Source organism: Microcaecilia unicolor, chromosome 4 (assembly GCF_901765095.1).
Source record: "Microcaecilia unicolor chromosome 4, aMicUni1.1, whole genome shotgun sequence".
In the NCBI taxonomy this organism is placed as follows: Eukaryota; Metazoa; Chordata; class Amphibia; order Gymnophiona; family Siphonopidae; genus Microcaecilia; species Microcaecilia unicolor.
Window position 1 is genome coordinate 355,606,650 of NC_044034.1, and position 1,153,433 is coordinate 356,760,082.

A 1,153,433-nucleotide genomic window follows, 5' to 3' on the forward strand; every position below is an offset into this window, starting at 1 on the left:
TTTTAGGAGAAGGCTTCCGGATGTGAGGGCAAGAGATGGTACATAGAAAATCCATGTCCTTTCACCTCTAAGCATGAGAGGATGCCCAACCCGGGTCCGGCTGAGAACGGAAACGTTCATACAGTGGCTTCTAAATGAACACTTGTATTTTATTTGTTTTCAATTAAATGTGCTACCTTTTTAAAGTTGTAATTATTATTTAGTTCATAGGGGGTGGCCTTTTCTGTATTTTTCTTTAAATTTTACTTGTTGTCCTGCGGTTGCAAGTACTCCCAGGACTGCTGATGTGCTTCATGGAACCTTCTCATTGCTTACACCAGTGGCGTAGCCACAGGTGGGCCTGGGTGGGCCGGGGTCCACCCACTTAGGGTTCAGGCCCACCCAATGGTAGCACATGTTTAGCGGTAGCTGGTGGGTATCCCAAGCTCCGCCAGCTGAAAACTTCCCCCTGATGGTAATGAAAATGCTGCTCTCCACAATACTGGCACCTGCGCATGGAGAGAAGCATTTTCCCACCAGCTGAGATTTTTTTTGGTAGTGGGGGGGAGGGGGAGAACATTTGGTGCCCACCCACTTCTTGCCTGGGCCCACCCAAAATCTGCTGTCTGGCTACGCCCTTGGCTTACACGGTTCGGTGTCGCTTCCCTGGAGGCCCAATAATGCAGAAAAAGACTATTAAGTCCAGGTCTATGTTCATTTCTTATCAGCTGCTATTCAACCTCCAGCAATCAGCAGTTTTTAAGCCACTGACTGCCGTGGGCTGAATGAAGCCCAAATGTTCATGTCTGGGCCCTGGCACTGAATATCCTAAACCCGGAAGTTGCCTGCGCACCAGCCAATAGAGCAGTGCCTGGGTAACTTGGTGGATAAAATCATGACAGCCCTTTTGCAATCTTAACTCAGTCTGCAAACATTTACGTGGTGGCTGCACCTACAGACCACCCCAGCATTATTAACCAGACAATGCTGCAGTGGTTAGACGGGATCTGTTCGGTGAGGTGGTGCTGAATATCCCCTCCCAGCTGGCTCAGCATAAATGGGAAGGGGTCTCTTCTGCCAGGTTAAATCCTTTTGAATAAAGCTATGCTTGGGAGTGGGGGGGAGGAAAGCCTTATATTTTGGGAGAAATCTCAGACAAGATAGAGATTTCTCCCACAATATAAGGCTTTATTTTCCAAGCATAGTTTCTCAATATTTTGGAAATGATCTCTTAGTTTGGCTCTGTTTCACAAGTCTCTTGGGAGTGTGGAGGGGGAGAGTTAGCAACTAGCAAAGGGAGACAGTAACATCAAGGTAAGCAAATGCTTACTCTCACACCAGCTTTAAAACTGGCACTGTAAAATAAATAAATAAATAAAAAAAATCAGGTTCCTGTGTGTATGTATGTAGATATGATTCCTAATCTATTTATGCTGGTGTGTTGCTGAACACACAGATCTGTGCTGTAACATGTTACCCTGTCTTCCAAATGGTCTATTTTCTTTCTTAACTTGTATACCTGCTTATAGTTGGTCGTGGACATGGTCTTTTCAGTTTGCTGTTGCTGTGTAATGTCACATTCATCACTGGCATGCCCTGTGTAATGGACAGCATGTATGAACCACGGTACAATACAGCGTCATTTCCATCTCTGGCCTCAGAGCTTGTGTGTCATTTGTGTCCTAGTATCGTAGAGTGGAGGGGTGGCTTTGACAGCTGCCGTTGCATCAACAGCAAGAATACATTTCCTCTTGTTTTTAAAGGATGAAAAATGTTTTCTGATTCTAAATCACCAGCACTGGCAAATGGGGGGGGGGGGGCCGGTGCAGCGCTTGAAACTTCCTGTCCCCTCAGCGAGCTATTGGGTATAAATGTAGCATGAACAACTGAACGGAGTTGGCGAAAGGAGGTTTTTTTTTTCAAAATGCTCTGTGGCCTTAATAAAAAAAGCGCACGTTTTATCATTTAAAAGCTCTTTTAAATAAAAATGTACAGAAGGAAGAAGCTAGATTTGATCTGAACTACAACCAGCAGCCCCTAAATTCTATAAATGGTGCCTAAAGTTGGCCGTGCAGATATGTACCCAGTTACACCAGTAACATAATTAGCTAATGCAATAAAATTGGCACTAATTAGCAGTTGTGACAGTTGTGAGTGTAACTGACTTATGCCTCCAGTCTGTAAATTCAGCGCCTAACTTCTCTCATGCGCAACTCCAAAAGAGGCGTGGCCAAGGGAGGGGCATGGGTGTTCTCAAGATCCTCCACCAAGGACACTAAGGTCCTCCCAAGGACTTTCACTAACCACACCCTCTCCAAAAGACAATACACGATGTGATGCCCCCAAGCGAGCCTTCTCTGGAGCAGCCCCCACACTCTGGGATGCATTGCCTGAAAGGCTACGCTCAACACAAGACTATCTCTACTTTAGGAAGCAGGTGAAAGCTTGGCTCCTCAACCAGGCCTTTAATAGAAGTAGTAACTAAGTTAGTCTTACTCACACAAACAAGGAGTAACATGGGCTGCACGTACTGCAGCAGGGCACGTTTATCCACTCCTTCCCTAGCTGAGATAATATTTAACCATCTCTCTACCTCATGTGCAACTTCTTCAAATCTGTCACCTTACTTTCTAACTCTTCCTACTTTATTACCCATCTATACGTTACAACTTTGGGTACTTCACTATCAATTATAATGTTCTATTACGTATTGTGTTGACATTGCAAATAGTATACCATGCCATAGCCATACTTTGTATTGTTAGTTGAATATTTTTACTGCAGTAACTGCCTATTGCTCATGTTTAATCTATTGTTACTGTACACTGCCTTGAGCGAATTCCTTCAAAAAGGCGGTAAATAAATCCTAGTAAATAAATAAATTTAGACATGGAACTATAGAATACTTCCATGTCTATGCCTAACTGGCAGCAGTTAGATGTGAGCATTTACGTCAGCCTTTGCAGGCATAAAAGTGCTTAAAATGTTGTGCAAATATAACTTCAGCTAGTGTTCTGTAAAGACAGTTCCACAGAAAACTTCCTTTATCAAATTCACACTCTGTGCACATCATCCCACCGCCTACCTTTGGTTGATATTTATTGAATTTACCCCTAGGTCTATAAAATTCTGTGGAACATTTCTAGCTGTGGACACCAGGTAGGAGCTAGTAGGTTGAGGCCTAACTTAGGCCCCAAAAGCCTGCAACACTGGCTAGCCTTCATCGCAATGAGAGCATCTGTTGCTCTTACCGCTGTGCTCGCTTCACTGCAGGGCCACCACCACTGCCAGAGGTTAAAATTGGGAGAACAGGTACTTCTGTCCTCGCATTTAAACCTGGGGTGATGCAGGCAGCCGAGCGTGCAGGAGAGCACAGCAGTAAGTGCAAAGCAACTCGCTCTTGGTGCTGGATAAGGAACAGCCAAAGTAGGGAGGAGGAGGGGGTGAAGGACAGAATCATGGATCTGGGACCTATACTGGCTAAATAGATGTATAACTGGTATCACAACATATGGTAACTTCCTGCACTGTACACAGATCCCTTCCACCCCAAAATCAATAATAAATTTATAATACACTCATGAACTTCACTTCTATAATATGAAAGAACTTATTGGCAAGGATATAAACAGTCAGATCATTACATTTCTTTCAACCATCACATCTCTGCTTTGGCCACAACTTGTTTCTTGTCACTTAGACAGTTCAGAATAATTTGCTCCTTTTTAGATCAGGGGCGTAGCCAGACACCCAATTTTGGGTGGGCAGAAGAACTCCGCCCTGTCCCTCAAGTGATTTGGTCTCTCCCTCTCTCGCCTGCATGCCATATGGTTTCTCAAACATCCCCCTCCCCCGCATACCTTTTAAATAGCAGATTTTCATCGGCAGCGAGCAGCAACCAATACACACTGCTCATGTTGGCCCCACAGCCTTCCCTCTGATGCAACTTCCTTTTTACATCAGATGGAAGGCTGTGGGGCCAGTGCGAACAGTATGTATCAGTTGCTGCTCGCTGCAGGCGAAGATCTGCTATTTACAAGGTTTGCAGGAGGAACAGTTGTTGGGAGTTTTCGGCTGGTAGGCCTTGGGCATCCCTGCCAGCCACATCATAGGTGTGCTACTACTGGGTGGGCCTGAGCCCAAAGTGAGTGGGCCTGGGCCCACTCGGGCCCACCCTTGGCTACGCCACTGTTTTAGATACTTTCCTTTATACTCTTCCTAATGTCCCATCTGATCTACTGCAACATATAATCTGATTGGTCTTCCTGAGTCTCAACTTTGCCATCTGTGGGTAGCTCAGTCTCTCAGTTCTGGCACCCCTGGAGCTAAGAGTCTTGTGGGCCCCCTCCCCCCCCCCCCCCCCCCCCCCCCCCCCATCCCCAGTGAGCTGTGTGTCATTGCTGATGGATGGGCTAAATCAGACCTGCGATCTCCCCATGGATTTCAGTCTGACCAAAAAGAAATTCCAGAATTCTAAGATGAGTATTTTGCTCTTTTTATGCTGAGGCAAATGGGAGCTTTTTTTTCTTTCTTTTAATGAGGGCCCACCTTGCAGGCAAAATAATTCTTTTGTCCCATTTCAATTGTGCCAGGTTGTTGTTAACTAGATCTTTATTGTGCTTTGTTTCATAAATGATAACATCCTCCCTTACAGTTTCTCAAAACAAAATTGAGGTATGTGCTCCTTATTCTGGCTCTGACACACTTTCCATCTGCCCCTGAAATATGCACAAAACTCATAAAACGCCCCCTTTCCGGCGCTGCCTCAGGTCCAGGGTCAGAGCAGGTGTGGAGTCTCCTCGATGAGCACACTCCCTCGGACTCTTTCACCTCACTGTTGACGTGTGGTGCCTCCACCTGGGACATGGGAAATGGAATGGGACTTGATATACCGCCTTTCTGTGGTTTTTGCAACTACATTCAAAGCGGTTTACATAGTATTATACAGGGACTTGCAAAAGAAGCTGCAGTGGGAATCAAACCCAGTTCCCTAGGATTGAAGTCTGCTGCACTAACCACTAGGCTACTCCTCCAATCAGCCTCAATCATGTTTGAATGCGCTTGTTTTGTTTTGCTAAGTTCTACGCAGTGCTGTTTGGAGAACCGTTTTGGGTTTTATTTGCTAGTGGAGAGAACTTTCATTTGACCCCTGAGGCAGGCGCAACTTGCGTCGAAACATGGCCCATGTCGAGTCCATTTCATTAAAGGATTCTTAATCGTTCCAGTCTTGAGAGCTCATTTGTGCTTTTTTTGTTGCTTTGGTTTGTGTACTTTTGGACCCTCTCTTGATACTGAACATCGCAGCCCACAGAGACAGATTTTAGTATTAATATAGACAGACAAAAATACACAAAATTAAGGGGAAAGAATACATGCTGTAATATTTTTCTACCACCATTATACAGTACAATAAGATTTACAAAGTACAGCACTTGAGAGATGGTCCCCGATTGTGAAGCTTACAGTGAAGACCAGCCCATGCTACCCCAAACTCTCTACCCCAAAGGCAGAAGTTTTGGCTGTATGGTAATGAAAGGGTGAGAGATGTGCAAGGGGCGGCGCGGAGAGGATGGAACATCCTGGGGAGGGGGGGGGGTCAGTCAAATAAGTGCTCACTTTAATCAGAGCTGCAGCAAAAAGAAAGAATAGGTATGGACTGGGCGTGGTGGACTAACTGCCATTATTACATTGCACTAAAGTTTGGTGCCTTTAAGCTAATGTGGTGTTTTCTTGCTGGCATTACCCAGATGTTATTAAAATTACCCTGTGCTTGTAAGAGAAGATGATGAGTTTTTTCACGAGGCAGGAATTGAATCATAGTGGCACAGTAGTGGGTCACTGAAGACTGCAGGTCTGTATCAAATGAAGGCAACAGAACACAGCTCCTACTGTCCATGCTGTGGGAGGGAAGCGCACATGAATGAAGAGCAGCTCCTGTAGCAGGGTCAGTGCCTTGAAAAGACCCATAAGTGCAAAGGCAGAAATTTTCAAATTGCATCAAAGTGTTTCATTTCAGTGTCACTTTTCCCTCCATGCTCCCTTTCCTCTGCGCTGGGGCCCTGAGTGATGCACTCCACTGCTCTCTGCACAGCTCATCCTCCAGCATGCCAACTGCTGTGCATGCTCATTTGGGGGAGGCCGGATTCAGGTTGATGCTGCTTGGCCACGCCCCTCACTGCTACTACTACTACTACTTAGCATTTCTATAGCGCTGCCAGGGTTACGCAGCGCTGTACAAGTTTAGACATGGAGAAGGACAGTCCCTGCTCAAGAGAGCTTACAATCTAACGGTAACAAGCTATGTAGCCGGTGTAGGTATCAGGAAAGGGGAAGGTGGTTAGGCGCCAAAAGCAAGGGAGAAGAGATGGGCCTTGAGTAAGGACTTGAAAATGGGCAGGGAGGGCGCACGGCGTATGGGCTCAGGAAGTCTGTTCCAGGCATAAGGTGATGCGAGGCAGAAGGGGCGGAGTCTGGAGTTAGCGGTGATGGAGAAGGGTACAGATAGGAGTGATTTTTCCTGAGAGCGGAGGTTACGGGTGGGAACATACTGGGAGAGGAGGGTAGAGAGGTAGTGGGGGGCTGCAGATTGAGTGCACTTGAAGGTCTTGAACTGTATACGGTAGCGGATCGGGAGCCAGTGAAGCGACTTGAGGAGAGGGGTGATATGAGAGTATCGGTTCACGCGGTAGATAAGACGTGCAGCGGAATTTTGGACAGATTGAAGGGGGGATAGGTGGCTAAGCGGGAGGCCAGCGAGGAGAAGGTTGCAATAGTCAAGACGAGAGGTAACGAGCGAGTGGACGAGGGTTCGGGTGGTCTGTTCAGAGAGGAATGGGTGAATTTTGCTAATAATATAGAGGAAGAAGCGACAGGTCTTAGCTGTCTGCTGGATATGGGCAGAGAAGGAGAGGGAGGAGTCGAAAATGACTCCGAGATTGCGGGCTGAAGAGACGGGGAGGATGAGGGCGTTGTCAACTGAGACGGAAAGTGGGGGAAGAGGAGAAGAGGGTTTGGGTGGAAAGACAAGGAGTTCAGTCTTTGCCATGTTCAGTTTCAGATGCCGGTTGGACATCCAGGCAGCAATGTCTGAAAGGCAGGCCGAAACTTTGGTCTGGGTTTCGACTGTGATGTCGGGAGTGGAGAGGTAAAGCTGGGTGTCATCAGCATAGAGATGGTATTGGAATCCATGTGATGAGATCAACGAGCCCAGGGAAGAGGTGTATATCGAGAAAAGAAGCAGTCCAAGGACAGATCCTTGAGGGACCCCGACAGAGAGAGGGACGGGGGTGGAAGAAGAGCCGTTAGTAAATACTCTGAAGGTGCATTGGGAAAGATACGAGGAGAACCAGGAGAGGACAGACATCATCACCCGGGACTTCTTCTGCAGTCGCTGCTCTCTGTCTCTTTGCCTTTCAACAGGTCATCCTGGTTCCAGCTACCAGCTCAGCTTCAGCCTCCAGCTTTAGTTCCAGCCCTGGTTGTTGTTGTTGTTATTATTATTATGGGATTTATATTCCCGCCCACATTTTTGCAGTTCAAGGTTGGATTACAAGATATCAGAAATCTAGGAATTACAAAATTCAAAGTATAACAAATAATACTAACAATAGAGCCATGCCTGTCCGTTTCAATTATAACCAGAGAATACAGAATCAATGACACAAAATAAAAAAGATTTTAGTTTCTTCCTAAATAATAAATAATGTTGATAAGTTCTCAGCGATAGCGGTAAAGAATTCCCTAATGTAGCCATCTGATATTGTAAAGAAGAGGGAAAATGCTTGCATTCGGAAAACCCAATAAGGGGGGGAAGGGAAATGGGACTTGATATATGGCCTTTCCGAGGTTTTTGTAACTACATTCAAAGTGGTTTACATATATTCAGGTACTTATTTTGTACCAGGGGCAACAGAGGGTTAAGTGACTTGCCCAGAGTCACAAGGAGCTGCAGTGGGAATTGAACTCTGTTCCCCAGGATCAAAGTCCACCACTAGGCCACTCCTCCACTAAGATCTGATCATGAGTGTTATATCTAGACCTTTCATTCCACAAAAGTGTAACCAAATCTATCACATTAAGAAGGTACCTCACCAAACAAGATTTTAAAAACTATAACTTTCAGTTTAAAATGAATACGGGCCATGATTGGCAATCAGTGTAGTTTTAACAAGAAGTTTTTAAACTGAATCATAAGAAGTGGTTAGTGGTTTTGGAGACCCTCTTCTCCTCCCAGGATTGAACTCAGTCTCTGCTCCAAATCTCCTGTGGAATGCAAGTTGGCAGTTAGAATGGCCCCTGAGAACACTTTCCAGAACTAAATCGCTCCACAGTCCGTGGATTTATATGAAAACCAACTGGAACTTTTATTAACTTCTGCAACCAGCAGCTCAGACAGTTCAAACCAATGCAATAGATAACAGTGCAATATACATTTGACTTGATTTTGGAAGAGTATTTCGAGGAATGCTGATCAGAAATATATATACTTTATACAGCACCTCTCCTTGTCCATCCCTTCAAATTGGCAATCAATCACACACACAGGCTTAGCACCTGTGCACGGGTTCTGGACTCTGATGTTCCAGCTCCCCTATGAGATGGAACACTCCCCAGTTCTCATCTCTAGCTCCTGGCAGTGATCCCCTTGAGCCACTCTCCAGAGCTCACTGACAGTCTCTGTCCATCTGTACTATGACGTCTCTCCTTCTCCAGACCCACTGATCTAATGGTAGGGGAATCTTGGACCACCAAAAGACCATGTGTAGGCACATGGTAATCCTTTTACATAGTAACATAGTAGATGACGGCAGAAAAAGACCTGCATGGTCCATCCAGTCTGCCCAACAAGATAAACTCATATGTGCTACTTTTTGTGTATACCCTACCTTGATTTGTACCTGTCCTCTTCAGGGCACAGACCGTATAAGTCTGCCCAGCACTATCCCCGCCTCCCAACCACCAGTCCCACCTCCCACCACCAGCTCTGGCACAGACTGTATAAGTCTGCCCAGCACTATCCCCGCCTCCCAACCACCAGCCCCGCCTCCCACCACCGGCTCTGGCACAGACCGTATAAGCCTGCCCAGCACTATCCCCGCCTCCCAACCACCAGTCCCACCTCCCACCACCAGCTCTGGCACAGACTGTATAAGTCTGCCCAGCACTATCCCCGCCTCCAAACCACCGGCTCTGGCACAGACCATAAACATTGTTTTTTTTAATCACATCTTCCCTCCTCCCGGCATGTCACTCATCCCCTTTGCTGCATTTTATTTCCTAACCCATCCCCTAAAGCTGGGCTTACTTCCTACCCAGGGACCTCCAGGATACTCCCCTCAGTGACCTTCTAGCAGGGCTCTATCCTCTCAGTAACCCCATACAATAGGGGGGGGGGGGGTTACACTTGTTATCCATATAGAGGTAAAATGGCAGGGTTCAACACTTACTAATGGATATCTCTTAGAGTTCTTCCAACCCTGTTCAAATCCCACTGCAGCACCTTGTTATCGTGGGTAAGTCACTTAACACACCACTGCCCTTAGGTACAAATATGGATTGTATACCCTTCAGGGACAGAAAAATACCCATTGTACTTGAATGGAATTTTGCTTGACTTACTACTGTTAGCGTATCTTGGTTTAAAAAGGTTTGGCCAACTCTCTGGAGGAAAAGTTCATAGTCTGCTATTGAGACAGACATGGTGTAATCCCCCAGGTGTTCTCTCATGTGCTGAGGGCCCTATTGTGGCTCCTGTCCAGTATCACAAGCCCACAGCCTGGGCTCACTAGCACTTTGCCTCTGAGAAAGGCTCAGAGACAAGTCTACTCTATGGCAGCCTGTAATCCTATTCTCAATATTTGGGGCTCCTCTTCACTCAGGGTGACTTTTCCTCATTTATCATCCCTTCTTAGAATCCTTCTCAGATGTATCTTCAGAGAACAGATCACCTTTCTGGTACACCTAATGTGCCCCTTGACACGTTCTATGGAATAGAACCCTGGTTTCTCAGCTTTCACAAATATGCAAATTGGATACACCAGATGCAAAGTACACTTTATTAGCATCCTGCTCCAGTCTTGTGGGGAGCAATTTCTTTCCAGCATATCATTCAACTTCCAATAATACACAGGTTCATTACTACCATGTCCATAGCCATGTAAGTACCGTCTTGGTTTTTAGAGGGATCTCCTCCAGCAGGCTTCAGGCATTCCAGGTCCTCATCTCCTCTCTTCTTTTCTCCTCCTGGAAGGTGCTCTTTATAGGGTGGCTAATAATCCTCCCCACCTCTTTAGGCCCCTCCCCCTGGTTCCAGAAAGGTCCAGGCCCAGAACTCTCTCCACCTTTCCCTCACCTACTCTGAGATCTCCCCCTGGAGGCCTCTTCAGGGAAGGGCAGGTCCTATACCATGAGCACCCCCTAGCTGTCCCTTCAGGTCATTACATGGACGTACCCCTTTTGGCTGTAAGTTCTGCCCAGTTACTGCCTGCACTGCAAGGGCAACCAAGAACAGAAGGGCACCACTTGCAGCTGCTCCAAGCTCCCCCCACCCCAAAATTTGGGTCCACTTCTAGAAGAGTTGCTTGGAGATCCTTGTTGAATTTGTGCCACTAGTGCTCACATTTCAGGCTGCCGTTATGCTACAAAATGGAGTATCCAATCCATGTTTTCTTTCATTCACCTCCTTGGTATGTAAACTTGCCCTACAAGGAGCTGGATCTTCTGGACAGGCATCATTTAAAGACAGCTGCTGTCCCACATTATACTCCTTCAAAAGCCCTACAATGACCTGTCCCACCCTCCCCCAATCTGCTCGAACCTCACCTCCCATCTATAATCTTTCAAATGCAGCATGAATGAAGTTTCATCCCTCTCCCTGTGCAGTGGCTTCAAATGTTCAAAGGAGTGGTATGCTGAAATGTTGACATGCTCCTTGAAGGCTGCCAAGCCAACACCATAGCCATCCTCAAAATGCTCACACAGGCCTGAGGTGAAGGCATCGTCTGCAACCTCATCTTGCTTGGTCAGTTACGTACAGACCTTCCGTGGCCAGTTCCACCTATTATTATCATGATATTTCAAAAACACCAAAAACCTGTTTGGCTTGTCAGTGAAGTCATCCCTGTGCACTATCAAGACAGACTGGTTGTACGATGATTCAGTGCAGTCTATTTTTACAGTGCTAGTGTATGTATGATGCAGAGCTCCTTGGGCTCTTCATTTTGATTTCAGTCTGCTTCTGGACAATGACTGGTGGACTAGCTACCACCAAGGTCTCCAGTTCCAACCTTTTCAAAACCGGACAACTGAGCTCTGACTTTCAGAACATCCTTGTTTATTCCTGCAGCAAGGAGTAAGGGGTACAACAAGGATATCCCAAAATTTCAACATTAGCATCCTACTGCATTGCCATCTCAGTTTACAGGGCAATAATTCCTGCGCAGAGAGGCAAGGTAAATATGCTCTACTCAAGATGCAAAACTTTCTGATTGTACTTTCCAGAGTCACAGTGCTCCTGGAGGTGTTAGTCCTAATTTCCATTCATCATGAATCTTTTTTTTTTTTTTAAGAGATAATAACTGTATAAAAATACTGTTTCACTTGTTTCCTCTTCCACCTCAGGGTAAGTCCTACACTGCATTAATCTTGTATACCTAGGACTACCCTTTCCTCTTTAGTATGGTTAATATATATACTTTGTCTGCTTGAACTATATATAGACCTTGAAGTCTACCCAGCAATAGCTTTGTAGATGGGAAAATACCACCTATTGTTCACTCCTCTGTTGATGTCTACTTGGCCAAGAAGACAAAAAGAAATGGATTAAATACTTCCTCTCCAAGACCAAGTGGCGGGAAAGAAAGCTTTCCAAATAGGCATCGTTTTCATTCCCACTGCAATTCTTCACCTCTGCTTAGCACATTCTATGTTCTTGGTTTTGCCTACTGTCTCTGTAGAAGTGGTATAGCCAGATGGCCAATTTTGGGTGGGCCTTAGCCCAAGGTGGGTGGGTATGCAGTTCTCTTTCCCCCCACCCATGACCCTGGTCTCTGCCTTTGGCTCCTCAAAATGTAAATACCTGAGCTGGCAGGGATGCCAAGCTCCGCCAGCCAAAGACCTCTCCTGCCTGAGTCGCACCTATGTTAGCACTTATTCAGTAGGTGTGCTTTGGCCACTAATGCTGGCTGTCCTTCACATGTACCTTTTCTAATTCCACTATATCTTTTTTGAGATGCGGTGACCAGAATTGCACACAATATTCAAGGTGCGGTCGCACCATGGAGCGATACAAAGGCATTATAACATCCTTGTTTTTATTTTCCATTCCTTTCCTAATAATACCTAACATTCTATTTGCTTTCTTTGCCGCTGCAGCACACTCAGAGGGTTTCAAAGTATCATCAACAATTACTCCTAGATGACTCTTAGATCCTTGTCGTGACTTTTCCTGCATGACTGGCCCCAGAATAGGAGATACAAAAGCAAGTGTTGGTTCAGGCCAACTCCTTAAACTGGCTCTGGTACCTAGATTCTACATTGTGGAGTGGAGGAGTGGCCTAGTGGTTAGAGCACTGGTCTTGCAATCCAGAGGTGACCAGCTCAAATCCCACTGCTGCTCCTTGTGATCTTGAGCAAGTCACTTAACCCTCCATTGCCCCAGGCACAAGCTTAGATTGTGAGCCCTCCTGGGACAGAGAAATACCCAGTGTACCTTGAGCTACTACTGAAAAAGGCATGAGCAAAATCTAAATACATTGTTTGGACAGGAATTTATTGTACCTAATTCTACATATGCTATAGTCCACCTTTAGTATTTGGTAAGGAGTACTAACAATCTTAGGGGTGCTTTTACTAAGCCATGGTAAAATGTGGCCTGTGGTAGTGTAGGCACGTGTACTGGGCATGTGCCAGGCCAGTTTTTACTGCATCTACAAAAAAGGACTTTTTTTTCATGGGACGGGAAAAGGGCCTGTGATAAAAATGAAACCAGCTCGCGCCCAAAACCGGCCTGAGCCCTTAATGCTACCCATTGATCTAGAGGTAAAGACTCATGTGCTACATGTGTGGTGACAGATCAGCGCGTGCCAAGTGCCAATGGTGCACGTAGGAGAAAATAAATAATTCATCCAGGCATTATGGGCGCATACCAAATCTAAAATTACTGCCAGGAGGGTGCACTGGTCTGGCGGTAGTCTCATTTGGACCCGTGCTGCACGCACGTAGAGCCTACTGCAGCTTAGTATAAGGGCCCCAAAATGTATTATCTTCTTGCTTCAGGCAGGGGGCAACACCCCATTAGGAAAACAGAGCAAATGGAATTATATGGAAACTATACATTTGCAGAACACCTTATATTGCCCACAAATCTCTATATATAAAAGGCACCACCAACGTTCTAATGAAGCGTCCAGCCGGAAGTGTGAAGCGCCAGAGATATCCGGTTTCCCCATGAGTGTCTGCCCCATCCTCGCTCTCTCTGTAACACAAACAGTGAAGGAAAACAGCACAGCACAAAATCGCTCTCTCTGCAACAGTGAGGGACTCAGAGGGGGGAGGGGAGAGAGACGCCCTCACTCTCTCTGTAACACAAACACAGCACAGCAGGAAACTTAACACTGAAGGACTCCACTCGGAGGGGGGAGGGGACAGACAGCACAGGGGAAGGGAGAGAGGGCAGAGGGCAGGGACACACACACTCCCACATGCACACTCTGAAGAAAACCTTGCTAGCCCCCGTTTCATTTGCTTCAGAAATGGGGCTTTTTTACTAGTTATCAATAAACAGATAAACTATTAAATTAAAACTGCTCTTGCCTAGGTTGCTGTATTCCTCTTTACTTCTATGGCCAGCCAAACTGCCAATTATATGACCCATCTTGTGTGGTAGTGGGAATTTTGCCCCCTGCATCTCCATTCCTGCTCCCTGTAGGTAGGTGGGTAGGGCTGGATTATGGGTAAAGTGGTTATTTTGTGGAGGACCCCTTCCTTCCTTCTTTGAAGATAGTTTGGGCAACGATAGGCTTGAGCAGGAAGTAGATGGTTGATCTCTGTTGCTTGAGACTCTGGTATATAAACAGACCTGCCAAGTCTCTCATATTCCGAATAGATCCTAATGAACCAGGACCGATACTACCTATATGTTATTTTTTTCCGAGAGTACCCTCAGACTTTTCCACTGTCTTCGGCAATAGATAATTACTCTTGCCCAATGGTTTAGCACTTCATTCATAGGGCCACTCTTCTTTTTTATCACCGTACCACATGCTACGTACGCTAAGTGTCATCTTAAAGTCATCTTACATTTGTGTTTACATTTATAGCGTCTTCCCCAGCTATAGTCATGCATCCATGTCTAGAAATAGCATAGTTATTCACTAGAACTTAACTTATCTTCTTCAGCATCCTCACTCGCTCTCAACTCTAGCGTATCCAAAGCAGGATGAAATTCTGACTGCCTTCCCCTGGAAGCGCCCGACTCCACGGGTTTAAAAATTCTTTCCTCAGGGACTCGGGTTAAAGCTGTCGTCTCTGCTGATATTAATTGTAGGACCGACTGCTGGACACACTTCATATGTTGACAAGGTAGCTTTTATAGACGCCAACAGATTTTGAAGCTAAGATCAGGTGTCGCTTTGATGATGTCCCTGAAAAATGCAAAACTTTATATGCCGTGAAACACCAACGTTACACAAACTTAACTTCAACTTGTATTTTCTAATAAGAATGGCAATTTTCTTGGACACCATCAGATCATAGTATTCCACTCTATATTTTCATTCAAACCCCTGGAACTGATGGTTTGTAATTTAAAAATCAATAGTTGTTCCCGACGGGTTAGAGCAAAAACTAGGTTATTACTAAATTCAGGGACATGGTCTATAATAAACCAGTGAAGCTCTGCGAAAGTATGTTGAAATTGTACACAGTGAGCTACTAACGGAGCAGATAAAGTTCTTGTTGTAAGGCGACTTTTATGTTCAGTTAATTGAGTCTTAATCTTTCTGATAGTATGTCCTACATAGTATAAGCCACAGGGACATTTGATGATGTATACAACAAACGACAATTGACATGTAGTAATATTATTCAATTTGTAAGTACACTGAGTTGGAGAATACGTCCATTCATACATCCTTGTAGTTTGGGAGCAAAACTGACATTCCCCACAGGGCTGATGTAAACCTTCTCTGTTAAACTGGTTGTCCTCTATTAAAGTGGTATGCACTAAATTGTCTCTCAAATTACGACCCCGCGTGTAAGCTACACATGGGCGTTGCGAAAAAATGGGATGGAATGTAATGACTTGCCAGTGTTTATATAACAGTTGGGCTATTCGTGGAGCCAAGGTGGAAAAATCCAATACACAAACTAACTTATCCACGTGTTCCTTGGGTCTGTCTAGTAATAGCAACGACTGTTGGGCATACCATGCTCTCTGGTATGCCTGACAGATGCACGCTGTAGAGTAACCCCGCTCCTGCAGTTTAGCTGACAACTTCATGGCTTGTTGTTTAAACGCCTCGTCTGTGGTACATACTCTACGCAATCGTAAAATTGTCCTACTGGAAGAGACCATTTTAGTCTATGTGGATGATGGCTGGTGAACGATAGCAAAGTATTGTGGTCAGTAGGTTTTTGATAAACTGAAGTATGTAAATTCTCTGTGTGCCTTGTAAATCCAGGTGTCCAAAAAAAGAAATATTAGAGGCATGTTTGCTCATAGTAAAATTCAGACAGGGATCAATGGTATTTATCCAATTCAAAAATTGAGTTAAATGTTCTTCCATGGGTCGACAGATGAAAAAGATATCATCAATAAACCCGAACCAATGTGAAATGTGAGTAAACCAGTCGGTGTTATAAAGCTGGTTTTCTTCAAAACTGCTGACGTATAAATTTGCCACACTAGGGGCTGCTGCAGTCCCCATGGCTACCCCCTTTGTCTGTAGAAAAAACTGGGTGTCAAACTTGAAATAATTCTTTTTTAACACCAATTTGGCCAAAGTTATCAATAAAGTTGATAGAACATGCTCACCTTCTGGCCTTGTAAGTAGTGTTCGTTCTACCACCATTAGGGCCTCTTCCTGGGGAATGTTAGAATATAATGATTCAATGTCCAGGGTAACAAGCCATTCTTCTGGCGTCCCATCTTCAACCTCCGACAGGTTTCTTAAAAAATGAGCCGTGTTGCGGATATATGATCTAACCTCCTTGACAAATGGTTGTAAAAAGTAGTCCAAAAATTTGGATAGTGGCTCGAGGACAGTGCCACACAGTGACACTATCGGACATCCTGGAGGATTAACCTGGTTTTTATGGATCTTTGGCACAGTATAAAATACTGGCGTTCTTACATTCGTTGGTTTTAAGAAACGGGATTCCGCTTTTGTTAAATATCCAGCCATTACTGCTTCGGCCACTATGTTGCCAATACTAGCTTTTAATGACTCACTGGGATCTCCAGGCATAAGTTGATAATAACGGTCATCTAGTAACTGTCTTCGTGCTTCTGTGACATACACCTCTCTATCTTGCACTACTATGGAGCCCCCCTTGTCCACTGGGCGAATGATAATAGTAGAGTCTTGAGATAATTCTTTTAAAGCTACACGCTCCATCTTAGTAAAGTTAACAAACTTTTTTCTCTCCTCATAACACTGGGATTCTAAATTTTCCAGATCTCTTAGTACCAAGGCCTTAAAAATCCCTTATAGATTCATTTGATTGTGAGAAAAATAATTTTACTTGTAAATTTCAAAAAATTCTCGCTAAGTCAATGCGTGTAGAGAAAGAATCGTATCGAATAGAAGGAACAAAGGATAATCCATGTTCCAAAACACATGTCTGAACCAAAGTCAATTGTCTATGCGATATGTTGATCACATTTGACTGCGTATGTGGCTGGACCTGGTCACTGGTCCTTGCCATCCTACAAAAATTGGTGCCGGAGTCATCAATGGTGCCGTAACTTGCAAAACTACCGAATGATGCTGAAAAGGTTGGTAGGTTCCCTCCAGTATGATGGACACCGCATGTGGTGGAGGTTGTTGTTGTGATACTGCTACCCTAGGTGGACCCTGCATGTTAGTAATAACTTGAAATGGGGTGGACGGAATGTGTGAAGGTTGGACTGTCGATGTTGGTAAAACGTTGTTGCGGCTGATACTGTGGATACTGTTGATACTCGCGATTTCCTCTTCGACGTTCTCCTCTGTTACGGAAGTGTCCCCCTCTTCTTCTTCGTCGTCCTCGTGGGTTCTGACCACTGTCCGAGCTCTCATCTGAACTGGACAATCCTTCTGGTATAATTCTTTGTTGAGGATCCTGCCCCTGGGTGCATACCTCACTCAACCAAATATAGACAGGACCTACTGCATAGTCCTGTTGGTCTCTCTGAAATTTTTAAGTTTATTCTGACATAAGGAAAAATAGTATTGATCTAGAGAGGAGAGCTAGTCTGCACTCAATTGTTCTTCTGGTTTAAACATGATATCAGGTGAAGCAGATAACATTTGTAATTGAGTAATTACTCTATCTACCGTGACCTGTAGTTCCTTTACTGTTTCCTGAGCAGTCTCCACAATTAGGAGCATCAAATCTCTTGAGCATCTATTCAATAAAGCAGCCCATCGATCCAAGAATGCTGTCTTTTCCTGAAATATCTTAGGTTCCTTGTTGATGCGTAATCCCCTCGGGATCATCTGGTGTTTAATGTATTCAATAAGTTGTTGTTCATGTAAGGCCAATCTGATCATATTTTGCTTGTGTTGTGCATACATATTTTTCAAAGCCAAAAAATGTGGGTCTCCCCCATGATATGTAATTATTTATTGCACTTGTATCTCACATTTTCCCACCTTTTTGCAGGCTCAACGTGGCTTACAAAGGTCTATTATGGCAACGCCATTATAGAGTCAAAGATACATTTGGTGTTACAAAGAGAACAAGGAAAACAAAGAAGAACTAACAAACAGTTATAGAAAGACATCATTCATAGTCAAGGTGGAGTGGAGAAGTGTTATAGTTAAGCTACGGATTCTCATGGTAAGCCTTGTCGAAGAGATAAGTTTTCAGAGATTTGCGGAACTTAGTTATTTTCTTAATTATTTTCAATTTTGTTGGTAATGCATTCCACAGCTGTGTGCTCATGTAGGAAAAACTAGACGCATGTGTTTGTTTGTATTTTAGTCCTTTACAGCTGTGGAAGTGTAAATTGACAAATGTGCGGGCAGATCTTTTAGCATTTCTAGGAGGTAGGTCAACGAGGTCTAGCATGTAGGTCGGGGCATCTCCGTAAATGATTTTATGAACTATCGTGTATATCTTGAACGTGATCCATTCTTTGAGTGGGAGCCAGTGCAGTTTCTTTTTCAGGGGTTTTGCACTATCATATTTTGTTTTTCCAAATATGAGCCTGGCTGCGGTGTTCTGGTCTGTTTGAAGTCTTTGCAGCCAACGTAGAGTGCGTTGCAGTAATCCAGGTGACTTAGTAACATTGATTGTACTAGGTTGCGAAAGATGGATCTTGAGAAGAAAGGTTTTACTCTTTTAAGTTTCCACATGGAATAAAACATCTTCTTAGTTGTATTCTTCACGTGGTTTTCAAGTGTGAGATTTCGATCAATGGTGACTCCGAGAATTTTCAGTGTATTTTTGGAAAGCGTGAACGGACGCTTCACATCCACCTGTTCCACTCCACTCATTATTTTATATACCTCTATCATGTCTCCCCTCAGCCGTCTCTTCTCCAAGCTGAAAAGCCCTAGCCTCCTAAGTCTTTCTTCATAGGGAAATCGTCCCATCCCTGCTAGTCGCCCTTCGTTGCACCTTTTCCAATTCTACTATATCTTTCTTGAGATGCGGCGACCAGAATTGAACACAATACTCAAGGTGTGGTCGCACCATGGAGTGATACAACGACATTATAACATCCTCACACCTGTTTTGCATACCTTTCCTAATAATACCCAACATTCTATTCGCTTTCGTAGCCACAGCAGCACACTGAGCAGAAGGTTTCAGTGTATTATCGATGACGACGACACCCAGATCCCTTTTTTTAAATTTTTTTATTTATGCTTTTCAACAAATTACATTCATATTAATATAAATGCAGGATTAAAGATAATATTACAAACAGAGATAAATCTCTCCATTATTAGGATTAATAAACAGGAAAAAAAACATATACATATTGACCACCATAATTTGGGGGAACAAGATATAAGAAAACAAAACCTCAAGGAAAAGATATACATTTCCTTCTTACAATCACTCAGAGAGGCGAGCATTAGACGTCCACAGGATGGTACAACCAGCATGCCATTGGGGCCATTCAGGGCTGAACAATTCCCTTTTCCTTAGCGATTATAAATTCAGCCACCCAGATCCCTTTTGTATAATTATAACTCCTAACGCGGAACCTTGCATGACATAGCTATAATTCGGGTTCTTTTTTCCTACATTTTCCTAGTGGTTTATTGTGGATTAAAAACTGGTTAAAAGATAGAAAACAGAGAGTAAGGTTAAACGGTCAAGGGTAGAAGTGGGGTTCCCCAGGGTCTGTGCTGGGACTGTTGCTTTTTAACATATTTATAAATGATCTAGAGCAGGGAGTAACTAGTGAGTTAATTAAATTTGCTGAGGACACAAAGCTATTCAAAGTTGTTAAATTGCAGGAGGAGTGTGAAAAATTACAAGAGGACCTTGTGAGACTGGGCATCCAAATGGCAAATTGCTCAGAATTCTATTGAAAAAAACAAACAAACCCCACGTGGCTCTATCCACCTTCTGAGCCTCGGTCCCTTTCCACTTGAGAAACGTGTGTGTGTGACGTCACAGAGGCTGGGTTAATGATGATGACGACATGACGTAAAGAAGGTGAAGACATCGCCCCTTCGCAGCAGCCACACTGGGCAGAGGAAAACAATTGCTAACAATAGCAAAGGTGAGGTATATTAAGGTTTTGCATTCTCTCTCTCTGAGGAAGTGAAGTTTTCGAGGGGGGGGGGGGGGGGTAAGAGGGTTATATTCCAAATGTATTTATCAGTGCTCCACCAGAGCTTACTTTGTTATTTGCAATGTTGTATTGCAGTACTGCGCTATATGCCTTTATTTTTTCTTATAACACTAAAAAGATATTTCTATATAACGAGCTCTAGAGGACTGACAAATACATTTTGTATATAAAACTCTCCCCTAGCTTCACAGACCCTCCTTATACCCTTCCCCCATGATCCCCTCCTAACAAAAAAAAAACCCTATGAGGTTTAATAAAACCTCACACAAGTTCGCGCATAGCAATTGGTTTGTTCTGACCAATATGGCGGACAAGCTCAGGTCATCTCCGCCCACTGGCTTCAGCCCAGATAGGCTCACGCCGTCTCCTTGGTACAAACCGCATTGGGTTGGGCACACTCTGCACTTGACCTATCCCTCTCTCGTAGCCTATCTGGGACTAGCGCGCCGGAGTTTCCGCTTCCGGGTTAGGCTGCGTGACTGGCGGTTTCTCCTGAGGGAGGTAGCTTGGCGTTGTGTGGAGCGGAACCGAAGTGGGCGGTTTAGCCCGGCAAGGAGGAGGTGGAGGTGGGTAATAGGCTGCGCGTTGGCCGCCACAGTTCTGCGTTATAAAGCAGACAGACACAGTCGTGGGTGGGTTGTGTGAATGGGTTTCAATTGAGAAGGGGGCGCAGCCCGGCGTGTCTTTGACCCAAAGCCAGGGTTGATTCTCTTGTTTTCCCCCTTTTAGTCGGTGGCCCGCTGGCCTCTTATTCTTATTATTTGTGCTTGTTGCTGGCGAGAGTGGGTTAGTGTGGAAGGTCTTTTGGTTGTCCGTCATCTGCTGAATCCCGGAGTAGGTGGGGTGCAGGGGGGGGGGGGGTTGATAAGTACTTTCTTAGTACGCGTCGGTGAGTCCCTGCAGCGCTATAAAGTGAGTTTTTAAAACATTTTTGTTGAAATTTTATGTGATATTAGTAAAACATAGTTCACTTTTCTTAAAAAGTGTTGTTTTAAGTTAACCATTTAGGAGCCTACTTATAAATAGTTATGACTTAAAAATGCATTACTCTTCGCCTTGAAGAAACAAGCAAGAAAAAATGACCCCCCCCCCCCCCCCCCCCCACCAAACAACTATAGGCCTTTTTTTCTTTGTAAAACTGTTACCCAGTCCGTGAGAGAATAGCTGGCGTTGAATAGTTGTCCCATCTCACCCCCCATCCCCCACCGTTGGTATTTTTCGTCAGGGTGCCTAGAGCTTTGCATGCTAAGTTTCTGGTTTCTCCAATATATATTTTTTCTCCTAGTTGGAAGCTTAACCCCAAAAGCTCAAACATCTTTAAATCGGTTAGTCAAGCACACAATTATGGAATGCATTACCTACAGACCTGAAAACAAGTGACAAAATCTCTGAAGACATATCTCTTCAACAAGTCCTACAATGAGAACCTATAGCCACACTAATCCACCTCACCAACCCACTCAGTTAAGAAAGCCCACCTTCTATTATTACCCTAATCACTCCCTTCTTCTTTCTTCCCTTACTTAATCTCTGCACAATACTAAATGTATCTGTTATCCTGTAATGACAATGTTAACAAAACTATGTAAGCCACATTGAGCCTGCAAATAGGTGGGAAAATGTGGGATACAAATGCAAAAAATAAATATAAGGTGTATATACCTTATTCAAAACACTGCTTATGTTAGTTGGGTCAGCAGAGCAATAAGCAAAAAAGTGATGGGTTAATATCTATCTTAGCGTTGACTTAGTTGCAGTCTTCAGGATACTATTCAGTTGTACACCCTCGTTAATACTGACATCATTGCAAACACTTTTTGTTCAAGGTTCTGTGGACTGTGCAGCTTTGGAACTGCAGTTCAATAATATGTTGTCAAAGTTTAGTGATTGCATAACAGTTTAATAAACAATAAGAACCAATTTGAATTATTTTGCATAGAATTAGAGCATAGCAAGACGGATGTTCTCCGGATAAGGAGAATGTTGTTATACTTATTAGGTCTTGACACATTTTCTGTGAGCCTAGGAACCAGTACAAACCTTAAGCGTTAGTGGCTGGGACATCTTGCTACTCCAGCTCCAACTTCCTCATGATATCCTCACTGAAGTTCCAGTGGGGGATTAGGGAAGAATCCCATTGAAGTTCCACAGCAGCTCTTTTAGAAACCAATTTAATAAGGATTTTTGTCTCATTCTGTGTCTGTGGGAAAAATTTAACAAGTTAGTCACAAAATGTTACTGCACATTGTAGGCAGAAGCTAGCAGCCTTTGTTTGATAAGAGCATAAGAATAGCCATACTGGGTCAGACCAATTTAGCCCAGTGTCTTGCTTCCAACAGTGGCCAATCCAATGAGTGCGATATCACCCGCTTGATTGATGTAAAGAAACATTTGTCTTTTTGCTTGACATCACTGTGGCTTGGGTCTCTATCAGTTTTTTACCTCCCTGAGCCTTTATTTAGTCTCTCTGCCTCTCATGTCCCACCACCCCAGTTTCCATCTCATAACACTGATTCCATCCCCCCCACACCAGCCTTTCACCCAGTCTTTCTTTTATATATCTCCACCCCAACCTTTACCCAGTCTCTCATATTCCTCACAATCTGGCAGCTAATGGACTTGGTACATATCCCAGACTCTGATTTGCCATCGGTTCCCCACATTACAATTCAGCTCGATGTACGCTTGAGATGCACAATACAGGAGCTTCAATCTCGTACTTGAGACCACAAGACCAACCTGAGGATCCCCCTGTACTGTGAGGTTCAAGTTTAGAGAACCAAATACCTAGCTCCCTACCTTACAAAATAGATATTTCTTTAGAGACAACACAAAGGAATTTAAAAAACAAAAATGCCAAGGGTATGGAATCCTGAGTGTCAAGGTGCCGTTTTCATGGAATTTGCTGATCCCTGATTTATGTACCAAACCTAAGTCAAAGCAGTGTATAGGAAATAATTACACAGTAATATTTAATAAACTGAAATTACAATAAAAATGATAATAGAACATATATTCATCCACTCTTAAAATCTGATATATAGGCTAATAGGAAATAAGAAGGGAAGAAAAGCCTTTAGTTTTGTTTGCTTTTCCTTATCAAGGGCAAGAAGTCGGTTTTAAGCCGTAGACTGTTCCACAATGCAGAGCTTCTATTGAAACGGCTCAAGACCTCCATAGTACCCTGTGAATCATTACAACCAGCTGACATCCATGACTAGATCTTAATGCTCTTAGCTGGATTATATCATATTAAGCTGTTGCATAAATAAACAAGTTTACTCATCCAGAGAATTATACATGTCAGTACCAGGACCATAAATTGAATCCATTCTTTAACTGGCAATGAGCACAGACTAACCAAGGATGAGTGGGCACATTGCTCTTACCACAGCCAGTAAACACCTGGGCCACAGTAGTCTGGATTATCTACACTCTTCTATGAGACTTTCTTGGAAGATTACCTCTGGGAGAATCTTTTTACAAATATTTAAAAATCTGCATGTTTTATTTTAAAAATCTTGTTTGTCATATTCCCTTATCATAAGACCTGATTCTTCTCCCCTTCAGCATTTTCCCTCCTCAGGTGTCATGTTCTCCAGCTGTCCAAATTTCACCCTTATCTATCTTTCCCCAGCTTAACTTGTACCCCATCTCCAACTTGAGATACCTTCCTTTGATAGGTTCAACCCCTGACTTTCTCTGCTTGTCTACCAGGGTGGACCTCTTGGCTTTCTCTTTCTTCTCCTCTCCCACCCCTTTTTCTTTTCCCCTCTTTTCTCTCTCTAGTCACCCCACCACTGTTTCAGCTCTCTCTGGTTTTCTCTCCCTTATTCTCAGCAGGATCCCCAGCTATCTGCCCCTCAAGATGAAAAATTTAATGTGGATAAGTGCAAAGAGATGCACAGAAAGAATAAACCAAACTATAGCTATACAATGCTTGGTTCTGCATTCAGAGTCACCATTCAGGAAAAGGATCTAGGCAATGTTGAAATCTGTACAGTGTGTGACTGTGGCCAAAAGGACAAACAGACTGTTAGGAATTATAAGGAAAGGAATGGAGAATAAAACAGAGAATATTATAAAGCTTATGTATCATGTACCTTGAATACTGTGGGATTCTTGTAGCTGCATTGCTTAAAAGATTAGTGAAAGTAAAATTAGAAAACATACAGATAAGAATAGCCATACTGGGTCAGACCAATGGTCCATCTAACCCAGTATCCTACTTTCAACAGTGGCGAATCCAATGAGTGTGATGACACCTGCTTGATTGATGCAAAGAAACAGTTGTCTCCTTGCTAAACATCACTATGGCTGGGGTCCCTATCAGTTTCTTACCTCACTGACTCGTATGAGGGAAGACTAAAAGTTAGCTCTTTTCACTTGGATAAGAGACAACTGATGGAAGATATGATAGGGGTCTATAAAGTCATGCATGAAATGGAATGAGCAACGATAGGGAGGAAGAGACATAAGAACAATCACAATGGATCAGACCAGAAGGTCCATCAGTTCCAGTATCTTGTTTCCAGTGGTAGCCAATCTAGGTCATTGGACCTGGCAAGATCCCAAAATGTAGATAAGATTTAATGCTGCTTAACTCTTGGAAAGCAGTGGCTGCTGTCCTCAAGACTACACGGTTAACAATAGTTTATGGACTTTTTCTCCAGGAACTTGGCCAAACTTTCTTTTTTAAAAACCCAGCTACTGTAACTATTTCTACTGCATCCTTCAGCAACCAATTCCAGAGCTTAATTGTATATTGTGTGAAAAAAATACTTCCTCCAATTTGTTTTAAATGTGCTACTTAGGGGCATAGTTATCGATGTGGGTTATTGTTAAGATGTTATTTTAGTGCTAACTCATGTAGTGAGACTAGTTATTAACAACTGGGGTTAATCTCTCTATATAAAAGGCAACACCAACGTTCTATGAAGCCTCCAGCCGGAAGTGTGAAGGGGGCGAGATATCCGGTTTCACTGAGTGTCTGCCCCGCCCTCTCTGTAACACAGTCAGTGAAGGAAAACAGCAGAGCACAAAATCAAATCACTGGCTCTGTAACAGTGAAGGACTCAGAGGGGGGAGGGGAGAGAGGGCAGGGACACACACTCCCACATGCACACAGAAGAAAACATTGCTAGCCCCCGTTTCATTTGCATCAGAAACGGGGCTTTTTTACTAGTAGTAAAATATTAACGTGGGCTACCATAAAGATGTTAACTTACCCCCTTAGTAACTTCATGGTTGTCTCCTGGTTTTTGTTCGTTTCAAAAGAATGAACAGTTCATTTTTCTCCCTGCACATAGCCTCAGCTCTTTCTCCCCACTCAGGCACAGAACCCCGCTTTCTGTGTCTCCTGTCCCATGGTACAGACTTGTAGCCTGCTTTGTTCCCCCTCTCCTCCGTGGTACACATTTTCAGGTTACTTTATTGATTTTCTCTCCCGTCCACCATAGCCACCATAGCCTTTGTTTCACATCAGATTGCGTTGTTCTTTGCAACTTAGCTTGTTGATTTGAACTGCATGACAGTACTCAGGGCCCAACTGCTGATTTGAACTGTGAGAGACGGGGGGGGGGGGGGGGGGGGGAGAGGATATAATCCAGTGCATAAGCTGTTCATCTTATTTTGTCCCTTGATCACTGGAAGGGAGGGGGGAGAGATGGGATCCGGGTCTTCAGGTTTTGTCTCCTGCTTCCTCAACAGAATTCTTTGCAGGCGGTGTGTTATGTGGAGATTCCACATTGCACAGCACAGACTTTCTCCAGGAGTGGATGGTCTGCCTATATATAAAGTATTACAGTATTCCTGTGTACTCAATATTGAAACCTGCATCACAGTAGAATTGCTGGTTCCACTGTGCAGGGGATCAGGTAGTTAGATTTTGTGATTAGGCTAAATCATTAATAGATCATGTGTGGATCTTGAGATCAGAATAATATGTATTTTTCTTTGCCAAGCAAGTCTCAGAACTTTTATAATATGTATTTCTTTTCGTATTTGCTGGTTATGCTGTTTTTATACCTAGTGATTCTGTTTATAGTAAGGTTTCTAGTTGTGATTACTGTAATGCCATCTCAACCATTAGTCTGGCTCAGTTGTTGGTCTTAAACATTGTGACTTTATTAGAGTTATTTTTACAAAAACACTGACTTTATGTACTAGTTTAGGTATAACTCTAATTTTTAGAGCCTTTTATTATAATAGATCTACTTTTTTATTGGACTGTCATTTATGTATCAGAGCATTTCTATATCCATTTTGGAATGCAGGTTACTCTGTGCATGAGAAGTGTCACGTTAAGCTGCGATTAAGGTTTTTGCAAATCAGTGAAAACTTGGCACTTCAACTTGCTTTTGAGTAGACAGTGTTCTTTTTACAGGTGTATGTCTAGTGCTTATTTTAAGTTTAATTGCATTGTTTACTGGCATTAGCCAAGGTCTTGACAAATTTTCACTAAATCTAGGAGCCAGCCCAAAAACTTAGGAGCCAGAGGTGGAGACTTCTCTTTACTTCTCCCTCCTCATCTTTCCAACATTGTCCCAAGTGAAATGAGGGGGAGGATGGGAATCACCTTCCAGACTGTTTTATGGTTTATTAAAAATGTTATATACTGCTTTTCTTAAAAAATGAGGTGATTTACAATTGCAACATTTTAAAACATAAGAGTTCCATAATTCTGATAATGGAGAAAATAGAGCAAGAGGTTAGGCTGATTTGAAATGAAATATGGGGGCTAGGATTGAGTGTCTGCCAAGTTTAAGAGATTAGGTTTTAGAGCAGAATTAAATAAGGTAAGATAAGATAATTCAATTTGTAAGGTTGGGGGGGGGGGGGGGGGCAGGGAGTTCCAAAGTAGGAGGCCAAGAAAGAAAAATGGTGCATTCCAGGTGAGTCAGACATTCACAAAGCACCTTAATGTAACTGAAAAATGAGCTTGCGGAGCTATTAGAAATATGCAATTTATCCTTAAAACCGAGTGTGGTACCGGAAGATTGGAGGGTGGCCAATGTAACGCCGATTTTTAAAAAAGGTTCCAGAGGAGATCCGGTAAATTATAGACCGGTGAGTCTGATGTCGGTGCGGGGCAAAATGGTAGAGACTATTATTAAGAACAAAATTACAGAGCATATTCAAAAGCATGGATTAATGAGACAAAGTCAACATGGATTTAGTGAAGGGAAATCTTGCCTCACCAATCTATTGCATTTCTTTGAAGGGGTGAACAAACATGTGGATAAAGGTGAGCTGGTTGATATTGTGTATCTGGATTTTCAGAAGGCGTTTGACAAAGTACCTCATGAAAGACTCCAGAAGAAAAAGGAGAGTCATGGGATAGGAGGTAGTGTTCTATTGTGAATTAAAAACTGGTTAAAAGATAGAAAACAGAGAGTAGGTTTAAATGGTCATTCTCAATGGAGAAGGGTAGTTAGTGGGGTTCCCCAGGGGTCTGTGCTGGATCCGCTGCTTTTTAACATATTTATAAATGACCTAGAGATGGGAGTAACTAGTGAGGTAATTAAATTTGCTGATGACACAAATTATTCAAAGTCATTAAATCGTGGGAGGATTGTGAAAAATTACACGAGGACCTTACAAGACTGGGAGAATGGGCGTCTAAATGGCAGATGATGTTTAATGTGAGCAAGTGCAAAGTGATGCATGAGGGAAAGAGGAACCCGAACTATAGCTACGTCATGCAAGGTTCCACGTTAGGAGTCACAGACCAAGAAAGGGATCTAGGTGTCGTCGTTGATGATACGTTGAAATCTTCTGCTCAGTGTGCTGCTGCGGCTAAGAAAGCAAATAGAATGTTGGGTATTATTAGGAAAGGTATGGAAAACAGGTGTGAGGATGTTGTTATGCTGTTGTATCACTCCATGGTGCGACCGCACCTTGAGTACTGTGTTCAGTTCTGGTCACCGCATCTCAAGAAAGATATAGTAGAATTGGAAAAGGTGCAGCGAAGGGCGACTAAAATGATAGCGGGGATGGGACGACTTCCCTGTGAAGAAAGACTAAGGAGGCTAGGGCTTTTCAGCTTGGAGAAGAGACGGCTGAGGGGAGACATGATAGAGATATATAAAATATTGAGTGGAGTGGAACAGGTGGATGTGAAGCGTCTGTTTACGCTTTCCAAAAATACTAGGACTAGGGGGCATGCGATGAAACTACAAATTGGAGAAAATGCTTCTTCACCCAACGCATAATTAAACTCTGGAATTCGTTGCCGGAGATCGTGGTGAAGGCGGTTAGCTTAGCAGAGTTTAAAAATAGGTTAGACAGTTTCCTAAAGGACAAAGCCATAAACCACTACTAAATGGACTTGGGAAAAATCCACAATTTTGGGAATAACATGTATAGAATGTTTGTACGTTTGGGAAGCTCGCCAGGTGCCCTTGGCCTGGATTGGCCGCTGTCGTGGACAGGGTGCTGGGCTCGATGGACCTTTGGTCTTTTCCCAGTCTGGCATTACTTATGTACTTATGAGATAATGGAGAAGTTTGATTAGACTAGCAATTCCCAACCCAGTCCTCGGGGCACACCATTGAGTTTTCAGGATATCCACAATGAATGTTCTTGAGTTATATTTTCATGTGCTGCCTCAATTGCATGCAAATCTAACTCATGGATTTTCATTGTGGATATCCTGAAAACCTGATGGGACTAGATGTGCCCGTGGATAGGGTTCAGAATGGCTGGATACACAGGCAACTAAATTGGAATAATATGACTTCCAAGCCTTAGTCACTTCACGATACCTTCCTATGTGCAAGGAGGGAGATGTGTGTGGGAATGGTGCCAGTATCTTTGTTCGCCTAACTTGGCGTTTTAAGTGGAGGAGTGGCCTAGTGGTTAGGGTGGTGGACTTTGGTCCTGGGGAACTGAGGAACTGAGTTCGATTCCCACTTCAGGCACAGGCAGCTCCTTGTGACTCTGGGCAAGTCACTTAACCCTCCATTGCCCCATGTAAGCCGCATTTGAGCCTGCCATGAGTGGGAAAACGTGGGGTACAAATGTAACAAAGAAAAAAAGTAGATGGAGAGCTGCATGGTACCAGGGATGTCAGTGGCAGGAAGGAATCTTTAACATGTTGCAAAGGAGCAATTCAATGAAATGCTTCTTGAAAAGTTCATTCCAGGTCTCATTTTGGACAGATAATGGTAAATCTGTAAATCCTGTAGGAAATAAAGGTACAGGAGACTTGAGCAGAGATCAATTAATCTGTGTTAATTTCTGGGACAAGTTAGTAGGAGCTGGGACCTGGGAGGTAGCGAGGGGACAAGGTAGTAGGAGCTGGTATCTGGAAAGGGAGCAAAGGGACGAGTCGGGAGGAAAAATGTCAAGTAGTTCTCAGAGAATAAGGAGATAAGGATACCCTACTTCATTTGCACTCATTTTCTTAACTACAAAATTAAGTCCAAGGTATGTTCTGCAGAGTGAGTTGAAAATGGAATAAACCGCTGAAGACTTAAGTCAGAGAGAAGATGTAGAAAATTCCAGTAAATAGGCTGCGATGGGTTGTCCATGTTAATATTGAAATTGCCAAGGATTAAACTGCCTTAAAGAAAAAATGAGACTCCATGAATCAGAAATTAAAGGAGGAAAATAAGAAGAAATGACTACAAGTAAAGTAGGTAGACAAAGTAGAGGAATTTAGTGGAGGAGTGGCCTAATGGTTAGTGCTGCAGGCTTTAATTGCGGCATCCTGGGTTTGATTCCCACTGCAGCTCCTTGTGACCCTGGCCAAGTCACTTATCCCTCCATTGCCTCAGGTACAAAAACCAAGATTGTGAGCTCTCTAGGAATAGAAATAGTACTTGCTTATAATTGGATTGTAAGCCACATTGAACAAGAATGCTGAGATAATGCGGGATAAGGTGTTAAACGAAGTTTCCCAAAATTTGAGGTCTCTAACTGCAATAGTTGCAGATCTAGACCCCCTTTTCTGAAAGGTTGTCAGTCCATGAGCGCGCGACATTTACCAAAATGCCATTTTTGGGGTCTAATAAAATCCAAACATTTATAAGAATGGCTAAAAAATTCAAATCCTGTACAGTTTTTGATGCTAATTCCGATGAAATACATTTTAACATTATGGATGCAAAATCCAGTCAAACAAGTTGCAAAACAAAAACATATCAGTGTTGTAGAGCACAATTTTCTCTTTCAGATGATACTGTTCACAAGCTGATTCAGGCAGACTCTTTTTTTAATAATTGGCTTTGAACTTTGGTATATTTTACCATTTGCGCTGACAGTGCCAACTTTGAAGAGATCCTGCAGGGTGGTTATAGATGCTGGTTAGTTGCAAATCTGGCAGTATTATGTCCAGCACAAGCATAATGCTTGTTCAAAATTTTGAGTCCGTATCTTTGCATGGAAGTTGTTGCGGTCTGAATATTGGTCCAAATATGTTCCGATGAGTCGCAACCAATTTTGATGCACAGTTTGTCAACTTGTTTGACTGGATTTTGCATCCATAATGTTAAAATGTATTTCATCGGAATTAGCATCAAAAACTGTACAGGATTTGAATTTTTTAGCCATTCTTATAAATGTGTTTGGATTTTATTAGACCCGAAAAATGGCATTTTGGTAAATGTCGCGTGCTCATGGACTGACAACCTTTCAGAAAAGGGGGTCTAGATCTGCAACTATTGCAGTTAGAGACCTCAAATTTTGGGAAACTTAGTTTAACACCTGACTTGCACAACAGATAAAATGTGAACAAAATTGGAGAACATGATGGTGGGAACTTTTTTTTAATTTTAGGCCACTTGGCATGGAATGACTCTATTTTGTGTCTGTGGTCAAAGAAACTTTAGTAAATCAGCTCCTTACAGTGCCTTTGCAAATTGCTGGCAAAAGCCAGTAGTCCCTTCCCAAAGCATGCTGTCAGCTGTGTGAAAGCAACCTCTAGATAGGTGAAAGAAAGAGGCAATTGCCTTTGTTTCCTGTGACACCAAAGCTTGGATCCCCATCAATCTGTTTGACTCACATATACCCCTCCTCCCCATGGGTTGCCTTTTCAGAAGAAACATCATGCTGTCTAGCCCCTGCTGTGATTTGGCTCTCATATAAACTTGAGCCATACGGTACAGGAAGTTCGGGCTGGTCTTGCGGTTTCAAGTTCTTTGAGGCTCTTGAACTTCCTTCACCGTGTGGCTTAAGCCTACATAGCTGAATTGAGGTGCAGAAGCAAAAAACTACTACTTATCATTTCTAAAGTGCTACTAGACGTACGCAGTGCTGTACACTTGAACATGAAAAGACAGTCCCTGCTCGACAGAGCTTATAATCTAATTAGGACAGAACAAACAAGAGATAAGGGAATATTAAAGTGAGGATGATAAAAACGGCAGGTTTTAGCAGTCTGCTGAATATGTGCAGAGAAGGAGAGGGAGGAGTCGAAGATGACCCCAAGGTTACGAGCTGATGAGACAGGAAGGATGGGAGTGTTATCCACTGAAACAGAGAATGGGGGAGGAGGAGAGGTTGGTTTAGGGGGAAAGATGAGAAGCTCAGTCTTGGTCATGTTTAGTTTTAGGTGGCGCTGAGACATCCAGGCAGCAATGTCAGACAGGCAGGCTGATACTCTGGCCTGGATTCCTGCTGAGATTTCTGGTGTGGAGAGGTAGATCTGGGAGTCATCAGCATAAAGATGATACTGAAAACCATGGGATGAGATCAGAGTACCAAGGGAAGAAGTATAGATGGAGAAAAGAAGAGGTCCCAGGACAGATCCCTGAGGTACACCAACTGACATTGGGATAGAAGTAGAGGAGGATCCACTAGAGTATACACTAAAGGTACGCTGGGAGAGATAAGAAGAAAACCAGGAAAGAACACCTGAAATCCAAGTGAGGACAGTGTATCGAGATGTAGGCTGTGATCAACGTGTCAAAAGCAGCAGATAGATCGAGAAGGATGAGTATAGAATAGAGACCTTTGGATCTGGCCAGGAACAGATCATTGGAGACTTTAGCAAGCGCTGTTTCAGTTGAATGAAGGGGGCGAAAGCCAGATTGAAGTGGATCAAGAATAGCTTGAGATGAAAGAAAGTCAAAGCAACGGCGGTGAACAGCACGTTCAAGTATCTTGGATAGGAAAGGGAGGAGGGAGATGGGGCGATAATTGGAAGGACAGATAGGGTCCAATGAAGGTTTTTCTAAGGATTGGTGTGATTACGGCATGTTTGAAGGCATCAGGAACAGTCGCAGTGGACAGTGAAAGATTGAGGATATGACAGATAAAAGGGATGACAGTAGGCGAGAGAGTGTTAATTAGATGGGTGGGAATAGGATCAGAGGAACAGGTAGGTAGTTTCGAGGAGGAAATAAGATGTGTAGTTTCCTCTTCAGTGATTTCAGAAAAGGAGGCATGCCAAATTGGGGGGGGGGGGGGGGGGTGGGTATTAAATCCCAGGTGTCATTGTGCAATTTATAGGCGCCATGGTGACCTGGTGCTCAGGATTTGTCAAGACCTGCATTAGCTCTGTTTTAATTTCAATTTATGGGTACGTTTAGATTTTAATTGGTTTAGTTTTAGGTCCATTAATATTTAATGTCTTATTTTGGTTAGCTTTGTAAATGTTGGCAATATGCCAGATGGCTACTAGTTGACTTTGGACTTTAAGGTTGTTTTTTGCAAGGAGGTTAGATAACAGGAAATGGAATGATGTCAAAAAGCTGAAACCAGTTAGGTTTGTCACCCTTTCCGTCTCCGCACAGCCATCATCCACGCACAGCCAAAACAAAGCAAGCAGATCTGAGCTGCTCTATCCATGTTGTCATTCTTTAGTGTTGGTAGCATTTTTGTTCTCAATTATATTTTTAAACATGCTGGTCTGTACAACATATGGATGTACACAGAGGAAGTATTGCTTTCTTGGAGAAGTAATTAGTTCTAAATTTTAAATCATTGTGTCATTTGGAAGGGCTGGTTATAAGGACTACCTGTATTCATGCAGAGATGTTTTCACCTAGTAAAGGGCCACCAAAACAAACATGTTATGAGAATCAGTTGCTTAACAATCAGACTTGCTATTTATTAGTATAATTTAAAAAACATTAATTAGGTTATAACCTGGGAGCATTTAACATCTTTTTTTTTTTTTTTCCCAATTTTTTCCCTGTGCCTAGATCAAAAGAAAAAGATGGCATACGGTAATTCGCTCCTTTGTGGATTGTAGTGGTATACTATAAAAATGCACTTGCCTTTTTTTTATTATTACTATTTCACAGAGGTACTGAATAATGAGGGAAGGGTTTCCTTCATACAGAAATTCTGTCTAGAGTCAGTCTAAATGTGCCAACATTGTCCAGTTCAGCACATTAGTAGCCGCCAAGTTCATACAAATAAGTATTGCCATACTGGGATAGACCAAAGGTCCATCAAGCCCTGCATCCTGTTTCCAACAGTGGCCAATCCAGGTCACAAATACCTGGCAATATCCCAAAAAAGTACAAAACATTCTATACCTCTTATCCCAGAAATAGTGGATTTTCCTCAAGTCCATTTAATAATGGTGTATGGAATTTTTCTTTAGGAAGCTGTCCAAACCTTTTTTAAACTCCGCTAAGTTAACTGCCTTTACCACATTCTCTGGCAACGAATTCCAGAGTTTAATTACATGTTGAGTGACGAAACATTTTCTCCGATTCGTTTTAAATTTACTACTTTGTAGCTTCATCGAATGCCCCCTAGTCCTAGTATTTTTGGAAAACGTAAACAGATGATTCACATCTACCCATTCAACTCCAGTCATTATTTTATAGACCTCTATCATATCTCCCCTCAGCCACCTTTTCTCCAAGCTGAAGAGCCCTAGCTGCTTTAGCCTTTCCTCATAATTATGTTCAGTGGAAAATAACTCTGTTGGCTCAGGCTGCCTGCTGTGTGAATATTCCATCACTGTTTCAATATTGCTATCATGTATTACATGTTAAGGGCATTAGCTTTAAACTTTTAATTTGTTTATCCAGTCCTTACATGTACATTGTTTTGCCTTTTAAACCCAATTAGGTATAAACTGTATTGTTTCCGACTTATTTTGGACTGCTTTGGGTCCTGCCGATCTGTACATCAGCTGTCCGGAATTTTGGAAGATGGAAATAAGAAAATAAAAATGTTGAAGTTTACTTTTGCACTGTGTGGATGCCTGCTCTGATATATATGCATGTGATACTATACTTATGGCTATGATTTCTGAACATGCATCATTAAAGGACATTTAAATGCCCAGTTGGGCATATATGGTAGTCTCAACTTTTTAAATGTTTCAGACGTATCCATCTTCATGCTCCCACAATGTTAACTGAATTCTATTATTCTGTCTCACTGTATTTTCAAATGTAAGCCACAATGAACCCGAGTTTGCTTGGGATAATGTGTGATTATAAATGTAAAAAAAAAAACCAACCCTTTATCCTCCACCTTTTTAAGACACTGCCTATCCAGCTGGATGGTGATGGCATAAGGAAAGCAAGTTTGGACCAGTAAAGACTAACTCAAAATAACTTGTTCCTTAGCTGGACCTAGTATTACCATATTGAAAATGCAACCATAACATGCCTCTGTGGTTATGTTCCACTAATAAGTTAAACAATTAACTGGCTTTCTTGAAAGGATTATATAACCTTTGGATGCATGACAAGGAACAAAAACATATTTATTCAATATCACAATTCCTCATGTACAGCCACAAAACAACCTTTCAGGGTGGGAAGTGTTCACAATGAGTTTCTTTTATTATCGACCAGATAGAGGAGGTAGAGTTTTCAGTTTTAGCACAGTACAAGTCATCACAAGAACAAGATATAAGAAAACCAATGGTCTGCATTAGGGGCTTAAATCCCATTTATTTATGTTTAAACAAAAGAGATCTGCTTAAAACAAAATATTTTATTTTTGATTTATAAAACCACTTGTCCCTGAAACATGCTCAAAACAGAATAATCCTTTTACAAATGAGTTGAAGTGAAGATGTGCCCCAGTGAAAGGAGAGTTTAATTTTATTTCCATTTAATTTCAATATATCCCATCTTTATAACACCAGGCTTCCAAAGACAGAGTACAACAGTTAAGATGAACTCATCAGGAAACAGGATATCCTCACTGAAATTTGGCCATCTGTATTGTATAGGACAGTGTTGAAAAATGAGCACAAATACAGAGTTTAAAACTGCTGTTTTTACCAGCTACAATAATTTTTAAGCATAGTAACATAGTAGATGACGGCAGAAAAAGACCTGCACGGTCCATCCAGTCTGCCCAACAAGACAACTCATGTGTGCTACTTTTGTGTATACCGTACTTTGATTTGTACCTGTGCTCTTCAGGGCACAGACCGTATAAGTCTGCCCCGCCTCCCAACCACCGTCTCTGGCACAGACCGTATAAGTCTGCCCAGCTCTATCCCCGCCTCCCACCACTGGCTCTGGCACAGACCGTATAAGTCTGCCCAGCGCTATCCCTGCCTCCCACCACTGGCTCTGGCACAGACCGTATAAGTCTGCCCCGCACTATCCCCGCCTCCCAACCTCCAGCCCCGCCTCCCACTACCGGCTCTGCTATCCACTGGAACAGAGAGAGTTTGTGATATTCCATTTTTATTTCATGATATTTTTTATTTCATGATATTTATATGTGCATATTGGAAGCTTTCAAATAAATTTAAAAAGCTGTCAAACAAGTTTAAACTCCCCCCCCCCCCCCCCCCCCCCAAAATAACTTTTTGTCCTCTACCTTTTAAGTCACTGTCTATCCAACTGGAACAGCTTTAGGGCCCTGTTTACTAAGCTGTGCTGTAGGCGCACTAACATTTTTAGCGCATGCTAAAAACACTAGCACATTTTAGTAAACAGGGCCCTTACGTTTAGTAACCTTTTGCTATTGTTTTGCGTGAGCGAAAATGGTGGCATGCTCCACCTACTGGCTTCATCTCATATAATGGGCTAGATAGGCTCACCACATCTCCTATTCTCAGTCTAACCTCGTGTTTTTTGGGTACATAGGGTTTTATCTACACTGGATCGTTTGCCTGTCTTCTAATCTGATTCCATATTGTTCTGGTCCTCCATCCTGTTCCCAATGTCAGCTTTTTTTTTTTTTAAACCTTCTGTGCTGATCTGCCTGGACTACACAGTACTCCAACTTGAGGTCCTCTGCCCCCTTATTTTGAAATGCTTTACCTCCATTGCTAAGAAATGAGGCCAGTTGATCATGCCTTAAAGCTGGCCTCAGGGCCAGATTAAGGAATAGGCAAATGGGCATATACCTAGGACGCAGAGGTTTAAAGCGTGGTGGGTGAGGTGGGGTTGTTATATGTGCTTAGAATTCAAGAGCTAGGATTGTCAACATCCATTTTTTTTCAATGAGGCTAAACTCTTGAAGCCTGAAGGATAGCTAAATTGGATATTTTTCACAGTTTAGCTCTCCATAGCTCCCCAATCCTTCCCACTTGTAGGGTCTTGTTGAGCTGCAGTTGCTTGGGGGAGGGGGAGGAAGTGAGCTCTGCTTGGGTCTGGGGCTGCTAGTGAGGAGTCTGCTGCTGGCAAAAATGCAAGAACTTTACATGATGGTAAGCAGAGCTGATTGGGAGGAGCACTGACTGAGCACATGAGCAACAGAAGCAGCTTAGCACTGGAACAGAGAGAGTATGTCTGAAAATTGACAGTGAATGAATGTGTGCAGCTGAAGAGTAATATAACTATCCTAGTATTGCTTTAAATCTGCCTATATATCCTACTATTACTATTTAGCATTTCTATAGCGCTGCAAGGCATACGCAGCGCTGCACAAACATAGAAGAAAGACACCTGCTCAAAGAGCTTACAATCTAATAGACAAAAAAAAATAATCAAATCAATTAATGTGTACAGAAAGGAGGAGAGGAGGGTAGGTGGAGGCGAGTGGTTACAAGTCAAAAGCAATGTCAAAGAGGTGGGCTTTCAGTCTAGATTTAAAGGTGGCCAAGGATGGGGCAAGACGTAGGGGCTCAGGAAGTTTATTCCAGGCGTAGGGTGCAGCGAGACAGAAGGCGCGAAGTCTGGAGTTGGCAGTAGTGGAGAAGGGAACAGAAAGAAGGATGTATCCATGGAGCGGAGTGCACGGGAAGGGGTGTAGGGAAGGATGAGTGGAGAGATACTGGGGAGCAGCAGAGTGAGTACATTTATAGGTTAGTAGAAGAAGTTTGAACAGGATACGAAAACGGATAGGGAGCCAGTGAAGCGACTTGAGAAGGGTAGTATGAGTAAAGCGACCCTGGCGGAAGACAAGACGGGCAGCAGAGTTTTGAACAGATTGGAGGGGGGAGAGGTGACTAAGTGGGAGGCCAGCAAGAAGCAGATTGCAGTAGTCTAAACAAGAGGTGACAAGGGTGTGGATGAGGGTTTTGGTAGAGTGCTCGGAAAGAAAGGGGCGGATTTTACGGATGTTGTAAAGAAAGAAATGACAGGTCTTGGCGATCTGCTGGATATGATCAGAGAAGGAGAGAAGAGTCAAAGATGACCCCAAGGTTTCGAGCTGAGGAGACAGGGAGAATGAGAGAGCCATCAACAGAAACAGAAAATGGGGGGAGTGGGAAGGTGGGTTTGGGGGGAAAAATGAGAAGCTCGGTTTTGGTCATGTTTAATTTCAGGTGGCGTTGAGACATCCAGACAGCAATGTCAGACAAGCACGCTGAAACATTGGTTTGGATGCAAGGTGAGATATCAGGGGTAGAAAGGTAGATTTGGGAGTCATCAGCATAGAGATGGTAGGAAAAGCCATGGGATGAGATTAATGAACCAAGGGAAGAAGTGTAGATAGAAAAGAGGAGGGGACCAAGAACAGAACCCTGAGGTACGCCGACAGGCAGAGGGATAGAAGTAGAAGAGGATCCACCAGAGTGAACACTGAAGGTGCGGAGGGAGAGGTAGGAAGAGAACCAGGAAAGGACAGAGCCCTGGAATCCAAGTGAAGACAGGGTATCGAGGAGTATGCTATGATCGACAGTGTCAAAAGCAGCGGAAAGATCAAGAAGAATGAGGATGGAATAGAGACCTCTGGATTTAGCCAGTAATAGGTCATTGGAGACTTTAGTAAGCGCAGTTTCGGTTGAGTGGAGAGGGCGAAAACCAGATTGTAGTGGGTCAAGAATAGCATGTGAGGACCGAAAATCAAGGCAGCGGCGGTGAACAGCACGCTCAGGTAATTTGGAGAGAAAGGGAAGGAGGGAGATGGGTCGGTAATTAGAGGGACAAGTAGGGTCGAGTGAAGGCTTCTTAAGGAGAGGTGTGACCACAGCATGTTTAAAGGCAGCAGGGACAGTTGCACCAAAAAAAAAGTCAAAATACCATTTTCTTTTGCTTTTATTTGTGAAGATTTTTTTTTTTCACATGTAAAAAACACTTGTTAAATTCATGGTTCAGGCACATCCTATATAATAATTTGCACCTCCGTCTGGATGCCTGGGTTTGTAACACACTTCCCATTAGTCTGCCCTGGCAATGATGTCAGAGGGCGGATCAGTGAGAGGGGTGGCCCTCCCTCCCCTCCTTCTGGAAACAGGAAATGAGGGTGGAACCAGAGGCAGAGCTGAGACACATGGGAAGGTAGTCTGAAGCGCCGCTCGCCTTCACTGCAGATGCCGGACCCCGAGGTAAGAATTGTTAAATTACAGCTGGCATGCAGGAAGGCGAGGGGCTGCCGAAGGACAGGTCGTGCTTGCACTCGGAGGGGACAAAGAGAGAAGGAGGGAGGCGCGGGGGTCTGGAACTCGGAGGAGAGGGGTGGCGTGGAACTCGGAGGGGAGGGAGGGGCGTCCTGGAACTCGAAGGGGAGGTGAGGGAAAGGGGGTCCTGGAACTCGAAGGGTAGGTGAGGGAACTCGAAGGGGGAGGTGAGGGAGGGAGTCCTGGAACTCGAAGGGGAGGGGGGCCCTGGAACTCGGAGGAGAGGGAGGGAGGCTGGGGGGCATGGAACTCGGAAGGAGGGAGGGGGGCGTGGAACCTTGCTAGCACCTGTTTCATTTCTTTTAGAAGCGGGCCTCTTTTACTAGTTGTCTTTACATAGCTCTTTGAGACAATTGAGTTGCTCAACTTCCTTGGTTCTCAGCCCAATGTTCCAAAGGTGTCATGTTACCTAGCTTCAGGAGAGACTTTTGACCGCTTTCATTTTTGAACTTCAGTGCAAAATCAGTGTTCTGTTTGTAGTCCCTGATTCTGCCATTTGAAATCAGCAGTACAGGTCAGGAGATAGGGTTGTCAGAAATCCAGGATTGGCTTTAAATCTGCCTCTTGGCATTTGGTAACTTGGCAGTTCTCCAGGTCTAATCATTAAGCAACACCATTTGAAGCGTATTCTTGCCCAGTCCCAATACTCATTCACAAGCTATAGCTGCTGCCATGTTCACAGCTGTAGTAGACTCTGCGCTTTTCTCTTACTTCTTGAGCAATGATATGTGGAGGGAAGACCCGCCTGGTGGGGCAGGGAAAGTAAATCTGCAGTGGGGGGGGGGGGGGGGGGGAGGTGAATTGAGAAAAGGAGAAATGGTTAGGGGGCTGATGTACATTTGCCTAGGACCCAATAGTGTTAATCTGGCCCTGGCCAGCCTTAAAATGGTTTTTACCAAGGCATTGGGGAGTGGTGTTTCTGGCCTCGGAAGGGCTGGGATGTATGGCTCACTGATGTTTTCCGTTTTTTATTTTCATTCTCCTTTTATTGTTGCAAACTCTTGCTTTGCTGTGTAATCTGAAAAAAACAGCATATCAAGATGAATAAAGAAAACTAATGTAATAGCTGTGTATTATTTTGTGGCACAACACATTTAACATATTTGTATCTGTCTCATTGTTTTTGTTCATTTCATTGTTCGTATAGGCCTTATTTTTACAATGTGTATACTTTTTCAAATAACACATGAAACAGTTTCAGCGTATGTTTGCTGTTGATTTAATAAGGCTTTGCATATTGAAGCATCTAAGTATATGAATTGATGCTGAAACATTGTAAACCCGCTAGGACATTAAGGTCAAACATCTGTTAAATTAGTTTGATCATCGGGGAATAGTGAGCATATGTTTTCTACTGCTGGCCCTACTTTGTGGAATACCTTGCCAACAGCTCCACAGCTTGAGTAATATGTCCTTTTTTGACAAGCCTTTGTAAGATCAGGAATGGTTTGAAGAATGGCATGGTGAGGGTATGCGGGGCAAATGATACTTTGCCTATAAAGTCTACTGTCATGGAGGGCTAATCAAGATATGTAATATGTTTTTGTTTTTATGTATTTAAATGTGTGTATTGTAATCCATTTAGATTTTGGTTATGCAGACTATAAATCTTTTTTAAATACAAAAATGTGTGTTAAAAAAAAAAGCCTATGCTAAAAATGAAATGACCATGACATTTTTTTTCCTGTTTCATTGTTTTTGAACATCCCTATTGCATGCTTCTGCAGACAGACAAAGTTTTCTTGCAGCATTTGTGTGTCCACATGGTGTGAGTTGCACTTGATGGCTGCAGCTCTGTTAGTTTTCTGCCTCGGGTGTTTACTTAGAAGATTAAAACATGCCTAGTAACTAAGCAGGGGAAACACCTTGACTAATTTGTTTTTCTGAAAAGCTTACCACCTTCATGGAGGGATTAGAAAATTATACACAATGCTAGGAAAAGTATCACTTTTTTCATTCATTTTTATCAAAGTAAGTGAAATATGTTTCCTTCTGTGAGTGGCCAAAATGCAGCCACGGTAATATTACCAGGGTTTGAGATTTGACTGTTGTTTCTGTCAAAGTGTTGCAGGAATTACCACTATTGTTAGCAGAATCTGTGGTACTTCAGGAGTCAAACACCACACACCAGAATGAGAGAGAAATCTTCTTTATTTGCCAGCAAACAAAGTAGGACATCAGCTCTAGGTCTCTCCTTCTCTTCAGCTCTCTGTGTCTTGTCTCTCTCGTCTCTGCTCCTTCTCTTCTTCTAACGTAAGCTGCTTCTGCTCCCAGTTATATAGGGTCCTACACCTCTCTAGCCCCCCCCTTTCTCACCAGATGGTAAAGAATAGATTGATTACCCTGTCTTGAACTAATTATTACTTACACATTACTTAAAAATATCAGTTACATAGGTTTGAGATATTTCCTAAACTGACCTATGACCTGGGGCCTCTCAAACTAGACAATGTGGCACCTATCTCTTGCATTTTATTATTATTCACATAATCCCAGTCATAGCTTAAACTGGGTTCATTGAGGGGCCAATCTTACTTAATGGCACACAGACATGGTTTATTATTACTACATTTAGCTATTCATCAAGGAGATGACTTGTCCTGACCTCTTTCACCTATTAGTTTCATACACAAAACTAGCTAGGACTGTGGATAATTCAAACCAGATGATGACCTCTTAAACTACAGACAAAGCTCACTTGAAAAGTCAGTCAAAAATGTAACACTGAATTGAAAAGATATTCTACATAGAAATAGAACTTATTAATTAAACAGAATAAAACATATTCTAAAATAAGCAGAAATCAGAATTCCTTATAAGACAAAATCTAAATTATCAAGAATATCTATATCTACTCTATCTTCTTTTAAACAGCGTTAGCCTAATCCTTTAAACTGCCTGCAAAACTGTCCAGTATGCCTTGCTTGCTGATCCCCTCGAGATTGAATGGCATCCAGATGTGGTAATTAATACCTATGAACAATCCATCACTCAAAAAGGGACAAAGAAAGTTTCATTTCTCACTGACCTTTCTAACCTCTAGTCTAGCAAAAGCTAGACTTCTGAGCAAATTAAACCCAGATGACATTCTTCCACTTTACAGGACTGAAAAGTTAAACACCAAATTAATATGATTTCTTTGCCCAGGCTGCCTCAAAAGGAAGCTTTGCAAATGTTTATTTTATAGACCATTTATAGATCATGTATCTAAAAAGGCCCTGTCAGTATGATGAGCTGACTTTCTCCACTGCAGCTTCTCTTTGCCTGCTTGTGCACACTTTCCTTCTCCCGGTATCTTCATTTGTGTAGTTGCCTCTATGGTTTGCTGGAGTGGAGTGAAGGAGTAGCCTAGTGGTTAGTGCAGTGGACTTTGATCCTAGGCAACTGAGTTCGATTCCCACTGCAGCTCCTTGTGACTCTGGGCAAGTCACTTAACCCTCCATTGCCCCTGGTACAAAATAAGTACTTGAATATATGTAAACCGCTTTGAATGCAGTTGCAAAAACCTCAGAAAGGCGGTGTATCAAGTCCCATTTCCCTTTCCCTATTCTGTCTTGGTGAAGAGGCCACGGGTGGCATGACAGATTTTTCAGAAGCAAGGCCTGAGCTCCGCCTGCCAGTTGACACTGGTGCCATGATCTTGTCTATCAGTTGTTTGTGAGCAGCAAACCAGTACAGGCAAGGATAGCATATTAGTAGGTAATGATTAGATTTATTTTATAGAAATTACTGTGGAGAAGTATGATCAGCATATCCTTGAGCAGTATTTCAGCTTGGCTGATTAGAAAGTGTTAGTTAGTCTACAGTTATGGGTGTCTTCTATTTCTATATCTGAAGAAGAAATAAATTGCTCCTGTACTTGTTCTTCTGGCCTATTAATCATGGGCAGATTCAAATATCATCACCTTACAGAGTAGAAATCCCCTCCTATTACTCACCAAACACTTATACAGGGAAATAAGGGGCTAAAATTTGTGATATTGGTGAGACAATCTATTAAACCCTTAAACATCGGGAGGAACTTTTTTTTTTTTAAGGTGGGAGTAGTTGTGCACTAAAGCCAGTTACTTAGTGGTGAGGGAATTCTACTTCAGGAAGCAGTTGTGAAAGCTTGTAGAAGCAACTACATACACAAGGACTAACACCAGCTGCTCAAACTGCAGCAGCACTTGCTTATCCACACCTACTCTAGTGGAAATCACTTTCATGCATCTTTCCTGACTCCCTTTACGATTTTACTTAAGTTAGTCACCCTGGAGGAGAAGCCACTTTGGAGGGTGCTCAGGAGACTAAGAGCTGTAACATCTGGTGGTAGAGCATGGGGTAGCGAGTCAGTGCAGTTTCCATCATGCACTGGCTTGGGGCACCCTGTGACGTCAGCTGGGCCCTACCTCCTTCGCCATTTGGAGCTGCTGTCTTGGCGTGCCTTTGGAGGAGAAGCCACTTTGGGAGGGCGCTCACCTGGAGACTGAGAGCTGTAACATCTGGCAGTAGAGCGTAAGGTACACAGGCGGTGCAGTTTCCATCAGGCACCGACTTGGGACAGCCTGTGACATCAGCTGGGCCCTATCTACTTCGCTATTTGGAGCGGCTTCTTTGGAGGAGAAGCCACTTTGGAGGATGCTCAGGAGACTAAGAGCTGTAACATCTGGTGGTAGAGCATGGGAGCACCGAGGAGCATTGAGGACTATCAAGTTTCAGGTACTTTTTTTTTCCCCCTTGAACTATTTGGTGAAGTGTAAAGCGAAGGTTAAGTTTTCTATACCTTCAGTGATTGGTCCTATGGGTAAGCATTTAGTAGTGACTGGCTCTCCTGGAGATCAGGGTTTTGAAGCCCTATCCCCTATAGAGATCTCTTTTTGAGTTTTCCAGAAAGAACTCCACTGAATCAGATGGCCACGGGATCCGAGGCAGTTCCCATTCAACTTGAGGTGATGCTTAGGGATTCTGCAGCGACTTGAGTATGTCTTTATCATGGTTGCCTTCTGTTTAAAGTTTGAAGACTCCTAGGATGTGTCAGGTACCCTGAGTTTGGCCCAGGAGATTACCTTGAAAGAGCTTTGGGACTTAAATTTGATTGTGTGTGGAAGGGTTGCTTAAGTCTGTTATTTGCAATCAGTAACCTTTTCCCAGCAAACAGTTGACAAATTTGTCAATGTTGATACTAATTTTACTTTTCTTGATAAATGTGTTTCAGGGGTTGAAGCGCAGGTGTCTACTCTTAAAGCTTCTTCCATCTCGGCAATTAAGGAATCTCAAGCAATTTATGTTAAATTAGAATTGATGGAAAATGCTAAAAGGACATGTAACTTGTGCTTTTTAAATTTCCCTTCTATATACAGTGCAAGGGTCTGGGACCAAAGAAATACATGCAGTTAACCGGAGCATGCATTTAACCGTTGTGACTCAAAGAAGCTTGGCATCTGATAAACATATGTACAGTACTGTTTATTATACGTACTGTATACAGTCTCCGTTAACTGACGTTATACAGTCTCCGTTAACTGACGTGAGGCTTACTTTAAGTAATCATAGTCCTCTGTACACTATTGTCTGAGTTCCATAGACTACGTCTGCCAGATGGTAAAAACTATCATAGCACTGACATCCAGTGGCCTCCAGATAGGCCCGCACGGTGTTGAGACTCTCCAGCGCTCTTGCAAAAGTGACAGGAGGTTGTTGAATTTCATCAGCATGTGCCTCGCTGCTCATTTCATCATCTGTTTCATCATCAGCCGTTGCCCGCATGTAGGTGCATATCTGGACATCAGTGCTGTCGTCAGCTGTTTGTAGATCGTAATCAACAGCTACGTAGTGATGAAACTCCTCTTCAGTAACACCGGCTGGGATGTCAATAGCCTGTTCATCTGACGCGTTTGCAACAGCTGCATCTGTTTCGTCCCTCTCCACATTCTTAACAAAGCTTGCCCGCTTGTAGCAGTTCACAATGGTTGCCTGTGTAACATGATTCCAGGCTTCTTTCTGTATATGTAGGGAATCCAACAGTGATATATTACGAGCCAGTTCAACAGCACGTTTATCCTTGCCAGTCAGGTCATCCATAACACTCATCAGACGACGTAGCACAAGAGCCCGATGTTTTTTGAAATTGGCTATTATGCCCTGATCCATAGGTTGGATCAGAGAGGTTGTGTTTGGTGGCAAGAAGACCACCTTGACTTTAGCGTGAAATCATCACTGTGTGCAGCACAATTATCACAAAGCAACAAAATCTGACGCTTTTGTGCCGCATTCTAGTGTCTAACTTCTTTAGTCACGGCTTCCAAATTTCCCCAGTCATCCATGAATTTGCATTAGCCTCGTATGACACAGGAAGTCGCTTAACATTCTTGAGGCAACGGGGCTGTTTGCTCTTTCCAATGACGAGTGGTTCCAACTTCTCACTCCCATCCATATTGCAGCAAAGGAGGATCGTCAGTCGGTCCTTCAACGTTTTACTTCCTGTAGTTTCGGCTTGTTTGAATGCAAGTGTTCCATCAGGAATCGCTCACCAGTAGAGACCATTTTCGTCAGCATTGAAAATGTCACGAGGTGCAAACTCGTTCATGATAGTAGGAAGAACTGAATCAACCCAATTTTCAGCACCAAAAGCCATCAGCGTCTTGTTTTTCACCATGCTGTTTCTTGAATTTTATGTTGTTCCTCTCCTTCCATCTTTCCAACTGTCCAACAGTGGCTTTGAATTCAGTTAGTCCAAGACTTTCAGCTAGCTGATTTAATTTCTCCATAAGCAGTGGACCACTGACTGGAAACTGTTTGCTCCTGAGTTGAGAAAACCACTGGAGAAGAGCATCTTCTACATTCTCAGCTTTTCCTGCCCATTTACGTTTCCTGTGTGGATTTGTATTGTTTTGCCAGTCTTCCAGAAGCTGATCTTTCTGCTTCAAGATACGTGACATTTGATTGGGATTGACACCATATTCTTTAGCAATAGATGCTTGACTCTTCTAATTTTTTAAGAACTTCTATTCGTTCAGCCAGTGTTAGTCTTTCAGTTGCGTGATGACGACGCCAGTGTAGACTCTAACAACTTTCTTTCGCTTATTCTGCCTGTGGCAGTTAACCAATGAGATTTCAAATTTATCGCCCCTTTGTCATGTGCCAATCGGCTTCCATATTCCATGCGTGTGCTTTTGCAGAGTCTTTCCTGCAGAGGAGCGGTCTTAAACCATGTATATAAGTGAATCTTGCACTTATCAGTGGTGTGCTAAACCAAAGTTTGTCCCCATAGAAATTGATGGCGCCAAAAACAGCATGCAGTTAAACAGAGCATGCGCTTATCCGATGTGCACTGTATTTGCTTTCTACAGAAATCCTTTTGAGGAAGTACCTCAAGCAAATTCTGGGTTTTTGTCTACTGCAGAAACAATTCCACTAGTTAATTATTATTTGTCAGATAAGAAACTCTATAATCTTCAAGAAGAGACATAAGGTAAGTAACCTCTGAGGTAAATCTAACTGCGATTTTGGAAGATACTCAGGATATTATAAATATAAGATCTACACTATTTGTAACTTCTCTTTGATTGTGAAAACATATTTTGGGAAAAACATCTGAGTTTCTCGGAGCAAAAGTTAAATGTTTTTCCAGATGTCTCCAGAGCCACTCTGCTTAGAAAGAAGGCCTTTTTGGCTCTGAAAGCTAGGCTGTTGGCTATGGGGGCTACTTTTTTTCTTAAATGCTGTAATGCTGCATTCCCATGTAAATACCTAAAACATGCTTAAAACATGAGAAATGATGCACTTCTGAGCTTCTTTTGGAGTTTAAATAATGTTATAAGAGGCTTGATATGTGAATATCCTTATTTACCTTTTGAATTATTTGGAAATGTGATTTCATTTTCCGTGATTTGGACTTGTTGGCATGTTTGTATTTTTATGTATTACTGTTTACTATTTTTGTGCTTTTTGCCATTGCTTGATTTTTTTGAAATTGTATCAAAAAATTTGAACATAAAGTAATAACAAAAAAGGTTAGTCACCCTTATTTTCTCTTTATCTTTGTTTCACCTTCACATATCACAGTGCTGTCTATTAAGATGTTTTATTGTGTATTGTGTTATCAGAAGTAGCATACTGTCTTGATGTATTTTTAGTTGAATATTTTTTTTAATTAAATAATTACCTGACATATTTTTGCTATGCATTACATTGGATGGACTTCAAAAGGCAGTAAATATTCAATACATTTGTCTACACATTGATCTTAATACTGTGGATCCTGACCGCAGCTGGATGTATTTTTGAGATCGGTTTTATTTTCTGTGAGCCTGCCTGAGGTTTATATAAGTTAGTACAGCAGAATCATCTGCAATAAGTACTTCATCTGTCTCCTTTGGACCATCATTATTTTTGTTGGAGTCTGTGACCCACAATGAATGATCCTTCTTCACTTGGAGTGCTGGAAACTGTATGTAAGGTTGTTGTTTTTCCGTCCCTTTTGGTTAGTTACCCCCTCCCCCCACTCCAAGAAAAAGTCAGAAATTAGGTAGAATTTGACCTTGGGCCCCAGTGGATTGGGTAGCTATGGGGAAACAACTGTTTTGTTGCTTTCAAGGTGGAGCTGAGTCACATTGGCAACTAGGAAATGTGCGCCTCATCTGTCTCTGTGGTATTTGCTTACATATAGTTTTAAATTTTAGTCTCCAGTGCTGTTTCCATTATATAGCTTTCCACAATTCCAGAACCTGTGGGATAGTTGTCCATTAACCAGCAGGTGGCGATAGAGAACTGAAAACTGAGACGAGAAATCTCTCTTGGCATCCAGTCCAATTCCTCAGTATCCTCTGTCTCCAGCATGGGGAAGGAACACACTTTTCAGCCTCTGATTCTGAGTGATTTGCCATGGTCGAAGGTTGTCTGAAGGAAGGAGCGCAAGATCTGCATTTTGCCCAACAGTACTTCAAGAAAGCTCTTTATTGATGTCCTTTGTCAGCTAAGCACTACCTTTTTTTTGCAAGAATTGTTTGCTACAGAAGATGGTGTACATGACCCCTGAGGCAGGTGCTTCATCGCCGAAACACACTGCCGTGTTGGGTCTTTTCCATGAGAGTTGCTTTATAAATAAAACTTGTTTTGACTTACATTTGCCTAGTCTGTTGGCCCACCCCTACTCCTTTCTTTTCTGTACATTATTTTTACCTAGGGTTTTTTTTCCTTGTTAAAAATAAACACCCTACGTACATTCTGTATTAGTGATATAAAACTGTAAGAAATTACAAGTTACACTTGAAATACTATATACAGAACATTATACATATAACTCCTAAAATAAGCTAAATTTCCACATATCAAAGGGATACAAAGTATATCCTCTATGAATATAGGATCCTAAGGCTGCACAACTATCTGCAGCTGTAAAAATAAAAGATCATTTGTTATACATAGTAGTAAAATGTTTTATGTAGTATTCAGTTTTTGCATGCATAATTTCATAATAGTTATAATGTAAAAATTCCAAAATATAATCAACATACCTCCAACTTGTGAAGTGTGCTTAGAACACAATTGCAAACAACTGCAGGCAGGTTAGAAGTGAAACAACTAAGAATTTCAAAGGTATGACATATAAATCTGGTATTAAAAAACAAATGTATTGCTGTCTAGCCTTGGTCATAAATTCATCCAACATTATATTTACTCATTAAATAATGCTATTGCATATCATCAGTTAAGCATATTTTTGAACCCCTCCCCCCAACCAATTATTCATGCCATAGTAAGGGACACAAGTTTTTCTAATGTCTGAAATGTATGTGATTTGTAATCCTTGTTTGTATAGAAAGCTGTCACATTGGACATAAAAATATACATATGTTTTAAGCAATGTGGAATACCCGGACATGAATAATGGGGTACAAAAAAGTAGTCTTTTCATATATGTTTGACATTAAAACATGCTTAAGTAATGATATGCAACATCCAGGCAGACACTCAACGTGGCTGGCTCTAGAACATCAGGGAGCCAAGTTTCAGTGCCCTTCAGTACATCCAAATTAAAATCTTGGACCAAATTCAGAATGAAGAAGCCCTTATGAACAATGGATCTCACATTCACATATGCATGATTCAAGCCCCTTAGCCCTCTTAAAGGGACACTCCATTATACCATTCCCTGTATTGGGAAGAACAAAAATCAGATTTCTTTGATAGAAAAGGGGACCACATTTCTGCTTATGTGAGAAAATTATAACAAGTTTTGTCATATTAACCCCTCCCACTGAATATCGAAATAAACTGTGGCCTTCCGTCTCCATCATTTATGTCCCTCCCTATTTATCCCTTATTTTTCTAGGGTCCTATCATGTTAAGAGACCTTAATGTCCTCCTAAACATAAAATCAATGAAAGGCATAAATTACTAGAAAGTCCCACAAAGCATCATGCTGAGGGGTGTGCCCCTTTGACATGTGCCTTCAGCGCAGTGCCTCAGGGCTTCAGTGTTCCTTATAGTCCCTTGTTGATGACAACATTGACCGGGACAGGACCAAAGCAAGTTGAGCACAGCTTTTAGAAAATGGAAAACATGGTAAAATCAGTTATAGTGGCTCTGAGTAACACTATAACTGATTTTACCGTGCTTTCCATTTACTCAGAGCCAGGCTAGCTACAGAAAACTTCAGGGCTTTGGCTTTTATGTGCAAAAAAAATCCTTTATAAAATTATCCCCTTTGTGTCCAACCTTAAGGCTTCCTCTGCTTCACTTCTGTTCCCTCTAAGAAGTTCTCATGGGTGAGCCACTGTGTGACAGCTACTTTCCCTAATTCCCCCTCCCATCAAATGTAGCCAGGGTGCTACTTTCTAACAGTATGGTGGTAGTTCCTGTCCTGCCTGACCCAATTCTTCATTTGACCACCAGTGGCAGTTTCTTTCCCTGCTGGGGGGGCAGCTCAGACACGGGCACCTGGTGCTAAATGTTAGATGTTTGGGAACCAGTCACCTTGGGACTCTTTCAGCCCTGAATATTGTATGTACTAAATGTAGTAATTCTGGTATTGTGGCCACATATGCTTTATTTTTATTTTTTAAAAAATTTAGATTTACTCACCTTTTCCTAATTGAAATCAAGATGAGCTATAATCGGGTACACTTGCTAATTAGATTGTAAGCTCTGGAGCAGGGACTGTCTCCATGCTCAAGTGTACAGCCCTGCATACATCTAGTAGCGCTATAGAAATAGTATTTCCCTGTCCAAGTGGACATACAATCTAAGTTATACCTGAGACAGAGAAAGGTGAATTGATTTTCTGAAGGTCTCGAGGAGAGTCAGTGGGAGAAGCAGGATTTGAACCTTGGCTCCTTAAGTTACTTTCTACAGGGACAATAAGAACAGCTGTTGAATATATTTAGATCTGCTTATATGGCCTCTATCTTTGACTTGGCTGCTCTATTGTTATGCTATGTTTTGTTAGCCATTCTGTAAGGTTAACAGATTATACTGTTGAATTGTGGTTTATAGTGATTATGTTGTGCTTTTAAATAAAATTAAAGCTGGAGTTAAGCTCATGACTGATATGTTTGGCAAACATCCTTACCCTTCCTGTAATTAGTGTAATAGTGTTGCCTGTGCCCAAGGCTTCTTTAAAAATATTTAATACAATTATATTTTTATATTCTAACAAAGATGCTGTTACTGTGGAATGCTGACTGCTTTGCACAGTACATACTGTCGATGAGGGGAAAGAATCTGCTGCTGTGCTAGTGTATATGCTTCTAGCTGTGATAAATAGAGCTGGAAAGGACTTTATTCAGAATCCTTTGAACCTGTCTGCCCGTCTTCCATTAATTTTCTGCATTAAATGACATTTAATATTGGTTTGCACAGAGTTGTTTGGAGAAGAGGTGGAAACTGCATTCAAGGCGTGTTGCGAAGGTGAAACATTTGAACTATGAACACAAAGAAATCGGTTATACTGCTGCACCAAACTGACTTCATTGAACTAAGCTTCATATTTCATTGCCTTAGCTGAGGTAAGGCATTCTGATGGACTATTTAAAAAATATTGTAATATTTCGGCTAGTGCTCCTGTTTTCTAAAGAGCCATAAGAGCGTTTTTTCCCCCCTTATTGTTTGACGTGAGATTTAAATGTTTTATTTGTTTTGTTCTACCACCAGTCTTACTTCAGTTACTATTCTCCAACCAGCCAGTTCTCTTCTGTGCATCCTGGCAGCAAGAGGGTAGATTTGCGTATTGCAGTTCTTTCTGGCCAGCAGCTGGTGCCAGAAGTTTATGGGTGTCTCGGATTTTTCTACCTTTGGAAATCTGCTTGAAGTAAGAGGCACTGGGGGACTAAGTAGGAAGGTACTTGGAGAGGAATGGTAGCCTAATGGTCAGAGCAGTGGGCAGGTTTGCCAGAGTTCATCCCACTGATGCTTCTTGTGACCTTGGGCAAGTCATTTAACCCTCCATTGTATAAAGGGACCTACCTACTTTACTTAAACTGCAACTAACCTTGAGCTAATACTGAAAAGGTATGAGCTAAATATGAGTAAATGAGTAGAGAGAAAAATGTTGAAAGTACTTGCTCACATCTCGTGTCATATGTAGCTGGTTTTTCACATAGAGAATTCAGCGTAATGTGGACATCTATGAGCTAGGACCTAGACAGCTCATGTGTTACCAAGCAACCTTCCATAGCATCCCACACATCAATCCAGAGACGCGTGGGTTACGTCCCTCTACCAGCAGGTGGAGATAGAGAACTTCAGAGGTTTACTATATGTGGACATGTGTAGTAGCCACCTTATTCTTTCTATCTAGCAGGAGGTTAGTCATAACCGTGCAGCTTTGGATTGATTAGCTTCTGGTCTGGTCCAGTAGTGCTATTGGGGTTGAGTCAGCCCAGCCGTGGGGTCTCAGTGTACACCTGGTGGCATTAGGTCCCTCCCTTCCTCCCCTCCCCACCCCCCCCATTGATCCCCTCGTAATCTGTCCTGAGGTGCTGTGCCTTTGATGGCTGAGATTTTGTCTGCTCTGGCTTAATCTCCTGCCTATTAAAAATAAAACAAAAAAACCCTGCTGCTTGAGCACAGCAAAAACAAAAAAACAAAAACAGGGTCACCTTCTCAATCTAGCACGGCAATCTAGTGGGTGGTATGAGGGGACCAGCTTTGCCTATAGCAGCGGACTCCCAAGGGGAGTGAGTACTTTTCCTATGGCGGTGCCAGCGGGAGTTTTTTTGCAGCTCCTGGTGTGAGAAACTGGGAAGCAGCATTAGGCGTTGGTTCCTCTCATCTCGTGCCGGCCTGCCAACCGCTGCACACTGGAGCCACTGTGCGGTCCAGCACAGGGAAGCGTCGTGCTTCTTCCCAGTCTGTTTTGGCCGGTGCAGGGCGATTTTCTTTGCCGTGCACCTAGGGGCGCCATCTTTTCCACTGTGCCACGGGGCAAGGCTGAGGCGCCAGCTCTCCCTTTAGAGCCTAATTTGCCACTCTGAAGAAGGGCAATGGGGCCAGGGGTGAATGACACCATATTTCTCAGTTTTTTTTGTCCCTTACTGCACAAGGCCTTGGGCTACCTTATACTCTGCACCATGGTGACTTATATCCTTCAGTGTCCTTTTCACAAAGTCACAAGCCCATAGTTACCAATTCCTCTGTGAGCAATTCTCCGATTTATATGGGAACACTCATCTCCAGGGGTCTGTGATTACTTTTTTGACCCGTCTCTCCAGAACTTCTTTGAACCCTCTTTATGGCCCAGGGTATCTTTGGAGGCATTCCAACTGTCTTCATGGCTTTGGTGACCCTTTTTCCTGTGCTTCCTTTGGTGTCCCTTCCGACTTTCGCTGAGTGTCTGGTTGTAGGATTTGGTTACAGATCTTCCCGTCGAGCTGCACCTAGTTCCGGCTCTGGCTGTCGCACTGGTCTGACTCTGGCTTTGGCTGTCCAGGGTGGCCTCCCTCCAGCGCTGTTCAGCAGTCCTGACCTACTACTATTTATCATTTCTATAGCGCTACTAGACGTACGCAGCGCTGTACACTTGAACATGAAGAGACAGTCCCTGCTCGACACAGCTTACAATCTAATTAGGACAGACAAACACGACAAACAAGAGATAAGGGAATATTAAAGTGAGGATGATAAAATAAGGGTTCTGAACAAGTGAATAAGGGTTAGGAGTTAAAAGCAGCATCAAAAAGGTGGGCTTTTAGGTTAGATTTGAAGATGGCCAGAGATGGAGCTTGATGTACCGGCTCAGGCAGTATATTCCAGGTATATGGTGCAGCAAGATAAAAGGAATGAAGTCTGGAGTTAGCAGTGGAGGAGAAGGGTGCAGATAAGAGAGATTTACCCAGTGAACGGAGTTCCCGGGGAGGAATGTAGGGAGAGATGAGAGTGGAGAGGTACTGAGGAGCTGCAGAGTGAATGCACTTATAGGTCAATAAGAGGAGTTTGAACTGTATGTGGAAACGGATAGGAAGCCAGTGAAGTGACTTGAGGAGAGGGCTAATATGAGTATGACACTGGCGAAATATTAGTCGTGCAGCAGAATTTTGAACAGATTGAAGAGGAGAGAGATGGCTAAGTGGGAGACCTGTGAGAAGCAAGTTGCAATAGTCTAAGTGAGAGGTGATAAGAGTGTGGATGAGGGTTCTGGTAGTGTGCTCAGAAAGGAAAGGGCGAATTTTGGTGATGATATAGAGAAAGAAATGACAGGTTTTAGCAGTCTGCTGAATATGTGCAGAGAAGGAGAGGGAGGAGTCGAAGATGACCCCAAGGTTACGAGCTGCTGAGACAGGAAGGATGAGAGTGTTATCCACAGAAATAGAGAATAGGGGAGGAGGAGAGGTTGGTTTAGGGGGAAAGATAAGAAGCTCAGTCTTGGTCAGGGTCATGTTTAGTTTCAGATGACGCTGAGACATCCAGGCAGCAATGTCAGACAGGCAGGCTGATACTTGGCCTGGATTTCGGCTGAGATTTCTGGTGTGGAAAGGTAGATCTGGGAGTCATCAGCGTAAGGGATTTTAGTTCATCAGTATATGGACGATTGGCTCATCCGGGCGAAGTCTTTCCAGGAGAGCTTGCAGAACACAAGCCACATGTTGGCGTTTTCTGGAGTCCCTCGGTTGGGTAGTCAGTGCACACAAGAGTCATCTTCAACCGTCTCAGACCTTAGACTATCTGAGTGTGTTTCGACACTCAGCAGGGCCGAGTGTTTCTCACTCCAGCTCGGATCCTCAAACTCCAGTCATTGATCTGGCAGTTTCTCCAGACATCTTGTCCTTCAGTACAGCTCTATCTCCAAGTCCTCGGTTCCATGGCAACGACACTAGAGGTGGTCCCTTGGTCCAGAGCTCACATGCGTTCATTCCAGAGAGGAGTCCTCTCCAGGTGGCCTCATCAGTCAGACTCCCTTTTGAGGAGGTTGCCTCTGGCAACACAGGAGCGCAGCAGCCTTTGTTGGTGGTTCAGGACTTACAGTCTGACAAAGGGAATGCCCTTGGGTCCACCACAGTGGATTGTAGTCACGATGGATGCCAGTCTGAAAGGCTGGGGGGCTCATTGTCAGAGCCAGTATGCTCGGGCTGTGGTCGCAGGAAGAAACCGTCTTTACCATCAATCTGTTGGAAACCAGAGCTATTTGTCTGGCACTTCAGGGTTTTATTCCACTACTCGAGGGTCAGCCAGTTTGCGTAATGTCAGACAACGCGATGGCAGTGACGTATGTCAATCGTCAAGGGGGCACCAGGAGTCAACAGTTGGACCAGGAGGTGGGCCAGCTTATGAGCTGGGCAGAATTGCATCTACAAGCATTGTCGGCGGCCTATGTAGCGGGAGCGGAAAATGTCCAGGCAGACTTTCTCAGTCGCAACACCGTAGATCCCAGGGAGTGGGCTCTCAGCGACGCAGTGTTCCAGTTAGTAGCGCTGGGAGTTACCAGTCATGGACCTGTTCGCCACAGCGTCCAATGCGAAGGTGCCCAGCTTCTTCAGCTGTCAGAAGGATTTGAGGGCTCTGGGGATCGATGCCCTTTTTCAGCCTTGGCCATCGGGTCTCCTTTATGCTTTTCCTCCTTGGCCTCTCTTGGGTTGTCTAATACAAAAAGTGGAGGCTCACGGGGGTCGAGTGGTTGTCATAGCTCCAGAGTGGCCTCGTCGCCCTTGGTACACAGATCTTCAGAACCTCCTTCTTGAGTACCCCCCCCCCCATCAGATTTCGAGAGGATCCCGGTCTGTTGGTACAGGTTCTGGTAGTGCATCCAGCTTGGCTCTTGAGCGGGCGCAGTTGTCTAAGACAGGTTACTCGGCCAGTATAGTGTCCACTATGCTGTGGTCCTGCCGTCGTTCCACTTCTCTCAATTATATCCGGACCTGGAGAGTGTTTGAGGCATGGTGTGCTGAGTTCAAGGTCTCTCCCTTTCGGGCTTCAGTGGCACCGATTCTAGATTTCTTGCAAATGGGTTTGGAGAAAGGTTTAGCATTATCCCCTCTCAAGGTCCAGATGGCGACCCTGTCCTGCTATAGGGGGAGGATACAGGGTAAATCGTTGGCGTCCCACCCGGATGTGCTTCGGTTCATACAGGGAGTGAGCCTTGTGCGACCTCCCACTCGGGAAATATTTCCTATGTGGGATCTTAGTTTTGGCAGCACTGTCTCATGCGCCGTTTGAGCCTTTGTCATCTTGTTCTTTGAAGGATTTGACTCAAGGTACTTTTTCTGGTCGCCGTTGCTTCGGCACAGAGGGTTTCAGAGTTGCAGGCGCTGTCGTGTAATCCCCCATTTCTGGACTTTGCCTCGGACCTAGTGGTGTTACAGCCAGTTCCTTCCTTGTCTTGTTACATATTCATGTTTGTTATTTTACCAGTTCTTGGTTCTTCCTGATCTGAAGAGCAGCATTGTCTCAAGTGCTTGGACATCCGTCAGGCACTCAAATGTTATTTGAAAGCTACAGTAGATTTTAGACAGATGGGAGCCTTTATTTGTGCTTATTGGGGGTTCCCGGAAGGGATTGGTGTTGTCGAAACCCACTTTGTCAAGGTGGCTTAAAGAGATGATTGCTTCTGTTTACATTTTGGCAGGCAAGCCTGTTCCCAAGGGGGTGAAAGCGCACACTACGAAGGGGCAGGCGACTTCATGGGCTGAGCGTTCTTTGGGTCCACCCTTAGAGATTTGCAGGGCGGCTATTTGGTCTTCGTTGCATAACTTTTCTAAGCATTACAGGTTGGGCGTACTGAGTCGTCAAGATTCAGCTTTTGAGGCGCAGGTTCTTACAGCGGGTTTGCTGGGGTCCTACCCTTGAATTTACTGCTTTGTTACTTCCCATCAGTCATTCTCTGGGCTGGTCCGGAGGGATGCTAAGGAAGGAGAAATTAGGCCTTACCTGCTAATTTGCTTTTCTTTAGTCCCTCTGGACCGGCCCAGGTCCCTCCCTGTTAGTTTTGTTTTTTCTTCACAGAAGGGTGTTTCAGAATAGCAGTGTTGTTTGTTTGCGGTTATTGGTACAGTTATTTTCTATAGTACTTAAATTTTTCTGTTGATGCCTAGTTGAGAAAGGCAATTTGTTCAGAATCCGCAGACATGTTTTTAGTCTGCGTGAACAGCTGCTCAGGCTAACTGGTGCACAGAAGGTTTCTTTCCTTTCCTGATTTGTTATGGGATACTGGTTCTTGCTAGCCAGGGCAAGGGCTCTTATTGGCTCTCTCTCATGAGTCAGAATTCTCAGTCTCCACCTGCTGGAAGGCGTGCACAATCCATCAGTCATTCGCTGGGCCGGTCTGGAGGGACTAAAGGAAAGCAAATTAGCAGGTAAGGCCTAATTTCTCCATAGAAGAATGTTGATAAATGTGTTAACAGAACTTGATGGAACTAATGTCCCCTGAACAATTTTAATTTTACTCAGCTAGGCGAAAGTGAACTGTACAGAACATTGTAGAATGATATATAGAGAGGAAACTATCAGTAAGCAAGGATTTGAAGATACTTCTGGTCATCTAGCATCTATTGGTTGCATTTGTATCCCTCATTTTCCCACCTATTTGCAGGCTCAATGTGGCTTACATAGTACCATGAAGGCAATCGCCAATTCCAGTATGACAAATACAGAGTGGTATTGTGGTAAAGTTCATGTGTGACAGACACATTAGGGAATCAAAAGGAGGAAGAGTTATTTCCAGTTCGAGCTTTAGTTTTGTTGTGTTGCAGGGTTCAGGCATTTAAGTTGGATCGTTAGGGTATGCCTTTTTGAACAAGTTAGTTTTTAGTGATTTCCGGAAGTTTAATAGGTCATACGTTGTTTTCATGGCGTTTGGTAATGCGTTCCATAGTTGGCTGCTTATATAGGAGAAGCTGGATGCACAGGTTGATTTGTATTTGAGTCCTTTGCAGCTTGGGTGGTGGAGATTTAGGTATATGTGTGTTGATCTTGTTGTGTTTCTGGTTGGTAGGTCTTTGAGGTCTGTCATGTATCCCGGGGCGTCGCCGTAGATAATTTTATGAACCAGAGTGCAGATTTTGAACGCAATATGTTCTTTGATTGGGAGCCAGTGCAGTTTTTCTCGTAGGGGTTTGGCGCTTTCGAATCTCGTTTTTCCAAATATAAGCCTGGCTGTGGTGTTTTGAGCAGTTTGGTGTTTATGATTTGTTCTTTGCATCCCGCATAGATTCCATTGCAGTAGTCTAGGTGGCTTAGTTACCATTGATTGTACCAAGCTGCGAAATATTTCCCTCGGGAAGAAAGGTTTCACTTGTTTGAGTTTCCACATTGAGTGGAACATTTTTCTTGTTGATTTCACTTGGCTCTCTAGTGTGAGGTTTCGGTCGATTGTAACTGAGAATTTTCAGGCTGTCTGAAACAGGAAGGGTCTAATCTGGGGTGTTTATATTGGTGGGTTTGTTCGTGTTGTATTGGGATGAGAGGATGAGACAGTGTGTTTTTTCTGCGTTGAGTTTTAGTTGAAATGCGTTCGCCATGAGTTCATGATGTTCAAGCAGTGTTTAATTTCATTGGTGATTTCTGTTAGATCATGTTTGTAAGGGATGTATATCGTGACATCTGCGTAAATGTAAGGGTTAAGGCCTTGGTTGGATAAGGACTTGGCTAGTGGGGTCATCATTAGGTTGAAAAGGATAGGTGAAAGTGGTGATCCTTGGGGTACTCCACAGTCTGTTTTCCATGGTGATGATATGTTCGAATGTGATTTCACTTGATATGTTCTAGTGGTTAGGAAACCCTTGATCCAACTAAGTACACTTAGTTCTACACTTATAAAACAAAAGAACTAATTGTTGTATTATAGCTTTGTTCAAACAATTATTTTCATTACTTACAGCCATAAAGAAATTGCAGATTGGGCACATTTTGAAGAATGGCTAAATCACATTCCGGATCACCAAGGTGGAGAAATAGGTAAATATTTTACTTCGTTATGCTTTAATATATTTTTGTGTTGGGAGGGGGGAGCAGGAAAAGGGGGTGAGCAAAGAAAGTAGGAGGGAAATAAAGATAAACATTTCTCCCTACAAATTAAACAAAGTGAAATCAAAGTACACATTATATAATTTTATTATTTTGTGGATGGATTTAGGACGTTTAGTACCACCTAGTAAAAGATAGAATACAGTATAGGAAATACAGTACCCTCTAGCAAACTAGATAATGGTAAAAGAAAGCTACTTGTACATAAATGATACCTTGAAAATTCTTATACTTTCTATGCTGCTGCACATTGATTTGGTTGTTTTGATATAAACTCATACTGTACATTGCATTTTCTTCATTCATATTCTTGTCAACTCAGTTGTTGGCAACCATAGCTTTAAGAACATTTTTCTCAGTCTTTTAGCCTTTGATATACTTTTATATCACCTTCCTAGTGTACAAAATTGCTTAGTGTTATACATCAAATATGAAGATATTAACTTCAAATGTACAAGGAATAGGCAACATAAAGAGACACGGTAAAAGGATGTTAAAAAAAAAAAGCCATATATAGAATGACCACTATCAGGGCCAGATTAACTCCTCCCTCTTCCTCTCCAAACACTCATAGATGGTCTTGCCAAAAACAAGTTCTAATAAATTTAGTCTATTATTCCATAAACAGATTAGGTACTTTTGTGTTGCTCTTAATAGGAAAGACTTTGCATAAAATATTAGGGGATAAAATCTATATTCTTAAATTTAATTCATCAAAATCAAACTGTACCCTTCAACCTCTATAAACCCTTATAAACTAATGTTAGTTATCAGTTAGGAATGTCGATGTTTTGGAAGCTGTTCAGGCAGCTCCCCTAGAATTAGAATCTGCTTTAAGTGAAATGGGGTTTGGTTTATGTATAGGGAAAGGGTCTAGTGCTTTGAGCATTTTGATGTCAGTTAAGAAAAGTCTAGCCCATAGCTCTGTAACTTGAGTAAGTCTCTGTGCCCCAGTACTTTGAGAACCCAGTTGAAAATAAGGTATTTTTTGTTGCTCTGCCTTTCCCAGTCAACATAGTAAAACAGAAATACACCACAGACTGGGGCCCAGGTTTTTACACTGGTTCTAGCTGGTTTAGCAAGCACGGAGTTCAGTGAGACATGCACAAAAGGGTTCTGCGTGCTCTTTCCTGTCATGATAGCAGCTAATGAAAATTGTATGCAAAGTTACTATAGTAACATAGTAGATGACGGCAGAAAAAGACCTGCACGGTCCATCCACGGTCCATGAGCTAATTGCTATACAAATGTGTATTAAAAGCGATGCACAGCCATTTTCCGAACAGTGTACAGAAGCAGCCCGTACCTTTACTGAGAAAAATTTAACGGGAAGTCTGAAACTGTCAGTCCTGACTACTCCACAGCCACTTCAGAGGGTCTCTGCCACTCCTGCAAGAGCAGAAGGACCCACGGGGAGAAACAAGATGCGCCAGAACAGCCTTGCTGGCACCCACCATCCACCAGATATTGTCAAGAAAAAAAACACATCCTTTCAAACAACAAACCCACAAATCTACAGATTCAAATCTATCTTGACCTTTGATCGTTTGATCGCCAACCGTGGCAGTGAAGCATATTGGAGGCACACAGCAGTTTTGGGGGGGGGGGGGGGGGGGGGGAAAGCTACGTCGGCTTTCATACACGCAGCTTCTTTGCCACTCTGAGCATGCACAGAGCAGCCACATTTAGCAATTAGCTGTTCTGCATATGCTCAGCTGACCTATTGGCTTCCTCCCTATCAAGCTGCTTGCTGCTTTTGCATACAGCTCATTTGCATGCAAGTTGCTTTGGGAATTGCTCTTTATTTCCAAATTACTAATTTTTTACCAAGGTGGAAATACAGAGCGATTCTTTACTGGGACCTTTGTGTGGAGAGGTAATTTGTGCTTCTTGCTAATAAGGTACCGCCTAAGGCTGCAGGAGAAATGTTAATTCAAAAAGTAACAGTTTAATAGGACGATGTTTCTTCCTTTTATTTTAAGTAAACCATTTCGATGGGCAAAAAGTGATATCAAGTGCAAAAAAAAACATAAACATAATTGGTGGACTGCAAATATTCCTTTATCCCCCCCCCCCCACACCCCCCCCCCACACCCATATGTCCTTTTGTTTACACATAGTACACATATGGCATAGCTTCCTATATTTGAGCTGAAAGCTGGTTTGTCACTTTTTGTGTGCGTAATACTTCATGTGCTCGTGGAACTTTTATTAACTCATAACCACATACTGGGCCTTCGTGAAATTGGTCTCTGATGCATTTGCTAATACAATTTGAAAAACAATTTTATTTGAATGTTCTAATTGTGTGCTTATTAGTTATTTCATTACTATTATGCTGGCATCATGTTATATCTCTGTTGTTTGAAATACAGTGCTGTTAAATGTGTATATTCTTGATCCTATTTCATGGTAGTCCTATTAGGTTTCAATTTGCTGTTTTCAAGCTTACCTCATTCATTGTATTTATGTTTATTCTTGGTCATTTTACTATTGTAATGCTGTTAACAAAATTGTAAGTTTTATGTTAAACTGTACCTACTGTACACTGCCTTGGGTGAATCTCTTCATAAAGGCGTTTAATAAATCCCAATAAATAAAAGCAAGAATTCATTGTCGGAGAATGTGGTAAAAACAGCTTGGGGTTTAAAAAAGGTTTGGATAATTTCCTGAAAGAAAAGTCCATAAGCCATTATTAAGATGGACTTTGGAAAATCCACTGTATATTTTAGGATAAGCAGCATAAAATCTGTTTTACTGTTCTGGGATCTTGCCAGGTACTTGTGACCTGGATTGGCCACTGTTGGAAACAGGATGCTGGTCTTGATAGACCTTCGGTCTTTCCCAGTATGGCAAAGCTTATGTGCTTAGGAATGTGAATTGTTTATACAATATTTTATATTAAATAGTTTAAATTGTTAAAATGTTAATTTTTGCTTCTACAGGGCCCATAATCTCTCACTCAGGAGAGAGACATTTTTTTTTTTACCCCAAGTTGCAGGCTGCCATCTAATACATCCCTTCCCTGTCCCTTTCCCTATGTTTCAATATTGCATATAAGAAATATAAATCCATAAATCATGACAAAGGCACTTTTGTCGTTTGCTTTGAAAGTACCAGATTCTTTTCTGCTTTTGTCTTGTACAGGTCTTTATCACCAACGTATAGGAGCCCAGAACGTCATAGACAAAGGTACTTTCAAGACCATTATGACACTGAATTTAGAGGATTCAGGAAAGATCCAAGACCAGTGCACTGGAGAGAGGAATCTGGAAAGTTTGGCCAAAACAATTTGAGACCTGTCCCCCATGGGAATTTGCGTCCTAGAATATATGACTACTCACCTTCCCCAAGGTTCAGAACTCCTCCTTTGGACAATTCCCATAGGAATAAATTTCAGAGAAACTATCAGCCAGAAAGGGGTGAAGTAGCTCAAAGACACTCGTATCCACCTAAATATCCAGAAATTGCAGGGTACAGAGAACATGAGCGACCTTTTTATCAAGACAAAGTGCATGAAAGACATATGCATGAAGAGCCTAGAGCACCCAGATGTGATAAAAGGGTAAAACCTTTTAATGAATTGGATCCATCCTTTTCTAAACATGAAGGAGCATGGCCTGAAGGTGATTTGAGGCACCAGAGAATACAGACAGACAAATATTCTTACTCACCTGGAAGAAGTTCTGAAGAGTTTGTGGGAAGGAGCTCTTATCAGAAGAGGTATAGGAATAAAATCATTAGTCCTGTTATGTGGTATAGAAGCTCAAGTGAAAGTCTCTTATGATTATAGTTGAAGAGATCCAATTTTGAAAGGCTTTTGTCTAATGGATAAAGCTTTATAGTTTAAATTGATCATCTAGCAATGAAGTTGTTAAAATTATACTAAATCATGTTGATGGCTAGCATGAAATGTTACCTGCTTTTAACTAAGCTGCCTCTCTAATCTTTGGGGGAATAGTGGGTTAACTTGCCACGTGATCTACACTTAAGGCGATGCTGTTCTACACTTATAAATTCTCACTTTCTTCTCCCTAGCGCAAGTGTAAACTGCTTTATGTCAACACAGGTATCCTGAGGATCGTGATTTCAGAGCTCATGGGCCTGCATCTAAACGAGCTAGAGGAGGTACGGAGAGGTATGATATTAGAGAGCCGGTAAGAGATTCCTGCTGGAAGCCAGATCATCCTCTGCCACACCATCAAGACAAGGAAACACCAAGAGATACTGCTACTAGAGCTTTTCGTTCTTCAGAACGGGACTTTCCTGAGCCAAACTTGATTTCAAAGGTAGCGTTTGACTATAGTCACAAACATCACCGATATGCAGGTGATGAAACTGTTACTGATGGCAGGGCTCCAAAGCATCCAAGGCAGGAAGAGAGAAAGTACAATCCTGCCAAGGGTCCTAGCAATACCAAAGAGCTTGATAAGTTTGATGGGCACAGAGGGCATGAACCTGAAAAAGGGCATCAAGTACCACCGCAGTATAGTTCTGAGAAGTACCACAGTACATGTCCTGCTGATGTCTGCAAAGGTGATGTTGACCTGAGACCTTTGAATAACAACAAACTGAAAGAGAAAGTGAGAAAACAGGGAGATTCTGAGAAGACCCCAGTGTCTGCCAGTAACCAACGGGACAAAAGTCATAAACCTGCAGATCTGAAAGCATCTTCCTCTAACGCCAGCAGTAAGACGGAGTCACTTATGGTCAAAGTGGATATGAAGAAAATGGTGGATAAGTATAGGTATATTTTTTCTTTTTCTTTTTTTTATTTTTAAATCTGTGAGGCTGTGTTAAAAGTTCATGCTCCTTTCTTAGTTGATGGTTTGTGAAGATTGAGAAAATTTTGTCTCTCTGAAGTAACATAAGACGTGTTAAAATCAAAGAATGTTAAATTTGATCTCTGGGAATTTAATTTATGGACTTGTTGGAAAATGATTCCAAGTGTCTCGTGGCGGAAACCCTCTGGAGAAGAAATTTTCTCCCTGGGCTGAGACATCACAGCCAAGGAAAGAGGTGTTCTGGATAGAACTGACCTGCACGCCAGCCTGTAATAACATAAAGTGACTGTTGATACAAAACCCAACAATTCTAACTGTATGAACACAATCCAAGTGGATTAAATAGCCTATGTCATTCTGTAAGTGCTCAGTGTTGTGAAGGAACACTGTAGTTTGAACTCACGATTGCAAATGAGCATTTACTATGGAGGAACTACAGCATTTTGTGATGTATAAGTTATTTTACAAGACATCTTCACTTAGCAGGCAAGAGGCTTTGTTTCATGCAACTTAGTCTAAAAGGCATCCATCAAGCTAATTGTTTCATTGCAGCTTTGGAATTTGCATAATTTTTCATTCTTGAGTCATTGATGGCCTTGTGTTTCCTTTTTCTCTTGAGAGGCAAAGCACGACTATATTAAGATCAATCCTGTTTCACAATGTTGAATTTCCAGCGGCATTTAATAGAGCTGCTGCTGCTGTCTATTTGGAATTTTAAGTGGTGCAGGTGAAAGCTTGAAGCCTGGAACCTCTGTATGATCTGTTTAAAAGAACTTCAGAGAAGATAACTAAACGTAACATGACGGTAAGGCCACAGTTTTTGAGGATCAAAAGAAATTGGAATAAGTGAAAAACACTTCTTTAATCTTTGTAAAGATGGAGATGAAAGATAGTAAACAAAGTTATGTGGTCTTCTAAAGCAACTGCTACAGACATCAACACCAGAGAAGGCTGAAACTTCAACTAAAAGTACTGGAAGTTCTTGCTAGAAGTGGTACCTTAAGAATGTAAAAAGCTTTATTCCCAGCTGCTGTGTACTGAAATACTGAACTGATTCCGAATCTCCATGCCTGTTCTCTGTACAGAAATAGAGCTGATCCAAAAGTGGTTTGCAAATAGAATGAGCTTTCCCTGGAGCTCTTTCTCTTGGGAAACATTATCTTATTGTGCTAAATTGCCTGCAAGCACCACAGAGGTAAATACATCAGTATCTGCAGCTGTTTTCCTTTCTCGTTGGAGAACAAAGCATAGATATTATACGTCAAGTTAGAAAGGCTTCTCACTTAGCAGACCATAAACAACTGTTTAAAGCCAACTGGAAAATTTGTGGCAAGTTATTGCAGTTTGTAAGACAGTACTCTCAGTGATGGAGCCAAAGTCTTAATTAAAAACTGAAATAATTGCCTGAAACCTTTAAAGCTCAAGCCTAAATGAAATTCTTCTACAGTTTTTATTTTTTTGTATACGCATGTTGTTTCATTGTCCAACATCTTTGCAAATTGCAGTAGAGAAGAACTATCCAGAAGTGATAAAAATGAACTTTTCAGACCTCATGTCTCTCTTCCTTATGTTGCTTTTGTCAATGTTCATGGCGTACAACACTTCCCTGTATGGGCAGCTAGAGACCACCTAAATTATATACCTGAGTTTAAGGAAAACCTCAACTTCTAAATGCTTTAGTGTAAAGATGCTTAACCAGAACTGCTCAGAAATCTTGAAGAATCTTTCAAACAATTGAGAGGTTTTTGTTTTTGCTGAGCATTTTTTTTTCTTTTGTCCTGTTTTTGTTTTTTTTAATGGTTGGCTTCCACTTCAAATGCTGGTGACTTTTAGCAGCACTTCCCTAGCCTCTTTCCCACTTTTTTTTTTTTGTTTGTTTCAGCGGAGAGTTGCATGAAGTTTTTTCCTAGCCTCACAAATTTTTTTTCTGAGTAAAGATGTGGCTTGAAACCTGATTTTAAGTCATTCTAAGCCTGCGTAAGTGCAAAACAACTGAAACACTTAGAGATGAAATTACAGGAAACGCTTATGGTTAATGCTTGATAGCAACTAAATGTGTGGCTGTAACTTTACAACATCTGTTAAGTGTGGAACTTCCCTTAGTGGCGCTTTGGCTTGTGGGTTGAAGAATTCTTCAAGGTAAGGAATGGTTATTCTATTTTGAGCATGCTTACCATGTAATAGAGCCCTGTAAATCCTTCATTTGCTTAAAGTTTGCTAATATAAAGTGACAGCACCTCCTTACATTAGAATGTTTCTTGCTAGTAGGAAGACAGATGTAGGCAAAATTGTGTGGGCTGCTATTAGTAATTCTAATCAGCTTGGTTCATATGTTTAATAACTGAAAACCAAGGAAAATGACTATGGGTCTTTGGTGTCCACCTTTGTCTCTGTGCTAGCAAGTAATACTGTATAGGAAAATAAAGAACCTTGCTGTCTTTTCTGACTCCTATTAATTAAATGTGATTCTTCCTTAACTCCTGCTAGACCAGTCCAGATGAATGGATTATGTCCGCCAACCAGGAGGTATAAGTGAATACAGCCCTAGAACTTGCTAGTATTCTGCCTTCACAGATGATGCAGAGAGATTGGTACATCAGGATAATTTTTTGTTCTATAGCGTTCCACAGATCAGAGACTTGTGGGTTATGTCCCTCTTCCAGCAGGTGGAGATACAGAGAACTTCAGAGGTTTGCTATATGTGGTCATGTGCAGCCAGACTCAGTATGGTCGATAACCAAAGCAGTGGAAGAAATAGGAATCGAAATGAACACTCTTCTGCCTCTAAAAAGCCCAATTAGGAACCTATCCAGAACAAACTGTTAGCCAAACAGTATAAGCAAGGGCAAGCCTCTGGATTGATCTGTTGGGACTAATGGAAAGAAAATTATCAGGTAAGGACTAATTTTTCCTTCCATAGCGTCCTACAGATAAAGCCAGAGACTTGTGGGATGTACCAAAGCAGTGCTCATGTAGGTTGGGACAGTGCCACCCCAGATGTGAGGACTGCTGCACCAAAGGCCGTGACCTGACGCACCACCACATCCAGTCTGTAATGCTTAGCAAAGGTATGCACAGAAGCCCACGTGGCAGCCCTGCAAATGTTGCCCAACAAAACCAAACAAGACTCAGTGGAAGAAGTTATTTGCGCTCTTGTGGAATGCACTCAAACCTGCAATGGAGGAGACCTCCCAATTGCTATGTACGCTGAAATAATTGCCTTCCAAAGCCAACAGGCCACCGTGACCTTCAAAGTCATCTCCCCTTTCTTGCAACCAGCAAAGAGGACAAAAAGATGATTGGAACGACGGAAGTAATTGGTGGTTTCCAGGTAACTAATGAGGATGTTGCACATCCAGACAACACAGTGCCCAGAAATCAGATGAATATTCCTCCTGGTGAAATACCGGTACCACAAAAGTCTGATTTAAATGAAAACGTGACACAACCTTGGGCAAAAAAGATGGGGCCATCCGAATACAGACCCCTGCCTCTGTGAAACGGAGAAAGGGATTCCTGCAGGACAAGGCCTGCAGCTCCGACACTCACGTAGCTGAGGTGATGGCCACCAATTAAACCGTCTCAAACGGAGGTCTTTGCATAGCATGCAAAACCAGGCTAGGACAGCCGTCACTGAGGCCAATGCCGCTGAGATGCCCGACGAGGAACACCAATATTCAATGTGTGCCAAACGAGTGTACACCGTAGAGGTAGAGCACTTCTGTGCCTGTAGAATGGTAGAAATGACCCTGTCATGGTAACCCTTCCTCCTCAAATGTGCCCTCTCAAGGGCCAGGCCATAAGACCAAAGGGGGAGGGATCCTCCATGGTGATGGGTCCATGAAATAGAAGACTGTGCTGGATGGACAGGCGCAGGGGAAATATACCAACAGATGGATGAGATCCACGGGCACTCGGGCAAATCCGGGCCCACTAGGATCACCTGACCCGGATGTCTTGCAGTACATCCAACTACTCACCATGGGCCACAGCAGGAACACATAGAGGAGACCCAAGGACCAGCACTGGAGAAGGGCATTGGTCTCATCTGACCCAAATTCCCTGCCTCTACTGAAGAAGCGAGGCACCTTCATGTTGGGCCTGCAGGCCATCAGATTGATCACTGGGACTTCCCAGTGGTCCGTGATCTATGCAGTAGTCTACAGTGAGAGCTCTCACTCTCCTGGGTCCAAGTTGGTCCAACTGAGGAAGTCCACCTGCACATTTGAAGACCCTGCAATGTGTGCTTCCCAGAGGCAGTGAAGAGACAACTCCTTTGCAAGCAGAACGCTCGGTGCCCCCCCCCCCCCCGGTCTGTTGACATATGCTACCGCCATCACATTGTCCAAAGAGGACATGCATCAATCGACCCCCGGAGGAGAAAGAGAAACTCCCGGAGCAGCAACCGAATCGCTCGCATTCCAGCTAGTTGATTGACTAGGATGCCTCCACTGAGGACCAGGTCCCCGTGTCATCTGACCAAGGCAATAAGCCCCCTCCCCTCCAGAGAGGCTGGCGTCTGTGGTAACTTCCACCCAATCCGATGTTGCTAGACCACGATACCCAGACCAGGTAATCCTCTGAAAGAGGAGATCAACGGCTAAGCAGAAACAGCTGAAGGGACCGCATATGTCTCCTGGCCTACAACACTATGTCCATCGTGGCAGCCATGGAGCCCAACACTTGAACATGATCCCAGGCCTGTGGCGCCGGGGGCTGCAGCAGTCCCTCCAGCTGACTCTGGAGCTGTAACCTGTGTGCTTCTGGGAGGGACACTGTCCCCACCCGAGTGTTGAAATTTACCCCTAGTTACTCCAGAGTTTACGAGGAAGACAGGTGACATTTGGGCAGATTGATCAGCCTGATGATGGCAAAAGACTTGATCACCCTGTCTGCCGCCCGTAGACTCTCTTTGTAGGATGACGCCCGAAGTAGTCATCCAGGTAAGGATGGACTTGAATGCCCTCCTTTCTGAGGAAGGCTGTGACAACCACCATGATCTTGGAGGAAGTCCTGGGCGCCTTAACAAGACTGAAGAGCATAGTCTGGAACTGAAAGAGCTGACTGAGCACTACAAAGCGAAGGAAACGATGATGAGGAGGCCAAATGGGAATGTGTAGATAAGCCTCTTTGAGGTTGAGAGCTATCAAAAACTCCCCTGGCTGTCCCGCATCTATGACTGAACTCAATTTGCATTCAAAAATGACTAACACGCAAGATTCTGTTTACAAACTTGAGGTCGAGAATGGGGCGGAAGAGTCGCCCTTTTTGGGAACCACAAAGTAAACGGAGTAATGGTCAAGGCCTAACCCTGTCGGGGGCACAGGTCAAACTGCTCCCAACCGCAGCAATTTGGCAAGGGTTTTTTTTTGATTGCCACCACCTTGGTGGCGGCCTTGCAGGGAGACTCCAGGAAAAAATCACCAGAGGACAGGCAAACCCGTCTCAGATGACCTCCAAGACCCTGGTCCATTCCCCCAGAAAATGGGACAGCTGTCCCCCAACATCCGGAAGGGGGTGGAGCAGGGCCCCATCATTGGGAACCTCTACCTGTGGGCTGTGCTTTAGAGTCTGAGGCAGAAGGACTGAGCTTCCCATGAAAGGGCTGTGACTTTTGCAGAAAACAAGGTCTCTGGAAGGCCCCAAAATGGCCTGCGCTTCACCTCCCTGAACTGAGACAGGATGATGTTCCAGAATGGAAATCTGCCCTGGATTTGTTCTCGGGGAGGTGCTGATCCTTGGAATCACCAAGCACCTTAACAGTCTTTTCCAGACACTCCCCGAAGAGTAGCTTCCCCTGAAAGGGTAACCTCACAAGGCGCAATTTAGAGGCTACATCAGCCGCCCAATGTCGCAACCGTATCCAGCATTGAGCTGTGATCACCGAAGCAGATCATAAAGGAGATTTGCCAAATAAGCCAGACCAGATTCCAGGGCCGGCAAAAAGCCAGTGAACTCATCCATCGAGGAAGTGTTTTGCACCTACAAAAGGCATTCTCGGGCTGCATACGAGCCACACACACATGCCTGGAGACTTAACGCCGCCACCTCAAAGGAAACCTTGAAGGAAGACTCCAACTTTTGGTCCTGTGGGTCTTTTAAGAGCTGTGCCATCCAAATCCAGCACGGGCAGGGAGTAGAGGCATGCCATCGTCCGTGCCACCCTCACCCCAGCGTCTGGCGTATCCCATTATGCCAATATGAGAACTTTCATAGCCTCATGAATGTGAAATGATTTGGTCCCTGACATAATCGAAGGGTTGGGTGGCGGCCCGGATGCTAATTCTGGAGAAAAGATATCTAAAATCTTGAGTGCCCAGACAATAAGGGTAGAAAGTTCATCCTTTCAAAACAGATGTGCCGCTGTAGGATCATCCCCTTCCTCTGGCAGCAGTTCCCCCCTTCCAAAATATCTAAGGCCCCTGGAGGGGACTCCCTGGGAAGGGGGGGGGGGGGCGTCATCTGCATCCGAAGCAATAAGAGACTTCATCTAGATCCGACAAGGTCTCAACACGTGGCAACTTGGGTAAGAGCGGCTGCTGAATGGAAAAGAACCCAGGGGAGGAGGGGGAGATGTGAGAGTACTGAGGATCCCCAACCGTTTCAGTAAGAAAGCTTTGTGCATTAAAAGCACAAACTCTGGCGAGAACAGGGCACAATCGCTCCCTGCACTCTGTCGGGCCTCCCCGTAAGCTAGATTCTTTTAGAGCAGGAGACTGCTCAATCTGTGCCCTGCTGACTCATGTGAGGGTGAACGCAGTGGGAGAGAAAAAATAGCACCCGCAGAAGTGTGCAACGAAGCAAGGCCCAAGGTTCCTGCCAAAACAGGACCAGGTGTCTCCATGTGCTCATCCAAACTTGGGCTGCCCGTTAATACCAGCCGCGATGATTCCAGCATGTTTTGGCATGAACAAGCCTCGCACCCCCTGGCGCTGCTCTCCGATTCCCATACTGACCTCCACCCCCCTCCCCCCATGCAGGTCCTAGTGCTACACTGAGCTCATCCGTTTGAATTTTTTTTCCCCCCAAGTGCTCAACAGCTGCCATTTACCTTAGAGGTATAGATATATATTTTTTTGTCCAGAGAGGCAGGAGAGGGAGCTGGAACCAGACAATCCAAGGCAATCCAAGTAGACCAAGGAGGTCGTCAGAGGGGGAGGGCGGGGCCTGATGCCACCAGGTATACCCAAACTTCCCAAGACAGGGAACCTCAACCCAGATCCAGGCTTTACTCTGCCTGTAGGGGTGGGCCAGGTGCCAGAACAAACCAGAACTGCACATTTATGACTCTCCACCTGCCTAGATAGAGAGAATACTGAGGTTGAGCTGGCTGCACATGACCACATATAGCAAACCTCTGAATTCCTCTCTATGTCCACCTGCTGGCAGAGGGACATAACTCACAAGTCTCTAGCTTGATCTGTTGGGACTGATGGAAAGAAAATTATCAGGTAAGGACTAATTTTTCCTTTTCACTGGGCCTGACTTCCTAGGACACTGTATTCCTATGGTTGAATCCCCAACCAGAGGAGCTCTCTGGGAATTGACTATGGATCTTTACCCTGATAGAGCAAGAGGAATTTCTTATGTGAGCTCCCAAGCCTCTGTTTATAGGCCTTAGCTTGGTGAGGCATTGGTTCTGTACAGCAGGGGCCATAAAATGTTTCTGGTGTTCCCCAGGCCTCAACCTTCAGGTCTTGGCCTGGTCTGGTAGCAGCAGGAGGATGAGTATGGCTTGGTTTCTTTCTTCTCTGCTCCTTTTCCCCCTTGCTCCGTAACCTCCCAGTTTCCTCCTTCCATTCCCTCTCACCAGCTAAAAGCTGAGGCAGATATGTTAGAAACCTAAATGAACAAAAAATGTGATTAAAAGGAGCTGCTTAGCAAAGAGGGACAATAATGACTCAGTTCTCCAGATGGAGAGAGGCCAGTATGTCCCATCTGCTTTAGGGAGAGGGGAAGCCCCCACAGTGTTGCCAGTGGTGATGCCCTGTGAAGTGGAGTGCAGCTACAACTAAGGTGTTCTAGCAAGTTCTGCTGCATTTCAGGAGACCTTCAGTGCCTCCATAGGTGAGCCACGGAGTGACAGGGCCAGCCCTGTGGTTAGAGATTGCGTTGTCTTCATGTCTATCTGCAGATTGCCCAGTGGCAAGGCACCCCATGGTTTTTGTTGAGATCTCTTCTGAGGTGGCGTGTGGTTCACATAGCAGACCATGTGTGGGAATTGCAGCCATTTTGCCCAGCCAAAAAGTTTCCTACACAGATCAGACCAGAAATCTGTGTGCCCCTGGCTGTGGCAGTATTACATTAGCTTAATCCTGCTGTTTATGCAATTTGCAGTACTATGGTTTGGCTGAAAGGGCTGGTAAGTGTGTGTGTCTGCTTTAGACTGTACTTTGACAGTTGCAGGATCTGGCCCTTTCTTTTCTAACGGGTTCAGTGGTTGGTTTAAGGCACCACAAAAAAAAAAAAAGGGAAACAGCCATTTGGGGACCACTTAGGCAAGCATGCAATTCTCTTTGGCTTTCCATTTTCCTGTCATTAATCAGGGCAGGGTGGAGTTGGTACAGCTCAGATACAAGTTAAATTTACAGCAGATTTCCTTCTCATGTAGGTTAGGGTTCCCACTTCAGCTGGGGAAGTCTCTGTGCACAACCAGAGGTGCTTTCCCTTTGCTGCTGCCTTGTATAGTGACCCAAAAGGCATTGAGCCAACATAAGTTTTATTTAAAAAAAAAAAGTAGGGACACAGAGTATTCCCTGGAACTACACCTTGTGTGTTTTCAGGGCCCACTCTTGGCCTTTGCATGGAAGGAGCCACCTACTGCTATTGACCATGTTTGAGAGGTAGAGTTTTTCATTGGCTGAAGCAACAAGAAGAGGTGGGATACCCAGTTCAGCAGTCGGAGAGCTTCCTCAGAGTATTGTGCCTGAGTAGGGAGGCTGGTAGAGAGGGAGAGAGAGAAAGTAAGCTGGTGACCCATTCTTCTATGGTTTGGAAGGTATGTAGCCAGGGAAATTGGATTTAGATAAGGAGTCCTATACTCCTCAAGAAGTTAGTGGGTGGTGGCCAAAAAAAAAACCAAATGGGATGCAAGGAATTATTAGGAAAGGGATGGTAAGTAAGACAAAGAATACTGCGACCTCACCTTGAGTATTGCTCTCAATTCTGGTTGCTGTATCTCAAAAAAGATATAGTGGAATTAGAAAAGGTTCAAAGAAGAGCGACCAAAATGAAAAAGAAGATGGACCTCCTTTCATATAAGGAAAGGCTAAAAAGGTTAGGACTTTTTAGCTTGGAAAAGAGATGACCAGGGCTGGCTTAACTATTGGAGCAGGTGAGACTCTGGCCCAGGGTGCTGGCAGTTAAGGGCGCCAAAATACCCAGCCTCTGACCTCGCCTAGTCTACAGGTTAAACCTTTTCTCCTCCTCCTTGTCTGTTCTTTCCCCTTCCCTATGGGTCTGGCACTACTCCCGTGCCCCTCTCGCTCCCCCACAGTCCTATAAAATTTACATTGGTCACCATGACAGGCTGCATTTGGCTAGCCCCTGCATCTTCCCTCTGCCGCATCCTGCCTCATCTGATGTAATTTCCTGTGGGCGGGGCACAGAGAGAAGACCCAGGGAGTGTCCAAAGGCAGCCTGTCATAGTGCTGCTGCCAGTGACCAATGTAAACTTCACAGGCCCGCAAGGGAAAGAGGTGAGGGAGCAGTGCTGGAGCCATAAGAGGGGAGGGAATGCTAAACCCAAAGGGTGGAGGGAGAGGGCGCTGGAAATGATGCGAGGGTAGGGATGCCACCAAAAGCAAGTTGGCAGTTGGCTCAGGTTGTCACTATCCTTTGAGCTGGCCCTGGAAATGACTGAGGAGGGAGATAAGATTGAGGTGTAGAATGGGTAAAAAGTGAATTTCTTTTTTCACTACTCTTTCAAAAAGTACAAAGATTAGGGGACACTCTGACATATGTGTTGAGCACACAAATGCAAATAAATGTCAGAGGCAGGTAATTGATACTTAGATTGTAGAAAATGAAATGGCTAAACATCATAAATAGGTTCTCGACCCTCAAATGGTAAAGAAAGAGGTCTATATCAGGATCTCCACTCCTACCTGGCCCGCACCAGAAGTGATCTGGGCCCATTTACGTAGTATATGCTTCAAAAAAAGGGGTTCAGAACATGCCTCCACCCAGGAGGTACTCCAAGATACCCAGAGTATCCCGTATAGAGGAATATTCCCTACACAATCCTGTTCAATCTTCATGAATAGCTTCTGCTGCTCCTGAATTTTCCAGTCCCACGGGTGGCGCATCTGCACTGCTAAGTAGTAAGATCTTCGATCCGGTCACCCCAGACCACCAAACTGCTTATGGGCCATAAGCACTTGTTTGTGGATTCGTGGCCTCCAAGCCCTCCGAATAAATTGTGACGAAAGGTGCTACCATTATCCCAGTATCTTAAAACTAATGGATATCAACTATTTGGAACAACTATAAAAATCTTGGCAGTACGTTCATTTTCAGGATAGCAACCCTTCCAATCCATGAAAAAGGCCCACTATTCCATTTTCTAAGATCCTTTAATCCTTAAATACTTAAGATGCCCTTTTAATTAAAATTTAATTTTGGCATTTATGATCCACGTAACCATCAAATTCAAGGTGGAGGACAGTCACACGTTATGAACAGGTACTTTCTCTGTCCCTAGAGGACTCAGTCTCAATTTTTTGTTTTTGTACATGAGGCAGTGGAGGGGGAGGGATAAGTGACTTGGCCATGGTCACAGGGAGCTGCAATGGGAATCAAACCCAGGATGCTGGGATCAAAGCCCACTGCACTAACCATTAGGCAACTCCTCCACTCCACTTAAAAAGTGGAGTTGGAGGAGTTATCAACAACTTGCTGGGTAAGAGATTTAGTGCTTCTATGTACTACTTACTACTACTTAACATTTCTAAAGCGCTACTAGGGTTACACAGTTTAACAAAGAAGGACAGTCCCTGCTCAAAAGAGCTTACAATCTAATGGACAAAATGTGCAGACAATCAAATTGAGGCAGTCTAGATTTCCTGAATAGAGGTATAATGGTTAGGTGCCGAAGGCGACATTGAAGAGGTGGGCTTTGAGCAAGGATTTGAAGATGGGCAGGGAGGGGGCTCGGCGTATGGGCTCAGGAAGTTTATTCCAAGCATAGGGAGAGGCGAGGCAGAAAGGGCAGAGCCTGGAATTGGCAGTGGTGGAGAAGGGTGCAGAGAGGAGGGATTTGTCCTGTGAGCGGAGGTTTCGGGTAGGAGCGTAAGGGGAGATAAGGGTAGAGAGGTAATGAGGGGCTGCAGATTGAGTGCATTTGTAGGTTAGTAGGAGAAGCTTGAACTGGATGCGGTACCTGATCGGAAGCCAGTGAAGTGACTTGAGGAGAGAGGGGTGATATGAGCATATCGGTCCAGGTGGAAGATAAGACGTGCAGCAGAGTTCTGAACGGATTGAAGGGGGGATAGATGGCTACGTGGGAGGCCAGTGAGGAGTAGGTTGCATTAGTCAAGGCGAGAGGTAATGAGAGAGTGGACGAGAGTTCGGGTGGTGTGCTCAGAGGAAAGGCGACTTTTGTTGATGTTATAGAGAAAGAAGCGACAGGTCTTGGCTATCTGCTGGATATGCGCAGAGAAGGAGAGGGAGGAGTCGAAGATGACTCAGAGGTTGCGGGCAGATGAGATGGGGAGGATGAGGGTGCCATCGACTGAGATAGAAAGTGGAGGGAGAGGAGAAGTGGGTTTAGGTGGAAATACAATAAGCTCTGTCTTGGCCATGTTCAGTTTCAGGTGGCGGTTGGACATCCAGGCAGCAATATCGGATAAGCAGGCCGATACTTTGGCCTGGGTTTCCGCAGTGATGTCTGGTGTGGAGAGAGAAAGCTGGGTGTCGTCGGCATAGAGATGATATTGGAAACCATGAGATAAGATCAGGGAGCCCAGGGAAGAGGTGTAGATTGAAAAAAGAAGGGGTCCAAGGACAGATCCCTGAGGAACTCCGACAGAGAGCGGGATGGGGGTGGAGGAAGATCCATGAGAATGTACTCTGAAGGTACGGTGGGAGAGATAAGAGGAGAACCAGGAGAGGACAGAGCCCTGGAACCCAAATGAGGACAGTGCGGTAAGAATTAAATTATGATAGTGTCAAAAGCGGCGGATAGGTCAAGGAGGATGAGGATGGAGTAGTGACCTTTGGATTTGGCAAGGAATAGGTCATTACAGACTTTAGTGAGTGCCGTTTCTGTCGAGTGTAGAGGGCGAAAACTGAATTGAAGTGGATCGAGGATGGCATGAGAGGAGAGAAAATCAAGGCAGCGGCTGTGAAGGGCGTGTTCAAGTATCTTGGAGAGGAAGGGTAGGAGGGAGATGGGGCGGTAGTTGGAGGGACAGGTGGGGTCTAGTGATGGTTTTTTGAGGAGTGGTGTGACTACAGCATGTTTGAAGGTGTCAGGGACAGTTGCAGTGGAGAGAGAGAGGTTGAGGATATGATAGATGGAGGGGGTGACAGTAGGGGAGATGGTGTTAAGTAAGTTGGTGGGGATGGGAACAGGTGGTGCATTTCGAGGAGGAAAGAAGGTGGGCGGTTTCCTCTTCGGTAGTAATAGGAAAAGAGGAGAAGGAGGCCTGGGTTGGTTGGAGTGGGTTAAAGGGTGAGGGGGAGGGTGGTTTGGTAGTGAATTTGAGGTTTCTATGTTTGTCTTAAACCCTGACACAGAAGCATGCTGTTTCATCTCACAGACGAGAATAGGCAAAATGGGTTAAGGGTTGTGTGAGGGATAGTATAACATCATCTGTCCGCAAATAGATTTTATGGATGGCTTTCCCTGTGAATATCTGTTAGGTCCCTAATTTGCTGCACAATGGGCAACAAAGGGATACCCCTGCCGTTTTCTCTGCTTCAGAGAAAAAGTAGAGTTATACTCCCCCCCCCCCCCCCCCCCCCCCGGTTAATTTTTATACAAGCTGTCAATTTGAGTATATGGTAGATGGCCAAGAACAAAAGCCCTCCCCCACACTATACTTGCACAGGGTGGTGAACATAAAAGGCCAGTACACACAATCAAATGTCTTCTCTGCGTCTACCGCTAATAGGAAACCCCTTATCCCCCACTGATCATACAATATGCAAAATTCGCTTTACATTGTCCATGGTCTGCTACCCTACCACAAACCCACCTGATCTGAGTGTGTAATCCACTAGTCTATTGGTTAACAGTTTTGCCATGATCTTCAAATCTACATTGGTCAGAGATATGGGGCGATAGAACCCACAAACGGTATTATCCCTCCCAAGTTTACACAAAATCATATCTGCGGTGTTACTATGAGGGGCAATAGCCCATCCCATCTCATAAATAATTATAGTATTTTATGAGTACTGGAGCTAGATAGGTCCTATACATTTTCTAAAACATATTAGAGAAGCCATCTATACCTGGCAATTTACCCACAGATAATCCTTTATTGACGCCGAAAATTTCCTGGGGTAAAATAACACAGTCTATCACTACAAGCTCCAGAGACAGATGGCACCTCCACTGCAGCTAAATAAAAGTGTATATCCTCCTCCTCAAGGGAGGAGTTGGCAACATAGTTGTTTATAAAAGGCCAGGAATTTGCTGTTCCTTTATAATCCAACTCCCCCTTAGTATTCCTGATTTTAAGAATCTGCGCTTGGACGATGCTTATGGAGCCTTCTCCCTAAAAGCCTACCCAATTTGTTACTTTGTTCATAAAATTGCTGTCTGAGTTTGCGCAATTGAAATTCCACATGAGCCAAGCAAAGTTGCTGTAACTCCATGAAGTGCATCCAAGTGGTGTTTATCAAGCTTTTTATGTGTGCGGTGGTACTGATTTTTCTCCCTAAACCCTCCTCCCCTCTTCCCCCATTCTCTATCTCTGTTAATGGCTCTTGTATCCTCCCTGTCTCCTTGGCTCGTAACCTTGGAGTCATCTTCGACTCCTCTCTCTCCTTCTCTGCTCATATTCAACAAATCGCCAAAACCTGTCACTTTATCTTCAACATTAGCAAAATTCGCCCCTTCCTTTATGAACACGCCACCAAAATTTATTCACACCCTTGTTACTTCTCACTTGGACTATTGCAATTTACTTCTCACTGGTCTTCCGCTCAGTCATCTTTCTCCTCTCCAATCTGTCCAGAATTCTGCAGCTCGACTTATTTTCCGCCTGAATCTTTATACCCACACTAGCCCACTACTACTATTTACTACTATTTAACATTTCTAGAGCGCTACAAAGTGTACGCAGCGCTGTACAAACACAGAAGAAAGACAGTCCCTGCTCAAAGAGCTTACAATCTAATAGACAAAAAGTAAAGCATTTAAATTTAAAATATTTAAGCAGTCAAGCACAAGAGAACAGTCACAGAAGGACAGAAGATGTTGAAGGGTGGTCAGTGTGATTAGGTGTAACTCTGGTTGGAGTAGTGGGAGAAGGTGATAGAAGAATAGAAATGGGTGAGGTAAAGTAATGAGTGGGTTGATAGGGAGGTTATATAAGACATGTCACTCTAGGGGTGGGTGGGTAGAGGGGTAGGGTGGGTGGAAGCAGGAGAAGGCACTCTCCGCAGCCCACCCGTGAGATGGAAAACGCTCTCTGAAGCTGCTGCTACAAGTTGTCAGTTCTCTCTCCCCGAAAGAGATCCAAGCCACACCCACGAAGTTCAAACTGTCAGTGGGGAGGGTGAGGGGAGGAAATGGCAGCCCACTCCTCAAGTCACTTCACTGGCTCCCTGTCCGCTTCCGTATACAGTTCAAACTCCTCTTACTGACCTTTAAATGCATCCACTCTATGACCCCTCACTACCTCTCCTCTCTCATCTCTCCCTACATTCCTCCCCGTGAACTCCACTCTCTGAACAAATCTCTCTTGTCGTCCCCTTTCTCCTCCACCGCTAACTCCAGACTTTGTTCCTTTTATCTTGCGGCACCTTATGCCTGGAACCGTCTTCAAATCTGTGCTGAAAGCTCACCTTTTCACTACTGCCTTTGGCTCCTAACCGCTACTCAATTGCCCTCCTCCCCTGTTCCTCTTTACCCTGTAATTTCCTTGCCCGTAATGTCTTGTCTGTTACCTAGATTGTAAGGTCTTTGAACAGGGACTGTCTCTCTATGTCAAATATACAGCGCTGCGTGCGTCTGGTAGCGCTATATAAATGCTATTAGTAGTAGTAGTACTGATGTTCTAAGCCCTCTATGCATGATATCAGGGATTGCTCGCGTTGTATATGTTGTTTCTTTTTCCTAGCTCCCCATTTAATAAGTATCTCTCTAATGATCGCTTTCAGTCCCTCCCATACAGAAGAGAAAGTCCCTCTGTATCATTAAATTCTGAATACTGAGAAAGTTCCTTCTGAACATCGTTCCTCACTTCTGTCTTTTCAGTAAGCTCTTATTGAGTCTCCAGTAAGAACTGGATAAAACCTAACTCTCTATACTTGACTACCAAGGTCTACTCTACCACGAATGAACTCTAACGCAATACCACTTTATCCCTCATTATGAATATGTACTCTTTTACTTGACTGCTTAATCTACTATGTCAATCAAGATCTTTAATGTAATACCACTTGTATCTCTCCAGAAATGGCGATCGCCATGAGGGAACAATGTAAGCCACATTGAGCCTGCAAATAGGTGGGAAAATGTGGGGTACAAATAAATAAATCATCCCTGACTACATTGGAGACTCATTCCAGATCCCTTCATTCTCTGCACCTAATAATTTTCCCCCAAGAGAAAGTCTAATCTGGCATAACTATCGTGTACTACAGAGTGGTAGGAAAACTGTTTTTCCCGAGGGTATTTTGTACGCCAGAGATCTGATTGGCCAAATTCACATCAGTTTTGCATAACTTTTTGGTGCTTTGGATGAGGAGGAGTGAACTCTAGTGGGAAGTATATCTAGCTTCAAGGAAATTGTAAAATTGAAATCTCCTCCCAAAAGAATATGTCCCTTGTTCCTCACAAGATCAAGAATCCCCTGCCCGAACACATTTTGTGACTCTGATGGAGTATATATATTAATAAGGGTAACTCTCGTATCCCATATATCTGCAGCCAACAAAGAGGATCCTCCATCGACACCTCATCCACTAATGAAAATCATAGAGAATTGTGTAGCAGCACACAGATGCCACATTTTTTGGTTCCCCCTCTAATGGAGCAGTGGAAAGCCTGGGCATAGTGACGCTCTCTCCCACCCCCATCAGTGTTTCACCTTTTTTATTAAAATGGGTTTCCTGCACAAAACCAATATCTAGTTTAAATCTGTTAACTTCTTTTAAAGACCACTTTTGTGGAGAATTAAGCCCCCTACCAGTGTCCTAGTGGTAGAACCCATCATTCAAAACAGGATATACGAACATTATAATACCACATCCCTGACCCCCATTCCCTTTCCTCTTGCCACAGTGAAAAGAGATAGCTACCTTGAGGCAATGACAGCCCTCACTAAGCTGAATGCCGATCAAGTAACTTTGAAGAGGTGCTAACCCTCGTTAAAACAGAAACAAGTGAACAAATTAAATGATATATAGTAATACTAAAATGTCTGCAAGATACTCCATCCCCTCACAGGCCAGGCAACACCACATCAGAAGAATCCGTAAAGTAACTCACAAAAGAACAATAACTCAAAAGAAGAAATAAGCCAGTACTGAAAATGCACTCCCTAGGTGATATTGTCACATGTTCATGGAGGTAGAACCGCGCTTCTTCCATGCCTTAGCGCCATCGGTCTGGTTAAGCGCCTGCTTTTATCCACTCGCCATCTGGTGGCCTATAGCGGGGCAGATGACCCCCCCCCCCCCCCCTCAGATCCTTAGCTACTGATGCCTGTTCCAGAAGATTGGGAACCTGCAGCCAATGTAAAATAACCCAGGCCTCTTGTGGCGTCTTTGGCGTGATGTCTACTTCCTTTTGCGTGATAAAAAGGACTCCTGAGTGATACTCCCATTTGTATTGGATGCTTTCAGTTAGAAGAAAAAGGGTTAACCCATGAAAGACTTGCCGTTTCTACAATGTCAGTGGGGAAGATATTGGGATACAGTTCAGTTACTAGATCCTTGCACTTAAGAGTGCCGTGTGCACTTGATTTTGCAAGGAGCCGGAGGTACACAATATTATGAGCCTGTTGATCTTTCTGGGCTCCTAATGCCCGATGCATCCACTAGATCTGAATGAGTGGCTCTCAATATCCAGATCCCATATGAAGCTGAAAAGGTACAATATAACTTGCTGGCAATTGGTGTATATGGATGCCTTGGGAATGCTCTACACACACACATTGTTCCTGCGGGACCTGCTTTCAAGGTCCTCAGTCTTTTCTAAGAGTGCCTGAACATCTTTTGTGAGAGAATTGCAGTGTGAGCGAAAATCTGCCATTTGATCCTCACAAACTGCCACTTTCTGTTCCAGATTATCTTGCACTCTTTAAGTATGCCTATTTCCTGTTTAATATCTTCTACCGCAGAGCAAATATCTTGGTCAGTTTGGGAAAATTCCTTCTTTAAATCTGCCATCCATTTAGCCAGCCAGCGGGAGCCCTGCAGTATACCTCTGTGCTCCGAGTCTGTGCTGTAGTTCCCCCTCCGATTCTTCAGAATGTATCGACGCCTTCTTAGAAACACAATCTTCTGCTGATGCAAAGATGTAAATAGCACTTGCAGGGTCTCACGATTTCTCCCCTTTCAGGTATGAGTAGAAAACTGAAAAAAGTTTCAATGTCATAATCATGGCCCCTGCACCAGAATACCCTCTATTAGATCGAGGATTAGCCCTAACATTCAGATCACTGAGCCAGAGCCCTGGACCTAGGCAGCCGTCATGAGTGGTGACGTCACTTCCTCCCAGGTCTCTAACATTCCTATGGGGGGGGGGGGGGCTGTATGCTTCTCGTGCAGTTTAAAAGCTGGGGAATCTTCCATGAGGAAGGTAATTGAGGTTAGGAGTGCTTTGCTGGATCCTCCATATAGTTTGGCCAAGGCAAGATCAAACTAGAGCCTCACTAAATGGACAGAATTCTTGGGAGCTCCTTCATAGTGTGTCTAAAACCAACTTCATTGGACTTGTGCGATCTTTCCATCCAAGAGCCATGAATTTTGGGGGGAACTCCTGAAAATTTGCAGCAGTGTATCACAAGTGGGCTGAAATTCTTCAGAGAGTCTCTTCCCCTCAAACTTCTTCCACCCCATTTGTGTCTTTATTGGTCCTCTGATTGGAGACTTGAAGGATTTTATTCAGGCACTCTCTTCTCATTTTCAGGGAGGTAGTTATGGTCTGACCCTTCTCTGTTGCAAATAGTTGTATTCTGCTTGTATTCCTTGGTGAAACACCTCTGTTTATCTTACTGAAGCTCCACTCAAAGGGGTCTCTCTTGGTCGGCTTTGGGATCCATGTTTAGTGAAGATATGCTGGGAGCAAGAGAAACCTGAGTCTGCCTATCATTGATATTACCAGTGGTCTTATATTTTCTTTTAGGGATTTGCACCCATTTCCTCTGAGGGTCATATCAGGTACACTGATTCTCTCACTGCCAGCCTTTGCCTCTTCCCTTGGAATATCTGGGTCCTAGTTTTCTTTTCTTCAGGTTAGTAAATTCATACTTAAGGCTTCTTATGACAGCAGGTATATGCACCTGCATCAGGTTCCTCATGTATAACTTTTGGCCTTATTTTATGATGCATAGGAGGGTGCTTTGGTCATGGAGCATTGTAGTGTTTGAGACCTCTGTCCCAATATCCACTTCACATTCTACAGAACAGGTTGCAGAATTGCATTTACTGTTGCAACATGTTTCATGTCTGTTTTGCAGATCTCCCTGTGTGGGAGATGATCCTTTTGATAACAAAGATGTGGGATGCTATCTCAAAAGTCAAGGATTACAGTTTTTATTCTTCCCTGGGAACCAGTCCCATTGCAAAGCCTGGGTTCCAGGTTGTTGGACTTTGGAAATGCTTCCTAGAAGTACAAACCTATGTGTCTTGGTCCAATCTCTCCTCAGTTAAGACAGTGTTGGGGTTTGCCTGATCAGTGGCCAAGATTTTCTTCAGGTGCAGTACTTTGGGCACATCGAAGTGAAACTGGGGGACTGGTTTGGCCCAGTGAAGGTTCAACATTCCTCTCATTTGTTTCTAGTTAAGAATTCTTAGTTAGCCCAGAGGTTTGTTTTGACTGGGGATTAAGTTAGTCTGAAGCTCCCTTCTGCTCTATCGGCTCTGAAGCTCTAGCTCTTACATGCAGTTCTCCCTAGTGGATTGCAAGCAGAGAAGCTTGCTTGAGTCTGCTCTTGAGTCCTGAGGAAAAATTTCATTCATTATTTCCTATCAGCTGCTTAGGGTGGTTGGGGAGTATTCTGTCACCCATCCTGAGCATTATTCTGTTCCTTTGTTGGACCCTGGGCCCTGTTCAGTGTTTTTGATTAGACTCTGTAATCATATCATAAGGGCAGTAGCGAGAGATTCCTCTTGTTGGTGATGTTGCCTTCCATATGTTGGCCTAAGTCAAACCAGACTCTGTGTTAGTATTTGGATTCCAGGTTCTTCATACAGCTTTGGATTGCACAGTAATTTTTACACTGCTGCTCTTGAGCTTGATATCCTACTCCAGGTGGAGGTCTTGATTTTCAGTACCAACTTTGTTACCTTACGGCTCCTCCCAATTTGCAGCTAGGTAGACATTTTTAGGTTCTTCAGACTCCTGTCTGTTCCTCCTTGGTTCAAGCCAAATGAGGCCTCTTTTGTGCTGTGCTCAAGTTAGCAGACAGCATGAGAGCAGGACAGTGTCAGTATTTTATTTCTAGGTCCTGTTGAACCTAGAGTCCTCATCTTTTGGTTAGGGTGAACAGTTTGTCAGTGCACTGCTCTGTGCTACCTTAATAGACTTTCTCAGCTTAACCTGGGTCAGTGTAGCATGCCACACTGTGTTGGGCACCAGTCTAGTCTGTTTTTCTGATCCCATCTCATGGCTGAACTTTCATATTGGGGGTTTATTGAAGAGGGGAGTTAATACCATGGCATGGTGGTTTCCAGGAGGCTTTTTTCTTCATCCACTTGGGGCTTTAAAGCTTTGGTATGTCCCACTTGTCTGGATTAGTCTAGCAGGATGATAAGGTGAAATTTCAGTCTTTTCTGATAATTTCCTTTCTTTGAGTCCTGCAAGACCAGTCCAAGACCCACCCAGGAAGTCTACATTTGGACTTCATTATTGTCTTGCAGTTCAGGGTACCTGTTAGGATTTTCCTGGTGATAGATTTTGTGAAAGAATTCTTAGTCCTGAGAGGTCTACAGACTGAATGTGATTTTATATTGTTGGTGTGTCTTGTTGACCCCAGTTTCAGTCCATACTGTTCTGTAATATTGCTCTTGTCACTCAATAATGTCCTCAATTTGGTTTTGGGATTCTTATTGATGTTTCAAAAGTGGCTGTTATGACCATCCACTATGTTATTATACTTATAGTTTTATTGTATAACATTGTTTAATGAAGTTCACATACTGTATAATGTTGTTCAGGTTGATATGTGCTTTGTTGATAGTATACTGGCAAGTTCTAGGACTACACCACTCTTTTAATACTAGTGATGGTATTGCTGAATTGTCAGTATTCTCTGCCTCCATCTGCTGGTTGGGGGACATAGCCCCACTCAAGGAAAGGAAATTAGCAGGTAAGAACAAATTTCAACTTGTTTTGGAGCCACACTAGACAAAGGGGTTTTATTGTTAGTTGTTTTTCATTTTTTCTTGCAGCCTATATACTTAAGTACATTTTAAATTTTGTAGAAAGGTTGAGTTTCTGTACAAGTCCTTACAATTTTGCAGCCCTTATCCTTTTCTTAAACTTCCATATGGTTTGTTGTGCTCAAACTTTAACTTATCAAAACCAAGTTTCAGAATCAAACTCTTGTGTAAACTGTTCCAGGACTGCTGCTGTTGGTAGCCCTTCTGCAGAGAGACAGATATCAAATGATTTGGTAGCAGTGAGCAGGAAAAAGGAGGATTTCCATCCTGTGTTTGAACACTTACATTCTGCTCCATCGGATCTCAAAAGAGAATTCACCCAGGAAATCATCACCATAATTCATGAAGTCAAGGGTTGGTACCTTATTTTACACACCCGTCACTTAATAGCTGATCATTTTTACATTTAATGACCCCAGTTTTGTGTGTTTAAATATAAGTAAACATTGTAAAGAACCAAATGTGACCCTGTGGTGACCTGTTATGATGTTTGTACTTAAGAGGCTGGCAATAACTGCTTCCTTTAACTGATGGGTTATTAAATCATACTGAAGAGGGGAGGGTCTAGAACAGAGAGGGACAGAGCATGTGGTGCTTAAGCATCATGGACCAGGCCCTGTCTCTGTGTTACGTAATGGATTGGAACTGTGCTACTTAACAGTCCTTTAGTCTACTTACTTGACCATTAGGTATGGCAGATGTAGAAATGCTTCACATCATGCTCTGATAAAGGGGGAAAAAATGGAATAGACAGATTTCTGCTAATTAGATGGAAAAGAGCAGAAGCTTTCTACTGATCTGAGACTGTGTTTTTTTCTAGCTTTTCATGTTTGGGGAAAACAGTAATTCACAGCTGAAATAATACCTAGCTTTTATTCTACAATTGCTCTAATTTTGTATACCCAGAAAAGCCTTGACTGGGCTAACGGGAATAGAAATCGACAGTAAAACTTGTCATTCTGAAAAGTGAAAGATTGATATGAGCACTGACTTCTTTCACATGTGACAAAATTACAAAAAGGGTTTGAGGGATTAAAATGGATACCTTGAATAAACTACTCAGATAAAACAGGGAGATTTGTATTAGGGACTGAAAAATCTATCTGCAGCTTTGATCTCAATCTTCTCCCAAATTCAAGATACTTATTCCAATAAGAATTTGAGGAATAGAAGAAACAGCTCTGTCTTATAAATCCCTTCCTTTAAATATTAAGCAATATTAAGCTGTTAGTACTGAATTGACATTCAGATTTGTACAGTTTGTGTGCTTCATCTATAGTATAGTAATTAATGCTTTTGCATTGACTTTAACAGCAAATTATTTTAAGCCTTCCGCACTTACTTTACATGAGCGCTTCTCCAAAATGCAGTATGAGAAAGATGCAAATGAAAATAAAGCTGTGGAAAAATCAAATCCCAAAATTCACAGGTATGTTTTGTTAGTTGAGATCATGTGCAGATGTGTTGGCCCAAACAGAGTGGCAGAGGGGTTAGGATGTGGATTCATTTAACTTGCTTCTAAGTGAGCACTGAAAGGCCAGAGCAGTGTCTCATTTGGTCTTATTCCTAGGTCTCTCTTTTTTATACTTGCAGTGAATTTCTAAACTTTCATCTTGTTTTGCAAGAAAAGGTGTACCGTTTTTAACACCATACACCCTTCCCTGATTTTGTTATGTATACTAATGCTTACCACAAGAAAACAATGATAATCCTTACTCAAAGGGCTGTTAAGCTTTTTGGGCTGAGTTACCTGCCCTGCATGGTGAGTCGCTATAGTAGTCCTGTAAACTGTGCATTGGATTTTGGTCATTTTTCATTTGTGTATGTTTTACCTTTCTTGCAGTACATGAAAACACGCTTTGGTCATGAGACAACTGAAGCTCGTTCGCCTTAGACTTATTGAGGCATAAGCTTTTGAGGACAAGTTGTATCTGATGAAACTGACTCTTATCCTTGGAAATTTGTCTTAATAAATTTATCTATAAGATTCCACCACCTTATATATTTACTGATTCAGCACTAATACGGCTGCTCCTCTGAGCATCAGAACCTATATCAAGTTTGCATTTCTTAGTGTCAGCTCCACTGTTCTGAACCAGTGGGTGTTATCCCTTCCTACCAGCAGATGGGTGTAGGTTGTACCTTCAGCAGGTGGTAAGTTGTGCTGATGGTGCTGTTGTCCCTGGCCTAGCTTCCCACTCCGCTGGCCATGGCCGCACAGTGTGGTTGAGCCTAACAACCCCTCCCAGTTCACAGTTTCAGAACCATACCTGATTGAGCTCAGAGCTTGGCTCGGCATCCCCAGGTCTCACCTCTTATTGCCACTGTGTGAGGCTTTGGCTTAGTCCTGTGGAGCCTTGCCAAAGGAGTGCGGATCCCCATCCCCACCCCCACCCTTCTTGCTTGTTGTAACCTGTTTGGGTGTAGGGTATTTCCCTTTAGGCGCACCCAGAGAGAGCTGGAGATGGCAGAGATGCTGGAGCTCTGGGGCCGAAGTAGACCAGGGCAGTCAAATAGGCATGCATGTGTGTGCCATTAGTCTGCCCTGGGGGACAGTCTGATGAGCCTTTTGAGAGGGGTTCCCCTTGAGCCTCCTCGGTGGGTACTGGTCACCAAGAGTGCAAGTCTCCTTGGTTGTGGAGCTCCCTGTCCTGGGCATGTGGCATGTGGTCAAGCCAGGAGATGTCCTGGTCCATCAACCACCTGGAGACCCAGGCAGTCTATCCAACTCCTGTAGGAGTTTTAGCTACTCTTCAAAGGGAAGATGGTCACGAATGATGTCGGACAGTGCCTCCACTGTGGCGGACATCAACAAGCAGAGTGGAACCACGAATCTGGTGGTGGCCCTGGATGTGGCAAGTCTTTTGGATGGAGACGCATCAGTAGGCTCTCAGCTGTCCTTATTGCAGGCAATGGCAGTATGCAGATGGACTTTCTCAGTTGTGCTCTCCTGGATCCGGGAGAATGTTTGCTGGGCTTTAGGCCGCCTAGCTTATTATGGACTGCTGGAAGCCTTCTTAGTTTGACTTGATGGCATCCAGAGCTAAATCAAAGGCAGAATGCCTTTTTAGTCGCAGGAGGGACCTAGCCTCTCAGGGGATAGGTGCCCTGGTACAGCCTTGGCTGGTAGTGGAGCCTCTCTATATCTTCCTTTTATGGCCTCTCATTGGCCACTTGTTGCTCAGAATTGCGCATCATCCTCATCTGGTGGCATCAGATTGGCCTTGTAGACCTTTGTATATAGATCTTGGCCATCTGGTGGAGGATCCACTTCCGCTGCTAAAGGGTTGGAGTCTGCTTCAACAAGGGCTATATGGATGATCTGGACTCTTTTCACTTACGATATGGCCATTGAGAGGTGATGGTTAGAGAAGCACAGGTTTTTCCCCCACAGTGACTTCAACCTTGCGTCGCTCCAGGAGGTCCTCTGTGTCCCTGCTTATGTCAGAATCTGTTGCGTGTTTGTATCCTGGTGTGGGGAACAGTCCCTGGAGGGCGCAGGTTCCTGATGATCTGGGTTTTCTGTAGCAGGGCCTGGAACAGGAGTTGGCCTTCAGCTCCCTGGCTGTATTGTCCAGCTTTCTGGGGAAGGTGAACGGCACTTTTCTGACTTTGCACAGGGAGGTAGCTCAGTTTCTGAAGGGGGATGGTGCATCTGTGCCCCCCTCTTCATCCTTCCTTTCCTTCTTTAGACCTCAATCTGATCCTCCGGGCTCTGTTCAAGGCTCCTTTCGAGCCCCTGAGCTTGGCTTCTATCAAGAACCTTACCCTCAAGATGATATTTTTGGTGGCCATCACCTCTGCTGGGAGGGTTTCACAATTGCAGGACTTATGTTGGATCCCTATCTCTCCTTCTCAGAGGATTCAATGTTCTTGCGCATGGTACCATCCTTTTTTCCAAAGGTGGAGTCTCTGTTCCATGTGAATTAGGTTTCGTTTGTCTTCCTTTGTGGCACATGAATCATTGCCGGAGGATTGGAGGCGTCAGAAGTTGGATGTTCGGAGGACGCTGCTCAGGTACTTAAGGAGACGAATGAGTTTTGTCTCTCGGACCACCCTTTAGTACCTTTCCATGGCCCTCAGAAGGCCTCCATTGTGAGGTGGATTAAGCTGGCTATTTAGTCTACTTCCATCGACAAGAATCACCCGGTGCCTCAAGGGCTCTAAGCCCACTCTACTAGGGCTTTGGCTGTTTTCTGGGCAGAGGCCCCGGTGGTATCCCTTGAGGAGATCTGCAGGGTGATGACTTTGTTATTTTTATTCCTTTGCTAAGCACTACAGTTTACAGTTTGTATACCTCTAACACCAAAAGTTCAAAGTAGTTTACAATAAGAATAAAAATCAAGACATCCTCTTGACAAAAATAAAAACATATCCAAAACATCAGTCTGAATTAATGAGAAAATTCTTAATGAAGTTTTTAACATCTTCCTAAAATAAGTATATTCAAGAATCCTGACCTCAATTGGAGCCAATGAAGCTCCATGTAATAGAAATTTTGTCATGTTTGCGCAAGGAAAAAACTGGTCTGACAGTGGTATTTTGGATTGTCTGCAATCGTTGAAGAATATATCTAGGAAGACAAAGATATATATCAAGTTGCATTAATCTAACTTTGACAGAAGCAGAGAGATAACAAGCAGTCTAAACTGCTCGATCTCAAAAAAGCTTTCTAATTCTTCTTAGTTTTCTTATTAGAAAGAGCTTTGAACCAAAGAATTAATATGAGGCTCCAACGAAAGAGATTGGTTAAAAAAAAAAAAACTCCCAGGATTTTATTTCAAATCTGTTTATTGAGAGAACAAGACAACCAAAACAAGAAAACAAAAAACCTCAAACAGCACAGAGAAAAACTCCCAGGATTTTAACAGGGGAGAGAGGATATTTGACTTGATCTATAAATATTTACTTTACTTCTTATATTCCATAAGTACCGAAAAGAGTTCAGTGCGGATCACAGCAAGAACCACCAGGCAGAGCCTGAGTTAACTACTAATTAGTTAATTCATATTAAAAGAAGAAAAACATAATGTAATCATGTTTCTTTAAAAGATGTGTTTTCAAGTCTTTTAGAAAAAATAAATTCTGCATTTTTCTTGTACAGGAAGAGAATTCCATAACAGCGAGACTTGAAACATAAGTCTCACAGAGTAAATTGTCTTATTATTTTTCAGTTTTGTAGGACTAGGATAATGAAGTATCTCGAAGGTCTCTGTTTTTATTAGACATTTGAATCCAACCAAGCAAATGTTCTGGTGACTGTCTAAAAATAATTTTTTGAACTATAATGCATACCTTAAATTTGAATTTGAGCCTCCACTGGTAACCAATAATTAGCGGATCAGGATTGTTATCCAAGAGCAGATTGAACATGCTGGCCAGAGCCCCCTCGGACTTTGGCAGAGCCGTCATTCGGGGGAGGGGGGCCTTGTCTTCTCCCGCCCAATAGATCTGCTTCAGTACATCCCATTGTTTCAGAACATTGGAGCTGACACTAAGAAAGGAAAAATTCTTACCTGAAATGTTTTTTTTTTTTCTTTTAGTCAGCGACAGTGTTCTAAAGTCATGTCCTTGGAAGACCTCAGTCTGGGGTTCTGGGCGTGCTTTTTAGTGCTTCAAAAAATAAGATTTATTTTGTGATTGGCAGCCATACAGGTTCCTGTGATATGGCTATATCCTGGATATGCAGGGTAGTGAGTGCCAGTGCCGTAGCGAGGGTGGCTGACACCCGGGGCGGGTCGCCGCTGCGCACCCCCCACCCCCCGGAGCGCACTCATACTTGCATAGGGAAGCGGCGAGGGGCGATCTGCCCCGAGTGCACGTCGCTGGGAGCTGCGTCGGCTCCGCTGGTTCCCTGCTCTCTCTGCCCCGGAACAGGAAGTAACCTGTTCCGGGGCAGAGGGAGTAGGGAACCAGCAAAGCCGGCATGCACCCGGGGCGGACTGCCCCACCGCCCCCCTCCCTTCCTACACCACTGGTGAGTGCCACTCTGTATTTTGCTCTCTTGATTATCATTTTAGCTGCAGTGGTTCATGGGACATGGATATGTTACAAAAGGACCACATGCTGCTTGGGCAGATGCTCCCTGGAACAATCCAGTATGCACCTTAGCTTATGCTGGTGATGTCACTGGCAGAATTGTTTTTTGTACCTGAACTTGCTGGTAGGATGGGATAACCGCCCATTGGTTCAGAACAGTGTCCCTGACTAAAGAAAAAATGATCAGGTAAGGCACAATTTCTCCTTAGTCTATGCTAAGGGCTGCTTAGAATACCAGTGCCAGGACCAAAATGGCAGGGGGAGCAACTTTTACCTGTGCATTGGAGGGGTTCATTGCACAAACACACAAAGTTCTGCCCCTATGAATATATTGGCCAGGACCCCAGTCTTTGATGGCTGAGGAACTGCCTGCTTCTTGCTGCAGCCTCTTCCCTCCCAGACATTGTACAGGTAACAAGACCCGGATAGAGCCATTCTGACTCCAGTCCTGATTCTCTGTTCTTATTTAGGGACAGGAGGGGTGAGGGTGAGCCTGGAGCATACACTGCATGATGGCTCTGCTTCCTAATTCAGCTCTACCCTCCTCTTGTTCCTCTTGCCTGTCCGGTGTGCAAGAACAGGAGAGGAAGGTGAAGTTGACATGGACAGCAGAACCAGCAAAATTCAGGTTAACTGCATATTTTGGTGGTTCCCAAATCTGATCCTGAGGCACCCCAGCCAGTCAGGTTTTCAGGATATCCATAGTTGAGTATTCATGAGAGACATTTATATTTCAACGGTTTTTATTGAAAACAGTGTACATTGTGTCAACATCAAATATTCAATATATACATTCAGTCATATCATTCCCTTCTAAACAACCAGCAAACAAATTGGACCTACTGTTTTCACTTTGTGTTCCTTTTCCCCCCCGTTCCCCCCCCCTTTCCCTAATCCCCCCTACTCCCTAACCTCCCCCCTCCCTTCCTGTTAACCCTCCTATTAACCTCCCTCCCCCCGGAAAACTCACAATCATCTTAAAGAGGAACTATCCCACTCACAACTTCAATATAGTGTCTACAGCACATTAAGCACAAAACTTTTACCCTTAGCTGATAGGGTATCTATATATTTTCCCCAGATCTTCAGAAACTGATTCTTTCGTTTTGGGGATCCCCTGGCTTCTCTGGCCTCCCACATCAGAAGCTGATGCACCATATTCCGCCAGTGCCAGAATTCTGGCACAGCCTCCGAGGTCCAATTTTGAAGTATGCATTTCTTTGCCAGAAGACATCCCTTACGAAAAAATAGTGTTTCCTCTGAAGTATTCCCTCTAAATGACCCATAGATATCCAGCAACATTTGTGAGGGGGTTCCTATTATTTCACAAGACAGCAGGTTTGACAGATAGTTGGCCACTCTAGACCAGAAGCCCTGTATGACTTCACAACTCCAAAATGCATGATAGAATGAGTTTTCTGTGATTTTACATCGTAAGCATATTGCATTTTGTGTTCCCCCACATTTTGCTAGTTGAACTTGTGTGAAGTAGGCTCTATGAAGTACCCGAAATGCACATTCCCGATATTGGGCTCCACTTACTAAATTTGCAATACCCTTCACTTGTCTGTTAATGTCCCAATTGGGGAGGGCTATTCCCAAATCTTTCTCCCACCGTTCTTTAACTATTTTCAAGTTTTTTTTCATCCCCACCGAACCTAATGCCTTATACACTTCCGAGACTGATGGCTCAGTATCCGAGATTTCCTCAAAGAATTCTTTCAACTTGGACCCTGATTTTTGTCTCAATTTCTCCCCATCTAGAGAATGTATAAAATGTTTCAGCTGGCAATAAGCAAAGGTGTCCCCCCATTGCATCGGCTCATTGCCCAGTATTTGTTCTCGCGATTTTATCTGCCCTTCCTCGCCCATTATATCTTCCAAATACATTATTCCTCTTTCCTCCCATCTTTTAAATGCTGGATTCTCCAAGCCTGACACAAATTTAGGGTTCCCCCGAATGGTCATTAATTCCGTGACTTCAGTGTCCACTTCCAGACATTTTCCCAGAAACTGCCACGCCTCACGTAGCGGCGTCAACAACAAACTGTGACTTAGATGTTTAGGGATCAAAGATCTCTCCACTTGCAACAATGACACCAAACGATATGGAGCATAGTATGCCTCTTCCATCTCTAGGGGGGTATAACTATTCGATTCAAAAAGCCAATCTCTAATATGTCTCAATAAACATGCCATATTATATAGTTTCATGTTAGGCAAGCCTAGTCCCCCCTGTGACCAACCCCCCCATAGCAGCTGGAATTTCATTTTCGCCTTTTTGTTCGCCCAACAAAATCTCATTACCAGTCTGTAGAACGTTTTCAGATCTTTGTTCAACAGCCTAAGGGGAAGGGTTTGCATGACGTATAGCCAGCGAGGAAGAATTACCATACTTATAAGCCCCAAACGACCTATCAAAGAAAGTGGCAAGGTTTCCCATTTTTCCAGCTGTTGTTTAGTTTGAGCCAAAAGTTGTTTTATATTAAGTTTATAAAGGTCCCTAGTCTTCGTTGATAGCAAGATTCCTAAATAGCGGAAGTGCCCCTTTGCCCATCGCAACGGGAACATCCCTGGCCAGGTTCTATTCATCTCTTCGTCCACAGCCAGTGCCTCTGACTTTTCCAGATTTAACTTAAGACCGGAGAAATCCCCAAATTCTTGCAATGCTTCTAATAAAGCTGGTAACGATGTCTCCGGTCTCGTGATCACAACTAACAAGTCATCAGCAAAGGCCGCCAATTTGAATTTTACCGTACCCAAGGTTACACCATGAATTTCTGCATTAGAATATACCTCTCTTATCAATGGGTCCAAATACAATGCAAACAATAACGGTGACAAGGGGCAACCTTGACGAGTTCCTCTCTCTATCCTCACATTTTCTGAACAATTACCATTCACCATCACTCTCGCTTTTGGTGAGGTGTAAAGAGAATTAACCGCTCCCAAAAACCATCCGTCAAATCCATATTTTCCCATTACTGTGAACAGAAACTCCCATTTCACACGATCAAAGGCCTTTTCCGCATCAAAGCTTACTACGAGTGCTGATCTATTTGCCTTACCAATCTGTTCCAAAGAGATTAGAATCCGCCTGAGATTCTTAGATACCACTCGACCTTTAACAAAACCCACCTGTGCTTCGTGCACCAGTCTTGGCAACACTCGACCCATTCTGTTTGCCAGTATCTTTGCAAAAATTTTAACTTCACAGTTTAATAATGATATGGGTCTGTAAGATTCAGGTAAAGTCACATCCCTCTTGGGTTTCGGGATTAATATGATACGTGCTATATTCAATTGGTCTGGCAGTGACCCCTTCTCCACCCATTCATTATATGCTTCCACCATAGGTGGCAGAATGGTCTCTCCCATCAATTTATAAAACTCTATCTTCAAACCATCCGGTCCAGGAGTTTTCCCTGATTGACTACTTCCAATGGCCCATCCCACCTCATCACTAGATATAGGGGCATTGAGCTGATCTCTCTCCCCATCAGTCAGTCTCGGAGAATCCAGATTGTCCAAATATAAAGTACTGTCAAGGCCTGAATTATCCCTTTCTGCATATAATTGCTGATAGAAGTTCTGGAAAATATCTCGGATTTCCACGTCCGAATGGCATAGTTTACCTGTCTGATCTTTCAAAGCTGTTACTGTACGGGTAGCCTGTTTCCGAGCTATAAGTCGCGCCATCATCTTCCCACCTTTACCCCCAAATTTGTATAATTGAAATTTATAATAGGTTTGTGATTTCACCTCACGTTCATGGATCAGCGTATTCAGCATCACCTGTGCCCCTAGGAGCTCCTTTCTAGTATGAACGTTTGGAGTTTCACCAAATCTTTTCCGTAACGTACGAATCTGGGCCTCTAATCTCAAAATTTCTTTGTCCCTTGCTTTTTTAAAATGGCTGACATAACTGATCATTTCTCCTCTCAGGACAGCCTTGGCTGCTTCCCAATAAGAGGAGGCACTCTCAACTGAGTTTTCATTAGTAGCTTTATATTCATCCCATTTAGCCAACAATCCCTCTTTAAAGCCTATATCTTTGACTAAATAGCTCGGAAAAGACCACCATCTCATTTTCTCTTCCATCCCCGCTGGTTGCCACTTCACCCATACTTCTGCGTGGTCTGAAATAGCGTATGGTCCTATTCTCGACTCTCTAACCCCTCCCAGCAGTGATCGAGACATCAGTATATAATCTATCCTCGATTGGGTATTATGCGCCCTTGATATATGAGTATAGTCCCTATCTTGTGGATGTAACACTCTCCATACATCTAACAGGTCTAATACAGTGCAAAGATTGGGCAGCCCTCTCGAGGGCCAGTGTTTTAGCGTAGGAGGAGGCTGAGATTTATCCAGTTCTGGATCACACACCATGTTAAAGTCCCCTCCTAGGATTAATGGGATGGGGTCTACTGCAGTAAGTATGTCCACCAAACTTCTGTAAAATTGAGCCTCAAAGTGATTGGGAGCATATATGCTGCCTAATAGTACCTGCTGTCTTGCTATTATCACCTTACCAAAAACATAGCGCCCCTCTTGATCTTTAGTCACATCACTCATTTCTGTCACCAGCCCTTTCCTGATTAGAATAGCTACTCCTCCCTTTTTCCCTTTAGCTGGTGCGGCTACACACTGTCCTACCCACCACCTAGCCAGCTTTTCATGTTCTTTATCCGAGAGATGTGTTTCTTGTAAAAGAGCTATGTCAGCTTGAATTCTTTGCAGATATTTCAAAATTTTTGATCTTTTGATGGGTGAATTAATACCACCCACATTCCATGTTACAATTTTTATCATTTAAGGAACATAAAAGCATCCTATTTGCCATTGAAACCTTTTATCTTCTAAAAGAGGCCACCCCAGCCCATGACCCCTCTCAGTTACCTCTGTGTGCTGTAGGTTAGTGTGTTCCAATTCCTCTTTACCTCTGTAGTGTTTATATTTACCCTTTGAGTTTTCCATCTTATGACAATCTGAATCCCCTTCCCCTATAACTCCCCTTCTCCTCCCAGATCCCCCTCCCCATCCCCTTTTATTATCCCTGCTAATTCCCCCCAAGGAATTTAGTCACGTTTGACCCCCCCCCCTTGCTATTCCCCGCTCCTTAAACCGGTTTAACTTGTACTCTCATTTACATGTAAGAGCCTCTATATTCCCTTTAACTCCTTTTTCCCCAGATTTAAAGTTTACAGTTTTCCCATATATTATCCCGCAAAAATGCTCCAATCATGTGAACCTACTACAACTTCCTATAACTGTCAAACAATTTTACCATTTCAACCATTCTTTGATTATTCTCTCAGTTCTGTTAGCCTGCAATGAAGTGCAGAAGTATATAAAACCAAAACAGTTATCTGAACTCTCTTCCGCATATCATCATGTCTTCATCCATAGGCTTGGTTCCCAACTTTAACAGACTGTATTTCACCTCCCTGGTGTTGGGTCAATCAGCCGATCAGATAATTAAACCATTTGTTCTGTAATAACTCAGCAAAGCCGGAGGATTTAAATCTTGATCTCTTTAGACCTCTTATAGCAGTCCCTTTCTCTCCTGCTTCTCTCCAATCTATTTCTCCGAAGCCTGCTGGTCATTCTCACTAATATGTCCACTTCTATTATATTTCAGAGTTGCCAACATCCCAGTATAGTAACAAATATTACTTCTATGGAGCTCCAATTAGTTTCTCCATTGTCTTTTAATTCGCATCCCAATGCTCCTCTTTTGTTCAAGAGTCAGCAGCAGGTCATACTTCAAAACTTACTTAAATTATTCTGCGCATTGTAAATGTCCGCCGCTTGCCGCCAAAGGAAGCAATTCTTTACTTGAATAACTTTCAGTTGTAACATGTGCCTTTCTTTACCTTATTCATCTCTCGTCTGCAGCAGTTGTTTTACAAAGTCTTGTGCCGCTTGTGTTGTTTCATAGGTTTTCGTCGCAGACTGATGGGTTACCCGTAGTTTCGCCGGGTACAGCAAGGCAAATTTAACCTTATGTTGGATTAATTGGGAGCAAATTGGTGAAAAGCTCCTTCTCTTCGCCGCAACTGCCGCCGAGTAGTCCTGGAAGCAAAGGATTTTTTGGTTATTGTATTTAAGAGCCATACCTCCTCTCATAGCTTGCAATATCGCTGTTTTTTGAACAAAATTCAGGAAACGGCAGATAACTATCCTGGGTCTGGCGTCACCCGCTCTCTGCATCCCCATGCGGTGTGCTCTTTCAATTTGCAATGGGCCCAGCTCTGTGCTCAATTTTAGTTCTTTCATCAGCCATGTTTCAAGAAAAGTACGCAGTTCTTTATCGCTGATTTCTTCGGGGAGCCCCACGAAGCGTAAGTTATTACGTCGGGATCTATTTTCTAGATCCTCGAGTTTCTCAGCTTGATCTTCTACCAGCTTTTGAAGTTTAGCATATTTTTCTTCTACAACTCCCGTACGGTCTTCCAGGGCCCCCGTGCGCTGTTGATGCGCTACCAGGTCTTGGCTCAATTGCGCCATATGATTTTGTAATCCCTCCAGTTTTGAATTCAAGCCTTCCAACTTTTTATCTAGGATCGCCTCCATCGCGGTCGTCACCTCTCCCACAATCTCCGCTGCCCACGCCGACCCGACTGCAGAAGTTGGCGGGCTCGCTGGGGCCGCCATTTTGTCTTCCAGCGCTTTACTCTTGTCTCTGTCCTTTTTTAGCGATTTAGCCGTCATACCTGCTATCAATTTCTCTTTCGGCCGCAGAATCTTAATGTGTCAGCTTTCCGCTAGCAATTGTGGTTCACACCGCCTTGTTTCTGGAGTTAATTCGATGGGAATTACAAGGAGGTACCTGGAGCTAGTCTAGCCTCGACCGCTCCGGTACATAGCGTCACGTGACTCCCATGAGAGACATTTAAAAATACTGATACAATGCTTATATCCTGCATATTCCCTTATCAGTTTAACACTGTTAACAAAGTGTCAAAACCCAGGCATACCTGGGAAAAAGGAACATCATACAAAGTAAGTCAGTAATATTTAATCATTATTTCTGATACAAAACCTCTAAAACAGCGGAGTCTTTAAATGTTTCCTAAAGAGCAGATAATCGACAATTGTTTAATATTCTCAGGAAGATCATTCCACATTTTTGTAGCTTGATAAGAAAAGGTAGATACAGAAATCTGCTTGTATTGCTCTCCTTTACCCCCTGGAAAATTAATAACATTCAGTTTTTAACATTCAGTTTTTGACCGTAATATACCTTAAAGAGATGACCAGATCGTGAGGTTTGTCTTATATTATGGTGGTTGCCCATATAGAATCTTAAAACACTAAAGGCTTAGATAATTTACCATCCCAAAGTTGTTGTTTTTTTTTATTCAGTGCCCCTGTACCAATTAATTTGCAATTATAACTGCTCTTAGTTTCCCTTATTAAATTTTTATACACTCTAATTTGTAACCTCCATTTCATTTTCCTCTGTACTATTTTTTTTTCCAGATATGTTCCAACTTTCTATGATATCGTTTCATATTTATTAGAAATTCACCAAGGTGAAACTATTTTTGTTTGCTCCACTGAAGGAAAAAGTTCCTTCATTCCAGATATTCCATTAATGAAGAGTGCCGTTATTATATTGTAATGATTCATATGCTGCCAGAACAGCTTATCAATTTTTTTGTCTAATAATTAGGCTCACAAATAGGGTGATTCCTAATAGATGACTTCTCCATTCTAAAGTAAACTCTAGTTTATAATGATTTGACCATAAATTAGGGTCCCAACAAGGAGATGTTATTAACCAATTCTTGGAAGGGGAAAAAAAATAATAAATCCAGCTTATGTCCTTTACTAAGAACTTCAGAAAGAGGGTCAGATCCTTAACATCTGGGTTGGCCTTTTTTCTAAATTTAAATTCAGATCTCCTAAAATAATACTAAATTATTGGGGGTCAGTAGAATAGCAGACATATCGATGGTTCTTTTAATGAGGAATCCTCAATATTAAACATTATTTCTAATTCATTTGTACCTAAAACATTACATAAAGACATCCTAAAAGTCTCTCAAATCTATTCCACCTCCCCTCCTTTGTTTCCTTGGTACATGTATATCGTTTACATGCTCTGCCTTCACATCTCTCTCATCAGTATTCATTGTGGCTAACCTGAAAGCTTGACTGGTTGGGGTGCCTCCAGGACCAGGTTTGGGAACCACTGTCATATTTCTATATCTAATTTGTGGTCATTTATTGCGGTATTTGGAGAAGGTCTGGGTGTGTGACAGGCAGGGGTGTGCTGGTAAATTTTTAACAACGGGCTCTCTCTCTGGGCATAGCTGGCCCTGAAATACATGCCTCTCCCCTCCCTTGTGCAGGCACGCTAGGTATACCTTTGCCGAGCCCCACCAGCCAATAAATGGACTGCCACCATTCTCTGCTGCTTGTTTCTGGCTCTGAGCAGCATGATGGAACCTTCTTGTGCTTGCATGAAAAGTCCCAGCCTGCTGCTCAGAGTCAGAAACAAGGAGCAGGGAGCAGCAGCAGTCTATTTACTTGGCTGGTGGGGCCAGCATCACTGCCAGCAAAGTAAAAGAGAATTCAGGAGGGGGCCCAAGCCCACATTTTGGGAGTCAGTTGTTAAAGTAGCCATGGGGAGGCCTACTTTAACAACCAGCTCCCAAAATTCTTAAAAACAAACGGCTCTCGCGAGCCCGTGAGAGCCCACTCCAGCACACCACTGGTGACAGGTGAGGTATTCTGTTAGCATGAAGTTTCTGTATAGACAGGGGTCTGTTAATTTTCTCACTAGGATATATATTGATGTATAAGGTTCTGGTGAATAGTTGCCTTCTGCATAGGGTTGCTGCTGTTTGAGTTAATGCTGTTTTGGTATGACAGATTTGTTGTTTGCATTTAGATACATTTTTGCAGGGTTTATGTTGCTGCACAAAATAAAGGGAGTTTGTTACTGAGGCAACAACAGATTCCTTAGCGTCCCTCCGGACCGGCCCAGGATTGGACTGATGGGTTGTGCACGCCTACCAGCAGGTGGAGACTGAGAATAAACTCTGACTCTAGAGAGCCAATGAGAGCCCTGGCCATGTGACCCTAGCCTCAGTATTTTCTCAGTCTCCCAGCAGGTAGGACGTGAGCCTATTAGTCTCTCTTTTTGGTATTTGTATATATTTTTTTCCTATTTTCTTTATTGGTTCTTCTGTGCCCAGGAATGTCTGTAGAGGTCACTCCTGATACTAAGTGTCTTAGTTTTCAGCCTCTGGGGTGTTAAACTCGGGTGCCCCGAGTCTCTCCCCCCTATTTCCTCCCCATCTCCCTTCTGGTGTATCCTCAGAAGCATTATTAATAACTAAGGGAAGGGCTACCCTTTCGTAGTAAATGAGTATTGCCTTTGGGAGAGGCAGCCAGTAATTAAAAAAAAAAAAAAAAACTAAACAGCTGAGTAAGCTATAAAGTGTTGTTCCCCGCTGACCTAACGAGCAATTCTATTTTCTCACTAGGATATATATTGATGTATAAGGTTCTGGTGAATAGTTGCCTTCTGCATAGGGTTGCTGCTGTTTGAGTTAATGCTGTTTTGGTATGACAGATTTGTTGTTTGCATTTAGATATATTTTTGCAGGGTTTATGTTGCTGCACAAAATAAAGGGAGTTTGTTACTGAGGCAACAACAGATTTTAGAATTATTTTTGTAAGGTAAGCGACGGGCTACTGGGCAAGGGATAGCAGGAAAAGTGAAGGGGATGCAGATGAGCAGAGTGGAAACAAGAAGGGAATGCTGGATAATCAGTGAAGTGAGAGACAAGGAAAGAGTGTCATGCTGGGGCTACTGCCACCATAGGCACAGCCATGCTTCTCTCCAAAGGAGGAAAAGCAACTACTGGTAAGTTAAAATGATGGGGAGAGTGTACTTCTGAATACTGATGCACAAAAATATGGTCCTGGCACTGGGGAATACAAAAGAGATTTGACTCTGTTAAGCCTTTGCCAAATTTTACTTATGTTAACGGGATTGTTATCCATTCAAAGTAATGATTTTTTTACATTAGACTTAATGTCATCAAACAGATTGCATCCTTTTATCATAAACTTAAGATTATTTTTTGGATTCTGGTCTTTGTTGTATTGATATGTCCTCCCATATTTAACATTGCTACTTTAGGAGAATTGATATCTCTCTGGCTGATCTCAAGAACAAACGTGCCAAGAGGAATGAGTCTGGACAGGTACTGACTTCTTAAAGTCTATGCATTTATAGTTTTGCTCACAGCCAAAAAAATAAACCTATAGAAGTGTTTCAGGGCACTGTTACAGATTTAAGCATTCAGAATTAACTACTGCTTATGATCTGAACAGAACTAGGATAGTAATTTGTGAATTTTGTTTTCTTAGCTCTTTGTATACATATTCAGTAGCTTGCTTTGGATGGCCTGGTGGTTCAGTGGCAGTGCCAACTGTAAGGACTTGGGATGAATAGTCAACCAGGTCTTTTGTTTCCTAGGGGTGGCTGAGGATGCTGTACTGACAGTTAAGGGGGAATAGTCAGTCATTATGCAGTGGTCACCTAGTTGCTGGATGTAGGGCCCGTGATTGCAAGGTTCTATAAAGAGCTCTGGTGTATGGTCGTGCAGAGTGTACTAGAGTAAGCTGGAAGGGGGATAATCCTCAGTTCACAGCCCTGATTTCAACTGATCTGGAATCTTAAGGGGGGAAAATCCTCAGTTCAGCTGATCTGGAAGCTTGAGGGGGGAAATCCTCTGTTCACGGCCCTGATTTCAACTGATCTGGAATCTTAAGGGGGGAAAATCCTCAGTTCAGCTGATCTGGAAGCTTGAGGGGGGAAATCCTCTGTTCACGGCCCTGATTTCAACTGATCTGGAATCTTAAGGGGGGAAAATCCTCAGTTCAGCTGATCTGGAAGCTCGAGGGGGAAAATCCTCTGTTCACAGCCCTGATTTCAACTGATCTGGAATCTTAAGGGGGGAAAATCCTCAGTTCAGCTGATCTGGAAGCTTGAGGGGGGAAAATCCTCTGTTCACGGCCCTGATTTCAACTGATCTGGAATCTTAAGGGGGGGAAAATCCTCAGTTCAGCTGATCTGGAAGCTTGAGGGGGGAAATCCTCTGTTCACGGCCCTGATTTCAACTGATCTGGAATCTTAAGGGGGGAAAATCCTCAGTTCAGCTGATCTGGAAGCTTGAGGGGGGGAAATCCTCTGTTCACGGCCCTGATTTCAACTGATCTGGAATCTTAAGGGGGGAAAATCCTCAGTTCAGCTGATCTGGAAGCTCGAGGGGGAAAATCCTCTGTTCACAGCCCTGATTTCAACTGATCTGGAATCTTAAGGGGGGAAAATCCTCAGTTCAGCTGATCTGGAAGCTTGAGGGGGGAAAATCCTCTGTTCACGGCCCTGATTTCAACTGATCTGGAATCTTAAGGGGGGAAAATCCTCAGTTCAGCTGATCTGGAAGCTTGAGGGGGGAAATCCTCTGTTCACGGCCCTGATTTCAACTGATCTGGAATCTTAAGGGGGGAAAATCCTCAGTTCAGCTGATCTGGAAGCTTGAGGGGGGGAAATCCTCTGTTCACGGCCCTGATTTCAACTGATCTGGAATCTTAAGGGGGGAAAATCCTCAGTTCAGCTGATCTGGAAGCTCGAGGGGGAAAATCCTCTGTTCACAGCCCTGATTTCAACTGATCTGGAATCTTAAGGGGGGAAAATCCTCAGTTCAGCTGATCTGGAAGCTTGAGGGGGGAAAATCCTCTGTTCACGGCCCTGATTTCAACTGATCTGGAATCTTAAGGGGGGAAAATCCTCAGTTCAGCTGATCTGGAAGCTCGAGGGGGAAAATCCTCTGTTCACAGCCCTGATTTCAACTGATCTGGAATCTTAAGGGGGGAAAATCCTCAGTTCAGCTGATCTGGAAGCTTGAGGGGGGAAAATCCTCTGTTCACGGCCCTGATTTCAACTGATCTGGAATCTTAAGGGGGGAAAATCCTCAGTTCAGCTGATCTGGAAGCTTGAGGGGGGAAATCCTCTGTTCACGGCCCTGATTTCGACTGATCTGGAATCTTAAAGGGGGAAAATCCTCAGTTCAGCTGATCTGGAAGCTTGAGGGGGGAAATCCTCTGTTCACGGCCCTGATTTCAACTGATCTGGAATCTTAAGGGGGGAAAATCCTCAGTTCAGCTGATCTGGAAGCTTGAGGGGGGAAAATCCTCTGTTCACGGCCCTGATTTCAACTGATCTGGAATCTTAAGGGGGGAAAATCCTCAGTTCAGCTGATCTGGAAGCTCGAGGGGGAAAATCCTCTGTTCACAGCCCTGATTTCAACTGATCTGGAATCTTAAGGGGGGAAAATCCTCAGTTCAGCTGATCTGGAAGCTCGAGGGGGAAAATCCTCTGTTCACAGCCCTGATTTCAACTGATCTGGAATCTTAAGGGGGGAAAATCCTCAGTTCAGCTGATCTGGAAGCTTGAGGGGGGAAATCCTCTGTTCACGGCCCTGATTTCAACTGATCTGGAATCTTAAGGGGGGAAAATCCTCAGTTCAGCTGATCTGGAAGCTCGAGGGGGAAAATCCTCTGTTCACAGCCCTGATTTCAACTGATCTGGAATCTTAAGGGGGGAAAATCCTCAGTTCAGCTGATCTGGAAGCTTGAGGGGGGAAAATCCTCTGTTCACGGCCCTGATTTCAACTGATCTGGAATCTTAAGGGGGGAAATCCTCAGTTCAGCTGATCTGGAAGCTTGAGGGGGGAAAATCCTCTGTTCACGGCCCTGATTTCAACTGATCTGGAATCTTAAGGGGGGAAATCCTCAGTTCAGCTGATCTGGAAGCTTGAGGGGGGAAATCCTCTGTTCACGGCCCTGATTTCAACTGATCTGGAATCTTAAGGGGGGAAAATCCTCAGTTCAGCTGATCTGGAAGCTTGAGGGGGGAAATCCTCTGTTCACGGCCCTGATTTCAACTGATCTGGAATCTTAAGGGGGGAAAATCCTCAGTTCAGCTGATCTGGAAGCTTGAGGGGGGAAATCCTCTGTTCACGGCCCTGATTTCAACTGATCTGGAATCTTAAGGGGGGAAAATCCTCAGTTCAGCTGAACTGGAAGCTTGAGGGGGGAAAATCCTCTGTTCACGGCCCTGATTTCAACTGATCTGGAATCTTAAGGGGGGAAAATCCTCAGTTCAGCTGATCTGGAAGCTCGAGGGGGAAAATCCTCTGTTCACAGCCCTGATTTCAACTGATCTGGAATCTTAAGGGGGGAAAATCCTCAGTTCAGCTGATCTGGAAGCTCGAGGGGGAAAATCCTCTGTTCACAGCCCTGATTTCAACTGATCTGGAATCTTAAGGGGGGAAAATCCTCAGTTCAGCTGATCTGGAAGCTTGAGGGGGGAAAATCCTCTGTTCACGGCCCTGATTTCAACTGATCTGGAATCTTAAGGGGGGAAATCCTCAGTTCAGCTGATCTGGAAGCTTGAGGGGGGAAAATCCTCTGTTCACGGCCCTGATTTCAACTGATCTGGAATCTTAAGGGGGGAAATCCTCAGTTCAGCTGATCTGGAAGCTTGAGGGGGGAAATCCTCTGTTCACGGCCCTGATTTCAACTGATCTGGAATCTTAAGGGGGGAAAATCCTCAGTTCAGCTGATCTGGAAGCTTGAGGGGGGAAATCCTCTGTTCACGGCCCTGATTTCAACTGATTTGGAAGCTTAAAGAGGAGAAGGAGGAAACTGTCAATTGTAACAAATGTGTAAAAATAGTAAACCTGCTCAACTGTTACAGCTCAATTAACAGCATCTGCTTTTCAGGCCATTGGTAAATGAAAAAGCCATACCCTCAGCGCAAATGGGTTGTACTAGATCTGGCTTTTTAGCACCACCTATTGATTACATGGTGTGAGGATGGAATTGACCCGGAGTTAGATCTGTACCCTGTACTTACCGCTACTGGTCCTAGAATAACTGCTTTGGTGATCATTTTAAAGAGGGAGGATAAGGAAGCTTGAGAAACTCAGTAGGAAAATATTTTTCAATGTGTTTATCTACGTACACACTTATAGAGGGAAATTAATTGGTAAAATGTAAACAGATTGTTTTGTTTTATTTGTACCCCGCGCTTTCCCACTCATGGCAGGCTCAATGCGGCTTACATGGGGCAATGGAGGGTTAAGTGACTTGCCCAGAGTCACAAGGAGCTGCCTGTGCCTGAAGTGGGAATCGAACTCAGTTCCCCAGGACCAAAGTCCACCACGCTAACCACTAGGCCACTCCTCCACTGTTGCTACTATTTGAGATTCTACATGGAATGTTGCTAGTGGAATAGCAACATTCCATGTAGAATCTCCAATAGTATCTATTTTATTTTTGTTACATTTGTACCCTGCACTTTCCCACTCATGGCAGGCTCAATGCAGCTTACATGGGGCAATGGAGGGTTAAGTGACTTGCCCAGAGTCACAAGGAGCTGCCTGTGCCTGAAGTGGGAATCTAACTCAGTTCCTCAGGACCAAAGTCCACCACCCTAACCACTAGGCCACTCCTCCACTGTTGCTACTATTTGAGATTCTACATGGAATGTTGCTATTCCACTAGCAACATTCCATGTAGAAGTCGGCCCTTGTCAGCAATGTGGCCACGCAGGCTTCTACACGGAATGTTGCTAGTGGAATAGCAACATTCCATGTAGAATCTCCAATAGTAGCAACATTCCATGTAGAATCTCCAATAGTATCTATTTTATTTTTGTTACATTTGTACCCTGCGCTTTCCCACTCATGGCAGGCTCAATGCGGCTTACATGGGGCAATGGAGGGTTAAGTGACTTGCCCAGAGTCACAAGGAGCTGCCTGTGCCTGAGGCGGGAATTGAACTCAGTTTCTCAGTTCCCCAGGACCAAAGTCCACCACCCTAACCACTAGGCCACTCCTCCATTGAGCTAGGCACTTTTTTAAAAACTCTATTGCACAAATATGTACCTAATCTTTTATCACAGTAAGCCACATTTGTTAATTGGAAAATGTAAAATATAAATGCTGAAATTAAAAAAAGAAAAGTCTCTGAGGTTACCTATTTAATTGTAAAACTACCCTAAGACTACCTTTCCCCTAGTTTAAAAACAATTTCCTGGCAAATTCTTACCAGTAAAGTCTTTCCTTCTCTGGAAGTTGTCTCACAGCATCTCTTCTGGGCTGGTAAATGCTTTGGTCACAGCTGTGACCACAAAGACCACTATTGTAGAAGGTGACTCAGTACTTAGGGAATGCTTACGACCAAAATATGAAGCAACTGCTTAAACAGGTGTTTACCTCCTAAACTGTGGAAATAGGCTTGTGTGTGTGTGGGGGGGGGGGGGGGGGGCGTCTATGCACCTCATGGATTATTAAGGCGGAAGTGGACCAATGACTCCAGAGAAACGGGATACCGGTATAAAAGGTAGCACTTTATTCACAGACTCGACACAATACTGTGTTTCGGCCACAGGCCTGCCTCAGGAGTCTAAACAAATTATTAAAAAAATAATAATCAGTAAAATACAAATAATATAATCTAAACATACATAAATGAAATAACGAACCAATAATTTCTAAAACATGCAAAAAAAAATGAGCCAGCACTGTATATATACGGAAAATGTACACATGTATAAAATAATTGACAAAATAAATATGCATATAAAACAGAATGATCTAAAATGTGCATAGTAATGAAAAGATTAATTAAGAAATGCTGAACAAAAAGAGAGTAATTACTAAAACGTGTTGCAGAAAAAACAATCATCATTGTGTCAACATAGAAGATACGGATATGTTAAATATTTATATTGACATACATAATAATCGTCGAGATATTATTAAAAAGACCAAAATATGTATTAAACCCGGGTGATTATAAGGATATGTTGAGTATACAATTGGAGATACATAAGAAACACAAAAATATTTTTAAGAGGACCAAGGCGCATAATTTAACCATGGACATATATGTGTCTACATAAAAAATAATTTACTAAGATATTTAATGTATCCACCAAAAGATGCATTCAAAATTCTACAAATGCTGGCTCCCATTTCCGCAGACATCCTTTTAAGAGACTGCGCAGGCTGTGCTTTCTTAACCTGATTAACCTCACATGAAATTGTTCTCAATGGAAATTTCTATTTTTTTAACCCGTAGCCTTTATCAGTAGAATTGGTGTAATAACAAGGCTTTCACCAGTCTTTTGACTGCAATAATAATTAGCAAAACTCCTGAAGTTTTATCTCCTCCCTTGGTGGCATCTACTGACACTCATGCTACCAACCACCCACAGACTTGAAGTATTCAAAGAGGGAATTCTTTCAGTTTACAGTCATCTTCCTCAGACTTAAATGCAGCGATGATTTTTCAGGTGTTTTAGGAGTTTAGGGCTTCTTACCACTGGTACAGCCAGTCTTTTTAATACTAAAAAAACAAGAATATTGTCCATAGAATGAAGTCCTGTAATCATCAGACTTTGAAGTAAAATTTTAATCCTCACTCCTTTATTCACCTGATAGCCATAAAAGAAACTGCTGCAGGAAACTTTCATTACCACTGTCTGTTAAATACCTGTTTTCTCCTGAGAATCCTATATAGAGTATGTCACACACTTTCATAGATTCTTTTGCTGTTCCTTGTAAGCCAAATTCCATAATGTCTTTTCCGCCTTATACTTTTTCCTTCTTTTCAAACTAAAACTTAACACGGATAAAACTGTTTCTAATTATAACTAACCTTCACCCTCCTATGAATCTTAGTAACTTTACTATTAAGAAAAAACCTATTCCCTTGAGTCATCAATGAAAATCTTGGGAGTCTCAATAGATCGTGTCTTTCACGCACTTCGGAAGCTAAAGAGATTGAGGCCATTTTTCTCTAAATCTGTCTTTTGTACTTTGGTTCAATCCCTTGTCCTCACCAGATTCAACTATTTTAAATCCATCTATGTTGGACTTAAAAGGTCGTCTTCTCAAAAAATTACAAACGGCTCAAAATACTGCTGCTTGTCTTACACGTAGATCTCCTCACTTTGCCAAAGCCACTGCTGTTTTATATGATCTACATTGGTTACCAGTATCTTTCAAATTATGCTTTTTCATTCACCAAATCCTGTTTGGTCAAACCCCATCATATAGGAATAATCTTATTGAATTACCCCCTCGTAATGCTGTTTATCATCTAGAGAATATCTTGCTTTCATTTCACTATCTGTAAGAATGTGAGCTATAACACAATTCATTCTGCTAATTTCTCCTATCAAGGCACCAAAATTAGGAATTCTCTTCCTAAATCTGTCATGTTTACAGATGATTACCTAACTTTTAGAAGTCTTTTAAAAACACATTTCTTCAGTCTGGCCTTTCTGAATACTAAAAACTCTTATTGAAAGTTACCCACACCCTTTTCTTTAATCTCATTTCCCGTCTAGTCCTGCCTAATTATGCTCTTACCTGTCCACCCTTAATTATTTGTTTGTCCTTGAGATCATCTAAATTCCTGGTTACTGCACATGTTTTAATTTACTTCTTGAACTTATTGTAATTTCTGTTCTGTACATTATTGTTTTATTCACTTTATTGTTTTTGTAAGCCACATTGAACTTGAGTTTTCAGGCTAATGTGGGGTATGAAAGTCATGAATGAATAAATAAATACCTCCAGCTCCTTTGTCTCTACACTTGAAACCTTTTCCTCCTGCTGCTGTCTCCACCTCTGTCTCTTCCTGTGGGGTGCCAGTCAAGTACTACCAACATCTGGATTGATGTCATGCCTATATCTCTCCTCCATGGTCTCTCCGGGGGATTTTGAGCTTCTGGGCTAAGACTTTCATTCAGTTTAGGAGATGTCATCAGACTCTTTCACCATCAGTGTTTCAGTGAATGCATCGGAGTCGGTTGCAATGCCTGGCTACACGGAGCTGTCCATTGGCCTGCAAGCCTCAAGTGGCTAAACCAACTCTTAGTGAACTTGAGGTCTTGTTTGCCTATGTATAAATGTATGCAGTTCCTTCACGCATGTCATTGAAGAAATAGTACTGCCTATGTTTTGCCCTAAGCATTAAAAAAAATCCACATGAGAAATCTCTCCATATACTATAGGTAGGCTCTCACTATCAGCAAAGAATTGAATCTATGCAAGTCTGTGCAGCTGTTCATCTCCTTTTATCCCCAAGAGAGTTGGTATTCCAGTAGCCAAATGAACTGTAGCAAATTAGCTAGCTTCTTGTGTTTGAAGTCTGTTATGGAAAAAAAAAAAAACCCTGGTACTCCTCTGACTAGTAAAATGAAACCTTATCAAATCCGAGCTACCGCCACTGGTCTTTATCAGCTCTCATTTTCTGTGCTGCTATCAAGAAAGCATGGGACAGGTAAAGATCTCCAAGGGAGAGAGAAGAGATTGTAGAGCTTTATAGTTGTAGATGGGCAGACTAGATAGGCCATATAGTTTCAATCTGCCATCATTTGCTGTTTGTCTACAGTGGGGGAAATAAGTATTTGATCCCTTGCTGATTTTGTAAGTTTGCCCACTGACAAAGACATGAGCAGCCCATAATTGAAGGGTAGGTTATTGGTAACAGTGAGAGATAGCACATCACAAATTAAATCCGGAAAATCACATTGTGGAAAGTATATGAATTTATTTGCATTCTGCAGAGGGAAATAAGTATTTGATCCCCCACCAACCAGTAAGAGATCTGGCCCCTACAGACCAGGTAGATGCTCCAAATCAACTCGTTACCTGCATGACAGACAGCTGTCGGCAATGGTCACCTGTATGAAAGACACCTGTCCACAGACTCAGTGAATCAGTCAGACTCTAACCTCTACAAAATGGCCAAGAGCAAGGAGCTGTCTAAGGATGTCAGGGACAAGATCATACACCTGCACAAGGCTGGAATGGGCTACAAAACCATCAGTAAGACGCTGGGCGAGAAGGAGACAACTGTTGGTGCCATAGTAAGAAAATGGAAGAAGTACAAAATGACTGTCAATCGACAAAGATCTGGGGCTCCACGCAAAATCTCACCTCGTGGGGTATCCTTGATCATGAGGAAGGTTAGAAATCAGCCTACAACTACAAGGGGGGAACTTGTCAATGATCTCAAGGCAGCTGGGACCACTGTCACCACGAAAACCATTGGTAACACATTACGACATAACGGATTGCAATCCTGCAGTGCCCGCAAGGTCCCCCTGCTCCGGAAGGCACATGTGACGGCCCGTCTGAAGTTTGCCAGTGAACACCTGGATGATGCCGAGAGTGATTGGGAGAAGGTGCTGTGGTCAGATGAGACAAAAATTGAGCTCTTTGGCATGAACTCAACTCGCCGTGTTTGGAGGAAGAGAAATGCTGCCTATGACCCAAAGAACACCGTCCCCACTGTCAAGCATGGAGGTGGAAATGTTATGTTTTGGGGGTGTTTCTCTGCTAAGGGCACAGGACTACTTCACCGCATCAATGAGAGAATGGATGGGGCCATGTACCGTACAATTCTGAGTGACAACCTCCTTCCCTCCGCCAGGGCCTTAAAATGGGTCGTGGCTGGGTCTTCCAGCACGACAATGACCCAAACATACAGCCAAGGCAACAAAGGAGTGGCTCAGGAAGAAGCACATTAGGGTCATGGAGTGGCCTAGCCAGTCACCAGACCTTAATCCCATTGAAAACTTATGGAGGGAGCTGAAGCTGCGAGTTGCCAAGCGACAGCCCAGAACTCTTAATGATTTAGAGATGATCTGCAAAGAGGAGTGGACCAAAATTCCTCCTGACATGTGTGCAAACCTCATCATCAACTACAGAAGACGTCTGACCGCTGTGCTTGTCAACAAGGGTTTTGCCACCAAGTATTAGGTCTTGTTTGCCAGAGGGATTAAATACTTATTTCCCTCTGCAGAATGCAAATAAATTCATATACTTTCCACAATGTGATTTTCCGGATTTAATTTGTGATGTGCTATCTCTCACTGTTACCAATAACCTACCCTTCAATTATGGGCTGCTCATGTCTTTGTCAGTGGGCAAACTTACAAAATCAGCAAGGGATCAAATACTTATTTCCCCCACTGTATATGGCTACTGTAGCTGTCTTGGCTGGGCACCAGATGCAAAGCAACCATTTATTTCTTTATTTGTAGCATTTGTATCCCACATTTTCCCACCAATTTGCAGGCTCAGTGTGGCTTACGTTTGCTGTAGTGGCGAGTGCCATTTCCGGTTAACAAAATTACAAATGGTATTGCATTAAGGTGCGTGCATACATGGTAAAGAAGAATACATTATGATATTGCATATAGGTTCGTGTGTGATAGCTTGGTTATTAAAGGGTATTGCATTAAGGTGCATTCATACATTTGGTTCTCTTGTCACAGCTGTACTTCATGCTGCTGTTTGGACCAGGCCACAGGCATAAAAGTGCATTTGGTCAAACTGTTCTGACCAACCTGTCTTTGTGCCAAATTTATATCTCCTGCATTGTTCCTTAAAACCAGTCTCCTCTTGTATAATAATTCAAATATGACCAGTCCTGAGCTTGGGAGTCACCCACTTGTGTGTCTGACTCAGTCCTGCTTCTTGACAGAACAAGCATTGTTTCTCACCTGTAACAGGTGTTCACTGTAGATGGTAGGATTGATCAGATGTACAGCCCCTCCCTGAGAGTTGCATTCCTTCTTGAGCTCTGCAACTAACAGAGATGTGCTGAGAAGATCTCTGTGTGCAGGAAGGGTTACTCATGCTCAAAACCTTATGCACAGTTCTAAGCTCTGTAAGAGCTTTTTATCCCAGCAATTTGTGATTACATCACACAATCCTGCCTACTGAAAATATCTGTTACAGGTGAGAAACAATGCTTTTCATGAATGTCCAGTATAAAATATGTGGTCTGCTTCCCATGGTTCCCAAACTTTCTCTTTTCAAGGCGCCCTTAGTATGTTAGTTACTTTTTATGGCATCCCTAAAAGTAAGTAGTTAAGTCTAAAGAAACAATTACATTGAAAGAAAATGTTATTTTTAAATAACCACAATGCAGATAATAAGTCCAAATCCTGCCTCCTCTCCATCTTCTCTTTGCCCAATCAGCATGTCCAGCCTGAGGTGTGGCGGGTGCCTCAGCCATCGTTATTCCCTGGACCCAATTATACCAACTCAGTGGCATGCTCAAATTCAAATTGTCCACACACTACCGGGGGTGGGGGGGTGGGGAGAAGCGGAAAAAGGTTTCAAAGACACTACACCTGATTGGGAAAATGAATTTAACACAAAAAGGTATTCTGGGGAAAAATAATTTTGATAAGGGGTGTCCTTTAATCCTCTGTGAATAAGAAGAGCTGCCTTGTACTTACCCTTTTGTCTGCTGTCGGCTTGTTCAGCTGCTTCCATGACCCGGTGCCAGTATCTCTTACGGCTTCTGCTGTGCTCTCTCGGTCTGTTTCCTTTTCTTTTGTGCCAGGACCTGCGTTACCGCTTTAAACTCTGCTCTGCTGCCGGCCACGAGTCAGGTTATTCTTGCCACGTCCTCTCCTGCCTATGTGGAAATAGAAAGTTCTTCACACAGGAGAAGGAACAAGGCAGGAAGAAGGACCCAACCCGTGGCTGGCGGCAGAGCAGATTTAACGCATTAATACACAACCCTGGTCTTGGCACATAGGAGCAGGAGACCAATCAGCCTTCTGTCTTGCGCTGTCCGTGGCACCCCTGTGAGTTTACTGAGGCACGCAGTTTGGGAAACACGTGTAATATTATGCTTTGAATTATAATTCACCAAAAGAGAGCTTTAGTTAAATTGGCAGAAAATAAATCTCTTGTTACTACTGGATACTTTATCAATTTTCCTGAATCTTAATTTAAATTTGGGTGACACATTTTGCTATTTGAATCTCTGGTAAAAGTGCTGTGCTGTGTGCTGACTTTATTGTAGGTAGCAGCAGCAGCATAATGATCTCGAGAGGTTTGGATGAAAATCTTTTCATTTTTATGAGAATGAGTTTTCAGAATTTCATTCAAAACCACCTGAGGTTATTGTGCTATCACAACTACTCTCATCAAATAGCAATGCTGCTATCAAAAAGCCTTGAATGGACAACACTTCAGAATAATATGATTTAAATACTGAAAACCCCAGGCTTTATCAGTGACATTTTGTACTCTCTGAATGTGAGAAAATGTTCATCAAGAAGACTAAAAAGTCCATAAATGAAGAGATGGTTTGAAAACTTAGACTGGTTGTTCTTCCTCCTCCTTTTACTGAAGTTGTTTGTAGAATGTTTTGTTTTGTTTTTTTTTTTTTAGAAATTCATTTACCTGTTTCTGCCTCTAATGTTGGAAAATCATTTTAATTAAAATTGACTCTATCTTGAAGTTCAGGACCATCAAGAAAAGCAGAATATGATGGCATAGTTTGTGGCACTAGGAAGAAAAAAAAACTTGCTCACTTGAAGACAATTGGATCAGCTTTTTTTTTTTTCCTTCACATGACAGTGTCGTGCAGTACTTAATTTCTGGGGGAATGGTCCAGAATACAGGTGCTACTCCTTTTCAGACTCCAGAGCCAGATCAGCAGGGGTGTTTTGTTCTATTCCTTCCTTTCCAGACAGCCTTCAAAGAAGAGGGAAGGGGGTGGGCCTAGAGAACAGCTACTTTGCCCCCTAATCCAGTCCTTTTTCTCCTATTCCTCCTGTAGAGACTAGGAGAGAAGGGGGTGATTCTGTAGAGGAAAGGACAGATGTAAGGGGGGTAAATTCCATAATATGAAATGTCCAAGAATGCTCCTATTTTATAAAGGCAACATAGGTTTCCATTTGCCTTTATATTAAACAGGCTTCTACAATGATACCCAGTAGTGTACAAAGTAGATATAAATGTGTGCATGTATTCCATGTGCATTCATGTTTTATAAAATCTCATATAATCACAATTCCACCTCAGCTTTACCCAAACTACATGCAGATTGTGTAAAAGTAGACAGTGTCTTGTGTGCCTATTTTTTATGCATGTACACCCCTACACACTTCTATAAGACTACTTTTCACTTGTATAACATGCTTTACAAAATTATTTTATTTATATTTGTTACATTTGTACCCCGCGCTTTTCCCACTCATGGCAGGCTCAATGCGGCTTACATGGGGCAATGGAGGGTTAAGTGACTTGCCCGGAGTCACAAGGAGCTGCCTGTGCCTGAAGTAGGAATCGAACTCAGTTCCTCAGGACCAAAGTCCACCACCCTAACCACTAGGCCACTCCTCCACTGTTGCTACTATTTGAGATTCTACATGGAATGTTGCTATTCCACTAGCAACATTCCATGTAGAAGTCGGCCCTTGCAGATCACCAATGTGGCCGCGCAGTAGCAACATTCCATGTAGAATCTCCAATAGTATCTATTTTATTTTGTTACATTTGTACCCTGCGCTTTCCCACTCATGGCAGGCTCAATGTGGCTTACATGGGGCAATGGAGGGTTAAGTGACTTGCCCAGTCACAAGGAGCTGCCTGTGCCTGAAGTGGGAATCGAACTCAGTTCCTCAGTTCCCCAGGACCAAAGTCTACCACCCTAACCACTAGGCCACTCCTCCACCACCACCCTTAGAATGTCAGTAAATTAGCACAAGTTTGAAATGTGTAAGCAGAACTCTCTCTCTTCAAAGCTTTGATCTTGACCTTGATTGGCACTTTTGGTCACCTGTAACAGGTATCTGTTTCCCAGGGTTTAATTTTGGAAGAATAGCCTAGAGATGCTGTTCACTACCATTTTTTTTCTGGGCACTGAGGAAACTGAGCAAAAATGTCCATGTAAATCATCTCAGCTGTATCATGGAAATGGAAGTGTCACAGATAGGCAAGGATCATATCTGATTCTTTTAGCTCACAGAGGAAATAGCATTGAACTTGAAAGTATTGCTTACCCTCAGATGGGAACAATCATATGGCCTCCCTTTTTGCACAGTTTCCCCACCTCTGTATAAATGGGGAATATAAATTAGGGAAAATGGACAAAACGAAATGTACAAGGAGTACATTCCTGAGTCCCACTTCTGCTGCTGCTTAGTTTGTCAGCTTCCTAACCTCACTGTTGCATATTGTGCTGGTTTCTTGGGCCCTACTACTTCTGCTGTTTGGTGACCACAGTACAAAAAGGGAGAAGGAGCAAAGGAATAGGAAGAACAGGAAAAATGAGGGTGGGAGAATGAGCAAGAGTGAGTGAAGGGATGGGGATGGGGTGGGGAGCAAGATAACCGATTGAAAGGACTGAGATGTGAGTGAGAGAGAGTGGGGGGAGCAGATGTGAAGAGGTTGGAGAAGGATGGAAAAGGGTGCAGTCAGGGCCAGCTCAACCATTATACAGACTAGAAGGTCACCTAGAGTAGCAGCTAGAGTCAAAACAAAAGAATATGACTCGACAGTCACACAAGTTTAACCATTCTTATATGGTTGGCAGTATTCAGATAGCCAGTTTATCTAGATAAGTTACTCAAGTAAATGGCTTTTGGAAATTGTCTTCATGAGTATCCAGTAATGGATTTTTACAAGATCATTCTGGGATGGTGTTGGCATATTCATGATTAAGCTGAATTATCAAAATCTGGAAGCGGTTAGGTGTTCTAAAAATTAATTTGGGGGAGGAATGAAAGTTTGTTGCATGTTCCATTCAACAGTAGCATACAACTGGGCCACCGTATATTTTCTGAGATTAGACACACCCAACCCCTCCTGCTCACCTCAGGCTAAACATTACCAGCCTGGATATTCAAGGAGGACAGCACCAAGAAATTAACTGAAAGTCTCTCTTATACAGGGGCCTAAACTTGCACTAGAATATATATTGGGAGTGCTCAAAATAGGTAACAATCTAGTTAGTAATGGAGTATAATTCAAATAATAAATATGGAATCTGTCATTAGTAATTTGTACCTCTAAATTATGTAATACTCTGCTAATCAAAATCAAAAATCTCCCCTAATGCTTCTACTCTTTTATAGACTTTCATAAAATTAGGTAAACTGTCTTTTTAAATCATTGAAGGGCCACAAAGCTCTCTTCCTCCACTTTTCATCCCTTACCTTTAAAACCATACACCCCATCCCTGCACTAAGGTCTTTATGGAAGAATTCAACCAGCTGTATTACTATGTTCAAAATGTACTTGCTTTGCCCTCAGCATGACGACATAAACTTTCCCTGAGGGTTGAATTTTGTGCCATCTTTCCCATACCTTTATTGCTTCTAATTTCCCCTACTTCCAAAATCTTATCTATCTTTATGTTGCTGCTCACATTAACAATTTACCCCATAGTAACATAGTTCACTTGTGACACAATGCAACCAAAGACTGTAACGAACATTACTTGACTCTTCTTCCCCCTTTTCCTCTCTAAGTTCCCCCAGCTCTACCTACTATACATGTACCACATTCTACCACAATATCACTTTGTATTCATTCATACCATGTATTTGTTCAGACCGCAATCGGCAACGCCGTTATAGGTTATATGTAAGCCACATTGAGCCTGCAAAAGGTGGGAAAATGTGGGATATAAATGTAACTAATAATAATAGTAAATGATGACAGATAAAGACTTGTATGGTCCATCCGGTCTGCCCAACAAAATTAACTCATTTTACATGGTATGGGATACTTTATATGTATGCCCGAGTTTGATTTGTCCTTGCCATTTTCAGGGCACAGTCCGTAGAAGTCTGCTCAGCAATGTTCTTGTACTAAAAGTCCTGAAGCTAACGTCGAAGCCCCTTAAAATTTATACTCCAGCCCATCTATTCAGTCACAATCAGGGTACAGACCGTAGAAGTCTGCCCAGCACTGGTTTTGCTTCCTAGTTACTGGTGTTGCCACCCAATCTCCGCTAAAATTCTGTGGATACATTCCTTCTAAACAGGATCCCTTTGTGTTTATCCCATGCATGTTTGAATTTCATTACCATTTTCATCTCCATCACCTCCCGCAGGAGGGCATTCCATATATCCACTACCCTTTCCATGAAAAAATAGTTCCTGAAAACCTTCCCATACCATTGTTGGACTCACCTGTATTCAATACAGAAAGTGTACTAGAATGACAACTCTTAATCGTTTAGTGACACCTCCAACCTCTAACAAACTATTGTTCAGCTTCCACAACCACTTACAAACTGCCATTTCTAGCAAATTGACACCCACTCTTGGGGCATGATCTAACTAGGTGATTCCTTTAATTCCTGCATCTGTCATTTCTTTAACCAGTTCTTTGTCCAGTTAACAGCAGGTCAGTAGATAAGTACATCCTGTGAGGATGGGAAAAAGTTATGTCGTTGTCCTTTTTGGGTGGAGAAATCTTCAAATATCCAACATCCCCACTGCCCATTAGATTCCTTAACCAACTCCTCCCCCCCCCCCCCCCCCCCCCCCCCATACACACACTTTTTCCCCCTGAGATGTCAAGGTTTTCAGAGGGCGCTGCATTGATATCTCTACTACTACTACTTAACATTTCTAGAGCGCTACTAGGGTTACGCAGCGCTGTACAATTTAACAAAGAGAGACAGTCCCTGCTCAAAGAGCTTACAATCTAATAGACAAGTGAACGGTCGGTCCGATAGGGGCAGTCAAATTGGGGCAGTCTGGATTCACTGAACGGTAAGGGTTAGGTGCCGAACGCAGCATTGAAGAGGTGGGCTTTAAGCAAAGACTTGAAGATGGGCAGGGAGGGGGCTTGGCGTAAGGGCTCAGGAAGGTTGTTCCAAGCATAGGGTGAGGCGAGGCAGAATGAGCGGAGTCTGGAGTTGGCGGTGGTGGAGAAGTTCTCTCCCCATGTGAAGTTCATCAAGAAAAGTTCCTTGGTTCTCACTAAGGGCATATACATTCACCATGTTGTATTTTCTTCTCAGAATTACGACATCATTCCAAAATTATCTTCAGAATCTCAATATGAAATATTCTTTACCACTATCACCCTGACACCTACCTTTTTTCCTGCCATTTGTTGTGGGAGCAGGTGTGAATTATGAAAAGTTTTCATCCCCAGCCAAGGATCCTCATATACAAGATTCTGATGCTTCTGAGACAAACATGAGCCATTTTTCAAGCCAACCAACCTCCTCCTCCTCCTCCTCCTCCTCGCTCTGTTTCCCCACACAATTGTCTGTAAAGTCATTCCATGCCACAGACACCTCCCTCCACCCCCCTGCCTTGTATAAGCAAACCTTCATTCCTCAAGTAGGGGACCTGATGGTGGTGAACATCTTTCAGGCCTAGTTGGCACATTCATACACTACAATGGGTAAACCTACCATGGGCCCTAATCTGTACTTCCCATCCACCCCTGTCTCAGCTCCCATCTTCCTTGCACTGTCAGACACCATATCCTCCAAGCCCATCCAGCCGCTCAAAGAAACAGCCACAATTCTGTCCTAAGCAGCATGGCATCCTCCAGCAGTTTTACTGTCCACACTCCTGTGTTTGGTTCCTCAGGTGTGTCTTTCCTCAGGTCACCTGCTTCCATTTAGAAAACGCCTCCCTCTGCTCCTTAGGCCAAATTTCTGCTTACTCCTGGAAGGGCACTGTAGCCAGATGCAGTGCCCACGTTGCTGCCTTCCTTGTCTGGGCATGTATTTTGCCGTCAGCTTGACTGTAATGTCTTGTAGGTCATGATGCTTTTGATAAGTCCACAAAAATTCCCACCTTACAGGCTTTCCAAAGAATCTGTTCCATTGAGTGGGCTTTGGCAGTAATTCTTTCCTTAATGGTGTAGTTGTGAAAGCAGGTCATATCACATTGAGTACATCAAGGAATAACCTCCTAAGTCCTGGAGGCCCCCTCTATTTTGATATTTTAAGTATTAATGCCTGCAGCGTATGATGTACAATTTAAGCCACCATCTCCTTCTAGTCAGGTAGTTCCAGAGCCTCCAAAATCTTACTTTTGTGACTGAGAAAGGAGCTAGAACATGCTGCAGGATAAAAGCTCTGTGACCTGGTTTGGCTATATCTGCAGCAATTCCATGGGAAGGTGTGGAATTTATTGCCTTTGCAGCACAATGAAGAGAAGCGGGAAGTAGTTACAGCATTGCTATTCTTACCACTTTCTCTGTTTGATAGATTTTGAAGAGAAAGGCAGAAGCAGTGGTGCCCAAGAGAAGCACTTCATGTTTCACTGCTTGTGCTGGAAAGGCCTGCATTGCACTGTCACTTGCTTTGATTTTCCAGTCGGCCATAGCAAACTGGTGACAAACAATTTGCATCCTGATCTGTTTCAATTTATAAAAACATGAAGAAACAAACTATGCTACAGGTGGTTCTGCATGAATGAAACAAAGCTCTTTTCATGTATTTTTCAGTCAGGTGCAAAAGTTATTGATGACCCACATGATCTCCGGCATGACATTGAAAGGAGGCGGAAAGAGAGACTACGCAGTGAGGATGAGAAGGTGTTGGACGCTGACATTGCTGACAGGTAATCTGAGAGCAAAGAAATCTTAGGGAGCCTCAATGTGTTTAAGCCATATTGCATGAATGCAGGATATAGAATCTGTAATGTTTTTTTAATATGTGTTTTGTCTTGCACACACTCCAATTTTTGTTTGGCTCTATGTGCAACCCCTCATCTCTGACAATTTGCGGCTCTAACACATCTGACTCCTGTTCAGAATGGAGGAAAAGGGAGAAGTGCGAGGTACAAGTTCAAGACTAATTTTCTTATAGGGATGACTGAGTGACCTTGGACAAGTCAGTTTGGGCTAGATTTACTAAAAGGTACTACTGTTACCACAGGTATTAACACATGTAAAATGTGGCCTATCTATATATATAAAACTCACCCTCAACGTTCTATTCGCACTAACGTCACTGAAGCCAGGTTCGTAAGTTCGAAGCTCTGAAGCCACAGAAAATCACAGTCTGTGGGCCCCGCCCTCGCGTCAAACGTTATGACGTTGAGGGCGGAGCACATTCTCAGCTCCAACATTGTACTGCACTTTACCTCTGCTCCGCCCTCGCGTCAAAACACGATGACGTCGAGGGCGGAGCACACGGGGGGGCGTGCCAAAAGGGCCAGGGTCACACATTCGCACGGAGGCTGCAGGGGGGCCGGCGACACACGGAGACACAAAGGGACGGAGGGGAGCCTTGCTAGCGCCCGTTTCATTGCTATTTGAAACGGGCCTTCCTTACTAGTTTCTTAATAATGTGTGTTGGCAGTGTTTGTAGTATGCATTAATGTGATAGCACACTTAAGTCAATCTAGCTCTATCTTTTTTTTTTTTTTTTTTTTTGCCTCTAAGACTCAATTAAACTTGTCCAAGAAAGTCCATTTTTTTCTATTAAATCTCAGTTGACACTTTTATAGATATCTAAAATAAATGAGTAATGGTCTTCATTCTTATAAGCTCATGTTCATCATCATCTTTGGATAATTATAGTGCATAGTGCTGTGCTTTTGTACTTCATGTTTTGCAGTTTAAAAAATATACTACAAAATGTTTCAAAGTAGAAGCTTTTTGCTGATCTACACAAACATAGTCTACACTTGCAAAGTGAAAGAGCAATTATAGAAATATTCAAAAAAAATAAGAAACCAAAAAGTCTTTGTCGTTGTATTCCATTACTCAGGACTTGGTAGCATCCCCTTTTGCAGCAGTAACAGCCATAAGTCATTAAGGATAACTGTCTTACTAACTTGTACAAAAGGATGGTGCAGTTTTTGCCCATTCCTCTTGGCAGAATAGCTCATCAGGTTGGCTGTGGATCAGCTGTAGACTGCAGTCTTGAAGCTTTGCCATGGATTTTTTATTAGATTCAGGTCTGGGCTTTGACTAGGCCACTTGAGGACATCCACTTCTTGCTCAGCCACTCCATTGTTGCTTTTGCTTTGTGCTTAAGATGATTGTCTTGCTGAAAGGTAAATTTTCTTGCCAGTTTCAGGTCTGTGGCAGACCTGGATCAGGTTTCCTCTAGGATCTGCCTGCACGTTACACCATATATTTTCCTCGATATTCACAAAACTCCCTGACACAGCTGCAAAGCAACATAGTGTTACTGCCATGTCTTTACACTAGGGATTGTGCCAGCAGGATGATGTGCTGGTTGTTTTATGCCACATATCACTTAAGACCGCAGCTCGACTTTCTTCTTGTTAAACTACAACTCTTCTCCCACGTGTGTGCAGCATAAGAATAGCCATACTGGGTCAGACCAGTGGTCCATCTAGCCTAGTATCTTGCTTCTAACAGTGGCCAATCCAGGTCACAAGTACCTGACAGAAACCCAGCAGTGGCTACTTTCCTGTCACCCTTACATATGGGCTATGTTTGTGGAGTAATATTGGAATTGTTGAAGTCTCATTGTCTTCCCTGGTTTCAGATACCTCTCTAGTTTTGTATTCTTTTCCCTTCATTCCTAATGTGTTTTCATAATTGTTAGTGGGGTTGGGTTTTTTTTTAGTGTGCTATTCATATTCCCTTCCTTATGTGGTGTTGTGTTGTTTTTAGAATAGACTTAGAATGGGATTTTTTTTTGTTTTTAACTTTAATATTGTAAACCACTTTGATGACACATTGAAAGACGGTATAGCAAATGCAATGAAATAAATAAAATAATTTTAGGCCTCACAGTGACCTCTCCTTAACCTATGGCTGATGCTTTTGCAGGAACAGCCTAAGTGAGGCAATATCTTGGTGGCGCCAAAGTGTTTCAACTTTACAATGATAGATCTGACAATACCCCAAAAGAGATTCAAAACAAATTGAAATGCTTTTGTTTCCCTCAGTCTATCTTTTTGAGGAATTTTATCCCAGAGTTGTTCTGGCCTCTCTTTGTGTCTTGTTTATTTTATTTTATTTATTGCATTTGTATCCCACATTTTCCCACCTATTTGCAGGCTCAGTGTGGCTTACAATACATCATGGGTTGTGGAAATATAATAGAAAATAGACATTGTGTTACAGAAAATTTTTGGCAACATGATAACGATAAGACATGATAGTAGTGTAACAATCAAATATTATAAGACATTTCTAACTATGTGTGGAGGAGTTATGTAAATTCACATTGATTGATCTTTGTGGTAAGCCTTGTTAAAGAGATGGGTTCAGTGAGCCCTTCTGAGGTTTCTCCCACTGGTAGTGGGAAGATCATTTCAGATCATTTTGGACAATTCTATGACCATGGCTTATATCAACAAGCAGGGCAGTACCAGGAGTGCACAAGGTGGGCTCTACTTTGTCATTGGGCAGAGAACAATCTGGTAGCCCTGTCCACTGTTCACATTGCAGGAGTCAGGAGTGTGCAAGCTGATTTCCTTAGTCAAAATGTCTTGGACCCAGGCAAGTGGGAATTGGGGGCCTAGGCTTTTAAATGACAGTGGACCTCCAGGGCTTTCCAGTGTGCAAGCTGATGGCATTCAAGCAGAATACCAAAGTAGCCAGGTTCTTTAGTCATAGGAGAAAAGTTGGTATGATAGGGTTAGACGTGCTCCTACAGCTGTGGAAGAATAGACAGCCTTCTCTGTGTATTCCCACTCTTAATAGGCTGTGATCCTGGTGGCTCTGAATTGGCATCCCTGGTATACTTATGTTTTGAGCCTATTGGTAGAGGAGCAGTTGCTCTTTTCTGACTGGTGGATCTGATAAGGCAAGAGCTGATTCTCATGGAGAACACAGAACCCTTTTGGCTTATACCTTGGCCCTTTAGAGGTGGTGATTAATATGTAAGGGTTACTTGTGGCTGTGGATGTAACCTTGCTTAAGGCACAGAACATTTGACTTTGCTTGCCTGTGTAAGAGTTTGTCATGTTTGAGTTCTGGTACTCAAACAGGGGCTCTGTGACAGATATACCAAGTATCTTGCCTTTTTGCAGTAGAGTCTAGAGTGGGGTCTATTCAGACCTCTTCAGGCCAGTGCTGCCACCTGGACCATCTTCAGAGAGAGGATGGATAAGGTCTTCTTGGTGGCGCATCTGGACATTGTGTTCTGAGGTGGTTCAAAGAACTTTTGTCCTCCATCCTGCTCGATTCTTCCTTAGTGGGATTTGCCTATTGTTCTGGGTGCCTTGTTTGGATACCGAAACCTCTCAAGCAGGCTTCACTCAGATTTATCTGTGAAAGCAACATTTTTGATGACCATTTGCTCAGCCAGACGAGTCTGTTGCAGGCATTTTCCTGCCGAGATACCTGCCTCACTTTTGTGAAGAATCTGGTGATAGGCTCAGTTCCTTTCTTTTTTCCAAAGATCATGTCTCCCTTTCATTTTAATCAGGCAGTTCATCTCCTGGCATTTACCAGGAAAGATGGGCAAGGAAAATCCTGCACAATCTGGATATTCATAGAGTCTTGCTGTTTTACTTGCGTGGAAAAATTCTTTCTGTAACTTTAACAGTCTGTTGTGCTACACGAAGATCCGCACAAGGAAGAAGTGGCATCTAAGGCATCTTTATCTCACTGAATAAGAGACCATCAAAATGGATTATGTACTGGACAAGACATTTGTACCTATTAGTTTGGAGAGCCCACTCCACCAGGGTGCAGGTTGCCTCATGGGATGAGGCTAAGGCAGTAGCTCCAGAAGAAGACATTTGTAAGGCAGTGACATGCTCATTGCTGAACTCCTTTTATTAAGCATTATAACTGGATATCCATGCTTGGAGGACTCTGCCTTTGGCAGAGCCATCCTAATGGGCTGTGTCATCTTCCCACCTGCATCTGTACAGCTTGGGTGCATCCCACTAGCCTGGACTAGTCTGGCAGGATGACAGGGAAGGTGAAATTTGGTCTTACCTGTTAATTTCCTTTATTTTAGTCTTGCTATAGATCTGTCCAGATCCTGCCCAAGACTACTACTACTACTACTAACTAGCATTTCTAAAGCGCTACTAGGGTTACGCAGCGCTGTACAATTTAAACATAGAAGGACGGTCCCTGCTCAAAGAGCTTACAATCTAAAGACAAGTGAACAATCTAGAGGACGAGTGAACAGTTAATCTGATAGGGTGGATAGATTGGGGCATTCTATCTATCTCGAGTGGTTAGGCGCCGAAGGCAGCCTTGAAGAGGTGAGTTTTAAGCAGAGACTACTACCATACACTCTAGGTGTTTCCCTTGCTGCTAAGCAGTTCAGATAATTTGATAAGCAGCGGCCCACTGGTGGTATATTTGCATGGCAACCCTGTTTGAGGGACATTAGCTCATCGGTTGAGTGTTGGTTTGTTTGAGAATTTATTGTTTAACTCTATCAGCATACTGGCAAGGTTCAGGCAATCATTGGAGTGGTGATGGCACTAAAATCAGTGCTCTCTGTCTCCATCTGCTGGTGGGAAGCACAACCCAGTAGTCTGGACTGGTCCAGCAGGACTAAAGGAAAGGAAATTAGCAGGTAAGACCAAATTTCACTTTCACAAGTAAAATATTGACTGTGTAAATCAGGGGAACTCCTTTAATACTTGAATTGAATTTTTTACACAACATTGTGAGAATTGTACAAGAGTATGAAGATTGTTGCAAAGCACTGTATGTTCCAATAAAATGTATTACAACTTGTAATTAACTCCAGAATAAGTCTTAGTGTGTTTATAGTTTGCCATGACATTTAGCCATTATAAAATTTCTTGTGTCCCGACGGTGAAACTGATGTCTTGCCTATAATATTTGTACTTTCTGTTTTAACTTTAAAAATGTTTCATAGTTGAGATTAGATTATTGGATTGCTGACATTAACCCTATCTACAGTGAATATAGAGAATATGCTTTCAAATAATACTTGTAATGCCAACATTCTATGCAGTAGCTCATGGCTAGCTGTAAAACTTTCAAAACTTGCAAATTTTGCATCTCAGACGTTTTCCCATCATCTGTTGGCTATCCTTTAATACTTGCTTTGAAGTGGCCAGCTTCATGGTAAAAAGATATTGCTGAGTTTTCTGTGCACACTTAGTTCCATTATGTTTTGATGATACTGAGATGTGTATTTCCTATTGAGCTCAGTGTGTGTTCGTTATTTTTGTTAAATTAGGGATGACCAGAGCGCCAGCTTGTCAAACTTACCGAACCGTAAAACCGAATTTGAGAAATCCTCCAGGTTCATGAGAGCACCGTTCAGGAAATTTGTTGGGAAACCTCACTCGGTAATCTAGCTGCTTGATTTTATGCTGATGTAATCCTGCAATTGTAATTCCTGTACAGTTGCAATCTGTTACAAAAAAGTTCTTAGAATCATACAGCAACTAGCTTTTTTTGGGGAGCCCTGTTTTCAAAAGTTGTTTGCCAGAGATCAAAGTTGGATAAATTATTTTGAACTAAGACCATTTAAAATAAAACTGGTGCATGTGTGCACTTTGAAATCTTAAGTGCACAATAGTAGTGTGATCCTGAGAGTGATTTTCTTTTATTTTACTGTTAAATTACTTTAAAAATCTTGGCTGCTTCTCTGCTGTTCCTCAGCAGCTTAGTTTTAAAAATAGTCATAGTACCTTGCATACTCTGAATGTGATTGGGTCCTATTGATTATGAAGCCACAAACACTCTTGTGATGTTACAAATGATAGCACCCTCTTACCTGTGAGTGGGATAGTTTGTTATTGGCAACCAAATACGTGAAATGTCAGGAAAACCAATATTTTCCAGGCAAGCATTAACTTTTTTTTTTTTTTTTAATTAAAGTTACTGACTTAAAGTAAAATATTTAATCAAGAGGAGCATTACATTAGCCCAGGTTTTCTCAACCTAGCCCTCAGGAAACACCAAGCCAGTCAAGTTTTCAGGATATTCACAATGACCCATGTATATGAGAGTTGCATGTGATGGAAGCAGTGCAAATTTATCTCATGCATATTTATTGTGGGTATCTTGAAAACCAGACTGGCTTCATTTGTCTAAGGACTGGGTTGAGAACCCTTGCATTAACCACAGGGATTTTTGAAGGGATTTGTATAAGGATATATATTTTTTTCTAAAGGACATTCATTTAGAATTATTTCCCTGTGTCATGCATCCCCAGTGGTCCACTTCAAATCCAGAATTTTGCAATATTTGTATGTATGCTGCGTTTTAGCAGTGCACTGTCTTCCAGCACCATGCATAAATCCCAACCCCAGGTAAGGCTGCTAATTCCCCAGTGTGCTGTTAGCTTTTCTCCTGGTAGAATATCCAGTGTATTGAAGTCCATTTTTGTCTTTGTTAGCCAGGTATTCTGTTTTATGTTAATTAGTAATCAAAACACTACTTCCTCAAAACTGATACGAACTTAAATTGCCCACCTTCTCGTATCCAGTGTTTCAAACATAAGTGGTAGTGCTCATACTCTAATGTAAAAGTGCTGGTTTTAAAGGCATGCACACACACTAGAGACTTATTATATCCAAATGCCTTTTGTATAGTGTTTGACATGACTCCATTGGGTGAAGAAAAACTGCTTTTTGAAACATTGCAGGATGTTTTATGGTTTTCCTTGAAATTGCATTTTTTCTGGATCTTTTTTTTTTTTCTTGGATTTGGAAGAAAAATTAAAGGCCATTAATTCACTACTTGGTGGTGTGTAGGATCAGTACTATTAGCCATTTAAGAAATTTTTACTGCTTTTTGCTCTGCCTAGTAATTCTGAGTGTAAATTTGCTATACCGCTTTCACTGCAAGCAAATTAAAGCGATTTACATTGAAAGCAATAAAATACAATTAAAACAAGAAAAACAGGAAAATGTCAGTTTATAATAGAAAAGAACTAGCTACTTAACCACATACAATAAAAACAAACATACATACAGAGACAAAAATTCACAATAAAATCCAACTTGAATAATAATTCACTCAACTTCCGTCTACCAGTCCTGGTCTCTCGTTGCAGGGTCGGCCTTTACGTAAACAGAAAAGGCTTGTTGAAAGAGGTGTGCTTTCAGTAGAACGTGAAAGGATGTAGCGGATGTTTCAAGACAGAGCTGCTGCAGTAGGAAATTCCAAAGTGCAGGTGACAAAAAGTAAATGCACTCGATCTAGTGAACTCCCGTCTAGCTTTAGAGGGGTGGGGAAGAATTAAACTATTATCATTCAAAGAGTGCAAAGTAGGAATCACCAAGGAAGCAAGATAAACGGGATCCACTGTGAAGAACCTTTTGGGTTAGAGTTAGAATTTTAAATTTAACCTGAAAATCAATAGTTAGCCAGTGAAGCTGCTGGAGAAGAGGTGAAACGTGATCAAAACGAAAAACTTGACAGTATATGTGCTGCAGTATTTTGCAAAGTTTGCAATCTCTTTAGGTTATGTTTGGAAATCCCTGCATAAATAACATTACAATAGTTGAATCTAGAATGAAGGAAAGCATAAAACATGGAACAAAGTGCATCAAAATCCAATAGATTACGAATTGATCTTAGTTTACGTGGAAAAAAGAATCCTGTTTTAACAACCTTAGAAATTTGCGGACCAAAAAACAAGAATCCAGGGCAACCCCAAGATAATGGAAAGATGAAACGGGGACAATGTTCCTACCAAAGAGAAAAGGATTAATAGATGGTAGAGACAGAGCCCCAGTGGCCCAACAAGCTACAATTTTTCAGGATTCAAAACTAAATGATGTCATAGCCAACCCGCCACACATTCTGAACACATTTGAAGAGGCTGTAAATCGATTGAATTCATATCTGTATAAAAAACTAAAAGAAAATCATCTGTATAAGAATAAGAACTGATCCCAAACGATTGAACAAGTAAAGCCAATGGACTAACAAATATGTTAAAAAGTATTGGAGAGAACTTTCGGTAATGTCACCATGAGTTGGCCGCTTCAGCCTGAAGCTCCAGTTGATTCCTACAATTGTTTGCTGAAAAAGGCGCACTCCAGCAGTTACCTACCCCATTGCATGCTAGTGAATTAGGGGTAATATCTACAGAGTCTAACGCTGATGTGGTCGCAAACCGGAGTGGTTTCCCAATATTTTACGGCGTCAGAGCATGAGACTCAGCCATGTGAATCACATAAGTACATATAACTACATAAGTATTGCCATACTGGGAAAGACCAAAGGTCCATCCAGCCCAGCATCCTGTTTCCAACAGTGGCCAATCCAGGTCACAAATACCTGGCAAGATCCCAAAAAAGTACAAAACATTTTATACTGCTTATCCCAGAAATTGTAGATTTTCCCCAAGTCCATTTAATAATGGTCTGTGGACTTTAATTTTAGGAAGCCGTCCAAACCTTTTTTAAACTGCGCTAAGCTAACCGCCCCTACCACATTCTCTGGCAACGAATTCCAGAGCCCAATTACACGTTGAGTGAAGAAACATTTTCTCCGATTCATTTTAAATTTACTACATTGTAGCTTCATCACATGCCCCCTAGTCCTAGTATTTTTGGAAAGCGTAAACAGACGCTTCACATCTACCCGTTCAACTCCACTCATTATTTTATAGACCTCTATCATGTCTCCCCTCAGCTGCCTTTTCTCCAAGCTGAAGAGCCCTAGCTGCTTTAGCCTTTCCTCATAGGGAAGGCGCATCCCCTTTATCATTTTCGTCACCCTTCTCTGCACCTTTTCTACTTCCACTATATCTTTTTTGAGATGCGGTGACCAGAATTGAACACAATATTTGAGGTGCGGTCGCACCATGGAGCGGTACAAAGGCATTATAACATCCTCTTCCATATCATCAAGCTGATCAATCCATAGACTGGTGGGTTGTGTCCATCTACCAGCAGGTGGAGATAGAGAGCAAACTTTTGCCTCCCTATATGTGGTCATGTGCTGCCGGAAACTCCTCAGTATGTTCTCTATCTCAGCAGGTGGTGGTCACACACAGCAGCAGCTCTGGCTAGGCCTCCAAGCCTAATCCTTAGGTTTTGTTGAGGCCTGGGGTTGAGGGCTCTTTTGAGCAAGTGCAAACCTGGTGGTGCCAGGTCCCTCCTTTTCTCCCCCCTCCCGCTGGCTCCGTTTAAAAAAAAAAAAAAAAAAAATATTTTTAAACGTCTTTAAAGGCGTTTAATTCGACGTTTCTTTAAACGTTCATTGCAGCTACTCACTGGGACACCAGTTCGTTACAGCTCGGAGCGGCAAGCAGGTAATTTTACCTTTTTATAGCGGGCAGGGGGTTCCCCGATTCTTCTCCTCGTGGCAATGGCGTCGGAGGGCGAGGGCGCAAAGGGTCGCTCCCCGGATCGCTGGAGCGCTTCTAGAGGGGATGCGGGGGTTTTACAACCTGATTCGCCCTTGATGGGTGATAGTTTAGTGACCGATGAATGTCCCGGTCGTTCCTCCGGCGTGGCGGTTTTTTCCCGCCATAAACGCCCATCCCCCGCTCCTCGCCTCCGCCATCTTGGCCGGCCACGCGGCTCGGACGGCTTCTTCGGGGCCGCCCTTGAGGTTGGAGACATTAATGCCATGAACGCCCTTAATTTGGGCGACGGCACAAAAGCGGCTAAAGTTAAGCGCCGTTCTTCCCGCGCGGCTCCTTCACGGAGTTTCGCGCCGGACGCCATTTTGGATGCGCAGCATGTCTCTCCCCCGCTATTGCGAGCGCCGGTTGAGAGTGCGTCTAGGGCTGTTGCCCAGGCTGCGGAAGTGCACAGTCTGGGGGGTTTCTCCCCCGAGTTTGTTTTGCTGCTGCATCAGGCTTTCCTCATGCAAAACGCTGCCCCTGCTCCCTCTTCTGATAAAGAGCTTGAGGTTCCCAGAGGTAAACGCCCTCGGGTTGATTTCCAGGGCTTGGAGGACTTTTGTCTCCTCCGATGTAGATGAGGGCAGCGTGTCTGAGGTCTCCCAACGATCCTTTGCGGATTCCTTGGAGGAGATAGATCCCCGCTCGGCTGGAGCGGATGACCCCTCTGCAGCGCGGCTTTTTAGCCCAGAGGATTTGCCCAACCTGTTGTTACAGGCCATGGACACTTTGAAGATTTCCTCTCCGGAGGACGTCTCTCCCTCAGCCCCTGTTGGCTCTGCCATTATGCTGGGGACGAAGCGCCCGCCTAGAACCTTCCACGTGCATGATGCCATGCACACCTTAATTGCGGCTCAATGGGATGTCCCGGAAACGAGCCTTAAAGTGGCTAGGGCTATGTCCCGCCTCTATCCTTTGGCTGTGAGTGAACGTGAGGCCTATCTGTGGCCTACCGTGGATTCTTTAATCACTGCGGTGACTAAGAAAACGGCGTTGCCGGTGGAAGGTGGCACGGCCCTAAAGGACGCCCAAGACAGAAGATTGGAGGCGGCCTTAAGGTCGTCCTTTGAGGCAGCTGCTTTAAGTTTGCAGGCCTCAGTTTGCGGCTCCTATGTGGCCAGGGCGTGCCGGACTATGGTGCAGCGGGCTTCCCCCTCGGATCATTCCTTGAGGGCTGATTGGCCGGCCCTGGAATCGGGCTTAGCCTATTTGGCAGACTTGCTGTATGATGTCTGGAGAGCCTCAGCTAAAGGCATGGCTCAGACAGTCTCTGCGCGGCGGTGGCTTTGGCTGAAACATTGGTCTGCTGACCACGCCTCTAAATCCCGCCTGGCTAGATTGCCTTTTAAAGGCAAGCTGCTCTTTGGGGTCGAGCTGGACAAAATCGTGACCGATCTCGGCACGTCTAAGGGCAAGAAATTACCAGAGGTCAGGGCTCGGGTTAGTACTCGTCCCGATACCTCCAGAGGACGGTTGCAGGAAGCCCATCGGTACCGCCCGGGCAAGTCGGGTTCCTCTGCCCCCTCTTCCTTCAAGAGGAATTTCTCCCCCAAGCAGCATTCCTTTCGCAGAGACCGCCGTCCCGGAGGTGCTCCCTCCGGTCCTCCCCCAGGGTCTCGTACCCAATGACGGGGCCTTGGTCCACGCCCCAGTGCAGATTGGAGGACGGCTGTCCTCGTTTCTGGGCGGGTGGACCACTATAACTTCAGACGCGTGGGTGCTGGAAGTCATCAGAGACGGCTACAAGCTAGAGTTCTGCCAACCCTTAAGAGACGGGTTTGTACTCTCTCCCTGCAAGTCTCCGGTCAAGCTGTGGTAGTGCAGCAGACCTTGGACAACCTGATCCGCCGGGGTGCGGTCGTTCCGGTGCCAAAAAATCAGATTGGCAAGGGACGTTACTCCATTTCCTTTGTGGTTCCAAAGAAAGGAGGTTCTGTCCGGCCTATCCTCGACCTCAAAGGGGTCAATCGGGCCTGGAAGTGAGGCACTTTCGCATGGAGACTCTCCGCTCTGTTATAGTGGCAGTGAAGGCAGGAGAGTTCTTGGCTTCCTTGGACATCAAGGAAGCGTACCTGCATATTCCCATCTGGCCTCCTCTCCAACGCTTTCTGCGTTTTACAGTCCTGAGACGACACTTCCAGTTCAGAGCCCTCCCTTTCGGGTTGGCTACTGCTCCGCGGACCTTTTCCAAAGTAATGGGGGTCATAGCGGCCTTCCTGCTAAAGGAAGGAGTACAAGTCCATCCTTATCTGGACGACTGGTTGATCCGAGCCCCCTCTTATGCAGAGTGCGGCAAAGCTATGGACCGGGTAATTGCTCTTTTGAGCTCCCTGGGATGGATCATCAACTGGAAGAAGAGCCAGCTGCGCCCGACTCAGTCCCTGGTGTATCTGGAAGTTCGATTCGACACTCAAGTGGGCAGAGTGTTCCTGCCAGACAATCGGATTGTCAAGCTTCAGGCTCAGGTGGACTAGTTCCTAGTAGCCTCTCCTATTCGGGCTTGGGACTACGTGCAGCTGTTGGGCTCTATGACGGCCACGATGGAAGTAGTGCCCTGGGCCAGGGCTCATATGAGACCACTACAGCTATCTCTGCTGCTGCGCTGGACTCCGATGTCGGAGGATTATGCTGTGCGCCTTCCCGTGGACCCAGCAGTGCGCAAGGCGCTGAGCTGGTGGACGCAGACAGACAAGTTGTCTGCAGGATTGCCTCTGGTGACCCCGGAGTGGATTGTCGTCACGACAGACGCCTCTTTGATGGGCTGGGGAGCCCACTGCTTGGGAAGGACAGCGCAGGGGCTCTAGTCTCCTGCAGAGGCAAGTGGTCTATCAACCTCCTGGAACTCAGAGCCATTCGGTTGGTGTTATTGGAGTTCATCCCGGTACTGGTGTTGAAGCCTGTACGGGTCCTGTCGGACAATGCCACGGCTGTGGCCTATATCAACCGCCAGGGAGGTACCAAGAGCGCCCCTCTAGCCAAGGAGGCTATGAGTCTTTGCCAGTGGGCGGAAGCGAACCTGGAGCAGCTTTCAGCGGCCCACATTGCCGGAGTCATGAATGTCAAGGCGGACTTTCTCAGTCGCCATACCTTGGAGCCCGGAGAGTGGCAACTATCTGCTCAGGCGTTCTTGGACATCACGAAGCGCTGGGGCCAGCCGAGCCTAGATCTGATGGCGTCATCGGCCAATGGCCAAGTGCCGCGCTTTTTCAGCAGAGGACGGGACCCTCGATCCCTGGGAGTAGATGCTCTTCTCCAACAGTGGCCGACACAAGAGCTCCTCTATGTGTTCCCGCCCTGGCCCATGTTGGGCAAGGTGCTAGACCGGGTGGCAAAGCATCCCGGCAGGGTAATCCTGGTGGGTCCGGATTGGCCCAGACGTCCCTGGTATGCGGACTTGTTCAGGCTCTCAGTCGACGATCCTCTGCGGCTGTCAGTGGAGCAGGGCCTGTTACATCAGGGTCCCGTGGTGATGGAGGATCCCTCTCCCTTTGGTCTTACGGCCTGGCTATTGAGCGGCAGCGTCTGAGGAAGAAGGGCTTCTCAGACAAGGTCATCGCCACTATGCTGAGAGCGAGGAAGCGCTCTACTTCTACTGCTTACGCCAGGGTTTGGCGTATCTTTGCAGCATGGTGTGAAGCAGGCTCACTTTCTCCCTTCACTGCTCCAATTTCTTCAGTGTTGGCGTTCCTGCAAGAAGGTCTGGAGAAAGGCCTGTCGCTCAGTTCCCTTAAAGTCCAGGTAGCGGCTCTGGCTTGCTTCAGGGGCCGCCTGAAGGGTGTTTCCCTGGCTTCGCAGCCAGATGTGGTGCGCTTTCTCAAGGGAGTTAATCACCTGCGCCCTCCTCTGCACTCAGTGGTGCCTGCGTGGAATCTCAACCTGGTGCTAAGAGCATTGCAGAAGCCGCCTTTGGAACCCTTGTCGAGGGCATCTCTGAAAGACCTGACGTTGAAAGCAGTCTTTTTGGTGGCTATCACTTCAGTCAGAAGAGTTTCCGAGCTCCAGGCGCTCTCATGTCGAGAGCCTTTTCTGCAGTTCACTGAGGCAGGAGTGACTATTCGCACAGTGCCTTCCTTCCTGCCCAAGATTGGTTCTCGCTTCCATGTGAATCAGCAGCTCTGTCTCCCTTCCTTTCGTAGGGAGGACTACCCAGAGGAGTACTCTGCTCTTAAATATCTGGATGTGAGACGAGTCATCATCAGATACTTGGAAGTGACCAATGATTTCCGGAAATCGGATCATCTGTTTGTCCTGTTTGCAGGTCCTCGTAAGGGTCTGCAGGCTGCTAAGCCTACAGTGGCAAGATGGGTCAAGGAAGCCATTGCAGCGGCTTATGTGGCCGCGGGGAAGGTGCCGCCTATCCAGCTGAAGGCTCACTCCACGAGAGCTCAGGCGGCCTCGATGGCAGAGGCCGGATCCGTCTCCTTGGAAGAGATATGCAAGGCGGCAACTTGGGCTTCGGCTCATACATTCTCCAAGCATTACCGTTTGACTGTGGCTGCACGGGCGGAGGCCCGGTTTGGAGCTTCAGTGTTGAGGTCAGGGATTTCTATGTCCCGCCCTGGGTGAGTACTGCTTCGGTACATCCCACCAGTCTATGGATTGATCAGCTTGATGATATGGAAGGTAAAATTATGTATAATCATACCTGATAATTTTCTTTCCATTAATCATAGCTGATCAATCCATAGCCCCTCCCAGATATCTGTACTGTTTATATTCTGGTTGAATTTTAGGTTCAAGTTTAGCCTTCAGTTACTTCAGGAGGACTTCGTGTTCAAGTTCTTCTTTCACTTGGATTCTTCAAGAGTTGAGACGAGTTTGTGTTACAGTGAGCTGCTGCATTCCTCTCCCCTCCGTTTTACGGGGCTGGATTGAGACATAAATTCTGCCGGCACTCCCTCCCGCTTCGTGCGGCTGTAGGGCAGCTTTGTACCCCTCCCGCTTCGGCGGTGTTAGGGTCAGTCAGCTCCTCCCGCGGTTGCGGTTGCAGGATAAGCCAGATCCCCCCGCATCGGCGGGTGTGGTGTCCCTCCCCCGCTCCGCGGGGATGAGCTGGACGGATTCCCCTCCCCCACTTGTGTGGGGATGAGCTGGGTTAATTCCCCTCCCCCGTTTCGGCGGTGGTGAGCTGGGCAGAGTGTCCCTTCGTGGGTGTAATTCTCTAAGTGCTGAGTCCTGCGGATGGAGCTTTGATATCGACATACTGAGGAGTTTCCGGCAGCACATGACCACATATAGGGAGGCAAAAGTTTGCTCTCTATCTCCACCTGCTGGTAGATGGACACAACCCACCAGTCTATGGATTGATCAGCTATGATTAATGGAAAGAAAATTATCAGGTATGATTATACATAATTTTACCATTTTTGTTTTCCATTTCTTTCCTAATAATACCTAACATTCTATTTGCTTTCTTAGCCACATCAGCACACTAAGCAGAAGGTTTCAACGTATCATCAATGACAACACCTAGATCCCTTTCTTGGTCCGTGACTCCTAACATGGAACCTTGCATGACGTAGCTATAATTCAGGTTCCTCTTTCCCACATGCATCACTTTGCACTTGCTCACATTAAATGTCATCTGCCATTTAGACGCACAGTCTCATAAGACCCTCTTGTAATTTTTCACAATCCTCCCGCAATTAAACAACTTTGAATAACTTTGTGTCATCAGCAAATTTAATTACCTCACTAGTTACTCCCATCTCTAGGTCAATTATAAATGTGTTAAAAAGCAACGGTCCCAGCACAGACCCCTGGGGAACCCTACCCTTCTCCATTGAGAATACTGACCATTTAACCCTACTCTGTTTTCTATCTTTTAACCAATTTTTAATCCACAATAGAGCACTACCTCCTATCCCATGACTCTCCAATTTCCCCTGGAGTCTTTCATGAGGTACTTTGTCAAACACCTTCTGAAAATCCAGATACACAATATAAATAGGTTCACCTTTATCCACATGTTTGTTCACCCCTTCAAAGAAGTGTAATAGATTGGTGAGGCAAGATTTCCCTTCACTAAATCCATGTTGGCTTTGTCTCATTAATCCATGCTTTTGAATATGCTCTGTAATTTTGTTCTTAATAATAGTCTCTACCATTTTGCCCAGCACCGACGTCAGACTCACCGGTCTATAATTTCCCGGATCTCCTTTGGAACCTTTCTTAAAAATCGGAGTTACATTGGTCACCCTCCAGTCTTCCGGTACCATCCTCGATTTTAAGGGTAAATTACATATTTATAACAATAGCTTCGTAAGCTCATTTTTCAGTTCTATCAGTACTCTGGGATGAATATCATTTGGTCCAGGAGATTTGCTACTCTTCATTTTGTAGAACTGCCCCATTACATCCTCCAGGTTTACAGAGAATTCATTAAGTTTCTCTGACTCGTCAGCTTCGAATACCATTTCCGGCACCGGTATCCAACCCAAATCTTCCTCGGTAAAGACCTGAAGCAAAGAATTCATTTAATCTCTCCGCTATGGCTTTGTCTTCCCTGATTGACCCTTTTACTCCTCGGTCATCTAGCGGTCCAACTGATTCTTTTGCCGGCTTCCTGCTTTTAATGTACCTAAAAAAAAAAAAAATGTTTACTGTGTGTGTTTGCCTCCAATGCAATCTTTTTTTCGAAGTCCCTCTTAGCCTTCCTTATCAGCGCTTTGCATTTGGCTTGACATTCCTTATGCTGTTTTTTATTATTTTCAGTCGGTTCCTTCCATTTTCTGAAGGATTTTCTTTTAGCTGTAAATAGCTTCCTTCACCTCACTTTTTAACCACGCCGGCTGTCGTTTGGTCTTCCGTCCTCCTTTTTTAATACGCGGAATATGTTTGGCCAGCGCTTCCAGGATGGTGTTTTTGAACAGCATCCAAGCCTGATGTAAATTTTTGACCCTCGCAGTCGCTCCTCTAATTTTATTTTTTCATCGTTCTTCTCATTTTATCATAGTCTCCTTTTTTAAAGATAAACGCTAACGTATTTGATTTCCTGTCTATACTTCAAAGCTAATATCAAATCCGATCATATTATGATCACTGTTATCAAGCGGCCCCAGCACCATTACCTCCCCCACCAGATCATGCGCTCCACTAAGGACTAGGTCTAGAATTTTTCCTTCTCTCGTCAGCTCCTGTACCAGCTGCTCCATAAAGCTGTCCTTGATTTCATCAAGGAATTTTACCTCCCTAGCGTTCCTCGACGTTACATTAGTCAATATCGGGGTAATTGAAATCACCCATTATTATTGCGTTGCCCAGTTTGTTTGCTTCCCTAATTTCCTTTAACATTTCTGCATCCGTCTGTTCATCCTGGCCAGGCGGATGGTAGTACACTCCTATTACTATCCTTTTCCCCTTTACACATGGAATTTCAATCCACAATGATTCCAATAAGTGTTTTGTTTCCTGCAGAATTTTCAATCTATTTGATTCAAGGCTCTCGTTAAGATACAATGCTATACCCCCCACCAATTCGATCCACCCTATCACTACGAAATAATTTGTACCCCGGTATGACAGTGTCCCACTGGTTATCCTCCTTCCACCAGGTCTCAGAGATGCCTATTACATCTAATTTTTCATTTAGTGCAATATAGTCTAACTCTTCCGTCTTATTTCTTAGGCTCCTGGCATTCGCATATAGACATTTCAAACTGTTTGTTGTTCCTATTTACATCATGCTTAGTACTTGACAGTATTAATTTGCAATCTTTTGTCTGATTTTTATTTAAGGACACTTGATCTACTGCGGTCTCTCTTGCAACCTCACTATCAGGATGCCTTATCTTCCCTGTTTTGGTGATACCTTATCCCGAACCATGCGGTTTTGAGCAACTGTCGGCCTGCCCCCCATTTCTAGTTTAAAAGCTGTTCTATCTCCTTTTTAAATGCCGATGCCAGCAGCCTGGTCCCACCAAATGGCAGAATTGGTCCATGTTGCTGAAGCGAGTGAGGGCCTCCTTTTGGATGACCCAGATTCAGAAAATCATGGCCCTTTGACGAAACAGGACTTGTGACTTCTGCTGTTTAGATCTGAAAGCTGCTGTACAAGCAGACACAGTGGCGAGAACTGAATTGAAATAACTAATTGGTGGTTTTCGATGCAGCCTGGAAGACTTAAGTCTACTACTGTCTATGATGTGGAGAAGCAAACAGGGGACCATGCAGATACGATGGCAAATTATAAAGTGAAAACAACACACTTGGATCCCACGCTTCAAGATTTGACAAGATTGAAGATCTGGTGGACTCTGGTCCTGAGGAACTGAGTTCAATTCCCACTTCAGGCACAGGCAGCTCCTTGTGACTCTGGGCAAGTCACTTAACCCTCCATTGCCCCAGGTACAAATAAGTACCTGTTATATAATATGTAAGCCGCATTGACCCTGCTATGAGTGGGAAAGCGCGGGGTACAAAAAAAAATCTCCCTACAAGGGGCGTTGCCAAACGTGATGGTGTAGAAAATTGAAACTAGTGCGTTCTGTATGTGCAATTATTCTTGGTGATCCCCCTGACCTGTGTGTGCAACTATTCTTGGTGATCTCCCTGACCTTCCTGCTGAAGATCAAGAGAGCGCATGAGGCCCTCAGCCCCAAACAGACTGTAGCACTCAGACATAACTATGTGTGTCCATCATTTTTTGTTGAAAGATTATCTCTTAACAGCAGCACGCAGAAAAGGGTCTTTGCAGTATTTGAGTGAAAAGATAGAAATTTATCAAGACCTCTCCTCTGCAACTCTCCGTAGCGGAGAGGCACTTCTTTATTTCTTTATTCTTTTCAAGACAGAATTTATTTATCATATTCAGAGTTCCTGTCTTTATATAGGGGGATCAGGTGGTGTGTCTGAGGTAGTGGGGGGGGGGGGGTGTAGTAGAAAAATCGGTCTTTTTGGTCATTGTATGTTGTGCTTATGTATTTGTTTAGTCATGGATTGATATACCACTTTACCTGACAGACCAAAGCGGTTCACAAATAAAATCAAAAGAACTACAATAATCAGACAGGAAAGTAAAACATACATACAAGAACGTTATGCTATTAAAAATAGTGTCCAATAAAACTGGTAATTGCACACATTCCTTCCCAGGTTCCAGCACCCAAAAGAGGTGCCTCACTCACTGGAATATGCCTGCTGGAACAACCATGCCTTTAAAAGTACCTTAAATTTCTTGGGATTGGTTTCACTGCATATGAATAATGGCATAGAGTTCCACAGATAAGGGGCTATAAAGAAAAAAAAAACCCACTGTGGTGGTGCTCAGTTTTCTTTTGTGCTAAACAGGGTCCTGGTAAAAACCATATGATGGTCATTGATGGAACGTAACTAGGAGTATGGAATGATCAGTGATGATAGGGTGTAAAGGTGTGCCCTGGCGAAAGGATTTGAATTCCAAGAGCAAAGTTTTGAAATGAATCCAATAAAAGACCAGTAGCTAGTACTAATTGAGTATTTGCTACCTTGTACATTGAAATTGTTGATGACTGACTGAATAAAAAATATTTAAACATAAAAAAAAGTGTTGGAGAAAGCACGGATCCCTGAGAAGACGCCACATATCAAAGGGAAAAGGGTTGAGGTAGAAGACTGAACCGCCTGAAAAGATTGTTATTGAAGAAAAGAAGCAAACCAATCCAGAACTATATGAGAGATACCTAGAGAAGAAAGACGATGTAAAATAAGATCGTGTTTGATAAGATCAAATGCTGCTGACAGATCAAGAGAGACTAATAGTGCAATTTTTTCCCTTTCCAAATTACTATGTAATTAATTTAACAAGGCAGAAAGCACTGTTTCTGTACTAAAGCTGACACAAAATCCAAATTGACAAGGGTGTAAAACATTAATGGACTCAGTGTAGATAAAAAGCTGATCCAAAACTACTGACCTCCACAGCTTTAGAAAGACAAAGCAAATTTGAGTCTGGTCGATAATTTTTGGCCTTCATAGGATCAAGATCTGACTTTTTCAGAATGGGCTTGATAAGGGCAAACTTCAGCGGGAGTGGAAATTTACTAGACGTCAAACTATTGATAAGAATAAAGACATGGAAACAAACCTATAGATGGTAATTTTAGCCAGTTTGAAGGAATAGGATCCAAAGAATAAAAAGTACTTTGAAGGTGTTTTACTATTACTATTTTGGTAAAAGATTCTAAAAAGGGAATATTAAAGGATGTCCAGGTAGTAAACTGAACTCTAACTGTCGGACAAAGTAAATGGTGGGAAATATGCCTGAAACCATTCAATTTTAGTTGAGAAATAATTGACTAAATCATTTGAAGGTATTTGAACCCTGGGTATTATTTATGAAGACACAGAAGTGAGGGTATTAAAAACTTTAGATAGTTGCTAGCAAAGTCTTTCCTTCCCAGCTGGTGTGCTGAGTAGATAGAATTTATTATTTGCTGAGTTATTTTTGTTACTTTTTGTGAAGTAGGTGGTGCTTGCTAATTATAGCAAAAAAAAAAAAGATAAAAATATGAGGTACAAATTTTACATCAGTAATTTTGTCGATCTTAAAAAGAGAGTGTGCAAAGAGCACGTGTGGGAAAATTCAGAGGAGCATGTATGATTTCCAAATGAATAGTACAAGGGAAAGAATTTTCTATATGGTGAATATTATTTATTACATTTATGCATCATCTCAATCAACCTGTGACAGTTTACAAACAAAAAAATAATATACGTATATGAAAGTTCTTTTCTGTGTGTTTTTTTTTATCATTTAGAGCTTTTCTCATGGTGAAAATACAAATGCCTGTACTCATAAAAGACAATTTGAAGAAGACTTTGATCATCCAAGAACCAATAAGAGACCTTTTAAGGTAAGGACTGGCGCACATATACCAAGTTATACACAGCAGTTGACGTAAATGGGCTGTATTGTCTCGTCACTCTTTTTTGTTTCTGTATAGGGTGTATGTTTGGGAGATAATTTTGGAATTATCAGTCAGAAGCCACTCTAGTAAATATCAGTAGAAATATATTGGCATCATGACAAGTCCTTGAAATTGACAGCCACACTTGGATGAAATTACAAAACAAAGCAACCTTGTGCACTCACGTGCGATTTATTACTGCAAGCTTAATTCAAATGGTCTGCTTAAACATGTACTAGCTGATTGGTTCCTAATCTTTGAAATCGGTAATGCATGCTAAATTTGTCTGAAGGCTTCTTCCTTTTGTCTAATTTTTAGATCTTCTTGCATTTTTGTTGAAATCTACATTTTTTTTTTCTTTTTTATGCATTAGATAGAGGTGTGCACATGTAATAATTCTGCTCTGTTGTTCTCCCAACCCCAAAAACACATAGAGCAATACCCCCCCCCCCCCCCCACCACACACACACACAAGTTCCGAAGCATCAGCCGTAGATGTGTCCATTTACCCTGTTGGAGTATGAAGTTTAAGTGGGAAGTGAGATCTGTTATGAAACGGTGAGGGGCGGATTGTAGTAGGTAGCTGGGGCAGGTGTCCAGTTGACAGTGGCTGTTTTGATCGCCTGAGTAACTGGGTTGGTGCTGAGGAGGGCGAAGATTGACCATATTCGGTCAGCAGGGTATTCGCCAGGGGGGTTTGGGTCTAGACAGTGGTGTGCTGGTAAATTTTTAACAGGCTCTCTCCCCGGTCCACCTCTGCACCCCCCCTGTCCATATCTGCGCCCCACCCCCCCCCCAAATTGCAGCGCTGGCTATAGCCAGGGAGAGAGCCTTTTGGGGGGGGGGGGGGCAATGCATTATTCTCTCCAGGGAAAAAAAATTAAATGCTCCCGGTTTCCAATCTAATTCATATTTAATGTGGGATAAAATGCCTTAAATAAGTAAATAAATAGAAACTTCCGTTGAGCACCTGATCTCATAACGTGTGAAGATATTTTGATGATTTTCTAATCAAATAAATCCTATTTTGGTTCATGCACTCTCATGTATTGCTTTTGCAATTTGATAGAAAGGTTTTAGGTGTAACACCAGAAAAAGGGTAAAGTAAGTAATCAAAAAAAATCAATTCCATGTCTAAATATCAAAACTTAAAAATAAAAAATCATGTCATACATAAACCAAGACTTGAACATGGTTAGATGATATCACGTAGAAAAATTAATGCTGGGATCAGATAAATGTCCTTAAGCATCCCCCTCCCTCCAAAAAAGTAGTAACTGGGCTGAAGGTACAATCATTCACCAGATATTTTTTAAAACCTTTTCATCAAACAGTTAAGTTCCATTACCTATTTAATTCAACACATACCTGTGTAGACTGCAACAGTCTGAGCCTGGCCAAATATCCACTGTACTTCTGCAACCATATATGAAAACAAGTCTTACTCTTGTTCTTCAGGGCGAGCCGGCTCTCCTTCCTTCCTCCCTCCCTCCCTCCCTCCCCCGAGCTACAGGGTCCTAGGCTCCGAGTCCAGTGTACATACCTGAAGAAGGCAACACCCTGGTGGTCCAGTGGATTCTTCGGGGCAGGCAGGAAAGATCGCCAGCCTTTCCTGCCCGCTGCCGGCACTGACTCTCCCGCTGAGGCTTCGCTCTTCAAAATAGCCGCCGAGACTTACAAGGGTGACCTCCAAGACTTCAGCAGAATTCTCGCAAGGCCGCCGCTGGAAGTCTCAGCGGCCATTTTTAAAGAGCAATCCAGCAGCTGGGGAGGTTCAGCTCAGCGCCGGCAGCGGGCAGGAAAGACTGGCGATCTTCCCTGCCTGCCCCGAAGAATCCACTAGACCACCAGGGTGTTGCCTTCAGGTATGTACACTGGACTTGGAGCCTGGGACCCTGTAGCTCGAGGGAGGGAGGAGAGCCGGCTCGCCCTGAAGAACAACCGGCTCGCAAGATTCTAAAAAATTTAACAACCGGCTCTTGCGAGCCGGATCCAGCACACCACTGGGTCTAGACCATTTATGAAGTTTTTTATGTCCGTGTTGTTCTGAGGTAGAGTTTTGCGTAGGTTTACGATTTTTTCATTGAAATATTTAGCAAGGTTTTCAGCAGATGGGATGTCGGTATTGGTTGAGGTGACTAGCGTGGTGTCTAGTAGTTCATTCACGAGGTTATATATTTTCTTCGTATATTTGTAGTCCGGCCCAATTTTAGTTTTATAGTACGATCTTTTGGTCTGTCTTATTGCGTATTTGTATTTTCTTTGGAGTTGTTTCCATGCGTTGTGTGTGTTCGTCTTTTATTTTTTTCCATGCGCGTTCCAGTTTCCTGGATTGTGTTTTTAGTTTTTTCAGTTCTTCATTGAACCATGGTATTGAGTTGTGTCTGCATGAGGTTCTTGTTTGTAATGGTGCTATTTCGTCTAGTATGTGTCTGCATCGTTTGTCTCATTCTGAGAGGTAAAATACGGATTCTGTTTGTGCTGTCCAGTCGTCTTTGTAAATCTGTTGCCAGAAGGTAGTTGGTTCTATTTGGCCTCTCGAGGTATGAGTTGTGTGTGGAGAGGGCCCCTTTTTTGCCATTTTAGGAATATATTTAGTTTGTAATGGTCGGTCCATGGTGTTTCTGCCCATCCAGCTTGTGTTATGGTTAAGTTCTGATCAGTGGATAGTTTGTATGAGATGAGGACTAGTGTATGACCCTTCACGTGGGTTGTTTGCATGTGTGGCCATGTAAGGTCACATGACTGAAGGGAGTCCTTGCATTCTCATGCGTTGGTTGAGCTTGGGTCTTCAAGGTGAAGGTTAATGTCTCCTAGTACTAGTGTATTGGAGATGGATACACATATATTTGAAACGAAGTCCATAAAGTCCATTTGGCTTTCGTTCCAGTTACATGGTGGTCTATAGAATAGGATGCAATTTAGGTGGTCGATCAGGGTTTTATGGTGAATTCTGATTGAGGCTATTTCGAGGTGGGTAGTTATAGATTATGCAGTGGTTTCAGTCGTGAGGTGAGATCGGTATATAAGCGCTATGCCCCCTCCTCTTTTTTTCTTTTCTGGTCCAGTGGGTGATTTTATAACCTGGGGGACATAGGTTTAAGATGATAGGGTCTTTCTGATCATGGATCCAGGTTTCAGTGATGAAAAGTAGATCGTTTCTCTGAGGTGATCCAGTCTGTTGTTGTTGTTTTGTTTACTACAGATCTGGTGTTAATGTATCCTATTTAAATTTTCTGGTCTTCTACTTTCGGCGTTATATGGACTTTTGTTAATTGTTGTTTTTTGGGTTGTGTGGTTTTATCCCCTCTCCTAAGCTAGGAGGAGATTTTTGGGAGCTCTGCCGGTCAGATGACACCTGTCAGGTGACGCCACCAGCTGGAGAGCTCCAATTTTGCAGGGGGCTTCTCCAGGCTTGGGAGGTTATCTATAACCCAGGTCTTTCAAAGCCAATCGTGCTTCTTTAACTGTGGTCATCTTTCTGGAAACCCCCAACTGTGAGCAGCAGGGCAAATGGAAAAAGCCAGCAGTATTGCAAACCCACTTGCTGTAAATATTGCATCATAGCGCAAAAGTCTCGCCTCCTCTGCAAGGTGCAACCAGCCAAATCAGGAACATCAATCTTGCAATTGTTCCAGACTACTTCTTTTAATACCTTAGCTTTCCTCAAAATCTGTTCCTTTAAGCCAAAATCATTAAAACAAGCAGTAATATCCCGGGGTCCAGTACCTTCCCGAGGTCCAAGGCTCCGATGTATTCGAACCAATTTGATACTGTTAGTCTCCACACCTGGGTCAGTTGGGGGATTCAGATTGTAAAAATAAAGATTACAACTCCTGAATCACCTGTTCACAGTTAGAAAATTGGTCAGATTCAGGAATGCCTTTAAATCTCAGACTGGAGCACCAGGAATGGTTCTCCATGTCGTCTACTGCGTCAAAATGTTCAGCCCGTTCCATAGCACTTTGCTTTTGCACTGCATCCAAATCTGCACAAACTGTATCAAGCCGCTCCTCGGCCTCCTCCACACAAACCCCAATGTCCTGGATATCCTGCTTTATCTCTACCAGCGTTGCCTGCACATCTAATCGGACCCCTGCAATATCCAGTTTAAGCTCCTGGAGCCACCGTTGCATATCCGCTTGAGACAGGGCCACCCAGAGACACAGCCAGGCCTGGGGCAAGACTGGAGTGCTGCGCGTGCCCCCGCTCCACCTGGGCTGCTGTTGCGTTGCACTCCCACTCCCCCACACCTTTCTGTCTGCTACCTTGTTCTGTCCTCTCCTGCGTTGCTCCTGTTTGTGCTGGGAGTTGGGACCCAGGTGATTGCATTAGTACGATGATATATTAAATGCCATCCAGGTCCTGGGAGGCACGCAGGAGAGGATAGACCCGGAAGCAGGCAGGAAGAAGCCTGCCGGGCCCTTCAAAGGTAAAGTTTGCCTTTTTGCGGATGATACCAAGATCTGTAACAGAGTGGACACCCCGGAGGGAGTGGAAAACATGAAAAAGGATCTGCAGAAGCTAGAAGAATGGTCTAATGTTTGGCAATTAAAATTCAATGCGAAGAAATGCAAAGTGATGTACTTAGGGAGTAGAAATCCACGGGAGACATGTGTTAGGCGGTGAGAGTCTGATATGTACAGACAGGGAGAGGGATCTTGGGGTGATAGTATCTGAAGATCTGAAGGCGACGAAACAGTGTGACAAGGCGGTGGCCATAGCCAGAAGGTTTCTAGGCCTTATAGAGAGAGGTGTGACCAGCAGAAGAAAGGAGGTGTTGATGCCACTGTACAAGTCGTTGGTGAGGCCCCTCCTGAAGTATTGTGTTCAGTTTTGGAGGCCGTATCTATGTAAAAAGAATAGAGGTGATCTTTGGTGCAGTTCGGCAAGTCAGACTGTAAAGAATTTAAACAGCAGCTTCATAGATGGTGGGATACCTTAGTTTCCTGACAGAGGGGGAAGTCTCATTCTCTGCTTTTGTAAGTGGGTCCATTGAGACTTGCTGTACAACATGAAGCACAGGCCAAGTACGCCTGGTGCTGTGCACCCTGTGACAACTGCTACTCCTGTGTTGGTACTAGCAGCCAATGCCAGTTGTGAGCAGATGGAGAGATGCATAGTCCCAGGGGACACTTCAGTAGCAGAGCCAAAAGCAACCCTAGTATGAGGAACTCATGGTCCCAGAGAGGTCAGGCGCCGGCATTTTGCAACGTCGAAGGAAGAGGAGGGAGGCAGGCTACCTCCCTCCTCCAACCCAAGGTAGAGGGGTTGGTAGGGAGAGGCAGATTGACACTAGACCACTGTGGACCGTTACCAATGCTGGGGGGTTAGAGGGGGGCTGGATCTTCAGCCCTCTGAACTATGTTGGGGGGGGGGGTGTCATGGGGACGGAGGTCCAGCGGATCTCCAGCCCCCCTGTCGCTCGGGAGGGGAGGGGTTGGTCGCCCACTGGACCACCAGGGACTTTTTTGTAAATGCTGAGGGGAGTTAGAGGGGGCTGGAGACCCACTGGATCTCCAGCCCTCCCTGAACATGGGGGGGGGGGGGGAACCGGAGGTCCGCTGGACCTCCAGCCCCCGTTTTGCCTTGCTCGGGGTAGGGGTAGTTGGGGTCTGGTGGTCCTATGAACCTCCAGCCCCTGTGTTTGACAGGTTTGGGCTTTTGACAGCCCAGACCTGTCAAACAAGTGCAGAAGGATTCTGCAAAGCGCACGCTTAGGCACAATTCTCCCGCACTTCTGCCCCATGATCAGAGATTATTATTATTATTTTCATTTGTATCCCACATTATCCCACCTATTTGCAGGCTCAATGTGGCTTACAGAGTTTTGTTAACATTGACATTGCAAGGTGACATATACATTTAATGTTGTGTAGAGGTTAAATTAGGGTAGAAGAAGGAGAGGAGTGATTTAGGTAGTTATAGTAGATGAGTTATCTTAATTGAGTGGATTGTCGTGTGGATTATTGTCGTATTGGATAATTGCGTGCTTAAATTTGCATACAATTATCTCTGATCATAGTTCTAATAACGCCCAGCACTGTTCTAGCGCTATTTTTAGATCGCTGTTTGGAACAGCGCTGGGCTTTTGTTCATCTGTCTGTTGGTGAGAACAGCTGCTGTTTTGTCTGGGACAGGTGCAGGGGTTCCTCAGATGGACAAGCCCCATTGTTAAGCCCAGTATGAGACCCCCAAAGTTAATCAAAGTTGTTAAATCGCAATAGGATTGTGAAAAATTGCAAGAAGACCTTACAAGATTGGGAGACTGGGCCTGCAAATGTCAGATGACATTTAATGTGAGCAAGTGCAAAGTGACGCATATAGAGGAACCCAAACTACAGCTACATGATGGAAGGTTCCACATCAGTAGTCGCTGCCCAGGAAGAAGATCTAGGTGTCGTTGATATGTTGAGACCCTTTGCTCAGTGTGCAGTTTGTATTAGCTTAGCAGGGTTGAAAAATGGTTTGGACTATTTCCTAAAATAAAAGCCTATAAGCCATTATTAAGATGGACTTGGGGAAATCCACTGCTTATTTCTAGAATAAGCAGCATAAAATCTGTTTTACTTTTTGAGGGATTTTGTTAATTGTGTGGCCCTGGGTGTGACCACTATATTTTTAGTCATTTACCTCCGTATCTCAAAAAAGATATAGTAGAATTGGAAAAGGTACAGCGAAGGGCGACGAAAATGATAGTGGGGATGGGACGACTTTCCTATGAAGAGAGGCTGAGAAGGCTAGGGCTTTTCAGCTTGGAGAAGAGACGGCTGAGGGGAGATATGATAGAAGTGTATAAAATAATGAGTGGAATGGATCGGGTGGATGTGAAGCGACTGTTCACGCTATCCAAAAATACTAGGACTAGAGGGCATGAGTTGAAGCTACAGTGTGGTAAATTTAAAACGAATCGGAGAAAATTTTTCTTCACCCAACGTGTAATTAGACTCTGGAATTCATTGCCGGAGAACGTGGTACGGGCGGTTAGCTTGACGGAGTTTAAAAAGGGGTTAGATAGATTCCTAAAGGACAAGTCCATAGACCGCTATTAAATGGACTGGAAAAATTCCTCATTTTTAGGTATAACTTGTCTGGAATGTTTTTACGTTTGGGGAGCGTGCCAGGTGCCCTTGACCTGGATTGGCCACTGTCGGTGACAGGATGCTGGGCTAGATGGACCTTTGGTCTTTCCCAGTATGGCACTACTTATGTACTTATGTACTAGTATAGAAATTTTGATGGGGAAGGGAGGAGGAAGTTTGCATTTAAAAATGTCAGCATTTGTCACATTGAGTGAAATGCTGAAAGCCTCCAGATCCTTATGATCTCAAATTCTCATGTCAAGGATGTCAATAGGTATGTAGTAATCCTTTTTGTTACAAAAAAAAAAAAGCACTTTTATACTACCCTCCACATATGCTTCCAGAATCATGGAACACAGTATTTCAGGTGATCAGGGACATGTTCTCACATTATTCTTACATGTGTATTATAGATGATTTTAATATCTATTTTGAAATTCCATATTTGCCTAGAGAGATGTTTTATTTTGTTTATGGAGGGCCTGGATCTTAGGCAGCATCAAATAGGTCCTACTCATTTAAATGGTCACTCTCAAGATTTAATGTTTTCTACTCATCCATTAACAAATATCTTTTCCTAAGGCTCATATTTAATAATTTTCTTGGTCTTGACCATATATTATCTATTTTTTTTTTAGCTCTGCCTTCTTCTTCAACTACTCCAGTTCCCCTGGGGATCCCCACTAACAACCCTTATCCATTGAGAATACTGACCATTTAACCCTAATCTCTGTTTTCTATCTTTTAACCAGTTTTTAATCCACAATAGGACACTACCTCCTATTCCATGACTCTCCAATTTCCTCTGGAGTCCTTCATGAGATACTTTGTCAAACGCCTTTTGAAAATCCAGATACACAATATCAACCGGTTCACCTTTATCCTCCTGTTTGTTCACCCCTTCAAAGAAGTGTAATAGATTGTTGAGGCAAGATTTCCCTTCACTAAATCCATGTTGGCTTTGTCTCATTAATCCATGCTTTTCAATATGCTCTGTAATTTTGTTCTTTATAATAGTCTCTACCATTTTGCCCGTCACCAACGTCAGACTCACCAGTCTATAATTTCCCATATCTCCTTTGGAACCTTTTTTAAAAATCAGTGTTACATTGGCCACCCTCCAATCTTCCTTTACCACGCTCTATTTTAAGGATAAATTACATATTACTAACAATAGCTCTGCAAGTTCATTTTTCAATTCTATCAGGACTCTGGGATGAATACCATCTAGTCCAGGAGATTTGCTACTCTTCAATTTGTAGAACTGCCAAGACTCCCAAGTATTGCTGACAGTATTCAGCAGCTTACCAGTCAAGATGTCTTCCTCTCCACCCTGAGCTGCACAGCACCCTCATTTGCAGCATGTGAAGACAAAGTGATCTGCAACACTGGAGTTGTCAAAGCTTCACCTATCTTTTTCCATTTGTGGGGCACAGATTGTAGAAGTCTGTCCAGCATTGGCTTTGATTCCCCCAATGCTGGAGATGCTGAATCTTCTTTCAGTCTTTTGCCATTTGCAGGACACAGACTATAGAAGTTTGTCCAGCATCTGCTTCAGTTCCCACTACTCTTACCCAAGATAACACCTTAACAGCCATGTTTCCTTCCTCTTTCTATTTAGGCATCCCCTTTGTCTTTCCCATGCATTTTTGAATTCTGTTGCTGGTTTTGACTCTTAGCACCTCTCCTGGTAGGACTTTCCAGGTGTCTATTACCCTCTCTGTGAAAACGAATTTCCTGATGTTACGCTCAAATCTTACTTCCCTGCAACCTCCATTCATGTCCTCTAGTTTTTCCCTATGTCTCTGGAAGAGATTTGTTTGAATATTAATACCTTTCAAGTACTTAAATGTCTGTATCATATCTCTCTCGCTCTCTCTCTCTCTCTCTCTCTCTCCTTTAGCATATGCATATTCAAGTCCTCCAGTCTCTTCTCATTCATCTTATGGCACAAACCTTTCACTATTTTTGTCAACGTCCTCTGAGCCACCTTGTCTTTTTTTTTTGTCCTTTAAGATAAAGCCTACAAAACTGGGAAGCAGTATTCCAAGTGGGGCCTTACCAATGACTTATGTAGGGACATCACCTCCTCCTTTCTTCTGCTGGTTATGCCTCTCTATGCAGCCTAGCATTCTTTGGGGAAACAGCCACCGCCTTGTCACATTGTTTGGCTACCTTGAGATCCTTGTACACGATCACCCCAAGGTCTCTGTCCTGATCCATGTGTGTCAGTCTTTCACCCCCTGCTCTTTTAGATTTCTATACCCCAAGTGTATCACTTTGCATTAAATTTTAACTGCCAAGCATTTAGTCATTCTTCTAATTTTTGTAGATCTCAGGCAAACCTTTTTCCTTCTAACTCTTCAGCAATGTCGCTCATAAATATATTGAATAGAATGGGCCCCAGTACCTTTCCCTGAGGCACTCCACTACTTACATTTCTATCCTCTGAGTAGACTCCATTTACCACCACCCTCTGCTATCTGTCAGTCAACCAGTTCTTAATCCAGTTCGCCACTTTGTCCTAACTTTAGCTTGCTGACTTTTGAGCCTCCTATGAGAGACTGTATCAAAGAAATCCAAGTAGACTACATCCAGTGCATGTCTACTATCCAATTCTCTGGTCACCAAATCAAAGAAATTGATCAGTTTTGATTGGCATTATTTTCCTTTGGAAAAACCATGTTGCCTCTGATCTTGTAACCCCGTTGCAGTGGCGTAGCCAAGGGTGGGCTTGAGTGGGCCCAGGCCCACCCAGTAGCAGCACACCTATGATGTGGCTGGCAGGGATTCCCAAGTCCCACCAGCTGAAAACTCCCAACAACTGTCCCTCCTGCATACCTTGTAAATAGCAGATCTTCGCCTGCAGCGAGCAGCAGCTGATACATACTACTCACACCGGCCCCACAGCCTTCCCTCTGACGTATTCCTGCCTATGCGGAAACAGGAAGTTGTGTCAGTGGGAAGGCTGTGGGGCCAACATGAGCAGTGTGTATTAGTTGCTGCTCGCTGCTGGTGAAAATCTGCTATTTAAAAGGTATGTGGGACAAAGGGGATGTTTTGAGAGACCATATAGCATGCAGGTGAGAGAAGGCGAGAGGAAATCACCTGTGGGATGGGGTGGGATTTTTTGGCCCACCCATCTTGGGGCCAGGCCCACCCAAAATTGGGTGTCTGGCTATGCCCTTGCCCCGTTGTATTCCAGGAAACTCATTGTCCTTTCAAGTTTCAAGGTTGCATTTATTTGATGAATCACTTAAGGCAAGGCCATCAAGTGATTTACAGTCTGAAAATATTAAAGTTAAGTACTTTGAATATATTAATAACAAAAGTATTTATGCCGATGAAGAAGTGAGTGCTGTTAGTATTGCCCAAAAATCATTGTGGGACAATTATGCACTACTGAGGCAAGAGTTGTATCAGTGGCGTAGGAAGGGGGGGGGGGGGGGGGCGGTCTGCCCCGGGTGCACGCTGCTGGGGGGTGTCAGCTCCGCACTGGTGCACTGCCCTTTCTGCCCCGGAACAGGTTACTTCCTGTTCCGGGACAGAGAGAGCAGTGAACCAGTGCGGAGCCGACACACCCCAGCAACGTGCAGTCGGGGCGGATCGGCCCTCCCGCCCGTCCCTCGCCGCGGGTATGCGCTCCGGGGGGGGGGGGGAGGGAGGTATGCGCTCCGGGGGGGGGGGGGGGTTGCGCAGCGGCGACCCGCCCCAGGTGTCAGCTCCCCTCGCTACGGCTCTAAGTTGTATAAATATTCTGGAGAATTGTGAAGTGTTTGAAAAATTTGGATGATTGAAGTGTCTGGGATTAATAAAGCTGATGTGATGCTGGTGCAAGGTCCCTAGGAAGAAATATTTAGAATACTGCCTGTAAAAGAATGACATATCATAAAAGCATTATCACACGGTACAATACATTGTCTTACAATTTTACAGCAACACCTCCGTTACCATTCCAACCACTGAAGTAAGGGTTACTGGCCTATAGTTTCCCACTTCTCTGTCTCCTATCTCCAAGGATTTATTAAACAAATCTTTGAGAGACCCGGCAGAACTTCTCCAAGTACTCTCAAGATTCTGAGATGACCCCATCTGGCTCCATGGCTTTGTCCACTTTCAGCTTTTCAAGTGGTTCATAAATATTATATCAACTTCATTTTCATATTAACTCATGATTTTCTTTGGTGAAGACAAAAGTATCTGTTACACATCTGGTTTTTCCTCATCACTTTCCACATAGCAGTTTATAGCATCTTAGTCTCACAATTCATTTTCTAGCCTTCCTCCGTTCACTAACATACCTGAAAAAAGTGTTGTCACCCTTTGGTTTTAGCCATTTATTCTTCTGCCAGGGCCTTTGCCAGCCATATTTCTCTCTCCACTTTTTTTTCAGTTTTATCCGGTAATCTCTTCTGTGTTCCTCCTCTTTTATATTTTGTGAACACCACCTCTTTTGCCTTTATTTTGTCAGCCACTTATTTGGTGAACTATATTGGCTTCCTGGTTCGCTTGTTCTTGTTTGCCTTCCTTATATAAAAATCTGTTGCTGATTTTATTACTCCTTTCAGTTTGTTCCACATCTCACTACTGCTGTTATGCCCTTCCATCCTATCAGCTCTTTGTTCAGGTACTCCCCCATTTTTTTTTTTTGTTACATTTGTACCCCGCGCTTTCCCACTCATGGCAGGCTCAATGCGGCTTACATGGGGCAATGGCGGGTTAAGTGACTTGCCAAGAGTCACAAGGAGAGCTGCCTGTGCCTGAAGTGGGAATCGAACTCAGTTCCCCAGGACCAAAGTCCGCCACCCTAACCATGTGGCCGCGCAGGCTTCTGCTTATGTGAGTCTGACGCAGGACTTCAGACTCACAGAAACAGAAGCCTGTGCAGCCTTCTACATGGAATGTTGCTAGTGGAATAGCAACATTCCATGTAGAATCTCCAATAGTATCTATTTTATTTTTGTTACATTTGTACCCTGTGCTTTCCCACTCATGGCAGGCTCAATGCAGCTTACATGGGGCAATGGAGGGTTAAGTGACTTGCCCAGAGTCACAAGGAGCTGCCTGTGCCTGAAGTGGGAATCGAACTCAGGACCAAAGTCCACCACCCTAACCACTAGGCCACTCCTCCACTGTGGCTACTATTTGAAATTCTACATGGAATGTTGCTATTCCACTAGCAACATTCCATGATCACCAATGTGGCCGCGCAGGCTTCTGCTTCTGTGAGTCTGACGTCCTGCACGTACGTGCAGGACGTCAGACTCACAGAAACAGAAGCCTGTGCAGCCTTCTACATGGAATGTTGCTAGTGGAATAACCTGTTCCGGGGCAGAGGGAGCTGCAGCGAATGAGAGAAGTTAGCGAACTCTCGCAGCAGGCGCGCGCCGCGGCACCCCCCAGCGGTGTGCACCCGGGGCGGACACCCCCCCCCCCCCCCGTACGCCACTGGCCCTGGTATATTTGCATTCCATTCATTGGCATCATTGATCCACGTCTCTGTAATAGAAACAATATCCAAATCTGCCTGTAACATCAGGGCTTGCAGCTCATGAACTTTGTTGCATAGACAGCGAGTATTTGTGCATATACCTTTCTAGTTACTTACTGTTTTTCTCACCGTCTGTCTGTCCTTCTGCCTAGTCTCCCCATCTACTTTCTTGCTGATGAGTTGCTAAGATGATTTGTTTGAATTCTTTCTTGACTGCTGTTACTCTTTTGTTGTTGGATTTGGTGAGGGTGACTTCCGAAGTTCGTCTGTTTTCATTTAGCACCCCCACTTTTTAGTTTAAATGTCTAGAAATGTATTGCCTGTATTTCTCCCTAAGGATCCTTTTTCCTATGTCAAAAAGATGTAGCCCATCATTACAAAACAGTCTTTCATTTTTCCATATATTACTCCATCCTCCTATGTATTTAAAATCATCTTTTTAGCACCAGGTTTTGAGCCATGTATTGAAATTCTCTGTATTTTGTAGTCTTTCCTTACCCTTTCCATAGGCAGGCAGTATTTCAGAAAAACCACAGTCCTTACCAATGAACTTAACCCTTCCCCTAGCTTCTGGAAGGTATGCTATCCTTGGACAGGTCATTTGTTCCCATGTGTATTACGATATCAGCTTTAGAATCTTTACGCTCTTCTCTAATCACACTCAGTATTTGGTTTGTATTTCTTCTAGCTGAGGAGTCTGGAAGGCATAGTATTTTGTTGGGACCCACGGAATCTGCTTCCAATGTAATGCCTCAGATAATGGTGTCCCCAAACAGCAAAACCTTTTGCTTTTGAGATGTCTGTTGAACTCTAGCTTCACTTTGGTTCTGGTTTCTTGAGTATCCTAACATTCTAATGCTACAAACGAATTTTGCAGGGAAATCTCTTGGTAGGGCAGATGCCTCTGTGTGGCAGGTTGCAATCCACCAGAGCCTACCGTAACGCATTAAGGTATAGTTTAAGAACATTAGAATAGCCATACAGGGTCAGACCAATGGTCCATCTAGTCCGGTATCCTGCTTCCAACAGTGGTCAGTCCCGGTCACAAGTACCTGGCAGAAACCCAGTTAGTAGCAACTTTCTATGCTATCAATTCCTTGGCAAGCAATGCCCATCTCAATAACAGACTAAGGACTTTTCCTCCAGGAACTTGTCCAAACCTTTCTTAAAACCAGAATCATTAGCCACTGTTACCACATCCTCCGACAATGAGTTTCAGAGCTTAAACTATTCTTTGAAAAAATTTTCCTCCTATTTGTTTTTAACGTATTTCCATGTAATTTCATTGAGTGTACCCTAGTCTTTATACTTTTTGAAAGTGTGAAAAATCGATTCACTTCTACCCATTATAAATCACTCAGGATTTTGTAGACCTCAGTTGTATCCCCCCCTCAGCCATCTCTTTTCCAAACTGAAGCCCTAACCTCTTTAGCTTTTCCTCATATGGAAGGAGTTCCATTTTCTTTATCATTTTGGTTGCTCTTCTTTGAACCTTTTCTAATTCCACTGTCTTTTTTTGAGATACAACAAACAGAATTGAACGCAATACTCAAGTTGAGGTCACACCATAGAGCAATTCAGAGGCATAATATTCTTGGCTTTTTCATCCTTTTCCTGATTCCTAGCATCCTGTTTGATTTTTTTTTTTTTTTGGCTGCCACTGCAAAATCAAAATACAGATACTTAAAATAAAAATTATACTAGCCTCTTAGTCCCCAGTGCAGTTTAAGAGACAGCGGAAAAATCAGAGAGAGATATTATCACAAACTAGTCATAACTTAAGAAAAGAAGGAGCTAGAGTAATTACTGCTTTGCCCTACTTCAAGTGACCTTCCTCGTTCTAGCTTGAATCACTATTAATCTTCACCAAACATTTAACAAACAAATCCCACCATTCTGTATTGCTTTATTACAGAGAGTAAGGAACTGCTTATGTCGATCCTGTATCTCTCTAGAGATATCCGGAAAACACCAAATCTACTGACCATAAAACATTTCAGATCTATATTGAAAATATAAAGTCGATACATGATTTCTATCCATTTCAAGATCACAAGCAGAGTTGCATGTGTGCATAGGCGGTTGGTGGCCCAACTGTTTGGGGAGGCTAAAGGGGGTGGGGCCAGGGGTAGAGCTTATATCTATAATTGTCTGACAACACACAGAAAAAAAAAAAATAATCAAATTAATACCTTTTAGTAAATTTAGATATTAGATATGTATCATATGTCAAAGAATAAAGTGGTTGCTCAAAGCATATACTAGCCACAATCGCTCAACTGCAAAACACTATGCACAAATTTGTGCAAAAACACACTCGGAACCTTACTGTACCATAAATATTACACTGGGCAGACCCTAATACACCAATATACCACCCATACAGAAAATGTAGACCGTCAACAATATGAAACAAGAGATCATAATATCACAATTCTCATGTACAGCCACAAAACACCCTTTTAGGGTGGATAGTGTTCACAATGAGCTCCTTTTATTAACGACCATATGTAGATCCTTCAAGAGGTAGTGTGTCATGATTTAGGCTCTACACCCTTTCTGATGTTTTGGTGCCACCTCAGTAAGGCCAACACACAATCTCTCCACTGCAAAACACTATACACAAATTTGTGCAAAAACACACTCATAACCTTACCAAACCATAACAGCACTAATTCCAAGGATAGGACGAGCTACAATCTTATGCATGGAAAGGCAGCACTGTAATTACAGCGGGCTCTAAAATACCAGTACACAACCTAGTGAAAAAACAAAACAAGGGCTGCAAATATTGCACCCTTGATCACACATGAAAAACACATGACACAACAGATATGAAGGCAAAATACTGAACTGGAAAGTTACTTCAAGAAGTCACACTCGGCATGCAGCAATACTAGAAAAATTGAAACTTACATGCAAAATATCACAAATGCACATTTCCAAAAGCTGACACATTCCAATTAATAAATTCTGAATAAAATACTTTTTTTTTCTACCTTTACATAAGTACATAAGTATTGCCATACTGGGAAAGACCAAAGGTCCATCGAGCCCAGCATCCTGTTTCCAACAGTGGCCAATCCAGGTCACAAATACCTGGCAAGATCCCAAAAATGTACAAAACATATTATACTGCTTATCCCAGAAATAGTGGGTTTTCCCCAAGTCCATTTAATAACGGTCTATGGACTTTTCCTTTAGGAAGCCGTCCAAACCTTTTTTAAACTCCGCTAAGCTAACCGCCTTTACCATATTCTCTGGCAACGAATTCCAGAGTTTAATTACACGTTGAGTGAAGAAATATTTTCTCAGATTCGTTTAAATTTACTACATTGTAGCTTCATCGCATGCCCCCTAGTCCTAGTATTTTTGGAAAGCGTGAACAGACGCTTTACATCTACCTGTTCAACTCCACTCATTATTTTATAGACCTCTATCATATCTCCCCTCAGCCGCCTTTTCTCCAAGCTGAAGAGCCCTAGCCGCTTTAGCCTTTCCTCATAGGGAAGTCGTCCCATCCCCGCTATCATTTTCATCGCCCTTCTCTGCACCTTTTCTAATTCCACTATATCTTTTTTGAGATGCGGCGACCAGAATTGAACACAATATTTGAGGTGCGGTCGCATACAAAGGCATTATAGCATCCTCATTTTTGTTTTTCATTCCTTTCCTATTAATACCTAACATTCTATTTGCTTTCTTAGCCGCAGCAGCACACTGAGCAGAAGGTTTCAACGTATCATCAATGACGACACCTAGATCTCTTTCTTGGTCCGTGACTCCTAACGTGGAACCTCACATTACGTAGCTATAGTCTGGGTTCCTCATTCCCACATGCATCACTTTGCACTTGCTCACATTAAACGTCATCTGCCATTTAGACACCCAGTCTCATAAGGTCCGCTTGTAATTTTTCACAATCCTCCTGTGATTTAACGACTTTGAATAACTTTGTGCCATCAGCAAATTTAATTACCTCACTAATTGCTTCCATCTCTAGGTCATTTATAAATATATTAAAAAGCAGTGGTCCCAGCACAGACCCCTGGGGAACCCCACTAACTACTTTGTTGTCTGATCATTTAGTTTTTCTATTCGCTTTTGTCCCAGTGGCTTCTGTTTTATGCAGTGTCTTCTTTCCATTTGATATTTTTTTCTCTCACCATGTTTACCATCCTCCTGTGTCCTTATGCGTTCTGTCTACCATCTGTAGCCCTGTCCCTATTCTTTCTCCAGTTTCAGCATCTGCCCTCAGAGTGTTCCGATCCATCCCTTAAATTCAGCAATTTCCCCTCCATCCATATCCAACATTTCTCCTCACTCCCCTCCCCTCTGTCCATGTGCATCTACTTCCTCTGTCTTCCCTTCCCTCCATCCATGTCCAGCATTTCTCCTCTCTTCCCTCCCCTCCATGTGCATCTTTGACTTCCTTCCCCTCCATCCATCCGTCCAGCAACTCTCCATTCTCCCCTGCCCTCTCCTCCATCCACCCATATCCAGCAAATTTCCTCTCTCCCCTGCCCCCTCCATTCATCCATCCATGTCCAACCATTCTCCACCCCCCTGCCCGTGCGCAGGGGGGGGGTGGTGGAAGAACGGAGAGGAGGGCTGTCGATCGGGGAGTTGAGGGAGGGAAGGAGCGGAGAGACCGTCCAAGAGCTGCCTGGCTGCTGCGCCAGTCAGCCCTTCGTTTGTGGGGGTAGTAGCCAGGGGAAGATCACGGTTGGGCTTCCCAAGCCTCTTAAACGGGGTGCCTATGCATGTGTGTCCACATGTTCTAATGATGATTCCAGCAAATCTGATGCATTCATGGGCAGAAGATTTCAGCGTGTTGTGTACAGTGACACCTAGATCTTTTCTTGAGAGCTGACTCAGGTAACTATGAGTTGGATTATTCTTCCCCAGTGTGCATCACTTTGCATTTGCCCACATTAAATTTCATCTGCCATTTGGATGCCCAGTCTTTCTGCTCTGATAGTTTGTATCCAGCATATTCTGTTTGGTGCTACGTGATCAGTGAGTTGACAACACATATACAAGTAGGACTCTTCGTTTTGCATTCATTACTTGGTGTATTTATTGACCCCTGATGCAGACGCTTTTTAGCGTCGAAACACGGCCTGTGTCGGGTCGTTATCTCTGATATAATAAAGACTGTTGGACTCACGTCTCCAGTGGTGAATCGTCTATTAGTCTCTACTTTTGCCTTCTATGAACTATGATAATAAATTCCAGTCAGCTAGGGTTTATTTATTTATTTATTTATTTATTTATTGCATTTGTATCCCACATTTTCCCACCTTTTTGCGGGTTCAGTGTGGCTTACAATATATTGTGAATGATGGAAGTACAATTTGTTACAATACGATTGTGGGTTACATTGTGAGGGTTTAGGGTAGACAGTCAGTTCATAATATCATTTGGGGATATAACAATAGAATGTAGCAATGGGGAATGATAGGACGATAGAACAGTAGCCAGAGAACGTTTGGGTGTAACAGTTTTATCTCTGGGTAAATTATAAAGTGTGGTGAAAGTATGAGAAGAGAAATTTAGGAGAAGTGTATTGGTGTATTTATATTGATGTGTATGGACTTTATGTGTTTTGAGTCTTGCCGTAGATTTTCTCAAAGAGATGAGTTTTCAATAGTTTGCGGAAGTTGGTTAGTTCGTAGATCGTTTTCAGGTTACGTGGTAATGTATTCCAGAATTGCGTGCTTATATAAGAGAAGGTTGAGGCGTGCATTACTTTGTATTTTATGCCTTTGCACTTAGGGAAGTGGAGATTGAGGAAAGTTCGGGATGATCTTTTAGCATTTCTGGGTGGCAGGTCTATTAACTCAGACATGTATGCAGGGGCTTCACCGTGAATGATTTTGTGCACTAAGGTGCATACTTTAAAGGTGATACGTTCCTTGAGTAGGAGCCAGTGTAATTTCTCACGCAAAGGTTTTGCACTTTCGTATTTTGGTTTTCCGAAAATGAGTCTGGCTGCTGTGTTCTGGGCTGTTTCAAGTTTCCTCAGTATTTGTTCTTTGCAGCCTGCGTATAGCGAGTTGCAGTAGTCTAGATGACTGAGTACAAGTGATTGCACTAGGCTGCGGAAGACAGATCTCGGAAAGAATGGTTTAATTCTTTTCAGTTTCCACATGGAGTTATGCAATTAGATCTCTTTTTCAGGTGTTAAATGGTGTATTGGGAGTGTTATTTAGGAAATGAAAGCTGGAGTTGGGTGGGTGAGGGGCAGGGTGGGAGGGAATACAAGTCGGAGAACTTTGGATCACTTTGGTTGACTAGATCAATTTGACCTTTTTTGCCAGTAAACCACCTTTATGTATGTTGGTTCTTGCATTAGTCCTGAGTAGATTGCATTATGCTAACTCACTATTCAGTGGGCTTCCTAAGTAAGCATTAATTGCTTCCAGGCTGTTCAAAATGTCATCATCAAATCGCTTTAGTATCTCAGTATGATCATATAATGCTACTAAAAGGAGCTTAAGGGTTGCCTTGTTCTTATCAAATAAAATCTAAAGTGTTAGTTCACAAGGCTTTTAATTCTGGGCATTCACATTTGGCAAATCTTGATTCCCTATACTCTGTGAGAGTTTTACTTTTCACAAATGCAGAATTGACTAGTGATCCTTTCTTTTTTTAGAGAAGATTTGTTTCTATGAAGGAAGCAATTATTATTATTTTTAATTTGGCACCCTCCTTATGGAACACACTACTACAATATGAGGTTAGAAACAAATATTGCCCATTTTAAGAAGGACTCAAGGCTTTTTTTTTTAATTCCTCCCCCCGCCCCCCCCACCTCCACCACCACCATAGATTTTCTAGACTTCTAAATAGCTGAAGGAATTGTGCAGTTATGCTTTAAAAAGGCTGAGTCATCAGAGGCATAGTTGTATGGGGGGATTTTATTTTAGTTATTTATTAATAGGGCTGTATATCTATTAAAATTTTTAAAATGCACAATTAATCACATAAACCAGTCAACAGACTATTTTATTTTCTAGTACAGTCATAGTATCCTGTCTGGTGAGAGATTAACACTCTCCTTTGCCACACAGAATTTCCTCTCTCTCTGCACCACCCCCCCCCCCCCCCCCCCCCCCCCCCCCCCCACCACCCCCCCCCCACCCCCCCCACCCCCCCCCCCCCCCCCCCCCCCCCACCACCCCCCCCCCCCCCCCCCCCCCCCCCCCCCAACTTACTATCCAGCATACCCCCCTGTCTCTCTCCCCTATCCGATTAGGTTCAGATGTATAGTTAACTTGAGTAGAATACACTGGGATCTGAGCCATGGGGTCAGCCCTTGATAAACTTGCAACATGATTATTGTGGGCCACTAGTTTTTTTCCATTAAGTTCTGTCCAGAGCCCCAATTGAACAAATAAGGGTAATGACTATTTCCCGTACCAAATAAAACTGAATTTTAAAAGTCCTTTATTCTTGAATTGAGCAGAGGATCAGTTTTGCATGTTTTTAAAGCTTAACCTTTTTCTCTTAATTTTACGGATAGTTTTACAGAGAATCGGTTCCGTATAAATCGGGTTTAGTACAGAAAGGCTTGTACATTCAGGCAAAGTACCAGCGGTTACGATCTAATGCCGATGGAAAGGGATTTACCACTAATAAATCCAGAGACACTCTTCCCAGAAAGAGAGAGGTAAGGCATTAAGAAGTGTGTTTACTGTGAACTCTTCTATGAATTGATTAGAGTCATCCAGATTTTCCTTTTGTCTGTCCACTTCAGCTATGTTATTCCTGTGATCCCTATTAGTATTTGAAGAATTTGAGTCTGACTTGCTTTTCCTCTTCAGCCTCTCTTTCACCCATTACAACACTCTTGTCTTCCTTCAAAAACCAGCACTGATGCATTTCATCAGCTGACCAGTAGGTGATGCTGTTGCACAATAGTTGGTTCTTTCTCCCTGGGGACTGTGAATGTCACCATCACAGCATTCTGTCAGCCCTAGGATCTGTCACATGGCAGTTTGTTTTGTTTTGTTTTTTTATTTCTTGGTTCTTCAACTTCCTATGAAAGTGATTTGCTTTTAAAGGCTTTGGAAATTCCTTATAAACTAAGGGCCCTATTTACTAAGATGCACTAGCATTTTTAGCGTATGCTAAATGCTAGACACCTCCATATATTCATATGGGTGCCTTTTAGCATTTAGCACACGCTAAAAACACTAGTGCGCCCTATTGCTTCGTAAACAGGGCCCTAAGAGGACAATTTATAATGGCTAGAGGAGTTGCAGAGTTGATAAATATTTACCTGTGAACTTTTCATAGGAAATATGGAGTGGGTATACACTTATTTTCACCTTGAAAATTAGTACAAATTATCTATACAGTTACACCTGCCAGTATATACAGGTAGACTTTCCAGGAAAATCATGGATATTTGTGTGCATTATTAAAGAGTGCATGTTTTTCCAAATACTTCTACCTACTAGGGGTAAAAGTGTATGCATAGTGTACACATACATATGTTCTAATCCACGTATAGAATGGGCAGTTTTCATAAAACCCATTTCCATAGTTAGTGCACAGTTTACCTGTGAAAATGGCTTAAAAAAAATTTCCTCTCAATATTATTTTATTTAATTCATTTCTAGCCTGCCTAAAACTAGGTGAGTTTCAAAAATACATACACAATTTAAAAATCACAAAATAATAAAACAATACTAGTAATGCCTGATCCAAATTCCACTTCTGGCAAATAGAAGCTGTCATACCAATTTCATAATAAAAATACAAGTGAAAACAAATTCGCCTTCAGCTTATACTTTTTAAACTGTGCAAAATCAGTAAACAGTCCTTTACCCAGGCAGCTCATTCCGTAACAAAGGGCCTGCAGTGGAAACGGCTGTTTCCTTAATTATGGCACTGCAGATAAGGTTGAATGCTGCAGAACAACTATATTGGTATAATAGCAGACACAGAAGCTTCTAACCATACTTGCATGGCACACCCAGTTAAATACACAGCAAATCAAGAGTACACCATTCCCCCTAAATTTGATTAGTGTAACCAACACAGCAAAATGACGACAGCCACTGTATCGAACGCAGATAAAATATCCAAAATAAAACAGTACTGCATATTAATATCTGTACCCCAACGGAGCACATCTATTGTAGATAACCAAAGTCTGTGCTATGTACTTGCTAAATTCATACTGATTAAGATCCGGCAGCCTCAGATGTGTGCGCTGACCACTTTTCATTTTCTTCAGACAAGTGCACAAGAAACCTTGCTTACCCCTGAACTTTTGCATCTGCAGACATCCCCCAATTACCACTCAGTTTCTGCACACTCAGGTTTGTCATTAGCTTTCTGCATAGCACAGTTTGCAGCTCATAGTAGACGCTGTGTGCTCAGCCATCCAGACGCATCTGTACTATGAGCCTTTCTAAATTGGCCCCCCTTGGTAGCCCAAGGAACAGGAGCAGCACATGCTTCAACCACTGCTGAGGCAGATAGGAGCTGGACATGGTGGGAGAGTGTTAGTTCTTTTCATTCCTGACTCCTAATCCCTAGCTTTAATGTTTTGAGGAAAATATAACAGAAAAAATAAGGCTTTAAGAGGAATATATAGCTGGCAAAAGCAGAAGCTTTAGTCATGCTATTTTTAGTAAGCACCTTCCTTTTTTTTTTAGAAAGCAGTAATAAACTTTAGTGATGACTAAGAAGGTAGCATCAGAATATACCATGAACTAGTGGACCAGCATGATAATTGAGACATCAACAGCTTCTTTGTTTCCGAGATAAGGTGCCCCACACCCTGAGACCATAAGTACATAAGTAATGCCACACTGGTAAAAGACCAAGGGTCCATCGAGCCCAGCATCCTGTTCACGACAGCGGCCAATCCAGGCCAAGGGCACCTGGCAAGCTTCCCAAACGTACAAACATTCTATACATGTTATTCCTGGAATTGTGGATTTTTCCCAAGTCCATTTAGTAGTGGTTTATGGACTTGTCCTTTAGGAAACCGTCTAACCCCTTTTTAAACTCTGCCAAGCTAACCGCCTTCACCATGTTCTCTGGCAACGAATTCCAGAGGAAAGGGACTGGTCTTTGAAAGAAGAGAGAGGGTAGAAATGAGGGAGGTGATGGGGGGAGAGGGCAGCCAGATAGCATTAAGACATAAAGGGACTGGAGGTAGAAAGGGGTTGAGGTAGGAATGAGAGGTGGGAAATGAGGACTGGGGAAGTAGGTGTAATGAAATGCTGGTTAAGTGTAAGATTAAAGATGAAAAAAGGGAGATTGAAGACAGGAGGTGGGACAAGTGGGAATGAAATCTAGATACATATAGTTAGATATCTCAGATGAGAGGAGGAGGAAATTAAAGGATCAGTGTCAGAGATGTAGGGGATGAAAGCAACTAAAAGGAAATGAGATTCTAGAAAAGTGTGTAGGAGAAAACCAGCAACAGGAAGTGGTAAAGAGAAACCAGGTCCACCCCAACTGGAAAAAAATAAAATGATCAAAAAACAAAGATACCGTCTAGTGTGGGATCATTCTTGTGATGTGAGCCTTTACATCTGTGCAGTTCATGTTTGTTTTACAATTTGCTATACTACTTGACAAAAATAATAGATCACAGCGGTTTACAAAACATCCTAAACCATTAAATCAATAGAAAATAACTCCATTACAAACAGGACAGCATCCATTCATTCCAAGAAAGACAACGCAACACAAACATTCTCATCTATTAACCCATACTTCACAATTGCCCAGTAGATGGGGGTGCCAAGGGCTCAGGATGCCACTACTCTTTCAACTAGTCCTGACCACTACATATGTCTAGAGTTTTTGTGGAAAGCTCTTAGATCCTCTGCACTGGCATGAGATGGTTACATGATGTGTTCTCCTCTGTGTGTCTTGTTAAACTTTATTCATCAGAATACCTGCTACTGGTTTGCTTTTTGTTGAGAATGGAGAGGGGTGTTTGATACTGATGATGAAATCTTAGGATGCCATGATTGTTTAAGCTGAATTGCGTGAACATGGGATATAGAATTCACATTTTCATAATAATCAGAACTGCAGATAGTGTGGGGAGGGGGCAAGATTCTCCGAGCTCATCCTCCAAAGGGGGTGGAACCTGGCTGACTCTGTGGCATTGGGGGGGGGGGGGGGCTGGGCCTTTCCACTTTGGGATTGTGCCCCCCAACTGCAGTACCCTGAATGGCTGGCAAGGATGCTTAAGCCGTGCTACCAAGGAACTGTACAGCTCAAACTTCTCCTGATGTGAGGAAGTTGGCAAATTGCTTTCTATCAGGCAACTCCGTGCAAGGAATGCTGGTGTCGGCTGCTAGAAGGCACGCTGCCAACTTCCTCACACCAGGGGAGGTTCTGGCCATGGAGAGAGAGGAAAAGAATGGGTGGACCCCCATTCCCCCCCCCCCCCCCCCCCCCCCCCACACACACAAAATGGGCTGCTGGCTATGCCCTTGCTTTGCACTGTGACTGATGGTGGGGCAGCGAAGGTGGGCCCCCTAAAACTGTTTGCCCCGGGGGCCGGCTTTGTCTCTCAGCAGCCTTGATTTTGATGTTTAAACCATTCTGGTGTGTTGTCGTAGAAAGACGGTCAATCAAATTGAATAAACATTAACGTAGGCGGAATTGATGACCGCTTGAGGACTTAGCTCTGTACAAGTTACCGCTACCATAAATGATTATAGTGACAATCCGGTACCATCGTGCTTTTCGTCTGTGGGGTTTGTTTTACTGAGCACTCTGGGTGCTAGTGGCGATATCGCAAAAGCCCTGGTCAGTGGATTTAACGGCATTTGCTTATGGCGGCACTCCAGCGTCGAGCCGCATGGCGGGTCACACCGGAAAGGCCGCAAACACAGATCTCCCTCATCCTGGGCCCTCTACCACTGAACCATTGACTTTGCAATCCTTGCATAATGACACCACTCTGGACCCATTAGGTGGGATCTGTTTTTTGGTTCCAGGAAATTAAAACTGATGTCAAAGCGTTGCGGACGGAGTTCACTACTCTGGGACTGACCTGCGTGGGGAGATCAGTCAGTTGGGCCATAGAGTAGAAGAAGTGGAATCACGCCTGGGTGAGCAAGCAGAAAATATTGGGGCTTTTGACTCTGCACATATTAGATAAGCTAGAAGATCTTGAGAACAAAGGCCGTTGCCATAATTCACATTTTCGGGGCATCCTGGAGACTCCCACTAATGCAGGTAATGAATCAGTAGTCCAGCAAATTGTGAGTGCACTTCTATCTGAAGATGAGCATAAACTAGATCCGTCTACTATTAAACTAAAAACAACGGGTAGCCCTGGAACAAGCTTGAATGTATCCTGTCCCTCTATGGTCTCTGGCCTGGCTGCCTAGGACGTAACTATTAGCTATACTCTGTTCAGCCCCACCATTACTTCATTGTCCATTATCAATTTGGAACAGGGTAAGGCAACAATCCTTCCTAGGATGGAAATATTTTTTTGCAAACTGCAATCTGATTCGCTCCGGGGTTTTCCCCACATGAGTTGGATTCTTGCTACTGCAACTGGAAACAGCAGGGCCTTTATACTTTGGGCCAGGTGTGGGAGAAGGGAGACTTTCTGTCATTCACAGATTTACAAGATGGGTTACCTCCTCAGTATGAGTTTCATTATCGGCAACTCCGGGACTACCTTCATAGGAAGGGCGTTGGGGGAACTACAGTAAGCAGAAACTAGTCTGGAATAAGCAATGAGAAGAGGTAGTGGACGGGGTTGTATATCACGATTATATAAGGCTCCACTCTCATCAGATACCCCTGCTCTCTACTGTACTCACAAATGGGAAGCTGTGTTGGGATCCAGTTATAACTTATCCAGTGGGAGAAGTGTTTTAAGAATCTTTTCAGGGTCTCAATCTCAGCTAGCCTTATTGAAAATGGATACAAGATATTTCATCACTGCTACGTACTATACACCCCAACATATGTTAAAAATGTTTGGAACCGGGATGCATCAGTGCTGGTGGAATTGCGGAGCAGTAGGCGATATGTACCACATTTGGTGGACAGAGACATTGTACAGCTACTGCAGAAGATACTTCAAGTTCACTATCCTCATAAAGCAGAGCATTGCTTACTACATTTCAAACCATAGGGAGTAAAAAAAGAATCTCATAAGTGGAGGCGTGGCCTAGTGGTTAGGGTGGTGGACTTTGGTCCTGAGGAACTGAGTTCGATTCTCAAATAGTAGCAACAGTGGAGGAGTGGCCTAGTGGTTAGGGTGGTGGACTTTGGTACTGAGGAACTGAGTTCAAGTCCCACTTCAGGCACAGGCAGCTCCTTGTGACTCTGGGCTCAATGCAGCTTACATGGGGCAATGGAGGGTTAAGTGACTTGCCCAGAGTCACAAGGAGCTGCCTGTGCCTGAAGTGGGAATCCAACTCAGTTCCCCAGGACCAAAGTCCACCACCCTAACCACTATCCTTTTGTGGTCTTTATGATCTTCAGTAGATGAATGTATTTCCAGTGCTCTGCCCCTCCTGTCACTACTTCTATCTCGCTTTGCAGTGTAAAAGCATAAGCTCACAACTCAGCTGTTCTTATTCTTTGCCATTCATCCTGCTGCGTTTAAATGTTTTGTATTCAGAGTAATTCTAAAAACAGATGAATGCATACAGTCTGAGAACTGATTTACAGCTTTTAGAGGAAATCTTTTATTTTTATGTTTATACCAGACTCATTCTCTCAAGTAACCTGATGTACATTTAAAGCTCAGTCCTTGGCAGTATTGAGCTAAATAATACAGCTAAATAAACAATGTATAATGCTACCCTGTATACTTGAAAAGTCATTATTGTAAAACTCCTGAAGCAGATTCCCTGAAGATCTGGGTGACAACCATAGGAGCCAACTTTTCAAAATGATTGGGGGTGCTGAATTTTTTTTTAACAGGTGGTGCATTCCCCACCCCCTCCCTCCCCCTCCTCTGAGTTTTAGGCCCCCCTCCTCCGAGTTTTAGCCCCCCCCTCCTCCGAGTTCCAGTACCCCCTCTCCTCCGAGTGCCAGTCCCAACCCCAGCCTGACCTCTTCTCCCACAACAGTCCTCCGCTGTTCCGTCCTCGCCTTCCTGCATACCGCCCAGAATTTTAAAACTCATCTTACCTCAGGGTCCCGGCAGCAGCAGTGAAAGGCGAGCAGGCTCGGCGCTTCAGCTTTCCCTTCTCTCTCAGCTCTGGTCCCGCTCCTCTGCCGGGACCCCGAGGTAAGATGAGTTTTAAAATTCTGGGCGGCACGCAGGAAGGCGAGGACGGACCGGCGGAGGACTGAGGGAGAAGAGGGCGGGCACCGGGCAGGTAGGCTGGCTGGGAAGGGAACTTCCGACTTCTGGCGGGTGCAGAGCCGGTCCTAGGGTTTCTGGCGCCCTCCTGCAGCCTATTAGTCGGCGCCCCTACCCATCCAGGGGTGGGATCACTATGGATCCGCCCCTACAGTAGTCAAACCCCTTTTACCAGCCATGGCATCATTGAAAACATTACACCAGTATAGAAGAAAAATTACTTGTGGGGGTTTTGTTTTCATTATAAATAATTTCTGTAAGCTGTTACAGCTCCGTTATACTCTAAATGACACAAACCAAATTAGCATACAGACCATGAATTATGAGAACAGACAGTCTTGCCAACTCTGAAAAACAATGTGTTAGCAAAATCTCAGAATCTAACAAACAGATCCCTATTCAGACACTTGGCCTTGAAGTTACACATGCAGGACAGAAATAGCCCCTCTTCAAATTCTTCAAAAATTAACCTGAAATCCTAATAAGTTAGACTCTGCATGCAGCACAATATAGAAAAACAGAAAGAAACACATTGCTATACATTGCAAAATAAGATAGTAGATGTAGCAGATGTAAATTCTGAAAGTGGACATATTCCAAACACTAAAATTAAGATAAAATAATTTTTTCTACCTTTGTCTGGTGACTTTTTTTTCTGATCATGCTGGCCCAGTATCTGATTCTGCTGCTATCTGTCGTCTTAACTCCGTTTCCAGGGCTTCCTTTCCATTTATTTCTTTACTTTCCTCCTTTCTTCTTCATTTCTTGCTGTATATCCATAATTAAAAGCTGGGTCCTCAGCAGACTTGACGGTCCAGTGGATCCAGCTTCTGCCTATTTTCTCCATCCATGTGCAGTTTTTCTCCTCTCTTCCTTTTCCCTCATCTCCTTCTTCTCTCTTCCCTCCATCCACCCATGTCCAGCAACCCTCCATTGCCCTTCCCTCCCCTCCATGTCCAGCAATTTCTCCTCTCTGCCTGGGCCCTGCCCTCCCATCCATGTCCATCCATGCTCCTCTCTTCCCTGCCCACCTCCACCCATCTATATGAAGCAATTCTCCTCCCTCCCCTCCATCATGTCCAGCAATTTCTCCTCTCTGCCTGCCTGGGGCCTGCCCTCTCATCCATCTCCATCCATGCTCCTCTCTCCCCTGCCCACCGCCATCCATCTATATCAAGCAATTCTCCCTCCGTGTCCTGCAGTTTCTCCTCTCTCTCCCCTGCCCTCCCGCTCCCATGTCCACCTTCCCCTTGTATTTAAATTTACCTCCGACGACGTCACAGCAACTGCTCATGCTCAGCGTCAGTGAAAAAGCTGCCCGACATCTCTAGCCAATCCTTTCGCTCGTTCCTTCCCTCTCAGTGTGTCCCGCCCTTGCGGAAATGATGTCAGACGAAGGCGGGACACTGAGGGAAGGAACGAGCAAAGGGATTGGCTAGAGACGTCGGGCAGCTTTTTCATTGATGCTGAGCATGAGCAGCTGCTACGACGTCGTCGGAGGTAAATTTAAATCCCCCAAGGCGGCGCGGGTACCAGCGCAAGAATCCGAGGGCTGAGGAGGTAAGCAGCGGCGGTGCCTTCCAGGTCGGTGCCCCCTGACAATGCCTGGGCGTGCAAAAATATTGGGGGTGCTCGTGCACCCACAGCACCCACGGAGTCGGCGCCTATGGTGACAACCACAGTTTTGGTGGTGTCACAAATGTCATCTGCGATCCTGAAAAACAAGCTTACTAAATAAATGAAAATTATTACCTATCGCAAAAATATCTCATTCATTCAGAATGTGAATTAGTCTGGGTAGTCTCCAGATGTTGCCGGGTACATTTTTCTTTTAAGAATCAGCTTAGAATGTGCTGGAAGCATTATATTCTTCTTGACTTAATATGCCCGTTCTCTCCACAGGAGCACGGAAAGATTGGATCCGAAACCTGAGCCTTCATCCTCCCAAGTTCTGCAGGGAAACATCTGTTCTTAGATGGCGGGATTCAGATTAGTAAATGAACAATGATACTGTTACCTTGATAAAAATAACTTTATTTTTTAGTAATAGAATGCTGGAAAAACTTTTTTACAGTTTTAGCTATTGCTTTTCTACACCAGTATTCAGTCTGGAAGTTGTACCAAGTTGTATTGTTTTAAATAAGTCCTTTACAGGTGCAAAAAAAAAAAAAAAAGTTACCGACTGTAGTTCTATTTATTGTATACACTTTCCTCTGGAAGAACCATGGGATTTTTTTTGGGGGGGTAGGAAGGGATTTGTTTTTGTTGAGCTGTTAAACACAAAAAATGTTAAATCTTTACTGCTTGTGTGTGAAAGCAATTTAATAAAGTGCCTGACATGAGGATGCGTTTGCTCAAGATTCTCTAAGTGTCTGTTTCTTGAACACAGTGCTGACACCACCCTTGGATCCAAAAGAAACTTCCTGGTTTCTTAGATATTTAAGAAATAGGATAACAGTCCTAGATGAGAGATCCTGACCCAAAGTGCCTTTACTTTAAAAAGCAAAGGAGGACTGTTCTGAGGCACTTATTACCTGCTACTTGTCCCACTGTTGTCTATTTACATCTCTTTCTCATGAGATGAGGGGATAAGAGGGAAAGCTTTCATCCATGAGCCATAGCTGTCCAGTATACACACAGGAAGTACGACTTCTATGGCAGTACGTCTCTAACCCCCTTCTGCGACTGCAGACACATCTAAACAGTCTGATTTTCAGGATTACCACAGTGATTATGCATGGGAGAGGTTTGCATAGTTTTCTATATGTGCAAATCTATCTCATTCAGATTTATTGCGGTAATCCTGAAAACCAGACTGGCTAGATGTGCCTCCAGGAGGGGATTAAGAAGCACTGTTCTAGGGTCAGATCCATTTGCTTGCATATAAGTAAACAGCCACAAACAAACATGGACTCTCTGCTCCTAACCTAGACAGCTGTAGTGATCAATCAGCTAGTCGTTTCCAGCTGAGGTAACAACATTCAAATTTATTTTTCAACAATTTTATTGATGAATCAACATGTCAAACAAAACCAGAAGGTTGAGCAAACAGTATTGTAAATTACCAACTACACTCAGTAAGAAACATAGAGCATCCTTCCATCATCAAAGTTTTACCCATTTTCTCCCTCCCCTCCCCCAATCCACCCCCCCCCCCCCCCCCCCCCCCCCCCCCCATTATACAACATTCCAATTTAAATCACTATTTCAATAAAGCATGCCAGCTGGACTCCTCCTCCTCCTTTTGTTTTAAATCAGCCCCAGCTCAGCACATCCACATTAGCACCTAAGAGAAAAGCAAGCATGACAGAGGTAGGTATATCTGGGACATCCTCTAGCAAGAAGATGGGACACATTTCACTTGACTGAATCCAGTGAGATCCACCAGGATCATGTCAGACTTGCCAGGACAATAACTGCTTCTCCAGGGACAAGCAGGCCAGTTGTATTCTCACAGCTGGGTAATGTCATCTGACAGAGCCCAGTGCAGACAGACACTGACTAGTGAGATTGCAGAACTTTCTAGTAGCGTCCACTGCACATATGTTGGTGCCTTCCTGCCCAATGCGCAGATGAGTGTCCCTCGGTCTTTGTTTTTCTGCGGAACAAGGAGGACATGTTATGTTCTCTTTTCAGTGCAAGATTTTCTCTAATCTATTGCCTTCCCTTATGGGTATTTTTGTCCCTGTTGGTTATTTTTTTTTTCCTTACTCCTAATTTATTCTTTTCCCTTTTATTTTTTTGTAGTGTTTGGCTCCGTTTCCTTTATTTTTTGCGTGTTTTTAGGCCAGAGCACTGACCTCAATTTGAACACCGCCCCTTTTTACTGTTCACAGTTGAGTTTAATTTGGCTGTGATTCTTCTCGCAATATCCAAGAAGACCCTCAGTACCTTCAAAAGGTGCTCCCAATATAATTAGTTTATTTCTGTGACAGATCCGCACAATTGATGCATCAGGTGCCTTGAGCCTGACCATGGGCCTAACTCTTGTTCTCTCCGTTTGCAAATGTAGTTGAGCACAAAGGGTGTGGCAGGTTCAACAGGAGAGACTTTTTGGCTCCTTGAAGGCCGATACATTGACATTAGCACCGGAAGCATCGATGGCTAAGACTTCATCTATCACTGGAAGTTCATCAGCATCGAGAGAGTCTCCACCTCTCTTGACATTGGGTGCTGAGAGTTAAGCCCCTGGACCGATCGGCTTCGGACCTGACACCAAGGGTGAGTACAGGTTTGACATCATCTTCGGCACTGAAGGACCATAATGCGCATTGGAGGATGCTCAAGAATCATGAGCATTGGTCCTCATCAGTGCCGGGAGCTCTGGGGCATCAGCAACACCAGTACCCAAGAAGTGCTGGCACCAGGCGGAGTGCTGTCCCTCTTTGGAAGAGGTGCTGGTGCCAAGTCCCCAAACAGCCAGGTCCCTGCTTCTGGTTTGGCACAGACCCTCTCAGGCTGCCTCTCTTCCAGCTCTTCCACCTTTGCCAATTCCTATCTTTGATGAGTGGTTCCAAGCCATGTTCAGAGAGGAGCTTGTCCAGATACTGCAGTTGGAATCCGCTCAAACATTGAGGGCACTTGCACCAACTGAAGATCAGCCCCAGATTATTCCTGAGGATACATGCATGCCTGTGGGGAGATCGACACTTGCATCTCGAAGGGTGTCAATATCTCATGCAGTACCCACGCACGTTGGCGGAGGAAGCTTCCCTGGATTCTAAGGGTAGGGCTATACCTTAGTGTTCATTGGGGTGTGGACATAGCTCTACTGAGTCGAGGCTGGCAAGATGCACTCAGTCCAATCAGAGTATGGTGAGGAGTCTGAATGGGACCGTTCATGGGACTCAGAAAAAGGCCTTCATTACTTCTCAGAAGAGTTGTCTTATAGGGTACCTTCTGATCCCTCTCCACCTGAGGGACTCTCTCACTGGTTTTGTCAAGGAGATGGCTTCTGCCATCCCATTTAAGTTGAAGACAGAGGAAGAGCCCAAGGCAGAGATGTTCTTTTTTGGACAGAGTCACCTCCTAAGGAAGGGGTCACAGTACCATTTCACACTATCCTTAAAGATGCACTGATGAAGAACTGAGAATCTATGCAGTATAGTATTCATAAGGCTCCCGGATTTGAGAGGGCTCAACTGCCTCACCACTCTTTGGTTGTTGAATCTGCTAGGAGCTCCACGACTCATGTCTCAGCTCCCCTGGGTAGAGAGGCTCGGACATTTAGACTCATTTGGGAGGTAAGCTTTTCAGGCCTCGATGCTCATTGCCGACATCGTCCTACCAGCCCTGTGGAAGCCTTTACTTTACAGTCTTTGCTACGCTGTATACTCAGTCTCGCAGATTCTCTTCCAGAGGAGCAAGCTGCAGAGCTTCACTTGTTGGCCAGTAAGCAGCTGGAATGTAGGAAGTATTTGGCCATGGGTGCGTACGATTCTCTTGACATTACTTCCAAACTCTCCACCATGGGTGTGGGGATGTGCAGACTATCATGGCTGTGTCTCTGACCTGGATCTAACAATTCAGGAGAGTTTGGTGGACAGTCTTTTTGGGGATAAGGTGAAGGAGGTCGCGGAACTCATAAACATACTGATACTATCCAGACCCTATCTCAGCACCCTCCAGCGTCAACCTCTTCATCTCTGAGGTTTTTGAGTGGGCCTAGGCAGTGGCCCTACTACTCATAAATACATAATTGTTGCCATTCTGGAATAGACCAAAGGTCTATCATGCCCTGTATCCTGCTGCCTTCTCGCTTTGCCCAGCATTTTTTTTTTTTGCTACATTTGTACCCCACACTTTTTCCCACTCATGGCAGGCTCAATGCGGCAGGCAATGGAGGGTTAAGTGACTTGCCCAGAGTCACAAGGAGCTGCCTGTGCCGGGAATTGAACTCAGTTCCTCAGTTCCCCAGGACCAAAGTCCACCACCCTAACCACTAGGCCACTCCACCTCAGTCTCGCAAGTTCTAGCCATCTCCCCAGTCAAAGACAAGGACCAAGATTTTGACTGGCTCGAGGAGAACATAGGCGCACTCAAAGTAACTATCCCGGATGGCTTACCGGTAAAGGGGGGGGGGGGGGGGAGGCTAAACATTTTTCCATCACAAGTGGCCCCTTATAACCTTCGACTGGTGAGTTCTTAAATAGTCCATCTTGTTTACGCCCTGTATTGATGTCAAAGACCACCAAATTGCCCACAAACAGCAAAGTTCATCAGCTTTCAGCACAAGCAGGTACTTGTAGAGGAAATCTATGCCCTTCTACAGGCCAATATGGCCGAACCCATGCTACCAGGGGAAGAAGGGATTCTATTCCAGGTACTTCCTTGTGCCCAAAAAGATGGAGGTATTTTGTCCCATTCTAGACCTAAGGGCCCTGAACAAATTCCTGGTCAAAGAAAAATTCAGGATACTTTCCCTGGGCACTTTTCTCTCCATGATTCAGGAAAAAGATTGCCTATGCTCTTTGGACTTAAAGGATGTCTATACCCACATTTCGATGCTTCCCAGTCACAGGAAGCTTCTTGGAATTCAAAGGGAAACACCACTATCAGTATTGTGTTCTGCCTTTTGGCCTTGCATCAGGTCCTAGGGTATTCACCAAGTGTCTAGTGGTAGTTGCAGTATATTTGTGCAAACTGGATGTATGTGTTTCCCTATCTGGACAATTGGCTGGTCAAGAGTACATTGTAGGATGGAGCAACAGTCAATGCACCTAACTACTCGGGTGTTGTAGTCAGTAAGATTTGTTATAATATATCCCAGGTCCCACCTTTTCCCAGTGAGCGATTGGAGTACATAGGAGCCCTGCTTGATACATTGCAGGCTTGGGCTTTTCTCCCACAAGTGAGAGCAGAGGGGCAGAGACCATGGCTGGCTCAAGAGAAAGTGTTGCCCTGAGCCAACTGCTTTGGTGGAACCCCCCCCCCCCCCAAATCACATCGCTTCCAGTGCCCCCTCCCCTCAGGTTTGGTATTTGTCCCCCCTTCCTGCAAGTCCAGCAATGCACCCTCATCTCTCCTTTCCCCATGGTCCTGCAGCAGCATGACAGGCAGACGAAGACCCAAGGGTTGGCCGAAGGCATCCTGTCATGCTGTTGCCGCTGGTAACCAACGTAGACTTTACAGGACCATGGGAGAGGGAGAGACATGAGGGAGCACTGCTTGACCTGCTGGGAGGGGAAGATAAGACTTAACCTACAGACCAGATGAGGTCAGGCTGGGTATTTTGACACCTTTATTCATCTGTGCCTTGGCCCAGAGCATCATGTGGTCCAATGGTTACGCTGTCCCTGGCAGGGACCTTAATAGCACTGGCCTTGCAGGTCCTAAATGGCAAGCAGGTCATAGCAGATGTTGAGATTGATGGGCAGCATGGCCTCAACAGTACTCCCATGGCACGACTCCATTTGAGAGCGACCCAGCATAGTTTCCCAGTGGCCTCTAGGAATCTAGCAGTTGTAATTCATATTCAACCAGAATTGACTGGTGGACAATTCAATCAATTTGACTGTGGGACTACCATTCCAAATTTCACCTTAGAAGATGCTAACAGATGCATCCAACCTGGTCTGGGGAGCTCATGTAGATGAGCTTCACACACAAGGAACTTGTTCTGCTCAGGAAACAGACCTCCATATCAACTTCCTCAAGCTAAGGTCCATTTGGAATGCTCTAAAGGCTTTCAGAGATTGGCTACAGAACCAAATTATTCTAATTCAAATGGACAACCAGGAGGGTATGGGATCCTACCCCTTGTGTCAGGAAGCAGTGGGGATGTGGAAGTGGGCCCCCCTCCATGGAATGGTCCTCTTAGCCACATACTTAACAGGAAAGGGCAGTTGCCTGGCAAACAGACTGAGCAGGGTTTTGCAACCACACACGTGGTTTCTCAACAAGGGCGTAGCCCGCAAGATCTTCCAAGAGTGGTGCTACCCCTCAGTGGATCTTTTTGCCACTCAATAACAAAGTCCCCCAGTTCTGATCCAGGCTCAGATCACACTGTAGACGCCTTTCACTTGCATTGGGGCAGAGTCTTCTGTATGTGTATCTTCACAGAGAAGACTTTGCTGAAACTCAAGCAAGACCAGGAAATTATTATACTAATCGACCCTTATTGGCCAAAGCAGATCTGGTTTCCTCCTCTTCTGGAGTTGTTGTCCAAAGATTTGTTGAGATTTTTTTCTTTATTCCACGATTGAAGTATTTTCTGACCCTCCTCATGCAGAACGAGTGACCCCTTCTGCATCCCAACCTCCAATCCCTGGCCTTCGCAGCTTGGATGATAGTGTAGAATTCAAATCCTTAGATTTGCCAGAGAGTGTGTCTCAATCTTGCTGGCTTCCAGGAAAGACTCCACTAAGAGGTACTACTCATTTAAGTGGAGGAGGTTTGATGTGAGGGCAAGACCTATACAAAAACTGCTTGAATACCTCCTGCACCTCTGGGCCAGGAACCAACCAGAGAAGAAAATATTTTATATCTTGTCCTTACCTTGGGGCAAGAGGCAATAGTGACCAGAATACAATCAAGTTTGGATTTTACTCACACCTTTTCAGTAGTACCTCAAGATGAGTTATATTAAAACAATACACGACATAAAAGAATACCAAAAATTACTGAAAACCAACCTATTCAAAAAGGCATACCACAAAGATCCATCATAAACACCAGTAATAAATTTCCACCAGAATTACACAAGATGTAACCTTTAATTTTCTGATTGTTTCAAACTAATCTATTCACAATTGAAGTGTATAATTTCTGACTGTTCAAGCTGATTTATCACGATTGAAGTTTAATTTTATAACTTTTATTTCTCATCACGAAAATGAACTTTCTTCACCTGGATATCTAACCCATTCTGTCATCTCCATCTTAACTATGTATTTCTCTATTCTGGAATTGGTGATCACCATTACGGAACAATGTAAGCCACATTGAGCCTGCAAATAGGTGGGAAAATGTGGGATACAACTGCCACAAATAATAATAATAATTCAGGTATACTGAGTATTTCCAATATGCTCTCCAACTTGCCAATTGACTAACTATTGGTTCAAACCCTAGATGTCTTTTTGCCATGCTAAACTCTCTCCTCAAAGCACCTTCTCCTCCAACTCCCCCTTCACTTTCTCCCCAGACTCTGGCTGATTACTTTCATGATAAGGTTCACAAGATTAAACTTGAATTCACAACCAGCTCTCCTCCACCCCTTCTTCCCTTAGTCCACTCTCCCAACCCTCTTACCCCTGCTTCCTTTTCTTCCTTTTCTGAAATCACTGAAGAAGAAACTTTACTTCTTCTTTTATCCTCAAAACTAACCACCTGCTCCACTGACCCTATTCCCACTCATCTACTCAACACTATCTCTCCTGCTGTCACCCCTTTCATCTGTCATATCCTCAATCTATCACTTTCCACTGCGACTGTCCCTGATGCCTTCAAACATGCTGTAGTCACCCCACTCCTCAAAAAACCTCTGGATCCTACCTCTCCTTCCAACTATCGCCCCATCTCCCTCCTCCCTTTCTTATCCAAGATACTAGAACGTGCTGTCTACCGTCGCTGCCTTGACTTTTTCTTCTCAACCTATTCTTGATCCACTCCAATCTGGCTTTCGTCCCGTTCATTGAACTGAAACAGCACTTACTAAAGTCTCCGATGATCTATTCCTGGCTAAATCCAAAGGGCTCTATTCTATCCTCCTCCTCTATCTTTCTGCTGCTTTTGATACTGTTGATCACAGCCTACTCCTTAACACGCTGTCCTCACTTGGATTTCAGAATTCTGCCCTCTCCTGGTTTTCTTCTTATCTCTCACAGCATACTTTTAGTATATACTGTAGTGGATCCTCCTCTTCCTCTATCCCGCTGTCAGTGGGTGTACCTCAAGGATCCGTCCTAGGACCTCTCCTTTTCTCCATCTATACTTCCTCCCTTGGTGCTTTGATTTCATCCCATGGTTTTCAGTATCACCTTTACGCTGAGACTCCCAGATCTACCTCTCCACACCAGAAATTTCGACAGAAATCCAGTACAAGGTATCTGCCTGCCTCTCTGACATTGCTACCTGGATGTCTCACCGCCACCTGAAGCTCAATATGTCCAAACCTGAGCTCCTTATCTTCCCACCTAAACCAACCTCTCCCCTTCCCCCATTCTCTATTTCAGTCGACAACACGCTCATTCTTCCTATCTCATCTGCTCGTAACCTTGGGGTCATCTTTGATTCCTCCCTCTCCTTCTCTGCACATATTCAACAGATTGCTAAAACCTGTCGTTCCTTCCTTTATAATATTGCCAAAATTTGCCCTTTCCTTTCTGAACACGCTATCAGAACCCTCATCCACACTCTCATCACCTCTTGCTTAGATTACTGCAACTTGCTTCTCACAGGTCTTCCACTCAGCCACCTCTCTCCTTTTCAATCTGTTCAAAATTCTGCTGCACGACTAATATTTTGCCAAAGTCGTTATGCCCATATCAGCCCTCTCCTGAAGTCACTTCACTGGCTCCCTATCCATTTCTGTATAAAATTCAAGCTTCTCTTATTGACCTATAAGTGCATTCATTCTGCAGCCCCTCACTACCTCTCCACCCTCATCTCTCCCTACACTTCTTCCCAGGAACTCTGTTCACTAGGCAAATCCCTCCTAATTGCACGCTTCTCCTCCATCACTAATTCCAGACTCCGTTCCTTTTATCTCGCCGCACATTATGACTGGAATAGGCTTCCTGAGCTGTTAGGTCTAGCTCCATCCCTGGCCACCTTCAAATCCGGGCTGAAGACATACCTGTTTGATACTGCTTTTGACTACTAGCTTGTCAGCTGCTCGTAACCTTGTCTTCCTCTCTTCAATAGTCCCTTTCCCTATGTGTCCTCCTGTCTGTCCAACCCTTATCCCTTATTGGTCCTGTCTTTCTGTCCTGATTTAGATTGTGGGCTCTTTTGAGCAGGGACTGTCTTTTCTTCATTTTCAGTTGTGAAGCGCTATATAAATGATTTATAGTAGTAGTAGTTCCCTGTCCCTGAAGTGCTCACAATGAGGCAATGGAGGGTTAATTGACTTGCCCAAGATCACAGGGAACAGCAATGGGATTTGAACCAGGCACCTCTAGATGTCAAGACTAGTGCTCTAACCACTAGGCCACTCCAAAGGAAGGAAGAAGCTTTTTTTAAATAATAATAATAATAAACTACTGCTATAGCACTTCATTTTATAAAAGGTGACTATAATGAAATTAGACAAAAAAATGAAAACTAAAGGGAATAGTTTGTGTGATATGTGAGCATTATTTTAAAATACCATTTTGGAAGCTCAGAGCAAATATTCCATGCATTCAAAAAAGGTTGAAAGAAAGCTAAACAGCAATCTAGCAGGGTGCGATGACAGAAGTGATAAAGGACATCTTTCTGAAAATAGAAAGACCCTAACAAAGAAAAAGAGGGATGAAAACAAGCACTAACAGTAGATGTTTAAAAAAAAAAAAAAAACACACATGTAAAATGAGGAAGGCCAAGAGATATTTTGAAAAGAAGCCTGCTGTAGAGGCAAAAACTTATCTGCAAACATCTGACTCAAAAAGCATACGAGAGAGTTGTGATGGAAACAGACCCCTTCCAAATTTACCAAAACACTACTGCACCTACATTAAGTGCCCCATACACTACTACTACTACTTAACATTTCTAGAGCACTACTAGGGTTACGCAGCGCTGTACAATTTAACAAAGAGAGACAGTCCCTGCTCAAAGAGCTTACAATCTAATAGACAAGTGAACGGTCGGTCCGATAGGGGCAGTCAAATTGGGGCAGTCTGGATTCACTGAACAGTAAGGGTTAGGTGCCGAACGCAGCATTGAAGAGGTGGGCTTTAAGCAAAGACTTGAAGACGGGCAGGGAGGGGGCTTGGCGTAAGGGCTCATGAAGGTTGTTCCAAGCATAGGGTGAGGTGAGGCGAGGCGAGGCAGAATGAGCGGAGCCTGGAGTTGGTGGTGGTGGAGAAGGGTACTGAGAGGAGGGATTTATCCTGTGAACGGAGGTTATGGGCGGGAATGTAAGGGGAGATGAGGGTAGAAAGATAGTGAGGGGCAGCAGACTGAGTGCATTTGTAGGTAAGGAGAAGCTTGAATTGAATGCGGTATCTGATCGGAAGCCAGTGAAGTGACCATACACCCATAAGGCCTATTGTAATGAGGGGCAATGTGTATTTTAAGGTCTCAGGGGATAAGGGACAAAAGTGAGATGTGGAAGCATTTTTATGAGGTGCACGGAAGTGCCCTCTAGGGTGTCCTATGCTCTCCTGGGATGTCTGGGGACCAGTCTACTAAAAATGCTGGTTCCTCCTACACCTCAATGGCATGAATCTCTACATTTTACGCTTATTGGGGGTTTTTTGAAAATGGACCAAAGCACAAAACCTTGTTCAAAAAGAGTATTTTCGTAAAATAAAAAAAGGTAGACATTTTTCTTTTTTGAAAATGACCACCTTTCCTATTTGGATTTTGGATGCAAAATGTCCAAAATCAGACTTAGTGAGGGGCATTTTTGATATGGTGTCTGTCACAAGGCTGGGGCCACTCCTGGTTTTCTTTCCACCTCATCTACAGCCTTGTAGATTCATTTTGTTTTTAAGAAAGACAGGCATAATGCAAAGTGGTAAAATGAGGACTGTGATACCGTGTGTTGTATTAAACTGTACCTCACTGTACTTTGTTAAAAGTACTTTTTAGGAGAACACTTGTTCCTGTTAAATAAACTAGAAGCCAACAAAATGAGCAGGGGAATTTTTCACAAGTGCAAAATGGTGGTACTTTACTCTAATTTTTTTCCCCTCTCACTGTGAGTTTGAAGTTTGCCACAACAGAAGGTAATAAATAGAAATAAACCAAAACATAGAAAAGAAAATAAGATGATACCTTTTTTATTGGACTAACGTAATACTCTTCAGATTGGAAAGAAACTACTTTGGATTGGATTTATTGATTTTATACCATGTTTATGCTTTGGTGTCAAAGCTGTTTACTAATAACAATTGGTAATACAAAATGCAGTACACATACTTCCATGATAATGAAGTTCAAAAAAACATTTTGTTTTCAGAGTGTGAGGGGAGCCGTGGAAATGCATTTATTTGAAGCATACTAATTCTACCTTGGAATTCACCTCTTTAAACTTAGGTACAAAGCCTGTATTTGTCATGCTTTCTTTTCTGCATGCAAGAGGGGATTTAATAATGAGTTAAAACATCTGTGCCTAGCAGTTCTGAAAACTGACATAGCTATAGGTTAAAAGATTGGATAAGCAATGAGTCAAACCCACAAGTCTAACAGAAGAACTGCTATTCTGGGTTAGACCAAAGATCCATCAAGCCCAATGTCCTGCTCCCAACAGTGGCTGGTCAAGATCAAGGAGATCAGGATTGATCCCATGAGAGTGATAGATTCCATGCTACTTATCCTTAGTTGTACTGTTCTAGGCAAGCATACTGTTGAAGCAGGCAAAGGATAGTGTAGCTTAAACAGTCAGCAAAAACCCATCCCCAAGCAGAAGCTTCACCAGCAGACTCTCAATTCTTAAGCAAATCTTTATTGTAGCACTCAGAATAAATAAAGAAAATCCAATTTACAGTTCAGTTGCATGTAAAAGAATTGTGGCTTTCTGCCCATAGAGTCTGTATCTAGCCACCTCAGAGGCAAGGAGATGGCCAGAACCTCAACCCAGCTGAGAGGAAAAGCTGTAAAGCAAAATAAGGGGAAGAACTCAGAGAAGAGGTAGTGATGGCAGCTGGCCTTGCTGAGTTTAAAGGGGGTCTGGACAGATTTCTGAAGGAAAAGTCCATTGATCGTTATTAAATTTTGGGATTTTGCCAGGTTCTTGGGGCCTGGATTGGCCGCTGTCGGAGACGGAGTGCTGGGCTTGATGGACCTTTGGTCTTTTCCCAGCATGGCGGTGTTTATGTGCTAAAATAAATAGAGAATGACTTGATGGAAAGCCTTGGGGCGATGACTTGGGGAAAGGTGAAAACTCTTGATGGCATTACAATAGATTAAGGAAGGATCAGCCCCCAGAACAGTAGCTGATGACCAAGGCTTGCTAGGAAAACTGGGCTGTCTCTCAGCCCACAGAGACAGAGAGGGAGGGCTGGCTCTAGCTCATAGCTAACAGCCAATAGGGAAAGCTCACAAGGAGTCAATCACAGGAACTGCAAACTATTACATAAATAATACTCGTATTAAATATACACAACAATGCACCCTGCCTCCATGAACATGGGGGCAGAACGTTAGGCATAAGCAGTGCCTTTCTCCAAGTCTGCCCGGTTAATAATGGTTTATGGACTTTTTCCTCCAGGAACTTGTCTAAACCTTTTGTTTAAACACGGCTATACTAATTGATTTGCTAGCAACAAATTCCAGAGATCACCAGCTTCTCACTCACTGCACAATTTCCTCCAGTTTGTTTTAAATGTGTTACTTAGAAACGTCAAGGAGTTTCCTCTTGTTTTCATACTTCTTGAAAGTGTAAACAACAGATCTAATTCATTCATGATTTTATAGCCTTCTATCTCCACTCAGCTATCTTTTCGACAAGCTAAAGAGCATTGACCTCTTTAACTGAAAAGACATGATCTAAATCCTAATCCTTCCTTTCATCAGAGAGGACCCTTCCATCTCCTTCAGCATTTTGGCTATTCTTTTTATCTTTTCCAGGGTGGTGACTCCTAATATGGAACCTAATTTCGTGTAACTATAGTTTGGATTAGTTTTCTCCATGCGCATCATCAGTTTGCATGTCCATATGACATTTTGGCTGCCTTTTGGATGCCCAGCCCCACAAGGTCCTTCTGTAGCATCTCACAATCTGCTTGTAATTTAACAAATTTGAAATAATTGTCTCGTCTGCGAATTTGTTCCTATTTCCAAATATTTATCAATATGTTAAAAAGTAGCAGACCCACTGCAGATCCCTGAGATACTTCACCATTTACCTTTGTCCAGAATGATCATCAGGTCCTACTGGCTGTTCCTAATCTTTTAACCTGCAACTATTCTGTGACTAGCTTTCTCAGGAGGCACTTGTCAAATACCTTCTGAAAATCTGAGTATGCTATGTCAATTGGCACATAGTAGATGATGACGGCAGAAAAAGACCTGCACGGTCCATCCAGTCTGCCCAAGAAGATAAATTCATATGTGCTACTTTTTTATTTGTACTGTCCTCTTCAGGGCACAGACCGTATAAGTCTGCCCAGCACTATCCCCGCCTCCCAACCACCAACCCCGCCTCCCACCACCAGCTCTGGCACAGACCGTATAAGTCTGCCCAGCACTATCCCTGCCTCCCACCACCGGCTCTGGCACAGACAGTATAAGTCTGCCCAGCACTATCCCCGCCTCCCAACTACCAGTCCTGCCTCCCACCACCAGCCCCGGCACAGACCGTATAAGTCTGCCCAGCACTATCCCTGCCCCCCACCACTGGCTCTGGCACAGACCGTATAGGTCTGCCCAGCACTATCCCCGCTTCCCAACTACCAAGTCCCGCCTCCCACCACCAGCTCTGGCACAGACCGTATAAGTCTGCCCAGCACTAGCCCTGCCTCCCACCACCGGCTCTGGCACATAGTAACATAACATAGTAACATAGTAGATGACGGCAGAAAAAGACCAGCACAGTCCATCTAGTCTGCCCACGATAAACTCATATGTGTATACCTTACCTTGATTTGTACCTGTCTTTTTCAGGGCACAGACCGTATAAGTCTGTCCAGCAGTATTTCCCGCCTCCCAACCACCAGTCCCGCCTCCCATCACCGGCTCCGGCACAGACCCCGTATAAGTCTGCCCTCCCCTATCCTAGCCTCTCAACCACCAACCCCTCTTCACCCCGCCACCCAATTTCAGCTAAGCTTCTGTGGATCCATTCCTTCTGCACAGGATTCCTTTATGCCTATCCCACGCATGTTTGAATTCCGTTACCGTTTTCATCTCCACCACCTCCCGCGGGAGGGCATTCCAAGCGTTCACCACCCTCTCCATGAAGAAATACTTCCTGACATCTTTCCTGAGTCTGCCCCCCTTCAATCTCATTTCATGTCCTCTCGTTCTACCGCCTTCCCATCTCCGGAAAAGATTCGTTTGCGGATTAATACCTTTCAAATATTTGAACGTCTGTATCATATCACCCCTGTTCCTCCTTTCCTCCAGAGTATACATGTTCAGGTCAGCAAGTCTCTCTTCATACGTCTTGGAACGCAACTCCCATACCATCCTCGTAGCTTTTCTTTGCACCGCTTCCATTTTTTTAACATCCTTCGCAAGGTACGGCCTCCAACACTGAACCTAATACTCCAGGTGGGGCCTCACCAACGTCTTATACAGGGGCATTAAAACCTCCTTTCTTCTGCTGGTCACACCTCTCTCTATACAACCTTCTCGCTACGGCCACCGCCTTGTCGCACTGTTTCATCGCCTTCAGGTCCTCAGATACTATCACCCCAAGATCCCTCTCCCCGTCCGTGTCTATCAGGGTCTCCCCACCTAACACATACGCCTCCCTTGGATTTCTACTCCCTAAGTGCATCACTTTCCATTTCTTCGCATTGAATTTTAATTGCCAAACTTTAGACCATTCTTCCAGCTTCTTCAGATCTTTTTTCATGTTTTCCACTCCCTCCGGGGTATCCACTCTGTTGCAAATCTTGGTGTCATCCGCAGAAAGGCAAACTTTACCTTCTAATCCTTCGGCAATGTCACTCACAAATATATTGAACAGAATGGGCCCCAGCACCGATCCCTGAGGCACTCCACTACTCACCTTTCCCTCCTCCGAGTGAACTCCATTTACCACCACCCTCTGGCGTCTGCCCGTCAACCAGTTCCTAATCCAGTTCACCACTTCGGGTCCTATCTTCAGCCCTTCTAGTTTATTCGAGAGCCTCCTGTGGGGAACCGTGTCAAAAGCCTTGCTGAAATCTAAGTAGATGACGTCCATAGCACGTCCTTGATTTAATTCTCCTGTCACCCAGTCAAAGAATTCAATGAGATTCGTTTGGCACGATTTCCCTTTGGTGAAACCATGTTGTCTCGGATCTTGCAACTTATTGGCTTCCAGGAAATTCACTATCCTTTCCTTCAGCATGGCTTCCATTACTTTTCCAATAACTGAAGTGAGGCTTACCGGCCTGTAGTTTCCAGCTTCTTCCCTATCCCCACTTTTGTGAAGAGGGACCACCTCCGCCGTTCTCCAATCCCTCGGAACCTCTCCCGTCTCCAAGGATTTATTAAACAAATCTTTAAGAGGACCCGCCAGAACCTCTCTGAGCTCCCTCAGTATTCTGGGGTGGATCCCATCTGGCCCCATGGCTTTGTCCACCTTTAGCTTTCCAAGTTGTTCATACACAGACCGTATAAGTCTGCCCAGCACTATCCCCGCCTCCCAACTACCAAGTCCCGCCTCCTACCACCAGCTCTGGCACAGACCGTATAAGTCTGCCCAGCACTATCCCCGCCTCCCAACCACCAACCCCGCCTCTCAACCACCAGCTCTGGCACAGACCCTATAAGTCTGGCCAGCCCTATCCCCGCCTCCCAACTACCAAGTCCCGCCTCCCTCCACCAGCTCTGGCACATCTTTGTCCACATTTATTAACCCCTTCAAAAAATGTAGCAGAGTGGTGAGGCAAGACTTCCTGTGGCTAAATCCATGTTGGCTATGTCCCATTAAATCATTTCATCTATATGTTCAATAATTTTGTTTTTTCAGAATAGTTTCTCCATTTTTGCCTAGCACTGATGTCTGGCTCAAGCTACAGCCCTTGTTTCATACTTGCTTCTGATCTGCACTGTTACTGCCTTGTGTATTCAACATCTCCTACTTTCTCCCCTCCCTTCCGTCCATGGTTCTACATTTCCCCTTTATCTCCTGCCACTTCCTCTCAATGGCCCCAGAGCCTTTCCTCTGCCATGTTGACTCCCACTAAAACCATGAAGTCAAGTCAGAGGAGGCAGAAGATACAGAGAGAGAATCTCCAAGCAAGTGATGGATAGCATTTATTAAATTGTGCACTGTTTCAACAGTAGGAAATAAAGCAAAACTGAAGGACCGTGTGGGGAAGGAAGAAGGAGGGAGAGAAAGATACTGGCCCATAGGAAGGGGCTAGGAAGGCAGGGAAGATTCCAGACCATAGGGGAGGGAGAGAAGTAGAGAAGCTGGACCACAGGAAGAGGACGATGCAAGGCAGGTTGTGGCTGGCTCGAATTATGAAGGGCAGAAAAAAATAGATACACGATACTACATTCTCGTTCTTGGGCACGAAATTGTGGAATGCACTGCCTACAGACCTGAGAACAATCAACGAAACAACTATTTTTCGCAGATCTCTAAAGACATATCTCTTCAACAAGGCATACAATGAGAACCAACGGCCACACAAATCCGCCTGACAACCCACTCAGCCAAGATAACTCACCTACTATAACTACCTAATCACCCCTTTCTTCTTCCTCCTACCCTTAACTAACCTCGACACAATATTAAATGTACTAGTAAAAGAGGCCCGTTTCAGAGAAAATGAAACGGGCGCTAGCAAGGTTTTCGTCGCCAACACCCCACCCCCCCCCGGCCAACCCCTTCGTTGTTCTGCCATTGCTCCGCCCCCAACGTCATGACGTTTGACGCGAGGGCGGGGCCCGGAGTGATTTCCCACCCCCCGCCTCCCTCCCTGCCAACCCCTTCGTTCTGCCATTGCTCCGCCCTCAAGGGCGGGGCCCGGAGCGATTTTGGTGGCTTCACCACCACGAACCTTCGAACCTTTTTGAAGGAAGTCAGGGCTTGGCTTCACTGACGTCACTGTCCTCAGAACGTTGAGGGTGAGTTTTATTATAGTAGATCTGTCACCCTGCAATGACTTTGCTAACAAAATATGTAAGCCACATTGAGCCTGCAAATAGGTGGGATAATGTGGGAAACAAATGCAATAAATAAATAAATAAATAAATAAGTAGAGAAAGAAAGAATGTTTTGAAGAAAGATAGAGGGTGGAGGATGGGGGAAGAGAAAGAAAGATGCTGCACCATGGAGGGGAGAGGAGAGATGTGGGACTCTTACCTTCTGTGCCAGGGGCCCTCAAACTGTGGCCCTAGTGCTTCAGCAACATCTGCTGCATGGGGATGAAGGAGAGAAGGTACTTTGGGGGGGAGGGGAGGGGGAGGCACTCCTTTCCCAGCTCAACAAAATCCTCAGCCTTTTCAGTGAGCTGATAGATCCAATGTGGCCCTCGTTCCAAACTCTCTGGGGCCCCCTGGTCTATGGTTTCCTGGATCACCACTAGGGCCACCTTAAAAAGTTGGCATTACATTTGACTTGTTCAAAAAGGAAGGGTCATCCTATGAAACTGAAGGGTGGTGAACTGGGAAGCATGAGCCTCACCATCCTTTTTCTTGGTCTTTGATGCCAGAATCAAACTAATGTGGATTCTACTGGTTTGTCACAATGCAGTTTTGCCATTCTGCCTGTGTCTGAAGAATCGAGACAATATGTACTTGGTTTCCAGTCCGTTTCTGCCTAAGAAAGCCTAGGACCAACAGCAATGTTTTCATTTATTTTCTGCAAGTTTTGTGACTTCTGTGTTCCTCAGCTGCATTCTTATTTCTCTACATTGAAGACACTGTACATCTGAGGTCCACATGGTAGTGTCTGATTGACTGGATCAGAATTCACTAGAGCCAATCACAGAGACCGTTGCCAGAGTTCAGGCAGATGCCTGCACACAGCACTGATAACAGAACTACTCATTTATAAACAGAGAAAAAAATAGACTTTTTACCAGAGTGTACTTCTGTGACACTTTTTCTGCCATTGTTTTCCTTGATATTTATCTCCCATAGGTTTGCCCAAGACCCTAACATAGTAACATAGTATATGACAGCAGATAAAGACCTGAACAGTCCATCCAGTCTGCCCAACAAGATAAACTTATTTAATTATTTGTTACATTTGTATCCCGCATTTTCCAACCTATTTTGCAGGCTCAATGTGGCTTACATAGTATTGGAGAGGCATTCGCCAACTCCGGTTTGAACAAATACAAAATGAGGTTGTGATAGGATAAGGTTTGTGTGAATAGTCATATTGGGGAATCATAGAGCGGAGGAGTTTGTTGTGTCCATTACGTGCTGTGGTTTTGTTGTGTTGCGGAATCCTGGCATTTAGGTTGGATCGGTATGGTATGCCTTTTTGAACAGGTTAGTTTTTAGTGATTTCCGGAAGTTGAGGTAGTCATACGTTGTTTTCACGGTTTTAGGTAATGCGTTCCACAGTTGTGTGCTTATGTAGGAGAAACTGGATGCATAAGTAGATTTGTATTTGAGTCCTTTGCAGCTTGGGTGGTGGAGATTTAGGTATGTTCATGTGGCTCTGGATATGTTTCTAACTGGTAGGTCTATGAGGTCAGACATGTATCCCGGGGCTTCGCCGTAGATAATTTTATGGACCACAGTGCAGATTTTGAATGCAATACGTTCTTTGATTGGGAGCCAGTGTAGTTTTTCATGGAGGGGTTTTGCACTTTCAAATCGTGTTTTTCCGAATATAAGCATGGCTGCCATGTTTTGAGCAGTCTGAAGTTTCTTTATGATTTGTTCTTTGCATCCCGCATAAATTCCATTACAGTAGTCTACATGACTTAATACCATTGATTGTATCAGGTTGTGAAATGTTTTCCTCGGGAAGAATGGTTTCACGCGTTTGAGTTTCCACATTGAGTGGAACATTTTCTTAGTTGTGGAATTCGCTTGGCTCTCTAGTGTAAGGATTCGGTCGATTGTAACACCGAGGATTTTCAAGCTGTCTGAGATAGGGAGGGTGTACTCTGGTGTGTAAATATATGTGGGGTTGTTCGTGTTATAGTGGGATGAAAGGATGAGACAGTGTGTTTTTTCTGCATTGAGTTTCAGTTGAAATGCATTTGCCCATGAGTTCATGATGTTCAAGCTGAGTTTGATTTCGTTAATGATTTCTGTTAGATCGTGTTTGTAAGGGATGTATATTGTAACATCGTTTGCATAGATAAAAGGGTTAAGGCCGTGGTTGGTTAAGGACTTGGCTAGTGGAGTCATCATTAGGTTGAAAAGGATCAGTGAAAGTGGTGATCCATAAGGTACTCCACAGTCTGCTTTCCACAGTGATGACATGTCTGAGTTTGATTTCACTTGATAAGTAAGTGGTTAAGAAACCCTTGATCTAACTGAGTATGTTACTGCCAATCCCGAAGTAGTCTAATAGTCTTAGTAGTATATTATCGTTTACCATGTTGAATGCACTAGACATATCGAATTAGAGGAGAAGTATGCTTTTTCCTATTGCTATTTCCTGCTTGAATTTGTCTAGGAGAGTAATTAGTACTGTTTTGGTGCCATGGAGGGGGTGGAATGCTGATTGTGATTCATGTAGTATTGAGAATTTCTTTATATATTCAGTGAGTTGTTTGGTTACCATGCTTTCCATCAATTTGACTACCAATGGGATAGATGCTACTGGGCGGTAGTTTGTGATATCGTTTGCTTTTTCTTGGTATGTTTTGGTAGTAGGGTGCGTAGGATGTTGCCATTTTCCTTGGGGATGAGGCCTTGCTGAAGCATGTAGTTTAGGTGGGAAGTGAGGTCTCTTACGAAGCGGTCGGGGGCGGATTTTAGGAGGTAGCTGGGACAGCAATCCAGTTTGCAGTGAGTGTTGGAGAATCTCCTGGTCGCCTAGGTGACTGTTTCAACGGTGAGGAGAGTGAAGTTGGACCAGGTTCGGTCAGCTGGGTATTCACCAGGGGTTAGGTCCATGCCGTTGATGAAGTTTTCGATGTCGGTATTGTCCTGGGGTAACGTGTTGCGTAGATTTGTGATTTTTTCATTGAGGTAGTTAGCAAGTTTGTCTGCTGATGGGATGTCCATATTTGTTATAATGACCAGAGTGGTGTCTAGTAGTTGGTTTACAAGTTGGTATACTTTCTTCGTTTCCTTGTAATCTGTCCCAATTTTAGTTTTGTAGTATAACCTTTTGGATTGTCTTATTGCGTATTTGTATTTTCTTTGTATTTGTTTCCAAGTGTTGAGTGTGTGTTCATCTTTTACTTTTTTCCATGCTCGTTCAAATTTTCTGGATTGTGTTTTTAGTTTTTTCAGTTCATCGTTGAACCATGGTATCATGTTGTGCCTACGTGAGTTTTTTGTTCGTAGGGGTGCTATTTCATCTAATATGCTTCTGCATCTGCTGTCCCATTTCAAGAGGTAGAATATGGAGTCTGTTATTCGTTATTGTATATTTGTTGCCAGAATGTTTTTGAGTCTACTTGGCCCCTTGTGCTGTAGGTTGTATGCTCCTGTGTGCTCTTGTATGAACTCATCTTCTGCCATTTTAGGGATAGGTTAAGTTTGAAGTGGTAGGTCCAAGGTGTTTCTGTACAGTTGGTGTCTGTTATTATTAGGTTCTGGTCTGTTGATAGATTGTGTGAGATGAGGTCGAGTGTGTGACCTTTGACGTGTGTTGCTTGCATATGTGGCCATTTGAGATCCCATAAGTGGAGGAATTCCTTGCAGTCTCTTGCATTGATAGAGTTAGGGTCTTCTAGGTGAAGATTAATGTCTCCTAATAGTAATATGTTGGAGTTGGTTACACAGGTGTTTGATATGAAATCCATGAAGTTTGTCTGGCATTTTACATGGTATGTGATACTTTATATGTATACCAGAGTTTGATTTGTCCTTGCCATTCTCAGGGCACAGACCATAGAAGTCTGCTCAGCACTGTTCTTGTACTAAAAGTTCTGAAGCTAACGTTGAAGCCCCTTAAAATTTACAGACCATCCATATCTATTCAGTTCTGATCAGGGCATAGACCATAGAAGTCTGCCCAGCAGTGGTTTTGCTTTCCAATTACTGGTGTTGCCACCCAATCTCCACTAAAATTCCGTGAATCCATTCCTTCTAATCAGGATTCCTCTGTGTTGATCCCACGCATGTTTGAATTCCATTACCGTTTTCATCTCCACCACCTCCCGCGGGAGGGCATTCCATGTTTCCACCACCCTCGTGAAAAAATACTTCCTGACATTTTTCCTGACTCTGGCCCCCTTCAACCTCAATTCATGTCCTCTAGTTTTACCGCCTTCCTGTTTATTTGAACGTCTGTATCTCACCCCTGTTTCTCCTTTCCTCCCAGGTATACATGTTCAGGTCTGCAAGGCTCTCCTCGTACGGTTTGCAATGCAAATCCCATATCATTTTTGTAGCTTTTCTTTGCACCACTTCCAGTCTTTTTACATCTTTAGCAAGATACGGCCTCCAAAACTGAACACTTCCTAGGCAACACCAAGATTCACAAACTTTCTGCACACAGTACTATTGTTTGCCTGTTCCTCTGAATGTTGTACATCTAAAAAATGGCTGGAGCCTGCATTAGAAGAATCATTTCAGCCACCCTGTTGCAGAAGCCTTCCTGAGACGTTGTCATCTGCCACAATAGGTTGCATGGCTGTTTAATTCATTCTTATTAGCGCAGGGGCTCAGATAGATGTACCCTGTGTTGGAAGTGTGAGTCAGACTAGTTGATATTTCAGTATTTGTGTTATTAATGATGAAGTATAGGTTGCCGTTGGACGTTAAGAATGAAACTACTGATAAGAGAACATTTCTGGAGTTACCTAATTAGCTGTCTGCCAATGTATAATAAATCTTTGCCAGTAAAGAATTTTTCCTGTCAGCCTGCTTACTGCTAGACCAGGGATTAATGTACTTGTAGTATCCAAGGCACTGCATACTTGGAGTGGAGGCATAGCCTAGTGGTTAGTGCAGTGGACTTTGATCCTGGGGAACTGAATTCAATTCCCACTGCAGCTCCTTGTGACTTTTTGGCAAGTCACTTAAGCCTCCATTGCCCCTGGTACAAAATAAGTACCTGAATATATGTAAACCACTTTGAATGTAGTTGCAAAAACCTCAAAAAGGCAGTATATCAAGCCCCATTTCCCTTTCCCCCTTTTACAAACCAACACTAGTGATTCCGGCATGGCCGATGTGACAAAATACATTCAGTTCCTATGTGCTTTGTTGCATTTGCCACGCAAGAATCACTAGTCTAAGTGTTCCATAATTTTATGTAATTGAAAAAGTTTTTATTATGACTTTTTGCCTCTGGCATGCTTCTTTTCAAATTCCGTTTTTGCTTGTCTTACCAATACTTGCCTGTCCCAGGTTTCTTCACTTGGATTCATTTTGGATGGTTTTCTACAGGAAGGACAAAAGATGATGCAGCTGTAGCCAGTTCTGCTGCAAGATGAGAAAAATAACTTGCTTCATTCTCTGCATCAGCATTTTGTTCTAATTAAATTCTCATACCACTGATCTCTGTGTTATAAACTTTGCCCAGTTTTCTTTTGGAATTCTGTGGGATATGTTTAAATGAATCCTTAGCTGCACATTCCAACTGTGTGTCATGGGCTTGGACCAGGAATTAGTTCTTTTCTGGGGATCCCTTGTATACTCCTTTTATGTGGTGTGTGTGTGTAGTGCAAAAAAATTGTTTAACTTCTCTTGTTTAAAATTCTTTTTGCTTTAGGAGCAATATTGTCAGTAGTCCATCAACTGTTAAATTTTGCACATTATTGAGCAGTAGGGTGCATTAATAAGAAAGTGTGTACTATTGACAAAAAAAAAACCTGGTATTTTAGGGCTTTTCCTCTTTCAGGTTAAAACAACATACCCAGGTCAATATTCAAAGGGGCCCATTTACTAAGCTGTGGTGTTAGCGGCAGTGCCTGTTTTTGCTGCACACCAGGGGCCGTAGCTACGTGGGGGCATGGGCCCCCTTAGATTTGGCCCTGCCCCCCCCCCACCAACCCAGAGCAGAATCGATGCACATGGAGGGGAGGTCAGAATCGCGGGACGCGGAGGGGGAGGGGAGAGAAGAATCGTGGGACATGAAGAATCGCGGGACATGGAGGGGAGGGCAGGGGAGAGAGGAGAAATTGGTTAGACGAGAGTCTTCCTAGGGCCCATTTCATTTTTGACAAAACGGGCTTGGTTGCACTAGGAATAACATCCTGAGCCCCTACGTCTTGCCCCATCCTTGGCCACCTTTAAATCTAGACTGAAAGCCCACCTCTTTAACATTGCTTTTGACTGGTAACCACTTGTAACCACTCGCCTCCACCTACCCTCCTCTCTTCCTTCCTGTACACATTAATTGATTTGATTTGCTTACTTTATTTATTTATTTTTTGTCTATTAGATTGTAAGCCCTTTGAGCAGGGACTGTCTTTCTTCTATGTTTGTGCAGCGCTGCGTACGCCTTGTAGCGCTATAGAAATGTTAAATAGTAGTAGTAGTAGTGCTAGGTAGAGTAGTAATTTGCTATAAATTGTAACCAGGCTGGTTATAGCAACACCCTAGCACACGTATTCGTGCAAAGATTTTTTTTTTTCTCAATATATAGAAATTGCATTGAAATGAATAAAGTTTGGATTGTTCGCAGGAAGGAGGTTTTTTGACCTGTGATTGATACATCACTTGAAGATAGTTATCCCAACCTGTAATTAACTGGGTGGGCAAAACTTCTTTGCGACTTCTGAGATCCTTTTCCTCCTGCTATGCTATAGTACAGTTTTTCAGCTGGGATTAATGTGTGAACTTAACTTGATCTGCCCCACCAGAAAGCATTTGGTGCCCCTGCGGATTCCCTGTTCTGCTAAACACAAGCAGTGCTTACATATGATTCATTGTTTATGTCTATATCCTTCATTCTGCTCCTTCTGAAGGGAAACATCACACCCCTCTTGGCAATGCAGTATTGTATTTCATGTTGATACATTGTTTAACAGGCATACATGACTAGTCAGATATTTATTTATTTTTGAATTAAAAATTTGCTTGACTCCCAGTCAAGCTAAAAAGCCTATCAAGGCAATTTACATTAAACAAGCAAAAAAAAGCCCATTTTTCCAAAAATGAAACGGGCTCTAGGAAGGTTCTTGTCTAAGCGATTTCTCATCTCTCCCCTGCCCTCCCCTCCATGTCCAGCGATTCTCCCCTCCCCTCCATGTCCAGTGACTTGCCCCAGCCCCCACCTGCCCCCCTTTTAAGCACCTGAGTTCCAGTTCAACTCCAGCCCCCGCCTGCCCCCCTTTTAAGCAACCATCAACCCCAGCCCTCACCTGCCCACCCTCTTCTCCCACAACAGCCCTCCTTTCCTCCATGCCACCCTTCCTTTAAAACTTTTATTTTACCTGAAGTCGCAGCGGCATCAGTGAAAGTGGCAGGCTCGGCTCTGCTCGCCTCACCTCCAGCCTTCCCTTTCCTTTTCGCCTCACCTCCAGCCTTCCCTTTCCTTCTCTCTGTGTCCCGCCCTCCTCTGATGTAATTTCCTCTTTCCATGAGGGCGGGACACTGAGAGGGAAGGGAAGGCTGGAGGCAAGCTGATTACTTATACCTCATTTGCATACAGTTACGATTCCAGCCAGCCATCCAGGGACGCAGAGTGACGAATTATTATATAGGAGATAACAAACTAGTCAGAAGATAAAACCAAGACAATCTAAATACAGGCCATAACACATCAAACAACTTATTAACAAAGTAACAATTGAAAAGATAAAGATTTAAATCCAACAGTAGACAAGATTCCCAAAAATAAAAAAAAAAAGATCATACTTCATGAGGAACAGTCGTACTGACAGATCTCACCATTGCTACCTCACTAACATCTTTGCTCAAGGAATTCTCCTCATGTGGGGGGGGTATTTTTATAGATTTTATAAAAAAGATACCCGTGTGCCTTTATAAAATAGGCATCCAGAACCAGTTCCAGCAGTTCATTAATCCGCAGGCACAAATTTACCCCTGCTGCAAAGGTATCAATTTGGGCATGCATTCTCTGCATGGAGGTGTGTATGTAGTAAAATACAGGCACAAGCCTCTATGAAAATCCAAAGAGAGCCAAAGAAGGGAGCAGAGGATGACACAGCGACTACCAACCAGGAAGTAGAAACTTGACAATCCTTTACTGAAGCACCAAGAAAAGACCTGAAACGGGCTGTGTTTCAGTGGTCAAAGGCCACCTGCCTGCCTCAGGGATCACAACAAACACTCTGAGAAGCCACACCACTGTATGTAGTGTCTGGTGCAACAGCTAGATCGTTCACACAAACGTGCAGTGTGTGAAGCTCATGCAGACTTCAAAATCAACACCGGGGCAGTCGGCCATTTTGAAGTCTGCATGAACTTCACACACTGTACGTTTGTGTGAACGATCTAGCTGTGGCACCAGCCATTACATACAGTGGTGTAGCTTTTCAGAGTGTTTGTTGTGACCCCTGAGGCAGGCAGCCTTTGTCCGCCGAAACACGGCCCGTGTCGGGTCTTTTCCTGATGCTTCAATAACGGATTGTCAAGTTTCTACTCCCTGGCTGGTAGTCGTTGTATCATCCTCTACTCCCTTCTTTGGCCCTCTGTTTCACCCAAACTATGCTCCCGGGAACACCACTTTGTTAGTACACATACATTTTCACACTTATTTATTTCACAATTTATATTCCAAGACACGCGAAAAGGAGGAGCAGACCTCATGTGAACATGAGCAACAAAACAGTGAGGTAGATCCAAGGAGGATATCGTAAGGTCTTTATTGGAAAACAGCTAAAAGACAACCCGACACGGCTGTGTTTCGGCTGTGACAGGAGTGCTGAACTGCAAGATTGTTGTGAAAGTTCTGGCTGTAAAATCCTTGTAATATCCTCAATAAAAAAACCCACTAAAAACCCATTTATTCCAGCAAGCCTATCCGAATGACCCAGACTAATCTTATGAACCCACCTACCCACACATACCTAGGAGATAACGACATTGACCCAGACTATTCTCCCATCTTACTCCCTTCTCCATTGCCTATCACTACCTACTTATCTCTTCTATTATTCTGTTATACTTAACTTTTACTTTCTCTAATAATATTCTGTATTCCCTATTACTACGTAAGCCGCACTGAACCTGCTTTGAGTGGGAAAGCGCGGGATACAAATGTAATAATAAATAAATAAATGGGACAGGAGCGCTGAAAGCAGTAGCCGTCCAATCAGCGAAAATGAGTGTCGCAGTTCAGCACTCCTGTCACAACATCAGAGATTCACCTAGACCCCTAAGGCAGGCCTTTTTGTGCCGAAACATGGCCGTGTCAGGTCATCTTTTAGCTGTTTTCCAATTAGGACCTATCGCTATCCTCCTTGGATCTACCTCACAATTTATATTCCACCTTTATCCAAGGTGGATCACAATAAAGCATTCGTAATCTTAAAACAAATAATCAAGACATTTCTAAAAACAACACAAGAAATCAAGCCAGATCTCCCCCCTACTTAGAATTGCAACATCTGTTCTTACTTCCGACCTTCTTGAAAGTCACTAATTAACTTTACCACTGTTGTCTTCCAAAGGCCAATCCAAACATTTGTCCTTTCAACCACTGATTTGGCTACACAGTTTTACAAGAGTAATTTTTCCCATGCAAAACATGCTTAACATATGGAAAATGTTTTATACAATTCCTCCCACAAAGTGCATGAGTTTCCAAACCACATAGGTTCCATATCCAACTTCTGAAGAAAGGCGCTGTTGTCTGGAAGACTGTGTGCACCATCCTCTTGAGAAATCTTGTGTTGATCTCTAAGACAGACACTACAAACCTGTATATAGTATTCAGTTTTCTCTAGGATCCAGATGCCTAGAATTGGATCGCTCCCTAATTTCCAAATATCAAACCAATTCTACAGGATAGTGCAAGGCCTCAAATCATCGACAATCCAGATCTTCAGAAACCCCCACACTCCAGCTCCTGCCTATGGCAGCCAGGTATAGGATTGTCAACATGTCCCAACGTAGCGGAAAAATCCTTTGTGCAAAATACAAATTACATTATGTGTAACCGTTTGGGACTTTGTTATGGATGCAACCTCCTAGCCGCCTTCCAGCTTCTTCCATGATAGACCCTGTATAACCTATTAGGGTCTTGAAAAAGAAGTAAGCGTGAGCCAGCAGTGATCATTGGCTGCTAGTCCATAAATAAAGTATGCTGGGAAAATAAGGGCTTCTAAGTTACACAATCTGCCTATGGAAATTCCCATCCTCCACCCCAGGAGACAATTAGGTTGTGGGGATAATCCCACAGAACAGTAACTTAAGGGAAAACATGAAGTGTGACTTATTAATTTCCTTCATTACAAACTGAGGTTTCGCTAGTTTCTAGACCAATTAAAAAACATTTTTTAAGTGCTGACTTTTATAGAATCTGATAGAGGAAAGATATCTACCTACCTTCTTCTGTTTAATAGTGGAGGAGTAGCCTAGTGGTTAGTGCAGTGGCCTTTGATCCTGGGGAACTGAATTCGATTCCCACTGCAGCTCCTTGTGACTCTGGGCAAGTCACTTAACCCCCCATTGCCCCTGGTACAAAATAAGTACCTGAATATATGTAAACTACTTTGAATGTAGTTGCAAAAACCTCAGAAAGGTGGTATATCTAGTCCCATTTCCCTTTCCCTATTTGAGATTCTACATGGAATGTTGCTACTATTGAGATTCTGTTGCTACTATTTGAGATTCTACATGGAATGTTGCTATTCCACTAGCAACATTCCATGTAGAAGCCTGCCCTTGCAGATCAGCAATGCGGCTGCGCAGGCTTCTGTTTATGTGAGTCTGACGTCTGGTTAAATGGTTTTTATTCAGGTTCAAAAGAACCACACAGCGAACAACTGAACAAGAATACCAGACAAAGCAACAGTCCAGTACATGATAATTATTATTTATTTGTTACATTTGTATCTCACATTTTCCCACCTATTTGCAGGCTCAATGTGGCTTACATAGTACAGGAGAGGCGATCGCCAACTCCGGTATGAACTTGTGGTAGGATATGGTTCATGTGGAACAGACACATTGTGGAATCGTACAGCGTAAGAGTTATATTATGTCCATTACATGCTTTGGTTTCATTGTGTTGCAGAGTTCAGGATGTGGATCGGTAGGGTATGCCTTTTTGAACAGGTTTGTTTTTAGTGATTTCCGGAAGTTTACGTGGTCATACGTTGTTTTCACGGCTTTTGGTAATGTGTTCCACAGTTGTGTACTTTTGTAGGAAAAACTGGATGCATAAGTTGATTTGTATTTGAGTCCTTTGCAGTTTGGGTAATGGAAACGAGGAAACAATGAAAGAACAGTGAACAGCACTATACCGTATAAACCAGATGAAACATGTGATCCCAATGTTGTAAACGTCCCATTGCCACCCAACCCCAGAACCCTTAACCTTTGAAAATACAACTAAGATGGCATAAGACTCCAGGCCATCTATTGAAATGTCCATATCTAATATTCCTTAGCCCCCCCCCCCCCCAACCCAGGCAGAGGAACCTGGGACAGCCTATTCATGGGAGTAATTTATAAGCATGTTCCATGTGTAAAACATGTTTTACATGAGGAAAAGGACTCTGTGGCATGAAGTATGCGCACTGACAAGAAGGTGTTCCCGGTAGACCAAAGAAGCCACACCTTCCCAACGCAAATTCCCCATAAACTCATTATAGGAAGAGATGGTTGTCAAGCTAGCAGCCATCACATATCAAGATGCATCTTTCCGCCAATAGATACAAACCGTACCATCACGCAATAACACTAATCGCACATTACTAGATAACACATTGATCCAATACACGGCAACTTGATCACTTGCAACATAGATCCTACTATATAAATGAACTCTGACCGATGTGCCGCGCATGCGTCACTTCACAGGTCTCTCCCGATGTGCTGCTGTTCTGCGCCTGCATCACTACACCCACTATGCTGCCGTTACCACCCCTCCAACCCCATGAGGTCGATGCCACCAGCTCTGACCAACATGCCTCGAAACATGCTGCACATGCGCCGAACACAGCAGGTCTCAGCTCTGACCGACATGTCATTGCCGCCGTAGCTGTCCCACCCCTTTGGCTGACTCGCACTTTCACTGTTCAAATGCGGTGTCGATGTCCTGCACCTTCGGCTGACTCACGCTTTAGCTGTTCAAATGCACCCAGTACCTCTGATGCTGGCTCGTGCTTTTCAACTGCAGCCACTATTGGGTGCAGTTGAAAAGCGCCCGCCAAATTTGAACAACGAAAGCGCGAGTCAGCCGACTCCGGCAATGGATCAGAGGCATGTCTCTCTCTCTCTCTATCATACACACACACACAAAATATTATTACAACCATAAGGGTTGTCGCTCACCCACAACGCACATACAGTGAAGTCCTTGAAATCCAACAATACCGCACCATACCCCATATAAATTACAGGAAGATGTATGGGGGAGGGGGCAGGTGACTCAAAAACAAGCCCTGCTTTGCTGCCTCAAACAACTGGCTACAATGAGGACTGTCCCTCCACTGCCAGAGAGACTCCTAGCAGCTCTCTCTTTCTCTCTCTCTCTCTCTCACACACACACACTCTCTCTCTCTCTAAACTCACTCTCACACTCTCTCTCTCTTTCACACAGACACACACACACTTTAAATTAAGAAATTTCTCTCTCTCTCTCTCTCACACACAGTGGGACAGCAACGCCAGAAATGGATCCAAGGCACGTTGCTCACAAACACCACACATACAGTGAATACATTGAAGTCCAACAAAACCGTACTATACGCCATATAGGTTACAGGATGATGTATGGGGGGGGGGGGGCAGGCGACTAAAAAATGAGCCCTGCTTTGCTGCCTCAAACAACTGGCTATAAGGAGCGACTGACCCTCCACTGTCACAGGGACTCCTAGCAGCTCTCTCTCTCTCTCTCTCTCTCTCTCTCTCTCACACACACACACACACACTCTCACTCTCTCTCTGAACTCACTCACACTCTCTCTCAGACAGATGCACAACACTTTCTCTCTCTCTCTCTCTCTCTCTCTCTCACACACACACACAATATTAGAACAATAAGGGACATGGGAAATCAAATAAGTCAAACAATAACAAGGTTCAAATTCTGTTTACACAAAGAACGTAGTATATAAAAGTGTACTGTAGACATCCACTCTCATTTCTTGCTTTGGCTATTTCATTACATTTTTCACAACAAAAATGTCACCCGTTTTAACGGGCTTTACGGCTTGTATCTAAATACTGTAATAATATTACAAACTTTCTGAGCATGACCTATTGATCTCTGTCAACAACCTATTAAATTGCATTATATAACTTGCATATTGTTTTATTAACCTACTGTTTTATTTATGTATATTGTCTCATTAACCCACGGTTGTATTATTTAACCCAATTATGGTAAGATGGCTGAAAATATAATGTCTGAAAATTGAACTGCAACCCTGTATAAATGTAATTACAAATGTATAAGCTTAGTTAGAAATGTATCTTTTTTATGACCGTTAACTCTTCACCACCACTGTTTTGCTGTAGTAGATCTCAGGGACATAGCCAGACAGCAATTTTGGGTGGGCCTAGGCAAGAAGTGGGTGGGCACCAAATGTTCTCTCCCCCACCCCCACATCAAAAAAATATCTCAGCTGGTGGGAAAATGCTTCTCTCCAGTCTCCACCTTGGTAGTCTGCAGCAGGCATGCGCTGAAAACTGAGCATGCGAAGGTGCCAGTATTGTGGAGAGCAGCATTTTCATTACCATGTGCTACTGTTGGATGGGCCTGAGCCCTAAGTGGGTGGGCCCCGGCCCACCCAGGCCCACCTGTGGTTACGACATTGGTAGATCTGATTGTATACATTAGCATAAAATTGTAAGCCACATTGACCTGAACTATATGTTTGGATAATGTGGGATATAAGAACTAATACATGGAAATGAGAGCACAGTTTGAGTGCAGCAGGGAGCAGAGTTGCAGTACTAAAATAGACACCTTCGTGAATGGAAGATATGCACAAATTTTATACCTTTGCAGCAGGGGTAAGTTTGTGTCTGGGGATTTATGCATTACTGGAGCTGGTTCTGGGTGTCTATTTTGCAAAGGCACATGGGTGTCTTTCTTAAAATGTATCAAATTACCCCCCCCCCCCCCCCCCCACCTAGGGAGAATTCTGTTGGTTCCATAATGGTATCATAACTTGCAAAAGAAAAAAAAATTCTAGAATGTGAAAAGATGTAAGAATGAGAATGGAAATAAAACTGTGAATGCTCTTCCCTTATCTAAATATTTTCGATAGGAATGATTTGTGGGTTTCCCGCTTTGCAGTTCGCCACTGTTGAAACAAAGTAATAGGCAGTGATCGTGATGTGCCTTGATCAACACCCTTCCTGAGAAGAACTGAATCATTTCTGCAATGCTGATGGTGCCTCCTTTGCTTCTCATTGATTTATTTTTCCCAGGGAATGCCTATACACAAAGCAAATGTGAGCCAAATTTGTCCCGTCTGTATTGGAACTCAACTCTTGTTCTGAATTAGAAGGCAAACAGGTCAAGAAAAACATGCTGCACCCATTAGGAGACTGGATAACAGATGTTACGTACACCCAGATCGCTACCCTATCTGACTACAGATGAATGAAGTCTGATTGTGTCTGGCATTATTGTGTTACAGTAATTTCTGCAAAGGGAATTGTACACAAAACATTTCCTACAATAAAAGATTATGGAGAGATACAAAATAGTCCCGGGAAGTGTACTCAGACTGACTGCTAAAGAAAAGAAAGCCTGAGTATCTGAGGGAGTTTGTAAAACACTGCCACTCACCCTTAAGGATAGTCCCTCAGAAGCCTGAGCCACCTTAAGAACACTAGTCCCGCCCTGGGAGGAAGTGACCTGGGAAGGGTGGAGTCAGAGCCAGGTAATATAAAGGACAGGACTAGACTGAGGTTAAGGAGGCCCAGGGAAGGAAGAATCAAAGCCTCAGCATAAGCCAGTACAACTTACATTTAATGATTGTGACCTGGCTGAGGTAAGACACTTTTGTTTCCTGTTGCTCTGAGGTCTGGCTGGAGCCAGACCCTAGAACTCGGAGAGGAACCAAGAAGGACTTACAGACTGTGTTTGGGGTGCGGCAGCCCCATCAGCCACAGACTGTGTGCTGGACCTGCCAGCCAGACGCCTGCTTAAGGCTCTGCTTCTTGAACTACAGAGGCATTTTCCCTTGTGTTTCTGGCCCTGTGACGTAACAGGGCCTCAGGATTCAATTAAATGAACACTTCTTTTCATTTATATTCCTTTGTCCGGCTGTGTTATTTCACAGACACACCTTTAATTTTGATAAAATGGGAGAATACCTGAAGAAGGAGCTGTTGGCGTGGGAAGACATAGGAGAAGTGGAAAAACAGTGGTCCAAGCTAAAGGCTGCTATAAATATGGCGACTGATCTGTGAGGAAAGTAAACAAAAACAAGAGAAGCAGGAAGCCTATATGGTTCTCCAAACAAGTAACTGAAAAAAGAAAAGAAAAAGAGGCTTTGTTCAAGAAATACAAAGATTGCAGGACGTCAGACTCACAGAAGCAGAAGCCTGCGCGGCCACATTGGTGATCTGCAAGGGCCGACTTCTACATGGAATGTTGCTAGTGGAATAGCAACATTCCATGTAGAATCTCAAATAGTAGCAACAGTGGAGGAGTGGCCTAGTGGTTAGGGTGGTGGACTTTGGTCCTGAGGAACTGAGTTTGATTCCCACTTCAGGCACAGGCAGGTCACTTAACCCTCCATTGCCCCATGTAAGCCGCATTGAGCCTGCCATGAGTGGGAAAGCGCGGGGTACAAAAAAAAAAAAAGTGAAGAAACTGCAGTTTAGGGTTGATGCTCAGTGCTTTTGGGATGGGATTTGCATGTGTGATCTGGGTACAAGTATAAATGTGGATGGTAGTGGGAGTGAGTTGCAGGGGTATTGTTTGGTAGGTTTTTAATGCACTGAATTATTTTCACTAATAAAGACTTTGTAACTTATAGAGAATAGGAGTACTGCTTGTTACAGTTAAAAGTTAATGCCAAGAAGTGTAGAGTGATGCACTTGGGGTGCGGAAACCCGAAAGAGAGATACCGGATAGGAGGGGAGAGATTAGTAAGCTCGACTCAGGAGAGAGACCTTGGGGTGTTGGTGTCAGAGGATTTGCAAGTGAAGAAACAATGCGACAAGGCAACGGCTGTGGCCAGAAGGATGCTAGGCTGTGTAGAGAGGGGCGTAACCAGCAGAAGAAAGGAGGTGTTGATGCTCCTCTACAAGTCGTTGGTGAGGCCCCACTTGGGGTATTGTATTCAGTTTTGGAAGCCGTATCTTGCGAAGAATGTAAAAAGAATTGAAGCGGTGCAAAGGAAAGCTACGAGAATGGTATGGGATTTGCGTTACAAGACGTATGAGGGGAGACTTGCGGACCTGAACATGTATACTCTGGAGGAAAGGAGAAACAGGGGTGATATGATACAGATGTTCAAATATTTGAAAGGTATTAATCCGCAAATGAACCTTTTCCAGAGACGGGAAGGCGGTAGAACTAGAGGACATGAATTGAGGTTGAAGAAGGGTAGACTCAGGACTAATGTCAGGAAGTATTTTTTCATGGAGAGGGTGGTGGATATGTGGAATGCCCTCCCGCGGGAGTTGGTGGAGATGAAAACGGTAATGGAATTCAAACATGCGTGGGATAAACACAAAGGAATCCTGTTTAGAAGGAATGGTTCCGTGGAATCTTAGCGGAGATTGGGTGGCGATGCTGGTAATTGGGGAACAAAACGGGAGCTGGGAAGACTTCTACGGTCTACGCCCTGATCGTGACTGAATAGATAGGGATGGGCTGGAGTGTAACATTTAAGGGGCTTCGATGCTAGCTTCAGAACTCAATACAAGAACAGTACTGGGCAGACTTCTACGGTCTGTGCCTTGAGAATGGCAAGGACAAATCAAACTAAAGTATCACATACCATGTAAAATGAGTTTATCTTGTTGAGCAGACTGGATGGACTGTTCAGGTCTTTATCTGCTGTCATTTACTATGTTACTATATGTTACTCTTTGGAGTTCTACATGGAAGATTCCGGAATCTTGTAACTCTTTAGGGTTCCAGAATCTTCAGAAGTTTTAGTACAAGAACAGTGCTGGGCAGACTTCTATGGTCTGTGCCCTGAGAATGACAGGGACAAATCAAACTCAGGTATACATATAAAGTATCGCATACTGTGTTTATCTTGTTGGGCAGACTGAATGGACCGTACAGGTCTTTATCTGCCGTCATTTACTATGTTACTATCTTAATCCTTGCTAGGGGTATCGCAGGGGGATACAGAAAATGTGTAGAGGCAGATATTTTAGCCATGGGCGGGAACAAGACCCACTGACTAATCTTATTTACTATAGATGGGCAGCCAGAAAATGTTTGTGTTGTATTCTTGACGCTCACAGCTAGGCACTGGAATGATCTGTGCTAAGCTAGTACAGTGGTACCTCGGTTTTCGTCAATAATCCGTCCGAAAGCAATCGGCGAAATCCGAAACCGACGAAAACCGAGACAATTATTTCCATATGAATAAAAAAAAGCACAAAAACACTGGAAAGCAATGGAATTGTTTGGCTAGATGCGAGAAACAACACCACACTGAGCAGGAGAACGCGTTTTTGCAAAATTAGCAGCGAGGTCACGTTGGCACGCCAACGAAATCCAAGGCAACCGACGAAAACCGAAACCGACGATAACCAAAGTCAACGAAAACCGAGGTATTACTGTATTCTGCAAAAGGCACTTTGTGAGGAACAGCCTTTACAGCATAGTAACTTAGCGTGCATTTTGCGTCTAACCTTGTGCGGGACCATTTACACCTGCGCCTAACTAATGGCAGTTAGGTGTACAAATGCAGGTATTCTATAACAGTGTTTCCCAAGCAGGACCACCGAGAGACTAGGCCGGGCCCGCCTCCACCCCCCCCCCCCTGCTGCCCCCGCCTCCGCTGCCGCCCCCCATCCCTCCCCCCACCACTGCCGCCCACCGTCACTCCCCCTGCCGCTGTAGTCTGCGGTCTCACCTGCCTGCCTCCACGGCTCCGGGCCCCCTTCATTCAAAGCGGCAGTCGCAGATCGCGTCTCTTCTGGCCTTCCCTCCCTATGTCCCGCCCTCGTCTGATGTAACTTCCGGTTTCCGCGAGGGCGGGACACAGGGAGGGACGGCCAGAAGAGAGGTGATCTGCGACTGCCGCTTTAAATGAAGGGGGCCCGGAGCCATGAAGGCAGGCAGGTGAGACCGGGGACTGCAGCACTGGCGGCCTGGCTCGGGCCTGGGGAATTTTGCCCCCCTGCCCCCCCCCCCTCTCAGCGGCCCTGTTCCCAAGTCCAGTCCTGGAGGATCCCTTCCCAGTCAGATTTTCAGAAAATCCACAATGAATATGCATGAAACAGATTTGCATATAATGGAGGCAGTACATGCAAATCAAGTTTATGCATATTCATTGTGGATATCCTGAAAACCTGACTGGTAAGGGGTGCTCCAGGACTAGACTTGGGAAACACCCTTCTATGACACTGCACCTAAATTTTGGGAATGCCCCTGACCCTCCCATGGCCATGCTCCCTTTGGAGTTGCATGTTATGAAATTTAGGTGCACATGTTTATAGAATAAGGGCAGTGATTCCCATACCTGGTCCTGGAGGCACCCCAGCCAGTTAGGTTTTCAGGATATCTACAATGAATATTCATGAGAGAAAATTGTATGCAGTGGAGGCAGTACATGCAAATCTCTCTTATGAATATTCATGGTGGGCATCCTGAAAATCTGACTGGCCGGGGTGCCTCCAGGACCAGATTTGGGAACCACTGGAATTCTCCTCAAGTCACTTCACTGGCTCCCTATCCGTTTCCGCATTCAATTCAAACTTCTCTTACTGACCTATAAGTGCATTCACTCTGCTGCTCCCCAGTACCTCTCCACTCTTGTCTCTCCCTACACCCCCCCTCGGGCACTCCGCTCTGCTGATAGATCTCTCTTGTCTATCCCTTTCTCCTCTACTGCTAATTCCAGACTCCGTTCCTTTTACCTCACTATACCTCATGCCTGGAATAGACTTCCTGAGCCTGTACGTCTAGCCCCGTCTTTGGCCGCCTTTAAGTCCAGGCTAAAAGCCCACCTCTTTGACACTGCTTTTGACTCCTAGTCACTACTCACTCACTTGCCCTGTACCCTACCTCTTTAATTCCCTTACCTCTTAATTGTTCTGTGTGTTTACCTGTCTTATTTAGATTGTAAGCTCTTTGAGCAGGGACTGTCTTTTTCGTATATGGTGTACAGCGCTGCATTTGCCTTGTAGCAATATAGAAGTGATAAGTAGTATTAGTAGTAGTTAATGCCAATAATTATTTATTTATTTATTTACAGTTCATTTCTACCCCACATTTTCCCACAAATGCAGACGCAATGTGGCTTCCATGAATTATAAAAGGTAAAAGATACAACACAATAATTAATTATCACCTAATCAGCTAATTAGTTTACATGCAGAACTCTGATTCATATCCAACTGTGGGCGACCTATACTTAATCTGGCAGATAGTGGGCGCTCTTTTGAAAAAGGACACAGTCTTTCCCAGATAGCATGTGCTTGCGTGTGCTATTTGTGATGGCTTGCGTGTGTGCACTTTCGGAAAGAATGCATCCGTTTCCAGATAGCGCACACACTTTTGAAAGTGTGCACAGTATTAGCGGCAAACAAAACAACATGGAGTTCCATGGGGTCTTTCCTGCTTGTTTTCAGATTTTAACTGTATGCAACGACGTGGGATATGTTTAACATTTCCCATATTGTTACAAAGGACAGCCAATCTGTACTATTTACATAGCTTAAAGGAGGCTAGAGACCACCTACACGGAAGCATGACATGATTGTGAAATAAAGCAACAATGCTGTGGTGACTCAAACCAAAAGCTCTCACGGGAACTACAGTTATAGACCTACAGTTGTGGAAACCTTTCAGCAGCATCATCCATGATGAGTGATTTTCGATGGCAACAGAATACTATTACTGGGCTGGCTTAGAGGCAAGTGCTATGCATTGCCATGTAAAGGACCTAGATTTGATGGCCCAAGTTGTCATTTCCATTCCTCAGCTTGGCTGAAGCAATGCTCAAAACCTTTCGGAAGGGAGATCATCTCAGCTGTCACTCAGCAGTGACACTTAGCTGTCAAATCTAGTCTTTAGCTGAGTCGCAGTGTTGCCAGATGGAAAACTTTGTCACGCCCAAAGCCAGCCCAAAACCAGCCCCAAACCGCACAAAGTCAATTTGCATGTGAATGACATCATTAGTAAATATTAATGAGTCCATTTGCATACAAATGATGTCATTAAGTCCGCCTCCGTGGGGCTTCTACTGGCCGTGGCCGCAGGAAAACCAGCCAACCTGCAGCCAGCGGCCGCGGGGAAAAAAACGCCGGCAGGGCTTAAAAAAGCCGCCCAAAATCCCACAACCCACACGTGGCATGAAAAAGCCGCAGCAGCTCGCGGAAAGGAGCCCAATTGGGCAGCTTTCTGCAGCCTGTTGCGGGCAATTTTTGCCAGCTGCGGGCTGCGGGAAATTGGGCGGCTTTTAAAAAGCCGCGTTGCAGTGATTGGGCGGTTTTCTGGGGCTTCTATTGGTCCAATTTGGTCCAATAGAAGCCCCGCAGAGGCTGGGTTAACTATGTCAGGGGCGGGGTTAGTGACGGGGGCGGGGTTAGTGACATTCGGCGTCTACGTCGGGGGCGGGGTTAGTGACATCATGGGCGGGGTTAGTGATGTCGGCGCTACAATGGGGGCGGAGTTGATGATATCGGGGGTACGTCGGGGCGGAGTTGATGACATCGGGGGCGAGGTTTAACTTTGTGTGAGTTTTGGGCGGGTTTTGGGGTCGTTTGTGTGGGGAAATTTTTTCAACCTGGCAACCCTGGACATCACTAGTTGTAAGAGAGAAGTGTTTTCCCTGATACCAGTATTTAATGAGGGGCGGAGACTAGTTTTGGAATAAAACCCTGAGCACAGTTCAAATCTTTGTCTTCGGTTTATAGCCTCCCTGGCTGACCTTGCATGTCAGGGGAAAAGTCCATCCAGCCCAAATATCCTAGTCCAGTGTTTCCCAAACCTGATCCTGGAGGCACCCCAGCCAGTCAGGTTTTCAGGATATCCACAATGAATATTCAGAGAGATTTGTTTGCAGTGGAGGCAGTGCATGCAAATCTCTCTCATGAATATTCATTGTGGATATCTTACAAACCTGACTGGCTGGGGTACCTCCAGGATCAGGCTTGGGAACCACTGTCCTAGTCATTTAAGCCAAGCAAACATAGCAGATAGCGATTACCTGGCTGCTCTAGCCAGGACGATGCGTAAGGAGTAACCAAGGAGTGCCTAGCATTGATAGCAGCTATTTAAGCTCTGTGCTGTGACTGGGATAGTGGGCATAGGGACAAAGCTCTAGAGGAGAGGCTGGCACAGTTGAGTATTTCCAGCAGGGTGAGTAGGACCACCTAACATTCATACAGGGTTCTGGAATAGCTCCTGAGACAACAAAAAACCCCAAGAACTGCTAAGCATACTACCTGCTACATTGTTATTAAGGAAGGCTAAGGAGAGAATATTCACATATTTGAGGAGATGGGTTGATAGGAGAATAAGAGACATTGGAAATACTAATTACGTTCTGCCTCTGCCATAGTTACTATCCCAAATTATTTCTTGAAGAGACTTTAAGCAAATCCATTGGTTCAGGACACCAACCTTGGAATGGTCTGCCTTAAGGACTGTGTGGAGAGTGCAGTGTGTGTGAAACATCAGCTTATGCCCTCCCGACATCTGTTGGTCCCGACCCTGGTCCCGAACCAAATGGTTTCCCCATGCACTATTCAGGCATACATAAGGGACGTGTGTGTGTGTGTGTGTGTAGATGTAGATGTAGATGTAGAAATAATATTTTAATTTCTAGAGTTCCACTTGATATGAATAGCGTTGTACAAATGTGAGACAGCAGCCCTTGTTCTGTGAAACTTACACACTAATCACAACAAAAATTAAATATTCTCCATGGTGTGTGGATGACTTGCTGAGTAACAATTACTTCTGAACTAGAGATTAATTCTATAACAGGATGGCTATGTCAACATTAGGAAAAGGCATCTGTTTTACAAAGGCCCCTATGGAGTAGGTTCTATATATGGCACTAGACACTTCCACGTGGGGAAAAAAATACACCTAGACCTATTCTCTAAAGTATGCCTACGTTTTATAGAATAGGCTTAAATTTCCGCATGTGGTATATTAGAATTACACTGAGCGCCTCTCCCCATGACCAAATTTAGTCACAATAATGTAGCAAAGAGAGGGAGCAAAGTCAGTGGCGTACCAAGGGGAGGGGGCGGTGGGGGCGGTCCGCCCCGGGTGCACGCCACTAGGGGGTGCCGCGCGCCGATCAGCGTAGTTCGTTTCCATGCTCCCTCTGCCCCGGAACAGGTTACTTCCTGTATTTTATGATATGGAACGTTTGCTGGAAGCAATATACCGCGCCGCCTTGCTGTCCCTTCGCACAAGATCAAGCAAAGAGATACTCTCGTGAACGAAATCCTTTGGTCACATAATGAGGTTTTCACCCGGACCTGTTTTCTTACGACTAAGGCACAAAAAGGTGCCCGAAATGACCAGATCACCACCGGAGTGAATCGGGGATGACCTCCTGTTACTCCTCCAGTGGTCACTAACCCCCTCCCACCCTCAAAAAACATCTTTCAAAATATGTCGTGCCAGCCTCAGATGTCATACTCAGGTCCCTGGAGCAGTTTTAGTGGGTACTGCAGTGCACTTCAGACAGGCGGACCCAGGCCCATACCCGCCCTACCTGTTACATTTGTGGAGGGTACAGCAAGTTCTCCCAAACTCACCACAAACCCACTGTACCCACATCTAGGTGCCCCCCTTCACATGTCAGGGCTATAGTAGTGGTGTACAGTTCGGGCAGTGGGTTTTGGGGGGCTCAGCACACAAGGTAGTGGAGCTATGTACCTAGGAGCAATTTATGCCCCCTAGGGTGCCCGGTTGGTGTCCTGGCATGTCAGGGGGGACCAGTGCACTACAAATGCTGGCTCCTTCCACAACCAAATAGCTTGCATTTGATCATTTTTGACAAGGACGTCTTTGGTTTTGAAAATCGCCGAAAGTCAGAAACGTCCATGTCTACGGACGTCCAAATCTAGGGACAGCAAAATTTAAGGATTTGGACATCCCTGACAGTATTTTCAAAACGAAAGATGGATGTCCATCTTGTTTCGAAACTACAGGTTTCCCCGCCCCTGGATTTCGCCGTTTTGCAAGGACGTCCAAATCACAACTTGGACGTCCCCTTCGAAAATGCCCCTCTATGTATTCTCCCTGGATTGGCACTTCCTTAACCTCCAAATTGGAGCCAACTTGCGGTGGGGGAAGGGGGGAGGTTAATACTGTTTAATCAATATTGTTATCCTGGACATATTGTTCTGGCTCTTTCTTGTTGTAATACGCTTTGAACTGTGAAGGCTTTTGTGGAATATAAAACAGAACAGTAATGTAATAAACAGCTAATACAGCTCTGGTAGTAGGAACAAGCAACTGGATTTTGGCACCTTTGGTGAAGTGCTTTGAGACAGGTAGCATTGCCGCATTCTAACCAATTCGAAATTGAGCCTTTACTGCCTAGAAAATAGATGTGCTCACATGCAGAAGTGATCCTAGGTCGGCTGCCACCCAGGGCAGATCGCCGATGCGCACTCCCCCCCCCCCCCCCGGATGCAGCAATGACACCCCCCTGGCGTAATGATACCCCCCCCCCAGTGCATCAACCCCCCCTCCCCCGGGGTGCATTCTTGGCTGCTGGGAGCAGCCGCGTGGATCTCGGCTCTGCTGGCTCCCTGCTCCCTCTGCCCTGGAACAGGAAGCAGGGAAACAGCGGAGCCGACAGGCGTGCGACTACTCTCTGCACCCCTCCAGCGGCGTGCACCCGGGGTGGACCGACCCCACCGCCTCGCCCTTGCTACGCCACTGCTCACATGCTATTGGCCAGGCATTAAATGGGAAAAGGGAACAGTCAGCCATGCAGTGCTAAAAGTAGCCTTAGCGCGCAGTAAAGATGCGTTCTGGAAATAGTGCAGGCCCCTTTTTAGTGCCACTTACCAAAAGGACCCTCCAACTAAATATAATTGGTGAGACTGTCACAATTAAATTTTAACATTCTGTTATTATTATACTGCCATGCTATGGATGGGATCCAAATTAACAATCTAAGTAGTTGTGCTCAGCTGCTAATAGCTTGGTTTCTCTGTGGCTGATTCATTATAGCTAATTAAAATGTGTTGCCGCATTATATTCACCTGTGCATGCTCCGTTGTGCCATGTGCATGAGAGTCACAATCTGATGCATGCACCAGGACCGTACTGAGCCAAAATCAAGCCCTATGCAACACACCTCATGTGTTACATAGTAACATAGTAAATGACGGCAGATAAAGACTTGTACAGTCCATCCAGTCTGCCCAACAAGATAAACTCATTTTACATGGTATGTGATACTTTATATGTATACTAGAGTTTGATTTGTCCTTGCGTTTCTCAGGGCACAGACCATAGAAGTCTGCCCAGCACTGTACTATTCTTGCACTAAGTTCTAAAGTTAACGTCAAAGCCCCTTAAAATTTACACTCCAGCCCATCCCTATCTATTCAGTCACGATCAGGGCGTAGACTGTAGAAGTCTGCCCAGCTCCCATTTTGTTTCCCAATTACCGCGCGTCGCCACCCAATCTCCGCTAAGATTCCGTAGATCCATTCCTTCTAAACAGGATTCCTTTGTGGTTTATCCCACGTATGTTTGAATTCCATTACCGTTTTCATCTCCACCACCTCCCACGGTCATCTGAATACAGCGGACATCTGAACAATAGTCTACAGTACAGTAGAGGATGCCTAACAACCAAGGATAGAGCACCAAGTTGCGTAATAATAAAAGGACTTTATCATCCCAATTTTATGAACACCTTGCTACCATTTATCTCTGTTACCCTTTCTTTCCCGAATACAACTCTGATGGCCTGTTGTCTGGACTCTTATGACTCCAGGGCCATCTAATAAGGTGTTTCTAGGTATTAATGTGCTACCTAAGAGACAGTAATCCGTTTTTAGCCTGTTAATTTAACTCCAATGTAAAGTGAAGATGCTTGAACTTTACAAAAATAAGGTCAATGAACCTGCAAGATTTTGTGAACCAATTCATCACTAAATGTGTGTATCAAACTTATTTTTTTCTTAATAAATAAAACTGATGCACACGTTGGATGAATACAATAAGTGCTGGAAAATCTCCTGAAGGAAAATCCAGTGCAGGATTCAGCAGGTGGTTAAATCCACATCAAAACGGTAAGTCTAATCCAAGCACCTGCATTTATGTGCCCTTTGTATGCATCAGGGGCGTATCTGGACTTCGCCGGTAGGGGGGGTCCAGAGCCGAGGTAAGGGGGCACATTTGAGCCCCCCCAGCGCCACTGCCGCCGCCCCCCACCGCCATTGCCACCAGAACCACCTCCGTGGCCCGCCCGACGACCGTCTCGACCGCCGCCGACCCTCCGCCTGCTGTCGCCTACCTTTGCTGGCGGGGGACCCCAACCCCCCGCCAGCCGAAGCCATCCCCCCTCACCACTTCCTCTCTCTGAGTCTGAGTCTGACTCTGACGTCCCGCACGTTGTGTACGTGTGGGACGTCAGAGTCAGACCCAGAAAGAAGAATCAAACAACGAAGGAAGACGGCCTCGGCCGGCGGGGGCCGGGGTCCTCCACCAGCAAAGGCAGGCAACGGCAGGTTGGCGGCGGGAGGGGGGGTTGCGAGGGCCATCAGTAGGGGTTCCAGGACCAAATCTACGGGGGCCCTGGCCCCCGTGGCCCCATTACAGATACGCCCCTGGTATGCATAACTGTGTAGAATAGTAGCACTTATGTGGGTGTGTGTTCATATATGTATGTAAGAGCAAGCAAGTAATCAAAAAAAGAAAAAAGCTTTCAAAATAGCTGTGGCACAGAAAAAAGTACTTGAATCTATCCCACTGTGGAGTATATCTGTTCTAATTTTGAAAGTACAACAATGGGTTCCGTCACCATTTGTCTGGAATGGAATGGAAAACAAAAATGAGGATGTTATAAATGCCTTTGTATCACTCCATGGTGAGACCGCACCTCGAATATTGTGTTCAATTCTGATCGCCGCATCTCAAAAAAAGATATAGTGGAATTAGAAAAGGTGCAGAGAAGGGCGACGAAAATGATAAAGGGGATGGGACGACTTCCCTATGAGGAAAGGCTAAAGCGGCTAGGGCTCTTCAGCTTGGAGAAAAGGCGGCTGAGGGGAGATATGATAGAGGTCTATAAAATAATGAGTGGAGTTGAACGGGTAGATGTGAAGCGTCTCTTCACGCTTTCCAAAAATACTAGGACTAGGGGGCATGCGATGAAACTACAATGTAGTAAATTTAAAATGAATCGGAGAAAATTTTTCTTCACTCAATGTGTAATTCAACTCTGGAATTCGTTGCCAGAGAATGTGGTAAAGGCGGTTAGCTTAGCGGAGCTTAAAAAAGGTTTGGACGGCTTCCTAAAGGAAAAGTCCATAGACCGTTATTAAATGGACTTGGGGAAAATCCACTATTTCTGGGATAAGCAGTATAAAATGTTTTGTACATTTTTGGGATCTAGCCGGGTATTTGTGATCTGGATTGGCCACTGTTGGAAACAGGATGCTGGGCTTGATGGACCTTTTGACCTTTCCCAGTATGGCAATACTTATGTATGCTCCTGCCCATCCCACTGCACTGTGACCAAAAATAGGAGACAGTGCATGGGAAGCAATTTTGGCACCCCTGCCCACCTTGTGCCTTGTCATTGCAGCTTCCTGTGACCCTGGGCAAGTCACTTAATCCTCCGTTGTCTGAGGTACAAAAACTTGGAGAGTGAGCCCACTAGGGACAGAAAAAAATACCTGAATGTAATATATGTAAAACCACTTTTTTGTACCACAGAGACAGTATAACAAATCCATGGTCTGCTTCCACAGCCCTCAGTACGGCCCTGGCATATACATTGGCACAGCTTACAGACAACACTGCATACAGTGCCTTAGCTTACCTTTGTAGGCTTGAAAGGAAAAAGGTTCAAGATTCTGGTTGCCCTCTCATTTTACTCAATGTGGGTTTTAATGTTCTTCCTTGGAAACCACCGTCTGCCCTAACTCCCTTAACTAAGTTTTTGTTAAGACAGACCAGGATTGTTCTATCTTATTAGATGGACTGGGGACAGGGCTGCTGAGAGGGGGGGGGGGGGGGGGTACAGGGGCGACAAAATTCCCCGGGCTTCCGGGGGGGCCGGCCTGCCCTCCATCGCTCCCTGGCATTGAACTTAAGCGCCTCACCTTCAAAAGCACAGCAAGCAATGGCAGAGCACTCGTTCCTTCCATGTCCTGCCCTCGCCTGACATAACTTCCGCGAGGGCGGGACACGGAAGGAAGGAATGGTCTGCCGCTGCTTGCTGTGCTTCTGAAGGTGAGGCGCTTAAGGTCAGTGCAGAGGGCCCGGGGGTGGAGAGAGGGTCCGGTGGCGGGTGGAGGAGGGGCCCCGGGGGCGGCCTTGTCCTGGGCCTGGCCCAGTCTCTCGGCGGCCCTGACTGGGGATACCTCCTATACGCACCTTCGCAGTAGTTCAGTAAATAAGCCCCCTACTATTCAGGGTGAGGCAGAAAACGTAACCCCCTAGAGTTTTTCTTTTCTGTGTTCTCAGCAACCGCTCAGAATTTCAAAGTGAAATATTACAGCTTTATTTGCTGATACTACCTATGTTTATGTGCCAAGTGGAATGAGATTATCTTTAAACACAGCAAACTTACAGACTTTTTAGCATGACCACCAGTGATTTTCACACGTTCAAAAAATGTTTGTACTGTAAAACTACCAATATTGTAAAAAACAAAAAAACGGGGTACCAGCTTACTGTTAATGTCACAGTGATGTAGACTTTTGTAAACAATAATCTGAATTTGAATAATCTGTATTTGATAGTATGATCATTTATAGATCGTTTCTTTTAATCCATTTCGGATCGAAATGGCAATCGTGGGGAAGGTGTCGGTAGTGGACAAAACGAGAATCCAGACACTGCGTGAACAAGGTTTCGGAACAAAGGCGACAGTGGCTGCGTATCATTTCAACAACTGGAAGCTCAGCACTGTGAAGAAAAATTTGTCAGCATGACTGCAAGATTTTAACACATTGATTATGTCATTTGAATGATGTTATTTGACTATGTTTTACCTTGATCATTTTTAACGTTTTAGAAATCACTAGGTAGTAACACTAAAATGTCGGTAACGTCAGCATAGCTTAAGATAAACTCTAAGAGAAAAATTACACTGGCTCCCACTAAAAGAATGAATAACGTTCAAAATTTGCACCCTGATCCATAAAATCATTCACGGAGAGGCCCTGGCCTATATGTCAGACCTTATAGACTTACCAACCAGGAACACAAAAAGATCAGCACGCACATTCTTGAATCTCCACTACCCCAGCTGCAAAGGACTTAAATATAAATCAACACATGCATCCAGCTTCTCATAGGCACGCAATTATGGAATGCATTACCACTCGCCATAAAAACAATGCACGACCTAACAACTTTCCGAAAACTACTGAAAACCAACCTATTCAAAAAGGCATACCACAATAATCCATCCTAAATAGTAAACAACGACACTCCACCAAAACCAGACAAAATCGATCTCTCTACACTGGACTGACTCATACACTCTGTTACCAATGAACATTAACGCAACACCACTTTATTTCGCCATAATGAACTCTATATTTGATTGTCTAATTGACTCAATGCTTTATCAGCTATGAACTTCAATACAATACCACTATGTATTTTTCAACCCGGAAATGGCGATCGCCATTACGGCATACTGTAAGCCACATTGAGCCTGCAAATAGATGGGAAAATGTGGGATACAAATGCAACAATTAAATAACAAATGGTATTGTGTTCAGTTTTGGAGGCCGTATCTTGTTAAGGATGTAAAAAGAATTGAAGCGGTGCAAAGAAAAGCTACGAGAATGGTATGGGATTTGCGTTACAAGACGTATGAGGAGAGACTTGCTGACCCGAACATGTATACCCTGGAGAAAAGGAGAAACAGCGGTGATATGATACAGATGTTCAAATATTTGAAAGGTATTAATCCGCAAATGAACCTTTTCCGGAGATGGGAAGGTGGTAGAATGAGAGGACATGAAATGAGATTGAAGGGGGGCAGACTCAAGAAAAATGTCAGGAAGTATTATTTCACGGAGAGAGTAGTGGATGCTTGGAATGCCCTCCCGCGGGAGGTGGTGGAAATGAAAACTGTAACGGAATTCAAACATGTGTGGGATAAGCATAAAGGAATCCTGTGCCAAAGGAATGGATCCTCAGGAGCTTAGTCAAGATCGGGAGGCGGGGCTGGTGGTTGGGAGGCGGGGATAGTGCTGGGCAGACTTATATGGTCTGTGCCAGAGCCGGTGGTTGGGAGGCGGGGCTGGTGGTTGGGAGGCGGGGATAGTGCTGGGCAGACTTATACGGTCTGTGCCCTGAAGAGCACAGGTACAAATCAAAGTAGGGTATACACAAAAAGTAGCACATATGAGTTATCTTGTTGGGCAAACTGGATGGACCGTGCAGGTCTTTTTCTGCTGTCATCTACTATGTTACTATGTAACTACATGTTGTTTAATAGTAATATGATGACTAAATAAGTACATAAAATTTCTTACTGAAATTCAAACAGTTGCTGAAAAAAAACCATCAAAACCTAGGGTCTTACTTTTTTTTTTTTTTTTGCCTCACCCTGTATAAACCCGAGCAACCACCCAAAATGAAAAAAACTGCTTAAAACAGTTATGTGGTTGTAAGTATTGTGGTGGATAAACTATAACTTCATCTTGTGACCATTTCAATTTTTAATAAAGAAAGTAAAATATAGGAACAAAAAGCCTCTGTACATCTGTGGTCTAAATCTTAATCTTGCTTATAGACTCACAGAACAGCACTTCTTCATCAGCTAAAAAAAACCTTCACTGTATGTTACTTACTTTCTTTCTTCACTGTTTTTGTAATGTTATATATATATATATTTAATTTTCAAAAACTGTTCATAAAGTAATTGAATATAGCACTTTTTTCACATCTGTTCACAAAACCATGAGAGCTGGCTTTAGCTATATATTCTGATGGAGTCCCGTTTTGCCCTTCATTCACAACAGGCTTTATTAAGAAAATCCCAGGTCTGGTAACTGCCAACGTTCTTCTACACATTGAACTGTGTTTTACCAGCTGAAGGTAAAAGAACGCGGCTACAGCACAAATATGAAAGCACAACACAGTTCAGTGATAATGTACATAAGTACTTAAGTATTGCCATACTGGGAAAGACCAAAGGTCCATCGAGCCCAGCATCCTGTTTCCAACACTGGCCAATCCAGGTCACAACATTTTTGGAAAGCGTGAACAGACGCTTCACATCTACCCGTTCAACTCCACTCATTATTTTATAGACCTCTATCATATCTCCCCTCAGCCGCCTTTTCTCCAAGCTGAAGAGCCCTAGCCGCTTTAGCCTTTCCTCATAGGGAAGTCGTCCCATCCCCTTTATGTAGAAGAACATTGGCAGTTACCAGACCAACCTCTGCAGCGACTCCAGTCACAACTGACTTGAGCAGTGGAAACTGCAAGCTGAAGAGTGGCACAAGCCCTTTCGTAAGGCTGCACTATGCCCTGTCACTGAACTGGAGGAAGTCCAAAGCATAGAGCAAACTGGCTCTTCCAAAAAATATCCAAGGGAGATGTTTACTCAAAAAAAGAACATTATTCTTTCGGTTTTTGCTGACTGAAGTTTTTTTTTTTTTTATAATCTGTTTATTAATATCCAACACAATGAACATGGTATCAATCAAATCCAAGGAAAACAACACAAGTTGGATAGCATTTTTCTCCTCAATTCCCCCCCTTCTTCCCCCTCTGCCCCAGTACCCCAACTAAACCCTCTCCCTTAACAGTTCAAAATTTTACTTCTGGCCACCGGAGTGAGAGTATCCCAGAATGGAGACCAAGTCTTGCAGAATGTATCGCCTTTCTTGGAGGCTAAGTCTTTGACCCCCCCCCCCCCCTTCTCCAACGAGCAGCAATGGATCATGGACGACCTCCAATGGGCCACGCTAGGGCCTTCCTTGTCCAACCACAATTGGAGAATAGTACGCTTTGCCATCAAGATGGTGCGTTTCAAAAATCGTTTGTACCCCGATGGTGCTGGGCTCTGTGTCCTGAAAATGTCAAACAATTGTTCTGGGGAGGGGTTCCAATGACAAGTCCACATGCGCGACACATGGGAACCCAGCACCCTCCAGAAAGTTTGAACTATTGGACAAGTCCAGTACATGTGTCCCAAATTGGCAGTCCCTCTCCCACACTTCGAGCAACTGTCGGAATCCCTAAGTGTGGCTCGGAATGCTCTGTGAGGAGAAATGTTAGACGCAGCAGAAATTTATATTGAATTTCGCACCAAGCCACGTTTTCTGTGAGGCTGTGTATCGATCTGAGGCAGTCCGATATCTGTACTGGTTGGAGGCGAATGCCCAGTTCTTGATTCCATCCCTGAGTCACCTTGGATAGATCTAAGTCCTGCAGTGCATCCCTGAGATGTCTATGAAAATAACTTAAAGGGATCCGCAACTGGGCCTCGAGGCCCAGCAGTTCATCCATATCTTTCCACGACTCGCGGGTTAATGCTGCCGTTGGGAGGGAGCCAACATAATGCCGGATCTGGTAGTACGCAAAAACATCCTGCGCTCCCAGTCCATATTCATCACACAAAATCTGGAATGGCTTGATGACCCCCCTGCTCCGATACCACATGATATAAATAATGAATTCCAGAGGAAGCCCACCTCCGGAAAGTGGCTCCCGCCGGGAACTCCAAATTTCCCTGAATCAGTAGCAACAAGGAAATCTGTCTGTCTCTGCTACTCCGTCTACGCGCCCATTTCCAGGTGAATCTTAAAGGGGCAAAAATAAATTTATAAGGGCCCAGAGAAGGCAATTTCCCTGGTGGAGCCTGTAGCCAATATGCAAAGTGTATTGGCCCAAGTAATGCGGTCTCGATATTAGTGCAAGAAAAAAATTGTTTGGAACGGAACCAATCTGAGATGTGTCTGAGACTGCTAGCTATAGAAAACAGACGTAAGTCCAGTAGGCAGCTCCTTGTGACTCTGGGCAAGTCACTTAACCCTCCATTGCCCCATGTAAGCCGCACTGAGCCTGCCATGAGTGGGAAAGCGCAGGGTACAAATGTAACAAAAATAAAATAGATACTATTGGAGATTCTACATGGAATGTTGCTACTATTGGAGATTCTACATGGAATGTTGCTATTTCACTAGCAACATTCCATGTAGAAGGCTGCGCAGGCTTCTGTTTCTGTTAGTCTGACGTCCTGCACGTACGTGCAGGACGTCAGACTCACAGAAGCAGAAGCCTGCGCGGCCATGAGGAACTGAGTTTGATTCCCACTTCAGGCACAGGCAGCTCCTTGTGACTCTGGGCAAGTCACTTAACCCTCCATTGCCTCATGTAAGCCGCATTGAGCCTGCCATGAGTGGGAAAGCGCAGGGTACAAATGTAACAAAAATAAAATAGATACTATTGGAGATTCTACATGGAATGTTGCTACTATTGGAGATTCTGTTGCTACTATTGGAGATTCTACATGGAATGTTGCTATTTCACTAGCAACATTCCATTTAGAAGGCTGCGCAGGCTTCTGTTTCTGTGAGTCTGACGTCCTGCACGTACGTGCAGGACGTCAGACTCACAGAAGCAGAAGCCTGCGCGGCCATGAGGAACTGAGTTTGATTCCCACTTCAGGCACAGGCAGCTCCTTGTGACTCTGGGCAAGTCACTTAACCCTCCATTGCCCCATGTAAGCCGCATTGAGCCTGCCATGAGTGGGAAAGCGCAGGGTACAAATGCAACAAAAATAAAATAGGCCCAACCCTCCTTTATTCTTGGGGAGCATTATTGTAGCCAGCGGCAGCCTAGCCTTTTTACCCTGCCACAAAAATTTTTTTTAGCTGCTTCCCAAGCCGCCGATTCTCTCTGCCTCGCCACCATAAAGGCAGCATATGAAATACATAAGTCCACTTTGGAACAAGCACCATGTTATACAATGCAATGCGACCTGTCAAAATAACTGGGAGAGCCTGCCATCTTTGAAACAGCTCAGATAAGCGCTGTTTCAGGAATCCCATGTTTAAATCATAAAGAGGGGCATAATCGAACGAAAACGTCTATCTCCATGGGCGTTTATCTCCGAGAACGGGTCCGTGAAGGGGCGGACCGAACCGTATTTTTGAAAAAAATAGACGTCCATGTTTTATTCGACAATTTGTGAGCTGGGCGTTTTTGTTTTTCAGCGATAATGGAAAATGAAAGCGCCCAGCTCAAAAACGAATAAATCCAAGGCATTTGTTCGTGGGAGGGGCCAGGATTCATAGTGCACTGGTCCCCCTCACATGCCAGGACACCAACCGGGCACCCTAGGGGGTACTTTTACAAAAAAAAAAAAAAAAGGTAAAAGAGCTCCCAGGTGCATAGCACCCTTCCCTTGTGTGTTGAGCCCCCCAAATCCCCCTCAAAACCCACTGCCCACAAGTCTACACCATTACTATAGCCCTAAGGGGTGAAGGGAGGCACCTACATGTGGGTACAGTGGGTTTGGGGGGGGTTGGACGACTAAGCATTAAGCAGCACAATTGTAAGGTGGGGGGGATGGGCCTGGGTCCACCTGCCTGAAGTCCACTGCACCCCTTAACAACTGCTCCAGGGACCTGCATACTGCTGCCAGGGAGGTGGGTATGACATTTGAGGGTGAAAATATAAAGTTGTGAAACATCATTTTTTGTGGTGGGAGGGGGTTAGTGACCACTGGGGGAGTCAGGGGAGGTCATCCCCGATTCCCTCTGGTGGTAATCTGGTCATTTAGGGCACTTTTGGGGGCCTTATTCGTGAAAAAACAGGGTCCAGGAAAAGTGCCCTAAATTCTAGCTACAAACGCATACTTTTTTTCCATTATCGGCGAAAGGCGCCCATCTCTCCTCGACCGATAACCACGCCCCAGTTCCACCTTCGCTACGCCTCCGACACGCCCCTGACACGCCCCCGTCAACTTTGTACGCTTCCGCGATGGAGTGCAGTTGAAAACGTCCAAGTTCGGCTTTCGATTATACCGCGTTATTTGTTTTTGTGAGATAAACGTCCATCTCCCGATTTAGGTCGGAACTTGGGCGTTTTTCTCGTTCGATTATAAGCAGGAAAGTTTACTAAGATCTTTTGGTATATGTACCCCTAGATATTTTATTTCCGAATCTGCCCAAAGGAAAGGGAAGTTACCTCTCCACTCTGTTCGGGTCTCGGGCTGAATGGGCAATGCTGTTGACTTTTGAAAGTTCAGTGTGAACCCTGTCAAAAACCCAAACTCCTCCAATGTCTCCAACAGCTGCTTCACTGAATGTGATGGGCGAGTAAGTGTCAACAGAATGTCGTCGGCAAAGGCTAATATCTTCACTGACTGTGAAGGTAGGGAGATCCCCACCATATCCGGGTCCACTAAGATTGTTCTCAAAAGGGGTTCTAAATATAAAAGGAATAACGCTGGTGATAGGGGGCAGCCCTGTCTAGTCCCTCTCTGCACTGGGAAGGCTGACGATTGGATCCCATTTACCACTATACGTGCTGATGGGGAATGATATAATGCTACAATGGCCTCCATAAACCACCCCTCCAACTCTACATATTTTAAAACCCGAAATAAGTAGGCCCATTGAACTTTATCAAACGCCTTTTCGGCATCTAGGCTTATTAACAGTAGGGGGTCTCGAGTGACTTGACTTGCTGACAGAAGTTTTATGTGTTGCTCTACATTTTGGACAAACTTTATTCGCTTAGGGTTGAACATGATCTTGGATATATTGTTTACCAAACAAACTCCATAAGACTCCTGAGGCAGGCGTATTTGGTATCGAAACACGGCAGCTGTGTCGAGTCGTTTCAGTTGTTTGATTATTTCCAATAAAGATCAACCTTTTTTTGAGTAAACGTATCCCTTGGGTTTTGTTTTGTTTTTTTGGAAGAGCCATTCTACTCTACTCTTTGGACTTCCTTCAATTGACGCTTGAAGGGATTGAGTGTTCCTCTACTTCGAGTGGTTGCTTCCTGTCACTGACCTGGCCCGTGTTTCTTGGCGTCTGTTTTCCCATAGCAATTTTTATTCTTCCTGACTTTTGTCACTATTTACGAACAAAAAGCATGTACCATTTACCATGTTCACACTCATCCTTCCTCCTAAGGTTTTTCTTCCTCATCCTGCACATGTGATTCCTGGTGGCTTCTAGAAACTGCTGAAGGTCAGCTCCACACTGCTGGGATTCATAACAGTGGGAGTTAACTATTTTAATTAAGAATAAAATACAAACCAAATGTAGAGGATGCAGTCATTGTTTCGTTTTTTTTTTCTGCCTACTGATCTATAACAAAAGGGGAGGGGACAGCTCTGCATGATTAACCTTTCAATCAGTTCAGACCAGCATGTTTTTCTTACCCCTGGGCATGGGCACTTGGAGTTAATACCACAGCAATAGGGAAACAGAAAAGATGGAAGGGTTACAGTAATTGTAGTGTTGTGATGACAGCGCATGGTTTGAACATTAACTTACTGTAAGAAAACACATGTTAGAAAAAAAAATAAAAGTTTGTTCGCAGAATGAAAACTTTTTTTGGGAATGGGAAGCACAGGATAGGGGAATGAGTGGAGCAGAGTAGTGGGGTCATTTACAAAGCACGGCCAGTTACCCTCCATGCATACACACGTATCAAGCCAGTCTCAGAAACTATCAGCAATATTTTATTAACTGGTTCTGATTAGGGCTGTGTTTCAGTTCAATTTTTTAATCACACAATTAAAGGTATTTTATTTATTTATTTCCCACTTTAGCTCCTTGTGACTCTGAGCAAGTCATTTAACCCTCTATTGCCACAGGTATGTAAACTGCTTTGACTGTAACTACAGAAAGGCGGTATATCAAATCCCATCCCCTCCCTAAAGGGCTGATAGTCTCCTACCCTCAGATCCAACATCTCTCCCTTTCACTTTCTTTCTTCCCTCTCCTCTTCCCCAGGTCCAGTATCTCTCTTTCTCTTCCCTTCCTTCCTCCCATTACATAAGTGTTGCCATACTGGGACAGACCGGAGGTCCATCAAGCCCAGTATCCTGTTTCCAACAGTGGCCAATCCAGGTCACAAATACCTGGCCAGATCCCAAAACAGTACGATACATTTTATGCTGCTTATTCTAGAAATAAGTAGTGGATTTTCCCCAAGTCCATGTTAATGGTCTATGGACTTTTCCTTTAGGAATCCATCCAAACCTTTTTTTAAACCCTGCTAAGCTAACTACTTTTACTGCATTCAGCACATCTCCTTCCTTCCCCTCCATCTATGAGCAGCAACATAAACTTGGTGGTGAGCAGCACCAAGCACTTCTTGTGGCCACTAGAGCTCACCTCCTTGGCCAGAGCCTCCACTAGTGGCCCCACCAGTTCTGCTCGTGGGTCTGCAGCTCACTCCCCTCCTCCCACCTGAGGTTCAGCATCTGTTCTCAAACTCCCCCCCTCCCCCAACTAGTCTACTTTAAAAGCGGTCTTCTCTTGGTCCCCTGCAGCGTTGCACATATGCTGCTTGTGGCCTGGTCCAAAGCTTTCCCTTTTACCCATCCCGCCCATGCAGAACTAAGAAGTGATGTCAGAGGAGGCAGGATGGGTCAAAGGAAAAGCTTCAGAACCCCCCCCCCCCCCCCCACGGCTTGAGTTTATTGAAAATCAGAAGAGAAAAGAAATCCAAACCCACTTCTCCTCTACCTCCACTCTCTATCTCGGTTGATAATGTTGGAATGTATTGTATTTTTACATGCATTGCCTGTCACCTATTATTTCTCTGTGATTACTCTGTGACCTCTGATGTGAATTACTTAGAGAGGTCACACAGCTATGCAACTTCCTGTGGGGGTTAGACACAGCAGATGCAGCACATGCAGCACATGGAGCACATGGAGCTCATGATCTCTCCTAACCTGAGAGGATCTATGGTGGTGTGAGCATCCATTACCATCTAAGCACATGGAAGGAGCTGATAATACAAATGTATAGTATTATGTATATATAAGCCTGTCTGATTATAATCTAACTGCAAACTGTGAGTAAACAGATGTTTTGTTACTTCAACTTTAAAGTGACTCAGCAGTGAATTATTCTGGGGTGAATGAGAGAGAGATGAAGAAAGAAATTAACATTTCTAAAGCTGAAGCTGTGTGTACTAAAATCTGCTAATTATTTACTACAAATAATCCAACAAAAGGGTTATGGGCCCAGGGTCCAGGAATTGAAAAAGAAGAGAAATATTACCAGGCAGAAAAAAGGCCACATTTTTCTCTTAAGTTTTAAAGGAAAGATTCAGTCTGTCTCTCTCTCCCCCCACACAGCAGACAGAAGGCTAAGAAAATGGCTGAGGGAAGAAATTCACCATTTTTCTATTCTCTCAAGGTGCCTAGATTAACTGAGTTTAATTATCAGCAGTGGGAACTAAGATTCATATGTCTCCTTCGAGCAAAAGGATTAAATATATGCTTAGACCAAGACAGAACAGCTGAAAATATGGCTGAATGGGACAATGCAAACTATTATGTGAAGTGCATGCTTTTGGAAGCTCTCTCAGAGAAACAAGCCATATTAGTGGAGGGAAAAGATACACCAAAGGACATTTTATATAAACTGAGAACTATGTATGCAACTACATATGCAAAGCAGCAACCAATTTGGCTGGCAGAGTTGAATGAAACCAAATTAAGGGATAAAAGTAAATGTAATGATCACATTATGCATCTTATGTCTTCATTTCAAAAATTAGAACTTTCTGGAATTCCCATGTGTGATGCATTGAAAAGAGCATTTCTTTTTACCTCACTATCAAAGAAGTTTGATGTTTTTAGGTCTGTAAATGAGGCCATTGAAGGGCAATCTTTTGAACAGGCAACATCAAAACTAAGGCAGGAATGCATAATAAATGATTCTGAGGAGATGTGTTCTCAAAGCAAGTCAGAGAGAAATGAAACAAATTTCTTGGCAAAGAACAGAGGAAGGCGGAGCTATGGGAAAACTCCACCCAAGGGCAAGCTGATTTGCTACTCATGTGGAAAGGAGGGACATGTATCTAAATGGTGTAAGGAAACACAAAACACTCCCTCTAGCTCACCTAAGCCAATGGAACTAAAGAATTTTCAAACCAGGAAATGTATGAAGGACAAAGATAAACACAAGGGCTTTCTAATGGCAGAAAAATCTTTGACTATGGTAAATAATAATTCAAATGAAAGTACTTGGATTTTGGATTCGGGGAGCACATGCCATTTAACCAATTGTAAAGATTTCTTTCAGGAAATGTGTCCAGAAGAAGGAATTCTTAAAACTGCAAACGCAGGGACTGCTAAGATCCAAGCAAAAGGGATTGGATTCTTAAAATGCAAAGTGTCTAATGAAGTTAAAGAAATTCCTGTAAGTGATGTCTTGTATATTCCCCAAGCAGTTTGCAATATGCTTAGTGTATCTACATTAGATAAGAAGGGATTTGCGATTCATTTTGAAAACAGTAAGTGCACAATCTCTAAAAATGATGAAGTGTATGCTGAAGCTTTTATGCATAATGATGTTTATAAACTGAACATTTCAGGTGAAGCCTCACATATGGCGCAAGTAAGGAAGAATGATGGTAAATGTAGTCTGGAAATCTGGCGCCGCCGCCTGGGACATCGTGATTCTAAGGTGATCCAGGATCTTTACAGTAAGCAACTAGCCACAGGCATTCAGATAAGTGCAGATGCTGGTAAAATGGAGAAATGCATAGACTGTGTTACTCAAAAAGGTGTGAGACCCTCATTTCCTGCATACACAGGAAATAGGAGTAATAAAGTACTGGACTTAATACACAGTGACTTATGTGGACCGTTTAATATCCCATCATTGGGAAATAACAGATTTGTGCTAATATTCTTGGATGATTTCTCTAGATATTGTGTGGCCTATTTGCTGAAAGAAAAAAAGTCAAGTCACAGACATGCTGAAGAAATACGTAGCCATGGTGAGCAATAAATTTGAAAGAAAACCAAAGGTTCTTCAGACCGACAATGGTGGTGAGTTCACTTCACAAAGCATGCGCACATTTCTAGAACAAGAAGGCATTCAACATATCACAACAGTAGCTTATACACCAGAGCAAAATTCTGTTGCAGAGAGAAAATTTAGGTCACTTGTGGAAATGACCAGATGTATGCTGTCAGATAGCAATCTCCCTAAAAGACTATGGGGGGAAGCCATTCTCACAGCAGTGTACCTACAAAACAGAATGCCAACTAAAGGCGCTGAGCGCACACCACATGAGACATGGCATGGTAGGAAGCCAAACCTGTCACACATAAGAACATTTGGCAGTACAGCATATGCTCATGAACCAAAGCAAAGAAGGCATAAGCTGGATTCCACAACAGAAAGGGGCATTTTAGTTGGCTATGCTCCAGGACACAAAGGATATAGAATTTTGAATCTGAAAACTGGCATTGTTGGCATAAGACATGTTACATATTTTGATGAAAACAAAAGGGTTGATAAAGGCTGGATTATCCCAGATGAGCCTTATCATCCAGAATATGAAACTAGAACCATAATAGACATGCCAGTGTATATAAATGCCATACCAAGGCAGATGTCTGAAAGCAACTCATCTGTATCTAACGAGGAACAGGCAGAGGAAGCAGACACAGAAAGGATCATTGAAGAAGACAGTACAGTTGGAGAAGGGGAATCAATTGGAGAAGGACTCTCAGATTTAGAGGATGCAGAAAGGTCGGACCAACCTGTAGTCAGACGCTCATCCAGGGAAAACAAAGGTGTTCCACCCCCAAGACTGTCTTACCTAACAAAGTCAGCAGAAGCTCAAGAGCCCTTAACATGGGATGAGATTGAGAAAATGCCAGCAGAAGAAGCTGCTGAATGGCGTAAAGCTGCACAAGAAGAAATTGATGCATTGGATAAAAATAATACTTGGATTCTTACAAAATTACCTCCTGGCAAGAAAGCTATAGGATGCAAATGGGTATTCAAGTTAAAAAGGAATGCACAAGGAAAAGTGGAAAGGTATAAAGCCAGATTAGTGGCAAAGGGATATCTTCAAAAATATGGAGAAGATTTTGATGAAGTGTTTGCACCTGTAGTGAAACACACGACAATAAGAACACTTCTGAGCATTGCAGTCTCAAAAGGCATGCAAGTCAAACACATTGATGTGAAAACAGCATTTCTTCACGGAGATATAACTGAAGACTTGTACATGGAACAGCCAACAGGTTTCATAAATACAAAACAAAGACAGCTAGTGTGTAAATTAAACAAAGGTCTTTATGGATTAAAGCAAAGTGCAAAATGTTGGAATGATAAATTGCATGAAATATTGACAAATTTAGGATTTAAGCAAGGTGAAGCAGATAAATGCTTGTACACTAGGTGCAGAAATGGACAATATGCATACATTTTAGCTTTTGTTGATGATCTGCTCATTGCAAGCGAAAGTGAGCAAGAGTACAAGGACATTGTAAAGTGTTTAAACCTCAATGTTGAGATAAAAGAACTTGGTAATGTGTCATACTATCTTGGTATAGAAATTGAGAAACAAAATGATGGTTCTTATTTTCTAAGCCAGAAGCAGAAAATAAATGAGCTTATTGAAAGTTTAGGTATGCAAGATGCCCAAGTTGTAAGCACTCCCATGATCACTGATTTTCTGAAGGATGAAACAGTAAGAGAACCTTTACCAGATAACATCCAATATAGATCAGCCATAGGTAAGCTTTTATATCTAGCTACCACATACAGGGCTGATATAGCAAATGCAGTAGGAATTTTGAGCAGAAGGGTCAGCTCACCTACCAAATCAGATTGGACTGCAGTTAAAAGGATGGTAAGGTATTTAAAGGGTACCATTGATTGTAAATTAAAGATTTCAGCCAATAGTAATCCAAAACTAATATGTTACTGTGATTCAGATTGGGCAGGGGATCATTCTGATTATAAATCCACAAGTGGATATGTGTTTATGTATGGAAATGTACAAATTTCATGGGCCAGTCATAAACAAAGTATTGTGAGTTTGTCTTCTACAGAAGCTGAATATGTGGCCGTATCGGAAGCGTGCAGAGAACTGATGTGGATTGAAAAACTTATGCTGGATTTTGGTATAGCTGAAAAGAGACCAATCCAGATAATGGAAGATAATCAGAGCTGCATCCGACTGTCACAGAATGACAAGGTTCAGTCACGCACCAAGCACATCGCAACGAAATACCACAACGTGCGAGAGTTGGCGAAAGAAGGGGTCATCAGTCTACACTATTGTCACACCAGTGAGATGACAGCTGACATCATGACCAAACCGTTACCCAGAGAACATTTTGTGAATCTGCGTATAAAGCTTGGACTTTGTATGAATAAATAATTGCATGACAGTTATGCATGAGAAGGGGTTTGTTGGAATGTATTGTATTTTTACATGCATTGCCTGTCACCTATTATTTCTCTGTGATTACTCTGTGACCTCTGATGTGAATTACTTAGAGAGGTCACACAGCTATGCAACTTCCTGTGGGGGTTAGACACAGCAGATGCAGCACATGCAGCACATGGAGCACATGGAGCTCATGATCTCTCCTAACCTGAGAGGATCTATGGTGGTGTGAGCATCCATTACCATCTAAGCACATGGAAGGAGCTGATAATACAAATGTATAGTATTATGTATATATAAGCCTGTCTGATTATAATCTAACTGCAAACTGTGAGTAAACAGATGTTTTGTTACTTCAACTTTAAAGTGACTCAGCAGTGAATTATTCTGGGGTGAATGAGAGAGAGATGAAGAAAGAAATTAACATTTCTAAAGCTGAAGCTGTGTGTACTAAAATCTGCTAATTATTTACTACAAATAATCCAACAGATAACACCCTCATCGTCCCCGTCTCATCTGCCCGCAACCTCGGTGTCATCTTCGACTCCTCCCTCTCCTTCTCTGCGCATATCCAGCAGATAGCCAAGACCTGTCGCTTCTTCCTCTATAACATTAGCAAAATTCGCCCTTTCCTCTCTGAGCACACCACCCAAACTCTCATCCACTCTCTCATTACCTCTCGCCTTGACTACTGCAACCTACTCCTCACTGGTCTCCCACTTAGCCACCTATCCCCCCTTCAGTCCGTTCAGAACTCTGCTGCATGTCTTATCTTCCGCCTGGACCGATATACTCACATCACCCCTCTCCTCAAATCACTTCACTGGCTTCTGATCAGGTACCACATACAGTTCAAGCTTCTCCTGCTAACCTACAAATGCACTCGATCTGCAGCCCCTCCTTACCTCTCTACCCTCATCTCCCCTTACGTTCCTACCCGTAACTTCCGCTCTCAAGACAAATCCCTCCTTTCAGTACCCTTCTCCACCACTGCCAACTCCAGGCTCCGCCCTTTCTGCCTCGCCTCACCCCATGCATGGAACAAACTCCCTGAGCCCATACGCCAGGCCCCCTCCCTGCCCATCTTCAAATCACTGCTTAAAGCCCACCTCTTCAATGTCGCCTTCGGCACCTAACCACTACACCTCTACTCAGGAAATCTAGACTGCCCCAACTTGACATTTCGTTATTTAGATTGAAAGCTCCTTTGAGCAGGGACTGTCCTTCTTTGTTAATTTGTACAGCGCTGCGTAACCCTAGTAGCGCTCTAGAAATGTTAAGTAGTAGTAGTAGTAGTAGTAGTAAGTACTATAAAACACAAACAGGTCTATTCTTTTTGAGTTCATAATTGTCAGTTTTTTTTAGCTTGCCTTAGTAGAGCTGCACAGGAATGTGGCTGTTGGAACATTGTTACATTTGCAGGAGAGGGATGGGCCCCACAGCTCTGCCTGCATGTAAATGGGGACAGAGAAGAAACATGCTGGGAGCTCTTTTACACATTATAAGTGGATTAATAAAATGAGGGGAATAAAACTTATGGGATAAATGATGTACACACTGAATAGAGAGAACTGGATCAGAATAAGGGAATTGGAAATCCTGCTCCCCATGAGTTTAGGGGAGGGGGGAAATTGGTGGCCCGGTTGGGCATTCACTGTATCCTTCTGGTTCTGTGTTCACTTTTGGTGAATGGTCTTATTTTTTGGCTATCATGGAAGACAGCCCCTTAATGGGGAAGCCCTGTTAAGGGCTAATAATTCTGAACCCCAGCAGGCAAAGTATCCTTAGAGGCTCTGCTGAAGACAAGAAGAAAATGGCCTTTGGGAGCAGATCAGGGCAGAATAAAATGGCCTGTTGAGGCACTATTGGTGCCTAGAGCCAAGAAGAGAAGGGATAGACCTCTAGTGGGGAACCCTGGTAAGTTTGAACCCCAGCAGGGAGAAACCCCAGAGTCTTCTCTTGAAGAGAGGACCAACAAGAGACAAGGCCTTCAGGGTGCGTTCGATACTAAGGGCCCAGGGAGAGGAAAGGCCTCTGTGATGCAATCGACATTAGGGGCCCAATAAGGAAGAAGGCTCTCTAGATATGGCTAGCACCAGGAGCCAAGTGGAGGAGATCTGGGGAGGACAGCCTTCTGGGGTACAACTGGCACAAGGGGACCAGCAAAGGAGAAGGCTCTCTAGGTGTGGCTAGCACCAGGACACAAGAGGAGGAGGACAGCTCTGGGGAGGAAAGCTGGTCCTCAGAGCCCAGGATAAGCATTCACGAAGCCACAAGCATAGGCAGCCTCATAGGCACCCGATATAAGAGGCTTGGACAGGCTAAGCCTCCCTGCTGTGCTCTGAGGGGTTTAAATTGTTGATTTACCTCCATCCTCACAGCAGGAGCTGCAGTGAAAGCCCTCTAGCCTTGTGTAACCAGTTGTAGAAATTGGTTTATGGTTTGTTTACCTTACTGCTGGGTGAGGGGGGGGGGGGGGGGGGTTGGCTGGAGGTGTCCTGGGTTGCCAGGGAGATATTTAACGAGGATGACTTCCTGACCTGCAGTGAGGACAGATAGCAGCAGAATCAGATACTGGGCCAGCATGATCAGAAAAAGTCATCAGACAACAAAGGTAGAAAAGATCATTTTATTTTCATTATAGTGTTTGGAATATGTCCACTTTGAGAATCAGGTGCTCAACATTAAAAGTTTATATTTATTTACTTATTTATGGCATTTTATCCCACATTAAACATGAATTAGGGTGTTTTGTGGCTCTACATGAGAATTGTGATATTATGATCCCTTGTTTCAATATTGTTGACGGTCTGCATTTTCCGTATGGGTGGTATATTGGTGTATTAGGTTCTGCCCAGTGTAATATTTATGGTACAGTAAGGTTCTGAGTGTGTTTTTGCACAAAGTTGTGCATAGTGTTTTGCAGTTGAGCGATTGTGCTTAGAATATGCTTTGATCAACCACTTTATTCTTTGACATATGATACATATCTAATATCTAAATTTAATAAAAGGTATTAATTGTGACTTTTATTTTTATTTATTTATTTTTTCTGTGTGTTATCAGACAATTTTGGATATAAGCTCTGCCCCTGGCTCCACCCCCTAACCCCACCCCCTTTAGCCTCCCCAAACAGTTGGGCCACCGACCGACTATGGGCAGCCTGGAAGTCCAGCAGCCACTAGCCCAAGAAGTCTCCATCAGAGGGGTAAGATCTGAGGGGACTGGGAGAGGCTGGACTTGCAAGGAAAGGAGAGGAGGGACCTATCAACATAGCCACACCCACACACTGATTTAACTAAGAAGCTGGGAGAAGCTTATAGCTACTACCTTGGCAAGCAAGACTGAAAAAGGGTCTGAAAGATGTGAAAAACTGTAAGTTACTGGTTTTAAAGACCTGAGTTATAGACTAATGCTATTGGTTCAAGTTTTCAAGTACTGGTTTGAGAATCTAAGTAACAAGACTCTGGCATTTACTTATGTTAACTAAGTTGATGTGTTTGGAAATCCTCATTTCTTATATGTATGAGGCGTATTTAGAGGCCTATATACATAGTTTAATAAAACCTGTTTAATTTATTAGCCAGCCCTGTTCACAGCAATTTTTACAAATTTTTTCCTGGGGGGAGGAGAGGGTAATCCTGCCCACTAACACTTCTCTTCCCCAAGTGGAGGCACCGAATGCCAAGTGAGTAAGGGACTGATGGAGACTGCCCTCGGGAGGCTCCACCTGGGTTGGGAGCTAGATCCAGGAACGCCGTGAAGCGAACCAACGCAGTAAGCTTACGTTCAGGGCCAACGAGAGGGGGGGCAAAATTCCCCCGGCCCTGGCCTCCAAGGGGGGCATGGCGCCAGGGTCTCTCTCTCTCTCTCTCTCTCTTCTGCTCCTGACGGGACCCGAGTGATCACGTCCCAACAGGAGCAGGAGAGAGAAAACTGTGAGCTAGACCCCCCCCCCCCCTTGGAGGCTGGGGAGGACCCTGAGCTTCCTCCAGCGCTGCTCTTATGCCCACTGCTAAGCGACTACTTTTCCTCTCAGGTGCGCATGCTCAGTTTTGAAACCGAGCATGCCCTGAGAGGAAGAGCAGCCACTGGGGCAGACAGTCAGCACTGGCGGAAGAAGACGTCTTCTGCTGGTGGGGCCTCGGGATCCCCGCTAGCCAAGGTATTTCAGCAGTGACAGTGATCGGGAGGGGGCAGCAATCAGACGGTGGGGCGGCAGTGAACAACGATTTGGGAAGGCGGCAGGGCCCAGGCCCGCCGGTGGTGGCAGCGGCCCTGCGCCGGGCCCAGTTCAGTCTCTCGGCGGCACTGCTTACGTTAGAGCTGCGAAAATGGCATTTACCACACGGTTTTCTAGTGCAAAATGCTTTTAGCATACAAATCACTGCTACTTTAAGAAGTGTGCACTGTCAGAAACAGCAGCGTACACTGTTACAGTAATACGCAGCCGTTTGCTACACTGAAGAGTAAAATGTCTCACTTCCTCTCAGTCCATAAACGGGGGATTGGCTCATGCACTGGCTGGAAGGGAGAAATTAGAAAGAAAAAAAACCTGTCCACTGGACTTCATATCACCTCTCTTCCCCAACACCCCAAAATTATTCTTAGTAGTTTAGTGGAAGGGGCAGCCCGACCATTAGGCCACCTAAGGCGGGGGCCTCAGGCAGCACTCTTCAGGAGCAGCATCTCCCCAGCGTTACCCAGCAGCGGCGGCAATTCCCATACACTGCCCTGCCGCCGGCACCCGCCTCTTCCCTTTACTGTGGCCACCTCTCTGATGTAATTTCCTGTTTTGTCAGAGGCTCAGGCATCCGCAGCAAAGGGAAGAGGTGTGTGCTGGTGGCAGTGCGGCATATGGGAATCGCTGCCGCTACCAGGTAATGCCACAAAGGGGAGATGCCGGGTGCCGGCGGCAGGTAGGAAAGGGGGGCAGCATCTCAGCCCACGGGGGCGGCATCCTAGCTCCGCCTCGGGTGGCATCTTGCTTTGGGCTGGCCCTGAGTGGATCGCTCCTCCAACACCCAAAATAAAATCCATGGTGATTTAGTGGACCCCAGTTCCTGTGGACTCACCCTGGATTTCCACCCCTCCACTGCACCCACTAGAACATTTCTGGCGGTCTGTTGGGACCATGACTCCAATCCTGTCTCCCACCAGAGCACCCCATACTCTCTGCACACCTTAAAGATGGAAAGCAGGAGTAATGTTCACTTGCGCCTGCCTCCACATTATTATCTTGACAAATGACGGCACCTGACCCCGTGCGGTGCATCCAGTCAAATAAGGGAGTAAAGTCTCCTCCCGAATGAGATATTGCACATTCCATTCACCTAGCTTTGGACTATTTCTACCTGTTCTACTACCTTTCTCCCCCCCTGCAACACAACTCCCTCTCCTCAGATCCCCACCTAGAGAGGAGAGGTGAGACCCACGTGAGGTCAGGTGCTGCTATTTTTAAGATAGTGGCATAGAGGCAGCAGGGAGTGGGCATCACTCCTATTTCCATCTTAAAAGTGCATGGGGGGGGGGGGCTGCAGGGGATCCAGGGTTGGGGACTGGGGTCCACCAGAACGCCAGGGGCTTACTATTTTGGGTTTCAGGGGGATGGGGAAAGGGGGGTCCATTAGGCCAACAGTGATTTTTTTTTTTGCTTTGGTATTGGTGGAGATGAAAACGGTAACGGAATTCAAACATGCGTGGGATAAACATAAAGGAATCCTGTTCAGAAGGAATGGATCCTCAGAAGCTTAGCGGAGATTGGGTGGCAGAGCCGGTGGTGGAAGGCGGGGCTAGTGCTGGGCAGACTTCTACGGTCTGTGCCCTGAAAATGGCAGATACAACTCAAGGTCAGGTATACACATAAAGCTGCACATTTGAGTTTATCTTGTTAAGCAGACTGGATGGACCGTGCAGGTCTTTTTCTGTCGTCATCTACTAGTTACTATGACTGTGTTGGGGGTAGCAGAAAGGGGCTGGGAGGGTGCAGGCCATTTGTGAAGTCAAGGGGTGAGGGCCTTTGGTATTGATCAGTAATCTGAGGTGAACTGCTGTACTTCACCTCACCCTCTGCTCCTGTGCTGCATCTTTACACCAGCACTTCAAAGGGACTTTAAATACTGTGCTAAATTTTAGTGCAGTTTTTCACAGTGTGGAGTAAACTATAATTTAGCAATTTGCATGCATGCTATATGCCCACTCTGCTGATTCATTCTACTTTTTTTTTTGCATTACAAAAGCTTGGAGCAGTAAGATTTTATTTTGCATCTGATAAAGTTCTTCAATGTTTAATTCATTCCCTAATTTTTAACAGACCAGATTATTTCCACCTAGGCTTGGAAAATTCCTTTGAAAGATTTAAAACCACATTAAAGACCTTCCTTTTCAGGATGCTTTTAATTATTAATCTTTTTTCTGTGTTTTATTTCCAGTCCTGCAGTCTAAAACGGAACAGTTAGGAAGAGACAGTAAAAATGCTGGTCTCACGTGTTTTCTTTCAATTCTTTCTTCCCTATCTCATCGAAGACTGCACTTTTGTTTTCCATCTCCTTTTTAATGTATAATTTTATAAGTACAATGTCGACAGAACAATTATGCACAAGAATGGATTCAACGTACAACATTGAATTAAAAAGGAAAGCCAAGAAGCCCGCATCAAGGGAGATGGCTTTACCAACCAAAATGAAATAGCAAGGAAAAGAACATTAAGATTGCCTAATTCTAATTCGGCATCTCATCACTTTCCGTACTCACAATATCCCAAAGCACTTATTTCTCACGTTTAGAAAGTGCTCCAATTGCAAAGCAGTGACGTAGCCACAGGTGGGCCGGGGCCCACCCACTTAGGGGTCAGGCCCACCCAACAGTAGCACACGTTTAGTGGTAGCTGTGGGATCCCAAGCTCGGCCAGCTGAACATAGTAACTTAGTAGATGACGGCAGAAAAAGACCTGCATGGTCCATCTAGTCTGCCCAACAAGATAAACTCATATGTGCTACTTCTTGTGTATACCTAAGTCTCTCTCCGTGATCCCGGCACCTGCGTATGTTCGGTTTTCAGCGCATGCCTGCTGCAGACTGCCAAGGTGGAAAGAAGCATTTTCCCACCAGCTGAGATATTTTTTGGGTGGTGGTTGGGGGAGGGGGGAGAACAATTCGTGCCCACCCACTTCTTCCCCAGGCCCACCCAAAATCTGTTGTCTGGCTACACCCCTGTTGCAAAGTATCCCAAAATACAAGGGGTCCTGTTTACTAAGCCAAGCTACAGGCATGCTAGCATTTTTAGCATGTGCTGTGTAGATGTCCACAATATTCCTATGAGCATCTACATGGTTAGCGTGCGCTAATTTTTAGCACATGCTAAAAGCAATAGTACACCTTAGTAAACAGGGCCATACTCCCCCCCCCCCACCTGTTATGTGGAGGAAACAGCGAGCCCTCCAAAACCCACCAGAAACCCTCTGTACCCATATATAGGTGCCCCCTTCACCCGTAAGGGCTATGGTAGTGGTGTGCAGTTCAGGGTAGTGGGTTTTGGGGGGGGCTCAGCAAACAAGGTAAGGGAGCTATGTACCTGGGAGCATTTTATGAAGTCCACCGCAGTGCCCCCTAGGGTGCCCAATTGCTGTCCTGGCATGTCAGGGGGACCGGTGCACTAGAAATGCTGGCTCCTCCCACCTCCAAATTGCTTGCACTTGGACGTTTTTGACTTGGATGTCTTTGGTGTTGAAAATCGCTGAAAGTCAAAGACGTCCAAATCTAAGGACGTCCTTGGCATTTTCGAAACAAAAGATGGACGTCCATCTTTTTTTGAAAATATGCTTTTCCCCACCTTCGGATTTGGACGTTTTACAAAGCCGTCCAAATCCCAACTTAGACGTTTATTTTGAAAATGCCCCTCTAAGTTATGTTACCAATCTCCTTGATTAGCCTCACTTGCTTGAGGCAACTGAGAGAAGCTAACCACCTGCATAGGAGTAAACAGTAATCCCCGTGTGGCTGGCCGAGATGGAGCTTCATTTGGAGAGAGGATGATCACTTGGGACTCCCCCACTTTGCGGGAAGGAGGAAGAGGAGGAGTACCTTCTGGTGAATTTAAAAAAGCTCCCGAGGATAAGACAGTGTTGACAACCTAACTTATTTCCTGCAAGTTTGGGCTTGTTATTTTTTTTGAAGTTGTGGGGGTTTTTTTCTGAACTTGAAGCTGGCTTGTTTTTTCGGCTTGTTCTTTTTTCTTTTATTTCACTTGATATACAGCCCACAAGTGTTGCTGTCGTAACGTTGCAAGTAAGTGTGCCAGCCAGCGTTCAGGCCCGCCTTTTCCTGTCCTTTTTTTGTTTCCTCATTGGCTGTGGAAGGATTTAATCACAACATATATCGCCCCTGTATTAGGGTTGCCTTCTGAAACCCGGGACATAATTCTTAAGACACAAATACTGGCAAGATTATGCATATTAAATAGCAGTTGTAAAGCTCTGCTTGTACTCTCTTTGGGGTAATTTCCAAAGGGAAGTATACATGTATCTCCCCCATCTCCTGTTTAAATGTTGTAGTGCTGGTTGTAAAACTGCTCAGAAAGGTTTCTAATGAGTGGTATATCAAATCTCTATATATAAAAGGCACCTCCAACATTCTAATGAAGCCTCCATAAGTCCCAACATTCTAAATCTGTGGTGGTGTAGATCAAAGTTTGCCCATGAGTGTTTGCCCTGCCCTCACCTGTAAGGGAAGGGATGCTACTTTAGCTATCATAAGAGGGGGGTGGGGGGAGAGAGGAGTAAGAGGGGGGGGGGGAACACACTCACTCTCTCACACTCACTGTGTCTCACATACGCACTCGCACACAGTCATTCTGAAACACACACACTCACTCACAGATACACAAACACACAGACACAATCTCTCTCTGACACACAATCGCACAGTCACTCTCTCTCTCACACACCGTCACTCTCACACACACACTCACTCAAACATACACACTACGAGGAAAACCTGGCTAGCGCCCGTTTCATTTGTTTCGGAAACGGGCCTTTTTTTACTAGTCTCTCTATATAAAACGCACCTCCAACATTCTAATGAAGCCTCACTTTCCCAACGTTCTAAAGTGAGGCGGCAGAGACCACTTTTTGAACATCAGTGTTTGCCCTGCCCACGCGCTGCTGATTGGCTGTGCCTCAGGTGATGCACACAAAGTACGGTTCCACCTCCCAAACACTCACATGGACTTAGAAACCACCAAGCTTTTGAATGGGACCGGTGCTGCAGAGGAGCAGGAGTGGGACAGCGAAGAAAATGCAGCGGCGTTCAGGAAAAAAAAAACAAACACACACGAGTCCCGCCCCTTCCTGAGGAGGGGGTAGCTACCAGCACGGGGACCAACCGCGAGGAAAGCGCGGACGAAGAACGCCACTAAACAACCACTACATCGCGGACCTTACTCTGCAAGCTGTTCATGCAGTGAGTCTCCAAGCCGGCGTTCAGTGCCTACAACAGAGACTTCCAAACATATGCGCCCTCAGCCCCGCCACCCACATTCCACACTAAAACCAAACCAACCCCCCCCCCAAAAAAAACCCACCCAAACGGAAACCTCCGGCACCCAACCCCCCCCTAAAAAAAAAACGGATCACAGCCCACCTGAGTGCCCAGCTGAAATCAGTGCCTACAAGTATTGAAATGGAAAAGTCTTCTACTGGCTCATCACAATTTACACATGGGTCTCCCATATTATTTCGCTTCTCGTTTAATACCTCTCTCTTCTAAATGCTCCCTTAGATCCACTCAATTATACCTTCGTTGTCTCCCTACACTTCTTATGGTCAGGTTTGACAGCACACAATACTCCTCTCTTTTTTTTTTTTAATTTATGCAATATAATTCAATTACAAGCATTGAATCACAAGCTCCAAACAAGAAATGAATCCGTTGCTGAAAACAGAAAGAAAATATACAAATAAGAAAATGTATCTTTATTTGTTCCCGCATTTCTGGAATGGACTTTCAGTAGAGATCAGAGCTGAATCTAACTGAAGTTTGTGTTTGCTTTGAAAACTTGGTTGTTTACTCCTGCTTTTCTGTTGATTCATTCGTTTCATCAGTTACTTTCCTCTGTCCCTCTCCCATTTGTGGATAGGTATTGAGTAGATGGGGTGGATAAGCTTTTAAATTGTACATGATACCCTTAAGTGTGATTCATTCTTCTTTTTTAATTGCTGTGTTGTTTGACTAACATATTTTAATTTTGCTTTTATGTATGTTGGTACACTGCCTAGCTGCCTAGGGCGGTTAGATTTTTAATAAACCTTACACCTTAAACCATACACTTGATCGTAGTAGTTTTAAGTTGTGAGGTTTTCTGCACTGATCTTTTTCCTGCATCACGGAGTAGGATTAGAATGGGAAAATCAATTGTTAACCACTGCACTGATGGGTACCGTACCTCAGTGTTGTAACCATGGGGGAGGGAGCCCCAGGCCCCACCACTTTGTGTTCAGCCCCCCCCCCCCCCCCCCATTGCAGGACCTTCTGCTTCTATGACTGGCGGGGAATCCCCAAGCCCTGCCAATGGAACAGGTCCTCTACCAGCAGTCTGGCAGTAGGTGGTACTTTCCATGGGCTGCCACTTGCTAGCTCCCCTCCCCATATATGCAAAAACTGAGCATGCGGGAGAGGGGCTGGCATGGCAGCAGCCCATGGAACCTGCCGCTGATTCCCAGACTGCCAATAGAAAGTCTGCTCTGCTGGTGGGGTTAGGGGATCCCCGCAGCTTAGGTATTTAGAGGTCACCAGGGGGTGGGGGGAGGACAGAGAACAGGACAGGAGTGGAAAGCAGTGCAAAATATTGTGCCCCTTCCCCACTTTGGGCTCAGGCCCCCCCCCCCAAATTGAAGGCATGGCTTACTCATTGGCCCCCTAACGCAAGATAAACTGATTTAGGGGCCCTTTTACTAAGCCGCTTAAGCGTCTATGCGCGCCCAATGCATGCCAAAATGGAGTTACCGCCCGACTAATGCATGGCTCTTACGGTAATTTCATTTTTGACGTGCGTCCGAAAAATATTTTTTATTTTTGGATGCACATAACGGACGCGCACCAAAGTGGCATTTGGCACGCGTAGGTCATTACCGCCCAGTTACCGCAGTGAATCTTTACCGCTAGGTCAAAGGCTAGCGGTAAGGTCTCAGACCCAAAATGGAAGCGTGGACCATTTTCAGCAAAAATTTAAAAAAGGCCTTTTTTTTTTTACAGTCGGCACGCGCTAAAAAATGCATCTGCGCATGCCCCAAACCCACGCCTACGCTACCGCAAGCCATTTTTCAGCATGCCTTTGTAAAAGGACCCCTTAATGACTTCTGAACCTGGCAGATTGGGAAAAAGGGAACAGAAAGAAGCAGAGGTGGGTGAGGGGAAAATAAATTCCCCAGAAGGTTACTCGTGCACAAAATGTACTTACAAACAACAAACTGATATTTTGCTTTATCAATACAACTGTTAAGAAATAAATGACCCAACCAGAGTATACAACTTAAAATAATAATTTAAAAAAATAACTCTGTGTATAAAGGTTGAGAAAACCACTAATGCAATCCCACATGCTTGAGGAGACCTCACATGACTGGGACTGAAGAATTGCATTTTGAATTTAGCTGCAGATGTCAACTCCTCGTACTAACATGTGTATATCACAAAAAAGGATTTGAGAGAGTATCACTACTGTATAACCTCAAAAGTTTCCGTTGGCATCAAAGTATTTTTATATAGTGGCCTAGTAGTTAGGGTGGTGGACTTTGGTCCTGGAGAACTGAGGAACTGAGTTCGATTCCCACTTCAGGCACAGACAGCTCCTTGTGACTCTGGGCAAGTCACTTAACCCTCCATTGAGCCTGCCATGAGTGGGAAAGCGCAGGGTACAAATGTAACAAAAATAAAATAGATGCTATTGGAGATTCTATATGGAATGTTGCTACTATTGGAGATTCTACATGGAATGTTGCTACTATTGAGATTCTACATGGAATGTTGCTATTCCACTAGCTACACTCCATGTAGAGAAGGCTGCGCAGGCTTCTGTTTCTGTGAGTCTGACTCACAGAAGCAGAAGCCTGCGTGGCCACATTGGTGATCCGCAAGGGCCGACTTCAACATGGAATGTTGCTAGTGGAATAGCAACATTCCATGTAGAATCTCAAATAGTAGCAACCGTGGAGGAGTGGCCTAGTGGTTAGGGTGGTGGACTGAGGAACTGAGTTCGATTCCCACTTCAGGCACAGGCAGCTCCTTGTGACTCTGGGCAAGTCACTTAACCCTCCATTGCCCCATGTAAGCCGCATTGAGCCTGCCATGAGTGGGAAAGCACAGGGTACAAATGTAACAAAAATAAATAAATATATATATATGTATGACTATAGTTCTGTGAAGTGCATGGTAGGATATCTTAGCTGTAAAGTTCAATGTTTCCTTTTGAAGAAAAGAGGGGGGGGGGGGGAAGCCTCAGCAGAAAGCCCAACCATAACCTGCAATGAACAATATATCACCCTTCTTCTCTTGATTCTCTAATGTTCTGTAACAACATCACTCTGTATTTGTTTCATCAGCGGAGGTGGCTAACACCTCACGGTACTATGTGAGCCACATTGAGCCTGCAAAGAGGTGGGAAAATGTGGGGTACAAATGCAACAAACAAATACAAAAATAAACCAACCACCTGACAACAACGTGGGTGGAAAGAAATCAACGGGCTGTTTAATCGTCACGGGCTCCAAAAAAAAAAAAAAAAACCTTCTAACTCCAAAACTATAATGTAAAAAATGCTGACTTCACAGAACTGACTTGAAGTGGATTCCCCAAACATGAAAACAGTTTTTACTTAACTTAATTATCAAGCATAACAGGTAATGTGCCAGTAGTCAGTCCGTCAACTGCTCGTACTAAGCCATCATTGATCTCAACAGTGTTCCCAACAGCACGAAATCTTGAAAAGTCACTTTAATAATGTCCGTGAACTTCTATTAATATGCACATAGTACACATGTATTTTACAATTTTCAAAACATTCTTAAAAAGGATGTTTACCGAAAAAAAAAAAAAGCTGAGGAAAAATCCACTGATGAAATCCTGTCTCTCACACTGCAGAAGTACTTTCAATTTCAAAACACAATCCCCCGGATTCTTTATGTGGTACTCAAAGTTGCACGCCCAACTTCTGGGTGCTTGCGAGACGCACATGCAAATAAATTGGATAATGAGCTCTGAACCATCAAAATTAGGTGCTGACAACCAATTATTGATGTTAATTCGCACTCATTAAAATTTTCACACATATCTGGCTGCACGTTATTCTGTAAAGTGCCAAACTTAAATCAAAAAAATCCCTTACTTCACTGGTAAAAAGTTCAATAGAACAAACATAACCAGGAAAATGTACTAAACCTAATAATTTATCTAGTTAATCTCTATACATAAAAGGCACCACCAACTTTCTAAATGAAGCCTCCAGCCGGAAGTGTGAAGGGGGAGAGATATCAGGTTTCCCCATGAGTGTCTGCCCCGCCCTCGCTCTCTCTGTAACACAGTGAAGGAAAACACAGCAAAGCATGGAATCAAATCGCTCTCTCTGTAACAGTGAAGGACTCAGAGGGGGGAGGGGAGAGAGGGCAGAAGCCCTCACTATCTCTGTAACACAAACATAGCACAGCAAGAAACTTAACACTGAAGGACTCAACTCCGAGGGGGGAGGGGACAGAGAGGACAGACAGCACAGGGGAAGGGAGAGAGGGCAGAGGGCAGGGACACACACACTCCCACATGCACACAGAAGAAAACCTTGCTAGCCCCGTTTCATTTGCATCAGAAATGGGGCTTTTTTACTAGTATAATATAATTTATTTATTTAGAACATTTATATCCCACAGATTCCCCCCAATGGCGGGCTCTATGTAGCTTACAACATTTAATAAAAGGACATCATACAAATTCAAGGTCAGAATAAGGAACATGTGGGGAGGGGAGCAAACAGCGGGAGTTATAAACGAGGGCCGGAAGGAAGTGAAATAACAGAAGAGTATGATTTTCCACATAGCTAAGTCTTAAGGGACTTCTTGAATAGATTGTTGTCGGTAGTATCCTTTAAAGTAGATGGGAGAGCATTCCAGTAACGAGGACTCACAAAGCAAAAGGAGGAGGTGAAGAGCAATTTGTATCTCAGATTCCTGCAGTTCGGATAGTAGAATGAAAAGAGGGACCTCAGAAATTTAAACTAGACTACTAACGGATTAAATATAGCACTTCATTCATTGGGTCGCTCACTCCATATTGTGATATTTTGTGTACAATGTGCCAGTGGCGTTCCTAGGCTGGCTGACACACGGGGCGGATCGCCGATGCACCCCCCCGGCAAAATTATACCCCCCCCAGGGGCAGCGTGACCCCCCCCGGCGAAATTACCCCCCCCCCCCGGCGCAGTGTGACCTCCCCAGGTAAAAATGCAACCTGCTGGGGAGGGGGGTGCCGCGCGCCTGTCGGCTCCGAGTCCGCTCGTTCCCTGCTGCTCCCTCTGCCCCGGAACAGGAAGTAACCTGTTCCGCGCAGAGGGAGCAGCAGGGAGGGAACGAGCAGACTCGGCCAACAGGCGCGCGGCACCCCCCCCCCAGCGGCGTGCACCCGGGGCGGACCGCCCCCACCTTGGTACACCACTTCAATGTGCTATTTTGTGCTTAGTGTAATAGTATCCCTTAATTACTTATCAAACAATGCACTGCAATTAACCAACACAGCCAGCATGAATAATGCGCTAGATAAAGTTAAAAAACGTCACTTATCTTATGAGCCCTGTGTCGGTACAATCAGACGCTAAGGGCTCTATTCATTAAATTGCTCCATGGTCATAAAGGAATGGAGCGATTTGATGAATGGCGCACTTAGCGTCTGATTGTATCAACGCAGGGCTCGTAAGGTAAGTGACAAGTTTTTTGAAAGTTTTCTCATGTATTATTCATGGTGGCTAAGGGCTCCTTTTACCAAGCGGCGGTAAGCCCAATGCGGGCTTACCGCTCGCTATAACAGAAGTACCACTAGGCTACCGCAGCAGCCCAGCGATATTTCCCACCCCTTACCGTGCCGGACTGTACCCGGTGGTAATCAGGCAATGCTGCCCGGTTACTGCTGGGTTAGTGTTGGAGCCCTTACTGTCACCTCAATGCGCAGCGGTAAGGGCACCCCCCGTGAAATGGCTGCTCAGCAACTGCTTTACCTGTTGCCCTGCCATTTCCTGCAGAAAAGCGAGACCTTCCTTTTTACCAGCGGCGGTAAAAGGGGGCCTCGGCACATGTTTAAAACACGCGCTGACGGCAAAAATACTAGGACTAGGGGGCATGCGATGAAGCTACAAAGTAGTAAATTTAATACAAATTGGAGAAAATTTTTCTTCACTCAACGTGTAATTAAACTTTGGAATTCGTTGTCGGAGAATGTGGTAAAGGCGGTTAGCTTAGCGGGGTTTTAAAAAAGGTCTGGATGGCTTCCTAAAAGAAAGTCCACAGACCATTATTAAATTGACTTGGGGAAAATCCACTGCTTATTTCTGTAATAAGCAGCATAAAATGTATTGAACTTTTGGGGGATCTTGCCAAGTACTTGTGACCTGGATTGGCCACTGTTGGAAAAAGGATGCTGGGCTTGATGGACCTTTGGTCTGTCCCAGTGTGGCAATACTTATGCACTTTGGGCACTGGCATTTACATCAGGTTTTAGCAGGCGTAAGACCAGCACCCAAAAGTTAGTTATGGGATCCACACTAAACGTTATTCTATACATAGGAGCCAACTTTTCAAAATTATTGGGGGTGCTAAGCTCAGTAGAAATAACTGTTCCCTGGACACATACAAGGAATTTTCTTAATATTGGGGGTGCTCAAGCACCCACAGAGTCGGCTCCTATGATTCTATATAAGATGTGTGCATTTTATAGAATAGTGTTTAGTGCTGAATTTTTTGGGCACCTAAGTTTTGTGATTTTTAATACAGACTTACACCCTGTACACACATCTCCCTGGCTGCTGCTTTTTTTTGTTTGTTTGAAGAGCCAGTCTACCCTACTCTTGGATTTAATTACCTAAGTTTCTGCGCCATTTACTGAATCCGGCCCAATATGCCCAACTGAAGGCCTCAAGTTTTGTTACTGTCTCAGTTGCTTCCAATTTGCTAAGGTCTTCCTGCAATTTTTCACAATCCGCATGTGTTTTAACAACTTTGAATAGTTTAATCTCATCTGCAAATTTAATCACCTCACTTGTCGTTCCGATTTCCATATCATTTATAAATATGTTAAATAGTACCAGTCCCTTGTGGTTCAAACAGTGTTGCCACAGGAACTGCATGGCTGAATAAGGAAGTTAGAAGAAGGAGTCAGCATCTAGCATAATGGATTCACCAGTGGCAGATGGATTCAGTACTGCTGAGGGAAGAAACATGCTTTTGCGAGGGCCCCTTTGCAGTGGCGTACCTAGGGTAGTTGACACCCGGGGCCGGTCATTTTTTTAACACCCCTCCTCTCCAAAATCTAGTACTAGGCATGCCGAGAATACAAAACACTCAGGACCTATAGAGCAATTCTAGCATACCATAAGCAGTAATTTCTACAAGTCACACAAGGAAAAGGAAAGCATCTTAAACACTACAGTGAGCACTAGAACATCAATTCACCTATTGTAAAACAAAACCAGACAGAATAACACAGATCGTCCATCTTGCACAGTCAATGCCAACCGAAAGCCATGTCTTTTTCACAAACACAGATACATCCTGATCCACTATAGAATAAGCAATAATAAACTTTCTATTTAGACAAAAATTAAACTGAACCCCCAAGATGCCAGACTCTGCATACAATGCAACACCACAGAAACAGAAAATGTCCCCTAGTACTGTGCAAAACATAAAGACAGCAGATGTAAATTTGAAAAAACTAACAAGTACCAATCACCACTTTACAAATTAACAAATAGAAATAAAACAAATCTAGAAAATAAAATAATACCATTTTATTGGACTAATACGTTTAGCTTTCAGAGGCCAAAACATCCTTCCTCAGGTCAATACACTATAGTGTTGTTACAATATCCTATCCGGACCTGAGGAAGGGGGTTTTGTTCTCCGAAAGTTAGCCAAAATGTATTAAAATTAGTCCAATAAAAAGATTACCTTGTTTACATGTTCTATTATAAACATTAACACAGCTACAATACTACTTTATCCTAAAGCAAAAAAAATAAAAATATATATTTTATTTACAGTTTGTTGTCTCTGGTTTCTGCTTTCCTCATCTTCTTTTCACTGTCTTCCTTCCATCCAGCATCTGTCTTTCTTCTCTGTCTGCCATCCAGTGTCTGCCCTCTCTGCTGTCCCCTCCATCCAATGTCTGCCCTCTCTCCCATCTACATCTGCCCTCTATCTCTGCCCCTTCCATCCACCATCTGCCCGTCTGCCCTCTCTCTCTATCCCCCTTCCATTCATTCTCTGCCCTTTCTATCGCTTCCATCCACTGTCTGCCCTTTCTCTCTGTCCGCTCAATCCACCATTTGCCCTCCCTCTCCCATCCATCTAGGGTCTGCCCTCCCTCTCACTCCCCCTTCCATCCAGGATCTGTCCCCTCTCTGCCCCTTTTTTCCAGCCCCTAGTTCCAGCCCCACTATCCCACCAGTCCCCTGTTTCAGCCCCAGTCCTTGTCTCCCACCAGTCCCGAGCTTTAGCCCCCAGCCACTTCTCCCTGTCCCCTTTTTAGCCCCCAGTTTCAACCCCAGCCCTTTTCTGTCACCAGTCCTGAGCTTCAGCCCCAGCCACTTCTCCCTGTCTCCTTTTCAGCCCCAGTCCCCACAATTTCAGCCCCTGCTGCCTTTCAGCCCCCAGTCCCAGTACTAGCCCCCTTATCCCACCTACCCTTCTTCAGCCCCCAGTTTCAGCCACCTTCATCCACATGCCTTGCCCCCCTTTTCAGCCCGACCCATTCTCCCACCTGACCCAGGCATGCCCCATTTTCCATCATGACCCATTCTCAGACCCCAGTTCCAGCCCCCTTTTCCCATTTGAGAGCCCCCTCCTCCCATCTGAGAACCCCTCCCCACCCCACCCCTTCTCCCATCTGAGAACCCCAGAACACCCCTCTCCTCTCCCATTTGAGAACCTCCTCCCCACCCCAGTCCCCTTCTCCCATCTGGAAACCCCCTCCCCACTCCAGTCCCCTTCTCCCATCTGAAAACCCCCTCCCCATCTAAGAACCCCCAGAACACCCCTCTCCCATCTGAGAACCCCCTCCCCACCCCAGTCCCCTTCTCCCATATAAAACCCCCTCCCCTCCCCTCCCCATGTGAGAACCCCTACAACACCCCTCTCCCATCTGAGACCCCCCCACTCAGTCCCCTTCTCCCATATGAAAACCCCCTCCCCATGTGAGAACCCCCACAATACCCCTCTCCCATCTGAGGACCCCGACCCGACTCTCCTGCTCCCACCCTACCTTTAAAAAATTATTTTGAAGCGTCGTTGCAGGCAGCGCCTCGCGTCTGCCCTGCAGAAGTAAATCTCTTCGCTTCTAAGTTCGTCGTCGTCGGGCCTCACTATGTCCCGCCCTCCTCTGAGGAAACTTCCTATTTCCGCGAGGGCGGGACATAGTGAGGCCCGACGACGACGAACTTCGAAGCGAAGAGATTTACTTCTGCAGGGCAGACGCGAGGCGCTGCCTGCAACGACGCTTCAAAATAATTTTTTTAAAGGTAGGGTGGGAGCAGCGGGAGCGAAGCGGATCACCCCCCCCACCCACTGACACCCGGGGCGGACCGCCCCCACCTTGGTACGCCACTGCCCCTTTGAACCTGCTGGGGTGCTACCCCTGTAGACCTGCTCAAGAAACACTGCAGAACCTACATAGAGGGAATGGGAAGAGGGCAAGACAGAGAGGAGTGGGACAGGGCAGAAAGAACCACTAAAGACAAGGTGGAAAGACAGATGGGATTGGCAGTACAAGAGGGAAAGAGAAGGTCCGAGGCAGAGAGAGTGGAAAAATGACAGAAAAAAAGGGAGGAAACCAGGCCAGGGGCATGAACAGGACCAGACTTCAAGTTTCAGGAGGGGAGAGCTGGGACTATATTGCAGAGCACTGACTTGTGGATAAGGTGAGGGAAAGAATGGGAACACCCACATTTGAAGAGGGAGTGCAAGTAGGGAGGGGGGAGACAGCAGGACAGATTGTTCTCTAAGGGTGAAAAAACATGGGGGCCATCAGTATTGTGTGGGATACTTGGAGATTGTATGGGGAGGGGAAAGACATTTAATGTCAGCAAGTGCAAAATGATGCATGTGGGAAAGAGGAACCTGAACTATAGCTACATCATGCAAGGTTCCACGTTAGGAGTCACGGACCAAGAAAGGGATCTAGGTGTCGTTGTTGATGATACGTTGAAACCTTCTGCTCAGTGTGCTGCTGCGGCTAAGAAAGTATAATAGAATATTGGGTATTATTAGGAAAGGAATGGAAAACAAAAATGAGGATGTTATAATGCCTTTGTATCGCTCCATGGTGCGACCGCACCTTGAATATTGTGTTCAACTCTGGTCGCCGCATCTCAAAAAAGATATAATGGAATTAGAAAAGGTACAGAGAAGGGCGACCAAAATGATAAAGGGGATGGAACGACTTCCCTACGAGGAAAGGCAAAAGCGGCTAGGGCTCTTCAGCTTGGAGAAAATGCAGCTGAGGGGAGTTATGATAGAGGTCTATAAAATAATGAGTGGAGTTGAACGGGTAGATGTGAAGCATCTGTTCACGCTTTCCAAAAATACTAGGACTAGGGGGCATGCGATGAAGCTACAATGTAGTAAATTTAAAACGAATCGGAGAAACGTTTTCTTCACTCAACATGTAATTAAACTCTGGAATTTGTTGCCAGAGAATGTGGTAAAGGCGGTTAGCTTAGCGGAGTTTAAAAAAAAGGTTTGGACGACTTCCTAAAGGAAAAGTCAATAGACCATTATTAAATGGACTTGGGGAAATCCACTATTTCTGGGGTAAGCAGTATAAAATGGTTTGTACTTTTTTGGGATCTTGCCAGGTATTTGTGACCTGGATTGGCCACTGTTGGAAACAGGATGCTGGGCTTGATGGACCTTTGGTCTTTCCCAGTATTGCAATACTTATATAAGAATTACTGCATTGGGTTGGGGGAGAGTGGCAGCTGTACCAAGGCTCACACAAGGAAGGAGTCTCATGTTCATATGCAGAACTGGTGGGGCAGCCCCTGGAAGGTGACAGCAGCAGTAGGAAAATTCTGTGCTGTCTGCTCGCCAGCTGTCTCTGCAACAGTAACAGTTCAGCAGCATGCGGGGTGAGACTGGTTGGAGGAGAAAGCATAGGGGTCATGGGGATCAACTTTTCATAATGATTGGGGGTGCTAAACACCCTACAAATTATCCATCCCCTTAGACTCAATGAAGGTGGTTGCTCAATATTGAAGTGCTCAGCATTCACTGCACCCCCAGAGTTGGCACCTATGATAGGGGTAATTTGAGATATAAAAGAGCATAGGGGTATCTGATTAGGGAAGAGAGAATGGGGAGTAGGGACAGGAACTAGGGTGGGTGGATGAGAGAGTGGGGGCTGAGAACAGGGAAAAGAGGGGGCGGAGGATGGGCGAGTGGAAAAGTGTTGGGAGTGGAGCTGGGGAAGACAAGCAAGTGGAGTGTGGAGTTTGGAGAAGGGAAGGAAGGTCAATGAAAGAGCAAATAAGGGAATGTGGAAGAAGGGGAGAAAAGTGTGGGGTGGGAGAAGAATCATGGTGTCAGGTAGAGAGGAGAAGGTGTAAGAGTGTAGGATATTCTGTAAATGATGCTCCCTAATACTCCCCTCCCCCATCTACTTCCACAGACATTATAAAAAAAAAGAGGGGGAAAAAAGGGGAAAAATTATTATTATTATTTTTTTTTGGGGGGGGGGGGTGCCGGGTTCTTGGGGCCTGGATTGGCCGCTGTCGGAGACAGGATGTTGGGCTTGATGGACCCTTGGTCTTTTCCCGGTATGGCGGTGCTTATGTGCTTATGACATATCCCCAGAGCATACCTTCGCCCCCCCCCCATTGCCTGCTCCCCCAAACTCTAGCATTTAGCTTGTGCTAAAAATGTTAACGCACCTTTTGTAAAAGACCCCCTAAGTTCCTTAGGTGGCACTTTTTTCACATTGGTATATGCAGGACGTGCCTCTGGCTGTTTCAAGTGCAGCAGTGTTACTTTGTATCTTCACATTTTTCACTTTGTATCAGCACCACAATTGTTGAAGAGCCCTGAAGCAGGCGGTTTGCGCCGCAGAAACACAGCCCCGTGTCGGGTCCTTTTTGGTGTTTTGTTCAATAAAGTATGGAATTGCATCTGTCTGTTTACTTAAGTAATTTGGTCACCCCCTACTTGTTTCTTAACGTCCAGAATGATTCACCATAGGGTTTTTTTTTCTCAACAATATCTGATGACATTTCCATATCTGCTTTGGATGTACAGGGAGCTGGAGGAAGCTGCAGTTCACAGTGGTGGTGAGACAATGGTGGAAATGGGAAGGAATAACAGAAAGTTGGATTAGACATGGGTCAGTTTTATAAAGATAACATTTGGGGAAATCCTAATTTTCTCATGGGGAGGAGCAGAATTTTCTTCTACTCTTTATCTTCCCACAGAAATATATTTCAAGAATGACTGAATTTCCTCTTGAAAGTCCAGCAAAGGTCAACACTACTTGTGAACTTACTAGTAAGGGTGGGAGGTGTGGAGGAATCCTGGTCAGCTTGTGACAGTGACACCTACTGGTCAGGCTCCAGGGGTTCAATATTCTGCCTTTTTTTAGGTGCTGCAGGAATTGAATATCTAGGTTTAGGGGGATAGCTATCTGTTACGCAAATAAGTGCTGATATTCAGGACACCCTATAAAGATAGGACTGCCTTTTATGCAATCAGATTTATACTGCTAAAAACATAGGGGCCCGTTTACTAAGCCGCATAGGTGCCCATGCGAACGCATTCTAAATTGGAGTTACCACCCGGTTACCGCGTGGCCTTTGCGGTAATTTCAATTTTGGCGCATGTCCACTAGGTGCATCTGAAAAATATTTTTTACTTTCTGGCACGAGTAACGGACGCACGCCAAGTGGCATTTGGTGTGCGTAGGCAGTGGCGTTCCTAGGGGGGCTGACACCTGGGGTGGATCGCTGATGCGCCCCGCTCCCTGGATGCAGCGCAACCCCCTGGCGAAAGGACCCCCCGTGAAAGAACCCCCCACCCGGGTGCACGCCGCTGGGGGGGGGGGGGGGTGCCACGTGCACCTGTCCGTCATTCGTTCCATGCTCCCTCTGCCCCGGAACAGGAAGTAACCTGTTCTGGGGCAGAGGGAGCATGGAACGAACGACGGACAGGCGCGCGCGGCACCCCCTCAGCGGTGTGCACCCGGGGCGGACCGCCCCCACCTAGGAACGCCACTGTACGTAGGTCATTATCGCCCAGATTCTTTACCACTAGGTCAATGGCTGACGGTAAGGTCTCAGACCCAAAATGGGGGTGTGGCAATTTTGATTTTGCCACACGTCCATTTTCAGCAAAAAAAGAGGCCTTTTTTACAGGCATGCTAAAAAATGGATCGGCGTGCGCCCGAAATCCCGCAAGCCATTTTTCAGTGCGCCTTTGTAAAGGGACCCCAGAGGCAGTTAAGTGCCAACTCCGTCCCCAGAGCGATTGCCCACAAAATAGCCGGTTTTCAGTTTAGAGGTCTGTGCTGATATTCAGCCTTTAGATTGTAAGCTCTCTTGAGCAGGGACTGTCCTTCCCCATGTTTAAACTTGTACAGCGCTGCGTAACCCTTGTAGCGCTATAGAAATGCTAAGTAGTAGTAGTAGCAGCAGCAAACCCTACTGAATATCAGCGGGTAGCCCGAAATAACCAGCTAGGAGGAATGGCAGGTTAAATCAGTTTGACTATCTCCCCTCCCCCCCCCCCCCAACTGTAGCAAAACACAGGCTGTGCACAAAAGCTATGAAATAAACTGCACACCTGGCTTCTAACTTGTAAAAGTTACAGTCAAACGAGGCCAGACAAAAGCGCGAAACAGCAGCACAACAGAGACAACAAGCCAAACAGCTGGCTGTGCCGCCGCGCGCCAGCCAGCCAGCGAGCGCGCGCAGTCTCGCGAGGCTTACGAGGAGGAGGAGGAGTGCGCGTGCAGGCAGGCCGGGCGCTGTGTGTGTGTGTGACAGTGTGAGTGAGTGAGCTGCTGCGCCGGCAAGGAGAGCGCGTGCCCTGTCGCACCTGGCGAGCTCCGGCCCCGGGGCGCGAGACTCTCCCTTGGTGGCGGCTGCAGTGGCGACGGAGCAGACGCGTCCCAGACATCTCCTCGCCGGCGGAGCAGGGACAGGACGCGGCGGCAGCCCCTGCTCCGAGCCATCGTCGCCTTCCTTCCTTCCCTCCCCTCGGAAAGTTTCCGCTCGTGTCCGCCCCCGAGGAGAGAGCGCCGCCGAACATAAATGGGTGAGTGAGTGGCGCGCTCGCCCCCTTCTCCTCAGCAACTTTTCTGCCCTTCCCCCCTTCTCCCATCCCGGTCCTCCCGCTGCTTTGCTAGCCCAGAGCCGGAGAAGATGAGTGGCCGCCGCGTCCCCCTCCCTTTCTCTGGGGTTTCTGGAGAAGCGAGGGCGAGTGACAGCTCCCTTGGCCACTAGCCCTCGAGTCCCAGAGGCCTGATGAAGAAATGCCCCGGTCTCTTTGGAACGTGTGAGGGGGTCGTTTGCTGCTAACCCCCCTGACCTCCAGCTGGGCTACCAAACGCGGAGGTGGCAGTGCCACAGTAAATGCCAAGGGGGGGGGGCTTCATTCAAGTTGGTGGCGGAGCCCTAGGCGCTGCCTAGCCCTAGAATGCGCTGTCCTCCTTTTCCTGCTGCAAGACTTGTGGTTTCGGAGGGGTTGGCCTGGTGGTTCTGTCCGAGGTTACCGATGAAGCGATTCATTGTCTAGTGGCAGATTTTTGTATTGGTGGGGGTGGGGGATTGATTGAGGAGAAGCCGTGCCAGGCGGTGCCTAGATGGGATGACAGATCTTTAAATACGAGTGAATGATGCATAATAATGTCATGGAAGTCAGATGCCCACGCTGCAGGCGACTTCATAGTGCTGCACACATGGAGATTTCTTATTGCAGTTGCAAGCGCGACCTGGGTGCTATAATCTGTATGAAAATAACTCATTGCATTGTAGCACTTCGGAGAGACGAGTTGCCCCCTAGCCAGCTTTACAGTCTGAGCTTTGGAACTGTTCAGTCGTCGTCAAAGTGATGTTGAGCAAATAGAAACGAGAGCGCTCGATCGCAAGACAACGGTAGCCAGGAAGCTAAAGTATTAACAGCGATTCTGCACTGTAGCTTGGTGTGGTGCAAAAAAGATCACAGTAAATATGTGACTGATTTTAAAGAACGCAAGAACAACCAATATACGTTTTCTACCTAGGACCTCTGACCGAGGATCTCGCCCAGCTGGCTCCCAGCAGTATTTTTGCAGTGGCTGGGAGAGAAGGGGATGTCATGATAGAACTGGCTTTTGCCAATTTCTGCCTATTAATGTCATTGGTATCGGGTTAGGCTTCACTTGCATTTGCACTGGTGCCTGCTTCATTATACTCTACCCATTTTATAAGAGGTAAGGGTTCACCTAGTAATTCTGCCTTACCAGTTTGTGCTGCTAATGTGGATGTGCTGTTTTGTGCAGAAACACCCACTCTCTGTTCCTCCCCATGACACGCCCCCTCCAGTAAAAAATATTTTTTAGTGCCGGGAATAGAGCGCACTAACTGTTAGTGCAGGGGCACCTGAGCAAATCACGTGGTAAGCCATTTTAAGCTGCGTTGCACTTTATTCATTTTTGGATTTTGCTCACATCTTTTTCAGTAGTAGCTCAAGGTGACCTACATTTACGTTCAGGTGCACTGGGTATTTCTCTGTCCCTGGAGGACTCACAATCGTAGTGCCCTGTTTACTAAGCCGCGCTGTAGGCATGCAAACGTTTTAGCATTAGCGTGCACTAAAACGTTAGCGTCCCTACAGCACGGGTTAGTAAACAGGGTACTGAGTTTGTGCCTGAGGCAATGGAGGGTTAAATGACTTTCCCAAGATCACAAGGAGCAGCAGTGGGATTTGAACCGGCCACCTCTGGAGGTGCTCTAACCACTATGCCACTCCTCCACTAGCAACATTCTGTGTAGAATGTCAAATAGTAGTAACAGAATCTCAAATACTACCAACATTCCATGTAGAATCTCAAAGAGTAGCAACATTCCATGTAGAATCTGAAATATTTATTTATTTAGACTTTGCTCACACCTTTTTCAGTAGTAGCTCAAGGTGAGTTACATTCAGGTACTCTGGATATTTCTCTGTCCCAGGAGGGCTCACAATCTAACTTTGTACCTGGGGCCATGAAGGGTTAAGTGACTTGCCCAAGATCGCAAGGAGCAGCAGCAGGATTTGAACCGGGCACCTCCTCCACTCCACGTGTTGGCGCATAACGCCGCTTAGTGAAAGGACCCCTAAATTTGATAAGTAGTACTCAAGGCTGTTCAGAATGATGTGGCTTGCCTAAGGTCATAAGGGGCATTAGAGGGACAGGGGGGTTTGAACGCTGGATTTTTCTGGTTGTCAGCCTGCTCTAACCACTGGGCTTTGACTCCATTCACACAAATAATTTTTAACGTTTTGCTCCAGCTCTTGATGGTTGCCATATAAATGGAAAGACACATATTTTAACATCTGCAGTCCCGTTGTTAGAACAGGTATTCAAATTTATGCTAAATAGTATTTAATAATTTTTAATTCCCTTCTACCATCTATGCTTTTGGTTGTTCTCTTACATATTTTTTTGAAAGACACTTACCCCCTAATTGTATAAAAGTCGCCAAAAAATTGCGCATGCCCAATTTGCCTGCACAATTTAATTGAATAATGAACTAATTAGCACCAATTGGCTTTTTAACAAGCAATTATGGGCACTAATTAAATTGGCATTAACGCACGTAAATTTATTTGTCTGATCCGTGCTTAAGATTTACACGCGATCTGAAAAAAGGGGGCACAGAAATGGGAAGGTCACGGGCATAACGGGGGGGGGGGCATTCCTAAAATTAACACGCATTGTTATAGAATAATGGGATTAAGCACTGATGTTTGCACCACATATCAGTTGGTGCAAATGGCCGCTCCTAAAGTTAACAAACCAACAAAGAGGAGGAAAAGGATCTCATGAAGCCGTGAGAAACAAAACAAACCAGTGAGGTAAGTCCAAGGAGGATAAAAAAAGATGCTTTATTGAGAAAATGTAAAAACAACCTGACGGCCGTGTTTCAGCCCGAAGGCCTGCCTAAGGGGTCTTGATTAATCTACATAAAAAACGGATATAAACAGATATAAACATATATAGTATATCTATTAAATTAATAACTAGTGAACATAATGTGACACATAGATAATTAGAGCCATTATAACTATCTCTCTATATAAAACGCACCGCCAACGTTCTATGAGGCAAAGTTACCCAGCATTCCAAGTTAAGTTGTCATGGTCCAGATCAGTTTTCCACCATGAGTGCTTGCCCCGCCCTCGCGTCACAACGTGATGACGTACAGGGCGGGGCTATGACACTCAACGAATCCCCAGTTCCACCGCCCTCCGACGCTCCACCCCCCCGACACACACCGACATACAGCGACCTACGCAGACCCTCCACCCCCCCCCCCCCCACGGAGTGCCGTCCGAACAACTGATCCGCCGCGATAACCACGGAGGGTAAGTCCAACAATGAGGGGAGGGGGATGGTAAGGAAAGCGCCTTGCTAGCGCCCGTTTTATTGGCCTCAGAAAAGGGCCTTTCTTACTAGTATAGTTATACTAAATACATAGTTAAGTAGTAAAATGGGTTATACAGTGGAGCATGCTGATTAAGAAACATATATAAATACATGATGTAACACTGAGGTTTGAAACTACTGGCATGCAAGTACATAATAATGTATGAAATGAAACAAAATAATATAGAACATATGACTTCGAGGGCGGCGGACCTATCAGAGGTGCGAGGGCGGGGCTGAGAGAGATGGTGACAGACTGACAAATCTGACGAACCTTACGAACCCTTCACTTCAGTGAAACCACGGAGTCAGCTTCAGAACGTTGGAGGTGCTTTTTATTACACTACACAGCTCCCTAATTTTGCAGTTAAACATCGCAGGGTGGCTGGGGGGGGGGGGGGGGGGGAGAGGGGGGGGCAACGACCCTGGAAATGGGAGGGAGGGAGGGAGAGAGGGGGGCAACGACCCTGGAACTGGGTGGGTGGGAGGGAGGTGACCCTGGAACAGGGAGGGAGGGGGAGAGGGCCGACCCTGGAACAGGTAGGGAGGGGGGCGGGGCCACCCTGGAACAGGGAGGGAGGGGGGGGGGCCCTGGCACACACTCTCATTCTCAGACACACACTCTCACACCCAGTCTCTCTGTCACACACACTCACACATTCACTCTCTCTCTATCACACATTCACTCTGTAAAACACACACACTCCGAGGAAAACCTTGCTAGCGCCCGTTTCATTTGTGTCAGAAACGGGCCTTTTTCCCTAGTAAAACATATTGAATGCAGTTAAATTGGTGAAATTTAAACATATAATCACATGATATAGTATTTGATTTTTCAATACAAGCAATTTGAATTTAGAAAATAGCATCGAGTGAGCCACGTTATGTACAATTCTGGGACTTATAATTAAGCAATTTGAAATAATAATGAAATTTGAAAAAACATACAATTAAAACACATAAAATAAAATAAGTGCTGTGTGATAACCAAAAATGATAACCGGACTGCGAATGTTTGAGAAACAGATAAATAATTGTAAATATCAATTCTACTGATACCTCTGATGTTGTAAAGTAAGGCTTGATAACAGAATATACTATATATGTTTATATCTGTTTCTATCCGTTTTTTTATCTAGATTAATCAAGACCCCTGAGCCAGACCTTCGGGCCGAAACACGGCCGTGTCGGGTCAATTTTACGTTTTCTCATTAAAGCATCTTTGTTATCCTCCTTGGACTTACCTCACTGGTTTGTTTTGTTTCGCGCCTAAAGTTAGGCACAATTCTGGGCATAAGCGCTATTCAATAAACCATGCCTAGCTTTAAGCCCGGTTTATAGAGTGGAGCTGTTTTTTTGGCGCCCTATGTAGAATCTAGACCGTTTTAAATGTAGCCGTTTTTGTTCTTTTGTAATTCTGGCGTGTGCATTAAAGTTTTGAAAATTTAAATTTTTTTTTAGGGCCGTTTACCAAGTACCGTATAAAATTAGTGTGCATGTGGAAGAAGGTTTTGTTGTGCGATAAGACCAGAGTGGAACTCGTTGTTTTAGCATAAAATAACAAACACGGTGCATCATGCTGCAGCGCCAGCACCACGCATAAGGCAAAAGAAGTTGGTGGTAAGATGTAGTGGGAATACTTTGCAGCAGCAGGGGTAGGGAGACTTGTGAAGAGCAAGATGATGCAAAGTACAGGAAGATCCTGGAGGGAAATTTGTTCAAGTCGGCCGCAGACCTAGGACCGAGGAGAAAGGTTCACGTTTTTAGAGGCGAATGATACTAAGCAGAAAGCAAAAGAGAGAAAGTGGGCTCAGCAAGAAGAAAGTAAATGTCCTCAAGTGGCCTGTCTAAATTCCAGACCTGAATCCAATAGAAGATCCATGACAAAGCTTCAGTATTGCAGTCCGTGGATGATCCCCGGCCAACCTGCAAGAACCTGAGCTATTCTGCTTAGAAAACATGAGCGAACACTGCACCGTCTTGCTGTGCAAAGTTGGTGGGCATGTATCCCAAGTGATTTACGGCAGTTACTGCTGCAGCAGGGATTTGCATCAAGTGCTGAGTCAAGGGTTGTGAAGACTTATAAATCCGTATTTTTTTTTTGGTTTTATATTTTTAATTATTTTCTGAATATTTCTAGAATTGTTCTGTCACACCGAAAGCATTGAACATGTTATATAGCTAGTGAAAGAAACACCTACTGTAATGCATTTCGATTTTTTTTTTTTCATATAGCACAATGAGAGAAACAGAAGGATGCGAAGACTTTTTTTTTTTGCAAGACACTGTATATGCATAGTCCTTTCAGTTCATACAGGCCCCTTCCTCATTCCTTTCTGGCTGTTTTTTTTTTTTTTTTACAGCTATTTCCTGTCTCTTTTTGAAAGATACTTTAATTTGCTTCCAGCGAAGTATGTTATGCAAATATAGAAGACTTTGCTTGCCCTGTACAATTTACTATATATATATATAGCAGAATATTAGGCAATTAGATATGTGTTTATATTCCATAATGTATTTTTTTGCAAGTGGGCTGGATGTGTAACTGTATATTTCCAGTGGTGGAAGTTCAGTTTGTTTCCCCACGAATCCAACTTTTCTTCTAGGTTTTTGATGTGGCTGTTTAGCATATTGTAGACATATGTGGATACTGAGAGTGGAGGAGTGGCCTAGTGGTTAGGGTGGTGGACTTTGGTCTTGGGGAACTGAGGAACTGAGTTCGATTCCCACTTCAGGCACAGGCAGCTCCTTGTGACTCTGGGCAAGTCACTTTACCCTCCATTGCCCCATGTAAGCCGCATTGAGCCTGCCATGAGTGGGAAAGCGCAGGGTACAAATGTAACAAAAATAAAATAGATACTATCGGAGATTCTACATGGAATGTTGCTATTCCACTAGCACCATTCCATGTAGAAGGCTCCTGCAGGACATCAGACTCACGGAAGCAGAAGCCTGCGCGGCCACATTGGTGACCTGCAAGGGCCGACTTCTACATGGAATGCTGCTAGTGGAATAGCAACATTCCATGTACAATCTCAAATAGTAGCAACAGTGGAGGAGTGGCCTAGTGGTTAGGGTGGTGGACTTTGGTCCTGAGGAACTGAGTTCAATTCCCACTTCAGGCACAGGCAGCTCCTTGTGACTCTGGGCAAGTCACTTAACCCTCCATTGCCCCATGTAAGCCGCATTGAGCCTGCCATGAGTGGGAAAGCGCGGGGCACAAATATAAAAAAAATAATAAATAAATAATGACATTTTGTTGCTTTTTCCGACTAGTCTGTATTCTCTTTCCACCCAACATTGCAAGGTTGCCTTTCCGCAGTACAGAAATGGCTTTTCGATCATAGGATGGCTCTGTATAAGGAAAAAAAAGTAGCCTGTTGGTTTACTGGAGGAAGCCCTAGTTGAACAGCAGCTCTAAATGTGTTTTGAGACTTATATTGTTCCAATCCCTTCCTTCCATTACTTAGGTGTTAGTTTAGATTCTCACTTGACATTTTCACCACACATATCTAATGCATGTAAAACTGATTTTCTTTTCAAGCCTTAGGCAGTTGCACTTAGTTAGGAAGTACTTCGATCATAATGCATTTCATTCACTCGTCTTGCCATTACTAATTTCTAGATTCGATTATTGAAATACTAGTAAAACATGCCCGTTTCTGGAGCAAATGAAACGGGCGCTAGCAAGGTTTTCCTCCCGAACCCCCCCCCTCCCTACCCACCCGTTCGGCGTTGTGAAGCCACTGACCGCCATTGCTCTGCACCTCATCAACGCACGCCACCTTCATCTCCTGAGTCGTGAAGCCACTGACGCCATTGCTCCGCCCTCGCTCTGTGACGCCATTGCTCCGCCCTCGACGTCATCACGTTTGACGCGAGGGCGGGGCCCAGAGACAGTGATTTCGGTGGCTTCACCACCACGAACCCTTCGAACCCGAAGGAAGTGCCCGAAGGAAGTGACACTGACGTCAGTGTCCTCAGAACGTTGAGGGTGAGTTTTATTATATAGGATTGTTTATCTAGGTTCCCCATACTATGTGCTAAGGTGACGTCAAACATTACAAAACACTGCTATCAGGCTATTCTGTCATACTAACCTTTATTCCTGAAATATCACTGACTTCCTATTGGTCAAAGAATTATTCATAAACTTTTAACCCTTTAAAGCTTTCTGGATAGGTTTTCTGCAAAATGTATCTAACCTTACTATTCCTTACTCGCCCATTTCGATCCTTAAATGATTTTTGTTTGGTCCTTCCCAATCTTAAACGAGCCATTCTTGAATCCACTTAGCATTGTGCCTTTGGCTGCTCCTTTCTATTGGAGCTCCCTCCTTCGCGATATCAGAGCCAAATCCTCATTTAAAAATTTAAACCGGCCATAAAGACTGATAACCTTAGCATGGAAGTGCTTCGTATGTACCTAACCCACCCATCCCCCTCCCACATCCTCTAACGTTTGCATGCAAAAGTAATTAGTGCTAAAGTTACAGAGTATTGACTGAATAGTTAAATGCATAACTGCAAATTAGTGCAAATTAACTGTAATTATAGCCAATTACCAATGACAATTAGTGCCTAATTTAACAATTAAGATACGTGTGTAACTGGAAGTATTGTGTAACCTGCATGTGCAATTTTGCATGCTCACCTCGGGATTCTATATATTGCGCTATGGCGCTCAGAAATCAAAGCGTATTCCATAACAATGCACATGAGTTAATTAGTTAACAAGCTAATCAGCGCTGATGATTGGATGTGAACCAATTATCAGCACTAATTGGCATTAATTAGAATTTACGTGCACTACTTGCTTAAGCATATTCTGTAACGTGAGGTTAGTTGAAAAGTGGGCATGGTTATGGGCGTGGAATGGGTGGGTCATGGGCATTTCTAAAATCTATCCACATTGTTATAGTATACAAGTGCTCTGTGCCTAATTTAGGTGTTGGGATTTACAGCAGGTTTTACTTCGCGCAATTCACCTCAACTAAATTTAGTTGCTTGGACGGGCACCAGGGCCGCCGAGAGACTAGGCCGGGCCCGGGACAAGGTCGCCCCCCGTCGCTCCCCTCGCCGCTGCAGTCCGCGGTCTCACCTGCCTGCCTCCATGGCTCCGGGTCCCCTTCATTCAAAGCGGGAGTCACAGATCGCGTCTCTTCTGGCCTTCCCTCCCTGTGTCCCGCCCTCGTCTGAGGTAACTTCCGGTTTCCGCGAGGGCGGTACACAGGGAGGGAAGGCCAGAAGAGAGACGATCTGCGACTGCCGCTTTGAATGAAGGGGGCCCGGAGCCTTGGAGGCATTCAGGTGAGACCGGGGACTGCAGCGCCAGTGGCCTGACCCCGGCGCAGGGCCCCCCTTGGAGGCCCGGGCCCGGGGAATTTTGCCCCCCTGCCCCCCCTCTCGGCTACCCTGACGGGCACTCAGCGTATTCTATAAACCGTGTGGAAATTTAGGCTTATTCTATAAAGTATGCCTACATTAAATTGTATTTTATAAAACTTGATTTGATTTCTGTGCGGAAATCTCAGCGCGATATGTAGAATCTAGTCCTCAGTGTAAAAATGGGCACGGAATATTATAGAGATGGGGGTTGATGCTATAAGGAGCTACCTAGTTTTAGGTGGTAACAACATGCGAGAAAAGAGATTTACCCAGTGAACGGGGTTCCCGGGGAGGAGTGTAGGGAGAGATGAGAGTGGAGAGGTACTGAGGAGCAGCAGAGTGAAGGCACTTATAGGTCAATAAGAGGAGTACGAACTGTATGCAGAAACGGATAGGAAGCCAGTGAAGTGACTTGAAGAGAGGGCTAATATGAGCACTGCAACACTGATGGAATAAAATCGTGCAGCAGAAGTTTGAACAGATTGAAGGGGAGAGAGATGGCTTAGTGGGAGACCTGTGAGAAGCAAGTTGCAAAGTACACACCATCAAATTTTTTTTGTTTGTTACATTTGTACCCCGCGCTTTCCCACTCATGAGTGGGAAAGCGCGGGGTACAAATGTAACAAACAAAAAAAATTTGATGGTGTGTACTTTGCAACTTGCTTCTCACAGGTCTCCCACTAAGCAATCTCATGGCAGGCTCAATGCGGCTTACATGGGGCAATGGAGGGTTAAGTGACTTGCCCAGAGTCACAAGGAGCTGCCTGTGCCTGAAGTGGGAATCGAACTCAGTTCCTCAGTTCCCCAGGACCAAAGTCCACCACCCTAACCACTAGGCAACTCCTCCACTCCATTGCAGCATGTACTTTGAAAGTAATCAGTATTCTATAAGAGGCCACTTACGAACATAAATGACTAGAATACCATCATTATCTGCACCCTTCTCCTCCACCACTAACTCCAGACTCCGTTCCTTTTATCTTGCTGCACCATATGCCTGGAATAGATACGAGCATAATGGCACTGGTGGAATATTAACTTGATTTTTACCTGAGAATTTCAAAAAGACACGTGTGTGTTTGTATAAAATAGGCTTGCAGATCCAGCGTACAAATGCTGGTGTACGAATATACACCTGTGTGCATACATTGTATTTTTTTTTTCTGTTACACTCAAAACTATGCCCTTGGGAGCACCTATATGGGGATTGCCTAAAAGTAGGCGCACCGTTTCCATGTGTTTACTTGTTATGTGCACAGTTTTCTAAAAGCCCTTTTCTGTGTGTTACTGGAAAGAGTTAAATAAGATTACTCCCACAATGTGTTTAACAACTGGGGTAAGAGAAGGCCCCAAAATTTATTTATAAGGGTGGTGCATTTTGCATTGATTGTCATAGCTATGTAGAGGTTGCTGGCATATGTTAGAACAGAGCTTCCCAAACTGGGGGATAGGACCCCAAATTCGGTCACTAGCTGGGTGGGTTTTCCATAGGTGCATCATTATTCTGAACTTGTGGGTGGGAGAGGTCACACAATTTTTATTTGGCCAAAAAAGATTTCTAAGCACTGTGCTTAGAAGGAAGATAGTCGTTGCTTCTTTCTGCCGTTAATTGATCATGTGCTTCTGGAATTCCCTTAACTGTCACACAATAAATCCAACAGTTCTACTGCCCTTTTAGCTTCTAATAAGTATACATTTGCATGACTTAAGATAAGGGGGCCAATGCCTCATGAGAGCCTATTTCTATAATGGCATCTGTGCACCCAGATTCCATTATAGTATACTAGTATAGCCTAGATTCCATTATAGAATACTAGTGTAGCTTAGACTCTATTATAGAATACTATTATAGAATACTAGCGTAGCTTAGATTCTATTATAGAATACTAGTGTAACCTAGATTCTATTATAGAATACTAGCGTAGCTTGGAATTGGTGTGTCTAACATTTTCCCACCCACAGTTACTCCAGCCTTAGACCTGGCTTAACCATGGTCTCATAAATATGGCACACTATTCTGTACGTTGGGCACATAAATGGCAGCTCTACCCATGTGAATGGCTCCCTTGTGTTTTGTATGCTGTGCCACTTAAATGTAGCCTTCACTTAGGTGCTTGCTGCTATTTATGCGCTTAAGTGTACCTGCAAAAGTGTTTGCATTCTGTGAATTTATGTGCACAACTGGTGTGTAAACGCATCCAGTCATAGCATTGCCCTTCATGGCTTTCCCAAAGATGCAAAATGGGGACAACCTTTTAGTACACTTGCCCCCAGATTCTATATAGTTTGCCCAAATTTGGGCACAGATCTGTGCGTAAACTGTTATCGTTTAATTAATCAGTTGTTGGTGTTAACAAGCACTTCATTGGCAGTAATTAGGGCAGATCCATACATAACTCCTAAGCCCTATTCTGTAAATTTTATCCTCAGATTTCATAGCACATAACTTCAAAGGAGGTGTGGCCATGGGCGTCAAATTAGGCGTTATATTATAAAATATCTGCATTTGTGCTCCTAACTGCCTTCAGTTGGGCGTAAGCATTTACACCAGCCTTTGGCAGGTGTAAGTGCTCGCGTCCAAAATTAGGCGCAAACCCCCGGATTCTGTATGTTGTGCCTAGATTTCTGCGTGGAAATCCAAGCATATTCCATAACGGTGCACATAAACTAATTGGTTAACAAGCCAATCAGCGCTGTTAATTGGATGTTAAGCAATTATCAGCACTAATTGGCATTAATTAGAACTTGCATGCAGAACTCGTTAAGTGCATTTTATAACATGTTGCACGTAAATTCTAATGCGCGTTGTCTAAAAGGGGGCATGGTCATTGGCGTTCTGAAAATTTTCGTGCAGGGTTATGGAATAAACTTTCTCCACACCTAACTTAGGTGCCGGTATTTACACCAGGTTTTACTTGGTGTAATTCCTCATGACTAAATAGAGTCGCATGGCCGGGCGATAAGCGTATTCTGTAAACCATGCGGAAATGTTTTCTGTGGGATTTTCCAGGCGCCATATATAGAAACTAGCCCGAAATGCTTGTTAAGCTAGTATTCTGTAAAAGTGGTTCTGTACAAAGCCACCCTCTGTAGGATATCAGCTTAGGGCAGATCTTTCCAGCACCTAACTTTGGATATCATTTCTTGAATCCAACTCATGGCCTTTAGGAATTTGGTAGTACACGATTTTTTTCCTTGAATGTGTTATGTCAAATGTGTTCTTGTGAGTATAGTGACTGCGAGTGGTGCAGGATCGAGAGTGCTGCAAGTGATTTTATTCGTTTTATCTACAGAATAGCTAGAACACGTATGATAAATAATGTTGGAAAGGAATCACATTTACAGATGGTTAAAAACTATTCAGAATCAGGGCCGCCGAGAGACTGAGCCGGGCCCGGGCAGGACTGCTGCCACACCCCGCAGGATCACTGCTGCAACTGCAAATACCTTGGCTGGCGGGATCCTGAGGTCCCGCCAGCAGGTCTTCCTCCAGCGCTGCTCTTCACTCTGCCGTATGGCCTGCCCCTGTGGCTACTTTTTCTCTCATGTCGCATGTGCTCTGTTTCACCGAGCGTGCGCGGCCTGAGGGGGAATGCAGCTGCTTGGCAGGCAATGCGGCAGAGTGAAGAGCAGCGCTGGAGGAAGACCTCTTCTGTTGGCGGGGCCTGTATGAGACCCCTGCCGGCCAAACAGAGGCCCTGGCCCAAAGTTATGCTGTATCTGCTCTTCCCTAGCCTCCAAGGGGGGCCTGATCACCTGGGTCCCGTCAGGCGCAAGAGAGAGAGACACCTGCACCGGGCCCCCCTTGGAGGCCAGGGGAATTTTGTCCCCCCTGCAGCCCCCCCTTCGTGGCGGTCCTATTCAGAATTATATTTCCAATGGATTGTGAGGAATTGCAGGCGGATCTTACAAAACTTAGGTACTGGGCATTATGATAGGTGTGTTCAGACTGATGTCTGACTTTATATGCATCACTGATGTATACAGTAGGGTAAAGTCCCCCCCACCCCCAATTTATTTCACCTAAGCTGTTGACTGTCAGATAAGTTTGATTTTGTATTCAGACTAGTAAAAAATTGTTCTGTTTTGCCAGTCTGCTAAAGCAAGTGTGGCCTCTCCTCTTGTCCCTCTGTGCTTTCATGAGAATATCATGAGAATAATTTATTTTAAAAAAATCAAGCATCATAAAATGTTGCCTTTTCTGTTTTTAAAAATGAAGAAAATGTCTAGTGTAAAGCTTTTGCTGATTTGTTTCCCAGTGGTTTCTATTTTCTTCCTCTCTCTCTCTCTTTTTTTTTTTTTGAACAGACCTGTTGTTCAGTCTTTTCAGAAACCTTCATTGCACTGTGCACCCTTTCAGCTTTGCTCTGATCACTTATTTTTTTTTTTCCTGTTGCAGTTAATTATAAGCCTTTTTAGCAGAAATCAAGGATGGTGACAGGTTGAGGTTTGAACATTGCCTTTTTGTTCTTATCAGGACAGCATGAATGCTTTTGATGAAATTGTGCTCTTTGCTCCAGCCTAACCAGTTATCACAGGATTTAATTGAAAAGTAGTTAATGCTAAAATGCCAATTAAGGCAGTTGTTGCTCGAGGGGCCGCATGGTTAAGGAAGAGAAGATTAAAGTGGTGGCTGTGAGGTACACCTGAACAGGTGAGATGACATCTGTTCAATATCTAGGTACATTCCTGAATTCCAGAGACATAGGCAGCGGAACAGGGTGAACCACAGGGGCTATAGCCCTACCAATTTTTTTGCCCCACACAGCATCAGCAATTGGGCGAAGGGTAGCAGGGGTCCAGAGCTTGGTTTGGTTGGTCTTGTCAAACAGATGTTTTGCTAAGTAAGAAAATTAGCAAAATGAAATATTTATTTATATTTTGCTCACACCTTTTTCAGTAGTAGCTCAAGGTGAGTTACATTCAGGTACTCTGGATATTTCTCTGTCCCAGGAGGGCTCACAATCTAAGTTTGTACCTGAGGCAATGGAGGGTTAAGTGACTTGCCCAAGATCACAAGGAGCAGCAGTGGGATTTGAACCGGCCACCTCTGGATTGCAAGACCGGTGCTCTAACCACTAGGCCACTCCTCTACTCCGCTGCACTCCAAATAGTTGAATCGATCTGACAGGTAAAAGGGCTGCTTTACTAAAACTTAGGTTGTGCTAATAGAATTGTTGCATGCTAAATGCTAAGACATCCATCTTACACCTATGGGCATCGTAGCATTTAGCATGCACTAATTCCATTAGCATGTGCTAAGCTTTAGTAAAAGGGGCCCTAAGTCCTTATAATCAAATTCAGAAGAAAAAGTGGATCTTATCAAGGGCCCCTGATTCTAGGGCATTCATAAGTTGTAAATTTAGGTATTTGCACTAAACGTCTGTGTATGCCAGTGAGTTAGGGACAAGTAATCCACATAGGTGGATGAACAACGAAATCCCACAAATCAAAAAGACAAGAAAACAGGAGTGGGAAGTGGACCAGTGACTCCAGAGACGGACTGGAGGATAAAATGAGGAAACCTTTATTACAGACTCGACACAGATCCGTGTTTCAGCCGCAGGCCTGCCTCAGGAGTCTCTGTGAGATGTAGTCGAAAGGAATGTGTCTGAGAGATTGGGTGGTCTTGAAAAAGTCCCGAAGGTGTGCAATCTGAAAGATACGTGATTCAGCGTTATCACTGGAGCTCAGACGGGAAAGTGCGAAACATACAGCTCTTATGCCAGTGTGTTCACATTAGATTTTAGGCACACTTTCAGTTGCTTCCTTTTTTTTTTGTACATGTTGTTTATAATTAGAAATTAAAACTCGATAAACCATCTCTCGTTCCCTCCCTCTCCAAATGTTCTCCAGCAGACTCTCTCTGTTCTTCTCATCATTGGTCATTCTCTCTCTCTCCCCCCACACCATGCATGAGGGTCCACTTTGCTGCAGCAGTTCAAGGTCTTATGAAGGGGGGGGGGGGAAGAGTCTGTTCCTGCTCTGATGTCATCATGCCACAGCAGCAGCTGGTTGATGATGTCATTAGTTTGCTAATCGGAAGGACAATTTTCTAGGGGTTTCAGTTGTACCTGGAAAACCCATATTCCCCATTGGTAGTATTTTATTGAGTTTTTCCGGGGTTATAATAATAATTTTTTTAAAAATTAAAACTTAATTATATCTCTGAGGAAACACAATTTTTTTTTTTTTTTTTGGGGGGGGGGGAGTTATTTTTCAAACTGCTTTGGGGCCTTTTACCTGCTGATCTTTGCATCGGTTTTCAAAAAGACAGCATGAACATACATTAACTTTGAAACTTGTCCAAGTTACAAAGCCCCATGTGTGTGTGTGTTTGCACTTCTTTTTTTGTGTGTGGATAGATTTCCTATGGAAAGTCACTTCAAAACGCAATCTCTGCCTGTCCATTTTCCAATCCTATACAAAACATGTACTTCTCCTCTAAATGTAGGTAACGAACGTGTGCTATAGAACAACACACGTAATTTTATCTGTATTGAAGGGCTGAATTTTTCACTCAGTTCAGACACATACATTGCCAGTTTACTCATACATATATGGCTTCGAACTGTTCTACTTAGTCCCTGCACATTTGGGAATGTGACTGTGGTGCAAAGTACCTTAGTAGAAATGGAAGAAGGAAGTACATAAGTACATAAGTAGTGCCATACTGGGAAAGACCAAAGGTCCATCTAGCCCAGCATCCTGTCACCGACAGTGGCCAATCCAGGTCAAGGGCACCTGGCACGCTCCCCAAACGTAAAAACATTCCAGACAAGTTATACCTAAAAATGCGGAATTTTTCCAAGTCCATTTAATAGCGGTCTATGGACTTGTCCTTTAGGAATCTATCTAACCCCTTTTTAAACTCCGTCAAGCTAACCGCCCGTACCACGTTCTCCAGCAACGAATTCCAGAGTCTAATTACACGTTGGGTGAAGAAAAATTTTCTCCGATTCGTTTTAAATTTACCACACTGTAGCTTCAACTCATGCCCTCTAGTCCTAGTGACAACTGTGAGAGTCAGCAAGTCAAATGCTAAAAGCGCTCCAGTAGTGATACATTGTAACAAACCATACAATGGTGTGGAAACTAGATGAGCTTTGTAGCAACATAGAAACTTGAAAGAAGAGCAACAGGGCAGATGCTTCAGCCAATGGGTTTAAGTGGAACATGTCTCTTTTTTTTTTTTTTTTTAATGTATTTTTTATTTATTTACTAGTAAACAAAGGCCCGTTTCTAAGCGCAATGAAACGGGCGCTAGCAAGGGTTTCGTGGCTGCATGGCTCGTCGCGGTTTTACCTGGTTCGTGGCGTGCACCGCTGCTGTTTCCGTTGTAGCTCTGTGTGGGTGGCGGTTTTCGTGCCCCGCCCTCGACGTCATTGCGTTTTGACGCGAGGGCGGAGCAGAGCTACAGTGTGGAAATCCGGAGTTTGTGGCCTGAGTAGATCGTTGGAGGTGAGAATCTGCTCCGCCCTCAACGTCATAACGTTTGACGCGAGGGCGGGGCCCAGAGACTGTGATTTTCGTGGCTTCAGAGCTTCGAACATACGAACCTTGGCTTCAGTGACCTCAGCAGTCAATAGAACGTTGAGGGTGAGTTTTATATATATAGATTGCATTTGTATCCCACCTATTTGCAGGCTCAAAGTGGCTTACATAGTTTTGCTACACACAGTTAATCCTGGATGTCGGGTATAATTATTGTTGTGCAGAGATTAATTAGGAGGAAAAGTAGAGAGAAGAAGGAAGGAATTTAGTAGGTATATTAGGTGGATTAGTACAGTTCTGGGTTTTCATTGTAGGCTTTGTTGAAGAAATATGTAATTTAATATAGCTAATGAACAAGCCACTCTATGAACTAGGAATAGGTTGGATGAACAAACACTTAAGAATCGATATATAGGTAAAAGAAAAAAAATTTGATATTGTAGATCAGGTAATGTTTTAGGGAATGGGACAGGCTCAGCTATCTGACAATAGGGTGGCTAAACTGAATAGTAGGAATGTCTAGTAACCTGATTTGAGGGAGCTCCAATCTGTTGGTTCCTGAATAAGAGTTCTTGCCTGTAGGATCAGAGAGGGCTTAAAAATGGTGAAAACCCTGGGAAGTAGTGAATGAAGACTCATGGGCGCACTAGCGTATCATGTGGAGAACGTTCAGAACCTAGGCTGTCATCTTCCTATAGGTGGGTTGTGGGTGCAATAAAAGCATTTTTTTAAAGGGGTAGTGGGGATTTTGTTGTGTTGTAAAGCTTGCATGAGCTTATAATTTTATTTTTGTTACATTTGTACCCTGCGCTGTCCCACTCATGGCATGCTCAATGCAGCTTACATGGGGCAATGGAGGCCAGAGTCACAAGGAGCTGCCTGTACCTGAAGTGGGAATTGAACTCAGTTCCTCAGTTCCCCAGGACCAAAGTCCACCACCCTAACCACTAGGCCACTCCTCCACTTGTTCTGCTTTGTTTTGATTAAATTAATCTACATAGGTGGCATTAAATGAATGGTGTCACCTAGTGGCCAGACTTAAGGTCCATTTTAGCTGGATTCCAGAGGACCCGTGGTTTGTGGGTCTGGGCTGGGGACTGGCACTGCAATGACTGGGCTAAGTGAATTGGAAGGAGGATAAAGAAGAAGGAAACCCCTGGGCAGTTGCAGATGAAAAATCGTGAGGTCATAGCCCAGTAGGAGCCAGTTCCAACTGAGCTGAAATTCCTTAAGGAGCAGACCCATCACTTTAAAATATTGGTAATTTGACAATGGGTTCTGGGGAGCCACCTTCAATATATATCTGATAAGGGTGCTCTTGTCTTCCTGCAACAGAGCTGAAGACAGAGGATGACCCTGGGTAATGTTGCATGACTTTCTATACATGCATGTGTTGTGTGCTACAGGGCACAGATTCCATTAATTCACTGCAAGTGAGTGTGATCAACTTTACTACTACTACTTAGCATTTCTATAGCGCTACTAGATGTACGCAGCGCTGTACACTTGAACATGAAGAGACAGTCCCTGCTCGACAGAGCTTACAATTTAATTAGGACCGACAAACAGGACAAACAAGAGATAAGGGAATATTAAGGTGAGGATGATAAAATAAGGGTTCTGAACAAGTGAATAAGGGTTAGGAGTTAAAAGCAGCATCAAAAGGTGGGCTTTTAGGCTAGATTTGAAGGCGGTCAGAGATGGAGCTTGACGTACCAGCTCAGAAAGTTTATTCCAGGCATATGGTGCAGCAAGATAAAAGGAACGGAGTCTGGAGTTAGCAGTGGAGGAGAAGGGTGCAGATAAGAGAGATTTGCCCAGTGAACGGAGTTCCCGGGGAGGACTGTAAGGAGAGAGAAGAGTGGAAAGGTACTGAGGAGCTGCAGAGTGAATGCACTTGTAAGTCGATAAGAGGAGTTTGAACTGTATGCGGAAACGGATAGGGAGCCATTGAAGTGACTTGAGGAGAGGGCTAATATGAGCAAAGCGACACTGGCGGAATATAAGTTGTGCAGCAGAATTTTGAACAGATTGAAGAGGAGAGAGATGGCTAAGTGTGAGACCTGTAAGACGCAAGTTGCAATAGTCTAAGCGAGAGGTGATAAGTGTGTGGATAAGGGTTCTGGTAGTGTGCTCGGAAAGGAAAGGGCGAATTTTGGTGAGATTATAGAGAAAGAAACAACAGGTTTTAACAGTCTGATGAGATAGATTTAATAAATATTGGTCTGTGAAGGTGCCACCAGCCTCTTTGGTGTTTGTTCTACTACAGACTAGTACAGCTACCTCTCTGGTAATATCCTTCTAAGTGTTCTTTGCTTTCTTGCTAGAGGTATCTTAATTTCTGCAAAATTCAGTATTGGGCTCTCTTCCTTCTCTTTTTCACACTGCCTAGACCAAGGCAAGATGCACTAAACTAAACGAGCCTTTAACGAACAAGTTTTTAACCCTGGCATGTATTAAAGCCCAATTTCCGACGACGGTAGCAGCAAACGAAAACGGAATGCAGATGAGCAAATTGTGTAGAAACCCTATTGAAATGAGATGCATCAAAGTTTACCACTTGCCCTAATGCTGGAAAACTCCGGGAAAGCTAACGAGAGGTCTGTACCTCTCGTTAGGGCTGCCCGCCTTAAAAAAGTAAAATGTTAAAAAAAAAAAAAAAAAAAAATCATGGGGGGGGGGGGGGGGATAAAAACACTCGTCATGAGCATCCTTTACGGATGGCCTTGCCCCCCCTGCCCCGCCCGAGGTTGCCGCTGCTCCCCGCTCCCCCCTGCATTAAAAAATCAAAACTTTAGGCAGCCCCGGCCCCCCTCCCTTCCTCTCTTTCTCCTCAGCTCCGCCTCCCACCATCCTCCGCCCCCTTGCCCCACCCCCGCCGCCCCCCTGAGGTCATCGCCGCCGCTCCCCCCCTCCGTCTGAAACTGGGCCCGTGCAGCGCCTCTCACCTCTGTGTGAAGACGCTGCACAGCACGGGAAAGAACAGCTGATCGCATCGCATCGCATCTTCGGATGTCCCTCCGTTCCTCCTGGTCCCGCCCTCGTCTGACGTAAGTAACCTACTTATGTTAGACGAGGGCGGGACCAGGAGGGAACGGAGGGATGTCCGAAGATGCGATGCGATCAGCTGTTCTTCCCTGTGCTGTGCAGCGCCTTCACACAGAGGTGAGAGGCGCTGCACGGGCCCGGTTTCAGACGGGGGGGGGGGGGGGGGGGGGGGCGGGGCACGGGGGCGGAGGATGGCGGGAGCTGTTTTTTCTTAAAAAAAAAAGTAGGAAGGGAGGGAAGGAGGGGGGCCAGGGCTGCCTAAAAAAGTCACGCTTTTAATGCAAGGGGGGAGCGGGGAGCAGCGGCGACCTCGGGCGGGGTGGGGGGGGGGCAAGGCCGTCCATAAAGGATGTGTTTGTTTCTGGTTTTTTTTTTTTTTTACATTTGTGGCATGCGCAGAGCAGCCAGCATAACGCTTGGCTGCTCTGCGCATGCTTTACGGGCCAATTACCGACGGTTTTAACGAAGGGTTAGTGAATGCAAGTGAGCTGCAACGAGCAGCTCATTTGCGTTCCCTTTCCTTCGTGCATAGCCGTTCCGTACCGATTCGTTATGGAATTCGGTACGGAACGGCTCTAACGAGGACTTTTGTGCATCTTGCCCCAAGTCACTAAACTGGGTGTATCCAATTAGCTGTCTAATCTGTCTGAAGGTAGGATGCAAAGTACCGAAACAGCATGAAAAGAGAGCAGTGTTAATGATGGAGATAAAGAAATGAACAGGTAAACCAACAGTTGCTGAGCAATAAAGCATCTCCCCGAAGCTTATAAAAAGCTAGCATATCAATTAGGCCAAGTTTGCCCCCACTGCATCCATCTTAACACTTTTACTTTGCTATCAATTTTACATGTCAGTTTGCTATAATCCAATCAGCCCATTTCTTCCAGTGATTGACAGAATAATTTTGGAAACATCAAGACCATCCTTTTAATTCAGAAAAGTGCATACCTCAACCATGAAAGCCTTTAATCATGAAATGAAAGAACCATCTGGGAAATATTTGATTTTCCAGATTATAAGAATAGGCGTTTCATGCTTAAACCTCCAGATCATAGGGTTTTCTGCCGGTTTTAACAGGACCTTATTCATTCGTTTTCCTCTGATCAGCAGTCGGAACTGTAAGCATTCCCATGAAGTTAAGGAGATTAGAATTTATATTATATATTTACCTTTTGCGATCATGTAATTGTTATATTGTAAGCTTCAAAATGGACCTCACCAGTCTTTTTTTGGGGGGGGAGGGGGTGGGGTAGAACAGAGGGGAATGAAACCGACATCCCCAACTGCTTTCTCCTTCTCCTTTTAACTTCTAGCTCAATTCTATCCGGTGTTGATACCAACATTTCTCCTCTATTTTATATCTACTAGTAAAAAAGGCCCGTTTCTGGAACGAATGAAACGGGCGCTAGCAAGGTTTTCCTGGGAGTGTGTATGTTTGAGAGAGAGAGCCAGAGCGAATGTGCGGGTGTGTGACAGAGTGAGACTGTCTGTGTGACAGTGTGTGTGTGTGAGAATGAGAGTGTGTGACAGGGCCCCCTCCCCTGTTCCTAATGCCCCTCACCCCGTTCCCTCCCCTCCTTTTCCTCCTCCTTCCCACACTTTGGGTTCCTTAAGGCTTTCAAAAGTCTATGTACCCCCTTGGCCCTAACGCCCAGTATCCGGATACCCCACCGCTTTCCTCCTCACCCCTCCCCCAAGATGTAATACTTTCACGTACTTCATTTTTTAAAAAAAGTGTCCTATCTACCCTGTATACAAATGCCCGGCATTCAGATTGTGTTCCTCTCGTAAATTTTCATTTCTTTCATTCATTCAGAACTCCCCCCCCCCCAACACTTTTGGTTCCTTCAGTCTTTTAAAACTCTCCTATGTACCCTGTGTGCTAATGGCCAGCATACAGATTGTTCCCAAATGTTCATGTCTTTCAGTGGTTCAGAACTCCCCCCCTCCCCCCATTTAACACTTTCGGTTCCTTCAGTCTTTTAAAACTCTCCTATCAACCCTGTGTCCTAATGGCCAGCACTCAGATTGTTTTGCTTTGCCAAATTGTCTGCCACTGATGTCACTGAGGTCAGAGCATGCCTGCCTAGCAGACCACTTCCGGCAGGCACGGTCCCAAACACATCCTGTTGGAGGTGAGAATTATTATATAGGATTTTCCTGTTCCCCTAAATACCTAATCTAGTCATTGTAGTGACAGGCTGGGGCTGGGTACCAGGTCTTTTTCTGGAACCCTCCCATTGTGGCCCCTAAATCTGGCCACTAGATGATGTGAGAGAGAGAGAGTCCTGGTCCCTGTATGATATGCTGTTAATTCTGCTGCATCCCCAATTTTGGGCATTATCTTGTTGATTTTTAAGCTAAGAAGCTTACGAATGCTCTTGTGAGGTGAAATGCTTAATGAGGAGAAAAGACAGCAGGCAGTTTCTCTCCATATCCAGCATGTTTGTTATCCTCTCTCTCCAGCTGATAGGCTTCCAGCTTCCCAATGCTTCTTGAAGGGGCCTTTTTGTTAAATCACCATTGCAGAAGCCACCTGTACCATGGGACCTCGGTATAATCTGTCACAAAAATATCAAAAGTGTAGCATATACTGGCGCAAAGTTTAGGTAAATCTACTACTACTACTTAGCATTTCTAAAGCGCTACGAGGGTTACGCAGCGCTGTACAATTTAACATAGAAGGACAATCCCTGCTCAAAGAGCTTACAATCTAAAGGACACGTGAACAGTCAGTCCGATGGGGGCAGTCAAATTGGGGCAGTCTGGATTCACTGAACGGTAAGAGTTAGGTGCCGAACGCAGCATTGAAGAGGTGGGCTTTAAGCAAAGACTTGAAGACGGGCAGGGAGGGGGCTTGGCGTAAGGGCTCAGGAAGGTTGTTCCAAGCATAGGGTGAGGCGAGGCAGAATGAGCGGAGCCTGGAGTTGGCGGTGGTGGAGAAGGGTAATGAGAGGAGGGATTTGTCCTGTGAACGGAGGTTTCGGGCGGGAACGTAAGGGGAGATGAGGGTAGAGAGGTAGTGAGGGGCAGCAGACTGAGTGCATTTGTAGGTAAGAAGGAGAAGCTTGAACTGAATGCAGTATCCGATTGGAAGCCAGTGAAGTGACCTGAGGAGAGGGGTGATATGAGTATATCGGTTCTGGCGGAATATAAGACGTGCAGCAGAGTTCTGAACAGATTAAAGGGGGGATAGGTGGCTAAGTGAGAAACCGGTGAGGAGTAAGTTGCAGTAGTCAAGGCAAGAGGTAATGAGAGCGTGGACGAGAGTTTGGGTGGTGTGTTCAGAGAGGAAAGGGCGAATTTTGCTGATGTTAAAGAGGAAGAAGTGACAGGTCTTCGCTATCTGCTGGATATGCGCAGAGTAGGAGAGGGAGGAGTCAAAGATGACTCCGAGGTTGCGGGCAGATGAGACGGGGAGGATGAGGGTGTTATCAACTGAGATAGAAAGTGGAGGAAGAGGAGAAGTGGGTTTTGTAGACTAGACTAGCAACAATATGTGTTTAAAGGACAAAGAGACCTCAGAAACCCTTAGGATGAACATCCTTGGGTACGACCAGCATTGACTTAACTGGTATCCTGTTTCTATCATCGGACTCAAAACTCCTTTTTTATTTATTTTTGCCTTGTCTCCATTTACTGTGCATCAAAATTTCATAAAGCAATTAGGTGATATAAAGAGCCAAAAAGCAATAATGTTGTTTGTAAAACAGTACTTAACTTTTGTTCAACGGGGCCACCGCTTCACCCGTCTCATGGCTTCCTCAGGAGCTTGTGCTGTCTGTTATCACTGCATATTTATCTACAAAATACAAAGTCTTGTGAGTTCAATAGATTTATTTTTTTGCAACTTCCAGAACTTGATCTCCGATCGCCCAGTTCACTTACTTCCCGTCTCTTAGGGATTTTTTTTTCAAAATGGCGTTCATACGTCGCACGCCGATTTTCTCATTTAAATAAGATATTGATGCCGTATCATTTCTAGTGGACCCTTAAAGGGATACAACATTGTTTCACACTCTACTTAAAAGTCTATTCCAGATCAATTGAGAAACCTTCTAGCTTAATAAAATATGTGCCAATCAATAGTACTGTTTAATCCTGCCGATCACCTCTTTTCGCTGGCTGTATTTTATTTAAAACTAGTAAAAAAGGCCCGTTTCTGTATGAAAGGAAATGGGCGCTAGCAAGGTTTTCCTCCCCCCTCCCCTCGCTCTCTCCCTCGCTCTCTCCCTGTGTCCCCTCCAAGTCCCACGGACCCCTTTCCTCCCCTCCGATTTCCATGGCTTCCTCCCTCCCTCTGTCACTGTCCTTCACGCTGTTCTCCCTCCGAGTTCCAGTTCTCCCTCTGAGCTCCATTCCCCCCTCCCTCCCTCCCTCCCCCATCCCCCAACATGCACGTCGCCCCCCCCCCCAAAAATCGCCAACCCCCCCTCTCCCTCTCTGTTACCGGGGTCCCGGCGGCAACAATGAAGAGAGAGCAGGCTCAGCGAGTCTGCTGCCTTCCCTTCTGTTCGCTCTGAGCTCTGACTCTGGTCCCGCCCTCATTTCCTGTTTCCGCAAGGGCGGGACCAGAGTCAGAGCTCAGAGCGAACAGAAGGGAAGGCAGTAGACTCGCTGAGCCTGCTCGCTGTTCAATGCTTCCAGGCCAGTGACGTCAGTGTTATCTACTGCATGAAGCAGACCACCTCCGGCGAAAGCCATGGTCCCAGGCAGCTTCAGAACGTTGGAGGTGAGAATTATTATATAGGATACAGCATCTCAAATCTTCAAATGAGTGCTTCATCAAAATGCAATGTTCAACTAAAGGCTCCCATTATGCAAATATTTGACCTGTGTTCCAACATCCTAACTTTGAATGGTCTTGTGGTGCCCTGAGCCAACTTGCTTTAGTGGCATCCCCTCATCTCTTTCTCCTCCTCTCCTGGTCTAGTGTCTTTCCTCCTACTCTTTCCCCTTCCCCTCGGGTCTGGAATTACTCCTTCACCTCTCTTACTCCCCCCGTGGTCCTGTAAAGTTTACGTTGGTCACTGGCAGCATCAGCAGTATCACAGGCTGCCTTTGGCCAGCTCCTGGGTCTTCCCTATGCTGTTTCCTGTGGGTGGGACACAACAGAGGGAAGTCCCAGGGGCTGGCTGAAGGCGGGCTATTGTGCTGTTGCTGCTGGTGACCAACATAAACTTTATAGGACCGTGTGGGGGGTGGGGAGGAGGAGAAAAGGTTTACCCTGTAGACCAGGTGAGGGCAGAGGCTGGGTATTTAGGTGCCCTTAATCGCCGGCACCCTGGGCCACAGCCTCATCTGATCCAGTGGTTAAGCCAGCCCTGAAGCAATCACCAGCAGGATGGGAACCAGTGGCGTAGCCACAGGTGGGCCAGGGCCCACCCACTTAAGGTTCAGGCCCATAACAGTAGCACACATTTAGTGGTAGCTGGTGGGGATCCCAAGCTCCGCCAGCTGAAGACTTCTCCCTGATGTTAACGAAAATGCTACTGTCCATGATACCGGCACCTGCACTTGTTCACTTTTCAGCGCATGCCTGCCGCAGACTGCCAAGGTGGAAAGAAACGTTTTCCTGCCAACTGAGATATTTTTTTTGGGGGGGGGGGGGGGGGAGAGAACACTTGGTGCCCACCCACTTCTTGCCTAGGCCCACCCAAAATCTGTTGTCTGGCTACGCCCCTGAATTTGGGAACTTCTGGGGGAAGTAGAAAAACAACGGACAAAATTTAAAAAAGAGATACTAAGGGCTACAAACCATTTTGTAATAAAAGTTAGTAATAGTAGAAGGAGATTGCTATGCTTTTGAAAGAAGTAGCTGAAAAGGTGAGGAGGATGCCTTTTCAGATGCTTCTAACGAGAGATTGCAGAAAGAGGAAGGCAGACTGTCTGGAGAAGCTGAGGAAACCTGTTCAAGTAGTTGGGAAAGCAAAGATGCAAATAGGGGAAAATACAGTAAAATGAGAGCGCAGTATTTTTAGATATGTCGGTGACAAGAGGAAGTTCAAAAGTGGCATTGTCCGACTCAAAGAGTGAAGGGGAAGAATATATAGAGGCTGATGAGGATAAAGCAGAATTGAAGAGCTTAGGGGGCCTTTTTTTTTTTTAAACTAAACGGCAGTAAGCCCAATGCAGGCTTACTGCTCGCTAAACGGAAACTACTGCAGCAGCCCTGCGGTAGTTCCCACCCCTAGCAAAAGCCGGCACTACAAAAATATATTCATTTTTGTAGTGCCGGAGTGTACCCAGCAGTAATCGGACAGTGCCGCTTGCTGCCAGGTTACCGCTGGGTTAGCGCGGGAGCCCTTACCGTCACCTCAGTGGGTGGCGGTAAGGGCTGCCCCCCTTGAAATGGCCACGCAGCAAGTGTTTTATTTGCTTCACGGCCATTTCCTGAAGGAAGGAGAGATTTCTCTTTTACCCACTGCGGTAAAAAAAAGGGGCCTCAGCGTGCGTGAAAAATGCGCACTGATGCCAGCACAGGGCCCCCTTTTGCCGCAGCTTGGTAAAAGGGGCCGTTAGTTCCAAAACCTGTTAAGTACAAAAAGCTGTTTTCTAGATAAATGGATGTTTGTTTGTTTGTTTTTTTTTTTTTAAGAATCCTAGTCAACAGTTTTTTTTCGGTGAATATCATCTACCATACAAATGCCTTTTAGTGCAAATTTCATACATCCTCTGACTATCTGTGAAGGTAGTCTGTTTCTGGTATAAACTTGTTTTTGAAAATAAAAATGTATTTAATAGGATTTAGAGCTAAACTCTTCAATTGCTTAATAAGTATCTCTGCTGTGTATTTGCAAATGAAGGGCTGTGAGTAGGACCTCGGTAGACAAATAAATAGGAATGGAAGTGAGGTAGACCTTGAACAATTTTCAGAAGACTGTATTCAAGAGGAGTTAGCTGAACTAAAAATAGATACTCCTCACTGGCCTCCCACTTTGCCATCTATCCCCCCTTCAGTCCGTTCAGAACTCTGCTGCACGTCTTATCTTCCGCCTGGACCGATATACTCGTATCACCCCTCTCCTCAAATCACTTCACTGGCTTCCCGATCAGGTACCGCATACAGTTCAAGCTTCTCCTACTAACTTACAAATGCACTCAATCTGCAGCCCCTCATTACCTCTCTACCCTCATCTCCCCTTACGTTCCTACCCGTAACCTCCGCTCTCAAGACAAATCCCTCCTTTCAGTACCCTTCTCCACCACCGCCAACTCCAGCTCCGCCCTTTCTGCCTCGTCTCACCCCATGCTTGGAACAAACTCCCTGAGCCCATACGCCAGGCCCCCCTCCCTGCCCATCTTCAAATCCTTACTCAAAGCCCACCTCTTCAATGTCGACTTCGGCACCTAATCACTATACTTTTATTCAAGAAATCTCGACTGCCCCAACTTGACATTTCGTCCTTTAGATTGTAAGCTCCTTTGAGCAGGGACTGTCCTTTTTTGTTAAACTGTACAGCGCTGCGTAACCCTAGTAGCGCTCTAGAAATGTCAAGTAGTAGTAGTAGTAGGGCTGGACAGGGTACATCTGAGGGTATTTGTAGGAACTTTGGGAAGTTCTAGTGGTTCTGTCTGATCTTTTTAGTGTTTCATTAGAGTTGAGTACTTCTGGATGAATGTCATTTGGCTTACATATTTTTGCTACTTTTCTTTATTTGAGTGGGTTCCCAGTTCAGATTGCCCTTTTTCCTGCTCCTGGATTCTAGCCCTAAGTCTTGGGACTTAAGGCTAGGCCTGCAATAAAGCTATTGAGTTTCTGTGAAGTCTGCCTCCTGCACTCTTTATTTAAATCACAAAGCAAACCTCTCAAGATGATTGCTTTATTCCCCTAAAAGACCTCTTTATTGGCCTTACTTCTGTTTAGCATTTTGTTTGCATTTAATTTAGAGCAGATACAAGATTGCCTCAAGACTTCGCTCCTGCCACTCCTTCTTCAGGTATTAAGGGTTTCTTTAATTAATTTGCATTACATTTTGGGTTTAATATGTTTTAATGCAGGATTTTATTACACAGCAATCCCAAAACTGTTTCATCAAGAAGGGGCGTTCCCAGTATTTTTTTTTTATTGCAGGTCATGCGTTAATGTTCTCATGAGCACATGATACCTTCTGAGTGTTTATATGGGACCACTTAACTGCGTGTGGTCCCGTGTTAGCTCTGCTTTAGCCGGTTAACACGCAGTAAGTGTAACCAGCTAGCTGGCTAATGCTTCCTCGCCTTCTCTCCGCCCGTTCCACGCCCTGACGAAAAATTCAGTAATGCGCGATTTTAACACTTTGATAACAAGCAGACTACTGCAAAACCCAGTTGCACGGTAGCCTGTTTCTGGGCATTAGCCGTGGGTTAAGTGCTTCGTGCACTTTAGCAAAACAACCCCTTAGTTTCTCGCCAGCAGATGAGTTCCGGTTTTTGTGGTCTTGGAACTTCCTTCTCCTCATGTCGAAGCTGTTTTTGACTTCTGGCTATGTTTTGAAAAGTGAGCTACTGGTTGTGAGCGTCAGGTTGTGGTGATCCGTTTCCTCCCGTCTTCATTTATGTCAACGTGGGGCATCAGAGAAGTTGTAAACTTTTTTTTTTTTTCCAGCATTGTAAATTCCTTCACTAGGAAGGTGTAGGGCACAAAAATTCATGTGTTGTAAAGAATCCCTAGGCTTTGGCCTAACCACAGAAATGCAGGGCAAGGATGTGATTATAGCCCATGAAGTAGAGAAGCAGCCTAGTGCTTACAGCAGCAGCTGAGAACCAGGGAAACTTGGCTTCCACACTCCTTGTGACATTGGCAAGTCATTTAACCCCTACCTTGCCCTAGCTTTAATGATACTACAGTAAGCCCTCTAGGACAGGGAAATCCCTTACTACACCTGTATGCAAGCCAAGACTTGTCATCCTTGATATCTTTGTAACACCAGTTGTATCTTCTTACCCTGGAATGGCGATGCCATAACAGGTCTTTGTAAGCCACATAGAGCCTGCAAATAGGTGGGGAAATGTGGGATACAAGTGCAGTAAATAAATGTAACTCGCCTTGAACTACTATTAATAAAGAGTGAGCTAAATTCAAATAACCAAATAAAATAAAGCGAAGAACTGTGTTGTGAGCAGGAAGGAAGGTACTGAAGTGGAATTTTAATATGGATATGAGTTGGAAAAAAAAATGCAGGTTCTATTTTCCCCACGAGTGTTAAACAGAATATGAATGAGACCTTTATTTGCTCAAATAGAAATGAGCTCTGCTCAAACACTCGGGCCCTGTGAGTCGTAGAACTTATTATATTTATCTGTTCAGTATTTGTATCGTTCTTGCTGACTTTATTTCATATGAAATATAGCCCCGAGTTTCAGAGGATAATGGGACCAGGCGGGGTTGGGGAGAGAATATCAAAGACCTCTCTGTCTTCTCTTTGTGTTCCCACTGCTGGAGTGTTATGGTGGTTTGTTTTAGTCTTTCTCCAGCAAGCCCAGACTGGTGGTGAACTGTTGCCCCCAGTTGTGACGAGTTTTGACCTTTCACTGCCACAGTAGCAGGCTGCCTTCCTTCACTTTTCTGTTAGGCTTGTTTCCTTCATCCTGCTGCTTTCTCAGTAGGCTGGGGCTGTTGGACCTTTGCCATGTGTGGACTTACATTTTTCTTGCGTCTTTATTTTCTGTCGTGTAAATCTTTATGTTTCCTCTGTAGAAGAGATGAAGTCTCCACCTACCCTCCTCTTCTCCTTCCTGTACACATTAATTGATTTGATTTGCTTACTTTATTTTTTGCCTATTAGATTGTAAGCTCTTTGAGCAGGGACTGTCTTTCTTCTATGTTTGTGCAGCGCTGCGTACGCCTTGTAGCGCTATAGAAATGCTAAATAGTAGCAGGGCCGCCGAGAGGGGAGGACAGGGGGGACAAAAGTCCCCGGGCCCGGGCCTCCGGGGGGGGGGGGCCCCAGCGCCACTGCAATCCGGCCCGCCCTCTGTAGCTCCCGGAACTAACCTGAAGTGCCTTCACGTTCGCATCGCAGCAAGCAGCAGGGCAGGCCACTCCTTCCTTCCGTGTCCCGCCCTCGCCTGATGTAACGTCCGCGAGGGCGCTTCAGGTTAGTTCGGAGGGCCCGGCAGTGGGTGGGGGGGGCCAGCGACTTCGGGTGGGGAGGGGCGCAACGCGACCTCGGGTGGAGGGGGGCCCGGCAACGTTGGGTGGGTGGCGGGGCGTGTCGCGACCTCGGGTGGGGAGGCCTGGGGGTGGCTCTCGGCGGCCCTGAATAGTAGTAGTAGTAAGTGTTGAAAGCTTATATAATCACAACATCTTAATTTTATTTATATACAGTATTAGGATTTATTAACTGCCTTTATGAAAAGATACACCTAGGTGGGTGTACAGCACGTAGAGTTTAACATAAAAATTAAAATTTTGTTAACAGCATAACAATAGTAAAACGACCAAATATAAGTTTTAAAACAGTCAATGGGGGTACACTTGGAAATGGCACAAAACTCTGTGATTAAAGGCCAGTACTATACAAAACATACCATAATAGAAAGCATGGAAGAACATTTGAAAAAAGATAGATGTGATGTATACTCAGACATTGGCTGCAGGCTGAGCCACCCTCCTTTTGGTACTGGAGAAATAGGTTCCATGAGCTAATGCTCTGGGAGGCCAGGGAGGCTTACGGTAACCCAAAGAAAAGAAAGATCTTTGTTAATATATGGTCTAAATATTTACAAAATATCTCCCACAAGGCTAGAAGTGCAGTGCTTAACAAATTGGATACGTCCTAGATAGTGAGACATCCAGCAGATATTTGCTCCGGATTTTGGACCGGTTAAGACCTGTAATAGATATTGCTAGTATAATTACCATGAAATAAGTAGATAAAGGTAAAGGAGTAAAATAAAGGGGAGGTTGGGGGGGGGGGGGGGGGGGAAAGGGGGAGGAAAGGATGTAAAATAATGATGATGATGTTAGACTAGATGCGTATGTACAATTATGACATGACTGAATGTTTACAAAATGTTTGACGTGGTACATCTACTATAATAAAACACACCCTCAACGTTCTGAGGACAAAGGTTCTGAACTCAGAGCACAACGATAAAGGGTTCGTAACTTCATGGTGGTGAAGCCATCCCACTATGACATTGTGCCCCGCCCTCGCGTTAAACGTCATGACGACAAACGAACCCTTTAACGTTGTGCTGTGACTTCAGAAACGTTTCCCACAGAACGTTAAGGGTGACAACGAACGAATTGCAAACAAGCAGGGGGAGGAGTAGGGAAACACGCAGAGTGTGTTTCCCTACTCCTCCCCCTGGATGTCCAACACCCACCCCCCGCGCCGCCACCCACCCAAAGCCAACCACGAAAAACAACAAAAAACAAGAAGCCCCGCTCCAACATGCTGGAGGGGCAACACCCACCCCCACGCCGCCCCTCCACCAACCCACCCACAAAAAACAAGGCAACAAAATAAGCAAAGCAACACCCACCCCCACCCCTACCCACCCACCAACGCGTAGCTTTGCCGCCGGGGAACCCGAAACCCCGCAAGAACAAGTCCTGTCTTCTGACTCCAGCGTGATCTTCAGCATTATTAGCCTCTGCAGGCAGGGCTTCTGTGAGTCGCTACACGTGCAGGACGTCAGACGCACAGAACCCCGCCCTGCACAGGCTAGCAATGCTGAAGATCACGTTGGAGTCTGCACAGCACACAACAGAGGACTTCTGCTGGCGGGAATTCGGGTCCCCTGCCAGCAAAACTACGAGACGGTAGGGTGGGATGGCGGTGGCGGCAGCTGGGGGGGTGCTGCATCGGGCGGCGGCGGGTGCCTCGCCTTGGAGAACACTCCGACGAAAACCTTGCTAGGGCCCGTTTCATATGTTTCAGAAACGGGCCTTTTTTACTAGTCATCAATAAAAAGTGTTGAAATATATATAAAAAAAAAAGATAGATGTGATGTCAGCATAATACCGGTGAAACAACTAAAAGGCACACATTAAAACATTCAAATAACATAGATATGATGCTAATGCTGTTTGTACAATACAATGGAATTTATTTATTTTATTTTTTAATTTATTAGGATTTATTTATCGCCTTTTTGAAGGAATTCACTCAAGGCGGTGTAGAGTAAGAATAGATCAAACATGAGCAGTAGGCAATTAGAGCAGTAAAAATGTTCGAACGACAATACAAAGTATGGCATGGTATTCTACTTGCAATGACAACACAACTCTATCTAGGTGGTTGAAGGAAACGATAGAATCCGCTTACCTTCTTTCAGGCAAACAAGTTCCTCAAGGGATCAAGGCTCATTGGGGGCAAGCGGCTTCTTGGGCGGAACGTTTTTTGGTTCCTTCTTTGGACATTTGTAAAGCGGCAACGTGGTCTTCTTTGCATTCCTTCTCGAAGCATTACAGATTGGACGTGCAGTGCTGTCAGGAAGCAGTTTTCGGGGCAAGGGTTCTCACGGCAGGATTGCTGGGGTCCCTCCCTTGGGTTTACTGCTTTGTTACTTCCCACCAATCAGTTCCTGGACCGGTCCGGAGGGACACTAAGGAAGGAGAAATTAGATCTTACCTGTCAGGCTTTCAAGGCAGAAACTAGGTTCATGAGCCCTTGGGCCACTGCTGAGTAGCGGCAGTGGTAGGCAAAACCACCCCACACCAGTAACAAGGCAGAACTCTTATAGAAACAGCTAGACTTCACCTGCGCTTGACCGCCCTTCCCCAGGAGTTGAGCCCCTGGGTGCAGGCGACCGGCAGGACTTACCGGACAGGGCAGGCACTGGATACCAACTAGGTTGAACAGGGACTGAGGGTCAGAGGGGAAAGAAATATACATGGGCAGCAAGGCAGGAAACTGGGCTAGGACTCACAGACAGACAATACTACACAAAGCAGGAAATGGACAAGCTAAAGGACAGGAACTGAAAGCTGCCACACAGCCACTAAAACAGGGTACAAATACTGACAGACAAGAGACAGGACTGAAAGCTGCACAGCAGCCACTAAAACAGGGTACAAATATTGACAGACAAGAGACAGGACTGAAAGCTGCAGCGTAGCCACTAAGCAAGAGACACAGACAAACAGAAACTAGACAAGGAATACAGACCAGAAACAAGACTAGGGAAATAAGCTAAACTACACACAGACTAACTAGAATCAGACAAGGAACAATACATGAAACCAGACTAGGCAGAAGTGCAACAAAGCACCAACAAACCAGGGACCTTAGACGATGCAAAGGCAAACTCAGAAGGTTTCCAGGTGGTAATAAACCCATCAGCAGCTGAACTCAGCTGCAGCAATCATGAGGCAGCTATGGGTGAGGCTAGCTGCCAAATTTCAAACCAAGTCTGGAGGGCTGGAATATCTGGACCGGACCGGAAAGAAAGTCTGGAGACCACCACCAGTTCTGGCCACCAGAGGGCGAGAAGAACACAAACCAAGACACAGGCAGAAAACATACTGAAGCACAGAGAGGCTTAACACACACAGGTGCAGTATAGTGGAGTAATCAGAGCCATGCTGGAAGCAGCCAGCACCCAGAGACAGAACTAACTCAGGAAGAACAGACAGAAGCCAGCTCAGAAGCTGACCGCCGGAATTAAGGTGAGTCTGAGAGGGGTCATGACCACGGTCGTGACATTACCTGCTAATTTGCTTTCCTTTAGTCCCTCCAGACCGGTCCAGATCCCTCCCAGGTCTGTGTACATAATATGAAAGAGTGTGTTCTGGTTGTTTGAATACGGTTTGGTTTTATGTTCAGAGTTGTTTTGCGGTTTGTGATCCTATAAAACTTCAACATGAAATAAACTAATTCTTAAACTATTGAGTTAATTCCTACTCATGTAAACTAAGTACCTCTGCAAGAAAGGGCAGTGCTTTGTCTTATTTATTCTTGGGCTGACTGGCACGGTGGTGTCCGCTGCCTTACCTTTGTTGAATTATAATTTACATGGGGTGACTGCTCAGATACCAGGTGGCACAGAGGGTGTTTCTCTCTTTTTCTTCTCCTGCTTTGTTACTTTGATACTGAATCTAGGGCTAGTTGGCCAGGGCTCTTATTGGCTCTCTAGAGTCAGAGTTCTCAGTCTCCACCTGCCGGAAGGAGTGCACAACCCACCAGTCAGTTCCTGGACCGGTCCGGAGGGATTAAAGGAAAGCAAATTAGCAGGTAAGATCTAATTTCTCCTTAGTAATTCCCTTTTCTCTTATTTGTCCTGTTTGTCTGTTCTAATTAGATTGTAAGTTCTGTCGAGCAGGGACTGTCTCTTCATGTTAAGTGTACAGCGCTGCGTACGTCTAGTAGTGCTATAGAAATGATAAGTAGTAGCAGTAGTTAACACCGCATGGCCATTTCCTTCTTTAGAACAAAAAAACTCCTTTTACCTGCTGTGGTAAAAGGGGCTTTCGGCACATGGCAAACCTGCGCACCAATACCACCACAGAGGTTCTTTTATCGCAGCTTGGTAAAAGAACCCCTTTATTTTTTAGCACGGGGGGATGGGAGCATGTCCGGGGAGCGGAGAGTGGGTGTTTCTGTGCTAATTGAATAGCGCATCTACATTTCTATGTGCTAACTGATTAGAGCAGGATTAGAGCATGAGCCCTCGTTGCTAATGTTTTTTAATGGCCGTGCTCTAATGGCAAAATTAGCGCATGGCCATTATCCTATATAATAATTCTCGCCTCCAACGTTCTGACTTGCCTGGGACCGTGGCTCATTCCGAGTTGGTCTGCTAGGCTCCGTAGATCAGGCTGCCATCACTGTAGCCATTATGATTTCAACTTCAGAACCTGGGGGGAAAAAAAACCATGCCTCACAGCTGATCCATGTGCAGAGGAGGGTCGCTGGACATGGGTGGCTGGAGGGGGGGGGGCAGGGGAGAGAGGAGGGTCGCTGAACATGGGTGGCTGGAGGGGGGCAGGGGAGAGAGGAGGGTCGCTGGACATGGGTGGCTGGAGGAGGGGCAGGGGAGAGGAGGGTCGCTGGACATGGGTGGCTGGAGGGGGGCAAGGGAGAGAGGAGAGTCACTGGACATGGGTGGCTGGAGGGGGGGCAGGGAAGTGAAGAGGGTTGCTGGACATGGGAGGCTGCAGCGGGGGCAGGGGAGAGAGGAGGGTCGCTGGACATGGGTGGCTGCAGGGGGGCAGGGGAGAGAGGAGGGTCGCTGGACAAGGGTGGCTGCAGGGGGGGCAGGGGGTCGCTGGACATGGGTGGCTGGAGGGGGGGCAGGGGAGAGAGGAGGGTCGCTGGACATGGGTGGCTGCAGGGGAGCCGAGGAAAACCTTGCTAGATCCCATATCATTTGTGTCAGAAATGGGCCTTTTTTTACTAGTTAAATAATAAAAAACAAAATAGGCCATTTTACAGCTGTGTGCGGGAAAGATCAGTATAAGGAAGCACTAAGACCACTTTTTACCACAGGTTACGCAAAGGACTCCTAAGAGCATTAACGGTGGCTGAATAAATGGCTGGACTCAATTGGCCAAATGGTCTTTTTTTCTGCCTCCCTCTGGGCTCCTTTTACAAAGCAGCTACTGCTTATCATGTGCTGAATGCAAAGAAGCCCATTCAATTCCCATGGGCTCCTTCACGTTCCACGCAGGCGAATCTGTAGTGCTGCTTTGTAAAAGGAGCCCTATATTACTTTTGAACTGGGAAGCTGGTTTTCTCTTTCAGTTTTGCACTGGTCCAAACAAATAAGGTTGTTTTTTTTTTTCATTTATTCAGGACTAATGTCAGGAATTATTTTTTCGCGGAGAAGGGTGGTGGATATGTGGAATGCCCTCCCATGGGAGGTGGTGGAGATGAAAACGGTAATGGAATTCAAACATGAATGGGATAAAAACAAAGGAATCCTGTTTAGAAGGAATGGTTCTGCGGAATCTTAGCGGAGATTGGGTGGCGACGCCGGTAATTGGGAAACAAAATGGGAGCTGGGCAGATTTCTACGGTCTATGCCCTGATCGTGACTAAATAGATAGGGATGTGCTGGAGTGTAAATTATAAGGGGCTTTGACGTTAGCTTCAGAACTTAAGGGAAATGGGGCTTGATATACCGCCTTTCTGAGGTTTTTGCAACTACATTCAAAGCGGTTTACATATATTCAGGTACTTATTTTTGTACCGGGGCAATGGAGGGTTAAGTGACTTGCCCAGAGACACAAGGAGCTGCAGTGGGAATTGAACTCAGTTCCCCAGGATCAAATTCCACTGCACTAACCACTAGGCTACTACTCCACTAGCAACATTCCATGTAGAAGCCTGCCCTTGCAGATCAGCAATGCGGCCGTGCGGGCTTCTGTTTCTGTGAGTCTGACATCATGCACACATGTAGAATCTCAAATAGTAGCAACAGAATCTCAATAGTAGCAACATTCCATCTAGAATCTCCAATAGTAGCATCATTCCATGTAGAATCTCAAATAGTAGCAACAGAATCTCAATAGTAGCAACATTCCATCTAGAATCTCCAATAGTAGCATCATTCCATGTAGAATCTCAAATAGGGAAAGGGAAATGGGTCTTGATATACTACCTTTATGAGGTTTTTGCAACTACATTCAAAGCGGTTAACATATATTCAGGTACTTATTTTGTACCAGGGGCAATGGAGGGTTAAGTGACTTGCCCAGAGTCACAAGGAGTTGCAGTGGGAATCAAAGTCAGTTCCCCAGGATCAAAGTCCACTGCACTAACCACTAGGCTACTCTTCCACAAGAACAGTGCTGGGCAGACTTTTACGGTCTGTGCCCTGAGAATGGTAAGGACAAATCAAACTCAGGTATACATATAAAGTATCACATACCATGTAAAATGAGTTTATCTTGTTGGGCAGACTGGATGGACCGTTCAGGTCTTTATCTGCTGTCATTTACTATGCTACTATGTTATTTGCTCAATAATTATTCTATACACTGATTCCTCACGTCCATTAACTTTTATGCTTTTAAACGCCAACTGGTTTCCATTTTTGCCTACACAATTTAAAATGTACACAATCCTTCCTCCTCATGCCTGGGAGCTTCCTTCGGCTTTTATCTCCTGATGCTTTCTGGCAGCTGTTGTAGCAGTCCTGTATATCCATCGGAAATGCCAGGCTCCCAGAAAACATTAACCAGCCTCAGCTTCTGCTGTTTCTGAAATAATGGCCTGAGACCAGTGCAGAGAGAGAGCATAGAGCTTTGTATAAATACTGGGATGAAGTGACATCCTCTCTCCTTTGGGGAAAGCAAAAACAAATTGATGAACAGAACGTGTTTTTCTGGTGTCTTTTTCCCATGTTCTGGGCATCAGAAGACGTTGCTCTGTTGATGAGAAGAGCAACGTACCAGCCAGATGGGCCCAGATCTTCCCTTCCTCCTCGTTCTCTTCCTCACGTCCAGAAACCTTTAAGGCTGCCATAGCACATGCTATTGGCTCTATGATTACCCATCTTGCATGTTGTGTAGGCTGCAGCTAGATAGCTTTATTGGGATTAGAAATGAGTTGGAATTTGACCCTTGCTAAAAAGTCTTCAAAATCTGTTATTTTGGGTGGCAAGGCACACAGGAAAAAAAATTGCATGCTTTACTGAATTTAAGCATTTACTATCCTGCTTATTTTCGAAGGAGATGGCTGGCGATCTTCCAACACAAATCGGGAGGTGGTCAGCCATCTCTAAACCCGGCCAAATTGGTATAATCGAAAGCCGATTTTGGCCGGCTCCAACTGCTTTCCGTCGCAGGGCAGGCCAAAGTTAAAGGGGGCATTTCGGAAGGGCACGGAAGACGGGACGAGGGCGTGGTTACGAGAAGGCCGGGTTCGACCAATAAAAAGAAGGCCGGCACTAATGAGCACTTCGCCGGCTTCACTTGGTCCATTTATTTTTAGGACCAAGCCTCAAAAAAGTGCCCCAATTGACCAGATGACCACTAGAGGGAATCGGGGATCACCTCCCTTTACTCCCCCAGTGGTCACCAACCCCCTCCCACCCAAAAAAAAAAAATTAAAAAAACATTTTTTTGCCAGCCTGAAATGTCATACCCAGCTCCATGACAGCAGTATGCAGATCCCTGGAGCAGTTTTTTGTGGGTGCAGTGCACTTCAGGCAGGTGGATCCAGGCCCATCCCCCCTACCTGTTACACTTGTGGTGGTAAATGGGAGCCCTCCAAACCCCCCCCCCCCAAAAAAAAACCCACTTTACCCACATGTAGATGCCTCCCCTTCACCCTTTAGGGCTATGGTAGTGGTGTAGAGTTGTGTAGAGTGGGTTTTGGGGGGGATTTGGGGGGCTCAGCACCCAAGGTAAGGGAGCTATGCACCTGGGAGCAAATTTTCAAGTCCACTGCAGTGCCCCCTAGGGTGCCCGGTTGGTGTCCTGGCATGTGAGGGGGACCAGTGCACTACAAATGCTGGCTCCTCCCACGACCAAATACCTTGGATTTGGCTGGGTTTGAGATCACCGGCATTAGTTTCCATTATTGCCGGAAACCAATGGCAGCCATCCGTAAAGCCGGCCCAAATGCTGAGATTTGGCCAACTTCGACCATATTATCGAAATGAAAGATAGCCGGCTATCTTATTTCGATAATATGGTCGCGGCGCCGCTTTACGGGGTCGGCCATATAAATGGGCGCCCATATAGATGGCCGGCGCCGTTCGATTATGCCCCTCTATGTTCTGGGCATCAGAAGACGTTGCTCTGTTGATGAGAAGAGCAACGTACTAGCCAGATGGGCCCATTGTTTACAGCAGATCTTCCCTTCCTCCTCTTTCTCTTCCTCACGTCCAGAAACCTTTAAGGCTCCCATAGCACATGTTATTGGCTCTATGATTAGCCATCTTGCATGTTGTGTAGACTGCAGCTAGATAGCTGTATTGGGATTAGAAATGAGTTGGAATTTGACCCTTGAAAAAAAGTCTTCAAAATCTGGGGAAAAAAATGCATGCTTTACTGAATTTAAGCATATAAAGTAGTATTTCTGTGAGTGGAAATGGCCATTCGAAGTTTTTTTTCCTGGAAAGGATTCTAATGGACTTTTATTACATTTCCTTCAACAAGGCATACCCTACTGACACAACAAAAATGCCTAAACCCTGCAACACAATGAAACCAAGGCTCGGAATAAACACAAAATAACTCATCCTCTCTTCGAAACTATAGCTCGCAATGGACATAAAATAACTCTTCCTCTCTACGATTCTTCACATACGAACCTTATTCTACCTGTCACTACCTGTATTTGTTCACACCGGAATTGGTGAATGCCTTTTGTCGGTTATATGTAAGCCACATTGAGCCTGCAAATAGGTGGGGAAATGTGAGATACAAATGCAACAAATAAAATAAATAAATATAGCCCTTTTTAACTTCTGATTTTAAGAGGTGTGCTTTCAGTTTTACGTACTAAGGCCCAGATGCATCAACCAAACGTTAAAAAATAAAAAACGTAAAAGTGCTTAACGATTTTTAAAAAACCGAGAATGCACTAAACAAACGCTTCAGAAATGTTCGGAGCGGTATTGAAAAGTAGGATGTATCACACGATCGTAATTCCCGTTGTTAATCGGCCCCTAAAGCATGCGCAGAGCAGCCAAGCATTATGCTAGCTGCTCTGCGCATGCCACAAAGGCCCAGATGTCAAAACCAAAAAAAACCCCCCACAAACACGTGTGTTTCTGGAGGGGGCAAAGGCGCTCGTCATGAGCGTCCTGTATGGATGGCCTTGCTCCCCGCTGCTCTTCGCTGCTCCCCGCTTCCCCCCCCCCGCACGAAAAAACTCCAGTTTTAGCAGCCCCAGCCCCGGCCCTCCTCCCTTCCTGTTCTTCTGTGTATTCTCCCACACTAGCTCCGCCTCCCGCCATGCTCCGCTCCCGTGCCCCGCCTCCGCCGCCCCCCCTTAGGTCGTCGTCGCCGCCGCTCCCCCCTCCAACGACCCCCCCTTTGTCTTACCGGCCCGTGCAGCGCCTCTCACCTCTGCTGCACGGGCAATAACAGCTGATTGGCGATTCAGCAGGCCTCCTCAGACGCCCTTCCTTCTTCCTGGACCCGTCCTCCTCTGACGTAGGTAAACGTAGGAAATGCTTTTAAAACTGAGAATAATAACATTTTTGGAATCCAGTGGATTACAGGACCTGAGGCAACATGGTTTCAGTAGATGTGGGTTTTGTCAGATAAAACTGATTAATTTCTTTGACTGGGTGACCAGATATTTGGATAGAGGGAGAGTGCTAGATGTGGTGTTTCCTTGTCATCTATACTAGACCAGTTCAGACTAATGGCTTATGTCCATCTACCAGCCCTTAAGGGTGAAGTACTTGGAACTATTTTTCCTCTGTCGCCTTTGCTGCTAGATGGACATAACCCATTAGTCTGGACTGGTCTGGTATGACTAAAGGAAAGAAAATTATCAGGTAAGACATAATTTTAGATTTTAGCAAGGCCTTTGACACGGTTCTGCATAGACGACTAATAAACTGAGTGTCCTTGGTGTGGGCCCTAAAGTGACTGGGTTAAGAACTGGTTGAGCAGAAGGGGACAGAGAGTAGTGGTAAATGGAGCTCATTCTGAAGAAAAGGATGCTACCAGTGGTGTACTGCAAGGTTTGGTTCTTGGGCTGGTACTTTTTAACATTTTTGTAAGCGATATTGCTGAAGGGCTGTCTGGTAAGGTTTGTCTCTTTGCGGATGATACCAAAATCTGCAATAAGGTAGACACTCCTGATAGTGTAGATATCATGAGGAAGCAATGCTAGAGGAATGATCTGGAATTTGGCAGCTAAGATTTAATGCTAAAAAAATGCAGGATCATGCATTTGGGCTGCAAAAATTCATGGGAACGGTATAGTTGGGGGATGAACAACTTTTGTGCACAAAAGGAGGAGCGAGACTTGGGTATGGTGATCCTTAAGGTGGCCAAACAGGTAGAAAAGGCAACGGCGAAAGCTTGGGTACATAGGGAAAGGAATGGCCAGTAGGAAAAAAGGAGGTGATGATATCCCTGTCTAAGACTCTGAAACCTCATTTAGAAAATTGTGTATAGTTCTAGACACCACACCTTCAAAAAGATATAAACTGGATGGAGTCGGTCTAGAGGGTGGCTACTAAAATGGCCAGAGGTCTTCGTCATAATTTGAATGCGGTCAGACTTAAAGATCTCAATATGTATACTTTGGAAGAAAGGCAGGAGAGGGGAGATATGATTGAGATGTTTAAATACCTACGCAGCATGAATTCACAAAGGAAGCTCTGGAATAAGGGGGCATAGGGTGAAGGTGAAAGAGGAAAGAAGTAACCTGAGGAAATATTACTTTATGGAAAAGGTGGTGAATTCGCGGAATGGCCTCCCAGTGAGACGAAAACCGTATCTGAATTCAAGAAAGCTTGAGACAAGTACGTAGGATCTCTAAGGGAGTGATAGGGAGAGTAGATGGCATGGATGAGCAGACTGGATAGGCTCATATGGTCTTTATTTACCTACATTTTTCTCTTGTTTCTGTTGAGCACTTAGAAACTTCCATAATGACTGGTTGAAAACTACGTGCACCAAGCATTGCACAAAGTGTGGTTTTTTTTTTGCATGGTGGTGGCAGGAAAAAATTCAAGGGCCCATGTCTCTAGTGTTGGCGCTAAATCCAAATCAGGGGCCAATGCACAAAACCTACTAGGCCAGCAATGTACTTTTTTGACCAGTTCCAGTAAGTTTAGCAAGCATGTTATTCAGCAGGAGATACCCAAAGGGGCTCAGCGGGCTTTTTACTGTGCGGGGCAGCAGACAATGGGAATCCTATGCTAATATATGTAAATCAGCTCTTTGGCATTCAAATGTGCATTCTGAGCAATGTAGAGAAAGGAACACTTACCTTTTATGCTGAGATTTTTATGGGAGGTCAGGAGCTGTCGTTGCATGATGGTGGCTTTTCAGCGAAGCAGTCTGCATGCATGTGGAAGGGGGAGATGAGGGAGAGAGCTGTTGGGAGCACATTACAGCTCTTTTTACTGCCCGGGAAATATATACCCACTGGCTCCTATGTGGTATATAGGGCTGTATGAGCTGAACGGAACAAGAGTCTTTGCTTTAACACTGTCCTCCACCCCACTCCAAAGTTTCCCAGCAGCTCCTCTGTGGCAGATGCTGCTTCATCTGTCCTGGGCACATTTACCTATCTTCCTACATAGTCCAACCCACTTTGGTGTCCTCAAATGCCTGCTGGCAGCCTCTCAAGGTAACACAGCGGTTTTGCTGTGTGTTCTGTCCTCGGGCTCGCTGCTTAACATCTCCTCATGCCAGCAGATATGGAAAGGAAAAAAGCTACACCCGGTTTTTATACATGCAGCTTGTATGCTTGCATGAAAGCCGTGTGTAGCACACACTGTATGAGCATGCGCAGAGCAGCCACGCTTAGCAATTGACTTCTCTGCACATTCTCAGGCAGCCCTGCTTACTGAGCTGCACGGTAAAAGTCCATGCAGCTCACTTGCATGTGATTTGTTTAGTGAATCGCCTGCTATTTCCACCTCAGTAATTTTTACCGGGGTGGAAATAGCGGACAGTTGCTTCCGGGGACTTTAATACATCTGCCTCTCAGCCTCTTCCATCACAGCCTGAAGATCTAAAATCTTATTTTCCATACTTCAGGCATTAATATATACTGCTATTCAGACGTTGCCCCCTTTTCCCCATTTGTATTGAGGTATCTAATACTTCACTTACCCGATGGCTTGTATTTATCCGAGGCCTTTGATCACCCTGCCCCAAAGATTCTAGTTTAAAGCCCTCTTCAGTAGGTTGTTTTATAGTAGTATAGCTAAGTGTCACAAGAGAGCCTCCTGGGCAGGAAAAAACTGGAGATGGCCCCTGTCTCATCATCCCTGAGACCCTAGGGAGGGGAGAGGGGAAGCCAGGATCACCCAACCCAATGTGGAATAGCAACTACAGCTCTAGCTACCTTACTGGGCAGAGTAGATGGACCATACATCTGCTCTGTATGGAGGAGTGGCCTAGTGGTTAGAGCACCGGTCTTGCAATCCAGAGGTGGCCGGTTCAAATCCCACTGCTGCTGCTTGTGATCTTGGGCAAGTCACTTTAACCCTCCATTGCCTCAGGTACAAACTTAGATTGTGAGCCCTCCTGGGACAGAGGAATATCCAGAGTACCCGAATGTAACTCACCTTGAGCTACTACTGAAAAAGGTGTGAGCAAAATCCAAATAAATTATTTGAGATTCTGTTGCTACTTTCTGAGATTCTACATGGAATGTTGCTACTATTTGAGATTCTATATGGAATGTTGATATTATCTGAGATTCTACATGGAATGTTGCTACTATTTGAGATTCTATATGGAATGTTGCTACTATCTGAAATTCTGTTGCTACTATTTGAGATTGTACATGGAATGTTGCTTTAGTGGAGGAGTGGCCTAGTGGTTAGAGCACTGGTCTTGCAATCCAGAGGAATCCAGAGGTGGCCAGTTCAAATCCCACCGCTGCTCCTTGTGATCTTGGGCAAGTTACTTTAACCCTCCATTGCCTCAGGTACAAACTTAGATTGTGAGCCCTCCTGGGACAGAGAAATATCCAGAGTACCTGAATGTAACTCACCTTGAGCTACTACTGAAAAAGGTGTGAGCAAAATCCAAATAAATAAATACAGGTCTTGTCTGCTGTCATTTGCTGTGTAACTATGTAAGCATCTATGCTTCGGTGGTGGTGGGTGTACTTCTCTATATTTTAGCCATGCATCATGGCTGGGTGAAGGAGTCCATTGGACCACCATTGTTCAGAGGTCCTCTTGGGGGAACGGATATGGAGAGGGGCAACTCTAGGTCAGTTGGTCCTTTAATTTTCTTCCACAGCTGTAGTGGCTTTAACCTGATTTTAATCGGCGAGAGGTAGAGACCTACTCTGGTACTTCAGTTTAATTAACCTGAAACACCTTTGTTTGCATGCACACAAGCAAACAAATGTGTACAGATGGACAGAAAATAGACAGTGTGACTTGATGGTAAACATGACTAAAAATTAATGTGTGTATAGACACAGTGAGAATTGAGAAGCTTGTACTGACCTAATGTTTCTCCTCTGTGACATCATCAGGTCACCATTCTCTTCAGGCAGGAACAATGTATCTCCTTATACAATAGAACAGTGCAGTATCCCCAAGAAAGTAGTTAACCCCCTGTCTGAATGTTCTTCTGTTTCTCCACATTTCACTGGTTACTTTCTGGTGAATTTAAATTGTTGGCCTTCAGAGAGAGAGAGAGAGAGAGAGAGAGAGAGACTATAGACCTTCTGATCCTGGCTTCAGCCATTAGCTAAGGTGTTGAAATCCAAGGCAAGTGACCCTTTGAAGGTACAGGATGCTTTGATCACTGTTGCTGGGGTTTCACACCTGTGATCCTCAGTAACAGGGCAACAGCATTTTTTTTGCTGTTAAACTTTTGAATTAGAGTTAACTTAAGGAGTCCTTCATCTGTGTGGTGTGTTTGAGACAATTTCAATCATATGATATATTTTATTTTGTTTTAATGTGAAATCTTGAGAACGAAAATGCTAATTGAGGTCAGAGTTGGAAACGTGTGGGTGGAGTCGGTAAAAATGTACTGACTCCGACTCCATCTTCAAATAAAAACTTACAATATTTATAATATATGGTTAAATTTCTCATTTTATACTTATATATATATATATATATATATATATATATATATATATATATATATATATATATATATATATATATATCCTGTTAAAGCCTAGTATCAATTCATTTTTTCTAGGTCATTAATTAATAGGTATCCACCAACCCAATGTGACATGCTGTTCTCTGGTTGATGGCTGGTATTTAAGACCATAATCTATCTCAGGCAGTCATTAGCTCCTTCAGCTTGTAACTGAAAGGAATGAAAGGAGATGTATTTGGAATTTTGTTTGACAGTTTTAAAAAAATATATAAATTCATAATGTCAAAGAAGCTTTCCATGCAGTCAGCTGTATTTGAGCATTTCACCATAACTCAAGATAGAAAATAATTTGTGTCAGTATATGACACAGGATTCAGGTGCTATGATGCCAAGATCAGCACGTATTCAGGCAGCGATAAAAATGCTCCTGCAAGAGCTTCCAGTCTTAGAAGCTGTAAGAGAGAAAGATGACAGCAAAAACAAGGAACCAATGCCCAGTACTTCCAGGCGAAAGACCAGAAAACTTCACAGATATCACATACACTGTGCTGTGCAGTGCCGCCGAGAGGGGGGGACGGGGGGGGGGGCAAAATTCCCCAGGCCCGGGCCACCAAGGAGGGCCCAGTGCCGGAGTCTCTTGCCCTCTACTTTTCCTATGCCGCTGGCGCCGCAGTCCCGTCTCCACCCGCCTACCCTCAGCTCCCTTCTGTCTGTCGTCCGACCCCCTGCATTAAAAAAATTCTCTAAAGCAGCAGCGCAGTGCCTTCTTTGCAAAAGTGACAGATCGCCTCGGGCGGGCCTTCCCTCACTGTGTCCCACCCTCCTCTGATGTATTATTAATATTACTAGTAAAAAAGCCCCGTTTCTGATGCAAATGAAACGGGGGCTAGCAAGGTTTTCTTCTGTGTGCATGTGGGAGTGTGTGTGTCCCTGCCCTCTGCCCTCTCTCCCCTCCCCCCTCTGAGTCCTTCACTGCTTTGCTGTGTTTTCCTTCACTGACTGTTTGTGTTACAGAGAGGGCGGGGCAGACACTCATGGGGAAACCGGATATCTCTCCCCCTTCACACTTCCGGCTGGAGGCTTCATTTAGAACGTTGGTGGTGCCTTTTATATAGAGAGATTATTAACATTTGTATAGTGCTACCAGACGCACGCAGCGCTGATGTAACTTCCTATTTCCGCGAGGGCGGGACACAGTGAGGGAAGGCCCGGACGAGATGATCTGCTGCTTTCTCACAGAAGGTACTGCACCTGCTGCTTTACAGATTTTTAAAAAAAAATGTAAATGAAGGGGGTTGGATGGCAGGCGGAAGGGAGCAGAGGGTAGGTAGGTGGAGACTGGGAACTGTGGGGCCGGCGGCTTGGGAGCAGGAGAGGGAGGCGTCAGAAGTAGCAATTGAGGGGTGGGGGACGTGGAAATCCTGGAGGGGGGGGCGGCCTTGCCCCGGGCCCGGCTCAGTCTCTCAGTGGCCCTGGTGTTGTGCACACTCTACATCTGGCAAGGTGAGGATTATAGCTATTGCTGCCAGAACGCCTGAAGTTGTTTCCGTTTTGAAGAGATGTGCCGGAAAAGTAGCAATTATTGATCAAGTCATACGCTGGGGCAGTATCCACTTAACATCAACCGAGGGTGAATTTGATTTTGAAAGATATTTAGTTCATAAGGAGCGTTCAAAGTAACTGCATAGACAAGGATCCACAGAGAACAAATTGAGTAAATTTCAACTAAATTTCTCACTTACACTAAAAGTCTTACTCTCGTTTCTTCATAATTTCTTTCCCCCATGTGTGTCTATCTGTTCATAGTCTGTCTCCCTACAGCTTCTCACAGTTTCTCACCTTTGTCTTTTCTCTCCACCATGAACCCCCCCCCCACCAACATATACAAGCCTCTCAGCCCCTCTTTTCCCAATCCCAACTATGTTCTCTCCATATCTTCCAGATTGTCTTCCTTCTGCAGCTTGTGCGCCCCCTCTGCCTGCTCTTCTTCCTCTCTGCCAGCTCCCTTCCCCCTTTTAAAGCCCACGTTCCATTTCAGAGTTTCTCACTGGCTTTCTATTCCTCGCACATCTCCACTCTCTGCCCCTGTCCCTATCAACCAGTCTCTGGGCCGCTGAGATACATAGTCGGGCCCGGAGCAGGACTGCACCCTCCATTCGGGCTGCCGTCCCCACCCCCTTACCTTCCTTTGTCTGCTGCTTCCTCGGTCTGTCATCTCCTGTGTGCTGGAACCCGGGTTATTGCATTAATGCGATCATCTGGGTCCTGGCACATAGGAGCAGGAGAGAGACCGACCCCGGAAGCAGGCAGGAAGAAGCTTTTGCTCCCTTGAAATTTTTGCCAGTGCTGGGCCCCCCTTGGAGGCGGGTCCCGGGGAATCTTACCCCCCTCTGTCCCCCCCCCCCCTCGGCAGCCCTGCCCAGCCTTTCTTCCCCTTACAGATCCTTTGTACCTCTTTCAGGCTTTCACAGCAGCATCTTTGTCCCAGTGTTTCTCTGTCTTTTTTTCATCTTAACTGCTTAAAATTTTACTTTTGGCAACACATGTAAAACTGTCATGCCAATAGAGATAATTCATCTCACTCCTTTCTACAATGTCTATCCGCAGCAAGGAGGTTTAATAGACAGGAGATGAAATGACGCCAGAACGCTGAAACCAATTAGGCTTGTCTAAGTTTCACCTTCCCAGTTCAGCTGTCATCCCCGTTCATTCAAAACAAAGCAAGCAAACCTATGAGCTGCTGCCTCCACCTTGTCGGTCTTTATTGTTGGGGGCATTTTTATTTAATCTCACTTATATTTTCAAACATGCCAGCTTGTGCAGCATACGGATGTACACAGAGGAAGTATAATAACGGAATAACTTTTCATAGGTAGAGTAGTAATTTATTATAAATCTTAATCAGTGGTCAGTTGGCGGGGCTGGTTACAGGGACACCCTATCACAGGGGTAGGCAACTCCGGTCCTCGAGAGCCGCAGGCAGGTCAGGTTTTCAGGATATCCACAATGAATATGCAGGAGATAGATTTGCATACCATGGAGGCATTGTATGCAAATCAAGTTCATGCATATTCATTGTGGATATCCTGAAAACCTGACCTGCCTGCGGCTCTCGAGGACCGGAGTTGCCTACCTGTGCCCTAGCATGTGTTATAGTCGTGCAGAGATTTTTTTTTTTTTCTCCTGGTAATGGATCACTAAAACAGACATGTTATGAGAATGAGGTGCTCAACATTCCAGAGTTTCTATTTATTTATTTATTTGTGACATTCATATCCCACATTTTAACATGTATTAGGTTGAAACCAGGGAGCATTTGAAAGCTTCCCCCCCCCCCCCCCGTGCCTAGATCAAAAGAGAAAGATGGTTTGTGGGAACTTGCTCCTTCTGTTTTGAATAATGCAGTGATATATTATAAAAATGCACTTAATCTTGTTTATTACTATTGTTTACTATTGGTTGATATATAGCAGAAGTTAACCGTCAACTTCGTGCTTTGTAAAATCATTTTATTACCTAAATACAAATAAAATTATAATGTTGATTATACGACCGTGTCTACCTCTTATGGTAGTTAGGATAACCTGGTCCTGGAGTTACCCAAGGCAGTCAGGTTTGTCAGGATATTGACAATGAATATTCATGAGAGAGATTTGCATACAGTGGAAGTAGTGCTTGTTATGAAATGCTTTGAGTCCTACTGATCTGTACATCTGTTGTGTTATTTTGGTGGGTGGAAATAGTCAAGTGGGCTTATAGGGAGGGAGGGGAGTACAGGAGGGGAAGGGTTCTTGGGGTGTGTTTTCGGTAAAAGTTTTTATTGTGCTATGTTGGATGGTTTACTGTTTTTTCTTGTTCTGTATGAAGTTTATCAACCAACACAAGGGAACTAATTAAGGGGCTGGTAAGCCTAATACAGCCTCTTGTTTGTGTTTCGAATACAGTGGATGCCATAGTGGAGTTTGACTACCAGGCTCAACATGAAGACGAGCTGACCATTGTTGCAGGCGACATTGTCACCAACATCAAGAAGGAAGATGGAGGTTGGTGGGAAGGAGAGGTGAAAGGCAGGCGAGGTCTGTTCCCTGACAACTTTGTAAGAGTGAGTACAAAGTGACACTTTTTTTTTTTTTACTGCTTTCCGTTTCTTGTATGCCATGGGACATGGCACTTGCTGGCAAGGGAGACGGTCTCTAGTCAAGGTTGGTCTGCTCCAGGTGTTAAGTAGCCTGGCACATGTATCCCAACTAGATCGTATGTCTTGCTGTGTTCTAACACAGTTCTTGCGATGTGCTTCGTTACAGTTTAATTTGAGTAGATTTTACATCACTCACATTTTTAAAGGAAAGAGAAACTCATGAAAACATAAGGATATAATCTCAAACGTTAGACATAACCAACTCTTTTCTCCACTCTTCCTCCCCCACTCCCAATCCCCAAATCAGATTTACCAGGTACATCTTTGAGTTTTAAGTCTGGTAAAACTGGCATTACAATGCTTAAGGGGGACCGTCCTTGAGACAGCTGTTTATAGTGAAACCTGCATGTCGGACACCGAGTCCCTAACCGGCAGTTCTTTCGTCACCCGGTCAAACAAATCAGGTTTGTTTGACATGATTTGTCTTTGGTAAAGCCGTGTTGCCTCAGATCTTGTAACTATCCTTTCTTTCATCAGCATCTTCATGACCTTTTCCACCACTGGTCTATAGTTTCCCCACCTCTTTTCTGTTGCCAATCAGCCTTTCCTCTAGTCCTGTGATTAATAGATCCTTGAAGGCTAGGGAATAAACATATCCTTTAGAGGGCCTGCCAAAACTTCTCTAAGCTCTCTCAGTATCCAGGGGTGTTCTTATTGGGTCCCACGGTGTAGTCCATGATCAGTTCTTCAAGTTGTTCATAAACACTTTTTTTTTTCTCTGTGAATGGTACGATGTCTACACCATCCCCATATATATCTTGTCAGATATCTGTGGCCTTTTGCTGTGTTTTTCTTCCTTAAATACTGAACACAAGTAATTTTGAGTAATTCCATTTCCCCCTCGTTACTATCTACATATTGACCATCAGTGTCTTTGAGTCTCTTAATCCTCTGGCCTTCCTCCTTTTGCCAGATACCTGAAAAAGTCTCGTCACATTTCCTCTTTTGCCATTTTGACTATGCTTTTGCTATCCTGATTTGTTTCTTCATCTCTCTCAGCTTTATATGCTGTTTTTTTTGTGATCTTCTATATTTTGTGAATGATACATTATTTTTCCCTTTATTTTTTTCAGCCAGTGTGTGTGTTTGGAGAACGATATCTGATTTTCTTTTTTTACTTTACATACTTTTCTTATATAAAGATCTGTTTCCCTTTTTTGTAGCCCTTTGTCAGTTTATCCCACATTTCCTTTATCTTCTCGCACCCTGCCAGCTCTTCCAAACGTGTCTGCATTTTGCCAAAGCCTTCATGTTTGAAATCCAAGACTGAGTTTTAGCTCTTACATTGAACCATACTGTTCAGTGATCACTGCTGCCCAGATGGTTGCCCACTTGCATAGTAGATACACATTGTCTCATTTAGGTGTTAACTCCAGCAAGGACCCTTTTCCTGGTATCTAATCAAAGTCCCTTGTAGGGTAACTGCTATCTATCTTCTGCTTTGCAGATTTGCAGATGGGATATTCCAATGCACAGAGATAAATAAGTGGGAAACGTAAACCAGGCTTGTCCAAAGAACTGGGACCAAACAAATAATTAATAATAAAATCAACACAGTTTATTAATGTTTCCTTAGAAATGACTCGACACAACGTTGTTTTTCGGCCTGGCGGCCTGCATCAGGAGTCGTATGTCTTAAGAAAAGACCAATGCTCTAATTTTACATTTAGGTTGAAAAACAGAAGGCTTGAAATAGCAACATAAAGTTGGTCTTAAAAAAGACAGTTGTGTCAAACCGTAAGGCACTGGAGTAAGCACTGATGCAATAGTACGTGGATCCGCTTTAGCTTATAGTAACATAGTAGATGACGGCAGAAAAAGACCTGCACGGTCCACCCAGTCTGCCCAATAAGATAAACTCACATGTGTCATTTTTTTTGTATATCTTACCTTGATTTGTACCTGTCTTTTTCATGGCACAAACCGTATAAGTCTGCCCAGCACTATCCCCACCTCCCAACCACCCGCCCCGCCACCCACCACTGGCTCTGGCACAGACCGTATAAGTCTGCCCAACACTATCCCCACCTCCCAACCACCAGCCCTGCCTCCCACTGCTGGCTAAGTTTCTGGGAATCCCTTCCTTCTGAGGAGGATTCCTTTATGTTTGAATTCCGTTACCGTTTTCCTCTCCACCACCTCCCGCGGGAGGGCATTCCAAGCATCCACCACTCTCTCCGTGAAAAAATACTTCCTGACATTTTTCTTGAGTCTGCCCCCCCTTCAATCTCATTTCATGTCCTCTAGTTCTACCACCTTCCCCTCTCCGGAAAAGGTTCGTTTGCGGATTAATACCGTCTGTATCATATCACCCCAATACTCCAATCCACATCAGTATTAACACCCTCCCCTTTGCAATATCATCGATCAGGTTTCTGTCCTGTTCTTCGACTTGAGTCAGGTCTGTAGAATAAACCAGTGTGGATTACAGTACCATCTCCTCTGTCCAATACAGTCCACAGGGCTTCCTGGTTTTCCCCCTCAGCCCCTGCATTTCAGCTGCTTTAATATTGTCTTTTACATAGAGCTATAACAGAGATCAACCACCGAGGTGGAGGAACCAAAAGCACTACGAACGTAGCAAGAAAAAGTCAAAGGAGTAGTGTAGAAGAATGTCACTTCCAAAGACAGGAGGGAGAGCCAAAGTAGTCATACACAGAGTTTATTCAACTCATAGACTCGACAAAGTGCTGTGTTTCGGCACTGGTTGCGCCTGCCTTGGGAGTCTGAGTTAGATAGAATGCTGTGAAACACTGACTGTAAGCACAGGATAAAGCAATCTTCAGGTGTTTCTGTCAATAAACGCGTAATCAGTCAAAGGTTCAGCTTCTCCAAAAATACAAAGCTTTTTACTTTTGGAGAAGCCGAACCTTTGCTTGATTACGCTTACAGACAGTGTTTCATGACGTTCTGTCTGACTCAGACTCCTGAGGGAAGCGCAACCAGCTCCCTTGTGTCTTTGCAAGTGTCATTATTCTGCACTACTCCATTGGCTGTTCCTTTTACATAGTGATACCATTTAAAAGACCTACAAAGAAAAGTGATACCGTTTTTAAAAGCCCTACAGAAAAAAACGATGTATGAGCTTTCAAGACCTCACAGACTGCCTCTCTTACTCTTCAGATGTGACTCTGGTGCTTGAGAACGAAACTTTTATGAGTGTGTTTTGTCAAGAAGGAGATTTGAACATAAGAGAATGTTATACAGTGGGAATTCCCATAGTTCGGGTAGTCAGGGGGAGGTATCCAGAGGATACTGAGTGAGAGACTACTAGCAGAATTTTAGTCATGTGGGATGTTAAAAAAAACAAAACAAAACACAGCATCTTGTAAGAAAATGCTGGCATGTTGCTTCCATCCTCTCCCTCTCTTCCCCAGTAAATTGTACCTCCTGCTGTAAGAACATAAGAATAGTCATGCTGGGACAGATCAATGGTCCATCTAGCTTCCAGCAGTGGGCAATTCAAGTTACAAGTACCTGGCAGAATCCCAAATAGTAGCAAGATTCTGTGCTAGTACAGTGGAACTCTGATTATCCAGATGTCCAGTTATCCAGACTGGTGGTGCAGTTTATTGTGTTTAAATTCAAAACAAAAGCTGTACACTGTACTGTATTCTGGAAACTAGAAACAGGTTTTTAACAATGTTATAAAGAAGATTGGTTGAAAACTATATGCTATTACAATACAGTGCTGTTCAGTACCTGTACTGCAGTGGCGTAGCTATGGGTGGGCCTGGGTGGGCACAGGCCCACCAGCAGCAGTGTTTCACTCCTCTGTCTCCCAGCATTGGCCCTCTCGGAATCCTCCCCGGTGTACCTCAGAGGCTCTAAGCGATTCATCCTTGTGGTCTGCGCTGGCACCTGCATGCTCCCCTCAAGAAATGACATCAACGAGAGTGACGACACAGCAGAGGAAAGCCTTGCCCATTTTCTTTTCCTCCCAACACCCTTGTGGAAAGGTTTCTACCATACAGAACTACTACTACTACTATTTAGCATTTCTATAGCGCTACAAGGCATACGCAGCGCTGCACAAACATAGAAGAAAGACAGTCCCTGCTCAAAGAGCTTACAATCTAATAGACAAAAAATAAATAAAGTAAGCAAATCAAATCAATTAATGTGAACGGGAAGGAAGAGAGGAGGGTAGGTGGAGGCGAGTGGTTACAAGTGGTTACGAGTCAAAAGCAATGTTAAAGAGGTGGGCTTTCAGTCTAGATTTAAAGGTGGCCAAGGATGGGGCAAGACGTAGGGGCTCAGGAAGTTTATTTCAGGCGTAGGGTGCAGCGAGACAAAAGGTGCGAAGTCTGGAGTTGGCAGTAGTGGAGAAGGGAACAGATAAGAAGGATTTATCCATGGAGCGGAGTGCACGGGAAGGGGTGTAGGGATGGACGAGTGTGGAGAGATACTGGGGAGCAGCAGAGTGAGTACATTTATAGGTTAGTAGAAGAAGTTTGAACAGGATGCGAAAACGGATAGGGAGCCAGTGAAGGGTCTTGAGAGGGGTAGTATGAGTAAAGCGACCCTGGCGGAAGATGAGACGGGCAGCAGAGTTTTGAACCGACTGGAGAGGGGAGAGGTGACTAAGTGGGAGGCCAGCAAGAAGCAGATTGCAGTAGTCTAAACGAGAGGTGACAAGGGTGTGGATGAGGGTTTTGGTAGAGTGCTCGGAAAGAAAGGGGCGGATTTTACGGATGTTGTAAAGAAAGAAACGACAGGTCTTGGCAATCTGCTGGATATGAGCAGAGAAGGAGAGAGAAGAGTCAAAGATGACCCCAAGGTTTCGAGCTGAGGAGACAGGGAGAATGAGAGAGCCATCAACAGAAATAGAAAACGGGGGGAGCGGGGAGGTGGGTTTGGGGGGGAAAATGAGAAGCTCGGTTTTGGTCATATTTAATTTCAGGTGGCGTTGAGACATCCAGACAGCAATGTCAGACAAGCACGCTGAAACTTTGGTTTGGATGCAAGGTGAGATATCAGGGGTAGAAAGGTAGATTTGGGAGTCATCAGCATAGAGATGGTAGGAAAAGCCATGAGATGAGATTAATGAACCAAGGGAAGAAGTGTAGATAGAAAAGAGGAGGGGACCAAGAACAAAACCCTGAGGTACGCCGACAGGCAGAGGGATAGAAGTAGAAGAGGATCCACCAGAGTGAACACTAAAGGTGCGGAGGGAGAGGTAGGAAGAGAACCAGGAAAGGACAGAGCCCTGGAATCCAAGTGAGGACAGGGTATCGAGAAGTATGCTGTGATCAACAGTGTCAAAAGCAGCGGAAAGATCAAGAAGAATGAGGATGGAATATTGACCTCTGGATTTAGCCAGTAATAGGTCATTGGAGACTTTAGTAAGCGCAGTTTCGGTTGAGTGGAGAGGGCGAAAACCAGATTGTAGTGGGTCAAGATTGTCCATGATGACACCTAGATCTTTTTCTTAAGTGCTGACTGCTAGGGTGGAACCTAGCATCAAATAACTATAGGATTTGGATTTTATTTCCTTCTGTGCTAGTTGCAGCAGTGACTGTCATCTCTTCCCATTAATCGTAGGGCAAAGACATGTCTCACAGGTTATCATGGACAGTTTCACCTGTACAAAAGCAGATGCTTTTTCCACTGAAAAATAACATGGATAGACTGGAAGATCAGCTGTATGCGTCCTCCGGTTCTCTTGGACACCAACGTGTTTGGGGTCGCAGGATATCCCTAGTGAATATTCATGTGAGAGGTTTGCATGCACATTCCTTCCAGTATATGCAAACCTCAGGCATATTAGGGATTTGTATTAAACAGATTGGTGTCCACAGAATCTGAAAGTTCCCTCACCCTGCTGAAAATATAATACACAAGGTTTTTTTTCCCCTGACCTAAAACTACCCCTATTTTGATAGTATTTGAGTGAGCAATTTTCAGATAGCTGGTTTACACAAGTAAATTGCTTTGAAAATTGCCCACCTAATCTCATAGTTCAGGTCTTGTATTGTTTTAATCTAAAAACATGCACCCAGAATTGTCTCATAATGTTTTCTTGTTATATTACTATCATGTTCTAAGATTATCATGTAACCCAAAAACCTTCTGTAATACCAAATGTCTATTCTCTTCTTATTTCCACTATTCATGATGTATTGTAAGCCACATTGAGCCTGCAAAGAGGTGGGGAAATGTGGGATACAAATGCAATAAATAAATAAATAAAATAAATAAATAAAAAGTGAATGTTTTCCAATTCTCATGTCTGTCTATTAAAAAGTTGCCTTTAAAGACCAGTATGGGCAAGTTCATGACTTAGTGCCCTGATTGGAAGAAGGGCATCCTGGTACAAGGATAAGAAGTAAGATTTTGTTCTGGTTTGGAGGGCCTCTTCAATCTCTACCATAGCTACTTTTTAATGACATTTCTTTCATCACATGAGAGAAGATCAGCAAAGAATATCACAGGAGATTAAAATCGATAAAGTGCTTTAACAGAACGGAATAAAAGACGAGCCGTTAGTTAGCTTGCAATTCCCTTGAACTCACATAGCTTTGGAACTGTAGACTGGCCTAATACATTTCTTAAATTTGGATGTGTAAACAAGAAAATGCTTCCTTGTCGAGATGGTACATTCAAAGAACTGGAGGAGGAATGAACCATGTAGACAGAAACAAAAAAAAGCAAATCTGCCACAGAAATAACAAATCAAAAGAAAAAAGCAGATCAAAAAAGACAAAAAAATAGAACAGGAGGGTAACAGAAGAAGTGATTTATTACAAGTTACCCGATGTGGCCACGTTTCGCCCTCAGGCTGCGTCAGGGGTAAAAAAACTACAAAATAAAAATACATAATGAATAAAACATAAACATCACATTGTATATTTGATAATGAAACATATCTAAAAACACTATCACATCATATAAAATAAAAACAGATCAAATCTAAAAACAGGACAGATAGGTGGAGATATACAACACTAAAATAACGGAATGACCGTACATACTAAATATCACCTACCTGTGATTGTCACAGACTAGTATGATGTTTTTAGGTACTTTGTATTGATTTCTATTGATTTGAGTTGCTATCTATTAGAACATGGAAACCCACTGATTCTTACTTTTTAACAAAGTGAATATTAATTTCAATATTTTTAGATCATTGAATGTGCGTAAAAGACGGCAATTGAGGCCAAGCATTGTGAGTTTTTTTTTTATTTTGTATTTTTTAGGTGGTTGTATGACTACTTTTAGGGGTTCACTTTGCTTTTTACCCCTATTAGGTAGGTGATATTTAGTATGTACGGTCATTCAGTTATTTTAGTGTTGTATATCTCCACCTATCTGTCCTATGCAGTTCTGTTGATATACATTTAGTGTTGATATTATTATTTTTTGTTGATATCATGTCTTGTATTAAAATTATTATTTTATTGCATGCATCTTTAATCTGAATGTTTTAACTGATATTGATTTGATATTATATTGTATTATGTTTTTAGATTTGATCTGTTTTTATTTTATATGATGTGATAGTGTTTTTAGATATGTTTTATTATCAAATATACAATGTGATGTTTATTTTTTATTCATTATGTATTTTTATTTTGTAGCTTTTTTCTTTACCCCTGACGCAGCCTGAGGGCGAAACGTGGCCACGTCGGGTAACTTGTAATAAACCACTTCTTCTGTTACCCTCCTGTTCTATTTTTTTGTCTTTTTTGATCTGCATTTTTTTTCTTTTGATTTGGAATGAACCATGTAGAAATAGATAATACATAATAGAGCTTTTTCATAGAACTCCAGGCCAGCGTAACAGAATTTTCAAGCATCAAGAAAGTATTGAAGTATGAAAGTTAATGTCCAGAATTGGTCTCTGTCAAACTTGGACAAGTGTTCTGATGAGTAGAAGACATGCACGAGGATCTGTTAGTACAGGCAAAGAAGGAAGCAACAGAATTTGAAAAACAAGAGAACAAAAAAAAAAGCTTTAAAGAATTAGATCAGCAACTGAGGAAAAATAAGAGGTAAATGCACAAATACAGTGAGAAATACGGTGTATTATTTCAGGACATTTACATGTATTGTAAGTGGACACTTTAATGGGTTAAGGAAAGATGAATTGAAGCCTAAAGACAGGAGATTGATTGATACTTGCAGTCCAAGACAGTGGATTACAGAGGAGATGGTTTCTGCCACATATAGAAAAAAAAAAAAAACCTTATAAAAACAGATAAATTTAGCTTCTGTAAGGATAACATGGAAACTAGTACCAGGGCCGCCGAGAGGGGGGGACAGGGGGGACAAAAGTCCCTGGGCCTCCGGGAGGGGGGGGGGGGGTGGCGCTGCAGTGTGGCCCGCCCGCCCTCCTCCTCACTCCTCCTCTCCTCGCTCCAGAACTAATCTTAAGTCTCCTTCTTTCACTTCGCGCAAGCAGCAGCAGGGCAGGCCACTCCTTCCTTCCGTGTCCCGCCTTCGCCTGACGTACCGTCCGCGAGGGCGGGGCACGGAAGGAAGGAGGAGAGGTCTGCCCTGCTGCTGCTTGTGCGAAGTGAAAGAAGGAGGCTTAAGGTTAGGTCCGGTAGCAGGTGGAGGGGGGGGGGGGGGGCCCCGGCGACTTCAGGTGGGCGGTGACCTCGGGTGTGGGGGGGGGGGGGGCTGGGGGTGGCCTTGTCCCGGGCCCGGCCCCGGCTCTCGGCGGCCCTGACTAGTACTCATAGCTGGTTGCAACTTCTAATGGAAGAATATTTCTATACAGAAGACACAATAAAGTGGAATGGCTCATCTGTTGGAAAACTGCAAACATTATTTTCTCCTTCATAATCATATATCTCATGTTTCGAAAGAAAAAAAATCTTTCTTATTTAAGAAAGATGTATTATAATTAGATTTCTGCTTATCTCCAAAACAACCATTGTAATTCTCAGAGGAATATTCTGATCTCTATATCCATATAAGATGTTTGTAAACCGCTTAAAACTGAAAAGGTGTTAGCAGGATATAAGCCCTAATTTATTTATTTTTGTTAGATTTGTACCCCGCGCTTTCCCACTCATGGCAGGCTCAATGAGGCGGGCAGCGGAGGGTTAAGTGACTTGCCCAGAGTCACAAGGAGCTGCCTGTGCCGGGAATCAAACTCAGTTCCTCAGGACCAAAGTCCTCCACCCTAACCACTAGGCCACTCCTCCACTGTAATTATAATACCACTGTACTAGAAAAGTGCTGGGGTCGTGATCCTATGAGAATTGTGGATAAGGAAGAGGTTCTGATCACCTGGATCATCCCCTTTCCAACTGATAAAACGTTTGATGCAAAGAAAGCAGATACAGTGGTAAAAGAGAGAAAAAAACAAACAAACAAGCATAGCATTCATAAGAGGTGTTTGTACCAGAGAATATTCTGTATGTGGAGAGAGGGGGAGAATCTTTAGATATAAAGAAATGCAGTCAGAGACCCCCCTACCAAAAAAAATAAAAAGTGGCAGAAAGATGCACAAATATCTCCCCCCCCCCCCCAAAAAAAAAAAAAAAACCTATGTCCAAGCAGACCTTGATAAGTGGCCTATTTGTTAAGCATCAGGGCTGGATTAAGGCCAGCTGGTGCTCTAAGCACAGCCCGATAGTAAGGCCCCTTGGCCCTTCCATTGCTTAACTGACAAGACATTAAGACTCAATGATTGCTGGGAAATATCATTATTATACAAAACAAAACATCATATATACTTATAATGATTATCCAACATGAATTTCAGTGTTTTTCTAATGGGTGTAGTAGATAGCAGTAAAAGAGCTAAGGGCATGATAGGGGGAAAAACTCTGTGGTACCCCTCCCGTCCCTTACTGCCTTAATGGTTAATCCAGGGCTTATGGACTAGAGAATGACACGAGGACAAAGTTTGTCCCCGTGGGTTCTGTCTCCGTCCCGTTGGCTCTGTCCTCATCTACAGAAGCCTTGAACACTTATGATTTTATATTTAAATCTTTTTATTAAAGTATAAAAAGGAACAATATGCTGTGCAACTGTTGTGTCTAAATTACAAATATAGAAATCAATAATAACAATGAGCAACTATAATAACCCTCCTTCCCACCACCACCCTCAACCCTTCCAACTAGAAAATGATACGGGGACAAAGTTTGTCCCCGTCCCTGTGGGCTCTGTCCCCGGCCCCACTCCGCCCCCGCGGGATCTGTCCCCACCCCGTGAGCTCTGTCCCCATCCCCATCCCCACGGTTACTGCGATTCCCCGTCCCTGTGTCATTCTCTATTATGGACTCCAGAAGTAAGCTCTGTTTGCCATGTAAGATCATACTCCGCATATCCTGGGTTAGGAGTGAAACTCCTTGCTACCATGCTGTGCACAAAATTAACCTGTTTGGCAGTGTTGTTCCTTGGTCGGTGCATCGCCTCAAAACCCCCCCCCCCCCCCCAAGTTGCATTGTTTTTACCTCCTGGGGTTCTGGGAGCGGCTGTCGGTTCCCTGCTCCCTCTGCCCTGGAACAGGAGGTAACATCAGAGGGATCGGGGAACCCGCAGAGCCCCCCTCCCCCCGCAACATGCACCCGAGGTGAACCGCCCCCACCGCCCTCGGTACGTTGCTGCCATTTGCAGACATTGCCCATTAGATATATTGGAATGCTGGATTTGCAGGTGAATGATCCATGTGTACTTGTGGGTTTGTGGAATGCATTTGGGATGGCACTTTGTGTGCATTTGTCTCTGCCGATCTTGCGTTTCTTCTTATTCCATAGTAGAGTTGGTCTTGATATTGCTACTTTTATTTAGCATCAGCTCATGCTTTTTCGGTAGTAGTTTAAGGTGTGTTCCATTCAGGTATTATAAGTATTTCCCTCTCCCCTGAGGGCTTACAATTTGTATCTGAAGCAAAGACTTGATCAGGAGAAGCTAACGTGGGATTTAAATTGGGCTTCTCTGGTTGCCAGCCAAGTGCTCTAACCACTAGACTATGTACATAGTAGTTTTATGGGGGATGACAAGGTTGAGGAGTGTTTTACGGGTTATAAGTGGTTCCGCAAATATGTTTCTCTGTTTTTCATGTTCAGGGAGTATCCTTCATTATGGTTTCGAGTGGTGGTGATAAACGGTTTTAAATAGTGACAAGGAGTATGCAGTCTATTTCCTACATGTTTTACCTGGCGACTCGGTAAATTCCATTTGATTGTTATTGTTGGCAGAGTGGTCCTGATTGATGAAAACATTATGATGAGAAGTGAGACATCTGTCCTTATTGCTAGCAAGTAATCTGGTGGCATCAGTTTACTGTATTTTGTTACATTTGTACCCCGCGCTTTCCCACTCGTGGCAGGCTCAATGCGGCTTACATGGGGTAATGGAGGGTTAAGTGACTTGCCCAGAGTCACAAGGAGCTGCCTGTGCCTGAAGTGGGAATTGAACTCAGTTCCTCAGTTCCCCAGGACCAAAGTAAACCACCCTAACCACTAGGCCACTCCTCCACTGTTGCTACTATTTGAGATTCTACATGGAATGTTGCTATTCCACTAGCAACATTCCATGTAGAAGTCAGCCCTTGCAGATCACCAATGTGGCCGCACAGGCTTCTGCTTCTGTGAGTCTGACGTCCTGCCAGTGGGATCTGAATTAGAGACTTGAGTATATGTATTGTTAAATAACTTCTGGTTTTTAAAAGAGAGAGAATGTAATTAGATGTATTATTTCTAACTAATATTGGATAATAAGTATGTTTTTAATGAAATGAATTTACTATACACCGTATTGGCCTTGAAGAAGCCAACCAGATGATCAATGTGGAATAATGAATTAGATTACTACTACTACTACTATTTGACATTTCTAAAGCGCTACTAGGGATACGCAGCGCTGTACAATATAACATAGAAGGACAGTCCCTGCTCGAAGAGCTTACAATCTAATGGACAAATGTACAGACAATCAAGTAGTGGCAGTCAAATTGGGACAGTCTAAGGTTAGGTGCCGAAGGCAACATTGAAGAGGTGGGCTTTGAGCAAGGATTTGAAGATGGGTAGGGAGGGGGCTTGGCGTAGGGCCACAGGAAGTTGATTCCACGCATAGGGTGAGGCGAGGCAGAATGGGCAGAGCCGTAGATGTATTATTTCTAACTAATATTGGATAATAAGTATGTTTTTAATGAAATGAATTGACTATACACCGTATTGGCCTTGAAGAAGCCAACCAGATGATCAATGTGGAATAATGAATTAGATGAGTAATATCTGGGGATAAACAGGTTAATACCACGGTGTGTTTTTTTTTTTTCTGTTTACTGTTTAATTGATCTCCTTGTCTTGTTTCACTCTCCCTATTTAGTGGTCTAAGGAAGAGAATAGAATTACCTGATTGAATTAATTCCTATATATTACCTTCTCTGTATTTCTGGCAAGTTGTTTTATCGCTTGCAAAAATTTAAATGGTTATAAATAAAACAAAAACATGCATTTATGTTTTCTTTTAATTAAGTACTTTGACCAACACTGATGACCACTGATGGATGCAGGACTATTTACCTGTATCCATACTTCAATGCGTGCTGTGTTTCCAAGTTTTATTTGCGACTTACTATCCCGCCTATCAGGGAATGTATCTAGGCAGCTTACAAGCTAATATGACATGCTAGTGATTCAATACATACACAGTAGGGACAATACATGAAGGGAGAGGGGCCGAAATAAAATATTGATAGGAAAGGGGGTGGGGAAGAACATTGAGGAGGGAGGTGCTCATGGCTGTGCAGCTAGGCAGGTGAACCAGATCTCCCGCTGCACTTGGCAGGGGATACAGAATTGAGGGTTGATGCTTGCATGACATTTTGGTAACAAGTAGTACCCCCACCCAACAGCTATATTCCCAGTGGTAAGAATATATAGAGCACATAGAAGAATGTAGGCAGGTAGGCCATATGGTCTTGCTTAAAGCTCACCTCTTCAATGCTGCATTCGGAACCTAACCTTTCGAACATATAGGTTGCCCCAATCTGTGTGACCTATCAGATTAACTGTACATTTGTCTTTTAGATTGTAAGCTCTTCGAGCAGGGACTGTCCTTCCATGTTAAATTGTACGGCGCTGCGTAACCCTAGTAGCACTTTATAAATGTTTAGTAGTAGTAGTAAGTAGTAGTACCTAGTCTCCCATCCATGCCATCTGCTCTCTGTATCACTCCCTCAGAAATCCTATGTATTTGTCCCAAGCTGTCTTGTATTCAGATACTGCTTTTGTCTCCATCACTTCTGTTCTACGAATTCACCATCCTTTCCATGAAGAAGTATTTCCTCAGGTTACTTATGAGTCTGTCCCCTTTCAGCTTCACCCTATGCCCCCTCGTTCCAGAGCTTCCTTCAGTTGAGAGACTCACCTCCTAGGTATTTAAATGTGTCTAGTACAAAAAACAGAAGAAACAAGTCTTCGCAAGAAAATTAACAAGAAAAAGCACAGCGAAGATGACTAACAAAAACAAAAAATAAAAATATAAATAAAAAACAAAATAATATCATCAAATTTGTATTTAAAAATATAAATACATAAAGTAGATAAAAAAAAAGTACATAAACAAGTAATAAAAATTGCATAAAAAAGACAACACTTTGATTATAAAAATTGAGAAAACTTTATTAGCCAAAGGATAGCAGGGAGAAAAGGACTCGACACAGCTGTGTTTTGGCCATACAGGCCTGCGTCAGGAGTCTTCTCACCGTATGTTGGTTTCTAATTCTATCCAATTGTAGAAAGAATATATGTGTCTCTTATCTGATGCTACAGCGTTAAATAATACTTGAAACAAATTTTTAAATACAAATTTGATGATATTCTTTATTTTGTTTTTTATATTTATATTTTTTGTTTTTGTTAGTCATCTTCGCTGTGCTTTTTCTTATTTAAATGTCTACCATATCTCCCTTCTCCAACATTTCTTCCGAAGTATGCATATTGAGATTTTTAAGTCTGTCCCTATATGCTTTGACGAGGACCACTGACCATTTTAGTAGCTGCCGTCCAGACCAACTCTATCCTGTTTATATGTTTTTGAAGGTGCGGTCTCCAGAACTTTACAAAATAATCTAGAGTTCTCACCAAGGTCTTTTATACAGGGCCTTCCTCACCTCCTTTTTCCTACTGGCCAATTCTCTCTCTCTGCACCCAATGAAATTATTTTGAATGGGTGCAATTTGGTGACTCTGGGGGGTAGATGCTGTGTAGGCTCATATGAAAGGTCCCCTGGTTTGCTTCCCAACGGCTGGGGATGTGTAAAAGCCCCCCTGGGTGTGGCCATGGGTAACAGTTCATGATCAGAGGGGAGCTCTGGTGCCTTAGTCCCGCACTCAGGACTGGCATTTCAGTGATCAGGTGAAGTGTGTTTGGGGTGGGGGGTGGAGGAGGAGATAAAATAGGTGAAAATCCCCTGTGTAGCAGCAGATGAAGGCTCAAAGCATTAGTTCCCAGGCCTGCGTCTGAGTGAGCTGGAAGTATGAAAATGCTGTAGGGAACTTTGATGGGTCAAAAAAAAAAAGTGCTGGTTTGAAAAAAGAGTTTTAATATGGCTTTATAGTTTAAATAGAGTTCATTTGCTGAAAATGTGTTCTTTTACTTAAATACATACATCTGGCTGTTTTTACTCTTTGCAAAGCAGTCTCTGGGGATAATTCTAAATCTGCTTCAAAATTGTAGAGAAAAAGAAAATAAAGCATGTAAAAGCTTTGAGGCTTGCTTTTAAACTGTTCTGAGTTGTTGTGGATTTAATGTGCCAGATAGGACTTGGAAGGGAGCAGGCCTTTGAGGCAGGGGAGCTCTGCAGGTGGGAACTGAGACCTAGAAAGGGCAGGAAGCTGTGGTGATGGCAGAGAGGAAGCCCATCATGTGCAATCACCAGTTTTGCTTTACAAACCCGTCTGCATGAGACTCCATGCAACCAGTTGTTTTTTTTTTTTTGCAGTTTTGGTTTTCTTGCAGCTTCTTTCAGTTTGACTTTGCTTTTCTCCTTGCATCTGCTTTGTAAAACACTGCTCATAATAACAGATGGCAGATAAGGACTTTCATTGTGCATCTAGTCTGCCCAGCAAGTTGGCTAGTCATACCTGCTGCTCTGTTTTAATCTATTTTAATGGATGTGTAGTTATACAGTACAGTAGTGAATGATGGCAGATAATGACCAGACCATATAGACTGCCCACTTCACAGGGATGTGGCCCAACTTGCAGCAGATGGGTAGCTTGAAATTGTGCTTTAGTTCCAGGTCATTGGATAGCTGGATCATTGTAGGACTGTACTGTTTCCTGACTGAGAGGAATTGCTGTTAGTTTGTAAGCTCTTTCATGAAGGGACTGTCTGTTCATGTCCAGTGTACAGCGCTGTGTATGTCTAGTAGTGCTATAGAAATGATGATTAGTAGTCTTTGGCTTTCCTGAATCTTGCAAATTTGGGGGATTCTGTACAGAATCTTGCTACTCTTTGGGATTCTTCACAGAATCTTGCTACTTCTTGGGATTCTTCATAGAATCTTGCTGCACTTTGGGATTCTTCAAGGAATCTTGCTACTCTTTGGGATTCTTCACGGAATCTTGCTACTCTTTGAGATTCTTAACGGAATCTTGCTACTCTTTGGGATTTTGCAAGGTATCGTGCTACTCTTTGGGATTCTGCACGGAATCTTGCTACTTCTTGGGATTCTTCACAGAATCTTGCTGCACTTTGGGATTCTTCAAGGAATCCTGCTACTGTTTGGGATTCTTCACGGAATCTTGCTACTCTTTGAGATTCTTAATGGAATCTTGCTACTCTTTGGGATTCTGCATGGAGTCTTGCTACTCTTTGTCTTTATCCCTTATTTGTCCTGTTTGTCTGTCCTGATTAGATTATAAGCTCTGTCGAGCAGAGACTGTCTGTTCCATGTCCATTGTACAGCTCTGCGTATGTCTAGTAGCGCTATAGAAATGATAAGTAGTAGTAGTAGACTCCCAACAGTCTGTTCACGTATACAGCGGCAGATCCAAGACTCCTGAAGGCCCAAAATCAGTCATTGGACTTTCTGGGTGTCCTAAAGTACAGAAAACCCATTAAATTCCATTCCAAGAGCATAGAGCAGTGGTTCTTAACCCAGTCCTGGGGGCACATCTAGCCAGTTGAGTTTTTAGGATATCCACAATGAATATACATAAGATAGATTTGCTTACAAAGGAGGAAGTGCATTCAAATATATCATGCATATTCATTGTGCATATCCTAAAAACCTGATTGGTTGGGTGTGTCCTGAGGACTGGGTTGAAAACCACTGACCTAAAGAAACAACCTTTTTATACACTATCAATAAAATAATCGGCAGTTATTTATTTTTTTTCTAATGTTTATATGTTTTTATTAAAGGTTTTTTTCATATTGATAATACAAAAGCAAACACAAAATCAAACAAAAACAACCCCCCTGCAAATAAACACAAAAGAAGAGCAGAGTTCCATGGCAATACTTGGAGACAAATTTTTAAATGTAATTTTTTGCGCATTTGGGCAGCTTAAGATGTGGAAACATCGGTCATGACATCTCTTTTATGGGAGACTGTTAACACAGTGGTTACCAGCGCTGCCCAGGAAGCACACCAAACAGCTCTGGTTTTCAGGCAAGAAACATAGAAATAGAGAAACAATGGCAGACAAAAATCATACGGCCTATTTAGTTTGCTCATCCATACCAACTACTAAGCTCTACAATCCCTTCCTGTCCTTCAGAGATCTTCTTTGCTTGTCCCATGTTTTCATGAATTCAGATAGTGTCCTTATCTCCACCAGCTCACGAGAGCCATTTGTAAGTTTTTAAGAACTTTGGGAGCCGGTTGTTAAAGTAGGCTCCCTCGTGGCTACTTTCACAACTGGCTCCCAAAATTTGGGCTCAGGGCCCCCCCCCCCCCCCCCCCCCCCCCCCCGAGCTCCTACTACTACTACTATTTAGCATTTCTATAGCGCTACAAGGCGTACGCAGCGCTGCACAAACATAGAAGAAAGACAGTCCCTGCTCAAAGAGCTTACAATCTAATAGACAAAAAATAAATAAAGTAAGCAAATCAAATCAATTAATATGAATGGGAAGGAAGAGAGGAGGGTAGGTGGAGGCGAGTGGTTACAAGTGGTTACGAGTCAAAAGCAATGTTAAAGAGGTGGGCTTTCAGTCTAGATTTAAAGGTGGCCAAGGATGGGGCAAGACGTAGGGGCTCAGGAAGTTTATTCCAGGCGTAGGGTGCAGCGAGACAGAAGGCGCGAAGTCTGGAGTTGGCAGTAGTGGAGAAGGGAACAGATAAGAAGGATTTATCCATGGAGCGGAGTGCACGGGAAGGGGTGTAGGGAAGGACGAGTGTGGAGAGATACTGGGGAGCAGCAGAGTGAGTACATTTATAGGTTAGTAGAAGAAGTTTGAACAGGATGCGAAAACAGATAGGGAGCCAGTGAAGGGTCTTGAGGAGAGGGGTAGTATGAGTAAAGCGACCCTGGCGGAAGACGAGACAGGCAGCAGAGTTTTGAACCGACTGGAGAGGGGAGAGGTGACTAAGTGGGAGGCCAGCAAGAAGCAGATTGCAGTAGTCTAAACGAGAGGTGACAAGGGTGTGGATGAGGGTTTTGGTAGAGTGCTCGGAAAGAAAGGGGCGGATTTTACGGATGTTGTAAAGAAAGAAACAACAGGTCTTGGCAATCTGCTGGATATGAGCAGAGAAGGAGAGAGAAGAGTCAAAGATGACCCCAAGGTTTCGAGCTGAGGAGACAGGGAGAATGAGAGAGCCATCAACAGAAATAGAAAACGGGGGGAGCGGGGAGGTGGATTTGGGGGGGAAAATGAGATGCTGAGTACTGCCAGCCAAATAAATAGACTGTGGCTGCTGCTGCCTGTTGCTTGTTTTTGGCTCTGGGCGTGCCAGGACTTCTCATGTATGCACATTTCCTCAGATTGGACTCCATTTATTACTACCCTTTGCCATCTTTCACTAAACAAGTTTCTAACCAGTCAGTCACTTTAAGGCTTATACTATTGTGGGAAAAAAGAACCCGAATTATAGCTACGTCATGCAAGGTTCCACGTTAGGAGTTACGGACCAAGAAAGGGATCTGGGTGTCGTCGTCGATAACACACTGAAACCTTCTGCTCAGTGTGCTGCTGCGGCTAAGAAAGCGAATAGAATGTTGGGTATTATTAGGAAAGGTATGGAAAACGGGTGTGAGGATGTTATAATGCCATTGTATCGCTCCATGGTGCGACCGCACCTTGAGTATTGTGTTCAATTCTGGTCGCCGCATCTCAAGAAAGATATAGTAGAATTGGAAAAGGTGCAGCGAAGGGCGACTAAAATGATAGCGGGGATGGGACGACTTCCCTATGAAGAAAGACTAAGGAGGCTAGGGCTATACAGCTTGGAGAAGAGACGGCTGAGGGGAGACATGATAGAGGTATATAAATAATGAGTGGAGTGGAACAGGTGGATGTGAAGCTTCTGTTCACGCTTTCCAAAAATACTAGGACTAGGGGGCATGCGATGAAACTACAGTATAGTAAATTTAAAACAAATCGGAGAAAATTTTTCTTCACCCAACGTGTAATTAAACTCTGGAATTCGTTGCCGGAGAAAGTGGTGAAGGCGGTTAGCTTAGCAGAGTTTAAAAAGGGGTTGGACGGATTCCTAAAGGACAAGTCCATAAACCGCTACTAAACGGACTTGGAAAAATCCAAAATTCCAGGAATAACATGTATAGAATGTTTGTACGTTTGGGAAGCTTGCCAGGTGCCCTTGGCCTGGATTGGCCGCTGTCGTGGACAGGATGCTGGGCTCGATGGACCCTTGGTCTTTTCCCAGTATGGCATTATTTATGTACTTATATTACCACTGAGGATGTGGTAACAGCGGTTAGTGTATCTGGGTTAAAAAAAAAAAGGTTTGGACAAATTCCTGGAGGAAAAGTTCATTCTGCTATTGAGACAGACATGGGGAAGCAACTGCTTGCCCTGGATCTGCCAGGTACTTGTGGATTCTGGGCTAGATGGACCATTGGTCTGACCCAGTATGGCTACTCTTATGTTCTTATAAGTCACTGATATGGAACTGTGTCAAAGGCCTTGCTGAAATTATCCCACGTCTAGAACTCGTCCCCTGATTAACCTCAGGTCACCCAGTCAGAGAAATTGATCAGATTAATCTTAAAAGGTCTAAACCATGCTGCCTCGGATCCTCTTTTAGCAGTTTTTCATTTACTCGTCACCAAGTCAGACTAAACTAGCCTGTAGTTTCTAGCTTCCTCCCTACTTCTCCTTTTGTGAAGAGGAATCACCTTTGACCTTCCAAAATACTCTGAAACCACTCCTGACTCTCAAGGCAGTGTTGAAAAGGTCCTTCACTACCCCCTGATGTATCACATCTGGCCTTATTGCTTTGTCTACACCTGACCCTTGAACAGAAATATTTAAATTGGTTAAACAATTCCTGTTTTTCCCTCCTCTACCTTTACATAGCCTTCCCCTTCACCTTTTCTTTTGAGTCTCACAGTGCTACTGTTGCACTTCCTCCTGTTACATAATAATAAAAAAGGCTTGATCTCTTCCATTTGCATCTTTGCTTTTCTTTTGCCTGCATTCCCAGTTCCTCATATTTTTCCAGATATTGCTGTCTTCCTCGTTTTCTGATCTCTTCTTTCCCTTACCTTTTTGAAATACATAGCTGCCTTTTTTAAAACTCTTATTTACTTTCCTAACAACTTCATGAACCTTTGGGTGGTGGACTTTTGTCCTGGGGAACTGAGGAACTGAGTTTGATTCCCACTTCAGGCACAGGCAGCTCCTTGTGAATCTGGGCAAGTCACTTAACCCTCCATTGCCCCATGTAAGCCGCATTGAGCCTGCCATGAGTGGGAAAGCGCGGGGTACAAATGTAACAAAAAAAAAAAAATAGATACTATTGGAGATTCTACATGGAATGTTGCTAGTGGAATATCAACATTCCATGTAGATCCTCAAATAGTAGCAACAGAATCTCAATAGTAACAACATTCCATGTAGAAGCCTGCGCAGGCTTCTGTTTCTGCACGTGCAGGACGTCAGACTCACAGAAGCAGAAGCCTGCGCGGCCACATTGGTGATCTGCAAGGGCCGACTTCTACATGGAATGTTGGTAGTGGAATAGCAACATTCCATGTAGAATCTCAAATAGTAGCAACAGTGGAGGAGTGGCCTAGTGGTTAGGGTGGTGGACTTTGGTCCTGGGGAACTGAGGAACTGAGTTTGATTCCCACTTCAGGCACAGGCAGCTCCTTGTGACTCTGGGCAAGTCACTTAACCCTCCATTGCCCCATGTAAGCCGCATTGAGCCTGCCATGAGTGGGAAAGCGCGGGGTACAAATGTAACAAAAAAAAAAAAATAGATACTATTGGAGATTCTACATGGAATGTTGTTACTATTGGAGATTCTACATGGAATGTTGCTACTATTGAGATTCTGTTGCTACTATTTGAGATTCTACATGGAATGTTGATATTCCACTAGCAACATTCCATGTAGAAGCCTGCGCAGGCTTCTGTTTCTGCACGTGCAGGACGTCAGACTCACAGAAGCAGAAGCCTGCGCGGCCACATTGGTGATCTGCAAGGGCCGACTTCTACATGGAATGTTGCTAGTGGAATAGCAACATTCCATGTAGAATCTCAAATAGTAGCAACAGTGGAGGAGTGGCAGTCACTCCGGGCAAGTCACTTAACCCTCCATTGCCCCCATGTAAGCCACATTGAGCCTGCCATGAGTGGGAAAGCGCGGGGTACAAATGTAACAAAAAAAAAAAAAAACCTCCTTTCGATTTTGCCCACTGCTTTTCCATTTCCTCTAGATGCTGCCGTCCAGTTAATGAGTCCTTGAATTACTCCCCCATCTTTCCAAAGTTAGTTTTTCTGAAGTTCAGGACTCTTGCTTTTGAATGAACCATCACTGCCCTTGAACTGAACCATATCATGTGGATACTAGATGATCACCTGCTATGGTATCTGCAACATACCCTCTGTTTGTAAGTAGCAGATCTAGTATTATCCACTCCCACATGGGTTATGTTACCAGTTGTTGGAAGAGTTTCCCTATGGAGCATTCATTTGGTTCTTGATAGTGCCACAGCTGGGATGTCCCAGTCAAAATCCAGCAGATTGATGTCACCTAGCAATAGCACTTTTCACTTTCATAGCAATTTTGCAAATATCCACTTTCATAGCAATTTTGCAGATACCTTCTGTTAGTTCTGCCTCTTTTCTCTGCCCACAAGGAATGTCTGTATATCACACCAGTATAAACAGATGATGCATTCCCTCTTATCAGATTAACCCACGGTACTACCTCCTTAATTTGCGAAGCCTGCAGTTCTTTTGCTTTGATAATATATCATATATTGTGCCGAGCTTTCCTTTCTTCCTGCCTTGCTCTTCCTGATTTGATTGTGGACCGGTATATCTTACGTCAGTCGGGGTTTTCCATGTCACTGTGACTGCCACTAAACCCAAGTCAGCCAATTTTACGGTCTATGCCCTGATCATAACTGAATAGATATGGATGGGCTGGAGTGTAAATTTTAAGGGTCTTCGATGATAGCTGGAGGGGTGGCCTAGTGGTTAGGGTGGTGGACTTTGGTCCTGGGGAACTGAGGAACTGAGTTCGATTCCCGGCACAGGCAGCTCCTTGTGACTCTGGGCAAGTCACTTAACCCTCCATTGCCCGCCGCATTGAGCCTGCCATGAGTGGGAAAGCGCGGGGTACAAATGTAACAAAATAAAAATAAAAATTTCATGGTGGCTTCAGATGTGGAATGCCTATAGAAAATAAATTTGCATAGCTTTCCAGATGTTACATGCGTGATCTTCATTTATTTTGGATTTAGCTCATCTTATCAGTATTCAAGATGAGATACATTTTGGTACAGTAGGAATTTGTGTATCCTAAGAGGCACTAAAGTCTGAAACTTAGGCACTGGAAGGTTGTGACTTGCCCTATGTGGTTCTTCACGTGCTGCTCTAACCACTGGGCTACATGAGGGCTTTTACTTATCTAAGGGCATTGCCCCCCCACAATCCTTTTTTAAAATCATAGTTTAAAGCCCTCCTCAGAAGGTTAGCAAGTTTGTTTTGGAAGATGTTTCATCCCCTCTTTGATTGCAGAATAGCTCTGCTTGGAAAGTCATCCCATTGTCCAGGAAGCTAGAACACACTCAGTAGCAGCATAGTGGATGACATCAGATAACATAGTAACATAGAAAATGATGGAAGATAAAGACCTGAACGGTCCATCCAGTCTGCTCAACCAGGTAAACTCATTTTACATGGTATGCGATACTTTATATGTATACCCGAGTTTGATTTGTCCTTGTCTTTCTCAGGGCACAGACCATAGAAGTCTGCCCAGCACTGTTCCTGTAGTAAAAGTTCTGGAATCCTAAAGTGTTACAAGATTCCGGAATCCCAATTAGTAGCAACATTCCATGCAGAACCCCAAAGAGTAACATAGTAACATATAGTTACATAGTAAATGACGGCAGATAAAGAACTGTACGGGTCATCCTGTCTGTCCAACAAGATAAACTCATTTTACATGGTATTCGATACTTTATATGTATACCCGAGTTTGATTTGTCTTTGCGATTCTCAGGGCACAGACCGTAGAAGTCTGCCCAGCACTCTTCTTGTACTAAAAGTTCTGAAGATTCTGGAACCCTAAAGAGTTACAAGATTCTGGAATCCCAGTTAGTAGCAACATTCCATATAGAACCCCAAAGAGTAACATAGTAAATGACGACAGATAGTCCGTCCGTCTGCCCAACAAGATAAACTCATTTTACATGGTATGCGATACTTTATATGTATACCCGAGTTTGATTTGTCCTTGCCATTCTCAGGGCACAGATCGTAAAAGTCTGCCCAGCACTCTTCTTGTACTAAAAGTTCTGAAGCTATCATCGAAGACCCTTAAAATTTACACTCCAGCCCATCCATATCTATTCAGTTATGATCAGGGCGTAGACCGTAGAAGTCTGCCCAGCACTGGTTTTGCTTCCCAATTACCGGCGTTGCCACAATAACCATCATGATGTATCCAGTTAGCCCAGTAGGATTGCTAGTGCAGTACCTGCTGTGTAACGAAAGGTTACTCTCCCTATTCCTTCCTTCCTTTTTTTTTAATTATTATTTTCTTTTTTTTGGGGGGGGGGGGGGGGGGACGTACCTGCCACAAAGTGCAAGTTGCTTTCCCCATGGCTTTTAGGTTAAGCACAACAGCCGTTTTGTGTTGAGGCGCTCCGTTCTTGGTTTCCATCGTCTTGTCCTTTAGGTATCTACAGTACTGTATTTATCCCACTCCTTTTTGAATTCCAGTGCTGTTTTTGCTTCCATTATCTCCTTCAGGAGGACATGCCATGCATCCACCACTCTTTCCGTTAAGACACGTTTTCTGAGGTGGTTTTTGATTCTACTTCCTTGTAGCCTCGTATCATGTCCTCTAGTTCTAGAACTTTTCCTCATTTGAAAAAGGCTTGTTTGCTCTATAATACCTTTCAAGTATTTAAAGGTCTGTGTCATGTGCATCATATCTGCTGTCTCTCTCCTCTAGGATATGAATATCTAAGATCTACACTCTCTTCTGATGAAGACCTCTTACCATTTTGGTCACTTTCCTCTGTACAGACTCCAGCCTCTTAAGTCCATAGCGACATATAGCTTCCAGAGCTGAACACAGTACTCCAAGTGAGGCATTACCAGTGTCTTGCACCAGGGGCATTATTACCTCTTTCTGCTGGTTGTGCCTTTCTCTCTTTAGCCTAAGAACCTTCTGGCTTTTTGTCTGATGATCTCAAGGTTGCAAAACAATGTACAAGCATCAGGAAAGAATAGTTGATAATGCTGCTGTACAAGACACTGGTAAGGCCTTGCTTGAAGTACTGTGTTCAGGGGGCCTTTCCTTCTTTGGTGCAATTTCCTGTGTATGTGTCAGAGGAGGAAAGGCCCCTGGTGTTGTTCAAGACTGCCTGCGAGAGTCCCTGCTGGAGCGGTTTACTAAAACCAAATAAGGAGGACTGCGGGGAGGAGGATGGAGAGGAGAGTGAACAGTAGGGAGTTTGAAGGCAGCTGAGAGGAGGAGGAGGAGGAGGAAGAGACACTGGCATGGGCAGGACTCCAGGGAGGCAGCCTGAAGACAGTGGCTATGTTTAAAAAAACAAAACAAAAAAGAAACCCTTTCGTATTCATATAGCATGCTCACACATAACATAGTAGATGACGGCAGAAAAAGACCTGCACGGTCCATCCAGTCTGCCCAACAAGACAAACTCATATGTGTATACCTTACCTTGATTTGTACCTGCCTTTTTCAGGGCACAGACCGTACAAGTCTGCCCAGCAGTATTTCCCGCCTCCCAACCACCAGTCCCGCCTCCCATCACTGGCTCTGGCACGGACCGTATAAGTCTGCCCTCCACTATCCTCGCCTCCCAACCACCAACCTCTCTTCCCCCACCTGCTCCGCCACCCAATTTCGGCTAAGCTTCTGAGGATCCATTCCTACTGCACAGGATTCCTTTATGCATATCCCACGCATGTTTGAATTCCGTTACCGTTTTCATCTCCACCACCTCCCGCGGGAGGGCATTCCAAGCATCCACCACCCTCTCCGTGAAAAAATACTTCCTGACATCTTTCCTGATATAGCACGCAGAGGGCTGTCATGGTTTCTAAAAATGCATATAACTCACATGTTATATATGTGAAAATACAGTATGCTCTGCTTTGCTCCAGGCTTACCCCCCCCCCCCTTCCTCTTGTTAAAGGCTTTCTGGAAAAAAGGGCATTGGAGCAGTACACTCTAGTGCTCTAGAGTCTGAATAGAAGTAGTGGAAATGCATTGCAGTGCAGTTCCTCTCTTCCCCCCCCCCCCTTTATTTTAGCAAGGAAGTGACTAATCTACTCTAATAAAACTCACCCTCAACGTTCTGAAGACACTGACGTCACTGCAGCCACTCAGACACCGGTTCGTAAGTTCATGGTGGTGAAGCCACAACACTCACCATGTCTTCATGCCCCGCCCTCGCGTCAGACGTGATGACGTCGAGGGCGGAACAATTACAAAACAACGAAAATGAACGAACGGGGAGGAGTACCTACTCCTCCCCTTCCAACGAATCGCTGCAGACTGCCTAACAAACAAAAGCGGCCAAGGACGTGCCCAACCGAAGCCATCTCTCTCTGCCCATGTCTCCTAGCCCCGCCCTCACGTCAAACGTTATGACGTCGAGGGCGGGAGACATGGCCAGAGATAGATGGCTTCAACCGACGAACCCCACAGCGACCACCAACTAAAAACGTGCCAGCTACCCTCCAACCACCCCTTCACAAATGGCCCCCGCCACAATCGCGGTCGTCGTTCGACAAAGTGGTGAGTTACAGGGGAGTGGGAGAGGAGATGGAGGACGGCCTCGAACTCGGAGGGGACGAAAGGAAGGCGTGGGACTCGGAGGACAGAGAGAGAGACAGCAACGGAAGGAGGGGAGGAACCCTTGCTAGCGCCCGTTTCATTTCAGGCAGAAACGGGCCTTTTTTTTTACTAGTTCTTAAATAAGGATCATGCTTCCCAGGCTGCAAGTCCACTCACCAAATCTACCTATAAGAGCTGTGGTTCACTTACAAATAAGTAAACGAAAGGCTGGTGCCTTGATATTTTCAGAGATTGTATGGGAGCGGGAGGACCCCCCCGAGGTGACAGCAGGCACTGATGCACCATGCCCCCCCCCCAAGGTGACAGCAGCCAGTGCAGCACCGTCCACCCCCCCCCAAACTGGTCGCCGGCGCTTCCCCCACCCGCCCCCGTGTCCTACATCAGCTGCGCCCCGCTTCCCCCCCCCCCCCGTTTCCGTCAAATACAGAAACCAAATTTAAAACGTTAACCTGTGAAAATGTTTTTACGAAGGAATTGTAGCCCCGCAGCCAGCCATGGGTTCTGAGCTGTGCATCTGCTCCTCCTCTCATGTTTGACGTCACTGCCCCTGGACTGGAGGTGTACCCCGTAGCGACGTGAGAGGAGGACTCCTCCTCTCACGTTGCTGCGGGGTACACCTCCAGTCCAGGGGCAGTGACGTCAAAGCTCAGAGGAGTATTTTATTTGCTTGAGACCAGGGTCAGGACCGGTAGACACAGGGAGGCTGTAGGCAATTACCACACACTCTGCAAGCCTCACTCAGTCAGTGAGCCAGACCGTTCCAGTATTTGCGTTCTGAACTGACTTGTTTACTTAAGTCTTTTTTTTTTTTTTTCTTCAATGGATGGGACATTGTTAACTGCAGAGGCAGTCACTGTGTCAGTCAATGACCAAACACTATTTATTTATTTGTTTATTTGTTACATTTGTACCCCGTGCTTTCCCACTCATGGCAGGCTCAATGCGGCTTACCTGGGGCAATGGAGGGTTAAGTGACTTGCCCAGAGTCACAAGGAGCTGCCTGTGCCTGAAGTGGGAATCAAACTCAGTTCCTCATGGCCGCGCAGGCTTCTGCTTCTGTGAGTCTGACGTCCTGCACGTACGTGCAGGACGTCAGACTCACAGAAACAGAAGCCTGCGCAGCCTTCTACATGGAATGTTGCTATTCCACTAGAATCTCCAATAGTAGCAACATTCCATGTAGAATCCCCAATAGTAGCAACATTCCATGTAGAATCTCCAATAGTATCTATTTTATTTTTGTTACATTTGTACCCTGCGCTTTCCCACTCATGGCAGGCTCAATGCGGCTTACCTGGGGCAATGGAGGGTTAAGTGACTTGCCCAGAGTCACAAGGAGCTGCCTGTGCCTGAAGTGGGAATCGAACTCAGTTCCCCAGGACCAAAGTCCACCACCCTAACCACTGGGCCACTCCTCCTATAAGTCTCTCTATCTGTTGTATCCTTTGTTTGTGAGAATATGTGAATCTTCTCTAAGTAACTCTCTTTAATAACAGCGTAGCCGGCATTAAAGTATGTTTCAAAGGTAGTCACTCTGTTGCTAGATGTGCTGAGAAGACTCAGGGATTCTGAAGCTCCAGAGCAGCGCTTTAGCCGGCTTGGTTATAGATGGAAATGATCGTCCCCAGGAAGCTTGCTGCTGCTGTAAGTGGTTCTTGTAATTTCCTCAGCCTCTGGAGCTTTTCCAGGATCCTGTACAGATGAAGTCGTCCTGGTCACCCAGCAGGAAATGTACAACTAATAACCAGTTTCTCCTTTATTCCTTATCCTTAGCTGTAAGAGTGGGTGCGGCAGGTTCCCCGTTCCCATTGTCCCAATCACAGCACAGAGCTTCAGTGGCTTCTGTCATGGTACGTGCAACTGGACTTCACTTTACAGGCTGTCTTGACTAGAGTAGTCAAGTGTCTTATTTATTTATTTCCACTTGATATACCCTCCATATGGCCTGTACCAGGCTTCAAAGCAATTTACAATTTAATAAAAGAAAGGGGGAGAAATGGAGAAGAGAGAGAGAAAAGAAAACCACACACACATACTCAACTAGTTCCTATCTGGACCAAAAACTTGAATAAACAGATGATATTTGAGCAAATGCTGAGGTAGTTGATTGGTTCCTGATGTGAAGTGGGAGGGTTGTTCCACAGTTTTGGGCCATTAAAGTGGAAGGACGCGAAGAGGTGAGATGAAGTTCTGATGGTGACAGCAGCTGGAGAAGATTGTGATCAGTGGAGTAGACAAAACGGAGGGGAGTGTAGGGAATGAGAAGTTGGAAATAAGCAGAAGCAGAGGGCGGGCATGACTTGTAGATCAAAGTGAGAAGTTTTAAAAGTGACACGTGCAGTAATTGGAAGCCAGTGTTCAAGTTTAAGCAGAGGGGTAACATGGTCAAAATGGTATGCATTGTAGAGCATCTTGACTGATGTAGATTAGAGAGCTGCGTGGGAATGGGGCTAGCGTGGATCCCACGGGGATGGATCCAGGTCAGCAGGGATGGATCCAAGTCCTGTGGGGATCTCAGGGAAGCGTAGGCGAATCAAGTGACATCTGTCCTCCCCTCCAGCCCTGGATGCCCTCTATGAACATACCTCAGTACATCCTGGTGGTCTAGTGGGGCAGGAAAGATTCCCACTCTTTTCTGCCGCCGATCCTCTCTCTGCTACTGTTTTTGAAAAAAATGGCTGCCATGACTTCCACGGAAGTCTTGTGAGGCCACCGATTGAAGTCTCCACAGCCATTTTAAAGAAACAGCGGCAGAGAGAGGATCGGCGGCAATGGGCAGGAAAGAGTGGCAGTCTTTCCTGCCCCATTAAACCACCAGGCTGTACTGAAATATGTTCGGGAAGGGCACCCAGGGCAGGAGGGGAAGGGAGAATAATCCACAGTGTTAAAAACATCAACATTTCTTTTTTAAAGGAGAATATATCTTAAATGTTCATATCTCAATGTTTGTGCAAGAAAAAGGTGAACTTTTAAAGGTTTTCTAAGAGGATCCAAGAAAATTTGTGACCACCCAGTTTGAGCTGAGACCCACCCAAAATTGGCTGTCTGGCTACGCCACTACTTAATAGGGCCTCTGGAAATCTCTCTAGGTGCCCATAGTGCAAAGTTCCAGGGTTTCTACATAAAGGCCATCTTCTAATTTTAACAAAAGAAACATTTATAAAGCCCCCCCCCTCAGTTTCTGCCTCTTTAAGGAAGCGTGGCTTATGGAAATTACCCTGCCACGGTTCACTTGATTTACAATTTAGTTTTAAGTTTGTGTTATTCCTGCGCTGCCCTTAATATAGTTCTTGTGTGTGTGTTGATAGAAGAGCATCTGTGGGCGAGGATGAGAGGGCAAGAGAGGACCTGCATGTGGGCAGATGTAACACATTTTAAATGTGAACAGATTGGATGAGTTGTGAGGGAGATAAAATTACTATTTCCAGGTTAATTTAAATATTTTTTAATCCTGCATCTTCTCAGTAATCTCAGGTTGGCAACCATCCTCTGAGGCCAGTGGTACCATGCTTTGCTGCCCTATGCAGATAACCGACTTATGCAATCTAGACTATAATCGTACTGGACAACACGCAATCTTCATCCCTTCCGACCCTCCACTTATACCTCATACGATCACTGTACAACCTTGTATTTGTTATCAACTGACTGGGCAAACGCCTTTGACGGTATTATGTAAGCCAAATTGAGCCTGCAAATAGGTGGGAAAATGTGGGGTACAAATGCAACAAATAAATAAAATATTTCACAACACAAATAAGTCCATTATGAATTCTAATGGAGCAATATACTGCCCTTTTTTTAAAACAGTAACTTTGAAGATTGAGGAGTACAGGTGACCAGTGCAGCAGAGTTAGAGTAAGGCTACTAGATTTTCTGGCGAGAGTGAACCTGTGACATTTGCTCTCTGATACCAGTAGTAAACCTGTGACATTTGCTCTCTGTGAATCCACTAGTGAGCCAGTAGTTCATGTGGAAGTGGGAGGGGGGGGGGGGGGGAGAAGAGACTGGTGAAGGGGGTTGTCTGGTGTACTGTCCCCTTGGAAGATTGTAGTATTCTAGTAGAGACTTGCACGGGAACGGGGTTTGCGGGAATCCTGCGGGATTCCCGCGGGGACGGAAGCAGTTCTGCGGGGATCCCGTGGGGACAGAAGCAGTTCCTGTGAGGTTCTTCAAGTATGATTAACACAGTATTTCATACTCGATACAGAAGCCTCGGTGCTAGCAGGTACGTTTTGAATACGAGAGAGTTAATTATGCACCAGAAAGTCAGATCAGCCAATAAAGTTCTACTATTCCAAATGCAAATTCTGTATGGGAAGATGCTTCATCTGGTGCTCCTCCCTTATTCAACCTTCTGGTCACCCAGTCAAAGAAATAGATCATATTAGTCTGACAGGCAAAACCATGCTAGTATTAATCTGTTGTACATTTTCAGGGTTGCTGAGTGGTATAAGTGATTATTTCTTCCCTAGTTAGTCATGTTTGTTGTATCAGATTTTTTTCTTTTTTTTGCTGTTAAAATTTGTATTTTTGACAGTCATATGGCAGGATGAGAGTGGACAAAGGGAATGGGAGCTTGGGTGTGTGTTGGAAACTTGAAAACTCAACATCTGCCCAGAATCATATGGAGTAGAGAGTTGCACGGGGACAGAAATCTTACCCATCCCCACTGGAATCTTACCCATCCCCATCCATGCCCGCAAAAATGTAATAGAGAATCCACAAAGCGTGGAGAACTCAAAGAAGACCCACGGATACTTTGTAAAACAAACAAAAAAGTGGGCACAAAACCAGGAGTCCCAGAGACTGGATCACAGTAAAGCTAAAACCAAATTTTATTAATTAGTATATTTGACTCGTATATACTAATTAATAAAATTTGGTTTTAGCTTTACTGTGATCCAGTCTCTGGGACTCCTGGTTTTGTGCCCACTTTTTTGTTTGTTCCGCAAAAATGTAACCCATCCCAACCCACCCGTCCCCGCAAGAATTTAACCCATCCCCACCCATCACTGTAAGAATTTAATGGTACATAAAAGAAAATTCCAGTCAGCTCCCTCAGTCTCTCTCTGGATTTGAGCCACCGCACTGTAGGCAAGGAATGAATGGAAGCTGAAACTTGGAACACTCTGGTGTGCACATGTAAGATTTGTCTCTGATTTACTGGTGCTGTATGCTGAGAGGTCACCACATGAACGCGCCAGTAGGTCAGGTGACATCTGATGTTCATGCCTGTGTCAGAGCTGAGGACTGCTCATCAGCCCGGGAGCAAAGAGGATTAATTGTAACATAGTAAGTGACTGCAAATAAAGGCCTGAATGGTCCATCCAGTCTGCCCAATAGTCACACTCATTATCAATTCATGATTAAATCAACGAGTGTGATATTGTATACTTGATTATGGTCTTTCTTTTGTGTTTCTGGAACATAGACCGTAGAAGTCTACCTGGCCCTATCCTTATGTTCCAAGTGCTGGAGTTGTCATTGAAGCCCACTCTAGTCTATGCGTCTTCTCATTTGTGGGACACAGATTGTAAAAATCTGTCCAGAACTGTCCTTATGTTCCAGCCACTGAAGTTGCTAAGCCCTTTCCAGCCCATCCTAAACCAGACTTCCATATATTAGACACAGACCATACAAGTCTGCCTGGTATTGACCCTAGTTAATCACAGCTAGAGTCGCCATCTAAGCATTACTTCACACATCCACACACACATGCAGCCATTTAAGGTTAGGATTTTTATAGCTTCCATTTTCTAATTAGAGATCCTCTGTGTTCATCCCACGCCTTTTTGAATTCCATCATCATTTGTGTCTCTACCACCTCCTTAATGGAAAATTTTCCACATTTGTGCTGTTAAAGCAAGGAAAAAGAGGAGGAGGAGACAGCACTCAAAGAACTTGGTACTCGGTAGATGAGAGGCTGGTGCAGGTATAGCTTACACTTCTACAGGAACCCAGCAGAACTACTTCCATCCCCGCAGGAACCCCACAGGAACTGCTTCCGTCCCCGCGGGAACCCCGCAGAACTGCTTCCGTCCCTGCGGGAATCCCGCAAACCCCATACCCGTGCAGCTCTCTAATATGGAGCCAAAGAGGGAAGATAAAACTGACTTGAGTAAGACGCGATATCCTGCAGCTAGCCAAACCTCGTATGTCGTGTAATTGCGAGGCTTTCTTAGTTAAAGTAGGAAGGTTGAGACAGCTGGGTGTGCCCAAGTAGGCCAGCTACTCCGTATCTGCTGAAATCAATTTTTACTGGGACCGGTACTATTTAACGTATTTATAAATGATATGGAAATTGGAACGACGAGTGAGGTGATGAAATTTGCAGATGATACAAAACTAGTTGAGGTTGTTAAAACACTTGCAGACTGCGTGAAATATTGCAGAAAGACCTTAGGAAATTGAAAATGGCAGATGAAATTTAATGTGGACCAAATGCAAGTTCCTTAGCGTCCCTCCGGACCGGCCCAGAATGTGACTGATGGGTTGTGCACGCCTTCCAGCAGGTGGAGACTGAGAAAAAAAAAACTGAGACTCTAGAGAGAGCCAATAAGAGCCCTTGGCAAAACAAGAAAAAGATCCAGTAATCTCAGTCTTCAGCATATGGAAGATGGTGAGCCCTTCAGTCTCATTCTTTATATTATATTTATGTTACTACTACTACTACTTAACATTTCTAGAGCGCTACTAGGGTTACGCAGCGCTGTACAATTTAACAAAGAGAGACAGTCCCTGCTCAAAGAGCTTACAATCTAATAGACAAGTGAACGGTCGGTCCGATAGGGGCAGTCAAATTGGGGCAGTCTGGATTCACTGAACGGTAAGGGTTAGGTGCCGAATGCAGCATTGAAGAGGTGGGCTTTAAGCAAAGACTTGAAGACGGGCAGGGAGGGGGCTTGGCGTAAGGGCTCAGGAAGGTTAATATGTTATATTATATTCTTTATATTTTTTTCTATTTCTTGCTGTAATTCTTTTAGTTGGTTTAAATATCTTGGTTTGGGTGAATTTATTTCTTCTGTGCATCCGGATATTTATTTCTTTTATTTATTTATAGCATTTGTACCCCGCTCTTTCCCGCTCGGTAGCAGGTTCAGTGCGGCTTACAATGTTTGTTATTTTTTTTTTTAGGCAGAGGCCCGTGGGGGTCTCTTAACGCCTCGGGGGAGTCAAACTCGGGTGGCCAGGTCCCTCCCCCCATGTCCTCCCTGGTATTCTTTTAAGCTGTGCTTGAGTAAAAAAAAAAAAAAAAAGAGGAAATCTCGTCTCAGAAAGGCAGTTTCCTCAAGCTCTTCAGGGGAAGAGCTTTTGAGGCAGGGAGAGGCAGCCACGAGAAAAAAAAAAAGATGAGCTTTGATTTTGGTTCTCTGCCCTTTACTTACTCTTGAGCAAGACAGCTTCTGTTTTCTCTCTGTGACGGTTTGCTATTGTTTTTTCTGGCTCCTGTTTTGGTTCGCAGTTGGCTTAGGCAGACATGATGGCAGAGAAGCTCCGCCGCTGTTCAGTCTATCAGCGGCAGGGAGTTGGCTCGAGTGGTGCTTGTAAGTTTTGCACCGCGGTAAATGCTTCGTTGGAGCAGGGGCTGTAAAAATGCCAGCGCCGTTAGCGGGTGGATCCGATTCGGCAGTTTTAAGTGTGGTTGGGTCAGCCTCGCTGGCAGCGCCGATTTTGGTGGGGAAACACCGCCATTTTGTCTTCCCCTCTAAATGCTGAATCTCTGTCTGCTTTACCGGCTCTCTACCGGCTCTGCCTCAGATTCCTGTTTCTTCAGCGGGTGAAAGTGGCTTCCTGCCTAACTTTGTGGTACAAATGTACTAAGCTTTTTTTATTGCACAAAGCTGCTCCAGGAGATGCTTCAGTGAAGAGGTCTCAGGAGGGCTAAGCGGCCCATGCAGTTTTGAGATTTAGAAGAGGATTTTTCTTCTGATTTGGACCAGGAAATGCCGTCTTTGGAGGAGACATAGGTGTTTCCAGAAGGTCATTTTCTTGAGGACCTCGGTGAGCTGGAAGGTGGTGCGGAGCCTCTCTCTGCAGGTGAGGATCCTTCAGTGATGAGAACTTTTCATAAAGATGACCTGCAGGAGCTTATTTCTTAGGTTTCCACTACCTTGCGATTTGAGGAGCAGGAGACTCCACTGACGGAGTCCAGAAAGGTGGATTTACTGGTGAAAGATATTCATAGGCCAGGATATTAGGGACATCATTCAGGCATAGTGGAAGGTTCCGGATTCTGCCTTTCGTCTTGCCAGATCCATGCTCAGGCTTTATCCTGTTCCGGATTCAGACAAGGATCTTTTACGCCCTTCAGTGGTGGATGCCGTAGTGCCCCCAGTCACTAAACAAAATACGGTTCCTGTGGATGGCGGGATGGCTTTGAGGGATGTCCAGGATCGCCGTATAGAATCCTTGTTAAAGAATAGTTTTGATGTTTCTGCTCTGGCATTGCAGGCTGCTATCTGTGCTTCTTTAGTATCGAGAACCTGTTTTCTTTGGTCTGCAAAGGTCTTGGACCGTTCTTCTGATGATTTTTCAGCGATAGATGCCGAAGTGTTTTTTGGGATCACGGAGTTCTTTCCCCGGATTCAGGGGTAGATCTCTATGTGCTTGGGCAAGCTCAGTATGGACCTTTCCCTCCTCTTACTTTACTGTGAGGGGAGGTTGCAGTTGCCTTTGGCCAAGCAGGAACAGTGAGGTTCTGCATATTGGCTCCAAGAGTTTGCCTGTTTGCTATTAATTGTGTTTTCTTCTAGACTTCAGAGCACCATTGCTTGGCTATTCGAAATACTGAACATTCCAGGCTGCACAATACCCTTAAGGGGCATGCAGTAGCTGGGCAGTAGTTCTAATCTGATGTACGGTGTACGCGCATAGGCACCTACGTGCCTTAGTAAAATGGCCCCTTGGTGTCCTCCACTGATATTACTTCGAGACAAATCCTGTTAGCCACGTTTTCCAAAGAGAGTGATAATGATGGTATGATTTAAGAGCCCTGTTTACTTAGCAGCGTTATAGGTGCGTTAACATTTTTAACGCGTGTTAGCCATGTACGTGCCTACAATATCCCTATAGGCGCCTACATGGTTAGTGCACGCGCTACTTGTAGGCGCAGGGGCATAGCCAGACTTCAGCGGGAGGGAATCCAGAGCCGAGGTGAGGTGGCACATTCCCCCCCCCCCCCCGTGTCACCGACCCCACCATTGTCGACCCCCCCCCCCCCCCCCCCCCCCGCTGCCACCACCAACTTTGACGACCCCTGCCGACGACCCTCTCGACCCCCTCTCCCGTCGTCGCCGTGGGCTACCTTTGCTGGCGGGGGACCCCAATCCCCGCCAGCCGAGGTCCTCTTCTTCCCGCGAAGACTTCGTTCTGTTTCTGATGTCAGACTCACACAAACAGAACGAAGCCTTGCAAGATAGTTTTGTTCTGTTTCTGTGAGTCTGACGTCCTGCACGGCAACGGCGGAGGAGGGTCGTCGGCTGGAGGGGTTCGAGAGAGTCGTCGGCAGGGGGGTCCAGGGTCAAATCTACGGGGGCCCACGTAGCTACGCCACTGGTAGACATGCTAAAAACACTAATGCACCTTAGTAAACAGGACCCTAAGTTTGAGACAAGTTATTTTTTGGGGGTAAAAAACTATAAGTTTTTCCTGACGTTGCTAGGGCACCCAAATAAGGAGAAAATGCTTTTTGAGTTTGAGAGTATCAATAGAAATCAAACAAAATAAAACATGGAAAAGAAAATAAGATGATACCTTTTTTATTGGACATAACTTAATGCATTTCTTATTAGCTTTCGAAGGTTGCCCTTCTTCGTCAGATCGGAGTTTGAGAGGAAATTCTGGCAAAGGCTGGAACCTTGTATTTAAGATTTCCATACTTGATCTCTGTGAATGGTAATCAGTATGCTTTTTTTGAGCCCTCTCTGTTGGAACGTTTCTTGTCATCTTATAGATGGTATCTGGGGGTGTATAAAGGGTTCTGGTAAGATGAATCAGCATAATTTATTGTATGATATATAAACTATATGACTTGAGATTCTTTTTTTTTCTCGTCTTCTCTCTTTTCCCGTAATGTGGGCTGGAGTGTTTGTGTATTGATTTGTATTTGAATTATGTATTCTGTTTATTATGTGTGAAATAACACCTTTCCCTTTTCTTTTTTTGAAATGTAATATTTCAGAAAATGGTATTTTAAAATGGAAAAAAGGCATTTCCCTACTGTACTGAGCAAATTGAAATACACATGGAATGTACATTTCCAAGGCTAAAATATTGCAATCACTAAAAACTCAAAATAATTTTCCTGTACCTTTTGATCATTTTTTTTCTGATCAGGTTGGTTCTGGACTCTTTGTTCTGCTTTCCCCTTATCAATCTTTTCCTAAATCCTTTTCTTGGATCTTTTTTTAAATTATTTTCTTTGTCTTCTTTCTCCCTATCTTCTGTTCCTTCCCTATCTCTTTCTCTCTTTCAAACGTTTCCTTTTAAGAAATATTTTTATTAGTTTATAACTGCCTAGATGCTGAGGGTAGAATTAATATATTCTCTAATGATTTGTAATTTTGTTGTATGCATTTCAGAGTGATATAATCGGCACTGAACTTAAAGATTGTAGCGGAATATAAGCATTTATCAGTATCAAATAATGCTTCCTTTCTTTTAATCTTTAATTCCTCTCACTTATCTCTGTATCCATCCTTAGGTAGATTTTACTCTCTTTCACCCTCCAATTTTCAATTCAGATTTCCATATTCCATTCACTGTCTAATTCTCTCATCCCCCATCTGACTTTCACTTTTTCCCCAGACTTATGTTCCTTTCACCTGCTCTCAAGCTCCACATTAATCATATTTTTCTGACAGGCAATCTGTTATATATTTTCAAGGTTGCCACTACATTCCCCCTTTTACCATCCCTTCTTTCTTACCCTGCTTCTTTTGTCCTTATCTGCAATGGATCTTTCCCTGTTCCCTGTTCCTCATTCTCTCCCCATGTCTTCAGACCCTTTTTTTCTATCTCTTATCCCCCACCGGCCAATTCATTTCCCCTTTCATCTTTTCTATTTCCACTTTCTCTCGCTCCCTCCAGAGACCCAACCCCTTCCTCTGTCTCTCCACAGTCCCCTGTTCATTTCTGCTGCCTCTCAATCCCTTCCTAGCCCCTCCAGGTCTTTCATACCATCTCCCAAGTTTTTTTTAGACTCTCATACCCCATAGCACACCAACACACCCCTGTTCATACTCTTTTCAATTTCTTTGGTTCTATTGTCCTCATTCCCACTCTATCCTCAATTAATCTTTGAATATCCACGTCCGCATGCTGCTCAATCATCCAAGCCCTGAATCTCCATATTCTGTCCAATCCCATCTAATCTCAGACTCTGCACTCTTCTGCTCTTTCACCCAATTTCTGTATCCCTGCTCTTCCACAACCTTATGTCCTCAATATCTACTCTTCTCTTCATAGCCACTTCCCCAGAATTCGCCTATCCACCTATCCACCTCCTTCCCCAACATCTACTCCCCCTGCTTCTCTCACTTTCCTAGCATATGTCTGTCTATGCCTCTCCCATCTGCCCCTTCTTCTCCAGCATCCATTCTCTCCTTACCCCTTTTCCAGTATTTGCTCCTGCATCTCCCCTCCTTCCACAATATCGACACTTACTTCTCTCCCCTACCTGCCTTCAGCATGAACACTTTTGGTGGTACTTGTGGGCGTCACCAGGACATTCTATTACTCATCACTTCCTCCTCTAGCTGTCACTGCTCCTTGGCACCCTTGGCACTTAACCCATAAGAACATAAGAATAGCCATCCTGGGTCAGACCAATGGTCCATCCAGCCCAGTATCCTGTTTTCCAAACAGTGGCCAATCTCGCCTCAGGCCCACCCAGTTTAGGCACCGAAGTGCACAGTCTTTCTTCCACAGCTCGGCCACCTCCCATCTGCTTTTAGGCAGCTCTCCCAGATGGTCCTCTTCCTCCTACCTGCCTGAAATGTTCATTTGTTTTTAGTGCGGTGCGGGTCGGGTCCTGAATGCGGAAGTCTCGATACGTCGCCATTACATCTCGGTGCGCTACTCCCTCGCCAATTTCCGTTTTGTTCCTCCCTGCAGTGCCGCATAGGAAAGGCTTCAGGCTGCCCAGCTCCCGTCCGGATTCTCTGCCTCGTTGTTCTTCGCAGTGCCGCATGGGAAAGGCTGCGCCTGCCGGCTGTGTTGCGGCTCCTCCTCTGTGCCGGATCACGGGTGTCCTCACTGGATCAAGTTATGATCAGCCTTTTGTTGTTGATGGATTCCCCCCCCCCCCCCCCCCCCCCGCGGCCCCCCAGCAGGCACAGGAGCCAGCATGTGCATACTTGGAGTGTTCTGCAAACAGCTACCAAGGTAAAATAAATGTATTTTTTTTTGTTTTAAATGTTAACATGTACTGAGTGTAATCAAAATGAATGCTGGCTGGTGGTGGGCTTCTGGGTGGAGGGTGAACTCTTCACTGCCTAGGGCAAAGAAAAGTATATTTAATCATTAAATATACCTTTGTCCTAGGCAGTGAACAGCCTACCCCCACCCAGAAACCCACCAACAATAAATTTTAATAGTGTTCAGGTTAAATTTTAAAAACAGATGGTGGGTTTTTTTGTGTGGGGATGGTCTGCAGTGCCAGGTTAAAATTTTAAAACTTAAATTTTAAAAGTTTTAAATTTAATGTAGGTGGGTTTCGGGGTGGAGGTGGGCTCTGCAGTGTAGCTGTTGGGTACATTACTTAGAAATCCATCACCAAGTGCATTCTCAAGCATTATTTTGTAGTATCCCAAGAAACACTACTCATACTTATACTCATACTTATACACAGTGCCCACCCATATTAGGTCTGGGCCCACCCAAAATGTCAGGTCTGGCTACGCCACTGCCCTATAAAATTTCATCGCAGTTGTATGGGAAGCTGAAGAAAGGTGGCAGCAGTGCAGGGGGCAATAGCAGCTGGAGGTTGGAACCGGGAGCTCAATTGGCTGAGGAGCTGCCCCCAGGCCTGGAGGTGACACTGAGCTGTTGGGCTCTCAGGGGCCATTTTACTAAGGTGCGTAGGTGCTTACACATGTCCAACACGCGTCAAATTGGTACCACCACCCGTCTACCGCGTCCCCCGAGCGATAATATTTTCTATTTTCTACTGCGTGGTTCTTAATTGGCAGTTTACGCGTGCTGGCCGCTTACCGCCTTGTTAGCGCGTGAGACTTTACTGCTAAGGTCAGTGGGTGGCAGTCTCAGCCTGAAAATGGACATGTGCTGGTTTTAATTTTGGCACACATCCATTTTCCAACCCCCAAAAATGCCTTTTTTCCAGGCGCGCTGAGCAAATGGACCTGCGTTCGTCCAAAGCACGTGCCTACACTAGCACCTTAGTAAAAAGAGCCCCTCAGTTTTTTTATTACTAAGAGAGTAGGATATATTCTGGCATCAGTATGAACTTTCTTTTTTTTAAAGATGGTAGCGAGCATGCAGATACCAAGGCTTAGAAGTCAACTTAGAATTAATGTATATACTCTGTTTCTAATTTTTGCTAAGGCTAGAAACACACTATGCAAAATTGAGCAGATGGTATTTCCCCTTTAAGGAGTAAAGGGTGGTACTCTTTTTTTTTTTTTTTTTTTTTTTACAGTTTGGTATATGCAAATTTGGGCGTAAAGGTCAGAGGATCTTAGTAACTTGGATGCCTGCAAAGAGAGTGAGAATACCACCAAATATAGGAGTCCCGACAATTAATAATTAAAATAATTCTTAATCTTAAAAACAGTCTCACACAGTAGGATTCAAGAAAGCCTGCATCAGGGTAAAAAGTGTGAAGAGAGATTTACAAAAGTTTGTAGTATTTATTCAAAACATAAAAACCCCTTTATATTGCATATTTGGGAAAAAATATATATATATTATAGCAACTTTACATGCCAATGGTATCCTAGTATAAAACAAGATACCTTATAGAAATAAACCATGACTTCCAATGATGATGAATATTCCTCTCAAATATTTTGAATACAAAAATTATTCATAAAAAACATTCCATATTCACTAAAAATTCTTGTCACTGTGATACTCTGTCATATTGGTTATACTGTATAAATTTGGGCAAATTACCAGGACAGAGAAATCTTGTTAGGGAGTTCCTTTATGTGTTAACTCCAATTACTATTGTGTAACTGAACAATGGCTAAACATTTCACCAAAAGAATCGTACCGAAAAAGTATCTCAATAGATTTAAGCTTGTAATTTCCAGATCATAACCAAATATTACAAGTAAAGCGTGTGCCATAAAAATTCAATTAACCTTGAGTCTGCAAGTGATCGCTTAGGCTGTACAGTCTATTTTGCATACGAACGTAATTGCAGCGGTCACTGAAGCATACAGATACCGATTGCAACAAATGTATCATTCCTAAAGGGCAAAGAAACAGATGAAATCTAATATATAAACACCAGTGTGTGCTGACAGATTCACTTGATTGAAATACTCACTGAACAGGTGTCAGTAAAATGCTGAGCGGTGGTGCCTACTGCAACAAATGTTGGCATCAGGTTAGAAAACCCCTTGAGATGCTGCCACCATTTTTAAAAGGAGAGTTCCCACCTTCAGTTCATTGACAGATCACATCAGCAACCCTGTTTCCTTTGCACTATAATGCCTTTGTATCGCTCCATGGTGCGACCGCACCTCGAATATTGTGTTCATTTCTGGTCGCCGCAGCTCAAAAAAGATATAGTGGAATTAGAAAAGGTGCAGAGAAGGGCGACGAAAATGATAGAGGATGGGACGACTTCCCTAAGAGGAAAGGCTAAAGTGGCTAGGGCTCTTCAGCTTGGAGAAAAGGTGGCTGAGGGGAGATATGATAGAGGTCTATAAAATAATGAGTGGAATTAAACGGGTAGATGTGAAGCGTCTGTTCATGCTTTCCAAAAATACTAGGACTGGGGGGCATGAGATGAAGCTACAGTGTAGTAAATTTAAAACGAATCGGAGAACCGTTTTCTTCACTCAACGTGTAATTAAACTCTGGAATTCGCTGCCAGAGAATGTGGTAAAGGCGGTTAGCTTAGTGGAGTTTAAAAAAGGTTTGGACTGCTTCCTAAAGGAAAAATCCATAGACCGTTATTAAATGGACTTGGGGAAAATCCACTATTTCTGGATAAGCGGTATAAAATGTTTTGTACATTTTGGGGATCTTGCTGGGTATTTGTGACCTGGATTGGCCCCTGTTGGAAACAGGATGCTGGGCTCGATGGACCTTTGGTCTTTCCCAGTATGGCAATACTTATGTGCTTATGTACACTATTGGTGTGAGTTTGTATTAACACTGCCTATTCTCCGAGGACAAGCAGGCTGCTTGTTCTCACTGATGGGTGACGTCCACGGCAGCCCCTCCAATCGGAAACTTCACTAGCAAAGGCCTTTGCTAGTCCTCACGCGCTCATGCGCACTGCGCATGCGCGGCCGTCTTCCCGCCCGAACCGGCTCGTGTTCGTCAGTCTTCTTTTGTCCGCGCTCGGTATGGTCGTGTTTCGCCGTGTCGGGCCCCGCAAAGTCGACCTCGCGCGTTCGTCGTGTGTTTTTCGAAAAAGAAAATTCTAATCCTTTCCGTGTGGGAAAGACTCTTGGTCTTTTCTTCCTCCGCCCGCAGGCCTGTAGTCTGTGTTCCCTTTTGCAAAAGCGGACTCAGGTAGCGAGATTGGCCCAGTGGAACGTTTTGTTCTCGGGCTCTTCGTCGGCATCGGCACCGGGGGTATCAAGTGCATCGACGTCTTCAGCGTCCAGAGCTTCATCCTCGGCCGCCAGTGCATCGAGTGCATCGAGGCATCGGCCCTCTGCATCGGCGCCGAGACATCGGATAGCTGCATCGACGTCGGTGGTACCGGGACCTCGTCTGCTGATGTCGTCGGACGGTGGTGCTTCGTCTGGAGTGCAGGTGAGGGCTGTCCATTCCCCTGCTGGTGGCGGTGAGCCTTCGGGTGGGTCTCCCCCTACCCTGAGGGCTCCTGCGGTACAGCCCCCCCGAGACTGACCTCCTTCGGCCTCGGCCCCAAGGAAGCGACGACTGGATTCTACGTCCTCCTCGTCGGTGCCGGGAAGCTCCGGTGACATGCTTCGTTCCAAGAAATCGAAGAAGCATCGTCATCGGTCTCCTTCCCGGGTCGGCACCGAGAGCTCTGGGTCGCCGAGGGAGTCGGCACCCACCAGGCATCGGCACCGAGAGGACCGCTCACCCTCTGTTCAGGAGGTGTCGATGCGCTCCACTCTGGACAGCCCGGAACAGCCTCCACGCCCGGAACAGGTTTTGACGTCGACGCCTGCATCGACCTCCATGCCTTTCTCTGCAGCTGTTCTAAACGAGAGCCTCCGGGCCGTTCTCCCAGAGATTCTGGGAGAGCTGTTGCGCCCTACCCCTCCGGTACCGGCGGTGCTTGCGCCACCGGTACCGTCGAGCGTGGCGCCGGCTGGCCCATCGCCCGAGGTGAGGTCTCCGGCGTCGGTGCCGCGTGCGGTACCGGCTGCTGTCGCCTCCCAGGAAGGCTCCCCGACTACGTCGGCGGAGGGAGCTTCGCCGATGCGGGCGAGGGAGTCTACCTCTCGACGCCCCCATCGTGGACGTGGCTCCACAGAGTCGAGTTGGGCACGGTTGCAGACACAGGTCCGTGAACTTGTGTCTGACACCGAGGGTGAGGCCTCGTGGGAAGAGGAAGAAGATCCCAGATATTTCTCTGACGAGGAGACTGAGGGTCTTCCTTCCGATCCCACTCCCTCTCCTGAGAGACAGCTTTCTCCTCCCGAGAGTCTGTCTTTTGCTTCCTTTATCTGGGAGATGTCTACGGCCATCCCCTTCCCGGTGGTTGTGGAGGACGAGCCCAGGGCTGAAATGTTTGAGCTCCTGGACTATCCTTCTCCACCTAAGGAAGCGTCCACTGTACCCATGCACCATGTCCTAAAAAAGACATTGCTGGCGAACTGGACCAAGCCTTTAACTAATCCCCACATTCCCAAGAAGATCGAGTCCCAGTACCGGATCCATGGGGAACCAGATCTGATGCGCACTCAGTTGCCTCATGATTCTGGAGTTGTGGATTTGGCCCTAAAGAAGGCTAAGAGTTCTAGGGAGCATGCTTCGGCGCCCCCGGGCAAGGACTCTAGAACCTTAGACTCCTTTGGGAGGAAGGCCTACCATTCTTCTATGCTCGTGGCCAAAATTCAGTCCTACCAGCTCTACACGAGCATACACATGCGGAACAATGTGCGGCAGTTGGCAGGCTTGGTTGATGCGCTTCCCCCTGAGCAAGCCAAGCCTTTTCAGGAGGTGGTCAGGCAGCTGAAGGCGTGCAGAAAATTCCTGGCCAGAAGGGTGTATGACACCTTTGATGTTGCGTCCAGGGCCGCTGCTCAAGGTGTGGTGATGCGCAGGCTCTCATGGCTGCGTGCCTCCGACCTGGAGAATAGAATCCAGCAGCGGATTGCGGACTCGCCTTGCCGTGCGGATAACATTTTTGGAGAGAAAGTCGAACAGGTGGTAGAGCTGCTCCACCAGCGGGACACCGCATTCGACAAGTTCTCCCGCCGGCAGCCTTCAGCCTCTACCTCTACAGGTAGAAGATTTTTCGGGGGAAGGAAGACTGTTCCCTACTCTTCTGGCAAGCGTAGGTACAATCCTCCTTCCCGACAGCCTGCGGCCCAGGCTAAGCCCCAGCGCGCTCGCTCTCGTCAGCAGCGTGCGCCTCAGCAAGGCCCCTCGGCTACCCAGCAAAAGCAAGGGACGAGCTTTTGACTGGCTCCAGAAGAGCATAGCCGACATCCAAGTGTCAGTGCCGGGCGACCTGCCAGTCGGAGGGAGGTTGAAAGCTTTTCACCAAAGGTGGCCTCTCATAACCTCCGATCAGTGGGTTCTCCAAATAGTCCGGCAAGGATACACCCTCAATTTGGCCTCAAAACCTCCAAATTGTCCTCCGGGAGCTCAGTCTTACAGCTTCCAGCACAAGCAGGTACTTGCAGAGGAACTCTCCGCCCTTCTCAGCGCCAATGCGGTCGAGCCCGTGCCATCTGGGCAAGAAGGGCTGGGATTCTATTCCAGGTACTTCCTTGTGGAAAAGAAAACAGGGGGGATGCGTCCCATCCTAGACCTAAGGGCCCTGAACAAATATCTGGTCAAAGAAAAGTTCAGGATGCTTTCCCTGGGCACCCTCCTTCCCATGATTCAGGAAAACGATTGGCTATGCTCTCTGGACTTGAAGGATTCCTACACACACATCCCGATACTGCCAGCTCACAGACAGTATCTGCGATTTCAGCTGGGCACACGTCACTTCCAGTACTGTGTGCTACCCTTTGGGCTCGCCTCTGCGCCCAGGGTGTTCACAAAGTGCCTGGCTGTAGTAGCAGCGGCACTTCGCAGGCTGGGAGTGCACGTGTTCCCATATCTCGACGATTGGCTGGTGAAGAACACATCCGAGGCAGGAGCCCTGCAGTCCATGCAGATGACTATTCGCCTCCTGGAGCTACTGGGGTTTGTGATAAATTATCCAAAGTCCCATCTTCTCCCAGTGCAGAGACTCGAATTCATAGGAGCTCTGCTGGATTCTCGGACAGCTCACGCCTATCTCCCAGAGACGAGAGCCAACAACTTGTTGTCCCTCGTCTCGCGGGTGCGAGCGTCCCAGCAGATCACAGCTCGGCAGATGTTGAGATTGCTAGGCCACATGGCCTCCACAGTCCATGTGACTCCCATGGCCCGCCTTCACATGAGATCTGCTCAATGGACCCTAGCTTCCCAGTGGTTCCAGGCTGCTGGGGATCTAGAAGACGTAATCCACCTGTCCACGAGTTTTCTCGAATCCCTGTATTGGTGGACGATTTGGTCCAATCTGACTCTGGGACGTCCCTTCCAAATTCCTCAGCCTCAAAAAGTGCTGACCACGGATGCGTCTCTCCTAGGGTGGGGAGCTCATGTCGATGGGCTTCACACCCAAGGAAGCTGGTCCCTCCAGGAACGCGATCTGCAGATCAATCTTCTGGAGTTGCGAGCGATCTGGAATGCTCTGAAGGCTTTCAGAGATCGACTGTCCCACCAAATTATCCAAATTCAGACAGACAACCAGGTTGCCATGTACTACGTCAACAAGCAGGGGGGCACCGGATCTCGCCCCCTGTGTCAGGAAGCCGTCAGCATGTGGCTGTGGGCTCGCCGTCACGGCATGGTGCTCCAAGCCACATATCTGGCAGGCGTAAACAACAGTCTGGCCGACAGGTTGAGCAGGATTATGCAACCTCACGAGTGGTCGCTCAATTCCAAAGTAGTGCGACAGATCTTCCAGGTGTGGGGCACCCCCTTGGTAGACCTCTTCGCATCTCGAGCCAACCACAAAGTCCCTCAGTTCTGTTCCAGGCTTCAGGCCCACGGCAGATTGGCATCGGATGCCTTCCTCCTGGATTGGGGGGAGGGTCTGCTGTATGCTTATCCTCCCATACCTCTGGTGGGGAAGACTTTGTTGAAACTCAAGCAAGATTGAGGCACCATGATTCTGATTGCTCCTTTTTGGCCGCGTCAGATCTGGTTCCCTCTTCTTCTGGAGTTGTCCTCCGAAGAACCCTGGAGATTGGAGTGTTTTCCGACCCTCATCACGCAGGACGAAGGGGCGCTTCTGCATCCCAACCTCCGGTCCCTGGCTCTCACGGCCTGGATGTTGAGAGCGTAGACTTTGCCTCTTTGGGTCTGTCAGAGGGTGTCTCCCGCGTCTTGCTTGCTTCCAGGAAAGATTCCACTAAGAGGAGTTACTTCTTTCTATGGAGGAGGTTTGCCGTCTGGTGTGACAGCAAGGCCCTAGATCCTCGCTCTTGCCCTACACAGACCCTGCTTGAATACCTTCTGCACCTGTCTGAGTCTGGTCTCAAGACCAACTCTGTAAGGGTTCACCTTAGTGCGATTAGTGCATACCATTACCGTGTGGAAGGTAAGCCGATCTCGGGACAGCCTTTAGTTGTTCGCTTCATGAGAGGTTTGCTGTTGTCAAAGCCCCCTATCAAGCCTCCTACAGTGTCATGGGATCTCAATGTCGTCCTCTCCCAGCTGATGAAACCTCCTTTTGAGCCACTGAACTCCTGCCATCTGAAGTACTTGACCTGGAAGGTCATTTTCTTGGTGGCAGTTACTTCAGCTCGTAGAGTCAGTGAGCTTCAGGCCCTGGTAGCCTAGGCCCCTTACACCAAATTTCATCATAACAGAGTAGTCCTCCGCACTCACCCTAAGTTCTTGCCAAAGGTCGTGTCGGAGTTCCATCTGAACCAGTCAATTGTCTTGCCAACATTCTTTCCCCGTCCTCATTCCTGCCCTGCTGAACGTCAGCTGCACACATTGGACTGCAAGAGAGCATTGGCCTTCTACCTGGAGCGGACACAGCCCAACAGACAGTCCGCCCAATTGTTTGTTTCTTTTGATCCCAATAGGAGGGGAGTGGCTGTGGGGAAACGCACCATATCCAATTGGCTAGCAGATTGCATTTCCTTCACTTACGCCCAGGCGGGGCTGGCTCTTGAGGGTCATGTCACGGCTCATAATGTTAGAGCCATGGCTGCGTCGGTAGCCCACTTGAAGTCAGCCTCTATTGAAGAAATTTGCAAAGCTGCGACGTGGTCATCTGTCCACACATTCACATCTCATTACTGCCAGCAGCAGGATACCCGACGCGACAGTCGGTTCGGGCAGTCAGTTCTTCAGAACCTGTTTGGGCTTTAGGATCCAACTCCACCCCCCGAGGGCCCTGTTTGTTCTGTTCCAGGCTGCACTCCCAGTTAGTTGGTAAATTTTTTAGGTCAATCTCAGTTATGTCCTCGCCGTTGCGAGGCCCAATTGACCATGGTTGTTTTTTTGAGTGAGCCTGGGGGCTAGGGATACCCCATCAGTGAGAACAAGCAGCCTGCTTGTCCTCGGAGAAAGCGAATGCTACATACCTGTAGAAGGTATTCTCCGAGGACAGCAGGCTGATTGTTCTCACAAACCCGCCCACCTCCCCTTTGGAGTTGTGTCTTCCCTTGCTTTGTTTTGCTACATATGGGACTGACGAACACGAGCCGGTTCGGGTGGGAAGACGGCCGCGCATGCGCGGTGCGCATGAGCGCGCGAGGACTAGCAAAGGCCTTTGCTAGTGAAGTTTCCGATTGGAGGGGCTGCCGTGGACGTCACCCATCAGTGAGAACAATCAGCCTGCTGTCCTCGGAGAATACCCTCTACAGGTATGTAGCATTCGCTTTAAATGTACAGATTTGTACATAATTCTGTGTGATTTCTGAAATGGTAACCAAAATTAGTGCTAAAATAAAATATTTATTATTTATTTACTGCCTTTTTGAAAGAATTCACTCAAGGCAGTGTTCAGTAAATTTACAATGTCAACACAATACGTAATAAAACATTTTAATAGTCAGCATACGGTATAAGCAAAGACGGAACGTATAGATAGGTAAGAGGAATTAGAAAATAAAGGGACTAATTTAAAGAGAGTTGCACATGAGGTGATTAAATATTATCTCAGCTAGGGTAGGAGTGTGGATAAACATGTCTTGCTGCAGTATGTGCAGCCCGTATCATTCCTTGTGTGTGTGAGACTAACAGGTTAGTTACTTTTTTCATTAAAGGCCTGGTTCAAGAGCCAAGCTTTCACTTGCTTCCAGAAGTAGTGATATTCTTGTGTTAAACGCAGCCTTTCAGGGAGTTTCAGAGTGTGGGGGCTACTCCGGAGAAGGCTTGTGTTAGGGACCCAGAGAAGCTCAGTTTTACTTGGGTTCAGACAGAGTTTTGTTATGTTTAGCCCAGTGGTGTTCTGTGGTTCACTGCCACCCGGGGCAGATCGCTGCTGTGCACCCTCACCCCCACCCCCCCGGATGCATTCAAGTTTAATTTGTATAAAGTTGGGTAGACAGATTAAGCCATCATTTACCTTCATCGTGTCCAGAAACGCAGCTGTGGTGGTATCTGGGGTTTTGATGTGTAGATTGAAATCTCTCAAGATTACCATCCTAGAGTAATTCAGGGTCACTTGAGTAATCATGTCCAGGAGGTCTTGCACAGATAATGTATTGTTACAAGGTGCTCAGTACACCATGAGCAGCCAGTTTGGTTTCTCCTCTTCAAGTTGGAGTAAAAGAGATTCTGATTAATTTAGTTGGGTAATATAGTAAATGACAGCAGATAAATACTTGTATGGTCCATCTAGTTTGCCCAACAACATAAACTCATTTTACATGGTATGTGATGCTTTATATGTATACCCGAGTTTGATTTGTCCTTGCCATTGTTTGTACATTGCCATTGTAATGGTTATTCTGCACAGTTTGATTGTATTCAAAATCAGGACTTCTATCCCTCCACCCTCGTCTTCCTGGTCTTGGTTGATGTTGGATGTTGAAACCTGTTGGACATAGTTCAGCCAGTGGTAAACACCTGTTTTCATCTAGCCAGGTTTCACTTATTCCTAAAATGTCAAGATGGCTGTTCATGGATGACATCATGGATTACTGAAGATTTCTTAGTAGCTAATGTAGCATTCATTAGTCCTATAGTTCCAAAGGGTGATCTGAGGATATTGGGGGTAGGTTTAGTATGGCAGTGAGGTGGTCTTTTAAGCACTGCTATGTAGGTGTTTGACCTCTTGCACTTTTGCCTTCTCATTGATTGGTGGGGATTATAGTTTCCTCTTCCACATACCATTGGGATCCCCGAAGACTCTTGGTTTGCTAGGCCTAGACACATTATTTTTCACTGGGTGGCAATATGGTCCCAAAACACTCTGAAGATCAGCAATCTTACCAGTTGGTACTGTAGGATTAAAGGCTTTTCCAGTTATTTGAGAGAACAGACCTTTTAAGTTGTAAATTAAGACCAGGCCTAGAAGATCAAAGACTTCCATTAAAAAAGAAACAAATGACTGTATTTTGCACTTCTGTGTGAATTTCTTTGGAGATTAATGCAGGGGAGGGGGGTTGATGGTGGACTTTAGTTTTAACAGAAACTGAATCTTAAAAATAGATTTGTAGTTACAATAAAATGTCAACTCACAGATTGTAGTTTCTGGATCGGATATCTTTGGATGGTCCAGTTGAAGCAGGTTGCTGTAGGCTTTTTCTTTTGTTGTCCAGGAGGAGAGTTAGGTGTAAAAAAAAATATATCCAGCTCAGGTCATGAGGATAGTTGTTTGAATACGAAGGGAAGGTAATATACTAGGATGATTATTCAATAGTTGAACAAAGGGGTACTTACCCACAAGGAGTATTATTAGGCAGGGTGTTTATTTAAAATCTTGTTAAACTGCCTGGACTGGCATGAAGATCACAACGGTGTACAAACCCAAAATTATTTTAAAAGATTTTAAAAAACATAAAAGAGAGGATCTACAGTTGTAACAGGAAATCCACATTCACAATGCACTACAGGCAAAACGTACATTGCACACTGAGGCCCTGATCCAGTAAGTGGCAACTAAATTTGGGTGCTGGAAAAAAATTGGTGTGGAGTGCTGTTTTATAAAGGGTGCTCCGAGTTGAGTGCTCTTTATAAAGTGGAGTGGAGGAGTAGCCTAGTGGTTAGTGCAGTGGACTTGGATCCTGGGGAACTGAGTTCGATTCTTACTGCAGCTTCTTGTAACTCTGGGCAAGTCACTTAACCCTCCATTGCCCCTGTACAAAATAAGTACCTGAATATATGTAAACCACTTTGAATGTAGTTGCAAAAAACCTCAGGAAGGCGGTATATCAAGTCCCATTTCCCTTTCCCTATTTGAGATTCTACATGGAATGTTGCTATTCCACTAGCAACATTCCATGTAGAAGCCTGCCCTTGCAGATCAGCAACGCGGCCGCACAGGCTTCTGTTTCTGTGAGTCTGACGTACAGGACATCAGACTCACAGAAACAGAAGCATGCGCGGCCGCATTGCTGATCTGCAAGGGCAGGCTTCTAGATGGAATATTGCTAGTGGAGGAGTAGCCTAGTGGTTAGTGCAGTGGACTTGGATCCTGGGGAACTGAGTTCGATTCCCACTGCAGCTCCTTGTAACTAGGCAAGTCACTTAACCCTCCATTGCCCCTGGTACAAAATAAGTACCTGAATATATGTAAACCACTTTGAATGTAGTTGCAAAATACCACAGAAAGGCAGTATATCAAGTCCCATTTCCCTTTCCCTTTATAGAATAGTGCTTAGAGACCATTTTCGTGCCAAAATTTGGATGCTGGTATTTATGCCGGCTGAAACCTGGTTTAAAAGCTGGCGCCCAACTCTTGGCATTTGGGTGTGTGGGGGTTACAGAATAGTGTACAGGAAGAAGCACTTTTAAATTTTTAATAAGGCCAATTAGCTGCAATAATTGATTAGCAGCGCTTTATTACCAATTAATTTCTGTGTGCATCTTTGATCAGTGTTCAAATTTCAGTGCCCAAATTTGGGCTCCATATATAGGTCCCGGGGGGGGGGGCGGGGGAAGAATGTCTGGCGCTCCACTGCCCCATTGTATGCAGTAGAGAAAAAAAATGCATTTTGAGAAGGGATTTTAACGTCTTAAATGACCACTACAAATTTGTGGTGTGATAATGGGAACTTAGAATCTGAGAGAGGGCCTGTTACTGTACCTGCTGTATTTTGATTTGACTGCTTGCCTAACCTGAAACTGTGCTCTAACCCTGTAGCTAAACTTGCAGGTTTGACGTTGAGCCAGAGAAATAACCAGTGGGGTTCAGGGTCTCTCTGTATGTACAAGAGCGCAACCTTGGGGTACCCTTGGAAAAGTGACTGAGGAAGGAAGCAAAGCCACCATCTCTCGCTCACATGGGTGAGCAGCCTCAGTCAGAAGTTCAGTTATAGAAGCACTTCCTGATGGTGGTTTTTAAACCATGGGCAAAGGTTTCCTGTATGGTGCAAATTCTGCCTGTGAGGTGGGTGCCGTTTAAAAAGATGTCAGTATGGTGTGGGCAAATAAAGTTTTCTGTTAAGACTGCTGTCTTTAATGGCATTTAGCTTTTAGTCTGGGCAGACTGGATGGACCGTACAGGTCTTTATCTGCCGTCATTTACTATGTTACTATGTTTGTTTGTTTGTTTTTTTTGTTGTTACATTTGTACCCTGCTCTTTCCCACTCATGGCAGGCTCAATGCGGCAGGCAATGGAGGGTTAAGTGACTTGCCCAGAGTCACAAGGAGCTGCCTGTGCCGGGAATCGAACTCAGTTCCTTAGTTCCCCAGGACCAAAGTCCACCACCCTAACCACTAGGCCACTCCTCCATGTTAGTCTAGCTCCCCCCCCCCCCGTTTACTGGGCTGTGTCTGCATTAGTGCACCACCAGCTTTTAGCCTGGCTTAGTAAGCACGGGGTAGGATTGTAGGGCTGTCCCGAGAGGCCATTCAGTTTGCTTTCCAGGAGCTTCCAAGTGGCTGTGATTGTGGTTGGTTTATTGTTGTTTAATGCAGTGGCTGATCACTGTTGAAAAGCTGCCCCCTTTGCCCTGACGGTGCACCAGCTGCTTCTTGGTTTCTCTAGAGTCAGAGATTTGCCAATGTTCCAGAACTGCAATTTTGTGTGAAACTAGAAGAATGAGACACTCTCTGAAATAGACCCCCCCCCCCCCCCCCCACGAGTTAACATTTTGTATATCCAATTTAACTGGAAACCCATCTGGCTTGTAATATCCTGGTGGCCTCATTTTAACCTGAGGAATGTAGATATTTTTGGAAACCAGGAAGCAGACTGAGGGTTTACAGTGTGGAATACACATGGGCAGATGACAGGACCTGATGTGAAGTGGACATTTGGCTTGCTTCATGTCGGACAAGTGTGAGATGTGTAAACGAAAAATGTATCTGCATGGCTGCATTTTGAGCTCATCATGTGATGATAATGAGGAAGTGATAAGGGTTGGTGCGATACAGAAACTGACTATAGCTCTGGCACAGTTGAAAGCACATGAAACTTGTCTTTTAGTTAAAAAAAAAAAAACTTGCTACCTATCTAGAGGGTGTGGAATACATAAGAAAACTGTGAAGACAAGTAGACCCATCTGGCCTGATTGCTTTCCTTCCTTTTGTAGTACTGCAGACTGTACCTGACCTCTGGCTTTATCTAGAGAATGACACGGGGACAAAGTTTGTCCCTATCCCCGCCTTGTCCCCGTGGGTTCTGTCTGTCTCCCCACCCATCCCCACAGGTTCTGTCTCCGTCCCCATCTTCATCCCTGTGGGCCCTGTCTCCGTCCCCACCCATCCCCATGGGCTCTGTCCTCATCTGCAGAAGCCTCGAACACTTATCTCTATATATAAAAGGCACCACCAACGTTCTAAATGAAGCCTCCAGCCGGAAGTGTGAAGTGGCAAAGATATCCGGTTTCCCCATGAATGTCTGCCCCGCCCTCGCTCTCTCTGTAACACAAACAGTGAAGGAAAACACAGCACAGCATGAAATCGCTCTCTCTGTAACAGTGAAGGACTCAGAGGGGGGAGGGGAGACACTCTCTCTGTAACACAAACACAGCACAGCAGGAAACTTAACACTGAAGGACTCGACTCGGAGAGGGGAGGGGACAGAGAGCAGAGGGGACAGACAGCACAGGGGAAGAGAGAGAGGGCAGAGGGCAGGGACACACACACTCCCACATGCACACTCTGAAGAAAACCTTGCTAGCCCCCGTTTCATTTGCATCAGAAACGGGGCTTTTTTACTAGTAATTTTATATTTAAATCTTTTTATTAAAGTATAAAAAGGAACAATTTGGTGTGTAACTGTTGTTTATAAATCACAAATAGGAAACAATCATAAAAACAAGCAACTTGTCGTCTTAGAAGATGTACTGGTAGCAGGAATATACAGGATCCCCCATGCAAATTTTGCTAGTTGTGGCCAGCATGTTTGCTTGTTTTTAAAAAAAAAAATCAAAATATCGTTGTCCGCATCACTCAAACGTAAATAACAGTCCAGTTCATTAACAGGCTTCAAAGTAGAAAATGACATAGGGACAAAGTTTGCCCCCATCGCCACGGGCTCTGTCCCTGCCTCATCCCCATGGGCGGGTCCCCGTCCCCTTGTCATTCTCTATCCTTCACTTTCTCATTATTAAAGATCTCCCATATGTTTGTCCCATGGTTTCTTGATTTCTGATTTTGTTTTCAGCTCAAATCAACGGCAGATGCATGGGAGACACTTCCATGCATCTGCCTTTCTTTTGCAAAGAAATAGTTCCTCATTCTACTTCTGATCCCTTATTCCTGTCCACTGCAAGAATAGATTAAAAATACATTAAGAACCAGATAAACAAAGTATTTTTCCCATAGGCATAACGAATTTTGCAATACCAATATTTGAAAACAATTAGACCTCAGTGTTTACACCTTCTCTGAGGTAGGCGTGCCAGCTAACTGTTCATTTTGACTTGGGGTTTGTGTAAGTGATTGAGGGGGAATTGAGCTTACCTTTGCGGTTTTAAAAACTACCTTAAAAATTCAAGAAAACTTTTATTTGTTTTTTGCTTGGCTGTTTAATTGGCTCTTTCTGGACACTTCTACATCCCAGCCTCCAGTCTCTGGCTCTCACAGCTGGATGTTGAGAGCCTAGAATTTACTTCATTAGGTCTCTCAGAGGGTGTCTCCCATGTCTTCCTGGCTTCCAGGAAAGATTCCACTAAGAGGCGTTACTCTTTTAAATGAGGCGGTTTGCTGTCTGATGTGAGAGCAAGGCCCTAGAGCCCCTTTACTTGCCCTACACAGACCCTGCGTGAATACCTTCTACACTTATCAGAGTCTAGTCTCCAGACCAACTCTGTAAGGTGTCACATTAGTGCAATTAGTGCTTATCAGCATGTGGAAGGTAAGTCCATCTCTGGACAGCCTTTAGTTGTTCGCTTCATGAGAAGTTTGCTTTAGTCAGATCCCTCTGTCAAACCTTCACCAGTGTCATGGGATCTTAAGTGGTTCTCACCCAGCTGATGAAAGCTCCTTTTGAGCCACTGAATTCCTGCCATCTGAAGTACTTGACCTGGAAGGTCATTTTCTTGGTGGCTGTTACTTCAGCTTATAGGGTCAGTGAGCTTCAGGCCTTAGTAGTGGGTTTCACCTTTTACTAAGTTTCTTCACAACAGAGTAGTCCTCCACACTCACCCTAAGTTCCTGCCGAAAATGGTGTCGGAGTTCCATCTAAACCGGTCAATTGTCTTGCCAACATTCTTTCTCTGACCTTATGCCAATCCTGGCGAAAGCAGCTTGCACACCTTGGATTGCAAGAGAGCATTGGCCTACTGCAGGGAGCGGACAAAGCCCCACAGACAGTCCACCCAGCATTTTGTGTCTTTTGATCCCAACAGGATGGGGGTCACCATCGGGAAATGCACCATTTTAATTTGGCTGGCAGACTGCATTTCCTTCACTTATGTCCAGGCAGGGCTGGGCTTGGAGTGTCCTGTCACGGCTCATAATGTCAGAGCCATGGCTGCGTCGGTAGCCCACTTGAGATCAGCCTTCATTGAAGAAATTTGCAAGGCTGAGACGTAGTCTTCAGTCCACACATTCACATCACACTACTGCCTCGAGCAGGATACCCGACGCGACAGTCGGTTCGGGCAGACAGTGTTGCAGAATCTGTTTTGGGTCTAGAATCCAACTCCACTCTCCTAGGCCCGTTTTATTCTGTTCCAGGCTGCACTCTCATTCAGATTGTATATAGTTTCAGGTTAATTTGTGTTGTGTCCTCGCCGTTGCGAGGCCCCAGTTGACCAATGTTTGTTGTTTTCGGTGAGCATGGATGCTAAGGATTCCCCACTTGCGAGAAGATAGAAGCCTGCTTGTCCTTGGACAAAGCGAAGATACTTACCTGTAGCAGGTATTCTCCGAGGACAGCAGGCTTCATATTCTCACAATCCCTCACACCTCCCCTTGGAGTTGTTTCCTTAATTATTTTTACTTTTATTTTCTGCTTTAGTATTAAACTGAGGAGACCGCGTTTGCGTGACGGGTGGGAAGGCACTTGCGCATTCGTGGTGGAGCACAGCTCGCACTCCACAAAGCTCTCTTTTTAGCTTTGGCAAAATGCCAGACCGGGCGACGTGGATCAGTGTCACCAATTGTGAGAATATGAAGTGCTTAAAACTCACCTCTTCAATGCTGCTTTCGGCACCTAACCTTTCGAGAAATATAGTATGCCCTATCAGATTGACTCTATACTTGTCTTTTAGATTGTACACCTGTCTTTTAGATTGTAAGCTCCTTGAGCAGGGACTGTCCTTCCATGTTATATTGTACAGCGCTGCGTAGCCCTAGTAGCGCTTTAGAAATGTTAAGTAGTAGTAGTTTAGCTTTGGCAAAATGCCAGACCGGGCGACGTGGATCGGTGTCACCACTTGTGAGAATATGAAGCCTGCTGTCCTCAGAGAATACCTGCTAAGTGTAAGTATCTTTGCTTTACGTTAAGGGATAATTACTTTTTCACACGAGTGATCATGGGTGTTGGGTAACTTTGTTCTTTAAACAAATGGAAGTAATAATGTAAAAACTGTGTTAAGTGTTTATTCAGGTTCCCTTTGTGTAAATACTGCATTTTGTGTAAAGATCAGAACCCACTCATTGTGACACAGATGCAATAATAAGGAAAAACAGGAGGGGGGGGGGGGGGAAACTTTCACAACACTGTATCAGTTCTTTCAGGATTGCTCACAGTATTCTATTGTCACATCATGAATCTATACAGAGACATGGCGTTCTCAGTTTTTTTCCCCCCCCTACTCTTTTTCAAATAATCCCTAACATTGTAGTTGCTTCTTTGGCAGTCACAGCATACTGGGTTGAAAATGTCAAAATATTGTCCAAAATAGCTTTGACATTTTTTTTTCTCTTGGGTGGTTACTCCTAAATTAGAGCTTATTATTTTGTGTCTGTGTTTCCGATCATTTTCCCCTGTGTTTATCAGTTTGAACTTATCCACATAAAATTGTATGTAATGTTCAGACTCCTAGTCTCACAAGAACTTTCTGCAAATCTTCACAATTCTCTGTTTGAATAATTTTGGGAAAGCTGAAATTTTTTATCATTCATTGCCCACTCATTGTTCCTTTCTCCAGATCTCTATATATAAAAGGCAACACCAACGTTCTATGAAGCCTCCAGCCGGAAGTGTGAAGGGGAGAGATATCCGGTTTCCCCATGAGTGTCTGCCCCGCCCTCGCTCTCTCTCTAACACAAACAGTGAAGGAAAACAGCAAAGCAGGAAATCAAATCGCTCTCTCTGTAACAATGAAGGACTCAGAGGGGGAGGGGAGAGAGGGCAGGAACACACACACTCCCACATACACACAGAAGAAAAACTTGCTAGCCCCCCGTTTCATTTGCATCAGAAACGGGGCTTTTTTACTAGTCATCTATAAATGTGAAGCAGCACAGGTCCGAGTACAGACCCTTGGGGCACTCCACCGTTGACCCTTATCTATTTGGAAACTTGATCATTTAGCTCTGCTCTCCATTTCCAGTCTTATAGCCAGTCTGCCATCCACAAAAGGGACATTGCCTTCTATCCCATGACTCTTTAATTTTCTAAGGACTTTCATGAGGAAAGTTGTTGGAATCCTTCTGAAAATCCAAATGCACTGTATGAACTATAATCGCCATTATCCACTTGTTTACAACTTCAAGAAACTCTAAGGCCATTGCTAAACCTGTACCAGTTCATTCTCATTAAGCCGAGCCTGTCTGTACTGTCAGAAACAGATAATGTCAGCATATCCGTTCTTGTAATCTTTGTTTTGTACATGCGTTTTCATATGTGTCTATTTATTTAAAGCAAAATTAGAAGCCTAAAATTGATTCTACCAACATATGTAATAACATTCCCCATTTTTTTTACTCTGCTTGAGTCATTTCCATTTCTAGGAGAATTTATTACTATGTGGTATTTGAGTATGATTTATATTGTGTAGTGTTTTGTTATTATTATTATTTATTTATTTTTTTGTTACATTTGTACCCTGCGCTTTCCCACTCATGGCAGGCTCAATGCGGCTTACATGGGGCAATGGAGGGTTAAGTGACTTGCCCAGAGTCACAAGGAGCTGCCTGTGCCTGAAGTGGGAATCGAACTCAGGTCCTCAGCTCCCCAGGACCAAAGTCCACCACCCTAACCACTAGGCCACTCCTCCACTCCACTTATATCTTGTATCTCATTTTTTTCAGTTAAATATCTATTTGGTTGTGTCTTTTTATTCAACTGTGTATGCAATGTATTTCTTTTATTTGTGTTTTAATTTAGAACATGAAGACTCCTGAGGCAGGCCGATTGGCCGAAACACGGCCGTGTCAAGTCACCTCGAGTTACCACATTGTTCTGGACTCATGAAATAAAGTGGACTTTTTATACATCATCTAAGACCTTCATTCTTGTGTCATCTTTGCTGTGTTTTTTCTGTCAGAAATTTTGCCAGAACCAACATCGGGCTGTTAGCAGTCTCTAGTTTCCCGTATCACCATTGGAACCCATTAAAAAAAAAAAAACAACTTGTGTTACATTGGCAACAAATAGTTAAGCTCTGGAACTCTTTGCCAGAGGATGTAGTATCAGCAGTTGGTGTATCTGAGTTCTAAAAAAAGATTTAGACAAGTTCCTGGAGGAAAAGTCCATAGTCTGCTATTGAGATGGACATGGGGAAGCCACTGCTTGTCCCTGGGATCAGTAGCATGAATCTTGCTACTATTTGGGATTCTGCCAGGTATTTGTGACCTGAATTGGCCACTGTTGGAAACAGGATTCTGGGCTAGATGGACCATTGGTCTGACCCAGTATTGCTGTTCTTATGTTCTTATGGCATCTATCTGGATGTTTTGTTTTGATTGATTGGGTTTTAGATTATTTATAACCTTTTCTATTTTTAAGTTGGCACATTTCATTGTTTTTTGATAACTCTCATCAATTCAGTGCAGAAGGCAGCAGTTTGCTTGTAAACCAGTCACAAAAACATTTCCTCTACATACGAAGGTGCTCTTGTTAAACTGCGTTAAGCACTCAACTTCCTGTTTATCCTGCTTTAACTGCTAGTGCAGATCTGCATAAAGGCTTTGTGGCATGGATAGCGAAACACCAACCCCTGCATTTCCCCTTCCCTTCTATCGTTCCATGGTCCAGCATTACCCCCTATAAAATACAGCTGCTCAAGTACAGATAGGCCCTCATCAAATATTGATCACAAATCAGAAATAGAAATTTAAAAACAAAAACTGGACTAGAAACCCCAAGAAATCAAACTTGGGGCATGTACCGCAACACTGGAGAAATATAAACAGAAATGCTTTCCTCTTCTACTGAAGACATTCACGATTCTCATTTCTCACAGCAAAATTCAAAATAAAAACATTTTTGTACTTTTGTTGTCCGGGCATTTTATTTTTCCAATCACGTTGTTTCCAATTTCTTGGTTCTGCTTTTCTGTCTTTCTGCTAACTTTTTCAGGTGGCGGTTGTCCATTTGTCTTCATTCCTCTCTCCTCTTGACTTCTTCCATTCCCTCAGATCTGCTTTTTTATAATTTGCTTCAAACCGACAAGGAATTCAACACAATATAAATAAACAGAAATACAATTATTGATCTTTTCTGCCTCTTTCTTCTCAAATTTCACCCTCTTTCTCTCACTCTTCAGTTCTCCAATTTCTTCTTTTTACGTTTCCCTACCTATCAACTTTCCACCTCCTTCTCTGTCCTTAGCTCTCCCATTTGTCATTTCACCTCTCCCCCCCCCCCCCCGGCCTTCTATTCCCTTTTGTCAACTACTCTGCTTTAACACATTTCTACCTTCTGTATTCACCAGCCTCCTCTCACTCCTCTCCTTGTCATCCATGGCTGCTGGTGACCTCCAGGGGTGGAGAAAAGTTTTAAAGGTACACCGGGGAGGGGACGAGGAATGAGAGGGGGTTGGGGAGACAGGGTGAGATGCCGGCTCACCAGTGGGAGTGGAAGAGGAAAGGAGAGACGCTGGACTGCGGGGAGGTGGAGGCAGCCAAACAATCAGTAGGAATCAGCTGGGAGGGGTGTCACTCGCTCAGGGGAAGCGAGGCAAACACCTTGCGGGGGAGGGAAGGAAAACTTTGGGGATGCCATGGCACCTGTGCTTATGCTTTGCGATAGTTTTGTAATTTAAAATGCTTTTTGTCAGGTGGCATGGGTGGAGAGTGGAAGCCATTTGGCAGTTAACATCAGTGGCGTAGCTACGTGGGACTACAGGGGCCTGGGCCCCCTCAAATTTCCTCCAAGCTCCTGGTTTTGCTGGTGGGGATCCCCCAACCCCCGCCAGCTGAAGACTTGTCCAGCACCGGTGTCTGGCGCTGCCGCGTTGCCTACTCTGTTCTCTCTTCCCCCCTCACGTCCTGCATGCTCCTTTACAGGCCCGTGCCAAGGGTCTATGCCGCCCCCCCGCAGAAATGTTGGTGCCCCCCCCCTGCAGAAGAACAGTTGGCGCGCGCGCCCCTCTCCCCCCCCTTCCCCCCGTGAAGATGATCGCTGTGCGCCCTGGGGGCCTTTAAATCTTTTACTTGCAGTCGCAGCAGCGTCTGTGAAAACGGAGTGCTGCCGACGTCTCCCTTCCCTTCGCGCTCTTGGTTCCCTCAATGTCCCGCCTTCTTCTGACGTCAGAAGAAGGCGGGACACTGAGGGAACCAACGAGTGCAAGGGAAGGGAGACGTCGGCAGCGCTCTGTTTTCACAGACGCTGCTGCGACTGCAAGTAAAAGATTTAAAGGCCTCGGCGTCGCGGGGCGAGGGTAAGCACTGCGGCGGCGCCCTCCAGAGGTGGGCGCCCTCCTGCGGTGCTTACCCCGCTTACCGCATCGGCACGGCCCTGCTCCTTTAAGTGAAACTGGAGGGTCTGGGGCAATTTCACTTAAAGGAGCATGCAGGGCGTGAGGAGGAAGAGAGAACAGGGCAGGCAACCCGGCAGCGCTGGAGAAGGTTTCAGTCGGTGGGGGTTGGGGACACCCGCCAGCCAAGATACTTTGCTGCAGCAGTGAGTGGGGAGCGGCAAGGCAGTGTGGGGGGGGGGGGGGGGGGCGGCAGACTAAAATGTGCCTCCTATCTCGGGCTCTGGCCCCCCTCCCACTGCAAGGTCTGGCTACGCCCCTGGTTAACACATTGCACTGACCGCACTAACTGCCTAAGGTAGGGGTACTTGTGACCACTGACTGCCTTATAATAGATGCTAAGTGCTTCCACATTAATTTGAATGTTAGCGGTAACATCGCCAATAGGGTAAAATCCTGTATTACGCTGCGGTAACTGCAAATTTTATCTTGGTTTAATAAAAGGGCCCCAAAATAAGAGAACCTTTAATACCTTTTAGCTGGCTAACAATAATTTCCCTTACAGCTTGTTAGTTTGAGTTTCTCTGTATCTGTAGGTTATCAATAGAAATCAAACAAAATAAAACATGGAAAAGAAAATAAGATGATACCTTTTTTATTGGACATAACTTAATACATTTCTTGATTAGCTTTCGAAGGTCGCCCTTCTTCGTCAGATCGGAAATAAGCAAATGTGCTAGCTGACAGTGTATATAAGTGAAAACATTCAAGCATTACTATGACAGTCTGACAGGGTGGGAGGATGGGGGTGGGTCGGAGGTATGCATGGGGACATCAAAGCATATCATTGATATTCTAACAGGATGGGTGTGGATAGGATTGATATTGATATTCTAACAGGATGGGTCTGTATCTGTAGAAACATAATATGGCAAATGTTTGTTTTTTTTAATGAAAAATATATTTTCAGAAAGAACATCCATGGGGAATGGTTTTTCAATTTTTCTTTTTTGTTTGGGGGAGGAAGCTTTAATCTAGGGGTGTCCAACCATGGTCCTCGATGGCCGCAATCCAGTCGGGTTGTCAGGATTTCTGCAATGAATATGCAGGATATCTATTTTGCATGCACTGCCTCCAAGGTATGCAAATAAGATCTTATGCATAATCATTGGGGAAGTCCTGAAAACACGACCTGGCGAGTGCCAAAGTTGGACACCCCTGCTTTAATCCTTCCCTCCTGAGTGTTAAACCTTTACTATAGGAATACAGCTCTTAACTATCCTCACGACTAATTTATATTCTTCCTCCGTTCTTAGATTTCTCTGCTTTCTTCCCGCTACAAAGGATCTTGTGTATGTTGTGGCTGAAAATGGAACTAATAGCTAAATAGAGTAGATGCCTAGACACTTTTTGTAACGGGCAGGATAAAAAATCCTATGTAATAATTTGCACCTCCAACGTTCCATGTCTGACTGCCTGGGTTCGTAACATCTCCTGACGTCAGCCAGCCTCCAGCGTTCCATGCCCCCTCACTGTCCTGCCCTCGCGTCAAGACGTAATGACATCAGAGGGGCGGAACAGTGAGAGGGACGGGAACGCTGTTGGCGAGCTGACGTCAGGAAGGATGTTACGAACAGAACGGAAGCCAGCGCCAGCCAGCCAGCCAGCCAGCCAGAGAACGTCCAGGTACAAATCGAAGGGAGGAGAGAATCACGGGACATTGAGGGGAGGAAGGGAAGGGCAGGGGAGAATTGACGGACATGGATGGGATGGGAGGACAGTAGAGGCGAGGATCGCAGGACACTGATGGGAGGGCAGGGAAGAGGAGAATCGCTGGACATGGAGGGGAGGGCAGGGGAGAGAGAAAAAAAAAGCTTACATGACAGCCTTCCCAGGGCCCGTTTCATTGTTGAGGAAACGGGCATGGTTCCACTAGTTTTCTAAATAAACTTGAAACTTGATATAAACAGTTTCCAATGGTTATGCTTTTTTTTTAAATTAATTTTTATATTTCAATAATTTTTATTGATGAACATCCAAGATACTGAAAAAAACATATATAACTCACTAGGAAACATTGCATATGAAGCACAATAAGCATATAATTTATACCACATTAGTTCCTAAAAGCATTGTCATCCAATAATGTTTTCTCCCCTTTTTATTCTCCCCAAACCCTCCAATTCTATAACAATGCAGCTACCAAGAGGGAGTAGCCCAAAGAGCCTGTGTTCTGATGGCCCTCTGGTGTTTCCCCCCCAAGGACCTCCCTATAACCTTTTATTCCCACCCCTCTACCCTCCCTTTCCCATCAGACATTAGTTATGGGTCAATAGGCCACAGTCAAGGTTAGTCTATCAGTCACATATTTAAGAGGGAGCTTTTCGCTTTGGGAGCCAAGGAATCCAAAAACGGGCCCCATCTTGTACAAAAACTTTTAAACTCCTTTATGTCCCCTTCTTTTATCATCATACGTTCAGTTCGTATACATTGTACCATCCGCATTCGCCAGCTCTGAAGAGATGGACCTTTCGGGGATAACCACTCTGCAAGAATGGACTTCTTGGCAAGCAAAGTAGCTCGTTCTGCAAAGCTGGTAAAACCTTTCGGCTTTGGGTTAATTAAGCAGGGTTTTCCAAATAACAAAAGCGGCGAGCCGGACCATCGCGCTTTCCATAGAGCTGAAACTCCTGCCAGCAGGGCCTCCCAAAAGTTATGAATTTCTGGGCAAGCCCAGAACATGTGGCCCAATGTCGCCCCTTCAGCCTGGCACTTGGGGCACCTCCCATCAGGAGAGGCCCCCGCGTAGAATGCTCGTCTAGGTGGCATGTGCATCCGGAAGGCAAAGCGGTATTGTAATTCCCAATGGTCCGCCAAGATGGACACTCTGTGCAGCGATAACACATGTTCCTTAAGTAAGCCTGGTGACACCTCTATCGATAGGTCCTTGCTCCAAGCCTCTGCATATTTGCCGAAATCCGGTTCAGAAATTGTGTCTTTAATGTGTCTTAGGTGGAATCTTAATGGGACTCTTACTTGAGATCCCAAAGTAAACGCCTCTGATAATTCCTCCTGAACATCCTCCGCCAGCAGTTCCCATGACAGGCTCCTTGTATAATGTTTTAACTGCCAGTAGTGAAAATAGTCTTTGGGGTGGAGTAGGCCTCTTTTTTGCAATTCCTGAAACGATTGTAGTTTCCCTTCTTTAGTTAGGAGCTGTTGCAAGTAGATGACGTCACGCTCTTTCCATTGTTTAAAGATGTTATATAGCATTCCTGGGGGAAATTCAGGGTTCCCACATAATGGCAGTAGTGGAGTGATTTTTGGTGAGAAGTGGTGTAGTCTGCATATCCAGTTCCATGCTTTCTGCGCCTGGGGCAGGATGTTGGCTATCGTCAAGAGTGGAGAGGCTCCCCCACTCCCATGAAGACAGCTACTAAAATGGATTGGTACAAATAAGTTCAGTTCCATAGTTGTGGCTGAGAAATCCCCAGATTTGCGAAACCAGTCTGTTACATGTCTCATGGCACTTGCAATCGCCAAGTGCCGTACACTTTGTAAACCTAGCCCTCCATATTCTTTGGGGACATATAGTTTGTCTAGAGGAAATCTAGGTTTCTTCCCCCGCCATAGAAATTTCCTTAGCAATCCATTCAATCTCCTTTCATCCTCATTAGTGAAGTGTAGGGGTAATGTTTGGAACATGTAGGACCAGCATGGTATAACCATCATATTATAAAGAGCGATTCATCCCAAAAGGGAAATAGGTAGACCCCGCCACTGCTCTAGTTTTCTAGCAGTATCCCGCATTAATTTCCGAATGTTCACCTCATATAGACAGCTTAATGTCCGAGGGATTAATACTCCCAAATACTTCATCTCTGACCCAGCCTTCTGCAGTGAGAAATCATTAGGGGGAGAGCCATCTCCATGGTCTTGCAATCTCATCACTTGGGATTTTTCCCGATTAATTTGAAACCCTGATATGTCTCCAAAGCTGTCTATCTCTTTTAAAAGAGTTGGTAAAGCTACCCTTGGATCTGTAGAAACAATTAACAAATCATCTGCAAAAGCAAGTGTCTTAACCCGTTCTCCTCCCACCGTCACCCCTGCCACCCCTTCCCTTCGCTGAATGTTTCTTATCAGTGGTTCTATAGCAATAATGAACAGGAGAGGGGACAGGGGGCATCCTTGTCTGGTTCCTCTTTCTATATCAATTTGTTTAGTTTTTTCTCCATTAATCAGCACAGCTGCTTTGGGATTAGAATAAAGAGATCTGATGGCCCCTAATGCCCAGCCTTTCACACCTACGAACTGTAGTACTTCAAACATATAATCCCATCCTACCTTATCAAACGCTTTTTCAGCGTCCAGGCTAACCAGCATTGTTTCAAATCCCGCCTGCTGAGTCTGGGCCAAGGCTAACAGTAATCGCCGTACATTGGTTCCTGCGTGCCTATTTCGAATAAACCCCACTTGTTCTTGACCAATAAGCTTGGGTAGGCTCTCCTGCAATCTATTAGCTAGCAGTTTTGCAAGTATTTTTACATCCACGTTAATTAATGAAATCGGTCTATAGGAGCCGGCTTGGTTCTCGGGTTTTCCTGGCTTAAGCAACAATGTGATTAAGGCCTCATTAGCGTAGGCTGGAAATTGCCCCTCGGCCACCACCTCTTCAAAATATGAATGCAGGGGGCCCACCAAGTGCGGGCCTAAGATCTTATAAAATTCACTAGGGAACCCATCTGGGCCTGGAGCTGAGTTTGACGGGAGAGACTGAATAATGCCCTGCAGTTCCTCTCCCGTGATGGGGCTGCAGAGTTTCTCCGCTTCCAATGCCGATAACACTGGCATATCAGCTTTTTTCAAATAATTAGTAATAGTTACCCAAGATGGGGAGGGGAGTTTCGTATACAAATCCCTGAAGAACTTATAGAACACCTGTTGCACTCCTTCTTTTCCATGTTGAATATGACCTGCCCCGTCTTTAACCGCCACTACCACTCTAGGCCCATCCCAGGACTTAACCACCCTTGCTAACATTGTTCCAGTTTTATTGCCGAATCTTTGGAAACGGAATTTTGTTGCTGCTAATACTTTGGAGGCTCTTTCATGTAGTAGGGAGTTTAAGGCTATTTGGGCTATTTTCATCTGTTCCCGATTGTAATTTGTTGGGGCCGCAGCGAACCTACGCTTAGCCTTCCCCAGGTTACGTTCCAAATTAAAAATCGCCTTTGTTATCTTCCTTTCACGTTTCACCGTAAAGGCAATCACAGCACCCCGCATGACAGCTTTCGCTGCTTGCCAAAATAAAGTAGGGTTGTCCTTGTGCCTCCCGTTGAATCTAACATATTCTTCCCAGCTCTTTGACAAATGCATTTTAAAGGCCGGGTCATTGGCTAGGTATGTAGGAAATCTCCACCCTCTTCCCCTTGTTCCTAGATCTCGGCCTTCCAAATCTAGCCAGACCATTGAGTGATCCGATATTTCTTCCGGGCCGATCTCTACTGCACTCACATGGGAAAATATCCTTCGGTCTACCAATATGTAATCTAATCGAGAGAGAGTCCCATGTGCCCTCGAAAGGTGCGTATAGTCTCTCTCCCCCGGGTATAAAACCCGCCAAGAGTCCACCACCTGAAGGGCCTGCATAAATTGAGTTAAAATTCGTGATTCTGGCCCCCTCCGGACCCCCCCCCCAGAGGAGGAGCTATCTAGAGTGGGATCTGCAACTAAATTGAAATCGCCCATTACAAGCAGAGGTAATGAGCTATGGGGCTGACATACCTGGATCAAATGGTCATAAAAGGGTCTCCCCTGCTGATTGGGGGCATATATCGCTACTACCAAGTATTCAACGTGTTGTAGCCAAAGGCGTACCACCACATATCTCCCCTCCGGATCGCTGCCCACTAAGTGTGCCTTAGCCACCGCCCCCCTTCGTATTAGAATTGCCACCCCGCTTCTCCTGCCTTTGGCCTCTGCCCCATATATCTCTCCTACCCAAGTTCGTTTCAATTTCTTCAGTTCCTCCTGAGACAACCTTGTTTCCTGAATGCAGGCTACATCTGCCCTATGTCTTTTTAGAGCCTGTAAAATCTTTGTCCTCTTAATTGGGGATGTAATGCCCCCTACATTCCAAGTTATGAACCGTGTCCGGGCACCCATATGTCTACTACATAATGTGTTCTTCGAGTATAGTACTTAGTGACATGTGGGTAACCTAGGTGCCCAGCTCCACCTAAGCTCCCCTCTTCCTTAATCTGTAGCCCTATGACCATTCCCTGTCTATTATCACAATTATATACGTCTACCCCCCCTCCCCCTTCTTTCTCCCTTCCTTGCCCTCCCCCCACCCTCCCATAGCTCCCCCCCTCCCCCCATCTGCCCATGCCCTCCTCTTTCGCAACATCTACTAAAAGAGAGCTGGTCTATGGATGGTAGGGGACCCCCTCCCCCCCCCAGCATTCGCTTCTTTATCATCCATTCTTCCATTCGATACAAGTTGTGCCCAATATATATCAATCCCCAAACAAACTGGATCAGTGTACAGTGCAACTTAACACGCGCTAATTAAATGGTCCATTTACCAATTGTCAGTGCGCAACTATTGTTTATCCTCGGGTTCCACTTCTGCCCGTCTTCCTTAATTCTCATCAGCCATTCTGTCCCGCAGGGGAAGGAGGGTTTTCCCTTAGCAGGCCCTGAGCCTCTTCCGGCGAATGGTACATTTTCCAGCCGCCTACTTCCAGCACTTTGAGCTGAGCCGGGTACAATAACATAAATCGTTGATTTTTCGATGCCAGCTGGCGGCATACTGGCCCAAACGCCTTCCGGCGCTCTTGCAGGGCCGCAGAATAGTTTTGAAAAATTTTTATTGCTGCTCCGTCAAATGACAGTGTATCCCATTTAGAACGGGCTCCTCTCAAGATTTCTTCCTTATGTATGAAGTTATGTACTTTGATTATAACCACACGTGGTCTGTTACCTCCTGCCACCTTTCTTCCCAGGCGATGCGCTCTTTCTAGGCAAAGTGGGCCTGCGCTATCTGAAAGCGCGAACTCTGATTTCAACCAGTTCTCAAGCTGGGTCGGAAGGGCTCGATCTGACACCGACTCTGGAATTCCGATCAATCGGAGGTTAGATCTCCGAGATCTATTTTCTAAGTCATCTAGGTGTTTAGCTTGTGTGCGCAACATGGTCTGTAGATCTTGCACTGTGGATTCACTTTCTCTATTCAAGTCCTCCAGCTCAGACACACGCACTTCGAGTTCCCCCGTTCTTCTAGTCGTTTCTCCGAGCAGCAGCTCTACACCCGCCATTTGTTCTGATAGTTTGGTAAGTTCAGGCTGTAATGCCGCTTTCACTGCATCTGTAATTTGTTGTACCTGTGACGGGTGAAATCTCGGAGGGGAATCCGCCGTCGGGTCAGGCGCCATCTTGGCTTCTCCTGTTCCACGCAATTTCTCGGCGCTTTTTTCCCCGATTTCAGCGCGGATGCCCGAGTTTCTTTAGTAATAAAGGGATCCATCGATAGCCAATAGTTTTCCTTCCGTTTCAGGATGATTTCATTCAGATTTCACTCGTTTTTACTGGGGCTAAAGGAGGGAAACCCCGGAGAGAAGAAAGACGCGACTCTCTTCCTCAGACCATCACGTGACCCCCTTAAATTAATTTTTAAAAAATGTATAGCCCACATTATCCTCAGATGAGTTTTTCCTCCATTTCTTCTTTCCTGTTGATATCACTACCATTTGTGTTTTTTTTTTTCTTTACTTAAATGTGTTTTAAGCATTAAGTTAAGAAAGAATGGAGTAACTTTATTAATCTCTGATGATCTTGATTAAACAAGCTGCAGAGAGACCAGGCTTACATTTACTAGTTACAGGCAGGACACATGATAGTCTGCAAGCTCTGCTGAAATTTAATTCGGGAAGCTGAGCTATTGTGGTCCTGAACATTTCTGAGAGTTGTCTGAAGGCTGCATGAGTTTTGGCTGTTCCATTGTTTGCTGTGGAACCAGACAATGCATCAGGAGAGCTGAGGTTACACTTCCCTCTCTAATTCTATACAGTCTCCGCAAATTTAATTGAATAATGAGATAATTAGTGCCAATAATTGGCTTTTTAAAAAGCAATTTTTAGCACTAATGAGATTTAATTGTATTTTACACACAAGTTTAAAAAAAGGGGGGGCACGGAAATGGGAGGGTCTGGGGCAGAATGGGGACATTCCTAGCATTTGTTCACTTGTTATAGAATAAGGGAGCTAATCCCCAGATTCTATATAGTGTGCTTAGATTTAGGCTCTGAAATTGGTGCGGATTCTATAACGCCATGTGTAACTTACCTGACTTAACAAGCTAATGAGCGCTGATAACGGTATTTAACAAGCAATAATGAGCCCTGATTGGCACTGATTATAATTTAGGCACACAACTCGCTAAGCATATTCTGTAACAATGTGTGCTGAACTTCTAATGCGCAGAGGCAAAATGGGGTGTGGTTATGGGCGGGGAAATGGACATTCCAAAATGTAGGCGCCTAGTTATAGAATATGGCCCAGTGCGCCTAAATGTACGCCCTGAGCACTACACCAACTTTTCATTGGAGTAAATGGATGCATGCAGATATCAGCGCTGAAATATCAACTAAGCATATTCTGTAATCGGCGAATATTTCACCAGTGTTGTTATGCTCATATTTGCCCTCTCCTCAAGTCACTTCACTGGCTTCCTATCCGTTTCCGCATACAGTTCAAACTCATCTTACTGACCTATAAGTGCATTCACTCTGCAGCTCCTCGGTACCTCTCCACTCTCATCTCTCCCTACATTCCTCCCCGGGAACTCCATTCACTGGGTAAATCTCTCTTATCTGCACCCTTCTCCTCCACTGCTAACTCCAGACTCCGTTCCTTTTATCTTGCTGCACCATATGCCTGGAATAGACTTCCTGAGCTGGTACGTCAAGCTCCATCTCTGGCCATCTTCAAATCTAAGCTAAAAGCCCACCTTTTTGATGCTGCTTTTAACTCCTAACCCTTATTCACTTGTTCAGAACCCTTATTTTATCATCCTCACTTTAATATTCCCTTTGTTTGTCCTGTTTGTCTGTCCTAATTAGATTGTAAGCTCTGTCGAGCAGGGACTGTCTCTTCATGTTCAAGTGTACAGCGCTGTGTTCGTCTAGTAGCGCTATAGAAATGATAAGTAGTAGTAGTCTTTGGGATTCCGGAGTCTTGCTACTTTGGGATTCTGGAATCTTGCTACTCTTTGTCCTTATCTGGCCTGTTTGTCTGTTCTGATTAGATTGTAAGCTCTGTCGAGCAGGGACTGTCTCTTCATGTTCAAGTGTACAGCGCTGCGTACGTCTAGTAGCGCTATAGAAATGATAAGTAGTAGTAGTAGTCTTTGGGATTCCGGAATCTTGCCGCTCTTTGGGATTACACACAGAATATTGCTACAGTGGGATTCCGGAATCTTGCTACTCATTAGGATTCTGCACGGAATCTTGCTACTCTTTGTCCTTATCCCTTATTTGTCCTGTTTGTCTGTCCTAATTAGATTGTAAGCTCTGTCGAGCAGGGACTGTCTCTTCATGTTCAAGTGTACAGCGCTGCGTACGTCTAGTATCGCTTTAGAAATGATAAGTAGTAGTAGTAGTAGTAAATCTAGGTGCCAATTATTGAATTTGCTTGATTTTTTTTTTATTTTGGCACCATATATAGAATCTTCTCCTATGTGTGTATTTAGGTGCGTACTTCTGCACCATGTTTCAGCTGGTGCAAATGTGTAAGCACGGTTTACAGAATTGCGCTTGTTTTTCATTGCCATATATAGAATTCACCCCTTTTATGCGCAGGGTTACTTCTCTTTGAGAAGGCAACAGGTTTTAGCTGTCTTACAGGCAGATGATCAAAAGCAAACGCCGGCGCTAGAGGCTGTTAGCGCCATACTAGCGCCGGCGTTTGCTACCGCCCCATGATCAGAGCCCTCGAGCATGTGAGACAATGCGCTGGAGGGCTCTTAGCGCAAGTAGCTTACAAATGCATGCTAATCAGCGCTTAACACATTCATCCCCAATGATCAGCGGACCAGCGCGTCAAAGATTGGGTCGCTGTCCGCGACAAACCCTACGCCAGCTCCGAGCTGGCGTTAGGGTTTGCAGATTTATTTATTTATTTATTGCATTTGTATCCCACATTCCCACACCTATTTGCAGGCTCAATGTGGCTTACATAGATTTGTTAACATTGTCATTTCAGGATATCAGATACAGTTAGTAGTGCGTAGCGATCAAAGGAAGAGAGTGATTGGGGTAGTTATAGAAGGTGGGCGTTCATAATTGAGTGGGTTAGTGAGGTGACTTATTAAGGTAGTAGGCTCTCATTGTAGGCCTTGTTGAAGAATGTTTTCAGAGATTTTCGAAGATATTTTGTTTCGTTGATTGCTTTCAAGTCTGTAGGTAATGCATTCCATAACTTCGTGCTCATGTAGGAGAAGGTAGTGGTATGCATCCGCTTGTATTTAAGTCCTTTGCAGCTGGGGTAGTGCAAGTTGAGAAATTTGCGGGATGATCTTGTGGCGTTTCTGGAAGGTAGGTCCACTAGGTTTAGCATGTAGATTGGGGCGTCTACATGAATGATTTTGTGTACAATCGTGCAGATCTTGAACACAATGCATTCCTTAAGTGGGGATCATTGGGGAGGAATGGTGAGCCCTGTCCAGCATGCATTTCTCATTGAAACATCCAATTTTGGACATCCTTAACTGCCCATTGCAGAAACGGCCAAAATTTGGACATCCTCTACTGCCCCGTCGCAGAAACATCCAAATTTTGGACGTCCTCAACTGCCCCGTCGCTATACCTCTGACACCCCCTTGAAATTTGGCCGTCCCTGCAACAGGGCAGTTGAGGACGTCCATCTTCCGATTTAAAGATGGGCGTCCTTCTCTTTTCATTGGTCTCCAGCCCAGACCTGTCAAACAAGTGCGGGAGGATTGTGCCGGGCGTATGCTCAGGCACAATTCTCCCGCACTTCTACCCAATCATCAGAGATAATTGCGCTGCTTAAATTTGCATGCATTATCTCTGATCATAGGTCTAATAGCGCCCCGCGCTGTTCCAGCACTGTTTGGAACAGCGCGGGGCTTTTGATCATCTGCCTGTTGGTGAGAAATTGAGCTTTTGCAGACGGTGACCACTTTTTTTTTTAATTAGACCAACAGGGTAATTGTCCAGAGATGATGGAAGTGAACATGTAAAGTCTCAGAGCTCCTGTGCAGCAACTTAATATCACCATGATATTAAAAGTATTGCAGCCCACAGAGAGTCCACTTTAGAAAATGTTCACACAATGCACAAATGCACTCGCACTTGTTCGTGTGATATTACAAGACCTATCACGCACAGGCCAGCCTGCAAACATACATGAAAATCACATTCGGGTTGATTTGCATCAGTGTTCACTAAATTTTGCAAACACTGGTTGGCAGTGGTCAAATTGGATAATTTTTGTCTGTTTCCAGTAATGCTCACTTGACGTGTGTCTGAAGTATTGTCATACATATGGCCAGAATAATCCCCTTGCTATGTTTTGAGCTTCCACTGTGGAACTGCCAGAAAGCAGCTGACATTGTACAGATGTGGGTTTTATTTTGTTTTTGATGATCTGGTATTAATTAAAAAACAAACAAACAAAAAGCATGATCATTGGAAACTGTTTATATCAAGTTTCAGGTTTATTTAGAAAATTTTGTATCCTGCCCATTACAAAAAGTGTCTAGGGGGGCTACAATCTAATATAGGGAGGGAAATGAAAAAGGACATGACATGGAGAGAAAGAACTACAATTCAAAAAGAGAAAGAGGGGACAGCACATAAGGGCAAATTATACAAACAAGTATTGCAATCCCGCAAAAACTGACCTCAGTCAAAGGCGTCAGCAAAAAGGTATGTTTTCAGGTCACTTTTAACAAAACTACATTGGCTACCAATCAAAGAACGTATTGCTTTCAAAATCTGCACCCTGATCCATAAAATTATCTTCGGTGAAGCCCCGGGATATATGACAGACCTCATAGACCTACCAACAAGAAACACAACCAGATCAACACGAACTTACCTAAATCTCCACTACCCAAGCTGCAAAGCTCTCAAATTCAAATCTATTTATGGATCCAATTTCTCCTACATAAGCACACAACTGTGGAACGCACTACCAAAAGCCGTGAAAACAACGTACGACCACCTAAACTTCTGGAAATCACTAAAAACCTACCTGTTCAAAAAGGCATACCCCACCGATCCAACTTAAGTGCCTCTACTCCACAACTCAACGAAACCAAAGCTTGTAACAGACTATATATAACTCTTCCTCTTGTAATTCCCCAATGTGTCTATAACACAGGAACCTTATCCGACCACATTAACTCCTTGTATCTGTTTCTGTGCTGGAGATGGCGAACGCCTCTACGGTACAATGCATGCCACATTGAGCCTGCAAAAAGGTGGGAAAATTTGAGATACAAATGTATCAAATATCAATCAACGTATAAAACTAACAACACCTCAAAACCAAAGTGGATATTTTAACTGATACCAAATCGCCCATAAAAGGAAGAAAAAGAAAGGTCAGCCTTTTAAACTATTGTAAGGAGGTTTGAAACCTAAGATGACTCGGCAGCTAGTTCCAAAAGTTCCGGGCCCTGAAAAGAGAAAATAGTGTGTTTGGTGGAAACGTGGACAGTGTTGTAAGGGGAAGGAACCATAAGCCGACGCTGCTGAGAGGACCACAGTGATCTGGAAGGGCAGTAAGGGAGCAAGTAACTGGAGAGAAAAGGGGGTTCACCTGAGAGTTGAATTTTAAAGACAAGAAGAAGAAGAAGAAGCTTATAAGCAATACGGGATGTGATAGGCAGCCAGTGTGCCTCCTTCAATAGAGGCGTAACGTGATCGTACTTCGTACAGCCAGTGATGAGTTTTATAGCCGTGTTCTGCGTATGCTGGAGACTTTTAAGGTCCCGAACTGGAATACTCCTGTAAAGGGCGTTACAGTAGTCCAAAGTGCAAATGACAAGGGAGTGCACAAGAATATTCAGAGCAGAAATGTGTAGCACAGGCCAAATGCAGTGTATTATTCAAAGCTTAAATAAAGAACATCTCACCACAGCCGACATTTGCCGGCTTCTTGCTTTTAATATACCTAAAAATGTTTTTACTATGTGTGTTTGCCTCCAACACAATCATCTTTTCAAAGTCTCTCTTTGCGTTCCTTATCAGCGCTTTGCATTTGACTTGCTGTTTCCTATTTTTTTTTCAGTGGGATCCTTCTTTCATATTTCTTTTACCAATTAGAGGTTTTACAAGGGAAAGCAATTAGGTAATTTGTCAATTCTGCTGGACACATTGGTTTCCCTTGGAGAGAGAGAGTGGCAACCCTTTTCTCTCTAACTTAAACTAGGAAATACCCTGATTTTTATAGGTGCCCTCAGGATATGGATAATATGACAGTAAATATACCTGATTGGATCTATGCTAATGTCATGGTTGTCACTGATTGGCTCATGCTAATGAGTAGCTTCTATCTTGCTAACATGGTTTTGTCTTTAGCTCGCTTGACCACAAATCTTAAGCAAGACCCTGCATCCAGCTACACCTTTCCTTTCTCACACCATGGCTGACCACAATCCTGCTCACAGGAAAGTCTCATTTCTCAACTTGTTTTTCTAACTTACATTACAGAAAATTCCACTCTGTAACAGATACGGCTTCCATTTTGTGCTGAAATCCTCCATTATGTTTCCATATCTATTGACCTAACTTTTCCTAATTTAGCTTATTTAGGCCTCAATCCGGGCTACAAACTAGGCCATACTTTTCCAGTAAGCTCCCAGTTATGTCAGCCATCAGATTTCTGACTCAGCCAAGGTCTGTAATGGCCTGAGCTCTATGACTGGGCCCGCCACCATTCCAGTGGGGGGTCTCTGGCTGTACCATAATTATACAGAACACACGCACCTGAGTTTGCTCCTGGAAGTTGCCTTGGTCTCTAGCTTTTTCTGGTGCCTTCGCTTCGTCGCTGCTAATGGGGAAGCGGAGGGGAAAGGTAAAGGAGTACCCCTCGGTTCCTGAAACCGTGTCATCGATGAGGCAAACGACCCTTCAATTTTCCAGGAAACAACCGGGTCCTCTGGGTACTTCGACCCCCTCTGCCACTGCCGATGCATTGACGTCGACAGAGAGCGGCAACGGGGCTTCTCTGAGCCTCGTGGAACGCATAGCTCCACCTTAGCCTGGGAGAGAGTTCCGAACAGAGACGGAAACCGAAGGGGTGCAACCCGACCTGTTTGAGGGGAGGACTGTAGCAGGAGAGAGCGGATCCCAGGAGCGTGAAACACAAATACAAGCTGCTTTAAAGGTAGTACCACAAGACATTGTTTCCAAACTTTCCCGTACTGAGGTCCAAGCTCACTCCTCTCTACCAGCTAGTGATGTGGATAGACCAGCTATTGTGACGCTTGAGTCACTTTGGGACATGGTTTACAATATTCAATCCTCTATGCAAAATACTTCGAAAGAAAATACCAGTAATATTAAAACTCTTTCTGAGGCTGCTCTGATCAAGCGCAAGTAACTGCACAGCAATCCTTAAAATGGAAAATGTGGATAATAACATTCAAGACATGGGGACTCTGGAAAATGCTTTGGTTAAAGATAACAATTTCTTACATAAACGGTTGGAATACCTGGAGAACCAGGTTAGAAGACTTAACCTTAGGTTTCTCAATTTTCCCAAGTCACCATTAATTTCTCCTTTAGAAATGGTGAAAAAATATATGACTGAAATTCTAGGAATGGACAAAGATACATTACCTCCCATCACACGAGCCTATTATATCTGGAATTTTAAGGGGACGGAAGGGATTCCCCTCCCTGTGATGGGGGAAGGAATGAACCTTACTTCTTTCCTGGAAAATTCATTGGAAATCATTACTCAGAGGTCAACTATGCTGGTTACTTTTGTGCTGGAGCCAGATCGGAATGCTGTATTAAGACTTTCCCTAAGACACTTAGAAAAGCTGTTTTTGGGCTCAAAGGTCCGGATTTTTCCTGATCTCTCAAAGCCTACACAGATGCGGCGCAGGGCATTTTTAGAACTGCGACCCAGAGTTATGGCATTGGGAGCAAATTTTGTGTTACGTTTTCCTTGTATTTGTAATGTAATGTTGGAGGGTAAACAATTTCAATTTGTGGAACCCAAACAGCTTAAAGAATTTCTAGATGCTAGAGTTGATGTGAATGTTGTATGCCCTCCCTAATTTGCAGGCTGGGGTCTGAAACAGAGGTAGCAACTGTGTTTTTTTTTTTTTTTTTTTGTATATTTTCCTTAATGGTTATAGATACTTGAAATCTTGGAATCATTTTTCTCTTAAATTGTGGACGGAAAGGCCGTATATATTTTTTTTTTTCTAATGTATTTTAGTTCTATTTTACCTGTAAAATCTGCCGATTGCATATTCATATTGTTTTGTGATATATTATAAAAATATTAATAAAGATAAAGAAAAAAAAAAAAGAATTCAAAATGGCATTGAAATCTTGGCGGTTTACACAAGCGTTTGATGTTTGATTCTAAATGTGAGCGATGATCTTCCCTTTTAAAATTGCATTCCTGCTGGCCTGATTTAATCTTAATCTTGCTTGTTTATTCTCCAGTCTATTAGGCTTGTGTGTGCCTGAATGATGGTTGCACTTCTTAGTGAGTGTGTTAGTTTGAGGGGTATAGCCGGACTAAATAAATCATAAACCATCCTTTTATGTGAAAAAAAATAAAAATGTTTCAGAAGTTCAAAGATTTCGGATCTGAGACTTTTAGTCACCTTTTCCCAGAGATGGTCGCAAATTTGTCTAAGGTTCCTAATTTTTAGACTTGCTATTCATTGTCCCAAATGTAGACACTTAAGTTAAGCACTTGGCATCTAACTTTTTGTCCCTGCATGGCATAGCATGATAGGTACTCATCACCCAATGGGAAGTCTTTGTCTCAAAATCTGCTATAGTTTGCTCTGTTACATTTTTGGATGCAAGAATGGTAGGGGCATGCTTGCATTGCTCACAATATATAATATCTGCCTTTCAAACACTTACATTTCTATCTAGTCCTGGTTTTTCAACTTCCAGGTCCATAGAGAATACTTAGGACACGGAAGCTTGCATTTTGTGAGAGTTAATTGCATAGTTCTCAAGGATGAGGCTTGTAAGACCAACACTGGCCTCAAGCATCCCCAGTGGACGAGATCTACTTAACAGTAAACAATCATTTGGAAAATGAAAAGGGGCCAGTTTGGTATTTGCAAGCAGCCAGAAGTACATTGTGTGTATCTTAAATTAATACCTATAACAGTTCCACGTTTATTCATTTACAGTCTAGTGCTCCAAGCTGGTAATCATGCATGATGCCTTCTGTCTGAGACCACCCACCGCTTTTCAGTTTTCCAAGGCTAGAGCCGAAAATCTTAGTGCTTCTCACTTTATTTTACTGTTTCAAACAAAGTTCTTATGTAAAAGTTGAAAGTAATAACACTGCTACAGTTGTTTATGTGTATATGGATTTATTTACTTCCTTTTTGAAGATACCCACCCAAGGAGGTGTACAGCAAGAAAAATCTGGACATAGACAATAGACAACCTGAGCAGGAAAAAATATTGAAATAACAGCACATATTAGGACATGTTATGCTACTTACGATGTTGATACAATACACCATAAAACATCTTAAAAGACAACTTAGGATGTAAGCAGAGGTTATAAATGACAAAGCCATAACAGGACTCTGTAAGCCACATTGAGCCTGCAAATAGGTGGGAAAATGTGGGATACAAATGCAATAAATAAATAAATAAATTCAGTCTTTTAAGCAAATGGTATCAAACAGATGCTTCACGTAGACCAGTGGTTCCCAAACCTGTCCTGGGGGAATCACCAGTCAGTCAGGTTTTCAGGATATCAACTACTACTACTTATCATTTCTATAGTGCTACTAGACATACACAGCGCTGTACACTGAACATGTAAGAGATTTCCTGCTCGACAGAGCTTATAGTCTAATCAAGACGGACAAACAGGACAGATAAGGGAATTAAGGTGGGAATGATAAAACAGACACGGGTACTGAACCAAGTGAACAGGAGTTAAAAGCAGCCTCAAAAAGGTTGGCTTTTAGCCTAGATTTGAAGACGGCCAGAGCTGGAGCTTGATGTACTGATTCAGGAAGCCTATTCCAGGCGTGTTTGCAGCAAGATAAAAGGAACTGAATCTGGAGTTGGCAGTGGAGGAGAAGAGTAAAGATAAAGAGAGATTTACCTGATGAATGCAGTTCCCGGGGAGGAGTGTAGGGAGAGATAAGAGTGGAGAGGTACTGAGGAGCTGCAGAGTGAATGCATTTGTAAGTCAATAAGAGGAGTTTGAATTGTATGTGGAAATGGATAGAGAGCCAATGAAGTGACATGAGGAGAGGGCTAATAATATAAGTTGTGCAGTAGAATTTTGAACAGATTGAAGGTGAGAGAGATGGCTTAGTGGGAGACCTGTGAGAAGCAAGTTGCAGTAGTCTAAACAAGAGCTGATAAGAGTGTGGATAAGAGTTTTGGTGGTGTGTTCAGAAAGGAGAGGACAGATTTTGGTGATGTTATAGAGAAAGAAACAACAGGTTTTAGCAGTCTGTTGGATCTGTTCAGAGAAAGAGAGAGAGGAGTCAAAGATGACCCCAAAGTTACGAGCTGATGAGACAGGGAGGATGAGAGTGTTATCCACAGAGATATAGAATGGGGAAGAGGAGAGGTGGGTTTAGAGGGAACGATAAGATGCTCAGTCTTGGCCATGTTTAGTTTCAGATGACTTTGAGACATGCAGGTAGCAATGTCAGATAGGCAGACTGAGACATGGGCCTGGATTCTTGCTGAATTTTCTGGTGTGGAGCGGTAGATCTGGGAGTCATCAGCATAAAGGTGATACTGAAAACCATGGTGGGAGATCAAAGCATCAAAAGGAAGTAGTATAGATGGAGAAAAGAAGAGGTCCCAGGACAGATCCCTGAGGTACACCAACAGACAGTGGGATAGAAGTGGAGGAGGATCTGTCAGAGCGCATACACTACAAAAGTGCAATGGGAGACATAAGAAGAAAACCAAGAAAGAACAGAGCCCTGAAATCCAAGTGAGTACAGCGAATCGAGGAGTTAGGTGGTGATCAACAGTGTCAAAAACAGCAGATAGATCGAGAAGGATGAGGATAGGGTAGAGTCCTTTGGATCTGGCCAGGAACAGGTCATTGGAGACTTTAGTAAGGGCTGTTTGAGTTGAATGTAGATGGTGAAAGCCATATTGAAGTGGATCAAGAATAGCTTGAGATGAAAGAAAGTCAAGACAATGTCGGTGAACAGCAGCACGTTCAAGTATCTTGGATAGGAAATGGAGGAGGGAGATGGGGCGATAGTTTTTGCATACATCTCGACTTAATGCAAATCTATCTCATGAATGTTCATTGCCACTCAATAAAAAAACACTTTGCTATCAATTACATATATACATTTTATTAACACATTTCTTATTTAAAATATTGAACCACAGTACTATATGTCCCTCACAAGCTGATTCTGAAAACCTACTTCCGGTGGTAACTACTACTACTATTTAGCATTTCTATAGCGCTACAAGGCATACGCAGCGCTGCTCAAACATAGAAGAAAGACAGTCCCTGCTCAAAGAGCTTACAATCTAATAGACAAAAAATAAATAAAGTAAGCAAATCAAATCAATTAATGTGAACGGGAAGGAAGAGAGGAGGGTAGGTGGAGGCGAGTGGTTACAAGTGGTTACGAGTCAAAAGGTAAGACCAATTATCGCAGGAGTAGCATTCATATAAATCAGCACAAATTGCTCAGAGGGCTTTAGCATGGGAAACAATGTATGTGATAGCGATGGCCCCACAGATTGTATTTAAATATAGTCAAACCTATGTTGATGATGTCGTTTGCTGTGCCTTCCCAATGCTCAGAGCTTACTGCTGGAAAAATAATGCCAGCTCTGAGCTGGCAGTGGAAGGTTTGAGGAGAGGATTTATTTTTATTTCCAGTTTAAAATCTGCCAGTTTTGCTTTTTTTTTAAGGAGAAGAAAGTCTGTGTAAGCCTGTAAGCAGTGTTGCCAGATGGAAAACATTTTCCACGCCCCAAACCAGCCCCCAAACCGCACAAAGTCATTTGCATATGAATGACACCATTAATATATATTAATGATGTCAATTTGCATACGAATGGCATCATTAATAAATATTAATGAGGCCATTTGCACACAAATGACGTAATTAAGCCCGCCTCCGTGGGGCTTCTATTGGCTGCGGCCGCGGGAAAACCAGCCAACCCGCGGCCGTGCGAAAAAAAATGTGGCTGGCAAAAAAATTGCGGCGGGGTAAAAAAAAGCTGGCCAAAATCCTGCAACCCGCAAAGCAGCGGCGGGTCGCAGAAAGGAGCTCAGTTGGGCGAGAAACCCACAGCCCTGGCAACTTTGCCTGTAAGCTCTGGTACTGTGAAACACAAATGTGCACAAGTCTGATCAAACCCGAAAGTATACATCGGCGCCTGTTTTCCGTGCTTAAATATAAGCTGCCCAAGTAAAAATAAATAAATAACAAAATTTGAAAGCTTGTATTTGAAGGAATGGAAGAGCGGTGCCGATGTGTGTTTTATGGTTGGGTTTGTGTGGCGCTTACTCACAAGAGCTGCTCTTACTGCAAAACTCTTGCACGTGCGCCTAGCACATTCCTCCCCTTTACACTTTTACTGCATGCATATAATTTGAATACCATTTCCATTGAGCATTTTGGAGCTATTTTTCAGTACGGTGTGGGATCTGCGCTGTTGGCTTTTGTATAATTATGGTACAGCCAGAGACCCCCCCCCACTGGAATGGTGGCGGGCCCAGTCATAGAGCTCAGGCCATTACAGACCTTGGCTGAGCCAGAAATCTGATGGCTGACATAACTGGGAGCTTACTGGAAAAGTATGGCCTAGTTTGTAGCCCGGATTGAGGCCTAAATAAGCTAAATTAGGAAAAGTTAGGTCAATAGATATGGAAACAAAATGGAGGATTTCAGCACAAAATAGAAGCTGTATCTGTTACAAAGTGGAATTTTCTCTAATGTAAGTTGGAAAAACAAGTTGAGAAATGAGACTTTCCTGTGAGCAGGATTGTGGTCAGCCATGGTGTGAGAAAGGAAAGGTGTAGCTGGATGCAGGGTCTTGCTTAAGATTTGTGGTCAAGCGAGCTAAAGACAAAACCATGTTAGCAAGATAGAAGCTACTCATTAGCAAGAGCCAATCAGTGACAACCATGACATTAGCATAGATCCAATCAGGTATATCTACTGTCATATTATCCATATCCTGAGGGCACCTATAAAAATCAGGGTATTTCCTGGTTTAAGCTAGAGAGAAGGGTTGGCACTCTCTCTCTCCAAGGGAAACCAGTGTGACCAGCAGAATTGACAAATTACCTAATTGCTTTCCCTTGTAAAACCTCTAATTGGTAAAAGAAATTATAAAAGATTAGGAATTAACACCTGTTTGCAGCTGGATTATTATATTCCTATAATTAATTGATTGTACGTGCCTGTTGTCAATCACTGATTTGACTTGTATCTTGGTAAATAAACTCCTTATCCCAAATGATGATTTGTGGGCTTCACTTAATGATGAAAGGCTGTAAGTATAAATGCTTTTGCTGTATCAGGCTGTCTTTCACTGTATTCTATAACTTGTAATCTAAATCCAGTTTGTCATAAGGCTGGTATCTTTTCCTTAGACCTAACGTCTCCCTTAGTGGCAATTCCTTTTAGAACTTCACAACTCCTTGATTACCCCAGTACTAGTGCTATTTAGAGATGGAGTCAGATTTAAGGTCACTCCAGCCTTCTTGGGGGGCTCGGGACCCCTCAATTCACAACACTTTACTGTGGAAGTTCTGAGAATCGGCCTGTCGGTGAGCAAGACTCAGGTCAGAGGTGCTGGCTGCCTTTGGCCTGGCAGGCGATTGGCAGGCTTTTCTTCTTCCTCCAAGATGACATCTTTTTGTGGTCCCAGAAAGTCAAGGGAAGCCAGAACCCCATGTGCCTCAAAGGAGTCCAGTGAAGGTACATCAGGCCCCTCACTGGTGCAGGTGGGAGGCAGGCTCACTATGAGTGGGCCTGTATCAGCGACTAGAGGGTATTGAAGGTGGTAAATCAGATGCCTTTATGGCGTCTGTGCAGATTAGCCTTAAAAAGGCACGTGGTGGACTCTTACAGCTCCTGCTTCACTTGGGTGCAGTGGAGCTGGTCCCCACCCTAGAAGAAAAGCAGGATCACTACTACATCTATTTTGTAGTTCCCAAGAAAGGAGGATCCTTCAGGCCCATTCTCAATCAAAGTGGGGTCAATGCTTCTCTCTAGGTGCCCTGCTACTGGATGGAAACCCTGTGCTCAGTCATCACCTGGGTCTGTCTGACATGTTCCTCACTTCTCTTGAATTTGGTGAAGGCCTACATTCAGTTCCCCATCAGTGCCAGCTACAAACTCATATCACCCCTCTTCTCAAGTCACTTCACTGGCTTCCGATCAGGTACCACATACAGTTCAAGCTTCTCCTATTAACTTACAAATGCACTCAATCTGCAGCCCCTCCTTACCTCTCTACCCTCATCTCCCCTTAAGTTCCTACCCGTAACCTCCGCTCTCAAGACAAATCACTCCTTTCAGTACCCTTCTCTACCAACTCCAGGGTTCGCCCTTTCTGCCTTGCCTCACCCTATGCTTGGAATAAACTCCCTGAGCCCATACACCAAGCCCCCTCCCTGCCCATCTTCAAATCCTTGCTCAAAGCCCACCTCTTCAATATCGCCTTCGGCACCTAACCACTTACCTCTATTCAGGAAATCTAGACTGCCCCAATTTGACATTTCGTCTTTTAGATTGTAAGCTCCTTTGAGCAGGGACTGTCCTTCTCTGTTAAACTGTACAGCGCTGCGTAACCCTAGTAGCGCTCTAGAAATGTCAAGTAGTAGTTCTGCATTCTGGGCAGACATTTTCAGTTTTGAGTGTTCCCGTTTGTCCTGATGATGGCCTTCACATCTCCGAGGTGATAGTTGTCATGGTGGCCCAGCTTTGGAGGCAAGGCGTCAGGGTGCTCCCTTACCTTGACAGCTGGCTGATAAGGACTGACTCATAATCCGAGTCCAAATAGGTCATGTCTCAAGTCATCCTGCTCATAGAGTGCTTGGGGTGGGTCATGAATCATGCCAGAAGTCCTCTGATCCCTGGCCCAGTGCGTGGAGTACTTAGAGGTTCTTTATGATACTGTGTAGGGAGCAATTTTTCTCATGGAGGAGTGAATATACAAATCATAGGCTGATTTGCCCTAAACTAGCATCAGAGGCCCTGGTATGCAGTCCTGCTTTGCTTGTAGGCAGAGCCTCCGCTTCCCTTTCTTAGGGGATGGGGCATACAGAGACAGGATCCGGTGGAGATGGAGGATCCCAGTCTGTTTTTGCGTACAGTTTGTTCCTTGAAGATGGTGCCTTGTGAAGTAGGGGTTCTCCGCCTCCTTGATTTCCACTCTCAAAACTCAGAAAGCCTCCACTTTGTTGGCATGTGCATGCATTTGAAATCTGGGATGGAGAGTTGTTCCTTGCCCCCCTGGAAAGTGCAGATCCCAGATGTTTTGGAGTTCCTCCAAAAAGGGGTTTGAGCAGGATTTGGTCCTCAGCTTCCTTAATTGTTCAGGTATTGCTCTCACCTGCAATAAGGACAAGATCTTGGAGTCCCTTTGGCAGCACATTCATACATTGTGCATTTCTTTGCAGGGGATTTTGCACCTGCATTCCCTGGATAGACTGATCCTGCCTTTGTGGGATCTGAATCTGGGTCTCAGTGTACTTTTGATTCTATCCTTCCAGCCACTGAGGTCAGTTTCACATAAGAATCTCACTCGGAAAATTATCGTCTTGGTAGCTATCGCATCTGCATGGAGAGTTTTTTGTAGTTTATCATTTATTAATTTGATATACCACCTCTTTCGAGCACAAATTGATGCAGTTTACATACAATTGTACAGGTACTTGCACTGTCCCTCATGGGCTCACAATCAAAGTCCTGCCAGGACCCATATTTTTCCTTTCTGAAGGAAATGTGTCCATTTGGACAGTCCTCTCTTTTGTGCCAAAGATAATTTCCTTGTTTCATGTGAATTGGGTGGTAACCTTGTCCTCCTTTCTAGAATGTGGATCAGATGATGTTCAGTCTAAAAGACTCCACAAGCTGGAAGTCTAAAGAATCTTGTTCCCCTACTTGCAGGTAACAATTTCCTTTCTACTATGATCAGTTATTTATTTTTTTCCATGGCCCACTCAAGGGCCTTGTAGCATCAAAACTGTCAATAGCTCACTGGATCAAGGTGGCCATTGAGGCTAAATATGTTTGTTGGAATAAGCCCACTCTACTTGGGCAAAAACAATTTCCTAGGAAGGCACCTGGGCAGTTCACCTAAGGATATCTGCAGGGCATCCACTTGGTCGTTGCTTCATTCTTTTGTAAAGCATTATAGACTTGATGTACTAGACAGGGGCAGGTCAGCCGTTGACAGAGCATTGGTACAAGTGGTCTTGTCTTCCCCACCCAGTAAGACATTGCTTGGGTGCATCCCAATGAGATGTACTGGTTTTGCAGAGATAAGGAAGATGAAATTTAGTCATACCTATTTATTTCCTTAAATCTCGCTAGACCAGTCTATGGCCCACTGTGGAAGACTTTGGCTCTAAGAGATCATCAAATTCTCTGTTCTTCTCTCTCTATTGCTGTATGTAGTTATTGCAGTAGTTGATCTAATATGCTGCAGTGGTGAGATAGGGCTCTTAAGTGTGGTGACATGGACCTAATTATGCTTTGGCAATAGCAGACTGGAGAATTCCAGGATGCACCAGCCCATATACTGGTAATTACTGGTAAAGTTCCTACCTCCATCTGCTGGTAGGAAAGGGACACAACCCAATAGTATGGACTGGTCTAACAGGAATCATGTTGGAAATTAAGCGAAATCATATTATCACTGTGATGATTCCTTCTTGCCTCCTTCCCCATTTCACCCTGCTATGTTCCTTAAAAAAATAAAAATGCATTTATTTATTGGGATTTATTAACCGCCTTTATGAAGAGATACGTCCAAGGTAGTGTAGAGCAGATACAGTTTTCTATAAAACTTACAATTTTATTAACAGTACAATAGTAAAAATGATCAAATATAAATATAATAAATTAGGTAAACTTGAAAACAGCAAATTAAAACCTAATAATAGGACTATCATGAAACAGTATCAAAAATATCTGCATTTAAAAGCACTGAAATTCACAAAACACATATATAATATGATGTCAGCATAATACTAATGAATCATCTAATAAGCTCATATTAGAACATTATACAGGTACTAGTAAAAAAGGCCCGTTTCGGTATGAATGAAACGGGCGCTAGCAAGGTTATCCTTCTCTTCCTCCCTCGCTCTCTCACTCTGTCCCCTCCAAGTCCCACGGGATTTCCAGGCCCTCCCTCCCTCTCTCTCCTCCCTCTGTCCCCCCCCTGAGTTTCCGTCCCCCCTCCTCTCTGTCTCACAGACACCAAAATTGCCAACCCCCCCCCCCCCCTCTGCTATCCTCCCCTTTTACTTCCCTTCGCTCTCAGCTCGATTCTGGTCCCGCCCTCATTTCCTGTTTCCGCAAGGGCGGGACCAGAGTCAGAGCTGAGAGCAAAGAGAAGGGAAGGCAGCACTTCACTGCTGCCGCCGGGACCCCAGTAAGAGGGGAGGGGAGGGTAGCAAGGGGGTTGGCGATTTTGGAGGGGGGGGGGTGACATGCACGTAGGGACATCTCTGCCCGCTCTCGCTGTTCTTCATCGCACGTTCTCACTGGGATCGTAACCCCCGCTGACGTCAGGCAAGCAGGGTTCTACTGCTGCCAGTGACGTCAGCAGGTGGTTATGATCCCAGTGACACTGTAGAATGTTCACATAGCAAATTATTATATTAGATGTATATACTGTACACACAGAGAGAGAATGGGGAAGAGGCAAGAAGCAATGGTCACAGTGATATACAAATGACACTGTTTTCCTGTGTACCGTTTTGGGAAATTCCTTTGAAATCATTGAGAGTGGGGAGGGCTCTCTAAACTCGACCAAATCAGGTTTTATATACCTCAGTTGAACGAATTTAAATCAAGCATAAATTAACACCTCAGCTCAATCACCACATATAGATGTCTTATGAATGCCAGACTTGTCTACAGCTCCTGAGGCATGGCATTTGAGATGTCTAGCTCTTCATTCATGTCAGACATCACCTTCAGCACAGTTCCCCCCCCCCCTCGCTTTTGCTAATGCATCAGTTGATTTATTTCTCTGTTCATGTTCTAACAATGATTGCCCTTCTCTTCCTGAAAAAGAAAGCATTCATTTGTATATCGTTATCAAATGTGGGATTCCCTGTTAAACCCTATCGTGTTTTTTTTTTTTTTTTTTTTGTGGGATAATTTATCAAGTAGCTTGGTTAGCAAATGATACAACAGTTTTGCAGGCCCAGCCTGCAAAATCTGCACAGTGTTCATCTGAAGAACATAATCACAGTAATGGCTGTTTGTTACTGTTGTTGATGGGCATCGTGCTAACATGAATATATAGTAAAAGCTTTTAAAGGGGGGCGCATGTTAGATCTTGCAGAATTTTAGAGCATGCCTATTAATTTATCATTGCATCCTTTGAGAGGTCTTATTTCACATGCATGCAGTTATACAGTGCTTATAAACGTGCTTTGCTGAGATTCACAGTCTGTTGTCATTATTTATATACTAGCCGTTCAGCCTGTAAAAACGGGCTAGTATAGGGGGGGGGGGTTGAAAGGCCCTCCACCCCGCCGCTGAGTTCCCCGCTGCCCCTCCGAGTTCGGTCCCCCCCCCCAGAGCCCGTCGCCACCCAACCTTCCACCCGTCGGGCCCCTTGCTCCGCCATTGAAACAGCGAGGGCACGCAGCACACAGCTCTACTGCTGAAGCTGCCATGGCCTTCCTTCTTCTCTGCCTGTGTCCCGCCCTCGTGCGGACGTAACGTCGTCGAGGGCGGGACACAGGCAGAGAAGAAGAAGGAAGGCCGACGGCAGCTCAGCAGAGCTGTGTGCTGCGTGCCCTCGCTGTTTCAATAGCGGAGCGAGGGCCCGACCGGGTGGAAGGTGGGTGGCGGCGGCGGCGGCGACTCCGGGTGGGGGGAGCGTTAGCGATGGCGGTGTCCCTCGCAAATGCGCAGTAGAGACCCTCTCTGTTCCGCCCTCGTCATCACGTAGTGACGCGGGGGCGGGGCAGAGAGGGTCTCTACTGCGCATTTGCCGAGTGAGTACGACACTTGCCATTTATATATATTGATACGTGTGCATGTATATAATATATTTTATTTATTTATTTTTACTTCAAAATATTGATCAAAGGGCAAATGATCAAAAACATGATCCATTTGTTCAATGAAAGCATGATTTTAACATATGCCTTGCCTCAGGGGGATGTAAGTGGAGAAAGAGTGGGATGTTTGACCACGGACAACCAAGACTGGGAGATGAATTTTTCAAGAAACAAACGTTTATTAGATAAAAGACTCGACACAAACGCTGTGTTTCGGACACTAGGCCTGCATCATGAGTTTACAAAAAGATCACAGGCAAAACGTTTCTCTTGGGCCTTTGCCTCAGGGATGTATCAGGTTGTCATGCACGTACATTTCAAATCCCTTTTCAATGGCCATTTCATTTCCTACCAGCTTCTTCTCGTCCAGCTCATCTGCCGTATCTTAAGTGGTTAATCCAAGTCTGGGCATCAGGCCCGTGATAACTTGAGTCTTTAAGATTCCACAAGATCCCCGTTTATGGTCCGTTTTCTAGCATTTTCTGTCTGGAAAAGCAGCCTTTGCTAAAGAGAGAACACTGCTGCCACCACAGTTACGTTACTAGGGATATATATTTGTTAATTGCTCGGTGGGGGTTCTTTTACTAAAGCGCGCTGACAGATTAGCACGCACTAACGATTAGAGTGCTAAATGATCAGATGCCCATTATATTCCGATGTGCATTTATGATTTAGCACGTGCTAACTCTGTTAGTAAGCCTTAGTAAAAGGACATCTAGGTTTGTTAGTGCACCTAAAAAAATGTAGTGCATGTTAAGTGAATTAATGTGCATTAACCTATGAATTGATGATTTGTTGCATATTAAACGCAATAGCATATTAATAAAATCATCATTAAAATGAGTGTGTGAAACTAAAAAAAAAATCCAAAAAAATCATGGAAAAAATGAAAACTAATATTATTTTTTGCCGTTCATGCATTCCTATGTATTACGGTCTCTTTCTTGACAATTTCATGGCAGCAGGAAAAAATCAGTCAACTGTTTATTTTTCAGAAAGCGTGTAAAGAGAGAGATGTGTTTCACACGCTGCTTCTTTAGGGGGGTCCTTTTACTAAGTGGCTAGTGGTAGTGTAGGCGTGGGTTTTGGGCATGCGCAAGAAATATTTTTCAGCACACGTACCAAAAATGCCTCCGAGGGGGTCCCTTACCTTCGGGAACGTCCACCCCGGTAGGACAGGGCTTGGAGCGCTTCTTCCCCGCTCTTTCCCGGGGAGGCGGAGCGGACTCCTTCACGGGTGGTACGGTGAAGCGGTCCCCCCCGCTGGATGTAGAAACATCTCTTTCCCCGCCAAGCTCTATTGCTCCTTCGTGCCCTGCAACAATACAAGTCGTGTGGGGGTCTACTTTGGAGCCCGGATGGGGCGAATCGGAGAGGCCCATAAGGGAACCAGACTGTGCTGGAATAGCAGAGTTTGCAGGACGCGAAACGGAGGTGAACCTGGAAAGGATTTGGTTTTGAAGCTATAGATATGAGGAAAACCCTGAGACTAGTCTTCAGAAGAGGTAAAATCTTTAAATTTACATGTGAAGGAAGTGAAGGACTCCCTGGACATGGTAATTTTTTAAACAAGATTTGTCCAACAAAATTGAGGCCTTGCAGAGAGAGACTAAGCAGACAGAAGATTTCAAAGTGGCTCTGTGATTAAAGATAATTTGGATATTAGAAGGAAGATAGAGCAAATGGAGAACTTTAATAGGAGACTGAATTTACGTGGTATTAAATTTTTCCTAGATTGTTGGGTGTATCCCCAAATGATATGTTGGTTAGATTTTTGAAAGAAAATTGAAATTTCCACAGGAAATTGTTCCTCCATTAATAAGATTTATTATATACCTAGCACAATGAAAAAAAGCAGAAGGAGAAAAATCAAATGACTTACAAAATATTACAGCTATTTTGGAGCAATCTAGGGACAATGTAACTGAAAGAGGGACGTTGATTGTCTCATTCGTTTTTCAACAAGACTTAAATGCAATATGAGACTGTACTTTAAATCAACCAACCGTATTTTTGCTGGCCAAAAAATTTGGCTTTATCCTGACGTGACTAAGTTAACTCAGGAAAAAAAAAAAAAATGTTTCTTTCTATGAGGTCAAAAGTAGTGGAATTAGGAGGATCCTTCCTCCTGGCCTACCGTGTAAATGTCTCATAAGGTTAAATCAGATAAAATATGTCTTTTATGTACCTGATCAGCTCAAGTCCCTCCTAGAAGCAGAAAAAAAACAAAAGGCACACAACTGCTTACAAACAGTAGATAAAAAACAACAAAGCAGTGGAATCAAATGCATTTATTGGAACAATACCCGACGTGGCCACGTTTCGCCCTCAGGCTGCATCAGGGGTACAAACTATAAAAACAAAACACAAGTATAAAAAACATGTATAACCATACATATTAACAATGTCATAAGCATGATTCAACTAATAAAAAGCAATTATTTAAAAAAAGATTCAACATATATAAAACAATCCTTTAAAAGTTCTAAAAACATGTATAGACATACATGATATCATCTGTAAAACAAATATTTATAATTATCATTAAATCATACATCACAAAAATTTTTTATCAGAACATCTACAATTACTCATATCAGATTTATAACTCTCAAAAAAAATGTTAAGATCATACACACTAGTAGTTCCAAAAATCTAGTTCTACACAGATATAAAAACAAAAAAATTTTTGTTTTTATTTTTTGTTTTTTTTGTTTTTTTTTTATATTTTATTTTTGTTTTATATCTGTGTAGAACTAGATTTTTGGAACTACTAGTGTGTATGATATTTACATACACTTTGATAGGTATGTATAAAGAAATTTCTTCCCCTCTTCATTGAATTGTTTTGATTCTAATTGTATGATCTTAACATTTTTATTGAGAGTTATAAATGTGATATGAGTAATTGTAGATGTTCTGATAAATTTTATGTGATGTATGATTTAATGATAATTATAAATATTTGTTTTAAGATGATATGTATGTCTATACATGTTTTTTAGAACTTTTAAAGGATTGTTTTATATATGTTGAATCTTTTTTAAATAATTGTTTTTATTAGTTGAATCATGCTTATGACATTGTTAATATGTATGGTTATACATGTTTTTATACTTGTGTTTTGTTTTTATAGTTTGTACCCTGACGCAGCCTGAGGGCGAAACGTGGCCACGTCGGGTATTGTTCCAATAAATGCATTTGATTCCACTGCTTTGTTGTTTTTTTACCTCCTAGAAGCAGAACAACGTAGTTAGAGTTAAAAGTAAAGCCGAGAATAACGACACCATAAATTTCTTTGGTAATTGTTTTGAATTTTGTATTCACTATTCCTACCCCGCCTTTTCCATGTTTTGAGGTCTAAGGAAGCCAAATTGAATTGGAGTGTATGTGGGAGAATAAGGATGTCCTTATAATTGTTTTTGAACTTTATGGCTGTGTTTAGCTTCACAGTATGTTATATCTGTTAAAGTGTATAAAACTAATAAAAAAATTATCAATTAAAAATTTTTTTGCCGAAAATGGACGTGCGGCAAAATCAAATTGCCGCGCGTCCATTTTGGGTGTCTGACTTACCGCCTGTCATAGACCTAGCGGTAAAGAATCGGCGTGGTAACAACCTATAATCGTGCGCAAATAAAAAATATTTCCAGACTCGCGGAGCGGACGCGCGCCAAAAATGAAATTCCGCAAGAGGCACATGGTAGTCATAAGTACATAAGTAATGCCATACTGGGAAAAGACCAAAGGCCCATCAAGGCCAGCTCCTGTCCCTGACAGCGGCCAGTCCAGGTAAGGGCACCTGGCAAGTCCCAAACGTACAACTTCTATACATGTTATTCCCGAAACTGTAATTTTTTCCCAAGTCCATTTAGTAGCGGTCTAGGACTTGTCCTTTAGGAAACCGTCCAAACCCTTTTTAAACTCTGCCAAGCTATACCGCCTTCACACACGTTCTCTGACAACGAATTCCAGAGTTTAATTACGCGCTTGGGTTGAAGAAAACTTTCTCCTATTTGTTTTAATGTCTACACTGTAGTATCATCGCATGCCTACTATGTTTGGAAAACGTGAACAGACGCTTCACATCCATCTGTTCCACGGGTGTAAGGTCATTTTGGCGCTTGTTGAGCGCGTGTAGAGCCTTACGCGACTTAGTAAAAGGGGGGCCCTTAGTTACTTTTACCCACAGTAATTTTATTGCCTCCTCTCTAGTACCTGAGGTTAAATTGTAATCTTTACTTCCTTTGGGCCCCTTTTACAAAGCGGCAGTAAGCCCAAACGCGGGCTTACCGCTCGCTAAAGGAAGTACCTCCGGGCTACTGCAGCAAACCCAGTGGTAGTTCCTACCCCCAGCGTGCGTCATATCCGGCGCTACTAAAACTTTTATTTTTGTAGTGCCGGTGTGTACCCGGCAGGTAACCCGCATGTTAAAAACACACGCCAATTCCATCGCAGGCCCCCTTTTGCTGCAGCTTGGTACAAGGGGCCCTTTGTGATTTGTTATCAGATTTGGTTTTAGTGTTTGAGGTTTCTCGTTTATGTTTGGCCCTTGCCTCGGTTGTTATTGGAGCTGTTTTATTTATTTATTTACTAGGAAAAAAAGGCCCGTTTCTGAGAGCAATGAAATGGGACTATGGTTTTCATTGGTAGTGTGTATGTTTGAGAGAGAGAGAGAGTGTGTGTGTGTGAGAGTGACTATGTGAGAGAGGCTGAGTGAATGTGTGAGTGTGTGACATAGAGTGAGGCTGTCTGTGTGAGAGTGTGTGTGAGAAAGAATGTGAGTGTGCGTTTGATATATATAGACTTGTGTGTGAGTGAGTGATTGATTGAGGGAGAGTGTGTGTGTTTGAAAGTGTGTGTGTGTGTTTCTGTGTATTGTGAGTGTTTTAAGCAGGTGGTGCATTCCCCTCCCCCTACCGTGCCCCTCTTCTTCCCCCTCCTCTCACCGCCCCAGTCACCCTCCAAGTTCCAGGCCACCCTCACCCCCTCAGAGTGAATGTATGTTTTGAAAGAGTGTGTGTGAGTGTTTTAAGCAGGTGGTGCATTCCCTTTCCCCTTCTGTGCTCCTCTTCCTCCCCCTCTGCTCACCGTCAACTTTCCAGTCTGCCCTCCCTCCCTCCCCCCTCTTCACCCCAAGCCCTCCTCCCTCCCTGTTCTTTGCTCCCAGGCACTGAATGCAGCATTCAGGCATTGATTGTGTGCTGTGCTGCTGCTCCTCTTTCCTCTTTCTGTCCCCGTAGGAGCGCAGGTACCAGGAAGTTGTTTTGAACTTCCTGTTCCTGCGCTCCAGGGCCAGTGAGAGGAGAGATGAGTGGCTGCAGAGCAGACAGCCAATGGCTGAAGGCTGCCTGCGTTTCCGTTTTTTTTTTTTTTCAAGATAAGTGGCGATCTTTGAGGGGGAGGGTAGATATGGGAAGCGGCGACCTCAGGAGGTGGGGTTGTGAGGGGAATCGGCGAACTCGGGGGGAGGGTGGAGTTTGAAAGAGGCGACCTTGGGGGGGGGGGCATAGCATAGGGGAAGCAGCGACCTCGCTCGCGGGCGGATGGAGAGGGGAAGCGGCGAACTAGGGGGGGTGGAGAATGGAAGAGGCGACCTTGGGGGGGTGGAGAGGGGAAGCGGCGACCTCATGGGCGAGTGGAGAGGGCGGGGAAGCTGCGTACTTGGGGCGGGGGTGGAGAGAGGAGGTGACCAACCTCGTGGGCGTGGAAACAGAGCTGGGCTTCCTTGATTCGTCGAGTGTCTTTGCTCTGCCCTCGACGTCATCACGTTGTGACGCAAGGGCGGGGCAGACATTGAAGGCAAACCGAATATCTCGGGCGCCTCAAGTTCCGGCTTGAGGCTTCATCGAACGTTGGAGGTGCCTTTTATATATATAGATTTTTTGTGGTGTGTAATGTAAATCCATTTTGAGCACAGTTTTACGGAAATAAAATTAAATGCAGCACACTTAGAAGAAGCAGACAGAGAACCAGGGATTAAATCGCTGGGAGGGTGGAGGGTCATAGGAAATGAGTTTAATGACTGACCCCGTTTCAACTGCTGCAAAAATATGGAAAAAAATCTGTATATTGCAACATAGCACAATGTTTATGTACAGTAGATTTACATATATAGCAGTGCTATTGCCATTACAGTTCAACATTTGCAGATGAAGAGAGGCGGGAGAACAGCGAAGAAAAAAAAAAAAAAAAAACGAGGAAGTACCGGAATTAAAAAGAAACCATCTGTTCATCTTCTGATGGAAGAATGAGTGTGTGAGAGAGACTTTTTTTTTCTCTCCTGGCAAGAGAAGGATTAAACTGTTCCAAAAGAGACGATATTTTCTGGACCTGATTTTATTACGGGGTGCCTACTTGAGAAGACCAGAAAGCGTCTATTTTTATGTGCCTTTTTATAATGGAGGCTTCTTAAGTACAGTTCAAATAGGGCACAAATCTGATGCACGAGTTTACACCTTCTCTGAGGTTGTACATGCGTGCGCTGTGGGCCAGATTCTATATAAAGGTGCCTAATAATCCACGCGTAAACATTTCCGGCTAAGTGTATTCTATAAGCGGCACCTCCGTTTAGGCGCATTATAGAACTAGTAAAAAAGCCCCGTTTCTGATGCAAATGAAACGGGGGCTGGAAGGTTTTCTTCTGTGTGCATGTGGGAGTGTGTGTGTCCCTGCCCTCTCTCCCTTCCCCTGTGCTGTCTGTCCCCTACCCCCCGGAGTCGAGTCCTTCAGTGTTAAGTTTCCTGCTGTGCTGTGTTTGTGTTACAGAGATAGTGAGGGCTTCTGCCCTCTCCCCTCCCCTCTCTGAGTCCTTCACTGTTACAGAGAGAGCGATTTCATGCTGTGCTGTGTTTTCCTTCACTGTTTGTGTTACAGAGAGAGCGAGGGCGGGGGCAGACACTCATGGGGAAACCGGATATCTCTCCCCCTTCACACTTCCGGTTGGAGGCTTCATTTAGAATGTTGGTGGTGCCTTTTATATATAGAGATGCTTCATTAATATTCCAGTGCCTAAAACTACGTGCCTCCATTTACACCAATGAAAATGTGGCGTAAATCCCCGAGCGTAGATTTATTTATTTATTTGTAGCATTTGTATCCCACATTTTCCCACCTATTTGCAGGCTCAATGTGGCTTACATTATGCCGTGATGGCGATCGCCATTTCCGGGTACCAAATTACAAATGGTATTGCATTAAGGTGCATACATACATGGTTAAGAAGAGTGCATTGTGGTATTACATAGAGGTTTCTGATTGATCTCCTTTTCCTTTTACGCGCACTGGGCCACGTTCTATGACTACATGCATAAATTTTGGAACGCTTATTTCCCCCCAATGACGACGCTCCTTTTTGAAGTGCACGATTAGAATTTAAGAGCAGTTCGTTACAGAATACGCTTAGTGAGTTGTGTGTGTAAATGCTAATTGCCAATTAGTGCTCATTTATTGCTTGTTAGGTGCAGTTATCAACACTGATTAGCTTGTTAAGCCAATTAACTTATGCAGATTGTTATAGAATACGCTTAGATTTCGGCACGGATCGCTATATAGAATCTAGCAGTATGCACTTACCTTTTTGGTTCTATCCCATGGAAGACCATTGACTGTTTGAAGCTGCCGTTTTTTGTTTATTCAGGGCCCTGTTAACTAAGGTCAGCTAGTGTTTTTAGCGCATGCTAAACGCTAGAAACACCCATATTTCCTATGGGTGTCTCTAATGTTAGCGCACACTAAAACGCTAGTGCACCTATAGCACAGCTTAGTAAACAAGACCATAAATATGTGTTTATGTTGGCTTTACTGGAATAGACTTCCCGACCTTGCACATCTAGCCCCGTCCTTGGCCGTTTTCAAATCCAGGCTAAAAGCTCACCTCTTTAACGCTGCTTTTGACTCCTAACCACTACTCTGCACCCTTTTATCCCCTCCTCTTTAATTCTCTTACCTCTTAGTTGTTCTGTCTGTTTGTCCTATTTAGATTGTGAGCTCTTTGAGCAGGGACTGTCTTTTTATGTATGATGTACAGCGCTGTGTATGCCTTGTAGCACTATAGAAGTGATAAGTAGTAGTATTTTATATGAATTGCCTAGATAGAATGATTTGTCATATTGGTGGCTTATAAGATTTATAAGTTAATCCATCACAACTCTACATCGGCTCTGTCCGAAATACGCCGTTGGGAATACCTACACACATATTGCATAGAAGCAGATGGACACTTTTCATGTGCATACTTTATACACAGTATGCATAAGTACATAAATATTGCCATACTGGGACAGACCGAAGGTCCATCAAACCCAGCATCCTGTTTCCAACAGTGGCCAATCCAGGTCACAAGTACCTGGCAAGATCCAAAAAAAAGCACAATACATTTTATTTGGTTATCCTAGAATAAGCAGTGGATTTTCCCCAAGTCCATTTTAATAATGGTCTACGGACTTTTCCTTTAGGAAGCCATCCAAACCTTTTTTTTTAACCCCCACTAAGCTAACTGCTTTTACTGCATTCTCTGACAATGAATTCCAGAGTTTAATTACATATTGAGTGAAGAACTTTTTCTCTGATTCGTTTTAAATTTACTACTTTGTAGCTTCATTGCGTGTCCCCTAGTCCTAATATTTTTGGAAAGAGTAAACAATCGATTTATGTCTACCCGTTCCACTTATTATTTTATAGACCTCTATCATATCTCCCCTCAGCCGTCTTTTCGCCAAGCTGAAGAGCCCTAGCTGCTTTAGCCTTTCTTCATAGGGAAGTTGTCCCATCCCCTTTAAATCCCTTTCTGCATTTAAAATAGCCTTTACACATGGCAAAAGTTTTATAAAGTTACCTCTCTTCCCCCCTTCCTCACCCCAACCCAGCTACTGGAGCTGTGTACTGATGCTGCATGGCTCGTGGAAGACACAGCATGGGAAAGGGGTAGAAATGCTGGTCTGGATGGAAGCATGGAGACAAGGACCCCCCCCCCCCCGTGGCGTACCAAGGTGGGGGCGGTCCACCCCGGGTGCACGCCGCTGGGGAGTGCTGCGGCATGGACCTGTTGCCCTGTCTCAGTCCGAGAAAGTTCGCAATTCGCATGTGTTCACTGCTCCCTCTGAGTCTGCCCCGGAACAGGTTACTTCCTGTTCCGGGGCAGACTCAGAGGGAGCAGTGAACACATGCGAATTGCGAACTTTCTCGGAGACAGGGCAACAGGCGCGCGCCGCGGCACCCCCCCCCCAGCGGCATGCACCCGGGGAGGGGTCATTTCGCCGGGGGGGGGGGGGGGGGGGGCGCTGCACCTGGGGGGGGGCACATCGGCGATCTGCCCCTGGTGTCAGCTAGGGTCGGAACGCCACTGCCCCCCCCCATGAAGTTTTCTGGGAACCAGAATAGTGAAGATGCAAGGGACACAAAGGCTCTATACTATATTGATCAAAGTTCCAATGAGATACTCAAGATGGATGGCTTAGGATAGAAGTTGTCAGCAGAAAGGCCGAAGCGCTGCTTCATTGCAGATTGTTGCTTGCAACATTGTACGTGTGACTGATTACAAGTTTGCATTCTCGGATTACAACTTTGAATTCTCAGATCTTTTGACTCCCTGACACAGGCATCGTTGCCAAACACAGCTGTCAAGTCTGATCCTTGTGCCAGAAATTCTGGTCTTAATGAGACAGGTGAATAAACTTCTTGCCAACTGAATACTGAGTTCCTGAGTTGTACAGCTAGGAGAATAATGGAAGCTTTGAGTTATTGCCGTGTTTTGGGTAAGAAACTGGATAAAGAGCTGGTGTTCTGAGCTTAGTGAATGATTCTTGGACTTTGTGACTGAAGGCTGAGGTTTATTGGTTACCACAGGGAATAATGACAGAGCAATAATTGACAAGTCGGAGCTACTCCATCATACCTGAGGTATAATGGATCATAAAAATAAGCACAATGCCAACAATGTGGATACTGGACAGGTTATAGCAAAAACCACTGAAAAGCTATCAAGCCTGTTATATAGGGAGTCATGGCTGGCACAACTTGATAAGCACAGTAAGCATGGCAGGGGGGTGCCAACCTCTGGAGGGTGCCACAAGCCATGCTTACCGCATCTTAGTAAACATGGCCCTTGAAGTTTTAGTTTAGCCTTGCAGTTCCAGATATATTTTCATTGGTCAAAATGGTATCTATGTGGTGTATGCTTAATTGAAATGTCATGATGTCATTGTAATGTATAGGTGGAACGTACAGAATAGAGATGTGTAGCTTATAATGTCCAAAACGGACTTCCATCTTGCATGTATTTTCCAAAAGGAAATACTTCGGGGTTTCCTGTTTGAAAATACATGAGATGAATGTCTGTGTGCTGAGTACGACCAGCATGAACCAGTCAGTTTACAAACTGGAATGTCCAACATGTGAATGGAAAAAAAAACACACAGGGACAAGAACGTCTGTCTAGCAACAATCTTAGAAGAATGACTACACAGAGATTCCTGCAGAGCACAGGGGCAGCCTAGAGGTTAGTACAGTGGACTTCAAACCAAAGGACCCACGTTCAAATCCCAATTTAACTCTTTTAGGGCCCCTTTTACGAAGCTGCGGCAAAAGGGGGCCTGCTCTGGCATTGGTGCGTGTTTATTTTTTATTATTTTTTTTGAATTGAGGTTTTCAAAAAAGCAAACAAAAAAAAAAAAAACAACTTATACTATACAAGACAATGTTATACATTAAGCTGAGATCAAACATTAGGCAATACAGTTAGACAGCTGATAAAAGAAAGAGGTCGAAAGTTTTCCATTTCTGAGAACCATAATTAGACCCAGGGATATCATTCACTGACAGCTGCTCCTATTTCTTGTACAATAAGACCCAATTCCACCAAAGAATGACATTGACTGGAGAGTTATCTTTCCAATGCGATATTATTAATTTCAACGCAATAGAGACCAAGGGGTCAAAAAGCAGTTTATTGCTCTCTGCAAATAAAAAATGGGGTGCAAATTGACTTCCAGATTACATACTTTGGTAGAAAAGAATCCTGAAACCCCCAAATCCTTTGCAACTTATCCCAAACATCTGCCCAGAACAATACCAGATTTGGACATTCTAGCAAAGATGCATAAAAGTTCCTGTGGTTTGTGGTTTACAAAGCTGCGGCAAAAGGGGGCCTGCTCTGGCATTGGTGCATGTTTTCGGTGTGCCGAGTCCCTCTTTTACCATAGCAGGTAAAAGGCAGGTCTTTGTTTTTTCCAGGAAATGGCCGTGAGGCAAGTGAAGCACTTGCCGCGCGGCCATTTTACGGGGAGGGGGGGGGGCACTTACCTCCACCCACTGAGGTGGCGGTAAGGGCTCCTATCCTAACCCGGCAGTAATCGGGCAGCCCGTGCTGTAAGTATATAAGTACCACTGCCCGATTACTGCCGGGTACTCACCGGTGCTACAAAAATAAAAATATTTTTGTAGTGCTGGATATGAGGTGTGCTGGGGGTGGTGGGAACTACCGCTGGGTTGCTGTGGTAGCCAGGTGGTACTTTCCTTTTAGCGAGCAGTAAGCCCGGGTTGCCCGCTCTCCAGAAATAGAAAAAATTTACTGTACCTGAATGTACATCACTTCAATAGCTTTCAGGCTTGCAGGTTACAGTAGGTACTTTTATGTTTCTGGAGGGCTCGCAATTAAAAAAAAAAAAAAAAGAAAGAAAGAAAAAAGAGTTAAAGTGGGATTTGAACCTGGATCTTTCCTTTTAAAGTCCACTGCACTAACCGCAAGGCTACTCCTCAGACTTGCTTCCTGCTTTCCTAAGAAAGCCCATAATACCTGAAGCTTTCGTAGAACCTGGCATCCCCTTTCACTTTCAGGGGAGAGGGATGGGGACAGCAACCACTGGGGGATTAAAGAGGTGCCATGCTTTAACCCCTCCAGTGGTCAGCTGCTTAATCAGAGCGCCTTTATTTTGTATCCTGGATGTGACCAAAAGTCTAACTTAGGACTTCATCCCTTTTAGGCTTGGATGTTTCTTCCTGTTCAGTAATCGTAGTTGGACATCCCTACTCCCCGCCCTCAACATGCCCCCTTGCTATTTGGGTGTACTGCAGTGTTGGATGTCTTTCTTCTGCCTTTGCAAAATCAAGGATTTGTACATTTCAAGCACATGGACGTCCATTTGGCCATTTTGAGATGTGTATATGCTTTGAAAATAAGCTTGGTGCTTTTTTTTTGTTGTTGCCAATTTTAAGCATTCATAGAAAGCAAAAATTACCAAACCAATGCAGTTCACTTAATTAAGAGTTCCTCTATCGATCCTTGTACTTTTGATGTGATTTTATTTTTTTGTAAGTTTTCCCGTTTTCAAATATTTTGTGGTGCTAGAATACAAACAAATGAATTTTTTTAGCGATCTTACTTTTCCCACTCTTGTTTTGGCCAAGATTTGTTCTTTTGGCACTTTTGAAGTTGGTTTTAAGTAGCTTAAGATAAGAGATTCTAACACAAGGAATTTTCTTAACAACTTAGTCAGTCCTGTGACCAATATGGGGTTTACAAGGTGGCCTGTGCACAAAGCCAGGTTGCACTAGCAACAGAACTCACTATTGACGGAGAGAGACAGGAAGTTGTTTTTATGCTTGTCTTTCACTTTTTGTTAGATTGCATCTGTGCAAAGATGTTTTTACATATCCCTGTATTAAATCTTTTTTTTTTTTTATATGCCTTTGTAGCTTTAATCAGACTTGGTGTCAGCTGCAATTTACACCTGTCTGGGTATGTAAAGCAGCTTTTTGGTCCTAACACACACACACACACCTGTTTATGATTCTAATTAAGTAATTATGTATGTTTCGTTTAGGCTCCATATGATTTTATTAAGATCTTATTTACTACTATACTCCATATGTTTTGGATCTTATGATTTGTTTTATAAAAATTAATTTTGAGTGTGATTTTAATGTTTCTGTTATATTTTATGAGTTACTTATATTTATTTTGTTCTAACAGTACTGTTGACCCCTGATACAACTCAGGGTGGCAAAACTTGGCCAAGTCGGTATAGGTTTTTTTTTTTAACCTCTCCAATGTTGTTGCTTATATAATAAATTCAAATTTGGGCTACATCAGTTTGCTCAGGTTGGCTAACCTTTCTGCCGATTATCCTGTTTAATGCATGAATATAATAGAGAATGTAGTAAAAGCACTTAGTTTAGTGGGATTTAGAAAGGTTTGGATAGCTTCCTAAAAGAAAAGCCTATAAGCCATTATTAAAATGGACTTGGGGTAAATCCATTGCTAGGATAAGCAGCATAAAATGTATTGTACTGTTTTGTGATGTTGGGTACTTGTGAACTGGATTGGCCACTGTTGGAAGCAGGATGCTGTGCTTGATGGACCTTCGGCCTATCCCAGTATTGCAGAACTTATGTGCTTAAATGCAGACATACATGTAACATAGTAATGACGGCAGAAAAAGACCTGCACGTCCATCCAGTCTACCCAACAAGACAACTCATATGTGCTACTTTATATGTATACCTGACCTTGATTTGTACCTGTGCTCTTCAGGGCACAGACCGTATAAGTCTGCCCAGCACTATCCCCGCCTCCCAACCACCAGCCCCATCTCCCAACCACCGGCTCTGGCACAGACTGTATAAGTCTGCCCAGCACTATTCCCCTCCCACCACTGGCATCATTGTTGAAGCCAGGGTGTCCAGAGCACTCTAGGTTTAATATATTTATTTAAAACTCTGAGTCTTCACGGGGATTCCCCAGTCCTCCTCAAGAGCCCATGGGTAGAGAATGACATGGGGGCAAAGTTTGTCCCCTCCCCGCGGGTTCTGTCTCCCCCCCTGTCCCTGCGGGTTCTATATCCCTTCCTGCCCCGTCCCCATGGGCCCTGTCTGTGTCCCCGCCGGCCCTGTCTTTATCCCCACCCTGTTCCCACGGGCCCTGTCTCTGTCCTCGCCCCTTCCCTACAGATTCTGTTCCTGTCCCTCCTGTCTCTGTGGGCTCTGTCCTCATGTACAGAAACTTTGAACACTTTATTTTCCTACATATTCCTGCTACCAGTACATCTTCTAAGAAGTCATCTTCTATTGCAGAAAGGACTGTAGAAGAAAAGGAGAACTTGACTGAATCTCGAGATTGTTGATAACGTATTCATCCACAGGTTAAAAATCGTAACAGTGCTTCATAGGGCATATTTCTTCCCTGCTAGGGAATACAGAACGGGTTGTATTCAGTACCCCTGAACATTTTAACAGGGTGGATTAGGATTCGTTTGAGTAGTAGAAGTCAGCTATTGTTGGGGTTGGAAGGGTAGAGGGTGGTGGTGGGTGTGGGGTTTATTATAGTTGCTCTTTGTTATTGTTTCTATTTGTGATTTATAAAGAACAGCTGCATGGCATACTGTTCCTTTTTATACGTTTTAATAAAAAAAGATTTAAATCTAAAGTGTTCAAAGTTTCTGCACATGAGGACAGAGCCCACAGAGACAGGACAGGGACGGGAACAGAACCTGTAGGGAGGTGGGAGAGTTTCAAGGCTCCTGACTTGAAATGACATCGAGACTCGCACGTAAGGAAAAGGAGAAGTAGAGGGGAACCAGTGCTAAGATGACAGCTCAGTCGGCCCCGCTGAGTCCCTCCGTTAGCTCTGTTTGGAATTTGGAGATTGTAACTGAAGTGAGGGCAGCAGTGGAGACTGCACTAGATGTGAAATTGGAGCAATTGCATGATAGCATGGAGGCCACCCATGAATGCTTGGACAATATGGACTTAGAGATGGATGTACAACAACATCAGGTTCTGGCATTGGAGGAGAAAGCCCAGTGTGGGACGTGGATCAGCTTAGGCTTTTTGCATACAGCAAGTGGAGCATAAAATCGATGATGTGGAGGGCTGCTCTAGGTGCAAGAATTTGCGACTGGTGGGGCTTTCCAAATTTCTGAAGGATGAGGACCTTGCGGGCTTCTGGAGATCTGGCTTACACAATCCCTGTCCTTGGGGGGTCGTTGGAGGATCCTTTTAAAATTGAGTGGGGAGTGGTGATACCACACTTCCTCGAGTAGTTGTGTTCCACGTCTTATATCTGGTACATAAGCAGGCCATTTCGCAGGCTCTGTGTCGAGGGAAGAACCTGGAATACAACAAATGGAAAGTATTTTGTTTCGTGGGCTATACTGCCAAAGTACATTCCTAACGAAAAACCTTTGCTCTCCTATGCATTGAATTACATCTATGGAAGATTCCATTGCTTTATCAGGCGCGACTTTAGGTTGCCTGTGATGGACAAACGCATTTCTTTACGTCAGTAGAGGCAGCGAAAACTTTTCTTCAAAATTTCCCAGTCAGTGTGGGAAGAAGCTGCCTTTTTCTCCTCTTTTGCCTTAATTCTGTGTCAGATTACCATTTCCCTCTCCCCCATTTATTCCTTGTTCTTTTTCCCCCCTTTCTTTGTTCTCTTGGAGTAGCCTAGTGGTTAGTGCAGTGGACTTTGATCCTGGGAAACTGGGTTCGATTCCCACTGCAGCTCCTTGTGACTGGGGGCAAGTCACTTAACCCTCCATTCCCCCTGGTACAAAATAAGTACCTGTATATATGTAAACCGCTTTGAATGTAGTTGCAAAATACCACAGAAAAGTGGTATATCAAGTCCCATTTCCCTTTCCCTATTTGAGATTCTAGATGGAATGTTGCTACTATTGAGATTCTGTTGCTACTATTTGAGATTCTACATGGAATGTTGCTACTATTGGAGATTCTGGATGGAATGTTGATACTATTGAGATTCTGTTGCTACTATTTGAGATTCTACATGGAATGTTGCTAGTGGAGGAGTAGCCTAGTGGTTACTACAGTGGACTTTGATCCTGGGGAACTGAGTTCAGTTCCCACTGCAGCTCCTTGTGACTCTGGGCAAGTCACTTAACCCTCCATTGCCCCAGGTACAAAATAAGTACCTGAATATATGTAAACCGCTTTGAATGTAGTTGCAAAATACCACAGAAAGGCGGAATATCAAGTCCCCTTTCCCTTTTTGTGTTTTGGACTCATGGACAGACTGGACTTCTCGATATTGCTGTTTTTTTTTATGTAGCTTGTTTTTATTTTATTTCTGTGTTCTCTCTATATTCATTGTTTTACTCTTGTGGGATTGTGGTTATAATCTTGACTTTGTAGGTTATTTCGGATTGCTACGGTGGGGTTGGGTGGGGGGGATGTCACGTGTTTGGTCCCATGTAATATGGGACGTTAGGATATAGGGTTTGGGGGTCTGGGTAACAAAGGGGGATGGGGTGAAAATTTACAACGACTGGGGGTTCCTGTTTGTGTAATTTGCTGTCTGATGATGGTTGTATTATTTGTCATCAATAAAATATTTTTTTTTTTTTTACATTTGTACCCCGTGCTTTCCCACTCATGGCAGGCTCAATGTGGCGGGCAATGGAGGGTTAAGTGACTTGCCCAGAGTCACAAGGAGCTGCCTGTGCCGGGAATTGAACTCAGTTCCTCAGTTCCCCAGGACCAAAGTCCACCACCCTAACCACTAGGCCACTCCTCCACTGTTGCTACTATTTGAGATTCTACATGGAATGTTGCTATTCCACTAGCGAAGTCGGCCCTTGCAGATCACCAATGTGGCCGCGCAGGCTTCTGCTTCTGTGAGTCTGTCAGACTCACAGAAACAGAAGCCTGCGCAGCCTTCTACATGGAATGTTGCTAGTGGAATAGCAACATTCCATGTAGAATCTCCAATAGTAGCAACATTCCGTGTAGAATCTCCAATAGTAGCAACATTCCATGTAGAATCTCTAATAGTATCTATTTTATTTTTGTTACATTTGTACCCCGCGCTTTCCCACTCATGGCAGGCTCAATGCGGCTTACATGGGGCAATGGAGGGTTAAGTGACTTGCCCAGAGTCACAAGGAGCTGCCTGTGCCGGGAATTGAACTCAGTTCCTCAGTTCCCCAGGACCAAAGTCCACCACCCTAACCACTAGGCCACTCCTCCACTCATAAACATAAAAATTGTAGCCCATCAGTTTCAGATACTGCAATGTCATTATGCATTGATCTAACAGCCTGGTAACTTAGACCAGATGCTGTACATTTTTCAGCAAGAACAATTGCTCATAGATCTTCAGGAATCAACGTGACATTTTGTATGTACTTCCTGCTAGGGCAGCAGCTTCTGCTGTTGTTTTGCATTGTACAGCTTGTATCAGGGCCTTTGGCGAGGACTTCCACGACTATCTTACAAACTCTTCTTGTCTAGGAGACAATCTATTTGGAGATAGTTAAAGAAGCAGTTTCCCAAATAGAGGATTATTCTTCTACAGTCTTTCCCGACCGAGCCACAATCTCAGTACCACAGAAATCAGCAACCTTCGTTCAAGAGACCATACCAAAAACAGTATTTTAGATGTTTCTACCTGAGAAAAAGATACTAACATTACCAAAGAGTTTCTGCTGAACAACAAAACCACCCAAAATTCTCCAAAACAGTAGCATGCAAGAGAGGGGGGCGGGAGCGGCGACGACGACAGGGATGGGGGGGGTGGAGGTTGGTGCGCCGGCGATGTTGCTACGTCTCCAGGCTCCAGCGGCAGTGTCCATTTCCCTCTCTGTTTTGTCCTCTGATGTCATCACGTCTTGGCGTGAGGGTGGGACAGAGAGGGAAGTCTCTACTGCGCATTTGCAGGTGAGTTGATCGCTTGTCATATATATGTTTGACTAGCTGTTGAGCCCGTTAAAACAGGTTAGTATGGGGTTTTTACAAGGCCCCCTCCCCTCGCGGCTGCCCTTCTCCCCCCGAGGTCGCCGCTACCGGTCCCCCCCCCCCCCGGAGTCGCCGCCGCCACCCCTCCACCCGGCCCGGGTCCTCTCTTTGCTATTGAACTTACGTCGCTGAAACACAGCAGGCAGATCAGCAGAGCTCCCGTTGGCCTTCCTTCTCTGCCTGTGTCCCGCCCTCGTGTGACGTAACGTCGGCGAGGGCGGGACACAGCCATGCAGGGAAGGAAGGCCGACGGGAACTCAGCTGATCTGCCTGCTGCGTGTCGGCGATGTAAGTTCAATACCGAAGAGAGTGGTTGGGCTGGGTGGGGGGGGGGGGGGGGCTGTGGAGGCGGGTGGGGGGAGCGGTGGCGGCGACCTCCGGGGGGGGGGGAGCTGTAGCGACGTCGGCGGTTCCCTCCCTCCCCTTCGTGCAGTTTCCCTCTCTGTCCCGCCCCCGTCATCACGTATTGACGCGGGGGCGGGACAGAGAGGGAAGTCTCTACTGCACATTTGCGAGTGAGTACGGTCACTCGCCATTTATATGTTTGGTAGACAGATACTATTGTATTACCTACAGGCTACAAAAGATGTAAGAAAAACATCACGTTTTTTTTGTCACTTATAATCCCAATGAACTTGGAATACTGGCCTCAAAAAAAAAAAAAAAAGGACTCCTTCCTGTGTACAGGACTGCATTTTTTTTTCCTACATGCAGCTGCCTGGGTACATCAGCACTCATCATCTTAAGGCCAAATCAGCTTCCACTGCTTATTTTCTTTTTTTTATTATTTATTTGGATTTTGCTCACACCTTTCCCAGTGGTAGGCTCTAGGTGAGTTAAATTCAGGTACGCTATGGGGCTCATTTTCAAAAGAGAAAAACGTCTAAAAAAAAATGTCATAAAGCACCATTTGGACGGATTTATTCTCAAAACATCAATAGAAATCAAACAAAATAAAACATGGAAAAGAAAATAAGATGATACCTTTTTTATTGGACATAACTTAATACATTTCTTGATTAGCTTTCGAAGGTTGCCCTTCTTCCTCAGATCGGAAATAAGCAAATGTGCTAGCTGACAGTGTATATAAGTGAAAACATTCAAGCATTACTATGACAGTAAAATAGATACCATTGGAGATTCTACATGGAATGTTGCTACTATTGGAGATTCTACATGGAATGTTGCTACTATTGAGATTCTGTTGCTACTATTGGAGATTCTACATGGAATGTTGCTACTATTGGAGATTCTACATGGAATGTTGCTATTCCACTAGCAACATTCCATGTAGAAGGCTGCGCAGGCTTCTGTTTCTGTGAGTCTGGCGTCCTGCACGTACGTGCAGGACGTCAGACTCACAGAAGCAGAAGCCTGCGCGGCCACATTGCTGATCTACAAGGGCCGACTTCTACATGGAATGTTGCTAGTGGAATAGCAACATTCCATGTAGAATCTATAGAAATCAAACAAAATAAAACATGGAAAAGAAAATAAGATGATACCTTTTTTATTGGACATAACTTAATACATTTCTTGATTAGCTTTCGAAGATTGCCCTTCTTCGTCAGATCGGAAATAAGCAAATGTGGTAGCAGATAGTATATATAAGAGAAACATCAAAGCATGACTTTGACAGTCTGACAGAGTGGGAGAGTGGGGGTATGCATGGGGACATCAAAGCATTTCATTGATATTCTAACAGGATGGGTGTTGGTAGGTGAGAGGAGGGTAATAAACAGAGAAATACAACTTTATGGCTTATAATGGGCTAGAAAACCCAGATCCTTATTAAATCCTGTCTGTTGGGTGTCAAAATATTCAATCATTCTGACTTCAAAGGTCTTACGTTCCTGCAGTGGCATACCAGGGGGGGGGGGGGGGGGTGCCGCGCGCCTGTCGGCTCTTCGTATTCATGCTCCCTCTGCCCCCGGAACAGGTCACTTCCTGTTCCGGGGCAGAGGGAGCATGAAAACGAAGAGCCGGCAGGCGTGCGGCACCCCCCCCCCCCAGCGGCGGGCATCCGGGGGGGGGGGGGGTTCTTTCGCCGGGGGGGGGGGCGCTGCACCCGGGGGGCGGGTCGCATTGGCGATCCGCCCCAGGTGTCAGCCCCCCTGGGAACGGCACTGCGTTCCTGTATTGTTTTAAAGTTACCTTTCAGGATTCTTACTGTGAAATCACTGGTGCAGTGTTCTGGTCTTCTCAAAACATCCAAATCAATATTTTTGAAACCTGTTTTTCAGACGTCTGACCTATGCATTTCATCTGCAGTGACATCCAAATCAGTGCTCTAACCACTAGGCCACTCCTCCACTCCACTCCCTTGAAATTTGGCCGTCCCCATTACAATTCATTTTGGCATTCCTCCCACTATCTTCCCCTTTACAGTGTTCATTGGCGTGTTTTCCCTACCTCATACATAATCTCTTTATTTTTTTTAGTTTTTTTTTTTTTTTTTTTGCGCTTCTGCATTCACATTGCTTGTTGACAAATGACAACAGCTGCTTGTGGCAGGATGAAAGCTGGGCTTGTCTCTTCATCTTTGGAGAGGAAGGTATTCAGATATCTTCCCATTTGCTGTGCATGTATGCAGTAACCCCATCAGGGAGTCTCCTGTCACCCTGCTTGCCGTTCTGATGGAAGGGCTGATACCAAGCGACAAATCTTTATTCCTACTGCAATCATTAAGTCTGCTCTCTGGCCCCCATAGTTACCATATTTCACCGCATAAGCGTGTTCAGCATTCAGAGCTCAAGACGGCTAGTTTCAAGCAAAATACACAGCTTTCCTAGCTTTGATGCTGCTCCTAAGACTAAGGTTAGCATTTTTTTTCCAAGACTAAGAACAGTGGAGGAGTGGCCTAGTGGTTAGAGAACCGGTCTTGCAATGCAGAGGTGGCCGGTTCAAATCCCACTGCTGCTGCTTGTGATGTTGGGCAAGTCACTTAACCCTCCATTGCCTCAGGTACAAACTTAGATTGTGAGCCCTCCTGGGACAGAGAAATATCCAGTGTACTTTAATGTAACTCACCTTGAGCTACCATTGCCTCAGGTACAAACTTAGATTGTGAGCCCTCCTGGGACAGAGAAATATTCAGTGTACTTGAATGTAACTCACCTTGAGCTACTGCTGAAAAAGGTGTGAGCAAAATCTAATTTAAATAAATAAACATTAATGACAATAGCTTCATATGTGAAATAGCAACCTACACAGATCACAAACTCCATTTATTCCTTCTGAATATAAACCCCGCTTACCATTTTTAGACTCCCACTAGATGCCTCCCATTTGCTGTGCATGTATGCAGTAACCCCATCAGGGAGTCTCCTGTCACCCTGCTTGCTGTTCTGATGGAAGGGCTGATACCAAGCGACAAATCTTTATTCCTACTGCAATCATTAAGTCTGCTCTATGGCCCCATAGTTACCATATTTCACCGCATAAGCATGTTCAGCATTCAGAGCTCAAGATGGCTAGTTTCAAGCAAAATACACGGCTTTCCTAGCTTTGATGCTGCTTCTAAGACTAAGGTTAGCATTTTTTTCCAAGACTAAGAACAGTGGAGGAGTGGCCTAGTGGTTAGAGCACAGGTCTTGCAATGCAGAGGTGGCCGGTTCAAATCTCACTGCTGCTGCTTGTGATCTTGGGCAAGTCACTTAACCCTCCATTGCCTCAGGTACAAACTTAGATTGTGAGCCCTCCTGGGACAGAGAAATGTCCAGTGTACTTTAATGTAACTCACCTTGAGCTACTACTGAAAAAGGTGTGAGCAAAATCTAATTAAATAAGTAAACATTAATGACAATAGCTTCACATGTGAAATAGCAACCTACACAGATCACAAACTCCATTTATTCCTTCTGAATATAAACCCCGCTTACCATTTTCAGACTCCCACTAGATGCCTCTTTACTATTAGCACTATCAGTTAAAAGTATGAGAGAATTTTTTTTCTTTCCTTGTAAGTAAAATAAACTAGGTGCCGGACGTTCCATATACTGGAGACATCGCATGTACAGGAACAATGTGTCAAAAGCGCTTCATTTCCTGTGGAGTGAAAACTCTGTTGGAAGGATATTCTACTTATAATAATTTGTGCCTGGAGAATACTTCCGTCCACAGTCTGTGCTTTGTCAGTGTTAAGAAACAGCTGTACATGACCAGACCAACGTCCCCTAGCCTTCATTTAAGCCTTCTCTGTAACGTGCCAGGTTTCTACAGGCCCCTGCAGAACTTGTCTTCGCCATGTTATAGGAACTGGCTCAATTTTAGAAAGTTTTACCCATCTGCATATTTTTTTGAAAGTAATTCATTCTTATTGCACCTAGCGGTAACAGACTTCCAGTCTCCTCGCATAGCCAGAGTAATCCTTTAAATATTTCCAAACCTCTGTAACATATTTGATATGCAGTTAAAATTGCCCCTTTCTTAATTTAATCCTCTGTACTGTAGATCTTACTCAGCAATGACCTGCTGTTTTAACTCAAAATCCAGGTTTTTTTTTTTTTTTCCTGGTCAGTGATTTTTATCTATCTTGACTAGTTTGTAAGCTCCATGGAGCAGGGACTGTTTGTTCTTTCTCTTTGTACAATGTTGCATATATCTACTATGATCTATGAAAATCATGATAAGTTGATAGTGTGACCCCCCCTCCCCCCCCCCCCACTGTCCATCCTCATAATGACTTCTTATAAAAACATGTAGAAGCAGTTTTTTGAAATACCGCCAAGATAGAACCATATTTTCAAGAAATAAATTTGTGGGCTCTGTGAAGGAACCAAGTTCCATGTATTTATTTATTTATTGTATTTGTACCCCACATTTTCCAATCTTTTTGCAGGCTCAATGTGGCTTACAGAGTGTGGATATGAGAACGTCGTTACATGATTTAAGAAAACAGTCGATCATAAGCTGAGGTGAAAGAGGAATTTAGATGGAAAAGTGTTAGGTAAGGTCGTGTGAGAGGTGTTTTTTGGTGTACTTGGGTGGTTTAAGGAATGATTTGTTTCATTGAGGGTGACTTTTGTAGGCTCTGTTGAAGAGGTGTGTTTTCAAAGCTTTGCGAAAGCTGGTTAAATTGGTCATGGTTTTCAGGGCCATGGGTAGTGCGTTCCAAGACTGTGTGCTTTTGTACGCAAAGGTAGTAGCATAAGCCTGTTTGTATTTCATTCCTTTACAGCTGGGGAAGTTCAGGTTGAGGAATTTGCGGGCCGATCTTTTGGCATTCCTGGGCGGTAAGTCCACTAGGTTTAACATATAGAGTGGGGCATCTGCGTGAATGATTTTGTGTACAGTCGTGCAGATCTTGAACTCAATTCATTCCTTGAGTGGGAGCCAGTGCAGTTTCTCTCTGAGGGGTTTCGCACTTTCGTATTTAGGTGTTCCAAAAATGAGTCTGGCTGCGGTGTTCTGGGCTGTTTGGAGTTTTTTGATGGTCTGTTCTTTGCAGCCTGCGTACAGAGCGTTACAGTAGTCCAAGTGGCTTATTACCAATGACTGTACTAGGGTGCGGAAGATGTTTCTTGGGAAAAAGGTTTTATTCTTTTGAGTTTCCACATCGATTGGAACATTTTTTTCGTCGTATTCTTCACATGGGTGTCAAGAGTGAGGTTTCGATCAATGGTGACTCCAAGGATTTTCAGATTTTCTGAGATAGGAAGTGTGCAGTAGGGTGTGGTTATTGTGGGGTAGTTGTTTGTGTTGTATTGGAAGGTGAGAACTAGACACTGAGTTCTTTCTGCATTGAGTTTTAACTTGAATGAGTCTGCCCAAGAGTGCATGGTCTGGAAGCTCTGGTTGATCTCGTTGGTTATTTCGTTTAAGTCACTTTTGAACGGGATATGGATCGTAACATCATCGGCATATATGTAGGGGTTAAGGTTTTGATTAGCTAGGAGTTTGGCTAATGGTTGAAGATAGTTGGTGAGAGGGGGGATCCTTGAGGAACTCCGCATTCTGGTCTCCAAGGTGGTGATCTGTCCGTATTCGTTATTACTTGGTAGGATCTGGTGGTGAGGAATCCTTCAAACCATTTGAGAACTGGGCCTCTGATTCCGAAATACTCTAGTAGGTGTAATAATGTAGAACCTAATGGTGCTTATTTTCCAGAATGGAAAGGAGTTTGCGTGTACTTGGGTTTCCCTAGACCTTCTGATTGATATGTATTGAAAATCTGGTGTGGATCGAGCATGAAATACAAATTTTATTAGGAACACACACAGCAATTCATAGATCTTAAGAAAGTAGGTTGAAAATATAGATTTTGTAGAGGTGCATATTGTAGTGTAAGATTATTTTCATCCACTGTAAATTGAAAATTAATACAAAGTTAAGACCTGACCTTGCGAACATTATGGGTACTGTATGTCCTGTGACTGCTAACCTTTTCCTTTCTTCAACTCTTTTAAATGAATTTTTAAAAAATAATTTTCAATCCGGACAGTTTCTGGTGGCAGAGGTGTCCAGAAGTTTCTTTAGGTCCATCCTAGGTGGCTGTAGAGTCCCCCCCCCCCCAAACTGTCACTACAGCAGCAATATGTGCTGGTCTCTTGTAAGGTGGTACTTTTACCTGTGCTCTGCTCGGGTTAGAATCCATTTGTTAACCTTTAAAGTGTCACTCTTCTTCAGTCTGTAAGAGGACATGAAATGAGATTGAAGGGGGGCAGACTCAAGAAAAATGTCAGGAAGTATTTTTTCACGGAGAGAGTAGTGGATGCTTGGAATGCCCTCCCGCGGGAGGTGGTGGAAACGAAAACGGTAACGGAGTTCAAACATACATGGGATAAACATAAAGGAATCCTGCTCAGAAGGAATGGATCCTAAAGAGCTTAGACGAGATTGGGTGGCAAAGCCGGTGGCGGGAGACGGAGATGGTGCTGGGCAGACTTATATGGTCTGTGCCAGAGCCGGTGGTGGGAGGGCGGGACTGGTGGTTTGGAGGCGGGGATAGTGCTGGGCAGACTTATACGGTCTGTGCCAGAACCGGTGGTGGGAGGCGGGGCTGGTGGTTGGGAGGCGGGGATAGTGCTGGGCAGACTTGTACAGTCTGTGCCCTGAAGAGGACAGGTACAAATCAAGGTAAGGTATACACAAAAAGTAGCACATGTGAGTTTATCTTGTTGGGCAGACTGGATGGACCGTGCAGGTCTTTTTCTGCCATCATCTACTTGTTACTATGATTGATTTCACAAATAAGCCTTATGATGATGTACTTTCCCTTACAGACTTCATGGCTTCAAAAATAGACTATTCATAGAATAAAAACAAGAATTAAAAGTAATGAAAATTCACAGCCCACCAAACAAAACCCATCTAGCTCCCTGTTGGATTATGCCAACGCAGCATTAGCAGGTTGACTCAAGTGGATTTATTTACGTAGATTGCAGAAATTTCAGAATGCAGATATTTTGGTGTGGGGTGGGGTGCGTAAATATGAACATGCAATTCCATTATACCAATTACAGTATTGGTTACAGATATGGGTTGTGGTTTAAGGTTTTAGTTATAACCCACAAGGAGGCGGAATTTTGAAGCACTTACACTTACAAAGTTCCGTAGTAAGTTTAAGTGCTTGGAAAATGAGCCCCGAGGTGTTATATTTGGGGATTCCGCAAACACGCATGGTAGGCTGTCTTTGCATGTGCGCTGTGTGCCAAAATGAGACTACCACCAGGCTAGTGTACCCCCTGGTGGTAATTTCGGATTTGGCGCATGCCCATACCACCGGGACAAAGTATTATTTTTATTTCCTACTTTGCTTTGCAGTTCTGACGTTGATCAGTTTGTGCGTGCTGACTGGTCACCGCTTGTGTAGTGCCTGAGCCCTTACCACTTGATCAGTGGTTGGCATTTAAGGGCTGAGGCTGTAAATAGGCACGCACAGGTTTCAGTTTTACCGCAGGCCCTTTTCCTGGCCCATTGGGAAAAAAAAGCCCTTTTCCCCCAAACGCGGTAAAAACTGGCCCAGAGGGTGCCAAAGCCACACACCCACACTACCGCAGGCCTCTTTTTGCCGTGGCTTAGTAAAAAGACCCCTGAGAGATTTGTTGTTTCCTTATGTTCCTGGTAGAGACTTGCGTCCGGGAACTGGCCTTTTGTTGAAAGTTCCAGCAGTGAGGTGTTCTTGCTCCGGTGTAACCGCAATTCGGAAGATGCACATTGTTAAGGATTTCAAGCCAAGTCTCTAGCATTTTCGCCTCCTTTCAGCACAATTTTGTATTGGCTAAAGCTCTGGACTGCCTGATGAAGGCATAGGCCAAATGATGGATCGTGTTAAGCCCACCTTCAAGTGAATCCTGCTGCTTTTTATTGATGTGCTGTCTTCAAGCAAACACTGTAAACATAGTAAACACAGTAAACATAGTAGATGACAGCAGAAAAAGACCTGCACGGTCCATCCAGTCTGCCCAAGAAGATAAATTCATATGTGCTACTTTTTTATTTGTACTATCCTCTTCAGTGCACAGACCGTATAAGTCTGGCCAGCCCTATCCCCGCCTCCCAACCACCAACCCCGCCTCCCAACCACCAGCTCTGGCACAGACCCTATAAGTCTGCCCAGCACTATCCCCGCCTCCCAACTACCACTCCCGCCCTCCCAACTACCACTCCCGCCTCCCAACTACCACTCCCGCCTCCCACCACCAGCTCTGGCACAGACCGTATAAGTCTGTCCAGCACTATCCCTGCCTCCCACCACCGGCTCTGGCACAGACCGTATAAGTCTGCCCAGCACTATCCCTGCCTCCCACCACCGGCTCTGGCACAGACCGTATAAGTCTGCCCAGCACTATCCCCGCCGCCCAACCACCAGCCCCGTCACAGACCGTATAAGTCTGCCCAGCACTAGTCCCGCCTCCCAACCACCAGCCCCAGCACAGACCGTATAAGTCTGCCCAGCACTATCCCCGCCTCCCAACCACCAACCCCGCCTCCCAACCACCAGCTCTGGCACAGACCCTATAAGTCTGCCCAGCACTATCCCCGCCTCCCAACGACCACTCCCGCCTCCCACCACCAGCTCTGGCACAGACCGTATAAGTCTGCCCAGCACTATCCCTGCCTCCCACCACCGGCTCTGGCACAGACCGTATAAGTCTGCCCAGCACTATCCCCGCCGCCCAACCACCAGCCCCGTCACAGACCGTATAAGTCTGCCCAGCACTAGTCCCGCCTCCCAACCACCAGCCCCAGCACAGACCGTATAAGTCTGCCCAGCACTATTCCTGCCTCCCACCACCGGCTCTGGCACAGACCGTATAAGTCTGCCCAGCACTAGCCCCGCCTCCCAACCACTGATGTGCGTATATAAGTAAAAGACTTGTGCTTTTACCTTGCCTCATCGCATTGGTCATTGCCATCCCTTTTTTGCCTGTTCTTGCTTGGAAGCCAAATCAAAGGGAGCATTTTTTTTTTCTTACCCCTCTTGTGGAATGCCCTCCCACAAGGTCTTCAGGAGGTGGAGTCTGGGTCTTGTTTAAAGCACACTTTTTTCAGCAAGTTTTTTCTGTTCCACTCCTCACTAGTAGCCTGGTTAAATTTAAGTGTATTTGTTTTTCTTCTTAGTTGCGAGATGGATAGTGTTGCTGTGTTTAAGGAAAGCAAGTGTTTGAATGTTTATGCTGTCCTGTTTTTATTGCAGTTCCTTTTGTATTTTCTGTTTTTATATTTGTATATAGTATTATTATTATTATTTATGACATTTAGATACCACATTATCCCAAACAAGTTTGAGTTCAGTGTGGCTTACAATAAACAGTATAGGATACATAACAAAGAATAATAATAATAAGAAAGTAATTTGTTGTAAGAATCCAATTTTACAATACAATATCATAAATATACTGGGATAGCTATGGATGTTTAACATTTATTATCAATGAGACTAGAGGGCATGAGTTGAAGCTACAGTGTGGTAAATTTAAAACGAATCGGAGAAAATTTTTCTTCACCCAACGTGTAATTAGACTCTGGAATTCGTTGCCGGAGAACGTGGTACGGGCGGTTAGCTTGACGGAGTTTAAAAAGGGGTTAGATAGATTCCTAAAGGACAAGTCCATAGACCGCTATTAAATGGACTTGGAAAAATTCCGCATTTTTAGGTATAACTTGTCTGGAATGTTTTTACGTTTGGGGAGCGTGCCAGGTGCCCTTGACCTGGATTGGCCACTGTCGGTGACAGGATGCTGGGCTAGATGGACCTTTGGTCTTTCCCAGTATGGCACTACTTATGTACTTATGTAAGCAAAGAGACAGTTAATGGTAAATAAAGTAATTATTTATTTAGATTTTGCTCACACCTTTTTCAGTAGTAGCTCAAGGTGAGTTACATTCAAGTATACTGGGTAGTTCTCTGTCCCAGGAGGGCTCACAATCTAAGTTTGTACCTGAGGCAATGGAGGGTTAAGTGATTTGCCCAAGATCACAAGGAGCAGCAGCGGGATTTGAACCGGCCACCTCTGGATTTCAAGACCGACTGGTGCTCTAACCACTAGGCCACTCCTCCACTCCAGGCAATAATTAGTTGTTTGAGATATGGTTGTTCTTTGTGAGGGTTTGTTTGAATAGGAACGATTTCAGGATTTTGCGGAATCGAGTATATTCCCGTATATTCTTATTGTGGGTGGTCAGGAGTTCCACCATTTGGTTCCTAGGTAAGTGAAGCCTGCAGAGTGGACAGATTTGTAGATCACTTTTTTTTGCAATTTGGGAGGTGTAGTGTGAGAGAGTTTCTTGCCACATATTTAGTGTTTCTTTAGTAAAGGGCTTAGATCAGTTTGGTTTCCAAGCAATATGTCTTGGGCAACAGCAAAAGAATAATAGCAGGCGACAGCAAAACAGTGGGTCCCGACAGCCACAGAACTCAAAGAACCATCAACATGGTGTTAATGTTCAAAAGCTAGGTGGCTGGGGGAAGAGGGTGGATGCAAAACTTACTTTTGGCCTAGGGCACTTAGGGGCCCTTTTACTAAGGCGCATAGGCGCCTACGTGCATCTTACGCACGCCAGATTGGAACTACTGCCCGGCTACCGCGTGTAATTCCATTTTTGACACGCACCCAAAAGACGCAGTAGAAAATGTTTTCTATTTTCTTCCGCGTGACGCTTACCCGTCGGTAATCGGCAGTTTACGCGCGTTGGCCGCTTCCCGCCAGGTTAGCGCACGAGACCTTACCGCTAAGCTAAGGAGCATCCTACGCATGCCAGATTGGAAATACTGCCCGGCTACTGCGCGTAATTCCATTTTTGACACGCACCCAAAAGACGCGGTAGAAAATGTTTTCTATTTTCTTCCGCGTGACGCTTAACCGTCGGTAATCGGCAGTTACGTGCGTTGGCCGCTTACCGCCAGGTTAGCGCGTGAGACCTTACCGCTAAGTCAATGGGTGGCGGTAAGGTCTCAGGATGCGCTGCTTTCTAGGGTTGTTTATGTGTGTGTGTGTGGGGGGGGGGGGGGGGGGAAATAACATATATGTGTATTTTCTTGAACATTTCTGGACAGTGTAAATGTAAAATGTGTAATGATGGGTTTGAAGCTGTTGCCACAAGGTCTCTTGTATGAAAAGTGAATTTCTTTAAATGGACAAATTTTCAGTGATGGCCTTAGGTATCAGCCAGTGAGCACTGCGAGCCTACATCTAATTATCAAATGGTAGAACGTACACTAGTGCAGTCCAAATAAAAATAACAGGAAATGATGAACCTTCTTTCACCCAGCGTCACTTCATAGCTTTGCAAACGCCACTGGGATGCTTCTTAGGGAATGATCTGACAGGCCGCAGCAAACAGTTCTTATAGACTTGCACTCACGGACACAATATTGCCTCTCTTAAGTACATGCTTGGCAAAACAAACACAAGTCTTGCTGTATTATGTTATAGATCTACAGTGGCTCATTCATTCTGTTCACGTGGACAACTACACCCTAGATGCCAAGCCCTGAACAGTTTAGCCAGCAGAATTTCTATTAGCAACTAGATTTGAGGAAAAATTTAAGCTTCATTAATTTAATCTGTGAGAGGGGCAATTGAGCAAAGAATGACACTGTGTGGCAAAGATGCAAAACCTTTCAGTAGCTTTATAGAAATTTGACAAAATTACAAAGGCTAGTGATCTCCCTCTTTTTTGTGTGTATCCCAATTTTGCTTTGTCTTAATTTTACTTTACTTTGTAAAATTTGTTCTTACAATGATGTACTTTTTAAACATATTTGGTTTGTCAGTGTACTTGGGTGGAGTTGGGTGCAGATGGCATAAGAATAATTCTATGAACACTTTGGGCCTCTTTTTTTTTTTTTATCAAACCTCTGGAATTTGTTGCCAGACAATGTGGTAAAAGCAGTTAGCTTAGCGGGGTTTAAAAAAAGGTTTGTATAACTCCCTAAAAGATAAGTCCCCTCAGCCATCATTAAGATGGACTTGGGAAAATGCACTGCTTATTTCTAGGATAATTAGCATAAAATCTGTTTTACTGTTTTGGGATCTTGCCAGGTACTTGTAACCTGGATTGGCCACTGTTTGGAAACAAGATGCTGGGTTTGATGGACCTTCAGTCTGTCCCAGTATGGCAACACTTATCTTCTTAGGTTCCCACATCGCAATGCCGACGAAGCCCATTCAAAGTGAATGGGCTTTGTTGGCGTTGCCGCACCGGGAACCACTAGTGCAGCTTGATAAACGAGGCTTTTAGTAAGGTGCACTAGTCTCTGAAGCCACTGCCTCACCTCTAACTTTCCTTTCTCCTGCTCATGCTAAGACCTGATGGGGCAATTCCTGAAACACCATGGGAGATTGGGGAATTTTTAACTGTTCTGCATTCTCTTCTCCCAACCTTCTCTGCTGTTGACACATTAGGACACTGTACTGCTCCATGCCGCTTGTGTCAGTTCACCATAGGGCCAGAGAACATTTTGGCTACCTCAGGTTGGCACCATTTCTTCTTTTCTGTTGCTTCTTATGGCTCCTAAGTTCTGATGCTAACCCTCCACGCTGCCCCACTCCCTCCTCTAATGTTCCCATCTCTCCCTGTTCCAGGACATTAACCTTTTGTAGAAATTCATGAATTTAAAGTAGTATTACCTAATCCATTACCTTAGTAAGGAAGAAAAGGGGGGTGGGTTGAATTTAGGATTGGCCTATAGTAAACCACATGGAGAGGATCTAAGGGTAGCTTTTTTTCTGGGACAGATGGGTTTTGGTTCATTTTAAGTCTCTTCTAACAGAGGCTTTGGAAGCTCTGTTGCTGATAGAAGTACTTCAGGGTTTGGTGTTGTTAGGAACACTGCAGATTTGGCTGTTAGAAGTACTTCTGGTGTTTGTGCTGTTGGGAGCATTGCAGTCTTTGCTGTTTTTGTTTGGTGCTTTAAAGCACGGTTGGGTCTGGTGCTTTGGAAGCATTTCTGTGTCTAGGGTTTTGGAAGCTCTGCTGTGTTTGGTGCTTTAGAAGCACGATTGGGTCTGGTGCTTTGGTAGCACTTTTTGGCTTATGTGTTTAGCTTCCCTGCTTTTTCCTTGTGGCTCCCCTGCTTTCCCTTTTGGTGCTGTGAGGGGCACTCCTGTTAGTTTAGTGCCTAGGGGCACTCCTGTTAGTATAGGGCTTAGGAAGTCCTTTTGTTAGTTTTCTGTTAGGAACACTTCTGCTGGTTTAGGGCTTGGGAGCACTTAGGTCCATTTAGGATTTAGGAGTACTTCTGTTTCCAGTCCTGGTCCCTGTGTCATCCGGTATCCGGTAAGTCCTGCCGGCCACTCGAACCCAAGGGCTTAACCCTTGGGGGGCAGTGGCTAAGTGCAGGTGAAGCTGTACGGGACCAGTCCAGTGTGTTCCAGTCCGGTGTGTGTTCCAGTCCTGTGTCCTCCAGTCCGGGGGATTCCAGTCCGTGTGCTCCGGCTCGCTGGGCGGTGCCTGCAGTCCCTGCCGGTGCCGGTGTGCTTGCCCAGCGTTGGTTGGTGGGTTTTGCCTGCTGCTGTCGCTCCTCGTCAGCAGCCCAAGGGCTCACGTTTGCTCCAGAGCCCGGCCCCGCGGGCTCTGAACCTGAGAACCTGACACTGTCTCTAAGGAGGTAGAGGAAGGCTCCAGCACTGTTTTCCCAGTTGAATCAAGTGTTTCTCTGGTGGTAGGCGAGCATGTACACAAGGCTGAATGTATGTGTGTGTCTTGGGCTGTCTCTCTGTGTCGTACATGGCTAGGCTTCCCCTCCAGCCGCTGCTGCTGCTGCTTCTTCGTTTAAAGTGCAGTACTGCTTACACTCCCAGTAATTTCCAGAAGCTGGATGACGGAGATTAGTGACCATGAAGGCGGGGGTTGATAAAGCCCCAAAGGAATTCTTCCCACTGAACTTTCTTATTCTGTCTGCTACTTACACCCAGAAATCTTGACACAGAAATCCTCTCTTCAACCTTCTTAGTGTCTCCTTGGACCTGGCTAATTTGCAAGACCGTCAGTTTCTTGTGTGGGGACTCAATACACTCATCGATAGAATACACTTGTTGAATAATTACTTATCCACAATCGATGTTTGTCATATCAAAAGCTGCATTGCAACTTCAATTCACATATATATGGATTTTTCTAAAGGGGATCATCAGAGTATCCTGCAGCACACACCATGTGGAAACTGAATCCCTTTGTGATAATGGCGTGGCACAAATTGTCATATATCCGCTTAGTATATTTTGGTTTTTTTTTTTAATATTTCTTATATCTTTAGCCTTCATACTCTAAAGCCAAAAGTGAAATTGAAATAAATCTTATTGGTTGCTACTTCTGTGACGTGACCCAATCAGGCGTGCTATTTAAAGTCTAATCCCGCGCATAGGCGCTGGGGCCATTTTCTTCCCCATGCAGGAGTGCCGTGCGATACGTATTTGTGAGTGCTGCAGACCTTTGTTCATTATATTAGGGGACATCATATTTAATATGGAATTATAATTTTGCACTTCATCTCATCCCTTTTGTCTCCAGTGAACCTCTTCCCTGAAGAAGAAATCGAAACCTGGCCATGTTGTTGGAGGTTCTCCTTTGGTGAAAAATCGTTGCCAGTTAAGTGTTACAATATGTGTATACTTCAATTTATTTCAATTTCACTTTTGGCTTTAGAGTATGAAGGCTAAAGATATATGAAATATTAAAAAAAAAATATATATATACTTAAGCGGATCTATGACGATTTGTGCCACACCATTATCACAAAGGGATTCAGTTTCCACGTGGTGTGTGCTGCAGGATACTCCGATGATCCCCTTTAGAAAATTCCATATATATGTGAATTGATGTTGCAATGCAGCTTTTGATATGACAAACATTGATTGTGGATAAGTAATTATTCAACAACTGTATTCTATTGATGAGTGTTTGGGACACTAGATTTGAATGTCCTTGGAGCTGGCAGCAGGCTTTGGGCTTTAGGACAAGGTTTTTATGTGCACTGTTTCTCTAAGCACCGATCCACCCCCATCCTCCCACCCTGTCAGACTGTCATAGTAATGCTTGAATGTTTTCACTTATATCCACTGTCAGCTAGCACATTTGCTTATTTCCGATCTGACGAAGAAGGGCAACCTTCGAAAGCTAATCAAGAAATGTATTAAGTTATGTCCAATAAAAAAGGTATCATCTTATTTTCTTTTCCATGTTTTATTTTGTTTGATTTCTATTGATAACCTTAAGAGTGGACTAACACACTCCTCTAAGCATTGGGAAAGAAGTGCTAATTACCTAATTTACAACAGTTTGACTATATTTATTTATTTTTATTTTTGTTACATTTGTACCCTGCGCTTTCCCACTCGTGGCAGGCTCAATGCGGCTTACAAGGGGCAATGGAAGGTTAAGTGACTTGCCCAGAGTCACTGAAGTGGGAATTGAACTCAGTTCCCCAGGACCAAAGTCCACCACCCTAACCACTAGGGCCATTCCTCCACTCATCTAAATTCTGCTTGTGGCCATCTTTGGCGCACACACTGTTCCCTGTGCTAGTGCCTTGTGAACATTCTGCACACCCTATCGCCAGAGCTAGTCCAGTGCGAATCGCCTCTAGCACCAGAATTAGTTTTTGAGCATCGGCTTGTGAGGTACTAGGGGATTCCACTCTCGTATTGAAGAAGCAACCTGCAAATCATTTACATATTGGATGGGCTGGAGTGGAGCTTTTCAGGGGCTTTGACAACAACTTCAGAAATTTTAGAAGAAGGCCAGTGCCGGGAAGACTTCTACAGTCTATGCCCTAAAATGGCAAGGATAAATCAAGATCAGGTATACATATGATGTATCATGTCATACCATATGCAATGAGTTTATCCTGTTGGGTAGACTGGATGGACCATACAGTTCTTTATCTGCCATCTATGTTACTATGAAGGCTCAGGTTCATTTACCATTTTCATTGGATATACATATAAAGTATTACATACCATGTACAATGAGTTTATCTTGTTGGGCAGACTGGATGGGGACCATTCAGGTCTTTATCTGCCGTCATTTACTATATTACTATTAGTAATAGAACTTCATTTGGATTATAATTTTTAATCATGGTTAGTTGCATGATTGAAGGATAGCGAGCAAGCAGAGAAAACTAACAGTATTGTGTTGATTAACCCCGCCCCCAGTGGGCCCAGTTCCTCTCTCCCTTATCTCCAGCCCCTTCTCCCATGAGTCCAGTACTTTTCCTCCTTCCCTTTAGCCTCACCTCTTTCTATTGGTCCAGCACTTCCACCTTACGTTATCATGCCACCTGGCAGTAATTCACACAGGCCTGCTCCAGGTCCACATCCCACACTCGCATAAACAGGAAGTTGCATCAGAGTGGGCGGGATGAGGTAGAAGGAAGGCTCCAGAGCAGGCCTGTATGAATTGCTGCCGGCCAACCTGATAATGTAAGGTGGAAACACGTGCTGTGGTGGTGGGGAAGACGCAGAGATGCTGGACCCATGACACTGGAGTAGGAGCGGACAGAAGAGATAGAAGTGCAGGAAGGGGGAGGAAAGGGAAGGGAGCGAGGAATGCCAGATCATGGGTGGCCAGGGTATACCATTTCTGGATGGGCCTGGGCTGTATCTTTCAGATTTTAATTGAGTCCTACCTAAAAGCACAATCTTTTGAAGTTGTTCTAAAATCTTAAATCCTAGCTATCCCTGATCATAGCTTTGTTGATTTTTACCATCTTTATTGTAAAGAGAGATTACAGGGTACTTATTTGTCTTGTCTGTGTGTTGACTAGATTGCAAACTCTGTGGAATATGGACTATGTTAATATAATGCTACGAGTACTATATAACTGAGTTGTAGTAGGGAGCTATGAAAGTGACTTGTCAACCCAGAGAGGAGCCATTTCTGAAAGCAGGCCTCAGAAGAATAGAAAGGGGAAGAACAAAAAAAAAAAAGCAAAAAAGGGGTGTGGAAATAGAATGAAAATATGTTCCGAGTACACTCTGATTCCGGGGATGATGTGGGTGGGGGGAATACTAGGTGGTATTCCCCCCCCCCCCATACTCCTCCCATCCTAAGTTGTCAACCTGGGACACAGTGTTTTCAGAGCTAGTCACCCAGAAAAAATATTGGTGGTGGTGGGGTTAAGACTTTGTAAGGCTCTAGAACAGAGCTTCCCAAACTGTGGGTCAGGATCCTAAATGGAGTCACAAGACCTGTGTTTGGGGTCTCAACCGGGGTGGATTCCCCATAGGTGCATCATTATTCTTCACCTCCCAGGGGGTAGGGTCGTACAACACAGCCACAAAAAGATTGACGAGGACTGGTCTAGAAGTTTAGACAGGATGAATAAGTAAAATTGATCTTATATTTCCTTTATGTTCTTTTTTTTTTTATTATTTTTCTCCTCAATATCCGTTTATGTGGACTATATATTTCTTTGTTTTTATCTTTTGGATGTTTTTAAAAAATTTAAAATAAGTAGACTACAACCAGACTGTTTATTTTATATTACAGGTTGCTGTACAAATCCTATCTGGTAGGCATGCTTCTGAAAGTTTCTAAGTAGTACATTTAAAACACGTTGAAAAAAACTTTTTTCACTCAGTGCGTAGTTAAGCTCTGAAACACTTTTTTGCAGGATATGATAAAAAGCAGTTAGCATAGCAGGGTTTAAAAAAAAGATTTGGACAAGTTCCTGGAAGAAAAGTCTATAAACTACTAAGGAATACCTAGGGAAAGCCACTGCTTATCCTTGAGGTTAAGTAGCATGAAATCTTGTCACTTTTTGGGATTTGCCAGGTATTTGTGACCTGGATTGGCCACTGTTAGAAATAGGATGGTGAGCTAGATGGGCCTTTTGTTGTTCGCTCTGCAGCCCTGTGAAATGTTGATCCAATGCTCCCAGGGCCTCCCTGTGTGCCTCCACCTGCGCCTCTGTATCTTCCAGGCGCGCCCCCAGTTCGCGAATCTCACCCTGCAAATTTGCTCCCAGCGTTGCCACTTCTGTTCGTAGGGCTTTAAGATCGGAGCTAATATTTTGTAGCCACTGGTGCAGACTGAGTTGCTCCCCCTCTGTTAATTCCGCAGGGATGTGCTGTTCCAACTGGATATCTTGTGTTTGAGCACTCCCCGCATCTGTTGTGCTTTTTGTTTTGCGCGCGTCCGCCATCTTGGATTTGGGCTTCAACTCAGCGCCCACGAAGGCAAATCGAGAGAGATCCGTTGCCGTATAGTTTAAATGCATAGGCAGGCACCGCGCTGTTTCCTGAGCCCAGTGAGGTTTATTTCGTGCTCTTGGACCGCGTTTTAAGTCGCGATTTTTGCTGTTTTTGCCACGGGGCGGCCGGAGCTCGTCTCTCAGACGTTCATCTAGGTCGGTGACGTCACTTCCTCATCTAGATGGGCCTTTTGGAATAACCCAGTATAGCAGTTCTTTTGTTCCTATGATTGCCTCTGCTTACCTGCAGTTTTCCTTTTCCTTACCACAGATTGCAGGCAGCGTGGTTGAGGTGTTGATCCACTTAAGAAGCACATAAATAATGGAGGAACAGACGGAGAATGTGGAGGAAACCTTTTTGTTATTTAATGATTGGAGAATCACAATCACAAACTCTTCCTATATAATAATTCTCACCTCCAACATTCTGAGGCTGCCTGGAACCATTGTTTCCGCTGGAGGTGGTGTCCCTCATGTATTAGATAATAGTGATGCCACACAACCCACACCAGATTGGCCAGTAGAAGGGAGAGGGGCGGAGCCACGATACAGGGAACAGCGAATCAGCACAACACTGGGAATGCACAGCAGCAGGAACAGAAGCCTCTCTCACACAGTTACTCTCACATACACTCTCTCAAACATACACACTCAGAGGAAAACCTTGCTAGCGCCCGTTTCCTTTCAAACAGAAACAGGCCTTTTTTTACTAGTTTCTGTATAAGGTTTTGCAGGTGAATCAACCTCCACTAGATTTAACCAAATGGCCTTGGGATGGATGAGGAATCTAGGTGTGCAAACATGTTGCAGTGTTTGTTGCTGACCCTGGTGCAGGGCTTTAGAATAAGATTTTAAATTTGCTTTCCAGGTATAGGTGCAACATAGAAACAGAGAAAAATGAAGGCAGATAAAGACCATATGGCCTATCCAGTCTTCCTGTCTATGCCATCTATTATCCCTTCCTCTCCCTTAGAGATCCTTTATACTTGTCCCAAGCTTTCCTGAATTCATAACATACATTAAATTGCATTAGTCAATGAGGCAACCGAGGGTAAAGAGATACCCAAGGTCACAAGGTGCATCAGTGGGATTTGAACCCTGGCTTGTTTCTGCCTCTCAGCCTGCTGCTCTAACCACTATACTTTGTTCATGTGTTAAAAGGTGGAAAGGATTTGGCTAATTTGGGTCATTTGTTCTGGTCGGACCTGGCCCTACAGCAGTTTTGGATAGGGACTTCTCATTGCATTACCTGAATTCTGAGTGTGCAGTTCTCGTTTCTACCACATCTTTATCTGTTTGTGGACTTTGCTGTTTCCCCAGCCATTAAAGCAGCCACAAAGAGTTTTTTTTTTTTTTAATTGTTTTGACTTGTAAAAATATTTTGCAGCAATGGTATCAAAATACTCCTCCAAATGTTACACATTGGCTTAATTTTTTTTGTTGTAGAGATAATGGAATGTTATAGAGCTGGGTGGAATAATCTACAGCTTGATTGTGTTTCTAAAGAGCTTGGGAACTGATTTGACTATTCCTTATCGTCCCTCCGGACCGGCCCAGGAAGACTGATGGGTTGCGCACACCTTCCAGCAGGTGAAGACTGAGAACATTGAAACTTGAGAGACAATAGGAATCAATGTCAGACTCACAGAAACAGAAGCCTGCGCAGCCTTGTACATGGAATGTTGCTAGTGGAATAGCAACATTCCATGTAGAATCTCCAATAGTATCTATTTTATTTTTGTTACATTTGTACCCTGCGCTTTCCCACTCATGGCAGGCTCAATGCGGCTTACATGGGGCAATGGAGAGTTAGGTGACTTGCCCAGAGTCACAAGGAGCTGCCTGTGCCTGAAGTGGGAATCGAACTCAGTTCCCCAGGACCAATGTCCACCACCCTAACCACTAGGCCACTCCTCCACTCCACTCAGTTTGTTTCACACTAATTGAGTTAGCTTGCACTAACATTTTTATGGTTCTCTAATGAATACACGTCTCTAGTCTTTTCAATTTAAAGTGTCATGTATTAAACATATATTTATTTATTTATTTATTAGGATTTATTGTAGTTAGGTGTTCTAAGTTGCTTCCATCAATCCAATGTCAAGGAAGTAACCCTACAGTCTAAAGAGTATAGTGTTCTTGGAAACGCAAATTTTTTACCTCCAACATATTTTGCAATGTAAACTAAAAGAAGCTGAAGGCGTTTGAAGTGGTAATCAAATGAATCGCACCAGTCAGTTTTCTTTGCGTCTTATGCATTCGTGTAAAGACTTATCAGTAGGGCCTGCAAATTTCCCATTAAGATTATGGACTGTTCAGTGTTTCCAAAATGGAATGTGGAGATGCTGAGTAGCTTTCAAGAGTGACTGAAAAGTTTAGCATGTATCTATCTACGGAGGAGGAGAAGATCAAGGGTTTGTAGCCGCCTACAGATTCTGAAAGTTTCCAGAGCGTTATGACTAACGATTAGTGAAGCATGTTGTGGAGATAGAAGGTAATTTGCCACGAGGAGCCTAGATTATGTTCACTTGCTGGTATTCTTTCCAAGCAATACTGTATTTAAACTGGGGGGGGGGGGGCAAATTGCCCACATATATCTCATGGAAGTGTGATCAGTGATCAAAAATCCATCTTGTAATCTGATTATTATCAGATTATTCTCGGAGTTACAATTGACCGAAATCTCACACTAGAAAGCCATGCGAAAATTACAACAAAGAAAATGTTCCATTCAATGTGGAAACTCAAAAGAGTAAAACCTTTCTTCTCAAGGGAAATATTCCGCAGCCTGGTACAATCAGTGGTGCTAAGCCACCTAGATTACTGTAATACCATCTACGCCGGCTGCAAAGAACAAATCATTAAGAAACTCCAAACTGCCCAAAACACAGCAGCCAGACTCATATATTTGGAAAAGCGAAATACGAAAGCACCAAACCCCTAAGAGAAAAACTACACTGGCTCCCACTAAAAGAACAAATTGTGTTCAAAATCTGTACCCTGGTCCATAAAATCATTCACGGTGAGGCCCCGGTATATATGTAAGACCTCATAGAGACTTACCAACCAGGAACACAAAAAGGTCAGCACACACATTCTTGAATCTCCACTACCCCAATTGCAAAGGACTTAAATATAAATCAACATATGCATCCAGCTTCTCCTACATTAGCATGCAACTATGGAATGCACTACCAAATGACATAAAAACAATGCACGACCTAACAATCTTTCGAAAATTACTAAAAACCAACCTGTTCAAAAAGACATAGCACAATGATCCATCCTAAATACCAGACAACAAAACTACTACTACTACTACTTGACATTTCTAAAGTGCTACTAGGGTTACGCAATGCTGTACAATTTAACATAGAAGGACAGTCCCTGCTCAAAGGAGCTTACAATCTAAAGGACAAATGTACAGTCAGTCAAATAGGGGCAGTCTAGATTTCCTGAAGGTATAAAGGTTAGGTGCCGAAAGCAACATTGAAGAGGTGGGCTTTGAGCAAGGATTTGAAGATGGGTAGGGAGGGGGCTTGGCGTAAGGGCTCAGGAAGTTGATTCCAAGCATAGGGTGAGGCGAGGCAGAATGAGCGGAGCCTGGAGTTGGCGGTGGTGGAGAAGGGTACTGAGAGGAGGGATTTGTCCTGTGAGCGGAGGTTACGGGCGGGAACGTAAGGGGAAATGAGGGTAGAGAGGTAATGAGGGGCTGCAGACTGAGTGCATTTGTAGGTAAGAAGGAGAAGTTTGAACTGTATGCGGTATCTGATTGGAAGCCAGTGAAGTGACCTGAGAAGAGGGGTGATATGAGTATATCAGTTCAGGCGGAATATAAGACGTGCAGCAGAGTTCTGAACAGATTGAAGGGGGGGATAGATGGCTAAGTGGGAGGCCAGTAAGGTTGCAGTAGTCAAGGCGAGAGGTAATGAGAGCGTGGACGAGAGTACGGGTGGTGTGCTCAGAGAGGAAAAGGCGAATTTTGCTGATGTTAAAGAGAAAGAAGCGACAAGTCTTAGCTATCTGCTGGATATGCAAAACCAAACTCTCTATACCTGACTGCTTCAGTCACTCTGTCACTAATGAACGTTAACGCACTACTTATTTCTCACACTGGAAACGAACTAATTATCTAACTTACTCTATAATGTACTCTATCATTTATGAACTCTAATGTAATACCACTTTGTATTTCTCATTCCGGAAATGGCGATCGCCATTACGTCATAATGTAAGCCACATTGAGCCTGCAAAAAAGTGGGAAAATGTGGGATACAAATGCAACAAATAAATAAATTATTTGGTCATAAGTGATGGATATTGTCCCCATTTTTCTTACTTTCCCTTCCCATCCACAAGCTACCAGTCATGACTCTCAAAGAGTGGCCTAGTGGTTAGGGTGGTGGACTTTGGTCCTGGGGAACTGAGTTCGATTCCCAGTTCAGGCACAGGCAGCTCCTTGTGACTCTGGGCAAGTCACTTAACCCTCCATTGCCCCAGGTACAAATAAGTACCTGTAAGCTGCATTGAGCCTGCCATGAGTGGGAAAGCGTGGGGTACAAATGTAACAACAACAAAAAAAACCATCAAACCATTTACTGAACCTGTGTCTTGCCATCCACAAGGCTGAAATACCAAGAGTGGTTTCAAGGTTTCTATGGATGCTGATGGTTTTTAGAGGGCTGTAAAATATACAAAAAAGGTAACCAAGGTTTTTGCAAAACAATGGGCAATCTCTACCAGTGCAGATTGAGACGTTCAGAGCAAAAACCAAAGCACACAATAAATGCTAAAGGCAGAGAGTAGGAATTTGGATTGGGATATAGTACTTACAGGCTGCCCCATGTTACAACAGTGACTAGGATGGAATACGGGACTGTGAAAAGGATGCACTTTGCCAATGCAGTGTTGAGATAACAGAGCTTTTAATAAGTAAAACCCAGCCAACTTCTCTGTCAAAATATCTCCAAAACGGATGGCAGATGCAGGAGATGCCTGGCTGAAAAATTTATGGGAAGTGCTCGAGAGGGACCCCCCTATTATGGCTGCAGATGGCACATAGTCAGACCTCTCAATTTTGTCTCTCAAGCCTGGCAGCAGGCACTTCTCCTGCTGAGCATGATTTGAATAATAATGCTCCTGTTCTCATTAGCCCAGATTTTTTTTATTGGCAATTGTTTCCCTAAAGCGTGTGCCAGTTCAAGGCGGTTAGCCAACAGCAACAGCACAAAAAAATTCAAAGGAACATGCTTCCTTTTCTGTTTCATTGATTTAAAAAAATGTGTATTAAAACAACACCCTCAACAATGAAAATCTAAATTATTGAGCCTTGGATACCGGGTATGCTGCTCCGTTGTATTTTGGTTGCGTTTTATGATTTCGTACATTTGTGCCCTTGATATATACCATTCTGTTTCATAACTAGTCTCCAGATTCAGGCCACATTGGACACTGTCCCCTGTGAGGAGTACGCGGGTGAGAGGGAGAGCGAGGCACCCCGGATAAGCCGGAGAGCCCTTTTCCCGAAGGGGGAAGGAAGGGTAAAGACTACAAGACCCAGCAGCCACTGGGAGACTCCCACACTAGCATTAGAGACTATCTTTCCCATCAACCCCCAGAGGCGGCTCAAGGAAGGACAGGTGAGGGGAGTTCGCAACACCTGGCACCCCAGATAAGCCGGAGAGCCCTTTTCCTGAAGGAGGGAAGGAAGAGTAAAGACTACAAGACCCAGCAGCCACTGGGAGACTCCCACACTAGCATTAGAGACTATCATTCCCATCAACCCCCAGAGGCGGCTCAAGGGAAGGACAGGCGAGGGGAGTTCGCAACACCCGGCCTAGAGAGCCAGGGGAAGGGAGGAGACTCCAGCCTAGGCTAATCAGGAGAATAAGGAACCAGGGCCGGTCTTAGGCAGAGGCGACCGAGGCGGCCGCATAGGGCCCCGCGCCTAAGGGGGCCCCGCGCGGCCCGCCTCAAGTCTGCCTCGCCTGCCCTCCATGTCCAGCGACGCGACTCTCCAGTCCTCGTTACCCTGCTCCCCCTCCCTCCAGCCGTCTGAGCCCCTCCCCCGTCTGAGCCCCCCTTGCCCGACCCGCCAAACGACCCTCGTCTACCACCCGACCCGCCGGCACCTCACCTGACCCAGCATTTTAAAAAAAGCTACAAGCGGCAGCCGGCAGTGCCTCCTCGCGTCTGTGAAAGAAGAAAAGTCGCTTCGTCCATTGGCCGGCCTTCCCTCATGTCCCGCCCTCTGATGTAACTTCCGCAAGGGCGGGACATGAGGGAAGGCCGGCCAATGGACGAAGCGACTTTTCTTCTTTCACAGACGCGAGGAGGCACTGCCGGCTGCCGCTTGTAGCTTTTTTTAAAATGCTGGGTCAGGTGAGGTGCCGCCGGCGGGTCGGGTGGTAGACGAGGGTCGTTTGGCGGGTCGGGGAGGGGGGCTCAGGTGGCTGGAGGGAGGGGGAGCAGGGGAACGAGGAGAGTCGCGTCGCTGGACATGGGTGGAGGGCAGGGGGCACAGAAGGGTCGCTGGACATGGGGGATAGCAGGGGAGGGGGTCTGGAAATAGGTGGAGGGCAGGGGGCACAGAAGGATCGCTGGACATGGGTGGATGGCAGGGGAGTGAGTTTCTGGAAATAGGTGGAGGGCAGGGGGCACAGAAGGATCGCTGGACATGGGTGGATGGCAGGGGAGTGGGTTTCTGGACATAGGTTGAGGGCAGGGGGCACAGGAGGGTCGCTGGATATGGGTGGATGGCAGGAGAGGGGGCTTCTGGACATAAGTGGAGGGCAGGGGGCACAGGAGGGTCACTGGACATGGGTGGATGGCAGGGGAGGGGGGCTTCTGGACATAGGTGGATGGCAGGGGAGGGCAGGGGGCACAGGAGGGTCACTGGACATGGGTGGATGGCAGGGGAGGGGGTTTCTGGACATAGGTTGAGGGCAGGGGCACAGGAGGGTCGCTGGACATGGGTGGATGGGCAGGGGAGGGGGGCTTCTGGACATAGGTGGATGGCAGGGGAGGGCAGAGGGGAAGGGGGGTTTGCTGGACATAGATGGATGGCAGGGGGGACAGGAGGGTCGCTGGACATGGGTGGATGGAGGAGAGAGAAGAAATGCTGGACATGGATGGAGGCGAGGGAAGAGTGAGGAAGGAGATGAGGTGAGGGAAAAGGGAGAAAAGTGCACATGGATATAGAAAATAGGCAAAAGCTGGATCCACGTTATGCCTCCTCCAGTCAATTCCACGGAGGAGGACCCAGCTTTTACTTACGGATGTAGGGCAAGAAATTAAGAAGAAAGGCGGAAAGTAAAGAAATAAATGGAAAGGAAGCCCTGGAAACGGAGTTAAGAGGACAGATAGCAGCACTATCGGATACTGAGCCAGCATGATCAGAAAAACAAAGTCACCAGACAACAAAGGTAGAAAAAACTATTTTATTCAGGATTTATTAATTGGAATATGTCAGTTTTTGGAAATGTGCATCTGTGATATTTTTCATGTACGTTTCAATTTTTGTAGTATTGCTGCATGCTGAGTCTGACTTCTTGAGGTAACTTTCCATTTCAGTATTTTGCCTTCATGTATTTTTCAGGTGTGATCAAGGAAGGTGCAGTATTCTGCTAGCGTATAGTTTGAATCCCTTTTTGTTTGTTTTTTTTCACTAGGTTGTGCACTGGTGTTTTAGAGCCAGGTGTAATTACAGTTGCCTTTCCACGCCACGCATAAGGTTGTAGCTCGTTCTGTCCTTGGAATTAGTGCTGTTTATGGTTTGTTAAGGTTATGAGTGTATTTTTGCACAAGTTTGTGTATAGTGTTTTGCAGTGGAGAGATTGTGTGTTGGCCTTACTAAGGTGGCACCAAACACCAGAAAGGGTGTAGAGCCTAAATCATGACACACTACCTCTAAAAGGGTGTTTTGTGGCTCTGCATGAGAATTGTGGTATTATGATCCCTTGCTAGCTTCATATTGTTGACGGTCTGCATTTTCCGTATGGCTGGTATATTGGTGTATAAGGTATTAATTGTGACAATTTGTTTTTACTTATTTTTTTTCTGTGTGTTGTCAGACAGTTATGGATGACAGACAGAGTCGGAGTCTTCTTGAGTCAGAGAGCTGTGGTATATATTTTAAAACAATTTTAATACCTTGGTGGTCTATATGATTTTATATTGTACATTATATTTCACACATCACTTTATTTTATTGTATATCTTTTCATTTCATTTTTATTTTATTGCATATATGGATTACAGAGTAATAGGGGAATTTGAAAGTACTGAATCTTTTCTTAATATTTTTCCTTTATTCTCCTTTGTTATGAGAATTGGAACTGCTAATTGTAGTGGACTTGAACTGAATAATTTCTGGGGAGGGGAGGTTTCATGATAGCATTGTGCTTATTATTTCAATCAGTTTTTTGTACAAGTTTAGCTTCATTTGTCTTTATTTGAAATTTCATAAATAAAAAATGTTCTGAAAATGGAATAATCTTATCAATGGGGTGGAGGTAGGGGCGGGGCTACATTGGGGGCGGGACTACGGTGGGGCGGGGCTAGGATGGGGCCCCACCAAATTGGTCTGCATAGGGCCCCGCACTTGCTAAGACCGGCCCTGTAAGGAACAGCCATGAGAGAGAGGGTTAGAGGAACCCATGGAGTGGCGAGAGGAGAGGAGGAGCCCATGGACGTCTCTGCTCTTGCTAAAACCACAGGGAGAGACTTTTAAAGGCAGGTAAAAGTCTGGTTTGGGAGGGTACTGAGAGAGGGAAGGAAGTGGTTAACCTGTAGGAAGGGTTGGGGGAGCACGTGTTCCAGCCGGAGGCCATGGGGCAGGCTCCTGCATACTTCAGACTGGTGACGTGGGGGGTTGAGCCGGAAGGAGTACAATATATTTTCTTTACCTTGTGGATAATATATCTTGTTTACTTCATGGACTACGATGTATTTCCTTTACCCTGTGGATAATATATCTTCCTTACTTTATGGATTACAAGACATTTCCACTACCTTAGCCGGGTGGAGTCCAATATTTTCTTTACCCGGTGGCTTATAAGGAGTAGCGGCTCTTGGGGGGGGGGGGGGGGCGCTGCCATTAGAGAGAGACAAGAAGACTATACAAGACCGGACCCCCCCAGCACCAATCCACTCTGTAGAATTACACCCCCAAATTCTGTATATGATGCCTTAAGTTGTGTGTGCTATTTTGGCCACATGGCCAAATTGTGTGCACTCTTATCAGTGGCTTATTTCAGTCAAATTTATATAAGGTACCCTTGGTGTATACAGTATATAATTCTTAGGTACCCAGCTAAAACTCCATTAGATCAATTCTTCAATCAGAGAGTTTCACATATATATTCTTCAAATCCACACCTTTCACTTTTACATTTACTTTCTTTAACTTTCTATGTAGTGACCTCAGCGGTGTTCATCGCCAATAAAAGATTTTTTGGCAATGTAAACAGCAACCACCCTCTTCATCGGGTTCACTTAATTGTATTTCTCCATTTTTTTCTAAGAAAAGTTTTTAATATATATATTAATTAACTTATCTTTTAGATCTTTTTTTTTTTCGATCAGACCCAAGAAAGTAGCACATATGAGTTTATCTTGTTGGGCAGACTGGATATACCGTACAGGTCTTTATCTGCAGTCATCTACTATGTTACTATGTCTTTTATTTTATTACAGCATAAAATCATTCACAAAAAGAGGGGTTTTTTTTTTGGGGGGGGGGAAGGGGAGTGAGAAAACAAGGAAAGGGTACTACTGAGCCATTAGGCTAACAAAATGGAGTTTGCAGCCTAGTGGTTAGAGCAGCAGGCTGAGAACCAGAGAGGCCAGGGTTCAAGTCCTACTGATGCTCCCATGGGATATATCCCTTAGGAAATCTTTAGGGAAAAATAATACCTTTAGCTATATCCTATATATCAAATGAATATATGCTCCCTGTGATCTTCAACAAGCCACTAATCCATATATACTCTTTCCTTGTTTTTTCACCACCCACCCCCCCATACTATTTTTTTGTGAATGATTTTATGTTGTCATAAAATTTTTAAAAAAGCCACAGGAGGCAGATAGGCACCAGATCTCAATGGGTGGTGTGCTTGTGAGTAAGGGATAAGTGATTTGTTGAAGACCAGGGAGCATATATTCATTTGATATATAGGATATCTAATGATATTATTTTCCCCCAAGGATTTCCTACACTACAGTACTTTCTGTAGCTAATGAGTTTAGAAGTTAGTTTCAGACTATTTCAAATGTATTCCAGAATGGCTAAAGGAAATTTAGTGTCCTTATTACCAGTTGGAAAATGGCTTCCAGACATATTAAATGAAGAGATCTCAGTGGAAAACTCTAATGAAGTGAAATGTGCTCGTACTGCCACTGTGGTTTTCTGGAAGCACATGACACTACTTATTTCCCTAGGAAATAGCAGCAGGTGGGACCTGTGAGCCTGGAGTGATGGTCCTGTTTCATGCGCGTTTCTTGATCTGCCAGTTCAGGCTGCAGCAGCCTTTCCTGATGTTGCTATATAACATTACTAATTATTTCTGTAGCGCTACTAGATGTACGCAGCACTGTACACACTATATGCAGGTACTTTCTCTGTCCCTAGATGGCTTTTGTACCTGTATCAAGAAGGGAAACGGTTTGCTTAAAGCTGTTCCAGAATATTCATTGTAAAAATGTCTACAAATGCCCAGTAGATGGCTTCGTACAGACATGCAGCATAAATCCTATACGAGATTTCAGGTCTAGAAAAAAAAAGCAATAAAACTATCTTGCAGACCATATAAATACATCCTACTGATATTAGGTTTTACATTTTTTATTTTGGATCCTAAAGTACTGGTAAGTGTAATTTAAGTTTACTAGTACTTTAGATCCAGGACAGATATATATGTACCTAAAATTGTTCTCTATTATACATGATCTTACTTCTCCAAATTCTACCTCTTCAGGTTCACACTGTCGAATTGCTAGGGACCTTTCACTCCTCTTTCTTGGTAAGGTCTCAACTCTTCAACTCATTTTGTCTCTGATGGTGAATTTAAGACAGCAATTCTCTCAAAACCTCTTGATCTGACTTCCCCCAATGTTTAGTCATCCTCCTCAGGGACTTCTCTTAACTTGCACTGCTGGGATTCCCTTCACCCTGCCCAGTTTGACTACCTTATCTAAGACTGTGACAGCTTCTTGGCCAACCACCTGTGCCCTTGACCCCGTTCCTTTATGATGGCTTTCTCTTTCACTTATATACACTGTCAGCTAGCACATTTGCTTATTTCCGATCTGAGGAAGAAGGGCAACCTTCGAAAGCTAATCAAGAAATGTATTAAGTTATGTCCAATAAAAAAGGTATCATCTTATTTTCTTTTCCATGTTTTATTTTGTTTGATTTCTATAGATTCTACATGGAATGTTGCTATTCCACTAGCAACATTCCATGTAGAAGTCGGCCCTTGTAGATCAGCAATGTGGCCGCGCAGGCTTCTGCTTCTGTGAGTCTGACGTCCTGCACGTATGTGCAGGACGTCAGACTCACAGAAACAGAAGCCTGCGCAGCCTTCTACATGGAATGTTGCTAGTGGAATAGCAACATTCCATGTAGAATCTCCAATAGTAGCAACATTCCATGTAGAATCTCCAATAGTATCTATTTTACTGTCATAGTAATGCTTGAATGTTTTCACTTATATACACTGTCAGCTAGCACATTTGCTTATTTCCGATCTGAGGAAGAAGGGCAACCTTCGAAAGCTAATCAAGAAATGTATTAAGTTATGTCCAATAAAAAAGGTATCATCTTATTTTCTTTTCCATGTTTTATTTTGTTTGATTTCTATAGATTCTACATGGAATGTTGCTATTCCACTAGCAACATTCCATGTAGAAGTCGGCCCTTGTAGATCAGCAATGTGGCCGCGCAGGCTTCTGCTTCTGTGAGTCTGACGTCCTGCACGTATGTGCAGGACGTCAGACTCACAGAAACAGAAGCCTGCGCAGCCTTCTACATGGAATGTTGCTAGTGGAATAGCAACATTCCATGTAGAATCTCCAATAGTAGCAACATTCCATGTAGAATCTCCAATAGTATCTATTTTACTGTCATAGTAATGCTTGAATGTTTTCACTTATATACACTGTCAGCTAGCACATTTGCTTATTTCCGATCTGAGGAAGAAGGGCAACCTTCGAAAGCTAATCAAGAAATGTATTAAGTTATGTCCAATAAAAAAGGTATCATCTTATTTTCTTTTCCATGTTTTATTTTGTTTGATTTCTATTGATAACCTTAAGAGTGGACTAACACAGCTACCACACTCCTCTTCCACACCATGAACTTCTTTCCTTGTTATTGCTTATAACAGTAGTTCCCAAACTTTTTCGGTCCACAGCACCCTTACTGTCTGAGTAATTTTTTGCGGCACCCCCCCCCCCAACCCGGCCACATAAGTCTCCACACACCCCTGGGCCACATAGGTCTCTGTACACCCACCCCCCACCCCACGGCCACATAGGTCTCCGCACCCCACCCCCCCAGCCACATAGGTCTCCATTCACCCCCGGGCCACATAGGTCTCCGCACCCCCCTCCCGGCCACATAGGTCTCTCTTTCCCTGCAGTCCCCTCCTCTCACTCCAGCACACCTCTCCTCCCTGAATGTTCAGCACATCAGGAGTAGCCTCGTGGTTAGGGTGGTGGACTTTGGTCCTGGGGAACTGAGGAACTGAGTTCGATTCCCACTTCAGGCACAGGCAGCTCCTTGTGACTGGGCAAGTCCTCCATTGCCCCATGTAAGCCGCATTGAGCCTGCCATGAGTGGGAAAGCGCGGGGTACAAATGTAACAAAAAAAAAAATTCCCTGCAGACCCCCTCCTTCTAGAAAAGTCCAGCACACCTGTCCCTTCCCTGCAGCCACCTCCTCCCATAAGTCCACCACACCTCTCCATTCCTTGCAACCTCCCTTCTCCCATAAGTCCAGCACTCATCTTCCTTCTCTGCAGCCCCCCTCCTCCCATAAGTCCAGCACACATCTCCCTTTCCTGCAGCCCCCCTCCTCCCATAAGTCCAGCACACATCTCCCTTCCCAGCCCCTCTCCTCCCATAAGTCCAGCACACATCTCCCTTCCCTGCAGCCCCTCTCCTCCCATAAGTCCAGCACACATCTCCCTTTCCTGCAGCCCCCCTCCTCCCATAAGTCCAGCACACATCTCCCTTCCCTGCAGCCCCTCTCCTCCCATAAGTCCAGCACACATCTCCCTTCCCTGCAGCCCCTCTCCTCCCATAAGTCCAGCACACATCTCCCTTCCCTGCAGCCCCCCTCCTCTCCTCCCATAAGTCCAGCACCTATCTCCCATAAGTCCAGCACACATCTCCCTTCCCCAAATCCAGCATTGCTTGCTGCCTTCCTTCCTGCAGGTCCAGGATCCACTGCTGCTCCCTTCTTCTTCCCCTGCCGCCACTGCAGTGCTTGCATCTTACATGTATTTTCAGGCTGTCCGTGGTTCACACAAGCACTCTGGGGACTTCTCTCTGCCGCGTCCAGCCCTCTGTGTTGCAACTTCCTGTTGTGAGGGCTGGGCGCTGCAGAGGGAAGTCCCCGCAGCACCTGCGCGAATTGTGGATGGCTCGAAAATGTAAGCTGCAAGCACTGCCGCTGCAGTGGGGAAGAAGGAGGAAGCAGCAGATTCCGGACCTGCGGGAGAGGAAAGTAGGGAGCGATGCTGGATTGTGGGTGGCGGGAGGGAGGACAGTATTTGCCATGGCACCCCTAAGAGTTCTCTGCTGCGCACCAGGGTGGCACGGTGTGCAGTTTGGGAACTGCTAATGTATAGTCAGAAACAGCCTTCTAAAGGGCCCTGTACCACCCTTCTGGAAGTATGTAATTATTTGTCCTATTCTCAAGAAACCATCTCTGTACATTTGTTTGTTCCAATTATTGCCCAATTTCTAATCTTTGTTATTTCTGTAAGGTTACAGAACAGCTTGTGTTTTCAACAACTCACTGATTTTGCTGACAAATGTCATCTATTATATCCCCTCCAATCGAGGATTCGTAATGGCCGCAGTTGCAAAACTATTTTAACTTGCCTTACTGAACGATTTACGGTCAACTATTGATCAGGGTGATATTTCCATTATCCAACCACTTTTAGATAAACAACCACAAGAAACATTTCTATAGGCTTTCGTTATCTCCAGGTTAAATTATTATAATACCGTGTACTCAGGACTGCCAGCAACCTCCTTACATCTACAGACCGTACAAAATACAGCCTTGCGAGCTCTCACCCATTCCAAATGATACGATCATATAACCCCACTCTTCATCCTTTATCATTGGCTTCCAATAGCTTTCTACGTTCTGTTTAAGTCCATTATTCTTACATTCAGGGCCTTTTACACTAGGATTCCTTCCTATTTGGCAGCCCTCACAGTATCCTATACTCCACCAAGACTTCTCCGATCTTTGAATAATCACCGGTTGTGTTTCCCTTCTCCTAGGGATGCCTTACTCGATTCAGCAAGAAACACTGTATTATTTTTGTTTAGCTTATTAGAGTTGTCACAGACCAAGAAAGGGATCTAGGTGTCGTCGTTGATGATACGTTGAAACCTTCTTCTCAGTGTGCTGCTGAAGCTAAGAAAGCAAATAGAATGTTAGGTATTATTAGGAAAGGAATAGAAAACAAAAATGAGGATTTTATAATGCCTTTGTATCGCTCCATGGTGCGACCATACCTCGAATATTGTGTTCAATTCTGGTCGCCGCATCTCAAAAAAGATATAGTGGAATTAGAAAAGGTGCAGCGAAGAGCAACGAAAATGATGTGGAGGGGCATAATCGAAAGGGACGCCAAGTTTTGCTGAGGACATCCTCGCAAAATGTCCCGGTGGAGGGGCGGGGAAACCCGTATTATCGAAACAAGATGGACGTCCATCTTTCGTTTCAATAATACCTTCGGGGATGCCCAAATCTTGACATTTAGGTTGTCCTTAAAGATGGTTGTCCCTCCCCTTACTCCCCCAGTGGTCACTAACCCCTTCCCACCCTCAAAAAACATCTCAGCACACATGGTAAGGGAGTTATGTACCTGGGATCAATTTGTGACGTCCACAGCAGTGCCCCCCTAGGGTGCCCGGTTGGTGTCCTGGCATGTGAGGGGGACCAGTGCACTACGAATGCTGGCTCCTCCCATGACCAAATGGCTTGGATTTGGCCGGTTTTGAGATGGCCGCCCTTATTTTCCATTATTGGCGAAAACCAATGGCGGCCATCTCTAAGGGCGGCCCAAATGTTGAGATTTGGCCGTCCCCGACCATATTATTGAAATGAAAGATGGCTGCCCATCTTGTTTCGATAATACTGTCGGGGCCGTCCTTAGAGATGGGCGCCCCCCGTTCGATTATGCCCCTCCACGGCTCTTCAGCTTAGAGAAAAGGCGGCTATGATAGAGATCTGTAAAATAATGATTGGAGTTGAACGGGTGGACGTGAAGCGTCTGTTTACGCTTTCCAAAAATACTAGGACTAGGGGGCATGCGATGAAGGTACAGAGTAGTAAATTTAAAACAAATCAGAGAAAATGTTCCTTCACTCAACGTGTAATTAAACTCTGGAATTCGTTGCCAGAGAATGTGGTAAAGGCAGTTAGCTTAGCAGAGTTTTAAAAAGGTTTGGACGGCTTCCTAAAAGAAAAGTCCATAGACCGTTATTAAATTGGACTTGGGGAAATATTTCTGGTATAAATAGCATAAAATGTTTTGTACTTTTTGGGGGATCTTGCCAGGTATTTGTGACCTGGATTGGCCACTGTTGGAAACAGGATGCTGGGCTTGATGGACCTTTGGTCTGTCCCAGTATGGCAATACTTATGTACTTATGTCCTATCCTAAATTTCACTCAGCTCTTAACTCATTTTTCCAGAAGTCAGTAGGAGATGCTGAAGTGATTGTCAGCGGGGTGGTCTGGGTTCACTGACTCACTTTTTAAGGTAAAATAACTGTCTCATGACTTTGTGTGTGTGTGAATGCTTCTTTCCTATTTTATTTTGGCGTACCTTTCTACATTTTAATATGTAATGGTTTTAACTTATAGATTGTAAACTATCCTCTGATGCCAACAGGAAGGGCAGAGTATAGTAAGTCAAAATAAACCATATATAGAAGTATAAAATGATAAATTTATCATATAATGTTTTTATTTTAAAGCTGGAGTCAGTCTACATTTTCACTGACTCCGACTCCATCCAGAATTGCTTCGGACTTTGACTCCATGATTATGACCATGACTTCACAGCCCTGCTTGTTATATAGCTCTGCATTAGGGAGACAATCTGGTACAGTCCTGATTTTATCCCAGCGCATGCATGGATTTGCTGTTTTGGCTTCCACAACTTGACAAGACTTCATCTCAATGCATGCATTAGGACAAATCCTGCACCAGTTCACCCTGGGCGTTTTACCTTGAGCTGTTAAGCTGGTATGTCCTGCTTACTGAGCAGCGAGTTCATACTTTTCAATTCTGTGCCCATTTCCTGAGCATCATTCCCACAGGGTATAGTACAAACTGACAAGAAGGGTTATTTTGAGATCACTTTTACTCATGAATTGGAGAGCTGATGTTGACACAGACTGAGTTTGTGGCTTGTGAACGGAAATAGCATCACTGGGCAAGACTTTCCCTTTTGCAGATTTCAAGTGACACTTAAGTGTTGCTAAGGCAAAAACATCAAATTTGTTGATTACTGCTGAAATACATTATTAGGGCAGATTTTAGAAGTAGCTGGATGAATTCAGAGTCTCTGTGCACTTTTATATGTGGACTTGCATGTTTTCTGAAGGGGAAGGTGTGAGCATATCTTTGAAAATTCCCCTGAGGAGAGGGGAATGCCAGTTGTGACTAGCTCCAACAGCAGTAGCGATAGTGATCTTGGTGGAAGCGCTCTGTATTACTTGTTTCTATTGACCGACATACCACCGTGTAGGCGATGGATGTGATGTCAGCTTTCAACGCAAGGAAGTATATAAGAGCTAAAGAGCCTTGAGGCATAACAGCCATAGGGGTGTGCCCAAAGAGACATACCTACCCCTTGGAGAGCCCCTTTCAAGCACCAGTGGAGAAGTATTAGAACTTTAAGTGTTGACTCTCACTGTCGATGATCTGTGTGTATTGAATGATTGAGTTCTTGGGGGAATGAACAAGTGTAAGATTAAGACCAAATCCATTTCTATAACTGTGTCTACTCCAGCTCTCAAGGGCACTGTGGATAAAGACGTAGATTTTGTAATTGCACCTGTCCCGATTACAGCAGGGTTACCATTTGAAGGAGTATCTTTAAGCTCAGCTGAGTTGACTCGCTTTTGCAACTAGTTACTGCCAATAGACATCCGCAACAGATTTCTGAAAATGTAGGAGCCAGTTATAGTTGTTAGTGCCTTGAGTGGGCCTAAAGAAGAACCTTTTTTGTTCTTGGAGCCTTTGTTAATGGATATTGGACCTCCCCAGGATGTGTCCCTCAAGGATGTCTGGACTATAATTTCTCAAATTGAGGGGGAGATCAAGAATACTGTCTCCTACTTATCTCAAATATAGTCTCAGAATTGAATGCTATAGATGTTAAGGTTATTGCGTTGGAGAATCAAATTTCTTCATATGATTCTAAAATGTCTTCATCACAAATGACTAGTGCTTCAGCAATTATACAGTCTTCTTGTACACTGTAAAGGATGATAGAAAATGCATTGAGAATTTTCCTCTTACTACTTATCACCAGAGATAATGTTAAAAAAGATACTTGAGAGGTATTATCGGTACCTAATTCAGAGGATATTTTGTTTTCTAATTAGTTTGTGAGGGTAAAAAGGCAGGCAAGATGGATTCCGTAGTTTCTCCTGTTACCAGTCTGTTATTTTTTTCTTCTTAGAGATTCTTTGGATAATATACCATCTAGGTTGACTCTTCTTGTTACCTTGAAGATGTGGATAGATTGTGCTGGAAACTTATTTTAGGAAAAAGGATTTGGCATTTTGTGATCAGAAGATTCCCGTTCCATTCCACTCATTATCTTCTAGACCTCTATCATATCTCCCCTCAACCGCCTTTTCTCCAAGCTGAAGAGCCCCAGCCTCTTCAGCCTATCCTGATAGGGAAGCCGTCCCATCCCCTGTATCATCTTTGTCACCCTTCTCTGTCCTTCTAATCCCATTGCTGCTTCTTGTGATATTAGGCAAGTCACTTGACCCTCCATTGTCTCAGGTGTGAACTTAAAAGTGCTGGAAAGCTATGAGCCCAAATGCTCAAAAGTCTAGGGAGCAAAATTCCTGATCTAGAAGCCCTGATGGTGGAAATGGACTCGGGTATTGCCGTAGCTAACTACAATTTATTTAGAAAGGTTAGAGAAGTCAGAAAAAGTGGAAGAGTGGCTCTTAAAAATCAGTATAAAAGTGACTAATGCAGGGAATGTTGGGAAGAGGTTAGGCATAGTATGCTACATTACTATGTCAACAGAATACACAATAAAACATCAATATATATAAATGGCGAGTGTCGTACTCACTCGCAAATGCGCAGTAGAGACCCTCTCTGCCCCGCCCCCGTGTCAATACGTGATGACGGGGGCGGAACAGAGAGGGTCTTTACTGCACATTTGCGAGGGACACCGCCGTCGCTAACGCTTCCCCCACCCGGAGTCGCCGCCGCCACCCACCTTCCACCCGGTCGGGCCCTCGCTCCGCTATTGAAACAGCGAGGGCACGCAGCACACAGCTCTGCTGAGCTGCCGTCGTCGGCCTTCCTTCTTCTTCTCTGCCTGTGTCCCGCCCTCGATGACGTTACGTCACATGAGGGCGGGACACAGACAGAGAAGAAGAAGGCCGCCACGGCAGCTCAGCAGTAGAGCTGTGTGCTGCGTGCCCTCGCTGTTTCAATAGCGGAGCGAAGGCCCGACCGGGTGGAAGGTGGGTGGCGACGGCTCTGGGGGGGGGGAGCAACTCGGAGGGGGAGCGGCAGCGGCGAACTCGGCGGCGGGGTGGGGGGGCCTTTCAACCCCCCCCCTTCCTATACTAGCCCGTTTTTAAGGGCTCAACGGCTAGTTTTAATAGACAGCAGAGGGTTAAGCAAAGATGGAACGTATAGAGTAACAGGAGTAAGAAAATAAGGGACTAATTTAAAGAAAGTTATAAATGAGATCAGAAAAGTGCTTGAGCATTATCTTAGCTAGGGTAGGAGTGGATAAACATGTTTTGCTATGGTTTGTGCAGCTGTTGTCATTCCTTGTGTGTGTGACTAGCAAGTTAGTTACTTCTTCCAGGTGTGAAATTTAAGACTCATAAGAAAATTTTTTGAATTTGAACAGTTTAGATTAGTTGCACAGGCGCTGCTTTTGTCCAAGTTGGATTGCTGCAACTTTATCTGTTGGGTGCCCCTAAATAAGTTATCCAGCGAATGCAAACGATTCAGAATACTGCAATAAAATTATTTCTTTACAGAAGCAAGAGAACATCTCTTTATACCTCTTTGAAAGAGAAGATGGCATTTTCATCCTCACAGGTGTAGTCTACTGACAATCTCCAAGTCAAGGACTTTGGTCCTGGGGAACTGAGGATCTGAGTTCAATTCCCACCTCAGGCACAGGCAGCTCCTTGTGACTCTGGGCAAGTCACTTAACCCTCTATTGTCCCTTGTAAGCCGCATTGAGCCTGCCATGAGTGGGAAAGCGCAGGGTACAAATGCAACAAAAATAAAATAGATACTATTGGAGATTCTACATGGAATGTTGCTACTATTGGAGATTCTACATGGAATGTTGCTACTATTGGGGATTCTACATGGAATGTTGCTATTCTACTAGCAACATTCCATGTAGAAGCCTGCGCAGCCTTCTACATGGAATGTTGCTAGTGGAATACCAACATTCCATTTAGAATCTCCAATAGTATCTATTTTATTTTTGTTACATTTGTACCCTGCGCTTTCCCACTCATGGCAGGCTCAATGCGGCTTACATGGGGCAATGGAGGGTTAAGTGACTTGCCCAGAGTCACAAGGAGCTGCCTGTGCTGGGAATCGAACTCAGTTCCTCAGTTCCCCAGGACCAAAGTCCACCACCCTAACCATGTGGCCGCGCAGGCTTCTGCTTCTGTGAGTCTGACGCCTGCGCGGCCACATTGGTGATCTGCAAGGGCCGACTTCTACATGGAATGTTGCTAGTGGAATAGCAACATTCCATGTAGAATCTCAAATAGTAGCAACAGTGGAGGAGTGGCCTAGTGGTTAGGGTGGTGGACTTTGGTCCTGGGGAACTGAGTTCGATTCCCACTTCAGGCACAGGCAGCTCCTTGTGACTCTGGGCAAGTCACTTAACCCTCCATTGCCCCATGTAAGCCGCATTGAGCCTGCCATGAGTGGGAAAGCGCGGGGTACAAATGTAACAAAACAAAAAAAAAAGTAGAACTAAACAGGGATTTGATCAGTAATATCTTAAAAGTAGGAATGAAGAGAGAGGCGATATAATACTGGGTGACTTGAATCTACCAGATGTGGATTGGAGTGTACTATCTGCAAATATAGAGAGGAGAAGTAGAAAGATTGCGGATGCGTGAAAGTTGAATCTGTGGGGGAATAATGAGGTAGGGGAAACAAATACACCTCCCCCCTCGTCCTGAGGTCTCGCTCTCCACTAGTAAGAAGGAAACTGAGATAACAATTCTGTGCAGGGGGGGTTTGTTATGAAAAGAAAGAGAAAAGAACAAATGGCAAACTTTCGACAGTAACATAAAACAGTGTTTGTCTGTAATGATTCAGGTGCAGAGATATTGTCCCACAGCAGCTAAATTCTGAGCTATAATTGAAACATCAGGACCAAAGTATCAGTCAGCCCCCCCCCCACCCCGCGTTTTACAACTAAAGCACGTTGGCTATCTAACCCCTTATTTCTAGGAATTAACAATAAGCTGCTATCCAGCCTTTTATTGGCTGGTGAAACACCCTCTCCCAATCCAGGCTTCACAGGAACTGGAGTGTCCCTGCTCAAACCAGGGGCGTATCTGGAATCCGGCGGTAGGGGGGGCCAGAGCCAGAGAGGGGGGGGCACATTTTTGCCTCCTTCCCCCCCCCCCCCCGCCGTCAACCCTCCCCCGCTGCTTACTTTTGCTGCGACGTCAGACTCCGAACTGGATTCAACGAATCAGCACTGCAGCGTTACTTCCTTGCAGCATGGCCACGGAGGAAGACGAAATTTGAAGACTGCGGGTCGGACCTCGGCTGGCGGGGGTTGGGGCCCCCCGCCAGCAAAAGTAAGCAGCGGGGGAGGGTTGACGGCGGGGAGGGGGGCCAGGGCCCCTGTGGCCCCATGCAGATACGCCCCTGGCTCAAACTACAAGCTGCCTTGAACCTTAGACAGCGAGTCATGTCTGTGCAACTGGCAGCTTGGCCACCGTGGTGAACAGTGTTGCAGAAGAAATGCCACAGTCTGTAATTCTTTGAGGTGCTACCTTGAAGAGGGGGGCACTGTGTTAGTAAGCTCTCAGACTCATACCTGTGAAGTAAAATACCAAAGCCTGGCTGCAGGGACAAAACACAAAACAGAACTAAAGTGCCAACAAAAAACAATTGCAGAACTTCCTGTCTCCCTCTCTGAGAGCAGCTTCAGCCCTCTATATTTAGACCAGGGGCAAAGCTAGGTGGGGCCACGGGGTCATGGGCCCCCACAGATTTAGCCCTGGCCTCCCTCTACTTTTGACCCCCCCCCCCCTCGCCGCCGACCCTCCCCCACCACTTTCCATCCCCCCTTCCGCCGCCGCCACTACCGCAGGATGTCAGGAGTCAGGACTAACAGAAACAGATCAGCGAAGGCGCCGGAGACAGATGCTGAAGAAGACTTCGGCTGGCGGGGGTTGGGGACCCCCACCAGCAAAGGTACCAGGCAGCAGCAGCAGCGGCGAGGGAGGGTCGGCGGCGGGAGGAGGGATCGAAAGTGGTGGGGGAGGGTTGGTGGCGGGAGGGGGGATCGAAAGTGGTGGGGGAGGGTCGGTGACGGGAAGGGGGGGTCGGCAGTGGTGGGGTGGCCAAAAGTGGCGGGGGAGGCGGCTGGGGGAGGCGGGCTAAACTGTGTCCCCCCTACCTCGGGCTGTGTACCCCCCTCCCGCCAAGGTCTGGCTATGCCCCTGATTTAGACTGTAGAAAACAGACGCCAGTGTATGCTTCGCATTCATGTTTTACCAGGCGCATGCGCACAAGAGCCGAGCTTACCACGGAACTCCTCTGCGCATGCAGCAAGCACAATCCTCCCGCTGAATTCCCTAATGATCAACGCTATGAGCGTACCTATATTTGCATCTCAGCAGTGAGCATTAGGTTGTTGTTTTTCTCCACTGTTACAGTGGTATTTTTACGGCGCAATTTGGAATACTGTTGGAGTTTTGAGCATCAGGGTCTAAATTGGCATTAAGCAGAGGACCCTAGCAGGTTAGTAGGGGATCAGGGCTGGTCAAACCCAGTAAGCGGGGTAAGCACCGCAGGGGGGCGCCTGCCTTCAAGGGTGCCGCTGCGCCACCATACCATGCCGCCCTTGGGGGTTTAAATCTTTTATTTACCTCCGTCCCAGCATCCACGTCATTTCAAAGCCCTGCCCGTCTCTAGCCTTTCCTCCCTTCGTGAGTTCGTTCCTGCAGAGTCCCGCCTTCTGACGTCATTTCCTCGAGGGCGGGACTCTGCGGGAACGAACTCACGAAGGAAGGGAAGGCTAGAGACAGGCAGGGCTTTGAAATGACGCGGATGCTGGGACGGAGGTAAATTAAAAAAGACTTAAACCCCGCAGGGTGGCAAGAAGAAAAAGGGGGATGTTGGGGGGAGAAGAGGGCGGGCAGGTGGCCATAAATGGGAGGGGGATGGGGGCAAAGGAGAATCACTGGACAGGGGCAGGGTGGGAGAAGAGAGAAAGGAGATGGGAGGGGGGCGCCAACTGATAGTCTGCAGGGGGGCGCCAGAGACCCTAGGACCGGCCCTATAGGGGATAGTGAGACGAGCGAGGTAATCGGAGACACCTATCCTTAAAGTCTTAAATGTCAATAGTGCGATTTTGTAAGGATATGAAATGAATGAGTCCCTTCCTTGTTCCTCAGAGAATCCTTTATGCCTGTCTCATGTTTTCTTGAATTCAGATGCCATTCTCATCACCTTCATTGGGAGACTGTTCCATGCATCCTTAGATTATTCCTTAGTCCAGTGGTTCTCAGCCCAGTCCACTGGGCACATCCAGCCAATCAGGTTTTCAGGATATCCGCAGTGAATATGCATGAGAGAGATTTGAATGCACTGCCTCCTTTTGTTTGGAAATCTGTCTCATGCATATTCATTGTGGATATCCTGAAAACCCGACTGGCTTGGGTGTACCCTGAAGATTAGGTGGAGAGCTTCTGCCTTTATTCTATCTCTTTTCACCCTCATCCCAATAACCCTTATTCAGAGCCTCCTTTCCGCCTCTGATGCATTTATGCTTTGGATATATAAATGCGACCCTGATTATAATATTCAGAAAACGTTCAGTGGCAGGCAGCAGCAGTTCCCAGTCTGTGCATAGTAATTAGCATGGCTTCCTCTATTAAAGTGAGAGCATTCTTTGACAAATTTGCCTTGTGTGCTACATCTTTTGATGAAAGATATAAAAACAGTTGCTGAGTATTTATAATTTAGCTGTGTTTCCTGGTTCACTGAAATGGGAGAATTTATAACAGAAAATATGAATAACAGAGTGAAGTAGTTATGTGGCTCTTGTTAACATTTGCTTTAATAACATATGGCTGTACACACACACACACACAATCTCTCTAATGATGGAAAATATGAAAACCTCCCTTTTGGCTCTGTTTAAAAAAAAAAAAATCTGTAGAGAGAACAGTGCTTTGGGTTATTTTTTTTCCTTTTGATATTACTTTTATTTTGCAATTTGCTGACTGAGGGGAGGGGCTGAGTGAAAGGAATTTTTATTGCAGCCCACCACTTGCATCAGTGAACTCGGTTTGGTCTTCTTGTGTCTTAGCGCCTACCCAGAGGTTTTGGCGAAGGTCTGGCGTTTGTCTGCAGATTCTCAGACACAGAGAGGTGAACTTGGGGAACGAAACTGAAGGAGGAAAGCAGAGAGTAACTCTATGGTAACAATCACAATATATAATACTTGTCCAGAAAAATTGGATGATTAGGAATGCAATAAGCTGCAAACTTTTTTTTAATTATTTTTCTTATAATAAATAGCGCTTATTTTGCATTTCTCATCTTACTGTAGAAGGAGGGTGATGGTAACTGTGTAGAGAAATATGAGATCTTTAGTCTTGTGACTTCTGGGCTGGACCTTTTGCAGTTTGTGCTGCTTTTTAATGGCTCAGCAGTAGAGCTTTGACTGGGGTTCCTTCTTCAGATGTCAGAGGTATCTCTCAACTCTCTCTCGTTCTGCAGATCAGTCCAGCTACTAGGACTTTGACTTTGAGTAAGATTCTTGCCATGTCCTTATATGCATCTGAGTAATTCAGCATGCATCTTCTATTTATTTTTGTTTTAGTCCAGGGAATGGGAACTTTGATTCCAGAGGACCATCTCAAACATTGACCTCTCTCTCTCTCTCTCTCTTTTCCATACAGGAATTGAAGAGGGATGTGAAGAAAGAAAGCCCTTTGATTAAACCTCCGGAAAAGCCTCTCAGTGAGGTGTCCAATGGAAGCCCTATGCTGTCAACTGAGGCGGTTCTCAGATCCTCTCAGAAAGGTAGGCATGCCATGGAGGCTTGTGAGCATTAAAACTTGGTTTCCTTGTGCGTGTGACTTTTTTTTCCCCCTCTTTTCTTTTCACACTACAATTCAGATGTAAATGATGTTTCAAATAATGGATTTCCCTTCAATTGCAGCTGTCATGTACAGCTGAGCAAAAAAAAAAAAAAAAAAGCAGCTAGTGCACTAGTTATGGAAAGTCTAATTTAGGTTTATTTTTGGTCATTTTACTATTGTTAACAAAATTGTAAGTTTTATGTTAAACTGTTCCTTGGATGAATCTTTTTATAAAAGCAGTTAATAAAACCCAATCAAACATATAAACGGCGAGTGACTGAACTCACTCGCAAATGCGCAGTAGACACTTCCCTCTCTGTCCCGCCCCCATGTCAATACGTTATGACGGGGGCGGGACAGAGAGGGAAACTGCGCTCCCCCCCCCCCCCCCCCCCCCGAGGTCGCGGCAGCCACCCCTCCACCCGGCCCGGGCCCTCTGATCGCAATTAATTCAACTTACATCGCCGCAACACGCAGATCAGCTGAGCTCTGGTCAGCCTTCCTTCCCTGCCTGTGTTCCGCCCTCGCCGACGGTACGTCACATGAGGGGGGACACAGGCAGAGAAGGAAGGCCAGGGCGACGGGAACTCAGCTGATCTGCGTGCTGCGGCGATGTAAGTTGAATTAATAGCGAACAGAAGGCCTGGGCCGGGTGGAGGGATGGCGACGGCGGCGGCAACGACTCCGGGGGGGGGGGGGGTAATGGTAGCGGCGACCTCGGGGGGGGGAGGGGGCAGCGGCGACCTCGGGGGGGGGGGGGCTTGGAAAACCCCCATTCCAATAGTAGCCCGTTTTAACGGGCTCAACGGCTAGTAAATAAATAATGTACCTCTTTTAGTAAGTTACAAACCCCATCTATCTTTCTCTAGACATCTAGGTGTGTTAGTGTATTATGATTCGCCCAGTAGGTTGTTGTCGTTTCTGTGGTATATTCTTTTCCACCAGTGGAAAAGGATAGTTAGAACAAGATTTCTTTGATCTTAACAAAAATCTTAGGGCGGGACAGACAGAGGTCCTACCAATGGTTACTCTTTTATGGTTGGCACCTGGGATATTTCCTTAGAAGTGCAAACTGGAATAAGTGGGAAGAAAGGGTGAACCAACTGGTGGTTATCTACCATCATCAATTTATTTATTTAAAAATGTATAGGCCGCTCAATCTGCCATTGTACAATATAACAAACATAGATTAATTCATAACCGGGTTAAATCAACTTAAAACAAATAAAAATAACATGCTAATTATACATGAACAACAAACATAAACAAAAATTAAGTCTCATTGTATAACTACATTTGTACTTGTAACATCACCTGTTCCATATTTAGATTGGTAAAATACTCTTAAGCCCACTCTCCCCGTCACAATTAACTTTGCTATTGTGTTTATATGCCTAAACTGGGAAAGCGCGGGATACAAATGTAATAAATAAATAAAATAAATAAATAAACTATCCAGGCCCATTATATTAATGTTCTGCATGAGAATTAATACAAAACTGAGTGTTGCAGAAGCAGAGTTGTGTCATTTATGAAGACCTCTTCGAGTCTAGAGGATGGCCAAAGCCAAATGTGTGGCCGAAATCTGCTTCTCGGTTTCTGCCAAAGCTGAAACCAAACTGTCCCTCCCCCCCCCCCCCCCCCGTCTCCCCCTCATCCAGAGCAGGTCTCCCGTGATAACTATTTTGCGATTTGGAACCGGCTTGGGCAAGAGTAATTCCCAGTCACTCCTGCTCGTGCCAGTCTCCTGCTCGTGGCAGTCTCATCAGCCATTTTCACTGCGGAACTGGGATGAGCAGGAGCAGCTCGATCACTCCTGCACCGAAGAGGCCACTAGACCACCAGAACTTCTAAAGGTAGACCTGGGATCAGCGGCATACCAAGGGCAGAGCGGTGGGGGTGGTCCGCCCTGGGTGCCTGCTGGGGGGGGGGGGGGGGCAGAGAGCAGCCGCACGCCTGTCGGCTCTGCTGGTTCCCTGCTCTCTCTGCCCGGGAATAGTTTACTTCCTGTTCTGGGGCAGAGGGAGCAGGGAGCCAGCGGAGCTGAGAGCCGCGTGGCTGCTCCCAGCAGCTAAAAATGCACCGGGGGCGGGGGGAGGGGAGGGGAGGTTGATGTGCCGTGGGGGGGGGGGGGTGTCATTGCACCGGGGGCGGGGGGGGGGGGGGGTCGTGCTGCACCTGGATCACCTGCATCATGTATAGCAGGTTTGCAAAGTAATTCTCCAAACACAGTAGCTCCAGAAAGGTTTCAAACCCTCCCCAGCAGTTCATGTCAGTAGTTAGGCAAAACAATTCCCCAAACACAGCAGTTCAGAAAGGGTTCAAACTCCCAGTAGTTCATGTATAGCAGTTATGCAAAATAATTCTCCAAACACGGTAGAGCAAAAAGGGTTCAAACTCCCCAGCAGTTCATGTAAGCAGTTATGCAAAATAATTCTCCAAACACGGTAGAACAAAAAGGGTTCAAACTCCCCAGCAGTTCATGTAAGCAGTTATGCAAAGTAATTCTCCAAACACGGTAGCTCCAGAAAGGTTTCAAACCCTCCCCAGCAGTTCATGTCAGCAGTTAGGCAAAACAATTCCCCAAACACAGCAGTTCAGAAAGGGTTCAAACTCCCAGTAGTTCATGTATAGCAGTTATGCAAAGTAATTCTCCAAACACGGTAGAGCAAAAAGGGTTCAAACTCCCCAGCAGTTCATGTAAGCAGTTAGGCAAAACAATTCCCCAAACACAGCAGTTCAGAAAGGGTTCAAACTCCCAGCAGTTCATGTATAGTAGTTATGCCCAAAACCACCACTCCTCCTCTCTCCCTTTCAAAAGAAATCCACCTAGGGAGAGTGGCAAGGGTCCCTCCCCAGCCCGGCCAGCATTATACCCTGACCACCACCCGCATGACCCTTCCGTGGTAAACCTCATGGGATAGCCACCTTTTCCCTTCTTCCTCTCCTTCCGAGCAGTCCTCTCCTGTTTCACCTCCTTTCCTTCCCGTTTAGTCAGAGCAGCAATCTCCATCGGCTCCTCTTGCTCTAGTTCCTCCCCCTTTTCTTCCCCTTTCCAGTCCATAGGTTCCTCCCACACCCATTGCTCAGCTGCTCTCCATTCGCTTGACTGGGCAGGTTCAGAACTCCTTCCCTCGTCCTGGCTCTCTGGGACAGGTTTTTCCAACTCCCTTCTCTTGCCCTTCTCCTGACCTCCTCTGGGGGCTTTTGGGGATTGAAGTCCCTGTTTCTACCATGGGACCTACTCAGGGGCTGCTGGGAATTGTAGTCTTTTCCTTTTCTCCAATCCCCCAGGGGAAAAGACTCCTTCCTTTCTCTACCCAGTCTCCCTCCCTCTCGAGCCTCCTCGTTCCTCCATGTGCCTTCATTTTCCCTCTCACCCTCATATTCCTCACATTCGTCACTATTCCTCCACATGGCAGTGCTGCAGTGTTTTCAAAATGGTGGTCGAGACGTCCTGTGTTAGTCGTGCAGATCTGGACAGTCTCACGAGACTTGTGCAGGGAGTCTTGAACGCCATTTTTAAAATATTGCGGTGGCGGGCGGGAAAGAACAAGTTCAACCCCCACAGAGGCCACTAGATCTCTAGCGGTGTGCTGTTAAAGCTAGAGATCTAGTGGCTGTAGCAGTGGCGTAGTTACATGCCCCCCCCCCTACAGAATTTGTTCTGGGCCCCTGGTTGGCTGGTAGAGGTCCCTAATCCCCTCCAGCTGAAGACTTCGTCCAGTGCTTGTCAGCAGCGGTGGCACCGCATCGCCTGCCCTGCTCTCTCTTCCTCTCACGTCCAACATTCTCCTTTTAGTGAAATTCTCAGTTTCACTAAAAGGAGCGTGCCGGACATGAGAGGAAGAAGAGAGCAGGGCAGGCAAATTGGAGACGCCAGAGACAAGCGCTGGACGAAGTCTTTAGCTGGTGGGGGTTGGGGTCCTCTGCCGGCCAAGGTATATCCGGCAGCGGTTGTTCAGCTGGCGGGGATTGGGGACCCCCGCCATCCAAAATGTACAGCGGCGGCAGTAGCGAGGCAGCGGATGGGGCGGCAGACACACACAGTACAAGGAATCGTGCTTAGCAGAGAACAGCCGCTGCCTTCTTGCTACAACCCTTCCCTTTCTAGGCAGCATGCAGGAAGAAACAGGAGGGAAGGGGTTGAGAAAGAGGCTGCAGCAAACAGAGAATAGAAGAGTCATTTTGTGCTGTAGTGCAACCCCCTCCCCTCCTCTCCTGTCATGTAGGGAATAAGAGAAGAGAGGGGTGAGTTTAGAGTGGACGGAAGACCCGGGGGGGGGGGGGGTCCTCCAAATCCAGCCCATCCTTCTATTGTTTCATTGCATGCACAGGCAGCATGCAGTGAACAGGAGGGGGCGGAGCTAGCACCCTGGAGATGTTCTAGGTATCCCCAGAGAATGGGAGATATTTTATTGAGATCCATGGTTGGGCCAGGAGTGTTGCAGGTATATATGTGGCTTCTCAGATCTTCTCAAGGTTGGTTTATAAAATGACCTTATTGACTGGGAAAGACAGACTAAATCAAATGCCTTGTTTTTTTTGCTAGGTCCAACAGTGTATAACATAACATGTAGTAACATAGTAAATGACAACCTGTACTCTCTCTCTTTTGTTTTTTTTTAGTCTTGTCTGTGTAACATTATGATTGTTGACTGCTTTGATGTAAAATGCAAGGCAGTTAAGCAAATGTATCAAACATAAACAAAACAGATGAGGTGTCTTTACCCCAGATTACACAGTCAGCAGCAGAGGTGTGCCTTGACATTCTGCCCCAGGATTTCATAATTGCAACACAGTCCTCTGACCACGGGACAACTCCTGATCTCTCCTGGTTTGCTCCATTCCTTCTCCCTCTCCCCCTACATATTAATTGATTTGATTTGCTTACTTTATTTTTTGTCTATTAGATTGTAAGCTCTTTGAGCAGGGGCTGTCTTTCTTCTATGTTTGTGCAGTGCTGCGTACGTCTTGCTAAATAGTAGTAGTAGCCTAGTGGTTAGTGCAGTGGACTTTGATCCTGGGGAACTGAGTTCCATTCCCACTGCAGCTCCTCACGATTCTGGGCAAGTCACTTAACCCTCCATTGCCCCAGGTACAAAATAAGTACCTGAATATATGTAAACCACTTTGAATGTAGGTTGCAAAAACCACAGAAAGGCAGTATATCAAGTCCCATTTCCCTTCCCCTCTTCTCCTTGTTGGAACAGGATTCCATGTTTGAAAGGAGGTAGGAAAGATTCTGATAAAAGGACCAAAGCTCAAGGCATTGAAAGAATTTTGTGCAGACTAACATCAACATGCAGGGTCCCATTATCACAGCACTGCATAAAGGCATGATTGGTGTTTAGATCATGCTGTAGAGAATTTAGAATTCTTCAAAATGTCTACAGAGTAGCCTAATGGTCAGAGCCGGACATGCTGGAGGCCCTCAAAGCCCACTGACAAGCCGTGCTGCCTTCAGCTGCAGACAGGCTTGGGCCCTCCATGGCGTGGGGTCCCAGGGCAGTTTCCCTTTTCGCACCTCCCTAATGCCAGTCCTGCTGATGGTTGTTGCTGCAGGCCGTAGCAGGGACGCCTAGCTCAAGTACCACTGCAGGTTCTTGTGGTTTTTGACAAATACGTAACTCTCCTTTGCCCCTGGTACAAACTTGCAGGCAGATGATCAAAAGCCCTGCGCTGTTCCAAGCAGCGCTCTAAAATAGCACTGGAACAGCGCGGGGCGCTATTAGACATATGATCAGAAATAATGCATGCAAATTTAACCAGCGCAATTATCTCTGATGATGGGGTAGAAGTGCGGGAGAATTGTGCCTGAGCATACACTCAGCACAATCCTCCCGTACTCGTTTGACAGGTCTGGGCTGGAGACCAATGAAAAGAGAAGGACGCCCATCTTTAAATCGGAAGATGGACGTCCTCAACTGCCCTGTTGCAGGGACGGCCAAATTTCAAGGGGGTGTCGGAGGTATAGCGACGGGGCAGTTGAGGACGTCCAAAATTTGGACGTTTCTGCAATGGGCAGTTAAGGATGTCTTTCTCATAGAAATATCCAATTTTGGACGTCATTAACTGCCCATTGCAGAAACGTCCAACATGTGGACGTCCTCAACTGCCCCGTCACAGAAACGTCCAACATGTGGACGTCCTCAACTGCCCTCACTGGCAGGTTTGCTGTAGGGGGGAATGGGGGCCTGCCAGAATGCAAATCCATGCTGGACAGGACTCACCATTCCTCCCCAATGACCTGCAAACCCTAACGCCAGCTCGGAGCTGGCATAGGGTTTGTCGCGGCCAGCGACCCAATCTTTGGCGCGCTGAATGCTGATCATTGGGGATGAACGCGTTAAGCGCTGATTAGGATGCATTTGCAAGCTACTTGCGCTAAGAGCCCTGTTTAGCATGCATTTGCATGCTACTTGTGCTAAGAGCCCTCGAGCGCGTTGTTTCACCTGCTCGAGGGCTCTGATCATGGGGTGGTAGCAAACGCCGGCGCTAGTATGGCGCTAACAGCCTCTAGCGCCGGCGTTTGCTTTTGATCATTTGCCTGTTGGTTTGTAAACCTCCAGAGACAGGAAAGTAGTATACTTAACTGTACCTGAATTTCTCACCTTGAGTTACAGCTGAAAAAAAAAGGCTTGAGCTAAATCCAAAATTCCTTCCTTTCCTTGAAGCACTGAGGAAGTAATTCTATAAAGAGGCACCTGTATTTAGGTGCCTAAAGGGTAGTTCTCTGGAGCTTATTCTGTAAAGAAAAGTAGGTGCCTACTTTCTTTGTAGAATGCTAATATAGAAGGTAAAATATGTGTGTACAATTTAGGTTTTTTCAAAGCACATAAATTATAGTATTCTATAATTTATGCGCACAACTGCACTCTGCTATGTGTATGCCCACCTTCAAATTACGTATCATTGCGTTTAGGCACCAGTTTATAGAATGGAATGTAGCCAGTATTCTGGTCATTTGTGTGTTCCTGGTGCCTAAGTGTTGGTTCCTTCTATATAGAATTACCCTTGAGCGTGGAAGTGCAGTTTAATGTAAAGAGTGCTTGGATGTTACTTCTGTCTTGAAACATAAAAATATAGAAAGATATAGGTAAATAGGGTTACCATATTTTGTCCCCCAAAAAGGAGGACACATGCCCTGCCCCCACAACACACCCCATCTCCTTTCACACTCTCGCTCCGTCCCCTGTCACATTTTCCCCTCCCCCCTGTCACATACCCCGTCACCCCCCTCCCCATACCTTACTACTGCCCTGGTGGTCTAGTGACCTCTTCGGAGCAGGAAAGAGCCCCCTCTTTCCTGCACGGAGCGCTGCCCTGCATGCATCCTTCCTGTTGCTGATCATTGGCGCCGAGTCAAAATGGCTACCGAGAGTTGAAGTCTCGCGAGGTCACTTCAACTCTCAGTGGCCATTTTGAATCGGCTCCGTGGATCAGCAAGAGGAAGGATGCATGCAGCAGCGCTCCGGGCAGGAAAGAGGGGGCTCTTTCCTGTCCTGAAGGCGGAGGTCACTAGACCACCAGGGCACTAGTAAGTAAGGGGAGGCTAGCAATCTGCCCGTTTGTCCGGATTTCTGGACAAACGGGCAGGCTGGCAAAACCCGTCCGATTGCCCGGACATGCCCTCAAAAAGAGGACATGTCCGGGTAAATCCGGACATGTGGTAACCCTATAGGTAAATAAAGACCATATAGCCTCTCCAGCCTGCCCATCCCATGCCGTCTACTCTCCCTTCCACTCCCTTAGAGATCCTATGTACTTGACCCAAGCTCTTTTGAATTCAGATACTGTTTTTGTCTCCACCACTTCCACTTGGACACCGTTCCGTGAATTCACCACCCTTTCCATGAAGAAGTATTTCCTCTGGTTACCTCTGAGTCTGTCTCCTTTCACCTTCATCCACTGCCCCCTCATTCCAGAGCTTGCTTTCAGCTGAAAGAAACTCACCACTTGTGCATTTATGCCAAAGAGGTATTTTAAACATCTCTATCATATCTCCCCTCTCCTGCCTTTCTTCCAAAGTAGCAGGGAAAAATGAGCAGACCGGAAAAAAAACAAACAAACCTATATTGTCCAAAATGCAGTCCAAAGAAGCAATTTTATTAAACATCAGCAATGGAGGAGTAAAAATTGTGCCTGACTTAGCGCAAAACGTATCTGCTAAGTCGGCGTAATTTTTACTCCTCTGCTGCTGCTTTTCAATAAAATTGCTTCTTTGGACTATAGCCGTTTTTTTTCTGGTCCGCTCGCTTTTCCATGCCAGTTTCACCCTTGTGGACAGTTTGCCTCCTGGTTTCTTCCAAAGTATACGTATTGAGATCTTTGTCCCCATATGCTTCATGATGAAGACCACTTGACCATTTTAATAGCTGCCCTCTGGACTGACTCCGTCCTCTTTATATCTTTTCGAAGGTGTGGTCTCCAGAATTGTACACAGTATTCTAAATGAGGTCTCACCAGTGTCTTATACAGAGGCAATATCACTTCCTTTTTGTCCTGCTGGCCAAAGTTTTGTCCTTACTTTTTCTCTCAATAAAATATTAGTATGTTCTCAAAGCTGTTATTTCAACAGCCCTTCCTACTCTTACGATGATTTTTGTGCAAGCTACTTTGGCACTTAGTCGGCTCTTCCATTATTATTGGCTTGTAATTCCAAACTTCTGGAGCATATAATCTAAGACTAAATGAAACCTTCTGAGTTGGAAGATGAGTCATGGCCTTATGACTTACATGGATGATTGCTTTGTGGTCACGTATACATTTCTTGTCTTGAAGTGCTCAAGTTACTAGCTGAGCAATGCTCAAGAGAAGCACTCAACCTTTGAGCCACCTGCATTTAAACTAGGGTGTGTAGTCCTCAGCAGATTGGCCTAATATATGTACCCAGTTCTGAGCCAACTTAGAAGTCTAAATGTGCTCAGGGTGGTAGCATGTCTGAAATTAACTATTGTAGCAGGACACCAAAATGCACATACCTTTCAGTAACAGAAGGAACATTCTGGGACCCTGCTCCAGAGGAGTGCCTTTCAAAGTACTAAGGGAGTGGGCTAGTCTGGAAACCCCTCATTAGTAGTATTCCCTATAAATTGGAGGGAAGCATAACAATGAGGGATGTGCCTAGGACGTTCCTGATTTGCCCCAGTGCATTGTTTATATAGTAGTTACAGTTACTTCCTGCTTAGTGTGTAATGCTTTCTATTGGTCATTCCCTTGCATGTGACCATCGTCTCCTCTACAGAGCCTGTCCCGTCACTTTGCTGTCACTTCCTGATTATCCTATAGTCTGGAAACTCAACCCCTGCATATGATGCTCTCTGTACAGTCACTGAATTCCTGGCAGCAGGGTTGCCAACTCTGCAGTTTTCCCGTGGAATTGGGTGGGTTCTTTTTGTGCTGGCCACAGACACTCCGGCAGTCGTGGGTTGCGATTGTTTGGTCAAGTTTTGGTTTTTTTTTTGTGGGGGGGGGCAGCCGCTGCTGTTTCCTGCTCTCTCTACTGTCACCCTATTAGTCAAATTTGGAACCAGAATGAGGCTTGGTTCATCTCAAGCCTCATTCCGTCTCCAAATTTGATTGACAAATAGGAGGGCAAGGTGCTTGATGAGGTCATCAGCTGATGATTCATCATGCTTTGGAAGAGGAGCGGAGCAAGGCAGAAAGCCACCCCTGCTCCTCAGATAGCCCAAGCTTCCCAACGAGTGTGGGTTGGGCTAGGAAACTTTTTCCCATCTGGCAACCTGTCCTGGCAGGTGCATATGGCCCTCTTCTTCTAATCAAGTGCTGCCTTAAGATCCAAATAAATAAATAAATAAGCATTGCCATACTAGGACAGACCAAAGGTCCTCCAATCCCAGTATCCTGTTTCCAACAGTTGCCAATCCAGGTCACAAGTGCCTGGCAAGATCCCAAAATAGTAAAAGAGATGGTATGCTGCTTATCCCAGAAATAAGCAGTGGATTTTCCTAAGTTCATCTTAATAATGGTTCTCTTGGTCTCTACTAGGTCCACCCTTTGAGCTTTTATCAGCTTGTTCCCTGAATTATCTGACTCTCAAGGCTGTATTTTTGGTAGCTGTAGCTTCAGCTAGATGCATGTCGGAATTACAGGCGCTTTTGTGCAGGTCTCCCTTCCTAGAGTTTTCTAAGGAGCGGGTAATACTTCATCCAGTATCTTCCTTCCTTCCTAAGGTTTTGTCAGGGTTTCATTTAAACCAGTCAGTGGTTTTGCTCATCCTGGGTTTGTCTTCTGGCTTGAAGGAACAACGGCGTCCGGAAAGGCTGGATATCTAGGGGGTTCTAAAAAAGCATTTGGAGGAAATAGTTTAGATGATTGAATCATCGTTTTCTGTTTCTTGGTGGTTACTGCAAGGGACTGGTGGCTTCTAAGGCCACTGTTTCTAGGTGGATCAAGGAAATGCTTGCTTCTGCTTATCTTCTTTTGGGTAAACCTATTCCAGAAGATATGAAGGCCCTCTCATGTCCTGTCCTCACGGAAATAGAACATTGTGTCAGGGTGGGATCCGCAGAGGTGAGGATCTGATGCCGGCTAAAGCAGCAGCATGTTGCACACTGCAGGGGCTGCTAAACGAAGGAGGTTTGACGGTCTGGGTTGGGGGAGGGAGAAGAGAAAGGGGTGCTGGATTCGGGGAGGTGGGTTGAAGGAAGCAGGCTGGGAAAGGAGGGGAGAGAGAAATATGGGGACAATGCTGGAAAAGGAGGAAGAATGGGACCCTGGGGGGGGTTATGTTTGAAAGGGAGGGACATAGGGGACAGTGCTGGAATAGGGGGAAGATGGGGACCCGGGGGGGGGGGGGGGTTATGCTTGAAAGGGAGGGTAAGATTGGGACATGAGGGGTAATGCTGGAAGATGGAGTGGGAAGGTGGAAGAGATGCCACATTGCACAGGGAGCAGGGAGAAAGATGTCAACAGACCATAGGGAGGGAGAAGGGGAACATGAAAGAGAGTGAGCTCAAGGGAAGAGAGGGAAAGAGAAGTGGAATCCATGGGGAGAAAGGGAAAGATTCTGGAATGGGAGGGTTGACCAGAGGGAAAAGAGAAAGATGGGATGGGAGGAGAGTAGGAAAGATGCTGGAGCCAGAGAGAGAGAGAGAGAAGCAGTACCATGAGGAGGAGGATCAAGGGAGAGAGGAAGTGCTGGCTGGTGGGGGGGGGGGGGGGGGGGGGGGGAGGAGGTACAGAAGAAAGGGAAGAGAGGCAAAACTGAACAGGGTAGGGATGATGAGACAGAGGGCAGATACTCATAGGCAGTCAGTGACCCAATTGTTTGTGGAGGCTAAAGAGAGTGGGGTTAGGGGTGGGGCCAAGGGTGGGGCTTACATCCATAACTACCTTACTTGTGCATCACCATAAATCTACTCTAGGGGAGCGAAGGGTGGCCCATCCCAAATGGTGAAAAGTTACAAGTATCACTCTAATTAGTGAGATTGAAGGTTAGCAAGTGAAAGTTTTCTTGCAGTGTATTCAGTATATAAAATTGTCATGGCGGAGAAGAGACTGAGTCCCAAGGAAGGGCTGCTGGTTTTTGACAAGTAATGCTGTGCGTGTAAAAATGGATTTATATATCATAAATGACATATATTTTAAACTCAATTATTTCAAGCACTTAACCAACACTAAACCACATACACATACAGATCTATGGAACAATTCAACACCAGATCCTCCAAAATATTCTAAAACCAAACCATGTCTGGTGTTATGACAAACTAAAATTAAATTAAAGTGTTGATGTTTGTCACCTTGATAAGGCCTACAATCCCTCAGCTGCAAAACACTATGCACAACACTCAAAACCTTACTGTACCATAAATATTACACTGGGCAGACCATAATACACCAATATACCACCCATACGGACAACATCACAGACTGTCAACAATATGAAACAAGGGATCATATCACAATTCTCATGCACAGCCACAAAACATCCTTTTAGGGTGGATAGTATTTACAATGAGTTCCTTTTATTAACGACCAGATAGAGATAAGAGTTTTTTCAAATTTCAATTTTGGCACAGTATAAGTCATCACAACAAAATATAAGAAAACCAATGGACTGCATTAGGGGCTTATAGCCCATTTAGTTATGTTTAAACAAAAGAGATCTGCATGAAACAAAATACTTATTTTTTATTTTGACTTATAAAACCTGCCTCAGAGTCAGCACCTCTCCTGAAATCCAACGTGCGGCGTGCCAAAATTTAGGTCTGGGAACACTAGTGTTCAAGCTCAGACAGCCACACTGGATGGATAGTATTCACAATGAGCGCCTTTTATTAACGACCAGATAGAGATAGATAAGAGTGTTCAAATTTCAGTTTTGGCACAGTATACTGTAAGTCATCACAAACAAAATATATAAGAAGGGAAAGGGAACTGGGACTTGATTTACCGCCTTTCTGAAGTTTTTGCAACTACATTCAAAGCGGTTTACATATATTCAGGTACTTATTTTGTACCAGGGGCAATGGAGGGTTACGTGACATACCCAGAGTCACAAGGAGCTGCAGTGGGAATTGAACCCAGTTCCCCAGGATCAAAGGCCACTGCACTAACCACTAGGCTACTCCTCAGGATTCTAGAATCTTGCTGTTCTTTGGGGTTCTACATGGAATGTTGCTACTACTCTTTGAGATTGTGTATGGAATGTTGTTAATGGGTCTTGACACATTGCTTTTCTGTGGTTTTTGCATCTACATTCAAAGTGGTTTACATATTATATAGAGGTACTTATTTGTACCTGGGGCAATGGAGGGTTAAGTGACTTGCCCAGAGTCACAAGGAGCTGCAGTGGGAATCGAACTCAGTTCCCCAGGATCAAAGTCCACTGCACTAACCACTAGGCTACTCCTCCAAGAAAACCAATGGACTGCATTAGGGGCTTATAGTTATAGCCCATTTAGTTATGTTTAAACAAAAGAGACTCTTTTGTTTAAACATAATTAAATGGGCTGAGATCTGCATTAATCAAAATATTTATTTTTTATTTTGACTTAAAACCTGCCCCAGAGTCAGCACCTACCTCTCCTGAAATCCAACGTGTGTGCCACAATTTCCTTTTTTATGAATTTGAGAAGGTCATGGACCCCTGTCTACTCTGGGAAGGAACACCTTAGACAGCCACTCTTAGCCAGCCTTCCCTACTCGGTGACGGGTCCTGCCCGTGCGTTCCCGCCTTTGCGGAACAGGAAGTTGCATCAATGATGGGAGCCCTCATAGGGAAGGCTGACTGTCTGAGGCGCTAAAGTAGATGATGAGAATGCAGCGCTAATGGAATCAACGATCGCGATTCGCTACAGTACAGCTGCTGGTAGCGATTAAGGTGGAAGCACTCAGCAGGACTCGATCATGCCAGCAGCCCAGCCCTGAAGGCTGAAGTGACTGTGATGTTGCGTGAGGGAGGGAAAAAGGAGAAATCGCGGGGTGCATGCAGCGCTGTAAAGAAGAGAGAGGACTGGTCTGGAGGAGGAGAAGAATAAAGACGGAGAATGAGAAACGCTGATCCTGCTGATTTTTGTTGAGAACTTGTGGCCTCCCCAAGCCTCTTATACCAGGCACCTATGCAGATACTGAATATGAAGGAAATAGGGACAGGGACACAGAGGGGAGGTGCTGGGCATGACAAATAAGAACACAGAGGGGATGATGGTAGACATGTAGAAAGAAGAAATGTCAAATGGACAGGAGATGTTGGAAAGCGGAAGATGGATGGGACTAGGGGAGAAGGGGGACAGATCAGAAGATGACTAGGACTTGGTGACTGAATGAGAGCGTTTTGGGGAGCAATTTCAGGGAATTATAGATAGGACAGATGGCATTTGAATTTTGAGGGATGCTCGTACTTGGCATTGGTAAGTATGAGTAGGGGTATGTTGATGGGTTGGGGGAATGAGTGAGGATGTGAAATGGATAAGAGGGGCAAAAAAGGAGATGACGTTTGGGGGAAGTTTGAGACATAATGTGAATGACGTGGAAGACTGGAGAGTATGAGAGGCACTGGAAAGAGGTATGGGAGGAAGGGGATGGGTCTCTGAAGGGGATTGTGTGAAGGTGGAAATGGAGTTAAAAAAAGATGGTGGAAGAGGCAGTAGGACATGGAGTATAGAGTAAAAGATAGAAAAATGGCCTGGAACCAAGGGAAGGAAGGAGAGACAGGGATGGAGATGGATCTGGGGCTGGAGAGGGGATGAGATGCAGTGGATGGTAGATGAGGGCTAAGAGAGTGAGTACAGAGGATGGGAATGGGAGAGTAAGAAAATGGGTGAAAGATGAGGAGGGGGATAGGCGACTTGAAAAGGAGAGAGAGAGAGTGGGCAATGGGAGGGAGATGGGGAAAGCCAGTAGGTAGATGAAAAGTGAAAAGGAGACTAAGTACTAGAAGGTAAGAGAAAGGGATAATGAGAGTAAAATCAAATGGGTGGACATATGCAGAGAAGAGAAAAGCAGGGGGGGGGGGGAAACATAAAACAAAAGATCATTGCTAAACAGACGTAGAGAAAGAATGGAAGAAGACAAGAGGCGAGAGAAGAAATGGAAAGGCCAACCCAGAAAAGAATTTAGAAGACTGACACATGGAAAGTGGAAAAGAGACAGGGACCAGCCTAACTGTAGAAATGAAATGCCCAGACAATAAACGTAGAAAATAAAACAATTATATTTAACACTTTAAAAGGACTTGAAGTGGCACATAATGGAGTAAACTTCCATCTTTTGTCCATGTGCGCCACAGAATAATCCTGGAAAATCCTGACAGATTGTTCCTCGTACTTAACAGTGTCTCTCTGGCCCTTGTAGCAATGGAGCAACTCCACTTTTTGATGATAATAATGGAATTTTGCTATCATGGGGCGAGGACGTGAGTCGCCATCATGCCTCCGACTTAGGTGATGGGCCTAGTTGATGCATACAGGTCCTACCTCCGAGCCCTTCAGTAGAGTAGTGGAGAGTCAGGTTTCAAGAACCGCATACGTTCGGGTTTCTGGGGTCATCTCAGGCAGTTCCAAAAACCTCAGGTTTGTCCCTTCGTGACCAGTTTTCTAAGTCCTCCAACTTGGAGGAATGAGCACCTACAAGCTTAATGAGGGCCACCTAATCCATATCAACTTGCTGTACCGTTCCTCCACGCTGGACACTACACTCGCATTTCCAGTGTTCCAATATGGGTGGACACCTCTGTGAAGTGTTCCTGCATGCTAGCAAGCTGCTCCAACAATCGGAGCAGCCGTGGATTCAGTGCTTGCACCATGGATGCCGTGAGATCTGCTGTGAGAGTATCCAGCACTGGCCAGGAAGGAACCACAAGGGAAGCTGCCACGTTGTCATTGGCCTGCTTTCTCTGCTCTTTGTCTCGCCACTGTGACTTAAACACTATTTGGTTGGTTTTCTTTAACAGATACTTGTCAGTACAAGAAAACCCTTTAAAATGAGGGATCACCTCGTTATAAAATTGCAAGGTAAGATGCTGTTAGATGAAGGGTGGGCCATGGAGCAGCTCAGGACAAATGCAGACCGTGCTGCTCACAGCTTCATGTGATTCTCACTGTTTCCAAGTTTACCTAATTTCTTATATTTGTGTTTGTTTAGTCATTTTACTATTGTTGTGCTGTTAACAAAATTGTAAGTTTTTTTTATGTTAAACTGTACCTGTTGTATACCACCTGGAGTGAATCGCTTCATAAAGGCAGATAACTAGCACTTAACATGTGTATGTATGCACATAAATGTGGGATACAAATGCAATAAATAATAATAAGTGTTAGTGAGGTACCTAAGCGTTATTCTGCAAATACCCACTTAATTTATATAGGGTGAATTTGCAAGGGGAGTATACAGATGGATGGAGCATGCGTGGGACATAGGCGGTGTTCCCACTGGCACGTGACCTCATAAAATATTGTAAGTTGGCATTTCAGTACTGGGTTACGCTAATATTCTATAATGGAATCTAGGTTCCTAGGTTCCATTATGCAATAAACAGTTATAGTTTATTAATATACAGCTAAAACTCACGAGAAATCGCAGAGATGTACAATCCAATAAAATATCAAAGAAAGAAATAGAACTCCATTATATAAGTCTATTTACACAATAGTTAAAAGAATAGCTAAAAAAATAAAAAGCCAGTCATCTATAAATACTCAAGAACAGCAGATCCCCTAACCCTCAGGGAGAGCAGTCCCAAAAGCAGCAACATAATTAGATGTATTAGATCTTCTTATTATGCCTGTGTTTGTTGTACTCCGCCTAGAAGACTGTGGATGGAGCAGCATATAATTTTTTAAATAGTAAAATAAACAAACATAATAAAAGGCCTTCAGTTGATGCTTAAAACAAGCCAAACAGCCCGAGACACACAAATAGAACATAAGAATAGCCATACTGGGTCAGACTAATGGTCCGTGTAGCCCAGTTCCTGCTTCCAACAGTGGCCAATCCAGGTCACAAGTACCTGGCAGAAACCCAATTAGTAGCAACATTCCATGTAGAATCTCAAATGGTAGCAACATGTAGAACCTCAGAGTAGCAACATTCCATGCTACCAATCCCGGGGCAAGCAGTGGCTACCCCCATGTCCATCTCAATAATAGACTGTGGACTTTTTCTTCAGTAACTTGCATGCAATTATCTCTGATCATCGGTGTGGTAAAGGCCCGCGCGGTTCCAGGGCTATTTTAGAGCGCTGTTTGGAACAGCGCAGGGCTTTTGATCATCTGCTTTTAAGGGAATTATTTTAAGTGGGGGGGGGGGGGGGACAGGGAATAGAGGGAGTCAAGAATGTGCAGTTGTGAGAGTGAAGAAGCAAAGGAGAGCACTGATGATGCTTTGCCGTACTTGGCAACAGCTGAGCTGACTGGGAATGCCAAAATAATCTACAGCATAATTTGGGGAAGTACATTTCTTTGGAAAAGGTACAAAGATCTGCTGGCTCCTGAGGCATCTTTTAAAATTTATGATCAGTGAAAACTTGAGATAATCTCTTAGGATTCTGTTTTCAAAAGAGTTTCTCCCTTGACCACGCTGGCAAAAGGTTCTGTTTTTAAAATAGATATTTGCATTTGTTTAAAAAGACCCTGACATAGAATATCCAAAAATAATCAGATGACAGTGTTCCAGAATGAACACAGCCTTCTGTGACACATCAGTAAGGTACTGGCAGAAAGAAAAATCATCTTTTTAAAATTTGGGGGCGGAGGGAGAGAAGAGGAGAAGACAATGACAGAATTTGCATTAAGCGATGTCAAGCGAGAGGAAATTGAAGTACTGAATTCTGCAGTTTGGCACTACATGTAGGAAGTGCTACTTGGAAGACAGTAACGAGTGATAAACTTAAATGTAAATCAGCAGACAGAAAAAGGGAGGCACTGCAAGCATGGATTGGGAAGTGGAAGGTAGGCTGATGTTATTCCAAATAAACTTGTTTAGACCAGTATTCAGCTGGCAGTGGTCAGCAATTCTCTAAATACTACTACTACTTACTACTTATCATTTCTAAAGCGCTACTAGACGTACGCAGCGCTGTACACTTGAACATGAAGAGACAGTCCCTGCTGGACAGAGCTTACAATCTACTCAGAACAGACAAACAGGCCAGATAAGGGATAAGGACAAAGAGTAGCAAGATTCCGGAATTCCAAAGAGTGGCAAGATTTCAGAATACCAAAGAGTAGCAAGATTCCGGAATCCCAAAGACTACTACTACTACTACTTATCATTTCTATAGCGCTACTAGACATACGCAGCGCTGTACACTTGAACATGAAGAGACAGTCCCTGCTCAACAGAGCTTACAATCTAATTAGGACAGACAAACAGGACAAACAAGAGATAAGGAAATATTAAAGTGAGGACCGCTGCAGCTAAATTAGACCGGATCTTATCCAGGTACTGAAAACCATACCATAGGGTACGGCTCCTGAATTTCTGCAATATATCGAATTCAAGGAGAACTGTGAGCTGAAGGTAGTGCTCACTTCTCACAACAACACAGTGGTTTTCATAGTTCCTGCTATAAATATCAGCACTTGAAAAAAAAAAATTGGTGCTACCTGCAATCCTTCATGGGCTGTTCAAATTGTCAAATGAAAGTGCATAAAATTAAGACGACTTACCCTTATTCACACACACACACACTTGACCCCTTTTAATTTTCAACAATTTTTATTGAGGATTTAACAAAACAAGCAGTCATCGCATTTAACATATCAAAACATAGTTATCATCCATCTGAGTACGAATGAGATATTGAGTGCATCAACCATTATTTTTGATCTTTTCCGTCCAACCCTCCCTCTCGTTACTTTAATCTTTTTGTTGAGATCCCCCATTGATTACACAATCTCATTCATTCCAGTGCTAACAACTATTATGATCCCAACAGTATAAGATGATTAAACAACCTTTCTCCAACTTTAACTTGACCCCTTTTATTACATAGAAAAAATGTAGGCAGAGAAAGACCATATGGCCTATCCAATCTGCCCATTCATGTCATCTACTCTCCCTATCACTCCCTTAGACATTCTATGTACTTGTCCCAAGCCGTTCCACAAATTCACCACCCTTTCTGTGAAGAAGTATTTCCTCAGGTTTCTTTGGAGTCTATCCCCTTTCACCTTCATCCTATGCCCCCTCATTCCAGAGTTTCCTTTCAATTGAAAGAGACTCTCGCCTCCTGTGCATTTATGCTACATAAATATTTAAATATCTCTATCATATCTCAGTTCTCCCATCTGTACAGTCCTTGCAGAAGTGCTGTCTCATAATGTCACTGGACTGTCCCTCTGGAACGCCATTCCTTTGCCTCTGTGTGAGGAACACTTGTTCAATATTGTGATGGCTCCATTAGGTGAAAGATTGGAGGCAGTGGGGTTCCACACTTTTATTTATGTCGATGATGTAACAGTCTATCTCTTTCAAGACTGGTCTTCCAGACATTGTCCCTAAGATTAGGCTTGGTCTTGATTTGTTGGAATCCTGGGTTTCCAAATTTAAATGTAAGTTAAGAGAGAAGACTACATTTCTTGTGGTAACCAAACCCTTCAACCGTACTGTATATAATTTTATCATTGACAAATCATCCTATCCCCCCAGACATTCTGCTTAGGGCACTGGGTATATTAATTGACAGTATCCTCACGTCCGAGCCTCAGGTTTTCTCAGTAGTGAAAAAATCCTTCAGGACTAGCAGACATGGATCCCAAAGAGTCTTGCCTGGTGGAGTTGAGTAACTTTCTTCTCCCCTCCTCCTGCTTTTGTTCCTAGGTAATGGCATAACCATGGGGGGCAAAATCAAGGCCCTGTCTTCTGACCTTTGGCTAGAGGGATCTCCAAGCCCCGCTGGTGGAGGCCCTCCTCTAACTGAAGCCTGCCACGTTTCCTGGGCCTCGCTGCATCAGCACACCTCCACCCTTCACATGCTTGTTTTTTGTGAAACTGAGCATATGTGAGGGAGGCCCACCCCCTGTGCATGCATGAAACAAGGCCTCTCCTGTGTTTGCACAGTTTTGTGAGAATTGGTCTGACCCAGTATGGCTGTTCTTATGTTCCTCCTAGTGCAGGGAACCTTGGTGGTGCTGATTTGGGGGCTCCCCGGGGGCCTGGGGCACCACATGTTACAAGCCCTCATAGACTGCTTTAAGAGGACTTTGGAAGAGTTCAGTATTCAACTCCTGACCTTTCAAGGTTCCACACTGAATCCGAAAGGATTTGAGGGCCAGGTTCAGGCTTCCTAGTAGTGGTTTGGATCTTAAGTGGGTTCTAATCCTGCCTCTGACCTCTGTGGGTGAGATTTATGGTGAGGAGGATGTGGATAATGGATGTTCCCTCCTAGTAGGGGTGACCCTGGATAGGATGGAGTTCTCTCTGGATGATGTTGAGGTTTACTCAGTGGTGAGGCTTTTTTTTTTCCATATAAGGAGGAACTTCCTTCCTTGATCAGGTTTCCTTGGCTCTCTGCATCTCTGCACTTGCTGAGAACATATTCTGGAGGGTCTCTGCAGACCTTCAAGGGCCTTCCTTTTTCATCATGCTCTCTCCAAGATGGTGTTAACTGAGTGGGAGATACCAGATGGGGTGCTCCTCAGTGCTAAGTTCACGGGCAGGCTCTAGCCCCCTTGCATAGAAGGATGTTTAAATTTCTGCATCTTCTTACAGTAGATACTGTGGTGGTGGTGGCAGCAGTCTCTAAAAAGACTGCTATCCATGTTGAGGGCGGTTCAGCCCTTAAGGATCCCCATAACTGTAAGGTAGAGTTGCTTCATAAGCAAGTCCTCAGCACCTCAGCTGTTGGCATCTAGGCTTCTGTTTGCAGTGGCTGTGTAGCCAGGACTGTCTTGTGTTGGACGCCAACAGTTGCCCACCTCACAAGAGGTAGTATAACTGAAATCTAGAGCATCCTTTCTGGCAGATTCCCTTTACAGTCTGATGCAAAACTGTTCCTGCCCAGGGGATGGCTGTTATGGTAGAATGTAGATGGCTATGGCTTCAGCATTGGCCAACAGATTTGGTCAACAGATCTGACCTCCAAGTTGCACTTGAGTAAGCTAGCCTGTCAGGATCACTTGTTGTTTGGAGAGGACTTGGGAAAAAAAAATCTTATCTTAGCATTGTTTTCTAGCCCACTAAATCCCATGTAATAGGTTCAGTGCAGGTAATAAAACATAAGCAAACTATAAAATTAATTAGTCACAAAATTCTTAGTAAAAAGAAGTCTTCAATGCATGGTATTGTTCTGATAATAAAGGAAGACTATTCCATGTAGAAGTCGGCCCTTGCAGATCACCATTGTGGCTGCGCAGGCTTCTGCTTCTGTGAGTCTGACGTCCTGCATGTACGTGCAGGACGTCAGACTCACAGAAACAGAAGCCTGCGCAGCCTTCTACGTGGAATGTTGCTAGTGGAATAGCAACATTCCATGTAGAATGTCCAATAGTAGCAACATTCCATGCAGAATCTCCAATAGTAGCAACATTCCATGTAGAATCTCCAATAGTATCTATTTTATTTTTGTTACATTTGTACCCTGCGCTTTCCCACTCATGGCAGGCTCAATGCGGCTTACATGGGGCAATGGAGGGTTAAGTGACTTGCCCAGAGTCACAAGGAGCTGCCTGTGCCTGAAGTGGGAATTGAACTCAGTTCCTCAGGACCAAAGTCCACCACCCTAACCACTAGGCCAGTCCTCCACTTGATAGTCTCGGTGGTCAGACTGGGGGGGGGGGGGGGGTTCTGACATCTCTGTACCTCTAGGAGGCCTATTTTCGTATTGCCATCAGAGCCATACAAATGCTTCCTGGGCTTCTGTGTGTTCTGGGTCCATGTTTTTGGAACTGCAGCACTTCGAGCCACTTCAAGGGAAATCAGACAGTTTGATGGTAGTGACATAAGAAGGCAAGGTGGTTGGAGATCGACTAGACTTTCTTTTTGGTGTGATACCATCTGGTAGCAATTTTGGTGGGCCACATAGTGGAAACTGACAATGTTTAAATGGACTTTCTCAGCACTACACTTCCTGATCTGGGGCAGTAGGAGTTCAGTATCCCTAACCTAGTGGATCTCTGGGGACATCCACATTTCCATCGCATGGCATCCAGCCAGAACACAAGTGTCCACGCTTCTTCAGCTGCAGGAAAGAATGAGGTTCAGTAGGGATAAATGCCCCTTTTTCAGCCCTTGCTGGAGGTGGAACCTCTGTGTTCTGTCTGTGGCTCTTGACTGGGTGGATCCTTTTGAAGACAGCAAAATATCCATTTTTTGTGATCCTGGCAACACTGGGTTTGCCCTGCTGATTATGTATGCAAAACAGTTTTGATTTTTGGCAGGGTCCCCAGCTGTGCTTCTGAGGGTCTGGGCTCTTGCGGCAGGGGTGAATGCTCATGGAGGATCCGGATCATTATTGACTTACATCCTGGCCCTTGAGAGGCAGCGCCTGAATCATGACCTTGCTGTGGGCAGGGATCAAGAGGACACTAGGTCTTTGAAGATTTATTTGAGAGTCCTTTTTTTACCACGAACCTTCGAACCTTTTTGAAGGAAGTCAGGGCTTGGCTTCACTGACGTCAGTGTCCTCAGAACGTTAAGGGTGAGTTTTATTATAGTAGATAACCAAGACTCGTATCATGTTTGGCTACCTCGTTGGTTGGCATGATGGAGACTTGAGAACCAGCATTTAAGCATGGGTGACTGGGGCTGTACAGAGTGATAGGCACGACTCTGGCCACCCTGTTGAGCAAACTGGATGGATGGACCATGCGAGTCTTTATCTGCCGTCATTTACTGCGTGTTACTGTGTTTCTGTGCTAGGCTTGAGACAGTGGCACCCTGTGGACTATGAAACTCATCCTTTCAATTCTGTTGAATCCTTTCAATTCTGATGGTTTGATATATTATTACATTTAGTTTTATTTTAATATTTTTTCCAAACTAAGACAATGTTTGGATACTGCTTAGTTCAAACTGACCATCCCTATAGGTCAGAGACAGTCAGACACACTTGAGTCGGAAAGAATTCCATGCAACATGCTCCGCATATTTTTAAAAAGCAGTCTTGATTCATCGTTAATGGCATAGTTAGAAAAATATGTGTGCATGTATAGACCTGATGTCAAACACAAAAATGGGATGAATTAGCCTAAATTGGAAACTTGTGAACAGCAGTGCTACGCTTAAAATAATTGAGTGATTCTGGTTTTTCAGGAGCAAACAAAATGCACTCCCTTCTTGTAAGTCTGAGGTGTGATTAAGCACTGTTTTCTTGGATGTGGAGGAGCAGGAAGTGGGAGAATAACATTAACTTGATTAGTACATAGTAAATAATGCAATAGTTGCCTGGTTAATGTTTCAGTAATTGCACAATTCTATCCAGGAGGCAAGAAAGACGCTGCTGTGGTTTGTCGACCACAAAATATCTTGCACTAGTACTCATAAGACATCGTACAGGATTCTTGAAAAGTTAAATAATGCAGAGTTGTACATTTGTACCATAGACTCCTAAGTACTTGTCCTGACAGATCTTCCTTGTTATTTAGACTGTTCTGCCATCCTTTAAAAGAACAGACCTCTTGAGCAGTAGCTGCAAATTGAGCAATAGAAATTAAACTTCTCAAACAGATCTGTAAGTTTAAAGTAAAAGTAGCAGATGATTATTATTATTCAGCCATGGTTAATATTTGGTTAGATTCCAAACACAGATTGAAGCCCAGACTAGACAATGACTCTGCCCCTGCCCCCGTAAGTTCTGTCTTTTCCCTTGCAAGCTCTGTCTCTATCCCTAATCCCGTGGGCTCTCTCTCTCTACCCCTTCCCCCATGGGCTCTGTCTCTGCCCCGTCCCTGTGGGCTCTCCCCCTGCCCCATCTCCACGGCCTGTGTCTCTGCCCCTGCCCCGTGGGTTGTGTCTCTGCCTCTATCCCCGTGGGCTCTCTCTCTCTCTCTACCCCTTCTCCCACGGGCTCTGTTTGTGTCCCCTGCCCCATCCCCACGGGCTCTGCCCCTGCTTCAACCCTGTGGGCTCTGTCTCTGCCCCATCCCCACGGGCTGTCTCTCTGCCCCTGCCCCGTGGGTTGTGTCTCTGCCCCTGCCCCATCCCCGTGGGCTGTGTCTCTGTCCCTGCCACGTCCCAGCGGGCTGTCTCTGCCCCTGCCCCATCACTGTGGGCTCTGTCTCTGCCCATGCCCTGTCCCCATGGGCTATGTCTCTGCCCCTACCCCTGTCCCGTCCCTGCGGGCTGTCTCTGCCCCATCCCGTCACCGTAGGTTCTGTTTCTGCCCCTACTCCTGCCCCATCACTGTGGGCTCTGTCCTCATCAGCCTCAAATACTTATGATTTTATATTTAATCTTTTTATCAAAGTATAAAAAGGAACAATATTTTGTACAACTGTTATTTATAAATCACAAATAGAAAACAACAATAACAAGCAACTATAATAACTCTCCGCCTGCCACCCTCTACCCTTCCAACCCAAACAATAGCTGACTTCTACTACCCCAAGGAACCCTAATCCACCCTGTTAAAACGTGCCTGGGTACAAAATACAACCTGCTCTGTATGTCCAATGAAGCACTATTATCATCAGTAATCTCAGGATTCATTCTAGCTCTCCTGTCTTCTAGAGTCCTTCTCACAATAGAAAATGGCCTCTTAGAAGACGTGCTGGTAGCAGGAATAAACAGGAACCCCCGTGCAAGTTTTGGCCAGCACTTTTGCTTGTTTTTTCAAAAAAAATCTAAACATCGTCGTCTGCATTAGAGAATGATATGGGGACAGGGACAAAGTTTGTCCCTGTCCCCACGGGCTCTGTCCCCTGTTTCTGCGGTTAGCAATGTATCCCTGTCCCCATGTCATTCTCTAGCCCAGACTATTATAGTTGCAACTTTTTCACCAGCTTCATGACACAAACATCTTGAACAGTTTGCTTGCTGCTGGGGGGGGGGGGGGGGGGGTGACAGGAAGGGGTTGGTACCCTTGAGGGGGGAACTTCTTTTACAACTTTTTATTCAGGCAAAGTAACAACTTTAACTTACATAGTAACATAGTAGATGACGGCAGAAAAAGACCTGCACGGTCCATCCAGTCTGCCCAACAAGATAACTCATATTTGCTGCTTTTTGTGTATACCCTACTTAGATTTGTATAAGTCTGCCCAGCACTATCCCCGCCTCCCAACCACCAGCCCCTCCTCCCAACCACCGGCTCTGGCACAGACCGTATAAGTCTGCCCAGCACTATCCTCACCTCCCAACCACCAGCCCCTCCTCCCAACCACCGGCTCTGGCACAGACTGTATAAGTCTGCCCAGCACTATCCCCGCCTCCCAACCACAAGTCCCGCCTCCCGATCTTGACTAAGCTCCTGAGGATCCATTCCTTCGGCACAGGATTCCTTTATGCTTATCCCACGCATGTTTTAATTCCGTTACCGTTTTCATTTCCACCACCTCCCACTTGTAATGGGTATTATTCCTTCTGGACAGGGTTTGAAGTGGCACAACTGTTCATGTCCTTAGTGAATTATGACTTCTTTCATTAAAAGATTTTGCGAGTGTCACAGTGTGGAAGATCTATATTTCAATAAAATACCATCATATTCACATTTTATATAGTTGGTAGATGGATTCTCAGATGGCCCATCAATTGTCCATCAAAAAGTTTGTCTCTCTATCTCTCTATCTATCTATCACACTTATAACAATTTTTTGATGGATAATTAGTTTTGAAAAATCGAGCATATAAAAATTGAAAATTTGAAATACATGGTTAGGTCAATGAGAAATCTGGCCAGAGTTCAGTGGGAAAAGGTTTATACGCTCATGGGCCATCTGAGAATCCATCTATCAGTAATTACGACTATCATTGTGTAGTTAGTGAAATATTAGATAGGGTGGAAGAGCACCATAGAGAGATTTCCCTCCCCACACCCCCTTCCCAGCATAACACTTACAGCAATCCCTGCTTTATAAGTCACTTTTTTCTTTAACAAATAGGCAGTTCCCAGACAGATTAAGTTTAAAAAATGTGTGTATCTGTGTCATGGCTTGACCTTCTCACATCCTAGAACCTCTGGAAGGAGAGTGATATATGGACTGGAGATTGCCCCTGAATTACTTTTATCCTATATAATAATTCTCACCTCCAACAGGATGTGCTTGGGACCGTGCCTGCCGGAAGTGGTCTGCTAGGCAGGCACGCACTGACCTCAGTGACATCAGTGACAGACAATTTGGCAAAGCAAACAATCTGAGTGCTGGCCATTAGGACACAGGGTTGATAGGAGAGTTTTAAAAGACTGAAGGAACCGAAAGTGTTAAATGGGGGGAGGGGGGGGAGTTCTGAACGACTGAAAGACATGAACATTTGGGACAGGAAAACAATCTGAATGCTGGCCATTAGGACACAGGGTAGATAGGAGAGTTTTAAAAGACTGAAGGAAACGAAAGTGTTAAACTGGAGAAGGGAGGGGGGAGTTGTGAATGACTGAAAGACATGCAAATTTGGGACAGGAAAACAATCTCAATGCTGGCCATTAGCACACAGGGTACATAGGACAGTTTTAAAAGACTGAAGGAATCAAAAGTGTTCATGGGGGGGGGGGGGGGGGCAAGTTCTGAATGAATGAAAGAAATGAAAATTTACGAGAGGAACACAATCTGAATGCCGGGCATTTGTACACAGGGTAGATAGGACACTTTTTTTAAAAAATGAAGGATGTGAAAGTATTACATCTTGGGGGAGGGGTGAAGAGGAAAGCGGTGGGGTATCCGGATACTGGGCGTTAGGGCCACGGGGGTACATAGACTTTTGAAAGCCTTAAGGAACCCAAAGTGTGGGAAGGAGGAGGAAAAGGAGGGGAGGGAATGGGGTGAGGGGCATTAGGAACAGGGGAGGGGGCCCTGTCACACACTCTCATTCTCACACACACACTGTCACACAGACAGTCTCACTCTGTCACACACCCGCACATTCACTCTGGCTCTCTCAAACATACACACTCCCAGGAAAACCTTGCTAGCGCTCGTTTCATTCGTTCCAGAAACGGGCCTTTTTTTACTAGTGGCAAATATTGTTTCCTATCTTTGCAGCTCTCATGTCAACTCTAGTGGTTAAGGAGAAATTATTTTTTTTTAATTGCCCTTTCTCTCCACCCTTCTGGTTTCCATTCTACTTCTTATTTTACAATCAATAGGGGACTTTGTGAGCAGAAAAGATACTGCTAGGGATGGCTTACTTAATGATTTATGAGTGAGAGATACATTTTTAGAAAGCCAGGCAACTTTGCATTTTTGGTTACTTGAAAAACAGACCTATTTTGAAACCCTTTCAGAAACGGTACTGGCTTTTTTTGGTTAAACCAACGGCCTGTTTATGGCTCGGTAATAAGCATTTTATTTCCTTGTGGTTGAAATAACCATATGTAATTGCATTTAGAAGGCACCTACCATCCTATTGCCTGGGTCACTGGTTGCAATGGCGCTGTTCAGCTAAATTTTGGGCCCTGTTTACTGAGGTGCATTTGTGTTTTTAGCGTGCCTACACCCGGAGGGGCATAATCAAAAGGGACGGCCAAGTTTTGCTGAGGACGTCCTCACAAAACGTCCCGGTGGAGGGGTGGGGAAACTCGTATTATCAAAACAAGATGGACGTCCATCTTTCATTCGATAATACGGTCGGGGATGCTCAAATCTTGACATTTAGGTCGTCCTTAGAGATGGTCATCCCTAGGCTTGGTCGTTTCTGATTTTCTGCGATAATGGAAACCGAGGACGGCCATCTCAGAAACAGCACCAGGTAAAGTCGTCCAAGTGCTCATCAGGGATGCCCTTTTTTTTCCATTATGGGTCGAGGACCCCCATGTGTTAGGCACGCCCAGGTCCCGCCTTTGCTACGCCTCTTACACGCCCCCGTGAACTTTGGTCATCCCCGCGATGGAAAGCAGTTGGGGACGCCCAAAATCAGCTTTCGATTATGCCGATTTGGGCGACCCTGTGAGAAGGACAGCCACCTCTTCAACAAGGCATACCAATAAGATCAGCAACTAGAAATGTAATATATTGCCAAATCACCTATTATCAGCACTGTCTTTGTTCACATCTGTTTGTTTACATTTCGACTACGCTATTCTTTATGGCATCCCCACCTTACCTACTATCAGCAGTGTTTTCTACTTTTTATCTACTTGTTTAAATTTCGATCATGCTATTCTTTATGTTACACTAATTGCTATCTCCCAACCTATTATCTACCAATAACGATACATTGTAAGTCACATTGAGCCTGCAAAAAGGTGGGAAAATGTGGGATACAAATACAATAAATAAATAAAATAAAATCTTCCGAATTGTGTCGAAAGATGGGCGTCCTGTTTCGAAAATAAGCCTGATAGCGTGCGTGCTAACCATGTAGGCGCCTATAGGAATATTGTAGGCACATATATGGTTAAAGTGCGTACATGGTTAATGCGTGTTAAAAATGTTAACGTTCCTATATCGTTGCTTAGTAAACAGGGCCCTAAATAAGGTATTGAGACCCAACACGAAATGATAGTGAATTCCAGGAGAGTTTACCTTTATGCTTACATTCAGTCTTATGCAATTGATCTCCCTGGATCCTACTATTGAGTCTAAAGTGAAATGAAGGGAACCAGGCAGAGGAGCCAATCTGCTGGCATGAAGATGGGAGATGGGGTTCAATGAAATCATTTGCTCAAGTGACCTAAGCTACCTATTCAGTGTTAATCCCTGCAGGGGAATAGGAAAGCATGAGTGTGTGTGTGTGTGTCAAGAGAGAGCATCACCATGGTTACCTGTGCCTCTGCAGGACCACTGATAAGGACTGGAGAAGAATTTCCAAACCATTTTCTTTTTTTAAACCCTGGTGTGACAAAGATGGGAAGTCCAAGGGAAATTATAAATGGAATTGGTTTGCTCACAGAGGTCTACAAGGAGATACGATGGATATAACCTAGGATAGAAGTATCATGATGGAATACAGGGCGGTATCTTTTGTTTCCAGGATGGGCGAGCCTTGGGACCTAACGTGACCATTTGCTTACTGCTCATTAGCATTTTTTTCCCATTGCAGTGCTGAGACAGATTTACATAGATAAGTGAACAATTCTGTTTCTTAATGACAAAATATTAAGCCGGTAACAGGTAAGCTATTGCTTGGGTGCCCAACATGACACAGAATAGATGGTTTCTAGCTGAAAATGAATTCCCAAAGATTTTGGCAGTCGTTACCCTGCTAATTCCAGATATCTTGACACTTAATCTCATTACCCTTATAGGAAGCAAATATCTCCTAAGTTTTATTTCAGGGTTCAGTGAGCAAAATATGATGCATATATATTTTGAAATAGGAGAGGAGATGCATTATGTCAGTGCTGCCAGAAAAAAAAGGGTGATGGGAGGGTAAAAGAACCACTCAAGGTAGCTTGGTCACAAGTTAAGCATTGAAACATAATCTAATATAATAATTTGCACCTCCAGCGTTCTGAAGCTGAATCCATGGCAGCGTGGCAGTGAAGCCGTGTAGTGTTCAAAGGGTTCATAATCGCCCCGCCCTTGATGGAACTCTGTATAGTTGCCAGGGAAAGAAATGTGACGTCAAAAGGAGAAGGGACCAACCACAGGCCTCGCACTCGCTCTCAGTGCCCCGCCCTCGGAGGGATGGGAAGGCTGCATATAATATTCACCCACCGGAAGTTCGTTCCCTCCCTCCAAGGGAGGGAGGGAGGGAGGCCCTGGAATTGGGAGGGAGGGAGGGGCAACGATTATGGCAGAAGGTGATTATCTTGCTAGCGCCCGTTTCATTTCAATGAGAAACGGGCTTTTTTTTACTAGTTTTCTAATGTTTGTTGAAATGTAGCAAGCAAAAATGATCAAATAAAACCATTTTTCTATTTGTGTACAAAAGTTCTTTAATTGCTAATGCGTACTATTCAGAGGCATCGAGGATGTAATTTTATAATTGTATAGGGATAAGCAGCATAAAATGTTTTGTACTTTTTGGGGGATCTTGCCAGGTATTTGTGACCTGGATTGGCCACTGATTTTGTTTCGTGATTTTAGCTCCGACAGTGACTGTAAAAAGCTAGTCAGTTTGTTTAGATTATAACAGTATTTGTTTAAGATCTACGGTTCTACACTTCAGCAGGACTGCGATCCTGCACTCCGTTTTAGAGCTTACTAAATTATGCTTGCATGTGTCGAAACACGGCCCGTGTCGGGTCCACCTTTTTAGGATGTTAATAAAGACTGTTGGGATTTACATCTCCTGTGTTGATTCGTCTTTTAATAATCACAAACGGAGCTATAGGCAGTCGAATCTTTCATATATCAACACACATATAACTTTAGACTCCTATATAGATATTGATAGCGTCAAATATGGATTATACTTAAATTATAGAGGAAAAGTCTCAATCCTGGCGTGTGCTCCTTATGTTGTATAACAACGTTAGGGAGCACCGCCCGATCATCACTGGCTCAAAAACCTCTATTAAGTAACCCACTTATATTCTCTTGTTCTAATCAAATTAGATTTCATGGGTACTTTGCTTGCTGCTAGAAAAATTTCTGGGCAGTCTCACAAACGGAATACAGTCATATAAACCCCGTCCATGGCCCGACTTCGGCCCAAGTTTCGCCTGTCTTCTTCAGGGTCCGTGGGTGAATCGACTGTATTTCAGTCGGCACTGAGCTCGCTTCTGTACCCATGCAAGCTAAGTACCCATGAAATCTAATTTGATTAAAACAAGAGAACATAAGTGGGTTACTTAATAGAGGTTTTTGAGCCAGTGATGATCGGGCGGTGCTCCCTAACGTTGTTATACAACATAAGCAGCGCACGCCAGGATTGAGGCTTTTCCTCTATAATTTAAGTATAATCCATATTTGACGCTATCAATATCTATATAGGAGTCTAAAGTTATATGTGTGTTGATTCGTCTTTTGTCAGCCTCTACTTTTGACTACTGTGTTGGCCACTGTTGGAAACAGGATGCTGGGCTTGATGGACCTTTGTTCTGTCCCGGTATGGCAATACGTATGTACTAATTTACATGCATACTTTTCATGTTGCAGCTACCAATAATTTTTCTAACAAAAGGATACTTTATTTGGCTTTATTTACCACCTATTTACAGCAAGAGTACGTTGAACTTAGACAACAGACAAGTACAGCAGTAAAAATAACAGTACGTAATATGGCATAGTATCAGTGTCAACACAGTACAGAATAAAACATCTTAATAGAGAGCATAGGGTGTAAGCGGAGGTGGAACCAGGGCCGGTCTTAGCAATTGCGGGGCCCTGTGCAAACCACTACAATAAGGCCCCCAACCTGCACCCACCCACGCCCCTACCTCCAGCCTGCACCCCCCGCCTGCATCTGTCACCATAAGCCATAATTTATCAGAGTTTAAAAGGAGCTCTCGGAACTCCACCTCACCCCGGTACCTTGATGTGCCTCCACCACATTTCAGTAGAGAGCATCAGACAGTGGCAGCGATGTTCATATCCCGTCATCTGATGAGTCCAGAGCCTCCTTGCTGCTGCATCCCACCCTTGCGGAAGCAGGAAGTGGCATTAAAAAGGGGAAGGACGCAGCAGCGATGAGGCTCTGGGCTCGGCAGCTGAGGAGATATGAACATCGCTGCTGCTGCCTGATGCTCTGTACTGAAATGTGGATGCACATTAAGGTACAGAGCAGGGAGGTGTTCCGAGACAGGAGGACAGACGTGCCAGAGATGCGGGGGCCCCAGGAGCGTGGGGCCCTGTATGACCGCCCCTGTCGCCCCTGCCTAAGACCGGCCCTGGGTGGAACACATCTATAAGATAGCATAACAAGTTAGAAAGTAAGGGGACTAATTGAAAGTTGCACTTGAAGTCAGAAAGGTGCATGAATATGATCTCAGCTAGGGTAGGAGAGGTTGAGCAAGTCCTGCTTCAGTATGTTCAGTCAGTGTGTGTGTTAATTGCTGCTTCCATTAAAGGCTGGGGAGAAGAGCCAAGCTTTCACCTGCTTCCTGAAGTAGGCAGTCTTGTGTTGAGTGAAACCTTTCAGGGAGTGCATTCCAGAGAGCGGTGGCTACTCCAGAGAAGGCTTGCTGACCGGTGTGACATCATTGTGATGTCTTTTGGGAAGGTGTGGTTAGGGATACTCCTCGGGACATGTATACTGCTTTGAAACTTACCCCAGGGAGTGTGCGTGTACTTACTACATCCCCTCTGGCGTGCACAGATCTTACAGCTTAAATTTCATAAATACCCAGTGTAGCTGACTGTAACTCACCTTGAGCTACGACGGAAAAGGTGTGAGCAAAATCCAAATAAAATAAATATTATATGCATATATTTTATACAAGAATTTTGTAAATTCAATCCCCTCCTCAACAGTGTTCCTTCTAGGCTGAGTGCATGTATTCGGACATGAGTCATGAACCTTAGTACACAGCAAAAAAACATAGTAGATGACGGCAGAAAAAGACCTGCACGGTCCACCCAGTCTGCCCAATAAGATAAACTCACGTGTGTCATTTTTTGTGTATACCGTACCTTGATTTGTACCTGTCTTTTTCAGGGCACAGACCGTATAAGTCTGCCCAGCACCATCCCCGCCTCCCAACCACCAGCCCCGCCTCCCACCACCGGCTCTGGCACAGACCATATAAGTCTGCCCAGCACTGTCCCCGCCTACCATCACCAGCTCTGGCACAGAATGTCTAAGTCTGCCCAGCACTATCCCCATCTCCCAACCACCAGCCCTGTGTGCCCACAAAATAAAATACTGAGACACTTTATTTAGTTTTTAGAAGGCCAGCACGGAGAAACTTCAAGTTGGCAACGAAGAAATTACTTAGCTTACATTGCTGCTCTGCTTAGTAGACTGTTTTGTTTCTATCCATAGGATGGTGCAATTATATTAATCACAGATTGCTGGCGATGCTGTCATCATTAAATTTTAACAATGTTCCCTCTAAGATGATTCATTTAAAAAGCCCTTATGTGAGGGCGTTTTTTTTTTTAGGGAGGGAGGGGGTAGTATTATAGTCATACAGTGTTCAATCAACTATCCATCACAGATCTGAAATGTTTTAAATTCATGTTAAGGCAGAAATTAAGGTTATTTACTATTAAGGTAATAATAAACATTTAATATTTTCCCAAATATTGCATCTTGTTATGCTTATGATTTTTAATCAAGAGTTTCTGTTGTACAAAAGTGTTCACAAATTCTATAAGTGTAAATTTTTGCCCTCGGGCTGAACATTTTGCATACAAGCCATCATTCCTTAGCAGGAACACTGCTCCCCTTCTCAGGGCCACCGAGAGCCAGAGCCGGGCCCGGGACAAGGCCGCCCCCGGGCCCCCCACCCACCCCACCTGAGGTCGCCGCCGCCGGGCCCCCCCCCCTCCACCTGCTACCGGGCCATGAACTAACCTTAAACGCCTCCTTCCTTTCCTTTCACCACCTTCGCGGCAAGCAGCAGCAGGGCAGACCTCTCCTTCCTTCTGTGCTCCGCCCTCGCGGACATTACGTCAGGCGAGGGCGGGACATGGAAGGAAGGAGTGGCCTGCCCTGCTGCTGCTTGCCGCGAAGGTGGTGAAAGGAAAGGAAGGAGGCGTTTAAGGTTAGTTAGTTCGGGAGTGACGGCGGGCGGGCCTGACTGCGGTGGCGCCGGGCCCCCTCCGGAGGCCCGGGCCTGGGGACTTTTGTCCCCCCTGTCCCCCCCTCTCGGCGGCCCTGCCCCTTCTCTTCCCCTGATAATACTTCCATTCAGTCCAGGTAAACTTGTGCTATGAGCTAGATTCTACATATGACGCCCGAAAAATCTGCAAGGTAAAAAAAAAAAATAGGCCTAGGCGTATTCTCTACTAAATTCTATAGCATAAGCTTACATTTCTGCACGGTATATAGAATACACCAAGCGCCTCTCCTTGCGACCAAATGTGGTGGTGTCCATTTAGGCCATGATTTACTTGGCGTAAATCTCGACACCTATATTAGGTACAAAGAGGGTGTTTTCTATAATCATGTGCATAGATTTTAGAAACTCCCATTCCACGCCCATAACCATGCCCCTTTTCAACTGTGCAACTTGGAATTTACGTGCACCACGTTACAGAATGCGCTTAGTGAGTTGTGCGAGTAAATTGTAATTAATGCCAGTTAGTGCTGATAATTGCTTGTTAACATCCAGTTGAAGCGCTGTTTAGGATCAGGCTCTTGAAAACAGACCGAAGACTCTTGATATGGAGTTTAAAACTTTCATTTGATGATGACTCGACACTGTACCATATTTCAGGGGCCTGTACAGATATGAATAATCACAGATATGAACATATAAAAATCACAATATAAAAAAACTGTAAATACAAACATACAATGGTGGTACAAAAGAATCAACATAAGATCATAGTCTATAAATCATAAAATAGAAAGTAAAATAACAAATTATTGTGAAGGACAAATCAAAAATATATAACATCTATTTAGATGCTTAGAGTAAGTTAGATAAATAAATATCTGAAATAGATGGTGTTTGAAAGAGGCAAATACTTCACTAAGGGGGTCTTTCAATAAGGCGTGCTCATGTTTTTAGCGTGCGCTAAACAGAGACGCCCTAAGGAATGCATTGACATCTCTAACGTTTAGCGCACGCCCAGTTTTAGCATGCGCTAAAAACGTGAGTGCGCCTTAGTAAAAGACTCCCTTTATTACATTCATTTGCCCATTTCAGGAATACTTGTCATTTTCTCCCTTTTCAGGAACACATAGTACCGGCCTTGCTTGCTGTTATGGACTGTGACCGTGATGGCCTGCTCTCAGAAAAAACACCGCCTAGACCTGCTTGTCAGTAAAAGCAGTATAACAAGTTTTAAATAAACTATGAACTTTACAAATCAACACAAAATTTACTATTAAGATGGACAGGCTGAAGATAGGACCTGAAGTGGTTAACTGGACTAGGAACTGGTTGACGGAGAGAAGCCAGAGGGTGGTGGTTAATGGAATTCGCTCGGAGGAGGGAAAGGTGAGTAGTGGAGTGCCTCAGGCATCAGTGCTGGGGCCGATTCTGTTCAATATATTTGTGAGTGACATTGCCGAAGGATTAGAAGGTAAAGTTTGCCTTTTTGCGGACAATACTAAGATTTGCAACAGAGTGGACACTCTGTTTGCACAGTGGAAAACATGAAAAAGGATGTGCGGAAGATGGAAGAATGGACTAAGGTTTGGTAATTAAATTTCAATGCGAAGAAATGCAAAGTGATGCACTTAGGGAGTAGAAATCCACGGGAGATGTATGTGTTAGGCGGTGAGAGTCTGATATGTACGGATGGGGAGAGGGATCTTGGGATGATAGTATCTGAGGATCTGAAGGCGACAAAACAGTGTGACAAGGTGGTGGCTGTAGCTAGAAGGTTGCTAGGATGTATAGAGAGAGGTGTGACCAGCAGAAGAAAGGAGGTGTTGATGCCCCTGTATAAGTCGTTGGTGAGGCCACACCTGGAGTATTGTGTTCAGTTTTGGAGGCCATATCTTGTTAAGGATGTAAAAAGAATTGAAGCGGTGCAAAGAAAAGCTACGAGAATGGTATGGAATTTGTGTTACAAGACGTATGAGACTTGCTGACCTGAACATGTATACCCTGGAGGAAAGGAGAAACAGGGGTGATATGATACAGACATTCAAATATTTGAAAGGTATTAATCTGCAAATGAACCTTTTCCGTAGATGGGAAGGTGGTAGAACTAGAGGACATGAAATGAGATTGAAGGGGGGCAGACTCAAGAAAAATGTCAGGAAGTATTTTTTCACGGAGAGAGTGGTGGATGCTTGGAATTTCCCCACGCGGGAGGTGGTGGAGATGAAAACGGTAACGGAATTTTAAAAATGCGTGGGATAAACATAAAGGAATCCTGTTCAGAAGCAGTGGATCCGCAGAAGCTTAGCGGAGATTGGGTGGCAGAGCCGGGGGGGGGGGGGGGGGGGGCAGGGCTGGTGGTTGGGAGGCGGGGCTAGTGCTGGGAAGACTTCTACAGTCTGTGCCCTGAAAATGGCAGATACAAATCAAGGTCATGTATATACACAAAAAGTAGCACATATGAGTTTATCTTGTTGGGCAGACTGGATGGACCGTGCAGGTCTTTCTCTACCGTTATCTATTATGTTTACTATATAAACTTTTGTCCCCCCCAAAAAATAAACTGCTTTATTTATTTATTAGGATTTATTTACCGCCTTTTTGAAGGAATTCACTCAAGGTGCTTTATAGTAAGAATAGATCAAACATGAGCAATAGACAATTACAGCAGTAAAAATAAGCTTTCTTAGGAAAATAAGCTTTCCAAAATAAGGGCCCTGTTTACTAAGCCACACTGTAGGTGCACAAACCTTTTAGCTTGCGCTAATGCTAGAGATACCTACAGGAATATAATGGGTTTCTCTATCGTTAGATTGTGCTAAAAAGATAGCACGTCTACTGCATAGGCTTAGTAAACAGGGTCTACAGTTTCTTATGTTCCTCAGAAGAAAAGAAACCAGCAGTGTAGCTATTTTTGTAATAGGTTCTTGAGATGATTCAAGGAACTTAGACAAGTCTGCGCTATCATGTGAATTTAACTTGCCTGCTAGATTGTTAAAGGGAGAATCATAGATTAATGAACCATCAGTAAAGCCAAAATTGAATAAAATGACATCGCAACTGCCAAGAGAGGTCAGCCTACGCTATCTGTCTCCAACTGGCTTCCTATCACTGGTTTCCAACAAGTTTTTTTTATACTTGGAAAGAAAGAGCAATGAAAAACTCCCAACAAAACCCCAAAGGGAGAAAAGATTGCTTCCAAAAAAAAACCGAGTATAACAAAAAGTACTTTATGGCTCAACTATCAGAGTTCTCTCAATTAACAGCCTCTTCTTCAATAAACAATCTCTCTTCAACAAAGCTTCAAACTGTGCAGAGCAAAAAAAAAAAAAAAAAAAGGACACTTATCTGAGCATAAATTAATTTCACCACCCTTCCCGTGTTCCAAAATCAGCATTCATGAAGGCGATATGTTCAAACCATAGTTCTCGTTGCTGAAAGCACATCCAATAATCCTTGATGAGGAATAAGGACCACCCTTGTTTTGCTTTGCGTGGTTAAAAGGTGAAGTGAAAGAGGCTTATTGGAACCGAAAAAACATCATTCAAAGAACGGAAAAAGGAACTAAATGACGAAAATAAGAAGCAACATAAGTACTGGCAAGCTAGTTGCAAATCATTGATAAAGAAGGCAAAAAGAGAATATGAAGAGAAACTTGCCACAAAAACTCATAGTAACACTTTTTTTCAGGTACATCAGAAGCAGAAAGCTTGTGAGTGAATCTGTGGGACAGTTAGATCATGAAGGAGCATAAGGAGCACTCAGGGAGGACAAGGCCATAGCAGAAAGACTGAATGAATCTTTGCTTTGGTGTTTATGGAAGATGTAAGAGATCTGTCTGTTCCAGAAATGGTTTTCAAGGGTGATGATGCGGAAGAACTGAAAGAAATTTTGGTGAACTTGGAAGATGAACTGAGCCAAATCGACAAGTTATAGAGTGATAAATCACCTGGACCAGGTGGTATACACCCCAGGTACTTGAAAAAACTCAAATCACAATAGTGATCTGTAAACTGTCATTAAAATTGTCAGTAGTACCTGAAGATTACAGGGTGGCCAATGTAACGCCAGTTTTTTAAAAGGGTTCCAGGGGTTATCTGGGAAATTATAGACTGGTAAGCCTGACTTCAGTGCTGGGCAAAATAGTGAAAACTATTAACAAGTGCAAAATTACGGAGTGCATAGACAAACATGGTTTAATTGGACAGAGTCAGCATGGGCAGTGGTGTACCAAGGGGGGGGGGGCGGTGGGGGCGGTCCGCCCCGGGTGCATGCCGCTGGGGGGTGCCACGCGCCGGTCAGCTTCGTTCGTTTCCATGTTCCCTCTGCCCCTGTTCTGGGGCAGAGGGAGCACGGAAACAAACGAAGCTGACTGGTGTGCGGCACCCCTCCAGTGGCGTGCACCCGGGGGGGTTCCTTTCAGCGGGTGGGGGGGGTGTCCTTTCACCGGGGGGGGGGGCGCTGCACCCGAGGGGCGGGGCGCATCGGCGATCCGCCCCTGGTGTCAGCCCCCCTAGGAACGCCACTGATCATGGGTTCACCCAGTGAAGGTGTTGCCTCACCAATTTGCTTCATTTCTTTGAGGGCATGAATAAATGTGTGGTTAAAGGTGAGCCAGTTGATAAATTTAGATTTTTGGAAAGCTTTTGATAGTTTCTCCTAAGTGCTATTTAAAAAAGAAAATTAAAAAGTCATGGGATAGGAGGCAGTGTTCTTTTGTGGATTAGGAATTGGTTATTGGACAGAAAATAGAGGGTAGGGTGAAATGACCATTTCTCTATGGAAGGAGGGTGAATGGTGGGGTGCCTCAGGGATCTGTCCAGGGACCGGTGCTATTTAACATATTTATAAATGATCTGGAAAACGGAACGATGAGTGAGGCGATTAAATTTGCAGATGACACAAAACTATTCAAAGTTGTCAAAAACACACGCGGACTGTGAAAAATTTCAAGAACACATTAGAAAATTGGAAGAGTGGGCATCCCAAATGGCAGATGAAATGTGGACAAATGCAAAGTGATGCACATTGGGAAGAATAATCCAAGTCATAGTTTCCTGGCTTTAGGGTCCACCTTAGGAGTCATCACCCAAGAAAAAGATCTAGGTGTCATTGTAGAGAGTACACTGAAATCTTGTGTCCAGTGTTCGGCGGCAGCCAAAAAAACAAACAGGATGCTAGAAATTATTAGGAAAGGGATGGTAAATAAGACCAAGAATATTATTATGCCTCTGTATCGCTTCATAATGCAACCTCACCTTGAGTATTGTATTCAGTTCTGGTCGCCGTTTCTCCAAAAAGGTATAGTGGAATTAGAAAACGTTCAAAGAAGAGCGATCAAAATGATAAAGGGAACGGGATCCCCTGTTGTATGAGGATAGTCTATAGAGGTTAGGACTCTTTAGCTTGAAAAAGAGACGGCTGAGGGAAGATATGATTTATGTCTACAAAATCACGATTGGTGTAGAATGGGTAAAAGTGAGTTGATTTTTCAGTCTTTGAAAAAGTACAAAGACCAGGGCACACTCAATGAAATTACGTGGAAGTACTTTAAAACAAATAGGAAGAAATATATTTTCACTTGAAGAATAGTTAAGCTCGGGAACTCGTTGCTGAAGGATGTGGTAACAGCGGTTAGCATATCTGGGTTTAAAAAAAAAGGGTTGGGCAAGTTCCTGGAGGAAAAGTCCATAATCTGCTATTGAGATAGACATGAGAGCAGCCAGTGCTTGCTCTGGGATTGGTAGCATGGAATCTTGCTATTCTTTTGGGATTCTGGAATCTTGCAACTGTTTGGGATTCTGCCAGGTACTTGTGACCTGGATTGGCCACTGTTGGAAGCAGGATACTGGGCTAGATAGACCAATGGTCTGACCCAGTATGTCTGTTTTTATGTTCTTATATGTGTTTGTTCATATCTGAAGCTGGAACAGCCATGTTACAAATACACACATGGAAAAAATAAGCAGCATGAACCCAACAGCGTCTATGTTCATATTGTGATTTTGCAACCTCCATGTGGAGATGACGGCACTTCCATGTGTAGCTGATCCATTTTACAGAACTAGAGAGGTGTAAGTGCTGCCAATTAAGTACTGAGGTCACAATTTTTCTTCATTTTGGAAGCAGAACAGTCAATAGAGGATTACAGAAAATAACTCCCTTAATACTTCATGTAAAAGCCCTGGCTGAAATGAGCAGTTTTTAAAACTGTGCATGTGCCTTTGAGCCAGTATAAAACTGAGGGGAAAAATTTTTTTTTTACCATAATTGTGCATTCCCTTTGTAAAATGGGAAATATGTATGTAGATTTTTCTCTTGCTGAAGGCACAACCAAATCACAACCCCCCCCTCACCATCACCACACCATTTTGAAATTTTGCATGGCATGTAAGTAGCACCTTTCTTAAATTCATTTACATGTGAATGCAATCTGCACTTGTAAGTGCTGCTATTTGCATGGGGAGATGCTTCAAAAAGTAACCCCCTAAATGTTGTACAGCCCTCTGAACATAGTAACATAGTAGATGACGGCAGAAAAAGACCTGCCCAACAAAGCCAAAGTTTTTTTGCCAGCATACTATCTCTGACCCCTGACATCACCATTCTAACTGTCTGAGGCCCAGGATCAGAGGACTTTGAGGGTGGCCTGTTTGATACCCATGAAGGAGTAACAGAAAGGTCATGGGTGGTTTTAGCCCTAGTGAGGCCTTCCCCATGCCAGAGATTTAAAGAACATTCAGATCTCCCAGGAGATTTAAAGAAAAGTTGGTGAGCAAGGGTTCTGAAATCTCCCATCCCCAGTTTTGAGCATTGACAGCAGCATAAGTTTTCACCCCCCCCCCCCAAACAAAACACAGTGCAGAACCTGTAACCAGTGCACATTTGCCCCAGGGGCGTAGCCAGATAACAGATTTTGGATGGGCCTAGGCAAGAAGTGGGTGGGCACCAAGTGTTCTCCCCCCCACCCAACCCAAAAAATATCTCAGCTGGTGAGAAAACACTTCTTTACTTCTTGGCAGTCTGCAGCAGGCATGCACTGAAAACTGAGCATGTGCAGGTGCCGTTATTGTGGAGAGTAGCGTTTTCGTTACCATCAGGGGGAAATGTTGAGCTGGCCGAGCTTGGGATCCCCACCAGCTACCGCTAAACGTGTGCTACTGTTAGGCGGGCCTGAGCCCTAAGTGGGTGGGCCCCAGCCCACCCAGGCCCACCTGTGGCTACGCCACTGATTTGCCCCCTTCTTTCACAGAGACTACTTGTTACATAGTGTCATGAGCAAAGGGGAATCTGGCACAACTTTAGTTCTCTTTCTCTAGGTACAAGTAACATGGAACAGTTCTTAGAATAATGCCAAGGAGCATTTATAGTTCTCAAACAAAACTCAGCCTTCACTTTTGGCAGATATATTCTCTGTGCAGTTTCAAAGATTAAACACAGCTTCAGCTTTGGTAGATATATTCTTAGTGCAGTTTCCAAACAGTAAACACAAAGGGGGTCTTTTACTAAAGGTTAGCTCGAGTTATCTGCTGCAGGGCCCATAGGAATAAAATAAAAGGGGCCTTGATGCAGATAACTTGAGCCAAGCTATAGTAAAAGACACTCAAAGTCCTTACGCGTAACCATCTGTGCAGTTCCCTGTTCTCTGCACATTTCAAACATAAAGAAATTACAGCCCTGGCTTTCAGAGCTAAGGCATGTGGGCTGAGCAGCCAGGCCTCACATCCTTCCAAGGGTTTAGACCTTCCCCAGCTTCCTGGTCCAGCATCCTGTTTGGGGTCCTCTGTGCCTCGAATTAGGAAACCCGCTTGCTCCTGCTGGCTACCAACACCCAAAATTCCTTAGTCTAGCCTTTATTTTATGTTCCTCCTTGCCCTGGGTTGGGTAGCCCATTTACTCCTGCTGGCTAGTTGCTGTGAGGGAGCTCCTCTCCCAGGGCTGGGTCACTTTCCTCCAGTTCCTTCTCTCTTCCCAAGGTTTTATTTATTTATTTATTTGTAGCATTTGTATCCCACATTTTCCCACCAATTTGCAGGCTCAATGTGGCTTACATTTGCCATAATGGCGGTTGCCATTTCCGGGTAACAGAATTACAAATGGTAATGCGTTTAGGTGCATACATACATGGTAACATACATGGAACATGATATATATGGAACAAGTCATGGAATATATATATACCATGTGTATACATACATGGTAAGGAAGAATACATTTTGGTATTGCATGAAGGTTCCTTAGTAATAAATTGGATTGTAACATACATTAGGTCATCGGCTCTAGAGAGACCCTATTCGACGTAAGGTTTAAAGTGGTAGTGCTTGATCAATAATAGAAAGGGTTTAAGCAGTCATGTGATAAAAGGTCAGTTTTGTATAAATCGTGCATAATGTTATTATTTAGTATTTAAGATGCATGTTTATGGTATGCCATCTTGAAAAGATCTGTTTTCAGTAGCTTTCGGAAGTTGGTTAGGTCTTGCGTTGTTTTTATGGCCTTCGGTAGTGCGTTCCATAACTGCGTGCAGATGTATGAGAAGTTGGTCGTGTATGTGAATTCATATTTTAGCCCTTTACAGTTAGGATAGTGGAGATTGAGGAATGTGCGTGATGATCTTTTTGCATTCCTAGTAGGCAAGTCTATAAGGTCTGACATGTAGGTCGGGGCTTCCCCGTAGATGATCTTGTGGACCAGGGTGCAAACTTTGAACGTAATTCGTTCTTTTAGTGGGAGCCAGTGTAGTTTTTCTCTTAGGGGTTTGGCGCTTTCATATTTTGCTTTCCCAAATATGAGTCTGGCTGCTGTGCTTTGAGCGGTTTGAAGCTTCTTAATGATTTGTTCTTTACATCCGGCATAAATGGCATTGTAGTAGTCTAGATGACTTAGCACCATTGATTGTACTAGGCTGCGGAATACTTCCCTTGGGAAGAAAGGTTTGATTCTTTTAAGTTTCCACATTGAGTAGAACATTTTCTTTGCTGTATTTTTCGCATGTTCTCCTCCTTCTTAGGGTTACCGTATTTGCCTTGAAATAAAGAGGATACCAATAGCCACGCTCCTTCCCGCACTCCACCACACCCCTATCACGCCCCCTCCCCAACCCACCACACCCTCTGCAATGCTCCTTCCCCACACCGTCACCTTGATCCCCCCCCTCCAAAAAAAGCCTCCCTCACCCTCTACCCATATTCCATCCATGATCCCATCCCCTACTATATCGTGTCCTGGTGGTCTAGTGGCCTCTTTGGGACAGGAAAAGACCCCACACTTTCCTGCCTGGTGATCTCGCTGCTGGTGCTGCGAGCAGGAGCGGCATTGCCGGGCAGGAAAGAGTGGGGTCCTTTCCTGCCCAGGAGGCCATTAGGCCTCCAGGGCACAATAAGGTAGGGGAGGGGAGGACACCAAGAGGCTCGCCAGCCTTCCAGCCATCCTGCCCACTTGCCCGCAAAACCGGACAAACGGGCAGGCTGGAAAAACCCACCTGGACGTCCCGCGGTATCCTCAAAAAGAGGGCATGTCTGGGCAAAACTGGACATATAGTAACCCTACTCCTTCTCCATTATATTCAGAGGTTCTCAAACCACTCCCTTTGGGGCTCCTCCTTCCCTTGATTGACAGATAGGATTGTAAGGAAACTAGAAGCTTCTTCCTTTAGGTGGCTTCCCTGTTTCCTAGGGAATACTAAAACCCCTGTCAATCCTTGGGATTACGCCCCAGGTTTTCTTTCCCTCCCAAGCTGTAAATCCCTTCTAAGGCTCCTTTATATTTAAAAACAACAAAGTACTTAGCTCTGTTGTTTGAATCTAGATAGGACTGTTAGAGTTGTTATTGTTGTCAGAATACAAAATTTTACTTGCACACCCCCCCCTAACAAAAAAGGAAGAAAACAAAACTGTCTTAAATTAAAACCAGTAAAATGCTTTACCTTTGTTTAAATTTAGATAAGGGAAGGGAGCTATGTACCTGGGAGCAATTTATGAAGTCCACTGCAGTGCCCCCTAGGGTGCCCGGTTGGTGTCCTGGCATGTCAGGGGGACCAGTGCACTACAAATGCAGGCTCTTCCCACGACCAAATGGCTTGCATTTGGTCGTTTCTGAGATGGACGTCCTTGTTTTCGAAAATCGCTGAAAATCAGAAACGACCACGTCTAGGAACGTCCATCTCTAAGGACGACCAAATTTAAGGATATGGACGTCCCTGACGGTATTTTTTAAACGAAAGATGGACGTCCATCTTGTTTCGAAAATACCCTGGATCGGGACGTTTTGCAAGGACGTCCAAATCGAAACGTGGACGTTCTTTTCGAAAATGCCCCTCTTAGTAACCCAGAGTAGCAGTTGGAAATTGCTAGTCCAATATGAAAAAATACAGAAGTATGCATTGCTGCTAACTAGCATTTGTCAGGAAAAGCTGTTCGGCTGCTTTCAAACTGGATACTAATTTCTCCATGTTCATGTTTAAGATAAGCAGAATACATTTATCTACATCTTTAAGGGATTAGAAAAATGTAGAATACCTTCCTAGCATATTATCTTATCAGGCAAGCTTCCATACTTTCTGTTACCCTCAGTGGCGTTCCTAGGGGCGCTGACACCCGGGGTGGATCGCCGATGTGCTCCGCCCCCCCCGGGTGCAGTGCCCCCCCCCCAGAACAGCGCGACCCCCCCCGGTGAAATAACCCCCCAGGTGCAGCGCGACCCCCCCCCCCCGGTGAAAGACCCCCCCCCCCTGGGATGCATGCCGCTGGGGGGTGCCACGCGCTTGTCGGCTCTTCGTTTCCATGCTCCCTCTGCCCCGGAACAGGAAGTAACCTGTTCCGGGGCAGAGGGAGCATGAAAACGAAGAGCCGACAGGCGCACGGCACCCCCACCCAGCGGTGTGCAGCCGGGGTGGACCGCTCCCACCGCCCCCCCTTGGTACGCCTCTGGTTACCCTATCTGCTGAAAGACATCATGCTTATACAGTGGGGGAAATAAGTATTTGATCCCTTGCTGATTTTGTAAGTTTGCCCACTGACAAAGACATGAGCAGCCCATAATTGAAGGGTAGGTTATTGGTAACAGTGAGAGATAGCACATCACAAATTAAATCCGGAAAATCACATTGTGGAAAGTATATGAATTTATTTGCATTCTGCAGAGGGAAATAAGTATTTGATCCCCCACCAACCAGTAAGAGATCTGGCCCCTACAGACCAGGTAGATGCTCCAATCAACTCGTTACCTGCATGACAGACAGCTGTCGGCAATGGTCACCTGTATGAAAGACACCTGTCCACAGACTCAGTGAATCAGTCAGACTCTAACCTCTACAAAATGGCCAAGAGCAAGGAGCTGTCTAAGGATGTCAGGGACAAGATCATACACCTGCACAAGGCTGGAATGGGCTACAAAACCATCAGTAAGACGCTGGGCGAGAAGGAGACAACTGTTGGTGCCATAGTAAGAAAATGGAAGAAGTACAAAATGACTGTCAATCGACAAAGATCTGGGGCTCCACGCAAAATCTCACCTCGTGGGGTATCCTTGATCATGAGGAAGGTTAGAAATCAGCCTACAACTACAAGGGGGGAACTTGTCAATGATCTCAAGGCAGCTGGGACCACTGTCACCACGAAAACCATTGGTAACACATTACGACATAACGGATTGCAATCCTGCAGTGCCCGCAAGGTCCCCCTGCTCCGGAAGGCACATGTGACGGCCCGTCTGAAGTTTGCCAGTGAACACCTGGATGATGCCGAGAGTGATTGGAAGAAGGTGCTGTGGTCAGATGAGACAAAAATTGAGCTCTTTGGCATGAACTCAACTCGCTGTGTTTGGAGGAAGAGAAATGCTGCCTATGACCCAAAGAACACCGTCCCCACTGTCAAGCATGGAGGTGGAAATGTTATGTTTTGGGGGTGTTTCTCTGCTAAGGGCACAGGACTACTTCACCGCATCAATGGGAGAATGGATGGGGCCATGTACCGTACAATTCTGAGTGACAACCTCCTTCCCTCCGCCAGGGCCTTAAAAATGGGTCGTGGCTGGGTCTTCCAGCACGACAATGACCCAAAACATACAGCCAAGGCAACAAAGGAGTGGCTCAGGAAGAAGCACATTAGGGTCATGGAGTGGCCTAGCCAGTCACCAGACCTTAATCCCATTGAAAACTTATGGAGGGAGCTGAAGCTGCGAGTTGCCAAGCGACAGCCCAGAACTCTTAATGATTTAGAGATGATCTGCAAAGAGGAGTGGACCAAAATTCCTCCTGACATGTGTGCAAACCTCATCATCAACTACAGAAGACGTCTGACCGCTGTGCTTGCCAACAAGGGTTTTGCCACCAAGTATTAGGTCTTGTTTGCCAGAGGGATTAAATACTTATTTCCCTCTGCAGAATGCAAATAAATTCATATACTTTCCACAATGTGATTTTCCGGATTTAATTTGTGATGTGCTATCTCTCACTGTTACCAATAACCTACCCTTCAATTATGGGCTGCTCATGTCTTTGTCAGTGGGCAAACTTACAAAATCAGCAAGGGATCAAATACTTATTTCCCCCACTGTATATATATATATCAGTTATTAAACCTCGTAATTTTCAAGAAAACATTTTCCGTAAATGTTCTGTCGCTTGAGATACAGTGGGGGAAATAAGTATTTGATCCCTTGCTGATTTTGTAAGTTTGCCCACTGACAAAGACATGAGCAGCCCATAATTGAAGGGTAGGTTATTGGTAACAGTGAGAGATAGCACATCACAAATTAAATCCGGAAAATCACATTGTGGAAAGTATATGAATTTATTTGCATTCTGCAGAGGGAAATAAGTATTTAATCCCTCTGGCAAACAAGACCTAATACTTGGTGGCAAAACCCTTGTTGGCAAGCACAGCGGTCAGACGTCTTCTGTAGTTGATGATGAGGTTTGCACACATGTCAGGAGGAATTTTGGTCCACTCCTCTTTGCAGATCATCTCTAAATCATTAAGAGTTCTGGGCTGTCGCTTGGCAACTCGCAGCTTCAGCTCCCTCCATAAGTTTTCAATGGGATTAAGGTCTGGTAACTGGCTAGGCCACTCCATGACCCTAATGTGCTTCTTCCTGAGCCACTCCTTTGTTGCCTTGGCTGTATGTTTTGGGTCATTGTCGTGCTGGAAGACCCAGCCACGACCCATTTTTAAGGCCCTGGCGGAGGGAAGGAGGTTGTCACTCAGAATTGTACGGTACATGGCCCCATCCATTCTCCCATTGATGCGGTGAAGTAGTCCTGTGCCCTTAGCAGAGAAACACCCCCAAAACATAACATTTCCACCTCCATGCTTGACAGTGGGGACGGTGTTCTTTGGGTCATAGGCAGCATTTCTCTTCCTCCAAACACGGCGAGTTGAGTTCATGCCAAAGAGCTCAATTTTTGTCTCATCTGACCACAGCACCTTCTCCCAATCACTCTCGGCATCATCCAGGTGTTCACTGGCAAACTTCAGACGGGCCGTCACATGTGCCTTCCGGAGCAGGGGGACCTTGCGGGCACTGCAGGATTGCAATCCGTTATGTCGTAATGTGTTACCAATGGTTTTCGTGGTGACAGTGGTCCCAGCTGCCTTGAGATCATTGACAAGTTCCCCCCTTGTAGTTGTAGGCTGATTTCTAACCTTCCTCATGATCAAGGATACCCCACGAGGTGAGATTTTGCGTGGAGCCCCAGATCTTTGTCGATTGACAGTCATTTTGTACTTCTTCCATTTTCTTACTATGGCACCAACAGTTGTCTCCTTCTCGCCCAGCGTCTTACTGATGGTTTTGTAGCCCATTCCAGCCTTGTGCAGGTGTATGATCTTGTCCCTGACATCCTTAGACAGCTCCTTGCTCTTGGCCATTTTGTAGAGGTTAGAGTCTGACTGATTCACTGAGTCTGTGGACAGGTGTCTTTCATACAGGTGACCATTGCCGACAGCTGTCTGTCATGCAGGTAACGAGTTGATTTGGAGCATCTACCTGGTCTGTAGGGGCCAGATCTCTTACTGGTTGGTGGGGGATCAAATACTTATTTCCCTCTGCAGAATGCAAATAAATTCATATACTTTCCACAATGTGATTTTCCGGATTTAATTTGTGATGTGCTATCTCTCACTGTTACCAATAACCTACCCTTCAATTATGGGCTGCTCATGTCTTTGTCAGTGGGCAAACTTACAAAATCAGCAAGGGATCAAATACTTATTTCCCCCACTGTATACCTTCTAAACATCTGCCATCTTGTCTGTGCTCTGCTCTCCTCCTTTCATGATACTCATGAACATCTGCTTTCAAATTATTTTTGTCACACAGAGGTAAAAATAAAATGCAAATCTATGGCTATGAAATAGTTTTCAACCACTCGGAGAGAACCATGAAACTGTAAAAAATCAGTGCATAATAGCAGCTGTGTATGAAATGGGAATGTTGATCTAGCAAAAATTTGAATTGGAAAATTTGGTTATTGGAGGTGTGTGGGGGGGGGGGGGGGGGGGAGAGGAGTAGAGGCAACATTTTGTTCCATAGCGTATTCTTCTACTGTTTTCATCTGACAATAATTCTTGAACTCAAGTTTTAAAACAAAAAAAGTCCAGACTTTAAAACTACACACTTATTTTTATTATTTTTTTTACAGTATTTTTTTTTTTGTTTTTTCCTGGAAATATAATTTACAGTCCCTCCCTTTCTTTGCTTCTGCAGCTCCTTGTGACTCTGGCCAAGTCACTTAACCCTCCATTGCCCCTGGTACAAAATAAGTACCTGAATATATGTAAACCGCTTTGAATGTAGTTGCAAAAACCTCAGAAAGGCGGTATATCAAGTCCCATTTCCCTTTCCCTTCTAAAGGTCCATTTCTGTTTTTTAACAGTAGAGGGGAAAGCATTTGTGCTACATATTTTGCCTTATTCCAGATTCACCTCTGTCATTAATTATGGGTGCAACTCATGGATTATCTTCATTCCAGAAAGTGGGAGGTGGAGGGGTTGAGGATCATGCAAAATTTGATTCACTATGTCATGACGATTGAAGGAACTCAATAGCACGAGGCATTACAATGATGGCTGAGAAACATTGTTACTTGCTTTTACAATCCTATAAGATCTCTTGCATTGTTATTGCTGCTGTTATTGAGGTCAACAATGACCTTAGGAACAGTTTTCTGGGTCACTGACTGTTTCCATTGTTTCTAAGTCCTTTGGGTAGGGTGCTTATTCAATTCGCATATTTCACTGTCAGAACAGTGATACAGTGGTTAACAGAACACATTGCTTTCCAGATATTAGTATGTATTATCCAGAAACTGATCTGTGTAGCCTTCCAATGATATTTCAAAAGCACAAAGTTTTGTAAGTAAAGAGTTCCAGAAATATTAACAAAATTAGCCTGTTGTGATTTTAAAGCATGTAAAGTTCGTATCATCCTGTTAGAATTAGCTGAGTGTTCAGATTCAATATTTTTGATTGATAAGATGACAAATCTTGTTTTAAAGCATTAAAAACTCTGCGCAAGGCAACTGTTCGCTGGTAACCCCCAATATGTGTCTCGTAAAAACAAACAAAAAGAATCAGCTTTCAGAGATTTTTTGCTCTGTAGATCCCCATGACTATGGCCTAAGTTTCGCCAAAAACGCAGTCTGAAGGTGTCGGATCAATCGGCGTTTTCACAAAGCTCTCCTTTTGAGTGTCACAGGGTTCCCTAACATCTTGGGGTTACCAGAGAACAGTCGCCTTGCGCAGAGTTTTTAATGCTTTCAAATAAGAGTTTTTTTTTATGTTGATGACTAACTCTCCCTAGTTGTCTTATCACTTGAAGTAGAACCGGTCAGTGCCTAACTTAGGCACAGATACTTACAACTGCATTGCTGGCACCTTAAGTTAGGTGCTGTTTATGCACTTAGCTGCTATTCTGTAAAGGTCGTGGATCCTTTTATAGAGTAGTGTTCAGCACAGATTTCTCCATGCCATTTATAGAATCTAGTCCAATATGTATAACTATGCACCGCTTTTCTTTGCACCGCTTCCAGTCTATCTTGCTAAAGATGTAAAAAGACTGGAAGCGGTGCAAAGAAAAGCTACAAAAATGGTATGGGATTTCCGTCGCAGACCATTTGAGGAGAGACTTGCTGACCTGAACGTGTATACCTTAGAGAAAAGGAGAAACAGGGGTGATACGATACAGACGTTCAAATATTTGAAAGGTATTAATCTGCAAATGAACCTTTTTCGGAGACGGGAAGGCGTTAGAACGAGAGGACATGAAATGAGATTGAAGGGGGGCAGACTCAGGAGTAATGTCAGGAAGTATTTTTTCACGGAGAGGGTGGTTGGTGGATATGTGGAATGCCCTCCCACCGGGAGGTGGTGGAGATGAAAACGGTAACGGAATTCAAACATGCGTGGGATAAACACAAAGGAATCCTGTTTTAGAAGGAATGGTTCTGCGGAATCTTAGCAGAGATTGGGTGGTGACGCCGGTAATTGTGAAACAAAATGGGAGCTGGGCAGACTTCTATGATCTATGCCCTGATCTTGACTGAATAGATAGGGATGGGCTGGAGTGTAAATTTTAAGGGGCTTCGACGTTAGCTCCAGAACTTAGTACAAGAATGGTGCTGGGTAGACTTCTATGGTCTGTGCCCTGAGAATGGCAAGGACAAATCAAACTCGGGTATACATATAAAGTATCGCATACCATGTAAAATGAGTTTAGCTTGTTGGGCAGACTGGATGGACCGTACAGGTCTTTATCTGCCATCATTTACTATGTTACTATGTAAATTGCAAAAGAATGGCCATGCATTATAAGATTTTAAAATCTATGCACAAGCGTTTGCCCCAGCTCTATAGATAGTGCAAAAGTCTGTGCTTGCAAAGTAGGCATGCATAAGGCAGCATATAGGGGCATTTTTACCAAGCCGCATAAGCGTCTACGCGTGCCCAACGTGTGCCAAAACGGACATTACAAGAGCCCGGCTACCGCGTGGCTCTTGCAGTAATTTCATTTTTGGCGCGTGTCTGATACATAATTTTTATTTTCGGATGCACGTATCAGACACGCACCAAGTGGCATTTGACGCGCGTGTGTCACTATTCCCCAGTTACTGCGTGAGACTTTACCGCTAGGTTAATGGCTGGCGGTAAGGTCTTAGATCCAAAATGGACGCGCGGCAATTTTCATTTTGCCGCACATCCATTTTCAAAAAAAAAATTTTAAAAGGCATTTTTTCAGGTGGACTTATTAATGGGTCTTTTGATGATTTTTTTCCCCACTATGGATGAATCATTTAATCTTCCTGCATTGTTTTTTTTTCATATTACTACACCATAGTCCACTGTATTTCCTAATGCAAGAGGTTGTCTTGTAAGTATTATTTAAAAAAAAACATTAAATAGTTCCTGTGTAATTTCAAATGGAGACTCTTATTATCAGATCCCAGTGCGGGATCCAGTTGAGTGGGAACCCACGGAACCAGGAGGAAGCCATCAATTTAAAAAAAAAATGACAATTTACTCAATGTTATTTATCTGACATTTTTGCAGAGGAGTGCTTTATGTTTTAAACACAATATTATGCAGCAAATGTTTATCTCTACTTTGAGTCTAACCTACCGCCTATTTCACATCTGCCAGCCAGGCATCCGTTTGTATGTAGCACATAGTTTATTGGATTGCCCGGGGAAGAAGAAGAATTTTATTGTTTGTTTCTGAACGAAGCAGCAGTAAACCACAGATTCAAATTTCTTTTTCCCTGCACTGTTTCTTTCTCAGACAGGAAAAAGGTGGTTTCTTTCTCGGAGCATGCAGGTCTGCATCCTGTAGCCTACAGAAACTGACACTGCTTTTTGAACGTGGCTGGTGAACTAACTGTCCTTGAGTTTTTCACTTTTATTTATAGGCTTAATCCACCTACAGTAGTTCCATCAGCTTGCTTTAAGAGTTCTGCCTCTGGAGCTCTTTCTGTCCCTGTAGAGCACAGGAGGGAAAATAAATTGTTCGCTAATAGAGCCTTTTGTGGCTTTACTGAGCTCAGCCATGAATTCTTCAATCTGTGAAGCATTTTGCACTTCCCGTTTTTTTTTTTTTAACCTTTCATTGCTTCCTTTCCGTTATCATGCAGTACATTTCTGGCTTTCTTTACCTCCCAATATTTATTTATTATTTATTAGGATTTATTTACCACCTTTTTTGAAGGAATTCACTGAAGGTGGTGTACAGCAAGAACAAAAATAAAACATAAGCAAAAGACAATTACAGCAGTACCTTCTGCTCAGTGTGCTGCTGCGGCTAAGAAAGTAGATAGAATGTTAGGTATTATTGGGAAAGGAATGAAAAAGAAAAATGAGGACGTTATATAATGCCTTTGTATCACTCCGTGGTGCAACTGTACCTCAAATATTGTGTTCAATTCTGGTCACCGCATCTCAAAAAAGATATAGTGGAATTAGAAAAGGTACAGAGAAGGGCGACGAAAATGATAAAGGGGATGGGACAGCTTCCCTATGAGGAAAGGCTGAAGCGTCTAGGGCTCTTCAGCTTGGAGAAGAGACGGCTGAGGGGAGATATGATAGAGGTCTATAAAATAATGAGTGGAGTGGAATGGGTAGACGTGAAGCCTTTCAAAAATACTAGGACTAGAGGGCATGCGATGAAGCTACAAAGTAGTAAATTTAATATGAATCGGAGAACATTTTTCTTCACTCAATGTGTAATTAAACTCTGGAATTCGTTGCCAGAGAATGTGGTAGTTTAAAAAAGGTTTGGATGTTTTCCTGGGGAAAATCCACTATTTCTGGGATAAGCAGTATAAAATGTTTTGTACTTTTTTGGGATCTTGCCAGGTATTTGTGACCTGAATTGGCCACTGTTGGAAACAGGATGCTGGGCTTGATGGACCTTTGGTCTGTCCCAGTATAGCAATACTTATGTACTTATGTAGTTATGTAATACAAAGCATGGCATAGTATGCTACATTACAATGTCAACACAATGCGCAATAAAACATTTTAATAGACATCATAGGGTGTAACCAAAGAAGGAACATATACATAGATAAGACAGAGAAACAGGAGCAAGAAAATAAGTGGACTAATTTAAAGAAAGTTGCACAGGAGGTCAGAATGGTGCTTGAAAATGATCTTAGCTAGACATGCTAACCTGCAGTTTGTGATTGCAAGGAGAAAGGTTGTTGGAGGTACCAGGACTAGAATTGACATGCCTTTTGGTGACAGCAGCCTGTTGTTTTTCTATTGGCATCCCCTCTTTGTGGAATAAATTGCCCCAGAAGTTGAGAGACATGGGAACAGCTTTCATTTTGGAGACACTCGAAGAAGAGTCATTTATAGTCTAACTAGGAAAAAATTCCCGTTTCAGAGCGGAATGAAACGGGCGCTAGCAAGGGGCCCCCTCCCTCCGTCCCTCGAAGCTACTTGCCTTGTGTTTCGGCCCTCGAGTGTCAATAGCTCCGCCCTCGACGTCATGACGTTTTGACGCGAGGGCGGTGCAGACACTCCAGGGCACACCGGATATCTCGGATGCCTCAACTTCCGTGGAGGCTTCAGAACGTTGGGGTTGCCTTTTATATATATAGATTAGTGGGTTGGGGATTACTGTATTTGGGGTGTTCTATGTATGTTGTTGTTACCACCTTGAGATTATTGTAAAAGTAGGCAAGAAATCTAAGTAAAGATTATAAATAAATTATCATTCTACTTCCAGTGATTTGATTGGATATTATGATTATTATCATTATCATCAAGCAGTTTCATCACCATAAACTTTGCACCAGATCCTCTGTTTCAGTGAGATATAAGATCAGTTGGTCCATGAAGTAGGCATTTGGCATCTAGAAACTTAACCCTCCTGAAATGCTATAGCTAAGGCTGAAATAATGTGGGTTGTATCAGATTCTTCATTAGTGTTACCAAACACAAGTGTTATTGATGGGTGTACCTATTCAGATTGTTAAAACAGGTTAAAAACTTGGGCATTGTACTGGATTCTGCTTTTACATTTAGACCACAAGTTCAGACTTTGATTCATTCTTTGTATTTCAAAGTGAGTAGAGTGGTGCGGTAGCCGTGTTATTCCACTTTTAAAGGTAATTAATAGAAATCAAACAAAATAAAACATGGAAAAGAAAATAAGATGATACCTTTTTTATTGGACATAATGCATTTCTTGATTAGCTTTCGAAGGTTGCCCTTCTTCGTCAGATCGGAAATAACTGTCATCTACCACATTTGCTTATTTCCGATCTGACGAAGAAGGGCAACCTTCAAAAGCTAATCAAAAAATGTATTAAGTTATATCTAATAAAAAGGTATCATCTTATTTTCTTTTTCATGTTTTATTTTGTTTGATTTCTATTAATTACTATTTCAAAGTGAGAATGTTATCTCGACTGAAATCTATCCTGTTTTAGATTGATTTTAAAGCAGTGTTGCAATTTCTGGTACTTAGTTGCTTAGATTATTGTAACATTGTTTACCTTGGGTGGCCAAAGTACTCCCTTCAAGCTCTTCAGACAGTAATGAATTCGGCTGTGCAATTTTTAATGGGACTTTTCTGTTCTGAAAATATTTCTCCTAGTCTGAAACGCTTGAAATGGTTACCAGTGCAGTGGAGGATACTGTATACGTTGTTGACTATGGCTTATCAAGCTATTTACTAAGATTCAGTTTCTTACCTGAAAGCTGTGGCACAGTGGTATATGCCATCACGATCTCTGCGCTGAGAGCATCAGCTTATGATGGTGACTCTTGCATTACAACATTTGCGCCTGGAACTCACTAGGATGGAACTTTTTCCATCTGTGGCCCTATTGAATGGAACAGTCTGCCATTGCGGCTCAAATATAAGACCTGTGAGCCAGCATTTCGAAAGCACCTAAGAGACTTTCTTTTGTTTAAGGCTTTTCATTGTCCAGTTGAAGCGATGTATTTCTGATGCATCTTTACTGTTTTTGTATTTTTGTTTATGTATTTTATGAATGTTTTTATTGTAATCCGCCCTGGATATAAGGGTGGTATAAAAAAAAATAAATCTAATCTAATGCCCTGGTGAGATATTGAGTACTCTTGTTGTTCTGTGTCAACATTTAATAGCCTGTCCAATTTCTGTGAGCATTTCACAGTCCATGTCTTCATGCTGGTTGAGTGGAGAGTACATAAGTATTGCCATACTGGGACAGATCGAAGGTCCATGAAGCCCAGCATCCTATTTCTAACAGTGGCCAATCCAGGTCACAAGCACCTGGCAAAATCCCCAAAAAGTACAATATATTTTATGCTGCTTATTCTAGAAATAAGCAGTGACTTTTTCCTAAGTCCATTTTAATTATGGTCTATGGACTTTTCCTAAAGGGAAGCCAGCCAAACCTTTTTTTTAAACCCCGCTAAGCTAACTGCTTTTACTACATTCTCTGGCAACGAATTCCAAAGTTTTATTACACGTTGAGTGAAGAAAAATATTCTCCAATTCATTTTAAATGTACTACTTTGTAGCTTCATCGCGTGCCCCCTAGTCCTGGTATTTTTGGAAACAGTAAACAAGCAATTCACGTCTGCCCGTTCCACTCCACTCATTATTTTATAGACCTCTATCATATCTCCCCTCAGCTGTATTTTCTCCAAGCTGAAGAACCCTAGCCACTTCAGCCTTTCCTCATAGGGAAGTCGTCCCATCCCCTTTATCATTTTCGTCGCTCTTCTCTGTACCTTTTCTAATTCCACTATAGATGTGGCGACCAGAATTAAACACAGTATTCGAGGTGCAGTCGCAGCTTTTCCTCCCAGTCATATATAGAATGTCTATCTATACAGATTCCAGAATGCAAGTGTTCATGCAGAATTTGTATCCTCCTTGACTCTATGGAATGTTGAACATAATGCCACTCTACCACCATGTCTGTCTGCTCTGTTATTTTGATTTAATTTATGTATCATACTAAATCTCCATCACCCAAGCTGCAAAGGTCTTAAATACAAATCAACCTATGCATCCAGCTTCTCCTATATAAGCACACAGCTATGGAACGCAATACCAAACGCCGTGAGAACAACATATGACTACCTGAACTTCCAGAAACTACTAAAAACTACCTTGTTCAAAAAGGCGTACCCCAACGATCCAATGTAAATGCCTTAACCCAGCAGCACAACATAACCAAAGCTCATACTGGACATAACTTAACTCTTCCTCCTTACGACTCACATAAGAACTAACTTTACCACAACCTCACTTTGTATTTGTTCAAACCGATATTGGCGATTGCCTCTACGGTAGTATGTAAGCCACAGTGAGCCTGCAAATAGGTGGGAAAATGTGGGATACAAATGTAACAATAATAATACTGTTAAGGGCTGTGAGACAGTCCACAGCAGTTAATAAAATACAGCAGTTACAACAGTGTAGATATAAAATGCATGGGATAAACACAAAGGAATCCTGTTTAGAAGGAATGAATCCATAGAAGCTTAGTGGAGATTGGGTGGCAGACTTCTACATTCTGTGGACAGGTATACATATAAAGTATCACATACAATGAGTTTATCTTATTGGGCAGACTGGATGGATGGAACCATACAGTTCTTTATCTGCTGTCATCTACTATGTTACTATGTATATATCAGCAATTCCTAAAAGTTAACATCAAAAGCTTCTGAATTGGTTTTGTAGAATAAAAATGTAAATAGGAGTGGCGGAGTAGCCTGGTGCAGTGGACTTTGATCCTGGGGAACTGGGTTTGATTCCCACTGCAGCTCTTTCTGACTCTGGGCAAGTCACTTAACCCTCCATTGCCCCAGGTACAAAATAAGTACCTGAATATATGTAAACCACTTTGAATGTAGTTGCAAAAACCTCAGAAAGGCGGTATATCAAGTCCCATTTCCCTTTCCCCCTTTCCCTTATGACATCACAATATCAGAAGTGAGCCAAGTATTGGGCAGTGAAGCCATTGTGACATCACTGATGAGGTTAGCTCTTATTGGTAGAATGAGTGGAGGAGTAGCCTAGTGGTTAGTGAAGGCACTTTGATCCTGGGGAACTGAATTTGATTCCCACTGCAGCTCCTTGTGACTCTGGGCAAGTCACTTAACCCTCCATTGCCCCAGGTACAAAATAAGTACCTGAATATATGTAAACCACTTTGAATGTAGTTGCAAAAACCTCAGAAAGGCGGTATATCAAGTCCCACTTCCCTTTCCCTATTGGAGATTCTAGATGGAATGTTGCTACTATTGGAGATTCTACATGGAATGTTGCTACTATTTGAGATTCTACATGGAATGTTAATGTTGCTATTCCACTAGCAACATTCCATGTAGAAGCCTGCCCTTGCAGATCAGCACGCGGCCGCGCAGGCTTCTGTTTCTGTGAGTCTGACATCCTGCACGTATGTGCAGAACATCAGACTCACAGAAACAGAAGCCTGCGCGGTGATCAGAGCGTGAGTAATTGTAAGCAATTTGAATTCTACCCAAAAAGGATGTAAATTCTGAATGTTCCATAAATGAAATGACCGGGATTGAACGGTAACACTTTTGAAAATTAAGAAAATAATCCTACCATATTCCCAGAGTTTTCACTTCCTCCTTGAGAAACAGAATACCTGACGGCATAGAATTTCATTTAAGGTCTACGGACCGAGAACCTTTCTGTCTTAACAAGTTTCCATGTAAATTTGTTCTAACCATTTCTCAGTATTTTGCAGGCGATTGTTTAGTTTCACAGTGACTTTCTTCTGATTTTTCTCCCAAAGCATAATACAGCTGATGTGTTTTATGCCATGTTATCACGTGGAAGGGCATAATCGAACGGGGCACCCAAGTTTTCCTGAGGGCGTCCTCACAGATGTGCGGCCATCTTTCGTTTCAATAATACGGTCAGGGATGCCCAAATCTCAACATTTAGGTCGACCTTTGAGATGGTCGACCTAAATGTTGAGATGGTCGACCTTAGAGATGGTCGTCCCCGATTTTCGGCAATAATGGAAACCGAGGACACGCATCTCAAAAACGACCAAATCCAATTCATTTGGTCATGGGAGGAGCCAGCATTCGTAGTGCAGTGTCCCCCTGACATGCCAGGACACCAACCGGGCACCCTAGGGGGCACTGCAGTGGACTAACATGCAGTAACTGAACGGAAAAAGCCTTTCCCTTACCAATTCCTTAGCGATTTGGAAAGGAACGGGCATGCATGAAGGAAATCGCATGCAAATGAGCTGCTCGCTGTTAGCTCATTTGCACATGATTTCCTTCCTAAGGAGGGGAAGCCAGTCTAGAGCAGCCAGGCATTATGCGTGGCTGCTCTACGCATGCCAAAGATGGCTTCATACACGTAGACAAGCTGCATGTATAATAGCCGTCTACAACCTTAAAAAAACACAAGTCCAGCTGAAAACATCCAAGTGCTAGTCAGGGACGTCTTTTTTTTTTTTTTTTTTTTTTTTTAGAGTATGGGTGAAGGAGGTCCTTCGCTATGTCTCCGTCCCTGCGACAGCAGTTGAGGACGTCCAAAACGTGGATGTTTCTGTGAGAAGGACATCTATGCCTTTGCTATGCCTCTGACACCCCCTTTATTTATTTATTTAGATTTTGGATCTCAAGTAGCAGCAGTGGGATTTAAACTGGCCACCTCTGGATGCAAGACCAGTACTCTAACCACTAGGCCACTCCACTTCCTTAAAATTTGGCTGTCCCTTTGGGGAGGCAGTTCAGGACATCCAAAATGTTTGAAAGAAGGACGTCCACACCTTCACTATGCCTCCGCTGACACACACACGCCTCCCCCCCACGCCCCCCACCCCCAGGGACTTGCATACTGCTGCGATGGACCCGAGTATGATATTTGAGGCTGGCAAATAAAGTTTTTAAAGTTCTTTTTTTTCAGGGTGGGAGGGGTTAGTCACCACTGGGGGAGTCAGGGGAGGTCATCCCTGATTCCCTCTGGTGGTCATCTGGTCAGTTCGGGCACCTTTTGAGGCTTCGTCATAAGAAAAATGGACAAAGTAAAGCCGGTCAAGAGCTCATTAGGGATGCCCTTCTTTTTTCCATTATCACTCGAGGACGCCCATGTGTTAGGCACGCCCCAGTCCCGCCTTCGCTATGCTTCCGACAGGCCTCCGGGAACTTTGGTCGTCCCCATGACGGAATGCAGTTGAGGGCGCCCAAAATCGTCTTTCGATCATGCCGATTTGGGTGACCCTGAGAGAAGGACGCCCATCTCTCGATTTGTGTCGGAAGATGGGCGCCCTTCTCTTTCGAAAATTCCCCTGATAGGGTTCCATGCTAGCGATTCCCACGCAGCAAGTGCTACAAAGCCCGTAGGAAATGGACGTGCTTTGTCACATTTTCCACACCGGAATTGCTAGCGCAGCTTTGTAAAAGGAGCCCATAGTTCTTCAGCCTTACTAGCTGCTCAGTGGTTGTGCCAGAGCAGTGTGTGTCCCAACTCTTGCTTATCACTGTTGGTTTTGCAAGGATGGGAAACTGAGCATGCATGATTAATGATGAGTTCTGTGTTTGACAGGGCCATAACTCAGTACTAATTGAGTGTCTGAATTTAGTCAGCACTTCTGTGGGTATAATGGGAGGAGAGGCAAACCTAAAAGAAGCTCTCGCTTTTCCTTGGAAATTTTACTGTTTAGTTTCTTGCAGTATAGTTCAGCCAGTTAAGCTCTGTGCTGCCTGCTGCTCACATCAATAAAATGTGTTTTGCTGATGTCTTCTCTGGGTAAATAAAATGACTGTTTCAGACTGTGCTCTGTGATTTAAGTAGCCTTATCTTCTAGAGAGATAGGATATTGACTGTCTGGTAAACAGCAAGCGTAACTTTAATGACATATACAGTGGGGGAAATAAGTATTTGATCCCTTGCTGATTTTGTAAGTTTGCCCACTGACAAAGACATGAGCAGCCCATAATTGAAGGGTAGGTTATTGGTAACAGTGAGAGATAGCACATCACAAATTAAATCCGGAAAATCACATTGTGGAAAGTATATGAATTTATTTGCATTCTGCAGAGGGAAATAAGTATTTGATCCCCCACCAACCAGTAAGAGATCTGGCCCCTACAGACCAGGTAGATGCTCCAAATCAACTCGTTACCTGCATGACAGACAGCTGTCGGCAATGGTCACCTGTATGAAAGACACCTGTCCACAGACTCAGTGAATCAGTCAGACTCTAACCTCTACAAAATGGCCAAGAGCAAGGAGCTGTCTAAGGATGTCAGGGACAAGATCATACACCTGCACAAGGCTGGAATGGGCTACAAAACCATCAGTAAGACGCTGGGCGAGAAGGAGACAACTGTTGGTGCCATAGTAAGAAAATGGAAGAAGTACAAAATGACTGTCAATCGACAAAGATCTGGGGCTCCACGCAAAATCTCACCTCGTGGGGTATCCTTGATCATGAGGAAGGTTAGAAATCAGCCTACAACTACAAGGGGGGAACTTGTCAATGATCTCAAGGCAGCTGGGACCACTGTCACCACGAAAACCATTGGTAACACATTACGACATAACGGATTGCAATCCTGCAGTGCCCGCAAGGTCCCCCTGCTCCGGAAGGCACATGTGACGGCCCGTCTGAAGTTTGCCAGTGAACACCTGGATGATGCCGAGAGTGATTGGGAGAAGGTGCTGTGGTCAGATGAGACAAAAATTGAGCTCTTTGGCATGAACTCAACTCGCCGTGTTTGGAGGAAGAGAAATGCTGCCTATGACCCAAAGAACACCGTCCCCACTGTCAAGCATGGAGGTGGAAATGTTATGTTTTGGGGGTGTTTCTCTGCTAAGGGCACAGGACTACTTCACCGCATCAATGGGAGAATGGATGGGGCCATGTACCGTACAATTCTGAGTGACAACCTCCTTCCCTCCGCCAGGGCCTTAAAAATGGGTCGTGGCTGGGTCTTCCAGCACGACAATGACCCAAAACATACAGCCAAGGCAACAAAGGAGTGGCTCAGGAAGAAGCACATTAGGGTCATGGAGTGGCCTAGCCAGTTACCAGACCTTAATCCCATTGAAAACTTATGGAGGGAGCTGAAGCTGCGAGTTGCCAAGCGACAGCCCAGAACTCTTAATGATTTAGAGATGATCTGCAAAGAGGAGTGGACCAAAATTCCTCCTGACATGTGTGCAAACCTCATCATCAACTACAGAAGACGTCTGACCGCTGTGCTTGCCAACAAGGGTTTTGCCACCAAGTATTAGGTCTTGTTTGCCAGAGGGATTAAATACTTATTTCCCTCTGCAGAATGCAAATAAATTCATATACTTTCCACAATGTGATTTTCCGGATTTAATTTGTGATGTGCTATCTCTCACTGTTACCAATAACCTACCCTTCAATTATGGGCTGCTCATGTCTTTGTCAGTGGGCAAACTTACAAAATCAGCAAGGGATCAAATACTTATTTCCCCCACTGTAAGCATGTAGAACAGCATTTTACATATGCAAGTAGGCACTCGTGTGCAGTGGAGGAGTGGCCAAGTGGTTAGAGCACTGGTCTTGCAATCCAGAGGTGGCCAGTTCAAATCCCACTGCTGCTCCTTGTGATCTTGGGCAAGTCACTTAATCCTCCATTGCCTCAGGTACAAACTTAGATTGTGAGCCCTCCTGGGACAGAGAAATACCCAGTGTACTTGAATGTAACTCACCTTGAGCTACTACTAAAAAAGTTGTGAGCAAAATCTAAATAAATAAAATTGCCCTAGCATATATACCTTGGAAAACTGTGTCTTCTTTTATGTGCTAGGGTTAATTTTCTAATAGGACACCTGTGTTGATAGTCCAAAAAAAAAGCACCTGTTTTATAAAGGCAACATAGATGCCTATCAGGCTTATTTTCGAAAGAGAAGGGCACCCATCTTTCGACACAAATCGGGAGATGGGCGTCCTTCTCCCGGGGTCGCCCAAATCGGCATAATCGAAAGCCGATTTGGGCGTCCTCAACTGCTTTCCGTCACGGGGATGACCAAAGTTCACGGGCGCGTGTTGGAAGCATAGCAAAGGCGGGACTGGAGCATGCCTAATACATGGGCATCCTCGACCGATAATGGAAAAAAGAAGGACGTCCCTGACAAGCACTTGGGCGACTTTACTTGGTCCATTTTTTCTTACGACGAAGCCTCAAAAAGGTGCCCAAACTGACCAGTTGACCACCGGAGGGAATCGGGAATGACCTCCCCTTACTCCCCCATTGGTCACTAACCCCCTCCCACCCTAAAACAAACTTTTAAAATATTTTTTGCCAGCCTCTATGCCAGCCTCAGATGTCATACCCAGCTCCATGGCAGCAGTATGCAGGTCTCTGGAGCAGTTTTAGTGGGTGCAGTGCACTTCAGGCAGGTGGACCCAGGCCCATCCCCCCTACCTATTACACTTGTGGTGATAAATGTGAGCCCTTCAAAACCCACTGTACCCACATGTACATGCCCCCCTTCACCCCTTAGGGCTATGGTAGTGTTCTACAGTTGTGGGGAGTGGTTTGGGGGGGGGGGGGGCTCAGCACCCAAGGTAAGGGAGCTATGCACCGGGGAGCAATTTCTGATGTCCACTGCAGTGCCCCCTAGGGTGCCCGGTTGGTGTCCTGGCATGTCAGGGGGACCAGTGCACTACGAATGCTGGCTCCTCCCATGACCAAATGGCTTGGATTTGGTCGTTTCTGAGATGGACGTCCTCGGTTTCCATTATCGCTGAAAATCGGGGACGACCATCTGTAAGGTCAACCTAAATGTTGAGATTTGGGCATCCCCGACCGTATTATCGAAACAAAAGATGGCCTCCCATCTTGTTTCGATAATACGGGTTTCCCCGCTCCTTCGCCGGGGTGTCCTGCGAGGATGTCCTCAGGAAAACTTGGGCGCCCCTTTCGATTCTGCCCCTCTATGTGTCTCTATAGAAGAGGCTCCCAGAACCAGCCCCAGAAGCCAGTACATTGGAATGCGTGAACTTACACCTGCATGAATGACTGCACGTACTCTATGCGTGTACACTGTATATTTTATAAAATACAAACTTGCATTGGAACTGCTCCACCCACAAATCCTTAATTTTATAAACTTGGGTGTCCAGTTTTATGCTTAAGGCTGGATTCAGTAAATGGTGCTCAAAATTCGGTGCTGATTGGTATTCTATTACAGGTGTTCTGAGATTGGCACTCTTTATGGAACAGCACATAACACTGAGATCTGTGCTTATGTTTGGGCATGAAGGAGTTAAACCAGCTGAAACCAGATATAAATCCCAGTGTGCAAGTTGGGCACAGATCCACAGTATTCTGTAACACTGAATGCCCCTCCCATAGCCACACCCCCTTTGCAGAGCTGCACAGAAACACTTAAGGCACTATTCTATAAATGGGTGCACGTGTTTTCATGCAGAGGGAGTAAAAGGGGGCACTTAGGGAAGACAAGGCCATAGCAGAGAGATTAAATGAATTCATTGCTTCAGTCTTCACTGAGGAAGAGATTCCAATGGCAGAAAATGGTATTCAATGCTGTCAAGTCAGAAAAACTGAAACAAATCTTAAGATTTGGCTTAAGATCAGAAGGAGCAGGCACCCCTGGGTGTGAAGCCTGGAGTTCTAACCACTTGGCTACTCCTCCACTTGAGTCTTTCTAGACGTATGTCCTAGACACACTGTGGAAAAATCTAATGCTTTAGGCCTTAAGTATGGTTCACCCTTGGCCATCTCTGCTTTTGTCTAAATGGGCTTGTTCCGAAAATATTTGGATCCGATATTTAGCAGGACATATCTGAATAGAAAAGGGTCTTGTCAAGTTAAGTTACTTACTGGGCCAGATCTGGATATCAGTGACACTGTGGCTTGTGGTGAGGCAGTCCAGGGGCAGAGTCAGGGTGGACCTGGAAAGTATCTGGGTGCTGCCAATTTTTAATGCTGGTACCCAGATAACCAGCTGGCCAAGAAGGACCACATAAAATGTGGTTTTAGCTATGTGTGCTTAGTTATTTGGATACTGCCGCTGAATTTTGGCGCACCTAGGTGACTTCAAGGAGCTGCCCATACCTGAATAAGGGCCCCACAAGGCTTCCCTATCCCCTGCCTGTTCCTCCAACCCCTTCCAACAGTCATAACAGTCTGATCACTAAAACCTTTTAACTCCTAACCCTTATTCACTTGTTCAGAACCCTTATTTTATCATCCTCACTTTAATATTCCCTTATCTCTTGTTTGTCCATCCTAATTAGATTGTAAGCTGTGTCGAGCAGGGACTGTCTCTTCATGTTCAAGTGTACAGCGCTGCGTACGTCTAGTAGCGCTATAGAAATGATAAGTAGTAGTAGTAGTAAATCTCTGTAAACCTGAAAGGTGCAATGGAGCGCCTGGACCGGATGGTATATAACCCTGAGTACTGATAGAATTGAAAGATGAGCTTGCAGAGCTATTGTTAGTAACATGTAATTTATCTTTAAAATCAAGCATGGTACTAGAAAATTGGAGGGTGATTTGGGAAATTATAGACCAATGAGCCTGATATCAGTGCTGGGCAAAATGGTATAAACTATTATAAAGAACAAAAATACAGAACATATACATAAGCATGGATTAATGAGATAAAGCCAACATAGATTTAGCCAAGGGAAATCTTGCCTCACCAACCTACTACATCTCTTTGAAAGGGTGAATAGGCATAAGTACATAAGTAATGCCATACTGGGAAAAGACCAAGGGTCCATCAAGCCCAGCATCCTGTCCACGACAGCGGCCAATCCAGGCCAAGGGCACCTGGCAAGCTTCCCAAACGTACAAACATTCTATACATGTTATTCCTGGAATTTTGGATTTTTCCAAGTCCGTTTAGTAGCGGTTTATGGACTTGTCCTTTAGGAGACCGTCCAACCCCTTTTTAAACTCTGCTAAGCTAACCGCCTTCACCACTTTCTCCGGCAACGAATTCCAGAGTTTAATTACACGTTGGGTGAAGAAACATTTTCTCCGATTTGTTTTAAATTTACTACACTGTAGTTTCATTGCATGCCCCCTAGTTCTAGTATTTTTGGAAAGCGTGAACAGACGCTTCACATCCACCTGTTCCACTCCACTCATTATTTTATATACCTCTATCATGTCTCCCCTCAGCCGTCTCTTCTCCAAGCTGTATAGCCCTAGCCTCCTTAGTCTTTCTTCATAGGGAAGTCGTCCCATCCCCGCTATCATTTTAGTCGCCCTTCGCTGCACCTTTTCCAATTCTACTATATCTTTCTTGAGATGCGGCGACCAGAATTGAACACAATACTCAAGGTGCGGTCGCACCATGGAGCGATACAACGGCATTATAACATCCTCACACCTGTTTTCCATACCTTTCCTAATAATACCCAACATTCTATTTGCTTTCTTAGCCGCAGCAGCACACTGAGCAGAAGGTTTCAGTGTGTTATCGACGACGACACCCAGATCCCTTTCTTGGTCCGTAACTCCTAACGTGGAACCTTGCATGACGTAGCTATAATTCGGGTTCTTTTTTCCCACATGCATCACCTTGCACTTGCTCACATTAAACATCATCTGCCATTTAGCCGCCCAGTCTCCCAGTCTCGTAAGGTCCTCTTGTAATTTTTCACAATCCTGTCGCGATTTAACGACTTTGAATAACTTTGTGTCATCAGCAAATTTAATTACCTCGCTAGTTACTCCCATCTCTAAATCATTTATAAATATATTAAAAAGCAGCGGTCCTAGCACAGACCCCTGAGGAACCCCACTAACTACCCTTCTCCATTGTGAATACTGCCCATTTAAACCCACTCTCTGTTTCCTATCCTTCAACCAGTTTTTAATCCACAATAGGACATTTCCTCCTATCCCATGACCCTCCAATTTCCTCTAGCCTTTCATGAGGTACCTTGTCAAACGCCTTTTGAAAATCCAGATACACAATATCAACCGACTCCCCTTTGCCCACATGTTTGTTCACTCCTTCAAAGAATTGAAGGCATTTGGATAAAGTTGAGCCAGTTGATAGTGTGTATCTGGATTTTCAAAAGCAGTGGCGTAGCTACAGGTGGGCCTGGGTGGGCTGTGGCCCACCCAATTTGGACTCAGGCCCACCCAAAATTGTGGCACTCTTGCTGTGGCTGGTGGGAATCCCCAAACCCCACCAGCTGAAGATTTCCTCCTCAGGCAGCCAATGCTCTTCCAAACGGCAGCAGGCACCACACACTGGCCCCTCTGCACATGCTCAGTTTTCACCCATGTGGAAGCACTGAGCATGTATGGACTACTGGCAGCGGTGTCAGCTCAAGTCAAGTGCTGCCAGCTGCTGTTTGGAAGAGCACTGGCTGCCGGAGGAGGAAATCTTCAGTTGGTGCAGTTTGGGGATCCCCACCAGCTCAGGTATTTAATATTTTGTATTTGAGGGTAGAGGAGAGGAAGAATGCAGAGAGCAGAGTGGAGGGAGGCCAGGAGGGGGCGAGGAGGGGCTGAATTCCGTGCCCATCCATTTTGAGCTCAGGCCCACCCAAAATTAGCTATCTGGCTACGCCCCTGTTCAAAAGACACTTGACAGTACCTCATGAGAGCCTCCCGAGGAAATTAGAAAATCATGGGATGGTTCCAGATCAGTTCCCAGCAGAGAGTTCCCACCCACCAATTCTCATCTGGACAGTTCCCACCTAGGAGAATTCCCACTGAACCAATTCCCACCACACCAGGGAGGACAATTCCCACCAATAACCCAAAATATACAAAGCACACACGGCAAGTAATCTCCGTCCCTTTTCTCTTCTAGATCATTTAGGGAGGCCAGTACCCCTTCACTCCCCCCACAACATTATGTTTTACACATCCCTTTCCCCTTCCAGACATGCAGTTCATATGTGAGGGGGGACAATGCCCCCCACACCCTCCAAACTAGGTTTCAACCTAATTCATGTTTAATCCGGGAACTAAATGTCATAAATAAGTAAATAAATAGGTAAATACAAACTGTAGTTCGTGTGGGGGGTTGGCAATGCCCCCCACACCCCCTCAAAATGGCACACTAATTATGATCAATAACAAATTACTACTCTAGCTATGAAAAGTTATTCTGTTATTATACGTCATCTGTGTACATCCGTATGCTGCTCTAACCTCCTCCTTCCAGACACAATTAAAAGCACCACCAGGACTTAAGGGACCTGATACAAGAAAGAAGCTACAGTCAGTTAAAAAAAAAAAAAGAAAGGCTAGGGAGGATGGGAAATGACTGGGGGTGGAGGAAGTCCTTGGTGGGAATTGTCCCCCTTAAGTGGGAATTTTCTTGGGGGGAATTGGTGGGTGTGAACTCGCCTGATACCCATGGGATAGGAGGTAATGACCTATTGTGGGTTAAAAACTGATTGAAAGATACAAAAACAGAGAGTTAAGTGGTCAGTATTCTCAATGGAGAAGGATAGATAATGGGGTTCCCCAGGGGTCTGTGCTGTCCCTGCTGTGACTCCCGCCCCGACACACCTTGTCCTTGTGCCGGGTCCCACGGCAGGCCTCCAGCATCTTGCAGGGGATCGAGTGGTATTGCGGTGCTTCCAGGTGCCAGTCCTCCTAGGGTGCATGTGCGGGCTGGAAGCCCTGCTTTGTAGTTCCAGCAGCGGGAGTCATCAGGGATGCCTTCCTGTGATATCTACAGCAGAGTCCTGTTTCAGGTTGATTGGGACTCTGCTCTAACGCCTTCACAAGAGATCTTCTTGTCCTTATGTGTCTCCAGGTCTCCTTGTGTCTCTGAGTTTCTGCTGTGTTCCAGTTCCTACCTTGTTCCTGCTCCAGCCTTGTTCTGGTGCCTGCTTTGCCTTGGACCTAGCCTTGTCTTGCCTTGGACCCATTCTTGCCTTGCTCCTAGTCCTTTCTTGTCTCTGAGTTCCTGCCAAGCTCCAGTTCTGCCTGTCTTGTCTAGCCCGTTCCGAGTTCCTGCTTTGCCTTGCCCTGTCTTCCTTCTCCAGCTTTGTCCGGCCTGGTTGTAGTCATGTTCTGTTTTGCCTTGCCTGACTCTGTCTGGCCTTGTTCTAGTTCTTGCTTTGCCTTGTCTGGATCCAGTTCTTGCCTCACCCTTTATTTGCCTTGTCTGGATCCAGTTGTAGCCTAGTTTCCTTTGTCCTGTCTCACCTTGTCTGGATCCAGTTCTAGCCCTGTTTGCCTTGCCTCATCTGGGTCGAGTTCTAGCCTTGTCTGCCATGTTTTGTCTAGCCTTTTCGTGCCTTGCCTAGTACTCATTGGTTACAGCCTTGTCTCAGTTCCAGCTTGGTTCCTGCATTGCTTCAGTTCTTGTCTTGGATCACCTTGCCTTGATGCCTGTCTTGTGCCAGCCTGGGAAACTTGTCTGCCACAGTTGGGGTCTGGCTGCAGCATAAGGGCTCATCACCCTGTGTCCGTGATATTAACGTTTATAAATGACACTATATAACCTTTCCTCTCCTCGATCCCCATTGTACCTGAAACACTTGTACCTTTATTCGACTACAATATCACCTTGTATTTGTTTCTCTACCGGACTTGGCGAATGCCTTTACGGTACTATGTAAGCCACATTGAGCCTGCAAATAGGTGGGAAAATGTGGAATACAAATGTAACAATTTATTTGCTGATGACACAAAATTATTCAAGGTTGTTAAATTGCAAAAGGATTGTGAAAAATTGGAAGAAGACCTTACAAGACTTGGGTGATGTTTAATGTGAGCAAGTGCAAAGTGATATGGGAAAGAGGAACCCAAACCATAGCTACGTGATGCAAGGTTCCACATTAGGAGTCACCACCCAGGAAAAAGGATCTAGGTGTCATTGTTGATGTTACTTTGAAACCCTCTGCTCAGTGTGCAGCAGCAGCAGCTAAGAAAGCAAATAGAGTGTTAGGAATTACTAGGAACGGAATGGAAAGCAAAAATGAGAATGTTATAATGCCTTTTTATCGCCCCATGGTGTGACCGCACCTCGAATAGTGTGTGCAGTTCTGGTCACCGCATCTCAAGAAAAGATATAGTGGAATTAGAAAAGGTATAGAGAAGGGCGATAAAAGGGGATGGGACGACTTTGCTTTGAGGAAAGGGTAAAGTAACTAGGCCTCTTCAGGTTGGAGAAGATGGCTGAGGGGAGGGATGAAAAAGACCCAATATAGTTCTGTGTTTTGGGGATGAACCGCCTGCCTCGGGGGTCATGTACACTGTCTTCCGCAGCAAATGATTCTTGCAGAAGAATGTAGTGCTTAGCCAACAGCAAACACCAATAAAGAGCTGAACCGAGATTGGATAGCAGAGCCGGTAGTGGGAGGCGGGGCTGGAGGTTGGGAGGCAGGGATAGTGCTGGGCAGACTTATACGGTCTGTGCCAGAGCCGGTGGTGGGAGGCGGTGATAGTGCTGGGCAGACTTATACGGTCTGTGCCAGAGCCAGTGGTGGGAGGCGGGGCTGGTGGTTGGGAGGTGGGGATAGTGCTGGGCAGACTTATACGGTCTGTGCCAGAGCCGGTGGTGGGAGGCAGGGATAGTGCTGGGCAGACTTATACGGTCTGTGCCAGAGCCGGTGGTGGGAGGCGGGGATAGTGCTGGGCAGACTTATACGGTCTGTGCCAGAGCCAGTGGTGGGAGGCGGGGCTAGTGCTGGGCAGACTTATACGGTCTGTGCCAGAGCCGGTGGTGGGAGGCGGGGATAGTGCTGGGCAGACTTATACGGTCTGTGCCAGAGCCAGTGGTGGGAAGCGGGGATAGTGCTGGACAGACTTATACAGTCTGTGCCAGAGCCGGTGGTTGGGAGGCAGGGCTGGTGGTTGGGAGGCGGGGCTAGTGCTGGGCAGACTTATACGGTCTGTGCCCTGAAGAGCATAGGTACAAATCAAAGTAGGGTATACACAAAAAGTAGCACATGAGTTGTCTTGTTGGGCAGACTGGATGGACCGTGCAGGTCTTTTTCTGCCGTCATCTACTATGTTACTATATGTGACTATGTTACACAAGTGGTATCTCCTGAGTGTAGCTAGAATCGCTATGCTGTTTATTGGTGTTTATTGTTGGCTAAGCACTACGTTTTTCTGCAAGAATCGTTTCTGCAAGACAGTACGTCACCTCTGAGGAAGCTGGTTCATCGCTGAAACACAGTGCTGCGTCTGGTTTTTTTTCATGAGAGGTGGTTATGAATAAAACTTATTTTGACGTACACTTGCCTGCTGGAGTCTGTAAGCCCACCCCCTACTCTTTCTTTTTGCCCTCTTTTCCAAGACGGCATACTTAATTTAAATGAGGTAAACCCCTTTGGCTCAAGGACTGGATGGGCATCTTCTCTGAGGCACACCCTCAGTACTGTTGTCGTTGGCTAGCAGGTACTGCCACTATGACAGCTGCAACTATCTTTTTACCATCTCCAAGCCTGAGCACACTAGGCTGCACCAGCCCTGATAGACCATCCAGCTCATTTTTGAAAGAGAAGGGCGCCCATCTTCCCACACAAATCGGGAGATGGGCAGCCTTCTCTCAGGGCCGGCCAAATTGGCATAATCGAAAGCCGATTTTGGCCGGCTTCAACTGCTTTCCGTCGCTGGGACGGCCAAAGTTCAAGAGGGCATGTCGGCAGCGTATCGAAGGTGGGACGGGGCGTGGTTAACAGATGGCTGTCCTCGGCCGATAATGGAAAAAAGAATGGCGGCCCTGACGAGCATTTGGCCGACTTGGTCCCTTTTTGTTTACGACCAAGCCTCGTAAAGTTGCCCGAACTGACCAGATGACGACCGGAGGGAATAGGGGATCACCTCCCCTTACTCCCCCCGTGGTCACCAACCCCCTCCCACCCAAAAAAAAATTTTTTTAAACATTTTTTTGCCAGCCTCTATGCCAGCCTCAAATGTCATACCCAGCTCCATCACAGCACTATGCAGGTCACTGGAGCAGTTTTTAGTGGGTACTGCAGTGCACTTCAGGCAGGCGGACCCAGGCCAATCCCCCCCCTACCTGTTACACTTGTGGTAAATGGAAGCCCTTCAGAACCCACCTGAAACCCACTGTACCCACATCTAGGTGCCCCCCCCCCCGTTACCCTTTAAGGGCTATGGTAGTGTTGTACAGTAGTGGGTTTTGTGGGGCTCAGCACACAAGGTAAGGGAGCTATGCACCTGGGAGCAATTTGTGAAGTCCACTGCAGTGCCCCCTAGGGTGCCCGGTTGATGTCCTGGCATGTGAGGTGGACCAGTGCACTACAAATGCTGGCTCCTCCCACGACCAAATGGCTTGGATTTGGCCGGTTTTGAGATGGCCGTCCTCGGTTTCCATTATAGGTGAAAACCGAGGCCAGCTATCTCTAAGGTCGGCGATCTCAACATTTCGGTTGAGATTTGGCCAGCACTGACTGTATTATCGAAATGAAAGATGGACGCCCATCTTGTTTCGATAATACGGGATTCCCCGCCCCTTCGCCGGGGCGCCTGTAAAGATGGGCGCCCCCGTTCGATTATGTCCCTCAAAGTAGCTTAATATGAATCCCTGCAACACAAAAGATCTACAGCAATAGGGTCAGCCTCACTCTGCATTTTTTTTAATGGTGTTCATCTTTTCAAAATTACTTTTGCACATTTACGTTCTGCATGATTAGAAAACTGAAAAAAAAAAAAAAAAACAGCTTCAGCCCACATAATTTGCCCTGCTTGACAAAGAAACATCAGACTTGTAAATTTAAGTTTTTCTTGCTGCCTGTTACACACATCAGTGTTTCTCTGCAGAGATGGCTGCAGTAGTTAGCCATCAATTTGGAAATATAGGCCTTGCTTGTGACTACTGACTTTTATCATCAGACACTTGTCCTAAGACTGCACCATGCTTCATCCTGAGCTGTATCACATTTCTTCCAAAGCCCTCAAAATGTTTTGACACATCCTACCCAGCTGTTGCCTGCTGTAATTAAAGCTGACACCTCATAAATCTTACCTGTCTTCCTGGAAAAAAAAAAACATCTTTGCTCTCCATTTGTACACTTCTTATATTATTCATGCTGCTTTACTCACAGTAGATTTTTATGTTCATTTGTCGTTTACTTATTAGCAGAAAGCTTTCAGATGTTTTTATCTGGAATTTACTGCTGTCTTGGAACCATATCCGTTTACCTTCTGAGACACGCATTGGTGGTCCAGGTATATAGAGTTGGATTCACCATTAGAGAGAGTAGGTATGTGGTAGGCATGGGTCATACCATTCCTATCCTGTTTTCTTCTCAGTTAGCATGCCTCTCAATCTGAATACATGCTGAGCCCAGCCAGTTAGCCGGCACCCGCCTCAGCAGCAGCAGATCCTTTCCTTCTCACTCTCCTTAGTGTCCAGTGGTGTAAGTTTTTCCCAAGAAATAGAGACCTAGTGGCCCACCGCCCATTCATAGGACTTTTTAGGCACTGCTTGTAGTCGTCTACAGGAACGTGTCTTGACATTCCTGCATGTGGTTGAGATGAAGCCATGGCAGTTAGGTTCTCTGAGACCTTCAAGATGAGGAGAGTGTTGCAGATACAAGCAGTTCTGAGGAACTCTGACACATGAACCACTGGAGTATCATGCTTGCCAAGTGTGCCAGCTGCTGCAGACCCAGCATGACTGTGAGGCCGCCTACTGGCCTAATCTATCACTGACGTGACAGGAGCTATGGGAGCTGGTCTATGGATTGAGGAAGCATGGAAGAAAGTTGCTGAAGCCATAGAAACTGGTTGGCTTGAAGGGGGGAAGGATGAGAAAACTCGGAACTACTGGTATTTTCCTAGATGCTGCCACATCTTCAGATGGAAACACCCTATCCCCCAGATCTTGGTGGAGATCTTTTGCAGGATCCCCCCCCCCCCCCCCCCAATGCCCAGTTCCATGCTCATTTTTATGGAAATAGCAAAGGTCGGCTGTAAGTGGGGAGAAGTGATCTTGGCACCTGAGTTGGAAATCTGGCCCTACATTTATGAAATTAGTTATTGAACCTGTGTCCGTTTCCCGGCAAACAACTGTTCACATTACTAAAAACCAGAAGAATTTACCAATATTGGGTGCCCTAATTTAATACAGTAATTACTGCACAGAGGCTGAAAGCTGACCATGAATGACGACTTAACTGCCCTCTCACCTGTACCTTTAATCTCTTCAGAAGAGAGTTGAAGCACATGGCCCAGTAGCATAGAGAACTTTTATGAGCTTCTGTTCATGTTGCAACTCCTAAATGGGGTTCTTGCCTTACTTGTGTCCATTTTGGATAAACCAAGTTTCCCTGATGATGGAACACATATGATAATGATGGCTATCACTAAACTTGTATGGCTGTTAGGGTTTACAAATATGAGAAGGATGACAACAGGATCCACCTTCTAACTCTTATAGCTGAGCTTGGTTGAAGCTCTGTTTCTCTAAAATGTTTGTGCACTCTTGTTACAGTATTTGTCTCCTAACGTTAGTACTAAAACTATATTTTTATGTCTGCCTCCCCTGTCGTTGATTCACTGTCTCACTCTGTATCCCATTACAGATCAGCCTTCTGTTTCTAAGGAACTCCACATATCTTAGCCCTCCTTTGTCAGGATATCCCATTCTACGTTATTTGTCTTTCAGAAACTTACCTCCTCTCTTTCATGCTCCAAAGCATTATTTCGTTCTTCTCCACTGGTCTTGACATTGTCCTCTCTTGCAGAATGTCTTTCTCTATCTGAAGGCCTGCCTTTCTCAAGCAGGTATTCAGTGAGTCTCATCACTTACTGTTTCATTGCCCCAAGCTGCAGATGTTATAAATAAATACATTTACGTTTATTACCTGCCTTTCGAATGATTACACAAGATGAATGACAACAAGAAAGTATTTCAGTGAAACATGTAAATCTAGTGCATAACCTACTCATTCATCAGACTCATTGACACAATATTAACCCCCCAACCCTCACATATCCATTTCTCCGTCCTTCCAATGATTCTTTTCTAAGGCCAGCCATCCCAACCCCTTTCCCAATAAAACCAGTCTCAACCCAGTCTTTAGTCACTGCATCCTCAATATTCTAACATAATACCCTGTCATCCCAAACCATTTTAGCATAAAAAATCATTCTAAAAAGGTAATGCTTGTTCATAAAAACTTGTGTGATTTATATGAGTAATCCTGATGGGGTCAATAATCAGGACTCTGATTCTCAGGCTTTATAAACTGTTAAATGGCTCAAAAATAATGGCTAAGGAGTTATTTTACTAAGCTGTGGGAAGCGCTAGTGCTCGCTTACTACAACTTAAAATGGCTTACGTGGGACGCAAAGTTGCACATACTAAAAAATATTTTAAAGTTTTTTTTTCTGGGGGTGGAGAGTAGATGTTCTGTGCTAATCAGTTAGTGCATCCATACCGTGAGCTAACTGGTTAGTGGAGGATTACCATGTGAACCCTCACCAACTACAAAATAGGTGTTGGTAAGTGCTCCTGCAAAAATTTTTTTTTCATAGCTATTGTTATTATTATTATTATTTATTATTCATTGCATTTGTACCCCACATTATCCCACCTTTTTGCAGGCTCAATGTGGCTTACAGAGTGTTGTTATGATGCATTCATTACATTATCTTAGATACATTCAATAATCGGTTGAAGGTGTATGGTTTAGATGTAAGGTGCTAGGTAAAGTATTGTGAAAGGTGTTTTGATGCACCTGAGTAATTTGAGAATGGTTTATTAGGATGTATTTAGTAGGCTTTGTTGAAGAGATGTATCTTCAAAGCTTTGCGAAAGCTGGTTAGATTGTCCGTAGTTTTCAGGGCCACGGCAGCATTAGTGCATGCAGTAAAAATAATTAAGAGAAAACAAACTGAAACTCTAAATATCCTCAAGTCACTGACAATATAATGAAGAGTCCAATAATAACACAAAAATATATATGGTGACTGTTGAATAATAAAACACGAGGAAAAAGACCTCAAACACCTAAACGCTTACTGAAATTTCGGTGTCTTCTGCTGGGGTTGTATCATTCATCATTGGTCTAAAAAACCTTGTGATATTTTGATTTAATTTATTTCTTTATTACTTCCTTATTAATTATTTAATCCCTTTGTTTATAACAAAGAGAGGTTGAGGACTTAACTGACACCCGACGGCGGCCAGACCCGTGCCACTCAAATGGCTTCTTCAGGGGGTTGTGCCTCGACATCAAAACATGAAAGGATGGTTTCATACATTCGGATGATAACCATCTTGCTACTGGCGTGTTGTTAAAAATGTCAACACGCCAGTAGCAAGATTGTTATCATCTGACTGTATGAAACTGTCCTTTCATGTTTTGATGTCGAGGCGCACAACCCCTGAAGAAGCTGTTTGAGTGAAACGGGTCTAGCCACCGTTGGGTGTCGGTTAAGTTCTCAACCTCTCTTGTTTCATATATTTTATTTAGTTGTTACATTTCTATCCCACCTTTTCCCACTTACTAGTAGGCTCAAAGTGGCTTACATAGTTCCGGAGAGGTGGTTACAGACTCCAGTGTGAACAAATACAGTGTTTGGGTACTGTTACAGTGACAAATACAGTAAAGAAATACCAGTAAATAGGTTGGGGTGGTTCATCTCAATCAATATGCTAGGGAGTGATCATGTGTCGGGGTTGAGTACTGTTGTTACGTTATGTTGTTATGAATACAATTCTATGAAACAAGAATATAGTTGTATCATTGTTGTGCTGTGAAATGGGAGCTGTTTTTGAATAGAAATTTACAATTAAAATTTTTTTAACAAACAAAGGGATTAAATAAGTAATAAAGAAATAAATCAAAATATCATGAGGTTTTTTTTAGACCAATGATGAATGATACAACCCCAGCAGAAGACGCCGAAATTTCAGTAAGCATTTGGGTGTTTTCAGGTCTTTTTCCTCGTGTTTTATTATTCAATAGTGACCATATATATTTTTGTGTTATTACTTGACTCTTCATTATATTTATTTTTATTATTTATAAATTATAAATATATTGTCAGCATTAGTGCATGGCCGTTAAAAGAAAAATAGGAAACTGGCCATTTTCCAGCTACAGTAAAAATGGCCTTAGCGCACCCCTATGCAGATTTTCCCTGCATATTAAGGCCAGTTTTTAACCATATCTTAGTAAAGAAATCCCTAAATTAGGGGAGGAGCGTGAAAAATTGGTGTATATTGGTGTTTTCACATTGTGAAATTAATTTTTAGGAACTTTATTTTCTCCATTTTATTGATTTTTAAACATGTTAAAACAAATTAAGCAAGCAAACATTAACATTTTTTGATGTGTTCCATTTTTTACATGACATTACTGAAAATTTAAAATTGGTATCCTCTCTCTCTTCCTCAATTCACACTGTCATCTCCAGTAGACACTTTTCTCAAATTTTGATGTTCCTCATAATGTGAAATGGATCACTATCTCATGCTTTTGAGCAAGCAAAGAAAGAAAATTGTATTTATTTATTTATTGGGATTTGTTAACCACCTTTATGAAGAGGTTCACCCAAGACAGTGTACCGCATACACGAGACAGTTTGAGTGTGGTTTTGCCTTGACAGGTTTCTTTAATTTGCATTATTTATTAGCACAGCACAGTCAGCCTAGTAGAAAGATAAAAATTGTGTGTGGCTAGACAGTGCAGCTGCAACTATTCTGAACTCCTGGGTCCTTTTTTAAAATGTTTTTTTTTTTTTCGATTCAGGGAAACAAATTAAAAAAAACAAAACAAGCAAAAATCCCCATAAATCAAAAAACAAAACACAATTAAAAAAAAATACTGTTCACACTCCTAAATCAATAATGCAGAATCTTGTATTTCATGCACTGTATATCTAGGCAGAATATATTTGTATCCTGCCTAGGTACAGAGCAGGAAGTAAAGAGTTGCCTGCTTATAATCGAACAAGAAAAACGCCCAAGTTCTGACCTAAATCGGGAGATAGACGTTTATCTCACAAAAACGAATAACGCGGTATAATCGAAAGCCGAACTTGGACGTTTTCAACAGCATTCCATCGCGGAAGCATACAAAGTTGACGGGGGCGTGTTGGAGGCATGGTGAAGGCGGGACTGGGGCATGGTTATCACCCAAACAGAGATGGGCGCCTTTCGCTGATAATGGGAAAAAAGTATGCGTTTGTAGCTAGAATTTAGGGCACTTTTCCTGGACCCTGTTTTTCCACGAATAAGGCCCCAAACAGTGCCCTAAATGACCAGATTACCACCAGAGGGAATCGGGGATGACCTCCCCTGACTCCCCCAGTGGTCACTAACCCCCTCCCACCACAAAAAATGATGTTTCACAACTTTTTATTTTCACCCTCAAATGTCATACCCACCTCCCTGGCAGCAGTATGCAGGTCCCTGGAGCAGTTGTTAGGGGGTGCAGTGGACTTCAGGCAGGTGGACCCAGGCCCATCCCCCCCCTACCTGTTACAATTGTGCTGCTTAATGCTTAGTCGTCCAACCTCCCCAAACCCACTGTACCCACATGTAGGTGCCCCCCTTCACCCCTTAGGGCTATAGTAATGGTGTAGACTTGTGGGCGGTGGGTTTTGAGGGGGATTTGGGGGGCTCAACACCCAAGGGAAGGGTGCTATGCACCTGGGAGCGCTTTTACCTTTTTTTTTTGTTTTTGTAAAAGTGCCCCCTAGGGTGCCCGGTTGGTGTCCTGGCATGTGAGGGGGACCAGTGCACTACGAATCCTGGCCGCTCCCACGAACAAATGCCTTGGATTTATTCATTTTTGAGCTGGGCGCTTTCATTTTCCATTATCGCTGAAAAACAAAAACGCCCAGCTCACAAATTGTCGAATAAAACATGGACGTCTATTTTTTTCGAAAATACGGTTTGGTCCGCCCCTTCACGGACCCCGTTCTTGGAGATAAACGCCCATGGAGATAGACGTTTTCGTTCAATTATGCCCCTCTTGCTGTCCTGGCTTACAGACAGATTTAGAACTTGCAGCCAAAGGCAATAGAGAACCACCCTCACCCCTCCCTGCCTCATACAACCAAAGAAGAGTGGCTGCTACTGCTGTCACCTCCTCTTGGGCCCAGGGCCGGCAATAGACAGAGCTAGGCCCAGGATGGGACAGGGCAGGGCCGCCATTGCTGCTCCCCTCCACTTGGGCCTCCGCCCCCCCACTCGGGACGCCACCACCCCTGTCCCTCCGCGTCACCGCTGCTGCCCCCTTACCTTCCTGCGTCTGCTCCTCCCTCAGTCTGTTACACTTCTGATACTGTGTGCCGGGACCTGGGTTATCGCATTAACACAATCACCCGGGTTACATAGTAACATAGTAAATGACGACAGATAAAGACCTGTACGGTCCATCCAGTCTGCCCAACAAGATAAACTCATTTTACATGGTATGCGATACTTTATACCCGAGTTTGATTTGTCCCTGCCTTTCTCAGGGCACAGACCGTAAAAGTCTGCCCAGCACTGTTCCTGTACTAAAATTTCTGAAGGTAACATCGCAGACCCTTAAAATTTACACTGCAGCCCATCCATATCTATTCAGCCAAGATCAGGGCGCAGACCGTAGAAGTCCGCCCAACATTGGTTTTACTCTCCAATTACCGGCATCGCCACCCAATCTCCGCTAAGATTCCGTAGATCAATTCCTTCTAAACAGGATTCTTTTGTGGTTTATCCCACGCACGTTTGAATTCCGTTACCGTTTTCATCTCCACCACCCTCTCCGTGAAAAAATACTTCCTGACATTAGTCCTGAGTCTCCCCCCCCCCCTTTAACCTCAATTCATGTCCTCTAGTTCTACCACCTTCCCGTCTCCGGAAAAGGTTCGTTTGCGAAGACGGGAAGGCGGTAGATCTAGAGGGTTCCGACACACAGGAGCAGGAGAGAGACAGACCGAGGCAGCAGAACCTTCTGCCAGCCTCCGGAAGCCTTGCTGGCACTGGGCCCCCCTTGGAGGCCGAGACTGGGGAATCTTGCCCCCCCCCCCATCCCCCCCTCTCAGCGGCCCTGCTTGGGCCTATCGGAGAAAAACAGGAGGATCCCAAAAATATGTAGGAGTAGCTTAGAGCACCCAGCTGACGATCTTGGAAGCCAGGTTCAAATAGTAGTGTTCTTCTTTGTGATTTTGCCTCAAGCGCAAACATAGAAGCCCTTTTACTAAAGGTGAGCACATGCTGTAGTGGACATTAGCGTGTGCTGAGTGCCACGTGGCCCGTAGGTATAAAATTGGACATGTAGCATTTATTGTGAGCCCTTCAAGGCAGTGGCGTAGCAAGGGGGGGCGGGAGGGGAGGTGTGCCCCGGGTGTCAGCTCGGGGGGGGGGTGCTCCCTGCCAGCTCCCCCCCCCCAGGCGCATCGACACCCCCCGACCAGCTCCCGCACCCTACCTTTAAAAAGAATATCGGAATCCGAGGCGAGGCGCAGCGCCTCGCGCCTGCCCTGCACGTAAAAGAAATGTGGACCGTCAGGCCTTCCCTCGCTCTATCTGTCCCGCCCTCTGCTGATGCAACTTCCTATTTCCGCAAGGGCGGGACAGACAGAGTGAGAGAAGGCCCGACGATGCACATTTCTTTTACGTGCAGGGCAGGCGCGAGGCGCTGCACCTCGCCTCAGATTCCGATATTCTTTTTAAAGGTAGGGTGCGGGAGCTGGTCGGGGGGGAGGGGGGTGTCGATGCGCCGAGGGGGGGGGATGTCATTGTGCTGCACCCGGGGGGGGGGGCAACGGCAAACTGCCCCGCCCCGGGTGGCAGCCCCCCCCCCTGCTACGCCACTGCTTCAAGGACAGGGAAATATCTACTGCACCTGAATGTAACTCATCTTGAGGTACTACTGTGAAGGTGTGAACTAAATCCTAAGAAAATAGATATTTTTAGGACAGTCGAAATGAATATTCATGAAATGTATTTGCATATGGTTTTCTGAAAACCTGACTTGTTTCAGGTCCTTTAGATTCCTTGCTTAAGAGACAGAGAGACCGTAAAAGACTGTTTTGACAGAAGCAGGTTGGCACTTTACAGACTAACAAATTTATTGAGAAATCTGATGCCCTGTGGTCTTTGGTCACTGAAAGCTCTGCCACAGATTTGGTTAGTTTGTGAGGTGCCCCCTGCCTTTGCCAGTTTTTCTACCTCCTTTAAATGGCTCTTCGCAACCCCTCCTTTCTAAAGGAATTGTAGTTTTAAAATTCACAGTATGGTACACTTGAGTGGATACTGTGTTAATCGCAGCTGCTTGTGGGATATTCTAGCCAATGAGAAGGGTTTCCGACAGTATTGGTCTTAAATAAAACCTAAGCAGAACAGGGCTGCCTTAGGAATCCACAAATACGTGCAAAAAATTGATGGCCTTTTCTGAGTTAAAGGCAACTGTCCTCGTGCTGCATTGTATATAACTAATTATTCCTTTTTATAGAGCAGCTCCATTCTCACAGTGACCCCAGAGCTTGTTATCGCTTTAGCAGGCCATGCTGTCTCAACAACGTGACAGCAAAAATCATTTCCACCGTACTGCTCTTATCTCAGCTTGTCACACTCTGCACAGCATTCCAAGAATCTCCAGTCTGGCCAAAAGTAGATATAGGTTCATTGTGGCATAGTTAAGCTCTGACTCTGGATATCTTTTGCTTACTGAGGCAGAAATGCGAATTACTTGTTTGATCGTTTGTGCAGACTGAGCCAACATATAACTTGGCAGCGCTTGCATGGTCATCTCCCACTATATATCTTGTTTTGTGCTTTTCTCATCTGTATTGTTTTTATTTTTTATTTATTTGTTACATTTGCATCCCACATTTTCCCACCTATTTGCATGCTCAATGTGGCTTACATAGTACCGTAGCGGCGTTCGCCGGTTCCGGTCTGGACAAATACAAAGTGTGCACAAGTGCAAGGTGTGGTTGTGGTAGAATAGGGTTCATATATGGTAGATACATTGGGGAAACATTAGGTAGGAAGAGGGAGAGTTGGGGTGAGTCCGTTACGTTCTTGGTGTTGTTGTGTAGCAGGTACTCTGGTTCTTATGTTGGGTTGGTGGGGTATGCCTTTTGGAACAGGTTCATCTTTAGTTTTTTCCGGAACCTTAGGTGGCCGTACGTTGTTTTTACTGTTTTTGGCAGTGCATTCCATAGTTGTGCGCTTAAATAGGAGAAGCTGGATGCATATGTTGTTTTGTATTCGAGCCCTTTGTTGTTTGGGTAGTGGAGATTAAGATATGTTTGAGCTGATCTTGTTGTGTTTCTGGTTGGCAGGTCTATGAGATCTTTCATGTTCCAGAAAGGCTGAGGTGGGAATAGAGCTACCTAAAGATCATTTTAAAAACTTTGGCCTGTATGTGTAAAATCTGCTGGAATCCCATCTGCTTGACCGTTGGGCAAGTGACTTGGAAGGATGACCTACCAGAGTTTTCTTGCAGTGCGGAGAACGCATGTGTGATGCTCCAGATTTTATAAGACATCGAGGACCCCTTTTACCAAGCTGCAGCAAAAAGGGGCCGGTGCTGGTGTCGGCGCGTATTTCACATGCGCGCCGAGGCCCCCTTTTACCGCAGCTGGTGAAAGGGGAGTCTTGCCTTCCTGCAGGAAATGGCCGTGCAGCAAGTAAAGCATTTGCCGCGCAGCCATTTTGGGAGGGATACTTCCTGTATAGCGAGCGGTAAGCCCGCATCGGGCTTACCGTCGCTTAGAAAAAGGGAGCCCTAAGAGTCCTGGGGTCAGGCTCCCAGATTCTATCTTAGATTTATTTACCGTATCATACCTATCAGTCAGTTATGCCTCTGCTGCTCTTACCAGTTCCAGACAATGTGCTTACGAGCGCACAGCATGTACTAAAGTTCCCTTGTTAAATGAGATTTTCATTTTTGCTTCCACATGCAGGCGACAAGAGCCGCCGGAGAAGGTGTCAAGTGGCTTTCAGTTACATGCCTCAAAATGAAGATGAACTGGAGCTGAAAGTGGGTGAAATTATTGAAGTTCTGGGAGAAGTAAGTACTCTGCACCCTAAATATGCTTATAAATGATTTTTTTAACTTTCTATTTACAACATTATTATTATTATTAGCATTTGTATAGCGCTACTAGACGCATGCAGCGCTGAACATCATCTAGGTATGCAGCATTGTATAAGATAACACATAATGGTTTGGATTTTTTAGCCTGCCTTTCCAAATAATGCTCAAGGCACCTTACAGCATTATTACTAATTCAGATACGATAATTCCCTGCCCCCTCCTAGCTTACAATGTAAGAGGCCAACGCAGAAAGCTACTGTGATCCTAACCACACGGTTACTGTGGGTCAGTGTTCCCTCTAAGATGAGTGTGTGAGCGATCACTCACACAAACCGGGAGTGTCGCTCACGGTCAGTGTTCGCCAGTATGCTTATTTTTTCTAGCAAAACAGGTGCCGGTACTCAAATGCTAGGCCATCCTTCAGGAGTGGGGTGATCACTGCGGGACCCACCCCATAATAGCCAGGCCCCCTGCAACCGGTCACCAAATATATGACAAGGCAGAATTGGTGTGTAGAGCCTGTGCTCTTTCATTAAAACTTAGGGTCCATGGGTCAATTTTAGCAGACAGTGGAAAAGGTGCTGGTACTCACTACTCCCAAGTACCCCCTCAAAAAAAGCCCTGGTGTTCGCTCACTGTCTCGTTCCTCCGCGTTTCCCCCTCCACTGATGCCCCGACGCACCTCACTCCATGACGTTCCTCGGGGCAGCGGTGCATCCTGTTCTACTACAGCTCTGCATTCCATATTTTGCAATACCAGGTCCCCCTTACACAATCCCACTGTGTTCACTTAAAAATACTTTAAAAATATATATCCCTAGCCTATGGCCTGCACTCTTGTCCAGCAGTCCATCATCACTGCCGCCTCTGGCTTCTCTGATTTTGACCCTTTCACTTTACCTCTTCTTTCCACCAGGGGCGTAGCCAGACCTTGTCAGCAGGGGGATCCAGAGCCCGAAGTGAGGGGGCACATTTTAGCCCCCCCCCAGCGCCACCACTCCCCCGCCACTTTCGACCCTCCCCCACCACTTTTAACCCACCGCCGCCAATCACCTTTGCTGGTGGGTGTCCCCATCCCATGCCAGCTGAAGTCCTCTTCAGCGCCGGTCTCTGGCGTGTTTGCTGATCTGTGTTTGTGAGTCCTGACTTCTGACATCCTGCACATTCCTACGTGTTGGAGACCCCTGCCAACAAAGGTACCTGGCGGCGGGGGAGGGTCGGCAGTGGCGGGAGGGGTAGAAAGTAGCGGGGGAGGGTCGGCGGCAGGAGGGTGGAAAGTAGAGGGGGCCATGGCTAAATCTGTGGGGGTCCATGCCCCCGTGACCCCACCTAGCTACGCCCTTGCTTTCCACTAGTCCCACATTAGACAATATCCCCCTTATCTGGAAACACTCTTCAAGGAACCTAACTTGATTTCTCTGACCCCACTAGTTTTCATCTAATTTCAAAACTCTCTTTCTTTTCTAAACTCCTGGCTGTCCAGATATTTTGCGGTAAATGCCATGATTAGGAATTAGGATGTGTTAGTGGAATACTGCAGAAAAATTGTTAAAGAGGAAAATGATCCCTATTCACAAATTCTACTAGGACAAATTACAAAATTTGCTCCTTAGATAGCTCAGGGGGACCTCCCCACTCCCACCTGCACTTTTTCAGCTTTTGGCGCTCACTCAAAAAAAAATTGTACGCAGCAGGTTGCTCCTTGGAAGGAACACTACTGTGGGTTGTACGTGCATGTTACTGGCCAAGCAATACAGAGAGGGGTTGAGTGCGGAAGACCTGACTGAACACTGCACGTATGCTAATACAGAGTTTTATATAGTTTCTACACCAGTGATTTCCAAACTCTCTTCAGGTGTTCCCCGTCAGTGCAAGTTGTAGCTAGTCGGACAGGAGGGATCCTCAGTCATTCCTGCCCACGCCATTTCCACTGACAAAATGGCTAGTGGGACCTTCAGCGGCAGTCTCGGCAGTCATTTTGAGATTGGATCCAACATGGGTAGGAGCTCTGTGGGTCGCTTCTGCCCATGTCAGCTTCAATCTCAAAATGGCGGTAGTCTCATTTGGGTGTGTGCTACACATGTGTAGAACCTAACGCGCCTTTGTAAAAGGGGCCCCTAAATAAATGTAAACTCCCTGTGCCTGATGTTTATAGAACTGGTGGAAATTGCAGCTGAATACTTGGTGTTGGGGGGGGGGGGGGGGAAGGGGAAGGACCCTGGTTAATCTGTGAAAATGCTGAATGCCCATCTGTTTCATCATTAGCTGTTCAGAACACAGTAGGATAAGCTGCAGTCATGAGGATTTTTACATTGCACATGATCTGCTGAGGAATTCATGTCAAGTATCGACACCCCAGATTACACCCTTCCAATCTCAGACAGCCTGAAAATCCTCGGTGTTACATTGGATCGCAACTTAACACTAGAGAGTCAAGTGACATCCACAACAAAGAAAATGTTCCACTCAATGTGGAAATTCAAACACGTGAAACAATTCTTCCCGAGGGAAAATTTTCGCAACCTGATACAATCAATGGTACTAAGCCACGTAGACTACTGCAATGGAATTTATGCGGGTTGCAAAGAACAAACCTTAAAGAAACCTCAGACCACTCAAAACACGGCAGCTAGGCTTATATTTGGTAAAACGCGATTTGAAAGCGCAAAACCCCTCCATGAAAAACTACACTGGCTCCCAATCAAAGAATGCATTGCTTTCAAAATCTGTACCCTGGCCCACAAAATTATCTACGGTGAAGCCCCGGGATACAAGACAGACCTGATCGACTTACCAACTAGGAACACATCTGAATCAGCACGAACCTATCTAAATCTGCGCTACCCAAGCTGCAAAGGTCTTAAATACAAATCAACTTACGCATCCAGTTTCTCCTACTTAAGCACACAACTGTGGAACGCACTACCAAAAGCTTTGAAAACGACGTACGACCATCTAAACTTCCGTAAAACACTAAAATAAAAAGGCATACCCTACTGATCCAACTTAAATGCCTAATCTCCACAACACAACAAACTAAAGAATGTAATGGACATGACACAACTCTTCCGCTGTACGATTCCCTAATGTGGCTATGCCACATGAACTTTATCTTACCACAACATCACAGTGTATTTGTTCACACTGGAGTCTGCAAACACCTCTCCGGTACTATGTAAGCCACATTGAGCCTACAAATAGGTGGGAAAATGTGGGAAACAAAATAAATAAAATGTCTTTGGTGAATCTAATTAACTATTGAACCTTACTGGCCATGCTAACCAAGAATTATGTATCATTCTCTATGGTGTCTCCCTATGCCTCAGACAGTGAAAAGGATGGTCTCTGCTCAGTTCATTTTCAGGGAGAGCTGTTTGGCAACTGAAAGAGCAAATGATAAATCCATATTTATTATCCCATCAGCAATAGAGCTAATTTATTTCCTTCAAGGGACGTATTTTGCATTCATGTTCTATATCGCCAAGTTATAAATCATTCTGGTTTTACAAAACTCTCTGCTTTTTGTCTCAGTCTCTCTATGAAATCTTTGAGTTTTGCATTCTTAAAAATATTGCTTTTCACTTGAGTATATGATGGCTAGAAGTAAAATAAAATAAGTCATGTTGAATGAGATTTCAGTGTGCTTTTAAAATCAGGCTTCAGTTATGCATACTATTCATCTCAGAATCCCCATCATGTCAGTCAAAAAGCAAGAGGATGTAGTGTAAAAAAATGTTTTAGTCTATTATTTACTGGAATATTGTAGTACATTTAGGGTACAGCCCTTGATGCAACCTGCTTATTTCAGACCCAACGTGTAGTATTTAGGGGTTTCACAGTGCTTTCAGTTCATATTCATGTGCTGCTGTGGCTAGGAAAGCGAATAGAATGTTGGGTATTATTAGGAAAGGTATGGAAAACAGGTGTGAAGATGTTATAATGCCGTTTTCTCCGAGGACAAGCAGTTCTCACGACTGGGTGACGTCCGCGGCAGCCCCCACCAACCGGAAAAAAGCTTCGCGGGACGGTCGGCACGCAGGGCACGCCCACCGCGCATGCGCGGCCGTCTTCCCGCCCGTGCGCGACCGCTCCCGCCAGTTCCTTTTTTTCCGCGCCTGGAGAGAGTCGTGCCTGTGCCGCTCTCTCTTTTTCAGCCCCGGAAAACCGTCGCATTTACGCGAACTTCTTCTTTTATTTCTTTTCTTCTTTTTTTAAGTGCCGCGCGCTCCACTTTTCTTTTCGAAAAAAAAAAAAAAAGGAGCACGCGCTCCCATTTTCCCTCGCTTCCAGCGGGGACGTTGCGTTGCGGCCTAGTGGCCGCACGGTCGTTTCTTTTTCGAGGTGTGATTTCCGCCACCATCGACGACTTTAATTTCGCCGACGCGATTTTTCCGTCGATGTCCTCGAAGGTCCCGAGTGGATTTAAGAAGTGTGGTCGGTGCGGCCGGCCCATCTCGCAGACCGACACCCACGCTTGGTGCCTCCAGTGCCTCGGGCCGGAGCACAATTTCAAGTCGTGTCCCCTGTGTCTCGGTCTCCGGAAACGGACTCAGGTTGCGAGGCAAGTTCAACGGGACCGTATTTTTGGAACTTGCGCCGGCCCCTCGACGTCGACTTCGACGGCATCGGTATCGACGCCCGGCCCTTCGGTACCGGTATCGATGCCCGAGACATCGGCACCGATGGCATCGACCCCAGGAGAACAGGTCCCGTCGGCCCGCCGGTCCGCCGGTGAGGGTAGAGGTGAGAGGCCGCGTGGGCAGTCGGCCCCGGTCACTCCCTCAGCCCATGGCCCACGGGACCGAACCCTGTCTGACCCGGTCCCTGGAGACCGAGGGGGATCGTCATCCTCCTCCTCCATGCCTCCCGGCACCGGTGACGGGCATCGGAAGAAGGATAAGAAGCGCCGTCACCGGTCGCCCTCGATGCATATCGGAGAGGAGTCGACGCCGAAGCGTCTCCATCGAGAGGAGAGATCCCCGTCGGTGATAGAGGTGCCGACGCAACAGGGTCCCGGCACCTCGGTGTCGTCTCCTGGCTCCCATCAGATTCTGGCACCGACACCCCTACCGGCCCCACCGCCTTTCCCGGCAGCGGGCCTGGACGAGTGCCTCAGAGCCATCCTTCCGGGGATCCTGGAAGGGCTGATGCGCCAGGCTGTGCCGGCGCCGGGGGTGCTTGCGCCCTCGGCGCCGATGACTGTGGCGCCGGCGAGCTCTAGCCCGGCGCCGGGGCAGTCGACACCACCGCCGCTTGCGGTGCCGGTCTCGACCGCCACGCAGGTGGAGTCCCCGTCGACGTCGATGGAGGGAGCTCCGTCCCCGCCGACGCGGGAGCCCACCGCTCGACGACACCGAGACCTTGGTGCCTCGACGTCGAGCCGGGCCCGGTTCAGGACTCAGCTACATGAGCTTATGTCCGATACCGAGGATGAGGACTCGTGGGGGGAAGAGGAGGACCCTAGATATTTCTCCTCAGAGGAGTCTACAGGCCTTCCCTCGGACCCCACGCCTTCACCGGAGAGGAAGCTCTCGCCTCCTGAGAGTCTCTCCTTTGCCTCCTTTGTGCGGGATATGTCTATCAGCATTCCCTTTCCCGTGGTCTCTGTGGAAGAGCCGAGGGCCGAGATGCTCGAGGTCCTCGACTATCCATCACCACCTAGAGAGTCCTCCACGGTACCGCTGCACAATGTCCTCAAGGAGACACTGCTTCGGAACTGGGTGCGACCATTAACTAATCCCACCATTCCCAAGAAAGCAGAGTCCCAGTACAGGATCCACTCTGACCCAGAGTTAATGCGGCCCCAATTGCCCCATGACTCGGCGGTCGTGGATTCTGCTCTCAAGAGGGCACGGAGTTTGAGGGATACCGCCTCGGCGCCCCCGGGGCGGGAGTCTCGCACTCTGGACTCGTTTGGGAGGAAGGCCTACCAATCCTCCATGCTCGTGACCCGCATCCAGTCATACCTGCTCTATATGAGCATCCACATGCGGACCAATGTGCAACAGCTGGCGGACCTGGTCGATAAGCTCCCGCCGGAGCAGTCCAGGCCTTATCAGGAGGTGGTCAGGCAGCTGAAGGCGTGCAGAAAGTTCCTGTCCAGGGGTATTTATGACACCTGTGACGTGGCATCTCGTGCTGCGGCCCAAGGTATAGTGATGCGCAGGCTCTCATGGCTGCGTGCCTCTGACCTGGACAACCGCACCCAGCAGAGACTGGCCGACGTCCCTTGCCGGGGGGATAACATTTTTGGTGAGAAGGTCGAGCAGATGGTGGACCAACTGCATCAGCGGGAAACCGCTCTCGACAAGCTCTCCCACCGGGCGCCTTCAGCATCCACCTCCACAGGTGGACGTTTTTCCCGGGCCCGGCAGGCTGCACCTTACTCTTTTGCGAAGCGTAGGTACAACCAGCCGGCCCGAAGGCCTCGCCAGGCACAGGGACAGCCCCAGCGCGCTCGTTCTCGTCAACAGCGTGCGCCTAAGCAGCCCCCTGCGCCTCCACAGCAAAAGCCGGGGACGGGCTTTTGACTGGATCCACGGGAACATAGCCGCCCTACAAGTGTCCGTACCGGACGATCTGCCGGTCGGAGGGAGGTTAAAATTTTTTCACCAAAGGTGGCCTCTCATAACCTCCGACCAGTGGGTTCTCCAAATAGTGCGGTGCGGATACGCCCTGAATTTGGCCTCCCTGCCTCCAAATTGTCCTCCGGGAGCTCAGTCTTTCAGCTCCCATCACAAGCAGGTACTTGCAGAGGAACTCTCCGCCCTTCTCAGCGCCAATGCGGTCGAGCCCGTACCACCCGGGCAGGAAGGGCAGGGATTCTATTCCAGGTACTTCCTTGTGGAAAAGAAAACAGGGGGGATGCGTCCCATCCTAGACCTGAGAGGCCTGAACAAATTCCTGGTCAAAGAAAAGTTCAGGATGCTTTCCTTGGGCACCCTTCTGCCAATGATTCAGAAAAACGATTGGCTATGTTCCCTGGATTTAAAGGACGCATATACTCACATACCGATACTGCCAGCTCACAGACAGTATCTCAGATTCCGCCTGGGCGCACGGCACTTTCAGTATTGTGTGCTGCCCTTTGGGCTCGCCTCTGCCCCACGAGTGTTTACCAAGTGCCTCGTGGTGGTAGCGGCCTACCTACGCAAGCTGGGAGTGCACGTGTTCCCATATCTCGACGATTGGCTGGTCAAGAACACCTCGGAGGCAGGAGCCCTCCGGTCCATGCAGTGCACTATTCAACTTCTGGAGTTGCTGGGGTTTGTGATAAATTACCCAAAGTCCCATCTCCAGCCATCCCAGTCTCTGGAATTCATAGGAGCACTGCTGAATACCCAGACGGCTCAGGCCTACCTTCCCGAAGCGAGGGCCACCAATCTCCTGGCCCTGGCTTCGCAGACCAGAGCGTCTCAGCAGGTCACAGCTCGGCAGATGTTGAGACTTCTGGGTCATATGGCCTCCACAGTTCATGTGACTCCCATGGCTCGTCTTCACATGAGATCTGCTCAATGGACCCTAGCTTCCCAGTGGTTTCAAGCCACCGGGAATCTAGAAGATGTCATCCGCCTCTCCACCAGTTGCCGCACTTCACTGCTCTGGTGGACCATCCGGACCAATTTGACCCTGGGACGTCCATTCCAAATTCCGCAGCCCACGAAAGTGCTGACGACGGATGCATCTCGCCTGGGGTGGGGAGCTCATGTCGATGGGCTTCACACCCAGGGTCTGTGGTCCCTCCAGGAAAAGGATCTGCAGATCAACCTCCTGGAGCTCCGAGCGATCTGGAACACACTGAAGGCTTTCAGAGATCGGCTGTCCTACCAAATTATCCAAATTCGGACAGACAATCAGGTTGCGATGTATTACGTCAACAAGCAGGGGGGCACCGGATCTCGCCCCCTGTGTCAGGAAGCCGTCGGGATGTGGCGTTGGGCGTGCCGGTTCGGCATGCTTCTCCAAGCCACGTACCTGGCAGGCGTAAACAACAGTCTGGCCGACAGACTGAGCAGAGTCATGCAACCGCACGAGTGGTCGCTCCATTCCAGAGTGGTACGCAAGATCTTCCGAGAGTGGGGCACCCCCTCGGTGGATCTTTTCGCCTCTCAGACCAACCACAAGCTGCCTCTGTTCTGTTCCAGACTTCAGACACACGGCAGGCTAGCGTCAGATGCCTTTCTCCTTCATTGGGGGACCGGCCTCCTGTATGCTTATCCTCCCATACCTTTGGTGGGGAAGACCTTACTGAAGCTCAAGCAAGACCGCGGCACCATGATTCTGATAGTGCCCTTTTGGCCCCGTCAGATCTGGTTCCCTCTTCTTCTGGAGTTGTCCTCAGAAGAACCGTGGAGATTGGAGTGTTTTCCGACTCTCATTTCGCAGAACGACGGAGCGTTGCTGCACCCCAACCTTCAATCCCTGGCTCTCACGGCCTGGATGTTGAGGGCGTAGACTTCGCTGCGTTGGGTCTGTCTGAGGGTGTCTCCCGGGTCTTGCTTGCCTCTAGGAAGGATTCCACTAAAAAGAGTTACTTTTTCAAGTGGAGGAGGTTTGTCGTTTGGTGTGAGAGCAAGGCCCTAGAACCTCGTTCTTGCCCTGCACAGAACCTGCTTGAATACCTTCTGCATTTATCAGAGTCTGGCCTCAAGACCAACTCAGTAAGGAATCACCTTAGTGCGATTAGTGCTTACCATTATCGTGTGGAAGGTAAAGCCATCTCTGGAGAGCCTTTAGTCGTTCGATTCATGAGAGGTTTGCTTTTGTCAAAGCCCCCTATCAAGCCTCCTACTGTGTCATGGGATCTCAACGTCGTCCTCACCCAGCTGATGAAACCTCCTTTTGAGCCACTGAATACCTGCCATCTGAAGTACTTGACCTGGAAGGTCATTTTCTTGGTGGCAGTTACTTCCGCTCGTAGGGTCAGTGAGCTTCAAGCCCTAGTAGCTCATGCTCCATATACCAAATTTCATCACAACAGAGTAGTGCTCCGCACCCACCCAAAGTTCCTGCCGAAGGTGGTGTCGGAGTTCCATCTTAACCAGTCAATTGTCTTGCCAACATTCTTCCCCAGGCCGCATACCCGCCCTGCTGAACGTCAGTTGCACACATTGGACTGCAAGAGAGCATTGGCCTTCTACTTGGAGCGGACACAGCCCAACAGACAGTCCGCCCAATTGTTTATTTCTTTCGACCCTAACAGGCTAGGGGTCGCTGTCGGGAAACGCACCATCTCCAATTGGCTAGCAGATTGCATTTCCTTCACTTACGCCCAGGCTGGGCTGACTCTTGAGGGTCATGTCACGGCTCATAGTGTCAGAGCCATGGCAGCGTCGGTGGCCCACTTGAAGTCAGCCACTATTGAAGAGATCTGCAAGGCTGCGACGTGGTCATCCGTCCACACATTCACATCTCATTACTGCCTCCAGCAGGATACCCGACGCGACAGTCGGTTCGGGCAGTCGGTGCTGCAGAATCTGTTTGGGGTGTAAATCCAACTCCACCCTCCAGGACCCGAATTTATTCTGGTCAGGCTGCACTCTCAGTTAGTTGTTCTTCGTAGGTCAATTTCTGTTGTACCCTCGCCGTTGCGAGGTTCAATTGACCTGGGTTCTTGTTTTGAGTGAGCCTGAGAGCTAGGGATACCCCAGTCGTGAGAACAAGCAGCCTGCTTGTCCTCGGAGAAAGTGAATGATACATACCTGTAGCAGGTGTTCTCCGAGGACAGCAGGCTGATTGTTCTCACCTACCCTCCCTCCTCCCCTTTGGAGTTGTGTGTTTCATCTTTTGCTAGTCATTCAACTGGCGGGAGCGGTCGCGCACGGGCGGGAAGACGGCCGCGCATGCGCGGTGGGCGTGCCCTGCGTGCCGACCGTCCCGCGAAGCTTTTTTCCGGTTGGTGGGGGCTGCCGCGGACGTCACCCAGTCGTGAGAACAATCAGCCTGCTGTCCTCGGAGAACACCTGCTACAGGTATGTATCATTCACTGTATCGCTCCATGGTGCGACAGCACCTTGAGTATTGTGTTCAATTCTGGTCGCCGCATCTCAAGAAAGATATAGTAGAATTGGAAAAGGTGCAGCGCAAGGCGACTAAAATGATAGCGGGGATGGGACGACTTCCCTATGAAAAAAGACTAAGGAGGCTAGGGCTTTTCAGTTTGGAGAAGAGACGGCTGAGGGGAGACATGATAGAGGTATATAAAATAATGACTGGAGTGGAACAGGTGGATGTGAAGCGTCTGTTCACGCTTTCCAAAAATACTAGGACTAGGGGGCATGTGATGAAACTATAGTGTAGTAAATTTAAAACAAATCGGAGAAAACGTTTCTTCAGCCAACGCATAATTAAACTCTGGAATTCGCTGCCGGAGAACGTGGTGAAGGCGGTTAGCTTGGCAGAATTTAAAAAGGGGTTAGACGGTTTCCTAAAGGACAAGTCCATAAACCACAACTAAATGGGCTTGGGAAAAATCCACAATTCCAGGAATAACATGTATAGAATGTTTATACGTTTGGGAAGCTTGCCAGGTGCCCTTGGCCTGGATTGGCTGCTGTCGTGGACAGGATGCTGGGCTCTATGGACCCTTGGTCTTTTCCTAGTGTGGCATTACTTATGTACTTATTAGGCTGTAGATGGGGGGTGGGGGGTTGTTTTACTCTTTTTGCACAATTGCAATATCCCTGCCTCACTGTCCTTACTGTTTATACTATGCTTATACTTCCTGGAGATAATAAACAGACTGCCCACATTGATGCAAATATCATGATTATATTTTATCTATAGGCTTTGCACCAGTAATCCAAAGGAAAATGGCATGCATAGTTTTGTTTCGGTTATTGCTGTACATGCAGAGTAGCTGCAATATTTCTGCCTGCTTTATGTGCAGGGAAAAATATGAATTAAAATAATTTGCACAGATCTGAAAATGCAATCTGCATGCGTTATTTTCCTCTGCTGACATAAATGTGCCCTGGGACAGCCTCCTGAAAATGCAGCATGACATTTGTACTTTTACTCTCCACATAAGCAGTGGCACTGTGCTTTTCATATCTATTTTTCACCATTTTTTATTTGATGTAGGATGGAATTTTCAGAATCCTTCATTGTTAGCATCTCTGCATGAATTAAGTTAAAACTCAGAGGGATCAGCCTAGTAGCCCAGAAAGGGTGGCTGTGCAGAAGTTCTGGATTCTCTGTGGTGGGCCGAAACACGACTCGTGTCAAGTCATAAGTGCATAAGTAATGCCACACTGGGAAAAGACCAAGGGTCCATCGAGCCCAGCATCCTGTCCACGACAGCGGCCAATCCAGGCCAAGGGCACCTGGCAAGCTTCCCAAATGTACAAACATTCTATACATGTTATTCCCGGAATTGTGGATTTTTCCCAAGTCCATTTAGTAGTGGTTTATGGACTTCGTCTAACCCTTTTTTAAACTCTGCCAAGCTAACTGCCTTCTCCACGAATTCCAGAGTTTTAAGTCCTGGATGTTATAACAAAGGCGTTAATTTGGACATTTCTGCTGCCCTTTCTTTTGTCATCCTTGTTGTGACTGATTCATCTGTGTGTCTACAAGGGTTACTGTTCTTCTGTTTTCTTGCCGTCAGTTCTTATACACCAGTTCTGTCCCATAAGGTTCAGTGTGCATTGCAATTTAAGAAGAGGGAACTTTCAAAAAGAGTGAAATTCAAAGGAAAATAAATTACTCTGCTGCCTGTATGGCACCAGCCCCCGCAGCCACCTGTATGGATACCTCACAACCACTCCTAACTCCTGCTGTCGCGATGGCCTGGATGTTTCCAGTTTTGGCAGCAACATCTGTAGCTCCTAGCTACTGCAGTTACATGTATAACGTTTCATGATGCATGTACTTACGGTGCATGGCTGTTTCAGAAGACTGTCTTCACTGGTTTTGGTGGCTGACTACATGTTTTGCCGGTTGCTCATATGACTCAAGCTACAGAAGCCACCTACTTTGTGTGATTCTACAGTCTAGCTGTTTTGCACAACAAACTCAATAGCACTGGCATTAAGCACCACTGTTATACTACTGCAGGAAGCGACTTGAGGAGAGGGCTAACGTGAGTATAGCGACTCTGGCGGAATATAAGACGCGCAGCAGAGTTTTGGACAGATTGAAGAGGAGATAGATGGCTGAGCGGGAGACCAGCGAGAAGCAAATTGCAGTAGTCTAGGCGAGAGGTGATAAGGGTGTGGGTAAGGGTTTTGGTAGTGCCCTCGGAGAGGAAAGGGCGAATTTTGTTAATATTATAGAGAAAGAAACGACAGGTTTTGGCAATCTGCTGAATATGAGCAGAGAAGGAGAGAGCGGAGTCAAAGATGACTCCAAGGTTGCGCGCAGACGGGACAAGGAGGATGAGAGTATTATCTACCGAAATAGAGAACGGGGGTAGAGGAGAGGCAGGTTTAGGGGGAAAGAGGAGAAGCTCAGTTTTGGTCATGTTTAGTTTCAGGTGAAAGCCCACCTCATTGCTACTGCTTTCAACTCCTAACCATGACTCTCTTACTCAACACCCTCACTTATCACCCCTACCACTGCAGTTTCCCCACCCGTAGCTGTCTGTTCGTCTGTCCAATTTCGATTGTAAGCTCTGTTGAGCAGGGACTGTCTTTTCATGTTAATTTGTACAGCGCTGCGTAAGTCTGGTAGCGCTATAGAAATGTTTAATAGTAGTAGTAGTAGTACTGCAGGAAGTCTCTAAAATTGAGTTTTATTCACAGACTAATAGGCTCCCTTCATGGGTTGTCCTGTCTTAGGGCTCTTATGCCCTCTTCTTGCTCTTTCAAGGAAAAATTGGGTTTGTTTCTTGGTCTATGCATATCTTCGGTGGTCTATCAATTCTATTTTCTATTCCTTCTTATCAGGGGAATCACATCCTTCTCCTCTTCCATATCTTTTTTTTTTCTTTCCAGAGCCCTTCTAATTGCTCTTGGTTCTCTCTACTAGGTACCTTCAAAGGAGCTCTATGCCTAATTCAGTTTATCTATCTCTGTCAGTTTATTAAACTGGGCCGAAATCATGTCAGACTAGTTCTGGATATTCTTACAGAAAGTTACATGTTATAGTTCTCCCGCCTGACCGCTCCTCTCTTCTTGAAGTCTCCTTGTTGAAAGGGGAACCAAGGGGGTCAAGGTTCAAGCCACTGTAGATTCCTTGCTGGCTCTTCAGACATTGTTCCAGTTCCCCAGTCTGAACAGGGCAAGACAAATAATCTGTCTGCTTCCTTGTCGCAAAGAAGGAAGGCACCTTTCATCCCATTCTAGATCTCAAAGGTCTAAATTACTGCCTCTGAGTGTCCCATTTTCACATGGAAACACTAAGAGCAGTCATAGCCTTGGTTCAAGCAGGAGAATTTCTCACTGGCCTTGATGTCAAGGAGGTGTACTTGCATTTACCCATATGGTCGCCACATCAGCGGTTTCTATATTTTGTGGTGCTGGGCCATCACTTGCAGTTCATGACTTTGCCCTTGGGTCTCTCCACAGCACTAAGAACCTTTTCCAAAGTTATAGTAGTGGAGGCATGCCTTCCTTCGGTGCCAGGGAATTGGAGTTCACCTGTATCTTGACAACTGGCTCATTATGTGTCATGCTATTCAGACAGCATGGTGATGGCGGACAAAGTTGTCTGCAGTCGTAGGATTGGGTGATCAATTTCGAGAAGAGCAGACTAATTCTATCGCAGATGCTGGAGTATCTGGGCATTCTATTCAACACAGAAAGGGTGAGGATCTTGTTGAAGCTAGTTCAACAGATTTTTCTTCTCAGTCAAGGCATTCCCAGGGTCTGGGTCAATGACAGTGGCGTTGAAGTGGTGCTGCTGCTCTCCAGTGTCACAGAAGTACAACCTTCATCTTCCTTGGATTCTGTTTGCCAGATGGAGTATTCAATGATGGTTGTCACCCAGGAATTTGACCTTCAGAGCGACCTTTCCAGTAACACAATGGGAGATGGTTACAATTCAGGTTGGGGAACTCATTCCAAGTTCCATCTGGAACTGGGCTCCTGGATGGACCAGGAGTCTCACTGCTTGATAAATTGCTTGGATTAGGGTAGTGCAGAGTGCGTTATGTGACTTTACTCCCTCTCTGGCAGGGGCTTTGCTCTGAGTTTTCTCTGACAGTGCAATGGCAGTGGTTTATATCAACAAGCAAAGTGGGACCTGCAGCCATCCGAAGGCAATGGAGGTAGCCTCCCTCACGAGTTGGATGAAGAAAACTCTTCTCCTCGTGTCAGCAGCTCACATTTCTGGGTCCATGAATATGGAGGCGAAATTTCACAGCAGGGCACGCCTTGGACCTAGGAGAATGAGAACTATCCAGCCAGGGTTTTCAGTGAATTAATAGGGTTCTCTGCTTCTTTACTTGATGGCGATGAAAAGAATGCCAACAAGCCCAAGTTCTTCAGCCATTGGAAATAACCGGGCTCAATGGGAATCGATGTCCTTGCTGCAGCCCTGGTCACAGACACATCTACTGTATGCCTTCCCTCAGCCCAGATTGGTCCAGGGTCGAATACTTCTCGTAGCCACAGATTGGCTGCAGAGGCCATGGTATGTACATAAGTACATAAGTACATAAGTAGTGCCATACTGGGAAAGACCAAAGGTCCATCTAGCCCAGCATCCTGTCACCGACAGTGGCCAATCCAGGTCAAGGGCACCTGGCACGCTCCCCAAACGTAAAAACATTCCAGACAAGTTATACCTAAAAATGCGGAATTTTTCCAAGTCCATTTAATAGCGGTCTATGGACTTGTCCTTTAGGAATCTATCTAACCCCTTTTTAAACTCCGTCAAGCTAACCGCCCGTACCACGTTCTCCGGAAACGAATTCCAGAGTCTAATTACACGTTGGGTGAAGAAAAATTTTCTCCGATTCGTTTTAAATTTACCACACTGTAGCTTCAACTCATGCCCTCTAGTCCTATTATTTTTGGATAGCGTGAACAGTCGCTTCACATCCACCCGATCCATTCCACTCATTATTTTATACACTTCTATCATATCTCCCCTCAGCCGTCTCTTCTCCAAGCTGAAAAGCCCTAGCCTTCTCAGCCTCTCTTCATAGGAAAGTCGTCCCATCCCCACTATCATTTTCGTCGCCCTTCGCTGTACCTTTTCCAATTCTACTATATCTTTTTTGAGATACGGAGACCAGTACTGAACACAATACTCCAGGTGCGGTCGCACCATGGAGCGATACAACGGCATTATAACATCCGCACACCTGGACTCCATACCCTTCCTAATAACACCCAACATTCTATTTGCTTTCCTAGCCGCAGCAGCACACTGAGCAGAAGGTTTCAGCGTATCATCGATGACGACACCCAGATCCCTTTCTTGATCCGTAACTCCTAACGCGGAACCTTGCAAGACGTAGCTATAATTCGGGTTCCTCTTACCCACATGCATCACTTTGCACTTGTCAACATTGAACTTCATCTGCCACTTGCACGCCCATTCTCCCAGTCTCGCAAGGTCCTCCTGTAATCGTTCACATTCCTCCTGCGACTTGACGACCCTGAATAATTTTGTGTCATCGGCGAATTTAATTACCTCACTAGTTATTCCCATCTCTAGGTCATTTATAAATACATTAAAAAGCAACGGACCCAGCACAGACCCCTGCGGGACCCCACTAACTACCCTCCTCCACTGAGAATACTGGCCACGCAATCCTACTCTCTGCTTCCTATCTTTCAACCAGTTCTTAATCCATAATAATACCCTACCTCCGATTCCATGACTCTGCAATTTCTTCAGGAGTCTTTCGTGTGGCACTTTGTCAAACGCCTTCTGAAAATCCAGATATACAATATCAACCGGCTCCCCATTGTCCACATGTTTGGACCTGATTCAGCTGCTGGATGGGGATCCTCTCCATCTTCGCAGGTATATGGCCTACTGAAGCAAGGTCTGGTGCTCATAGAGGATCCATGCCCATTTGGTCTTCTGGCTTGGCCATTGAAATGGCTCAATTGAGATGAAAAGGTTATTCTGATTCGGTCTTTGCTACCTTGCTTCAGGCTTGGAAATGCCCTACATCCATGGCATATGCAAGAGTGTGGTGGACATTTGAGGGCTGATATTCTGAGTTTGGACCTTCTCCCTTCTCTACTCAGATCACGCACATCATAGCGTTTCTTCAGGCAGGTCTTTAGAAAGGATTGGCATTGAGTTCTCTAAAAGTTCAGGTTTAGGCTTTGGCCTGTTTCAGGGGCTGACTACAGAAGACATCTCTTTCAGCTCACCTGGATATCATTTGATTCTTGCAGGGGGTGAGCCACTTGTGGCCTCCCTTTTATAAGCTGTTTCCAGAGTGGAACCATAATTTTGTCCTTCGGGCTCTTCAGAATCCTCCTTTTGAGCCACTCCAGAAGGCCTCCTTGAAAGATTGTACACTAAAGACAGTATTCTTGGTGGCTGTTGTATCAGCACATAGAGTTTCAGAGCTTCAGGCTCTCTTGTCTGGGATCCCTTTCTCCACTTTTCAGAGGTGGGGGGTTTCCATCTGCATGGTTTCTTCCTTTCTTCCGAAGGTTGTATCAGCATTTCATCTCAACCAATCTGTGGATCTTCCGTCCTTTTGCAGAGAGGACAGAGAGGCTTAGTATTCTTCCTTGAAGCTTCTCGATTTGCATGGAGTCCTCATTAGATATCAGAAAGACGCAAATGAGTTTTGCAAATCGGACAGACTGTGCTTTTTTGTAAGCAGAGGGTTGGTCTCATGGCTTCCATGCCCACAGTTGCTAGACAGCTGGAGACTATTGCATCAGCTTCTTTGTTTGTGGGAAAGCAGGTTCCTCAAACCTTGTGGTCTTTTTCTATGAGGTGTACACTGACATCCTAGGCAAAGACTACCTTACTCTCTCCAGCAGATATTTTGCAAGGCAGTGATGTGGTCGACACTGCATACCTTTGCCAAGCACTACAAGGTGGATGTTGCAGTGTACCCAGAAGCCAGTTTTGAGGCTTCAGTCCTCAGGGCGGCAGCGCCAGAATCCCTCCCACTCCAGGGATTACTTTTAAGCATCCCACAGGTTTTGGAATAGTGGAAAGCTACATAATGGAAAGAGAAATTAGGTCTTACCTGATAATTTTCTTTCCATTAGTCCTTTCCACTATTCCAGAGGCCTGCCCCAAGAATTCTGAGTTGTTTAGTCAGTGTGAAGTAATGGGTCAAATAACTGTCACCTGGCATGGTGCTTCCTACTTATCTCTTGCTCTCTACAAGTTGTCCAGAGATGAGAGAGGTCCACATATTTACTCATCTGGTTAGTACTAAGTTAGCAAGTTGTTTAAGGTTGTGTTTATTCTGAGTTTCTCCTTACTGCTTGTCTATGTAAATACTGAGGAGCTGGACTGGATACCAAGAGATATATCTCGGCTCAATTTACAGTTCTCTATCTCCACCTGCTGGTTGATGTACACAACTATCCCACAAGTTCTGGAATAGTGGGAAGGACTAATGGAAAGAACATTTTAACAGGTAAGACCTAATTTCTCCGTAACATCAGTCTTATTATGTACCAAATGGGCATTAAAATAACAAGCTGGAATAGGCATGATTTCATTGTGTGTGATGCTTTTCAACTGCTGTTTTGGCAATGTCAGGTAAGCCGGCCTTTTCCCTTTTTTGGGGTAGGATCTCATATTATATCTCCCATAACCACTAATAGCTGCGATATTGCATGACACATATTTCAAACAGTGAATTAAAACCTCCAAACAGTAATTATAGTAATTCAATATCAATAAAACTAAGTGTGGCAATAAAAAAAATCGACATGCCCGAGATTACTCCATTCCCCCCCCCCAGTCATTAGTGTAATAAATGTAGATGTTTAGCCCACCTTTCCAAATAATGTTCAAGGTAATTTGCACCATTTTTAGAATTAGGATACAATAAGCTCCAGTCCAAAAATGCTTCTGATCTTAGTGGTTACCTAAAGCAACAGAAGATAATAACTTGCCCAAGGTCAGGTAGGGGAAGTGGGATTTAAACACTGGTTTTCCTGATTTTTCAGCCCCTTGGCAACCTCTGGGTCACTTCTTTTCCCTGCTGGGACGAATAGCATTTGCTGTTCTATGGCCCAGTATAATATTTGTTTTGCTGCTTTTTTGTTTTGTTTTTTTTTTCTCCTGTTTGAGTTAAGGAAGTTGGTGCTGTTTTGATGTGGTAGGTTTTATCATACTGGGTTTAGTGACTTTCTGCTCAGTTCTGATTAATGATAGGAGTTTATGTCACTGAGATGACCACAGAATTTGAAACATTTTTGTATGGTGAGCGATAAAGGGCTCATGGCTTTGATAATCCATCTTTCTGTGTTACAACCAAAGCAGTTTTTACGTATATTCAGGGGAAACATCTTAGTTTAGTAGCTAAGTCAGCTATTTCAGAGATTACCTTCGGCCAAATCGTAGTAATGGTTTATGGTCAAATCTTATTTAAATCCAGCACATCATAACTCCTGTTCTGCTTACTGCAAATCATCATTCTCATCTTTACTGAGCTGCATAAAAAAGCACAACGGACTCGGTAATGGAGGGCACGCTGATTCTCAAAATGAAACCCTTTGTGATGCCCATATGTGCAATTTGGCGTATAAAAGGGAAATTTTCAAAAGGATGATAAAGGTCCCTTTCCCCCTGGCTGATAATAAGGGGTCTGAACTAAAGCTGATTTGCAGCCGTTTTGTGAACGCATGGTGTCTGTCAGCTGCCTGCTGGGTAAGTGAAGGAAGTCTGCATTGTGCACATCCCAGAGCTGTCAGTACCGCATGTCATTTGTACAGCTGACTGCAGGAGGAGGGGTGAATGTTTATCGGCATTGTGCCACGTTATATAAAATTGTACAGGAGATGGATCTGGGTGTCGTCGTCGATAACACACTGAAACCTTCTGCTCAGTGTGCTGCTGCGGCTAGGAAAGCGAATAGAATGTTGGGTATTATTAGGAAAGGTATGGAAAACAGGTGTGAGGATGTTATAATGCCGATGTATCGCTCCATGGTGCGACCGCACCTTGAGTATTGTGTTCAATTCTGGTCGCCGCATCTCAAGAAAGATATAGTACAATTGGAAAAGGTGCAGCGAAGGGTGACTAAAATGATAGCGGGGATGGGACGACTTCCCTATGAAGAAAGACTAAGGAGGCTAGGGCTATTCAGCTTGGAGAAGAGACGGCTGAGGGGAGACATGATAGAGGTATATAAAATAATGAGTGGAGTGGAACAGGTGGATGTGAAGCGTCTGTTCACGCTTTCCAAAAATACTAGGACTAGGGGGCATGCGATTAAACTACAGTGTAGTAAATTTAAAACAAATCGGAGAAAAGTTTTCTTCACCCAACGTGTAATTAAACTCTGGAATTCATTGCCGGAAAATGTGGTGAAGGCGGTTAGCTTAGCAGAGTTTAAAAAGGGGTTGGACGGTTTCCTAAAGGACAAGTTCATAAACCGCTACTAAACAGACTTGGAAAAATCCAAAATCCCAGGAATAACATGTATAGAATGTTTGTACGTTTAGGAAGCTTGCCAGGTGCCCTTGGCCTGGATTGGCCGCTGTCGTGGACAAGATGCTGGGCTCGATGGACCCTTGGTCTTTTCCCAGTATGGCATTACTTATGCACTTATGATCCCGTGCAATCAGACTAAGCACACACTGGCATACAATACAGTGCTGACCGTCCAGGAAATGCAGTATCTTAGATGCCAAGTTTTGAAGGAGGAATGAGCAGCCTATGCTAGATGCTCTTGCACTCGACTGTGCTACCAGATTTTCTCCTAGGCTCTTCCAAATCCTGTAAAGGAGGTCCTGAAGAAAAGACAGCTGAAGGGAGATATGATAGAGGTCTATAAAATATCGAGTGGAGTGGAACGGGTAGACGTGAAGCGTCTGTTTACGCTTTCCAAAAATACTAGTACTAGGGGGGCATGCGATGAAGCTACAAAGTAGTAAATTTAAAACGAATCGGAGAAAAGTTTTCTTCACTCAACGTGTAATTCAACTCTGGAATTCGTTGCCAGAGAATGTGGTAAAGGTGGTTAGCTTAGCAGAGTTTAAAAAGGTTTGGACGGCTTCCTAAAGGAAAAGTCCATAGACTATTATTAAAATGGACTTGGAGAAAATCCACTGCTTATTTCTGGGATAAGCAGCATAAAATGTTTGTACTTTTTTGGGGATCTTGCCAGGTATTTCTGACCTGGATTGGCCACTGTTGGAAACAGGATGCTGGGCTAGATGGACCTTTGGTCTGTCCCAGTATTGCAATACTTAGGTACTTATGAGAATCATTCTATCTCGGCTCCTCTGGTATTCTATCCAAAAGCCTTGCACTAAGGAGTGTGTAATTTTGTGGCCTATTTCTGGAGGAAAAAGTCTAACAGTTTTTAATGTCGGTGTACATTTGAGACAGGGACTGACAAGGTATTTTTAATTAAGAAACACATTAAACATGCTAGCATTGTTCTCTGATTATGATCTAACTCTACTTCAGACATATTAAGGACTCCAGATAGATTTAATGCTTCTTACAAAAAAAAAGAAAGAAAATAAATCTGTATATTTAAAGATTAATTAGCAAAGCAATGGTCTTTGGAAGCAGCAGCATAAACTACATTTCTTTCAAATCATCACTTCCCTTGTCTTATTTGGCACTGCTTCTTTCTATGCCTTAGTTTATTCTTCCAATTTGTCCAAATCCTCCAAAGATATAAACTCTCTTACAGTGCGACACTTGTTTGACGTAAACAATGTGCACTACTGTTTGCTCCGCTCTTTCTCCTCCCCCGTTTTCACAAGCCTCCTCCGGGATCTGTCCGTGACTGTTATGCTATTTTCATGCAATGGGGGGGGGTCTGCGTCACAAGTGGACAGTGTATTTTGTCCCAGGACCACATTAGTGACTCTTTCTTGCTCTAGAGGGTTGGAGAGAGAACACCTGAGGAATGGGGTAGTAGTCCCCCCCCCCCACTCCCCAACAGAGAAAGCAGCTAAGGAGTTATCCAAGGAGAAGGCACCTGAAAACGATCTACGAACTAACCAACTTCCGCAAATTATTGAAGACTCATCTCTTTGATAAAATTTATTGAAAGGATCAAAACACATGAAGTCCACACACACTGTTAGTAATGCATCAATACATTCTCTTCGGAATTCTCATCCCCCTTAATGTTATACCGAATGTTCTCCTACTATTGTTTTGTTGCCCTATCAGTTTCCCGTTGTTTCTTTCCATTGTTCTTTTCCATTGTTCTATTCCTTCAACGATACTCTGACTTTGTCTTCGCATAACTCATCACAATGTAATCCATAACCGAGTTGTAACAAATTGTATTTCCATCATCCACTATGTATTGTAAGCCACACTGAACCCGCAAATAGGTGGGAAATTGTAGGATACAAATGTAATAAATAATAATATGATGAGGAGCTGATGGGAAGGAGGGGGATCCGATGCAGAATACTATAAAAGGACAGGAGTGGGAGCTAGATCAAAGCACTTCAAAGAGAGACCCAGAAATGTTCATTGTAGAATTTAAAACTTTTATTAATCTTGACTTGACACGGTACCATGTTTTGGCACAGACGTGCCTGCATCAGGAGTCTCGTTGTAAAAGCTGTGTTGTATGTATTCAAAATCAATCTTGTCCACAGTCATGAGATGAAAACGCACGTGAAAGTGTGTTCCTCAATTGTTATAATAACGATTTTAACTGTAGGTCTTGAAAAAGAACGTTTAAGAAAAAAATTATCTCTAGAGGATTAACTGCTGACATGTACCAGTAACCAACGAGCAGCACAACTTTTACATCAGACCCTCCTCTTCAGGAGCTCAATATTTTTCCTTCAATCTAAAATGGAGATCAAAAACCTCAGTATTATACTGGATTTGGAATCTATATGAGATGTCAAGAACAAGTCCATAAACCACTACTAAATGGACTTGGGAAAAATCCACAATTCCAGGAATAACATGTATAGAATGTTTGTACGTTTGGGAAGCTCACCAGGTGCCCTTGGCCTGGATTGGCCGCTGTCGTGGAGAGGATGCTGGGCTCGATGGACCCTTGGTCTTTTCCCAGTGTGGCATTACTTATGTACTTATGTCAAATAGCTAAAGTGACATAAAAGCCGCCTTATGCTTGGTAAAGAAATTATGTCCATTTTTTCAGGTTCAAGACCTTGCAACCATGATTCAAGCCGTCGCTGTAACCCATCTTCATCACTGCCAGGGCTGTCCTGAAGGCCGTGCGAGCAGAGTAGCCACACAGGGCACAAGGGAGACAGGACACAAAAATCGCTCTCTGTCCATTATCTCTCCTGTAGTGGTAGAAAGAGGGAGCTGGGAGAGTGGGGGTGATTCTGGCTTGGGATGCTCCCGATCACTGAAGTTCTACTTACACACGGTTGCTGTAAGAGAATGTGGATAGGCTGCAGTTATTGCAAAATTCAAACATTAGCTTGAGCTATAATAAGTAAGAGTTACTTTTGTCCTCATTTCCATTCACTGCGTGTGGCCAGTCAGATATAAAATTTTATCTGTATATATTAGGGCTATAAAAGGAATTGGCCCAGGCTGCTTAAAAGAGAAATTACCCTGATACCATCCAGGATGGACTGTGAGATTGAATCAAGTGAAACAGCTAGCTATCACAAATTTTATACAACCAAGGCTGAAACAGTATATACATTCACGGCAGCTTTGCTTCTGTTGTAGAATTCATTGTCGTCAAAACTGAGAGACAAGTAACATGCTTTTCCTTGTCATCTAAAAACCTGGAGCCCAACATTCAGCAGTGCAATGAATGCACAGAGTTATACGGATAAGTTGTCCATATAATTATGCAGATCTTCAGTGATCCTAACCGTATAAGTCAAATCAATGGAAATCTCCATATAACTCTATAGAGATAAGTTATTTGTACAAAGTTATGCCTGACATTTATTCAATAACTAGTGTAACCCAGCCCGTTTCCTCAACAATGAAACGGGCCCTAGAAAGTCTCTCTTGTGTGCGATTTTTTGTCTCTCCCCTCCCCTCCATGTCCAGCGATTCTTCCCTCCCCTCCCCTCCCCTCCATGTCCAGCGATTCTCCTCGTCCCTCTGCCCTCCCATCCATGTCCCGTGATTCTCTTCTCTCCTGTCCTCTCCTCCCATCCCATCTCATCCATGTCCATCGATTCTGCTCTGCCCTGCCCTTGATGTGCCGCGATTCTCTCTTCCTTTGTACCTCATCGTTTTCTGGCTGGCCTGGCTGGCTTCCCTTCCGTTGGTAACATCCTGATGTCAGCTCGCCTCCAGGGTTCCATTCTCCCTCACTGCCTCGCCTTCGCGTCAAAATGTAATGATGTCAGAAGTCAGAGATGTTACGAACCCAGGCAGCCAGACAGCGATGGAACGTTGGCGGTGCAAATTACTATATAGGAATTTACGCTGTTAACATATGCAGGGCTTCTATTACATTTTACATTCCAGCTAATATGGGGTTCTTTAACCTACAAGAAAATAAAATAAAATAGGTGTTTATTGATGTTTTTGCACCCCATGTAATGTCATTGGGTGCCTTTTCCAGTGGAATCAAATGTGTATGTTATTGTCACAGGTGATTAATGCACAAATGTCATAGAAACTGAGGGGAGGATAGAAGATAAACCAGTGGAGGGGTAAGAGTACTAGGGCAAGGGGTGTTTTACACACCTATTTTAAGTTTTGGGTTTTTTTTTTCTAATCAGGGGTGTTTGTTAGTATTAGTTAAAACCTAAAATCAGAGCACAACTTATATTGATTATGGTTGAATATCGCAGTTATTCATGTAAGTTTTGGCTCTGCCCTCAATATCTAATTGTGACCATATAACGTATATGGTTAAAAGATGAGCATTGGGCTTGGGGCGAGGGGGTGAAGAAAATATGGCCTAGCACAGGATCTTTCAGTGCCGTTAATAGAGAATTGTTTTCATATTACAGTCAATACTACCTTTGAAACAGGCTAAGTGAATCAGGAGACAAAAGGCAAATTGGTTCCAAAGCAATGCAGCTTTATTGCTAGCAATGAACAGCACTGAGTTTTCTCAGGATACTGTGTGTCACAAATCATCTGACACTTACATTTATACTTCCCTGCTGGGCCTGCGCATTAGGCCCCTTATACATCACAGTGGACATGCGCAGTAAACATTTGTAGTTCTTACAGTACACATTTGTAGTTCACAGTACATACACACGTCATAATACTGAAATGATACTGGCAAGGGAAACGAAACTTAGTATCTTGCTGTACACACAATGCTCCTTTCTGGCAAAGGAGATAAGGTTCGTTAGGCTCAGAGATGCAGGTTGGGGGGTGACGACACCCTCCAAGGCCATCTAGTCATGTGGCACCTACGTGCAAGCTGGTTTCTGTGTGCAAGCCTTGCTTACTACTGTTACAAACTGTTTACCTAATACACCTGCATCCCGTCTTACACTAATAGGCAGCAAGCAGCACAAGCTGACAAGTTGTAGTTAAGGCACAGTACAAGAGAGCTTAAATGTCCAATACATTCAAGTATGGAGTATGCCCCGAAAAGGCAGAAACAGAGGTAGTATGCACAAAATAAAGTCCATCAGTATGCACAAAGCTTGAGGTTGTTCTGTTGGTCCAGTAGTATCCAGTGTTCCACTCCTACACCTTGACACATCAGTGTAGTCCTGTTCTGATGGTTTTGTGAACACACAATAAGTGATAAAGAAAATATTATAACATAAAAAATTGGGGGGAAAAAGGTGTAGATTGAAGGTTTTTTTGGCTAGTGATGAAGAGAAGATCATTTAGATCTGGTCAGCTCTATTAAATCTATGTGATTCAGGAGGCTCTGTGAGGTCTTTTTCCTTCCAGAAAATCTCAGTATTTGGGACTATTATAGCATTTGAAAAAATTGCAGTATTTGAAACACTGTTTAGGATATTTTCACATGGTGGATATTATTTCTGTATTTAGTCTAAAAGATAAGCATTAGCCAGCAGTTCACTTTTAGATAAAAACATTGACAGACCGAACAGAGAGGGTAAACAGCATACATAGAAAGTATACAGACAAAAAAAGCAACACTGGGCCTTCAAGACTGAGACAGCAGGAGTGATTTATTCATAAGTGGCTCGACACGGGCCGTGTTTCGGCGTGAAACAACGCCTGCCTCAGGGGTCAGGGTTAGGTTTATAACAACAAGATCCACTACAGGCGCTTTTTAACTCTACATCGTGGCTGTCCCTTGAGACAGGCGAGCTTGGTATTAAAGATTTTACCCGTCTTTCTTTGGAGATATTGGACAGGTACACATTAGAAACCACTCACAACCTAACCCTGACCCCTGAGGCAGGCGTTGTTTCACGCCGAAACACGGCCCGTGTCGGGCCACTTATCAATAAATCACTCCTGTTGCCTCAGTCTTGAAGGCCCAGTGTTGCTTTTTTTTGTCTGTAGAACAAAAAATCTACATAACTGGTACGTGCTTCTGATCCCATAAGAGATTTTGAATACTGACACCTTAATCTTTTGGCGAGGGGCCTAGGGCCCTGTTTACTAAGGTGCGCTAGCGTTTTTAGCTCATGCTAAAAATTAGCATGTGCTAATGTTAGAGACACCATAGGAATATATGGGTGTCTAACAATAGCACGCACTAAAAGCGCTAGCGTGCCTTAGTAAACAGGACCTCTAGTTTATTTAAGAACATTTAGTCAGTAATCCACAAAAACATATGACAATGAACATAAAACCACAATGGATGATGTCGAAACATAGTCAATAACAATATCAAATCATAACATATAACATGATTAAAAATGTAATATTTTGGGTGTTAAAAATAACCCAAAACACCTGTTTCCAAGCAAGAGAGAGGGTCATTAGCTATAAACATGGTGGCCGATAAGATAAGCACAGACCCCCACAAACAAAAATAATAATTCAAACCCTGCTACAATATTAAAATGAATACGGAATTAACCAACTTTTTATCAATATTAATGAAGAAAGTACATAAGTACATAAACACTGCCATGCTGGGAAAAGACCAAAGGTACATCAAGCCCAGTACTCAGTCTCCGACAGCGGTCAATCCAGACCCCAAGAACCTGGCAAAACCCCCAAATTTAATAACGATCAATGGACTTTTCCTTCAGGAATCTGTCCAGACCCCCTTTAAACTCAGCAAGGCCAGCTGCCGTCACTACCTTCTCCGGCAATGAGTTCCAGAGTCTAACCACACTTTGAGTAAAGAAAAACTTTCTCCAATTTGTTTTAAACCTACCACATTCTAATTTCATCTTGTGTCCTCTAGTTCTATTATTGTTAGAAAGCGTAAACAAACGCTTCACATCTGTCTGCTCCACCCCACTCATTATTTTGTACACCTCTATCATATCACCCCTCAGCCACCTTTTCTCCAGGCTAAAGAGTCCTAGGCCGCCGTAACCTCTCCTCATAAGGTAGTCGTCCCATCCCTTTTATCATTTTCGTCGCTCTTCTCTGCACCTTCTCCAATTCCTTTATATCTTTTTTGAGATGAGGCGACCAGAACTGAACACAATACTCCAGGTGCGGTCGCACCATGGAGCGATATAACGGCATTATAACATCCTCATTTTTGTTTCCATCCCTTTTCTAATAATACTCAACATTCTGTTCGCCTTCTTAGCTGCCACAGCACATTGAGTGGAAGATTTCAAACTTAAGCACTACCAAGATAGAAGCAAAACACTGATAAACAAGGCTAAAAGAGAATATGAAGAGAAATTTGCTTTTTCAGGTACATGAGAAGCAGAAAACCTGAAAGGGAATCCATGGTATGTTTAGATCTTGAACGAGCAAAAGGGGCACTTGGAGAAGAAGGCCATAGTAGAGAGACTGAATGAATTCTTTGCTTCGGTCTTTACAGAAGATGTAAGAGATCTACCTGTACCACAAATGGTTTTCAAGGGTAACAATTAAAAAAGCAACTTGGCACATAAAGCTGGCACACAAGGAGCACACACAAAGGGGCATGCCCCCTTGGCAACATCACTTCTGATGCTTTCTTCTGGTCAAGGCTATCTTGCTACACTATGGGTAATTCTATGGGATTGAGAGCTAGTCTAATATTTCTTTATTCTAGCTGCTGACTGAATTATTAAACAACATTTTTCACAGCTGCTGCTGCTTTAAACTTATATGCAGTTATGTCTAGAAATCACCCGTGAAATATTGCTCCCTTTAATCCTCTCTTGTACTTGGCAAGATCTTCCATATTTCAACCTAACAGGACACCAAAGCATTTTTTCAAACTGAATTGTCAAACATACAGGCATTTCTATGATGGAATACGCTTGCAGTTTCTGTGAGCTGCTGCCGTACGTTATGGCATGACTGAAGAAAAATCATCTTTTGCCAGGATATATCAGTGGTCAGTGTTTCCACTTGGTGAGTTCCATAGCTCTATATCAGAATCTCTACTGAAGTGACCGGTGGCTCACAAAGAGACCCAGTCACCTAATACACCTGCATCCCGTCTTACACTAATAGGCAGCAAGCAGCACAAGCTGACAAGTTGTAGTTAAGGCACAGTACAAGAGAGCTTAAATGTCCAATACATTCAAGTATGAAGTATGCCCCGAAAAGGCAGAAACAGAGGTAGTATGCACAAAATAAAGTCCATCAGTATGCACAAAGCTTGAGGTTGTTCTGTTGGTCCAGTAGTATCCAGTGTTCCACTCCTACACCTTGACACATCAGTGTAGTCCTGTTCTGATGGTTTTGTGAACACACAATAAGTGATAAAGAAAATATTATAACATAAAAAATTGGGGGGAAAAAGGTGTAGATTGAAGGTTTTTTTGGCTAGTGATGAAGAGAAGATCATTTAGATCTGGTCAGCTCTATTAAATCTATGTGATTCAGGAGGCTCTGTGAGGTCTTTTTCCTTCCAGAAAATCTCAGTATTTGGGACTATTATAGCATTTGAAAAAATTGCAGTATTTGAAACACTGTTTAGGATATTTTCACATGGTGGATATTATTTCTGTATTTAGTCTAAAAGATAAGCATTAGCCAGCAGTTCACTTTTAGATAAAAACATTGACAGACCGAACAGAGAGGGTAAACAGCATACATAGAAAGTATACAGACAAAAAAAGCAACACTGGGCCTTCAAGACTGAGACAGCAGGAGTGATTTATTCATAAGTGGCTCGACACGGGCCGTGTTTCGGCGTGAAACAACGCCTGCCTCAGGGGTCAGGGTTAGGTTTATAACAACAAGATCCACTACAGGCGCTTTTTAACTCTACATCGTGGCTGTCCCTTGAGACAGGCGAGCTTGGTATTAAAGATTTTACCCGTCTTTCTTTGGAGATATTGGACAGGTACACATTAGAAACCACTCACAACCTAACCCTGACCCCTGAGGCAGGCGTTGTTTCACGCCGAAACACGGCCCGTGTCGGGCCACTTATCAATAAATCACTCCTGTTGCCTCAGTCTTGAAGGCCCAGTGTTGCTTTTTTTGTCTGTAGAACAAAAAATCTACATAACTGGTACGTGCTTCTGATCCCATAAGAGATTTTGAATACTGACACCTTAATCTTTTGGCGAGGGGCCTAGGGCCCTGTTTACTAAGGTGCGCTAGCGTTTTTAGCTCATGCTAAAAATTAGCATGTGCTAATGTTAGAGACACCATAGGAATATATGGGTGTCTAACAATAGCACGCACTAAAAGCGCTAGCGTGCCTTAGTAAACAGGACCTCTAGTTTATTTAAGAACATTTAGTCAGTAATCCACAAAAACATATGACAATGAACATAAAACCACAATGGATGATGTCGAAACATAGTCAATAACAATATCAAATCATAACATATAACATGATTAAAAATGTAATATTTTGGGTGTTAAAAATAACCCAAAACACCTGTTTCCAAGCAAGAGAGAGGGTCATTAGCTATAAACATGGTGGCCGATAAGATAAGCACAGACCCCCACAAACAAAAATAATAATTCAAACCCTGCTACAATATTAAAATGAATACGGAATTAACCAACTTTTTATCAATATTAATGAAGAAAGTACATAAGTACATAAACACTGCCATGCTGGGAAAAGACCAAAGGTACATCAAGCCCAGTACTCAGTCTCCGACAGCGGTCAATCCAGACCCCAAGAACCTGGCAAAACCCCCAAATTTAATAACGATCAATGGACTTTTCCTTCAGGAATCTGTCCAGACCCCCTTTAAACTCAGCAAGGCCAGCTGCCGTCACTACCTTCTCCGGCAATGAGTTCCAGAGTCTAACCACACGCTGAGTAAAGAAAAACTTTCTCCAATTTGTTTTAAACCTACCACATTCTAATTTCATCTTGTGTCCTCTAGTTCTATTATTGTTAGAAAGCGTAAACAAACGCTTCACATCTGTCTGCTCCACCCCACTCATTATTTTGTACACCTCTATCATATCACCCCTCAGCCACCTTTTCTCCAGGCTAAAGAGTCCTAAGCCGCCGTAACCTCTCCTCATAAGGTAGTCGTCCCATCCCTTTTATCATTTTCGTCGCTCTTCTCTGCACCTTCTCCAATTCCTTTATATCTTTTTTGAGATGAGGCGACCAGAACTGAACACAATACTCCAGGTGCGGTCGCACCATGGAGCGATATAACGGCATTATAACATCCTCATTTTTGTTTCCATCCCTTTTCTAATAATACTCAACATTCTGTTCGCCTTCTTAGCTGCCACAGCACATTGAGTGGAAGATTTCAAACTTAAGCACTACCAAGATAGAAGCAAAACACTGATAAACAAGGCTAAAAGAGAATATGAAGAGAAATTTGCTTTTTCAGGTACATGAGAAGCAGAAAACCTGAAAGGGAATCCATGGTATGTTTAGATCTTGAACGAGCAAAAGGGGCACTTGGAGAAGAAGGCCATAGTAGAGAGACTGAATGAATTCTTTGCTTCGGTCTTTACAGAAGATGTAAGAGATCTACCTGTACCACAAATGGTTTTCAAGGGTAACAATTAAAAAAGCAACTTGGCACATAAAGCTGGCACACAAGGAGCACACACAAAGGGGCATGCCCCCTTGGCAACATCACTTCTGATGCTTTCTTCTGGTCAAGGCTATCTTGCTACACTATGGGTAATTCTATGGGATTGAGAGCTAGTCTAATATTTCTTTATTCTAGCTGCTGACTGAATTATTAAACAACATTTTTCACAGCTGCTGCTGCTTTAAACTTATATGCAGTTATGTCTAGAAATCACCCGTGAAATATTGCTCCCTTTAATCCTCTCTTGTACTTGGCAAGATCTTCCATATTTCAACCTAACAGGACACCAAAGCATTTTTTCAAACTGAATTGTCAAACATACAGGCATTTCTATGATGGAATACGCTTGCAGTTTCTGTGAGCTGCTGCCGTACGTTATGGCATGACTGAAGAAAAATCATCTTTTGCCAGGATATATCAGTGGTCAGTGTTTCCACTTGGTGAGTTCCATAGCTCTATATCAGAATCTCTACTGAAGTGACCGGTGGCTCACAAAGAGACCCAGTCACCAAGTATGAGACCTGCATTAAAGGCCTGTGAGCAAGTAGATGACTAAACGATAAGAGACCTGTGACTTGACTTTTCAGGGAAAGAACTCGTACCTCACCATCACACTAAACGAGCTCCATTCTTGCTGATAAACCTGTTTGCTGCAATTGTTTCCAGCTTTATTTCTCTATTTATTTACCCTGCTTTGCACTCTCTGTTTCTGATTCTTTTGAAACTTCCTCCTTTTACCTGGATCTCTATCTCTTCCCTTACGAGAATGATATGGGATTTGGGTTACAGGACGTATGAGGAGAGACTTGCTGACCTAAACATGTATACTCTGGAGGAAAGGAGAAACAGGGGGTGATATGTATGATACAGACGTTCAAATATTTGAAAGGTATTAATCCGCAAACGAACCTTTTCCGGAGATGCGAAGGCAGTAGAACGAGAGGACATGAAATGAGGTTGAAGGGGGGCAGACTCAAGAAAAATGTCAGGAAGTATTTTTTCACGGAGAGAGAGTGGTGGATGCTTGGAATGCCCTCCCACGGGAGGTGGTGGAAAAGAAAACGGTAACGGAATTCAAACATGCGTGGGATAAACAGAAGGAATGGATCCTCAGGAGCTTAGCCGAGATTGGGTGGCAGAGCCGGTGGTGGGAGGCGGGGCTGGTGGTTGGGAGGTGGGGATAGTGCTGGGCAGACTTATACGGTCTGTGCCAGAGCCGGTGGTGGGAGGCGGGACTGGTGGTTGGGAGGCAGGGATAGTACTGGGCAGACTTACACGGTCTGTGCCTGGAAGAGGACAGGTACAAATCAAGGTATACACAAAAAGCAGCACATATGAGTTTATCTTGTTGGGCAGACTGGATGGACCGTGCAGGTCTTTTTCTGCCATCATCTACTATGTTACTGTGTCATGTTCAGATGTTAGTTTAAGGTCTTATGCCTTAGTCACAGAACATTACATCTTGGCTTGCCGCTGTATCTTTAGTCACAATCACCTACACACCTTCCCGTTCGCTGCTCTCTCTCTCCATTTACACTGTTTGGTTCTTCCATCGCCTAGACTTGCTCATGATGCATTGCTGGCAGTTTTCATTTAAAAAGTTTTATTTTATAACTGGAAGAAGAAAAATACTGATCTAGAAACTGCTAAATGCACATTTGCAATCTGCTGTACTCTTGGTTTAGTTATGAATTCACCTGCATTAATTAATGGAATGTCTTTCCTGTCTTATAAGACATGCTCATAAGCAGAGCAGTCATTACTTCTGTAGGAAATCATGACCTCCCCATGGTGAATTTATAACCTGAACTGGTACTGAGATATGGTGACTAACCCACATCACTGTCTGTGTGTAATGTTGGTGCCCTCCAAAACCTCTTTCTGCTGTTATCACATTCAAGTGGTGAGAAGCCATGAACCTTTCAGCAAGGGTGTATATCCCTTTGTAGAGAGAAACCTACACGGACAGCACTTGATTTTGGTGGGGGTCTCTTCTCACTCTCTCTTTCTCAAGAACATAAGCATTACCAAACTGGGACAGACCGAAGATCTATCAAGCCCAGTATCCTGTTTTCAACAGTGGCCAATCCAGGTCACAAGGACCTCCTGGCAAGATCCCAAAAGACTAAAACAGATTTTATGCTGCTTCTCCTAGAAATAAGCAGTGGATTTTCCTAAGTCCTTCTTAATAATGGCTTATGGACTTTTCTGCCCCCCCCCCCCTTTCTAACAGCTTAGCTGACAAAGAACCAGGTGACAGCAAGCCACAACAAATCTAGCAATTGAAAATGTGATGGCACATAATCATTATTTTTTATTTGAAAATTTAAAATAACCTTGAAGTGGAAAGTGACAGCGGAAGTGTGGAATTCAGTTTGAATCTAAGGGAATCGCAAACTAACATTACCAGCATAAATCTGATCAAAAGACAGCTGGATACTTCATTTTTATTTATTTATTAGGATTTATTTACTTCCTCTTTGAAGGAATTCACTCAAGACGGTGTACAATAAGAATAAATCAAACATGAGCAATAGACAATTACAGCACTAAAAATATTCAAATAACAATACAAAGTATGGCATAGAGGGGCATAATCGAATGCGGACGCCCATCTCCATGGGCGACTATCTCTGAGGACGGGTCCGTGAAGGGGCGGGACAGACCGTATTTTCGAAAAAGATGGGCGTCCATCTTTTGTTTCGATAATATGGTTGGTGCCGGGCAAATGCATCGGATTTGGGCGGATTTGAGCTGGGCGGTATCGGTTTTCAGCGATACTGGAAACCGAAGGCGCCCAGCTCAAAAACGAACAACTCCAAGGCATTTGGTCGTGGGAGGAGCCAGGATTCGTAGTGCACTGGTTCCCCTCACATGCCAGGGCACCAACCGGGCACCCTAGGGGGCACTTGTAAAAAGTAAAAAATAAAAAAATTAAAATACCTCCCAAGTCCATAGCTCCCTTACCTTGGGTGCTGAGCCCCCCAAATCCCCCCCAAAACCCACTACTCACAAGTCTACACCATTGCCATAGCACTTATGGGTGAAGGGGTGCACCTAGATGTGGGTACAGTGGGTTTTGGGGTGGTTTGGAGGGCGCCCATTTACCAGCACATGTGTAACAGGTAGGGGGGAATGGGCCTGGGTCCACCTGCTTGCACCCACTAACAACTGCTCCAGGGACCTGCATACTGCTGTGATGGAGCTGGGTATGACATTTGAGGCTGGCATACAGGCTGGAAAAAAAGTTTTGAAAGTTCTTTTTTTTGGTGGGAGGGGGGTTAGTGACCACTGGGGGAGTCAGGGGAGGTCATCCCCGATTCCCTCCGGTGGTCATCTGGGCAGTTGGGGCACTTTTGGGGGACTTGTTTGTGGAAAAAAAAGGGTCCACAAAAAGCGGCCCAAATTCTCGCTACTGCCGCCCTTCTTTTTTCCATTAGCAGCCAAACGCGCCTATCTCTCCTCGGCCGATAAACACGCCCCAGTCCCGCCTTCACCACGCCTCCGACACGTCCCCGTCAACTTTGTTTGTTCCCGCGACAGACTTCAGTTGGAGGCGCTCCAAATCAGCTTTCGATTATACCGATTTTGGCATCCATGAGAGAAAGGCGCCCATCTCCCGATTTGGGTCGAAATATGGGCGTCTTTCTCTTTCGAAAATAAGCTGGATAGTATACTACTTAGAAGTTCAACACAATACGTAATGGAACATTTTAATTGACAGTGAAGGGTATAAGCAAAGATGGAACATATAGATGGGTAGGAGAGTAAGAGGAGTTAGAAACTAAGGGGCCCTTTTACTAAGCAGCATAGGAGCCTACGCATGCCCAACGTGCACCAATTCAAAGTTACCGCATGGCTACCAAGTGGCCTATGCGGCAATTTCATTTTTGATGCACGTCTGCTACCCGCACCAGAAAATATATTTTCTTTTCTGGCACGCAGCAAAAATCAGGCGGTAACTCCGATTTGATGTGTGTAGGTGATTACCGTACGGTTAACGTGAGAGAACTTACCGCTAAGTCAATGGCTGGCGGTAAGGTCTCAGACCCAAAATGGAGACGCACCAATTTTTATTTTGATTCACGTCCATTTTCGACAAAAATTTTAAAAAGGCCTTTTTTTTTTACAGGTGTGCTGGAAAGTGGATCTGTGCGCGTCCATAACATGCGCCTACACTATTGCAGACCATTTTTAAGTGCACCTTAGTAAAAGGACCCCTAAGGTGACTAAAGAAAGTTGCACATGAGGTCAGAGAGATAGTTAATATATAGATAGGTCAGAGAGTAAGAAGAGTTAGAAAATATGGTGACTAATTTAAAGAAGGGTGCATATGAGGTTAGAGAGATGGTTAAATATCTCAGCTAGGGTAGGAGTGGATAAACATGTCCTGCTGCAGTACGTGCAGCCCATGTTACTCCTTGTGTGTGTGAGTGAGACAAAAAAGTTAGTTACTTCCTCCATTAAAGGCCTGGTTGAAGAGCCAAGCTTTCACCTGCTTCCTGAAGTAGAGATAGTCTTCTGTTAAGCGTAGCCTTTCAGAGAGTACATTCCAGAGTGTGGGGCCTACTCCGGAGAAAGCTCGCTTGCGGGTATCACATCGTGTAATGTCTTTTGGAGAGGGTGTGTTTAGTGATAGTCCTTGGGGAGGACCTTAGTGTCCTTGGAGGTGTATAGAGCTTCATCCTATTCTTCTGGTACTCGGGGGCCTTTTCCTTTAAGGGCCTTGAAGATCGCTGTCTCCAACTGGGATAGTTTTACACATCCTGTGACAGGAATAAACCTCTCTCTTAAGCCGGGGTATGTTGCCGATTATCTCTGTTCCTTAGATTTACAGCTAATGCTAATTTAATCCTTGAGGACCTCTGTGTGGAGGTCATAAATATAACATAAGCAGGCGACATATCAAAATGCACTTGCAAATAATTTTTAATTAGACTGTTGTCGCCTAATGCAGTTGGAACAATTTCTGTATCTTTCTTCCATATTTTCTTGGGCTCTGATTGCATTTCTTGGTATTTGATGTTTTCTTTCTTCATACATAATATAGAATAGCCATTTGGTACTGGAACGTTTAGTCTTTACCCAGTTTCCAGTTGTTGAAATGTTCTGCTTTATTGTATCTTTCTATATGCAAAGCCGTTCAGTGCACCAAAATTTGTTTTTGTCTTTTTTTGTAATGGGTTTTTCTGCGCTGCCTGTGATTCATCGTGTTCATAGTACAGTTATCGATGTTTCATCTTCAAGTTTAACTGCACCTGTTCCTAACCGTTCCTGTGTGAGGTTTAATTTAACATGTCATTTATATTTCATGTATCTCAGTGATAGGGTTTAAAGAGGCTTACAGCACTAAAATCATCATAAATGTTTTAAAAGCAAATAAAAACAAAAAAAAAACACACACACACACACAGTCCACTAGCCCAGTCCTTCACCCATCTTTCATAAAAATACCACCAGCAATATCAATAAAGATATTGATATCAATAAAGATATTGATATATTGATATCTCCACTGCTATCTGCAGGCTTCGCTCCTTTTCTGTCGCAGCACCTTATGCCCGGAATAGACTTCCTGGACCTATACGTCTAGCTCCATCTCTACCTGTTTTCAAATCTATGCTGAAAACCCACCTTTTCACTGCTGCTTTTTAGCTCCTAGCCACTACTCAATTGCCCTCCCGTTGTCCCTTCCACCCTTCTCACCCATTACTTCCCTCACCCGTAACTGTCTTATCTGTCTATTATTTAGATTGTAAGCTCTTTTGAGCAGGGACTGTCTCTTTGTATCAGGTGTTCAGCGCTCCGTGCGTCTGGTAGCGCTATACAAATACTAATAATAATAATATGACAAAAGTATAAATCAAGCTTAACAGTCAACAAATAGACTGTACCACCAAGACATCCTATCTTTTGTTGACATCATCCGCCCCAGCTAAATTTGTCACATTTAAAAGTGATCTGATAGCTGTCAGAATATCAGAATTCCTTTAGGAGTAATAACTTCTCTTATTTCATGCTTTTAAGACACTTTTCTGCATTGTTTTTTTTGATCTTCAGTAGTAGCCTGTGCTGATCTTTTTCTCATTAATTAATGCTGGATTGTTCTACTCCTGGATGTTTTAAGTACAACATCGTGCTCAAGTTTTTATACTATTATCTTCCATCAGGACAGTTGTAGCTTTCCATTAAGGAAGGGTCACCTTTGCACATCCAAAAAAGCCAGAAGCCATCCTAATGTCATCTAAGAAACTATTACTCAGAGATTTTTCTTTAAAAGATGATCACATGAACTGTACAGCTTCAAATCATCTATAAACAGTAGATGGGATTTTATCTAAGCTAAATCCGTGGAGAGAGTCTGAATTATTTTCCTCACAGAAAAGAAAAGCTACGAGAATGGTACGGGATTTGCGTTCCAAGACGTATGAAGAGAGACTTGCTGACCTGAACATGTATACCCTGGAGGAACGGGTGATATGATACAGACGTTCAAATATTTGAAAGCAGGGGCGTAGCCAGCCTTCCGTGGGTGAGGGGTCCAGAGCCCGGGGGGAGGGGGCACATTTTAGCCCTCCCCCCGGCGCTGCCCCCCCCACTGCCGACATTGCCCCCCCCCCCCCCCCTCCCGGCACGAACCCGCCGCCGCTGCAGCAGCCTACCTTTACTTTTGCTGGCGGGGGATCCCACTCCCCGCCAGCCGACGTCTTCTTCTCAGTCGCTTCCTGCTCTTCAATTTGTTTGCTGACGTCCTGCACGTTGTACGTGCAGGACGTCAGACTCAGAGAACAGAACTGTTCTCTGAGTCTGATGTCCTGCACGTACAATTACGTGTGCAGGACATCAGCAAACAAATTGAAGAGCAGGAAGGACTGAGAAGACGTCGGCTGGCGGGGAGTGGGATCCCCCGCCAGCAAAAGTAAAGGTAGGCGGCGGCGGGGGCGGGTTCGCCGGGAGGGGATCCTGGGGTGAATCTGCGGGGGCCCCGGCCCCCTCAGGCCCCACGTAGCTACGCCACTGTTTGAAAGGTATTAATCCACAAACAAATCTTTTCCGGAGATAGGAAGGCGGTAGAACGAGAGGACATGAAATGAGGTTGAAGGGGGGCAGCCTCAGGAAAGATGTCAGGAAGTATTTTTTCACAGAGAGGGTAGTGGATGCTTGGAATGCCGTCCCGCGGGAGGTGGTAGAGATGAAAACGGTAACGGAATTCAAACATGCGTGGGATATGCATAAAGGAATCCTGTGCAGAAGGAATGGATCCTCAGAAGCTTAGCCGAAATTGGGTGGCGGAGCAGGTGGGGGAAGAGGGGTGGGTGGTTGGGAGGTGAGGATAGTGGAGGGCAGACTTATATGGTCTGTGCCAGAGCCGGTGATGGGAGGCGGGACTGGTGGTTGGGAGGTGGGAAGTACTGCTGGGCAGACTTGTACAGTCTGTGCCCTGAATAAGGCAGGTACAAATCAAGGTAAGGTTTACACATATGTTTGTCTTGTTGGGCAGACTGGATGGACCGTGCAGGCCTTTTTCTGCCGTTATCTACTATGTTTTTTTTATGTTGGATTAACAGAGTACATTTCATGACAGCTTATTATCCACTGATGAGAAATACTATCAAAAGCTTTTAGTCAATTTATGCTGTAGGATGTTTCAATTTTTCTTGCCAGCTGATCATAATAACTTTATTTAGCATCAGTTTGTCTTTGGGACTCATATGCTCCTCATTCCCCCCCCCCCCCCCCCCGCCGTTCTATCAACATTATTGCAATCTATGTGATCATGCATTTTGCATTTATTGCAGCGAACAGCTTATAAATCATAGATAAGCAAATTAACGGGCAGTTGTTTTTGGTGGATGTTGCTTGTGTATTGTTTTGGAAACAAAAATGTTTTTCCTGTTGTAGCATGAGCTCTGGCTGTCTCAACAATTTACTTTTATGGTTTATCAGATGTTACCGGGGAGATGTAAAACGTTTGAGCATAAAAGCTGGGCATTCCATCAGAGCCAGTGCTCTTCTCAACCTGGTTTCCAATCTTTCTTTATTTGGATTTTGTGAGTTTGTTTATAATTGTGTATGTTTTTATTGCAATCTGCCTAGGTAATTGGCAGACTAGATATGAGAAAAAAATGTATAATTATGTCATGTTATGTTAGATACTTGTATCCCGCCATATCCCTACCATGCAGGTAACAATATTGAATAACCGATAACATCATCAGAATAACACTACAATATATTATATCAAAATAACATAGAATAGAACTTTTTAAACAAATAAGACCAATGCTTTCTGAAAGCAGAAGTAGCTAGGAGCTAACCGAATGTTACATGGTAATGAATAAGCAAGAACGGACAGGAAAGTCCTTCCACAGGAGTCAAACAAGCAGCTAACAAGGTGGAGGAATGTTCCAAAGGGCGAGCAGAGATAAAAAGATATCTTCCAAAAAGTTTATTCTCCTCAAAGAGTATTAAGTTATGTCCAATAAAAAAGGTATCATCTTATTTTCTTTTCCATGTTTTATTTTGTTTGATTTCTATTGATAACCTTAAGAGTGGACTAACACGGCTACCACACTCCTGTACATAATGAAGAATCTAATAGTGCCCCCTATACTTTAGAAGTCTTACCAACTTTAAATCTATTCTACCCTTGATGTGTTTAAACGAGCCATAGAGCGGGCTTAGGTGTGCACACATGCACATATTTGCTAGTATTCTAAGCATTTCTATGCTCAGTGGGGACGTAAATGTTAGCACCCAGTTTATAGAATTGTCCCCACAGTGGAGTACGACATATTGACTCAGCTGAAGAGAAACGTGTGTAATTCTGAGGCAGTCGGCTGGGTTTCTGCAGCCACTGAAAAAGATTAATAATGCATAGTTATGATGTCTCACTTGATCCTTAATTCCACATCAGAAGATGGTGATCTGGAAAGGTCATGTGCATCTTCGTTTAAGTATGATTTTTATTGCATTCTGAAAAAAAAAATAATTAAAACTGCCAGCAAAGAATCAAATGTAATAACTGAGAACATTTTATTTTGTAATATTAACTGACCTATGAACCATGCATTACTTAATATACATGCATATGTACATTTTGCTGTGTGTCCAAACTGCTTCCACGTGGTATTTCCTTTCAAAATTACTCTGTAGTATCATCACAGTACTTGCATCGTGTCAGAGAGTTCTTTGGTCTGTAGTACATAAGATGTAATGCGTTTAGGAAACCTATCAAGGCGTGTATGAGAATTCCTTTTAATCAAGCACCTAAACCGATGGGAAATATTCTTTGCGCAGAATTTGCAAGCAGCGCCCTATGCAAGACATCCTAAAGTAAAGCTAACTTAACTCAGTTATATTAAAGTGTTCTTTCCTCCAGTCAGCATCTCATTTACCTGTGTGCTTTACATGTTACTCTTTTTGGGGGCAATTTTTCAACTTGTTTATGTACAACACTGATCTGTTATAAAATTGCTTGAAGTTTCTGTGGGTAAAATTCTGTTTTCATCCTGTTTGACAGACACTTCATTCCATGTCAAGTGGTCTTGTGGTCCCTGCGCGAAGGCTGCAGTATGGGGTCAAACAGATTACTATATCTCAGCAAGTATTGCATCGGCGAACGTAAAACTTGACCAATGTTCACCGGGGACATGTATGAATGTTCACAGAAAATTTCAGCGAAATCCGTGATGGTCGCGCAGGGACCACCAGACCACTTGACATGGAATGAATGACCCGCCATGCAAAGGTGTTCCCAGAGACAGTTGGGCTAAAGTTGGACTTGCGCATACTTTTGAATTTTCAAAACTATGCATGGAAATGTTTCAGAATACATCTTGTGTACTAGATAGCAGATTCAAATGTGTGTGTGATAGTTTCATTGGCATAATTATCAAAAGGAAAAATATGGCCCGCTTTCCCTTTGAAAATCGGTGCAGATTATGCACGTTGACTGAACAGGCTGGGCGGGGTTTTTTTTTTTTTTTTTTACAAAATTACTATCCTTGTGTCTAATAATTGTGACGATATGCATAATAAATTGATGACCATGTTTGATGAAAAAATGTTTTTTTGACTGTATTTAAGGAGTTCTGTTTTTGCACATTTGTCTTGGTTTAGGTAGAGGAAGGATGGTGGGAAGGAGTCCTTAATGGAAGGACTGGCATGTTCCCTTCCAATTTCATTAAAGAGTTCCACGATGAATTTGATAGTGTTGGAATGGCACAGGAGGAGCAGCAAATTAAACTAGGTAAGGAAACCAGCCAGTGTCTCTTACCTGTTTATAAGCTATTGCTGGGCCTGTCATATTCTTATGTAGGCAGTAGGTGGCAGGCTCTTCTTTGTGAGAGTTTGTTTATTTATTTATTGCATTTGTATCCCACATTTTCCCACCTATTTGCGGGCTCAGTGTGGCTTACAATACCTTGTGAAGGATGGAAATACATTGTTACAGTACGATTATGGGTTACATTGTGAGGAGTTATGGGAAGACAAAGTCAAGTCAAAAATCGTGAGGGCGTGGAAACCATGTGAAGTTACAGTGGGGAAAAGATAAGGCGATAGAACAATTTCAAGAGAACATAGGGTATAACATTGTATCTGTGGTTGGAGTTTGAAGTGTGGTGACAATGCGGGGTAAGAGAAGTTCAGAAGGGGAGTGTATTGATGCATTTCTATTAGTGTGTATGGACTTCATGTGTTTTGATCCTTACAATAAATTTTCTCGAAGAGATGAGTCTTCAGTTGTTTTGCGGAAGTCGGTTAATTCGTAGATCGTTTTCAGGTTGCGTGGTAGTGTTTTCCAGAACTGCGTGCTCATATAAGAGAAGGTTGATGCATGCAGTACTTTGTATTTTATGCCTTTGCAATTAGGGAAGTGGAGATTGAGGAAGGTTCTGGATGATCTTTTAGCGTTTCTGGGTGGCAGGTCTATTAACACCCTGTGGCGCAGTCTGGAACAATTAGGCTGGCTGAGGAAAGCAGAGATATTTCAGTCTTTGAGTGGTACCAGAAGAGATGCGGCCTATAAATTAATTTATTATGTAACAGATATTTATTGCTATTTTAATGAAAGTCATTCAGATTTTTGTTTTGCTCACAAATTGAAATGGAATTCTTATGTGTTAGTCTAAAGTGCGCTATGACCGTGGAGCACACTAAGGGGTCCTTTTACTAAGCCACGGTAAAAAGTGGGTTGCGGTAGTATAGGCGCGCGTACAAATATATTTCAGCGCGCATACCGAAAATGCCCTTTTTAAATTTTTGCCAGAAATGGACGTGCGGCAAAATCAAAATTGCCGCGCGTCCATTTTGGGTGTCTGACCTTGCCAGCTGCCATAAACCTAGCAGTAAAGAATCTGCGCGGTAATGACCTACGCGTGTCAGATGCCACTTGGTGTGCGTCTGAAAACAAAAATATTTTTCGGACGCGCGCCAAAAATGAAATTACCGCAAGAGGCATGCCGTAGTCAGGCGGTAAGTTCAGTTTGGTGCACGTTGGGCGCACGTAGAAGCTTAATCGACTTAGTAAACGGGGCCCTAGGGGTCCCGTTTACTAAGCTGTGCTATAGGCGCAGTAACGTTTTTAGCACACACTAATGCTAGAGACACCTGTAGGAATATATGGGTGTCTCTAGTGTTAGCATGCACTAAAAATGCTAGCGCACCTTAGTAAACAGGGCCCGAAAGCTGTTAATGAGAGGCATTTTCGAAAGAGACGTCCAAGTTTTGATTTGGATGTCCTTGCAAAACGTCTCCATCCTGGGGCGGGGAAACCCGTATTTTCGAAACAAGATGGACGTCCATCTTTCGTTTCGAAAATACCGTCAGAGATGTCCAAATCCTCAAATTTCGCCGTCCCTAGACATGGACATTTCTGATTTTCTGCGATTTTCGAAACCAAGGACGTCCATCTCAGAAACGACCAAATGCAAGCCATTTGATCTTGGGAGGAGCCAGCATTTGTAGTGCACTGGTCCCCCTGACATGCCTAGACACCAACCGGGCACCCTAGAGGGCACTGCAGTGGACTTCATAAATTGCTCCCAGGAACATAGCTCCCTTACCTTGTGTGCTGAGGCCCCCAAAACCCACTCCCCCCCAACTGTACACCTTTTTGAGGGTTGGAGGGGGTTAGTGACCACTGGGGGAAGTAACGGGAGGTCATCCCCAATTCTCTCCGGTGGTCATCTGGTCATTTCGGGCACCTTTTTGTGCCTTAGTCGTAAGAAAAACAGCTCCGGGTTAAAACGTCCAAGTGCTCGTCAAGGACGTCCTTCTTTTTTTCGATTATGAGTCAAAGATGTCCAAGTGTTAGGCACGCTCAAGTCCCACCTTCGCTACGCCTCCGACATGCCCCCTTGAACTTTGGCCATCCCTGCAACGGAGTGCAGTTGGGGGTCCTCCAAAATCGACTTTCGATTATACTGATTTGGGCGTTTCTGTGAGAAGGACGTCCATCTTCCGATTTAAGTCAAAAGATGGGCATCCTTCTTTGAAAATGAGCCCAAATGTGTTTTTGATTAAGGATAAAGATATAGGGCCAGATTCTACATATGGTGCCTAAAAAATCCGCACAATAAGATTTCTGCCTAAGGGTATTCTATAAGCGGTACTTAGATTTAGACGCGGCATATAGAATGCGCTTAGGCGGGAAAAAACTATGCACATCCATGTGGGGCATTGAAAACATGGCCTAAATCCCTGCGCATAGATGTCTGCACACTGGGCCATATTCTATAGTTGCGCACGTAAATTTTGGAATGCCCATGAAATGCCCATTTCCCCATCCATAGCTACGCCCCTTTTGAACTGCGCGCATTAGAATTTAGGTGCCGTTCATTACAGAATACGCTTAGCGAGCTGGTCATGTAAATTCTAATTATTGCCAATTAGTTCTCATTATTGCTTGTTAAGTACTGTTATCAACACTGATTAGCTTGTTAAGCCAGTTAAGTTACTCGCGTTGTTGTAGAAGACACCTAGATTTTGCCGTGGATCTCTAGTGCGTATATAGAATCCAGGGGATAGTTTATAAAAAACTGGAAAATATGGAGAATGTGAATCTTTTCAAATTTATGTTGTCTTAATTTTCCTAATCATTCTTTGATGACCCCACAGGTTGTGTTTAAAAAAAAAAAAATATATATATATATATATTTATTTAAAATGTATATATCGCCTATAATCTAGGTAGTTTACAAATCAAACATTCACAATAAAATAAACAAAGATTAAAAACAATAACAAGCAAAACACACATTACAAACTAGATACAAGATACACATACTGCTCTTCAATATAAAAAATAAACACAGATCATAAAAGCCTCAACAAACAGCTGTGCTTTTTTTTTAGCAGTTTTTGAAACTGTACCACATTGCTGCATAAGCAAAGCTGTCCAAGGAGGGTGTTCAATTAACAATTAGTACATAGAATGAAGGTAAATCCCTCCAATTTTTCTGTTTAAACAACAATATGAATTGATGGAAAGGAACAGTCAGAACATCTACTGGTGATTCAGCTGACCTTATTTTAAATTTTTGAATTTATAGATAATACAGGTGACGCCTCACGAAGCCCCCGGCTGAGGGTGTTCCACAGATGTACCCCAGCAATGGAAAAAGCAGACAGGCTCGTATCAGCATAGTGAACTCTTGCGACTGTGTCCATTGATAAACGCATTTCCCTTTCTGTGCGCAATGATCATTTTGGACGGTATACATAAACAGTTTGAGTGAAAATAGAAGGGTACTACTAAATAAAGTACTTGATTGGATCAATACCAATACTTTACCAAATTCTAAAAAGAACTAGGAGCCAATGCAGCTGCTTCAGAACAGGCGCTGTACGTTCAAACCTAGACATCCCTGCCAGAAGCCTTTATGCTGCATTTTGGTCAAACTGCAGTGCCCTGTATCTCACACTATATGGAAGAAATTTTGCATAGTTCAAAGGACTCTTTACCTCCTTTTTCAAGGCTATTAATTATATACTAGTTAAAAAGGCCTGTTTCTCACACAAATGAAACGGGCGCTAGCAAGGTTATCAAGTAATGGCGATTATGTTTTTAAGGGAACCATTAGGAGAAATGTTCTGTCATGATAAGTAATAATTGGGAAGGGTTTATAATGAGGAGTAGTGGCCTAGTGGTTAGGGTGGTGGACTTTGGTCCTGGGGAACTGAGGAACTGAGTTCAATTCCCACCTCAGGCACAGGCAGCTCCTTGGGACTCTGGGCAAGTCACTTAACCCTCCATTGCCCCATGTAAGCCGCATTGAGCCTGCCATGAGTGGGAAAGCGCAGGGTACAAATGTAACAAAAAAAAAATACAATAATATGCTTCAGGAGTATGAGATAGGGATTGTTTTATCTATGTATTTTTTTGTTTTAATCTTTCTTTTTTTGTGATTTTTATTTATAGTATTTTTTAAAAGATAAAGAGTACGCAGACTCCATCCATGTCCAGCATTTTCCCTCTCTTCCCTCCCCTCAGTCCAGCAATTCTGAAATAAGTCAGAATAATTTTAGAAAGTTCTCCAATTTGCCTAAATTTTGGAGACTTTAGTAAATTATATTGAGTTTAAATAATCTGAAGGAGATTTCTAGGGGTTCCCCCCCCTCCCCCCATTAAGAAGTTTTATTAGACCAACAAAATATATTTTGCGTTAGAGTGAAATTTATTCCAAAAACAATCCTGCATTTCTTAAGCTTATTCCACAGTGCATTTGCACACTAATTTCACAATGATTTAAAATGTATTCTGAGACAGCACAAGGGACACGGATAATGCAGTTTAATCTGGAGGCAAAGCTGGAAGTATGCTTGTTAGTCCTTCATGCTGAAGCATTCTTTCAATGAAAATGAAAGATATTTAGTAAATCCAGCTCATTGTGTAATATCCTAAATACATTTCTGGAGTAAGGAGTTTTATTTTTTAGGACACTTTCAGGCTTATTTTCAAAAGAGAAGGACGCCCATCTTTCAACACAAATCACAAGATGGGCATCCTTCTCACAGGGTCACCCAATTCGGCATAATCGAAAGCCGATTTTGGGCAGACTCAACTGCTTTCCGTCGCGGGGATGACCAGAGTTTGCGGGGGGGTGTTGGAGGCGTAGCGAAGGCGGGACTGGGGCATGCCTAACACATGGGCGTCCTCGACCGATAATGGAAAAAAGAAGGGCACCCTGACGAACACTTGGACGACTTTACCTAGTCCTTTTTTTATTTACGACCAAGCACAAAAATGTGCCCTAAATGACCAGATGACCACCGGAGAGAATCGGGGAGGACCTCCCCTTACTCCCCCAGTGGTCACTAACCCCCTCCCATCCTCAAAAAAATTCTTTAAAAATATTTTTTGCCAGCCTCAAATGTCATACTCGGGTCCATCGCAGCAGTATGCAGGTCCCTGGAGCAGTTTTAGTGGGTGCAGTGCACTTCAGACAGGCGGACCCAGGCCCCCACCCCCCTACCTGTTACACTTGTGCTGGTAAATGTGAGCCCTCTAAAACCCACCAGAAACCCACTGTACCCACATCTAGGTGTCCCCCTTCACCCGTAAGGGCTATGGTAATGGTGTACAGTTGTGGGTAGTGCGTTTTGGGGGGCTCAGCACACAAGGTAAGGGAGCTATGCACCTGGGAGCAATTTGTGAAGTCCACTGCAGTGCCCCCTAGGGTGCCCAGTTGGTGTCCTGGCATGTGAGGGGGACCAGTGCACTACGAATGCTGGCTCTTCCCACGACCAAATGGCTTGGATTTGGTCGTTTCTGAGATGGGTGTCCTCTGTTTCCATTATCGCCAAAAATCGGGGACGACCATCTCTAAGGTTGACCTAAATGCTGAGATTTGGGCATCCCCGACCATATTATTGAAACAAAAGATGGGCATCCATCTTGTTTTGATAGTACGGGTTTCCCCACCCCTGCCTGGGGCCGTCCTGCGAGGATGTCCTCAGGAAAACTTGGGCATACCTTTCGATTATGCCCCTCTTTGTAGCCTATGCACTAAAATGTCAGCATGCACCCATTAAATCCCCCTGTTTACAAAGCTGCACTAGCAACTGCTGCATGGCAATGCCAACACAACCCATTCAAAGTAAATGGTCTGTGTTGGCATTGCCGCACCGGCAGCCGCTATATGGCTTTATAAATGGGGGTAAGTCTGTAAATGTGTGCACCCAATTTTACGCTTACCCCAGGATTCTATGTATGGTGCCTTCTCTGCATGGAAATCAAAGCATATTCAACAACAGTTCGCATAACTTAAATGATTAGCTAGCCGATCAGTGCTGTTAATTGATTAACTAGCTGATTTGCACGAGTCGGCATTAATTAAGATTTACTCGCACAACTCACTAAGCGTATTCTGTAACATGGTGCACGTAAATTTTAAGTCACATAGTTTAAAAGTGGGCATGGTTATGGGAGTGGAAAGGGCGGGTCATGGGCGTTTCTAAAATCTGATAAAATCTGTGCACGTTGTTATAGAATACACCCGCTCTTCACCTAATTTAAGCGTAGGGATTTACACCAGGTTTTAGTTGACGTATTTGACCGCAACTAAATTTAGTCACGCGGAGCAGCACTCGGCGTATTCTATAACATACACCTATATTAAATCATACTTTATAGAATAGTTTTGATTTCTGTGCAGAAATGGAGGCGCACCATACATAGAATCTAGCCCATAATGTATATAGTTGTATGTATGTTAGTGTTGATTACATGTGTAACTAAATGTAATCAACTACTAATTGGTGTACCAGTTATTGGCTGTAGTTGGTGTTAATTGGTGCTAGTTGGCAATAATTATATGTTAGGCGTATTACTGCCTTAACTTGGTATTCTTTAAAAACTGCGCACAAGATCCATAAAGTCCAACTGCAAGTGGCTGCCCCCACTTTAGCTGTTATATCATACCAAATTGTTTGATGATCATTGTTGCCCTGGTGGGCACCCACTCAGACATTATTTTATTTATTATTTTTATTATTTCTATTTAATTTTTTTTGTTACATTTGTACCCCGCGCTTTCCCACTCAGGGCAGGCTCAATGCGGCTTACATGGGGCAATGGAGGGTTAAGTGACTTGCCCAGAGTCACAAGGAGATTAAGCACACTTTCCCCATTTGTGAGCACCAGATCAAGCGTCGCTCCTTCCCTCGTGGGTTCTGTCACCATTTGTCTGAGCAGAACACTTTGAAAGGCGTCCATGATCTCTCTACTTCTTTCCAATTCCACAGATGGAACTTTCTAATCCGCATCCGGCAGGCTGAAATCTCCAAGCAGCAGCACCTCTCTTTTCTTTCCCAACTTTTGGATATCAATTGATGAAATAACCAACTTTCGTAAATCTCTGAAGACAAATCTGTTCAACAAGGCCTACAAAGAAAACCCCTAACCCACTTAACTATTTCGCCAACCCAACCAGTTAAGACAATCTACCTTCTATACTCACCCATCTAACTCTTTTCTATACCCCCACTTAATCTTAATACATCACTAATTATATCTGATATCCTGTAATGTTAATGCCATAACAAGACTCTGTAAGCCACATTGAGCCTCAAATAGGTGGGAAATGTGGGATACAAATGCAATTAAATAAATAAATAAATATCTGTAATTAGATCTTTATCTGGTTCCTCCGATTGTGTCTGAGGTCTGTAGACATCGCCAATGTGGACAGAGGTTCCATGATTTCTTTTCAAGGTGATCCACATCACTTCTTCCTTTCCCCAGGCCCCTGGCATTTCAGTTGCTGTGATACTGTTTCTCACATACAGAGCTACTCCTCCACCTTTACGACCATCTCTTTCCTTCTTAAATAGATTGTAGTCTAGTTTGTTTGCATCCCATTAGTGGGAATCATTGAACCACATTTCCCTGATAGCAACAATGTCTAAGTCTGCCACTAATCGGGGCTTGCAGATCATTGCTTAGACTGCGAGCATTTATGGTCATCGCTTTCCAGCTACATTTCAGTGGCAGTCTCATCTTCTGTTTAGTTTTTTCTTTAGTCTCACTTCCAGCTGTGGTGGTAAAAAGTGATTTCTTTTAAAGATTGTTGTTTTCATTGTTGTTTTTTTTTACTACTGTCACTCTTTGTCTTTAGCTAGTGGTGACAACAGGAAGTGACCTGCCTCCATATGCCACCCCTGCCTTCTAGTTTAAATGCCTAGATACAAATTGTCTGAATTTCTCTCCAAAGACTATTTTTTTCCTGCCACAGTGAGGTGCAGTCCATCATTACAATATAGTATTTTGTTTTTCCATATATTGCCCCGTCGTCCTCTTATGTACTTAAAACCTTGATGACTCCAAGCTTTGATCCACCTATTGAAATTCTCGGTGTTTTGTAAACTTTTCTCTCCCTTTCCACACAGCACCCCGGCACTTAACTTTAGGTAACCTATAGAGCAGGGGTTCTGAATCAGGTCCTTGGGACACACCCAGACAGTCAGGTTTTCAAGATACCCACAATAAATATGCATGAGAGAAATTTGCATAGATTGGAAGCAGTGCATGCAGATTTATCTTATGCATATTGATTATATCAAATAATCAGTTTCACAATCTAAATAAAGTGGTAACAATATATGTTACTATAACTACTACTACTACTATTAAACATTTCTATAGCGCTACTAGACTTATGCAGCGCTGTACAAATTAACATGAAAAAGACAGTCCCTGCTCAACAGAGCTTACAATCTAAATTGGACAGACGAACAGACAGCTAGGGGTGGGGAAATTGCAGTGGTAGGGGTGATAAGTGAGGGTGTTGAGTAAGAGAGTCATGGTTAGGAGTTGAAAGCAGTAGCAAAGAGGTGGGCTTTAAGCCTAGACTTGAAGACAGCCAGAGACTGAGCCTGACGTACTGGCTTAGGGAGTCTATTCCAGGCATAGGGAGCAGCGAGATAGAAGGAACGGAGCCGGGAGTTAGCAGTGGGGGAGAAGGGGGATGACAGGAGACATTTACCCAGCGAACGGAGTTCACGGTGAGGAGTGTAGGGAGAGATGAGAGCGGAACGGTACTGAGGAGTTGTACTTTGAAATCCGCATCAAAATTTACAATCTTTTTTTTATGTTTCAACAATTTTTATTGATGAGTCAACATTATACACACAACGGTTTATGCCAAGGTTTTACAACTTGGAAAATGTAATGAATTTATGTAGGCACAACATTAACTTCAATCGTCAACATTTTTATCTTTTTCAAAATTTACAATCTTTATTAACAAAATTAATATATTTACTGCTGAGCACTATGTTGGAAAATGATGTGACTTAGTCCTATTTATTCCAAAACACCTCTTCAGTATACTTTATTGCACCTTCCTGTGAATCATTACTCATCATGCAGACTAGCTGAAAGCCTGTATTGCTGCAAATCCAAATCCGTAAAACGTTCTCCCAAAACTTCTGTAGGTCAAGCACCTCCAGCCCAGGACTTCAACAAATCTTCAGTCAATCTCTGAAAGGCAGTCCACTCAAACCAAGAGGTATCTCCACCATCTTGATCTCTCTATAATTGATGACCTAACATAGGTTACAATCCAATCTATTACTCAGGAACTTATATGTAATACCATCACGTATTCTTCTTTACCATGTATGTACGCACCTTAATGCAATACCACTTTAATCCTTATGTCGAAAACGATCTCTCTATAATTGATGACCTAACATATGTTACAATCTAATCTATCACTCAGGAACCTTTATGCAATACCATAATGTATTATTCTTTACCATATATGTACGCACCTTAATGCAATACCATTTGTAATTCTGTTAACTGGAAATGGCAACCGCCACTACGGCAAATGTAAGCCAGATTGAGCCTGCAAAGTGGTGGGAAAATGTGGGATACAAATGCTACAAATAAATAAATAAATCTTCTGAAGTGCTAGATCACAAACTATTCTCTCATGTCCATGTGTATAATTAAAACATTTAGCGCGTCTTGAGCTCTACACAGTGCGGTGTTTCTCCAAAAACCGGTGTCTTCAGGAGCTGAGGCTAAAATTAAAACCAAATAAAATACACATTCATCCACTAAACGTAGTGCTCCTAAATAATATAAATACTTAAACTTATATTATGACTATTCACTCATTCTGTACCCGGACTAGCTTGCTACACATACTGTAACTTAGATCAGTTCCTTATCTCTTGCTTAACTATACAAAGAACTTGCCTTGATTTTCGCAAACCATCAAATTGTCCCAACTGACTCTGTAACAAGCATCTTGTTCCCATCATATCTCTGCTCTTGGTCCCTCAGCTATATGGTAAGCTGTATTGTAGAAAATCTTTAGCATCATTCTATGTTAATTGAATGCTTTAATGCATGCTTATGAGGTGTGTCATTAGTATTCTGCTAACGTGGAGGAGCATTTTCGATATGACGTCTAAGTCCGACTTTGGACGTTTTGCAAAAAAACATCCAAAATCTGAATAGCAAAGAAGGTAATTTTCAAAAATGAAAAACATCCATCTTTTGTTTTCGAAAATAGAAGGTTTTATGATTTGTCCATTTTATTTTTTGGTCCATTTTTCAAAAAATAAAAAATAAAAAAAAAGCGTCCAAGTGCAAAACACAGAAAATCAAGCCATTGGGATGTAGGAGGAGCCAACATTTTTAGTACACTGGTCCCCCTGACATCCCAGGAAAGCAATAGGGCACCCTAGGGGGCACTGCAGTAGACTTAATAAAATGCTCCCAGTTACACATCTAACCACTGCTCCCTTACCTTTTCTGCTGAGCCCCCGAAAACCACCCAAAACCCACTACCCCCAACTGTACACCACTACCATAGCCCTTACTGGTGAAGGGGGCACTTATATGTGGATACAGTGAGTTTTGGAGGGCTCACAGTTTCCTTCACAAGTGTAACAGGTAGGGGGAGGTTTTTCATTACATTTTTGGTGTGGGGGTGGTGGTAGGTGGGAGGAGATTAGTGACCACTGGGGGAATAAGGAGAGGTCATCCCTTGTTCCCTCCAGTGGTCATCTGGTTATTTAGGGCACCTTTTTGTGCCTTATTCATTATAAAAACAGGTCTAGCTCAAAATGTTTTAGTTTTAGTCCTGGACAGTTTTGTTTTCTTCCATGATGGCTGAAAAACGTTTAAGTCTCAGGAACGCCCAAGTCCCGCCCTGAACACGCCCCTGATACTCCCTCTTGAGATTTGGATGCACTTCTGACGGACTCCAAAGAAAAACGTCTAAAGGTAGGTTTTGAAAATACTGCTTTGGATGTTTTTGTGACAAAAACGTCCAGTTGCTGCTTTATGCCACTTTAGACGTTTTTCTGTTTTGAAAATGAGCCCAATATTATTATATCTCTGGTATTAAATTCCATTACTGTTAAATGTGTATATTTTTTATATTGTTCCATGGTAGTTTACCTCTTTTATTGTATTTATGTTTATTCTTGGTTATTTTACTATTGTTACGCTGTTAACAAAATTGTAACTTTTTATGTTAAACTGTACCTGCTGTACACCACCTTAAGTGAATCTCTTCATAAAGGCAGTTAATAAATCCCAATAAATAAATATCAATTGCAATTATGTCATACCTTTGCTGTTTTCAAAACACTCTCTAGCCAACTCGTGGCTTCACTCTTGACCCAGTGAAGCCTTAGGCCCACTCGGTGTCTAGATTTTCCCTGGAAATGATGTCACTTTCATTTAATCAAACCACATCCTAATGACCTCCAATCCACTTCCTTATTCAAACCTAATGGGTTTCACTTTCCTCCAAGTATAAATTAGTTTTTTTGTTCTTTACATAACAAGGAACGAGATACATCTCCATCCCTGTTAGTATTAATTTGTAATAAAATAGCAAAGCGCAAATCAGTAGGCAAATGATTATACTGAAGCCAGTGTTGAACCAGTGGAGCTTCTACATGACTTAATCGCAGATTCCTTAGCATCCCTCCAGACCAGACCAGAAAGATACTGATGGGTTTGTTCACTCATTCCAGCTGGTGGAAACTGAGAATTCTGACTCTGGTGAGAGCCCTGGCTGCCTTCAAATCCGGGCTAAAGGCCTACCTGTTTGATGCTGCTTTCGACTCCTGACTTGTCACTTTTATCTTATCCTTGTGTCCTTCTGTCTGTCCTTCCCTTATCCTTATTGATCCTGTCTGTTTGTCCTGATTTAGATTGTAAGCTCTTTTGAGCAGGGACTGTCTTTCTTCATGTTCAGTTGTAAAGCGCTGCGTACAACTGGTAGCGCTATAGAAGTAATTAATAGTAGTAGTAGTAGTAGCCAGTAAGAGCCCTGGCTAGCTATAGTAAGATCCAGTATTCTCAGTCTCCAGCAGGTGGAAGGTGGTGAGCCCTTCAGTCTCTTATACTTCTTTTTCTATTTCTTTCTATTTTTGACTCCTTTCGGTTAAAAGAAAATCTATATTGTTTATCCTTTTTCATCTCCCGCGGGAGGTGGTGGAGATGAAAACGGTAACGGAATTCAAACATGCGTGGGATAGGCATAAAGGAATCCTGTGCAGAAGGAATGGATCCACAGAAGCTTAGCTGAAATTGGGTGGCGGGGTGAAGAGGGGTTGGTGGTTGAGAGGCTAGGATAGGGGAGGGCAGACTTATATGGGGTCTGTGATGGAGCCGGTGATGGGAGGCGGGAAATACTGCTGGACAGACTTATACGGTCTGTGCCCTGAAAAAGACAGGTACAAATCAAGGTAAGGTATACACATATGAGTTTATCGTGGGCAGACTAGATGGACCGTGCAGGTCTTTTTCTGCCGTCATCTACTATGTTACTATCCTATACTTTATTCTGTGCAACGGGGTTTTAAAAAAAAGGCAAGTTTTGTTGCTGAAGGGGGCTGAGGGCCTGCACAGGTTCTCCTACAGCCTCAGGGGTGTCACTCTCAAATGTCTGGGTCCCCCCCCCCCCCCCCCCCCCCACAACTTCCTCCTGACTTTTTTTTATTAGTTCAGTTTAAGGATAATTGGGTCTTCCGTTCTGCACTAACCTCAGCCCTTTCGAGGGAGGGGTGTTCTGAAGACAGGGAGAGACAGCCGCACTGCTTCTGTGTTAAAAAGAAAAACAACTGCCAAACGAACAAAGCAGCTCAGCTTCTAGCTTGCTGTGTCTGTATTGCAGCCGGTCTTGAACTCTTCTGCATTTTCGGGAGACCTTTTTTCTTCTTTGGGCGGTTTGGGAGAAATAAAAAAGCATCATGGCGGAGAAGCTGCAGCGTTGTATGGCATGCCAGTGCAGGGGCCTCATGGTGTCTGCTATGTTCAAATTTTGTGCCGCCAAAGAGGTCCCGACGTTTTTGTCAAAGTCAGGGTGTGTATCTGGCGCTCCGCTTTCTTCTCCGGTGCAAACAGCTGTTCATTCTTAGACTCCAGTGGAGGTGGTGCATGCAAATCTCGCTCATGAATATTCATTGTGGATATCCTGAAAACCTGACTGGCTAGGGTGCCCTCCAGGACCAGGTTTGAGAACTACTGCCGTAAACATTTAGCATGCATGTTAACCTACCACTTAATGGGCAATGCAATGATTTTTGGCAGGTGCACAAAAATGTAATTATAATAGCACACAACAAATTTGTGTGTTTTTAATACATTATATCACAGCATCTACATGCTATTAATGCCTGATCATGCTCAGTTCTCTCTACTACTACTACTACTATTTAGCATTTCTATAGCGCTACAAGGTGTACGCAGCGCTGCACAAACATAGAAGAAAGACAGTCCCTGCTCAAAGAGCTATGTAATAAAAGTGAGCCAAGTATAGGACAATCAAGCCATTGTGACATCACTGATGAGGTTGGCTCTTATTGGTGGCCTGAGGCATTATGACATCACAATATTAGCTCTGGTTACAAGAGACTACTACTACTACTATTTATCACTTCTATAGTGCTACAAGGCGTACGCAGCGCTGCACAAACATAGAAGAAAGACAGTCCCTACTCAAAGAGCTTACAATCTAATAGACAAAAAATAAAGTAATCAAATCAATTAATGTGTACAGGAAGGAGGAGAGGAGGGTAGGTGCTTATGGCTCCACCTTCTTGCTAAAAGAACTATATATAAAATATCTCAGTGCACTGGCATGCTTGTCGATGCTGAGGGGAGAAGCAGGAGAGCAACAGGACCAAGAGGTTTAAGAACAAGTGTGAATCTGAGGAGAAGATAATAGGTGTCTTTCATGGCTTATGTTCTCCTGCATTGCTTGACCCCAAGTTCTGTTTGTTTATTGTTGTAGGTGCGTGAGGGAGTGGGTTACGTGATTCTGTTGGGTTCTCCTTCGTATCAGTAAGGGACTCAAAAGAGCAGAGAGGATATTGAGGGTAAGAGCGTGGAAGGGGTGAGAGGCTGTGCTTTGGGCATGGAAGGGTGTGAGACTGAGCATGAAGATATGTGTAGTGGGCAGGAGGAGGTATCTGGCCATGTTAAGAAAGTAATGGCAACAGTAAAGGGAGAGAGGAAAAGCAAGGAGGTTGACTTGGGACAGAGAAATACAGGAAGGACCCCAGATCAGGGATCCTCAGGAGTTTAGCCTAGAATGGGTGGCAGAGCTGGTGGTTGGGAGGCGGGGCTAATGTGGGCAGACATATACGGTCTGTGCTGGGGCTGGTGGTTGGGAGGCGGGACTAGTGCTGGGCAGACATATACGTCTGTGCTGGGGCTGGTGGTTGGTAGGCGGGACTAGTGCTGGGCAGACTTATACGGTCTGTGCCGGGGCTGGTGGTTGGGTGGCGGGGATAGTGCTGGGCAGACTTATACGGTCTGTGCCAGAGCCGGTGGTGGGTGGCAGGGATAGTGCTGGGCAGACTTATACGGTCTGTGCCAGAGCTGGTGGTTGGGAGGCGGGGATAGGGCTGGCCAGACTTATACGGTCTGTGCACTGAAGAGGACAGTACAAATAAAAAAAGTAGCACATATGAATTTATCTTGGGCAGACTGGATGGACCGTGCAGGTCTTTTTCTGCCGTCATCTACTATGTTACTATGTTACAAAGAAAATGACTACATACTGGAGTCAGTCCTGGTCCTGGAGAACCACACTGTGTTCATTGGAAGAGGCTCCCCAAGAAAATTACTACAGTAAAGGATCACGTTTGAAAATAAAAGGGCATTGGATAATGTCAGTCTCAGAATCACCTAGTCCTCAGGGCACACCTTGTCAGTCAGGTTTTCAGGATATCCTTAATGAATGTGCATGATAGATTTGTCTGCACTGCATCCTTGTTACGCAAACCTATATCTCTTGCATATTAATTGGGTATATCCTGAAAACCCAACTGGTTGGGTGTGCCCTAGGACTAGCTTTAGTTCACAGCATGCTATCTTCGTGCAAGGAAAGCTGCAGTAGCCTTCATTATAAGCTTTAATGCACAGGCTCCTTTATCTAAATCTCTCTCTGCCTGGTCTGTCCTGCTGTCTCACATCCAAACTATGCATATTTTCAGACAGTTTAATCATTGAGGGTCACAGTAATTTGCTGGAAACCCTGCCATGTATCCTCTGTTAATATGCATTAATGGCATTGCAAAGCTATTTCCCTAGAGCTTATCTCAGAATTTGCATTTTCTAGATTTTGATACCTGGAAAATCAGTTTGTATGATACTTTTCTATTTTTAATTGAATTCAGTGCTTATGTAAAGTGGTTGGCAGACACTCCTGAAACTGAAATCCTTTATTAACAGAGACGGTGTTTTGCAAACATTTGATTTCTTCCTGATTTTTATAACCCAGGGTATGTGCGAGAGAGATTTAAAATATGCTGTTGTACAGGGCAGCAAATGTTGAATATACCATTGAACCAGGGGTGTGCTGGTAAATTGTTAACAGGGGGCTCTCTCTCGCCAGCAAAGTAAAAGAGAATTCAGGAGGGGCCCAAGCCCACATTTTGGGATCCATTTGTTAAAGTAGCCATGGAGAACCGGCTCCCAAAATTCTTAAAAACTTAACAAACGGCTCTCGAGAGCCTGTGAGAGCCTGCTCCAGCACACCACTGCATTGAACAATCCCTTCTAGACCCCTGATTGCAAAATGGCATGAATAAGTACCTAAGTACATACGTAATGCCACACTGGGAAAAGACCAAGGGTCCATTGAGCCCAGCATCCTGTCCACGACAGCGGCCAATCCAGGCCAAGGGCATCTGGAAAGCTTCCCAAACGTACAAACATTCTATACATGCTATTCCCGGAATTGTGGATATTTCCCAAGTCCATTTAGTAGTGGTTTATGGACTTGTCCTTTAGGAAACCGTCTAACCCCTTTTTAAACTCTGCCAAGCTAACCGCCTTCACCACGTTCTCTGGCAACGAATTCCAGAGTTTAATTATGCGTTGGATGAAGAAATATTTTCTCCGATTTGTTTTAAATTTACTACACTGTAGTTTCATTGCATGCCCCCTAGTCCTAGTATTTTTGGAAAGCGTGAGCAGACGCTTCACATCCACCTGTTCCACTCCACTCATTATTTTATATACCTCTATCATGTCTCCCCTCAGCCGTCTCTTCTCCAAGCTGAATAGCCCTAGCCTCCTTAGTCTTTCTTCATAGGGAAGTCGTCCCATCCCCGCTATCATTTTAGTCGCCCTTCGCTGCACCTTTTCTAATTCTACTATATCTTTCTTGAGATGCGGCGACCAGAATTGAACACAATACTGAAGGTGTGGTCGCACCATGGAGCAATACAATGGCATTATAACATCCTCACACTTGTTTTCCATACCTTTCTTAATAATACCCAACATTCTATTCGCTTTCCTAGCCGCAGCAGCACACTGAGCGGAAGGTTTCAGTGTATTATCGACGACGATACCCAGATCCCTCTCTTGGTCCGTAACTCCTAACGTGGAACCTTGCATGACGTAGCTATAATTGTCATCCCAGGGCAGCTAGAGCTAGATAAATAGTGGGAAGCAACGGATAGCACTGCGAGTATTTTCAGGAAAGCCATGCCTCCACTGCAAGGACATAGCTGTTGGTCATTCTTTGGAATGCTTGTTGGTGAACCACAAGGGCACAGGGTGATGATGCATGGAGCTAGTAGTAACTTATGGCTCCTTTTTTTGTGGGCACTGTGAGCCTGAGGACCTGGGGATATGACAAGAGGTATGATAAAGGATACCAACAGGAGAGGGAGAACGTGTGCTACAGGCCAGAGCGAGAACATATGCTACAGACCACTAGGGTAGGGTGGAGATTTTGGGAAGGGTGCTAAAATACCTCATGCCCATCCTGTTCTCAAGAGGCCGCTAGAAAAAGTGAGAGGTTGCCCAGTTGTACAATTAATGTTAAACTCAACTTTTCCTATTTTTTTTTCTTGACCTTTCTTAGGTTTGAAGGACATGACGGGTTCAGAGAGTGATGGTGGAGATTCAAGCAGCACCAAATCTGAAGGGGCAAATGAAAAGTCTTCAGAAATCCAGCCCAAGAAGATTAAGGGATTTGGATTTGGGGATATCTTCAAAGACAAACCCATAAAGCTAAGACCAAGGTCAATAGAAGTAGAAAACGACGTTCTACTAGTAGAGAAGGTACTTTTTTTTGTTAAACTTTAAACATTATTTAAAGGTTTGTGAAAGAAGCTCCTTCTCAAATAGGTAATTGAGAAGTTCGGATGGATCCTTATGATAGTTCTCTGTTCTGTGTTTTAAAGTGTGGTTATCTTCTCCAGTCGAACATAAGCTTTATGGCAAAGAATCTAGAGACCAAGTAGTCATTTATAGAGATAAGAAACTGGACCTGAGGATGTTATTTTTAGTATTTCCTTGCTTAGTATTGATGAATTTGAGTGAGGCCTACAGCAGTGGTCTACCCTGCTAGTTGGCAAATCCAGAACATGATCTCTACCAGAGTTCTGCTAAGAATGTATTTGATTCAATTTCGGTAAGGTTGCCAGTGCATTCCTCTTCTTTGTGTACACGTGTAACATATGGCTCTGCTTTGCCTTCTGTATTGTGGATCCTTTGCTTCCGTTGTTTGTTCAGTAAGAATGAATACAGCAATCCAAGGGTTCTGCAGAGTGGAAACAGAGCAGCAGCCTAGCTGCTCCAGACCTTGTTGGAACTGGTGATAAAAAGAAAAATTTGTAAGATTATATTTTTATTTTATTTTTTGGTTTTTTTTTTAATTTAATTTTCAAAGTACAACGCCAAACAAGACACATGTAGAAGAATGGAATCTCAAAAAAAAAAATTTTACATCAAAACCAGAATAACTTAGGAAAACCACAAGCCCACATCGAGAGATAGCTGTACCATACATAATCAAATTCAATAAAGAAAAAAAAAATTAGGATAATCTAATTCAAATACTACGCCCTATCATCACTAAGTACTCAGCATAGCCCAAAGAAAGGTTTATTTCTCATGAGCTTTAAGAATTTGCTCCAAATGCAAAGAATCCCAGACTATAAATTCTTTATCCTGAAAAGTAAGAATACGTGTACACAGAAACTTAACGAAAAAAGAAGCACCCAGAGCAAGGACTTGGGACTTCAGAGCTAAAAAAAAAGCTCTATGCCGGAGTTGAGTTTCTCTGGGTACATCAGGAAATATAAGAATGTTTACACCACAATAAAATTGTCTTTCTGAAAATACCTCTTCAGGATCAAGTTTTTAGCCAGATCAGAGACCAAGGAGACCAGCTATTTTTAAGCATCCAACTAGATATCACACTACTCTCTCATTCTATTCTGTTGGCATAGTTTTGCGCTTCTTGAATAACTACATAAGTATTGCCATACTGGGAAAGGCCAAAGGTACATCGAGCCCAGCATCCTGTTTCCAACAGTGGCCAATCCAGGTCACAAATACCCGGCAAAATCCCCAAAATGTACAAAATATTTCATACTGCGTATCTCAGAAATAGTGGATTTCCCCCAAGTCCATTTAATAACTGTCTATGGACTTTTCCTTTAGGAAGCCGTCCAAACCTTTTAAAAACTCCGCTAAGCCAACCGCCTTTACCACGTTCTCTGGCAACGAATTCCAGAGTTTAATTATACGTTGAGTGAAGAAAGCTTTTCTCTGATTCGTTTTAAATTTACTACATTGTAGTTTCATCGCATGTCCCTGAGTCCTAGTATTTTTGGAAAGTGTGAACAGATGCTTCACATCTACACGTTCAACTCCACTCATTATTTTATAGACCTCTATCATATCTCCCCTCAGCCGGCTTTTCTCCAAGCTGAAGAGCCCTAGCCGCTTTAGCCTTTCCTCATAGGGAAATCATTCCATCCCCTTTATCATTTTCGTCGCCCTTCTCTGCACCTTTCTGAATTCCACGATATCTTTTTTGAGATGCGGCGATCAGAATTGAACACAATATTTGAGGAGCGGTCGCACCATGGAGCGATACAAAGGCATTATAACATTCTCATTTTTGTTATAATGCCTTTGTATCGCTCCATGGTGCGACCGCACCGCCAGAAAATGAAAGCATAGGTCAAAAGTTGCAGTTTTTCAAGGTTATATGAGATTTTTGTCCTGGTGGTGTCTAGGCCCTTAAATGTGTCCCTTAATCTTTTGTCTTCTGTTCAGGGCTGCCGAGACACAAAGCTGGGCCTTGGGCAAACAATCTTCAGGGCCCCGGCCGCTGCTGCTCCCAGCTGCCACCGCTGTTTCTGGCTGCTGCTTGGCTATAGGTCTTTCTTCCTGCTGTGTCCCGCCTCCTGTGAAGTAACTTCCGGTTTCCGCATAGGCAGGATGAGGCAGGAAGAAGGACCTGTGGCCAGCAGAGCAGTCTCTTTTGATCACCAGCCTGGGTCTTCCTTGGAGGCCGGGCCCGGGAAATCTTGCCCCCCTCCCCCTTTCGGCAGCCCTGCTTCTGTTGAGCAATGGGGAACTCTGCTGTTGGTTCTAGCCGCCAGTTTTCAGAAGTTGCCAAAGTTGTTTGTTTTGGGGGAGGGATAGGAGTTGGGCTGACAGTTTCTTCCTGATCCTTTAGCACTTGTAGCTCAGTTGAAACCAGCCACTACAGGGCAGCTGCAGCCTAAGCCCCTATTTCTTGTTACTTGTTTTTTTCCCTATTTTATATCTTCTTCCCAAAAAGATAGTTCCGCCATTGAATAGGCATGCACCTAGGGGCCATGCACCGGGGCTGTATCGGAAACCCTGGGCCCTAAATTGAGCTGCTAGGTTTTACCACTTTCATTGACTGATTTCTCCATCCCCAGCTGTTGTGGGTAATGCCTCTACTTCATCCCCAGTCCCTGCCAAATTAGGTAGCAGAAGATGACATGGGAACAGACCCTAGATCCTCTGCCTGGCAGTGCACATCATTGTTACTGGGCAGCAGTGGCATCTCTAGACAGAAATATTTGGGTTGGCATCTATCTCTTTTTTTTTCTCTCTCTCTCTCTCTCTCTCTCCATCTTTGGGTCCAGCATCTCCCACTTTTCTTCCCCCCCCTCCCCCACCAGACTTTCTTCCCTCTGCTCACCCCCCATCCCAGCATCTCTCTCTCTCTATCCCCCCCTGTGGCTCCAGCCTCTCTCCTGTTCTCTTCCCCCATGCCTTATCCAATTTCTCTCTTCTCTCTAAGCCAACTCCACTCAGCATCTCTCACCCCTTCCAGCCTTCTCATTCTTTGCCAGCAGTGTTGGTAATGAAGGCAGGCAGGTCTCGGAAGCTTTCTTTCTGCAACGCCCCACATAGGCGGGAACAGAAAGTTGAGTCAGAGGAGGTGGGATACTGCAGAAAGAAAGATTCCGGGGACCGGCCTGCCTTGATCGCTGTCACTTCCAGAGATAATTGAGAAGGTTGGGGGGGGGGGGGGGAGGAAGGGAATAAAGAGAGGCATGACCTAATGACAGTGGAGGAGTGACCTAATGGTTAGTGCAGTAGGCTTTGATCCTGACAACCTGGGTTCAATTCCAGCTGCAGCTCCTTGTAACCTTGGGCAACTCACTTAACCCTCCATTGCCACAGGTATAAAAAAAGAAAACGTAGATTGTGAGCCCTCTAGGGACAGAGACAATACCTGCTTATAATGTGTATAGTGCTGCATATATCTAGTAGCGCTATAGAAATGAGTAGTAGTAGTAGTAGTACCTCGGAGTGCAGGTGGAAGTTGCTGGACCTTGGGGCGAGGGGAGTTTGGAAGGTGAGGTCAAATTGGGGTAGCAAAGGTGGCACTTGCCACTCCGTAGTGACATCTATCCTGGGCAGGCCCACTAGAGTGGTTTTTCAAGAGGTGATGCCACTGGCTAATGAAAATGAAAATAAAATTGCGTTTACACACTTCTGCAATCATAAAGTCAAATGCAAGGACAAAGCATTTTTATCGTCATCAACAGAGTTCTGTTTCATAAGTTTGTGGTATTGTTGGACTGGATGCTGCAAGGGAAGACTCGCCAAAAATGAGGCATAGCCAGTGATTCATGCAATGTTTTTTTTTTTTTTCTGGAAGACATTCTTTTAAAACCTCTTCTTAAAGTTTATGAACTTAGTTGCACCTGGGACATTTTTTTTTAAACCTCTGACACACCAGTGCTGTCAATATACATCAGATAAGGTTTGTATTTGGTATTGGTGCTCTCTCCCACAGAGCCTGTGGTCTGCCTCTACTGCGCTCGTAGCCATGCTTGAGCTTGAATGAAACTAATTTGGTCACAGTCTGGGTTACTAATGGGGCCAACTGCTTAGTCTGCTGCAGTAGGTAGTTTGTAGTGAGGGCTGTTAAAACCTTCAGCTCTTAGTAACATAGTAGATGACGGCAGAAAAAGACCTGCACGGTCCATCCAGTCTGCCCAACAAGACAAATATTTGCTGCTTTTTGTGTATACCCTACTTTGATTTGTACCTGTGCTCTTCAGGGCACAGACCGTATAAGTCTGCCCAGCACTATCCCCGCCTCCCAACCACCAGCCCCGCCTCCCAACCACCGGCTCTGACACAGACCGTATAAGTCTGCCCAGCACTATCCCCGCCTCCCAACCTAGAGCCCCGCCTCCCAACCACCGGCTCTGACACAGACTGTATAAGTCTGCCCAGCACTATCCCCGCCTCCCAACCACCAGCCCCACCTCCCAACCACCGGCTCTGACACAGACTGTATAAGTCTGCCCAGCACTATGGTTTCAGATCCCTAGGTATGTTCAAGGAAATAAACACACAACACAGGTTAATAACAGCTAAAGCTTTAGGAGAGACAGTCATGCATCTGCAAACCCAGCAGCTTTGCTAGACAGGTCTCTAATCCCTATTTCAGCTGAGGGGGGTTTTGGGGAGGCTCGGCACACAAGGTAAGGGAGGTATGCACTTGGGAGCAATTTGTGAAGTCCACTGCAGTGCCCCCTAGGGTGCCCGGTTGGTGTCCTGGCATGTGAGGGGGACCAGTGCACCACGAATGCCGGCTCCTCCCACGACCAAATGGCTTGGATTTGGTCGTTTCTGAGATGGGCGTCCTCGGTTTCCATTATTGCTGAAAACCGGGGTCGACCTAAATGTTAAGATTTGGGCATCCCCGGCCGTATTATCGAAACGAAAGCTGGACACCCATCTTGCTTCGATAATACGGGTTTCCCCGCCCCTTCCCGAGGACGCCCTCAGGAAAAGTTGGGCGTGGCGGTTCGATTATGCCCCTCATGGATATCTAACTTGGCCAATAATTTTTTACTGGCTAGAGCATTGTTGATTCAAAACGAAAAAAAAAAAACTACACGTGTAAATGACCTGGGATTATCCTACTGTTAGAGACATTTGTGAGCTATCAAGCTCCACTAACCACACGGTGAATTTAAGCAAGGAAGGTGATATTTTATAGCTACCTATGTCAGTGCATACTTTCACCCCACTAACTCTGCTGCGATTTCAAAATAGGTATGTCCTGTCATTGTGAAAATTATCCCCGGACGCGTACCCCATACGTATTTACGCCTACCTCTTCAGAACAAAAATGTGTGCATAGGATTGCCTCTGACTACAGTGCTTGAAATTTGTTTATTTATTTATTTATTGCATTTGTATCCCACATTTTCCCACCTTTTTGTGGGTTCAGTGTGGCTTACAATATGAGTTGAATGTTGGAAATACAATTTGTTACAGATTGGTTATGGATTACATTGTGCAGAGTTATGCGAAACAATTGAGGTGTCGTTAAGGAATGTAATAATGGAACACAGACATTGCAACTTTGGAAGGAAACAATGGGAGCTTAGAGGGCGATAAAAAGGCATGAAGGCGTATGGTATATGTCTTTACATAGTAACATAGTAGATGACGGCAGAAAAAGACCTGCACGGTCCATCCAGTCTGCCCAAGATAAACTCATGTGTATACCTTACCTTGATTTGTACCTGTCTTTCTCAGGGCACAGACCGTATAAGTCTGCCCAGCAGTTTTTCCTGTCTCCCAACCACCTGTCCCGCCTTCCATCACTGGCTCTGGCACAGACCGTATAAAAGTCTGCCCTCCCCTATCCTCGCCTCCCAACCACCAACCCCTCTTCCCCCCACCTGCTCTTTCTGTGAGTAAAGGTATGAGTGATGTGATAATATGGGAAATGGCATTGTACCCATACTTTTACCCTTATATCAGCTATGTGGTTTCATAAAAGCCCATTTCTGCCAGTAAAGCACTCTTGTCTTTGGAAATGGATTTGAAAAATTACCCATTCACTGTTTTGTTTCTTGGTGATCACCTTGTTAAATGAGAGAAGGCTTGCTGACTCTGTCTGCTTGAAGGATTCTGTCAGGATTTGGAGCATGTGATACTGTACTAACGGTTCTTAACCCAGGTATGGAGCTTACTCATTAGGTCTGCTTTTCAAAATACCTGCAATGAGTGTGTACAGTATGCATTTAAGAACATAAGACTTGCCCTGATGGGTCAAATCAAGGGTCCATCCAGCCCAGTATCCTGTTTCTAGCAGTGGCCAGTCCAAGTTACAACAAGGTCAGCTCAGTCTATAGACCCAGGTGAGGCACTGGCTCAGGACGTTGGTGATAAAGGGCACCCAAATCCCGGTTCATCTTCTCGCCCCCTGTAGGCCGGGGGGGGGGGGGGGGGGAAGAGAGATGCAGGATTGGAATTTGCTATGAGGCTGCGTGTTTCTGGCTTTCTTTACACTTAGATTTGTGAGCATCTCCATCTTATTATTTTTTTTGCAAAAATTTGAAAACTTATCTATTTAAAAACGTTTTGTCTTAATTCTGTGTAGAAATGTAGGGTTTTTTTCCTTATTTTTTTGTTACCTGCTTTGAACCACTGTTTTGTGGGAATTAGCAGGATACAAGAATCGTATTACATTCCATTATATTTTTGGCATCCTTTATCACCAGTGAGGTGGGGGACTTGAGAGGGAGGGGGGGATCTGCTGGATTGTGGGGGGGGGGGGCCATTGATGCAAAAGTTGTCTCGGGGACCACGCTGGTCCTGGGTTACAGGTACCTGGCAGATTCCCAAACATATCTCTGGCATGTTCACTTAGGTTTTTCTGAGCACTCAATCTGCGAATGGTTTGAGTTCCATGCCATGCTGTACAGTTCTGTAGAATTTGTAAAGTGTACAAGCCCCCCCAAAAAATCCTAGATTAAAGATACAATTTTATAAACGTGTACAAGCAAAAAAAAAAATAATCCTGAGAGTAATGATGCTGGAATTAGTAACTAAACGTCTGTATATTTTTGCTTAACACTTTTTAAGAGAATATAAATACGCCATAAAAACAATGCCCAACCTAACAAACTTCCGAAAATCACTAAAAACCAACCAATAAGGCATACCATAATGATCCATCCTAAATACTAGACAACGAAACTTACACCAGAACTGGGACAAAACCGAACTCTCTATACCTGACTGCTTCATTTACTTTGTCACTAATGAACTTTAACGCGATATCACTTTATTTCTCGTTCCGGAAATGAAATTCTCTATACTTGATTCCTTGTTTAATCTGTCACTTATGAACTTTAATGCAATACTATTTTGTATTTCTCATCCCGGAAATGGCGATCGCCATTACGGAATAATGTAGGCCACGTTGAGCCTGAAAATAGGTGGGAAAATGTGGGATACAAATGCAACAAATAAATAAATAAATAGTCACACAAGTTACTGTAACATTGCCTGCCTGTTCACAGTTTTCTGCCTTAATGTAATATTTGTGTCATTTTTTCTTGTGACCTGAGTGACAAGTTAGCGTGTTGTTGGTGGGATTTTAAAAATGGCATCAAGACTACTACTACTACTACTATTTAGCATTTCTATAGCGCTACAAGGCATACGCAGCGCTGCACAAACATAGAAGAAAGACAGTCCCTGCTCAAAGAGCTATGTAATAAAAGTGAGCCAAGTATAGGACAATCAAGCCATTGTGACATCACTGATGAGGTTGGCTCTTATTGGTGGACTGAGGCATTATGACATCACAATATTAGCTCTGGTTACAAGAGACTACTACTACTACTACTATTTAGCATTTCTATAGCGCTACAAGGCGTACGCAGCGCTGCACAAACATAGAAGAAAGACAGTTCCTGCTCAAAGAGCTTACAATCTAATAGACAAAAAATAAATAAAGTAAGCAAATCAAATCAATTAATGTGAACGGGAAGGAAGAGAGGAGGGTAGGTGGAGGCGAGTGGTTACAAGTGGTTACGAGTCAAAAGCAATGTTAAAGAGGTGGGCTTTCAGTCTCGATATAAAGCTATAATAGGAAATGTTGTCCAGGAGATCATCAGCAGTCACTGAGCATGCAGCTTTCTGATCCATTTTCTCAGTCGCTCAGCAGTCTGCTTCATGCATTAGGAAATGAAGCCTGTCCCAGCCTAGAGGGACTTCTGTTGCAGAAAGTTCACAAGGGATAAAGGCTCAGTTTAAGCTTTTAACACAGTTGTTAATTCTGAGTCAACTAGATTACTGCAACTCTCTTTATGTAGGTTGCAAGAAATCATTTCTGAAGAAGCTACGAACTTTACAGAACATGGCAGTAGTTAGGCTGATGTTTTTTTCAGCTGGAAAATTTGGGAGAGCGACTCGCCTTTTGGTGAGAGCTCACTGGGCTACTCATCCAAGCCAGAGTAATATTCAAGATTTGAACAACAGTATTTAAAATACTGTTCGGATCTGCCCCACAATATGTGCTTTCTTTAATTATTCGTCCTTCTATTGAAATGTTATCTAAATTACGTGACCCCCATGATCCTTCATTTCCCATCATTAATAGGTGTTAAATATTTAGCCATCTTTAAAGCTTCATGCATTTACATGTTAGCCAGTGTTTGGAATAGTCAACCTAAGGACAGTAGTTCCCAAATCTGATCCTGGAGGTACTCCAGCCAGTCAGGTTTTCAGGATATCCACAATGAATAATCATGAGAGAGATTTCCATACCAAGAAGGCAGTGCATGCAAATCTCTCTCATGAATATTCATTGTGGATATTGTGAAAACCTGACTGGCTGGGGTGCCTCCTTGACCATGTTCGGGAACCACTGCCTACGGACCTTAGAGGTCAAGCACTCTATTTGAATTTTAGGAAACAACTAATAACGTGGTTATTTAAATGCCACCTCAGTTAATTGTCCTAGTTTTTGGCTCTATGGTATACTATTTTACGCTATTGGAATTGCAACTTTCTGGGTTATGCCCAGTTTTTCTTCCTTTTGACCTTGTAATCCGCATTCAACTTGCAAAGGTATATGCAGAATATAAGTACACTAGTAAAATAGACCCGTTTCTGAAAGAAATGAAACGGGTGCTAACAAGGTTTTCCTCGGAGTGTGTATGTTTGAGAGAGTGTGTGTGAGAGTGACTGTGTGAGAGAGAGAGTGAGTGTGTGTGTGTGTGTGTGTGACAGAGAGAGATTGAGACTGGGTGCGAGTGTGTGTGTGACAGAGAGAGAGTGAGACTGGGTGCGAGTGTGTCTGTGTGAGAGAGAGTGTGTGTGTGTGAGAGATTGAGAGTGTGTGCCCCCCTCCCTCCGAGTTCCAGGGTCGTCCCCTCTCTCCGAGTTCCAGGGTCGTCCCCTCCCTCCGAGTTCCAGGGTCATCCCCTCCCTCCCGAGTTCCAGGGTCGTCCCCTCCCTCTGGGTTCCAGGGTCATCCCCTCCCTCCCTCTGAGTTCAAGGTTCCCCCCACCTCCCTCCGAGTTTCAGGGTCCCCCCTCCGTCCGAGTTTCAGGCTCCTTCCCTCCCAGTTCTAGGGTCGTCGTCCCTCCCTTCCTCCCTTCCAATTCCAGGCCCCCTCCCTACGAAGTTTGAAACTCATCTTGACTTACCTCGTTGGGGTTACGGCAGCCGCAGTAAAAGGCGTGCAGCCTAGGCCCTTTTCTCTCTCTCAGCTGTGGTCCCGTCCTCATTTCCTGTTTCCGCAAGGGCGGGACCACAGCTGAGAGAGAGAAAAGGGCCTAGGCTGCACGCCTTTTACTGCTGCAGGCGGCCGCTGTAACCTTGACTTGGTAAGTGAAGATGGAACGACCGGCATCGATACCTGAGCGGGAAGAGAGAGGGACGTGGGGTCGCCGAGGAGAGCGACAGCGAGACAGAGGTGACTACAGTAACATCTCCTGACGTCAGGCAGGCAGGCTTCTACTGCGGGAGAGTGACGTCAGGAGATGGTTACGAACCCAGGTAGACTCATTGGAATGTTGCAGGAGCAAATTATTATATTAGATAATGATAATTAATCTGTTTTGGGTGGGTGAGGGAGAAAAGAAAAGAGTAGCATTTTGAGGGAAAGAGGAACCATAAGACACCTGTCATCAGAGTGGCTGTCCTTTGGGGTTTCTAGAGCAGTGCTTATCTATCATGCCACTCATGGAGGGGCATAATCGAACGTGAACACCCATCTCCATGGGCGTCTATCTCCGAGAACGGGTACGTGAAGGGGCGGGACAGACCGTATTTTCAAAAAAGATGGGCGTCCATATTTTTTTTTTGGATAATACGGTTTGTGCCGGGCAAATGCATCGGATTTGTGCGGATTTCAGCTGGGCGGTATCGTTTTTCAGCGATAATGGAAACCAAAGGTGCCCAGCTCAAAAAGGAACAAATCCAAGGCATTTGGTCATGGGAGGGGCCAGGATTCGTAGTGCACTGGTCCCCCTCACATGCCAGGACACTAACCGGGCACCCTAGGGGGCACTTGTAACAATTAAAAAAAAAAGAATTAAAATACCTTCCAAGTCCATAGCTCCCTTCCCTTGGATGCTGGGCCCCCCCAAATCCCCCCCAAAACCCACTGCCCACAAATCTACACCATTACCATAGCACTTATGGCTGAAGGGGGGCACCTAGATGTGGGTACAGTGGGTTTTGGGGGCTGTTTGGAGCGCTCCCATTTACCAGCACAAGTGTAATAGGTAGGGGGGGATGGCCCTGGGTCCACCTGCCTGAAGTCCACTGCACTCACTAACAACTGCTCCAGGGACCTGCATACTGCTGTGTTGGAGCTGGGTATGACATTTGAGGCTGGCATACAGGCTGGAAAAAAAAAGTTTTGAAAGTTCGTTTTTTTGGGTGGGAGGCGGTTAGTGACCACTGGGGGAGTCAGGGGAGGTCATCCCCGATTCCCTCCGGTGGTCATCTGGGCAGTTGGGGCACTTTTGGGGGACTTGTTCGTGAAAAAAAAGGGTCCAGAAAAAGTGACCCAAATTCTCGCTTCTGGTGCCCTTCTTTTTTCCATTATCGGCCGAGCATGCCCATCTCTCCTCGGCCGATAAACACGCCCCAGTCCCGCCTTCATCACGCCTCCGACACGCCCCCCCGTCAACTTTGTCCATTCCCGCGACAGATTGCAGTTGGAGAGGCCCAAAATCGGCTTTTGATTAATTGGGAGAAAGGCGCCCATCTCCCGATTTGGGTCAAAATACGGGGGTCTTTCTCTTTCGAAAATAAGCTGGATAGTGTTACAAAGAATGGCCAAAACAGATCTCATTCCATGTAAGCCCTTCTTTGCCACTGTTGCAAATATGACCGCTCCGAAGAGATAGGGGGCAAATTGGGGAGAAGGGGGGGGGGGAGGGAATGATTCCAGAAGAACAGCATGAAAAATATTTCAGAAAACAAATGGTAGCAAATGTAAATCTTCATGCAATATTATTGCCGGTCGGTCATGAATAGTTATGAGAAATTGTACAGGATGTGGAGGGCACGATTTTCTTTTTTAATAACCTGAGATCCTAGAGAATTTTATTGGGATTGCCAGATGAAGGAACACAGTGAATGAAGCATCTTCAAGTGAATGTAATAATTAAACCTGTCTGAGAGAAGCTATGAAACATTTTTTTCATCACAGGCTTTGAGTAAATCAAGGTTGGCTTTCTTATTGCTTCACTTCATTCCTATGCATTGTTTCAGTTGATAAACACGTTCTTACTGTCTTTATTTCATTTTGATTTGCCTTGTTTTATTCTTTTCATCTATGTACCTCTCCACTCTCATCTCTCCCTACATTCCTCCCCGGGAACTCCGTTCACTGGGTAAATCTCTCTTATCTGCACCCTTCTCCTCCACTGCTAACTCCAGACTCCGTTCCTTTTATCTTGCTGCACCATATGCCTGGAATAGACTTCCTGAGCCGGTACGTCAAGCTCCATCTCTGGCCGTCTTTCAAATCTAAGCTTAAAAGCCCACCTTTTTGATGCTGCTTTTAACTCCTAACCCTTATTCACTTGTTCAGAACCCTTATTTTATCATCCTCACTTTAATATTCCCTTATCTCTTGTTTGTCCTGTTTGTCTGTCCTAATTAGATTGTAAGCTCTGTCGAGCAGGGACTGTCTCTTCATGTTCAAGTGTACAGCGCTGCGTACGTCTGGTAGTGCTATAGAAATGGTAAGTAGTAGTAGTCTTTGAGATTCCGGAATCTTGCTGCTCTTTGGGATTCCGGAATCTTGCTACTCTTTGGGATTCCGGAATCTTGCTACTCTTTGTCCTTATCCCTTATTTGTCCTGTTTGTCTGTCCTAATTAGATTATAAGCTCTGTCGAGCAGGGACTGTCTCTTCATGTTCAAGTGTACAGCGCTGCGTACGTGTAGTAGCGCTATAGAAATGATAAGTAGTAGTAGTAGTACCAGACCCCCCCACTCACCTCCACCCAGGAGACAGTCCTACTCTTTACCCAATGAATTTGTATTAGTTGCTTAAATTTGTATTTATTAGAATTGGAGCCTAGAATTTCTGAAACGTGAATTGCAAAGATATTTGGTATATAGACAAAATACTCCTTAGGTGCCTTTTTTGATTGAAGTCTTGGATCTATAATTTCTTTAACTACTAGTATCAGCCATACAACAAGAAAAAAAAACATCCTATAATATTCCAAAATACCCCAATCAGCTGTCAGATGTTCAGTTACTTGCAAAAAAAAATCTTTCAAATATCTGTAGAGCCAACAGTGTTTGAATTAAGTCACCTGGCAGGATCCCCCCCAAAATGAGTAGATTCCATTCTGCATACCCCCCCTAGCAATAAGCAGTGGCTTTCCTCAAGTCTAGCAACAGTGTATGGATTTTTCCTCCAGAAACTTGTCCAAACGTTTTTTTTTTTTTCAAAGCCAGCTACACTAACAGCTTTTGCCACATCTTCTGCAGTTGCTCCGTGGGACAATGCAAAGGCATTATGGTATTTCCTTTTCTATTCTCTATTCTTCTTCTAATTGATTCTAACATTCTATTTGCTTTCTTGGCTGCCATCACACACTGAGCAGTACATCACAAGTACTTGACACCAAAACAAACAAACCAACAAAAGAAAAACCACGAGACTAGACTCATAGGGGAAAATACATGTTTACAATACACAGAGCTTTAAAAAATTATAAACCACAAGAAAATAATATGTGGCATGAGTATGGAATGTGAATCTGGCACATTAGTGTGTAAGCGATTAACTAAAATGAAAATTTTTTTCCCATGATCTCCAAGACACCCGAACCCCTCCACTCACTCCAGGTAAACATATGTATGTACAGGAAGTTTGTGCATCCTTTACATGCATGTTTTACCTGCAGGAACGCTTAGAAATTTACCTTCATAATTTTTCATGGTGAAAAGCAGTGTAAAGAATGCAACAAATCATTTTTAAGGGTAAAAAGCAGACATGGACATAGGAATAAAATCAAAAAGAGAATCATAAGAACCACAGCACTTGTAACACTGAAAGCAGTATGTATGGAAAAATAGTCCAATGCAGAACTTCCCAACCTGCGGATCAGGAACCCAGTTAGGGTCACAAAACTCATGTTTGAGGTCACAATCTGCGTGGGTTCTGCTCATTATTCTGCACCTCTGGGGATAACACAACTTTATTTCACCACGATCATGGGGGTCATGGCCACAAAGAGATTGATCAAATAACTAATGCTAGGGCTAAAATATTTATTAATGTATCTGACCCAGTTCAATGCTAATATTGTGTCACGACTGTGTTTGTGATCCCTCTCTGACTCACCTTATTTCCAATGGTCAGCTGCTGAGCTGGCTACTGTCTGCATGGTTGTTTCTTTCCTGTGTGTTCCAAGCCTCACTTTGGTGTTCAGTGTGTATTTCCTGCCTCTGTCCTGTAGGGTTTCCACTTCCTCTGTGTTTCAAGCCTCACTTTGGTATTCATTGTGTATTTCCTGCCTCTGTCCTGTTTATAAGGAAGTGGTGCACTTTCATTCAGGGCCTTTGCAATGCCAAAGGTCTCCAGGTTAGTCTGTGTGCAGTGTAGCACTTCTGCCTTGTTCTAGTCTGTGTGCCTTTGGGCACTTCTGCTTTGATTTCTTGTTGCTTTGTTCATAGCCTGTGTGCCTGTGGGCACTTCTGTCTTGTTTCCTTGTTTAGGGTTCCTGTGTGCACTTCTGCTTCTGTTCTTCTCGGTCTGTTTGTGTGTTAGGTTCAGCCTTCAGCCATAGTTCTGTTGTTTGTCTGTGTGGGTCAGCTTTGTGTCCTGCCTAAGTACATAAGTAATGCCACACTGGGAAAAGACCAAAGGTCCATCGAGCCCAGCATCCTGTCCACGACAGCGGCCAATCCAGGCCAAGGGCACCTGGCGAGCTTCCCAAACATACAAACATTCTATACATGTTATTCCCGGAATTGTGGATTTTTCCCAAGTCCATTTAGTAGTGGTTTATGGACTTGTCCTTTAGGAAACCATCTAACCCCTTTTTAAACTCTGCCAAGCTAACCGCCTTTACCACGTTCTCCGGCAATGAATTCCAGAGTTTAATTATGCGTTGGGTGAAGAAAACGTTTCTCCGATTTGTTTTAAATTTACTACACTGTAGTTTCATCGCATGCCCCCTAGTCCTAGTATTTTTGGAAAGCGTGAACAGACGCTTCACATCCACCTGTTCCACTCCACTCATTATTTTATATACCTCTATCATGTCTCCCCTCAGCCATCTCTTCTCCAAGCTGAAAAGCCCTAGCCTCCTTAGTCTTTCTTCATAGGGAAGTCGTCCCATCCCCGCTATCATTTTTGTCGCCCTTAGCTTCATCTTTTCTAATTCTACTATATCTTTCTTGAGATGCGGCGACCAGAATTGAACACAATACTCAAGGTGCGGTCGCACCATGGAGCGATACAACATCCTCACACCTGTTTTCCATACCTTTCCTAATAATACCCAACATTCTATTCGCTTTCCTAGCCACAGCAGCACACTGAGCAGAAGGTTTCAGTGTATTATCGACGACGACACCCAGATCCCTTTCTTGGTCCGTAACTCCTAACGTGGAACCTTGCATGACGTAGCTATAATTCGGGTTCTTTTTTTCCACATGCATCACCTTGCACTTGCTCACATTAAACGTCATCTGCCATTTAGACGCCCAGTCTCGTAAGGTCCTTCTGTAATTTTTCACAATCCTGTCGCAAGTTAATGACTTTGAATAACTTTGTGTCATCAGCAAATTTAATTACCTCGCTAGTTACTCCCATCTCTAAATCATTTATAAATATGTTAAAAAGCAGCGGTCCTAGCACAGACCCCTGAGGAACCCCACTAACTACCCTTCTCCATTGTGAATACTGCCCATTTAACCCCACTCTCTGTTTCCTATCCTTCAACCAGTTTTTAATCCACAATAGGACATTTCCTCCTATCCCATGACCCTCCAATTTCCTCTGTAGCCTTTCATGAGGTACCTTGTCAAACGCCTTTTGAAAATCCAGATACACAATATCAACCGGCTCCCCTATGCCTAGTCCCCTCTACCTTAGCTTCAGCCTTAGTTCTGTTGTTTGTCTGTGTGGGTCAGCTTTGTATCCTGCTTGTGTCTGCCCTGTTTGTCTTCAGCTCCAGTCCCCTTCCCTTCCTGCTTGTCTCTGCCCTGTTTGCTTTCAGCTTCTGTTCCTGCCAAGCTTGTTTGAGTATCCTGAATTCTGTTCCTGCCAAGCTTGTTTGAAAATCCTGAATCCTGCTTGAGTATCCTGAATCCTGCTTCTGCCAAGCTTCTTTGAAAATCCTGAATCCTGCTTGAATATCCTGAATCCTGTTCCTTCCAAGCTTCTTTGAAAATCCTGAATCCTGCTTGAGTATCCTGAAACCTGTTCCTGCCAAGCTTGTTTGAAAATCCTGAATCCTGCTTGAGTATCCTGAAACCTGTTCCAAGCGAAGTCCGTTCCAGCATTTGGTTATAGCCAAGCTTGTTTGAAAATCCTGTATCCTGCTCCTGCCAAGCTTGTTTGAAAATCCTGAATCCTGCTTGAGTATCCTGAATCCTGTTCCAGCCAAGCCAAGTCCGTTCCTGCATCCACTTCCAGCCAAGCTAAGTCCATCCCAGCATTTGGTTTCAGCCAAGCCAAGTCCGTTCCTGAATCTGATTCCAGCCAAGCCAAGTGCATCCTGAATCCTGTCCAGTCCTGCTTGGGTGGGTTTTGCCTCCTTCGTTCGATGACAGTAGGCCAAGGGCTCACGTTGTTCCAGAGTTTGTGACTGTTTCTTTAAAGCCTGGGACCGTGACATATTGATTGTAAAGGTACCCAATTTCAAAATATTACAAACTTTTAAACTACTTAAATCTTTAAAATTTTTAGAAAACATTTTAAATGTGCTCAGAGCCAGGTGCCCATTGAGGAAGAAACAACCAAGCATCCCATCATTGCACATCAGAGTCCCAAAGTCCACTATTCATATCAAAGTCCAAAAAAAAAAAGGCTTTGTAACGTGTGCTGCTCGTGGTGGGAAATCTCATCTTGGTCTTCCTCTCCCCTCAATATATAAAATCACTCGGTGCTTCAAAGCGCAATATCCCCAACGCAGACTGCATTTCACAATTGCTTCTTCAGGGGGGTTAACAAATAATACCTGAAAAGTAAAACATAATCTGAGCTCTCCATTTTTACTGTTTCATACAACATATAGGGGTCCTTTTACTAAGGTGCGCTGAAAAATGGCCTGGACTAGTGTAGGTGTGTTTTTTTGGGTGCACACAGATCCATTTTTCAGCGCGCCTGTAAAAAAAATAACTTTTTTTTTTTTTCCGCTGAAAATGGACATTCAGCAAAATAAAAATTGGCACGCGTACATTTTGGGTCTGAGACCTTACTGCCACCCATTGACTTAGCGGTAAGGTCTACGTGCACCAAATGCCAGTCACTGCCCGTTTTTGCCACGCGTCAGAAAATAAAAAAATTATTTTTCGGACACATGTCAGAAATGAAATTGCCGTCCGGGCTACGCGGCAGCCGGGCGGTAACTCCGAATTGGCATACGTTGGGCGCACATAGGCACCTACGTGGCTTAGTAAAAGGGCCCTATAATAAATAATCTTATTGCTTCAATATGAAAAGCTTTGGTGTAATGATTGGAGCCATGCACTGAGAACCAGGGAAAGCAGGGTTCAAATCCTACTACTAGTACTTATCATTTCTATAGCGCTACTAGACGTACACAGCACTGTACACTTGAACATGAAGAGACAGTCCCTGCTCGACAGAGCTTACAATCTAATCAGAACAGACAAACAGTCCAGATAAGGACAAAGAGTAGCAAGATTCCGGAATCCCAAAGAGTAGCAAGATTCTGTGCGGAATCCCAAAGAGTAGCAAGATTCCGGAATCCCAAAGACTACTACTACTTATCATTTCTATAGTGCTACTAGACGTATGCAGCGCTATACACTTGAACATGAAGAGACAATCCCTGCTCGACAGAGCTTACAATGTAATTAGGACAGCCAAACAGGACAAAAAAGAGATAGGGGAATATTAAAGTGAGGATGATAAGATAAGGGTTCTGAACAAGTGAGTAAGGGTTAGGAGTTAAAAGCAGCATCAAAAAGGTGGGCTTTTAGCTTGACCTACCGGCTCAGGAAGTCTGTTCCAGGCATATGGTGCTGCAAGATAAAAGGAACAGAGTCTGGAGTTAGCAGTGGAGGAGAAGGATGCAGATAGGAGAGATTTACCCAGTGAACAGAGTTCCCAGGGAAGAATGTAGGGAGAGATGAGGGTGGAGAGGTACTGAGGAGCTGCAGAGTGAATGCACTTATAAGTCAATAAGAGGAGTTTGAACTGTATGCGGAAATGGATAGGAAGCCAGTGAAGTGAGGAGAGGGCTAATAGGAGCATAATGACACTGGCGGAATATTACTCGTGCAGCAGAACCCCTCAAGGTCACTGGTACAAACTTTAGATTGTAAACCCTCCGGGAACAGGGAAATACATACTGTACTTGAATGGAGCTCACCTTGAAGATGAGCACTAAATTCAGAATCCCTTCCCTTCCCAAGCATATGTCTTTCCCATTAAAAACTAAAATGCATCTTAAAGAGCGCTTCCTAATACCCACTGTGGCTGTAACTTTTTTTTTATGTTCAGTAATATCTCCCAAAATGCTCTTCTTTTTCCTTTCCTCCTTCTATAGAGCAAGGTATTGGGGTTGCTGAATGGATCCTAAGGGGCTTAGCCGAGATTGGGTGGCAGAGCCGGTGGCGGGAGGCGGAGATGGTGCTGGGCAGACTTATACGGTCTGTGCCAGAACTGGTGGTGGGAGGCAGGGATAGTGCTGGGAGACTTATACGGTCTGTGCCAGAGCTGGTGGTGGGAGGCAGGGATAGTGCTGGGAGACTTATACGGTCAGTACCAGAGCTGGTGGTGGGAGGCAGGGATAGTGCTGGGCAGACTTATATGGTCTGTGCCAGAACTGGTGGTGGGAGGCGGGGATAGTGCTGGGCAGACTTATACGGTCAGTACCAGAGCTGGTGGTGGGAGGCAGGGATAGTGCTGGGAGACTTATACGGTCTGTGCCAGAGCTGGTGGTGGGAGGCTGGGATAGTGCTGGGCAGACTTATATGGTCTGTGCCAGAACCGGTGGTGGGAGGCGGGGATAGTGCTGGGCAGACTTATACGGTCTGTGCCCTGAAAAGGACAGGTACAAATCAAGGTAAGGTATACACAAAAAGTAGCACATGTGAGTTTATCTTGTTGGGCAGACTGGATGGACCGTGCAGGTCTTTTTCTGCCGTCATCTACTATGTTACTATTGTAGTCCATCTGAATATGTGAGAAGTAAAAATAAGAGTCGTCAACCAGGTTATAGATGAGACCTTCTTATTGCACTGATTTAGATCCGTGACTGTCTTTTGAGAGTTAAGCTCTTTTACTTGGGACGATGAAAAAAAAAAGACAGCACAGTTACACCGGGTTTAGATAGTACAGCACCCTCAAAACATGCATGACACTTGTGTGTTTCAAAACTGGAGTCTGCTCCAAGTTTAGATGTGGTAAGAGCTGCACGATGCATGCTGGAAACTTGGGAACTGAGAGGGTGATTTCCTTATTTGCATTCATTTTATTCCTTTTTTTTTTTTTTTTGAATGGAGAAGTTGAGAGAGAGTGTCAAGGGGTTCTTTACAGCTATATATAGGCTGTGTGGTCATCACCGCCTCCTTATCGTGCTTGCTTGAAATCCGTTCCTCTTCGTAGCTGTTCTTAGCAAAGCTGGTGGCCAGGACGTGTGTAGAAGGAAGGCAAAAGATAGAAACCTTCAGTATATCATGCCGAAAAGCCATGAATAGTTTGCAGGCTTCCTGTATCACCAACAAATGCCAGCCTTGTTTTTCTACGTGCTGGTTTGGGGCCCTTAAGTGTGACTCAGTCTTAGGTTTTCTCTGACGGGCTTTGTCCATGTTAGCTGCTTAAGAGGAAGTGAGAGAGTGGGAGGAATTTTGTTCTTGGACATTCTGACTCTAGCAGGGCAGCTTTATTTCACCCCGGCAGATGAGGTATTTATCATTTCATATGTGTATGTCTGTTTATGCATTTGCCTTCCAGCATCTGAAACCATGTCATTGAATGCTCACTTCACAAGTTCTTAAGAGAAATATAGGGGGGGGGGGGGCGGGTTTTCCCCCCTTCTTCTGTTCTGCTTTTTTAGGGGATATTCTGAAATCTTCCTCCATCTGCCTCACCAACTCTTATTTCAAACTTGCCCTAAGAGGAACTTTAAATTGAAGTCAGGAATTAATTGGTGAAGACACATGTTGTCCTGGAACGGTTTGCAGTGCTTTCATTTTGCCAGTTCAGCTATTAAACATCACAGCTGGTTTTAATTCTTTGTATACTTTTTTTTTTATTATTATTTTTGGAACTCCATACTGTAGGGAATTAATTTAGAGATGTAGTTTGCATTGCTGTAAGTACTGCAGAGAAGTTGCAGCCATGTTTGGCCAGCGAAAGAAAAAGCAGGGGCTTTGTGCTCATTTTTAAGAATGCCGCAGCTTTTAATTCAGTGACAAAGGTGCAGCATAAAAGCTGGGGAAATACTTATATTCTGTGTTCCTGATGGCACTGATCTTACTGGTCTGGATTCCAAAGAGTTGAACCTGCTGTAGAGAAATATCTGTCGTCTGTACCCCCCCCCCCCCCCCCCCCCCCAGTGGAAGTTGTGGGTAAGCACGAGCAACATGGCTGTGTAGCCAGATTTAAAGTATTTTATTTTTCAAGAGCTTATTTAACACGTTAATATGAAATCTATCATGGGGATGGCCACTTAGACTAGTAGTGAAGTTATCAGTGAGCGCTTTGCACCATTAGTATCCCACTGAATTGACTGTTTTGCTTTTTCTCTTTGTTCAGATTGCCTCCTATGAACCATATATGTGTGTTAAGCATAGTAACATAGTAGATGACGGCAGAAAAAGACCTGCATGGTCCATCCAGTCTGCCCCACAAGATAAACTCATATGTGTATACCTTACCTTGATTTGTACCTGCCTTTTTCAGGGCACAGACCGTACAAGTCTGCCCAGCAGTATTTCCCGCCTCCCAACCACCAGTCCCGCCTCCCATCACCGGCTCTGGCACAGACCGTATAAGTCTGCCCTCCACTATCCTCGCTACAAGTGACATGTTAAAACACTCATCTGTCAGCAACCTGTAATGATCACGAACTGTGTCACGATGACATCACTGCTAAACAAACCAACTCTTGCCTTGCTAATTGTATGTTACATTGTTGCATTAAAAATATCTTGAAAAACAGGAAAAAAACGTTGGAGTAAAGATAGTTCCTAGGAACACCCATGGTTTTTTGCTTTTATCAACTGACCTGATCCTCCAGGGCAGGAAAGAGGCTTCCAGCTACTGCACCTCTGGTAGAACTTGCTATGAAAGGGTGTTTGTGGATTTCAGCTTATGTCAGGAACCCCTTGCATTTGGCAGACACAACAAAATTTTCTTACATAATAACTTGTTTTATATACTGAGCTCAATGACTGAAAAATGAACTGTCTTTTAGTTTTTATAGTATACTAGCCGTTGAGCCCGTAAAAACGGGCTGGTATTGAGGTTTTCCTCCCCCCGCGGTCAACACTGCTCCCCTCCCCCCCCCCCGCAAAGTCGCCACCGCTCCCCCCCCCTCGAAGTCGTCGCCGCCGCCGCCACCCCTCCACCCGGCCCGGGCCCTCTCTTCACTTCTGAACTTACAGATCCATTCGCCGAACGCAGCAACGCACATCAGCTGAGCTGCCCCTTCCTTCTCTGCCTGTGTGTGTCCCGCCCTCGCTGACCTTACGTCACAGGAGGGCGGGGCCACAGGCAAAGAAGGAAGGGCTCAGTGCAGCTCAGCTGATGTGCGTTGCTGCGTTCGGCGAATGGATGTGTAAGTTCAGAAGGGAAGAGAGGGCCCAGGCCGGGTGGAGGGGTGGCGGCGGCGACTCCGAGTGGGGTGGGGAGCGGTAGCAACCTCGGCGGCGCAGTTTCCCTCTCTGTCCCACCCCCCCCCCCCCCATCATCACGTATTGACGCGGGGGCGGGACAGAGAGGGAAGTCTCTACTGCGCATTTGCGAGTGAGTACGGTCACTCGCCGTTTATATGTTTGATAGTGAATAAAACACGTTTCCTGTGGACGGCAATGTACTATTTGCTTTTAGTTTTTCTGTATTTTTTTTTCAAGTCTTTAACTGGAACGCTCCAGATAAGCTGCTGAATGAATGATCTGTAATCGGCTAGAAACAATTTAACCAGTTAGGAAAGACTCCTGGCAGGTTAAATCGCATTTTAGTGCCTAACCGCAGATATTCAGTGAGAAATAACCAGTTATCTCTGCTGAATATTTGCGGTTAGCCAGTTAGGCACGGACATTTATTTATTTTTATTTGTTACATTTGTATCCCACATTTTCCCCACCTATTTGCAGGCTCAATGTGGCTTACATAGTACCGTAGAGGCGTTCGCCATCTCCAGCGGAGAAACAATTACAAACAGTTATAGTGGTCGAAGAAGGTTGACGTGTTATAGACATGTTGGGGATTCGTAGAGAGGAAGAGTTATGCAATGTCTGTTTCAGGCTTTGATTTCGTTGTATTGCAAGGTTTAGGCATCTAGGTTGGTTTGACGGGGTATGCCTTTTTGAACAGGTTAGTTTTTAATGATTTAGTAACATAGTAGATGACGGCAGAAAAAGACCTGCATGGTCCATCCAGTCTGCCCAACAAGATAAACTCATATGTGTATACCTTACCTTGATTTGTACCTGCCTTTTTCAGGGCACAGACCGTACAAGTCTGCCCAGCAGTATTTCCCGCCTCCCAACCACCAGTCCCGCCTCCCATCACCGGCTCTGGCACAGACCGTACAAGTCTGCCCAGCAGTATTTCCCGCCTCCCAACCACCAGTCCCGCCTCCCATCACCGGCTCTGGCACAGACCGTATAAGTCTGCCCTCCACTATCCTCGCCTCCCAACCACCAACCTCTCTTCCCCCACCTGCTCCGCCACCCAATTTCGGCTAAGCTTCTGAGGATCCATTCCTACTGCACAGGATTCCTTTATGCATATCCCACGCATGTTTGAATTCCGTTACCGTTTTCATCTCCACCACCTCCCGCGGGAGGGCATTCCAAGCATCCACCACCCTCTCCGTGAAAAAATACTTCCTGACATCTTTTTTGAGTCTGCCCCCCTTCAATCTCATTTCATGTCCTCTTGTTCTACCGCCTTCCCATCTCCGGAAAAGATTTTTTTGCGGATTAATACCTTTCAAGTATTTGAACGTCTGTATCATATCACCCCTGTTCCTCCTTTCCTCCAGGGTATACATGTTCAGGTCAGCAAGTCTCTGCTCATACGTCTTGGAACGCAAATCCCATACCATTCTCGTAGCTTTTCTTTGCACCGCTTCCATTTTTTTAACATCCTTCGCAAGGTACGGCCTCCAAAACTGAACACAATACTCCAGGTGGGGCCTCACCAACGACTTGTAAGGGGCATCAACACTTCCTTTCTTCTGTTGATCACACCTCTCTCTATACAGCCTAGCAACCTTCTCGCTATGGCCACCGCCTTGTCACACTGTTTCGTCGCCTTCAGATCCTCGGATACTATCACCCCAAGATCCCTCTCCCCCACAATTCCTATCAGACTCTCACCGCCTAACACATAAGTCTCTCGTGGGTTTCTACTCCCTAAATGCATCACTTTGCATTTCTTCGCATTGAATTTTAATTGCCAAACTTTAGACCATTCTTCTAGCTTCCTCAGATCCCTTTTCATGCTTTCCACTCCCTCCCGGGTGTCCACTCTGTTGCAAATCTTAGTATCATCCGGAAGTTTAGGAGGCCGTACGTTGTTTTCACAGCTTTTGGTAGTGCGTTCCATAGTTGTGTGCTGATGTAGGAGAAGCTGGATGCATATGTTAGTTTGTATTTGAGTCCTTTGCAGCTTGGGTAGTGGAGATTTAGGTATGTTCGTGCTGATCTGATTGTGTTTCTTGTTGGTAGGTCTATGAGGTCTGTCATGTAGCCCGGGGCTTTACCGTAGATGATTTTATGGACCAAGGTGCAGATTTTGAAAGCAAGATTGTTGCAGATTACATTCAGCACCAAACTGGTTATTTTTAGCAGTTAAATAGGTTGCATAAATAGCAGGCCTATCTTTCACCGCTAAGCACTTGGGGCTCCTTTTACTAAGCGGCGGTAAGACCAACGCGAGTTTACTGCTCGCTATACAGGGAGTACCACTGGGCTACCGCAGCAGCCCGGTGGTACTTCCCACCCCTAGCATGCCGTCATTTCCGTCACTACAAAAATTTATTTTTGTAGAACCGGAGTATACCCGGCGGTAATCGGACGTAACCTGTTCCGGGGCAAAGGTGTAACAGGAGACAAGAGGCAAATGGTTCCAGAGGCAAGACAGCTTTTATTAGCTAGCTGACACAGTACTAAGTTCAGACTCAGGATACTGTGCCCCGAGCGTCACCTGACACTTGTTCTTATACACTCTTATCAGTAGTCATGCGCAGTTACAGACAGAGGATCTTACACAAAACCCAGGAAACGAAACTTATCTTTGGCTTTGCACACAACCCTCTATTTCCAACAATGGTCTCTAGTCTATTCACAGTTATTTGGCATTGCATATACCATATAAGGCAATATACTGATAAGCAGCACATTCAGAGGGAGCGCAGACAGGCGCATGCAAAGGGACAATGCAAAGGCGTTACGATATTTTTTTGTTTTATTCTCTATTCCTTTCCTAATCGAACCTAACATTCTATTTGCTTTCTTGGCTGCCGTCAGACACTGATCTTGAGGGTTCCAGTGTGTTGTCTGCAATCATGAGAGAATTTGGGAGAATTAAATGGTTTTGATCACTTGGGACTGGCCCTGTTCCAACCAATATAAAGTTTCGATGCAAGAGAACTGGACATGGTAATACATATAAAGATGGCAGTGGTAGTAGTGGTGTCGTTTCCATATAATTTTGTACATCACATGGAGAGAGAGAGAGAGAGAGAAGATTCGCAAGCACCAAGAAATGCAGTCAGAGACCAAAACAATACATGGTGAAAAGATCAAAAGAAATTCCTCATTGTGCTGGGTGCCACAGATTTAATTGAAAGTATTTTCCAAGTTGCCTATATACCCTGTTTCCCCGAAAGTAAGTCATCCCCCGATAATAAGACCCAGTAGAGGATTTCCTGAATTGGTAGATATAAGGCCTCCCCCGAAAGTAAGACCTAGCAAATTTTTGTTTGAAAGCAGGGCTGCCAAGAGCCGGACAAGGCCGCCCCCCCCCCCCACCCGAAGTCGCCGGGCCCACCCTCCGTCGCTCCCGGAACTAACCTTAAACGCCTCCTTTCACCTTCGCAGCAAGCAGCAGCAGGGCAGACCTCTCCTTCCTTCCATGCCCCGCCCTCGCGGACGTTACGTCAGGCGAGGGCGGGACACGGAAGGAAGAAGTGGCCTGCCCTGCTGCTGCTTTGCTGCAAAGGTGAAAGGGGAGGCGTTTAAGGTTAGTTCCGGGAGCGACGGAGGGCGGGCAGGCTAACCCTGATCCAACCCCGATGTTTCTCCGAAAAATAAGACAGCCCCTGAAAATAATACCTAGCGCATTTTTGGGGGCAAAAATTAATATAAGACAGTGTCTTATTTTCGGGGAAACATGGTAGTAAAACCTTGGTTTTCGTTGACTTCGGTTATCGTCAGTTATCGTCGGTTTCGGTTTTCGTTGATTTTTTTTCCGCAAGAAATTTGTCTCGGATTTCGTCGGCGTACCCACGTGACCTCGCTACTAATTTTGCGAAAACGCGTTCTCCTGCTCAGTTTGGCGTCGTTTCTCGCGTCTAGCCAAACAATTCCATTGCTTTCCAGTGTTTTTGTGCTTTTTTTTTATTCATATGGAAATAATTGCCTCGGTGTTCGTCGGTTTCGGATTTCGCTGATTGTTTTCGTACGGATTATCGACGAAAACCGAGGTATCACTGTAATTGCATCTTAGGAACTCCACAGAAGGACGCTCTTTGGCACAATACAAATAGAGCATTAGCAGCAAATCTGTGAGATTGAGATCATACTTCACATACCCCGGCTTAGGCGGGAGGTTCATTACTGTCACGATATGCACAATATTAACCCTTTGAGACACTACCTCTTGAAGACCCATCACTGATACCTGTTTCATTTTTTTTTTCGCTCTACGAGATCAGACATTTTGTAGCTGTCTCAGCCCCTGCAAAAAAGGAGTTCAGTGTCACTTTTTAAAAAAATTTTTGCTGTATCTATGCGAAACTTTTTAATTTGTCTGTTTTTAGATTGTTGGTTCAGGTTTAGAAACGGGCGGAAGGCCAGCTGGAACAAAGGGGAAGGAAGGGAGGGGTGAGGGAGGGGGCTAGAAAGAGTTAGGCTCAGAGAATACCCTGTTTCCCCGAAAGTAAGACATCCCCAGAAAATAAGACCTAGTAGAGGTTTTCCTGAATTGGTAGATATAAGGCCTCCCCTGAAAGTAAGACCTAGCAAATTTTTGTTTGAAAGCAGGGCCGCCGAGAGCCGGACAAGGCCGTCCCCGGGCCGCCCCCACCCCCACCCGAGATCGCCGGGCCCCCCCTCCACCCACCCTCCGTCGCTCCCTGAACTAACCTTAAATGCCTCCTTTCACCTTCGCAGCAAGCAGCAGCAGGGCGGACCTCTCCTTCCTTCCGTGCCCCACCCTCGCGTACGTTACGTCAGGCAAGGGCTGGACACGGAAGGAAGGAGTGGCCTGCCCTGCTGCTGCTTGCTGCGAAGGTGAAAGGAGGCATTTAAGGTTAGTTCCGGGAGTGATGGAGGGCGGGCGGGCCAACCCCGATGCAACCCCGATGTTTCCCCGAAAAATAAGACAGCCCCTGAAAATAAGACCTAGCGCATTTTGGGGGGCAAAAATTAATATAAGACAGTGTCTTATTTTCGGGGAAACATGGTAGATCCAGGGAGAGAGTAAAGAAAGGGTTAAAAAGGCAAAGGGCAAGGAAGAGGAGGAGGGGCGTGATAGAAAATAAAAGATACAGGGGAGGGAGCAGGCGGGTCCTTTTTGAGCTAGCCAGCACAAGGAAGATTAGAAATGTAAACATAAATGCACCTGGCTGCGGCCAAATAAACTCCAAATTATATCCGAAATAGACTCCAGTGTAATTAATAGTCGACACAAGAAGTATGACTGAGCGTGTGCCCGCGTTGTGATACTTTCAAAATGGACTAGTGCAACTCTGTTTATATTGGTTGCACGAAGTTGCTGACGTCTAAATTACAAATAAGTACAGAATGCAGCAGCAAGGACTATTTTTGCAGTGGACAAATGATCACAGTACTCCTTTGTTATTCCATTTGCATTGGCTACCATTAGAAGCAAGATTTCAATACGGTATCAGCTTTAATCTATCAAGCATTGTACGGATGTGTATCCCTGCTTATTTAGGTGTTCATCTTGATTTTTTTTTTTTTTTTTAAATGATTGTGTTTCTAGATCTACTAGAAATCAATTTTTATTTATTTATTTAGCACATTTATACCCCACTTTTTCCCACAGTTTTGCAGGCACAAAGTGGCGTACAATGTACTGATGAGGCTAACGCCGGACCATTGTTATACAATTACAATCAAGATAGAAGGAACAGGGTAAAAAAAAGAAAAAGGCGAAGGCAAAAGAGTCTAAAATGGTCCACGGATATGTTATTAGGAAGGACTTTAGGTTATATGTTGAATCCGTAATTTTTAATTAAAGTTTCACTCATTTTGCCATGTGTAAAGGCAAAGAGGATTTTTCAATCCGCTTTTTCATATCAGGCTGCACAGTTTTGGAATTCTCTTCCTTCTATTCTCTTAAGAATTTGTGGTTATCTTCAGTTTAGGAAAACCCTTAAGACATTTCTTTATAAGAAATGTTATTAATTTGTGGTAATTGATGGGTTTTTTTTGGAAAGTATTGTATAATTTGGTTTAAACATTGTAATTCCTGATGTTTGTTCAGTGTTTTTTTTTTTGTTTGTTTGTTGTTACCCGCAGCAAATTTTGTGGTGTTTTGTGGGTTATAAGACTGTAGTATAGTAATAATAATAATCTTCTGAGAAGCCTAGCTTTTTCAGAAAATTTCCCGGCCTGCGACAGGAAAATTGGCCTTATGGTCTGCGTTATTTGCCTTGGACTCTGCCGTGATCAGAACAGTTGGTATGCCAATGGCAGGATGCATCTAAGAGCTTGATAGAATGTTTGCATCGCTAGTGACACATGCGTGTTAAGACCAAAAAGGAAATATCTAAGAGATCTGAAAGTAGGAAGAGACAAAAAAAAACTTCTTTTTTTGGTGAAGCTCATATACCAGCACACAGCAGCCTTAGAAGTCATGTTTGCAGCTGCAAATGAAAACCGATCTGCATTTTCAGCTTTCAGGAAGTAGGAAAAGACTGATCATTTATGTGCGTCTACGCCATATTGCCATCCTCTGCAGAAGAGCAACTAACACTGGGATACAGCTGTGGAGAAATTACTTCAAGAGATTAATGCCAAGTGTGAGTGCTGAAAACTTGCTGCATAGCATTGGCACCAAGAACATGATGCACTGCTTCAGCAGATCAGGGGAGCCTTAATATGCAGGAGTGGCCTAGTGGTTAGGGTGGTGGACTTTGGTCCTGGGGAACTGAGTTCGATTCCCACTTCAGGCACAGGCAGCTCCTTGTGACTCTGGGCAAGTCACTTAACCCTCCATTGCCCCATGTAAGCCGCATTGAGCCTGCCATGAGCGGGAAAGCGCAGGGTACAAATGTAACAAAAATAAAATAGATACTATTGGAGATTCTACATGGAATGTTGCTATTCCATGTAGAAGGCTGCGCAGGCTTCTGTTTCTGTGAGTCTGACGTCCTGCACGTATGTGCAGGACGTCAGACTCACAGAAGCAGAAGCCTGCGCGGCCACATTGGTGATCTGCAAGGGCCGACTGCTACATGGAATGTTGCTAGTGGAATTGCAACATTCCATGTAGAATCTCAAATAGTAGCAACCGTGGAGGAGTGGCCTAGTGGTTAGGGTGGTGGACTTTGGTCCTGGGGAACTGAGTTTGATTCCCACTTCAGGCACAGGCAGCTCCTTGTGACTCTGGGCAAGTCACTTAACCCTCCTTTGCCCCATGTAAGCCGCATTGAGCCTGCCATGAGCGGGAAAAGCGTGGGGTACAAATGTAACAAAAATTAAAAATTAATATGCAACTTTGGCCCTGAGGCATCATCACAGAGCTTGAAACTAGGTGTCTGCACAGGTCATTGACACAAAATTCTCCATACAGCATCAACTTAATGTCATGGAATATAATGGCTAAATACTTCAGGGTATAAAATTCACAGCTTCAGCAAGGTAGTCTTGAGAGAGACTCTATTTTTGAGATATGTACATACGTTCTATATCATTCAAATACGCCTTTTGAATGCATTTTGAGGCTATAAAATATAAAGACCTATGAAGAACTATTTCAGATGCTCATAAATATAAATGGTGATTGGAGCAGGCTTTTCTGATGGTCCTTAAAAAAGAACTTTAAAAACATTCTGTGTTGATGGGATAGGAGCCCCTCAGCAAGGGGCGTCACCCAGAGAGGACTCGAGGGTCCTTCAAATTGGAAAGAAGGGTATCCCTGAAACCACTCCAGAGAGTGAAACACTGAAATTAGCAAAGAAAAATTCCCAGCTGTGAGATGGAAGCAGCAAAAGTGCAAACAGAATTATTTGGCCAAATTATTCGGTTAAATAAACTACTTTCAAAGTTTCTATAATACTATATTGGCTTTGCAGTAGCAGGAGGAAAGAAAAGTGAGAGATTAAGAGGCATTGAAGGGACTAGAGAGAAAACACAACCACACACAGCACCTCATATAGTAAAAACAAATATCTTACTTGGTACCTAGTGGTAACCAGTATCCCTGAGCTACTCAAAATAGTCAAATTCAAAGTGAATATGATTGAATTAGATGTAGTTTCAGCTAAATGTTTTGTGTTTTTCTGTTTATTTGTTTGGGGTTTTTTTTTTAAAGTCTGTCTCACAATACACAGGTTCCCAGAAATAAGATACACATATTGGGGAAAATTCTATATATAAGGAACTTATTGCCTTTAAGGTTTGCACCTTGATTCATAGGATTATTTACGGAGAAGTTCCTGGTTAACATGTTAAATCCCGATCCTTCCTAAATTTACATTATCCAGATTGCAAAGGCCTTAAATACAAATCTACCTACGCATCCAGCTTCTCCTTCATAGGCACACGGCTATGGAATGCACTACCCAAAATCTTAAGATCAATTCAGAACCATCTAAATTTCAGGAAATTACTGAAGACCACCCTGTTCAAGAAGGCTTACCTTCCAGACTCAACCTATTGTTACAGCAAAATTCATGGACTCTATTATCTTTAATTATCTCTGTTGTTTTATACGTTGCATATACGATTACTGTCTTATTATTACATTGTTTAATTGTATTTTACTAACTGTAGCCCGCACTATGGTATTGTGTAAGCCACATTGAGCCTACAACTAGTGGGAAAATGTGGGGTTATAAATGTAATAAATAAATAGCACCGAAATTTAGACACTGACAAGATCGGCACTCAGCTGGTATTCTATGAAGGGTGACCAATCTTTATAGGATTCCAGCATAGCACACAAATTTCGCCTAACTAAGGGCGCTGTATTTAAGCTGTAAGTCCGGTGCCCAGAGTTAGGGGTTTTGATAGGTCAGATCCTATAACTTGGCGCCTAACTTTTTGGAATGTCCATGGCCACGCTTCCTTTTTTGATAACGCTTGAGAAAAGTTACAGAATAGCCCACAGAGGTGATCCGCGGGTAGCTTCAATTAGGCACCAATTAAGTGGCCGGTTGGAGGCACCAATTAAGTGGCCAGCTGGTGCCTATTATCTCGTTAAGTTGCACGTGGATTCTTGGATCCACGTGCAAATTCCGACACCTAACACTCTGCACTGTATATAGAAATCCAGGGGATTGTTTTTAATTATTTCTCATGTCATTTTTATGCCACCTGGAACAGAGGATTTATGGCATATCAATGTAGTAAATAAATATCTCACATAGGACATATTTACAGGCTTATCCGCTGACTCCAGTTTCAGGATGGTGTGTTCCAGTCCTAGCTTTACCCATGGCATGCAGAGAATTGTCTTAGGCAAATTAGAACTGTAGGTTCATACTAGCAGTGGGGTAAAATGAGGATTGAGTACACAGCCCCCCCCCCCCCCAAAGTTATGCCAATTAGTAATCACAAAACCCTGTCCAATGTGACGTTTGTATATCTTATTTCCGGTATTCTGTGAACTGTGTCACCTGTCTCATCATGTCCTCATCACTAGTCAGTGATGCAGCAGCATTCACAGATACGTAGGAATATGACAGGAGCTCTGATACGAATGCTTCTGCTCTGCCCTTGGAATCGGAGCCAGATTATTCTCTCATTTCAAAAGTCCACCTTAGGTTGCATTTGAAACAGTGATCTAGAGATGAAATTTCTCTGTGCTATGGCCATTCCTCTAATGCCATCCAGTCTCCACCTACACAGTAGTAATGAGAGGGTGCTGGTATGGACACTCTGTCATGTCCGTTTTGGAAGACGAACATGAAAAAAAACTGTTTTGGGTATAGCTAGGTCATTGGCAGCTGGTAATCTCTCCCCACCCCAGGAAAACAACAGTATGGTAGCAGTTGCTATGTACCTAGCCAGAATGACTTAATTTGCTATTTATTTGCTGGCTAGAAATGTTTCTCCGGCATGAGTCAGGCAGGTGTGGCACTTGCTTTCAACCTCCTTTCTGCACTGCTATAAAAGCAAGCACCAGCCAGAACTGTTGGCAGTGCTGCAAGCACAATACAGGAAGGGAGGAATGAATTCACCATTATAGAGTGGCATTGTGCAAGGGAAAACTATTGTTTTGCACAGTTTACAGAAGAGAGACCGGAGGGAACACACTGGTAGTAACAATATGCAATTTGGTTCACTTTTTTTAAAAAAATGTAGTGCATGCTAAATTAATTTAATGTATACTAACCATCAAAATAACTTGGATTATGTTGATTAATACATTTAATAAGGTGGATCTGAAAGTGTATTATCAGCTAAAATTGATTAGTTGAATTAGATTTTTGGAACCTAAGGGGCCCTTGTACTAAGCCGTGCAGACGCCTACGTGTACCCAACGTGTGTCAATTTGGAGCTACCATGTGGCTGGGGCGGTGATTTCATTTTTTCGCGCGTCCGCTACGTGCGCCTGAAAATAATTTTTATTTTCTAGTGCGCAGCACTAACCAGGCGGTAAAAGGCATTCTACACGTGTAGATCATTACTGCCCAGTTAACGCGTGAGACCTTACCGCTAAGTCAATGGGTGGCGGTAAGGTCTGAGACCCAAAATGGACAAGCACCAATTTTCATTTTGCCGCACGTCCATTTTCGGCCAAAATTTTTAAAAAGGCATTTTTTTTACAGGTGTGCTGAAAAACGGATCTGCGCACATCCAAGATAATCCGCCTGAGGCGGAGAACTCGAACGTCCCACGGAAGAACACAAAGTGAGAGGAAAGGTGACATGTTTGACCACGGAAACCAAAGACTGGAGAGATGGATTCTTCAAGAAACAAACGTTTATTAGCTAAAAAGACTCGACACAAACGCTGTGTTTCGGCCACTAGGCCTGCATCAGGAGTCTCGGTGGACCAGATGCTCGCCGTCCACCGAGACTCCTGATGCAGGCCTAGCGGCCGAAACACAGCGTTTGTGTCGAGTCTTTTTCGCTAATAAACGTTTGTTTCTTGAAGAATTCATCTCTCCAGTCTTTGGTTTCCGTGGTCAAACATCCCACTTTTCCTCTCACTCTGCGCACGTCCAAAACACGCGCTTACACTAGCACAAACCATTTTTCAGTGCACCTTAGTAAAAGGACCCCTTAGTTTGAACAAGTGCAAGCTATGATTTTGTCCCATCCAGATTACGTGTAGGCTTCAAGTTATACAGAATGTGGTAGTAAAAATTATTTTTTTTGGGGGGGGGGGGGCTGGGGTGTTACACTGACCATGTGACACCATATCTAATAAAGCCAGTATAGATTTTAAAATTTTAACATTGGTTTTTAAAATTTTATATGGCTGGGCATCAGGATATTTGGGTCATTTTGTACATGTCAATATTCCTTGGAGGAGCTTGAGATCTGAATCAGAATTGAGATTAGTGATACCAGGACCGTCAGAGCTTTGATTGCAAAATATTAGATGTGAAACTATTATAGGCCATGGACCTACACTATGAAACTCATTGCCTAGTGCACTGAGGATTATGTCTTCTTATAAAGGTTTTAGACAAAAAGTGAAAACATGGTTTTTTTTTGTAAATAACTGCTAATTGCATGATTATTTTATGAGATGATTTTAGAATTACTTTTTTGATTTGTCTATTTCTTTTGTAATTAGTATGTTTTCTTATGCTGTAATCCGCTTTGAGCAGGAAGGTTAAAGTGGAATATAAATGCTTGTGTTAAATTAAAAAGTTACAGTGCCTACACCTGTCACTGTAAAAGGCAACTCTGTAAACACACCCATTGCACACATGAAATTTGGACATAGTGCTTAGGTGGCATAAACAACCTATCTGTTAATATGTGACTATCATGCATAGCGTATATTTGCAAGGGGGTTGTGACATGACGAGGTTTCCACTTGCACATGTAACGTATAGCAGGTTTAAGTGCAGACACTTAAACATTATCTATGCCAATACTGGGTTACTTTAGCATTCTACACAGTGTCCAGAAAAAATGGGACCCATTGCATAGTTTCAAAATACTTTGGAAGTATTTAAACATTTTGTATGGCCTTTGAAAAATACATTGGTGTAATGGGGGTTTTTCTTGGTTAATTCTTAATTTGTGTTCAAAGTGTCCTCCTTCAACCTTGACACGTTCACAAAGTCTTCAACGCCACTGAGCTGTTGGCTCAATGAATTCTGGGGTTTTAATAATTAAGAACTCAAGTGTTTTGCATGCTCGATGCACTGAAGCTCCATCCTGTTGAAAAATAAAGTACTCGGAAATGTCTCAAATTTCAGGCAGAATCTTCCGGTGCAATAAGATGTTTTGGGGTTATTTGATAAAAATGTTGGGGGTCTTGTTTTTTTTTCTAGACATCATGTATAATGGAACCTAGGTGCTTAAGTTCTGTTGTTAATATTATTATTGATGTTATTATGTTAGTTGAATGTTCTAATGAATGCTTATTAGATGTATCATTAGTATTATGCTGACATTGTATTATATCTCTGGAATTCATTGCCAGAGAATGTGGTAAAGGCGGTTAGCTTAGCGGAGTTTAAAAAAGGTTTGGGCGGCTTCCTAAAGGAAAAGTCCACAGACCATTATTAAATGGACTTGGGGAAAATCCACTATTTCTGGGATAAGCAGTATAAAATGTTTTGTACATTTTTAGGATCTTGCCGGGTGTTTGTGACCTGGATTGGCCACTGTTGGAAACAGGATGCTGGGCTCGATGGACCTTTGGTCTTTCCCAGTATGGCAACACTTAAGTACTTATGTACTTATTTGAATTCCAGTGCTGTTAAATGTGTATATTTTGGATACTGTTTCACAGTAGTTCTATTATTAGGTTTCAATTTACTGTTTTCAAGTTTACCTCATTAAGGGGGGGTCTTTTACTAAGGCACGCTCACGTTTTTCACGCACACTAAAATTGGGCATGTGCTAAACGTTAGAGACGCCCATATGAATGCATTAGCGTCTGTAATGTTTAGCGCAATCAAAAAAAAATGGGAGCGCGCCTTAGTAAAAGACCCCCTGAGGGCCCTTATTACAAAGTAGTGGTAAGCCCAATGCGAGCTTATCGCTTGCTAAAAAGGAAGTACCACCGGGCGACCGCAGCAGCCCGGCTGTAGTTCCTACCACCAGCGCGTGTCATATCTGGCAGTACAAAAATATTAGTGCTGGTGTGTACCCGGCGGTAATCAGGCAGTGCTGCACGCTGCCCGGTTACTGCCGGGTTAGCTTGGGAACCCTTACTGACACCACAGTGGGTGGCGGTAAGGGCTCCCCCTCCCTCGAAATGGCCATGTGGCAAGCGCTTCACTTGCCACATGGCCATTTCCTGAAGAAAAGAAAGAGCTACCTTTTACCTTCTGCGGTAAAAGGGGGGCCTCGGCGTGCGTCAAAAACACGTGCTGACGCCAGCGCAGGCCCCTTTTTGCCGCAGCTTGGTAAACGGGGCCCTTATTGTATTTAGTTTATTCTTGGCTATTTTACTATTGTTGTGCTGTTAACAAAATTGTAAGTTTTATGTTAAACTGTACCTGCTGTACACCACCTTGGTTGAATCTCTTCATAAAGGTGGTTAATAAATCCCAATAAATAATAGACTCACACAGTGAACTTCAGGGTATCTAATTAGAAGCACCCAGTTATAGAATTGTCCCCATGGGACCAGATTCTATAAATGGCTCTGAAAAAAAAATAATGCTTAGTGCTATTCTATAAACCATGCTTGAAGTTAGGCGTGGTCTACAGAATAACGCCTAACACTACGAACCGCAACTACATTTATGCACAGCCGTTTATACCAATGAAAACCTGGTGTAAAGCCCCACATGTAAATTGGGTTCCGATCCTGCTAATTCTATAACAACATGCATAAATTTTTGGAACGTCTCCCTCCTATGGCAATGCCCTCTTTTTGGACCTGCACACTAGAATTTATGTGCACCTCTTTATAGAATACACCTAAAAAGATGTGTATGTAAATTCTAATTATTACCAATCAGTGCCAGTAATTACTTGTTATCGCCCAATTATTGGTGCCGATTGACTCAATCAATTAAGTTGCACTATATATAGAATCCGGGGGCTCATGATAAAAATGGGGGTCTTTTACTAAGCTTCATTAGGTGCTAACAAGCACCTAACAGAGCAAAAATGGCCTAATGCGGGACACGCTAAATAATTCTACGTTAGTGTTTGCTATCTGCACGTGTTAAGCCCATGATATTTATCATTTTTTATTTTTTTGGAGGGAGTCATCGTGTCAAGAGCGGAGAATGAACATAAAAATGCTATTCAGATAGCGCGCTGACATTAGTCTGTGCTAACTGAATAACACTGGCTTAACGTGGGAGCCCTTAGCGCCTCCTAAATAGGAGTTGGTAAGTGCTCCCACGTTAATTTTCTTTTTTCAAATGGCTGTGTGCAAATGCTAGCAAAAAGGAGTGAGGAAAGAAGAAAATGAGGAAGCCAAAGCTGGATGGTACAAATCCTGTTTATTTTTCCAACTTGCTATAGAGGTGTGCAATCAAAGGACTCGACATAGCCGTGTTTCAGCAAGTGTGCCTTCGTCAGGAGCTCTAGTGATGTAAATACAATAAAAAAATATAAATGAATAAAATAGTGATAAACCTTCAATTAAAAGCAATACAAAGATGATAAAACAAAATGTAAGAAATGCAATAAAGAACAATAAAAATAAAACAAAAAAATAAATTACAGATGGTGTGCGAAAAAAATAGAGTAATACAAAAATGTAAAATCTATAAAAGTACAAGATAAAATAGTGACTTAGATCATACACTGTAAAGGTATATAGAGAGTGAAACGTACCTTAATGTATACAGTACACAATACGTAGCAGTCACAAAGTAGGCAAATGTAAATCACATCTACAGATCCAAAAAGAAGCAAAACAATTACAGATACTATAAAAATGATATAATACTTGCTAAAAGCTAAGACTTAAAGTAAATCAGTGGGATAAACTGGTGGAAAACATGTATTTTTGCAATGTGAAATGATTAAATGAATGGCAAAAACGCGGTAGTATGATACTAATTAAAGCGAGAATGCTAACAGCGCATGGCCATATAGAGGCATATTTTCAAAGCACTTTGGGAGGCTAAGTTCCATAGGTTTCTATGGAACTTTGGGAGGCTAAGTGCTTTGAAAATGAGCCTCACTGTCAACAAATAGAAAAAAAGTCATGCATAAGGATGTGCTAAGCCCATTTCTTAATGCAGCTTGGTAAAGCCCATTTCTTAATGCAGCTTGGTAAAGGGTCCCATAGTGATCAAAGCAAAAGATACAGTTCTGAGGTTTAATATTTACTTTCCAAACAAACACAGGGTAATGCTGTGGAGATTGCTGTTGGATATACTTGGGGTACTGAACTCTCCCCCCTACACCTGAACCCCAAATATCCAACAGCAATCTCCACAGGCATAGGTGGGTTCAAATTCCTGTGTGACCCCTGTCATCTTTGTTGGGAAATGAGTTTTTGGTTTTCTACTGTTTAATATACAGTCAAGGGACTTGTATATTGAGCGTGTCTTCTGTAGGTATAGTTTAAGAGCCTCGGGGTCACCCAAAATTACAGCTGAAATTCTGGGGTATTTTTTACCGTTGCAGCAAGCCATGTACGTCAAAAAGATTTGTGATGGAAACATGCAACGTGCATCCCTGGAATTTGTCATAACCTCCTAGGGATTCTCAAAGTGAGTGATGCAGAAAGATGCTGTAGTAAGTAGCTTGCTCCCAAAAGAGCCCTGTCAGAAATGGTATTTCATACTTTAAATTTTATTTCCAACTCCTTTCTGTATTGGGATGCTATTTTATGACATTAAAGCAGTGTTCTGAATCCCAACAAGCCTCACATAGCTTCCAGACCCCTAGATTGATTATTACCTATGTAAGATATGTTTGAGGTAGCGATAAGCTGCTGATAGAAACAAATGTGTTCGCCGATAAGAGTGCAAACTTTTCATAGGGCTAAATTTAAAACTCTATATCTGATCTTCAAGGCCCTTAAAAGAAATGACCCCAAGTACTTGAAGAACAGGATCACCCTCTACACACCTCCAAGGACACTAAGGTCCTCCCAAGGAGTATCCCTAACCACACCCTCTCCAAAAGACATTACAGGATGTGATACCCGGAAGCAGGGGTGTAGCCAGACCTCAAAGTGGGAGGGGGGTCCAGAACCCAAAGTTAGAGGGCACATTTTGGCCTGCCTCCCTACCACTACCCCCCCCCCCCCCCGCAACGCCACATACCTTGGCTGGCGGGGGTCCCCATCCCCTGCCAGCTGAAGTGTTTCTCCAGTGAAGCTGTCCTTACGTTGCCTGCCATGCTTCCCCTCACATTGCGAATTCTCAGTTTTAATGAAATTGAGCGTATGCGAAGTGTCGCGCATTCTCAGTTTCCCTAAAACCGAACATGCACACGATGAGAGGGAAGCAGGGCAGGCAATGTAAAGAGAGCAGCGCTGGAGAAAACCCTTCAGCTGGCGGGGGACCCAAACCCGGGGCCCTGGATCCATTTTTGGGGGCCCAGGCCCCCTTGCCCCCCCCCTTAGCTACAACTTCTCTGGAGTAGCCCCCACACTCTGGAACGCACTCTTCATAACACAAGACTATTTCAGGAAGCAGGTGAAAGAGACCTTTAATGGAAGAAGTATGTTAAGACACACACACACCCAAGGAGTGACACAGGCTGCACATACTGCAGCAGGACATGTTTATCCACTCCTAGTCTAGCTAATATTTAACCATCTCTCACCTTACTTTCTAACTCTTCTTACTCTCTTACCTAGCTATGTGTTCCATTTTTGCTTATACCCTACACTGTCTGTTAAAATGTTCTATTACATATTGTGTTTATTTAGATTTTGCTCACACCTTTTTCAGTAGTAGTAGCTCAAGGTCAGTTACATTCAGGTACTCTGGATATTTCTCTGTCCCAGGAGGGCTCACAATCTAAGGTTGTACCTGAGGCAATGGAGGGTTAAGTGACTTGCCCAAGATCACAAGGAGCAGCAGTGGGATTTGAACCGGCCACCTCTGGGGTGCTCTAACCACTAGGCCACTCTGCCACTATAGCAACATTCCATGTAGAATCTCAAATAGTAGCAACAGAATTTCAAATAGTAGCAACATTCCATGTAGATCAACATTCCATGTAGAATCTCAAATAGTAGCAACATTCCATGTAAAATCTCAAATAGTAGCAACAGAATCTGGATATTTCTCTGTCCCAGGAGGGCTCACAATCTAAGTTTGTACCTGAGGCAATGGAGGGTTAAGTGACTTTCCCAAGATCACAAGGAGCAGCAGTGGGATTTGAACTGGCCACCTCTGGAGGTGCTCTAACCACTATGCCACTCCTCCACTAGCAACATTCTGTGTAGAATGTCAAATAGTAGCAACAGAATCTCAAATACTACCAACATTCCATGTAGAATCTCAAAGAGTAGCAACATTCCATGTAGAATCTGAAATATTTATTTATTTAGATTTTGCTCACACCTTTTTCAGTAGTAGCTCAAGGTGAGTTACATTCAGGTACTCTGGATATTTCTCTGTCCCAGGAGGGCTCACAATCTAAGTTTCTACCTGAGGCAATGGAGAGTTAAGTGACTTGCCCAAGATCACAAGGAACAGCAGTAGGATTAGAACCAGCCACCTCTGGATTGCAAGACCGGTGCTCTAACCACTAGGCCATTCCTCCACTCCAATGTTACTACTTACAATGTTGACATTGTAAGTAGTATATACTATGCCACTTTGTATTGCTATTTGAATATTTTTTAATGCTGTAATTGTCTATTGCTTATGTTTGATTTATTCTTACTGTACACTGCCTTGAGTGAATTCTTTCAAAAAGGCGGTAAATAAATCCTAATAAATAAATAAATGTACGCTTAGCACCAGATTCAGCAAATACCACCCAGATTTGTGAGCCTGAAAAAATCGGCACTCAGCTCTGTTCTATAAAGGGCACGCTGGGTTGGGCAACCTTAATAGAATAGCACATAGCGCTGATGCCCAGGACTTGCATCTGCTGAAACCAGGTTTAATTCCTGGTACCCAATTTGGGTGTGCATCCACAGTACTGTATAACACTGCACACAAATTTCAGGAACGCCCCTCACCTGCTCATGAGTATCCTAGTGGTTAGTGCAGTGGACTTTGATCCTGGGGAACTGAGTTTGATTCCCACTGCAGCTCCTTGTGACTCTGGGCAAGTCACTTAACCCACCATTGCCCCTGGTACAAAAATAAGTACCTGAATATATGTAAACCGCTTAGAATGTAGTTGCAAAAACCTCAGAAAGGCAGTATATCAAGTCCCATTTCCCTTTCCCTTTTTGAAATTCTGCATGGAATGTTGCTACTAGTTGAGATTCTGCGTGGAATGTAGCTAGTGGAGGAGTAGCCTAATGGTTAATGCAGTGGACTTTGATCCTGGGGAACTGAGTTTGATTCCCACTGCAGCTCCTTGTGACTCTGGGCAAGTCACTTAACCCTCCATTGCCCCTGGTACAAAAATAAGTACCTGAATATATGTAAACCGCTTAGAATGTAGTTGCAAAAACCTCAGAAAGGCAGTATATCAAGTCCCATTTCCCTTTCCCTTTTTGAAATTCTGCATGGAATGTTGCTACTAGTTGAGATTCTGCGTGGAATGTAGCTAGTGGAGGAGTAGCCTAATGGTTAATGCAGTGGACTTTGATCCTGGGGGACTGAGTTAGATTCCCCCTGCAGCTCCTTGTGACTCTGGGCAAGTCACTTAACCCTCCATTGCCCCTGGTACAAAAATATGTAAACCGCTTTGAATGTAGTTGCAAAAGCCTCAGAAAGGCGGTATATCAAGTCCCATTTCCCTTTCCCTTCCCATGGCCACACCTCCTTTTGGGTTGCGCGCTATGGAATTTCGGCGTGCAGTTTTATAGAATAGTACGTAGCAAGATGTGTGCACAAATCCAATTGGTGCCAGTTATCAAGAATTGATTGTTAGCACAAATTGTTAATTGGTCCATTGACCAGTTTGGTTGTGTGAGCATCTCAGGATCATGCCCAATTTTGAGTGTGCAAATTTGAGCACACTTAAAAATCTGGGGTATAGTGCACACTCTACCCACATTGCGATGGAGAAGGAGTAGCCTAATGGTTAGTGCAGAGGTCTAAGAACCGGGCAACTGGATTCAGTTCCCACTGCAGCTCCTTGTGACTCTGAGCAAGTCACTTAACCCTCCATTGCCCCAGGTACAAAATAAGTACCTGTATATAATATGTAAACTGCTTCGATTGTAATCACAGAAAGGTGGTATATTTATTTATTTATTTAATGGCATTTATGTCCCACATTAACTCAAATAGGATTCAAGTTCAATGTGACTCACAATATAACAAAATTAGAACTATCAAGGCATTCTGATTACATAGAACAAAGCAGTGGTGTAGCCACAGGTGGGCCAGGGCCCACCCACTTAGGACTCAGGCCCACCTAACAGCAGACTAATTTAGTGGTAGCTGGTGGGGATCCCAAGCTCTGCCATTTGAAGACCTCCCCCTGATGGTGCTGAAAACATTGCTCTCCACTTCAGCAGTCTGAGCTTCCTAAGCTGGCACCTGCGTATGCTCAGTTTTCAGCACATGCCTGCTGCAGGCTGCCAAGGTGGAGAGCAGTGTTTTTCTGCCAGCTGAGATATATTCTTAAGTTGGTGGGGGAGGGGGTAGAACACTTGGTGCCCACCCACTTCTTGTCTAGGCCCACCCAAAATCTGCTGTCTAGCTACGCCCCTGGAACAAAGTGTGTGTGTGTGTGTATATATATATATATATATATGTGTGTGTGTATATATATATATATATATATATATATATATATATACAGTGCAATCCGCTTAAGTGCAAGGGTCTGGGACCAAAGAAATACATGCAGTTAACTGGAGCATGCACTTAACCATTGTGACCCAAAGAAGCTTGACATCTGATAAGCATACGTACAGTACTGTTTATTATACGTACAGTATACAGTCTCCGTTAACTGACATTAGGCTTACTTGAAGTAATCAGTCATTGTACACTCTTGTGTCTGTGAGTTCCATAGACTAAGTCTGCCAGACGATAAAAACTATCATAGCAGTGACATCCAGTGGCCTCCAGATAGGCCCACACGGTGTTGAGACTCTCCACCACTCTTGCAAAAGTGACAGGAGGTAGTTGAATTTCATCAGCATGTGCCTCGCTGCTCATTTCATCATCTGTTTCATAATCAGCTGTTGCCTGCATGTAGGCACATATCTGGACATCAAGGCTGTCGTCAGCTGTTTGTAGATCGTAATCAACAGCTACATAGTGATGAAACTCCTCTTCAGTAACACCGGCTGGGATGTCAATAGTCTGTTCATCTGACGCGTTTGCAACAGCTGCATCTGTTTTGTCCCTCTCCACATCCCTAACAAAGCTTGCCCGCTTGTAGCAGTTCACAATGGTTGCCTGTGTAACATGATTCCAGGCTTCTTTCTGCATATGTAGGGAGTCCAACAGTGATAGATTACAAGCCAGTTCAACAGCACGTTTATCCTTGCCAGTCTGTTCATCCATAACACTCATCAAGACGACGTAGCACAAGAGCCCGATAATGTTGTTTGAAATTGGCTTTTATGCCCTGATCCATAGGTTGGATCATAGAGGTAGTGTTTGGTGGCAGGAAGACCACCTTGACATTAGACAGCCTGACATCATCACTGTGTGCAGTACAATTATCACAAAGCAGCAAAATCTGATGCTTTTGTGCCCGCATTCTAGTGTCTAACTTCTTTAGCCACTGCTTCCAAATTTCCCCAGTCATCCATGAATTTGCGTTAGCCTCGTATAACACAGGAAGTCGCTTAACATTCTTGAAGCAACGGGGCTGTTTGCTCTTTCCAATGACGAGTGGTTCCAACTTCTCACTCCCTTCCATATTGCAGCAAAGGAGGATCGTCAGTCGGTCCTTCGACGTTTTACCACCTGTAGTTTCGGCTTGTTTGAATGCAAGTGTTCCATCAGGAATCGCTCGCCAATAGAGACCGTTTTCGTCAGCATTGAAAATGTCACGAGGTGCAAACTCGTTCAAGATGGTAGGAAGAACTGAAACAACCCAATTTTCAGTACCAAAGTCATCAACATCTTGTTTTTCACCATGCTGTTTCTTGAATTTTATGTTGTTCCTCTCCTTCCATCTTTCCAACGATCCAACAGTGGCTTTGAATTCAGTTAGTCCAAGACTTTCAGCTAGCTGATTAGCTTTCTTCATAAGCAGTGGACCACTGACAGGAAACTGTCTGCTCCTGACTTGAGAAAACCACCAAAGAAGAGCATCTTCTACCTCCTCAGCTTTTCCCGCCCGTTTTCGTTTCCGGTGTGGATTTGTATTGTTTTGCCAGACTTCCAGAAGCTGGTCTTTCTGCTTCAAGATACATGAAATTTGACTGGGATTGACACCATATTCTTTAGCAATAGATGCTTGACTTTGTTTGTTTTCTAATTTTTTAAGAACTTCTATTCATTCAGCCAATGTTAAAGTCTTACAGTTGCGCGACGACCCCAGTGTACACTCTAACAACATTCTTTCGCTTATTCTGCCTGTGGCAGTTAAAGGGGCGGTAAATTTGAAATCTCGTTGGTTTTCATGCCCCAATCGGCTTCCATATTCCATGCGCGTGCTTATGCGGAGTCTTTCCTGCAGAGGAATGGTCTTAAACCATGCATATAAGCGAATCTTGCACTTATGTGCGCTAAACCGAAGTTTGTCCCCATAGAAATTGATGGCGCCAAAAATGGGACCGAAGTACGGCATGCAGTTAAACAGAGCATGCGCTTATCCGACGTGACGTGCACTTAAATGGAGTGCACTGTATATATATATATATATATATAGATATACACACACACACACACACAGAATTACTGATAACAGCATAACCTGAAATCCTGATCATATAACATGTTTATAAAACATAGGATAGAATGTGAATTTGGACAGAATTGTTGTTATTGCAGTTTAGTTAGAGGGTTAGTTATTTCTGTTGTTAGAGGTCGATCTTATCAAGTGAGTTTTCAATAGTCCATAAGCCATTATTAAGATGGACTTGGGGAAAATCCACTGCTTATTTCTAGGATAAGCAGCATAAAATGTACTGTTTTGAGATCCTGCCAGGTAACCTGGCTTGGCCACTGTTAGAAACAGGATGCTGGGCTTGGTGGACCTTCGGTCTGTCCCAGTATAGCAATGCTTGTTCTTATATATATAGACTCTAGCCCATAGCGTGCACTCTTTAAGAAAATTGTGTACTGTATGGAAATAATGCACACTCTTTTATAGACAAAAGAAAAAACAAATGAGAATTTTCTGGTTGTTCACCCTTACTTTGAGGAGGAGGGTTTCATTGATATCTTTATATAAAGATTGAGATACCAGACCCCCAAGTCTTCACATCATTGGGAAGGTGGTATTTGGCTATTGTGTGGACTGCAGCTTAAGTCTAGCAGATATGGAAAGCTCAGTTTCCCATCCATGTCTGTTCTTCCTGCTAATTTTGGTACTTGCAGTAAGATGAGGACATACGATAATGTTAGCCTGTGGGCTGGAGAACTGGGATGATTATGGGATGCAGATGTTTCTCATTTAGCAGCTACAAATAAAAATGGAAATATTGTTTAGTGAATGAATTGATAGGATGGAAAACTCCAGGGTTTCCTTTGTGTCCAGACAGCAGATCTCTGGTTTCTATTTTCCATTTTGAGTCTCCACCCCCCCCCCCCCACCCCCACAGTGTCTTTCTAGAATTATATGAATGTCCATGATTTATATGGTTTTAACAATAAAACACCCAGTGCCTTCTGCCTCCTACCCCCTACCCTGACAATCCTTTCTTCCATGAAAAGTGGAGACATCTGCACTTTTTAAAAAAGCATATGTTATATGATTAATTCAAGCATGCCTGGGGATAGACAGAAAGGAGTCTTATGAACAGAGAGAAGAGAAGCCACAGACCTGTGACAGCACAGTGGGGCAGGCACAAAAAAAGCAGTTTGGGTGGATCCAGTGATCTGTCTAATGTGATTGACTGTTTTTCTATTAATTTTTAAGCAGTCAGAATTTGTGGCATGTTTCGTTGCTACTGTGGGATTTTTTTGTTGTTTTGTTTTTAACCCAGATAAAGAGAACCAGGGCCGTGCTGATGCGGTAAGCGAGGTAAGCGCCGCAGGGGGGCGCCCACCTCTGGAGGGCGCCGCCGCGGTGCTTACCCTCGCCCCGCCGAGGACTTTAAATCTTTTGGCACCAGAGAGGGGGGGTGCCGCCGCTCCCGCTGCTCTTCATCCTGGCACCCCCCCTCCCGCACCAGCCCTTTAAATTTATTTGCCGAGCGAGCGCAGCACCTCGTTTGCAAGTAAAAGAAGCGGATCCGATCATCTCATTGGGCCTTCCCTCACTGTCCCGCCCTCCTCTGACGCAACTTCCTATTTCCTCTAGGGCGGGACAGTGAAGGAAGGCCCAATGAGATGATCGGATTCGCTTCTTTTACTTGCACACGAGGTGCTGCGCTCGCTATCTCGTCGGCAATTTCTTTTTAAAGACGGGTGGCAGGGAGAAGACGAAGCAGGGTGAGGGTGGGGGACAGATGGGGTGACCGTGAAGGTGGGGGAGGACTCGGATAGCAGAAGGGACTGGGTGGGAGACAGATGGGGTGAGGGGGACTCGGATGGGCAGAAGGTACTGGGTGGGAGACAGATGGGGTGAGGGGGATGGGCAGAAGGGACTGGGTGGGAGACAGATGGGGTGAGGGGGACTCGGATGGGCAGAAGGGACTGGGTGGGAGACAGATGGGGTGAAGGTGGGGGGCACTTGGATAGCAGAAGGGACTGGGTGGGAGACAGATGGGGTGAGGGGGACTCGGATGGGCAGAAGGGACTGGGTGGGAGACAGATGGGGTGAGGGTGGGGGGCACTTGGATAGCAGAAGGGACTGGGTGGGAGACAGATGGGGTGAGGGGGACTCGGATGGGCAGAAGGGACTGGGTGGGAGACAGATGGGGTGAGGGGGACTTGGATGGGCAGAAGGGACTGGGTGGGAGCCAGATGGGGTGAGGGGGACTCGGATGGGCAGAAGGGACTGGGTGGGAGACAGATGGGGTGAGGGTGGGGGGCACTTGGATAGCAGAAGGGACTGGATGGGAGACAGATGGGGTGAGGGGGACTCGGATGGGCAGAAGGGACTGGGTGGGGGAGAAGGGGCATGGAGCTGGAACTGGGGTCTGAAAAGTGAGCAGGAGGGAGAATGGGGTCATGCCTGGGGCAGGGGTGGATGGGAGAATCAATGGATCTGGAACTAGGGGCAGCCGCAGGTGGGAACTGGGAGTCGAAAAGAGGGGGCAGTGAGAGAGGGGGGATAGATCCTGGATGGAATGGGGAGTGAGAGGGAGGGCAGACCCTGAATGGATGGGAGGGCAGAGAGGCATGGATGGGAGGGCAGGGCCCAGGGAGAGGACAAATTGCTGGAAGGGGAGGGGAGAGAGGATTGCTGGCTATGGATGGAGGAGGGAAGGGCAGAGAGGGACAAGGATGGACATGGGGGCCCAGGGAGAGGACAAATTGCTGGAAATGGAGGGGAGGGGAGAGAGGAGGATTGCTGGCTATGGATGGAGGAGGGAAGGGCAGAGAGGGACAAGAATGGACATGGATGGGAGGGCAGGACCCAGGGAGAGAGGAGAAATTGCTGGAAATGGATATAGAGCAAGAAATGAAGAAGAAAGGAGAAAAGTAAAGAAATAAATGGAAAGGAAGCCCTGGAAATGGAGTTAAGAGGACAGATAGCAGCAGAATCAGATACTGGACCAGCATGATTGAAAAAAGAAAGTCACCAGACAACAAAGGTAGAAAAAAATTGTTTTATTTTCATTTTAGCGTTTGGAATATGTCCACTTTGAGAATTTACATCTGCTATCTTATTTTGCAATGTATAGCAATTTGTTTCTAAGAATATTGCTGACAATTCCTTTCAGTGTGGCAAGTGGTGAGCGATCATTTTCATGGGGGGGGGGGGTGATCATTTTCACGGGGGGGGGGGGGGGGGGCGCCAACTGATAGTCTGCAGGGGGGCGCCAGAGACCCTAGGCACGGCCCTGAAAAGAACAGGCACTAAGTAGACTGTCAAGCACACCCTTTGCCTGCCACCTCCCCCCCACCCCATCTCAGATGCCCCCTATGGGTCTGGTATTTCTTCTTTGCTTCCTTGGTTCAACATCTCTCTTCACCCCGCCCCCACCGGTCTGATCTCTCTCTTCCTCCCTCCCTCATCCACGGTAATACCTTACACTTTACCTTGGTTGCCAGCAGCAGCATCATGAACAACACCGACTTATAACCCACCCCTACATCTTCCCTCTGCCATGTACCGCTTCTTTTGATGCAGTTTCCAGAGGGTGTGGTATGGCAAACGGAAGATGTAGGGGTGGGCCGAAAGTTTCCTCCTGTTCATGTTGCTACAGCTAGGGCTCTTCAGCTTGGAGAAAAGGCGGCTGAGGGGAGCTATGATAGAGATCTATAAAATAATGAGTGGAGTTGAACGGGTAGATGTGAAGCATCTGTTCACGCTTTCCAAAAATATTAGGACTAGGGGGCATGCGATGAAGCTACAATGTAGTAAATTTAAAATGAATCGGAGAAAATTTTTCTTCACTCAACGTGTAATTAAACTCTGGAATTCGTTGCCAAACAATGTGGTAAAGGTGGTTAGCTTAGCGGAGTTTTAAAAAGGAAAAGTCCATAGACCATTATTAATTGGAATTCGGGAAACTCCACTATTTCTGGGATAAGCAGTATAAAATGTTTTGTACATTTTTGGGATCTTGCCGGGAATTTGTGACCTGGATTGGCCACTGTTGGAAACAGGATGCTGGGCTCGATGGACCTTTGGTCTTTCCCAGTATGGCAATACTTATGTACTTATGTACAGCCATTTCCAGCAACCAAGGTAAAGTGAACAGGACCATGGTGGAAAAGGGAGAGAGAGAAGGTTTAACCTTTAGATCAGGTGAAGCATCGCCAGTGACATCAGAGGCTGGGGATTTTGGTGTCCTTTATCACCCAGTTCTCTGAGCCACTGCCTCACCTGGCCCTGTGTTTCCGGTTACAGAGAAGTAACCACATCACTGTACTCCAAGATGAAAGATACCGCATATAGCCGCAGTACCACGTCACGGTTACAGAGAGGAATCCTGGCAGGTAGCACAGGTTAACACATTTACAAAGGGAGGCCAGGGCTGCTACAGATGAAAAGGCATGAGCGAAAGCCAAATCTCTTTGCTGCTGAGTTTGACCTTGTGCTTGGACAGTTTTGGGTTCAGGTCAACTTTTCCTTTCTTTGGCTACTGGGCACAAAACATCAGGCAGGTCAAAATCCATGTATTTTATCATCAGCTTTCGATATAGTGGCTCGTGATTTATTGACTGCAGAACTTAAGAATGGATTTATGACAACTAGATCTTGCAGCGTTTGACAGGATGAGGTAATCCTTGTGGAGTTCTGCAGGATTCTCCATTATCTCTGGTTTTATGATGTCTATCTTCACAGCTTGGGTACTGCCCTTGCTGAGGCTGGGTTTTCAATTTATAGCTATGCAGATGACATATTGGTTATTATTCCAGTAATTTCCACTCTAACATAAGATGCTTGAAAATCTGTCATTAAATGTATAACATGAGCTACACAGAATTGTATGTTGTTCTAGCATATTCTTGTGAATTTTCTGCATTGTTTGTATATTACATTACGTCTTTTGTTTTATTATGTATGCATTGTTTGTATATTGTATTATGTCTCTTGTTTTATTATGAATTTTCTTATTGTAATCTTCGTAGAATGATGGATAATGCAGAATATAAGTTTTATAAAAACTATTTCAGGTGCAGGGCTGTCTTGATTTAATTAGTTGCTGGATCAACAGATTTAAACTTAACACCTATAAAACTAAATTTATATTATGTGAAAATAACCCTGCTTCTAATTTGGATCATATTCTTTATCAATCAAACTAAATAACCTATTTGCTCTATGATTAAAAATTTGGGAGTCTACTTGGATCAGACACTTTCACTAGACTTTCATGTCAGTACTTTAATTAAAAGCTCTTTCTTGTTGATGAGACTAAGGAGAATTAGAAAAAAATTTTGAAGTGGATTAATTTAGGTTTTTAGTACAGGCTTTGCTACTTTCTAAATTAGACTATTGTAATCGAATCTACTTGGATGCCATTGAAGCAGTTAATTCAAAAAAACTGCAAACTATTCGGAAAACTATAGTTAGACAAATTGTGTCTTTGCAGAAATTTGATGGAATTTCAGTCTATTATCAGAAGTTATATTGGCCTGCCAATAGAAGCTAGAATTAATTTCAAATTATGTTGCACACTGTTTAAAGTTTTATTGAGGGACTGTCCGGAATATTTGGTTTTATTTATTAGGATATACCGCCTTTTTGAAGGAATTCATTCAAGGTGGTGTACATCAAGAATAAGTCAAACATAATCAATAGACAATTACAGCAGTAAAAATATTCAAACAACAATACAAAGTATGGCATTGTATGCTACATTACAATGTCAACACAATATATAATAAAACATTTTAAGAGACAGCACAGGGAATATATAAGAGTAACAAGAGTAAGGCAATAAGGTACTAATAGTACCATTTCCTTTAAGGGCCTTGAAGATCAGACTGAGTTTTAAATTTGGCCTTGTTGTTGTTCTGGTAGCCAGTGAAGTTTTTGCAAAAATGGTATGATGTCATGTTGCTTGCATCCTTCTATGAGTCTTGCTCCAGCATTCTGAATCGATTGGAGCTGATGCAGACTCTTTGTAGTCAAACCATTGTAGAGTGCATTACAGTAATCTAGTCTTGATGTTATCATGGCATGTATAATTGAGACTAGATTTGTCTTCTCAACGTAAGGAGACAAACAGCGTAGGTGTCACAAGTGAAAGAAGCTGCTCTTGAAGGTTGCTTGGATTTGGGGGATCAGAGTAAAGTGTTGAATCTAGCTGTATTCCACAGTTCCTGACTTGTGATTTACATAGTAGATGACGACAGAAAAAGACCTGCACGGTCCATCCAGTCTGCCCAACAAGATAACTCATATTTGCTACTTTTTGTGTATACCCTACTTTGATTTGTACCTGTGCTCTTCAGGGCACAGACCGTATAAGTCTGCCCAGCATTATCCCCGCCTCCCAACCACCGGCTCTGGCACAGACTGTATAAGTCTGCCCAGCACTATCCCCGCCTCCCAACCACCAGCCCCGCCTCCTACCACCGGCTCTGGCACAGACCATATAAGTCTGCCCAGCACTATCCCCGCCTCCCAACCACCAGCCCCGCCTCCTACCACCGGCTCTGGCACAGACCATATAAGTCTGCCCAGCACTATCCCCGCCTCCCAACCACCAGCCCCGCCTCCCAACCACCGGCTCTGGCACAGACCGTATAAGTCTGCTCAGCACTATCCCCGGCTCCCAACCACCAGCCCCGCCTCCCGATCTCGACTAAGCTCCTGAGGATCCATTCCTTCTGCACAGGATTCCTTTATGCTTATCTTACGCATTTGAGGGGGAGTTTGTATTTCCGAGAAGAAGTTTTGATGTCAGGTATGTGCCCACTTGTGCTATGTATCCATAGAAACTCAGTTTTACTTGGGTTCAGGCAAAGTTTGTTGTTTTTAGCCCGTTCTTGAATTGATGTTATGCAGGTAGTCAGTTTTATTCAGGGCTGTAGGTAAGTCAGGTTCAGTAGGTATGAGTAGCTGCATGTATTCTTTATAGATGTCACTCAGGAAAACAACGAAGATGACTCAAAAATGAATAGACGATGCTTTAAAAGGTCTTTGAATTTGTTGTACAACAACCAAGACTCGACACAGCTGTGTTTCAGCCAATAAGGCCTGCCTCAGGAGTCTATTTTGCAAAAGCATAAAACAATAGGCATAAAAACAAAGAAAGGATACATATGGATATTAAAAAATTATAAACACAATAGTGACATGATTATCTGGGAATGTGTACTATACATAAAAGTAAAACAAATAAAAAAGAATCATCTTAAAATCATATATTAAAAATACAAGATTATATATGGCTGAGGGGAGATATGATAGAAGTGTATAAAATAATGAGTGGAATGGATCGGGTGGATGTGAAGCGACTGTTCACGCTATCCAAAAATACTAGGACTAGAAGGCATGAGTTGAAGCTACAGTGTGGTAAATTTAAAACGAATCGGAGAAAATTTTTCTTCACCCAACGTGTAATTAGACTCTGGAATTCGTTGCCGGAGAACGTGGTACGGGCGGTTAGCTTGACGGAGTTTAAAAAGGGGTTAGATAGATTCCTAAAGGACAAGTCCATAGACCGCTATTAAATGGACTTGGAAAAATTCCGCATTTTTAGGTATAACTTGTCTGGAATGTTTTTACGTTGGGGGAGCGTGCCAGGTGCCCTTGACCTGGATTGGCCACTGTCGGTGACAGGATGCTGGGCTAGATGGACCTTTGGTCTTTCCCAGTATGGCACTACTTATGTACTTATGTACTTATATATCTTCAAAATATAACTTTCATACATGAATAAGACATGAATATAATTTGTACAATAGCTGCATAATAAGACTGAAAGCATAATGATAACATGAACATATATACCTCCTGGATTGTTGGCAGTAAAATGTTCAAGGGTATTAGATTCTATCATCCACTTAAAGCAACTGGCAAGAGATATGTCAGAAAAGGTTACTGTCAAAGAGGTGACGTGAAAATCAATTAGCTAATAGAGTTATAAAATACAACGGTGACTGGACAAAACCGAAGAAGTGTAACTTGTGTTATAGCATAAACGGTCTCAAGGAGTGTCTGATAAAATACAGGCACCACACAAAAAGTAATGGAAATTCAAACATTGACAGAGGAGAATATTAAAAACTATGTATGCCGCGTCTTTAGTACTCGAGAGAAACAGAAAATGACCGTGAATGTCAGATACATATCAAAGTTAAAAAGAGCATAACTCGCTTCTTTGCTGTACATGAACATGAGTATAAAATGCAAAAACTTTACTATTATATCTACAGTATCAGCTGAACTAGTAAGATAGAGGTAGAAAAGTCCAGTGAAAATGTGTATGACAATTCACAGTTGTGCTACTAACATTAAAAAAAAGTGAAAAATACCCATGCAGGTATCCGTATAGACAATGTCCATTGTCCCTTCCCATCTATTTATTTGTTACATTTGTATCCCACATTTTCCTTCCTATTTGGATCTTCCTCCACCCCCATCCCCTTATCTGTTGGTGTTCCCCAGGGATCGGTCCTTGGACCCCTTCTCTTCTCAATCTACACCTCTTCCCTGGGCTCCCTGATCTCATCTCATGGTTTCCAGTATCATCTCTATGCTGATGACACCCAACTGTATCTCTCCACACCAGACATCACCGCGGAGACCCAGACCAAGGTATCGGCCTGCTTATCCGACATTGCTGCCTGGATGTCCAACCGCCACCTGAAACTGAACATGTCCAAGACCGAGCTTATCGTCTTTCCACTAAAACCCACTTCTCCTCTTCCTCCACTTTCTATCTCAGTTGATAACACCCTCATCCTCCCCGTCTCATCTGCCCGCAACCTCGGAGTCATCTTTGACTCCTCTCTCTCTTTCTCTGCGCATATCCAGCAGATAGCCATGACCTGTCGCTTCTTCCTCTTTAACATCAGCAAAATTCGCCCTTTCCTCTCTGAACACACCACCCAAATTCGCCCTTTCCTCTCTGAACACACCACCCGAACTCTCGTCCACGCTCTCATTACCTCTCGCCTGGACTACTGCAACTTACTCCTCACCGACCTCCCACTTAGCCATCTATCCCCCCCTTCAATCTGTTCAGAACTCTGCTGCACGTCTCATATTCCGCCAGAACCGATATACTCATATCACCCCTCTCCTCAGGTCACTTCACTGGCTTCCGATCAGATACCGCATTCAATTCAAGCTTCTCCTTCTTACCGACAAATGCACTCAGTCTGCTGCCCCTCACTATCTTTCTACCCTCATCTCCCCTTACGTTCCCGCCCGTAACCTCCGTTCACAGGATAAATCCCTCCTCTCAGTACCCTTCTCCACCACCGCCAACTCCAGGCTCCGCTCATTCTGCCTCGCCTCACCCTATGCTTGGAACAACCTTCCTGAACCCTTACACCAAGCCCCCTCCCTGCCCGTCTTCAAGTCTTTGCTTAAAGCCCACCTCTTCAATGCTGCGTTCGGCACCTAACCCTTACCGTTCAGTGAATCCAGACTGCCCCAATTTGACTGCCCCTATCGGACCGACCGTTCACTTGTCTATTAGATTGTAAGCTCTTTGAGCAGGGACTGTCTCTCTTTGTTAAATTGTACAGCGCTGCGTAACCCTAGTAGCGCTCTAGAAATGTTAAGTAGTAGTAGTATTTGCAGGCTCAATGTGGCTTACATAGCGCCGGAGAGGTGTTTACAAGCTCCGGGTTAAACAAATACAAAGTGATGTTGTGGTAGAATAAAGATAAAGTTCATGTGGCACTGCCACATTAGGGGATCGTTCAACAGAAGAATTGTGTTATGTCCATTACTTTCTTTATTGATGTTGTGTCGCGGGGAATCTGTTGGTTATGTTGGATCGGTAGGATATGCTTTTTTAAACAAGTGAGTTTTTAGCGTTTTTCTGAATTGTAGGTGGTCATAAGTATTTTTCAGGGCTTTTGGCAGTGCATGCCATAGTTGTGCGCTGATGTAAGAGAAACTGGATGCGTAGGTTGATTTATATTTGAGTCCGTTGCATTGCGGGTGGTGTAGATTTAAGTGCAAACGTGTTGATCCGGATGTATTTCTGGATGGAAGGTCAATTAGTTCTGTGATGTATCCCGGTGCTTCACCGTAGATAATTTTGTGAGTCATAGTGCATATTTTAAAGGCAATGCATTCTTTGATTGGAAGCCAGTGAAGTTTTTCGCGGAGGGGTTTTGTGCTTTCGAATCGTGTCTTTCCGAAGATGCTATCAAGCTGTGGAGAGTTTGTAATTTTTCTTACTTTATTCTTCCTGCTATTAAGGGTATAAAAAAATTCGCTATTAATGGTAAATTGTTTGCTATAAAACAACTAATGTTTAGAAAATGGTATCCTCTTGTTTTACTCAGTTTTCTACCTAGTTATTATTATTTTTTTTTTAATCTGAATACTTTACTGTTTAAGAGGTTTCTTGATCCATGTTAATTTATATCTAATTTTCAGAAAGACATTTTGAAGGTAGTTTTTGTAAGGGAACTGTAATATCGCACATGAACTTTGATCATATGTAAGTTCCCAGTGGTTTACCTTGCTTTTCATTATTGTAAACCGCTTAGAACCATTTGGTACAGAGCAGTATATAAGTCGAATGTAATGTATTTATTCAAGTTTTAAGTTTTTCTTGAATAAATACATTACATTCAACTCACTATTTCAGAATTCTCCGTCTCTACCTGCTGGAAGGCGTGCATCAGTCATTTTCTGGGCCGGTCCAGAGGGACGCTAAGGAATTAGGATGCCGAAGAAGACATTTTTTTTTCTAATAATATTGCACCATCATAATATATGGCCAACAAATTATTGAAAGTGTAAGGAGTGTGGTAGCCGTGTTAGTCCACTCTTAAGGTTATCAATAGAAATCAAACCAAATAAAACACGGAAAAGAAAATAAGATGATACCTTTTTTATTGGACATAACTTAATACATTTCTTGATTAGCTTTCGAAGGTTGCCCTTCTTTCCGATCTGATGAAGAAGGGCAACCTTCGAAAGCTAATCAAGAAATGTATTAAGTTATGTCCAATAAAAAAGGTATCATCTTATTTTCTTTTCCATGTTTTATTTTGTTTGATTTCTATAGATTCTACATGGAATGTTGCTATTCCACTAGCAACATTCCATGTAGAAGTCGGCCCTTGCGGATCACCAATGTGGCCGCGCAGGCTTCTGTGAGTCTGACGTCCTGCACGTATGTGCAGGACGTCAGACTCACAGAAACAGAAGCCTGCGCAGCCTTCTACATGGAATGTTGCTAGTGGAATAGCAACATTCCATGTAGAATCTCCAATAGTAGCAACATTCCATGTAGAATCTCCAATAGGATCTATTTTACTGTCATAGTAATGCTTGAATGTTTTCACTTATATACACTGTCAGCTAGCGCATTTGCTTATTTCCGATCTGAGGAAGAAGGGCAACCTTCGAAAGCTAATCAAGAAATGTATTAAGTTATGTCCAATAAAAAAGGTATCATCTTATTTTCTTTTCCATGTTTTATTTTGTTTGATTTCTTTGATAACCTTGAAAGTGTAAGAAATCTGTTAAATCAGACCTCAGAGTAAAATAATGAGGACTTTCATTGATGTAACAGCTTTGTGATGTATTTCTCAGACAGAATTAGTTGTATCACAGAGTATTTAGAGAAAACAAAAGGCCTGGGTAACACCTCTGCAAAACTGAGTGTGTCTGAGTTTGGTACTTCTATTTTAGCTCCTTTTTAAAGGAAGACGAACGAGTAATTTTCCCCAGGGGGTCCATTTTGATGAGCTGGTGGATAAGAATATTGATAGAATTACGGTCAGGATTAAGGGCTACCATTACCCCAAGGGACTCTCGTCCATCGTGGCTAGTTAAAACCTTTAAAGATGGCCTGAGGGATACAATTAAGTTAATTGGCAATTTGTCCTTGAGAGAAGTATGTATGTGGAGACTTCGCAGTAATATGCCGTGTCCGGAAAGACTTCCTTGAAAAACCAGAAAACCACATAAAATTGTTGCTGATATAGGACTCCCTTTTGATGATAGTAAGTTATTCATATCTGCATCGATTAGGGTTTAAAGCAGTGGCTGTATGAGATGATGTGGAACTTGGCCCTGGCTCCACCTTGATTCTGTTGGACATTGTCTTAGCCGTTCAGTACGGTTGATCATTTAGTAATACTAGAACATTTGCAGGAAATGGGCAAAGGATACACACTTCTACAGTGCATTTCTTCTTTCATAACGGGTAAAACTCAACAGACAGGGTTTTCTTCCGTTTCCTTGTCATTGTTAGTTGAGGTGCCCCAGGGCTCCATTACCTCACTCACATTATTTAGTATATTATATGTGCCCTTTAGGATCAGCTAAGGTTTAGTATTACATGTTTTTCTGTGCGAGTGGTATATTACTTTATATTCCTTTGTACTCTAAACAAATAGAATCGCTTGGGAGGTGAAATGGCTATCTGGCATTAAATTCTGGCATTAAATTAAATGGCATTAATTCGGCCCGCAAATTCCTAAATCTGAATTTCCCCAGTTGCAAAGGAGTGACATACAAACAGGCCTATGCTATGACCTTCGCATACAAAAGCACACAGTTTTGGAATGTGCTACCCAAGACCCTGAAAACAATGAACAATCTAACCAGCTTCCGCAAAGCTCTGAAAACACACCTCTTTAACAAAGCCTACAAAAGTCACCCTCAATGACACAAATCATCCCCCAAACCACCCAAATACACCTAATACATTTCTCACACAACCTACCCAACATCCTCCCATCTAAATCCTCTTCTACCTCAGCTTATGATCAACTGTATTTAAATCATGTCTTGACTCTATCATAACCTTACTCTGTAAGCCACATTGAGCCTGCAAAAAGGTGGGATAATGTGGGGTACAAATGTGATAAATAAATAAAAAAATTAAACTAATTAAAAAGAGATTTTGTGGGACTATAAACCTGTCATTCAGGGAATGATCCATTGTTGGTCATTAGATTGAATCTGTTTAGTGGAGGAGTGGCCTAGTGGTTAGGGCACCGGTCTTGCAATCCAGAGGTGGCCAGTTCAAATCCCACTGCTGCTCCTTGTGATCTTGGGCAAGTCACTTAACCCTCCATTGCCCCAGGTACAAACTTAGATTGTGAGCCCTCCTGGGACAGAGAAATATCCAGAGTACCTGAATGTAACTCACCTTGAGCTACTACTGAAAAAGGTGGGAGCAAAAACTAACTAATTAAATAAATACACAATCGGAGGGTGAGTACCAGTATTAGCTTTCCTATGGAGCCTCAAATTTTGGTGAACCATAAAAGCTGTTTAGCATATTTATCTATGGTTTGCTAGTGCTTCCCCTTTTTGGATTGGGAGGATCTTGCTAAAGCGATTCATGCACTTAATCACCTCCAGTTTGAGCTACTGAAGAGTGCTGTTCATGGGGTTACCTGGAACTAGATTCGTGGTCTCTAAATAAAACAGAATTCAGCACCTCATAATTAACTGGCTGTAGAGATAGACAGAGTTTGGAAAGCTTTCCTTGGTTTTCTGGTTAGGCATGATGCTAGATTTAATGTGTTGTGATGATTTTTTATGTCCTTATATGATTTATTTAAATAATCTTTTAGTGGGTAATTTTGTAAAATTGCAGGGAAAAGGAAATGGGACTTGATATTACTGCCTTTCTGTGGTATTTTGCAACTACATTCAAAGTGGTTTACATATATACAGGTACTTATTTTGTACCAGGGGCAATGGAGGGTTAAGTGACTTGTCCATAGTCACAAGGAGCTGCAGTGGGAATTGAACTCAGTTCCCCAGGATCAAAGTCCACTGCACTAACCACTAGGCTACTCCTCCACTAGCAATATTCCATGCAGAATCTCAAATAGTAGCAACAGAATAGTAGCAACATTCCATCTAGAATCTCAAATAGCGAAAGGGAAATGGGACTTGATATACTGCCTTCCTGAGGTTTTTGCAACTACATTCAAAGCGGTTTACATATATTCAGGTACTTATTTTGTACCAGGGGCAATGGAGGGTTAAGTGACTTGTCCATAGTCACAAGGAGCTGCAGTGGGAATTGAACTCAGTTCCCCAGGATCAAAGTCCACTGCACTAACCACTAGGCTACTCCTCCACTAGCAATATTCCATGCAGAATCTCAAATAGTAGCAACAGAATCTCAATAGTAGCAACATTCCATCTAGAATCTCAAATAGCGAAAGGGAAATGGGACTTGATATACTGCCTTCCTGAGGTTTTTGCAACTACATTCAAAGCGGTTTACATATATTCAGGTACTTATTTTGTACCAGGGGCAACGGAGGGTTAAGTGACTTGCCCAGAGTCACAAGGAGCTGCAGTAGGAATTGAACTCAGTTCCCCAGGATCAAAGTCCACTGCACTAACCACTGGGCTACTCCTCCACTAGCAACATTCCATGTAGAAGTCTGCCCTTGCAGATCAGCAATGCGGCTGTGCAGGCTTCTGTTTCTGTGAGTCTGACGTCCTGCACATATGTGCAGGACGTCAGACTCACAGAAACAGAAGCCTGTGCGGCCGCGTTGCTGATAGAATCTCTAATAGTAGTAACATTCCATGAAGAATCTCAAATAGGGAAAGGGAAATGGGACTTGATATACTGCCTTCCTGAGGTTTTTGCAACTACATTCAAAGCGGTTTACATATATTCAGGTACTTATTTTGTACCAGGGGCAATGGAGGGTTAAGTGACTTGCCCAGGGTCACAAGGAGCTGCAGTGGGAATCGAACCCAGTTCCCCAGGATCAAAGTCCGCTGCACTAATCACTAGCATTTACATTTAAAGGCCATTTTTGACAGCTCTGTTTTACTTTAGCGAAAGAACTACGTGCAGAGACAAATTTTAAAAAGTTTAAGATTTTATTGAAGACTTTATATTTTTAAACACCCTTTTAATTTTGAGGTGGTAGATGAAGGAGGACTACTCTAGTGACTCTGCAGATCACAATTTTCCTTAAAAAAATTTATTACTACATGTTTGTATGCCAGATTATTGGATGATTGTTTTAGGCTTTTTCTAAATATTGTGTGGAGTTCCTTTTCTATTGTATTATTCATTGGGGTTTTTTTTGGGTTTTTTTTTATGTAAGCCACTGTGATCTGTCAAAGTTGAGCAGTATATCAAGTTTAATAAACATAAAATTGGTTTCAGCAGGCATACTTTTGGGTGCAGGAATTGGCAGAAAGGGACCCTTTTACAGTAAAAAGTAGCCTTCGCTAGTAAAGGTGCATAAAATTAGAGTGTGTTGGACCATTTTTTTTACCACGGCAGGTAAAAGGCTTTTTTTTTTTTTTTTTTAAATAAGGACAGTAAATGTTTGTGCACTAAATTAAAAGTAGCCCACTGCTATTTACTGCTTGAGCCCTTACCGCCACCTATTTACTTGGCGGTAAGGGCTCATGTGATGATCAGCGCGTGACAGTGTGGCCCCCTGCTGATTACCGCTGGAAACGCCCCCCACAGTAGAAAATAGACAACTATTTTCTTCCACAGGGAACAGCATGCACCAAATTCGGAATTATTGCTGGGCACCCACGCTACCTACCTCTGCAGTAGTGCTGATTTGGCGCGCACTACCCGCGCGTTAGTCCTACTGCTGCTTAGTAAAAGGGCCGTTCTATAAAGGGCGCACTCCCTTATAGAACCATGCACGGTTCTATAAGGGAGTATTCCCTTTATAGAATCACTCTTAGCGCTGATCTTTTTTCGGCACCTATTTCTGAGCACGTTTTATAGAATCTGCCCCTTAGCGTGCATCATCCCAGCACCTAACTTTAGGGAGTCTCTATAGAATTACCCCCCCCCCCTTAGGTTTATGGAATGGGACAGCTACAGATGGACGTAGCAAAGTTACCACTTTCATATCCTAAGTGCTTCATGTGGAAGCTGCTGGATCAGTGCCATTTATTTTCAATGGATGTACTAGAAATCATCCTGAACGCTCTTCATAGAGTAATCAGCTAGGCTGTCCCAGCAGAGATGTAAGGGAAAGGGAGACCTGGTGAAGGAGTAACTGCAGTTGATTGGTGGAATGAAATTACCCGAGATTTTGAAGGGTGAGCTTCTTCCGCTGTCTTGTAGAAAAGGACTGAAGCAGTTTGTTTCCATCTGTTAAGTTCCATGTTTTTATCTTCTTGGTAAGACTGGAATGTGACCTGGTACCTAGGGCTGGAATGTTTATATTTGTTATATATATTTTTTTTAAAATCCTTAAACATAATCTGGTATTTAAGGTCCTGTTTACTAAGCCATGCTGTAGGTGTGCTAGTGTTTTTAGCACGCGCTAATGCTAGAGACACCCATAGGAGTATATGGATGTCTCTATCAGCGCGTGCTAATTTTTAGCGCATCTTAGTAAACAGAGCCCTTAGTTTATTCTTTTTTTTTTATATAACAACTTATTTTTACAAGCACTAAAATAACTTGCCAGAAATACAGAGAAAATAGCACACAAGAATTATTTCAATCAGGTAATTCTATTCTCTTCCTTAGACCACAAAATAGGGAGAGTGAAACAAGACAAGATCAATTAAACAACAGTAAACAAAGAAAACGTGGTATTAACCTGATTATCCTCAGTTATTATTTATCTGAATCATTATTCCACATTGATCGTCTGGTTGGCTTCTTCAAACCCAAAAAGGTGTATAGTCAATTTATTTCGTTGGAAACATACTTATTGTCCATTATTAGTGGAAATAATACACCTGATTTCATTTTTTTTCTCTTTTAAAACCAGAAATTAGTTAACAATACAAACACTTGAGTCTCTAGCCTTAGTTTATTCTGTTCGATTTTGTGCACCATCTTGATTGGACTTTGCTCAAGGAAAGGGTATATAAAGATTTTAAATAAAATATAATATGGTTGTACCCGCTGCACGTGCTAGCAGCTACATGCGCAGTCCTGTAGGTATTTTTGAAAAAAAAAATGCGTCAGCAGAGCCTCGTCCAAAATACCACTGGAACTGATCAGGTCCTGACCCGGATGTCTCAATTCCGATCTCCGCTCTGTGTAAAATGGAGCTACCTGTAAGTACTTTAAACTCCCTGAGATTTCCATGGAACTAACCTGAACTCGGTTGGTCTCTTTCCTTATAAGAAGTAGAAAAAAAGGAAAAAAATGAAGTGTAAACGTTAGATGAAAAGCATTAGTCAGAGGCCACTGGGTGCCCTGTTATTTGTAACACAGCTGATTGAAATTGGACTAGTGATTCAGAAGCTGTTAAGAGGGATCACAGAGATATGGCGACCTTATAAGGCTAATAATCCCTTTTGGAAAGTATTTAAAAACCTGAGTACCAGTATAATCGCAGATCAGGCTTTTTTTTTTTTTAATTTTTAATTTATTTATTTATTGCATTTGTATCCCACATTTTCCCACCGTATGGCAGGTTCAATGTGGCTTACATACTGCTAAAAAGGCAGTTACAAAATTTAGATTTGTAGAAGTCTAGTACATAATTCAGAAATACAATAAACATTTAGGTTGATATATTAGCATATTGTGAGAGAGGTTAATATTATTGTTTTCCATTTCTGAACATTTCGTGATGTATGGTGGTGTGGGATTAGGCAGATCCAGGGGGGAAAGACCTTGAAAAGATGTGTTTTCAGGGTTTTTTTCTGAGGAGTGGCCTAGTGGTTAGGGTGGTGGACTTTGGTCCTGGGGAACTGAGGAACTGAGTTCGATTCCCGGCACAGGCAGCTCCTTGTGACTCTGGGCAAGTCACTTAACCCTCCATTGCCCCATGTAAGCCGCATTGAGCCTGCCATGAGTGGGGAAGAGCGGGGTACAAATGTAACAAAAATAATAAATTGTAGGTAGTTTTCTGTGAGTTTCAGGTCTTTGGGTAGTGAGTTCCAAAGTTGTGCGCCTATAAAGGAGAGGCTGGTGGCATGTGAGGATTTGTATTTTATACCTCTGCAATTAGTATGGTATCAGGTGCTGTAGACAGTCCTCCTAAATATTAGCATGTATGCTGGGTTATCCAATACCTGTTGCAGAGCAGTAATTCTGTAACTTAGGAGGCCCTTTTACCAAGCTGCGTTAGACGCTAATGCATGCCTAACGCAGCTTAAAATGGCGTACTGCGGATGCGTTCAAGCATCGTGCAGTAAATTTATTTATTTATTTATTTGTTGCATTTGTATCCCACATTATCTCACCTTTTTGCAGGCTCAGGGCAAGATGCATCAACCCAACGTAAAAGAATCTAAAACGTAAAAGTGCTTACTGAATTTGAAAAAATGAAGAATGCACTAAAAACACACCTCAGAAATGTTTGGTGCGGTATTCAAAACTCGGATGCATCAAAGTTTCACTAATCTGGTGCAATCCCCCGTAGCGGAGTAGGAAACGCATGCACACAGAAAGCACACGTTATCAGTGTGGCTAATGTGCGTAAGAATTAAAAAAAAAACAAACATGTCCTTTATGGACATCCTTGCTGCTCTCCCCGCTTCCCAAAAATCAAAACTTTAAGCTGCCCCGGCCCCCCTCCCTTCCTCTCTTCTCCTCAGCTCAGCTCCGCCTCCCACCATCCTCCGCCCCCGTGCACCGCCCTCCCTGAGGTCATTGCCGCCTCTCCCCCCCTCCACCGGGCCCGCGCAGCGCCTCTCACCTCTGTGTGAAGGCGCTGCACGGGCAAGAAGAACAGCTGATCGCCCTTCGCCGAGTCTTCGGGCATCTCTCCTTTCCTCCTGGGCCCGCCCTCGTCTGACATAAGTAACCTACGTAGGTTATTTTTGTGATGCACACCTTCAACTGCACTCTCTGATATCAGCTGATTGAAAAACACGCGTATATGACATACGTTTTTGACAATTTTTCGATGTAGCGCGGCCCCAACGAGAGGTACAACCTCTCGTTAAATTTTCCGGCGATTTCCACCGTTAAGGCAATCGGAAAAGGTTAGTGCATCTCATTACAATAGGGTTTCTGCACAATTTGCTCATCTGCATTCCGTTTTTGATAGCTGCTACCGCCGTCGGAAAATGGCCTTTAGTACATGCCACGGTTAAAAACTTGTTCGTTAAAGGCTTGTTAAAGGGTCGTTAAAGGCACGTTTAGTTTAGTGCATCTGGCCCTCAATGTGGCTTACATTATACCATAATGGCGATCGCCATTTCCAGAATGAGAAATACAAAGTAGTATTACATTAACGTTCATAAATATGTTAAAGTGAATTATAAAGTAGATTGGATAAACAGTTCATTACAGGCATAAGAGATAAAGGGGCGATGCGTTAATGTTCATTGGTGACAAATTGATTGATGCAATCAGGTGTAGAGAATACGGTTTCATCTGGTTCTAATAGAGTTTTGATGTTAGGTCATTTATGATGGCTCAATGTGATACGTCTTCTCAAACAGGTTGGTCTTTAGTAACTTCCGGAAGGCTGTTAAGTCGTAATGTGTGTTCACTTACCACACCTGTTAAAAGATAATTTTACATTTTTTTTGAGGGTGTGTGTATGGGGGCAAATAATTGGCGTTCCTGTGCTAATCATCACAGCTACGTTACCACACACTAACTGGTTTGTACAGGGATAGCACGTGAGCCCTTACCGCTTACAAAATGGGTGGCGGTTAGTACATTCGCACTAACTTTTTTTTTTAATGGCAGTATTACAGCATGACAACACAATTGGTGATTACTGTATAAAGTTTTTTCTTCAGATCTCAGAAGTAGACCCAACAACATTAGAAAGTTGTTGGCGGCTGGAGTTTGAGCAGTGGATACTCGCTTTGAGACGTAAAGGGACATACCTTGAAAAAGCTTTGCTGGCGAAACAACAACAATCATTTCTAAAGCGCTACTAGGGTTACGCAGCGCTGTACAATTCAAACATAGAAGGACAGTCCCTGCTCAAAGAGCTTACAATCTAAAAGACAAGAGAACAAACTAAAGACAAGTGAACAATCTAGAGGACGAGTGAACAGTTACTCTGATAGGGTGGATAGATTGGGGTATTTTATATTTCTCGAGCGCACATTTTGGTTGTGGAGCCCTATATCAGCTTTATAAGAATCTGCATAAGCTGTTGCACAGCCCTATTTTCTCAGCTGACATGAGTTTATAAAAGCTAAGTACAACAAGTTTATACCGTATCTTTATGGATATTGAAGTTTACAACTTTTGAAAAATATAAAAAAAAAACAATATAAAAAAATATAGAGAGATTTGCATAGCAAATACTATTTATTATAACCAATGAAGAGATGGGTATGAACCCCGTCACCATATATAAAACGATGTCATGGTGACTTTCTAATGTTGTTGGGTCTACCTCTGAGGTCATAAGTACAGAAGTAATGCCATACTGGGAAAAGACCAAAGGCCCATCAAGCCCAGCATCCTGTCCCCGACAGCGGCCAATCCAGGTCAAGGGCATCTGGCAGCTTCCCAAACGTACAAACATTCTATACATGTTATTCCCGAAATTGTGGATTTTTCCCAAGTCCATTTAGTAGCGGTCTATGGTCTTGTCCTTTAGGAAACCGTCCAAACCCTTTTTAAACTCTGCCAAGCTAACCACCTTCACCACGTTCTCCGGTAATGAATTCCAGAGTTTAATTACGCGTTGGGTGAAGAAAGATTTTCTCCTATTTGTTTTAAATGTACTACACTGTAGTTTCATCGCATGCCCCCTAGTCCTACTATTTTTGGAAAGCGTGAACAGACGCTTCACATCCACCTGTTCCACTCCACTCATTATTTTATAGAACTCTATCATGTCTCCCTTCAGCCGTCACTTCTCCAAGCTGAAAAGCCCTGGCCTCCTTAGTCTTTCTTCATAGGGAAGTCGTCTGAACCCCGCTATCATTGTATTACTGTTTATACGCTATTATATAGTGGGCATCAATTTATATCTACAGTATTACAGCATGGCCATTAATGCAGAAAATAGAAAAAGGCCATTTTTACTACTGTGGTAAAAATGGCCTTAGCATGCAGGAAAAGCCTGCGCAAAGATGCAGTAAGGCCACTTTTTGCCACAGCTTAATTAAAAGACCCCTTAAGAAGAAATACTGGGCTTTCTGCCATCAGTAGAGGTGACATCGCCAGCTTATCCCCAACATTTGATTGCATGGGGGGAGGGGTGACTAACTCTGGGTGTGGGATGGATCAGTACTGTATTTATCAGAGTCCAGCCTAGAGGCCCTTTAACGGGCCCGATAACCAATGCACAAAGCTTCTCACGCTGTCAGCGTTGCTTTAGACTGGTTGTAGCCAGTGTAAAGCAAATGGTATCCACCAAGTAATGCACAAAGAGTTTTTCTTTGGCTGTAAAATGTTCCGTTAGCCACCGAGAACCTTATGCCAAATGTATTACAGTGAGCTCATTAGTATTCTAATGAGCATTCCATGCGATGCACAGCTCCAGGGCAGCTGTAAAATCCGAGCTAGATTTTACGACTGCTCTGGAGCTGTTGGAGAGAAGGGAAGCAGGCAGCTGCAGAAACTGTTTGTACTCCCTTCCGGCACCCCCCCCCCCCCCCCCCGGCGCCCGCGAAGCCTCCCGTAACCAAAAATCCCTGGTGGTTCAGTGAACTGCCTCCTACCCCACCCCAACTCTTGGACTCAACCCAACCCCCTCCCCTCAAAGATCTCTTAAAAATTCCTTGGTGGTCCAGTGGACCTCGACACCCCCCACTCCCTCCTCAAGCAAAAGAACCTTAGTAGTCTAGTGGACCACCTCTCGATCCCCCCCCCCCTTCACTATAACCATCACTCCTGCTGGTTAGTGACCCCCCACACTCCCATGCACCTTAGACCTGCAAAAGGCAGGAGGGCAAGAGCAATGCCTCTTCCCTCCTGCCTCTGGGCTCGGCCTTCTCAAAATGGTGGCGCTTAGCCCCTGCCCAATGCATCCTGGGATGCACTGAGAGGGGCTAAACACCATATATTTATTTATTTATTATTACATTTGTACCCCACACTTTCCCACTCAAAGCAGGTTCAATGCGGCTTACATAGTAATAGGGATTACAGATTATTGATAGGGAAAATATAAATTGAGTATAGCAGAATAATAAAAGATATAGGTGGGTAGAGATGTGTAAGTGTTGGGTAATTGGGTTCATAGGATTAGTTTGGTTCATTTGGTTAGGCTTGCTTGAACAGATGGGTTTTTAGTGATTTCCGGAAGGGTAGGTAGTTCCTAATTGATCGGATAGGTCTGGGGAGGGCATTGCAGAGCTGGCTGCCTAAGAAGGAGAAGTTTGATCCGTAATAGGTTTTGTACTTGAGTCCTTTGCAATTGGGGTAATGTAGGTTGAGGTAAGTTCACGAGGTTTCAGACATGTTTCTGGTGGGAAGGTCAATCAGATTGAGCATATAGTCTGGAGATTCACCGTGGATATAGTGTTTTTCCTTATATGTTTAGCCCCTCCCAGTGCATCCCAGGATGCACCTGGCAGGGGCTAAATACTTCCATTTGCTTGCGATCTCCTTTGTGCATTGGTCGCTGTTTGCAACCCGGTAATTTTTCCAGTGGCACCTTTATTTACCAGGTGCCGCTGTGCGTCGGCCCCTGAGTATTTTATTTGGGATCACCAAGATTTGGAAGTTCTTTTGCCTGGCCTGAGCTCTAAGGTTTCCCCTGTAGAGAGCTTGGAAACACTGTGTCAGGAGAAGCTGTGGGACTCTCCCTGGCAGTACAAAACTCGCTGGCAAGCAAATTGCAGTGTGAAAGCAGAGGGTTAAGCACAAGAAAGCAGATTTGTGATAATAGCTTGATGCATTAGGGGCTGAAAATGAATGAATGATGATTACTCCGGTCACAAATGATTACAGCTATTTTGAGTTACTAAAGGAAATGCTCTAGTTAATTGTCAGTGGTGAATTGGCAGGAGTTTTTTTTTTTTTCTCTCCTTTACATTCTCCTTGTGCTCCAATGTTCTTGGAATGGAAATTTTTCTTATTGAGTCTTGCTTGTGAAGTAGCTGACGTACAAAATAGACAATAAGTGAAACCTTTAAATAACTTCTTTTATGGATGACATGTGGAAAGATAAGCTTTTTTTTCCCCACCACATTGATAAAAGCTATCAGCTGCATTTCTGTTTTCCAAAATGTTTCATACCTGTCTATAAATATGTCTGTGGAAAAGAAAATAGTTCCAGATGAACAGTCCCAAACTTCTTTATTACAAACTAAACTTGACGTAGTCCACGTTTCACCTGACAATGGCTGTCTCGGGTGTATACAGCTAAAAACGGTAACTAAATGTATATGAGCATTTAGTAATATGCTTTTAGTCATATTTGTGGACAAGTCTGTGCATTTTTTTATATAAATTATTTTCTTTGACAATCTATTTTCCTATATTTGCTGCCTTTTAAGAATTTTTTTTAGTGTGTTTAAAGGCATAAACACATTTATTGTATTTTTTTTTAAGATTGTGCAGTATTTTTTAGGATTTATGCTTGTTGATTTAGATGTTTGTGAACTGGATTGGCCACTGTTGGAAACAGGATACTGGGCTAGATGGACCATTGAGCTGACCCAGTATGGCTGCTCTTATGTTCTTATATATGCTGTGCTGTTTTTTTTTAATTTGCTACCATGTTTTTGAGCATGACCTTTGACCAGGAAAGATATCCTTCTCATTACACAGTGCTTATTCATGGTACTGGCAAAGAGTATTTTGTGTTAATTCTGTTGTCTAACTTGGTACGTTTTAAACGCCGATTTTGCTTTTAAGTTTTTAATTTGATTAGTGGTCCTCAGTTTTGTTTGTTTTTATGCTGCTCGTTATAATGTTGACCAAACAATAAAATATAGGATTCACAGTAATACCACTGGTATACTAACAATCAAATAATAACAACAAACCAGGGTGTGCAGCATCAAGAGTCTTGACTTTTGATACTTCACACCATGGTTTGTTGTTATTTAAAGTGTTGAAGCAGTTCATGTTGGTTTGATTTTTCTGTACAGATTTTTTTGAACTGCTGTGATAATTTGGATATTTGTTTTATTATTTATAGCGTGCCTTTCTCCAAGGCAAGTAACAAAGCAACATACACAATCTAAAATACAAACAAAAGGCATTCGCAAATGCAGCAAAGCAATTAAGTCAATGGAGTATGGGCAGTTCATGGCAGTTCACTAGTCTGACTTAGCAGATAAGTACATAAGTATTTCCATACTGGGATAGACCGAAGGTCCATTGAGCCCAGCATCCTGTTTCCAACAGTGCCCAATCCAGGTCACAAGTACCTGGCAAGATCCCAAAATAGTACGATACATTTTATGCTGCTTATCCTAGAAATAAGCAGTGGATTTTCACCAAGTTCATTTTAATAATGGCTTATGGACTTTTCTTTTAGGAAAGGGAAATGGTACTTGATATACTACCTTTCTGTGGTTTTTGCAACTATATTCAAGCTGGTTTACATAGTATATACAGCTACTTATTTGTACCTGGGGCGAAGGAGGGTTAAGTGACTTGCCCAGAGTCATAAGGAGCTGCAGTGGGAATTGAACCCAGTTCCCCAGGCCTACTGCTCTACTCCTCCAAACCTTTTTTAAACCCTGCTAGGCTAACTGCCTTTACTACATTCTCTGGCAACAAATTCCAGAGTTTAATTACACGTTGAAGGAAGAAATATTTTCTCTGATTCGTTTTAAATTTTACTACTTTGTAGCTTCATTGCGTGCCCCCTAGTCCTAGTATTTTCAGCATTGATTTAAAAGATACAGCATTCTGTTGTGACTTCAATGTTTAGGGCAGTTTAATCCACTCTGAAGGACCAGCCACAGAGAATGTACCAGCTCTTGTAACGTTCATCCGCAGATGTCTTGAGTCTGGTATTCAAATTGCACAAGCACTTGCTGAGCGCAATGCCCTTGGTGGCACATATTGTTGCAAAATGGTGTGCAAATAAAAAGAAGAGTCTTGATAAGAATCCTAAGGGGCCCTTTTACAAAGTGGCGCATGTGTAGCGTGTGCCAAATCAACAATACCACCCTGCGCACCCACCTGGCGGTAGTGTTGAAGTTGGCATGCACTGTTTCCCGCAGTAGGAAATATTTTTTCTATTTTCTACCGTGGGAGGCATTCCCGGCGGTACATAAGTATTGCTATACTGGGAAAGACCAAAGGTCCATCGAGCCCAGCATCCAGTTTCCAACAGTGGCCAATCCAGGTCACAAATACCTGGCAAGATCCCAAAAAAGTACAAAACATTTTATACTGCTTATCCCAGAAATAGTGGATTTTTCCCAAGTCCATTTGATAATGGTCTATGGACTTTTCCTTTAGGAAGCCATCCAAACCTTTTTTTAAACTCCGCTAAGCTAACCTCATTTACCACATTCTCTGGCAACGAATTCCAGAGTTTAATTACACGTTGAGTGAAGAAAAACGGCAGAGCGGTCACATTGACGTACGCTGCATGAATAAAGCGTGTGTACCGCGTGAGCCCTAATCACTAGGTCAGTGGGTGGCAGTAAGGGCTCAGGCAGAAAATGGTCATGTTCTACCTTTAATTCTAGTGCATGGCCATTTACTACCCCCATTGAAAAAAAGCCTTTTTTCCCAGCCACGGTAAGAAGTGGGCCCAGAAAACGCCAAAAACACTCGCCCACACTACTTAAGGCCACTTTTTACCACAGTATAGTAAAAGGACTCCTAAATGCACCAACAACAGCAATTTAAATTTGATTCTTTATGGTCCAGGGAGCTAGCGCAACAAAGGAGAAACATGATCAAATTTTGAAAGACCCATAAAACAGACACACAGCATAATTCTATTCTTACTTAATAGATGCAACTTAAAAGTACGAATTTTTAATCATGAACAGCCAAAGCCTGAACCCCATCAGAAACAGTAATAGAAGTTCCAGCCAAGGAAATAGTTGAGGGGAGATTTGAGGTATTACCAGAGGAGACAAACACTTCAGTTTTACTCACGTTTAACTGCAAGCAGTTGCTTCCCATCCATTTCAATATCCCCTCAAATTTCTCCTGTATCTGTGCTATATTTTCAGCCGTTGAAGGCATTAATGGAACAAAAAATTGTGTATCATCGGCATAAACTCCACAAAATACAACTTGCATAGTAGACTCAAATACAAATTTGGGTTTAAACCCATTCATATAAGCAGACGATGTCATCTACACACCTTTCAACAACAGCATCACAGAGATACTGGAAAAGTCCAAAGAAGGACTCGACCTCGGAGAAAATTGTCCACAACTGTCAAACTTAAACTGAACCAGTGGCGTAGCTACGTGGGGCCTGAGGGGGCCGGGGCCCCCGCAGATTCACCCCAGGACCCCCCTCCCGGCGAATCCGCCCCCGCCGCCGCCTACCTTCACTTTTGCTGGCGGGGAATCCCACTCCCCGCCAGCTGACGTCTTCTCAGTCCTTCCTGCTCTTCAATTTGTTTGCTGACGTCCTGCACGTACAACATGCAGGACGTCAGCAAACAAATTGAAAAGCAGGAAGCGACTGAGAAGAAGACGTTGGCTGGCAGGGAGTGGGATCCCCCGCCAGCAAAAGTAAAGGTAGACTGCAGTGGCGGCGGGGAGGGGGGGCGGCAATGTCGGCGGTGGGGGGGCGGCGCCGGGGGGAGGGCTAAAATGTGCCCCCTCCCCCGGGCTCTGGACCCCTCCCCCATGGAAGGCTGGCTACGCCCCTGAACTGAACCGAGACAAAACCAGACTCCTACTAGACTACTGTAATGCAGCACACGCAGGCTGCAAAGAAAGCCTACTACGATCATTGCAGACAGTCCAAACCACAGCAGTGAGATTGATATTCAAAAAGTCAAAATATGGTAGAGCAACCCCACTACTCATAATGCTACATTGGTTCCCAATCAAGGCCAGACTATTTTTTAAAACCAGCACAGTCATCTTCAAAATACTGTTTGGCATGTCACCGGCCTACATGCTACACATGATCAAACTATCACCAAGAAATGCAAACCCAGGAACCAGAGGTTACCTACTACTTTACCTGCCCAACTGCAAAAACGGACTGAACAAGCAGCGGGATTTAGCTACCTGGGCTCAAAATGGTGGAACTCAATTCCCATAGTCATAAGAAGCATCACGAACTACCTCCAGTTCAGAGAAGACCTAAAGACCTACCTCTTCAGGAAATTCTATGAGTAAAATATGCCATAATCATTCTGGAACAACAATACACAACACAACCTCTAACTGTAACACATCTTTTCATTTAAGAAATTAACTAAGACATATCTTCTCAAGAAACCTAATGACTATTCCATACACACTAATAGTTTATCTTGCCAACCACTGTAAAACACAGCATCATACGACCTTACAAATGTAATTGAATCAACATAATCTCTAACAACTGTTAAATGTAAGCCACATTGAACCAAAACTCGTTTTTGGATAATTGTGGGATACAAGTATGAATAAATAAATTAAATAGTATAGCCGAAAGGACTGACCCTTGGGGGACCCCAATTCTAACATGGACCAGTGATAAACTGTCCCCAACATGAATTAGATATATTCTTCCAACCAAAACACTGCGGAAATATCAAGAAAAAAAATACGTATGTTGGTCCAGTCCGTGACACACTTCATCCATGGTGGCGGCTACCAATGCTTCTGTTCTATGGACCTTGTGGAATCCATACTGATATGGATCCAGCATAGAGCAGCAGGACAAATGATCATTTAATTGTACATACACAGATTTTTCAGCAAGCATAGCTAATACTGGTAATGAGGAATTTGGATGAAAATTGGAGATCTCCCCAAACCCCAAGGAATTTTTTTTTTTAAATTACTGGACGAACAGTAGCTATTTTCAGTTCTGCAGGTAGCCTACCATTTTTTAAGAATGAATTAACAATGATAGTCAAAGCTGGAACAGATAACTTCTCCATGTGTCTTAATAATTCAGGACTACAATTCAAGCAGTTTGTCGACATGTTTACAAATAAGGTCTCATTTCCATTTCTTTTCAACTCCTCAAAAGGTCACGCTGAGGCGGAAGAGACTCAATGATGTGACAAATGTTTTTTCTCAAAAAAAAAACACCCAGTCATCAGGCGTAAATAAGAAATACGCTTCCAGAGTCCCTTTTACAAAGGTGGGGTAGGCTCTACGCACGTGCAGCGCATGCCAACATGAGACTACCACTACTACTACTACTACTTAACATTTCTAGAGCGCTACTAGGGTTACGCAGCGCTGTACAATTTAACAAAGAGAGACAGTCCCTGCTCAAAGAGCTTACAATCTAATAGATCCGATAGGGGCAGTCAAATTGGGGCAGTCTGGATTCACTGAACGGTAAGGGTTAGGTGCCGAACGCAGCATTGAAGAGGTGGGCTTTAAGCAAAGACTTGAAGACGGGCAGGGAGGGGGCTTGGCGTAAGGGCTCAGGAAGGTTGTTCCAAGCATAGGGTGAGGCGAGGCAGAATGAGCGGAGCTAACACGCCCTCCTGGTGATATTTTCGGATTTGGCACGTGCCCATAATGCCGGGACAAAATATTTTTTTAATTTCCTACCACACGTGGCATTTCTGGCATTAATCGGCAGTTGGTGCAAGCCGACCAGTCACTGCACAGTGTAGCTTGTGAGCCCTTACTGCCAGATCAATGGGTGGCATTAAGGGCTTAGGCCGTAAATAGGTGCGCACTGATTTCAGTTTTACCACAGGCCCTTTTCCCGGCCCATTGAAAAAAGAACTTTTTCCTAGACGCGGTGAAAACTGGCCTGGTGTGTGCCAAAAACATGCGCCCATACTACCTCAGGTCACTTTTTGCTGCACCTTAGTAAAAGGACTCCCCAATGACTTATGCTCCTGGTTCAACGAATGAACAGTTAAAAACCGTTCCCTAGGACGGTTTAAGGATTCCCCAATATTCCTCTGATAAAAATGGTTTCTCTCATTAGCCACATCAGTGTATACTCCTTAAATTTTATCATGCACCTCATTATCTCAAGTATGCCTCCGCTCCCTCTCCATTTGCCATAACTCATGTCTCAATTGGTGCAATGCAGCAGTAAGCCATGGCAAAGGGCTACCACCAGCCTTCACAATGACCTTTTACGGAGTGACATCATCTAATGCTGTTGGCAAGGAATGATTCCAATGGCCTACCATCTCTTCAGGTTTCAAAGCGGAAACACCACCTAACAAGGGAGACTGAGTGGCTAACAAGGTCAAGAGGTCCATTTTCAGTGTGACGACCTTAGCAGTACCTACAGCCAGTGGCGTACCAAGGGGGGGGGCGGTGGGGGCAGTCCGCCCCGGGTGCACGCCGCTGGGGTGTGCCACAGCACACGCCTGTGGGCTCCAACTTTGCGAACTTCGCTCGTTCGCTGCAGCTCCCTCTGCCCCGGAACAGGTTACTTCCTGTTCCGGGGCAGAGGGAGCTGCAGCGAACGAGTGAAGTTTGCGAAGTCGGAGCCCACAGGCGCGCGCCGCAGCACCCCTACTCCCAGCGGCGTGCACCCGGGGGGTGTCATTTCACCGGAGGGGGGGGAAGGTGTCATTTCGCTGGCGGGGGGGGGGCACATCGGCGATCCGCCACAGGTGCCATCCACGCTAGGAACGCCACTGCCTACAGCCTTCCCATTCGTAGTAATTTATAGTGATGGAATATCTAGCAATATCAAATAATAATCAGTCCAAACGATAGGCCGTAATTGCATCATAACTACTGGAAGCCAAACTAATGGCATAAATACAAGATCCCAATATATGACCAGCTGCATGGGTTGACTGGTCTACTACCTGATATAAACCTACTGCTGACAAAGCATCGAACGATATATGAGGAAAAGGTGCATTAGGGGAAATTAAAATCTAACACAATCAAACTCTCCGTCTTAACTGGCAATGTAATCCACAAAATTTAAGAAAGGTGAACAGTCTTGACTCAACATAACAGGATGGTATACTAAACAAATAGAAAAATGCTCATTTCCTAACACTAACACATCTGCTAACTTATGGTTCCATATTTTATTGTAGTTGGTTAATTAAAAAAAAATTAGTGCTAATATTTATATTTTTATTGCTGAGGTTCTTTGGGGTTTTTTTTAAAGTGTTGCATGGTGCACACTTGTCCAGTCATTATGGTTTTATCTTTATCTTATCTACTATAATAAAACTCACCCTCAACGTTCTGAGGACACTGACGTCAGTGAAGCCAAGCCCTGACTTCCTTCAAAAAGGTTCGAAGGTTCGTGGTGGTGAAGCCACCAAAATTGCTCCGGGCCCCGCCCTCGAGGGCGGAGCACTGGCAGAACAACGAAGGGGTTGGCAGGGAGGGAGGCAGGGAGGCGGGGGTGGAAAATCGCTCCGGGCCCCGTCCTCGCATCAAACGTCATGACATTGGGGGCGGAGCAATGGCAGAACAACGAAGGGGTTGGCCAGGGAGGGAAGGAGGTGGGGGGTGTTGGCGACAAAAACCTTGCTAGTGCCCGTTTCATTTGCTCAGAAACGGGCCACTTTTACTAGTCTATTCATATTTTATCTGCATGGTCACATTTATACTGGCCTCCCACTTAGCCATCTATCCCCCCTTCAATCCGTTCAGAACTCTGCTGCACATCTTATATTCCGCCTGAACCGATATACTCATATCACCCCTCTCCTCAGGTCACTTCACTGGCTTCCGATCAGATACCGCATACAGTTCAAGCTTCTCCTTCTTACCTACAAATGCACTCAGTCTGCAGCCCCTCATTACCTCTCTACCCTCATCTCCCCTTACGTTCCCGCCCGTAACCTCCGCTCACAGGATAAATCCCTCCTCTCAGTACCCTTCTCCACCACCGCCAACTCCAGGCTCCGCTCATTCTGCCTCGCCTCACGCTATGCTTGGAATAAACTTCCTGAGCCCTTACGCCAAGCCCCCTCCCTACCCATCTTCAAATCTTTGCTCAAAGCCCACCTCTTCAATGTTGCTTTCGGCACCTAACCTTTATACCTTTCAGGAAATCTAGACTGCCCCTATTTGACTGACTGTACATTTGTCCTTTAGATTGTAAGCTCCTTGAGCAGGGACTGTCCTTCTATGTTAAATTGTACAGCGCTGCATAACCCTAGTAGCGCTTTAGAAATGTCAAGTAGTAGTAGTAGTATATTCTGCAGTTATGCTGTTTGTTAGTGTACATAAAACCTTGCCTGGACCCTAAACATTCTATATGTTTTTTGTTTTAATTTTTATACATTTTATGATTTAATTATAAATTTAGTTTTTTGTTTTTAGTTGTATACCCCTGAAGGCAGCCCTTGTTGGGGGAAACGTGGACTATGTCAGATATAGCTTGTAATAAAGAAGTTTGGGACTTTTTGTCTGGATCTGTTTTCTTATGCATCGATCTGTTACAAATCTGTATAACCCCTCTTGTATTTGTATAAAATATATCTGGATATCTAATTTTGTAAGGATTATATAAGTATATACACCTGAATTCCATGAAAGTTAATAAAAATTGCATATGCAAATTTGAGTGCGTGCGCAATTTAATTGTATAATGAGCTAATTAGCACCCAGAATTGGCTTGCTAAGAAGTTGTCACTAATTAGTCAATAATTACTTCTACTACTACTTATTATTACTATAGCACTACTAGACATACGCAAATGTACACATGTTAATTTAGGCACGAGTTCAAAGAGGGGCCACGGAAATGAGAGGTTCATGTGCCGAAAGAAGGCATTTCCAAAATTTACGCAGGTAGTTGTAGAATATGCAGATACTTGTCTGATTTAGGTGCAAAGATTTTCTCCACCGTACAATTGGTGCAAATGGCTGCACCTAAAGTTAGGCGCGATTCCTGGGCATAAGTGCTATTCTTTAAACTGTACCTAACTTTAAGTTGGTTTATAGAATAGCGCTTTTTTTCAGTGCCGATTTATTTTTTGGCATCAAATGTAGAATTCACCCCATAATGTGTATCATGCATACGCGGTAAATATAGTGTATATATTTACACACACACACAAACTTTGACCATCCAATGAGTGGAACAGTTGCAACATTTTTCACATTGTTGTGCAAAAAGATGGCTCGGTATCAAATAGGACGACAAAAACAGAAGCAGAACACTCTGCAAACACACACCACAAAAAAACAAATCAGAGGTGATCCAGAGAAGGAATCTACTTGTGGCTAAACTTGAACCTTCTCCTTCTCTGGACTACCTCTGCTTTGATTTGCTGCTGGGTATCAAACAGAACAACTCAAACCAGGGAAAGAGTAACAAACAAACCACCGAGAAAAATTGCACTGGCTCCCAATCAAGGAACGTATTGCTTTCAAAATCTGCACCCTGGTTCATAAAATTATCTACGGCGAGGCCCCGGGATACAAGACAGACCTCATCGACCTACCAATCAGAAATACAACCGGATCAACACGAACATATCTAAACCTCCACTACCCAAGCTGCAAAGGACTCAAATACAAATCAACTCATGCATCCAGTTTTTCCTACATAAGCAACACAACTATGGAACGCATTACCAAAAGCCATGAAAACAATGTATAACCACCTAAACTTCCAGAAATCACTAAAACCTTACCTGTTCAAAAAGGTATACCCTACCGACCCAACTTAAATGCCTGAACCCTGCAACACTACGAAACCAAAGCACGTAATGGACATAACGTAACTCTTCCTCTATACAATTCCCTAATATGTCTGTTCCATATGAACCTCATTCTACCACAACATCACTGTGTAACTGTTTATACCGGAATCAGCGAACGCCTTTACGGTACTATGTAAGCCACATTGAGCCGCAAATAGGTGGGAAAATGTGGGATACAAATGTAACAAATAAATAAAATATTATTATTAGCATTTGTATAGCGCTACCAGACGCACACAGCGCTGAACACCTGACACAGAAAGACAGTCCCTGCTCCATAGAGCTTACAGTCTGAAAATACAAACAAACAAGACAATTAAGGGTGAGGGAAGTACTGGATGAGAAGGAGCAAGGGGAGGGCAATATATATATTACTCTATTCCAATTCTTGTGTGACTTAAGAGGAAGGTATGTGGAGGGGGAAAGCTGTTGGCTGATAGAAGACTGCATGATAGACGAGGTCTAGTTCACTCTCTGAGTCAGCAATTTAAATTGAATATCACAAAACGCTGGCCAGCATTGGAGCAAGAACCTTAATAAAGCAGCAAGACTCACACAGAAAATTGAAAGTTAAGTTCAAATTATATGTTGATATGAAAAATATTTTTGTACAGCTATAATGTAGTAAATGCTGTGTGGGAAGGTTTTTTTTGTGGCGATGACTGAAAATGGACTACGGAATGTTTCTATAAAGTTCTCTGAGGCTTTTTCCTTCCACATACCACCTTCTTAAGTTATACAAGAACTGGCATACAATAATATGCATTATATTATACTAGTAAAAAAGGCCCATTTCTGAACATAATGAAACGGGCGCTAGCAAGGTTTTCCTCGGAGTGTGTATGTTTGAAAGAGTGTGTGTGAGAGTGATTGTGTGTGTGAGAGTGTATGGGGGACAATAGCCGTTCTTCCCCTGTACTTCCCTTTCCTTAACCCTGTACAGGAAGGAGGGGTTTGGGGGGGGGCCTTGGTTATTGTTTTGCTTGGGAGTGTGTGAGTTGCATGACCAATCAGTGGTGCCATTTTGGGGGTGGTGGGGAGAGTAGCATTGTTCCGCATCAGTGTATGTGTTTGTGTTTTGGAGGGGGTGGGCTGGGTGTGTGTGTTTGAGAGACAGAGATGTTGAATTTCCTTGTTAGAGTTTGTGTATTAAGGGGGGTGGAGGGGGGAGTGTGAGTGAGAGAGAGAGAGATGCTGGCTCTCCATGGCAGAGTGTGTGTATGTTGGTGTGGGGGGGGGGGGGTTTTGTTGTGTGTATGGTTGTGAGTGAGCGATGTTGATTCTCCATAGTAGATCTTCTGTATTTAGTTGGGGGGAGAGTGTGTGAGTGGGAGACAGAGATGTTAAATTTCCTTGTTAGAGTTTGTGTATTAAGGGGAGTGGGGGGAGTGTGAGTGTGTGTGAGTGAGACAGAGATATGCTGTCTCTCCATGGCAGAGTGTGCGTGTGTGTCTGAGTAAGAGAGATGTTGTTTTTCCTTTTTTACAGTGTGTGTGTGTGTGTGTGAGGGATGTTGCTAGTGTATTTCAGGGGGGGTGGAACTGGGAGGGATGTTGTTTGTGGTGCCGGCGACTTTGGGAGAGTGGGTAGTTCTGTGTGGGAGGGCGTTTGTGATGGAGGTGGCAAGTGGATTTCAGGGGGTGTGTTTGCGACGTTGGGAGAGTGGGTCGTTTGTTTGGGAGGGGGTTTGTGAGGGAGTTGGCGAGTGGATTTCAGGGTGGGTGGTTACGGCGCCATTACCATCTGCATTGATACCGGCGATATTGGGAGAGTGGGTCGTGCATAACCCTTGGCTGCTCTGCACATGCTCGACTGGCCGACTGTTTAACGACGGAATAGAGAATGCAAGTGAGCTACAACGAGCATCTCATTTGCATTCCTATTCCTTGATGCATGCCCGTTCCTTACCGATTCGCTAAGGGAATCGGTAAGGGAAGGGCTTTAACGAGTCTTTAGTGCATCTTGCCCTAGGTTACTTACACTTTATGGCTAAGTGTGTCCCAAGGACTGGGTTAAAATCCCTGTTCTAGAGCTGCTGAACACTAGGTTACTTACACTTTATAGCAGTAAAGATTGTTAGACACATGCCCTATGCATACACCTACTATTCCAATGCAAAACAGCCAACAGCTTTTAATTAGGGCCTTCCAACACTCTGCCCTCCAGTAAACACTTAATAGGGCGGAGTGGAAAATGTAGCCAAGTATCACTGTGTGAGCCAAATGTGAGAAACATGAGCTAGAGGGGCGTGGTGAAAGCTAAATCATCTTCACCTCTTTATATTAAGTAAGAGCACAGCCAATTTCGATACCGAGTTAATGTATTTTAAAACTTCTAATGCCTCCTTGTAACCTTGAAAGGCTATTGAAAGTTACTCATGGTGGTTCCTGTTGAATGTTTTGTATTTAGGGCAAATTAATTATATAAAGTACTCCTTACACCTTAAATGTCTTAAACTTATTTGAAACCTCAGGTAGAAAAGAATTATATTTAGGGCAGACAACTTAAATATTCTTTGCCATGCTGTGTCCTACCTTTTAGACAAGGTGCGCTGCAATTTCATTTTTATAAACCCTGCAAGAAGCTTTACAGAATTTAGCAGTTCCCCGAGAGGCACTGAAAATACACAGGAAGCAAATCTGTTTGAAGGGAAATACGTTCTATAATCAGGGAATTTGATACGAGGCCCTAAAGCAGAGGACTGTGGCAACATCAATTAATTTTTCACAGAATTTGCTTGAAGTGCCTTCCAGGAGTGGATCCAGGAGGCTAAAGCTAGAGACTGACGGAATTTCAGCTTTGGTTTCAGTGCAGAAACCGCGAAAAATGGCAGTGCGTTTTGCAAAACTTTGTACTGAGTCCCCATATCCCCCCCCCCCCCCCCCCCCCCCCACACACACATTTCACGAATAGGAGGAGCAGGCTCGACTTGTTCGCTCACTCCTCCTCCTCTTCCAAATAGAGTATCCTTCACTCCCTCCCCAGGCCTACCTTACAATTGGTGGTAGTCTAGTGGCGTAGTTGGGGCAGGAGAAATCCCTAGTCACTCCTACTTTATTTCTCATGCCAGAAATGAACTTTATTTAGTTGATAATCTAACTTATTTCATAATTCACTTTATCACTCAGGAACTTTCAATGCAATACCACTTGTATTCTTTTGTACCATTTGTGTGCCTTAATGCAATACCGCTTGTAATTCCGTACCCGGAAATGGCGATCGCCATTACGGCATAATGTAAGCCACATTGAGCCTGCAAATTGGTGGGAAAATGTGGGATACAAATGCAACAAATAAATAAATACCCATGCCAGCTGCAATCTCAAAATGGCTGCCGTGACCTCTTGCAGCATTCTTGCAAAAACTGTCGCTGGAGGTCATGGTAGCCATTTTGACAGCAAAATCGGCATGTGCAGCAGGAGTGATTCAGGCTCACTCCTGCCCTAGCTATGCCATTAGACCATCACTAGTTGTAAGGTAGGCCCCCGTCCAGAATTGCAGCACTGAACGCGAGGGTGGCAGGGATGCTCAAGCCCCAGCAGCCAAAGAGATTCACTGCCTGAGCCCTCGCCCTTGAGCAGCAGGAGTTCGGCAGGGGTGCTGCAGCCGCCAACGCTGGCACTTCTGCGCATTCTCAGTTCATTCAATTGAACTGAGCATGCGTGGAAGTGCTGATGTCAGAAGCTGGATCTGCCTGCTTGCTTCCTTACTACTACTACTTAACATTTCTAAAGCGCTACTAGGGTTACGCAGCGCTGTACAATTTAACATAGAGGGACAGTCCCTGCTCAATGAGCTTACAATCTAAAAGACAGGTGAACAGTCAGTCCGAAAGGGGCAGTCAAATTGGGGCAGTCTGGATTTACTGTACGGTAAGAGTTAGGTGCCGAACGCAACATTGAAGAGGTGGGCTTGAAGCAAAGACTTGAAGATGGGCAGGGAGGGGGCTTGGCGTAAGGGCTCAGGAAGGTTGTTCCAAGCATGGGGTGAGGCGAGGCAGAAGGAGTGGAGCCTGGAGTTGGCAGTGGTGGAGCATGGTCCCGGGCTTCTGCAGAGAATGTTTTCGGCTAGCGGGGCTTGAGCATTCTTGTCAGCAAAGGTTTGATGGGGGGCAGGGGCAATGGCAGCGAGAGGAAATGTTTGGCCCCACCCACCCAAAAATCTAGTTCTGGCTATACCCCTGGCCTGTTATAGAGCTTTGTGGTCAGATGTGAGAAAGGAGGGGTACAGCAAGGAGCAAAGAGGAGCGATGTGCTTATCTCCCAAAGCAAACAAGACCGTCCTAGGTAAGGACAGAGCTGTTTTAGGAGGTCACACCTTGGGACTGGCAGCTAAAGCATATGCTTGGTAGTGTGAACAATCAAACCGGATGGGTCGGTTGGCCATCCTGCTATTGTCTGCTGTGTTATTATATGTTGCAGAAAGGCTGAGACGTTTGTTTGGCAGTTCTCTGTGATTGACTGTGATTCCCATCCTCCTCTGCTGACTCCTGATACAGGTTTTTAGCCTCTCCCAGCAGTAAGGGATGTGCCCGGGCAGGCTGAGCTATTTCAGAAATTTAGATATCTTCCCCATCCCTTGTTAAAGGATAGACAATGAGAGAGAGAGAAAAAAAATTGCATGGTCACGAAATGCCTGGCATCTGCCACTCCCTCCTAGGTCTCGTCTGGCATTCAGCATTGGCCAGGTAAGAGCTGGGTGCTGCTGTGTCAAACACTGAGCCCTAGAATACAGAGTGAGAAGGAAAAGAAACGCTGTAACCTGCCACACTTTGTGTTTAGCCCAGTCTGATCTACCTGAAGTTTCACGACCTCAGCCTGGATGGATATGAGTTAACACCTGTTGGTCTCTTGCTGCCGATTTCAGTTTTGCAATGAGTTGGAGACACTGGTGCTTTAAGCAGCTGAGAGGACTCCAGCTGTGTGTGATCACTTGTTGCTTTTCTTGGGATCTGAACGCCTTGGTTCCATGATGCACTTGTATTGCTGTGGAGCAGAGGACTACCTGACTGCCGGTCTTGTGAGCCACTCCACCAATGCCCAAGTGCAGAACTTGCCCTTGTGCGCAGTTTAAGACACCCTACAGTGCAGTTAAGACCATAAAATTGGTTTAATGAACGTGGTTCCGAATCTTCACAGCTCCCTTCTGGTTTTGCATCCTAAAATAATTTGTTGATTGTTCTTTGCAAGATTACTGAAGGGAAGAGTTAGATGAAGTAATTTCTTTATTTCAGACAATTGGGAAGAAATTATCTCCAGCTATGGCAACTCAGGACTCCATGAAAATAGAACCTGACAGCAGATCAAAGGGTAAGGCTGATGTACTCTTTGGCAGACTGTTGTTTTTTTATTTATATAGGGGTCCTTTTACTAAGGTGCGCTGAAAAATGGCCTGCGGTAGTGTGGACACGTGTTTTTGGCACATGCAAATTTATTTTTTAGCGCACCTACAAAAAATGCCTTTTAAACAAATTTTTGCCGAAAATGGACGCGCAGCAAAATAAAAATTGCCGCGCGTCCATTTTGTGTCTGAGACCTTAGCGCAAGCCATTGACCTACCGCGCGGTAATGGTCTACACACGTCTAATTCTACTAGATGCGCATAGCTGCTGGGCGTCAGAAAATAAAAAATTACTGTAAGGGCCACACGGTAACCGGCGATAAGTCCAATTTGGCGCACGCTGGGCACGCGTAAGCGCCTATGCGGCTTAGTAAAAGTGCCCCTTAGTGTCTTTTATTTTAACCCGACAGTTCTTTTTCTGCTCCTTTTGGACTTCCAATCTGTCTGAATCAGGTCTGGGATCTGACGCCATGAGCCTTCATTTGCAGCTATCCAAGGAAGTTTTCTCTCTTTAAAAAAAAAAAAAATCTTCTCCAGGTTTGATTTTGACCAGACATTGCAGTAACAGTCTAGGCCAGGGCTTGTTCCGGAATCCTCTAATCAGACAGCCATTGTTGTTTCCCAGTCTCTTACTAGAAACTGAGTGCTGCCTCTGCAGCATACCCCAATCCTGGCCAATCTAAGCAAAGACTCACACAGGTCCTTCCATATATAGTAATGGGCAATACTGCTACCAAGCCAGTGGGCCGGCCCTGTATTGCAATCTTATGGTAAATGTGACTTGATGTGTGGTAGAGTACAGGAGATAAAGGTTTTAATTTTAGCTCACCTTGAGTTTCTTGAATGGATGGGGGGAGGGGGGTGGAAAGCAAGCTAATAGCAGCAGGGATGTACTTCCTTAACTGTCCCTCGGGTTATTTTTCCTTCCTGGTTATTGCCAATTTATTCCCTCCAAAATGGTATTTGATCCTTCCGCAAAATGCATGATAGTATTTATTTTTGGGGATTACAGTGTAGCTGCCTAACCCTTAACTATTCTTCAGAAATTCTGGTGTTCCAAAGGTTGTCCCTTCCCACAACATGTGATGTCTGTGTACGTGGATGATGTTAGGAAGGGCAAAGATGCAAATGAACTTTGAAAGGAAATTGAGAAAATGAAAAGCAGGGGGCAGAAATTTGTATTTTCTTTTCTTCCAGGTAAGGAATATTGCAAAGTGTTATTTCCATATGAAGCACAGAATGAAGATGAACTGACAATCAAAGAGGGTGAAATCATTACAATTGTGAAGAAGGTAGGCTTTTTAAATATGTCCTGCAGTAAATATTTCTCCAGGGACTTAAGGTGTAGGATTTTTTTTTCAGCTGCATTAATTATTCTTCTTTTGTTTGTTAGTGGTGGATTACTTGTATTTGTACAAAATCAGATGGAGAATTTTAGTCGCCCTTCGCTGCACCTTTTCCAGTTCCACTATATCTTTCTTGAGATGCGGCGACCAGAATTGAACACAATACTCAAGGCGACCGCACCTTGAGTATTGTGTTCAATTCTGGTCGCTGCATCTCAAGAAAGATTTAGTGGAACTGGAAAAGGTGCAGCGAAGGGCGACTAAAATGATAGCGGGGATGGGACGACTTCCCTATGAAGAAAGACTAAGGAGGCTAGGGCTATACAGCTTGGAGAAGAGACGGCTGAGGGGAGACATGATAGAGGTATATAAAATAATGAGTGGAGTGGAACAGGTGGATGTGAAGCGTCTGTTCACGTTTTCCAAAAATACTAGGACTAGGGGGCATGCGATGAAACTACAGTGTAGTAAATTTAAAACAAATCGGAGAAAATTTTTCTTCACCCAACGCGTAATTAAACTCTGGAATTCGTTGCCGGAGAACGTGGTGAAGACGGTTAGCTTGGCAGACTACAAACCTACAAATGCACTCGATCTGCAGCCCCTCCTTACCTCTCTACCCGTAACCGCCGCTCTCAAGACAAATCCCTCCTTTCAGTACCCTTCTCCACCACCGCCAACTCCAGGCTCCGCCCTTTCTGCCTCGCCTCACTCCATGCTTGCAACAAACTCCCTGAGCCCATACGCCAGGCCCCCTCCCTGCCCATCTTCAAATCATTGCTCAAAGCCCACCTAACCACTACACCTCTACTCAGGCAATCTAGACTACCCCAACTTGACATTTCGTCCTTTAGATTGTAAGCTCCTTTGAGCAGGGACCATCCTTCTTTGTTAATTTGTACAGCGCTGCGTAACCCTAGTAGCGCTCTAGAAATGTTAAGTAGTAGTAGTAGTAGAGTTTAAAAAGGGGTTAGACAGTTTCCTAAAGGACAAGTCCATAAACATCTACTAAATGGACTTGGGAAAAATCCACAATTCCAGGAATAACGTGTATAGAATGTCTGTACGTTTGGGAAGCTCACCAGGTGCCCTTGGCCTGGATTGGCCACTGTCGTGGACAGGATGCTGGGCTCGATGGACCCTTGGTCTTTTCCCAGTGTGGCATTACTTATGTACTTATGTAATTATGGAGGTTGCATTTTGGTTTCAGCTTTGGTTATATGCCGAGCTCAAAGGAAGACAGACAGATGAGTCATTCACTGTTCAACTTCAGGAGTTCTGTTTATTTCAAAACCGGAAATGACATGTAGCACAGGAAGCCTAAAGAGAGAACATACAGAATTCTACAGACTCTTTAATGTAACTGGTTGATAAACGCACTAGATATCACTGTTCAGTAATTGTTTCGTGCATGCATTTTGCGACACTAGAATATTAATCAAGACGGAGCTGACAAACTCTTAACGTACAGGAAGTCACAGAAGGGCAGAGTTCTGTTGTGGCAGCTTAGCTGTTTCCTGGCAGACTGAGAGGTACCTACTGGTATCTAGGCTTGAGCTAAGTTTTCTTCAACAATTCTTTCAACCCACATGTTCTCCATCCAATAGAAGGCATGGCTTTTTGACTTTTATCATCATTAAAAAAAAAATATTTTGCTCCTTTTTTCCTCTGTCATGCTTTCTTGATTACTAGTTGTGATCAGGGCCTGCCCAACTATGGCCTAGGCAATTGCCTGGAATAACAGCTTTTTTTAGGGGAGCACCAAAGAACAACTAAAGTTGAAGGAAAACAATGGGTCTTGACAGCTACACCAAGTAAAAGAAACAAAAGGGCAGTGGTTTCAAACCCCAGCCTGTCAGGTTTTCTGGATACCCACATTAAATATGCATGAGAGAAATTTGCATGCAGATCAATCTCATGAATATTCATTGATGCTCATATACTCCAAGTAACTACCAATATTTATTTAAAGTGATTATTCCACAACTCTTTATTATACAATTCAAATATCAAATATTCACAAGTGTTTGTTTAAAACCAGCATCTCTCAACCCTCACTCTCTCACTCCTCATTCATACCATACATTCTCAATCAAACCATATTCCCATCAACATGTATAACTTAAAACATTAATCCCTCAATACAAATCTCCCTCTGTTATTGTAAACATTTGTTCAGTCTAAACATTTAAGGATAATCATTCAGCATGTTTATACTTATTTAACTTCACACACTTCAAAACCATTTCGCCGAATACTGAAGCGTAACCAAATAGTTCAAACTCTCCTCTGAGCAAGGGGCGGGCCTGGACGGACCCCGGCCCAGCCACTTTCCCTCCAGGCCCTCCCATCCATGATCCAACATCCTTCGTTTTGAGCAGAGCTGCCTGTAATGGCAGCGCTCGCGGCTCGCCTCGTTGTAGCCGCGCTGCCAGGCCCACCCATCCGTGATCCAACATCCTTTGTTCCAGAGCGAAGCTGCCTGAATGGCAGCACTCGCCTCGTCGTAGCCGCGGCGCCTTCAGCTGATCTACGCAGTGGGCCGTAGCTATCTCAGCACCCTCGTTCTCACTCCGCCAGATCATCAGGCTAAAAAAATAGTTCACGTGCACGCATGCAGGGCACGTTACAGGGAGGAGGGTTGAGGAGGTGAGGAGCATTGAGCTAGCTAGTGCGAGGAGGCGAGCCTGGAAGGTTTTTCATTCGAGCCCAGGAGCTCAGACAAGTACTGCAGGTAATAAAAGTTTAAGTACGTTTTTTTTTTACATCATTTTTAACATTGTGTAATTTGTAGTATCCCAAGAAACACTACTCATGCCTCTCTCTCTCTCTCTCTATCTATCTCTATATATATATCTCTATATATAAAAGGCACCTCCAACGTTCTATGAAGCCTCCAACCGGAACTTTGAAGCGGGCGAGATATCCGGTTTGCCCAAGAGTGTGTGCCCCGCCCTCGCGTCACAACGTGATGACGACGAGGGCGGAGCAAACACACTCCACGAAACGCCATCTCCCCCTGCCCCTCGCCGGCCATTTTTCACATGCACACCGCATCGTGGAGCGTCAACGACAGCAGCGGACAGGTCCCTGGAGGGGGGTTGGGGGACAGCTGGATCCCTGGCCATGGGTGGCTGCAGGGGGGGCCGGGGGATGGAGCGACAGCAGCGGACAGGTGCCTGCCTGCAGGGGGGTTGGGGGACAGCTGGATCCCTGGCCATGGGTGGCTGCAGGGGGGGGCCGGGGGATGGAGCGCCAGCGACAGCAGCGGACAGGTGCCTGCCTGGAGGGGGGTTGGGGGACAGCTGGGTCCCTGGCCATGGGTGCCTGCGGGGGGGGCGGGGAACAGGACGGTCGCTGGACACAAAAACCTTGCTAGCGCCCGTTTCATCTCTCAAAGAAACGGGCCTTTTTTGCTAGTATATATATATTTATTTATGTATAGTGCCTACCAATATTAGCTCTGGGCCCAGCCAAAATGTCAGGTCTGGCTACGCCACTGCTCTGAGCTGATGCTTCGCCTTAGGCAGCTGCAAACCATCCAGCGTGTGTCAATAACTTTCTTCTTACCACTGCAGACACCACAGCTATACCCAAAGGTTTATTTATTTATTTATTTTTGTACATTTATACCCCACGTTTTCCCCACAGTTTTGCAGGCTCAAAGTGGCTTACAATGCACTGATAGGCTATTGCCAGATCAGAGGCGACACAGTTACAAATAAATTAGAATTAAATTAGATAGAATCGAAGAAACAGAGAAAATAGATAATAAGGAAAGGTGGAAAGAGTCTAAAAATGGTCCGTAAATAAGTTGGCAGGAAGGACTTCAGGTGATATGCTGAAGCCTTGGAGTAGGCTGAATCTCTTTTGGCTGCCTGTGCTAAACTCCGACGGTTGAGAAGATTTTGACTCGCTGTGATTGAATAGTGGCAACCGTCCACTCCAACCCCAAGACAAGGAGTGCTGCAATCAGTCCCTCTTCCACAATCTTCGTCAGAAAATGCTGGCGTCAGCCAACGGCGTGGGATCGGTGGTCGAAAAGGAAGCAAGTTCTTTTATGGTGAACTAAATCCTTTCAATGTATAGTCTCTTTTACGACTACCTCAGAATTTAGTCATTTCTCAGTTGTGCAAACAGTTGAGGCGCCATATTCGTAAGCCTCCACTGGCACCAAACCTTTCATAAACTCTTCTTCTATAATGGATTGCATCCTCTCCAATGTTTAATTTCTGATTTCTTCATTGGAGATACCTTGAACATCTGACTGTCTGGGGCTCCCCCAGGACAGATTTGGGAACCACTGTAATAAGGGGGTATGTTTACCAGCAGGGAGGGTGAGCCATTTTCAAACTGACCGTTTACCCAGATTATTCTGGGAGGGGGTGCAGGGTTTAAGGTTGACTATGGCACTTAATACCTGCCCAACTATGACCTAGGTAATTGCCTGGAATAGCAGCAATTCCAGGCAATTGCCTAGGTTCATGAAGGATATATATGGATTGATATAACACAGCACAACGGGACTTGTAACTTCTTTTCACCACATGAACTCTTCATAATGAAACAATGGTTTTACACTGTTTGAAGAAGATAATGTAGGTTATAAAGGACAAAAACTTATTATTAACTAGTAAAAAAGGCCCGTTTCTGACACAAATGAAACGGGCGCTAGCAAGGTTTTCCTCGGATTGTGTATGTTTGAGAGAGTGTATGTGAGAGTGACTGTGTGTGAGAGAGAGTGAATATGCGAGTGTGTCTGTGAGAGAGACAGTGTGTGTGTGAGAATGAGAGTGTGTGCGTGAGAATGAGAGTGTGTGCAAGTGCATATGTGAGACACAGTGTGAGAAAGAGTGTGTTTCACACAGATACAGTGTGTGCGAGAGAGAGTGTGTGTGAGACACGGACTCTGTGAGACTGAGTGTATGAGACCAAGAGAGTATGTGAGTGACTGTGTGACACATAGAGAGTGAATGTGATACAGTGTGAGACATAGAGTGTGTGAGAGTGAGAGAGAGAAAGACATTGACTGTGAGAGAGAGAGTGTGTGTGTGACAGAGATAACTCTCCCCCCTCCTCTCTGGTGTCAGCCCCCCCCCCTCCCTCCCTCCCTCTCTCTTGTTTCAGGCCCCCCTTCTCTCTCTCTGGTGTCTGAGTGTTACTGTGCAGGACACTGAGCTCTGGCTGGCTTCAATGAACTGACCAATCCTATGTAATAGAATGCACCTCCAACATTCTGAAGCCGAGAAACCTCGTGTGGTTGGTCACTTCTGCTTGTGACGAACCCGGAAGTACATGATGTCAATTCAGGAGATGTGGGTTTCACCACCATGCATTTAGAACGTTGGGAGTTGTGGAGGCTTCATAGAATGTTGGAGGTGCGTTTTATATAGAGAGATATTTAGTTGCCTACATAGAGGGGCATAATCGAACGAAAACGTCTATCTCCATGGGCGTTTATCTCCGAGAACGGGTCTGTGAAGGGGCGGACCGAACCGTATTTTCGAAAAAAAATAGACGCCCATGTTTTATTCGACAATTTGTGAACTGGGCGTTTTTGCTTTTCAGCGATAATGGAAAATGAAAGCGCCCGGCTCAAAAATGAATAAATCCAAGGCATTTGTTTGTGGGAGGGGCCAGGATTCGTAGTGCACTGGTCCCCCTCACATGCCAGGACACCAACCGCGCACCATAGGGGGCACTTTTACAAAAACAAAAAAAAAGGTAAAAGAGCTCCCAGGTGCATAGCACCCTTCCCTTGTGTGTTGAGCCCCCCAAATCCCCCTCAAAACCCACTGCCCACAAGTCTACACCATTACTATAGCCGTAAGGGGTGAAGGGGGGCACCTACATGTGGGTACAGTGGGTTTTGGGGGGTTGGACGACTAAGCATTAAGCAGCACAATTGTAACAGGTAAGGTGGGGGATGGGCCTGGGTCCACCTGCCTGAAGTCCACTGCACCCCCTAACAACTGCTCCAGGGACCTGCATACTGCTGCCAGAGAGGTGGGTATGACATTTGAGGATGAAAATAAAAAGTTGTGAAACATCATTTTTTGTGGTGGGAGGGGGTTAGTGACCACTGGGGGAGTCAGGGGAGGTCATCCCCGATTCCCTCTGGTGGTAATCTGGTCATTTAGGGCACTTTTTGGGGCCCTATTCGTGGAAAAAATAGGGTCCAGGAAAAGTGCCCTAAATTCTAGCTACAAACGCATACTTTTTTTCCATTATCGGCGAAAGGCGCCCATCTCTGTTCGAGTGATAACCATGCCCCAATCCCGCCTTCACCACGCCTCTGACACGTCCCCGTCAACTTTGTACGCTTCCGCGATGGAGTGCAGTTGAAAACGTCCAAGTTCGTCTTTCGATTAAACCGCGTTATTCATTTTTGTGAGATAAATGTCCATCTCCCGATTTAGGTCGGAACTTGGGCGTTTTTCCTCGTTCGATTATAAGCAGGATAGTAACCATTGTATTGTGGAAAATAATGTATATGTGTACATAAATATGATTGAAAACATTTATATGAGCAAGATAGAAGCACTATAGTAATAAATAGATATTTCAGATAAAAAATACAAACCTATTCTTATTTTTCACTATATAATTTCTGAAGAACAGTACTGAATAATTGTCCCTCACTCTTGTTAATTTCACTTAATACCTTTGCACTGGCCCTGTGAAAATTGAATACTTTGATTGGTGAGGGGGAAACTTTTTAGTGCAAGGCCTGTTCAGAAATTCCTGTTGTGTAAAACTGCTTGAGAATAGGTTAGAAACTCTCCCAGAACTTGTGTGATCCTGCCCAGTGATATTTCTTTCATAAGCATGTTCTCTCTGACATTACTTTCCACCACACAAGAACAAACTTGAGGTCCTGGGTGACGGCTGCACACTTAGGGGGAGGGGGGAATTTTGTATAGCATTTTCTGCATATACAGTATATTTTTTTTACTCCTAGAAATGGGTTATAAAATTGTATGGCTGTGATGAATTAGAGTAGGCGAGAGAGGCAATTGAAACTCTATGAAGCAGACTGAATAAAAATGGGACCCTGTTGTGGATTACTGTTCAGTTCTCCTCTTATAGAATGCCAACTAAGGAAAAGGATGTGTCATGCTTTGATGGTGTATACTTTTCTGGTGGGCATTGTGTATGGACAGTATGCATATGACACACAGAAATCATAGAATACTATAATTTACACGCATTCAGGTGTACATCAAGATCTGGGCATTTACCATTTGTGCTAGTTTTCTGTAAAGAAATATAAGATCCTCATTTCCTTTATAGAATAGGCTTAAAATAGGTGCCACAACTGAAGCCTGTAGTAAGTGCTGTATTTCAGAATTACCCTCTGTCCCTCAATTCTATTTATCTTATCACCAAATTTATGCCTCATTTACATAAGAACATAAAAGTAACCATACTGGAGGCAGACCAGTGGTCCATCTAGCCCAGTATCCTGCTTACAACAGTGGCCAATCCAGGTCACAAATACCTGGCAGAATCCCAAAGAGTAGCGAGATTCCATGCCGAATCCCCCAAAATAGCAAGATTCTGGAATCCCAGAGAGTAGCCAGATTCCATGCAGAATCCCAAAGAATAGCCAGATTCCATGCAGAATCCCAAAGAGTAGCCAGATTCCATGCAGAATCCCAAAGAATAGCCAGATTCCATGCAGAATCCCAAAGAGTAGCAAGATTCCATGCAGAATCCCAAAGAGTAGCCAGATTCCATGCAGAATCCCAAAGAGTAGCCAGATTCCATGCAGAATCCCAAATAGCAAGATTCTAGAATCCCAAAGAGTAGCAAGATTCCATGCTGCTTATCTCAGGGACATTAGTAATTTCACCTATTTCGATCTCAATAGCAGACTGTTGACTTTTCCTCTAGGAACTTCTCCAAACCTTTTTTAATCCCGATACACTAACCGATGTTGTCACATCCTCCAGCAACAAGTTCCAGAGCTTAACTATTCTTTGAGTGAAAAAATATTTCCTCCTATTTGTTTTTAAAGTATTTCCATGTAATTTCATTGAGTGTCACCTGGTCTTTGTACTTTTTGAAAGAGTGAAAAATCGATTCACTTTTACCCGTTCTACACCACTCAGGATTTTGTAGATATCAATCATATCCCCCCCCCCGCCTTGCTAAGATTATAAAATTCCATCAGTTATTCACATGAATGTAACATTCATACATGTAAGTGCCGTTTGTTGTTGGTTAGGTGCTAGGTATTCTTCAAGCTTAGAGTGCAACTGCAAAGGGGGAGAGGGCGGCATACTTGTAGACAGAGCATGGGCTGGTCCCCCACTTATGCATGTAACTTATAGAATATTATATGTTATGTGCTGAAGCGCAACATTTACATGCTAACATTTACACCTGCCTTTTACATGATGTGATAGTGTGTAAATGTTGGCACGCAAGTTCTGACATACTCTATTCCCAGATGCCGGTATAGAATTCACACTTTGTGCCCTGCATTTTAGCACCCAAATTTGGGTGATCTTTATAGAATTGTACATAAGTACAAAAGTATTGCCATACTGGGAAAGACCAAAGGTTCATCAAGCCCAGCATCCTGTTTCCAACAGTGGCCAATCCAGGTCACAAATACCTGGCAAGATCCCCAATATGTAGAAAACAAACATTTTATACCGCTTATCCCAGAAATAGTGGATTTTCCCCAAGTCCATTTAATAATGGTCTGTGGACTTTTCCTGTAGGAAGCCGTCCAAACCTTTTTTAAAGTCAGCTAAGCTAACCGCCCCTACCACATTCTCTGGCAACGAATTCCAGAGCCCAATTACACGTTGCGTAAAGAACAGTTTTCTCCGGTTTGTTTTAAATTTACTACATTGTAGCTTCATCGCATGCACCCTAGTCCTAGTATTTTGGAAAGCGTAAACAGATGCTTCACATCTATCCGTTCCACTCCACTCATTATTTTATAGACCTCTATCATATCTCCCCTCAGCTGCCTTTTCTCCAAGCTGAAGAGCCCTAGCCGCTTTAGCCTTTCCTCATAGGGAAGTCGTCCCATCCCCTTTATCATTTTCATCGCCCTTCTCTGCACCTTTTCTAATTCCACTATATCTTTTTTTAGATGCGGTGACCAGAATTGAACACAATATTCGAGGTGCGGTTGCACCATGGAGCGATATAAAGACACTATAACATCCTCATTTTTGTTTTTCATTCCTTTCCTAATAATACCTATCATTCTATTTGCTTTCTTAGCCGCAGCAGCACACTGAGCAGACGGTTTCAACGTATTATCAATCATGACACCTAGATCCCTTTCTTGGTCTGTGACTCCTAACGTGGAACCTTGCATGACGTAGCTATATTTTGGGTTCCTCTTTCCCACATGCATCACTTTGCACTTGCTCACATTAAACGTCATCTACCATTTAGATGGTAAGGTCCTCTTGTAATTTTTCACAATCCTCTCGCGATTTAACAACTTTGATAACTTTGTGTCATCAGCAAATTTAATTACCTCACTAGTTACTCCCATCTCTAAATCATTTATAAATATGTTAAAAAGCAGCGGTCCCAGCACAGACCCCTGGGGAACCCCACTAACTACCCTTCTCCATTGAGAATACTGACAATTTAACCCTACTCTCTGTTTTCTTTTAACCAGTTTTTAATCCACAATAGGACACTACCTCCTATCCCGTGACTCTCCAATTTCCTCTGAAGTCTTTCATGAGGTACTTTGTCAAACGCCTTCTGAAAATCCAGATACACAATATCAACCAGCTCTCCTTTATCCACATGTTTGTTCACCCCTTCAAAGAAATGTAGTAGATTGGTGAGGCAAGATTTCCCTTCACTAAATCCATGTTGACTTTATCTCATTAATCCATGCTTTTGAATATGCTCTGTAATTTTGTTCTTAATAATAGTCTCTACCATTTTGCACGGCACCAACGTCAGACTCACCAGTCTATAATCTCCCGGATCTCCTCTGGAAGCTTTTTAAAAAATTGGTGTTACATTGGCCAACTTCCAATCTTCCGGGACCATGCTCGATTTTAAGGATAAATTACATATTACTAAAAATAGCTCCGCAAGCTCATTTTTCAGTTCTATCAGTACTCTGGGATGAATACCATCCGGTCCAGGAGATTTGCTACTCTTCAGTTTGTAGAACTGCCCCATTACATCCTCCAGGTTTACAGAGAATTCATTAAGTTTCTCCGACTTATTAACATGTGTCAGGTGTTCAACAGCAAGAACATCTGTCGCTGTTCTCCCAACAATGAACTTCCTGTAAGGCAGAAGGCACAGCTCAGCAATGCACCTGAGCACTGGCCTGTAGATGAAGGCACTTGCCAGCACTGAAAAGACTTGCCAGCTTCAGAAACAGGAATTGCTGAAAGCTCCAACATAGGGACGGGAGGAGGGATAGTATTCTTGCGGCTGCTGCAGCAGAAGAAGGACAGATCATATTGAGGGGGAAGGAGAGATACTGGAAATCAGCTAGGATGACTAGGGAAGGGGCGATCTATATGCAAATCATCCCAGGGACATAGAATAAGGGGGAGTGAGAGTGACCTATAAGTAGGGCTGACTTAGAGGTAACATAGTAACTGACGGCAGTTAGACCTGAATGGTTCATCCAGTCTGCCCAACAGTCACATTCGTTCTCAGTTCTAGATTAAATCAACAATGAATGTGATATTATATACTTGATCTTGGTCTTTCTTTGTTGTTTATGGGACATAGACTGTAGAAGTCCGCCCGACCCTGTCCTTATGTTCCAACTACTGGAGTTGCCATCAAAGCCTATCTGAATCCATCTTGTGTCATTTGTGGGACATAGACCGTAAATCTGCCTGGCCCTGTCCTCACATTCGAAGTTACTGGAGTTTCCACCGAAGCTCTCTACATCCCATCCTAAACTGGATTGCTATATATGGGACTGAGACCATGCAAGCCAGCCCAGCTTCGGCCTTAGTTGGTACAGCCAGAGTTGCCATCTAAGCACCATTTGACATGCAAACACATGCGCAACCCTTAAGTTTTGTTTTTATACCAAGGGCATAGCCAGACAAAAGATTTTGGGTGGGCCTAGGTGAGAAGTGGGTGGGCACCATGTGTACTCCCCCCAACCACCACCAAAAAAAATCTCACCTGGCAGGAAAACGCTTCTTTCCACCTTGGCAATCTGCAGCAGGCATTTGCTGAAAACTGAGCATGCGCAGGTGCCTGTATCATGGAGAGTAGTGTTTTCATTGCCATTAGGGGGAAGTCTTCAGCTGGCCAAGCTTGGGATCCCCAACAGTTAACCGCTAAATGTGTGCTACTATTGGGTGGGCCTGAGACCTAAGTGGGTGGGCCCTGGCCCACCCAAGCCCACCTTTAGCTACGCCACTGTTTTATACCATTAATTTTCTAATTAGACAACCTCTGTGTGTATCCCATGCCACTTTGAATTCCGCCACAATTTTATTCCCACCACCTCCCTCGGGAGGGCATTCCAGGCATCGCCCACCCTCTCTGTAAAAAAGAATTTTCTGACATTACTCCTAAATCTACCACCCTGCAACCTCAGTTCATGTTTTCTAGTGCATAACTGTGTTAGCTTTGCCTTCGTTTTTTGTTTTTTTTTAAATTTTGCCAATGAACCTGTGCAGTGCTTTATTTAACCTCAGTAAATCCCAACTCTTCAAAAACAAAGAGACATTTTTATCCTCCTTTGCTTTAGGTACAAACCAAAGAGATGCCATGGGTGGACAGCCCCAAACAGTAAAATTAAAGGCCAAAGAGTGAGATTCACAGGTGATGTGTTTTGATCTATAAATCTAAAAACAGTTTAAGTGTTGAAAAGGATTCACAAACTCAAGAAACAGTGCCGGAGGTAGTATGAGAGTACTGAAAAGAATTTGGGAAACTAATTAGTTATCTAGGTAAAATTCCCAGTGTAGCAAGATTTTTTTTTTTAGTATGGGGAAAATCCAAAGAAAAAACACCGCTCATGCCTTAATTCATCTCTGCCGATTTCAACAGGTATTAATTGCCAGTGCACCTAGCAACTAATAATAAAAATATATGATTCAGTGAGTAAGTTTCACATTAGAATTAATGACAGAGAAAATTAAATAGTGGAGGAGTGGCCTAGTGGTTAAGGTGGTGAACTTTGGTCCTGAGGAACTGAGTTCGATTCCCACTTCAGGCACAGGCAGCTCCTTGTGACTCTGGGCAAGTCACTTAACCCTCCATTGCCCCATGTAAGCCGCATTGAGCCTGCCATGAGTGGGAAAGCGCAGGGTACAAATGTAACAAAAATAAAATAGATACTACTGGAGATTCTACATGGAATGTTGCTACTATTGGAGATTCTACATGGAATGTTGCTATTCCACTAGCAACATTCCATGTAGAAGGCTGTGCAGGCTTCTGTTTCTGTGAGTCTGACAGGCTCACAGAAGCAGAAGCCTGCGCGGCCACATTGGTGATCTGCAAGGGCCGACTTCTACATGGAATGTTGCTAGTGGAATAGCAACATTCCATGTAGAATCTCAAATAGTAGCAACAGTGGAGGAGTGGCCTACCTAGTGGTTAGGGTGGTGGACTTTGGTCCTGAGGAACTGAGTTCAATTCCCACTTCAGGCACAGGCAGCTCCTTGTGACTCTGGGCAAGTCACTTAACCCTCCATTGCCCCAGGTAGAAATAAATACCTGCATATAATATGTAAGCTGCATTGAGCCTGCCATGAGTGGAAAAGCGCGGGGTACAAATGTAACAACAAAAAAAATACACATCTGAATCACTGAAAGGCAGCCCCCCATCAGGGATAGGGAATTAGTTCCAATATGCATGAGAGATGAGAGTGTTGTATGTATTTGTGCTGTGTCTTTCTCTGTGACCGGGAGAATAGAGAACAGGGGAGAAAGTTAGAAAGGTGCTTGCTACACTGCAGAATCTGTAACTGCTTCTCCCATAGAAATGCACTGGGCCATTTTTTTTTTGGGGGGGGGGCTTATTCCGATCTGCCTCATTTTCATCCTCACTGTGTCTCTTCACCGGTCTTACCCCCATACCAAGTTTGGGTCGTTAAAGTTTTGAAAAGTTATTTTGCCTACTTCACTGTCACCAAAGTCTAGTTTTATATTAAATAATAAACCATATGAAAAACTTTTGCATAACCTAAAAAGTTGGAGGAAAAAGACCTCTGAATCCTTAAGGCCAGACTATAATGATATCTGCTTTTTATCAGTTCCACTTCTTTCAACGTTCTTTAAAAAAAAAAAAAAATTTTTTTTATTATTGTTTTTCTAGTGATTTAAAGTGTTCATTGCATTTCAAAACATTAAAATCCAAATTCCAAACAACTTTCAAAACACACACACACACACAAAAATCATGGTCTTAGCCTTATTTCCAAATTGACAATCTTCTGCAAGCACTTATCTTGTTAAACTCAACAGGACCCTTTTCATCATCATTATCGGCTTCCTCAGGGGTCTTTTTCAGCGTATGTGAATTTCACTCAGCCCAACTGCATCTGAAACAAGAAATGCAACGTAAAAAATTACATCAATTTAACAACTCATTTAATACTCTTTAGTTTACTTGCTGTTTGGTCTTACTATTTAATTGAGCTGTATAATTCTACATGTTGGATTGGAAAGAATAATAAGTGGGGAAAGCATGCAGCCCTTCTGCACGTGTGTGTGGGTTTTTAAAAATGTGTTTATTTATTTTTGATTTTGCTTGCACCTTTTTAAGTAGTAGCTCAAGGTGAGTTACATTCAGGTTCACTGGGCATGTATGTTTGTGGGCCAGTATGTATGTGTGTTTGTTTGTATGTATGCATGTATGTTCAGTTAGGGTTACCATATTTGCCATGACGAAAAAGAGGACGCCCACCTGCAAGCCAGCCTGCCCGCAAACTTGAACAAACAGGCAGGCTGTCAAAACCCGTCTGGGCGCCCCGCAATGCCTTAAAAAAGAGGACATGTCTGGGTATACCCAGACATATGGTAACCCTTTGTTCAGTGCATGTATATTTGTTTGTAAATGCATGAATTGGTGTGTTGTTATATATACATATATATATATATATATGTGTGTGTGTGTGGTGTGTGTGTGCGTGCGCGCAGGGCTTTTTTTGAAGGGATACTGAGTACCGGCACCTTTTCCATTGTCTACTAAAATTGACCCATGGAACCCAAGTTTTAATGAAAGAGCTCAGGCTCTACACACCAATTCTGCCTTGTCATAGATTCTGTGACTAGTTGCAGGGGGGCTGGCTATTGTGGGGTGGGTCCCTCAGTGATCACCCCACCCCTGAAGGGCGATCTGGCATTTGAGTACGGGCACATTTTTTGCTCAAAAAAACACACTGTGTGTGTGTGTGTATTTATACCTGCACTGGTTCTCTGCCTTTCTCTGCTTGGCAGAGCAGATGAGAGGGGAAGACTGTTTTGAAAGGTTCAATTCTGTAATTGCTATGATATTGTGAATCAATGTTTGTACGCTGCAGCTGTTACAATTGCTTTTCCTATTTATAAAGGATGAGAAAGGGAAGGAGGAGGGTTGGTTTCATTTCTTTTTCATCTCCCATCCTGTGCAGAAGTTTCATTTCTGCAGCACAAGGCTTACCACCTACTGCCGTCTGAATTTTTCCCACGGTCTCTGCTGCTAGTTACCAAGGAAAGAGGCCTGCAGGCTCTCTTCACACAGGAGGGGAAGATTGGAGATCTGCACATAGAGGGGCCGATGCAGAAAGCCACCTGGTAGAGCTGCGGGCCAGTGGATGAGCATGTGGCTTCTACCGCAAAATTAACAAGAAGATATTCCATGGCAATGCAATAAACAAATGATTTGCATTGCAAAACAGGCAGTAATATAAGATTCCTGATAAAGGAAATATAAATTCGAAACACGCAGAACTTGAATGCTAATCAGCGGAAGACTGCCTGACACATGCGCACAGCATTTGTGCGGTATGGGTCTGAAGAAAATGAAAGTGTCAGCACACATCTGCTCATGTTATTCTGTGCATGAATATTAGTCTCACAAAAATTTCTTGCACATGAATTTCTTGTGGGTCTAATACTTATGTACAGAACAGCACACTGGTGCTGGTGTGTTTTTCATTTGATATGCGCAGTGAAGCCGCTGCTGGTACATTTTTCTTCCGATAACACACAGTAAAGTTGCTACTACCTCCACACACAGCTGTTACTTTTGTTCTGCCTTTTAAAGTTGCAGGAAATAAAAGCAAAAACTGGCAGTAAATCCCCAAAACTGGCATAAGATCTTCTCAAATAACCTTTCTACGCTGCCTTGGATTTGGCGAAGATTTATGTTTTTTACTGAGATGACACCAAAATCAGATTTTTATTTTATTTTAGATTTTATAGTAGGTTCCTGGGGAAATGCTCTTTTTTTGCTTTACATAAGAATAGCCATACGGGGGCAGATCGATGGTCCATCCAGCCCAGTATCTTGATTCTTGCAGTGGCGAATCCAGGTAACAAGTACCTGGCAGAAATCCAAAGAGAAGTAAGATTCCATGTTACCAATCCCAGAGATAGCAGTGGCCTTCTTTATTTCTATCTGAATAGCAGACTATATACTTTTCCTCCAGGAACTTGTCCTAACCTTTTTTTAAACCTAGCTGTGCTAACCGCAGTAACCACATCCTCTGGCAACCAGTTCCAAAGTTTAAGAATTTGTTGAGTGAAAAAATATTTGTTGCTTTAATCCCGAGGCTGAAGAATGGACACACCTGGATCTTATCTTGAAACAGAATTGAAAGTGAGGGAAGTGGGAGAGGGATTTTGAGGGGGGGGGGGGGGAACGGGGGGTTGGGGACATCTTGTTGTGGACTGATGCAGTTGTGTGCTTCAAAAGTTATTGTTGGGTATTTGTGTTGATTAAGGTTGTATCATGCTTATGTACAATCTTCAATAAAAATTCAAGGTTAAAAAAAAAAAGAAAAAATATTTGTTTTAAAAGTTTTTCCGTGTAACTTCATTGAGTGTTTCTTAGTCTTAGTACTTTTTGAAAGAATAATCAATTCACGTTTACCTCTTCTACTCGGGATTTTGTAAATCTATCATATCCCCCCCTCAGCTGTCATAGTAACATAGTAGATGACGGCAGAAAAAGACCTGCACGGTCCATCCAGTCTGCCCAACAAGACAACTCATGTGTGCTACTTTTTGTGTATACCCTACTTTGATTTGTACCTATGCTCTTCAGGGCACAGACTGTATAAGTCTGCCCAGCACTATCCCCGCCTCCCACCACCGGCTCTGGCACAGACCGTATAAGTCTGCCCAGCACTATCCCTGCCTCCCAACCTCCAGTCCCGCCTCCCACCACTGGCTCTGGCACAGACTGTATAAGTCTGCCCCCGCACTATCCCCGCCTCCCAACCTCCAGCCCCGCCTCCCACTACCAGCTCTGCTATCCAATCTCGGTTAAGCTCCTGTCTTGTCTCTAAACTAAAGAGCCCTAACCTCTTTAGCCTTTCTTCGTGTGACAGGAGTTCCATCCCCTTAATCATTTTGGCCAGCCTCTTTTGAACCTTTTCTAATTTGACTATATCTGGATGCAAAAAAAATGTGTAACAGCATGGTGGTTCAGTGTGCAGTATCAAGGGTTGATATTTTTTTTATATTAGATTTCCAGGCTACATAATTAAACTGCTACTTCAAAGATATTTACCTTTTTTTATTATTAATATACCTTTATAAGACATTTATATTTGGTATAAAGCAAAGTTGAAGGATATGTTCCATTCTGGTAATTATTTTGCAGGATACAGTGATGTGTGTTGAGATGTTGACCAGACACAAGTCTACTATAATAGCAAAGTTTAAGTTATGGGATAATATGACTATATTTTAAAATGTCAGAGTTTCCATAAGTGTGTATGGGGTTTATGTTGATGCAGAACAGACCTTTACTTAGAAATCCATCATCAAGTGCACTGTAAGGCATTATTTAGGAGTATATGAAGAGCTACTCGCACCTATATGCCTAGTGCCCCCCCCCCCCAATTGTCAGGTCTGGCTTTGCCACTGCCTCCAAGAGGGGAGAGGCAGTTTGCATGGAGTGACAGTTACAATCCAAAATAAAGGTATGGTGGAGAGGGTATTTATTTATTAAATTTATATCTCACATTATCCAGCAATATTTTAAATCTTCACACTATTCCAGAACTTGTGGGTAGTTGCGCTCATTGACCTGCAGGTGGAGATAGAGCACACAGAATCACTCAGTGTACTGTGAACCCTGTGTGGACCCACAGCAATATTCTCTTATCTCCAGCAAGTGGATAGTCCTATCTGGATAGGGTTACCATATGGCTCCAGAAAAAGGAGGACGGATTGAGCCAGCTGGGTTTTACTTCCATTGCTTTCCAAGCAATGGAAGTAAAACCCGGCTGGCTCAATTACTTCCATTGAAAGCAATGGAAGTAAAACCTGGCTGGCTCAATCCGTCCTCCTTTTTCTGGAGCCATATGGTAACCCTAAATCTGGCGCAAGTTCTGTAAGGGGCTGCTCCCATTCTGGGTGGTGATCTGGCTCCCAGTTGAGGATTGTGAGTGCTTCATTGGTTAAGGCTCATACCTGGTGCTGCCAGGTCCCTGTTCCTGTGCTCCATTCCCTCCCCTCCCCCCTTTTTCTGGGGACATCAAACTCAGCACCCTTGGATTTGAAAATAAATAAATAAAAAGATCCAACTCAGAAAGCAGACGAGAGTGGCCTGGGAAGGCTTTAGTTGGGGCTCAATTACCTGACAGGCACCCTGCTGCTCTGCAGGTTGAGGTCAGTGCATTCTTCTTTGGCAGAGGGACTGAGTTTCTAAGGCAAGCCAGTCACTGGGGATAGGCCTGACCCAATTCGGCGCTACTGCGCTGTCGGCTGCATGGTACAAGGGAAGGCCGCTGGTTTCTTTCAGCTCCTTAGTCAGCCCCAGCTGTGATGACTACCCCTGCAAAGGCAGCCAAATGGGTGCAGCATCCGTCTTCAGGGCGGTGAACTGAGTTTAAGCAAGAAAAGGCTCAGTCAGTGATGAACACCCCAAGTATGGGCATCGCTCTGGAGGCACTCCCACACTATGTCCCTCTGGAGTGCTCACATTCTTTGGATGCTTCTGCCACTTCCTCTCCCCAGCAGAGCACAGGAACATCAGCCATTTTGCAACCTCAGGAAAGCCATGCAATGGCAGTTCCTGAACTTTCTCTGAGGGAGGATTTGGGGCCTCAGCAACATACAGGGACTCCTCTGACTTCTGAGGAGATGTTCTCACCCAGATTTGAGCTTCACCAGGCCTATCTCCTGAAGCAGGGAAAGGTCCCTGCTTCAAAGACTCTGGCTTCTCCAGTTCCTATGGCTCCTCCTCAGTAATGAGCCTGTTTGGAAGATTTGTTTGAGCCAGGGTCTCCTCACACTTTGGTGCTGTCAGATGACACCTCAGTGGGGTTGAGGGAACCCTCTGTGAAGGAGCTGTTGAAGAAGGGGGAATTCCCTCCAGAGGAGGGTGATGATCCCAAGGTGCTGCATCTCTTTCATAAGGAAGAAATCAACACCCTCATTTCTGGACAGTTGGCAGTCCTGTCTTTTGAAGACCCTTCAGCTTATTCCTTGGGAGTCTTTGGCTCATCCATTATGAAGGGCCTTCATAAGCATTCCCTATGCACCCCAACATCCAGGACTTGATTTCAGCTGGATTGCAGCCAGAGGGTGGGCATATCTATGAGTTACCTTTATCCTTTGGTCCACAAGGAGAAGAGTGGTTGCAGATTTCCAGAATGGATGCCCTGGTCATGGCTGTTACTAAGAAGACTACCCTCCCTGTGTGTGTGTGTGGGGGGGGGGGGGGGGGGGGGGTTATTACCCTGAAAGATCTTCAGGACTGGAAGATTGAAATGCCCTGAAGCAGATGTTTCAGGTGACTTCGCTGGGAATTCAGGCCATGATTTGCAGTTCTTTTGTCACCATGGCGTGCCTTTAAATGACATCAGCATTCTTTAGCTCAAGGTGATCTTCTGGTGACCCAGTTGGAAGCAGGCCTGGCTTTTCTGGTGGGTGCAATATGCTTCAGGCCTTTGCTTGTGAGATGGCTCTAGCCACAGACAGCTGTGGTTGTGGCACTGGTCAGCAGATGTGGCATCTAAGTCTAGACTGGTGAAGCTTTCTTTTAGGGACAGGTGGCTCTTTGGGGAGGACCTGAATAACCTAGTAAAGGAGCTGGGCGATACCAAGCCACAACACCTGCTGGAGGACAAGCCAAAGGCTTTCTCTCGTTTGGCCACAGGAGGTGCCTGTGGTTGGTTCGGGGAATACAAGAAATATAGGCCTGGCAGGCAGCAGTTTGCTTTGAGGCCACATTACCAGAATTGGAAGCCTTCCTTTTGTATGGACAAGCGGTCTGGTAGCCAGTCAGGCTGGCCCTCTGGCCCTGCTCACACAGCGCAATGAGATGAAACCGGCCTGCTCCTTGCTGCCAGTGAATGGAGGTCATCTGGAGGGCTTCTTCGAGGAGTGGGATAATATCATGTCCAACCAGTGGATGTTGGACGTTGTCAGAGAAGACTACTATCTGGAGTTCGCCCATTCAGTCACACGACTTTTCTTACAGTCTCCTTGTCAGAAGGGCGTCAAAGTGGTGGCAGTGGTCCAGGCCACTTTGGACACTCTTCTGGTTCTGGGAGCCATTGATCCCATCCCTCCAGAGGAGAGGGGGCAAGGAAGATGCTTGATCTACTTCATTATCCCTTAGAAGGACAACTCCTTTCATCTGGTGTTAGACCTCAAGAGCTTGAATCGTTGTCTCTGAGTGTTGCATTTCAGAATGGAGATGTTACGGTATATCATTGCCTCAGTACAGAGTGGAGAGTTTCTCGCCTCTTTGGATCTGAAGGAGGCGTATTTTCATATTTCCATCTGGCCCCTCACCAGCGTTACCTGCTATTCTGGGTCAGAATTTTCAGTTCCAGGCTGTGTCCTTTGGGTTGGCGACTGCTCCAAGGACCTTCTCCAAGGTTATGGTGATGGGCTCTGCCTTCTAGTGGAAGCAGGGAATCAAAGTTAATCCATACCTCAATGGACTAGCTCATTCATATATCATCATTGGAGGACAGCAAATCTGCCACCGAGCTAGAGGTTCGTCGTCTGCAGTCCCTAGGATGGGTAATCAATTTCGACAAGAGCTCCTTGATGACGTCTCACTCTCTGGAGTATCTCGGAGTGATCTTAAACACAGACCAGGGAAAGCTGTTCCTTCCAGAGCGCAGATGATTGAAGCTCCAGCAGAAGGTTCGTCTGCTCCTTTTTCGGCACAGTCCCCCAAGCATGGGATTATATTCAGGTGCTGGGTTCCTTGGAAGCAATGGAGCCGGTCCCTTGGGCATGGGTGCATATGCGTCCACTTCAGAAGGTACTTCTCTCCTGTTGGTTGCTGGTCTCCCAGGATTACGGTATTGGCCTCCTTTTGTCATTGGAGGCTAGGAGCGGGTTGAAATGGTGGATATCAGAGTGCAACCTCACAAAGGGAGTCCCATTTCCTGTGACATAATGGATACCAGCCTCTCAGGATGGGTGGCACAATATCAGAGCCATGTAGCGCAAGGTCTCCAGACCCTGACAAAGTCAAAATGGTCAATCAATCTCCTGTAGCTCAAGGCAATCTGATTGGCTCTGCAGGCCTTTGCATGCTTCCTGCAGTCTGCCCCAGTCAGGAAGTTCTCAGACAGTGCATTGGCAGTCACTTATGTCAATAGTTTGGGGGGACCAGAAGTCATCAGTTCTCAATGTTCTCTTTCTCCACCTGCTAGTAGATGGGCTAACTACCCACAAGTTCTGGAATAGTGTGAAGCACTAATGGAAAGATAATTATCAGATAAGACACAGTTTCTCCTTGCCAAAAAATAGGAAGCCAATGAAGTTTAATAAGTTGAGGAGTAATATGATCAATCTTAGCCATTCCCCCAGTCACACAAGCAGCAGAATTTGAGGTTACCGTATCTCAAAAAAGATATAGTAGAATTGGAAAAGGTACAGCGAAGGGCGACGAAAATGATAGTGGGGATGGGACGACTTTCCTATGAAGAGAGGCTGAGAAGGCTAGGGCTTTTCAGCTTGGAGAAGAGACGGCTGAGGGGAGATATGATAGAAGTGTATAAAATAATGAGTGGAATGGATCGGGTGGATGTGAAGCGACTGTTCACGCTATCCAAAAATACTAGGACTAGAGGGCATGAGTTGAAGCTACAGTGTGGTAAATTTAAAACGAATCGGAGAAAATGTTTCTTCACCCAACGTGTAATTAGACTCTGGAATTCGTTGCCGGAGAACGTGGTACGGGCGGTTAGCTTGACGGAGTTTAAAAAGGGGTTAGATAGATTCCTAAAGGACAAGTCCATAGACCGCTATTAAATGGACTTGGAAAAATTCCGCATTTTTAGGTATAACTTGTCTGGAATGTTTTTACGTTTGGGGAGCGTGCCAGGTGCCCTTGACCTGGATTGGCCACTGTCGGTGACAGGATGCTGGGCTAGATGGACCTTTGGTCTTTCCCAGTATGGCACTACTTATGTACTTATGTACTTATGCTATTAAAAAGTCCAGAGGCAACCCACAAAAAAGAGCATTGCAGTACTCCATAACAAAACTTTGCATGACTTGTCGAAAGTTATCTGAAGATAACAGATTTTTTAAGTCTCATCACCAACCTTATCTTAACAGTCTTAATAACAGTAGAAATCTGTAGCTTAAATAATAATTTGATGACTCTAACTCCACTCCTAAACTTTTAACTGAATTCGAAACAGAGTGTAACATCCTCAAAATGAAACCTGCATAGAGCAGCAGTTAGAACCCTAAATGAAGCATTTATTGGGGTACCTAGTGCTGCGTTGCAATTAAATGAAGGGTGTAAAATGTAGTATGTCAAACTCTCTGTTTGTTGTGACTGCTGTACCCAGTGGTGTTAGAGAGCTGCAATTTAGCAACACTATGACATGGAACTTCAGCATTCACCTACCATACCTGGTTCACGTGGAGGGGCATTTTCGAAAGGGACATCCAAGTTTTCATGAGGACGTCCTCACAGAACGTCCCCATCCAGGGGCAGGGAACCCTGCATTTTCGAAACAAGATGGATGTCCTTTTGTTTCGCTAATACGGTCAGGGACATCCAAATCATGAAATTTGGTCGTCCCTAGACTTGGTCGTTTCTGAATTTCGGCAATAATGGAAACCAAGGACGTCCATCTCAGAAACGACCAAATCCAAGCCATTTGGTCATGGGAGGAGCCAGCATTTCTAGTGCACTGGCCCCCCTGAAATGCCAGGATGCCAACCGGGCACCCTAGGGGGCACTGCAGTAGACTTCAGAAATTGCTCCCAGGAAAATAGCTCCCTTACCTTATGTGCTGAGCCCCACAAAACCCACTACCCATAACTGTACACCACTACCATAGCCCTTACGGGTGAAGGGGGGCACCTAGATGTGAGTACAGTGGGTTTTGGAGGGTTTTGCTGTTTCCTCCACAAACGTAACAGGTAGGGGGAGGGATGGGGCTAGGTCCGCCTGTCTGAAGTGCACTGCACCCACTAAAACTGCTCCATGGACCTGCATACTGCTGTGATGGACCTGAGTATGACATCTGAGGCTGGCAATCAATATTTTTAAAGATTTTTTTGAGGGTGTGAGGGGGTTAGTGACCACTGGCAGAGTAACGGGAGGTCATCCCCGATACCCTCCGGTGGTCATCTGGTCAGTTTGGGCACCTTTTTGTGGCTTGGTCATAAGATAAACACGACCAGGTAAAGTCGTCCAAGATGTCGTCAGGGACATCATTCTTTTCTCCATTATGGGTCGAGGACATCCATGTGTTAGGCACGCCCAAGTCCCGCCTTCACTAAGCCTCCAACACATCCCCGTGAACTTTGGCTGTCCCTGCGACGGAAAGCAGTTAGGGACGTCCAAAATTGGCATTCAATTATACTGATTTGGACGACCCTGTGAGAAGGACGTCCATCTTCCGATTTGTGTCGAAAGATGGGCGTCCTTCTCTTTCGAAAATGAGCCCAAAGGTGTTTCCTACATAAAGCAAATTCCATGAACCATTCTGTTACATAAACAATAGGTGAGCTACCACGTCAAGATGGGGTTTTGTAAGTCATAACCTCTTGGATTAAACAAAGCATGGAGAGGTTCATGATCAGAAGGTTTGTTTGGCACAGATTTCTCACCAGATAAGTAGTTAAATGTTGTCCGGGTAACATGTTGGTGAAATAAGTTATCAGATTTGTTAGCAGCACTAGGACATTCCTGGGGGGCGCAGTATGACTTTGACTGGTTATCACTGATATTCAGCATTGTCAGGCCAAAGTTCTACAGGTAGCTCAGGATGGCAAAAGAGCAAGACCTATTACTGACTAGAAAGCTATTTACATGACACTGAATATTCAGCCTGAATCGTAGGCGGCGGCTGCCTAGTTTGGGCGGCTAGGCAGGCCATCTTTACAGTGAAGGTTGGGGGCACTAATTCAGCATCAGTACAAGCTAAATTTGCTCCCCCATCCCAAGTTCAGTCTGTGGCCTCACAACATTTGATCTAAATATCTTGCTGATTATGGGCCTAGGAGCTATAAAAATCTCTAATTCTCAAAAGCGCTGCCACCATATTCATGACGAGAGATTTCTAAACCTTGTGTATTTAGGACCTGAGGCACCAAGATTTTGTCCCAGGGAAGAAAAGCATTCCTACACCACCCTTCTACCTAAGTGACTACTGTACTTTTTGCTTAATAAAAACGCAAGTTATTTCGTAATAAACTGAAGCAGCCTGTTTGAGATTTATGGGGCAGTGTGAATCAGAGTCATTATTAATGCAACCTTTACATTTTAAATACGAGTACTTAATACCCCCCTTTTTCTGTTCAAGATGTGTAATCACGCAGTCTGTGCTCTGTTTTAGGAGTGCCTGGATGTGGGCTGGTGGTTAGGAGAGGTGAATGGCAGAAGAGGAGTGTTTCCAGATAACTTTGTAAAGCTCCTTCCCCCAGATTTTGAGAAGGAGTTTAACGTAAGTATAAATGACTCAACTGCAAATGAAGTACGCAACTCTAGCGCCAGCTGCTTCTGTAACTTTATGCGAGTCAGCTTAAACCAGAAGTGGCTTATAGAAACGAATGCTTGTGTGCAAGGCCTTCACTCATGCTCTCATTGGGCATGCTTCCTTACTGTAGCGAGATTGTCCAGTGGGGAGGTTTATCTCTCTGTCTACATCAAGGACGGGCAATTTTTATGCACAGAAGGTCGCATGAATGTCAGTACTATACTTAGTGGGCTGCACATAGAAAATTCACAATGCACCATAGAATTCACTGCCAATAGAACTCAATATGATAATGGATTGAACATAAATTATTACCCAAATGGTCTGCTACTGTATACTTCTGTCATTACTTTAAATGTTCAATGAGATCTGAAAATATTTGTGAAATGCAGATATTTAAAACTTTGGTTAATGAATCACTTTTGTGAGGGCCGTTTTCTGTGTATTCTTTTCAATGGTCAGGTTGGCCACCCCTGTCCTGCATGCATCAGTGTATGGCCAATAGCAGCTGGGAATCCCTCAGAGAGAGACAATTAGTCACAGTTCAACTGAAGAGTCAATCTCTGTACCAAAAAGACTATCCAGCTTATAATTGAAAAAGAAAAACGCCTATATTGCGACCCAAATCGGGAGATAGACGTTTATCTCACAAAAACGAATAAAGCGGTATAATCGAAAGCCGAATTTGGACGTTTTCAACTGCACTCCGTCGCGGATGCAGACAAAGTTGATGGGGGCGTGTCAAAGGCGTGGTGAAGGCGGAACTGGGGCGTGGTTATCGGCCGATCAGAGATAGGCGCCTTTCGCCGATAATGGGAAAAAAATATGCGTTTTTAGCGAGAATTTAGGGCACTTTTCCTGGACCCTGTTTTTCCATGAATAGGGCCCCAAAAAGTGCCCTAAATGACCAGATGACCACTGGAGGGAGTCGGGGATGACCTCCCCTGACTCCACCAGTGGTCACAAACCCCCTCCCACCACAAAAATATGCCGTTTCACAACTTTTTATGTTCACCCTCAAATGTCATACCCACCTCCCTGGCAGCAGTATGCAGGTCACTGGAGCAGTTATTAGGGGGTGCAGTGGACGTCAGGCAGGTAGACCCAGGCCCATCCCCCCCACCTGTTACACTTGTGCTGGTAAATGGGAGCCCTCCACACTGCCCCCCAAACCCACTGTACCCACATGTAGGTGCCCCCCTTCACCCCTTAGGGCTATAGTAATGGTGTAGACTTGTGGGTGGTGGGTTTTGAGGGGGGTTTGTGGGGGCTCAACACCAAAGGGAAGGGTGCTGTGCACCTGGGAGCTCTTTTACCTTTTTTTTTTTTGTAAAACTGCCCCCTAGGGTGGCCGGTTGTTGTCCTGGCATGTGAGGGGGACCACTGCACTACGACTCCTGGCCCCTCCCACGAACAAATGCCTTGGATTTATTCGTTTTTGAGCTGGGCGCTTTCATTTTCCATTATCGCTGAAAAACAAAAACGCCCAGCTCACAAATTGTCGAATAAAACATGGACGTCTATTTTTTCCCAAAATACGGTTCGGTCCGCCCCTTCACGGACCCATTCTCGGAGATAAACGCCCATGGAGATAGACGTTTTCGTTCGATTATGCCCCTCCACGTCAGTGTATGGCCATGCAGGGCTGAGGACCCTTATTGAAGTTGCGATGCATGTCGAGCATTGGGGAGAACAAGGACCTGGAAGGGAATGGGCTGAGCAGTGAGAAATCTGTGTTGCCACAGCTGGTGCTCACCATCTCTGACCCTTCAGCAGTTTCAGTGGGGAAGCAGCAGGCCATCCAGGTTCTCAGCACGGTTGCCGCTAGTGCTCCCCAGCTCTTCCAACCTGTGGAATTTCCAGGGGCGGAACTGCAGGCAGTTCCTTTGCTCCTCACTGCCTCTGCCTGCTTTTCCTCATTGCATTGCTAATCAACCACGGTTCAGACTGTGGCCAGTAGCGTATTTATAGTCTACGTAATGCCACAGCCTCTCCTCCTTCCACCTCTTGGGCATACTTGTAACGCAGGGGGTGGGCAACCATGGCCTTCAAGGGCCACAACCCAGTCAGGTTTTCAAGATTTCCCATAATGAATATGCGTTAGATGTATTTGCATACAATAGGAAGCAGTAAATGCAAATCAATCTCATGCATAATCATTACGGAAACCCTGGAAATCCGACTGGGTTGTGATCCTCGAGGACTGTGATTGCCCACCCCTCAATTAGGGTGGTTTTGAACTGCGAATTGTCCTTTTTCTTTTTCCTCTAGTATGTGACAGTGGTGGGGGCCCATGTTACATTATCTGCAGGTCTTGAAGGTGCAGCCACCCTATCTGCCGATGCATGTTGTGCAGCCTGTGCACCTAAGTCTCTGCCTTGGTTGGTGCAGATCAAGGAGTTTTAATGAGCGGAGACCCCATAATATCACAAGGCTGCAGTGGCATACCAAGAGTGGGGTGGTGGGGGCGGCCCACCTCGGGTTCAGGTCATAAGGGGGTGCTGCGGCTGTCATGGGCATCTCACCCCACCCCCGATTCATGCGGTGCTTGTGCTGCCGGGATGCGCAGTGCTAGTGCTGCTGCTGCCAGCTGCAATAAAGGTTCCGTTCCGGCGTCCCCCCATCCAACTAGTGAGATGTATCACTCTCCCTCCTCTCTCCAGCCCTGCCCCGCTCCACTCTTCAGGCCTTTAAACTTCCAGACCTCCGGGAACTTGCATCAACGATATGAGCGCTGCCTTTGGCCAGCCCCGGAAGCCTTCTCTGTACAACATCCTGCCTACGCGGGAAGCTGTACAGAGAAAGCTTCCGGGGAAGGCTAAAGGCAGCTTTTACATCGCTGATGCTGCCGATGGGCCTGGAAAGCTTGGAGGCCTTTAGAGTGGGGTAGGGGTGGAAGAGCGATGTCAGCCAAGACCGCAGGGAAAGGATAAGGGGGAGTGAAGAGAGGAGAGGAGGAAGATCACATGGCGATGCCAGTCCGAAGGGGAAGAAGGGGTGGAGAGAAGAGGGAGAGCAACGCCAGACCTCAGGGGAAGGGAAGAGGAGGAAAAGCAATGCCAGACCGAAGGGGAAAAGGTGGTGGAGAGGCAGAGAGCGATGCCAGACCTCAGGGGAAGAGGAAAGAAGGGTGGATAGAGGCAGGAAAGTGATACTATACCACAGGGGAAGGAGAAAAATAAAATATACAGGAGATACTGGAAAGCAGATGTGTGGATGGAGCGAGGAGAGGTAAAGATGGAGAGAGGGGGAGATGCTGGAATGCATCATGTGAAAAGGAGAGAGGGGGCACAGGCTGGATGGAAAGGGCAGAGAAAGCGGGCAGACACAGGATAGAAGAGAGGGCAACTGTGGATGGAAGGGGTAGAGAAAGCAGGCAAAAAACGCTGGATGGAAGGGAGAGAGAAAGAGGGCAGACACTGGATGGAATGGCAGAGAAGCAGGCAAATGCTGGACGGATGGGAGAGAGGGAGCAGATGCTGGATGGAAGGGAGAGAGTGAACAGAAGATGAGGAAAGCAGAAACCAGAGACAACAAAGGTAGAAAAAAGATTTTTTTATTATTATATTTTATTTTTTGCTTTAGGATAAAGTAGTATTGTAGTTGTGGTAATAAATAGAAAATGAAAATAAGGTGATCTTGGTATTAGACTAATTTTAATACATTTTTTACTAACTTTCAGAGACCAAAACCCCATCCTCAGGTCAGGATAGGATATCATAACAGCAGTATACTGTACTGACCTGAGGAATTAATTTTATTTATTTATTTTTTGCATTTGTATCCCACATTTTCCCACCTATTTGCGGGCTCAGTGTGCCATTGTAAATAATGGAAATACAATTTGTTACAATCAGTTATGGATTACATTGTGAGAAGTTAAGCGAGACAAAGTCAAGGTATCGTTAGGGAATAGGACAAGGAAAAGAACAATGGAAAGAGACAACGGGAAATTGGTAGGGTGATAGAACCTTAGCAAAAGAACATTCGGTATAATATTTTCTGTGAGTGAAGGTTTAAGTGTGATGAGATTACGGGGGATGAGAGTTCAGAAAAGAATGTATTGGTGTATTTCTGAAATAGTGAGTGTGGACTTCATGTGTATTGTTCCTTACAGTAAATTTTATCGAAGAGATGAGTCTTCAGTAGTTTGCGGAGGTTTTGGTTAGTTCGTGGATTGTTTTCAAGTTGCGTGGTAGTATATTCCAGAATTGCGTGCTTATGTAAGAAAAGGTTGATGCGTGCAGCGCCTTGTATTTTATGCCTTTGCAATTAGGGAAGTGGAGGTTAAGAAAAGTTCGAGATGATCTTTTAGCGTTCCTGGGTGGTAGATCTATTAAGTTGGACATGTAGGCTGGAGCTTCACCGTGAATAATTTTGTGGACTAATGTGCATACCTTAAAAGTAATGCGTTCTTTAAGTGGGAGCCAGTGCAGCTTCTCTCGTAAGGGTTTAGCACTTTCGTATTTTGTTTTTCCGAAGATGAGTCTGGCTGCTGTGTTCTGGGCTGTTTGAAGTCTCCTCAGTATTTGCTCTTTACAACCTGCGTATAGTGAATTGCAGTAATCCAGATGACTGAGTACGAGGGATTGCACTAGGTTGCGGAAGACGGATCTTGGGAAGAATTGTCTTATTCTTTTCAGTTTCCACATGCAATAGAACATCTTTTTGGTTGTGTTGTTTGAATGGGTTTCGAGTGTTAGATGGCGGTCGATAGTGGCTCCAAGGATTTTTAGAGTTTCTGAGATTGGAAGGTTTAGTTTTGGTGTGTTTAAGGTGGTATATTCATTCGTGTTGTATTGGGAGGTGAGTATTAGGCATTGAGTTTTTTCCGCGTTTAGTTTCAGTCGAAATGCATCTGCCCAGGTGTTCATGATGTGTAAACTTTGGTTGATTTCGTTGGATATTTCTTTGATATCTTGTTTGAACGGGATGCATATTGTTACATCGTTGGCGTATATATATGGGTTGAGGTTATGATTTGATAGGAGTTTTGCCAATGGGATCATCATTATGTTGAAGATGGTTGGTGAGAGGGGTGATCCTTGCGGTACTCCACATTCAGGTGTCCATGAAGCGGACGTAGTTGAGTTTGATGTAACTTGATATGACCGCAGGGTTAAGAACCCCTTGAACCAGTTTAGGACATTTCCTCCGATGCCGAAGTATTCAAGTATGTGCAATAGAATTCCGTGATCAACCATATCAAAGGCACTTGACATGTCGAATTGTAGGAGAAGTATATTGTTGCCGGTTGCGATCATTTGTTTGAATTTAGTCATTAGGGCAATTAGTACTGTTTCTGTGCTGTGGTTCGATCGGAATCCTGATTGGGCATCATGCAGTATTGAGAACTTGTTTAAATAATTTGTAAGTTGTTTTGTTACCATCCCTTCGGTTATTTTGGGTATCAGTGGTATGGATGCTACTGGTCTGTAATTGGTTATTTCACTTGCGCTTTTCTTTGTATCTTTGGGTATTAGGGTGAGTAAGATTTTTCCTTTGGGAAGAGTCCGTTTTGTAGCATGAAGTTTACGTGGTTCATTAGGTCTGTTACAAATTGTCGAGGAGCTGATTTCATGAGGTTGTTTGGGCATTTGTCTAGTTTGCAGTAGGATTTAGCAAATCGTTTAAGTGTTTCAGAGATGAGGTCTTCTGATAATAATTCAAATTCGGTCCAGGTTCTGTCTGCTGGGTAAATTCCGTCTTCTGGGTCTAGACAGTCTAGAAGTGTGGTGTATTCAATAGTGCTGGCGGGTATTTTAAGTCGTAGTTGTATAATTTTCTCCTTAAAGTATTTTGCAAGGTTGTCAACATCTGGTATGTCTTTGCTGTTGTTTGTAGCTGGTGCGGTTTCTAGCAATTTATTCACAAGGTAGAAGAGTTTGTGTGTGTCTTTGTAGTTGGGTCCTATCATTGTCTTGTAATGTAGTCTTTTAGTCTGTTTTATGGTATATTTGTATTTCCTCCGAAGTAGTTTCCAGGCATTTAGTGTTTGTTCATCTTTCTTTTTGTTCCATGCGCGTTCTAATTTCCTGACTTGTGTTTTAAGTTTTTTCAGCTCTTCGGTGAACCATGGATTTGATTTTTTCCTATGTGATGTTCTGGTTTGGATTGGGGCGATTTTGTCTAATGTTGTTGTGCATATATCGTCCCATTCTTGGAGGAGGGCTAGGGCTTTTCAGCTTGGAGAAGAGACGGCTGAGGGGAGATATGATAGAAGTGTATAAAATAATGAGTGGAATGGATCGGGTGGATGTGAAGCGACTGTTCACGCTATCCAAAAATACTAGGACTAGAGGGCATGAGTTGAAGCTACAGTGTGGTAAATTTAAAACGAATCGGAGAAAATGTTTCTTCACCCAACGTGTAATTAGACTCTGGAATTCGTTGCCGGAGAACGTGGTACGGGCGGTTAGCTTGACGGAGTTTAAAAAGGGGTTAGATAGATTCCTAAAGGACAAGTCCATAGACCGCTATTAAATGGACTTGGAAAAATTCCGCATTTTTAGGTATAACTTGTCTGGAATGTTTTTACGTTTGGGGAGCGTGCCAGGTGCCCTTGACCTGGATTGGCCACTGTCGGTGACAGGATGCTGGGCTAGATGGACCTTTGGTCTTTCCCAGTATGGCACTACTTATGTACTTATGTACTTATGTGTCAGCATTTGTTAACCATTCATTCTGGTAGACCTGTTGCCAGAATGTTGTGGGGTCTATTTTTCCTCTCGTGGTGTATGTTGTTCGTTCATGTTTATGTGTGTTTTTCGCCAGTTGAGGGAGACATATGCTTTATGGTGGTCTGACCATAGTGTAGGTGTCCATCTTGTGTCAGTAAGTAGTATGTTTGAGTCTGGGTCAAATTTGTGTGTAATGATGTCTAGTGTATGTCCTTTTGTGTGTGTTGGTTGCGTGTTAGGTGCGTGCAGATCCCAAAGTTTTAAGAATTCTTTGCATTCTCGTGTGCCTGTAGAGGTGTCGTCTTCAAGGTGTAGGTTGATGTCTCCTATGATGAGGATGTTTGAGGCAGAGATACATGTGTTCGAGATGAAGTCCATGAGTTGCATTTGGGAGTCTTGCCATCTTCCTGGTGGTCTGTAAAATAGGATTGCGTTGAGGTGTCCTAGTAGGTTTGGGTGAGTGATTCTTGTCGAGGCAATTTCAAGTTGTGGAGAAGTGGATTCGCCCGTGGTTGTGATGGTGAATTTGGGTTTTGGCCTCTGAAAGCTAATTGAAAAATGTTTTAGTCCAATAAAATAGTATCATCTTATTTTCCTTTTTTTTTTTTTATTTCTGTTTGTTAATTTCTATAGTGTGTGATTGGTATTTCTCAGTTTTTTTTCACATCTACATGTGCTATCTTTATTTTGCACAGTACTAGGGGACATGCATCATTGTTTCTGTGGTGTTGCATTGTATGCAGAATCTGACTTATTGGGGGTTCAGTTTAATTTTTGTCTACATATTTCTGTTTTTAGTTTCTGGTTACTTATTCTATACTTGGTGAGGATGTATCTGTGTTCTATGTGAAAGAGACATGGTTTTGTGCTGGCAGGATCGTTTTTACTAATGTCTTGTGTAGTTTTACAATTGGTATATTGGTGTTCTAGTGCTCACTGCAGTGTTTAAGATGCTGCCTTTTCCAAGGTACACCTTTGTTGTGTGAGTCGTGGATTATTATTAAAAATAATTTTTTTTCATATAGAGGAGGGGGGGTGTTAAAAAATGATCGGCCCCGGGTGTCAAATACACAAGGTACGCCACCGCAAGGCCAAAGCTAGTCTCCACCCAAGGAGGTTTTAATTCTTCCCAGTGCTGCTGCCGCCATCTTGGGACACCCAAAACAATGTAATTGATAGGGCGACAAGCTCCACCTACTGACTTGAGCCCACATAATGGACCAGTTAGGCTGATGCCTTCTACTGTCATTAAACCACCTTGGTGCAGATGCTAGTCACGCTCCCTGCATGTATCATATGGGCTTTGCACTTGCCGCACTGTAAGTTTTGTACTGCACTCAGTAAATAAGCCCCTTAATGTGGAAAAGTGCAAAATGATGCACACAGAGAAATTTAACCTAAAGTACATAAGTACATAAGTACATAAGTAGTGCCATACTGGGAAAGACCAAAGGTCCATCTAGCCCAGCATCCTGTCACCGACAGTGGCCAATCCAGGTCAAGGGCACCTGGCACGCTCCCCAAACGTAAAAACATTCCAGACAAGTTATACCTAAAAATGCGGAATTTTTCCAAGTCCATTTAATAGCGGTCTATGGACTTGTCCTTTAGGAATCTATCTAACCCCTTTTTAAACTCCGTCAAGCTAACCGCCCGTACCACGTTCTCCGGCAACGAATTCCAGAGTCTAATTACACGTTGGGTGAAGAAAAATTTTCTCCGATTCGTTTTAAATTTACCACACTGTAGCTTCAACTCATGCCCTCTAGTCCTAGTATTTTTGGATAGCGTGAACAGTCGCTTCACATCCACCCGATCCATTCCACTCATTATTTTATACACTTCTATCATATCTCCCCTCAGCCGTCTCTTCTCCAAGCTAAAAAGCCCTAGCCTTCTCAGCCTCTCTTCATAGGAAAGTCGTCCCATCCCCACTATCATTTTCGTCGCCCTTCGCTGTACCTTTTCCAATTCTACTATATCTTTTTTGAGATACGGAGACCAGTACTGAACACAATACTCCAGGTGCGGTCGCACCATGGAGCGATACAACGGCATTATAACATCCGCACACCTGGACTCCATACCCTTCCTAATATAGATATATGATGATGCTAAATTCCATAAGAGTCAACAACCAGTGTGGAGGAGTGGCCTAGTGGTTAGGGTGGTGGACTTTGGTCCTGGGGAACTGAGGAACTGAGTTCAATTCCCACCTCAGACAGACACAGGCAGCTCTTTGTGACTCTGGGCAAGTCACTTAACCCTCCATTGCCCCATGTAAGCCGCATTGAGCCTGCCAAGAGTGGGAAAGCACGGGGTACAAATGTAACAAAAAAAAAAAATCAGGGAAAGGATCTAAGCATTGTTATGAACAATACATTGAAATCTGCTCAGTGTGCCATGGTGGCCAAACAAGGAAACAGAATGCTGGGAATTATTAGGAATGGAATAGAGAATAAAACAAAACTATATTGTATATCTCTATATATAAAAGGCACCACCAACGTTCTAAATGAAGCCTCCAGCCGGAAGTGTGAAGGGGGAGAGATATCCGGTTTCCCCATGAGTGTCTGCCCCGCCCTCACTCTCTCTGTAACACAAACAGTGAAGGAAAACACAGCAAAGCACGAAACCAAATCGCTCTCTCTGTAACAGTGAAGGACTCAGAGGGGGGAGGGGAGAGAGGGCAGAAGCCCTCACTATCTCTGTAACAAACACAGCAGGAAACTTAACACTGAAGGACTCGACTCCGAGGGGGGAGGGGACAGAGAGGACAGACAACACAGGGGAAGGGAGAGAGGGCAGAGGGCAGGGACACACACACTCCCACATGCACACAGAAGAAAACCTTGCTAGCCCCCGTTTCATTTGCATCAGAAACGGGGCTTTTTTTACTAGTAGTATATAAAATAATGAGTGGAGTGGAACAGGTGGATGTGAAGCGTCTGTTCACGCTTTCCAACAGTACTAGGACTAGGGGGCATGCGATGAAACTACAGAGTAGTAAATTTAAAACAAATCGGAGAAAGGTTTTCTTCACCCAACGCATAATTAAACTTTGGAATTCGTTGCCAGAGAACGTGGTGAAGGTAGTTAGCTTGGCAGAGTTTAAAAGGGGTTAGGCGGTTTCCTAAAGGACAAGTCCATAAACCACTACTAAATGGACTGGGGAAAAATCCACAATTCCAGGAATAACATGTATAGAAATGTTTGTACATTTGGGAAGCTTGCCAGGTGCCCTTGGCCTGGATTGGCCGCTGTCGTGGACAGGATGCTGGGCTCGATGGACCCTTGGTCTTTTCCCAGTGTGGAATTACTTATGTAATGCCTCTGTTTCGCTCCATGGTGCGGCCCTAATTGAATATTACATCTCAAAAACAAAGGATGACAAAAATGATCAAGGGGGATTGACTTAACTCCCATTTGAGGAAAGGCTAAAAAGCTGGGGCTCTTCAGCTTGGAGAAGATGACTTAGATGAATTATGATAGAAGTCTATAAAAGCTTGACAGGAATGGAACGGGTAAACGCAAATCAGTTGCGTATACGTTCAAAAATGGAAAACTAGAGGACTTACTATGTAACAGATTTACAACAAATCAGAGAAAACGCTTTTTCACTCAATGCATAATTAAGTTCTGGAACTAATTGCTGGAGGTTGTGATAAAAGCAATTAACATAGTTCAGTGGCGTAGCCACAGGTGGGCCTGGGTGGGTCAGGGCCTACCCACTTAGGGCTCAGGCCCACCCAACAGTAACACACGTTTAGTGGTAGCTGGTGGGGATCCCAAGCTCCACCAGCTGAAGTCTTCCCCCTGATGGTAACAAAAATGCGACTCTCCACGATACCGGCATCCACGCATTCTCAGTTTTCAGTGCATGCCTACTGCAGAGTGCCAAGGTGGAAAGAAGCATTTTCCTGCCAGCTGAGATTTTTTGGGTGGTGGTGATGGAGGGGAGAACACTTGGTGCCCACCCACTTCTTGTCAAGGCCCACCCAAAATCAGTTGTCTGGCTACGCCCCTGGCATAGTTAAGATTAAAATCAGGCTTGTGGAGGAGGAAAAGCCCGTAAAGCATTATATCAAGGTAACCTTGAGGAAGTTGACTGTTTTATCCCTGGAAGTAAACAGCATGGGACTTCGCTACTTTTTGTGAATGCTGTGGTATCCGTGACCTGAATTGGCCTCTGTTGGAACAGAATACTGGTCTTGATGGGTTTTGGCTGACCCAGTATGGCAAGTCTTATGTTTTCATGTAAAGCCTAAGCTGAGATTTTATTTTTGTAAATTGACAGTAATTAACTGAAACTGTAAGGTTTATGCTTACTAAAGTTCACTTCTGTGTCTGGTATATTTGAGTTTACATGCACCAGTCTCTCAGTTCTCTGGGGCACATTCTGTTGTGGTTTTAAATGCATTGGCTGAGGCATAAGAGGTGACATGATATGTTTTATTTTACCTTCAGTGACTTAGTGATGTACAGGGGTATATTTATCAAATTGTGTTAAGTTAGTCAGCCGGCCTCCTGTAGATTAATGGGGTCTATTGACTAACATTGCATTAGTGCAAATTGATATATTAATCACTAAAGGAATAATTTTATCTATGACTTGACTGTGTAAGGCAGTGTCTTATGCGCTCCAGTAAGCACTTAATAAATTGTCCCAGCATATTCACCCATTCAGAAAAAAAATGATGCATAATTTTATGCAATATGGGCTCGATTCTATATATGACGCCTAAAATTAATGTATGCAAGACAATTACACCGAAGCGTATTTACGCACGGTATTTAGAATATGCTTAGGCATAGTTAATGCAACTGAATCTATGCGTGTCCATTGACGCGAACAAAAGGCTGGTGTAAATTTCCTGTGCCTAGATTTATGCTCACTGGCCCATATTTTATAAACACACATAGAATTTGGAATGCCTACAAAATGCTCACTTCTACCCCCTAACCCAGTCCCCTTTTTGCCTGTGCATGTTAGAATTTAGGCGCTGTACATTACAGAATACGCTTAGCAATATTCATGCATAAATTCTAATTTTTGCCAATTAGTGATTGTTATTGTTTGTTAAGAGCTGTTAACACTTAACAGCTTGTTAAAACAATCTACGCACGTAGTTATAAAAAATGCGCCTCAATTTACGTGCGGAATCGCGTGTAACTCTAGATGTGCTATATCAAATCAGGGGGTATGGGGGTCATTTTATAAAAGGGAGCCTCTGGAAAGTCCAAAAAGATATCTATATGTGTTTATAAAATTGGCTTCTACAGGACTCTCTTGTAGTACAAAAATGAACATATGTACATGTTCTCTGTGTGTATTTGCATCTTTCAGGACTTAAGGAAAGGGAATTAACAGATATGAATACATTTCAACTTTTCTGCAAAACGTAACTAAAGTGTCCTGAGATAGACATGGGGGAAGCCACTGCTTGCCTTGGGATTGGTAGCATGGAATGTTGCTACTAACTGGCATTCTAGAATCTTGCTACTATTTGAGATTCTACATGGAATGTTGCTACTCTTTGGGATTCTGGAATCTTGTTGCTCTTTGGGATTCCGGAACCTTTTCCGGAGATGGGAAGGTGGTAGAACGAGAGGACATGAGATGAGATTGAAGGGGGGCAGACTCAAGAAAAATGTTAGGAAGTATTTTTTCACGGAGAGAGTAGTGGATGCTTGGAATGCTCTCCCGCGGGAGGTGGTGGAAATGAAAACGGTAACAGAATTCAAATATGTGTGTGATAAGCATAAAGGAATCCTGTGCAGAAGGAGTGGATCCTCAGGAGCTTAGTCGAGATCGGGAGGCGGGGCTGGTGGTTGGGAGGCGGGGATAGTGTTGGGCAGACTTATACGGTCTGTGCCAGAGCCAGTGGTGGGAAGCGGGACTGGTGGTTGGGAGGCAGGGATAGTGCTGGGCAGACTTATACGGTCTGTGCCAGAGCCGGTGGTGGGAGGCAGGGATAGTGCTGGGCAGACTTATATGGTCTGTGCCAGAGCCGGTGGTGGGAGGCGGGGCTGGTGGTTGGGAGGCGGGGATAGTGCTGGGCAGACTTATACAGTCTGTGCCAGAGCCTGTGGTTGGGAGGCGGGGATAGTGCTGGGCAGACTTATACGATCTGTGCCCTGAAGAACACAGGTACAAATCAAAGTAGGGTATACACAAAAAGCACATATGAGTTATCTTGTTGGGCAGACTGGATGGACCGTGCAGGTCTTTTTCTGCCATCATCTACTATGTTACTACTAATTGGGTTTCTGCCAGGTACTTGTGATCTGGATTGGCCATTGTTGGAAGCAGGATACTGGGCGAGATGTCTCATTACTTTGTGCGATTTCAATTATGTATGTTGTAATGTACTTTACTCAGAATATATTGACATGCAGTATAGAAAACTGATTAAGCATTATGCTACCTGCTTTACGAAACATTCATACTCATTGACTTCAAGAACTATTGTGGCCAGGAGCATCTGCTTTAGTCCAACCTGGTGTGAATAATTAACATTTTAATCATACAAACATCCCCCTGCTTACTAAGCTGCACAAGTGCCTGGGGAGCGCACTAGAAAGTTGCAAATAACATATGTGGAACCAGCTTTGTTTCTGTAACGTGTGTATTGTGAGGGCTAATAGTTTTTAGAAACGGTGAACAGAGATTTGTCACTTCTGGTGTGAGAGGTTGATTGGGAGCCTAATATTCTCTTATTCCATTGTGCATTACAGAGACCGAAGAAGCCACCTCCGATCACTCCTGCCATCAAGCCGGGGACAGGTAATGATGACTCCTGACAACTGGCTAATAAAACAGACTAGCATTGGATTCAGTCATCCCTGTGCCTGGGTTTTGACTTGAAGTAAAATTATCTATAATTACCCAGCTCTCATTTTCAAGGCAACACTGAAGGTTGGCGGCTTTTACCTTGGTGCTTGATGTGCGCAGGTGGTACATCATGGTGCTGGAACAAAACCTGTGGGTTACAGTGCACTGCTTCCTTAAAATCCCTTTCTTATAGATTTCCATAAAAGATACTACTGAAAGAGATATTCTCAGCTCCACCAGCGCTGGCCTTCCGACAGCCTCCCAACAGAGACTCAAAATGAAGAGAATGGCAAATGTCCCTGCAGGATAGCAAGCTACAAACTGTGCCAGCTCATATCACAGGACCCCATAGTTACATGGGAAAAACCTACACATGATCATCTTCAAATGTAGTGTATGTTATTCAATGCAAAAAATGTGAAGAAGGATGCTATGCTGGGGAGAGAGGCCAGATGCTAAAGACAAGAATCAACTTACACAGGCAGCAATTAAACACCTAAAAGCTAACCCAGGTCACACTTCTGTGGGAGAGCGCTTTTCAAGACCAGAAAAATACATAAATGACTTTTTATGGTAAGAACAAAAAGAAAACAATCCAGGAACCATAAACCTTTGATGGTGAAATATTTTGACACCCACCAGAAAAGAGTTAACAAAGGTCAGGGTTTATTATCACATTATAAACTATAAAATTATACTGCTTTGTGACCCTCTGATCACCATCCATCTCTCCCTGTTTCTCACCCCCCCCCCCCCCCCCCCACCTTCCCCATGAGACTTTCATTGGAATGCTTTTATGTTTCACAGATATATTCTGATATTTGTCATCTTTTGCTCATTTCTGACCCAAAGAAAAATGTATTGCCTTCAAAAACTAGTCAAAAAATGTGTTGTTCGTCCAACAAAAAGGTTTCATTTTATCTTTTTTTTTTGTTTTGTTTTATTTCTATTTATTACCTTCATAGCTTTTCAAAACATGTTAATGTCAGAATCTGGTATCACTCCATGGTACAACTGCACATCGAATATTGTGTGCAATTGTGGTCTCCGCATCTCAAAAAAGATATAGTGGAATTAGAAAAGGTACAGAGAAGGGTGATGAAAATGATAAAGGGGATGGGATGACTTTCCTTTCAGAAAAGGCTAAAGTGGCTAGGTCTCTTCAGCTTGGAGAGAAGACGGCTGAGGGGAGATATGATACAGTTCTATAAAATACTGAGTGCAGTGGAATGGGTAGACGTGAATCACTTGTTTGCTCTTTCCAAAAATACTAGGACTAGGAGCCATGCAAGGAAGCTACAAAGTAATAAACTTGAATGAATTGGAGAAAATATTTCTTCACTCAACATGTAATTAAACTCTGGAATTTGTTGCCAGAGAATGTAGTAAAAGCAGTTGGCTTAGCGGGGTTTTAAAAAAAGGTTTGGATAGCTTCCTAAAAGAAAAGTTCATAAGCCGTTATTAAAATGGACTTGGGGAAAATCCACTGCTTATTTCTAGGATAAGCGACATAAAATGAACTGTTTTGGGATCTTGCCAGTTACTTGTAACCTGGATTGGCCACTGTTGGAAACAGGGTGCTGGGCTTGATGGACCTTCAGTCTGTGGTGTGGTATCTTTGAACAGTGACAGGTAATGAGAAAGCATCTCTCCTTAGCTCTCGTCTCATGGCACCTTAAAGTAGGAAGAATTACTTTAACTAGTCCAGTGATCAGATAGGCCAGGAAGTCACCCAGAAGATCTTGTATATGGCAGAGATGTGTCACCAGAAGATCAGTGTTGAAATATAAAGCCCCTCTGACATTTTCTCAGATAATATTTTGCAGAATTTCAACCAAGAAAAATATAAGAGGATTCCTTTGTATTGGACCAAGCAGTGTACTTTGAGGGTCTTCTACAAAGCATCAGTAAGCCCAATGCGGGCTTACCGAACGCTAAATCAGGACTACTGCTGGCCCAACGTGGCTGCCGGTGGTAGTTCTGCCCCGAGTATGCGTCATTTCCAGGGAAGAAAAGAAAAACCCCGGAAATGGCTTGCGCAGGGGTAATCTGGCATCGCTGTACGTTGCCCGGCTACCACGGGAGCCCTTATCACCACTTCAGTAAGGGGCTCCCTGCTGCATTACCACTACTACTTCTTATCATTTCTATAGCGCTACTAGACGTACGCAGCGCTGTACACTTGAACATGAAGAGACAGTCCCTGCTCGACAGAGCTTACAATCTAATTAGGACAGACAAACAGGCCAGATAAGGGATAAGGACAAAGAGTAGCAAGATTCCGGAATCCCAAAGAGTAGCAAGATTCCGGAATCCCAAACAGGACAAATACGAGATAAGGGAATTACTAAGGTGGGAATGATAAAATAAGGGTACTGAACAAGTGAGTAAGGGTTAGGAGTTAAAAGCAGCATCAAAAAGGTGGGCTTTTAGCCTAGATTTGAAGACGGCCAGAGATGGAGCTTGACGTACCGGCTCAGGAAGTCTATTCCAGGCATAAGGTGCAGCAAGATAAAAGGAACGGAGTCTGGAGTTAGCGGTGGAGGAGAAGGGTGCAGATAAGAGAGATTTATCCAGTGGATGGAGTTCCCGGGGAAGAATGTAGGGAGAGTTCTCGTACCGCATGGCCATGTTTGTCTGGGGGCTTTTTACCCACTTCGGTAAAAATGGCCCCGGCGCGCGGGAAAAACGGCCCCCGCCGCTAGCACAGGGCCCTTTTTCCTGCAGCTTGGTAAAAGGACCCCTTTGTTACTTAATAAATAAAAAATATATATATGGCAAATAAGCTGACAACCTTTTTGTTGGATTTTTGACTACCTTTCAGAGCCCATAACCACCTTCCTCAGGTCAGGACAGTATGAGCAAAAGATGACGGTATCAGAATTTATATGTGAAACATAAATGTATTCTAATAACAGTCTCAGGGGGAAAGGTAGAAGTTGGGTAGAGAGATGGAGAACAGAAGGAGCGATGGAAGGGTTATCAGAAGGTAACGGGTATAATTTTATGGTTTATAGTATGATAGGAAATACAGATCATTAGCTGCAAAGTATCTTGTTTTAACTTCAAATGTCTTACATTCCTGGGTTGTTAAAAAATATATATTCGTGTTAATATTCTGATCATAAGGTCATTGATGCAGTGCTTTGGTCCTGAAAAATATTCTCCCACAAAGGTGTATCCTTGGTTTGTTATGTGGCATCTGATCTTATGTCTGTGTGAATTGTTTCTTGTCATCAACATCTGGCCAGAGGAGTAGCTAGGTGGGTGGTCAGGGAGAGGCTGCTCACCCAAACGGACTTCTAACGGCAGCGGCACCTATTTTTCACGTGATCTGTCACATTTAAAATGCACGCCGTCGGCAGTCCGCTCTCCGCTCCTTCCACGCCCTTAACCTGGCTACGCTACTGCATTTGGCCTGTCTCTTCAACATGACACCCTTCACATTTTATGCAATGAATAATATATACTACATTTAAAGAGAGAGAGAGTAATCAATGATCAAGTGGCATTAAATTGAGGATGACTCCTGGCACTATGTAGATTGATTTTCGCCAGTGTGGTCTATCTTCTGTTTCTCACTGAAGGCGTCTCAATGGCATATTCCTAGTCAGTGTGATTGAATAAGTTTGTCTTCCTGCTGGTCTTCCAGCACTTCTTTTGACTTCTGTTCTATTTTTTCATGATTATATCCCACCAAGTCCCTTTTGGTTCAGGGCGACTTACAGCAATAAAACCAACAAGGTCTTTATTTATTTTGTATTCCGCATTATCTAGACATTCTAAGTGGAGAACAATATACATACATAATAAAAATCAAACTAAGAAACAAACACTAAAACAACAACATAATACACACAGCATTATAAAAACCTACAAGACATCAATCAGGTTATTTTCCAAACTACTTTTTCAGTTCAGATGTTACCGCAAATTACATTCAGTCTTGGGGCTTGTTTACTAAGCCGCATTATAAGCGCATTATTGTTTAACGCATTTAACCATGTACACGCCTACAATATCCCTGTAGGCGCCTACTCAGCGCGCGTGCTAATTGTAGGCGCATTAAAAATGCTAACACGCCTTAGTACATAAGTAATGCCACACTGGGAAAAGACCAAGGGTCCATCGAGCCCAGCATCCTGTCTACGACAGCGGCCAATCCAGGCCAAGGGCACCTGGCAAGCTTCCCAAGCATGCAAATATTCTATACATGTTATTCCTGGAATTGTGGATTTTTCCCAAGTCCATTTAGTAGTGGTTTATGGACTTGTCCTTTAGGAAACCGTCTAACCCCTTTTTAAACTCTGCCAAGCTAACCGACTTCACCACGTTCTCCAGCAACGAATTCCAGAGTTTAATTATGCGTTGGGTGAAGAAACGTTTTCTCTGATTTGTTTTAAATTTACTACACTGTAGTTTCATCGCATGCCCCCTAGTCCTAGTATTTTTGGAAAGCGTGAACAGACACTTCACATCCACCTGTTCCACTCCACTCATTATTCTATATACCTCTATCATGTCTCCCCCTCAGCCGTCTGTTCTCCAAGCTGAAAAGCCCTAGCCTCCTCAGTCTTTCTTCATAGGGAAGTCGTCCCATCCCCACTATCATTTTAGTCGCCCTTCGCTGCACCTTTTCCAATTCTACTATATCTTTCTTGAGATGCGGCGACCAGAATTGAACACAATACTCAAGGTGCGGTCGCACCATGGAGGGCTCTTAATCAAAAATAGTTCAAACTGACAAACATCAGTCTATTCCATAATACTGCTTATAAAGAAATGTTTTCAGTTCTCTCTTAGTGTCCCAGAGTTTGTATTCCCTGTATTTCAGAACGCATGGCATTCCGTAATCTTGGCCCAATAATATAAAAAAAATAGATGTTCTTTATTCTTCAAGTCTGACCGAATGAAAAGAAGGGATGTCTAACAATTGTCCATGCACAGACCTCAATACTCTTGGAAGCTGATAAACTTAAGATTAGAAGATACATTTCTGATATACTACCTATTAAAATTTTAAAAATCAGCAATAATATTCTAAAATGCACTTGTTGCTCAATTAGTAGCCAGTGTAATCTCTCTAAAATTGGTGTAACACTCATACTACCCCTCTCCTCAAGACCCTTCACTGGCTCCCTATCCGTTTTCGCATCCTGTTCAAACTTCTTCTACTAACCTATAAATGTATTCACTCTGCTGCTCCCCAGTATCTCTCCACACTCGTCCTTCCCTACACCCCTTCCCGTGCACTCCGCTCCATGGATAAATCCTTCTTATCTGTTCCCTTCTCCACTACTGCCAACTCCAGACTTCGCGCCTTCTGTCTCGCTGCACCCTACGCCTGGAATAAACTTCCTGAGCCCCTATGTCTTGCCCCATCCTTGGCCACCTTTAAATCTAGACTGAAAGCCCACCTCTTTAACATTGCCTTTGACTCGTAACCACTTGTAACCACTCGCCTCCACCTACTCTCCTCTCTTCCTTCCCGTTCACATTAATTGATTTGATTTTGCTTACTTTAGTTATTTTTTGTCTATTAGACAGGGACTGCCTTTCTTCTATGTTTGTGCAGCGCTGCGTATGCCTTGTAGCGCTATAGAAATGCTAAATAGTAGTAGTAGTAGTAGAAAACCAAGGACGCCCAGTAAACTCTGGCTGTAGCATTTTGTGCTACTTGCAACGATTTGATAAGATATTTTTAAATTCTGGTCAGTAACCTGTTACAGTAATCGAAATATAGACATACTGTACTCTGTGCTACAATTTGAAAATTTTCAAACTGCACAGAACACGGCAGCCAGACTCATATTTGAGAAAATGAAATATGAAAGCGCCAGTCCCTTACGAGGAAAACTGCACTGGCTCCCTTTAAAAGAACGCATTGCTTTTAAGGTTTCCACCCTGGTTCATAAGATCATACGCGGTGAGGCTCCAGGATATATGTCAGACCTTATTGACCTACCAACCAGGAACTCTACCAGCTCATCACGTACATTATTGAATCTCCACTATCCAAACTGTAATGGATTGAAATATAAATTAACATATGCATCCAGCTTCTCCTACATATGCACGCAAATTTGGAATGAATTACCAAAATCCATAAAAATAACACGCGACATAGTGACCTTCCGTAAACTATTGAAAACTTATTTATTTAAGAAAGCATACAATAACAACTCATCATAAATTCAATTAACAAAACACACCTATGCAACATGTATTCTGTATATCTCAACTGTTTTTGCTAAATTATCTTGATTTCCAGTTTAATGTTCCAATTGTTCAAGCTAATTTTTGTCATAAATGAAGTTTAACCTATTACCTTTTAGCTCTTATCATAAGACGAACTTTCCTCCTGTAGCCTAACCCAACGTGTCCCTCTACCTCAACTATGTATTTCTCCTATCCGGAATTGGTAATCACCACTTACGGAAAACTATGTAAGCCACATTGAGCCTGCAAATAGGTGGGAAAATGTGGGCTACAAATGTTATAAATAAATAAATAACCTGTTACAGTAATCGAAATATAGACATACAGTACTCTGTGCTACAGTTTGAAAATTTTCTTCAGTCAAAAACTCTCTTGTTCTATGAATCACCCAAAGCTTTCAGAATACTTGTTGAATAGCCTTTGAAACATGTACTTTAAAGCATAATAGTTCATGACTCCTAAATTCCAGATACTATAAACAATGGGAATAGTTTACATTATCCATTGTAAAGTGGGAAGGGATATAATCCCCTGGAAAACCAGATAACAAAAGTATCTGAGTGTTAGTGATATTCAATTTGATCTGCTGTTCAGTGGAAGTGAGACAAAGTTGTAACATCTCAAAGCATTTCTCAAATGATTGATCTACACTTAGCGAAAACTGTACGTTAATCAGCGTAAATTCTAAACTGCATTCCAAAACAATATAGCAATTTATATAAGGGCAGCATAAGTATATTGAATAATACTGCGGCGAGAGAGGACCTTTGAGGAACCCCATTAGAACATTCTAATTCGGGTGATCTAATTTTTTCCTGAACTACACAGAATTTCCTCTCGCACTAAAAAGACTGACATCGTCACCATCCAAACCAGTTACCTGTAATTGATTAAACAAAATATTGTGATTTATCATGTTAAAACGCAGCAGAAATATCAAGTGTGATCAACAGAAAACATTTACCTTTGTCAAAATCTGCCTTAACCGCATCGGGAAGAGAGACTAATAATGTCTCACTATCATGATGTTCACGAAAACTGAAGTGGTTTTTATCTAACGCATTGTGAGTTTCTGAATATGTCACCAGCTGATTATGCAACACAACCACCAGAATGGAAAGAACAGTGTCCCACGGAAAGTCTCAGGAGCAGGAGAAGAGTGGGAGCAAAATCAGGCTCTTCAAGAAACAGACCGAGGACATACAAATTCTTTTAATAAAAGACTCACTTCCAAAGACTTTGTTCGCAAGGATTTTTTTTGGACACTTTAACCAAGACTCCTGAAGAAAAGGCACTGTCAGTGCCAAAACATGGTACCATGTAGAGTCTTCTCTCAACAAAATTTTATTTCTACATTGGATGTCCTCGGTCTGTTTCTTAAAGAGCCTGATTCTGTTCTCACTTTTCCCGTACCAGCTCATTATGCACCACCCTCTTGATTAATTTTGCAAACAATGACAAGGACGAGACAGGTCTGTAATTTTCTACTTCATTGGGATGTAATGTTTTACCCTTAATCAATGGCCGAACCAATGCAGTTTTCAACACGTTCCTGTAAAGATCTATTAACTATTTTCAAATAAATATCAATAAGTGGATAGTAAACATAGTAGATGACGGCAGAAAAAGACCTGCACGGTCCATCCAGTCTGCCCAAGAAGATAAATTCGTATGTGCTACTTTTTTATTTGTACGGTCCTCTTCAGTGCACAGACCGTATAAGTCTGGCCAGCCCTATCCCCACCTCCCAACCACCAACCCCGCCTCCCACCACCAGCTCTGGCACAGACCGTATAAGTCTGCCCAGCACTATCCCTGCCTCCCACCACCGGCTCTGGCACAGACCGTATAAGTCTGCCCAGCACTATCCTCGCCTCCCAACCACCAACCCCTCTTCCCTCCACCTACTCTGGCACAGACCGTATAAGTCTGCCCAGCACTATCCCCACCTCCCAACCACCAGCTCTGCCACCCATTCTAGGCTAAGCTTCTGAGGATCCCTTCCTTCTGCACAGGATTCCTTTATGTTTATCCCACGCATGTTTGAATTTCGTTACCGTTTTCATCTCCACCACCTCCCGCGGGAGGGCATTCCAAGTATCCACCACCCTCTCCATGAAAAAATACTTCCTGACATTTTTCTTGAGTCTGCCCCCTTCAATCTCATTTCATGTCCTCTCGTTCTACCGCCTTCCTATCTCTGGAAAAGGTTTGTTTGCGGATTAATACCTTTCAAATATTTGAACGTCTGTATCATATCACCCCTGTTTCTCCTTTCCTCCAGGGTATACATGTTCAGGTCCGCAAGTCTCTCCTTATACGTCTTGTAACGCAAATCCCATACCATTGTTAAAAATTTAACAATGGAAGGATGTATCAAGTCTAACTCACAGTATGAGTTTTTAATTGTACTAAAAACATTCATTAATTGATCCTGTACTACTAAATCAAAATTCTTTCGTTGGTCATTTTCCCATACAGGATGACTCTCTTCTTTTGATAAACTTCCATCCTCATCCCTTAGGAGAGCCCTGAGTAGTAATGTTACATTTACTTCGATCCAGGGGCGTAGCCAGACTTCGGTGGGAGGGAGGTCCAGAGCCCAGGTGAGGGGGCACATTTTAGCCCCCACCCCGGTGCCGCCGACCCCCCCGCCATTGTCGACCCCCCCCACCACCACTGCCAACTTTGCCCCCCCCCCTGCCGACGACCCTCTCGACCCCCCCTCCCGCTGCCAACCCGCCGCCGCCGCCGCCATCATCGCCTACCTTTGCTGGTGAGGGACCCCAATCCCCGCCAGCTGAAGGTCCTCTTGCTTCCCGCGCAAGGCTTCGTTCTGTTTCTGTGAGTCTGACGTCAGAAACAGAACAAAGCCTTCCGCGGGAAGCAAGAGGACCTCGGCTGGCGGGAGTTGGGGTCCCCCGCCAGCAAAGGTAGCCCACGGCGATGGCGGGGGAGGGTTGGCAGCGGGAGGGGGGGGTCAAGAGGGTCATGGGCAGGGGGTCCAGGACCAAATCTACGGGGGCCCAGGCCCCCGTGGCTCCACATAGCTACGCCCCTGCTGCGATCATGAGAGTTAGGATCATGAACCAACCACTACTACAGCAAACAGCTCCTTAGATTCAGAAAGTGATGTTTTTATCATCTTATTAGAATACTAAAGTGAGATGTGAGGCTAATAAATTGTACAAGAACAGAGATTCAAATTATAAAGTTTTAGAGATGGTCTAGATAGATAACTCCTCCATTCACGCTCTGCCTTTCTTAATTCTCGCTTAAGTATCTTAAATTCCTCGATCTGCAGCCCCTCCTTATCTCTCTACTCTTATCTCCCCTTATGTCCCCACCCGTAACCTCCGCTCTCTTGACAAATCCCTCCTTTCAGTACCCTTCTCCACCACCGCCAACTCTAGGCTTCACCCTTTCTGCCTCGCTTCACCCCATGCTTGGAACAAACTCCCTGAGCCCATACGCCGGGCCTCCTCCCTACCCATCTTCAAATCATTGCTCAAAGCCCACCTCTTCAGTGTCGCCTTCGGCACCTAATCACTACACCTCTTCTCAGGAAATCTTAACTACCCCAACTTGACATTTCGTCCTTTAGATTGTAAGCTCTTCTGAGCAGGGACTGTCCTTATTTGTTAATTTGTACAGCGCTGCGTAACCCTAGTAGCGCTCTAGAAATGTTAAGTAGTAGTAGTAGTAGTAGTATAAACCATGGAGCTTTCTTATAACGAGCTACTCAGTGTTCTTTCAGATTAAGAGAAAGTGAAAAGTGATCTGATCAAGATGTACCACAAGCGCACTGTCTAAATTAAACAAAGTTAAAGACAAACATTTGTAAATAAAAATAAGATCTGAAACATGGCCACCTATTTGCATCTGCTCTTGAATAATTTGATCCAACCCCTAGAACATAAAATGTGTATGAAATTATAAACTGTTTCATGAGAATCACATTAATCAATATGCAGATTAAAATCACCCAGTGTAACTGAATTTCTATCAGGAACATTAAGACCAACTATTAATTTAATCATAGTAACATAGTAGATGACGGCAGAAAAAGACCTGCATGGTCCATCCAGTCTACCCAAGAAGATAAATTCATATGTGCTACTTTTTTTATTTGTACTGTCCTCTTCAGTGCACAGACCGTATAAGTCTGGCCAGCCCTATCCCCGCCTCCCAACCACCAACCCCTCCTCCCTCCACCAGCTCTGGCACAGACCGTATAAGTCTGCCCAGCACTATCCCTGCCACCCACCACCAGCTCTGGCACAGACCGTATATGTCTGCCCACACTAGCCCCGCCTCCCAACCACCAACCCCGCCTCCCAACCATCAGCTCTGGCACAGACCGTATAAGCCTGCCCACACTAGCCCCGCCTCCCAACCACCAGCTCTGCCACCCATTCTAGGCTAAGCTCCTGAGGATCCCTTTCTTCTGCACAGGATTCCTTTATGTTTATCCCACGCATGTTTGAATTCCATTACCGTTTTCATCTCCACCACCTCCCGCGGGAGGGCATTCCAAGCATCCACCACCCTCTCCGTGAAAAAATACTTCCTGACATTCTTCTTGAGTCTGCCCCCCTTCAATCTCATTTCATGCCCTCTCGTTCTACCGCCTTCCCATCTCCGGAAAAGGTTCGTTTGCGGATTAATACCTTTCAAATATTTGAACGTCTGTATCATGTCACCCCTGCTCCTCCTTTCCTCCAGGGTATACATGTTCAGGTCCGCAACTCTCCTCATACGTCTTGTAACGCAAATCCCTTACCATCCTCATAGCTTTTCTTTGCACCGCTTCAATTCTTTTTACATCCTTAGCAAGTTACGGCCTCCAAAACTGAACACAATACTCCAGGTGGGGCCTCACCAACGACTTGTACAGGGGCATCAACACCTCTTTTCTTCTGCTGGTCACACCTCTCTCTATACAGCCTAGTAACCTTCTAGCTACGGCCACCGCCTTGTCACACTGTTTCATCGCTTTCAGATCCTCAGATACTATCACCCCAAGATCCCTCTCCCCATCTGTACCTAGCAGACTCTCACCGCCTAACACATACGCCTCTCTTGGATTTCTACTCCCTAAGTGCATCACTTTGCATTTCTTCACATTGAATTTTAATTGCCAAACCTTAGACCATTCTTCTAGCTTTTTCAGATCCTTTTTCATGTTTTCCACTCCCTCCGGGGTATCCACTGTGTTACAAATCTTATTAATTTAATCAAAGGGGAGTAATTTGGGTATAAAATCCCCAGAGCACAATAACATAAGAGAATATTCAAAGACATAGATGCCAATAAAAGGATCCCTAAGCCATCAATCTGTGGTAAATCTTTTCAAGTCAATTTCAAATATTCTCTGTATAAAATAAGAATTCCTCCCCTTCTCTTGTTAAAACGTGGTTGTGATGCAATGAAATAACCTGGAGGGCATAATTAATTTAAAAATTACAACCTCTTCAGGGCCGTTTACTAAGCCGTGTTATAGGCACGTTAACATTTTTAACGCACGTTAAACCATGTATGCGCTTTAACAGTGTATGGGCCTACAATATCCTTATACTACTACTACTACTACTTAACATTTCTAAAGCGCTACTAGGGTTACGCAGCGCTGTACAATTTAAAATGGAAGGACAGTCCCTGCTCAAGGAGCTTACAATCTAAAAGACAGGTGTACAATCTAGAGACAAGTGTACAATCTAAAAGACAGGTGTACAATCTAGAGACAAGTGTACAATCTAAAAGACAGGTATAAGTCTAGAGACAAGTGTACAATCTAAAAGACAAGTGTAGAGTCGATCTGATAGGGCTTACTATATTTCTCGAAAGGTTAGGTGCCGAAAGCAGCATTGAAGAGGTGAGTTTTAAGCAGAGATTTGAAGATGGGTAGGGAGGGGGCTTGGCGTAGGGGTTGAGGAAGATTGTTCCAGGCATAGGGTGAGGCAAGGCAGAAAGAGCGAAGCCTGGAGTTGGCCCCTACACAGTTAGTGCGTGCACTAATCGTAAGCACGTTAAAAATGCTAATGCCAGGGTCGTAGCCAGACCTCGGTGGGAGAGGGTCCAGAGTTCGAGGTGGGGGGCACAGTTTAGCCCACCTCCCCAACCGCCGACCCTCCCCCGCCACTTTCGATCCCCCTCCCCCCGCCGCCGACCCTCCCCCGCCACTTTCGATCCACCCTCCCGCCGCTGCTGACCCTCCCCTGCCGCCGCCAGGTACCTTTGCTGGCGGGGGGTCCCCAACCCCCGCCAGTCGAAGTCTTCTTCAGCACTGGTCTCCGGCACCTTTGCTGATCTATTTCTGACTCCTGACACCTGCATGCACGTCCTGCACGGGGCTACATACTGGATGTGCATGCAGGATGTCAGGACTGACAGAAACAGATCAGCGAAGGTGCTGGGGACTGGTTATGAAGAAGACTTTGGCTGGCGGGGGTTGGGGACCCCCACCAGCAAAGGTACCTGGCGGCAGCAGGGGATGGTCAGCAACGGCGGGAGGGTGGATCGAAAGTGGCGGGGGAGGGTCGGCGGAAATGAGGGCGGGACCAGAGGCAGAGCTGAGACAGAAGGGAAGGCAGGCTGAAGCACCGTGCCTGCTCGCCTTACACTGCTGCCGGCAGACCCCGAGGTAAGAACTTTTAAATTCAGGCCGGCATGCAGGAAGGCGAGGGGCAGGCAACGCAGGTCGGGCTGCCACTCGGAGGGGAGAGAGAGAGAGGGAGGGAAGCGTGGGGGTCTGGAACTCAGAGGAGAGGGGGGCATGGAACTCGGAGGGGGGGAGGCAGGGGGCCAAGCTGGAACTCGAAGTATAACCTTGCTAGCGTCCATTTCATTTGTGTCAGAAATGGGCATGTTTTACTAGTGTGTATATATATATATATATAGAGAGAGAGAGAGAGAGAGTGAACATGGCATTAGTTCTCTATTGGAATTAGGAATTAGTTTGAAAAACAAAATCAGATCTGCATTATCCTATGACTGTGAATCTTACTTTGTTCATGAATTACAGAAAACAGACCACAGAATAAGCCGGTTCTTTCTCCCAAACCACAGCTAGTTATCTTTTTACTTTGAGCCTGTGCATTCTTTGCTGAACTGAAGCTGCCATCCAGTGGCAATAATGTACAATACAACCAACCCAATTCAGTCTTCTGTGCAGTGTATAAAAAAAAAACTTTGAGCTACTCTAGGGAGAGCCTCAGCCCCCTTTAGCCTGTAGCCAGGTTATGGCACATGTTTGCACATTGCTGGGAATGTCCATGTCCTGACTGGGAATTTCTGGTGCTTTTGAAATGCTGACACTGTACTATATTTACCTATTAGAATTTATTTACTGCCTTTTTGAAGAAATTCAACCAAGGTGAGGTACAGCAAAAATAAGTCAGAAATATGCAACAGACAATTACAGAAGTAAAAATATCCAGACAGTATATATAATGGCAGAATATGCTGTTTATGATGTCAACAAAATATCTTAATAGACAGCCATTAAATAAACCACCTGAATAAAGAGAGAGCAGAAGTTTTGGTTTCAGGCTGACTGCATAAAGTTAAACAGATATCTAGCTTTATGTGGATTTGTAGCAATAATGTCTACTAACTTTTGAAAATACTTTTGTTGGAAGCCCTGCTCTAATCCCACCTTGGGAATATCTCTAACAACCAGATATAGAATTGTGTGGAGGCAGAAACACTGGATGCTCAATACTGTGTATTTCAAGCTGGATAAGATGTGGGGGGGGGGGGGGGGAATTCATCAAGGTACAGTAAAAGATTGCCTTTTACTGCACTCTGATGTACCACTAGATTCTGCAACCAGAAGGATTATTCCGACAGTTGGGGTCATCGGGCTACAGAGCCATCGCCTGATGTTCCCAGGCCAGCATAACAGAGTCCCCCCTGGCTTCTGAGCCTCCCCACCCTGGCGCAAGGCCCACCCACCCCCACATATACGATAGCCCTTACCCCACCCAAAGGGCTATCTTGCTATCATTGGTGATTTTGGGGGGGGGGGCGGTCTGAGGACGCTGGCTGGGGTCTTCGGCATGTCCAGGGGTCTTTAGGCAAGAACGATACCAGCTTCAAAATGGTGTCCTAGGGATAGTTTTGACGTTTTGAAGCCAGCACCAGAAATATGACCCTAGTGGTAGTTGTGCCATTTTGAAGCCAGTGCTTGGACTGAGCAGGAGCGACTGGGCATTGCTCCTGCCTGATGACCCTTCCAAATACACTGGTGGACCAGCAATGATAGCAAGGTAGTCTTTGGGAGGGTGAGGGCTACCTTAGAGGTGGGGGTAGAGGCTAAGGAGAGTGGGGGGGTTTCTACTTTTGGGAGCTAGGTGGGCCTTGTGCTGGAGGCTTAAGTGGGGTGAGGGGAGCCTGGAAGCCGGGAGGGTACCCTGCCATTGCTGTTCTGGGAGCATTGGGCCACAGCTTTGCGTCCCAATACTCCCGGACGGTGAAATAACCTCAACAACAAGCTGGGGTTATGTTTTTGTGATTTTTCTTTGGGCCCTAATGCATAATAATGAGATACAAAACATGTATTTGCATTTTTTTTGCATCTTATTACTACTTAACCTGCTGCAACAAATATTTCCGTGATATTTTTGGTCAAGCAGTGTTAGTGCCGTTTAAGGCACGTTAAGGTCCAAATAACACAGCTTAAGTCTCTAACACTACTTGATAAATCCCCCTTAGTGTTGCTTGTATTGATATGGTGACTGCAGTGGCTGCCACCATCAGTGGATATTTCAGACGCAATGATCAACATGCCCCATTTTAGACTTGTCATGTAACACACTATGAGTGCACAGTGTAATTCAGTATCTGGGTGTAAGTTATAACCAGGTACCTCTAGGTGCAGCCAAGGATAGAACAATCTCCTCCAGCCACAGTCTCCCAGTAGAGTCAAGAAATAAATGTCCACCAGCAACTTTAATCTTAAGGACTTTATTCCATGCAGGTTTCTAGTAGACCTGATAAACAGTTCCAACAGCAGCATTCACCTTCAATCTTAAGTACATATAAGCCACCTGAAAATGTATGGCAAATAGTCCCCTGTAAGCAATAGGCTATCAGCACATACAGGATTCAATACAGGCTCACAGTCAGCTCCAGTCTGGGCTCTTTATCCAGTGCACAGTAACAGTAGTTCAATTCCAAATAGGCAGTACATTCAGTTCATCATCACTTTTACACCACAAAGCAGAAGTTTCTACCTCCTACTCTCTTTATTCATAATGGGTTCCATACTTTAGGGACTTCTCATACCCAAGAGATTCCACCCTGCATCTGCTTCACTGGTAGATTCAATACTTTAGGGACCTCTCTTACCCAAGGGTTTTCAGCCTGCAAATACTTTTGGGACTTTCTCACACCCAAGGGATTTCACCCTACCTCTCTTCCCTACCTTCTTCTCCTCTCTCTCTGGGGACTCCTTCCCACCTGCCTAATCAATTCCTGGCTTCTGCTCTCACAACCAATCATTCTCCTTCCATTAGCTTCCCCCACACCCTTACCAGCTGAGTTAAGCATTAGACTAATGATGAGCTCCTGCACACAGGGTTTCCTATCTCTCTTTCCCCCTAGTGGCAGCCAATCTACACGTCCTGCCAGCTTACACCCATGTGTACCCCTATTGCAGCTAGGAGTCCAGTCCAGGTTCTTCATCTCACCCCCTGGCTCCTTGCCTGCAATGCCTTCTGGGACTTGTATTTCAGACTGAAACTGCCTTAACCCAACTATCCTGGATGCGACTCTATCACAAAGTACATATGTGAGGAAATGCACTGGGAATGACTGGTAAAGAAATCTCTGTTACCTCTGCTATTTGAATGTACTTCCAGTCACAGGACATTTGTGAGATAATCTTCTTATAACTCAGATGCCCTGATTAGGCAGCCTCTACCCCATTGCAGCGATTTGCATTTTCTTAACAGCTGAGTTGTTATACACAGTAATATTTGTGTACATTGCTTAGCAGTATAGAAATTAGCAGTAGTAATATATGTATTTTCGTATTCTGCCATGAATAGGATCCTCCCCAGATTGGCACATTTTAAATGTTCACTTAAAAAAAAAAATGAGCCTTATCACAGTATGTGGGTGGATAGTAGCTATACTTTTTTTCTCTCTCTCTGTTTCCCAAGGCACCACAGAGAGAAAGCATGAGATCAAGAAGATACCTCCAGAAAGGCCAGAATCACTTCCAAACAGAGGAGAAGAAAAAGGTAGGGATCCTGTCATTAGCTTTCTATGAAATATGACAGAGATTCAAACCATTATGCAAGAAGCTGGTCCAAGGTTGTATAAGACCTATCCTACATTGGGTTCAACTCGGAACAGGCCCAACCACTAGGCAGACTAGACATCCACTGAGGGTGGTACAGTTTGGGGACTGCACCCTACGCAGCAGATCACATGTCTACAGAAGTCTCATCTTTGCATTCTTAAGGCCCTGTGCTAGCTGAGAAAAGTATTCTTTAGACACCATGACTGCCATGTCAGTGGTGCCACAGAGGTGTTAAGGAAGGAGAGCTGCTGAACATCTTAGAGAGGAAGTAGGTGAGATTATGGACCTGTTGAGGGAGGGGAGGGAGAGAAGGGCTGATACTTGACTAAGGGGCACATGGCTGAGGATTCGCATACGGTGTCATATGTCCTGGTTCAACTTGGGAGTTCCTTGGTATTAAGATAGGCCTCCACTGTAAAGTCTGTGTTCAGAGGTGTTTGGCATTCTACATTATTAAACAAATTGAATTTGACAAGTTCTTTATCAAAGTTTATTCCACTCTGACACAGCGATAATGTTCAGTCGCTCATAATGGTGCACCTTCAATCCTGTTGAGGTAGACCAGCCAGCCCAGTGACTCACCAATGGTGGTGTGTGCTGCAATGTGGGAAATTTGCATTTACATCTCTCATGGTTAGAGCAGCAGGCTGAGAACCGGGGTAGCCAGGGTTCAAATCCATCCGTAAATTCTTCTGATCTTAACGTCACCCTCCATTGCCTCAGGTACAAATTTAGATTGTGAGCAACTCCCCTTGAACTACAGCTGAAAAGGTATGATCTAAATCCCAAATACCTTTCATCCTTCCTCCTCACTTGCATTTTAAAGATAGCTGAAATTGTCTTGAATTACATAGCACAACAACAAAAACATTTTCATGTGCTACTGGGCAAAAACCATTTGTCCTATACTAAATTCAGTGTGTGTATTCCAATTCCGAAGTCAGAATTGTTGTAACACGTCAGGAAATTTTGTTATGCATAAGTTTGCCCAAATGAATTAAGCACTTGGAAAGCATTGAATAATTTTTTACAGAATGAGTTTTACTTCAACAATTACCTGATCTACATCAAAGTTTTCGTAGTAAACAGTATATGAAAATATAATGGAATAACAAAATTTCAAAAAAGTCTCGTATTCCAGTTTTAAAGTCTTACTTCAGCAAGGCCCAGTACTGTTGCTTCAGGCATCTACTTTTGCGTTTGGTGACCGGTCATATTTTCCCGTTGCAAAAACCAGCAGTGGTCCCCCATCATGTTGGGATTCCAGCGGCCTTGATATCTGTTCTCCATTGTAGAAATGTCTTTATGGAACCTCTCTCCATGTTCGTTACTTACGTGTCCCAAATTGGGTGGGAAAAAGTCAAGATGGGAATGTAAGAAATGTATTTTCAATGACATTCGGCAGCCAAGTTGTTCACATGCTTTAAGCATGTTGTCTACTAGTTCAGCATAGTTTTCAGCTCGTCTGCTCCCAAGGAAGTTCTGCACTACTAGCACAAATGCATCCCAAGCATTAATATTATAAGTGAATAGGCTTTGCATGTAGAACTTAAAATCTAGACATGTCAGGCAAATTCAGAGTTCATATTTGGAATTGGCGGGTTCAATTTAGTATAAATCACATGTTTTTCTCTCAGTAGTAAAATCATTGTTGCGTTGTGTTTATCTAACATTCTCTATAACTGTTAGGTTTAGTGAAATGTAATAGCTTGTTTCTTTTTCTTTTATTCTTTTTTTTTGGAACATGAAATGAATTTGAACGTTTGATGTAAAGAAAGGCCAGAGAGAGACCAAAAATTGGTAGATGTACAGAGGCCTTCAATTCCTGCCATACCTCCCAAGAAGCCTCGGCCACCCAAGACTGGTTCTTTGAGCAGGCCTGGCGCTCTACCTCCTCGAAGACCAGAAAGGCCGGCTGCACCTCTCATTCACACCAGGTATGTTCTTGTCTTCTAGGAATGTATGCTTACTGTTATGATTCTGCCGGTTTGGCAGGGGAAGAGGGTGGACTTCATTCCTGATTGGCTGGCAGGGTCTGACTGACGTCAGGGGGTGTACTTTAGCCTGCTTCCTTCTGCCTTCCCTGCTTTGGTGTTACATTTCTTTGTGACTAGAAAGCCGGACAGTTCTGAGTCAGAACGTGCTCTGGCTTTGATCTCTGTTCAGGGATTCCTATTCCCTGCCCTCTGTGATAGCTGTTTTCAGTGTGTGTGTGTGTGGCTCTGCCTCTGTCTTCTGGGTGTTCTGTCAGAGATTTCCTTTCTCTTCTGTTGTGTCATTCCCCTGGCATTTGGCTGTGGCCTAGGTTTTCCTTTTGTTTGCTGCTCCTGTCTCTGGCTTGTGGGGGTGGGGTGTTCCTTCTCCCCTTGTCCCCAGGGGATGGGGGTCCTTTTGGCTGTTGTCTTTTCATCCACCCGTGGGGGGCAGGGGCTTCCTGTATTAGCTCCTCTGTCCTGCGCGGCCCCGCTCTGGTTCCTTTGTTACTCCCTTTGCCCTGTGGCTGGTGTTCAGCGCGTGGCTGGCACCTTGGGGTCCCGGGGGGGGGGGGGGGGGGGGACTCCTGGGTTCTTTCACCCCCTCCTGTGTGTGTCTGGGTTCCAGTTCGGCCGTGAGGCCCGCATGAGTGGCTCTGAGCACCTGGGTTCCTATTTGGCCATGAGGCCCGCCTGTATGCCTATTTTCCATTCTTCCTGAGATGCTGCGGGGGAGGGTAGTTTAGGGGTTTGAGTAGCTGGGGTGTGCAGTGGTGGGTTGGTCTCCCCTTGGCCTGGGTCGGCGCTCTGCTGGCCTCGGCCAGGGCTCAAGGGCGCACGACCAACCCAACGGATTACACTTACCAACCTGAGCAAAAATCATCCCACATGAAAGGAGTGACACCATCAAGGCTAGGTTAATAGTAACAGGCATTTGGGTGCAGCCTGTGAGGGATGCAGAGGAATTAGGGGTCATGTGCAAGGACTCATTGTGGGACCTCATTTGTTTAAGCCTAAATACAGTTTATAGTGGGCATAATAGTTTTTAAGATATTGACTGGGAATGCCCATCTTATATGTCTGAATTAATTTCTTTCCTTCATGGATCAAAAATACTCATAACATATTTATGTTGCATTTTCCTACAATCAATAAAATAAAATCCATGAAGACAGTTTCTCTTTCTGTGCCATATCAGATGATGGCAATCTGGAATTCCCTTCCCACTGCTGTAAGATTATATAGAAATTATCTAGTGTTTCGGAAAACAAAAAAAAACAAAAAAACATTTTTTTTTTCATAAATATGGCTTGTCAGGTAGTGAATGATGTTTTCTTGGCTGTCTTTTTAACTATTTGTTTTAGATGATTGTTATTCCTGGATGGATCTAGTCTCTTATCATTGTAATCTGCCTAGAACTGATAAGGTACCAGCGGAATATAAGAACCACTTGTAATGTAATAAGACACCATGTGTGGAAAAACACACAAGCAAAGGAAGAGTAGAGGAGGCTGGCTCTTTCCAAACAATGAGGTAGACGTATATACAATTATAGGTCTTTATTATAAAGCATCAAACAACTCGACACAGCAACTGTGTTTTTGCCTCAGGACTCTACAAAACATACGAAAGCTGGTATCAACATTTAATATAATATTAAAAACAATAGTAAAATATAAATTAGTTAAAATATAAATATACATACATAAACAAAAATACATATGTTAAATAAAATAAGATAAAATGGTTGAATAGATTTGTATACATTAAAATATGTAAATAATAAGTGAGTAACAATCAAAAAATGAGTAACAGCATCTTCAAATAAAATGCAAAAATGATGTAACATTAATAAATTATCAGGCATTGATAAATAAGTGCAAGTGGAACAATAGACCACAAACCCTGTGGTGTAATAAATGCTGCTTTCAAGGTAAAATGTAGAGAGAAAACAAATGCCGTTGCTTCCTGGTTCTAATACAATCCTACATGAGGAAGAAAGAACAATATTCACTCACCAGGCACTAATAAAAATAAAAGTAAGTGAGCAACAAAAGATAAAACATATTGTTCTAAAATGTTGAAAATCTGAGTAACGATTGCTGTCAAACACCTTGGTGCACTGCACAAAACGGGAAAAAAAATCTTTAGAAATTGTGTACTTGAAAAGAAACCTTGAATGATGCTATATATAAGCGTACGTATCTCCTTCTCTTGATTTAAAAACATTATATCGGCTAAGTGCTGATGCAATGTTTTGCACGTATTTCAGAAGCGATATGTGCAAATGGAGAAAAAGAAAAGAAAAAAATATAACAACACTGAATTATACACAGACAGGAGGTAATATGGTGAAAATTACAAATAGAATATGCTCACAAAAAAAAAAAAATAATAATAATAGAAACAGGGCAGAAGCAACATTCACTAGTGTATCCTGCAGTGGCGTAGCCAAGGGTGGGCTTGGGTGGGCCCAGGCCCACTCACTTTGAGCTCAGGCCCACCAGTAGCAGCACACCTATGATGTGGCTGGCAGAGATTCCCAAGCTGAAAACTCCCAACAACTGTCCCTCCTGCAAACCTTATAAGTAGCAGATCTTCACCTGCGGTAAGCAACGACTGATACATACTGCTTACACCGGCCACACAGCCTTCCCTCTGACGTATTCCCGCCTATGCGGAAACAGGAAGCTGCATCAGTGGGAAGGATGTGGGGCCTACATGAGTAGTGTGTATTAGTTGCTCCTCACTGAAAATCTGAAATTTAAAAGGTGTGCAGGGGAGGAGGGATATTTGAGAGACCATATGGCATGCAGGCGAGAGGAGAGACCAAATACCTATTGGATGGTATGGGGTTCTTCTGCCCACCCATTTTGGGCCCGGGCCCACCCTAAATTGGGTGTCTGGCTATGCCCCTGGTATCCTGAGTGTAATATAGGAGAAGCTCTGAAGCGCTTGTTGTTTAAAAGGGTGTTCTTTTATTCTGGGAAAACATTCATTCATTACTGGGGCCAGGCTTGTCAGCAATATGTTCATATGAATGAAGGGTCTTACTTTTATTGTAACTTGCTAGGGGGCATCTTCTCATAAGTACATAAGTGTTGCCATACTGGGAAAGACCAAAGGTCCGTGAAGCCCAGTATCCTGTTTCCAACAGTGGCCAATCCAGGTCACAAATACCTGGCAAAATCCCCAAAAAAGTACAAAAGATTTTATACTGCTTATCCCAGAAATAGTGGATTTCCCCCCAAGTCCATTTAATAATGGTCTATGGACTTTTCCTTTAGGAAGCCATCCAAACCTTTTCTTAAACTCCGCTAAGCTAACCGCCTTTACCGCATTCTCAAGCAACTAATTCCAAAGTTTAATTACACGTTGAGTGAAGAAACATTTTCTCCCTCATTCTATAGCTGCCCATCTAAATGTAGGCTATTCGCATACCTACGTTTTATAGAATACACTTAACGCATGTAAATGGCAGTTGCGCGTACCTGTATTCAGTAATATCGACACCGGCTTAGGGACAGATTCTATAGATGGCATAAAAATGTGCGCGAAATAAACCTCCACATAAGCGATGCCTAGATTTACATGAGGTATACAGAATATGCTTAGGAGGGGTGAGAAGGAGTCAGTGACCACTGGGTGGGGTGGGGAGGGGGGGATCACCCCTGATTCCCTCCAGCGATCATCTGGTCATTTCTGGTTATAAAAACAGGTCTAGCTCAAAACGTCTTATTTTTAGTCCTGGGGAGTTTTGTTTTCTTCCATTGTGGCTGTGAAACCAAGTCTTAGGAACGCCCAAAGCCCGCCCTTAACACACCCCTGACACGCTCCCTTGTGTTTTGAACGCACTTCTGATGGACTTTATAGAAAAACATCTAAAAATTTGTTTTGAAAATATTGATTTGGACGTTTTCTTTGTGAGAAAAACATCCAAATGCTGCTTTATACCACTTTTTAGACATTTTTCTCTCTTGAAAATGAGCTGCCTAGGCACCTAACTGTGACACCCAGTTATAGACGCCATAGTTAATTAACTTATTGTTATTACTCACTCTGTCATTCAGGAACTTCAATGTAACACCAGTATGTATGCCACCTTCCCTTACTGCAATAATATTTGTAATTTCTATCCGGAAATGGCGATTGCCATTACGGCAAATGTAAGCCACATTGAGCCTGCAAATTGGTGGGAAAATGTGGGATACAAATGCAATCCTATATAATAATTCTCACCTCCAACAGGAAGTGCTTGGGACCGTGCCTGCCGGAAGTGGTCTGCTAGGCAGGCACGCACTGACCTCAGTGACATCAGTGACAGACAATTTGGCAAAGCAAAACAATCTGAGTGCTGGCCATTAGGACACAGGGTTGATAGGAGAGTTTTAAAAGACTGAAGGAACCGAAAGTGTTAAATGGGGGGGAGGGGGGGAGTTCTGAACGACTGAAAGACATGAACATTTAGCAAAGGAAAACAATCTGAATGCTGGCCATTAGGACACAGGATAGATAGGAGAGTTTTAAAAGACTGAAGGAAACGAAAGTGTTAAACTGGAGAAGGGTGGGGGGGAGTTGTGAATGACTGAAAGACATGCAAATATCTCAATGCTGGCCATTAGCACACAGGGTACATAGGAGAGTTTTAAAAGACTGAAGGAACCATAAATGTTCGGGGGGGGGGGGGGGGGGGGGGGGGGGGGGGCAAGTTCTGAATGAATGAAAGAAATGAAAATTTACGAGAGGAACACAATCTGAATGCCGGCATTTGTACACAGGGTAGCTAGGACACTTTATTAAAAAAATGAAGGACGTGAAAGTATTACATCTTGGGGGAGGGGTGAGGAAGAAAGCGGTGGGGTATCCGGATACTGGGCGTTAGGGCCACAGGGGTACATAGACTTTTGAAAGCCTTAAGGAACCCAAAGTGTGGGAAGGAGGAGGAAAAGGAGGGGAGGGAACGGGGTGAGGGGCATTAGGAACAGGGGAGGGGGCCCTGTCACACACTCTCATTCTCACACACACACTGTCACACACCCGCACATTCACTCTGGCTCTCTCTCTCTCTCAAACATACACACTCCCAGGAAAACCTTGCTAGCGCCCGTTTCATTCCTTCCAGAAACGGGCCTTTTTTTTACTCGTAAATAAATAAAATAGAATTGCTCCTTTGTGTGCAAGCGATAAACGTAATAAAGAAATGTCCCACACAGCATATGAAACGTCAAATCTGATGACGTATGATCATATTCACTTCTTCCTCCTCAGAAGGAAGACTCCAGGATCTCTCTGACTTATGCTGAGGCGGAGTAGCCTTGATGGTTAGTGCGGTGGGCCAAGAACCAGGGGAACTGGGTGTGATTCCCACTGTAGCTTTTTGTGACCCTGGGAAGTCACTTAACTCTCCATTGCCCCAGGTATAAAAAAAGAAAAAAAAAAACCCCAACCTTTAGGGGGTAAATACTTAGCTGGCGGCGGTGAGCTTTTGGCTGACTTGCTACCAGCATTATTCCTGGATGTTCAATGCCATGCCACGTCTACGTTTCAGCATTGACTACCCGATTTATGCAGAGCTGGATAACATATAGCCGGTCAATATTCAGAACTTAATCGGCCAGGGGTTGCCGCATGAAGATAGGACTGTGTTTTATGAGGTCCCATTTATATGGTTACCCTGGTCAGTTAAGTGCTGACTCTGCCCCTGGATCGCACTCAAAATAGCGGGTTTTCACTTAGGCTGTATGGACAGTGCATGCAGGTCCCAGAAGCAGTTTTAGTGGTGGACCGAGGCCCAGTGGCGTAGCAAGGGCGGGGGCGGACCGCCCCGGGTGTCAACGGGTGAGGGGGGGTGTTCCATCCACCCCCAACCCCCCCCAGCATGGCACGGCGTGGACCCCCCCCCACTGGCTCAGCGCCTCTCACTCCTCCCCCCATCCGACAGTCCCCACCTGCCTATCAGCTGAGCTCCGTGCACTCGGCACCTCGAATCTGCAGCGCTGCTGACTGTAAAAGAAGAAAACTGTCTCGTCGTTGGCCCTTTCCTCACACTGTGTCCCGCCCTCTGATGCAACTTCCTATTTCCTCGAGGGTGGGACACTGAGGGAAGGGCCAACAACGAGACAATTTTCTTCTTTTACAGTCAGCAGCTCTGCAGATTCGAGGTGCCAGGTGCATGGAGCTCAGCTGGTAGGCAGGTGGGGACTGTCGGGGGGGGGGGAGTGAGAGGCGCTGCGCTGGGGGGTCCACGCCAGGGGGGGTGCTGTGCCACGCCAGGGGGGCGCCGTGTTGCACTGCACCCGGGGGGGTGCGCGCAGCGGTGATCCACCCTGGGTGTCAGCCAACCACGGAACGCCACTGCCCAGGCTTGTACTCAGTGTTGCTGCAAATAATCTGTGGATTACTTGACAGTCTGATCTGTCTATTCCAAATGCTTTTAGCTGCTCTCCGCCCTTCTGACCAGCTCAGTAGCTCTGCTGAAATGACAGCTTTCCTCCCTCCAGTCATCCATTTTTGCAATTTACAAATAATCCCTTTGCCCTAAAATAACACTTTTCTGGTTTTGCAGTGGCAGAAGTGACAGCCCGAAGGCAGAGCTAATAAGCAGCACCCCAGAGAGAGACTCTTCGGATAAAAGCAATGACATTGGTAAGCTGCAGCTGCTTTATAACGTTTTCTGCCCGAGATGTGAATGGTTCTTTTTAATGATGTAAACAATCAACAAAAGGGAGAAACAAAACCAATGTATAAATGTAATACTCAAAAATAATTAGGTTTGTAATAACTATGCCATATACTCAATTCACTTCAAGGACCTGAATCATAAATAAAGTTAAATAATTGACCCCTCAAAGCTCCTGATGGAGGACTATTGTTAAACCTATAAAGAAGCCTCTATCATATAAGGAGTCCCATTAGTATTACTGGTGTGGAAGACAGGCAGGGGTGTGCTGGTAAATTTTTAACAACAGGCTCTTTCTCCGGACATAGCCAGCTCTGCAGTTGGAAGGGCCAGGGGTGGCCCAGGGGGGGGGGGGGGGGGCGGGAGCAACACTTGCCTCTCTCTCCTCCCTCCCTTCGTGCGGGCACACTAGGCATACCTTTGCTGGCAGCCAATAAATGGACTGCCACCACTCCCAACGTCTTGCTCTGAGCAGCATGCTGGAACTTCTCTCATATGCTGGAGAAGTCCCAGCCTGCTGCCCAGAGCTGGAAACAAGGAGCGGGGAGCAGCAGTAGTCTATTTACTTGGCTGACAGGGCTCAGCATCCCCACCAGCAAAATAAAAGATAATTCAGCAAGGGGCACAAGCCCACATTTTGGGAGCCAGTTGTTAAAGTAGCCATGGAGGGCCCTACTTTAACAACCGGCTCCCAAAATTCTTAAAAACAACCGGCTCTTGCGAGCCTGTGAGAGCCTGCTCCAGCACACCACTGGAGACAGGGAAAAAAAGAATCAGTGTAAAAAAAACTTCAGCCAAGAGAAAAACAACTGATTTTTTTTTTAAACCCATTGTCTCCTACCAAAATTAGAAGACGAATGTTATCGAATTTGAGATGTGTTTGTGCACGCTGCCATCGTTCTGGAAGACTTAATTTTATCATTGAAATTATTATTATTATTTGTTGCTTTTGTATCCCACATTTTCCCACCTATTTGCAGGCTCAATGTGGCTTACATTGTTCCGTCATGGCGATCGCCGTTTCTGGAGTGAGAGATACAAGTGGTATTACATTAGAGTTCATGGTTGACAGAGTAGATTAAGCAGTCAAGTAAAAAGAGTTCATATTCGGAATGAGATAAAATGGTATTGCGTTAAAGTTCATTCGTGGTAGAGTACACCATGGAAGTCGAGTATAGCGAGTTAAGTTTTAGGGGGGGGGGGGTTCACAATGGTGCCGCTGACATTCGTTTTCTGACTCTTTATGGTGAGGAATAACCCACATGCCATTTTGTACTGTTGTCAGTCAAGCCCACGCTAAAGCCCCTGACGCAGCCGGCAGTATACTAGGTTTGGTACGCGACAAATAAAGTTTGTGTGTACCTATTACTGATCTGCTCTTTTTATTTCCACACCGGAGTTTGCAGGTTGTCTGCCATGTTGTGTTTTGGGACCCTCTTTGCTGCGCGGTAGTGTGGGCACGTGTTTTTGGCATGTGCTGGGCCACTTTTTTCAGCTGGGGAAAAAAAAGGCTTTTTTTTTTTAAATGGGGCAGTAAAAATAAAATAGATACTATTGGAGATTCTACATGGAATGTTGCTATTCCACTAGCAACATTCCATGTAGAAGGCTGCACAGGCTTCTGTTTCTGTGAGTCTGACGTCCTGCACGTACGTGCAGGACGTCAGACTCACAGAAGCAGAAGCCTGCACGGCCACATTGGTGATCTGCAAGGGCCGACTTCTACATGGAATGTTGCTAGTGGAATAGCAACATTCCATGTAGAATCTCCAATAGTAGCAACAGTGGAGGAGTGGCCTAGTGGTTAGGGTGGTGGACTTTGGTCCTGAGGAACTGAGTTCGATTCCCACTTCAGGCACAGGCAGCTCCTTGTGACTCTGGGCAAGTCACTTAACCCTCCATTGCCCCATGTAAGCCGCATTGAGCCTGCCTTGAGTGGGAAAGCGCAGGGTACAAATGTAACAAAAATAAAATAGATACTATTGGAGATTCTACATGGAATGTTGCTATTCCACTAGCAACATTCCATGTAGAAGGCTGTGCAGGCTGAAATTAAAAGTTTCACGTGGCTATTTAGTGCTTGATCCCTAATTGCCACCCCATTGACCTACTCATGCGATAATCAGGCAGCACACGCCAATGTGACCATGCTGCCGACTACTGCCGGGAACGCGCACCCCCCCCCCCTCCCCCCGGCGGTAGAAAATAGAAAATTATTTTCTACTGTGGGAAACTACATCAGGGTGCCCGCGCTACCCCAGCTGTACTACCGATTTGGCATGTTCTACCCGTGCATTAACCCTGCTGCTGCTTAGTAAAAGGGTCCCTGAATGTAAAAATGTTGAATTTAATCCTGGTGAGCTAATGGGAATCTGATTACATACATGCTTGGAATGCCCTCCCGTGGGAGGTGGTGGAAATGAAAACGGTAACGGAATTCAAACGTGCGTGGGATAAGCATAAAGGAATCCTGTGCAGAAGGAATGGATCCTCAGGAGCTTAGTCGAGATCGGGAGGCGGGGCTGGTGGTTGGGAGGCGGGGATAGTACTGCGCAGACTTATATGGTCTGTGCCAGAGCCGGTGGTGGGAGGCGGGGCTGGTGGTTGGGAGGCGGGGATAGTGCTGGGCAGACTTATACGGTCTGTGCCAGAGACGGTGGTGGGAGGCGGGGCTGGTGGTTGGGAGGCGGGGATAGTGCTGGGCAGACTTGTACAGTTTGTGCCCTGAAGAGCACAGGTAGAAATCAAAGTAGGGTATACACAAAAAGTAGCACATGAGTTGTCTTGTTGTGCAGACTGGATGGACTGTGCAGGACTTTTTCTGCCGTCATCTACTATGTTACTATACAGTAAATGCTACAGAGCAGTGCTTATCAAAAGATCCATGAAGTAGAAATTTATTATCTTGGTGGGGGAGGGGGAGATTGCAGTCCCCTTGGCCTTGATTTTCCATCACTAGCAGGAGAGGGGCTGCTGAAGATTGCACTTTCTTCTTTAGCACGCAGGGGGCGCTAGAAGTTAGGGAGATTGCCCGGGGAGCATAGGTGTCAATATGTCAAAATTATTGAGGGTGTGAAACATAATACAAAATTTCTTCTTCTTGCACGTTGCGAAGGGTCTTGCTCAATATTGAAGGTGCTTAGAGCTGGTTCCTATGCTTGGGGGAGGGAGAAGAGGGAAGGAGGACTTACACATTTTGAGGGTGGAGACCTGCAGAGTGGACCTTCTTTAGGAAGGGGTATTTTTTTTTTGTTACATTTGTACCCCGCACTTTCCCACTCATAGCAGGCTCAATGCAGCTTACATGGGGCAATGGAGGGTTAAGTGACTTGCCCAGAGTCACAAGGAGCTGCCTGTGCCTGAAGTGGGAATCGAACTCAGTTCCTCAGGACCAAAATCCACCCCCCCCCCTAACCACTAGGCCACTCCTAGGGGGAAGATTCTTCTGTACTGGGGTTTTCTGAATAGGAACTTCAGGCTCCTTTAGGCGTCAGTGAAGAAGCTCATTAATATCACACATTGCCTTTGATCATTTTTCCCAGCTGATACACTTTTTGAAATAAACCCCATGGTGACTTGCTAAGATCTAACTGGTGAACACACAAAAAGAAGCGGTGACAACCCAGGAAAGGGAACCAAAACCAAGTAGTTCCAAATAGTTTATGCTCCCTGGATTCCACAATAGTCCATATTGTATAGAGATCTAAATGAGCCAGATTACTGTTTGGGACATGCTGCACAGTGCATTGGGAAGGACACTGCTGCTTCCTTGAGTGAGAAATAAGGGCGGGGTGAGGTTGATGTGTTGATATTTGAAGTGTACTGGGACCATGCCAGGCTTAGTGCTGACTGACCTTCAGACAAAGAGGGTGGGAGTGAAGAGGAGATGTTTGGATGCTTGCTGCTAATTTGCTGTAAACAGATACTGGAAGGGGATAAAGGAGGGGAGTGCACTGCCAGTGGCCTGCAATACTTGGAAGAATCTGTGGGCAGCACCCGGCACCTGCTTCTGTCTCTCAGGTCAGCAGCAAATGCAAAACAGTGACTGAGTTATGGTAAGGGGCGAAATCTTCGTGTGTTTTGCATGTATGCATCATTAGATTTCATGGCTGGCAAGTGCCCTCATTTTATTGCGATCTGGTTTCTTTGGTGCATGCTCCTGCAAGCTTTGTTCCTTAAGGGCCAGATGCTGCCTTACCGTTTTCAGGACCAGATTCCTTTTCTGCTGGTTCTCATGCCACCTTGCAAGCTTCTCACTCTGCCTTGAGGCGTTTTGGCAAACTCAAGTCTCCTGTTTAAAATGTAAAAACACTACCCCAAAACCCTGCTTCGCATCACGTGTTCCGAGTGGTTTTTGCCTTTCTGAATTTTTGTTCTAGTAAGCAGCTAAGAAGTGACTTTGGTAGACTTCAGGGGAGTGCAGCATTAAGCTAGCAATGTAGAGAGTGAAAAATTGTCAGGACTCCTTTTGTGGATTTTTCAGTAGACTTCTGACCTGGGCCATTCCTTTTGTCATGTTGCTTTTTTCCTGTGCTACCTCAGAATTTGTTTTGGGCTGGAGTTACAGAATTATTGTTTCTCATCACCTTTTCCTGAGAATTCTGCATGCTTCATTGTACAGATGTGTGTGTGTGTACACAGCAGCCCATCTTTTTCATAAGCAACATAGCTGTGGGGAAGTGCTTTGGAGAGGAAATCTTATGGGGGGAATTATATACAAAAAGAAGTGCCTACAGCGGAGTGGAGGGGTGGCCTAGTGGTTAGGGTGGTGGACTTTGGTCCTGGGGAACTGAGGAACTGAGTTTGATTCCCACTTCAGGCACAGGCAGCTCCTTGTGACTCTGGGCAAGTCACTTAACCCTCCATTGCCCCATGTAAGCCGCATTGAGCCTGCCATGAGTGGGAAAGCGCAGGGTACAAATGCAACAAAAATAAAATAGATACTATTGGAGATTCTACATGGAATGTTGCTACTATTGAAGATTCTACATGGAATGTTGCTATTCCACTAGCAACATTCCATGTAGAAGGCTGCTCAGGCTTCTGTGAGTCTGACGTCCTTCATGTACATGCAGGACGTCAGACTCACAGAAGCAGAAGCCTGCGCGGCCACATGGTTAGGGTGGTGGACTTTGGTCCTGAGGAACTGAGTTTGATTCCTACTTCAGGCACAGGCAGCTCCTTGTGACTTTGGGCAAGTCATTTAACCCTCCATTGCCACATTGAGCCTGCCATGAGTGGGAAAGTGTGGGGTACAAATGTAACAAAAAAATGTATTTGTTGTCATCACAGTGCTTTTTGTCTCTGATCTAGAGTTTGTTTCTAAATGCCTTCCTTAAAAAAAAAACAAAAACAGGTAGTTCTTGTACCTGGTGTAGACCACCCAACTTTCCATATAGTAAAAGGTTGTCAACTGGATCCAGATTCACCCAACGGGGTTGATCCAGTCCTGGGTTTATCCCATTGCATGCAAGGACTTGTAGCCTTGCTTTCTTAGGGAATGCAGTGGGGTAAAACCCCAGGACTGAATCAACCCTGTTGAGCAAATCTGGATCCAGTTCTGTAACCCAGAAGGTATTAGATAAATTTATATTATAGTGTTTAATCTCAAAGTCTAGATGACAAATTTGTAGCTGCAAATTCACACAAATCTCTCCCCCACCTCCTCCAGGCCACCAAAATTAAGATCTGTATTAAATAATAATCAGACCATCAGAAGGTGAATATCAAACTATTATGATACTTTCACCACTAATCATTTTCATTGGTCCAGTCAATATACTACTACTACTATTTAACATATCTAAAGTGCTACTAGGGTTTCGCAGCGCTGTACAGTTTAACATAGAAGGACAGTCCCTGCTCAAGGAGCTTACAGTCTAAAGGACAAATGTACAGTCAGTCAAATAGGGGCAGTCAAATTGGGCAGTCTAGATTTCATGAATAGAGGTATAAAGGTTAGGTGCCGAAGGCGACATTGAAGAGGTGGGCTTTGAGCAAGGATTTGAAGATGGACAGGGAGGGGGCTTGGTGTAAGGGCTCAGGAAGTTTTTTCCAAGCATTTGTGTTGGTGGGGGGCGGGTCCCCCAATTTCTTTTCAAAATATTCAAAATCCTCACTTCAAAATTTTTCATAAAACAATATAATTCAAGACTTATCTAATGAAGCATAGGAGAGGAGTTGTATTTTTGAGAATGCTTTTGTTGTGCTATGGCATTGTGCATTTTTGTTTTTATACCATTGTGCACTCTCTTTATTGAGCAAGACTATATATGTTATTGTCTTACATACTTCAATAAAGACTTCTTGAAATTCCAAAATATAACATTTATTCCTTCCATCTATACAAGTCAGAAAAAGTCCAATTTACCTCTATATTGTCTCATCTCTCTCTCTCTCTCATTGTACAGCATACAGCAATGTGTCGAAAGCATCTTTCTAAATGAAATATGTGACCCCTGAGAGCCATTCTACACCCCTGAGTAGTGTAGAATGAGTAGAAGTAAATCGATTTTTTACTCGTTCCAAAAGTACAAAGACTAGGGGACACTCGAGGAAGTTACATGGGAATACTTTTAAAACAAATAGGAGGAAATATTTTTTCACTAAACGAATAGTTAAACTTTGGAACTCTTTGCTGGAGGATGTGGTAACAGCGGTTAGTGTATCTGGGTTTTAAAAAGGTTTGGACAAATTCCTGGAGGAAAAGTCCATAGTCTGCTATTGAGACAGATATGGGAAGCAACACTTGCCCTGGGATTTGTAGTATGGAATGTTGCTGCTCAGAGATTCTGCATGGAATCTTGTCACTCTTTAGGATTCCAGAATCTTGCTGTTCTTTGGGGTTCTACATGGAATGTTGGCATGATTTGTGTTTCTGCCGGGTACTTGTGACCTGGCTTGGCCACTGTTTGGAAAACAGGATACTGGGCTAGATGAACCACTGGTCTGACCCAATATATGGATACATCATCAATGTAGGGGTGTAGCAGGAGTTTCCAGGGTAGGATTAGATCAGGGAAGAAAACTGTGGTGCAATTTTGATAATCAAATTTGTATGAATACTCCAGAAGTGACATTTATAGGGGGAAAGGGTAGCATGAGGGAACGAACAGCTGTTGTCTCCAGTGATGATGCTATCAGAAATGGCAAGAAGGGGAGAGAATGCTGTTCTCTCTAGCAATGACTTTGTCAGGGTAATGGGTTGAGGAAGAGAAAATTGCCCTGTTCACATAGGGTAGCCTTCAGGCTAGTGGGATGAGAGAGAGCAGGAGATTTAAGAACAGAGGGAGAGGACAGAGAAGACAGTGTGAGATCCAGGATAAATCCCTTGAAGCACTTTAATTGTCAGGTCAGTTGTGTACCAGATCCTGGATAAAATAGTGTGGTTGCTGTATTAGTCCATTTTAAATATAATAAATAGAAGTAAAACAAAATAAGATATTTACTTCAGTATTTATATAATGCCTAGACTTAAGCCGTTTTCTCATTCGGGTACCTGTACTGTCCCTAATGGTCTGACAATCTAGTATTATATTGTACCTGATGCAACGGAGGGCTAAGGGGCCCTTTTACTAAGGTACGCTGAAAAATGGCCTGTGGTACTGTAGATGCGTGTTTTGGGCGCACGCAGGATTATGTTTTAGCGCGCCTACAAAAAAATGCCATTTTTTTTAACGAAAACGGACATGCGGCAAAATGAAAATTGCTGTGCGTCCATTTTGGGTCTGAGACTTTACCACAAGCCATTGACCTTAGCGGTAAGGTCTCATGCATTAACCAGGCGGTAATCATCAATCCACATACAATGCCGATTACCACCTGGTTAGCGCCACATGCCAAAAAATAAAATATATATTTTCCAGCGCAACGTAGTGGATGCGCGTAAAAAATGAAATTACCACCGGGCCACACCATAGGTCGAGCGGTAGTTCAAAACTGACGCACGCTGGACGCGTGTAGATGCCTGCGCAGCTTAGTAAAGGGCTTCTGTGGCTGCATTATGATTCTTGTAGTTGTCCTGAAGAAAGCCACAGCAGGATGGCTGAAACGTTGGTCCTGCTTACTCAGAAGCGGCAAGATCCAGGCAACCACGACAAAAAGCTTGCCTGCTTTTACATGCTAAATGCCAGTGGCATAGCCATGGGTGGGCCAGGGCCCACCCTATTTGGACTCAGGCCCACCCAAAATTGTGTCACTCTTGCTATGGCCTGGTAGAGATCCTCAAACCCCTCCAGCTGAAGATTTCCTCCTCAGGCAGCTGGTGCTCTTTCAAACGGCAGCTGGCTTAACTTGCCTCGAGCTGACACCAGCACCAGCCCCTCTGTACAAGCTTAGTTTGTTTTCATGCATGCAGAGCCTGCTGGCCATGGCATCAGCTTGAGGAAAGTGCTGCTGGCTGCTGTCTGGAAGAGCGCTGACTGCCTGAGCAGGAGGAAATCTTCAGCTAGCGGGGTTTGTAGATCCCCTCCAGCTCAGGTATTTAATATTGTGGGCTTGCAGGTGGAGGGAGGGATGAAGAGAAGACAGCGGAGCAAAGCAGAGCAGAGGGGGCCTAGGGACAGGGGGGCATGAATTCTGTGCCCACCCACCTTGGACTCAGGCCCACCCAAAATTGGCCGTCTGGCTATGCCCCTGATAAATGCATAGTGAATAGAAGAGCCAGTGTGGGATTGGCTCTGGTGTAGGTATTTTTCAAGATACACACATATACAACAATTATACTCGTCTCAGAGCAGCTGTAAATGTGTGTGCAAGCTCGCCCTGGGCTCAGTTTATATGAGGTCAATTAAATTTCTTGTGTTGTAGCTGGTAGATAAACCAAGAGAAATATGGCTATATGGCTTCCTTAAATTTGGAGAACGAAAAACTCAACTGTAAAACGCAGTGGCGGCGATGCTCGTCAATGACGTCATAAGCTCGTATGTTGGGTTTTATAAAATAAGCACAATATACAGGGTGAGGCAAAAAAAAATAACTCCCTACATTAAAAACAAAAACTATCTAGAACATGGCTTTACGTTAGTTTTTTTTTAACTGACAGCCTAACTTCAATATATGTAAAACTTCATTGGCTTCCTATACCAACTAGAGTTCTATTTAAATTAAGGGGGGGGGGGGGGTCAGTTGGAGTTTGAAATAATTACATATTTTACTCAGAATAAGAAACAAATAATTACCATATTCTCAAGAGACAAGCAAATTAAACATCATAAAAAAGAAATACATAAATATACAGCCCAAGGATCTGTCCTTGGACCCCTTCTTTTTTCAATCTACACCTCTTCCCTGGGCTCTTTGATCTCATCTCATTGTTTCCAATATCATCTTTATGCCGATGACACCCAGCTTTATCTCTCCGCACCAGACATCACTGCCGAAACCCAGGCCAAAGTATCAGCCTGCTTATCCGACATTGCTGCCTGGATGTCCAACCGCCACCTGAAACTGAACATGGCCAAGACCGAGCTTATTGTCTTCCCACCCAAACCCACTTCTCCTCTCCCTCCACTCTCTATCTCAGTTGATAACACCCTCATCGTCCCCGTCTCATCTGCCCGCAACCTCGGAGTCATCTTCGACTCCTCCCTCTCCTTCTCTGCGCATATCCAGCAGATAGCCAAGACCTGTCGCTTCTTCCTCTACAACATTAGCAAAATCCGCCCTTTCCTCTCTGAGCACACCACCCGAACTCTCATCCACTCTCTCGTTACCTCTCGCCTTGACTACTGCAACCTACTCCTCAATGGCCTCCCACTTAGCCATCTATCCCCCCTTCAGTCCATTCAGAACTCTGCTGCATGTCTTATCTTCCGCCTGGACCGATATACTCACATCACCCCTCTCCTCAAATCACTTCACTGGCTTCCGATCAGGTACCGCATACAGTTCAAGCTTCTCCTACTAATCTACAAATGCACTCGATCTGCAGCCCCTCCTTACCTCTCTACCCTCATCTCCCCTTACATTCCTACCTGTAACTTCCGCTCTCAAGACAAATCCCTCCTTTCAGTACCCTTCACCACCATCGCCAACTCCAGGCTCTGCCCTTTCTGCCTCGCCTCACCCCATGCTTGGAATAAACTCCCTGTGCCCATACGCCAGGCCCCCTCCCTGCCCATCTTCAAATCCTTGCTTAAAGCCCACCTCTTCAATGTTGCCTTTGGCACCTAACCACTATACCTCTATTCATGAAATCTAGACTCCCCCAACTTGACATTTCGTCCTTTAGATAGTAAGCTCCTTTGAGCAGGGACTGTCCTTTTTTGTTAAACTGTACAGCTGCGTAACCCTAGTAGCGCTCTAGAAATGTCAAGTAGTAGTAGTAGTATTACATATAGCAGTGATTTAACCAGAGCTGAGATTGTGATGTCATAATGCCTCATTCCACCAATGCCTAAGAGCCAACCTCATCAGTGATGTCACAATGGCTTGACTGTCCTATACTTGGCCCACTTCCCCCCTTAGTGTGAAGAGTTTCAGTCTCTGGTATCCAGAGCTGAGATTGTGATGTCATAATGCCTCATTCCACCAATGCCTAAGAGCCAACCTCATCAGTGATGTCACAATGGCTTGATTGTCCTATATTTGTCTCACTCTTATCTATTAGATTGTAAGCTCTTTGAGCAGGGACTGTCTCTCTTTGTTAAATTGTACAGCGCTGCGTAACCCTAGTAGCGCTCTAGAAATGTCAAGTAGTAGTAGTACATCATGGGAGAGAAAAAGGGCAAGCTCAAAGAAAGCAATTAATCAGGAAATTGTAAGAACAAGTCTTAAAGATTGAGACTGAACTAGTCTACAAGCATCATCTTATTCTAAAATTACAATTCTATTTAAAAATTTTGGTTTATTTTATAAGGGTTTAGCTCCTCAGTATTTGGCAAATCATTTCTTCTTCTCGATTCTAATTAAACCTTTGAGAAATATTTAATCTGTTTGGTTTTCCATCTTTAAAGGGCAAGAAAAAGCTTAAATGACTGAAAACTTTCCTCGCTTTTCAGGCAGCCAAACTTGATAAAGACATCAAACATTTTTTTATTAACTGCTGCGGATTTTAAGCATTTTCGAAGTCGGATCAAAACGCACCTATTTTGAAAATTTTTACTAAGGAAATGGACAGTAATGATGTTAAAAGGGATCCTCGCTTCTTGTATTATTTTAATTTTAATGATTGCACGTTCTGGTAATGACCAGACGCTGTTGTTGTAGCCTGCGTAGAACCTCAAGGTTAATGGTGGAATATAAGAAACATTGGTCACTGTTTATAAAGATGTGCTAGCTTTTTTAGCACACGCTAACTGTGTAGACGCCCATAGGAATATTATGGGCATCTACATGGTTAGTATGTGCTAATTTGTAGCGTGCTCTAAAAACGCTAGCGCGCCTTTGTAAACATGGTGTAATGTTTCCCCCCAGGAGACGTGAGCTCTTGTACTCGATGAGGGAAACCCCTCACCAGGCTGTCGGTCAAAACCCCGAGTTCCCCCTGTGTCTCCCACTGTTCCCCAGGGGTTGAGCCCCTGAGTGCGAGTAGCCAACAGCAGAGAGAACAAAGTCCAGCACAAAGTCCACAGGGTTAGACCAGGCAGCGGTCAATAGCAGATCCAGGGACAGGCAGAGGTCAGTACCAGGCAGCGGTCAGCAGCAGATCCAGGGACAAGCAGAGGTCAGAACCAGGCAACAGACAACCATAGATCCAAAAGCACTGCAACTATCCAGCGAACTGAGTAGAAGCCGAAGCATGGAAGGACTGAGGGCAGAGTCTTAAATAGTGTAGAAATTAGGCCCAAACAAGCACAGCTGAAATCAAGATGGCTGCCCCCATCGGTGACACCTTACGCCCAAATATGGGCTTCCTTCCTGAAGCTGCCCCTCTCCAAGATGACTGCCATAACCTAGGCTGCCCCTTACTAAGATGGCCGCCCAAACTTGGAACAAGCCCAAATCCAAGATGGCTGTCCGATCCACCGGTGCCCCTACTCGCACAGACAGGGAATGTGACACAAGGCCCATTTTTATGTTATGTTTTCTCAACAACCGCTTTGAATTTGAACGAGAAATTTTACATACTTATTTAGTCTTCATACATACGTATTACTGTTAAACAACATGATAACCGTCCAGCATTCACCAGCTGCCGCTTATAACCGGGAGCACCCCCAGGGTAGAAAATAGAAAATTATTTTCTACCGCGGGTTTTCGGCACGCGCCAAACTCAAAATTACCGCCAGGCGCACGCACTAGCCAGGCGGTAATGCCGATTTGACAAAGGGCCCCATAATAACAGGCAAACAAAGATGCCCACGTAGGATGTACTTAGCTGCCTTCCAAAGTGTTTGGCATTAATAGTGCTATTGTAAAAGAGCTTGCAGGAATTTTCCTTGTGTTTTTTTTTTTTTTTTGCCCCAAATTTACAAATCAGTGTGTTGCTGCTCTGGGTGCTCCATATGTTTTGTCATTGTTTATAAATACCAAACGTAATTCTGGGTATTCTTAAAGAAACGGTTTCAAATTATAAAATTAATAAATGTAACAGAAACCTTCAAAACTAATTTAAACAAAACTTGTCACTCTCATTATTCATATATGTATAATGTTTTTCTGGAATAAAATCCAATAAATTATAAAAAAAAATTTTATATATGTATTGTGCTCAGTTTTTGGTGTATTGCTGTGGACTGATAATCCAAGTTTAGCAGGAACACCACCCTTACATCATAGCACATCCCCTAAATTGAAATCACTGAACTGTGACCATTATGGTCTTATATTTTGCACGGAGGGATTTTTTGTAAAAAAAACACTGCAGTGGACAAGAACTTGGCAGGAAGAAGATTTTTTCAGCACATCTCTACTTAAGCTAAGTAACTGCTATTTATACACTTTTTGAACATCAAGTTTACTATTTTTTTGAATTTTACCCATCTATTGAATAATAGTAATAGGCTGGAGGTAGGATGTGCTATGATGTAAGGGTGGTGTTCCTGCTAAACTTGGATTATCAGTCCACAGCAATACACCAAAAACTGAGCACAATACATATATAAAATTTTTTTTTATAATTTATTGGATTTTATTCCAGAAAAACATTATACATATATGAATAATGAGAGTGACAAGTTTTGTTTAAATTAGTTTTGAAGGTTTCTGTTACATTTATTATTGTTTATAAATACCCACAAGCTGCTTTCTTACATGTATAAAATAATCTGTAAATAGTTGGGTCATTTAGGAAGCTGGTACATTAAAAGACCATATCCTTCACTGCCACCCCTACCCATCAACTTGCATGTAAGCAGCAATCTTGTCTAATGTCTTCAGTGGTAGCTCAAAGGCGCAGCAATCGGTTTAAAAAAAAAATGGTACCTGATTATATGGAGCTTTTGATAATCTGTAATTAAAAAAAACAAAAGGGGAATGATATTTTTGGTTGAATAAAAATGGACCCTTCACTGAGGAAACTGCCTGTGATACGCAGTTCACACCATACTAAGAAAACTTCTAGATTCTAGGCGTCCACATTTATTGTCACTTGTGTGTGTAAATATCTAGAACACTACCACTTTTGTACACAAGTGTGCAGTTCCCTGTTAAAGGAGGAGTGGCCTAGTGGTTAGGGTGGTGGACTTTGGTCCTGAGGAACTGAGTTCGATTCCCACTTCAGGCACAGGCAGCTCCTTGTGACTCTGGGCAAGTCACTTAACCCTCCATTGCCCCATGTAAGCCGCATTGAGCCTGCCATGAGTGGGAAAGCGCAGGGTACAAATGTAACAAAAATAAAATAGATACTATTGGAGATTCTATATGGAATGTTGCTACTGTTGGAGATTCTACATGGAATGTTGCTATTCCACTAGCAACATTCCATGTAGAAGGCTGCGCAGGCTTCTGTTTCTGTGAGGACGTCAGACTCGCAGAAGCTTGCGCGGCCACATTGGTGATCTGCAAGGGCCGACTTCTAGTGGAATAGCAACATTCCATGTAGAATCTCAAATAGTAGCAACAGTGGAGGAGTGGCCTAGTGGTTAGGGTGGTGGACTTTGGTCCTGGGGAACTGAGTTCGATTCCCACTTCAGGCACAGGCAGCTCCTTGTGACTCTGGGCAAGTCACTTAACCCTCCTTGTGACTCTGGGCAAGTCACTTAACCCTCCATTGCTCCATGTAAGCCGCATTGAGCCTGCCATGAGTGGGAAAGCGCAGGGTACAAATGTAACAAAAATAAAATAGATACTATTGGAGATTCTACATGGAATGTTGCTACTAATGGAGATTCTTCATGGAATGTTGCTACTATTGGAGATTCTACATGGAATGTTGCTATTCCACTAGTAATATTCCATGTAGAAGGCCTGCGCGGCCACATTGGTGTGACTCTGGGCAAGTCACTTAACCCTCCATTGCCCCATGTAAGCCGCATTGAGCCTGCCATGAGTGGGAAAGCGCAGGGTACAAATGTAACAAAAATAAAATAGATACTATTGGAGATTCTACATGGAATGTTGCTATTCCACTAGCAACATTCCATGTAGAAGGCTGCGCAGGCTTCTGTTTCTGTGAGTCTGATGTCCTGCATATATGTGCAGGACGTCAGACTCACAGAAGCCTGCGTGGCCACATTGGTGATCTGCAAGGGCCGACTTCTACATGGAATGTTGCTAGTGGAATAGCAACATTCCATGTAGAATCTCAAATAGTAGCAACCGTGGAGGAGTGGCCTAGTGGTTAGGGTGGTGGACTTTGGTCCTGAGGAACTGAGTTCGATTCCCACTTCAGACACAGGCAGCTCCTTGTGACTCTGGGCAAGTCACTTAACCCTCCTTGTGACTCTGGGCAAGTCACTTAACCCTCCATTGCTCCATGTAAGCCGCATTGAGCCTGCCATGAGTGGGAAAGCGCGGGGGTACAAATGTAACAAAAAAAAAAAAAGCGCCAGCAGAGCGACTGAATGCTATTTTGTAACAGTGCACATAACTGCAAGGAGGGGAGGGGCTTCCAGTTGCACGTCTGACTTAACAGAATACCTAGATGCACAGGTGCTGTTACAGAAATACACTCATAACTGCAAGCACCTAGTTGTAAAGCTCCTTCCCCCCCCCCCCCAAAAAAAAAAATATATATATATACTGAAGATTTTCTGCAATGCTTCTCCTCATTTCTTGCTTTCTGAGTTTCTTTTCAATTCTAGTGATGTTTTTCTTTTGCTTCCCATTTATATTCCATCAAGCTTTTTCCACTCGCATCTCTTTCCCATGGGTAACTACTCCTCTTCACTCGACGAGGGTAAGGTTTCTTCTACCTGTTCTGTGCCCCCCCCCTCCCCTCAGCATTGCCGAGTGCTTTGTGTGCATGCATGATTTAATCATAGCACACCCCTACTAGTAGCAGACCTGCAGCTGGTAACGGTTAGTGTATACTTATTAACAGAGAATGCTGTAGTGTAGGATATGTTTCCCTAGTCAGTACTAGATTTGTTTCCTAACTCTTCCATGTGGAGTGCATTGCTTACATGAGTCGTGGCAAGCTTTATGCATGTGCCTTCCTTTTATTCCATCACTGTCTTTTGTTGGTCTTATCACCGAGTCCTCTGTAATTTTGTTGGGAGCACGGGTTTTCAGTTTGTGGAAGTCCCCATCCAAATTCTGTTTGTCAAGAAGGTGTTTTTGCTAGATTTGATACTGTCTGATCAGTGAGAGAGATCGCCCATCGACTGGGCATACATTTTTGATCTTATTTTTTTTCCCCCGTCTGCGAGAAACATGTTCGTTAAATGAAACATTAAGAACGTAGTGAGCAGTGGCGTAGCCAAGGGTGGGCCCGGGCCCACCCACTTTGTGCTCAGGCTCATCCTGTAGCAGCTTTATTTATTTAGATTTTGCTCACACCTTTTTCAGTAGTAGCTCAAGGTGAGTTACATTCAGGTACTCTGGATATTTCTCTGGCCCAGGAGGGCTCACAATCTAAGTTTGTACCTGAGGCAGTGGAGGGTTAGGTGACTTGCCCAAGATCACAAGGAGCAGCAGTGGGATTTGAACCAGCCACCTCTGGATTGCAAGACTGGTGCTCTAACCATTAGGCCACTCCTCCACTGTAGCAATATTCCATGTAGAATGTCAAATAGTAGCAACATTCCATGTAGACCAACATTCCATATAGAATCTCAGATAATATCAACACTCCATATAGAATCTCAAATAGTAGCAACATTCCATGTAAAATCTCAGATAGCAGCAACAGAATCTCAAATAATTTATTTGGATTTTGCTCACACCTTTTTCAGTAGTAGCTCAAGGTGAGTTACATTCAGGTACACTGGATATTTCTCTGTGATGTGTGGCTGGCAGGGATCCCAAAGCCCCACTAGGCAAAAAACTCCCAACAACTGTCCTTCCTGCATACCTTTTAAATAGCAGATCTTCACTTGCTGCAAGCAGGGACTGATACATACTGCTCGCACTGACCCCCACAGCCTTCCCTCTGATGTATTCCCACCTATGCGGAAACAGGAAGATGCATCAGAGGGAAGGCTGTGGAGCCAACATGAGCAGTGTGTATTAGTTGCTGCTCACTGCCAGTGAAAATCCGCTATTTAAAATGCATGTGGGGGAGTGGGATGTTTGAGAGATCATATGGCATGCAGGTGAGAGAGGGAGATACCAAATCACTTATGGGACAAGGTGAAGTTGTTCTGCCCACCCATCTTTGGCCCAGGCCCACCCAAAATTGGGTGTCTGGCTACGCCTCTGGTAGTAAGTCCTGGAAGACTAGAACAGAAACGCTCTAAACTTTTAAAATTGCTGGATAGAAGTAGAGTTCTTTTGATTCTATGGTGTGCTGAGCTTAATTGAATCCAGCTTCTTCTGATGCTGTGGTGCCCTGAGCTTCCAGTCACAGCCATCGTAACTGTGTGTGTTCTGAATTTATATTGGAAGAGGTAATTTTACAGCAGGGTGAAAGAAATTCCCACAACTAGATCATGCAGTACACACATTTATACCTGCTCCAAAGAAGGTGTAAATGTGTGTGTGTGTGTGTGTGTGTGTGTGTGTGTGTGTGTGTGTGTGTGTGTGTTCCATTTGTGAACCTATCCACCTTATAATTGAAAGAGAAAAACGCCTAGATTTCGACCCAAATCGGGAGATAGACGTTTATCTCTCAAAAACGAATAAATCTGTATAATGGAAAGCCGATTTTGGACGTTTTCAACTGCACTCCATCGCAGAAGCGTACAAAGTTGACGGGGGCGTGTCGGAGGCGTGGTGAAGGTGGAACTGGGGCGTGATTATCGGCCGAGGAGAGATGGGTGCCTTTCGCCGATAATGGAAAAAAAGTATGCGTTTGTTTCTAGAATTTAGGGCACTTTTCTTGGACCCTGTTTTTTCACAAATAAGGCCCCCAAAAGTGCCCTAAATGACCAGATGACCACTGGAAGGAATCGGGGATGACCTCCCCTGACTCCCCCAGTGGTCACTAACCCCCTCCCACCACAAAAAATGATGTTTCACAACTTTTTATTTTCACCCTCAAATGTCATACCCACCTCCCTGGCAGCAGTATGCAGGTCCCTGGAGCAGTTGTTAGGGGGTGCAGTGGACTTCAGGCAGGTGGACCCAGGCCCATCCCCCCCTACCTGTTACAATTGTGCTGCTTAATGCTTAGTCGTCCAACCCCCCCCCAAACCCACTGTACCCACATGTAGGTGCCCCCCTTCACCCCTTAGGGCTATAGTAATGGTGTAGACTTGTGGGCAGTGGGTTTTGAGGGGGATTTGGGGGGCTCAGTACACAAGGGAAGGGTGCTATGCACCTGGGAGCTCTTTTACCTTTTTTTTGTGTTTTTGTAAAAGTGCCCCCTAGGGTGCCCGGTTGGTGTCCTGGCATGTGAAGGGGACCAGTGCACTATGAATCCTGGCCCCTCCCACGAACAAATGCCTTGGATTTATTCGTTTTTGAGCTGGGCGCTTTCATTTTCCATTATCGCTGAAAAACAAAAATGCCCAGCTCACAAATTGTTGAATAAAACATGGACATCTATTTTTTTCGAAAATACGGTTCGGTCCGCCCCTTCACGGACCCGTTCTCGGAGATAAACGCCCATGGAGATAGACGTTTTCGTTCAATTATGCCCCTCCACGTGTTTTACATCACAATTCCTGCTCAAAATTCATCTCCGGGAGTGCCAACATGCAGTCTACATAAAAATATACATGATATTTTAGGGCATGTATAAAACAGTGCCATTTTATTAAAAGCTTTTTCCACATGTAAAATCGCTTTAAATGTGGATAAAGGTTTATTAAATTGCTTCCCAAATGTCTGAACTGCAGTAATGTGATGACTTAATTAGACGTCGACGTCATCTTCAAGAAAACAAGATGATGAGATGTTATGATGGCTGTCATAGCCCAGTAGCAATTTTTGTTCCCCATCTGGTAGTTTGGTTCTGTTCTTGTGCACTTCCATGTCAATTGGAAGGAGCTGGAAGTGCTGGAAGCTCTAAGTGTTCAGAACCCTTATTTTATCATCCTCACTTTAATTCCCTTATCTCTTGTTTGTCCTGTTTGTCTGTCCTAATTAGATTGTAAGCTCTGTCGAGCAGGGACTTTCTCTTCATGTCCAGTGTCTATAGAAATGTTATGTAGTAGTAGTAGTAGTCTTGTGGGATTCTGGAATCTTGTTACTTTTTGGGATTCTGCACAGAATCTTGCTACTCTTTGGGATTCCGGAATCTTGCTACTCTTTGGGATTCCGGAATCTTGCTACTCTTTGGGATTTCAGAATCTTGCTATTCTTTGTCCTTTTCCCTTATTTGTCCTGTTTGTCCTAATTAGATTGTAAGCTCTGTCGAACAGGGACTGTCTCTTCTTGTTCAAGTGTACAGCGCTATGTACGTCTAGTAGCGCTTTAGAAATGATAAGTAGTAGTAGTAGTAGTAGATTCGGCACCCCACAAGGCTTTATTTCCAACTATTTTACATCTGCTCAACTTTACTATTGTCATTGAAGTGCCCGATTACCGCAGGGTTAGCGCTGCACTGGAAAACAGCGTGACAAATGGCGTCCATAGCGTGACAAATGGCGCACACCGGGGTTTGGAGCTACCACCGGGGCCTGCGTTGAGCCAGCGGTAGTTCCAGATTGGTGTGTGGCACATTTTAGCCCCCCCCCCCCCCACCACCACCACCAACTTTGACCCCCCCCCCTCCGATGACCCTCTCGACCCCTCCTCCTGCCGCCAACCAACCCCCGCCAGCCGAGGTCCTCTTCTTCCTTCATTCTGTTTCTGAGTCTGACGTCCTGCACGTTGTACATGCAGGACGTCAGCCTTGGAAACAGAACGAAGGAAGAAGAGGATCTCTGCTGGCAGGACTTGGGATCCCCCACCAGCAAAGGTAGGCGATGGCGGGTTGACAGCAGGAGGGGGGTCAAGAGGGTCGTCGGCAGGGGGGGGTCCAGGGCCAAATCTACGGGGGCCCAGGCCCCCGTGGCCCCAGGTAGCTACGCCCCTGTTATCGCCTCTTTATAAAAGGGCCCCCTCAGTTAATAACCTTTATCATTAGAGAACCCCAGTTCCTGTTGGTTAAGCAGCGGGTGGATCAGCACTAATATAAGGCAGGATTTGTTGGGGTGCTTGGCATGTCCAGAAACCCACTAAATTCTATAATAATGACAAAAGTGTGTCACTGTAACTTGATCAAGAACTCTTGAAGCTCTTCCCCAAACCATCCACCACACTGCTCTTCAGTTTCATTTCACTTATGTGGGTAAATTTGGAATTTTAGGTGCATAGCACTTAAAATTACCCCCCCCCCCCCCCCCCATGTAGAGAAAGTCCGAAAAGGTACATATTTTACAAAGGTAGCAATAGATATCATAGTAACATAGTAGATGATGGCAGAAAAAGACCTGCACGGTCCATCCAGTCTGCCCAACAAGATAAACTCATGTGTGCTACTTTTTCTGTATACCTTACCTTGATTTGTATCTGCCATTTTCAGGGCACAGACCGTAGAAGTCTTGCCTAGCACTAGCCCCACCTCCCAACCAACAGCCCCGCCTCCCCCCACCGGCTCTGCCACCCAATCTCAGCTAAGCTTCTGTATCGATGTGCCTTATAAAATAGCTGCCTAATACTAGACCCAATACCATCCAGATCCATATGTACAAGTTTAATACCTGCTCCAAAGAAGATGCAGATGTTTACCCCTACTCCCATCAATCAATATATATAAATGGCGAGTGTCGTACTCACTCGCAAATGCGCAGTAGAGACCCTCTGCCCCGCCCCTGCATCAATACGTGATGACGGGGGCGGAATAGAGAGGGTCTCTACTGCGCATTTGCGAGGGACACCGCTGTCGCTAACGCTCCCCCCACCCGGAGTCGCCGCCGCCACCCACCTTCCACCCAATCGGGCCCTCGCTCCGCTATTGAAACAGCGAGGGCACACAGCTCTACTGCTGAGCTGCCGTCGGCCTTCCTTCTTCTTCTCTGCCTGTGTCCCGCCCTCAACGACGTTACGTCACACGAGGGCGGGACACAGGCAGCGAAGAAGAAGGAAGGCCACGGCAGCTCAGCAGTAGAGCTGTGTGCCCTCGCTGTTTCAATAGCGAAGCGAGGGCCCGACCGGGTGGAAGGTGGGTGGCGACGGCTCCGAGGAGGGGGGGCGAACTTGGAGGGGGAGCGGCAGTGGCGAACTCGGCGGCGGGGTGGGGGGCCTTTCAACCCCCCCCCCCCCCTCCTATACTAGCCCGTTTTTACGGGCTGAACGGCTAGTATTTTATAAAATGAGCTTGCATCACAGTTCTACCAATGCCTGTTTAGTGTGCAAATACATACATGTCATTTTGCAGGTGTATACGTATGCAGGGCTGCTGAGAGACCAAGCTGGGTCTCGGGCAAAAATCTTGAGGGCAGGCTCCCCTGCCAGTAGCTTACCACTTGTTCGGTCTTTGTGCCGTGTTATTGCATTAACTATGCTCTGCCGGCCACAAGTCCTTCTTCCTGCTCTGTTTCCTCCCACCTATACAGAAACAGGAAGTATTTCATATAGGAGGCAGGAAGTGGCCGGCAGAGCAGAGTTAACGTAATAACACAGCACACAAGGAGCACAAGACCAATCCAGCCTTCTGCTTGTGTCTGCCACTGGAAGCCTGAAGAAAGCGGCTTTTCTACTGCTGGCTCCGGGCCCCCCTTGGAGACCTGGCCTGGGGGAATCTCGCTTCTCCTGCCTCCCCTTCTGCGGCCCTCTATATATGCAGACACATAATTTTATAAAATACGTTTTCCATTTATAAAACTGTTTTTATGTGTGGAAAAATCGCTATAAGATTAATTTTTAAAATTTTCATTTCATTATGGAAGTAAAGAGTTAAGAAAATTGAAATGAAATGAAAATTCAAAGGGGCCTGACATCTCGAGAAGGGAAGCATCAGCTCTTTCAGTACGCGCAATGAGCCTCGGGTAGGAGAATAGGCCATGACATGCTATTGCACCATGAAAGAAATCAGAAAAAGATTTATCAATATTTATGTACTCAGTGCTCAGAGAAAATTAATGTTGGTTTTCAAATTTGTTTAGTAAAATAAAACCCCAAATTTCATTAATAATATGTTTAAATTGTGTCTGGACTTGGTTTTCAGTGTTTGAAAAGAGAGGACTTTTTATTGTAACTTAAAAAAAAAAAATGTTATTTTGTAGATCTTGAAGGGTTTGATTCTGTGGTGTCAGCGGGAGAGAAACTCAGCCATCCAACCGCATCAAGGCCCAAAGCTTGCGGCAGGCGACCCCCCTCTCAGTCCTTCACATCTGTATGTATTGCCCACCCACTGTTTCCATTCACTCTCTCTGAAGGACGCATCTGCCTTTATCACTTTTATTCAATTCAAACGAAGCAATTAAACAGACCAGTATTTGAACGCACATTCAAGCTAAACTTAGATAGATTTGGATCTGTACGGGGGTTATTTAACACCGTCCGCCAGCAGTTTTTATTTGTGTAGGATCTTCCACCCGTCTTTGGATTTTTAAGTGCATAACTGATTAATTGATTTTCTCCAGATGTGGGGGTGGTATGAGAAACCGGGGAGGGATAATTATGCAAATGGCACAAAACGAGCCATCTTTATGGTACTGTGTGCTACATCTCTGTCATTATCTAAAGGTCCTATTTACATGCACATTTTCTGTACAAATATTCCATATTTTATTGCGGAAAAGGTGTCCTGAATTCATGAGTGCCTGCCAGTCAGGGGGGTTTGCGTTTCCCCTCCGTGAGCACAGTTCACAGGTTTTCATTTGCATTTCTTTTTTGCTGTTGTTATAGTCCTCGCTTTCGAGTCCAGACTTTTTGGATTCACCTAGTCCCGAAGAGGAGAAGGAAGAGTTTACTTCCATTGCTCAGAAACCAGCAGATGTATCAAAGAAAGGCCCCAGGACCGTTACTGTATCACAGGTAAATTTGCATGGTTATAGTACCTTGAATAAAGTGGGTTCTAGGCATGGAGGAACATGTTTCACCAGACCCTACTGTGGGAACAGGTAGGAGCTAAACTAACTTTGAACCAGAGATAGCTTTCAGGCTTGCAGACGGTATATAAGAAATTAATTTTAAAAAAATTCTTTGATATGAGGGCCCTATGTACAGATACTATCCCTGAGGGTTCAGAGTTTGATTCTTTAATGGTTTCAAGATCTAATAGGGTGTTACCAGACTGGATAGGGTAGTGGACAATGAGGGTCCTTGGTAGGTAGGTTTGTGGGGAGGGGGTGTACTGATAGGAGTCATAAGAATGCAGACCCATCAAGAGTAGCAGAGGTTAAACTTGTAAGGATGGGGGTTGGATAAAACGGGAACATAGGGACTAGATAAGAGGAGAGGGGAATAGAAGATTGTTTTTAAAAAAATGAATGAAAACTTGAATTTTTGATGTCTGGGAATCTAGAGGCATTAATGGATGAACTGATCGTGTTATAAAATGTTATGGTTCCTTTATTGGTTGTATGCACAAAACGAACGGAACAGAAAGTGGGCTTTAATGCTGGGATTCTCTCTGGCCTGGCACATTACTACTACTTATCATTTCTATAGCGCTACTAGACTTACGCAGCGCTGTACACTTGAACATGAAGAGACAGTCCCTGCTCGACAGAGCTTACAATCTAATTAGGACAGACAAACAGGACAAACAAGAGATAAGGGAATATTAAAGTGAGGATGATAAAATAAGGGTTCTGAACAAGTGAATAAGGGTTAGGAGTTAAAAGCAGCATCAAAAAGGTGGGCTTTTAGATTAGATTTGAAGACGGTCAGAGATGGAGCTTGACGTACCAGCTCAGGAAGTCTATTCCAGGCATATGGTGCAGCAAGATAAAAGGAACGGAGTCTGGAGTTAGCAGTGGAGGAGAAGGGTGCAGATAAGAGAGATTTACCCAGTGAACGGAGTTCCCGGGGAGGAATGTAGGGAAAGATGAGAGTGGGTACTGAGGAGTTGCAGAGTGAATGCACTTATAGGTCAATAAGAGGAGTTTGAACTGTATGCGGAAATGGATAGGAAGCCAGTGAAGTGACTTGAGGAGAGGGCTAATATGAGCATAACGACCCTGGCGGAATATTAGTCGTGCAGCAGAATTTTGAACAGATTGAAGAGGAGAGAGATGGCTAAGTGGGAGACCTGTGAGAAGCAAGTTGCAATAGTCTAAGCGAGAGGTGATAAGAGCGTGTATGAGGGTTCTGGTAGTGCACATCCCTTATCAGTTCTCTTTCCTGAGTGTTTTCTGGTCAGGCCATCCTTGGATGGCCACTAGACATTTTGCTGTTATTTTTAATATCAGCACTATTTTGTTAACATGTTAATGAGTCAGGGCCGCAAACGGGTGTTGCTTTCAGAATAAGCCACCTATGCAAATTAACCCGTCTCTTAAATCCAATGTCTTTTACAATGATCCATTGTGGTTATCCTACCAGACCTTGTTGGTGGCCCTTAAAGACTGGAGTTATACGTATCTAATTCAGCATTTACACTGGCCCATTGGCACAGGTGTCAACTGCTATACATGCAAGCTCATTTTCAAAGCACTTAGCCTCCCAAAGTTCCATAGAAACCTATGGAACTTAGCCTCCCAAAGTGCTTTGAAAATATGCCTCATGATGTCCCAGGTTTGGCTCATGAGTCTGGTTTTGTATTGGGAACCTTGTTCATTGTTTCAGGGTGACATCTAGTGGCTGGATTAAGGGTCCTCAATTGCAGGTTTCCAGAATGAGCCCTGTGCATGGCCCCTAGCTGAGGACTGTCACTGCAACAACCAGACTAGCTATGTTGGGGGCAGGGGATACAAAATATGGGGGAAATCCCCAGACAGTTGTGAATGAAGGCTCATGGCACCAGATCCTAGCCCTGACTGAGAGCTGTGGGCCAAAGAGCTGACCTTGGGTCCAAAGTCCTCTTTTGGACTTCTTCAGAGATGTCCTTCAAGTTTTATTTAATTTTTAGGAAAATATCCTGTTTTTTCTTTCATGTGCCTATGACCAACACACCTACCCACTTCAAATGAGAGAAACTATCTCTGACCTATTAGTCAGTTTGGACACAAGGGGGTGCTAAAGAGAAAGAAAGGCATTCTTGATTTCCTCCCTGTTTCACTGCTGGTTGAATCTGTCCAAGGAATTTTGTTTCTTTTAGCATATGGCATGCAAAGACTTTCACACATATCTCAGAAGCTAGCCAGAGTTGTTGAGGGATATCCACTCTTCTGATAAATACGCTTGGGCTAGGACCCGGCTCAGACTTGGTCAAACTCAAATCCAGAAGTTTTTGAAAAGTAGATTGTCAGCTGCTGGTACTGTAAGTCAGTCACTGTTTGATGTGTGTTCATTAACTAAAAGCCATTTACACATTTGCTACAATTAAATATTTCTTTAGCAAAGGTAGCTGCCATTTTTATTTTTTGTGGCCTCTTTTTTTTTTCTTTTTTTTTTTGTCTCTGCAATTAATGGTAACCCTGTTGTAGAGCTGCCTTTAGCCACCGTTTGTTGTGAAGTTTCAGGAATCCACTGTCTGTAACCGAAGCACACACATAGGGGGCCTTTCTTGCAGGTGCGCCGAATAGTGGCCTTCGCTGGTGTAGATGCGTGTATTGGACGCGCACAGGTCCATTTTTCAGCGCACCTGCAAAAAAGGCCTCTTTTGGGCCCAAAATGGACGTGCGGCAAAATGAAAATCGGCGCCCGTCCATTTTGGGCCCGAGACCTTACCGCCACCCATTCACTTAGTGGTAAGGTCTCACGCGTTAACCGGGTGGTAATCGTCAGCACATGTACCATGCAGATTACTGCCCGGTTAGCACCGCGCACAGAAAAATAAAATATATTTTCCGGCGCGCGTAAAAAATGAAATTACCACCCAGGCCATGCGGTACCCGGGCGGTAGTTCCGAATTGGCGTGCGTTGGGCGCGCGTATGCGCCTACCTGACTTAGTAAAAGGACCCCATAGCATCCCATGACTCACAGTAAGTGTTGCTGCTGTGTATTGGTTGATCAGCAACTAAATTGAAGACGTTTTGGAAGCAAAACAGAAGGGTGCCTGAGGGTGACTTTGCTTGTTTTATTCTTCTGTAGCCCCTTCACTGCTTTATTGTTTCTGTTATCTCAGGTATCTGAAAATAGAACATCACTGCCCCAGAAAGCAGGAGGAGGCAGCAGCAGCTCACATGCAGCCCCATCCTCATCGCCGTCGTCGCCTGCATTCCATTCTGTAACCATAGGAACGACAGGCCACAGGTCAACTAACCCCTATTTGCCCAGTACCACTGAAGGGAAGCCAAAGACTGAGCATGGGTCAACCTTGGATGAGCTGAGGCTGCAAGTCAAGGAGCTGAGGAGCATCGTGGAAACAATGAAAGACCAGCAAAAGTAAGTTCTTAGTGTGTAGGCAAAACTTGGATTTTCATTACTGTGTAACTCTTAACAGAACACTAAAGACTTTTTAGCTGAGGCAAAGTCGGGCAGATGGCTTCTTGTGGCTGGGGGTATCCCAGTGTCAGTGTTCAGATTATCCAAAAGTAATATGCCAAGTTAACTGGGAGAGACCTACAGTAGCTGTAGGCATCTGTAACATGAGGTCTTCAGGATTTGGAAACCACTGAGTCAGCCAAAGCAAGCTGGCTCTGCTGGCAGACCTTGAGCATTTGCAAAGCAACATGCCTCAAAAATCATTAGTCTTATGCGACAAAATGTACCGATTTGACAAGAATCACCGTTCCCTACTTGAGCCGGTTCAGAGAAATATGTGCTTGCTTGGAGGTTCCTATAACCTTTAGAGAATCCAGCAGAGCTTTAGTCATATAATGCTATAACAAGTGTCGGCCTTAATATTTTTGCAAACCCGGTTACAAATTACACATTGAGGGGCATTTTCGAAAGGGACGTCCACGTTGCGATTTGGACGTCCTTGCAAAACAGCACGATCCAGGGGCGGGGAAACCCGTATTTTCGAAACAAGATGGACGTCCATCTTTCATTTTGAAAATACCATCAGAGACGTCCAAATCCTTAAATTTGGTCGTCCCTAGATTTGGACGTCCTTAGACATGGACGTTTCTGACTTTTAGAGATTTTCGAAACCAAAAACGTCCATGTCAGAAACGTCCAAATGCAAGCCCTTTGGTTGTGGGAGGAGCCAGCATTTGTAGTGCACTGGTCCCCCTGACTTGCCAGGACACCAACCGGGCACCCTAGGGGGCACTGCAGTGGACTTCATAAATTGCTCCCAGGTACATAGCTCCCTTACCTTGTGTGCTGAGCCCCCAAACCCCCCACCCAAAACCCACTCTCCCCAACTGTACACTACTAACATAGCCCTTACAGGTGAAGGGGGGCACCTAGATGTGGGTACAGTGGGTTTGTGGTGGGTTTTGGAGGGCTCACTGTTTCCTCCACAAACATAACAGGTAGGGGGGTATGGGCCTGGGTCCGCATGTCTGAAGTGCACTGCAGTAGCCACTAAAACTCCTCCATGGACCTGCATACTGATGTGATGGAGCTGAGTATGACATCTGAGGCTGGCATAGAGGCTGGCATGACATATTTTTAAAGATGTTTTTTGAGGGTGGGAGGGGGTTAGTGAACACTGGGGGAATAACGGGAGGTCATCCCCGATTCCCTCTGGTGGTCATCTGGTCATTTCGGGCACCTTTTTGTGCCTTAGTCATAAGAAAAACACGACCAGGTAAAAACGTCCAAGTGTTCGTCAAGGACGTCCTTGTTTTTTTCAATTATGGGTGAAGGACATCTAAGTGTTAGGCACGCCCAAGTCCCACCTTCCCTATGCCTCCGATACGCCCCCTTGAACTTTGGATGTCCTTACGACGGACTGCAGTTGAAGACGTCCTAAATTGAGTTTCGATTATACCGATTTGGACGTTTCTGTGAAAAGGACATCCATCTTCCGATTTATGTCTTAAGATGGACGTCCTTCTCTTTCGAAAATAAGGTCCATTGACTCCTTTTTATTTAAAAGTCTTCAGACAATTGATGTTTTACTGCTTTCACTTTTCCAGACTTTGAGTTTGAATTTTTTTTTTGTCTAGTATTCATTTTGTATTTGAGGTCTGTACTCGTTCAATTTCGTTATATTTGGGCAGCAATTTGATTTCTGCACAGGCCTGCTAATTATTACACAGACAGCCTTTGGAAATATTACCACTCTACTGTTTTGAGACCCCACTATAACTGTTCTCTCACCAAGGCCTTCTCGCCAATTTTGATAATGCAGAACTGCTAATGTAGATATAAAATATTTCTATACTTAAATTGTGAGTCTGCTAAGGACTGAAAAAGTACCTACATATAATACGTAAACTGCTTTGGTTCTACCACTGCAAGGCGGTATAACAAATGTATTACCCATACCTATGCACATGTCTCTTCAAAGAAAGAGACCTTAAAGGCTTGCGTCTTATAGTATTCTTTAACCTTGTAATGATATTGCATTTTCAGTTCATTTTAAAGTTCAAAGCTGAAATTTAAACTAAAAACTTACCTGTTTAAAAAGGCATACCCTACCAACCCCAACATAAATGCCTGATCTCTGTAACAAAAAAAAAAAACTAAAACAAAAAAGTAATGGACATAACACAACCCTGCCAAGTACGATTCACTTATGTGGCTATACCACATGAACGTTATCTTACCACAACTTCACTATGTATTTGTTTACACCGGAGTCTGCAATCGCCTCTCCGGTACTATGTAAGCCACATTGAGCCTGCAAATAGGTGGGAAAATGTGGGATACAAATGTAATAAATAAATTCTCTCAGAAGCTTTGTTGGTTTCTTGTAGCAAGTTTTCATTTTGTCCTGCTAACGTGGCATTTTTCTTTTATCTGCTGCTTCATTTGCAACATCGCCTGCATGCCTTACCAGAATTCTCTTCAGAAAAATTAATGTGCGGTTCTAACCTGCCTGTTAGCTAGCTTAAGAATTTTAATACTGACAGATCACGCTACCTTTTGATTCATGTACTTTTTTCTATTGAATAAACAAACTTCTTAAACTTTAATCACTCAAAAGACCCATTTCAGCTGAGGGTATAGGCAAACAGGCTTGGATTAACTCAGAACATGTAATCCCAAGTCACACTGGGACTGGCCCAGAATCAGTTTTTTGATAAATCTGGATATGTTTTCTGCTTACCTGAGCAAAAATCAATCCATTTGCAGTTCAACCTGAATGCTTTTGAGAGAGCAAGAGTGGGGGAAAAAAAGAGAAGCCACCTTTAGGATTTGAAACCCTCTGGGTTCTAGGTTCATTGTAGGATGAATGACCGGTTCGCCATCCACTTCATGATCAATAGGCTTTCAGGTTCTAAGGGTAAGGACTTTCTCATGATTTAGAAGTCATCTCTTTTATATATACATGCATAAGCAAGTGAGGATATATACAGTTAGGGATGTATGAATCTATCTGAGAAGTGTGAAAAACCATTTGGGTCATTGAATGACTTGACAAAGCATTTTTTAAAGGAATTCCTCCACCGACCAACCCATATAAGCGGAGCTCCTTCAGGATTTGTCTACATTTGATGGGAAAATATCCACATTTCCTATCAAATTGAGATGTGCTTCCATATCCCTCTGCAGCAGGGGTTCTCAACCCAGACCTCGCGACACACCAAGCCAGTCTAACACAGGGTAACCAATCAGACACTGTTTGGAACCCTGTGTTTGCTGTCTATTGTGTAAACATCACACCTTACGTTACTCCCTGTATAAGCATTCGTTTTTGCATTACTGATGCATGCATTTACTCTGCAACACCATTTTTTCACATTTAATTATTTTAGAGATTACATGACTGTTATTTTAATATTACTTTTATGGATTTGAAATTGGTTATATTTTTGCTCTGTTTTTTACATCTATATATGTTCATTTGGTTTTAACTCATATATATGTTTTGAGATGTTCATTTAGTATATACGTACACTGATATATTTATTTTGTATGCAGTATTTATGTATTATTTCTGTCATTATATTTGTTTTTATAGACTCCTGAGGAAGGCTCTACGGCGCCGAAACACGGCTGTGTTGAGTCACCTATTCACAATAAAAATCATTGTTTTAACTAATTTATACGTCTGCCCCATTGTTTGAATAGAGCCTATTTTCCCCACCCCTTTTTTTGTTTTCGTCCTTAGACTTGGTCATTTCTGATTTTTTACGATAATGGAAACCAAGGACACCCATCTCAGAAACGACCAAATGCAAGCCCTTTGGTCGTAGGAGGAGCCAGCATTTGTAGTGTGCACTGGTCCCCCTGACATGCCAGGACACCAACCAGGCACCCTAGGGGGCACTGCAGTAGAATTCACAAAATTCTCCCAGGAACATAACTCCCTTACCTTGCCTGCTGAGCCCACCAAAAAAAACCTAAAACCCAGTACCCCCAACTGTACACCACTACCATAGCCCTTATAGGTGAAGGGGGGCACCTAGATGTGGGTATAGTGGGTTTCTGGTGGGTTTGGAGGGCTCATATTTACCACCACAAGTATAACAGGTAGGGGGGGATGGGCCTGGATCCAACTGCCTGAAGTGCACTTCACCCACTAAAACTGCTCCAGGGACCTGCATACTGCTGTGATGGATCTGAGTATGACATTTGAGGCTGGCACAAAATATTTTTAAAGATATTTTTTGAGGGTGGGAGGAGGTTAGTGACCACTGGGGGAGTAAGAGGAGGTGATCCCCGATTCTCTCCGGTGGTCATCTGGTCAGTTCGGGCACCTTTTTGTGCCTTAGTCTTAAGAAAAACAGGTCCAGGTAAAGTCGTCCAAGTGCTCATCAGGGATGCCCTTTTTTTTTCCATTATGGGTGAAGGACGTCCATGTGTTAGGCACGCCCAAGTCCCGCCTTCGCTACGCCTCCGACACGTCCCTGTGAACTTTGGTCATCCCTGCGACGGAAAGCAGTTGGGGACGCCCAAAATCAGCTTTCGATTATACTGATTTTGGCGACCCTGTGAGAAGGACGCCCATCTTCCAATTTGTCTCGAAAGATGGGTGTTCTCCTCTTTCAAAAATGAGCCTGATAGTGTGCCATGTAGATTGAAGTCTGCGTTTCAAAGAATCAAAGGTTGAGGATGTGCACCCATTCCTAATTGAAATGCTTTCTTGTTTTTACAATTTGTGTATTTTTTTGTAGCTCTTTTTTTCAACATTTAGAATATTATAGGCAGGGCCGTGCCGACACGGTAAGCATGGCAGGAGGGTGCCATCCTCTGGGGGGCGCCCCGCCGCACCATGCTTACCTCGCCCTCTTCTCCCCAGATCCTTGTCCTTTTTTTTTTTGTTTAAATTACCTCTCCGGCGCACGGCAGCGTAGCGTTAGTGAGAAGGAGGCGGCGCTCCCCCGCCCCGACGTGTCAGTCTCTTCCCTTCGCTCGGTTCCGCCTTCTTCTGACATCAGAAATGACGTCAGAAGAAGGCGGGACACTGAGCGAAGGGAAGAAGACACGTCGGGGCGGGGGAGCGCCGCCTCCTTCTCACTAACGCTACGCTGCCGCGCGCCGGAGAAGTAAATTTAAACAAAAAGGAAAAGGATCTGGGGAGAAGAGGGCGGGTAGTGTAGTGATAGTTTTCGGGGGGGGGGGGGGGCGCTGGAGACCCTAGGCACGGCCCTGATTATAGGTTAAACAAAGAGCTGTGTAAAAGCACTCCCCTGCCCTCAAGGGCTCTTTGTGCATTAGGTAGAGTTGCCATTGATCTTGTAACCCTCAGTGTGGAATGAATATATGAAACCCCTTCATACTAATGCATTTTGAGGTTATGCGTTTGACAAAAATGTTTAGAAGCATTTCCTTTTTTTTCCCTCTCCTTTCAGAAAAGAAATTAAACAATTATTAACCGAATTGGATGAAGAGAAAAAGATACGTCTGCGATTGCAGGTACGGGCGCCTAACTTAAGTTATGTAGGAGGTGGCCTAAAACACGTCTGTAGAAGCTGGTGTAGACTATAATACAAAGAAACAGAGATCGTAATGGCAAATAATTCCCTCCTGTAATAATGTCAGAAATGTTCATTTCTTCACAGTAAAGAGTTCTGTGTTCTTTTCCCAGGCATTACTTCATTTTAATTCTTCTTTCTCTACCAGCTTAACTAGGAGGTGGTTCAATACATTTGTCACCTTTTCTGTGAAGAAATATTTTCTAATGTTACCCAAGAGTCTGCCTTCCTTTCAAGCTTCATATCATGGTCTCTTGTTCCAGGGGCATAGCCAGACTTCGGTGGGAGGGGGGTCCAGAGCCCGAGGTGAGGGGGCACATTTTAGCCCCCCCCCCCCCCCCCGGCGCCGCCACTTTTCACAACCTCCCGCCCTCTCGACCCCACCCCCCCACGAACCCTCCCTCGCCGTCACCTACCTTCGGTTTTGCTGGCGAGGGACCCCAATCTCCGCCAGCCGACGTCCTCTTCGTCCTGCAGTCAAAAAAGTCTTTGTTCTGTTGCATGCTGAGGTCCTGCACGTACAGACTCAAAGAACAGACGTCAGCATGCAACATAAATAAGACTTTTTTGCAGGACAAAGAGGACATCGGCTGGCAGGACCAAAGTCCACCACCCTAACCACTTTCTTTCCTCCATAGATGGAAGTTAATGAAATAAAGAAAACTCTTCAATCAAAATGACCCGATGGATGGAACGCTGACATTGCTCACGTCTTGAGACTTTCAGGAGTTCCGCCCCCCCCCCCCACCCCAGCCAAAATAACTGTGCCAAATGAAATAATTTTCGCCTCAACTTCTTCGCTTGAGAGATTAGCACAAATGTTTTCCGATAGCACAACTGAAAATTCTATCCTGGAGGAAAGTGTTCGATGCGTGAAATGCCTGCTTCTCTTCCACACGCTGTCCCCCGTGACTGTGCTATAATAATCGCCTGCTTCCTTTCGATCACAACCGAAGAACACTCAGGCAGTTCGGTCCAGAGCGGTACTGTTTTGATGACATTTTTCCATAAATAAAAAATGTATTTCAGATTACGAGTTTACAAGCTTTATAATTCAATGACTTTTTTTTTTTTTCTTTTGGAGAGGGAGGGGAGAGGAGGCAGTGGTCATTTTGTACCACTGATTGAAAAACGTTTGTGCCCTGTGCACAGTAAAGAACGAATGCTGAGGCTTGTTCTGCATGCCTGAATTCTACTATGTCCATGTGCAACCTAAGGTCTAAAAACAGTGTAAGTTTAATTTAAGTTTATGCACAAAGCTGTAAAAAAAAGAAAAAAAAATTATGATTCAGAGTTTACACAGATTTGTGCCTTCTGTTTGGCAGACAGAATGATATCAGTCTGAAGTTTTGGGTTTTTTTTTAAATATAATCTCTCTATTTTAAGTCCAGTGGCGGTCATTCTGGTAACACTGGGGAAGCTGGTGTAGGCCAAAGATGACGAAAGCTGTGGTGCTTCTTCCTCTCCCTCCTGTCTCCTAAATTATGCTCTTCCAGAAACATAGAAGACGCCGTGTGGGATTCACTTACGTCGGTTGCGTTCACCTTTTCTTGACCCTCCCTTCCTTCATTTTGAGGAAACAGAATAAGCATAATAATAAGAGAGAAAATTTTAATTAAAAATAATAAAGCCGAAAACAATTGTGTTTCATGCACAGGGAGTTTCTTGTGATATTGTTTTTAAGTTTGATTTTTATACTGTTTTTTGGTATTTATGTAATGTCACTTGCCACTATGTTGTAAGCTTTATAAGTCCAATGAAATAGAACGGCATTCTTGGTTACATTTTAGTAGCTGTGTTTTTCTTTCTAGGTGTAGAAGATCTGTGTAATATTTGCCTTTCTTTTGTGTACATGCATCCAGTGGCGTAGCAAGGGGGGGGGCGGTCCGTCCCGGGTGTCAGCTCAAGGGGGGTACTCCCTGCCAGCTCCCCCCCCCCAGGTGCAGCACGATGACACCCCTCCCTCGGCGCATCAACACCCCCAGACCCAGTGCCTACCCTCAGCTCTGTCCAACCAGCTCCCGCACCCTACCTTTAAAGAAATCTCAGAAGCCGTGGCGAGGCGCAGCGCCTCGCGCCTTCATGTAAAAGAAGTGTGGATCGTCTCATCGGGCCTTCCCTCACTCTGTCTGTCCCGCTCGCCGCTGACGCAACTTCCTATTTCCACAAGGGCGGGACAGACAGAGTGAGAGAAGACCCAATGAGACGATCCACATTTCTTTTACGTGGAGGTGCTGCGCCTCGCCACGACTTCTCAGATTTCTCTAAAGGTAGGGTGCGGGAGCTGGTTGGACGCAGTTGAGGAGGGTAGGCACTGGGTCGGGGGGGGGATGTCATCGTGCTGCACTCGGGGGGGGGGGGGGGGGGCAACGGCGAACCACCCCGGGTGGCAGCCCCCCTTGCTACGCCACTGCATGCATCGTCTGGATGGGCAGTGTCCCGAAAGGATATATTTAAGGGTTCTACGTCAGTTCTGACCAGGACGGTTCCTATCCACCAATTCCCATCTAAACAATTCCCACCAGACCACACGCATAACCCAAAAAATACAAAACACCCTAGGACAAGTAATCTCCCTCCCTCCTCCAGTACATTTGGGGGGCCAGTACCCCGCCCCCCCCCCCCCCCACACCCACACACACATCCACAACATTATCTTTTACACATCCTTTTCCCCTTCCAGACATGCAGTTTGTGGGGGGGGGGGGGGGGGGGGAGCAATGCTCCCCTACACCCCCCCCCCCCCCCAAAACTAGGTTTCAGCCCTAATTTAGGCCCTCAAAATGACACACTGATTACGGTTTATAGCAAATTACCAGAATTTACAGGACCAGATACAAGAAAGAAACTATGGTCGGTAAAAAAAAGGCTGGGGAGGAAAAGTCCTTGGAGGAAATTGTCCTAGGTGGGAATTGGTGGGTGGGAACTCGCCTGATACTGTATTTAAGATGCTTCTTCCAGGGCTGGGTCCACCAGTCCTATACAGCACAGGGATGCAATGAGGATGCAAAATCCAGAAATGTCTCTGTTGGTTGCAGTGCAAGGAAACATCTCCAAGTTACAGGTGCTTGATGTTTTTCAACAAGTCTTGCTCTTGGATGTCTCACTTCCCTCTAGCCAGGAGTATCACCTGTGTTCTGTGTTTTGTCAATATATTGCACCTGCCCAGAGGAAGGACTGAGCAGTTTACAGTGCAGCAACCAGAATGTAAGTTAAGGATGTTCAGCTCAAAAAAAAAGGTCATGTTACTGTTTCCTGTGTTTACAGGAATGTTCATTATGTTCAGTGGGGTGTTGTCATTTTTTTTTTCGTTACAGGAGCAATGTCAGAAGGAGAAAGTGGTGAAGGCGGTTAGCTTAGCAGAGTTTAAAAGGGGTTGGACGGTTTCCTAAAGGACAAGTCCATAAACCGCTACTAAATGGACTTGGGAAAAATCCACAATTCCGGGAATAACATGTATAGAATGTTTGTACGTTGGGAAGCTTGCCAGGTGCCCTTGGCCTGGATTGGCCGCTGTCGTGGACAGGATGCTGGGCTCGATGGACCCTTGGTCTTTTCCCAGTGTGGCATTACTTATGTACTTATGTCCTCTACTTGGCTCACTTTATTACATAGAGCAGTGATTTAACCTATTGTGATGTCATAGTGGCTCATTCCACCAATAAGAGCCAACCTCATTAGCGATGTCACATTGGCTTGATTGTATAGAATGTTTGTACGTTTGGGAAGCTTGCCAGGTGCCCTTGGCCTGGATTGGCCGCTGTCGTGGACAGGATGCTGGGCTCGATGGACCCGATCTTTTCCCAGTGTGGCATTACTTATGTACTTACGTACTTATATTAAGAGTGCCTGTGCTCATCCAAAAGAATGTGCTGTTTCTAAAGATTGTACGCTTTTGGCAAAATAGGAAAAGACTGTGCCCTCTTTCCTAAAGAATGCGCCCTCTTATCGGCACAGCAAAATACACAGAATTTCATGTGTTTGCTATCATTTTAATTTGAAAAGACACACGATGACATGTGGAATGTCATTGAAATTTGTCTTTATTTCAAATGACTGCACATCCCTAACATAAATGTCCAGGATGCAGCTGCTCAATTGGTGACAAATGGTAAGAAGTTTGACCATATAACCAGGGGCTTAGCCAGACTTCGGCGGGAGGGGGGTCCAGGACCCGAGGTGAGGGGGCACATTTTAGCCCCCCCCCCCCCCGCGCCATTGCCGACCCCTGCCGCCGCCAACAACAACAACTTTGCCGCCCCCCTGCCGCCGCCAACCCACCCCCGCCGTCGCCTACCTTTGCTGGTGAGGGACCCCAACCTCCGCCAGCCGAGGTCCTCTTCTTCCCGCGAAACGGCTTTGTTCAGTTTCTAAGTGATGTCCTGCGTGACGACACCTACTACTAATCATTTCTTTAGCACTACTAGACGTATGCAGTGCTGTACACTGGATATGAAGAGACAGTCCCTGCTCGACAGCGCTTACAATCTAATTAGGACAGGTAAACAGGACAAATAAGGGATAGGACAAAGAGTAGCAAGATTCCAAAATCCCAAAGACTACCACGACTTATCTCTATAGTGCTACTAGATGTACACAGCACTGTACACATTTTATGCAGGTACTTTCTCTGTCCCCTAGAGGGCTCACAATCTAAGTTTTGTACCTGGTGCAACAGAGGGTTAAGTAACTTGCCCAAGGTCACAAGGAGCTGCAGTGGGAATTGAACCCAAATCACAGGATCAAATCCTGCTGCACTAACCATTAGGCCACTGCTCCACTCCAACAGAACATGTCAATTTTTGGGTTGCACACTCCTAGTGGAAACTGCATGTAATTTATCCGAGAACAGATGAGCACAGACACATTTACCCCCATTCCCACTTGTATACCACATTTGCAAGGGAATGGGTGAGGGGCCAATTCCATTACCCTTGCTTATCAAATGCTTCCCGCAGATCCTCAGCACCAATTTTTTTTTTTTTGTCCAATTCCATTTTACTGCCTCTGTTTATATCCATGGTCCTGTATTCTCTCTTTACGTTCACTGTTGGTAAAGCTGCCAGCTGCTGCCACCTCTGCAGCGTTACCCATGACTGTCACATCCTGGGTAAAACAACATGAAAAGATGACCCTAATATGACCTGATCCTGTCTGATGCAGTATCTGTCATGTACCAGCACTGAGAATTCCAGTTTCATTTTCTAGAGCTATGGTTCTCAAACTAGAGGCAGGGGATGGGGAGGATGGAAGAATGAGACATTTGGACACAGCTTTAATTACACTGTATTGTGCTGCAATTTAAAAAAACGTGAAAGAACAATATCTGGCACATGCAGTTTGTGCATAAGTGCACAGAAAAGCAGCAGTCGCATGTGTAAGTAAGAGTGTGTGATTCTATAAGCATAGCCGCCGAGAGGGGGGGCAGGGGGGGACAAAATTCCCCGGCCCGGGCCTCCAAGGGAGGCCCTGTGCCGCAGTCCTACCCGCCCTCCGTCGTCGACCATCTGCCCCCTGCATTGACATCGCAGTCTCACCTCCATGAAAGCAGCGCTGCAGGCAGCGGAACACCTCCCTTTGGGCCTCCTTCAGTGTTGCCAGGTGGGCGGTTTACCGCCCAATTGGGCGGTTTTCCGCGACCCGCCGCGGGAAATTTTTTCCCACGGTGGGTTGCGGTTTTTTGGGCTTTTTTTTCTTTTGGGCGGTTTTCAGGCGGTTTTTTCGGCCGTGGGGGGCGGGGTTAGTGACGTTTTGGGCGGGGCCGATGACGGGGGGGGCGGGGCTGATGACGAGGGAGGCGGGGCCGGTGACGGGGGAGGCTGGGCCGATGACGGTGGGGGGGGGGTTGATGACGCGGGGGTGGGGGTGGCAGGGGCGGGATTTGAGTTTGGGCGGGTTTTGGGCTGGATTTAGGCTGTTTGGGTGGGAAAAAAATTTTCCACCTGGCAACCTTGGCCTCCTTCCCTCCCTGTGTCCCCGCCCTCGGTCTAATGTAACTTCCGCTAGGGCGGGGACACAAGGAAGGAAGGAGGGCCGAAGGGAGGCGTTCTGCTGCCTGCAGTGCTGCTTTCACGGTGGCTGGACGGAGTGGGGAGCGTGGGCAGCAACCTTGGAGGGGGGTGGAGGGGGGAGCAGTGGCTACGGCGACCTTGGGGGGGAGGGGGGAGCGGTGGAGACCTTGGGGGTGGAGGGGGAGCGGCGGCGGCGGCCTCGCGGGGCAGGGTGTCAGGGGCGGCCTTGCCCGGGCCCAGCCCAGTCTCTCAGCGGCCCTGTCTATAAGATAGTGAAAAAGGGCTGTAGTAGTGCATACCTGCAAGGGACATAGATGTGGGTAGAGCATGGGGAGGTGTTGGCGTGTCTACAGTTTATGTGTGCAACTTAAAGATTAGTGTAACTTACTAGCATTGCGTGGTACTCTTAGCCATGCCCATTTATCACAGCCGTAGATCTGGTGTAAATAGTTGCATTTAATATAGATGTGCCAGTGAGTGGGAGTGTATGTACTAGTTCCTGATTGTGTGTGTTCCAGCTGTCCCAGTCAGAGCATAAGAATAGCCTTGCTGGGTCCGACCAGTGGTCCATCTAGCCCAGTATCCTGTTTCCAACAGTGCCCAATCCAGGTCCACAAGTACCTGCCAAATAGTAGCAACATTCCATGCTACCAATCCCCATGGACATGCAGTGGCTTCCCCATATCTATCTCAATAGCAGACTATGGACTTTTCCTCCAAGGAACTTGTCCATACCTTTTTTTTTTTTTTTTTAAAGCCCAGATAAGCTAACTGCTGTTACCACATCCTCTGGCAACGAGTTCCAGTGCTTAAGCCACTTATTGAATTCCACTGTTTTGCGTAGTCTTTCCCTCTCTCTCTCTTTCCCCATGTAGGAATACTATCAGAAAAAGCTGCACTCTGATCCAAAGATTTCAGTCCCTCCCCAAGCCTTTGGAACGCTCTCTGTGCTGTAAACTTGCTATTTTTGGCGCTAATCAACAACAATTCTGTAATGTTGGGCTTTGGTAGCTTTAATACATGTTTGCTCTGCATCTGTCTATTCTCCCTGCCGTGCCTATAAAGCTTGGTTTTGCCCTTTGGCAGCCTGTCCAAAGTGTCATCATCCGTAATTCTTTTGGGCCTGTTCGCAGGTCCAGACTTTTTGGGCTAGGTGTTCCTACTCTATTGTTTTATCACCTTGCTTTTCTTGTTCATTTTGGTAGTTCCTTACCTTCTCTGCCTAGTTTTCAGGGCTTCCTTCAGTGAGCCACGATGATGGGAAAAGAAGGTTATTCTACTAGCGTGGAGAGATTCTTCAGCTCCTGCTTTTGCTTCCTGGCACATTCAAATGATATCTTTGTTGCCATGGAACGATGTGCAGTGCCTGATTTATCCAAGTGTCTGGGAACATTTGTGGGATACATTACAGCCATCAGCTCGCAGTCCATATCCTTAATTAATGTGTTGCCGCTGTTTTTATTGTGTGGGTTTCATTGCAATGCAGCTGGGGGTTGGGGGGGGGGTCAGAGGGGGGGTAAAAGCAGTGGTGAGGGGGAAAGGTTTGTTTGGAGACGTTAATCGTAATTTTGGTATGCTGACATCATTGTGAAACTAGGTATTGTATAGCTTGATGTTTGTTTTGTTAATAAAGATGATGTCAACATAAAGGGCCTTATTCTTTAAAGGTTATGCTCTTAAATTTATGCTGCTAAATTACAAGCGTAATCTGTTTTGGAGCATAGATTATGCTCGTAATTTAGGAGCGTAAACGTTTTATACAATAACTTAGGCCCGAAATGAATTTCTGAAACAAAAAAGCCCATAAATCAGAATAAAATTACTACTACTACTACTACTATTTAGCATTTCTATAGCGCTACAAAGCGTTACGTAGCGCTGCACAAACATAGAAGAAAGGACAGTCCCTGCTCAAGGAGCTTACAATCTCTGAAGAACTTGAAAGAACCAGAATTTTGTTTTGGCTGTGCACATCCTTAATAGAGATTTGAAAATATGAGAGCAAGTGAAGGCCACCAGGCTTATGCAGTGTGCACAGTTGCGGTGCCAGAGACCCGGGCAGATCTCTGGCTTGAACCTGGCTTTCCTACAACTAAAGATCCTCTTAGCAGGTCTTTAGGCACCTTGAACTCTGAGTTGTAACACAGTAAGTCTCTTCTCAATGCCAGGAACATTCTAGAGTATATAATTAAGACGAAAACAGCAAGCCGCTTAGTTGTTGAAGGGCAGTTGAATCTAAATAGAAATGAAATGCACAGCATGGGTTCTGGTCAAAGAGACTGCGTCTGAGGGTAATTTCATTAGGGGAGTTTAAGGGTATCAACTGTTGTAACAATGGTGGATGTTGTTTGTTTAGATTTTAGAAAGGTATTTGGCATTTTGAAGGTATGTATATTCAGAGACTGTACCAAAGTTGGCGTAGATAAAACACGCGCAGGTCAATTGGCAAGTTGTCAGAAGTGAACAATTAACAGAACTAGATTTGACTGGTCAAGGTAACCCAGACCTGCTTCTGTCCTGTGCATCATATTAATAGATCTGAAGGAGAACACAGTAAAGCTGACCAACAGAGTGGAGGAGGTCATGATCCAAGGATACCCACAGATCATTCTTACACAGTTCAAACTCCTCTTATTGACCTACTAGTAAAACATGCCCGTTCTGGTGCAAATGAAACGGGCGCTAGCAAGGTTTTCCTCCCCGACCCCCCCCCCCCCCCCCCTGCTCATCCCTTCGGCGTTGTGAAGGCACTGACTGCCATTGTTGCGGACCTCATCAACACACGCCAACGCCACCTTCAATGTGCTGAGTCATTGGTTGTGAAGCCACCGACGCATAGCTCCGCCCTCGATGTCATAACGTTTGACGCGAGGGCGGGGCCCCAACACGGTGATCTCGGTGGCTTCACCACCACGAACCCTTCAAACCGGAAGGAAGTGCCCGGAGGAACTGACAGTGACGTCAGTGTCCTCAGAACGTTGAGGGAGAGTTTTATTATATAGGATAAGTGTATTCACTCTGCAGCTCCTCAGTACCTCTCCACTCTCATCTCTCCCTACATTCCTCCCCGGGAACTCCGTTCACTGGGTAAATCTCTCTTATCTGCACCCTTCTCCACTGCTAACTCCAGACTCCGTTCCTTTTATCTTGCTGCACCATATGCCTGGAATAGACTTCCTGATCCGCTACGTCAAGCTCCATCTCTGGCCGTCTTCAAATCTAAGCTAAAAGCCCACCTTTTTGATGCTGCTTTTAACTCCTATCCCTTATTCACTTTGTCAGAACCCTTATTTTATTGTCCTCATTTTAATATTCCCTTATTCTCTGTTTGTCCTGTTTGTCTGTCCTAATTAGATTGTAAGCTCTGTCGAGCAGGGACTGTCTCTTCATGTTCAAGTGTACAGCACTGGGTACGTCTAGTAGCGCTTTAGAAATGATAAGTAGTAGTAGTAGTTATTTTCGCAAGACAGGAGATCCAGTCCTGGTTTTACTCTCTTCCATGTTGTTTTGACTTCTCGGAGAAAAGCATGACAACAAGTCCATCCGTTCCATGGGTTATTCAAGTTTGTCCTACTGTCCTGGAAAAAAATGGAGCTTGTTGTTAGCCCTCCATCCTGCTGTGCAAACCTCTCCTGTGTTCAGTCTCTGGTCTGGCACCTGGGACAGGGATCTTCCAATGTCCATATGCTTGTACTTTCTCTCCTCTTATGTCCTAGTAAGGATATCCTTGAACCCCTTCCATCTCTTGTCTTTAGGCCCTGAGGAGGGGAATCCTCAGATTGCCACCATCTGTCTTCTCCCATGACCCAGTAAAGGAATTCCCCACTACAAATGGAAGTGGGGAATTCCTTTACTGGTCAATTTGTATTGTTGCTGTGTCTCTGTTTGATATGCAAGGACAGAATTCCCAGAACAGATGACAGAGGAAATTAAATGTACCTATGCGGTGGCCATTTTCATAATCAACACTGTAACAGCTGCCCGATGGACCTTTGTACTTGTTTATTTAAAGACAGTCACTTTCCTATAAATCTACATCTTTAACTCAGGACCCTCTTATTTCCTGCAATACTATGAAAAGGGCCGCAACTTCCAGGTCTTTCCGTGGAGTTGCTACAGGAGACTAGGGGTCTAGGACTCAGTGGCGTAGCCATGGGTCAGGTTCAACCAAAATTCTAGCACCCTTGTTATGTCTAGGTGGAGATCCCAAGCCCCACCTTCACAGAGGTCCTCCGGTGGTAAGAACAGCTCCCTTTCCTACTTGCTTCAGCAGGTGGCGCTGTGTAGCGCTGCTGTCTCACTGGTCTCCCCCTGATGCACACGCTCAGTTTTCATGCATGCATGAAAAAGCAAGTATGCGCAAGAGGGCATGGCAGCAGCAGTGCATTCACAGTGCCCATAGGAGCCAACTTTTCAAAATTATTGGGGGTACTAAGCCCAATGAAAATAACCCCACCCTGGACATATACAAGGAATTTTCTCAATATTGGGGGTGCTCAAGCACCCACAGTCGGGCTCCAATGACAGTGCCCCCACCTGTTTTTGTTGGAACCGGGGGGGGGGGTATATGTGTGTAGAGAGACTACATGTGCCCACCCAGTTTGCCCAGTGGCCTATCCCAAATTTGAGGTCTGGCTATGCCTCTGGTCTAGGTTGGGAGCTGGCAGCTGTCCCGAAGCAAAATTATGCCCTCCCCAGTCATTTGCCGTTTCCTTTATTGAGTGGGCAGCAGAGGATAAGAGAAGGTGAGCAGCTGTATGTTAGACTACATTGTTGTCCTCTGTTGCCAAGGATAAACTGCTGATTTCTGCCACACTTCTGCAGCAGGTGGCCCTACATGGCAGAGAAGGAGAGAGAAGACATGTCCCAACACACTGATAATCACTTCCTCCTTTTTGTTCAGTCAACACAGTACCGGTTGGGAGGGAGTTGCGAGAAGATGGACAAGGGGCTCGTGTGTGACATGGTGACCAGGGCTGAAGGGTGGATAGTGTGTGTTCGTATTTGGGCACCTTGAATGAGAGCAGGAAAGAACAGGAAAAAAAAAACGGAAGGCAGTGAGGGAACAAAAATGAAGGAGAATTTTCTCCATTTGGATGCCTCTTCAAGATCCTAAAATCTCCTACTTCCCTTCCTTATCCCCTCAAATAGAGTGCTTATGTTTTATTATGTCTGCTTTTCTTACTCTGCCCAGAAATATGAATGGTGTGGGTAATATTATAAAATAAAATGAAATCCCTGAACTTTCCTTCTCTCTTCCTGTTTCCTCATTCTGGTATAACCCCCATCTTTCTCTCCTTTCTTCCTGACCCACCCACCCTTGATTTTTCCTCTTCCTCATTCTCACATTCCGATCTTTCTTCCTCTGTACCTCAATGTTTCTTTCTGCTCCTTCACCCTTATGCCCACACCCATCCTCCCTCTTTCTGCCTCGCCATCTTTCATACCCCCCCCCCCCCCCAATTATCTTCTGCCTACCTCTTTCTCTCCTTCCCCCACATCAATATCTGAAATCCCCCCAACCCAAAAAAACATGACAAAAGCTATCCAGAAAGAAAATGAGTTTGTAAAAATATATATATTTAAATGCTTTAACTTATAATGCATTTTATTTTAAACTTGTTTATTGAACCATGATTCTAACATTACATCAATACAGTAATGGCTATACACACATTGAAACTCTGCATTTCAATTCACTTAGTACAGCTTATAACAACATTTTCCATTTTCAACTCCTTCCACTTCTCCCACTGTCATTCCCCTTCCCCCTAGGACAAATACATAATCACTTCATCTCACCTAGCCAGAGTTTGCCAGCCCACTGCATAATCTAGAGGTTAGAGACCGCCAGTGCAAGGACATTAGACACCGCAAGGAAACCTATATTCTTTTAATCCATAGGAGCCAACTTTTCAAAATGATTGGGGATGCTTAATTTTTTTTTTTTACAGGTGGTGCATTTCTTCCCCTCCCCTTACCCCTCCCCTCGCCCCCCCTCTCCTCAGAGTTCCAGACCCCAATCCCTCCCTCCCTCCCTCCTTCCTCAGAGTTCCAGCCCCCCCTCCCTCCCTCCGAGTACCAGACCCCCCTCTGAGTTCCAGACCCCAATCCCTCCCTCCCTCCAAGTTCCAGGCCCCCCTCTCCTCAGAATTCCAGACCCCAATCCCTCCCTCCCTCTGAGTTCCAGACCCCCCTCCCTCCCTCCCTCCCTCCTCAGAGTTCCAGGCCCCAATCCCTCCCTCCCTCCTCAGAGTTCCAGACCCTCCCTCTCCTGAGTTCCAGACCCCAATCCCTCCCTCCCTCCCTCCTTCCTCAGAGTTCCAGACCCCCCTCCCTCCCTCCCTCCGAGTACCAGACCCTCCTCCGAGTTCTAGACCCCCCTCTCTCCCACCCTCCCACTCCCACAACAGTCCTTTGCCAGCCCCTCGCCTTCCTGCATGCCACCCATAACTTAAAAGTCATGTTACCGGGGTCCCAGCGGCAGCAGTAGTGAAAGGCGAGCACGAGCAGGCTCGGCGAGTCAGCGCTTCAGCCTGCCTTCTCTTCTCGTTGCTCTCAGCTTTGCCTCTGGTCCCGCCCTCATTTCCTGTTTCTGCAAGGGTGGGACCAGAGGCAGAGCTGAGAGCAATGAGAAGGGAAGGCAGGCTGAAGCGCTGACTCGCCGAGCCTGCTCGTGCTCGCCTTTCACTACTGCTGCCGCCAGGACCCCGGTAAGATGACTTTTAAGTTATGGGCGGCATACAGGAAGGTGAGGGGCAGGTGAAGGACTGTTGTGGGAGTGGGAGAAGAGGTCGGGCAGTGGGCTGGCTCCTGGGGAACGTCCGGTTCCGGCGGGGAAATATTGGGGGTGCTCGAGCATCCACAGCACTCACGGAGTCGGCGCCAATGTTTTAATCCATACCTTTCCTGCAATGTTGCCAGAGGTATGTCATTCTACAATTCCACTCGCGGCTCTCTCCATATTACCTACCTTTCAAACCTTGTTTAGATTTTCTTCTTAATAGCAGAAACTATGCAACAAGCTAAGGTACTGTAGGGAATATTTGTGGTTCTGTGGAAACCGAGCGTGTGATATGCCCTCTCTGTTTCTACCTAGACAAGGAGAGACTTGTTGACCTGAACATGTATACCTTGGAGGAAAGGAGAAACAGGGGTGACATGATACAGATGTTCAAATATTTGAAAGGTGTTAATCCGCAAACGAACCTTTTTTCAGAGACGGGAAGGCAGTAGAACTAGAGGACACGAATTGAGGGTTGAAGGTGGGCAGACTCAGGACTAATGTCAGGAAGTTGTTTTTTTTTTCATGGAGAAGGTGGTGGATACGTTGAATCCCCCTCCCCTGGGAATTCAAACATGCGCGGGATAAACACAAAGGAATCATGTTTAGAAGGAATGGATCCGCGGAATCTTAGTGGAGATTAGGTGGAGACGCTGGTAATTGGGAAGCAAAACCGGTGCTGGGCAGACTTCTACGGTCTACGCCCTGATCGTGAGTGAATAGATATGGATGGGCTGGAGTGTAAATTTTAAGGGGCTTCGACGTTAGCTGCAGAACTTAGTACAAGAAGAGTGCTGGGCAGACTTCTATGGTCTGTGCCCTGAGAATGGCAAGGACAAATCAAACTCAGGTATACGTATAAAGTATCGCATACCATGTAAAATGAGTTTATCTTGTTGGGCAGACTGGATGGACCGTTCAGGTCTTTATCTGCTGTCATTTATTATGTTACTCTTTGGGGTTCTACATGGAATGTTGCTACTAATTGGGATTCCAGAATCTTGTAACTCTTTAGGATTCCAGAATCCTCAGAAGTTTTAGTACAAGAACAGTGCTGGGCATACTTTTACAGTCTGTGCCCTGAGAATGGCAAGGACAAATCAAACTCGGGTATAAAGTATCACCTACCATGTAAAATGAGTGTATCCTGTTGGGCAGACTGGATGGGCCATACAGGTCTTTATCTGCTGTCATTTACTATGTTACTATCCAGCTTATTTTCGAAAGAGATCGCCGGCCATCCTCTGACACAAATTGGGAGATGGCCGGCGATCTCCCGAACCCGGCCAAATCGGTATAGTTGAAAGCCGATTTTGTCTGGCACCAACTGCTTTCTGTCACGGAGCCGTCCAAACTTCAGGGGGCGTGTCAGTAGGGTAGCAAAGGCGGGACGGGGGCGTGCTCACGAGATGGCCAGCTTCGCCCGATAATGGAAAAAAGAAAGCAGGCCCTGACGAGCATTTCGCCGGCTTCACTTGGTCCCTTTTTTTCAGGACCAAGCTTTAAAAAGGTGCCCCAACTGACCAAATGACCACTGGAGGGAATCGGGGATGACCTCCCTTACTCCCCCAGTGGTCACCAACCCCCTCCCACCCCCCAAAAAAATTATATATATATTGTTTTGCCAGCCTCAAATGTCATACCCAGCTCCCTGACAGCAGGTCCCTGGAGTAGTATTTAGTGGGTGCAGTGCACTTCAGGCAGGTGGACCCAGGCCCATTCCCCCATACCTGTTACACTTGTGGTGGTAAATGTTAAGCCATCCAAAACCCCTCAAAACCCACTGTACCTACATAGGTGCCCCCCTTCATCCCTAAGTTTTTTTTGTTTTTTGTTACATTTGTACCCCGCACTTTCCCACTCATGGCAGACTCAATGCGGCAGGCAATGGAGGGTTGCCCAGAGTCACAAGGAGCTGCCTGTGCCGGGAATCGAACTCAGTTCCTCAGTTCCCCTGGACCAAAGTCCACCACCCTAACCACTAGGCCACTCCTCCACTCTATGGTAGTGCTATGGTAGTGGTGTACAGTTGTGGGGTGTGGGTTTTTGGGGGGCTCAGCATCCTAGATAAAGGAGCTATGCACCTGGGAGCTATTTTTGAAGTCCAGTGCCCCTAGGGTGCCCGGTTCGTGTCCTGGCATGTCAGGGGGACCAGTGCACTACGAATGCTGATTCCTCCCACGACCAAATGCCTTGGATTTGGCCGGGTTTGAGATTGCTGGCATTAGTTTCCATTATTGGCGAAAACCGATGCTGGCCATCTTAAACCCGGCCATCTCTGACATTTGGCTGGCCCCAACCGTATTATCAAAATGAAAGATGGCCGGCCATCTTTTTCGATAATACGGTTCGGGACTGCTCTCTGTGGCACCGGCCAAATAGATGGCAGTATCCACTAAAACTGCTCCAGTTTTTGTTTTTAGGGTGGGAGGCGGTTAGTGACCACTGGGGGAGTAAGGGGATGTCATCCCCGATTCCTTCCGGTGGTCATCTGGTCAGTTCGGGCACCTTTTTGAGGCTTGGTCGCAAGAAAAAATTGACCAAGTAAAGTCGGCCAAGTGCTCATCAGGGACGCCCTTCTTTTTTCCATTATCGGCAGAGGACGCCCATGTGTTAAGCACGCCCCAGTCCCGCCTTCGCTATGCTTCCGACACGCCCCCATGAACTTTGGTCGTCCCCACAACAGGAAGCAGTTGAGGATGCTCAAAATCGGCTTTCGATTATGCCGATTTGGGCGACCCTGGGAGAAGGACGCCCATTTCCCAATTTGTGTCGAAAGATGGGCGCCCTTCTGATTTGAAAATAAGTCTGTTAGGCACCTATGCGGCTTAGTAAAAGGACCCCTGAACGTGGATGGGGCTGGGGAAAAAATGATGGAGGGAACTGGAAGTGATAGTAGTAGGCAGGGAGGGATCCACTAAGTACGACAAAGTCAGGGAGTGAAAAACCACGACCCAGCAGTAGTATTTCTGTAATGTGATCTTTGTGGGAGAGGGGAATGGTTTCTTAGTTTGCAGTGCTTGAGAAATGCACAACTCATACACTATTGAAAATATATCTTCAGCAGCAAATCTTCAAGAACAAGATGTACAGGGATCCAGCAATAGATAGAAGGAGAACCACAATCCATCATCAAGCTAGCATCCTGAAGGGGTCGATAAATATTGCACTTCTGCCTGGAGCTGTCAAAAGTCTGCAGGTGAACCAAGATACAGCTGAGATGCCAGCTGTGCAGGAAACAAATGAGTGAACAAGGAGTTTATTGTAATGTTCAGACTACCTTTGCTGCAACCATGTAGGTCAGAGTTTTCATAAAATGGGCAGAGAAGTGGCTCATTAGATCATGGAACATTATTAGCCCAGAGATAAAGGCATGGGAGATCTGGTTGCTCTGTCCTCTGGGGGAGAATAGAGGCATTCTCTGAACAGATTAAGACAAGGAGAAATTTATTTATTTACAGTAGCTTGATATACTGCCTTAATTAACATGTAGACCTAGAACAATAAGAAAAATAAAATAGGAACAGGAAAGGAGCTACAATATTCTGATAGGAAAGTAGTGAACGTACAAATAAATAGAGCCAATACGTATCTATATAGAGATAACTCAAAGAAATTTTTTTGGGGGGGGGGATGGGTTTGAACCAGCAGCAATGATCTACAAGCAACTAACCTGAAAGATTACAAGCCTGATTGAACAGCTAAGTCTTTAATGCCGACTTAAACTTTTTGAAATACAATTCTGCACAAATGTTCTGAGGGAAAGAATTCCAATAATCAGGGGCTGTGAAGAAGACGGCACAGTGTCTAGTAGATTCTAAACTGGCTTGTTTGGGATTCGGCAAAACTAAACAATGATCAGTGAGCGATCATAACAGACAAATGGGTGAATATGGGATGGTAAGATTAGCCAATCAGGAAATCCCAACTGGAAAGCCTTAAAAGTAAGGGTAAGAAATTTATGAATGATTCGTTGCTCTATGGGAAGCCAGTAGTATTTCTGAAGTAAGGGTGACACATGGTCCATTCTTTTTAACATGACAAAGAAGTTTAATTGCAGTATTTTGCAATGTTTTGAGATGCTTTAGAAAATAATGAGGGGATCCTAAGTGTGTTATATTACAGTAGTTAATTCTTGACATCAAATGGGAGAGTACATAAGTAATACCACACTGAAAAAAGACCAAGGGTCCATCGAGCCTAGCATCCTGTCCACAACAGCAGCCAATCCAGGCCAAGGGCACGTGGCGAGCTTCCCAAACATACAAGCATTCTATACATGTTATTCCTGGAATTGTGGATTTTTCCCAAGTCCATTTATTAGTGGTTTATGAACTTGCTCTTTAGGAAACCGTCTAACCCCTTTTTAAACTCTGCTAAGCTAACCGCCTTCACGTTCTCTGGCAACGAATTCCAGAGTTTAATTATGCATTGCGTAAAGAAACATTTTCTCCGATTTGTTTTAAATTTACTACACTGTAGTTTCATCACATGCCCCCTAGTCCTAGTATTTTTGAGAGAAGAAGTGAATGAAATGTATCATGATCGGAATAGCTTCTAATCAACCGTAGTTGTCAGAGAATAAAGGAGTCTGACTTGCATAATTGGGAGATCTGCGCAGAGAATGTGAGTCTAAAATAACACCATATTATCTAAAGGAAGAAGTCCATTTGTCTTCATACAGCAAGGAGGAGATCTTGCAGATTTCTTAAGAGACTGCTGGAATCTGAGCTTCCATTTCCTATTCTGAGGTTTTGCCAGAAGAGGGGAGGGTCATGTGGAAAAAAGCCAAAAGCACACTCTTGGAATAGGTTCAGGCATCTGACACACTTGAAGTGCCAAACACCAGTGTTGCATCAATCATATGTGAAGTCCCAACAATCACCACAGAACAGAATCCAATTAAATCTTGAATTGTAGTCCTCACTCCGCAACTTCATAAGGAAACTGTGTTGAAGGGATGGTGTGGTGTGTCTCAAGAAGATGTTTAATGGCACATACAAATTCGGAGAACTTTTTGAATAAATGGGATGAGATTTGCAGTCATACCTTAGATGTTATTGCCCCTCTTAAAACCAAGACTACTTCCTCAGAGAATATCCCCCTGGTTCAATCATGCTACTTTACTTTTGAAGTGAAATTGTAGAAACCTTGAGAAGATTTGGTTAAAAAAAACCCAAATCAATAGAAAATAAATTGAAGTGGGAAAATTGCTATCAGAGCTTATAAGAAAAAAAGATCAGAGAGGCCAAGTTTTAGTATTTTAAAGATCAAATCGGTGGTATTACTTTAAACACACATAAGCTATATAGCCTGATAAGTAGACTTATATCGACCAAAGAATTAACAAAGGTCACTGAGGGTCTCTCCTTCTGTTCTCCAACTTGCCTATTATTTTGAGCAGAAAATTGTCAGGGAAACAATTCTTCAATTAACGATGATGATGCAGTATCAATGAGCAAATCAACCCTAGCTTCGGTGTAGCTGCAGACAGGGTTTGGTCCTCCTTTTCATTGCCGTCCCATGAAACAGTAAAACATTTTCTTTCAAAATATTCTGCCTTACATTGAATCTTAGACTCTTGGCCTGGCTACCTAAGGAACTTATAGATCTGCTCCAGACTCATGTTTCTTTTATGCTAACTCTTGGTCTCATCCCCAGTTAGAAGGGTTCTATAATACTATTGCCCATGCCAAAAACTGCTTCAGCTCCTGCATGTGAGGTTACCACATAGTTACATAGTAAATGACGGCAGATAAAGACCTGTACGGTCCATCCAGTCTGCCCAACAAGATAAACTCATTTTACATGGTATGCGATACTTTATACCTGAGTTTGATTTGTCTTTGCCTTTCTCAGGGCACAGACCGTAGAAATCTACCCAGCACTGTGCTTGTACTAAGTTCTGAATCTAACGTCGAAGCCCCTTAAAATTTACACTCCAGCCCATCCCTATCTATTCAGTCACAATCAGGGCATAGACCATAGAAGTCTGCCCAGCTCCCATTTTGTTTCCCAATTATCGGCGTCGCCACCCAATCTCCGCTAAGATTCCGTGGAAACCATTCCTTCTAAACAGAATTCTAATTATAGACTAGTTGCTTCTATTCCTTTAAAATCGTAGAAGGCGTAGTAGCTGCACAACTTATGGATCACCTCTCCTCTTTCTCTCTTCTGCACAAATCACAATCTAGCTTTAGGTCTTGCTACAGCACCAAACTGGTCCTGACCACATTTGTATCAGATTTTAGGAAAAACATTAGACAATAAGATTTTAGTCACCCAATTTGACAGGTATTAATCCGCAAACGAACCTTTTCCGGAGATGGGAAGGTGGTAGATCGAGAGGACATGAAATGAGATTGAAGGGGGGCAGACTCAAGAAAAATGTCAGGAAGTATTTTTTCACGGAGAGAGTAGTGGATGCTTGGAATGCCCTCCCGCGGGAGGTTGTGGAAATGAAAACGGTAACGGAATTCAAACATGCGTGGGATAAGCATAAAGGAATCCTGTGCCGAAGGAATGCATCCTCAGGTGCTTAGTCAAGATCGGGAGGCGGGGCTGGTGGTTGGGAGGCGGGGATAGTGCTGGGCAGACTTATACAGTCTGTGCCAGAGCCGGTGGTGGGCAGCGGGACTGGTGGTTGGGAGGCAGGGATAGTGCTGGACAGACTTGTACGGTCTGTGCCAGAGCCGGTGGTTGTGAGGCAGGGCTGGTGGTTGGGAGGCGAGGATAGTGCTGGGCAGACTTATACAGTCTGTGCCAGAGCTGGTGGTGGAAAGCGGGACTGGTGGTTGGGAGACAAGGATAGTGCTGGGCAGACTTATACGGTCTGTGCTAGAGCCGGTGGTGGGAGGCGGGGATGGTGCTGGGCAGACTTATATGGTCTGTGCCAGAGCCGGTGGTGGGAGACAGGGATAGTGCTGGGCAGACTTATACAGTCTGTGCCAGAGCCAGTCGTGGGAGGCAGGGATAGTGCTGGGCAGACATACGGTCTGTGCCAGAGCCGGTGGTTGAGAGGCAGGGCTGGTGGTTGGGAGGTGAGGATAGTGCTGGGCAGACTTATACGGTCTGTGCCAGAGCCGGTGGTTGGGAGGAGGGGCTGGTGGTTGGGAGGCGGGGATAGTGCTGGGCAGACTCATACGGTCTGTGCCCTGAAGAGGACAGGTACAAATCAAAGTAGGGTATACACAAAAAGTAGCACATATGAGTTATCTTGTTGGGCAGACTAGATGGACCGAGCAGGTCTTTTTCTGCCGTCATCTACTATGTTACTATGTTATGTCTAGTGCCTTCGATATTATAGATTGTGAACTCATTTTGGATCATTCCGGGTTTTGTGGGTTGGTCTTGCGGTGGTTCCAGAGCTTTCTTAAATGTAGATCTTACCAGGTGAAAATAACGGGCATCCTCTCCTCCTCGATCCTCGACATGTGGCGATTTTATTTAATGTAATGATGATATCTTTAGGAGATAAGTTAGAATCTGCGGGATTTCAAACTTTCATCTATGCAGATGATGTCACAATTTTTATTCCTTTTCAAAGTGACCTTCGAGACATTATTCACAGGATCAAGCGGGGTCTTAAATTGATGGAATCTTGAGCCTCAGAATTTGTTAAAGCTAGACAAAGATAAAACTAAATTCCTCACTTTGACCAATCCCTTTGACTGGACCTGTTCAGTAGCTTCACCATAGATAGTATTTCCTACCCCCTGGAGCACTCTGAGAATATTGGGTGTCATTATTGATAGGTATCTAATGTTTGAACCTCAGGTTTCTTCGGTGGTTGGTAAATCCTTTAAATCCCGTTGGAAATTGAAGTTAGAAACTAATGAACACATTCCTGCCTCCAATGCCTTTCAATTTCATCAATTAAGAGATTTTATTTTGCGACGTACAAAAGAAGAGCTGAGCATGGAGGAAACACAATTGGAGCGGGCATTGGCTGGAGGGGGAGGAAGAGGAGGGATATCTAGGTTATATAAAGCACGCCTACTACAGTCACAGCCCATCCTGCACTATACACAAAAGCGGGGAAAAAATACTGGGGGTATCATATGAATATCATATATGGGAAAGGGTGTGTTTACATCTTTACTTAAAGTGTCAGTCTCTAATGCTTTAGTAGAAAATGGCTATAAAATACTATATTGGTATTACACACCACAGAGACTAGCCAAGATGTTTAAGGGGGGGGGGGGGTCTGCTCTTTGCTGGCGTCAATGTGGTATGGAGGGAGACATGGTCCATATCTGCTGGGCTTGCCCACAGGCTCAACAGTATTGGATGAGGGTTCTGAAATTGATTGCTAGTATAACAAAAATTGCTTTCCCCATGAAAATGGACCATTGCTTGCTACACATAAGACTTCAGGGCAGCAAAACGTACGCGCATCAATTGGCCACTCAGATATTGGTGGCCAGCAAATTAGTGCTGGCGACGGCATGGAAGCAACAGACTCTACCGGGACTAAAGACGATTGTGCGGAAATTGGACAATATTCAGCTGATGTCTGCTATGCGACTGGGTCGCCTTCTACCCTACCATCGAGTTTGGGATCCATACACGGAGTGGTTGGCACAGCCGGACTCTACCATGGCACTTCAATAGGAGGGAGGGGTGGGGTGGGGGGATGGTGGGAAAGGGGGGATATAAACAGTTGGTTAAAGCTATGTTGACAATGTTACACTATTAACCTGGAAAGTATCCGACTGAATATTTGCAGTTACATTTGTACGTTTGATCTTTATTCAATAAAAATTTATTTAAAAAAAAAAAAAAGAAAGAAACTGACGAACACGCCATTCCTATAAGAGAGGAGACCAAGGAAGTTTTTGATTTAACAACAACTGTGTGTTTATTCTCATCGCTGTATAATATTACACTGCAACATTTGAGATTGTCCAAGACCCCTGAGGCAGGCCGTTTGGCCGAAACACGGACGTGTCGGGTCGTTTTCTGTGAACCCAATAAAGTTCTTTTTGGTATCCTCCTTGGTTAACTTTCGCCTCACTTTTTTGTTTTCATTCTCACGGTTTTGTGAGGTTTTTTTTACCTCCTTTTTTTTTTTTGCTCTTTATTTTAAAAATACAGAAAATCAGACGTTTTACCCCAGCAGTAAAATTGGTTTGTTGGGAATGAGCTGCGTAAGGATACGTTAAGGCCTCTTTTTACTGCCGTATGGTAAAAGGTCGATTTCATTTTCCAGCAAACTGTTTATTTTCTATGTTGACACGGGAAGAATCAGTCACACAAATGACCTTTTCTCATCCTTTTCCTTTCTCTTTGCTCCCTTTTTATTAAGCATATCAAAATATACCAGCAAGATTAACTTCTCCAGACAATAGGAAAGGAAAAAAATATATTCTCCAGTGAGAATCTTGAACTTTTGATTTGTTAATCGCTTTGCTGTGGGTTTTGCGAATAGCAGTATATCAAGTTATTGTAGATAAATGAATAAAGAAATATCACCCAACAGGACAGAAATGGAACATTTATCTCAGATGCCAAAAAGCCCTGCATGTGACCCTCTTCCATCCTCCATCCTCCTTCCTCCTCTCTGCAGATTAGACCTGAGAGAGTTGCTTCTGTCCTCCGGGCATTTATTCCTAGAGCAACCAGTGGAATAGTCAAAACACGATTTCTGGGTGGGTTCACACATTTCCTCTCCACCCCTCCCCCCAACCTAACTTAATACCTTATGGACAATGATCAGAAGTAAACACGGGCTGTAGAAGCTATTAGCTCTATATTAGCACCTGTGTTTGCTACCACCCCATGATCAGAGCCCCCGAGCGTGTGAAACAATGCGCTTGCGGGCTCTGAATGCAACTAGCATGCAAATGCATGCTAAACAGGGCTCTTAGCGCAAGTAGTAAGCAAATGCATGCTAAACCTAATCCTCCCCAATGATAGCGAGCAATGCGCCAAACATTGGTGCACTGTCCACTGCAAACCCTACACCAGCTTGGAGCTGGCGTTAGGATTTGCAGACCATTGGGGAGGAATGGTGAGCCCTATCCAGCATGCATGCTAGCAGGCCCCCCATTCCCCTCTCAATGCAGCACCCCCCCTGCAGGAGTTGGAACCCTGATCTCCCCCACCCCCGGCAACACAGGGGCTGAAGTCTCCCCAACCCCCTGACACAAGTTCAGGAGGTTTGGAGATCCCCCCCTAGCATCCCCCTAAGTAAAGCCCTGGTGGCCCAGTGGGCCTCTTCCCTGCCCCCCCCCCCGTACCTTTGTTAGAGGAGGGAGATAGATTCCCGCCTCAAAAATGGCGGCACCCAGCCCTGCCCAAAGCATGCTGGGATGCACTGGGCGGGGCTTCAGCATGGTGTGCAGTGGGATACACTGGGCAGGGCTGGGCGCCACCAGTTTCGAGGCAGCCCTGCTGGAAGAGGAGGGAGTCTATCTCCCTCCTCCAACAAAGGTACAGGGGGTGGAGAACAGGGCCGCTAGACCACCAGGTCAGGGGGGGGTTGATTCGTGGCCCAGTAAGCCACCAGGGCTTTACTTGGAGTAATGCTAGGGGGCTGGAGACCCACTGGATCTCCAGCCTCCCCCCCCCCAAAAAAAATAAATTGTGTTGGGTTCAGTGAGACTGGAAGTCTGCCACACTTCCAGCCCCCGTGTTGTTGGCTCGGGATGGGGGTACTAGGCCACCAGGGCCATGCTTTTTGGGGTCTGGTGGTCCCATGGACCTCCACCCCTGTGTCTGACAGGTCTGGGCTTTTGGCACAATCCTCCCGCACTTTACCCTATGATCAGAGATAATAGTGCACATAAATTTGCATGATATTATCTATGATCAAAGGGGCGGTAAGGCCCCATGCTGTTCCAGCGCTATTTTTAGAGCGCTGTTTGGAACAGCGCTGGGTTTTTGATCATCTGGGCATTGGTTGGCAGGAGACCGCCAAGCCCTGCCAGCTGACGGCATTCTCAGCCGGAACACCCAGGCCATCAGAACACTGTGGCAGCCTGCAGTCACACTCCCAGTTGCCGACGCCAGCACTCTACGCATGCTCTACTCTCACACGTGAACTGAACATGCACAAGAATTGAGAATGTGCAGGGTGCTGGTGTCGGTGACCAGGAATGTGTGGCTGCCGATACCTACAGTGTTTTAATGGCCCGGGAGTTCTGACAGAATGTCTTCAGCTGGTGGGACTGAGGGATCCCCTGCCAGCTACACCAATGGTGTGCGGTTGCTAAGAAGACCTGAGCCAAAAGTGCACAGGTCAGGCCCAACCAGGACCACCTGCATGTTGTGTGATAGGGGTGTGGCTGGGCTTGGGTTCATGAGGCCCTTGTCCCATTTCTATTGGACAGCTCCCCAGGTGAGCAGCTACAGCAAAGAATTATACTGCACCCAGTGGCATAGCAAGGGCGGGGTGGTGGGGGGCGGTCCGTCCCAGGTGCACGCTGCTGGAGGGGTGCAGCGAGCAGCCGCGTGCCTGTCAGCTCCGCTGGTTCCCTCTGCCCCGGAACAGGTTACTTTCTGTTCCGGGGCAGAGAGAGCCAGCGGAGCCGACAGCCACGTGGCTGCTCCCAGCAGCTAAGAATGCACCCGGGGGGGAGGGGGGGTTGATGTGCCGGGGGGGGGGGGGGGGCATTGCACCAGGGGAGTGTCGTGCTGCACCCTGGGAGGACAATCTGCCCCGGGTGGCAGCCGACCTAGGAACACCACTGACTGCACCTCAAGCTTGCCTGTCTTTCTGGTCTAGGAGGGGAGGGGTGTGGCTGGAGCAGACTCAGCACAGCATCTACCCTTCCTGTTCCAGCCCCTTTCTCTTCTGTCCAACTCTTGGATGCAAAATGAAGCAGTACTGGGGAGAGGGGTGGAAACAGGCACCAGAGAGAAAAGGAGGGGACAGTTAGAGCAGGGGCTCCTTTTTTTTGTCCTGCTATGTCAGCACCAGCTCCCTTCTCTTTTCTCCCAGGAGCTACAGGTGGAGGGGTGCACTTGAAAGTAAGCCAGAAGGAGTGTTGAGGCGGGACAGAAGTGATAACTGAAGATACGTTTTGAGAGAGAGCCAGAGGTGGAAAAAGATAGGGAGGGTGACAGGGAGCAAGTGGGAGGGGCATTGGGGAGGAGGAGGAGGCAGGGCCAAATGAATTAAGGCATAGGCAAACCAGGAATATGCCTAGGACTAGAGAATGACACGAGGATGGGGACCTGCAGTAACAGCAGGGATGGGGACAGATCCTGCGGGGATGGGGACAGAGCCCATGGGGATGGGGACAGAGCCCATGGTGACGGGGACAAACTTTGTCCCTGTGTCATTTTCTACTTTGAAGGCTGTTAATGAATTGGACTGTTATTTATGTTCAAGTGATGCAGGTGACGATGTTTTCATTTTTTGGAAAAACAAGCAAAAGTGCTGGCCACAACTGGCAAAATTTGCATGGGGGATCTTGTACATGCCTGCTATCAGCACGTGTTCTGAGAAGACATTTTCTATTGTGGGAAGGACTGTGGAAGACAGGACAGCTAGACTGAATCCTGAGATTGTTGATGACTTCTTATTCACCCACAGATTAAAAAATCATAACAGTTCTTCACAGGGCATATTCCTCCCCCCCCCCCCCCCCCCACTAGAGCATACAAAGCAGGTTGTATTTTGTACCCCTGGTCATTTTAACAGGGCGGATTAGGGTTCCTTGGGGTAGTAGAAGTCAGCTATTTTGGGGGTTGGAAGGGTAGAGGGTGATGATTGGGGGGGGGGGGGGGTTATTATAGTTGCTTGTTGTTATTATTGTTTTGCATTTGTGATTTATAAACAGTTGCACAGCATATTGTTCCTTTTTATACTTTAATAAAAAGATTTAAATATAAAACCATAAATGTTCAAGGCTTCTTCAGATGTTCATATGGGCATATTTGCCCCCTCTAGGGCATACAGAACGGGCTGTATTTTGTACCCCTGGACATTTTAAGAGGGTGGATTAGGATTCCTTGGGGTAGTAGAAATCAGCTATTGATGGGGTTGGAAGGGTAGAGGGTGATGGTGAGGAGGGTTATTAAAGCTGCTCGCTGTTATTATTGTTTTCTATTTGTAACAAACATACTTAAATTTTCACTACCCTAGCTGCAAAGGACTCAAGTACAAATCAGTTTACGGATCCAGCTTCTCCTATATAAGCACGCAACTGTGGACTGCACTACCGAAAGCCATAAAAACAACCTACAACCACCTTAGCTTCCGGAAATCACTAAAGACCATCCTGTTCGAAAAGGCATACCCTACTGACCCAACTTAAGTGCCTGAACCCAGCAACACAAGGAAACCAAAGCCCATAATGAACACTATATAACTACTACTACTACTATTTAGCATTTCTATAGCGCTACGAGGTGTACGTAGCGCTGCACAAACATAGAAGAAAGACAGTCCCTGCTCAAAGAGCTTGCAATCAACTCTTCTTCTCTACGATTCTCCTAATTTTGCAACACATAATCTCTTTCGATAATCACATTACTCTGTATTTATTTTCATCACCGGAGGTGGCCAACACCTCATGGTACTATGTAAGCCACATTGAGCCTGCAAATAGGTGGAAAAATGTGGGATACAAATGTACCAAATAAATAAATAACTTATACACAATAGTTGCACAGCATATTGTTCCTTTTTATAATTTAATAAAAAGATTTAAATATAAAATCATAAATGTTCAAGGCTTCTTCTTATGTTCTTATGACAGAGACAGAACCCATGGGGACCCAAAAGTTTAAAGGGGGAGGGCATGAGATGTTCTTAGGAGACTAGCCAGCTTATAATTGAAAAAGAAAAACGCCTATATTGCGACCCAAATCGGGAGATAAACATTTATCTCACAAAAACGAATAAAGCGGTATAATCGAAAGCCGAATTTGGACGTTTTCAACTGCACTCCGTCGCGGATGCGGACAAAGTTGATGGGGGCGTGTCAAAGGCATGGTGAAGGCGGAACTGGGGCGTGGTTATCGGCCGATCAGAGATAGGCGCCTTTCGCCGATAATGGAAAAAAAATATGCGTTTTTAGCGAGAATTTAGGGCACTTTTCCTGGACCCTGTTTTTCCACGAATAGGGCCCCAAAAAGTGCCCTAAACGACCAGATGACCACTGGAGGGAGTCGGGGATGACCTCCCCTGACTCCCCCAGTGGTCACAAACCCCCTCCCACCACAAAAATATGCCGTTTCACAACTTTTTATGTTCACCCTCAAATGTCATACCCACCTCCCTGGCAGCAGTATGCAGGTCACTGGAGCAGTTATTAGGGGTGCAGTGGACGTCAGGCAGGTAGACCCAGGCCCATCCCCCCCACCTGTTACACTTGTGCTGGTAAATGGGAGCCCTCCACACCGCCCCACAAACCCACTGTACCCACATGTAGGTGCCCCCCTTCACCCCTTAGGGCTTTGTAATGGTGTAGACTTGTGGGCGGTGGGTTTTGAGGGGGATTTGGGGGGCTCAACACACAAGGGAAGGGTGCTATGCACCTGGGAGCTCTTTTACCTTTTTTTTTGTTTTTGTAAAAGTGCCCCCTAGGGTGCCCGGTTGGTGTCCTGGCATGTGAGGGGGACCAGTGCACTACGAATCCTGGCCCCTCCCACGAACAAATGCCTTGGATTTATTCGTTTTTGAGCCGGGCGCTTTCATTTTCCATTATCGCTGAAAAACAAAAACGCCCAGCTCACAAATTGTCGAATAAAACATGGACGTCTATTTTTTCCCAAAATACGGTTCGGTCCGCCCCTTCACGGACCCGTTCTTGGAGATAAACGCCCATGGAGATAGACGTTTTCGTTCGATTATGCCCCTCTAGGATTTCCAACTGTCCAGATTGTAAACTAACTTTTTCCAAGCCAGAAGGATAGCTAAAGTTCCTGAATGTTTTTCCAGAGCTCAGTCCTCAATTGCTCTACCAATCCTCCCCTTTCCGGTGCAGACTGCAGAGGCTATGGTAGGAGACAGCCAATGGGAAGGCTGCGCTAGCCACAGAAGGAGAGGACGAGCTGCATGTGCTTTGGGACAGACTGAACTCAGCACAAAACGTGGAGTTGCCAGCTGGCCTGTATTTACTACTAATAATCATTTCTATAGCGCTTACTAGATGTACACAGTGCTGGCACTTTCTCTGTCCCTAGATGGCTCACAATCTAAGTTTTTGTACCTGAGACAACGGAGGGTTAAGTGATTTGCCCAATGTCACAAGGAGCTGCAGGGGGAATATTTGGGCCAGGTTGCCAGGATCAAAGTCTGCTGCACTAACCATTAGGCCTGGTCAGTTTTTCAAGGGGAGACTGGTAGCTGTCATGAAAAAAACCTGCCAATCATGTCAAAGTCTTACTTCTGCCCTCTCCCCAGCCACTGCCATTGCTTCTCCTTCTGTGGAACCTGTCACCTGCAGCAATGGTACTGGCCCATGAAACAGAAAGGTAGGAGACAAAATACACTTCATCTAAAGTATGCAGATGGACACAATGAGGGGCATAATTGAACGGCGCTGGCCATCTCTATGGCCGGCGCCACGAAGGGAGGAGTCAACTGTATTTTCAAAAAAGGTGGCCGGCCATCTTTGTTTTCGATAATACGGTTGGGGCCGGCCAAATGTCAGAGATGGCCGGGTTTGCGATAGCCGGCATCGTTTTTTTTGCCCATAATGGAAACCGAAGCCGGCTATCTGAAATCCGGCCAAATCCAAGGCATTTGGTCATGGGAGGGGCCAGGATTCGTAGTGCTCTGGTCCCCCTCACATGCCAGGACACCAACCGGGCACCCTAGGGGGCACTTCTAAAAAGTAAAAAAGAAAAAAATTGAAACAGCTCCCAGGTGCATAGCTCCCTTACCTTGGGTGCTGAGCCCCCCAACCCCCCCCCCAAAACCCACTCCCACAACTATACACCACTACCATAGCCCTAAGGGGTGAAGGGGGCACCTAGATGTGGGTACAATGGGTTTGGGGGGGGGGTTGGAGGGCTCCCATTTTCCACCACAAATGTAACAGGTAGGGGGGGATGGGCCTGGGTCCGCCTGCCTGAAGTCCACTGCACCCACTAAAACTGCTCCAGGGACCTGTATACTGCTGCGATGGACCTGAGTATGACATTTGAGGCTGGCAAAAAAAAGTTTTCAAAGTTGTATTTTTGAGGGTGGGAGGGGGTTAGTGACCACTGGGGGAGTCAGGGGAGGTGATCCTCGATTCCCTCTGGTGGTCATCTGGACAGTTCGGGCACTTTTTTGGGACTTGGACCAGAAAAAAAAAGGGACCAAATAAAGTGGACCAAATTCTCGTTACAGCCGGCTTTCTTTTTTCCATTATTGGGCAAAGCCGGGCATCTGGTAGCCACGCCCATGCCCACCCATGTCCCGCCTTTGCTATGCCGCCGACACGCCCCCTTGAACGTTCGCCGGCTCGGCAACAGGAAAGCGGTGATGGTGTCAAAAAAGCAGCTTTCGATTATACCGATTTCGCCGCTTTTGAGAGATCGCCGGCCATCTCCCGATTTATGTCAGAAGATGGCCGGCGATCCCTTTTGAAAATAAGCTGGATTGTCATTCCTAACTTCAAAATCCAGCAAGGAATATTTCAAGAAGGATCCTTGTCGCCACTTTTCTTTTGTTTGGCATTTAATTCACTGCATTCTCTTATTAACTCTTCTTTGGGCTACGGATGAAGTCATAATACTAAAGCTGGTAATGATCCTGAGGTTATACTAAATTTACTGTTTGTAAATGATAAACAATGAGAATGCTAGCTCTGTGTAATGAAAAGCTTCTCAGATGACTTTAAGGTGTTTTGGGCTTGGATAAATGTGCTAAGGCAACTTTTCTTAGACAAAAAAGACAGCTAAACTGAAAACATTTCCTTTAGGGATGACTAAGTGGTAAAGGAAGGTGTATATAAATACCTTGGAGGATGAAGTGACAATTAAGCATTAATCACAGAATAAGATACAAGCCATTAATCTGCTGGCAGTTCCCATATAAGTACTATAGTGAACATTAGCAATACATTTGAGAGCTTGAGATAATTGTTCACATGCCCTGGCTTAGGAGTGAGGTTCATTACTTTCATGGTATGTGTAGATCTAATGAGAAGAACTAGAAGAATGACTGCATGGTTGGTGTTCAGGAGAAAGAAAGGACTGGGAACATCGAAACAGATCAGAGACGCTGGATATAAATGACTCAACAGGGTACCGTGTTTCGGCACACACGGTGCCTTCCTCAGGAGTCTACATCAATAAATAAATGAACATAAACAAATAAACATTAAATCATGGAGTAAAAAATTCAATATACATATAGAACACGTACAACAAAGTAAAAATGCAACATTTAAAAAAAAAACACATGCTCAGTGTGCTGCTGCGGCTAGGAAAGCGAATAGAATGTTGGGTGTTATTAGGAAGGGTATGGAGTCCAGGTGTGCGGATGTTATAATGCCGTTGTATCGCTCCATGGTGCGACCGCACCTGGAGTATTGTGTTCAGTACTGGTCTCCGTATCTCAAAAAAGATATAGTAGAATTGGAAAAGGTACAGCGAAGGGCGACGAAAATGATAGTGGGGATGGGACGACTTTCCTATGAAGAGAGGCTGAGAAGGCTAGGGCTTTTCAGCTTGGAGAAGAGACGGCTGAGGGGAGATATGATAGAAGTGTATAAAATAATGAGTGGAATGGATCGGGTGGATGTGAAGCGACTGTTCACGCTATCCAAAAATACTAGGACTAGAGGGCATGAGTTGAAGCTACAGTGTGGTAAATTTAAAACGAATCGGAGAAAATTTTTCTTCACCCAACGTGTAATTAGACTCTGGAATTCGTTGCCGGAGAACGTGGTACGGGCGGTTAGCTTGACGGAGTTTAAAAAGGGGTTAGATAGATTCCTAAAGGACAAGTCCATAGACCGCTATTAAATGGACTTGGAAAAATTCCGCATTTTTAGGTATAACTTGTCTGGAATGTTTTTACGTTTGGAGAGCGTGCCAGGTGCCCTTGACCTGGATTGGCCACTGTCGGTGACAGGATGCTGGGCTAGATGGACCTTTGGTCTTTCCCAGTATGGCACTACTTATGTACTTATGTACTTATGACTATCCAGAGATATAAGAAACAGTATGTTAAATATAAAATTAAACTGTCAAACAGAGTAAAAATGCAACCTTTTAAAAAATATATAAATATACCAGAAGTATAAAAAACATTCAATATAAAATCAAACTGTAAATAATGCAGAAGAGTAAATCCAGTCAAATGATGAGCAATAAACAAATGATAAAACAAGTAGAGTTGGTGTATATGAAAAGGGCAAGTGAATATCTAGAGATGAGAAAAAGAATACATGAAAAGTGGCCATGTGGTACAGCGAATAAGGTAAAAAGAAAAATGATAATGGTGGAGTTGAAGTGTAAAGAGTAACATATCCTATATAATAAAACACACCTCCAACGTTCTGAAGCTGACTGCATGGCTGAGGCATTCCTGCTCTCTGTATCCATCTCCTGAATTGACATCACAAGCAGAAGTGACCAACCACACGAGGTTTCTCGGCTTCAGAATGTTGGAGGTGCATTCTATTAAACAGGATTGGTCAGTTCCTTTCCTATATAATAAAAGGCACCTCCAACATTCTGAAGCTGACTGCATGGCTGAGGCATTCCTGCTCTCTGTATCCATCTCCTGAATTGACATCACGTACTTCCGGGTTCCTCACAAGCAGAAGTGACCAACCACACGAGGTTTCTCGGCTTCAGAATGTTGGAGGTGCATTCTGTTAAATAGGATTGGTCAGTTCCTTTCCTATATAATAAAAGGCACCTCCAACATTCTGAAGCTGACTGCATGGCTGAGGCATTCCTGCTCTCTGTATCCATCTCCTGAATTGACATCACGTACTTCCGGGTTCCTCACAAGCAGAAGTGACCAACCACACGAGGTTTCTCGGCTTCAGAATGTTGGAGGTGCATTCTATTAAATAGGATTGGTCAGTTCCTTTCCTATATAATAAAAGGCACCTCCAACATTCTGAAGCTGACTGCATGGCTGAGGCATTCCTGCTCTCTGTATCCATCTCCTGAATTGACATCACGTACTTCCGGGTTCGTCACAAGCAGAAGTGACCAATCACATGAGGTTTCTCGGCTTCAGAATGTTGGAGGTGCATTCTATTAAATAGGATTGGTCAGTTCCTTGAAGCACAGCCAGAGCTCAGCGTCCTGCACAGTAACGCTCAGACACCAGAGAGAGTGAGGGGGGGCCTGACACCAGAGAGAGGGAGGGAGGGAGGGGGGCCTGACACCAGAGAGGGGGGGGGGAGGTATCTCTGTCACACACACACTCTCTCTCTCTCTCACAGTCAATGTCTTTCTTTCTCTCTTTCACTCTCACACACTGTCTCTCACACACTCTATGTCTCACACGGTATCACATTCACTATGTGTCACACAGTCACTCACACACTCTCTTAGTCTCATACACTCAGTCTCACAGAGAGTATGTGTCTCACACACACTCTCTCTCTCGCACACACTGTATCTGTGTGAAACACACTCTCTCTCACACTGTGTCTCACATAAGCACTTGCACACACTCTCATTCTCACACACACACTCTCTCAAAGACACACTTGCATCCAGACTCACTCTCTCTCACACACACACACTCGCACATTCACTATCTCTCACACACACAGTCACTCTCACACACGCTCTCTCTTCATTTGTGTCAGAAACGGGCCTTTTTTACTAGTATCAAATACAATATACATGTCTTATGGGGACAGTGTTACAATGATAAGTAAATATTATTGTATTTACTGGGGCAGCACAGGGTAAAAGTGGTGTTCAGGAGATCCCAGATTTAATTCAGAGGCTGTTTTTGCTTATAAATGAGCATACAATCTGGGGGGCATGTTACTTCATTCAACATTTTGTCTGTTCTATGACTGCAGCTGGACCTACTGGATGCGTAAAACGAATCCATTTAGAGGTATTGCCCCAGTGGGAAGCTCTCTGTGACATGATGCAAATACTATGGTATTATCAATAAATCTGAGCAATTGAAGAAATACTCCAGATACCCATATCCTGGCTTAGGAGTCAGGCTCATTACTAATAAATAAATCAATTGCTATCCAAACAAACCCATTTGGAGACATCGCCCTTAAAAGATGCCAAACTTCTAGTAACAACACAAACACCATTATATGTACCATCCTGCTTACAAAGCAAACAGAAGGAGCAGCGTGTGTGAAACTCTTCAAAGGTTTATGAAATGCTGCCAACTTCACCTGGCACAACTGGGAAACCACCTGCCTCTTATGCTTTAAACTCTTGCCAAAAAACAAGCAAAAGAGCTGCAGCATCATCTCTATAAAACATTTTGTGCTCAAGAATTGCATGTTTTATAAGCTTGGTTATCAAAGGTAGATTAGACAATTCTGGATTTATTTTATTTGCAAATTAAAAAAAAATAACTGTATAAGAAACAGCAAGTCACTTAACCCTCCATTGCCCCATGTAAGCCGCATTGAGCCTGCCATGAGTGGGAAAGCGCAGGGTACAAATGTAACAAAAATAAAATAGATACTATTGGAGATTCTACATGGAATGTTGCTACTATTGGATTGGAGATTCTACATGGAATGTTGCTACTATTGGAGATTCTACATGAAATGTTGCTACTATTGGTGATTCTACATGGAATGTTGCTATGATATTCCACTAGCAACATTCCATGTAAAAGGCTGCGCAGGCTTCTGTTTCTGTGAGTCTGACGTCCTGCGGCCACATTGGTGATCTGCAAGGCTGACTTCTACATGGAATGTTGATAGTGGAATAGAAACATTCCATGTAGAATCTAGAATCTCAAATAGTAGCAACAGTGGAGGAGTGGCCTAGTGGTTAGAGTGGTGGGCTTTGGTCCTGGGGAACTGAGGAACTGAGTTCAATTCCCACTTCAGGCACAGGCAGCTCCTTGTGACTCTGGGCAAGTCACTTAACCCTCCATTGCCCCATGTAAGCCGCATTGAGCCTGCCATGAGTGGGAAAGCGCGGGGTACAAATGTAACAAAATAAAATAGATACTATTGGAGATTCTACATGGAATGTTGCTATTCCACTAGCAACATTCCATGTAGAAGGCTGCGCAGGCTTCTGTTTCTGTGAGTCTGACGTCCTGCACATACGTGCAGGACGTCAGACTCACAGAAGCATAAGCCTGCGCGGCCACATGGTTAGGGTGGTGGACTTTGGTCCTGGGGAACTGAGGAACTGAGTTCGATTCCCACTTCAGGCACAGGCAGCTCCTTGTGACTCTGGGCAAGTCACTTAACCCTCCATTGCCCCATGTAAGCCGCATTGAGCCTGCCATGAGTGGGAAAGCGCAGGGTACAAATGTAACAAAAATAAAATAGATACTATTGGAGATTCTACATGGAATGTTGCTACTATTGGATTGGAGATTCTACATGGAATGTTGCTACTATTGGAGATTCTACATGAAATGTTGCTACTATTGATGATTCTACATGGAATGTTGCTATGATATTCCACTAGCAACATTCCATGTAAAAGGCTGCGCAGGCTTCTGTTTCTGTGAGTCTGACGTCCTGCGGCCACATTGGTGATCTGCAAGGCTGACTTCTACATGGAATGTTGATAGTGGAATAGAAACATTCCATGTAGAATCTAGAATCTCAAATAGTAGCAACAGTGGAGGAGTGGCCTAGTGGTTAGAGTGGTGGGCTTTGGTCCTGGGGAACTGAGGAACTGAGTTCGATTCCCACTTCAGGCACAGGCAGCTCCTTGTGACCCTGGGCAAGTCACTTAACCCTCCATTGCCCCATGTAAGCCGCACTGAGCCTGCCATGAGTGGGAAAGTGCAGGGTACAAATGTAACAAAAATAAAATAGATACTATTGGAGATTCTACATGGAATGTTGCTACTATTGGAGATTCTACATGGAATGTTGCTACTCCACTAGCAACATTCCATGTAGAAGGCTGCGCAGGCTTCTGTTTCTGTGAGTCTGACGTCCTGCACATACGTGCAGGACGTCAGACTCACAGAAGCAGAAGCCTGCGCGGCCACATGGTTAGGGTGGTGGACTTTGGTCCTGAGGAACTGAGTTCAATTCCCACTTCAGGCACAGGCAGCTCCTTGTGACTCTGGGCAAGTCACTTAACCCTCCATTGCCCCATGTAAGCCGCATTGAGCCTGCCATGAGTGGGAAAGCGCAGGGTACAAATGTAACAACAACAACAACCTTGTAGAAGCAATAATGAATAGTAACTTGCCAAAAAAAATATTACAAAATGATTATCAGAGTTTACACATTTTCACAATGCATTTGACTTGCCAATCCTTATGCTGCTTCCTATTATCTTCAGTCAGATCCTTCTTCCATTTTCTGAAGGATTTCCTTTTAGCTCTAATATCTTCCTTCACCTTACTTTTTAACCATGTCCTTTCTTCCTCCTTTTTGAACAGGTTGGTTTTTTAGTCATTTTCGGAAGTTTGTTAGGTTATGCATTGATTTTATGGTGTTTCGGTAGTGCATTCCATAATTGCGTGCTTATGTATGAGAAGCTGGATGAGTATGTTGAGACATGAGATAGATTTGCTTACAATGGAAGTAGCGCGTATAAATTTATCTCATGCATGTTCCAGTGGAATAACTGCGTGGGGCTATGGGGGTCTGGGCACCCAAATTTGGCTGGCAGAGGTCCCCACCAGCCAAGTTGTACAGTGGCGGCAGTGGGTGGGGAGCAGCAGGGCGGCGAGGTGGTGGAGGGGGGGGGGGGCGGGCCAAAATATGCCCCCCCACCTTGGGCTCTGGCCTCCTCCCAACTCGAGGTCTGCCTACGCCCCTGGCAATATTCATTGTTGGTATCCTGAAAACCTGACTGGCTAGGTGTGCCCAAGGACTGGGTTGAGAATCCCTGCTTTAGGGTGACTCCATGTTTGAGGTTCTAGAAGGAGCTCAGGTGCATAGCCCCAGTCCAGGATTGTCATTGTAGGAAGATATGAAAAAGGGGGAACATCCCCAACAGTGGCGATCCTAGGTCAGCTGCAACCCGGGACGGATCGCCGCTGCGCACCCCACCCCCCCAGGTGCAGCGGTGTCCGTCCCCCCCAGGGTGCAGCACGACACCCCCCCAGCATAATGACACCCCCCTCCCTGGCGCATCAGGCCCCCCCCCCCAGGTGCATTCTTGGCTACTGGAGGGTGCACAGAGCAGCCGCGTGCCTGTCGGCTCCACTGGCTCCCTGCTCCCTCTGCCCCGGAACAGGAAGTAATGGTTACTTCCTGTTCCGGGGCAGAGGGAGCAGGGAACCAGCGGAGCCGACAGGTGCGCGGCTGCTCTCTGCACCCTCCAGCAGTGTGCACCCGGGGCGGACCGCCCCTACTGCCCCGCCCTTGCTACGCCACTGATCCCCAAGTAATTAGAACTAGGACTGGTATCCTGGCACCCCTCACAATGGAGTTGGAAGCCCACAGAAGCAGAGAACAAGGAAGAAACTACCAGATCAAAAGCAAAATAGATACATCTGTCATGGAAATGATCTGGTAGTTTTTGTTACTACCAATTCCAGTCAGTGTTTCTGGAAAGACCACACAGAAAGAATACTTACAAAACTGGCTAAAGAGGTTAGGGATCTTCAACATGGAAAAGAGACGGCTGAGGTGGGATATGGTTGAGGTCTATAAAATCCTAAGTGGTGTGGAGCAGGTGGAGGTGAATCGATGTTTCACTCATTCAAAAAAGTACAAAGACCAGGAGACACTCAATGAAATTACAAATAGGAGGAAATATTTTTTCACTCAAAGAATAGATAAGCTCTGAAACTCATTGCTGGAGGATATGGTAACGGCGGTTAGCGTATCTAGGTTTAAAAAAAGGTTTGGACTAGTCCCTGGAGGAAAAGTCCATAGTCTGTTATTGAGATTGGACATGGGGGAAGCCACTGTTTGCCCTGGGATTGGTAGCATGGAATGTTGCTACTCTTTGGGGTTCTACATGGAATGTTGCTACTCTTAGGGATTCCGGAATCTTGATGCTCTTTGGGATTCCGCATGAAATGTTACTACTAATTGGGCTTCTGCCAGGTACTTGTGGCCTGGATTGGTCACTGCTGGAAGCAGGATACAGGGCTAGATGGACCATTGGTCTGATCCAGTATGGATGTTCTTATGCTTGAATTCCTGTTCATCAGCACATTCTTGTGTGTAAGAAAGGACTGTCAGCTGCTGTCCCTTTATGCTTTAAAAAAATGCTTTTCGTTTTTTTTTTTTAATTGAGATGCTTTATTCAAAATGTTTTTCAATGGTCCTGTTTATTTTTACAGTCCAACAATTTTCCTTCTGCTCTTGACTGTGGTGCCATGAGTTTCTTTGCAACTACCTAAGTGGGTTTCCACCTCCTATTTGATTTGCTTCCTTCTTATACTGCCTTATACAACATAGCGCTGAAGCGTTTACAATCACCAAAAATAAAACAATAAAAACAATTTAAAAACATCTTACAATAACACGTAGAAGAAACACATTAAAAATGACTTAATCAACTGAACAAATGAATAGCCACCAAAAGGCTGGTGGTAACTCTTACCAATCATAATTTTAAACAGAAAGCCACATTTTATAACATTCTAACTCAAGTAATTACTTATTTCTTAAGGTAGCGCATTCCATGGAAATGGCCCCAAATAACAAAACGCTCTTATTTCATAACCTACTACCTTGCTCAGCCAGTGCAGTTAGAGACCACAAGCTGAGGCTACCTTGCAAAATCTAATAGACGCGCAGTCCAAATTCAGCCATTAGATGTCGCCATTGAGCAATGGCTGCCTCTACAACATAGGCTTGAGGAAGAGAAGCTGGCCCTGGCAGTGAGACCTTGGTCTTCTACACAGTGATGCACTGAACTGCCATTCAGCTTCCAGTCTGACCCCGAGACAGGTTTTACAATAGATTAATAAAGGGCAATTTCATTATGAAAAGCAATCCATAAAACCTGAAGGTAAATAATGGTTTATGATTTATAGGGAAGCTCTTACTTGGGTTTATGGACTTGTCTGTCATGTGGCAAACAAACCAGTCAGGCTTCAGGTTAAGAAGGCAATAACCCGCACCAGTTAAGCCTTACAATGCTTTGCCGACTGATGGCTACATGTATCACCGTTTCAAGAGGCTGTCTTTTCAGCCTGTGGTGGTGGTTTGTGGGGAGGGGGCACTTCTAGGGGCCAGAATCATGGTCCATGATTTCAAAGATTTCTGAAGAAGCTATGGTATATGGCCCCTGATCCAGGACCATCACTGCAGTAACCAGATTAGTTGCGATGGGAAAGATGGGAGGAGACACGGAAGTAGATGGAGGCTTATAATGCCTTAGTGATTTGTCCCATCCCTGGTTTCAAGTAAGCTGGGAATGAGGGTGAAAGGGGACAGATTCAGGAGTAACTTAAGAATTGCATTTTGACAAGGGATCTGATATTCTCCTTCTGTCTTTGGGCTAGAGCCCGACCGAACCCAGGATCTTTGGTGTCTACTGAAACAGAATCTGCACTCAAATTTGACTACTCGGTTTCGGCAGAAACCAAAACTGTAAATGAAACTGCCCTCCCACCCCCACCCCCACCCCCACCCCCACCCCTGTGATCTCCTGCCTGTCCTGGTTCCAATTGCAAAATAGCTGCCAGGACCTGCCATGGCAGCCTCAGCAGCTTTTCCGTCGGGAGCAGCACAAGGCAGGAAAAAGTGGGGTTCATTCTTGACCCCGTAGAGGCCACTAGACCACAAGGGCTTCCTAAGGTAGACCTGGGGAAAGCCTATGGGTGGGATACGGGAGAGAGTGATCACGAAGGGAGGGGGGTGTTTCGGTTTTTTATTTCAGTGCCAAATCTGAAACTGAAAACGAAATTCGGTCAGCCTCTACTCCGGACCTCTCAGCAGCCTTTGTGTACCACCACTCCACACTTCTCCAATGTCTGTATGATGCTTGTGTCTTGGGCTTGGCCTTGGCCTTGAAATGGTTTCAGTCTTGCCTGTCTAATAGGTCTTTCCATGTCCTGGGCAGGCTCAGTCTCTGCTTCATTCCCATTCTGTTATGGTGTTCCACAAGGATCTATCCTTGGCCCCATTCTCTTTAATGTTTACCTGGCACTTCTGGCGTTTCTTAATCTTTGGGCTTTACTTTATTTATGCAGACAATATTCAGCTGCTCCTCCCGGTAACTTCCCACTCGGCTTCTTTTGAGTTGGATGTTTCTACTCATCTTGGTAAGATTGTAGATTGCTAAGCCACAAATGGCTTAAAATGGCTCTTTTCAAAGGATCGTGTTCCATCTCCAATACCTGATCCTTGCATTCATGGTACACCAATCCCTTTAAAGGATTCTCTCAAAGTCTTCAGTGTCTTCTTTGACAGTTGCCTGTCCTTTTCTTGCAGATCTCTGAGGTTGTAAAGAAGTCTTTCTTTTTTTTAAATGTTAAAACAGATTTGAGTTATTTGTTCACTCTTTGGTAAATGGCACGAGTAGATTATTGCAATTCTTTTTTGATTGGCTTGCCTCGGACCCAGCTCCATAGACTTCAATTGGTCCAAAATGCTTCGACTACTCTATGGAACGGGGAAGTATGAGGGTGTTTCTCCGTTGTTATACGAGATGCATTGGCTACCCTATTAGATTTTGTGTTCAAGAAGCCGCATAAGGCCTTCCATATGGGTATTCCTCCATTTCTTTTCCACTCACTGGCTTCCTAGGTTCCATCATGGTGCCTTCATTCCTCCCAGCAGCAATTGTTCGATGTTCCCTCCGACAGGCAAGTTCATTTGGAAGCTATTCGGCGTCCTTGTTTTTCAGTTATGGCCCCCATATTGCAGAATGGACTGCCACTACTACCTCTTTGTGTAAAACTTTCTTTTCCAGCTTTAAAAGAGTGGTGTAGACTTATTATTTTTCCCAAGCCTTTCCTGCAGCATGATACACCAGAGCTGGCTTCTGGAGTTGGCCTCCCTTTTGTTACCCTTTAGGGCAGTACTGTAGCCAGGAATTTCTTATAGGGAGTGTGTCTCCCCCCACCCCCTGTGCCACGACTCCCCACCCTGCTGCGTTCCCACCCCCACCCCCAACCTTATAATCCTCTTGGTGTCTTCACCTGGCAGTGGTAGTGGCCCTCATAGGCTGCCCGCGGCCTGCTCTGGGACTTCCTCCCTGAACCATCCCGCCTTGAGGGGGGTGGGGGAGATGGTTCAGAAAGGAAGTCTCTGAGCAGACCGCAGGCAGCCTATGAGTTCCACTGCTGAGTGAAGATGCCAAGAGGGTTGTAAGGGGTGGGGGTGAGTCTGACGGTGAGTGCGTATGCCACAATGCACTATCCTAAATACACCACTAATTTGGGGATTGTGATTTTGTGTTTCCCTCTTGTTTCATTTCTCTGGTATGATCATTTTGCAGCGAATTGCATTTGTATTGTAACTTTTACCCTCAGCCTCTTCTGTGTTAATTTGCCTATGTCTCCCCCCCCCCCCCCCCCTCCTTTTTTTTTTTTTGCTTTATTTCTTTGTAAAACACTTAGATCGTTTTAATTTATGGTATATCAGATTAAGATGATGATCATTTTAGTTTCTTATATACCACCTGCAAGCCGAAAAGCTATTTTTTTTTTTAATTTGTACCCCGCGCTTTCCCACTCATGGCAGGCTCAATGCGGCTTACATGGAGCAATGGAGGGTTAAGTGACTTGCCCAGAGTCACAAGGAGCTGCCTGTGCCTGAAGTGGGAATCAAACTCAGTTCCTCAGGACCAAAGTCCACCACCCTAACCACTAGGCCACTCCTCCACGGTTGCTACTATTTGAGATTCTACATGGAATGTTGCAATTCCACTAGCAATCGGCCCTTGCAGATCACCAATGTGGCCGCGCAGGCTTCTGCTTCTATGAGTCTGACGTCCTGCACGTACGTGCAGGACGTCAGACTCACAGAAACAGAAGCCTGCGCAGCCTTCTACATGGAATGTTGCTATTCCACTAGCAACATTCCATGTAGAATCTCCAATAGTAGCAAATTCCATGTAGAATCTCCAATAGTATCTATTTTATTTTTGTTACATTTGTACCCCGCGCTTTCCCACTCATGGCAGGCTCAATGCGGCTTACATGGGGCAATGGAGGGTTAAGTGACTTGCCCAGAGTCACAAGGAGCTGCCTGTGCCTGAAGTGGGAATGGAACTCAGTTCCTCAGTTCCCCAGGACCAGAGTCCACCACCCAGTGGTTTTCAGTTACAGGAGGTGTGAAGAAAAGTAGCTCTTAATGTTTCTGACTAGATGAGCAAATATGGATTGGAACATCCTGACTTCAAGCTACTGGTCTCAGCACATGAAGTGCAAGAACTGAGAGGAAGAAAAAGCACAGGACCCCTACCTTCTGACGAGAAATGTCTTCAGGATGGTATAGCGTGGTGCTGCCACCTAGTGGCCAGCTATCTAATCATTCAGCCCAGTACCCCTAGGAAATCATTCAGCCCAGTACCCCTAGTAAAAGGACTCCAAAGGTGTGCTGCAAAACTGGCCTGCGGTTGTGTAGACGCGTGTTTTGGGCGCGCGCAAAATTATTTTTCAGCGCACGTACAAAACATGCCTTTTTAAAATTTTTGCCGAACATGAACGTGCGGCAAAATTTAAATTGCAGCACATCCATTTTGTATCTGAGACCTTACCACAAGCCATTGACCTAGCGGTAAGGTCTCACACGCTAACCGGGCGGTAATGGTCTACGCTTGTCAAGTGGAATTTGATGCGCGTCAGAAAATAAAAAATATTTTTCATATGGGCGTAGCGGACACGTGCCAAAATTGAAATTACCGCAAGGGCCACACAGCAGTGGCGTTCTGTGGTTCACTGCCACCCGGGGTAGATTGCTGCTATGCGCACCCCCCCCCCCCCCCCGGCTACAGGGCAACACGGCACCCCCCCCCCCGACCCAGTCCACACCTGTCTACCAGCTCCGTCCACCTTGCGCAACTCTGCACTGCTGTAAAAGAAGAAAATCGCCTCGTCGGCCCTTCCCTCACTGTGTCCCGCCCTCTGATGTAATGTCCTATTTCCTCGAGGGCGGGACAGAGTGAGGGAAGGGCCGATTTTCTTCTTTTACAGCAGTGCACAGTCGCGTGAGGCGCCGCACCGCTGCCGGGTGGATGGAGCTGGTAGGGACTCACCAGCAGAGCACCCCCCCCCCACCCGGGGCGGACCGCCCCCACCGCCCCGCCCTTGGTACGCCACTGCCACACAGAAACCAGGATGTAACTCCAATTTGGCGCACGTTGGGCATGCGTAGGCGCCTACGTAACTTAGTAAAAGGGCCCCCAATGTATCTACCTAAAAAGCATGTGGGTACCTTCTACACTGCAGATTTTATGCCAGTTTTTAAATGGAAATGCACACAAATCTGCACCTGTGATATACAGATTCATTTACGTGTATCGAGACCAGGGCTTTTTTTGAGGGGGTACTTGGAGGTACTGAGTACCGGCACCTTTTCCATTGTTTGCTAAAATTGACCCATGGACCCCAAGTTTAATGAGAGAGCTCAGGCCCTACACACCAATTCTGCCTTGTCGTAGATTCTGTGACTGGTTGCAGGGGGCCTGGCTATTGTGTGGTGGGCCCCTCAGTGATCACCCCACCCTTGAAGGGTGGCCTAGCATTTGAGTACCGGCACCTTTTTCGCTAGAAAATATGCACTGATCGAGACCATACACAGATAACTGTACCTGTGTTGTGTGGTAGGAAATTTCAAAACCTGTTTCTGTGTAGAAAATGACCTCCATATGACCCGATGAGTCAGAGATTAGACATGCTGTCAACAACATAATTTTTATTGGCACATAACAGACAGGGCTGTGGCAGAAGTAATTAGAAAGCGAGCAGGTTATCGTGGCTCACAGAAACACTAGGCCAAAATTCTATATATCACGCCTTAATTTCCGCGTGGAAATCGAAGCATATTCTACAACAATGCGCATAACTTAATTGGTTAACTAACTAATCAGAGCTGTTAATTGGATGTCAACAAACAATGATCAGCGTTAATTGGCATTAATTATAATTTACACACACAATTCACTAAGGGGCCCCTCTTACTAAGCTGCGGCAAAAAGTGGCCTGCGGCAGTGCGAGCTCATCTTTTGGGCGCAGGCTGGGCCAGTTTTTGCCATGTCCTGGAAAAAGGCCTTTTTTATGGGGTGGGAAAATGGACGTACGGCAAAATGAAAACCAGCGGTAGGCATTCAGTGTGTGTACGCTGCTATTTACTGCCAGGTAAGCACCACAAAGTAGAAAATAGAAAATATTTTCTATCGCATGTTTTCGACGTGCACCAAATTCAGAATTACCGCCCAGGGCACGCGGTAGCCAAGTGGTAAAACTGATTTTACATGCATTGGAGGCACGTAGGGCCTTAGGCACCTTTGTAAAAGAGTCCCTATGGGGTCCTTTTACTAAGGTGCGCTGAGAAATGGCCTGCGCCGGTGTAGACGCGTGGATTGGACGCGCCCAGATTCATTTTTCAGCGCACCTGCAAAAAAAGCCATTTTTTTGGGCCGAAAACGGACATGCAGCAAAATAAAAATCATTGTATAATTGCTGATTTGCTATGGGTATTGTCATGGTATGTTGTTCTGCCTTTTTATTTTTGGTTATTTACTTTTTTTTTTTTTTATATATCATTTTTATTGATGACCAAAATATACAAGTGACAGTAAAGTGAGAAAAGCATTGCATTACAAGTGTGTTCCAATAGTCTGATGAACATCCAACATATTCAAACTGGCCATCTATGATTTTATTTTTCATCCTATGCCCTTCTAACCCCCCACCATCCCACCTCCCACCCACCCTCCTCCCCGCGAGCTTACCCGTTCAAGATTCTACTGCGAGCCGTGTGGGTCAGGGTATCCCAAAACAGTAACCAACATTGTAATAGTCGATCTCCCTTTGGGGATGCTAAGTCATTTACTTCCCTACGTTCCAGGGCACCTAGGGAAATCATAAGGGATCGCCATCGTGGCACAGAAGGTGGTTCCGATGAGATCCAATTCAATAAGATCGTTTTCTTTCCCATAGCAGTCGCCCTGCGGAGGAATGGCAACATGCCCCTTCTTTGGTTCCCCCTCACTTTGTATTTATCAAACAAAAGAGTAGGCAAGGGGCACCATTGCAACCCCCAGATAGTCGAGACGAATGTACAAAGTTGTATCCAGAAGGCACGGACCGGAGGGCACAACCAGAACATATGTCCCAAGTGCGCCCCAGATCCCGCACACTTAGGGCAGTCATCCAAAGGTCGTAGGGCAGCTCTAAACGCTCTATGTGGTGAGATATATATTCTCATAGTGAATTTATATTGGAATTCCTGTAGTATCACATCTTTAAAGGTCCTATATCCAATTGTCAGATTAGCCTGTACCATCGCGCCAGTAATAAGACAGCCCAAATCTCCAGTCCAAGCCCCAGCGATTTTATTTTTGGTTATTAACTTTGCCATGGATTATTGTTACTGTTTCTTTTTGGTTGTTTTGTGTTATACTTGTAAAACCTTAATAAAAATATGAAAAAAAATAAAAATAAAATAAAAATCATCGCATATCCATTTTGGGGGGGAGGGTCCAAGAAAACAAAATGGCAGATGATCTGCAAACTCCAAGGTGGAAAAATGACAAAGCAGATGGATATAAGACAAACAATAGTTTATTACTGTAAATCTAATGTACAGATTTTTATATTAGGAATTTAAATGTTATGTTATTTGCTTTTTAGCCCCTGAAGCAGCCCTGTTGGGCGAAACACGGCCTGTGTTGGGCTGATCTGTACATTAGATTTACAATAATAAAGTATTGTTTGTCTTATATCCATCTGCTTTGTCATTTTTCTGCGTATCCATTTTGGGCCTGAGACCTTACCGCCACCCATTGACCTAGCGGTAAGGTCTCACACATTAACCGGGTGGTAATGGTCTACACATGTACAATGCCGATTACCACCCGGGTAGTGCCATGTGCCCCAAAATTTCCAGCGTACTGACGTCCCCAATAATAAAAATGTCCTTTTTGGACATGCTTCACTCAGCTGAGAGACCTGGAAGTTCTGAGCCAATCACAGCGCGTTTAGCTCAGCTAAACGCGTTGTGATTGGCTCAGAGACTTCAAGGTCTCTTAGCTGAGTGAAGCACGTCCAAAAAGGAAGTTTTTATTATTGAGGACGTCCAAAAAGGATGTCTTTTTGGATGGACGTCCTCAACTGCACTCTCAGGCGTCTTCCCTTCGGACTTGGGGAAAATCCACTATTACTGGGATAAGATGTTTTGTACATTTTTGGGATCTTGCCAGGTATTTGTGACCTGGATTGGCCACTGTTGGAAACAGGATGCTGGGCTCGATGGACCTTTGGTCTTTCCCAGTATGGCAATACTTATGTACTTATGGCGGCACAGAGGCGTATTTGGCATGTGCAGAGCAGCCAGCATAATGCTTGGCTGCTCTGCGCATGCTCGACCGGCCAACTGTTTACCGACGGAATAGAGAATGTAAGTGAGCTACAACGAGCAGCTCATTTGCATTCCTTTTCCTTGATGCATGCCCATTCCTTACCGATTCGCTAAGGGAATCGGTAAGGGAAGGGCTTTAACGATTTTTTAATGCATCTCGGCCTTAGTGGATGTGCATAGTGGACGCGGTAGCCAGGCGGTAGTTCAAAATTGACGAGTGCAGGTGCCTACGCAGCTTAGTAAAAGGGCCCCTAAGAGTATTCTATAACACAGTGTGCGTAAATTCCAAAAGAATCCACCAGAGGTGGAGAACTCAAAACTGCCCCATGGAAAAACACAAAAGTGTGAAGAGAAAGAGTGGGAGGTTTGACCACGGATATCAAAGACTGGAGAGATGAACACTTTTAATCAAACGTTTATTGATAAAAAAGGCTCGACACAAACGTTGTGTTTCGGCCACTAGGCCTGCATCAGGAGTCTGTATAACCAGAAAACATCCGATATGTTATTGTTGTAAAATGCAGGATTGTCCGTGTACGTGTAGTAATGTCCAATCTTTTGTTATGAGGCTTACGCTAAGAACCGACTTCACTGGCAAGCACGTCTTTTCAATCAAGGGTCTTTTTAAATACCACTATCCAACCCCTCATAACAAAAGATTGGACACATTACTACACGTACACGGACAATCCTGTATTTTACAAAATCAGCGTATTGGTTATTTTCTGGTTATACAGACTCCTGATGCAGGCCTAGTGGCCGAAACCCAATGTTTGTGTTGAGTCTTTTTTATCAATAAATGTTTGATTAAAAGTGTTCATCTCTCCAGTCTTTGGTATCCGTGGTCGAACCTCCCACTCTTTCTCATAAGTACATAACAATTAAAAAGCAGCGGTCCTAGCACAGACCCCTGAGGAACCCCACTAACTACCCTTCTCCATTGTGAATACTGCCCATTTAACCCCACTCTCTGTTTCCTATCCTTCAACCAGTTTTTAATCCACAATAGGACATTTCCTCCTATCCCATGACCCTCCAATTTCCTCTGTAGCCTTTCATGAGGTACCTTGTCGAACGCCTTTTGAAAATCCAGATACACAATATCAACCGACTCCCCTTTGTCCACATGTTTGTTCACTCCTTCAAAGAATTGAAGTAAATTGGTCAGGCAAGATTTCCCCACACAAAAGCCATGCTGACTTGGTCTCAGTAATTCATGTCCTCGGATGTGCTCTGTAATTTTGTTTTTGATAATAGCCTCTACCATTTTCCACGGCACCGACGTCAGACTCACCGGTCTATAATTTCCCGGATCTCCCCTCTTCACACTTGTGCGTAAATTCCAAGTCACACAGTTGAAAATGGGGTATGGTTATGGTCGTGAATGAGTGTTTCTAAAATCCATGCATGCTATTATAGAATATACCTGCTCTGTGCGTAATTTAAGCATTGGGATTTACGCCAAGCATGGCCTAGATGGACACAACCAAATTTGGTCACATGGAGAGGCGCTCGGCGTATTCTATAAACCGCGTGGAAACGTAAGCATATTCTATAATATTTAGGCATCCTTTAGGGAATAACCTAGGCATATTTTTCTTACCATGCAGATTTTTCAGGCACCATATATAGAATCTAACCCTATGTAAATTAAATACATAGTAACATGGAGGGGCATAATCGAACATCGCTGGCCAAATAGATCGCCGGCGATCTATGTTGGCGGCAGCGCTACAGCTGGCCGGAACCGTATTATCGAAAAAGATGGCCGGCCATCTTTTTTTTTCGATAATACGGTTTAGCCTGGCCAAATGCCGTGGAGCTCGTCGGGTTTGAGATGGCCGGGTTTGTTTTTCAGCGATAATGGAAAGTTATGTCGGCCATCTCAAACCCCGGTCAAATTGAAAGCATTTGGCCATGGGAGGAGCCAGCATTTTTAGTGCACTGGCCCCCTGACATGCCAGGACACCAACCAGCCACCCTAGGGGTCACTGCGGTGGACTTTGTAAAAGCTCCCACCACGTGCATAGCTCCCTTACTTTGGGAGCTGAGCCCCCCAAACCCACTACCCACAAATGTACTACACCCACTAAAATTGCTCCAGGGACCTGCATACAGCCTCTAGGACTTATTGCTGCTGTATAACTTTGGCACACTAGTTCACACCTGAAGACTAATCTCTCTGAAAAAGTCCTTTCTTGAAATAAACACGTTTTCTCACAGTTAACTGCAGATCAGAGGTTGTGCCCCACTGGCAAAGAGTCCCCTGGTACTAAGATTAGCAGTGGGTCAGAGCTGGCACAATGGTGTACAATGCCCTCTTTCAGCACCATTCAAGGTAAGAACTACGTTCTCTAACGTGGGTAACACAGGAAAGGGAACTAAAACTGGCTTACAAAAATGGCCACTACCACATGGACTACAACAGGAAACAAAACAGGGCACACTCTGACCCAGTTAGCAGGGGGGAAAAGCACCATGGGAGTAGAGCCCAGTACCCTACACCCACCACAATGCATTGCTAATGTGACTCTCTGCAGGGCACCTAACAGAAAAGGTGTCACACTCACCCCAGAGCCACATCGCAACCAGGGAAAGGCTGTCGGAGGATACAACACATTCTGCTGTCATGGAGGTGGGTACGGCATTTGAGGCTGGCATACACGCTGGAAAAAAGGTTTTTAGTTATATTTTTTTTAGTTTGGAAGGGGATTGATGATCACTGGGGGAGTATGGAGAGGTCATCCCCCATTCCCTCCAGTGGTCATCTGGTCAGTTGGGGCACCTTTTTGAGGCTTGGTCGTGAAAATAAAAGGACCAAGTAAAGCCGGCGAAATACTGCTTAATGCCGCTTTTTTTTTTCCATTATCTGCGAAAGCCGGCCATCTGGTAGCCACGCCCATGCCCACCCATGTCCCGCCTTTGCTAATCTACCGACACGCCCCTGGAACGTTCGCTGGCGAAGCGACGGGAAAGCGGCGATGCTGTCAAAAATGCCGCTTTCGATTATACCGATTTTGCCGCTTTTAAGAAATCGCCGGCCATCTCCCGATTTATGTCGGAAGATGGCCGGCGATCACTTTCGATTATAAGCTGGATAGTAACATAGTAGATGACGGCAGAAAAAGACCTGCACAGTCCATCCAGTCTGCCCAACAAGATAACTCATATGTGCTAATTTTAGTGTATACCCTACTTTGATTTGTACCTGTGTTCTTCAGGGCACAGACCGTATAAGTCTGCCCAGCACTATCCCCGCCTCCCAACCACCAGCCCCGCCTCCCGATCTTGACTAAGCTCCTGAGGATCCATTCCTTCTGCACAGGATTCCTTTATGATTATCCCACGCATGTGGGTGATGGAAAGCAGCTAAGGAATAGAATCTGGAATAAACCCACAGACTAGCTGAGGCCAGGCAGTGTAACACTCGACCAGGAATGTGTCATACTCGGAGCTCAGCTGTGACACATAGGGAGTGCAGTAACTAAACAATGGCCCCTTCAGTTCTTGCAAAGCTTAAGCTGCAGCAAATTTTCCTTTAGCGCACCAACGCGCAGGTTTTTCTCGCACGTTAAGGCCATTTTTACCACAGCAGTAAAGTGGCCAGTTTTCCTTTTTTTTAAAATTTTGTATTAATGACCATACGCTGTTGTCATTAGCATTTGGCCATTGAAAAAAATACCGCGTGAGTAAATAGATGCCTATTTTGTAGGTGGTAAGGGGTCATGGGGTAATCCTGCACTAATCATTTAGGGTCTCTTTTTCTAAACTGTGCTAGTGATTCCCAGCGCAGCAAATGAGAGGAAGCCCATTCAGTTCTTATGGGCTTCCTCTCATTTGCCTTGCGGAAATCACAAGCGTGGCTATGCAAAAGAAGCCCTTTGTGTATGGTAATACAGTTGCGCTAACTGATTAGCGCAGGAACATCCACTGCTTGCCCCCTGACAAGCCCCCTCCCCTCCAAAATAATTTAAAAAAATGTAGTGCCCAGATTAGCATGCACTAATTTGGCAATTACCGCAGGATATATGAGCATGTCCTATGGCAAGCCATTTTAAGCTGCTTCAGGCACACATTAGCACCTAATGCAGCTTGGTAAAAGGGCCCCAGATGCGTTATTCAGTTTGAATTTGGCCCAAGGTGTGGTGGGTTTCTGGATTTTTTACCAAGTGGAAGGAGTAACGAAACTTCTCACAGATGGTGTTCTAATCAGCTTTTATTCAAAAATTCTTCTAAAACTTTGGTGACGACCCGACACGATTTGTGTTTCGGCCTAAGCGACAGGGCAGTTGAGGACGTCCAAAATTTGAATGTTTCTGCAATGGGCAGTTAAGGATGTCCAAAATTGGATGCTTCTATGAGAAAGACGTCTTTCTCATAGAAACGTCCAAAATTTGGATGTTTCTGTGACGGGATAGTTGAGGACGTCCAAACTTTGGACGTCCTCAACTGCCCTCGCTGGCAGGTTTGCTGTAGGGGGGAATGGGGGCCTGCCAGCATGCAAATGCATGCTGGACAGGGCTCACCATTCCTCCCCAATGATCTGCAAACCCTATAGGGTTTGTCGCGGCCAGCGACCCAATCTTTGGCGCGCTGGACGCTGATCATTGGGGATGAATGCGTTAAGCGCTAATTAGCATGCATTTGCATGCTACTTGCGCTAAGAGCCCTCCAGCACGTTGTTTCACGCGCTTGAGGGCTCTGATCATGGGGTGGTAGCAAACGCCGGCACTAGTATGGCGCTAACAGCCTCTAGCGCCGGTGTTTGCTTTTGATCATCTGCCTGTCACTTTCTAAGCCTGTGGCTTCTCATTTTCTGGACCTGAATGTAACTGGCCTTGAGTTACTACTGAAAACGGTGTGAGCTAATTAAAAGAACATAAAGGGCTCCTTTTAGAAAGCCATGCTAGTGATTCTGGTACAGCAAATGCGACAAAGCCCATTCAATTCCTATGGGTTTCGTCACATTTGCCGCACCGGAATTGCTAGTGCGGCTTTGAAAAAGTCATTGATAGTGATCTGTTTGATAGTGATCTGTGGTCTCCCCCTTAAAGCTTAATTTGACAAGCTTGTGGCTTCAACTGGTGTCGCATCTGTACTTTATAAATGGATACAAAAGAAAAGAGGAAAATAAAAATCTTGCACAAAAAGTCAACAAACAAAACAGAAGTGGACGTCACCAAAATGCAAATGTTCAAGATTGTAAATAAAAATCAACAGGCTTAATAGTAATGCCCATAAGATTTATTTATCCATAACTGGTTAAACCTCAATCTAGCTAGAAGATTATGACCCAACATGGGCCGTGTTTCGGCATGCAAACCTTTTTCAGGGGTCCTTTTAAAACATAAATATCCTATATAATCCTATATAATAATTTGCACCTCCGTCTGGCTGCCTGGGTTCGTAACATCTTTAACATCGATGTCAGCCAGCCTCCAGGGTTAAAGGGGAGGGGAAGTAGGTTTCGGTTTCTGAAGTTGAACAAGCAAAGGAGAGGGGAAGATAATAGGTTTAACAGAGCTGTTCTCATAATAGAGATACTGAAAGCAAAGCTTTGATGGTGTCAGCATGGTCCCTTCCTGCTCTCAGCTACTGTATGAGGCTTCAAACCTTTGCTGGGAATTCTCTCTCTCTCTCTCCCCTAACGGTTCCCTTAAAAACATAATCACCATTACATGATAACCTTGCTAGCGCCCGTTTCATTTGTTTGAGAAACGGGTCTCTTTTAGTAGTCAGAGAATAAAAGATCCCAAAATAATTAGACATTCAATAATCAATACAAAACTTAATATAAATATAGAAATAAATATTAATATAAAACATAGGGCCCTGTTTACAAAGGCACACCTAGTGTTTTTAGTGTACACTAAAAATTAGCATATGATAACCATGTGGATGCCCATATCGGCGTCTACACAGGGCTCATAGTGAGAATAATGTGGATACAAGAAAAGAAAACAGTGGCAGTGCACAATATAGAACAAATATTGACATTGTTATATCAGTACATGCTAATAAATATTTATTTATTTATTATTATTATTAGCATTTGTATAGCGCTACCAGACGCACGCAGCGCTGAACACCTGACACAGAGTGACAGTCCCTGCTCGATAGAGCTTACAATCTAAAAATACAGACAGACAATTAAGGGCGAGGAAAGTACTGGGTGAGAAGGAACACGGATAGGGGAATTGAGTAGTGGTTAGGAGCCAAAACATTCCATCTAGAATCTCAATAGTAGCAACATTCTATGTTCAACTGCACTAACCACTAGGCTACTCCTCCACTAGCAACATTCCATGTAGAACCCTGCCCTTGCAGATCAACAAGGCAGCCACGCAGGCTTCTGTTTCTGTGAGTCTGACGTCCTGCACGTACGTGCAGGACATCAGACTCACAGAAACAGAAGCCTGTGCAGCTGCATTGCTCATCTGCAAGGGCAGGCTTCTACATGGAATGTTATTATTATTATTAACATTTGTATAGCGCTACCAGACGCACACAGCGCTGAACACCTGACACAGAGAGACAGTCCCTGCTCAATAGAGCTTACAATCTAAAGTAATACAGACAGACAAGACAATACGGGCAAGTACTGGGTGAGAAGGAACCAGAGGAGGCAAATGAGTAGTGGCTAGGACCCAAAAGCAGCAATGAAAAGGTGGGTTTTCAGCATAGATTTGAAAACAGGTAGAGATGGAGCTAGACATATAGGCTCAGGAAGTCTATTCCAGGCATAAGGTGCCGCGAGGGAAAAGGAACAAAGTCTGGAGTTAGCAGTGGAGGAGAAGGAGGACGACAAGAGGGATTTGTCCAGTGAGCGGAGATCACGGGGAGGAATGTAGGGAGCGATGAGAGCGGAGAGGTAATGGGGGGCTGCAGAATGGATGCACTTAAAGGTAAGTACGAGAAGTTTGAACTGTATACGGAAGCAGACAGGGAGTCAGTGAAGTGACTTGAGGAGTGGGCTAGTGTGGGTATAATGATTTTGGCGGAAAATAAGCCTTGCTGCAGAATTTTGGACAGACTGGAGAGGAGAGAGATGACTGAGCGGAAGACCAGTGAGAAGTAAATTGCAATAGTCCAAGCGAGAGGTGACAAGGGTTTGGATAAGGCTTCTGGTGGCGTATTCAGAAAGGAAGGGGCAAATTTTGCTAATGTTGTAGATAAAGAAACAACAGGTTTTGGCGATCTGTTGAATATGCGCAGAGAAAAGGAGAGAGGAATCAAAGATGACACCAAGATTACGAGCCGAGGATATAGGGAGGATGTGAGAGCCATTAACAGAGATAGAGAAAGGGGGAAGAGGGGAGGTGGGTTTAGGGGGAAAATGAGAAGTTCAGTTTAGTCATTTATTGCATTTGTATCCCACATTTTCCCACCGTACGGCAGGTTCAATGTGGCTTACATATTGCTAAAAAGGCGGTTACAAAATTTAGATTTGTAGAAGTCCAGTACATAATACAGAAGTACAATAAACGCTTAGGTTGATATATTAGCATATTGTGAGAGAGGTTAAAATTATTGTTTTCCATTTCTGAACTTTTCGTGATGTATGGTGATGTGGGATTAGGCAGATCCAGGGGGGAAAGACTTCTTGAAAAGATGTGCTTTCAGGTTTTTTCTGAATTGCAGGTAGTTTTCTGTGAATAATATGCATCGAGTGGTAAAAAAACATAATTGAGTTGTGTCAGTATATGTTAAAGTTAATATAAACTAAAATATGGTGAAACAAATAAAGTAAAAAAGTAAAAATCAGTTTAAAAAGTAAAAATGTTATATATATATATATATATATATAAACAGTATATCAGACATGACAGTATGTGACCAAGAAGCAGCTTTATAAATGGATACAACGTATGACCAAGAAAGTTTGTACTGGGACACAGCAAGAGATCGAATATGATTTGCAAGACAGCCTAACTGAAACTCAGCAGTATGTTAAACTTTTTCAGCATCTATTACTCAAATCACTTTTTTTTTTGTTCCTTTTTCATGTGGATGCCACTTAATTTTTTTTTTTAACGTAGAAAAGAAATGAATGACTCTTGCTGGTCTTGAAAGGGATCAGTTGGAACCTTGACTCATTTGACATGAGTCGTAATTTGCAAGTCTTGGAAAGATGTGTAGCAAAGGATAGCAACTATTTTGGAAATTAGACATTAATTTGTCACCGAGAGTCATTATGTGCAAGTCCTTAATTCTTTCAGCTGCCATTTCAAAGTCTACAAAAGGTCTTATTGATTTCTTAGTTACAGTGACACTAAATGTTATTGTAAATGGAAGGAAAATAGCGATGTGCATGTTATTTTGTGGTGGCAATGGGTCTGTTTATTTAGAAAGTATGAGAAAATATTAGAGGAAAAGGGCTTTCTGGTACCTAAAAGGAAAAAGCAAGTTGGAGTTGTTGGATCATTATACTAATTGAAGCTTGAGAGATTTTATGGTTTTTCTTCTTGGTTAATTGTTATTGTTTGTAAACTTGATTTAGTTGGTTAGAACATAGAACATAACAGTAGCCATACTGGGCCAGACCAATGGTCCATCAAGCCCAGTATCCTGTTTCCAAACAGTGGCCAATCCAGGTCACAAATACATGGCAAGATCCCAAAACAGTACAATACATTTTATGCTGCCATCCAAACCTTTTTTTTTAACCCCGCTAAGCTAACTACTTTTACTACATTCTCTGGCAATGAATTCCAGAGTTTAATTACATGTTGAGTGAAGAAACATTTTCTCCAATTCATTTTTAATTTACTATTTTGTAGCTTTATTGCGTGCCCCCTAGTCCTAGTATTTTTGGAAAGAGTAAACAAACAAGTTACGTCTACCCATTCCACTCCACTCATTATTTTATAAACCTCTATCATATCTCCCCTCAGCCTTCTTGTCTCCAAGCTGAAGAGCCCTAGTCGCTTTAACCTTTCCTCATAGGAAACTCGTCCCATCCCCTTTATCATTTTCTTTCCCTTCTCTGTAGCTTTTCTAATTCCGCTATATCTTTTATAAAATGTGGTGACCAGAATTGAACACAATATTAGAGGTGCAGTTGCACAATGGAGCAATACAAAGGCATTATAATATCCTTATTTTTGATTACCATTCCTTTCCTAATAACACCTAACATTCTATTTGCTTTCTTAGACGCAGCAGCACACTGATCAGAGGGTTTCAACATATCGACGCCGATGCCTAGATCCCTTTCAAGGTTGGTGACTCCTAACGTGGAACCTTGCATGACGTAGCTATAATTCGGGTTCCTCTTACCCACATGCATTACTTTGCACTTGCTCACATTAAACATCATCTGCCATTTGGATGCCCAGTCTCCTAGTCTCGTAAGATCCTCTTGTAATTTTTCACAATCCTCCGCAATTCAACGACTTTGAATAATTTTGTGTCATCAGCAAATTTAATTACCTCACTAGTTACTCCCATCTCTAGGTCATTTATAAATATGTTAAAAAGCAGCAGTCCCAACACAGACCCCTGGGAAACCCCACTATCTACCCTTCTCCATTGAGAATACTGACCATTTAACCCTACTCTCTGTTTTGTATCTTTTAACCAGTTTTTATTCCACAATAGGACACTACCTCCTATCCCATGACTCTCCAATTTCCACTGGAGTCTTTCATGAGGTACTCTGTCAATCACCTTTTGAAAATCTTCCCCTCACATCCAGCATGTGTGTTTTAGTGAAACTGAGGGAGAGGGGGAGAGGGAGGGGGAATGCACCACCTGTAAAAATAAAAAATTTCAGCACCCCCAATCATTTTGAAAAGTTGGCTCCTATGTTCTGCAGGGAATGGCGAGGTGTGCTGGATTTATGGGAGGAGGGGGGCTGCAGGGAATAGAGAGGTCTCAGGGAGGAGAGGTGTGCTGGAGTGAGAGGAGGGGGCTGCAAGGAAAGGGAGACCTATGTGGCCAGGGGGTGGTGCAGAGATCTATGTGGTTGGGGGGGAAGGTGCCGCGAAAAATTGCTCGGACACCAAGGGTGCCGTGAACTGAAAAGGTTTGGGAACCTTTAGATTGTAAGCTCTCTTGAGCAGGGACCATCCTTCCCCATGTTTAAACTTGTACAGCGCTGCGTAACCCTGGCAGCGCTATAGAAATGCTAAGTAGTAGTAGTAGTTAACAGACTTTGCATAATGATGCTTCCTATTGCTTTTCTATAATCACAAACTGGATGAATTTCCATTATTTGAAATTGAACAGAGATAAAACTACATGGAGGGGCATAATCGAACAGAAACGCCTATCTCCATGGGCGTTTATCTCCGAGAACGGGTCCGTGAAGGGGCGGACCCAAGCGTATTTTCGAAAAAATTAGACGTCCATGTTTTATTCGCCAAGTTGTGAGCTGGGCGTTTTTGCTTTTCAGCGATAATGGACAATAAAATCGCCCAGCTCAAAAACGAATAAATCCAAGGCATTTGTTCGTGGGAGGGGCCAGGAGTCGTAGTGCACTGGTCCCCCTAACATGCCAGGACACCAACCAGGCACCCTAGGGGGCACTTTTACAAAAACAGAACAAAAGGTAAAAGAGCTCCCAGGTGCATAGCACCCTTCCCTTGTGTGTAGAGCCCCCCAAATCCCCCTCAAAACCCACTGCCCACAAGTCTACACCATTACTATAGCCCTAAGGAGTGAAGGGGGGCACCTACATGTGGGTACAGTGGGTTCGGGGGGGGGGGTTGGACGACTAAGCATTAAGCAGCACAATTGTAACAGGTAGGGGGGGGATGGGCCTGGGTCCACCTGCCTGAAGTCCACTGCACCCCCTAACAACTGCTCCAGGGACCTGCATACTGCTGCCAGGGAGGTGGGTATGACATTTGAGGGTCAAAATAAAAAGTTGTGAAACATCATTTTTTGTGGTGGGAGGGGGTTTATGACCACTGGGGGAGTCAGGGGAGGTCATCCCCGATTCCCTCCAGTGGTCATCTGGTCATTTAGGGCACTTTTTGGGGCCTTATTCGTGAAAAAACAGGGTCCAGGAAAAGTGCCCTAAATTCTAGCTAAAAACGCATACTTTTGTCCCATTATCTGTGAAATGCGCCCATCTCTGTTCGGCAGATAACCACGCCCCAGTTCCGCCTTCGCCACACCTCTGACACGCCCCCATCAACTTTGTCCGCATCCGCGACGGAGTGCAGTTGAAAACGTCCAAAATCGGCTTTCGATTATACCGCTTTATTCGTTTTTGTGAGATAAACGCCCATCTCCCGATTTAGGTCGGAACTTGGGCGTTTTTCTCGTTCGATTATAAGCTGGATAGTAACATAGTAGATGACGGCAGAAAAAGACCTGCATGGTCCATCCAGTCTGCCCAACAAGATAAACTCATATGTGCTACTTTTTGTGTATACCTTACCTTGATTTGTACCTGTCCTTTTCAGGGCACAGACCGTGTAAGTCTGCCCAGCACTATCCCCGCCTCCCAACCACCAGCCCCGCCTCCCACCACTGGCTCTGGCACAGACCGTACAAGTCTGCCCAGCACTATCCTCACCTCCCAACCACCAGCCCTGCCTCTCAACCACCGGCTCTGGCACAGACCGTATGTCTGCCCAGCACTATCCCTGCCTCCCACGACCGGCTCTGGCACAGACTGTATAAGTCTGCCCAGCACTATCCCTGTCTCCCACCACCGGCTCTGGCACAGACCATATAAGTCTGCCCAGCACCATCCCCGCCTCCCACCACCGGCTCTAGCACAGACCGTATAAGTCTGCCCAGCACTATCCTTGTCTCCCAACCACCAGTCCCGCTTTCCACCACCAGCTCTGGCACAGACTGTATAAGTCTGCCCAGCACTATCCCCGCCTCCCAACCACCAGCCCCGCCTCCCGATCTTGACTAAGCACCTGAGGATGCATTCCTTCGGCACAGGATTCCTTTATGCTTATCCCACGCATGTTTGAATTCCGTTACCGTTTTCATTTCCACAACCTCCCGCGGGAGGGCATTCCAAGCATCCACTACTCTCTCCGTGAAAAAATACTTCCTGACATTTTTCTTGAGTCTGCCCCCCTTCAATCTCATTTCATGTCCTCTCGATCTACCACCTTCCCATCTCCTTAGGATCCATTCCTTCTGAACAGGATTCCTTTATGTTTATCCCACGCGTGTTTGAATTTGATTTGATATCAAATCTGATAATAGATGGGGAATATTTCATTTTAGGCCAATCTATTAAAAGTTTAGGTATTACCCTGGATAATAACCTTTCCATGGAACCACAGATAAAGTCACTAATTAAAAGTTCGTTCTATACTATGAGAAGGTTACCAGCTATTGGTAAATATCTACCAGTAGAATTATTTTGACTGGTGGTGCAGTCTCTGATTCTCAGCAACGTGGATTATTGCAACATTGTCTACCTGGGGCTGCCAAAATATTTGCTGAAGAAAATCCAGACTACCCAGAATTTTGTCGTTCGCTTAATCTTCTCGCGTGAGAAATCAGATAAAATTACGGGTTGTTTTATTAAAATTCATTGGCTTAAAGTTGAGGCGAGGACCATTTTTAAATTAGGATGTCTTTTGTGGAAGATAACCCAGGGTATACAACCACAACATATGATTTCTCTGGTGCATTATTCATTAACAGGATGATGTTATAGTACTTGCAAGCAGCTCTTATGTACTTTTCCAAGTCTACTACTACTACTACTATTTATCACTTCTATAGCGCTACAAGGTGTACGCAGCGCTGCACAAACATAGAAGAAAGACAGTCCCTGCTCAAAGAGCTTACAATCTAATAGACAAAAAATGAATAAAGTAAGCAAATCAAATCAATTAATGTGAACGGGAAGGAGGAGAGGAGGGTAGGTGGAGGCGAGTGGTTACAAGTGGTTACGAGTCAAAAGCAATGTTAAAGAGGTGGGCTTTCAGTCTAGATTTAAAGGTGGCCAAGGATGGGGAAGACGTAGGGGCTCAGGAAGTTTATTCCAGGCGTAGAGTGCAGCGAGACAGAAGGCGCAAAGTCTGGAGTTGGCAGTAGTGGAGAAGGGAACAGATGATAAGGATTTATCCATGGAGCGGAGTGCACGGGAAGGGGTGTAGGGAAGGACGAGTGTGGAGAGATACTGGGGAGCAGCAGAGTGAGTACATTTATAGGTTAGTAGGAGAAGTTTGAACAGGATGCGAAAACGGATAGGGAGCCAGTGAAGCGACTTGAGAAGAGGGGTAGTATGAGTAAAGCGACCCTGGCAGAAGACGAGACAGGCAGCAGAGTTTTGAACCGATTGGAGAGGGGAGAGGTGACTAAGTGTGAGGCCAGCAAGAAGCTGATTGCAGTAGTCTAAGCGAGAGGTGACAAGGGTCCCCGAGGTATTTATTTATTTATAACATTTGTATCCCACATTTCCCCACCTATTTGCAGGCTCAATGTGGCTTACGTAATTCCGCAAGTGGTGATTACCAGTTCCGGAAAGGAGAAATACATAGTTGGGGCAAAGGGAAGGTTTCTCACCTAACGTCAGTCAATTTGAGAAGTATGGAATTTAGGGGTCAGAATAAACCTGTCCTTTTAGTAGGAGCTTGGTTCAGTCCCAGCACCTGGAAGTTAGAACAATTAGGATCATTAAACTGGAAATCAAGATAATTAGCAAAACAGTTGAGATATAGAGAATACATGTTGTATAATTGCGTTTTGTTAATTTGAATTTATGAGGAGTTGTTATTGTAAGCTTTCTTAAATAAATAGGTTTTCAATAGTTTCACTTCCAAGAAACTTTTATCAGGTTTATTTGCATATCAGGTGCTTTAAGAATGAGTTGATCTTTATTCCTTGCCAAATTGTGACATCTTACATGAATTGTGTCTTATTGTCTTGCTATAACCGGCTGTGAACTATTTGATATGGTATATTAGCGGACCATAAGTGACTTAACTGTAACTTATGTTACTTTCTGTGATACAGCCAAAGTGGTTTAAATATTCCCCACAGGATTCTACCCTCCGAACTTGCCCTGTTTCCAAGGACAAATGGAGCAGAGCCCCGAGGGGTGCAATGGGCACCTGGCTGAGATCTCTGAGGACGCCATCTGCCCTGTGCCATTATCTCTGTTAATGTGTGTAAACACTTCCTGCTCTGTAAATGGATTTGTGATCATTTCACAATCACTTCTGCCCCTGTTTCTTGTCTCAGACACATCACCTTCCCTTTCTACTGAAAAGACAGAGCTAAGGCTCTGAAATGTACACAACATACCTACCTCCCACCAAACTTCACAACTGGATTGCTCCAGAAATTTTTATTTTATTTTAGTTTAGTTACATTTGTACCCTGTGCTTTCCCACTCATGGCAGGCTCAATACGGCTTACATGGGGCAATGGAGGGTTAAGTGACTTGCCCAGAGTCACAAGGAGCTGCCTGTGCCTGAAGTGGGAATTGAACTCAGTTCCTCAGAACCAAAGTCCACCACCCTAACCACTAGGCCACTCCACTTGATTTTGTTATAGTGCTGAGGTCACAAAAATCACTCCCCCACCCCCCCAAAAATTAACATTTCTAATGCTGAAAGCAAAGGCTTTTGAAGGCACCAAAGTGATTTCGGACCCTTTTCAGTGCAGGGACAAAACTCAGTGAGTCAGCCTGGAATATTTTGAAGACAAACATCACCCGCTTTTGATTTTAATTAGAAAGGCGGTATATCATAAACATCCGTATTTTCTATAGGGCGCAAGTCGGGGTTGTCAGTCTGTGCAAATGACGCCAGATGATGTAGGGCTTTAACCTTAGCCCACCCCCCACCCAGTCTAGCTTTTAAATATTTCTGGAGCTCTGAATCGTCCCTCCTGCTTTTCGTGTCCATATTCATAATCCGTGGGCCACTCGCTGCCACTCGCACACCGTGTGGCTGTTTCTCGCCTGGTGTGTGTCCCTGCTGTTTCTGTTTTCTCTGCCCTCCTCCCGTCCGGTGCCCCTGGGGGTTGTTGGAGGAGGTGCCAGGGTGCAGCTCCGTCACTGCAGCCTCGCCGGGTCGCCTGAAAAGCGCCGGGCAGCTCTCCGGGACAGGGACTGAGCGTAGGCGTCCGCTCCGCTTTCACTTCCAGCAGCAGAAGCTCTTCTGTCAGGCCGAGCCCAGCCGGGGCTCAGCAGCAGGGCGGGATCTTCCGGCGGTGGCGGCGCCTTTCCGAGACCTGCCTTGCGTGCAAAGGCAGTCTCGGGATTTCTTGGCGCCGGTTCACTTGTGCGTCTAACTTTTCCCACCGTCCGGAAAGGGAAGAGTCCCATTGCGAATTAGCTGCCAGTCCCGGGTCGGGGGGGAGCGGACATTCCGCTCCTCTTCGCCCCCGCAGTCCTGGGAGGGGAAGCGGGCACCCACTCCGCATTGCCCCCGCTGGTTCTGCTGTGCCCGTCTGCGGCTCCCCATGCGCTGAGGAACCGGCTGGAGATGGAGGGCAGCAGCGCCCCCCTAGCGGCCGCGGCGGAAGCGGGCAGCGCTAGGGAGCTGGCGCCGGCCGGGGTGGGCACCGAAGCGCTGGCGGCCGGGGGCACCGAAGCGCTGGCGGCCGGGGGCAGCGGCGAGGGCGTCCACTGCCCCGGGGGGTTCCGCCGCCGCGCCCTGCGTGTGGTCTATGTCCTCAATGACAGTCTCAAGTCCGGTCTGGGGGGCAGCCCCGAGGCGGGGGCGCTGCAGTGCCTGCTGCGGGCATGCGAGGCCGAGGCTGCCCAGCTCAGCAGCCTGAACTTCGGAGAGCTGGACTTCGGCGAGACGGCAGTGCTGGACACCTTCTACGATGCAGGTGAGGGGGGTAAAAGTTTCAAAAGTACAAAGAAAGTTACGTGGAAATACAACAAGCAAATAGGAGGAAGGATTTGTTGTCACTCAAAACTCTAACAAGCTACTTATCAAGAATGGTGGAATTGATGCACCTTATTTGTTTTCTATATTCAGATTTCCTTATCCCATTAATGTGATTGTTGTTGTATTATATTGTAAGCCACATTGAGCCTGCAAATAGGTGGGAAAATGTGGGATATAAATGCAGCAAATAAATAAATAAATAAATATGAAACATATTTTGCTTAAAAAACATCTCGATATGCTTTGTATAAAGAAAAATGGGCTCCATTGATATCCTGTTTTGAAGATGTGAAGTGAGAGGTGTATATTGTAATTTTTCTTTTTTCTTCATGTATATTATTACCATCTGTGTCACATGCATGAATTTTATACTGCTTACATACTTTAAGGTGTCTTTTTTTATTTTAACTCAATTTAAATATCATATTGTAGTACAATTGTTATTAATGTTCTCTCTTTATTACAAAATCAATAAAAATATTAAGACTAAAAAAAAAAGTTTGGACACGTTCCTGGAGGAAAAGTCCATAGTCTGCTTGCTATATATATATATATGTCACTGCTTGTTCCTGGGATCAGAAGCATGACTCTTTCTACTATTTGGGATTCTGTCAGGTACTTGTGACCTGAATTGGCCCCTGGCTAGATGGACAATTGGTCTGACCCTGTATGGCTATTCTTATGACAGAGACAGCTGGAACACACACTCAGGAACTAGTACATACACAATCATTAAGGAGTATGACAGGCAGTCATCATGAGCATTCACATTCAGTCCCAGGGATGTAACACGCATTGATCACAAGCATTTACAGTCACGCTCAGATGTATCATGCACACTCATTCTTAAGTATATGACGAGCATTCTTCACTAGACTTACACTGATATATCACAAATACTCAGGTATATCACAAAACACGCATGCTCATCACAAGCATTCACACTCAGATGTATCATAAACATTCATGCTCTCAAGAATATCACAGGTGTTCACACACACTCACACTCATATGCATTCACACTTACTCAGGAATATCATACACACTTATCCCAAACGTTCATACTCGGGGCTCAGGTATCTCATAAACATTCACACTCATGCTCAGTGTCAACTATATCACAAGCACTTGTCACTAGATTCAAACTGATTTATCACACGCATTTATCACAAACATTTATATTCACTCAGATATATTGCAAACACTCATGCTGTCAAGTATATCACATTCGCTGTCCTGTTTACTGTGGCGTTTCTTTTACATTGTGGTTGTAAACCACTGAGACCTTTGTCAGAATTGGTGATACCTCATTAACATAAACATACACACTCATTACAAGCATTTGCACTATGTGATATTACACACACTGATCACAAGCACTCATATTGATTCTCAGATATATCACAAACACACTCACGTATTTCACACACAAGTAAAACTCTCAGATATATTGCATACGCGCAAACTCCTATGAATATCACACACTGATCACAAGCATTCACACTCCCTCTTAGGTATATCTCTCACACTCATCACAAACGTTCGCAAGGATTTCACAAGCATTCACACCACTCTCAACTGTATCATAGGTGCTCACCCTTAGGACTAGGGGGCATGCGATGAAACTATAGTGTAGTAAATTTAAAACAAATTGGAGAAAATTTTTTTCTTCATCCAACGCATAATTAAACTCTGGAAGTCGTTGCTGGAGAACATGGTGAAGGCGGTTAGCTTGGCAGAGTTTAAAAAGGGGTTAGACGGTTTCCTAAAGGACAAGTCCATAAACCATTACTAAATGGACTTGGGAAACATCCACAATTCCAGGAACAACATGTATAGAATGTTTGTACGTTTGGGAAGCTTGCCAGGTGCCCTTGGCCTGGATTGGCCGCTGTCGTGGACAGGATGCTGGGCTCGATGGACCCTTGGTCTTTTCCCAGTGTGGCATTACTTATGTACTTACACTAAAGGGTATCGCACACTCATCACAAGCATTCACTCTCGCTCTTAGCTATATAACATGCACTCATCACAAGCATTCACTCTGCAATATATATATATATATATACCCTCATCCCTGTCACTCATACTCATTCAGCTATATCATGCACACTTATCACTGGCAGCCAACTATCCGCTAATTTTCAGCAGCTCTTAACTGGTTATCACTACTGGAAATTAGTGGTTAGTGCCTGTGTGATACCCATCTATTTTGGGGGTGTTCCTGGGTGGAGTCTGCACTTGGCCAGTTAAGTACTGATATTCAGAACTTAACTGGTCAGGTTAGCTGCATAAATAGGACCGTGTAAAAGTCAGTGCAGTCTTTATGCGGTAACCCATAGCCAGTTAAGCGCTGAATATCACACGTAACTTTGTTACTGTAGAAGCCTAGCTGAGATTGGGTGGCAGAGCCAGTGGCGGGAGGTGGGGCTGGTGGTTGGGAGACGGGGCTAGCCCTGAAAATGGGAGATACAAATCAAGGTAAGGTATACACAAAAAGTAGCATATATAAGTTTATCTTGTTGGGCAGACTGGATGGCCCATGCAGGTCTTTTTCTGCCGTCATCTACTGTGTTACTATCCTGCTTATTTTTGAAGGAGAAGGCCAGCCATCTTCGGACACAAATCGGGAGATGGCCGGCCTTCTCCTGAAGCCGGCCAAATTGGTATCGAAAGCCGATTTTGGCCGGCTTCATCTGCTTTCCGTCGCGGAGCTGGCGAAAGTTGAAGGGGGCATGTCGGCAGTGTACCGAGGGCGGGACGGGGGTGTGGTTAAGAAATGGCCGCCTTTGGCCGATAATGGAAAAAAGAAGGTCGGCTCTGACGAGCACTTAGCCAGCTTCACTTGCTCCATTTGTTTTTAGGACCAAGCCTCCAAAAAGTTCCCCAAATGACCAGAGGACCACCAGAGGGAATCGGGGATCACCTCCCCTTACTCCCCCAGTGCTCACCAACCCCCTCCCACCCCTCCCAAAATTTTAAAAATTATTTTTTTCCAGCCTCTATGCCAGCCTGAAATGTCATACCCAGCTCCATGACAGCAGTATGCAGGTCCCTGGAGCAGTTTTTAGTGGGTGCAGTGCACTTCAGGCAGGTGGACCCAGGCCCATTCCCCCCCTACCTGATACATTTGTGGTGGTAAATGGGAGCCCTCCAACCCCCCCCCCCCCAAACCCACTGTACCCACGTGTAGGTGCCCCCCTTCACCCATAAGGGCTATGGTAATTGGTATACAGTTGTGAGGAGTGGGTTTGGGGGGCTCAGCACACAAGGTAAGGGAGGTATGCACCTGGGAGCAATTTTTCAAGTCCACTACAGTCCCCCCTAGGGTGCCCGGTTGGTGTCCTGGCATGTGAGGGGGACCAGTGCACTACAAATGCTGACTCCTCCCACGACCAAATGCCTTGGATTTGGCCGGGTTTGAGATGGCCGGCATCGGTTTCCATTATAGGCGAAAACCGATGCCAGCCATCTCAAACCCAGCCATCTCTGACATTTGGCCGGCCCCAACCGTATTATCGAAACGAAAGATGGCCGGCCATCTTTTTCGATAATACGGTTCGGGACTGCTCTTTGCGGCGCCGGCCATATAGATGGCCGGCGCCGTTCAGTTATGCCCCTCCATGTTACTATGTAACCGGCTATGTGTTAGCCAGCTCTGCAAAGCTAGATATTCAGTGCCAAAGCCCGGACAGGAGTAATGCCAGCAGCAGTCAGCAAAACACTTCAGTCATATTCAGCATGAAAGTAAATTGCATGGTATTCCCTATATCTAACTGGAGCCCAGAGCCAGTCAGGGGATTCTTTTTTCCTTCTCAGCAAACGGCCCCTTGGAAATAGGCAGAGCTGCTGTTTCCCTATATCTAACTGGAGCCCAGAGCCAGTCAGGGGATTCTTTTTTCCTTCTCAGCAAACGGCCCCTTGGAAATAGGCAGAGCTGCTGTTTCCCAGTACCAAGAGAGAGAGTCTATTGGGCCAGGCCTGATTTTTGAATCTGTTTGAAGTCCCTCATTCTAGCCTTTGTGCTCGCTGCTGCAGGGCCGCTAAAATATTAGAATAGGGTTCTCAGAAAATCCAGGGCCGGCTTAAAAGCTCTGAGCAGATCATAGGTAAAAAGCAAAATAGGAGCTTACAATCTAATCAGGACAGACAAACAGGCCAGATAAGGGATAAGGACAAAGAGTAGCAAGATTCCGGAATCCCAAAGAGTAGCAAGATTCCGGAATCCTAAAGAGTAGCAAGATTCCAGAATCCCCAAGAGTACTACTACTACTTATCATTTCTATAGTGTACACTGAACATAAAGAGAGAGTCCCTGCTTGACAGGGCTTACAATCTAATTAGGACAGACAAACAGGACACATAAGGGATAAGGACAAAGAGTAGCAAGATTCCGGAATCCCAAAGACTACTACTACTTATCATTTCTATAGCACTACAAGACGTACGCAGCGCTTCACACTTGAACGTGAAGAGACAGTCCCTGCTTGACAGAGCTTACAATCTAATCAGAACAGACAAACAGGCCAGATAAGGACAAAGAGTAGGAAGAATCCAGAATCCCAAAGAGTAGCAAGATTCCGGAATCCCAAAGACTACTACTTTTTATCATTTCTATAGCGCTACTAGACATACGCAGCACTGTACACTTGAACATGAAGAGACAGTCCCTGCTTGACAGAGCTTACAATCTAATCAGAACAGACAAAAAGGCCAGAGTAGCAGGATTCCGGAATCCCAAAGAGTATCAAGATTCCAGAATCCCAAAGAGTAGCAAGGTTCTGGAATCTCAAAGACTACTACTACTACTTATCATTTCTATAGCGCTACTAGACGTACGCAGCGCTGTACACGTGAACATGAAGAGACAGTCCCTGCTCGACAGAGCTTACAATCTAATTAGGACAGACAAACAGGACAGATAAGGGATAAGAACAAAGAGTAGCAAGATTCCGGAATTCCAAAGAGTGGCAAGATTCTGTGCGGAATCCTAAAGAGTAGCAACATTCCGGAACCCAAAGAATAGCAAGATTCCGGAATCCTAAAGACTACTACTACCACTACTTATTTCTATAGCGCTACTAGACGTACGCAGCGCTGTACACTTGAACATGAAGAGACAGTCCCTGCTCGACAGAGCTTACAATATAATTAGGACAGACAAACAGGACAAACAAGAGATAAGGGAATATTAAAGTGAGGATTTATTTATTTATTTATAGTACATTTCTACCCCACATTTTCCCACACATGCAGGCACAATGTGGCTTACATAGATAGGATTAATAAAAATTACAATACAGTACAGAAGAGTTGTGGTAAGAGACAGGAAGCATGGAAAGGGCATATCATTCGGTAAGACTATGATAAAATAAGGGTTCTGAACAAGTGAACAAGGGTTAGGAGTTAAAAGCAGCATCAAAAAGGTGGGTTTTTAGCTTAGATTTGAAGACGGCCACAGATGGAGCTTGACCTACTGGTTCAGAAAGTCTATTCAAGGCATATGGTGCAGCAAGATAAAAGGAACAGAGTCTGGAGTTAGCAGTGGAGGAGAAGGGTGCAGCTAAGAGAGATTTACCCAGTGAACGGAGTTCCCGGGGAAGAATGTAGGGAGAGATGAGAGTGGAGAGGTACTGAGGAGCTGCAGAGTGAAGGCACTTGTAGGTCAATAAGAGGAGTTTGAACTGTATGCGGAAACGGATAGGAAGCCTGTGAAGTGACTTGAGGAGAGGGCTATAAACTGTAAGCAAGGCCCGGGGGCCAGTGGCGACCCCCAGAGATTTCTGGAGCAGTCCACATTACCGTTCTGGTTTTTTTTCCCCCTGCTACTCTACCTCTCTACTCAGGCTCAGGGGGGAAAGCCGCATGTTTGAAGGACAAGGCATTTCTCAATAGACAACAGAGAACGCATTTTGGAAAAGCTCATATCCTGGAGGTGGAAAGCGGTCTGGTGGGAATGGACGTCATGGACGCACACTGGTCAGCCGTGTTGTGGTCCTGTACATGGGACGAGATTTGGTGGATTTCCTTCAGCTGAGTGGAATCCAAAGTGGCCTCAGGTTGAAAAAGAATTAATGTTCTGTCATCTTAAGAACTTGCTTATTAGAACTGGACTTACAGGTATCAGGTCTGTGGCTACAAAGTAGGTGTTTAGTATTGAACAGACTCCATCACTGTGTCCAGAGAGGGGGTTATTTGTGTTTAGAACCCCCACTTGTTTCTGAAAAGTTGACTCTCGTGTTTTCTTTGGATTCTCATTGCTGAACAGACTCCTTAAAAAAGTGATTACACGAGAACTACATAAGTACATAAGTAGTGCCATACTGGGAAAGACCAAAGGTCCATCTAGCCCAGCATCCTGTCACCGACAGTGGCCAATCCAGGTCAAGGGCACCTGGCACGCTCCCCAAACGTAAAAACATTCCAGACAAGTTATACCTAAAAATGCGGAATTTTTCCAAGTCCATTTAATAGCGGTCTATGGACTTGTCCTTTAGGAATCTATCTAACCCCTTTTTAAACTCCGTCAAGCTAACCGCCCGTACCACGTTCTCCGGCAACGAATTCCAGAGTCTAATTACACGTTGGGTGAAGAAAAATTTTCTCCGATTCGTTTTAAATTTACCACACTGTAGCTTCAACTCATGCCCTCTAGTCCTAGTATTTTTGGATAGCGTGAACAGTCGCTTCACATCCACCCGATCCATTCCACTCATTATTTTATACACTTCTATCATATCTCCCCTCAGCCGTCTCTTCTCCAAGCTGAAAAGCCCTAGCCTTCTCAGCCTCTCTTCATAGGAAAGTCGTCCCATCCCCACTATCATTTTCGTCGCCCTTCGCTGTACCTTTTCCAATTCTACTATATCTTTTTGAGATACGGAGACCAGTACTGAACACAATACTCCAGGTGCGGTCGCACCATGGAGCGATACAACGGCATTATAACATCCGCACACCTGGACTCCATACCCTTCCTAATAACACCCAACATTCTATTCGCTTTCCTAGCCGCAGCAGCACACTGAGCAGAAGGTTTCAGCGTATCATCGACGACGACACCCAGATCCCTTTCTTGATCCGTAACTCCTAACGCGGAACCTTGCAAGACGTAGCTATAATTCGGGTTCCTCTTACCCACATGCATCACTTTGCATTTGTCAACATTGAACTTCATCTGCCACTTGCACGCCCATTCTCCCAGTCTCGCAAGGTCCTCCTGTAATCGTTCACATTCCTCCTGCGACTTGACGACCCTGAATAATTTTGTGTCATCGGCGAATTTAATTACCTCACTAGTTATTCCCATCTCTAGGTCATTTATAAATACATTAAAAAGCAACGGACCCAGCACAGACCCCTGCGGGACCCCACTAACTACCCTCCTCCACTGAGAATACTGGCCACGCAATCCTACTCTCTGCTTCCTATCTTTCAACCAGTTCTTAATCCATAATAATACCCTACCTCCGATTCCATGACTCTGCAATTTCTTCAGGAGTCTTTCGTGCGGCACTTTGTCAAACGCCTTCTGAAAATCCAGATATACAATATCAACCGGCTCCCCATTGTCCACATGTTTGCTTACCCCCTCAAAAAAATGCATTAGATTGGTGAGGCAAGATTTCCCTTCACTAAATCCGTGCTGACTTTGTCTCATCAGTCCATGTTTTTGTATATGCTCTGCAATTTTATTCTTAATAATAGCCTCCACCATCTTGACCGGCACCGACGTCAGACTCACCGGTCTATAATTTCCCGGATCTCCTCTGGAACCCTTCTTAAAAATCGGAGTAACATTGGCTACCCTCCAGTCTTCCGGTACTACACTCGATTTTAGGGACAGATTGCATATTTCTAACAGTAGCTCCGCAAGTTCATTTTTTAGTTCTATTAATACTCTGGGATGAATACCATCAGGTCCCGGTGATTTACTACTCTTCAGCTTGCTGAACTGACCCATTACATCCTCCAAGGTTACAGAGAATTCGTTTAGTTTCTCCGACTCCCCCGCTTCAAATATTCTTTCCGGCACCGGTGTTCCCCCCAAATCCTCCTCGGTGAAGACCGAAGCAAAGAATTCATTTAATTTCTCTGCTACGGCTTTGTACTCCCTGATCGCCCCTTTAACACCATTTTCGTCCAGCGGCCCAACCGACTCTTTGGCCGGTTTCCTGCTTTTAATGTATCTAAAAAAATTTTTACTATGTATTTTTGCTTCCAACGCTAATTTCTTCTCAAAGTCCTTTTTTGCCCTCCTTATCTCCGCTTTGCATTTGGCTTGGCATTCCTTATGATCTATCCTGTTACTTTCAGTTGGTTCTCTTCTGTGCTTGGCTTGGCTTAATTTGATTAACCCTGGAGATGGGACTATCTTACCTGTCCTGTTATCCCATATCCCCCCTCCCCCCCCCCCCCCCCCACAAACATATTAATAGTATTAGCAATGCATGTAAGAAATAGCAACAATAACACCGGTTGGTATTATTTATTTGTAGCATTTGTATCTCACATTTTCCCACCAATTTACAGGCTCAATGTGGCTTACATCTGCCGTAATGGCGGTCGCCATTTCCGGGTAACAGAATTACAAATGGTGTTGCATTAAGGTGCGTACATACATAGTAACATAGATGGAACAGTTCATGGTCTATATATAGACCATGTGCGTACATACATGGTAAGGAAGAATACATTATGGTATTGCATGCAGGTTCCTGAGTGATAATTGGATTATGACATACATTAGGTCATCGACTGGAGAGACCATATTCAACATAGGGATAAAAGTGATAGCGCTTGTTCACTAATAGCAAAGAGGTTAATCAGTCAAGTGATAAGATTTCGGTTGTGTCTAGTCGTGTATAGTCTTATTATATAGTATTTCAGATGGATGTTTATGGTATGCCTTCTTGAACAGATCAGTTTTCAGTAGCCTTCGGAAGATAGTTAGGTCTTGCGTTGTTTTTATGGCTTTCGGTAGTGCGTTCCATAGCTGCGTGCAGATGTATGAGAAACTGGTCGCGTATGTGGATTTATATTTTAGCCCTTTGCAGTTGGGGTAGTGGAGATTGAGGAATGTGTGTGCTGATCTTTTTGCGTTCCTAGTAGGCAGGCCTATAAGGTCTGACATGTAGGTCGGGGCTTCATTAGGCCGCAGCTCCATTTATTATAAACATTGAACATGTAAAACAGCAACGGAAATTTTTTACCTGTGCTATGTATGCAGTAGAAATAAATTTGCCCCCACTGCCGCTCTGACAGCTAAGCAGCACCAGTCCATTACCCCGCCTTAGCAGCTAGGGCTAAAGACTGCGTCGACCTCCGTGCAGAATATCGGGGGCCCTTTTACTAAGCTTTGAAGGTGCCTATGCGCATCCCAGGGGCATAGCCAGACTTCGACGGGAGGGGGGTCCAGAGCCCGAGGTGAGGGGGCACATTTTAGCCCCCCCCCCCGGCGCCTCCGACCCCCCTGCAATTGCCGACCTCCCCACCGCCGCCAGCACCACCACCAACTTTGACCCCCCCACCGCCGACAACCCTCTCGACCCCCCTCCTGCTGCCAACCCTCCCCCGCTGCCGCCGCCTACCTTTGCTGGCAGGGGGCCCCAACCCCCGCCAGCCGAGGCCCTCTTCTTCTTTCGTTCTGTTTCTGAGTCTGACGTCCTGCAGCAGAACGAAGGAAGAAGAGGGCCTCGGCTGGCGGGGGTTGGGGTCCCCCGCCAGCAAAGGGGGGCGACGGCGGGTTGGCGGCGGGAGGGGGGGTCGAGAGGGTCATCGGCAGGGGGGTCCAGGGCCAAATCTATGGGGGCCCAGGCCCCCGGGGCCCCACGTAGCTACGCCCCTGGCGCATCCTACACACGTCAGTTTTGAACTAGTGCCCGGCTACCACGTGGCCCGGGTGGTAATTTCAGTTTTTATGCACGCCCACTAAGTGTGCCGGAAAATATAGTTTATTTTCCGGAGTGCAGTGCTGAGTGCAGTGCTAACCCCGGGCGGTAATCGGCATTGTGTGCGCGTATACCATTAGTGCCCGGTTAATGCATGAGACCTTACCGCTAGGTTAATGGGTGGTGATAATGCCCCATAATGTCGAGTCACCTGTCCCCATTTAGGTAATTGATCTTTCAGGAATACATATGCTCCTGGATCATCCCTTATGAGTCTAAACCCCGTAGCTCGGGTATCCACCAGTTGCAACAGAAAAGACATGAGTCCTATGAGGAAAAACACTACATAGTAACATAGTAGATGACAGCAGAGAAAGACCTGCACGGTCCATCCAGTCTGCCCAACAAGATAAACTCATATGTGCTACTTTATGTGTATACCTGACCTTGATTTGTATCTGCCATTTTCAGGGTACAGACCGTAGAAGTCTGCCCAGCACTAGCCCCACCTCCCACCACCGGCTCTGCCACCCAATCTCCGCTAAGCTCCTGAGGATTCCTTCCTTCTGAACAGGATTCCTTTATGTTTATCCCATGTATGTTTGAATTCCGTTACCATTTTCATTTCCACCACCTCCCCGCGGGAGGGCATTCCAAGCATCCACCACTCTCTCCGTGAAAAAATACTTCCTGACATTTTTCTTGAGTCTGCCCCCCTTCAATCTCATTTCACGTCCTCTAGTTCTACCGCCTTCCCATCTCCCGAAAAGGTTTGTTTGCTGATTAATACCTTCTAGTCCCATAACCATAGGGGGGAAAAACATCAAAGGAGGGGGAGGGAAAAGCCACCTCTGAGGAGCAGGGGAAAAGCTCTGCAACTCGGAGGGTGCGCTGTTTTTATGGCTGCCCCCAAACTCCCGCCCAGCAACTGCTGGCTCACCAGTGACTGCACGGTAGTAAGACAACCACTGCAATTCCAAAACTGAATTGGTTCACTTAGCCTTCACCCGCCCTTCTCTCTTCCCTCCCACCCCCCAAATATACAGGCCTTGGGCCGGAGTTCTAGTGCAACCAAAGCCTCTGGAAGTTTACAAGAAGAGCCCCTCCCCCCGCTTCTCTCAGAAGCAGGCCTAGCCCCAGGTGAGTCACCCATGCCAAGGGTTAATTTTATTCTTCAAAATAGGCCCTCATGCTTGGTTCTTCATAATCCGGGAGAACGAAGAGGTACAGGGCAGGAGCGATTTCCAGCTGTGTTCCTTTTTCTGCACCCCAGAGCAGATGTGCCCGTGGTGAAAGGGCTGGTGCTTGAGAGTCAGGGTTGCCAGGTGGAAAATTTTTTTCCAGCCCAATCCAGCCCAAAAAACAGCCCAAAACCCGCCCAAACACAAACCCCGCCCCTGACACCCCCGCCGTCATCACCCCCGCCGTCATCAACCCCGCCCCCGCCGTCATCAACCCCGCCCCCGCCGTCACCGGCCCCGCCTCCCCGTCATCGGCCCCGCCTCCCATGTCACCGGCCCTGCCTCCCCGTCATCGGCCCCGCCTCCTACGTCATCGGCCCCGCCTCCCACGTCACTAACCCCGCCCAAAACGTCACTAACCCCGCCCCCCGCGGCCGAAAAAACCACCCTGAAGCCCAAAAACAGCCCAAAAAACCGCAACCCGCCGCGGGCAAAAATTTCCCGCGGCGGGTCGCGGAAAACCGCCCAATTTACCGCCCACCTGGCAACACTGTTGAGAGTCCCTTTTTTTGGGGGGGGGGGAGGTTCTGGAGGGTGTGCATAGACATCAGGAAGGACACAGGAGAAAAGCCGGCAGGTTATAATGACTGGGGTGACCAGTGATCTCTCCCTGTTCTGCAGACACTTTTCACTGCGTTTTAAAAATATCTTCCCCTAGATCAGGGGTAGGCGTCCTCGAGAGACGCAGGCAGGTCAGGTTTTCAGGATATCCACAATGAATATGCAGGAGAAAGATTTGCATACCATGGAGGCAGTGCTTGCAAATCTATCTCCTGCATATTCATTGTGGATATCCTGAAAACCTGACCCGCCTGCGGCTCTCGAGGACCGGAGTTGCCTACCCCTGGCCTAGTGGTTAGTGCAGTGGAACACAGAATGTTAGCTACTGTTGGAGAGTCTGTTGCTACTATTGGAGATTCTAGATGGAATGTTGCTACTATTGAGATTCTGTTGCTACTATTGGAGATTCTAGATGGAATGTTAATGTTGCTATTCCACTAGCAACATTCCACATAGAAGCCTGCCCTTGCAGATCACTAACGCGGCCGCGCAGGCTTCTGTTTCTGTGAGTCTGACTTCCTGCACGTATGTGCAGGACGTCAGACTCACAGAAACAGATGCCTGCGCGGTCGCGTTGCCAGTGGGAGGAGTAGCTTAGTGCAGAGGTAGGCAATTCCAGTCCTCGAGAGCCGCAGGCAGGTCAGGTTTTCAGGATATCCACAATGAATATGCAGGAGAAAGATTTGCATACCATGGAGGCAGTGTATGCAAGTCAAGTCCATGCATATTCATTGTGGATATCCTGAAAACCTGACCTGCCTGCGGCTCTCGAGGACCGGAGTTGCCTACCCCTGCCCTAGATAAAGTGAAAGAAAACTGTTCAGTCTGAGTGAAAGCTGCCAAAGGCCATTCCAAAGACACTGGCTCACTCTTTGCTTTTGCAGGCTCATGACAGTTTGTTTCTTTTAATGTTGACACCAGTAGAGAGCAGATCTTAGCTGTCAGTCTCCCAACATGGAAACAGAAGGTAGAGGTTTTTTTTTTTCCTGCCTCTCATGGAGGATGCAACAAACGGATACTGAAAGCTGAAGTCTGCAGGGCTTCATTCGAACTTGCACAGTTCCTGTGGGTGAAAGCAGGCTGTGTTTCTGCAGATTTTCACCGTGACTGAGCAGTAAAGGAAAATACGCACAGTCCGTATACAAAAGCACTTAGGCGGTCAGTGTCGCATGCTAAGTGCATGAGTTAAAAAAAGTAAATAAATTCTGTCCCTGCTAGTGGGCAAATTCGGCCAGCCAACTTGATTGCAAGCTAAAATGTATCCATTTAAATTTAGAAGGGGTCAGGGTGTTCCAGGAAGGAGGCCAAAATTTATCTGGATAATGGAGATATTCAACTACTTATCTGGATAAATTTATCTAACTACACAAATAGCTTTAGCAGCCCTTACCTAAATAGGTAGAACCACCAATCATTTCCAGAAACTTGGGGCGTAGTGTTACAGAGAAGTGTACGTTTCACTGAATAGAGTCCAGTAAGAAAACGTGTTATTTGCCAGCACTGAGTATAATTCAGACTGGAAACGGAGCCAAGGGGTGAATTAAGGCTGCCTTGGCTTCCACACCATGTGTGTTCATTTAGCTAAATTCCCAGGGTAATCTTCCAAAGGTGTTTTTCATACAGAAAACATGGGTCTACCTGCTTAAAAGCTTTTGAAACTGTACATCGCGCTCCGTCGTGTTTGAATTCCTTTCCAGTGCTGGTCACCACCACCTCCTTTTGTAGGTCGGAGTGACTTTATTGTAAACAAGTAAAAAAGGCCCGTTTCTGACACAAATGAAACGGGCGCTAGCAAGGTTTTCCTCGGCTCCCCTGCAGCCACCCATGTCCAGCGACCCTTCTCTCTCCCCTGCCCCCCCTCCAGCCACCCATGTCCAGCGACCCTCCTCTGGACATGGATCAGCTGTGAGGCATGTTTCCCCCCCCCCCCCCCCCCCCCCGGGGTCTGAAGTTGACATCATAATGGCTACGGTGATGTCAGCCTGATCTACGGAGCCTAGCAGACCAACTCGGAATGAGCCACGGTCCCAGGCAAGTCAGAACGTTGGAGGTGATATTATATCCTATATAATAAAATGCACCTCCGATATTCTGAAGCTGACTGCATGGCTGAGGCATTCCTGCTCTCTGTATCCATCTCCTGAATTGACAACATGTACTTCCGGGTTCGTCACAAGCAGAAGTGGCCAACCACACGAGGTTTCTCGGCTTCAGAATGTTGGAGGTGCATTCTATTAAATAGGATTGGTCAGTTCCTTGAAGCACAGCCAGAGCTCAGCGTCCTGCACAGTAATGCTCAGACACCAGAGAGAGAGAGGGGGGGGGGGGCTGACACCAGAGAGAGGGAGGGAGGGGGGCCTGACACCAGAGTGGGGGGAGGTATCTCTGTCACACACACACACACTCTCTCTCGCACACACTGTATCTGTGTGAAACACACACTCTCTCTCTCACACTGTCACATACGCACTTGCACACACTCTCATTCTCACACACACACTCTCTCTCTCTCGCACACACTGTATCTGTGTGAAACACACACACTCTCTCTCTCACACTGTCACATACGCACTCACACCCAGACTCTCTCTCTCACACACACACACACACTCGCACATTCACTCTCTCTCAAACATACACACTCCGAGGAAAACCTTGCTAGCGCCCGTTTCATTTGTGTCAGAAACTGGCCTTTTTTACTAGTAGGATAATAAAAATAAAAAAGGTACGAGGTGGCAGATGGTAGATTTTCTTTTTCTTTGATTTTTCAGTTCTTATTCTTCTAATTCCAAAGTAGCAGGCGTAAATGCACCCACTTAAATGCGGCACTTTAGCGCATAACTTAGAGTATTTTGTAAATGTTGGTCCCACCCATGCTCCTCCCCTGGGAACACCCACCTTGCATTTACACGCTAAGGGGTCCTTTTGCTAAGCCGCGGTAAGCACTGTCGCACTTACCTCAGCGAAAATAAGACTTACCGTGGGGCATGTGCTCAGACATCCTGTGGTAATTTTTCCATGTGCATGCTACCCACCCATTTTTTTAGCACTGGGGACGGGACTGGGGCAGACAGTGGGCGTGTTCTGTGCTAATTGGTTAGCGCAGCTACATTGCTGTGTGCTGACTGGTGCGTGGTTAACGCATGAGCTCTTACTATAATCGGTGGTGGTAGTGACTCATGACTAAAGACCACATGCTAATAGCCATGTGCTAATGGGAAAATAGGAAAATCAGCCATTTTACCCCGGCGGTAAAAATGGTTTTAGCGCATGAGAATGAAAGATGCACTAAGGCCAGTTTTTACAGTATAACGACCCCTACATGAGTTGTGTTAATCAGGTAGAGACCAGCGCTGAGCACTCACCTAGTACTTAAGCACACAAGTGTACATGTAACCCACTTAAGTGCTAACATTCTTTAAGTGTGCAAATGGCGCTTATATTTAAACACTTAGGGGCCATTTTTACTGAAGGGTTGGCATGCAGCAATTTGGAACTACCACCGGCCTATTCACTTTGAATCAGTGGTGTAGCTACGTGGGGCCACAGGGGCCTGAGCCCCCATAGATTTGGCCCTGGACCCCCTGCCGACGACCCTCTCGACCCCCCCCCCCTCCCGCCGCCAAACTTCCCTCGCCGCCACCTACCTTTGCTGGCGGGGGACCCCAACCCCCGCCAGCCGATGTCCTCTTCTTCCGGCACAAGGCTTCGTTCTGTTTCTGTGAGTCTGACGTTGCTGGCTGACCTGCAAGGCTTCGCTCTGTTTCTGTGAGTCTGACGTCCTGCACGTACAACGTGCAGGACGTCAGACTCAGAAACAGAACGAAGCCTTGCGCTGGGAGAAGAGGACCTCGGCTGGCAGGGGTTGGGGTCCCCTGCCAGCAAAGGTAGGCGGGGGAGGGTTGGCGGCGGGAGGGGGGTTGAGAGGGTCGTCGGCAGGGGGGGGGGTCAAAGTTGGTGGCGGCAGCGGCGGTTGGCAATGGCGGGGGGGGGGGGGGGGGGGTCGGCGGCGCCGGGGGGAGGTTAAAATGTGCCCCCTCACCTCGGGCTCTGGACCCCCCTCCCGCCGAAGTCTGGCTACGCCCCTGCTTTGAATGGGCTGTGTCGGCAATGCAGCGCAGTTTTGTAAACGGGGGGGGGGGGGGGGGGTTAATGTTGAACTACACAGTTCAGTCAGTATGGTATAAAGAGATTTTTTTACACTGTTTTAGGAATCTCACATTTGATAGCCTCGAGTGCCTAACTGAAATCCAGAGAAGCCAGGTTACCTAGTTTTCAAGCTGGAGAATTCAGGACATTTCTGGGTTTGAACTTCCATCCCAAAGCAGTGTGAGATTTTGTAATGCTTGATCTTGTCCCTTGAAATCAGTGTTGCGAGTTCCATAATGCACCGGGATGGGGTGGACAGAAATCCAGGACTGTCCCCAAATCTGCAGCCTGGAACTGGGTAACTTGGCATCTGTGGAAATCAGGATGCATCATCGCTACATCGCCCTCATTGCTTCCCCCTTATTCCCAAAAGACTGATAACTCCTGTTGAAGAAAGACGTTCAGCTGGTTTGGTATGATTCATTGTTTGCAAATTAGAGGCTTGAGTGTGTGGCTCAGCCAATTAGATTCATTCTCCAGGGCACATATTAACCTGCTAGTTAGATGTCAGATAAATGCCTTTGCCCTGTGGCTGTATCTTCTCAATGCCATGTTCCGCCATTTGACTGTTGCTCAGGGCAGTGAGTTATCTGCTAGTGAAGCAAACAGCCGAAGACACTGCCTGCTCTGGTAAATTGTATTCAGAGTTTCTATTCTTAGGTGTTTATAAATTGTAAATTTAGGAGTCTGTTTTCCAGCTATTTAGGGGTTCTTTGAGGTTACAAAAATCAGCATTTACTGGTGTTTTTTGTGCCACAGGTACTGATGCTGGGTATCTTTTCCATCAACCATGAATTTTTGTATCACTTAGGAGTCTTTCACACTTATTTTCGAAAGAGAAGGGCGCCCCATCTTTCGACACAAATCGGGAGATGGGCGCCCTTCTCGCAAGGCCGCCCAAATCGGCATAATTGAAAGCCGTTTTTGGACATCCTCAACTGCTTTCCGTCACGGGGACGACCAAAGTTCAAGGGGGCGTGTCGGCAGTGTACCGAAGGTGGAACGGGGGCGTGGTTAAGAGATGGGTGTACTCGGCCGATAACGGGAAAAAGAAGGGCGTCTCTGACGAGCATTTGGCCGACCTTACTTGGTCCCTTTTTTTTTCACGACCAAGCCTCGAAAAGGTGCCCGAACTAACCAGATGACCACCGGAGGGCATCGGGGGTTCACTTCCCCTTACTCCCCCAGTGGTCACCAACCCCCTCCCACCCAAAAAAAAAAATGAAAACACATTTTTTCCAGCCTCTATGCCAGTCTCAAATGTCATACCCAGCTCCATCACAGCAGTATGCAGGTCCCTGGAGCGGTTTTTAGTGGGTGCAGTGCACTTCAGATAGGCGGACCCAGGCCCATCCCCCCTACCTGTTACATTTGTGGTAGTAAATGGGAGCCCTCCAAAACCTACCCGAAACCCACTGTACCCACATGTAGGTGCCCCCTTCATCCCTAAGGGCTATGGTAGTGGTGTAGAGTTGTGGGTAACTGGTTTTGTGGGACTCAGCACCCAAGGTAAGGGAGCTATGCAGGTGGGAGCAATTTGTGATGTCCACTGCAGTGCCCCCTAGGGTGCCCGGTTGGTGTCCTGGCATGTGAGGGGGACCAGTGCACTACGAATGCTTGCTCCTCCCATGACCAAATGCCTTGGATTTGGTTGTTTTAGAGATGGGCGTCCTCGGTTTCCATTATGGCCGAAAACCAGGGACAACCATCTCTAAGGTTGACCTAAATGTTGAGATTTGGCCAACGAAGGATGGGCGCCCATCTTGTTTCGATAATACAGGATGCCCCGCCCCTTCGCTGGGACGTCCTTAGAGATGAGTGCCCTTAAAGATGGGCGCCCCGTTTGATTATGCCCCTCTTTATCACAGAAAAGGCATCAAAACTGAGTGAAGGATATTCAGTTGGACAAGCCAAGTGATGGGCGATAGAGGAAGTGGTTTTTTTTTTAAATTCCTGTGTTTATCCAATAGACACCTATCTTAGGGGTCCTTTTACAGAGCTGCAGAAAGCACGAATGCATGCTTACCGCAGCAAAAAATGCGCAGAGGCGTCGTCCCGTGATAATGTTTTTTGCGCTGGGAGCATGTTTGGGGGTGGGGAGTGGCCGTATTCTGTGCTAATCGGTTAGCACAGCTACACTGCCACCTGCTGACTGATTAGCATGTGATTAGTTTGTCAGTTCTTACTGCCTTCATAATGGGTGGTGGTAAGGGCTCGTATGCTAATTTGTTTTAATGGCCACAGGCTAGTGGCAAAATTAGCATATAATCATTAATACGAAAAATAGGAATTTCAGCCATTTTTCCCCAGTGGTAAAACATGACCTTAGCGTGTGGGAATAACTTATGTAAAGGGCGTGCTAAGGTTGCTTTTTACTGCTGGTTGGTAAAAGAGTTCCATAATTTATTTTTCTTTTTGCATCAGGGTGCTTTATTGGTGCTTAAATCAGACGTCTTTATCATATTGCACTGATCAAAAGTTTAAACATGTCAGTTTAAAGCAGGATGAAATGCTTTCAATAACCATAATTGAGGTCTTTCTAAAGAGATGGTCGTAGACAAGAACGTGCAACAGGAGTTCAGACATCAAGGTGCATTGGAAGAATGAGGTTTGGGGCAGGGACTTCCCATCTTCTCTCCTTCGCCCTCTCAAGAGCTGTTCATCTGACCCCATTCCTGTCCCAGTCCTCAGCTCTTTTTCTTGTGTTTGTCCTGTTTTTACTTTAACCTCTATAGTCTCATTGTCCTTTATAATGGCCCCTTCCCACTGCCTTCCTACTACTAATCATTTCTAAAGCGCTACTAGACGTACGCAGCGCTGTACACTTGAACATGAAGAGACAGTCCCTGCTCAACAGAGCTTACAATCTAATTAGGACAGACAAACAGGCCAGATAAGGGATAAGGACAAAGAGTAGCAAGATTCTGGAATCCCAAAGAGTAGCAAGATTCTGGAATCCCAAAGAGTAGCAAGATTCCGGAATCCCAAAGACTACTACTACTTATCATTTCTATAGCGCTACTAGACGTACGCAGCGCTGTACACTTGAACATGAAGAGACAGTCCCTGCTCGACAGAGCTTACAATATAATTAGGACAGACAAACAGGACGCGTTGTGATTGGCTCAGAGACGGCCAAAATGGACTTTTTTTTTTTTGATGGGCGTCCTCAACTGCACTGTCCTCTGGATCGAGCCGCATCGGAGGGGGTGAGCGGCGCGGCGTTTTCGGGTGGCACAGGGAGGCATATTTGGGGGGGAATGATGGCCAAAATGGACGTCTTTTTTGAAGCGGTGCACTATTTTTTTTGTTTTTTGAGTGAAGGACGTCTCTGACGAGCACTTGACTTTTTTCCCACCATTTATTTTGTTACTTTTGTGCAGTTTTTCAATCCCGCGCAGCCCCAATGAGAGGTACAGACCTCTCGTTAGATTTTCCAGCATTAAGGCAATCGGAAAAGGTTAGTGCATCTCATTACAATAGGGTTTCTACATAATTTGCTCATCTGCAGTGGCGTTCCGACCCTAGCTGACACCCGGGGCGGATCGCCGATGCGCCCCCCCCCCCCCCGGGTGCAGCGCGACCCCCCCCTGGCGAAATGAACCCCCCCCCGGGTGCACACCACTGGGGGGGGGTGCTGCGGCGCGCGCCTGTTGCCCTGTTTCAGTCCGATTTTGCAATTCGCATGTGTTCACTGCTCCCTCTGAGTCTGCCCCGGAACGGGAAGTAACCTGTTCCTAGACAGACTCGGAGGGAGCAGTGAACACATGTGAATTGCGAAATCGGACTGAAACAGGGCAACAGGCGCGCGCCGCCGCACCCCCCCAGCTGCGTGCACCCGGGGCGGACCGCCCCTACCGCCCCCTCCCTTGGTACGCCACTGCTCATCTGCATTCCGTTTTCGTTAGCTGCTACCGTCGTCGGAAAATGGCTGGGAGAAGTCTTTAGTGCATGCCAGGGTTTACTACTTGCTCGTTAAGTTTAGTGCATCTGGCCCAAAATGCTGTGGCCAGAGTTTTGTCTGGGTGTTCTTGCTACACACATTTTTCATCCTGTTGAAACGATTTCACTGGCTTTCCATTGAGCAGAGGATAGTTAATATCTTTGGTATTCAAAGTTTTGAATAATAAAATTGATGTCTCCTTGCAGCAGGGCTGCATTTTTACCAACCTGTAAGAGATTTAAGATCAGCAAATAAAGCCCTTTTGGATGTTCCATCTTTTCGATCTCTGCATCTAGAGGAATATCGCTCAGTCGGACTGCAGCTATGGAATTCTTGACCTCTTACGTTAAGAGAAGCTCAGATCTTCAATCTCTTTAAAAAGCAGTTGAAGATATTTCTGTTCATTCAAGCCTATGGTGGAGATTAACATTGATGTTATGAAAATAGAATCTCGTTTTGTTGGGGTTAAGAGAGGACAAGTATTTGTCGAAACATATGGCATATTTTAATTATGATCTACTGAGAACAGAGTTTTGTTTTATTGGGGTTAGGAGTCGACGAGTACCTGTAATTGGGGTGAATTTATGTGTGGATTTTGAGTTTTTGAGTACTCTGTGTATGTTGATGGTGATTTGTGTTTTATGTATTTTTATAGTCAATAACTTTTTAATTGAAGAAAATACACTTCTACATTACAGTTCAGTACTGTATACAATCCACTTTAGCAAAACCGCAAGGTGTTATATGTATTTTATTGTGTATGTTTTAGTTGTAATCAGCTGAGAATTGCTGAGATCATGTAAAATGAAATCTGTAGCTGTGCTTGGTTTTCTTCAGCACTATCCTGGGTCTTTTAGGGCAGTTAGACAGGCCGCCACCTCCTCCTTTCTCAACCATGCCATCCCCAAGAAGTGACTCTGCAGGCAGGGCGAGTGTGGTGTGTGGGGACGAGCAGGGGCACTTGCCGTTTCGGTGCTGTCATGAGAGGGGCAACAAATTTGGCCACATCCAGAATCCCAGTACTGCCAAATTATTGCGGCTAAAAGTCCCGCTCTTTGACAGTGGCGCAGAAATGCCGGCAAAAAAGCAGAAGCATCCCCCAATCAACCAAACAAGACAAACAAAAAGAAGGGGGTAGACCAATGTGGTTCCAACACAGGATATTTATTAAACAGTTAAATCAACTTTGTGTAGTAGTGGAAGTTGACTCGACGCAGTGGCGTACCAAGGGGGGCGGTCTGCCCTGGGGGGGTGCCGCGCGCCTGTCGGCTCTTCGTTTTCAAGCTCCCTCTGACCCGGAACAGGTTACTTCCTGTTCCGGGGCAGAGGGAGCATGAAAACGAAGAGCCGGTAGGTGCGCGGCACCCTCCCCCCCAGCGGCGTGCACCTGGGGGGGGTTCTTTCACCGGGGGATTGGGGGTTCTTTCGCCGGGGGGGGGGTGTCGCGCTGTTCCGGGGGGGGCGCATCGGCGATCTGCCGCTGGTGTCAGCCCCCCTAGGAACGCCACTGACTCGACGCAACCCGTGTTTAGCACCACAAAGCGCCTGCTTCAGGAGTCGGAAAGTTGTAGTAAGTGATTGACAGCAGAGGTGGAGTTTCAGGGTAATAAAAGTCCCTGTTCCTTTGAGCACATGGTCTTTAGTTGCCTTCACCCCCCCCCCCCCCCCCCCCAGGACCCTAGGAGGAGAGGGGGTATCCTGGAAAGACCAGATAACCTAAGGCTGGACTGAGTGGAGGCATAGCCTAATGGTTAGTGCAGTAGCTGAGAACCAGGGGAACTGTCCAGCTCCTTAGGACGCTGGGCAAGTCACTTAACCCTTCATTGCCCAGGTACAAAATAACTACCCTGTATATAATGTGTAAAACTACTTTGTAACCACAGAAAGAAAGTATATCAGATCCCATTGTGAGCTAACTTATTGTTGTTCAGCACCATCACATATGACACCAAACAATGTAAAAACAAAACAAAACAAAAAACCTGTGTCTAGCCACATCTTTCCCAGTTGTTACATTGTTTTAAGTTTAGATGGTGCCAGTAAACCACATGTAGTATTAAGCTCGAAGTGCATTTAAATGGGTTTGGTTCCTTGCTTTTGGGTACGTGTTTGTATAGAGTTGAGAATATTGCACGTCTTCAAGTCTTGCAACTTTTATGGAATAAAGAGCATTTACCTTTTCCTGTGACCATGCCCCTCGGTTAAGGCTTTCATTCCTTTGCTGCATGGGATTCTGCAGGGATCAATTTACGTGTTATGTGTACTCAGCAAAAAATCCCATCTCTGCCCCCCCACAATCATCAACCTACCCAAGCTCATGCAAACTCCGCAGATGCCTTTGCTTTGATCATGGGTGCAAAGCTCGCGGGGAATCAGCAGCCAAACAAATTTGCATCTTTTTCAAGCCCAAACTCCAGGCATAGGTTTGATTATCAAAGACTCTGCTTGTAGTTTGCTCCCCACTGTAACCCTGCAAGGAAAATCTTGGGTGTTTTTAGCAGTGGCCCACTTTGTGCTCAGGCCCACCCAGTAGCAACATACCTATGATGTGGCTGGCAGGTATCCCCAAGCCACACCAGCTGAAAACTCCCAACAATTGTCAATAGCAAATCTTCGCCTGCAGCGACTGATACATACTGCTCGCACCGGCCCCGCAGCCTTCCCTCTGATGTATTCCTGGAAACAGGAAGTTGCATCAGAGGGAAGGTTGAGTAGGAGTTGCTTCTTGCTGCCAGTGAAAATCTGCTATTTAAAATCTATGCAGGGGAGGGGGGATGTTTGAGAGACCATATGGCATGCAGGCGAGAGAGAGAGAGAGACCAAATCACTTGTGGGACAAGGCGGAGTTCTTCTGCCCACCCATCTTGGGCCCAGGCCCACCCAAAATTGGGTGTCTGGCTACGCCCCTGGTTTTTAGACCTATGCCCATTGCCCAGGTACAGAGTGGGCAATAATCTAAAAAACAGTTTTACAGGTAAACAGTGTTTTACCTTTGAACAGAGCTTTGTGCATCACCCTCGTTATGATGCTGTGTTTGTTTTTTCCCTCTTATGTTCTGCCTTCTGTCTTGGATCCACTGCTTGTGTGTTTTGGTTCTCTCTTGTGTTGCCACTTTTGCATGTCCCGGATCTTTCTTGTTTCACGAAGTGGCACCTGCTGTTGCTTAACCCTCAGCTCTGTCTCAGCAGTAAAGTGCAAGATCGGTCTAACTCGAGTGACTCAGAATGAATGATTACGCAAGGCCATGTACAAAAATAGCCGGTTGCGAAACAAAGCAAACGGCAAAGACACCTGCTGCCGAGAAGTGCCGAGATGGCCTCTTGTCCCAGCTTGGTGTGAGCTTGGCCTTGTGTGGCACGCTTTTAATGTGATACTACACCTTGACGCACACTTCAAATTTGTGCATAAAGCCACACATCTCTGTGTGCTTTGATCTGACCCTTCGTTTTTCTGCATATTTTAACACATGCAGGCTTTAGGAGATTGTAGCTCTGTGCACGCTTCTATGTAACATGCAACTTTGAGCGTGCTTTTTGCTGTAACACTCTATCCACCTGCACACTTTCATGCATGCATAAGATTGCCAACTGGATCCAGAAGAATTTTTTTTTGTTTTGTTACATTTGTACCCCGCGCTTTCCCACTCATGGCAGGCTCAATGCGGCTTACATGGGGCAATGGAAGGTTAAGTGACTTGCCCAGAGTCACAAGGAGCTGCCTGTGCCTGAAGTGGGAATCAAACTCAGTTCCTCATGGCCGCGCAGGCTTCTGCTTCTGTGAGTCTGACGTCCTGCACGTACGTGCAGGACGTCAGACTCACAGAAACAGAAGCCTGCGCAGCCTTCTACATGGAATGTTGCTAGTGGAATAGCAACATTCCATGTAGAATCTCCAATAGTGGCAACATTCCATGTAGAAGTTGGCCCTTGCAGATCACCAATGTGGCCGCGCAGGCTTCTGCTTCTGTGAGTCTGACGTCCTGCACGTATGTGCAGGACGTCAGACTCACAGAAACAGAAGCCTGCACAGCCTTCTACATGGAATGTTGCTAGTGGAATAGCAACATTCCATGTAGAATCTCCAATAGTAGCAACATTCCATGTAGAATCTCCAATAGTATCTATTTTATTTTTGTTACATTTGTACCCCGCGCTTTCCCACTCAAGGCAGGCTCAATGCAGCTTACATGGGGCAATGGAGGGTTAAGTGACTTGACAGGATTGATCAGTCCCTGGTTATATCCCATTCCATGCAGGGACTTGCAGTCTTACTTTTCTTGGGAAATGCAGTAGGGAAATTTAGAAGTACAGGTCCCGGTGTACATGAGGGTAAACCAGGACTGGATCAACCCTGTTGGGCAAATCTGGATCCATTTGGCAACCCTATACATACCCATGTTTTAGGTGACCCTGTATTTTCATGCACCCCTTTTAAACGTGATTCTGTGCATTGGAACTAGCTCTGTGGGTGATTCAATGTTGAGCACCCCAGTAGTGAGTGAGCTCCTTACTTGTGTCCAGAGAGGGGTAATTTGTATTAGTGTCGGTACCCTTGATCGTTTGGAAATGTTGGCACCTGTTCTTCTGTAAACACATTCAGGTGACATCTCAGTGCATGTGCGTTGGTGCGCCTCTGTGTACAATTGTGAGTTCTGAATCATTGTCGCTGTCCTCGTGACGTCAGCTGCATCCAGGACGTGCCAGTGCTGCTTTCTCCACAGTAGAGCCTGACTGAACCCATGATCTTCTGTTTCTGTCAAAACCGAATGTGCAACTGAAATTGGCCACTCCGTTTTAGCAGAACCCTAAACCACTCTCCCCCCACTTCCTCCCTTCACCCAACCAAAAAAGCCACCCCCTGGCACAGCCCCTCTCACTCTCCACCCCTGCGATCACTCTCTTTCCCCCCCCCCCCCATCTCACTAAACCACCTATAGGCCCTCCCCTGGCATACCTTAGGAAGCCCTGGTGATGTAGTGGGGGGGGGGGGGGAAGAGTTTCAGTTTCAGCTGAGTCATTATTGACTCAGCTCTATCGCTTAATGAGCAAATATCTGAGATAGTAAAGAAATCTTTTTATCATCTACGAAAACTGCGTTCAATTAGAAATTCGATCGACAAAGGTTCGCTATCCAGCTCATTTTCAAAAGAGAAGGGCGCCCATCTTTCGACACAAAGCGGGAGATGGGAGTCCTTCTCTCAGAGGCGCCAGAATCGGCATAATGGAAAGCCGATTTTGGGAATCCCCAGCTGCTTTCCGTCGCTGGGACGGCTGAAGTTCCCGGGCGTGTGTCAGAAGGGTAGCGAAGGCGGGACAGGAGTGTGCCGGGGCGTGGTTAAGAGATGGCTGTCTTCGGCCGATAATGGAAAAAAAAAATGGGCGTCCCTGGCGAGAATTTGGTCTGTTTTTTTGGTCCCTTTTTTTTTTAGGTCTAAGTCGCAAAAAAGTGCCCGAACTGCCCAGATGACCACCGGAGGGAATCAGGGATGACCTCCCCCGACTCCCCCAGTGATCACTAACCCCCTCCCACCCTCAAAAAAACAACTTTAAGAACTTTTTTTGCCAGCCTCAAATGTCATACTCGGGTCCATCGCAGCAGTATACTGGTCCCTGGAGCAGTTTTAGTGGGTGCAGTGGACATCAGGCAGGTGGACCCAGGCCCATCCCCCCCCTACCTGTTACACTTGTGGTGGAAAATGGGAGCACTTCAAAACCCACCCGAAACCCACTGTACCCACATGTAGGTGCCCCCCTTCACCCCTTAGGGCTATGGTAGTGGTGTATAGTTATGGGGAGTGGGTTTGGGGGGGGGGGGCTCAGCACCCAAGGTAAGGGAGCTATGCACCTGGAAGCTATTTTTATTTTTAATTTCTAGAAGTGCCCCCTAGGGTGCCCGGTTGGTGCCCTGGCATGTGAGGGGGACCCGTGCACTACGAATGCTGGCCCCTCCTACGACCAAATGCCTTGGATTTGGCCAGGTTTGAGATGGCCGGCTTCGGTTTCCATTATGGGCAAAACCCGAGGCCGGCCATCTCAAACCCAGCCATCTCTGACATTTGGGCGGCCCCAACCGTATTATTGAAAAAAAAAGATGGCTGGTCATCTTTTTCGAAAATACGGTCGGCTCCGCCCACTTGCGGAGTCGGCCCCGGAGATGGGTGGCCATGGAGATGGCCGGCGCCGTTCGAAAATGCCCCTCGGCACGTACTCTAACATATGCATATATTATGACACGTCTGGATTATTGCAACATCATCTATGCAGGCCTTACTAAGGTCAATATAAAACAGGTACAAATGATACTTACACGGTCTGTGCCCTGAAAATGACAGATAACAAATCAAGGTAAGGTATACACAAAAAGTAGCACGTATGAGTTTATCTTGTTGGGCAGACTGGATGGACTGTGCAGGTCTTTATCCGACATCATTTACTATGTTACTCTTTGGGGTTTCTTCATGGAATGTTGCTACTAATTGGGATTCCGGAATCTTGTAACTCTTTAGGATTCCAGAATCTTCACAACTTTTAGTACAAGAACAGTGCTGGGTAGACTTCTACAGTCTGTGCCCTGAAAATGGCAGATACAAATCAAGGTAAGGTATACACAAAAAGTAGCACATATGAGTTTATCTTGTTGGGCAGACTGGATGGACCGTGCAGGTCGTTTTCTGCCGTCATCTACTATGCTACTATGTTTAATAATCTAGCTTTGTGGAGGGGAAGGGGAGGGACATAATGCAACTATTTTAGGAAAGTGTTTTGAGTTGTCAGAGTTGTGTGCCTGTGAAAGCCTGACAGGATTGAAGGTCAGTCTTTCTTGTGACCTTATTACGTTTCATTAACCCCACTCCCTTACGATTGAAGATCACTATTCACCAAGGGGAGCGTTTTGCAACGCCGCGCTAGCGTTTTTAGCTCGCGGTAAAAATCAGCTGGCAGTAAACGCTGAGATGGCCATAATGGGCATCTCAGCGTTTACCACCAGCTGATTTTTACCATGAGCTAAAAAGGGGGGGGGGGGGGGGGACTTATACTGCCTTTCTGAGGTTTAAAGCAGTTTACATATATTCAGATACTTATTTTGTACCAGGGGCAACGGAGGGTTAAGTGACTTACCCAGAGTCACAAGGAGCTGCAGTGGGAATCGAACTCAGTTCCCCAGGATGTAAGTCCACTGCAGTAACCACTAGGCTACTCCTCCACTAGCAGCATTCCATGTAGAAGCCTGCCCTTGCAGCCGCGCAGGCTTCTGTTTCTGTGAGTCTGACGTCCTGCACATACGTGCAGGACGTCAGACTCACAGAAACAGAAGCCTGCGCGGCCGTGTTGCTGATCTGCAAGGGCAGGCTTCTACATGGAATGTTGCTAGTGGATTAGCAACATTACCATTCCATGTAGAATCTCAGATAGTAGCAATAGAATCTCAATAGTAGCAACATTCCATGTAGAATCTCAAATAGGGAAAGGGAACTGGGACTTGATATACCACCTTTCTGAGGTATTTTTGCAACTATATTCAAAGCGGTTTACATATATTCAGATACTTATTTTGTACCAGGGGCAATGGAGGGTTACGTGACTTGCCCAGAGTCACAAGGAGCTGCAGTGGGAATTGAACTCAGTTCCCTAGGATCAAAGTCCACTGTACTAACCACTAGGCTACTTCTCCATGGCTAGTGCAGCCTTGTAAAAGCCCCCCTCCCCCTCCCCCCCCACCAAAAAAAAGAAATATCTGTAGCTACGAACTTTATGCTCTGCTCCTTTGGACCGACTTGGGCAGATGCTCAGTTCTCCTTCTCTGCCACCTGATTCTCATGGCCAGAAAATTTGCCAAGATTAACTTTCAAGTCATGTTAACTGAGCCATGGGATTTGTTTTTCCTAACTCCCTTCATAAGACTCATGAGATTTGTAGTTCCACTCTTATGTCAGAATCAGCTGTTTTGGCCTTGATGTACCAAAGTGCAAAAATATCCTTCAAAGGGGACCTCTTGCAGTAAAATTTGCAAAATGCCAAATGTCATGCTTCAATGAAAAACATTTCACAAAAGGGGCCATTTTTGTAGAACACATTCATGCAAAGTTCGTTTCGCTCAAAGTTTTATATAAATTTTGCATTAATGAGTTGCTACAATGTTAATTCATACAAAGCAATTCCTTAATGCACAAAAATGCCAAGGCTGTCAGAAAAAAAAAAAAAACTTTACATACTGGTTTTTGCAAGAGAAATAACTTAGGCATAGTTATTTTTCAGAAGTGCTGAACTGGAAATTTTAGGTGGTGGTGGTGAGGTTGCTGGCTGTAAGGCCTGAGGCTCTCCCCAGGCAAAAAGACTTCAATTCATTGGGGGAAGGGAGGGGCCTGTAGGCTCTGATGTCCCATCAGCAACATCCCAGGTCTAAAGGTCTTGAAACTCTGCTGGCTCTCCCCCCCCCCCCCCCCCCCCCCCCCCGGGCAAACCCTACTTCCCTTGGTGCCTCCAAACTCTCCTTTTACCCCTGCCAATTGAGGGACCCTAATAAGAGGCAAAAATACTGCCCACTAGCAGGAATCCTGCCCTAAGTACCTCCATTTTTCCAAATGATGCATGAAGCCTTTCAGTACATTCTGACATATTGTTAGGGTCAGGAGTGGCTATTTTCTGTGGGGGACCTTGGGTGGGAGGGAGAGGGAAGTCATGGGTAGAAGTTGCCCAGGATTCACTGCAATTTTACAGTTTTAGCTCCAGGATGGGGCTAGGGTTGGCATCAGGGAACCATTGGCACACCAGGGAATCAAGGATTTCTCTGGGATGAGGGGGGGGGGGGCAGGGTAAGACCATGGCTACTGGGGCAGCAACCTCCTTATGGCCTGACTGACTTGTAAAATAATGGCCTACTCTTATATGGGAGGACTTGGAAGTCCCTGTGGTCACATACAGAGCTATTCTCATACAGGCCACTTTTCAGCTGGGATAGTCAGCAACTAAGAAAAATGGGCTGAGAACCAGTGAAGCCAGGGTTCAAATCCTGCCTCTTCCACTTGCGCACAGTTTTCATGCATAGCACACAAAATTATGCATGCAGGTTAGAGAATAGTACCAGCTAATTGCCTAATTAGTTGTGAATTGACACTAACAACCAATAATCAATGATGGAGTTAATTAGCATTAATTGGTCCTAATTTGCAGTTAAACGCACTCCATTTAGGTGCTCTTCAATAATGTTAGCGTCTAAATTCTATAGCAGGTAGCTGTGAGGGGGGTGGATGTGGGAGGCGTGTGCTAAGCTTTGAGAATACCATTATGTGTAAGAATTTACACCTGCTGTAGAACTAACATAATGTTTGTGCCTAAATTTTCACACGTAAGGTGGATTTACACTAATTACCATGATAGAATTCATGCTTAGCGCACATACTTCAGGTGACCTGCACAGAATTATCCTCCTTGTGACCTCGGGAAGCCACTTTACCTACCATCACCTCAAGTGCCCAGCAGGGGCGTAGCCAGACTTCAGCGGTAGGGGGGTCCAGAGCCGAGGTGAGGGGGTAAATTTTAGCCCCCCCTGCCGCCGCCGACCCCCCCCCCGCCATTGCCAACACCACCCCTGCCATTGCCGACACTCCAAAAACTTTGACCCCCCCCCCCCACCGCCGCCGACCCTCTTGACCCCCCACCCACCATCGCCTACCTTTGCTGGCAGGGGACCCCAACCCCCGCCAGCTGAAGTCTTTTTCCTTCATTTGGTTTCTCAGTCGGTGGGTGGGGGGGTCAAGAGGGTCGCTGGCAGGGGGTTCCAGTGCCAAATCTATGGGGGCCCGGACCCCCATGGCCCCATAGCAGCTACGGCCCTGGTACCCAGGCAGATTGTAAGCTCCTCAGGGCAGGAAGATGTTGTATCTGAATGCTTATCACCACTGTACATGCTGCACACATCCAGCAGCACAAATCTTGGGCAAGTCACTTAACCCTCCATTGCCTCAGCTACAAAATTAGGGCGCCTTTTACTAAGGCGCGCTCACATTTTTAGCGCTCACTATAAAATTGTGGGCACTCCAGACGTTAGAGACGCCCATAGGAATTCATAGGCGTCTCTAACGTTTAGCGAGCCCACAATTTTAGCGCACGCCACAAAACGTGAGCGTGCCTTAGTAAAAGACCCTCTTAGATTGTGAGCTCTCCAGGGGCAGAGAAATACCCAGTGTACCTGAACATAACTCACCTTGAGCTACTACTGAAAAAGGTGTGAGCAAAATCCAAATAAATTATTTAAGATTCTATTGCTACTGTCTGAGATTCTACATGGAATGTTGCTATAGTGGAGGAGTGGCCTAGAGGTTAGAGCACCAGTCTTGCAATCCAGAGGTGGCCAGTTCAAATCCCACCACTGCGCCTTGTGATCTTGGGCAAGTCACCTAACCCTCCATTGCCTCAGGTACAAACTTAGATTGTGAGCCCTCCTGGGACAGAGAAATATCCAGAGTACCTGAATGTAACTCACCTTGAGCTACTACTGAAAAAGGTGTGAGCAAAATCCAAGTAAATTATTTGAGATTCTGTTGCTACTATCTGAGATTCTACATGGAATGTTGGTACTATTTGAAATTCTGTTGCTACTATTTGAGATTCTATATGGAATGTTGCTATAGTGGAGGAGTGACCTAGTGGTTAGAGCATTGGTCTTCGAATCCAGAGGTGGCCAGTTCAAATCCCACTGCTGCGCCTTGTGATCTTGGGCAAGTCACCTAACCCTTCATTGCCTCAGGTACAAACTTTGATTGTGAGCCCTCCTGGGAAAGAGAACTATCCAGTATACCTGAATGTAACTCACCTTGAGCTACTACTGAAAAAGGTGTGAGCAAAATCCAAATAAATTATTTGAGATTCTGTTGCTACTATCTGAGATTTTACATGGAACGTTGCTACTATTTGAGATTCTGTATGGAATGTTGATATTATCTGAGATTCTACGTGGAATGTTGCTATAGTGGAGGAGTGACCTAGTGGTTAGAGCATTGGTCTTCGAATCCAAAGGTGGCCAGTTCAAATCCCACTGCTGCTCCTTGTGATCTTGGGCAAGTCACTTAACCCTCCATTGCCTCAGCTACAAAATTAGGGTGCCTTTTACTAAGGCGCGCTCACATTTTTAGCGCTCACTATAAAATTGTGGGCACTCCAGACGTGAGAGACGCCCATAGGAATTCATAGGCGTCTCTCACGTTTAGCGAGCCCACAATTTTAGCGCACGCCACAAAACGTGAGCGTGCCTTAGTAAAAGACCCTCTTAGATTGTGAGCTGTCCAGGGGCAGAGAAATACCCAGTGTACCTGAACATAACTCACCTTGAGCTACTGCTGAAAAAGGTGTGAGCAAAATCCAAGTAAATAATAAAAATGATGATCATGGTTGGAGAATGCCATCAAAGACACATTTCAGCTGCCCAGTTTCCCCCTTCTTGTTGTCGTACTTATCTCCTGCTTGGTCTTTGTTTCTTCACTGCTAAGGAACCTTAGTGCTTCTCTCCTGCTTTGTCTCTCTTACCAGAGGCTGCCAGGGGCTCTGGGCTGGCATGCAGAGTAGGATGTGTAGGTTGCCCTCCTGGTCTCCCTGTTGTCCTAGTCATACTTGATTGCCATTATGAATTCTATTTGAGGGGGAAAGAATTTATCTTGGTGACTGATTATGCATCTCTTAAATGCTTGCAGCACGTAGAACGGGGGGGGGGGGGGGGGGGGGGGGGGAGTGTAATGACCAAGAGTGGCAGGTCCCCAAAGTTCTGAAACCCTTCTCAAGAGTGCTTACTTCTGTTCTTCCCCAGGACAGGTATAGAACCCCAGGAAGGGAGATAAACCTGGCACATTCTCTGGAAAGGGGGGGGGGGGGGGGGCTTCACACCTACAGTGCATTCCTAGAGGGAAAGAAGTCAATCCTTAAGAAGGGACCAGCATTTAGATCCAACCCAGTTCCCCTGTCTTCCTAAACAGTATAGCTGAGAATCAAAGAGAGGCTAAGGAGAAGGGAGGGGCTGGCTTGGCCTCTCAAGGAAGATGCCTTATGGACATCACTTAACCTTTAGCGTACCCTAAAAACACTAGTGCACTGAAGACCCTCTAAGTTGGGTGCCTTGAGTCAAACATTAGAGCCTGTTTTCTGCTGAAAATTCACCTAAATTTGTGCCTTCCAGGTTAGAAAATCATTGCTAAGCTACAAATTTTTTCCCTTCTTAAATCTGCCCATTTCCACCCACGTTTTAGACTCCTAAAATTAGGACTTTAGTGAAATTTTGAACACTAAGGGGTCCTTTCACTGAAGCTTAGCATGTTTCCCTTCTGTTGGTGTGGGAGAAGAAGGGTAATTATATCTCATTTTGTAATTTTAGACTGGTGCTGTTTATTTGTGTTAATTATAGCAGACAGTGTGTAATTTTATACTTGGAACTGACGTTTTCTTATTTTGTCTCCTGTAGAAAGGGACACTTAGTACAAATAAGTGTGATTCCATTCTGAGAAAGCCTGAGATTTGATTCTTCTCTTGTGCCGGTGTCTGGATCTGTTTGAAAGTTTGGGGAGAGTTCCCCCAATGATGTACACTGACCTTGAGAAAGCGAGGTGCGCATGAGAGGAGAGAGTTGTTCTCACGCCAAGCCTGGTTGACCTACCAGCTTATTTTCGAAAGATAAAGACGCCCATATTTCGACCCAAATCGGGAGATGGGCGCCTTTCTCCCGTGGGCACCCAAATCGGTATAATCGAAACCGATCTTGGGCATCTCCAACTGCAATCTGTCACAGGAACGGACAAAGTTGACGGGGGCGTGGTGAAGGCGGGACTGGGGCGTGTTTATCAGCCGAGGAGAGAAGGGTGCCAGAAGCAAGAATTTGGGTCACTTTTTCTGGACCCTTTTTTCTCACGAACAAGTCCCCAAAAAGTGCCCCAACTGCCCAGATGACCTCTGGAGGGAATCAGGGATGATCTCTCCTGACTCCTCCAGTGGTCACTAACCCCCTCCCACAACTTTGTTTTCCAGCCTGTATGCCAGCCTCAAATGTCATACCCAACTCCATCACAGCAGTATGCAGGTCCCTGGAGCAGTTGTTAGTGGGTGCAGTGGACTTCAAGCAGGTGGACCCAGGCCCATCCCCCCTCCCCCACCTGTTACACTTGTGGTGGTAATTGTGAGCCCTCCAAACCACTCCCAAAACTCACTGTACCCACATCTAGGTGCCCCCTTCAGCCATAAGTGCTATGGTAATGGTGTAGAGTTGTTGGCAGTGGGTTTTGGGGGGGGGGGGATTTGGGGGGCTCAGCACCCAAGGGAAGGGAACTATGGACTTGGGAGGTATTTTAATTTTTTTTAATTGTTACAAGTGCCCCCTAGGGTGCCCGGTTGGTGTCCTGGCATGTGAGGGAGGACCAGTGCACTACGAATCCTGGCCCCTCCCACGACCCAATGCCTTGGATTTGTTCGTTTTTGAGCTGGGCGCCTTCGGTTTCCATTATCGCTGAAAAACGATACCGCCCAGCTCAAATCTGCCCAAATTCGATGTGTTTCCCCGGCACAAACCGTATTATCGAAAAAAAAAGATGGACCCCCATCTTTTTTGAAAATACGTTCCGGCCCGCCCCTTCACGTACCCGCCCTTGCAGATAGACGCCCATGGAGATGGGCGTTCACGTTCGATTATGCCCCTCCTAGTGTCGGACTTCAGCGTTCACTTGCTCAGTATGGAGCACGTAGGAAAAAAAAGATGCTCAGCACTACCCTGTTTTGCTTTTTTCTTGTTCACATAACCCCTATCGAGAGGAAGGTTCTTACAGTGGTCACAAAGATCGTGGGAGGAAGTTGTCAACATGGCTACTACTATTAAGATCAGTTCTTTTACTATTAACCCCTGTTTTTAGGAACTTTGGGCCCTGTTTAGCCACGCTGTAGATGCGCTAACATTTTAGTGCACGCTGAAAATGATGGAGTGCTAGCTTTTTTAGCGCGCCCTAAAATTAGTGCCCACTAACACTACAGATACCCATATATTCCTATGGGGGTGTCTAACGTTAGTGCACGCTAATTTTTAGCATGCGCTAAAAATGCTAGTGCACCTTAGTAAACGGGGCCCTTGGTCTCATTGCATAAAATAGGACCTGTGCTAAAATAGCATGAGTTACTGGTAAAATAACCAATAGTAACGGTTGTCCACGTTGATAACTTCCCCCTTTAGTGTGAATAGTTAGTCTCTGGTAATCGGGGCTGGTATTGTGATGTCATAATGCCTCGTTCCACCAATGCCTAAGAGCCAACCTTATCAATGATGTCACAATGGCTTGATTGTCTTATACTTGGTTTAAAGGTTGCGGTGCTGAGTAGTGTGCAGTGTGGCAGGTCCCGGTCTACAGGGCAGACGGACCCTGGCATTGGAATCCTAGCTGTGAAGAGGAGGTAAATGAAGGTTTGTGTGAAGTCTGGAAATCTTTCAGGATGTTATGATTCTGCTAAAACAGGCAGGGGAATGACTGGGACTCGCTTCTGATTGGCCTGTTAGGGATTGAGCTGACGTCTGAGGCAGCAGACATCAGAAGTCAGATCTATTTAAACCTACCTCTCCCTACAGCCTATGCTTTAGCGTTGATTCCTGTCAGCTGAGCCTCTTTCCCTCTCTCTGTCTGTGCTAGTAGCACACTGTGCGTCCGTTGGAGTTTGCTTACCTTTCTCGTTGCTTGTAGCTTTTCTGTGTGCTGGTTGTTCCCAGCGTATGCTTGATTGTTTCCCTAGTCTAGCTGCTCTCCTTGATTACCTTGCTTCCGTGCAGCTGTGTGTGCTCTGTTTGCTCTGTCTCTGTGTGCTGCTCAGTTCTGGTAAGAACATTGTGTTTCCCCTTTGTTAGCTTGCCCTTTCCCTTTGTCTCTGGTGTCTGTTATTTGACTCTATGGCACAGCCTTGTGTATTCTTATGAGTGGTTTTCCTTTACCTTTGAGACCTGTATGGCCAGCCGTGTGTATTCTTGTGAGTGGTTTCCCTTTATCCTTGAGTGCTGTGTAGCACAGCCTTGTGTATTCCTATAGGTGGCTTCCATTTTCCCTTGGGTACTGTGCGGCACAGCCTAGTCTATTTGAGTGCTGTATGGTGTAGCCTAGAGTGTTCCTGTGGAGCCTTGCTCTTGTAGAGTCTGTGTCCCATTCTATCCTCGGCTTTCCATTTTTCCCTGTGGGCTTTACCTCTGCTACCTGTATTTCTGTGTAGCCTTTGTGTGCATTCTCTTCCCCTGGTCATAGCCTGTACCTGCCAGCTTTTGTCTGTCACCCTTCCCTTGTGTCACTAGCTAGCGCTGTGTGCATTGCATGTGCTCTAGTCCCTTTTTGGATCCCTCGTTGTTCTTTTTCCCTTCCCTAGTGTATGACACAGTTCCAGTTTGGCCGTGAGGCCCGCACGCTTCGGCTCTGTATGAGTGGGTTCCCGTTCGGCCGTAAGGCCCGCCTGAGTGGTCTATCTCCCTTTTCTGGTGGTGCTAATTGATTGACCTGAGTGTGTGGGGTTTTGGGCTGTGGTATTGCTTAGTGCCCGTTTGGTCCACCCTAGGCCTTGGCCAAGGTCCTTCCTAAGCCTTGGCCTAGGCACAAGGGGGCTCACGAACAGTTTAACACAGGAATTGTTACTAGGACCTACTAGTTAGTAATTGATAAGAATGTTCAGTGAGAAATAGTCGCTATGTTCATACCTATGTATAGGGTGCCTTGGCAGGGTCCTTAATCACTCTTGATAAGTGGCATAGGCTGGATGGTGCAGAGACCTGGTAATGAGTTACACAGAACTAGTTATGAGATTGGGGTGGGGTCACCTGCTGGTTCCAGGTTTTCAGGATAGGCTGATCTGTTCCTGGTTTGTAATTTTTCTTTTCTTGGGGACTGCAGTGGGGAAATTGGAGGTACAAATTCCAGCATACACTGGGGTAAAATCAGGAATAGATCGATCTGTTCTGGAACAAAAATGGAACCATTTGGAAAGGAGTGGTTATACCGAAATACATGTTTTCACGACAGCATTTCCAGTGAGAGCGGGAAAACGGAGTTAACATATTTTCATTCCTAGCCAAATCTGCATGTCACTTTCTGCATCACATGGATGTGGAGCTCGTGATGTGTACACAGCTTTGCTTTCCATTACGTTCATTCCTTCTATTGCAGGACGAGCGGGTAGTTATGTCCATCGACCAGCGGGTTGAGATAGAAAATACAGAACTTAGCAGCACTACCTAGGCTAGCTCCCTGCTAGCAGCTGAGCTCCTCAGTATCTTCTATCTCCAGCAGGTGAATGGACAGACTTCCTCTGTCTCTCTGGTTCTGAGGCCTTGCTCCTGGTCCAGTTGGCCAGCTGGTTCCCAGTTCAGCAGAGTGAGCAGTTGAGCAGACATACCTGGTGGTGCTGGGCCCCTGTTGTGCCTTCCCCGCGTTCCCTGCTTTTCCTCTGTGTGAAGAGCCTGCTGAGCAACCAGCCGAGCCTACTCAGAAGATGAGGAGTCGCAGGCAACACAGTGAGTCTGGCAAGCTGGTGCTGCTGCCCTGCTGTAACAGGGGGGTGACTGTGTCCCCGGGTAGCATGGACCCAGGTTAGTGGGCTCTTTCTGCTGTGCATCAGGCCTCTGGACGCCGATGGGAGCACTGCGTGTCGGTGCAACAACAACAAAAAAAAAAGGAATAGGAGCAGTTTAATGTTTAGATCAGTGGCGTAATGATTAAGTCTAGTTTTTTTTTTTTGTGTGTGCTTATTGTAATTCCCAGATTTTCAGATCTGGCTCTCTTCTCATTGTAATCCACCCTGAGCTGCTCAGATAGAGGTGGACTAGAAGACCCGTAAAACAGTGTTTTAAAATATCTGCATACTGTTCTTTTTTTCAGTGTGTCATATCTTGGTTCTATTCATTTGCATTTAAGTGTATTAAACTTGATATATTCCATAGCAGCAGATGTATCTATGCAGTTTACGGCATTTGAATTTAATTTACAACAAAAAGAGAAAAGACTATCAGGAGAGGGGGAGAAGGAACATTACTGATACCTGTACTGCTGAAAGGAAGTTTTCATGTTGTGTTTCCTGTGGTCACCTACTACTACTACTACTTGACATTTCTAAAGTGCTACTAGGGTTACGCAGCGCTGTACAGTTTAACATAGAAGGACAGTCCCTGCTCAAGGAGCTTACAATCTAAAGGACAAATGTACAGTCAGTCAAATAGGGCAGTCAAATTGGGGCAGTCTAGATTTCCTGAATAGGTATAAAGGTTAGGTGCCGAAAGCAACATTGAAGAGGTGGGCTTTGAGCAAGGATTTGAAGATGGGCAGGGAGGAGGCTTGGTGTAAGGGCTCAGGAAGTTTATTCTAAGCATAGGGTGAGGTGAGGCAGAAAGGGTGGAGCCTGGAGTTGGCGGTGCTGGAGAAGGGTACTGAGAGGAGGGATTTGTCCTGTGAGCGGAGGTTTCGGGTGATTGCATCCAGCAGCCACAGGCATATGCCCAAAGGGGAAACCCTTGGCCCTTTGGATCTCTTTCAGAGCACTGAGGAAACTTTGAGAGAGCACCGAGGGAGTACTCGAGCTCTGTTGGAGTCGTGCTGGTTCATGGACAGCTGCCTGAATAATGCACATGGTGTGCTAGGTTGGTATTGAAGTATCAGTGGTAGCTTGGGCGAGTGGACCAATGGACCATTTTGTAACTTCAAAATAAGAGTGGTAATGGGGGGGGGGGGGGGATCCCCTCTCAAATGCTTTTAAGCTCTGATGGCCAACCCAACTCCTCCCCCTGAACCTGTTACTCTGGCCTCCTCCCTGTGGAACTCGCTTCCTCCGCTATCCGCAGTGAATCACCCTACAAGAAATTCAAGGTGGCATTTCTTAATGAGGGGGAGCTGGGGGAGAGGATCTGGGTTGTGGTATCTGGAGATGGTGGTCATCTTCTCTGTCCATCATTTTTAGTTCTGCCTTTGCTATCTTTGTCCTGCTGATTTTTGGTGCTGTTTTTGGTTTCTTTATTTAGTAAACTGCTCTGAAGTTTGCGTTGTGAAGGGTGGTATAGGGTGAATAAACATAAACCCTTGATGCCTATTGGCTGTGGATATTGAGAACCTTGCAGTTTCTTTAGTTTCTGGACTTGTTAGTTTGCTTAAGGCAGTTCCTTCCTACTGGATTCCATTACCTGGATGGACGTAGGTTCTTTGGGATGTCTCATTGTTGGAACTTTTTGCAGGGGTCTGAAACACAACTGTGCAAACTTTTAAAGGGTACTGTAGTTAAATTTGATGATTTGATTTATCTGGAGAAAAAGGCCGCCCCGGGTGCAGCGGGAGACGCTGTGTCAATTGAGAGACAAGGGGGGCATGGGGGTCCCTGCATTTCGGGAATATTATAATGCAGCACACTTGCGAATCTTAGCAATCTGGTTGCAGGGTAATGGGAAGATATGGGCCCGTATAGAACAGAGTTGGCTGGAACCGTTCCCACTTGGGGCAATACCATGACTACCGAAACAACAATTGAAAGAGATAATAAGAAACAGTCCATCTTTGATTCAATGGCCATTGAACACCTGGTACAAGGTTAGGGAGAAGTTTTTCCCTGGGAGGATATACTTTAAACATGCATTCCTTAGATATACCCCTCAATTCGGACCAGGAGCACTAGACACGACCTATGAGGAATGGGAAACTATGGGTCTGCGGGAACTGGGGCAAATGTGTGATGAGGGGCATGTTCCTACCTTCCGAGAGCTAAGCCAAGAACATGGGCTTTCACCTCTTCAGGCCTTCCAATACTACCAAGTGCGAGATTTTATTCACCGTAAAGCAAGGGAAGAGCTTAGTTTAGCTGAAACAACGCTGGAAAAGGGGTTAATGGGAGGAGGAGGCAGGGGTAGTATATCAAGGATATATAGAGCTTTATTGGCCCACTCCCAACCGGTGGAACATTATACAGAAAAATGGGAAAAGGCAATGGGGGTCACCTATGAACCTAAACAGTGGGCACAAGCTTTTAGATCCCTATTAAAAGTATCAATATCCAGTGCAATGATGGAGAACGGACACAAGATTTTGTATAATTGGTACTACACCCCTAGCCGCCTGGTCAGTATGTTTAAATCAGGCTCAGATCTTTGCTGGCGACAATGTGGGGAGGTGGGCGATATGCACCACATATGGTGGACATGTAAACATGCACAAAGGTATTGGGAAAGCATAGTGGACCTGGTGCATAAAGTGACAAATAGAATACCCCATGAAACTAGATACCTGCCTGCTATACTTTAAGCCGCCAGGAACTAAAAATCATATCCATCGGTTTGCCACCCAGGTGTTTGTAGCGGGTAAGATGGTCCTAGCTGCATCATGGAAAAAACCACGACTACCTGAACTACCCTTGGTTATAGAAAAGTTAAGATCCATTCAGCTAATGTCCAAACTTACTGCTTTACGTAATGGCCAAATTGTTCAATACCATAAAACGTGGGACTTGTATAACACATGGTTGTCCAATAACAAGGTCACGAATAACTCAGACACACAGATGTAGGGATGGGGAGGGGGTGGGGGAGAGGAAAAGAGAATGAGGTTTCTATATTTGATCGCAAACAAAGATTTTGAATGTTTAAGTTTATGGTTGATAGGTTACAACAAATTCAATATGGAACTGAACAATGTTGTAAATGGCTTTTGTATTGTACTGAAAAATGAATAAATAAAAAACATTAAAAAAAAAAAAAATTTGATGATTTGGAAAATGGGGTAGTTTATTTTGAGGCTGACAACCCGAAGTTCAGAGGCGACAGAACTAGAGGGCATGAAATGAGATTGAAGGGGGGCAGACTCAAAAAAAAATGTCAGGAAGTATTTTTTCACGGAGAGAGTGGTGGAATGCCCTCCCGCGGGAGGTGGTGGAGAGGAAAACGGTAACAGAATTCAAACATGCGTGGGATAAACATAAAGGAATCCTGTTCAGAAGAAATGGATCCTCAAGCACTAGCTGAGAGTGGGTGGCAGAGCCGATGGTGGGAGGCGGGGCTGTTGGTTGGGAGGCGGGGATAGTGCTGGGCAGACTTATACGGTCTGTGCCAGAGCCGGTGGTGGGAGGCGGGGATAGTGCTTGGCAGACTTATACGGTCTGTGCCAGAGCCGGTGGTGGGAGGCAGGGCTGTTGGTTGGGAGACGGGGATAGTGCTGGGCAGACTTATAAGGTCTGTGCCAGAGCCGGTGGTGGGAGGCGGGGATAGTGCTGGGCAGACTTATACGGTCTGTGCCAGAGCCGGTGGTGGGAGGCGGGGCTGGTGGTTGGGAGGCGGGGATAGTGCTGGGCAGACTTATACGGTCTGTGCCAGAGCCGGTGGTGGGAGGCAGGGCTGGTGGTTGGGAGGCGGGGATAGTGCTCGGCAGACTTATACGGTCTGTGCCAGAGCCGGTGGTGGGAGGCAGGGCTGGTGGTTGGGAGGCGGGGATAGTGCTGGGCAGACTTATACGGTCTGTGCCAGAGCCGGTGGTAGGAGGCAGGGCTGTTGGTTGGGAGACGGGGATAGTGCTGGGCAGACTTATACGGTCTGTGCCAGAGCCGGTGGTGGGAGGCGCGGCTGGTGGTTGGGAGGCGGGGATAGTGCTGGGCAGACTTACACGGTCTGTGCCCTGAAAATGACAGTTACAAATCAAGGTAAGATATACACAAAAAGTAGCACATATATGAGTTTGTCTTGTTGGGCAGACTGGATGGATCGTGCAGGTCTTTTTCTGCCGTCATCTACTATGTTACTATGTTAAGGATGTCATGGCTTCAGTATTGCATCATAAGATGGATACTTTGGAAAATGTGGCGAAGGCTGAGAACCTTAGTTTTGTGAATTTTCCTGTAGCCAAATATCATATTGGTAAAGTACTTTAAGGAAGTTCTTAACATAGATAAAACTGAGAATATTGCTTTATCTAAACGTTATTATTTATTTTGTAGGGTTTGTGTTGCAAATAAGAAAGATGGTGAATTTCATAACATTGCATTTCCTGGTATCTTGGATCTCACTGGCTTTCCTCTCAAGATAAATTTACAGAGAGGGACAGCCTTTTGGTAAGATTCACGACAGAAAAAGGTCTTAGCTTTGTGGCCAGAAAATTCAGGGTTTTTTTTTGGTAACGTAGCCATATGAACTCAGTTGCATTAGAAAAAACAATTGGGTTTGAAGAATTAGGTGCTGCCTTTCAGACCAGATTTTAATGGGTATACAGTATGTAAGTACTGTATTACTTGCCAACATTTTGGCTATCTTCTTCTGGATCTTGATTGATAAAAAATGTGTGAGAACTTGATAGGGATGGTATGGAGTGTTAAATTGATTAGAAGATGATTCTGTGGGTGTTACCCTAGGGTTTCCTTATTTTGTATTATTCTTTTCTTTGTCTCTCTCTCTTTCTCTCTCTCCCTCTCTGTAATGTGCACATAAAGTTTATGGTAGATATCTTTAAGTTTAATATATTAGTTATCTGTTTTTGTTTAATATCTCTTTGCTGAAGCTCTGTGAAAAGATACATAGTTTCTTCCTAGATCTCTTCCCACGAATGCCTTTCCTATTTTTTCTTGATGTTTGATACATGACTCCTCACTTCTGCTGCAGTAAGAGATGCAGATCTTTAGGTGCTAGAACGTACCGTACGAAAGTAAGAGTTGCATTCTTGGGACAGACTAAAAGTCCCTCTGGTCCAGTTATCTTGCTTCTAACAGTGGCCAACCAGGTCATAAGTACCTGGCAGAGTCTCAAAAGGTAGCAAGGCCAGGGCTCTATATAGGTACATAAGTATTGCCATACTGGGACAGACCAAAGGTCCATCGAGCCCAGCATCCTGTTTCCAACAGTGGCCAATCCAGGTCACAAGTACCTGGCAGAAACCCAAACAATAGTAACATTCCATGTAGAACCCCAAAGAGTAGCAAGATTCTAGAATTCTAAAGAATAACAAGATTCCATGCAGAATTTCAAAGTGTATAGTAACATTCCATTTAGAACCCTAAAGAGTAGCAAGATTCCATTCAGAATCCTAAGTACATAAGTGTTGCCATACTGGGACAGACCAAAGGTCCATCAAGCCCAGCATCCTGTTTCCAACAGTGGCCAATCCAGGTCACAAATACCTGGCAAGATCCCCAAAAAGTACAAAACATTTTATACTGCTTACCCCAGAAATAGTGGATTTCCCCCAAGTCCATTTAATAATGGTCTATGGACTTTTCCTTTAGGAAGCCGTCCAAACCTTTTTTAAACTCCGGTAAGCTACTACTACTACTACTATTTAGCATTTCTATAGTGCTACAAGGCGTACGCAGTGCTGCACAAACATAGAAGAAGACAGTCCCTGCTCAAAGAGCTTACAAAGCTAACCGCCTTTACCACATTCTCTGGCAACAAATTCCAGAGTTGAATTGCGCGTTGAGTGAAGAAACATTTTCTCCGATTCGTTTTAAATTTACTACATTGTAGCTTCATCGCATGCCCACTAGTCCTAGTATTTTTGGAAAGCGTAAACAGACGCTTCACATCTACCTATTCCATTCCACTCATTATTTTATTTATTTATTTATGGCATTTATATCCCACATTATTCCCACCCATGGGCAGGCTCAATGTGGCGTACAATAGTCTAGTAAACAACATTAATACAAAATACAGTAATTAGTGTCAGAGAAGGGAAAGAGGAACAACTGGAGGGAGAGGGAGAGAGGGGAAGGTGACAAGCTGTCGATAAGGCTGCCGGGGTTCAGAAGGATGTAACACCAGGAGGGCTCACGGCATATGCTCTACCGAAAAGGAAGGTCTTGAGCCGCTTCTTAAAGGTCTGGTGATCTTGGGTGAATTTGACCACTTTATAGACTTCTATCATATCATATATGACTGTGGAGGATTTTTAGGTTTTTATTTACTTATTTTTATTTATGACATTTGTATCCTACATTATCCTGAACAAGCTCAGGTTCAGTGTGGCTTTCATTCAAGAACGACATCAAAAATATGATACAGTCAGATAATTAATTATAACATGGTTTGGTCTTGACAGGATGACTTCTTCTGACAACTCAACGCAATCTTCAGCTTTTTGATTTTTGTACCACTTAATTTTTTTAACTTTATTGGATTTTACATTAGTTCAACTCATACATATAAACAGCCTATTATTTTAATTTTTTTTTTAGATCTAGCTCACACATTTTTAGTAGTAGTTAGAAACTGAGAAAAATGAAGAAAAAGACTATCCAGTCTGCCCATCCATGCCATCTACTATACCTTCCCTTCCCTACGTACTTGCCCTAAGCTTTCTTGAATTCAGACACAGTTTTCATCTCTACCAGCCCCACCAGGAGGCCATTCCACAAATGTACTACTACTACTACTTAACATTTCTAGAGCGCTACTAGGGTTACGCAGCGCTGTACAATTTAACAAAGAGAGACAGTCCCTGCTCAAAGAGCTTACAATCTGATAGACAAGTGAACGGTCGGTCCGATAGGGGCAGTCAAATTGGGGCAGTCTGGATTCACTGAACGGTGCCGAACGCAGCATTGAAGAGGTGGGCTTTAAGCAAAGACTTGAAGACGGGCAGGGAGGGGGCATGGCGTAAGGGCTCAGGAAGGTTGTTCCAAGCATAGGGTGAGGCGAGGCAGAATGAGTGGAGCCTGGAGTTGGCGGTGGTGGAGAAGGGTACTGAGAGGAGGGATTTATCCTGTGTACTAGCCTTTCCATGAAGAAGCATTTCCACAAATTACTCCTGACTCTGTCCCTTTTCACCTTCATCCTATGCCCCCTCATTCTAGAGTTTCCTTTCAACGGAAAGAGACTCCTCTCCTGTGCATTTATGCCATGGAGGTATTTAAATGTCTACTGTAGACTTTGTGGTAGAGTGGAATGATAAATTGTCATTGTAATCTGGCACTTGGGTGTTACTGTAACTGCAGACTGCAGCTCTGCATGTTGAGATAATCTGATTACCACATATACTTAATAGGTACAATGTCCGCATTCTTGTAATCTTTCATCCAGGATATATTACTGATAACTTCTGGGCGAAATAACATCATAAATCTATCAACAATGGCAATCAGTTAATAGGTAGATGAAAGCATATATTCACTCCCTGCTATGCTTTTTGGAGTACAATACAGAAGCAAGTGATTGAAGTCTATGCTGACCCACATTGCTTCTGTATTTCTAAAAGTCACTAAAGGAAGATAAAAATATGTCACAAAGTAAAAAGAGCAAAAAGCTGAGAGGTCATAGACCTACCTCTTGCAAGCAGAACTGTGTTGTTTTAAAAAAAAATTTTTTTATTTATAACCATTTACATTTTTACAAGTGATAAATCAACTTGCCGGAAATATAGAGAAAGTAATATGTAGGAATTATTTCAGTCAGGTAATTCTATTCTCTTCCTTAGACCACTAAATAGGGAGAGTGAAACAAGACAGGGAGATCAATTAAACAGTAAACAGAAAAAAAAACGTGGTATTAACCTGATTATCCCCAGATATTAGTCGTCTAATTCATTATTCCACATTGATCATCTGGTTGGCTTCTTCAAGGCCAATACGGTGTATAGTCAAATCATTTCATTGAAAACATACTTATTGTCCAATATTAGTTAGAAATAATAGTACATTCTTTCTCTTTTAAAAAACAGAAGTTATTTAACAATACTTATATTTAAGTCTCTAATTCAAATCCCACTGATTAAAGTAATCCCAGTTTTCACAGGCTTCACTCCTTTTAAAGTAATAATTGAGGAAATATTTCTGAGGAAAACTTTAGGAATCATACCCGGAAGTCTGGGAAAAACAATAATCTCGATATTAATCATCTATAATAATATTCATTTTATTATTCAAAGTTTCTGGTCTATTATCATTTTCAAAATCATAACCACTTCTTGTTCGTGTAGAATCATTTGTTATATCAATTTTTCACTCTCAAAGGGTTCAGTTAAATTGTCCATGTAACTCTCTAATAAAATTATATCTGAAACAAAATTATTTACTGCCACCATTAGGTCCTGAAGCGCCTTCCAGATGGTATTCAGTGTAACCTCCACAGAGCCAAAAACTCCAAGTTGATTTCTCTTAGGTGTTTAGGAGTGGTTCCGCTGATTCGGGTTCTGCTGTAAACGTCCTCCGTTTCAGCATATACCTCTAACTCACTCCTCCAGTCCTTTGGACATGGTGGTTGAACAATTCGGGAGCGATGGGAGTTGTTTTTTCCAGGTCCAAGAGCGTTGACGCTCCTTCGCCGGCGCTAATCAAAGGACTCGCCAACCCTTTCATCTGTGGGCAGTTCGTCGCGCAGCGGTCCCGCACTTTCTGCTCAGGGGACAAAACGCCTTTCTCTAAAAAAAAGTTTGAAATTAATAAACAGGACATAAATAAAAATTATCTATCCATAAGAAGTATATTCACAACATAAAAACAATTAATAGATAAAGCAAATAATGCACACTAAAAGTGACCCAACAACATTACTACTACTACTACTACTTAACATTTCTAGAGCGCTACTAGGGTTACGCAGCGCTGTACAAATTAACAATTAAGGACGGTCCCTGCTTGGAAGAGCTTGCAATCTAAAGGACGAAATTTCAAGTTGGGGTAGTTAAGATTTCCTGAGAAGAGGTGTAATGATTAGGTGCCGAAGGCGACATTGAAGAGGTGGGCTTTGAGCATTGATTTGAAGATGGGTAGGGAGGGGGCACGGAGTATGGGCTCAGGGAGCCCATTAAAAGAAACAATGAAAAAAATGGATTACATACCCCAGAGGTGTAGTTTCAAAGAGTGTTACCTACTGATCAACCATTGAAATGGAGAGTGAAAGCAATTAGGGGTCCTTTTACAAAGCTGGGGGAAAAGGGCCCTACGGTAGCAGCGGGGGCCATTTTTCCTGCGCACCAGGGCCATTTTACCACAGCGGGTACAAAGTCCCCCCCAAAATGGCCATGCAGCAAGATAACTCTTACTGCTTAGCCATGCGGCAGGGAGCACCATTGATGTGGTGGTATGTGCTCCCGCGGTAACCGGGCAGTGAGTGGTAATGCCTGATTACTGCCAGGTTAGCGCCATGCTACAAAAATGATTTTTTTCCCAGCGTGCCAGAACTACTGCTGTGTTGGCAGCAGTTCCGATTTAGCATGCGGTAAGCCCGCGTTGGGCTTACCGATGCTTTGTAAAAGGGGCCCTTAGTTAATTAAAAAGTCTTGACTATGCGGAGGGTGGAAACGAATTCATCCCTAAAAGATCCATACTAAGCAGCAGAGGTGGATTTTGGGGGCATAGCTCAGCCAGAGTATGGGTGGAGTCACAAAGGCCAAGGAAGGAAAAAGAAGCACCAAGTGCGTTCAAAATCGGGACACGGTTCCTTTAATTTTTGACTTGAAAATCAATCTTCCATTAATGACATTTTTGACTTGAAAATCAATCTTCCATTAATGACCCAACACGGGTATATATCCAGTTCTAAACCTAGGGGTCCTTTTACTAAGGTGCGCTGAAAAATGGCCTGCGGTAGTGTAGACGCATGTTTTGGGTGCGGGCAAAATTAGGTTTCAGCGCACCTACAGATGTGCGGCAAAATCAAAATTGCTGCATGTCCATTTTGGGTCTGAGATCTTACTGGCAGCCATTGACCTAGCGGTAAAGAATCCGTGCTTGCATTTGTGGCCATTTGAGATCCCATAATTGGAGGAATTCCTTACATTCTCGTGCGTTGATTGAGTTTGGGTCTTCTAAGTGAAGGTTGATGTCTCCTATTACTAGTACATTGGAGTTGGTTACACAATGTGTTTGAAATGAAGTCCACGAAGTTAGTCTGGCTTTCGTTCCGATTACCTGGAGGTCTGTAAAACAGGACACGATTCAAATGATCGCGAGGGGTTTTGTTGTGGATTCTGACTGAGGCCATTTCTAGTTGAGGTGTCATGGACTCGGCAGTGGTTTCGGTGGTAAAGTGGGATCGATAGATTAGTGCTATGCCTCCGCCTCTCTTTTCCTTTCTGGTCCAATGTGTGATTTTGTATCCTGGAGGGCATAGGTCAAGGATTATGGGGTCCGTTTGGTCATGGATCCAGGTTTCTTTGATGAAGACTAGGTCTAGGTCTTCTGCCATGATCCAGTCTGTTAGTGTTGCTGTTTTGTTTACTGCGACTGACAGGCTCCACCGTAAGTGGTCATGCCTAAATACTACACTCTATTCTTATTTATTTGTTATTTATTTTTAAAATGTATATACCAACTAACCCCTAGGCAGTTTACAATAAACATACACTGTAAAGCATACACATCAATTGAAAGCAAAATATCACAAAACAAACAAAATTTATTTATTTATCTATTTATTTGCACTTGTATCCCATATTTTCCCACCTATTTGCAGGCTCAATGTAGCTTACAAAAACCTGTTATGGCGTAGCCATGCCAGGATAAAGAATACAGTTGATGTTACAAAGATGTCAAGGAAGACAAGAAGAAGTTTTGGTCAGGAGTTTTAGAGAGATACATTCTAAATGAAGGTGGCTAGGTGTTGTGTTATAGTTGGTTATGTGTTCTCGTGGTAGGCTTTGTTGAAGAGAAAGGTCTTTAGAGATTTGCGGAAGTTAGTTAGTTCGTTGATTGGTTTTAAGTGAGTTGGAAGTGCGTTCCACATCTGCGTACTCATATGGGAAAAGCTGGTCACATGTGTTACTTTGTATTTTATTCCTTTACAGCTGGGGAAGTGTAGGTTGAGGAAGGTGCGGGAGGATTTTTTAGCATTTCTGGGTGGAAGGTCCACGAGGTCTAGCATGTAGGTTGGGGCATCTCCGTAAATGATTTTATGAACAGTTGTGCAGATCTTGAATGTGATACGTTCTTTAAGTGGGAGCCAGTGTAGTTTCTTTCTTAGGGGTTTCGCACTTTCATATCTTGTTTTACTGAATATGAGTCTGGCTGCGGTATTCTGAGCAGTTTGAAGTTTCTTGATGGTCTGTTCTTTACAGCAGGCGTAGAGTGTTTTGCAATAGTCCAAGTGGCTTAAAACCATTGACTGCACCAGGTTCCGAAAAATGGCCCTAGGGAAAAAAGGTTTTACTCTTTTGAGTTTCCACATGGAATGGAACATTTTCTTAGTTGTAGTCTTCATGTGAGTTTCAAGTGTGAGATTTCGGTCCATGGTAACTCCCAGAATTTTCAGATTGTTTGAGACGGGGAGCAAAAGGTTAGGGGTGGTTATGGTGGTGAAGTTATTTGTGTTGTCTTGTGAAGTGAGTATGAGGCATTGTGTTTTTTCTGCCTTGAGTTTTAGTCAAAATGCGTCCGCCCAGGAGTGCATGATTTGGAAGCTTTGGTTGATTTTGTTGGTTATTTCGTTTAGGTCATGTTTGAAAGGAATGTAGATCGTGACATCATCTGCATATATGTATGGGTAGAGATTTTGATTGTCTAATAGCTTGGCTAGGGGAATCATCATTAGGTTGAAGGGGGTTGGTGAGAGGGGGGATCCTTGAGGAACTCCGCATTCAGGTGTCCATGGGGGTGATGTCTCCGCTTTAGCTATTATTTGGTATGACCTTGTTGTCAGGAATCCTCTAAACCAGTTAAGAATGTTGCCTCCAACTCCAAAGTATTCCAGGATATGTAATAATATTCCATGGTTGACCATGTCGAAGGCACTGGACATGTCAAATTGTAGGAGGAGTATGTTATAGCCGGTTGAAATTTTTTGTTTAAATGTATTCATTAGGGTTACTAGAACTGTTTCTGTGCTGCGGCTCGATCGGAATCCAGATTGAGATTCGTGTAGAATTGAGCGTTTATTTAGGTAGTTAGTGAGCTGTTTCGTCATCAGACAAATAGAACTGCTCTTCACGTATAAAAGATCATAACTGGTTGCCCCTATCTAAATGCATTGATAAAAAGTTGTGTTTTCAACAATTTTTTACAATGTGCCACATTCGGACACAAACAAATTTGTCCTGAAGGGCATTCCACAATTGAACAACAGCAACAGAAGATGCTGAAGCTCGAGTATCAGCATACTGGACTTGCACTACGGAATTACGATAGCCACACAGCATGTTCTTATCGCAAGGATCTTTTTGGGGTGGTAGACATGCACAATTTGAGTAACGTAAAATGAAAATGTTGCCACCAAATATAATACTTGATAGATCAAAGATAGTACCTTGTGCTGTAGAACACAGGCAACCTGTGTAGTTGTTTCAGCACCGGTGTAATATGAGTAAACGTAGGTGTCCCCAACCATTTTGAACCAACTTTAGCACTTTGCGTTATGCATTTGATAGGCCAAGATACCATGTGAGTAGTATATCTCACCCCTTTTGTCAAAGCTAATTTGCATATTTTTGAAAGGTAGTCATGTCTACTTCTGATCCTTCGAAAGCGAGGACACACCCAACCCACGTTCAGTCCCTGTCCAAGCACCCCCACACCTTCCCAAGCCCCGCTCCATTGATGTAATCACCAAATGTGATGTCACAGCCACACCCCTTTTGCATAAACCCGCCTTATTTGCATAACTCCATCCCTAACACCACCAAACCACACCCCTTTTAGTGATGCCTCAGGAAGTGACATAGCCATACCCCGTTTTCCAAGATGGGGAAGCCACCACAGGTCGCACTATGTCATTTCCTGTCTCCACTATTGGCCACTATTTTCATTAGTGACGTCAAAATCACCCGACACTGCCTCCTACAGCCTTGGAGGAATGTGTGCAGCTTAATTATTTTTTTACAGGAAAGAAATTGACATTTTTAGCCTGAACTCACCACTTTTTTAAAAGTTCAAAAGGATAACTTAGGTTTATTTTCAGTTGGATCAAGTTAGCTCTGTTTGCTTTTAAGAACAAAGCCTCCTCTCACAGTCCTGTTGTTGTTTTCAAGTGTTTGCTTTGCAAGCAAACTGTACTGTCTGTGTAAGATCAAATGTGGCTTGAGCGTGTCCTCACTTCTGATTGGCTGACAGGATCGGAAGTGGGTGTGGTCACGTCATATGTATGCAAATTAGCTTTGACAAAAGGGTGCATTACAGCAGTCCAGTCTAGATAACACCATACTCTGCGGCACACATCGAAAATCATAAAGTGAAGTAGGTGCCTACTGTCCTTTATAGAATAAGCCCATAACAGGCACTCTCCTGGGTGGTGGATGCTTGGAATGCCCTCCCGCGGGAGGTGGTGCAGATGAAAACGGTAACGGAATTCAAACATGCGTGGGATATGCATAAAGGAATCCTGTGCAGAAGGAATGGATCCTCAGAAGCTTAGCCAAAATTGGGTGGCGGAGCAGGTGGGGGAAGAGAGGTTGGTGGTTGGGAGGCGAGGATAGGGGAGGGCAGACTTATACGGTCTGTGCCAGAGCCGGTGATGGGAGGCGGGACTGGTGGTTGGGAGGCGGGGATAGTGCTGGACAGACTTGTACGGTCTGTGCCGGAGCCGGTGATGGGAGGCGGGACTGGTGGTTGGGAGGCGGGGATAGTGCTGGGCAGACTTGTACGGTCTGTGCCCTGAAAAAGGCAGGTACAAATCAAGGTAAGGTATACACATATCAGTTTGTCTTGTTGGGCAGACTGGATGGACTGTGCGGGTCTTTTTCTGCCGTCATCTACTATGTTACTATGTATCTAATTCTAGGTGGCCTGTTGTAGAATTGCCCTGTTAGTGTCTTAAAAGGTTCATAACCGAGAGAAGGTATGAAGAAAATCCAGGTGTGTGTCAAATATTTCCACAGAAAGCCAGCTTGAAAGTGTGTCAAGGGTTGCCAATTGGCTTCTCCTTCCTTTTGCCCGAGGGGGAAGTGATATAATCAGGTTAATGGTTTTATCCACACTGCATGCTGGGACATGTAGTGGCTAGCAGAAAGGGAGTCAGTTGCAACTATAAGTTTCAGACATGACTGATAGTTTCCGAGAACTGGGATTTGATTTCGCTACTGTCTGGACTTGTCTAATTTCTTTTGAATTAGAGACCTGAAGGAAGACTTTGACCTTTTAAAGGAAATAATAACCAGTCCCTGTTCAAACTGACTGCAGTCTTTCTAATAGCTTCAGCTTAGCAGGGTCAGCCCCTCTCGCTTCAGTTTTACAAACTTATTGCATCACTTTTCGGATTGGTGGCATGTGATACAGAGAATGAGTAAAAATTTAACCTGACAGCCTTGCCCCCATTTCATGTTTAACACAGACTCAGTAAGTCTGTGCCCAGCAGTGGCGGGTCATAAATTCTACAGCTGTGATGCGGTAGAGAAGAACAAACTTTTAAAAACAAAAATGTGTCAATAGTATCTACATAAATCCTGTTCAGAAGAAATGGATCCTCAGGAGCTTAGCCGAGATTGGATAACAGAGCCGGTAGTGGGAGGCGGGGCTGGTGGTTGGGAGGCGGGGATAGTGCTGGGCAGACTTATACGGTCTGTGCCAGAGCCAATGGTGGGAGGCGGGGATAGTGCTGGGCAGACTTCTACGGTCTGTGCCCTGAAAAAGACAGGTACAAATCAAGGTAAGGTATACACAAAAAAGTGGCACATTTCTTGGGCAGACTGGATGGACCGTGCAGGTCTTTTTCTGCCGTCATCTACTATGTTATGTTATTGAAAATGTGATAGTGAAACAGCGCCCCCACTGGCAGGACTGTACCTTTTCCGGAGATGGGAAGGCGGCAGAACTAGAGGGCATGAAATGAGATTGAAGGGGGGCAGACTCAAAAAAAAAAAATGTCAGTAAGTATTTTTTCATGGAGAGAGTGGTGGATGCTTGGAATGCCCTCCCGCGGGAGGTGGTGGAGAGGAAAACGGTAACGGAATTCAAACATGCGTGGGATAAACATAAAGGAATCCTGTTCAGAAGAAATGGATCCTCAGGAGCTAGCCGAGATTGGGTGGCAGAGCTGGTGGTGGGAGGCGGGGATAGTGCTGGGCAGACTTGTACGGTATGTGCCCTGAAAATGACAGTTACAAATCAAGGTAAGATATACACAAAAACTAGCACATATGAGTTTGTCTTGTTGGGCAGACTGGATGGACCGTGCAGGTCTTTTTCTGCCGTCATCTACTATGTTACTATGTTATAAATAATTCTCACCTCCAACATTCTGAAGCTCACTCTGTGGCAGGGAAACACTGAAGCCCTGCACTACCACTCACTGTCACTCATGCACCACTCACTGTCACTCATAGACCCGCCCTGAGCCACGCCCCTTCCGCACATAATTCGCAACCCCAACGTTCTAATGAAGCCTCCACAAGTCCCAACGTTCTAATGCATGGTGATGATGTCGAGGGTGGACCAAATACAATCAACAAATCGCGACGCCCAAAACAACGTCACGTCACAAACAACGCGAACGCGAAAAACGTGCAGCACCCGGAGTAGTTACATCGGCCCGCCCCCGCATCACAAAACAAACGTGACACTGGAGAGAAATCGAAGACACAAGCCAGCCTGAATGGGACAATGACGGAGACTGAAATCGAAGACGCAAGCCTGCCTGAACGGGACAATGACGGAGACTGAAATCGAAGACGCAAGCCTGCCTGAACGGGACAATGAGGGAGACTGCGAGCAAGCCTCAACGACAGAGGTAGGGACGGAGGCAGGCAGCGTGCACGACGGTGGGAGGGAGGCAGGCAGCTTCAACGTGGCAGAGGGAGGCAGGGAGCCGGGAACCTTGCTAGCGTCCGTTTCATTGCTCTCAGAAACGGGCCTTCTTTACTAGTTTATTAATAAACATTTTTGAACTAAAAAAAAGTGAGTGATCTAATTCAATTAACTTCTGGAAAAAAATTATGCAGATTTCCACGTGTTCTTCGATACAGTGATGAATCTGGAGAAAATGTGAAAACGCCAAGTTCAAACCAGACTAAAATCCACTTGGTTTGACCTTTAACCTCAAAAGCTTTTGCACATCTGGGGCTCTGCAGGGCTGCAGGTGTGGTGGCATTTTGTGTAGTAGATACTTCTGTGGACAACGACAATGCATACTAACTCTGCGGTGGTTCAAGATTCGCATCTTGACACAGCCCTCTGAGATAAGGGCAAAGGGAATTAGATTTTGTTCACATCTTTTTCAGGAGGTCAAGGCAAGTTACAGTCACTGTACAGTAGGTGTTTTCCTTTTCCCCAGAGGGATTACAATTTAGGCTGGTATCTGAGACAACAGAGGGTTAAGTAACTTGCCCAAGATCACAAGGAGTCGCAGTGGGATTTGAACCCGGCTTCAAATCCCACTGCGCAAAGAATGGTGAAAAAAAAAAACTTAAGAGGAGCGGCTGCGAGGGTCAAAAATTTACATCAGGCATGGATGCTGTTCAAAAACACCATCCTGGAAGCCCAGGCCAAATATATTCCACATATTAAAAAAGGAGGATGGAAGACCAAACGACAGCCGGCATTGTTAAAAAGTGAGGTGAAGGAAGCTATTAGAGCTAAAAGAAAATCCTTCAGAAAATGGAAGAAGGAACCGACTGAAAATCATAAGAAACAGGATAAGGAATGTCAAGTCAAATGCAAATCGCTGATAAGGAAGGCTAAGAAGGACTTCGAAAAAAAGATTGCGTCAGAGGCAAAAACACATAGTAAAATTTTTTTTAGGTATATTAAAAGCAGGAAGCCAGCAAAAGAATTGGTTGGACCGCTAGATGACCGAGGAGTAAAAGGGACGATCGGGGAAGACAAAGCCGTAGCGGAGAGATTAAATGAATTCTTTGCTTCGGTCTTCACCGAGGAAGATTTGGGTGGGATACCAGTGCCGGAAATGGTATTCGAAGCGTGCGAGTCGGAGAAACTTAATGAATTCTCTGTAAACCTGGAGGATGTAATGGGACAGTTCTACAAACTGAAGAGGAGCAAATCTCCTGGACCGGATGGTATTCATCCCAGAGTACTGATATAACTGAAAAATGAGCTTGCGGAGCTATTGTTAGTAATATGAAATTTATCCTTAAAATCGAGTGTGGCAACGGAAGATTGGAGGGTGGCCAATGTAACGCCGATTTTTAAAAAAAAAAGGATCCAGAGGAGATCCTGGAAATTATAGACCGGTAAGTGCCGGTCAAATGGTGGAGACTATTATTAAGAACAAAATTACAGAGCAATCTACTACATTTCTTTGAAGGGGTGAACAAACATGTGGATAGAGGTGAGCCTGTTGATATTGTGTATCTGGATTTTCAGAAGGCGTTTGACAAAGTACCTCATGAACGACTCCAGAATAAATTGGAGAGTCATGGGATAGGAGGTAGTGTTCTATTGTGGATTAAAAACTGGTTAAAAGAAACAAAACAGAGAGTAGGGTTAAATGGTCAGTACTCTCAATGGAGAAGGGTAGTTAGTGGGGTTCTCCAGGGGTCTTTGCTCGGATCGCTGCTTTTTAACATATTTATAAATGACCTAGCGATGGGAGTAACTAGTGAGGTAATTAAATTTGCTGATGAGACAAAATTATTGAAAGTCGTTAAATCACGGGAGGATTGTGAAAAATTACAAGAGGACGTTACGAGACTGGGAGACTGGGCGTCTAAATGGCAGATGACGTTTAATGTGAGCAAGTGCAAAGTGATGCATATGGGAAAGAGGAACCCAAATTATAGCTACGTCATGCAAGATTCCACGTTAGGAGTCACGGACCAAGAAAGAGATCTAGGTGTCGTCATTGATGATACGTTGAACCTTCTGCTCAATGTGCTGCTGCAGCTAAGAAAGCAAATAGAATGTTAGGTATTATTAGGAAAGGAATAGAAAACAAAAATGAGGATGTTATAATGCCTTTGTATCGCTCCATGGTGTGACTGCACCTCGAATATTGTGTTCAATTCTGATCGCTGCTTCTCAAAAAAGATATAGTGGAATTAGAAAAGGTGCAGAGAAGGGCGTCGAAAATGATAGCAGGGGTGGGACGACTTCCCCATGAAGAAAGGCTAAAGTGGCTAGGTCTCTTCAGCTTGGAGAAAAGGCGGCTGAGGGGAGATATGATAGAGGTCTATAAAATAATGAGTGGAGTGGAACAGATAGATGTGAAGCGTCTGTTTACGCTTTCCAAAAATACTAGGACTAGGGGGCATGCAATTAAGCTACAATTTAAAACGAATTGGAGAAAATATTTCTTCACTCAACGTGTAATTAAACTCTGGAATTCGTTGCCAGAGAATGTGGTAAAGACGGTTAGCTTAGCAGAGTTTAAAAAAGGTCTGGACGGCTTCCTAAAGGAAAAGTCCATAGACCGTTATTAAATGGACTTGGGGAAAATCCACTATTTCTGGGATAAGCAGTATAAAATGTTTTGTGCTTTTTGGGGATCTTGCCAGGTATTCGTGACCTGGATCGGCCACTGTTGGAAACAGGATGCTGGGCTTGATGGACCTTTGGTCTTTCCTAGTGTGACAATACTTATGTAGTTAGTTCTCACTTCTCAGACCATTGCTTTAACCATTAAGTTGCTCCTCATGTTTCTACCTGGCTACTGATACTTGATATGTTATGTCTGGAAAGGTCTTGGGGAAGAATGTGCCAAAGACAATACAAATTACCTCTTCCGTGACACTGTGAAGGAGTCAGTGTAATAATGGGGGTGCTCACTACCCATTGGCACCCACAAAGCTGGCTTCTGCAGACCTGCCTAGTCTCTCGCATTCTGCAGGAGACTCCTACTTTCGCAGCTCTTCTCCCACACTCTTGCTGGGGTGCGGAGATCTGCCACTGAGCAGCTTCCTCTTCCATCAGCAGCAGGAGATGCATTAATAAGACATCGTCTCCTGCTACTGAGGGACCAGTCTCACCATATCTCACGGCTCTTATCGCGAGACTGGTCCCACAGTAGCAAGAGATAACGTTTTATTAAGCCACCTGCTGCCCGAGGGGGAAGTGGTTTCTTGGTGCCACCTGAGGTTTTCAGAGATGGAACCAAGAGGTACAGTGCGGGGGTGGTATTGGGTGCAACTGGGCAAAGTAGGGGCATGGCTAAAATCTCCCTCGCATCGATCCCTGTGGCAGCTCTTCTCCTATGGTGATAGATTGTGAGACACCAGTGTGAATGATCAGATTTATTTATTTATTTATTAGGATTTATTTACCGCCTTTTTGAAGGAATTCACTCCAGGCGGTGTACAGTAAGAATAGATCAAACATGAGCAATAGGCAATTACAGCAGTAAAAATACTCCAGTAACAATACAAAGTATGGCATGGTATACTACTTGCAATGACTACACAATACGTAATAGAACATTATAATTGGTAGTGAAGGGTAAGGCAGAGTTGTAACATATAGATAGGTAAGAAAGTACAAAGAATTAGAAAGTAAGGTGATAGATTTGAAGAAAGTTGCACGTGAGGTCAAAGAGATGGTTAAATATTATCTCAGTTAGGGTAGGAGTGGATAAACATGTCCCGCTGCAGTATGTGCAGCCTGAGTCAATCCTTGTGTGTGTGAGTGAGACTAATAAGTTAGTTACTTCTTCCGTTAAAGGCTTGGTTGAAGAGCCAAGCTTTCACTTGCTTCCTGAAGTAGAGGTAGTCTTGTGTTAAGCAGAGCCTTTCAGGCAATGCATTCCAGAGTGTGGGGGCTACTCCGGAGAAGGCTCGCTTGCAGGTATCACATCGTGTAATGTCTTTTGGAGAGGGTGTAGTTAGTGAAAGTCCTTGGGAGGACCTTAGTGTCCTTGGCGGTGTGTGGAGGGTCACCCTATTTTTCAGGTACTCAGGGCCATTTCCTTTCAGGGCCTTGAAGATCAGACAGAGAGTTTTAAATTTAGCCCTGTATTGTACTGGTAGCCAATGAAGTTTTTGCAAAAATGGTGTGATGTGGTCACGTCGCTTGCAACCTTCTATTGTTGCCTTCTTTTGCAATGAAACATATCTGTATGTATTTTTAACACTATTTTGAACTTAGCAAAGTCTTTTTTTTTTTTGTCATTCCCCCATGTCTTTGTCATTTTCTCACTTTGTTGACCAACCTTTCCAGCTCTGTTTAACCTCCAGTCATAACATGTGTTCCCCAGGTCTGTTAACTGTAAAGTCTCAATATCTTGAAGTATAACCTTGGCACACCAGCACACACCTGAAGTCTCTTTATTTTCTGAAGTTTCCTTTATTGAATAAACACAGATAATTTACTCACAGTCAGATGTTCAGAAGTGCTGCCCCAGGGCACAGAGACTCCGTAATTCTGAGAGCTGTGTCAGTGATTGGAGGTAGAAATCTGAAGAGAGGCAGCTTTATTGCAGAAGTGAGAAAATAGTTGAATGGGTAGAAGTAAGCTCAGAGCTGGGTGACTGGAGAGTGCAATATCTCATTAGGAAGATCCCCAGATGTTATAAACAACTTTGAAAAGTATCTCTAGACAAAGCAAGCTCCCCTGCCCCATAAACTTTTGATTCTAAATATTGTCATGTTGAAAGTCCTTCCTTTTTTGAGTGTTTTTCCCCTGACGGAAGGAGGAGTGAGGGAATAGTGGGATACCTGCCAGAACACCCTTTGCCCATCTGGTAGGTGATTGGCATGAGATACAGCTGATTCATCTTTCTATAGTCTGTGTCTCTCCTTCAGCCTCCCTTGGCTCCTCACCCAGAATTCGGCTACTGCTGAACCTGAGCAGTGAGAGAGTTGGCAGCTGCCCCATAATTTTTGTGGTGTTTTAATCACACGTATGAGGAGGTGCAGTTTGAACCAGACGGCCGGGTTTTACAGGAGACACTGGCAGAGCATTGGTCAGCGAGTGGTCTTTTCCAGAAGGTCCCACAGTCCAATTCTGGTTATGGTTCAAAGCATCTTTCATGCACATGATTATTGATACCATTGTTAATCATTAGGAATATTTTTATATAATGTTTTATATTAACACTGAATCAAAATATGTACAGGAACAGGAAAGACAGTGCAATTGAAGAGCAGGGTACAAGCTGTACCAAGGGAGAAGAGCTGTGTATATTTATTAAATGCCAAGGCCCTGGTACTGCTGTTCCCGAACCTTGTATTTTTTTTAGTAGCACTGAATGATTGGTCTGTACTTTACATGGCATGAATAAGTTATTTATATCCTCTGGGTCTGATGTAATAAGGGATAAGAGACCCACGTCTGTTAACATCTTGTTCCTGGAAAACAGGGCATTCCAGGACTAGTCTGAATTGTGACTAATTTCAGAAACCAAAGCCTGAATTTCAACATTTAATAACTTTCTAGCAGCTTGTTTATGTAAAGCTATCAAAACATTCCATAGATATCAAGGGGCCTATTTATCCCAGGGTGTTAATGTGTTAATGCCCTTAATGTATTCTAAAGCAGTGTCCAGTCCAGTCCAGGAGTACCCCTTGCCAGTCAGGTTTTCAGGATATCCACAGTGAATATGCATGAACTCGATTTGCATGCACTGCCTCCATTATATGCAAATCTCTTTCATGCATTTTCATTGTGGATAGCCTGAAGACCTGACTGGCAAGGGGTACTCTAGGACCGTACTCGGGAAAATGTTCTGAAGTCCCTGCATGAATATAATCACACAAAAAATCCAAGCATAACACAAAGAAAGTTTACGTTAGTTGTAGAAAATGCAAATGCATGCTAAGAAGCTCATTAATATTCATATGTGATTAGTGTAAATTGTGGTTCATATTAACCTGCCAGGTGACAAGCATAACTGTACGTTTGTAGCCCCTGAAATAACATCTCTTGCTCCACCCTCTCTGCCCATTAACATTATCCCTCTCTTTCCCCAAGTCCCTACCCTTTCCAGGAATGTGCATATCCTATATAATAATTCTCACCTCCAACAGGATGTGCTTGGGACCGTGCCTGCCGGAAGTGGTCTGCTAGGCAGGCACGCACTGACCTCAGTGACATCAGTGACAGACAATTTGGCAAAGCAAAACAATCTGAGTGCTGGCCATTAGGACACAGAGTTGATAGGAGAGTTTTAAAAGACTGAATGAACCGAAAGTGTTAAATGGGGGGAGGGGGGGAGTTCTGAACGACTGAAAGACATGAACATTTGGGACAGGAAAACAATCTCAATGCTGGCCATTAGCACACAGGGTACATAGGAGAGTTTTAAAAGACTGAAGGAACCAAAAGTGTTCGGGGGGGGGGGGGGGGAGGGGGGGGCAAGTTCTGAATGAATGAAAGAAATGAAAATTTACGAGAGGAACACAATCTGAATGCCCGGCATTTGTACACAGGGTAGATAGGACACTTTTTTAAAAAAAATGAAGGACGTGAAAGTGTTACATCTTGGGGGAGGGGTGAGGAGGAAAGCAGTGGGGTATCCGGATACTGGGCATAAGGGCCACGGGGGTACATAGTCTTTTGAAAGCCTTAAGGAACCCAAAGTGTGGGAAGGAGGAGGAAAAGGAGGGGAGGGAACGGGGTGAGGGGCATTAGGAACAGGGGAGGGGGCCCTGTCACACACTCTCATTCTCACACACACACTGTCACACAGACAGTCTCACTCTGTCACACACCCGCACATTCACTCTGGCTCTCTCTCTCAATCATACACACTCCCAGGAAAGCCTTGCTAGTGCCCGTTTCATTCATTCCAGAAATGGGCCTTTTTTACTAGTTTATAAATAATTCATGACTCCTCCAAGCTCTGCCCGAAATCCAACCTGAGCACACCTATTCAAGTCATGTAAACACGCACACATTCTTGTCCTTGTGCGTATTTTTACATTGGGGGGAGGGGAATAATTCTACGATAAGTTGCTTTCATTTCTGCACCAAGGGGGAGGGGGGACTTCTATACATGACACTCAAAAATCCGCACTAAGCACTGTTCTATAAAAGATGATCCAGGATGAGTAGCACGTAGAGCTGATTCCCACGTTCAAAGTTGAGCGCCGGCATTTATGCCAACTGAAACCTGCAGTAAGTAGAGCCCAACTCGTAAAACAAATTGTTAATTTAAGGCAAAGAGTTCAAGGCGGGGGTATCAAAATGCAAAATGCAATCAAACGCACCCAACGCCAAACAAACATTTAACCAAAAGCACTGCCATCTCGCCGGCGACTCGTTTCACATGAGCCTCTCACTCATGGCTCACCTAGCCTCTTCATCTGGTCTACAACATGCTTTGGCTTGTCTTACAAAAACATTTTTTAATATTTATAGAAAAATAACTCACAAAGACCTTCATATATAATATAACAAAGAGCACTTATCTCAAATTGCAAACCGACCAACTCATGGCATTTCAGTGCGTAAATGGCACTATTCTATAAAACTTCAGGCAACTTTTCAGCACGCCCTCTTTTGAGTTTCACACTATGGGATTTAGGTGCCAGTGTTACAGAATAGCGCACAAGCAGATGTACTTGCAAAACCAAACTAGTGTAGTGCCTTGCCCAACTTTTGGTTCAGTGCCCCCCATCTCGCGTCGGCCACCCTCCCCCCACGGTCTGTCTTTAAATGCAGTTATCCTGTCTAGAGCACTGGCAGCATGTCACCTAATGCTACGTGCACCAGCCCTGGCATCTTTCCTCTGCCATGCCTTGCCCCTCCCTCTTTGACGCAACTTCCTATTTCCACAGGGATGTGGCAGAGGGAAGACACCAGGGCTGGTGCAGGCAGTGTTAGGTGAAATGTTGCCAGTGCTTGGGAGGGGACAACCACATATAAAGGTAGATCGGGGGGGGGGGGAGGGGTTGCTGGACCTGGGGATGGAGATTTTGGCTGCTGCACGAGAGCAGGTGAGGCAGACGTTTGGCATCCTGAGCCAGTCTTCACCTGGTCCTGCTTTGAACTGGCCCTGACGGTAAGGACAGAACTGTGAAATTGAAACAAGTTCTTACTGTCTCTATTTGTAGAATGACGAGTCCCACAAACCGCCACTGGGGTTCTCACTCTTTGAACTGATTTACAGAATCGGGGAATCCTGGATTTAGTGAAAGAGATAAAGGAAGGACAGACTTATACCAAGAAGAATGTAGTAAAATATATTTCTCATGAGAGGAGACATCTGGATGGTTCAAGAGGGCTTTGGGTTCTCGTATCATTTCCAGGTGGTGATGTGTGGTATTTTTTTTTTTACTTTTTCATTTTACGTTTGAGAGAAGCATGACCTGACAAAGTTAGGTTGTGAACCCTCTGGTAATAAGGGAAACATCTACTGTACCTGAATGTAACTTGCTTTGAGCAACTACCAAAAGACGAGAGGTACGTCGGGATCTTAATCCTTTAAGTGTTGTCAGTTGTGTACTCTAGTCTTCAGTAGTGCGTGATATTGACAACACAAGGAAAACCTGAAATTGATGTATATTCCTACCCTTTTGTTTCAAAAGCTATATGAAATGACATAGAATACGTTGTTGAAATTTCCCTATGCCATTTCAAGCTGCTTAAGCATAGGGCATCCCAAGTTATCTTCACCCATAGGATAAAGCTGGAGGAAGACACAATCTCTCTCTGTATATTAGGTTATAAATGCATTGAGGCAGGGAGAAAAAGAAATATGGGACTTTTCTGTTCTGGGTAACCTTATGGAGACGACCGGCTCTCATGAAATCATATGGGAATGGAATTGGGGATTGTTAATTAAAGGATTTCAAAAGAGGTCTGGGAGGTGAGGCAAAAAACACATAACAGTGGAGGTGCGATGATTCCTACGTAAAGTAGTCAAGCCAAGGGGAAGGGAGTAGGATAGGTAGGCTCTATCCAAACACGAGGGAGACGTATGGATTTCCAAATCTTTATTGAGAAACAATCAAATGACTTGACACAGCTGCCATGTTTCGGTGCAGATGTGCCTTCGTCAGGAGTCTTATAATGGGATAGCCTGGTGTTTCCTTGTTACACGATATAATTACAAGGGGTAATGCACAGTTAAAAATCCCAAGGGATGGCGATAAGTGTGGAGTCCAGCAATGAGTTCCAACGCAGTAAATAAGAAAAAGTTGAAAATCAACTCCAGGGCTTTTGTGGAGAGAAGAGGTGTTGCGGGTAGGAAGCAGATTAAGGGGAAATATTCGAGGAAAATATTTCGCAACCTGATACAATCGATAGTGCTAAGTCATGCTGACTATTGTAATGGAATTTATGCGGGATGCAAAGAACAAATCTCAAGGAAACTTCAGACCGCTCAAAACACAGCAACAAGACTCATCTTCGGAAAAACACGATTGAAAGTGCAACACCCGTACGTGAAAAACTACACTGGCTCCCAATCAAAGAACGCATCGCCTTCAAAATTTGCACTATGGTTCACAAAATCATCTACAGTGAAGCACCGGGATATATGACAGACTTGATCGACCTACCAACCAGAAACACAACCACATCAGCTCGTAAATACCTAAATCTCAACTTTCCAAGCTGCAAAGGACTAAAATACAAATCTACTGTTTTTCCTATATTAGCACACAAGTGTGGAACACTCTACCAAAAGCCGTGAAAATCACATACGATCACCTCCAATTCAGGAAAAAACTAAAAACTCGCCTGTTTCAAAAGGCAGACCCTCCCGTCCCAACATAAATGCATGTACTTCGCAACACCATAACACTACAGTTCGTAATGATCACCAAACAACTCCATCTGTTCTCCTTGATTTCCTTCATGTGGTCCCCACCACATGAACCTTTTCCTACCACAACTTAACCTTGTATTTGTAATTGTTTACTCCGGAGTCTACCAACACCTCTCAGCACCAAGTAAGCCACATTGAGCCTGCAAATAGGTGGGAAAATGTGGGGTACAAATGTAATAAATAAGCGCCGATCATTTTCTACCCAACCTCAAAATAAATTGTAGAATACAATTATCGCAGCCCTAGATAGTGATCTCTTGTTTGTCACATTCTAAAATGTTATTCATACATTGAGATGCTGCAGAGGTTGTTGAGAGAACTCACGGTGCCATGATCCAGTTTAGTTCCCTGGAAATAATGGAGTTGATGTTCAAAGCGATTTAACAGGGCAGGACAGCCTCCTGTGTGCTGATATTCAGTGGAATTTAACCAGAGAGTGAAAAAAGCACAGCTGGGCCTTCAGGATTGAGATAAACAAAGTCCTTTTAGTCTGAGAAAGACCCGACACGGCCCAGCTGTGCTTTTTTCTCTTATTGTTTATATTTGTGTACTGTGTTACCCTCTCTTTCGTTACCTCATTTAACCAGATAGTGCCACTGAATACCTGTACAATCTGAATTCAGGCAATGGAGGGGCATTCCGAGGGCAGAGTCTGGGGCACTGCTGGGCAGATAGGACCACATAGGAAGCAGTCCTATCATTGACCGGTTAACTACCCAAGCACCAGAACAGAATATCAGCCGGTGCCCAGATAACTTTCAGGTAGCAGCCTGATGTGTTGCCTGGTCCTTTTCCCTCCCAAACCCCCTGAAGTGATGACATAGGCCCAATAGGACCCCCCCCATAACCCCTAAAGGCTCCCTCGAGTCTATCTTAAATAGCCCTGGTGGTCTGGGGGCCCTAAAGGTATCTGTTCTCTTTGAAAATAAAGACATTGTTTTTACCACATTTAACCTCTGGGTTTAAAGACTTTGATGGATCTCTGGAATCCCACCTTTTATCCATCAACCTATGGATTATCCAGAGATGACTCTACCTGAGCTTTCGAGACCACACAGCCACAATTTTGTAATAATGGTTAAGTATAAGAGTTGAGAGATATGTAGTTTATATTTTGAACTTCTTAAAGGCTTTACCAAAAGCAGTAAAAACTACGCTCGACCACCTAAATTTTCGGAAAGCACTAAAGACAGACCTGTTCAGAAGAGCATACCCCACCGACCCAACATAAAAATACCTGTTCACTTGCGACACAATGCAACCAAAGACCGTAACGGACATTACCTGACTCTTCTTCCCCCTTTCCCTCTCTAAGTTCCCCCCAACTGTTCCTACCATACATGTACCTCATTCTACCACAATATCACTTTGTATTCATTCATACCATGTATTTGTTCAGACCGGAATCGGCTAACGCCGTTAACGGTTATATGTAAGCCACATTGAGCCTGCAAAAAGGTGGGAAAATGTGGGATACAAATGTAACAAATAATAATAATTTAGGTTTTTATTTAGAAGACATGAATTTATGATTGGTATAACAAATGAACTTTATGTTGTAATCTGCTCTGTACAGCTGAATATTAAATTAAAACGAGTCTTTGAATAATTTCTGAAAATTCGTATGCAGCGTTTTTGTAGGTTTTGTTTCAAAGGTTGTGTTTTTTTAAAAATTTATTTCAGATGTGGCAGTGGTGGACATGAGTGACTTAGGCAGGCAGCCATCCCTCTTCTATCACCTCGGAGTGCGTGAGAGCTTCGACATGGCAAATAACGTTATCCTGTACCACGACACAGACGCTGACACAGCTCAGTCACTCAAGGTAACATCCCCTCTGCAGAATGAGTATTTTATGGTACTGCAAGCCTTAACGCATTCATTTTTGCCTATTACTTCAAATTTGAATAAACGCTATTATTCATTTATTGTTCTTTATGGAACCAATAAAAAATTCTGTGCATCGCAAATTCCCATGAAGTAGAAATGCTGGAAAATTAGGGATATGTGGGCTCTGGAGCAGGTAAAGGGTGAGGTGATTTAAGGACCTTTAGAGAACTAGCTGTGAAGGTCCTAAAAAAACAGTAAGGCACATGGTTTTCCAATATCCAGCCTGGGACGAAAAAGTAGCAGACTGGTTGTAAATGTATAAAAGTCTTTAAATCACTATACTCGCTCCAAGATGTTAAAAAACTTCTGCCCGACACGACCATGTTTTTTCCAAAGGCTGCTTCAGGGGCATTCAGTTAGTGTGAACATACTCACACACACAACATAATGTTAAAAATCTAATCGATAAAACAATATATAATATCATTAACCATATAAAGGAACATGATCCTTTAAAAAAAATTGGCAACAATAATACAAATGAAACATAGAGGGGCATAATCGAATGGCGCTGGTCATCTATATGGGCGGCCATCTATATGGGCGGCCATCTATATGGCCGGTGCCACAAAGAGCGGTCCCGAACCGTATTATCGAAAAAGATGGCCGGCCACCTTTCGTTGCGATAATACGGTTGGTGCCGGCCAAATGTCAGAGATGGCCAGGTTTGAGATGGCCGGCATCGGTTTTCACCGATAATGGAAACCGATGCCGGCCATCTCAAACCCAGCCAAATCCAAGGCATTTGGTCATGGGAGGGGCCAGCATTTGTAGTGCACTGGTCTCCCTGACATGCCAGGACACCAACCGGGCACCCTAGGGGGCACTGCAGTGGACTTCAAAAATTGCTCCCAGGTGCATACCTCCATTACCTTGTGTGCTGAGCTCCCTAAATCCCCCCAAAACCCACTCCCCAAAACTGTACACCACTACCATAGCCCTTAGGGATGAAGGGGGGCACCTACATGTGGGTACAGTGGGTTTTGGGGGAGTTGGAGGGCTCCCATTTACCACCATGTGTAACAGGTAGGGGGGATGGGCCTGGGTCCGCCTGCCTGAAGTACACTGCACCCACTAAAAACTGCTCCAGGGACCTGCATACTGCTGTGATGGAGCTGGGTATGACATTTGAGGCTGGCATAGAGGCTGGCAAAAAAATGTTTTTTATTTTTTGGGTGGGAGGGGGTTGGTGACCACTGTGGGGGAGTAAGGGGAGGTCATCCCCGATTCCCTCTGGTGGTCATCTGGTCAGTTGGGGCACCTTTTTGAGGCTTGGTTGTGAACAACAAGGGACCAAGTAAAGTCGGCCAAATGCTCGTCAGGGCCGGCTTTCTTTTTTCCATTATCGGGCGAAGCCGGCCATCTCTTAACCACACCCCCGTCCCGCCTTCTGTACCCTGCCGACACGCCCCCTTGAAGTTTGGCCGGCTCCGCGACGGACTGCAGTTGAGGCTGGCCAAAATTGGCTTTTGATTATGCTGATTTCGCTGGACTTGAGAGATGGCCGGCCATCTTCCGATTTGTGTCGGAAGATGGCCGCCTTTCTCTTTCGTAAATACGCAGGATAATCATTTAAAACTTCTCTGTAAAACTTAAAATGTAAATAACTAAAGACAGGCATGGATGTTAGTAAAACCACAGCCCCTAAGCCCCTTTCCTCTTTTTATTTAGTGCTTACCACAGCTTATTATAAAGGACCCCATGGCTGTATATGTTCACAGCAACTGAATGCCCCTGAAGCAGCCTTTGTCGAAACATGGACGTATCAGGCATATGTTTTTAACACCCTGGTGTGAGTGTAGCGATTTAAAGAGTTTTATCGTTTACAACCGGTCTGATATTTTTTCTTCCCATCTTGCTACAACAATGTGTGCAGGCAAATCAGATTTATCTGAAGGCACTTATCGCAGAGTTCAAATTATGAAAGATTTTGGACATGGAAATCTCGTGGTAACATTGCTTCCAGGTTTTATAAATTGATTAAAGAACACGCAGATCAGACTTGAAAGACTCCGGCGAAAAGACTAGCAAGATAGTATGGAGCTCATTTTGGAAAAAGAAAAACATCTAAAAAAGTGTAATAAAGCACTAGTGGTCTGCCGCGCCAGACTGCTGCTGGATCACAACCCTGACCCATCCTGCTACCAGTAGGTTGTGGGAGTAAGGTGCAATGCGCAGCCTAGGGCTGTGACAACTGTCCATAAGATATGGACAGCTCCATGTAAAGCTACGGAATGTCCTGTGTTTATTCTGTGGGAAGCAGCAAGCAAAGCAACAAGCAGGCTTATTTTTGAAAGAGAAGGATGCCCACCTTCCGACACGAATCGGGAGATGGGCGCAGTGCCTTAGCGAGGGCAGCTGACACCCAGGGCGGGTTGCCGCTGCGCACCCCCCCTCCGGAGCGCACCCCCCGGAGCGTGTACGTGCATGGGAAAGCGGCGAGGGACGGGTGGGAGGGCCGAACCACCCCGAGTGCATGTCGCTGGGAGCTGCGTCAGCTCCGCTGGTTCCCTGTTCTCTCTGCCCCGGAACAGGAAGTAACCTGTTCCGGGGCAGAGGGAGCAGGGAACCAGCAGAGCCGACACCCCCCCAGCGGCGTGCACCCGGGGCGGACCGCCCCACTGCCCCCCCTTCCTACGCCACTGGATGGGCGTCCTTCTCTCAGGGTCGCCCAAATTGGCATAATCGAAAGCCGATTTTGGGCGTCCTCAATTGCTTCCTGTCGCGGGGATGACCAAAGTTCACGGGGGCGTGTCGGCACCGTAGCAAAGACAGGACTGTGGCGTGATTAAGAGATGGGCGTAAACAGCCAATAATGGAAAAAAGAAACCTTAAAAAATTCATGCAAATCTCTCTCATGAATATTCATTGTGGATATCCTGAAAACCTGACTGGCTGGGGTGCCTCCAGGACCAGGTTTGGGAACAACTGGCATAGTGCTTACTGCTGGAATCTGTGCCCAATTTTGGGTGTGAGATTTACACCAATTGAAATCTGGTATAAATCTCACGTCTAAATTAGGCGCAGATCTCCCATATTCTATAATACTGTGCGCTTCTTTAGAGAACACCCCCTGACCTGCCCATGACCACACCCCATTTCCAGTTGCACGGTAAAAAAATGTATTCGTGCATCTGTATAGAACAGATGCTTCATGGTGCAACCGCACCTCGAATATTGTGTTCAATTCTCGTTGCCGCATCTCAAAAAAGATATAGTGGAATTAGAAAAGATGCAGACAAGGGCGACGAAAATGATAAAGGGGATGGGACGACTTCCCTATGAGGAAAGGCTAAAGCAGCTAGGGCTCTTCAACTTGGAGAAAAGGCGGCTGAGGGGAGATATGATACAGGTCTATAAAATAATGAGTGGAATTGAACGGGTAGATGTGAAACGTCTGTTCACGCTTTCCAAAAATACTAGGACTAGGGGGCATGTGATGAAGCTACAAGGCAGTAAATTTAAAATGAATCGGAGAAACTTTTTCTTCACTCAACGTGTAATTAAACTCTGGAATTCATTGCCAGAGAATGTGGTAAAGGCGGTTAGCTTAGCGGAGTTTTAAAAAGGTTTGGACAGCTTCCTAAAGGAAAAGTCCATAGACCGTTATTAAATGGACTTGGGGAAAATCCACTATTTCTGGGATAAGCAGTATAAAATGTTTTCTACATTTTTGGGATCTTGCTGGGTATTTGTGACCTGGATTGGCCACTGTTGGAAACAGGATGCTGGGCTCGATGGACCTTTGGTCTTTCCCAGTATGGCAATACTTATGTACTTATGTACTTAGTGGATGGTAAGATGCACACATAAATTCAAATTGTTGCCAATTAGCACCAATAATTGATTTTTAGCACCCGGTTATTGGCGCTAATTGGCTGGTTACTCAATTAAATTTGTGTGCACATTTATAGAATTTGGGAGCATATAAGTTACAAGATATAAAGTGAAGTCAAGTAAATTAAGTAAAACAGTAATCACATTCGCCATACAACCAAGAGCTCAGTGCGATTTACAATTCAAAGAAAACATGCATTCTGTTGGTACTAGAATATGACAGCGGGCTATTCGTTTAAATATTTAGGGGTTTAGCACACATGGGAGAGAGCCGAAGCCCAAATTGCCTTAAATGTGGAGAGAGCCCAGGTACGTTCCTACATATGTTTTGGAGTTGCACTCGAGTAAAAGGGTTCTGGACTCAGGTTTGGGGCTTTTGGGAAAGGAGATTGGGTATTAAAGTTCGGAAGACAGTTGAACAATTAATATTAGATTTACCTGATTCTTTTCGAGGATAGAATCGTTTTGAAGTATTATTGATTCGTAAGATGTGCTTACTAGCAAGGAAATGTATTTTACAATACTGGACGGTTAAAGACCCTCCAGCATATTGGCACTGGAGGAACCAGGTGCATCAACTGGCCTCTTGGGAGGCTGGAGAGATTAGATACTCACAAGAAAGAGAACTACGTTTTTGGCCATTTGGGGTCCCTATTTAAACATCCTAAATCCCAGAGGTCGGAGCTTGCTTCTAAATGCAAGGTGAACTTCCTATGGTGATTTGGTACCGTTCCTTCAGGGGGGGAATGAGGGGGGGAGGGGGGAGAATGAGGGACGGGAGGGGAGTTCAGAGAGGGGGAGGGAGGGGGGTAGTCAAAGGGTGGATTAGGGGCTGAGAGAGGGGAGAGGGCTTTTATCTCAGGGTTCTTCTAAGTTGGTTATATTGGGAATATGTTCTTTAATTGATTATAATTTATGAGGGGCGATACTCTGCGAGCCCATCCCTGTAAGGATAGTATCATAAATGGAGATCATTGTGTATGATGCAGGAGTATTTCAGTTGTGGGTAAGATATGGGGATGTATTTAGATCTCTGTTGAACGGCTGCTCAGTCATTAAAATGGGGGTTATTAACAATATTAATAATATTATCTTGTTGGAATATAAAGTTCAAACACTGAAGGTTGATAAATAAGTCGTTGTATAATTGTATCAAGACTCGATGTACGCTATATGAAGAGCCCTGTATGACAATGTTTATTTTGTTGTATTTTCAATAAAAATCGTTTAAACATAAATATTTAGGGGTCTTTTTACTAAGCTGCGGCAAAAACTGGCCTTAGTGTACCTTTATGTGGGTTTTCTGTGGGCTAAGGCCATTCTTACCACAGCAATAAAATGGTCAATATTCCATTTTGTATATCAAAGCCCATGTGCTAATATTGCCATTAGCGTGCGGCCATTAAAAAAAATCACTCTGTGAGCATTTACCGACATCTCTTATGTAGGCAGTAAGGGCTCACGCTGTAATCCAGTTAGCGCATGGTAACGTAGTGCAGAAATGTCCACTGTCTACCCCCCCTGACACGCCCCCTCCAAACATAAATTACTCAACTCATACCTTCCTTCTTCTCATCTTCTCTCCTCCTCTCCTATACTCACTATCTCCACTCTCCCAAATCAGGACCTGCTTGCCTTCAAGGTCCTTCATCAGTGCCTTATCCACCCTCTTTCCCAATGGTAGCTCAAATCTGCATTTAACTGAGTGCTAAATTTCTAGCTCTTGGAGGGAGCGATTGGATGCAGTCATCCCAAACCATAAGCAACATTATTTTTCCACTTCGGAGTTGCTTTAGCTCCCTCACATCCCCATTCTATCAATTTATGGAGCTTATTCTTCCAGATACAGATAGATGGAGCAGCCTCCTGTTTGATAAGTACAGCTTTCGAGAGGTTCCTTGGGGTGATGGTGTCTGAGAAACCCAGGGCGATGAAACAATGCGACAAGGTGGTAGTCCCACCTAGAAGGATGCCAGTCTGCATAGAGAGGAGTATAATCAGCAGAAGAAAGGAGGTGTTGATGCCCCTGTACACAGGGCTGGCCCAAGGCAAGATGATGCCTGAGGTGGAGCTTGCCTGCCTCCCCCCTCCGGCATTGTATCTGGTCACGGCGACTTTCCAAGCCCGACAGCGGCAGCAAATTGCCATATGCTGCCCTGCCACTGCTGACACCCGCCACTTCCCTTTACTGCGGCTGCCTGAACGAAACAGGAAGTTACTTCAGAGAGGCGGCCGCAGTAAAGGGAAGAGGCGGGTGCCGGCGGTGGCAGGGCAGCATATGGGAATCGCTGCCGGGCTTTGAAAAGTCGCCATGACTAGGTAAAATGCCGCAAAGCCGCCACCCCCCCCCCCCCGAGATGCCGCTCCTAAAGCATGTCGCCTCAGGTGGCCTAATGGTCGGGCCGCCCCTGCCTGTACAAGTCATTGGTGAGGCCTCACTTGGAGTCTAGTGTTCAGTTTTGGAGGCCGTATCTTGCTAAGGCCATAAAAAGACTTGAAGCGGTTCAGGGAAAAGCGACAAAATGGTATGCGGTTTGCATCACAAGACGTATGAGAAGAAACTTGAGTACCTGAGCATGTATACCCTGGAGGAAAGGAGAGACAGGGATGATATGATACAGACATTCAAATATTTAAAGGCATTAATTTACAAACAGACCTTTTCCAGAGATGGGAAGGTGGTAGAACTAGAGGACATGAATTGAATTTTTTTTTTTTTTTTTTGGGGGGGGGGGGGGAAGAGGCCTCAGGAATAACGTCAGGAAGTACTTTTTCACAGAGAGAGTAGTAGCTACCTGGAATGCCCTCCCGCGGGAGGTGGTGCAGATAAAAATGGTAAGGAATTAAAAAAATGTGTGGGATAAATACAAAGGGTTCCTGTATAGAAGGCATGGAAGCAAAGAAGCTTATTGGTGATTAGACGGCAACCCCAGTAATTGAGAAGCAAAGCCAGTGCTGGGCAGACTTCTTCGGTCTGTGCCCTGAAATGGCAAGGACAATCAAGGTCAAGTATATGTATGGAGTATCACATCATACCTTACACTATAAGTTTATCTTGTTGGACAGACTGGATGGACCGTACAGGCCTTTACCTGCCATCATCTACTATGTTACAACATTGCAGGATATGTTTTTGCTCCAGTAAAACATATTTCCTGATGAATAGTCCAGCTGCCCTGTAGCAGTTCTAAACAGCTATCACCTGTCTCTTTTCTATATGTACACAGCGTACAGTTTTCAAGGGTGTTTGTTATGCAAGTCTCAGATCTTGATGCGGGATGTATTATACACTATCCCCCTAATTGTATAAAATTTGCCAAAAATTGTGTGCCAGATTTGGGCATGCGCCAGATTTGGGCATTACTACTACTACTACTACTATTTAGCATTTCTATAGCGCTACAAGGCGTATGCAGCGCTGCACAAACATAGAAGAAAGACAGTCCCTGCTCAAAGAGCTTACAATCTAATAGACAAAAAATAAAGTAATCAAATCAATTAATGTGTACAGGAAGGAGGAGAGGAGGGTAGGTGGAGGCGACTTGTTAGGTGGAGGCGAGTGCATGTAATTTAAATGAAGAGCTAATTAGCTCCAAATAATTGGCTTTTTAACAATTATTGGCACTAATTAGATTCAATTGGTATTTGTGTATAAATTTAGATGCGGGGATCCGCGCCTAAATTTTACATGCATACTGAAAAAGGGGGCGTAGAAATGGAAGGGTCATGGGTGGTTTAGGGCAGATTGAGGGCGTGTTTTTTGGTTACACATGCAATTATAGAATAAGGGTGCTCTGCACCTAAATTTAGGCGTGGGTACGTGTACCAAGTTTTCATTGGTGCAAATGGATGTGCCTACATTTAAGCCTGACCCCAGGACTTAAGCGTTATTCTGTAAACTGCGCCTAACTTTAGGCGCAACTTACAGAATAGCATTTAAGTGGGGGGTTTTCAACGCTGATTGTTTTAGACGACATTTCTAGAATTCACCTCTATGGGGGGAAATTCTAGAAATGCCACCTAAAGTTAGGTGCCAAAAAACTGGACGCTAAGCTAGAATTCTGTAACGGGGTGTCAAATTTGTTCTAGAATAATAGCGCGTCAGCAGATATGCGCCAAACTTTAGGCGCAACCACTTAAGCCATGTCTGTGACTGGTTTAAATGCCGACGCGCAAATGCATCTAATCTATAAAGCATGTGCTGAAAATAGTCATAACGTCCATGACCTTCCATGTCTTTTTTTTCTGACTTTTTGCCGCAGAACGTTTTTGTCGCTGTAGCTCATCGGTTGAGCGCGTTCCTACCATCTTTTTAAAGACTACATTACCTCTATGGTTACTCTCTGATTTACTTTTGAACACATTTTATACTACAAGACTCCTGAGGCAGGCACTGCGGCCGAAACACGGTGCTGTGTCGAGTCTCTTTTAGAATACAGACAAATATTTTGGGTATACGTTTTCGTCCTGGTGTTCTTTGTGGAAGTGTCTCTTTGGTTACACTATTCCTTTTTTCCTGCTGCTGTGCTCATAGTGTTCCGCATTCCTCTAACCTTTAGGGACTCTTCCCTGCCCTTGTCTCTCTCATGGAAACGTCCCTAATACTCTAGAATACTTAGGTGCCAACTTTTATTTATTTTTATTTTTTTCATGAGAGTTTATTAATTTCCAAGGTATTAAAGACAACAATAAGAAAAAAAATCGCAAAACCAAGCTAATAATAGAACAAGGAAAATGTGCCTGGAAGTTTTGAACAAAATACCAAACGCAATCTTAAGTTTCAAACAGTGTTGCAAAGGGAGTCCATAGAAACAGTGATTGGAGACCACGTCGCATTTTTCTTAAGAACTGAACCTTGAAGACTAGCCGAGGCCAGTTCAAACTTGCGATATAACAAAACAGACTGCCTCAAGAAATGTTCATTAAGTAAGGAGGAATTTTTTTTCCAGTTGGCTAGAATGATTTGCTGAGCTATTGTAACTAAAATATCAAACAGTCGGCTATGAAGGGTATATAGTTGATGTTCCAGAGAACAGGATTTAAAAATAATTAGTGACAAAGATAAAGAAATATCTGAGTTAAATATTTTACATATGGTCAGTGTGGGTTTTTTTTCTAGCGAAAAAGGTGCCGGTACTCAAATGCCAAGCCACCCTTTAGGGGTGGGGTGATCACTGAGGGACCCACCCCACAATAGCCAGGCCCCCTCCTACTACTCACAGAATCTATGGCAAGGCAGAATTGATGTGTAGAACCTGAGATCTTTCATTAAAACTTGGGGTTCATGGGTCAATTTTAGCAGACAATGGAAAAGGTGCCGGTACTCGGTACCCCCTCAAAAAAAGCCCTTAATATGGTACTCCAAATATTTTCCCAGAAAGACTGAATCTGTGTACATTCAAAGATTTTGTGAATTAACGTTCCCAGTAATTGACGGCAGTGCCAGCAGAGATTTCAGGGAGAAAAATTTGCAGAATGCAGCTTATGCGGAGTCCAAACAACTCTATGGTAAAAAAAGAACATTGATTGCAGAAAATTTGCAGCAGGCGAAGGTTTGATTAAAGATGACCATAATTTATCATGGGAGTCTTCAGAGAGGAGAAGGTGTTATTCTTCCCCCCAAATTTGTAGAAGTGTGTTGCTGTTTTTTTTTTTTTTTTAACTTTGGGTAAGAACTTTGATATTGTAAAAGTATTTGTCTCTGATACTCAGTTGTAAATATATATCCTATATAATAATTTGCGCCTCCGTCTGGACGCCTGGGTTCGTAACACAGTTCTCATTGGTCCGCCCTGGGGATGATGTCATAGGGCGGACCCAATGGGAAGTGAGAGGGAAGGGAACCCAGCACCAGCATCTGGAGGTGAGTACAGAATCGCCCCTCCGAGTTCCATGATCCCCTACCTCCCTCCTTCCACTCGTGTCCGACTTCCATGGCCCCCCTCTCCTCTGAGTTCCACCGCCCCAAGTTCCATGCCCCCCTACCTCCCTCCGTCCTTCCACTCCTGTCCGAGTTCCACCGGCCCGCACGAGTTCCACCGCCCCGAGCCTCCCACTGTGGCCTCCGACTCGAGTGCAAGCAGGACGTGTGCGGCTGACCCTCTGCTTCGTAAGTGCCGGCTGTTCTTTAAAAATTTTACCTTCTGGTCTGCTGGCAACAGTGAAGTCGAGCGGTCACGGCATGGTGCTTCACACTGCCTTCGCTTTCGCTTCTGTTTCAGCTGTGCCTCTGGTCCCACCCTTCCGCAAACAGGAAATGAGGGCGGGACCAGAGGCACAGCTGAAACAGAAGCGAAAGCGAAGGCAGTGTGAAGCACCATGTCGTGACTGCTCGACTTCACTGTTGCCGGCGGACCACGAGGCTTAATTAGTTAAGCCAATCAGCATTGATAATTGCCACTTAACAAGCAATTATTCACAGTAATTGCCATCATTAGAATTTATATGCACAACTGTCTTAAGCGTATTCTGTAATGTGATGCGCCTAAATTCTAAGTTGCATAGTTGAGAGGGCTGTGTGGCCTTGGGCGTTTCTAAAATCAATGCACATTGTTATAGAATACGCCCGATCTGCACATAATTTAGGTGTCCACATTTACACCAAGATTTAATTGGCATAACTGGCCGCTACTAAATTTAGTCATAGGGATAGACTCTGGGCGTATTCTATAAACTGTGGTGTATTCTATAAAATGTAGGCGTACTTTACAGAATATGCCTAGGCATCAGGGGCGTAGCCAGACTTTGGCGGGAGGGGGGTCCAGAGCCCGAGGTGAGGGGGCACATTTTAGCCCCCTCCGATGTCGCCGACCCCCCCCGCCATTGCCGCCACCGCCACCACCACCGCCAACCCGCCGTAAACCGCCAACCGAGGTCCTCTTCTTCCCACAAAAGGCTTCCTTCTGTTTCTGACGTCCAGCAAAGGCAGGCGACGGCAGGTTGGCGGCGGGAGGGGGGGATCGAGAGGGTCATCGGCAGGGGGGGGGATCCAGGGCTAAATCTACAGGGGCCCAGGCCCCCCCAGGCCCCACGTAGCTACACCACTGCTAGGCATTTTTTTCCCATGTGGAATTTTCAGGCGCTATATGTAGAATCTAGCACTATTTGTAGAATTCCCGCCAGCGTGTGCATAATTATCCAGGAAAAAGGTTTATGCTGTTTTCATTATGTCTTTCTTTTACAGGACATGGTATCGCAGAAGAACACAGTAAGTTTTAATCCATTTTGAGAGTTTTGTGAAATTTGTCTGTTGGCCCTAAACCTGTCTCCCAGTCACTCACTCGAGCAGTGTCTGTAAAACAAGTGAAACTGTACTTTCTGTTTTGCCTGTATCTTCTCAGAGAAATGTTTCACCTTTTCTGCCTGAGGACCATATGCAAATTTTTTTAAAAACAAAGTAGAGATGATTGTTCCTAGTTTTTCAGTGTGTGTGTGTGGTAGGTGTTGATGGTGAGAGAGATGAAAAATGGAGTACCTTTTCCTAAGTGAGCAACAAGTGAGGCAGTATTTACGTGGCTGTACCCAGATTGTGAATTTTTGCTTGCAATCTGGATACTGTCCCGATCGATTAAAATTAGCTACGGTTTGACTGCACCAGGGGTGTCGCTGCTATGGGGCCACGGGGGCCAGGGCCCCTGTAGATTTGGCCCTCGACCCCCCTACTGTCGACCCCCCCCCCTGCCCGCTCGCCTGCCCGCTCGCTTGCCGTCGCCTAACTGGGCTGGCGGGGACCCCATCCCCCACCAGCTGAAGTCTTCTTCCTTCCTTTCAGGTTTCTGAGTCTGACGTCCTGCACCATAGAAGTCTGCCCAGTACTGTTCTTGTACTAAGTTCTGAAGCTAACATCGAAGCCCCTTAAATTTACACTCCAGCCCATCCCTTATCTATTCAGTCACAATCAGGGCGTAGACCGTAGAAGTCTGCCCAGCTCCCGTTTTGTTTCCAATTACTGGCGTCACCACCCAATCTCAGCTAAGATTCCACGGAACCATTCCTTCTAAACAGGATTCCTTTGTGTTTATCCCACGCATGTTTTGAATTCCATTACCGTTTTCATCTCCACCACCCCTGCGGGAAGTATCCACCACCCTCTCCGTGAAAAAATTCTTCTTGACATTAGTCCTGAGTCTGCCCCCCTTCAACCTCAATTCATGTCCTCTAGTTCTACCACCTTCCTGTCTCCATAAAAGGTTCGTTTGCGGATTACTACCTTTCAAATATTTGAACGTCTGTATCATATCACCCCTGTTTCTCCTTTCCTCCAAGGTATACATGTTCAGGTCAGCAAGTCTCTACTCGTATGGTTTGCAACTCAAATCCCATACCATTTTCGTAGCTTTTCTTTGCACCGCTTCCAGTCTTTTTACATCTTTAGCAGGTTACGGCCTCCAAAACTGAACACAATACTCCGAGTGGGGCCTCATCAATGACTTGTAGAGGGGCATCAACGCCTCCTTTCTTCTGCTGGGTATGCCCCTCTCTATGCAGCCTAGCATCCTTCTGGCCACGGCCGTCACATTCTTTCTTCACCTTCAGGTCCTCCGACGCCAACACCCCAAGGTCTCTCTCCTGAGTCGAGCTGACTAATCTCTCCCCTCCTATCCGGTATCTCTCTTTTGGGTTTCCACACCCCAAGTGCATCACTCTACACTTTTTGGCATTAAATTTTAACTAAACTGAGTATTTAGTTTATAATACCGAAAACTTGACCAATATAGACACCCCAGTGGAGAACGTACTATATAGAAATTAAATTTTAACTGCCAGACCCTCGACCATTCTTCTAACATTTGGAGATCCCTTCTCATCGTTTCTACTCCCTCCAGGGTATCCACTCTATTGGCTATTTTCATGTCATCCGCAAAAAGGCACACCTTTCCTTCCAACCCTTCAGCAATATCGCCCACAAATATATTAAACGGAATAGGCCCCAGCACCGACCAGGGGCGTATCTAGACCTGACATTTTGAGGGGGCCAGAGTTAAAATGGGGGGGCACTAAGCATACAGGTTGAGTAGTGCTTGGTATACTGCTAAATAATGCTTTACAGTGTTCTTGATGATGGGTTACTAAGCACACAGTCAGTCCTGCATCAATATAAACCACATACACATTTATAGAAACCATGGAAACACTGACATTTTTAAACAAAGTTGCATTATCCCATTATAGTAGACTTCAGTCTGGTCAACCTCTAAACACACATCATAGTGTCCTGCAAAATAATTACTGCAGTGGCATATCCTTCAACTCTGTTTAACAAATAAAAATGCCTTATAAAGATTTAATAAAATAAGGAAATACCTTTCAAGAGGCTTCTTTTCCATTCCTCTGGCTCTACTGATTTCTCTCCTTTCTGTCTGAGGCTGACAATCCATTCAATCCCTGTAGTTCCTGACAGTGTTCCTTCCACCCCCATCTCCTTATGAAGGAGCAGGCAAAGGATTGTCATAGGGAAGCATCCATCCGCTCTTCACACCTAGGTTCAGTGCCTCAAAATCTGCATTTGTCTGTTGCATGTTTTTTTATTGTCATTGATGCTGACTATGAAACATCTCTGTCTGTAGCTGCAATTATGAATGTCTAAGCTTTATATCAAAATGTTTTTCTCTTTAACCATTCCAGTGTCAGGTTTTAATTTACTCTTTTCTGAAATAGCTCTCTATATGGAACACAGCTATAATGAAACAGTCAGTTTTCCTTTCTGGTCAAATTCTTTGAAGAGCTTTTTCTCTTGTTTTACAAATTCTGCAGTTGAGGTATCTTGGGGGTCAAATTTTTATTTTTTTCTATCATTTGTCATTTGTTATCCATAAACCAAGTGGTAAGGAAAATTTATTAATAAACATTTGTTCTTCAGATATACAATTGTGGCCATAAACTTGCTCTTACAAAACTGTCTGGTGGGCAGGACCAATGAAGCTTTAAATAAAAAGTTAAATTGTGGGGTAACAAACTGATTGATGGCTTGTATCTTCTATTCTCACTAAAGAATGAGGGTCCGTCTTTTGCTGTTGAATATATGAATAATGCTGTCATAGTCCAATGAATCACATAGGTCTCTCTCAAAAGATAAAAGTGATAGATTATGGAGGCGGCTGGTGAGCATTGAGGCTCTGGATGCTGTTTTGATCCGGTTCACAGCAGAAAAGAGTCGTTCCACAGTGCAGGTTGTCATTGGCAGAGTGATAAGTACTCTTAATAGGGCATTGACATTTGGGAAGATATCCACACTGCAGTTGTCTAGCACTTCAATTAATGAAGGATAATTTACACCTTCTGCTACCTTGCGTTTTAGATGTTGAACAAACACTGAAAATTCTGCTTCTTCTATGGTGATGCTAAACAAAGTGCTTGGGGACTGTAGATTCTCTCTTTGGCCAAAGGACTCGGATGTTGGCATACAGGCAGCAGAAGCAGTCATCATTCCATAAGCATCATCTTGAAAACGATTCTTCAATTCTGTTATCTGACAGTCAATAATCTCATTCCACAGATGTCTCAAATCTTCATTGCTCTGCACACAAGAAGATTTACCCAACGTTGAAAAAACCAATGTATCGCTAATCTTTGCAGGTAGCTTTGCCTTTCGAGATGAAGAAATATCCCACTTTTCAATATCATACTTCTCCATGAGCTCATCTGTTAACTGAAGAACTTTGTCAAAGTCGTGTGATGTGTTCTCCCTAAACCGAACAAAAGTTTCTTTTAGACACTCTATCAGACTAATGCAAACTGTAACAGACACAGTGGCGCTCTGTAGACCTTTAGTGGCAAAATCACTACTGTCAAACAATTTCCCAAATGTAACTAACAGAAATACGAATTTCTTTGTCTCCATTTGTTGTAGCAGAAAATGGGATTCTAGTTTTGTCTGTCCAGCAGAATTTGAAAATTCAGCAAGCACTTCAAGAATAACATCATAAAGCAACAGTACTTTTTTCACAGAGCCAGATTTTGAGCTCCATCTTGTGTCTGCTGATCGTTCAAGTTCAAGGCATTGTCTATCAGGATGCAGTTCTTTCTGTACTTCCAGAAAACGAGCATGCCTGTGTGTTCCTGTCATAAAACCATGCAGGGAGTTCAGAGTTTCAAAAAAATGTGGTAACAGAGGGACATGCTTTGGATGCTGTGCAGAGGACCAGGTTGAGGCGATGAGAATTACAGTGCACATAAACAGCCCGCCGAAATGTGCGTTTCAAAATCACATGAACACCTCCCTTGTTTCCAGACATTACAGATGCTCCATCAAAGCTGAAGCCAACACATAACTCAGGATCTAACTCAAGAACCTCAAGCACTTTCATGATTTTATCTGAAATCCCATTTGCTGTCATGTCTGCAGTGTCAACAAATCCAACTGCCCTTTCCTTTATTACCCCCTTGTGTAGGTATCTGACACATACTGCAACAAGCTCACGCTTGGAGAGATCTTTGCATTCATCACCCAGAATTGCATAGTATGTATTACTGATTTCATGTATTTCAGATTTGATTTTGCGAATCAGTAGTACAGTGGCCGATTCCAACAGTTCATTCTGAATACCTGGGCTCATCAGAGTTGCATTCTTAGGGAGTTTTTCAAGACGACTTTGTATTTCGTTGTTGTGCTTGCTGAGGAGTTTAAACAATTCCAAAAAGTTTCCTTTATTTAAAGCATCATCGGTCTCTCTGTGTCCACGTAGTGGAACTTCTTGCTTTGCACAGAACATCACAATATCAAGCACTACTTTGATATGTTCACGATTTCTTTCTATAACAGAAGGGCTCATGGCATCATGGTTTAGCTGATTTAAAATAGTTCCACGACCTCCTGGAAGGTGACTTTGTCTGTAGTCTTCAAATTTTTTCAGGGCAAGACAGTGTGCCATGCTTAAGTCATGTCTTGAGCAGCCACGAGTCATATGCTTCCAGTCTTTAAAGCCAGTTCTGATGAAAGCATCATCAGTGTTGGTATCAGGAAAATGTCTGCATACTTTGCAGAACACTGTATCTTGGTTTATGCTGTATTCTAACCAGCGAAATTTATACCAGTGAGAGGAAAAACTTCTGGACTTGTCACCAATTATACTAACTGGGAAAGACTGCAACTTTGGCTGTGTAGGTGGTTCATTAATGTCGGATAAATCAGAAGGTAATTCTTTTGGTTCCATTATACCAGATCTACTAATCTGTGGGCATAAAGTGGAACTTGTAGAGGTAGAGGGACCAGGTAATGATTCACTTCTATCAACATCCTCGTCGTGTTCTTCTAGCCGTGGCTTTTTGTTTCTATCTTCATCCTTGCCATGATCTTCTAGAGGTCTTTTTTTGAAATAAGTTAGCAAAGAACTTTGTTTTGCCATGGGGGTAGACTAAGGAACACTGTCAGGAAATTCTTTTGTTTCTTGGGAACAGTCAGGAACTTTCTCTCTCTTGGAAGCTAAAATCATAATGAATTTCTGTAAGTTTTGTGATAAACACAGAAGATCCTATTTCCTAAAAAGTGGGTAGTGGAATCATAATATAATGACACCATGGGCAATAAGAGTAACATGCAAAAAGCAGCAGTTTTGATCCTGTCGGTGCTTCCTCTACCCAGCATCCACCAGAAATTCTGGCAGCACCTCAATAACAGAACCAACAATACCATATACTTTGTGAAGAAACACTAAATCCTGCAAAGATGCTTTTCAGAGCCCATGTAGCAAACTTAACAGCAACAATTCTGAACACACAAAAGGCAGCAGTAAAAACACAGAACAGCAATAAGCTTCCCAGTGGAAAAGCCAGACAAGTCCAGACTCTTATAGATCCCCACGAAAACCATGTACCAGCAGAATCTCTCACCTTGGTCACTCACAGAATACAGACCAACTCTCACCAATTAAGGAGCAACAATTAGAATAGGAAACACTAAGAAATCACATTCTCTATAAGCAATACAGCACAGAAGAAATAAAATAAAAAGGCATTATCAACTGTATGGAGCAAAATGCAAGATCACTTACTACCCAAAATTAAACACACAAATTAATTATCTGAATACGCATGAAATGTAAAAAAAAAATAAATTTGTCGGACACAGCATCTCCAGCAACAGAGTTTAAATATATTTCTCAAAGACATACCATGTAAGTTAAGGGGGTATTTGCCAAATAGCAGTTAGACAATATTCTAGTGTTCATACGCATGTAACTAGACACGTACACATCTATACGCTAATATTCCAAACATTTACACCTGTAACAAAAATAAAGCACCTTTTGCCCAACCAGGTCTATCAATCTGAATTTGAGTAAATCAGGGGACGGACACAGAACACAACAGTGCTGATCATTATTAATCCCCCCCCTTGGGACTAACACCAATTAAACATAAATATAGGAATATAGATAAAATCTAGATACCCTAGATCCATCAGATACAGTCTATAACACCTTAAATCAGGCTTTTACCCAGTCCGCTACATCCCTGGAGACCTCTGGATCCAACTTTAATGTGAAGAATACAAAATGCTTATGTTCCTGAGCAGGAAAAGCCAGTGCAAAGCAGACCATGACAGCAGAGGATCCAAGAATATGGCAGAGCAGAGAATTGGGAAAAAGCCAGATCCTCCAGCTTTAAAGTGTTATAGACTGGATCAAGCAGATCCAGGAGATCTGACTTTTACCCGGTCCGTAAATAGAGCACCCAACAGCAGAGGTTGCCTACTTCATAGCCCTGAACAGGCACACACATTCCATAATTAAACAAAAGAAGATAGCAGGAACATACAGAAAATGTCCTATAGTCATAGGAGCCAACTTTTCAAAAGTATTGGGGGTGCTAAGCCCAATGGAAATAATCCCTCCCTGGACACACACAAGGATTTTTTTCCAATATTGGGGGTGCTCAAGCACCCACAGCACCCACAGAGTCGGCTCCAATGCCTATAGCCAAACATCTCCCCTGCCCTTCCGTACCCCCCAACCCCTTCATATAAAACCCAGCTTCTCCCCTGCCTTAAAATCGAGCGTGGTACTTCTGTATACCCCACCGTCTGTCTCATACCTCCTCCTGTCCTTCCCTACTCCACCATCCCCACAGTCCAACATCTATTCTAACCCCACAACCCAGCATCACCTCCTGTCCCCAACGTTTTTTTTGTTTTGTTTTTACCTGGAGTCTCTGGACTGGAGTAGACAGCAGGCAGGCAGTCACAGTGGTGGAGCCTGGAGGGCAGGCACTATCAAATTGCCTGAGGCTACACCGCAAGGGAGAGGCTTCTTCAACAGTTAGGCAGATTAGAGCAGGCAGGCAGGCACCGGCAGTATCAAATTGCCTGCAGTGCACCGCAAGGGAGAGGCTTCCTTTTCAGCAGCGGATGGTGACTTCCTGGTGGTGGTGGGCTCGTCAGTGCTCGTGCTCCACTCGTCGTCGTCCTCCTCTGATTTTGGCGCGAAGTGAAGGCGCGAAAAAGTGAGAAGCGCGATGCCAGGCGGGTGAGCAGCAGTGAGGCACCACGAGGCATGCGTGCGTGCGTGCTTGCGTCTCCGACTCTGATCGTGCTGCTGTAGGGGGCAGGGCTCTTCGCGCCGCGGATGGGATCGCTCCAGGAGGTAAACGCTGTTACTGTGACGTTGAGGGCAGGAGCTGAGATGTGTGGGGGCCACAAGGGTAACTGCTAGCGTTGCTGAAGCTGCCTGGAACATGAAAGACGTTGTTTAAAGCAGCAGCAGCAGCGCAGCAGCAGCAAATTGAATTTTTTCAATCAGGCAAAGTAGAGGGGGCCTGAGAGAGGAATGCGGGGGCCTGGGCCCCTGAGGCCCCACACAGATACGCCCCTGGCACCGACCCCTGAGGAGCTCCACTGCTCACCTTCCTTTCCTTCAGGCGGATTCCATTTACCACCACCCTCTGCCACCTGTCAGTCAACCAGTTTACAGAAGAAACAATAGGGGTAAATTGATATGACCATAAGAAACCTCGTAGAATATTACAAATTTGTGATTCGTGTTTGTCAGAGTGGAAAAAGTGTGCTAATAGTAACAAATGAGAAACAGGACAGCAAACTTTACCTGTTGGGTGGATCCAAACACCTTTTAGTTTAAAACATTCCAATCTAGACCATGAATTTAGTTCAGATTGGGGAGTTTGACCCTGTGAAATAATGAGTTCCTGCATAGAGTCACCATTGAGAAGTTGTTTGGAATCATCTGAGGAGCTACGGGTAGAATTTGATAGTTTCGGGGGGGGGGGGGGGGGGGGGTTGAGTGGTTTCTTTTGCTAAGGTGTCAGCAAGTGCATTACCTTGTTGTTGCCAATCAGTAATGTGCTGGTGTGCTCTTATCCAGCATATTTCAGTATTGACAGACTTACGTTTCCTTTCAGCTAAGACAGAGAGAATAAGATCCCATGTATGGGTATAAAAGGCCACAAAGCCATAATTAACCCCAAGGAAGTTAGGACATCTAATGTCTCTAAAGGAGTGGAGGAGTGGCCTAGTGGTTAGGGTGGTGGACTTTGGTCCTGAGGAACTGAGTTCAATTCCCACTTCAGGCACAGGCAGCTCCTTGTGACTCTGGGCAAGTCACTTAACCCTCCAACGCCCCATGTAAGCCGCATTGAGCCTGCCATGAGTGGGAAAGCGCGGGGTACAAATGTAACAAAAAATAAATAAATAAAGAAGGGAATAAAAAGAGTAAAATCTGGAGAGCCTTGTATACCAATGCCCATAGTATGGGAAACAAACTTCTAGAACTTGAGGCTACAATGATGGAAGCGGACTTGGATTTAGTGGCGGTCACGGAGACGTGGTTCACAGAGAACCATGACCGGGATGTTGCTTTACCTGGCTATAATCTATTCAGGAAGGACAGAGTAGGAAAAAAGGCTGGAGGTGTGGCATTATATGCTAAGAATGATATCCAAGTGACAGAACTGCAGGACATGTGGGGTATGGAAGAAGCGCTGTGGGTTAAACTGGAAAGAGGGAAAGGAAAATGGATCTATATCGGAGTGATGTACAGACCTTCCTCTCAGTCGGAGGAAATGGACAGGGACCTACTTGAAGATATCCGCAAGATAGCTAGGAAAGTGGAAGTACTACTGATAGGTGACTTCAATATATTGGATGTTGATTGGGATGTCCTGGCTGCAGGGTCATCTAGAAGCAAAGAGATCTTAGATTCCCTACAGGAAGAATTGTTCCGGCAGTGGGTGACGGAACCGACGGGGGATGGAGCTGTTCTGGACCTGGTGCTTACGAATGGAGAGTACGTTTCTGATGTCAAGGTGGCGGACCATTTGGCATCTAGTGATCATCGTATGGTATGGTTCCATATTAAAACAGAAGAGAGGGCTCACTCGTGATTGAAGGTCCTGGATTTCAAAGGAACTAACTTTGTCAAGATGGGGGAATTTCTCAAGGAACAGCTGAAGGATGTAGAACAGCCATGGACAAGACTGAAAGAAGCTATATTAAAGGCAACTAACCTTTATGTTAGAAAATTACATAAAAGTAAGAGGAAAAGAAGGCCTTTCTGGTACCTGTATGTAGTAGCTGAAAAGATAAGGGAAAGGAGGCTAGCCTTTGCACGTTATAAGATGACTCAGAAAGATGAAGACAGGAGAGAATCCCTAAATAAGCGAAGAGAAGCTGGAGGAAAAGATAGCTAGTATGGTAAACTTGGGGGACAAGATCTTTTTCAGATATGTAAGTGACAAGAGGAAGTGCCATAATAGCATTGTGAGGCTCAAAGCTGAGGGAGAGAAATATGTGGAAGATAAGGATAAAGCTGAACTGCTTAATGATTATTTTAGCTCTGTGTTCACGAATGAAAGACCGGGGGTAGGGCTGCAGAAAACAAAGGCTAAAGGGGTTGGATGTATGGTAGACCAAGACCCGTTTACGGAGGACTGTGTTCGTGAGGAGCTTGCCAAACTAAAAGTAGACAGAGCAATGGGGCCTGATGGGATACACCCGAGGGTGCTTAAGGAACTCGGAGAAGTTCTGTCAGCTCTGCTGATGGACCTCTTTAGTGCTTCCTTAGAAACTGGAGTGGTCCCGGTGGACTGGAGAAGGGCGGATGTTGTTCCTTTGCACAAGAGTGGAAGTAAGGAGGAGGTTGGGAATTACAGACCTCTCAGTCTGACCTCGGTAGTGAGTAAGCTAATGGAAACGCTTCTAAAGAGGAGGATTGTGAGATTTCTTGAACTACATGGAATGCGGGACCCGAGGCAGCATGGCTTCACTAGTGGCAGGTCATATCAGATGAATCTGACTGTCTTCTTTGACTGGGTGATCAAAATATGGAAGGGGCGCTTGATGTGGTATACTTGGATTTCAGCAAAACCTTTGACACAGTTCTGCACAGGCGACTGATAAATAAATTGAGTGCCCTCGGTGTGGGACCTAGAGTAATTGATTGGGTAAAAAATTGGTTGAATGGTAGGAGACAGAGGATGGTGGTAAATGGACCTTGCTCTGAAGAAAAGGATGTCGTCAGTGGAGTACCGCAGGGATCGGTCCTAGGGCCGGCTCTTTTTAACGTCTTTATGAGCGATATTGCGGAAGGGCTGTCTGGTAAGGTTTGTCTCTTTGCGGATGATGCTAAACTCTGCAGCAGGGTGGACACTCTGGAGGGTGTGAATGACATGAGGAAGGACCTAGCGAAGCTAGAGGGATGGACCGATATTTGGCAACTAAGGTTTAATCCCAAAAAATGCAGGGTCATGCACTTTGTTTGCAAAAATCTGAGGGTATGGTACAGTATAGGGGGTGTAGTGCTTCAGTGTGCGAAGGAAGAGCAGGACTTGGGGGTGATTGTGTCGGACGACCTTAAAGCTTTCAAACAGGTAGAAAAAGCGACGGCCAAAGCCATAAGGATGCTTGGGTGCATCAAGAGAGGCATGACCAGCAGGAAAAGGAGGTGATAGTACCGTTGCATAAGTCTCTGGTGAGGCCTCATTTGGAGTACTGCGTGCAGTTCTGGAGACTGCACCTACGGAAAGATATAAACAGGATGGAGTTGGTCCAGAGGGTGGCTACGAAATTAGTAAACGGTCTTGAATGCAAAAATTATAGGGACAGGCTTATGAACCTCAACATGTGTACGCTGGAAGAGAGGAAAGAGAGAGGAGACATGATAGAAACGTTTAAATATCTCAAGGGCATTTATGTAAAGGAAGAGAGCCTTTTTCAAATGAAGGAGAGCTCTGGAATGAGGGGGTATATGAAAAGTTAAGAGGGAATAGGCTTAGGAGTAACCTAAGGAAGTATTATTTCACAGAAAGGGTGGTGGAGGCATGGAATGGCCTCCCGGTGGAGATGGTGGAGTCGAGGACTGTTCCAGAATTTAAAAAGGCATGGGATAAGCATGTGGGATCGCTTAGGAACAGGAAGTATTAGGGGTTACAGAGGATGGGAGACTGGATGAGTCATGTGGCCTTTATCTGCCGTAATGTTTCTATGTATGGTGATGGGATATAGGTTCACCAGTGGCTGAAATGAAACCCCCATGGTTCCATTTGCGAATGTGAGAAGTGAGGGAGGAAAATTCATAATGGTTAAATCAGAATCCTGATCAGTCATCAGGACGGCAGCAATAGCGGACAGTTCTGCTAATTGGGCTGAGGATAACTCAGGGAGGGTAAATTGTAACGTCGGCATTGGAATAAGAGATACTGAGGTACCCCTCGTTTCGTCGTTTGTCCTTCTTAAGTCAGCCAGAAACCACCAGGTTAACAGCAGGAAGGTGGAATCGTGACTGAGGGAATTATGTATAAAATCACATTATAGATGCCGGAAGCTGCTTCAATGTATGTGTTTATCTTGTTCAATTGCCTCCATCCTGGAAATGCAAGTTCTTATAAAAGCTCATTAAAGCTGGGGTTGAGGATAGTGGGAGGTTAAATGAACCCTGAACTCAGTTCTTGATTAAGGATAAGAGTGGGTTCATCCGGGACTTGGCCTGTAAGAACCTGAGCCAAGAATGAAACCGAACACTGATCAAGGTCCGAGGGGCAGGGCAGGGGCAAAACGTCTTTGAAAAAAAAAAACCATGTCCAGAAATGCAAGGCTGGAAGGTTTTGCTGAGGCAGCTTCCATAATTAATAATGAAATGTTGGGAGATAAGAGGAGATGGATTATGTTTAGCTCATTTGACTCCCTCAGAGTTAAGTGATTTGAATCCTGAATTACTGTTTTACTGCCCCACAGAGAGCAGTCAGTGTGAGCGTACTGAGACATTATGTTCCCAAGTCAGACTCACTCTGGCGTGCAGTTAAAGTGCAGAGTTCCTGGCCTTTCTCCTGCCCTTAGGTCAGATTTTCCTTCTGAAGAATGCTGTTGAGTTTTATAAGTAGCTGACGGCTTTCAGTGAGCAAGGGAGTATATTAGATTTAATTTTTCTCATTGTCTAAAAACTTATTTGTAGAATAAGGAACAAGCACCCCGGACGTTTCTCTGGGAAAGTGAACATTATTTTCCTGTGTGCTTTGGAGACTTAAAGATTGAAACAAAAGAGAAATTGTAGGTTTATTGATAACTAGTAAAAAAGGCCCGTTTCTGTAGGCAAGGAAACGGGCCTTAGGCAGGCAATTCCTCCCCCCCCCCCAATGCTACGGCCCCCTTGAACCCCACCTTCCGCGAACCTGTCATTCCTCCCCCCCGTGCCGGCGAAAACTGCCCCCCCCGCCGCCGCCGTTGTTGTGCTACCTGTGCTTACAGCCGAAGGTTTGTTCTTCCCTTCCCGTAGGTTCTTCAGTCATCTTGTCTGGAAGTTCCTCTGCGTGCGTCTGATGTCAGACACACGGAGTTAAACTTTCTGAGAAGATGATTGAGGAACCCACCCGAAGGGCAGAACAACACTTTGGCTGTCAGCATAGGTAGTGCACAACAGCGGCGGGGGGGGGGTGCGGTTTTCGGTGTTCCGGGGGGGGGATCGACAGGTTCGCGGAAGGGGGTGGGGTTCGAGGGGGCCGTAGCGCGGCGGGGGGGTGACAGCTGATTCCGAGGCAGTAGGAGGAGTACCCTACTCCTCCCCTTGCCTTGGAATCAGCTGTGTTGACGTCAGTGACGTCCTTGCGTCTCTGCCTCGCAGACCACCTGCAGCCAGGGAGCCACGGTCCCAAGCATAGAACGTTGGAGGTGAGAATTATTATATAGGAAGACAATTTGAATGAAAACGCAAACAAACTTTAATTAACTAGTTTCCATAGTGTAAAACCCTTTCCCCCATAGTTTTGAAACTTGAACTTTCTGCTACAGCCTACAGCATTAACAGATAGCCTCTAGAAGGCACAACAGGTCCCAGTTCAGTCCTCTTTCCCGCCCACACACCCCAACTCCCACCCACCCCTAGCTCACCTCTTTAGTTATAATCTTAATTTATAGTCAGTCTAATTAAGATAGCAAGAGGGGAGTTCTCATTACAAAATTTTAATTACATTTGATTACTTGCTGAGAAGCAAACATTAAATAAATTGTACAATATACCATATAATTTTAAGGCTCTTTATATGACCTTAACAAGTTTTAATTAAACAACTCAATAATAGTAAGATGCAGATAGCAGTCCAGCAGCGAGAGAGGTGCTATCCAGTCTTTTTTGCATTGAGTGTCACATGTATGATTATTTCCCAGCTGGCGAGAAGTTATATGTGTGTGTTTTGATGCAAGAGCTCTTAGCTCTTGAAGAACGAGTCCATTCTCTTAAAGTTAGAGTAGCGGAGGAGCTGAAAGGCATAGAGAGGCACATAGAAGAGACCTACAGACACATTGTAGAGAAGTCCCACCTCCGGTCAGGCAGCCCCTTTTACTGCCTTGGAGGAGGAAAGTCCCCTAAAAGGAGAGCATCACCTGGAGAAGTTGGAAGCAATCCTGTAGCCAGGATCAGCCCACCATGGGATGAAATATCGTCTCACACTGAGGATTTGTCTCCAAGGGCATCTGCTCATTAGGAAAGGGTTAGGACAGCTGTTGTAGTTGGTGATTTGATCATTAGACATGTAGATAGCTACATGGCTGGTGGACATGAGGATCACCTGATTACTTGCTTGCCTAGTGCAAAGGTGGCGGACTTCGCATGTCACCTAGAATAGGATTTTAGACAGTGCTCTGGAAGAGCCAGCTGTCTTGGTACATGTGAGGACCAATGACATAGGAAAATGTGGGAAGGAGGTTCTACAAGCCAAATTTAGGCTCTTGGGTAGAAAGCTGAAATCCAGATCCTCCAAGGTAGCATTTTAGAAATGCTCTCCATTCTACGTGCAGGTCTCAAGAGGCAGGCAGAGCTCTGCAGTCTCAATACATGGTTGAGACAATGGTGCAGGAGTGAGGAATTTAGATTTGTTAGGAACTGGGCGACATTCTGGGAAAACGGGAGCCTATTCTGAAAGGATGGACTCCACCTTAACCAGGAAGGAATCAGGCTGTTGGCACTAACATTTAAAAAGCAGATAGAGCAGCTTTTAAACTAAAATGGGGTAGAGGGAGCTGACAGACATCCAGGAGTTCATGGTTCGGTGTGGAGTATCCTTAAATACTATTGAAACAGGACGTTTAGGGAATCCTAACAGAGAGCTTTCAACAATGGTGAAAGTCAATCAGGAGTGTTTAAGGGGAGAGCAGAGTAAAGGATGCAAATTATCCTCATCAACTTCTAAGCAACTTGTAGATGCAATGAAAAAAACACAATTTGAAGTGTCTGTATACAAATGCTAGAAACCTAAAAAATATAAGATGGGAGAGTTGGAGTATATAGCACTAAACGAAGAGGTAGAAATAATAGGCATCTCAAAGACCTGGTGGAAAGAGGTCAATCAATGGACACTGTGTTATCAGGGTACAAATTATATTGCAATGATAAAGTGGATCAAATTGATACATATAGCAGTGTGGAATCCTTATGGATACAAATCCCATGTGTGAAGGGAAGAAGTACACTAGTAGGGCTGTACTACCATCCACCAGGACAGAACAAACAGACAGATGAAGAAGCATGTACAGAAATTAGGAAAGCTGGCAAACTGGGCAACACTATAATAATGGGTGATTTCAATTACAGGATATAACAAAAGAGAGGGAACGAAGTACAGACTAAAGTACAAACAAAAAAACAGCACCAGGGGCCTTTAAAAATGGAACACAGTTCTTTAATGAATGAGCCTTGACAAAAGGCCCATTCATTAAAGAACTGTGTTCCATTTTTAAAGGCCCGTGGTGCTGTTTTTTTGTTTTGATTTCAATTACAACAATATTGACTGAATAAATGTTACATCAGGGAGTGCCAGGGAGGTAAAATTCCTATATGTATAAATGACTGCTTCTTGGAGCAACTGGTCCATGAATCGACAAGAAGTGGAGCTATTTTAGGTCTAGTCCTTAGTGGAATACAGGTCATAGTATGAGAGGTAACAGTGTTGGGTCCACTGGGAAACAGTGATCATATCATGGTCAAATTTGAGCTGATATCTAGAGTGAAATCACTAAGGAATACTGTGGCACCATTTAATTTTCGAAAAGGCGACTATGATAAAATGAGGAAAATGGTTAAAAAGAAACTAAGAGGATTGGCCGCAGAGGTTAGGACTTTAAATCAGGCATGGATGCTGTTTAAAAATACCATCTTGGAAGCCCAGACCAGATGCCAGCATGGTGAAAAGATGAAGTGAAAGAGACTATTAGAGTAAAAACAGCATCCTTCAAAGGATGGAAAAAGGATCTGTCTGAAGAGAATAATGTGGAGGAGTGGCCTAGTGGTTAGGGTGGTGGACTTTGGTCCTGGGGATCTGAGGAACTGAGTTCGATTCCCGGCACAGGCAGCTCCTTTTGACTCTGGGCAAGTCACTTAACCCTCCATTGCCCCATGTAAGCCGCATTGAGCCTGCCATGAGTGGGAAAGCGCAGGGTACAAATGTAACAAAAATAAAATAGATACTATTGGAGATTCTACATGGAATGTTGCTACTATTGGAGATTCTACATGGAATGTTGCTATTCCACTAGCAACATTCCATGTACAAGGCTGCGCAGGCTTCTGTTTCTGCGAGTCTGACGTCCTGCGTCAGACTCACAGAAGCAGAAGTCTGCGCGGCCACATGGTTAGGGTGGTGGACTTTGGTCCTGGGGAACTGAGTTCAATTCCCACTTCAGGCACAGGCAGCTCCTTGTGACTCTGGGCAAGTCACTTAACCCTCCATTGCCTGCCGCATTGAGCCTGCCATGAGTGGGAAAGCGCGGGGTAAAATGTAACAAAAAAAAAAAAAAAAAAAGCAACATGAGCACTGGCAAGTTATATGCAAAGCATTGATAAAGAAAATACAAAGAGGAACTTGCCACAGATGCAAAACATTTATAGTAACAAAACATCAGAAGCAGAAAAACTGTGAGGGAATCCGTGGGACCGTTAGATTATCAAGAAGCAAAAGGGGCACTCAAGGATGACAAGGCCAGAAATGAATTTCCAGGGTGATGATGCGGAGGAACTGAAAGAAATCTCGGTGAACCTGGAAGATGTACCAAGTCAAATCGACAAATGAAAGAGTAGTAAATCACCTGGACTGGATGGTATGTACCCTAGGGTACTGAAAGGACTCAAACATGAAATTGCTGATCTGTTGTTAGTGATCTTTAACCTGTTGTTACAGTTGTCCATAGTACCTGAAGATTGGAGGGTGGCCCATGAACGATTTGTTTTTATTTAAAGGTTCTAGGGGTGATCTGGGAAATTACAGACTGGTAAGCCTGACATCAGTGTCAGGCAAAATAGTGAAAACTATTATGAAGAATACAATTATGAAGCACAAAGACAAAGGAGTGGAGGAGTGGCCTAGTGGTTAGGGTGGTGGACTTTGGTCCTGGGGAACTGAGGAACTGAGTTTGATTCCCACTTCAGGCACAGGCAGCTCCTTGTGACTCTGGGCAAGTCACTTAACCCTCCATTGCCCCATGTAAGCCGCATTGAGCCTGCCATGAGTGGGAAAGCGCAGGGTACAAATGTAACAAAAATAAAATAGATACTATTGGAGATTCTACATGGAATGTTGCTACTATTGGAGATTCTACATGGAATGTTGCTATTCCACTAGCAACATTCCATGTAGAAGGCTGCGCAGGCTTCTGTTTCTGTGAGTCTGACGTCCTGCAGGACGTCAGACTCACAGAAGCAGAAGCCTGCGCGGCCACATTGGTGATCTGCAAGGGCCGACTTCTACATGGAATGTTTCTAGTGGAATAGCAACATTCCATGTAGAATCTCAAATAGTTGCAACAGTGGAGGAGTGGCCTAGTGGTTAGGGTGGTGGACTTTGGTCCTGAGGAACTGAGTTCAATTCCCAGCACAGGCAGCTCCTTGTGACTCTGGGCAAGTCACTTAACCCTCCATTGCCCCATGTAAGCCGCACTGAGCCTGCCATGAGAGGAAAAGTGCAGGGTACAAATGTAACAAAAAAAAAAAAAAAAGACTTAGTTTAATGTGACAGAGTCAGCATGGATTCAGCCAAGGGAAGTCTTGCCTCACCAATCTGCATAACGTATGGATAAAGGTGAGCCGGTTGATATAGTATATCTAGATTTTCAGAAAGCTTTTGACAAAGCTCCTCACGAGAGACTCCTGGGAAAATTAAAAAGTCATGAGATAGGAGGCAATGTTCTGTTGTGGATTAGGAATTGGTTATTGGACAGAAAACAGAGGGTAGGGTTAAATGACCATTTTTCTCAATGGAGGATGGTGAATAGTGGAGTGCCACAGGGATCTGGACTGGGACTGGTGCTATTTATCATGTTTATAATGATCTGGAAATCAGAATGACAAGTCAGGTAATTAAATTTGCAGATGAGACAAAACAGTTCAAAGTTGTTAAAACACATGCGGACTGTGAAATATTGCAGGAAGACCATAGGAAATTGGAAGGCTGGGCATCCAAATGGCAGATGAAATTTAATATGGACAAATACAAAGTGATGCACAATGGGAAGAATAACCCAAATCATAGTTATCTGATGCTAAGGTTCAACTTAGGAGTCAGCACCCAAGAAAAAGATCTAGGTGTCTATCCTCCGGATTCTATATAGAACGATTTAAGTTGAGCACACAAACGCACATGCAACTTAATTAGTTAACAAGCCAATCAATACTGATAATTTCCAATTAATAAGCAATTATTGAACTGGCATTAATTAGAATTTGTGCACACAACCAAGTGTGTTCTATAAAGTGATGCACATAAATTCTAATGTGTATCAGGGGGCGCGGCCACGGGCATGGAATGGGTGGGTCATGGGCATTTCTTAAATCTATGTGCATTGTGGTTAGAATATACTAGGTCCACGCCTAATTTAGTCACAATGGGAAGGAATATTTTTCCACTGACCGAATAGTTAAGCTCTGGAACTCGTTGCCAGAGGATGTGATAGCAGCGGTTAGTGTATCTGGGTTTAAAAAGAATTTGGACAAGTTCCTGGAGGAAAAGTCTATAGTCTGCTATTGAGACAGATATGGGGAAGCCACTGTTACCCCGGGATTAGTAGCAGGGAACGTTGCTACTGTTTGGGATAACTTTGAAAGGGGAGCCGACACCTTGAGTGCTGCCTTGGCGTCCGTGGCGCATTCTGCAGTGTGGTGGTGAGTGCAAGATAGACAATCGGCACTCACTTCACAGATGCTTGCAGTTGCTTATTCACCATTGGATGGATCTCTTTCCAGAGGCTAAAGACCAGTGACATAGCTACGGGGGGCCATGGGGGCCTGGGACCCCTGATTTGGCTGACGGGGGTCCCCAACCCCTGCCAGCTAAGGCATTTGGCCCGCACTGGTCTTACGTTGCCTGGCACGTTGCATGGCACTGAAAACAGGACAGGGCGCCAGGCAATATGAGATTAGTGTGGGGCAAATGCTTTAGCTGGCGGGGGTTGGGGACCCCCGTCAGCCGGTACCTTCCAGTGGCGGTGGAGGGGGTGTGGTGGCAGTGGAGGGAGCAGAGGTGGTGGAGGGAGGGCAGCAGCAGGGAGGTAGGCCAAAATGTGCCCCCCCACCTTGGGCTCTGGCCCCCCTCCCATCAAGGTCCAGCTGCGCCCCTGCTAAAGACATTAGTGATTATAATTTAAACATAGGAAATGACAGCCCAAAAAGATCATAATGTCTAGCTGATCTTCCTACCCAAACCAACAGCCCAGTCTCTGCAACTCCCTTTTCTCCCTCAGAAATCCTCTGTGCCTTCTCCGTTGCTTTCTCGATGTCTGATACTGCCCTTGACCCTCCGCCCCCCCCCCCCCCCTTCCGCCATTGTACATACTCAAATATTGCAGGTGTCCTAGGCTCACTGCATGGCTGAATTCAATAGTATTGCTACTAATGCGAATCATTTCCAAAAGATTTTTATAGCTACCGGAAGAGATGTGCATAAAAAGTGTACATTGGAAAAAGCTCCATTTGTATCATTCTGTTTTAGTTCTCTGGTGCACTTCTAAGAAAAAGGTTTAAATCATATTTCAAGGAATTTTTTTTTTTTTTTTTTTTTTTTTAATACCTCTGGTCAATAATCTTTGAGAGGTCTTGATGTGATTTGGACAAATGTGCAAATCATGAAGATATGAAAGAATGGATAATACAGGGTATACAGTGCAAGATTTTTGTGGTCAGCAGTGGGCAGGTACATGGCCGAGTACCTGAAAATATACATCCCCCAACTTTTACAATTCATTCAGCCTTCATCTGAATGTATTGTACTTCCCGTTTCCCAAAAAAAAAAAGAGATGTAAAAACTTTACAAATGAGTGGCAGAAGGGGTGGTAGAAAAGGGTAGATCTCTTCCAAAAGTCCTGCTTTTTTCCATTTCCAAAAAAGGTGGAAATCTTCTAGATCTGGATGCATGAACTGTAAAATGGAACAGAGCCCCAAGTGGCCATCTACAGATACTGCAAGGTACCTGTCCTGATTTGATCTAAGGTCTTGGTCTTCATTCCCAGTCCTTGAAGGCTGCTATTAACTCAGGTTTTCAGGATATCCCTAATGAATATGCATGAGAGAGATTTTCATGCCTACTACCTCCACTGTATGCAAATCTCTTTCATGCATATTTGTGAAATCACTCAATAATAAAACACTTTGCTATCAATTACATATGTGTCACATACATTTTATTAACAAATTGCTTATTTAAAATATTAAACCACTGTTCTATATCATCAGTGCAAGTGCTGCAATTAATACGTAATGTGAAATATGCAAGTTCCTCTTACCCAGTTCACTCCAACAGGTGTCCTTCTTCCAATTAAACAACATTTTAAGCATCATCAAGGGACCATATGTTTGTGTCATCTTCGCTGTGTCCTGTGTGATTTTGAGTGTGTGAAGACTAGTGTTGTTCTGTGTCTACATCGATAATAATAAGATGACATGGCTGTGATTGGTGAACTTGAAATGGATAGGAGCAGAGCGATAAATTGTGGCGTCTTGTTTAGTTGGGGGAAGGAGTGAACTTGGTAAGAGGGATTTGCATATTGCACATTATGTATTAATTGCAGGGCTTGCACTGATGATACAGTACAGTGGTTTAATATTTTAAATAAGCAATCCTATATAATAAAAAGCACCTCCAACATTCTGAAGCTGACTCCGTGGCACTGTGGCAGTGTAGGGTTCGTAAGTCTGTAGTTCAGCGTTTCATTGGCTCTCACTGTCAACGAAGAACCAATCAGACAGAACGGAACTTGGAGGAGGGAAGTGGAGTGGATTGAATCTCTAACAAACAATCATATACAGGGAGGTACAAACATCAGTGGAGGCAAGTGCACAGAACGGAAGGGAAGACACACAATCACTTTGTCACACACACACAGACATCACACACACACCCAATCACTCTGTGTATCTCTCTCTCTTACACTGTCTGTAAAACACACTGTCACTCTCAGTCTCTCACATGGGCAACTGTATGTTGCATTCTCACGAGTAAGGAGCTCTTCTGATGTGATTGTTAAACTGATTGAAGGGCCTGAACAAGGAAACTTTTACCACATTGTAACACAGTTTACACAAAAACTATTGTGTATAAAGAAATCTTGCACAAGTAAACAACAATTATATTCAGAATACAACCGTGGAAACATTAACGGCAGGAACTCATTACATTGCTAGCGCCCGTTTCATTGCGTTAAGAAACAGGCCTTTTTTACTAGTTTAATAATAAAATGTGTTTGATATTTGTAATTGATAGCAAAGCGTTTTTTTATTGAGTGATTTTGTAAACATGACACCACTTCATTTAGATTGTGAACCCACTGATTTGAGCTGAATTATGCCTAACTTTTGAGGGATATTCTGCAAACCTGACCTGTTAGCAGCCCTGGAGGACTGGGAATGAAGACCAAGGATGTAGGGAGTTCTGCTGGAGTAGACCAGTTCTACATCTGTTCTTCCACTCGCATGTTTTTTCATCTCCCCTGAATTCCTGCTGGGTTAATAATTTCTCTGTTCATCTGTCTTTTCTTTCCTTTGTTGTGTGTCCCTCTTGTTTGTTCTTTGTGTGTGTGTGTGTGTTTGTGTGTATGTTCCCACTGCTGTTACCTTTCACTTTGGAGTACGCTTCAGGTGCCAACAGCAAAACTTTCCTGCGGGTCCATGTGCCTCCTGAGTACCACAACTGTCTGTGGGGCAGGGTACGTATCGCCTTTGTTACCCCATCTACTAATCAAAGTAAGTGTGGCGAGGCTTGTCTTAGGGGCCCTTTTACTAAGCCGCGTAGGCACCTAGGCGCGCCCAACTCACGCCGATTTGGAGTTACCGCATGGTCCTTGCGGTAATTTCATTTTTGATGCACATCCGCTACACACATCAAGTGGCATTCTATGCGCGTAAGTCATTTATCGCCCAGTTAATGCGTGAGACCTTACCGCTAAGTCAATGGCTGGCAGTAAGGTCTCAGACCCAAAATGGACGTGCGGCAATTGTTATTTTGCCGCACGTCCATTTTTGGCAAAAATTTTAGAAAAGGCATTTTTTTTGCAGGCACGCTGAAAGATGGATCTGCGTGTACCCAAAACCCGCGCCTACACTGCCGCAGGCCATTTTTCAGCGCACCTTAGTAAAAGGGCCCCTTAGTTTGCGCTCCCATGGCGCTGCTTGCTCAGTTCAGCCTCAATTTGTCAATGCTATGGGTGCCTTTTATCTCTTGCCCTGTGTTACGTTTCCAGAGCGAAGCAGTTTAGAGCGAGCGTAGTGAACCATACTGTGCAAATATTTCAGGGAATAGAATTTTAAGATAGTGTGGGATACATATAGTTAATATTTTGTTTCTAATACTACATATTATTTCATTTTTAAAAAACTTCCTAAACAAGTAACCCCCTTTTTTTTTGGGTGAGGATGGTTCCTGGTAGAAGTTAAGGTGTTCACTTTCATATACGGTAGCAAAAATCACCCATTGCGGTGTCTGGAAACTGGGTTTTGGGCCGGGACCAGAAATGACCGGGAGGCCTTTTCACACCAGTTCAAAAAAAATAGTTCACACTTCGGGTAAAATGTTTCAAACCAAGAGGAAGTTTTACTGGCATAAAGGAGAAAACAAAATCCACCATGCAGACCAGAAAAAACAATGATGTCAGCCCAGTGGCGTAGCCAAGGGTGGGCTCTGGTGGGCCCAGGCCCACCCATTTTGGGCTCAGGCCCACCTAGTAATAGCACATCTATGATGTGGCTGGCAGGGATTCCCCAAGCCCCACCAGCCGAAAACTCCCAACAACTGTCTCTCCTGCATACCTTGTAAATAGCAGATCATCACCTGCAGTGAGCAGCGACTGATACATACTGTTCACACAGCCTTTTCTCTGATGTATTCTCGCCTATGCGGAAACAGGAAGTTGCATCAGAGGGAAGGGTGTGGGGCCAACATGAGCAGTGTGTATTAGTTGCTGCTCGCTACCAGTGAAAATCTGTTATTTAAAAGGTATGCTGGGGGGGGGGGGGGCAGGTTGAGAGACCATATGGCATGCAGGTGAGAGAGGGAGAGACCAAATCACTTGCGGAGTACTTCTGCCCACCCATCTTGAGCCCAGGCCCACCCAAAATCGGGTGTCTGGCTATGCCCTTGTAAGTCAGCCAAAAGTAGAATGGAGGAAGCAGCTTTATTGAAGCTAATGGAAGACCTGACATGGGCCGTGTTTCAGCAAACCTGTCTGTGTCAGGGGTCGCTCTTGGTCGTAAAATGATACAACCAGCTAAGTAGCACTAAACTTCCTTAACAGTATGAACATCAGAATAAAGACCACGGTGACATCATTGTTTTTTGGGGGCTTGCGGATGCTGTGTTGTTCATTTCCTCTGGTCTTGTTCCCTGGTGGCTGTATCAAAACTTCCCTGTTCATTTCCCAAGTTGTTAGCCCTGCTTTCAGCAGACTTTGTGCTCTCTCATGGTCCCTGCCAGTCCTGAACTGGTCTTCTCTGGGTGCACTTTATGTCTGATAGATGTCAGAGGAGTAGGGTTGGGACTGTTGAACTTATTCTACCTTTGACCGTGAGAGGTACTTTGACACCAGTGTCCACAGGAGGACGATTGGTTAATTATTGCTATGTTAAGGTCTGGGGGAGAGAGGGCCCGGTCAGGCTTCAGCAATCACTAAATGGTTTTGATCTGAGTGAGAGATACTTGTCTTTGTGATTAATGGACTTTACCACCGCAGAAGATTCCTGCATTACTGAAGATCGAGACTGACTAATGCTTGAGTCTCAAGCAGCGCTCTGTGGGGCTTTTTTACTAAGGCGCATAGACGCCTACGTGCGTACAGCTCATATCAAATTAGAACTACCACCCAGCTACCGCGTGCCCTGGGCGGTAATTCTAATTTTTACGTGTGGTCAAAACGCGCAGCAGAAAATAAGTTGTATTTCCTACAGCGTGGCGCTAACCGGGCGGTAATCAGCAGTGTATGCACCCTGACGATTACCACCTGGTTAATGCATGAGACCTTACCGCCAAGTCAATGGGCAGCGGTAAGGTCTTGGGCCCAAAATGGATGCACACCAATTTTTATTTTGACGTATGGCCATTTTCGGCCCCCCAAAAAGGCTGAAAAATGGACCTTTTTCACGTCTAATACACATGCCTACACTAGCGCAGGCCAGTTTTTGGCGCCTTAGTAAAAGGATCCCACCCCCCCAGTATGTCAGATCAGGCTAAGGATACTTAATGATTTCCACAAGCAGTTATGGAATAAAAATGTTGAAATAAACACATTGGGGTCGATGTTCAGACCGCGGGAGTTAGTCAGGCCTGCCTCCTACGGTTGGCCCTGAGCTCGGATATTCAGGATACAGTTTTGATGTAATTTTTGTATGTATTACTTTTTGGGTATCTGTATTCTACTTGTTTTTTTTATTTATTTATCAATTTTAATATAACAGACTCAACAAGAGTATCAGAAATACAAGGAATAATAACACTCCAATATAATTATATAATCAATTCATTTCTTCAGTCTATTGACCAATAAACTTTTAAGGTAAAATGATCCAAGATTAGGAAAAAGAAAGTAAAAATGAAATTTTTACAAGTAATTAAATATCACACTATTGTTACTGCTATCAAAAAGTGTCTCGCCTCTTAGCCTATCTAGCAGTGTCGTCTGGTACTTCAATTGTCACATTAACATCCTCTTTAGAAACCAAAAAATCTATCAACTGTTTTGGATCAAAAAACTGAAACATTTTTGTTTGATACACAATTCTACATATACAGGGAAATTTTAGAATATAGTCGGCTCCTATGGCGAGAGTTCTCTGGCGTAGTGCCAAAAAAGCACCTCGCCTTTTCTGAGTTTCTCTCGCCAGGTCTGGGTATATTCTTACTTTTGATCCAAGAAAAGGTTGTTTGTAAATGCCTAAATGAGAGTCTCAAAACCGCGTCCCGGTCCATTTCTAGTGCAAAAACAACCAGTAATGTTGATCTTTGAGTTACTACCGCCAACGAAGATTCTAGAAATAATGTCTAGTTCATACCATCCCCTCCATTGTGTTGAGGAGAAGAATTCTCCACACGATTTTTATTTGGCAAGTATTGGGCCCGCACAATAGGGGGTAATGATTCACTAGACATACCCAATATCTCAGTCAAGTATCTTTTTACCGTATCAATGGAGGAGATCTAGGAAAGTTAGTAAATCTTAAATTCAGTCTTCTTGATTTATTCTCTAAGTATTCCAAATGCCGTGTCATATAACTCCTGTCTTTAATCATAGAATGACTAAAGACCTCCAAGGATTGTACTTTTTCTCCAATTTTCTCCACTTGAGAAACATTATTAGTGATTGTTTGAGCCTGCTGGAGGGTTACGCTTGATAAAATCTTTATATCTGATGAATTTTTCAAAATGTGTTGTTGTAAAGAGGCATGCAGAGTGGCATTTAAGTGCCAGAGTGCTTCCAATGTCACCACGGGAGGTTTTTGAATTATACCTGCTTCTAAAGCCAAAGGGGGGGCGTTAACAATCTTGCTCAGGGTACTCACGGCACCTTCTTCCACCGCGGTCGTTCCTGAGCCCTCCAACGGCGTTAGCAAGTTCCCTTGCTGGATTTGCCCTTCCCCCTCTGGAGAGAGCAAAGCAGATCTCGCTTCGCCTTCCAAACCACTTGGCTGTGGGGGCGCCGCGCGCTCGACGGGGCTGAACGAGACTTCATCATCACTGCTGGCCAGCCCACTAGTGTCGGCCTCGACAGCAGGGGAAGAGACGTGATTTGGACCCAGAAGCAGCCCGAATTGCTCCAGAGTCGGCTGGGTCAAAAGGTGGGTCCCACTCTAGGTAGAGGGAGTCTCTCGGGTTTTCCCTCTCCGCTTTCCCATAATGGGAAATCAGTTCCTTCTCTCCTGCCGTATACCAGGCAAACGAGCGCGTCTGGTGCAGTTAACGTCTCAGGCGGCCATCTTGGATCTATCTACTTGTTTTTATGTTCTCATTTATTATGTTGTTTCTGTAATATGTAATTTGCTTAGAGTTTTAAGATAATGTGGAATATAAATATTTTTATTGTAATTATAATAATAATTATTATTATTAATGCCAGGCCATTTCCAGTGATTGGCATTGAATATCTGGTTTGTTTTGGGCCGGTTTAATAATAACCGGTTAAGTTGATATTCTGCACTGGCCGGTTAAGTTCAAAGTAGGCAAAGATAGCCTTACTATTTTGGTGGCCCAATTTGGCTGCCAAACTAAGCCAGCAATATGCTGAATGTTCGCAAATAGCCTATAGACAGTTATCCACTAAGCGTTAACCGGCAATATTCAGCAGGCGATAGCGGTCACCTGCTGAATATTGCCGGTTAAGTCAAATATGACTGGCCAGGAGCCATTCCTGGCTGGTTAAATGGTTTTAAATATCGGGAGGATTGATGTTTTTGTTAGTATCAGGGCTGTAAGTAGGGGTGATCACTCAGGGTGCAAAGCCCTTTGGGGCAGGAAAAAGGTGGGCTGACTGTGAATAAAAGGTCAGGAGTGTCTCAGGTTGGGAGGTTGCTGGAAAAACTGAGGAAAATCATAAGAGATCTACAACCTATACTCCAGGAGGATGAATTACTGAAAGAGATATTCCCATCCCCACCAGTACTGGCCTTCCGACAGCCACCCAACTTTAAAACACAAGCTAATCAGAAGTAAACTTCCATCACAGACTGAAAAGGAACAGAAGGGCACACTTCCCTGTAATTTATCCAGTTGCAAACTATGCCAAAATATTTCACAGGACCCCACAGTCATCCTCAAAGGAAAGATATTCAACATAAAGGGATCTTTCACTTGCTCACCTTCCAATGTGGTATATATCATTCAGTGTAAAAAATGTAACGTAGGATGCTATATTGGAGAAACAGGCCAGATGCTTAAGACAAGATTCAATTTACATAGACATCACATGAACAATACAGCCAGTAGGGCCCCCACCCCGGTGGGACAGCACTTCACAGAACCAGGACACTGTACCAGTGATTTCACAGTGAGAATCCTGAAAGGTAACTTTAAAACCATACAAGAACGTAAGACCTTTGAAGTCAGAATGATTGAATATTTTAACACCCAACAGAAAGGACTTAACAAGGATCTGGGGTTCCTAGCCCATTATAAACCATAAAGCTGTATGTCTCTGTTGATCACCTCACCCCTCACCTATCCACACCCATACTGTTAGAATATCAATGATATGCTTTGATGTCCCCATGCATACCTACTACCCACCCCCATCCTCCCACCCTGTCAGACTGTCATAGTAATGCTTTGATGTTTCTCTTATATACGCTATCTGCTACCACATTTGCTTATTTCCGATCTGACGAAGAAGGGCAACCTTCGAAAGCTAATCAAGAAATGTATTAAGTTATGTCCAATAAAAAAGGTATCATCTTATTTTCTTTTCCATGTTTTATTTTGTTTGATTTCTATTGATAACCTTAAGAGTGGACTAACACGGCTACCACACTCCTCTACTCAGGTTGGGAGAAAAGAAGGTAGAGAGCAAAAGGAAAAACAAGGTTAGAGAAGAGGAGTAGAGGGAAAGAGGACACAAATAAACTTGCTTGCCCCCCGGGGCACATGGATGGAAATTTTATAATGGGACATGTAGTGTAAGCCAGGGGCGTAGCCAGACTTTGGCGGGAGGGGGGTCTAGAGTCCGAGGTGAGGGGGCACATTTAGCCCCCCACCGGCGCCGCCGACCCCCCCACCATTTTTGACCCCGCTGCCGCCACCACCTTTGACCCCCCCCCCCCGGTGCCACCTCTTTCGACCCCCCCCTTCCCGCCGCCACCAACCCTCCGCCGCCGTCTCCGTCGGGTACCTTTGCTGGTGGGGGACCCCAAGCCCCGCCAGCCGAAGTCCTCCTCTTCTGGCGCGGCCGCGTTGCTGGCTGATGTGCAAGGCTTCATTCTGGTTCTGTGAGTCTGACGTCCTGCATGTACAACGTGCAGGACGTTGGACTCACAGAACCAGAACAAAGCCTTACGCCAGAAGAAGAGGACCTTGGCTGGCAGGGGTTGGGGTCCCCCGCCAGCAAATGTAGGCGGTGGCGGGGGTTGGTGGCAGGATGGGGGGGAGAGAGGCTCGGCGGCAGGGGGGTCCAGGGCCAAATCTACGGGGGCCCAGGCCCCCTTGGCCCCATGTAGCTACGCCCCTGGTGTAAGTGTGTCTCCTGATACCTATTTTAGATAAGTGTTATAAACAGAAGAAGGCGTTTACCTGGGGGATCAAGATGGCATTGGTTAAGGAGGGGGGAACAAAATTGTGTCAGTTAAGGGCATATGAGAGTGACCTCCTGTGAATTTTGACCACTGAATCTCTTTGACATGCTTGATTTTGCCCATTTTGGTATGGGGGGAAACCCAAAGCTTTACCCATCAGAGTCTGGGAAAACCTCTGTGTTGAAGGAGACGACGCTGGATAATTTCGGAGTCACCTACGCCCCAGGGACATTTCCTGTGTTGGAGGCAGAGAGCAGTGCTGGTGAGATTTCTCTCAGCCCTGACCAACGCACAGCCCCTCACGACCTGGAAGTGTTGGCATCACAGGAAAGGGGTGCAGTGGTGAGCTTGACCCACTGCTACATTCCCCCTCCCCCCCAGCATTGGGGCGAGTGGAAGCTCATTGTCAGCTGCTCTCCTGGGAGGGACCTTCGGGTGAGAGTCTTGATCTGCTTCCGTTGGTGCCATGGGGGTGTGAAGAAACTTGCTGTGATAATGTTGCATGCAATATGGGAGGCTATTCAGGAATGTAGAGTCTCTATTGCAACTGTTTTGAATAAAAGTGTGGATAAAGTTAATTCTAATGTACGTTTACCAGCTGGTCATACCCAGGATTTAAGTTGCCAGTCCAAACGTCTTCAAGAGATGGAGGGAGTAGTTTTCAAGTTGCAAGAAGTTCAAACGAGTGTGATTAAGGATAAAGAGTTCATGAACCGAAAAGTGGAATTCCTGGAAAATCAGTTAATGAGGAATAATTTAAAACTTTTGAACTTCCCCGTGTCACCTATGTTCCAATGGAAATGCTTAAGAAATATTTTAAGGTAATATTGGGATTATCTGAAGAAACTATCGGGACTCATTTTCGAAAGAGAAAAACGTCCAAAAAGTGGCATAAAGCACCATTTGGACAGATTTTTTCGCAAAACGGCCAAAATCGGTGGCTAAGAAAGCAAACAGAAAGTTAGGAATTATTAGGAAAAGAATGGAAAACAAAAATAAGAATGTTATAATGCCTTTGTATCACTCCATGGTGTGAGCGCACCTCAATTACTGTCTGCAATTCTGGTCACCGCATCTCTAAAAAGATGTAGCTGAATTAGAAAAGGTACAGAGAAGGGTGACAAAAATGATAAAGGTGATGGGACAGCTTCCCTATGAGGAAAGGCTAAAGTGACTAGGGCTTTTCAGCTTGGAGAAGAGACAGCTGAAGGGAGCTTTATTTATTTATTACATTTGTATCCCACGCGTTCCCACTCAAAGCAGGCTCAATGCGGCTTACATAGTAATAGGGAATACAGAGTATTGTTGGAGAGGGCAAAGGTTAAATATACCCGAATGACAGAAGAGATGGGTAGGTAAAGATAAGCAATGGAGAAGGGAGTGAAGTAGGAGATACAGTCTAGGTCAGTGTCGTTAGGTAGATGGGTTCATAAGATTAGTCTGGGTCGATATGATAGAGGTCTATGAAATACTGAGTGGAGTGGAACAGGTAGACACAAATCACATGTTTACTCTTTTTCCAAAAATACTAGGACTAGGGGGCATGCAATGACACTGCTAAGTAGTAAATTTAAAACAAACCAGAGAAAATATTCCTTCACTCAACATGTAATTAAACTCTGGAATTTGTTGCCAGAAAATGTTGTAAAAGTGGTTATTTAGTAGGTTTGGATAATTCCCTAAAAGAAAAGTCCATAAATCATCATTATTAAGATGGACTTGGGAAAATCCACTGCTTATTTCTAGGATACACAACAACTTGTTGGTGGCACGAAAATTGCTCCGTGTACAAATTACTGTTTGATAAAGGGACGTCTCATAGATACACACAGGCACTGAGTATCACGCTACTAGCGAGCTTCTAATTTTGTGCCAGTTTTTATAATCATTGATTGCCCCCAGCCTCCGATAGTGCACAAAACTTCCTACACATTCGTTTCTAAAGTGTATTTAAATATGTTTGTGCCAAGTTTTTATATTTTTATATATATTTTTTTCGTTTTACTCTATGTATAATCCGTGTAATTCACTCCTGCAAACTCACGGCAGCAATATAGTTAAAAATTTTTTTTAAACTTATCTTCACACTGCTTAAAGCCGCTATTTCATCTGGTCATAATGCGGCGTTGAGCATTGAGCACTTCATGGATATCTCTCAACTGCATTCAATTCCACTCCGGTATACATATAATCCCGACAGGAGCCTGTTTCGCATTTAACCGCTTTGTCAAGGGAAACACTTGTATACTTCAACAACAGATGATGCAGGCCAAGGATAAGCAGCATAAAATGTATTGTACTGTTTTGAGATCTTGTCAGGTAACTTGGATTGGCCACTGTTGGAAACAGGATACTGGGTTTGATGGATCTTCAGTCTGTCCCAGTGTGGCAATGCTTATGGTCTTATATTCTTAATTGCTGCATTTAGGTGTGAGCCGTTTTGTCTGCCATTCAACAGGCGTAAGTGATCGCACCTAAATTGTTCCAGATTGAAATCCACAAGGAACTCTGCATTCTTTTTTATTGCTCCTTCCCTTCGGAATTTCGCTCCCTGCTGAACTTAGGTGGACAGTTCGTTTCTTCGCTTTAGGGCTTCTGGAAAACCCACCTTTTAACTTTACCTTTTCGTCAGGTACTCTGATACACAGTGGCACGCCCAGGCCCTCACTTTGTCCCTTCCCTGCCCATCCCCCTTTTTTCTTTCTCGCTGTCCTTTGGATACATTGTCGTTCTTTTCTTTTTCCATTACTGTATTAATTGTTAGGTTTTGTAAACAGCTTTGATTCTTGCTCTGACAGGTGGTATATGAAGTACAAAATAAACATAAGCATACACTCAAGGCACTTTCTTTTCTGAGCACACTCCCAGAACCCTTATCCATACTCTTATCACCTCTCGTTTAGACTACTGCAACTTGCTTCTCACAGGTCTCCCACTTAGCCATCTCTCTCCTCTTCAATCTGTTCAAAATTCTGCTGCATAACTTATATTCCACCAGTGTTGTTATGCTCATATTAGCCATCTCCTCAGGTCAATTCATTGACTCCCTATCCATTTCTGCATACAGTTCAAACTCCTCTTATTGACTTACAAGTGCATTCACTCTGCAGCTCCTCAGTTCCTCTCCACTCTTATCTCTCCCTACACTCCTCTCTGGGAACTCTGTTCACTGGTTAAATCTCTCTTATCTGCACCCTTCTCCTCTACTGCTAACTCCAGACTCCGTTCCTTTTATCTTGCTGCACCATATGCCTGGAATAGACTTTCTGAGCCGGTACGTCAAGCTCCATCTCTGGCCATCTTCAAATCTAGGCTAAAAGCCCACCTTTTTGATGCTGCTTTTAACTCCTAACTCTTACTCGCTTGTTCAGCACCCATGTTTTATCATTCCCACCTTAATAATTCCCTTATCTCTTATTTGTCCTGTTTGTCCTAATTAGATTGTAAGCTCTGTCGAGCAGGGACTGTCTCTTCATATCCAGTGTACAGTGTTGCGTAAGTCTAGTAGCGCTATAGACGTGATAAGTAGTAGTTTAGTAGTCTTTGGGATTATGGAATCTTGCTACTCTTTGAGATTCTGCACAGAATCTTGCTATTGTTTGGGGTTCCAGAATCTTGCTACTGTTTGGAATTCTGCACAGAATCTTGCTACTCTTTGGGATTCTGGAATCTTGCTACTCTTTGGGATTCCGCACAGAATCTTTGACCTTATCCCTTATTTGTCCTGTTTGTCTGTCCTAATTAGATTGTAAGCCCTGTCAAGCGGGGACTGTCTGTTCATGTCTAGTGTATAGCATTGCATATGTCTGGTAGCGCTATAGATATGATAAGTAGTAGTAGTAGTAGTAGTCGTCTTTGGAATTCCAGAATCTTGCTACTTTTTGGGATTCTGCACAGAATCTTGCTAGTCTTTGTCCTTATCCCTTATTTGTCCTGTTTCTGTCTGAATTTGATTGTAAGCTCTGTCGAGCATGGACTGTCTCTTCATGTTCAAGTGTACAGCGCTGCGTACGTCTAGTAGCGCTATAGAAATGATTAGTAGTAGTAGTAGTCTTTGGGATTCTGGAATCTTGCTACTCTTTGGGGTACCAGAATCTTGCTACTCTTTGGGATTCCGGAATCTTGCTACTCTTTGGGATTCCGGAATCTTGCTACTCTTTGGGATTCTGCACAGAATCTTGCTACTCTTTGGGATTCCACATAGAATCGTGCTACTCTTTGGGATTCCACATAGAATCGTGCTACTCTTTGTCCTTATCCCTTATTTGTCCTGTTTGTCTGTCCTGATCAGATTGTAAGCTCTGTTGAGCAGGGACTGTCTCTTACATGTTCAGGTGACAGCACTGCATACGTCTAGTAGCACTATAGAAATGATAAGTAGTAGTAGTAGTGTGACCATTATAGAATACTGACTTAGCGCTCACTTTTTGGGTGCCAGAATTGTGGAGCCCTGTATAGAAGTCCTTCCTGTGTGCTCACACGGATGCTTTGCCCACACTCCACCCCTGTACACACCTACTAGCAAAGTACAGTCCATCATGACAAAGCGTGTGCTAAAACGCCGGGTGGAGATCCACAAGAGGGTCATTTACATGTGAAAATGACTTTATAAACTTACTCCTAAAATCTTACTTATGGCTCTGATTATTGTACCAACGTGCTGGTATTTTACTACTACTATTTAACATTTCTAAAGCGCTACCAGTGTTGCGCAGCGCTGTACAGTTAACAAAGAAGGACAGTCCCTGCTCAAAGGAGCTTACAATCTAAAGGACAAAAAGTGCAGTCAATCAAGATTGAGGCAGTCTAGATTTCCTGGATAGAGGTACAATGGTTAGGTGCCGAAAGCGACATTGAAGAGGTGGGCTTTGAGCAAGGATTTGAAGATGGGTAGGGAGGGGGCTTGGCGTATGGGCTCAGGGAGTTTATTCCAAGCATAGGGTGAGGCGAGACAGGGCGGAGTCTGGAGTTGGCGGTGGTCACACCGCCTCTAATTAGTTTTTTTGTGTACAGCATTTCTGTTATGGGTAACTATGGGGGTGGCATGCTCAGAAAGGGTAGGAAACCAGCTGTCTTCTGTATGAAAAATGATGGTCCCTACTGGCCTTCCTTGGAAGAGGTATGCCCCTCTTACCATATGGCAATCTAATAACTCCCAATTGTTTACCCATTTTAGAGCTATTGGGTACCTTTCTTCAAGTATTTTCTCATATTGCCTAAACAAACAAACCCAGTTCCCCCATAAGATAACATTTACTTCACAATTATTCTTCCAATGGTTTTCAATAACTTCCAAGGCAATGGAGACTAAAAGATCAAACAGACATTTTGTAGATTTCGGAATGGTAGCAGAAAGAATTAAAGACCTCCAAATAATTGTCCTAAGCAATATTTCAATATTGACTTCAGAATGTCCAAGATTTTTTGCCAGACATTTTTCCATAATACTTGTAAATTGGAACATTCAACGATCAAATGAGTCACAACCCAACTGAGTCCTTACAAAAGTAAGAGTCAGTCGAATCCTTCCTGCTTTTCTTTCACTTGAGCGGCTTCTGTAAGGACCAATAGAAGTAAAGTAACTGTGTAACTGATTTACAAGTTGAACACACACCACACTGCCAAAAACATTCACTCTTGTCAGAAAATCCTGTAAATCAAACTCCCACACTTGCCGTGTACCTAAGCAAGCTTTTTTGGTCAAACTTTGAAAGTATTTATAAATGGGAGACGCTGCACCATTTTAAGCCAAACGTTTCCCAAGAACCAGCAACTTCTCCTACATCCACATTGGAACCCGAAATCGTTCACTACAGCTGAACCCACACAGAAAACTGGTTATTTTGAAGTTCATATTCTTTCTGTAACATCTGAAAAGTTTTGAATTTACCATTACAGGATTGTTATATGTTTCTGTTTGTTTGAAAATCCAGATTTCTCTAGCCCAGTGGTTCCCAAACCTGGTCCTGGAGGCACCCCAGCTAGTCAGATTTTCAGGATATCCACAATGAATATTCGAGAGAGATTTGCATGCATTTCCTCCAGTGTATGCAACTCTCTCTCTCTCATGAATATTCATTGTGGATATCCTGAAAATCTGACTAGCTGAGGTGCTTCCAGGACCAGGTTTGGGAACTACTGCTGTAGCCCATTACACTGTTGTCTGGTCAGTCTGAGTTTAAGTCATATCACGTGCAGATGTGTTTACTCTGGGTTTTATTTTTGCAGGCTTCCAGTGGGAACTACTATTTTATTCCATACATTGTAACTCCATGTGCCGATTATTTTTGCTGTGAGAGCGATGCTCAACGCAGAGCCTCGGAATACATGCAGCCGAACTGGGACAACTTACTGGGACCCCTGTGTGTGCCACTGGTGGAAAGGTTCATCGTTCTCCTAAAGGACATTCACATTACTTCGTGGTAATCTCCCATATTACTCTTGTCTCGCAGACATTTGGCCAGAGCTTGATCTTCATCAGGATAATATTAAAATTCATATAACCTTATTTACTTCTTCACGGAAAGCTTGGCAGATACCTGGGCCTAGAAGAATAGCAGCCAAAACTGTGATACAATTTAGAAGTGTTTGGGCAGAAAACACTGGGCTAGATTCAGTAAATGCCTCCCAAATTTAGACACTGTTAAGATCCACACTAACTCCTGGATTCGATATATGGCTTTGAGTCGCGTGCAGAGACGGGAGAGTAGCGTGATCAACAGGACGCTTCCAAGAAAAACCAAGGAGATGACAGGTGACAAAATATTCTTTAATAGTAGATAAGACTCGACACGGCATTGTGTTTCAGTGAACAACGCCTGCCTCAGGAGTCTGTGCAAAGTATTCCTATGTAGACGCTGCCAGAGAGATCTAGCAAGCCAATTCAAGCCTTTAAAAAGACTAATGAATGGTAAAGAATGTCAACAAATCTGGAGCAGGATCGTTTCCAAAAGGAATCAAGCTAGAAAAAAACGCTGTGTCGAGTCTTATCTACTATTAAAGAATATTTTGCCATCTCTTGTCTCTTTGGTTTTTCTTGGAAGTGTCCTGTTCATCACGTTACTCCCTCGTCTCTGTACCTCCTTCGTAGCGGATCCAGTTTCTTCACTTCTGTGGCTGACTTTGAGTTGCGTGCACAGTTTAGACATGTGTCCACTTTGCGAGCACAACTTGATTAACGAGCCAATCGGTGCAGATAATTGGGCAATAACAAGCCATTATCAGCACTAATTGACAATAATTAGAATTTACGTGCACACCTTTTCAGGCATATTCTCTAAAGAGGTGTGCGTGAATTCTAGTGCATGGAGCTGAAAGGGGGCGTGGCAATAGGAGGGGCATGTGCGGGTCAGAGGCATTCCTAAAATTTGTGCGCATAGTTATAGAATTATTGGGATCCATGCCTAATTTACATGTGGGAATTTACACCAGATTGTCATTGGTGTAAATGGTTGCTCTTAAATGTAGTAATTCCCGGCACTAAGCGCTATTCTATAAACTGTGCCTAACTGTAAGGCATGACCGGTGAAATAATACCATTAGTATACAAGGGGAACAAAAAGGTACTCGTGGGATATCCAGAAAACAACATACAAATCCCACCTATCTGAATGCTCAAATAAATTGTGGAGGAGTGGCCTAGTGGTTAGGGTGGTGGACTTTGGTCCTGAGGAACTGAGTTCAAGTCCCACTTCAGGCACAGGCAGCTCCTTGTGACTCTGGGCAAGTCACTTAACCCTCCATTGCCCCATGTAAGCCGCATTGAGCCTGCCATGAGTGGGAAAGCGCAGGGTACAAATGTAACAAAAATAAAATAGATACTATTGGACATTCTACATGGAATGTTGCTACTATTGGAGATTCTACATGGAATGTTGCTAGTCCACTAGCAACATTCCATGTAGAAGGCTGTGCAGGCTTCTGTTTCTGTGAGTCTGACGTCCTGCACGTATGTGCAGGACGTCAGGCTCACAGAAGCAGAAGCCTGCGCGGTCACATTGGTGATCTGCAAGGGCCGACTTCTACATGGAATGTTGCTAGTGGAATAGCAACATTCCATGTAGAATCTCAAATAGTAGCAACAGTGGAGGAATGGCCTAGTGGTTAGGGTGGTGGACCTTGATTCCCACTTCAGGCACAGGCAGCTCCTTGTGACTCTGGGCAAGTCACTTAACCCTCCATTGCCCCATGTAAGCCGCATTGAGCCTGCCATGAGTGGGAAAACGCGGGGTACAAATGTAATAAAAATAAAAAAATAAACCGTAAACCAAATGGGTGTGGAGTCAATATGAGCACACTCTCAAAATCAAATAACAAAAAATGACCCACTAGAATTTCAGAAACAGAGGAGTAGGTTAATCAACAGGACGCTTCCAAAGAAACCAAGGAGACAAAGAATAGGTAGTAAAAATTTCCTTTAATAGTAGAAAGTAAGACTCGACACAGAACCATGTTTCGGCGAGAAACGCCTGCCTCAGGAGTCCACAATTTAAAAAATAGGTAAATATGAGTCCATCAAAATGCATATAACAAAGTGGAGTAGATGGATATGCAATTATTTACATATTAATCTGAACAGTAAAAACATATATAACCATCTAGAAACACATATAAAGGTATATAGAAGACACAAAATCTGTGTTTTAATCATGTGAGCCTATAAACACATGTTTACGTTTCTTTTATTCTCCATATTATTACGTTTTAGATGCTTTTATATACCTAGATACTCCAACAGACTGATTATTTGGTAGATTTTACATTTACATCTGTGCAGTCCACACAGAAAGGGCCAAATGGTGCAAATAGAGGTTACTCACAACACACGTGAAAATTCAAGGCCACTCTTTTTTGAAGGAGGAAAGGGATGTCATCCTACTGTGGCAACTGGAAACTGTATTTCTTAGCAGACCACAGTGAAAATGTAATCACCAAACCCCAAAACCTCCCACTCGAGATTTTAGAAAGAAATTTTTGAGGTTTTTCTTCAAAATGTTTTTTTGCAAATTAATATTGTATAAATCAATTATGTTCTGTATTCAATTTCAAACACAATATCAGCTAGCACATTTGCTTATTTCCGATCTGAGGAAGAAGGGCAACCTTCGAAAGCTAATCAAGAAATGTATTAAGTTATGTCCAATAAAAAAGGTATCATCTTATTTTCTTTTCCATGTTTTATTTTGTTTGATTTCTATTGATAACCTTAAGAGTGGACTAACACGGCTACCACACTCCTCTACTTCCAAACACAATATCAAAATCGGTCTCGTGCTTCATAACAATTGCACAATCTAAAGCCCCTTTAGACCATATCCCACAAAAAAAAACGGGAACTTATCTTAATCCTGCAGTATCCACGTAGCAGCAACAATGTTAGGAATCTGCTCAGTCTGGTCCCAATGAACCCGTTTCGCTGTAGCTTCTTCAGGAAACCGACTGTGAACAGGCTGCATGGTCTCGGCTGCAAACAGGGATGCTCTTCTGTTACTGACACGTAACAAAAAAAACCTCAAAAATGTCTTTCTGAAATCTCGATTGGGAGGTTTTGGGGATTGGTGATTACTTTTTCACTATGGTCTGCTAAGAAATACAGTTTCCAGTTGCCACAGTAGGATGAGATCCCTTTCCTCCTTCAAAAAAGAGTGGCCTTGAATCTTCACGTGTGTTTCCTCCTAATTTTTGTGAAGCAGATCCGTGTGGGCAAAGGGAGGTTAGTTATTGGAATCTTCACTTACTACTGCCCCAACAAAGGTGCTATTTGGAGAGGTACCTCCTCCCCCTGAGGGTTTTGCCCAGTGGACCCTTTTTTTGTACAAAAATGCAAATCTTGGTCATTGCTTCTAGCTGTCAAGTTCTGCTTTGGCTGTCTTCTGAGTGCCCGTACGTTTGTTACCTCTGAGTGTAATTTGGAACACAGAACCGTTCATTAAATTGAAGTAAAATCAATAGGAGTTCAGCACCTGTCTCAAAAAAACAAACCACAGTGAAACTCCTCAGGAAGGCCTCAACTGGCCTGGAGATCTCCTACTGGAGGCTGCACTGTTTTAAGGAGCAGACAGATACATCTAGGAGTCCCTAACAGTTACTCTCTCTATCTGCTTTACTCCATTAGTACTTACTACAAGGAAACGCTTTTGAATGATATCAGGAAAGCCAGAGTGAAGTACCAAGGAGATGAGCTGGTGAAAGAATTAGCCCGCATTAAGCTGCGCATGGACAATACTGAGGTCCTCACGCCTGACATTGTCATCAACCTTCTCTTGTCTTACCGAGACATTCAGGTATGCTGGGAGCAGAGTTCCAGCAGAATAGACAACTCCCAAATAATTTCGCTTATGCTACATTATGGGAATGTCTGACTCCCAGACTGACCATGTCCAGGTCAACGCCTACTTGGTTGGCCATTACCTTTCATCATTGGAGTAGAGATGTGTGAATTTCACTGTCACTGGTGTTTGATGGAAGTTTTGAATTCCACCTAGATCTGCTGGACAAATCCGTCAAGCCCTCAGCAGATATGGGTGAAATTTGATGGAATTCTGAAAAGACCACTTCAGATTTTCAGACAGTTTAAAAATGGATTGGCAATCTGACAAATTTGGCGTCATCAGACTTGAAAATCTGAAACAAGAGTTTTGATTTCCTTTCGAATATTCTTTTTTAAAAATTTGAGCATTTCATTGAGGCTTTGAAATTTTCCCAACTTTATCAACGTGCTCAGTGGGCCTGTTATAAAGAAATTCACACTTCTCTGCACTGGAGTGGGGGTTTGTTGGGCACACTCTCAGAAGAACACTGCTAAGCTGTATCCTGTGCAGGTCAGAGGGTGTGGGGGGGGGGGGGGGGGGGTCATTCCACATGGTCAGTCCAAGCTGTGGTGGGAGAATCAGAGTCCAGGAGAGAGGAAGAGAAATCCGAAAGAGGCCTTCCAGTAGAGAAGAAAAGGCAGAATGGGGGAATCTGCCCTGGGTGAGATATTTTAGGATTAAGTAACAGTGTCCTGTCATTTTATGGTGCCCAGAGATAAGACAGAAAAAGTGGGAGTTGGACCACGGATGCCCAAGACTGGAAAGACGTGTATTTAAGATAAAAAGTTTAATGAGGGGAGAATTCACATAATTTTATGGTGCCCATCAGGATTATGATGCCATGGTGAGGCTGGTGGAGACGCTTGAAATGCTGCCGACTTGTGACCTTGCTGACCAGCACAACATTAAGTTCCATTACTCGTTTGCACTGAATCGGTAAGATTTCTTCATTACTAAAATGATAGAAGGTGAATGAGCATTATGAGGGCAGTTCTACAAAGTGGAGGAGTGGCCTAGTGGTTGGGGTGGTGGACTTTGGTCCTGGGGAACTGAGGAACTGAGTTCCATTCCCGGCACAGGCAGCTCCTTGTGACTCTGGGCAAGTCACTTAACCCTCCATTGCCCCATGTAAGCCGCATTGAGCCTGCCATGAGTGGGAAAGCGCAGGGTACAAATGTAACAAAAATTAAATAGATACTATTGGAGATTCTACATGGAATGTTGCTACTATTGGAGATTCTACATGGAATGTTGCTATTCCACTAGCAACATTCCATGTAGAAGGCTGTGCAGGCTTCTGTTTCTGTGAGTCTGACGTCCTGCACGTATGTGCAGGACGTCAGACTCACAGAAGCAGAAGCCTGCGCAGCCACATTGGTGATTGTAAGGGCCGACCTCTACATGGAACAGTGGAGGAGTGGCCTAGTGGTTAGGCTGGTGGACTTTGGTCCTGAGGAACTGAGTTTGATTCCCACTTCAGGCACAGGCAGCTCCTTGTGACTCTGGGCAAGTCACTTAACCCTCCACTGCCCCATGTAAGCTGAGCCTGCCATGAGTGGGAAAGTGCAGGGTACAAATGTAACAAAAATAAAATAGATACTATTGGAGATTCTACATGGAATGTTGCTACTATTGGAGATTCTACATGGAATGTTGCTATTCCACTAGCAACATTCCATGTACAAGGACGTCAGACTCACAGAAGCAGAAGCCTGCGCGGCCACATTGGTGATCTGCAAGGGCCGACTTCTACATGGAATGTTGCTAGTGGAATAGCAACATTCCATGTAGAATCTCAAATAGTAGCAACAGTGGAGGAGTGGCCTAGTGGTTAGGGTGGTGGACTTTGGTCCTGAGGAACTGAGTTCAATTCCCACTTCAGGCACAGGCAGCTCCTTGTGACTCTGGGCAAGTCACTTAACCCTCCATTGCCCCATGTAAGCCACATTGAGCCTGCCATGAGTGGGAAAGCGCAGGGTACAAATGTAACAAAAAAAAAAAAAAAAAAGTACGCGGTAACAGTTATGTGCTGATTACATATGTAATTCATTAGAATAATAGCATATACAATGCATAAATGCTAAAATTCCATCTAAGTGCGATTCTATAAATACACATGTATTTTTATTTATTTATTTGTTACATTTGTATCCCACATTTTCCCACCTATTTGTAGGCTCAATGTGGCTTACATAGTACGGGAGAGGCGTTTGCAGACTCCGGTGAGAATAAATACAAAGTGATGTTGTGGTACGATGAAGTTCATGTGGCATAGCCACATTAGGGAAACGTACATCGGAAGAGTTGCGTTTTGTCCATTACGTACTTAAATGGTATTGGGCCCGATATTTAGCGACAGCCTCACAGTACTTCAAGTCAGGGGCGTAGCCAGACCTCAACGTTTGGGGGGGGGGGGGGGGACCAGAGCCCAAAGTTGGGGGCACAGTTTGGCCCACCTTCCTTCTTCAACCCCACATACCTTGGCTGGCGGGGATTCCTAACCCCCCGCTAGCTGAAGCCTTTACCGAGTGCTGTTCTCTGCACATTGCCTGCTCTGCTTCCCCTCACGTCGCGTGCACGCTCAGTTTTAGTGAAGCCCTGCACGCGACGTGAGGGGAAGCAGGGCAGGTAATGCGTAGAGAACAGCGCTGGAGAGAGGTGTCTGCTGGCAGGGGTTGGGGATCCCCAGCAGCCAAACCAGGGGCCCCGGATCTAATTTGAGGGGCTCAGGCCCCCAAGGCCCCCGTAGCTACGCCACTGTTTCAAATACCGTGGTACCTGAAATACTCACAGTACTCACAATAATATGAGGCTGTCGCTAGAGGTAGGGGCAGCTATTTTGAACTGCAGGCCGGACCTGGACAGAAGCGAGTAGGCATTGTTCCTGCTCAATTTCCTTCTATACCACCAGGGACCTCTCCAGTTAGGCCCAGGGGAAGGGGTCCTACGGAGGTGTGGGGGCTGGAGAAGCCCTCTATTTCCTGGAGAGGTGGGATGGGGATGGGGGTTGCCAGACCTGGGTTTTTTTTTAAATTTATGCAGTGCCGCATAAGCTCCGGCGGCCAGGACATCCACAAATCGCCTAGCATATTCAACACTCACTGCCTATATATCTAGGTATGGCCCAGTGTTGAATATTCAAATATAGAAAAGCCCACAGTATCTAGCATTTAAAAAAAAACACTGACCACTGTGGGTTTAATATTACCCCATGATAAGTCTGGAGTGGTCCCGAAGGACTGGAGAAGAGCAGAAGTAAGGAGGAGGTTGGAAATGACAAACCTGTCAGTCTGACCTCAGTGGTGAGTAAACTAATGGAAACTCTAGTTCTAAAGTGGAGGATTGTGAGGTTTCTTGAATCGAATGGACTGCAGGACCCGAGGCAATACAGTTTACTAGAAGAAGATCTTGTTAGACAAATCAGATTGATTTCTTTGACGGGGTGGCCAAATAGTTGGATGTGGGAGGGGCACTAGATGTGGTATGCTTGGATTTTAGCAAAGTCTTTGACACAGTTACTACTACTACTATTATTTAACATTTCTAAAGCGCTACTAGGGTTACGCAGCGCTGTACAATTCAACATAGAAGGACAGTCCCTGCTCAAAGAGCTTACAATCTAAAGGACAAATGTACAGTTAGTCAAATAGGGGCAGTCTAGATTTCCTGAAAGGTATAGAGGTTAGGTGCCGAAAGCGACATTGAAGAGGTGGGCTTTGAGTAAGGATTTGAAGATGGGTAGGGAGGGGGCTTGGCGTAAGGGCTCAGGAAGCTTATTCCAAGCATAGGGTGAGGCGAGGCAGATTGGGCGGAGCCTGGAGTTGGCGGTGGTGGAGAAGGGTACTGAGAGGAGGCAGCTGATAAATAAACTGAGGACCCTCAGTATGGGCACTAAAGTGACTGACTGGAGGCCAGAGGCACTAAACTTAACGAGCAAGTAGTAAACCGTGGCATGCACTAAATGCTTCTCCGAGCCATTTTCTGATCACGGTATGACCCCTGAAGCAGATGGGCAAGTCCCGTTGAAACACGGTCCCCTGTCAGGTCAGTTACACGACTGGTGCTGAATAAAATTTGTTTGCATTACATTTGGCTGTGAACAGCTTTTTTGGTCCACCCTTACTATTTTGCTTTTCTGTTTGGACATTGTGTAGGGGTTTTTACCGTTACCTTTGGGTTTCTTTCTTGACGTGTTGGTTTTCATCTTTCAGCGCTTGACTTTCATACACGTAGATGAACATGCGTGTCATCTGTCTGGGAAACATGTTCTTTCTGGTGGTGCTGTGGCAGGGGCGTAGCCAGGCAACAGATTTTGGCTGGGCCTAGGCAAGATTTGGGTGGGCACCAAGTTTTCTCCCCCCCCCCTCCTCCCACCCAAAAATATCTCAGCTGGTGGGAAAACGGTTCTTTCCACCTTGGCAGTCTGCAGCAGGCATGTGCTGAAAACTGAGCATGCGCAGGTGCCGGTATTGTGGAGAGTTGCGTCTTTGTTACCATCAGGAGGAAGTCTTCAGCTGACAGAGCTTGAGATCCCCACTAGCTACCGCTAAATGTGTGCTACTGTTGGGTGGGCCTGAGCCCTAAGTGGGTGGGCCCTGGCCCACCCAGGCCCACCTGTGGCTACGCCACTGTGGAGGGCAATAAGATTTGTGGTGCAGCTTTATGGCTGTTTTCCAAATTATAGGACGACTCGAAAATTGCAGCGTAACGCTAAGCAGAAGGCAGTTCAGAAGATGGTTTGGTTAAGAATGAAGTAATGGATGGCAGATTACACTGCGTATCCCTTTGTAACATGTTGTTTACACCTCTGAAGTATAAGCCAAGATTGTGGGGTTGTTCGTCATCAAAAAGTGTTCTAGACAAAATTGCTGAAAAGTGCTTTGGACAAATTGAGTTGCTTTGTCCACCTGAAAAGAAGGAACGAGCAGCTCTGTTATATAATTATTTCCTAAATGCCTATTTTGTTTATGCATGTTGTATATCAAGAGGAAATTAGTTCGCTTGATAGGAATTTTCATTCCCAAGGTGGCTGTCTGTGGGCTAACTCACTATTTTTAGATTTAATTTTGGAGGTCAGCAATGCATATTAAATTGGCCGTCTGGAACATACAAGAGTCAAATAATGCACAAATGGCTTTATTTTCTATTTATGATGGGGTTGAAGAATCTTCCCTAATACGTTTTCTTATTACTTTGGAATTATTCTGAGAAGGCCTGCTTAATTGTGCTCATAGCCAGTGTCAGCTCAACCTGTCTTGGAGCACCAGGGGCTTTGAATTCAGATTTTTAGATTTAACTACTCACCTTCTTTCCAAATCCAAGCTCAGATACTCAAGTTATTCTCTTGCTCAGGTGAGCTTAAATCTAAGTTATACCCAGGCATTGGAGAGTGAAGTGACTTAACCCAAGGTCACGAGGAATTTCGTGCTTCTCTGCCCACTACTCTAAGCATTGGGGGGGTCTATACGCACTGCTGATGAAATTGAAGAGCGGAAAGGAGAAATAATAGGAACCCACCCACACGTGTGAGACCCAAACTAGAATTCAGTGGCCCATATCTTAAGACCAGGGGCGTAGCTAGACTTCGGCGGGAGGGGGGTCCAGTGCCGAGGTGAGGGGACACATTTTACCCCCCCCCCCCCCCGCCATTGCCGACCCCCCACCACCAACAACAACTTTGACCCCCCCTGCCGATAACCCTCTCGACCCCCCCCTCCCGCTGCCAACCCTCCCCCGCCGCTGCCGTCGCCTACCTTTGCTGGTGGAGGACCCCAACCCCCGCCAGCCGAGGTCCTCTTCTTCCGGCACAAGGCTTTGTTCTGTTTCTGTGAGTCTGACGTCGGCAAGGGGGTCCAGGGCCAAATCTACGGGGGCCCAGGACCCCGTGGCCCCACGTAGCTACGCCACTGCTTAAGACAAGATGAGAACAAAGGAGGAGCTAACCCTCACAGAACCACGAGTAGTAAGTACAAATGTTAGGTGGATCCAAAGAGGATATGAAAGAATCTTTATTGTAAACAAGCTGAAAAGTGACCCGACACAACCGTGTTTCAGCACAAAAGGTCTGCCTCAGGGGTCCGGTAAATCTCTAATGTTATGGGGAAACATTTAACAAAAGAGTATTGTCAACATCCAAGTCGTTGAATCCTCAATGGTACACAAAAGTTGAGCTGCAAAAGTCATCCGAGGCGGTGTTGATGGAAGAAGAGGGAGGCCACCTCACTCCTACAACTAAGGTAGGGGGTGGGGAAGGGGCCACTAGACCACCAGGTGGGAAGGATTGACCCGCGGCCCACTGGGCCAGCAGAGACATCTCCAGCCCCCCCTGAACCTGTGTTGGGGGGGGGGGGGTCGGGGGACCAGAGGTCCACCGGACCTTCAGCCCCTGTGTCGCAGGGGGGCGGGGTTCAAGAGGGGGGGCTGCTGCATTGGGGGGAATGGGGGGCCTGCCAGCTTGCAAATGCATGCTGGGACAGGGCTCACCATTCCTCCCCAATTGTCTGCAAACCCTAATACCAGCTCCAAGTTGGCATAGGGATTACCGCGGACAGCATGCCAGTCATTGGGGAGGAATGCATTTAGCATGCATTGGCGTGCTACTTGTGCTAAGAGCCCTGTTTTGGCATGCTAGTTGTGTTCAGAACCCGTGAGCTTGTTGTTTCACACACTGGGGGGGGGCTCTGATCAGGGGGCGGTAGCAAACACAGGCGCTAGTATGGCGCTAACAGCCTCTAGCACCTGCGTTTGCTTTTGATCATCGGCCCATAAAAGCTGGTAACTAATGGCATTTAGGAATGGAAATGGAGGTAATCTATAAAACTGATCCTAAATTCTGGGAATGCCCCCTTTAAAGCTGCACACTATGAAAGGGTAGGCACACATGTTATAAAATAGGGCATAGAACAGATCCGTGTGTAAGCCCTTATTACTGCCAATCAATTGCTTATTAATGCCAATAATTATCGCCTAATTGGCTAATTAGTTTATGTGTGGCCCTCTGATTACTAGCCATTGCTGTAACCTATATAGATTCTGGCGGCTAGAGGACAAGCCCAGTCTTCAATGAGGGCGGGAGAGAGAGCTGAGATGGGCATCAACTGTAAAAGTCTCAAGTACAAAGCTTGTTATGGATCCAATTTCTCCTTCCTGGGCAGCCAACTCTGGAACGCTCTCCCTAGACCTATCCGAGCAATCCATGACCACCTACCATTCAGGAAAGCATTAAAAACCCATTTATTCAAGCAAGCCTACCCAAAAGACCCAGATTAATCTTATGAACCCATCTACCTTACATATACCGAAGAGAAAATGACATTGACCCAGACTCTATCTCCCACCTTACCTTCCTCTCAATCACCTATCTCTACCTACCCATCCATCCTTCTATAATGTTATACTTAATTTCCTACTTTACACAACAAAATTCTGTGTTACCTATTACTATGTAAGCCGCATTGAGCCTGCTTTTAGTGGGAAAGTGCGGGATACAAATGTAATAAATAAATAAATAAAATCAGGCTGGGGCATGCAGAGAAAGTCCTCTAACACCTGGGCTGCAGGGCAGCTCTTCAGTTTTAGACTGCTTAATCCACTTTGCCGTAAATCATGGCTTAATTTTGTCTTGTCCTCTCCAGCAAGAGGTGAAGCGGCAAATTTACAGGAAACAGCTGGTTCAAACCGGCCCTTAAATATCAGCTTATTCCTGGATATCCTTGTGATTGAAAATCATAAGTAGGTCTGAAAAGCGATCAGTAAATGATCTAATCCCCTCTCATTAACATTTTACCTTGAAGTGGCTTTTCAGCTCAAGGGCCCTGTTTGCCTTTCACTAACGGATGCATTTCTCTTCCATTCACACTGAAGTGACCTTTTTGAGGTGAATAGACAGTGAGTTTTAATTAACGAAAGCCACATTGAAATCCAGTTTTATCTGGAAGGGGATAGTGCAGCCATTGTCGTTCTAGTGAAGCATCTCTCGAAAGAAGACGGAACAGTGAACCGGGTCCAGTTCTTTCTCCGTCGCTTATTGGCTTCTTCTCATTTTAATTAGTTGACTCGTTGCAAGGATTGCTTACTTTTTAGTACCTGCTGTGTTCGTCTTCTGTCTAATTCTTTTTCCACCTGCTTGGTAGATTCTCATCAAGTTCTAGCTAGCCTCTTCCTCAATAAACTTAATGGTCAGCTCTGTAGTTCTTGACTTTTTTTTACAAAGCAGTAGGAATGGATAAGATTTTAACATTGTCGTATTCAGGGCTTTTTTTGAGGGGGTACTTGGGGGTACTGAGCAGGGGCGTAGCCAGAAAACAGATTTTGGGTGGGCCTAGGCAAGAACTGGGTTGGCACCAAGTGTTCTCCCCCAGTGGCGTTCCTAGGGGGGCTGACACCCGGGGTGGATCGCTGATGCGCCCCGCCCCACGGGTGCAGCACCCCCCCCCCCCCCCCGGGGTGCACGCCACTGTGGGGGTGCCACGCGTGCCTGTCCTTCGTTCATTCCATGCTCCCTCTGCCCCGGAACAGGAAGTAACCTGTTCAGGGGCAGAGGGAGCATGGAACGAACGAAGGACAGGCGCGCACGGCACACCCCCCACCAGCGGGGTGCACCCGGGGCAGACCGCCCCCCCTTGGTACGCCACTATTCCCCCCCCCCCCCCCCCCCCCCGAAAAAAAAATCTCAGCTGACGGGAAATGCTTCTTTCCACCTTGGCAGTCTGCAGCAGGCATGTGCTGAAAACTGAGCATGCGCAGGTGCCAGTATCGTGGAGAGTAACGTTTTTGTTACCATCAGGGGGAAGGAGGCCTTCAGCTGGCGGAACTTGGGATCCCTACCAGTTACCATTAAATGTGTGCTACTGTTGGGTGGGCCTGAGCCCTAAGTAGGTGAGCCTTGGCCTACCTGTGGCTACACCACTGGTATTGAGTATCGGCACTTTTTCCATTGTCTGCTAAAATTGACCCACGGACCCCAAGTTTTAATGAAAGAGCTCAGGCTCTACACACCAATTCTGCCTTGTCATAGATTCTATGACTGGTTGCTGGGGGCCTGGCTATTGTGGGGTGGGTCCCTCAGTCATCACCTCACCCCCTTGAGTACTGGCACCTTTTTTGCTAGTAAAAACACGCAGGTCATATTGTATATATTGAAGTGCTGTGGAGATTTGCTGAGTCCTCTGTTCTTAAATTCAGCAAATTTGCAGCCACGGAAGGGGCCTTGCTTTGTTCATTTTTTGCAATACAAAGGAAAGGGCTAATGGATTTGATGTACTGCCTTTCTGTGATACATGGTAGAAAACAAAGAGGCAAAAGGATCTGCAACCTAGGACACTTAGAGAGCGCAGATCAAAAAAGCACCAGCATCCAAATGATAGAAAATGCAGCTTATTACAAAGCCTGGAGTTAAAATATCAAAACAGCCTGATTAAGGCCACGTTTCGCCTATAAAAGGTTGCATCAGGGGCAGTAACTAGAGTGGATCTCTCAAGCACACTTTCCTCTAGAGCTAGCAAAGGCACTGGCACTTTGCCAACAGCAACTCCTTTTCCAGATCTCTCAATGTTTGCTCTAGAGGGAACTGGGCTTGAGTGGTCCCGACTAGTTACTGCCCCTGACACAGCCTTATTTATATAGGCGAAATGTGGCCACGTTGGGCTCTTGTGATGTTTTAACTCCAAGCTTTGTAATAAACTGTGGTGCTTTTTAAAAATCTTTTCTCTGCTGTCATCAGTGGCGTAGCTACGTGGGGCCACGGGGGCCTGGGCCCCCGTAGATTTGGCCCTGGACCCCCCTGCCGACGACCCTCTCGACCCCCCTCCCCCGCCGCCGTCCGCTACCTTTGCTGGCGGGAGACACCAACCCCCACCAGCCGAGGTCCTCTTCTTCCGGCGCAAGGCTTCGTTCTGTTTCTGTGAGTTTGACGTCCTGCACGTTGACGTCAGACTCACAGAAACAGAAGCCTGCGTGGCTGCATTGCTGATCTGCAAGGGCAGGCTTCTAGACTGAATGTTGCTAGTGGAGGAGTAGCCTAGTGGTTAGTGCAGCAGACTCTGATTCTGGGGAACTGAGTTTAATTCCCACTACAGCTCCTTGTGACTGGGCAAGTCACTTAACCCTCCATTGCCCCTGGTACAAAATAAGTACCTGAATATATGTAAACCGCTTTGAATGTAGTTGCAAAATATCACAGAAAGGCGGTATATCAAGTCCCATTTCCCTTTCCCTTATGACATCACAATATCAGAAGTGAGCCAAGTATCAGGCAATCAAGCCATTGTGACATCACTGATGAGGTTGGCTCTTATTGGTGGAAGAGTAGCCTAGTGGTTAGTGCAGTGGACTCTGATCCTGGGGAACTGGGTTCAATTCCCACTGCAGCTCCTTGTGACTCTGGGCTTAAACCTCCATTGCCCCAGGTACAAATAAGTACCTAAGCCACCATGAGCCTGCCATGAGTGGGAAAGCGCGGGGTACAAATAAAAAAAAAATAGGGTCATTTATGCAGCGAGCTGTCCTTAGTTGTGTGCCAACAACAAGAACCCCAAAGGGAGAGACAAAATATACAAAAATTAAAAAAAAACCCCAATCAATTCCACAATGCAAAATATATGTTGTATCAGATGCCTAGGGAACTGCATTACCATATAAACTCTGCTTTAAAAGGGAACAAAGCAGAATTCAGTATAGGCTGTATCCAAAGCCGAGCTTAATCTGAGTGAGTTTAGCTGAAAAATTGGCTCACTTAAAAAAGCTCGATACATCATTAATACTCCCAATTTTTGCTTCCCTTAATTTAGTTTATTTTTTTTATATCAAATGCATATTTTATATTTTATGTTTTTTTTATCAAACAAAGGTTATGAAAAAGTTCACTAGGAATCTGTATAAACAAAATAACACGATATCCACTGACTGAAAAAAAGTTGTCAAAAGATATAAATATATGTCCATACACTGACAAAATAAGAGCACCGATATTTCCAAGAGCAGATGGGAGCGAACGTATCTTAGCTTTATGTTCTGTCAACTATTTCACTAACTGTTCAAGACATCCAATAGAAATCCCTGTTTCAAAAATCCTTCGTCAGAGATGCCAGTGCTACATTTACAATGGATCTTCCATTTTGAAAAATTAAGGGAAACAAAAATTAGGAGTATTAGTGATGTCTAGAGCTTTTTAAGTGAGCCGATTTTTTGGCTAAACTCACTGAGATTAAGGTCGGCTGCGGATACAGCCTATACTGAATTTCCTTTGTTCCCTTTTAAAACAATGAATGCAGGACACAAGGGAAGGAAAGGATACCTTCAAAATGAAGTTATAATTCCTGGAAAACTGCAGATATCCACCTTTCACAATTATAAACAGGGCCCGAAATGTGCTCTAATCTTAATACATTAAGGCCTGTCAAAACAGTAGGCCCTCCCAAATTTCCTCTGGGCACCTGGTTTTGCTGACGGGGTCTCCAACCATGAGAGACCTCATCGACCTGCCGACCAGAAACAGCATAAAATCAACACGATCATACCTAAACCTCCACTACCCAAGTAGCAAAGAACTCAAATACAAATCCACTTATGCATCCAGCTTTTCCTACTTAACCGTACAACTATGGAACGTAAGTAGTAAAAACTACGCTCAACCACCTAAATTTCCAGAAAGCACTAAAAACAGACCTGTTCAGAAAAGCATACCCCACCGACCCGACATAACATAACCAAAGATTGTAATGAACATATCCTAACTCTTCCTCTCCCTCTCTTAAGTTCCCCCAACTGTATTTACCAACGCTAAAAAGTCATCTCGAACATTCCTTAATCTGCACTTCCCCAGTTGTAAAGGCCTAAAATACAAATTAACGCATGCATCTAACTTCTCTTACCTAAGTACACAGTTGTAGAACGCATTGACGCGCAGCTTAAAAACTACATATGAACTAACCAACTTTCGCAAATCCCTGAAGACCCACCTATTCAACAAGGCATACCAATAAGAGCAGCAACTACAAAGTAACACATCGCAACCTTACCTATTATCTACTATGCTCTTGCTTATATCTACTTGTTTGAATTTCGATCACGCTATTTTCTACGACATCTCCACCTTACCTATTATCAGTAATGTTTTCTACTTTATTTTAATTGTGTACATTTCGATGATACTACTTTCCATGTAACACTAACTACTATCTCCTAATCTACTGTCTACTAATCACATCACATTGTAAGCCACATTGAGCCTGCAAAAAGGTGGGAAAATGTGGGATACAAATATAACAAATAAATAAACCCCTGCCAGCTGATGTGTTGTCCAACGCCGGTCTCCGGCCCTGCTCTGTCTTCCCCTCACGTCCCACCTCTGGCTCTGGCCCACTCCCACCGAGAGGTCTGGCTACGCACCAAGCTTTAAATTTCTGATAGGAAACCTGCTGTCAAAGTTCAAGAAGAAGAGAGCTCCATAGAGTCAGAGCTACACAGCTAAAGGCTAACTATAATCTTTTATGTGATGGAAGGTAAATACCAAATAATTTGGCTCGGGTAATCTCAGAGTACGGGTTGGTTGATATGGAAGAAGCAGAGTGGAAATAGGAAGGTATTCCCGTATAGTAGTGTAATCCCACATTATATGGGGATTACTGAGTGGTGTGGGGTTTCCCTGGAGTCACTGGGGGGAACATATGGGATGGCCCTGGGTGGGAGGGAGGCCCAGCCCAAAGGGAGCGTGTTATGCAATAAGTTGCAGAGAGATTTGGTTCTGGTTTATGATTTGACAGTTAAGGTGGACTTTGAAGGTGATAAAAGTTCCTGTTTGTTGAAGCACATGGTCTGGTTGCCTTCACCCACCCCAGGACCCTAGGAGGAGAGGGGGAGGGGTATCCTGGAAAGACCAGATAACCTAAGGCTGAAATAATGAGGAGTTTCTGCCTCTAAGAGCAGAAACTGTGAGGTCGAGAAGAACTCTGGGTGGGTAAGGGGAACCCAAGCCTGACAGTGGGATCTGGGGCTGGGGAAGCTTGCTCAAGGCCAGGGTGTAGCCCTGAGAGGTACATCTCTGGAAGGAGGACAGACAGTAACGTCTGGACCTGAGGGGAATGGATCAACCTTGGATTATAAAGTCCAAAGGGATGGGTATTGGACTGGAGGAAGTGTATATTTGTACATAATTCTGGATTTCCCAAAGAGCAGTAGATAAGTCTAGATCTGATAATCTTGATTGGATTGGATCAAAACCCCTTAAACCAAATGCTGAGTCTACATAAAGTAGTTTAAAGTTTGGATTTACTGGTGCTGCAGAGTTTTAGTAAAGTTTTGCATAAAAGACAGTCCTTGGGTGTTCTGAGTATCTTTTGTGAGAATAGGAAAGAGTGAAGAGTGAACTTCAAGACTGTTGAAGAGAGTGATATCCAAAGGCCCAGCTTAAAATCCTATGGCCTTCGCGCAAATTAATGTGTAAGGTAACCTGACTTGAGTGGAGAGTGAGGTAGAATTACCAGGAAATAAATGTCTTTGGTTTGTGAACCCAGGTCTAAGCGGTATATAAATACTGAAATGAATGAACTGAGCTGGCCGATGGGACCCGGGTTACAGTAGGCTTGATGGGCCAAAATTAAAACCGTAACTTTAATTTTTAGATACTGCATTTTCCCTGATCTAAACGCATTGCTCCCTCCAGGGAATGCTTACTGCACATGCTGTGAGAAAACCCGTACATCCTTAAAGCTGCAGCGAGAGGGATAACTTCGTTGAGGCGATCAACCTGCTGAAATTTGCTCCAACTCACCCCCCCACAAACATACACAAATGTATGAGCAGAATTCCCCCCCCCCCCCCCCCCCGCCTCCAAAAATTGATGTTGATTTAATTAGAGGTTTGTTTCTTTCTTTTTCTGCCATCTTCCAGGAGAAACAATGCAGGTGACCGGGAGAAAGCTTTGCAGGTCATGCTTCAAGTCCTCCAGGCCTGCGACCACCCAGCCCCCGACATGTTCTGTCTGTGTGGAAGGATCTACAAGGACATGTTCCTAGACTCCGACTGCAGAGACACCGAGAGCAGGGACAGCGCCATTGAATGGTGAGGCAAATTCACTGGTTTGTTCGCTAAGGACTGAGAAGTCTTGCTTGACTCATTCTGTTGGCATCTCTCTCTTATGTCTGTCTCATTCTCCAAAGAGCAGAAGAGACAATTGTGGTAACCTGACATTACACACAAACCACTGGATTCTATATAAGTCGCTGGAATTAGATACACATGCAACTCAATTGGTTAATGGGCGATAACAAGCACCAAGTAGGCACTTAATTGGAGGTGGTTATATCTGAGGATGATTGATTTGTTATGGAAAAGGCGTTGTTGAAGTCTTCCTCTGTAGTGTCTATTAAAGAAAATGCTATTAAGGTTTTTGATCGTTGGTATCTTACTCCAGCTAGATTGCACCATATGTTTCCAGGCACATCTCCGTATTGTTGGTGGGGTTGCCTTGAGCGCAGAGGCGTAGGCAGACCTGCCGTTTTGGGTGGGCCCAGAGATAACCTGGGTGGGCTGTTCCCACCCCTACCCCTGTACATGCATATATTATAGTTGGGGGGGGGGGTAATGACCCGACGTCTGCCCGTTTCTCTCTGAACCCCCTCCCCCAGTCCTGCCTCAAAGCCGTTGCCCGTCACAATTCCTATAGGTAACCTGTGCCGGCCCTGCAGGTTTCTTTCTACCATATTCCTGCTAAAGAAACAGGAAGTGACATCATTGAGGACAGGATATGATAGAGAGAAGCCTGCAGGGCTGGCGCAGGATGACTATAGGAATTGTTGCCAGTAGTATCTTTGAGGTAGACCGGGGTGGGGGTGGGGGGTTCCAGAGAGAGGTGGGCAGATGCCAGGCCACGAGTTGAGAAGAGGGAGAAAGAGGGTGAGGCACCGCCACTGAAGAATTTTGGGGGGCTTTATGGGCTGCTGACTGGGTGGGCCTGAGGCAAGAATGGGTGGGTCTGTGCCCACCCAGGCCCACCCTTAGCTATGCCACTGCTTGAGCGTGGAACTATGGTCCACATTTGGTGGTTGTGTGCTAAGGCACAGGCTTATTGGAGAGCAGTTACAGCTCGTTTGCAGGGTTGGCTTGGTTGCTCTGTGCAACGGCACCCGGCTGTGTTTCTTTTTGGTAAAAAACACAGGGCCTTTCTCAACGCCAGTCTTTGTTGGTGCGATGCGCTTGCCTGTATCTAGCCAAATACTGGAAACATAGGGTGGTCTCGTCATTGTTGCAGTGGATTACAAAATTGTGGTATGTTTGTGCTGGGTGGGGGGGGGGGGGGGTTGACTGCGCTCAAGTTGAATACTCCATCGAAGTGGGAGGATATTTGGACACCTTTTGTGCGAGCTTGTTCTGTTTAGGTGGTTGGGGGGGAGATGGTTCATTTTGGGGGATTTTTGTAGGTTGGTTGGTGTTTACTGTTCTTATCCACGGGGTTGTGGGGGGGGGGGGGGGGGGTGGTTGGAGATTTGGCAAGTTTAATAACTGTGGTTTTTCTTGTTCTCTTTATCCCTACCACTAAAAAGCTACACCAAAGAGTGATGGACGTATTTCCATTCTCTTTCTGGCTATTGGAGTGTTTGGACACTGCTGTTTGCTTCTTGTACTTTATTGTTTGGTAATGATTGTATTGTGATTGGATTCTCAAGAAAATCCTTCTATAAATTAAAAAAAAAAAAAAGCACATAATTGGATTTGAGTGCAGATCTCCTTTGCACATTATTCTATAACATAGCATCAAACTTTTCCTGTGTGCAACCGAAAAGGGGGTGTGGCCATGGGAAGGGTTTGGGCGGATCATGGGCATGCCCAAACGTTAGGCGCTATGTTATCGAATAATGCCTATCCGCACCTCACTTTGGACACTGGATTGATGCCTCATAGAACCTGGCACCCAAAGTTAGGCGTAACCCATGTGCTGTGCTAATATTCTGTAATGATTGGGTGCCGACCAGGAAAAAGATCTAGGTGTCATCGTTGTTGATACTTTGAAATCCTCTGTTCAGTGTGCAGCGGCGGCAAAGAAAGCAAATAGAATGTTAGGTATTATTAGGAAAGGAATGGAAAGCAAAAATGAGGAGGTTATAATGCCTTTGTATCGCTCCATGGTGCGACCGCACCTCGAATACTGTATGCAATTCTGGTCTCTGCATCTCAAAAGAGATATAGTGGAATTAGAAAAGGTGCAGAGAAGGGCAATGAAAATGATAAAGGGGATGGGACGATTTCCCTATAAGGAAAGGCTAAAGCAGCTAGGGCTCTTCAGCTTGGAGAAAAGACGGCGGAGTGGAGATGTGATAGAGGCCTATAAAATAATGAGTGGAGTTGAACGGGTAGATGTGAATCACTTGTTTACTATTTCCAAAAATACTGGGACTACGGAGGGCACGCAATGAACCTACAAAGTAGTAAATTTAAAAGAAATCGGAGAAAATATTTCTTCACTCAGTGTGTAATTAAACTCTGGAATTCGTTGCCAGAGAATGTGGCAAAAGTGGTTAGCTTAGCGGGGTTTTTAAAAGGTTTGGATAGCTTCGTAAAAGAAAAGTCCATTAGCCATTATTAAGATGGGTCCACTGCTTATTTCTAGGATAAGCAGCACAAAATGTACTGTTTTGGGATCTTGCTAGGTATACTTGTGACCTGGCTTGGCCACTGTTGGAAACAGGATGCTGGGCTTGATGGACCTTTGGTCTGTCCCAGAATGGCAACACTTATGTACTTATGTACTTGGGATTCTGAATGGAATCTTGCTACTCTTTGGGGTTCTGAATGGAATCTTGCTACTCTTTGGGGTTCTATCTGGAATGTTGCTACACTTTGAAATTCTGCGTGGAATCTTGTTATTCTTTAGAATTCTAGAATCTTGCTATTCTTTGGGGTTCTACATAGAATGTTGCTACTATTTAGGTTTCTGCCAGGTACTTGTGACCTGGCTTGGCCACTGTTGGAAACGGGATACTGGGCTTGATGGACCTTTGATCTCTCCCAGTATGTCAGTGCTTATGTTCTTATGCTCTTTCTGGAATATGGGTTTCGTGTGGATCTTTCTGGCGTCTAACCTTTGGCACCATATACAAAATGTAGCCCAGATCCTTTCCAATGTAAAGTGACAGTAGGGGTTGTGGGGGTGATTCTATAAAGTAGGTCCGGCTGATACTCAGAACAATTTAACCGGTTATCTCCTGCTGAATATTTATGGTTAGCTGCAAAAACGCTATTTAACCAGTCGGCAGCCATTTCTGACCAGTTAAATAGTGCTGATTATTGGGGGAAGGGGGGGGGGGGGAGCAGAACTTAGAAATAAAAACTGTCCAAAAATTCCTTCAACGCAGATTGTTCTGTAAAAATCAAATGTTTTCCTTGAGATCTGAGCACATATTTTATAGGAATATTAATTTTTTTAAATACTGGGGCCGTTTTACGAAGTGGCGGTAAGGCCAACATGGCCGCGCTCTGCCTGGTTACCTCTGGGATAGTGCAGGAGCCCCCCCCCCCCCCCCCAAAAAAAACAAAAAAACAAAAATGGCCACTGCCATTTCTTGAAAAAAAGCAAAGACCTGCATTTTACCTACTGCGTTAAAAGGGGGCCTCTACGTGTATCAAAAACACGCGCTAACGCCAGAGCAGACTTCGTAAAAGGACCCCACCATTTCCAGGTGAAGAAGAGGAAAGGCCGGGCACAAGCCCAATAACCTTACTGGGCAGGCTGGAGGGCCCTTATGGCTTTTATCTCTCATCACGTACTTTGTTACTATCTTAAAACACTCTCTCTGCACCAACAAGGTAGTTGGGGATAAATTAGGAAATACATTTATAAAATGGCCATGAAGTGGCAGACTCCTAAATTTAACAAATAAATTCAAGACATGATCTCTGTCAGAGAGCGAAACAAACGATGCTACCATAGTAACACTATTGGCTGATTCTTCAGCACAAGTCTCCAAGAATCTCCAAGATGTAGTGGAATTAGAAAAGGTGCCGAGAAGGGCGATGAAAATGATAAAGGGGATGGGACGACTTCCCTATGAGGAAAGGCTAAAGCGGCTAGGGCTCTTCAGCTTGGAGAAAAGGCAGCTGAGGGGAGATATGATAGAGCTCTATAAAATAATGAGTGGAGTTGAACGGGTAGATGTGAAGCGTCTGTTCACGCTTTCCAAAAATACTAGGACTAGGGGGCATGCGATGAAGCTACAATGTAGTAAATTTAAAACGAATCGGAGAAAATTTTTCTTCACTCAACGTGTAATTCAACTCTGGAATTCGTTGCTAGAGAATGTGGTAAAGGCAGTTAGCTTAGCAGAGTTTAAAAAAGGTTTGGACAGCTTCCTAAAGGAAAAGTCCATAGACCGTTATTAAATGGACTTGGGGAAATTCCACTGTTTCTGGGATAAGCAGTATAAAATGTTTTGTACATTTTGGGGATCTTGCCGGGTATTTGTGACCTGGATTGGCCACTGTGGGAAACAGGATGCTGGGCTCAATGGACCTTTGGTCTTTCCCAGTATGGCAATACTTATGTACTTATGGTCAAATTCAAGTTATCAGATACTGAAAAATAATGCATATGCTCCTCTATACATGGTACTCTCATGGACTTTGGAATATAATAAGTCTTTTTGATCCCTGGCAAAGAGTCCAGAGAGACACCCAACTCATCTTTAAGCATTTCCATCATAGAAATCCTCCTATTAAAGAGGAAATGAAGGAATTGTAAATTATTATATCTCATTGTGGTTTCAAGACTCTGCATCTTATTTCGAAACACAAGATTACCTTTAACTGAGGCCGGATTATCTGTTGGCAAGGACAGCAACATCTGCTTTTGATCCTGGAGCTTTGGACATTCTGAGATGGAAATTTGACCACTGATTCGCAAAGAAAATAAATTACAGTGGGGCGAGATAATTGGCTGTTACTTCCATCCTCAAAATTAGCCTCCAAAACTCCTAATTTGATGCATCCCAGTGGGTGGGGAACGGACAAAATGACTCATTCAACACTCTCCCGGGGAAAGATACAGATCAAATAACTTCAACCTGAAACATTCCTTCTGGAGGGAGGACCCTTGTTCTCAGTCTTTTATTTGACTATTCCAGCATCCAAAGTCAAAAAATCTCTCTATATAAAAGGCACCACCAACGTTCTAAATGAAGCCTCCAGCCGGAAGTGTGAAGGGGGAGAGATATCCGGTTTCCCCATGAGTGTCTGCCCCGCCCTTGCTCTCTCTGTAACACAAATAGTGAAGGAAAACACAGCAAAGCACGAAATCAAATTGCTCTCTCTGTAACAGTGAAGGACTCAGAGGGGGGAGGGGAGAGAGGGCAGAAGCCCTCACTATCTCTGTAACACAAACAAAGCACAGCAGGAAACTTAACACTGAAGGACTCAACTCCCAGGGGGGAGGGGACAGAGAGCAGAGGGGAAGGGAGAGAGGGCAGAGGGCAGGGACACAAACACTCCCACATGCACACAGAAGAAAACCTTGCTAGCCCCCGTTTCATTTGCATCAGAAACGGGGCTTTTTTACTAGTATTCATTGCTTTATGGACTATCCCTTGTTCGCCTCCAATCTTACTTTCTTATGAGCTAGGCCCAACTAAAAGAGAAGGTAAAGGCTTCATCAACCTCCTGATGGTAGGATGGAGGCTGGGGAATAAAGCTCAAAAAGGTTTCAAACTCCATGTTAATACTTAAATACCTCCCTCCTCCCCCCAAGTGAGGCCACTCTTCTCAAAAGATCACAACCTCCCCCCCCCCCCCCCCACACGCACAGGTGTCAAAGAATCCATAGGGCCCTGAGAAACTAACAATTCCCCTTCTACAGCCACTTTCAATGTTCATTTATTTGATATACCGTCCATCATGAAAACACTTAAGTAATCAACAATAAAATAAAATGTTTTGAAGCTTGAAAAGAAGTTACATTCTTCAACAGGGTAGAATAAAAGGACAGACAGTGATGTACCATGTTGCACTTCACAGCATACTACCAGAGGCTCCAGGTCTTTCATTTCCCATCCTAAGTAAAGAGGTGTGTTAGCCGTGTTAGTCCACTCTTAAAGGTAATCAATAGAAATCAAACAAAATTAAAACATGGAAAAGAAAATAAGATGATACCTTTTTTATTGGACATAACTTAATACTTGATTAGCTTTCGAAGGTTGCCCTTCTTCGTCAGATCAGAAATAAGCAAATGTGTTAGCTGACACTGTATATAACAGTCCCTCATAGATGGTCTAGCAGGGTGGGTAGGAGATGAATGCTTTGAAGTCCCCATGCACATCTCCTACCCACCCTGCTAAGAAAGAGACACAGGGGTACAACAGTCACCCTTCTTTTTTTTTTTTGTTACATTTGTACCCCGCGCTTTCCCACTCATGGCAGGCAATGGAGGGTTAAGTGACTTGCCCAGAGTCACAAGGAGCTGCCTGTGCTGGGAATCGAACTCAGTTCCTCAGTTCCCCAGGACCAAAGTCCACCACCCTAACCATGTGGCCGTGCAGGCTTCTGCTTCTGTGCAGGACGTCAGACTCACAGAAATAGAAGCCTACGCAGCCTTCTACATGGAATGTTGCTAGTGGAATAGCAACATTCCATGTAGAATCTCCAACAGTAGCAACATTCCATGTAGAATCTCCAATAGTATCTATTTTATTTTTGTTACATTTGTACCCCGCGCTTTCCCACTCATGGCAGGCTCAATGCGGCTTACATGGGGCAATGGAGGGTTAAGTGACTTGCCCAGAGTCACAAGGAGCTGCCTGTGCCTGAAGTGGGAATCCAACTCAGTTCCTCAGTTCCCCAGGACCAAAGTCCACCACCCTAACCACTAGGCCACTCTTCCACCTGGAGGCCACCATTATGAGTTTAACGATGATGGCAGTTTAAAGGTGTGACAGGTGTTGTCAACATAACCTCCCGTAATCCTTTCTGCACCCGGCAAATGCGCTGTTTGGGCAGAATATTGGTGCCTTGAACTGTCTTTTCCACAGGAGGCGCCCAAGTATGAAATAATGGAAATCATGACTGGCCGAGGCTGAGATGAGCTAGGAGATCTTAGACATGTTTGCAGAAGCACTTATGTTGTATGTATTTGGGGGTATGTCATTGAATGTCTGCTGATGCGTGTGGGAAAGTGGGTAAAGAGGGGCTGACAGAGTGGGGCGGAACGGGCCTGTGGGTGGAGACGAGAAAGAAAACAAACCTCTAATTTGTCTGCAGGTATCGGAAAGGTTTTGAGCTCCAGCCGACCCTGTACTCTGGAATTAACCTCGCTGTTCTGCTCCTTGTTGCTGGTCAACAGTTTGAATCTTCCATAGAGCTTAGGAAAATAGGTAAAGCACACTTCTTGATGCAGGCACGCATTTTGTTCTGGTTTTGTGTGGGAAAGGATTAGTCTTCAAAATGGATTGGATTGTAAAGTGTATTGAAGGGCTGCATCCATTGGAGCCAACTCTGTGGGTGCTGTGGGTGCTTGAGCACCCCCAGTATTGAGAAAATTCCTTATATGTATCCAGGGAGGGGTCATTTCCATTGGGCTTAGCACCCCCAATAATTTTGAAAAGTTGGCTCCTATGGCTGCATCTGCCATGGACAGGCTGGCCATCTACCGTAACTATGTGTAAAGGCTTAGTTAGCTTCTGCAAATGTCAACCTCCTTATACTAAAATGAGATCAAATTATTAAATTATCCAATACCTCAGTAAGATCTTTTTAGTACTCCCTGACCATTTTCTAACTTGCAGTATGAATATTACCCACATGCAGTGCGTGTTTTCTAGCAAAAAAGGTGCCGGTACTCAAATGCCAGACCACCCTTCAGGGGTGGGATGATCACTGAGGGACCCACCCCACAATAGCCAGGCCCCCTGCAACCAGTCACAGAACCTATGAAAAGGCAGAATTGGTGTGTAGAGCCTGAGCTCTTTCATTAAAACCTGGGGACCATGAGTCAATTTTAGCAGACAATGAAAAAGGTGCCGGTACTCAGTACCCCCAAGTACCCCCTCAATAAAAGCCCTGCCCACATGGATCTAGCTCATTATTAACAAGTATCAAATAAATAGATTTCCATTGACCCTAATGATGAATCGGACTGCTTTTCGTTCCTGCTTCTCTCTGAATGTTTTTAAATCTGCTTTGTCCTTGTGGAAGGGTAAGTTTGTAACAGGTTGGGAGGCGCCAGGATTTGCAGTAAAATGAGATAATTACACTCTCCCCTTGACTCTCCTTCTTTCCTTTTTCACCCTCTTCCCAGAGCTTCCCCCATTACTACTGTCCTTTTAAAAAAAACCTGTTCTTGTTAATATTGTCTTACGTGGTATAACTACAGTGGGAATCCAAGCAGTACTTGTCTATATGTTGCTTAAAGTTAGGCGAATACAAAAGGAGTGAGGAACAAATGATCCAGGAGAGAAAACTTTATTAACAAACTAGTGGAAACATTCCCGTTTCCTCAACAATGAAACAGGCCCTAGGAAGGCTGTCATGTAAGCTTATATTCTCTCTCTTTTCCCTGCCCTCCCCTCCATGTCCAGCGATTCTTCCCTCCCCTCCCCTCCATGTCCAGTGATTCTCCTCTTCCCTGCCCTCCCATCCGTGTCCCGCGATTCTGTCCTCTACTGTCCTCCCATCCCATCCATGTCTATCAAGTCTCCTCTGCCCTGCCCTTCCCTCCCTTTCCCTTCCTTTCCTCCCTCCCTCCCCTCGATGTCCCGCGATTCTCTCCTCCCCTCGATTTGTACCTGAACGTTCTCTGGCTGGCTGGCGTTGGCTTCCGTTCCGTTTGTAACATCCCTCCTGACGTCAGCTCGCCTCCAGCGTTCCCTTCCCTCACACTGTTCCGCCCTCTGACGTCATTACGTCTTGACGCGAGGGCAGGACAGTGAGGGGGAATGGAACGCTGGAGGCTGGCTGACGTCAGGAGATATAACGAACCCAGGCAGCCAGACATGGAACGTTGAAGGTGCAAATTATTATAAGTCAACGATAACAGACCCAAGTGTTGCTCAGAGATGAACCTTACACGGGCCGTGTTTCGGCTAGTAAGCCTTTATCAGGAGTGTTGTAGTACGTAGCCATAGAGTTTACACTAAAAATCAGTATGTGGCAAACGTCTATCTCACAGAGTTAAAAATGCGCACTAGTGAAACCGTGCAATACGCTGTAGCAATGCCCGTATGCTATAGTCTCCTGACTGACGCCGGAGTGTCTAAAGTTAGGTGCCTGGATGATGCACGCTAAGGGGGGGGGGGGATTCCATATATGGCGCCTAAAAAGTCTGCACAGAAAATATTTTTGCCTAAGCATATTCTATGGCACCTATCCCAGTGCTTAAAACTACGCATATCCATTTACACCAGCGAAAGCATGGTGTAAATCCTGGCGTGTACAATTCTATAACTACGCTCGAAAATGTCAGAATGCCCACAAAACGCCCATTTCCCCGCCCATAACCATGCCCCTTTTTGGCTGCGTATGTTAGAAGTTGGGCGCAGCGCATTACAGAACACGCTTAGCGAGTTGTGTGTGTAAATTCTAATTATTGCCAATTAGTGCTAATTATTGCTTGTTAAGTGCTGTTATCAACACCGATTGCCTTGTTAAGCCAATTAAGTTACGCGTGTTACAGAATACGCTTAGCGAGTTGTGCGTGTAAATTCTAATTGCCAATTAGTGCTAATTATTGCTTGTTAAGTGCTGTTATCAACACCGATTGCCTTGTTAAGCTAATTAAGTTACGTGCGTTGTTACAGAATACGCTTAGATTTCGGCACAGATCATTTGGTGTGCTATATAGCTTCACTGGCTCCCTATCAGAGAACGAATCAACTTCAAGGTCCATACATTAATCCACAAGATTATCCATGGTGAATCCCGGGGCTATATGCTCAATCTGATTGACCTTCCCACCAGAAACGTGTCAGTTACTTCACGAACTTACCTTAACCTACATTACCCCAATTGCAAAGGACCTCAAGTACAAAACCTATTATGGATCCAACTTCTCCTTCTTAGACAGCCAACTCTGGAATGCCCTCCCCAGACCTATCCGATCAATCAGTGACTATCTACCCTTCCGGAAATCACTAAAAACCCATCTGTTCAAGCAAGCCTACCCAAATGACCCAAACTCACCCTATGAACCCATCTACCCAACACATATCCAGGAGACAACGACAATGACCTAATCCACTTCTCCCACCTGTTTCCCTATGCTTATCCCATGTCCCATCCCCCTTCCGCCTCTTCTATCCCTCCTCCAATGTTCACCTACCCTTGCTCATACGCCTTCTACTCCCTTCACTCTTGCCCATTCTCTACCTACTTATTTCTTTTATTATTCTGATATACTTATATTTTGTTTCTTCATCAATACTCTATAATCCCTGTTACTATGTAAGCCGCATTGAACCTGCTCTGAGTGGGAAAGCGCGGGGTACAAATGTAATAATAAATAAATAAATATAGAATCTTGGAGGTAAGTGAAAATATCGGCGATTTTATGTGCAATTGCCATGATAGAATACTAGAGCAAGTCTGCATTTGCGCACCTTAATTGCTGGTGAAAATTCTCACGCCTAACCGTAGCCCAGTTAGGTGCATAAAGGCTAGATTTCTATAAGCCCAGAATACCAATAAGGCAGATTTATATAGTCACTGTCAATATCTATCCACAACAAACTCACCACAGCCACTTCACTATTTTACTGCCAATCTCAGCGATGTAACTTGTGGCTATAATAATTTGACCCACCTCCTCAGTGATCAGGCAGTGCTTTTCTTTAAATATTATTTTCAACTATTCTGTAAGTTCTTTTATATCTTTACTGCATCTCAAACTTTACTGCATAACAGAGTTCATTCAAATGATTTCAATCGTACTCATCTTAAAGCTGTTTTTGACGCTGTCGGATGGGGGATATTATCTGACGTGCGTGTTTCGCCCCAGCTGTCTCAAGGATCGTCCCTAGACATTTCTGATTTTCGGCGATGACGGAAACCAAGGACAGCCATCTCAGAAACGACCAAATGCAAGGCGTTTGGTTGTGGGAGGAGCCAGCATTTGTAGTGCACTGGTCCCCCTGACATGCCAGGACACCAACAGGGCCCCCTAGGGGGCACTGCAGTGGACTTCATAAAATGCTCCCAGGAACATAGCTCCCTTACCTTGTATGCTGAGCCCCCCAAACCCCCCTCTAAAACCCACTACCCACAACTGTACACCACTACCATAGCCCTTATGGGTGAAGGGGGGCACCTAGGTGTGAGTACAGTAGGTTTCTGGGGGGTTTTGGAGGGCTTGCTGTTTCCTCCACAAACGTAACAGGTAGGGAGGGGGATGGGCCTGAGTCCACCTGCCTGAAGTGCACTGCACCCACTAAAACTGCTCCAGGGACCTGCATACTGCTGTGATGGACCTGAGTATGGCATTGAAGACTGGCATAGAGGCTGGCACAAAATATTTTTAAAGATGTTTTTTGAGGGTGGGAGGGGGTTAGTGACCACTGGGGGGGAGTAAGGGGAGATCATCCCCAATTCTCTTCGGTGGTCATCTGGTCATTTAGGCCACCTTTTTGTGCCTTGGTCGTAAGAAAAACAGGACCAGGTAAAGTCAGCCATGTGCTCGTCAGGGACGCCCTTTTTTTTCCATTATGGGTCGAGGACTTCCATGTGTTAGGCACGCCCAAGTCCCGCCCTCGCTATGCCTCCGATACGCCCCCTTGAACTTTGGCCGTCCCTGCGACGGAAAGCAGTTGGGGACGTCCAAAATTGGCTTTCGATTATACCGATTTGGACGACCCTGTTTGAAGGATGCCCATCTTCCGATTTGTGTCGAAAGATGGGCGTCCTTCTCTTTTGAAAATGAGCCTGATAGTGTTGTCTGCAGCTTTGGCCTCTAAAATCATCCTTTAATATATAAACATTATAAAGAGTAAACCTTAAAACTTTAGAAGGGCCTTTTTTTTCTCTTCCTCACCACTTTCCCTCTCCCTGATATGACTGCTGGGGAACACAGGAACCCCCCTGCTGTTGAAAATCAGAAGGGAAGGAAAGTTTGTTTCAAGATAAGGCTTCTCACTGTTGCTCATAAAGAATTGGGTGGCGGAGCAGGTGGGGGAAGAGAGGTTGGTGGTTGGGAGGTGAGGATAGTGGAGGGCAGACTTATACGGTCCGTGCCAGAGCCGGTGGTGGGAGGCGGGACTGGTGGTTGGGAGGCGGGAAATACTGCTGGGCAGACTTGTATGGTCTGTGCCCTGAATAAGGCAGGTACAAATCAAGGTAAGGTTTACACATATGTTTGTCTTGTTGGGCAGACTGGATGGACTGTGCAGGTCTTTTTCTGCCGTCATCTACTATGTTACTATGTTATGACCTTGGGTGTGGTGTGGAGAAGGACAGCAAATGTTAGCCCAGCCGATCAGAATCACGCAGAGGTCACTGACAGTGAACTGCAGAACATTTAAAAGAGAAAAACCTGACCCTTCCCACCCTTTCCCAATCAGAGATCTGAGCTGGACCCAAAGAGGTTGTAGTGTAAGAGAAACCTCTTTTCTCTTCTCTTCTCCAGGCGTACGGCTGAACAGTCTGCTGGGGAGGAAGGGCAGCCTGGAAAAGATGAACAATTACTGGGATGTGGGGCAGTTCTTCAACGTCAGCATCTTGGCTAGCGACATCGGGAAGGCTGTGCAGGCAGCCGAAAGGCTCTTCAAGCTGAAGCCACCAGTGTGGTAAGTAGTGACCTATGCCTCAGTTGCACCCAGCCTTCCGTGTCCCCTTTCCGTGGACTTTAGACTGGCAGAGAAGCTTTGCTGTTTAGGGTGTCTGCTTGTGAACGTTTTGTAGAGTTTGAGTGAGTTGGGGGTGTCGGACAAATCGTAGGCTGGTTGACTAAGGGGCTCATGTCATCGTGCTGCACCCGGGGAGGGGGGGTGCAACGGAGAACCGCACCGCCCCTGGTGGCAGCCCCCCTCGCTACGCCAGAGTACAGTCTTTGTAAATAGCAGAGAAAAGGCCCCCCCTCCAACTCAACTATAACTAAACCTGGCCAATGGTTGGGTTTTGCTCAATCTTAGAATAGCAGATTGGAGGGAGGGGGAAGGGAGCAGAAGGTGGGAAATTCACTCTGTGTTTTACGAGGGTCAGCCACATAAAGCATTTTTTGTAGGTAGTAGTGTAGCCACGGGGGGGCTTTGGGGTCTGGGCCTTCCCAACTTTGGGCTCAGGCTCTCTCCAAACCTGCACTACACCCGTTAAATGGCTGGCGGAGATGCTGAAGCTCCGCTAGCTGAAGAAATTCCCTGATGAGCTGCTCTCCTCCCGATGCTGCAGTAACCCGCAGGTTGGCGAGTTGCCTCCCAGCGCCAACACCGGGATTCCTCGTTCATGCTTATGCAATAACTGAGCCCTCATGGAGTCCCGGAGTTGGCAGCTGAAGGCAACATACTGACTTCCAGGTTACTGCAGCAGTACAAGGAGGAGGGGAGAGGCTTGGCAGGGAATTTATTTGGCTGAAGGGGCTTCAGCATCCCCACCAATAAAGGTATTTTTTAACCCACTGTGGGGGAGAGAATACTTTGCTCTCTCACCTATGGGTCCCCCCCAAAATCAGAGGGCTGGTAGGTAGGTAGACATGCACCCCCACCTGTAAGAAAAGTGTCTCAGCAGCTAACCAGCAATTTTAGGCATTATTGTATACCCACCTCCGGTGTCATTTCCTCACAATGATCCTTCCCATTCCCTCTTTCCCCTGCTTTCTTTCCCTTCTGCTTTAATCCTATGCACAAAGTACAAAGACCAGGGGCCACTCGATGAAATTACATGGAAATACTTTTAAAACAAATAGGAGGAAATATTTTTTCACTCAAAGAATAGTTAAGCTCTGGAACTCGCTGCCAGAGGAAGTGGTAACAGCAGTTAGTGTATCTAGGTTTAAAAAAAGGTTTGAACAAGTTCCTGGAGGAAAAGTCCATAGTCTGTTATTGAGGTGGACATGGGGGAAGCCACTGCTTGCCCTGGGATTGGTAGCATGGAATGTTGCTATTCTTTGAGATTCTACAAGGAATGTTGCTACTCATAAGTACTTAAGTATTGCCATACTGGGAAAGACCAAAGGTCCATCAAGCCCAGCATCCTGTTTCCAACAGTGGCCAATCCAGGTCACAATTTACCTGGCAAGATCCCCAAAAAGTACAAAACATTCTATACTGCTTATCCCAGAAATAGTGGATTTTCCCCAAGTCCATTTAATAATGGGTCTATGGACTTTTTCTTTAAGAAGCTGTCCAAACATTTTTTTAAATTCCGCTAAGCTAACCACCTTTATCACATTCTCTGGCAATGAATTCCAGAGTTTAATTTGATTCATTTTAAATTTACTGCATTTACTCTTTGAGGTTCTACATGGAATGTCGCTACCATTTCAGATTCAACATGGAACGTTGCCTACTCTTTGGGTTTCTGCCAGGTACTTGTGACCTGGATGGGCCACTGCTGGAAATAGGATACTGGGCTAGATGGACCATTGGTCTGACCCACTACGGTTATTCTTATGCTCTCTTTTTCCATATTCTGTACAGGGCTTTCTCTTGCCTGCACTGCTCTCTCCTTCCTTTCTTACTCCCTATACCCCTTCCCGCTCTGCATGCCCCTCCCTCTCCAGTGGCCCTTTGTTGTCTCCTTGCTCCATCCCCTGTGTCTTTTATTTCAGTCCACTGAGCAAAATGTCCACAACTTAACAGTTGAGAGTTCTAGAGGTACGGGCATCCTCTGAAATCAGTTAGGGGACCGCTGGGCCAATGTCAATCCTCTGGCAACTTGGTAAAGAGCCTGGAGCAGCTGTGAACCTTTGGGCCCGGTGAGATCCGGAACATCCTAGACAACTTCACTAAAAAAAGAAAAGAAAAAAAAAGTGAACACTACTACTACTACTTAACATTTCTAGAGCGCTACTAGGGTTACGCAGCGCTGTACAATTTAACAAAGAGAGACAGTCCCTGCTCAAAGAGCTTACAATCTAATAGACAAGTGAATGGTCAGTCCGATAGGGGCAGTCAAATTGGGGCAGTCTGGATTCACTGAACGGTAAGAGTTAGGTGCCGAACGCAGCATTGAAGAGGTGGGCTTTAAGCAAAGACTTGAAGACGGGCAGGGAGGGGGCTTGGCGTAAGGGCTCAGGAAGGTTGTTCCAAGCATAGGGTGAGGCGAGGCAGAATGAGCGGAGCCTGGAGTTGGCGGTGGTGGAGAAGGGTACTGAGAGGAGGGATTTAATCCTGTGAACGGAGGTTACGTGCGGGAACGTAAGGGGAGATGAGGGTAGAAAGATAGTGAGGGGCAGCAGACTGAGTGCATTTGTAGGTAAGAAGGAGAATGCGGTATCTGATCGGAAGCCAGTGAAGTGACCTGAGGAGAGGGGTGATATGAGTATATCGGTTCTGGCGGAATATGAGACGTGCAGCAGAGTTCTGAACAGATTGAAGGGGGGATAGATGGCTAAGTGGGAGGCCGGTGAGGAGTAGGTTGCAGTAGTCCAGGCGAGAGGTAATGAGAGCGTGGACGAGAGTTCGGGTGGTGTGTTCAGAGAGGAAAGGGCGAATTTTGCTGATGTTAAAGAGGAAGAAGCGACAGGTCTTGGCTATCTGCTGGATATGCGCAGAGAAGGAGAGGGAGGAGTTGAAGATGACTCCGAGGTTGCGGGCAGATGAGACGGGGAGGATGAGGGTGTTATCAACTGAGATAGAAAGTGGAGGAAGAGGAGAAGTGGGTTTTGGTGGAAAAAAAAGAAAAGAGAGAAAAAAAAGTGAGCAGGTCTTAGATCTTGAATTCAGTGTGAATGAGTCTGGTGTGGTGCTTTGGAGACCAACATCACCACTCAGTGTTTTGCTTCCAGCAGGTCACATGCTGGGATTATGCTCGGAAGCATTTGGAACTGCGTCACTGCAAATATTGAAAGCTCTTAAGAAGTAATTAATCTTAGCAGTCTATTATTATTTTATGGTTTTTTTTATAGCTCTACAAGTGTACATAGTGGTGCTGAAACAGGATTACAGTGAGTGAGTGACACAGACAAAGTATGGACAGACTGGCAGTCCCTGTCTCAGAGAGTTTGCTGAATGCTTTGATTTACATAGATAACAGAGAGTATGATGGCAGATAGGGACAGTTAAGTCCATCTGGTCTACCTTTGGTACAGATGCTCCCTGGTTTTCCCTTCACGTCTGTGTTCATCGCTTCCTGTGTCTTTTTTTGGCATGTGTGCACTAGGTACCTGAGGTCTGTGGTGCAGAACCTGCTGTTAATCCAGCGTTTTAAGAAACTCACAGCTGAACACTCTCCGCGGCAGGAGAGGCTCAACTTCTGGATGGACATCATAGTAGAGGCAACCAAGGAGACCACCAATGGGCTACGTTTCCCAGTAAGAAGCAGGGAGGGCAGGCAGCCAAAACCTGCGCACGCGACTTGTAAATCTAGAGAGACAGACTTCATGGGGAAGTGTCGTTCTCTTGGTGTATTTGAAAATTGATTGTGTGAGCTTTGCATTGCCCAGAACAGAGACAGGTTCGTCCAGTACGTCTCCAGAGATGTGACCGTAACAAAAAAAAGGTTCAGGGCTGTTGTCCAATGGTGCCTGTCTCCCACCTAGAGGCAGTTATAAGCATGCTGCATTGTCCAACAACATTTGCCAAGTTGGCTTTTTCCAGTCTGTAAATATCCTTTCTTTTGGCAAGGTTTGACTTGGGGAATTAGTGTAATGGGGACAGGTTGTTATATTCTTGGAGGAGAAGTGGGAATCATAAAATTTATTTTAAGTACTATGGAATCAATTTCCAAAAACCTGTTGAGTGGATAGGATAACAGGATAAATCTAGGATAACCGTTCTCTCTGAATGGATGTTCAGTTCTGCCTCCTTGGCTAAGGGGCCCATTTGCAGAGTGGTGGTAAGCCCAACGCAGGCTTGCTTATCACTCACTCTTTCAGGACTACCACCAGCCCAACGCAGAACACGCACCATTTCCAGAAGAAAAGGGACACCCCCGGAAATGGCTGGCATAGTGGTAACCCAGCGGTAATGGGGCATCGCCGCGAGCTGCCCGGTTACTGTCGGTTAAGCATGGGATCCATGATCGCCAACTCAGCGGGTGGCGGTAAGGGCCTCCTCTACATCGCAGGGCCATGCGGTAAGAGTTCTCTTACCCCATGGCCATGTGTGCTGAGGGCGTTTTTTACCCACTGCGGTAAAAAGGATCCTGGCGCGTGGGAAAAAACATCCCCCACCGCCAGCACAGGGTCCTTTTTACAGCAGCGGGTAAAAAAGCCCCCAGCACACATGGCTATGGGGTAAGAGAACTCTTACCAAATGGCAGCTTGGTAAAAGGGCCCCTATGTAAGAATCCAGCTACGGGGGGGGGGGGGGGGGGGGGGTAAGCTATTAAGGTGTAATAAAAGGTGGCCATTTTGCTTGCTAAGGTTGTAGAATAGAGACTAATTGCAGTTTCGTAGTGTCAATTAGCACCAATTATACCCAATTATTTCTGATTATTGGTTCTTAGCACCAATGTCTAATTTACCAATTAATGTATGCAGATAACTGGCAGTATTTTGTGATGTGTGTGCTCAATATTGTGTGCGAAGTATGAAAATATATGCGCCAAGATTAGGGAATTAGGGGGATTTTATAACAGGTCGTTTTCACATGTAAACCACAGTTTTGTATGTGTACGTTGATTTATAGAATGAGCTTTAAAGGGATTATGCATTTTATGAGTTGGTTTATGTTGTTGGGGAAGGGGCTTCTATCCATATTTTCAGGATACAATGACATTCCAAAAATGTCATCTATGCCCACATGCACCAAACAGATCACAGCACAAACACAACACAGGTACCTGAGTGTCACATGAATGCTAAATGGTTTTTTTCCTTCTGCCCACCTGGATAAAGATGATGGGAACCTCCAAAATATCAACTTCTTGATTGCTTTTCTCCCATTAAAACATAAAATGTACATTAAAATAATTCCTTGCAAGCTTTCTGCTTTGCTTCTTTTTATTTTCAGCTTTGAAATTAAATATCACCACCCAAACTTAACGCAGCAGTACTAACTAGATTTCTCAAAATTTCACTTGTATCTTGACCCTGCTGCTGGATCTTTGGATCTTATTCCTAAGTCTCCCAGCTTGGCGAATATACAGTCCCATTTTAGACAGGCGGTAGAAGTCGGAATTGAGACGTACAGGTCGATGCATCTCAAATTTCACCAGTATTGTAGAACAGAATCTACCAACATAGAACCTGTTCTGAAATGCAGACAAAATGGATGTTTAGGCACCAGGTAGATGCCTCATAAGTATTGCCATACTGGGACAGACCAAAGGTCCATCAAGCCCAGCATCCTGTTTCCAACAGTGGCCAATCCAGGTCACAAATACCTGGCAAGCAGGGCCGGTCCTAGGGTTTCTGGTGCCCTCCTGCAGCCTATTAGTCAGCGCCCCTACCCATCCAGGCATCCAGGGGCGGGTAGTCACATCCCTTTTACTAGCCATGGCATCATTGAAAATATTACACCTGTCTTCCCTTCCCTCCTCTCCATCCATCCATCCATGTCCAACAATTCTCTCCCTGCCCTTCCCTCCATCCACCCATGTCTAGCAACTCCCCTGCCCTCCATCCATCTATCCATCCATATCCAGCAATTCTCCTCTCCCCGGCTTCCCCCCTCCATCCACCCATATCTAGCAATTCTCCTCTCTCTCCCGTGCTCTCCCCTCCATGTCCAGCAATTTCTCCTCTCTCCCTGGGCCCTGCCCTCCCATCCATGTCCATCTTTGTCCATCGATGATCCTCTCTCCCCTTCCCTCCTCCATCCATCCATCCATATCCAGCAATTTTTCTCCCTCCCCTCCATGTCCAGCAATTTCTCCTCTCTCCCTGGCCCTGCCCTCCCATCCATGTCCATCTTTGTCCATCGATGCTCCTCTCTCCCCTTCCCTCCTCCATCCATCCATCCATATCCAGCAATTTTCCTCCCTCCCCTCCATGTCCAGCAATTTCTCCTCTCTCCCTGGGCCCTACCCTCCCATCCATGTCCATCGATCAATGCTCCTCCCTTCCCTGCCCTCCCGCTCCCATGTCCACCTGCCCGCCCTCTTCTTTGGTTTAAATCTTGTGTTTAAATTTACCTCCGATGTCGCAGCAGCTGCGCAGTGTCAGTGAAATCGCTGCTGCCGACGTCTCCCAGCCTTCCCTTCACTCGTTCATTCCCTCAGAGTCCCACCTTCTTCTGACGTCATTTCCTTGCGAGGGCGGGACACTAAGAGGGAACGAACGAGCGAAGGGAAAGCTAGAGACGTCGGGCAGCAGCACTTTCACTGACGCTGCGCAGCTGCTGCGATGTCGGAGGTAAATTTAAATACAAGATTTAAATGCCCCAGTGTGGCGCGGGTACTGGAGCAGGAAACCGAAGGCAGGGCTGCTGTCGGGGTCCGGGAGCTGAGGTAAGCGGCGAGGGTAAACATGGCGTGGTGGCGCCCTCCAGAGGTCGGCGCCCTCCTGCCATGCTTACTGGGTTGGACCGGCCCTGCTGGCAAGATCCCCAAAAAAGTACAAAACATTTTATACTTCTCATCCCAGAAATAGTGGATTTTTCCCAAGTCCATTTAATAATGGTCTATGGACTTTTCCTTTAGGAAGCCGTCCAAACCTTTTTAAAACTCCGCTAAGCTAACCGCCTTTTCCCACATTCTCTGCTTTATAAAGATAAATGTATATAGTATCAGTGGTTCAAAGCGGGCACATAACCAGTTATATTGTAAAATGGCAACATAACCAGTTGCTTGTCAGCACGTAACCGGTTAACTTTAGAAACATGACTGATTATTATCCAGACACTGTCATGATTGGTTTCCCTTGCAGGTTTAGCATTTGGGTGAAGTACAAAAACCACTGGTGGATTAAGGGTCCCTTTTACAAAGGTGTGTAAGGGCCTACGCATGTCCAGCACATGCCAAATCAGTGTTACTGCCCGGCTACCGCATGCCCTGGGCAGTAATTCTGAATTTGCCGAATGCCGAAAACACGCAGTAGAAACTTAATTTTCTATTTCCTACCCTGGGGCGTTCCCAGCGGTAATTGGCAGTTGGCATCCGCTGGACGGTTACCACACAAGTAATGCATGAGCCCTTACCATTGGACGTGCGTAGGCCCTTACCCAGCTTTGTAAAAGGGCCCCCCCCCCTGTCTCTGAGGGTGGCACCTGCAATGTCCCGCTGTGTCGGTGCTCTTAGCTTTGCAAGGGAGCCAAATAAACAAGACATGATTTGTCTCAGGTTCTAGTGTTGGAGCCCACGAAGATCTACCAGCCTGCCTACGTCTCAATCAACAAAGAGGCAGATGAGAGGACGGTCTCCCTGTGGCATGTCTCCCCCGTCGAAATGGTGAGAAACAACCGCAAACATGTGTAGTATGCTAAGGCAGGCGGCCAAGCCCCTGCTACTTGAAATGCTCAACATTGCCCTTCTCTGTTTATTTTTACATTTCACAGCTGCCGTCCTGGCTATGGAGATGCAGTTTAGAAGATAGAACATGTCAAACTGTATGACTGAGTACATTAGGATAATTTTCAGTGAACGTGGTGTACAGAGGCTTCAAAGCCAATGCACATATGTACTGCTTAGTTAATGCGGTGTTCAATCCACTTCACCGCAGGCTGCATGAACTAGTCTTAGTGAAGGCAGTTCTTCCACAGCCTCGGCAAAAATGCAAGAATAACGCCAGAATAATCCAAAATCACAAAAAGTACCCAACAGCAGAAATAATTTTAGACAAACCAAATACCTCCTCTAGATAATATGGTGGTTGTTTTATGGTTTGGACATCTGAAAATTGGCATTTAGACGTCCATATTGAATGGACGTCCAAATCCCAACTGTATCAAGCCAGGATACGAACATCTAAAATTGAAGTACATTCATATGGCAAGGGGGCGTGGTCTGGGCGACACTAGAGAGGGACTAAGCTATGGACGTCCACCTCTGATTGCAGCAGAAGGGATGTCGGTGTCCAAAAGGATGGACATCCATATTGAGGTCTGCTCCTTGACACATCCAGGATACAGAAAGGTTCTCCGATTGAGCAGTTCTGCTCTGGATGGAATAAGGGAAGTCGCTGTAGGTATTCTTCTGTCCCTGGAGGGTACACAATTAAGAGAAAAGAAATTATAAACAGCTACAGTGAGATTTGAACTGGCAACCTGTGACTCTCTACTTCAGTTCACAACTCTATTCATTAGGCTACTCCTCCATGTGGATGGCTCAATGGTCATTTTAATACGGATAATCCTCGGCCTCCACAAAGACGTTCGTGTCCCTTGTTTTGCCCTGTTCATAGTTTGGACGTTTCAGTCTATAAAATGAATGTTGACTCTGGATGTAGCCAGCATTTGAACGTCCATTGCTCGTGTATTTTAGAACAGACGTTCATTTGTGCTAGAGCATTTCTCCGTAACTGGGGATGAATCTAGGAATCTATTTTATCAAGATGCACGTACACATGTTTTGCCTTTGTAAACAGACATTCAGTGGGTACATTTTTTGTTCACTTTTTCCCTAGGCTTGCACCTTGGATCTTTTATTTTTTCATGCTCCTGGTTTAAATTGAAGAAGATTGTATGCAATGAATGCACTGTTAGAAATGAGATTGATATATACTAAAATATTACTGTAAAAATTGGAGTTTTTTTTGACCAGTGATGACGTGTTCCCTATCAGAGAAGACACGAAAAGTACCACTAGGGTTTTTGAGGTCTTTTCCTCTGTTGTAAAAAAAAAAATATATACATTGAAAAATATCAATGAAGAATGTGAGGAGCTTTTAAGTACTATGGGCCAGATTCTATAAAAAGCGCCTAAAAAAACTCTGTGCGATAAACATTTCCGCGTAAGTTTATAAGCGACGCCTAGATTTAGGTGCAGTATATATTATAGAATACACTTAGTTGATACCCAGCGCCTAAAACTATGCACCTCCATTTACGTGCGTAGATTTACTCACACTGGGCCATACTCTATAACTATGCGTGTAAATTTTAGCACGCCCACGAAACGCCCATTTCTCCACTCGTAACCAAGCCCCTTTTGAACTACAAGCGTTAGTATTTAGGTGCAGTGTGTGTAAATTCTAATTATAGCCAATTTATTTATTTATTTATTTATGTTATTTTATTTATTGCACTTGTATCCCACATTTTCCCACCTATTTGCAGGCTCAATGTGGCTTACAAAGACCTGTCATGACATCACCATTTCAGGGTAACATAGTAACATAGTAGATGACGGCAGAAAAAGACCTGCACGATCCATCCAGTCTGCCCAACAAGATAAACTCATATTTGCTACTTTTTGTGTATACCCTACTTTGATTTGTACCTGTGCTCTTCAGGGCACAGACCGTATAAGTCTGCCCAGCACTGTATCTCCGCCTCCCAACCACCAGCCCCGCCTCCCACCACCGGCTCTGGCACAGACCGTATAAGTCTGCCCAGCACTATCCCTGCCTCCCAACCACCGGCTCTGGCACAGACCATATAAGTCTGCCCAGCACTATCCCTGCCTCCCAACCACCGGCTCTGGCACAGACCGTATAAGTCTGCCCAGCACTATCCCTGCCTCCCAACCACCAGCCCCGCCTCCCAACCACCGGCTCTGGCACAGACCGTATAAGTCTGCCCAGCACTATCCTCGCCTCCCAACCACCGGCTCTGGCACAGACCGTATAAGTCTGCCCAGCACTATCCTCGCCTCCCAACCACCGGCTCTGGCACAGACCGTACAAGTCTGTCCAGCACTATCCCTGCCTCCCAACCACCAGCCCCGCCTCCCAACCACCGGCTCTGGCACAGACCGTATAAGTCTGCCCAGCACTATCCTCGCCTCCCAACCACCGGCTCTGGCACAGACCGTACAAGTCTGTCCAGCACTATCCCCGCTTCCCAACCACCAGTCCCGCTTCCCACCACCGGCTCTGGCACAGACCATATAAGTCTGCCCAGCACTATCCCCGCCTTCCAACCACCAGCCCTGCCTCCCGATCTTGACTAAGCTCCTGAGGATCCATTCCTTCGGCACAGGATTCCTTTATGCTTATCCCACGCATGTTTGAATTCCGTTACCGTTTTTATTTCCACCACCTCCCGCGGGAGGGCATTCCAAGCATCCACTACTCTCTCCGTGAAAAAATACTTCCTGACATTTTTCTTGAGTCTGCCCCCCTTCAATCTCATTTCATGTGACCTGCTTCTACAAAGATACAATAGAAGAGACTGTCATAGTAATGAAGGAGTGGCCTGTGTTTTGCTTGGTTATGGATTCTCATGGTAGGCTTTGGTGAAAAGATAGGTTTTCAACGATTTGCGAAAGTTGGCTATTTCTTGAATTGTTTTCAGGTGGGTTGGCAGTGCGTTCCATAGTTGTGTGCTGTTGTAGGAAAATCTGGATGCGTGTGTTAGTGCTCATTTATTGCTTGTTAAGTGCTGTTATCAACGCTGATTAGCTTGTTAAGCCAATTAAGTTACGCACATTGTTACAGAATATGCCTGGATTTCAGCGTGGATCTCTAGGTGAGCTATATAGAATCCGGAAGTATATGTTTAATTCCACAATATGGTTTGGTGAAGATTTTCATATTTTTTTGTGGAAGTTCAGGTATTTCTTTTTTTTTTTAAATTATTTGTTTATTGCTTTTTTTGAATACCACATATATCGTACAGACTAATAGTAAATCCCTCCCCCCCCCAATTGCGACCCCTTATATCAACATCAACATAAATTAACATCATCTTTAGTCCTGACCCTCCACTCTTCCCCCCCACCTTGATCTTACTGATTATCCCACCCCCTCCCCCAACCGTTTCATGGTGTGGTTATATGCTGTGATTTCCATTGTTCATATGATTGCCAAGTCTTTTGAAAGGCTCCCAACTTGCCCTTCTTCATTGCTGTTAGTTTAGACATTTAGTATAGATAGTCCACTTTATGTAACATCTTCTGCATATCCGGCGGCTTTTGCTGTTTCCGTTCTTTCGCGATTGCTATTTTCGCAGCTGTTAAATATTGACATGCACGTCTGTGCTGCTCTATTGCCAGTGTCTCCGGCTTAAAGTTAAGTAGGCAACTTTCCGCTTTACATGGATAAGTCTGCTGAAGGACCTGGCCGATCAATGCTGTCACCGCCCTCCAATAGTCCTGGATCTTTGGGCACTCCCACCAAATATGCATGAACGTCCCTTTAAGTCCAGAACCCCTCCAACATGCATTTGAGGCCTGCGGATATATGCGTTGTAGCCTAGCTGGTGTATAGTACCAGCAGTAATATATTTTATAACCATTTTCGATCATGGATTGTGCCGTTGATGGTTTAAAGAGATGCCTGTACCCCCTCCTCCATTGTGTATGTGTTCTGCAGCAATTGTTCCCATCTACCTGTGTACCGCGTTTGTGGATCTGATCTTTGCAGGAGAGCTAAGTACAGCCTCGTTATACACCCCTCTTCCACTCCCTCTCCGTAAAGCCTGCTCCAATGATGTCTCTGCTAGCTCCAATTCCTCCCTGACCATCTTGTGTATAAAATTACGTACTGAGCAATAAAATACTTGATCTCTTAGTGGCCACCCATATTGTTCCCGCAGGTAGTCAAAGCTTACCACCCTCTCCTTATCCCACAATTGGCCAAGTTTGTACAATCCCCCCTGGGCCCATTCCCGGTATACTCTCTCCGTTTCCCCCCATTGAAACCCTGCTTTGCAGATCGCTGTTTGCTGAAAATAATTTCTCTCTGGGAACCATCGTTTCCGCACTTGGTGCCATGTGGTCAGGATGTGCCTGAGACAGAAAGTAAGGGAGTGGGAAGCCCGAATGAGGGGGGAGAGAGCGGTGCCGCAGCAGCCCAGATGGGGGGGGTGCGAGTGTGGGGAAAGGGGAAGCAGCGCTGCAGCGGCCCAGGAGGGGGGGTTGCGAGTGTGGGGAAAGGGGGAGCAGCGCTGCAGCGGCCCAGGTGGGGGGGGGTGCGAGTGTGGGGAAAGGGGGAGCAGCGCTGCAGCGGCCCAGGTGGGGGAGGTGCGAGTGTGGGGAAAGGTGAGTCCTGGTGCTGGCAAGCTTCTTCCGGGTCTGTCTCTCTCCTGCTCCTGTGTGCTGGCCGGGAGCATTAATATGGTAACCTGGCTGACCCGGGATACCGTGTTAATGAAATCATCCGGGTCCCGGCATGCAGGAGCAGTCAGAGACAGAAAGTAAGGGAGCGGGAAGCCCGATTGTGGGGGAGGGGATGCAAGGGTAGGGGTGGGAGGGCGGTTCCACAGCAGCCCAGGTGGGGGGGTGCGAGTGTGGGGAAAGGGGAAGCAGCGCTGCAGCGGCCCAGGTGGGGGGAGGTGCGAGTGTGGGGAAAGGTGAGTCCTGGTGCTGGCAAGCTTCTTCCGGGTCTGTCTCTCTCCTGCTCCTGTGTGCTGGCCGGGAGCATTAATATGGTAACCTGGCTGACCCGGGATACCGTGTTAATGAAATCATCCGGGTCCCGGCATGCAGGAGCAGTCAGAGACAGAAAGTAAGGGAGCGGGAAGCCCGATTGTGGGGGAGGGGATGCAAGGGTAGGGGTGGGAGGGCGGTTCCACAGCAGCCCAGGTGGGGGGGGTGCGAGTGTGGGGAAAGGGGAAGCAGCGCTGCAGCGGCCCAGGTGGGGGGAGGTGCGAGTGTGGGGAAAGGTGAGTCCTGGTGCTGGCAAGCTTCTTCCGGGTCTGTCTCTCTCCTGCTCCTGTGTGCTGGCCGGGAGCATTAATATGGTAACCTGGCTGACCCGGGATACCGTGTTAATGAAATCATCCGGGTCCCGGCATGCAGGAGCAGTCAGAGACAGAAAGTAAGGGAGCGGGAAGCCCGATTGTGGGGGAGGGGATGCAAGGGTAGGGGTGGGAGGGCGGTTCCACAGCAGCCCAGGTGGGGAAAGGGGAAGCAGCGCTGCAGCGGCCCAGGCGGGGTGGGGGGGAGCAGCGCCGTGGTGGCCCAGGTGAGGGGGTACAAGTGGGGGGGGCGGTCTTGCTCCAGGCCTGGGTGTGTCTCTCGGTGGCCCTGTTTGGAACTCATTTCCAAGCCGATGGTCTAAGATTTACAGTCAAGAGCTCGTGCTAATGCAGTGTTATTATCAAATATAGGAAGCCTGTCACCTGAGGGAATAAATTTGAAATGTAAAAAAATCTATTCAAGTGGTAAGAGCCCAGCTTCCACCTCACCCAGTGCAATGACTTCTGTCAGTGGGCCTTGGATCTTGTGATGGTTGTCTTTCTGTACTCAACATATCTGCTACATGTTGTAATGGTCAGTTACTGTGCTACGGTGCTTAAAAATAAATCCTGGCCAGAATACAGAACTATGCAGTGACTAGGTGATCTGAGTCTAGTCTGTCTTCAGAAATAGAATCAGTAAAGAAACACGTCGCCCATCACTCAGCACTGTTGCTTATATCCACTGCCCTCTTTTCACTGCTTCACTCTGCAAAGTGCATCACATGTTATTACCTCATCCACAGAAGTGAGTTCTAAAGCTGTGCTTCTCAGCCCTGTTCTTGAAATACAACCTAGTCCCATCAGATTTTCAGGATATCCATAATGAGCCGGGGGGGGGGGGGGGGGTTGGGAGGCAGGGCTAGTGCTGGGCAGACTTCTACCGTGTTTCCCCGAAAATAAGACACTGTCTTATATTAATTTTTGCCCCCAAAATGCGCTAGGACTTATTTTCAGGGGCTGTCTTATTTTTCAGGGAAACATCGAGGTTGGCCCACCCGCCCTCCGTCGCTCCTGGAACTAACCTTAAATGCCTCCTTTCACCTTCGCATCAAGCAGCAGCAGGGCAGGCCACTCCTTCCTTCAGTGTCCCGTCCTTGCCTGACGTAACATCCGCGAGGGCGGGGCACAGAAGGAAGGAGAGGTCTGCCCTGCTGCTGCATGCTGCGAAGGTGAAAGGAGGCATTTAAGGTTAATTCCGGGAGTGACAGAGGGCGGGTGGAGGGGGGCCCGGCGACCTCGGGGGGGGGGGGGGTGGCCTTGTCCGGCTCTCGGCGGCCCTGCTTTCAAACAAAAATTTGCTAGGTCTTACTTTCGGGGGAGGCCTTATATCTAGCAATTCAGGAAAACCTCTACTAGGTCTTATTTTTGGGGGATGTCTTACTTTCGGGGAAACAGGGTATGGTCTGTGCCCTGAAAATGGCAGATAACAAATCAAGGTCAGGTATACACATAAAGTAGCACATATGAGTTTATCTTGTTGGGCAGACTAGATGGACCGTGCAGGTCTTTCTCTGCCGTCATCTACTATGTTACTATGTAATATGCATGAGCTAAATCTATCTAATGACCATAAGAACATAAGCATTGCCATACTGGGACAGACCAAAGGTCCATCAAGTCCAGGAGCCTCTTTCCGACAGTGGCCAATCCAAGTCACAAGTACCTGGCAAGAGCCCAAAAGAGTAAAACAGATTTTCTGCTGCTTATCCTAGAAAAAGCAGTAGATTTTTCCATGTTAATAATGTCTTATGGACTTTTAGGAAATTATCCAAATCTTTTTGAAACCCTGCTAAGCTAACTGCTTTTACCACATTCTCTGGCAATGAATTCCAGAGTTTAATTACACGTTGAGTGAAGAAATGTTTTCTCCAGTTTATTTAGATTTACTACTTAGTAGCTTCATTGCATGCCTCCTAGTCCTACTATTTTTGGAAAGGGTAAACAAGTGCTTTACTTATACCCATTTCACTCCACTCAGTATTTTATAGACCTCTATCATATCTCCCTTCTGATGAACCCTAGCCACTTTAGCCTTTCCTTAAAGGGAAGTCGTCTCATCCCTTTTATCATTTTCGTTTCCCTTCTCTTTACTTTTTCTAGTTCTGCTATATCTTTTTTGAAACGCAGCGACCAGAACTGCGCACAGTATTTGAGCTGAGGTCACACCGTGGAGCAATACAAAGGCATTATAACAGTCTCATTTTTGGTTTTTCGTTCCTTTCCTAATAATTCCTAATATTTTTTTTGCTTTCTTAGACACCACTGCACACTAAGCTTGATTGGTGATTCCTAATGTGGAGCCTTGCATTACATAACTATAATTCGGGTTCCTCTTTCCCACATGCATCACTTTGCACTTGCTCAAATTAAAAGTCATCTGCCATTTGGATGCCCAGTCTCGTAAGGTTCTCTTCAATTTTTCACAATCCTCTTGCGATATAATAACTTTGAATAATTTCATAACATCAGCAAATTTAACTACCTCACTAGTTGTTCCCATCTCTAGATCATTTATAAATATGTTAAAAAGTAGCGGTCCCTTCACAGACCCCTGGGGAACCCCAGTATCTACCCTTCTCCATTGAGAATACTGACTATTTAATCCCTACTTTCTGATTTCTATCTTTTAACCAGTTTTTAATCAACAATAGAACACTACCTCTTATCCCATGACTTTCTAATTTGCTCGGGAGTCTTTCATGAGGTACTTTGTCAAATTCCTTTTGAAAATCCAGATACACAGTGTCAACCGGCTCATCTTTATCCACATATCTATTCACCACTTCACGGGAAATGTAGTAGATTGGTGAGACAACATTTCCCTTGAATAAATCTATGTTTTTCTTTGTTTCATTAATCCATGCTTATGTATTTGCTCTGTAATTTTGTTCTTTATAATAGTCTCTACTATTTTGCTCTGCACTGACATCAGGCTTACAAGTCTATAAATTCCGTATCTCCTCCGGAACCCTTTCTGAAGACTTGAACGTTACATTGACCACCCTCCAATCCTCTGGGTCCATGCTTGATTTTAAAGATAAATTACATATTACTAAAAATAATTCTGCAAGTTGATTTTACAGTTCTGTCGTAACAGCCGTTCGGTCCAGGCGATTTGCTGCTCTTCAATTTGTCAAATTGCCCCATTACGTCTTCCAGGTTTACAGAGATTTGTTTTCAATTTCTCTGACTCATCAGCATTGAATACCGTTTCTGGCACTGGTGTCTGTCCCACATCTTCCTTGGTAAAGACCGAAGCAAAGAATTCATTTAATCTCTCTGTAGGACCTTTGCTTTCCCTAAGGGGCCGTTTTACGAAAGGGTTGCCGCCGGCCCAAAGCGGGTGCCAGCAGTAGTTCAATCTACAGCATGCACCATTTCTAGTGCTAGCAGAAATATTTCGAAAGTATTTCCTCAGGGGTTACCCGGCGGTAAATTGGGCAGCATTGTGCACTGCCCGGCTACAGCCAATTTAGCACAGGAGCCCTTACCGCCACCTCAGTAAGTGTTTCTCCTCATTTGCATAGAGACAGGTGATAGGATATATAATAAGACTACAAATCCCTGTAATCCTGTAGTTCCTTGTAATAGGCCTATTCAGAGCATGTGTCCAGTTCCCTGTGTCTTATGTGACTCTTTCTATTGGCTTGCCTTGTTCTCTATGCTTGCTGGACAAGTTCCGCCCCCCCCCTTTTTTTTTCTGTCCATCGGGTCTGGAGAGTTAGTCTGCAGCATATCTCCTTTCTGAACTGAAACTGCTTATGCTGTATTCTGTTGTGTGACCCCTTTCAAGCTACTGTGACTCTTATCAAGATTTCACCAGTGTAAAAGTATAAACAGCATTACTCTCAGCGTGTTGTTGAATTATTTCCAGCATCTCTCGTGCATGGAGAGAGGCCTGGTTGAGAACAGACTCAAAGTTTGCAAGGAAAAAACTCTTGTCCAGTCCATCTGAACTGTAAGGGGCCCTTTTACAAAGGCGCGCTGAAAAAATGGCCTGCAGTAGTGTAAACGTGTGTTTTGGGCGTGCGCAGAATCATTTTTCAGCGCACCTTGAAAAAAAATGCCTTTTAAAAATTTTTGCCGAAAATGGATGTGCGGCAAAATGAAAATTGCTGCGCATCCATTTTGGGTCTGAGACCTTACCGCCAGCCATTGACTTAGTGGTAAAGACTCACTAGGTAACTGGGTGGTAATGACCTATGTGTGTCAAATGCCACTTGGCGCACATCCAATACATGCGCCAAAAATGAAATTACCGCAAGAGCCTTTCGGTAGCAGGGCGGTAACTCCATTTTGGTGCGAGTAGACACGCGGCTTAGTTAAAGGGCCCCTAAGCTATTTATCCTTGTTTAAATACTGCATTCAAGAGTTCTGAGTTAGAGAATGACACAGAGACAAAGTTTGTCCCCGTCCCTACCCTGTCCTTATGGGTTCTGTCTCTGTCCCCGTAGGTTCTGTCTCCATCCCCTCCCTGTCCACGTCCCCGCTCCGTCCCCATGGGCTCTTTTCTCATCTGCAGAAGCCTCGAACAATTATGATTTTATATTTTAAATCTTTTTATTAAAGTATAAAAAGGAGTAATATGCTGTGCAACTATTGTGTACAAGTTACAAATAGAAAACAATAATAACAGCGAGCAGTTTTAATAGCCCTCCTCACCACCACCCTCTACCCTTCCAACCCCAACAATAGCTGATTTCTACTACTCCAAGGAATCCTAATCCACACTGTTAAAATGTCCAGGGGTACAAAATACAACCCGTTCTGTATGCCCTAGAGGGGAGAAATATGCCCTATGAAGAACTGTTATGATTTCTTAATCTATGGATGAATAAGAAGTCGTCAACAATCTGAGGATTCAGTCTAGCTCTCCCGTCTTCCACAGTCGTTCCTGCAATAGAAGATGTCTTCTTAGAAGATGTGCTGGTACCAGGATGTACAGGATCCCCCCATGCAAATTTTGCTGGTTGTGGCCAGCATGTTTGCTTGTTTTTCAAAAAAATCAAAATACCGTTGTCTGCATCACTCAAACATAAATAACAGTCCAATTCATTAACAGGCTTCAAAGTAGAGTGACACAGGGACACAGTTTATTCCCATCCCCATGGGGATGTCCCCATCCCTGCCCCGTCCCCGAGGGTTCTGTCCCCGTGTCATTCTCTATGCTGAGTCTTCTCATAGCGTCTTTCTATACTCATAATCATACTATAATCATAAAAGATCTTCAGCCTCTACTCCAGGAGGATGAATTACTGAAAGAGATATTCCCATCCCCACCAGTACTGGCCTTCCGACAGCCACCCAACTTAAAACACAAGCTAATCAGAAGTAAGCTCCCAACACAGACTCAAAAAGAAGAGAATGGCACACATCCTTGCAATATATCCAGCTGCAAACTATGCCAAAACATTTCACAGGACCCCCACGGTCATTCACAAAGGAAAAATATTCAACATAAAGGAATCCTTTACATGCTCATCTTCCAATGAGGTATACATCATTCAGTGTAAAAAATGTGACGAAGGATGCTATATTGGAGAAACAAGCCAGATGCTAAAGACAAGATTTAATTTACATAGACATCACATGAAAAATGCCAGTGCCAGACAGGATTCCACCCTTGTGGGGCAGCACTTTACAAAACCAGAAAACTGTACCAGTGATTTCATAGTAAGAATCCTAAAAGGTAACTTTAAAACAATATTTATTTATTTATTTATGGCATTTATACCCCACATTATTCCCACCCACGTAAGACCTTTGAAGTCAAAATGATTACATATTTTGACACCCACCAGACAGGACTTAACAAAGATCTGGGTTTTCTAGTCCATTATAAACCATAAAGTTGTATTGCTCTGTTTGTCACCCTCCTCTCACCTATCCACTCCCATCCTGTTAGACTATCACTGAAATGCTTTGATGTTCCCATGCATATCTCCTGGTCTCTCACTATCCACCCCCACCCTGTTAGACTGTCACTGAAATGCTTTGATGTTTCACTTATATATACTGTCATCTACCAACACTTGCTTATTTCCGATCTGATGAAGAAGGGCAACCTTCGAAAGCTAATCAAGAAATGTATTATGTTATGTCCAATAAAAAAGGTATCATCTTATTTTCTTTTCCATGTTTTATTTTGTTTTATTTCTATTGATTACCTTTAAAAGTGGACTAACATGGCTACCACACCTCTTTACTCTGGTTTACACTGCATGGCAATCAAGCAGTGAGAGGCCACCTAGCAGTCCAACTGATTCATTTACCGGCTTCGTGCTTCTAATATATCTAAAAACGTTTTTACTCTGTGTGTTTGCCTCCAATGCAATATTCTTTTCAAAGTCAATCTTTGACTTCCTTATCAGTGCTTTGCATTTGATTTGCCATTCCTCATTCTGTTTCCTATTATTTTCAAACAGACCTTTCTTCCATTTTCTTCCCGTGCACTCCGCTCCATGGATAAATCCTTCTTATCTGTTCCCTTCTCCACTACTGCCAACTCCAGACTTTGCGCCTTCTGTCTCGCTGCACCCTACGCCTGGAATAAACTTCCTGAGCCCCTACGTCTTGCCCCATCCTTGGCCACCTTTAAATCTAGACTGAAAGCCCACCTCTTTAACATTGCTTTTGACTCGTAACCACTTGTAACCACTCGCCTCCACCTACCCTCCTCTCTTCCTTCCCGTTCACATTAATTGATTTGATTTGCTTACTTTATTTATTTTTTGTCTATTAGATTGTAAGCTCTTTGAGCAGGGACTGTCTTTCTTCTATGTTTGTGCAGCGCTGCGTACGCCTTGTAGCGCTATAGAAATGCTAAATAGTAGTAGTAGTAGTCTCTTGTAATCAGAGGTGATATTGTGATGTCATAATGCCTCAGGCCACCAATAAGAGCCAACCTCATCAGTGATGTCACAATGGCTTGATTGTCCTATACTTGGCTCACTTTTATTACATAGCTTTTTGAGCAGGGACTGTCTTTCTTCTATGTTTGTGCAGCGCTGCGTACGCCTTGTAGCGCTATAGAAATGCTAAATAGTAGTAGTAGTAGTTTTAGCTCTAATAGTTTCCTTCACCTCACTTTTTAACCCTGTTGGCTTTAACTTGGCCTTCATTCCTCCTCTTTTAATACATGGAATATATCTGGTCTGGGCTTCCAGAGTGGTATTGTTGAATAGTATCCACGTCTGATGTAAATTTGTTACCTTTACAGTTGCTCCTCTAAGTTTTGGGGTTTTTTTTTTAACCATTCTCCTCATTCTATCGTGGAGGGGCATAATCGAATGGCACCGGCGAAATAGATCGCCGGCGATCTATTTTGGCGACAGCGCAACAGCTGGCCATAACCGTATTATCGAAAAAGATGGCCGGCCATCTTTTGTTTTGCTAATACGGTTGGAACCGGCCAAATGCCTTGGATGTAGCCGGATTTGAGATGGCCGCTTTTGTTTTTCAGCGATAATAGAAGCTAAAAGCGCCCATCTCAACCCCGGCTACATCCAAGGCATTTGGTCATGGGAGGAGCCAGCATTTGTAGTGCACTGGTCCCCATGACATGCCAGGACACCAACCGGGCACCCTAGGGGGCAATTCTAAAAAATTTTTAAAAATACACAAATAGCTCCCAGGTTCATAGCTTCCTTACCTTGGGTGCTGAGCCCCCCAAATCCCCCCCCCCAAAAAAAAACCCACTCCCCACAACTCTTCACCATTACCATAGCCCTTATGGGTGAAGGGGGGCACCTACATGTGGGTACAGTGGGTTTTGGGGGGGGGGGGTTGGAGGGCTCAACACTTAGCACCACAAGTGTAACAGGTGGTGGTGGGGTGGGGGGGGGGGGGGATGGATCTGCCTGCCTGAACTGCACTGCACCCATTAAAAACTGCTCCAGGGACTTGCATACTGCTGTCAGGGAGCTGGGTATCACATTTGAGGCTGCCAAAAAAGTTTTTTTTTTTGTTTCTTTTTGGGTGGGAGTGGGTTGGTGACCACTGGGGGAGTACGGGGCAGTGATCCCCGATTCTCTCCGGTGGTCGGTCAGTTAGGGCACCTTTTTGTGACTTGGTCATGAAAATGAAAGGACCAGGTCATGCCGGCGAAATGCTCGTTAAAGCCGCTTTTTTCCGTTATGGGCTAAAGCCGGCCATCTGTTAACCCCGCTCATGCCCGCCCATGTCCCGCTTTCGCTTCACCGCCAACACCCCCCCTTGAACTTTCCCCGGCTCTGTGACGGGAAAGTGGCGATGGTGTCAAAAAAGCGGCTTTCGATTATACCGATTTGGCCGCTTTTGAGAGATCGCCGGCGATCTCCCGATTTGTGTCAGAAGATCACCGGCAATCTCTTTCGAAATTAAGCCCGATAGTCTCCTTTTTGAAAGTTAAAGGCTAACGTATTGGATTTCCCGTATGTACTTACTCCAGAGATTACATCAAAACTGATCATGTTATGATCACTGTTTTCATGTGGCCCCAGCACCATTACCTCCTGCACCAGATCATGCGCTCCACTAAGGACTAGGTAAAGAATTGTTCCCCCTCTAGTTGGTTCCTGAACCAGCTACTCTGTAAAGCAGTCCTTGATTTCATCAAGGAATTTTACCTCCCTAGCGTGCCCTGATATTGCATTTACCCAGTCAATATCAGGGTAATTGAAATCACCCTTTGTTTTTGTGTTCCCCAGTTTGTTACCCTTCCTAATTTCCGATAACATTTCTACATCCGTCTGTTCATCCTGGCCAGGCGGACGGTAGTACACTCCTATCACTATCCTTTTCCCCTTTACACATGGAATTTCAATCCACAGTGATTCCAAGAAGTGTTTTGTTTCCTGCAGAATTTTTAGTCTATTCGATTCAAGGCCCTCCTTAACATGGAATGCTAACCCTCCACCAATTCGTTCCACCCTATCTCTGCGATATAATTTGTACCCTGGTATGACTGTGTCCCATTGGTTATTTCCCTTCCACCAGGTCTCAGAGATGCCTATTATATCTGTTTTTCATTTAGTGCAATATATTCTAACTCTCCCATCTTATTTCTTAAGCTTCTGGCATTTGTATATAGACATTTCAAGCTATGTTTGTTGTTCCTATTTACAATTTACTCAGCAGTAGACAGTGATAATTTGCCATCTTAAAATCTGTCTGCTCTTTATTTAAAGACACCTGGAGGGGCATAATCGAACGGGGACGACCATCTCTAAGGACGTCCATCTCTAAGGACGTTCCGGCGAAGGAGCGGGGAAACCTGTATTATCGAAACAAGATGGACGTCCATCTTTCATTTCGATAATACGGTCGAGGACGCCCAAATCTCAACATTTAGGTCGACCTTAGAGATGGTCATCCCCGGTTTTCAGCCATAATGGAAACCAAGGACGCCCATCTCAAAAATGACCAAATCCAAAGCATTTGGTCATGGGAGGAGCCAGCATTCGTAGTGCACTGGTCTTCCTCACATGCCAGGACACCAACTGGGAACCATAGGGGGCACTGCAGTGGACTTCACAAATTGCTCCCAGGTACATAGCTCCCTTACCTTGGGTGCTGAGCCCCCGAACCCCCCCCCCTTAAACCCACTCACCACAGCTGTACACCACTATCATAGCCCTTAGGGATGAAGGGGGGCACCTACATGTGGGTACAGTGGGTTTTGGAGGGCTCACATTTACCACCACAAGTGTAACAGGTGGGGGGGATGGGTCTGGGTCCGCCTGCCTGAAGTGTACTGCACCCACCAAAAACTGCTCCAGGGACCTGCATACTGCTGTGATGGAGCTGGGTATGACATTTGAGGCTGGCATAGAGGCTATAAAAACATGTTTTAAAATTTTTTTAGGGTGGGAGGGGGTTGGTGACCACTGGGGGAGTAAGGGGAGGTCATCCCTGATTCCCTCCGGTAGTCATCTGGTCAGCTCGGACATTTTTTCGAGGCTTGGTCGTGAAAAAAAAGGGACCAAGTAAAGTCGACCAAATGCTCTTGAGGGACGCCCTTCTTTTTCCCATTATCGGCCAAGGACGCCCATCTCTTAACTACACCCCCGCCCCACCTTCGTTACACTGCCGACACGCCCCCGTGAACTTTGGTCATCCCCGTGATGGAAAGCAGTTGAGGATGCAAAGAATCAGCTTTCGATTTTGCTGATTTGGGCGACCTCAGGAGAAAGACGCCCATCTCCCGATTTGTGTTGGAAGATGGGCGTCCTTCCCTTTTGAAAATAAGCTAGCTGGTCTCCATTGCAACCTTGCTATTGAGGTGCTCTATCTTATTTATTTTAAGCGCTTGATACACTGCAAGTGATGTCTGAGGCAACTATGACGTTTACAATTTCTATTACAGGTACTTTGCACTGACCCTAGGGAATGGAGAGCTAAATGACTGTTTATGGTTTTGCGAAGACTGGTTTCCTCTGTTTTTGGAATTTGCTTTGGACCCTACCATTTGAAGCAACATGGGAAATGCCAGTGACATATCCCGAGTTGTTAACAAATGAAAAGAAGCAGAAGAAACCACATTTTGTGTTGTTTCATTAGCCGATAATAGTGCACGCTCTTCATAACGCTGCTCTCAAAACAACAAACTGGCCAAGATGTTGGTCTCATAAACCACATGGGAAACAGAACGAACCGAAAAATGTCCAGCTACCCATCCCTATAGTCCATATGCATATTTGTACTTTCTGCAGAGCAGGTGTACATTTTTACAAGACAATTTGCATACTATTGAGCCTGTGCCTGGCTGTTTGTTCTATAAAGACCTTGGAAATAAAATGAAAATAATCATAACATGCAGGTCTTTTGTTTCTTTGACCTAGGTGCCCTCCTATAAATGACCCCTTGTGTTAGTTGGCTTCATCCTGGTTTTCAACAAAACTTGATCTCTTGTTCACCTTCATCTTTGCTTTTTGCAGAAGGGTATCCATGAGTGGAACTTCACAGCTTCTTCAATCAGGGGCATCAGGTAAGTGTAGAGTCAAAGATGTGGCAGTAGATTTAGGTGCTCAGATGTCCCCCTTCGGGCCATTCATTACCATAATCTTCTGGATCTAGTGGAGGAGGCAGTAGAGTATCCTACGGTCTTTTTAACCAGTGGGTGAACTGTTACACCCGAGATGTCTAGATACAGCAACCTGTTGTCTAAAAGACTGCATTTCACACACTGCTTTGATGTGGTTGCAAACCCTCCTAGAGTGAACTGCAGTGGTGTAGCCAGAACTGATATATTGGTGGATATATCATCTATCCCCCCTTCAATCCGTTCAGAACTCTGCTGCACGTCTTATATTCCGCCTGAACCGATATACTCATATCACCCCTCTCCTCAGGTCACTTCACTGGCTTCCGATCAGATACCGCATACAGTTCAAGCTTCTCCTTCTTACCTACAAATGCACTCAGTCTGAAGCCCCTCATTACCTCTCTACCCTCATTTCCCCTTAGTTCCCGCCCGTAACCTCCACTCACAGGACAAATCCCTCCTCTCAGTACCCTTCTCCACCACCGCCAACTCCAGGCTCCGCTCATTCTGCCTCGCCTCACCCTATGCTTGGAATAAACTTCCTGAGCCCTTACGCCAAGCCCCCTCCCTACCCATCTTCAAATCTTTGCTCAAAGCCCACCTCTTCAATGTTGCTTTCGGCACCTAACCTTTAGACCTTTCAGGAAATCTAGACTGCCCCAATTTGACTGCCCCTATTTGACTGACTGTACATTTGTCCTTTAGATTGTAAGCTCCTTGAGCAGGGACTGTCCTTCTATGTTAAATTGTACAGCGCTGCATAACCCTAGTAGCGCTTTAGAAATGTCTAGTAGTAGTAGTAGTAGAGCCTGAGGTTTACATAGCTGGTTAAAAAGGCAGTATAAAGATTGATACTGCTTCCAGTTCATACTACTACTGCTAATCTTTTCTATAGTGCTACAAGACATACGCAGCGCTACACACTTGAACACAAAGAGATAGTCCCTGCTCGACAGAGCTTGCAATCTAATTAGGACAGACAAACAGGACAAATAAGAGATAAGGGAATTACTAAGGTGGGAATGATAAAACATGGGTACTGAACAAGTGAGTAAGGGTTAGGAGTTAAAAGCAGCATCAACTTGAAATAGCCTCAATCAGACTTCACAGCCCTATACTCTGTGACCATCTAACCTGAATCCTATTTTATAGACCTCCCACTAACTGGAACAACAACCAATCCACCTACATGGACTTCATATCAAACGCATGCATCAATAATCCCGATGTACTTTTAACTGGGGACTTAAACCTACATTTAGAGGATTCCAACTCTGCACACACCCGCGAATGTAAAGATCTCCTTCACCTTTGTAACCTTGACCTCCCTCCTATCCAACCTACCCACAGCAAAGGTCACTCGCTCGACATCATCTCTTACAAATTCTCTACAGACCAAAACATCTACATATCCGATATCAACGGGTCTGCCACCCCCTGGTCGGATCATCTTAAATTGACACTATCCCTACACTTGCGAAAAAAGGCCCGCCTAAAACACAAGACCCTGTAAAAATCATCACTAGAGGACGGATTGACAAGGAAAGGTTCTGGCAACAAATTTACAACAATTGGTCTACACAACCAAACTCAAATTACTTCCTTACAGAATGGGACAACAGGTGCAAACTTATACTGGACGAAATAGCCCCACTATGCACTAAAATTCTACTTAGGCGCAACCTGTCACCTACGCATATTCTATAAACTGTGCCTAACGTTAGGTGCAGGTTATAGAATAGCGCTGCATGTGTGTGTGTGGGGGGGGGGGGGGGGTTCTGCGCTGATTTTGTCAGTGTCATTTATAGACTGTAGTCCATAATGCCTAACTGTAATTCCTAAACATGTTTTTAGCATAAGCCTGGCAGGCCGCTGATGAGTATCTGGAGTAAGACTTCTTTTTAAATGGAAATTTTACAGCATATCCAAGTTTGACGAACGATGTTGTTTTCTTTATGTCCACGACAACTCCGATGACTTTCAAATCTACTTCTCTACAGAGGATCAGTGCAGCAGGTGAGTAACTGTTTGCCTCTACTGTGGGTTACGGTAAGCTTAGCGGGCCTTGCGGACACTGGATTACCTCAGTAATTTTCTGAGCAGTCAGAGGCTGCAGTGCTCAGGAGCGTAGCCAGATACCCAATTTTGAGTGGGCCTGGGTCCAAGATGGGTGGGCAGAAGAACTCTGCCCTGTCCCACAAGTGATTTGGTCTCTCCCTCTCTCACCTGCATCCTCCCTCCCCCGCACCTCTCAAACATCCTCCCTCCCCCGCATCTCTCAAACACCCTCCCTCCCCTGCATCTCTTAAACATCCTCCCTCCCTCGCATACCTTTTAAATAGCAGATTTTCACCAGCGCATTGTTGCCAGGGTTGCGGTTTTCCCGCCCAATTGGGCAGGTTTCCGCGAACGGCTGCGAGAAAATTTCGGCGGCTGCAGGGTGCGGTTTTTTGGGCGGTTTTCCCGTGGCTGTTGTGTGGGTTTGGGCGCTTTTTCCGGGGCTTCTATTGGTCCAATTTGGTCCAATAGAAGCTTTTCCAGGGCTTCTATTGGTCCAATTTGGTCCAATAGAAGCTTTTCCGGGGCTTCTATTGGTCCAATGTGGTCCAATAGAAGCTTTTCAGGGGCGGGGTTACTGACATCAGGGGTGACGTGGGGGCGGGGTTGGTGACATGGGAGGCGGGGTTGGTGACGTGGGAGGCGGGGTTTGACTTGGGGCGTTTTTTGGGCAGGTTTAGGGCTGATTTGGGGCTGGGAAAATTTTTCCCATCTGGCAACCCTGCAGCGCGAGCAGCAACTAATACACACTGCTCATGTTGGCCTCACAGCCTTCCCTCTTATGCAACTTCCTGTTTCTGTATAGGCAGGAATACATCAGAGGGAAGGCTGTGGGGCCGGTGCGAACAATATGTATCAGTCGCTTCTTGCTGCAGGCGAAGATCTGCTATTTACAAGGTATGCAGGAAGGACAGTTGTAGTTTTCAGCTGGTGGGGCTTGGGGATCCTTGCCAGCCACATCATAGGTGTGCTTCTACTGGGTGAACCTGAGCCCAAAGTGAGTGGGCCTGGGCCCACCCTTGGCTACATCACTGGCAGTTCTAATTCGTTGACTGGTGATGTCATTATAGTGGCCATGACTTGACAACTTGAGGTTAGATCCTGCTTCCCTGGGCTGAGGAAGAGGAAGGGAGGGAGGGAGGCAGGAATTTGACATAGTTCAAGTTACTCTACTAATTCTGGTTGATTTGACTCTTTAATACAAGCTCTCCTCAGCCAGATTATACATTTCTGAGCCACTTTGATTCCTGCATTTCATTGGGTTCACAGACTAGAGATGGGCCCCCCAAAAATTTTATGTTTGGGTTTTTCCGTGGTTAAACGAATGTTGTTACAAGTGCATGCTATGGGGAAGATTCTATATACGGCGCATAAAAAAATTCACGCAAAAAAACATTGCTGACTAAGTATTCTATAGGCGGCGCCTAGATTTTAGCATGGTATATGGAATACGCTTAGTTGACATCCCAGTACCTAAAACAATGCGCATCTATTTACACCATCGAAAATGTGGTGTCAATCCAGGTGCGTAGATATATGCACACTGGGCCATATTCTATAACTACACATGTAAATTTGGGAGCGCCCATGAAACACCCATTTCCCCGCCCATAACCACACCCCCTTTTTATCTGCACGCATTAGAATTTAGGCGCAGTTCATTACAGAATTCGCTTAGGGCAGTGGTCGGCAAACCGCGGCTCGCAAGCCACATGCGGCTCTTTGGCCCCTTGAGTGTGGCTCTTCCCGCGAGTCCACTGTCCGGCGCTCACAGTCAGTCCATAGGCGCCCGCCCTCAGCTCCCCGACAGGCCTCCGTCCTTTTTCCGTTCCTGCCGGTGGCCGCCCAGCGTTTAAACTTCTTTATTTTAAGTTGCTGCGACGGGCCGACGGCTCACCTCCTCCAGCCTTTCACTTCCCGCTCAATGCCCCGCCTTCCTGATGAGGTATTTCCTGTTTCCGCGAGGGCGGGCGGGAGTCACTGAGCGGGAAAGGAAAAGCTAGAGCCTGGAAGTGAGCCGTCGGTCGCTGCGACTTAAAATAAAAAGGTAAGGTTTAAACCCTGGGTGGCCACTGCCGGCAGGAATGGAGAGAGGAGGGCTGTTGGGGAGCTGAGGGTGGTGGGCAGGTGGGGGCCGAGGCTGGGTAGCAGTGCACCTCAAACTCATGCTGCGTGGGGTGGGGGTGAAGTTATACAGTTTCCTTGAATGGTTGGTTTTAATGCTGTAATTCTATTAAAAGTAGTGAATGGTAGATACTGTTTGCACAAGTTCCTTGCACTTTGAAATAGCCAAGGCAACTGAGTGAGTTCAGTCCTACTGCACAATGCTGGCCAGGACTGAGTTTTTAGCAAAGGCCAGCTTAGGAGTACCCTAATTAAGTTAATAACAATGTACCTACCTATATAGTTTAAGTTTTAAAAATTTGGTTCTCAAAAGAAATTTCAATCGTTGTACTGTTGATATTTGGCTCTGTTGACTAATGAGTTTGCCGACCACTGGCTTAGGGAGTTGTGTGCGTAAATTCTAATTATTGCCAATTAGTACTCGTTATTACTTGTTAAGTTAACAGCGGTGTTGGCTTGTTAAGCCAATTAACTTATACGCGCTGTTACATAATATGCTTGGATTTCGGTGGATCTCTAGGCGTGTTATATAGAATCCGGGGGGTTTGTTCGAATAACATGCACTGTTTCTCGAGAGGGTGCATATGCGCAATGGTTCACGCATGCATGCTAGTTCACGCATGTACACCCCTCGAGAGTGAGAGTGCGCACCATGTGCTAATAGTGCATATTCAAACTGCAAATGATATCTGTTATAATCCCATCCATATCACGGACTCGATTGAAAAGGCTTGTGGGATATTGCTTCATGTTGTGAACCAGCTGCAGCTCCTGCAGCACAGTCCCAAGGGCAAGAAACAATGGAGGGGAGGAAGAGGACTACAGCCAAGACTAGAAAGGCAATCGATACTTTAAATCAGTGGTTCTCAAACCTGGTCCCGGCCAGTCAGGTTTTCAGGATATCCACAATGAATATTCATGAGAGAGATTTGCATTCATGAATATTCATTGTGGATATCCGGAAAACCTGACTGGCTGGCTTGCCTCCAGGCAGTGGTGTAGGAAGGGCGGGGCGGTGGGGGCGGTCCGCCCCGGGTGCACGCAGCTGGAGGGTGCAGAGAGCAGCGGCGTGCCTGTCGACTCTGCTGGTTTCCTGTTCCCTCTGCCCCAGAACAGGTTACTTGCTGTTCCGGGGCAGAGGGAGCAGGGAGCCAGTGGAGCTGACAGGCGCGCGGCTGCTCTCTGCACCCTCCAGCAGCCAAGAATGCATCCGGGGAGGGGGGCTTGATGTGCCGGGGGGGGGGGGGGGGGAGTGTTGTGCTGCACCCTGGGGGGATGGACGCTGCTGCACCTGGGGGGGGTGGGGTGCGTAGCGGCGATTCGCTCTGGGTGGCAGCCGACCTAGGATCGCCACTGCCTCCAGGAACCAGGTTTGGGAACCACCGTCTTAAATTGTTCACAGAGCATGAAACCTAGTAATTGGTCATTTCAAACTGCAAAACTATCAAACCAAATAGACCCATCAGATAAAGGTAAAATCAGGAGACATGAAGATGAAGTTTGGCTGTATATTGAAATATATATCGATACCTCGTGGAGATTCTAAGAAATTGCTGCTGGAGTGAAGTGGTCCCCAGTTTCATAAGCATCGCCAAACTGGTGCAGACTGAAGGTCCGTCAAGCCCAGTATCCTGCTTTCAACAGTGGCCAATCCAGGTCACAAGATCCCAAAAAAGTAAAACGGATTTTATGCTGCTTCCCAGGAATAAGCAGTAGATTTTCCCAAATCCATCTTAATAATGGCTATTGGGTTTTTCTTCACTGGGGGGGGGGGGGGGGGGGGCAGCATATCATGAGCTTTCTCTCACTGACCGCTGTGTGTTTACTGCTTCCAGATTTTGTTGCCTGGTCAAGGAGATTATCACAGATGTCGTGGGCAGTGCTGTGGAGTTAGAAGGGGAAGCAGATGGAGACACGCTAGAGGTAAGGCACAAGGAATGGAAAGAAGGAAAAAAAAAGCTTTTCTCATTCTTCTGCGAGGCAGGACTTAAAAGCAAAGTAAAACTGAAACCCGAAAAAAAAATGGAGAAAAATCAGTCCAAAAATCCAGTCCTGTAATCAGTCAAAAAATCAAAAACTGCATATACATGACTACTACTACTTATCATTTCTATTGCGCTACTAGATGTACGCAGGGCTGTACACTGGACCCAAAGAGACAGTCCCTGCTCGAAAGAGCTTACAATCTAATCAGGACAGACAAACAGGACGAATAAGGGATAAGGACAAAGAGTAGCAAGATTCTGGAATCCCAAAGAGTAGCAAGATTCTGGAATCCCAAAGAGTAGCAAGATTCTATGCGGAATCCCAAAGAGTAGCAAGATTCTATGCGGAATCCCAAAGAGTAGCAAGATTCTGTGCAGAATCCCAAAGAGTAGCAAGATTCCGGAATCTCAAAGACTACTACTACTTCTAATTATCATTTCTATGGTGCTACTAGATGTATGCAGCGCTGTACGCTTGAACATGAAGAGACAGTCCCTGCTCGAAAGAGCTTACAATCTAATCAGGACAGACAAACAGGACAAATAAGGGATAAGGACAAAGAGTAGCAAGATTCCGGAATCCCAAAGACTACTACTCTACTTATTTCTATAGTGCTACTAGACGTACACAGTGCTGTATACTAGACACGAAGAGTCAGTCCCTGCTCTACAGAGTTTACGATATAATCAGGACAAACAGGACAAATAAGGGAATTACTAAGGTGGGAATGATAAAACATGGGTACTGAACAAGAGAGGAAGGGTTAGGAGTTAAAAGCAGCATCAAAAAGGTGGCTTTTAGCCTAGATTTGAAGATGGCCAAGGATGGAACTTGACGTACCGGCTCAGGAAGTCTATTTCAGGCATATGGTGCAGCAAGATAAAAGGAACGGAGCCTGGAGTTAGCGGTGGAGGATAAGGGTGCAGATAAGAGAGATTTACCCAATGAATGGAGTTCCCGGGGAGGAACGTAGGGAGAGATGAGTGAAGAGGTAGATCTGGGAGTCTTCAGTATAAAGGTGATACTGAAAACCATGGGATGAGATCAGAGTGCCAAGGGAAGAAGTATAGATGGAGAAAAGAAGAGGTCCCAGGACAGATCCCTGAGGTACATCAACTGATAGTAGTGGAGGAGGATCCAACAGAGTATACACAGATACAGACTCGACACCTCACCTTTGCCTATCAGAATCCTAGATTGTGGGAACATACAGAACTCAGTCTTCTGCCTCACCATGCCCTGATACCTAGCACTGACTTTCATCGTCTCTCCAGCAAATGTAAAAATCAAACTCTCCTGGCTTTAAATGGTGGGAACTGGCAACTCCCGGCACCCATGGCAGCTCTTGTCACCGTCTGAGGGGAAGCCACCAAAGAAGGGTGATCTTTTTTTACTTAAGAGCATCCCGCAGGGTCTGCGGTCTACACAGTATTCTTATAATGCATGTAGTTCTCCTTGCTTGATGGGGAGCCTGGTTCTTCTCCATGAGCACAGGGGACTCACCAACCCTGGAAATGACTGGCTTAACTTTATGGTAGACACATCCTCTTCTTTCCTCTTCTAATGGTTCTCTTCTGCTCATAGTTACGAACTAGTCACCACAAGAATGCTCCTGAGTTCACTGCAAAATATACAGCACCTCAATTTAACAAGTCACCTCTCTTGAAAAATATACGTATTCATATTTTTATGCCTTTTTATTTTATTATACTGTGGGTGTTTCTCTGTTTTCTTTTCTCCTTTTTTTTTGCCTGCAGTATGAATATGACTATGATGAGAACGGAGACAGAGTTATTCTGGGTAAAGGAACATACGGGGTGGTCTATGCTGGCAGGGACCTGAGTAACCAGGTGCGCATAGCCATCAAGGAGATCCTGGAGAGAGACAGCCGGTAAGTCAGCCACTAACGCCTGTCCTCAGGTGCCCAAAGGGGTCCACTCCATGCCCTCTGACCTTTATTTCAGACGTGCTCACGTGGATTGCCATTACAGTCAGAAATGGGTCTGTGATGTCAGGGGTGTAGCCAGAAGTCGAATTTTGAGGCAGGGACTTGGGTGGGGGGGGGCAAGCATTGTTCCCCCCTCAAACCTTTGCTGGCAGGGTTGCCCCAGCCTTGCCAGACAAAGAGATTTGCTGGTTGATCCCCCGCTTGTGCTGCCTCGGCAGTGAGGAAGCCAGCAAAGCGTTTCGGCCGTGGAACCGCCAGCCATTCATCCAGTGTTATAATTTTGGAGGTGGCCTGAGCCCAAATTTGGGGGGGCCCAGACTCCCAAGGTCCCTTCTGGTTATGCCACTGTGTGATGTCCAGTAAATACAGCATTGCTGTCAATAGAAAGAGCATTTGTGACTTTTGCAAACGCTAATTTGAGATCGTATGCCAGTCATTTGGTCCAAACAACAATGTAAAACGAAGAGAGAGAGGCTAAATATGACAGTTGTATTAGTTGCGCCTAAATTAAGATGCCACTTGCACGCCAACGTTTACAGAATACTAACACTTATGCGCGGGATTGGCATCCCTAATTGTCAAGTACGCACGTAAATGCTAGGCTCTATTCTGTAAAAATGGCGTGTATGTCATTTGCGTAGGAATTCTATATATGGCGCCGAAACGTTTGGCGCTACTTCTGGGCCAAATTTTCAGCACAGAAAAGCTTTCTCACAGATCGAGGCACTGAAGGGTCAGAAAAGGCAGATCGGTGCGAAAATACACTTGCGTGACCATTTATAGAATAAGCGCCTAAGTGATTCCGTGTGGATCTGCAAAGGGGGCGTGGCATGAGCGAGTCAGGGGCGTTCCCTTAACATGTGCTCAGTGCTCATTTGGGGAGGGCCCTGATTCAGTGCTGGAGGGTAGGGAAGGTGGATGGATGGATGGATGGACAGAGTCATGGCTGTGAAAAGGGTGGAGGGGAGGGAGTGTGGATGCAGGGAGGGAGGGGGCTGTAAAAACAGATTGGTAAGAGGGACATATTTGGAGGGGGGAAGGGAAAAGGGGGAAATAGAGCACATGGGATAGAAGGGAATCAAAAGGAGAGGTGAGGAGGTCATGCTGCTCATGGATGTTTGCTTTTTTGAAAATGTACATCTTTTTTAATTTAGCAGAGTACGGAAGAAAATGCATTTGTGTTACTTTTACCAGTATTTTCACTGCTTATAGAATCTGGCTTTCTTGGGAAGGAGGGGGGTCAAAGTGATTGTGTGGTGGGGTGTGATGCGGTGCAGTGGGAATGGGGTTGGGTGGGCCAGGGGCAGGGTTGGAGGAAATTACTTGCAGTGGCGACAGGCAAGGTTGGTTTAGATTTCTGTCCCGGTGAAACTGTCTAATGCATAGGCATGTCATGGACATTCCATCTAGTGACTTGTCTAACTTATGTAATATTGAGATACAGGCGCTGCAAGGCACATTTAACCATGGCCATATGTGTGCCATTGACATGGCATAAGCAGTCGTGCCTAGATATCAGCCCTCCAAGGCTGTTTTGTGCTAGGATTCTGTAATGGACTGAAATACAAAACAACTTACGCAGCCGGCTTCTCCTACATAAGCGCACAACTATGGAATGGGCTCCCAAAAGCTGTGAAAACAATCCACGACCACTTGAACTTCAGGAAATCACTAAAAACCAACCTCTTCAAAAAGGCCTACCCCAATGACCCCACGTAACTCTCTTCACCTACCAACACAGCATGACTATGATCGAACAGGAGAACACGCAATCTTCATCCATTCCGACCCTCCACTTATACCTCATACGATCACTATACAACTTTGTATTTGTTATCCACTGACTGGGCAAACGCCTCTGACGGCTATGTAAGCCACACTGAGCCTGCAAATAGGTGGGAAAATGTGGGGTACAAATGCAATAAATAAATAAATAATGGATCAGGTGTGCCCTAACGCCACCAAAGCTGATATGATGCAGAGCAATGTTTAAAGAAAGTTACAGCTGTTCTGATCTCGCTGTGTGTACCAGCACAATTCTCTCTCAGTACCTGTCTCTTCATTACAGCTACTCCCAGCCACTGCATGAAGAAATTGCCCTCCATAAGTACCTGAAACACCGCAACATTGTGCAGTACCTTGGCTCCATTTCCGAAGACGGCTACATTAAAATCTTCATGGAGCAGGTGCCCGGAGGTTTGTGTTTACGCAGTACATTCCACAGGGCTGTGTTTAAGGGAAGACCACACCCCTCCCTCAACATGCTTGATGGCGACCGTATCCTGTTCCTGCTTCTGGTGCTTCTTGTTTGACTCCCGGGCGTAGCCATACCTCGCAGTCGGAGGGGGCCAGAGCCCAAGGTTGGGGGGCACATTTTGGTCTGCCGCCCTGCCACTCCCCATCCACTGCTGCAGCAAATACGTTGGCTGGCGGGGGTCCCCAATCCCCGCCAGCTGAAGCATTGTCCAGCGCCGATCTCCAGCACCACTGCGTTGCCTGCCCTGCTCTGTCTTCCCCTCACGTCCTGCACGCTCCTTTTAGTAAAATTGTGTGTCTTGGATTTTGTGGATCGCTTGCCCATCTGTTTTCTGTGCACCTCCCCCCCCCCCCCCCCACACACACATAAATATTACTTCTAGGATTCCCTCTGGCTACCAAGATACTTGTTCAGTTCTTAGGAACATGACCTGTGTTTTGTTGATTCGTTAATAACCTCAAACCTTGATGTGCGTTTCTGAAATATTTACGCTTTTATTTCCCTATTTCAGGTAGCCTATCTGTGCTCTTGAGATCGAAATGGGGCCCCATGAAAGAACCTACAATCAAATTTTATACTAAACAGATTCTGGAAGGGTTAAAATATCTTCATGAAAATCAGATTGTCCACAGAGATATAAAGGTCAGAGCATTCTGCCATTAAATTGTAACGTCATTCCTGTTTTCAGATTTGAGCAGTAATTGCAGCTGCCGGTGCTTTCGTTAGGATGTCACCGAGAGACAAATGCTGGCATTTTCAAGTTGTTGTTCCTTCTGTAGTTTTGACATGAGACAGCGTTACAAGATACTGCTTTTGGGCTCCGTCTTCTGTTTGTTGTCACCTGCACCAGAAACATCAACCAAGTCCTCAAAACGTCATAATTTTAAAGAAATGTTAATGATGTTTACTTTGGTGGAAGGTCAAATCTTTCTAAATATTGTAAGTGTGATTGTCATATCGGGCCTGAAGATCAGAATTTGACTTCAGGAGATACCAGAGATATTGTCACATACTTGAACAGACGGTTAAGTTGTCATGTCTGTTACATGTATTGTTAGGGTTACCATATGTCCGGATTTACCTGGACATGTCTGGGCAACCGGGCGAGTTTTGCCTATCTGCCCGTTTATCCGGATTTCTGGACAAACGGGCAGGCTGGCGGGCAGGTGGTCCGTCCTATGCTAGTCTCCCGGCCCTCCTCTCCCCTTACTACTCTACTGCCCTGGTGGTCTAGTGACCTCTTCCGCCTTTGGGGCAGGAAAGAGCCCCCTCTTTCCTGCCCAGAGTGCTGTCCTGCATTCTGTTGCTGATCTCGGCGCTGATTCAAAATGGCCGCTGAGAGTTGAAGCGACCTCGCGAGACTTCAACTCTCGGTGGCCATTTTGAATCAACGCCGAGATCAGCAACAGGATGCACGGGTGGGGTATTATAGAATATGCTTAGTTGATATTTCAGCGCCAATATCTGTGTTGCATCGTTTACGCCAAAGAAAACCTGGTGTAAATCTCAGCACGTACATTTAGGCGCACTGGGCCATGTTCTATAAATAGGCGCCTAAATTTTGGAATGCCCATTTAATGCCCGTAACCACGGCCCTTTTTGCCTCAATGTGTTACAAGTTCAGCATATGTGGTTACAGAATATGCTTAGCGAGTTGTGCGCCTAAATTTCTAATCCATGCCAATTAGTGCTCATTGTTGCTAGTTAAGTGCTGATATCAGCGCTCATTAGCTTGTTAAGCCAATTAAGTTACGTGCGGTATTATAGAATCCGGCCGATTTTGGCACCTAAATCTAAGTGAACTATATAGAATCCGGGGGTCAGCACACATCAGCCCAGTGCCTAAATTTCAGTGACCTGTAGAGAATTTACCCCTCTCCCCATGCTCCACCCAAAGTCCACCTCAGTGCATGCCCACTGGCAAAGTACATGCCATCATTTCAAAGTGTAGACTTTTTTAGTTTTCAACATTTTTATTGATGACAATCAAAATTATACATATTTCATATCTGGCCTTAATAACATAGCCACATCATAACATACATAACAAAAAGCTAGTGAAGAAGTCTGTCATCAATTTTTTTGCTTTTTTCCCCCCCTCCCCCTTTTCACCCCCCCCCATCCTCCCCCCTCTCCCTACCCCTCCCTCTCGTGCCCCCAAAGTGTAGACTTTTATGCCAAGTGGTATTTTATGAGGTTATTACATGGCCACATCCACATGTAAGTGACTAGTATGAGTGTACCCTTTACCACTTAGTCAGTGCCCCCTTTTAGAATTACCCTCCACCTCCACCATAGCACCGAGAGGGGGGGCAGGGGGACAAAATTCATCGGGCCCAGGCCTCCAAGGGGGGCCCGGTGCCGCAGTCCCACCCACCCCCCGTCGTCGACTGTCTGCCCCCTGCATTGAAATTGCAGTCTCACCTCCGTGAAAGCAGCGCTACAGGCAGCAGAATGCCTCCCTTCGGCCCTCCTTCCCTCCCTGCATCCCGCCCTCGTCTGACGTAACTTCCGTGAGGGCGGGACGCAAGGAGGGCCGAAGGTAGGCGTTCTGCTGCCTTCACGGAGGTGAGACTGCAGGGGACCCGGCCCGGTGGCGGACGGAGGGGGGGAGCGGTGGCAACCTTGGGGGGGTGGAGGGGGGAGCAGTGGCTGCGGCGATCTCAGGGGGGGCGGTGGTGACCTGGGGGAGGGGTGGAGGGGGGAGCAGCTGCGGCGGCAACCTCGGGGGGACGGGGCGGCAGGGGCAGGGCCCCGGGGGCTGCCTTGCCCCGGGCCTGGCCCAGTCGCTCAGCGGCCCTGCCCTCCACATGGTGTTGCATCTGTGAGGATGACTATCTTTCAAATGTATAGGGTTGGCTCCTCCCCCAGGCAAATGAGTATAGTAACAGAAGTGGAAATCCCAGCTCAACAGAGAGCTCTTCCTACATGGAGTTGCAGTTCTGATTTTCCTAAGAAAAGCCAAACTACCAGTCCCTGCATGCAATGGGGCACAGCCAAGACTGAGTCTGTCTCTTCAGACACGAGTGAGGTGGTCAATTAGACATGAGTGAGGTGGAAACTCTATTCAAGTAAGAGTCACCTACCAGGAAACGTTCTTATGTCTGCCTTTTCCTTCATTCAGGGAGATAATGTTCTGGTCAACACCTACAGTGGCGTGGTGAAAATCTCAGATTTTGGTACTTCGAAGAGGCTCGCAGGGGTAAACCCGTGTACCGAGACTTTTACTGGTAAGAGGACCACAAAAGAGTTTCATCAGAGAGGATGACTGGCCTTATTACTGTCCTGTAGACCATACTAACATCACTAACTTCTCTCCACTTCAACCATCAGGCTTTGGTCCTCACTCAAATCTCTCCAGCATAGGCTCTTCTTGTATTTATTCTTGTTGCCAGGGGCCTGAACTTTTTAACTTTCCATTGTGTTGCCTTCATGTGCTCTGTGTCGCTTCTGCTGGGCTTCAGTCCTTCTGATTCCAGTGCATCATGCCAGTCTTCCCACACCTTTTCCTACTTCATTGCTGCTCTTTGCACAATATCATCAGCAGGGGCGTAGCCAGACAACAGGTTTTTCATGGGCCTAGGCAAGAAGTGGGTGGGCACCAAGTGTTCTCCCTCCTCCCACACTAGAACCAAAAAAATATCCCATCTAGCGGGAAAACCTTCTTTCCACCTTGGCAGTCTACAGCAGGCATGTGCTGAAATCTGAGCATGCACAGGTGCCAGTATCATGGAGAGTAGCGTTTTCGCTACCATCAGGCGGAAGTCTTCAGCTGGTGGAGCATGGGATCCCCACCAGCTACCACTAAACGTGTGCTACTGTTGGGTGGGCCTGAGCCCTAAGTGGGTGGGCTCTGGCCCACCCAGGCCCACCTGTGGCTACGCCACTGATCATCAGTAAATATCAATGGTGCTCAGTCATCTAGACTACTGCAACGCACTCTATGCCGGCTGCAAAGAGCAAATAATTTAAAAACTTCAGATAGCCCAGAACACTGTAGCTAGACTCATATTCGGGAAAACAAAATATGAAAGTGCTAAACCCCTACGAGAAAAATTACACTGGCTTCCACTTGAAGAACGCATCACGTTCAAAATATGCTCCCTAGTCCACAAAATCATTCACGGAGATGCACCAGCCTATATGTCAGACCTGATAGACTTACCACCCAGAAATGCCAAAAAATCATCCCGCACATTCCTTAATCTGCACTTCCCTAACTGCAAAGGTCTAAAATACAAACTAATGCACGCATCAACCTTTACCTACTTGAGCACACAGTTAAGGAACACATTGCTGCGCAACTTAAAAAAGATCTACGAACTAATGAACTTCCGCAAACTACTGAAGACCCATCTCTTCAACAAGGCATACCGCAAAGATGTACCAATGTGAATACGCGCAATTCCTCCAAATCTATTTCTGCTTAATGTACTATTATCATGTTTTATCACTATCATGTAGCCCCAAATCCTCCTGTAACACTAAAAGTCTACTCTCTAATATATATTCACCACTCATGATGTATTGTAAGGCACATTGAGCCTGCAAAGAGGTGAGAAAATGTGGGATACAAATGCAATAAATAAAAAATAATGATGTATATATACAGCAGTGTTTCCCAGGCCGGTCCTGGAGTAGGGGCAGCTGTGCGTGTAAATGCTAATTGGTGCCAATTAATGCCAAATATAGCTTATCGCCAATCATTGGCTTATTAGTATATTAAGTTACGTTATCAACTGACCTTATTCTTTAACTTGCATGTGCAAATTTGCATGTTAGTCGCACAGGGGAGAGTCTATATATGTTGCCTAAAAAAACTGGCTTGGAAATCAATGCCGACTAGCGTATTCTATAAGCGGCGCTGAGATTTAAGTACATAAGTATTGCCATACTGGGAAAGACCAAAGGTCCATCGAGCCCAGCATCCTGTTTCCAACAGTGGCCAATCCAGGTCACAAATACCCAGCAAGATCCCAAAAAAGTACAAAACATTTTATACTGCTTATCCCAGAAATAGTGGATTTTCCCCAAGTCCATTTAATAATGGTCTGTGGTTTTTTTCTTTAGGAAGCCGTCCAAACCTTTTTTAAACTCCGCTAAGCTAACCGCTTTTACCACACTGGAAGTGTAAGTGAGAGAGGGGGAAGAGAGAGAGGAAAAGAAACTGTGACGGAGAGGAGAGAGGGGGGAGAGACAGACAGGTGGTAGAAGAGAGAAGGGGGAAAAAGAGACTGGGGGGAAGAGGAGAGACTGCGGGGGGAGAAAGTAAGGGGGAGGAGAAGAGGGGAAAAGGGTGCGGTATATAGAATACGCTTAGTTAATATATCAGTGCCTCCATTTTTGTGGCGCAAATCCCAGCATGTAGATTTAGGCGCACTGGGCTGTATTCTATAACTTTGTGCGTAAATTTGAGAACGCCCGTTTTCCTGCCCATAACCATGCCCCTTTTAGCCTGCATGTGTTAGAACTTAGGCGCACTGCATTACAGAATACGCTTAGTGAGTTCTGCGTGAACACATGAACCTTATTCTATCATAACCTCACTTTGTATTTGTTCTTTACCGGACTTGGCGAACGCCTTACGGTACAATGTAAGCCACATTGAGCCTGAAAATAGGTGGGAAAAATGTGGGATACAAATGTAATAAATAAAATAAATTCAAATTATTTACAATTATTGCTGATTATTGCTTGTTAAGCCAATTAAGTTATGTTCTTTGTTATAGAATACATTTTGATTTTGGCATGGATCTCTAGGTGCACTATATAGAATCCGGGGGGGACAGTGGCAAAATGCTGCCCGCTGATGCTCGAAATCTGATTGGTCCCCATTGATGATGATAGCTTCGACCATATATCATGAAAGAATCAGATACTTTTCTGCATGAAAAGTTTGTAGCACAGAGACTGCTTTCAGATAGGGCCGCCGAGAGACTGAGCTGGGCCTGGGGCAAGGCCCCCCCCCCCCCCAAACCCTATTACTGTCGCCTCCCTCTCCTGCTCTCAGGCCGCCCAGCCTCATCGACAGCCCCCCTCCGTCCGCCACCATGACCAGACCCCCTGCATTCAAATAGACAGCACCTCACCTCCATGTGAAAGCAGCAGATCGCCTCCCTTCGGGCGTTTCCTCACTGTGTCCCGCCCTCGTCACTTCCTGTTTTCACAAGGGCGGGGCACAGTGAGGGAGGGTCCGAAGGGAGGCAATCTGCTGCTTTCACATGAAGTTGAGACGCTGCCAATGCATGGGGGGCCCGGTCATGGTGGCGGACGGAGGGGGGCTATCGACGGAGCCAGGGGCAGGCAGGTGAGACCGGGGACTGCAGCGCCAGCGGCCTGGGAGCAGGAGAAGGAGAGAGACCCTGGGCCTGGGGAATTTTGTCCTCCCTGCCCCCCCTTGACGGCCCTGCTTTCAGAACAGGGCGTAGCCACGGGTGGGCCTGGACGGGCCCAGGCTCAGCCACTTTTGCTCCAGGCCCGCCCAGCCTCTTCTGCCCGCTCTCCCCGTCCGCGTGGTCTGCTCACTTTTACTGCCCTGAAGCGCCGTTCTCCCTCCAGCACCGGCGATTCCCATAGCCAGCCTTCTGCCAGCGCGCGTCATCGGGGCCTCTTCTCAGGCACGTCCTGCCTACTCTGCAACTTCCTGCATCCCACCTTTGCGGAAAACAGGAAGTTGCAGAGTAGGCGGGACGCGCCTGAGAAGAGGCTCCGACGACGCGCACTGGCAGAAGACTGACTATGGGAATCGCCGGTGCTGGAGGGAGAACGGCGCTTCAGGTCAGTAAAAATGACCAGAACTGACCATGTGCAGGGGGCTGTCGTGGGAGGGGAGGGGTAGCGGATGGAGAGGAAATGTGGTGGCGGCGGGCGGGGAGAGCGGGGGGGAGGTGGTAGCGGGTGGAGAGGAAATGCGAGGCCTCTGTGCCCACCCAGTCCACCTCCAGGCCCGTCTAAAAATTAAACTCTGGCTACACTATTGTTTCAGAATCTTATTTTCCCTGGTTTCTAGTGGGCACATGCTGAGTTCTGACATCAAACGGGGGTGATAGTTTTAAGAGGATGCCATGCCTTCTAGTTTTACGCTTCTTATAAATGGAAGCTGGAAGTCCAGGCCACGGCCCTTCAGCTGTGTATATTTTCTGTCCCTCTCCAGGCACGTTACAGTACATGGCTCCTGAAATTATCGATAAGGGACCACGTGGGTACGGAGCACCTGCTGATATCTGGTCCCTGGGATGTACCATTATTGAAATGGCAACGGGTAAACCACCGTTCCATGAACTGGGAGAGCCCCAAGCTGCAATGTTTAAAGTAAGTCTTGCGTCTTTTACTGTAAAACCCCAATATTCAAAGATACTTCCTAGTAAGTGCCCTAGGCAGTACTAGCTCTGGGTCATGCCAGGCCGCAGTAATACTACTACTACTACTTATCATTTCTAACGCGCTACTAGACGTACGCAGCGCTGTACACTTGAACATGAAGAGACAGTCCCTGCTCGACAGAGCTTACAATCTAATTAGGACAGACAAGAGATAAGGGAATATTAAAGCGAGGATGATAAAATAAGGGTTCTGAACAAGTGAGTAAGGGTTAGGAGTTAAAAGCAGCATCAAAAAGGTGGGCTTTTAGCTTAGATTTGAAGACGGCCAGAGATGGAGCTTGACGTACCGGCTCAGGAAGTCTATTCCAGGCATATGGTGCAGCAAGATAAAAGGAACGGAGTCTGGAGTTAGCGGTGGAGGAGAAGGGTGCAGATAAGAGAGATTTACCCAGGGGAGGAATGTAGGGAGAGATGAGAGTGGAGAGGTACTGAGGAGCTGCATAGTGAATGCACTTATAAGTCAATATGAGGAGTTTGAACTGTATGTGGAAACGGATAGGAAGCCAGTGAAGTGACTTCAGGAGAGGGCTAATATGAGCATAACGACACTGGCGGAATATTAGTCGTGCAGCAGAATTTTGAACAGATTGAAGAGGAGAGAGATGGCTAAGTGGGAGTAACCATCCAATGAACAGCAGTAATATTCAGTCTAGTATCTGCATAGCTGTCTGGAAAAATTTAGGACAGTCATTATCTTGTACCCAGTGTACAGATAATGGACTGAATGTCATCGCTATCGATATACACCGCTCCCTTGGTATAACATGGAACTTTGGAGCCAAAATCAGTACCACCAATAACAAAGGCTGCGTTACAATGAAAAGCCAGTGAATATGTGTATCAGCTTGCCAATACCTGATTAAATAAAGACTCGGTTTTTAAAATCAATTTATAATCGAGCAAAAGGTATAAAAGTTCGGGGAGCCATACTCGCTACCGCGTTGTAATCAAATTCGCATTATAACGGTGCGTGTTATAATGAGGGTGCAGCTCGATACATGTAGCCAGTGCCACTTACAATCCAGATTGTGGCAACTCATTATACATGAATAATTTAAACGCTGTGGCTAGTGTTTAGAACGAGCCAACATTGAACTCTTTAATGTGGTTACTTTAATCACATTGTTATTATTGAACGTTATACTTTATCCTTGATCTCATATACCTGATATGAATTATTTATTTATTTATTTATTTACTTCTAATCTACTTGATATTTTATATACCTTAATTGTATAATGCTCTGTACTTCTCATTCCGTTAATGGCGATCGCCATTGCGGCATAATGTAAGCCACATTGAGCCTGCAAAGAGGTGGGAAAATGTGGGTTACAAATGCAGCAACTAAATAAATAACCTGTCGACTGCAGTGTTTAAATATTAGGCCATACGTATTTCGGGGTGATTTTCAAAAGCTTTTGACGTACCTGATAGCAGGCTACATTTGAAGAGAAAATACATAGTTAAATATCATGCATGCATGGACCGGTGCAACCCAGGACTGGATCAGTGGCGTATTTATTCTAGGTGCGTATGTTGCGTACGAATCCCCTGTCAGATCTCCCCCCCCCACCCCCACTCACCCACCCTTGCCTTAAAATCATCTCTGCTGCAGTCTTTGCCCAGGCAGCGGCACTCCTAGACTTCCTGCAGCCTGCACCGGGACTTTCTCTCTAAACCACACCTTCTGATGCAACTTCCTGTTTTGTGAAGGGCGGGATGATTCAGAGAGAAAGTGCTAGTGGGCAGAGTGAGTAAATGTAGTCACAGACTTTCACAATATATATTTGTATTTAGCTCCCATCTTTTGTAAGAACATAAGAATAGCCCACGGAAGTTTAGTGACAGGAGACGGCATGACATCGAAATCTGAAGCCCATTCCCCCAGCAACCGCCATCTTGGTATGTCCATAATAAAGTATCAGCTGCTGCGTCCACATTGTCGTCGTGAATTGCGTCATCTCAGTTATATTTAGAAACATGCCGGCTTGTGCGGGGGTAGGGATGTTCACAGAGGAACTATACATGGGAAGCTGTCAGGGAGCACGTGGAGTGGTGAAAGTCTTCCAGGAGGAAGGGGGTTCTGTGTGCGAGACAATGAGAGGAGTCTTGGACAGAGAGGAAGATGAAAACTTGCCGGTCAACGTCTTTCCTGCCCAGTTAAATCGCTTTGCATTGGGCGGTTGGAGTCTAATCCTGGGATAGACAGAGACATCCACATAAGCACCGCCATACTGGGAAAAGACCAATGGTCCATCAAGCCCAGCATCCTGTTTCCGACAGCGGCCAATCCAGGCTTCAAGAACCCGGCAATCCCCCCCCCCCCCCCCCAAAAAAAAAAAATTAATAATGTTCAATGGACTTTTCCCTCAGGAATCTGTCCAAACCCCCTTTAAATTCCGTAAGGCCAGCTGCTGTCACTACATTCTCCGGCAACGAGTTCCAGAGTCTAACTACACGCTGAGTAAAGAAAAACTTTCTCCTGTTTGTTTTAAATTTACCATATTCTAGCTTCAACGTGTCCCCTGGTTCTGTTATTTTTTGAAAGTGTAAACAATCGCTTCACATCTGTCCACTCTGCTCATTATCTTGTAGACTTTATCATATCACCCCTCAGCCGCCTTTTCTCCAAGCTGAAGAGCCCTAACCTTCTCAGCCTTTCCTCATAGAAAAGTCGTTCCATTCCTTTTATCATTTTCGTCACCCTTCTCTGCACCTTCTCCATGTGGATAAAGGTGAGCCGGACGATATTCTGTGTCTGGAGTTTCAAAAGGCATTTGACAAAGTATGTCATGAAAGACTCCAGAGGAAATTGGAGTGTCATGGGATAGGAGGTAGTGTTCTGTTTTGGATTATAAACTGGTTAAAAGATAGAAAATAAAGGGTTAAATGGTCAGTATTCTTATGGAGAAGGGTAGAAAGTGGGGTTCCCCAGGGGTCTTTGCTTTGACCACAGCTTTTTAACATATTTATAAATGATCTAGAGATGGGAGTAACTAGTGAGGTAATTAAATTTGCTGAGGATAAAAAATTATTCAAAGTTGTTAAATCATAAGAGGATTGTGAAAAATTACAAGAGGACCTTACGAGGCTGGGTATCCAAAATGCAGATGACGTTTAACGTGAGCAAGTGCAAAGTGATGTACGTGAGAAAGAGGAACCCGAATTAAAGCTACGTCATGCAAGGTTCCACGTTAGGAGTCACTGACCAAGAAAGGGATCTAGGTGTCGTGATTGATAATACGTTGAAACCTTCTGCTCAGTGTGCTGCTGCGGCTAAGAAAGCAAATAGAATGTTAGGTATTATTAGGAAAGGAATGGAAAACAAAAATGAGGATGTTATAATGCCTTTGTATCGCACCATGGTGCGACCGCACCTCGAATATTGTGTTCAATTCTGCTCACCGCTCTCAAAAAAGATATAGTGGAATTAGAAAAGGTGCAGAGAAGGGCGACGGAAATAATAAAGGGGATGGGATGACTTCCCTATGAGGCAAGGGCTCTTCAGCTTGAGAAAATACGGCTGAGGGGAGATATGATAGAGGTCTATAAAATAGTGAGTGGAGTGGGACTGGTAAACGTGAATCACTTGTACTGTTTCCAAATGTACTAGGACTAGGGACCATGCAATGAATCTACTAAGTAGTAAATTTAAAACAAATCGGAGATAATATTTCTTCACTCAGTGTGTAATTAAACTCTGGAATTCGTTGCCAGAGAATGTAGCAAAAGCAGTTAGCTTAGCGGGGTTAAAAAAGGTTTGGATAACTTCCTAAAGTGAAGTCCACAAGCCATTATTAAGATGGGGAAAATCCACTGCTTATTTCTAGGATAAGCAGCATAAAATCTATTTTACTGTTTTAGGAACTTGCCAGGTACTTGTAACCTGGATTGGCCACAGTCAGAAACAGGATGTTGGGCTTGATGGAACTTCAGTCTGTCCCAGTATGGCAATGTTTATGTTCTTAAGGTCTCTGGGCTGAAAGTTGTCCTCTGCTCAGCAGCTAAAAGTGTGAGCAGGGATTTCAGAACAGGAGCAGGGGACAAAGGATGAGGCAGGGGAAGGAGAGAACACAGGAAGCTGTGCTCAGGATTTTTTTCCTACTGGTGGGACCACTTGGCTTTTCTCTTCTTAGGCTGCTTCTCATGAAAGCAGTGATCAGGATCAGTCACCGAGGCTCTAATGAGTGTAAGAAAGGGCTCAGAGTATGAGAGAGGCTTCAAGTGAGTGTGACACTCTCCTAATGAGTGAGAGAAGGAGTTCAGAGAGTGAGAGAGCCTTCGAATGAGTGTGACACACTTCTAATCACGGGTGCAGCCAGACCTTGACGGGAGGAGGGACCAGAGCCCAAAGTGGGGGGACACATTCTAGCCCGCTTTCCTACCACCCCCCCCCCCCCCCCCCCCGCTGCTGCTTCTGCTCCCCGTCGCTGCCCCCTCCCCCCGCGTCCCCTCTCGCTGCTTCCCCCCACTGCCGCTGCGAAGGTACTTTGGCTGGCAGGGGTCCCCAACCTCCACCACGTAAAGCGTTTGTCCTGCGCTGGTCTCACATTTCGGTCCTGTTTTCAGTCGCACTGTGCATGTTCGTTTTAATGAAACTGAGCATGCACAAAGCGTCGCGCATGCTCAGTTTCGCTAAAACGAGGGTGCACGGCGCGACTGAGAAGAGCAGGGTAGGAAATGCAGCGAGACCAGCGCAGGACAAATGCTTCAGCTGGCAGGGGTTGGGGACCCCTGCCAGCCAAACCGGGGGCCCCAGAGCCAATTTGGGGGGCCCAGGCCCCCCGTGGCCCCCATAGCTACACCACTGCTTCTAATGAATGAGAGAAGGGCTGAAACTCAGTGTGACAGTGAGAGAGTCTTTAAATAAATGTGACACACTCCTAATGAATGAGACTTGGCATCTCTGCATTGGCTAATTTTCAAAGATAGTTTGCAGTTATATAGCTTTCTCATAATTGCTCACCTTATCTTACAAGTTCTAATATGTGTCTGTATTTTTACACCAGGAATTCATAGACTGTAGCAGTTTCTAACTAGCCCCAGGATAGGCTGGAATAACACAATGCACATATATTTCATGATTGCAGGTGGGGATGTTTAAAATCCACCCTGAGATCCCAGAATCAATGTCAGCAGAAGGCAGAGCCTTTATCGTCCTGTGCTTCGAGCCCGATCCCCTAAGGCGCACCACAGCAGCAGACTTGCTCAAGGACCCCTTCTTGAAGCAAGTGATCAAGGGAAAGAAGCATAAAATTGCCTTCAAGCCTTCAGGTAAGTAGGCAGTCAGGGCCGTGCCTAGGGTCTCTGGCGCCCCCCTGCAGACTATCAGTTGGTGCGCGCACCCCCCCTGGACTTTTAAATTTACCTCCCCCTGACGTCTGCGCAGCGTCAGTGAAAGTGCTGCCTGTCTGACATCTCTCCACCAGCCCAGCCTTCCCTTCGCTCATTCGTTCCCTCTATGTCCCGCCTTCTTCTGACGTCATTTCCTTTGAGGGCAGGACACAGAGGGAATGAACGAGCGAAGGGAAGGCTGGTGGAGAGATGTCAGACAGGCAGCGCTTTCACTGACGCTGCGCAGACGTCGGAGGCGGAGCGAGATAAATTTAAAGCGCTGGGGAATCGGAGATGGTGGGGAGCGGAGGAGTAAGGGTTTTAAAAAAAATATACAATGCGATGGCGCAGCGCCCTTGAAGGCAGGCGCCCCCCTGCAGCGCTTACTGCGGTTTGCGTGTTGGCACGGCCCTGTAGGCAGTCAACAGATGCAAAGTTAAGCCATGGCTTAGAGAGGAATCTCTCAGGTGACACGGTCTGCTCTGCAGGACCCAGCCAGCTTCTCAGAACAGGGTGCAACTCATTAGCGCCTTGCAAACAGAGGAAAATTTACAGCAAACGAGCATCTTGATTTTTCTAAATCCCAAGTAATTAAATACCTCAGTTTAATAACAGGGGGCTCAGTCACCTTTATTGCTGTCAATTAGGCTGCTAAACTGTGCATATTTTAATCCTGGCTGGTACAGAGAGTAAAACCAGAGAATGTTAATCATACGGAGGCTTTTGAGTTTATTCCTGTTCGGATCAAGGGTATAATGATATGATTTAGTGTCCTTGGAAACTGCCACATAGCTTCTTTTATATAAATGATTTGGAAGATCGAAATGCAAAGCCAAAATACCCAGAATACATGGTCTTATGCTAGACTTGGTTGTGGGCTGATTATATTTCTGGATTAAGCAGGACGCTTTTAGTTTCAAAAAATGTGCACCAAATGGAAAGAAAGACTATGAAGCCAAACATTTCGATGCAGTCCCATGGCCCCCTCATTTTTGTCTCCATCACCTCCACTAGAAGGCTGTTCGGTTTGCCCACCACCCTTTCCTTTAAGAAATATTTTCTGATATTCAGAACTGTCAAGTCTCCCACATTTAGCGCCGCTGCTTCTCTCGGAGCAGCTGCAGCAAAATGAGAAAAACGAGCGCGGGGCGGCAGCAGCCTTCAGACATGCGCTGTGGGCTCTGTCAGTCCTCTGCCCCCAGAACAGGAAATTGACATCAGTCAGAGGACGGCAGAGCCGACAGCGCATGTCTGAAGGCTTCTGCGGCCCCCTGCTCATTTTTCTTGTTTTGCCAGCCCATTGCTGCGACATCGGGAGAAGCAGCAGTGGCCAGGAACACTAAGTGGAAAAGGTAGGGGAAGGGGGAAAGGGCATCAAGAGGGAGGCAGGAAGTGATAAATGGAGAGAGCAGAGGAGAGAAAAAGAAAGAATGGAGATGCTGGATGGAAGAGGGGTGCAGAGAGAGATAAGTGGAAAGAGGGGACATGGAAAAGGGCAGGGGGAGAAAAGTTGCTGGGGAGAAGGAAAGGAGCAAGGGGGAGACCCTGTCTGGTCAGATGGAGAGAGAAAGAGGAGAAATGTTGGATGAAAGGAGGGAGAGAAAGAGGAAAAATGCTAGAAGGAGGGGGCAGAAAGATGGAAGAGGAGTACAGCGAGAGAGAGATAAGTGGAAAGATGGGGAGAGAAAGAGGGGACATGGAAAAGGGCAGGAGAGAGAGAAGCTGCTGAGGAGAAGCCTGGGGAGAAACTGGGGGAGACCCTAGCTGGTCAGATGGAGAAATGCTGGATGAAAGGAGGGAGAGAGAGAGAGGGGAAATGCTGGAAGGAGGGGGCAGAAAGAGGGAAGACGCTGGATGAAGATGGGTAGGAAAGAAAGAGGGAAGGTACTAGATGGAAGGATAGGGAAAGAAAGAGGAAATGCTGGATGGAAAGATGCAAAGAGAAAGAGGGGAGATGCTGGATGGAAAGGGAGAGAGGATAGAGTTAGTGAAAGACTGGAGAATAAGAGGAAGGGGCATGGGGAGAACAAAAGTGAGGAAAAGATGAAAAGCTATAGGTAGATGAAGTAAAAACAGGGAAATTAAAAATGGATAGTAAGAATGAATTAAATCTGGACAGAGAGAAGCAGAAAAATAAATTGAAGAAAACAAAGAAAAAGGAGAGAAAATGACAAATGGACAGGAAACCCTGGTAAGAGAGTTAAGAGAAGACGAAGGAAAGCAGAATCATGAGACTGGGACCAACACAATTAGAAAAAGTAAATGGCAAAACAACAAAGGTACAGAAAATAATTTTATTTTTTAATTTAGGATAAGGTAATGTGGTAACTGTATTAATAAAGATTAATAAATGCAAATAAAACACAAAATAGAAAATAAGGTGGTACCTTCACTGATTTAAAAACATTTTTGATTAGCCTTCAGAGACCAGCACTTCCTCAGTTCAGGAGACGATACCATGACAGCATTATACTGACTGAGGCAGGAGGTTTTGGCCTCTGAAAGCTAATTGAAAAGGGTACTAGGCTATTCTCCGAGGACAAGCAGGCTGCTTGTTCTCACGACTGGGTGACGTCCGCGGCAGCCCCCACCAACCGGAAATAAGCTTCGCGGGACGGTCGACACGCAGGGCACGCCCACCGCGCATGCGCGGCCGTCTTCCCGCCCGTGCGCGACCGCTCCCGCCAGTTACTTTTTTTCCGCGACTGAGAGAGTTGTGTTTTCCCCTCTCTCTCGTTTTCAGCCGCCGGATTTTTTCGACCGCGTTTACGCGGATCGTCGCTTTTGGCCTGTTCGGCCTCTTCTTCTTCTTCTTTCTCTTTTATTAAAAAAAAAAAAAAAAAAAAAAAAGAATTTTGCGCGTGTGGAGCACGCGCTCCTTCTTTTCCCTCGCTTTCTAGCGGGGACGCCTCGTTGCGGCCTAGTGGCCGCTCGGTCGGTTTCAGTTTTCGTGGTGTGATTTTAGCCACCATTGCCGACTTTGACTTCGCCGACGCGATTTTTCCGTCGATGTCCTCGAAGGTCCCGAGTGGATTTAAAAAGTGTGGTCGCTGCGGCCGGCCGATCTCGCAGACCGACACCCACGCTTGGTGCCTCCAGTGCCTCGGGCCGGAGCACAATCTCAAGTCGTGCGTTTTGTGTCTCGGTCTCCGGAAACGGACTCAGGTTGCGAGGCAAGTTCTGCGGGACCGTCTTTTTGGAACTTGCGCCGGCCCCTCGACGTCGACCTCGACGGCATCGGTATCGAAGACCGGTTCTTCGGTACCGGTATCGATGCCCGAGACATCGGCACCGATGGCAGCGACCCCAGGAGAACAGGTCCCGTCGGCCCGCCGGTCCGCCGGCGAGAGTGGGGTAGAGAGACCGCGTGGGCAGTCGGCCCCGGTCACTCCCTCAACTCGTGAGCCACGGGACCGAACCCTGTCGGACCCGGTACCCCGAGACCGAGGGGGATCGACCTCCTCCTCCTCCATGCCCTCCGGCACCGGTGACGTGCACCGGAAAAAAGACAAGAAGCGCCGTCACCGGGAGCCCTCGGTGCACCTGAAGAGGAGTCGACGCCGAAGCGTCATCGCAGAGAGGAGAGATCTCCGTCGGTGGTGGAGGTACCGACGCGTCGGGGTTCCGGCACCTCGGTGCCGTCTCCTGGCCCCCAGCAGCTTCCGGCACCGACACCCTTACCGGCCCCACCGCCTTTCCCGGCAGCGGGCCTGGACGAGTGCCTCAGAGCCATCCTTCCGGGATCCTGGAAGGGCTGATGCGCCAGGCTGTGCCGGCGCCGGGGGTGCTTGCGCCCTCGGCGCCGATGACTGTGGCGCCGGCGAGCTCTAGCCCGGCGCCGGGGCAGTCGACACCGCCGCCGCTTGCGGTGCCGGTCTCGACAGCCACGCAGGTGGAGTCCCCGTCGACGTCGATGGAGGGAGCTCCGTCCCCGCCGGCGCGGGAGTCCACCGCTCGACGACACCGAGACCTCGGTGCCTCGACGTCGAGCCGGGCCCGGTACCGGACGCAGCTACATGAGCTAATGTCCGATACCGAGGATGAGGACTCGTGGGGGGAAGAGGAGGACCCGAGATATTTCTCCTCAGAGGAGTCTACGGGCCTTCCCTCGGACCCCACGCCGTCACCGGAGAGGAAGCTCTCACCTCCTGAGAGTCTCTCCTTTGCCTCCTTTGTGCGGGATATGTCTATAAGCATTCCCTTTCCCGTGGTCTCTGTGGAAGAGCCGAGGGCCGAGATGCTCGAGGTCCTCGACTATCCATCACCACCTAGAGAGTCCTCCACGGTACCGCTGCACAATGTCCTGAAGGAGACGCTGCTCCGGAACTGGGTGCGACCACTAACTAATCCCACCATTCCCAAGAAAGCAGAGTCCCAGTACAGGATCCACTCTGACCCAGAGCTCATGCGGCCCCAGTTGCCCCATGACTCAGCGGTCGTGGATTCTGCTCTCAAGAGGGCACGGAGTTCGAGGGATACCGCCTCGGCGCCCCCGGGGCGGGAGTCTCGCACTCTGGACTCATTTGGGAGGAAGGCCTACCAATCCTCCATGCTCGTGACCCGCATCCAATCTTACCTGCTCTATATGAGCATCCACATGCGGACCAATGTGCAACAGCTGGCGGACCTGGTCGATAAGCTCCCGCCGGAGCAGTCCAGGCCTTATCAGGAGGTGGTCAGGCAGCTGAAGGCGTGCAGAAAGTTCCTGTCCAGGGGGATTTTTGACACCTGTGACGTGGCATCTCGTGCTGCGGCCCAAGGTATAGTGATGCGCAGGCTCTCATGGCTGCGTGCCTCTGACCTGGACAACCGCACCCAGCAGAGACTGGCTGACGTCCCTTGCCGGGGGGATAACATTTTCGGTGAGAAGGTCGAGCAGATGGTGGACCAACTGCATCAGCGGGAAACCGCTCTCGACAAGCTCTCCCACCGGGCGCCTTCAGCACCCGCCCCCACGGGTGGGCGTTTTTTCCCGGGCACGGCAGGCTGCACCCTATTCTTTTGCAAAGCGTAGGTACAACCAGCCGGCCCGAAGGCCTCGCCAGGCACAGGGACAGCCCCAGCGCGCTCGTTCTCGTCAACAGCGTGCGCCTAAGCAGCCCCCTGCGCCTCCACAGCAAAAGCCGGGGACGGGCTTTTGACTGGATCCACGGGAACATAGCCGCCCTACAAGTGTCCGTACCGGACGATCTGCCGGTCGGAGGGAGGTTAAAATTTTTTCACCAAAGGTGGCCTCTCATAACCTCCGACCAGTGGGTTCTCCAAATAGTGCGGTGCGGATACGCCCTGAATTTGGCCTCCCTGCCTCCAAATTGTCCTTCGGGAGCTCAGTCTTTCAGCTCCCTTCACAAGCAGGTACTTGCAGAGGAACTCTCCGCCCTTCTCAGCGCCAATGCGGTCGAGCCCGTACCACCCGGGCAGGAAGGGCAGGGATTCTATTCCAGGTACTTCCTTGTGGAAAAGAAAACAGGGGGGATGCGTCCCATCCTAGACCTGAGAGACCTGAACAAATTCCTGGTCAAAGAAAAGTTCAGGATGCTTTCCTTGGGCACCCTTCTGCCAATGATTCAGAAAAACGATTGGCTATGTTCCCTGGATTTAAAGGACGCATACACTCACATCCCGATACTGCCAGCTCACAGACAGTATCTCAGATTCCGCCTGGGCGCACGGCACTTTCAGTATTGTGTGCTGCCCTTTGGGCTCGCCTCTGCCCCACGAGTGTTTACAAAGTGCCTCGTGGTGGTGGCGGCGTATCTACGCAAGCTGGGAGTGCACGTGTTCCCATATCTCGACGATTGGCTGGTCAAGAGCACCTCGGAGGCAGGAGCCCTCCGGTCCATGCAGTGCACTATTCAACTTCTGGAGCTGCTGGGGTTTGTGATAAATTACCCAAAGTCCCATCTCCAGCCTACTCAGTCTCTGGAATTCATAGGAGCGCTGCTGAATACCCAGACGGCTCAGGCCTACCTTCCCGAAGCGAGGGCTACCAATCTCTTGGCCCTGGCTTCGCAGACCAGAGCGTCTCAGCAGGTCACAGCTCGGCAGATGTTGAGACTTCTGGGTCATATGGCCTCCACAGTTCATGTGACTCCCATGGCTCGTCTTCACATGAGATCTGCTCAATGGACCCTAGCTTCCCAGTGGTTTCAAGCCACCGGGAATCTAGAAGATGTCATCCGCCTCTCCACCAGTTGCCGCACTTCACTGCTCTGGTGGACCATCCGGACCAATTTGACCCTGGGACGTCCATTCCAAATTCCGCAGCCCACGAAAGTGCTGACGACGGATGCATCTCGCCTGGGGTGGGGAGCCCATGTCGATGGGCTCCACACTCAGGGTCTGTGGTCCCTCCAGGAAAAGGATCTGCAGATCAACCTCCTGGAGCTCCGAGCGATCTGGAACGCACTGAAGGCTTTCAGAGATCGGCTGTCCTGTCAAATTATCCAAATTCGGACAGACAATCAGGTTGCAATGTATTACGTCAACAAGCAGGGGGGCACCGGATCTCGCCCCCTGTGCCAGGAGGCCGTCGGGATGTGGCGTTGGGCGTGTCGGTTCGGCATGCTCCTCCAAGCCACGTACCTGGCAGGCGTAAACAACAGTCTGGCCGACAGACTGAGCAGAGTCATGCAACCGCACGAGTGGTCGCTCCATGCCAGAGTGGTACGCAAGATCTTCCGAGCGTGGGGCACCCCCTCGGTGGACCTTTTCGCCTCTCAGACCAACCACAAGCTGCCTCTGTTCTGTTCCAGACTTCAGGCACACGGCAGGCTAGCGTCGGATGCCTTTCTCCTCCATTGGGGGACCGGCCTCCTGTATGCTTATCCTCCCATACCTTTGGTGGGGAAGACCTTACTGAAGCTCAAGCAAGACCGCGGCACCATGATTCTGATCGCGCCCTTTTGGCCCCGCCAGATCTGGTTCCCTCTTCTTCTGGAGTTGTCCTCCGAAGAACCGTGGAGATTGGAGTGTTTTCCGACTCTCATTTCGCAGAACGACGGAGCGTTACTGCACCCCAACCTCCAGTCTCTGGCTCTCACGGCCTGGATGTTGAGGGCGTAGACTTCACTGCGTTGGGTCTGTCTGAGGGTGTCTCCCGGGTCTTGCTTGCCTCTAGGAAGGATTCCACTAAAAAGAGTTACTTTTTCAAGTGGAGGAGGTTTGTCGTGTGGTGTGAGAGCATGGCCCTAGAACCTCGTTCTTGCCCTGCACAGAACCTGCTTGAATACCTTCTGCACTTATCAGAGTCTGGCCTCAAGACCAACTCAGTAAGGAATCACCTTAGTGCGATTAGTGCTTACCATTATCGTGTGGAAGGAAAAGCCATCTCTGGAGAGCCTTTAGGTCGTTCGATTCATGAGAGGCTTGCTTTTGTCAAAGCCCCCTATCAAGCCTCCTGTTGTGTCATGGGATCTCAACGTCGTCCTCACCCAGCTGATGAAACCTCCTTTTGAGCCACTGAATACCTGCCATCTGAAGTACTTGACCTGGAAGGTCATTTTCTTGGTGGCAGTTACTTCAGCTCGTAGGGTCAGTGAGCTTCAAGCCCTAGTAGCTCATGCTCCATATACCAAATTTCATCACAACAGAGTAGTGCTCCGCACCCACCCAAAGTTCCTGCCGAAGGTGGTGTCGGAGTTCCATCTTAACCAGTCAATTGTCTTGCCAACATTCTTCCCCAGGCCGCATACCCGCCCTGCTGAACGTCAGTTGCACACATTGGACTGCAAGAGAGCATTGGCCTTCTACTTGGAGCGGACACAGCCCCACAGACAGTCCGCCCAATTGTTTGTTTCTTTCGACCCTAACAGGCTAGGGGTCGCTGTCGGGAAACGCACCATCTCCAATTGGCTAGCAGATTGCATTTCCTTCACTTACGCCCAGGCTGGGCTGACTCTTGAGGGTCATGTCACGGCTCATAGTGTTAGAGCCATGGCAGCGTCAGTGGCCCACTTGAAGTCAGCCACTATTGAAGAGATTTGCAAGGCTGCGACGTGGTCATCTGTCCACACATTCACATCACATTACTGCCTCCAGCAGGATACCCGACGCGACAGTCGGTTCGGGCAGTCGGTGCTGCAGAATCTGTTTGGGGTGTAAATCCAACTCCACCCTCCAGGACCCGAATTTATTCTGGTCAGGCTGCACTCTCAGTTAGTTGTTCTTCGTAGGTCAATTTCTGTTGTTTCCTCGCCGTTGCGAGGTTCAATTGACCTGGGTTCTTGTTTTGAGTGAGCCTGAGAGCTAGGGATACCCCAGTCGTGAGAACAAGCAGCCTGCTTGTCCTCGGAGAAAGGGTATGATACATACCTGTAGCAGTTGTTCTCCGAGGACAGCAGGCTGATTGTTCTCACCTTCCCTCCCTCCTCCCCTTTGGAGTTGTGTATTTCATATTTTTTGCTAGTCATTCAACTGGCGGGAGCGGTCGCGCACGGGCGGGAAGACGGCCGCGCATGCGCGGTGGGCGTGCCCTGCGTGTCGACCGTCCCGCGAAGCTTATTTCCGGTTGGTGGGGGCTGCCGCGGACGTCACCCAGTCGTGAGAACAATCAGCCTGCTGTCCTCGGAGAACAACTGCTACAGGTATGTATCATACCCTTTAAATAAAATCATTTCTGAAATGGCTGGGGGATTGAGGTGTGCCAGGAGGCGGAGCCATGTAGAGTGGGTGGAGCCAAGGCAGAGTGGGACAGGGCTGGAGGCTTGTACTAAAATCTTGCTCTCAAAAATTGGGACCTTGGCAGCTCTGGATATTGCTCCAGTGGGTCAATATTAGATTGCTGTGGTTCTCAGAATGGTTCTATGGCTTATTAGAGTGAGCTTGAGGTATGTTCTGAGGATGACTCTGAGATAAGGTGTGAGGGAGACTATGAGGATGCCTGAAAGGGTAGCTCTGAGAGTCATTCTCAGAGTGACTTAAGATGGGAGCTCTGAGAAGTGGCTCTGGGGATGACTCTAAAGCTAGTTCAGAGCAGGGGCGTATCTAGACTTCACCGGTAGGGGGGTCCAGAGCCGAGGTGAGGGGGCACATTTTAGCCCCCCCCCCGGCGACCCCCCCAGCACCGCCGCCGCCATTGCCGCCACCCCCCGCCGCTGCCAGAACCACCTCCAACAACTGTGGCCCGCCTGCCGACCCTCTCGACAACGACCCTCTCGACCCCCTGCCCGCTGTCGCCTACCTTTGCTGGCGGGGGACTACTACTACTACTACTTAACATTTCTAGAGCGCTACTGGGGTTACGCAGCGCTGTACAGATTAATAAAAAGGACAGTCCCTGCTCCAAGGAGCTTACAATCTAATGGGCGAAATGTCAAGTAGGGGCAGTCCAGATTTCCTGAATAGAGGTATGATGGTTAGGTGCCGAAGGCGACATTGAAGAAGTGGGCTTTGAGCAAGGCTTTGAAGATGGGCAGGGAGGGGGCCTGGCATATGGGCTCAGCCTTGGCTTCGTTCTGTTTCTGTGAGTCTGACGTCCTGCACGTTGTGTACGTGCAGGACGTCAGAGTCAGACTCAGAAAGAAGAAACCCAAACGAACGAAGGAAGACGACTTCCGCTGGTGAGGGTTGGGGTCCCCCGCCAGCAAAGGACTTTGACGGCAGGTTGACAGCGGGAGGGGGGTTGCGAGGGTCGTCGGTAGGGGGGTCTAGGGCCAAATCTATGGGGGCCCTGGCCCCCGTGGTCCCATAGCAGATACGCCCCTGGTTCAGAGGGTGACCCTGAAGGTGGATCTGAAGGTGACTTTGAACATGGCTCTTAGAGAATGGCTGTAATTGTGGCTCTGAAAGTGAGGTTGACAGTTTTTTTTTTCCTTTGCAGACTATAATCGCAGCACGTCCCTTCCCCTCCCTCTGCACGGGGAGCTTGCTGGCAGCAGCAGCAGTGAGCATGGCTCCGTTTCCCCAGACTCGGATACAAAGCAGGACCTGTTCTTTGAAAGGACAAAAAGATCCGTCTCTGAAGCGTCTCCCACAAAGGTTCCCATTTCCAACTTATTGAGGTAAATGAGCTTTGTGCCATTAGCCAGATTCCTAGGAGCCAGCTTATAGCATTAGCCGGCTTCCCTGGAGCCAGCTTGTGCCATTAGCCAGCTTCCCTGCAGCCAGCGGCGTACCAAGGGCGGGCTGCTGGAGGGGTGCAGAGAGCAGCCGCGCGCCTGTCTGCTCCGCTGGTTCCCTGCTCCCTCTGCCCTGTTCCGGGGCAGAGGGAGCAGGGAGCCAGCGGAGCCGAGAGCCGCGTGGCTGCTCCCAGCAGCCAAGAATGCACCGGGTGGGGGGGTCATTGCACCAGGAGGGGGGTGCGCATCGGCGATCTGACCCGGGTGGAAGCCGACCTAGGATCATCACTGCCTGCAGCCAACTTGTGTCATTAGCCGGCTTCCCTGGAGCCAGCTTGTCATATTAGCCAGCTTCTCTGCAGCCAGTTTATAGCATTAGCCAGCTTCCCTGGAGCCAGCTTGAGCAAAGTACATTCTCATCCAGTGAGCAAATATTTAAAATAAATAAATAAACTTGACTTAACCAGATAAACAAGTGTGGCACAAACAGATGTATAGTCAGTGTTGTAAGTTTTGGAATTCAGTTTTTTGTTTTTTTTTACCTTACAGCCTGCTACTAGTTCCCAGGTGTATTTTTATTTCTGTACTGGTGGCCTTATGTTGAGGTTGATTGAAATGGTGCCAGTCAAGAAATTCCTGCACACTCTCTGAAGAAATGTGCCAATTCACTTCCTGGAACAAAGTAAAAAGTACACCTGATATACGACACCCAGGATAACCTGTCTGAAATCTCAATGCATGTGTCCCTAAGTATCACTGACTTCTAACTTTTAGGGGTATGTTTACTAAGGTGCATTAGCGTTTTTAATGCGCCTTTAAAGTTAAGGAGCGTTAAACGCTATGGACGCGTTAGCGTTTAACGCGCGTTAACCATTAACCTGCATTAACAACGCTAACACGCCTATAGCACACCTTAGTAAACACAGGCGTTACACTTGCAATAATATTTCTAAGTTAGTTTGTAATAATATGTAAAGCAGCATGAATTATCAAAACATGTACTTAATATACCTTTATGCAAAAATGTTTTCATAACTCAGGGGAATCAGAATTCCAGATGTTGATTTTTTTTTTTGTATGCACTTCATCAAAATATCCTTTTGACTATTGATCAACAGCAATGCTGACTTCCTGCCGTCACCCTCCCCACCCCATACCACAACAGATCAGGAAAAGCCCAGTCAACAGCAGTTCAAGTCAGGGGCGTAGCTACGTGGAGCCATGGGGGCCCGGGCCCCCATAGATATGGTCCTGGACCCCCCTGCCAATGACCCTCTCGAACCCCCCTCTCCCGCCGCCAACCCTCCCCCGCCGTCGGCTACATTTGCTGGCGTGGGACCCCAACCCCCGCCAGCTGAGATCCTCTTGCTTCCCGCTGAAGGCTTCGTTCTGTTTCTGACGTCCTGCACGTTGTACGTGCAGGACGTCAGAAACAGGACGAAGCCTTGCGTGGGAAGCAAGAGGACCTTGGCTGGCGGGGATTGGGGTCCCTCGCTAGTAAAGGTAGGTGACGACGGTGGCGGCAGCGGGAGAGGGTTGGCGGCGGGAGGAGGGGTTGAGAGGGTCATTGGCGGAGGGGCAAAGTTGGTGGTGGCGGCGGCGGGGGGGGGGGGGGGGGGGGTCGGCCGGCAGTGGCGGGGGGGGCTGAAATGTGCCCCCTCACCTGGGCTCTGGACCCCCCTCCCGCCGAAGTCTGGCTGTGCCCCTGGTTCAAGTTGTTTTCCTCCTGCCAGTGTGTCTTAACCTTGCTCTAAAGAAACCACCTCTAGATGTGGGAGGATGAACCATTCACCAGGCCCAATCCATTCTTGCCCTCTCTGCTGAGACCACCAGCTTGATAACAGTAGTGATATAGATAGTCTGCAATGGGATGCAAACCGAGCTCAGCTAATGGACCAATGAGCAGCTGTGGGATGACCACAACATCTTACCTAGGGTTACCATATGTCCGGGTTTCCCCGGACATGTCCTCTTTTTGAGGGCGCTGTCGGGAGTCTGGGCGGGTTTCTGAATTTCCTGGATTTGTCTGGGTTTCTTCAGTTCGGGTCATCACATGACCTGTCCTGACTCCTCCTGACCTATAGTATGCACGCACGTGGAGTGAGCCGATGCAGGCAGGCTGCAGCGTTTGTGTGTGTGCCAGTCAGCCTGCCTGCTGATCAGCTGATGATGATCCTCCCTCCTGCACGCAGGCGCAGCGCTTTTCACTGCTACTGCCTGCCGCCTTCCACCTGCAGCTACCACCATAACCCCGACGACGAGGCTGCAGCGTCTGTGCCAGCGGCCAGCGCTGCCAGCCAGCCTTAGCGGTAACCGTCTGTGTCCCATTTCGCGAAGCCAAAGCGCTAAACTATATTTTAGGGATCAGCTGCGAAAACAGCGGTGTCTCAAATTATAACGATATAACAGTTCAAGTGGCAGCCTCGCGAGACTTCCATTGAAGTCTTGCACAGGGGGGCGGGGAGAGGGCAGGGAAGGGGCAGGGTATGTGTCCTCTCTTTTCTTAGGGCAAATATGGTAACCCTAATCCTTCCTCAGTTTTGAACTAGCGGCCTGGAAGTAGACGACTGATCCACTGAGCCAGCCCATTCCCCCTTGGCGCTCACTCTGGTTTGCACTCGCAGTTGGGTTTTAATATTTTAAAGCGCCTGAATTGTTCACGGTGAAAACACCATTAGAATACTTTTAAAGAAAAAGGAGTATGTAAAATATAATAAACCAATTGGGAAAACAAATCTAAATAAGTAGCCTACCGGAGGAGAAATACGATCAAAAAAATGAGCAATTATAAGATGATAAGCTTAGCCAGATACCCACACACACTCTTCTTATAAAGGCCTTTTGTTCTTCCCATCATGCCTGCAGCGTTCCCGATGACATCTCCATTTCAGAGGATAGGAGTCCCGCTGCATCCCCCGAGGAGAGGGATTCTGGGCTTTTTCTACTGAGGAAGGACAGTGAACGCCGGGCCATCCTCTTTAAAATCCTGAACGAGGAGCAGGATAAAGTCACATCCAACTTACAGGAATGCCTGGCACAGGTAATAGATTTTGCAGATCACTGACCCTGCAGAACACTCTTATCCTGATAAGAGTTGCCTCCTATCAGAGTGAAACTTCAGACATGCAGTGAAGGAGCTTTGGCATCCTATGGACAAAAATAAAATACAAACCATACGCGTTGTGAATTCACAGTGTGTGCTACATGAAAAAAAAGAGCCCTGGAGAAAGCAGGATGCTGCCAGCCTTGGAACCTTTTAATGGGCCAGGAACAGAATTTTCAAATGATGATGTTGTATGAGAGATTTTGAGAGAAAGGGATCCGTCTGGCCTTGGAAACTTGCCAGAGAATGTTGTAAAAGCAGTTAGCTTAGCAATGTTTAAAAAAAGGTTTGGCTAATTTCTGTAAAGAAAAGTTCATAAGCCATTGTAAAGATGGACTTGGGGAAAATCCACTGATTATTTCTAGGGTAAGCAGCACAAAATCTGTTTTACTGTTCTGGGATCTTGCCAGGTAATTGTGACCTGGATTGGCCACTGTTGGAAACAGGATACAGAGCTTGATGGACCTTCAGTCTGTCCCAGTATGGCAACTCCTATGTTCTTATGTATGACTCCTGTGGATCACCTGCTTTTCAGTTTTTAGTAGGGAGGTGCATTAATTTTCATACAATTGGTAAAACGTGATGAATGGTTGCATATTCTGTTAATCACTGGAAACTAACTAACTAGGATTTTCAGCCAGCCTGGCCAGTTTTTCAATGGCCAGGAAACCGTCAATAGAAAAGCTTTTTTGTTGCCTGCCCCCAGGCTTCCTGCTCCCTTCCCCAGTGTTCTGGCAGCATTCTCTCCCTTCTTTCCCTTCCCTTCCCTTCTCTGCCTGATGCAGGTCAGACATTTATCCCTCAAACTTTTCCCTTCCCCTCCCCCAGGCTCCTCTGAGTCTAGCATCCTCACCTCCCTCCCCCTCCCCCCCCTGTGGGCCTCCAAACCTAGGCCCTCCTGATCAAAAGCAAACGCCGGGGCTAGAGGCTATTAGCGCCACACTAGTGCCGGCGTTTGCTACCGCCCCATGATTACAGCCCTCGAGCGCGTGGAACAACGCACTCGAGGGCTCTTTGCGCAAGAGGAAGCATGAAGAGACACTGTTTCCAAACGGCCGTGGGGCCTTCCCTCTATCGGGCACTGCCTCCTCTGATGCAACCTGGTGAATGGGACCCAGCAGAGGGAAGCCCCAAAGTCAGCTAGAAACAGTGTATCATCACATTGCCACTGCTGTGCCTTATCAGGTTTAGAGGATTATTGGGGGTGAGAGGGAGAGATACTAGACCCATGAGAGAGGGGAAGTGGGCAAAGTACAGACCCATGGGAGAGGAAGAGATGCCAAACGCATAAGGGAGGGAGGGAGAGGAAGAGATGCCCAGACCTGTGGGATGGAGAGATTCCAGAGGAGGGTAGAGAGGGCGATATGCCAGAACAGTATGGGGAGGGGAAAATGCCAGAAGTGGGTGTGGTGGGAGATGCAAAATCCACAGAGGCAGTGGAGGTAGATGCCAGACACATTGGAGGGGGAGGGAGAGACATCAGACCTATTGGAGGAGAGAGAGAGCAGATGGGGAGAGATACTAGACCGGGAGGGAAAAGGGAAGAGAAGCTGGACCCTGGGGGGAAGAGAGGAATAAAGAGAGACCGGACCAGGGAGGGGGAGAGATGCTGGACCTCAAGATGGGGACATCAATGGTGAAAACAGCACTGATAATTCATTTAACTTGCAGGGACTCTAGACACAGATGGGGGCTAATGAATGATGAACTGTACTGTATAATACAGTATTTTCTGATCTCTAGTTTTTGCATGCATTATCAGTGCTCTTTTCACTGCTGAACTTTAGAGAGCAGTTTTGTCACATATTGCTTCACAACTGTGTTCTTGATATTTAGGGGATTTTATTTATTTATTACATTTGTATCCCACATTTTCACACCTATTTGTAGGCTCAATGTGGCTTACATAGTACCGGAGAGGCCTATACAGGCTCCCTTTGTGATCGTACTTTGAATGAAAGACAGGTTAAGGGAGATATTATAGAGACATTTATATACCTCCATGGTATAAATGCATAGAAGGTGGACTTCTTTCAGTTGAAAGGAAGTTCTGGCATGAAAGGAGACCAACTATTAATTTAAGGACATATTTTCTTGATAGAAAGGTTGGTTGGTGTGTGGAACAGATTCCCAATGGAGCTGGTAAAGATGAGGATCTAAATTGAAGAAAGCATGGGACAAGCACAGAGGATCTCTGAGGGAGAGGAAGGGATTGTAGAGTTTAGCAGTTGGTGTTGGTAACAGTAGGTGACAGCAGATAAAGACCTGCACAGCCCATCCAGTCTACCCAACAAGACAGACTGGATAGGCCGTATGGTCTTTCTCTGACTTGAGTTTCATTGTTTCTGTGACATTACCATGATATAAGAAACACAAATAGCCTATTCAAAAGATTAAATCAATTTTAAAAGATCGACAGAACTAAAATATCTAATCTAATCTCCCAAGGAGTATCCCTAACTACACCCTTTCCAAAAGACATTATACGATGTGGTACCCACCAACGAGCCTTCTCCAGGGGAGTAGCCCCCACACTCTGGAACGCACTCCCTGAAAGGCTCCACTTAACACAAGACTATCTCTACTTCAGGAAGCAGGTGAAAGCTTGGCTCTTCAACCACGCCTTTAATGGAAGAAGTAACTAACTTCTTAGTCTCTCTCTCTGTCTCACACACACACACACACACACACACACACTCACACTCACACTCACACACACACTCTCACACTCACACACACACTCTCACACTCACACACACACTCACACTCACACACACTCACTAAAGTCTTTCCAAGGACTATCCCTAACCACCACCCTCTCCAAAAGACATTACACGATGTGATACCCGCAAGCGAGCCTTCTCCGGAGTAGCCCCCACACTCTGGAATGCACTGCCTGAAAGGCTCCGCTTAACACAAGACTATCTCTACTGCAGGAAGCAGGTGAAAGCTTGGCTCTTCAACCAACCCTTTAATGGAAGAAGTAACTAACTTGTTAGTCTCACACACACAAGGATTGACTCGGGCTGCACATACTGCAGCAGGACATGGTTTTCCACTCCTACCCTAACTGACATAATATTTATTTATTTATTTATTTATTTATTTTAGCACATTTATATCCCACTTTTTCCCACAGTTTTGCAGGCACAAAGTGGCTTACAATGTACTGATGAGGCTAAGGCCAGATCAATTGTTACGCAAATACAATCAAATTAAATAGGATAGAAGGAACAGGGTAAAAAAGGGAAAGGTTAAAGAGTCTAAAATGGTCCACGGATAAGTCATTAGGAAGAACTTTAGGTTATACGTTGAAACCATAGAGAAGACTGTCCGAGATAGGCTGGACCTAGGTAGTTTCCCATTGCTGAGACAGCTCTCGGCAAGGCGGTCCATAAGTGGGTGGAAGTGAAGTGGAAAGCAGCCCCTAATATTTAACCTTTTCTCTGATCTCATGTGCAACTTTCTTCAAATCAGTCACCTTACTTTCATTATGGTTATTCCCAAAAAATGTATTAAATTTCATTAAGTTAAGGTGGACACTTTACCTACATGAAATCTACAAGAGAGCCCTTACTCTTATATTGAGTTACTATTATATGAGCTCTCTAATGCTCATTGTATCCATATTCCCAAAAAAGCCCCGCCCCATCCTTTGCCCCCCCCCCCAAATGAAACAGTCAAACTACGCCCATGGTTTTGAGAGTCTTTCTAAAAGGCCCTTGGGACTATCAATAACCACACCCTCTCCAAAAGACATTACACCATGTGATATCCGCAAGCGAGCCTTCTCCGGAGTAGCCCCCACACTCTGGAATGCACTGCCTGAAAGGCTCCGCTTAACTACCTCTTCTTCAGGAAGCAGGTGAAAGCTTGGCTCTTCAACCAAGCCTTTAATGGAAGAAGTAACTAACTTGTTCGTCTCACTCACACACACACAAGGATTGACTCAGGCTGCACATACTGCAGCGGGACATGTTTATCCACTCCTACCCTAACTGACATAATATTTAAGCATCTCTCTGATCTCATGTGCAACTTTCTTCAAATCAGTGACCTTACTTTCATTATGGTTATTCCCAAAAAATGTATTAAATTTCATTAAGTTAAGGTGGACACTTTACCTACATGAAATCTACAAGAGAGCCCTTACTCTTATATTGAGTTACTATTATATGAGCTCTCTAATGCTCATTGTATCCATATTCCCAAAAAAGCCCCGCTCCATCCTTTGCCCCCTCCCAAATGAAACAGTCAAACTACGCCCATGGTTTTGAGAGCCTTTCTAAAAGGCTCAAGGTCTATCATTAACCACACCCTTTCCAAAAGACATTACACCATGTGATACCCACAAGCGGGCCTTCTCCGGAGTAGCCCCCACACTCTGGAACGCACTCCCTGAAAGACTCCACTTAACACAAGGCTATCTCTACTTCAGGAAGCAGGTGAAATCTTAGCTCTTCAACCAAGCCTTTGACGGAAGAAGTAACTAACTTGTTAGTCTCACTCACACACACGAAAGGAGTGACTCAGGCTGCACATACTGGACATGTTTATCCACTCTCTCCCCCATAGTCTAACCCCCCCCCCCCCCCCCTTTAAAACAAAACACCAGTTAAGTGGTGTCTAAAACTCTTTTTGAACTTGCTTCCATTTGTGCTTGATAATTATTTGGGGGTTTCTCTAAAATAGTGATTTTGGATTTCTACAAAGTAACTGCTTCCTAACCAGAAAGGAGCAGCATTGTAATTTCCTGGGGGGGTATTTTTTTGTGCTTCCTAATCATTTTTTTTTTTTGGGGGGACGGCGTCTCTCTCCTGGTTTCAGAATTCAGAAGAGGTGCAACTTTCGGTCACATACATCAAGCAGATAATCACCATCTTGCGCGACTTCATCCGCTCGCCTGAGCATCGGGTCATGGCCTCTACCATCTCCAAGCTCAAGGTGGACTTAGACTTCGACAGCACCTCCATCAACCAGATCCAACTGCTGCTCTTTGGATTTCAGGATGCGGTAAGCTCTTGGGATTCTGGCAACACTTCCGTTCAACTCAGAGGCTGTCAGACTCCATCCTGGAAGTTCCTTTCTCCTATATTTATCAATAGAAATCAAACAAAATAAAACATGGAAAAGAAAATAAGATGGTACCTTTTTTATTGGACATAACTTCGAAAGCTCATCAAGAAATGTATTAAGTTATGTCCAATAAAAAAGGTACCATCTTATTTTCTTTTCCATGTTTTATTTTGTTTGATTTCTATTGATAACCTTAAGAGTGGACTAACACGGCTACCACACTTTCAGTGGCGTAGGAAGGGGGGGGCGGTTGGGCGGTCCGCCCCGGGTGCACGCCGCTGGGGGGTGTCGGCGCCTCGCTGGTTCCTTGCTCTCTCTGCCCCGGAACAGGAAGTTACTTCCTGTTCCGGGGCAGAGAGAGCAAGGAACCAGCGAGGCGCCGACACCCCCCCAGCGGCGTGCTCTCGGCGAATTGGCCCTCCCACCCGCCCCTCACCGCCTTCCAGGTATGTTGTTGCGGGCAGGGTGGGGGGGGTGTTGCGCTACAGAGGGGGGAAGGTGCGTCGCGCTGCACCCGGGGGGGGGGGTGCGCGCAGCGGCGACCAGCCCTGGGTGTCAGCTGCCCTCGCGACGCCACTGCACACTTTCTCCTATATTGAAAGCAGGAATATAGGAACATAGTAGATGACGGCAGAAAAAGACCTGCACGGTCCATCCAGGCTGCCCAACAAGATAAACTGGCTATTGGAATTACAATTTTATTTGGCTAGGGGTTTCTTTCTATGGATTACCGAGCTTCTTGACTATGATTAAGCATTTATGTCTTATTTTATCAAAGCAGTGGCCTAGCAGAAAATGAAATTGGCATAGAATTCAAACATGCATGGGATAAACATAAAGGAATCCTGTTCAGAAGGAATAGATCCTCAGAAGCTTAGCCGAGATTGGGTGGCAGAGCCGATGGTGGGAGGCGTGGCTGGTGGTTGGAAGGCGGGGCTAGTGCTGGGCAGACTTCTACGGTCTGTGCCCTGAAAATGGCAGATACAAATCAAGGTAAGGTATACACAAAAAGTAGCACGTATGAGTTTATCTTGTTGGGCAGACTGGATGGACCGTGCAGGTCTTTATCCGACATCATTTACTATGTTACTATGTTACTCTTTGGGGTTTCTTCATGGAATGTTGCTACTAATTGGGATTCCGGAATCTTGTAACTCTTTAGGATTCCAGAATCTTCACAACTTTTAGTACAAGAACAGTGCTGGGTAGACTTCTACGGTCTGTGCCCTGAAAATGGCAGATACAAATCAAGGTAAGGTATACACAAAAAGTAGCACATATGAGTGACTCAAGAAACACCTGCTGCTGGAGAAGTTTTTGAAAACAAAATAATTTCAATATAAACCTTTGAAAGCAGGAATATGTATTGCATTAAAAAAAAAAAAAGTCTCTTCTCTTCCCCCAATGTTTTGATGCCCAGAACACATCACCCAGGTGAAAAAAGTTTGGTAAGAGAAGCTGATTGTGCATAGATGAAAGGAAATGATGCCTTGGATTTCACAAGACACCATGAGCTAACCGGTCTTTCTTTTTCTGTTTGTAGGTAAACAAAGTTCTAAGGAACCATTTGATCAGGCCTCACTGGATGTTCGCCATGGATAACATCATCCGTCGTGCGGTCCAGGCTGCAGTCACTATCCTTATTCCTGGTGAGAAGGAAGCACACAGTAAATAGTATGACAAGCTGATTTAAGACGATTGTCAGTGCTAAGATAGCAACATAGTAAATGACGGCAGATAACTGAACGGTCCATCCAGTCTGCCCAACAAGACAAACTCATTTTACATGGTATGCGATACTTTATATGTATACCCGAGTTTGATTTGTACTTGCCATTCTCAGGGCACAGACCGTAGAAGTCTGCCCAGCACTCTTCTTGTACTAAAAGTTCTGAAGATTCTGGAATCCTAAAGCATTACAAGATTCCGGAATCCCAGTTAGTAGCAACATTCCATGTAGAACCCCAAAGAGTAACGTGTACTTGCCATTCTCAGGGCACAGACTGTAGAAGTCTGCCCAGCATTCTTCTTGTACTAAAAGTTCTGAAGATTCCGGAATCCTAAAGAGTTACAAGATTCCGGAATCCCAATTAGTAGCAACATTCAATGAAGAACCCCATAGTAACATAGTAAATGATGTCAGATAAAGACCTGAACGGTCCATCCAGTCTGCCCAACAAGATAAACTCATTTTACATGGTATGTAATACTTTATATGTATACCTGAGTTTGATTTGTCCTTGCCATTCTCAGGGCACAGACCGTAGAAGTCTGCCCAGCACTCTTCTTGTACTAAGTTCTGAAGCTAACGTCGAAGCCCCTCAAAATTTACACTCCAGCCCATCCTTATCTATTCAGTCACGAACAAGGCGTAGACCGTAGAAATCTGTCCTGCACTGGTTTTGCTTCCCAATTACCGGAGTTGCCACCCAATGTTTGCTAAGATTCCTTAGATCCATTCCTTCTAAACAGGATTCCTTTTTGTTTATCCCACGCATGTTTGAATTCTGTTACGGTGGTGGGAGGGGCTAGTGGTTGGGAGGCGGGGCTAGTGCTGGGCAAACTTCTATGGTCTGTGCCTTGAAAATGGCAGATACAAATCAAGGTAAGGTATACACAAAAAGTAGCACATATGAGTTAATCTTGTTGGGCAGACTGGATGGACTGTGCAGGTCTTTTTCTGCCGTCATCTACTATGTTACTATGTTACCATTTTCATCTCCACCACCTCCTACGGGATGGAGGGAAGGAAAGACAAAGGAAGGAGATGCACACGGATGGAGGGGAAGGGAGAGAGGAGAAATGCTTGACATGGATGGAGAGGAGGGAAGACAGAGGAAGTTAGATGCACATGGATAGAGGGGTGGGGAGTGAGGAAAAATGTTGGATATGGATGGAGGGAAAATTGCTGAATTTAAGGGCTGGATCGGAACACTTTGAGGGCAGATGTTGAAACTGGAGAAAGGATACGGACAGGGCTACAGATGGTAGACAGGACGCATAAGGACACAGAAGGATGGTGGACATGGTGAGAGAAAAAATATCAAATGGAAAGAAGACACTGGGACCAAAGCGAATAGAAAAACTAAATGACCAGACAACAAAGGTAGAAAAAAGTATTTTATTCAGAATTTATTAATTGGAATATGTCAGCTTTTGGAAATGTGAAAAGTTTCAATTTTTCTAGTATTGCTGCATGCTGAGTCTGACTTCTTGAGGTAACTTTCCAGTTCAGTATTTTGCCTTCATATCTGTTGTGTCATGTGTTTTTCATGCATGATCAAGATGCAGTATTCTGCTAGCGTGTAGTATTTGCAGCCCTTTTTGTTTTGTTTTTCTTTGTTTCACTAGGTTGTGTACTGGTGTTTTAGAGCTCGGTGTAATTATAGTGCTGCAGATTGTAGCTCGTCCTGTCCTTGTAATTAGTGCTGTTTTGGTTTGGTAAGGTTTTGAGTGTGTTTTTGCACAAGTTTGTGTATAGTGTTTTGCGGTGGAGAGACTTGAGGCATATTTTCAAAGCACTTCGCCTTCCAAAGTTCCATAGAAACCTATGGAACTTTGGAAGGCTAAGTGCTTTGAAAATGAGCCCCATTGTGTATTGGCCTCAGTGGCACCAAAACATCAGAAAGGGTTTTAGAGCCTAAATCATGACACACTACCTCTTGAAGGATCTACATATGGTCGTTAATAAAAGGAGCTCATTGTGAACACTATCCACCCTAAAAGGGTGTTTTGTGGCTCTACATGAGAATTGTGATATTATGATCCCTTGTTTCATAATGTTGACGGTCTGCATTTTCCCTATGGGTGGTATATTGGTGTATTAGGTTCTGCCCAGTGTAATATTTATGGTACAGTAAGGTTCTGAGTGTGTTTTTGCACGAAGTTGTGCATAGTGTTTTGCAGTTGAGCGATTGTGGTTAGTATATGCTTTGAGCAACCACTTTATTCTTTGACATATGATACATATCTAATATCTAAATTTAATAAAAGGTATTGTGACTATTTTATTTTTACTTATTTTTTTTTGCTGTGTGTTGTCAGACAATTATGGATGTAAGCTTCGCCCCTGGCCCCACCCCCTTTAGCCTCCCAAAACAGTTGGGCCACCGACCGCCTATGGTGAAGGGATTTCCAGGTCATCACAGCTTTGCTTGAGATACAGGGTTGTCCTAACAAACCTTTATAGTGGCCTAGTGGTTAGTGCTTTGGACTTTGATCCTGGGGAACTAAGTTCAATTCCCACTGTAGCTCCTTGTGACTCTGGGTAAGTTCACTTAACTCTCCATTGCCCCTGGTACAAAATAAGTACCTGAATATATGTAAACCGCTTTGAATGTAGCTGCAAAAACCTCAGAAAGGCGGTATATCAAGTCCCATTTCCCTTCCACCCCTCATTTGTATGGGAAAGCAGGAAAGACTGTTGGGCTGTGGGTTGCTCTCATGTTATTACACTAACAGGCTGCCTCTGTCCCCTCCTCTATTCACATGCAGAACTGCGCACTCACCTAGAGCCGGCTTCAGAGAGCGAAGGGGTGGACAAAGATGTCGAGGACGAGGAAGACTACCAACCAGTGGACCCAAACGTTAATGAAGAGCCCGTCCTGACTTCTGGAGTGAGCACGCTGAGCTCTGTCATATCCCATGAGTCCCAGCACCAGCAGCTCAGTCTCCAGCTGGGCAAACTTAAGCAAGAGACAAGCAGGTGATTCAGGTCGTCTTTTCCTTTCCGACATCCCGGAAGCAGGGACTGGCATTCCCACCATAACAGGGGATCAGCATTAGTCCTGTGCGCGCACAATTTGACGCTTAGGGCACAAAGTTGACACACAAGTTATAGAATACCATCAGTTTCTCTTGCAACCTAATTTAATAATTAACTGCTAATTGGCAATAACCAATTAGTTGTAATTGGTGTTAATTGGTGTTAATTAGCAGCTACACGTGCAATTGCCCATAGTCAGGATTCTGCAAATTGAGCATGCAAAATCTATAGCATACAGGGTGTGGAACTGAGAGGGGCATGTGCAGGTCAGGGGTGTGGACCCAAGGGGCACGGGCAGGTCAGGGGTGTGGAGCTGAGAAGGGAATGGGCGGGTCAGGGGCATGGACCCGGGCGCAGTGGCATAGCAAGGAGGGCTGCCACCCGGGGCAGTTCGCCGTTGCACCCCTCCCCGGGTGCAGCACGATGACACCCCCCTCAGCGCATCAACATCCCCCGCCCCGACCCAGTGCCTACCCTCCTCAGCTCCCTCCAACCAGCTGAGCACCCTACCTTTAAAGAAATTTCGGAAACCGTGGAGAGGCGAGGCGCAGCGCCTTGCGCCTGCAAGTAAAAGAAGCGAGGATCGTCATCGGGCCTTCCCTCACGCTGTCTGTCCCGCCCTTGCGGAAATAGGAAGTTGCGTCAGCAGAGGGCGGGACAGACAGCGTGAGGGAAGGCCCGATGATGATCCTCGCTTCTTTTACTTGCAGGCGCGAGGTGCTGCGCCTCGCCTCTCCACGGCTTCCGAAATTTCTTTAAATGTAGGGTGCTCAGCTGGTTGGAGGGAGCTGAGGAGGGTAGGCACAGGGTCGGGGGGGTGTCATCGTGCTGCACCCGGGGGGGGGGGGGGAGCTGGCAGGGAGCACCACCCCCCGAGATGACACCCGGGGCAGACCGCCCCTCCCGCCCCCCCCTTGCTACGCCACTGCCCGGGTGGACCCAGGCAGGTCAAGGGTGTGCCTAGCGCTCACATCTATGGGTTATGAAATAATTCTAGCAAATGGTGGTAAAGGAGTTTTGCAGCAAGCCGAAATGTTACATATTGATGACCTGGTTTGTTCTCTGCTGTTTGTTTGTTTTGTCTGAATTTTATTGTGTGTTTTTTTTGTACCCTGCCTAAAATTTTAGATCATGTGGATTCATAAGTTTAAAATGTAAAATTTGACACCACCCTCCTTTTCAGCTATCGTGTTGCCGCCTAAAGTTAGACCCACAACTTAGGACTTGCGCTGTTGCGTGTGTAATTACTTATACGCAATTTGTACTTGACCTGCATTATCCCAACAGCTAAATGAGGGCGACCTGTAGAGAGTTACTCCTGTAGTGCATAGCAGTGGTACCAAACACTCATTGAAAGCTGTAGCTCCATCATTTCCAGGGCACAGACAGTAGTCTTTGTGTTTTTTTCAGAGCAGTGCTTCTCATTCCACTCCTTGGGGCACACCCAGCCTGTCTGGTTTTCGGATATCCACATGACATCGTTTTGCATGCACAGCCCTCCTTGGTATGCACGTCCATCTCATGCATATGCATTGTGGATATCCTGAAAACCTGACTGGCTGGGTGCATCTTGCATTGCTTCAGAGGCCCGCAAATAACCGACTCATTTCCAAAGAGCTGTACCAAAATGCTTCCTCTGCCCTGGGTGTGTTAACTTCCTTTCATATTTGCATCAGAGCTGTGTTTTGTGGTACATGTGTACATATGTAGACATTACAGCCATAGAAGAGGCTCAGAGAAGGTTCTAGAAGTGCTACGGCATTACCATTTGAGTTCTGTGGGCCTGTGATATTCAAAAGGGTTTAACAGAGCAGGAGAGGCTCCTGCCCGGTTAAACCCTGCTGAGCAACTCGGCAATTGATATTCAGGAGTACTTAACCGGTTAGTACTGTTGAATATCGCTGCTAACCAGCTATCTCCTAACTGGTTAGGTTAGGGCCAGGGCTGCTGAGAGGGGGGCAGGGGGGGGGCAATATTCCCCAGGCCTGGGCCTCTAAGGGGGGCCCAGTGCCGGGGTCTCACTCTGTCTCCTGTTCCTGACGAGACCCGGGTGATCGTGTCCCGACAGGAGCAGGAGAGAGAAAACTCTGGCACCGGGCCCCCCTTGGAGGCTGGGGACGACCTGGAGGAGCAGACAGAGCAGGCTGGCAGGTGGGCCCTGCCAGCAGAAGAGATCTTCCTCCAGCACTGTCTTCTTCACAGTCTGCCGCATTGCCTTCCAAGCGGCTGATTTTCCCCTCAGGCCACGCATGCTCGGTTTTGAAACTGAGCATGCGCGACCTGAGAGAAAAAGCAGCCACAGGGGCAGGCCACGCGGCACAGAGAAGAAGAGCAGCGCTGGAGGAAGACACTTCTGCTGGCAGGGCCTTGAGATCCCTGTCAGCCTAAGTATTTATAGTTGTGGCGGGCGGCGGCAGCGACAATCCTTGAGGGCGGGGGTATGACGGCAGCGACAATCCTTGCGGGCAGGTCCGGTGATGGCGATCCTGGGGGGGGCGGGCCCAGCGGCCTTGCCCCAGGCCCGGCTCACTCTCTCGGTGGCCCTGGTTATGGGCAGGCCAGGGGTGGATCGTGTACAGACCGCCTACTTAGCTGGTTAGCGAAGATTTTCAGTCCACTAACCGGCTAAGTAACCACATAAAATTAGGACCAAAAAAAGGCTGTCCTAACGTTATGCACTAGAGTTAACTGGCCACCGGTCTGAATATCAGCCCGTGTCCAGTTAACCTCCAAGTGACCACTGATACCTGGATATTCAATGCTGGGAGCCCTGCATGCCCCGGCATTGAGTATCCCAGGGTCAGGTCAGTCTGTGGCAGTGAACAGCTCCGACGCCTCATACCAACCAGGGGCGTAGCCAGACCAGCGGAAGGGGGGTCCAGATCCTGAGTTGAGGGGGCACATTTTAGCCCCCCCCCCCTGGCGCCGCCGACCCCCCACCATTGCTGACCCCCCCCCCCGGCGCCGGCGCCACCACCATCTTGACCCCCCCCCTGCCAACGACCCTCTCGACCCCCTCCTCCCGACGCCAACCCTCCCCCACCATCGCCATCGCCTACCTTTGCTGGTGGGGGACCCCAACCCCCGCCAGCCGAGGTCCTCTTCTTCCTTCGTTCTGTTTCTGAGTCTGATGTCATGCAGGACATCAGATTCACAGAAACAGAACGAAGAGGACCTCGGCTGGCTGAGGTTGGGGTCCCCCGCCAGCAAAGGTAGGCGACGGCGGGTTGATGGCAGGTTGGCGGCGGGAAGGGGGGGATCGAGAGGGTCGTCAGCAGGGGAGTCCAGGGCCAAATCTACAGGGGCCCAGGCCCCCGTGGCCCCACATGGCTACGCCCCTGATACCAACGCGGGTTGAATATCGGGCAGAGTGTTTTTCCAAATTGTTCATAGATCTTTAGAAGTTCAGCATCCCTGTACAGATAAGTGCCAGGGTAGGATTTTCAGGGATTTATTTGCATTAGGCTTTGCCTCTTTAAAGACAGCAAATCTGACGACTTCTGTGCTGTGTGAACACTCAGTTTAAATCAAATGCCAAAGTACAATCCCGTCTGGAGAACACTGGGCTTTCGGTCAAATCTGGCAGACAGATTGAAAGCTGAGATGTGAATGGCCTTTGGTTCTAAAGAGGTTGAGCTCGATTTTTGTTCTAGTCACGTGAAATTTTTCTTGACAGACTACTGGAAGACCTGGTTCAGAAGGAGAAGGAGTATCAGAGCCTCTTGCGGCAAACTCTGGAACAGAGAAACCAGGATCTGCGCCTTCTCCAAGAACAGTCGAAGCCCATAGGTGGGGAGTTCTTTTTATGAGTGTCGATGTGCGATGAGCAGGCCTGTACCCACTGAGAGGACTTTGGCCCAGCTCAGACTCAGAAGCATCAGTTAGATGTACTAAAACATTATTTCAGACAATAAAAAGTTACTTTCTGGAAATTATCGGGATCCTGTGGAATCCCCACCCTGCACCTACTGGGGAACTATTGTGAGAAGCCAAACCACCTACAGGCAGGAAGTAGAGACCTCCTTCAGCTACACACAGCATCAAACACTGAGCTATTCAGAAACAGAGGAGGAGTGGCCTAGTGGTTAGGGTGGTGAACTCTGGTCCTGGGGAACTGAGTTCAATTCCCACTTCAGGCACAGCTCCTTGTGACTCTGGGCAAGTCACTTAACTCTCCATTGCCCCAGGTACAAATAAGTACCTGTATATGTAAGCCACATTGAGCCTGCCATAAGTGGGAAAGCGCAGGGTACAAATGTAACTAAAATTAAAAAAACACAGGGGTAAATATTCAGCGGCCATGGTCAGTGATTTTTTTTGCTGCTGCTAGCTTTACGCCCGGATAATCAATGCCGGGCCATATCCGAGCACTGGCATTGAATTTGTGCTGCTGGACCAGTTAAGATTAACTGGCCAAAAATAGGACTGCTGTTCACACGGTCCTATTTGATCAGTTAACTTAATCAGTTCGCTGCCAACTCCTTCCCAATTCTGCCTCCGGACCGCTTACTGAATATCCGGTTTCGGTTAAGGCAGTTAATGCTGATATTCAGTGGCACTTTTCTGCTCTGATAGGCTGTCTCTACTCAGGAGATTAGCATGCCGTTAACCAGAGTATAGAACATCACTGTGAAGAATCAGAGCTCTTGAATCAAATCTTCTTTAATGCAAATCCAAACAAAGGAAAATAACTTACAGTTCTGTAGTGGTGCACAAGAATCTCTGCCATGCAGATTAGGAGTCTGTCTCAACTAGCCCCCTGTCCTCTAGCATGCGTGGAGGAGCTAGGAGACTTCCAGCTCTGTGTTGGGAGTGAATGCTGTCAATACTTTTAAACAGCTACAGCAGTCAGCTTACAGTTCTTAGAAAACCACACTATAGTCACACTCTCAACTGCAAAATGGCACGAAAAGGGGCAGGCTACAGCCCAAATACACAGGGACAAGAGGCCAGCCAATAAGAAGCGTCCCACAAGGCCTAGGGAACAGACGGGTGCTCAGGAAGAGCCTGTCACAAGAGAACTACAATTGCATCACTTTGTAGTCCAATCCTACTTAAAGAGCACAAAACACATTTAAACAACAAGCACCCTGCCTCCATGAATATGGGGGCAGAACAGGCACTATGCAGTCAAGTGCCACTGTGTATCAGCAGATAGCCCACACAGGTGATTTCACCAGACAGGAGCCTCTTCAACCTGGTTAAATAACTTTGAATATTGACCCCGTAGCTTTTAAACTGGTTCAGCGACTCAATGACGGTGCTAAACTCCCCCATATGAATAGCCTTTGATTATAGACCAGTCAAGGGCTGGGGATACTGTATAGAAGTGTTCTCAGTATCTAAATAGGAGGGAATATCAGTTATTTGAATTATTTAGGTTTATTTATCCCTTACTAGAGTAGTATGGACCAGCCACCCCCTAATAGGTGGAATAAATAACCAAGGCTACGTAGGTATGAGAAATGCAATTGTTTATTACTTACCAAGCATAGATAACAAATAGTAATTTCTCATGAGAGTACAGCCAAAGCCAGTTTGCAGAGATAAAAGACCCAAGGCTATGTATGAGAAAGCAATAGGATTTATTCCTTATCAGAAAAACAATTCTTTTATTATTACTTGCCAATGCAGATACAATTGATTAGTTTCTCATGGGAGAGCAGCCCTGCTTGCGCAAAGTTACTGGCTGTGACTGTCTCCAAAGAAATAGGAAATGCAATCACTTATATACGTTCATTAACATAACAGGTCATACATAGGTAATCTGACAATAATCGCACTTATTGGATATATGATAATATTATGGTTAACACTGATTGGCTATATTATAATTAGTTGGTTGGTACTCAGAAAGGCTAATAATAATCGTCGCCTAGAAATGCTAATAATAATGCTGGTTCTTCTAAGAATACAAAGCCACCTTCCTCTGGAGTTATCTGGCTCTGCAACTGCAGAACATCTGTAACCACCATGTTGCTGCACCGTGTTACTCTGTTTTTCCATCCTCGCCCCTTCCTCTTTTCTGCTTGCACCAGGGTGTCTCAACAGATCATGAGTTGAGGCACAATGGAGTTCAGGCCAGTGTCACACAAGGTCTGGCCTGTCAGTTTTTATAATCATGCCAATGTTCATAGTTAGGTTCATTTTCTACACATTGCACAAAGGTGACACCTACTGGCCAGACTCTGCGTCCTTGTTAGCCGGGGTCTGGGAGGAGCTATGGGTTTTGGCCTCTGAGAATTATCACTGCAATGGTTGAACTGAGTTGGGGCAGCAGGAGGTCTATAAACTAGTGGGAAATTTGGGATGGTTGTAAATAAGGGTTCAGGACACCCTATCCCAGTAGAGACCAGTTCTAATTGAGTTGGAAGCCCACATAAGAAGGAGGAAAGCAGCTGGCTAAACACAACCATAACTTTCTATTTAAACGTTATCAATATCTAAGTTACTTTCTGCCCTGAGTGTGCATAGCATTATGTTTCAATGCTGCACCCTGCAGAAATCAAGGGGCGGGGGCACTTGGAAAATTGTGTAGGATGCTCAATATCGACCTGTATACGTCTTGCAACTTGAATGGATAAATTGTATCCATTTTAAATGTTGGGAATATTTTAGCACCTCCTACCAACCGCATAAATCCTTTTGAATATTGGGACCCCAAATTTTATCATGTACATTCTTCTGCTGAATGCTTTTGCAGAGCACTCTACCAGAACCCTTATCCACACTCTTACCACCTCTCACCTAGATTATTGCAACCTGCTTCTCAGCGGCCTCCCACTTAGCCATCTCTCTCCTCTTCAATCAGTCCAAAACTCTGCTGCACGACTCATTTTCCGCCAAAGTCGCTATGCTCACATTAGCCCTCTTCTTAAGTCACTTCACTGGCTCCCTATCCGTTTCCGCATTCAATTCAAACTTCTCTTACTGACCTATAAGTGCATTCACTCTACCGCTCCCCAGTACCTCTCCACTCTTGTCTCTCAATACGCCCCCCCCCCCCCCTCAGGTACTCCATTCTGTGGATAAATCTCTCTCGTCTGTCCCCTTCTCCTCTACTGCTAATTCCAGACTCCGTTCCTTTTATCTCGCTTCTCCTCACGCCTGGAATAGACTTCCCGAGCCTGTACGTCTAGCCCCATCTTTGGCCGCTTTCAAATCCAGGCTAAAAGCCCACCTCTTTAATGCTGCTTTTGACTCCTAACCACTACTCACTTGCCTATTCCTCTCGTATTTATTTATTGCATTTGTATCCCACATTTTCCCACCTATTTGCAGAATGTGGCTTACATTCCCACCGCTTTAATTCCCTTACCTCTTAGTTGTTCTGTCTGTTTGCCTGTCCTATTTAGATTGTGAGCTCTTTGAGCAGGGACTGTCCTTTCATGTATGGTGTACAGCGCTGCACATGCCTTGTAGTGCTATAGAAGTGATAAGTAGTAGTCATAGTTTTGAGTGGTTTGCAGGCTGTGCAGGTTGGCATTTGGCATGGGAGCAGTGGAGAGAGACCTCAGGATGAATATTTTCACTCAGCTGCCACCTGACCTACTGAAAAGGCACAGGGGCAGAAAAATGATAAAGTTCAGGATTATTTTTTTTTTTGGGGGTGGGGGGTCTTTTCCTAAAGCTTAGTTTGAGTTATCTGCAGCAGGGTCCATAGAAATAAAATGGGCCCTGCTGCAGATAACTCGAGATAAGCTTTAGTTTAAGACCCCCAGAGTGCAGAAGGGAGTCTTGAGACAGAAATGCAGAATAAAAGCAGTGTATCTTTAGTTCAAAAGAAATGTAACAATCCAATTAGATTAGGGGACAAACGCAAGAAGTTTTACGAGTAAGATCAACTAAGGATACCGCCAAGATGCAGACAAGGTTGTATTTCGAGCAGCAGCACCCATACACCTTTGACATAGACTCTACCGTTTAACTTTTTTTCCTAGATATTCCAAAGGCCCCTGTCCGTGGGCCGCCGGGGCAGAGGGGAGACCAGCAACTCATCAGTTGGTTGCGACACCAAGGAGCTGATCCTGAGACAGTGGAACGAGTAAGGCCTGCTAACTCCTCTCTTGCTGTGTAGCTACATTTGTGACATTCAAGATGGCTGCCGTTTTCCACTGGCTGTAAACTAATTCGTCCTAATACTGGTTTGCCTTGCAGTTTGTTGACGAAGATTACACACTTTTTGACGTTCTTCATGACATTACAAAAGAAGATTTGAGGTATCTTCAGTTACGGTAAGATGGGGAGCCAGTATCTGGACATTACTACCACTGAGTCGCAGTGACAATCCTAGGTCGGCTGCCACCCGGGGCGGATCGCCAATGTGCACCCCCCCCCCCCCCCCCGGGTGCAGCACGACACCCCCCCCCTAGCGAAATGACCCCCCCCCCCCCCCCCCCCCCCCGGTGCATCTTTAGCTGCAGGGAGCAGCCGCGTGGCTCTTGGCTCCGCTGGCTCCCTGCTCCCTCTGCCCCGGAACAGGAAGTAACCTGTTCCAGGGCAGAGGAAGCAGGGAACCAACAGAGCCGATAGGCGCGCGGCACCCCCCCCCCCCCCCCCCCCCCCCAGTAGCGTGCACCCAGAGCGGACTGCCCCCACCGCCCCGCCCTTGGTACACCGCTGCTCAGTCGGGCTATGGTGCAACCCTGCACACTGGGAGCAGAGTTGGGAAATTCTTTATTACTGGGAGGTGGTCATTGAAAAACTGTTGTCATGCTCCAGCCACCCACATAATTTGTGGGCAAAACTTTCTAAACCTTAGCTGTAACTTAAGACTTTTGTTGTGAATTTTCAGTTGCATGAAAATATGTGCACAATTGCTTTACATACATAAATTTGCATTCACATAAGAATAGGGCAAGTAAGGGAGAGTATGACCATGTTGCATTAGATAAAGTTATAGGTGTCTATTTTAGAGGCAAACAGTAGCGTACCTAGCTTATATGGCACCCGGGGCGCAGCATACACCCCTCTCCCCCGGGCGAAGCACACACCCCTCCTCCAAGGGGGTGCGCAAAGCAGGTGCGCGGCTGTTGGATCTGCCAGTCCCCTGCCCTGGAACAGAAAGTTGATAGAGGGGGCAGGGGACCAGCAGAGCCTACTCCATGCACCCCTTTGCTGCCAGCACCTGGGGCAGACCACCCCCATCACCCCACCATAGGTAGGCTAGAGGAGGCAAGGCACCTTGATTTGAGTGTTAGGGTGATTTATTGCAGTGTTGAAAATATAACCCTTGATGGCTACCAAGGAGATTTAATAACAGGAGACGGCATGAGCCTATCTGGCTCATTATGTGGGCTGAAGCCAGTAGGCAGAGCTTGTCGCCCTATCAATTTCTTTGTTTTGGGTGTACGAAGGTGGCAACAGTTGTATTGTGGAGAATTAAAATGTCCTTGGATAAAGTGGGTGGAGACCAGCTTCAGCCATGTAACATCATGCCGTCTCCTTATCAAACCTCCTTGATGGCTAAGAGGCAAAACTTTTATAGACTAATTATTTTCTTGGCACCATTTTAAATTGTTGGGACTCTGCAGAACTTGTGCTGGACTGAACATGGGTGTCTCTGTCTTCCTACTCTTTGCTGTTCCCTGAGATGTTAAGAGTTATTTTTCTTCTGAAGAGCTGATAGTCTTTCTCCATGCATGTTGTAGTTCTCCACTAAAGTGTGTGTCTCTGTCTCCTTTTATAAGTACCACTGACTGATTATAGGATCAATCTTGTACACAAATACAGCACTGCAAGTATGAAACAGAAACCCCTGGTCTGTCTAGAACAGGAGTGGGCAACCTCAGTCCTCGAGAGCTACAACCCAGTCGTTTTTTTTCAGGATTCCTCTCATGAATATGCGTGAGATCTGTTTGCATTCACTGCCTCAGGCGCAGTGGCGTAGTCAAGGGTGGGCCCAAGCTCACCCACTTAGGGTTCAGGCCCACCCAGTAGTAGCACTCCTATGATGTGGCTGGCAGGGATTCCCAAGCCCCACCAACTGAAACCTCCCAACAAATGTCCCTCCTGCATATCTTATAAATAGCAGATCTTCGCCCGCAGCAAGCAGTGACTGCTTGCTCCGGCCCCACAGCCTTCCCTCTGATGTATTCCCACCTATGTGGAAACAGGAAGTTGCATCAGTGGGAAGGTTGTGGGGGACAACATGAGCAGTGTGTATGAGTTGCTGCTCACTGAAAGTAAAAATCTGAAATTTAAAAGGTATGCAGGGGTTGGGGGAGGGGATGTTTGAGAGACCACATGGCATGCGGGTGAGAGGAGAGACCAAATCACCTGTGGGATGGGCAGGATTCCTCTGCCCACCCAAAATTAGGTGTCTGGCTACGCCCCTGCTCAGGAGTCTTCATAGAGACCCTGGGTGCCTCCTCAGTTTCTGTGCCGTTCTCCTCAGAATTTTGTTGTAGTTACGCACCAGGCCTTCTGTGTGTGTTTGGGGAAGATGGAGGGTGGGGGAGGGGGAACACTACCTGAGGATTTCATTTATTAGGGATCCTTGGAACAGAGGGAGCTCACCCCACTACACCCATTTATCTGAGTTGGTCTAGCAGGATTCAAGGAAAGGAAATGATCGGATAGGAACAAATTTCTCCTTAAGGGAACCAAAGCACAGTGTGAAGGTCTCAGGTCAAGTTTCCTTAGTGCTCTGCCTCCAGGAAAGTTCTGAAAGGCCTGGCCCTGACCACATGCCATAGTGCTCCAGTAAATGGTTAATACTGTTCAGCATATAAATAATTCTCTCACACCCAATCTGTTACACTGTCTACCATTTCCATCCTGGCTGTTCTTTTTCAGGGGCGGACTTCTCTGCAGAATCTGGAAGGCAATAGTGAAATACAGGAAACCTTCCAAGAAGCTGTCGGAGGCAGAAGACTAGTCCTCGGTGCGTAGGAGCTCGAAGGAAACATTCCACGGAATCATAATTTATTTATCTCCTTGTACATCTGTATATATAGACTTTATTCTGTGACTGTTGCAAGCCAGTGTCCTGTGGCGTGGAGCATTTTATGTTTGGTTCTGACAATAAACGGATCAGCACAATCAATCATTTCTAATCGGAAAAGAGCACGTCATCATTCAGCTTTCCTACTCTGCACCAGGCTTTTGGAGATAGTCTGCGGTTTTTAATGTCCACTGACCGTATTTTACGGGTCACCAACAATCGGTCTAATGACAGTTTGTCGAAAAACCCTCCAATTGGTCTATAATACACGACAGCTAAGGGTCTGTTCGTCTAAAAGACAATTTGTCTAACGGCTCAATTCTAAAGAAAAGAGTAGACGGGATACTGATGCAAAAATCAGTGCAAATTTGTAAGAAAAAAATTGCACTAAATATGTGAAAAAGCAAGCATATCCAATATTACTTCATTAAGCCATGTAGTTATTGGAGGGAAAGATCTTAGATGCTTGGCTCTTTACAGGGCCGCCAAGAGACTGAGCCGGGCTCGAGACAGGGCCGCTGCCACCTCCACCTCCACCCCCCAGGATTGCCGCTCCCGCAACTGAGGCACCTTGGGGCTGGCAGGGATCCCAAGGCCCCGCCAGCAGAAGAATCTAGCACTGCTCTTCACTCCATGCCTGCCCTGCCCCTGCTTTTCTCTCTCGTCGCGGATGCTCAGTTTCAAAACCAAGCATGCGCCTGAGGGGGAAAAGCAGCTGCTCGGCACGGCGGTAGAAGCAAGTGAAGAGCCGCTCTGGTGGGGGGCCCGGCGCCGAAGTTTTCTCTCTCCTTCTTCTGTCGGGACCCGATCACTTGGAGCAGTGAGCAGGAGAGAGGGAAAGAACCCAGCATTGGGCCCCCTCGGAGGCCGGGCCCGGGGAATTTTGCCCCCCCCCCCCCCCCCCCCACCTCGCGGCAGCCCTGGCTCTTTATCGTGGATTTTTCCACAAGACTGCTGTGCGTATTTTTTCAATTTTTTTGTATATATTTTTTCTTATTAATAAATGTCTTTCTTCAATACTTTCTTGTTGCCTTATCCTTTAAGCTTCATTATTTTGTTAGAGCTTTAGACTAGAAGGCCATCTGTTATCATTTAAATGGAAGTCTAAGGACACTTATCTTAACTCAAAATGACTTCTTGGCGGTTATGTCAACAGAGTGCCTCTGTTTCACTAAGAGCTTCTTCAGAAGACAAACTGACCATACAGATGTCCTGCTAGTCTATTTATTTTTATTAGGATTTAAGAATAAATCAAACATGAGCAATAGACAATTACAGCAGTAAAAATATTCGAAAACAATACAAAGTATGTCATGGTATACTATTTTGTAATTTCTTTGCAGTTTTACCAGATGGTATTTGGTATGTGCACAAAATACCTGATTTTATCAACCCAGGACCTCAACGCTTCCAAGCTTAGCTATTCTGCAAAGAATAATTGCTCTTTTTCTTTTTAAGAGAGCGCCAACGCTATCACTGGAGCTCTATTCCTATCATTGGTCCCTTTTCCTTTATTAAGGAAGTCTTATTATAGGATTGCAGTAGTGAAGAGACCCACTGAGTAAGAGGAGAGCACCGAGAAAACACACCCAACTGGATGAAGAAGTCTGGTAATGGTGGTTGAAGGATAGAATAACCAAAGCCACATTACAGCTGGGTTAAGGCTGAAAGAGTAAGTGCACGGCTGGTAGTGGGCAATGAGAGTGCTGAATAGGTTGGGGAAAAAAACTGCAAAGAAATGACAAGGATTGTAAAATGTTAGATTTTATTCAGGAAACTATTACATCTATTTGCTCTTTGGTATTACTTGTACGTATATTAAAGGTCACTTCTTGTGTGTTTCTAAATACGGACCTCATAAGCCAAGGGTACCAACTCTGTGGACACACCTACATTGGCTTTCATCACAGGCCAACCAGCACCTCCGAAAAACCTGCAGAGTGAAACAACTCTATAGAGAAAAAAAAACCAGAGGGTATAGTAGTGACAAATCAGTTATCCACATATACAGCAATGCCTATAACATGCTTAATTATCATCTTATTAAATTCTCAGAAGAATGATTATCAGACGAGTCAAAACTATACTGCCGGGAGAATATTTATCCAAACATAACATAAAGCTCCACCCAAAAAACGAAGAAGTACTTAGCATCATCCAAAGGAAAAAAACTGACACGCTTTCCATGGGCCACTTCTAGCTTGGTGTTAACATCAATAATATGTAAATCTGTTCATTATTTCACCTGACGACAAATCACATAGTACAGTAGTAACTCGACAAAATCAGTTATGATTGCATTACTCATCTCTTTGATAAAATTTACTGTAAGGATCAAAACACATGAAGTCCACACTCACTGTTCAGAATACACCAATACATTTCTTTCTGAACTCTCATCGCCCGTAATGTTATCACACTTAAACCTTCACTCACAGAAAATGTTATACCAAATGTTCTTTTGCCAAGGTTCTGTTACCCTATTAATTTCCCGTTGTCTCTTTCCATTGTTCTTTTCCTTCTCCTATTCCCTAACGATAAAACCTTGACTCTGTCTTCGCTAACTTCTCACAATGTAATCCATAACGATTTGTAACAAATCATATTTCCATTATTTACAATTGTATTGTAAGCCACACTGAGCCCGCAAATAGGTGGGAAAATGTGGGATACAACTGCAATAAAATAAAGAAATAAATTTACACTCACTTTGGCCAGGCAGCTCCTTTCCCTTCCCCCGTGTACCAGGTCCCCGTGTTATAGTGAAGTCAAGTTCCAGGATGAGCTGCACCATAGAAACTTATTTCAGTATTCCCCCAGTGAGATATTAGCCAATCAATGCTAGGGTATCCCCACTGCTGCTCCTTGTGGCTTTGGGAAGTCACTTAATCCACTATTACAGCACTAGGGATCAGTGGCGTAGCCACAGGTGGGCACAGGCCCACCCACTTTAGGCTCAGGCCCACCCATAAGTGGCACAACTCTGATGTGGCTGGCGAGCCTCAAGCCTCGTCAGCAGAAGACTCTCAGCATCTCTCCCTCCCCTCCTCCAAAGGCATTTTGGCATCTGTCAACCACCCAACCTCTCTGTACCTTTTCAATTTTTCAATGTTTCGCAAACAGCGACTCATACCTGCAGCTCGTGCCAGTTCAGAGCCTTCCCTCTGATGTAACTTCCTGTTTCCACGTCAGAGGGAAGGCTCTGGACTGGTAAGAGCAGCGGGTATGAGTCACTGTTTGCTGACAGTGAAGCACTGAAGATTTGAAAAAGTATGAAGGGAAGGAGGGGAGGGTGGAATTGAGAAAATTATTGGTCGCCTGGGGGGGGGGGGGGGGGAGTGCAGAGAGAGAGGCCGGATGGCATTTTTATGCCCACTCACTTTAGGCTCAGGCCCACCCAAAATTGGGTGTCTGGCTACACCCCTGCTAGGGATAGAAAGAGTAGCTGCATATAATAAATTGGAAACTGCTTTGTATGTACCACACAGAAAGGGCGTATATCAAATCCTTGACCCTAAACTGAAATCTCTCATTACTGGATTGCCCAATTGTTAGCGTCTATTTCTGCATTTCTGGCCACAAAAAATTCTCTACTCCATGTGGCTGCTTGTTTGTGTACAAATAGTGGGTTGCTAGAAGCCACCCTGATCCAGCCTTTAGCTATATCTCTTCCCCTTCCGCTGGAGGCCCCTGGTGAAATCCTCCCGTATTGCTCCAGCCCTTCGCAATCTCAGCTTACATAAGGAAGCAGCACATGCAGCTCATTACTACATACTCACATTTATAGAAATATCAATTCAGCTGTTCACGCTATATTTGCACATAGCTCTCATGAGAACTGATGTAGAAAAACTAGCAGGCTATAGCAACACCAAGCACTATTATAGAACTTAATTTTTAATCAGCAGGCATAGCAGGCTTTAAACACACAACAGTATGAATATTTATTACGGTAACTTCTTTGCTGTTGCGTTAACTGTTTACTAAATCAGCTAAAACAACCATCTTGGCATCGTATCTGCTGCACAAATATTCATGAAGAATCCATGCTTTCTTCTACCCAAAGTTCTTGCTTCAGGCTTAAGCATGGTGGCCATTGCAGATGATCAGCCCCTGAACATGGCAACGTACTGTTCCTTTCTGCTATTACGTCTGGGAGTGAAACGCACCATGGTGTGTTTAATTACAAGCAGGGGAGAGATGCCATAGGAGACACTGAGGAATCACATCTAGCTGCATTTTAACGTTAATATCCACCTTTTCAAACCTGCCATACTAGGACAGACCGAAGATCCATCAGCCCAAGTATCCTGTATCCAACGATGGCCAATTCCAGGTCACAAGTACCTGGCAAAATCCTAAATGAGTAAAAACAGATTTTATGCTGCTTATCCTAGAAATAAGCAGTAGATTCATCCAAGCTAACCTTAATAGGGATTATGGACTTTTCTTTTAGGAAGTTTTCCAAACCTTTTTAAAATCCTGCTAAGCTAACTGCTTTTACCACAAATTCCATACAGATCGAGTAAAGAAATATTTTCTACGATTTGTTTTAAATGTACTACTTACAGCCTCACTGTGTGCCTCCCAGTCAAAAAGAGTAAACAAGCAATTCACAGCCACCCGATTCCACTCCATTCAGTACTTTATAGACCTCTATCATGTTATTTAAACAGCAGGCCCCGTTTACTGCACACATTAACGGTGTTAATGCACATGAATGCGATGGTGCATATCAATAACCAGCTGTAAGTCTGTACCTAAGGTAATGAAGGGTGAAATAACTTGTCCAAGGCACAAAAAAAGCATTCAGTGCGAAATGAACCCTGGCTTCCAGCACCTCAGCCTGCTGTTCTCCATGCCATTGCTTTACTCCTCCACAGCCCTGTAAAGGGTGAGGTGGAGGCTGAGGGCCAGATGCACAAAACCTAACGAGCCCACAACTTGCGTTTTAAACTGGTTCCAGCCAGTTTAAAACACAGTAGTTTACCCGGGGCATGCACTAAGGGCATTTTCCCTGCCACGGTAGCAGGCAACGAAAACGGAATGCAAATGATTCAAAAGCTATTATAATGAGATGCACTACCGTTTTTTCCGATTCCCTTACCGTAGGAACCCTACGGGAGGTCTGCACCTCTCGTTAGGGCTCCTGTGAGGGATCGGAAAGGAAAAGGGCCCCCAAAAAAGGTAAAAAAGAAAAACAAAAGGCAGGGAGCGCATGTGAGGGGCGTCCTTAAGGACGTACTCTCCCTGCGCTTGTGAGAGACGGTTTTTTTTTTTTCGCAGTTTTTTGCTCTGCCGGCGCTCGTGTTTTTTTTTCCCCCCTTCTATTTTGTCTTCGCCGCGCCACTTACCCCTCCACAGCAAAATTTTTCTATTTTCCTGGTTGCCGGAGAATCGGGACGTCCCTTTAGATTAGGCTCCTCTTCCTGGTCTCTTCAGCCAATCACAGCGCGTTTCGCTGACAACAGCCAGCCAAGCCCACTTGATTGGCTGAAGAGACCAGGAAGAGGAGCCTAATCAAAAGGGACGTCCCGATTCTCCGACTCAGGTACCGAAGGAAAAGAGAATGCAAGTGTGCTACAACGAGTAGCTCATTTGCATTCCCTATCATTGATGCATTCCCGTTCCCTACCGATTTGCTATGGAATCCGTAGGGAACGGGAATTACCGACGTCTTTAGTGCATCTTGCTCTGAATCTGCCAGGGAGGGTATTGTTATCAAAAAAGTTACAACAACATGCATCAGATTTACCTTTTCTACTTGTCAAGTCTCGGTGAGTAGAACAGACCTTTCAAATAATCAAATATGCACCTTAAAAAAAGTGTCTTTTCGCATACAAGATTTTCTCTGTAAAGAATTTGAAGATGAACTGTAGACATTTGTTACAAGTTTCAGTCAGATATTTCAACCACTGTGGATAAAAGTAGCTTTAGGTAACTGCAAGTTCTAACACAGTTGGAACAGTTAAAAATCTAAAGTTGGTTTCATACACTGGACACAGGTTTGGGTTTTTTTTTTTTGGGGGGGGGGGGCTCTCTCCTGTGACAAAGATTTTAAGCACATGCACAGAACAATCACAAAACAAGCCAGTGTATTGGTAGATTTTAATAAAATAACCCAATAAAAGTGCATGACATGATTGTTATATTAGGAAGACAATATTAGTTGAATAGTTTTACATTTATACAGTCAAAACATCAGAAATTCTTTCGTCACTTCTCTTTGAAGCAACCTTGTAACATTTCCTTAAGAGGGTTTGCTGGTGGAAAGCTGAATGCCCAAGTTTTCTTCACTTCCTAACCAGACAATGTTAAAAGCCAGCATTTGTAAGCCAGCCAATCCTCAAGTTAATGGAGAAAAGGCAGCAATGTTACCGACAGGAATTGGCAAGAGTGGGACTTTAGCTGATGGACTTGTACTTGATCCAGGGGTTAGGCCCCCGCACCTCAAAGGGAGGTTCATTAGAATAGATATGGTTGCCCAGTTCTTCCAGGGGTGGCTCAGGGTCTGTTGTAGCAAACTGTGCAGCTTCTTCTATCTCTTTCCGTACTTCAATGTCGATTTCCTGCAACATACAGCAAAGGGAAAGGCACATTATGTCATTTAGGGATGTTCCAGGCCTGGGTCCCAGAATAGCATCATGGCAGCTGCTGCATTGCTTTTCCCCACCTTCCAACGATATCCCAAAGGGCTCCAAATCTTAGGCTGAGAAACATCCATGAGCTACTGCCTTCCAAGGACGCTGCTAGGACAAGTAAAAAGGGAGTTTCCTGACCCACAACACACAATTACAAACCGAGAGCAACAAGATTCTGCGATCAACCTGAGCCTCAAGAACATTAAACCTGTAGTTAACAACACATATAACCAGGCCCTGTTAAACTATATGAAAACATAGCATGAACTAAAGACCTGCAAGGCGTCAATAAAATGGCAGGAAATAATGGACACCAAAGTACTTCTTTCCAACAGTTTAAATGGTGTTCCCTTAACGCATTAAACCACAGCTTTGAAATGTTCTTTAGTGAGGCCTGTATCAGAAGGTACAACAGTGAGATCAAATGCCCCCTCTTAATTCAGCATAAAAAGATACCCATCAAATGTAGGGCTAAGATACTGGAAAGGGCACTGCTTTGGGTCTTTCAGAAAAAACAAACAAACAAACAAACAAACCACCACCTACATTATCATTAATCTAGTAAAAAAGGCCCATTTCTGGAACGTATGTGAGGGTCAGTAATAGATAATTTACGTGTGCAAGTAGCGCAACGCTTAAATCCAGTCTTTTGGTTAGACATATTAAATAAAATATCTGATAGATTGAATCCACGAATTTTGACTGACTGACTGACTGAAATAAAAGAGACACGGGTTGTTCCGTTTCCACGGACAAAATAAAACTGAGCTCTGTGTAATGTCACTTTGTATATATACTATGGGTACGGGGCGGGAATCCTCGATTTGCTCACTTTAAAACTTTTAGAGCATTTTCTATTGGATAGCCAGGTCGGTCACGTCACCGTGACGTATATTCAGAGGTGTGGCTAGAAGATCCTGTCCATGGAAAAACGTAAGCTACAAGCACTGCAGCGGGGGAAGGAGAAGGAAGTGGCAGTGGAAGGATGGCAGCGAGCGATGCTGGATTTGGGGAGGCAGAGGTGTGCTGGATTTATGGGAGGAGAGGGACTGCAGGGAATGTTGTGCTGGACTTTCTGGGAAGAGGGGGCTGCAGAGAAAGGGAGACCCATGTGGCTGGGGGTGGGGTGCCGCAAAAAGGCGCTTGGACATTACGGGTGCCATGAACCGAAAAGGTTTGGGAACTCCTGCTGTACACATTATACAATCACACAGGGTCTCTCCTCTTGCCCTTTCCTTAAGAAAAACACATGAACCCTTCCATCCCTCCCCTCAACACTACTACAAGACCGAGGTTCGATGCTCCTCTCCGGTGACCAAAGGCATGCAGTTAATTGCTTTTCAAGGCAAGGCCTGAACTCTCATCACTCAACTGACATACCTTAACTCTTCCACACTGGCAAGGTTGTTGTTTACCATTCTGTCTTTAAGCAGAGTAATAGGATCACTCTTACTTCTCACTTCCTGAATTTCTTCCCGAGTACGATAGCTAGAAGAAAGCAAATGAAACACACACACATGGGAACACAGGACAAGAAACAAACAGGCAAGGGAAGGGGGAGTTTCCCCATACAGAGGGAAGGCCAGTTCTACAAGAGCCTCACAGTGAATCTCAACACACGCACCAACACAAATTAAGTTTGGAAACTGTGTGAACACTAGAGATCGAGAATGTTCCACATGTAAACAAAGGAGAGATGCTCTGTTTTGCAGCTTGCCCAAGGCCGCCGATGGGGGGGGGGGGGGGGGGGGGGGGGGCAAGATTCCCAGGGCCCAGCCTCCATGGGGGGCCCACCTGGCATCAGCCAGCTTGGCTGATTGGTCTCCTGTGTGCCACAGTGCTGGGTTATAGCCTTAACTCTGCTCTGCCAGCCGCAGGTCTTTCTTCCTGCCTCATCCCTCCTCCTGTGTGAAGTACTTCCTGTTTCCGCAAACGCAAGAGGGGACGCAACAGGAAGAAGGGCCTGTGCGGTAGAGCAGCGTTAATGCAGTCCCGGCGCACAAGAGCAGGAGACAAGGTAGAGGGGCCCGTGCAAGGTGGAGGTGCTTGCCCCGGGCCCCGCCTTTGTCTCTCAGTGGCCCTGAGCTTGACCTGTTTCCCGTGAGGATGCACATAAGAGACGGCAGAGAAAGGTTGACACAAGGAACATACGTGGAACACTCATTGTCCATCCAGTCTCTTCCTCACTTCAATTCAAAGACCTCAGATGAATTCCTGCTAGCCACTAGGGATTCAAGTATGCCCAGGGGGCCCAGAAAATTTTCCTTTTGTGTGGTCTCCTGTTTTGAGAAAAAAAAAAAGGGGGGGGAACCCTGAAGGAAATGAACTTCTACTCGTTCTACACCACTCAGGATTTTGTAGACCTCAATCACATCTCCCCCATATCCATCTCTTTTCCAAGCTGAAGAGCCCTAATCTCTTTAGCATTTCCTCATATGAGAGAAGTCCATCTCCGTATCATTTTGGGTCGCTGTTCTTTGAACCTTTTCTAGTTCCAATATATCTTTTTTTAAGATACGGCAAACCAGAATTGAACAAAATACTCAAGGTGCGGACGCACCAAAGAGCGATACAAAGGCATTATAGTATTTTCGGTCTTATTCACTATCCCTTTTCCTAATAAAATACAGCGACAGAGACTGTGAATAGCTTCTCCTTCCATGTATTCCAACATCCCACAGGATCTAAAGAGATCAATCTCATACCCTGCTGAATCTCCATCACTGGAAGCAGGTCATAGGACAGAAGATCAGGAAGGAGGCTTATTCCATATGCACCACAAGGTACCACTGTTTTCCTTCAAGATACCCACTGGGAGGTTTATTAGATTGTATAATCGAGGCACAGCCCGAGTTCAAAAGATTTGCATTCTAAACCAGGTAAAATAAGTAAGGAGAACAGGATTTGCAAATCTCACCTGATTCCAGGGTCACTCATGCTGTGTCCGTGATAACGATATGTCTGCAGCTCCATTAGAATAGGACCCTGCAAACAAAAATAGAATGGTGGTAAATGGAACAGGTTGATACGAAACTTAAACGCAACCCTGTTATTACGTTAGACTCACAGAAACAGAAGCCTGCGCAGCCGCGTTGCTGATCTGCAAGGGCAGGCTTCTACATGGAATGTTGTTAGTGGAACAGCAACATTCCATGTAGAATCTCAAATAGGGAAAGGGAAATGGAACTTGATATGCCGCCTTTCTGAGGTTTTTGCAACTACATTCAAAGCGTTTTACATATATTCAGGTACTTATTTTGTACCAGGGGCAATGGAGGGTTAAGTGACTTGCCCAGAGTCACAAGGAGCTGCAGTGGGAATTGAACTCAGTTCCCCAGGATCAAAGTCCACTGCACTAACCACTAGGCTACTCCTCACTCATTCCACCAATAAGAGCCAATCTCATCAGTGATGTCACAATGGCTTAAAGTCCATTGCACTAAACACTAGGCTACTCCTCCACTCATTCCACCAATAAGAGCCAACCTCATCAGTGATGTCACAATGGCTTGATTGCCCGATACTTGGCTCAGTTCTGATATTGTGATGTCATAAGGGAAAGGGGGAAAAGGGAAATGGGACTTGATATACTGCCTTTCTGAGGTTTTTGCAACTACATTCAAAGCGGTTTACATATATTCAGGTACTTATTTTGTACCAGGGGCAATGGAGGGTTAAGTGACTTGCCCAGAGTCACAAGGAGCTGCAGTGGGAATTGCACTCAGTTCCCCAGGATCAAAGTCCACTCCACTAGCAACATTCCATGTAGAAGCCTGCCCTTGCACATCAGCAATGCGGCTGCGCAGGCTTCTGTTTCTGTGAGTCTGACGTCCTGCATGTACGTGCAGGACATCAGACTCACAAAAACAGAAGCCTGCGCGGCCCGCATTGCTGATGTGCAAGGGCAGGCTTCTACATGGAATGTTGCTAGTGGAGTAGCAACATTCCATGTAGAATCTCAAATAGGGAAAGGGAAATTGATATACCGCCTTTCTGAAGTTTTTGCAACTATATTCAAAGCGGTTTACATATATTCAGGTACTTATTTTGTACCAGGGGCAATGGAGGGTTAAGTGACTTGCCCAGAGTCACAAGGAGCTGCAGTGGGAATTGAATTCAGTTCCCCAGGATCAAGGTCCACTGCACTAACCACTAGGTTACTTCTCCACTCCACTCCCTTCATTATTCTATTATACTGTAATAGAAGATACAATTCTCACCAACCTCTAGTACAGAAAGTAAGTAGCTTTATATTATGGTCATCTGCAAAGCTTTTAGAAGCTCTCCCGAATGCACTCTGAGCAATATTCAAGCTTTACACATTAGTAGGATGCCTGCATGAGATTTTAGTAGCAGCAAAGTAACGCTATAACTACTGATTGAATCACTGAAAACGCATTGCTTAAAGGTAGTTTAATTTTGCTCACAAAGCAGGTGTGCACCGAGGCACTGCTATAAGATAAAAATTGCTCTCAAAGTCCTCGCACATTACCTTTCCAGATCTGCAATGATCTGCAGCAAACTTTGTTGCCTCGCGGACACACAGGACGTCCATACCATCCAGCTGTTAATGAAGCACAGAAAAATCATGAGAAATCGGGAGGGGGAATGGCCAGAGAAACAGTGCAAGGCCAGTGGCTGGACATCTTACAAATGGGGGCTATGCTGGAACCATAACAAGGAGACGATGGTGTGATCTCAGGGGAAGTAATGATTTAGCAAAACACAAAACAATGAATGCTCAGAGAGAGAGACTAGTTGTACCTCAAAATGAGGTTGATTTATGGAGATAGGATTGACTGATGAACCAATAACTATTACATGCAAAACACGCAACCAGTAAATCAAAACAGAAAAGAGCTTTTTTTTTTTAAAGTTAAGCTGCAGTTTAAATCTCTTATCTAACCTTGCATCAGAACAGAGGTCACCATCAGTCCTGAATATCATGGACTCCTGGGCTAACTCATTCCAACTGAAACTAAACACTGAAAAAACACATTGCCTCATCCTCTCAACATAATGACAAACCCACAACCATAATACTCCAGGACATACCCTCCCCACCTCAGACAGTTTGAAAATACTCAGCATCACACTTGATCGCAATCTTACTCTCGAGACCCAAGTAAACTCAGTAACAAAGAAAATGTTCTATTCAATGTGGAAGCTCAAACGACTAAAACCTTTCTTCCCAAGAGCAACCTTTCGATATCTAATACAGTCAATGGTCCTAAGCCATGCAAATTATTGCAATGGAATCTACGCATTAAAAAACTCCAGACCGCCCAAAACACAGCAGCCAGACTGATATTCAACAGAACACACTTCGAAAGTGCCAAACCTCTTCGAGAAAAGTTGCACTGGCTCCCTATCAAAGAACGGATCACCTTCAAAATCTACACCTTAGTGCACAAAATCATATACGGCATAGTCCCAGGATACATGATAGACCTTATAGACCTGCCAATAAGAAAACATAGTCAAATCGTCAAGATCCTACCTAAACCTACACTACCCAAATTGTCAAGATCCTACCTAAACCTACACTACCCAAATTGTAAAGGACTGAAATACAAAACAACTTACGTATCCGGTTTCTCCTACATAAGCGCAAAACTATGGAATGGCCTCCCAAAAGCTCTGAAAACAATACATGACCATCTGCACTTCAGGAAATCACTAAAAACCAACCTCTTCAAAACGGCCTACCAAAATGACCCCACGTAAACCTCTTCACCCAAGCAACACAACATGACTATAATCGGAATGCACAACATGCAATCTTCGTCCCTTGCGACCCTCCACTTATAACTCATACGATCAATATACAACGTTGTATCTGCTATTAACCGACTGGGCAAACGCCTTGATGGTACTATGTAAGCCACATTGAGCCTGCAATAGGTGGGAAAATGTGGGGTACAAATGCAATAAATAAATAAAACCCCTCACCCTGATTCCTGGAATGTAGTCTCCTCTCTTGAAATAGTCTGTGCTGGCTGCAGCTCGTTCCACAGAGGTGCCCATTCCGTATCGGTTATTCTCACAGATGAAGATACAGGGCAGTTTCCACAGTGCTGCCATGTTGTAAGTTTCAAAAATCTGACCCTGAAAGGAGCAGCAAGAATGCACTAAGAGGTTACCAAGTGTTCCGTTCTCCTCAAGAGATGCATTTCTTCATCACTTGCAAGCAAACCTCACATTCTGAAAACTGGAGAAATTAGTCCACCTGGAAAGCTGCATACAATGTGAACAGGTCCAAAGTTAACTTACCTTAAAAAGGGTTCCCTGATGCCTGGGGAAATGTGAGCAAGCTTGCAAGATCATATTCAGCATTACCGTGGGATGTGCAGGGGCCATGCTGTACCAGTATTGCAACAAAATGGATACTCCCAGTAACAGAACACGGGGTCTCCTTTTCAGGTTAACTAGTACAGGACTGCTTGGATATGAAACTTATTCACCTTCAAGGTGTTCTTACCTAGGTGAACAATAACGTGCCTTATATTTAGGGCTTCTGATCCTAGGTGTTTATTGTTTGGAATATTACAGGTTTATTTTTGAGGCAATTAGCTGCTTTCCCAGGGTTGGAAAAATAGGGGCTTGTTGGTGTATTTGAGTCACGAAAAAACAAACAAACATTTTTGTGGCTTTTTAGGTGTATTCCTAGTGGATTCTGTTCAATTGCACAAAACAATTTTTCAACCCTAGCCCCCCCCCCCCCCCCCCCCCTTCTTCAAACCTCAGCAACAGCCTACCCCTTTTCCAAGCTCCAAAAACAACTTTAGTTCCCCTTCCCCCCCCCCCCCCCCCCCCCCCCCGAAGATGTGAAGAGAAAGTAACAAAGGAAGCAGGTCTACAGGCAGCAGCAGGCCTCAGTGTGCGTTCACAACAGCAGCAAATTATTTATGGAGCAAAGCAAAGAAAAAAATGGAAGAGGAAGGCCACTTGGGATCTGTAATCAACTAGGTACAGTTTGATAGAGTCAACTGGTGAACTATAACTCCTGCCCTGCATTGTAACCAGAGCTGGAGGTGGGGAATCAAGTGGAGTGGAGAGTGGGACAAGTACAGATGGCAAATATTGCAGTGCAAGTTACAATTTTTAGACTGCTAGCGTTTATTTTTTTGTTCATCTACAACCTGCATAGCAGTTGACAGGGATAATTTGTGAACTGATACTATTGAGGTTCTAGATGTCATCTTTCTACTTAACAGCCTAAATTTGGCTTCCGGCACATTCAGCTTGATCAAAAAGAACTTCCAAATGCACCTGGATAAATTGTCTATACAATGTTACATCTTATGATCTCCAGAAAGCTGTCTTTGACACAATGCAATTACTACAGTAAGCATTAGCAGTAAATCTGACAGACTAAGATCATACTCTACATGCCCTGGCTTAGGAGTAAGGTTCATTTCCGACGTGGTAAGTGGAAAACTAACCCACTTGGAGAAATTGCCCCAAAGAGCACCTAGCTCTCACAGAACATGTCTGATATCTGAGGATAGCAGACGGAGGAGCCAAGGCAAACAGAGAGGAGACATATAGTAAAGAAGTCCTGTCTCTAGCCTGGCAACCTCTGTGCTGTCTTGGAAGAGAGAGGTCACCTGAAAGGAGATCACCTTTTAAGTTGGAGATTCAATTAAGTAAGTGGCTGGTGGGCATGAAGATCACTTGGTCAAGTGTTTCCCTGGTGTGAAGGTGGCGGACCTTATGCGTCACCTAGATAAGATTTTTAACAGCTGAGGAGTCAGTTGTCAGATACATATGGGTACCAAAAGCATAAGGAATGGAAATCTCAAAAGACAAACAATTATGTCCCAGGGAGAACAATATATTCTGCCCAAGATGGCCTTCTAACGTCCCAACACCTAAAAGAGGTCAAGCTGGAAGACGTTAGGATAAAAGGTCTTTTCCTTTCCAGGTCCAAACCTATGGAATTGTAGCCCAGAGATCAGTTTATATTTCAAAAACACTGCAAAATTTATTATTTTTTTAATGCTTAATCTTGTAATTAATCTCATCTATTTTCACCTTTTTGTAAATTGGTTTTATTGTATTTATCTAAGTTATTATTGTCTTGACTGATGTGGTTACTTTTATGTTGATTATATTTATTACTAGTAAACAAAGGCCCGTTTCTGAGCGCAATGAAACGGGCGCTAGCAAGGGTTTCATGGCTCGTCGCTGTTTTACCTGGTTCGTGGCGTGCACCGCTGCTGTTTCCGTTGTAGCTCTGTGTGGGTGGCGGTTTTCGTGCCCCGCCCTCGACGTTATCGCGTTTTGACGCGAGGGCGGAGCAGAGCTACAGTGTGGAATCCGGAGTTTGTGGCCTGAGTAGATCGTTGGAGGTGAGAATCTGCTCCACCCTCAACGTCATAATGTTTGACGCCAGGGCGGGGCCCAGAGACTGTGATTTTCGTGGCTTCAGAGCTTCGAACATATGAACCTTGGCTTCAGTGACCTCAGCAGACAATGGAATGTTGAGGGTGAGTTTTATATATATAGATTATCCCCTAGGGCTTCGAACCTACGAACCTTGGGCTTCAGTGACGTCAGCAGACAATAGAACGTTGAGGGTGAGTTTTATATATATATATAGATGAACTGTACTTCTGAAGCCTGTCTGAATGGTTGCAAATGGAATGAATTAAGAGTACTCCAAACCTCAGACAATACTGTTAAAGCCTCTCCCCAACACCTACTACTACTACTTAACATTTCTAGAGCGCTACTAGGGTTACGCAGCGCTGTACAATTTAACAAAGAAGGATGGTCCCTGCTCAGGTGAGCTTACAATCTAAAGGACAAAATGTCAAGTTGGTGTAGTCTAGATTTCTGAGTATAGGTGTGGTGGTTAGGTGCCAAAGGCGACATTGAAGAGGTGGGCTTTGAGCAGTGATTTGAAGATGGGCAGGGAGGGGGCTTGGCGTATGTGCTCAGGGAGTTTGTTCCACGCTCTTCAAGAAGTACAACTGCCTCAATGTTACACGGTAATTTCCTTCAATTCCTTTCCTTCTTTCAAACCTCTTATTTACTTGTTATTGTAACCATTTTGATCGAACCACCAATTAGCAGTATATCAAGGCTGTACGGAGAGGAAAGCTCACCTGGTTAGCAGCACCATCACCGTATAACGTCAAGCAGATTTCGTCTTTCTCAAAAAACTTACAGGCCAAAGCGATGCCTGCTCCAAGAGGCACCTATAATACAGAAGACATACAGAAAAGGAGGCATCAGAGCACATGTGCCACAGGCATGTAATCTAGTCTTATACACTTTGCAAAATATTGGGGACAGAGCCTTGTACAAATGAAAAAAAAAAGGAAAACAGGAGTAAACACGGATGGAGAAATTAGATCTAACCTGCTAATATTTTTCAAATCCCTCCAGATAACTGAGGGGCCCTTTTACAAAGGCACGCTGAAAAATGGCTTGCAGTAGTGTAGGCGTGGGTTTTGGGTGCGTGCCGATCCATTTTTCAGCACGTCTGTAAAAAAAAAAAAAAAAAAGGTCTTTTGGGGGGGGGGGGGGGGGGGGGGGGGGACGAAAATGGACGTGCGGCAAAATGAAAATTGCTGCGTGTCCATTTTGGGTCTGAGACCTTAACACCAGCCATTGACCTAGCGGTAGAGACTCATGCGGTAACTAGGCAGTAATGACCTATGTGCACCAAATGCCATTTGGCGGGCCCCAAACTTTTTTTATTAACGTATTTATTTATTTTGGTGCATTTGTACCCCACATTTTCCCACAAGAGCAGGCGCAATGTGGCTTACGTGAATTCAAGAGGATACAATATATAGATGGCTCAGATACAGAATGTGACAGGACGGGAAGGAACATGGGATAACACGGGGTGAATGACAGGGGGTGAAGCAACCGGCGAATAACCTATTCAGTCAACAGGAGAGAGAGATGTTAAACAGTGGAATTGCCAGTGGAATAAAAAGGAACCATATGCTGTGCAACTGTTGTTCATAAATCACAAATAGAAAATAACAACGAGCAACTATACTAACCCCACCACCAACACCTTCTTCCCTTCCAACCCCAACAATAGCTGATTTCTACTACCCCAAGGAATCCTAATCCACCCTGTTAAAATGTCCAGGGTTACAAAAATACAACCCGTTCTGTATACCCTAGCGGGAGAGAAATATGCTCTATGAAGCACCGTTATGATTTTTTTAATCTGTGGATGAATAAGTCATCAACAATCTCAGATCTCCTGGCTTCCACAGTCCTTCCTGTGTTTTCTTAGAAGATGACAGGATCCCCCATGCAAATTTTACTAGTTGTGGCCAGCATGTTTGCTTGTTTTTCCAAAAACAAAAAAACAAAATGAAAATATCGTGGTCTGCCTCATTCAAACATAAACAACAGTCCAGTTCATTAACAAGCTTCAAAGTAGGAAATGACATGGGGACAAAGTTTGTTCCCATGGGCTCTGTCCCCATCCCTGTGGTTACTGTGGGTCCTCGTCCCCTTCTCTACAAAGCAGTAATCCTCGAGAGGAACCAGACAGGCCAGACCTCAAGATCTTGACCTTCAAATCCACTTCCTGCAAAGCTTCAATATCCAACATGTAGTGGAGTACAAAGGAATGCAATGACAACCAAGCAGCCACTTCGCATATCTCGTACGGAAAGACTGTGCTCCAAGACGAAGCTTGTCCCCGCATGGAATGGCGCCTTCAGCACTGGAAGAACTTTTGTTTAAAGTTGTGACCAACGCTTGCAACAAGGCTTTCTTTTTAGTACTCAAGGTTTTATATGCATTTCCCTTGATGATTTATTCATCTATATGTATTATTCTGTTTTATGATCAATCTTTAGTTTGTATTCAAGCTTCTAAATATCATATTATGAACATTTCTAGTTTGGTTGCTTGTTTATTTTTCTGTACATTTTGATTTACATTAAGTTTGTTTTATTTTCTGCATTAATAGATTTCTAAACCCCTGAAGCAGGCGGCCATTCTGCCGAAACATGGTTCCGTGCTGGGTCTGCCGAGTGTACATGTGGTGCTTCCGCTATAAACATCTTTTTAAATTGATCACACCCTTGGAATCCTGACTCATTTGCGAAGGTTCATTGTCCATCCCCTATTCCTTTGTTGCCTTTCGGTCTTTTCCTTTGGTACGAAGGTCTGACTTCAGTAAATCGAGTTCACCTTACCTGGGCACCGACAATGCCATTGCCTCCGTAGAAGTTCTTGGCATACATATGCATTGATCCACCTTTTCCTTTGGCACACCCTCCTCTTCGCCCTGAGAGAAAACGTAACCATTTAATAAAGGGAATCAGTGATATGACCTCAGGATAATCACAGAGACACAACCTTTGAACTAAAGCTCCCAAACCCTTTTTACAGATACTGCTAGAGGCACTGGAGGTTAAGCTGTCTTGTACGATATACTAGCACTTGTGTGTGTCAGCTAATAAGTGGGATGGGTTCAGGCTACTATTACAGTTGTTGTGAATCGATCCAGATTAGGGGACACTCAATGAAGTTACATGGAAATACTTTTAAAACAAGTAGGAGGAAATATTTTTCCACTCAACGGATTGTTACGCTCTGGAACTCTTTGCCGGAGGATGTAGTAACAGCATTAAGTGTATCTGGGTTTTAAAAAAGAAAAAGGTTTGGATAAGTTCCTGGAGGAAAAGTCCATAGGCTGCTATTTCAACAGATATAGGAATGCCACTGCTTGTCCTGGGATTGGTAGCATGGAATGTTGCTACTATTTGGGTTTCTTCCAGGTACTTGTGACCTAGATTGGCCACTGTTAGAAACAGGATACTGGGCTAGATGGACCACTGATCTGATCCAGTATGGCTATTCTTATGTTCTTATGTCTTGGTCAGCATGAGCCCTACCCAAGAGATTTCACACAAGTGGCATCATAAGCTTAAAGGGTAACTGATTCTGAAATGCTTCTTCACAAATACAAAAATATTAAAACTCACAATACAAAGAGCAACCAAAATAACCAATGAAAAGTCTATTTGACATCTGCCATTATCAAAAAAATAATCATACAATATATTATATGCAATAAAGGGAAAATGGGACTTGATATACCTCACTCTCCATTACCCTGTTTCCCGTGGCCTCAAATATAAGGCCATCTATGGCTCCTCTTTTTTCCTTATCTCAGCACTCAACTGTGGAACGGGCTGCCTCGGGAGATCAAAATCACTTCAGATCACCCGACCTTTAAGAAACGTCTCAAGACCTTCCTTTTTGGCAGAGTGTTTACCACGAGTCCTGCAGGAGCTGCAGCCTTTTAGCCCACAGCTCACTCTGTGATCAATCACCCACCCTCTCTTCCATTCCCTTATCAGACTTCTCTTTCCCCTCCTGTGACCCTGTCCACTGTACTTTGTGCTATTATGTTATGGTTTGTTTATTAACTATTGTACGCCACATTGAACCTGCCCATGGGCGGGAGTATTGTGGGATATAAATGTTGTAAATAAATAAATATACCGCCTTTCTGTGGTATTTTGCAACTACATTCAAAGCGGTTTACATATATACAGGTACTTATTTTGTACCAGGGGCAATGGAGGGTTAAGTGACTTGCCCAGAGTCACAAGGAGCTGCAGTGGGAATTGAACTCAGTTCCCCAGGATCAAAGTCCACTGCACTAACCACTAGGCAACTCCTCCACTGGAGCTGATACTGTGATGTCATAATGCCTCATTCCACCAATGCCTGAGCCAACCTCATCAGTGATGTCACAATGGCTTGATTGCTCAATACTTGGCTCACTTCTGATATTGTGATGTCATAAGGGGAAGGGGGAAAGGGAAATGGGACTTGATATACCGTCTTTCTGAGGTTTTTGCAACTACATTCAAAGCGGTTTACATATATTCAGGTACTTATTTTGTACCAGGGGCAACGGAGGGTTAAGTGACTTGCCCAGAGTCACAAGGAGCTGCAGTGGGAATTGAACCCAGTTCCCCAGGATCAAAGTCCGCTGCACTAGGCTACTCGACCTCAAAGGCCAATCCAAGCCCCTACTTGATTTCTGTGCCTTACAAGAGAATACATATCGTTTATTTATTTACCATACCGTTACTTCTTACATAGCAAATCAGAACGGTTTACATCTTTAAAATATAAATGACATCACATAATAATATCTTTTAAATACAAATAACATACAACAATATTCTAACATAAAAGAAATCCATTTGTAATAGGACAGCTCTAACAGAAACTTCCATACCAAAGAAAACAAAACCAAATTACATACATCACTCATACATATCACATCAAATAATACTCGTACCTTAAAATACTATATATTCCCTGTTCAAATAAACCATGTTTCATTTCCTGAGTGGTTTTCTCTAATAAATGACACTAGGTTTCTCTTTATAAAGAGCACTGCCCAAAAAGCAGTCAATCATTTATTGCTCAAAACCCCCATCACTGATCCATTTATAGTGGAAACAGAAAACGTGCAACAAAATTAATCTTCTCTCTAAACTTGATAACAGAACTGCTGTCACTAGGCTGATAATGACCACTTTTCACGCAGTCTTCCAAAATACATAAAGCTCAACAATAAAGAGGAATGCAAAAAAATACATCATGAAGACCGTTTATAACTTATTAATATGCTTTTGAATGCTGTGACATCCCATAACAGCTTCAAACTAAGGGCCCTGGTTACTAAGCTGTGCTGTAAGCGTGCTAACAATTTTAGCGCACGCTAATGCTAGAGACACCCATATATTCCTATGGGTGTCTCTAGCAATAGCGTGCGTTTAAAACGCTAGCGCACCTTAGTAAACAGGACCCGAAATGTTTAAGAAAAACTAGTGTGCACAGGCTGAGAACTCTAAATGTCCTGAATGACTGCAGCTTGATGCCTATTACCTCTACCTGTTCCTCCCTCAGTCCAGTGCTTACTGTTCTGTCAGCATCAGAAGCGGATGCATACACCTTAAGGGTGGCGCTAGAGTGATAGGAGTGGCCTAGTGGTTAGAGCACCAGTCTTGCAATCCACAGGTGGCCAGTTCAAATCCCACTGCTGCTCCTTGTAATCTTGGGCAAGTCACTTAACCCTCCATTGCCTCAGGTACAAACTTAGATTGTGAGCCCTCCTGGGACAGAGAAATAGCCAGAATAACCGAATGCAACTCACCTTGAGCTACTACTGAAAAAGGTGTGAGCAAAATCTAAAATAAATAGATAAAGCAAACCACCCAAAGGTGGAGGTGTGCTAATTCCCTATGTACAAAAGATGCGGAAGCCAAAAGTAGGGAGAGTAGGCTCTTCTCAAACACCGGAGGAGATGTAATAATGGAAACAGGGTCTTTACTGCAAGAAAACAGAAATGACAACACAGCAGCCGTGTTTTGGTACCCAAGCGCCTTCCTCAGGAGTCTTACGATGTATGGCTGGTGAGATTTCCTGGCTAACTTTGGGTTACGTTGATATCTTTTGTGTATATTGATTGCATAAAGATATCTCTTTTTGATAATCAGCCATACATCTTAAGACTCCCGAGGAAGGCGCTTGGGCGCCGAAACACGGCTGCTGGGTTGAGTCATTTCTGTGTTCTTGCAATAAAGACCCCGTTTCCTGTAACTCTTGCACATCAACCTAGAGCCAATACTGAGAAATCCTGTCAACATTTCCCTTTACAAGTGGTTGAATGCTGTCTATGGAGTCTCAACATAACGGCACGTTGAAACACAGATTTACTTAGCCTCCAATATGCTATCACAGCACCATGCTCGCATTTACTTGCTTGCCTGCTTGAGTAAAACAAGAATCTCTGCTCATCTTCTAACACTCCACGATCCTGCAACACTGCTACCTTTGCAATTACAAAAAAAAAAAATAAAAATAGACATCAGACATGTCACAAACCTGTGAGCTCAGCCAAGATCTCTTTGACAGATACTCCTCGAGTATATGTGAAGCCATGAGCCCGATAGGCAGTAATCAAGTGGTCTGTAGGATTTATACCAGCCTCAAGTCCAACACAGCAGGCTTCCTGTTTTGGAAAGCAGGGAGGCAGAAAGCACCCAAGTTACACTGACACTTCTTTTTCATGGGGCTATTTTCTTTTGATCTTATTTTTAAGTTTTTTTTCTTCCTTATGTTAATATTTTATATTTTTTATACTTGTGAAATACAAAGATATCCATTCTTAGAAAATTATTTTACTATGTCCGTTCTTCAGACAGACACTCAGCTATACTCAGGGCTTCATTGGTAATGAGGGGCACAAGAAGAATTATGATCAACATAGCAAGTGGTCTATTCTTTTCAATTCTTAATTCTACACAGTGGAGTAGGAGGAACTTTCAAAACCTGCAAATATATTTGGAGTAAAAAAAAAAAAAAAAAAGTGAAAGAGAAAAAAACGACTTTGGGAATTCTTTCCAACCAATCTGTAGAGGGGCTGTGGGTATGTGACACATTTTTATTTAAAAAAAAAAAAAGTGTTTTAGAGAGCTAGAGAGGGTGGGTGGCTGTATACATAGGTAGGCCATGCATTTGTAAGGAGGCGCACGTGGATTCAGAAATATGGGGGGGGGGGGGGGGGGGGGGAGATGGACCCAACAAATTAGCAAAAGGTCTAAGCAGTGTACAACTACAATTAAGCATAGTAAGAAAAATTCCACTATCAAAAGGATAATTTAAACATCCAGTTTCCATCTGCAGTGAATGTAAAAACATAAGCGGATTTTTCTTCTCTCTTTTCCTATCAAGCAGCTAAATTTGTGCAACTCTCTCCCACTTGCAATCAAAGTTGACCACGAGTTAGTATGGAGCACTTAACGCCACCTCGGGTGATGTTAAGTGCTCATGGCCACTCAGTAAGTGAAATCTTACCGCATGGCCATGCCACTTTTTGGCCTTTTTACCCGCGGTGGTAAAAAGGGAAGCAGTGTGTAGCAAAAGGAGCCCCTGCCACTAACGAAGGGCCGTTTTTACCGGGACCACCACATACATAAATTTACATGGAAAAAAGTATGTGAAAAAACAGGAGGGGCAGATTCGTGGACATACTTTTCCCAACCCGGTTTTCAGAGTGGGAATTTTCTGAAATAAAATGTGGGGGAAAGTACCTATAGACTTCATATTTAGATAGTAACATAGTAGATGACGGCAGAAAAAGACCTGCACGGTCCATCCAGTCTGCCAACAAGATAACTCATATTTGCTGCTTTTTGTGTATACCCTACCTTGATCTGTACCTATGCTCTTCAGGGCACAGACCGTATAAGTCTGCCCAGCACTATCCCCGCCTCCCAACCACCAGCCCCGCCTCCCAACCACCGGCTCTGGCACAGGCACAGACCGTATAAATCTGCCCAGCACTATCCTCACCTCCCAACCACCAGCCCTGCCTCCCAACCCCGGCTCTGGCACAGACCGTACAATTCTGTCCAGCACTATCCCCGCCTCCCAACCACCAGCCCCGCCTCCCGATCTTGACTAAGCTCCTGAGGTTAAAAAAACTGGCCCTTTCAGTGTACACAAACTTCTACAGCTGCTGGCACAAGAAAATTCATGGTGAAAAGCTGTCAAATGCAGAGGATCTCTTTACAAAGAAGGTGTACATACCCTACAAGTGTGACTGGAGCAACCAAGATGAATTATTCTAAGGTGCATACAGGGTTTTCAATGGGTATTTTTTTGAATTTATATTATTTTTGTTACTGTATTATATTACTATTTTATGATGTACTACGGTAAACTACTTTGGGACTCAGTACAACACAATAATCTGTAATTTAGGAGGGCCACATTTTTACACACCAGAGGTCCCTGTGGGAATAACCCAATAGTTAGAGAAGTAGGTTGAAAACCAGAGAATTTAGGATCCATATTGTGATAAGTATGAGGCTGTCCTATCCGGGGTACGCCACTAGAGGGCACTACGAGAACAGCTGGAGGTCGCTAGGACCGGGTAGAGCCCTGGGAGGTCCACAGGTGTAGGAGGTTATGGGCTGGGTCCTGTGTAGTTAATTAACCACTTTATACCCCACCTGAGAGGTGAAAGGAAGAGAAGTGAGCTGGTAGCAGAAGAAGAGATTCCCCTGGAAGATACTGGCTAACCCTATGGACTTGTGGTGGACTATGTGTCCAAAGGAGAGAAGCAGGCTGAAAATCCTGGGGTAAGAAGGCTGCAAAGCCTGGGGTCAAAAGTCCCCAAAGTATTGAAGTTAGTACTGCGCCCATGTATCTGTGTGGGAAGGCTCAGTGTGAAGACCTATGAAAGTATAAAGTATTAAGCTAGAAGAAGTGTGCCCAGGGGCTGGAATAAAGAGTTGCCTGAGAAATATGCAGTTGGTAAGACCTGTTTAATTTGCTTAGTGGGAACCAGGTCACCCTGAGTGAGAAGGGGGATATCACAATATTCAACTTTTACCACTGACACTTGTGTGACCTTGGGAAAGTCCTTTCACCCTCTACTGCTTCAGGTACCGGGAAGTACCAAGTGTACCTGAACATAACTTGCATATATTTGGAAAGGTGAGTGATTTAAATCTAAACTCTAAAATCCAAGCATGCTTTTCTTAATTTTGTATTCCCAGCACGAGCTGTAGGTCCTGTCAGAACTGGACACCCACCTGCCCATCATACAAGTGGCAGAAGCCACGTATAATTTTCTGCTTGTACAGCTGGTCTGATTTCAGTTCCATGCGTCGGATGGTCTGCATGCTCCTGTAATACTGTAGCCCCTCCTCTCGGGTGAGTACAGCTTGGGCAGGGGGGCCCTCTTCTAGGCGGTGAAGGTCACATTTCTGCAGAAGAAATCATTTATGACATTTCACACTTTCTTCCACTTAAAATGCAGAGTTACAACTTCCATGCCAAGGAGGAAAGCGGGATCAGAAAATGAATCAATATATATAAATGGCGAGTGTCGTACTCACTCGCAAATGCGCAGTTGAGACCCTCTCTGCCCCGCCCCCGTGTCAATACGTGATGACGAGGGCGGAACAGAGGGTCTCTACTGCGCATTTGCGAGGGACACCGCCGTCGCTAACGCTCCCCCCACCCTGAGTCACCGCCGCCACCCACCTTCCACCCGGTCGGGCCCTCGCTCCACTATTGAAACAGCGAGGGCACGCAGCACACAGCTCTGCTGCGCTGCCGTCGGCCTTCCTTCTTCTTCTCTGCCTGTGTCCCGCCCTCGACGACGTTACGTCACACGAGGGCGGGACACAGGCAGAGAAGAAGGAAGGCCACGGCAGCTCAGCAGTAGAGCTGTGTGCTGCGTGCCCTCGCTGTTTCAATAGCGGAGCGAGGGCCCGACCGGGTGGAAGGTGGGTGGCGACGGCTCCGGGGGGGACGAACTCGGAGGGGGAGCGGCAGCGGCGAACTTGGCGACGGGGTAGGGGGCCTTTCAACCCCCCCTCCTATACTAGCCCGTTTTTACGGGCTGAACGGCTAGTCTTTACTATAAATGCCTTCACAACAAGAGAGCACCATTAACTAACACCAGTGAATTTGTACCATTTTCTATTTAGCTACCTAAAACAAGAACTGTTTCAGCTGTTAATGTCAAAGAATTGTGAGATGTATAAAGATTAAAAATTAACAACTGGAATCTTGGATACTCAAGACAGAAACATGTCCAACCTGGTTAGCTAACATTATGGAACTATGACATCATCACCAGGTCCAGCAAGCAAAAAGACATTCCCATAGTACACCAGTTCAAGATAAGATCAAGTCCCCTGTACTTTGAAGCAAACGCTGAAGAAAAAAAGGTGTGCTATCAATTACATCATTGGACAACAAAATGGCCATTTCATGTCAGCTGAACTGAACATTACTGTTATACACGTTGAAAAGGGAAAGCAGATTTAGTTGGATTGAAATTGATTGGATTGGCCGCTGTCGTGGACAAGATGCTGGGCTCGATGGACCCTTGGTCTTTTCCCAGTGTGGCATTACTTATGTACTTATGTCCTCTTCTTGGCTCACTTTTATTACATAGAGCAGTGATTTAACCTATTGTGATGTCATAGTGGCTCATTCCACCAATAAGAGCCAACCTCATTAGTGATGTCACAATGGCTTGATTGTATAGAATGTTTGTACGTTTGGGAAGCTCGCCAGGTGCCCTTGGCCTGGATTGGCCGCTGTCGTGGACAGGATGCTGGGCTCGATGGACCCTTGGTCTTTTCCCAGTGTGGCATTACTTATGTACTTATGAAAAGTGGTGTTCTTTCAGCATTCTGTAACAGATAATAGCTGTGACAGTGGCAGGTTTCCTTAAGCTGAAACCAGCATAGGTAATAGCATTTCAAACATATTTTACGATTTCACTGGCTCATACATTACAGGACCTAAAAACGTACTGCCTGAAGAGACCCAAATTAGCAGAATACAGCTTTCTGCACAAGTACTGACCACTCACTAGTACCATTAGCCAGCATCAAGAATAGGCCGAGTGTTACTGATACACTGAATGGATTCCTGCACTAAGATATACAATCACTTTCAGGCAAAGTGAATGCTACAGATTTATTCTTCCAGAGAATTAATCTTGCAGGATATTACAAGCTAGGCATTACCTACTATTTCTAGGTTATCAGAATGGATGACGATATGTTCTGTATTCCAGTATTCTGATGAAATGTATTAATTTCTCTTACCTTAATATCGAATGTTGCCTCGCTTGCAAAGTCCGCATAGTTACGTGAAGCCACCAACACACGGGCTGCCTTAAAGGAGGAGAGAGAAAGCAGACAATGTCAGAAAAATTCACACATCTCAGCAGGAAACATATTTCCGATACATGTTGTTACAGTGCACTAAGGCTGCTGAGGGGAAATATTAGATCAATGGCTCTCAAATCCAGTTTTCTGCTTATCCATAATGACAGAGTCGACATTTGCATACATTTGGCATGCAAACTAGATTAATCTGAATACTCGCGTGCCCTTGAAGCTCAGACCCATTAGTGAGTTTTGCGGACTGGATCTGACAGCCACTGCAATAGATACAAGATGGTAAGTCTTCAGACACGCCTGGTTCTTGGCATTGGCTTTTGCTTCCAGACAACAAAGTTAAGAGGAAGCTTGTGGTCTGAGTTACCCCAATAATCGCCAACCAGTGATTAAGAGTTATTCACCACTGTACATGAAGACACAACAAACATGAATGTTTTGGAAAAGCTGAATTTCTGGCTTAGTTTGACTTATTTTACCAGAATAAACTTGCTCAACAGAAACTGCAAGGTGCTGACCCAGCAAGTGGAAGGCCAGAGTTTTGTGGCACAGAGTACTGATTATGTAAACACGAATGCCATCACATGGGCTCAGACAGGGACACCTGCCGTCCAGTATGATTTGAGGAGAGGTGCTAAAGTAATGTACAGTAGAGTCTCGATTGTCTGACGTAAATGGGACAGACAGGTTTTTGGATAATCAAAAAAATTGGATAATACAGAACAAGTGGATAAGGGGTAAAACAGAAGTATACTGAAAGCACGTTTCAAAAGAGGAAGCAGTGAAAGTTTAAAACTTAAATGTGAGTCTTAACTAGAACTGTTGCCTTTTAACTAAAAGTGATACCAGGGAAAGCAAAAAAAGAAACCTGTGAACATCTCAATGACAATGCAGTGATGTCACTGGGGTATGTCGGACAATCCAGAGCGTAGGATAAGCGAGATTCTAATGTACATATTAATCACTTGTCTGGAGGTAGTCACAAAATAAATTTGTTTAACCAGCTCCACTGGGGGAAATCTCATATAACTTCAAAGATGGATTAACATTGATCCCACTTTACTCAGAATCAGTGGGTTCTAGAATGAGTGCACACTTGTGCACATTAAGCTAAGATTCCTAACTGGGCATTTGCACACTGAATACCATAATACTACACCTCCACCACCACCAAATTTCACTACAAGAGCCTCTTTAAACTGTCGTTTCAGCTCTTCTTATCCCAAGAAGACACCATTTGATGGTCTGGTACAGGAGATATGAGTTCCTTTACACTCTCTTTCTGAACACTACCAAAACCCTTAATCTACTCTACTTAAGCCAGGCCTTGAGAAGTTTTCTTTACATATAGAAGCAGGTGGCCATGAGCTCTATCATCTGACAAGGGGGGAGGGGAGAACTTATAACACTGAGTCCCCTCTCTAAGGTCTGCTGCAGCTCCTTTAGGGCCTGCTTACCAAAGCTGTTTCCTATTCCGTGTCTACAGGGAACAAAAATTCTCTATGGGGGGGGGGGGGGGGGTCTAGTGGTAAACACCGAGACACCCAAGGAATATAATGGGCATCTTGGCATTTACCGCTAGCTGATTTCTACCACGAGCTAAAAACGCTACTGCGGCCTAGTAAAAGACCCCCTAAGTGAGGTCCTTAATGTGCTGCCCCCACCAGATTCTCTTATCTTACGTAAGTACATAAGTATTGCCATACTGGGAAAGACCAAAGGTCCATCGAGCCCAGCATCCTATTTCCAACAGTGGTCAATCCAGGTCACAAATACCCGGCAAGATCCCAAATATGTACAAAACATTTTATACTGCTTATCCCAGAAATAGTGGGTTTTCCCCAAATCCATTTAATAACGGTCTATGGACTTTTCCTTTAGGAAGCTGTCCAAACCTTTTTTAAACTCCGCTAAGCTAACCGCCTTTACCACATTCTCTGGCAACGAATTCCAGAGTTTAATTACACGTTTGAGTGAAGAAAAAGTATCTCTGATTCATTTTAAATTTACTACATTGTAGCTTCATCGCATGCCCCCTAGTCCTAGTATTTTTGGAAAGCGTGAACAGACGCTTCACATCTTAACCCCTCATCCTCATTGCTCTCCAACTTCTCCCATCCAGCCAGTTAAACCCCCTCCCTCCCTCACCTATCCAGCTCTAGTCACACTCTACTGGTTTGAGCTGGCCATCCACCCCGCTATCTTGTCAGCTGCACTGCAGCTGCTGTGCAGCAGTTTGGTTTTTTTTCAGGCTCTCAGTGAACCTGAGCCATGCAGTACCTGAACTTCCATGCCAGTCTCAAATCTTACAAGACTGGGACCAAAAAGGCGCACAGACACCAGGCAACTCATACAATAGTGAGAGCCAAGTTGTACTGACCTGAAGAAAGCAGCGAGGAAGGACATTTGGGAGAGAGAAAATCCTAGGTGTAATGGCAAATTCCATTTATTGAGCCCTGGTTTGACAACTTCAACCAGTTCCTCACAGGTCTCCTACTGACCCATCGATCTCTACTATAATTAGGATTCCTAGTTTCAGTACTTTGAGAGTATGAAAAATCAGTTTATCTGTTTTTGGAACCCAGGTATTAAGTCAAAACTAATATGTATATTTGTGCATTTGAAGAGTCACTACCCAGAAACTGCATTATACACAGAGCGGAGAGGAGAATCAAAGGCAGAAAAGGGGAGAGGTGGGAATTACAAAAGGGAAGTGACATTTTTTTTCTGTGTCTTTCGAACACGTATTTAAGTCTTTTCTGCATTGGGGGTATTTTACTAGTGCTTAGAAGTACCTAAAATCAGAAGCCCAAGTTATCAGTAACGGTTTAGCTTACGGCAATGGGATAAAGGAAAGAGCAAAACACTAAATGCTGTGATAAAAATCCATTTCTAAAAGTGAAATACAATCTATAGCTTGTCAGTTCAAAAGTCAAGAATTATAGACATGACCTAACTCTTACCTCACTAGCAGCTCCCTAGAGTGGCAGCAGCATATTAGGGAAAAATGAAAGGAAAACAAAATCAGATCCTTCATTGGAGAAAAAAAAAACAACCTCAAATTAAAATACATAGCACAACAGAATGCTAATGGAACATAAGCTATTTTCCTTTTCCTCGCATGGAAGAAAACAGGGGAGTTACTATTCTGCAACCATTTGCCATGGAGACACACACTGCAACTCACAGCTCAACTCAAACGCATCCTGCAGTTATTACGGGAATTAGTATAGTCAAACAGTCACCTTTTTAAAAACAGTTGCCAGCCTTACTATGCAGGTAAGGCTCCTATTCTCGTGTCACAGTAAGAAGACGGAATAAATCAGGCACTTAACTCTGTTAGGCCAATAGTCCAAGACATAATATTTTAAAGAACTTATCACACTGATCTCCATTCTTTCCTTGATTATTCCTTATACTTAAGATCTTTGCGTTCACTTGATTCTCGCCCTTTACTCCTTCCTGCACCAAAATCGGCTCACCTGGAATCTACACGACACTCCGCTTTTTACTTTCTTTGGTCCTAAGCTCTGGAATGACCTACCCTCTTCTATTCACTCTGAACCTGCCTTCAAGACATTTAAAATTTTCCTTTAAAAAAACTCACTTTCTGTTGCTTTTGGAATATCTCAGCAATGATATTTTTCTCAACAAGGGTCTCTAAATTTTAAGTACTGTATGCTCTTGGTTTGTGTACTCTCTTTCCTATCTTAACGGAATTCCGTTTTTCTTTGTATTTTTTTAGTATTTTTGTAAACCACCCTGACCTGTTTGTTCAGAAAGAATGGTATAGCAAATTTTAATAAACATAAACACATTAAGCAGTTCAATTTGACCCCTTTCTGTTTCTTGCCCTTAGAGGATGCTATTTCTTTGGTCAGAGAGAAGAGGTTCAAAGTCCTGGAACTGAAGGACCCTAGGGACAATCTATCTACTGACAACTTGGAGGTATTTAGGATCTTGGAAAAAACATCTGTAGAAGACAGGAGGAGACCTATTTTAGCTCTATTCATGTTTTGGCTGTGTGGAAACCGGCTTTTAGACATCCATATTACACATACATCCAAATTCAGATTTTATAAAGCTGGGATACAGAAATCTAAAACTGCAGTACATTTTTATGGCAAGGGTTGTGGTCTGAGTGGGACTAGGGAGGGCCAAAATATGGATGTCCCAACTCCGATTTCAGAAGGGAACTGGAAATCTACGATCAAAAAAAAAAAAATGGACGCTGGTGTTGAGACCTGGTACCCTGCACATCAGAATTACAGAAAGATGCTCTGAGCAGCTCTCCAACAGAATAATTAAAGGAAGTTACTCCTTTAGGGATAATGGTCTCTGTGACAGCTTCAGAAACTATGGACGTTACTAATATTTCTTTAAAATTAATTTCTTATATACCACCTGCAAACCTGAAGGCTAATGAAAGGCTGAACATTCAGGTACAGTGGTCATTTTTCTGTCCCTGAAGGTCTCACAATTAAAAAAAAAAAAAAAACCACAACAAACCCCACACATCTGAAGTGGGATTTGAACCAGAGTCCACAGTTGTATTTTCTGCCTTGGCTAAAAGCGGTGTATCAAACATATAAATGGCAAGAGGCGTACTCACTCGCAAATGCGCAGTAGAGACCCTCTCTGTCCCGCCTCCACATCAAAACGTGATGACGGGGGTGTGACAGATGGAACTTGCGCACCTGCGAGTGAGAGAACCGCCATCGCCACCGCTCCCCCCCCCACACCCGGAGTCGCCGCCACCCACCCTCCACCCGGCCCGGGTACCTGGCTTCACTATTCAAACCACCGGAACGCAGCACACAGCTCATCTGAGCTGCCGTTGGCCTTCCTTACCTGCCTGTCCAGCCCTCGCCAACGTTACGTCACACGAGGGCGGAACACACGCAGAGAAGAAGGAAGGCCGACGGCAGCTCAGATGAGCTGTGTGCTGCGTTCCGGCGGTTTGAATAGTGAAGCCAGGTACCCGGCCCGGGTGGGGGGGGCGGCGGCGACTCCGGGGGGGGAGGGGCGGCGGCGACCTAGCCTGGGGAGGGGCCTTTCAACCCCCCTTCCTTTACTAGCCCGTTTTTACGGGCTCAACGGCTAGTAAATAAATATTCTATTCTAGTTCTTAGTCTGCAGCTCTAATTTATTCTATCATCCATGAACATTAATGCAACACCACTTTGTAAGATATCCTATCTTGTACATGCTATACCATTTTGTATTTCTCAGATCCGGAAGTGGCGACTGTCACTACAGCATTATGTAAGCCACACTGAGCCTGCAAATAGGTGGGAAAATGTGGGCTACAAGTGCATCAAATAAATAAATAAATAAATAACCATTAGGTTACTCCTCCATTCCACATAGATGTGGCAGTATAGGAATAGCCACATATACAGAGACGTCCATGTCCCTTGTTCTGTCCTGTTCATAACCTGGACCTTTCAGCTTGTAAACTGGATATTCACGTTATTGTCATCAGCACATGGACATCCATTTCTCATGTATTTTAGAGCAAACTGTAGGTCGGCAGATCTTGTTCTAGAATACTAGCACCACCAGTGATGTACAGACGAAAATGTCCTTTCCAAAATGCCATTCCACTTCTATTAGTGATATTTATTTTACCACATATAAAGATAGCATTGAACATTGCTCTGACGCAGCAGGGTTTAGATTTGTACTGATCTGTATAAGATTACACGAAATCGAACTAAGAAGTTTCTGGATATGCACCAGGAGATTGTCCTTAGGTAGGTGCTTCATTTCTTCAAAGGTTATGTTGTAAATACTTGGTCAGGTTGAATACATTTACTCTTCAAACCTTCATAGTTATGGAAGCTGTTTGATTTCAACTAGTTTGGGTAGTTGATGGGATGGCTGGATAGGATTCCTGGTATTTAGGATGGTGAGATAGGGTCTTGTTATTTTTCTCTTATCTTCCTGTTTACTTGTGTTTCCTGAATTTGGTCTTAGTCGCGCTGATAATTCAGCGTTTCCCCGTCCAGTCCTGCAGTACCCCCTTGCCAGTCAGGTTTTCAGAATATCCACAATAAATATGCATGAACTTGATTTGCATGCACTGCCTCCATTATATGCAAATTCATTGCGGATATCCTGAAAACCTGGCTGGCAAGAAGGAATACTCCAGGAGTGGACTTGGAAAACACTGGCTGATATTGTGAACCTTGGAGTTTGCATTATCTCTTTTCATTTTCCTTACTGTTTATTACTGGACTATTTTACTAAGTTTACATTAATTATATTCGGAATGCAACAAGAAAAAAACCTTATAAACCATAAAAGATTTCATGGCACTAGCTATGTATTCAAATAATGATCTCATGTCCTTACTTTATATCTAATTGCATTCTTCTTGCTATGTATCTGCAGATACACATGCCTTGGCTTTCATTCCAATCATCTCCTCTTTGGAATAATCACCTATTAATAAAAGAATGCAGAGGGTTTGAGGCACCCGTGTCCATTTTACAAGCTGCTCTACAATTTCCTGTACTTTTTAAGGGCACTAATGGATTAATGATACTTTAAGTGAATCAGTTTATCACCTTGACAAAGAATAACTAATATAATCAGAAATTTTTGTACTCTATAATCCTTTTCCTTTTTAGGTGTCAAATCTTTATATTAAGTTTTTCAAAAAATATGAGCACAGTAATCAGAGACAAATTTCACAGAACCGTAGAGCACTGTATCTGTATCGAAGTTAATATTTCTTAACATTTATAATAATATATAAACACTATGTCAATGAAAAAGTTTGGAGTTTCTGAGATCACTTATCAAATGAAAAAGAAAAGAGAGAAATTCTGTTCTATATAGCTGCTACCTTATGAAAAATACTTGGGAAAATGAGAATTTGATGATGCTTGCTTAGAAATACTTTCCAACCCATAAGCATGTTAACATTTATTTCATGTCTAAAGGGTAAAGAGAAAAGGAGGGTCTGTTGGGAGGAACGTTTACACTTGTTTGAATAGTCTACACTCCTTTCTTGCACAGAGCTTCTTTCATCATTCTGGATACTAAAGAAACGCCGGAAGGCTTAACTTCTAAATGCAAGATGATTTAAGTGTTTCCTCTGGACACACCTAGCCAGTTTAGTTTTCAGAATATCCCCAGAGAATATGCATGACCTAGATTTACATAGTAAATGACGGCAGATAAAGACCAGTACGGTCCATCCAGTCTGCCCAACAAGAAACTCATTTTACATAGTACATGATGGGTATATATAACCAGAGTTTGATTTGTCCTTTCCATTCTCAGGGCACAGACTGTAGAAGTCTGCCCAGCACTGTTCTTGTACTAAAAGTTCTGAAACTAATGTTGAAGCCCCTTAAAATTTACACTCCAGCCCATCCATATCTATTCAGTCACGATCAGGGCGTAGACCACAGAAGTTTGCCCAGCACTGGTGTTGCCACCCAATCTCCGCTAAGATTCAGTGGATCCACTCTCTCTAAACAGGATTCCTTTGTGTTTATCCCACACATGTTTGAATTCCATTACTGTTTCATCTCCACCACCTCCTGCAGGAGGGCATTCCGTGTATCCACCACCCTTTCCATGAAAAAAAATACTTCCTGACATTACTCCTGAGTCTGCCCCCCTTCAACCTTAATTCATGTCCTCTAGGTCTACCGCTTTCCCGTCTCCGGAAAAGGTTTGTTTGCGGATGCACTGCTGTCCTTATACACAAATCTAGTTCATGAGTATTAATTGGGGAAAATCCTGAAAATCAGACTGGGCTGAGAAACCCTGAGACAGAGTAAGATCTATAACTTCCTCAATAGGAGTGACAATAAGTGACCTTCAAAAATAATTTACTTTTCTTTGCAATTGTCACAGAGTCCTCTGGCAAGGTCATCACCACTATTAGAAGTCATAAATACGAGAGCTCCCCAAGTTGCTGTGACTCCTACCTAGTCAGGCTCCTGGAGCCTTCAACTCTGTGTGGTCCTCCTCCTTTACAGGAGTGTGACCTGGGCAAGCCCTAGTTTAAACAACCTCAGTCTCTAGTGGGCTTTTCTATCAGTGAATGCCCGCAGGGGTCAAAATCCGACCTGCTGCATCCTTTTAAAAGTTGACCCCCAACAGTGACTTCAGTAGCCAAACAAGGCGCAGAGACATGTATGTCAGGATAATATCTGCTAAATCAGAAATCAACACCCCCCCCCCCCCCCCCCCCCCCCCCCCCCGTCTATGCTCTATGGTATATAGTAATAGTACAACAAAACAGAACCAAGACTATTGACTGCTGGTGAAACGTATCTATTAATACTAGAAACCCAAACAATGAGCTCAAAATTGTGTCTCTTTTCAAAATATTGTTTGTCATGGGTTTATTTGTGTGGTCTTTTTTTTTTAATTTTTTTTAGAGTGCCCTCAGCAATTTTAGGCAATACTGTTTTATTGCCAAGTGGCATTGCACCTCTTTCATCGGGCTACTCACATTTTTTTCAAACGTGCTATACTTGATGTGCTTAGTGCTACTACTCAATTAAGTAGAATAAAAAACACAAAATGTATCTGAAAAACATCACTGGCGACTGTCTTCACACTCACTGAAACATAAATGAGACCGATTGGCACAAATCACCCCTCAGGATAATATCTGCTGTCATAGGCATTATTGCAACTGGTCCTGGAGAAAGGAAATTAAAAATACCCTATTCTCCCTCCCCACCCGTTACCCAAATACTGTTATTTCCGCCCCCCATCAAAAAGAAAACCCAAAGAAGAGACCCTGAATAGCGAGGGAGCCCAAAGCCTGCAGAAGCCCAGGGCAGAAGCTGGGGAGGGGTCCCATGTGTCCAACTTCTCTTACATAGGCACGCGCCGGTGGAACGCATTGCCACAAGTGGTGAAAACAACTTATGATTACGTAAAATCCAGAAAGTCCTTAAAGACTCACCTATTCGGAAGGGCATCTCCGAATGACCCAACTTAAATGACTCAACCCTGTAACACTTCACTATTAAAGATCGTATTGGACATTAATGAACTCTTTTACCTCAACTCAACTTGATTGAATCTTATCTTCCCTAACCCAATACAACATTTTGTACCTATCCTGTACCGGATTTGGCGAATGCCTTCACGGTATTATGTAAGCCACATTGAGCCTGCAAATATGTGGGGAAATGTGGGATACAAATGAAACAAACAAATAAATAAATCCTTTAGCTTGAAGCAGGCTTGGGGGGACCAGAACAACTAACCCTCGTCCTTCTTTATTTATTTTGTACAGCGCTGCGTAACCCTAGTAGCGCTCTAGAAATGTTAAGTAGTAATAGTGGTGGTTACCACCCCATAACACTAAGCTCGCCCTTTGCCAGGCCACCCCGCAGCCCCCTAGAGGAAGGGAGAGAGCTCCGGGTGGGAACCAGGCACTCCGGTGCACCCAAGGCCTCGCCCCGCAGCTCACTCACGGTTTTCTGGGCCGAACCCTGCAACACTCGGGAGAGGATAGCGAGCATCTTCTGCATGGGAGGAGCCGGGGCGGGCGACGGCGAGAACAAGGACGCAGGAGAGAGAGAGGAGGTCAAGTCACTCACAACCCGGCGTCCACTCGTCGCTCACTGTTTACGCACGCAAGCGCAGTGCGCGCGACTCACCCCAGCAACGTGACCCCACGCTTTTCATCGGCATGACGTCAAAACGTTGAAACCACTTAGGTTAGTCTGTGTTTCCCCCTTCCCCGCGCAGCCGTCGTTTTGGTGCACTCAAAACAAAGCAAACCAAATTCTTTATTGTTGGTAGTGTGTACTAGCATTTTTTTTTTATTTCATCTCAGTTATATTTTCAAACACGCCAGCTTGTGCAGCATACTGATGTACACAGAGGACGTATAATAAAGGAATAACTTTTCGTAGGTAATCTAATATAATAATTTGCTCCTGCAACGTTCCAGTGAGTGAGGCTACCTGGGTAACCATCTCCTGACGTCACTCCCGCAGTAGGAGCCTGCTTGCCTGATGTCAGGACAGAAGATGTTACTGTGGTCGCCTCTGTCTCGCTGTCTTCGGACTCTGCATCGCTGCCTCTCTCTTCCGCAACCCCACGTCCCTCTCACTTCCCGCTCAGGTATTGGTGCCGGTCGTTCCATCTTCACTTACCAAATCAGGGTTACGGCGGCCGCCAGCAGCGGTAGAAGGCGTGCAGCCTAGGCCCTTTTCTCTCTCTCAGCTGTGGTCCCGCCCTTGCGAAAACAGGAAATGAGGACGGGACCACAGCTGAGAGAGAGAAAAGGGCCGAGCCTCCACGCCTTTTACCGCTGCTGGCGGCCGCCATAACCCTGACTTGGTAAGTGAAGATGGAACGACCGGCACCGATACCTGAGCGGGAAGCGAGAGGGATGTGGGGTTGCGGTCGCGGAAGACAGCGGTAGCGATGCAGAGTCCGAAGGAGAAACGGGTGATATGATACAGACGTTCAAATATTTGAAAGGTATTAATCCGCAAACAAATCTTTTCTGGAGATGGGAAGGCAGTAGAACTAGAGGACATGAAATGAGGTTGAAGGGGGGCAGACAAGAAAAATGTCAGGAAGTATTTTTTCACAGAGACAGTGGTGGATACTTGGAATGCCCTCCTGCGGGATGTGGTGGAGATGAAAACGGTAACGGAATTCAAAAATGTGTGGGAGAAACATAAAGGAATCCTGTTCAGAAGGAATGGATCCTCAGAAGCTTAGCAGAGGTTGGGTGGCAGCACCAGTGGTTGGGAGGCGGGACAAGTACTAGGCAGACTTCTATGGTCTATGCCCCGAAAATGGCAAGGATAAATCAAGTACACCAAAAATCACTTTGGGATAATTCTTTGTCACTATTCTTCCTTAAATTATATCCAGTACTCACTAAGAATAAATTTTTTTAATTTTATTATATTTTATACTAATTGCTACTTCATAGCTTTATGTTACAAGTCTCTTATACATATCAGCTCTATTACTGGAATGATTGAGTGACTAATCAACATTAAATCAACCAAATGTGTCTAATTACTCAACCATCCCTCCCATACCAGTCTCTGTATTGCCTACTGCTGGGTCCATCAAAGTCCTTTTAAAATCCTTGTAAATACTCCTCAATAACCGTGAGTCATGATGTAAAGATCTATAGTTCCTGGTGTTATGATAACCATATATCCATTGTTACTGTACAAACTATTTCATTCAGAAGTGTAGAAGTTCAATCTTATTCACTGTTTCGGCTTTCGTCTTTCATACAGCTAGAAACAGCTCTACACATAGCTTGTGTTTCGCCTCTGGCGTCTTCAGGAGCTGTTAAAATGTACCATCATATCACACCGGTTATTCTATCAATTTCAATAAACATTGTTGTAAGTGACAATACAGAGGTTGTTATTTCTTCACTTAATTTCACATATACAAAATCAATTCTTTTTAACCCTTACATTTCATCTGTAGTTTCAGTCTCAACACTAAGCCTAGCACAGTATTTTCGGAAGGATAAATCAAGGTCAGGTATACATATAAAGTAGCACATATGAGTTTATCTTGTTGGGCAGACTGGATAGACCGTACAGGTCTTTATCTGCCGTCATCTACTATGTTCCTATAATAAGTTTTGGGTGTTACTGAATTCTGTTATTCTGTCTCTTTGTAGTTCTAGTTTTGGCACAGAATAAGTCATCACAAGGACAAAATATAAGAAAGCCAATGGACTGCATTAGGGGCTTATAGCCCATTTAGTTATGTTTAAATAAATGAGAGATTTGTATGAAAGAAAATATTTATTTTTATTATTTTGACTTATGAAAAACACTTGTCCCTGAAACATGCTCAAAGCAGAATAATCCATTTGTACAAATGAGATGCGGTGAAGATGTGATTTCATGTGCCCCAATGAAAGGAGAGTTTAATTTTACTTCCAATCTATAACACCAGGCTTCCCAAGGCAGATTATAACAACAGTTAAGATGAACCCATCGGTAAACAGGAAATCCTCACTGAAATTTGACCATGTATTACTGTATTATATAGAAATAGTGTAGAAAAACGAGCAAAAAATGCAGCCTTTATTAGTGCTGTTTCCACCAGCTAGAATAATTTTTGAAGCTGTTTTCGTGATATTCAGTTTTGATTTCATATTTATATTAGTCACCTCATTTTCTAACTCCTCTTGCTTTCTTACCTATCTATATGTTAAACAATTCAAATAAAGTAGGAATCTCACAATCTGAATTCCCCCCCAAAAGTAATTACCCTAAAAATCAGGAAAATATAAATATTTCATATATAATTAACATAATCTTTATTAATATTGAAAAATATACATACAATAATTATCTTCTTCTATAAATACACATCACAAATCACATATAAAAAACTAAATACTAATCAATCATTCATGCTTCACTCGTACATTCATTACCCATAAAAACTATGAACCCAAGAAGAGACCAAAATGAGCTGAAAATGAGAGGCAAAGAAATTGAAGCTGAGTTGGAATGAATCGAATTTACAAGATAAATAAACAAGGATTTTGAGTTGGATTAAGAACCAAAATCATCGGATGTGAAGAGCCCTGTTGGATTGACTATTAGACTTCAGGCTGTTGGAGTTCAGTCTGTGCTCCGTGGAGAAAATAATACCTCATAGTGGGGCAGCATTGTGAATGTTGCCGAAATACTAAAGGTTTGGACATTATGATGTGTTCCCACGGGATGATTTGACAGACTGTTGCCTTTTGGCTTTTTGGTCTCTTCTTGGGTTCATAGTTTTTATGGGTAATGAATGTACGAGTGAAGCATGAATGATTGATTAGTATTTAGTTTTTTATATGTGATTTGTGATGTGTATTTATTGAAGAAGATAATTATTGTATGTATATTTTTCAATATTAATAAAGATTATGTTAGCTATCTATATGTTAACCATCTCTCTGACCTCATGTGCAACATGTGCAACCTCATGTGCAACTTTGTTTAAATTAGTCATTTTACTTTCTAACTCCTCTTACTCTCTTACCTATCTATATGTTCCATCTTAGCTTATACCCTTCACTGTCAATTAAAATGTTCTATTACATATTGTGTTGACATTGTAAGTAGTATACTATGCCATACTTCGTATTGCTATTTGAATATTTTACTGCTGTAATTGTCTATTGCTGAAGTTTACTGTACACCGCCTTCAGTGAATTCCTTCAAAATCCTAATAAATAGATAAATATCTACATATGGGATGATTTCAAATAAATTAAAAAGCAGTCAAATAAGTTTTAAAAAATTTGTCTCCCACCTTTTAAGGCACTGCCTATCCAACAAAGAAGGATACACAGACAAGCAAAAGAGCAATGGCTGAAGGCTGACAGGCAGCCACAAAGAAGGATACACAGACAAGCAAAGAGCAATGGCTGAAGGCTGACAAGCAGCCACAAAGAAGGATAAAAGCAGTAGTGCTTAAGAGCTTAACTGCACACAGACTAAACAAGAACAAGGCAAGGCATACAGGCAAGAAACAAAGCAAGGCAGAAGTGCTACACAGCACATCAACTAACCTAGAGACCTTTGGCGTTGCAAAGGCAAACTAGAAAGTTCCCAGCTGGTTAATAAAGGCAATCTCACAGCTGAGATCACCAGTAAGGGTGAGGCATAGTACCAAAAATTCCAAGCAAGTCTGGAAGGCTGGAAGATCCGAACCGGACTGGAATGACTTCTGGAGCATGCTTGAGAAACAGGAGCAAGACAGTCCATAGCAACCACAGGGTCTGGCCACCAGGGGGCAAAGTGAGCACAGACATGGAAAATAGTCACAATCATGACAGTGCATCTTCTTCTTTTTTCTTTCCTCCCCTCCGTCCATATCCAGCATTTCTCCTCTCTCTTCCCTCCCCTGTATCCATATCCAGCAATAATTCTCTCTCCCTTCCCCTCCATCCAAGTCCAGAATTTCTTCTCTCCCCTGTCCACCCCTCCATCCATCCATGTCCAGCAATTCTCCTCTCTCTCCTGCTCTCCTCTTCATCCATTTCCAGCATTTTTCCTCTCTTCCCTGCCCTCCCCTCCCAGTCCAACATGTCTCCTCTCTCCCCTGCCCTCTCCTACCATCCATATCCAGCGATTCTCCTCTGCCCCCTGTCCTATGCTCCCATCCATGTCCAGCGATTCTCCTGTGCCCCCTGTCTTCACCTGCCATCCATGTCCAGCGATTCTTTTCTCCCGCCTTTCCTCTCCTGCTATCCATGTCCAGTGATTCTTCCTCCCTCCACCCATTCTCCTTCTCTCGCTGCCTGCCTACGAGTTCGGACCCCAGCATCAGCCAGTGCAACAATTAAGAGAGGCTGCTGGCATCGGGGCCTTCCCTCTGCGAGTCCCGCCTACTTTGTTTCAACTTCCTGTTTCCGCATAGGCGGGACTCTCAGAGGGAAGACCCCAACGCTGGCAGCCTCACTTAATCGCTGCCAAGTTGCTAAAGAAAAGGAGGGTCACGGGGAAGAGGGAAGTGAGAGGAAAGGTGCAGACCAGCTCCAGGGAAAAAAAAAAGGTACCGGTACGCTGTACCGGTGTGTACTGGTACAAAAAAAGCCCTGCCCACACTCAAGCTCGAATGGTGACACCAGTGACTATGTGATTTGGAGAATGTGGAGAGACCAATTGAAATTTCTGTTTGTGACCTGGGTCTACGGGGTGGATTCTGACCCCCCTCCCCCTTCTCTGGGGACTGACCTAGTAGTGGCGAAGCCTGGATTACATAATTAAATGTATGTTTTGGTCCTGGCCTGCAAATATATGTGTAGGGATCAGAAGAGGAGCAGATGTGGGCTGTGACCTTTTTGGTGCTGTCTGTACTCAAAAAACTTCTAAATATCTGTCACCCATGTAAAGTGAATTTGAGCTTTAAAAATTGGGATTTTTGTGTTTCTTATAACCTCCTATCAACATTATATCAGGGATTAAAAGTGAAAAAAAACAACATTTGTTTATGCATAAATACTGGTTTTATGTATGTTTTACTTATGCAGCAGTTTTAGTGTTATGAGAGCAGGAATCTGATTGGCTGGGCAAGGTCACATGGGAATCTTTTTTAGTGGGAAGATCCTGGGGATCAGGAGGAAAAGAAGGTTGGGCTGAAAAGAGGCACGTCGGGTGTTTGTAGTATGTGAGACTGTAAGAATTGGCCATATTGGGCCGCCAGACCAATGGTCCATCTAGCCCAATATTCTGTTTCTAGCAGTGCCTGGCAGAAATCCAATTAGTGTGTAAAGATAAAATGGGAAAAGCTGAAAATTCTCCCAAAAGAATAACTATAAAAGTGGAATGGAGGAGTGGTCTAGTGGTTAGAGCACCAGTCTTGCAATCCAGAGGTGGCCATTTCAAATCCCACTGCTGCTCCTTGTGATCTTGGGCAAGTCACTTAATCCTCCATTGCCTCAGGTACAAGCTTAGATTGTGAGCCCTCCTGGGACAGAGAAATATCCAGAGTACCTGAATGTAACTCACCTTGAGCTACTACTGGAAAAGGTGTGAGCAAAATCTAAATAAATTAATAAAAGTAAGCAGGGAGAACTATACATCAAGCCAGACCCTACCACTTCAAAAGTAAAAAAGAAAAAAAAAATTCACTAAGAGGCCCTTTTACTACATTGCGCCGAAAAATGGCCTGTGCTGGTCCCTTTTTCAGTGTGCCTGCAAAAAAGGCCTTTTTTTGGCCAAAAATGGACGTGCGGCAAAATTAAAACCAGGCACGTCCATATTGAGCATGAGACCTTACTGCCACCCATTGACTTAGCAGTAAGGTCTCACCCATTAACCGGGCGGTAACCGTCAGTGTGCGTACACTGCCGATTACCGCCGGGTAAGCGCCATGCGGTAGAAAATTTCTACAGCATGTTTTGGACACATGTCAAAAATGGAATGACCTCCCGGGAAGCCAGGCGGTTTGTTCCAATTTGACACGCATTGTACACGCCTAGGCACCTACGTGCCTTAGTAAATGGGGACCCTAAATGTATCCGTAATGAACTGCGCCCAAATTCTCATGCGCGCAGTTCAAAAGGGGCATGACTATGGGCAGGGAAATGGGCATTTCATGGGCGTTCCAAAATGTACATGTGTAGTTATAGAATATGGCCCAGTGCTTGTAAATCTACGCACAGGGGTTTAGGCCACATTTTCGTTGGCCTAAATGGACGCACTTAGTTTTAGGCACTAGGATATCAACTAAACATATTTTATATATCATGCCTTTATGTTAGAAAATTACATAAAAGCAGTGCATTTTATCTAGCAAAAAAGGTGCCGGTACTCGAATGCCAGGCCACCCTTCATGTGTGGGGTGATCCTTGAGGGACCCACCCTACAATAGCCAGGCCCCCTGCAACCAGTCACAGAATCTTTGACAAGGCAGAATTGGTGTGTAGAGCCTGAGCTCTTTCATTAAAACTTGGGGATCATCAGTCAATTTTAGCAGACAATGGAAAAGGTGCCGGTACTCAGTACCCCCAAGTACCCCCTCAAAAAAAGCCCTGCATAAAAGTAAGAGGAAAAGAAGGCCTCTCTGGCAGTGGCGTAGCTGCTATGGGGCCACGGGGGCCTGGGCCCCCGTAGATTTGGCCCTGGACCCCCCTGCCGACAACCCTCTCAAACCCCTCCTGCCGTCAACCCGCCATCGCCGTCTGCTACCTTTGCTGGTGGGGGACCCCAACCCCTGCCAGCCGAAGTCTTCTTCCTTCGTTTGGTTTCAGAGTCTGACATCCTGCACGTTGTACGTGCAGGACATCAGACTCGGCAACCAAACGAAGAAAGAAGACTTCGGCTGGCTGGCGGGGATTGGGGTCCTCTGCCAGCAAAGGTAGGGGACAGCGGGGGTCGAGAGGGTCATCAGCAGGGGGGGGGTCAAATTTGTTCGTGGTGCTGCTGGCAGCGGCTGGGGGTGTCGGCAATGGCGGGTGGACAGGGGGGGGGGGGGTCGGCAGCGCCGTGGGGAGGCTAAAATGTGCTCCCTCACCTCGGGCTCTGGACCCCCCTCCCGCTGAAGTCTGGCTACGCCCCTGCTCTCTGGTACTCAAATGTAGTAGCTGAAAAGATAAGGGAAAGGAGGCTAGCCTTTGCACGTTATAAGACGACTCAGAAAGATGAAGACAGGAGAGAATCCCTAAATAAGCGAAGAGAAGCTGGAAAAGCTATCAGGAAAGCGAAGCGGCAAATGGAGGAAAAGATAGCTAATACGGTAACATTGGGGGACAAAACCTTTTTCAGATATGTAAGTGACAAGAGGAAGTGCCATAATAGCATTGTGAGGCTCAAAGCTGAGGGAGAGAAATATGCGGAAGATGATAAGGATACAGCTGAACTGCTTCACGATTATTTTAGCTCTGTGTTCACGAATGAAAGACCGGGGGTAGGGCTGCAGAAAACAAAGGCTAAAGGGGATGGATGTATGGTAGTCCAAGACCCGTTTACGGAGGACTGTGTTCTTGAGGAGCTTGCCAAACTAAAAGTAGACAGAGCGATGGGGCCTGATGGGATACACCCGAGGGTGCTTAAGGAACTCGGAGAAGTTCTGTCGGCTCTGCTGACGGACTTCTTCAATGCTTCCTTAGAAACTGGAGTGGTCCCGGTGGACTAGAGAAGGGCGGATGTGGTTCCTTTGCACAAGGGTGGAAGTAAGGAGGAAGTTGGGAATTACAGACCTGTTAGTCTGACCTCGGTGGTGAGTAAGCTAATGGAAGCGCTTCTAAAGAGGAGGATTGTGAGATTTCTTGAACTACATGGAATGCGGGATCCGAGGCAGCATGGCTTCACTAGTGGCAGGTCGTGCCAGACGAATCTGACTGTCTTCTTCGACTGGGTGACCAAACAGTTGGATGTGGGAGGGGCGCTTGATGTGGTATACTTGGATTTCAGCAAACCCTTTGACACGGTTCCGCACAGGCGACTGATAAATAAATTGAGTGCCCTCGGTATGGGACCTAGAATAACTGATTGGGTTAAAAATAGGTTGAATGGTAGGAGACAGAGGGTGGTGGTAAATGGAGCTTGCTCTGAAGAAAAGGATGTCGTCAGTGGAGTACTGCAAGGATCGGTCCTAGGGCCGGCTCTTTTTAACGTCTTTGTGAGCGATATTACGGAAGGGCTGTCTGGTAAGGTTTGCCTCTTTGCGGATGATACTAAATTGCAACAGGGTAGACACCCTGGAGGGTTTAAATGATATGTGGAAGGACCTAGCAAAGCTAGAGGAATGGACTGATATTTGGCAACTAAGGTTTAATCCCCAAAAATGCAGGGTCATGCACTTGGGTCGCAAAAATCCAAGGGAACAGTACAGTATAGGGGGTGAAGTGCTTCAGTGTACAAAGGAAGAGCGAGACTTAGGGGTGATTGTGTCTGATGACCTTAAAGCTTCCAAACAGGTAGAAAAAGCGACGGCCAAAGCCAGAAGGCTGCTTGGGTGCATAAAGAGAGGCATGGCCAGCAGGAAAAAGGAGGTGATAGTGCCCTTGTATAAGTCTTTGGTGAGGCCTCATTTGGAGTACTGCGTGCAGTTCTGGAGACCGCACCTAAGGAAAGATATAAACAGGATGGAGTCAGTCCAGAGGGCGGCTACGAAATTAGTAAACGGTCTTGAATGCAAAAATTATAGGGACAGGCTTATGAACCTCAGCATGTATACGCTGGAAGAGAGGAGGGAGAGAGGAGACATGATAGAGACGTTTAAATATCTCAAGGGCATTTATGTACAGGAAGAGAGCCTTTTCCAAATGAAGGAGAGCTCTGGAATGAGGAGGCATATGACAAAGTTAAGAGGGAATAGGTTTAGGAGTAACCTAAGGAAGTATTATTTCACTGAAAGGGTGGTGGAGGCATGGAATGGCCTCCCGGTGGAGGTGGTGGAGTCGAGGACTGTTCCAGAATTTTAAAAGGCATGGGCTAAGCATGTGGGATCGCTTAGGAACAGGTAGAATTGGGGGTTACAGAGGATGGGCAGACTGGATGGGTCATATGGACTTTATCTGCCATCATGTTTCTATACCTAAATCTAGGCGCCACTTATAAAATACACTTGGGCAGAAATGTTTACCGCATGGATTTTTTAGGCACCATATATAGAATCTGACCCATAATGTTCAGCACCCTATATAGATTTTCGCCCTCTCTGCATGGATAAAACCATTGAGTCGCTTTTTCCTGGACTGCCCTGCTGGTGTCACGCTTGAGCTGCAAAGGGACCTGAACTAAAAACAACTAGGGATGACGTAGCATTTCATTACTCTAATGACAAACCCAGTCTGTGTAATCTTATTTCTGCATACTCATTTCAAATGCTGTGTGGGAGGAAGTTTGTTGCCTAAAAACATTTAACAAATGTATTATGTGATACAGTTTCATTATGTGAGTTTTACAGAGTTCCATTGACAAAGGAGTTTTTTAAACATAGGAACAGAGAAAAATTTAGGCAGATGAAGACCATATGGCCTGTAGTGTTTCTTCAGTTTGATTTATCAGCTGGCTTTGATTCAGTAAATCATAGCAAACTAATTGGTATGTTATCAGAACTGGGTTTTGCTGCAACAGCGCTCCAACAGGGGAGACATGATAGAGGTATATAAAATAATGAGTGGAGTGGAACAGGTGGATGTGAAGCGTCTGTTCACACTTTACAAAAATACTAGGACTAGGGGGCATGCGATGAAACTGCAGTGTAGGAAATTTAAAACGAACAGGAGAAAATGTTTCTTCACCCAACGCGTAATTAAACTCCGGAATTTGTTGCCGGAGAACGTGGTGAAGGCGGTTAGCTTGGCAGAGTTTAAAAAGGGGTTAGACGGTTTCCTAAAGGACAAGTCCATAAACCACTACTAAATGGACTTGGGAAAAATCCACAATTCCAGGAATAACATGTATAGAATGTTTGTACGTTTGGGAAGCTCGCCAGGTGCCCTTGGCCTGGATTGGCCGCTGTTGTGGACAGGATGCTTGGTCTTTTCCCAGTGTGGCATTACTTATGTACTTCTGTTCTTTCTTAGTAAACAAGCAGTATTCTGTAACTAAGGATGCAATGTTTTCAGACTACTGGCAGCCACTGTGCGGTGTCCCCCAGGGGTCCCCCATATCCCCAATGTTATATAATATATATATGAGCTTGCTTGGAAGTGTTATACTGGAAGATGGTGTGATGCTTTGATCATATGCGGATGACATATTTCTAGTGGTTTCAGCAGGTTCATCTCCAGAGAGTTCGTTTTCTAGAATGAATCTTTGTTTAGAGAAAATAAAATATTGGTCTTTTTTCTGTTAATCTTAAACTGAATGCAGATAAGGCAAATGTACAAGTGATGCTAATATTCCTAGCTATATTACTTGCTCAGACGGATCTCAGTTGGTGGTGGATCGAACGTCAAGAGTACTGGGGGTGATTTTAGACTCTACCATTATACATTTATCTGAGAAGGTTTTTTTTTTTTTTTAAACTTAAAGAGCTCTCACTAAAGGTGAACTTTTATTTGTTACACAGGTGGCCCCATATACTAATTTACATATAATGTTGAATTTGCTTGAAACTGTTTTATTTTATTTATTTATTTTATTGCATTTGTATCCCACATTTTCCCACCTACCGTGTTTCCCCGAAAATAAGACACTGTCTTATATTAATTTTTGCCCCCCAAAATGCGCTAGGTCTTATTTTCAGGGGCTGTCTTATTTTTCAGGGAAACATCGGGGTTGGATCGGGGTTGGCCCGCCCGTCCTCCGTCGCTCCCGGAACTAACCTTAAACGCCTCCTTTCACCTTTGCAGCAGCAGGGCAGGCCACTCCTTCTTTCCGTGTCCCGCCCTCGCCTGACGTAACGTCCATGAGGGCAGGGCACGGAACGAAGGACAGGTCTGCCCTGCTGCTGCTTGCTGCGAAGGTGAAAGGAGGCGTTTAAGGTTAGTTCCGGGAGCGATGGAGGGTGGATGGAGGGGGGCCCAGCGACCTCGGGTGGGGGGGGGCAGCCTTGTCCGGCTCTCGGCAGCCCTGCTTTCAAACAAAAATTTGCTAGGTCTTACTTTTGGGGGAGGCTTTATATCTACCAATTCAGGAAAACCTCTACTAGGTCTTATTTTGGGGGGATGTCTTACTTTCGGGGAAACAGGGTATTTGCGGGCTCAGTGTGGCTTACAATACATTGTAGTGATGGAAGTACAATCTGTTACAACATAATTATAGTTACATTATGAGGCGTTAAGTTAAAACAAAGTCCATGTATCGTTAAAGAGAATAAAACAATGGCAAAGAACAACAAAACAATAGAAGAACACCGGATCCTGATTGGGCAGCAGAGCGATAGCAAGAGATGGTTCGGGTATGATATTTTCTGTTTTTTACCTGTAAATTAGGTTTAAACGTGTTAAAATTGCGGGGGATAAAAGTACGGAAGAGAATGTATTGATGCATTGCTAACAGTGTGTGTGGACTTCATGTGTTTTGATCCTTTCGATAGATTTTTTCAAAGAGATGGGTCTTTAGAAGTTTGCGGAAGTCGGTTAGTTCGTAGGTTGCGTGGTAGTTTGTTCCAGAATTGCGTGCTCATATAAGAAAAGGTTGACGCGTGCAGCGTTTTGTATTTTATGCCTTTGCAGTTAGGGAAGTGGAGGTTGAGGAAAGTTCGGGATGATCTTTTAGCGTTTCTGGGTGGTAGGTCTATTAAGTCAGACATGTAGGCCTGGGGCTTCACTGTGAATAATTTTGAAAAACGAAAGGAATTTGGGAAATATTAGTAGCTAATTGGAAAAGTGCTTTAGTTCATTTTCTGATTGGTAGCCACAGCTCTCAGCTGCCTGAAATGGACAGCACAGTAATACAATTCCAATTGACTAAACCAATTAAATAGGAGGAAGGGGCTAAAACTGCGTAAATTAACAAGAAAACCGGTCAACCAAAACAGTCATTAGAATCTACATAATGTCAACCGAATCTGGAAAGGCCTGTGTCAACTACCATTTCTTTATGGCTATCTTAAACTTAACTTGCCCTCTAACCCCCAAATTCTGTAAAAGTCACTAAAAATTGAGCATGCAGTTTAATTGATTAACGCGCCAATTAGAACCGATAATTTGGCCTTAATTGCTTGTCCTTGTGATCTTTGTGCTTTCCTGTGTTTTAATGGCGTTCTTTTTAAAAATCTTTTTACTGAGTTTTATTGTGAATCACCTTGATTATTTAGAAAGGTGCCCTATCAGATTTTATAAACTATTCTAATTCTTGGTGCTAATTGGCATCAATTAAAATTTATGTGCGTATATTTACGTGCATCTCTAAAAAGGGGCATGGCCATTGGAGGGTCATAGGCGGATCGGGGGCATTCCCACAGTTTATGTGTGCTGATATCGAATAAAAGGAATTTGTGCCGGATTTAGGTGCAGGGATTTACACCCAGGGTTCTGTTGGTGTAAATATTCGTGCTTAAAAGTAGCCGCAGTTCCCAGTACTCAGCACTATTCTATAAAGGGCACCCAACTTTAAGCGCCATTTACAGAGTAGCGCTTACGTATATTTTTAGTCGATGCTGATTTTTCGGTATCATTTATAGAATTTAGTCCTAAGTGTTTTAAATAAATAAATGCATGTATACTTTACACACTAACATTTAGGCTTGCAGTGGAGTACCTATGGGTGGGCCTGGGTGGGCACAGGCTTACCTATTCTTGGCTCAGGCCCACCCTGAATGGCCCACCAAAAAAGATAATTGGCAGCCACCTCAATTTCGTCTCTCCTGCCTCCAGATCCAGTATTCCCCTCCTGTGGCCCAGCAACTCCACCCTCCCACTCTGATCTACCTCAGCATCTTTGCCGGTGCAGCAGTGATGCACTTCTGCTGCCTGCTTTTGCCCTGCATGCTTCCCTCTGCCACTGTCATGTCCCCTACCTCAACGCAAGCGGCGTCCTCGGGCTGCGCAGGGTCCCATCAACACGCACACTTGACTGGCACAGCCCTGAGCCATGTGTGTGTAGTTCTTCTCTGGCTTCCAGGCTCCTTGATTGCTTTGCTTCCACCCACCTGGGTCTGCTCTTCCTCTGCCTGGCTTCCCTTGCTTCTTTCCTATTGGTCTTCCGGCTCCTTCCCCTGCTCTTGTCCTATGGCTGTACCCCTTCTCCCTGCTGATGTCAGACGCCAGCACTTTATCAGCTGAGCTCTCCCTAGACTCCTTGCTTTGGCTTCTACTTTGGTAGGTGTTACTTGCTCAGTAGTGTGCTTCTCCTCTACTTTGTTCTTCGTTGCTGACTTAGCCTGTACCTGGATTACTCTCGTGTCTTCTGCCTGCCTACTGACTCTGCTTGTACCTGGATTATTCTCGTGTCTGCTGCCTGCCTACTGACTCTGCCTGTACCTAAATTACTCTCGTGTCTGCTGCCTGCCTACTGACTCTGCCTGTACCTGGATTACTCTTGTGTCTGCTGCCTGCCTACTGACCTTGCCTGTACCTGGATTACTGTCGTGTCTGCTGCCTGCCTACTGACTCTGCCTGTACCTGGATCACTCACTTGCCTGCTGCCTGTCTGGCCATCACGTTCATCACCCCACTTCCTGCTCCATCTCGTAAGCCCTGCAGGCCGTCCACACCTAGGGGCTCAACCTCTGGGGAATGGCGGTTAGCGGTGAAACCCGGGGTTGTCTGGCTGCCAAGCAGAACCTGGTTCGAGTACCGGGCTCGGCAGCGCTCTACTTGGTACAAGAACTCAGAGGTCTGACAGCCACGTGCTGCCCTCACTGACATCACTTCCTGTTTCCTGGATGTGGCAATCAATAGAAATCAAACAAAATTAAAACATGGAAAAGAAAATAAGATGATACCTTTTTTATTGGACATAACTTAATACATTTCTTGATTAGCTTTCGAAGGTTGCCCTTCTTCGTCAGATCAGAAATAAGCAAATGTGGTAGCTGACAGTGTATATAACAGTCTCTCATAGACAGTCTAGCAGGGTGGGTAGGAGATGTGTATGGGGACTTCAAAGCATTCCATAGATAGTCTAGCAGGATGTTTGTGGGGAGGGAAGGGTGATAAGCAGAGAAATACAACTTTATGGTTTATAATGGGCTAGAAAACCCAGATCCTTGTTAAGTCCTGCCTGTTGGGTGTCAAAATATTCAATTATTCTGACTTCAAAGGTTTTACGTTCCTGTATTGTTTTAAAGTTACCTTTCAGTTTTCTCACTGTGAAATCACTGGTACAGTGTCCTGGTTCTGTGAAGTGCTGTCCCACCGGGGTGGGGGCCCTACTGGCTGTATTGTTCATGTGATGTCTATGTAAATTGAATCTTGTCTTAAGCATCTGGTCTGTTTCTCCAATATAGCAACCTTCGTTACATTTTTTACACTGAATGATACAGTATATACCACATTGGAAGATGAGCGTGTGAAAGATGTGGCAGAAAGAAGCCTGCGATGCTGGTGCACGCAATGGAGGTACATTCCAAGTGTTTAGAGTGGTTTGGGGGACAATAAGGAAGGATAAATTAAATCTTACCTGCTAACTTTCTTTCTTTGAAGCCCGTCAGACCAGTCCAGAACCCACTCTTCTCTTTTGGACTGCAGGTTATTTTTATTTTTGGTAGTGGGGCGGATATTTTTTGGGACAGGGTATATCTTCTGCTTTAGATGTACATACAGAGCAAATTGTTTATAGTTGAACTATAATGTAATGTGATACATCATTTATATTCTGCTAACTCCCTTAGACAGATCAAAGCAGATTACGGTTGTTCTTTTGTTGTCTGTTGCAAAGTTTTCTAGTTCTGATGGGAATTGCTACTTTTCAATTCTAACTACTGCTTTGTTATGATAAATACTGACTGGCTAAAGGGCTGCACATGATTCTTAACTGATGACCTCATAGTTCAGTGTTTCTCTGTCTCCACATGCTAGTAGGAGAGTAGAGTACAACCCTTGGGTCTGCGCTGGGCTGGTGGGACTCAAGAAAAGAAAATTAGCAGGTAAGATCTCATTTATCCTTGTTGATCATATTCTGCAAAGACGGTGGCAGGCAAGTCCTTGAGAAGTGCTTGGCTACTTCATAGTTTATGCCTTAGGGTTATTTACTTAATAGCGTAGTATAACCAGGTTTGGTGAATAATAATGAACATTCTGTAAACATAATCAAATAGAATTTAATCTCTGAGCTGAAGAGTAAACATCATTTGCATATCACGCCTTTGGCAGCTACTGCTGGTGCTATCTCACATGACGGCTACCCAGCATATGTTCTAACCTGATTTTTTTGTGTTTGTGTAGTGAACTTTGTATATTTTTACCTCTGTGTGGATAAGGCAGTGTTGTTTTCAGCTCAACGAGATAATTAGGTTTGTAAAAGTCTTTCTGTTCTTTTATCGAGCATCATTCTTTTGCTTGTCAAACAGGTATTAAACATTCCTAACTGGATAAATGGGGAAAAGGACAACTGGAGGCGCAGAACAGATCAGACCACGATACCTTTCATTGGATCAAGATGAGTTATCCAAAGATGATGATCTAGATGTGCTTTTGACACCACATAGGTCTCTTTCTTAGATGCTTCCTGTTTTCTCTAAGGTTAACACAGCTGCCAGAACTTTGCAAGTGTGTGAGCTTTTCATCAGAAAGTATATTTATTTCAGAAGCATTTGGTTTATAAGTGAATTTTTATTTTATACTGATATCTGTTGTAGATATCAGTATAAATCTGATATCTACAACTGTCTTGTATATGATTCTGTGATTTGTTCTTCACTCTGGACCAGGTTTGGAATATAGCGATTTAAAAATCGTATCGCTTTCACAATTTGTACTTTTGTTCCAGTGGCGTAGCCAGGGGGGGTGCCAGGGGAGCGGCCGCTCCCCCAAATGGAGTTCTGCCAGCTCCGGCGCCTATTGTTTTCTCAATGTGTTGCATTGAAAATGTGCGCCAGCGGAAGTCCACTCTCGCTCCCCCCGCGTCATCAACCTGGCTCCGCTTCTGCTTTGTTCACAGAATAATACATGGTCTAGCCCCGAGCTAAATGTTTGAACTAATCGACTTACCAATTAGAAACACAATTGAATCAGCCAGAACGTACTTAACTCTTCACTTCCCAAGTTGTAAAAGCCTGAAGTATAAATCAATATACGCGTCAAGTTTCTCTTACATATTGTAAAGGGGTGGAGTCGGCAAGCCTGCGGGGCCCCCAGGGTTCCAGGACAGAATACTGCTGATACTGGGACTCAGGGCCAAAGTATTTTATTGTCAAGGCAATTTCATACCAAAAATCATAATATATTCTTCAAAAGAAAAGGTACAACCCTCTTAATATAGTCTTCAAAAGAAAAAGGTACAGTCCAGGTCCCAAAATCCCTCAGCAGACGATCAGCTCCTCAAGACCTCAGGTCTTCTATTAGGGCATTAGCTTTCCCTTCCCCCTCCTTCAGAAAGGTTTAGTAAGAGTTCAGCACACTTCCAATATAGCACAACAGTTCAGAACAAATCTTCATGGACAGTCTTTGCACATCAAACCAATACTACAAATCACCTGCCTTTTCACAGCACAGAGGGAACCCTGTAAGGAGCAGGGTTGGCAGTTTCTCCCACCTCTCAGCACCACGCCAGGTGTGGCCTCCTCTACTGCCTTCAAGTGCTGGGCAGGGCAACCTTTGAAGTCTCCCACTCCATGGTAGCTGGCTCCTCTCCCTTAGGCAGCTTTAGTGGCAGGCTACTTCCTTCCTCCACATACTCCATGGAATCTCTCTCTCTCCATTCGTCTCCCCTCTCTCCTGGTGACTGAGAGCCTCCAGGAAATCTGCTCTCCCCTTCTCACAGCTGGGGGGAATTATATACTGACTAGTAAAAAAGGCCCGTTTCTGACACAAATGAAACGGGCGCTAGCAAGGTTTTCCTCGGAGTGTGTATGTTTGGGAGAGTGTATGTGAGAGTGACTGTTTGAGAGTCAGAGTGAAAGTGTGAGTGTGTGAGAGAGAGAGTGAGTCTCTCCCTGAGCCCTGCCCTCCCAATCCATGGCCATCCATGTTTCTCTGTCACCTGCCCCCTCCATTCATCCCTATCCTGCATTTCCCCTCTCTGCCTGAGGCCTGCCCTGCAATCCATATCCATCCATGCCCATCTGTCCCCTCCATTCATCCCTATCCAGCAATTCCCCTCTCCCTGAGTCCTGCCCTTCCAATCCATGCCCATCCATGCTCCTCTGTCACCTGGCCCCTCCATTCATCACTATCCAGCAATTGCCCTCTCTCCTTAGGCCTGCCCTGCAATCCATATCCATCCATGCCCATCTGTCCCCTCTATTCATCCCTATCCAGCAATTTCCCTCTCTCCCTGAGTCCTGCCCTCCCAATCCATGCCCATCCATGCTCCTCTGTCCCCTGCCCCCTCCATTCATCCATTTCCAGCAATTCCCCTCTCTCCATGGGCACTGCCCCCTCCATTCATCCCTATCCAGCATTTCCCCTCTCTGCCTGAGGCCTGCCCTGCAATCCATATCCATCCATGCCCATCTGTCCCCTCCATTCATCCCTATCCAGCAAGTCCCCTCTCCCTGAGTCCTGCCCTTCCAATCCATGCCCATCCATGCTCCTCTGTCACCTGGCCCCTCCATTCATCCCTATCCAGCAATTGCCCTCTCTGCCTGAGGCCTGCCCTGCAATCCATATCCATCCATGCCCATCTGTCCCCTCTATTCATCCCTATCCAGCAATTTCCCTCTCTCCCTGAGTCCTGCCCTCCCAATCCATGCCCATCCATGCTCCTCTGTCCCCTGCCCCCTCCATTCATCCATTTCCAGCAATTCCCCTCTCTCCCTGAGCCCTGCCCTCCCAATCCATGCCCATCCATGCTCCTCTGTCCCTTGCCCCCTCCATTCATCCCTTTTCAGCAATTTCCCTCTTTCCCTGAGCCCTGCCCTCCCAATCTATGCTCCTCTGTCCCCTGCTGCCTCCATTCATCCTTTTCCAGCAAGTCCCCTCTCTCCCTTCCATGGCCCCCCCCTCGCATCCATGCTCCTCTCTCTCCCATGTCCCAGCCTGGCCCGCCCTCTTCTCCCCCCCCCTTCGCATCCATGCCCTCCCCCTTCGCATCCATGCATCCCTTTTTTGTTTTTTTTTATTCTTTTTAACTTTACCTCCGTGGCGTTTCCGGCAGCGAAGCGTCAGGGAAGGATGCGACGCTCCCGACGTCTAGCTTTCCCTTCGCTGTGTTCCGCCTTTTTTTGAAGGCGGAACACAGCGAAGGGAAGGCTAGACGTCGGGAGCGCCGCCTCCTTCCCTGACGCTTCGCTTCCGGATTTGTTTGTTTAGACGCGAGGACGGGGCAGAGACGGCTGGGTGGCTTCACACCACGAACGCCACGAACCCTACAGCCAGGGACTCAGGGAGTGACGTCAGATGGCTTCAGAACGTTGTCCTCATTAGAACGTTCACGGTGCGTTTTATTATATTAGATGGTGAAGCCAGGGAACCTGAGCTTCATCCTTCCTCTCTGTCTAGTGGGGAAGGGAGTAACAGGCTCATCCTGCCTCCAGCCATTGCCCCCCCTGCTAGGACTGGGAATCCATTCCATTTTTTTTTTAGAACTACTCTCTTCTCTCATTCTTGCAAGGACTTCTGGGACCCGTAGTTCTGGGCTCAACTGCGTTCACCAAATTGGTCCTACCACCAGGGTTTCACGGGAGCCCAGCAGTAGTTCCGAAGTCGCCATGCGCTGTTTCCTGTTTTAGAAACTAATTTTCTACCATGGGGGTGCATTCCCAGCTGTAATCGTCAGTGCAGCCACATTACCGCGTGCTGTCCGATTTCTGCGGGGTTAGTGCGTGAGCCCTTACCGCCTCCTAAATAGGTGGTGGTAAGGGGTCGGACAGTAAATAGCTGCATGCTAATTTTAATATTAGCGCAGGGCCATATACTGCACCGTTTAAAAAAAAAAAAAGGCCTTTATCCAGCAGTCGTCAATTTCACGTGCCAAAACTAGTGTAGGCCAATTTTTACCATGGCCAGGGCCACCGAGAGAGGGGAGGCAGGGGGGGAACAAAATTCCACGCCTCCAAGGGGGGCCTGGCGCCGCAGTCCCCTCCACCCGTCCCCCTCCATCCACCACCGGGCCGGGCCCCCCTGAATTCAAATCACAGCGCCTCACTTCGACCTCGCTCCGTGTGAAAGAAGCGCAGCAGCGGCAGTCTGCAGATCGCCTCCCTTCGGGCCTTCCCTCCCTGTGTCCCACCCTCGCGCAAGTTACATCAGACGAGGGCGGGACACAGGGATGGAAGGCCCGAAGGGAGGCGATCTGCAGGCTGCCGCTGCTGCGCTTCTTTCACACGGAACGAGATCGAGGTGAGGCGCTATGATTCGAATTCAGGGGGGCCGGGCCCGGTGGTGGATGGAGGGGGGCGGCGGCGACGACGACCTCGGGGGGGGGCCTGACCAGGGCTTAGTAAAAGGGCCCCTTAATCTTTAAAGGTCACTATCCCTTTGCTCTTTCAGAGTGGAGGAGTGGCCTAGTGGTTAGGGTGGTGGACTTTGGTCCTGAGGAACTGAGTTGGATTCCCACTTCAGGCACAGGCAGCTCCTTGTGACTCTGGGCAAGTCACTTAACCCTCCATTGCCCCATGTAAGCCGCATTGAGCCTGCCATGAGTGGGAAAGCGCGGGGTACAAATGTAACAAAAATAAAATAGATACTATTGGAGATTCTACATGGAATGTTGCTACTAATGGAGATTCTTCATGGAATGTTGCTACTATTGGAGATTCTACATGGAATGTTGCTATTCCACTAGTAACATTCCATGTAGAAGGCCTGCGCGGCCACATTGGTGTGACTCTGGGCAAGTCACTTAACCCTCCATTGCCCCATGTAAGCCGCATTGAGCCTGCCATGAGTGGGAAAGCGCAGGGTACAAATGTAACAAAAATAAAATAGATACTATTGGAGATTCTACATGGAATGTTGCTACTAATGGAGATTCTTCATGGAATGTTGCTACTATTGGAGATTCTACATGGAATGTTGCTATTCCACTAGCAACATTCCATGTAGAAGGCTGCGCAGGCTTCTGTTTCTGTGAGTCTGACGTCCTGCACGTATGTGCAGGACGTCAGACTCACAGAAGCAGAAGCCTGCGCGGCCACATTGGTGATCTGCAAGGGCCGACTTCTACATCGAATGTTGGAATAGCAACATTCCATGTAGAATCTCAAATAGTAGCAACAGTGGAGGAGTGGCCTAGTGGTTAGGGTGGTGGACTTTGGTCCTGAGGAACTGAGTTCCATTCCCACTTCAGGCACAGGCAGCTCCTTGTGACTCTGGGCAAGTCACTTAACCCTCCATTGCCCCATGTAAGCCGCATTGAGCCTGCCATGAGTGGGAAAGCGCGGGGTACAAATGTAACAAAAAAAAGCAAAAAAAGAGAGGCGAAAACCTTATGCCTTGCTCTAAATGATATCAACAAAATGAGGAAAACCAGTAGGAATAAAAATGCATATGAGAGAGAGAAAAGACATCAGAACAAATGTATAGTGAGGACATAGGGTTTCTTATACTGCCAGCTATTTCAAACCCGTGCCTTAAAATGCAATGTATCATTTAATTTCATTTATTACCATTTATATACCACCCTTATCCAGAGCGGTGTACAAATCAAATATACATAATAATAAAACATTGTAAAACACATCAAATGCAATACAAACTCAACAAGACAAAACAAATAAACAGATCACCTTATTGAGGGAAATTCTATATATGGCATCTAAAAAATGAGCGAGGAAATCAGTGCCGACTAAGCACGGAGGCAAAAAAGGGGCGTGGTTATGGACGTGGAAATGGGTGTTCCAAAATTTAGGTGCCTAGATATAGAATATGGCCCAGTGCACCTAAATCTACGTGCTGAGATTTACGCCAGGTTTTCATTGGCGTAAATGGATGCACGCATGCAGATAACGGCGCTGAAATGTCAACTAAGCATATTCTATAATCGGCGTCTAAATCTAGGTGCCGATTGTAGAATATGCTTAGTCAGGACTGATTTCAGCGCCAATTTTTTTTTAGGCGCCATATATATAGAATCTCCTCCCATATGTAGAATTAAGCCCTAAGCGCATCCCATTGTAGCGTCTACATCAAGTCACCCAAGTTATAAAATTCCCCATGTGTCATATCTCCTTGTATAAAAATTACTGATTTCTATAAATTAAAATTGCATTAAATTTCTATGTATTACTGCAGCCAGTCGGATATGTTTCCCCAGGACTTCCATGATGCTTGTTCCATGTTTTCAATTGAAATCTTGCTTAGTTGGAGTTATTCTCTTGACATTTCACATGCACACCCTGAGAAATAGGAAAATAACATCTGAAATACAAGCGTGCAACTCTGGTTTACTTCTGGTATTTTTGTTCATTGGCTCTTTCAGTGCTTTCATTAATGTTCTTTCTCTGGAAATGCTGCTGCCCCAAGTGTAAGCATATTAGCTTCTTAGCAAGCACACCTTAGCTGATATGAATGATTAGTCAAGCAGGGTGTGTCTGTGTGGAGAATTATTACAGAACAAACAGAAAGGGTAATACAGCATACACAAGAAGTATACAGACAAATAAAGCAACACTGGGCCTTCAAGACTGAGACAATGGGAGTCCTTTATTAACAAATGACCCATTTGTTAAAAAAGGACTCCCGTTGTCTCAGTCTTGAAGGCCCAGTGTTGCTTTTTTTTGTTTGTGGAGAATAATTACCCCATCCTTGCTGGAATTTTTTACTTGTACATTGTAAATATCTTTCAGTGTTCCTTACATTCCACCAGAAAAGAAATCCGTCCCAGTAGCTTTGGCTTTTGGTTAATGTATGTATTTATTAAGATTTAACTGTGTTTATGAAAGGATTCTCATAAGGCAGTGTACAACCAGGTGTAGCTTGACATAGACAACTTAGGAGTCCTTTTTCTAAGCTGCGTAGTTGCCTACGTGTGCCCAATGCACGTCAATTTGGAATTACCAGCCGGCTTCCACGTGGCCCCAGCGGTAATTTCATTTATTACATGCGTCCATTACACGCGCCAGAAAATAATTTTTATTTTCTGGCACACGGCGCTAACCAGGCGGTAAAAGGCATTCTACACGCGTAGACCATTACCGTCCGGTTAACGCATGAAATGTTACCACTAAGTCAATGGGTGGCGGTAAGGTCTCAGACCCAAAATGGACGCGTGCCAATTTTCATTTTGCCACAGGTCCATTTTCAGCCAAAATTTTAAAAGGATATTTTTTTACAGGTGCGCTGAGAAATAGATCTGCACACGTCCAAAACATGTTCCTATTATTATTTATTTATTTGTTACATTTGTATCCCACATTTTCCCACCTATTTGCAGGCTCAATGTGGCTTACATAATACCGTAAAGGCATTCGCCAAGTCCGGTAGAGAAACAAATACATGGTGATATTGTGGTCGAATAAATGTACGTGTATCAGGTACAATGGGGGTTGAGGAGAGGAAAGGTTATATAGAGGGGCATAATCGAACGCGATCGCCTATCTCCATGGGCGTCTATGTCCGAAAACGGGTACGTGAAGAGGCGTGATAGACCGTATTTTTGAAAAAATGGACGTTTTTTAGCTGGGCGTTTGGTTTTTTTAGCGATAATGGAAACTAAAAATGCCCAGCTCAAAAACGTCCTAATCCGAGCCATTTGGTCATGGGAGGGGCCACGATTCGTAGTACACTCGCCCCCCTGACATCCCAGGACACCAACTGGGCACCCTAGAGGTCAGTGCGGTGGGCTTCAGACAACGCTCCCACATGCATAGCTCCCTTACCACGGGTGCTGAGCCCCCAACCCCCCTCCCCCAAAACCCACTACCCACAAATGTACAACACTACCATAGCTCTTAGGGGTGAAGGGGGCACCTACATGTGGGTACAGTGGGTTTTGCAGACCTCCCATTTACCAGCACAAGTGTTACAGGTGGGGGGGGGATGGGCCTGGGTCCGCCTGGCTGAAGTGCACTGCGGTACCCACTAAAAGTGCTCCAGGGACCTGCATACACGCAGGCCTCTAGGACTTGTTGCTGCTATATAACATTGGCACACCAGTTGACACCTGAAGACTAATCTCTCCAAAAACGTCCTTTATTGGAATAAGCACGCTTACTCACAGTTAACTGCAGATCAGAGGTTGTGCCCCACTGGCAACGAGTCTCCCTTGTACTGAGATGAGCAGTAGGTTAGAGCTGGCAGAATGGTGTACAATGCCCTCTTTCAGCCACATTCAAGGTAAGAACTAAGTTCTGTAATGTGGCTAACACGTGAAAGGGATCTAAAACTGGCTTACAAAAATGGCCACTACCTCATGGACTACCGGAAACAAAACAGGGCACACTCTGACCCAGTAAGCAGGGGGAAAAGCACCATGGGAGTAGAGCCTACCAACTACCAACATCGTGAGCATTTGCCACAAGCTAGTGGAATCACGGAGCCCAATACCCTACACCCACCACAATCTATTGCTGATGTGACTCTGCAGTGCCCTTAACAGAAAAGGTGTCACACTCACCCGAGAGCCACATCAGAACCAGGGAAAGGCTGTCACAGGATAGAACACATTCTGCTGTCATGGAGGTGGGTACGGCATTTGAGGCTGGCATAGAGGCTGGAAAAAAAGTTTTTAATGTGGGTTTTTTTTTGGTGGGAGGGGGTTAGTGACCACTGGGGGAGTCCGGGGAGGTCATCCCCGATTCCCTCCAGTGGTCATCTGGTCAGTTGGGGCACTTTTTTGGGACCTGTTTGTGAAAAAAAAGGGTCCAAAAAGAGTGACCCAAAATCACGGTAAAAATGCCTTTTTTCCAATTATCAGCTAAAGACGCCCATCTCTCCTCGGCCGATAACCACGCCCTAGTTCCGCCTTCACCACGCTTCCAACACGCCCCCGTCAACTTTACCCGTTTCCGCGATGGATTGCAGTTGGAAACTCCCAAAATCGGCTTTCAATTATACCGATTTGGGCGCCCACGGGAGAAAGACGCCCATCTCCCGATTTGGGTCGCAATATAGGCGTTTTTCTCTTTCGATTATAAGCTGGATAGTGTCCATTATGAGCTTTGGTTTTGCTGTGTTGCCGAGTGTAGGTATCTATGTTGGGTCGGTGGGGTATGCCTTGCTGAATAGGTAGGTTTTCAGTGATTTCCTGAAGTTTAGGTGGTCATAGGTTGTTTTCACAGCTTTTGGCAGTGAGTTCCATAGTTGTGTGCTTATATAGGAGAAGCTGGATGCGTAGGTTGCTTTGTATTTGAGTCCTTTGCGGTTTGGGTAGTGGAGGTTTAGGTATGTTCGAGATGAACTAGATATGTTTCTGATTGGTAGGTCAGTGAGGTTTGACATGTATCCTGGGACTTGGCCGTAGATAATTTTGTGGACCAGGGTGCAGATTTTGAAGGTGATACGTTCTTTGATTGGAAGCCAGTGCAGTTTTGCCCGGAGGGGTTTGGCACTTTCGAATCGCGATTTACCGAATATCAACCTGGCTGCTGTGTTTTGAGCGGTCTGGAGTTTCTTTGTCAGTTGTTCGTTGCATCCCGCATAGATTCGGTTGCAATAGTCTGTATGGCTTAGTACCATTGATTGTACAAGGTTGCGAAATATTTCCCTCAGGGAAGAAAGGTTTTACTCGTTTAAGTTTCCACATTGAGTGGAACATTTTCTTTGTTGTGGTGGAGTTCACTTGGCTCTCGAGTGTGAGGTTGCGGTTGATTGTAACGCCGAGTATTTTCAGACTGTCTGAGATAGGGAGGGTGTGGTCTGGGGTGATTAAGGTTGTGGGTTTGTACATGTTGTGTTGAGATGAGAGGATGACGCAGTGTGTTTTTTCAGTGTTCAGTTTCAGTTGCACAGGCCACTTTTCAGTGCACCTTAGTAAAAGGACCCCTTATATTGTAACTAGCTATTAAGCCCATAAAAACGGGCGAGATTTCCAGCTATCCTGCTCGCCGCCGCTCCCTCCCCCCTCCATGCCGGGCCCCCTGCACTGACTTGACAGCGCCTCTCACCTCCATGTGAAAGCGCTGCAGCCCCAGCTGTTGCCTGCAGCGCTTTCACACGGAGGTGAGAGGCGCTGTCAGGTCAGTGCAGGGGGCCCCATGCGGAGGAGGGCAGGAGCGGCGGATGGGGGGGTGGAGGTTGGTGCGCGCGATGTGTGTTTCCAGGCGGCAGTGTCCGACAGTGACTCCGACTCCGTTTCCCTCTCTGTTCCGCCCTCTGACGTCATCACGTCTTGACACGAGGGCGGGACAGAGAGGGAAGTCTCTACTGCGCATTTGCAGGTGAGTCGGTCACTTGCCGTTTATGTTTGATAATAGCATAACAATAGTAAAATACACAATTAGAAATGTGAGGTGAACTTGGAAATAGCCAAAGTAAATCTTAGTAATAACAATAATTTGATAGAGTATTGATAAAATACACATTAAAACAGCACAGTAGAACATTCGTACAGACAGACCAGATTGAGGTGGTGGTAAGGGCTGTAGGCTGGGCTAACGCCATGCTAAAAATTCCTAAACTATTTTTTTTTGCACGGGAAATGGCACACGCTCAAGGCGGAACTACCCCCAGAGGCTGTGTTGGGCCGGCAATTGTTCCGGGTTGCCACGTGACTATGTCGGCAACTCCTTTTCTAAAATAGTACTGGAATTACAGGGCCGCCGAGAGACTGAGCCGGGCCCGGGACAGGGCTGCTGCCCCCCCCCCCCTCACGATCGTCGCTGCTACCATCCCCCCCCCCCCGGATTGCCGCCGCTGCTGCTGCCTCCGTCGCAACTGCAATGCGAATACCTTGGCTGGTGAGGTTCCCGAGGCTCCACCAGCAGAAGAGGTCTTCCTCCAGCGTTGGTCTTCACTCTATCCATTGCCTGCCCCTGCAGCTGCTTTTTCTCTCGGCGCATGCTCGGTTTCAAAACCGACCAATTAAGTAGACCTAAACTTGTAGTGTGGGGAATATTGCAAATCACATAACGTCAATCTCCCAAACACATACTTTTTCAAATATCTTTCTCAACCTTTATCATCGTAGCATATCTAATAATGATGGACATATTAACATTATAACTTGTATCCGGGGAACTTCAGATATTTCGAAAGTATCCACCATAGCCCCAAAATGTATATGGTGTCCTTCACCTCCACATGGATCAACCCGTAAACCACAATTTTTTCTTTTTTTTGTTGATTTTGTTGATTTTCTTATATTATTTAAATCTTAAAAAACATTCATCTTCAACTGATTTATCAAACAATATTCCATGACTTAACTTAAAGCAGGTAGCAGCAGCGATTTTTCTTCCAGTTCAAACCTCTGCCGACATGGCCAGATTTCGTTATACTTCGTCAGGGAAGAGGCTCGCTGTAAAAAGAACATTATTTTAATAACATATCCGTCAAATTCTTGTCTAAACGTAAAGCTTTTAAAATTCAATATCTTACCAATCTGTATTCACTTCAGTGTTTCAGAAAAAATGGCTGCTGCGTTCCCCACAGCCTCTTCAATTTAAATAGGGCTCAGCTGATCATAACTAACAAAATCTGATAGGGCCACGTATCACAAGCAGCCACCAATCAGATGAGCGACCACCAATCCAATTCAGAATTCAACCCATAAGGGTGCAGCGTGTGAAGTTGAAAAATCATTCTTTGCTCTTTATAATTTAATAAAAAACCAGCATTACCACCCTCCCAACCCAACTGGACTTGATCTATAATATACGCCATTTAATATCCTCTATCTGATGGTTCTTCTCTATCCAGTGTTGAACTAAAGGAGCAGAAATGATGCGATTCTTAATACGGGACTTATGTTCATTAAGTCGAAGTTTGACAGGGCGACTCGATCGCCCAACATATATCAGCTGGCAAGGACAAATAATAACATACACTATATTCATAGAGTTACAGCTTGTGCGAGATCGAGCCAGTATAGAACGGGTACTACCAGGAGGAGTCCAAGTCACACCCTCTATGGTAAATTCACACCACTGACAGACGTCACATTTATAATGACCCAACGGTTCTGTGGTGCCGATAACATAATCCTATCTCTTGTAGGATAGCAGTTCTCCAATAGTTTTCCCTCTTTTAAAAGCACAGATAGGATGTTCCTTAAAACAAGCATGAACCTGAAGCATTTTCCAATTATTAAGTATGCTCTCATTGATCCATGAGCTTAAGATAGAGTATGGAACCACCATCACTAATTTATCAATCTCCTGTGTAGTATTGTATTGTTTCAAAACCGAGCATGCGTGGCCTGAGAGGAAAAGCAGCTGCTTAGCAAGCAATGAGCAGAGTGAAGAGCAGCACTGGAAGAAGACCTGCAGTGCCTGCTCCCCCGGGTCCTCCCCAGCCTTCAAGGGGGGCCCCGGCGCTGGAGTTTTCTGCTCCTGTCGGGACCAATCACCCGGGTCCCGTCAGGAGCAGGAGAGAGAGAGAGAGAGAGAGACCCCGGCACCGGGCCTGGGGAATTTTGTCCCTCCTGCTCCCTCTCGGCGGCCCTGTGGAATTATACATGTCCTGACCTGGATGTATCAATTCCGATTTCTATGCTGTGTCTAAAATGAACTTTCATATTTGTAAAAGCTGAGATTTACAGCGTTCAAGATAAGCTGTTGTAACCCCCACCCCTCATCTGTGACATTTACTGTACAGGAAATCATGCGTGGCCTCCTTTCTTCCAAGCATGTAGGCATTACTGACCTATCTTGTTCGTGCTGCCGCCTCACTGAAATGTTCCTGTTTTGGATTTCAAGTCGGCAGCTCTTCACCTTTAATGCATGCCAGAAATGTTCTCATAATATTTTTAACAGTCCTTGCTAGAATTACAGTCCTATTGTTAATGGTAAGAAAGCATTTACTAAAAAAAAAAAAAAATGTAATGAAAGACTAAGATACGGCATACAAAAAAGGTCACTTTTCTTCAAAGGGTGGGCAGGGTTTGTGCTGCCGTCAGACATAATGAAATCTGTACAAAGGCCTAATGGCTCCAGGCACAAACAGATTTTTTTCCCCATATTCCTTTTCAAATATTGCAGCAATGGAGTGTTTTGTTTACTAAATCCGCTGAAACACAAAACTGATCATGTCCTCTGCGTCCTCTGAGGCACATGGGGGACTCATTTTTAAAAAGAGAAAAACATCTTTAAAAAAAAAAAAACAACAACAGCACAAATCAGCATTTGGTCATTTTTCTTGGAGGAGTAGCCTAGTGGTTAGTGCAGTGGACTCTGATCCTGGGGAACTGAGTTCAATTCCCGCTGCAGCTCCTTGTGACTCTGGGCAAGTCACTTAACCCTCCATTGTCCCTGGTACAAAATAAGTACCTGAATATATGTAAACCACTTTGAATGTAGTTGTAAAAACCTCAGAAAGGCGGTATATCAAGTCCCAGTTCCCTTTCCCTATTGGAGATTCTAGATGGAATGTTGCTACTATTGGAGATTCTAGATGGAATGTTACTGTTAGTATTCCACTAGCAACATTCCATGTAGAAGCCTGCCCTTGCAGATCAGCAACGCAGCTGCGCAGGCTTCTGTTTCTGTGAGTCTGACGTCCTGCAGAAACAGAAGCCTGCGCAGCCACGTTGCTGATCTGCAAGGGCAGGCTTCTACATGGACTGTTGCTAGTGGAGGAGTAGCCTAGTGGTTAGTGCAGAGGACTCTGATTCTGGGGAACTGGGTTCAATTCCCACTGCAGCTCCTTGTGACTGTGGGCAAGTCATTTAACCCTCCATTGCCCCTGGTACAAGATAAGTACCTGAATATACAGTATGTAAACTGCTTTGAATGTAGTTGCAAAAACCTCAGAAAGGCAGTATATCAAGTCCCATTTCCCTTTCCCTTATGACATCACAATATCAGAAGTGAGCCAAGTATCGGGCAATCAAGCCATTGTGACATCACTGATGAGGTTGGCTCTTATTGGTGGAATGAGTTGAGGAGTAGCCTAGTGGTTAGTGCAGTGGACTTTGATCCCAGGGAACTGAGTTCAATTCCCACTGCAGGTCCTTGTGACTCTGGGCAAGACACTTAACCCTCCATTGCCCCAGGTACAAATAAGTACCTGTATATACTACTACTACTTATCATTTTTATAGCGCTACTAGACACACACATGTAAAACAGGTAAGGTATACACAAAATGTAGCACATATGAGTTTCTTGTTGGGCAGACTGGATGGACCGTGCAGGTCTTTTTTCTGCCATCATCTACTATGTTACTGTGTAAAACCACTTTGAATGTAGTTGTAAAAACCACAGAAAGGTGGTATATCAAGTCCCATTTCCCTTCCCCTTCCCAAAAACATCCAAATCACTATTTTCAAAACATATTTTTAAACATTTTTCTATGCAGTCCATCTGAGGGGGCATGTCGGGGGCAGGATTTGGGCATTTCTAACACTTGGACACTTTTCTGCCATAATGGAACAAAACAGTGCAGTGGACTGTAGAGAAGGGAACCCAGGCCATATCCCACTTTAAATGTTAAACTTGTGGTGGAAAGTGTGAGCCCTCCAAAACCCACAAAAAACCTACTCGACCCACATATAGGTGACAGCTGTGGGCATAAGGGCTATTACTACTACTACTACTTAACATTTCTAAAGCGCTACTAGGGTTACGCAGCCCTGTACAATTTAACATGGAAGGACAGTCCCTGCTCGAAGAACTTACAATCTAAAAGACAAATGTACAGTTAATCTGATAGGTCAGGCAGATTGGGGCAGTCTATATGTTCGAAAGGTTAGGTTCCGAAAGCAGCATTGAAGAGGTGAGCTTTAAGCAAGGATTTGAAGATGGGTAGGGAGGGGGCTTGGCGTAGGGATTCAGGAAGACTGTTCCAGGCATAGGGTGAGGCAAGGCAAAATGAGCGGAGCCTGGAGTTGGCAATGGTGGAGAAGGGTACTGAGAGGAGGGATTTGTCATGTGAGCGGAGGTTACGGGCAGGAACGTAGGGGGAGATGAGGGTAGAGAGGTATTGAGGAGCAGCAGACCGGGTGCACTTGTAAGTAAGGAGGAGAAGCTTGAATTGTGGTGTACAGTTGAGTACTGTAGGTTTTGGAGGACATACCAAACAACATAAGGACGTAATAGTGAGATGTGCATCTGGGACTGTTTATGTGTCCCTATGGTGCCCCACTGCTCTGCTGGGATGTCTGTGTGGCCAGTCTACTAAGAACGCTGCCCCCCACCCTCCAATACAACACAGTGGCTTGATTTTGTGCGTTTTTCACTTGGACATGTTTTTTTTTTTAAATAGTCACAAAAGAAAACCAATGAGAACAAAATGTCTAGGAAAACGGTCATTTTCGAAACAAAAAGATAGATGTCTTTCAGGTTTGAAAATGGTCGTGTTCCCTACTTGATTCTCAGATGTTTTCAGCAAAACATCCAAAGTTAGACGTTTTATCAAAAATGCCCCTCATGGTCACCTATTTTGAAGAAGACTAGTAATGACGGTTATAATGCCAAGAGCCAGATTTAAGGTTTTGTTCAACAAAAAGACACGCAAATAAAAATTCTAATGGTATGAACAATAAGGAATGAATCTACTCTTTGGAATCCTCCCAGGTACTTGTGACACCGTCAGACAGGATGCTGGGCTTGAAGGACCTTTGGTCTGACCCAGTATGGCACATCTTATGTTCTGTATGGAAAAGAAAGCCAGCAGGTCAATGTAACATCAAAAAGATTTATTTGAAGATGCCATATATGAATGAATTGCCCGACACAGGCCGTGTTTCGCCCACCAAGGGCTGCGTCAGGGGCTAATTTGAAACCTTCAGAAGGAACAATTGTGTTGCATAATAGGCAAGAAAAAACCAGCTCATACGGCAAATCCGGTTATCTCTAACAACCACAAATGGAGGCACCGCTGTTCTTACAGCCTACAAGTCAAGTTGACTGGACAGTTCTGGAACAACTCATCTGTTCCTCCAGAATTTAATTTCTGAAACTCCTAGAGCAAAATTTGGAGTATGTTTTTGAATATGAAAGGGTCTCTGCAATAGACTTACTAGAATTCTAGCACCAATTCAGCACCCAACTTTTGGCACAGAAACAGTGTTCTAACGGATGCAAGGCATTGAAATGGGGCTCAAATAGCAGATCAGCGTGGAAATATACTTACACGCTCAGTATAGCGCTTAATTGTATCTGCACACAACTGCAAGGAGGGCGTTCCTATGGGAGGGGCAGGGGCAGGCAGGGGCATGCCAGAAAATTGCACACAGTAATATAGAATACCACAGATGTGCACCCAGCATGCACACCAGGATGTATATCTGGTTTCATTTGGTGTAAGTCCTTGTCCCCATAGTTGAGTGTGGAATTCAGTGCCTACACTAAGAGCAGGCATCCTGGAGTGCCCTTGTTAGAATGGCACTGGGCATCGATGTTTTCAGCACTTACATTTACTGAATTCAGCTATTGCTGTACATACGAAGGTCCTCGTGTACACACTACAACTGTCGAGCTATGCAGGAAGGCCATACCATGCATATTAAGATGCATCCTCATGACAATCATGTTGTGCTAATATTTATTTATTTATTGCATTTGTACCCCACATTTTCCCACCTATTTGCAGGCTCAATGTGGCTTACATAGTACAGTCAAGGCGTTCGCCCAGTCAGTTGATAACAGATACAAGGATGTATAGTGATCGTATGAGTTATAAGTAGAGGGTCACAAGGGATAAAGATTGTGTGTTGTCCAGTACGATTATAGTCATGCTGTGTTGCTGGGTGGAGAGGTTTACGTGGGGTCGTTGGGGTAGGCCATTTTGAAGAGGTTGGGTTTTAGTGATTTCCTGAAGTTCAAGTGGTCGTGCATTGTTTTCACAGCTTTTGGGAGGCCATTCCATAGTTTTGTGCTTATGTAGGAGAATCCGGATGCGTACGTTGCTTTGTATTTGAGTCCTTTGCAATTTGGGTAATGTAGGTTTAGGTAGGATCTTGACGATTTGACTTTGTTTCTTATTGGCAGATCTATGAGGTCTGTCATGCATCCTGGGACTACGCCATATATGATTTTGTGGACTAAGGTGCAGATTTTGAAGGTCATTCGTTCTTTGATTGGGAGCCAGTGCAATTTTTCTCGAAGAAGTTTGGCATTTTCGAAGCGTATTCTGTTGAATATCATCCTGGCTGCTGTGTTTTGGGCGGTCTGGAGTTTTTTTTATGAGTTGTTCTTTGCAACCCGCGTGGATTCCGTTGCAATAATCTGCATGGCTTAGGACCATTGATTGTATTAGATATTGAAAGGTTGCTCTTGGGAAGAAAGGTTTTAATCGTTTGAGCTTCCATATTGAGTTAAAACATTTTCTTTGTTACTGAGTTTACTTGGATAACGAGAGTAAGGTTGCTATCAAGTGTGACCTCACATGTAATATGAATGTGACCTCACATGTAAATGAGACTGCGTACGTCTAGTAGCGCTATAGAAATGATAAGTAGTAGTAGTAGTAATTAGCTTTACTGGGTGGCCTGTAAACAGCATAGTATGGTTTCAGATCAAGTTTTTTAAATTTGATGCTGTGCACCCTAAGGCAAGAAACCCCTATGCTGTCTTAATGTGATTTCCTTTCCCCAACCCACCCCATGGTCATCTTCTCCTTATTACCTCTCTTTCTCCCTCCCCACTCCCCCCCCCCCCCCCCAAACAAGTGATGTTTGCCTCCTCAGGGGCATCTTCTTTTTTCCTACTGCACAAGTATTGACATTGACTTCATTGAGGACATCCATTGCCCAAATAGTGATGTTGGCTCCCTCCAGGGCATCCACCCCTTCGAACTGTCCCTGCCCCCCCCCCCCAAACTTGTAATGACATTGATCCTGTTTAGAAGCATTTTCCTTCCTACTGCAAAAATAAAACCCTTCATTTTCGATGCACTGAATTTGAAAATTAACCAGCAGTGCAATTATAGGGGCTGATATATGCAGACAGCCTGGATGTGAAGGGGCAGCTAATTGCCTGATCTCGACCCCCTCCCCACCCCCTACCCTTAGTTTTAACTGCTTCTCAAGCAGCTTTCTTACAAGGAGGGAGTTAGGTAGTTATAGTAGCCATTGGAGCCAACTTTTCAAAATTATTGGCGGTGCTAAGCCCAATGGAAATGACCCCCCCCCCTGGACACATACAAGGAATTTTCTCAATATTGGGGGTGCTCAAGCACCCACAGCACCCACAGAGTCGGCTCCAATGGGCATTGGAGCCAACTTTTCAAAATTATTGAGGGGTGCTAAGCCCAATGGAAATGACCCCCCCCCTGGACACATACAAGGAATTTTCTCAATATTGGGGGTGCTCAAGCACCCACAGCACCCACAGAGTCGGCTCCAATGGGCATTGGAGCCAACTTTTCAAAATTATTGGGGGGTGCTAAGCCCAATGGAAATGACCCCCCCCTGGACACATACAAGGAATTTTCTCAATATTGGGGGTGCTCAAGCACCCACAGCACCCACAGAGTCGGCTCCAATGGGCATTGGAGCCAACTTTTCAAAATTATTGGGGGGTGCTAAGCCCAATGGAAATGACCCCCCCCTGGACACATACAAGGAATTTTCTCAATATTGGGGGTGCTCAAGCACCCACAGCACCCACAGAGTCGGCTCCAATGGGCATTGGAGCCAACTTTTCAAAATTATTGGGGGGTGCTAAGCCCAATGGAAATGACCCCCCCCTGGACACATACAAGGAATTTTCTCAATATTGGGGGTGCTCAAGCACCCACAGCACCCACAGAGTCGGCTCCAATGATAGTAGCCACTCTGCATCTACAGAGCCACAAGAAGCAGGCCCAGTCTCCACAAAATTAGAATTTACAACAAAAATCAACTAAAAGGGATAAATTAATTGCTTCCTACCTGAGATTAGATGGAGAGGGAGGCTGGACGTTAATAGCAACTTGAGTTTGGGTGAAGAGAAAAGCTTCAATCAATTAAACAAATTGCTTTTGTGGATCATGGACTACACGGTATGACTTAGAGAATCGGCAAAAGAATAACCACAAAAGTGAAGAAACTGGATCCGCTACGAGAGGAAAAGTCAAAAGGAAAAAGAAGCATGATCAACACAAACTTCCAAACACCAGGGAGATAGATGAATGATAAAAAAAATGATTCTTTATTAATGGGTAAGACTCGACACAGAACCATGTTTCGGCGGGCAACGCCTGCCTCAGGAGTCTATAAATACATAATTTCAGTACATAAAAGCAAAGGACATATACAAAATATAACTTGGTAATGCTAAAACATTATATATATATATATATATATATATATATATACATATATATGTGTGTGTGTACATTAAGGTGCTTATTATAAAAATACAAAACATCCTATATAATAATTCTCACCTGGAACATTCTGAAGCTCACTCTGTGGGAGGGAAACACTGAAGGCTAGGCTGTCAGCAACACTCACTCTCACTCATGCACCACTCACTCTCACTCATAGACCCGCCCTCAGCCACGCCCCTTCCGGACATAATTCGCAACCCCAACGTTCTAAATGAAGCCTCAACCGGAAGTGTGAGGCGCCTGAGATATCCGTTTTGGCCCATTACTATGTGCCCTGCCCTCGTGTCACAACGTGATGACAAACGAGGGCGGAGATCTCCCAGAGGTGCGTCAAATGCGGCCACACCATCACCAACGAGGCGGACATCAAGGTGGAGCTAAGCGGTAGGGCCGGGGAACACGGCTCCGATATCGTCCAACGCACAAAAATGCCCAATGACTCGCTGCGAGTGGCCATCAAGGTAGAGCTAGGCGCTGGGGCCAGCCAGTATGGCTCCGATACCGTCGAACATGCGAAAATCGCTCCGACTCCCCATCAAGGTGCAGGTAGGCGCTGGGGGCGGGGACCAGGCCTCTCATACCGGTGACCGTGTGATAATGGCCAAGGACTCGCTGCGAGTGCCCATCAACGTGCAGGTAGGCGCTGGGGCCGGAAAATGGCCGACAACTCGCTTCGAGTGCCCATCAAGTGCAGGTAGGTGCTGGGGACCAAGCCTCCCATACCGGCGAACGACACTTCAAACAAACACTACAGGAAACCCTTGCTAGCGCCCGTTTCATTGCTTTCTGAAACAGGCAATTTTTACTAGTAATAAAATAAAAGCAAACTCCCTGTTTTTTTTGGAAGTGTTGTATTGATCGCACTACTTTTTGCTTATGACTTAGAGAATCGTCATGAACCCTAATATTTTAAACAGTGGTTGTGTACGTGCATTAGAGGAAGTCTTGAGTTTAAGGATGGAGACGGAGCAGGAATGAACTGCAAAACAGATGCTCTCCTGGAAGCATGGCAGAGAGAAGGAATAGCTGGTTGACTGTAAAGCATTCAGCACCTTGGAGGAAGATTTCAGACCCCATTCATGAAGGATGTCTAGCCAGGAAATGATGTGTAACCATGACTGGTAAAGGGAATACTGCTACCGATGTACATAAGAAATATCCACTGCTACAGTGGAAGTGGAGAGGGATATAAAACTCAACAAGGTTGGGAATATTTTATATGTTTTAATTACCTTTGTGCTTTTTCTATAAGAAGATAAATGGAGACAGATTTAAGAAATGGAAAGCTCTCTTGAACTGTCAATGTTTAAGCCCACATGCTCAGAACTGTACTGTATTGTGCCTGTGAAAGCAGTGTGTAAGTAGGTTTTCTGTATAAATAAAGTCAAGCCAGCGTTAGAGCCACAATGTGGGAGTTGTCTGCAGTTTTTCCACGTTCTGACTCCAGAGAAACTGGTGCTGCTCCGGGGAGGATTGGTCATCCTTGTCACCGAGTGCTTTCGCCCAGAGCCCATTACAACACCTGATTGGCCACTGATCAAGAGAACTCTATGACCCATCAGGGATGACACAAAGTTTCCAACTTTAAGGAGAAATCTTGGGATTCCTGTAAATTAGGCACAGAACTGGTTCATTTTGCAAGGCTAAGAATTAAAAAAAACCAGACATGTTTTCTGAAATATTTAAAACCTGTGCAACCTGACCGTTACCTTGTTTGGATGTGCCTTGCCAGCTTGCAGAATTTGGGTTTTACCTCGATGCTGAGATAAGTATGAATTTGCAGGATGTGTGGATTGTCCAGGTTCATGTGGAATAAGTTAGGTTATTCTTCAGCTTCATCAACAACACACGAAGCAGACCAGTGGAAATGAAGAGAAATGTGGTTTATTGAAACATATACCCGATGTGGCCACGTTTTGCCCAAAGGCTGCATCAGGGGTAGAGCTATAGGAGAATACAAACAAACTCTCCCCTATTAGCCAAAATCTCTCCAAACACCAAATCAACATTTTCTCTTCAGAGTAGTAACATCTCCATCACACTGGCAGAAACATGGAATCTGATTTAGGAATCAGTTACTGCAGTGGTTCCCCAAACCTGGTCCTGGAGGCATCCCAGCCAAGGGCATAGCCAGAACTTGAGGAGGGAGGGGGCCAGAGCCCAAGGTGGGGGGGGGGCACATTTTGGTCGCTGCCCCACTGCCGCCGCCTCCCCTCCGTCGCTCACTGCCGCTGCTGTAAACATCTTGGGGTCCCCAACCCCCAACAGCTGAAGACTTCATCCAGCGCTGGTCTGTGGTGCCGGCACATTGCCTGCCCTGCTCTCTCTTACCCTCACGTCGGGCACGCTCCTTTTAGTGAAACTGATTTCACTAAAAGGAGCGTGCCTCATGTGAGGGGAAGAGAGAGCAAGGCAGGCAAAGCGGCAGCACTGCCGCAGACCAGCGCTGGACGAAGTCTTCAGCTGGCGGGGGTTGGGGACCCCTGCCAGCCAACCAGGGGCCCAGAGTAAATTGGGGGTGGGTCCAGGCCCCTGTGGCCCCACCTAGCTACGCCACTGATCCCAGCCAGTCAGGTTTCAGGATACCCACAATGAATATTCATAAGAGAGATTTACATGCACTGCATGGAAATCTCTCTCGTGAATATTCATTGTGGATATACTGAAAACCTGACCGGCGCTGAGGAGGACTTTGGCTGGCGGGGGTTGGGGTCCCCCGCCAGCCCAGGTACCTGACAGCGGCGGCGGGGGAGGGTTGGTGGCAGCAGGAAGGGGGGGTCGAAAGGGTCAGCGGTGGCAGGGGGCCATGCCCCCGTGGCTCCACGTAGCTATGCCCCTGTTTCACAAGCACAAGAGATGTGACAATCACACACTCAATCTTGTAGCAGCTGCTGACGGCCGTGAAGCACGAAAAGATTTGCGCTACAAGCAAATGTTTGACAGGGCCATGGGGAAAGTACAGGTTCTTAGCAATGCAGTCAATCGGAGTACCAAACATGAAAATGTTCCTTAAGAGGTGGATGGTCTTACATTCCTCAGTCCAACTTTCAGAAGGTGGGTTTTTTTCAGGTTACTTAGGGCCCCTTTTACCAAGCTGTGGCAAAGGGGGGCCGGTGCTGGTGTCGGCGTGTGTTTTACATGCGCTCCGAGGTCCCTTTTACTGCAGTTGGTACAAGAGAAGTCTCGTCTTCCTGCAGGAAATGGCCATGCAGCAAGTAAAGCACTTGCCACGCAGCCATTTCAGAGGGGGAGCCCTTGCCGCCACCCATTGAGGTGGCAGGAAAGGCTCCCGCATTAAACCAGCAGTAACCGGGCAGCTCGCGGCACTGCCCGATTACCGCCAGGTACACTCCAGTGCTACAAAAATAAATGTTCGTAGCGCCAGAAATGACAGCCCGCTAAGGGTGGGAAGTACCGCCGGGCTGCTGTGGTAGCCCGGCGGTACTTCCCGTATAGCGAGCGTTAAGCCTGTGTTGGGCTTAGTAAAAGGAGCCCTTAGGCATCAGTTGACTGGTTACAATCGGAGTGGAGAAGACACAAGGATGTCAATAAAAAAAAATACAACTAATACTGATGACTCATACTGAGATGGTACTCCTGAGGAACTACGTTGGCGTCATGAAGCCATTGTCAGCCGCAACTGATATTCTGAAAGCTGAAAATGACTGCGATATTGGACATGTAAACCCCCACAATAATGGGAATTCAGTCAAAATTACAGGGATTGGCTGATGATGTCAACATGGATAAGACAACTCAGGCGTTGTCTGTTTCACATTCATCTCAAAATAACATACCCCATTGTCATTCTTAAGTTGAAGAAACCGGAGGAAGCTTGATGCATAGCATAACCAGAGGACAAGTTCCCTGAGGAACTGAGTTCGATTCCTACTTCAGGCACAGGCAGCTCCTGGTGACTCTGGGCAAGTCACTTAACCCTCCATTGCCCCATGTAAGCCGCATTGAGCCTGCCATGAGTGGGAAAGCGCAGGGTACAAATGTAACAAAAATAAAATAGATACTATTGGAGATTCTACATGGAATGTTGCCATTATTGGAGATTCTACATGCAGGACGTCAGACTCACAGAAGCAGAAGCCTGCGCGGCCACATTGGTGATCTGCAAGGGCCGACTTCTACATGGAATGTTGCTAGTGGAATAGCAACATTCCATGTAGAATCTCCAATAGTAGCAACAGTGGAGGAGTGGCCTAGTGGTTAGGGTGGTGGACTTTGGTCCTGGGGAACTGAGGATCTGAGTTTGATTCCCTCTTCAGGCACAGGCAGCTCCTTGTGACTCTGGGCAAGTCACTTAACCCTCCATTGCCCCATGTAAGCCGCATTGAGCCTGCCATGAGTGGGAAAGCGCAGGGTACAAATGTAACAAAAATAAAAAAATAAAATACCATGGGAACTACAACCAAACCCATAATAAAACATAAATAGTATCTTATAGTCCGCTATCTACCTTGTGGTTCGATGCGGATTACAGAAAAATGGACCTGGAAATTACCAGAATAACAGCCAAATAATATTAACAATACAAATTCCCTTCAAGAAATGCAATAAAATCAACAACTAAAATAATACACAGCAAATAAACAAATACATCTTAATCATATGTCTAAAATAAATGTCTATAATCTAAAGCAGAGAGCATAAAGTTTAAGACAGTTTTAGCCAGGCTTGCCGCTCGAAAGGATAATAAATTCTCCAATTGCTTAAGCTGCTTTTTATCCTTTAGGGAGCAATAACTGAACAGATTACAAGCTTGTGTGTCTCTCACTGATGTTGAGAACATAAAATGATTAGAAAGATAAGAAGGCACTAGACCAAGCACAACTTTATATGCCCAACACAAAAACTTTAAAAACAATTCTGGCATGCACCGTAAACCAATGAACCTTCATAAAAGTGGGTGATACATTGTCAGATTATTTTTAATGAATAAATCAACCATAAAACTGTAACTTCCTGATCACCTGCTTAGAGCAGTCAAGATAGATGATATTACAGTAATCTAACAAGCGTAAAATCAGTGCTTGAACAATTAACCGAAAGTGATCTTGTTTGACGTATTTACAAACTCGACGTTAAAAAAAAGCTCGTTGAGTTATCGTCTTAATCTGTGTTTGTAAAGTAAATCTGGAATCCAAATAGACTCCCAAAATCCTTATAGCAGTAGAAAATGATAAAACCCAGCTAAACGTTTTCTTCTATGAGGACTTGATCAAAAATGAGAAGTACCCCAAATATCTGGACATAACCCTTGATATAAGCCTCATGTTTAGGAATCAGATCAAACATGTATGTCAAAAACCAAAGACCAGGTCTGCGTTTATATGAAAGCTAGCAGCTAAAACTTAAGGAGATAATACTGAAGTAACAGCTGGACTAGGTAGGTTTATTGTTTCTTATTAGCAGTGCGTTTTTTTCTAGCAAACAAGGTACCGGTACTCAAATGCTAGGTCACCCTTCAGGAGTGGGGTGATCACTGAGGGACCCACCCCATATTAGCCAGGCCCCCTGCAACCAGTCATATAATCTATGACAAGACTGAATTGGCGTGTAGAGCCTGAGCTCTTTCATTAAAACTTGGGGTCCATGGGTCAGTTTTAGCAGACAACGGAAAATGTGCCGGTACTCGGTACCCCCAAGTACCCCCCTCAAAAAAAGCCCTGCTTATTAGTCTTCATCTACCATGTTATGGTCTAAAAACAAGACCAGATAGGCAGGCAGTTAGACTCAGAGGGGCACAATGATGTGACATTGCCCAAGGTTGGCCGTGGAATAGAGATATTTGATTGAAGAGTCAGCACATTTTTTAAAAAGCTAAAAGCTAAGTAAAAAGCTCATATGAACTTTGCACACATATGCATGAAAAAAAAAATCTTTGGGGAGGTTTTTTAGCCAATGATGACTGCATGAACTTCCAGAATTGTTTGGCTCTGTAGCCATAAACGAGTCAGTTGAGGCTTTTCCTCCCGTTTTTAATGACAATAATAACCAATTGAAAAAATAAATGATAAAACTTTATAAATCTAATTAATCAGACAGTTGATATATACTTCATTAAAGAGGATTATTTTAAAGTTATAGATTGCCCAAGGTCTGCCACTTGCCATCTACCACCACTGCTTGGCTGGTCAATAGAAGAACGAACTTACAAAATATATTAAGACAAACGAAAACGGAAATCCAAGAATACAATGAAGAAGTGAAGCAAGAGTCGACAAGTTGATCTTTGGGTGACCCTGGGTCACGTCAGATTTTTAATCATGGCACCTCATGCCATGCTGACACAGTTGAGAGAAAGAGATTCTGAAAATCTGACCTCCCCAGGTTGCTGTCTGCCTCTGATTAACAAACGACCTGGCCGCAGCTAATGCATTGAAAGAGATCATAAATAAAGTGTTCTATAATGTAGTCTGAGAACACCACAGGTTCCATTTTGGCAGAGCAATTAAGTGCACTTGAAGAGCTATAGACTGCAGACCGCTTTGGCCTGCACCCCAGGCCCTTGGTCCTGTTTACACTCTCAAGCATGGAAATGCCTTAGCCACTATTGCCCAGCTCCCCCTCCCCCAAATCCCTCAGCACCAACAGCTTCCATAGGCTATAAAAAAAAGGACACTAGGCCAGACTAATAGAAAAAAGCATTAAACATTAAAAGGAACCACTAATTTAAAGGTGGCATCGGAAAAGGCTAAGCAGGGCTTGCTTTTGATAAATCAGTGGGTTGCAGAGGGCTGACAGATGTGCAACATTTATGGAGCTTCCCCAGGCACTGTTCCAAACGTTGCCACTTATTAAGCACTTTATCTGTCTGCACAGTTTGCAGTTTTAAGTGCGATAACAAATAACAATAATAGACATTCCAGTTTTCTTATAAATCATTTAAGACCTTTATTTTTTAGCCGTATTACTGAAAGGCTGGTCTGCATTTAAGAACGGGACTTATTGCTAAAAACTAAAAAATTAATATTTATTTAATTATTGCATTTGTATCCCACATTTTCTCACCTTTTTGCAGGCTCAATATGGCTTACAATGTATCATTATTGGTAGATAATAGGTTGGGCGATAGCAATTAGTATAATATAAAGAATAGCATGATCGAAATTTAAACAAGTAGATAAAAAGTAGAAAACAGTGCTGATAGTAGGTAAGGTGGGATGCCCTAAAGAATAGCGTAGTCGAAATGTAAATATACTACTATTATTATTATTTATTGCATTTGTACCCCACATTTTCCCACCTTTTTGCAGGCTCAATGTGGCTTACAGAGTGATGTTATGATCTAGTCATTACGTGATATTAGATACAATCGATAATAAGCTGAAGGTAGGTGAGGGTTTAGATGGAAAGGTGTTAGGTAATGTCGTGTGAGAGGTGTTTTTTTTGATGCACCTGAGTATCTTAGGAGTGATTTGTTTCATTAAGGATGTTTTTATAGGCTTTGTTGAAGAGATGTGTCTTACATAAGTACATAAGTAGTGCCATACTGGGAAAGACCAAAGGTCCATCTAGCCCAGCATCCTGTCACCGACAGTGGCCAATCCAGGTCAAGGGCACCTGGCACGCTCCCCAAACGTAAAAACATTCCAGACAAGTTATACCTAAAAATGCGGAATTTTTCCAAGTCCATTTAATAGCGGTCTATGGACTTGTCCTTTAGGAATCTATCTAACCCCTTTTTAAACTCCGTCAAGCTAACCGCCCGTACCACGTTCTCCGGCAACGAATTCCAGAGTCTAATTACACGTTGAGTGAAGAAAAAATTTCTCCGATTCGTTTTAAATTTACCACACTGTAGCTTCAACTCATGCCCTCTAGTCCTAGTATTTTTGGATAGCGTGAACAGTCGCTTCACATCCACCCGATCCATTCCACTCATTATTTTATACACTTCTATCATATCTCCCCTCAGCCGTCTCTTCTCCAAGCTGAAAAGCCCTAGCCTTCTCAGCCTCTCTTCATAGGAAAGTCGTCCCATCCCCACTATCATTTTCGTCGCCCTTCGCTGTACCTTTTCCAATTCTACTATATCTTTTTTGAGATACGGAGACCAGTACTGAACACAATACTCCAGGTGCGGTCGCACCATGGAGCGATACAACGGCATTATAACATCCGCACACCTGGACTCCATACCCTTCCTAATAACACCCAACATTCTATTCGCTTTCCTAGCCGCAGCAGCACACTGAGCAGAAGGTTTCAGCGTATCATCGACGACGACACCCAGATCCCTTTCTTGATCCGTAACTCCTAACGCGGAACCTTGCAAGACGTAGCTATAATTCGGGTTCCTCTTACCCACATGCATCACTTTGCACTTGTCAACATTGAACTTCATCTGCCACTTGCACGCCCATTCTCCCAGTCTCGCAAGGTCCTCCTGTAATCGTTCACATTCCTCCTGCGACTTGACGACCCTGAATAATTTTGTGTCATCGGCGAATTTAATTACCTCACTAGTTATTCCCATCTCTAGGTCATTTATAAATACATTAAAAAGCAAGGGACCCAGCACAGACCCCTGCGGGACCCCACTAACTACCCTCCTCCACTGAGAATACTGGCCACGCAATCCTACTCTCTGCTTCCTATCTTTCAACCAGTTCTTAATCCATAATAATACCCTACCTCCGATTCCATGACTCTGCAATTTCTTCAGGAGTCTTTCGTGCGGCACTTTGTCAAACGCCTTCTGAAAATCCAGATATACAATATCAACCGGCTCCCCATTGTCCACATGTTTGCTTACCCCCTCAAAAAAATGCATTAGATTGGTGAGGCAAGACTTCCCTTCACTAAATCCGTGCTGACTTTGTCTCATCAGTCCATGTTTTTGTATATGCTCTGCAATTTTATTCTTAATAATAGCCTCCACCATCTTGCCCGGCACCGACGTCAGACTCACCGGTCTATAATTTCCCGGATCTCCTCTGGAACCCTTCTTAAAAATCGGAGTAACATTGGCTACCCTCCAGTCTTCCGGTACTACACTCGATTTTAGGGACAGATTGCATATTTCTAACAGTAGCTCCGCAAGTTCATTTTTTAGTTCTATTAATACTCTGGGATGAATACCATCAGGTCCCGGTGATTTACTACTCTTCAGCTTGCTGAACTGACCCATTACATCTTCCAAGGTTACAGAGAATTTGTTTAGTTTCTCCGACTCCCCCGCTTCAAATATTCTTTCCGGCACCAGTGTCCCCCCCAAATCCTCCTCGGTGAAGACCGAAGCAAAGAATTCATTTAATTTCTCCGCTACGGCTTTGTCCTCCTTGATCGCCCCTTTAACACCATTTTCGTCCAGCGGCCCAACCGACTCTTTGGCCGGTTTCCTGCTTTTAATGTATCTAAAAAAATTTTTACTATGTATTTTTGCTTCCAACGCTAATTTCTTCTCAAAGTCCTTTTTTGCCCTCCTTATCTCCGCTTTGCATTTGGCTTGGCATTCCTTATGATCTATCCTGTTACTTTCAGTTGGTTCTCTTCTCCACTTTCTGAAGGATTGTTTTTTGGCTCTAATGATTTCCTTTATCTTACTGTTTAGCCACGCCGGCTGACGTTTAGTCTTTTTTCCCTTTTTTCTAATACGTGGAATATATTTGTCCTGAACCTCCAGGATGGTGTTTTTAAACAGCATCCACGCCTGATGCAAGTTTTTTACTCTGCGAGCTGCTCCTTTCAGTCTTTTTTTCACCATTTTTCTCATTTTGTCGTAATCACCTTTTCTATAGTTAAACGCTAGCGTACTTGATTTCCTAGTTTCACTTCCTTCAATGCCAATATCAAAACCGATCATATTATGATCACTGTTATCAAGCGGCCCTCGTATCGTTACCCCCTGCACTAGATCATGAGCACCACTAAGGACTAAGTCTAGTTTTTTTCCTTCTCTTGTCGGCTCCTGAACTAGCTGTTCCATGAAGCTGTCCTTGATTTCATCAAGAAATCTTATGTCCCTTGCGTGTACAGATGTTACATTAACCCAGTCTATATGCGGGTAATTGAAATCCCCCATTATTATTGTGTTGCCCAGTTTGTTTGCGTCCCTGATTTCCTTTAACATTTCCGCTGGTTAGATTGTCCATGGTTTTCAAGGCCCTGGGTAAGGTGTTCCATATCTGTGTGCTTTTGTACGCAAAGGTAGTGGCATATGACTGTTTGTATTTGATTCCTTTGCAGCTGGGGAAGTTCAGATTGAGGAATTTGCGGGCCGATCTTTTGGCGTTTCTGGGCGGTACGTCCACTAGGTTTAACATGTATAGTGGGGCGTCTGCGTGAATGATTTTGTGTACAGTTGTGCAGATCTTGAACTCAATTCTTTCCTTGAGCGGGAGCCAATGCAGTTTCTCTCTTAGGGGTTTCGCATTTTCGTATTTAGTTTTTCCAAAAATGAGTCTGGCTGCAGTGTTCTGGGCTGTTTGGAGTTTTTTGATGGTTTGTTCTTTACAGCCTGCGTACAGAGTGTTACAGTAGTCCAGGTGACTTATCACTATTGACTACTACTACTACTACTATAAATCACTTCTATAGTGCTACCAGTCGTACTCAGCGCTTTACAATTGAACATGAAGAAAGACAGTCCCTGCTCAAAAGAGCTTACAATCTAAATCAGGACAAACAGACAGGACCAAAAAGGATACAGATGTGAGCAAAGACAGTGCTGATAATAGGTGATTTGGCGATATATTACATTTCTAGTTGTTGATCTTATTGGTATGCCTTGTTGAAGAGGTGGCTCTTCGGGGATTTGCGAAAGTTAGCTAGTTCATAAGTAGCTTTTAAGTTGCGTGGCAGTGCGTTCCATAATTTTGTTAATCCTTTTCCCTCTTTCCAACATCTGTACCTCACACACCATGCCTGAATGGCACTAGGAACTCTTACTGGCTCCGAGAACTAGCGGAATCTCTCTTTGAGACAGTCTTGAAGTGCCTTCTTATTCATTCCAATTGTCTCCCCTCGATGGCCATTGAGCTGTGATCCAAGCATTTTGCCCTTATCAAATATCTTTAAAGGGCCCTTTTACAAAGGGGAGCTGAAAAACAGCCTGTGCTAGTGTAGATGCGGGTTTTTGGGCGCGCGCAGAATCCTTTTTCAGCACATCTGTAAAAAAATGTCTTTAAAAAAAATGTTGACGAAAATGGATGTGCGGCAAAATGAAAATTGCTGCACTTCCATTTTGGGCCTGAGACCTTGACCTAGCAGTAAAGTCTCACACGGTAACCGGACGGTAATGACCTGTGCGCTTCAAATGCCACTTGGTGCGCGTCCAATACGCACGTCCGAAAATACATTTTCAGACGCACATATTGGATGCACGCCAAAAATGAAATTACCACAAAAGCCACGTGGTAGCCGGGTGGTAACTCCATATTGGCGTACGTTGGGCACACATACATAGTAACATAGTAAATGATGGCAAATAAAGAGCTGTGCGGTCCATCCAGTCTGCCCAACAAGATAAACTCATTTTGCATGGTATGTGATACTTTATACCCGAGTTTGATTTGTCCTTGCCACTCTCAGGGCACAGACCGTAGAAGTCTGCCCAGCACTGTTCCTGTACTAAAAGTTCTGAAGATTCTGGAATCCTAAAGAGTTACAAGATTCTGGAATCCCAATTAGTAGCAACATTCCATGTAGAACCCCAAAGAGTAACATGGTAACATAGTAAATGACGGCAGATAAAGACCTGAACGGTCCATCCAGTCTGCCCAACAAGATAAACTCATTTTGCATGGTATGTGATACTTTATACCCGAGTTTGATTTGTCCTTGCCACTCTCAGGGCACAGACTGTAGAAGTCTGCCCAGCACTGTTCCTGTACTAAAAGTTCTGAAGCCAACGTCAAAGCCCCTTAAAATTTACACTCCAGCCCATCCATATCTATTCAGCCACGATCAGGGGGCAGACCGTAGAAGTCTGCCCTGCACTGGTTTTACTCTCCAATTACCGATTCCGTAGTCCATTCCTTCTAAAGAGGATTCCTTTGTGTTTATCCCACGCATGTTTGAAATCTATTACTGTTTTCATCTTCACCACCTCCCATACATGCTTACGCAGCTTAGTAAAAGGACCCCTAAATGATTAGTAAGGTAGAAGGAATGAACAGAGCTGCCTAGTGCCCTGGGTTTGGTGCTGCTGTGGGTAAGAAAGCAAATAGAATGTTAGGTATTATTAGGAAAGGAATGGAAAACAAAAATGAGGATGTTATAATGCCTTTGTATTGCTCCATGGTGCGACCGCACCTCGAATATTGTGTTCAATTCTGGTCGCCGCATCTCATAAAAGATATAGTGGAATTAGAAAAGGTGCAGAGAAGGGCCACGAAAATGATAAAGGGGATGGGACGACTTCCCTATGAGGAAAGGCTAAAGTGACTAGGGCTCTTCAGCTTGGAGAAAAGGCAGGTGAGGGGAGATATGATAGAGGTCTATAAAATAATGAGTGGAGTTGAACAGGTAGATGTGAAGCGTCTGTTCACGCTTTCCAAAAATACTAGGACTAGGGGGCATGCGATGAAGCTACAATGTGGTAAATTTAAAACGAATCGGAGAAAATGTTTCTTCACTCAATGTGTAAATAAACTCTGGAATTTGTTGCCAGAGAATGTGGTAAAGGCGGTTAGCTTAGCGGAGTTTAAAAAAGGTTTGGACGGCTTCCTAAAGGAAAAGTCCATAGACCGTTATTAAATGGGGAAAATCCACTATTTCTGGGATAAGCAGTATAAAATGTTTTGTACATTTTTGGGATCTTGCCAGGTATTTGTGACCTGGATTGGCCACACTGTTGGAAACAGAATACTCGGCTTGATGGACCTTTGGCCTTTCCCAGTATGGCAATATTTATGTACTTATGTACTGTCTTGGCTTTCTGACCTCTCTGAATAAATTTTGACACCTGTCCCCTAAATCTAGAAAGTTATGTTCCCAGATGTGTGACTAACACAGAAATATGCACACGCAAGTTATAGAATAAGGTCAGTCTGTGCATAGCTTAATTTAATAAGCCGATAATTGATGCTAATGAGCAATAATAAGCTATAATTGGCCTTCATTGGTGCTTATTGGTATTAATTGGCAATTATATGTGTAGCTGCCCTTAGTCAGGATTCAATCAGTGCACACTCACATTCAGACTGTGCAGTCTCAAGGTGGGCGTAGACCTGGGAAAGGCATTTATTTATTTACAGATTATCAATAGAAATCAAACAAAATAAAACATGGAAAAGAAAATAAGATGATACCTTTTTTATTGGACATAACTTAATACATTTCTTGATTAGCTTTCGAAGGTTGCCCTTCTTCGTCAGATCGGAAATAAGCAAATGTGCTAGCTGACAGTGTATATAAGTGAAAACATTCAAGCATTACTATGACAGTAAAATAGATACTATTGGAGATTCTACATGGAATGTTGCTACTATTGGAGATTCTACATGGAATGTTGCTATTCCACTAGCAACATTCCATGTAGAGGTCAGACTCACAGAAGCAGAAGCCTGCGCGGCCACATTGGTGATCTGCAAGGGCCGACTTCTACATGGAATGTTGCTAGTGGAATAGCAACATTCCATGTAGAATCTATAGAAATCAAACAAATTAAAACATGGAAAAGAAAATAAGATGATACCTTTTTTATTGGACATAACTTAATACATTTCTTGATTAGCTTTCGAAGGTTGCCCTTCTTCCTCAGATCGGAAATAAGCAAATGTGCTAGCTGACAGTGTATATAAGTGAAAACATTCAAGCATTACTATGACAGTAAAATAGATACTATTGGAGATTCTACATGGAATGTTGCTACTATTGGAGATTCTACATGGAATGTTGCTATTCCACTAGCAACATTCCATGTAGAAGGCTGCGCAGGCTTCTGTTTCTGTGAGTCTGACGTCCTGCACGTACGTGCAGGACGTCAGACTCACAGAAGCAGAAGCCTGCGTGGCCACATTGGTGATCTGCAAGGGCCGACTTCTACATGGAATGTTGCTAGTGGAATAGCAACATTCCATGTAGAATCTATAGAAATCAAACAAATTAAAACATGGAAAAGAAAATAAGATGATACCTTTTTTATTGGACATAACTTAATATATTTCTTGATTAGCTTTCGAAGGTTGCCCTTCTTCGTCAGATCGGAAATAAGCAAATGTGGTAGCAGGTAGTATATATAAGAGAAACATCAAAGCATTATTTTGACAGTCTGACAGAGTGGGAGGGTGGGGGTATGCATGGGGACATCAAAGCATTTCATTGATATTCTAACAGAATGGGTGTTGGTAGGTGAGAGGAGGGTAATAAAAGTGGGCCAACACTTCACAAGACCAGAAAACTGCACCAGTGATTTCACAGTAAGAATACTGAAAGGTAATTTTAAAACAATACAGGAACGTATTTATTTTTTGTCTATTAGATTGTAAGCTCTTTGAGCAGGGACTGTCTTTCTTCTATGTTTGTGCAGCGCTGCGTATGCCTTGTAGCGCTATAGAAATGCTAAATAGTAGTAGTAACATAAGACCTTTGAAATAAGAATGATTGAATATTTTGACACCCAACAAACAGGACTTAATAAGGATCTGGGTTTTCTAACTCATTATAAACCATAAAGCTGTATTTCTCTGTTTATTTCTCGGTTTATTACCCTCCTCTCACCTACCAACACCCATTGTTAGAATATCAATGAAATGCTTTGATGTCCCCATGCATACCCCCACCCTCCCACTCTGTCAGACTGATAGCTGAAGAGAGAGTGGCATCAAGGCGAATAACAGAGGGAGAGGGTAGCCAGAGTAAGCTGGATGCCGAGGAGCGAAGTTGTCTGGAAGGTGCATAAGGGTATGAAAAGACGTGCTAGGTAGCCAGGCGCTGAGGGGAGATGGGATTTGAAAACCAAAATACACAGTTTATATTGGACACGAGCGGAGAGAGGCAACCAGTGTTCGGAACGGAGTAGTGGCGTAATGTGGTCAAATGGTTTGGATTGATGAAGTAACCAAACCACAGTTGATTGGATGAGTTGGAGACGTCTAAGAAAAGAAAGAGGAAGACCTGCGTAAAGAGAATTACAGTAGTGGATCAGGGGCATGTCGGGCAGTTACGTGCGCTGGTTACAGAATACTAGCATTTAGGCTAGGTGTGAGCATTGACACATGCCATTGCGCCTATTAAGTTAGGTACGTGAATGTGGACGCATACTAGTGTTCTGTAACTGCAGTTACGCACCATCCCTGCGCCTAACTTTACTGATCTATTGAGAATGACCCTCTAGAGTCCAAATCCAGATGTTCCCTCAAGTCAAAGTGACTCCTGGCAAATGTGGAGGAGTAGCCTGATGGTCTGTGCAGCAGAGTGAGATCCTGGGGAACTGGGTTCAATTCCCACTGCAGCAACTTGGAACCCTGAGTAATTATTATTATTTTTTGTTGCATTTGTATCCCACATTTTCCCACCTCTTTGCAGGCTCAATGTGGCTTACAATACGTCATGAGTAGTGGAAATGCATGAGAAAATATGCATTTAGTAATAACAACAGGGTCTTTGGTAATATGATGATGATAAGGCATGATAGTAATTTAACAAGCAGATATAATAAGAATTATTTAAGAAATATATAAGAATTATATAAGAAAATATACATTTAGTAATGGCAGAAGGATCTTGGGTAACATGTTAACAAAAAACATGATAGTAAGTCATGTAACCCTCCATTGCCCCAGGTACAAAAAACCTTAGATTGTGAGCCCACTAGGGTCAGAGAAAGTACCTGCTTATACCATTGGATTCTATATATCGTGCCTAGCGTTCTATGTCAACATCCACGCATGGTCTGTAACAACATGCGTAACTTAATTGGTTTAACAAGCCAATCAGCGTTTTTAGCAGCACTTAAGCACATAGGCGTAGACTGGGGGGGGCGAGGGGGGGCAATGCCCCCCCAAACGATGAGGACGTGGACTGGCGCTACAATGAAAAAAAAAAAAAAAAAACAAGCAGGCACGCGCTCGTCTCCGTCCGCTTCGCTGCTTCCCTGCCCTCTCTGTCTGCGTCCCGCCCGAAAGGAAATGACATCAGAGGAAGGCGGGACGCAGACAGAGAGGGCAGGGAAGCAGCGAAGCGGACGGAGACGAGCGTGTCTATCTACCCCCTCTCTTCCTACCCTCCGGCGCAGGCAGCACCAATCTTCTCTAAGCCTTTCTTGTTCCTGGCAGCGGTAGCGACGTACACGCTGCCTTCAGCTCTGCCCCGAAGCCTTCTCTTCAAGTTCCTGTTCCCGCATAGGTGGGAACAGGAACTTGAAGAGAAGGCTTCCGGGGCAGACCGAAGGCAGCGTGTATACGTCGCTACCGCTGCCAGGAACACAGAAAGGCTGAAGAAGACTGCTGCCTGCACCGGAGGGAGGGAGGAAGAGAGGGGGTAAACGGAGTCACGATCCTGGACCTCGCGAGGGGGGGGAGGGGGCAGCAGAGGGAAGATGAATGGGACTGGGAGGGTGGAGAGCAGAGGGAAGGAGTAAGAGATGGATGGGACTGGGAGGGGTGGGAAGCAGAGGGAAGGAGCAAGAGATGGATGGGATTGCGAGGGGTGGGGAGCAGAGGGATGGACCAGGAGATGGATGGGATTGGTCAGGCACAGCAGAGGGAAGGAGCAGAAGATGGATGGGACGGAGGGATGGTGAGCAGAGGGAAGGAACAGAAGATGGATGGGACTGGGAGGGGTGGGGAGCAGAGGGAAGGAGCAAGAGATGGATGGGACTGGGAGGGTGGGGAGCAGAGGGAAGCCTACTGGAAAGAAGACACTGCATAAAACAGAAGACACTGGGATCAAAGCGAATAGAAAAACTACATGATCATAAGTACATAAGTAGTGCCATACTGGGAAAGACCAAAGGTCCATCTAGCCCAGCATCCTGTCACCGACAGTGGCCAATCCAGGTCAAGGGCACCTGGCACGCTCCCCAAACGTAAAAACATTCCAGACAAGTTATACCTAAAAATGCGGAATTTTTCCAAGTCCATTTAATAGCGGTCTATGGACTTGTCCTTTAGGAATCTATCTAACCCCTTTTTAAACTCCGTCAAGCTAACCGCCCGTACCACGTTCTCCGGCAACGAATTCCAGAGTCTAATTACACGTTGGGTGAAGAAAAATTTTCTCCGATTCGTTTTAAATTTACCACACTGTAGCTTCAACTCATGCCCTCTAGTCCTATTATTTTTGGATAGCGTGAACAGTCGCTTCACATCCACCCGATCCATTCCACTCATTATTTTATACACTTCTATCATATCTCCCCTCAGCCGTCTCTTCTCCAAGCTGAAAAGCCCTAGCCTTCTCAGCCTCTCTTCATAAGAAAGTCGTCCCATCCCCACTATCATTTTCGTCGCCCTTCGCTGTACCTTTTCCAATTCTACTATATCTTTTTTGAGATACGGAGACCAGTACTGAACACAATACTCCAGGTGCGGTCGCACCATGGAGCGATACAACGGCATTATAACATCCGCACACCTGGACTCCATACCCTTCCTAATAACACCCAACATTCTATTTGCTTTCCTAGCCGCAGCAGCACACTGAGCAGAAGGTTTCAGCGTATCATCGACGACGACACCCAGATCCCTTTCTTGATCCGTAACTCCTAACGCGGAACCTTGCAAGACGTAGCTATAATTCGGGTTCCTCTTACCCACATGCATCACTTTGCACTTGTCAACATTGAACTTCATCTGCCACTTGCACGCCCATTCTCCCAGTCTCGCAAGGTCCTCCTGTAATCGTTCACATTCCTCCTGCGACTTGACGACCCTGAATAATTTTGTGTCATCGGCGAATTTAATTACCTCACTAGTTATTCCCATCTCTAGGTCATTTATAAATACATTAAAAAGCAAGGGACCCAGCACAGACCCCTGCGGGACCCCACTAACTACCCTCCTCCACTGAGAATACTGGCCACGCAATCCTACTCTCTGCTTCCTATCTTTCAACCAGTTCTTAATCCATAATAATACCCTACCTCCTGTAAAAAGGATCACAGTAGACGTCGTGTCCCTCGACTGACTGACCTCTGGAACTTGACCGCTCCCGCTATCCTCATACCGGGGCCTCCTCTGGAGACGGATGCCTGCTCCACTCAGCTTTCTTTCCGAGTTCTCTAGTCCTCCAGAACCTTCCTGTAGTCAGTGGGCCTTTCTGCACCCTTTCCTGGGGGGATACAATTATTGCCTGTCCTTGTCTTCCTGGGGGTTATTCCACCCTCAGGACTCTCTGGGCTAGTGCCCTTTGTAAACCCCCCCCACCGGAGCCTTCTCTGGTGTGCCTTGGTCCTCTAGGGGCTCCTGCCTGGCCTCACCAGCCTTTTACCACAGGGAACCACCTTGAAACCAGATTTCTATGTGGTTGCATTCATTCCGGCCTCTAGGTTTGGTCTTCCCCTTTTCCTCAGGGTGACCTCTTCCTTAATCGGCAGTCCTGGTCCTGCCTCTCCGCTGTATCCCCTGGTAACCGCCCCTCCCCTTTTCCAGCTCTCTAGGTGGGGCCCCCCAGGTCCCTCTTTTCTGGGGAGATAGCCCAGCTTCTTCGGCTGGCCCAAAACAATATGCAAATTAGCCAGTTACATGTAAATTCAGTTTATTAGCTCGGTTACAGTCTTTTCTTGGAACCTGGCTTTCCCATTCTCATTCTGACTGAGATTCACCCCCCTGAGACCATTCCCTGAGGATATCTGGGTCTCAGGGTACAACAGCCTCCTCCCCTGGATGGAACCTTCTTTTATTCACATTAACCTTACGGTCCCATCCTCCACCACACGGCTGTTGGTTCTTCTAAACACTTTCCCAAGCTTAAAACAGTTCTTCCAGCTTATAAGTTCACTTCTTCCTACACAGGGCAATCTTCCATTTCAAACTTTTCTCCTTGCCCTGTTGCCTAAACACATAGTCTATACTTCTTATCCTGGGACACACAGTACCTCTGGGTTGTTCTTGACTCCCCATCTTTTCCTTTGGGGACACACAGGGCCATAGGGCACAGCCAGACTTTCTCCTGGGGGGGAACCCTCCTCTCTTTCGGGCAAACCTCTTTCCTCTACTGAGAGGAAGCTATTTATGAGGTGTCCACTTAACCTCCCCACCTCTTGAGACCTCGCCCCTCTGGTTCCAGAAAGATCTGGCCTAGAAGACTCTTCTCACTCCCCCAGCTATCTCTCTGGAGCTCCCTCTACTGGCCCATATATGCCAATACTCATCTCGATCCCTGGAGCTCCCTCTAGTGACCAGAATGGGCATTTTCCCGATTTCAGTGGGAGAGCGCCCTCTGGCGGCCTCCTCCTGTAAGGGCAGACACTGTGTTTATCACACTCCGATTCCATGACTCTGCAATTTCTTCAGGAGTCTTTCGTGCGGCACTTTGTCAAACGCCTTCTGAAAATCCAGATATACAATATCAACCGGCTCCCCATTGTCCACATGTTTGCTTACCCCCTCAAAAAAATGCATTAGATTGGTGAGGCAAGACTTCCCTTCACTAAATCCGTGCTGACTTTGTCTCATCAGTCCATGTTTTTGTATATGCTCTGCAATTTTATTCTTAATAATAGCCTCCACCATCTTGCCCGGCACCGACGTCAGACTCACCGGTCTATAATTTCCCGGATCTCCTCTGGAACCCTTCTTAAAAATCGGAGTAACATTGGCTACCCTCCAGTCTTCTGGTACTACACTCGATTTTAGGGACAGATTGCATATTTCTAACAGTAGCTCCGCAAGTTCATTTTTTAGTTCTATTAATACTCTGGGATGAATACCATCAGGTCCCGGTGATTTACTACTCTTCAGCTTGCTGAACTGACCCATTACATCCTCCAAGGTTACAGAGAATTTGTTTAGTTTCTCCGACTCCCCCGCTTCAAATATTCTTTCCGGCACCGGTGTCCCCCCCAAATCCTCCTCGGTGAAGACCGAAGCAAAGAATTCATTTAATTTCTCCGCTACTGCTTTGTCCTCCTTGATCGCCCCTTTAACACCATTTTCGTCCAGCGGCCCAACCGACTCTTTGGCCGGTTTCCTGCTTTTAATGTATCTAAAAAAATTTTTACTATGTATTTTTGCTTCCAACGCTAATTTCTTCTCAAAGTCCTTTTTTGCCCTCCTTATCTCCGCTTTGCATTTGGCTTGGCATTCCTTATGATCTATCCTGTTACTTTCAGTTGGTTCTCTTCTCCACTTTCTGAAGGATTGTTTTTTGGCTCTAATGATTTCCTTTATCTTACTGTTTAGCCACGCCGGCTGACGTTTAGGTAAATAAAAGTTTATTTATTTTATTCATAATTTATTAATTGAAATGTGTCAGCTTTTTGAAATGTGCATCTGTGATATTTTGCCTGTAAATTTCATTTCCTTCCTCCATATTAGCATATTCATTTGCATATGTATATATGCAAATGATATGCTAATATGCTCCGCCCATTTTTGCCCCCCCAAATGAAACAGTCAAACTACGCCTATGCTTAAGCAATAATGAGCGAGTGGAGTGCGTGGAGGAGTGGCCTAGTGGTTAGTCGGTCTTGACATCCAGAGGTCTCCGGATCAAATCCCACTGCTGCTCCTCCTTGTGATCTTAGGCAAGTCACCTAACTCTCCATTGCCTTAGATACAAAATTAGATTGTGAGTCCGAACAACCTAGTGTACTTGAATGTAACTCACCTTGAGCTCCTACTGAAAAAGGTGTGAGCAAAATCCAAATAAAGAAATAATTGGCATATATTTAGAATTTAGGTGCACATTCTGTAACACAGAGTTCCTAAATCCTAATGTATGCAGCCAATAAGGGGTGTGGTTATGGGTAGGGAAATTGGCATTTTGAGGGCATTCCAAAATTTGCATACACTGTTATAGAATATGCCCCTCTATGCCTAAATCGATGAGCTCGTATTTATGCCACATTTTCCTTGTTGTAAATGGATGCATGTAGTTCTCGGCGCTGGGATATCAACTAAGTGTATTCTATATACTGCGCCTAAATCTAGGTGCTGCTTATAGAATATGCTTAGGCAGAATTTGTCACAATATATATAGGTTCTAGCCAATAATGTGTACAGCTCTGCATACGTCTAGTAGCACTATAGAAATGATTAGTAGTAGGTACGATGAGGAATTCCACTCCATGGTTTTCTTGGCATGTGAAGCACTGCTCTGTAGTACCTGTAGTACTGATGTCAAATGCCACAATGTGTTCGTCTTTGGATGTCATTGACCTTGCATTGTAGATCTGTCTCTTACCAGACAAGTGGGTCCTTTTTATTTATTTATTTATTACATTTGTACCCTGCGCTTTCCCACACATGGCAGGCTCAATGCGGCTTACATCATAACAATATAAAGAATAACAAAGTCGTAAGGAATTAAGCGTTAGGAGGTAGGCGTGAGGAAGATGGAAGGAATAGATAAGGGATAGTAATGGGATAATAGGAGACATGGTCAGTGTATAAACAGTCGTCGGTAAGAATCATGTGGGCAGGCTTTCTTGAAGAGATGGGTCTTCAATGCTTTTCTGAAGTGCAAAAGGCCGTTGATTGTTGATTGTTCGGATGGATCTTGGTAGCGCATTCCAAAACTGGCTACCCAAAAAGGAAAAATTGGATGCTAAGAAGGATTTGTACTTAATACCTTTACAGTTGGGAAGGTGTAGATTAAGGTAAGTACGGGAAGACGTCGAACTGTTTCTGGTTGGGAGGTCGATGAGGTCATTCATGTAGGTGGGGGCTTCTCCATGTAATGACGGGGAGCCAGTGAAGCTTCTCTCGGAGAGGTGTTGCGCTCTCAAATCTTGACCTGCCGAAAATAAGTCTGGCTGCATAGTTACTAAGATGCATAGGCGCTTACGCGCGTATAACGCACATCAAATTAAAACTACTGTCCGGCTATCGCATGCCCCTGGCAGTAATTCTAATTTCTACACACGTCCAATACGCGCGGCAGAAAATAATTTCTATTTTCTACCACGTGGCGCAAACTGGGCGGTAATTGGCAGTGCACGCTGATGATTACCACCCGGTTAACACGTGAAACCTTACCACTAAATGAATGGGTGGCAGTAAGGTCTCAGGACCAAAATGGACACGTGCTGATTTTTATTTTTCCACACATCTGTTTTTGGCAAAAAAAGGCCTTTTTTGCAGGCGCGCTGAAAAAATTGACCTGCGCACTTCCAGTACACGCATCTACACCAGCGCAGGCCATTTTTCACTGCACCTTAGTAAAAGGACCCCAGGGTCCTTAGAGTGAGGTCTAATAGATGAAGGCAGGGTAACATCTAGACCAGTGGTTCCCAAACCTGGTCCTGGAGGCACCCGAGCCAGTCAGGTTTTCGGGATATCCACAATGAATGTTCATGAGAGAGATTTGCGTACACTGCCTCCATTGCATGCAAATCTCTCTCATGAATATTCATTGTGGATATCCCCAAAACCTGACTGGCTGGGGTGTCTCCAGGACCAGGTTTGGGAACCACTGGTCTGGGCCTTTAAAAACCCAATGACAATAAACATTAAAAGGAACAGCCAAAAGCGTGCAAAGGAACGGGCTGGGAATCCTGGTTTCTAAGTCACCGACATCTTGATGGGTTACTTCCAAAGTTCAAGACTTTACTGGAAAATACCAGAAATAAACAGAATATTCACTGCTTGAGAACATAAGAATAGCCATGCTGGGTCAGGCCATTGGTCCATCTAGCCCAGTATCCCGTTTCCAACAATGGCCAAGCCAGGTCACAAGTACCTGGCAGAAACCCAAATAGTAGCAACATTCCATGCTACCAAAAAACTGAACTGGTTCTGCTGGGACTCCAACCCAGGACCTTCTGCGTGTAAAGCAGACATGATAACTTTAGCTTAGTTTATCTCAATTTTGAGTTATGGTTTTTTGGGTGATGTTGAAATGATAACAATTTATTTATTTATTTATCACATTTGTATCCCACCTTTTCCCACTGATAGCAGGCTCAAAGTGTCTTACAAAAATATTGTAGTACCATTACTACTACTTAACATTTCTAGAACGCTACTAGGGTTACGCTGTACAGTTTAACAATGAAGGACAGTCCCTGCTCAAAGGAGCTTACAATCTAAAGGAAGAAATGTCAAGTTAGGGCAGTCTAGATTAACTGAATAGAGGTGTAGTGGTTAGGTGCTGAAGGCGACATTGAAGAGATGAGCTTTGAGTAAAGATTTGAAGAAGGGCAGGGAGGGGGCCTGGCGAATGGTCTCAGGGAGTTTATTCCAAGCATGGGGTGAGGCGAAGCAGAAAGGGAGGAGCCTGGAGTTGGCGGTGGTGGAGAAGGGTACTGAAAGGAGGGATTTGTCTTGAGAGCGGAGGTTACGGGTAGGAACGTAGGGGGAGATGAGGGTAGAGAGGTAGGGAGGGGCTGCAGATCGCGTGCATTTGTAGGTTAGTAGGAGAAGAAGTACAGTTTTTCAAATTTAGCAGAATAAAAAAATAACAGTTAAACAGCGATGGGTATTGAAGTAGGATATGAATAACAATTAATCAGTAGTAAATATGAAAGATAAGATGTAATTAGAATCTATTGGATCTTATAATAGTAAGGGATAATTCTGATTATTTTGAACCAGTGGCGTAGCCACAGGTGGGCCAGGGCCCACCCACTTAGGGCTCAGGCCCACCCAACAGTAGCACACATTTAGTGGTAGCTGGTGGGGATCCCAAACTCCACCAGCTGAAGACTTTCCCCTGATGGTAATGAAAACGCTACTCTTCACAATAACGGCACCTGCGCATGCTCGGTTTTCAGTGCATGCCTGCTGCAGACTGCCAAGATGGAAAGAAGCGTTTTCTCACCAGCTGAGATATTTTTTTGGGTGGTGGTTGAGAGGAGGGGGAGAGAACACTTGGTGCCCACCCACTTCTTGCATAGGCCCACCCAAAATCTGTTGTCTGGCTACGCCCCTGTAACAATACTGTTTTCAATGATTTCCTAAGTAAAGATCAGGCAATTTCTTCTTTAATGTTTTCTGTCTGCTCTGAATGAAGATATAATGTGCACTATAAAGACCGCAGGCAGGTCCAGGTGTGTCTCTTAATTCCCTCCCTGCGTGGACTAGTTTTGAATCAGGTCTCGTAAGGTTAAGGGATTGTACAAAACCCAAGCATTTGTTTCTCTATCAGATAACAAAAGCCAGAAAGATGCTAAGTGAAGTGTAAAAGAGCTTTGAAGTAGGAATGAGGTTTCCGTCCTGTAGAATGCATTAAGATTTTGGCAGGGAAGGGAGAACCCAACCCATGGGACCATGGGCCAAATATTCATGTACGAAGCATTTTTTCCCATAGAAAGAGAACAGAAGAAGCCTTTTAGTATATTGCGGTATGGGTTTTAGGCTGAACTTGTGTAAGATATATGGGACCAGCCCCATCAGGTGTTTTCAAGACAAAACACTTCCTGGAGCATCTTCTGCAGACTTGAATCTGTTTTCTGGACCTCTGCTTTCTTTTCCGTTCCTTTGAGCCGTTTTTCAGTCTTTAGGAAATATTTTCAGTTCAGGACTGGTGAATGTTTTAAAATCGTAATCACTTGCTGTTTCCCATCTGATAAAAGAACCTATTTAGAACTCCAGTCCGGGGAGTAGAGCGGACAGATGTGAAGCGTTTGTTTACACTTTCAAACAACAATAGAACCAGGGGACACAAGATGAAGCTAGAATATGGTAGATTTAAAACAAACAGGAGAAAGTTTTTCTTTACTCAGCGTGTAGTTAGACTCTGGAACTCATTGCCAGAGAATGTATTTTATTTTAGTTACATTTGTACCCCACACTTTCCCACTCATGGCAGGCTCAATGCGGCAGGCAATGGAGGGTTAAGTGACCTACCCAGAGTCACAAGGAGCTGCCTGTGCCAGGAATCAAACTCAGTTCCTCAGGACCAAAGTCCACCACCCTAACCACTAGGCCACTCCTCCAGTGACAGCAGCTGGCCTTAAGGAGTTGAAAGGAGCTTTGGCAGATTCCTGAGGGAAAAGTCCATTGAACATTATTATTTTTTTTGGGGGGGGGGGGGTGGGTTGCCGGGTTCTTGAAGCCTGGATTCGCCGCTGTTGGAGACAGGATGCTGGGCTTGATGGCAGGGCCGTGCCTAGGGTCTCTGGCGCCCCCCTGCAGACTATCAGTTGGTGCCCCCCCCACCCCCCCCCCCCCCCCCCCCCGTGAAAATGATCACCCCCCCCCCCCCTCCATGAAAATGATCGCTCACCACTTGCCACACTGAAAGGAATTGTCAGCAATATTCTTAGAAACAAATTGCTATACATTGCAAAATAAGATAGCAGATGTAAATTCTCAAAGTGGACATATTCCAAACACTAAAATGAAAATAAAATTATTTTTTTCTACCTTTGTTGTCTGGTGACTTTCTTTTTCTGATCATGCTGGCCCAGTATCTGATTCTGCTGCTATCTGTCCTCTTAACTCCGTTTCCAGGGCTTCCTTTCCATTTATTTCTTTACTTTTCTCCTTTCTTCTTCATTTCTTGCTCTATATCCATTTCCAGCAATTTCTCCTCTCTCCCTGGGTCCTGCCCTCCCAGCCATGTCCATTCTTGTCCCTCTCTGCCCTTCCCTCCTCCATCCATAGCCAGCAATCCTCCTCTCTCCCCTCCCCTCCATTTCCAGCAATTTGTCCTCTCCCTGGGCCCCCATATCCATCCTTGTCCCTCTCTGCCCTTCCCTCCTCCATCCATAGCCAGCAATCCTCTCTCCCCTCCCCTTCCAGCAATTTGTCCTCTCCCTGGGCCCCCATGTCCATCCTTGTCCCTCTCTGCCCTTCCCTCCTCCATCCATAGCCAGCAATCCTCTCTCCCCTCCCCTTCCAGCAATTTGTCCTCTCCCTGGGCCCTGCCCTCCCATCCATGCCTCTCTGCCCTCCCATCCATTCAGGGTCTGCCCTCCCTCTCACTCCCCATTCCATCCAGGATCTATCCCCCCTCTCTCACTGCCCCCTCTTTTCGGCTCCCAGTTCCCACCTGCGGCTGCCCCTAGTTCCAGATCCATTGATTCTCCCATCCACCCCTGCCCCAGGCTTGACCCCATTCTCCCTCCTGCTCACTTTTCAGACCCCAGTTCCAGCTCCATGCCCCTTCTCCCATCTGTCTCCCACCCAGTCCTTTCTGCCCATCCGAGTCCCCCTCACCCCATCTGTCTCCCACCCAGTCCCTTCTGCTATCCAAGTGCCCCCCACCCTCACCCCATCTGTCTCCCACCCAGTCCCTTCTGCCCATCCGAGTCCCCCTCACCCCATCTGTCTCCTACCCAGTCCCTTCTGCTATCCAAGTGCCCCCCACCCTCACCCCATCTGTCTCCCACCCAGTCCCTTCTGCCCATCCGAATCCCCCTCACCCCATCTGTCTCCCATCCAGTCCCTTCTGCTATCCGAGTCCCCCCCCCACCTTCACGGTCACCCCATCTGTCCCCCACCCTCACCCTGCCTCGTCTTCTCCCTGCCACCCGTCTTTAAAAAGAAATTGCCAATGCCGACGCGATAGCGAGCGCAGCACCTCGTGTGCAAGTAAAAGAAGCGAATCCGATCATCTCATTGGGCCTTCCTTCACTGTCCCGCCCTAGAGGAAATAGGAAGTTGCGTCAGAGGAGGGCGGGACAGTGAGGGAAGGCCCAATGAGATGATCGGATCCGCTTCTTTTACTTGCACACGAGGTAAATTTAAAGGGCTGGTGCGGGAGGGGGGGGGGGGGGGGTGCCAGGATCGTGAAGAGCAGCGGGAGCGGCGGCACCCCCCTCTCTGGTGCCAAAAGATTTAAAGTCCTCGGCGGGGCGAGGGTAAGCACCGCGGCGGCGCCCTCCAGAGGTGGGCGCCCCCCTGCGGCGCTTACCTCGCTTACCGCATCGGCACGGCCCTGCTTGATGGACCCTTGGTCTTTTCCCAGTGTGGCAGTGCTTATGTTCTAATTCTGCACAAAAAAATTAATAATTCTATGAATGGTGTTTTCTAAATCGAATTCACAAGCAATACACATGAAATAGCAACACAGCCGTACAAAAGAAAGTACAGTATTAATTCAGAAACAGATCTGTAAGAAATATATAAGCATCTTCCTTAGACCACAAACTCAAGGGAGTACTAGAGAAATTAAGGAGATACAAAAGAGGGGAAAAAAAAAAGAAAATAAAATAGCATAACATGAACCAAGCCCCCGTTTCTTCAAACATCTCAGGGGTCCTTTTACAAAGGCGCGCTGAAAAATGGCTTGCGGTAGTGTAGGTGCGGGCAACACGCCTGTAAAAAAGGCCTTTTTTTGCCAAAAATGGGCATGCAGCAAAATGAAAATTGCCGCGCGTCCATTTTGGGCCTGAGATCTTACTGCCAGCCATTGACCTAGCGGTAAAGAATGGATGTAAATGAAACTAGGAGGTGCGGGGGAGGGGACGGATATTAATGATGTCAGAGGTTTGGGAGGAAGGTGATTGTGTCTGGGGGATATAGGTGTGCTGTCCTTTGACAGCCTTGCACTAGTTTATAGTGTGACCCTAAAATGTGTTTAATGCTTTTACTGTTATCTCACTGCAAAGATATGTGAGCAATGCATTGTGTGTAATGTAGTTTCACAGGTAGTGCAACCACACCTACCTGCCTGCCTGTATAAGAACTGTTACTATTGGTCTGTGCTGCTGCCTAGATCTCTTCTCTTTCTCAGCCAAGCTTGGCTCCTTTGTCTACCTGCTATCATTTCCTGGTCATTCTTACTATCTCTGTCCTGAGAGGTCAGCCAGGTATGACCTTTCCCTCCAATTGAGGGCTGTCCTCTAGGACCACCCTTGCTACCTGATGGCAGGCTCTGTCCCCATTGGTCTATTTACCCCTTCCTCCCTGGGCCTGTGTGAGCCCTTCTTGGACCCACTGCAGCTCCTTGTGACTGTGGGCAAGTCACTTAACCCTCCATTGCCCCAGGTACAAAATAAGTACCTGTATATATGTAAACCACTTTGAATGTAGTTCCAAAATACCACAGAAAGGCGGTATATCAAGTCCCATTTCCCTTTCCCTCTCTCTCCCTCTCCATGAGGCATTCTCCATCTTGCTTCAGACACACTTGTCCTACTAAACTCCTTGGAACGAACTTGGGTTTTTTTTTACCTTGAATATATCTTCCTAATGAGATATTGCACTCTCCAGTCACCCAGCTCTGAGCTACTTCTACCTGTTCAACTATTTTCTCACCTCTGCAATAAAGCTGCCTCTCTTCAAATTTCTACCTCCAACCACTGATACAGCTCTCAGAATTACGGAGTCTCTGTGCCCTGGGGAGCACTTCTGAACATCTGACTGTGAGTAAATTATCTGTGTTTATTCAATAAAGGAAACTTCAGAAAATAAAGAGACTTCAGGTGTGTGCTGGTGTGCCAAGGTTATACTTCAAGATATTGAGACTTTACAGTTAACAAGTCTTATGAGGCTTGACAATAGGGATGGGGGAAGATTTATGCTGAAGGCAGCTGCTTCTTTTTTGATTACCTAAGGGACTTGGAGGTTACCTCTTATGTGGTCTATCTAGTGTACTATCCATTTGATAATACTATTTTTTTTAGATCATCTGAAGGGCCTGGATGTAATTGCTTAGTATAATTGAGCATCGTGTCACTGTGTATTTACTAGATTTTTTTTATGTGTTGTAAGCCGCTTTGGATAAAGATGGGTTAAAAATAATCAATCCAATCCAGTTGGTGCCACTAAGTAGGTTTTATACTTAACTGCCTGCGACAGGGTTTATAGAACACTGCCCCTCACCCTTAAGAAAAGTCCCTCTCTAACTAACCTGGACCACCTTAAGAACACTGATCCCGAGACCTTACCGCCAGCCATTGACTTAGCAGTAGGGTCTCATGCGGTAACTAGGCGGTAATGACCTACGCTTGTCAAATGCCACTTGACGCATGTTGCTGGCGCACGTCAGAAAATAAAAAGTATTTTTCAGATGTGCGTAGCGGACGCTCGCCATTAATAAAATTACCGCAAGGGCCACGCGGTAGCTGAGCGGTAACTCCAAATTGCCTCACGTTCGGCATGCATAGGCACCTACGTGGCTCAGTAAAAGGGCCCCTCTATTTGCTCTCTTTGCCACGCTGCACGTTGAGCAGAGGGTTTTTCTTAACTTTGTAGGAGTGTTGAAGCGACACTTGAGTACTTCACTTTTCACTCCTGCATACCTTAGATATTTGTGTATGATTAACTTTCCAGTGAATGAAGCAACTTCATTTTGTGCTGTTTGCACATACCTGTCTGGGAGCTTGTTTCAGCCTGTCTAGATATCACATCCTCACCTTAGTTTCCTGCTTTATATTTGCTGTTAAACATAAATGAGACTTTATATGTACTTTTCAAGTTTATGGGAAGCATCACAACATAATGTAGACATGCCATATGCTTTATACTTAGTGTGGTGGGGTAAAGTGGTTCTAATGATTCCTGTCTTTTACTGGTGATGCACAGGTCTCCACTGAGGTTGGGGAAAAGTATTAGTAATGTGGAGACTGGGCCGGTCTTAGCAATTGCGGGGCCTTGTGTAAAGGGAAGGAGTATTCTTGTAGGGCTGGACTACCGTCCGCCAAGACAGAACGAACAGACAGATGAGAAATGTTTACAGAGATTAGGAAAGCTGGCAAATTGGACAATGGGTGATTTCAATTACCAAAATATATAACCCACAAATTCCACTATTGTATACCTGGGTATTGGAGGTGTGTGATCGCTAGCATATATGAAATGTGGAGAAAAAAAGACTTCAGAAATCCTAGAGAATGCTCCTGTGTGGAAACCACCATATGTCTGTGGAGCACCCCACTTCTTCAATCACTAGTCTTCACAAAAAAAAAAACTCCACTCTTCTTATTCATATACTGCGTGCACAAACACCTAACACAATACTCAAAGGTGAAGGCAACTAATCCAAAACATTCGGTGAAAGAAAAACTACTTAACTTAAATGTTCTTAGAACTGTCCAGTCTTCATCTATTTCCAAAGCCCAACAGGAGACCCTGTTACGCACCCTCTCTCCCTATTTTCACTCCTTTGACCAGTATATTCTCTTTCTCTCACCCTCTTCTGTCCAGCATATCCTCCTTCCCTTACTTCAATTACCCCAATACTGACTGGATAAATGTTACATCAGGGAGTGCCAGGGAGATAAAATTTCTAGATGTAATAAATGAATGCTTCTTGGAGCAGCTGGCCAGGAACCGACAAGAGGGGAAGCCATTTTGGATCTGGTCCGTGGTGGTGTGCAGGGCATAGTGCAAGAGGTGGCGGTGTTGGGGCCCCCGGGAAACAGTGATCATAGCATGATCAAGTTTGAACTACTATCTAAGATGAACTCGCAAAGGAAATCGAAAGGGTGATTATAATAAAATGAGGAAAATGGCTAAAAAGAAACTAAAAGGGATCGTCTGCAAAGGTTAGGACACTAAATTAGGCGTGGACGTTATTCAAAAATACCATCTTGGAAGCCCAGTCCAGATTCATTACACGTATCCACGTAAAGGTGGAAAGAAGAGAAAACGTCAGCCAGCATGGTTAAAAGGTGGCCATTACAGCCAAAATATTTTCCTTCAAAGAATGTAAAAAGAACTCAAATGAACAATTAAGAAGCAACATAAGCACTGGCAAAAGTCAGATGCAAAGCATTAATAAAGAAAGCTAAAAGAGAATATGAAGAGAAACTTGCCACAGAGGCTAAAACTCACAGTAACAACTTTTTCAGGTACATCAGAAGCAGAAAGCCTGTGAGGGAATCCGTGGGATTGTTAGATCACGAAGGAGCAAAAGGGGCGCTCAGGGAGGACAAGGCCATAGCGGAGAAACTGAATTAATTCTTTGCTTCTGTCTTTATAGAAGAAGATGTAAGAGATCTGCCTGTACCAGAAATGGTTTTCAAGGGTAATGATGCAGAGGAACTGAAAGAAATCTTGGTGAACCTGGAAGATGTACTGAACCAAATTGACAAATTAAAGAGTAGTAAATCACCTGGATCGGATGGCATACATCCAAGGGTTCTCAAATAATTCAAGCATGATATTGCTGATCTGCTGTTTGTAATATGTAACCTGTCATTAAAATCTTCCGTAGTACCTGAAGATTGGAGGGTGGCCAATGTGACTCCAATTTTTAAAAAGGGTTCTAGGGGTGATCCGGGAAATTATAGACCAGTACGTCTGACATCAGTGCCGGGCAAAATTGTGGAAACTATCATAAAGAATAAAATTACAGAACATGTAGACAAACATAATTTCATGGGACAGAGTCAGCATGGGTTCAGCCGAGGGAAGTCTTGCCTCACTAATTTGCTTTATTTCTTAGAAGGTGTGAATAAACATGTGGATAAAGGTGAGCCGGTTGATGTAGTGTATCTAGATTTTCAGAAAGCTTTTGATAAAGTTCCTCATGAGGGACTTCTGAGAAAATTAAAGAGTTATGGGATTGGGGACAAGGTTCTGGTGTGGATTAGGAATTGGTTATTAGACAGAAAACAGAGGGTAGGATTAATTGGTCATTTCTCTCAATGGAGGAGGGTGAACAGTGGAGTGCCACAGGGATCTGTACTGGGACCGGTAATATTTAACATATTTGTAAATGATATGGAAATCGGAACGACGAGTGAGGTGATCAAATTTGCAGATGATACAAAACTATTCAAGATTGTTAAAACACATGTGGACTGTGAAATATTGCAGGAAGACCTTTGGAAATTGGAAGACTGAGTATCCAAATGGCAGATGAAATTTAATGTGGACAAATGCAAAGTGATGCACGTTTGAAAGAATAATCTGAATCATAGTTACCTGATGCTAGGGTCCACCTTGGGGGTCAGTGCTCAAGAAAAAGATCTGGGTGTCGTAGATAATACACTGAAATCTTCAGCTCAGTGTGTGGCAGTGGCCAAAAAAGAAAACAGGATGCTAGGAATTATTAGGAAAGGGATGGTGAATAAGACCGAAAACACTATAATGCCTTTGTATCGCTCCATGGTGCATCTGCACCTTGAGTATTGCATTCAGTTCTGGTCGCCATATCTCAAAAAAGATATAGCGAAATTAGAAAAAGTTCAAAGAAGAGCGACCAAAATGATAAAGGGGATGGAACTCCTCTCGTATGAGGAAAGGCTAAAAAGGTTAGGGCTCTTCAGCTTGGAAAAGAGACGGATGAGGGGAGATATGATTGAGGTCTACAAAATCCTGAGTGGTGTAGAACGAGTAGAAGTAAATCAATTTTTTACTCATTCCAAAAGTACAAAGACTAGGGGACACTTGAGGAAGTTACATAGAAATACTTTTAAAACAAATAGGAGGAAACATTTTTTCACTCAACAAATAGTTAATCTCTGGAACTCTTTGCTGGAGGATGTTGTAACAGCAGTTGGTACAGTGGGGGAAATAAGTATTTGATCCCTTGCTGATTTTGTAAGTTTGCCCACTGACAAAGACATGAGCAGCCCATAATTGAAGGGTAGGTTATTGGTAACAGTGAGAGATAGCACATCACAAATTAAATCCGGAAAATCACATTGTGGAAAGTATATGAATTTATTTGCATTCTGCAGAGGGAAATAAGTATTTAATCCCTCTGGCAAACAAGACCTAATACTTGGTGGCAAAACCCTTGTTGGCAAGCACAGCGGTCAGACGTCTTCTGTAGTTGATGATGAGGTTTGCACACATGTCAGGAGGAATTTTGGTCCACTCCTCTTTGCAGATCATCTCTAAATCATTAAGAGTTCTGGGCTGTCGCTTGGCAACTCGCAGCTTCAGCTCCCTCCATAAGTTTTCAATGGGATTAAGGTCTGGTGACTGGCTAGGCCACTCCATGACCCTAATGTGCTTCTTCCTGAGCCACTCCTTTGTTGCCTTGGCTGTATGTTTTGGGTCATTGTCATGCTGGAAGACCCAGCCACGACCCATTTTTAAGGCCCTGGTGGAGGGAAGGAGGTTGTCACTCAGAATTGTACGGTACATGGCCCCATCCATTCTCCCATTGATGCGGTGAAGTAGTCCTGTGCCCTTAGCAGAGAAACACCCCCAAACATAACATTTCCACCTCCATGCTTGACAGTGGGGACGGTGTTCTTTGGGTCATAGGCAGCATTTCTCTTCCTCCAAACACGGCGAGTTGAGTTCATGCCAAAGAGCTCAATTTTTGTCTCATCTGACCACAGCACCTTCTCCCAATCACTCTCGGCATCATCCAGGTGTTCACTGGCAAACTTCAGACGGGCCGTCACATGTGCCTTCCGGAGCAGGGGGACCTTGCGGGCACTGCAGGATTGCAATCCGTTATGTCGTAATGTGTTACCAATGGTTTTCGTGGTGACAGTGGTCCCAGCTGCTTTGAGATCATTGACAAGTTCCCCCCTTGTAGTTGTAGGCTGATTTCTAACCTTCCTCATGATCAAGGATACCCCACGAGGTGAGATTTTGCGTGGAGCCCCAGATCTTTGTCGATTGACAGTCATTTTGTACTTCTTCCATTTTCTTACTATGGCACCAACAGTTGTCTCCTTCTCGCCCAGCGTCTTACTGATGGTTTTGTAGCCCATTCCAGCCTTGTGCAGGTGTATGATCTTGTCCCTGACATCCTTAGACAGCTCCTTGCTCTTGGCCATTTTGTAGAGGTTAGAGTCTGACTGATTCACTGAGTCTGTGGACAGGTGTCTTTCATACAGGTGACCATTGCCGACAGCTGTCTGTCATGCAGGTAACGAGTTGATTTGGAGCATCTACCTGGTCTGTAGGGGCCAGATCTCTTACTGGTTGGTGGGGGATCAAATACTTATTTCCCTCTGCAGAATGCAAATAAATTCATATACTTTCCACAATGTGATTTTCCGGATTTAATTTGTGATGTGCTATCTCTCACTGTTACCAATAACCTACCCTTCAATTATGGGCTGCTCATGTCTTTGTCAGTGGGCAAACTTACAAAATCAGCAAGGGATCAAATACTTATTTCCCCCACTGTATATCTGGGTTAAAAAAAAAAGGTTTGGAATTGTTCCTGGAGGAAACGTCCACAGTCTGCGACTGAGACAGACATGGGAAACCAACTGCTTACCCTGGGATTGGTAGCATGGAATCTTACTACTCTTTGGATCCGGAATCTTGTTGCTCTTTGGGATTCCACATGGAATCTTGCTACTCTTTTGGGATTCTGGAATCTTGCAAGTGTTTGGGTTTCTTCCAGGTACTTGTGACCCGGATTGGCCATTGTTGGAAACAGGATACTGGGCTAGGTGGACCATTGGTCTGACCCAATATGGCTATTCTTATGTTCTTATGGCGTTCACGTAAAATCTCGTGGTTTGGTTGTAGATGTAGCCCAGGATGAGTTTACTGTCAGTGTAAATACTGGCTGTGTCTGTTTGAATGTCTGTTTCACGTGGTATCATCTCTGCTATCTCTACTGTCAGCACTGCTCCACACAGTTCTAAGCGTGAAATGGTATGATTGGGTTGTGGTGCTAAGTTGGCCCCTGGGCTGCCCCAGCAGTAACCAGATAGTGCTGCACAGTCTCCCCAGATTTTCATTGGCACTATCTCAACTACCGTATTTTTCGGACTATAAGACGCATTTTTTTCCCCAAAAATTTGGGAGGAAAATGGGGGGTGTGTCTTATAGTCCGAAGGTAGCGTTTTTGGATCGCCGTCCCGTACTTACGCGATGCCATGTTCCGTGGTGGTCTAGTGACGTCGGGGCAGGAAAGAGCCCCCTCTTTCCTGCCCATCGCGCTGCTCTCCGTGCTCCTCACTGCTTTCTGACGGTCTCGGCGATATTCAAAATGGCCGCCGAGATCGGCGGCCATTTTGAATATCGCCGAGACCGTCAGAAAGCAGTGAGGAGCACGGAGAGCAGCGCGATGGGCAGGAAAGAGGGGGCTCTTTCCTGCCCCGACGTCACTAGACCACCACGGAACATGGCATCGTGTAAGTACGGGACGGCGGTCCAAAACTCGGACAAGACGCACCGGAGCACCTAGGTTTTAGAGGAGGGAAAAAGGGAAATTTTTTTTTCCTATTTCCCTCCTCTAAAACCTAGGTGCGTCTTATGGTCCGGTGCGTCTTATAGTCCGAAAAATACGGTATGTGTCTCTGAAAATTCAGGGATCACCCAGTCAGCCTCTCCTACCCAGTTGTCGCTCACTGTATATCGGCCTCAGTGTTAGTCTTGTGTGTAATTACTCCAAATGGGTTCTGTTCATACCATGACAAGAATGAACTTCAGTCCTAAGCCAAGGTATGTGAAGTATAATCAGTGTTACTATTGTAACTGTTTGTGCCTGTTCTTGCTGCCCGCGGAGTCCAATCAGGCCAGCAATACTACGCAGACAAATCCTCTCAACTGTTATCTTTAGAAACCGGACAGCTGGTTAAGGACTATTTACACTACAACAAGTAAAAACAAAAAGGAAAAAACCAAGAGAAGCTTCCATTGGGGGAAAACACATGTTTATTCTTTATCCAGAATTAGGACAAAAAAATAAGAAATAGAATAGATACAGATCAGAATAGGACAGAAATGAGAACATATACAGAAATGAAATTACAATGGAAAATTGGTTGGGGCAGTCTCCCAGTTCTCTGGTGTGATGCCAAGAGCGCTGCACACTGACCAGCCTTCTATCTGGCAGAGAAATATTATATAGGGTATCTTTTCCCTTTCATTACAAAAGGAGCACAAGAAGGAGGAGGGTTTCTCTCACCCCCTTAATTATCATCTTACAGTCAGTCAGAATCTCCTGTCAATAAAGAAATACATAGCATCTGTTTACATTCCCTTTGAAGATGCAGTTGGTCTCTTGTCCAAATGTTTTGGATATTATATCTCTTCTATTCATCTTTACAGCTTTTCTCACACAAGAATATATTCCTCAGAACCTTTGATCTATTTATCTTAGTATTTCTCCTATATCCTTATTCTAAAAGTGGAGACAAGAGTTAAACTGTTTCCTTTCAGATGTGATATATTTCTCACCTGATAGCCCAGCCTCTATGTTTATGTCATAACATGTCAGAACATAGTTTCTCTTGTTTTTCAAGGAAATGCATAATAAAGAAAGCTACAAAAAGGGCTCCAGTTGCCTGGCCCCAGTAGTCTGCTTCTCAGAGAAGTTCAATTGCCTCTCCTTCGTGAGAAACAGTATTGATCTTTTGTTTTAGATGGAAAGATGTCTTCTGCAAGTGTTATGTGTTATGTCCTCTTATAGTTACAACAAAAAGAGTAATTCTCTCCTGGATTGAAGTAGCCTTACTTCAAAGGGCATGGGAAAGAATTCTGTCTCCCGAGCTCCCTGAGGCCCGACCATATTCAATGGGAGAGATCGTGGGCAATCAGGTTTAATTAAACTTTTCTCATGATTAGAAAGAGAGAACCTTCATTTCTCCCTGTCCAAAAATATTGAGAAATTAATTCTGTATATTAAATAATTGGAGGCCTTCCGCCTCCTACAACATAACCTTGGCTTGCCGCTCGGTCAGGGCTGCTGGCTAACCTCCCCAGGTCAGGTACCCGGGACCAGGGTCCACAAAACAGTTTGTACTTCAGATGAGCTGGGCGCAGGCTGGGGCCAGGCTGAATCCCTTTAGGCCATGGGGTTTTAAGCCATCATTTTATCTCTGTATTATTGTCCACAAAATACACAATCTCTGGTTAAAGTTTAATGTTCAAATAACTTTACTAACAATTTGCAACAAACAAATCCAATAGCAGCAAATGAGACAATTTCAACTCTTCCCATATGTCCCATGGGGAAATATACCATAAAGAAAATGTTTTTCTCAATGTGGAAACTCAAACGCCTGAAACCATTCTTCCCGAGGGAAATATTTCGTAACCTGGTACAGTCAATGGTACTAAGCCACGCAGACTATTGTAACGGAATCTATGCGGGATGCAAGGATCAAATTATAAAGAAACTTCAGACTGCCCAAAACATAGCAGCCAGGCTTATATTTGGAAAAACGCGTTTTGACAGCGCCAAACCACTCTGAGAAAAACTGCATTGGCTACCAATCAAAGAATGGATCACTTTCAAAATCTGCACGACGGTTCATAAAATTATTTACGGTGAGGCACCGGGATACATGACAGACCTCATCAACCTACCAACCAGAAACACCACAAAATCTACACGATCATACCTAAACCTCCACTACCCAAGCAGCAAAGGACTCAAATACAAATCCACCTATGCATCCAGCTTTTCCTACTTAAGCGCACAACTATGGAACGCATTACCAAATGGAGTAAAAACCACGCTCGACCACCTAAATTTCCGGAAAGCACTAAAGACAGACCTATTCAGAAGAGCATACCCCACCAACCCAACATAAAATACCTGAACACTTGTGACACAATATAACCAAAGACCGTAACGGACATTACCTGACTCTTCCTCTCCTCTCCCTCTCTAAGTTCCCCCCAATTACCATACATGTACGTCATTCTACCACAATATCACTTTGTATTCATTCATACCATGTATTTGTTCAGACCGGAATCGGCTAACGCCGTTAACGGTAAAATGTAAGCCACATTGAGCCTGCAAAAGGTGGGAAAATGTGGGATACAACTGTAACAAATAATCCTACTATATAAATGAAGAGTGACTGACGTGCCGTCACAAATCTCTTCCGAGTTCCGACGTTGACCGTCAAGCACCGGGTGGGCAGGGATCGTCCGACAGCAGCTCCGAGGCGCACTCTGTCTCCGACAGGTACGATGAACTGCTGCTGCCGCCGCTACTGTGACCCGGGCGCTTTCCTCTGCCACCATCCCCTGGGGCGGCTTTCCTGGGTGGGGGCTCGGCTGCACCCAGCGTTGCTCTGACCGCTTTCTTGCCCATTTTAATGGGCTCAACGGCTTGTAAAATAATAAATAATAATAAATTTGAAGCGCTAAGAAATCCTCATTATTTAACTATTTACAACAGTTCAGCCAGTCCTTTACTCCCCATCTTACTCATCCCATCTGACACAATAATCCAGGGCTGCAACTTGTCTTCTCTCTCGTCAGGCGAACATCTCGCCGGGCTTTTCCCCGGCCGCCAACCCAATTCAGGACCAGATCTCTCTATCCGTCCTTACTTCACTCAGAGGTGCAGATTCAACTTCCCACCTCTGACTCTGAACAGGCCCTCCCCTCTTCTGCTCCTGGGAAGGTTCCTTCCCCCTCCCGTGCCCGGAGTTCTCCTTTCAGTCCCTCCTCTAATAGCATTGACTCCCTTCTTGCCTCAGTCCCCGGTTGCAATGCCGGACAGGATACTCCCTATCCTTGGCGGGGGGTGAGGGCAACCAAAGACCACGTACTCAAGTTGACACTCTTTTTTATTCCACTCAATATTCCTCCCCCCAATGACATCTTTCCCCACATTAGTAGCAGCTCTTATCAAACACTCCTCCCACTTGTGAAGTTAACCACCCTTACTAACCCTCATGGTAAGGTCCTCACAGTTTTTAGTTATCCCCTTCCCAGTTCTCCAGGGAATTACACTATGAAAGGAATGTATGTCTGGAATTTAATCTATACAGACACTGAAAATGTAAATACAATGAAAAGAAAAGGCTTTATCTGTTGGGGGGGGGGGGGAATTCTTTTCATTTATATTTACATAGCAGGTCAAGAGTCCACTCCATAAACCTTACAGAATGCGTTATGTAAGAGGTGACTAATTCAGGCGGGGTAGAAAGGTCTGAATACATTTGATCTAGTTATAAAATCTGAAAAGTGCCAAATTCATTCATAATCCAAAATAAACAAACACCAAATACGGTTCAACTGGTCTCAATTTTTTTTCATTTCTTGCAACAGATCCAGATCTATGCACACTTGTGATTTCTATGCCCAAAATTACCGGGGGTGTGCTTTTACGGCACAACCGGCAGCGCGAGGAGCAAGAAACGAATGACAAGCTGTGTACCCAGGGGTTTCCTATGAGTTATGAAATTGGCAACAGAAGTAAATGCGATTTATGAGATGCAATGCAAACTGCTTGGCTGCGGCCATAATAAATTCCAAATTTGTCAAAGAAGCAGCTGATCCTGTGTCTTCTGTTGGTGGTAAAAGGAGGGTGGATGAACAAGCAGTGCCGAATGCCCCAGTTGTGA

The 1,153,433-nt window shown here is 44.9% G+C and overlaps 4 protein-coding genes across 12 annotated transcripts; 3 read left to right on the forward strand and 1 right to left on the reverse strand.

Moving 5' to 3' along the window:
• Positions 1–40,502: 40,502 nt before the first annotated feature.
• On the forward strand, positions 40,503–168,024 carry BCLAF3 (BCLAF1 and THRAP3 family member 3). Its single transcript, XM_030202266.1, has 14 exons — positions 40,503–40,513; positions 47,210–47,214; positions 50,562–50,707; positions 58,009–58,085; positions 61,302–61,877; positions 62,224–62,901; positions 83,904–84,076; positions 85,037–85,151; positions 99,927–99,990; positions 118,111–118,226; positions 123,773–123,884; positions 138,643–138,739; positions 158,890–159,040; positions 167,594–168,024. The coding sequence occupies exons 4-13, from the start codon at positions 58,045–58,047 to the stop codon at positions 158,928–158,930; spliced, it is 2,013 nt and encodes a 670-aa protein (XP_030058126.1). The 5' UTR covers positions 40,503–40,513; positions 47,210–47,214; positions 50,562–50,707; positions 58,009–58,044; the 3' UTR covers positions 158,931–159,040; positions 167,594–168,024.
• Positions 168,025–249,678: 81,654 nt separating this feature from the next.
• SH3KBP1 (SH3 domain containing kinase binding protein 1) lies at positions 249,679–762,714 on the forward strand. 6 transcript variants are annotated; one of them, XM_030202268.1, is made up of 18 exons: positions 249,679–249,960; positions 297,850–298,007; positions 444,966–445,089; positions 526,136–526,242; positions 566,481–566,610; positions 583,721–583,920; positions 665,175–665,250; positions 666,479–666,573; positions 690,597–690,704; positions 704,156–704,204; positions 720,638–720,718; positions 722,555–722,717; positions 729,319–729,398; positions 751,128–751,237; positions 751,753–751,881; positions 755,079–755,338; positions 760,810–760,873; positions 761,571–762,714. In XM_030202268.1, the coding sequence occupies exons 1-18, from the start codon at positions 249,957–249,959 to the stop codon at positions 761,610–761,612; spliced, it is 1,980 nt and encodes a 659-aa protein (XP_030058128.1). In that variant the 5' UTR covers positions 249,679–249,956; the 3' UTR covers positions 761,613–762,714. The 6 variants fall into 6 exon arrangements, 5 of the variants coding, with proteins under 5 accessions (XP_030058128.1, XP_030058127.1, XP_030058129.1 ...); XR_003942025.1 differs by lacking the exon at positions 249,679–249,960 and adding an exon at positions 295,108–295,147 and having other exon boundaries at positions 755,079–755,342; positions 761,571–761,588; XM_030202267.1 differs by lacking the exon at positions 249,679–249,960 and adding an exon at positions 295,108–295,147.
• A 58,079-nt stretch (positions 762,715–820,793) lies between these two features.
• MAP3K15 (mitogen-activated protein kinase kinase kinase 15) lies at positions 820,794–1,044,178 on the forward strand. Of its 3 annotated transcripts, XM_030202273.1 has the most exons (30): positions 820,794–822,044; positions 886,096–886,235; positions 897,321–897,344; positions 918,681–918,758; positions 931,546–931,739; positions 935,432–935,600; positions 936,457–936,563; positions 949,515–949,685; positions 956,865–956,977; positions 962,215–962,374; positions 965,907–966,057; positions 969,969–970,076; positions 986,386–986,435; positions 988,413–988,508; positions 992,510–992,597; positions 994,418–994,551; positions 996,677–996,804; positions 997,377–997,507; positions 999,990–1,000,095; positions 1,004,019–1,004,176; positions 1,009,338–1,009,521; positions 1,019,402–1,019,582; positions 1,022,505–1,022,679; positions 1,027,570–1,027,755; positions 1,029,362–1,029,467; positions 1,032,313–1,032,523; positions 1,036,260–1,036,372; positions 1,040,524–1,040,627; positions 1,040,741–1,040,817; positions 1,043,381–1,044,178. In XM_030202273.1, exons 1-30 carry the CDS (start codon positions 821,693–821,695, stop codon positions 1,043,460–1,043,462), a joined length of 4,077 nt encoding a protein of 1,358 aa, XP_030058133.1. In that variant the 5' UTR covers positions 820,794–821,692; the 3' UTR covers positions 1,043,463–1,044,178. The 3 variants fall into 3 exon arrangements, with proteins under 3 accessions (XP_030058133.1, XP_030058134.1, XP_030058135.1); XM_030202274.1 differs by lacking the exon at positions 918,681–918,758 and having other exon boundaries at positions 820,795–822,044; XM_030202275.1 differs by lacking the exons at positions 897,321–897,344; positions 918,681–918,758 and having other exon boundaries at positions 820,795–822,044.
• A 5,440-nt stretch (positions 1,044,179–1,049,618) lies between these two features.
• On the reverse strand, positions 1,049,619–1,079,520 carry PDHA1 (pyruvate dehydrogenase E1 alpha 1 subunit). Of its 2 annotated transcripts, XM_030202276.1 has the most exons (12): positions 1,079,358–1,079,520; positions 1,072,863–1,072,877; positions 1,069,825–1,069,893; positions 1,067,788–1,067,961; positions 1,065,071–1,065,197; positions 1,061,353–1,061,444; positions 1,059,283–1,059,375; positions 1,056,122–1,056,277; positions 1,054,662–1,054,733; positions 1,053,087–1,053,154; positions 1,051,551–1,051,657; positions 1,049,619–1,050,099 (listed from the first exon to the last, which is right to left on the reverse strand). In XM_030202276.1, the coding sequence occupies exons 1-12, from the start codon at positions 1,079,412–1,079,414 to the stop codon at positions 1,049,933–1,049,935; spliced, it is 1,197 nt and encodes a 398-aa protein (XP_030058136.1). In that variant the 5' UTR covers positions 1,079,415–1,079,520; the 3' UTR covers positions 1,049,619–1,049,932. The 2 variants fall into 2 exon arrangements, with proteins under 2 accessions (XP_030058136.1, XP_030058137.1); XM_030202277.1 differs by lacking the exon at positions 1,072,863–1,072,877.
• Between the last annotated feature and the right edge of the window lie 73,913 nt (positions 1,079,521–1,153,433).

What these genes read in the sequence shown, in the direction of transcription:
- BCLAF3 (XM_030202266.1), top strand. Translation starts at nt 58,045, where the DNA reads ATGGCTAAATCACATTCCGGATCACCAAGGTGGAGAAATAG. An exon ending in AAAATGGTGGATAAGTATAG is followed by an intron (nt 62,902 to 83,903) that starts GTATATTTTTTC and finishes AAACTGTTCCAG; the next exon opens with GACTGCTGCTGTTGGTAGCC. An exon ending in CATAATTCATGAAGTCAAGG is followed by an intron (nt 84,077 to 85,036) that starts GTTGGTACCTTA and finishes TGACTTTAACAG; the next exon opens with CAAATTATTTTAAGCCTTCC.
- SH3KBP1 (XM_030202267.1), top strand. Translation starts at nt 295,123, where the DNA reads ATGATCTGCTGCTTTCTCACAGAAG. An exon ending in GCACCTCTCATTCACACCAG is followed by an intron (nt 722,718 to 729,318) that starts GTATGTTCTTGT and finishes CTGGTTTTGCAG; the next exon opens with TGGCAGAAGTGACAGCCCGA. An exon ending in GGATAAAAGCAATGACATTG is followed by an intron (nt 729,399 to 751,127) that starts GTAAGCTGCAGC and finishes GTTATTTTGTAG; the next exon opens with ATCTTGAAGGGTTTGATTCT.
- MAP3K15 (XM_030202273.1), top strand. Translation starts at nt 821,693, where the DNA reads ATGGAGGGCAGCAGCGCCCCCCTAGCGGCCGCGGCGGAAGCGGGCAGC. An exon ending in CATGGAGCAGGTGCCCGGAG is followed by an intron (nt 996,805 to 997,376) that starts GTTTGTGTTTAC and finishes TCCCTATTTCAG; the next exon opens with GTAGCCTATCTGTGCTCTTG. An exon ending in TCTTTGGATTTCAGGATGCG is followed by an intron (nt 1,027,756 to 1,029,361) that starts GTAAGCTCTTGG and finishes TTCTGTTTGTAG; the next exon opens with GTAAACAAAGTTCTAAGGAA.
- PDHA1 (XM_030202276.1), bottom strand. Translation starts at nt 1,079,414, where the DNA reads ATGCAGAAGATGCTCGCTATCCTCTCCCGAGTGTTGCAGGGTTCGGCC. An exon ending in GTGATGGTGCTGCTAACCAG is followed by an intron (nt 1,056,278 to 1,059,282) that starts GTGAGCTTTCCT and finishes TGCTCCTTTCAG; the next exon opens with GGTCAGATTTTTGAAACTTA. An exon ending in ATGAGTGACCCTGGAATCAG is followed by an intron (nt 1,051,658 to 1,053,086) that starts GTGAGATTTGCA and finishes GCTTTCTTCTAG; the next exon opens with CTATCGTACTCGGGAAGAAA.